The sequence below is a fragment of the Dromaius novaehollandiae genome, chromosome 12 (genome assembly GCF_036370855.1).
Source record: "Dromaius novaehollandiae isolate bDroNov1 chromosome 12, bDroNov1.hap1, whole genome shotgun sequence".
NCBI lineage: Eukaryota > Metazoa > Chordata > Aves > Casuariiformes > Dromaiidae > Dromaius > Dromaius novaehollandiae.
In genome coordinates, this window is record NC_088109.1 from 16,576,257 (window position 1) to 17,424,395 (window position 848,139).

Here is an 848,139-nt window from a genome sequence, read left to right on the forward strand (position 1 = left end):
GTGTGTACACTGGAACTAGCTGGTTGTGTCGGATAGGGACCTGGGGCTTGTTCGAAGGCAGTCCCAGACTGCTCTTCACGTGAAATGTAATGCGAAACAAAGGACAGGGACGTTTCTGTGCCATGGGAGGAATTTGGCTAATGAACAGTCACAAAATGTGCACCACTTGCAGGTGGGAGTTTCAAGGGACCGTGAGAGGGTTGTGCCAGCGGGGTGTGGAAGTCCCTTGAAGCGCTTGGAGATCCCGGCCTGCCGGTGGAAAACGCGCTGCGGACTTGGTTGCGCACCGAAACCCGCAGCGCTGCACTGACGAGAGGCGTTTCTCAGTCTGCTGCCGGCGAGGCTTTTGGTTGTGCGGGTAGGGTGTTCAGAGCTTTCTGGCATGGGCTTCCATTCCTGACGAGCACACGCAAACGGAGAGGGCAAAAAATTTAAAAAGATGGGAAATGAATATAGGGGAGATCAGAGGCTTCTGGGTGACTACTGGTTTCTCTGTCCAGATGGGCTTATCTGCCCTCCTGAGCACCGCAGAGCAGACAAAAGCCATGGCCTGGGGCCCACTTCTGCACTGGGAAAACGTTACTGGAAATAGTCTCCTGCAGGTTCCCCCAGGTCCAGCAGAGACAGTATGTGCCATTGGGATAGATATAAATCTCTGAAACATTTGTGGTCCAAAGCTTAGAAACAAGAGCCAGAAACGTTTGCTCAAAATTGTGCCAGTTGCAATTTGCTGAACTAGAACTGTTTGCAGCAAGTAAACCAGTTTCCTGGCTGCAACTCTGAGCTCGTTTGCTGTTGACTGAAGTCGGGCAGTGGTATTGCTTGGGTGTGATACTGAATGAATATTGAGTGCGCCTCTAAGATAAAGTCATTATTTAGGAGCTCATTAAAGTACTGGCCTTGAAAAAATTTCCCTTTGCTAATGTCCTCTTCCATCACTATGTCAAGGCTTGGAGCAGGTTTGGAGAAAGAGCGGCACGTTCGCAGAGCTCCTGTGGCTCCCTCTCGCCTTTTACTTGGGGGGGCTGCTGCAACCAGGGCTGGAATAAAACTTTTTTAAGCCTAGAGCAAAGAAAACACCAGGTGGTAACAGGAGCTGCAAATTGCTAAGCAACTCTGGCAAAGTCCCCCAGCACCCTCATTTCCAGAAAAAAACCTGGAGGCTGTTTCCTCTCTCTGTGGAGTGGCCTCCTTCCTTTAGCTCTGGTATCCTCCCTGCTTGGGAGCACGCGTCTCCCCTCGCTTTCCCACACCCCTTTTCTCCTTCCTCTCCTCAGGATCCCGAGTTCATCTCATGCCATGTTTGCAGGATTTGCAGACGTCAGGAGGAGAGCAGCCGGAGCCGATCTCGCCCCCGTTATCCGGCGTGCCAGGCGCAGCCGTCGTCCAGGAGGCCATCACCCGTCCTCGCCCTGCGCGTCGGAGCGGCTGAGACTTCGCTGATGGAGAGCTCAGGGCTGCCCGCGTTCAGCTGCCAAAAGGTAACTTTAACTGTCAAAATGAAACTTTTTGCACTTGTGTTTCCAGGTAGCCCCCTTATGGTTTCCTAGACGGATGCTTTCAAGATTATTATTTCACTGGCAAATAAAAAAGTTTTGACTCATCACTGCAAAACTCGGGTTGACAGCAAGTGTCCTCTCTGGAGAGTCGGTTTGTCACCCATCTTTTCTCCAGATGGCATGCAAGGGCCTTTTGGAGCTTAAATAAATACTGATTTGCAGTAATGGTATTTAATCCTCTTCAAGCCATAATTTACAGAATCTGATTATTATCATAATATCTGATCTACAGTTCTTAATGCTTTATTGTTATCCCATTACAGGAAGGTTCTGCTGGCACTGCGTATTGTCTACTTCTCTTACAAATGTTCTACAGAAACCTTATTAATTATTAGTCTCATAAAACACCTGTTAATGTTACCATTTTAATAAATCTCCTCCTTAATTAAATTAGGTGATTCTGATAGTAATCCTCTAATGTCCACTGCCCTTCTATTCTCATCACAGTCTGACTGTACAATGGGAAGCAATGTTCAATTATAATTGATGTAGGCCATAATTCAGAACCAAATTATAACATATAAAGCCATATGATCATTGAGGAATATAATAGATTTCCACACTGAAGTGTCATTTGGATTGATTAGTGCTGTTTCCAGAGCCTTATTAGAGGTGAGAAAAGGCTTAATTCAAAAGCGCCTTTTCTTTTTCTTTTTTTCCTTTTCTCTTTCTCCCTTTTTTCTTAAATACATGCACACTATCTCCTCCTTGATACACAGCCTCTAATTCAAACACTTTGGTGTACTGGTCACAACGCCTACTTTCCCACTTGTGTTTCAGTTCCAAAGCTGATCTTTAAAAAAAAATAAAAATAATAAAAAAAAAAATTTAAAGGCAGACTACATGATGATTTTTATTTAATGATTTAATAAAACTTTTTCTCCTGAGATAGAGATGCTAGAAATCTTGCTGATCTATTACTGCTGCTAACCAAGCATGAAAGTACAGTTATATATGATACAGCAGTGTAAGCTATAAGCAAAAAGATAAAAGTGTATAAGAAGAAAGACCTTACGCTAGCGGGAATGTTGCTTAGGCACCAGGAAGGTTTCCTGCGCTGAGGCAAACAGGCTGCCCATTTGGGTCCAGGTCGTGTCCTCTCCTTAGAGAATGTCTCAGGGGAGGCAGGGAACCTGTCCCGTGACCACACCGGGGTTCCCGTGGCTTCCGTGTCCTTCTGGTATCTGGGCACCTCGTGGCCTTGGCTGCTGCTTCTCAGCTTTGTGAGTGGGGAAGTGCCACATTTTAAGGGGTTAGCGGTGGTTCATTATCTCACAGGAAACCTCCCAGAGCACAGTGGAGCTTTCTGGGCTCTGTGGTGAGAGCCTGACCGTTGGCTCCAGACCTTTTTTGCAGCTGCAGAAGTCTCTTTACATTGTGTCGCTGCCTGCCTCCCCTTCTGATAATGGTCGTTCACGTTTTTCTCTCAGTGGACATCTTTTATGGAATTTTGCCCGACTTTGCTAATGGTTTGCTGAAACTGCATCGTTTGGATGAATTCTGAAGTATCAGCTTTGGTTGCTCCTTTGCTCAGCACCAGATCCGTTGGGTCCTTCATCTCAAGAAGACTGTTTTCCCTCTCCTGCCCTCATCTATCCAGATCAGATGCCTTTTCAAGCAAGGACTGAGAAGGGACTGAAGAAGATGAGGACTTCAATCTCAAGTCATATGAAACAAGAAATAAGAATAACTGGAAATCCAGGATGAGCACCCATGGAATACAGGCTGCTAAGGAGCAGGTGTAGCACAGGTAACTTAAAAGTTGCTGAAAAGCACCACAAACAAAATGAGGTCCTAGTTCACTATGTTTGACAAACATCCTCTCAAGTCATTCTCTAGCATTTCTCTACTGACTGAACCACAGCTGTTGCTGGCTGTAGGATTTCGCAAGTCAAGCTTGCGATTAGGCATTAGCTCATGGCAGCACACCATAGATCTTCCTCTGGGAAAGAGCTGATGCCTGTTTCTCTGTGCCCTCCAAGCACCGCGTGGCAGATCCTCTATTCATTTGTGCACAGTGGGTTAATTGACAGCGAGTTTCCTGCAGCTGAATACTGCCTGCCTGGGGTCAGTATTTGGCTCTTCCATCTTGCTTTCCTTTGACATCTGATATGAACTTCCAGCATCACACAATCAAAGGAGGCAATCCTCAAAGCTGATGAGTCTTTTTGTTGCTAGGAGACGACTTCTTGAGCAGCAACATTCATTAACTTGTTGGGAGTGGATAAGGAACCACGAATTAAAGTAATTTGAAAACACTTCTACCTTCACACATTAATTGCAAACACAGGGAAATCATCCTGAAATCTGGGTATTTTGGTTACTCTCAGAACATTGTTATTTTAATAGATTGTTTGGATGTCTCACAGTGGGGCTATCAATGTGCATAGTTATTGCTATCCTCCCACTCTTTCTCTCCAGATGCATTCAAACCATGCTAAACGCAACAGAGCCCAGCGCTTGCACAGTCCTGCCTCTGCACTCTGTTTGGCCCCAGAAACGCTCAGATACCATTGAGTGGTTACATGTGGTGATGCTCAGAACCGGTTTGTAGCTCACTCTTGCCGATCTTTGGTAGGTGAAGTGTGTTGTCTGTTAAGCTGCATTCCCATTAGAAAGAATGCAGTCGGTGATAATGCATTAATTGTATTGGTTTCAAAATTTTTTTGAATGTAACACATCTCTGCTGGGAGAAGGGGAGACAGGCACAGAGTCAATCTTGTCCTAAGCATGCTGCGCTTTGTAGCTCACCCTCCCTGAATAATTCTTTGGACCATTTAACAACAACAAAAGCATTCCTGTGGGTCCTTTGAAGGAAACGGTCTGTGGCTTCTGCCTTGGGAGGCTTGATCCTGCCCCATCATACCTCCCTGGCCTGGAGAGATCCCCTTGCCTACTGCAGCTTGTTCACCTCCTCGTGCTCTGTCTGCCTTTTTGCCGTGGTGGTGTAGGGACAGGCTTGGCCAACCATTGCTGGGGTCGAGAAGGGGAGCGGGGGGCCATCTCCGATTTCCCCACGTGGCTGCATTTAGCATCCTCTCTGGTCTGGCCCAGGCACGTGCAGGCAGAGCAGCTGTGCTGTGCCACACAGTGAAAATGCGTTTCCTGTATCCCGCCCAAAGACAATCGCTTACTGCACATTAGCGGGATATAGCGGAAAATTTATGTATGATTTCTCTCTCTGTTCAGATTGAACAGAAATACCATTCTGCAAGAGAAGTGGGCCTCAGCGGAGCTGAATGGCTCAAAGAATGGGTCCTATCAATGCTGATAATCTTCCCTAGTGATAATGCAGTGGATTATATGGCGATTGGATGCTGAGAGTACGCTGACCTTAATCTCCCTTAACTTTAGTTTTCTCTCCCATCAGATTATAATGGAGAAAGTACAGCATGTGCCATAGAAGATTACACACATCCTGCCACACTCCGCAGATGGCTGATACAAAAATCAGAGACAATACTAAAATAATTAAAAAGCCCACAAAAATAAACCAGTGCTTTCAGCTCCTTTGTGAGGCTGTGGCTAAGGAAACTGAGCCAGCCAGGCTGAAATGCACAATATAAATGTAAGTAGATCTTATTAAGATTCTGTGTGGCTGTTAAAGCATCCTCAGCTCTTGCTTCCAGCTTAGCATCACGACTAATGGGGAAGAGAAGGAGAGATTAGTTTAGGTTACTTTGAGACACCACAGATACACACAGGAGGCATCCGCTGTTGCTTAAACTTGTATTTCACGGACCTGCTATGTGATGAGCGGAGTGCCAAAAATACAGAAGAGTTGGCACATAAAATCCATGTCTACTTTATCTACTCTGTCAAGACTAAAAAAAGTCCTGAATGAGCCTTGGAGAGTCAACAAATCACTGCAACAGCAGCTGAAGAAGGAAGTTCAGCATGAGTTCAGCTCATTAGAATTCCCTTTAACGTGCACCCTCGCAGGCCAGCGAGCTGCACGGGATTTCGGCGAGCGGAAGGATGCGTGTGAACTCGTCAGCAAGCAGAAAACGGACAAGGTTGATGTGACTGACCTTCAGTGTTGAAGCCTGATCGTTCCTGTCATTTGAGATGGCGGTGCAGGAAGAAAAGGTCACTGGGTGCACCTTTGATTTGGAGAGGGTGAGAAATCAGCTTTTTGCACGGCTTTCTTGGGCAAATCCACACCTGTCTGCCGAGAAGCATGTTGTATTTATTTCTTGGTCTTTTGCTTGTACTAACACGAGGCCCTAAAGGGGAGAGCAGCTAGGTAGAGAAGTGGCCATTGCAGAGTATAAACACGTGATCATTCATTTAGAAAATGCCCTTTCCTCCTGGCAATATTTGGTTAAAAAGCAGACAAGGCCTATGAACAATGAATACTCTCCTTTTTTGTTTTTCCATGTACATGATGCAAAAAAAAAGACTTAATCCTGCAGTGCGTACGTTGGGCAAACTTCTCATTGACTCCAATGGGAGTTTTGCTCAGGAACTGCAAAACAGGCCCAGTAACGTTATTTCCATTTATTCAATAGTTCTGAGATTGAAAACGATAGAGACTGGGCAAAAGAAATAGCAGGGGCATCTCATAGCCATGTGTCGCTTCATTAAACATCTGAAAACGGCAATGAAAAAGCAGAGATTGCAGAATGAGATTTCCAGACAGCAGAATGATAGCATAAAAGACTGTACTCCGCTTGTACAATATACAGGCGGTCAGAAAAATAAAGGCAGCAAAACTATCTTGCATTATAACAGACAAGGATTTTCATAGCTATTATTTTGGATACACAGGAAGTGGAAAACTGCTTCACACAAGAGAGTCACTTGTTAACTTTGGACACCTAATATGTGAATGCGTAACTCAGATAAAAAATCACGTGGCTTTATCCTTCTCCTTAACAGGAAATATTTGCATTCAGAAGCTCAAGACGTAGCATTGAGTAGCTAAGGAATATATGACAAAATATTGTAATGCTAATTGACATCGTGTGCAAGAAAATTAGTCCTTACGAGACACATTATTGGCCTTTGTTGCTGTTTTAAATAGAAAAGATTTGATCAATCTTTGCCCTGTCAGTATGGGAAGAAGTGACTAGAAGATGAATTCATTCAAAGCTTTCTGAAGATGCGACAGTTCCTGAAGGAAGGGTTGCTTTTTATCCTTGCAGAAAGGTGCCAGCTGGCCAGGAGGGGCAGAACAGTCATCCCATTTTCAGATCCATCTTTCGGAAGTCATCCAACATCTCATCCCATGCTTTCTGAGTCATGACAAAGAGATATGGATAAAGCAGTCGCAGAATTTATTAAGTCTATAGGGCCTTGGTCTGAGTGACTTCTCTTTGCTTGCTATTTTCAGTAACAGAGGCCTTGATACTTTGCACTGAAAGGGTCCTACAGCTGAACTGAGTGGGTGACCTTGATAGTGGTCATGGTCAGCTAAGCGGGGGAAACAGCACTGGGCAACCCGAGGCTCAGGACTGAGCTCCTTGAGGAGCCCAGGAGACACCCCCAGGCCTGGAAACGCCCACTCCCGCAAGTATCCCTGCCGGTCCTAAATATGCAGAACCTGCTTCTGCCCCCGAACTGTTGGTATTTCTCCCTCGCTGCTTCTGAGAACTGCTTTGAATTTGCAGAGCAGGACCATTAGGCATTCGCATCAGAGAGAAAAAAAAAAAGTGAAAATATTTCCTCCCCAAACAAAATTCAGAACGGTGGCTTCAACTTGTTGAATCCATTCATGACCCCAGATAGATCGCCCCAGCCACACAGTTTAGCTTTTGAAATACGGCATTAAATTTGAGGGTAAACAGTAAATAACTAAAATGCTGGCGGCAGCAGTCTTGCGGCCCTCCTTATCGACAGCTTGGCCCCGCTATCACAAATGGCCCCGCAGGAGCCGGTTGCTGGGCCAAGGCCGACCGGCCGCAGGGATCGACGCTGCAGCGTGGAGGGCCGGGAGCTCCCAGCAGAGCCGGCAGATCGATGCTTCTGCCCTTTGAAAGCCCAGCTCTGCTGCAGGAGCGGCAGCTGGAAACAGGAATGTGCTTGGGATCTCGCTGTAAAAAAACAGGGCCTAACTCAGCGGCCGCCCCTGCGCTGGCATCGCACGTGGTGCAGAAATCCCCTCCCCGTGGCCCTGGCCCTCGGCTCCCCACCACGGCTCGTCACCCTGCCTCTGGCTAACGAACTCCCGCAAAACCACGTCCCCACCAAGAAATGAGGTAAGAACAAGCGTCACACGTGGGGTGGAGGTGGGATGGAGGAAACCTGAGCCCGTGAGTCCCTCCAACACACGTGGTGATTTGCATTTTGGCTTGACTCAGCCTCCTGGCAGTCCCCTTGGTGGTGCCTAAGCCAGCCCTGCTGCAGGGGAGATGCTCCGAAAGCTGTTTCTGACAACAGGCAATTTGTAATCTACATTGGTACTCCAGCACTTTTTTTATTTTTTGGGGGTGCGTCTTTTTTTTTTAGGAAAGAGCTTTTGTCTTGTGCTAGCTAACATGGTTAGATCGTAAGGTGGGCAATGAAAATTGTAATTCCCACCGTGCTTGCATGTTTTCAGGCTAGTCTTTTGGCTTTAGTCTGATCGCCCACCTTAACGTGGTAATCTGTCTTGTCTCCCCTGGCACAGGTCTCATGAGGCAAATTAGCTATTCCAGGAAATTCAACGTAGCTCTGGCTCTGGGACCTTCCAGGTGGGGACGGCGCGTTGCTGAGCTCCCGCTGTCCTCTTGCGTCTCGCCCCGAAAGGCTGAGCTGGCGAACCAACGGCCCAAAGCCTCCCCAAACGGCATGGGACGCCTCGCTGCTTCTCGCACGCGTCTGCTGGAGCTGCAAGCTTGGCAGCCCAGGAGGAGCCGGCACGCCAGGCAAGTGCCGGCACGTCGGCGTTTCCGTCACCCAGATCTCACCTGCTCCCCAGATGGGCCGCTGCTGATGCAGGGCACCTCCTTGTTAGCTCTCACGTGCTCTCCGCCTCTCTTCGTTGTCTCAGGCTTTGCTTCCTTGCTTTGGCTGTTAAAGAGGACTTTTGCATTGCGGTTTTGTCGCACCTGGATCTGTACAGCGCTTTTCAGGTTATGCAGTTCCCTGCACACCTTTGGTTTGTGCTGGCTGTGCTTTCTGTGTAATTATTGCTCACGTGAAGGCCTGGGGGGGATTTGCTGTGAGCTCCCAGCCTTGCAGAGGGCTCCCGGCTGCTGCAGCCTCCAGCGACGCTGCAAAGCCGGGGTGAGCGTGGGGCAGTGAGGAGGGACGGCCTCGCGCCGGTATCCAACTGAACTGCCCAGCGCTGCTGCTGGAAAGTAGCACAGATCACAGTCATAATACAGCCCACGGCCTCTGGAGCCCAGGCACATTAGAGTCTAAAGAGAGAGATATGCTCCCTAATGGACACACGCAGGGTTTTCGAGCATCTGTGCATCTTTCTCTGATTGTCAGCCGCGGAGCCGGCGCTTCGCCGTGCGCTGGGCTCGCTGCTGCAAGCTGCCACCGGCTCGTCCCAACTTCCTTGATTGTATCTGTGCCCATCGCTCGCTGCTTGCGAGATGAAATGGAAGGCAGCAGCAGCGATGAAGATTAAATGAGCAGCGAGCGGAGCCTGAGCTGAATTTAGGGAGGGTAATTAGCGGTGCCGGTGCTTCTAATGAGAGTAAGGGGGTTTCGCTTTCTTCTATTATCCGCGTGGCACCGGGGGAATGCCAGGCAACTCCCTCCTGATCCTCCTCTAATTAAAAGGTTTTTCTGAGTAAGGACGGGAAGGTATGAAGAAGTGATAAATTAAAGCTTGTAAGTTCCTCGCTCTGTGCTCATGCTGCAGCAGTAAATAGATTCTGCCTCTCGCAGCGAGGCCGGCAGAGAGACCGCTGCTTTCCGGTTGCAAACTGCTGTTTGTAGTGCTCTGAGCAGCTGAGGAGGCCGACTGCCGTGTTTTCCCACCCAGCTCAGTCCCGAGCACAGGGCTCTGCTGCGTCCCGCTACTCAGCTAACTGCCTGGCTGGACACGGGGCCAGGAGACGTCTCCTGAGCAAAGCAAAAAGAAACGTGCTGAGCGTGGTAGGGCTCTGCTGGCATTAGCAGAGGAAAGGAAGAGACTTGCTGCCTTCTAGCAGTCAAAAGTAAGGGTAGAGTGGCTTCGAGCACTTGTGGCAGCCCATGGGCTGCACTGGCCTCTCTTTCCCAGTATGCAGGGTGAAAAATGCAGCTTTTCTGCCTAATTACAGTGTCTGGGCTTCCACCTGACATCTCCCTGTGCGTTGCTCACGGCAGGCCAGAGAGGAGTGGAGGTGCCTGGCAGGTCCCAAGGATGGAGCAGGAGGAGGCTGAAACCCTCTCGCCCTGGCGGGTGCCGCGGCCCTACCCTGGCAGCTGCAGCAGACCGAGCCGGGGCGAGCGCCGTGCCCCTGCTCCCCGCTGACCTCCTCGGCGCTGGGCTCGTGGCTAAGGCACTCGGGCAGAGCACAAAAACCAGGCAAAAATGCTTCAGGTGCAGCATAAGGGATGGTTTTTGAAGTTTTCTCTGAAACCTTTTTGTTTTTTTTAAAGAAGGTTTAGCTAGAATGAAATGCGAAAGGAGGGCTGTTTTCCTGCAGAATGGGATCTTTTCTTTTTTAAAATGGAGTTGTAAGTGAGATGACATTTCAAAACAAAATTAAAACCTGCTCCCCCCTCCAATATTAAAAGAATGTCAAAATGGATTTTTTTTTAGGTTTAAAAATCCAGCTTTTGGACCTGACCAAAGCATCTTGATGGTTCAATAGCATTTCAAAATACTTGGGTACATCCAAATTTGCATGTTTCGGGGAAAAATTTTTTTTCCAAAAATTGCAGTAAGCTCTCTGCAGAAATCACTGCCTGGTCTGTCCTTGCGGTTTGAGGGAGGGTTTGTTCCTACATCTCCTGATAGATTTTTTCCTTTAAAACGTAAAACTCATGCATGGTATAGACACTTGCACCGAAGAGCACACGCCCTATGAGTTTTCCAAGATAAGTATTTTAAATCCAGCTTTCCCCAAAGCTCTAGACATGCATTATTTACAGCTTAGAATAATAATGTTACAAGCTGTATTATATTAAAATTGTTTCATAAAATATTACGATTATCATTTTTCGTAGCTTGACTTAAGGTGCACAATTTATATAAAACAATATGAATTATTTTCTGTTACAAAAATTATTCCGTGTGGGCTCTGTGTATTACAGTTATTAATCTTTCTATTTAAATGCAAATTTTTCCTTTCAACTGAAAGCTAAAGATACTTTTTATACAACTAATAAAACACAACTTTGATCTTCTGATCCCTCATCAGGGAGATGCCTTTTTCAGTTATGTTTAGGATGTCTCTGCCAGAACGTGGTGTTCCTTTACAACAAGGATGCTTTCTTCATATCTATGTATATGTATGTATATATAGTATGTTATTCCTGGTAAGAATGAAATACTCATTTGTACAGCAAGGTGCTACTTGGGCAATCCTTAGTTGCTTTGTTTTTGTAATAGGAAAATGTAGATCTCAAAAGAGTAGTGTCCTTTTTGTGGACGTATGCCGTTACTGAAAAACAGGAGGGTAATTTATCCTTAGAAAAACCTACTTTGCGAGGGGGCAGGTTTGCTGCCGTGTGGAACCTGGACTCGAGATGGCTTTGAGCAGGTCGCCACCAGCTCAGAGGGGGACGGGTAGAGCAGTCCTGGCTCACGCTCTGCTGGAAGTCAGGCTGGGCGGTTGGAGCTGCTTCATCCAGCCTTAAATCAATGATCGAAGAAATGTCAGGCTTCCCGTAAACCAAAGTATACGTGCTGCTAAGAAACTGCAGAAAGTTTCGTGTCAGCCCCAAAATACCCTATCGCCAAGTACTCAAGTGACACGGGAGAAGTTTGGTCTGTCAGGCAGAGATGCTGGAACCTCCTCCCTCCCTCCAGCTCTTTATGGCTTTGTGTTTTAATAACACTTGTTTCTCATTTTCTTAACGATGAGCAGTGGTGACCAATGGTCGTGGCAGCTGAAAGGGCCTGTCCCCTGATGAGAGGGCAGAGATCCGCTCTGCCGTTTCCCTCCATGTGGCCAGGGCAGCCTGGGCTACCAGTGCTGGGCCGTGGGCAAGCGTGAGAGGCCTTTGGCTGGGCTGTCCACCCACACCGCTGCTCTGCTCGGCTCCGGTAAGATGGTGGAAGTGGCGCAGCTGGACTGCAGTGAGACTTCCAGTATCCCACGCTGGGAGTCACCCCCGGCTGGTGTTTTTGCAGGTCTCTCTGTATGTGCAAAACGTGACATTGCTCCGGGAGAGAATTAACTCTTAGCTATCAGAGAGGCGGTATCCTGAAATCAGCCATTTACGCCATTTCAGACCAATTTCTGCCAACTCTTGTTCTGATAAGTGCTCCTATTACTCCGAGCAGCTCCGAGGACTACGTCTGTAATAAGGTTTATAGCGTCCGACTTCTAGGTACTGTATTAGCAAAGGAGGTTGCAAACCATGTGGTACCTCCATTTGCAGCCTTGCCTGAGCACAGACCTTCCATCGCGCCCCGGAGAAATGCCGTGTCCCCCTGGCACGAGGTTTTCTGATTTTCTCCCACGTGTCGCGTGTGGGCCAGCGGAGCGTGTTGTCCTCTGCTCGCTGGCCACCGCTCTGTCTCCCTCGTTCGTTTTGGTCTGACTAAGCCCAGGCAGCAAGGCGGCTGCTTCAGCCAGGGGAAATACAGGGAGCAGCGCTATAATTAACGGGCCGTATTAGGCATTTTACAGTTCTGACACCTCACAAGAGTGGAAGTTTAATGAGGATGGAGAGAGGCTCAAAAGCAATCCATTTTCCCAGTAAAGATTGTAATGAAGGTGTGAAATGATGCACAGCTAACTAAACTTGTCTGTAATAGCCTCTCTGTTATAATGTAGTGGTCTGACAGACTTTAGAAAAAACAATACAGTGTGCATATATATATACACACATATATTCCTTTCCTTACAGTGCTAATGTAAGGTAAAGTATGGCTTCATCTGGATGTGCTACATGTAGGTCAGGGGCCAAAGTGTGTAAAGAACTGATCTATGAAACAAAATACTCATCTGCAATGTGAAAAGCAGGGCAGCCACAGAAACACCGTAGAAACGTGCCCCGAAAAGGACGTTCACGTGGAGCCGTGAGCACCGGAGCCAGAGGCAGCTCTGAAATGGCACCAAGTAGCCAAGGGCCCAAGGCAGCCCACTCGCCGTGTCCCTTACAGAAGGCGGATGACTTCCTCGCAGATCTTCCAGGGCAGGGAATTAGCATAAAGGCGTTTGCTCACTATTTGCTTCAGAAGATGCTGTGTCTCTGGTTATTAATTTATAATTCAGCAGCAGCAGCTGTAAGCAGAGGCCAGCAGCTGAGCGGAGCAGCTCCCTGGCTGAACGGAGGCCGAGGGCAGGCATGCCCCTGGGTGCTCGGAGGTCGGAAATTCCCCGTGCTGTGTCTTTTATAAGTCAGTCTGTTCATGGGAGATGCGCACGCGTGGGAGAGTTTCCATCCTGGGCAGCTCTTGTTGCAGTTTGATCTGGAAGAGTTGTTTTCCTGGCTAAGCTGAATTGCCTTTTCCTTACGTTTATACATAATTTGTCTGCCTGATATAAATATCGAGCACATACATCAAGAATAAAAATGGAGATAAACATATTGATAATTGCAATCGGTATGTAAGTACCTGAGCCCATAAATTCGCGCTCGTGTAATTAATTTGACTCTCAGAAGCAGTCTGCTTGGCTTCGCAGGACTGCCTGCAGGAACGTGGCTGAGCTTTCGCCTAGCTGCTTGCAGGACGGAGCCTCTCTTCCTCAACTACGTGTGTTTTACATGCAGCATATGGTGAAGGCCCATAAAGCATAACTGTGGGGCATTGATGTTCCTGCTCTCCCGCAGGGAGCATCCCATCCTGAAGGGTGACTGCGTTCAGTAATGTCGAGATCCTATAGGAAAGAAGCTTCTTTTATAGATCTCAGCCACGTGATTTATGGTAAACAGCACTTGTATTTCCATGCTATGTTTGTACTCTAGAGCTTTGCTTTTGGCCAAATTTGTTTTTGTTTAGCACATAATGAGACTTGGAACAATACAGTTTTGGCAAAATATATGGGAAGGTTACATAAATATTACACAAGCTTCCTATATGCTCTGCATGTCTTTCCTAGTGTATTTAAATGATATAGCTACGCAGTTAAAGCACACCTATTAATACAAGTTAATACAAAGACATAATTATTTTATGGGAGCACTTAAGTTATATTTTTATGAAGAGAACAGGAGGATCCCCTGAGACACTGTAGCACAAATAAAGAAGAAAAACTCAATTAGTGAAAGCACAGAAATGAAAAGTGAGACATGAATAATGTAAAGTAGAGTTTAATTCACTAGGTATATTAGTTTGTGTAACGTAATGTTTCTTATACATGAAATGGCTGTGCTGAAGAATGGATTAGCCTCTTTTCCTGTGGCAGTTTTCTGAACTGGGGTTGTCAGGATTTCTCTGCAGTATTCCGACTGGAGACACTAAAAGTCGATTCCTTAATACTAAATTGATGGAGGTGTCACTTTGATATTTCCATTTACTTTTTTCATTCCAGGAAGAGCAGAAACTGTCCGGAATTATTTTTTTCATTTTGTGTTCCCCTGAGACTCCAAAAACAGCCAGCAATTTTTTTTTTGTATGTATTATTTTAGATTATTATTTTTCAAGTGTGGCTATATAGAAGCAGGAGCCTCAACAGTTGGTCAGAAAGTAAAGAAATAAATAATTGGATTTCCAGAAATAAACCTGATCCCTACCCTTTTTTCCTTAGAAGCCAACGGCATGTTTCCAGCAAGGGGAGACCACACAAACAAACTCTGCCCTCTGGCCCGCGCCTGCAGATCGCTTTGGTACGTGACTTCTGAAGCCCCTTTCGCCGTTGCTAGAACAAAGCAGTGGTTTCCTCTCTCATCTCCTGCGCGAGCCGCGGGGCCGGCCGGGCCGTTCGCGCCGCGTGCAAAGATGGAGGGTTTGCACTGCGATCTGGGCCTTGGGGGTCTGGTTTCCCACGGCTTCTGGTGCTTTAATCCTGCTGGCGAGGCAGTTCTCTCTCGGGGACAGCGAGTGCCCGCGTTGGTGAGCAGCTTCACGGGGAAAGCGCCTCTGTGAAGACTCCGGTGAGTCGTCTTTGGGCAAGTGGCTGCGAAGAAAATGTGAAAGTATTGGTCTGTATGTACTTGCCCTCAAAAGTGCTTCCCCCAGTTGGTTCAAAGTGATCAGTGTTGCAAACCTCCTTCTGTCAATCACTGCTCCCGTTTATTTGTAGAAGGCTTGGCGATTAAACTGCTTTTGAAATAACTACAAAAAAGAATATTTTACAAATCATTTTTCATGAGCTAAAAAGAAAACCAGGAAGAATCCTGCCCCGGCAAGAGCAGGGCACGTAAAGGAGCGTTTCCAGGGCAGAGCTGGAGTAGGCAGCACAGCTCTTTGGCTGGGAATGGGGGGGGGGCAACGTAATTCAATTAAATGCAGTGGAGTTTGGCTATAACCCCCACCTGGGCAGCTGCTGCCATGGAAAGAGAAAAGATATTTTCAGAACAAAGGTTGTTGTTATAATGCATTTTGGAAGAATGTGTGAATGTGTCCTCTTCTGAAACTACAGTTTGTTTCTTCAGTACAATTACTGCTATGTTCTTATACGGAATTGGAAATCATGCAATTCTTTTGATTCCTTAACTAATTATTTAATTGATAAATATTTCAGAGCTTGAGTCTTTTTTTTTTTTTTTTTTCTGTCACCAAAATAATGACATAACATTGCCCCTGCTGCAAAGATGCTGTGAGTCAGGGTTTGGAATGGGCTTGTTTTTATTAGGGTTGGTAAATAATTTTAGCATTTTGTCAGCATTTTGCCCATGTTGCCACTGGGTTTGCAGGCACGAGGACACTGCCCTGTTCTCCTTCTGAACAGTGGCTACACTGGGGCCCTGTGCAGGCAAACCCGGGAAGCATTCGTGAAGTTTCTTTTCAAAATATTATTTACTGTCTGTCTGAATACAGCACACAGAAGTAAAGCAATAGAAACAGCGTTGCTTCGTTTAATAGTGTGAGATCCTCACAATGTATTTCAGTTCATATTCCAGAGATAAGAATCTTTAAATACTGAAGGAGCTGACAGGGTACAAGCATTGTATCGACGTTTTTCTATGCTATCATAACCACGGATTCATCTGCTTGTCCTTATTTTAGCGATTTAATTTTAATCCAGGGCAATAATGAAAAAGTGCATTACTGGGGAAGAACAAACTCTTCATAGCCCACGTTCCTGATATTTTGGGGGAAGTGAAATGTATTTTCTCTTGACAATAGCAGACTATCTTTAGGTCTTCCATGAACATCTATGAACAACGAAAATAGGTTTGCTAATGTATTGTCAGCTGGAGGGCAATACGCTGTAGCTCTTTTATCCAGGAGCGGATCTGGAACCCCCCATCTGTGCTCTGCAGCGCCTTTGTCCTGCGAGTTTGCACGAGAAGCTCAAACCTCCGTCTGGCACGGGAAAGCGCTTCTGCGTGTGCTCAACTTCAGCTGCACGAGTGCTGGTGAGATGTTTTCAGCAGCCCACGTATGTGGGTGACAGGGCAGAGCGCCGGGGGCTGAGCTGCCCTCCCGGCTCGGGGCTTAGCTGGGTGATGCTGCTGGTCTGTGCAACCAAGTGCTCAGGCTGGGCACTGGCACAAGAAACCGGCCCTGGCGGCACAGGGAGAGATTTGAACTGAGAACAGCTTCAGATGTGGAAAGCCATCCCTCTGCCTTGCCCAGGACAGCTAACCGTTGCTAATTGCAACAGCTACCAGGGTGATCATTTGCAGCCAGGCCACTTCAGCTGTTGAGTGAGGGTTTTGTGCTTTTATGGAGCATTTATGCAGGACTCTGAGGATAATAACGTGGCACTTTGCACTCCTGTTTTTCTCTCCTACACACCTCCTATTTCTATTGCAAAAGCTCCAAGCAACCAGACTCTCAGTGGAGGGGGCTTCTTGCCCCAGCCGGGCCCTAGCTACAAGCCAGGTGCCTGTCCACCTTGGTGACGTGGTGGCCTGGCCAGGCTGAGCACCGAGATGCCCTGCCTGGGCGGGGGACGTCCACCCCGCACGTCTGCAGAGCATGGGGTGGTGTAGGCAGAGAAGGTGGCCTGGGACATTTGCCCTTGATCTTGCAGGAGCTCTGGCTTCTCACAACAATGTAGGTGTGAACGCTCTGTGATACTGGTCCTCCTCAACTTTGAGTCTCTTCCAAAGAACGGATACACAGGCCGGAGGCTCTTCAGTTGGGGGTTTTCATTGTCACAACACAGTCGTAGTCACGGACTTGTTCAAAACTGGGAACAACCTAAAATCTAAAGATACAGAGACCAGAGAGCCAACTTGAGTAAATGTTCAGGAGTGTTATAAAAGGAGAATATTTTGGATTCCATTTTTTTATTATTTCATCTTTATACATATAAACCAAAATCCTACAAAATGGAGCACAGTATGATATTTCTTTCCTCTGGCTTACTTTTTTCTGAACTCTTGCAAAGAATTTTCTATCATAATTTTGAGGTTTATTAAAAGAAAATCCTATGGGAAATGTGTACTATTCTCTATTAAACTACATAGGACATGTTCCGAAGAGTCTCTCTCACTCCTCCCACACACACCTTCCTACATGTGAGATAAATTAAGAATGTCACTATCTTTAATGCCAGAAGTATTTCCATCTTCCACTGCAAATATGCAGTGATGCATCTAGAATAGCACTGTCAAGGGAAGAAATCTTCACATGAACAAAATTTAGCAATTTGTGTTCCCATTCTACACGCACTTAAGTATTTTATCCACCGTGGCTATTTACTTCAGTGAGATCATGCTGGCTGCAGGGAAAAGGAGGAAGAAAACCCTTGTTTCTTCATATCTAAAGCCGTTCTGAAGGTGCTCCTGTGCTTTGCGGGAAGCATGGCTCATCTGTTTGAGCATGGAGCTATCTCAGTGTATATTGGGCCTCCCCATGAGTTGCTTCAGCTCTGCCACGGCCTCACAAAACAGTAGGGGGGATTAACTGAAGGGCTTTGCACTTGCTAATAGCACGGAGGGCGCTGGGGAGTCTGGGTGACCCTTGCCGGTGTGGGGGGCATTGCCTGCACCTCGTGGGGCCGTGCAAAGCCAAAGGGAGCGCAGACGTCAGCGTGGGGCTCATGATGTGCTTCTCCCTGTGTGGCCAGTCATGCCAAAATCTGCGCGCATAAAAGCTTTCCCTTTTCCTAATGCATCTTGCTAGGACAGCATTTAAAAAGAATGTGTTTTCTTGCCATTGAGAGAACTAGATACAAATGGAGAACTGGGTAGATATGCATTGCTTTGTAACTAAAACAGAAATACATGTTTCAGGGAGTGCAGTCAGGCTCCGCAGAGTACCTGATCCGGTGTCCAGTGTGCAGTGCAGCAGCCAGAAATGCGCCCACAGCACCACTCCTCCATGGGAAGGTAAGAATTAGAAATTTCAAGGGCTGTTGAACACTGTGAATTTCCACTGTGGATCAGCACAAAGTTATTTGGCACATGAGGTTCTGTAACTGCGAAACACTGGGAAACTTCATATTGTGCAATGGCCCTAAAACTCACCCTTCCTCCTCTAGCATTTGGAGATCCAGTGTTAAGACATATTTAATATAAAGCAAGTAGGATACTAGCTGACTGGAACTTTTCTTTTTAAATCTCTTGTTGCCTTTTCATTATTCATCTTAGGATCATCTCCTTTGTTATTTGTATTCAGCATCAATAATAATTAAACCAGGAGACAGAGGTGTTACGGTGCGAATGTGAAGAAAAACTTCCTATCCCAGATGGGGAACAAAGTTGCAAAGGTAGCCAAGAAGTGAAGAGTCATCTCTAGTCTAAGGAAATGTGGTCCTTTGCTAATGCCTGCTGGAGAGAAGGAAAGCATTAACATGCAAATGATGCTCTTAAGTGCCCAGAATGTAGTGATTAAAGCGTTCTTGCTGTGTGATCTTAGGCTTCTTACCCTTTCTATTCCTTAATTAATTTCCTCTATCATTTATGTATTAATAAAAACAAATTACCTGCTTCACGGGAGGTGAGAGGTTTTATTCATTTATGTTTGCAAACAGCTTTGAGATCCGAGGAGGGAAGGAAGATGCTACAGAAAAATGTGAAGCCTGTATGTAGTGCATAAATGATATATGACAAGGTTTTATTCCTTGGCAGTTTAATAATTTGGCCTTGGAGTAAGTCTTTTTCCTTTTCTGCTATCTAAGTGTATTTTTTTGACATTGTCAAATAAGGCACAGGCTTTTACCCTAATGTGATATGTACGACCTTGTCTGTTTGGGGTGCCTTTGTTTCAGCCTTCCTTCTTAAGTGAGTGTTTATGGAGAAGGGCACGGCCATGACTGTGGAGTCTTCTACCAGTAGGTCATGAGTTTGAAACCAGTGTTAGGATTCAAAATTGCTTCCATATCCCACCTTCACAAGATGCCTGTGGATTCACCTCCTGGAGCTGCAGAGTTATCCTGCATGGGACAGAGGTGTGCAAATGGGAAGTTCCCAGGCAGATAAGTAGAGCTGGTTGTTCTGTACTGTCACAATTTATGCCTTGCACTAAAACTCAATTTTTAAATGTCTTGGTGTGAAAATGAGCTCATTAATTAGCTTGCATTAAAAGTCACATTGGGAGTTCCGTGTATGTTGAGAGCTATGCAGGATTCAGTCTTTCTACATCTGCTCTACCCTCCAAAAGATAAGCCAGGTGGAAAAAAAGGGAGAAAGAGAGTTGAATGAAGGACATATTTTACTGGAGAGCTGTTTGACATGGGTAGAGACCCACACTTTCCTAATGCATAAGTGCTTGACCAAGATCTTGCAGTCTAGCAAGCCAACAAGCGATAGTTGCTGGCTGGAGGCTGTGTGTATGTTGTCTGTAGGTTTGTCAGTAGAATTCAATACAGGCTGATACACAGTCAGATAAAAGGCAAGAAACATGCTATCAGTGGATGCTCTGATGTCTTTTCTCATAGCAAGTAATGCAAACAAACATGACATACCTTCCTACCTGTGCAAACCAATCCCAAGGCGGAAGCAACTTTAAGAGTCGGCATCTTTTCTCTCGTAATATCTAATAGTAATGTCTAATTCCAGATTTTCAAAGCTATTCCCCTTAAGGGTATCCTGTGATATGGAGCATGTTTGTGAAGGCTGCGCCGCAGAAGCAGCTCGGTGCGTTTCAGTATTCTGCGAGTTTCCCGGCCTGCGTTCCCCCCCCGGAGTTCCTCGGCAGGCACTGAGGATGTGTCATCCTTTGAGTCATCTCTCACTTTTAAAGCAGCGAAAGCTGTTTTGTTTTTGACTCTGAGTACACAGAACGGCACGTTTCACAGTCCTTTCACACAGATTTTTGCAGGGGGAGTAGGTGGGGGAGGAGAAGAACAGAGCTGCCTTTGGGGCCTCGTGTGTCTTCACACCTTGCACTTGTCCTGCCTTTTTCATCAGCAGGTCTCGGTAATTCCTTCCCCAGCTGGCTTCTCCCCTTGTTTGCGACAGGGATTTTTAGAAATGACCTATGCTGTCTTGGATGGGGCTCAAAGAAAGCTGTGTGGGGAACAGACCAACGGGGAATTGCAATTGCTCTTAGATGTTTGTAATTCCAAATGTCTATTTGTCTCCTTTAAATCCCTCCTTGAAGGACGCCGCTCACCCCCATCTCCTGTCTTGGGTCGATGCTCAGGTGTCTTGTTCCCTTCCCCTTTTTGGATACTCTGGGCTTAGGTTTCTGTTGTGCTTCTCAGCTAGACTCACCCTGGGGCAGAACCCAGAGGAGACTGGTCTGCCTACTGGCTCCCCTCTGGCCCTGCGCGGCTCGAGAGCGGCCCCAGCCCCGCCATGGTGGCTTCCTCTCGCTTTTGGGGGCATTTGCATGCTGTAGAGTGGCCTCTCCACAGCTGGTGTCAAAACCTTTTGGTTGCTCCTGCTGACGCGTAGCCCAGCTGCCCCGCGGCAGCGCTGTGCTCTTGGGGCCGCATCCCCGGGCAGTGCAAAGTGGCAGCCTCTGGTTACCCAGCCTTTCAGAGCCGATGTCTGATTAACAGCGCATGTAAAGCCCTCCTGCCGCGGAGGCCATTCATGCTGTTCCAGAAATCTTGGACTAATTGCACAAAAGGTGAAGCTCCAGTACAACAGCAATTGATTCGGCCTCAGGCTCTACACAGTGGAGAACAGCTCATGAAAACCGAGGACCAGGCATGTGATTGCAGACCCTTAATCCAGCTAAAATACCATGGTGCCTGACCTCATTAGAAAAAAGCCACAAAACACATCTCCCTGGATTGTTTCTTGCTGTGTCCTGTGAAATACTGGGAGCTTGGCCAACCAGCCAGATATTTCTCTCCTGTAGAGCGCCGTGTTTTCTTCTCTGCCTTGGATACACTAATAGACCCAGAATGAACTCCTATAAACTCATGGGGAGGACAACTTATGGCTTACACTGTAATTAATACATAGAAGTAATATGCTTGGAGAATACATAGAAGTAATATGCTCGTAGCCATGGTGATTAAAGTGGATACAGGAGGGCTTGTAGGGTGAGGGAGTAAGTCAAACAGGCAAGGCACAGAGTTATCATGGGCCAGGAGAATTCATAAGTTGGCCGTCAGTGTTTCCCTTGGATATTAAATCTGTGGGAAAGCTGGTGCATACCCACGGCGCAGGTGCAAGGCTGCCAGCCTGGACACCTGCATGACGCCTCACCCTTGCTCTCTCAGCAAGTCTGCTCCACTTCAAAGTGTAAGTTTAGGTTGCATCCAGAGCGGTGCAGACTTTGCATGTGGTGAAGTCATGCACTTGCTTCTAAAGCTTAACAACTTCCCTGGTGTAGACAGGTCTTTAGTTCTGTGGGATACCAGTAACAGACAGTTCTTGCTCCAGACATGATTATTTGGATGCTAAGGTCTCTGGGTTGGCAACCTGCCTTGAAATTCTTGTACAGGAAAGGTGGAGAACACCAGCATTTCTCTCTGTGTGGCTTAATTCATTATAGTGGTGCTCTGCAACCCATAGGTCGTGGATGACGTGGTCCTCCAAGGTGGCTTAGTTTCTACAGAAAGGTTCATCTTCAGGACAGAGAGGGCAGGGTGTTGAGTCCCAACACCTACTTCTTTCCCTTGCTCTTCTCAGTTCAGCACAGGTAGGTGGTCCCAGCAGTGCAGAATAGTCTTCCCCTTTACATCTGCATTGAAGGCTGGGGATTGGTGCCACAAGGGGGTTGGTGGCATTTGTGGATTAAGGGTGACTGGTGCTTTCCTGTAGCTGAGATCACCTCTTGTATCAACTGAGGACTTCAGAACAGCTTGGTGCAAACCGGTTGAGCATTGCCAGTGATTTGCCGTGGTTGTTAGCGAGGCATGAAGCACTGCTTCTGCAGGCTCCCACTGGCATGCAGTGCCACAGCATACTGTCTGTAGGGCCTGCAAACTCTTCTGGGACACCCACATGCATCGGATCCCATCTGTACCGTTCAGCGTTAAACATCAATATGAGCCTATTGGATAGAGGCCAGGGAAAGTGGAAATGGCAGCTCAGTGGGCAGTGATGGATAGTGTGCGGGGGCCTGCTGGAGAGTGTTTGATTTACTTATTTAGGGCTCCAATCAGCAAAGATTCAGTTCCATGGGGCTTGGGCTTAACAGAGGTTGGGGACACTAGGCTCTTTCAGGAGCAGATGAAACGAGTACTTTGGCCTTTCATAGCACCATGTTTATTTATTTGTTGAATCCATTCAACAGTCTCACAGCTAGCCTCACTGCCAGTGGTGGCCCTTTGCCCTGGCACCAAGGGCAACTGGCTGCTGATGGTTTCAGGTGCTGCAGTGGCATGGAGGGTAGTTTCAGAAGTGCAAGTTGCGGGGGTCTCTGGGCCCAGCCCAAGCTTCATGGTGGCAGAGCTGTGGAGATATGGTTCCTTGCCACATGGGCCACTCAGTTACTTGCCAGCTTTTGCTTTACTGCAACATGCAGAAGGAAGAAGAGGTGCATCACAGGTTTGGCCAACGAGAAGGACCACCCTGGGAGCAGCAGGGGCCCAAGGTAGGGTCGTTCTAGGGCCACTTCTCAGGTAACCAGCACCATCTTACCTCTTTGGGAGGCATCTCTTAAATGCGTGTCAGCATGCCCCACCTGCATTTGGGAAGAAAGCCTCAAGCTGGCACAGCACCATTAAAACCTCCAGTGTGTAGAGCCCAAACTCCATGAGAACCTGGCCCCTTTGCTATGCAGTTTCTGGATCCAGAGTACATGTCTGTTGTGGTCAGACTTGTAGGAATTGCCAGACTTTATCAAACCAGCGATTCAGCCTCTCTGGAAGCCTTTCTCAGGGAGTGGGCAGCACCAGCTGCTTCGGAGGGAAGTGTGAAAGCATCCTGACAAACAGCTATGTGATATCCGCAGGGAGGTGTTGCTTCCTGGCAGCAGCATTTGGCCTCGAGCATCAGCCTAGTCTCAAGTGAAAATATAGCAAAGCACAATCTTAGAGCACAGGGATTATAAGGAAAAGGTCTAAAAAATTCTCCACATTTGAAGGGGAGAGTAGCTGTTCCTTACCGCTGCACATGGGTATCCTGCAAAAGGTTGAGACCCATTTCCCTTCTCCTCCAGACAGGTCTTTGGCTGACAAGAGCAATTTTGACTGTAGCTGCCTAGTTCTTCTGCCCATCCCCAATCTACAGGAACACCCTTCAGTTTAATACCCACTCTGTGCCCGTTTTCTGGGACTGTTCATTGGCTATGGCTGCCAATCTGACTACTCTCTGATTTGGAAAAAAAAATCCCACATCCTTCAGAAGGAGCCAAGTCACTAAGGGAGACCAATCAAGTCTGGCATGCCTCACCTGAGGGTTCAGCACCCAGGAATGAGACTAGGAGGAAGTACACAGCTACTTAAAAGAGGGATTCAGCTGTGGGCATGGGCTGGAGGGAGAGCAGATAGCTGCTGAGGAGGGACTGACACTGGAAGGTACTCCAGCTGCCCATGAGAGGTATCTGCAGCTCTGTCTAGTGTTGATGCTTTGCTAATGCTAGTTTCATTGGGTGGAAAACAAATGGGAGTAAGTCAAACATTTGGAAGTTCAGGGTGTTATCTGCAAAATGCAGCTGGAAAAAAATTGTTCTCTTTAAAAGATTTCCCACAGATTTAAGTCCCTTGTGTCTTTCCTCCTAATGTCAGTGCTTAGAAATAGGGCTGAAGAAGTAATATAACATTTTTGCTAATGTTAAGCTGGCAGCTAGTTAGGGCTAGTTATTTATTGTACAGACCAAATAGCTTAAAGAGAGCTATTTTATGGACTTGCAGAATGGCTGCTGCTTTGAGGAAGCAGGAAAATTGGAATCTCTATCCTTATACTTCTTGGGAGGCACAGTGACCTGCAATGCCTTCGCTCAGGATGATGAGACCCTTGTGTCTGTGCTAACCGACCAAGTAATGGCAGATCAGCTAGGCTCCTCACAGAGTTGGGAGATCAGAGAAGGCCAAGCAAGGTCTCTGATGATCCATGCTGCACTCCCAGAGGAGACTGACTTAGGATAATGCTGTCCATTGCTGAGTGATGACATTTATTTCTAAATCTGTTTCTTGTACTGCTGTGCAGCTTTGGGAGGGCTTGGCTGTGCATTGTGCTTCCATCTGGGTGTTGGTCTGGGCTCTGTGCTGCTGAAATATCCAGCCATGTTTTACATTGGCAGCAAGTCGTGGGTATGTCTGTACAGAGTCCACGTTGGAGTTGCTGAATCTGTGCACAGTTGTACTAGGATGCTGCTCCCCTTATCTGGGCATTTGATGCTTCCAGTTGTGATTTTGTGCCATATTTCTTTTTTGAGTCTGGAAATAACTGGTTGTTGCCACTCTAATTTTACAAGCACAGCATCCAAGAGCATCAAAATGCTAGTGGTGTATGTTAAACAACCCTGGTCCTGAAAAACCTCTAGTTGTTGCAGATGGAAGAAGAGTGGCTTTGGAGACAGAGAGGGAACAGTCTATGGCCAGCCCATGGCTGGGTATGGCAGAGCTGGAAGATGGACCTGAGCTCTTCAGACTCCCAGCCTCCCCTTAAAAGGCTGTGTTTCGAATACAGGGCAGTGTATGCTAATCAAACACTGGAGAACATCTGTGAGAAGGGGCTTCTGCTCCGTCTTTGGTTTGGGTTCACTGCCCACTAGAGCTGAGCCTGCTTGTACCCTACCAGTACAGTAGCAGGAGCCATGCCGTGCTGGCTGGAATCTGAGCCCACTGCCGCTTTCACCGCACGTCTGATTTTAGCCACCAAAGTGCCCCGTTTGGGGGAATGGTGTAGCTGACTGGGTGGTTTTGTGGTGGGTAAGGGGAGCAGGAGAGCAGGCTGGAGCCTGGCAGTGCAAGTGCAGGACTAAACTTTGCAGGAACATCATAAAGGCAGGGAAGATGGTGGTGTTACGGCAGACCTAGAAATGGAGCATGCCTAGAAAACGAGGACATCGCTGTCTCTCAGAGACTCCTGTCCCCTTCTCTGACAGAGTAGGTGTTGGGTAAACTCAGTTTCTTCAGCGCTAATCCCTTCCTTAGTGTTGATAAGGAACACTGGGCTAAACTGCTTTTTCATGAAAATGCACTGCTTGCAGAGGGTGAAGCTCTCTATGTGGAGCTGCCTGGAGGTCAGTGGCCCCAAGGAGCTGGGGATCACAGATAGCAGAAGAAATCCTGGTTGAGTGGGTGGTGTTTCCATGCCAAGCCTTGCAGCCCTTTCCTGTCAACATTTCTGGTGACCTAGCTTGGTTTTCATTTTAAGTACATGTTGAGACTGCAAGACCTGTGGTGAGATGGGATTCTTCTTCTCAGCTACCTGCAAAGTGGCTCTTTCTATCATGTCATGCTGCTTTCCCACCAACTTCTGTTCTCATCAGTGCAGATCTGCCAGACTGTGCTAATCCTTGTTGCTGTGGGAGAGGCAGGTGGGCAGCTGGAGCCTACTTATTTGGTCCTTCCTTTCTCAAAAGGCTCCTCAGGTCTGGTCCAAGCCCGACAAGCAGCCCTCTTCACTGGTAGCATCGATAGATACCCGTTGTCTCCTGCAGACCAGGCACTGGAGGGAGATGATGATTCCCCCGTTGGCACAAGCTGGTGTTGCCAGTTCAGGGGCCCATCAAGTCAGTTCTTGGTGCCCCAAGGAAATGCATCCCACTCCCTCTCTTTGTGAAAACCATATGACACGCAGCAGCTCCTTCTGTTTATTCTCCCTCTCCCCAAGCTTTTTAACACTATTTATTTAGCAGCCTGCAAACAGCTCAGCAGCCTGCAGCACTGTCCCTTTGAGCCATGGTCTCTCCTGTCCGCTGTGGCAGGCTGCCTGCTTGCTGGGTGTTTTGTTCACTGTTCAGCTATTTTAAAGCCCTGCTCACCAGCTAGGCTTTGGAGAGATTAATAATGTCTCTTTTTCTGTACAGTATCCTTGACAAGCCAGAAACCCGCCCATTCACTGTTTCAAGCAATTAAAATGATGACACAGCCATCAACCCCCACACAACCAGTTGGCGAAAGCACTATGCAATGGAAACTCCAGTCCTCCGCAAGTAAATTTGTATGTCGCTTGGCAGAGAGCAGCCCTGCTGACTTTCCAGGCCGATGCTGCTTTGTTACTCAAACACAAGCATCTAAAACCAGCATTAGGCACCGAGAGCTGCGCCAAAGCCGACTGCTGTCGTCGTATAATAAAACAGCATGTCGAGGTTTGCTGTTCTAATTGGGCAGCCAGGAACCCCCGACGGACGGCAGAGCTTATTTATTGATTGCTCTTCACATCAGAAACTGGACTGCACCGCGGGGAGCTAGTAAAGGAGGAAAACCGTTTTAAATACATTGTAAATGCTCCTTTGCAGGATTAATGAGCAGGAAAGTGTAACGTGTGTTAACAGGATGCAGAGAAAAGTAAAAGCTGGTAAATGCGCATGGCTTTTTGTTCCACAGGAGGATTCTGCTTCGTCGGAGGTGGGGAAATACAAACTATAATAAATGTCACTTATTACCAGCATCTTACAGTGGAAGAGAATCTATATTCTTGCAGTGAAGTTCTTGCAAATTCGGAATTGTTAGAAAATGCAGAGGAAATACTTTTTTTTTTTTAAGTGCATTTGAGGGGGAAGTTGGAGGAAGTGGAAACCTCTCACGCTGGCTACTCCGTTGCCTCAGGGCTAACTTGCAAAGGGCATGAAATACAGGCTATGATTTCTTAAATGGCTACAAGGAATTCATCAAGCAAAATAGCTGAAGGTCTCCACTGGGGGCTGTGCTGGAACAGGCCCCCTCATAGGATAATGTCTGGCTCTGAAACAGCCGTGGAGCTGTGAAACACCCCACGGAGTCACCTCTCACCCTGTGATGCATTTCCACCCTCATCAACCGCTCCAGCAGCTGTAAGAGAGCCGAGCTTGTTGTGATCCCGTATATCTCCTTGCTGATTGTCTGGATCACCACCCAAAGGCTTTGCCTGTCTGTGCCGCGCTTCCAACATGCATGAGGTGGGGCCCGAGACGGTGAGGCACAGATGTGCAGTAAAAATATAAAAGCGTGTGCTGTCTTTTTAGGAATGTGTGCCATTCCCACCATCTGCCAAACTCTTGTAATTATCCTAACACCTGCAGCTCATCTAGGATTCAGTCCTGGGTGCTTTCCTCCTGTTTGATCAGCTCATTTCCAGCTGCCTTCTGCATGGGAGATGCCCTCTTCAGCACAGTGGTTAGTGCTACTAAAGCAACTCCCGTGAGCAGAGCAGTCGACAAAAGAAGGTGTGAATGCTCCAGGCCTCACTTGGACATCCCGTGGTCCTGGCTGAAGGCAACGGAGGACAGCTTGCTTTGCTCAGCCAGGGATTAGCACATACATGTGCTTTAGGAAGTTTAATGTTTTTATTTTGATCTGACTTTATATAGAACCAGTCACAATTAAAATACTAAGAAAATTAAGTAAACTAGAGAAATGTGGGAATTTCTTAATACAAGGGGCTAAATACGGCATGGGAGATGAGCTCATCTGCAAATTCTGTTTTGTTTTAATGTGATATCACCCTCTCTGTCCACCTGAGGTGTCCAGTCTGAAATGTGAGCAGCTTGGGACAGGGGATGCCTTTCACATGTTTATAAAGCCTGGAGATCTTGATCTGTGGTTGCAAGGTAATTAGACGTGGTCCTGGACTGAAGGACCCATCACCAAGATTGAAGAGTTGGACATTTAGACTTCTGCAGCCTCAGACATTTGCTGTACTATGACTTTTAAGAGTGGGCTGGCAATGTCCTCTGGGAGAGCTGTCGGCTGCACGCAGCCCAACCACGTGCAGGTATCTCCTGGGCCACTCGCCTGGGAGGCAGCTGCCCGGGAAGCACGGCGCGCTTAGAGATGTGCTTTCAGGTCATCTTGGCAGAGCTGGATGTGATGGGCCGGGCTGTCTCCGCAGAGCTCAAGTGAGTCGGCAGGGACGTGACAGCCTCCTTGCTGGAGCTATCAGTTCAGTGCTGCTTGAGAGCTCTTCAGTCATGCTTAGACCACCAAGCACTTTTGCAAACGAGAAGGGCTCTGTTTTTGTTATCCATTCCTTCCTTGCACAGCGAGGATGATTTTTTAAACACAGAGGTTTGCAATGCAAGTACTCATTATCCACCACGGTTTGTTACAAATGAATCATAAAGTAAACTTAATGAAACAAAGCACACAAAAGTAGATTGATATTTGACTTGGCTGTGCTGCATATTTTCTCTTCTGTTTTCTGTCAGCTTGGCAATACTCTAGGTTTTTATCCAGCTTTGTTCCCTCCATGTCATTCCTGTAGAGATTTTCACAGATCACTCCAAAGTAAGGAAGAGCCGTGCGAAGTGAGGGAAAAACAGACCATGCAGAGGTAAAAGCAGAACGAGTGTATTAGGGCTTTACAGCAACTATCTCAATTAAATGCCCTCAAAGGGTGATGGCTGCTTAAGACTGATGTCCTCCTCTGTTACCTCCTTGGAATTTATGTGTACCTGCAACAGCCAGTTGCCTCCATTTAAATAAAAGGGAGCTACTTTTAGCGGTGGTTGGCAAGAGCAGAAAATCAACAGCGATGTAAATCTCCCCTTTTCCCTCCCTGCTCCCCCAAATGCTCTGTGCTCCCTCCCCATGCCCAAATGTCAGGTGGTAGCACAGAACGAAGGAGCTGCTCTTCCTGTTTGCAGTCCAGCTTGGACCTCGTGAGTGTTATTGGTGCTGGTATTTCTTTGGACCAAGGTCCTTTGGACCCAATTAGGCCATCTCCAAAAAGAAGCCCAGCTTCCAGTATTGTGGGTATTATTTTTAGGGGTCTCTCCTCTGCAGAATGCTTAGTTATAATCAAAGAAGTACAGGTGGATGTGCTGATGAACAGCCACGGCTACTGGGGGTGCCTTCGTGCGAAAGGTGAAAACCTGCCAAGTAAAACTTGCAGCAACCACTGTGCAAAAAAATCATATTTAAGGTATAGCCAATTCCTAGGGCACATTTCACCTTCTTGCTCTATGGAGGAACCTTTTCTGCTAGCATCTGTCCTAGGCCTTCAGTGTCTCCAGCAATGAGTAGCTGTCCTCAGAAGGCGTTACCCTGAAGGCAGTTTGCCACCTATGGAGTCAGACTTTGAGATGATAGTGCTGATGAACTTCCGCAGGCACCGGTGGGATGGTAGCCACTGGCAGCAGAGAGGTGGTCTGAGGTGGGTATAAGTCATATGTTATTTTTGACTGTCCTCCCATCTTATTAAAGAATTACGAAGGGTTGTGTGTGGAGGATGAATTTTGGAGGCAGGGCATGAAGGCAGGTGGTGAGCAGTGGCCGCAGCTGGGCGGCGAGGGCAGCTGCCGGCAGCTGTCTGCACCAGCTCTTTGCACTGCCGGCCGGGAAGGCGGCCCCGGCACTTGTCCTGCTCGTTGTGCCGGGCCCTGAGCAGAGAGCTCCCGCAGTGCACGTGAGGAGATGGGAGTCCCCAGCACCTTCTGGTGTGGCCGAGCTTTGCTGTCCCGTGTTGAGGAACCTCCCGAGCACACAAGAAGGGCACGAGGAGGGGGGAGGCTGCCTTGTTGTATGCAGAGAGATGCAAACAAAAGTCATCAGAAAAAGGAACAGAGGGTAAGTTTCAGGTCGAGTGCGAGTTAGTCAGAAGTTTTTTTCCTCTTTATAAAAGGAAGAACTGAAAGGAGCTAGTCCTCTGGCAGCAGCGAACGTGCTTTGGGGTCCTCTCTGGCCCCCCCAACAAAGCAGGAAGGCTCATGGCTCACTCAGCGGGCAGGAAAACAAGCAAATAAAAGCCATCGGCCCATCTCCAGGTGGCTTTCTGTGCATTTTAGTAGCAACAGACCTGCCAGGGCCTCACTGCTGTCCTGCTGAGAGCTGAAGCGCTGAGCAGGCATTGCAGACACGGCCCTGCACCAGTTCTCCTGCGTGTCTGCTCGTCCTCCAAGCTGTGCCGTGGCTTGAACTAGTGTAAAAATTCGGTTCTGCAGGGGTGCTGAGGGCTCTCAGCTTCTCTGAGGTTTCAGGAGTGCTTAGTGCCCATCCTAACCGCTTTGCACCTTGGAAACCTAAACGTTTGGTGGCCAAACCCAGTGCCCTTGAGACGGGTGGCAAAGCTCCCATCTGTTCCCGAGGATGTTTGCTGCCGGCCCGGGTGCATCTGGATTCCAGGTGTCAAAGGCTGTCTCCGGCAGTCTTTGGTGGCTATTTTGCAGGCAGAGCATTAGTCTGGAGAAGCCAAAACTTTAGGGCCAGATCCTCCATGGACAAAAGCAGATGCAGTTGTTAGTGCTTTCGGAAAAGCTGGGCCATTAATTATGAATGGAGCATGTGTACTTTCCTGCTTCCAGGGGACATGGAGCGTAAGGGCGTTTGCCTTTATACAAGACATGTACACGCACACAGTGAAATACAGCGGTAGTTAAATGTTAACGCTCACGATCCAATTTTGGCTGTCTTCCTGCATGACTGTTTGCAGTTTTTTTTTTTTTTTTAAAGAAGTCTTGAAGAGCCAAGCGCCTGAGAGGCCTCAGTGTGAGATTTTAAAGCTCCCCTACTCAGAAAGGAGGGGGGAAATCATTTAGAAACCAGCCAAATAAAAATCAGGTGCCAATTAAAAACAACACAACCTTCCACTGACATTCAGAGTGGTTTCTAGGTCCTGGAGGGGGGACAACATCAGTGGAAGCCTTCCAATTCATACATTTGCGAGTCACTTTTATTGACATTGACTTAGCGGCTCATGTCATTTGGATTTTTTTATAATCATAATGGGACTTTGAATATTCTTTTTCTTTGAATCATAGGGAAGTCATGAGGCTTCTGGACACTCTACAAAGGTCTTTGGCTACATTACTTTGCTTATGGGTTAACGACAACACCATTATTTAGAGCTGCTAAGAAAAAGAAAGAAAAAAGTCTGTCAATCAGTAAATTAAGTCTCGGCATCTTTTACATAAAGCAAGGCAATTTTTTTTTTTTTTTTTTTTTTTTTTTTTTTTTTTTTGCTATGCTCTAACAACAAACCCTTCAAAATCTCTGGAAAGTTTAAATTATTTTACTTAGGTGGGTGCTTGACAACTTGCGAAGTAGTGGGGAGGCCAAGCAATCCTGTTGTCCGAGGATGAGCGAGGCTGGCAGCAGCAGGGAGTAAGAATGAATTCAAAAGACGCCCGTGGTGGCGGGAGAGCGAGGCTTGGCAAAGCCTTGCCTGCGGCTTAGGCAGTGCGTGCCGAGGGAGACGGTGCTCCGCGATGGGCCGGGGGAGCCACGGCACGTGGGTGAGGGCTTTGGCCGCGGGAGCCAGGGCTGAGAGAGGGCTCAAGCTAGGGCTTGGTGCGTGGTACTGCCGGAGGGACTGGGTGCTGTCCGCTCCCGTGGAGATGGGAAAGCGTCAGGCAGCCTCAGTCACTGTCCTATGGTTTAACCATAAAGGTGCTTCTCGGGCTTGGTTTTCCCCATCTGTGTCCCCTGGCTGGGTGAAGGTGCTGCCAGCAGGGAAACGGGGCCTCCTGTTCCAGCCCCGGGCCAGTCCCGCGAGCGGCGCTGGCTGGAGCGGGCAGCACGGGCTCGGGAAGGCTATCGGCACCGCGTAACGCTCGTGTAGGAGACCATCTGGGGGCTTCGGTTCCTGCTTGGAAATGCTGGGTTTTTTGGGGGGAGAAAGGGTCCTTGAGTGTCTGGGGTGACCAGCAGCCCAGCTGTGACGTGGGGTGTAAATGGTTTGTATGGCAAGACAGGACTAAGAGCAGGATGGGACCAAGGCTTCGGTGAGAGACTTCTGTGTTTGAGCAAAGTCTGCTGGACAGCCTAAACTTAGTCCTTGCAGTCCTGTGACCTGGTTGTGCCATGAGATCCCATCGGATTTCAGTTTGGATCCAAGGAAGCAGTGGGTCCTTGCTGTGGTACCGTGACATTAGCAAACCATTTCCCTGGTGTGACCTCGTGACAGTCCACTGAATTTAACAGGGCGGAGTTGTTCCGCTCCATTTGAGGATTTGGTCCTTACTGTCTCTCTTGCATGTACATGGCCCACTTGTTTCTGATGAGTCTTTTTTGCTTTGCTTTGCATTGTTGCAGTGATGTATTTGTCATTTTATGATAAGAAGTGCCTAGGGTATTAATTACTGGAAAAACCACACAAGAAAATTGGTCTTTTGTGCCTACATTCTCCTATGTTAATGTGCCAAAACTAATCTTATTTAAACATCATGAACAGTAAAATACATTTAAATTGTGACCATTGAAATTGACCTTTGTGTCAAGAGCTCCAAAATATGCTTTTTCTAAAAAAGAAAAAAAGTAACATAAAAGCCTAATGCTTCTAAAACATCATCTCTTAAAAAAAGAATCTGGATTTCAGCTGGATTTTGGTAGACATACAACTAACCTGTAAGTCACTGAGCTAAGCAACCCTGAAAATCAGGCTCAGAGTAAATCTATCAACCGCCTGTCTATAGTAGTTCAGTGTCATTATTACGGCAACTATCTACAAATAAGCGGTGAGACAGTGCTGAAAGCTGAGGTGGTGCTACGGGCTGGCTGGAGAAACTGTACAGCAGTGAGACAGAGGGCACACACAGTCTGAAAGGCTCTTTTATGAGCAGCAAACCGGCAGCGAGCGGGCGCTGTGCCCACCCGGAGAGCCTCCAGGGAATGCCCCAGGAGATGCACTTTTTTTCCGATTCTTCTCGCTTCTCTGCCGTTTTACTGCCTGCCTGTATTTATATTTAATATAGCAGCAGCTGGCTGCTCTCACCATTTGTCTTCCAAAGATCTCCAGTTCTGGACCGACAACACAGAAGGAGCCCCAGTAGCACAGGCCAGTGGTTTTCCTCCGTGACCCTGGTGGAGCTGGAGTGTCCCACAGAGATCCCATTTAAAGAGCTGAAGTGACAGAGGGGATGCCACATCCTCAGGTAATTGTTCCAGTGGTTAATTAATTCCCTTAGGTGTTCCGCACCAAGAAGAGTTTTATTTCTCTGAGAACTGTCTTCAGTTTTCAGATCTCAAGATGCCTTTGCCTGTCAGATTAAAGTGCCTCAGCTTATTATTGCTCTCTCTGTGTAGGCACTTGCTGGCCACCATCAAGTCACCTCTGAACCTTCCCAGGGATGGACTAAATGCACCGAACCGGCTCCCTGCTGTAAGGGAGGTTCATCAACCTCATGTCCTCCTTGCTTCTGCTTGCTGAAATCCCTCCAATTTGTTCACGTCCTCTTTTCCAGACAGACGCTGCGGTGCCTTGTGCAGTTATTCGTGTCTCCTGCTGGGGTCAAAACACCTCTCGCCTTGCCCTGGTCCATGTGTCCGAGGGCTGTTTGGCCTCCCGGGGGCTGCGGTTCAGCTGCGGTTGGGGATCAGCCCAGAGCCAGGGTCCGGTGCGAGGTGGTGGTGGCGGAGAGGCCAGCCCCAAGCTCAGGATCAACCGGCCACGGCCAGAGGGGTTCACGTGCAGGTATGCTGGGGTGCCAAAAGACCGAGAGGCAGGTCCTGAGACAGGCAGCTCTCCTGGACGCAGCAGGAGAGCAGCAAAGGAGGGACAGCCACGCTGTGGTTGGAGCCTGGTGACGCAGATTTCACCCAGCTCCAACTGACTGTAATTGCAGAGAAAGCAGGAGCAGCTTGAAAATCCCCGGGACGGCATAACTTCCCGGCGAGGAGAAAGGGGCCTTCACGAGGTCTTGAACCGGTGTCCTTACGCACTGCATACCGCAGTGTGATGTGTGAGCACTCAGCCACTCCACCACAAGTTAGAAATGAGAAATTTCAAGGGCTATTGAGCACTCTGTGAATTTTCGCAGTGGCTCAGCGCAAAGTTATTTAGCACAGGTGTTTTGGTAATTGTGATGCATTGGGAAAATTCGCAGTGCTCAATGGCCCTCAAACTTCCACCTGCTTGGTGTGGTGGTTAAGTATTAGCGCAGTGGATTATAAGATAAAATATGCAGGGGAGACTTGCTGGCTGCAGGACTTTTTCTGGCACTGGTTATATTTCTCTGTTATTCTGCCATCAGTTTGTTTGTCTGATGTATAGGAGAAGGACAGAAAGTCGACTTCAGCAGCTCTCCAAGTTGCGAGTTTTGTACGCTAATAAAGCCGGCAGCTCCTCGTCCCCTCGCCGCCCCGGGGAAAAGAGCCGCAGAGAGCAGGGACAGCCCAAAGCACATGCTCAGGCCATGATTAGTGGTACCTCCAGAGCTCAGCTCTGGGATGGGGGAGAGAAGAGAAGAGGGACCTCTGCCTACACGTCTCTGAATACACGGACCCATAGAGGGCCCACAAGTCCCAGGTAGAGTTTTCTTTTAATTATCACTTTCTGTGCCACCTCTGCTCCCACGCTGCCTATGCCAGGAGGGGCCCTTCGGGGAAGGACACTCTGTCTGTCCTTTCATGCGCAAATGAGTTGATTAGGAAGCTTTGCAAGGATGTGATGTGACCAAGTACAAAGAGTCAGAAGAAAGTAGCTTTGATTTTTGCTTTCACTTCAGCCCCGGCAGCCGAGTAGCGTGGCAAGCACGCTCGCCGAACTGACGAACGGAAGACATGGGCTGTTACTATAAAGTAATTAAAATACAGGAAAATCCTGTTTGCTGCTGCAGCTCTGCTGTCTCCTAAGCTGCATCGTTGGGCTGCTCCTGGGCATTACTGGTTTTGCTGTGCTATGGAGCAGGCGACTAAAGCAAAAGAAATGGAGACGTCGCGGGGTGGCAGAGCTTATGTTGGCTGGTGCCGTTTGCAGAGTAAATATTATTTTTTTTTGTGATGAGTGGATATTAGCAAGGAGGCAAATAATGTGATTCCCTTCCTTCCCCAGCTTTCCTCCCAGCGAAACCAGCGCAGCCGCCTGGCCCCCGTCCACGCGCTGCTCGCCATGAGTTTGCCCCCAGCCCGGGCAGCGTGGGAGCCCGCTTGCACACAACCACTGAATTCAAGTTGTCAAAGAAGGGCAAGTTCAGCATCAGAAAGGAAAAGCAATATGCACTGAAAACCCCCAGTCTGCGCAGGGAAAGGTGGCTGGATCGGCCAAGAGCCCGTCGCTGTGTTCACGCAGGGGGCTGGGGAGATCCGGGCCGAGGCCGCGCGGGCTGGCGGGGCTGCAGCGGCGCTTTCGTGGTCCCCCGGGACTTGCAGCTCTAACACGGGGCTGCTTTCGCTCCCTTTCTCTCCGCTGCTTTTTGGCACCGTCTCTCTAATCGCGGCGGCTTCCTCCTTCTCCTCCGCGCTCGGAAACGAGCGGGGCCCCGCGAGCCCTGGCCAGGCTGCTGGCTGGCTCGCCGCGCGCCGTGCTGCCGATTTTTTGGCACCGCGAGGCGGTGACTTGTCGCGCGCTCTCGGGTTGCAAGCGCAGGTGTGACTTTGATGATGAAAAGGCAAAAACACAATTGAGGTTTTTGTCAGGAGCAAAATGCAGCCACCTGCAAGAGGCTCCAGGAGAAGATGAAAAGCGGATGTGTAACTAGAGGGTCCTGCCATGAACTGCAAGTAAGATTAATGGAAGGGTTTTGTTTTACGCTTATTGATAAAATCTCAAAATTCCCAGTTCTGACAAGATTTCTAATGGAAATTCCCGAAGTCTCCCCCCCCACTTCACGTCCTCCTCACTCCCCTCTTTCCCCCACCTCTCCTTCCCTCTCACATCATGGTTTTTGGAGTTATTAACATGTAAATTAAGTTCATTTATAGAAAGAAACATCTTGACAAGTTGACAAGTGTTGCACATGACGAGAGTTTGGATTGGGAGGCATCCCCACTTCCACGTTTGCCCGTTATTCCCTGGGACGGAAACGCAGCAGCGGGCAGTGCTGTTCTGGGTGCTCGTGCCGTATTTAGCCCCAGTTCATTTCCAAGCACGCAGCCAAGGCGCCGTGCTGGATGTGGTCCTTGGGGTTGATGTGGGGTCTCCCCAGGTCCTCCCGAAGGCAGCAGGTGATTCGCTTTGTTGCTGCCCGCATCAGGTTTGGACCTGCGTGTTGCATAGCAACCCTAAATTATTGTAAGAACCCTCAAAAGAGTATTAATACTAGTCACGAATAAATTCAGTTTGTCTCACTGCTATTTATGGACTGTTTTTATGCTGTTCCCCAGCTGAGTGAAGGCTTTCATCTTCCCAGGCAGCGAAATTCCAGTTACTGCCAGCAGACTGGTAGCTCTCACGCACTGGCACAGGGGATGTAGTCTTTTCCAGCACATATTTCTTGCATTTCATTTTAAGGAGGACTTTATTTTAACTTGTCACTTATTAGTCCTAACTGACCGGGCTCTGCTCCCACTAAAGAAACAAGTTTTCTGGTGCATTTTAGGAGAGGCTGCGTTTCGGGTGGGGGTGTTTCCCGCGCGGATTCCCACTCCCGGGTGGAAAGCACTTACACTCGTCTGTGTCTGCTGCTTCTAGGAAAAATGATCCCTGAAAGTAAGGGATGTATTGTGCCTTTTTCTCCTTCTCTTTGAAAGCTGTCAGCACTAATTTAATTAGTTGTTGCATAACCGTGGTTTATCATTTCCAAGTCTAATGTATTATAATGTTGTTTATACTGATTTGATGATTAAAGGCCTTGTCAGAGTCTTTGTTTCTTTTCAAAAAGAAAATGTATTTATCGCCCTTTAACCAAAAAAATAAAAAGCCTTTCTTGCTATGCAAATGGGACGCACAAAATTAAGGAGGTTTATTGCACCTGAAAAGGTTTTCAGAATAATTTTCCATAGACTTAGTCTTATTTTTATTGTCTGCAGTGCCCTTGTCCTGCTTTGCAAGCGAACTCCCTGCTGGGGCTGCCGCTCTCTTGGGCAGCGCTCCTGGTCTGCCCACCCTTGCATCCCCCCTCACCTTCTTCTCCCTCACCAGGATTTTACCAAATCCCACTTGTTTTCCGATCCCCTTGCAAGGAGTAGTGCCACTCCACGGCAGAGCTGGACTGAAGATCCCGTTAGGTGAGTAAGTGCATGGAGGCTGCTCTGCTCCGACCAGGACGCAGTGCAGCTCCTGGTTTGGGGATCCCTAATGCGCTGCTTACTTTGCACGTGTAGATGTTGTGCCCTAAGTGGGACAGATATGGGCGGCAGGTCGCGTCTCAGGTCCTCAAAGCAAGCAGCACGTTTCCTCCTCCCTCCTGCCGGTGCTTTCGTTCTGCTTTTCTGCAGCTGGGTGAGTGACCGTGTTTGTGTCTATCATCTATTCTGCAGTCTGTTATTTAAATTACAAAGCTCATTCTTTGCATCAGCGTATGCACAGCAAGTTAGCGATCTCTGCATAAAGTCCCCGCAGGCAGTGATTGTCTCCTGAGGAAGGCGGCAGCAAAGACGGCCCACGGGATTGACAGATACATCGCTGAGTCTGGATACGTTCCTGGAACAACTGTTTTTCTTTCGAAGAAAGTTGCCATTGATTGAGGCTGTTGCGACGGAGCCCAGGTGAGCACCGTATTGGAAAATTAAGTTGCTAGCACAACATCAGGGGGACGCCCCCCCAAAACTAAAAAAAGAAAAGTGTCACCAGCTTGTGTAGCAAAAACATACCCCAGACCTGAACAATTATGCTAATTCTGCTCGGGTTTACAGCAATAATAACCAGCAAACGGGGCTTCCAGAGATGCCTCGTGGTGTGACAGAGGAGCAGGCAGGGATCTCCTGGGCCCTGCTGCGTTGTCCATCACTGGTCAGACACCTCTGCCTTCTGGTTAGCATCACTCCTCTCCAAGCACCTCCTGCACCCATGGGTGAAGGCGACCCGGCCCCAGGGACGTGTCCCACCTGGAGAGGGGGAGATGGGGGCTGGCTCTGTGGGGAGCTGCGCCCTCCGAAAGGGTATCAGTAACCCAGATGAGCTGGCAAGGGGGAGAGAAAAAGGAAAGTGTTTTCTTTAATTGCAGCCTGCAGGGAGCAATGGACACGGCGGTGATTTGTACGGCTTATTTAAGCCCGCCTGGCCCTGGGGAGGAAGAGGGAGGAGACCCAGCGGGCACTGGCGGAGGCACTGGGCTGCAGCTGCATGCTGGAGCAAACCACTTGGAAAAGGATAACTGGGAATTAATTCCTGACAAAGCAATTAAAACTCGTCAGGCAGCAGCCGCCAGCTACCTGGGGCCGGAGGGCGGCGAGGCCGCTGCGGGCTTGGAGCTGGGCACGGCGGCTGCGAGCAAGTGGGGAGTGCCGGCCCCGGGGTGGGAGGGGGGGGGTCCTGCAGCAAAAGTTGCCCTTGTGTTTCAGCCCCGAGCTGGGAATTGCACAAACCGCCCGTGCAGCAAGGCTGGCTCCTGGGCCTCAGCCGGGGCGGGTCGGAGGCGACCGTTTTGGCTCCCTTTTGCATCTGCACTTGGGTCCCATCGCGGTGCCGGGCACCTCTTAGCCAAACCCCTGAGCAGCTCCGAGGTGTAAAGCCTCTCCCCTGCGCCGCGCATCCGCGGAGGAGCTCTCGGCAGCCTGGGGCACTTGTTCCCTGTGAGCGTGGTGGAGCCGGCAAAAGCCCTTTCGGTCCTTGAGCCATTGCTCTTCAGAGCCAAAGGTGCTGAGCCACCTGCATTTTTAAGTCTACTGCCTTAAGAAGGCTATTTTTTAAATAAACCTTCGGTGTATTTAAAAGAAGGAGCTGGAATGTAAAAGTAACCAAGCTCTCCTGGGCTATTTCCAGGTATTTTTGCACTGGAAGGTTTGGGAGTCTTGCTGTCGAGCTGGAGGGGACACGAGCACCGTGTGCGCCAAGGACACGTGGACACCCCCGCTCATCTGCCATGAGTAGCTTCAGCCCCTGCAACAATTTTCGGCCCCTGCAAGTGAGGGTCTGCCTGCCTGCTGCCATGCCAGCTGGGAAAAGCTGCCCTTCGCTCTCGGTCTTTAAAATAACTTCTTTTTTTTTTTTTCCTCTGATGTAAGGATCAAATCACAAACATGAAAGCAATGTTGTTTGTCGTGTGTGTGTGTTTAATGCAATATCATCTGGCTGCTGTGAAAGTTAAACTTGCTGATTGTAGGCTCCTGCACGCTCCTCCGAGCAGCTTCTGCATGATAGGATTACAATGGCGTGTTTTAGTCTAAGGAGTTTAGACACAAACAGTTATTATTTTGAAATAAATACATGCTGGTAAGCGCTATCAAACTTTTACAGAAATTATTAAAACACTGGGTGAAATTTTTTTTTCCTTTGATACATGATGAAAGGCTGAACTCTCACCTGGGAAGCAGCACACAATGCAAATCGATGGAGCTGCATTTCTTTACCACTCTGTTGACTCACAAACAGACTTAGAGCTCGTAAGAGTCCTGCCGGATCCTCTCCCTCTTCACAGCTCTATTTTATTTCCAAATACCACTAAAGGAATATTTTTTTTTCTCAAGGTGATTGCACGACTTCCTTCTGTTTCACCCCCAGCAGCCGCCCATGCGAGCCCACGACCCCCAGAAGGTGTTTCGGTGTCTCCTGCCCTTTGCTAACGAAGGTCTGTAGAGCCATCAGCAGCGAGGGAGAGGCATTTCTTTTTTCCTTGCAAAAGATTTTGATCTTTCTCTAAGGGGAATGACCTTGACTTGGTAGTGCAGCGAAACTGGGAAAGCTGCTTTGCTATTCAAACTGAATTTAGACTAGCTAAATAAATAGCAGGCAAAAGAACAAATCTTCTTCCTTAAATGAATGTAGGATATTAAGACCTGGCTTTGTAATGATTATAGTCTAATACACAGCTCTCTGAGAGGCATTTTTTTTTTTTTTTTTTTTGCCTGTGTCTCTAACCTTGAATTTTCCATTCATCTTTGGGGAAATGCTTCTTTTTTGCTATACATTTTGTGCACACAAAGAACAATTTAAAACTTACATTGCATGGTCAATCAGAGATACCTAACTGGCTCTTTGGAAAACGTGAATTGTGCTTTTTTTTTTTTTTTTTTTTTTTTAATACAAACACAAAACAAGTCAGTGGCACCACATTAATCATTCAAGCCGATTGGAAAGTCTCCAAGCACCGGCTGAGTAAAAAAAAAATAAAATAAAAATGCAACAAAAAACTCCCCCAGAAACCACTTTGATAAGAACCAACTGGGAATGAGGGTTTTTTTTTTCTGAGTTTCAAAAAGAACAACAGAAAAAACAATTTGAAGAACTGGCAAGAAAACAAATTGAACTATCATGGCCGGTTGTTAGGGCCATGCTTTGGCTCTGGAGAAATGATTCATAAATATTCATTAACCTGGGGAAACATGAAAAACAGGATTAGACTTATTCATGGGAGTTCATCTTTAGGGTCAATGCTAGGGTGAGAGAGCCAAGACAGGCAAATTGCAGTTTTATAACACATTTCCTGGGACAGACAAGATCTGCAGTCTTCTCTTTTAAAAAAAAAAAGAAAAACCTAACAAAAAAATTTCTTTACACAGCACAAACACTGTCTTTCAGCCCAGGCCTGCCCGAAGGGTGATGCAAACGCCGTGCTGTCCCCAAGCCCCCTCCCCGTAGTGCGTGGCCTCATCTGCTCACCCCTGGGGACGCAGGAAGGTCCCCGTGTCCCAGGTGGCCCTGCCGCAGTGGGAGTTTAGACCCTTGCTGTCAGGAGGCCCATAGCACCTTCTAGCCTTGTAAAGCGGTGGGATTTGTACTGTAGGGAAATGTCCTACAGCTTTTAAGCTGGCAGGGTTTCTAGTCAAGTCCTTCCACACAGTCGGTGCACAGCAGAGAGCTAATGAGCTCACAGGCACGTGGTGGGAAAAAGCCACAGTCCTTCCAGGAACCATCCCCAGCTGACCAGGGGAAAAGGAAAGGACAGACACCTCCAGCCAGATGGCCAGGAGCATGAAGATGTCACCCACCCACTAGAGGAGGCGATGAATAGGAGGGAGTCTTTGGGAAACAGAGCCAGGTCCAGGTGATAACTCAATATTGCAGCACTTGGCATCGTTGCCTTCCTCTGCTGCTAGGGGAGAAGTGTCTGTTCCTCTGTTTCTTCTTGCATTCTTGTGTTGTCTAGCGAGAAGGTGATGCTGGGAGTCTGCGTTGCCAAATGCATGTGTGATTTCATCGCTTGCCTGGTCTCCACTGTCAGTGTGGATTTCTAGGTGCTGCTGTGAGACACGTGGTGGTATTTGTGGCAGATCTGTGCTGTCTGTGACTGACCCATACGCTCATAGTAAAGCAGAAGCACAGCATGAGCTTATGCATCATGCCTTAGAAAATCTAGTAGATCGATGGCAGAACAAACTGAAATATCAGATCACCACTTATCCAGCCTCTGAGCGATCAAAGTTGATCTTGCTGATGGGGAGCTGCTGGCTCTAATGCCACTGAGTGGAGAAAGGATTTTAGAGATTTGTTGGTCCCTGGTTCAGGACCAATGTGCCAGTGGCGATTGCTGCACTTGCACGGAGGGACATGATCCCCAAAATACAGCAGCCGCCCGAGCTGACTGAGCCTCACTGCCACTGTAGGAGTCTGCAGGGACTGACAAACCCCCGTACACCTTGCAAAGTGTGTGCATCGGGAAGGGTTTCCAAAGAGTCTTGCCAGAAATGGCCCATGTTTTATAAACAAATCTGTCAAGAATGAAGCTGAATTGAGGAAAATAATAGTTATAAATATTGTCTGTTTTGCTATAAGCAACAAAACCATAGCAGTAAATCAGTCAGTCTGCAGTATCCAGCTGTTAAGTATCTTTCCGCAGCTCCAGTGGGCAACGCTTGCCCCGTGGAGATCAGGACACTGCAACACTGCCCTGCACTTTGGTCCCATCTATGTCTAGAGTCGTTCTTCCACCTTCTCTGTTACTGTGCCCATCTTTGGTGCCTTTTTATAAGCCAAAGTAATTCTTAGCGGAAGCAGCAGAGGCAGGGGGGAAATCTGGCTTTCTCTGCCTGAGCCTGTTGTGCACCATGTTCTGTTTGCTGATAATTCTCTTGAATAAACTTAATCCTGGCAAATGAAGAGGACTGTCTAGTTATCTGAGCTCCCGCGTCCTCCCTGGGTTGTTTTCCTCCATGCCAGCTGGGTTGCAAAGCCACAACCACAGTGATTTAACGCTTGAGCTCTGGAGCAAGGGATTCCCAGCTGCCCAGGGTGGATTGCAGTGCCGGAGGCCGAGCATGGCTACGTGGCATGGCAGAGGCTGCGGGATGGAGCCTGCTATGCTGCTTTTCTCCATTTCCATTGGCGCTCGTGATGTGTTGAGGATAACTTGCTGTAAAGGGTAACCTCCTTGCTGATGGGGAGCTGCTGGCTCTGAAAGGCGCAGTCCTGCCTGCTGCACGCGCGGCCTTTCAGCCCCAAGCAGCAGGTTTGGGGCCCCTTCCCTCCCCGCTCCGCACTGGCTCGAGCCTCTTGCTGGTTCCTTTTTCCTTCCTTGCACTGCCGCTTCTGCTCGCCCTCCATCACCAGCAGCCGGGCCGGGCGAGCCGGCTGTGTTTTAACTTAGAGTGGCGTCTTTCCTCCTGGCAACAGGCTGCCTTGCTTTCTTCCTCTCTCCTTCAATGAGAAGTGACAAGTGCTCCTCGGCAGAGCAGCGCCGGCAAAGGAGCTGCTCAAAGAGAGCCTGACAGCAAGTCGTGCGCTGGCTACGAGCTGTGTTATCACAGGACCAATTAAATAGTGTGCGCATCCTTCCCGTCTCTTTCTCCTTCACATGACAGTGCTTTACACCCTTTCTGATGATATCATAGCTTATCTCTTCGCAGCTCCTCCGAATAAGCAGCAGTGGGGTTTCGCACCATCTCAGAGGGAGTTTTGCCGTTCTGCCAGGACATCCGAAACGTGGTATGATACAGTTGAGAGTCTCACCGCTGGGTTTAGCTTCACGGTCTGGCCCTCTGCACCCTGCGAATGGCCAGATCGGTGTATAAGGAGCTTTTCTAGCAGCTGGAGGATGCACAGATGTGCTGCTTTTGCTCCGCTTTGGGCAGTCACAGGCACTCTTTGGAGGGAAGAGTGTATCTCACTGAATGCCAGTGCTAAGCAATGCCGCAAATCAATGTCTTTAATTCTCCTCCAAATTCCCTGGAGCCAGGGAGCTTAGCTTTTGCCTACCTTCATCTTCAGCAGTCTTCCTCAGCCTTGGTGGCAGCCGCTACCCCGTTTCGGAGCGCTGAGCACTTCTAGGTCCGCAATGGAGGCGCCTCCGTTGAAACCGCTACCAGTTGCAAGTTGTCAGCGTTACCCAGCCTAGCCTCTGCTCTCAAAATACTTTCTTAAAAAGATATAGCAATTCTGAGCTCAAAAGGAGTCACTAAGTCTTCCAGTCTGGTCTGCTTTGTATCATCAGCTTCTTCAGTTCTGCCTGTTTTCCTAGAGATGATCCCAGTACTATGCACTGGACTTCAGCGTGTTTCCAGGAATTCAGTGAGGCCATTAGGAAATAGGGAATCTTGCTGTGCTGTTTTTCTTCTTTGTATCTGTGGTTTGCTTCAATGAGTTCTCCCCTTCCCTGTTAAAAATTTCTCTGTCTTTTTACTCTAACTTGAATGAGACTGGCTTCAGCTAACAGCTATATATTGGTAAGAGAACTAGAAGTTTAGAAAACTAGTATGCAAGGATGATCTTTCCGCTGCTGTGCTAATGAAACTAAAATACTGTTCATTGCAGTGGTCTCTGTAAGATGGCTTGACTTTTACATTGCATAATTAGTTTCTGGATGATTATCTATTAATATTTTCATGCTTGAGTCTATGCCAATATCTGCTTTTGGCCAAGGTCTATTTCGGCTGTCTTACTTTGCACATTTGGACTAAGCCGCTGAAGAAAACCCTTCTTTTGCCGAAGTCAGGGAGACTGCATTTGCTAAGCAGGCTAAGGTAGCAATTTGGTGACTTCGATAATTAGTGATTCATTTCCAGAACTCTGCTTTATAAAGCACATAAATGTGAACTAACCTTTAGGAATCGTCTGCAGCTCTGACACCTAATATCATACCGCACTTCACAACAGGAAAGAGAATGTATAATTTATGAGCTAGTGAAGTATCTTTAATTAAAGCACTATTTTCTAAATTTTGACTTAATTTAATTTTAATCTCACAGAAAGAAGCAATCTGAGTCCAGCCAAGATTTTCCTTAAATACCATCCCTGTTATCTGAGAGGCTTTGAATCAAATAAGATAGATGATTTTAATTTCCATGTTCGCAGAGTAACACTTGGGGTCAATGTTTGCATACTTATCATAGGCAGTTTACAATTGACAACCGCTGTAATTGTTCAACTTTACCTTGGTGGAGACCTGATTGACTATTATGCACTGTATTTGTTATGTCTCACACTAAAATATAGGTGATGATTGATTATTCCATTATTCTATTGACCAAGGTGGGAACCAGGTGTGACAAATATGTGCCACCACAGTCCATAACCAACCGAGGAAGGTAGTTCAGTCAAGTCGGAGACTTTTAACGCACGTGGCTCTTTGGGAAGCTTTAGCAAACTTTCAGAACATTGTATTTAAAAGACTTTATCTGAATGCATGTACTTCATTTCTGCTAGGCACTTTCTAAGCCTGAAAAAAGATAACAGGCCCTCATCTGAAAAACTTAGAATATGATTGAAAGCCCACTGGAGCCAAAGAAAATTCTTCCAATGACTTATTGGGCTTTGGCGGGGTCCTAAGGGTAATCTCGCTGTTTACTTCATTGGGAGTTGTGTCAGACTCTGAAAAAATGGCCATTTATTAACAACATTAAAATGTGCAGGAAAAGTGCCTTCCATCACCGATATAGCACATTAATGTGAATTATGTGCACATATCAAGGGGACTTATAGTTGGAAAGAGAAAAATCCTGTATTTTGAAGCTCTTTATCTGCAGCTTGGTATTTGAAATGCGTAATTTAATTATCTTTAAACTCCTTTGTTCCTCCTTAAAATAAATCATGTTTAATTTTCCTTTTAAATATCATGCACTGATGGACACAGCACCGGGGATCGTGGTAACAAAATGGTGTTGGACTAGCTACTGGAAATTAGTAGTAATAAACAATGCATTTGCTACCAGTCTGTCATATTAATTAGTCTTCAGAATGTGTCAGTGCTTTTCATTTTTATTTAACATTGCCTGAGCTTACTGCCAATTAAATACAATGTTGTTATCAAATCAGCTCACACGTGATTACACTGGAGTAATGTGGTTATTTTCTTTGATCCACCATAATTAAAAATCGCAGTTATGATTTTAAACAAGTGTAAAAATGTAATCAGTTTGCATATGCAGCTGCCTTTTTCTTCTAATTTACTTTAATAACGTTTGTCTCTAAATAGCAGAGCTGTGGCAGTCCCGAGGCCCGTTTAGCAGCTCAGAGGCGAACGCACCGTTTTGCACTTTGTAAGAAACCCAGCAGGTCCCAAGGGAGCAGCCGGGCTCCTGCCCCAAAGCGTCCGGTCCGCCCTCCCGGCTGGGCAGGCTCCAGCTTTTCCCTCTACGGGAGGGAGCTCTTGATTTTGGGGCCTGCCTCCCGGCCGGGATGAGGAAAGGGTGAAATACTGCAGCCCAAACCGGAGGGACGTTGTTACCCATCGCTGCCCTCTTCTCTGCTGCCGGCAGCCGGGACCCTGCAGCGGAGGCTCTGGAGGAAGCTGCTCTTCTGCCGGAGCAGACAGAAGTAATTAATCAAATCAGGGCCGCACAAGGCAGCACACCGCTCGCTGCGTAACGACGCTGGGAGAGGGGCTTCCCCCCCCCCCTTCCATTTTCAGCAGGGAAATAACGGGCTGAACTTTTGCAGAGGTTGCTGAGGCTCTTGTGTGGGAACTGGGTCTCCCAGCGCCGCTGGGGAAGTCACCGTCTGCGTAACCGCCGTGGGCTGCCACCACACAAGGGCTGGAGACCTGAAGCGGTGCTGCCCCTCGAAGAGGCTGGGATGGGCTGAGCTTACGGGCAGCAAAGCGGCTGTTGCTCACCAGCCCGACCGACCTGCTAGCGAACATCCGACCTGCTCAAAGCCCTCCAGAGGCTGCTGCACAGCAAGCACCAGCAGCAGCCCTGCCTGAAAAAATGCCAATTACGGCATGTTTTGTTAATTCTCTTAGGTCCTTGCTTAGGGATGTTTTTCCCCACGTAGGAGTTATCTGCATGCTGCTCCCCTTCCTCCGTTCAGCAGCGGTGGGAAGGAGCAAGGCCCCGTATGGCAGCATTTACACCACACGCAGCCCAAGCAGTGCTGGACACGGCAGGAATCAGGCTGCCCACCCAACCCCTCATGCCCCCTTGTCTGTGCCGGCCGTGGAGTAGTGCAGGGATAGCCCCTGCCCGTCCCAGCAAGCCCATCTGGCTGGCAGAGCCTCTTCCTGACATGCAGAAGCAAACGGCAAGGTGCTCATGTGCCTTTGGCATCACTTCTGCTTTGGTGAGGAGCAGCAAGCGCCGCGTTCGCAGGAACCGGGCCGTTTCGCTCGCCGCTGCGCCGTGCTGGAGGCCAGCGCTAAGGTCCCTTGCTGTACGGGAGGCAGAGCTCGCCTGTCCCACCGTGCGCCCATCCTTGCTCGTCCCCAAAGCAGAAATGACTAAGCCAAGAATTAAGTTTCAGTGAGGGGAAGTTAGCGAAACCTGCCCCATCCCTCGCCGGCGCTTCTCTAAGCGGCGCGCGGCTTTCTGCTGAGGCAGGGCTCTTCTGCGCACGCCGTAAGTAAAGTTCCAGCGAGATGAAACCTCAGGCGCCTGATTCAGCTGATATTTCTGGCAAATTGTTGACCTATTGCAGTTTATCCAGGATTTTTCTAGTCTTGGTAGAGTGGCTCCAACAGCGACAGATTTGTCATGCTGTTTGTAACAAATATGCAGCTTTTATAACGCTGAACGTTATAATATCTTGAAGCACCCCAGCTAATAATTGGCTTTGTATTCTGCAGTGGTGCTCTGTGTTTATAGGCAAGGAAAAGAATTAATTAAATAGTAATTAATAGGATTTAATATCCACCGTGCTACCTTGTGTCAGCGAATAACTCTTTGTGACGATTTTAATTTCACCTGACATATGTATATTAATGATTTCTCTGCTGAGCTGGAAGCAGGGGATCGTGCCGCTTCCCTGCAGTGTGGGAGAAGGGCAGCCCGGCTAATGCAAGCTGGCTGTGGGGAGAGGCGCAGCGGAGCCGCGTGCCCACCAGAAAACAGGTATGGGGAAGCGGCAAAACGGTCCTTTTCTTTGCTCATCTTGGAGCGGCTGCAGAAGCACCCTCCGTGCCTGCCTTTGACGCAGCGGGCTCCAGGGAGAAAACACCACTCTTTCAGAGCCCTTCTCCCCCTGTACGGAAATACGTGCAAAATTTTAGTCCAGTTTTGGATCTGCTGTAATCTGGAGGGATTTTAGGCAATGGAGAAAGCAGCTGTGGGTTGCTGTGGCACTAACCAAACACGAGAGCATTGCTTACGTCAGTTCGAAGAGGGGAACGTGTCAAACGGAGTGACAAAACCAAACGCTGGCTTGGGCTTCATCACTTCTTAAACCCAGTGAAAGGATGCGATCAACTGCCTTCTCCGAGAGCTGCTAAATGACTGCTATTGACAGTGAGAGGCAGCCTGTAGGGACCTGTCATATTGATGCTTCTCTGACAAGGGTCAGAGATCAGACAAATTACTACCGCACTCTAAGTCCAAGTCATCTTTCAATATCCTACGGCCTCATATTCAGTGTCAGACTAAGGCTTTTCTCCAGAGTGCTCATTTAAGGCAAACCTCAGCCTGGCATCACAGAACGGTTGAGGTTGGAAGGGACCTCTGGAGACCATCTAGTCCCACCGCTAGGTACAAGGAGGCAGTAGGAGCCCCTAAGCACACGCTCTCATTGAGCTTTTCCCTCTCGGTGAAATCAGGCGGCTTCTGATTGCACCCCAAAGGTTAGGAGGGGCAAGGCTTGAAGGGTGGGTGGTGCAAGGCTCGCTCGTGGTGCCAGGGTGGATTTCACGTGCAGCTTCGACTGCATGGGTGAGGCTGTTTGCAGACAGCTTGGGTCTTGGGAATTGCTAATGAAACCAACTGCTTCACCAGCAAACTCTCAGGGGTCCCCCACTGTCTGTGTAACTAAACGGGGACCGTATGGGTGTGAAGTTAACTCTGTGTACACGATGTAGCTATCCCAAGGTAAGCCTTCACTTCTGCTCTCTGCAAAACCCTAAGTGCAGGATATCATTAAGGAAGTGAGAAATCGCGTGACGAGACGGCACCAGTGTCCGCGAGCAGTCCAGAGCAGCCCCGGCTGCAGCAGCCCGGTGAGGCTAACCAGCATGGGTGAGAGTTGGCCCAAGAACGGGCTGAGAGTTAAACGTGTTCGCAGGTCTGGCTCCCCCTCCATATGCTGTCACTTGAGGACAAGAAAAAACTTTACTCTCTAAATGCCGCCACATCTCCATTTCACATGGATGTTCGCAAGGACAGTCGAACTGCCTGTAAAGCGTCTGCCACCCGATGAAAATCAGAAAACTGTCCAGGCTCGTAAATAAGCCGTCACTTAACCCTTGCCGGCCCTTCTCCTCTGGCTGGAGTCGAGGGTGGTGCAACGGGCGGGAAACGGCTGCCTCGACACCACCTGGGTGGAGACAGTTTGGGGAGAGCTGCTAATGGTTTGCCATAGAAAAGATGTTGGGGGAAAGAAAAAAAAAACCCTCATACTTTCCCTGGAGAGTTAGTGACATGCTTAGAAGTGTTCATATGTCGGGGAGCGAGAAAGGCTCATCCAAAAGGAGGGTGGGTTTGCAGCCTCAGCTGAGCACAACATCACCCAGGCTCATGTCGGTTTGCCTGTCAGCCTTAGGCTGGGGTTGATGTCCACGTCCGCATGTCGTTCAGCAGGATCCCGCGATCAGAGAAAGCAAGAAATGCCCCGGAGTGCCAGGCGCTGCCTTTCCGTGCATGCAAGCACCCGGACTGGGGAGAGGAGAGGAGCCGCCAGGCTGAGGCAGCCGGAGGAAGGTAGCCCGGCACACCTGAGGATGCGTCCGGGCACCCACCGGAGCCGAGCCGAACCGAGCTGCCGGCTGATTTAAAAGCAAAACGCATCCCCCTGGCAAAGCAGGCGCTCTGCGGGCCAGCGCGTTGCATGGATAAATGCGTGCAGCGCTCGCAGGATTAGTCCTCCTCTCCCACAGTTTTGGCCTCCTGGGGTGGCTGACTGCTGGTTTTCCACGCTAAGCGTTTGTGCCAGCCTTGCCTCAGAAATCCCCCGCCAGAGCAGCTGCCTTTTCTGATGTCCCGAGGGAGGAATATGTGTGTGGGCACGTGCATCTCTCGCTCTCTCGCTCATACACACACACACACACACACACACACACACACACACACACACACACACACACACACTTATATGAACACCAATCTATTTTATCCATATGCACGCACACATACACACACACATCTCTATGTATGTATTCAGCTGCTGAGCACCTTTACAGGATATTAGCTGCCTCTTTTCAAATTTGTATCTGCCAGGCAATAAACAAGTGTTATTAAAAGAGGTCTGCTTAAATGAAAGCTGTTGGAGGACAGAGATTTCATAACAAGTCTGCCAAATTATTTTTGAGATCTCGTCGCTTTACCTCGGGCCTACCCGGGGGCTGGAATTCAAACACTGTCAGCTTGCATCTGTGTTTTCACTTGTTTATTCATTCATTCATATACACAAACACACATACATACATAAATATATACGTGTGTGTGTATATATATATATGTGGGTGCATATAAACATATACTTACATATATGCATCGTGCTGCCCTCATGGACCCTTGTGTCCAGCCAAATGCAGCTAAAAGCCTGTAATGTCTTGATTTGTGCTCATGCCTGATCATTTGTGTTTGCTTCTCTTTCCCTTCATGCCACACCACAGGGAAAAGATAGGATTTCCTTTTGCTTTTTCTTTTTTAAGGAGATGGGGCCATGCTTATTTTGGTACATTTTGCTTCAAGCTTGGGCAATTCTTTTTTCCACTCTGCTGCCTATCTCAGCCTTTCCAGGCATCCATCTGCATGGAGCCCCAGTAGACATGAAGTCTGCAGTGTGCTGAAGCTTATCATAGGGGAGACACACACACACACACACACACACACACACACACACACACACACACACACTCTCTCTCTCTCTCTCTCTCTCCCCCCCTCTCCCTCTCCCTCTCCCTCTCTCTCCCCTCTCTTGTCTCACTGATCACAAAACTCCCTGCAAAGGGAGCGGATAAATCCTGCGCAGGGGCAGGGCCCTGCTCCAGGGACCCACCGGCTCTGGGACCTCGGCAGGGGAGCTGGCGGGACGGCGAGGGATGTTTTGCCTCTCGCCTCCTGGATTGGACTAGAAACCCCCTGTTTAGCGTTCACAGCCCAGACACATTAGTGACTGTTTGCTCATGAACTTTTTTCTTTATTTTTATTTTTTTTTGCTCATGAACTCAAACCCAGGTTAAGGCAGGAGCTTGGCACCGCGGCGGCCCTTCCTCGCGGGTTAGCAGGTCTGGGGCGGGGGGCTTGTGGGTGCTGCCCAAATTCACCGAGCCCACTGCAGAGATATCCATCTAGCCAGATGGGGAGGAGACCTGAGCCTAAGGGCAATACCTGGAAAATTCAGTTTATCTGAGGCACAAACATCTGTGCAGAGTCAAGGTAGTGTGAAGTTTCTGCCTGCATGCAGTTATGTGAAGTGGCATGTTGGTTTTCTCCCCGTGAAGATTTTCCTTTTTGGCCATTCTTTGTACATCTCTGGCTCGAAATCTCTAAAAAGAGCTTGATCACCCAAGGAGCGGCACAGCTCAGCCATCTGCGTGGTCACAAGGCGAGCGGGCAGGGACACACCACCTGCTTCAAATTTGGAAACAGCATCTTGGCTTAAGGGGAAGAGACTTGCAGGAAGAAGCTGGAGGCTTAACTGGATGAAAAACATCGTCTTAGAAAGTACACCAAGAATTAGCAGAATCTAAAAGGAATGAAAAAAAGCCGCCTTAGTGACAAAGCAAGCTACATGTAACAGGTCAGGAACTGACAGGATAAAGTGAGAACTGCCAAAAAGCATGCATAGGTAGAGTTTGCAAAGGCTATTAAAATGCACAGATTCAGCTACATCCTTAGAAAAGAGAAAGACCAAAGAAAGAAGACACAGGGGAAGGTGTTTATGGGAAAGAATAACATTATGTGCCCTCTTCCTCAAAGCAGGAGAAATGCCTGGCTTTTCAATGAGGAGGAAGATCTAGAGCATGGGCCAAAGACAGCACAGGGAAGGAAGGCAGAAATGCAAATTAAGACCTGCAAAAGGGAATCCAAATTCAGACAGCCCACACTGAGTTCAGGCAGCCAGCGGGAACTTTTGATGGGATGTTTGTTAGGCACCTAAACAGTGGGTTTGGGTGCCCAACAGCAGAGATTGCATGATTTCTGTCCTGTCATTTTGACAGACCTGATATACGGACTTACAGCTGAATGCTTAGCAAGTGTCTCAAGTCAGGGGTGAGACTGTGCACGTGGCTAGTAGCAATGTAGTGCATTCATTTAAGAAGGGCTTGTTAAGTGAACAGGGTCCACTAATCAGACCTTGGTGGCATGCAAAGCTTCAAGGGACATTTTTCTGATAGAAAGACCAAATACAAAGACATGGAGGCAAATGGGATGAAATGCAACGTGATTTACCAACAAAGATTAACCTGAAATCCTTAGCTGATCTTGCAGATAAAGGAAATGCAACAGTTCTCTTCCAGGATTTCAGTGAATCCCCTGTCATAATCCTCTGAATATCTAACATTACAAGCCATGCTGGAGAAGATGGGGATTAATAGAATACCTCTAAAATGGGTGAGCACCTGGCTAAAAGGGCCCAGGAATGGTGAAAGGCGAAGTATGGAGAGGTGTGTTTTTTTTGTTTTGTTTTTTTTTTTTTAAAGTATTTAATCTCATGCTTACTTTGATCTTTGCCTTCCTTGAGTACTTTGGCAGGTGAACAGCAGAGTCTGCTGATGGTAGCTGATGATAAGGACAACACAAAGTCACGAGAAGGATCAGGTCATTTTACAGAAAGGGCTTGAAGATCATGAGCACACAGGGGAGAGGAACCAGCTAGTACAACACGGTTTCCGACAACGGTAGGGAGGACCTGATCCTCCCCCAGCCCTAGGCACAGCCAAGAGGGAGCATGCTCACATTGGCAAACGTGGTTTGACTATCTGCATCCGTGCACCCAGGTTGCCAAATGCCTGGCCCGGCCCTTCTCCTGGAAGCGACATGAGGTGCCTGCTGGATGCCGTTAGCTGCCCAAAGCTAAAATATAATCGAGCAGTTCCAGGGCTGTCCATTAGCAGATGTTAAGTGCATGTGTGCTGGGCACCTCCTTGTGATATGAACATCTGGGGTTCCTGATCCTGATGGGGAAATGCTGTATTTCAGGATATAGGAGGGTCCATACAGGAGACTAAACCGGTCTATGGCAATGTCCCTGCCTGGAGATCTTTTGATGCTGGTGGTGTCACCCCTCGCTCAGGACCCCTCGTTCAGCAGCCACCAGGGAAATCCAGGAGAACAGGCACTTTGGGTTTTAATGCTACACTTCTCCTTCTCTGTCACCCATCTCTCCGCATGTCTGATTTCTGACTAATCCGCCCCCTTCTTTAGCACAATTAAAACTAATTCCTTAATATGTGTTATTTTCTACTGTATCTCTGTTTCCCTGCTATCAGTCTTAAGAGCGCCAACAACTCCTATCGACGCTTCTCTGATGTGTGTATATAATTAGAACAGTTGGCTCAGGTAATTACTTTTAACTTCCTTCAGCTCCTTCCTCTGCTTTGCACTAGTCTGCGTTGTCGGGGCTTTTCTCCATTCGAGGCTCTTTGGCGGAAGGTTTCAAAGCAGGGTGCATGGCTTTTAACTCCCTGCCTCCCACTGAATTGGAGGCCACCAGCTGCTAAACCCTCTAAAACCTCTCAGTTTGCTAAAAACTCCCGCGCAGTGGCCTCTCTCACGCTCGCTTTCTTATCCATGGGGCTATAAGTGGAACGTCGCAAACGATATTGCTGAAAGCCGACTGCCTGCTTGTGAAAATTGCCCGACCGGTTTCACTCCCCAGGGCTGCCAAGCGGCGCAGCGCTGCCGGGGCTGGGCCGAGCTCTCCTGACACCGCCCGCGCGCCCGCTCCCGATCCCCCTTCCCCGGGGAAGGGCCATGCGGGAGCCGGCGCCGGCCACCCCTTGCTTTCTGCTGACGCCTCCAACCCACACAGACGGCTGCGGCCGTCCACGATGGTCCTGAATGACACGCTGTCATTTTCCCTCCATAACACACAAGTGTCACAACAAGTGGCGGGGTTTAAGCCATTCTTTATTCTCAGAAGTAACTGGGATTATGGAAACAAAACCACTGCAATACCCGGAGGAAGCAAGGCCATCGAGCTGAAGCTGTCCCTGAAGCTCTGCGCACACGAGCTGGCCGGGTGCAGCCGTCCTCACTACAGCCGCACGGGAAAGGAAGACACCGAGCGGTTCAGGGAACCACGCGAAGACACAACGCGAATCTGTGTCAGGGCCCTGGGACGTTCCCAGTCTCCAGTCCCATTCAGCCATCATGACACAGTTTGTCTTGAAAGAATTCCTTTCACACGTAAGTATCTGCTTAATTACAGCTATTGAAAGACAGTTAATAGCTGATGAACACGCCAGTATATTTTAATTGAATATATCGAGCGTGCTGAACAAAACCACAGCTCCTGACCTTTCCCATAAGTGAAATGTTAGGACAAGTCATTCTGTGTTCAGAGCCCAGGGAAAGCATGGAGGGGGTCACCCACTGCTGCTAATGGGAGTCACCCATGGAAATCTCTTCCGTGTCAGCAAGACAATAGTCCGCTTAGTGTCCAATTATTTCCATTTCATACGGTTCATTGTTCGTGCTGGAGGGCAAAAAGTGGGAGCAACCATCGGGCTAAAACACAGTGCTCCAGGTTGCGCTCTCCCCCCGGCCCCTCCAGCCTCCGCCACCCTGCAGCCGCACTTCGTTACCGCGCTGAAGGGCTCGGGTGATTTAACGCCAGAGCCTATAGTTTGTCATTGCAATGGGAGAGCGCTGTGATCCAAGCGCCCCTCCTGCCCTCCAGGATCACTAAAGGACAAAGGCAGATTTATTCCGGATGCCGGGAATCCCTGGCCCTTCGCCCGCGTGGGCACAGACGCTCCGGGGATGCGGGACCCTACCCTCCTCCTGCCCTCTCCTTGGCCTCCCGAATTACAAAAGGCACTTAAGGCCTTGCTTAAGTCTTTATTGATTTCTAACAGGCCCGAGCTTGTGATTAAAGTTTTCTTGTGCTTAGGTACTTTCCTGAATTGGTGTTTGGGCCCTTACTCCAGCAAAACCTCTCATTGATTTGTGCTGGAGCACAGGCGGAGTAAGGCCCCAGGGAATGGCTGAGTGTTTGTAGCATGGTGCTCTTTAGACACACGACAATTTCAGAGCAATTTTGTAACATTAAAACAGCATTACTAGTGTGTCTTTAACTGGCCATAAATAGAAACCTTGACTTGTCTGTAGTGGTTTGATATTCCGAGCTAGGCAGGAACATTCGGTCCTGGCTCGCAAGCCATTTTATCACCAAAAAGAAATTTTGTAGGTTAGAGAAGTCAAGAGCTTACTCTTGCAAAACTTCAGCCTGTGTCTCTGAGCTGCTGGTGAGGCTGCAGCTGGTATTCAAGTGCAGGAGGAAAAGGGAAGGCTCTTTTAAAGGCTCATTAGAGATGGCAAAAAGATACAAAAAGAGCAACACCACTTTACACTTGTAAAATACCCCTAGCAGATTCATATTTTTAATCTTCAGTACAAAAGCACCGTAACTACAGCAAGGCATTAGTTTCCGATGACTAGCTACCTTTCTTTCTATAGCCTCTGGCATTAAAGCTCTCAGTGAAAAGACACTTTAGAGCTAGTTCAGGCAGTTCATTTTCTGTCAATCAACTCTCAGGCTGGAAGTATAAAGGCAGTAACATGACAAGATTTCTATTTTAATATCTTTACTCTTGATAAGATAATCCTAGAGGAACGGCGGTGATCAAATATTTACCGGCAGTGCTCCCTGGTACAGCCTGTTGTAAAATTAAATACACAAAATTATGTGGGGATAATGTTAATGTTGTGATATGAGGACAAAAGGCAGCACATTTGAAATGAAGGTTGACTCTTCTGAATATATTCTCCTCTGTGGCAAGGACCGGCGCTGCCTGCGCTAAGAACAGAGGAGCAGCTTTCATTTCACATTTGGTGACCTTTTCCAGCTTCTCTATAGCCTGTTTGTCATTTAAATGTGTTTGAGTACTTAATGCTTCTGCTTTTTAAGCATGTATTTGTGTATATGTGTGTGTGTGCGCGCGCGCGTTTGTGTGTGTCTTTTTGAAACGTACCAAATCAACACTGAAAACCTACAAAGATGAAAGTGCCCTAAAACAGAGAGAAGTGCCCCCGTTCCTGGTTTTAGAGACCATGACACTTAGAGCAAACACACGCACAGAGAAACCTCTGAAAAGTGGGTTTTTTTCCCCCCCCTTGGTCCGGGGAAGTGGGACAGGCAGCACCCAGGAGACCCTTCCCTGCCCAAAGTGGCCGTGGAGGAGCCGGGCTCCGGCGGGGGCTCGCACGTCGCAGCACACCAAGCCCCCCTCCGCGGCCGTTCTTTAATGCCTCTGTGCTGAGACTCAGCCGGAGCCCTGCAAAAATGAAGCGCTGATTTAGGCTGAAAGGCCAGCGCTAGCTAATATGGGAAATTACTCTAGCAATCATCACTCTTTTTCTGTCACTATGGTGACAAAAAATGACAAAAGCCTGAGCAGAAAGAGATGGGGCAACATAAGTAAGGAGGGCCAGAGGCAACGTGCGGTAGCTGCGACCAGGTCGGGGGCTCAGCAAAGCCAGGGATGGAGCAGGAGCCTCCAGAAACCAGGCTGCCCGACCTCTCTCGCTGACCGACGGTGTTGTGTCATGTGTGGGTTTGTGGGCCTCTGCAACAGCTGCACAAGTAACACTCAAGCCCATGTTATACCAACTGCTCTGATCCACGCAGCTATCACAGGCCTAAAAAAGTCCTAGCTGAAGAAGGCTTTCATGCCACAGCTGTGGTCCCAATGCACTAAGCATTTACTTTCACACCTCCTTCCTCGATAGCATTTGGCAATTTGCTGCCTGTCTGAAGGACAGGGCCAGCAACCAGCCTGTCTGGCCCCCGGCCCCAGCCGTGTCGTCCAGGGATGCACAGAGACGTCCTCTCTTCCAGCCATAGTAATGACAACCCATGACGGAGAAATACACGCCAAAAGGAGGGGGCTTAAAGAACCAGAGGACATGTCTTCCAGCCAGGCACGAGAGGAGCACCCTTTGCCAGCATCTGCAGTCAAAAATATGACCATGACTCCTTGCTGCTTTACCCCTCATCTCAGCAATGGCTTGCCAGGTTTAGCCCCGAGGCCCTTCCCAGCTCCTAAACAGCAAGTTCTTGGGTTTTTGAGCAGTCCCAGGGGGGACAAATTGGAGAAATTCCATATAAGAAAATGGGCAATGCCAGAGCAGAGTGGAGGTCCAAGGACACCTTGTCCAGGAGTCCCAATTTGAAAAGGTCGCAGCAGCTTGATGCTAGACCCCCAGTGAAACCTCCGAAAACTGCACTGAGGAGCTACTTGTGGAGTTGAGCAGCCAGGCCAGCAGACAGCAAACTTCAAGAGTCCATAACTTTGCTGTAAGTGTTTTTTTTTTTTTTTTCTTTTTTCGGAGTCAGCCTCTAAAAAAATGGGGATAGGAGAGGAAAGGGAGAAAGAGCAGAACAGGGTGGTGGAGTGAGCAGTGGAGAAAATCTTCATCCTGAAATGCAAAGCCAAAAAGCCCCCCTGCCCCATCAAATCTTTTTTTTTCTTTCTTTCTTTCTTACTTCCAGGAAGAGAAATTGTATTTTCCAGCCGGCTCTATTCAGGATGATTGTGCAGAGCTCTGCTAATGGGCTATGCCAAGCTGTGGTCACCCTACAGAGCTATTGGCAGGAGAGGTGGAAAGTTGGAGAGGACTACAAGGGAACTCGGCATGATATTTCTTGATGAGCTGATTATTCAGAAATTTCACAAGAGCTGAAATACATCACTCTGTTCTGAAACTCAGCCCTGCCAACACTCAGGACAGCCTACATGAGCAGGAGCGTTTTCTCCTTCACAGTGCTGCTGGCTTGTGTGTTGGGAACCAGACACAGCAATCGGACAAGGCATTTCAACAGCCATCGACTGCAGTGACAGCTAAAGATGGGGAGTGGATAGCAGGGCACAGGGAGCTGAGACAGAAATGATTTAGGTACCTTCATAGCTGTCACTGCGTCTGTATTTGGGCTTAGAAGTTTTTCACTGGCTCCTTGGGTGCTGGAGCACTGTGATTTTTATTGTTTTACAGGTAGGGAGTGAGAGCCAGCGGCACATCCCATATGCAGGTGTTTTTATCTCAGGGGGCCTTCAGCCCCAGCTGCCTCTCTGGGTGCCGCCAGGAAGCAGAGAGGATGTGAGGAGCTTGATGCCCCTGGCCTGGCCGGGAGCTCCCGTCTTTAGCCCACCTCCGCATCCAACTCAGGCTCCCATAGAGACCAAACTGTCATTTTCCCTCTCTCTGCAACATTAATTAAAACCAAAACACCCCGTTATTGGAGCACACAGGGTATGTGGGGGTCAATGGGCAGTGCTGAGCTGATTATTTTACTGCAAAGACTTCAAGGAGCCGACAGGGCAGGTCTCCAGGTGCTTGGTCCATCATGCTGGGAGAGCCTTGGAGCTACCCAGGGTGGCAAACGACCTCCCGCAGGGAACAGGGGCCAGTGCTGGCAAGGCAACTTCTGCATCTGGAGTGAGAATGATGCTGAATTATTGGAAGTTAATTAAAAAATACCTTTGTGCTGTGCTCACCGCCGTTGCTGAAAGCGCCGTAGAGTAACACCCGTCTTCCTCAGCAGGAACAGATCTGCCACAGGACAATTAGCCATTTACATTGTCTTTCCGCACAAAGAAACACAATTGTGGTCTAGATCAGCATTCACACATTGAAAAATGAAGAAGAGGTGGGTGGAAGCAGGCTAGCTGTGACCTTGTGCAGCACAACGTGGACCAAGCTGCCCCCGCTCCAAAGCCTTCAGAGCTGGTTCCTGGTGGTTTTGCCCAGCCTTGAAAAGAGACATGCAGGAGCAGATGGCTGCTGGGCGGGTGTCTGAAGGGACTGTTCACCAGGGCTGCCTGTTGTGGCAGGGACCGGATTTGTGGGCCGATGGTGTCCCGTTGGGATCAGTGCTCTCGGCAAGGCTAGCCCTGCGTGCTCCCAATAACCTGGCCGCTCTGCTGCCCACAGCACTAATGGCACCTTAGGCAGCTCTTCCACAACCCGTTTCAAAGCAGGCAAGGCAGAAGAGGGCATCTGGAGCCAGATCTGACCCCTACCCTGTTCCTACAGCAGTCAGTGAGGAGCAATGCAACTGGAACACAGCTGTTTTGCTAATGAAAATGGAGGCTCACAGGCACCAGCACGGCATCCCCTTGGAGGAACTGCTCACTTCAATGAAACGAACTTTCTGCAATCCAAACCGCCTGGGAAACGTGCCTGCATATAAAGGACAGAGAATGAGGTCCCAAGCTGTTTAATGGCAAGCACGAGAGCATGGATACGATCAGCTCTGTCCTGAGTTATTAAGCCACCCCACTGGGACCACTTCACTCCCGCCGTGTCTGAGCCCCTGCATGGCAGGCTCACCCTTCCGGCTTTCGGATTTTTCCAATGTTTTCTCCTTTCAGTGGTGGGAGCCAGAGCTCAGCACCCAGCAGCACCCACTGACACCAACGCAAGCCTTTGGCGTGCCAGTGCAGCAGGCGACCCGGGCCCTGCAAAGGGGCAGGGGATCGAGCTTGGAGATGGCACAGTTCAGTGGCAAAGCCCTGCAGTGCCTTCGGCACCGTGTATCCTGGCATTTCCAGCAACTGGATCTTTGAATGCAGGGCCCCATCTAAGAAAATTAAGTCTATAGGAAGTGTAGGAGTGATCCAGACATTGTACTCAAGGCTCAGGTCTTGAAAAAGCAGGGCAGTTTACTCCACATATTGCTGCAGGGTGTCATGTACTTCATGATCTGCCTTTTCTGATCTCCCCTTATCTCTCACTCCAATCCCTTCTCATGTCCCTCATCTATTGCAAATTCCCTTTATAAGCAGGAGTGAAGCACATAAATATTTCCATGCTGCATAAATAGGTTGTTTTGTGCATAATACCACGGGAGGCTTTTTTAAAAACAGGACCTTTAGCGCTGTGATAACAGCCTTCTCATTTACACAAATGAAATGCTCCATACAGCTCAGCACTCATCTGCTAGGCAGCCCCGGTACAAAATGGTTGGCGCGGAGCCCACTCATCATGGGCTCCAGAATTAATACTGGAATATTTCATACATAATAGGACGCCACTGAGTGTCAGGTTTGGAAATACCATGCAAATGTGACTGATGTGCAGGTTTTCTATTTAGCGCTTTCCCTGTAGCAAGCCATTGTTTTCCTTCCATGTGAAATCACGGCTACTTTAAATATTGAAGTGCAAAAGGAAAACCATTCGTGTTGGCTCATTTGCCACGTTCTTCGCAAGTCCCATCTGCTTACCTTTTTTTCTCTGACATTTCTTGCCACCTTACCTTCACTTTGTGTTTATTCAGCCCTTGTTCAGGGTCACAGTAGATCTTTGAAATCAAACTGGCTTTTCAGGAACAATATTTTAACAGCACCACAGTAAAATATGGAATCAAGCATTAATACATGTGCTGCCATTCACATCTGACCAGCATAAAGACTTCAAACCAATGGACCGAATTTCTCTGCAGTATACAGCGCCATTGACTTAGGGAAGATGATGCCATATATGAGTTTGTCCGTTGTGCATTTTCCTACCTCTCAGCTCAGGTTGCGACCCTTCAGGACAGACTATTTTGGAACATTTTTGTTTGCTGCAGACAGTGAACACACCGTGCTGCCAGGCACGCAGAGGAATGCTCCGCTCTGCTTTGGACCTGACCCTGAACTCCTCCAGGGCTCAGCTAAGCTCCGTGCCTGATGGCCCCAAGCAGCACAGCTCTTACTTTAAGGACTGTGTGCACAGTATTTCCCATCCTGAGTTCAGGGAACTGAAAGCTTATGTTGTAGTTTTCCCACAATTCAAGAGCAAGATAACTGGTGCTCTTTTCAGGCATATCTTGCAGACTCATTTCTTTTCCCTTCCATCTGTTGTTTGACTTTTTTTCTTTATTATGTGTTAGCAATCAACAGCTAAACCACTGCAGGTTTCTTCCTTTGCAGGGCTCTGAACACGGCGTTTCTTGCCAAGGGAGCGTTCCACATGGACGGCTACCACTCCGATGGTTTGTTGTTGCAATCAGGACAGTCTTGCCAGCCTAACCCTAATGTGATGACTATCACATTAGTGGTTTTACATATTTATTGATTTGCAGAAGCATTTTGTGTTGCCTTAAGCTCCTGCAGCGTTGTATCAATGCATTAAAAGCAATGGAGAAAGGAAAGACCTTAAGAAAGGTTACATATTTCTTTCTCTACTATCTTATCTGGCAAAATAGTAGCTCTTCAAGTTTATCTTATCTAGGCTATAACAAAGCCTTGGTTTCTATGAAATGTCGTATCGCTAAAAGATCTAATTTTTTTGTGACACAAATACAACAACAGAATCTCAAAAAGCACAACATGGAACAAATGCTTCGTAATGTATCTAAACACAGGATCTACCCAGGTTTGCTAGCATTTATTTCAATTTAGGCCAAGGGACAATTTTAGAAGATTCATTCCCAAGTTCACAATACAGGAAAATAGGAGTTACTACTCAGAGTAGTATTTTGAACCAGTGCTGCTAGTTGTCTTAGCTGAAATTCAACCTTGATGATATCCAAAGGTCCAATAACATTTTTCAAGGAAGAATCCCATATTTGTGGAACATCATAAAAACGTGCTCAGCTGCAGTTCCAGTGCCACTGAGAACTGGAGAATGAGGTCTTTCCCCAGGAGTTTCTTATGTCGTGGGGTGTTTTTCAAACATTTTGTTACCTGAAAAATATCAAGCATAGTAACAGACAGTTTAATGTAATAGTATCTTTGATCTGCGTTAGTAAGACAAAATGTAAGGCTGTTTATTGCTAATGAGTTCAGTGCTCATTAATCTGTTCCAGCGGAAAACACTGACAGTAACAGACAAAATGAAATGTTTGGCGTTATATCCAGACACAGTACATTTCAGCTCCTATTATAGCATGTGCTATAGGCAAAGGAGAAATTCACTGCACACGACTACTTTAAAATTACATATCAGAGCAAGAAAGATGAACATTTGTTTGATTTATTATACACTTTTTCCATGAAGTTCACTTCCAAATAGTACTAATGCTTTTCTTTCACATTGTGCTTCTCATTACTAACTTGCAAAGCACCCTCAAAAGGAGGTCAGGCTCATTTTACAAAAACAAACATGAAGCAGAGGGAAGTGAAGCTGCATCTCTGATGTCGCTGAGCAAGACAGCACACTCCCCAGCTCTGTTGACCGCTAGTCATAGGCACAAAGGATTAGAAAGGGCATCTTGTGTCATCAAATCCAGCTTCTTACCCTTCAAATCAATTTTGCTATAATAATCTCATGCAAGAGTCTTCGGGGCACACGATCTCTTATATAAAGTCCTGCAAATGCTCTTTCAAAATCATCATCTATTTTATATCCTCACATATCCTGACCCTGCAGTGGGAGTCTGTATAATGGCAAGGTGTTAAGCCTTAGTGATTGGGGACCATCATCCAGAAAACGTCCCTGTGTTTCAGAGACTGGAGAGCGAATGGGAAATTTCTTCCCATGTCTGATCTTATTTTCTGTACCTCTTGGTGGTCCATCCTGGCAAAAGACCAGCAATAGGTGCCACAACAGACCTGGAGGGTGTTCCCGAAGCAGAGGAACATGAACGTTGAGAGCATGACAACTGAGCTGACTACAGCCATGACAAGCAAGTGCTAACTCCCTGGACAAACTCACGTTACAATCATTATTGCAGTAGCTAAATATCTTCACTGGAGGCTTGCAGCAGCCCACAGATGCTAACGTAAATGGGGCATTTGGGTTTATCCATGCAAATACCTGGCCTTTCGTGTAGGGACTGACATCCTGGCAAGCAACAAAGCCTCAAATACGCTCAACCCAATGTGCCCCATCACGTCCCTCCTTTTTCAAATAACTGCTAACTGGGAGAGCTATTAATGCCTTTCCACCTACATAGCCTAGATACCAAAACTCACACAAAAGCAGCTCTTAAGCTTTGAGGTCACGTTCGAGTTGCTGGTTTGAGCATCTCTCTGGGCAGTTCTACTATGCAGCAACTATAGCAGTAGGATAACATAATACAACCCTTTGCTAATAATCGAGTGTGAAGTGGGCTTTTTGCTCGGTATCTTCAGTTTTGTACCTTCACTTTAGAGCATGTTCAGAGCTGGCTTCCAAACTCAGTAAATTATTTCAGCTTATTAAACACAAAGCTGTTACCCAACTTTAAGATGAGGGCACAGCCCCGAACTTGTTTTGCAGGGCTGTGCGTAAGGCTCAGATCCTTGCTGCTGCTGCTGCTGTAACTCCCCAACTGCCCACTTTGTTTGATTGTCTTTTCTCCCTGAAACATGTGTTTCCCCTTTAGATGGCATTTTGAGCAAGAGTTTCCATTGTGTGCCCCTCCTCACTGACAGCTTCATAGCAGCCTCTAAATTATTTGGCATGTGTTCTGTGAATCTGCTTGAAGGAGGCTTGAATCTGCTTGAAGGCTGCTTCGTCAACATGTCTTTCTGCAGCTGTGTGAGGCAAGAGCCTAGCACAATTTTAGCACAGGTTTGGGTATAAAAGTCCTTGACCACACTTGATATCACCCTTATTTGAAGCTCAGCGCTGTCCTGTACCTCAACTCCTAGTCTGCCCATCGACTGTGCTTGGCCTTCCCCAATTCCCTCTCATACAATGCAACATGCATAAAGCTAATAATGAATCAAGAATGGACCAGACTGAAAACACTTGGTATTTGACAGACAGCTCAGGTAAGCATTCGGGCTTCTGGATGTGCAAGTTAACAGAACATCTGGCCCTCTGTCAGCTGTCTTTGCTAACGGTGACACATTTGCTGCTTTGCCTCTATGCTGTACAAACTTGTCTATGTCTCTGGCCATGACATTTCTACTGTAGCTATAATTACAGGATCCAAGCAGTGCTGTAGGGAATTCATGTACTCCATACGGCTGCAGTAAATGGCCACCTGTAGGGAAATGGAAGTTCAGAGAATGAGATATATTCCTTTTAGCACTCTACCACTTGCAGCCTCAAAATAAAGCCCTGGAATAGGTGTAAGGGCTACATTATGCTTATACTGGCCTCCCACAAGAGGAATGCATTTCACTTATAATGATAACTAACTCCATCGCAGCTTTGTTTTCTTAAGAGTAATTACGTGCTTCAACCAGAATAACCAGTGTTGATGGTGAGGCTGCTGTGCAGTAACACATCGTGCTTACTCAGGGAAGCCTTTCGCCCTGAACTCTCCAGGGAGGGAATTACTGCTGCGCACAGTCCCTGCACTTCTCCTGGCTGTTTACATCTCCCCTTGAAGAGGCAATTTAACTCCTGTGCACCAGCCTTCTCCCTGCTACAGACGTGGTGCCTCTGGATGTTCTAAACCTCAAAAATACCAGCAAGGGCCAGATTATGTCTGCCTGTTGCATTTCCGTTGATATCAACTTTCCTTGTGTTGCATTGTGATGACAAAAATACTATTTTATATGTACTTGTTTCCTACCGCAGAAAAAAACCCTAATTTTAGGGGAAAAACATAGACTCTATGATCTGATCCATCTTCTCTGTGCTATTTCCAACTGTTTAAAGTGTAATGTCACTCTGAAATGCACACTTGGAGTGCTGCATTCTCTTCTACTGACAGATTGTTATGATGTTTTCCAAGGTGACCTTCATAAAACATGTTTCTTTTGAAGCTTATATTTCACTTTCAGGTCATAATAGTTCCACCCAGAGAAGCAAACCATCAGCTCCTGCTTTCTAATTAATGATTCTTGGAGGCTGCTGAGTGGGGGATATAATTAATAGCACTTAAGTCTGAAATGCAGAGAAATCTATAGCTGATTACTAGGATATGTATTTACTTAGGGATTATATGTAAACAGCTCTTAAGTGCAGCCCTGAACAGCTCTCACCAAAATCTCCAGAACCAGGCACCACGTTTAGTCTTACTCTGCGTAAGCACTGAAAAAATCACCCGGCTTAGGGAGTGAGGCTCCCGCGGCTGGCAGGACCTCCCGTCAGCTGTAGCCCTCTCCCCTGCTCCCATTTCCCCATAGCAGAGTCCCACAGCGCTGCTGGGAGCACAGCACTCAGGTCTGTGCCAGGCTGCTGCTTTTTGTATTTTATATGGCTCTACAGTGACTCTGCTTGCCCACCTACTATAGGCAGCCCCTTGGCATCGATTGCACCCTGCAGAAAATACCTCCGGCTGCATCTATGCCGTCTCTGTGGCACCCACCCAGAAGATAACCTGGTCTTCGGGCCACACTGCCCGGGCACAGTGTCCTCTGGAGCAGACTGGTTGTGCCTGCACTGCAGAGTGTGTGCCCCAGTTCCCCTCTATGGTCTTGAGACATAATCATTATTTTGGGTTTTTACTCAGTTCAAAGTGCCAGAAATAATGGGAGGGCTTTTCTTATAGCAAAAGAAGCAAGGAAAGGTGTTGTGAGCCATTCTGTCAAACTTGCCTAAGTGTAAGCAATGTGATGGGGTTGCTCTAGCAAGGAGCTCTGGTGCTCACTTTCACGCATGCAGCAGGGACGGTCAGGGGTGCTGGAGCCAAACCGGGTGCAAGCCAAATTGCCAGTGTACATTCCCTCTGGTCAGCCACTGCTAACGGTGGTAATTTCTCTGCTAAAGTCAGTAGAGTGGCATCTTTTCATGCATGCTGAGATCTTGGTGCAGAAGAGAAGGCTGTGAGGCAGGATGAGTGCTCTCAAAGAACAAGACTCTCTCTCCTTCTTAGTGGGGTGAAAAAATGAATAAAATTTATATTCTGTCAAAGTTGAAATGACTAAATTCTCCAGAAACATTGCCAGGCTGGGGATGAAGGGGAGAACTGACATCAGAAATCCTGCACCACTGTGCAGCCCGCATTATTTGGAGAGATTTTTAAATAAATCTTGCATGTTGAATAACAAAATATTCAGATGGTTAAGCAATTAAAAGCTATTAGATCTATATAACTCAAAAAGCACTAGGCAGCAGAATATCATCGTCTATCGCCTTTATGCAAGGGGACATTTTGACATCATAGTTGAGGCTGACAACTTTTCTAATGGCATAATTGCTTCAGTTGTGCATAAAATAGGCAAACTCCTACTGAAACTTGCACAGCCTGTTTTTTTCTTCAGAAAGAACAACACACACTCAACTGGCCTTTGAAGAGAAACATTTCTGGAGCCTATCTGAAAGTTAGTAACTCTTATAATCATTAGCCTTTTTGCTAGCATGTGCATGGTAATTTAAAATCCACAAAAAACAGACCATCAAAACACTTATCCAGCTATGGATAGTTACAAAATTTTAAAGGTGCATCTGAAAATGGGCTTGGAAATTAAAATGCTGCATCAAATGCTGCTCTCTAAATAAAGATTCTCTCCCCATAATGGTACCTCAAAGAGTGGCCAGTTAGCAAACACAACTGACCATCTGACAGCCAACACTGAACGAGGAATAGTTCCTAAGACATCAAATCTTGGTGCTATCAAGCGAGACAGCAATGTTTAACTGGAAAGACTATATTTTAAATAGCCTTTCTGCAGAATGTTTTTCTTTCCTTTTTGTGCTTATTTCATCCACATTGTAATCAGACCAAGGTGGAAAGGCTTTGAAGGCAGAAGGCATCATCTCAAGCAAGAAGCAGAAGGCCTTCAAGCTGGATTCTTGCTGCTGAAAACTGCCACGTGTCGTAACGAATGGCTTTGACTCACTAGCTCTTACAGCATAAAAGGGAAGGTTGTGATGAGGAGCCTCATGTTGCACAAGCTTCAGTATTTTGCCTACATGCAAGAGGAAGCCAAATAGGCTTGCAATGAAGACCAAAACGCCTCCTTCCCTTATGCAGCGCGAGACTCTCCCTTATGCAGACCATGCTCCAATAAAGGCACATTAAGCCAAGGGTGATACAGGCTTTATATTAGCTACATGCACAAAAACAAATTTCATTCTCTTGAGATAAATACAGCTTGCTTTGTCCAGCCACTGGTTTTGGCTCAGCCAAAACCCAGTAAGTTCCTTGTCCTTCTCCAGAGCTACATGAAGTTCTACTGAACTTCAGTCCTGCAGATGCGGTGTTGCAAGCAGCCCAAGAGAGCCCACACAGCTACAGGTATTCAGGAGGCAACAAGGTCTTCTAATGACCTGGGATACAATGGAGAGGGCAGGCACAGTGAAAGACCAGAAGCACAGGGCAAACACAGATTTACTCACCGATTTCAGTTTCAGGCAACTGTACACACGAATCATTTTAAGACAAGTATTTTCTTAACACTGCAAACTCAGTTGGCAAGACTAAGCAGGGTTTATTTCTTCAAGCAAGTGATTGGATATTTCTGATCATCAGGGGACTGGTGTAGAAGCACACAGCCATGGCCACCCAACTAGCAAGAGGGATGGGGGATCAGCACCAGCAAATGTAGTAGGAAGGGAATCAAGAGCTTCTTGCCTTGATCAAATGTTTCTTATGAAAAAGGAAATCACATGCAAGTCCTTGATCAGACAGTCTTCAAATACAGGTAAAAGGCCATACTACAGCTAGCCAAGTCACACAGGAGATGCGACAGTTGATGAAGCACTTGTGATAAATGAAAGGGTAGCTGGGAAAGCTCTGAGACCTATCCCAGCCTGTCCAGGCTTGACTAGCCGAACCGAGACTTCTTTGAACCAAACATGTAAATAGAAAGGTAATGTCTGCGGCCTTAAACACTGCTGCTTATTGGCTCCAGAACACCCACGTTCAGCTCTTTCTGACTTTCCCTGTGCTGCATTAAAAACCTAAGTCAAATAGTGTCCAGGTAAACTTGTAAATGGCAAAATAAATCCTTTGTAGGTGAAAAATAAAAATAGCTTTGAAGGAGAATATCTATAACCTTCTTAATTTGCCAAGAGGCTTTTCGGTACGTAAGACTTGAGAAATTCAGAAGATGCTCAGATCTACCTTTATCTGAAGTTCAGAGCTTTAAAGCTTCAGAAGCAAAACAATGTCAGGAAGAAGAGACTGACAGTGATGCCTTGGGTTGGGAATCAAGGATTGGAGGGACTGCCTATACTAAGCAAAATACTCTCATGATAATGATGCCACTAAGATTTAATTTACTGGCCTGTTCTAGGAAAGGTAACGACCTTAATATCATGTGGAACTTATCAAGAGGTTACTCACACAGAGACATGCTGATTTATTTTCATAATAAGTGGAAATAAAAGTCCAGCCACATGAATTTGCTTGCAGGAATGAATTTATACTATCCATCCAGCTTTGTGTTTAGTATCAAAAGAGCCGATGAACATTTTAATGATTCTTGCAGACCTAATTCCAACCCCTGAGAGAATCCCTGCAAGAACGCACTTTAAATTCATTTGCAAATAGATCAAAAAAACCACCCCAACCTAAAAAATATATAATAGGGAACAATGTCACAGTAGAACAGGGATGGGCCCATTTTATCCTAAGTACTGTTCATTTGCTGCACTGTGCCATTGATGAAGCACTACATAATGCTTCTTTTACTAGAGTGCTTTATGTATTACCTAAGAATATGCTTTTCTGGCTGAGTCATGTACATTTCTGAGAAGGTGAAAAGTGAATGTCTATGTACAAATCCAGGAGGCACCATGGAAACTTGACTATGTAATCCACACAGTGCTGTTGGCCCTGAAGGTCCTCAGCTCCCCAACTGGATCAGTCCCAGATGCTGAGGACAAGCTTCCTCCACACGTGCAAATCACATTTGTTACACAGCTTTCTCTGTGCCAGTCCACAGAGTTGTTACACATCTAATTTGCCTGGAGAAGTTGATGCTTTTGTGGCAGACAAGAGGATGGTCATCATGCAAGAAAAAAGGGGGAGGAAAGTGTCCCATGAACCAGCCCAAATGGAGGTGACAGAATGGCACAGGAGGCTGAGAGCTGCCACGCAAGTGTGCCACGTGTGTGGTATAGCTCAAGATTTTTCAAGCTGGGCTGCGAGCAGTGAGTCACAGGCGGAGAGGAGGTATATTTATAGGACTTCGCTTCTTCAGAGGAAAAAATATGAGAGAGTCAGAAATGACAGAGAAATGAGAGTGCTGGATGATGGCAAACGACATATGGGGAACAGGGGAGAGGGAGCTTTTGGAATCATTACTGTAGCGCACATCCCAGCGTAACTCATATTGATCTCCAGGGACCAGTTCATTTCTATTGGAAGAATCTGGCTTCTGGGACTCCAGGTACAAGATGAAAACCTCGCATTTTCTAGAGTAACCATGTTAGTGTTTGCCAAGTATTTACTCTTCTCTGTTCCTCCCTGCAAACCTTTTTTCTTTTAGGGCCAGTGGAAAATTTAGCATAACAGGCAGTTTTCCAGCAGCCTTAAGTTTGAAATTTGAACTGATCAGACGAGTTAAGACTTGCAGGAGGAAGCATTTGCTTATTTACCCTGTAGTCTGAATTCTGCTGGGACTTCATATGTACAGATGTGCATGCACATTGGGTGTACATACATACAGCAGTTTTTTAACTCATCATAGAGCTACTGAGACCATTTTCTGTTCTAAAAATACAGGAAAGATATGTGAGGATAGACACTGCTCTTAAGTAATAGCTGATAATTCTAATTTCCAGCTATGCTATTTTTTGCTCTCTGGGAACTAAATGCTGAATATGCCTCTAAGACAGAGCTGATTTGTTCAAGAAGGAGCATGTTATTTGAGCCACTGTTGGAGCACTATGTCCTTTTGGAAACAATGCAAACCTAAGGCCTTTCATTTCTTTGGCTCTCTTCTACATATTCTCTTTCTGTCCTTAAGAAGCCTATATAAGACTGAACAATTTTGGTTGCTGCATGAACATGTTAATGTGTAAATTGTTACCTCTAATTTTACTGAAAATATTTCTTCAGAATTGCAGCTTCAGCTGCCATTTCTTCTTCTGTCCTCCACTTGTCAGGGGAATCCTCCTCTCCTTTGTCATGTCGTTGCAACTTTTGGCAGAGATGGAGAAAAAAAAAAGAAATAGAATTTGTTATTTATTCCAACATTTTTCCTATTGTCAAATGCATGGCGTGTCCGTATGCAACTAATCAAACTATTGTATGACAGAGGGATCTAGTGATGGAGAGAAGATAGTACTGGTGGACTGTTTAGACTGGAGACAGTAGTAGGATTAGTCAACCGGCTCTGATGGATTTATTATGATAAAGCAAGGTGCCAGGGTGAAGGACAGGCACTGACAGAGCACACCTTTGTGAGCTGATGGTTGGACACCTGGTAAGTCTTTCGGGTAAAGCTGGTAGGTAATAGGATAACAAACACTGTTATTTTGAAGTGCCTGTTGTGTCAGTGGAGTGATCTTGGGGAGAAGCTGCTGATGGCACCTGGTCAGCAATTCATGTAAAATTTTCCCTCTAGTTTTCCCTCTGCCCATGGGGCCGGCTTTCCCATCAAAGACCTGTTGTGATAACAAGGCCCGAAGGCAGCTGCTTCCCATCGGCAGTTTGTACTGGTAGTGTTCACAGCAGACACGTTCCCTCCCTGCATGTAAGTTATTAGTCCTTCCTTGCCCTTGTTGATAGCGAGACGCATCCCTATCCTAGACACAAACTCTTTTCTTCTCTTAAGCACACTATGTTTTAACTGGTGATTTAGTGAGGAACAGATCAAAAGTAGGTGAAACAGATAATTTTTGCATCTGGCTTGCAAAATATGCTCACAAAAATAAAGTTCTGTCCCATATAAAGTAAGTATTAAGTAATGCTATCCCAGAGATGACAATTTCAAACAGAGCCTTTGCCTCTACAGAAGAGGGGAGAGTCCTATCTTATAGTAAATATATTGGGCCAGCACTTCAGTGACTATTTCTTCGTGTGTACACTCAAAAGACTGTCTGCCACTAATCAAGCGCAGACTACAGTTACAACAGACAGCAGAAACATTTGCATTAATTGCTTGTTTTACCTCAAAAGCAATGAGGATTTCCAGCGTGTCTCCAGGTACAGAGCACAGCACAGATTGCATTAACAGCATCAGTGCTTCTGAAGAACATTAATATCAACTTTTTGTTAATGTCACAAACAAAGCTGGAAACTAATGAATTTGCACCTTTTACTTCTGGACAAATTTTAGTTCAGAAAATGAAGCAGTTAAAAGCAGAGATGAAACAATACTGTATCTGCCAAGCAAACTGCATTACTGTATAGCAATACTGTTTAGCAATAAACCAGGATTATTAGCATATATCCAACTCACAAATACTTTTATTTGTGCTGCATTTCTCCTACTCTGGATTTTGCTGCCAGCTATAGTCCTGCTTTCCATTCTGCAACATAGATCTCTTTCTGCTCAGCAGATGAAGCTGCATCAGAAAGCTATTTCTCTCCATGCCACGGCCGATACAATACAATAGCTATAGGCAAATAAAGTGTATTACTGTTTGACTAGTAGAGGACTAATCTTCACTGTTACATTAGCTCTAGGTGTGTTATAAATCCATCTTGTAATAATGTTATAGAATTATGGATAAAGATTAAAAAAATAGGAACAGGTACACTGTATACACTGCCAGCATACATCCTCTGTGTCTCCAGCACTCGACTCAAAAGGAAACCTGCTTGTGAAGTGCCTAAATACAAATGCAAATTTTATCATATTTGAGCCTGGGTGACTTCCTGCAGGCGAAGTTAAAGTCGGCTCCTGGGGAACCAGCCCCTGCATCCTCGATTTGTGTCGCAACACCGCAGGAGTGATCTGCACCCTGTCACCGCTCCCAGAGCGGCAATGAAAGGTGGAGGGACTCAAATCCATCGGCCACGTGTGAGCCGAGCTGCAGCCCCGTCCGTGCACCTGCTCTCACCCACTGTCCGCGTCTGCAGAAGTAACTCGGCTTGGCTGGCCCTGAGGGCACGTTATGGGGAGCAGCCTTCATTACCCTGCTCTTTCCGTGGAGCCCGAGCGCGCACGTCGCAGAGGATGCACCGCAACAAGCCCGGGGGTAAATCAATCGTCTCTCAGAGGTGTGAGCTGGTTTTCTAAAAAAGCAGCATCTTGCCCATTCAACTTGCCGCCAGCAGAAGAGACAACCGGCAGCAGCTGAAAGGCAAAGGCAGGCAGCCCCTGCTCCTCAGGGTCTCTGCGGTTAACCTGCAAGAAGCTTTTAGTGATGTGCTTTGGCCCTCGACAGCCGGCTTTTGCAGAGCCCGAGTACCAGCGCCAGCAGCTGCTGCTGAGGCCAGCGAAGGGGGGATTTGCCTTTTCGTTTTTCTTTTGCTTACTCAAAGAAACTGAAGTGGACAGCAATAAGGAGGCATATTGCAAAATGTCTTTGGTTGTTGTCTGAATTAAAACACTGTGCAAAGTCACAGCCCATGGTGACTTCTCAAAGCTGGCAGAGGAAAGAGCGTTTCTTTTGCTACATAACTGCTAACCTTTAAAAATAATCAATCTTTGACTTAAGGTTAAACCAGATACAGAGGGTGCAGCAAAGAATTCTCAGACTTGCCTGGAAAACCACTTTACTTTGATTGCCCAAGCTGCCGGTACGCAGCCTGCGGTACAGTACAGCAAAGCACCACGGAAATGCCCCGAGAGCAGCTCAGTCCCTCGCCCCTACTCACACTCCTCTCACATTTAAAGCACATACCCACGTTGTGTGGACACGCTGGATATGATAAACCACAGACTGTAGCATTAGCTCACCGCTACGGCCAGCTTACTCATTTTTGACTGATGAATATTATCTCATTATAAAATAGCTATGTCCGCCCAACCAGCGTCCCAGGATTAATCTGTGTTAAAACCTCTTGCTGTGTCACTAGTTTCTGAAGTGCAGTGATTATCACCACGATGACTCTCAGTTTTTGATATTATGTAAACACCACCACAAAGATTTGGAAAACTACTTTGGGGGCTGCCTTCCCTGCTCAGGTGTTTTCATCCTGCCTTTCCAGCACAGGCTGAGTCACCCAGCTGGAAGCAGAGCTAAATTTTGGGAAGCCTTGCTAGAGGATGCTCTGGATGTTAAACATTGGACATGTTCAAAATCAACAGTACCAATAAATGGAAGAATTATTTCATGGGTTCCTATGCTCTCACTTTGAGATCTGAGCCTTCTTTAACAGTACCTTACATGAGTAAGCAATAGTTAGTTTATTTAAGCATTTTTTTTTAAAACAGGCTAAGATAATCTCCATAGTATTTGGGCTGAGTTGGAAAGCTGATTTTCATGAAAGAAGAAATTATCAGTATCAAATTGCATTGATTTTGAATTCAGGTGTGAAACAAACTTAACAGTCAATATTTGTTTCTAAGGGATTTCTGTGTCTTGGAGTGTTTTCATGTTCAGATATATATGCAAACCCCAACCGTGCAGCTCTATAAGCATCTGACCTGCTATAGAAAATTCTTCTTGAGGGGAAGCAGTGCTCTCCTTCACCTGGAGGATGCTCCAAGGGTCTGCTTAAAGCAAAGGAAAAATAGACACCTCTATTTTCCAGTTACCCATCTGTAAAGACTAGTGGTTTGCCCCTTGGTTTTTTTTTTTGCCAGTAAGACAGATTCGGGCTGGAGACCTTTAGCTGATGTCTCTACTCAGAGAGACATATTGAAATGTAGACCATCTTGAAGTCTGAGATATTTTCTGTAGAAAATTCTACAGAAATTTTCTAGCAAGGTAGAAAAGCTGCTAGCTCTGGGAAACAAAAAAAAAAAGAAAAAAAAAAAAAGACAGACAGACTCCCACATCACCCGCTCACCTGCCTGACATTATTTTCTGCGAGAGCAGCTTTATGCAGATGTCCCTGGCCAATCTGACTGGAGGTGAAGCTTGACTGATCCACATCCTCTCAAAAAAAAAGCTTTCGCTACCTTCTCTCCCGTTACTGGAACAAGATTTCCATATCACACAAAGGTCTCTCAACAACAGCCGCCACTCTTCTTGCGATGAAAGCCTTTAGAAGAAACCATTCAGGGCTCCGTCAGCTCTACAGCTTCAGAATCTCTTCTAGGACAGATTTTTGAGTTGCCCGTTGTAATAAGCAGCAGACATGGAGGTTGCAGCAGTCGCTTCTGTGCAAACCCCTCAAGCTCCTGCTCAATCTTCAAACCACCTCTGCCCAGTAAGTGGCACAGACTTGCTGTGGGTCTTCCAGGGACAAGCGTGGGGCAGTGGGACCCCGCTCGCGGCTCTCGCAGAGCTCCGGAGAGCACCAGGCAGGTGCGCTCCCGACGCGCGTGGGATGGCGGACACCCAACCCTCTGCCCAACCTGAACCCGAGCTTCCCCCCAGACCCGGAGCAGAGGAGCCGGGACGCACTGCCTGCTCTCAGTGCTGTTAGGGTAATGCCAGCAAAAGGGGAGCTGGACAAACGCAGATACAAACACGCAATGCCTACGCTAAGTGAGGAAAAGAAGAATTAGGGAGCTATAACACAATAAAAAAGCTAGAAGCTTCCCTCAGTGCACCTGGCAAGCCCGGCAGGGACAGAGACAAAGAACACCAAACCGTAAGGAATGGACCTCTATGGTATTTCATATTGACATGAACTTCATCTTCTAAATATAACCGAACCCTTTCCTTCCAGGCTGCGCTGCAGCAAGGAAGCAGAAGTCCTGGCTGTTCCGACAGCCGGTCCTCCCGCAGCACAAAGCGGAGGCTCTGCTGGAGGAGGCTGCCTACGTACAGCCTTGCATCGCTGCAGACACGCGTGCGGCCCCGACACGCAAGCCGGGCATGGTGCAGTCACGCGGCAGTCTATAAATACTTTTCCATAGTGCACCAAGCTAGTTAACATTTTAAAACTGCTGATACTTTGCCTGCTTCCGTAAGAGAAAGGTAACGCAAAAGCACCACACCAGATAGAGGTGATGTTCTGTTGCAAAATTCAGAAACCCTCAAACTCCCTGAAACCAAAGGAAAAACCATTATTGTATTGCTCAAAAAAAATACAGAAGTATCTCAGAAATGCAAGAATTAATAAAAAGGTAAGCAAATAAATTAATGTAGTTAATCAGTTAGATAACTCTGAAAGGAGGGGGTAGAAAAGAAAGTAAATGTTGCTTTTGGGCAGTCTCCATTATGTTAAAAACTTTATTATTATTATTTTTAATATTTTGGGCAAACACTGAGGCACACATTACTCAATTCTCTAATTGCAGTTGCCCAGCACATTACATATCATGTCATTCAACGTTCTTTGACTAAGACTCACTAAGACTCTTGTTCACGACCAAGTACCTCCTCTCGCCTTGCAGTACAAATAAATGCACTATTTCTGAGACATCCCCTTCTTCAAGAAGATCATTACTGATGTCTGACTTCTTGGGCTTCGTGATAAATTATCCTCTTCTTTCACCTCAAGCAGAAAATGCTCTTCCACCAATAATCTATGACTGTCAGTCTTGATCACTTGTAAACAGCGAAGCTCTTTGAATATTTCTGCTCATGAGAAGTGTTCATTTTCTCACTCATGTCTCCTAGTGTGAGATGCTGGCAGACCTGACAGCTGTGCTTTATGTTATTTTATTAAAGTTGTTAGTGCTGCAGAATGGTTTACGTTTTTATCACTGCAATTCTTAAGGGACACACAATATTGTTTTATAACACATTCACACTGGGAAACCTCTGCTTCTCGCCCTTCGCCAAGAGAAGCCCAGAATTCACAATGCAGCTGACTATGGTGAGCTTGGGTCTAGCAATGGCAGTTGCTTTAAGTGACATCTGTATTAGTTTCTTCAACTTATGCCACAACATCAACAGAAAAGCAACCTGTGTTAATGTAGAGAACTAGCTAAAAGTACTGGAAAAATGATTTTACAGTGGTTAGCACTATTCTGATTCTCCATGAATATTTACTGTTGATACTTATGAGTTTATAACCTGCAAACCATTTAAATAAAAGAAAAATCAGAGTGGTGGAAAGCAACTTTACCAAACTACTGCACCTCAACAAAACTCAACTGCTTCAACAACTATGTGGTATAATTTTGCATTATCAAGCCAGCATCTGAGAAAAAGATGGGAGATGGCCCTAGCACTGGACGAGAACGCCCCTGCAGCACTGCCTGCCCTTATCCTCGCTCTGCTTCACCTGCGCATCCCACCACCGGGGACGAAAGCCACGGGGGCGAGCTGACCGGGGACACCTCAGCCTGCCGGCGATGCTAAGGACCCTCCTGCCCTGCAGTGCCTTGCAGCCCTCTCCACCTCCTCTTGTCCTGTCTTTTACATCAACTCAGTTCCTGAATTGCCTTCTTTGCCCTCCTCACTCTTTTCCCTCAGTGTTTTTTTTCCCCTTCACTTCTCTTTGTATTCAGCTTATATCCCCAGAGAGTGCCTTCATTTCCACCCCTCCCAGTAACGTAACTAAACGTGACATTTACTGCTATCCCCCATACCTCCTGCCCCGTTCTACTCTTTCCTCACCCTCGTCTGCCTTGCCAAAGGGACCACAAGCTTTTGGGTGGGCAGCCTCTTCTGCCAGTCCAGGTCTACCATCTCTCACCCCACCCGCCTTTGGTGTTGATTCAAGTCCTGACTTGACCAGTATGATAGAATAAACAAATGACGGCCACAACAGGCAGGTGTAGGGGTAGGACCGTGGGAAAGGCAAGACACAGCTGGAGAGCAAGCATGGCACGTTCATCCCTGACCGCACAAGAGACAGCCTGCTAGCTATGCTGCTTTAACATGGTGCAGAGGGCCTGGCCACCCCATCAGCTGCAGCGGGATCCAGCCCCTTTCCGAGCCGCCTTTGCCCCCGCTCCGCAACCCCTGCAGCCCACCTGGTTCGGAGCCTTTCTCCTTCCCTGGGCCTGTCTTCATATTTAATTACAGCCCCAAGGCTGCTGCAATGTAATTGCTTTAATTTACAGTGAATACTGCAGAATAAAACCAGACATCCCATAATTTCCTCATCTGCTGACTTTGCTTGGGATTCTATATCATATCGATATCCGTGTCTATGCGTAAACACAGCCACAAATTCCTCATTTGGGGGTGTTTGTTACTTGCTGAGCTAAATCCTTGTTATTTAAGGAGACGGATAAGAAACCCAAAGTAGGTTACCTGCATTCTAGAAGATTTTTAACTATCTGCTGGAAAATCTTTCTCCAATTATTTCACCACATACTCTTGAAATATACTGCTACCTCACAATTGCTGTTATTACCCCCGTAAAGCATATATTCCACAGAAAAAACACAGTTTATCAAAGCTGTGTTGTTGCTGTGTTTTAAAGAGGGTGCTTTCTTTTTTTCATCTCCTCTTTGTCATAATGACTGCAAATATTTTTTCAGCTTTATTGTTGTGCTTTGGGGAAAGACTTCAACCTCACAATTCACACAGACATCTGAGTAACTGCACCCTTTTCAGCAAAGCACTTAGATGAAGAGAATTCTGGGGAAATACACGTAAAGGTTAAATAAAGCTCTTAAGAATATGTGTTTAAGTGCTTTACTAAAATAAACTCCGCAAAAGCTAGTTTATAACAATTTTGCATGTGAACATGATAAGAAAAAAAATAAATTGCCAATAAAGTTGGTTTTGAAAGTACAAAGAACAAGTGAGCCCACAAACAGAACTCTGGTTGTACATAAAACACAGGCTTTCCAGTTGCGACGTGGTGAAATACGTAGACTGCTTTCAGAAGAGCTCAAAGCTGGACAGAATTCCAGTTCGGCTCCAACAGAGATAAAATTCACGGAAAGTGAACGCATTACAAAGCAGACACTTGAAGGAATATCCACTGGGGTAAGAAGTCCTGCCAAAGACTTGGAGGACAGCTATTTGCAATCTGATATGAAGCCAGGCAAGCATCTAGAAGTGTGTTTGGATACTTTTTCACCATGGAAAGTAGAAAAAGTTGCCCATTACCCTCCTGGCTAGCAGAAAATGTTATACACACCTCTGCGGTTTTCCTCACCTGGCAAGACAAGGTAGATGCACGCATGAAACTTCCTAATGGCATTTGCCCATGAGAGGTGCCTACAGCAACCAAAGGTGTTGCCCAGAGCCCTGGGTAAGAAACAGCAATGTCATCAATGTGATAACATTGGAGGAAACATTATCCTGTGAGCACAGCCTGCCATGCGCCATCACTCATTTGGAAAAGGCTATTTTTAATCACAGAAGAGCACTTTAATCAAGGATAGAGTCGGTGATTCAAAAATTTCATGCAGGTGCATGCCTCACTTGACTGAAAGCGTTTTCCCCAAAGGTTAGAGCTGCAGAACAATCTCTGTGTCCCACCCCAAGAGCGGAGATAACCTCTTAAGTGCCTGTATCAGGCTGATGTACTCGAGCTACCTACCCAGGGATTCTCAAAGTCACAACTTCCCCTGCTAATCTTCTTAACTTCAGACAAATATTTGCCGTACCCAGAGCATACTCAATAAGATTCACGGCATGTCAGGGAAGACACATTTGTGCTAGGGAGGTGGATTCAGTTTGTTTTCTTTGTATTTTTCTGCCAGTGCAAAGGAAATTGGCTGAATGTCCCACGGCACCACCAGAGAGGCCAGTTTAGCAGGCAGGGTGGGAGGCGAGTGCTGTCCCCATCTCCCGGGGGAGTCTTCGTCCTCCCTTGCCCTGTCTCTGGGAGCTGCAGGAAGAGCCCACACACACCCAGAGGAGACAACAGATTTCTTCCTCTCTGGGGAACTGAGCTTACTCAGACTAAACAGCTCCCATTAAACATCCCCCCCTCCTGCCCCCAACTCTTTTTGAAATTCAGAAGGAAACATTGACTCAGTGTGCCCTGGAGTTGCTCCTACTCTGAGTCACTCTCTCCGCTGAACCACAGAGAGATTTTTAAGGTGATTTCAGATGGCTAAAATGAGATGCGCTGCACGAATAAGGCAAACCCCCAGAGTTTCAAAGCCCACTCTTCTGCATGCTTGCAGCCCCAGTATCTCAGGGGACCCCTCACCTGGCAGCCAGCCTTCCCAGGATGGACCTGTCTGCTTTCCTCGCAGCTCTCGCTACGCATGACCTTCCTGAAAGTCACCCAAGTCATCTCCTCTCAGCTGTCAGTGGTGCGGTCCCCTGTGCATGCCCGTGCCAGCAATCGGGGAGCAAAGCCTCGTCTTGGCCAACTTGCAACAGCTCCGTCCCTCTGTCCTTCAAGGATCCAGGCACCCCTGGATGCAGCTGCCTCCCTGGGACTGCCTCTTCTCCCAGGCATCCCTTGGATATTTCTTTAGCTTTCATCCTTGCACATGCAAAGGTGCCTTGCCTCAGAGATTGCCTCTCTGGGATTTAAGTGGCCAATACCCTCCAGTAAGTAGGTACTAAAATAGGTTGAGGAAGAAATTGCTCTCTCATTTAACGTTCACTCTGAAAAATATGGCTGCATTTATTATGCAGCATATTGTTTTATATACTGTTTTGTTATAATAAGTCATGTTTAAAATGTCGTGACATTTAAATCAACAGCAATAAGAGGGAAATACTGGAAAAGAACAAGATGATCAGAAAGGATATGAAAAATCCTGGTAAAATGTTCTGGGCCAAATACCACCGTTATATTACAAATAAAGTCATAAAGAAACTTAAAAGTCATCTATGAGAAAGCCAGGTCTCCGCACCACCGTGGCAGCCCCCGGGCTGCGGCCAAGGCAGTGCTCCCTCCCGCTCGCGCTCCGGGGCTGCTAACGTGGCCGCAGGGGCTGGCTGGGACTCTGGACACCGGTGTCCGGAGCAAAGCCCTCGCGGTGCCCTGTCTCTCCCTGTGCTACCCTTTGTCACCGAGCCACCGTGATAGCCTGAAAAACTCTGCCGAATACGTCCTTGGGACTTGCTAATGCCATTTGTCTCAGCAAGGAGCTTTATTTCAATGCCTACGCTAAGTTATATGAATGAACTTTACGTATAATATAAAAGCCTACTTTAATGTGGCTTCCTAGCCTTTGAGGAAACATAGGAACCTTCTACCACAGATGATCTACATGCATAATGATTGCAGATTTTCACTGGAAAGATTTTTAATGTTAGAAAGAAAATACTTTGGATCAGATGAGCTACTCTGTTCTTGGAGATTTGGTGCTCATCTTTTGTATCAGGTCTGGACCCTTATGCCAGCATCTCTCACTGCTGCCTCCATGCTCCCTCTCCCCCACCAAGGGGAAAAAACAACAACTGCAATGACAAAACAGATGGCGATGCAACGAAACATTAAACCCAATCCCAATACCTGGGCAGTGCCATGAATATTTCACAGGAGCATGGGGTAGAAAAGACAACACAATGACCTTTTCTAGCTTCTTAGGAGATAGCTAACTTTGTAATTGCTATAGACGGGCTGAGGACACACAGGAGGGAGACCAAGACTACTTAAAAGAAGCTGTGTATATTTTTAAAAATTAGTATCTCGATGTTCCCATTATAACCTGCCAATATGAATGACATTTACTCTTGCTCTGAGAAATGAAAGAAACTCTAAAAGACAGACTGCATTAAGAATCCATTGATATTCCACTGACCTAGTGGCATATGAACCAGACAGGCTTTGTCAAGGGCAAATGCCCCAGAGTCTGCAAATTCGTCTCAAAGTAGCAGTAAAAGAAAAAGAAAATATCTTCAATATCTAGAATGTATATAAAAGCCGGTGGAGGCTTACACTTTTTTGATGTTTTGATGGTAGTATACAGCACCAGATTCAGATTTGGGAGCAGGAGTTGAGATTCTAGATGATCAATCACCTCTTCCAGTTTTTGCCAGTCGGTTAATATTGCCTTAAAATTTAAATGGGAAATTTTCATAAGAGACATCACATGGGGTTTTGCCTAATTTATCTTTTCCTATTGTAGAGATTTCATGAAAAATAAGTTATCCATAGCAGAATATGGTCCAAGACTTGCATTTGGGAGGGATGGAACCGAAAGATGTAAGACCTGCAAGACGTCCCTGCATTGTCTGAGCAGCACTGGTGGGAAGATCCGGAATAGGGAGGAAAGCAGGGAACAACATGGTGTTGTTCAAGCAGGCTCCTTCATCCCTCAGATGATCCTCTTCCTTTTAAGATACACTAAACCAAATTAGAACAGAAGCCCTTACTTGGTGAAGCTCAGCCGGGGGTAGCAGTGGCTTTATCGGGGTGTAGAGGGCCACCGTCTGCCTTGGCACTGAGGAGGAGGAATCTATTCGCTCCTCTGCCAAGCTGCGAGGTTGGCCTTCTGTTCAAATTCTTTTTCTGGGGAATACGACCACAGTTGTACCCACGTTATGCCCACGCTGAAGGACAGGGATAGCATAATAGACTGGGAATATACTGCTCTGCAGTTAATTTCAGTGAAGGGACTGTGAATTTGGGGAGAATTAATTTTAGCTGGATACATGGTGCAGTTAATTAAAGCTGATAGCTTCCACTAGTAGGAAGGTGTTTTTGATAAATATACATTGGTTTTTCCTAGGCAGTTTAATAAGATTTTCAGTTGACATAGTCCATGCTACATTATCCCAGACGTTCCTGCATTTCTATAGCAGAATGCATGTAGTGGATAACAATATTTAATACATAGACCTCAGTATCATCGCTTTTAGACAGAATTAAGATGCCTTTGAACACAAATACCTTAAAAATATTCATCTGGAAAGGTCACTGGAACTTTTTTTTGTTCACAACATTTGGATGAGTTCCATCTCTATGACAGTCAACTAGAAGATTGTGTAACTTCTTTTGCCATAATTCAGAGAACATGCTTCAGAGCTAGAGAAAATCCTACAGTGCATCACGTATGAGGTGGTGATCAAGTGAACATGGGTGATGGACAGTAGAAAGGGTATGCAGATGGAAAAAACTACCCCAACTTTCTTAAGTTTCGGAGACAAAAAGTAATGTTGTTTGTTTTCACTTCAATCAATCAGCTTGTTTATGCATTAGGGAACAGAGGTCAACAGAATTCAAAGCAGTTTTCCAGAGACATGAATAAAATCATGGCTCACCTGAGAAGCAGCTGTACATTAGTCTGGAAGCTCACCTCTAATACTTGTGGATTAAATGCTATGAGAATGGAACTAGCACAGGCTTGTTTTATCTCAATTTGCCAGAGTAGGAACTTCCATTTTCCTGCTCTCATTCTTGAGGGGGGAGTTGATCGGGGAATAGGTGGTACAGTCACACTCTTTGTGGAGGACTTGCACAAATAATTTCATTCATTTGGACATGATTTCAACTCAGCAGGGTACTTCGCATGCAGAACTTCTTGCCTAAGAGAGCTACTGCTATGTTTTTTCTCCCCTTTAGGTCTTTGATTTTTGGTTTTTTTGAACCAATCTTCAAGCAAAATGCACAAAAAGGTTGTGTTCTCTGTGCTTACACGGTTTAGCCTCAGCAGTACACAGAGATGTACAAAGGCACACAAACTCGCTTCGTTCATTCTGACCCATGAGTATTATTACATTGCATTTAATTGCAGAAGACACTATCTTCACAGCTTTATTTCCTCATACGACATCTTGTGAATTGCTTTTAAGAAAAGCCATTTACACGACTTCTATATATATGTAAACTACTATTCTAATGTCACATTCTTGTTTGCACATATCCTTGTATTCATGTCATAATGCAAAATCATAATGCAAAAAAGTGGCCCTTTATATATTTCCATTAGGAAACAGTAGTTTTCATTTTCATAAAACGAAAGTATTTGACTAATACTATGTAAAATCTGTTCCACTGGAAAACTGGCATCTTGCCCATCATCTTCCACAAAGTTCAGTATCTTTGTCAGTGCTCATCTACTTGACTTCTTAATTGTCTATGTTCACCGGCTGTATCAAATGGAGTTTTCCTTTGCCTTTGCTCACTGTGTATTACATCTTTTAATCGGTATATATAATTACTTACCACAATCTGCCATGCCAGATTTTCTAAGCATTAGTCTAATTAACTTAAGCTTGATAATTATGCTTCAGATATCATAACAGTATGCACAGAACTTGCAGATTATGTTGTTGGCTTAGCTATTTTTGATAAAATTTCTCTCTTCTTTTCCCGTTTCCCTTTCGCTTTTTCTCTTTTCGGATGGGGGAGAGTGCAAGAGGAAAGAGGGACTGGTATTCTGTTTGGATGACTGACAGCTTCCCTAAAAGCAATCTGTTTCTAATAACAAATCATCAAATAAGTCAACACAAATGAGAACAGATCCAAAAATGCAAGCATTTCATCTACTTAAAAGAATAAAAGATAAATATGTCGGTGAAGAAAGAAACTTGAGATTCCAACAGTGGAAATCATATCAGATTCCAACACAGATCTACAGCTGTTACCGGCCAATTACAAAAGTACTCAGACTTTCCACTGGTCTCCGGTCTCAGCTATTCTAATTATATGCCCGTTGGTGACAGCACACCGCCAGGGAGGTGATAACTAAGTGATAAGATGCCTGGGACGTGGCACACATACCTTCTCTGCACACAAAGCTCAGCCTTCGCAAAGCGAGGCAGGCCAGCTGGGCACAGGCAAGGTGCAAGCCTGAGACCCCGAGGAAGAGCATGGAGATGCAAGGAGCACTTGTGTCACAGCCGTAAAGAAAGGCACTAGCAAAAGAAATCTGTAATCGGCTGTGGATTTTAATTTGCCTTTCTGATGTAAAACAACATTTCTTTCTACTTCTGTACAGCTCACTTTGGCATTCTCCTTTTACAGTGGTGAAAGTACCCTGCTGTGTTGGGTTTGGTTTTCTCCTGGGTCAGAGCATGGATATCGTGTCCCACCAAATGAAGGGAGAGGAGATGGGGCACAGCCTGGGCCAGGAAGGCCAGACCCTCTCTCCCTGCTCCAAGGACCCCAGCCGGAGTGCAGATCAGCCTCCCTGACTCAAACCCAACAAGCTGCGTTCAGGTCCCCAAGGTGCCCAGACCACAATCTGGGGACTGAGGCTGCAAACCCACTGATATTATGTCCATGCCACGAGTTTGCTTGAACATTGGGTACAGCAGTAAATCAATGTTTTCGAGTCTGCTCAAAGAACCACACTGAGGACTTCACATTTACTCTCAAGTTATTGGTGAAGGTTTAATAAGCGCTGAAACACTGAAAGGCTGCTCACCTGCTCCTATTTTTAACAGGGACTTAAGAGATACAGAGACAAGGACAGGAACAAACAGTTCCTCTTGCTGAATTTCCTCGCATTCAAGCCCTTATTTTCAGGTGACTGCAGGGCTGTGTCTCCCTTAACAGGAAAGATTACCAGCAGTCAAGGAAGTAATCAGGGTGGCTAGTACATAAATAAGCATAGCATAAATCTGAATATTAGTAATTAGCATTAGATTCAACCAGACTAAAAGTGTTGGAACACTGTAGTGACGATTCCTTATAGGAAACTATTTAACATTCCAATTATCTTCAACGAATTAACCTCAAAGTATGGCTGAGGCGCAATTTTCTAAAAATCCCTTTGCTCATCTACAGTCCACTTGCAACTAATTTCACTTCACAAGTCTACCTCAATTAACATTTTTCTGTATTTCACACATGAGTAACTGCATTACTGAAATATGCAATCCTTTCTGAAATTTAATAGCTAAGATACCTTAATTTTTTTGATTCTACAAATGAAGGAACATCATTTCCTGCTACTATCTCAAACCAATTAAAATTCTTTTTATACTGGCTTTGTATTTCTTCGATATATGTATGAACCAAAAAAGGTCCTACATTTTTCACATAATAATTGCTTGGAAATGATCTGTTATGCAGCACTCCAAAGGCATAAAGGGGTCTACAATTAACAAACTTTAAAATTTGCTTTATATTTTCCATAGCTAGAATTTTTAAAGATTATTACTTGAATGTTTGATATTAAGAAAGAAAAGCTTGATCAGCATTCTAAATTATCTGAATTACAAAAACTCAGAAAACATGCAACTTAATTGATAGGCCTGGAAGGAAAGGAGAACACACCCATCTATCTGCCACTGGGCAACTAGTGTGAGACAAACAGACACTGTAAAATGCAGAACACTTTTGCATATAATACATCCTGCATATTCTGTAGCAGGGGTAGAATGACAATATCTAGCTGCATTACCTTAAGGAGTTTTCACATGCACCTAAGACATGGAAATTATTGACCAGCCTCAACACATCTGCATAGCAGGGACCACAGCAGACTCATGAGCTGGACCTCATAACTCCTCTCCTCTGCTTTTCTTAGTATTGTCTGCGGTTTGCATAAAAAGTTGTAATGCCATTTAATATCATTCTTGCTCTGATTGGGAAAGAGAGGAAGCTCTTGCTTTGTGCCATACTTGTGGTAAAAGGAGCAGCATTCTCAAGCAGATTATAAATCTTACATTATTTTCCTTTTCACTGCCTGTTTGTAGCATTATTTTAGCATTAAGAAAGATGAACACACATGTAGATAACAGCATCCACGCAGCAATATGGCATAGCTGTTCTTCTTCCTACAAGCATCCAATTTAATTTTATCATCAAATATCACACAGTACAAATTCCTGTGTTCTATTCCTTGCTGATTTTACCCTCGTTTTAGAGCTAAGCTCTGTGTGCTGTGCATATAATCTAGTGCTCAGTGCAAGGGAGAACACTGACAGCAGAAAGACTCACAGAAATACTGTATAGCAGTTCATCCCATTTCAGCACTGTTGGATTTTCTTCCCAATCTGAGGCACCCACGTGATGCCACAGAGCTTCACTGTCAGTTCTTCTCTAAGCCACGGAGTTACATTATAATGAAGTTACACAGTCAGAGTAATACATGCCTACATAGTTACATAAATAGGGTTTATTTTGTATATTAATTTTTATAACAAATAGGGATATGCACAGCCTATTTGGTTACATGAGCAAATCCGTGCCCTGAAAGATGATGCTCTCGTTAAGTGAAGCTGCAAGTCCAAATCTTATATAACATGCTGTTTACTTTGCTAGCAGAACAGCCAGCATGCTACAGAGCATAAATCTTTCACTATTGCCACTCAACTTGAGGGTACTCCATAGTGAATTCTGAAAGCTTAAAAAAATTAAATAAGCCAGTGAGAGGAGAAAGTATGCTAATGATCAATAACACCATTTAATTTAACAAGCATTGGAAACCCAAATTTCTAGATAGAATGAGGTTTTGTTCTTTTTCTTATTGTCACAGCACTTCCCCTCTAGTATTTTAACCTAGTGCCAGAGGATGCTTGATATCATAACATTTTACCCTTACTTGAACTTAGAGCAGCCTTTGATTTTTATAGCAGACTTCATTTTGGATTAAAACCTAAATAGTAGCTAAAAGTAAACTCTTCTTTTTCATCTTATTACTACTACTCTCATTTTCAACCAATAACACAGCATATTTATGCAATAATCCGTTCTTATTTCAAAGCTGGTTTCCATCCTGACTTTACCTGCACTCTTTGCCAAATGTCATTGGTCTCCTCAAATGTTTCTGGCCCACTCATCCAAGTCAAGGGACATTCAAATTCTCTATGCCAAGTGAGCACCTTCATCCCTGGCCAAGTGTCCAGGGCCAAAGCTTTGCGTAATGCTCTCCCTGAGCTACCATACTCTGCCAGAGCGCTCTGCATCTCCCCGCGACACAGGAGCCCAGCCGGGGCTGGCCCGCGTCCTGGAAAGCACTGGTAGGACTGCATCGCTGCCTATGGCCAGGCTGAGCCCACAGGGGAGCAGCTAGCTACCTCCTGTCACAGCTCACTGCCACCACTATCTGAACTGGTGCATTTAATTTTTTATTTTTTAAGCTGTGCTTGACAATGCCAAGGATGGGAAGCAAATCAAGAGATCTACAGAGGCCAAGTTCCTGCTCATACAGAATTCAATGGCAAATGCCTATTTATTTTACTTGGGAGTAGTTTCAGACATCTGGCGACATTTCCTGAGCATATTAGGAAAGCTATAAATAAGATATTAAGGACATGACACAGATCAAGTTGAGAGTTTCAATCCTTCCACCTCCTCTCTGGGGTTTTGGGGTTATCGATAGAAATTTGGATAAATATGCTGTTGCAAAAGTTCTCCACTGAAACACTTCCTAAATATTAGCATCCCGAAGCATCACAGGTTGGTTGTTTTACCAACAGAAGGAAAGGCTGAGAATTAACTAAAGAAAGCAAAATGGCTTGTACCAGCTTGTCACACTAAGCCTTTGCTTATCTATCACATTAAGGTAGATCTTGTGCTCATTTTGGTGTCAGTAGGAAAAGGCCATTATCCTTGGCTCATCTAATAAGATCCTAGGAAAGAAGAAAGTTTTCTCTAAATAGCAACAATTTTGTCAGTAAATCTGAAGCTGGTTCATGTCCCAGTTCAGCAAGGCATTTAAGTTCTCTCTTAATATTGAACAAATGCTTAAGACATCATGATTTGAACTCACTTACATTGATCACTTGCTTAAATGCTAAGATGAGATTGCACTTAACACCAGTAGACAAATATATAATAAAAAAACTTCTGGGCATAAAGCATAGCTGGCTGTGTTTTACTCAATGTCCACATTTGAAGGTAAGGCCTCTTGCTTTAATTAAAGTAATTAAGTGAAGAAGTCCGGGTACTCACACATCATTGTAGCAAGCACAACACAGGACAAGAGATTAATTCATAGCATGAGTTAGAAAGCAGTGTGTAGAGCTGGTTTAAAACTGAGGAAATAATAATGACAAATCTGAAATTCAAGGTGTTTCACAACTAGCATGAGGTATCTTGATGAAAATATTATCTGCAGTGTCAAAATTGAAAATTTTGACAAGTTTTAGGAAATAATACTTTCCCTTTACTCTCTGCATCTCTTCTGCATCTTCAGGTGGTTTTCCTATTGTAACATTCAATATTCCACCATCATTTTTCAGCTGTAGATACTAGAAATTTAGTATTATTTATAGTAGTCTTATTACTCAACATCAAAAATATGCATGGCTCTTAAGGGGTAAATATAAAGATACTTGGCAAGTGAGGACCAAATCTTGCAGTGTTTACTCAGTGTCATTCTTACTCACTAGGATGTTCTTTGACTCACCCTGATAATTGGAGTCTACAGGTTTTCTGTAACTGTGAACTCAGCATGGGGAAAATGTGACGTTTCACACAGGTCTGAAAACCTGGAATAACAACTGTTGATAAAAACAGCACAGAGAGGGAGGAGCTTGGATTCACCCAAACAAGACAGATTTGAGTGTACTCTAGAAACTAATCTTAACCATGATTCATGATTAACAAAACAGACAATGAATCTGGAACAGATCGTAATTGGCACATCAGCAGTTAAGTTGAACTGGTAAAAGGAATAATAAGGGCAATAATAGCTATTCTAATGCTTCCATCACACTTCTGAGCTTCAACAGACACTCTGGGAACAAAAGGGGTAGAATAGACCCCAGGAAAAAGGTGGAGAAGGCTCTTCTTTGCTCCAGATGCTCTGAGTTTCAGTCACCACTGTATCAAGACCTATGTATCTGTCAGGACTATTGCTGTGCAGCACCTAACGTGACTGAGACACCTAACCCAGTTTTGGCGAGTATGGGAACAAACAGTAAAAGCCCTAATGCAGGCCATGTCTGAAATTGGAGAAGTGAGCCAGGGCTCAGAGCTATGGTTGTCACTGGTGACCTGCTGGGCTACACCACAGCTTGCAGCTAATCTGCTCTCCAGGGAATATCAGCTAACCCTGTATTCTCCTTACCTTCCAGCAACCCTGCTCTTTGTGTCTGTTTTGTCAAAAATCAGGAGTGTATTGTTCTCACCACCACCAATGCAAGATTCAGTATCAGCAGAAACTCCGTCTTTCCTACTAAGAGGAACGACCTGCCAGAATACAAAATTTTAACATAATACCCTCTCTCTCGCACTGGGTTTCTCAGAGATTAAGCTTGTCTTGCATAGCTATCCCATTTCAGTTTCTTTTATGTTGGTTTTCAAATTTCTTCTCTCTCATATACCCTAATTAATACATTTCCATACCTTGGCATTTATTTTCCAGTCCATCTCTATGTAACCAGGTATCTGTACTTGGCACTCAGAAGGAATTTAACCAATTCATGTTTACAGTGACCAGGTCATGTTCACTCCTTTTGCTCTCTGGGATCTCTCTTCCTCCAGGTGAAACCCAACATACCACCCGGGCTACTTCATAGCAGAGTATAATCAAGGACAAACCGTGGCCAGAGACCCTGGACAGACAGCATGAACACCATTGCAGTGACTGTGGTGAAGTTTAGCATACCCTACCATGAAACTGGGGGGGAAGTATCTATATGATGGCAACAGAGACTGATTGTGAGAGGCAGTTTGCACTGAGAAGAATCGGTGATCTTCCTGGCATCCACAGCACTGTTTCTAACCAAATGCTTCAAAAAATATCCACACTGAAAATCCATACATCCTATTTTTAACTCTGATGTCAGAAGTGACATGTGGGGCTAATTAGATGTGTTTGAGAAGAGGCGCCTCTCATACGGCCTCCATTTCTACCTACCAGCCTACCGCTGCCATGCAAACTGAGATGAAAATTCCTGCGGTTCCTGTGAGACTACAGAGACAGTACCCACCTGCAAAATCCTTAGGCCTTTTCTTTAAGGCCTTTTTTCTTTTTAGTACAGCGCGAACGAGAAAAATGACACATTTGCATACTTCCCCAGCAGCCGCTGCTCCATCAGATCAGCCCGTGGCTTCCTCAGCAAAGAGTGAAATCATCACAGGCCACGTCTCAGAGCCGCGGCTAAAGGAAACAAATGCCATCTTGTTGGGCCACCGCCGCACACAGCCAAGCAGCTGGTAACGGGAGACCGGGCACATTTAGCTGTTGGTTATTCTGCATTATCTGGGATAACCCTTGGAGCCAGCGCGGTACCTCTGGATTTGCAGAGCTGTAATGGGGCTTTGATCTAATGTTGCAAAAGGCAACAGCAGCAAGTCAGGCGCAGCGGCTGCCGAATTCAACCCAGCCAGGGTCTACGAGAGTTAGCGGAAAAACACCCACTGGCTTTGGTGGAAGCAAGTTAAGCATCTCAGTGCCAGCAGGGGAAAAAAGCTCAAAAGGTCACACAGAAAACATAAAGGGGAAATTGTTCCAAGGCACAAGGAGCTGCTTCAAACCCTTTGTTCAGACTGGTCTATCAATTTGACTTTCAGCAGAGCAACGCGTCTTGCCACACAGCCTCCCCTAACTAACCAGGCAGGAGCATGATCAGTTTTAAAGAAAATCATGGATTTGTCTGTAGACAACTCAATATTTCATTGCATCAGGCCCTGTTCTCTCACACTATTTTTTATTGATCAGCATACCTCAGGCTATTAAGTTTATTAATTAAATGATAATTTTTTTTCCTGGTGAGTATACAAGGAGATAAATGTCTTACAAATAGACTCAGAGCTTGCAGGCTGAGTCATGTGCTGATTTAGAAGTCATTTATCTTTTTCTTTTCCCCCTCAGCAGAAAGTAATCATTGCCACAATGCTCTGCAAGTCTAATGTGGCTGCGAAATGTGCAACACAAAGAGATATTTTTCATTTTCAGCACAATTATACCATGCTTTTATGTTATACTAATTTGTAATTGAAATGCTAACAAGAGGATATGGATAGTTGCTAATCCATTTAAGCACAAGCTGCCACCCTTCTGAATTAGGGAATAGTCCGACCCCATCGGCTCATGCTAACCTTCATGGGGGCTGAATTCAGATCCAAATGTCTGCACTCGTCAAAGACACATTAGCTTGCATATTCCCAAATTCTCCGAAGCTTCTCTGCTGTTCTCAACCAGGCCTGGGGTTGATAGGTGAAGCTTTAAAGCCCAGAGACAGTAGCTCTTTGAGGAGTTTTCCCCCAGTGCCTCCCCCCCTCCGCCCAGAAGCTGAGCTGCAGGAGCGCACTTCACCGGTGCCTTTTGCTCTACCACCCATCACAGACCTAGCAGAGAAGCTGGTCAGCTGGTCCATGGTAGCGTAAAGTAGAAACAAGCACGTAGTGGAAATATGTTTCTTTGATGAAAGCCCAAAACAAATAGTGGGTGCCAAATGGCACCAGGTAGAAGGGCTCAGTAACAGCTGAGACTTGAAAAACAAGCATACGGACAGTGAGAAATGAAGAAAACAGTGCAAGTCCTAGAAGGGAGAGGAAGGCTGCCAAGAACACACCAGGGCGCAGATACAGCAGTGGACACAGGCACCTACATGTGCATCACAGCCAGGTCAGCTCTAGCAAAGCCTCCAGGCTGCAAAGTGGCTGTGTGCTGTTTGCCACTTACGACGAGTTTTAACACACAGGATCGTGGCTATTGCTTTTTCAAGTGTTTTTATATCGAATACACAATGAAGCTGAACTTGTTTTGAAGTCCCTTATTTTTTTCTTGCTTCATCAACACTACTTCAATTTGAGGAAAAAAAACTATCATCAACAGGACAAATGAACAGTGCAGGGTAAGTGCTGAAATTTTGAGAGATAAGGAGAACAGCATCAGAAGAGAGAAAACAGCACAAACTGAGAACAACCTAAAGAATTCATTTAAAACAGGACTTCCAGGTCCTGGGCTTCCTCACCCCAAGACAAGCCAGCAGCAGGCAGCACCTTCTGTACCTAACGTGGCATCAACTCCACCAGCTCCGTGCTGGTGGAACTGGACAGGGAATCGGGTAACGATATCTAATAACAACTTTCTGAGAGGAGGCAGCACCTCACTAGAACATGCACAACATACTACTGAAAGCCATTACTTCTCCTGAGCAATCAACAGTTCAATTAAAGAAATGCTGCCTGCACAACACAGCCCTACAGCCAGGACCACGTGTTCTGCGAGCGCAAGGCAGCTGCCTCTGGCTGAGCTGCCCGCTGGCTCCTCCATCACGGGTTACTTCTCACATCACACCAGCACCGCAGCAGTGCCAACACATCCTGGATGAAGATTTAGTTACACGGTCAATCTCTAGGGCTGCAAAGTGTTCATGACGTATTTGAATGAATATTAAACTCCTTCCTCCACCCCATCTATCTGATGCCCTTTTCTAGTTCCTCCGGAACCTCTGGTTCTGTTTCTGCTGTGTGCACAGGACCTATTTAAGACACCATGGAAGACTACTGGGGGTGTGGGAGCAATTTTCTTTAGTTCATCAATTTGCTAGGACAAAGTTGTCTGTTCTCACTCTACAGCTTAGTCACATTTTCTGCCCTCCCTGGGGTAGGTGCTCTCCCACGCTGTGGTCCAGAAAGTTGTGGTTTGCTACTCCCAGTGGAATCAGGGAAGAATGCAAGTAGTGGACCTTAATTTTGTATTTTGATCTAAAAATTGCATCTTCTTCTGTTTTTCTGAAGAATACACTACAAAGCTGCTAGACAGTGAGGTGTATCATACGGAATGAAAAGAGAGACAGCAGCGTATGGGAAAAGGAGAGTGACCCTACTCATGGGAAAAACAGGCTCCAGTCTGCATCTCCCTTCTCAGGCCTTTACCCCAAATACAGCTTTGCTCAAGTCAAGACAGAATAAAGCCTTCAAAATTTGATGCATATCACATCCTTGGATCATCTCACTTTGAATACAGAATACCACAAACCAGTTTCTTCTAGCATTTACTAGTTTCTTAAAAGCCTATAGAAACTCACAGCACTTTTTCTGTTGACAGCCTCCACAGTTTTGGGCAGGCTGAACTAGTTTGGCACAAGTTACACTCTTTCATCTGCAAAATCTCTTTCAAAACTAACATAAAACAGTAACACAAATGCCATGTGCTCCTGTGTTTGCACTGCGCTGCTCTACCAGGCTGGAATGGGAAGCGGTGGCATAGCAGGAGGCGGCATAAAGAGGCATCAATAGCAAAGGCACTGTTGGCATAAACATATCTTTAGAAAAATAATGGCATGTGAATTTAGGGTAAGGCCTCTATTTTCTCACCCTTCCTTTCTGCAAAGGAACAGCTGCTGCAGCATCACCCTCCAGGAGGTTAAGGGACATCTGAACCTCCTTGGTGCAACCTCAGGTGTTGTTCCAACAACATATTTGATGATATGCTCAAAAGACCTTACTGACTTCTCTCAACTAGCAAGTAGGGCATGACATTAGCAGTGTGCACGTACACACCACGCACAACTCCATCAGCCTTAAGCACAGAGACCCCATTTTCTGCAAAGCCACAACTGCCGTGCCTCAGCTGGCTGCACTGGGGAGGTCAGGCAGCTATGTGCACGCAAAGCCAGGCCATTTCTGCCTGTGCTGCTCAGAGCTATTTCTGTAGTGTCCTGCCCTGCTCTCCGGGGCTGTTTGCCTCCTGTTCCAAAACAACATCTGATGCAGAGCAAGAGAACTATAAAGTGTTTAAAGAAATCAAGATCATGAATGTCCTGTGACAGCTACTCTAAGAAACATAGCAAAGCTGCACTGAGTGCTAGTTTGTCAACCTTTGCTACTTACGCAATTCACAGCCAATTTAATTAAAAATATAACAGATCCAAAGGCTGCTAAAATGCTTGCAATGACTATCAGTCATTTGATAATGGTACAAAAGTGCCATTAGACGTGAACTGTAAGCAAACTTTTTCCAGATTGAACAACAGGGGCATTACATTTCCAGCCATTAATGTCACAGTTCTTGAAAAATTGGCTGTCCATCTAGACTTAAAAACTAAGCATTTTTATATCTCACACACATATTTACAATCAAAATATGTTTAGAAAAGGTACAGTAAATTTCTTGGTTATGAGCCACACATTTTGTCTTCCAAACATTAAAACAGCGTCTGCCGACTCACTTAATCATTTAGTTGATTTAATACAAAACATTTTTTCTCCCTTTTCTGCTTGTTGCTAAGATGAATCCTCTGTATTCAGTAGTAATCAAATACAATAGCAAATGTAACATAATTGCACAGCTGAACTCCTTTTATTACCAACAGCCTTATAATTTAAACTATTTCCTTTAAATAGTTATCTCTTCTTGTTCTGGTTCAGCTCATGAAGGAAGTTCTGACAGTTACAGCTTGGATGAAGAATGCCAAATAATTAAATAAATGAATAAAACCAGAATCAGTGGATAGTGGTTTCTTCATTAAAATGAAGTCACTTTAGCCAAATCCACAATCCCTTAGAATTGCCTTCAGGGACCATGGCAGCAAGAGGATCCTACCGCCGGTCCTGATCAGAGCCAGCAACACAAACCATGCCCAAATGCTTGTAACAGCTGAACATTTAAATACTGATTATCCCAACTTTTGGACAAGTCAGATCTTGGAAAGCCTGTACAGTCCTATAGTCCTTCCAGCTAGTGGAAGGCACCAGCTAGCTCAAAGTCAAGCGTTTACAGCGTCATGTCTGGCTGGGCAGGTCTGCAGGCATTGCAAGACCTCTGAGCTTTCAGAGAGGATTTGAAAGGTAAGACCTTCCCATCCAGGGAACATACATACACACCCCCCCGGAAGCCAAAACAGTATTAGGAGAATTATTTGACTAATCAGATTTCTGCAGATTAAATTTTGAATTCAATTCTGATTTGAACAAGTCAAGCCATAGATATTTGTTTTATGACATAAATTTCCTCAAAACTGCCTTCAGCATTGAAGACTGCAGATGACCTGCAAGCAAGGAGCAAAGCAAGTAACTAAGCAAATAACTCTGGCTCAAAGTAGCTCTGGGATGGTGCCCACAGCTGACCACAAGCACCCAGGCACAGATGCAAAAAGGAAGCCTGCACTCCCAGAAGGTGGAAAATCCCATAGACCACAGCAAAGCTCTCCTGCTGAGAGCTTTCCTCTACAACCATGAGGAAAAGAAAAAGGTCAAACAGAGAAAACAGAGGGTTTCACTTGATCACATAGCTTCAGAATCCAAAACTTTTAGCAAAAGTACTATATTGCATACAAATACACACACAGACACTATGTATATGTAAAAAATATATATAGCACAAGTTTGAGTAAAACCTGTGCTGGAGATTAACCCCTATGTATAAAGTTTTCAACTTCTGCTTTGGAATTCATTTGATACATCTCATCACACAGAATTTTTTCTGGCTAGTTTTGCTTAAAGATAGGCCAAAAATATTTGCATTGAAGTGTCGCGAAGTTAGAATATTTATATACGTAGCAGCAGATGTTGCTGTACCTCTGTACAATATAATACAACTTCATATCATATACTGCCTCTCATACCAACTGCATTCCCAAACACTGAGCAGAATTAAATAATACAAGGAAGCAGCGGATGCAGGCAGTACAGAGTATAAATTATAGAAACCAGTGGTGTAAAGACACTGTATGATGAATAAATTAAGGCACTGAGCCATAAGGCCAATAAAAGAGTGAGAAAAAAAATTAAGAGGCATATGCAGATGAGAAAATCTACTTAAAAAAAGTTGAAGAGATGGAGAGTTGATGAGGCAGAAAGATACAGGGAGGCTGCTCCAGATGGTGGAAACAACAGCAAAGGTTCCTATCCCAAAAGTGGGAAGACTATGCGCAAAGCAGCACAGGGTGTTTGGAGAGCTTGTGATAAGAGAGAAAGGAAAAAAAAAGCTGTATGTCCTGTTGAGATGAATCACTGATTCTGGAAATAAGGTGGGACCCTGAAAAACCCCAGGAATTTGTTTTGGTCATATTGCTTCATGTATGTACTGAGGCATCTGGAAGACTACAGCTGTGAAAGGGTGCAATGTCCTCCAGCTCTGGTGCTCGAAGAGTCTGTCTCTTGGCTGGGGTGATCTGGGGACACAAGGCTCAAGAAGGCACAAAAATTCACCCGGTTTCTGCAACCTGCATGGAGCTGTAGTTCAGGCAGATCATGGTTTGTTTACAAAAACATCAAATGTCAATTTACAGATGGGGTGGTTACACATCTATATGAACCCATGCAGTGAGTACCCATGCAAAAAAGGAATTTGTTGCCTACATGAGAACTGACCTGACCTTCCTGTAGTACATACTATAAGCTAGATTCTTATGGGCTCCATCAATTTTATATACAGTGTATACAAAATGATCCCTTAAATACCCTCATACCTTAATTTTTAGCACAGACTGCAAAGATACACTTGCAGCACTGTGTTATTTGATGTTTTGAAAAGTCACACAGCACAGTCATGTTTTACACTTTGCTTTTAAAATATTAATAAATAAACATTACACAAACTCAAATTTAGCGCTCGGGCCAGAGGCTGCAGTACATGATGGGCAAACGGGCATCAAAGTGTTGGCCAGACTTTGCTTAGCTCCGAACTAAGTGGCAAAAGTCATGATAGTGCTACGTGAAATCACCAAGCATTTGTATTTGTGGAGCCATTTCTCCATGAAGCTGTCAGCGCCAGAAGAGCGCTGAGAATAAACAGCCCTCTGTTGCCTCCGCTAACAAGCCTGTCCAACCTTTAGGCTTTCAGATTAGTAAGGTCTCTCAGACACGCCCACGCATAGCTTTTGTGGTGGGATTTTCCAGTGGAGAATGACAGCAGTGGCACATTTAAATCTTGCTCATCTTTCCATATCCAGCTTTATTTTCTTGCCCATCATCTGTAGTCTCTGCCAGCCCAGTCCCCAAAAGTTCCTAGTACTGGAACATCTTCCACGACGCTTGTAGGTGGGTTCTTACGCGCCACAGAAGACCCAAATGTGTAAGCGGCACACTTAACCACTGGACAGATCTGATAGAGCTGTAAATGAAAAGGAGTTAAAAGGACGGTTTGTTCAGGAGTAAAGCTAAAAGAGCAACTGTTTACAGGATTCAAGACCTAAATCACTAACCCCTACAACATGGAATCAGTTACCCTGATATGTCCAGGCATTTGGTGGCCCGAGACAAGCTCCACTCTTTTGCAGAAACCCAGTAAATGACCTACGAGCCATGTAAGCCCTCAACTTTTTATGGTGAATAAGTGTCTGTCTCTCTGGCATCAGCTATGAAAAGAAGTAAATGTAAGCTATCTGGTGTTCCCAAGCAAAACAGCATGGAAAGAAATGATAGCAGTATAGATTCATTTTCCAGCTCCTTCCCTTTATCTTTTGGAGTCAAGCATTTCATTTTAACAACTGATGCGTTAGAAAGGTTCGCGTTATCACCTCTATGTAGTCAACTTGCATAAGCAAGTGAATAACTCTTAAAAAATTTTAGGTCAAATACTTATTTTATGCTCAGTGCTCAGGATGATGGGTCATTAAGAAGAGCTTGTGTTACACAAATGCTATATGATGTGCTGCTGGGTCAGACTCATGTCAGCATGACAGTCTAGAATATGAAATGCAGTACGAACGGATGCACTAAGAAAAACAACAAATCAAACATAAGTAATTGGTTTGCAGGCTGAAAACATGGCAGTGCTGGTTTATATGAAATAGCCCTTGGAAAAAAATTACATTATTTATCTATAACCTAACTTGGCATTTAAATAAACTTCAGTTAAATATTAATATACTCAGAAACTTGATTAATTTGTTTTGCTTTTACTTCTCAAATAAAAGTCTCATTAGCAGACCACTAGACTGACTGTTTAATGGCACAGTGCTTTAAAGAGCGTGCAAATGTCGTGAGCGTACATCGCCTGTGCAATATAAACAGAGCACAGCCCCATGACCAGAAGAAATGTATGTTTTCGCGATGGATTTAGGATACTGTCAGTCACAATCCTTTGCTTGGAACATCATGCTGAGATGCCGGCTGAGATCCCCAGACTGCACAGGGGCTTGGGCAGTCAGAGCAAGCCAGGTCTGAACTCTCTGAAAACTATTTGGTCTCTCTCAGAGTCAGAGGTAAGAACACACTGCAATTCCTTATGAAACTCAGAGTAATCTCTATCCAAAGCCACAGACTAATAGCACATACAAAACCTAGAAACAAGATACAAAGCATTACTGCTAGCCTCATTCCTAATTTGGAAAAACAAATCATCAACCACAAATAATTCACCACAGGTAGCCTAACCGCATTTATTCAACCTGATTGAGCAGAAAAAGCATTATTAAAAGAATTAACGCATCCCATCCTAAGATTTATTTGTATGGAACCAGCTGGTTGGTGAGATCATGTAAGAATTGATTTTTCTGCCTTCCTTCAAAAACAGTAGGCTTACAGAGAGACTAAAAATCACTTTCTGAGATGCCAAGAAAGTCTTAAGCAAAACTAAATTATACCCACAATTCACCCAGCGTACAAATCTGATCAAGGAGTGGTAAAAGTTAGTGTTTGAGAATTTCTCCATTGCAACAAGCTATCTATTTTTAAAATATCACATATTTTGATGACATTGGGACTGATTTTAATTCATTTAATAACTAGGTCAATAAAAATTGCTGTAGTCAAGAGCTCTATTAAAAGTCCATAATGTTACCTTAATGGAGGAAAACTAATAGAGTTCTTTTGGAAGTTTTCCATCAAATTAATATTTTAGAATTTTAGTGGATGTCTTAAATGGTTTAAATAGACATTTTTATTATCAGACCTAATAACGGAATTAAAACAAATTAAAATCATTTCTTTCTCTAAGACAAGGTATTTATATTCTGAGAATCTTACTGGAGTTTATTCTTAAAATGATTTAGAAACAATGCTTATTATTCACCATTGTTTAACTGGAACTGGCTAGCTGGCATCCATGCACAGAAGATCTGCCAATTTGCAACTACTGTAGCACTCACTCAGAGCCTCTCTGTCTAAACCACTTTGCGTGGCAGCCTTCCAAAACCTCGACCTGCAACAAAATACACCTCCTTGTCAAAAGCACTCCTCTGTGCAAGGCATTAAAACTCACCCAGCAACCAGTTTATAAAAAGTAAATAAAAATCTGGGTAATCCTTAAGGCAACCAACTGTAAGAGAAGGGTTATATCAGAGATCTGCTCATAGTCCATTTCCCTCGGCATGTCACCGCTTAGGATTACTTCCCCAGTTTACACCAGCTTGCGCTGTGTTCCTTATTTCCACGGCTAGCTGCTTAGCAATGGTCCGTGAACATTCACAGCTGAATGAAACCTTTGTATTTCAGCTAGACTGACCACCAGCTTGCAGAGCTAAAACATCCGCCAAGGCGATGCAGATGTGCTCAAGTGCAAGTCTGAGAAGGTTGTCCTGGCTTAAGATACATGTAGAGTTTAAGGTGCAGGAAAAGACATGTCCTGCAAAACTAGGCATAGTGCTGGAGGCGAGGGTTTGTCAAGACCTTTTGGCTCGCAGGACAGTAAGGGACAGTGCAGGAAGCAGTGGGCACCTTGCACAGCTTGAGGAGATCCAGGTACACACTTGTTCTAGTCTCAAACCCCAACTTCTTTCACTGGGCAGAAAACATTATGATATAGGTACTTTGGCCACAAGCAGCCATGGAGCTATGCCTGGAACCCAGACCCACAGACCTGAATACCAAAACTCTGCTTTGAGCTCCCCCAGGCAGTTCTCGGCGGGTTTATCAAGCAAAGAGAAGCATGGACCTGGCAAGAAGGTCCTGTAGCAAACTTACCTTTCTGTTGAACTCTGTGGGCTTCAGATCAGGTTCCTAAATGAACAAGCTGATGAACCTCTGATGATCCCACTCTATTTTCATATCCAGTTACTATACCTGGCAACTAAAATTGATGCTTTTGGAGTTTTATTGCCCTGCAAACATTACCACCAGCTTTAGGTAAGAGTACATTTCCTCGACACACGAGAATTTTAAAAGGCATTACCTGCACCAGAGCACGCACATACCTTCCAACGTGAGGCCAAAATTCATGCCTCAGCCATAGCTTCCCTCCCACCATCGTAAGGAGGCAAGGGGAAGGGTGCTGCAAGAGCACCGGGTACCCGTTGGTGTAAATGGCTCATTCAGCACGACGCAGCCTGCCAGGAGAGCCCGCGCCACTCCCGGGCTGGGCACTGCCATTGAAAGCTTTTACAGAGTACAGGGCTCCTATCTGTAAGTCTTCACAGCAGATCTCAGCATGGACTTACAGTGAAAACAGCAGATTACACAAAAGTTACTTATCAGCATGTAATCAATAGCGATAACCAGATTTTTGCCTTTCATTATTGAAATTCAGTTGGAATAGACATTGGCAGGAGGTATAATACCATGTGATAATCACTGCCAACACTGCAAGATTTTTCCTGAAAAGGCTTGCCAGGGAGTTAAAGCTCTCCCACAGAAACTGGCAGCTGCATAACATTTGCAGAGTGGACTAGAGCACAGAAAAATAGGGCACAGAAAACTATTTCAACCATTATGTTACTGGACACATTACAGGACCAGATCCAAAGGCCATAAAGCCAACAGGAAACTTTTTGCAGTCTATAATGAGGTTTGTAGGCCCCAGGCCCCAATTGGCCATCCCTACTTTTGGTATTCACATTTGCTAAAATTACAAAATGTCCTTTCATTCCAGAGAATCTTATCAGAAAATTGATCTCTCTCTATATAAAGTTTTCAGCCAAGGTAAAGTCCTTTCAGGAGTTTTATGGTTTCCTATCATTCTTTTCACAGCCCTCTGGAAACCAGAAAATATGCTGATATTGTTTCTGTGTTAGAATAGTTAAATAAAAGAAAAATATAATTCTCAAGTGTTTGTGAATATCCAGCCTTTTCTAGTTTATTTGGCAAAAACAGCAAAGGTTAATAGCAAACAGGTAAAAATCATCCAGAATTACAGAATTATTTACAGAATCACCTATCTGAATATTATCTCACTCAGTTTCTTACAAGTGATAAGACCTACAACTGTGTTCTCTCTGTGTATATAAATTAAATTATCTAACACAAATGTTGTATATAAATAGCTCAGCAAGACACTATTGTAACACAACGCACCTCATTCCATGTGAAAGCTGATTGCTAGTTCTGCGACTGTAAATGTGTCAGACAATTTCTTTGCTTTGCAAGTAGCAAGACACCCCATGTTCTTGTTCCCAAATGGTGATTGAGTGATAGCTTTTAATATTGCCTAATGATCACAAACATGTGGAGTCTTGTGTTAACATCTGGTTTATAGCTAAAGTCGCGCATAGAAACTACTCGCAAAGCAAATAATCCCCTGCCCTCCAGAAGCTCAAGTTTTAATAGAACAAGCACATGCTCTTTTATTACTGAGGAACAAGTAGCACGGCATGCCATAAATATTTCCAGAAATATGTTTTTATGTAGTGTAACTAACTGAACAGATAGTTTTGTTCAAAAAGTTCTCAGAAGTCAGGAGCTCTAAGGAGTGGAAAACAGTTTGCCAGGAACATTGGAGGAGGCAAACAACCACAAAACTAAACCCTGCGGTGCCAAGTGTGGCACGGCTTCCTCTGCAGATGAGGAGACCTCTGCTCGAGGACAGCCTTACCTGATGGTAACTGATGTCCCGTTAAGCTCAAGGACTTTTCTTCTCCTGGAGCTAAAAAGGCTGTGTTGGCCCTTCCATCCTTACGGCTTGTATTTTCAGGCAAAGTGCATGACATCAAAAATAAATCCCCATGGATTATCAAGGACTCTCCGTACCTGGTCAGAGCTGCCTTTTACTTACAAACCTCCTTCTACAAAACTGTATTAAGCAGCTCTGCTGCAGGCTTTCTGGCATTTTCTCATTTATTCCAGCATACCAGAGATCGCTCTGCAGAACATTTTTCCCTTAAACTATTTTTCTTTGTTCTACCCCCCACTATTTCCCTTGTTGCCAGAGTATCTTCTAGAGGCCTGGGTCTTTCCAGAGGCAGGCTCGCAGTTCAGATCTGTCTTACTGGGATGGCTGCTCTGGAAGTCACTGCCATTTGAACTGGAGACCAGGGCACCAAAAGGGAGCTTACTGCTGCCCTTACAAACACATAGCAATCAGTTTGAGCAGAACGTTTTTGAGCAGAACAGCTCCAACCTCCCAGTTACTGCTAGCACCAAACCCTCTTCAGCCTCTCTGTATCTTCCAGGAACAGAGAGGACCACAATAAAGTGTATCTACAGAAGTCACAACAGGGTCTTCGCAAGATGACCATCTCTCACTCCTGCTCCACAAGACAATGCCCAACCGCCACTCCTCTGCCTCGTTTTGCAGCCTGTTGGTGCCAAGTAGCTCTCTATCCCCTGCTGATAGCGTTGACCACCTCCTAGACACAATTTTTAAATTACTTAAAAAGCATTGGCTGGGCAGACACTTTCCCCTTTCCCTTTGATAACTTAAACCTCTGCAGTTGGATAATGTCAGTGTTTTCACACGACGTGTCTGTACACAGCAACCTCCTGGAGCTGGTCTGTGCAAGGGAGGGCACAGGAAGGCTCTGCAGGGAAGAGCAGCAGCTCTGCTCGGGTCTGAGCGCACGCAGAAACGAGCCCCCAGTCTCCGGCACACCCCCACACATACCTCGGGCCAGCTGCCCCCTTGTTGTGCCATTTGGAGATTATCGTGAAATATTCCAGCCCTCGGGCTGCAGAGACAGAGAGGTGGAGAAGATGGAGAGGAATTCATCATAATTATTTAACAGAGTCCCGAGGGTACTATGGCCATTTCGTAGGCATTTATAGCAGAAACGTCTTGTTTCCAAGGAGCTTATGAAATCCAAAATAAAGGATGGGACTGCAAATCTACCAGAAGCTATAACATTCAGATACAGAATAGGAGATTATCCTCTAGACAGAGGGTGTGAGAGACCTGTTCATTATACGTACCACATATTCACTAAATATCTCAGTTCAGTGATACTCTTACACCTGTGTCACAGGTACTTGACAAAAACCCACCAAAGCACGTGAGTTTAAGCACATCACTGTGTACTTGGCTAAAAGCTTTAGAGAACTGCAGGCTCTGAGCCACCCACAGTCCATGAAACACGCCTTTTGGACAGAAAGTTTTAGAAGAGAAATTTAAAGCACAAGTAACACAGAGTAATATGGAGAGCAGCCTTCAGCATCATTAAAACTGTCACAGGTCTACCTCTTAATCCGAAATAGCAGCATAAAACTGGTCTTTCACCTTGACAAAAAACAGCCCTTACTGTTTATTGCTTTTCCATGGAGAGTAGATTTCTGAAAATCCGAAAGTACCATAGCTGAGAAGATCTGGACCAGACTCAACACCTTTGTCCTCTAGACCCTGACACATGCATATAGTCCCTTTCACTGTGGCATCCCTACAATTAATTGAAGGGGCATATTTTAACAAACTGGTTAATTGAACAGAGCTGAGATGCAAAATTTAAGATATTTGCCACATTTATATATACATAGTAATGAGATCAATTACTTTCAGCTCATGTATATGTATTGAGAACTAATGAGGTACTTAAAACGTGCATAGAGAAAATCTACTTTCTATTTCCATGCTGTAACTTAGAGCTTGTTAGGGATTTAGCTCTTTATCAGTTTGAGCTATGGCACTTACATTGATAGAAGGCCTGTTAGCTGTGGCTCCCGACTGCATTAAAAAGTCTTTTAATGCAGTTCTGTAGTGGCATACATCTCATTATAGTGCAAAAATGGGCAAACGCTGAAGACCACGTTGTTGGAAAACACTTTGTCTGAGAATACAGCAAGCAGAAAGCTTGTCCTTTGAAGGATAACATCCACCTCAGTCATAATTTAGATAAGTAATCTGGAGACCCTTATAATAAGAAAACCTTTATCATTTTAAAGCTATTAAAAAAACCTGCAAAGGTAAAGTGCCAAATTCTAGAACTGTTATCTTTATGGGTCACTTTTAACAACAAAACACTCTTTCTCCCAATACAAAACACAGTGGTAATTTATTTCTTCAAAGAAATTGCAAGGAGAGAACATCTACAACATGCTACACTTCATACACTGAGCTCTAGGTTATTACCTGGGAAGCCAATTTTCAGGCAGTGATTTCAACATCTGAGCACAGGCTTGGATACAGCTCCAGGCACATCCAAAGTTTCTCATTAAGTTAGACATGTAATGAAAGCATCGAAAGTTGTTTAAGGGTGAGGAGAAAAGGATTCAGATATTGTAAAGGTACAAGAAAGATCACAGACAAGCAAACAGACCTTTGTACCCGGCTTGGAGAACTCTAGGTGAAGTCAGCCCAAGACAAGTACATCTTAAAGCACATCCCCATGCCAACTTTCACACAAGTATGATTGCCAGCCTGCAGCAGACCTTTCAGCTCTGCCATTTGGCAGGTAAAGACAGCTTCAGTTTAACTACAGCATCACGTTCCCTGCCCGTCTGACCTTCTACGCATTTCCATTCCCTGGGCCAGAGTCCAGGCATTAAACGCCAACCCATGTAAGTAACATCACCCAGCTATCAGTTGCTTTTCCGGGTCAGCATAACACCCTCCCCTGTCAGACACAGACTCCTCATCCGAGGAGGGAACGCCACGTCCTAGATACCTAGGCTTGCCTCCCTATTGCTGTTCTTGAGATATCAGGGACATCTCCTTGGTGCAACCCGGCGCTCTTAGCTCCTAAGATGCATACAATATCCTTTTGCAGCCCTACCAATCTAACACCTCCCTTTTCCTCCTTCACTTAACCCTAATGAACATCTTAAATTTTACCCTTGCTTTTGCACTTCTCTTTCGCAACACCTGTCTACACCAGGACAACATTCCCCAAGACAGCATCCCTTCAAATAGAAAACCAACCCCAGATATCAGGCTAGAGGCAGGAGCTGCAGGGACCTCAGACTTTCAGATCTGACCTTCAGCTACTGAGGGAAGGGAAGAAGGGAAGCCACTTACTGAGCCATGGATGGGTGAAACAGCACCTGCACAGTAGGAAAGCAGCAGCAAGAGCAGGATGGGCTGAAGGATTTAAATAGGTGGCCTAGGACCCAGCTGTGATCCTGCTGGATTCACCTGCTTCCCGCACAACCTTGACTATCCACCCTGGGTGGGAACCTGATGCTATAGTATGTATGCTTGCTGTATGCCACAGCAAAGCAGCTTGTCCCCCTGATTCACTCCTGCTGTGGAGGCATCCCATGACAGATACCCATCACCAGGGCCACAATTGCCCCTTGGTTTCAGCAATCACCTAAAAGAGAAAGAGACTCCGCCCTTAACTATCAGGCCAAATCTGCTCTGCGTGATTTTGTGGGCTCAGAGGAGGGGCTCGGGGCTCCTTGCGTGCCAGGGAGAGGTGGGAGCAGGTGTGTGGATCCGCCAGCCCTTCCTCCTGGCACAGGATCCCAACCAGCCACCCCCAGACAGGGGCGAAGAGAAGAGACAGCTGTGGGCTGCTCTTGGCTTTGGTTCTCCTTATGCTTGTGTTTGTTCAACCAGAATATACTACTTTCTGAAGCACTGATCATACGTTTGCCTGTCATTACAATGCCTATAAGTAAATACTGAGAAATAAATAAGAATACTTAGCACTTTAGGCCCATTAAAGAATTGGCAAGGTTTCACATGAGATGGTCTTTAAAGCTTGATGTCTTGCAATAAAATCAGTTCAGAAAGAGACAGCTGCATAAAAACAATGTATGTCTTCACATAAAACTGTGAAAAATATTTTGACTGGCACAGATTTTAAGGTAGGCTTATTTATTGGAGCTATGCTTCAGTAATTTACAAAATGTAGAAGCTGATAAACAGGAGTGTCAGATGCTCGGAGAGGGGAAGTCCAATGTGCACTGATTTCAACTGATGAGTTTGAAATCACATTAGGCTCATATCAAAGATTTATATCTAAAGTTGGGAACGATCACACTTCACAGACACTGACAGCTAACAAAGTAAAATTAAAAATAAGTGGAACAGTGGGCAGAAAAGAAAATCTAAAAATAGATGGCTTATAACTAAAGATGAATTTCTTATTAAAAAAACAACACCAAGTTTGAATTCAAAGTTTTTTTTTAATTGTGCTTTTGGGCTATCTGTGTCAAAGAAAACCTATTTGTGTCTTTGATCCAGTTAGCAGTAATACAAAACATTTTCCTGGTTAGCAGTGCAAGAGAAAAACAAATTAATGAGAGTCTCCACTCCCCATTTATAACTTTATGCAATTTTTTCCTCATACCTTTGTTCCTGTCCTTTAATTGAAAAGCAATATTTATACCTAAGAGCAAGAGTGCAATGAAAGATGGTGCCTATAGATTGCATTTCAGTCTCTAAAGTGAACACAGTCCTTTGAATGATGCATTGCTCTAGTTTTGGTGTGCTGTTTACTACGTTGTTAATGATACTGTGAGACAAAGGCATAGGACCAGCAGCAGCAGGCTTAGATAGCTCTTTCATACACTGTTTTTTAAAGCAGTGGCTGTAGCAGACCCTCAATTCACACAGGTCAAAGAAAGCTCAGGACAACTTTCTCTTCCTAGAAATTGTAAAATGTGGTAGAAACTTCGTATTTTTTAACAAATATCAAAGGGTTTGGATATGTGCTTCAAAAGTATTGACAAGATCTTGGTCTTAAGAAAATAGATTGCTTTACTTTTTAGTATCAGATAGGAAGATTTGAATAGTCATTGACAACTTATATTGTTTCTCCATTTAGGCCCAACTAACACTGAACCTGTCTTGTTTATCATTTCTACAAGGAAGTTCCTATTAATGCATTTTCTTAGTTGTCCATATAATGAATTCTCACTACAAATTGAAGTTGGTGCAGTTACATTAAAGTTCACTTATGTTCTGATATGTACCGATGCGTTAATTCACATCATATTCCTCTAATTGCCCAAATTAATTGCTCTCTGATGAATTTTACAACACCTCATTTCTAAGGGTTTTTCCTGAAAGTACACCAAAAAGGTCAACACCACTATCAAATGCTACACACTTCAACACGCTTTGAAGATGATAATTATGGCTAATTAGAAGTTTTTGCAATTAGCACATATTGTAAGTTTTCCATTCTCTGAATTAATAAGATCCTTTTGTGTTTACCCTGCCAAACATCTCTGCATACCCCGACCAATTGCTACTGTTCGTGGACTATATGAACTCGGTGAGGACAAGGGGATGCCACCACATCTGGCCTTCCTCTCAAGTAAAGGTCTCCTTCTGCCTAGAAGTCCCCCCAGCAATTCTGCAGCCTCATGTGGCTGGTGCTCTTGGGACACAAAAGAAACACCAGTGAGCTGATATTTAGTGCCATAGACATTAGCAATGTCTTTGTGTAATTTTTCCATGGAAAAACACTGACATGAGGAGAAACTACCAGGGTAACAGGTACTCTGTAGTGACTGCTGTACACAGCCACTAAACAAAGGAGAGGCCCCAAAACAGTGAATTTCCGAGTCTGCCACAAGGCACATTTTTCCCATTTGGAAGTATGCAGACAGCAGATTAGTATTCCAGCTATTGGTTGATTTTCAGCTCTTCTCTGAGAGCTACACGTGCACTTGCACCCCAGAGAGCACGACAAGAGCAAGACTGTCAAGCTTCATCTTTGCTGTAGACTAATTAAAAAACCTAGGAGCCTAGTTTGCAAAACCGGGCTTCCTTTGCCATCTATCCACTTATGCATCTTAAGAACAAGGGGCATATTTTAAAATGGTAAGAATACACTCAGTTGCCGTGTCACTTTGAAACAGCAAAGCAGGACAGTGACAGTATTTGCAATATCTGCAGCACCATAAGGAGGAAAAACTGGCAATGTGTTTGACTTACCACGAATTATTAACCTGCTGAAATTACACCAACAATTAGTTTGTCAATTTGATTTTACCAAGGATACAAATATGTAAAAAGAAGAAAAAAAGAAAAGAGAAAAGCAATGCTGGTGAAATCGTGGTTTGGTTGGCATCCCGTGGGATAGCATCTCACTCTAACACTCCAGCACAAACATATATGGCTTTGATTGAAAGCCCATGCATTGCTTTCAAAAAGGCTGGATCACTTTCCGAACACCAGAAGGAAGCATCATTCCTCAACCAGTATCCTGAAGAGTATACCTGGGGCTCTCGCAGCTCCATTTATTCAGTGTAGCAACTCACAACATTGCCTGTCCCACAGAAACGCCCTATCAAACTTCATTTAGAGAATGGCGCATCTCTGAGTCTATCTGCTGCCTGAGTACTCCGAAAATCGCCTGGAGAGCTCAGGACTAGTTTAATGATCAGATTTTAACATTGCTCAACTCCTGCCACATCGACCCTTTGACTGGGTTGGTTTGCTGCATACCCTACAGAGCCATTTGTGTATCTACTTGTATATCCTCGGGCATGTTCTGTGCCGATTTGCTCCCTCTCTTGGATGTAGTATCTCTTTGGAACACAAAGAGCTAATTATAAATATAAATAACAATAAAAAGCCCTTTACCCCTCAAGGCAAATTCCGAACCAACATGCATTTAGCATATATGCAGCTGCTGTAGCTCAGTCTGAAGAGTTACAAAGGTAATTATTCAATGGTAGTAAGATTCTTCAGAGCTGTTTACATTCCCTACGTTCACATCTAACTAAACCCAATCTCCTTTGCTGGGATCTCTCTTCCTTCATCAGTGATATCAATATCGGCATCGCTTGCCATCAAGGGAAGCCTGAATTAGGTCTCTCTTTAGAATTGTTTCATTAAACCCTTCTCAAATGGTCCAGAAAATTTAGGAAAAAGAGAAGTTTCATTCATTGCTCAGCTACAGCCAACTGTGACATGCCTTCTAATTGACCTTGCAATTTGGGAACTTCACAAGATGGCAAATTACTAACAGGAACTATAAGTCAGCCAGGTTAAGAGAAGTCGAACAGTGAACAGCTAGAAGGGCAACACAGACAACAGTATGTAAATCAGGAATCGTATTTAAGCCAACATATTGCATTATGCATGAAAAGGTGAGTAATAGCAAATAGTTAAAGAAATCTGTCTACAATTAATGAATCCTAAATAGCTTTATTAATGTAGGTCAAATTCCATCTTCTTGTGGGAATTTGACATTTACTAATATGGCCATGTATGAATTATTCAAAGAAGATATGTTTAATATATATACAAAATTGTATCGAGTATGCTCTTCACAAAGGCTGCATTACAGTTATATTACAAAATCTACAGGGGCTACTTAATTTCTAATCCAGTAATCATTAATTAAATAACTTAAATAAATCATACTATATCTAAATCCAAATGTTATGCAGAAGCCTGCAAAATAGTGTTTTATTTGTAGCCTGTAGCACAATGTCATCACCCATCACAGAGCAGGTATTCAAATTTTGTCTTTTGTTCTTGTAAAATATAAACCTAATATCAATTCCCACTGTGAAGAAAAACTATGATTAGTAATTAAATTACAGTGCATTAAACTTACTTAACTTAAGTTCACCGGCTGGGAAAATTCTATGCCTCTGGGCTTAACAATAATTCCTAATCTTGCTGTAGCCTGTACCTACTTTTTTAAGTTGTATTATAATTTTCTTTATTGGAATTTCATTAAAAATGGTAATGTCATTACTCCTGTTAATGCTTAAAACCAACACCATAATCCTGAATTTTAATTAGTAATTATAATTAATCATTATTTCATTAATGAAATGTTTAGTTGGTAATTGTCTTTGAGCACCCCTGTCCCTAGGCTTATAAGCGTTTCACAACATCTAATTTCTCACAGTTTCTGATTAAGTGGAACCATCAACCTTATTCACTTTTAACACTTTCATGCAGTGCAGTACTTCAGGCCTTCTATTTACTATTTACACCTGTTCAAATGGATGGCTCCTAGCCTTGATGAGTGTTTCATTAACGGAGAACTGCCTTAGGTATGCAGCAGACAACATGAAGTTATCCGGGAGGTAAAATGAGCGCGTACGAGGCTGCTTCCACTCACTTTGCTGTAATTGTAGCTGTAGACTTTGATTTTGCACTCCTGCAACAGCACAGCGGTCTGGGCTCATCCACCTAAGCATCCATTAGGCAACACACGGCATGGCCTGAGTTAGTACCTGTGCTCCGGAGAGGCTCAGTGGAGGAGGCCCAGTCGCTGGAGGGTCCCTCTCGCCCTGCGTCTTCCCTGGGGCAGGCAACCGCGCTCCCGACCAAGACAACCTGCTGGATGCTTGAAATTGGGTGGGATGATCTTGGGCCAGGGGCTGGTTAGGCGCAAACACACGTACACACGATAGAGATGCAATCTGCTCTTAGAAAATACAGCTCAGCCCTAGAATGACTGCAAGCAGAAAGGGGCCAGCTCAGGACCCTTGGGACTCGTACACCGTGATTTTCAAAAGATGGAATTAAAGCTCAAAATCTTGCAGCATATACTGTATCAAACTACCCTTATAAAAATGCCTACTAGCTTTCTTGAGACTAATTGAAAGCGCATGCTGGCTAGTCAATGGCCGGATTAACAAACTGCCTTTTATTGTTGTCAGGGGGTTGGAGGGTACAGGAACCGAAGAATTCAAAGTCAGTGGCTTAGTCCATAGGTGCTTTAAGAAAACTAACCTTTGACTGACTGCACTGAACATAGGCAAAACTACAGGAGACTGGGACAAACCGCAAGTCCCTGTAGCCCAGGACTGCGTCTCCATCACCGACCAGCGGTGGATTCCTAGGAAATCCTGTAAGAGCAGGTCGAGCATACGGTGATACTTCCCCAAACTCTTTTCCCACTCTTGAGCAATTCTGGCCTCAAGGACTTCCTGAACCAGGCTCCATTTATGGGTTATTTATAAAAGCTCAAGGATTTCCTGAACCATTTATAAGAGTTTTATAAAAGTCTAGAAGTTATTAGCAGTTACTATACATAGACTACAGACATGAGTATTATGCATTATACATGGTTATAAATACAATAAATGGAAGTTTCAGAAATGATTGCAAGTCACGGTGACAATTGCTTTTTGAAGCTGTGGGGCTGTATAACAATTGGCTGTCTGATCAACAGATCTATCACTAACTATACATTAACCTTTAATTTATAACTGGAACTTAATATGGAGTGTAGCCCATTTGATCTGCAAAAGAGCCTGTGATCTGGTACACGGAGACATAACACTCTTTGGGTATTTTCAATTTAATGCTCTTGCATAAGGCTGCATGCTGTCCACAAGAAATTTTGAGCATTAGCAAGTGGATGCTAGCCCAAAAAATCGGAAAGCCAGTCTTCTACGTGTATGCTGGCATCACTGCTACCCCTATTAAACTGACAGTGAAAAACCATGGCACTTCATATCTAGGAAACAGCAGTCCTTTTATGCTACACAAACTAGAACACAGAGTCTCTGCTCAGTTTATGAAAATTATAAACAAACACACACACAAACACATGCAGAGTGTTTTGGGGGGATACTTCTGAAAACCATTTTGTGCTTGTTTTAGACTTAGTATTCTTATATAGGCCAAATTATATGCAGACTGTTACAAAGATGCACAAAGGACATATTTCTTTTCCATTTCTGAAAATGATGCTAGGAATTTGATGGATGCCCAAGAGAAGATCAATGAAAATGTCTAGAAAAATGGTGGGATTTATAAATAAAGAAGATGTTGAGGTCACAGAAAATTCTTGTGCTGACCAACCCATTCGACAAAGGAGAGCTGAAGGACTGGATTGCTTCATGGATGCAGGGGGTGAAAGAACACATATACCGCTTAGGGAGCCGTCTCCCTCTCCCTGTCTCAGCTGCTGCTCAAGTCCATTGGCACAAGCTGAAGTTGGAATACTCCTCTTAAAGTTGAAGGTTCAGAATACAGATCTCAACAGCAATGCACTCAGGGACAGGAACTGCATGGAACACCGTAATAGAAAATAGACTTCCTAGTGGTTCTTCGTACACACTGCATAATCAACTGAAGTCATCATCTGGATATTATCTAGTTACTAATTAGAAAACAGAGGAGATATGAAGGAAGCTACCTTTCCATAAGGTGTGGTCTACCCCAGGAATACGTGACAAAGCACACATCCAAAATCATGATATTTCAAGGCAAGTCATTTAATTGAGGGGGTTTTTGGGTTTTTTTTTTGCTATATAGGAAATAAATATACATAAAGGCAAGAATTGGGGGTTTTTTTTCTGTGTAATGGTGGCTGAAGAATGACAGGAGTGCAGAGATCCATTTCTACTTACTGTGCCTCTAAGAGCAACTGGGACGCTGTGCTCCGTACAATGTTATGTTACTAATGTAGTACTTGATTCAGTGAGAGAAATTCTTAAAAGATCATTCTGAAGCAGATGGGGGATCAATAGTTTCCTGTACAGTCTGTATTCTCTATAGACCAAATAGTATTCATATATCTGAAGTTTAGCAGATGGTGTTTTTGCATTAATTTTCTAAACTACCAACTGTAGGATACTCTGTTTTCAGAAAACCAGTTGCCTGAAGGCTTGAATTTTTTAAAGTATTTCAAATGTTTTCATGTGTTGTAAGCACACCTCTTTCCCAGGTTTTCTCTCCCAAAGGTGCTGTTTTGATTTTGGATCTCAAAAAAATGAACCGGCAACAGGCTTGGAAGTGTGGGCTCATACTGTCTTTGTCACAGGAGAGTGGAATATGACAGCAGTATTTCACAGGAGGGCACTTGCTACACTCTGTGGCCACAGAGCCACCACCCAATCTTGCTGTTTAGAAGAAAAAAAATCAAAGAGGTAGGTGGAAAGTACAATAAAATCATGCAATGCACTCGCAAGACGCAGAAGACCATTTGCCTCTGTTGCTAATCAGTCTCCAAAGCCCACTCCACACTCAGACCACCTGTCTTCCTCCACCTGCATTTCTTTTCTCATTTAATTGTTTTTATTTAAACAAAGGAAAACATGAAGAACCATAAAAAAGGCACAGTGCCTCCAAATGTTTTAAAGATACTGGATTCTTCCTTTGGCTAGCTATCACATTGCAACACTTTTCACAATTTGACCTTAGGGACATGTATCAGGGCAGAAAGAGTTGTATGAAGGTCACTGTCTTAAGAATTTTACATGAATTGCTAAAGAACCCCCAAAACTGAGAAGTCTTTGATCCAGACCAAAGGGGGAGAAAAATAAAACTTCAAAGAAGAATAAAAAATCCTCCTACTTTGCACCTGCCTTAACTGCAGTCAGTGTGTATTATTTAACATTCTCACTTCACTTCAGCATTGCTCTAAGCATGCAAAAGTCATTCAATTCAGCATTTCAATTTGGTCAACATGCCAGGAAGGAATGATATTGCCTTCACCTTCTCTATCCTTCCTCTGAATGTAAATATAGTGTGGCTGCTAATTTGTTGATTTATACAGGGTTTAATCCACTAAAGTCATAAAATATTAAAGGAAACTTTCTTCAGCAAAACAAAATCTTAGCTCTCAAGACTTGCAAGAAACTAGAGGGTTTTTTGTTGGAGTTTTATTTGTTTGAAAAGCATTTTCTGATTCAGTGAGGTGGACTGACAGGAGCGGCTTGCTTATCTACACCACAGCATATGCAGTGTGCTTGGGTGGTATCTTCTTGAGGGAAGATTTATTTCCTTATTTCACAGAATAGTACTGCGAATGCCTTCATCTCACCCTTTATTGTTACTGCTAAATACTCATAATGAGATAGCAGATAGCTCCTGCTACAATGGAAGCACTTACAAAGTTGAGATATAGAGAAGCTGCTGTTATTAATAATGTCACTTGTCTGGGATACCCTAGAAGACAAGACCTCAAGTTAGTGCAAGATGGAAGCTTGACTGAGTTTGGTTGAAAATGCATCCTCAAGTACCCTAGAAAACCTTGAAATAAAATCCCTCCTTTCTTCTCCCATTTAACAGATAATAAGAGTTGGTATCCATGCCTACCACAAAGCGAAGAGTATGATGTCAATACCCAGAAGACCAGAGAAATGACAGAAAGGTTCCTACTCCACATCTGCAAACACTGTTTCTACCAGTGTATAATTTGCCAACTACCAACAGGCTAAGCAGCATATTGCAAATAAAAACATTATTTACAGTACTGCTTTTTTTCTGTGTATTTTTTTCTGTGTAATTTTTTCAGATTACAGGGAGGTCAGAAAAGGTGTAAGAAAAACCATTAATTTCATTTCAAGATTAATCTTGTTCATTTTTATTCCATAACTTATTTTACCATTTCATCAAGGGTCAGGCTATGCCGCTTTGCCTTCCTGAGTACATACCACAGAGGTCAAATTGAGCCCTGCTTAGCTGTGTACATAAAGCAGTGACTTTTCATTACACAGGGTTGTATGCAACCACAGTTTAAAAAGAAAGAAAATAAGGTGGGGCTACATTTTTGTTAAGAGATGGAGTGGGAAAACTAACACTAACTGACAAGAAGGGACGATAGGATGTCATTTATGAACTTGAGAAATTCCCATACATAGCTGCTCTGTGTATTTTTGGAAATTTCTCTGCTGCACTTCTGGATAGGCTCCTTAAGATACTTGGTGCGATTACTACAAGGCCATGGAAGTGTGGAGTACTTGGCACTTCTGAAGATTCAGCCCCTTAATTCAAACGCCGGATAATGAGATTAAAGAATGAGTTTAGTCCTTGTATTAGTTTTGTTGTAACGGCTTCCTGGAAGAAATATTGTCTGCTTTTGGAAAAATATTAGTGAGTTTGAGCTCAATGAACATTACAGTAACAGATTAACCATGGGAAACCTAACAGCTGGTTTTTAAGATCTACATTAGAGAGTTACTTTAGAAATGGTTAGTTTTAATAAAATATGCTATTCCTATTGGAATAAAACCTTTTAATAGCAAGAATGTTTTAGCTTGAAAGGCGAGTTGTTCCTTGGTATAATTCAGAGGGCCTTACCCACAATGTTAAAAGATGATTCAAGATTTTACATCTCCATGTGTGGTTTTCTAGACATAGTCATAGTGTGGCTTTGCCGTTACTTACCCTAAAAGGCAGAACACCCATTCCTTGAAGAAGACCAACTAACAGCCAGTCCTACACATCCTAAGCTTTCTATTCAGGTTTTTGAATCTAGCCGTTTCTGAAGGCCCAACCCTTGCAGGACTTCAGACAATCCGTCCAGAGCTCCTGTCTGCATAGCTCAGGATAATCTCTTTGAGGTAACAAAACGAAGCCACAAAACAAAAATAAAGGTCTGTTCTCTCTCATGTTTTTTAAAAAGGGGATTAAAAAATTACCATCCTTAGCTGCTCTCCTAATAGCAAGCCTGAATCAGAAGGCATAATCTCCCTCGCCTCTTCATCGCAGAAACGAGAGTGCTTCCTTAAGGATAAAGCTCTGCGGGTATAATCTGATTTACAACTGAGATCACTGAAAACTTTCCTCTAAGCTTTCCGAACTTGCAGCGAACGAAGGCAAAGCGCACTGCCTAGGCTCCCGCACGCGCCTACAGCTCCTCGCTGGCCCCCTCGCCGGTGCCCGGAGCCCCCAGCTCTCCCTGAGCCCACCAGCCCCCCCCCCCCCCCCCACGCACTGCCACTGCGCTTTGGCACCTGGGTCTTCCCCCCAAAAGCTGGGCACCAGGAAATACTTAACCACTCTCTCTCGTCTTTACAGCAGGATTGGCCTAATGAAAATTTTCCTCATTTGAAGCTCCATAATTTTTTTCTTTTTTAAATATTGATTTCATCTCATTTCTGACCTGTGGGAAGTCATGTTGTTAAATGTGGACATTCTGCGTTCATGCAAATTTTATACGGAGCATTAAAACCTTGTTGTGTCCTTTCATCTTGAAATTTGGCTGCTCTCTACCTGCCCGCTGATACTCTCTACCTGTCGGCTGGGAAGCAGTGTGTCACCTGGTAAGTTGGCTGCATCACTTCTTAAAACAGAGTTTCTCACTGCACTTTCTTCTGGTTTGTCTTTAAAAATCTACACTATTTAGCAGTCACCCTCCCCCAGCTCTGCAAGCAGAATGCTCTATTGCCTTTGATACTGGTTTCATTTATCATCATTCACTTCCCTCTCAGACCATGCATTTTCCCAGTACATAACAAATGTTACTATAACCTCTTCATCTTCTTTCCTCCCAACCTGCTCAGGAACTTTCTGCTTTTGACATTAGGAGTAGCTTTGACTCTGGCTGTTTGTTAAACTTTGCCTGCTTGAGCAGAAAGCCAGGGCCAGTGCAGCGGCGTTGCACCTGGAAACCCACTCCAGTGACTCCACAGACATCCTAGTTTCACCACCACAAGCCCCTGCTCCCAAGCTCCTCCGAAATTTAAGTTTTTCACTGGCCCTAAAAATCAACTTCATTGAAATTAATGCCAGTTTCTACTCTCAGAAGCTCCAGCCCGGGGACTGTATGCAGGGGATGCATGGGCATATGCATGCGTGCACAGAGCATGTGCTCTGTAAATCAGTCACACACATAAGGCCATCATGAGAGTTGACCTCCTAGTGCAATTTTTATCAAACTGATGACAGCAATGGACTCTCTGATGGGACCCATGTGTGATACCACTGCGCTGAGGATGCAAACTTGGTATTATCAGGCAGTTTAACTATCTGCAGGGGTCTGTCATGTGGCAATGAAATTAATAATACATATTTCACAATCCAGTAGAAGAGGATGTCATGTTTAATATCTCAAGCACACACTGTTAGACTCGTTTTGGTGCTCACTTGAATGATTGCAACTATTGATTTTTAACTCCATGGTATGTCCAAAGCAGTTTTCAATGAAAAGTTACTTTAGCCCAGCCTTTCTCGACTGTTGAGGACTCTAAAATTCTCTGAAATATTCTGGAATTCAGTTGCAAAGTGAAATGTGCTCCAAGCACTAGCTTCTGCTATCAATGCTTTCATCTCATTTCCCATTCAGTCAGTGATTACTTTATTTTTTTCTCTAAAAGCCCATGTTTCTTAAAAGCCTACTGGAGCTGTTGCTTGGGTTGACACCATTTCCATCACACCATCCGTCACCTGTTTAGGTACAATACTGCAGCAAAGATGATGGGAAAATCCAGCGTTCAGGGTTCTTACAATGGGATTTATCCACCAAGAGGCAATCTTGATTTACACATTGCAGGCTTTATGCCTTTAGCTGTATTTTGACATACCCTTAATTCATTTAATACTCATTCCTTTCACTCTTTTCTTTGCAGCTGTTGAGTTTATAAATCCTAATCTGTCTCTCTGGGATGGTGAGCTTGTATTGCGCTTTGTGTGATATTCTGCCTCTCTCAAGATCCTTATCATTTATTTACTGTTTGCAAAAACATAAGATCGGAAAAAAGCTTTAATGAATGGCCATGGATTAATAGTAATTATCAAAGCTCCTTTTTAAAATGGATAGCAACAAAACATACATGCATGCTGCAGCTACAATTTAAACTTTAGCAGACATTACTTTTCGCATTTATATATAAATTATGCATCTGAACAGAAGTGTTAATAATTTAAGTTATTAAGTTGCTCAGCCAGCATCAGATCTTAATTAGTCATTAGTATATCCACAAAGTATAAATAAGTTGATTAGAACATGCAAATTTATTATAGATCTTTTCAGCTCTCAGTGCCAAGTATGAGTTCGGTTTCTGTTTGTTTGGGGAGTTTAGGCTTCCCGACCATCACGTGTGCTTGAACTTTTGTTGTTGTTAGATTTTCTTAATGCAAAAACAGGAAAGAACAAAAACAAATATTTAAATAAATTAAGAATTTTACTAGTGACAGAGTTTGGACGTATCTGGTCAACTCTTACTGGGACTTTCACTGTGAAACAAACTCTAAGTGAATGAAGTAAAGATTTATTACCATGATATTAGCTGCACAGAAATATTCTGTGTCAAAAGACTATTTCACACCGGAATTCAAAGCAGGACCCTCGCTTTAATTACATGTGGGAAACAAGGACGACAGAAAAAATGACTGATTTGAAAACTGGAAAAGTATTTCAAAAGTTACTTTGTCTTCACAAACACAGCTAACCAAGGAGTCACGTGCTCCTTCTTTCTTCACTTACTGACCAACAAGAGACTTCACCTGTTAGACGGCGTGCAATGGAGCCAGGATTCCCCGTTGTATTTTCTGTATTCGCACCGCTGGAGCCAGGTCCTTCCCCTCTCCCTCTGCAGGCAGCACCGTGCCTCTGATGCAGGCCAGTTCTCTGCTTTCTCTTTGCAGTCAGTCCAGCAGTTTTTTTGCCCCTGGAAGCAGCTTCTCTCACAACATCCAGAAATATGTTTTTTTTCTCTCCTTCCTACATCTAAGACATTTTCCTGGATTTTGAGTTGTAATCTTCAGTACAAAGTCCTTCTCTGGGAACTGTAAAAGCCCTTCTCTCAGCCTCAGCTACACCCAGGTACTGGCACTGCTGCAATTTCAGAGATTCATTTTTCATCCTCTATCTTCAATACCTTTTTTCCCAGCAATTTTGAATCAATGTGACTATGGAAGGTTTACAGATACTGTTCTGCTAGGTTTAAACTATACTTCATCTCTTTAGTGCTTGATTTTATTTCCAAGATGTGAGAATTATAAAGAGAAAAGAAGAACTCTAATAACCAACTCTGCGTTCCTCTACTGCACAATACCCATGTGTACACACAGAAACACATCTGTAAGTGAGGAGATGAACTGCACTGATAGTATGGTGAGGATGAAGTTTTCTAACCTTGAATAAATTCTCTTCGACAGAAGTAGTCCAGCTTCAGGGGGGAAAGAAAAGGCACAGCAACTGCTAACACAAGGCAGGCAGCATTTCCATGAAAATGATGAGAGGGAAGGCTGGCTATTACCATCCAAACTGGAGAAAAGTGTCAGCCTTCATCACATGCAGACTAATGTTTTAATTTGAAAACTTTACTAGGAAATCTCCAAGCAACAAATATGTCCCTTTATCAACATCCATCTTCATTCACAATTTGCAACTTCATTAAAAAAATGGTCTGAAGCTACGAGTTACATATCACTCGGTGAACAACGTCCTGCGATGTTGCTGCGCTAGCACATTAAAATAAAATTCAGACACAGAACAGTGCGAGAAGACCTCAGCCCTCAGATACAAGCGCTGTACATAGCTGTCCCTGAATTACAGGAGAGATATGATGTCTGGCTCATGAAGCAGTAAGGACATCCGAGAGGCTGTGCTATTACAGCTAATGAGGCAGTCCCAGCCCAAGTGCTCGAACCTAAGAGGTCGGAAACTGAAAATGGGCCCATAATTTGTGAACTTTTTCAATTTGACATTTCAATTAAAAACCCACCCTCACGGATCTCTTGTAGGTCAAGGCACTTTGATCCAGTCAAGGACCATATGTGCAGAGGCTCTGCAGTCCATTAGAAGGCCTCTTGTGCAGTGTGACTAATCAAAAGGCATAGATACACTTAAATGATTCATAATAGTAGCATTATGGCATAGAGCAGTTCAGAAACCGGCATCTGGGAAAAACTCAACTAATGACATTTTCTTGAAAAAAAGAGAATCTATTCTCGCTGGTGTTGACAAATGTCACACTCAGAAGCTCATCTGGGAGGCTGCTCTGCTCCCTCTCTCCCAGGCTTAATGGCGGTTATTAACAAGAAGTCCTTTTTACAGCACAAACTACCCAAGGGCAGGGATCTTCTTTCAAGCACAATCACAAAGTCTCTGCTACAAAACAATCCTGAAACAATAGACCCTAACTTGGGAAGCAGTGACTCAGCAGAGCACGTCTGCACATACCCCATTTTACACGAGTGTTTTCTATGTAGTCTGTTGTCAGTCGGTCTCGCAGTGGCCAGGATCCCTCCCAGCCCTGGGTGTATGGCGAGAATGATGTCCTCCCACTGGCATCAGCGGCAGAGAGGACTTTTCTCCCGAGACAACTAACCATCTCCCAGACCGCAGCCCTGCCTCCCACGGGCTCTGCCCAAGGCGCCCGGTGCAGAGACTTGAGCTCTCCACCAGCCCTCGGCCCTCTGCCACCTCCCCTTCCCAATGCCAGCAGAGCCAGTGCTGCTCCAAAACTGTTTCCAAGCTCCATGGTTTAATTATGCATCGATTGCTATTCTTTGCTTAAAATACATTGCTTCAAAATTGCACTGCATGTCCCCTCCTGCCCCTTCTTAGGGAGGAACAGAATAACCATCTCCGAGTCACCTTCGCCACATTAACCTGTGAGTTTAGAGATCTCTACATTTCCTCCCTCCTCTGTCTCTTTTCCAACTGGAGAACCTTAATCTCTTTAGTCTGCCTTTGCAGGGAAGTCATCTGGATTTTACTGAAGCTGCTTGGTTGAATGGATTTCACTGAAATTTCCCTACATCCAAAAAATTCAATTCTGTACTGAAACCGAACATAATAAATGCAATATGCCCAAGAGGAGGTTTTGTTTATAGAAAGCTGTGAGTTGCTGGGAAGAAAAGGGAAGGAAGATTATAACGGGAGCTGCATTTCAACATTAATTATATCAGAAATGTTTCTGGTTTCTTCTGCAATTTCACATCTTTGTTGTGTGTCCCAACCACAACAAACACAGTAATTCTCATTTATTCCACCGCTAAAATTTACATATCTCTCCGCAGCCCCTTTTTTTAATTAGCAGGAGTATTTTTTAAAAATCCATTATGTCTCACCAAGTTACAGGGAAATTTACACTTGTGCAAATACTGCCTTCCCAAATAAACGCACAGACCAGAAACCTATGAATTAGCTAACGACAGGATCTCATTTACTGCCCTGGTCTGGGACAGCGCAGTTATATTTTACACCACTTCAGATTAAGAATTCTTGCTAGTCTCAGAAGAAGAGAAAATCATACATTTCTAAAATGACCTGGCAGAGATGGAAACAGCTGGAAGATTCAAATTAAGGGCTATGTATCAGACACGTACCTGGAGAACTGATCCTAATTTACACCTTCACATTGTTTTAATAAATACGTAATAAATACTGCATGAATCGATGCTAACACAGAGATGCAATCAGCTCAAGCAGCGGATATTAACTTTTGCCAGGCATTTAAATCATTATTTTTTATATTGAACAAGTTCAGTTATTTAAATTATTTACTTGAATTCCTAGCAGTTGAGCAATGCCTCGTTGATACACCTCATGCTTTCAAAACCCACTCCTTTACCAGGGACCTGGGTCTAAATCTCCGGGAGACATCCCCCTAAAAATCGGAGGTGGTGAGAGGAGGATGTGTGAGGAGAGCGAGGGCAACAGCTGCTTTTAGGCATTTAGTTCAACCGACAGAGCCAGCATCCCTCCTCCTGCAATCAGCACAAATCGAGGGTCCCTGCCACCAAGCGAGAGACTTACTAGTCTTAAATAGAAGTGCATGGATTAATATCCTGATAACACATCACCCAGTGAAACACTCGGAGAGGAATGAACGAGAAACAAGCAGTTAAACTCTGCTAAAGGAGCCAGCTGACGTGCTCCGTACCCAACACCCCTGCCGCGTCCCCAGCACAGCCCGCGGAAAACGGCTCCCGGGGGAAAGACCCATGGACGGACGCAAGCCGCAAGTGGCAGCAAACTCAACCCCATCAAATAAATGAAATACAGGCCTGAAATTACTATATGGCCGCTGACACAGATGGAGCAGTAGGATGAGTCCCCTGTTTTTCTGTCCCTTCCTTAGTTAATTTATCTCTTCCTTTACAGCCGTGCTGGCTACTCCTTCCCAGAAGAAGTGCGAGAGCTTGGCTCTGCGGTGAGCATGGCTCTGCGGTGAGCACGTCTCAGGAAAATGGTGCGAGCTAAGCCTGAGCCTCCCCGCAGGTCCCTGCCCGCTGCCACGGGGCTCGCGGCAGCTTCCAAGTGATTTCCGAAGTGCGGTAATGGAGCTCATTTTACCTCGGAGCAGCATTAGCAGGTTACCGTGCCGCGGACTTCATTTGCTGGGGAGAGTGGATTAATTGCTTTAGTTAAGTTACCATTACTGGAGAAAAAAATATTACTTTCACTGGGAATATCTCCCCCAGGCACCACTAAGTTATCATACAATCTCCTAACTTGTTCATTTACTGGTAGAAACTTCATCATTTTCCCCTAATTTATATACACTCATATATATTATATATATTCCACACTGATGACAGACATCTTGTCCAATATCTTGTAGCCCATCAGGGTTAGTAACAGGAGCTTTAAGCCATCGAAAACTACAGATCTCATTTTCCCAGTGGAATATGGCTTTATTTCTAGCCTTGAAAGGCCATGAAATGATAGGCTATAAATTGCAAGTTTTAATATCTATTTATAGGCACTTCTATGGTGCACATCTATGTATAAAAAAACTTTCTGATCTCTAACGTTCTAAAATCTATTACTGTCCTCTACTTCCAAGGTCTTTTTTTGTAGAAGTCACAGATCTAAAGGAGCCAGGGTTTGCAAATGGCAAGGAGCCATGAGATACGGATAAATTCATGCCAAAGTGTCCAACTGCTGCCTCACTGGACTTTATATTAGTGACATTATCCGCACCAGCATCATTTTCAGACTGCTTATCACATTAACATCTAATGAAGACCAAAAAGGAAACACAAAGTAAGTGCAGGAACGGAGCAGTGGACGCAACCAGAGCAGGGACCAGGCATCGGCTCCTGCACATCGCTGTTTCCAGCGACCCACGCAACTATTTTTTACGTTCTGTCCATCACGATTGATGCGATAATAAACCGCAAAGCATTTCTTGCCATCTAATTCTTCTACACAAAAGCACAAACGTGTAACACGTGCAAGGATAGTTATGCTGAAAACTCTCTGCCAGAAGCAGTCAGGGGCTTCTGCAAAGAGCCGCGCTCTGCCCCGAGGTCGTGTCTCCGCTGCTGGCGGGCTGCGTCTCTGCTTCCCCCGCATGAAACCCGCGGCCGCCCCAGCTCTGTGCGCCCAGCCACCCACCCACCGCCGTCAGCGCAGGGCAGCAGCAAGCCCCACGTCCCTGCCGAAACTCTAAACAACCCTTCCTCTTGAAGTTAATAGCTGCACCAAGCCTCAGGAGCTTTCCTCGGACCTGGGACTGTGCAAGCCGGAATGAAACTGAAAAATAAAGGCAAAAATTGTGTAGGTGCTCGGAGAACTTCCCACATTCTCACTCCCATGCCATTGGGAGCCACCGGGAGCCATCTCGCTGCACAGCACCACCACAACGCTCTTCCCAAACCACCGTAACAGAAATCATCCCGTGGCCCAGAAGCAGGGGCTTCGGTGAACCACCTTAGCGTACGCAGGACGTCCAAAAGGCATCAGAAATGACACCTGACTCTGCAGTCTCGGCTAATGAGTGCTTCCTTGAGGGATAAAATCCCTCATGGGGTAAAATTCTCATCTCTGCCTCACGGGGATCGAGGCTGCTGTTTCACATTTGTATCCAGGCACCAAAGAGAGCGAGTGGCCAGCACCTCTGTTTGGCAGCACGGGCTGCAGCGGTGTACGGAGGGAGGTGACAGCTGCAGAGTTGATTTGAGAACTTCAAACGACTTTTTTCCTCTTTTTTTATGTTGACACATGCCTGACCAGAATTCTTAACGCTGGTGCAAAGCTACCACAGCATAAGATTTATGATTATTTTCATAAGATAGGCCTTGTCAGGGATTTTTTATTTGATTTTGGTTGGATTATCTATTGCAATGGCAATAACGTTTCACATTTTTTTAGGAAGCAATGCAGTCAAGGCTGGTGGAAGGCGGGGATGGACCCACTTAAATGTGATTTGCTGGTGTCCTCGATTTTAGGAGCTGTTCCCTAGGGGCAACAAGTTTGCAATGCTCTACAAAGGCATTTCTTAATGTCTTTTTTTTTTTTTTTTCCTAGACAACTACTTTCATTAATTATTTGAATGAGATTTAACTGAGATGAAAGGCTCTGGTCTGCCTTTGATGTGAACGCATAACTATCATTAACATTTTATTATTAATGGGAGTTGTGCACATACAGAGGGAAGAATAGATCCCTTCTTATTTAAGCTAAAGCTTTGCCTTTTTTTCACTCTTTTTACCTCTAATGATGGAAACAATGGATAAACAGCAGGAACTCAAAATACGGTCACGTTAACAGACTATAAAACATGCTTACTGTGATGGGAAGTGCTTGCCAGCCTACAGCATGACAAAATAATTTCCACTGACGTTCCAGTTCTTGAGCAACTTCCCGGTGTGGTCACTGCGGGGCTCGTACTGCGCACGGCTGGACCTGCCTCCCAGCTATCTTTTTCTGGAAAGCTTAGGCATGAATTACATGGTTATTTTTGAGTTACAGAGCAACAAAAGGGTAAAAACCCCCAGATGTTCCCCACAGAAACCTATTTGTTATGGAGTTCAGTACAACAAGCTGCCACCTGAACCCCAGAAAGCATTTATCCCGCACGAAGGGGGAGCAAACCGGACTACGGCTATAACTAAGATAGTGAAATTCCCTGCATGACAACACTACTTCAGAAAAAAAGTTCAGTCTAGAAAGTGCTACATTATAATAGTAAAACTACAGAAATGCAACTATTTTACGAAACATATGCCAACCTATCTACAGGTGTGCACAAGCTTTGAATCTGGGGCATTCATGGGGTTTTAAGAAAAATTTTAAGGAGAAAAGCATTGGAAGAATTATGCTGTGGAATAAGTATAGCTGACACCTCTTAGGAGTTTAGCAAACCCTTAACAGAGATCCAGCTTCCTTCTAACAAAAATGCGTATTTTCACTGCATATCTATTCTCCCTGTTTAGCTAGGGAAATGGTTGGTTCTATTACAGAAATACAATATGAGCAAACTAATGAAGCCAACAGAAACTTAACTTTTTCATTTCCAGACTATATCATTTTAACTGTGCTGGTTTTATGGTGCATTAATGTTGTTGCTGGCATTTATATGGCATATTAATTACATTGCACTCAGTTATTTTCTCTGCTAAACGTAAAAGGTCATATCCTTTGTGTATAGTTTTCTGTATGGAAATTTGATTTCTTTAGCATGCTGAACAGAAACTAAATCAACAAAATAATGCATTTTCTATGAAATGAGTAAACAGTATTCAGTGAAAGGACAGTTAATCTACAGACTTGCTGTGAATTTCTGAGAAATAGAATTAATGTTTTCTTCAATGTTCTGCAAAACAGGAACTGTGCTGCTCCAATACACCACTACATACATTCTGCCAGTGCCAACAACACTTACACATAAGAAAGGAAAAATGAGGGAGCGTATATAGCTTTCTATGTATGTAGTTTTATACATTGTATAGAAATATTTTCCCCAAGAAGATGGCAGCACAGAAGACATCTGATATACTACAAGCCATTAAGTTGTCACTAAGCCTACACTGTATATCTTCCCTTGAGTGCAATTCTTGGATGTTTACCTTTTTTAAAAAAATGGTTATATTTTACCCCAAAAAAATTCCCTGCAAAAATGAAGATCAATGGGGTGAGTGGAGAAGTGTAAATATTGTCTAGTGGAAAAAGCAGTCAATGCATAAAAGTTATTGACAACAGCTGGGGCAATACAATGATTTTTCCACGGAGGTGACACCATTTCATCATGAAAAGTTTGTATAAGAGGAAAATATTCATTCTGGTAGGGAGCTGCTATACAATATTTCTCACAGATTTCCTTTGTACCTCAAGCTGACATGCAGGATAGTAGTATGAATTGCAATGATAATGTGCTTTTTGATTCTTAAATTTCAGAAGTATGCATGATAGACAGCACCCTGCTACTGTGAACAGGTTTACCTAGCAAATGCTGAGGAAAGAAGCAGGCTGCACCTTGCCAGTAACCCTTACGAGATGCCACAGCCAGGAGCCCAGAAGCCCCGTTTGGAGTGACGAGCTTCCACCGCTCCCTTTCTGGGCTAGGGAAATTGCTTTGACCTAGCACAAGGAGACATTACGCCTGAGCCCTTCAACAGCAAAGAGAGAAATGCCAAGGAGAGCAGCAGCACTGACCTGGGTGTCTGCATCAAGGGACGGGATGGGACACCTCCACCACTCCCAAGGAGACAGGCTGGGTCATGCAGACAGCAGGGTCCACATCCCAGCCAGAATCTGGGGGGGTCTATCCTACCATAGGCAGTTATAATAACACTGCTGATACCCTGCTGGAAACCAGGCTAGGTGTCTGAATAAATGTATTTAGAGACCCGTTCCACTGACCACAGCAAGTCTTTGCACCACTTGGCAATAGTGTAGTATTTTAGGGCTGGTGGAAATCAGATACCCATCTCTGAAAAACTTTCCCCCAGCCAATCACCTCCACCAGCCCTAAAATATTACACTATTGCCTAGTGCTTTGTAAAGGGCATTATACAGCTGCAGAATACGACTGGCATTACAACGCGTTTGCCGCTGCGATACAGCCAGTTGGGCACTTTCTGCCTCGGCTGCTGGGTCCCATCAGGAAGGTCTCAGGACCGAAGTCATGAAAGGATGTGCACAGATGTGCCCCCTTGAACCCACGCTGTCCATCTGACAGTCATTCTCTGCCATATGTTTAAGTAAATTCAGGCAGTTTTCTCAGGCAGGCATGGATGGAGGCATGTCTGAACTGGTTGACACCATCGCTCTTAACTGCTTGAGGCTTTCTTAAGCAGGGGAAATTACATCAAAGCACCCTGTGCTCACAGAACAAAGCACTGATGAATTAAGGTATTTGCTTTTTAGCATTTTCATCTATTTTCCGAGGGAAGATGAGTTCCTTACTGTAAAAATATCCACCATCCCACAAGGCAGCAAAGTGCTTCTTTTCACCCTAAAAGTGCAGGAAAGAATAGACAGAGGTAATGACTGTGTGGTTTCCCCAGGGCATATCTGTTTTCCTTATTAAAACAGGCTGGGTAGAGTGAATTTTCCTATTTTTGATAAAACGCAGAGAAAGTTAGGGCTGTAATTAGAAAATAAATATGAACAAGAAAAGCAAATAGAAAATAATGGTGTATACACAAAAACCTAGGAAAGCCCACTGAGCCCTTCTGACGCTTGGGCTTTTTATATGCGTTTCCTTTAGGGAGGGTGGGTCCCTCCTATCACCACAAATATCTTGAAGGGCAGGAAGCTGCCAGCAGAGGCAACAGCAATATATGAAATTGCTTCTTGATACTTCATATCTCCAGCACGCCAGCAACTGTAAATCTAGCGACGTGAAAGCAGCTGGAACCCGCTGGGCTCCAGTGGTGCTTATTGCCGTGCACAACGGCCCGGAAAGGGAAGGGAATACACAACCGACGGGCCACGGGGGTGCCGGGCCTCCCCCCCCGCGTGGCTGGGGCACTCAAAAATGGCAGGAGCGTAGCGCTCGCCGCCTCAAGGGAGGCCCAGCGACGGCCCGGCTCGCGCAGGCCCTGCCGTCCTCTGCGCCAGCGCAGCTTGGGGTTAACGCCGCGACCTTCCCGGCACGAGGAATCCCTGGGCTCTCAACACACAGGGATTAATTCAGCGAGACACATACACAGTTCGGAACATGCTGAAACCCTGTTGAGATCAATGAGACTTAACCGCCGAGCTAAAAGCTCTGCTGCGTCAGCAGCACCGGGGCAGGTCGGCGCGCGGGGCCGGCGCTGGCAGCGCTCCCGCTCCCCGGGGGCTCTGCCCCTTCCTCACGCCGAAGGCAGCCAGCCACCCCACATCACTTGTTACCGGCATTTCCATTTTCTTAAAAAAACAAAACAAAACAAAACAGACCCTGAAATTAGAAGGGACATTTCCCTTTTAGTGGGTTAACATTAGAAACTTAAAATAAACTAATAATGCCAGATTAGAATTACAACAGAAAATGAATTCAATCTTTATTTTAAACAAAATTCCTTTTATTCTGGTGATGTCACTCTGATATTAACGGTGTTTAAGCATAAATCCTCCCCTCTGTGAAGCCAGCATAATTGTGCACCGCATGCTAGCTATTCTATTCACATTGGAAATGCATCTTTAAAACATGTTCGCTTAAGCCTTGTCAGTACTAATCCTAATGCCTGATGCTGAGATGTGTATTTTATTACTGTGTATAAATGAAAATGGCAAACCTTCATGGAGGATTACAGGGCGTAGTAATGACCTCCGCAGAATTACGGCAGGAAGATGTTCCCCGGCGCCAAATGGGATTCTGGGATAAAAGTGACATGTGTCTGTATAACCTTGGCACCCTCTCCTGGTACACATGTACCTACCAGCTGTGGGACTGTAAACATATGTCCCTTCCAGTGAACTGCATTCTCATTGAAGAGGAGGCTAAAAAAGGGAAGCAAGCAGGGGAGATGGATTTTCTCGGAGGCAGCTAACGGGCTCTCGCCTGCGCCTGGCTGGTAAAAGGGCCACGGCTGTTTCGTGCTGTCACGAGAGCGTGGCCTGAGCGATGGCAGCCAAACCAAGACGAAACGACCAGAGAACGAAAAAAGGAGAACAAAGCTGGAGTGAAGGAAGAAGGGGGCGGAAGGTGCTGAAGCAGGAGGAAGAGAGGAGGCAGAGGACGAGGCAGCGTCTCCCCGCTCCCACGTCCACCCGAGCCCAGGGGACCGTCCCTCCTGCCGCCGTGCGAGGGCCACGCTCGCAGCGCTTCCGAAGACGAGGAGATGTGCTTGGGGAAGGGAAGAGGGGGAAGCGGGGAGGTTTCTTATCATCCATGCTCCCTAAAAACCACACTCGCTGCCTTTTTCAATAGCACTGAAAGAGAAGTGAGAGGCTTAGAAGCACCTTTTTTATTTGGTCCAGTTTTCCTCTAATCTACCTTGGGCCCAGAAACACAGCTTTTCAATCTTCCAGAAAGTTGTTCTGCTGACCCTGAAATGTCAAACAGTTATAGGGGGCTGAATCCAAAATTGATTACTTCAGAGGTCAGACAATAGCCAGTTTTATAGCGTTTTTTTTTTTAAGACTTTCCTACGAACTAAAAAAAAAAGAAAAAAGAAAAAAGCTGTGAAATGAGAGCAAGCAACCATCGGCACAGAGCTTGCAGAGACACCAGCAGCAGCAGCCCCCTCCCACCTGCATCCTGCAAAATCCCCCTCTGCCAAAAGCCACTATTCGAGTTCCACTTGAGCAACGAGAAATGCCCCCAGGAAGCCTCTGCACTACTGTCTCTAGCTATTAGACCATCACAGATACCGTAATCTATATGTTTATTCTCTGCAGTAAATATGTGGTCTTGCTAAATTTTAGTAATTGCAAGTGCTTCATCCTTTTCTTTAGGCAGCCAGCAATATAAATACATTTAATTAGTTAACACCCCCTGCCAATTACAACCGCAGAGGCAAGTATTGCTGAGATAGTTGGTCCTAATTATTTTAATATTCAGGAGAACCACTTTAACATAACAAGATAATTACTCATGGATAAGGGTTTATGAGAGCTGCAATCCTTTTTTTTTTTTTATTTTCTACAGTGCTAGTCTGGGCCTAGTTAAATTTCTGGACACATTTTCAATTTAAGATTAAAAATTGTAATTTGTGAGAAATCATCAAAGCACCACATGTTGGAAGAAAAATAACGATATGCAATCTCTATTAACACTATAGCAAAATAAATTCACCATGTATTACATGCAATTAAATTACGAGTGGAATCTAAGGGAATCAGTTTATTTCTTTTTAAACAGATCATTTTACATATACTCAATTGAAAAGAAAAAAGCCCTGACCCTTCCTCATTTTAGACAGAATAGGAGTTGTCCTTTATTAATCTAGCCTGTACCCTTTTGTAGTTACTTAAATCCTCTTTCCCTACAAAGTGCCAATGGAAAATATGACTTACCTTCTCTACTGCATATGTGAGAAAACTTTAACTCAAATTTCTGCTGTTTTCAGTGTGACTATCAGTGGAAGAGTTATTCAGATGAGAAACGGTTGGTCTCAGTATCTGTTATATGTTAATAATACAACATATCCCAAGAGTTGTCTCATAAGGGTTTTCCACATGCTGAATCCCAGAAATATATGCACTTCTTCTTTTAAAAAGTTTTGCCAGAGTTGTCGAACAATAAATTGTGTGCTGCTCCCTTCATGTGCACTCAGAAGGAAGCCTTTGTTGCCATGTCCCTAAAGATAGCTTTAATATATATTTAGGGGAATTTTTTGTTTGCTTGTTTCTGTTTCTCCGTCTGTACTTGTACACACAGAAGTACAGCCTGTTTAGAGCAGAAGTCCTTTTTCACAGTCAATTTTCCTTAAGGAAAGTCATCTGCCCTTGACTCCTGTATCACATATTTACTTTGGTCTCTACACAATGCAGTGGTGGGAAAATAAGATGATGAGAGATTAATTCCACCACGAAATATCTACATTTGCTCTGTGTGTAAGGAATGCACCCGATCACGCAGGCCTGGCCCAGGAGAGCAGACCATACATACTGCCTTTTGGATTTGACTTTAGATGCAGAAGAGGAATAGGCCGGACACCAACATGAAATGTGAGCTAATAACCACTTTTATTCCTTTCACCATTGTGATGACCAAATATTAGGGCTAACCTTAGGTGAAAGAAGTTGGCTGCTAATTAGATGTTTAAATATTGAGAAATAATTTATCATTTGACAAAAAATGCCATTATCCACTACTTTTGGCCTATAATGAAAATAATTTGAATTTACCAGGATATTTGCCATTTTTACAGCACACTACCAGACCACACAGGAAAAATGCTCACTAAACATGTAGTGACAGAGCGGGAAAAGAAAGCTGCTTGATTTAGTGGAGCAAACTTTGTATTTAGCCCAAGGAGCGTGCTTTAACTCAATTCTGAGCATTACAGAGACAACGCATACCTAAACAGCGGTGATAAATTAGTGAAATTAATTGAAAATATAGGCAAATGTTAAGCGCAACATATGCAGAATGCCTGCAAAGATAGATTAATTTCAAATAAAACCCTGGAGTTATGTAACCAATTACAAAAACTGCATTTAGCCACGGAAGAGCAGTTAAAAACGAACAAAAAAAAAGCCCTAACCCCAGACACGATGCAGTGGGGACAGGGCTCACAGAGAACTTGGAGATGAGCTGGAGAAGCCACTGAACAGGAAGTTAGGCTGGTCTGACTACGTCACGAAATCAAAGCGCTCAGACACGGCCTCCTAATACACAGATGAAAGGCTCGTTTGTCCCCAGATGGGGCTCAGTAATCAGATATAGAAACAGCTATTTTTAATGAAGACCTGCAAAATCATCAAGGCTTAGATGTTGCTGGCTGGGATAAAGCAACGGGAGGCAGACGAAGCAATTTGCTAATCTGCCTGGTGGCACAAAGTCAAGCCTCATCAACACATTTTTCACAGCAAATCACCTCCCTTCAGTAGGGACGGCCTCGCAAGGCAGCCATGCCAGGTGAGGGTACCATCCTGCCAGCTGGCACATGCCCCTCAGGTGGGACAGCCCGAGCTGCATCACACAGCCCTAGATGCTCAGAGACAGAAAATACCTGCTGTATTCTTCCGTCCATCTTCCTGACACAACAGTCCCATCAGGTTTTTTTTTTTTTTTTTTTTTTTTTTTTATGTCTCTAGTCCAGTCTATTTTAAATTTTTCCAATCAAGGGTACTTGGGATGCAGGCAGATATCTCAGTAATTACAGCAAGAGTGAGATCTCTCTCTTAACCCCTTATTTTCCATTACACGCAGGTATTTCCACACCAAGCAAACACATGGTTGAACTGCTCTCCAAGCCTAGGCTAAGTTTTATGTTAAAGATCCGCAGGTTCTCTGCAGCATCTGCAGATACAATCTCTGTACTGGGCACCTCAGATACACCGTCATTTCCCACCTGTCGTACAAGAGCTCCCATAACAACAAAGCAAGAAAGAAATGCTGTCAGACTCCTGGCAGAATCGACATACACTATTCTTGGCAAAACAGAGTCAGGTTGGTCCTGCCAGAGCAAAAACAGAAGCATGAGTTCCTGGCAAAGCAAAGATAGTAGCAGAACTCCTATTCCGAAAAAAATTAATAAAGCAAAACAAAAAGAACTTTACATAATTCTTGGCAACGCAAGCATATTGTGTGGGTTTGATTTCCTGACAAGGCAATCTGGCATTTGCAGACAAATAACGCTACACTGATGTGGGCGACCCCTCAGCTCATGCTACGCAGAGTTGCCAGCCCACCACAAAAGCAAAAAGCAAACATGAAAACCACAGTAGCTCCACAAAGCCATTTAAGTTTCTTTATGAATCCTGGCCAAGTTGTATATCTCATGTCCACAATAAAGTAAGTCTGTCATTCCCATGGGAATGTTTTCTGAGGCGTAGAAGAAGTAGGGAAAAAATTACATCACATCCTCACTTCAGCAGTATCGTGGCTGCAATTTTCCAATAACAAAGAAATGAAGAAACACGGCAAAGTTGCATAGAAATGTTAAGCACTTTTAACAAGAAGTCAATGTATGGACTTATCAGCTACAGCAACCTCAAATCCATTAAAAAATAAAGTCATGGCAATATTAGATACAGGACATTACTGAATAGCCATTAACAAAGGCCAGTGAACTGCTATAACTTGGTTGTAAAGCTTGCAATGAATAAAACTCAGTATTTGTCGATAACCTCATTTGAGTTCACTGTTCTTCTGACTCACCTGTGTGAGATTTTGGTTTTCAGACACCTCGTTCAGGTTTTTTCTGCTTCAGATTAAAATCTTGCTACTGATGTTGGATGCCAGAAAAACATTTTGATGATGATTTACCTTTGGCAAGATGTACTGTTTTCACACTTGCTAGTACTTCCTTGTCAGATATCCACAAATAAGGCTGTTTTCTGTATAGGGTGTGCAAAGCAGGAAAAATCACAGAAATCTAGAGACTTTCAGTTTCATACTGAAATAGTCTTATTTTTCAATTCTTACTAAAAGAAATAAATTAAAAGGGAAGTTGCAGCACTTCTAGCATACTCATGATTACATTAAACCAGCCTTTACTGTGAAATAAAAGCTTCACTAGCTTGAGAAGGCAAGATGGGCTACGAACCAGGAACCCTGGCAAACTTGGCTTAAAGCTAAAGTCAAGCAAGTGCATCTTGGCTGCCATTTTCACCTGTGCTACCTCGGTGAAGCTAGCAGAGGTCTGCTGCTAGAGCCCCCAGCTCCCTCTTCCTTTTATTTTGCATGCTCCTTGGGGGAAAGGATGAAGAGACATAGACCTGAACTGAGAAATGGAGAGGCATTCCCTCTGATTTCTAAAAGAGCTGTGCTTGGTCTCAGGAAAACTCCTTGTTAAAGCAGAAGTCTTAGTAAGGAGCCTCCGAGGTGGTCCTCAAGGTCTCTCAGATTTTGATCTCTATTATGCAAGGAGCAGTGGATTACAATGATGGAAGACCTGCTCAAAACAGTCTCAAAGACCAGTCTTGTGAGGACTGAACACTTTGACCTCAATTTAAGTGCATGCTTAGCTTTATGCATATGAAAAACGCTAGTCAATACAACTGCTGTTTTGGATCACTGCAGGATCAAGCCCTCACTGCAGTCTGCTTCCTTCCTCTCCAGCCCCCTAGCATTCCAGAGACATCAGAAGACACAGACACTCTATACATTACATCTTCTTTTTTGTTTTTTTTTTTGTTATAGCTGCTGAACGAAATGCAAATGCACTGAAATTTTGTCATCTAAGCCTTCAATTACCTGAAAGCCTTCTTTTGTGAAAATTTGAGGATGAATGTGTTTGTTCATTCCTTAAAAACTCAAATAAGTTGGGCTGACTGTTAAAAATAAGATTGTTTTAAGAAATGGGTAAAATTTAAATGACTGAACAAATCTCCTAAGAGAGGCAGAGGGTGCAATTTGCCAGCACATTACACACAGTCTGATAACATACTGTCCTGCCAAGAGCTATCAAATCACATGGTCTGATAAACCAGGGTGCACGAGAGGGTCAAGAGTCAGGACCAGGATATTCCTCTGTATCAAATACAGCAAAAGAGATGCCTACAGCACAAGAGGAGGAATGCTACTGCCCAGGATAAAGAGGAAAGAGATGGTTTGGCTTTGTCATGTGTATTAGCTGGAGAATTCTTAATTAAAGAGCCCAGTTTAACTCCAGTCAAGCTTCATATATCTTCACAATGGTTCAAATAGGAACGGGCCTGGGCTCCAAGGGGCCTGTGCAGGGACAGAAGTCCTCAGCTCCCAATGCACTGAACAGAAGTTGCTGGTCTGCATGCCCATGATCAGGCTACAACTACCCCTGTACGCTATCTGAGTTGGAAGGGCTAACCTCCTTCAGAATTTAACATTAACTCCTGATACAGCCATCAATGAGTTCCCAGCTATAATCCACTCTGCTGCTGCTTTTCTTTTTTTTTTTTTTTTTCCATCTTGCTCTAATTATTAAGGAGCAAAACGCTGATGAACAACACTGATTACAAATTCTAAAAAAAAGCAACACCCTCCAGCTGCTCTGCTGGTGAATCCCCTGCTTGCTCCTTGTTGGGATTTACTCTCAACCCGTTGCATCTGAAACTAATTACTGCAACACCATCCTCAACATTAATTCCCTTCTCCTCTCTGGAATCTGAAGCAATATGGTACATTTAGAAGATAATTTTTCATCTCTCTTCCTAAAGGGAAAATCTCAGCTGTTCAACACAGACAATGGTAAATGAGTCACCCATTTCAGAAAGTGAAGCATTCACAGGTCCCTTTAACAGAAACCATTGTCCGAAATTTCAGCTGGTGATTTAGGAAACTTTTTTATATGAATGTCACCGAGACCTAAAGAAATCTGCCTACTCGGTGTGTGATCTCAAAGACAAATTGCAGCAATATCGTGTCAACCAGCTCTCTTAAATTTACTTCACTGTGTATTCTCATTGCACCGTTTTCACTATTACTTTTTCTCCTGGAAGACGTTTTGCCCAACTTCCTTCAGCAGCACCTGGTGGAAGTGAACCACTTTTCTTCCTTTTTAATTGAGTCCTTTTAATTTCAGTGAGAAGAAGTACTTGCTAAGCTACCAGAATTATCATACAGCTGTATTTATGGTGTGGCATTACTAAAAAAAAAAAAAAAGATTGTGTATTTAGACCCCAAGACATCAGCGAGATGGCCTGCAGCAATTGCTCTCAGGAATGAACCTCCTTCCTTGCCACCTCTGGTGCACCTGAACCCTTGGGATCGAGTGCTCACGCTTCAGCAAGCAGCAGATGTGCTGACCGTTCGCATGCTCCCTGGGACCAGGCATCTAAGAATGACTTTTTTAGAGGCAGAGCTGAGCTCAAGAGATACTGTTGTAGCAAACATGTACTCATAAGTTTTCCACTATTCAACAGGATGCTTAAAAAAAAAGGTGATGAAAAATCAGCAATTCACTCAGTATGGCAAGCAGAGGTACCTTGTGCCCCTCCACGTAGACTTCCCGATGCTAAATATTAATCATAACAATTAGATCTTCTAGGACACGACATTGTGCTTTCTCAAGATGCTGCAAAACATTAAGGCTCGCCTCTTGAGCTCTCTGATGCCTGAACTATTGCATTGCTATGCATAACGTCAGGAGAATTAAACAATTCAAAGGTGTACTTTCATGACCGAAATGACACAACTGAAGTGGTTTTCGGTTTCTGCATGCATTCTCTGAATACAGTCTGAACCTTTCTAATAACACGTTCAAAACTGTTACATCCTACCAATGCATTATAAAGAAAGTTAGAACAGCAGCAAGTTAAAACAAAACCTAGCTGAGATCTTCCTGGTCGTTTAGGTGAAGATGAGAATGAAAACCTGTATTATTGCAATAAAACTCTAGTCCAAGTGCTCTCATGATGTATTCCTCTACCATGTGAAGCCTGTATTTTTTAAGCTATCAGATTAAAATGAAGAACTTCATACTGCATTGTTTGCCCCCTCCATTATGCAGACTGAGAGGTTACATTTGGCACTTGTCATCTATGGCTGATACTTGAAAGACTGCAGCCAAGAATTTTTCCTTGGAATAAACTGAAGAAGAATGACTGAATGAAAGCCAACAAAAACTTTAGCTACTGAATTCATGCAAATACCGGAAGAAGGGCTATTTCTGTTGAGTTTGATCTGGTTTTGTCCTGACCCTAAACTCGAGTCCTGCCTGTATCTCCTGTCCAGGCTGCTTTCATGCCAGTGCTGCCATGCCATGCATCCCTGGAGTGAACAAGCCCCCACTAACAGCCCTGCACAGAGCTGGTGAGCAGTCGTATTGCTCCAGGAGGAACATCCCGCTCTTCTTCCCCCCTTCGCCACGTGCACGGGCTGTGCAGAGGAGGCACTGGCACCCTGAGACAGCTCTGTCACATTAGGGGCCGCAATCTCAGCCCATTTTTGCTGTGGAGCTGGTTTCCATGCCCAAGCTTTGAATGGGAGAGTGCGGAGCCAACAGCTGAGCTGCAGCCAGCTTTGACCGGGAGGATTAAGAGAAATTTGCAACATCGTGTGCGCAGTATTTTGTACTCCATTGTTCCCAGACATAATGCCTTCACTTTTACTTGCAAGATCTTTGTGTTCCCCACTGCAATCAAGGAGAAGAAATCTGACTGTAAACCTTTTTGTTCTATTTTATCGTTTCATGTTGGTTTGGTGTGTTAATCAAAGTGTCAGTAATGGCAGCAAAGAGAACTCATTCAATCCTCAAATGAAGAGAAATCTGAGCTTTCTAACACTGGCACATTTTCCAGCGGATAAGCTTTTTCACAAAGTAATTATTTCATTTTCCAGAAAGATTACTGATTACATCACACTGAGAAAAACTAAGAGAGGGGCCTTTATCTTCCCCATGTTTCTGCAATTCTTGTACAAACTTATACTTGTTACCATGAAAAATGACAAATTTGCCATCTGATCAAAATGTTAACAAGGTAAGTGTCAGTGAGATGGATCACTGACTGTCACTGCAAGCCAGAACATGAGGATACATTGATATTTCTCAATATATTCACTGCTTCCCCAATGTTCGCTAACAACATTTCTACTGCGAGTGTAATAAATCAAGCAAAAATAACAAGCTGCATAGGATCTCTAGGATATGATAGATTTGTCGTAATAGCAGTATCTGCAAGGTAGAAAACAATTGGTAATGATCTATAGAAAGACCTAATCAACTGTCATTTGCTATAATGTGGCAGATGAAGCAAAGATATGAAATCCATAACACTTCTTTAGCCACTGCCCTCCCCCTACACATACACATGCGTCAAGTGGGAAATAGTAAAAAGAATGAATGAGCTTAGGGGTCACAGAAGTAGAAAAGAAAGTTAATAGCATGCTCTGGATGCAATCATTAAATTATACTCTGCTGAACAAGGCAAGGGATAATCACAGAATCGGCACAGCTCTGTAACAGTGATAAAGGCTTTTTCTAAGCCCGTTCCTCCGCCTTCACTTTCTTTCTTTTTCATCGATTTCAGTGTTTTAAAAAGCACTTACGCTGAAGGGAAACCAAATGCGAGTAGGGCTGGATAACCAAAGGAAATGCCCATCCTGAGCTGGCCGGGGAATCTCAGAGGACTGAAGGCAGGATGTGCCAAGCCTCTCCAGGAATTTCGTGCTGCTCCAGGGATCCGAAACGCCTGGCTCTTTTGCATCGGCAGTGTGGCACTGAGCAGCTGGGCTGTGCCAGACCCCAGATTTGCTGCTAAGGCCTTAGCGTTCCTTTGCATGTTCCTACCTGGGAGCAAAACATCCCGACTTCCAGCAGACACGTGCAAGACATGCAGGTCCTACTAACACAAAAGTTCATCAGAATCACTTTCCAAGAAGCTCAAGTTCTGCCTTGTGTTCCAGCCCAAAGCCCTGTTTTTAAGCCCTTAAATACCTCTCCACATCACATTCTCCATTGCCACCTGCCCGTAAAAGCTTCCAGGTCATTATATAACACACACATACTTACCCATAAACTTCCAAGGTTTTGCAGAGTGCTCTGCACAGGAGATTCTTCTCCCTATCTATGTCAAGGAAGCCTCTCTGCAGAATAAGGCAGTGTAATGAATGCAATGAGCAACTTGTGTTTAAAATTTTGAAAGAAAAATTCAACACATTTTTAGAAGGTGCAAACATGTATATATATATATATATATATATTTTTTTTTTTTTTTGAAAAGGATGGTGGAAGAGTAATGGCTGCTTTGCATAACTTCACTTGCAAATCACATTTTGCTAAGTGAGTGCATTTTTGGGAACACAGGAATTGCCCTGCTGCCTCAGCACAGCGGTTCTCTGTTCCAGCATCCTGCCTGGCAGCTGCTTTAGTGCAATGTGCAGGCAACCTCCTAGTGGGCAATTATGGGAAAACCTGTTCGGATGAGAAATTTTCTCCCAAGCCCTCATCAGTTAGTAAAAATTGGCATGTCTTGAAACATGAGGGTTTGTCTCTTCTCAAACACTTTTTCAAGTCCTTCCCAATATTTGTAACTTAGTATTTTCCATTTCAGAGAGTTTAAGAGCCATATTTTCAAAAGACCTCCTCTTCTGGCTCGGCACTAAATAAAGCTGGACAGATTTTGGAAAGAGCTCAGCTCTTTGGTGAAAGGGAACTGCTGTGCTCTTTTGCAAATCTGTCCTTAAAGGGTCACAACAGGAGTTGTTCAGCATTGAACAGTTTCTAAAATCTGTCCTCAGCGGGTGGTGCTAAGCCTTTGGAAACCTGGTGCTGAGCTCTCTTTTGATAAACTGGCCCGAAGTTAAGCATCAGGGGCCAAATTATGTGATTTAGAGGCAGAAATTCCCTACTGACAGCAGTGGAGATTTCTGCTCAATGATGAATGGCACAATAGGATACTGAGATAATAGATGCACAAAAAGTGAATAATGTAACAAATAAACATCAAAGCGTAGGAGGTTCCTTTTCAGTCATGTCCCCTTGTGCTATATATAAAAGGCAGATATGTTCTGACATGAAAGAAGGAGAAGGAATGGTTAACTAGACAGTCCTGCATTTCCTTCTAAGATCAAAATACAAAATATTTTATAGGAACATTGTTTTCATATAACATATAACTGATAGTATACACTGGTATATAAGACACTGGTGGTACTGGGACTAGCCTCCTCTTCATATGCATACACATGCATCAAAGAGAAGAGCCTTTTGTTTCTCCAGGTGTCTTTTCCCCACGCGGAACAAAGTTTTCTCAGTCAAGCTCACCTCTCTTTTGCTTATGAACAAAATGACTTACCTCTCCCTCCCTTACATATTTTCAAGTCAGTCACTTCGGTCTCCAGTTCTGATCAAAAGTTAAGTTTCTACACAATTACTTTATGATTGCTCATGACATTTTAAACTGAAAATTTCGGGAGTACTTACTAGTACTTCAGTGAGCTTGGTCACCACAGAGCTTGACCCTCCAGTAATTTCTGCAGGTTCCCATGACAGCTTTGACCATACTTACTGCTACTGTTACGACTTCTGTCTTTCACTCCCACTGGAACATCCAGCTAACAGGTTGCCAGTGCATTTAGAAGGGCAGGCTTGAGCATGAAGCTCAGGAGAGTATGGACATTATGGGATGAATGGGAGTGCATCATGTTCCCTCAAGGGCTTTATACCTCTTCTGAAGCTCTCAACAGAAGACCATTATTCACAGCTCCCTATAACACACAATTTAGTTCCCTCCAACCTGATGCAGGGACACCCAGGTTTCCTCAGACCACAGGAATACCTTGTTAGCAGAAGCTGAAGACACTGTACTAGGAGGACACCGGGAAGATCGGGGTTTCATGCTGGGAAGAAGGGACGTGCACTGGACTAGTTCATGGGACAAGATTATTTACCAAGTGTTCATGCCACCTTTCTGCTGCAGGAGTTATTTGTCTTGGTGAAACCATGGGGTATGGCAAAAGAGACTGAGATGTGGAAGACACTGCATATTCATTGCCCCCAGAGGAGGGGGGCAACGCAGAGGATCAACATTTTCATTTCACCAGAGGAAAACTGGTTATCAAGATGTAATTTGCTAATAAATGCTGTTCTGTGTAATTAAACCAACAACAAACAAAAGCTACTGTGGACCAGCAGGAAACAAGAAACTCTCCACAGAGAGTGGCAATTCGAAGAACACCCACCACGCGGCCCACCTTCCCCATTCTCCCTCTAGAAATAGACCCGTTTTATACATAGTGATTAAGGTACTCAGGAAAAAAGTATTAACATGATTCACAGGTAGAAAACAAGGTTAGTAGGAATAGGGATCATTTCAGCACATTGTTCTCCCTAATAAGCACAGCAACGAGTAATTGAGTTTCAGGCAATCTCCAAGCTGGCGCTTTGTAGAGAAAACGGAACTTAGCATGATGTCTACCTTTCCTTTAATTACATTGCCCTAATGAGCAACTTTCTTTACTCTCAGAGAAAAATTTATTTCTCAAGAAGAAGCAACAGTAATAAATGCATAAAAAGGATCACCAGGCAGTGCTAGAGAAGAAATATCAGTAGTTTAAAATGACAAGAGGTCACTGAAAGTGGCAGAAAAGCACCAGATTGTTCTCAGCTTCATTATGTTTGCTGCACTTAATACCAGAGTAAAGGATGTTAATCAATGGAACACGTTACTCAACCTGCGAACCGTCCTTGTTCTGTTGTTATTTCCTTTCTGCATGTGTTCATGTTGAGCTGCCCAGATGCACAAAGTGCTGATATATCTCTCCAAAGCTCCTCCGCCCATGCCGCAGAAAGCAATTCCGCCTCATGCCCTTGTGCGAGTGATGAGAGGAGAAAATCACATGCCGATACAATCCTACTGCGGGTCAATACTGCTCACCACAACCTAATACCGAAGGATAAAAGGCTAGCTTTTCAGAAGTCTTTAAGGCATTTAGACATCTGACTCTCACTGAAAGTCAGTGGCAGCCAGGGCTCCGGCTGTTTTGCTCGTCTTCGCTTAGAAAACTCCACCTGAGAATCTGCTTACAGTGAAGGACTCCCTGGGTTCCTCTCTTTGGAGCAACAAAGGCAATGGCGCCCTATACTTGTGCTCATTCTTAGACTTCTTCCACTAAGTGTTTGCTAGGGGACACAACACCAGTGAAGGTGGACCCCCGGCCCTAGTGAAGCCATTCTTATGAACAGGTGAGTATGTCACTTGTCATTAAAATACCAAGACATCCACCTTCGAAGAATAGGAATTGCTACAGCTCATAGGATTTGGTGGAATTAAACCAGCCTATTGCAGGTGATGATCTGTTTTTTTTATATACCAGCAATATTATTCTCCAGGAAAAAAAGTCAAAGCAAAGTTCTGTAGAGTCACCTAAGTTTTCAAAATTGTTCAAAGCCAGGGAACACATCTTGGTATAGCAAATGCCCTGGGGCCACAGTCTCCTACAAGGCAGCATGAACCTCCTGTGTTGGATTGCTCCATGTATCTGTACACAGGGGAGCAGTAGCTTTACCCCAGCTCGCTCCATAACCTCAAAATGTCCCTTCACCTCTCTGCAACTCACCTGTGACTACTATTCCTTAATGCCCTCACAGAAATGGTAGGAAACTTAATTAGCATATCTAAAAAATACTCTGTGGTCTCTAGAAACAGGCACTTCAGATATACAAGTTTGAAATGAAATTATCATCAAATAGAAAATTCAAAAGTGCCAGTGGAAGCAGATACCTAAGACCTTAAGTGTTTATGCACCTTTATGAATTGTTATTTCCTGAGTATGACTGCCAGGGAAATGGCAGAGGTATGGGAAAAAAGTATGCTAGCACTTAGAATCGCCGCATAAATGCATTAAGTGCAACTATTTTGCTGAGAAAAAAATGAGAGGGAGAGCGGAGTCCCTTCTCCTGGGGAGCTAATCTCAATTACTGCTTACGATCATGCTTCAGCTGAAGAAAGCCCTGCATAACTCCCATACTGTACATGATCTGGCATGGTGTGTGTTTGCCACTCCAAAGACACTAATGCAATGACTGAGAATAGCCCTTTTGCTTACAAAAAAGAAAGATAAGAGCAGTTCTTCCAGGAAGAGAAATCTAAAAATACATCCTCCATTAAAAACTACATATATTTCGGTATCTTCCCCCTTCCAGAAAGCTTTCAAACCCTTGAAGGAAGTGTCAGTAGACAAAAAGGGAGATCTAACCATTTGGTCATATTTGCTTATGTTTCCCACAAAAACATAACCAATTTTTGCAATTAAATGCAAGAAGGGGGTCTTACACAGCCCTGTACACAATGCCGAAACTAATAGCGGGGCAACGGGGGACAAAGGCTGCCTTATTTCTTTGCTTTTCTAGTCATTGGAATCCCTGTGCTTGGATAGCTATAATGAGGTCACAACTCAATCAAGCAGGATTTTGAGGCTTGCTTTTTCTTGAAGCAGTAAATGCAGCTGCTCGACACTGGGGCCATTAAACGCTCTCTCCATTTTGCAGAAGGCAAAAGCCAGAACTTGGGAAGATTGCTGCACTGCGCCCTCAAAGACCCCTTCAGAGGTTCCCCACAACACCCAAGGCAGGCAGATGTTTTCACCCAAAAGAGGTCCTTAGCCAACAGGCTAACAGTCAGAAAACGGACAGATTCCTGTGCATGGAAAACGGCAGTGATGTGAGCTATTTTTGAAAACACATCATACATTGCCTGCAATTAATTAAATTCTGAAGGCGTTTCATTTCTGCCCCAGAAGGAAACATTGTTAGATCTTCTTTTCTTTTGAACATCCTGTGTGCTTTAAAACACACACTTAATTCCATGGAGAATTAACAATTTTGAAGACTTTGCACTGATATGGGAGTTTTAAAGCTTCCTGCAACGAGCCCCTCACCCTGGTATTGGAGCTAAAGCTCTTCACTCCCACTCTGGCCAGCATCTTGTGGTTTAGAGCTGGAAAATCAGGTCACTCGCAGCAGAAGGACCCATCAGCTAAAGGCCAGCAATCCCTGCAGTATCGCCTAACTCGGGTGCACTTTACACTAGCTAAAACACTATCTAATAAATTTGAGGGCTGGAGAACAGTAGGAGCAAGGGTAGCAGATTCTCACATCATCAGGAGGGAAATAGACTTTTAAAAAGCCAGTTGTGTCTGTGCACAACAATGAAGCTTTATGTCTATATAAACTGACAAGTCAAATGGGACTCCTGGGCCCAGTTCTCAACATCAGCGCCATTTGACTGCAATAGTTCGCCTCCTGCCTCTGCAGCCTAATGGCTCTGTCTGCCAGGAAGGGCAGGCAGTATGATTAAAATAAGCATTAACAGAATGGTTTGGTAATTAGCTTCTTTCTTCTTCTCTCTCCCTCTTTTTTACATATAGTTCTGGTCTGCCAAAGATTGATAAAGCCTTTTGTTCATTAGCAGTGTACTTAACAAGTGTAAATTTAAAGTAATCATTTTCTTAAGGCCACGGGTTAAAGCAATTAAGGAAAACTGCTGCAACCTAGCACTCAAGTCAGTCCTTAACATGGAAAAGAAACAATAGTGCTTATGATATTTAAACAAAACCAAATTGTATATAATTATCCTGACACTCTGTCAAAATGAATTTTCACTGAAGTGCAATGATTTGTTAAAATCTCCTTTCTGAAACCAAAATGAACATTTTGTTTCCCAGTACAGGAGCAAGTCTGTGATCTCACTGGACTCCCTTCGTGGCAAAAACATGGCAACGAAAGCTGATGTGCCCTCTTATTCTGTACTCGCTTTGCCAGCAGCCTTCCTCCTGGTATCTTTAGCACCTTCAGATCCATAGTTGGACCTGCCCAAGGTAAACCCGACCCCTCACCATCTGCCCAACTGGCCTGTGTACTTAGCACCATCAGGGCCGAGAAGAGCAGAAAATAATTTTTAGTAAGTACTGTAGAAACTGAAGCCATATTCCTGCAGTATTTTGCCTAAGATCATTTTGTACCTCCGCCTTTCACGCACATTAAGTCCTTCTTAACATATGGCGGGGATGGTGGAGAACATGGACTGAGCTATCTTCGACAGTGAATATTTTAGCTACTGTTTTAAATGCACGAAACTGAGATTTGCCTATGATAAACTCTGTAGCATTTTTGCCAGACCACAAGCTGTAATGTAAAGTGTTGTCTTCTACAGCAAGAGGTGAGGTGTTAACTGTGAAACCACAGCGAACTGTTAACAGACAGGTGTTAACTTTGGAGCCTCAAGGATGGCAAATTATATTTCAATGCTGTTAACTGTTTCACAGATGATTATTTTAGCAGAAGTACTGAGCAAATGCATGGCATGATCGGAGCTTGCTCAGAGATTTAGATGCTCAAATCACATTCATTTCTGCGGAAAGGCGAAGGCCTACCGGTTCCCACAGACACTAAATTTATAAATACAAACCAAGCAGACAGCTACAGCATGCTACAGGAGAAAATGTAACAACACAGCGTTATCGCTGATCTTAGACTGGGCCAAAATAAATATCCCATGTGCTTCTTAGCCCTCCACTCTGTCCATATTTACAATCGTATGTCCCTAAATACATATATATGCAAACATATAAATAATTGTTTATTAAAAAAACCCAAGTCTTTCTCTTCAGACTTTTAAATTTTCACTTTCATTTAAATAAACAGTTTCATACTTAAAAGTACCTAGAAAGAGGTTTGGGGCCTTTTATTTCAACTCAAACTGTCAGCACATCATTTAGGTTTCCAGAAACCATAACCATGCAGTTCTCTTTCTCTTTTGGATTGCTAGTAGTTTTTCTAAACTTCTTTCACTTCAGTTTCCTTCTACACCTTTATTCTCCCAGAAAAAAATAAAAATTGGAAAACAGTGGGCAAATATATAAAGGAACAAGAAAGCATATTTTTTTAACAAAGCCAACAAAACCAGAACATGAGCACATATCTGGAAAGCTTAATTCCTCACATTCATATATTTTTTTCAATTTTTCTACTCAAAAAATGAAGGAACTCAACCTTGCAGATGTTGGTAAACCTACTCCATCAGACTTTTATCTACTTCCCAACTAGTGAAGAACACTTGGCTCCATTTATTTTAGTCATATTTAGAAAGCAAGGGATAATATCACATCCAAATCACTGCTGGGCCAGCCAACAAAACTGCCAGGAAGAAGCAGTTCGGATGGTATCTCTTACGAAGTGGTCACTTACCAGATCCCCGGTGCTTGTACCACCAGAAGACAAAGCTGATCCCTCAAAATGCCATGACCCGCATTTGCAAAGACTGCAGCTAAAGGAGCTGCCCCAAATTACAGGATCCAAAGAGCTCTTTCCTGATGACCCCCTAAAGGGTGTCACAAGCTAAAATTGTACCATCCAGCTATACAAATATGTTCATATAGCTGAGAAGGTTGGATCACGGTGAGCTGCTGGTCAAACCAGAACCAGTCCTATAGATTGAAAGGAATCAGCCGTGTCAATCGCTGCTGGTTCTAAAATTTTGCTGTTGACAAAACAAATTGCTGAAGTAATCTGTTGTACAGCACACTGGATTTCAGTGTGATTTGATTCTTATCAAATAGTTGCTCTCGTATCCCGACCCTCAAATAGAATGTGAGGGAATATTTCATTTTACGTTTATGCCAACATTTCAGGTCAGAGAAAAAAAATCTCTTTTGAAAACGCCAACTCTCTGATTGTTTTGTTTACTTTCCATCTCATCAACTCTGCAAAGCCCAGTATCCAGGACCTAATGGGGCATGTTCTCCCCACCAGCACAAATTCAACTTGCATTGTGCATCAAAGGATAAGCGGAGGTCTAGAGACAGTTTTACCTTGGGGACTTGGAGTACGCAAGAAGCATCTGAGCAGCTAAGCAAGTCCAAGCGCTGACAGCGCAAACAGGCCTGGGAGACCATGTTTGCTTTAATCCCCTTATCAGCAACCTGTCTTTGGTCGGAGGCTCTTTGTCACTAAGTCACTTGCCAATGAACTACCATCAAGGACACAAAAGAACAAATACTCCGTGAGCTAAACAAAGTAAATATCCTACAGTACAATCCAAGCGCTCTTATGTGATGGCCACAATAATTTGTCTGTGCTACGTTATAGACTAAATGTAAGTGATTCCTTGAAGCCAGTATTTTTTACCTCTGAAGGAAATGATTGGAGAAACCTTACGCCAGGAAAGGGTAAGAAGCGGCGGCAGCAGCAATGATGGAATGCAGGGAGACAGATGGGCTAGAGGGCAACCCGACTACACGATGATATGCAAAATGCCAAATGCACATTACCTTCCAGACAAAGTCTAGGTGTAAAGGGCATGTGTGTGATTGTGAAGGACGGCTGCCTTGGCAGAAACCCTTCTAACCACTTTTGATTTGTTCCTATAGTTGGGCTGATTCCATTTCTCTAGATCTGATGGAAGATTTCAATACACAAAACAGCTCATAATCAGATTTGATTATGGTATCCTTCCATCTTAAGATACGTGCAGCAATGGACACAGCATACAGGAAAGTCTCAGAGATTTCAGGTTTCAAATTAAGAGATGTCTTTCAGGCTTGGAAAGGGCAGAAAATATCAAAACCAGTGGGGTTTCCATCTAGGGAGCTAACCATGATGATGGGATGTCTCTCAGCATTCCTGCTGGACCCTACTAATTTGTCAGTTTGCCTTAGGTAGGATGGGCGCATACAAGAAATACGCAGGGGATGTGAGCAGCCTCCAGGGGGTTTCAGATCATAGTCAGATAAAATATCATGGTCCAGAAAACAAATGATTTTGTTAGACTCAAAAAGGAAATTTGTTTGTTGCAAAAAAAAATTTCTCAGGTCAACTCAAAATGACTTCTTGTCATTCAGCTACCAAATCCAAAGCATAATTATTTGCACAGTTCCAGCTTCTACTGCAGTACTCTCAGTTGGAAATATTCCTGCATAGTTAATCTGACTTGCCCTGCTGGAGTCGCTGTAATATCACAAGACACAGGAAGCAACTGGGGAAGACTTACGCCCACTGGCTCGCAGCAATCTCCGCTGATGCTTTGTCAGTCAGAAAGAGCAACGTTGGCAAGACCAGGATAAAATCCACAGCCTACTGGGAAGCACTTATTTTCTGCCACATTGCAAGAAGATAGGGAAACAGTTGTACCCCAGGAAAACACAGCTTTTTTTTTTTTTTTCAATATGCCAATTTAGAGTCTGTGCTGCTTTCCTCCCTTTCCATGGGTTTACCCAGGCAGGGTGCAAAGAAAGCAGAGTCTGGCCCCAAGGGAGTTCCGATGCAGCAGACTGATCTACCAGCAGGCTACAATATGTTCCCAGAAGGTACAATATAATTCTGAGGCCAAAGAACAGCCTATTAGCTCTGCATGCCGTTAATTTTCATGAATAGTTCAATCCAATGCCCACAGAAGCTGTTGGGCATCTTTCCATTTTGTCTAGCAGGACCTGGATTAGGGTTTATTTATCTTTTCATTATAAACCTTATCTTCAAGTAGGAAGCAGCCCAAACAGTTCAGTGCAGCTGTGCACATTTCAAACCCTCCAGCAGGCTCCGTGCCTAGCAGCGCACGAGACTTTCTGCAGGTCAGGGTGCAGGCGTGCTGCAGTCAAAGCCACTCACGCAGAATTAAACTTCAGGCTTGTGTGACTAAACCTCTGAATTCACCATGGTTTCTCAGGTTTGCTAGCCTCAAAAAGAAGCCCAGCAGGTTCTTGAGTCATGTGCCAAAATGCCTCCTTCATCCTCCCTGGAATTGGAAATGACTACTAATAGGTATTCTTGCTGAAATGATTTAACATAATGTGCTGAATGAGATCACTAAGTCAAAATATCTTTCCCTAAGTGATTCTCTTGCTGCGTGTCTGAATGCCAGAGGGGAAGGAGGACAGCATGAACTGAATTCTTTTGCTGGCTTCTGCGTTTTACGGAATCTAAGTTCCTGAAGAACTCACGTTAGGATGTCCCAGCCAGGCTCGTTACATGGGTCCCTGAGGCAGGCAGCTCAGCTGACCCTGGCAGTCACCTGGGGGCTGGGGCACCGTGGTTTCGGTCAGCCTCTCTCATTCGTGCCTTCTCCTTTTATAGCATTTTCATTCCTCACCAGCCCAGGTTGAGAGCTGAAAGAAAATGAGGAGGCAAGAAAATGAGGAGGGCATGAAAGCAAAGCTGGCCAGAGGAGCGGGCACTCTTTGCCCTGAACGCACAGCCCCGGATGCACATCACTGCTGCAGCTGCATCCACTGCAGCAGGCTGCAGCCAGGAGGTGAGACACAGGCCAGAGAGGAACACGGTCTGCCCCACAAAACCCATCGCTGCGTGCCAGGGATATCGGGGGTCTCACGGAGAGCCTGGGCTGCCCTCACCCACCTGACTCTGTCAGCCTCAAAATTAACATTATTGAGATCAACACTGAGAATAGCTGTATTGCAGACTTCTGTTTAAGTCTTACTTTGTAAGAAAGCTTCACACTCTCTGGCCCAGTACAGCTATTACCTGCCAACCTAAAGGATGATGAATGTTATTTATATTGCAGAAATGGCTAACTGCTCAGTGGAGACCGGGGACAGGCTGTGCTATGGACTTTTCAAACACACACTCAGTGAGAGGACTGCCCACAGATGGCTGAGTGCATGAAACTGCTGAGACACTTCAGGAGAATGTTCTTGAATGTCTTGGACATGACGACCTCCAACAACACTGCAGTGCTTGTGCTGACTGTAAGAACACGGTGCAGCTCTACAAGAACATCCAGTAATACCAAACTCTTTCCAGTTACTATGACATGCCCTTACAGCAGCAAAGAACTCCTTCAAAGCAGGCAACTCCTTGATAGGAAAGCCTTTCAATTCCTTGATTAATAAACATACCGTTCTATTTCAAATCAAATGAAAAACATATAGAGAGGAGTAAGTAGGCATTCTGATTAAAAGTTTTCCTAATATTTAGCTGCTACAGTTTGGGTCTCCGAGAAATAGAGTGAATTGATGAAAAAGAATATCTCAAGATGTACATGAGAAAAGTAATCCAGCTAGAGTGAAACATGAAGGACCTGATCCTATAAACAACTATAAGATCAATTTAACTCTGACATATACATGCTTGCAGGATTAGGCTTCAAATAATTTGAAGAAAATATACGAACTGAAAAACGATGCCTTTAGCTTTTCACTGTGATGAGCCTACAGGGTGGATAGTTAACAGTCCCTGGGAAATACCCTCCCAAGAAACATCCCTGCAAAGATGCAGAGGAAAGACATACCCTAAGCCAAAATGTTCAAAGTAGATTCTTTCATTATTAATCATTCCCTCTGTATCTTAGCAAAATCATGCAGTGACTTCTTTCATATGCAATGAAATGTAGAAACCTAAAAGATCAAGTGACATATTGCAAGAAATGTCTGTACTGTGGAATAGGTGTCTGCCCCTCTTTCATTTCTTCTGCAATTAATGTTTCTGTACAGAAGTCCTAAATATATATCTGGAAACTAGCAGGCATTAGGTCCTTCAGCTGCCTTATTAAAAACGAAGTGGTAAAGACCTATCTTACCCTTAAGTATACTCTTTACACTTAAAAGCTGTTTCAGAAGAGGCTTTCCCAGAACTTCATAGCCAAAAGCCTACAGACACCGGAGCCCAGTAAACAGACCTCACTAAGCAGGGATCAACCTGCTACACTTCGTTCTGTCTTTTCAATCAGAAGGGCGGTCACTCCCAAACCAAACGGGAGAAATAAAGCACGCAGTAAGAGACTGCGAGTACTTTCTAGCTGTCTCAACTCTAGAAATCTTTCAAGAGGACTGATGTCTCAACATCTGGGCATTCCCTTTGCTGTCAAACACTCCCTGAGCAATGGGATTTGTCAACAGTCAGCTGAGCATATACAGATGACAACTGCAGAGTCTGGAGAGTGCAAAGCCACTTACAGATAGGAGTTTTGTCATAGATGTGTTGAACCAGAGCTGCGATCCAGAATCTGTGAAAATTATGCCCAGTAGCTGTACTGCCTTTACCTGTGGTAGCCAAACCAGCCACAGCAATAAGCAAAACTTAGTCTAGGTGCATTTTGCAATTCAAAAAATTGTTTGAGGGAGGCTGATCAGCCTCTGTGTCACATATTACGTGGGGATGATTTGGGATGGGCATCTGCTCTACCGAAACTACAACTCCTTCTATCACTCAAATACATGGAAGCCAAGCCTCATTTACAAACAGGTTACGGATTGTCCTCAGCACCCATTTCATGGATGATGGATTTAAAGCTCTCTCCAGTATCTACATCTCACCTAATGGTACTCTCTGTGCCTTGCAGATTTGCAGTCTGTTTCCCTACCACAATCTACAGATCTTCCTAAATCTGTGAAAGATCTCCTTAACAAAAGCATATGCCCTGTTGGTATAATGCAAAGATGCATTGTATCAAAAGATTTTGCCGTATTGACATAACCCCCAAGTGATTTCCAAAATCAACTATATTTTACATAATTTGTCCATTTTGCGTTTTTCAAAATATAAATTTATTTACTATCCTTACGATAGCATACTGCTGAAAACCTCACAATCCAACAAGTAATAGAACTTGGCCTCAAACTTTTTATAATATCAGTTATCTTTTTTTCCCCTGGCATTCTAATTATATAGAGTAAAATGTTTGAAATCCTGGTTTGGCTACAGCCACTGCAAAAGCATATGTTAGCTCTTTGGTATTCAAGGATGGCTGTTCAGACTCTGAGGCTATACATTCTTCCACTAAAAGATACATTATCACATCTGCGTCTAAATATTTTTGCTTCCTATGTCTGCTACAAACAACATCTACAATTGCTATAACTGAAAATGACAAGATAATAATATTTTTCACCAATTTGTCACACCTTTGCATTTAACAACATTCAATGTATAGTCATTAAAAGAGCTTTGCCTGTTTGTATTTACATATAACAAGGGAGAAATAAATGTGTTAAAAACAGGAAAATGGCATTGTAAACATGACAAAAATAGAAACAAATTTGTGGGCTGGTGCAGCATCTAAAACCACTTAACACATTTGAAAAGGAAAAGGATGTTAACTTCCAAGTAGCCTCACTTCAGCTACTTTCAACGACAGCAGCATACAAGACTGCCATCACGTATTTACATTTCATTTCTTTGCTCAGCAGTCTCATTATAAGGTTATGCCCTTATTAGTGGGGTTCTCAGTCTGTACCCTTCATGTAACTGGTCAATAATAAACTTTCTCACCATTTTTTTCATTGCTAAGTCAGTAGAGACTTTTAAAATATGCTACCATTTTTTGAGAGTGGGGAGTTGTCATCATGCATATATCACAGTGGAAAAAAATACAGAGGCATAAAATACCATGAATTCTTCGTCAAGCAGATGGTATTTCAGTGGTATTGAACAAGTTTATATTAATTACTTTCAGAAAGAAAGGGAAATGTCATATTTGAGATAGAGTATCCTACCAAATCCACTAAGAACTATCGATAAATCTAACAATAGCGAGATTTTTTCATTCACTCGCTGTGACAGCTGTCAAGCTGGGGAAAACTTTTTGTTAATGCCAATACAATTGTGCACTTAAACAAAAGCCAGTTATTCACTCAAACTGGAACAGCTTATTTCCCCAGCTCTGCAGCACAGTCTGCACACAGGCATATATTACATCTATATGCATAGTTGCTCTTTAATTTTTATCTTCGGAGTTAAAATGTGATTTGTCCAGCGCTTGAACAAAAAAAGCAGGCCAGAAGGCAATTTGTAATCGATTTGTAATGAGCCTCCTGTGTTTCTCCTTGCTGGGAGGGGGCGGTTTGCTGCCGCGGGTTGTCAGCCAGGGCAGGATGTGTTTCCTGAATGCCAAGCTAGCCACGGCGCTCGAGGGGTGACCATCCCTCACCCTTCTTCCCAGCGCTCACAAAATACGACGACTATCGGTAGAGACGCTGCCTCGCTCTGTGTGCAGTGGATGGACTGAAGTGCCAAAGACCGGCGACTACCATCCTCCCTTGAGACCCCACGGGACCATACCTTGACCCACAGCTCACGGGCAAATCACAGTACACTACTTGGTGCTCATCACTGTCTCTTTGCAGCCGATGAAAAGACAGAGATTGCTTTAAATAACTCCACTCAAGGCAGGGCCTGTATCGTTAAGGTGATTTTCTAAAGGCCAAAACACCTGTGACCAAGAAACAGCGTGCAGCCCTTACCTCCTCGTAGACATTATCATTTCTGCTGAAGTCTCCAGCCCTCCTTGGAAGGACATGGACATGAACATGCTGAAAATGGGAAACAACACAGTGGTGATTATCGAGATCGTTACTCCCTTTTCCAGACTGTCAGCATTATTCTCCGCACACACAAGTAACAACACACGGGCTCCCACAGCATTATTTTCAGAGGAAAATACATTAACCTGTTCCATCACTATCTCAACTCTTCTGAGAATATAAAAGATGAAAAACATGAGAGAGCAGCTCTGCTGTATGTATGAGCTCCGGAGCAAAATGCCTGGAAGTTTAGGGGCTCTGTGGAATTATTCACAGTTGTCAGTCGGAGCCGTGTTTAGCCACAGCTTTGAAATGACAATGTACCTTGGAGCTGCGTGTTGCGACTTCAAAAGCAACAAGACCGAGGTCGTGGCCACTGAAGGCAGGCAGCCGGCAGGCGCGAGGCGAGCGGCCGCCCCGGCAGGGTTACACGCTCGGGGCTCAGCGCGGTGCGGCGGAGAGCCGGGGACGCGGGGAGCTGCCGGCAGGTAACGGAGACAGCACAGATAGAACCGGCATTGCAAGAGAGGGGACATGCAGCCCGTCTAATAAAATGTCTTTTGCAAGGTTAAAAAGACACTAAAACGTTTTGCTTTTCCTTCCGGGAAGCTGTAGCGTGAATACAACGGAGCGAAGCCCCCACCGGTCCGTGGCGTGCTGCGGGTGCAGGCACCCATGGGAGGGCCGGGCTGTAAGGGGGGAGATGCAGAAGGTGCCGCGGGACAAGCCAGGCCCCGGGGAAACGCGCGGAGGGACCCAATGCCCAGGCCCCTCTCGCATCCCCCAGGGATGCCAGACTCAGCCAAAGCTTTTCTGCAAGAAGTTCAGCTACAAAATGGCAAAGCTTGCTTTTATCTTTTCTGCTTTCTCTTCCACCCTCTTCGGAGAAAAAAAAAATACTGACAATAATTCTTCAGGGGAAAAAAAGATATCATTGAGGGGAGATGGCAAATGATCTGAGTGACACACTGCATTTATGCATCCCCAGATCTTTCATAGATGGTGCCTAAATCCTTTTAAAAAAAGACTGCAGCAGAAAGAGCACCAAATCCTTTGCACTGAATTTAGATAGCCTGCACCTGACTCAATCTGATGAGTTGGAAATCAGCTGAAATTCATGCACCTCATTGAAGCGTTCTCAAAACATGGCTCAAGTCTATAATGAAATCCAAAATCAAAAAAGATTTTCTTAGGCTATTTATAAGAAAATTCAAATACACCTATATTGTGTTAGTTTCAATCCATAAAAACATTTGCTCAGTGAATAAAATGAAATCAGAAGGATGCTTCAGTTAATGAAATACTCTGAATACCACTCTTCTCTTCTTTCTCAGCTTGCCCTAGAGAAACCGAGTATGCTACTGCTTGCTCTTATCATTATCTACAGCTTTCAGTGTATTCAGCCTAGAGATGGGACTCTTCTTGAGGGTTAAATCTGTGTTTTTGAGTAATACATCAGTGATAGTGTTCTGATAGTGTATTATACTAATATATCATGAGAGTGATAGTGCTCTTGTGATATATTAGCGCAATGTATCATTTGAACATCACTGCTCTCATGATGTATTGCTCAAAATCACAAGGCTAGCTTAAAGATGGTCTTCAGTACCCCTTGGGCCTGAAATTACACTTCTGGACAAAGATGGACTTTCAAGAACAATAAGAGTGAAGATTAAAGTTTGTGTAGGTACTGCAAAATTTCACTAGTGTGTTACACTTCTTTGGTTCTCCTTAATTTTAAAATGCATTCAGAAAACTATAAAATAAACTGTCAGTCAGTTTCTTTCTTCTTTTGGAACAAGTAACCCTTGATACTTTTGTTAAAAAATCGATCTTCAGGAATTTTTCTTTATTATATATAAAGCCTAATACTAGCAATCAACAGCAATATCCCCCAAAAGATCAATCCTTTTTGATGATTTAAATGATTTAAATACAATTTGGATCTCTGTGGCAAAATGTACCAGGATATACACAGGAAAAGATCTGTATATAGCCATGACAGATGATTTGGAGTATCAGATAGCAAACAGGGATCTAGTCCAAAGCTCAGTGTGGAGATGGCGCACTGCGGATGTACCCACCCAGCACAGCAGGTAATGAATAAGCCTGCTGTGAACTTCCACCCCAAAAGGGCTCTTGTGATCAGAACGAAAAAAAAGAAAAAGAAAAAGTGTTTATGGCAGCATATGGGCCACTTGGCATCAGCAGAGCCGTTTTCAGAGATTGCTCACCTTTACTATTTGCATTATGTTCTTATGCAACACCAGGCTGCATAGCAAAATCTATCAACCATATCAGAAAACAAAAGGGTATTTCCGTGTATGAGGTAACTGCAGTCAATTAAAAAGAGAATTTTTTTTCCTAGCCATCCCAATTATTTCTTTTAATGCTGTGCACGGAACCCACACAAAAATCTGAATTTTCCCTATTGTTTGTGTAATAGAAATGAACAGGAGCAGCAATTAGGTCTGAAGCAGTTTCCTTCTCTTTGGCTTTACCAAGAAAGCAGCCCAGAGCAATGGGTACCAAGTGGTGAGAAACATCAAAAAATGGGATTTGACACCTTCTCTAATCTGCTTTTCAGCTTTTGGCCTTCCTGATTTGGAGACTCCAGTATTTTGATTCATTAGGAGCTTTTTAATTGATCATTTTTGCTATCTGTATTATTTTTTATTGCTGAAGCCTCAAACCACCAAGGCATTTAAGCATCAGCTCAATTTCCAACCTGTAAATTGGCAGAGTGGGAGGATTCACATCCCAGATATTAAGTATGTATTTTGGTGCTTTGCTAAATGGAGGAGCAACATGGCTGCTCCGCTGAGATTGCGTCTGCTGCCGGCTGCAGGGGGGTCCACCCAGCTGCGGGTGGCACAAATAACTTCAAGCAGTCCCCAAACTAAAGTTGTTTCATTGCATTTTGTTTTCTAGGCAAAACAAAAACCTGCATGTCCAAAAAAGACATTTGTGGTTGACTGAAATGTGTCAGCAGATACAAACAAAACATTTGGCTGCTTTTTTTAAAAAACCAAAACAAACAGATTTAGGCAAATCTTCCCTCAAAACACTGCTTAGACATGAAAACCCTAACATTTTGTATACAAAATGTCAAAATAAAATGTTTCAAGTCATTGTGGGTACTCTCACGTCTGCTGGGTGGCAGACAGCACCGTCGCGTTCCAGCAGGCTGTACTCGGTCACTGCTGATTGTATCTCATCTTTCTCCCCCCAAAACTGCTTTCCCCGCATTTTGCATTGTTCGGATTAATAAGCAAGAAAAGCAACATACAACACCTGAGACATTTACATTAACGGACCGATCAATATTAATGGGATAGAAAAAAATCAGGATTATCAGGATAGAAAAAATGCAAACACAGGTTTGCATTGCTTGGTGCTTTTAGCTACCTTTCCCTCTTCTTTTGAGAATGATGGTGAAAGCTGTGAAAGTTTGCAAGGGCCTGGGCATGATGACATGGGGACATGGCACTATGTCCCCCACTGAGGGACATAACGTGGGTCAAACATGCTTGAACCCCACCAGTTGCTTTGGACACTGGGGAAGAGGTTTCGTGCCAGGCATGTCCGGAGCAGCAGGAGCTGGAAGGAGGCTGAAGGAGCTGCGAAGAGTGCGGAGGGGAGGAAAAGAATAGCTCTGGGTGGGAGGGAGGGAAAGGAGGCTCTGCAAATGTCATCCCTCAAAATGTTTGCTTAGCCACAACAAACCATGACTGAATTTTGCAGGACCTTTAAAATTACTACTGTTAGACTGTCAGTTTTCTAGGGCTGGGACTGTAGCTTCCTCTGTTTGCACAGGGGCTACCACTTTATAAATGAAACCTCAGAACGAAAAAATCCTAATGGTGAGATTTATCAGGTGACACAAAAGCACTTCTTAAGAAGTTTTTTGAAATTTTTAGCCCAGAATGGACAGAGAATTAGAAAATGTACTGCGAGGAGCAAACTGTCAGTGCAAAAGGGAACTCATGAGCCCAGGCCCATCTTTGCTCTCTCTGACCTCCACGCTGCAGCGACGGGATGATCCTCGGCTCAAACCCTGCAAAGTTTCCAGCATGACTTTGGAAGCGGCTGGCTGCCTACAGTCACTCAGGAGTGGGCTAATCTCGGCACGCCTGAAATCTGGCAGCAGCACAGACATTTCTGGAATTATACATCGCCAGTCGATTTCCAGGGAACCAGGGCTGCAAAATGCTCACAAAAATCTTGGCCAAAAAACCTGGAGCCTTTTTTGCTGGAAACCGCCCCCCCCCCCCCCCAAACCCATCCAGTTCAGGTAAGCTTTGCTTCAACACGCAAGACCACGCAGAAAGCAATGTTCCTAGTTATGACTACTTTTATATCGTGAATTATGGTTGAATAACCAACATGTTACCACTGCACTAGATGTAAAGCAAGAGAACCAGGCAACAACACACTGAAAGAGATTTCCCTGGTAGACCAGAATAGCAAAGAGCAGATGACCCTGCCACATGCCACTGGGGAGGACACGGGCATTGCCTGCAATAATTCATGAACATTATGCTGTGCTCGCTCAGCTGCTGTGCCGGCTAGTAGAGCAACAAGGCTCTGCTCCAAAAGAAAAGGAGATAATAGCCTGCACTAGAGCTCCTCAGCGCTCACCCAGAGCCTATTAGCAATCAAATGTTGCTATATGATGCTCTATGATGAACACATAAAAACCGGGAATGGGTCACACGACCTTGAAGATGGGGGGACTGCCAGAAAGGCTGGCAGAGGAAGGGCCGTTCCCCGCACACCTGCGAAGGAAGCACATGGATAACCTGTGCCTTTGTGCAGCTAAAGCAGATGCCTTTCATCAGCTTAATCCTTTCCTCTGTTACTTCTCAGTCTTTCTCCTGAGACCAAGCGTGCTGCTGTGGGGATGAGGCCGTGGCTGGTCCTCCGGGCAGGAAAAGAGCAAATCCTAGATGCCACCAGCCAGGAGACCCCGAGCAGGCAGTTCCTTAGCCTCATAATCCTGCTTTGCTCCAGCAAGACCAGCTGCAGGCCTCAGAGACCTGCGTGATTGAAAGTGTGCGCTAGCTGGGAAAAAGCAGGGAGGCTTGCTGATAACCGCTTGCTTGGTGCAGAAAGTCCCCTGTCCATTACAGAGACATGGGCTTCTTACAGGAGACTGCAGTAATGCTTCTAACTACCAGATTAACTGCAGAAATTCCAAAATAATAACCGTTCTCCAAGTAAGGCTGTTAGCGGGTGATAAAGAAAATCAACCATAATACTGAGATAGCCACATGAAAAATAGGGCAATTTTGTCCTCTCTGTAAACTGGGCTTCCATGGAGCCCTTGTTTGCTATTCTTGATTAACTGCTCAATTATCCCTGTTACAAAATTATTCCGTGGAAAGACCTGCCTGTATATCCCTAGCTCGTTAACAGAAAGCACTCCCTCTGCTGTCCCCTAAAATACATCGCATTACCTATATGATAACAGATTCAGTACAGTCATTACTTCCAGGCATTGCGAGCCAATTTCCAGGGCCCTCGACTTGTTGGCCCTGACCAGGACATCTTCATGAAAAAGTAATTCCTGTCCAGTGAGCATTTATGAGTTCTTAACATTTTTCCTAGTCCTGAACTGGGATGGAGAGACAAATTAAAAAGGAAAGAAAGTCCTATCCAGCATCAGAAGAAACATTTTGGTCACTGAAATACTCAGTCTTCATAGCCTTCAGAATGATCTCCAATGTTAATTATTATTTGCTTTCACTTCAAAGAGTTATAGATTACACAAGCCAAGACCACTCTGAAAGACTTTTGTTTTATGAAATATTAAAATACGACAGGAAACTCCTTGAAAGCCTTTCCTACAAAAATGTCCACTTTCTGGGAATCAGCATTTTTTTCCAGCATCACTATAACCTCACCCACTAGGCTGTGAGGATGCAGAAACATAGAGCCTCTACCCAGGATGGCCAGCTCCAGCACCTTTGCTGTAAGGATTGCTCCAAACCCAAGCAGAGATCTTGAAGAGCAGGAGCCAAGGGAGCGAGCCAGCAAGCAGACACTGCTGGTGTAGGAGCGACCTCAGCCCACCTCCATGGTGCACGTGCAGAGGAAGCTGCCGCACGCTTGTGCCCCTGCCGAGACAGGCAAAGCATCAGCGCTTTCCACCCAGCATCAGAGCCCTGCCCTGCCTTCACCTGCACGCACTAACACACAAAACAACACACAAAACCAATGCCTGCTTTTCCATCGGCAAGAAAAACATGAGAACGTGCTACAGACCTAACAGAATAATACGGACCGCCAGAATTTGGAGTATTACATTCGGGAGGGACAGAGGGAAGCTGTGGAAGGGAAGCACTGGGAAATGCATTTTTGTCTCAGAAAGCCCAGGGTGATGGAGGAGAAAATGTCAGAGATATAAGTGGGAAGAGATGAAAAAAGACACGTCAGGGAACAGCGAGTCTAGGAGTTAACATCAAAATGGAAATGGTGGTGGCAGTTTTGAGTCAAAAATGTCATGCAGAGAAGGTGCAAGGACAGAAAAAGGAGGAAGCAAGGGAACAGTTTTGGGAGAGGAGGAAGCATAAGCTTTCCAGACACTACGAAGCTGCAGCGTGTGGACCCTTCTCAGGAGCCAAGCCTGTTCTCTGCATGGCACTGCACATTACCTGTACCCTTCAGGATGGAAAAAAAGCAAGCTTTGCAATGACCCCTACCAACAATTATGTTATGAATTTGCCTCTGGAAAAGCACCCAAAATACTTGCTTAGCACAGAGAACACACATATAATTGGGAAAGCGACAAAATGGAGAGAATGTGCAAATATACTGGAAACCAAACCAAGTGGTGGACTTGCAGCAGAGTGCATCTTCAAACAGATTGAGAAATGTGCAGATTCGGCATCCTCAATAAATAACGTGTCTGTCAACTACTATAAAGTTTCAAAGAAATGAACCGTGAGCTGGAAAAGAGATCTAGACCTAATGTAAACATCTGCAGAAAGATTCGTAAAACCACTTGAGATGTGGGGTTGTAACTTCCACATCTGAAGGCATTTACTGCCAATCCCCTCCCCACAACCCCAAACCCAAGAAAACTGCCTGTCACCTTCCCAGCGTGCAGGGCTGACAGGGCGGCCAGGCCTGCAGCAGCATTCAGCATCGCCCTGTGCATCAGCAAGGAGAACAGCACCCAGCCCAGCCGAGGACCATGTTGTGAGATCCGTATGGCATCTTCTATGCCAGAATGTCAAAACCTGCATAAACAATGCTAAACCATGGCAGCCCTTACAGAAAATACCACTTCCATTTTACAGAGAGGAAAAGGCTAAGGCATAAACCAATGAAGAAGCCTCCGAAGCTACACAGGAAAGTGGTTGTAGCAGGCTTCAGGGTGGATGGAGAGCACCTGACTTGCAGTCCTGGGCCTTCTCCTTCCCTTGGGGTCACTTTGCCCAGGTGTCTGTCTGTAAAGTGGTATTCAGATGCAAACAAAACAGCAATTGCATTTCCCCTCACCTCTAATCTTCAGTTAAGTCTTGATAAATGCATATTGTTTTAACACTTGTGATACATATAATTAGGGTTCTTTAATTTATGTTTCAATAAAATATACTATAATAAACATTTACTGCTCTGTGAATAAACATTTAAATGAAGCTCCTAATGGGGGTTACATGTTTCAAAGCAGTTCATGGCTTTGCCGAAGTCTCTCCCTATACTTAATGAGAGTCATTTCCATAATCTGTGCATTATTGCTTAAGCCTCCCTTTAGGAATATTTTACAAAGTAAAATTCTGTGAAATATTATCAGCCAAAAGAGAAAATGTTAAGAGGATTATCAAGTTGTCCTGTTAAAGGGACAGCACAAGCTTTCATTTCCCCCCCGAGATGCTAACGTTGTAATTATGTAGAATGTGCTTACTAATTATCTCACTGGTCCACTGCATTATTACTGTGTTTTTTCTTCAGACATCAGTTTAAATGAAAAGGATGGGAGACCTCTGAAAGGTCGGATATGAAGGGCAGCAGCATACTAATTTACTTTCTCATACTAATAAGAGCGAGGATCAGAAACACTCTCAGCCAAATGCTGTCGACGTTAGGAAAGGTCCAGCTTTCCCAGAGAGGCCAGCGCGCTGCTGGACGCGTTGCGTACAGCTCGTCTCACCACATCACTCCTACAGCCCCGCTATTAACACCCAGAGTCTGATCCCGTCTCACTGAAACTTCCACCTGTTTTTATCACTGACTCCAACAACAGCAGGATTTGGTACCCAAGATGCGATGTAAAGTACACTGAGGTTGGTGGAAAGATTATTGTTGGAATACAGAGGGTTTTCTGTAGTTCTCTGGAGTCTCTGCAATGATACAAACACCTGTAAGATATTTCTTCCATGTGTCTGAGTGCATTTGAGGAGAGCATAAAACTGAAATATATCTTCTCTCTCCTCGCAGGGAATAAGAGCATTACAGCACTAATGGCCCACTCCCTGTTTAATGCAGGGGGTAGGGAAGCTGGAGGAAAATGAGAAAAGATAAATCAGAAATGGATGTGGCAGGGCAGAGCAGGGCGGGGGTGGGGGGGGGAAGACAAGCCTTACATAACAGTTACTGTTATTCTGAGAGGGAAATCATTATCTCTAATTCATGTGGTTATTGCCTTTTTAGACAACTGTTGCAACTATGTTCCAAGATTATGACAAGGTTCCCGCAGAACTAAAGTACTGTCCCTGTCTTCCCTTTCATTAGTTAAAGATGGAGAGAGCTACTACTGCAAGGAGAAAGGAAAGGTTTCCGGTGACAGTAATGCGACTGAACCTCATAACTTGCTGCAGAGGACAAAATGCATTCAAGCCACAGTGCTTTCCATCACAGCATCAATCAGCACGTTAGGGAAGATTTCCTAGGCTTTGTGTCAGTAGTGAGGCATTTTATACCCTTAAGGATATATTTCCCAAGAACCAGTAAATATCTCTGTGCATACCTATAGCACTCACTAGACTGTATTTAGTTATTTATAATACTAAAATTATACATAGCAGCTATGGGTTCCAAAACATGGGCTGTTTTCCTGTTTTATTGCCGAACGTGCACATTCATCTCTGAGGTTTAGCTGCTTCAGTTAAACCTTTTAAATGTAAATTATTTTCTGTTATAAAAAGCTGATTGTGGGAGTTTTAGTATTTCAAAGATGGTAATTTATGTGACTGGAACAAAATAAAACGTTCAACAGAAACAGAATTTTACTTGATCAAAAACACTTTCATGTTTCAGTGTAGTTTTCTTTTCATATTTTCCTCCTGCAGCAGTGGCCTCTGTCTTTCAATTAGCTTGAAACAGAAGATCTTAGATAAAACTGTAATTTAACACTATATGCATATGTGTCATTCCATAACTTCTTCACCTCACATTTAACGTATTTTTAGACTGTCATGAACCAACGCCTGGAATCACTTACACAAATGCTCCACTGCTCACCCCTCAACTGCCCGCTGAAGTCTCCAGGACGACAGGGAAGCAGGACCAGATCACCTGCAGGAGTAAGTCTCATCCCCTGGCACCTCTAATCCTTTCAACAGCATCTCCATGAGGGAACCGAGAATCAGGACACCAGATTTTGGGGTATGGACTAATTGGGTATGGACTAAACGACCTTTTAAACCCCCTTTTTCTTTGACTGACTCCCCGCTGTTGAATTTGGGATATAAAATGGTTTTGTGGAAGTAAACAGCCTTCTTGAAAAGCAGACTTCATAGTTCACCTACTGCCTCACCCAAAGCTGACTGAAATCCTCAGAAAGACTCTCCGGCCTCAGCAGCAGGATCAGGCCTTGCAGAACACCACGGCACCAGGATGACGCAAGTCACCTTTGAAGATTTTCAAAACAACCTACACAGTATCTTCTCCCAGGCTAACAATGCAAAAGTACTTTCAGTTTTGACTTCCCTAATAACTAGGTTTTTTTCTTGACATACTTTCTTAATATGCAGTCCTGCTTCTGTTCCCTTTCTGTTCAAGCCCATCGCAACACTCCCACTAACTGCAAGTAGGTCCTTTATGATATAGATGTGGTAAAAATGGCAAATGATATATATAATTATGTCAAACTTCAAAATGAGATAAAATGCATTCCACCATCTTTATTCACTATGCAGTATTTTGAAATCATACTAGAAAAGGTATCAGTGTACCTGTTTCTGACTTTTTTTTCTTTTTCTAACCTCTTGAAGTATTTCTTTTGTGACCTTGTGCATTAGGACACAGTATTTGCACATCTCTCACCTAAGTCCAGGCCCCAATGAACTGCTACAACAGCAACAATGATAAACACGCAGAAATGCATCTTCGGTTGCTTGTTTGCTAAAACAAGACCTCAACCATTTTAACTGACGAATTTAATTACAGAAATGTATATTGATTCAATCTTTCTTCATATGCATGAGCTGTCCAGAGACAGCAGTGAGCTGTTCTGCTTAGTACACTTTAACCTTGACAAGCATGAATTACCCTAATTGGGCAAGGAGTTCTTCCAAAATTGTTTAAATCCATGAATTCCCTTCAACCCTGGAACTTTGGTGGATTTTTTATACATGCCAGCATTTGCCAGGAATCCAGCTGAAACCACCAGGCTTGTTGTCCTGGAGACTTTTCAACAGACAGTTTGTCCAAACGTACTTCGACTGTGACTACCAGGGCCATATGGGCAGAAGGGTGGCAGAGGTGAACAGTTTGTGATTACGTCCCCAAGTCATTTAACCTTCAGAATTACCGTTCTACACACTCTGCCACCCAACAGGAGGCTGTACAAGCAGGTGAGAAGATAGATGTCTGTTCTTAATGACTGTTTAGGAGACCGCTGAGCTCTGGTCTGTGCCCATGTTGGTTCAGTTCATTAATGTAATTAACCAACAATCAATCTTTTTAAATTAGTTACACAAAAACAGCTACTGCCAGATCAACTGACATGAAAGTTAGGTCACACTCCATTTCTGCACGATTTAACATCCATACTGGAACGCAGTACAGGGCATGGAAGCATCAGAAACTGGAGCCAAATTCATCTGAAGCCCTACAACTTAATTAAAGTGTGCAAAATCTGTGCAGCTGGCTTGGTCTTATCTGCATGGCCTTCCATGTTTGCAGTTCAACACCTTGGCAATAGAAAAAGTGCCCAGAGAACAAAAGAAAGGAAAAAAAATGTTATTGCAGGACACATTTAATAGCATAGGAATTTAAATAATTTTATACCTCACGTCTTTATGCAGGGCTTGAGACTGGACCTGAACAGCAGCTTTCCCAATTCACCAGCATGCTCTGCTTGCAAAAAATTTAAATTGCACATGAAAATAGGAGCTGAAGCTGCTCTTGGTAGCTGCGTTCCTTCTTTGGGCTAGGAAAAGAACAGCAAAGCAACCCCGGCATTCACTGAACAGAAAGGCGACCTGCAAAGGGCGACAGTGCCGTTTGCTCTTCAGTCTTGACATATTGATCCCCTGTCCCAGGACCGGAACAGAAAGCAGATTATCACTCAGGCTCACAACCTGCCTCCCTGCTTCCCCTCCGTCTGGGGACCAGGGAGAGGATTTGGTTGGCCCGACCCTGGCGCAACGTGCTCTCCACACCGGGCGACCCGATGACTTGCCGGGATGAGTGAGCGCTGCCTTGCTTCCACTGGGCCTAACGCAGACCGTGCTGCTGAATCGCTGCTGGAAAGTCAGGCTTGTTCTCCAAACCCACCCCGCATGGGACATGCGGGAGCCTCGCTGGGAGGCAGTGCTGGAGGGGAGCACGGCCGCACCTGGGCTGCCAGGCTGCAAACGGCCGAGCACAGCCCATAAACTGCTGAGCACCTTCCAGCTCCTGGCTGTCGGCACAGACACTGCAGGTTGCAGGATCAGGGCCTCCGGGCAGGGCCACAACTTCCCCTTAAGTGAGCATAAGTGAAAGCACCCAAACTCTTTGTGAAACCTGGCCATTAGGCTGCATTTAGATGGGATGTGGGAGAAGGCGGAGGGGTGGGAATTGAGGCAGATGGGGAAGGAAAGAGAGGATGCCCACTCAAATTTTGTTTTTAAAATTGCATGTAAATTAGCAAGACTGGAGGAAAAAAAACCCTTCTAGGAGACAGAGGAGGAATGTGCAACCTGCCACCAACCTGCCACACTGCCCACCCTCTGCAGTGCCGCTTCCATAAAGCCACCAGAGCGGGTGCGTCTGGAAATGAGACGGAGCAGACATAAGGCAATTTCAAATTAACAACAGCAAGCAACTTCAACGAAACTCTCCTTAACTAGTCAGAGCAGCCTTTACCATGCAGGATTTTCTGAGCTTTCATAACTCTGCACTCAAAAAGCATCCTAAAAATTCACCAAAGTTAGGGGCAGCATATATCACTTTCCGTCTCTTCATGGAGACGCTTGCGCCTCTCCCACAGCGCGTGTGTACCAGCAAAACACGAGGAGCCCCCAGGGCAAACTGCTTACTCATTACTGCAGCGATCTGTCTATTTTCTTGCTAGATGCAATTATATGTCATTGCTGGATGACATACACGCTGCTAATCGCCGCGGGGCTGCTCCTTCAGCTGGAGCGCTAGCGCGCCGGGTTACGGCAGCCGGGAGCCCGGAGCTGGAGCCCTGGCAGAAGCTCCCGGGTCGGTTCGGCTCTACCCCACTCCACACGCCGAGCAGCAAGCCTGAGCCATTCGCTGGTTTAGTATCCAACACTGCTGCCAGAGTCAAGAGCAGGCTGCAGCGCACAAGGAATACAAAACAGAGACCTAGAGGGTAGGCAAAACTTTCATAAATTCAGCTCATCTACCAACATTGAGAGAATTACTAATCAGAGAAAGAAACCCACAGAAGTGTTAACATTAATTCTACTCTGCTACAAAACACCTGGCTAACACCATGACACCTTGCCATTTACTGAGGGAGAGCTATTTATTTATGTAACCTATAGCTCACATTTAAATAATTAGTCTGCCTGATAAATTTTAGAACTTGCAATATGTGTGCCACGTTTGCATATGCACAGCATATTTAATGCAGGAACAATTGTTTAACACCTCCAGCATCATATTAAAGAATTTCATACAATTAGAGGAGTTTTCCACTCCAACTTTCAGGCCAGTTACGCATTTTTTAAAAAACCTGCTAGTTGTGCAGCATTAAGTGGCTGCCCCGGCAGTGTAGCCCGTGCTCGTAACAAGGGACATTCAGGGAGCACCATGTTCCGTGCGACAAAAGCAAATCAGGTCAGATAAAGCAGTATTTGACCCAAACTTCCTACGAAACTTTCTGTACTTCCCAAGAGTCTCAACACTTCCCAGATCAACCTGCCATCTTTGGTTTTCTTTCAGCCCACCAGGAGCAGAGGCCTGACTTTAAGAGGTGCTGCCTACTTGTGGCTCCTTTCAGAGGGAGAAGCTCAGCGCTCCCCAGCAGCCAGCTGCCAGACCACCACCTGCAAGACTCTGCGGATCAGAGCTGAGCCCTTTCTACATCACAAGGTTTTTGCTTTAGGCCAGGTTTCTAGGAAGTAAAGAATAACACTGGCTGCACAAGTTTTGACTCTTCTGTAAGCAGCAGCAGCAGCAGGAGCTGCATAATGATGCAGCTAATGAGCTATATTCACTCCCCAGCAGAACGCTCTTCACATCCAGGAGGTGCATCAGGGATGAGCTTGATCTTTGTTGCTATTATTTTGACATAGCCAAGCGAGCAGAACCCTAGCTGTGTGAATCAGATCATGGCAGTTCCTTGGTAGCTCAGCAGAATAAGAATGGAATAAATACAAGAGCTTGTAGCTCGGGATGTAAACATAAAAATAAACCTGAATTTCAGCATAAAATTTAAATCAGTAGAGTACAGGTTATACGGCTTTAGATCTTTAGAAGAACCTGAGGTGAAACCCATGATCCTACCACATTAGAATCTGCATTATCTAAAACAGCCTGTACGTTGGGACCTTAGGGCATGCACAGTGACAATTAGAGGGTGAGAAGATACTCTGAAAATCAGGTCACAAATTCAGATATTAGAAATGCTCACTTAAGAGCTTTACTTTAAGTACCTGGTCTACAAAAGAAGTCCAAGATAAGTTTGGTTTTTGCTTCTTTGGTAATCGTTGCTCTTAGGCAAGAATTTCAAATACTCAGAATTAACACCCCAAATTAAGGCTAAATGCATAAAACAACTCTGCCGCCAGCACCAGTTGTGACATTGACACTTCTTGTCAGGTTTTCAAAGCACTTCAACATTCAGGACGCTTCTGAGACTCTGGCCACCTACATTACTGCCCATCAGTTCTGAAAATCACGCCTCATCTATGAGTGCTAAGCTCTTACAAAAGCTTCTACCTGTATCCCCTGCGCATTTAGGCACTTCGGAAGCTATTCTAAGTTTTGTTATTTTGAAGGTACGTTAAGGTCCTTTACACAGGGGATTATTTTTTCAATCCAAATAAAATTGTAAAGAAATTGGCATCAACCCTACCACGCCTACTTATCATAAAATTTTAAATCAACACATCGCATTCATCCTAGACAAGTAAAACCAAGCCAAACTTAAACATAGCAATATGCAGACTCCTACTTTGGTGACTTAGCTACTAGGATTATTTACCTCCGTTTTGTACCAAACTCAGTCAAGCAAATAAACATCTTCTTGCTACAGCTGGAGAAAAAAAGCCGCGATGGCAGTCAACCAATATATTTTAAAAGAGCCTTGATATCTCCAGGAAAATAAGTTCTTATCAGGTGAGATTTTAATGATGGGAATATATTGTCCAAGGAGAACTGCCACAAGCAATGATGACTCTTGGCAGGAGGTGGCGGGGGCGAGCACCATGTGACACTCCAAAGGACATAAAAGACTTATACTGCCACAAGGGGAGCATACATAGAAGGAAGGGTAGAAATATTCCATATTCTCAAGGATGAGAAAGGAAGTAACCCATATTCTGAAGTCCAGGGAAAGAAGATGCCTGTTTTTTGTTGAAATAGCACACAAAGCATGGCCTGGAAAACAGGCCCCCCTTTTTCCACAAAGAAAAATGACTGCTCTCAATTCAACTGCACCAAAGTCCTCAGCTGAGCAGGCATTTCAAGGGGAAATTTTTTTCCTAAATTTTCTCAACAACTTGCAAATAAATTAAAGAAGTTCTCCACCCTCTGCCATTTCTGCAAGGAAGCACACTTTCCATTTTCTGCTTCTCCAAGCCCAGAACCAGACTGTCAGCCATCCCCTCCCACTCCACATGAGAAAATAGGTGGGGAGGTACAGGGGAGAGAGGATCCTTCTTCGCCTCTTCAGAGAAGAGGGGAAGCCTTGGCTGTTCACCCACACTCCGGCCAAGGAGGACGGACACTGGGACAGAGTTGATGTTGGTGGTACAGCAGGATAATGAGCAAGAAGACTGTGGCCGTCTGACTGGTGGCAATGCAACTGTGTGCTCTCCATCCACGTGGTGCATTTCAATGTCAGGAATGATTCCTCGTGTTGAATCAACAAATCAACATCAGCATAAATATAATGCTGTAGGCTGGGAAATCGTCCTTTGTAATCTGCCACTCACAAAAACCAACCACCCAAAGGAATATTCCAAAACAGCTTCTGAAGCTTAATTTGACAACAACTGTGCATTTCTGAAATGTTAATCAGGTCAGAATTAACTGAGCAGGGAAATAGCAACACAGATTAGGAGAGGAGGCCAGCAGTAGATTACAATCTGAAAAGGTTTAAATAGACTTGTTAACATCTGCTTAGGATGCAACTGTAATGAAGTGATCTCCTTTCCTTGTTTGGGGGTTTGAGATTTTTGTTTATTTGGGGTTTTGTCTTTGCTAGTTTTCTGCCTTTCCAGTTCTCACAATGAATTTTGTATCAGGACCCTGGGGAAGCAGAGCACACTTTTAGCATTCACAATCAGCAGAAGCAGATCACGGCAATGGAAAGGCAGCTTAGTCCCTGAGTTGTTATATTCCTTCAGAAGCTTTTCATCTTATGAATACAAATCTCTAAAAATTCCTTTTGCTCATGGATTACTTTTTTTGGGCAGTTGTCTCAGTAAACACCTAAGTCTACACAAGCCACTTTTTCTTGTTTGTCCATATTTGTCCCACTATCTGACTCAGTTACAAAATCAGCTAATGAAACCAATTCCTTCCATGCATAAGGGCAGTTAAAAGCAGATCCTCAAATTATGCAGTCTTCACTTGATCCCAAATCTCCTACAAGAGCATGGGGTAAGTCAAAACTTATGAAGAGAGTAATATTTTTCATATACTGTTAAAACATTTCAGGTTTTCTTGGATTATTGCCCTGCTCCTGTTGAATTCTGGTTTAAAAAAACCTTTTTATTGGTCAGACTGGCTCTTCAAAGGCACTCAAAGTGGTATTTCTCTTCTGCATTGTCTGTTGCTTCATAAAACCTGTCCTGCAGAAAAGGATATAATGCCTGGACCAAGTGAATCTGACCTTCTGAGGCTACGCCAGTTTGGGGGGCTGCCCCTTACATACCGCTGTGCCTTGGGGTCCCTTAGGGAATGAAACTACGAAGATTTCAAGGCAGACTTTTTTGGCCAGCTCTGGCCAGGGGGCATGCATCATCCCTAGCCAGAGAGCATGCCTTGGAGGGAGAGTAGCTAAAGGCAGCAAAATAGGCCATGGGTTCACCCAGATGATGGAAGAGTAGCATTCCTCTACAGCAAGTTAATGTAAATTTTTCTAAGCAATTTGTTTGCTGCCTACTTTCATTTTTGACTGCTGAACCTAATAGGTGCTTTCACAAGGGTTGGGAGAGTTCAGTTTGCCAGGGAACAACTTGCCAGGAAAGTCAAGAGAACATTATAACACAGACATTTAAATAAAAACTCCAATCCCTTCCTGGAAGGAAAAGAGTAACAAAACAAAAGTGCAAAGGGCTGGGGAAAGAGCATGCTATCCCGAGTAAAACCACAGGACTCAGTGATTAAACCGGGCTAGCAAAAGCAAGGTACCTGCACCTAAATTTAGCTACCTGAATGATTGGCTTGATTTTCAGAGGTGATGAATGCCCGCAGCTCCTGTCGACTTCAGGTGCCCACATTTGAAATGTTTGGCCTTTAGTCTTCAAACTCAAGCTAATTGAAGGATTTAACATTTCAAAGCTAAGGGTTTTATCCAATCCAGAGTGCCATAAAGCTGCAGTTCCTAGGGATGAGAGATATGACACACGAGCAACTCGAAGGCAAAGCAGGAGAAGAAAGATGATTATTCCCCAAAGTGCATACACTTGAAAGACAGGCTAATGAGTTCTTAAATGACATAATTTAATCCCAAGGCTTCTCAAATACAATGCTTGAGCTTTCCCTTCCTCAGTCATTACAGAGTACGTGAGGAAATTTTAACTGTTCTCCTCCTGCCCTTTGAAATGCAGAAAAAGTGTGCGCCCTGGTTTGGTTCCCCCCTGAGCTGGAAAATAGATTAAATTATCCAAAAACAGCCCTGCATCACAACTAGATAGGAAAGCTAGCAGGAGGGATCCTGCCCTCCCGAAGAGCACAAGACGCGACATTTTCAGAGGAATCCAATGCCCATCAACCACCTGAGGACAGCCTGCAAAACAGCACTCCCAGGGCTGCGAAAGGCTTGGGGACACTTTGCAGAGACGCCTCCAGACAAGGGACACTGATGCTGATGGTCCTGCAGAGCATTAGGTCTTCAAGTTGCTCACACAAGGGATGACACAGCTTTTCAATTAAGTGTCATAGGCCATTTACCACCCCATTCAACAGCTGTAGTGCAGACTGCAGGCTGTTCCTGGGAGCCTCTGCCCACCAGAAGCCCCACAGACTTTTGCCATCAGCTTTACCTTGGAGGAATAAACTTCCACTGGGCTATGCAATGATAAGGAGTACAGTATAATACTTAGTTATAGATTAAAGCATTTAGTCCGAAGCAAGAACAGTGAAAATATAATATTTTGAGAAATGAGTGACAACATGCAGAGCTCTAGGAAGAGTTCTAGGAGCAAAATGAGGTTAAGTGAGGCTTTTTGCAGTACGGCCCCTGCTTTAGTTCATAGTGATGTTTGAGAATGCACAGTGTATTATGCATAAGACCATTAGACAAGGAAGAGGTTAAGGATAAACCAAGGACAAGGTAATCCAACACCACTTTACAGAACTCAGGGCACCCTTTTCTACGGCACAGTTTCACAGTTTTCTGCTAGGAGTCACCTCAGCCAAAACATTTCATAGCTGGTCACTTCCTGGGCATCCACATGAAACTTGCTGGTCCAGTCTGCAGAAATCTTGAGCAAGGACAACTGCAACTGTACTAAGAGCTACAGGCTGAATCTGTCATATAAGCTGCTAAGATCTCAAAAAAAAAAAAAGAAAAAAAAGAAGTTCTAGAGCTAAGTTGTCACCCAAAGAGAATGAGCGTTGCTTAAGATATGAAATACGTGTATTAATACTTGGGAGACTTTCAGCCACTCTGCTGAGCAGTGCCATATGAAAGCTCAGAGGACGTTAATAACCTTGTATTCAGGGCAGGGTTCGGATGGCATCTAAGTACTGGAATTGCACTGAATGGTGCAGATAAAAATAAACACTCCATCTTGTCCATCCTGTGCACAGAATGAAGTAGCAGCTTGCGAACAAGTCTTTAAGACTGTATCACAGTCATATTCCAAATTAAAACTACACCTGCAGTCTTAATTCTGCCTCTTCCTTATCCTTGAGAGTTTAATTTTACAGACCTAATTTTCTTTAAACATAGAACTTTTTGTACATCGCTAATAGTTTCCTCATCTGTGGCTAGAAAAACTAACTAATTTACAGCCAGTATACTAGCATAGTAAAATATAATGAAATGATCCCATGAATCATAACATAGCATTTGATTTAATTGCTATATTCATTAAATAAGAACATTGGGAATTTTTGTAAAATCGGAACATATGAAGTGCTATCAAGTAAGATAAAACTAATGAGATAAGATTTAACCGAATATATAACTTGTATAAATAAGATTTTATGCTGTGGCAGATTCTAGCTCAATTTTAATTTGATTTAGGACATCAGCATCAAACTCTGAGCTTTCAGATTTGTTTCAATTAATTTCATGCTAGCTTTAAAAAGCTGAGTCTAATAATGATTGCATTGATAGCATATCGATCCCTTTTTGTTATTACAGGCAAAGTTTTATGAGCAATACCGTGGTCATTACACAGAAAATACAGAAGGTGGGCAGGATTCGTCTCGGGGTAAGGGGGGGTCTGTTCATACAGATGGCAGTGGAGAGGTACATGTGGACAGAGTAAGATTAACTGTGTTCAGTACTGGGGATGTTTCTGAGGCATATAATTGCACATCTCACCTAAGCACAAAGCTGCTACAGGATGGAGGGTCCTGTGGTGGGAGCAAAAGCCTGAGATGCAGACTGGGTGGGTCCTGATGCAAATTTGCACAAAATAGTCTCTGTGTTCCTTACTTCTGTTAAATAGCGACAAGAAATGTACGTGCTACTTTGGGAGGGGAACTTCTTGAGCAAGCACTCAGCTCAGGGAGTGCAGAAGAACATCACAGCGTGCAGACAGCCGAATGGAGAAGCACCATGAACCCCTGAGCTACTGCTCGGAGTCAGGGCTAAGTGCCCTACCGACATATCTACGGAGCCCTACCAGGCAGGATGCAAATTAAATGGCTTGGAAATGATCAGGTGGACATTTGAGAACAGAAAGGGTTTTTCCTGGGAGTATTCTTTCCCTTGGAGAATGGCTTGCAAAAGGGTAGAGTAGAAAGCCCTGGACATCTGGTGAAGAGAGACAGCTCTCCTTCATACCAGGTCCTGCATGACAAGTATAAAAGCAACTAAGAAACCTAATATTAGTGCCAGCTATCAAGGTTTCATATGCTTTTCTCTGAGAAGCACTGCTGTATCTCTGAGCATCATCTACTTAATTATTATTATAATTTATTCATTTATACAGTGACTCTCATGAGCACCACAGGTATTGCCCCCCTCAAACAGTCACAAGCGGATCTGACAGGCTCTTGCCTCCGTTTTGTGAGAGAAGGTTCTACAGACAGTCTAGGACTTAAAAAAGAAAAGGATGCAGTGACCAGCAACAAACTGTGACACAGACAGAACAAATCCACTTGGAAATGCCCAAAAATGAGAACACAAAGGTATGGTGTTTCCATTATCTTGTCAGTATTAAAAGTCAGCAACAGACTGCTGAAATTAGACCTGAGTTTAATGGGCAGACAAAGCAATTGAATATGCAACATTGGACCATGTGAGCAGCAACAAGATTAGCAGCATGAGTTGAGCAGCCCATTTGGGCAAGACACAGAAAATCAGGGACTCTTTTGAGAAGAGAATTGCAATAGCCCAGGTGTGAAGCAATCTTTGAATCCCTTTCTTAGCTGCAGGAAGAGCCACGTAACTGAGGACTCCAGAACCAATGAGCAGATGTTATCTCTGACTGTGAAGAACCATGAAGGCATGAAACACTGGCAAAAAAACACCACTGAAAATGCTCTCAAGCTCTTCACCAGTGCAATGTGGTCCAAACAGACCTCACAAAGAGAAACAAATAGTTTGGCAATCAAAAAAAATAGCTGCACAGTTTGTTTCATGCTGACTTAAATTTTGTAATTTGTGTCAGAAAAAGGATGTGGTTTTTAGTGAGACTGAGCAATTAAAAACAAGCTCAAGGAAATGCTCCTACTAAACCTAACTCGTACACACTCCTTGCAGAAACAGACTGTACAACAGCATACACAGTAGTGCCTACCAACTTCATAACTCACTGAATTTTCAAAAAGATACACTCCTTGATTTCTGGATTACTCCAGTGCACTTGAGCTGCACACTCAGATGCAAATTTCTGTAGGTTCAGTAGAGCCCTATGCATTTCTATGGAACCATTACCCTGTGCTCTCCACTTTGGATCCAACTATGCCATGTTTTAGGGGGGAAAAAAAAAAAAAACCTAAGCATTTTCAAATTTCACATCTTCATTTATATATCTCTAAGATATAAATGTAAAATCTGAACAAATCCCCCAAATTTTGTTGATTCAATGTTAAGATCTTTGCATTCATGCCACACTCCTGACAGACAGGTGGAGGGACCTGGAGGAACTCCGAGTGCTATGGTTGTCTCTCCTACCTAGTGCACGTAGCAACACATTAACACCCTCTCTAATTACCACAGTCTATAGCTTAGCAACCCACTCGCAGAAAAAGAAGCCTTCAAAAATGGCCCCACTTCAAAGGGGGTAAAATTCCCTCCCCCCAGTCATATAAATGAGGAAACAGAGCCTCTATCCCTGGAAAACCCCTCACGCTCCAGCCCTGGTTCTCTGTCTACACAGTCCTTTGAAGACAGAAGCGAGCTCACTCAGTTTGGCTGCCAGGAAGGCAGGATGCAAGTGCCATGACCACGCTTACATGGCACATAGCCCAAACTTGCTAGGTTGATTAACTTGGGTTCAGCATAACGCTAACACAGTCTCAGGGCTTTTGCTCCAGCACTGCCTTGCATCCCCCTAACCCAGACCTCAAGCACAGCTCACTTGCAACTGTCTTAAAAAAACAGGTAGCCAAAGCCCTCACGTTATCTTCTGTGACTGACAACTGGCTATTTGTCAGAGCACATCTCACGAATGGGCAAGGTGGAAGTCGGATAAATCACTGCATGCCCTTACTTTGGCTTCCTGCTTTAGTGGCTTTAAACAGGCTGATTTTGCCCATAGCAAACTTTTATATTAACTGTGCTTTGATATGCCGGCAATATTCAAGTGTGGATCTGGTTCAAATGCTGCAGAAGACAACTGTATATTATTGTAGCTGAGCTTTGGATCAGATAATAATAATGTCTTTTGTTTTTGCAGGTAAAATCATGTCCATATTAACATTCTGAAATGAGTAAATACAAAGGGCCTGTAAAAACACAATCCACCTAAAAACTAACAAGATATACTGTTTGTGAGTAAGTTCTCCCAGGTCCTTTTTTCATTAACCCCGTGTATTTTGTTGGAAGAAATAATTCCTAATAAAATAGAAACTCTTTTTGCATTTATGCATAACATCCTTTACGTGAAGCTCCCCTGAAGAATATCATGCAGAGAATACAGACAATAAAATTGTTTGGCAGTCTCTCTAACATACTGGGATATCTTATCACAGAAGAGATGCATATGCTTCTGATAAGCGTATACAGCAGGTCACATTGATATTGAAAGCTTGATAACTCCCACAGTACAGGGCTGTCACTTAGGCGCTCCATACAACACTGATTTGTTTATGTCTGATATATAGTAACTTACTTCTCTGAGCTAATTCAATAGAGCTAATGGCCAGAGAATTCTCTTACCATTGGATACACTGATTTTACTGCTTGAGAAGAAGCTATTAGCTAATGACAAGAATTTCCTTTGTAATCTTCCCTTCATCTTTGGGGAAAAAATTAATCACATTTTAAGTACTTCAGCGCTGTTCAGTTCAGTATCTGTGGCTGCACTTATTCTGTGTTTTGCTTAGGTTTCTAAGAAAGCTGAGTATACGTGCATTACTTGGTATAACCAATAAACCATTATATTAAAAAAAATACATGTTTATTTTAAGTCTTGCTTGGAGTTAACATTCATCCTCTTGCCTGAATTCTGAATAAGAACCTTATCTTGTTTGCTCTCTATTGCCATGGTTGCATCTTTGTAGGTCATGAAGGGCTGTACTTGCATAATCTACATTAAAGTAGCAGGAATACTTCATCTGTTTTGTGTAATGTGAGATCATTACTGACTCCATTTACAGCACTTCTGTGCATTTTTTGTGTTGCTAACCGCACTGGGGGCATTTCTTGTTCTTTCAGCGATATCTTTGTGGTGGTGGTGTTCTGTTTCATTGACATTAAATTTGGTCTATTCTTTCAGTTTATGCATAGAATTAAATTGAATAGAACTGTTTGTTTAAAGGGCACCAACAAGCTCTTCATGCAGGCCACTCCACAACGGAGTAATACCTCACTCTACAATAGGACAATTCAGAGGAGTACTTGGTGTTGCTCTGGGGGGGTTCAATCCAGACCTCTAGACTGTAGGTTTGTAATGTCAGTACTGATGGTCAACCCACACAAAATGAAAATGTAACTGCTTCATTTTTTACAAAGTAAAGACTGCTTTACCACAATCACTGCTCAAGTAATTCACCGCTTGGCACATTCCATTCAGGTGTGGGTAGAAAGAACAAAATGACTGACTCTAAGGTGGCAGAATTCAGAGCATATAAAAAATTCTGTAAAAGAGGAAGATAATTACAATCTTTCCAGCACAGCAACATTTTACTGTGTACAGAACAGCTTTACCTAGTCTCAATCCACATATATTTTCATTTAAATACAGTCCTTTGCTAATTCCACCACTCTCCAAAGTTTACTGCGGGGAGCATGAAAAAGATGGTCTTTATGAACAGATGGTCTTTTCAAGGAAATGTAGTTACATTTAAATACAGACAAATGTACTGCAGGCTAATGGTCCTGTCAGAATGCAAGTTCTGAGAAGGGAAAATATAATATAATATGCTAGCCTTTAATAATGGAGGGTCCCCCCCTCCTTCTGAAGACAAACTAATCACTAATGAAGCTTAATTAGCAGTAAACAGGTACCAGTGTACAGTCATTCATGTACAAACAGATGTCTATTGATTGAATTTGACTGAATACAAATGTGAGTAACTGTTGCTGAGGTATTAGTAGTACAGGATGTGAAATTGCAACACAATTGCTACTCATTCCAGTACAAGTTAACAAATTCAGTCTTTCATGCACAGCTGCATTCTTACTTTAAAAGGTTTGGCTTAAAGCTCAGCAGTTGGTAGCAATCTCTTGGTGTCTAACATGCTATCCAGTGAGCCCAGATATATTTCAGAGTGAAGGTGGATAGATTTCACCAAACTCCAGTCCAAATGAGCAATATGCTGTAATTTTTTTCCCTTCTGAGATGCATCCTGACATTTGCTGTTTTCCTTGCATGTGCAGAGATCCTGCAATTTTGTTCATGCTGTCTGGTCCAGCTGTATCACTGAGGGCAACAAAGGACCAACTGGGACATAAAACTCTGTTGTTGCTTTTTTTAAGGAGCCTCTCTCTTTCATCTTCAGGGGGGTTTATTTATCAGGTCCATCAGGCCTAAATGTGCGAAAGAACAGTTCAAGCCAAGGAGGCCAGATGGACTTTTACAGGAGTAGGGTATCTGTGGAGTGAACACTGTCTGCTGGGGAACATAATCATGTTAGGGCAGAGATACAAAGAAACCTAGAAATTGGGAAGAAATCCTCACCTTTAAACTATATTGCTTTCTGTGTCTGTGTGTTTGTTTTCTTTGAAAAGCTCCATGAGCTCACTATCTGAAGTTTAGGGCAATGCCTTTCAATCCTCAGCAGCCAGAATCCATTTTCAAGTCTACAAATACAATACTATTAAATTATGGAAGATAAAGGCCCCCTGAATTCTTATTGCAACTGCCAGTTTCATGTTGGGTATAACATTCTTCTGAAAAACATTTGAACTGAAGTAGCCAAACTTGTGCTCTTTTTCTTCTTCACTGTCTAATGGGAATAGCAAACCTTTCACCTTCCAGAGATAAACCCTACGGTCTTCCCTATGGGTCTGCAGAAAAGAGCAAAATGCTGCGAATGCAAAAAATGGCCAAGATCATCCCTGCAGCGTGCTTGTGATACAGCAGCAGAGCACATGGAAGGCCACAGGCGGCAGGGCTGCCTGCTGCACAGCCCCAGCTCCGGGAGGTGACAAGGCAGCACGGCTTGGAGCTGCACCAGCCCGCGAGCCCCCGGCTGCACCGGTACGGGCACGGCAGAGCCCAGCCGAGGGCAGCGGGAGACCTCCTGCGCCTACGTGAGCGGACGGACTGGCAGCGAGAGCTGGCCCCACTCCCACGGCTATCCGGTATCCTCAGCGAGGAGGTTCCTACAGTCACTGAAAGAGACCTGAAGAGAAGTCAGTACTGCAGAAGTCCGCGCGACAGGTCTCAACGACTTATTCTGGTCTTCTCTAATTGGTTTTTCAAAGTGAGAGAGGCAGGGACTCGGAAAGGATCACAGGCTGTGCAGTTTATAGCACTGGACTGGGACTTTGGGATATCAGTCTGTTTCAAGTTCTGCCTCAGGCTTCATCTTTAAACTTCAGCATGTCACTTAATCTCCTAGTGTCCCTCCATAAAGCAAGATAATAATACCTCCTTTGTCTGTTTAAGCTCAGTTCTAACACTAAGTATAGATACATATTTTATCAAAGTGCTTCTGAATATAGGAGTAAAACATTCAAAAGAATTGAGGCTGCATCTGTACAGCACATGCAGTGATTTCAGTTGCTGCTGCAATATTAACATAATATATTAATGATTTATTTAATAATAAAGCAAGGTGTATTTAAAGATGCTAACAGAAATTTTAACAATGATCAGAGTCTCCACTTATTATTTTTCTAACATTACAATGGAGAGTGAAACACTCATTTTAAAGTCACTAAATGAAGAAGATTCAGAGAAAAAAAATTGTGATGAAGATATCGAGAAAAGAAATGAAGAGTATAAGCCATATAGTGACATACAATGTCACAGCTGAGAGGAAGCATCTCAAAGTCAACTATTCTGCCACATCAGGATAGCTTATTTCTGTTTGCTCCCTTTTTGGAATAAAGGGTCGCAGCTAAAGAACAGCAATACTATTTTCTTTTCATAATCAAGTACGTATGTTCAAAACATTTTTTTTCTTTCCTTGGGCCACAAGGGGATGGAATGAAATAGCTCATCTTAAATTGGGATTTGGCAAAATAAAACATGAAGACTGTAACTAAAGGAATGCCAAATCTATTAAGATGAAGACAAAAGAACTGTAAAATGTATTGCAAAATAGGGGGGTTTACTTGATGCCAGCTGAAATACTCCTCCTATCCTTTCTCCTGTGGCAGAAATTTCATCTGAAATCTTAAAATAACTGGCCCAAATTTTGGTCTTGCCTCTTGGGTGCAGCAGTGAAAATCCAGAATAAATCCACCAAAGCAATAGAATTAGTTGGGATTTACTCTGATGCACTTCAGAGCACACCAAGGTCAATCATTGCACCCTCTATTAACTTGAATTTTTAGTTTAAAACAAGAGGAAAAGGATATCTCTGCACAATAGAAGTCTATGCAAACAGCAGATCACAACATGGATGCTCTGGCCCACCCAACAATCTTCTTTTCTCTCACTCAAAAAACAGCTTGATAAAGACAAATCAGCACAGGAACATGCAAATACCAAATCAGAATTTCTGTCTTGAAAAGATGACTTGAGCCAGGGACACAGCGACATCCATTTGGGGCTCTGCGATCAGCTATACATGGAAGTCGCTCAGCTACTCTAAAGTACAAATCAGGTGCCTAATTAGGTAGATGCATACATACCTAGTCTCCTTCTGCTACCCTCACCCATACATTTATTTTATCCCACTTCACATTTATCCCACTTCTTTGCCAATGAGCCAAAATCTGACATTGTTTGACAACAAGCTTTGTGACCGAAGAAATCTCTTTATACACTACATTGCATGCTTGTATGGTTCCTGGTCCATGCCTCAAGACACTTCCAAAACATAAATAACATTACTGCACTGTTGAGTATGTGCCTCATGTCTTTCCACCCCAGCCACAGCGGAGCAGAAAAACAGTAAAATGCTGACTTCCCTCAAGTCACCAAATGGGTCTCTGGCCTTCAATCCTGCAAAGACAAAGGATGAACTCTTGCGGCCTTTAAGAAAATAATCATATTGAACTAATTCACCTTGCACAGTTACTAATTAAAATTTGATTGCAGATATCAGAACTGCACATAGGCTGATGACAAACACTTTTGAAAAATGCCTTAGTTTATATAAAAAAAAAATTATGCAGCTGTCCTACGAGGAACTTTCTTTTTTTCCCTCAATTTGAAAGTAACCAAGCTGAAAGTTAACAATTTCATTAGAGTTTTCTTATTTCTAGCTTAAGTACAGGAAGACTAGGTTAGAGACTATTTAAGAATTTCTAGTAACTTTCCATACATGAGTTCCCCCTCAGATTCGACTTTGATTCACAGATACCATCATTTTCACTGTTTCTGAAATAAGTGACATGCAGTAATCCTGCACAAATTCAGGTTTACAGATTCTAGACACATTTGTAACTGATTCTGTAGCACAGCCACAGATCAAAGCCCTGATTAAAATCTAGGTTCTGGTGGGATTTGAATCACTTCAAAGCCTGTATATAGCAACAGTAACATCCATTCATACATATATAGTTTTAAAAGGTACGTGGCTGGTATGAGACCTCTCAAAGAGAAACAAGGCAGTCTTTATGTGCAAGCAGACAGCGCTCACAACACACAAAGGTTGCGACTGCTGCCAGCCCCTTCTGGACGGCGAGGTATTCTCTCATGTTTATCTCAAGCAGAGTAGCATTTCTCTTTTTTTTTAGTCTTGGTAAAACGGCCAACAGAATTTCCGTACGTGAGATGAGATGTACAGCTGTTGCCACACAAATGCAGTGCGAAGAGCAATCTTCACATGCATTGCACACAGACATCTGTTCCATAAATCTAAAAAAGTTATTTTTAAATCATCATTTTCTACTGCAACACTTAAGCATTCCCGCTATATTCCTTTGTTGTCTCATTCAATAATACTTCCGCACATAAATGGTAGGAACACAATCGGTTTTCCTCTGCTATTATTTATTATTCATGTTGCGGGAGTGCATAGAAACCCCGGCCATGGGTCCTTGATCTTATTTGTTCCTGCTGAACGAACGCATCCTAAGAGACACTCGCTGTCCTGAAGGGACGTTTTATTTACAGCCTCAACAGACAAGACAGACAAAGGGTGGGAGAGGTGAAATGGCTTGCCCACACTCACACTGCTAAACACTGACATATTCAGGACAGGCAGCAAGCCACCATCAAGTCCAAGAACAGAAATCTGGTCAACAGGATCGTTGCCAAAGGCCTAACTCCCTGGACCGGCCCTTGCGATCAGAGTGCCTCGGTACCGTCATCCTTCCCCAGAGCCTGCCCAGAATGACCTCGTATTGCAGTTGTACAACCCATCACCGTTCAAATGCTTCTGCACCGAGACCTCACCAAGAAAGTGTGAGCTTTGAGGGCTTGCAGTAAGGTATGTGCTGCCACGGAGGGAGATCGGCAACACAGGTTCTCCCTGCGACATGCCCAGCACCTCCAGGTTTCACGTGTCACTCCTTGCAGAGCAGATCTCTTGCAATCTCTCACAGAGCTACTACACTGCAAGCTTGCCTAGACAGGGCTAAAAATCCATCCACGTATTCATGTCTCTCAGTGGCATAAGGGGTGATTTTCTGCTCACAGGGATTGCACATGGAAGTCTGTCATGATTAAGAATGTAGCATGATGAACAGCTTGATCACCTTTACCATTCCTGGCTCATTAGGATCATCTGTGCATACAGAACAAAGCTAGTTCACCCTAAAGATGATGGCAGCAGAGGTGAAAGGTTGCTATGCATCCCCAGAGCCTACATATGGCACTGATAAGCTGCAAGAGAGAACCAAATGGAAACGAGTGGGAAAGGCCCTTCGAATGCACTGTGGCCAGAGGCAGAACATCTGTCACACCTAGCTGTGTACAGAACCTGAAAGAGTCATTTATTACCCAACTCTCCATCCAGAGATTTATATTCACAGCAACATCTAATAGGCAAATGATGTGAAACTTAACAGTCACTGCTAAAAAGATAGAGAGACTTAGAAACCTGCACCAAAGCCATAACACCGGAGTGCTACTTGTCACCTCAGATTATGTTCCAGGGCTCTGTTCTGCATAAGTAGGTGGGTTAGCACCAATGTCCTGGGCAAGCTCCAGCTAGAGTAACAATATCCCACCTAACTTAATTCCCCCCTTTTAACCAAATATCACATCCTTCTTATCAGATTTTCACACGCTGCTTTAAACTGATGGCACTGTATTTTTCCAAATATGTAGCTGCATTTTCTGAAAGACAGAATAATTAAATAAAAGCAAATAGTAATCCTACCCCACAGCTGCTTGATACCAGCTCACCATCTAGACTTCTGCTGGTCATTCCTATTGTAAAATATTAGCAACGTCAGAAACATCTACTCTGTTGGATGGCAGATGAATCAGGTAACAGGACCTCACAATTTTAGGCATGGGATAGAGGAGAAAAATTTAAACACACCAGTAGTAGTGTATGTACATGTGCTACACTATCTGATCATATCTTGCTCACAGTACAAGCATGGGGAAAAAAATCAGGAGGGGAAAAAAAAATACTACAAAGCTGTTTTGCTGTCCTGGTGTATCTCCTACCCACTAATTGTTATCTATTAATTCTGAGATTTTCAGTGAAACCTTCAAGTGAGATTATGCACCTAACTCTCAAAATCTTCTCTGAAATCCCAACCTGAGGGATGTCTATAACCTTAATATTAAGAGCTGTAACAGTAAACACTAAAAAAGAAACCCCAAAAACAAAAACTCCACGTGAGCTTGGGAAGAGCTGGAGTGATAACATTCTTGCCCTCTAGAGCTTAAGCTAACATCTAACGCGCAGTGAGGACCGCATCCGGAGGGCTGGTTATGTTATTACCACCTGCAGTAGGGCTTCATCCCAAAGCACACAAGATTGGCCACTGTCAGTGAGAAACTGCCAGACTAAAAAAAAAAAAAAAAAAAAAATCACTGGTGTGAGCCAGCCTGGCAGTTCATATTACCTCACTCCTATGTTGTTTCTTAGCGATCTTTTCTCAGTTTCTGTCTTTTGTCAGTCGTAGAGCATGCTGTGCACGGGATGAAGGAGCAGCAAGAGATGCCAGCAACTTTCTGGATTGAGAGTGACCTTCTGAAGTTACTATAACTTCAGTATTGCTACTGCTAACAGTTTAAGTCCCCAACAGTGCCACCAGCTGTACACAGAAAAGGAAGAAGACACTGCCCCAGGATCTTGGGGTATAATCAATACAGATAATAGAACTACCTAACTCAAATAGTCTTTATACATACAGAACCACACCCAACATTTTCCTCTGGCCTTCAGTTTATGATGCCATTTCATTATCTTCACCTTTGTGCAAAGACAGCATTAAACACTGCCACTGACACATGCAGCTATGGACAAAAGTCTAGCTAGGAAGAGAATTTGGGAGTGAAGACTTCCACCTCACTCCCACCGTGCTGACAACGCACTTTGACAACAGAGAAAAGACAGACATTGCCTGGCCCTCTCTGCTGAGCAAAGGAAGCAGGAAAATGTTTAAGGCTTTTTGGTTTTCATTTTTTAAACGACCTTAGAATGAAAATCAAGTATAAAGACTTCCATGAAGGTGGCAAATCATCAGAATCTAGGCATACAGATAAAGCACATGTGAAGTGCATGTTTTAAATGGACACAGATGATGGCAAATTAAAAATCCATGACGTAAAAGAGTACCAGATCACAGACGAACCACAAAGGCCCTCTAAATAGATACTGCTCCTGAGGACAAAAAACACTTTACCTTGGCATGCATTAATACCCCATGGGGATTGCAGGGAGTGTGAAATATCTGCAAGATCAGCAAAACAAATAAAAAGTTATTGATTGATCTATCATTAAAAATTAGTTGACATGAGTCCTTTGTGAATAAGCACCACTTAGTATCAGAGATATACTCATTGCAGATCTTTTTAGTGACAAGATAAAACGATAAATTACTATTCACACAGACCTCTCTTCTCACATTTGGCTTGGAAATATTGATATGCGGAAAAAAAATTTCAGGGAATACGCTTTGTTAGACAACCTACAGCATATCATTAACTTCACTGGAATTCTAAATTTCCACATTGGTAATCTGAAAAGCAAAATATCTGTAGAGAAAAGTTCTGACATATCGTTATAACAAGGAGGCAATGTAAACAATCCAAACCAAAAAACCCTTTGCAAGGCAACATCCAGAGGAAGAAGAGTGAAAGACTTTGGATTATTCCTGTATGTTAACAAATTAAGTTAGCTCTGTTGTCAAATAAGTCTTTTGCTATGATTTTATTTTTAAATAATTCATGCTCTTTTTGCTGCTTCTTTTACTAAAAGGCGTATGCTTCCTGTTCGAGTTTAGCAAAAACAAGAAGCATATTTTCTTATGTAAAGCTAAAAACATACTAGTTTGGTTGGTTTTCTGACATGCATCGTGACAGTTTCTCTATAAAAAAACCCTTAAAATTACTACAGGAGAAATGCTTCATTCAGGGACACTTTCTTATTTAGCTATCTGCAAAAATCAGACCTCAGCAAACCTACAGAGCAACAGGATATCTAACAAGCCCTTCTGGCCATAAACACAATTTATTGTTACATAAATATGATAATGTGAAGAGTTCTTCGATAAGGAATTGTGGCCCTTGTATTTCTAGCTGTCTTTCCTAATAAATCTCTGGCCCAGTCTACGAGGGCTCTCCCTGAAACCTTGCCCCTTCTTTGCCTTTGCAGACCCTTCTTGATTTGTCTCCTACCTTTTGATCTGTTTTTCAGCCCAGCTTCTGAAGAACTTTCATTTTCCCTGTCCCTTCCTCTTCTGCACAGCTCCATAGGTACCCTGAGTCCTTCCCTCGCCCCAGTAATCCTCTACACGCACACCAGGTACCGTCCCTCGCAGACAACACTCGGATGCACACCTTTCTGCTCCGGACCACAACCACCGCCTGCCTCATGTCAAGGGGCATCATCTCACTTTGACAAATTTTATCTCCTCCACATAAGGCCTATCCCCAAAGCCCTACAAATATCACCTCTTATCCTCTTATTCTGGCCATATATCCCCCTCTCTGCATTCCTGCCTTAACTCACTGCCTCTTATTTCACCAAACGTTAAACTATTTTTTTCTCCTTTCAAGACCTGCTACAGCCTCACCTCCTGCCATCGACACCAAGAGATCAGCCCTCACGACTGACTGGACTTCCCTATCTGATACTCTTCTCCTGTCAAATACTTTATTTTAAGATAAAAACCCATTTGTTTAACGGCAAGCATGATCATAAGACTTCTGCTACAACAGAGGCAATGTCTGGTAATAGCTTTGTTTTGCTTTTTTAAAAAAACAAACTGAGGTACTTACACTTTTTACTCAAAAATTAATTCCTGCCATCACTTCAAAAAAGGCAAAAGTCCATGTGCCAGGCACGCAGAAATCTCTGATATGCAGAAGATGAAATACTGTCAATCTTGATACACTGAATTTGTATTTCAGAATATATTTATTCTGTACATAACAGATAACTGTGCATTACTTCCTTTACATATGACAGATGTTCATCCCTCATTTGTGTTATACAGTGTAACAGTATAACAGGGAAATACCATGCATCTCCCTTAACAGCAGAATTTAACCCCAGATTTTGCCCTCTAAAATGACAGTGTGGCTTTTATCCTCATTTATTCTAAAAATGTTGTAATCCATTGCCCTCTCCCAGTTGAAGGGTGAGGTGTCAGGCAATCTGTTGCAGTCAGTTGTCTCCTCCAGTTGCTAGGGGGTAACAGCCTGCACCTGGGAGCAGCTGTAATGCAAAAGCAAAACCAGTGGTCTCCTTTGACTCATCTGTCATGTTAGAAACAAAGAGCTAAGACAGAACTTGTACAGCCTGATGCCATACTTTCTCTGACATTATTTTAACATTTATCACTAAATTTGGCGGCGTGAGGCCAGATGCTCTCTTGCTGCCAAGCTCTCTCGCCATGTGACCGCAGCGGGCTGCACACCAGCGAAGTGAGGGCGATCCCGTGCAGCTCTGCACCCAGCTCCGGCCAGCCCAGTCGCAGCAGATGAAACACTATGTAGCTGGATGGAAAAAACTGAACTCCTTAATTGAAAAGCCGTTAAGTCATTTTCAAGTGATATAAGACAAACTGAACAAGTGATGTGTCACGATAAGAAACCTTCTTTCGATCAAACACCTTCCCTTTTTTATCTGAAATGTAGCAAACAGGCAACTCTGACTTCTGTCATGTTAATCACTTTTGGGTCTACAGGAGAAAGATGAAGAACATCAGTAGAGTTGCCCATAACATGTCCCAGCTAAATCATTTTTTCAGAGATGAACACATGCAAGCCCCACTGAGATTTGCCTTATGGTATGTGTAGGGCTACGGACTGTAGATGGTAACCTAACTGAACGCTGCTGAGAGCACGTGCAAGCACCTTCATCCTACCTTTTGCTTGAAGTGCAAAGCTTAAGCTTCATTAAATTCACATAAATGCAGTAGACTTCAAATAGGAAGCTGGAACATTAAGGCTAGGACAGAAGTCTTAGTCCATCTTGTCCAGATCCCTGCCCGTCCAGGAGGGCTCCCTATGATAGACGCTGAAACACTGTTTTATCTAGTCCTGTTCTGGGTTTTTTCTCTCCCGTATCCCACCAGTAATTACCAACTTGTTAACATTCAAGCAAAACAATATCCAAGGCCAATATCTAGTGAATTAGCACCACCCTGTCCCAAGATGCAAACCTGTTTGGAGGTATTTGTAAACCTAAGCCTCTGTATTCACCTTTTAATTAATGAAGAAAGCTTAATATGCAATTTTTTTCATCCATCTGGCACTAAAATTGCAGAATTGCTTCTGTTGCAATTTGAGGAAGAGTTCAGGCTATTAGAAGAAAATTACAGCATATTTCTCTCTCCATGATCTACTTGCCTATTTTAAAGAGAAAGGATGTTTGGAGTTGAAAAAAAAAGGTATTAAGAGAAGATATTAACTACACTTTTTAATGCATTCTTTATAGTGGCAGTGACAGAGTACATTTTAAAATTAACCACAGAGACTGTGCCTTTTCTGCTCATTTGCCTTTGCAGACTTCTGCACTGTTCTGCACCAGGTCTCTGCATTGTTTTCCATCCAACTGTAACACTCCAGAAAAACGTGCAACTAATATTAGATCCATAGTTTGCAAAAGGCCCAAGTTCAGTGTTCCAATTTCAAAACCCTGTTCTACGGAGGTGATTTAAAAGTGGAATATTTTTATATTGCGGTCTAGCACTTGTTCTCCTGAGTTCTCCTTTATCCTCTTGGGGATATCCTCAGGGACTGTATACTGAGTTTTAAAATGAAAATCTTCAAGTCTTTTCATTCTGACACTTTTAAACTTTTCCTTGAAGAAACATTCATGTGGTCTGCACAGTCTTCTGTAGTACTCCTCTATCGACAGTCCACCTTGCCTGTCACAACTTTACAAGTTACTGTATTATAAGAAAATAGGAAGAAACGAGCAAACAATTTTGCTTCCAAATAAAAATTAGAGAAGGGAGAACATATAAGGAGCATGTTAGAACTGCTCTTTTTCTGACACAGTTTCATCAGAAATCCTGGTGGAAACATAACAGGGAACATATGTTCATAAATAAAGTGAACATCTGATTAATTCTGTTTCTATGTTTTTAATTGATCAATTTCTCAACACATAATGCACGAATTACCATAGCTAGGTTGCACTGGAAAGCCAGCACGAAACCCTAGACTATGCAGTGGAATAGGCTTTGGGGAATTCTTAGCACAAGGTAAGTTGTAACTCAGGTCATTTTTTTCCCCATTTCTGAAAATCATCCAGCACCCCCCAGCTTCATCACGGCTTCCTGAAAGGCATCGCCCTGCGCCGCTCTCCGTCCCAGAAGCACCCCAACCCGCCCAGGCAGGCCAAGTAATCCATCAGGTCCAATCTCTTGCTGTGGGACTGGCAACTACCAGATGCTGCACCAGAAGCTGAATATCTCCTAACAGTGCATCTAATTATCTATATTATCCAGGAGAGGAAAAGAGATGTCTTTACATCTCCACATGGCAATCAATAGACGCAGAACTCGGAGTTACAATCTTTGACATAACTATAATTCTTAACTTGTCTAATGCAACTGCAGATGTTATTCTTCAAACAGCAGCTACCATGCACTAGATACAAACTTTTAGGTTCATTACTGCAGACACGGACAATAACATCAGTTTTTTCCTTCCCTGCAAATAGAGGCTGTATCTGTACAGCTATCATTGCAGTCTCTCAAATGCTTAGCTTTAACCATCTTCACTCTACAACCATCTACGGCAGGACCAAACAGCCTCTTATATAAGAGAAATCACAGAAAGATGAAAATCCAGAATTTTAACTCTGGGAGTTTTTGATGAAAAAAAACATATCAAGAAAATTCCAGTGAGGAGGAACAAATCTTCAAAGCCACAGGCTCTCCATCAAGGGCCAGCAAGCAAAGGCATATTCAGCTGATGGCTGATAAACACTCACAGATCTCACTCTTTCACTGCCTGAGGAAGTGACGTGTCTCCTGATGGACAGGTCCATCTACAGAGAGAGCTCTTGGTTGCAGAGACTTGTTTGCCAACCAGCTCACTGGAGTTGGACCTGCCCCCAGGGAAACTGAGGCTGTGAAGCAGCTGTGGACAGAAATTGCCCTCTAGTGGATAAAGGTTCCATTTTGGATAAAAATTCAAAATATTCCAAATTATGTCAGGAAAAAATACATATTGTGATCTTCGCCAGAGCCGGCTGCATCCAGTATGAAAAACAGGACACAGACTAATGCAGTTTATCCTCCTAGAAACAGGAATTTGAATTTACATTCATTTTATCTAAACACATCAAAAGGAACTTGTTAAAGCAGAATTATGTTCCACAGTTCACGTGGCAATTACTACAGGGTCCTGCTGTCCATTACTGTGGCTCTTCTACTGCACTGTATGTTTGCATTGCTTAGTAATTATAGGAACGCAGAATCAATTAAAAGAAAATAATGAAAGGGAATATATAATTGCCGTAAATAAAAAGAGCCAGTTTCTTTAGAAATATTATATAAGCAAATGAAAGAAATCAGCTTTAATTTACCAGATGGCAATCCATTTGAAGACACTGTTCACCACTAAGCCATACTCCTTAATTAGAGAATTTTATCTCTGTGAACCTTTACTTATTACTGCATCATGATCTTTCCTGCCTAATCTGCTATGAAGGGCTAATTAATAATAACACACACTAGCCAATGCAGATAGACTAAAGTGAAAAGAGAATTAGATATACATTATCTGGAAATAATGCTCACTCTCTGAAAAACAACTAAAGGACTTTATTGACTCAACCCGCTTAACAAATGACACTTAAGTAATTCATTGACAAGCCAGAACAATGGCAGGACTGAAAGCCTATTAAGTCATTTTTCTAACGGACATCACACTACATTGGCTGTAAATTTTTGGTATAATTAATTAATTAAGACTTAAATATTTCAGTGATTAATTTTTATGAAAAAATCATAAAATATAATGGTGCTTAAGGAAAGAGATTAAAGTTACTTGCATTAATTGACTGGGCTATACAAAAAATCTATTTAGCAAAAACCCCTCCAAGCTCGACCTGAGAACATTGAAAGCATTTATTGCAAACGCTATGAAAACAAAGTGCTGATATTGCTCTTACTTTTGGTGCATTTTCATTTTTCATTTGAGGACTGCTTTTAGCAGACTTTTTATTTAGGGATGAATTTTCAACTCAGACGCATGCAGCGTTTCCAAGTGCCATCAGACCATGTCTGCTTACCTAAGGATGTAAAACGACAGTGCACCTTGTACAAATACCGCAGCTGCATCTCCTCTGTTGCCCGTTGAGCCCGTGCCACATCCGACCCAACGTGCAAATAGGCACACGCCAGCCATCCCTGCCTGACCTCAGCCCTGTGCCCCTCTTCAGTGTTTCTTGCACCTCCTCCCTTCCCAGCCTCGTACTTCGTGCAGTGCCTGCCACCCACTAGCAACTCTTCCGCTTGCTGCAGGTGGGAGAGGTCCTCTTCCCTCGGCTCTACCAGCTCATAGCAAAGCATTCAGCTCAGCCTGCCCTGCAAGACAAAAACCGCTCGCTCTCATCCTCCTTGCTGATTCGAGTCCCCACTGCACACGCACGGACCCTGAGAGCTGTGCGAAGAAGCGGCGAAGCCCCGGGGGCACACGGCGCCTGCATGAATAAAATTTCATTTCAAGCCACAAGAGATGCTCATGGATTTCAAAACCAGTGTGAGACACTAGATTATCCAGACTGACCTCTGTTTTACAGCACATGAGATTTCACCCAATTACCACTCCCCTGAGATCTGCAGACTTGGGCCGACCAGCTAACTCTGCAGGATCAGGGCTTACCTCTTCAGTCCCACAGGAAGTAATAATAAGAAAAAGCAACTTACAGGAAAATCAAAAGAAAATAATTTCCTGGCATTCTAGCCTCAGCTGTTATCAACGCATATTGCATCTCACTTCATCTTCTATACAACTCTTAGCATATTCAGCACCTCTGATGGAAATCACTGTGGCAGGATGACAACACACATACCCAAGGCTCTTCAACCCTCTTGGCTGTATCATTTCTATTTATCTGTTGTCTGCGTAAGTCCCTTTATTACAAACTCCTTCTTGAGGCTAAATATTAATGAGAGATATTGCAAGCTCAAAGCTCATATTTCTGCAAGCTCAATAGAATTTATAATCATTGCAAATGCTTTTTATATAAAAAGCTAATATTTTTAATCTTTTTTTCTTTTCTGAATTAAAAGCCTCTTTCATATTTGATGTATTAACTGTATTAGCATTTGTTCTCTACGGATATCAAATCCTGATGATAATTATTTGCATGTTAATGCTTATTAGTACATCCAACTGGATGTGAACAATAAATAGAAAAAAAGTGTAAAGTGCAAAACACTTCACATTATATATTCTGGAAAAGGATGGGAAGCTGTAATTGCCAATGATTGCAGCCAAGCCTGTAACAATTGGAGTGAAACCTAAGGTGAAACTAATATGAAAACTGTAATTTAGTTTAACACAAATTAGAGAATTAACCTAGTTTATTAAATTTGGCTAGAAAATAGAGTAATTTCTGCTTCCTTTACATTTCCTCTGGTATAGCATCCCGAGCAGTGCAAGCAGTTAAATAATGTCCTCCCCATAGTCCTCCTTAATTCACTCAATAAAATAAAATCCACCTTTTCTGTGAGCAGCACAAAACCGCCGCTGCCTCGGGAGCTGCTGGGAGAACACGGCTGTGGCGGGCGCATGCCACGGGACCGCACACGCTGCGCGCCACCGGCCACGCTTCAGCTCCTCACCTTCTTGGGAAACAGGCACCAGGGCCCTCACAACTGTTTTTACACCAGTATCATCATGGTGACACTGAGGTTTGGGTCTCAATTTTTTTTTTTTTTTTTTTTTTTTTAAAGAAGAAAATGTGTTGGTTTTGGGTCAAAGGCCTGCCTACACCAGAAAGCAGTGCCTAGTAACGGCCCTAGTAGAGGCTTTGCATAGAGCGTGAAAGCTGGGCGAGCAGAGGACGGTCCTCCACCAGGCACATGCCCCCAGCAAGCTGGAGCTCAGAGGGGCGCTGGTCACTGCTTGGCTTGGGCTCAACCACTGCGTGTCGAGCTCCCCCCCACACACGGGGAACCTCACCTCGCATTTGTCACGAGATTATCAGTCCTTTGGGACAAAGCCTCTCTCTTTTTACAGAGCCTCGGACAAGCGAGGCCGACTCCGGATCACCCACCGTTTCAGAGAGCTGCCGGTGCGGGTGGACAGACTCCCCATGTCCGCTGCTCAGGGACCCGTCACCGCTTTGCTTTGCTTTGTACAGGGAAGGCTAACTTTTGATTATGGCAGCAAAGTTATGCCCAGCTGAATGTTTAAATGCAAATGGCCATGAGACCCTGAACATAGACTTGGGCTGTCCCAACGCAGTCTGGATTCTAGTTCTTCAGGGCACTTAAAGTCTCTTAACACAGTCCTGGCCAAATCCAGCACTTCAGTGTGATGTAGGACTTGACCCTAACACAGCCTTGGCCTGAAGGCAGCAGTACCAGCCAAGCAAGACATACGAACACCTATGTTATGACAAGATAACCTCTTTTTCTTTATGAAAACTGAATTTAATTGCAGTTTTATTCATGATAATGACCTACATAATTTTCAATAATTGGATACAATTTATCTTTTCTTAATGAAAAAATGGAAATTAGCAAAGAGATAGGACACTGGAAAATGCTTCATTTGAAACCTCGTCATTAATTATCAAGATGTCCAAACACCATTTTGAGACCTGCACTCACAGAACACGACTAGACCTCATACTTTTTTTTCATTTCTCTTTAGAGTTTATTTTAATACAACTACTTAAAAAATAACATCCCATCTCAGGAGGTACCCATTTCGTTTGGGTACCTTTAGCTCTGCTTCTGAAGTAAGGGGTAACATACACTTTCTCTTCCTAAAAAAAGGTAGCATTACCATCAATATAAATGTGGATGTATGCCCTGAACTGATTAAATTAAGATAACTGGGACATACTTAACATTCTTCGAAGTCACTGAGATCTTCCAAGACGTTCCAGTGGGCTTTGGATCAACCCCAGAATTTTTAAAATCCTCATTTTAAATTAAATTAATTATTATAACTGACATCAAGCTCCTCATAACTAGCTCTGACATTAGCGCTCAATGGATGAAACAAAACAAACTAGACTTTGAAAAGAGTGGCATACCTGCTATGTGCTTGCAGATGACAATGATTAATAAAACTCAGTACACCACACTATATTTACCAAGTTTCACTTTATATTTGTCGACTTACTAAATTACTTTGACATAGATCCAGTTTATGTCCTATTACTGAAGAATAACTACACAACAGATGGCAGTGTGTTTGCATAACAGTTTTTTTCAGCAGGTCAATCTACAAGGTGGTTATGCGGATTGATATATACTGGTAAGTGCAGGGGCCTTTTTTTGGTAATATCAATCAATCATACAGTCAGTCAGTCAACACAGTAACTTCTACACCAGCAAGGAGAGGTTTGAAAAATATATATCATTACAGAGAATTCTTTAAAGAGAAAAATTGTAGTACCAAAGCCTAAGATTGGAACAGAGCCAGTGTACAGAAAAAGAGACTGCTAAATAGAATCTTTTTCAATAGACGGACTTCGAATCTTCCAAAAACCTTAACAAAGAATCACTATTAAATCATACTGGAATTAATTAGGTATATAATTAAATATCTATAGCTATGGCTATTCCAATCCTCAGCAAAGAACAATAGGTAACTATGGACTATGTTATGTCAAGTGAATAGGTAGTATCTTGAAAATTTTGCAAATAACGAAGATTATTACAAATGACAGTTTATGTTGCTCTGCAAGCTTTGTTATTTAGTTATTAAGGAAAAAAAAAACCTCAAACCAAACCCCATGACTCTTGGGACTTAGCCAAGGATATCTAAATGGAAAGTTACATTTCCCCCTGTGCCGCAGACTGAATCCAACTTTTGAATCTAATGGGAGTGACTTTGGTTGTCTTACCTCAGCCGCCGCTCCGCAATGCTACACAACGCGACGGGACCGATTAATAAATCAGAACAGTTTGATACTGTGTTAAGACAGGATGACCGTAGAGAGGAGGTAGAAAAGGAGGCAGCCTGCAACTCAGGATGCCTGGCGGCTATTCCCCACGCTGCCCTCGGGCTGCTGCCTTACCCTGCACAAGCCACTTCAATACCTGCGTTTCAGTAATGGGGACAGTGACTCCTTCTCTGTTTGAGACCCAAGAATACAAGGCATTATGTCAAAGTGAGGTACAATTGCTACTTGTAGCTGATATATATGATAAGCATGTTTTTAATTTGTCTGGCTTGACAAGAACTGATACCTGACACTCTGATTGATTTTCAGCCAGAGGGAAGGCTATTATTAAAGACCCTCTGCCAATGCCTTGAAAAGAAATAATAATGAAAGAGTTAGCAAAACACTATTATCTTGTGTTCTTCCTAGGAACAATATAAAAACAAAGTTCTGATTAATTGGTGCATATTTTTAAAAAAGAACATCTCTTTGGCATCCTATTCCAATCCATGACTGCCATTGGGGAGGGCAGGGAACAGCTGTTTTCAATGAGAAATTCTAGCTTGTCTCTGTGGGTGAGTATTTCTATTTGTGATGTACCCTGCTTAGTGCCAGACCACTAATTTTTAGTAATGCAGGCTCTGTCTTTGAGGCACAAAAAGGGTGAAGTGGTGTAATAATTTGGAGGTTGAAAATTCACTGCTTGATGCCTCCCGTAGTAAATTTGACCCTGGAATATTAAGGGGTGTTAAATAAATTGGACAAAGAGGTGTTTGGGGAGTAAAAGTGCCAGACATACTGCCATGAATGAGCAATTAGATGTTCACGAACCAGCTTATCACAAATTACATGCCTACAATATCTATTACTGTAATGACCTTGAGAGTTGACTCATATTCTCCCTTAACCTAATGAGCATGCTGAGTATAATCAATTACGTCTGCAATTAAAATTATAATTTGTCTAACAAACTCTTCTTTGCTTTCAGACATTTTTTAACAAAGCCTGTTACTCACTGGTAAAAGATAAATATTAATTTTCTGTTGTATTCTCGTTTTTTCACTTACTCTGTGGCTAATTTATTAAAACATATTACCTCTCTCCATTATTTTTTAAGTTTTCAGCAAAATTTAGTTAAGTTCCAGTCCTGAATGTCACGGGATAATTATAACATTTAACAGCAATTTATCATTTCCCAATAGGGTTTACAAGCTGTCTTTGCCTGCTGACTGAAGTTTGTTTGCACGTACTACGCAACAGCTACTGCAAGTTTTTCACTTCTACATAACACACACACGTACCCAATTGGGGTGTTATACTGAAGGGACCAGAAGACGTTCTGCTAACCAGGGCTGACGTCTGTTTGCCAGCCTGGACCTGCTGAGGTCAACCCAACCCAACGCAAGCACAACATAGCCCTAACTGTTAACAAACTAGATGTCACTGCAGCTATCTCGCAATCTGCTGCTAATTATAGAGTCAACCAAGTAGGCAACAACAGAACAACTTTTTCTGCTCACGTACCCAGGTGTTCAACAAACACTGGCAATGATTAGTAAGGAAATTCAACACATTAATCATCAGAAAATTGAAAGAATTGGAAAAGGTGTTTTGGAAATGAGTCCACACATTTTGTGCAAGGAACAAGCTGTGGGATGTCTTCCAACTCTCAAGAAAAGCCTTTGAGGACAGCCTGGGCTCATCTTCCATGTGACTGGTTCAAAGCTCCTGAAGCACTGAATCTCTGTGCTGAACTCGAAGAGTTTTGAGCCAAGCTGCATCTCTCTAAAGGGTCATTGCTTGAACACTCCCCTCTGGCACTGCCATCACTGTGCACGTCGCCCGCGAGCAGCACCCAGCAGCACGCCGCCGTCCCAGTGCAGGGAGCAAGCACTTGGCTGGCTCTGCACTGTGAAAACAACAGCTTGACTTCTGTCAAGCAAAGGCCAGCATTCATAACTGCAAGCATAGGTCTTGAGGGCATCACACAAAAATGTTCTACCAGGTAGAGTTGCCCTAAAATAGTGCTCCGCCCAAGGAAATCTGCTCTACTAAATCCGATCACTACCTAGGTGCAGTGAGGTAGCTCGGTGATAGCATGTTCTGCCGCTCACTTGTGACACAAAGCACACCTAGGTGCATGCACATGTGCGGGCGCGCACACAGGTAGACTTGAGCCTTTCGACGACAGAATGAGCGATCTGTCTGCCAGCTTCGGTCCACTGCCAGAGAAGCCCAGCAAACGCAAGCAAAACATAACCCTAGCCATTAATGAACTAGATGTCATTGCTCTTTTCTTGCAATCAACTCGTAATGATGGAGCCAAGCAGGCAGGCACCACCCGAGCCCCTGATGCCGTGAGGGCACTGCCGCGTGCCGCGGCACTGTGCCGAGGAAATACACCCAGGGGTTTCTTGCCCAGGACAGCACCGTTCTGGTACTCGGCATTTTTCGTGCAGAATGGAATTAGCTGAAAGACTCATGTCCTGTTCCCACTATCTGCTTTTAAAATTCCCAATCAAGTGAAAAAACATCAAATTGAAGAGCTTTATTTGACTGCTGTTTTCTCCAGCGTGCCTTCCTTCCAGGACTTTCACATACTTTATTCCTAATGCTCTCTACAAAACATTGATGTCTACCTCAGAAGTAAGGAATGATGAAGCTCAGTTATTTATATGAAATAAATTAAATTTCCCACAGAAATGAGTTTTGTTTCCTCTGGATTTTGCATCTTTGTCATGCGCTACACCTGGATTGGAGCCTAGAGAATGATTGACTTCCATGGCACACAGCTAAAACAGCAGGAAACGGGAGAAAAAGGCCACTTCAGGTACAGAAATGCCCATGACTCACCCTTCTTAACATGCTATTTTGTATTTATTTTTGTCAACAAAATCTAATCAAAGTTCATTTTTTCAGAAACTCAATAGCTGCACTAAATTAGATTACACAGAAAATTAAATCATAAATCCCTGTAACTAGGCCTCCAGTGCTCTAAAACACAACTTTGCTCTCCTGAGCACCTCACTTCAGCGTGAGAGTCTAAGCTTCAAAACTAGTTACGGATTTGATCATTTAATAACACGAAACAAGTAATTGTTTGGGGAAAAATTTATTATTTAATTAAGCCTTACTGGTAATCAATAGCAATCCATTAATCCATTAATTTGCATATCTCATTTTTATACAAGTCCACAAATTCTATTAAATAGATCTTTTCTTTATTTATGCACTTTCTACCCTCACTATGCAAAAGAAGGTGCTCAAACTCTATACATTAAGTAGAGCAAATAACTGAGCAGCAGGAATACATGTATGCCCTATAGAAATGACTGCAGGATAAGATTTAATATTGAAAACAAGGAAAAGAAATAAAACAACAGGGCCTATTCTCCACAGGATGCATGCATAATTCTCATTAATGTTAATGAAAGATACTAAATGTATGTGCACTGAGGGGAGTTTATTGGAACCTAATAAATTGGGGGGTTTTTCCTTACTTTTTTTCCTTGATGCTTACTATAGCCATGAAATTATTTGGATGAAAAGGAAGATATTTAAAGAAAAAACATAAAAACAACATACATCGAACTGTGCTTTGTAGGTTATTTTGTTCAAATGCTACTTTGCATATGCAATTACTAGATTTACACATATAAATAATAATTGCAAGTACACATTACAGACTGTATGAAGCCAAATAGATGCTTATACAAATAGGGTCAAAATTTTTGTTTGCAAAATGCAAAAGCTCCATTGATTTAGTCTATATATTTTCACAAGTGAACTAAATACACTAAACCGGGGAAGAATCTGGCCCCAGACACAAGGATTATTCTGTTTGCCTGGGACCAAAGAGAATCAAATGCAGGTTATAGATTCATATTCTAACGTACGGAAATACTAAATACAACTCAGGATGGCCTCACGAAAAGGTCATTAATGAAAGAATGGTATTGGTCCAGTTCAGAGATGACTTACTCACAGAAAAAGCCTTCTGTTAAATATGGTGTGAACTGGTTCTCTGCTTAATCTGGGCAGACAGACCAACCCCTAATGATAAGTCCTCTCCAAAGGAGCTGAGGCATGCTGTAAAGCATGGTGAGAAAACACCATGACGTTATTCCCTTGAATACCTTCTCAATGCGGAACTAACAAAACTCATTCACCTTTTAAAATGAATGCTACCTCTGGGCATTATCTTACTTCAAATACTAAATTAATTACTTCAAATACTAAAAACTATATCTAAAATCAGACAGAGGAATTCAACATTCATGAAATCAGGTAGAGAAATTCAACATTTCAGATTTAAATATTTTTTAACAGCAAGATCGAGACTCTCATTCACATTCACTTTCTATCTGTCTAGTTTATTTTCTTCCAGCCTCTCTCAGGGAGAGCACAGACCGGCAATGCCAGGCAGGCACCATGGGATGAAGATTTTCAGGGTAGCACATGGGATGAAGATTTTCAGGGTAGCAATGGATGAGGTAACTGGAAAAAACGTATAAATGAAAGAGGAAAGAAAATGGTTTGATTATTCAGAGGTAATAAGCTAGAAGATTACCAAAGGAGAAACCATTTTTCTCCTTTGAAAGGCCTGAGCAGTCTAGCAAGCACAGGACGCCCTTCCAACCTTCTCGCTTTACCACAGGGCATAGATCTCCTTGCACCTGGCTGCACAGCCTTGCTCTGAAATGCTAGTGGGCAGAATCCATTTACAAGTGGGCATGAATTTATTTAGAAGACGTGCATGTGCATGCAGCCACCGCATTTGACACTGGTCTTTGCAAATGGGTACAGACAGAAATGAATTTGGTCTGATCGCATACGTCAGTTCTGGTCCAGGAGCGGGGTACCCTATTAACCCAGACCTGAGCTCACGCTAACAAACCCAGCAGAGAGAAAATATTTGCCTCTTCGCATCTGTCCACGTAGACATAACCTTAATAGGTTTCATCCATGAGGAAAAACAAACTAGTTTCTCTCTCCGCCACGGATACAGGTGAGCTCTCTGGGCAGGCAGCGCAGGGCAGTGCCCCCGTGACTCCATGCTGCCTCTAAAGGACAGAGGCATTAGCAAACACAGCCTGCTTCCAGTCCCCTACTTAGCAAAATAGGAATCACAACTTGGCCCTTCTTTAAATCACTTCTGCTGCAAGAATTTGGTTGGTAAAACTGAATTACCAGTTGCTGCATCTAGCAAGGGTCCCAGAGCTCCTGGGAGGGACCGAGGCATCTCGGACTCCAGCAAGAGGCAGTCCATGATGGAAAAAGAAGAAGGTGTGTGGAGACCTATTGGCAAAAGAAAAAGATTTGGGATGAATTTTACCTAGCTGGACAATTATTATAAGTGAGCTTTCCTCTCTGAATGTGCAGTTTATCTCCAAAGTAGATAACTGTGCTAAAGCAGGGAATCTAAACGTCTCAAACCTTCTGTCAAGTGTTAGTTAAGGGGACTGTGTAATTTTTAAAAGACTTGTTTCATTTTCCTCAATTTATTCCATATTATGACATCATTCCTAGAAATTTGAAATATTAATTTACACAAAGGAATAGAAAAAATACCCAGAAATGCCTTTATTTACAGAATTCACTGTTTAGAAGTTGTGACTCCGAATGGGATTTTTTTCTGCAAAATCAAGGGGCTACAGAATGTTTGTGCATTGAAAGAAAACCATGAGCAGCTACAGAATAATTATTTTTTAAAATCCTGATTCCGACTAGCAGCTTCTCTTACTAGTCAAGCAACGATTTTGCTCCGGAAAGGGCCTGGCGGTTGTGCTGAGCTGCTTCCACTGATGGCAATCTCTTTTATACAATCCACAAACTGAACAGACGACTAGCCTAGCAACCAGGTAACAGCCTACATTTAGGTAAAAAATAGTCTTTGTTTCATGATTGTTTCCTTTGCTTTTTAAAGATGCATCTGCCACAGGCATGCATGTGCAATCCAGCCGGAGACACGGGGGTTCAGTTTTGGGCAAAAGGAAAGGGTTTGGGAGTGTTTCTCCAGCTCTTCGGAGTGGTGCACTTCCACTGCCTAAAAACGCACCGCAGCGGAAGCAGCGGAGCACGGTACAACAGCCGTCACCGAAACAGTCAGAATACTAGACGATGGCAGTGTGCAATCACCGACCTCTGAGAAACAGCTAGCTGAGATGCTGCCTTGCGGAGGTGCCACGCGAGCAGCACTGCACAAGCTGCGCGTTTTCCTTCCTGTCACTACAAGCACGTGCAGAGAAAATGCAAAACACGAGCACGACAAGCGCTGCACTAACATCCATCCGCATTCAACCTCAGAAACCGCTACTGCAGCGATATTCCCATCAACAGCCAGCGTGTGCCTTTCCTACCGCCAGCCAAATGAGGAGCGGCCATTTGATAAAGCCCCCAGAGAAGGGCTTACAAAGGCACAGTTCAAACTCGTTCAAGCTCCAGCTGGCTTCAGAGCAAGCAGTAACCCTGCCTACGAGCTGTCCTGCCAGAGGAGCAGCTTGCGGGAGGGATGGGGGAAAAGAGGCTTGAGAGGGCTTTGGCCTTGCTGAGCAGGAAGCTCTCGACCCGTCCCGCCTGCCTCGCAACGAGCACGGTCCAGAAACCACCGCGGCCTCCAGAAACCACCATGGCCTCCAGAACACTTGACCTTTTTTTTACTTAAACAGTAAAAATATTACATACTTCTCACCCTGTCTGGAGCTGATTGAGTAAGTTTTATTTTATTATTTTAACCTTGATTTTCCATTTGTAAGTCACTTCCAAGAGAGGCTGTGCTTTCTGTAAACAGAAATCCGGCACAGACTAACATGCTGCTGCCACAACAGACTAAAACGCATGGATTAGTCAGACATACCTGAGACGTGCTTGAAATTTCAAAAAGTTACAGGACAGCGTAACCACCTAATCCTTCACACGATAACATTTGTTTAGGAGCACAGGGCTAGCAGAGGCCTCCAATGCCCTGCTACCGCACGCGAGAACGTTACATAATCTCTTTCCCTATTTACTTCACGTTTTCAAGCAGCAAACTCACTCAAGCTGTGCAGCAGGCTCTCCAGGGAGCTCAGGGACAGCTCTAAGCAGTCTGCTTAGGTGATGTAACTTTAAGGGGAAAAATACTGACAACTTTACATTTTCTTTATTACTGCATTGATAAGGCTGCCAGGACGCTGGTAAATGGGTTCCCTTCGCCTGCCTGAAATTGGGTCATTAACATGCCGACTAAAAAGAGCAAAAACACCATGGTTCTCTCCTTCCCTGAGACTCAGGCGGTCACCAGATTCAGCCTGACAGGCGAGATGCCAAAGTTTAACAGATCAGTCAACTGCAAATGCCTTTGGGCAAGAACACCCAACAAACTCAGCCACGCAACAGCTTAAATATGGGTGAGTTGGTGCTTACAGAAGACACGTGTGCACGAGGGAAAGCAGCCTGATTTGCTCATGACCCATAGCATCTCATCGACCGTCTGCATAGGAATAATTTTATTGGGGATCTTAGGAGAACGGAAAGCAGTACCCAGGAGGCAGGAACACAAAGACAAAACTGCCGAAGCCCAGGAGGTCAGAACACCGCCATGCAGCGCTCGGTCACAAAGCACTACATTAATTTTTAGAAAGAGCCATTCAAAAAGCTATTAAACTGAAATCTAGCTTTGCAACACTTGTTTAATAAACAATTTTCACCCAATGTAAAATACAGAACAGCATCAAATTACACATCTGAAATAAATGGGAATGGTTTCATAGGTAAGGGTTTGCACATTTCTTGGAGTGTTACATTTCACTTGAAAGCAGTGCTTTGTAACCAAACACAAAAAAGAAAGTAAGCACTCCCTGTAAAATGAAGAGGTTTATAAGATACAAGCTTGACAATGAGCAAAAGTATTACGAATGAGATGGAGCTGGGAAAGAAATTCACACACTAACCACACAAAAATTAATCAGCCAGCCCTTACTGTGATATTAATGATTTCAGACCTCATACATTGTCTGGGATTTATAGAGGTTTTGCATTTACGGTACAATAGGGTATTTGTAGGACCTGCGCTCAAGAGTGGCATTTGATTGATTGCACATACTCAGGGACAGAAGATCATTTAAATGCAAAACATATCGCTGTAACATGGGAACAAAGAATTGAAAAATACTTTCTAATTAAAACTTAACATTTCTGATCCCAGTATCAGTATATCCCCAGCCATGGTGGGGCAAATGAAGAGCAGCATCTAAGAGCAATTCAGGGATTTCTCAACACCCCTCCCCACCTTACAATCCAGTAAAACAGAAAGGGGTTGCAAAGGATGTTTTGCTTCTATGAAGAAAAAGTTCATGTTGTTATCAAAATACTCTGTTTTAACACTGGCAGAGGAAAACTTTAACACCTTCCAGCTAGAAATATTTTTTCATTTTGAAATGTAACTGTTTATCGCAAATAAGAGAAAAATTTGAAGTGCTTTCAAACTCCAAAATAAACTCTCCTGAATGACTGATTTGTTCAAGATTCTTCTGTCCTGAAAATCGTAAATATTTGAACACACTCCAGTTAAATAAAAAAAAAAAAAAGAGCGCACATTTGAAATGCTTTTCTCAAAGCAGGTGCCGGCTCTCCTGGAGCACAGGAGTTAAGCGCACGTGAATGCCTTCGCAGGAGAGAAGCCTGCAGGTCTGTGTGTGTTTTAGCTGGCACCCGTTGACCTCCGGGGGACTAAAGAGTGCCCCGTGCTGTGCGGGTCTGCCGCTGACAGTGGCCTTGCTCAGCAAGTGAAGAGGGAGGGATGCAGCCAGCAGAGCCATACGACTTTTAATATCTGAGTGCACGCTACGGCAATTTAAACAGGCACGTGAGCCCACTCACTTGCTTATCACAGTTTAATTTAGACAGTGTCGATAACTCTCAACAACTCTGGGGGTGTTTTTGGAGTTAAACTGCCTAAGGAGAATATTCCTCTAAGAAACCCATATGGAAGGAAAGAAGGGGAGAATTATTAGCAGAGAAGGGTAAATTCTTCCTTCTCATTAGCATACTTCAGTATACATCTTTGAAATTTCCCTCTTACTTTCCTCATTTTCAGTTACTCATTTTTAATCCTATCTTTTTTCCTCACAGTCTAGTCCATACAGACTATGCTGGCTCCGTCTAGGGACAGAGCACAATATTACTTTACAAGCCAGGGGGTACGGCATGTCATGACATTCACTGCTGGAAAATCAAAATCATTCATGTTCAGAAGCATCATAATTCACTGCTAAAGAGAATCTCTCAAACTTCCATCCCATCCCTTCGGGGAACTTCACAACCTGCTACTTCTAGATCAGACTTCATTATCGAGGTGATCATTTCCATTTATCAGCGCCTTGAGGCCTGTGGTATTCGCAGTCAGGATGGTGTCACGTCCATCAATTACTCGGTGTTGTTCACTCTCCCAATTTTTTTTCATCTCTTTCAGCCTTCTAAAAAAAGCTCAAACTTTACATGGGTATTGGCCAAAGACGCCCCTTGCTTTTCTCACCCGCTATCATGTTTTAATTACAGGCAGTAATCTCTACAAATTGTGGGAGCCTTAAGAGAACTGGTGTTTTCACTCTGTGTCTTGCATATTATTATGTGTATTAATGGAGGGGCTAAAGATCCGTTTAGGGCCTCTTTGGGCTATGAGCACTGCAAACAAAAAACAGTATTTTGCTTTTCCTGGAAAGCTTACGTTTCAGTCAGAAACCAAATGTTATCCGTAATGAACAGGAGTAAGGACCTAAGGAAGAGCAGAGGAAATTGGGACTCTAACGCAGTTCAAAAACCATTCTCTAGTTGAACCACTTAAGTTTTAATCTGTGGGGGGGGGGGGTTTGTTTTTGTTTTTTTTTTTTGTTTTTGTTTTTTTTTTTTTTTTTGAAGTTCGCCATCAAACATAGGTCTTGCTAAAAGACTGAAAGGAGAATTAGACTAACACGAGGCAGATTTAGAGAGGGCCTTGAAGGGAAGGGCTAGAATCATTATTTAGAGTGAGTAAAAAACTAAAGGCTTCCAGCGATGCGTGCAATAACGCAAACTCTTCGGCTGCCCCAACCTCTGTAAGGGGCAGTACAGTCCTAGCTTTGAACAGATACTTCACTAACATCCCCCCACCAAACACCCCAGTCTAAGTACAGTACCAAAATAGAAAGAAAATTATGGGCAGAAAACAGGCACAGCAGTCTTGAGACGACTGAATTTGCAGTACCAATTAGCTATCTGCAATATTACATATTCTCCAACCAAATACTATTACTGTGTTTCTCAAAGCAATTCAAAGAGACTACTGTTCTTCATCAAATCATTTTTTGGACGTCCCACAACCCTTCATGAGAATCACAGTTCTCCAGAGTGAAGCAAACAAGACCATTTGTTCACAGGGTTCAGTACAATGTTGGTTTTCAAAAACTTGTTCCTTTTTCCTGTGTTTTTTCTACTTGAAATTTTAAATTTGTTTAGACACAAGAACAATTTTTGCTTTTTCTCTCTGATACCACCCTTTTTTTGTTCTTTTAAGAGCAAAAGGTGGCCTCCAATACTCTACTAAACAAGGATTCACATCTGCCAGACTGCAGGGAAAGCAGGCTGAGGCATCAAAAGTATTGCTGTTAGTAAGTTTAATCCTTCCGACGCAATCAGCCTGCAATGTGATCTGATTAAACTTAAAGACTCAAGCCTGAAGTCCAGTACTCCAGCTCAACAAACAGATAGACAAACAATATGAAAGAGAAGTCTGCTGTGAGCTTAAATAAACCCTAGACTTCTCAGTTCAGGTTAAGATTTCTAAAGAATGCAAGCCAGATGGATTGATTTAACATAGCATTAAAAAAACATCTGGGAAAGAAAAACATGCACATCAAAAACTAATGGTGAGGCAATCTTCTCAGTGTAAAATAATTAGTGGAATGTGTAACATATAAAATAAGTTTCTGCACGTATACTCACACTGCCACCATCAGCCTCACTTCTTCATTCATTTAGGTGAACCTGTAACTGGCAAACTGGCAGCTACTCATGAACAACAGTGCAGGTGCTGAGCTGCCTGAGCCTCTGACACTGCTGCAAAATAGACTATGTGTTTGTATGTGTTTGCACAGTGGACACTTGCTGTGCAATATTATCTTGTCTCTACAGATAAATTAGTTGTATCATGCTCCTGCCAGCTTGATTTGTTTAGCCTTTATGGAGTACAGAGTGCATGGAGTTTCTTGTGATTGAATCTCACAAAAAAGGTAAAGCAGAGAGTTTATTCGACAGTATGCTATACATCCCCCAAGGCAGCAAGAGCATTTGCTGACTTGATGTTGGGAAGAAGGCTATAAAATATACTGGGGAACAACTTGAAACGTCACTTACTTGACATAGCGTTAAGAGCCCTGCATCTTAATGATTTTCCTGATCCATGAAATTACCTGGATATTTAAGGCATTCTCAGACAGAACCAGTGAGAAGCTCACCCTCCAGTCCTAGCACAAGGACACCTTGGGCTTTACATTCTCCAAGAAGAACAAAGCTCAAAATTGCAGAGATAAAATATTCTTTAAGAGAGGATCACAAACCATTTCTTCCCTTTCACAAGAAGGGAGAAGAAAAATACTAAAAATGTGTTTAATGTGCTGGAAGACGGTTATGCTGCTGACACCCTACTCGGAGCTGCTTGGGGTCTGTGCTGCGAGCGAGTGCAAGGACCTCATGCAACAGCGCACAAAGCGTGCGAGTCTGCGAGCACCTTTGGAGAGGGGCATCTGTCCCTCTCGTAAACAGGTGATAGGGCTGGAATGGGCAGAATCTGTGGGCAGCTACAAAAGGCATTATAAAGTAACATACTGTATTACTTTACCCTCCAAGACTACGACTTGGTGTAAAATTCTTCGAAGAGGTATTCTTTCTAGTTGCTAAAGAGTGAGAGAAGACCCACCTACAGTTCCAGATTATTGGTGAGCTGAGGGTCGGGTATAGATATGGTTTCTCCCAAAGACCCATGCAACGCAAACACACAGACCCCAGTAATGGGAGGATTTGCAAGAACCACCACGAGTCTCCCCAGAGGTCCGTCCCCCAGCCTCCGCTAACTTGGATCAAAGGAGGACGGTATTCGAAAGCAACGGAGTGCAGCAATAATGGATCTACGTGTTAAGAGGATGAACGGCCTCCTGTGGAGATTTTATTCCTACAGCGCTACAAGGTGCTACTAAAGTATCCCTGCGCTGCAATATGTGATACAGTTGACAGGAACCTGCGCACACCACCAGGTTTCACAGCAGCACAAAACAGATGTAGCCTGGCATACAATATCTTATAATTGATTTCTATCAAAAACCATACTGAAAAAGCAATCACTTTTATACCTGGTGTATACATTGCACATATGATTTCAGGTATCTCCATAGCAAAGAAAGACCTGAGACTCATACCCAGGCTGAGGTCCAAGACCTTTCTTACATACGGGCTATAGTTCTTGCTTCTTGAGCAGAAAATAGACTTTCCTTAGCACATGCAGATAAAATTTCTCAGTTTTTGTTTTCAGTCAGGCTGGTAGCTCTTCCCATTTTGTAGCCCAGTTTTGCACTAATCAGTTTAACAGCCACTACTCTTCTGCCTTCCTGAAAATTCCTTACGTTGCACATGTAACAGCCTATATTTGTATAGGTATACAGAATCATACAAAACGGAAATGGAAGAGACTCTGGAAGCCATCTGGTCTGTGCCCCTGTTCAAAGCAAGATGAGCTACACCTAATTAGCTCCTGACATACGCTTGCCTACCCTATTGAAACAGCAATTCCACAAACTCCCTTGGATATTTATTCTGATGCTTAGCTATTCTTATTATTAGAAAGTTTTTTCTAATGTTTAGTCTGTTCCAGAAATTTTAATTAAAAGGTCCCTTAGAGGAAGACTGGATGATTGTGCATGCTTATACATGAGGAAAAACACTTAGAGAAACACATGAGACACTAAATTTAAGGTTCATAAATTATTTGTAGATCACATAGGTGGTTTTTAAAACTTTCTGATTCAAAGCAATTTAAATGGAACCAGCTATTTATCTACCCTCCTTACTGTTCACTTTAAAGGAGATCTTGATCACAGTAATTTTTTCCCCAATGCAAGCTTTGAAAGCTCAAAGTTCTTTGAAGAAAATAGTTGTTGGCATTTTCGGATGATAAATATCCCACAGTGATGATGATAAATTACAGTGTTGCCCAATGATGCAGAAAAGTAGAAAAATGCAAACTGCTAACCTCTGATTTATGAATGCACACCCTTTATTATGGAGTCTTGGGGTTCACAGCTTTAATAGCGGGTCGTTACTTATTAGAAGTGTGAGAAGAAACCACTAAAGCTGTCTATCATTTGGCAATTTACTGGATAAACAACATTTAACGTCCTTTGTCTCCAGTATGAGTATAAAACTATACAGAACTTCTTGCCTTTTTAAGGCTACATAAGCATTTGTTACAGTTCACAATCAAACAAGTTGTGGATTGTCTAGCTCTATTTTTGCTCACTCACACAAGCAATTTTTCTCACTTTTTAATATAAACATTTCTATAAACCCTTTGTTTATAAAGAAAAAATATTTGTTCAAGATAGTAAAAGAAATCCCGAGAACTTCTTGCTAAAACATGGTAGGATTTAATGACAAAACTTATTTAAGAAAGTATTTAAACTGCAAGACTTTACTTATCCCCAGGCACTCCCACTGAAACCCACCTAATCAATGCTAACTCAAGAGCTGAGGAATCTGCTTTGTTGCAGCACTGCAGTAAATTGTGTTACCTTCCTGAGCTTCCCAAAGCTTGGGAATTTTCTAATTTCTTCATCTCTCTCCCTATCATCTCCCTGCTAAATATTCAAAGCAAGCAACAAGAAGCAGGAAAAGTAAGGTCAATACAGCAAACTGGAAAGAAGTAAAATGTGTCCGTATGCCACCACTTGGTTGTTAGAGTAACCTTAATCAACCCAAACAGCTTCTTAGAGCCATCTAATATGATTTTACAAAGTGCTAACCCATAGCGATATTTGACTTTCCTTTGATTCCAAATGTTAAAAAAAGCCTTTATGTAATGTTCGGGCACATAATCTAACCACACAGGCATTTGCATTTGCATTACGAGGCAGTGAAACATGGCTGGAGAGCCATCTTGGATGTTATCTGTGTTATTACTCAAGTGGAGAGTATAATCATAAATCCTTCCCCCCTCCTTTTTTTCAGAAGTACTCTTAAAATCTGTTTTTAGGCTTCACTGGCTTCATTACATTTGAACTTTGGTAACAAGAATGTGGCACAAATACGTAGAGAGAAAGCACAGACAAAAGGTGTTTTTTTATAACATGGTTCTGTTCAACTGTTCCTATAATTAGCTACAACTCATTAGGCAATAAAAAGACAAACAAAGATTATGAATGGAATAGCAGTATTTTCTCCATAAAACAAACAAAAAACTTCACCAGATGCCTCTCTCCTATGGATTTCCTTGCGTAAATACAGCCAGCAGCTCAGAAAACATATTTTCGTGATTGAAAACTTTTGTCTAGAAAAAAGGAACATAAACATCATCCTGTGTAATTTCAATAAAAAGTATTTACAGCGATTGCACACTGGGGATTTTTCTGTTCTCAAGGATAAAATAACAATACAGCAATGCTCTGCAGATGACTAGTTTTCCTCTTTTATTGGTTCTTATAATTGTCTCTTAATTTGTGTCCTTCATAATAAGCACTCACCTTCACCGTCTGTCCAGCTTCAGGGCCATCCTGTAAGCAGAAAGAGAAGTCTCAAGTTAGAGGAACTAACAAGGATCCCATGGCGATTCAGAAATATCACTCATTAATAATTTACATCCAATTTCATTGTATGTTAATTTAGCATATTCTCCTGGGGACCATTCAACACAGAGCTTGTGGACTAGGTGCCTTTTCATATCAGGCCATGGCAAAGTGAGAAACTGCGTCTTAGAAGTCAAACACAAAAACCATGGTTGTTATTTTTCATACTTTCAGATTGTGTTTTTAAATAGCTCACAATAGGTTTCTGATCCTTGGGAATACAAAATCAGAGATGTAAGCGATGCTTTAATGAAAGCATGCTTACTTAAAGTCTTATTCTAATAAAATGGGCTTAGTCTCCCGATCCGCTTTAAACAGAGCTCTTTTCTGGTATAAAAGCAGCAGGTACAAATGACTGAAAGGTCAGAACAGATAACGTATTTACACGGTTATGTCTCTCTGGCTACATATGAATAGATGTGAAGAGGAATTACCTCCTCGCCTTGAAAGTGGTGGGTTACCTGCTGAATGTGGACACGTGGCTGCCTTCTCTAGAAGGTCAACCCTGCAGACATCTCAGTGGCATAGTATTTACTGAAATACTCACAGATAAACACTGCACTTGCGAGGGTTTCCAGGTTTAGCCCAAAGTTTTGCAGTTATTAATTATCCAAACTTTTTTGCTGTTTTGCATGTTAACTTTCTTCAAAGGCAAATCGGGCAGACTGCTGTGCATCACGTAAAGCATTTATTGCCCCTTAAAATGTGAATGTCCTTTTGTCACTGGGGGTGGGAAGCAGGTTGGAAGCTTGATAAAACAAACTATTGACTGGTTGACAAACCTGAATTGAAATGGTGAGTGAGGTGCCGCAGAAGTGTTTCTCCACAACATCGCCAACCCTTTGCGCTGTGCGGAATAAATCAGCCACTTCCTCAGGACGCAGGTCACGGAAACGCTCCACTGGCCGCAGAGGGCAAACAAGGACATCTGAAGTGGGTATCGTCAAGGCACAAATGCAAATCAGAGTGGCCCAAAAGGCTGAATGCCCCACTCCCCACCTCTGACCTCCTCCTGGTCACCTTTTAACTGCCTCTGAACTCTTCTTCCTCTGAGGATTACAGCAAGAACAACTAAAACATGAAGCTGAACACAACAGATCATACGCAGCTTTGTTCAGAACCCTCCCCAGTTTCCTCAAACCTCTGTCATGGGTCAAATCACTAAAATGAGGTCACATACGTTATTACTGAGACATCTTAAGGAAAGTATTCTAAACTTTCCCAGACTCAAAGTTATCATTTTGAACTACATGGAGAGATGCTGGGATCTCAGATCTCTGAAAGTCAGAGAAGGCCAAAGAAATTTAAAGTGGTTTCGGGCATGTGATCTGTGACAGCAATTTTACAATTCTTTTTCATACACTTGGTACATATTTTTGAAAGTCTTGATCTTATGCCTCTAACTTTAGCTAACTAAATTTGAATATCCAACACTTTGCTGATAATAGCAGGTCACTTATTCCTACATCACAGTAATTACCATGTGCTAGGAGTGCTCACCTGTTATAAATACATGTTTTCAGAAAGACAGTTAGGTAACGAAGACTACTTCCTTTTAAACGCTGTGTTCCCAACACTGCAAATATACTTCAATTCTATTCTACCTTGATAACAGCGCTTCATGAGTCAGTGAAATGAGGCTATAAAGTAAACAGCGGAAGGAGACACACTATTCACCGTCACCCGGCCTGCTGTGCTCACAGAAATAAATAATTGCTGTGATTCCTCAAGTGAAAGCCAACTTTGTAACACTACTACTAAGGTCCCAAATTCTTAGCAGAGCCTCAGTTGTGTAAATCCAACAAGCAAGCGCTTGGGACTTGACTCTCATCTCAATTCCCTGCAGATTTTTTTTTTCTGACTTGCAGTATCATGTTTGCAGAATAAAGACCTTAAATATCACCTCTAACACCACTTGAACTTTCAGAACCGAAGCCTATGAAAATTAACAGCTTCTTATTTTTTCAGCATTAAATGAGTGCTCAAAGGACTGTTTGAGGAAAATTAAGCTCCATGCCATTGTATTACAGTAGTATTTATTTTTACAGCATCTCAATGCCTGCAGGTATTCAGGAAATGTTCTCTATATGCTAGGAAATGTACCTAGGAGATGCTCCGTAGTTAACAGGTTCATACAAAGGTTACATCAACCTGATTTTCAAGAACCCCATTAGACATTTGAAATAAAGACTAATGCATGCAAAAGATGATTTATTTCCATAAACAAAGAAACAACATGTTCGCGGTCCCCAAGTTTATCATAGGAATCACATTTATATTTCTGACTGGAGAAAAAAAACCAGACATTTTCTGGAAATAAAGACGTAGAGGCAGGTTTTGATCATTTTTCATGGGCCAGACGAGGACAGACAATATTGTAATGGATATTTGCTTAACTGGGAGCAGATTTTTCCAAAGAGCTTCACAGCTAGCAGCTCTCTCTGCTCACACAGAACAGGAGAAGTCTGGCTCCAGCTTTGGTGTTAAGCTGCTTTGAAAAATCTGGCCTTTGTTTGTTTAGCACAGCATTATCTCTGCCTCCACTGCTCTCCTTCTCCCTCCTTGCAGCTCACAGTATTAAACCATTTTCAGAAAGAAGAATTCTGTATTAATATTTGTTTAGTAAACAGGTAGTTGATAATAAATCAATCTTGGACTGGGACAAAACGGTCTGGTTTTGTGGGTTTTTAGTTGCAAGAGGCTGTGCCTCTTGGCAGCCACCGGGCATAATAAAGCTCCTGCAATGCACTCATGCCTTCCCCGTGCACCGTGCAAAGCACCTGCAGAAAGGAGGCTATTGGCTGAACTCAGGGCCCACAGGAAAAGCTCAAAACTTGCTCGGCAGACCTGATTTCCATACCAGGAATAAAGAAATAGAAAAACTAATTAATTTTACTCGTAAAAAGGAAATTCGTGTCAACAGTAAAACAGGAAAAAGGACATTTGTTTAATCTGAGTTCATTTTTCAAAAGGAGAGAAGAGAAGCTTTTACCCTTAGGGCACCTGATACTTAAGTAGATAATTATCCTTCTTCTGCAGCACTGCTTTATTATCATGGGTCAATGAACCATTTATAAATGAAGAATTTCTCCTCACTTACCTCTAGCAAAACTGCTGCTTACATTAAGGCAAGTTTCCTTTCCTCTCTTAGAGTTTTTTCCCAGCAGTTTCTCCCCCTCTCCGACTCGCATGCTGCTCACCAACAGGCTCGGGGCCACAGCCACGAGCATGAATTTTTGCATAAATCATAGTTTCTACAACCTTATATTAGCACCGCACCACTTGCCGCTGTGACGCACTGTGAAAAACACGGGCTAAGTGCTGCTCGCGATAGCTTTTGTTCCCCTAGCGCAAAGCAGAGGGAGAGCGGGCGATGCAAGGGCTGTTTGTGCCCGAGTCAGGACATCCGTTTTCTCTTCTTAATTCTGTCACTAAGCTGCTTTTTCATTTGAGCAAGTTGTCTCTACCTCTCTCTCTCCCATCTTCCGCACTGTATCTGTCTTATCTGCTTGGGTAGCATTTGCCAGTTGGTACAATGGTTTTTTCCTTGTTTTGTTGCGAGGGCCTCGGTTTAGGCAGGGCCCCCACGCGCTCCTGCAGTCCCAAATGATGCGCCCGTAAACCACATCGCTCCGTGAAAAGAGCTGTCACTTCCTTGTTACGTTACCAAGACTCATTTACAACTCAAACTAGATTTTAACCATATTTCTGTCTTCGAACATGATAAATAATTCAAAGACATAATCACACACTGGAGCATCTTTACTGAACTTTCCATCATTTCAAAATAATTCTACAAAGAATAATGATAGAAATTCTGAATCAGAGCTAAATTAACATGAGAATGTAATTAGGACAATATTCAAGTTATATTTAACTATGAATATATAAAAAGGCAAATGTTAGAATGAATGCATGGATTTGAGGTCATTACGAAAACCACCACCCACTGCAACTTTAAACCGGAGCTGGATAGTTTTAACACCACATCCTGCTCAGATTTTAATGCTCAGTTCATCTCAAAATATCTCCTAAGTTTAAAATTAGTTAACTGTCCGTTACTTGCTGCAATTACCCCCTGAAAACACTGCTATGAGCTACTGTTGTGCTTCAGGTGACTGCATATTACTGATGCCAGTGAACGTGCTGCTGCACTTACATCTAAGTGCAGTAGCTCCCTAAATAGGAGCATCTCCTGCCATCTGAGGCACCTGGGGGCACGCAGCTGCCACTGCAGAAGGACAGGAGGCTCCCATACGCCCCGTGCCCTATCTGCCAGGCAGGTGCGATGCCCGGGTCATCTCGGGGCACCTGAAATGGCAGTAGGTGCCTATGTCTGGGCGACGGCCCCCCAGCCCTATGGGGCGGCTCGGCAGGATGGGGGGACAGACAAGCACGCAGCACACCCACCACCCAAGGGCAGCGCTCTGCTGGGGAATATTTGAACTTTTTTGTGTTTCCTTTCTCTTACCACCAAAATTAATAATTTCATTATATCTTCATTTTTCCTAAACTGCTGCTGACTGCGTTTTTAAGCTGTGATGCGCACAGCTGGTGCATTTCCTTCAAACTCTGAGTCAGTCCACATCATTAAAATACATGCAATTAAATAAGTTGACTTTTCCATTCTAAGAAGTAAAAAACCTTTATACCTTATTATAATTTGTGATTGTACATTCCTCTCTATATATCTCATAGGAGTCTCTCAACAGCCTTACCTTTTTTTCTAATCCACAACCCAATGAGCACCCTCTCACAAAGACTAAAAGCACCATTAATGACTTATTAAACAATTAGGAGTGTCAAGATTCTGCAAAGACTACCAGTAGATACCAGGCTTTAACTCCAGCTATATTAGGGGAACGACATAACCATAAAGTAGCAGTGACACAATGGCGGATCAGATGTGCTACTGTCAAGCCACTAACCTCAAACTACGTTAAAAACTAAGGATGACCTGTGATGTCAGCAAGATCACTTGTCCTCATATGTTGGTCATTATTGCCCAGTCCCTGCATGACCTTGGGCAGGTTGTTTAATCTACCAAAGCTTATGAACCCACTCCTTAATTCAAGTTGACAGCTTCTGCCTTTCTCCCACTGATGGTCCATTAAGATTGTAATCTGTGTCGGGCAGCTCTCCTAGACCTCACACTCACTGGCAAGCTAGCATGGCTTAATGAGCTTGAACGCAACAGCTGAGCCAGGATGCCAAAATGTATGTGCCTGCTCTCGGCCCGCAAACAACTCAAGGTTGAAGACATTTCTCTAAAGCTCTTTCACTCTTTCCCTGAATCTCCTAGACCCTGGTAACCAGAGCCCTTAAGACTGGTGTTCAGCGGACTTACTGCCACAGGCTCTGGTGTGGGCACCTAGACACTGGCAAAGCTATGTTCAGTTTTGCCAAGTACAAGTACAAATTCCCCTTGCATATCTACTTATCTGACGATATACTCACACTGCAGATGATGGCTGACCACAGAAAACTGAGCATTTGTTATGCTTAATTGCTTTCAGTTGATCATACCGAGGTTGCGGTATGACTGTGCATCTCAAACTCTACAAGAAATGCAGCCCACATGGCCAACAGCTGTGTGCTGACCACTTCAAACGCAATTTTCCTTTCACTAATGCACAGAGCCAGAGGCTGAAATTCAAAGGCACAGTAGTGATTTTTATTTGCTTTATCTGAATTCCAACTTTGAAGCCCAGATTATTATAATTCTGTATTTAAGGTCTGATCCAGGCTACACATGCCATCAATGGGATTTTCAGCAACCCCATGAAGTGCCCATCACAAATTTGCACACACACAGCTAGCTGGGTGCAAACATTCTGTATTGCTGAAATGTTGGAAAAATGGCCTTTTGGGGTGAAAAAAGAAAGCAAGCCAAACGCCAAAGCAGATAAAATTCATTTTATCTGAAAAGCTTTAGAACAAAACACAGTTTTTTCCTTGTTAAGTCCATTAGTTTGCTATATAGAGACATTCCTAAATTTGAACTTCAAATTGAACGATACAAAGCTCTATGAAGGAAAAAATTAAAGATTCTCCAGGTAGAGCAACCTAACAATAGGAATCAAGCTCTTTTCATTCTCCCCCCCCCCCCCTTTTTGAGGAACCAGTTAAAATATATATAAATAGACAGGGTTTTTTAAATAAATGATGCTTAAAAAGAACAAAACACATGGGGGAAAAGGCAGAATACCTAAAAGTGAAAGGCTAATTGCTTCATTATGAAGCTCTTGGGTTTGACCAATATTGTCAGTTTTCTAAAACATTGTTATAGAATGTTGTAACTTAGGAAAATGTTTTATTTTCAAGGTATAACATGGTTAGGAGTCTGTAGCTGGCATTGGGACGGAAACACTGTTCCTGTTCAGGAAACTTTTTGAAATGTTAAAAAAAATTTCCCCTGCCAAAACAGCATTAAAATCAAAATTTCAAAACCCATGTATTTTAAAGGTGAAAATAAGGGAAAACATTCAAGTTAATTTGAATATTTTGAAAATATTAAAATTTTGAGGTTTTCTTAACCTTTTAAATATCTACTATAGCTTTCTAAAATTTTGACAGGAAAACTCAGTTCAGTTAGTAAGAATGAAAAATTTGCCTAATAATTAAGGTTGGTACTGGCATCAAAACTGACTTTTTCATGAACAATCTGGGACAGAAGAGCAAAGGACAGAGGAGAGGGAGAGAAGAGAGGAGAAGATCCCAAACAGTAGCACCTATGGAGATTTCATATTGCTTCATGTATTTCATCACACCTGTGTTAACAACTTGCAGCCTCCAACTCTCCCTGATGGCTGAATACAGGCCACTCACTTACAAGGGCAACTCTCAGCACAAACTCCTGCCACAGAGATCAGGGCTTTGCTCATTTTAGCATCAGCACTTGATTTCAGCCGTACAGACTGTAGAACCATGGACACAGCCACCATCTCTTTCTAAGAGGAGGACGTATTTGAGAGTTGTGTGGAAACGGCGTCCCATGAGCACAAGGCTGCTCACCAGCCAGTTTGGCCCTCACCAAGGTGCGAAGATGGAGGGCACCATGGAGCAGCTGCTGGGACCTCAGAGGCCAGAAATACCAGCCAGAGAGGACTGCATTACCTCAGCCTACCTCATATGCCTCTCTAAGAAACAAAGACCCCTTCTGCATGTCCATCAGCTAGCTGATGGGAATGTAGAAATAACATGCTATAGGGAGCTGGGTAAAGGATTATTCTTTTCTTATACTGTTCTACATGAATTTGCATCAAGTGCCCAAAGCACAGAAAATCAGTGAGATGAGGCTTCAGGTACTGAAGCTCACCACGACCTTGTCCCCAGATTCAACTGGGGAGTCTAGGCGCGGGTATTCAATTCCTCTAAACATAAGTTCTCTTTGTTCCAGAACTCTAATTGCTACCAGAAAGAAGTCCCAAACCTCAGGAAAACCAGCAGAATGCATGACTAATAAAATTAATATCTTAGAAAAACAACTACTAGTCATTTATCTTTTTTCTGCCCTTGAACAGTTCCCCTCATTTGAAGGGCACAGGAGCAGTTTCTCTATGTGAGCAATTATGGATCCGCAGACGCTGCATACAGGATGAGTTACAGGGGAAGTGAACACAACCGAAATAGCAGACGCATGTACACGTACACGTAAAGCGGAATAAAAAAACACCCTTAAAAATGCACCAAATGCACATTCTGCTGCAGAAGGACAACAATAAGTCAAGGCATCACTTCAGTCCTCACTTAACCCACCAGATTAGGATGTATACAAGACTTAAGAGATGTACAGAGCTCATGTCGCCCCACAGGATGAATCTGATTCAATAAGACAGAGTGGCTCAATTTTGGAAAGAAATCTGTGGAGACTATTTAGGTTAAGAGTGAGGATCACAGTAATAACAGGAAAAAGTGGAGTAACAGTCTGTAGTGGGTTTTCTGTGTAGAACTGGATTTAAATGTACTTTAGAAAGGTGTTCTGGTACAATTTAGGAAATACTACATCACAGAACTTGCTACTTTGGGAGAAAACATAGCTATGAACTATAAAGATGATTAAGAACCAATGGAAATACAGTAAAATTACAATAAAAACTTAAGAATTGCTTCAGAGTATTAAAACCACACACAACGTATTTTTCTGATCTTGTTCTGTCACTTCGCAGCATTAATAAAAAAAAGTCATTAAGATAAGACAAATTATCTAAACACAGTTGATCTTGATAAGGCAGCTCAGTACATGTTTACATGAATACAGAAGACCAGCTTTAAGCAGTAAAGCTGAGAATTAGTGGTTCCAGTGGAACCAAAGGCAATCAGTGTAAATCTTTGACATGGATCTCTGTGCACTGTGATAAGAACACTGCTTTAAGACCACACTGCAGCTTTCACACCATTTTTTTTACTCTACTGATCTTCTCACCCCAGCTGAAGCTACTTAAAATAACTCTTCGTGTCAATGAAAGGTGCAGTAGTTCCAAGAAATGGACAATAAATATTATTTTACTTTTTCTGTAGCAAAAAGTCGATGTACCTAATTTAAATACAGATGGCTTTCAGGCTAAATCATGCTAGATAGCATATCAAAGTACAAAGTACTGTTACTCAAAGTACAGTGACTCCATGGGACAGGGGGCCACAGCAGGGAAATGTGAGATTCAGAACCGAGATTCATTAACTTTTCATTTTAAACAAGTGTTTCCTATATTTGATATTCCCAGTAAATGGCTTTAGGGTATGTCAGGTAGGTCACTAAAAGCTCAGTTCCTCATAGTGAGTGGTATTTTACCGCAGGATTAATCCTTCTCTGTTAGCTGCTGACTCCAGGGGCAGCCTTGGGCAATGGCAGGTGCCTAAGTGGACCGACTATGAGAGTAGCCCTAGGATAGTTTGTAGCTCCAAAACCTGCCTCTGATGCAAGTTTCATCCAGGGAAAAATTACTGCAGACCTAAACTTACATTTGTACCAGGAATCACAACCATGTTTTAGAATCATGTTAAGCTTCTGATCTTGGAAGGCCCAAAAGCAATACCCAGTGGTCAGGATGAAAATGTAGAAGTCCCAATACGAAACCACTTCAGCTACAGCTCCTACGATGCTCTCAATATATCCATTAATGATACGCTCTTGTACAACAACTCATTTCAACTAAAGACTACATCTACATTGCTCTAGCTACATATCCTATTTCTGAACTGATCACAAAACTATTCTCAGTTACATGAAGCTATCCATGCACATACATCAATTACAAATGTACAAGACCACTGAAAAACAGCCATGGGTTGAAGCTGAGAGCAGAAACCAAACAATACTCGTGGTGCAACAATCAGGAGAGAGGTTTTCTGGCCTACACATTGGAGCAATGACATTTGCCATAGAAACTAATATGTTCATGCAAAGCAGCTCAGACCTCTATTTAAAGGTCTTGTCCAGATGACCTGCATCACAGGAAACTGCACTGAATTCAATTTATCAAACTTAACCCTGCTGGAACTGGTACATTTCATTACAAAGACTCATTTCAAACAGGGAGAGTAAGCTCATGATCCAACCTCTCCACCTGAGAATAAGCAGCAAGTTGTGAGAAAAAAGCTTCAGAACTGAGTTTTAATTACAGCTGGAAACCATCTTACTCAGAAAATAATATGATCATTATGAAGTGATATTCTAGCTCATGATTCAGCAACTGTAATGAGGGAACAATTAATTACTAAATACTAGTCATGACAAATGTACTTTCTTGCAATTTATTGGAAGCCGTATTCTAAGCATTAAGTTTACTGGAAATAACCTTTAGCTTGGAAGAAAGACACCACAGAACGTGTTGGGCAATAAGTTTCTGTAAAAACTATAAGCATAATTGACATTACTGTCTATGGTACTTAAAAGTATACTCTTTTTCTGGGCTTGGCATCTATGATGGGAGACAATAATGCAAAAAATGGATGAACATTTGATAATTCTGCCCGGGATTTATCTTGTCTAACTTTGCAGGTAAATTGGTTTCACCTATAGAGGAAAACAGCAGATTTGAAATTGTGGCAGGCCAGTGCTGTACAGTAGTGTTGGTGTGTCTTGTTCATTAGCCAGTTTCATTCCTCCGATCCTCTTCTGCCTTCTCCTGAATATAATCATCTCAAGAAGGTTCTGTCAGATTTGCTACGGGGGAAGTGGTTACAGGATCCACCTTCTCCTACTGCCTATCAATGGCAGATGACCAAGGGCTTTATACATACTCTTCATAATCCTGCACTAAGTCTATACTGAACAGCTTATAGCAAGATGTTCTTCTGGCAGCATGTGCCAGACCAACACTACCTTGATTTCCTAACAGGTGAAGCATCAGCTGGAGGAACGCAGTACAAGCTCAATTATCAGAGTATCACAGGGGACACTGAGTAAGTTTAGATAACCAAGGTTTCAGTTAATGAAGGTAATTTGGAATGTAATTGATTGATAATGAGGAACATGAATAACAGGGAGTTTTGGAAAACTGAATTTGGATAATCCAGACTGTCTTGTAGTAAGTGTATTCCTCCAGGAGTATTATAATGTAGGGTGGGTTTTTCAGAGTTTTTAAATGGAACAAGCCAACTGATCCCCACTGATTTCTCAAGAGTGCTTTTCTACTTAGATCTCTTAAGGTATTCAGAAAACTACTCCAATTAGAGTCAATGGAGAGCTGAGTTTGCCTTCTCAAGCTGGAAGCTCTCATGGCATAATTTTCATGCTTAGTTATTGATACGGCTCCTATAGCACCAGGATTAGTTATCATGTTCCAGGGACTCCATGAGAGTCAAATGTGCCTAAGTTCTGAAGGAGAGAAATAAACTCTCCTACAAAAAAGAAATGCTCTCTATACCCATTGCAGGAATGGCTTAGCCCTCCTTAACGTCAGCACCTCGAGGGACAGTCTGAAAAACAAGAGAACTTTCTACCTGCCTCGTGAAAGAGCTGTTCAGTACACTTTCACGGCAGAAAGGCAAATCACATCACCCTCACTCTACAAAATCACATGTTCACTTTTTCTGCTGCACCTAAAAATATCGCTGCCAGTGCATTTCCACCAATTCCTTTGAATGCTGAAAACTGTAAAGTCCGTGACAAAGGACCCCACTGAGTATTTTTATTACATTGGCTAATGCACAGCCGAAGTGAATGCAGGAAGAGATGACTTGGCAAGTAAGAGAGTCTTTTATTCTTTTTGCAAATATTACTACTTCTTTCCTGTTTAGTAGGACCTACTAAAACAGTATTATTACTTGTGTCACATCATTCAGCAGTACCGAGCTGGAGCAAGCACATACTTGTCCATGCATTCAGGAGACAGAAGGTGGCTCTTTGAAATGCTAACGGTTGGAGGACATTGAAATGGGCATTAAGGGAACAGCAACTGGGGGCTGAGGGAGATAATTTGAAATGAAGAGGAAAACAGCAATAGCCTATTCTGCAGTTTAGGTACCCAGGGATTAAGATAACTACTGCAACAAACTAGTGAATCAGCCTTCCCTCAGCTGCAGAACAGAGAAAGGCGGGGTGCAAATAAGAAAGACCCTGTATAGTGTTTAAGCAGAGACCCAGAGGCAGTGCAACATGAAAAGAAATTATTTTAAGCTTCTATTCCTTAGCTACTTAATTTTGACAATTTATTTCATACCTACTTTAGCACAAAAAGCTTGATATCTACAAGAATGTTCACAGAAAGTGCATGTGTCAGGGCAAAATGCTCCCAAAGATACATTTTTGCTCATCTGCCTGGGGAGTCAATTTTGGATGTCATACTTAAGGGCTGATGAAATGTAAAACAGATGTGGAGTATGTCTTCAACATGGAACTATCTGCATGAAGCCCTCCTTTTAATACAGAATAAAACTCAGGCAGAGATAGTAAAATATAGCTAAGGAAGCATCTGAGACAGTGAATGCTATAAAGAAGGAAGAAATCAGAAAGAAGGTCTCCTCCTCCATTTTTTACTTCCATAATAAGCCCTCTTGGATAAGGACAAGAGACCTTGAGTCATGATTGCCTCTGTAGATGCTGTTCTAATACTATTATTGCCATTAATGCTCATTGTTCCCAACTCTCCTCATTGTAGCTAGGCATTTCAGCATGCACGGTACATAAATTCATACTCTCATCTAAGGCTCCTGCAATATTCAAGCACATGAGAATGAAGAAGACAAACTAGCAGTTTAACTCTGAATAACCTTATTTTGTATGAGTGTCATCTGAAACCATTACTTTAATGTGATTATCTGTTTTTATTATTTCCTTTCTGTGGACTTGGAATAAAGACACAACTGAGACTCTCTCAGACACGGTCACTAGCATCATTATAGTCTTTCTACTGTCATCAACAGAGATCTGATCTGTAAATCAAGTTAGACTGTAAGGGCTACTGAAGAGCAAGTGCTCTTTATCATGTCATTGCATACCATAGCTACCACTTCCCCTGGCTTACTGAGAAAAACAGGCTATTTTATTTCCTTTACATAACCAGAGGAGTTCTTAATGCACAGATTATTGACTTAATGGGGTTTTATCATGTCCCAGTGTACCAGGGGATTCCTTAATCCAGGACTTCTTTTCATGATCTATTTTCATGGCTCTTTTTATTGTCACAGTCTGTCATTATAATGATTTGCAAATCCAGAACTAGCCTACACTCAGCTCCTTAACAGGTGCTCAAACAGGGAGAGGGGGAGAAGGCGTTTCACCTCCCCATTTGCCCTCTTGCAGCCCATGAGCATTAAACGTCATCCCACACAGCACAACAGACTCCCTGCAGGCCTGCGCATGGCAGGGGGTTGCGTGGCACACTGCTGGCTTTCTGCCCTGGGAATATTTCCACACGGGCACACCAACTCTGTAAAAGCAGCAGGATGGAGATCCCCCTGTGCCGCGCTCTGCGGAGGCCAGCCTGCGTGCAGAGGTGCTGAGCATGGCCCCTTTCTCACCGGGCCGTTCCCATCAGAGCGGCACGCCGGCACAGCCCTGCCTGTGTTGCTGCGTAACAGCAACGGGAGGCTCCAAGAGCAAATGCCTGTCCCAAAATGGTCTGCTGCACAGGGTCAGGCACCAGCAAAAGCCACTGATGTTTGACTCCTTTCTTGAAACCACTAAAATTACCCAAAGATGCTCGTCTCCCTGTTATGGTGTCACTGCTGGGAGAAACAGATGTTCCAAATGGGTGGTATCATGGATCTGGCAGGGGGAGACTCTGAATTTCTTGAAATTGTGAGATCAACTTAAAATCAGCTGAACAAACAAGTAAGGGGTAGGATTAGCTGCTTGTAGAGGTGAAACCCTGTCTCCCCCTCTGTGGGTTCTGCCCAGTAAAGAGAGCTGAGCCTGCTTGTCTGCCTCTCACCACCTCCTCCTCCCTCCTCCTTCCCACTTCACTGAGCACCAGTTGCGTCATCTCGACCAGAGATGTCCATATGAACCTGAAGACCAGCATGGAGCTCCACAAATTGCTGCACTTTGCAGGACAGGGTTCAAGGCTACCAATTGCCTTAGGTTGCAGTCCACCAATGCAAACACCTTACTTTGTGGCTCTCATTCCTATAAATCCCACCTCACCCTCATTAACAGATCATACCTCTGCCACTGCTGGAACCACCATCAGAATCTGCAAGACTGCTGTGCACTTCAAATTAATCACAGGTCTAAAAGTCTCACCAGAGCAGGGTCTGAGTGGCTGTTACAACTTCACAGCACGTCTAACTACCCCCAAAGATTTGGGCTGTGATCTCTGGTTTGGACCTATCAGTGTTACTATAATACAAGCTGATCATAACAATATGTTACTGTGATTGTTGCTAGCAGGCTGTTCCCTGGAGTGCAGAAAAAATAGTTCAATCTGACATGCTATCAATGTTAAAAAAAAAAAATTTTCTATCACACGCAAAAAAAAAAAGAATCCAACTAAAGAAAGATGACAGTGCTCCAACTTCATCCTTGGTGTGAGGGAGAAAACTAATGCTGAATATGGTCTCACACACTTTGTTCCAGCAAACAAATTGCTAAGTCTCTGCATTTCTTCCTTAAATTACAAGCATGTAGCATTTCTTTGGAGTCTGTGATCACCATCAAAGTGGTCTGGCTGAGAAAGGTGGATGGGTTTCTCTTTCCAAAGGTCACAAAATAGATATCCCATATCTAGGGGCTGAAAGAGCAGGAACATTTGGTACTCCTCCAAATGAAAGCATCTCCACTGTCATTTGTTCAGCTTCCTCTCGTTAAGCTGCTGGATTTGGATCACCCAGTGACCTCCCCACGTCAGTGATGGCTGATCATTATAAAAGCTAGTCTTGCAAAAGCAATGTGCATGCTGGTTGTTCTGGAAATTAAACACATGTTCACTATAGAGTTCCCTTGAATTTGCCTGTCTGCCTTTCCCTTGCAACCCTGCGCTGACGCTTGCCTCTGGCGTGAAAAACGCGATTCATTTTTCCTGGGCTTTGCATGACTATCTTAGGCTCCTTATCAGGCCAGTCAGAAATTGGTGGCGCAGTCATTGCTGGCTATGCTTCACTGACACGGAGCGCGAGACAAGAGATGCCTAAGCAAAAGCAAGCAAACTAACAACACTATAACGAAAAAAAGGGCAGAAAACACTGCTTTTCATTGGTTTACAGGAACTTCAAAGGTCTCCTCAGTTATAAATCATTCTGAGTTACCAGCCTGCCTAAGGATGGCTGTGCTTTTGAAGGTTCAAGCTTGAAGATCAGACCTTGGGTGATAAAAAAAAAAAAAGTGTTGGTTCCACTACAGACAAAATTGATTGCAGAGGAGAAAAAATGGTGTCCAAGAATAGGATAGATCAGGCTGAGATGCTTTTGCCATGCAACTAGCCATCAAGAGAAAAAAGTGCTCATATCTATGGCAGACTTTTAGTAGAGAGAATTAAGCCCTTTTAAGCAGTTCTTCCTTCTGAAAGAAAAAAAGGAGTAACTAAAATTTCTATCTCACCATCACTTTCTTAGGCCATTTCTTTAGACTGCAACGTTACCAAATAAAAAATCTTTTAACCGAAATTTAAAAGAAAATCTTAAATGAATAGTGACCAATCCTTGCGATATGACACCAGACCCAATTGCATTTGTACCACCCTTTCGTAAGTGCAGGATAAACAAAATTAACAATGGAAAAGAGAAGCCAGAGAATTACAAGAGGAAAGTGAAATTATTCTGTAGCAAATCACACTCAGGATGTTCTCAAAAGAGGAACCAAAAAGCAATTTAATGTGGCTTCAATCTCTTCTGTTCCAGAAGCAGCTCATCAGACTGCATACAGAAACAAAGGCCTGGCTCATAAAACTTTCACAGAAACTATGTTTAGATAGCATAAAAAAAACCCAAAAACAACAAAAAAAACCATGGCCTTTTCCTGGAAGAAAGTGATTTGTATGCAAATATACCCCAACATTTGTCACCAAACCTAAAGGATTTTGAAGTGAGAGAAGGTTTTGGAATATAAAGTTTATCACTGCTTTGATGAAACAAGATGCCAGCTGCGAGGTTGCTGCTGTCTCCTTTAATACCAATTAAAAGCAAGGAAAACAGAGCTCCAGCCTGCGCTCACAGACGGAGAGCTGACACCAGGCATGCGGCACAGCTCCGACACCTAAGTCTTCAGCGGCAGCAGCTAAGACATCCGGGGTCCTAAATTTAAAAGTAAAACACTAGACTTGCTGGCAGCCTCTATGACCTGAATTATTACAAAATGCATGTAACACTTCTTACTTAGAATAATTTAGTATCTTCCAGTGAGAGGAATAAGAAACCAATGTTTGAATAAAACAAGAAGCAGCACCTTCTTTTGCTGAGAAAGAACAGTCAAACCTGTGTCTTTGTACATGTCTGGACCTCCTTCCAGGTTGTTCAGAAGAGTGGCTTTGCCCTTGAGAATCTTTGACGTTTGTAGCTGAACCTTCTCGCCAGCACTGACCAGGAAGAAAATCAGTAACAGAAAAGCCACCAGCTAACCATGCCTCCTTCCCCAAGCCCTAGGGAAGAGGTGAGCTTGCCAGCACACTTTGAAGGTCAGCAGGTTTGAACTCCGACAGGCCCGAGCTACTACAGCTCAAAGCTATGGGGCCATATATGCACTGCTTTGTCAGCAGCTCCGTCCTTCACAGACCTCAGACACAGAAACATTCAATAATTCCTCCCTTCTTTTTGATTACACATTCTGTACTTATATCTGTAGTGACAGAAATCCTGAAATAATGACATTGTGCAAGGAAGAGCTTCCTCCTCTCATCCAGCAATTTTGACCTCAACAAGTACAAGAAAATTCAAAAGACTTGGTCAGACTTAGAAAACTATCCACACTTCCAGATGCTATCTGCAACTGCTCTGCAATAGTCAATGGCTAATTGATTTCCTTTAAACTTGTGTAAACTATAGATATTTAGATGTGCACGTGCATGGAAACTCAAAAGTGAATTTCCTTGTTCAGCACTCTGATATCAAAACATCTGCAGTCTCAGAAGCGTACTCTAGGACAACCTACAGGACAAAAGCAAACCAGTTTCAACAAGGCAGAGCAGACGCTACTAGAGTTGTGAATATTTCCTTAAAATATCATTTGTTAATTATTTTCCTACCTTAACTCACATAGCGTCACAACAAGTGGGCTTCAGAGGGTGAAGTTCCTGTGATTACCACCGACCTACCAAAAACCTCACCAGTAACAGAGGACTCTCACTTGGAGGCTTTGCCTACATGACTGTGCATATATACCTGCCTCCCTGGCTTCCATGCTTTAAAGACTTTCCAGATACATGAGTCCCAATAGGCGAAGGCTAAGTTCATTAAACATTGTTTTGAATACATCTGAGAACAAAACTTTCCCATAACAGTGAGCACAACGCAAACAAACACATCTGCACGTACACAATGGCAAGGAAAACACTGGCAAAGCAGATGTCCAGAAATTGGGTTTACCTTGAATCGGTGTCCTCAAGCAGAAGGATCTGCAAGTGTTTTACGAAACAGTTTAACATGGATGGAGAAGAGGCTGGGCTGGGCAGACGGGGTGGTTCCAGCCCCCTTTCCCTACAGCCCAGCTGCGCAGGCAGCAGGTACATCCAGATAGCTTGCCCTGCATGAGGAAGAGGAGGAGGAGGAAGAGAGGGCAGCCACCCACTCCCACCCACCCTGGCCAACCTCAGCTGCGGGCAGGAGGAAATGGCCAGGAGGGACGGCAATCCTCACCTCCTGCGCGACGGCTGCATCGCTGCCTGTGCCCAGAGACAGTACGCCCTAGCAGCGCAAAAACGCATCCTCCCAACGCGCGGGGGCCATCTCACAGCAGGAATTCCGCCGCCAAACGAACACTGCAGAAAAACCTAACGCACTTTATTACACATCTTTAACTACAGAGACAGATGCCTGCCCTGAACAAGCCCCTCTACAGCTGTCAAGCAGGATTTGAACCCCAGATGTTTCGGCACAGAGCACGGACATCTTCCACCACGGCTAGCGGAGAAGCTGCCTGCCTGCAGCAGCGGTAGGCTGGTATCGTCTGGTTTGCACACACATCTTTTAAAGCAGAAACGGTGCTGGGACTTCAGCTTTGTGAAATATTTTTGCAATTCAGAGATGCTAACAGAGATGCTTTTATAAAAAAAAAAAAGAAGCAAAACAAAGTTTTCCAATAGAAACATACCAACTTTTTCAGCCAATAGAAAGTTTTTCTTTTTTTAAAAAATAGGTAAAGTAGAGAAGAAAGGCCCACAAACTCCATCAGTCCTGCTCCATATAATCCCCTAACAGATAGGGTGCAATAAAGAATAGATTATTATCTATTTGCCTTGCATAATTTAGTACAGCACTGGCTGTTACAGAACCTTTTAACCCCTTCATTTTTTAACTCTCAATTTGCACAAAAACTGGCGATGTGTTTTTTCTCTAAGGAAGCAGGGTATACAAGATAATAAGTTGAGCAGCATTTCATCCTCACATAATAAAAATTCATAAAGAATTCATTAGAAAACAAACCAGGAGGAATCCCAAATAGAAGAAAATCATTAAGGCTAGATTTTCAACAGAGGGCAACAGAGATGGCCCTATGCAGAACACAGCCCCTCACTCTACAAGAAAATGCAGGATATCTACTGCATCTTTTACAAATGCAGTCTGGAAGTCACAAAAAAGCAGTTGTAACACCATGTCAGGCAATGTAAATATGCAGGTAGGTGTCCAATTACTTCAGCTTTAAAGATAGGTGCAGTCGATCTCTTTATAAGCAGACAGGGTGCACGTATGTTTTGATATGTACTCTTGATGTAGTTACCTTTGAAATCTAGCTCTGTTGGTGACTGTTGTTGTTTGAGCAAAGTATATGAATGCAAAAGCTAGATCATTTTCATCATGCTGTGCAGTGTATAGCTGCGCCTTTCAGACTAAATATCTATACTGCTGAAAAAATGCCCTTTTTCTTTTGAAGTAGGAGAGTACAAACCTCAAAGCTTCATTTCTTTGCAGTGACTAAGTCCCTAATGAGCATAAGCTTACCAACACACTATTACAGCAAAATAATGCAAATCACCATCCCTGGCGTTACATGCAAATATGTCTAACGTAGATCTTTGTCAATACATCTCATAGCACAAATCCACATTGCAGAGGATAAAGTTGGTATAAACTATTCTTTCATATATTACTTCATATTGAAAGAAATATTGGTGACCTTATCTAGCATGACTGTTATAATAGTAATAAAACCGAATCTTCGAAGATTATACTTCTGGTCAAAGTAGTAAAATGTGACCTTATTCTATTCAACATTGACATTTATTTTATTAATTCAGACACAAAAACTGCATTAAAATGATGTTAAGTGTCTGGCTCTAAACCACAACACCTAAGAAATTCAGATCTCGAAGACAGACTTCCTCACCAACTCTCCATTTTGCATTTCACCATTGCAACAGATGTGGCACAAAAGCCTTGGAGCTGCCCAGAGGATCTCAAATCTGGTAGCTTAGGTTCCCTAACTAAAAATCTGCTTGTATCTCAGCCATGACAGGGGTGACACAATGTGCTGCAACTACTGTGCTTACATCATGCGGTGGGCCTAAGAATTAAAAAAAGATAAAAAAACAGATTCAGGACTTACTCTTAGTACTTCAAGTGGCAATACAGAGGACTAAATGCAAAACATGAGCCTGGATCAAGAGTATGTTTCCCACAGCAATTGTTAATACTGCAGAAGCATGCGCACTTCAGACACAGTGGGCAAAAGTCTAGTGCCAGGTCTGCAAGGAGGATCGAGGGACTCTGCAGTCCCACATACTCTGAACTCCCACTTATTTCACTAAAAATACAGGACATGGAGAGAGAGCAGTGTATCAGAGCAGAGATGTGCAGAGTGGATCTCAGAACAGAATGAGGTCTGCAGCTATTTTGGGATATAGCAAAAGTTTAAAAGTAGAGCTACCTGACATTTGTTCTTTATTTCTCCTCCATAGTTAGTGCTCATTCACAGGGAAATATCGCTTCACCAAAAAAGGTTTCTCAGCATTACAAAAGAATTCCTGATGAAAAAAGAAATAATGGTAATTAAAAAAAACCTCTAGAGTCTTACTGCTCTTAGATCAGGCAACAGCATTCACCAAGAGCAGGTAATCCCGCAGGAAGATTGCCTCCTGCGTTAGGAGTATCCCGAGTGCCCTGCGTTGGGTTACTGCAGGTGGACCTGACATGCTCCCAGTGATTTTTAATGAGGAATCCAACGTTCATTCCAGCAACGACAAACCTGGGTACCTCGACCTTTTTATTCAGAACAGAACTCTTATCTCTGGCCAGCCTAAATCCGTAAATCTGCCTACTTTTATCAATTCTGACAATTAAATGAGAACACCAATCCCTCCCACTACGTTGGCAAGCTGCAAACTTTGTGTTTAGATTTCAACCAGCAAGAAAAGCTGTTGGATATTTTTAATCGAAATCACATAGTCTGTCAAGAGCAATGAGTTGTTTCTGGCCAGTGCTGATACACGCCTGTAGCAGAGCTAAGCCACATCAGCTCAGCAAAGGGATCAGAAACCCCCTGCCTGTGGGGCAGCTGTTGCAAAGTGAGGCTTTAGAAAAAAAAAACAGAGAGGTTTGTCATCAGAGTGGTGGACGACCTCATCTATTTCATTTTGGTAACCAAGACCACAGACTCTGTTTTTTAGGTCGCGACTGACTGAGCTCTGGAGAGCCCTGCGGTAAGGGTGACATCTCGTTCAAGACGTCGTCTCATCTCAAGCCCCCAGCTTCCCCGAGACATCTTTTGAGTATGTGCAGCAGGCACTCTCGCTTCCCGGCCACTGCGCCCTTGCTGGGGGGCCCCAGCCACCTGGACAGAAAAGCCTCCTCCCTCTCCCCTTTACCTCCTCCACAGCATTATTTGTGTCCTGCGATGATGCACCTTCCCTGATTTAAGAGGACAGAAATGTGACTAGCAAGGCATGTTATGAACCACAGTATTTCACAAAAAACCTGCCAAGCCCTCCACAGCCAAACTAATTACAGCTGCACTCTCTCTGGCTTGATGATGCTAAATGGAGACATACAAACTGCCTTTGAAAAAAGAAAAAGATGCGAGTGAGAAATGTTCATATGGAGAAATATTCATACAGCACCGAGGCTTCGGGAGCAGCAGTTTATAGACCCAGTTACTAGTACATGCATTTTAAATGTGAATGCCTCCTCAGTATTCATGAAGTGTACCACAGTTCAATAGTTGTTTTCATGAGTTGTGCCTTCATTAGGTGAACAACATTAAACACCTGGGATACTGTTCAAACTAGTCCTAAGGGGCAAATTTTCATGACAAATGAGCTGAGATAAATTTTACAACTGAAAAAAAAATCTCAATTTTGCGATGGTAAATTTACTGCTTGTTTCAAAGAAATAAAATAAAGCAACAAAAGACACAAAGTTAATATTAATATTACTTTCACAAAACCCCTACAGAAACGCTCTCAGTTGGCTGTGCAAATAAGAGCACATTCAAAAATCAGAGGGAGAGTAAATATTTATTGACATAAGTGTTTTTTTCTCCCCTCAGGTTAACGGGGTTAATTCCCCGCTATCTTTGGAAACTTCTGCGTGTTCATTATCAGGGTGATTTCTTCTGCCTCTATGGCTAATGGTCTCTCACAGGTCATGTTCAAATTAATTTTTTTTCCAAGGCTTGCAGCATGCCTGGTATGATTTTTATTTGGTAACATGCCATCGGAGATGGTACCAAACGCACAGTTTTTGCCCTCTCTCTCGCTGGGGGCAATCCCCGTTTGGGGCTGAGCTGGAAGTGCCTCTGTGCACACACGGAATTAGTCAGTGCTGTTTTCCTACTGGGAAGCTTTGGGAGGGACAGAAACAGCGAGCCGCAGGACGCCCTCTCGCCTTGCAAGCTTTCGGTGATGTGCCGCTGCTCTGGCCGTCCCCGCCGCGCACACGGGACAGGTCGAGTCCCTTTTATGGGCCTCTGTTGGGAGGAAGAAACACTTTCTGCCTGAGTTTTTCTTCTCTCTTCCCTCACAGCTGGCCCTGTCCAAACAGGCGCCAACTTACAGCTTACGGCACTACGAAAGGACTTAGAGCAACTCAGATTGGAGGCTCGACAGCTCAGGACTTGTTACCAGCGTGACACCGGGGACTCTCACGCAGTCTGGCAGTGTCACAGCCAAAGTCATTTTCAGCCGGGGCCGCGCAAGCCCTGCAACACGGCGCTCTCGCTTCTTGCCCAGCAGCGAAATATTCACGTCATCGCCTGCACCGTGAGCCAGCGCTCATGGCCGGGGCTCCACAAACGCCAGAGACAGGCTTGCACCTCCCTTTCCCTCAGAGAGCTGGGTGAGGGCAGGCAGGGTGGGCAGATTAGCCTGCTACTGCTAATGCTGCGGGAGCATACGAGGGATGGAGGAATCAGCTTGCAATCCTTGCACCTGGCATCTTCTCCCAAGAATCACAGCAGTTGTAAACAGGGAAAAAACAGCTGTATTTTGAGATAATTCTAACAATGATTAATATTTCTGAGAAGATTTCCCCCAGCCTCCTAAGCCACAATTGCCTCCTCCTTTGATGACACCATCGCAGGAGGATAATACCGCCTAGCAGAGTAATATGTTTACATACATAAGCACTCTTAATGCGACAAACTCTCAAAACATTTCCTCTCTGCCTCTTTTTACTGCCTTTCTGGCTTATTATACCCTGAACATCCCCTCTCCCCACAGAGGCCTTCCAGCTCCCTTCCAAGCAGCCACTCAGCCTTTCAAGCCTAATAAAACATAAAAATTAAAGCAATGAATATTACAAATACCAACTTTACTCGATTAGCTACTCCTTAGTGGACTGCAACCCTTTGAATGTGGTTGGCGAACCCCATTAGCTGGTCAAGCAATTTTCTCTACTGCTTCTAGAAGCAGAAGTAGGCGGCTCACTAGAAGATACATTTTGAACCAACCTCACCCTTTAGATTAGATTAAGCTGCCTATGCAACTTCACAGTATTTCCCTATGAAGACTGATATAGTAATCCCTGCATTTTCCCAGTTCAGCTCAAGCTCCCACTCAAGCCCTCTAGCCCAAGTCCCCATTCACAAGGATGCCGCAGCCTAGCAGGGCGTAAACCCATGCACCGAGTGCTCCCTGAGGAAACAGCGGAGGAGAGGGAAGGCAGGACGAGCCTGTCTCCCACACCCAAATATCTCTATCCCATTATCAGCAGACTTCTAAGAACTTAATATCCCCCTTTCCTTCCGTCCACTGGAGACCACTTCCCTGTCAGAGCTGGTTAATAGGGTCAAAGCAAGAGAGTCCAGGGGATGCTTTGGTCTAAATTCAATCTTTCCCTTAGCTCAAAGGGGGACAAGATGGTTCACTATCAACATTTTTTTTTTTTTTTTAAATCTGTACTAGACAATACTGATTTCTTCAGGGCCCAAAAGCAAAACTGGAGGCAACGTGCTAGGTCTTGCACAAACAGAGTAAGAAATAGTCCGTGCTCAAAAAGCACATGGCAAGCAAGGGAGAGGAACAGAGGAGGAGATAAATAAAATACATGCTCAAAACAGATATATAGCACACGCATATAAATGTCATCTCCTAAGGAAACTGGGCTAAAAATCTGCGATAATCTAACTCAGAGAAACCAGTTGTAGACAGCTAAAAACCCACTCGTATGGACTTATTTTAAGAACATAAGAAAGCAAATCAGTACCAAAGTTAAGCTATTTACAGTGCCTAATAATGCCAGAAACATGTTATGTCACTCCATATAATATGCCTAAACAAGTGATAGTAGAAAAGCAGAAGGAAGATATTTGAAACACGTAACTAGAAAGGCAAATAAAACTAATTCTAAAAGAATGACATAATGAAATGTGTTTTCTTTAAAGGTTCATACGTCCACTGCTATTAAAGCTGAGTTTAGGTCAGAATATTCTTCATAAGTGAATTACTCAAACAACATGGGGCTACTGAGAAAGTGTCCTTAGAGCTGAACCCTAATTATAACAGTGCAAGACATGTCCTGTTACTAACGCGGTGTGTCTTTCAGCAATGGCTGTCCTGAAAACACTATTTTTTGGAGTACGTGTGAATTCTTGAAATTTTCCTAGAAACAGCAGAGCAATAGTAAATACTTGGTTGGCACAGCTTCAGCAAACAAAACCCATACTCGGAGATTTGAGGCTCTGAATCAAGAAAATGCTTCAGTGAAAGCTGAAGTCTGATGGACTATTTGCATGTTATCCCTTCCCCGCAGTTGCTCCCCACAGGGTCCCAGTATGATGACACAGCCCAACATATTAGACAGTCTCTGCTCCAACTAAATCAAAAGCAGGTAGCACTGCAAATCCAGTAGCATCTGCAGAATAACGTCTGCCCTAAACCAGGGATGTAAAGGCCTTATTTTCATAAGTGAAACATTTTCATAAGTGATACATTAGCAACGGCCTATGCTGAAAAAGGGCATATGCAGAAAAGATGTCAAATCACAGGTATGCACAAAAATCAACCGTAACATTTGCCCAAGAAAGGAGAGAAACAGGGCTTTGATGGGTAAGTTTTTAAGTAATCCCCATGGAGATCTTTAATAGCTCACACATTTAGAAACATATTTGACTGCTCTGAATAACAAGGGCCACGTTTTTATAGTCAGGCACACAGAGCAGAGCACAGAGAACAGAGGAAAAGGCATCAGCACGGATCAGAGAGGCATGGTCGCGCCCAGCGCAAGCCCGACGGGGAGCAACCACCGAGGGCACAGAGAGCTGCGCTGCCGGGGGAGCGGAGGGGGTGCTTGCCCCAGACGGCTGCCGACATTGAGCCGTTCGACGTCACACTGCTGCGGCTACCTGTTCCCTGGACCATGCTGCTCCCAGCGCGGGGGGTACCAGCTGGCAGGAGGAAACATCTCCCACTGCTACGGCAATTCCCAAAGTAGCTGTGGTCTACTCCCTTCGCCTGGGCCTGGGGCCCCACGAACCTCCCCCAGCTTCTGAGCAATGGCAAATCCCAGCTTGCATGTACACCCCAGGTGCTGGGTACAACCACATAAAGAATACCACCTCCCCGGATTTCCCGTGCTATGCGATGCAATGGACACGCACACGATTGCGCAGGTACTTGCCAGACTATGAACAACTTCGTATTGCGACTTATAACCCAATCTCTCACTCCGTGGGTTTTTCAAGGCCAAGTTACACTTAAGGGATGGTATTCTGACCTGCAGAACCTGCGAGGGCTGTTTGGTGTCACAGCCATGTCTCTAACCCACCTGGGCACTGCCATGGGACTCTCTGAGCAATCCCAAGGCAGCAGAGGTCCGTCTCCAGAGGCTGTTGCTGGGTATGAGCATCTCTGTGCTATGGACTAGCCACCTCTGAGTCCAGACTGGGTCACTGCAGCTGTGCGTAATTTGGAGGAGTCTTAGTAGCCAAAGCACCACCACAGCTTGAAGTCGCATGAGAATAATAATAGGATGCTTTCAAACTTCAATCTTCGTCACCTTCTGGCCCTCCAAGAGCCAAGCAGAGCTCTGGCACAGCTGCGGATCTGAATGCTGATGGATCACCTGGTATCAGAAGTGCTGGGCACTAAGAAAACTGAGTGTATAAACAGGATGATATGAGTAGATTCATCTCATTGCAGACACCCCTTTTATCTACTTAGCGGCATTTGACATGCTAAGGGAGCTAACACGTGGAAGGAGGATGCATTTCAGTCAGTGACATTTTCACTACAATACTCAGAGTTAAAAATGCATTAGCAGTAACTTTCTATCTATCAAAAGCATGAGGCAGGAAGCAACACTTGCCTGGCAAAGTCTAAGAACGCTATTAAATGTGCCGGAGGCCAGACTCTGTCCTCTTTTATGAACCATTTGCATAAGTAGGACATTTTCACAGAAGTCTACATGGCTCTAGGGCAGCATAATTTGCCCCCTCTCTACCTGACTGCTGCTTGGGATTGCCTGACTACAAGGCATCAAGGACTGACTAAACACAGTTTTTAAAAAACATTTATACCCTTATCCACACACTATTTGTTCATTATTTGTATTCGTATAACATACAAACAGCAAGTAATTACAGACTCACCTGGACAGAACGATTACTGCGGGTAACAATTTACGGTGCCTCTGCTGATCTGCAGGAGCCGTACACCCATACGCTAGGAGCCCTCAGTGAATACAAGGGACTCAAAGTTTGCTTAGTGCTCAGTGGAGGAATTTAGCAATGAGGTCTGGAAACTCAACACATGCTAATGCAGACTTTCCTCACAACTGGGGGCACTGAGGCTCCAGTCCTGCCATGGACTTGCCTCTGATTTGAGACCCTGTGAAACTCCTAGTCCTGCCTGCTCTCTCCCAGTGACACCCAAGTAGAGATCATCTGCTATCCCACAACTGCAGTTCTGATTTGTGGCTCCTCTCTGATCCGAAAAACCACAGCTCATGTTAGACCTGCAGAGAGCAGAGGACTGGAGGACATCGAGAAATTAAAATGTCACTCCACTCTGCCTGCTTGTAGACTACAAAATGCCCCATTCAGAGAGGCCATGGAGACTGCTATGAAAGGTTAGCAGCTGAAGATTCCCCAAAGCCTGATGAGTTAGAGGTAGCTCATCAGTCCAGGGTGGCTCAACACTGCTGATGAGAGTGGCCAGTACTTTCCCAGCTTGGCTACCACCACTCTACCTGGGTTAGCATCTCAGCTGCTACTTCCAGGGGCTTTTCTGTTGATAAAATACTTAAGGTAGTCCTGTATCCTATGTATTAGAGTGTATGCAGTTAACTTTTATCTGAATACTTAGTTCTCTGAAAAAAAGACCTGCCTAAAAGACTCTCAAAGAATCTTCTTTGAAGTTATGCAAGGTAGGAACCAGCCACACACATGCTGGCTCCTGCTCTCCATGGGAGGAAAGGAGGAGGGCAGGCAGATACCCTAGGTGTCACTGCTTCTGCTGGTAGCCTAATGAATGCTCCTCACAGCTCCTTTTCTAAGCCAAAGCCTGCAGTTTCTTTATATAATGACGTCAGAATAAATTGCTTGGGGATCAGAACAGAGAGGAAATTATAACTTGCAAGTACAGTCCTCTTTCAAAGGCTTCTTCGTTACTTCTTCATTTGTATCACACTCACCATGTTTCTGATGATACAAACATGCGAGTGCAGGCAGTGCCTTTACCGATGCGAGCGGTTCTGCTGGAGCAATGCTGTGCCTTTGGGTTGGCATTTGAAGCAGCCAGGTGCCTAACTGTGATTAGAATAAAAACAGTTTCCCTTGTCGTATCTTCAGGGTCCCAACAGTTAATCCTAAATCCTGTTACCTGTCTGAATTCTTAGACACTGCTTGGAAGCAACACACAACTTCAGGACTAGGCAAACCATCTTTTATGTTTTCCTCAGAAGTCTCTGTTGAGTAATATTCTTTAGGAATTGCTACGGGCACCTAAGGATTTGGGCAATGTAGATTCTTTTCAGATAATGTTGTTCTCACAAGTCAGCAAGAGCGCCAAGAGCTATTGCAAGTAAAAAATTGTCTTGCGCTTGGAACAGCAAACCTGTTTCTACCAGTGAGGGCAGAGGAAGGGACTTAGAGCAGTTGTTTAAAAATGTAGGAACCAGCCCAGGGAACATCCTGCAGACAAAAGTTCTGAACAAACTGAAAAAGAAACTTCTTCTGTTCCTGAATCCAGGAGATGCTGTGGAGTGAAGCAAGGGAAAATACTCCCTGGGCTTTAACTGCAATAGCATGAGAGCAATAGCCTCCCATACATACACTTGCTGTAGCTGGGTTCACTTCACCTAACTTTAGCTATCTAAATATTAGGCAAGTTCAAACCTGTTTAAATCTAGTTTAAACCTGTCCTCAGTAGAAAGAGAGACACCTTTCCAGAATGCAATTCTTCCATCCTGTGACAGCTGTGTAAGGGAACCAGGATAAACTGCCTCCTGCAATTATCTGCTTCTTCTCACCCTAAGTGGCTGTCAAAGACCAGATGCCTAACCAAATCAGACCCTCATGAAATGATGAGCAGGGGAACAAGGTGTATGCAGGGGTTATGGTTAATGTTCTCCAGCAACCACAGAACCAAGATTTTGGCTCACTCTAGGAAACACATAGCTACGAGGCTGTCTGTCTGGTTCCTGGATTTATCACTACAACTGCTTTTGGAGCATGGAAGAAAAGGCTGCCTCTGGTGCTTACAGAGCCGCAGGTCCAGACCTGGCAGACTCCAGAACAGCAAAGCCAGCAGTGCCTTTCTCCTGCAGACTTTAGGGGGGCAACAGAAGAAAGCAGAAAGCAGAAAAGGTGACAGCGTCAGGAACTTACTCTGAATTACAGCCTGGCATAACAGGACAGCAGCTAGTTTGGCAGGGTGAGCTATGGTGGCAGCGTGGATTCGGGGGCTCAGTCCTGACTTCTAGAGCTTGGACTAGGTATTGTGCAGAGGTTGCTCAGCATTTGCAAGTTTTCCTGCCTGTTGCATCTCTTCCTCCAGTCTGTGTGTCACCTGCCAAGCTGATCAGGAACTACCTAGTGCTTTCTTCCTCATCACTGACGAAAACGATACAAGTGGCACATGATACCAAGTCAAAGGACACATAGTATTATTACTTTTACCAGCCAAATTTCGAATCCAATTTAAGAAATACATCCAACCAGTCTCAAAAGATCCATTTTCTGCAATCTTACAGTGATAGATATTGCCTTCTTTTATTTTGTGAATCATTATTAATTCAATCTTACACCAGTCACTTATTTTGTCATCAAAGTAACACAGACTATTTTTAAACAATGCGGCACAGTATTAGCTTTGTTCTAGCCTTCCGGATCTTACAGAGCCTCATGAGTCGTCAATATTAATGGCCAACCCTTAATAAGCTCAGGAATGTAAGTTATTTGGATATGTTAAATGCAATACACTGAAAAACAGGAAAAAAAAAAAAGCATGAATACCAAACTCTTTCGAAGCATTTTCATTTCCTAAATTTATAATTCATAATCAACCATTTTCATGTAGAAATCGACCAATAACACTACAAGCAGAAGTGGACTAATAGCACTACAAGGATTTTTTCTGCCCCTATCCTTCCCACATCACATTTCTACAAGTCTTAGCTTTTGATTTATTTTGGCATCATTTAAAATTTCATAAAACTTTGAAACCGGCAATGAAATCTGGTTGTGAGCTTTCCAATTATTTTTGTCATTGACTTTAATATTATCTAATTCAATTTTTTAGAAAATTAAAAAACCTGAAGTGTTGAAGTTATGAAGTTGACCACAGACTCCTAGCTACATTTTGGATCACAAGAATACACAGCTTAGCAGCAAAGGAGTGATACGACAGACATATTTGTAAGAACCAGATAAATGTCTAGATTGATAAATATATCTGTCTGCATAGGCATATGTCTAACAAAAAAACAGAGAAAGTGTGCAAAGAAAAACAGTAATTGTAAATAACAGTCTCTGTTGCTCTCATTTCTTTCTAAAATGAGTCAATTTGATTTCTGAGGTCTTGATCTACTTTTTCTATTGCAGACTATTTATTCCAAACACAAAAAGTCAAACCACCTAGAGAACTTCAGTCTATTATTAACCTTGAGACTGACGGCTCATTAAAAGTCACAGGATGAGCATTCCAATTATCAGCCAAGGAGATGGAAAGAAACAGATTTAACATCATGGCGAACAACTCAGGTCTTGTGGCCCACCACATGCAGTAAAATCTTGTTTTGTGTGGTGTCTATTACTTTGGGAAGGAGTTCGCAGAGGGCTGGAGACTGGGGATACTGTGCACTTACTGAGAGATTTGTGTATTTGTCTCTGTTATGTAAATGCCTGCACTCACCAGGGTAAGAGCTATTAATAGAGATCACAAGGACTCCAGATAATTGTGTATTTCTCTTCCTGTACTACTTCAGGCTTTGATCCTGTAAACACTCATGTGCATTAAAAAAAAAAAAAAAAAAAAAAAGCTTAAAAGTACAAGTGTCTGTGCCAAAGTGTATGCTGTACTTCCTACCTTACTTCTCACCTGTTCATGAAGTTATTTTTCCATTTCAAATGTTACCATTTGTATTATAGCATGGAAATTCCTGGTCTCAAAACCTGCTGATTACACTGGCTGCGTCATTCACAGGCTTGAAGCCCAGGTGTAAGAGTAGCTTCATTCTAGTAGCCTGATAAATTGTAAATATTGGCTATTTAATAGCACATAGGGGTCATGCTTCTTAGCTTATGTGACAAAACCCCTGGCTTGGGGACAGATAATCTATGTTTGTATCCATGAGAGCACCGTACACCGGAGCTCTGTGTTTTCCAGCACCTTGATTGCCCTATTTTACTACTGCTGATTTCTACGGAACTTTAGACCCACAGTCATGTGTTTTAAAATAATTTAATGGTGGGACAGTAAATGAAGCTTTCTCCAACAAAAAAAAGAAGAGGCATGAAGAAGTCGAAGCTCCCGTTTCCTCCCATGCAGACCCTGTGCAACCATGAGCATTGCAGTCTTCGCTCCCTCATGATAGATTCACTAAGCTGATGTGATGTGGAGAGAGCTGCACTTTCCTTCTGAAGGAAACGTGAAGGAAAATGTGTCCAAAACGAAACGTTTTTCATATACCAGTGCCACTAACAGACTTGTTCTGTGGTCATGTTTTCTGTCTAGTATTAAATAAAGAGTTTAGTGGAGACAGCCAGGACTGCTCCAAATGCTGATAAAGGCATTAGAGAGAAAAATCTGAGGTATATTTTTCTCACTGAAGACTGTTAAATGAATGTAAATTGGGCATCTCCACATACTATAACCTATTTGTTATATTGACCTGCACTGTGCCTCAGAAGTATGTCTCCAAATTTCTGCCAAGGTATACAGTGGGTAATCATGTTGTCAGGTTAAGAAGAAACAAATAGATATCCTTAAGACAAAATGGAAGACAGGGAGCTTTCTGCAGAAAATCTGTCCTCACTAACTGGAAGCCACAATTGCCACAATAAAATCATCCCGAGGTAGCTTCTGTGCCCCGTTTGGAAGACAAGGTTTCGCTTCTCATCATGCACTATCTGTGTCTATCACGGCGCCGAGCTAAGAACCCATTAACCATCTTTACAGATATATGCTATCTCTCAAAAAAAGATAACAGTTAAGAAGAGATAGGAAGAATTATTTGTACACTGCGTACTCTTCCAAATGAGCTGTGGAAAACATTCGTATTACTCCTAATGCATCACAATTAAAATGTAGAATGGTATAACAACATACAAAGAGTGCTATGAAAGCATAGCACATCAGCACTTCAAAGGAAAATGGGGTTTTAATCACTTGCTGCGACTTCTGTACACCAATTCTGCTACTGATTTCCTATATCCAATCATATTGTTTAGTGACTCAGCAAGAAAGAATGTATATTCCTAAAAACAGCTAAAACAAGAAGAAAGCACAACTTTTCTTCTCTTACCACACCCTCAAAATGTAAATAAATACCAAACAGGGATTGTTCTGCAAACCAAGGGGAGGAGAAACCCCCTAATGTGGAACAGCTGCATAGCACAACAGTAACAGAAAGAGCAATAAGATCTGAATGTCATATCATAACATGGTTCTCTACAGAAACAAAATACTTTATGAATAATAGAACGCTCCCATTCAAAATTATGGTCTCTTTCTTTTGTGTTTTTAACCTCTCTTCTTCTGCGATAAGGAAGGTACCCTTGACTGCTTTGTACTTCTATCCTCTTGAAGCTGAAAGGCACTGGCACATCATCTGTGAGGTGCAGAAGAGACTTCATTAGCAATTCCAGGTTCAGGATGCTACGAACTGACATCTCTAGCGTGCATCTCCTTGTCACTTTACCCTTCCTCAGCACAAAACAAAAAACGAAAAAAAAGGAAGGAAAGGAAAAAAAGAAGAGCCTGTCAAACACTCTTCTAAGACACATGAGTCTCTAGATGGAAAAGAGCATTTTAAAACCAAATCCTCTAACCAGAGAAGGCAATGAGATGCCTGGCTAGTAATGCACACTGATAACGCTCCACACTTTTTATGAATCTTCAAGCCCAGTGGTATTACACTGAAGGTTTCTTATGTTTTGTAGAAATATTAAAAGTAGCTGCTTAACTATGAGGAAATCCACCCACAGAGTAACCATAATAACCGTAATATCTGTGCACAAATAAAACTTTGTGAAAGTACTCAGGGGTAGAATTACACATCAGTGATATCCATTGCACCCAGGAAATACATCACGATAACCATGGAATAACCTCTTATTTCCCTAAATTGTAGGGCAGAACTGTGTGGGAATGAGCAGCTACTTGTTTATTGAACATCCTTCATGCTGGTACCAAGAAAGCTTATGTTACCCGATCAGTTCTTTTTGCTTTAAAATACCCTACACTATAAACAAGAGCCTGCTGCCAGCGCCAGCTGGCTTCCTTCCACGCTGAGCGACGCTGAGCGTGGCCCACCTTGCCCCTCGAGAAGCAATCCTTCTGGGAGCCTCTCTGCCTACCTGTATAGATGCCACCATCAGTCACAGGGAGACAGGACACTTCTGCTGTCTGTACTATTTAAATATTTCAATGAATTGGAGCAGGTTGCAAAATGAAATTTCCCTCTTAGGGGAAATTCTAGAAGTTCAACCTTGAAACGACAAAAAATACAGCTTCCAAAAAATGAAATGTCACAGTTTTGAGACTGAGGCAGGAGAGGTTTTTACATATTAAAATAAAACTACTAACCTGATGGAGAAGCTAAAAAATTTAATCAAACCAGATGTTACCTGATTGGAAGCATATTTTTCAGCACAAACAATTTGCAGCCTGGCACAGTAAGAAGATCTGTGCTTCTTGAATACTGCGGTCAGGAGAAAAATCTACATACAGTAAATTTTACTTTGTAAAACGTAAGACGAGGGCTAATACCAAATCTGTAACACCATCGTTAAACTTCAGGTTCATATATTGCTCCTAACAGTTTAATCTAGGAGACAGACTCTGCTTCACATTCACAACATACCACGTGGAACATCGCATAATCCTCACTGTCTGTTTTGTAACATATATCAGTAAACCCATTTTACAAAGAACGAAACCGAGCAGCTGGACAGGTCAAGCACCGGCAAAGCTGGCATTCAGGCTTAAGCCTTTCTAATGCCATCCTTGACCCAGCTTTGCGTGGCCTCCTGTGCTGCCAGGACTCTGCACGGCCTCCCCCAGGAGCACGTCAACAACTTCTCAGCACTCAAACTGTCTCATTTGCAGGCAGTCTGGGCTACTCCACGAGAACGAACCAAGCACTTGAAAACAGAAATTCGGCTAACCGGAGTTATTTTAGCTACATGACAGAAAGGTGCTTTGCTCATCACAGAAGTAGCACAGGACAGGCCCAGCCAGCCAGCTAACTGCCCACAGATGGTTCTGTTAGCCAAAGGTGTAACCCAGGGCCAGGGTTCAGCCATCTGTGGCCCAAGGACTAGTTTGGTGTGACACCGCACAGTGACACTGGCTCAGCTTTACTGAGAAAACCGGATGAGCTGTCAGAGAGACCACAAGCTAAAGCTCTGCAAAATACGAAAAGTAAAAACACAGGCAGAAGTGTGACTGTTGAGATGGTATTCATTAGCAGCTCAAGGACTCAAGAAAAAAATACTGATATGAAAAAATAAAAAACCCTTGGGGAAAAAAAATAAAACAAAAAAGCAGAAGAGGGCAGTTCAGCAAGCTTGAGGATCAGCCAGTTCCAAGAGGCGACGGACACCAACACTTCCCCTCCCTCCTGCCCAGCCGGCAGGGACCCTTGGGGTGTCTCCTCGGCCGTGGTGAGCATACTAATGCTCAGCCGGGCAACACGTTCACCCCAGCTCTCCCACGTGCGTGTCATGCAATCAATCATGCTGTGTCCTCAAGTTGTGTCTATCCTGCCTGCTGTCCCTCTGTGCATAGTAAAAGATGTCCCAACAATAGGGACCCAAAAAAGGAAGGGTCACAAACATAAATTGGGACTTCAGCAGTAAATCCTACCTTAGGATTCAAGGAGCTCAGACACACAGAATGGCAAGCTGGAGATGGATAGAATAACAACACGACTATAAATATTGGTTAGCAAAGTGACTGGGAAAGTCAGAGAGAGCTTCAGGCATGGGACGTGCATGTCACACAGGAAGTCAAGGGAATTTGTAGGATTGCCTGCTTGGATATGCGCTGCCTACAGTTTAAACCTCCTTTACCAGCCAGAAAGGAAAACTGAAGACCCTTACTGAGCCCCTTTCCAGTTAATTACGACAGTGCAGGATTTCATGGGAATGGAGAGTTGGATACAAGAGGTGGGTCTGGGACAAGCCAGAACTGAGGGGAACCTACTGGAAGGAGCCAAGTGCAGCGGGCACACGGCTGTGCTGGGCAGCAAGGGAAGCTCTTTCTGGAGTCAGGAGCTGTATTTCAGACACTTGAATGCAGCAAGAGTCTCCGTGACCTTTCACCGCTATAGCAAAGGCTAAGCACCTGAAATAGCTTTCTTTGCTGCAAAAAGAAGAGCACAGCCACTAAGTAATATACTGCTGTCCAAGTGAAGGAACTACTGCTAGTGGCTCATTAAGAAAGGAGGGCACCCGTGCTGGTCCACAGGAGAACAGGGGGAGGAATGCCAGCATCAGCAATCAGCAGCCTTGTCTTCCACCCATCACTGGAGGGTCAGTGATCAGACCCCAAGTTGCCCAGTCCTTCACCTCCTGCCAAACTGACCTACTCAGAGCAGCAGTCCTCCTTTCTCAGACAGAGGTTCAGAGGTGCCACATGTCTCATCTCGGCAGTCTCAGCTCCATCACTTGTAAGCTGGAAGTGAGCGGGAAGCTCTAAAATCTAAATTAAAGTATGTGAACAGAAGCTGAAACTATTACATGGTCTAGGATTTTAACGCTGTGGAAAAGAGTTAGCAAGATAAAAATAATCAACGCAACATTAGCACCTGCCAGGAACATTTGGGATTCACATACTGTTAGACTTTGCAATGAGGAGGCTGACGAGCATCTGAACAGATAGATATCCTCCCATAGCATGCACACTGGCAGGCAGGTACCTGAACATGCCTTGTGCCCCATTCCTCTTCAAGCCAGCACAAAACTGCCTTTGGTGACTGAGAAAATACACACTAGGCTCAATCATCTGCAACTCCATCAAGCATTGAAGGATGCTTGGCTTCAGATGTGGAGGGGAAGCGAGATATTTTAGTAATGGATTTGAGTAGGTTCAAAGAAGAAGCTGCAAAAATTGGTGAGACAGTGAGACTGCCAGAGTATTGGAGGTCTGCACAACATCAAAAAAAGGGAGTGTGATGTCCATCTCTTTGAATCCAGATGTGAACTGAAAGGCAATTAATTTCATTACTGCTGTCCTTGGCTTACAGGTGCTTTGTTTATATGTCAAGACTTAAGATCCAGAACTAAAGTAAACAGCCAAGAACACAGGACATCATATTTTCATTCACAGACTCAGTCATGGCTTTCACAAGATGAGACATCAATTAGCAAAACATTTTTCTTTACTCCCTTTCCAAAAACTAATTTGGTGAAAACTTAGCTGGACCAACAGAATATGAACTGATAACACACACCATTGATCTGAACTTACAGCCTAAGGTGCTGAATTTCTAAAAATCAGTCTCAGTGAAATTTAATTTCATGTCATATTTTGCAGCTCTTCCAGCAATAATAATTTACAGTTTGCTATACTTCCCTAATAGGAGTATGGGGTCTCAAGGCTGACTTCAAAGAGCCAGGGGATGATTATGCAAAAACGGGAAGTTAGCCCAAAAAAGAATTATTTTTTTCTGTCATTTCATTATATTTACGCAGACGAAGAAGCATGTACCAAATATCATTCCAAAGCTTTTCCTAAGCAGTCTAACCACTCAAGGCCAGGCAGGCATCTAGTGGCCAACGGTCAATGAAATATTATCTGTCCTGAGCTGCTCTGGCTTCCCTGGCCAGCCCCGTTTGTTTTCTCTCAGCCCACTTTCATTCCCATCAGGGGGATCCCTGTGTACGTACCTACGTGCAGGTCTTTGCAAAGGCACCTTAACCACTGCTGCCCTCGGATACCCAACACTGCACACGACATATTTTCTCAGAGTTCTGTGAAGTCACTAGAAAACTTTCAGTGAATTGCCTGCGTTTCAGGCCGGGTCCTACGACACTTTTTCAACCAAAGCTTATCATAATTTCAGGCTCCAAGCAGCATATAAACAACAGACAGTAATAGATCCACTCTAGACAACTGCATCTGCTGATTTTGGAGGAGGGGGGAGAGAATATTTTCAATGGTTTTTGAGATTGTGTGACTTTACATGACAAAGCCAATAGTATGGCATAAGATGGGAGTATAAAAGATATATATGTAATGTCAACAACATCTCAGCTACTCTCAATCTCTCCCTGCAGCAAATGGTCCAATCTGAATAACTAAATTCTAGATATAAATCAAGCAAACTATTTTTAAGTACATTTCCCATTTCAAAGGTATATTTAATTAACCTGTTTCCTCAAATGTACTTAACACTTCACTAACTTTAATAGCAGTATCATAAATTACACTGGTAAATTCTATAAAATATGATGCTTCCAAGAAAAATATTCCAGTCATTTTGGGTGCAGGTGGTTTCCCACTTCAACTGACTAAGTCAGCAAAACAAAACTTTTGTCTGTATACTACAGAGGGCCAAACTTAAAACAGCTTCAAACCAGTAAGTGTCTGAAAGCCAGGACTTCCCATCCCTTTCGTGGGCCATGCTCCAAATTGCTAGCACGAAGGTACATCTGATGGTATTAAATATGCATGGCCAAGAATCCCTATGTTTATTAAACTCAGCCCAAATAATGAGATAAACGATATCCACTCAGTGGCCAGTGCTGGATACACATTATTGCTGTAACTGTTACCTCCCGTCTTCCTGTTACATTCACAACCCATGGTTGTTGCCATTCTTGTTCCAACATTGTAATTAAACCGTAAAATCACCAGGGACGGTAAGGACGGAGAACTAAGTCTTATCTGCTCCATGAGGTACCTACTATGCCGCAGGGCATTACAAACTAATGAAATCCAATTATATTATATCTTAAAGACATGCAAGGCAAAATCCATTTATTTATTTTGGATTGCCTCTTCTAAGGGCGTAAAGAGAGCAGGTAATTCACTCACGGTCCTCAGCACTAATGTACGGTAATGCACTGTCGTGAATGAGACCTGTGGGCTTCAGCGGTTCGACTACTGCGGCACAGCGAGCCGAGGTTACGGTCCCGATAGCTAAGATTTTCAGAAGCACTTGGACGTTTTAGAGGGCTGATTTCAAGACCTGTCAGAGACTTGCGTTTCGTAACGAGCGCTGCGCACAAGCCCTCTGGAGGTCAGCTGCCAGCTTTCCTTCCCCGGTTCCCGAAAACCAGGTCCTCAAATCAGCTGTGTTTTTAATCCTGGCTAGTACTTTTCCCATTGTAAAAAACGGTTCGATTCTTGCACATCTTGGGATCTCACACTTAGTTTTTAAAAAAATGTTTGATTGCTTCCAGGCAGACTTTAGAGGGAACTCAGAATTCAGCAGCTCTCACAGCCTGCACGGGAGCCGCTAAATTTTCAAAGTCTTATCCCTTCATCCAGTATCCAAGTATTGCTCCCCAACATCTGGTTTCAGCCAAAGCCGCTATGGATTTTGAAAAACCTCTGCTTAGGAACTCGATTAAAAAGCTACAAATACATGAGAGCTGTTCATTTTGCACAGAACTGATCAATAAAATAATAAATACACTGTAATTGTGTTTAAGAAATTCACATTCTCATGGACTCTTTCTGAACTTGGCTTCCCACTGGTATCTCATGAGTGCTAATTCGTATAGCTCAAGACATACTTCACAACACTGTCCTCAATAGTGGTAAATTGGTATTCTCTGCTCCACTGGGCAACCTATCTAGATGTGTAAAGAAAAATCAAGATGGTCACAATTATTTATGGTTGACAGACACCAGCAACAAGAAATTGCAATATAACTCTTAAAACATCTATTCCTTGTTTGAACCATAGAAAGGTGAACAAAGACCTTGTAACAAATTCATTATTATAATTAAAACAAAATAATAACCACCCCAAGCTAAACAATTACCACAGCAATCAGATGTAACTTAGATTGCTCGACTCATTTGATGTATCTTTAATGCAGAAATTATTAATATATCAAATGAAGAGAATGTCTAGATTTCAGAGGACTACACTCCAGTATAGTCTGAGAAAAATCAACTTAAAATGAATTTAGATCATGAAATCAATATCTAGGGATTAACTAAGGATCACTGAATCCTTTGTTATTGATCCACAAAAATACAGTCCTTTTACTGTGCAGCACATAATTACTCCTTATTTTTACAAATTTACACAATAAGAATCAAACTGTGTACTGATTAAAATTCAGTGTTGAATACATTACTTAAGGAATTAAAGTTTTCTTATAAATGAGAGCATGTTGTTACAAAATTCATAGGCTGCATGCTCTTAAATAGAAATGCACACTTCTTTATCATCTCATTTCAATCTTTCTGGGGTTTTGATAACTGGCCCTTGACCCACCTACTCCCTCTGCATTTTCTCCTAACGTAGAAATAGAGTTTAAAATTGAATGAATCAAATAAACTCTACAGAGAGCTGTTCTATGTCCTTCTACCCTGTAAAGGCAACCTGCTTTCCTCTGTGTTCTGCTAAAACTATGCTGTAAACAGACTACATTGCATTTGTGCATTCCTATCTCTTATTTTATCAGCGACTAACTGCTCTGCATAAAACACTGCAACTCAAATCCTATTGTTAATAAACTGTAACATAGAATATGTATTTTCCTCTCTGTTTTACACCTTCACTTCAAAAATATTAAATGTGGCATGTCTAGTAAACAAAAAGAGGTTTTTCTGGCAAGCACATTGATTTTAAGCAAACCCCGTTCTCCATAAACCAGCTGCAATTCTCCAGAGCACACCGCTTCTCATTGCGGAGGCATCTTCTGATCTGGCATGCAGGTCAGAAGGGCCCTGGCTGAAAAACCTGAGGCACAGTTAAGTTAAACGCACCAAAGTGGTTTCATAAGATGGGGACTTCATAAATTAGCTCCACTTTGAGAAAAAGAAGAGAAGAGTTATTCATCTAAGGACCTAAACTATTCACAGGTCTAAGAAGTGCCTGATAAACATACATCAAGCTGGTTTTGAGCAGGACTTTACCAGCTAAAATGCCTAAATCACCTGTTATCATATATTATTTTCCCTGAAATAACAGTTATTGCTATTTTATTTTGTATCAGAATCACATGGGGCTGCTGTCAATGATATAGCGTATTTTTACCTTCCATTCGGCATCAGTCAGACCAGTGAAAGTCGAGACCATGCCACATTTACGATTACAACAACAGCCTCAGCCAGGAAGAGCAAAGACATTTTATTTTCATTTTATATTTGTCTGTTTTCATATGCACAAACAGAAATCAGTTGATACAGAAGAAATTTCAGACAAAATTGCCTTGATGCCCACTTCCCATGAAGTTTGTGCAAACAAAAACTTTTACACGACAAGAACCTAACATTAAAAAGGAATGTTTTGTAAATTTTTATCGTGTTACATTTTCAGTGAATAGTCTTAGCACAGCCACATAGGTTTTAGGTTTCCAAGTAGGTGTTTTCCCAGAGCATACAGCCACAAAGCAGAACATGCACCACACCATTAAAATGTGTTAGAAAAAGCACTCACGAGAGTCCAAATTTTTGAACAACAGAATATTGTACCAATTATTTGTTGGAATAAAAAGAATTGGAAAGGTTCCAAGTATGGAAAATAATGACGTCCCACAACATACAAATCATATAAAATGTAAAATGAAAGTGCTTTATGGCTAACTTTAAAAAACGGTAAATTAAATTAGCCAGTTCAGGGAGGCAAATACTCCCACTATCCTGCTAAATTATCCTTCCTCATATCCAGAAATCAGCCTCCAAAGCTTCTCGGATCTCACCTTGTGAGGCACGGTTCCCAGAGGATGCCTATAAATACAGACCTGCTTGACAAGCTTTCCACTCAAATAAAAAAGCTGTTGCATTGCAAGTAAATTTAATTTCTAAAATTTCATTCCCAAGCATAATCTCTCTATCTTTTCAATTTTGAAAATACGACAAAGGAAAAATAAATCTTTATGTGGAGGCAGTAAAACAATACAGTTTATAATTTTCCTTTTTCTGACCTTTGAATGTGTGCAGTTCTAGCTGAACTTCCTTCGGCAAGCTGTGCAGCGGCTGGCATTTTTCAGTTCGAAGCAGTAATGAAGGAGTGTAACTATGACTAATGTGCCATAGTTGCTTTGCTCTATTCTGTCATTTCCTTCCATCCTAAATGGTAATATCTACCATGCATTTTAAAAGTACACAGTGAAGCTTTTCAGCGTGCTCTCTATGGCACCGTACCACTGATTTCAACCCTCTTGTAGACAAGCTGCAATGGCATTTACCAAGGAAAAGAAGGTACGCTGCGGTCTACTGTCCAAGGGAAGCATCTGCCACCAACAGAGGTGCAAATGCAGGCGGATCTCAGGGATGGACAACGAATTCTGCTAACTTCTTTTATTTTTCATAATGTGTCTTTAGTGTATCACAAAAGTTAGGACAATTTGGGTGTCCGTTTTCTTAGGAGGCCAAGGGCTGGATCCTTTAGCAAAGGATAACTAACAACCGCAGACAGGGGGAAACCTGTACCAATGTATTCTGATCAGCACTCTGCCTCAGTATCTTGAATTTTTCCTGTAATCTACATTTCTTTACTACAGATGAGTTTAGCAAATTGCAGCACATAAGCTATTCCTGTTGGGTTCCTTCTTCAGGTTTTTCCATATTGATGCCAGCATGCTATACTGGGAAAAAACTACCATGCATAATCACACAAAATAGGCCTTCTTCATACAGGGTGGCTTCAAGCAAGTCAAAGTACAGCACTGTCTGGGTTTCTCTCAACACAGAAAGAGCAGCCCCAGACCAAGAACATATTTTCCACACGCTGGTAAAGCAATTGCTACTTCAGAACTACTCCAGGCTACCTCCAAACCTCACTGAAAGCAACTGAAAGCAAGCCTCACTAAAGAAGCCTGCCTTAGATTCAAAAGGGTAGTAAGTACACTGCATTTAAAAACAGACCAAGGGCATTTTTATAATGACTTTAGCATTGAAATGCTTATTTTTAAGCACTGACCTTAAATACTGCTAAGCTGCAAAATAACAAAATTTAAGATTCTTTTCTACATGATTAGGAAGCTGAATTCCTTTAAGTTTTTTACAACATGAAGAAACACTGTAAAATAGGTAATGCTCTTAATATATTCTAAGTATATTTTAAAAGAAGCATTGACTTCCAAAGGAAAAAAACAAAACCACCCACCCTCTCCTCCACCCTTGGGCAGTGTGACACCTGCCATCTTCAGCAACCCAAAGAGGAAAAACTTCAACAGGCATCTAGAAATGATGCACTGCTTGCAAATATCTAATTTTGTTTTCCTGAAAAAATCCCTTGGAATTTTAAGACTGCCTGTTAGCATTACACACCTCCCAAGAGAAGCACAAATAAAAGCTTACATCTCAGTAGTACTGGGTCCTTTTCCCAAAGCATTGAGTCCCTTTCTTCTGCCCAATAGAAAAGACATCAGAGGATGCACGGCAGGACGCGTGCACCATACATGATTACATTCACAAATAGAGAGCTGCTCCAAAAAGCATGCGATCTAGGGGGAGCAGACCACAACAGAGGCTGAGAGAGATGCAAACATGGATTGGAAAAGGGCCTTCTCAAACTCCTACCTTGTGCAAGTTCGGACGATGGGAGAAGCCAACGCGAGTGTCTAGAGGTGGCTGTGACAAACCTGGAAAGCTTGAAGATCTACAGAAAAACACCACCACCATCTGAGAAAGGGAACAGCTAAATCCTCCAAGCAAGCAGAAGGTGTGCGAGTAGGTAACGTGCATGCTGCAATACTGCTCCTTCAGAGAAAAGGATACATCTTCCCCCAAGCACTGGAAGCTACAGTCACTCTCTAATTAGGTGTGTCAGTAAAAGAAAGGACCACTCTTCTTCCCTCTGTAGTTTCCCTTGAAATGACACATGACTGAAGGAAATTTCTAAAACTGGAACCATTAATCATGTTTGTCAGGGAGCCTGCAGTGTGCAGTAAACATCTGGCAGTTCGTTCACTGATGCTTGTTTGCTTGGCTTGAAGATTGGCTTATAAAGGTGAGGATATCTGCATGGTTCCTGAAACCTTTTAAAAATACTAGATTTGGTGCAGTACTGTATCTCATAAACCCTTTTATACTGTCAAAAGAGAGCCCTACACCTTGCAGCAATCCTTAATAACCATCTCCAAGCAGGCTAGGCACTACCTGGCCGCTAGCTGATGCTGGTCAGAGGAGCGCTCTCCGCCAGATGAGCTGTTTAAGCCACTTCAGTTGAAAACTAGAAATCTGTTTCACTTCAGCGGGGAGGATATTAGAGACCCTGACAGTACCCAGAAGAGGTTTACTAATGCGAATCTACCTCTTGTCCTACCTGCTTGTCAGCTTCTCACTTTACGCTTAGCATATGAGCAGGCCCTGCCACAAGCTCACAGCGCCAAGCTTGGGGAAGGCAGAGCCCCCTCCGGGGTTGTTGCCAGCTTCCCAGAGGCTCTTCTTATCACCCATCTCATTTCCCTCAGGACTCCTATAAAATTAATATATTAATCCAGAGTTGTTGTATCAGTGGTACTGAAAGTCTTCCCTTCTAACCAAAATAACCCCTGGAGATCCCAAGATTTGATAAAACACTGGCTCAAGATATAACAAAACTGCATTACTTAGGCACTGCTTGATTTATATACCAACTCTGGAGCGTTGCTTTTACCGGTAGAGTTGTCAAATTTACATCTAAAGAAAAAAATGGCAATAAAAGCTTTAGATTTTTCTCAGAGTGCTCTAGATTCACCCAAGTTCCAGATTCTCCAAGAATACTTTTTATTACTTTTTTCTATAGGAAGTCCAGATTATTCCAGGATTGGTTTTCATCTTAATGGAAAAGAAATTGTTTTGTCAACAGTATTTTGTCAGCAGCATAGTAAGAGCAGGGACATAGGAAAGAAGTGTATCATACTACATCTTCCTCCCACAAACTCGGTCTCCCTTGGGCTACACAGGTAGGTTCAGGCTCGACAGACATGGTGTGATGAGACCTTCAGTAATAACCATGAAGTATGAAGATATTAGAGTAATTTAGACAGCAGGTTTGCTAGCCAGTTCAGCCAGCAGTGCTGGTCATCCCTTAGGGCCCAAGCAACATCCTGGTTACCTATAATTTTACAACACCTCTCCTTTATGTTTCTGCCCAACAGGCCCAATACTGAGAGAGTATCACTAGCCACTCTCCTTAAGCAGTGAAATAGTCTGTTTGTACTTAGACTAAAATCTTTTATTATAATTTTTCCAACATTCTGAGTAGCCTGTCAGGAGATATTTAGAAGAATAATAAATCTTATTGGTGCCACGGATGTGGGAGAAGGGCTCAGGACTAATGCAGAGATCTATTTTATGAGTGTCATCTGTTCCTGTTCCGCCAAAGGAAGAATGACATATTGAAATTACTCTGCTGTAGGCAAAAACACCAAGGACAGCACATTATCCACTGCTGGCACCCAGGGGGGGAAAAAAAAAAAAACACACAGAAAGAAGAGCATTTTGATGCTACTGTGAGGAAATACAGCATATAATGTGGTCCAAGCTAAAATACTAGGTTACTCCATTACTGAAGCTGCAAGAGTTATAAGGCTGCTATTCCTGTGTTTCACAGTAGGAAAAATTTTCAGTGATACTATAGCAATAAGCATGGTATCTCATAAGCTGGAGAGCAGAAGACACACGCTATTGAAGGGAAAATGGGTCTCTTAATTTGTGCGGATCTGCTAATAGAGGCAAAGAAGCCTGGCACATCTGAAACAACCAACACTTATCAATTGTCCACAAAAGGAAACAAATGTGGAAAGATAATATTGCAAAATTAAAGGGATCCTGCACAACTGTAATTTCACTTGGCAAAGGAGCTGCAATGAGGGCAGCTGCTTCTTTCATGACCTGTGAAAGAAGGTCCAGAAGTTGGAAATATTTGAATCTTTAATGGGGAGGGAGAGGGGAAGTGATAAAGTCAAGAATAGAGAGATTTTTCTTCTCCTTTTTATCATGTTTTGGTCAGTATGTATAACATCTAGACAGATGATATTAATTTTTGATAAGTGGTCACACATCAGTGACCAGTCAGCTCTTTATACTGTTTTCTGCCTAAGGAGAGTGCTGGAGGCACTAGATAAAGCCTTAAATGACATCACCTAATAGGCTACGGGGACCTAAAGAAGAAAATATTGGAACACAATAGTCTTCAAATATGTACACATTTGTTGCAAAGAAGAGGAGACTCTCTGTAGCACGGAGGGGCCAGCACGGCTAGGAAGCTCCTTCAGCTGGGGGGAGGCAGGGTAAAGCCCTGGGGGAACGTGCCCGCAAGGCTGGTGGAGGAGAGTTGCAGTGGCGACACGGGCACAGGCGATTCTGTGCTCGGGCAGGGGAAGGATTCGGCAGCCTCTGAAAGTCTCCTTCACACATTTTTAATGTAACTCTGACACAGGAACTAGAACGTGTTGCAGTCATCACGACAGGGAAGATGTAGTGTTTGACAAAACTGCAGTAAACGGCTCCTGCAACAGAGCTACAGAGTGGATGATCTAGATTACAGCAGCTGCTAAGAAGCAAAATTCAAAGGACGGACATCCCATTTTCCATTCCACAATGTCCATAATTTGGATTAATGGGCTATAAAAATTGACATCTGTGGCAACGAGGCCCAGCTGGGGTTTCGTTCACTGGGTACACAGAGCTGCCAACGTTGTAGTGCCAAATGCAGAGGATGTCTTACAGTTTGGCACTCCTGAGACTTCCCCACAATTTCATCTGCGATTTTGGTCTTCTGTTTCATTTCCCCAGAGGCCCAGGAAGGCTCGAAGTGGCAGGCTGCTTTCTCCCAACTGTGAAATTTAGTACACGTATTCACACATTTTTCAAACTTCAAAAATGTTAAATTAAGCCCATAGCACAGGCTCAGCTGGTTCCTAGTGTAACCACAAGTAACTTATCAACAGAAGGTTCCCTTCAAAGACACAGCATTCAAGCACAACCTCCATCCCCTGAAGAAGGGTCGTTATACAGAATCAGGTAGGCTCTTCTCAAACACAAGCACGGACTTGCAACAGGCCGCATTTCATGTTTCCTCAGGATTTCCTGAAGACGCCTGGGAAGCTGCGAAGAGGGGAGCTCTGACTAAAGGCACCCCAGGCGACGAGACACCCCGGACTCGCAGCCCTCCTCCCTGCCACCGGCGTCCCCCCGTCACCCGCCTGCTGCTTTCTGCGCGCCAGACCTCGCGCTGCAAGGGCTCCTCGCGCAACCACCCCTCGTGGGGCACCGCACTCGGAAAAACGGCAATATCAAGGCTTGCATGTCACAAGGAAAGAAAAGAAAACAGCATGGCACAGGCAGGTATCACGACGTTAAACAGAGTCACATTCTTTTAAAACAAGAAAACTGCATTTTTTTAGACGTCAAGTGAGTGATGTTTTCAGACTGAAATGGGATCAAATCCTCAGACAATACACTGTCGAAAGGCAGGCAGCCTCGCCGAACAGTTCTCATTAAAATACTCTCCTCTGCCAATGCTAACATTCCTCTTTTAACAGGAAGGAGAAAAAAACACCAAAGAAACCAAATCAGCCTTCATTTTCAGGTGACCTTTTTAAAAAATCCTTTCTATAAAATATTAAAAACGTCAGGGGAAAAAACCCCACTCCTCTTTCTGTGTTGACAAAACCGCAGGTTAATTACAAGCCTTTGTGTTTTTCATGTATTAAAGTAACATTGTGCAATTGTTGCTGACCTAGGATGAAAAGAAGAAAAACAAAACCGAAGCAGCATAAACCCACAGCTATCATTACGCATGTAGTCTCACTACACAGATGCTGGGATATCAGCTTGAATTGTGCAAGTATGAGAGGGGAAGAGACTGTGATAGATTAGTAGATAATATCACACAATGTCACCTAGCAAATGGTGATCACTGTGCTCACAGGCAGCCAAACAGCCACGTTGATATCCAGCAGCAACATAATTATATTTCAAATTAGTTTTCTGCAATGCAAAAGGGAAAATAAGAAAGATCGTCTGATGTGATCAAGCTAGAGAAAAAGACCTGCGTAATATAGCTGGTTTTCTGCTCCAATATTATGTACGGAAAATGAGGTTGTACAATTCCAGTTCATTTCTGAAGGTTCAGGGTCATCTTATTAGGAACAACATATTTACTGTGCTCCTGAAGAGCCAGTATTGATTAGAATATAAGTGTTTATGCTCGGTTCTAGGATCCCTCTTTTCCCGTGCTGTTCTAATGAGCCATGAAAATAACTTCAACTAAATCCAAGATGCCCAACCACGGCTGAAATAGGCCTTGTAACTTTGCTATCATCCAGACATCGGGCACATGGAAGGAACACATCTCCAGCTACCGGGGCTGCAGGAGTACAGCTGGAGCGATGCCGGAGCACCGGGACGGAGTCGCTGCGGCAGAGAGCTTACCAGAGGCACGGCACAGGCCTGCCACACGCGTGTAGTTACTGATCTAGCCAGGTCTTGCGCTCTGCTCATCTTGTGTCCTTCAGCATTGTCTGAAGACGCATGGAAGGTGGCAGCATGGGTACTGGAGCTCCGGACCAGTTCACATACTCTGCTTCTGCTTGAGGCATATTAGAGCACTCTCTTTATTTTAATGGATATCCCCGTTCTTGGTCAATGTTTTGCTAGAAAGAGAGTGCCCGCCTCTGCACAACAAACCCAGAAACTGAGTCAACAAGCTACTACTCTGGGTGAAACCGGTTTGAAGCTGACGGGCGTCAGAGCTCCATTTCATCTAGAGTAAGTGTAGGAAGCAGTTGTGAAGTAGAGTAATTGCAACAACGCTGATTCCTCCACCCGAGTGCAAACCTCAGGAAAGGTTATTTAGGAATGGGACTATGCAGACAGGCACATTTTGCTAGGTGTTACTGTTACGGGGGCTGTATGTACACACAGAATAGAAAGAAAACAGAAACATCTTAAAGCAGTTAAGCATTAGCCAGAGAGAAGTATCCAAAAAGCTACACAAGAACAGAACTGGAAATGTTGCCCTGCAACCGGAGAGGGAGCCTCTGAGCAACACGCTAACCAAGGAAAGAGGCTTGGTCTCCAGCACAAAGAAAAGGAGGCTTGTTACCTGGTGCCTAATGTGCCTGGGGAAACAGGTCACAGCTATGTACCTGTATTCTTTGTGAATAAGCTTGATGGCTGCAATAAAATACCAGAGCGCATCACCAGTTCTTCTTCCCTGAGGAAACAGTCTGTTGGACTCCAAAGGCTAGCTATTTTCTCAGACCAAAAGATGCAATAGTCCTGATTTACACCGATACCTAATTTTAAGTCTAGGCACTGTGTTTAAGCACATCCCTGCATAATGGCAGCTGCACATAATAAAGGAAGAAAATATATTTTTGCAGGTAATTTCCTACTGTTTCTGCAGCATGTTGTTATTTATACTAGCAGTGAGAAATGTTACTTCTGTGCGTAAGCGCAAGCTGCAAGGCAGCGGCATCTTTTTAAATGCGCTGTCTTTATCAACTGTACGGGCAAGCACTGGTCCTGCTGAACTCATCGGCAAATCTGCAGCTTTGTCGGACCAGGGTCTGACCCACACTTGTGAATCCTGTCACACAAATAAGCTCTGCAAAACAACAACACAAGGCTGGCAGCTCAGGGGCACCACGAGGCTGATGGGGGGCAGAAGGCCTTATTTCATTTTATTTTTGAAGCATTTAAACAACATTCTGTCTCTTTCTTTCTGCTTCCATTCCTTCTTTCTTCCACTTCTCTGCCCAGAACCTTCCTGTCCATTCATCCTGCTCTACTCCGTCCCTCTTCTATTTCTCTGCTGTCAGCTGTCAATTTTCCTTGACTCGGACCCCCAGCCTCTCACCTTGCGATTGCTTTTTTTGAATAAGCACTAATTCAGGGGTGAAAAGACAAGAAAGGAAAAGGGAAAGACACAGAGAAAAAAAGCAGCTGAATATTGCTGCTACTGCAGTTTATAACTCATTTCTGTAGCTCCCCCTGAATCCTGCAGCATTTTCCAGCCATCAAGGAGTCACGGTAAAATATAACCCCTGATTATGAGGGTGGGAAAAGCAAGTGGCACAGAAAACTTGATAATTCTCATCTAAGGGCTGCACCTACCTACTGGCAGCAGGACCGCGGTGCCACGGTCTGTGATTTAGGGTCTTTGCTAGAATGCACGATGGTGTTATACCAACTAATAAAGAGTTGCAGTAGAGATGTGCTAATTATATTTTTCCACTTCAGCGTGTACTGAACATTGTAAACTATCATTTAGTGTCATTATTTTAATGATATATTATGTTGATAATACAATCTGGGTTAATTCCCGAATGTGAAATCTAGGGAGAAAAAGCTACTCTGATATTTTTAATGTCATTTCTCATTAACCCTAAAACACAGACTATGACAGTCACGCACAACTCCAGAAAAAGCATGCATTTACCAGAATAGGTACCAACTATAATTATTTTGGAAACTGTCTATCCCAAACCAATTGTAATCTCTATTTTAGTAGCAGGGAACAAGCCAAAGAAGAGAGAAAAATAGTATTTTGTATAGTAAGGCCCACGATTAAGTGCTTTATTTTAAGGCATCTCTCATCTTTTGCTGAGAGAGGGCAAACAGTCAGCAGTGTATTCAGCGCTGGCACAGAGGGAGAAAATCTATGCAGTTTTGTATGCTGGTCTCAAAGGTGCTAGGACATCAAAGCATAACAAAGTGAAACCAAAATACATAATTCTAATCACGTATGTTCCCCATCATATTAAGCAGTATCAGACACTTGATACTTTAAATGGCATTTTTTTCCCCAGGCTATTAGCCTGCAATCAGCAAGTAATCGTTATCTCTGAAATTCCAGCTGAATCAAAAGACAGGTATTTTCTTATATGCTTAGGCAATGACTCCAACGCAGCCGGGGATGCGATGACAGCCCATGCAGGTATTTACTTACCACTTCTATATTCCCTAGCTGGGTATCTCTGGACAGCTGCAGAAGCAAGGAGCCCTCTCTGGGCTCACTGTCCACAAACTATTTAATTAACTGCTCAAGGGCAAGATGGGAGTGTTTATTATCCTGGCTATCGTAATTACCTTGTCTGCAGGTAGGTACCTTAACCTACCTTGACGTTATGTACTCATGCTTAATGTCCACGTATCTCTCTAACAGAGGTTTAAATGCATGTCACAGTTAAATAGATAGTATCTCATGGAGCAAAGATAGGAATTTACATTAAGATACATACAAACAGGGGACATTACGTAAATCCTACTTCTTTACCGAATTTACTCTTTAAAGAGCTGCTGATCTTCCACTTGGGAAGAGGAAAGACTTGAGTTAAACACTTCCCATTAAACATGCTGCTTCAGCATAGGCTCACGATAAACAAAAATTATCCCTGAATCATCTTCCCCCTCTCCCTCACCCCTTGTAAGCTTCACAGAATTGCACATAAGATTTAAACTGTAAACATGCTTGAGAGATACAAACACTCATGAAACCAGGAGTATCTATCTACCTTGAGTACAAGGGAGGTCTGCTAGTGAATTGGATAAATGAATCAGGTCTAGGACATTCAAAAGCCTCCTCTGCCTCCTCAATAGGCAGCTAGAGGAGCACAGATCCATTACAAACTGCCAGAATAAGGTATCTGATAAACCCCACTCACTCTCAACGCAAACTTCTTGGCAACAGAGTCCTCCTGCAGGAATAGATTCATTCAGGTTTTATCAGATCATTGAAAAATGACTTTTTCCCAGCCAGAGAGAGGCAGAAGAGTTCAAAAGGAGTCACCAAGCATTTACTTTAGCCATTGCTGGCAGCAGCTGCGTTCATCCACAACAGAAAATGAGTCTTTGCTACTGCAACCAGCAATTCCTGGATGCAGGATCTCACCTCCAGCGCTGGAGGAAGAGCCGGTCTGAGCAATGAGAGGTAGCTGCCCGACGAGGTTAGTGGAAACATCTGCAGAACTACAGTGCACAAGGATAGGTGAGCACAAAAGGGGAAAGCATTTGTAAAACAGTTGAAGATACACATTCAGATTTTACACATTCAGAAGATACATGAGAGAGTGGGTAAGGCCATAAAGTCAGAGTTTGAGCCTCACTTCAGACTGCCCTCAAAACTGCCCCATCGGTTGGCCATAGTAAAAACAGAGGCCTAGCAGAGAAAGATTTGATCTAAATTCCTCCACTTTATCCTGTGCTGTCCTATTTTTACCCCAAATCTACCCTGCCATAGGGAAGATGTGAAAACTTGCAGGTTGCATAACCCTGAATTTTCGCGGTGTTATTTAGCACTGGTATGGCTATAATTATGATATACTGAGAACATTTGCAACCTTCTGCAGATCTCACGCTCACACTCCTGCCCAACTGGTGCGATGTGCTCGTGTTATAACAGCTCAACCTGTTGTAACCAAAAGCTGTCAAGAATGTCGTTACAAATGATTTTTCTCAATACACTGTCCCTTGTTCGGGCCTCTACATATTCCAGTCAGAGCAGGGACCTGGGACTCAGTGTGCTATTCACAACCTTTCTACCTCTTTATTATGACATTGGGAAAACCACTTAATCTCTGTGTCTCAGCATCCTCAGTTGACAGACTGATATACTAGTACCCACCTAACACAGGAAAGTGATCATAGACTTTGGAAATGAAGGACCAGGTAGGTGGCACCTCTTTACAGATAAATGCATTATGTAAATCAGATAGAGGTATTCCAGGCTATCTAATGATCCTGGAAATCCTGGTCATTTTGCAGAGCAGTCGGCTGTATTTTCCATCAGCTTGCTAATGCCTTGAGGCAAGAGTAAGAAGAAAATGTTTCCCAGCAGCTGCACTCAAACAGAACAGCAAATGTTCTTAAGTAAAAGATCCCAACTGTAGTGTCCAGACCTCGAGAGCCTGCGAAGGGACCAACAACAAATGAGATTTCTCAAAGAGAACCATCCCTTTTTCTCCTTTCTTCTCCGAGCACTGCCAACTCGCGTGTTGTGCCTTTGGGGCGATTTGTTTGAAGCTCTCCGATTTGTCTGTTCTTTTCTCAGCTTTCTTGACCCCTTGGGAAGCTTCTGCTCAGTCACGTGTGTAATCGAGCCCAAGGGGAGATTGAACGGGCTCACTTATTGGTCTCTGTAAAGCCCACGGGGCTCCTTTTCTCACATTTTCTGAGATTTATAAAATAAATCGGAAAAGGGCTGTGAAATAAAGGCAATGAAGAGGAGAGAAAAGCTGGAACATATAATTGAGGAGGTCTGCTGGAGACACCCCACTTTTTGTGGGAATCCAGCAGCCTCTGCAGAGATCAGTCTTAAGAAAGGAGCCAGCAGATCCAAACATTTATCAGTCCTTTGCAAAGTTTTCTCTGTCTGCACCACATGCATCACCTGAATGTTCCAGCTACAGACAATTCTGTTGCCTTTTTCTCAATAAACACATCGTCTGCCAAATGTCAGGAGCACAGCCATATCGTATTAGAAAGAGCTGACAATAAATCCCTTATCTTTTTTAAGATCCAAATCTTGCTCCACCCCACACTATTGAATCTATTGATTTCAAAGTAAACAAAATTCTTTGTGCAGATCAGCTGAAAGGTGGATCTTGAATTCAGTCTAAGTGTGCAGATACCATGATTTAAGCAACAGAAAAACAACAGGCTAGGGAATCATCGTGAAAAAATTTGCATTCAATCAAAACGTATGCTAACTATGCATGATATTTGCTATACCGGGGAACGGCATTATTTCTACAGATGAATTTTAACCCTTCACCAGAGGTAGACAACTGTGAAGCATTTGTTCATTAGCATCTAGGAAAAACATCTGATGAGTTGATCAGCAATTTGTTTTGGAAAAAAATTGTTACCCATTCCATATCATCATTGCAGAAACTGCTTTTCAAATCTGTGACACCTCAGGCATACTAAATACATGCTAATGAGTTCAAAAATGTGTAATGACACTGTTAATTCTATGGCTAGCTTGGAATCAAGTCTGTTTCTTTTCTTCAAAGGAAAATAGGATTATCAAGTGCACTAGGAGAATTTTCTTTACATGATTGACAGGAAGAAAGAGTAATCACCTTTGAAGTGCCACTACATATAATACCTCTCTAGTGTTCTCTTTTTCCTCCTGACACCCATGAGTAATTGAAAGTAAAGAAGCTGCTTAGCGTGATCAATGAAGCCCAAATGACAGCCTCCTTCTACAACACCTACCAGTATTGTCAGGTGACAACAACATCATCTTTGATACTTCAGAGTTGACACAGGGCAACATATTTTCGAAGTGCCAGACTTCATGCTTTGGCAGGTCTCACATTGCCGCAAACACCAATGACTTGTATTAGGTGCTGCTCCAGAAGCACAGAGGGGTCTACGCTTTTTTGGTAATAATGCTGGAAGTTGGCTTGGAAATCTGAGCAAGACACTTGTTGGTTTTGGACTGTCTCATACCACCAGGCTTCTGCTTTGGAGAAGCCTCACGAGCTCAGTTTCGTGGCTACTGAACATACAGTCCCCTGTGGCTGCAACGGAGGGTACTGAGCCCCTCCTGACACTCACCTGCACCGTGCTGCACGGGCAGGGCTCCGCGGTACGGCAGTCAGGCGAGGCTGGGCACTACCACGCTCCCCACAGCGTGCGTGATACACACACCAAAATGAATGTCTTCTGCTAGTTACAAACACTGCTAATTGGGCAAACAAACAAAACTGGGATGCAGGGCCCAGGTTGTTTGGAGTTGACTCATCACAGATTTCTGAGGGATTACACTGCCCCCAAAATACCTGTCACATCAATTTTGGGTTGCTTCACCTTTATACATTTAACATCCTCTAATACTGTTTTGGTATTAACAGCTTAGCTATTCACAATGAATTAAATTACCATTAAGTAAGGAAGCAGCAAAACAACAACTGCACCTCTTTCACCGAGTCCTGTGCAAGATGACAGGCTGCTCTGAGCTGACTTCCCCGAGAATCATCCCCATAAAAGATAACCTACAAATCAAGCAACTGTGAACACATTGCGACTGGATTCTGAGCACCAGGAAAAAAAAAAAATGCTCCTGCACGCAGGGCATCTCCTAAGAAAACAAAATTAAATGCAACTTTATTGGAGTTTCAACCCCTCAGATCAGATCTATTGTTTCGCAGTCGCCGGCACTGGAATTGAAGGTGGCATGCCAAGGTTAAATCACAGTATTGACAGCATCGTGTGTCAGACACCTGTCAAAATGTAATAAGGAACCTGTGAAAAGAAATAAGATGCCAAAAGCACATCACAATAGAGATTTTCATTTTCATACATCATGATTCATAAGTCACAGAAACCGTACACCCATGAAAACAAGGTGGCAGCTACACGTCAACACTTCCTGCCTGGCAGAAAATTACACTGGGTCAAACCCCAGCGTGCCGCCTGCGCGTGCTCTGGGAGGCCGAGGGCCCCGCGCAGGCCGTGCACGAAGCAGCGGCGGATTGCTGCTCCGCCGGCAGAGGCAGAGGAGATTTCTGAAGTCTGGCCACATCCGTACCCCGACTCAGCGCCCCACGTCTGCCGCGGCCCTCGTGGCTTTCCCCGGGGCCCCCTTCGCGCCTACCTGCCGCGCTTCCTAGTGCGCGCCGCACCCCATGCTCCCTTTGGTTTACAACAGGCCTGGAGAGCATCGCATAGATGGACCAAACGAGGAGTCAAAAAACAAACAAACAAACAAACAAAACCTGGTCTAGGGCAGCCGGAGTGGGGAAAGCGAGACACCTGGGAGAGGCAGATGGAGAGTTTCGAGTCTGCAAATGGTCCACGGGTACAGGAAGGAAAGAGGTGCAGCACTGTGGCACTGACACCTTTTAACGGAAGGGGGTTATTTTAACATCTTCCTTTGTAATTAAAGTGAAGTGACTTTCATGCAGATGGGCTTGCTGAGTGTTATTCAAGCTACCAAATGATGCAGGCACAGCACAGCTTTAATGCCACGCACACCTCTTGGCTCGCAAGCCTGCTTTAATGAATTCCAGCTTTACAGCCGTAAGCCGCCTCCAGTAAAGCACCTTTTCCCTCCTACATTATATGTATTGATATGAGAAAATTAATGAAAACAGTGACCACAAGTACATACATTAGGCAGAAGTACTCATTTCCATGCAGACAAAGGCAGTTTTCCTTTCAGAGCCTGGTCATTTCCCGACTTGTTCTTAAACAGCCCTGATCTGCTTGACAGGACAGTGCTTAAACACCCTGGCTGTATTTGCTCCAAGTCTGCTTCTCAAGGCTGATTTCTTTGCCTCTGCGAATGATGCTGTTCTCAACTACCTGTATGGGGCTTTTGCAGTGACACTGCCACGGGCAGCCCAGGGAGCTCAGAGCCAAAGCTCTGCAAGAAAACAAGCAACGTTCTCCTGTTATTATTGATTGCCATCTACTTTTACAACACATCTGTGACTTTCAGCAACTCACACAATAACCCGTTTTGCATTAATAATATATCTGCTCCTGTTATTTATGCACTTGATAAATTAAGAAATACAAACTAATAAAACAAGTCTAAGATCCTCTACAGAGAAGAAAATATTAAATGAATATTTTTATACGAAGGGCCACAAAGCAAGACGCGGCAAGAGACCAATTTGTTATTTGTAGGTACACGTGCGTACCCACGGCATACATGCATATATCAGTGTATAGACAGCATGTTCCTTCCTTTCACCTTTTTTCTCTCTCCCATCAAGTGTTTCAGCAAACTGTGGCCTCCACCCTTGCCAAAGAAGGCCAGCAGCAGGACTCAGCACCACTCGGCCCTTCAGAAGTGTACAGAAGATAAGATTCAGGACCTTAGGCTTGACCCCTACCACAGGCAATTTGAAAGGGACAAAGTTATCAAGAGCGGTAATTTCCCAAAGGCTCCTCATGCTTCTGCTACCGGCAGGACTTAAGAGAGACCAGCAGCAAAATAAGAAATACTTTTTACCATTTTTTTTTTTCTTGTAACTTCTGAACACCTCACTAAAAAAAAGATGAGGCTCGCTGTGCTGGGTGCACGCACGTAAGAAAACACAGGCCCCGTCAGAAAGAGTTTGCAACCCGAGCGCTTCTCTCTCCACATTGGTTGGTCTCACTCTCACCTGCAGCCAAGATCACATCCTCTCTGTTGCACACTGCAAAAATCTGGGCAACTCCGCAGCACAAGGCAGTATTTGCAAAAATGCCTTAAACTGTGACATCGCCAAAATTTATTTGTATTTCTATCTGTTGCACTGCTTTCCAGCCTGGTGTTTATTCTTCAAAGTAACCCTGCATGAGACGTAGCTGCAGGCTACCTCTCCTGTGTTTTTGAGGCCTTTTGCCCCTCTGGAGTTTATATTCCCAGCAGCGTCGGCTCTGGCCCTCTCACACTTGCTGCAGTCTGAAGCGGTACTGCTAAGCTAACTGGCAGCTTACTAACTAATCTTTTGCCAAAAAGCTCAGAACAAAGGCACTGGGGTGTTGGGTCTTGCATTTAAAATTGCAAGAGGTCAGAGCTTATGTGACCTGCTGTATCTACGTTAGCCATCACTTCAGATGAAATGTGAAAGGATACTGCACTCCAAAGCTGTGCCCTGCTGCTCATCTGACGGTAGCTATGGCACACAGAAACATCCTTTAATCAGAGTTATTCTCAACCATCTTCCAGTGCTCGGCCTTTTATAATTAAAGCATGCTAGCCAGAAGGAAATGTGAGATTAACCAGCATTCACAACATGCCTTTGAGCAGAGATTTACAGAGAACAACTCATTTTAAATCGAGGAGATATTCCAGTCCATTCGGAACGTTCCACGGAGCAGGGGCAGAAGCACACAGAGTAACTACAACTATTCGCGCAGACTGCCAATGTCAAAGGCAACAAAAATACAGAGCTGTGCGTCCCTGGCACAGAGGGAGGAAGGGTGCTCTGCTCGGCACGGAGCCGCCAGCTCCGCCGCTGGGTTGCTGGGTCACTCTGAAAGCCATTTGCCCGCCTGCCTCTCCCATTGCAGAGAGGTTCCTGATCTCCCCCTCCCTGCTGACATGTATCGCCCTTAAAAAAAGGCCTTAAAACCTCCTGCATGTTCTGAGCCTGTATGTTTGAGGCAGGGGACCCACGTGAAGGGCGTTCCTCAGCCAGGCCAGGCCCCTGACGCAGGTCGCCGTGCTGTGCCGAGGCAGCGCAATGGGCAGCACAGAGGTGAGAACAGGAGTCAGGGGAACATCAAGGACTGCAGCCATTGAACTGCCACTAAATGAAACCACAGTCCAAGAGAAAGGAACAGGGTGCAATTTCAGTAAAACTACGAAGCAAAAGCGTTCAGCAGGCAGGCTGCCGGGGAAGGAGCAGGAGTCAGGCCTGCTGCAGCACTGCACATATTCTGACCTGTTTTGTGGGCTCAGAAACCTGGCCTGCTCCTTTCCCCCTTTAAAAACCAGGCACCTAAGAGACAAGCCTCATCACTCTGGGGTTGCCCAATAGTCTATGGAGACACCACTGCAGCCTGAGGAAGTGCCTGTGTTTCTCCTCCGGCTATGGAAAAAGTCTGGGGTGACTGTACTGTGGTCTGAGGTGCCTTAGCTCTGTGCCCACCGCTAAGTGGGACAAACCCCTAAGCTAAACACACCTGAACACTCCTCTTCCCACTTAAACAGGAGTTTCTGGTGATGCTATGGAAACCACTGCTCTTCTCCACAGTCTCAAAGCTCCATTAAATACTTTTTTTTTTTTTCCTTCAAGCTAAACTCTCTTCCCTTCAATGTTGGTACCATTTTGAAAATGGATGCTGACGGGCTTTGCTCTTGCTCTTGACCTCAGATCAAGCTCCCTCTCTTTCTCTATTTAGCCCAAACAGAGAAATACTAAAGGTGGCTTACAAATGCTACTGTCTGTAAAAAGGCTGAAGAAAAAACACTTGTACTCTCACACTGGTAGTGCATAAACAGTTAAAGCAAGAGACTGGGTTAGATGCAGCATTTAGCATGTTATAAATCTGGAGGTCCCAGCCTTACATCCCAAGGCAAATGCTGTTCAGCTAACTCCTTCTCCTTCCAGCCCTAAACAACTGCATCTCATCCTCAGCCCTGATAACATGCAACTATGAAAAACCAGAAGGTGCTACAACTCAGTCACAGAGCCTTTTCTCAAAGGACAGGTTTTCTTTTATGCACCATGCTTAAAAATGCATAACATAACACAGCTAAGCAAAGCCGCAGTGGTCCCCACCCCTTAGGTTCTTTGGTTTAAGTTTCTGGTTTTGAAATACATCTACTGTCCTAATTGGCCTATGGTTCTGCTGCCTTTTTCTTAATCACTTCACATATATCCATTCTCTCCAAATGGATTAAACTGATAAAACAGGCTGCACACCTACAATTGCAGAATAGACATCATCTCCGAAGTGTTATTTGCATGCATATCATGCTGTCACAAATATTGAAATAAAATGTGTGTTCCAGCAGCATGTAAACTAAATCACAGCAAGAAAAGAAAAAAGGAGCTAATTAAAATACAAAGGTGAAAGACCAAATAAACAGAACAAGTAATAAGCCAGATGACAGCGCTTCTTAGGCCATTATGAGGAGCCTACTTTTTCATACAAGTTTGGCAGAAGCATCCATCACTAATAGGAAGATTTCTATTTTCTCCCATAAAGGCTTTTCATTTTATCAGCACCAGCCTTACTTTTCAAATATACATTACATGGGTCAAATCCATTTTGGACCACTCCTATAACATATCTTGAAGAATTTTATGCTCACAAGACAAACCAGAATGGTTGCATGCTTGACCTCCCTGGAGTGCTACTTACTGCTGCCAGCATTTGCAAAAACTGGATTTTCCCTTGGTTGCAGGGATCAAGGGCTTTCAGGAACATTCCTGCTTCTTACTGAAAAGACGGAGCAATTTTTTAATCTTCCTGATGGATGAGAAAAGCCTGAAAATATGCCTAACTGTACCCAGAATGTTCAGACACCAAAAGACAAACAGACTCACTCCAAGGTTAGTCGTCTTCTCTTTCCTCTCAGTCTCATGTTTTATTAAGCCAATTTCATAATTTTAGGAGGCTGGCTCCTGCTTCCTGAAAACTTGACAGCAATACCCACTACTACACTAATTTAATGATAGCTTAAGGGAGCTACTCCTCTGCAAAGAAACTATCATGCCTGGAGCTAAGAACTTTCGCCAACCAAGATAGGGCAGTTCTCAAGTCAACTGGAGGCCCAAGCAAATTTTTATCATACTGAATATGCCCTCTCTGTTATTTCTAGGGCTTTGCTTAAGAATTAGGTAGGTGCCTTGAGAGACTGTTTACCTGTCTGTCTTCACTCTCCCTTTCACACAGGATCATTCCAGCAATGGGAAACCTGGCCCCAGCCCCTTCCCCGCCGATAGCTGCATGCACAGCACCGAGCAGAGCAGAGTCCTAGCAGACCTGGGGGCTGCCAGGGCAGAATAACATACTGCAATTCAGTCAGTCGCCCAGCCAAATCATCAACTCTCTTCTTCACCGGTTTCAGGAAGCGCTGGATTTTTGCCCATACAGATGAGTCACAGGAAGCCTCACACTACTATACCGCAGAGATAAACCCACCAGAGTTCATCTTCCCTTGTATTACCCATGTGCTTGCTGCCAAGCAGAGAAGAGACTAAAGACATAGTTTTAGCTATCTCTTAACTCTTTATTATTTAATCAATATTTTCTACATAATACTCTACCTTCTAGATATCCTCGTGTGAATCACTCAACGTCTGTAGGTAGTTATCCTATTCCAGATCCCTCGTATTTCTGTCTCTGGCACACGTACATACGATGTGAAGGCTGACTGAGTTCTGCCTTTACATATTCTGACAAGGTCTTCCCACAGTGCTCGGGAATATTTCAGGCAAGAGAAGGAAATGAAATACAAAAACTTGCCAGTTCTCACCCTCACAAATAGTTTGCCTCGAGTCCATCCTGAATGCTAAATCCCACAGAAAACAGATGTAGTATGTAGGAAATAGTGGAAGAGTGAGATAGCTGAGAAAAAGACAGCGCACTGTATGCCAAGTGATGACTTATGCTTCTCTGCAAATACATAGCTGAAACTAAGCAATTTCTTTCCCAAGAAAAAGACACATTACACTGATAAATTAGGTAAACTAGAAAAAAGACTGCACACTCAAACCTGAGCCATAGGTGGTGACTACTCCAAAGAGGACACAGCTGCGTGATTCTGTAAATGACATCTTGTTGCCACCGTACTTCATCATAGCTGAACAATAAAGGATTTCTGAATTTTATGCACTGTGAGAAAGTCAACAGGATTTTGCTTTAAGTTACAGAGATGCAATCTGCATCGAGGCACTTATTCATTGGAAGACCAATGTCCACTTCAATTTCAATACACTTCAGGTAGAAAAAGTTTGGGAACGTGAACATAAGCCTGCTCGGAGCTGTGCTCCTGCCTTTAAAAGATGCGACAAGCCAGGAGCGTGCTACAGTAGGCAGGGCAGGGTATGGCCAAGTGCCTGACTGCTCAGGAGCTCGCAGCACCATTTCCAGAATAGTCCTTTCTGGAAGATAGTTACCTACCTTTTTTTTTTTTTTTTTTTTTTTAAATAAATAAATATATATATATATATATATATATATATATATATATATATATATATATATATATATATATATATATATATATATATATATATATATATATATATATATATATATATATATATATATATATATGAAACAGTTATATTTTCTAACCTCATTCACTAGATATTAAATTCCTGCTTTCCCCAGAATGAAATGCTACTCATGAGCGGAGTCTTTTTACAGGAAATGTCCTGACCACCAAATGACATTGTAACTAAGCTCCATTGGTAGGGCTGACGAAATGCTTTTACTAACTTTAGTGGTCATGTTTGCTTCACCTTTCTAGCATGCTTTGATAGGATTTCAGTTTAACTTCATTAATTAAATCTGTCACCCCTAGGACATGAGCAGCATTCCGGTTATTTTACAAAGAGGTGAAGTAAGCCAATGTCACCTGCTGGCCATTGAAAGAAGCAGAGGATAGAGCCTAGAAATCCTGGTTTCCATATTCTGTTTCCATTAGACCACTTCATCTCACGAAAGTTTGCTGCCAAATGTTAAAATGCCACAAGTAACCACCACAGCTGCTCGGGAATAACAATGTACTAGAGACCCCCTGAATAACGAGTTGGGTTCAAAGACAGAAAACAGATAAAAAAAGTTGAAGTAAATGTTAGATATTACTTATTTCAGCTCTGCTAGAGGGGATCTACTGTCTCCCAGTCCTTAAATTAAAAAGTCAGCAAAAGGATGTGCTGAATCCCAGATGTTAATTGCACAGGCTCGCTGGATTAGAACTGGAGATAATTAATTGCCAAATTTTAATATGCATTGAACTAAATGGTTGATAAGATTTCTAGTAGTTAGTTCTGGGGTCCAGAAGGGGAAGATTATTTCTTAAAATGCAAGAACCCTAGAGGCTAGAGCCATCTAAAATGTCTGATTTCAGGAAGCTGGGGAAGCTAGGGTGACTGGAGGAAGGGGCAAAAGAAGAGCTGCAATGCCTAGGTATACAGCACCGGAGCTCAAGGGGCCTCATACGCTGCTAAGTTCCTCTAGGTAAGACAGAAGTGGCTTTTCAGCTTTTAGAAATGGGCTGTCGCTCTTCACTATGTCTCCTGTAAGGTCACCTATAGACAAAATGCTCCATTAGACTTTGCTTTAAAAAAATTACAGCACTTACTGCTAAAATACCATAATCTCATTCTCCCAGTTCCTTGGGATTGAGTTTCTCAGTTAAAGCTCATAGTAAAATAGTGTAATAACAGTAGAACTAAGATAAGTACCTTTTTAAGGAAAAAATACCCATTTTTTTAAGATCTGGAAAGAACAACAAAGCTAAAACAGAAGAATTATTTTTACTGTTTATACAATAGTAGATTTGGAAGGTCTCAGCCAAGATAAAGGCCACTGTGCTCACTGTTACGCGCTCATTAAAATCTAACTAGAAAAGGATGATCAAGAGTAAAAGAGTGGTCTAGGGCTTAAGGTGTACGTTGTGGTCTAGTACAGATCAGGGAATCCAACCTTGGGCTCGAGTCCCCCATTCGGCTTCTCCCTCTCATCACTCCTTCCCAACTCCACGCACTAGAGAACTACCCTATGCACAGCGCCTGCCTAGCGTTTCCCCCGACACGGGTAAGAGAGATCCCCCCCCGCACGGCCCTTCAGGACACCCAAAGAGTACTGTTGAGACTCTCAGATTTAAGTTCTCAGGTGGTTGCTGTCTGCTCCTAGGGTTTTATTAGGAACTAGGGCTGAGCAGTATAATTTTAAGCCATTGTTATACTGATAATGCTACAGCTTATTTTCCTATTACAGGTGACCCAAGGGAAGTAATTTCCTGTTTGATGAAGCACCTAAATGACGTTTAGCTGTGGGTATCAGAAAAACATGCCCTGCAATTAGATTTAGAGAGTATTGAGCTGATATTGGTTTGCGCCTGATACCTTTTGAATTGCACTTCATCCTCTGCAGCCCCTGTTAAAGGGAGCTTTAGACAGTCTGGTATGACGGTTCACAACCTTGAGGTCATCTTTGATATCAGCCCATCTTTTGATTATCAGTTTAGCTACACGACAAAAACTTTTACATCTGCAGAGGATAGTCAGTAAGGCTGCAACCAAGGCTGGCTCAGGAGGGTGCCAGGCTGTCATTCATGTGTCCATTACATCTCGGCTGGATTACCGAAGCACATTGTTCACAGGCCTTCCACACCAGACACTTCAGAAACTGCAGCACAGCAAAAAAATTGAAGCTGGAGGGATAAGTAGCTGTCAGTGAGCACAACCCACTGCAGCCGTGCTGGGAGCTTAACAAGCAGCTCTGGGAAGGCAGCAAACTGCATCGCTGTTCTTCCACCCATCTTGAATAGCAGTTCTCCACGCTGGTACCCATTGCCAAACGGCGGGCCCAAGAAACAGAATTGGCCGCCGGGGTATTTTCTTGGTTAGTACTAACACGGCAGACAGAGGTTCAGGACTCCTCTTCCTTATTCCACAGCGGGTGCTGCTCTGGCCATCAGGCCCCTGCGGAGAGCAGGGCCACCCTCACGCTGCCCCCGAGCCCGGGGCTCCCGTGCCGTACTCACGCAGCAGGCTCGCTCTTTGCTCAGCCCTACCCGGTCAGCCAAGGGAGAACCGCCCAGCCCGCCTGGGCCTCGCAGCCCTCTTCTCAAAGCCGGCGGCGGCGGGCGGCCTCCAGCTGCGTCCGCGGGCATCGCCTGGCCTCTCCGTGTGGCCGCAGAGGGGTGGTGGAGCTGCTCCCACTTGGGAAAGCGCAACACAGAGACCCCAACGTACCAAGGGCTTCTGCGTTAGCACAATCACAACAGCTCAGGCATCCAGTGGGCATTTTTAATGCACAGCTCTCCATGAAAGGAAGGCACGCCACAACTCTCCAAGCACCGCACTACAATTTTGGGATACTTTCAAACTTAAGACTATTTATTGTGATTTATTCAGCTGTATGTATCCTTCATGGTATCTCAACATCTCTTCCCTTTAAATACTACCCTAGTTTTCATTCAGTAGTTACTTCTGCAATTCTCCTACATATGAAGGGCACTCGGAAATTTACTGTATGTTGTAATGTATTGGTATAATTACAAAATCTCATTAAGAAGGACTTTGTTATTGATTTACTGGTTTTCTATTCATTAAATTTCACTATGAAAAGGATTATTACTTTTAAAGTCAGCATGCTTAAACACAAATGGAATTATCGTAAGAGAAACAACATAAAATGGAGCTATTAATATTAAAACAGTTATAGTTGAAGATTATTCATTTAATAAATCTTTGTGATATCAGCAAGATTGATGAGCAGTTATACAAATGAGGGGAACATGAGAGAGATGATCATTTATTATCATTACAGAGATATAAAGTATGATTCAGTGTTTCATAATGGATGTTAAATTTGATTTAACATATGGCTGACTCATTCTCAGAAAACTGTTCTTAAAGACAAACTTATTGAAAAGCCAAATCCATTGGCTTAATGATGCACCTGAAATATCTTTTGATAAGAAAATAACTACTATGTCCCAAGATAGATCAGGCAGACTGCAGCAGAGCTGCCACCCTATGTGCCAGGAGCACAGAACAGGCACACCTATAGGCTGAGGTAATGCCTCAAGCATGCCAAGATAGGCAAGAACAGAAAACAAGCACAAAATGTCTCCCCTCTCTAGCAGCAAACCAACGTCCCCGCAGAGGTATATGCCTTTTGCTCCGTGCATGCAACAGATGCTGCTTTTGCCCACGCTCAAAGCTACAGTGAAGGCATGCCTGAATGTGAACAGGGATGAGCCTTTAATTCACGCACTGCCCAGGTACAAGCCCTACTTGCACCTCCTTGGTGTGCACACAGAGATTGCTTTCTCCATACATGTATAGCCCATCCCATAATAAAGCAGAATAATCCTTTTCTAACACCAGTGGGCTCTGAATCAAGCCTCTGTACAAGACAAGTTACACTCAAGTGGTGTAGCAAATTCACCAACATTCACTAAAACACATTTTAACCCTGTTCCAAGAGGCACCTTCCAGTACTCCGTGTAAGTATAGTGCAGCACCTGCTAATGCAACAGGCACTTGCAGTCTTAAGCTAGAACATCTGCACAATAAAACATCACAAATTCCACAGGAATGCTGAGCAGCGGAAACTCAATTTTGTTATCTCATTAGCTCTACTTAATATCTTATTAATATAGTATACTGTAAGCATACGGTAAGAGGGGACCACTAATTAAAAAAAAAAATCTATTACTGTAGTCATTTAAAAGGTATTTTCAAGTATCTTGAGGCCATCAGAATGGTTACCATTAATGGAGTAAGACCATGCAGACAGAAATCCATGTGTGGACCTGATCACCTAGGAAATACTATTGCTTCAAATACACTGGCAGATTAAAATACACATTTAACAAATAAATCATTTTAAATAAGCGACTGTTATTTCTTGGTGAATAAAGATTTGACAGATGTTTTCCAATTGTCTCTGAAAGACTTGTCATCTGAATTACCAGTGTGTTCGCAACGTGTTTAGTGTCTTAGTGGTGTTTCTGCTAAATAATCACGGCCAAAAAGACTTGCGAAAAATACCTTTGTAGATACATTGTTATTTTGCCGTGAATTAAGTACAAAATAAAATGGCCCCTCCCTTACATTCTGCACAAGAATTTCTCCCCAACATGAGCATCCCACCAGGGAGACTGAACCATGCCATGGAGCATCCTCAGCACCTTCAATACCTGAATCAGGTGCAAACATCAACATTTTCCACAGAGGACTCTTCCATGCCCTCTGCGTGATGCCGCCTTCCTCGGCCATAGTCATTCGCAGTAATTTTTGTTTAATTAGGAAAATAATTGAATCAATACCTCACCCCATCACTGGTCCTCTCTCCTGAGACACAGCACTAACCAAATATTTATTTAATTCACCCTGTTGTGCTAGTCCTTGTTGAAATATTGGCAGCACAAGTCCCAGCAGTACGCTTTACAGGAAGGTTTACTGTTCTGGCCTACCAGGTTCCTGTTTGGAAATCATTCCCATAAATAGACTCCAGTAAAGGTCTGATGTTTTAATTTCCCACCTCTACCGAGTTTTACTTGTTTCTACCCTCTGTCATATGCAATAACTAATCCAGGCTTGCACTTAATGGAAAAGGATTGCTGAGCTGCTCTGTTACTCCTCCTTATAAAACAATTTACATTTCCAAAGTAAAGGCTTTATCTTGTTCTAACAAATTCTAGCCCTAATCCTAGAGCCTATTGCAGGATGTGGCCTTTAATAACTGACATATTATAGACATATGTGCACACACATCTTCCCAAACATCATCTCCTTTCATGTGACAAACCTGAATGTGCAAAGGGGTAACAGTCTTTATTCTGCAAATATTATAATCATGTAATCATTTGCTAAAATACCTATTCGCTTCCTCTACGCGGCCATTTGTTTATTTAGGTAGGCACTGAATCTGCACAGGGACATTATGTACCTCTCAGACACTCTGTCATACTTGGCCTGTTTCACCTTTCTTCCCTCTCTGCTCCGTAAGAATTTACTTTCTCTCATGTATCACTATTCAGGCAAACTTCCCAGTTATTAAATGCACTAAAGAAGTTTGAGAAGAAAATTGTGACAGGATGAAAAGGTTTCAGAACATTTGGCAACGGATGGATATGCAGATACTCTACTGAGGCAGAGATGATCCGTAATAGGAAATTTCTAGTGTCTACACAGGTTTTAAACTCACTCTTCTTTCTAATTTTACAGACTACAATGGATTCAAAAGCTCCCAGGAGAAAGCGAGCGTGGCTGAAACATAGGAGGTCTGGTACAAAGATGAACAAGCCTTTTTAAGCAAAACCTTTTGAAAATTTATTCCTGTTTTGGTTTGCTGCAGTGTGTTTCTCTACCGCTAGTAATTCACTTCTGCTTGTTTACAATTAAAGAATAACATTCACATTAGAGTATCACCAGTCAAAAAAATCACCTGGCTTCTGCAGGTGATTAAATCAAAGAAAGGTAAGGCACAAGTTAACTGAGAAAGCTGTTAATTGCAAATACACTGCAATATCAACAGCTCTGTCCCTGTTACTCTCTCTTCCCAGCAAACCACACCAGAAAAAGGACATTTGCAAGTCACATGGAGGCACGGAGATTCTTTGCTGATGCTTTCCTAGACTCCCTAGTGATGCTCATTCAATGCAGCTTTGCATAGGTGAATAAACTGTCCAAGGGTAATGCTTTGACCATGTAGTGCAGTGCTGAGAAGACAGAACTTTAAAGAATTTAATTGCTTTTGCCTAGTTTGGAATTAAAAAAACATGTCTCTTCCCATGATGACACGGCAGGCATTTGCAAAAATCTTACATTTTACAAAATAGATATCTTCAGCTGAATCAATGTTGAAATAGCAAGTCAATCAGATTATACTATCTTTGAGACTTTCTTAAATAGATAGGAACAGTAAACCTATCCACAAAAGTTGCACAAAATGGCAATGTTGCCTACATAAAGATCACAGAGACAGTAATCATGCAAACTGTGGCTTCAAGCACACTTTGTCCCAGCATCAATCATCCCAGCATCAGACACACCCCAGGCTGTTATCTCTGCACCTGTGTTAGGGCAGGAACATCATGCAAGCCTTGCAGGCTCTCAGAGCCCAGCTGCATGGGACAGATCCAGCATGTCAGATGCAGTTCCACCTTCTGCAATTTCCACTTCACTTTCTTCATAATTTTACCATTTTTAGGATGATTGGTTTAATCTCTTGTTTTTTCTGTTCATATAATAATTTCTTCTAGAGCTTTTTCCTTTCAACTTAAGCCTTTTATTTCACCTTCTTGAGCATCTCTAAGTGGAATAGGACAGCAGATGTCATGTGAATGTCTGAAGCAGAGAGAAGACTATGGTTCATCACAGTGTTCAGAAATTCAGATAACGTGGATCTACCTTTGATGCTTGTCTTCTTTGACAAGCCATGACCAAGTTGTCATAGGCTTCTTAATTGGCATCCAGCTCTTTCACATCCACTGCATTTTTCTCCTGCTTCCTGATGTGGGTTATATAAAACTTCATATGACTTTCTGAACTGCAAAATTCATCACCTACTTTGTCTGATGAAAGCTCCATTTTTTTTATTTTTTTATTTTTTTTTAAAGAAAACAGGCTTTGGAGAATGAAAACATCCCAAAACAGATAGTGCTTGAAATGCTACAAATGCCAAGGACTCTTGAATTATATTCTTGACAACTGCTTTCTCCTGGTGTCCCTGCAGTAGGGCTACCTTAGTCTCTCTATGCACCCAGTCCTCAGCAGACATGAGCACCCCTGACTCATAGCAGTAGGAGCTATCACCTCTGAGGACACTCAGGGCTACTACCTTGGGTAAAGGGTTGCAGAGTTGAGCCCTGCACCACAATTGCACCAGAGGTGAAGTACTAGCAGCCTGTAAAAATGATCATAGCACCAAGGACGGGAAGCACTGACTCTAAGCGTACATATTATTAATTAAGCCTCTTCTTTCTCCCAGTCAGCGTTTCTGAAAAGCCTCTCCAAATAGGACGTGAGGATGTAAATGAGACAAAGCCTTTTTCTGTGTAGCTCCATGTTTTAACTTGATCTTTTTACTCTCTCCTAGCCAAGTTTAAATGCCACATAGATGATTTTCAGAATATATGGCTTTTCTATTCCTTTCTCTTCTTGGGCTTCCAACACTGATGCTATTGTTGAGCACTCAAAGGCTCTTTGTAGCCCAGAATAGCTGTACCAAAGACTTTGCCGTATTCAGCCTTTTACCCAGAACCTGATTCTTATTCTGTGGAGTAGCAATGAGTCTTTTAAACCCCGCATGCTTTCTCAGGCATTTAAGGTTCAAAAGTCCCTGATGCCTAGTTAATCAATACTTTAGGAGGATCTTGTATAATGCTCATTAAAGTCTAATGCATTGTATTTCTTCAACTCTTCTATGCTCTGTGTTCAAACACTCTGTAGTTTCTCTCTAGCTAAATGGCCTTCTAGTTCCTCATGCAGCTTGTCGAGTTGTTTTCCTGCCCGTTTTTCAGTGACACGGCTTAACATCTCAGATAAGCTTTTTGTCCCAAATCCCCCTCCCCTACAGACAATCCCTCAGGAAAATAAGAGGGGGAAGAAGGGGGAAGGAGAGGCTTTTCAGGTATTAATTCCTGGAGCTGCTGCTGTGCTTCTTCCTCTACAGAGAGCTTGACGACTATTGGAGCCAACAGAGCGCACAGCAAGGACCCCTGCACAGTGCCCCAGTCCCCACAGAGGAGTGGCTAGATGTCTTTCAATGGCACTTATTTTCTCCACTTCGCTCTTTGAACTCAAATGTGGGCAAAGCTGACAAAGGCTACTGCCTCCTTTTCTGCGTGCTGCCATCAAGGCCAGACAAAGATTCCAGGTGATGCTAATCCAAACGACATCAGATGTCATTCAGCCTTTAACCAGATCTCAACTCAGTGGAGTAGGCTCGAACAAGACTTATATGCCACTAACGTACCATTTCTGGCCTATTTACAGGACTTAAGCTGTCCAGACATACAGCTGCTGGGTACCTGCTCAGACATACAGCTGCTGGGTACCTGCTCAGGACTCCTTTCACCCCAGACCACCAGCCCCCTTCTCTGAACATGTAGCTTGAGCTGCCCACAGCTGAGCCCCCAAGGCTTTGGTGGGTGCCACTTGCCTTCTTCAGTCAAACTGACCAATTTTTCTCATTTTTCACAAATAGAGACTAGAACAACAACAAGAAAGGGAGACTGTGCAGGCCACTAGCCAGCCACTGAGTATAGCCAGGTTCGAGTCCCTCATCCCATTTGATTAAGAGTAGTTTAAATACTCAAAATTAAGAGGCAGTTTATCCTGCATCATAGATGAACATGAAAACATCTTGCTGGGATCTCTGCTCCTTTATTTCTTGCTTCAGAGGAGCCACTAATGACGAAACTTCAAGGAAAACGGAGAAGTCTCCCTATCACCAGAGCAGGGTACTTTGCAAAACTTCAGCTCAGCAGTAACGATTCAGACAGAGCCGGCAGCAAGAGCCACGCTGGGGTGAAGGAGCAGGCTGCTATGAAGCAGCAGCATATCACCCAGCTGCCTCTTGGCTTCTGCTGTCTCATCTGGGCTATGCACATCATTGGCCTAGGACCAGAGGGACACACCAACCCTTTACATTACCTGAGAGAAATGTGAAACAATACAGCAAAAATCCCAACAGTACAAAATCCCTATTTCACTATTCCTGGCTGTAAATCCAAGCCACCTTCCATCCCGATAAGTTGGGGTGCCATTCAAATGAATATGCTGTTTAGATTTTCTTCTTAGTCACATTATTATGAAGCTAGTGAGACCTTCTTAGCCAAAGTAAATTGACAGGAAACTTATCAATAAAAGCCCAAATAATTTCTGAATATGAAGTGATATACTCCCAATTGAGGATAAGGGTTTGTACAATGACCAAACAAACCTAGGTCTAATAGTTATTTAGACAGTTATAGACAGTTATAATTAAGACGGGATCTTCTGATCTTTAAACAGCGATAGGCTGCTCTCTCCAAGACCATAGGGCAGGCCAGCATTTAACGTCAGCCTGTGCTTACGCTATCACACACAAGCTAGGATGTCCTAAGTGGCCTAAACTGCAAGCTACTGTCACTCTCATTTGTGGCCAAGACATTTAAAATAGTAGCTTGTAAGATATATTTAGCTTTTGCCACCATCTCTGGAGAGCACTGCAGGATGACCACCAGTCAATCTCAAATCAGAGCTCATGACAACTGAGAATCATATGTCTATATTACCAGCATAATTTTACATTCAATTGATTTTTAAAAAGCAAATTTTACAGAAATCAAGCAGCAATATAATCATGCAGGTAACAGCTTCACAGCGTAAGCCAGGATGCTTCTTGGTGTGTAAAGACACTTAATTAAAAGACTGGAGGAAAACCACAGTTCAGAACCAGATGCATCTGTTGTCAGATACTGAGATCACATGCATGCCCCACGAGTCTGGCAAACTCTTAGTTTGATACAGCAGTCATAGATTTGGGAACATGAAATACATATCCATACAATCTATATTCCCTAACACATCCAAAGCATTCCCCCAAAATAGCTGAATGATCTCCATTCCCTATAACGCAGATCTGCTTTCTTGTGTTCTAAATTATATTAATAATCTGATGCTACAAATTACCAGAGGGCACAAAAGACAAAACGTGTTTTGCTGAAGATGCCTTACTACCCATACCTCCAGTAAAACGTCTGCACTCATCCTACTCTAATTAAGGAAGGTCCATACCAATATTGAAAGGAAATATGCCCACAAAATGGTCCACTTTTGGTAGTTAGTTATAATCACATAGTAACATTCCTGGCCTCAGAGGGTACAGCTTCCTAATGACAACAGCTATCGCAATCTGCTTAGGCTTTTGATGCTATCTGACCTGCGTTGGGTAATGCTGTCAGACCCAGTCATTTCAATGAGTTAAACCACAGTTCTGCTCTGGAGCTCTGGTGACTCCGGCACTTCCAGAGCAAGTTAGCTCAGTTTTCTGCAAACTCGGCCTCAGAGATACTGAAAAAATCAAGCTGTGCATGTCCTGGTTTGTGCCACAGAGCGGGCAGCAACAACAAGGTTCTCCTGACCAGATCTTGCCCTCGGTTATGCTTGTGCAGTCCCGGCTCTTTGACAATAACTGGAATACGAAGCAAGTGCAAATGTGACCGCATCAGCACACGTGGCTCAGAGCATACCCGAGACTGCTTTGTTGGCAGAGACGGTGACATTCTTCAGTAATCTTTCCAACCTACCCTAACTTTAGGGCAGAGTCTGTAGCAAGCCATTTGTAGCAAGAGGAGGAAAGGATTGCTGCAATTTAAATACAGAGTAAGTAAGGATTTTTAGACAAAGTCAGTTCCGAGCACCACAAAACTCAGCTGGGAACACATCTGAGCGCATCTCCTTACGCCTGCGAATACTGACAGAACGGGCTACCTGTCTGTCTAGCACCTGGCGCAGGAGAGCTGACTATGCCCCAAAGGGTGCATAACACCGATGTACTTGTTCAGTAGGCGATACAGGCAGGAATTCAGTCTTTTAATTCCCCTTCAGTCTTTACTTTCATTTCAGAATCTCTTATCCATAGACTTCTACAGTTCACGGAAGCGAAGATGCCAACGGTTTGAGTCCTCTCCTCCTAAATGAGGCCCGACCTTTCTATTGCAGCCCCGCGCCAGGTGGAGCAGGTATACAAATCTGCGACCGACCACTCTTCGTTTTAACTTTGGAGGGTAATGATGGTTTCCCAAGGTAATGCCTGGAAATATAATGCTGATTGTGTTTCATTCTTTCCTATTAAAGAAGCTAAACCTACTAATTTCTGAGTGCCTGGGAAGGAATTAGTCTTTTATTTAGACCATGCTTTTTGCTTTCAGTCACATGGAGGTAAATCCAAAGCAACTACTTGAAATTAGTGAAACAACCTCTTCAATTTGACCCTCCATTTTCATCATCTTACATAAAAATACTTGGCTAGCAAAAGCTGCAAAATATAAACAATAATAATAAACTACAATTTCAGTCTGACTGAGAGGAAAAATTATCCTAATTTCACTTAAAGAATAAAACTTAAAGCTTTTCCTAATATTGCCAAAGGCTAATGGAAACATGCAGCAATAATTATAGGAGCAGCAGAAAAAGAAGGGACACAGTCCTGACCACAGACACGAGCCTTTTCTAAAAGACACGTGGCTGCTTTCGCGCAGAGCTCTGCAGGCTCCTCGCTGCCCCCCAAACAGCGAACTTTGTAACACCTTCTAAAGCAAAACATACTCTTCTACCACGACAGGAGTATCTTACCAGCCAGGTGGAATAATCCCAGGCGCTCTGTTCAACAGGATCACACCCATATCTTTCATCTTATTATAGCACTGAGCTTTTCCCTTGCCTACTTTCCATGACCTTCACGTTTCCGTGAGAAAAGACTAAGTACTATTACCCTACCCAGTTTCAGTGATTGCTTTGATATTTCGTTGCTCAAAGCTATCAAATTCAGTGTGATTCCAGTCCTTCAGTAAGAAGAAATAGGAATGTGATTATTACTGGGAGAAAAGTTTGGCACCACCTGTAAAAAAACAGTAATAACACTGAAATGCTCTTTTCCAAAGATGCTGGATGTCACCTTTGTTTAATATTTTGTTGGCTTCACTTAGAAAAATTAATATCTAGGGAAAACATAATTAAGAGTGTCTTTCTGGAGTACTGTAAGCATCCCCTAGGGGTCTTTATTATTCTAACTATTTCCCATTTAAAAATACACAGGTACTAACAACCAACAAATTATTACATTTCCTTTAAATGAACTGAAACAACAAAGATAATTAACTAAGAACATAAGGCTGCTTTCCATATGGTAATACACATCCCAAGGGCAAAGTACTTCTCTTTTAAGGAATTCCCCACAGACTTCTTATCCACCTTGTAAGGGTAATTAACAACAGCAAATACAACTGAACTTATTTAATGTTACAATATTCTGCAATGCATTACTTTTTCATGGAAAACGAGCAGGATGCGTAAAAAAGGAGTGCAGGATTTTGGCAGGAGGAGGCCATGCCTGCTGTGACGGAGCGTGCTGGTGCGACACACAGCACGATTTCAGCTCTGAAAAGGCACTGGAACCACGCTTACATCGAGGGTTACGTCAAAGGCAAAGTTCACATGGGAAACGTGGTTTCCCGTGTAGCTCCTGAGCAGAGTTTATGGTATTCCCTATGAACAACACCCGTTTTTGAGAAGATAGGAACATGTTAGTTAATAGATATGTAATATTTTAAAGTTAGGGCCAGATAAGGCAAACTATGGTTTTATTATAACTTCATTAGACGAAGCATACAGTACACTGAATACCAATGTTCCTTTGGGCACATACTGCATATTAAAATGACAAAAACATCTTGTCCACGCTACAAGTTTAGTCTTGTTACCCAGTACAGCTTCAGAGCTTACTGTTAGTATGAATACGATAAGAAGTGAGACAAGTGGATAGAAATTAAAACACAACAGCTAAAAAACAGGAAAGTGCAGTCGGACAGGGTAGGTGAAGACATGTCTTTCAGATTGGCTGTAGACTTGCACGGGAGTACAGCTAAACAGCCAAAAACCTCAGTCAAAGGCAACTCGGAGAGGAACGATACGCCCAACGGAGCTCAAACAGCAACAGCAGAAATTATCATGACTCCTGCGTTATTACCATAATGTTCAGTTCAATTTTCCAAGAGAACGGCTCCATGGCTGTATAATCCCTTCAAACCAATCATATGTCTTTTGTTACACAGGAGACCAGACTAGAAATGCAGCATTTCCCTTCTGGTGCAAAAATCTGCAGGCAAAATCCTGGGCAAGTTTAAAGTCCAAGTAATTTAAGTGCCATCAACTTCAATGACACCACTATTTTGCTTTATACATCTACAAAAAAGAAAATCCTTCTTTTCTACAAAAGATGCAAACAGTAAGCATTCATACAAATTAATACCTTATTAAGAGTATTCTTTACAGCTGCCAGTAATCCCAGGAAGGGAGGCCAAGCAGAGAAGAGCAACCCAAATCTGATTAGTGTGCAAGTTTTCATAGTTTATGATATTGCTTCAGTGAGGGATTTGACAGCTTACCGTTGGTGCAGTGTGGACCAGTTTTAAACACATGAACATTTTACATGGGATAAATCGCTGAGCTGAAAGAAAGTGAATGATTGGCACTGGGCAGAAGTACTTTTTGCTTCAAGGCTCTGGCCTGTCATTTGCTGGAAAAATCTGTTTTATTAAATGCCATTCACACTTCCCAGATAAGTCACTGAGGGATATGCCAGATTCTTTCCCAAATACGACTTGATACTCGGCACTGATCACTGATGCGAACACAACATCTCTTTTGATGTTCCTAAGCACTGAAGTGCATACATGTCCCAATGCACCAAGTGTTTAAAAGGCTAAAGGAGGAAAAGGATATCAACCCACCTCTTTTGCAGGACAGAGAAACTAGTTTTATTTAACTAAACTGATTAGAAACTCAGAACAGTCCTGAAAACCCAGAGCAGGTAGCAATTGCCTGTGAGATTTTTTTTTTTTTTTTTTTTTTTTTAACTGGTTAGAGTGAGTTTTACTTAAGTGCAATTTCAGTCAATCAAGTGAAGATTTATTATCAGGAGCCTGGGAGAGGAAGAGGGAGAGCAATAAGGCTTGCTGAGCAACTGTGATAGACTGCGAGTCCTGCCTGTGCCTTCTGATCTGCTCACATAAAATCCCTTTTGCTCAGTAACCCGTCCGTAGGGAGCAGGGTGCACACCGATGCATTTCCTTAAACTAAGGCTCTTCATCTGACGGGGTTGGTTTTTGTCAGGCGTGATGGCTGAAAACACTGATATCATGAGCATCGATGGTTGCTTTTCACTTCTGCTGTACATGTCAAAAGAAAATAAATGTATTCCAGTGACACCCAGCAATCAGGCAGATGATTAGCATGAAAACATCAGCATTATTCAGGTAGCATACAGGATGATTTCTGCTCAGTCCCCTTCAATCCTAAGAAATAATTAACACCATGTTTCAAAAAACCCGTGGCCTCAAATCATCCTGAAAGAGTTCAGAAATGCACTTATGTTGGAAGTCCCCTAATGCAGTTCATTTAACAAACATAGTATTTACAGCAATGAATGAAGTAGATTTGCCATTAACGCTGTAAAAATCAAGGATTTTATGACAGCAAGTCTATCCATCATCAGCACTTATTTTAAATGGCCTTTTTCTGCAGCTCAAGCTTGTATAAAAATTTCTCAAATCAGGCATTGCACAGATTTTGAAGTGATGTGTGGCAGAATAGTTCTAACACCTAGCATGCTTTAAATTGCTGTTTAAAATAACATAATTCGAAAATTCAACCAAATAAGCCTTGTGGAGTATTTCTGCCTATATCAACTGCAATACTCCTAACCTCTATTTTCCCTTGCATCAAAATCAATGACAAACTGTATGCCCACATACACATTATCAAAGAGACTCACTACTAACCCTAATACATTATTCTAATTATTTTCTATAAAAGAGCACATTATACATGATAATGACCGGCAGCAGATCATTACAAATTAAATTTACAAACAGCAGAGGAAGGAAATAAACATTTGTAATGCAAGCAAGCACCACTTTACCTCAAATGTAGCTCAGACTATAAAGTGAGAGACCACCAGCATTTCTCAGGATTCTCAGTAAACGGAGCGGCGTATATTCTATGTTGCAGATAGGATCACACAGAATACTAATTATCACTTAATATCCAAGTGAAAATAACATAACACCTTTATTCGGCTGAAGGCACTGATTCCTGGCAACTGCTATACGGGATGTGCCCGGTCTGCAAATGCAGTCCAGCAGGGCACCATTTCAAGCCAAGCCCCAGGCTCCCATCGGAAAAGGTCCCTATGATCGAGGAGCTGGGGCTAGTGCTGTCAGACACCCCAGGGAACTTGGCATTTCCCACACTGCACTGTCAATCACAAGCCTCAGACATGAACATATGTTTAAAAAAAAAAGTCTCCGTAACAGGGCTTTTCCCAGCTGACTCGGGCATGCCCACCCCACGCAGCCGGGCTCAGTCCCCGGGCCTGCAGCCCACAGCACGGAAACCCAGCAACGGCCCAGGACCACAGCGGCTGTAAGGCACCCACCAGGCACAGCTTCCCCAAACCCCGAGACCGCCCAGAGCTCACGCTACTACGCATTTTGATCACTGCTTAATCAGATTTTGATGTCTTGCTCTTAGCTCAGCCCACTAACTGGGCCTATCTGTGGGAGACGATACCACTAAATACAAAGACACGCCAGCATCTAGGTCTTCAGCAGAGCTTATGTATTAATAGGCAGGCACCAAGGGCAAAACAGATCAATTATTGATCTCATGTTTGAGGACCCTTCTGACACACTCACTGTTGGGATTGCAAGTTTCTATTCTTAGCCCTCTTCTTGGTGTTCATCCTGCTTGCGCCTACTGGAGCTAAGGGCAGAAAGCACAGCCAGTATTTCAGCTCTTCAGCCTGTTTTTCTGAAGGTCACTTCAGCCCTACTATGTGTCTCCTGGTGGGCTGATTGCAAGAGTCAAGCCTTGAAGCACAGTCGCAGTAAAACTGCCACAGGCAACGTGTACTGCAAAGCACCAGCGCAAAGTTACAGCACAGAAACCTTGAAGTTGCTCCGAAGAAAGTTTTGCACCCACATTTTGTGTGAATTATAAAACAGGTAAAACAACTTCATCTTGGGGCAAGACCGATTACAATAACCAAGAAATTCCAATAGTTCAAAAATTTTAACTTAAATCTTACATGTTTTTCTTCCTTCCTCTTTCACAAACCTCGTCAAATGTGCTAGCTGAAGCAGCCGTGTCCTGCTCCAGTACATCACAGAATAGGTACGACCACACAGTACGGCAAAGCGAATAGCTCCAGAACAAGCTGGGCTCTCGGTATTTTCCGAGTTTGGAGTACTTTTCACCCTCAGTGCTGCATTAGGGTTATTTTCAACTATTTGATGCAGTATTAACTAGCGTCAAGTTTTGAGGAATAGAGCCGTACAACACTGCCCGAAGGAAAGAGAAAACACCTTGAAATGAAATGTGTAATCGTTTACAATGCCAAAAGCTTTTTAGCTACGGGCACTATTTCACAGCCAAGGTAAGCACCGTCTCCTATGGGTACAACCACACAGCAGCTGTTTAAAAAGGAAATAGGTTTCTGTTTCCAGCCTGTCCTTCCTTCTTAGCTTAACACTGATGAGAATTGATCTACTGGCACTGGAAGTGACAAACCGCTTCACTTAAAGCGGCCCACGAGCAGCAGCAATGGGGGCTCCCCCAGCACGGCAACTCGACCTCCTGCAGCGTATTCCCAGCGCACGGGACCCAGTGAGGCTATAGGGAAAGCCAGGGAGCCAACTGACCTGAAAATCGGAGAGGGATACAAAATCCAGAGCTGGCACAGCCGCGCTTGAAGGTGGTAAGGTGCTGCTGGCGAGTTGCTGGCGCTGAGCCACCACCACCGCCCTGGGGGAGCAGCACTGCCGCAGGAGGGACGACAAGCCAGGGTGACCCAGCGCAAGCAGTGCCCTCAGCTACACACAGCACCGCGGGGTCCCACCATGGCAGGCAGGAGTGGTGCCAGTCACAGGGTCCAGCAACAGCCCCAGACATAGCAAGTGGTGGACCAGGGCCAGGATCCATCCAGGCAGTTCAGTCAGGAGACAGGGCTGGGGACAGGTCTGAGGACCATCCTGGAGACAGGGCCACCTACAGCATTGCTCAGGCCTGACCAAGGGCTCAGGACTGAGTTTAAATGGAGCAATGAGCCCAGGGAGCGTGGGCGGAGGCCCCAGGTGAGGCTGCTCAGCCTCATTAAGCACGCTCAGGGCCCCGACCAGAGCTGCGCACAGGTGTGAGGGCCCCCACCAGCACGGCCCCTTACAGAGCTGCAGTCACCCTCACTCCCCCTAACTCTGCAGCAGGAACCAGAAGGCAGTAACTTTCCGAACCTGCTGTTTAAATTTGTTCTGAATTGACAACTAAAATAAAATTTTCCATAAACCCTTCCTTTGCCCTTGGGCTCTCTAAACCCATGCTAGTTTGCAGAAAGCATGGTGAGTGCATGCACCCCTCTACACAAGCAGAAGAACATATTCACACTGAAAAAAAGGAGTTTATGTTAGAATAAAAATTAAAGTCAATACATGCATATTGCATTCCCAGACAGACATTTTATTTAATTTCTCAGGTTACTTCTCCCTGAAGAAGAAATTAAGTTTAATCTCATGAAGACCTGAAAGCTGGACAATCTCAGGAAAAAATCTTTCAAGAATGCTAGAGATTGGAAAAAATATGCTGTGCAGCATAAATAAACCTCAGCCTACAAAAAAGCTGCCTTCAGCTAAACACATATAAATGTGCAAACATATAATTGATGCATAAATTTATTAACACAAGCTCAGAAGCTTTACACCTTGTAGTCTGGTTGACATATGATCTTTTTATTTTATTTTCCAATAGGAGAAAAAAGTAATGCAGAACTGATAAAAGTGTTTGAGATTAAATTGGATTTTCCACTACAGAAAGCTGTTTGGAGACAGGTATTCCAGCAGCAAGACACAGTACAAAAAATCTCTCAGAGCCTTAATGAGAGTGACAAGGGGGAAAAAAGTGTCTGCTTTTCTAGAATGTTACTCCAAATGTTGCTTTTGTCATAAAATACTTCTGCATCTTTGCAGAAACTATTTTCTTGTTGTCATTAGATTGCAGCATTTAGCTGAAAGGCTGGAACAAGAAAGCTGCATTATGTAAAAATATCTTATATGTTATTCAAGCAAAATGTGACACCAGTTTTGGTGTACTAAGTGAGAAGCTTATTATGCACTCAGATTCAAAGATCTAAACTCAGTATAATGAATACAGTAACATTAGGGTTCACCTGACGCTACTGATGGGGCTGGCATTATTAGTAAAGCTATCAGAAGAAGCGGGGGATTGCAGCGGTTCTCGGGACGAGCTCGTTGCAGAAGCCCAGAGCTTCTTGCACGCTTCCATTCCTTGCTCCCTACCAACCTCCGCGCTAATCGCCTCCTCCTTCCCCACAAAGTCCAGGCTGCCTGAAGTACACAACACCTTCTTCATGGCTGGGGAACAGTTTGTGCCTCATCCTCTCCTCCCCAGGCCACAGAGAGCTCACCAGGTCCCTCATACCTTCACATCTTGCCACGTCCCTGACACCCTCACATCCCTTTTGCCTTTTCCGCTGTCTCCCTCTTTTCCTTTCATGCCATGACTTCCATTGCACCTTCCTGTTGCTCTCTGCCACCAGGAAAGGTTTCTTGTTCTCTCTCCCGTGCCAGAGACAACATTCATTCCTCAACACACAGCATTTCCAGCTCATGCCAGGATCCCTTGGTCCTTGACTCCACCTCATGTCTGCATGTACACAAACTTCCTCTCCTTCAGGAAGAAGGACTTTATCCTCTGTTTCTGTGGGGTACCAGGCATCTTTTATTCCTTTCTTTGCTTATAAACACAATTCTTGTTTAAAAACAAAGCACATCCACAAACCCCCAAGTCATGCCATGAACAGCAAGGCAAATTAAACATCCTTGCTTAGGACATAATGGAGGTAAACCTCTCGTGTGGATTTTTGCATTCCAGTAAGGGATGAACTCTCATGGAAGCTCAGAAAAATTGAAAATCCCACTGAAGATCTCAGATTCCTTCCCTCTTCACTAAATTCTGTTTAAATTCATCAAAAATGTTAAAAAGTTGGGGAAGGCCAATTGAGACAAAAAACTGATAGGCAAGCATACAGCATCATGAACTTTATATCCTGAGGATAAACATGCTACCAATGCTACCATAGCTAACGTGGGATAGAAAGAACACAAGAAATTTTAAAAGTAATCTCTTTCTGCAGAAAGAAAGAGTGGAGGGAAATAGGGCTTATGGCACCAGTTTTGCAGAGGAGATCAGCTTCTTCCTTGGGAAAGTGCCTGCTAAAAGCTTATTCTTCTCAGAGAAGAGATGTGAGGCTGAAGTAGGGCCTGTAAGAGGTAGCGCCAGCCTTATGCACTGGTAACTGTCACTGCACTTAACTTCTAAAATGTGTTAAGATGCAAGGAAGTTTCAAGTGAGCTAAAAGTGGTATTTAGAGATGTCATAAAAGGTATGTCTCCCCACTAAACCTCTCAGTGGTTCTTCGTAAGCTACTTGCAGAACATAACAGGAAATCATGAGACACGTCTGATCTCACAGCTGACCTTTGAGGGGTAAAATTGACGCTTTGAGACCTGCGTGCCTTCCAACCTGAATTATTCCTTGATTCTATATGAAGCTGATTTATATTGGAGCTGGCAAAAAGGTAAAGTTGCAGTTCATGGGCAACTGAGTGGTATTAACATGTTTTTTGCACAGATCAGACAGTTCCTGCAGCATTGCATATGAAAGAAACGTTAATTATACCAGGAAGACTTCAGCTGAAATACACTTAGCTAAATAAACCAGCACTTTCTAGAGAAGCTTTATCATTTCAAAAATTTCAGAATAACTCTAAGTTTGAAGAAATCAAGGAAAACTCTGGCTTGAAAAAACCTTATGCAATTTATTTGACTTTCCTGAAGTATGGTAGGATAGCAGGTTGTCACTGCTACTTCTAAGTGAGCAGTGGAAGCAAATCTGTCTTTTCAGTGAAGAGCATTTGGGGGCAGAGTTATTAGTTAAATCTATCAAAATACTTTGATTTTAAAACTGAGGATAGGCAGAGTAAATATGGACTAGCTATGGAAGCTGGTAAAGAAGCTATTTGTGCTGTCATTCACCAAAGACCCATATTTGCAGGTACTGACGAATAGACATACCCAAGGTCATAAACACAGAATTGAAGCCATTGAGATTAATTGGGCCTACTGCTTAGCTAATGATGATAAGGAATGTCCATTTGGCAGCATTACGTTTGGAGTATCTGGGAGGTTCCAGCTGTAATATAATAAAGATTAGATAAGGTGAACAGTAAAATCTCATCTTAGCACTGCTGTCTTCTGCAAAACTATACAAATATTCATACTTGTTCAGAAAAATAATTTCATTTTGACCTTTTTACTTTCCAAAGAGCATTCACATTTCACATTTTGCTCCACAGTCTGCAACATAGGCATTCATCTCCCTCTGCACTCCTCAGCGAAGCACTAAGTCTAGCTGTTGCTGAGATAAACAGAACATCACAACAACGTCATGACAAATGCACAATGGCATCCGGGATAGTTCACTTTATAAGAATATAGGCTTCAGCTTGCCCTGTTCATAACAGCTTCTTTTTCACCTCTACCAAGGGAAAATGTTTGTCACCTCTAATACAGACCTTTGCAATAGAAAACCTTCAAAAAGGATGGATTGAATAACTTCTTAAAAGCTGACATAGTTATGAACATTTGAAAAATCCAGAGCATGGAGTACAACATGTATATGTTCTTTGGGAACAGCCTGGGCATGCTTTCACTTGTGACCCTGAGGAGCGGCACTTCTGAAGCCTCCCAAAGAATGGAGCCCCAAGAGCACAGGTCCACAAGCATTCAGGTACAGTCTGGAGTCAAAGCAGGCCAATAGGCAAGACTATCGCACAGCCCACTCTAAACATGCACCTTCGAACTTTCCATGCAAGGTAAATGATATGAAGAAAGACCATGGTGGCATGTCTAAATTTTTGTTAGACCACCAGAGTTGCAAAAGGAACATGCAGTCCCACCATTTTCTTTCCTCCCTTCCTTCCTATGGCTTGTATGAACCTCCACCCTGTGTCTACAGAGGAGCTATGGCCTTTTCTGAAGTTGTTGTCCATTTTCTTGTACAGCCATTGCCTGCGCCCACAGCTTCATGTATGACGATTCTGGCTGCAACAGTGGCTGACAGTTCTTGTCCATCCCCACGCTACCGCTTTGCACTAGGCTTCCCTTTCAGTGCTGCAAGGCTGGGTATTTGGAGAGCTCCAGTACAAACCAGAACTCAAAACCGATCTTTCAAAAAAGAAAAAAAAATGATGAAAAAGAAACCCTTTATGCCAGTATTTCCATCACACTTCAATTGTCATGGTCTGACTACCTGCTGCCTGCTCAGAAAAGAGACTGTGAAATTCAAAGGGACCTTCAGCTGGGAACATCCCCTCTCATTAACGTCACTTGCCTTACTCTTTTCAGTTACTTAATAAGTTCAACAAATTTTATAAATTTGCGCTGATATTTTCTATTTGCATTTTTTTTTAAGCTTCTGGGCCATAATGGCAAAGGTCTTCCTGAGGAACAAGTGGAGGAAAATTACATTTTCTTACCAACTGTTAAAGATTCTGATGAATCAACTTTAAGAAGTTTCAGATACTTCATATATTGAGCAAGGAAATGGCCCAGGACATTCCTTTGGCCATCCATACAAAAGTCTGCTCAAGTCCAGACAAGTTTAAACCTTCTTTAAAATCACAGCTTGCAAAAAGTCATTTATGCCATTCTATACAGTTTTTACATAATGCTTATTTTTACAAAATATAAATCTCTCCACAGCATATTAAGCAATGAGACTAGTAACTATCATGTTAATTGTCTTGTTTGCTCTCTCATCCTCCTTGCGATAGAGACTTCCTAGAGTTTGCAGCTCAACCCATTACAAACGCTACAGCAGCAACCTGCAAGAGTTTGTGCAGGATGTCACACTCAGCAACAGCACCCAAGCACCACGGGCCACGCGGGGTCCAGGCAGGGTTTGCATCCACATGGAAAGGAAACGGGACTCTCCGCATGCCGCTCTCAGTGTCTTCCCATTGCTTCTACCTGTCTTTGGACCCGAGTAGTGAAGAGAGAGGAGCCTGTTTCACCTGAATGCACAGGCAATCTTAGCTCCAGAATTTCGTAACTCCACTTTGCTACCTTGGTGTGCATACTTAAAATGATTTTGTATACTAAGTAAATTACATGAATTTTTAAAAACAAGTTCATGCTTTTGATGTTTGACACATACGTTTTAATAGTTCAACAATTCAACTACGCTTAGGCACCGGTAATCTTTCTGAAGGACAGTCGTTACTGACAATTACCAACTGTCTGCAGGTACATCATGATTTTCAGAAACCTGTTGCTTTTCTCTAGATACTTAACGGTTATTTCCCCAAATTATCCTCAAGTAACCACTTTGAAAAAAGGCAACATCATCAACATTCAGTGAAACAACTTCAATGAATTTCAACTTCCGAGAGAAGGATGCACTTTCTGAAAACAAAAGAAATCGTTGGCAATCATTTATGGCAAATTTCACCTTGACTTCTTGTCAGCTTTCATTTGATAACCTCTCCGAACAGAACTCACACATTATTCAAGGTTGTCTTGGCCCTACTAATCTTTGGCATTTTATAACTTCTCAGTTACTGTTATTACTGAAAGATAAATGATACTCATAACTGGCTTTTTCGGAGAATGTATTTTAGCGATTTCATTTCCTAGTTTTGAATATCATTTATTTGTAGGGTTTAGGAAAAATATTGATATTGAAATTAAAATCCATCAGCAAGCTCAATCTGATCGTTCTATAGCATAGAGACAGCGATGAGTAGGAACTGATCTGACACAAGTCAATGGAAGGATAGCTGATAACCTTTAGGTCATGCTCTCTAAAGACTGAAAGGTCTTCTTCAATAAAAGCATTGTAAAATAATTATAGTGTGTCAACATCCATATCTAGCTCTCTCTGCATGGGTCTATACTATATGTTATACATATCTTAAGTGTGCTTAGCCTCAAATTTCTGGAGGAAATGTTAGCAGGCACCATGAAGCAATTCTTCGCTGTCCAGCCAAACAGACTGACTGTCCTTTACCTGAGCAAAAAGGAAGGAGAAACTAAGCTCCTTTTACAGAACAGGAGTTGGAAGCAGTGAGACCTACTATGTACACCATGGCATCATCTAAGAAGAGTTTTGGGCAAACTCTTCAGAAACTTCAGAGCAAGAACAAGAAACGTTTCTTGGAAATTGGCTGAAAACTAGGAGATTGTCTCAATACTTCAAAGTAGCAGAGGAAAGCACTCATGGTTATGGCTCCAAGAGTAACCCCTGAGCTAAATCTGCTCTGTTTAGGGGAATATCATTCTGTGCACATTCTTTGTTTAAAAAAAAAAAAAAAAAAAGGTACAAACAGAACATACAACTTATGTCTTTCTCCACTGAGCCGAAAAAAATAGCCAACGTCCAGGGCTATTACTTGGACCAAAGAGGTATGAGATGAAGAATGAAGCCACAAAGGTTTGGACACAAAAGGAAGAAACTGCAGGCAGCTGGGAAGAGAAAAGCTGAGGACAGCCTTTCCAGAGAAATGGAGGAATGTGAAAATAAGGAGTGTGAGACCCCTTCCAGAAGGACCATCTGTGGCTAAACTCAGAGAAGAGTCATAGAGAATTTGCCAGCCCACTCTCAGATTTCCCCTGCTTTACTGCTGTAACATGGAGGCTGTACTGCAAACCACTGAAACAAGCTATTATCCGTAGTTTATTAGATGAAGAATTATTTGACTTTGACCTTCAGTTAAGGGCTATTCACATATACAAGCAGAAATATAACCTGCAGTAAACAGTTAGAACATTTTTATAGTACTTTATAAAAAAGTAGTGGTATGGTGTACCAAAACACTGCTGGAACAAAATCCTGATCTGATTGCTTGCTTTCATGCAGACAATTCTCAAATAAAATAAAGGATAAAAGTCTACAACTAGACCTGCAGTTTCTGAAAAATCTCAAAAAAGTGAAATAAATTCAAGAAGTTCTAAAATCTACAGCACCTTCCTAAAATTAAACCTTTTCATCTTCCTGATTGTAGCATATTACTTCTCTATATAGCTAAAAGCATATTAGCTATTCAGTACAGTACTTGGTCAACACGAACTCCTGGCAGCTGCAGTTGGAATTTTGCTTACATATTTTCTGCTTTAGAAAAATCTGCAAGATAATAATACGTAAACAAGGAATACAGCCGAAAACATTTTACCTTCATTTGTCTAAACGGGTGAAACTCTAACCAAAGTAAACCAATAGGAATTCTGCCTGGGGTATTACTAAGTCAAAAATTTACGTTCTAACTTTGCAGTTCTTGCAGGTCAGTGAGATATGTTCAAACGCTAAAATGGGTATAATTTTTCAGAGCATTAGGAGTATAAGAGAGTGGATGGTTGGGCAACAATGCAGAGTTAGTGCTCAGCACCTGGAAATAACGCTCAGTTTGTTGCAATTGGTCACTTAACTGGAGGCCACCTGGCAATTTTGCTTCTTCAACTGAGACGGGCACTTCTGGTAATCCGCTATAAAGAATGAACGGTCACAATTAGGAATATAAATTTCTCTCTCTCGGAACATTATGTCTTAGCTGGTAAATATTTGCCTTTCCTACAGCTAGCCTGGCTAGTGCATGCATTTGTTACAATAATCACAGAAAAAGATAACACGCAAGCATGAATATAGCTGAAGCAAACTTGGCTACAAATAGAAGGAAACAAGAGCAGAAAGACTGGAGCACGATGCAGCCAGCTCCAGTACACGGCAGTATTGTTGAGTCCACAAAATTATCACAAAAATGATACACTAGATAAAGGCTTTCAGCGTTCAACTTAAACTCTGATAATTCTACATTTCTATGTCAATAATCATTCATAATAAAATTTAACATATTTGTATTATCAGGGACTGTTACAAATCAAGACTTTTTTAAAAGGTAGATATCAGACTAGGAACTACATGGTTCTTGGTCATGACGTTTATGTCTTTTTTGCTATCACCGCATATATGATAGAAAACAGTAATTTCTTTTTTATAATAAGTATGTGTAAGCTGAACATTTTCTGTGGAATAACCAGAGTTTAAAAGCCTTATAGACAGAGTTTTTAATTGTAGCCCAGTAACAGTTACAGGATTGGAACTGATCTTCAACTAAAAATAAAGAAAATATTTAAAAACAAAAAAGAGAGGCAGATAGTACTGCTGTATTAAAAATACGTAATCGTTTTAAATTACTTGCTATCATTTATAAAGGTTCATTTTAACTTCTTGCCATTAAAAAGTCTGGAAGGGTTAAATAATCCCCCCCATTAAGCCATTTCCCATTTCACAATCCAAGCTAAAGATTTTATGAAGTGTTGCTAAAATATGACACAGAGGATGAGTCTGTCACCTTGAGAGCAAAAGTCAAATTAAAATCTAATGTAAGTGAACTTCAGATGTCGAAGAAACTTCAAAAAATAACGTAAAAGATGGACGATGTGCACTGTCTTTGCTACAGGCACATTACTTTTGGTTTTCAAAAATCAAGTGCTAAAATAAGGGTGATGTTCCTGCTGCTGTATGAAATTTGCACTCACAAAGAAAAAAAGTGCAGATTTTGGGGAAGCTCTTCCTTCATGTTAGCAAGCCCTTACGTGCAACCGTGGTCAGAGATGCTCTTTTCTGTGAGGAAACCAAACGCATGTTTATGAGCACAAATATTTGTACGTATGTGAAAATCTGAGGTATATAATATCCCAGATGATAGTTTCTCTTAGTCGCTCAACTATTCAGTTAAAAATACAATTTTTTATTAAACAACAGGCCATATCATACTGCTAAAACAGCACAGCTCTGTACACACAGTAATGGTGAGTTCCTCCTGTGGCTTCGGAGTATCTCAGCATTGAAACAGCCTTCGAAATTCGGAGGCAACGATCGCGGGGTCCCTTCCCAGCACCCATGGGTACCGCATAACCTGCTGCCCCCAAAAGCAGTCTCCTAGCGGGGGGTGGCCTCTGTGTTAGCCACATCCAGACCTGGGGGGATCGCTGCGGCTGCTGGCTGTTTTCAGGTCAGCTCCTTTGTTTGGAAGGCTCAGCTTTAATTGAAGCAGCAAGTTAGCTGATTTTACACATTTGGATGTAAGAGGAAAATGGCTTTTGTGATGAGCATCTGCTGTTTTGTTAAAAATGTGGTTAAAGACATTAACAAAAGTGACATTACCAGCTGTTCTAATGTCAAACAGCTTAGTAAAACTGTTTTTTTGTCAAATGACAACATATGACACCAAAATCAATTCCAAACCAATAACACTCTCTTCGTTACAAACCAGGCTGCACTCTAGAAAAAAACGTTAATTAAAGTACAAATTATACTGTTTTCTTCCCCTGAAAGAATAGAATACCACATTTACTGACAAAACTCAACCTCTTTTCTAAATTCATAAAAGATAAAATATAATCTACAGTAAGTTCTCTGATGTATAAATAACACTTATTCCCATAATATACTCGTAACAGCAATGGAGTATGACAGGCTGTGCCTCTCCGGGCAATTAAAGCATGCCTCAGCTGCTTAAAGTACCTTGGCCTTTGGAGTGGTGGCTTGCAAAACCCCCTCCCCTCCGTGCCGGAGTCATCAAGCGAGCAGCGCCTGTTGTGGGCTGCTGTTCAGCTATCCCACGCTCGCGTTCCCATCATTTATAATTATCAGGTTTTTAGAAGGTGACACATCGCAGCATTGCCAGCCACAGTGTTCTTGGAGTGGGAACATTACAGTCACAGCTAGGCTGGGTACTTGAGCCAAGGCCCTTAAAAACATGCTCTAAAAAATTACTCAGAATGAATGAAACAGGAAAATAAATTACCAAATTAGAAATGGCATCATTTATATCTTAAGTTGAGGATCCGAGTGAAAAGTCGACAAATTTGCCTTCAACATCTTAATCGGCCTGGAAAGATCTCACGGTATGAAATCCTAAATACCTGTTGGCGCAGACCTTACCTAAGGGGTACAGCCTGTTTTTGGAATTAGGGCAAAGGTGTATGTCAGAAATGTTTGGGAAAAGCCTTCCCGAAGCAGACGGTGAATTACATGAGTGCAGAGACTCAAGGTAAGTTCAGTCCTCTGAGACAGCTACACTGCAACAGAGATTGGTGGGACAAGCAGGCAAACAGCTGTGCCTTCTTGTTAACTAAATACAGGACAAATGCTTTAAATCATGATCGATGTATGCAAACTCACAAACCTTGAAACACACGGAAGCTGGAATAATGGCTTCCAGATGGACTTTCCAATAGTGCTTAAGTGACCGAGGTACAGAAGTCTGCCGGCATCCACAGGATTTAATGCTTTCACATATAAGCCCAGCTCCTACAGTACACATCACAGCAATTTTCACTTCTCTATTAAACTCACCTTACTAAAATGTAGGTGAAAATGATGTTTTCTTGCAATACTTTTAAATTGATGTTACTTTCCACAAAAACCCCCAAACATTTCAGCACACAGCTGTAGCCAGCTCCACCAAAGAGGCGGGATGGGGAACGCCAGGCTTTGCTGGGTCCCCTCAGCCCCCGGCATATGGTAGGTGAGTTATAGACACTTGGGCTGCTGCTGCAGCTCTTCAAAACTAAATTGTTACATTAAAACCTTAGGCATATGCTATTTTCAAGCTGTAAAATACCTGCTTACTTAAACACACAGATGCCAATAATCCCCATATGCCTTGACAAGATTCTGAGCCACTTTTAATAATTAATTAGCGCTACACCAGCAAATTTGAAAATGTAACAAGAAGAGGCAGGGGAAAAAAATTCCCCCTGCTGTGCTACACGCCGGGGTTTGCCGAATCGCTGTGGTGCAGAAGCCGGCAGCAGGCCCAGGCTGGATGCATGCACAACCCGCGGCAGTGGGGCCCCTCAGCCCGCTGCGGCCCCTTCCCTGCCGCGGGTGCCAGCACTCTCCTACATGCCTGAATAAAGTCAGGCTTGGAAACAGGCACGTTGCCGAGGGAGGAGGACCTGGCTCCTTGGCGCAGGGAAGGGAGGTCGCCCTCGGCCAGCCAAGGATGCAGGAAAAGAAGGATGCAGATGGAGCCAAAGAGAAGTCCTGAATGGTAGTGCATCGCCTGAAGGGGCAGGGGGGGCTTGGGGCTTTCTCTTCTACTCATCGCTGTCCTGGACTCCTGGCACTCTCATACCACAGCATTTCCCCAGCTTTTGATTGTGCACTTGTTTGTGCTCCTTTTTCAATGTGGAAAACAGTGTGCAGTGATTATCTGCTTTTCCATTTAGAAGAGGTTTTTTTTTTTTTTTTCCAAATTGTTCAATTTGGTAGTATCATGTGCATATACCACCTATGCTTATCAAAAGAAAAAAACTGGTCAAATACATATACCAGTCATTTGGAGAAGGCAGCTGGGACTTGGCAGCTTTCAGGGGGAATCTGTGCCGTGGTCCCTGTCCAGGACAGGTGACTTTTTCCCTTACCAGTATTTCCTGCTGACAGCCCAAGACTACACTGCACTGCCTGCTGTACAACCCAAAAAAAAAGATGGTCTCTGCTTTTAAGAAAAGGTTTTGAGGGGTCTCCAAGGTGGCATGGTCAATCCCTCTCAGCAATTTTTAACTACCCCAGGCCCAGGCCATAGAAGACCCTGAAGATGAGGGATTCACAAGCCCCTGGAAGAGGTCAGGTCTTCCCCACGCACGGCCATCTGCGACTGAGGAGGAGGGCTGCCGCGGTCTGGCCATGCTGTGGTCTTACCTAAAGGAGCTAAGCAAACCTCCAAACAGACTTTCCCCTTGGAAGATGCCTCTGAAACACAAACTCGAGGAACATACCTCCTGCACCAGTACAGGAACCCTGGAAAGCAGCTTCCTAGGACTCCCCTTTGAACAGCCCCTGCTGATCTCCCGGAAATTTCAGTAAAAGGAGTGTTGCCTACTAGAAACCAGGATTACCTGAACGCGCTGCCTCTGCAGACCTCTTTGCAAGGCCTCACTTGCATATAACTAAATCACATACAGTAAATATAAGGGACCAAACTCACATAACTGTACAACCACTAATCTAATGCTCCTGCTGCATCCACCTAAGTAATGAGATACTTTTCTTTCTAGCCATCTGAGGAGCTCCAGAATTTCTTCCCCCGGTTGCTAGCTTTAGCTTAAAACATCAGACGCATTCAGACGAATCAAGGAAACAAACTAGACACACATACCCAGCAGTAACTCATCAGGAGTTGCTAGCTGCTACTACTATTCATTACTAATTGCACTCTGCTGCAAGTGGAATTCATATTCCACCCATTAAAATGAGACACCCCCAAAGAAACTAAGAGAAAAGGAACAAAGTGCTGATGGTACAGCAGTTCCAACAGTCAGCAGCAGGCCATGTCTAGAGGGTCAAATGCATCTGTAGCTTAAAGCTTAACTGTTCCCTATGTTTTTGTCAGGACACAGTTTTGCAATAATGTAAAATCCATGCAACAGCAGGCTCTGTGCTCACAAGTCTGCCATTTCTGCTCAGCTGTGCAGCGGCATGTTACGCTGGTGAAAATTAGGAAACAACATAATCTCTGCTGACAGGTTTATTAAGACATAGAAGACATTACAAAAAGCCCTTTGACATTATAGTCGCTAACTCAGGATTAGAAAACTTCTTGCTATCATTATTGAAAGTAAGTGGTCAAAAAAAAAGAAGTGTAAGCAAACATTCTTGTAAACATGATGTTAATTATGTAGCATGCAGGTGCTTTCGGCCAGGTATACTGTGTCTCATCTGTCCTTCTGCAGCCTTCAGGGGTCAAAACCACAGGCCTAGTAAAAAGAGTCTGCTTCTATCTTGTGCCATCCAACTACTTTTATTTATGGCAAAGAAACTGCTCCTGTTCCATAGCTAAGGCTATATCATTGCTGCTATCATAAGTCCCAGTTTCCACAGATTTGTAACTAAACTATAAAAATTTGCTCTAGGCTAGGACTTGATACATAGAGTTACAATCTTTTTCTCTATTTTTTCTTGGCCAAATTTCATTTTAATGGAGTTGTCTGATTTTGTTATGTAAGCATTAGGGAAGGAGAAAGGTTTAATACTTTGTATGACTTTCATATGCTCTCCTACATAGACTTGAACCTCTAAAAAAGCTCAGAGAAAAAGAATGCAAGAGAATTGATGTTTCTGGGAAAAACATAAGTGGACATCAGCTCTTCACCTTGTGGTATGCTCTATTAATGTAGTCCACACCAGGAGCAAATAAACCTGTGGCCATCTCATGTTTAAAGTCCTGCTCATTTCAGCTCTGCCCCTGCATCCAGCCACGCACATCCCCACGCTGTTACGGCTGTAGCAGACACCATCGCATCAGGCACAGAACAACAGAAAAACACAATTCCTGCTTCTAGAGTTTGCAATCTACATATAGGGACAAGAATGAAACAGGGCAATGGGGAATACAAACTAAAACGGAGATGGAAATTTCTCCTATAACAAGGAGAAATTTAATTGTCTTTTTTTTGACAAAGCACAGAAACTGTGCAGCCCTTATGCCAGATGCTGTCTGAAGAGTGCGGTGGAAGGCTGTCTGGCTAATACCTTCTCTTTCTCTACTCTGTGATTTAAGAGATTTGAATGCTCTTTATCCAACTATTTCCACAGCTCTAGAAAACACCTGAAAACAAGACTAAGAGCCAGATTTTCAAGAGTACTCAGACATTCAGCTTCTCTCACTGCGACATGTGTGTGAGCTCACAGAGGGAGCTCGTAGAGCCGGCCACGACACACATTTCCTTATACTCCAAATAAAAGTAAGAAACAATTTAAGGTGGTAACTGAATGAAACAAAAACCAAGCAATTGTTAAGGAGATGTAACACAGAAACCCAAATATATCAGATTATACAGTTTCTGCTCAAAACCTGCTTACGTCCTTACTCATCTGTTTGGAAGCAAGTCTTCTTCTGGAGGTCACTACAAAACATACAGCCTGCGCAGAGCCATAACCAGATAATGGATAAACACAAGGTGTTTCTTCCCTGTTCTGTAATATTTTTTACACAAACGGAGTAACATTTCAAACTCTACCATTTTCTTAGGGTATAAAACAACACAAACTTCAGTCTCAACACGTTTGAACTTCTGCTTTTGCTAAGTTTTATTCCATTCCTCAGGCAGGACCTCTTTTGCTCCCTGCATCCCAAGAGGGTCTCGAGCTGCCAGCACATCCTGGCTGGACCCAGTGAAACTGCCTCTGGCCCGGCTGATCATTTCGCGCTGCCCTCAGGCACAACACAGGCGTCTGGCAGAAACTGCAAAGGAGGACAGCAGCATCCCTATGAAGGGACACAAAGTGTAGCTGCACGCCTTTACAGGCTCCCTCACGGATCTTACAGGACCCAACACCAGTCCAGTGACCATCCTGATCCACTCCCACGAGCCACAGAAACCAACCATCAGCAAATGCAGATGATAGCCCGTGTGTTAATGAACTCAGAGCACCTCCATGAACTTCAAAACAGGGACTGCCTTCACAGAAAGATCATGCAAGTGTTACTGCAGGTATGAGCATGGAAGAAAGAAGATATGAAAGTTCAGAGCAGTGCTCTCTATTTATTTTATCTTCAAACTTTTCTGAGATAACTAATGCAAAACTGAGAAACAGTTATCATGCTGGATTTCCTGATTTCCACTGGACTGTGCCCCAAGAGTCCATTTAATATAAAGGAATTGAAAAAAGACTTGTATATGCAGCCTTTTGACACTAAGCAGCCACTGCAACTACTAAGCATTCAATATACCTGCAAATACGCTTAAAAGATATTTACAAACACACATGGTGACATGACTCAGCTAGCTTTACTCTAATTTAAAAAGAGACCGTAGAAATGCCTTACATACGGTACTCCTACTTTATAGATGTGACAATGCACACCAACAGTTGTGCCCTGGAGGTATTTAGTGGCTGATTTAGCAGGTATGGAAGTGGTTATGTTAGGGGATTCCTTTAATTTATTTTGTGTTATTTTATTTATTTTGTTTTGAGAGGTTTATGCTGAAGAGAGCTCTGCGAGGATGTCTCAGCGAAGGACATACTGCTTGGATTTTTACACCTCGTGCAGAAAGTCCTCCGGAGAGCTCCCTGCAAGCCAGCAGTGAATAAACACTCTTTAGTGATGTTTTCTCCCAGCCTTACCTCTCAGGCCCGCGAGGCAAGAGCAGGGCTCCAGCTTCCCCTCCGCACAGCGTGTGCCTTCCATTTCAATGTCTGTGAGCTGAGACAAGATCAGCTTTTTGTTTTCTCTTATTTCCAGCTGCCTTTTTCCTTTGTCAGAACTGACAACTTAGAGGACAATCAAAACATGGAGAAAGAAACCTTGTTAGACCTTACTGCAGAGAGTCTTAAAAAATTAATGTTTACAGCTATTTATACGCAGTGGGAAATCACTCTTTTGCCTTTGAGTTTAGCTGCTTCAAAATGTCTTTCTCAAGCTCTCTGGACCTCACCAAACTTTATGAACTTTTCAAAATCATGATCTTCACTTTAAAAAAAATATAAGGACTGATGAGCAACCCGTTTTCCTCAAATTCGCAGGGAGAGACCTGACAGCCACTGTCCATTGGCAGATTAACTGCATCATTCTAACACAGCTCCAAGTATAAAACGTTTTCCAAGCATACAGCTTCCAAAACCACCTGTATTGCACAAAGTATTTTCTACTGCAAATCTATTCCAATGCCAGTCGTTAATCCAATAAGTCTTTCTCCATTTCAAAAATGAAGGGACATCCTCTTGCCTTTTTCGTTGTTACAGCTGATAACTGTGCTAATCTTATCACTTGGAGTGTTTAACAACCCAGGCTTATTTCACTACAGTACCTGGTCTCAATAAAAGAGACTCTGTTACTATTAGTTGTAACGATTGATTCTTCAGTTAAAACTACCTGTAACAAGAACAAATAAAACCGAATAATTGCACACATTATTCTGTTCCCCACTGAAAGAAGTGGTTTTGTTCAGTTTTGGTACATCTGTACTCTGGACACAAAGTCATTCGAAGCTTAAAGGTCAGAGGTTGCTTCTGTAATAATTGATAGTGTTCTCTAAGAAAACACTTGAGCTCCAACAGTTGGGTTCTCTCGCACTTAAAAAACTTTTTTGAATGCTGTCTTAAAGCTCCCAAGGAACAGCACTGAAAGCCCTGCAGAAATCAAACTAGAAAGACCACCTTGACATCCTGGGATTCATGATGCACACTTTATCAGCCTTTGAGCCCTCTGCGTGGTGCTTGGAGCTCTGTTCCAGGAGGCTTTGTAACACAGGGTGAAAGCACGCGTACGACCCAACCAGCAAACATTCCCAGTGGCCGTATATGAAAAACAGCATAATCCATTGCACATGCTGATGTTAGACATTACCTTTAAGCAGAAAAGGGAAAGAGGTAAGAGAGGAAATGTACAGATTTGATAAGGAACAGATGTCATTTTCGCTATAGTAGGAGGCTAGCATCAGGGAGATGTTTGAAAAATTGTTAAATCAACTGTTGTGGCAGCCGAACATCCTTGAGGTTAGCCAATGTGATCTAAGCCTTCACAATGTGATTTGAAGCTCCCACAAAGCAACCTGGATTGGAAATTGCAGTCAGGGTGGAAACATAGCTTCTAGGTCTTTAAGTGCCAGGTAGAGATTGTTCTTTACAATTGCTTCCCGAGGAGGAGGAGTTGGAAACACGGAGACTGTGAAAGGAAGCTCTGTCAATCAAATTTTACAATTTATTTTTTCAATAGTTTATTTTCACCCCAAAGCAATGCAATTCACCTGAGTGGGAAAAGTGGTTGAAAACCTTTAGAAATGTCAAAGACCACTTCTGTACAAAAAAAGGCTGGGAATATGCCTAGCGTGTGCCATTAGGCTGGTAGTCACGACAGCATCAGCAAGAGGTGGACGATTGGAGGGATGTTGCTTTCTTTTAGCAGTAGAGCCCCAAAAGGGCCATTAGCAAGAAATATCTGTGGGGTAAAAATACCCAGAATATAAAGTATCAATTAATTGAAAAATAAAACTGTATTAATTTTATAGGTATGTTTAAAGTTCTGAGTAGAATATTATACCTCCATAATGCCTTTAATTTCAAGCACTCTGCAGACTGTGCACACAAGAATCACAACAACCTCAGCTGAAGTCCAGCCAACTCTCGGACCAGAGAGATTAACTATTTAAAAGCTTGCAGAACCTCGCAGAGGGCAGCTGATAATGTTCAGTATTAGGACCAAAGATACACTGCACATATACTCCTGTGGGAAGTAAAGAAAACCATGCTACTTATGGTGCAGGAAGAGGAATAAAGATAAAATAGAACTTAATCCTGAAAACTGTAATTTAGCCAGGACATCAGATTTAAAATGCAATGTTGAACAGACTTAGCAGAAAGAGCAATGCAATTTTCAGGAACTGGAGGAATCCAGGAGGCTCTCCATCTAGTCTCCACTGTGGCCCTCCCAACATGCTGAGACACTAAGGTCAGCAAAACAAGCGCAGTTTACTGAACCGCTAATAAAACACTTCCTCCGGAACCACAGCCCATCCTTTGATATTTTTTTCCAACAAAAAAGGATCAAGTTGAATCCTATTTGCCTACAGCCTGAAAGTTTGGATAAGCCTCAGGACCTCTGCAGAGTGCAGGGCCAACTACTGTGTTCCCTTCAGTAGGAAGGAAGTCCCTGAAGGTTTTGAACCCATTTGGAAAGGTCTATGACTGACGCACAGACACAGACAAGCTGGTGGGAAGAACCATTTTCTACATATGAAGTCAGTGCTGCTGCTAGAAGTGACACTTGGAAGTGCTCACTGGTGGAGCAGCATTGCTGCAGTATTTCATTTTCTGAACTGCAGGACTGAGCTGCATTTCTGAGCAAGGCTCTTCATTCCATGGTATTAATTTAAAACCTTGTGCCTTTCTGATGCAATCCTGACCAGGCAGGCGGCCTCACCTGTGACAAAGGAGGGAAGAACAAAGACATGGCCCAGGCAGCTTGGTGGCAGATTCCAGTTGCCCACACTACAAACTCTTTGGCATTTTGAAAGACCTCTCCTCCTACTGAGCTAAGCTGCCCTGCATTTCTTTGCACAAATGAGACTACCAAAAGGGATACAGGAACAACATAAAGATACTTCTATTCTGAACAGGCCTTCAAATACTTTGCACAGCAATTGTAGATGTCTCACCACCTATCACTGGCTCATTTTGAGCCCTCTCACGGTCCACAAGCTCTTCTAGTCTATACAAGCCTACAAAGCCTGGCAGCACCCTTTCTATCAGGAGGACTTTGCCACTTGTGCCTCCCCCAAGTCTTCATGTTGAAATTGGACTGAATTTGAGAGAAATCATATTTGCACACTGATGCTTAAAGTTTGGGTTATATCCCTTCATGGGGAAAATGACCCTTAATACACAGCAATATTCTTAGTTAACAATTCAAGCCACTCCTCCTACAGTGCACATAATCAGACTGAAAATCCTGGACATGTGAACCATTGGAAAGGTGCTTCCTGGAAAAACAAATGATCAAGAAACTTAGTGATGTATGGAGCTGCAAGTAGTGATGTATGGAGCTTATTCCTCTTACCTCCTGCTGTCTCTAATGATACCCCCATTTCCCCCCATAGACCAGACTCCATTGGGCTGCTGCTGCGACGCAGGGAGATTTACAGCACAGCTCTAAATGGCAATACCACGGGATAATTGTTGTTCCATTGGATTTGGATTAAACATTTAACAGCATACTGAAACCACAACCTGAATGGGAGCCTTGACCAGCACCCCTACCCTTAGAAATTCTTTTATCTGGCAAAAAGGAATGCTAGTGTCTGACACAAGGCTTAAAATTTCTCTTGCCACCCTCCCCTTAAGGCCAGGAGAAATCTCCCTGGTTGTCTCCTCAGCTTTTCTGCTGCACTGTCCCAAAGCAGCATTTTCACTTGACAGAGAGCTGTGCTATTACTACACTCTCAAATTTTATCTTCCATAGCCAAAATGCTATGTTATGCCTATCTACAAACTTCAGCATTGCGCACTGCAGCATGTTCATAAAACAAAAGTTCATACACACAAAGCCAACATTAATATGCAGTGGTTGAAAATGGATAATCTCACTACACTGAATACCAATGTTGTAAAACTGTGAGGTACACTAAACTTAGATATACTGTCATATTAAATACAAAACTAATGTTACTTTAGTGGTGAAAGGGAGCACTGGAACCACCAGAAGTGTGTTCCTCCTGTTACACTGGGAATACTTACACAGTACTGAATACATTAGAGAGGGAATTTGAGGATGTGAAGCAACGATGTAACAGTGGAAGTGTTTCCATACTGTTTCTGGCCTTAATTCCTTAGTGTAACAGTAAGAGAAAAATAAAGAGAGAGAGAGATGGAGAAAGAACACTGAGCTATTTCTAATCACCTTAAGTGTACATTAGAGAATCTGACTGCAACATTAGTGAAATTACACAGCATAGATCAGATTGGGGGACTAGATTGGATACACAGAAACCCTTTCATAGCCTATACCGAGGATAATATGGTAAGAAACATTATGCTGGAAATTTGCAGGGTGAAAAAACCCACACTGCACAGTCTCATTAAAAGTTTGAGAGCAGCTGATATTCTCAGTAACGAATCTTTCAAGAAGCGGCAGCAGCAAGGCGCAAGTTAGCATCGCCCTAAGCTGCTAGCAATTGTGCAACACTTTAAACACAGTACGTGCCTGACCAGGATAGCGATTACCATACTCATAGGCAGTCTGGGCAGCCTGTCCGGAAGACACAGAGACTAGTTTGTGACATAACTTATTAGAGAGCCCAGAGATGATCTTTGACAAAACAAGCGCAGAATGTGCAAAAGCACTAGAAATTGCCCATAGCACAATAGCTGAATGGGAAATAACGCTGACTTCCCCGGAAGTTTCAAGGCTCAGACAGCCACTTCACAATCAGCAGCATGTACATGCTTTCAAATGCATCTCCGAAATGAAGGAATATCTGGGAAGGCAGAGGGAGCTCCCTAAGGCCATATAGGAGACTGTGTGTCCGTGGGCAGGAGACAGGCATTGTGGGGTGGGCAGAATGCATGTGTGTGCAAAATAGAGACACATGCTCTAAGTCATACCCAAGCAAAGGTCTTTGGCACTGAGATTTAGCTGTTCTGCAGAGGTGAATCACGGCATAGCTCAGACTGAAAAAACAAACTGTTTCCTATGGGAATTTGATTTAATTAGTGCCAAGGCTATCAACCCAGGACCCATGCCTATGCGACCAGCCAAAGGTCAGTGGATCAAATCTGGCAATGACAATCTCCAAAACTTGTCGCCCCATCTTTCCATAGCTTTCACTCCTCTTTCACAGTACCAATACAAATAGAAGAACTGGATTTTTCACTGCACACATTAGAGGATAGACACATGAAAGTCTAAAATACAAAGACAAATACGTGGAGAGAGGCACAGAATGATGGGCAACAGACAGGAGCAGAACATCAGTGGAAGGATAGGTTTGCTGGGAAAAGAAGGATTCACAAAGATGGGTGTTCAAAGGACCTAGAAGCTGTCACACAAGTAAAAAGAGGAGAAACACAAAGAGCTGAGGAGGAGGCATTCATCTGGAATAAAAGAGCAGACAAAGTGAGACATATGAGCAGAAACACGGAGAGAGAAGAGGGGCTGGAAGAGGAAGAAGTGTTTGCACGCTTTTTCTGGAGGGTGAAGAAAGTTCATGAGCACACACGGAGGTCTGCAGTAAAGAAATGAAGGCTGGAACTCTCTCCTCCCTCCACTCCCTTGGTCCACATCAATTAGCTTTTAAGACATCCTACATGGCTGATCTATTGCTGCAGTTTTAAGTGAAGGCTGTGAAGTGAGGAGGAGAGTTGATGGTTAAGCTGGCTCAGTATTTTATATTGTGTAGGAGGGTGTTGATCTGGTATGATGCACTGTGTAGTGTTTACATTTACAGGAGTGCCAGTAGCACAGACAGATGCTTTATAAACCAAACTAAGCAAATCTTAAAAGTCAAAGGCACACGGATATGCCAACACAAGGCAAATGCTACCCTTATCTTTTCTAAGAGCAATAAACAGCCCATTCGCACAGATCAAACGCGGTTAAGGCAAATAAAGCTGAACTGGGCAAAGATTAAGATTGACACGCTGCCTATTTAAGCACTCGTAGGAGAAATGCTGAGCTCCATTCTCCAAGGGTAGCGCTCACAACCTGGTCACTCCTCCGCAGTGGAGACAAGTATTTCATCCCTGACCGAAAGAAGCCATTTATACAAGTCACCTCGGTAACTTTCAGCTGTCTGCCTAGATCTTACCCTTGGCCTGGACCACGGCCCATCTAGCATATAAACAAAGGCAGCAATGCCAATGTCTCTTCTCCCTGGCAATAAATCCAGCGGCAAGCTTCACTCTGCTGGCTTTCCTGGAGAGCTAACAGGGACATCCTCGGTCCTTCACGACAGGCTGTGCGTGACTGGCATGACCAAAGGGCGAGCTGGCTAAAGGGCCACTGCTAAGTGGTGGGGAAAATACAGGCTTTGTAACCCGGACACTTGAAAAAGTACTTGAGCAATGCAGCTTTTCCAGGCCCTCTCTGCCATAAGCTCTGGAACAGTTAACACAAAATAAAAGAGGATATCAAGTTGGTGGCACTGCTAGTTAAGAAACGATTGCTGCCTTTGACTGAGCAGAATCCCTTTCTGGGTCGCTCGGGGAAGGGTCCCAGGCCTGGAACGGTCACAGACTCCCACGGAAACGAAATGCCAGCAGCAGCTGAGGTCGGGAAGAGCAGAGACAACTAGAGAAGACCACAGAACATCATCACAAAAAGTAACAGCCAGGACAGATAACGCAGCAATTTAACCAGGTGTTGTCAGATCAAATCAGAAATGCTGCCACTACCCAGCTTCGAGTTAATGTAGGTCAAGGCACTCCACTTCTCTCTTCTATATAATCTCCCGCACTTGTTATGTAGATAAATGCAAAACAAACAGCACACTAAAAATAGGCTGAGAAGCCAAAAGGATTACTCAGATTATGTCAGGAGCATGTAAGACAGCAGGAGAGAAACTGCATCCCAGCAGTTCTCAGATTTAGGAGATGAGGTGTATTCGTGGTGTTTATTTGGCTTGTTTTCAGGGTACCATTTAATTGCTCTGAGCTGACTGGTTAGAGAGCAATGCCACAATACACACTGTATCCACAATAAACACAGGTATATGACCATTTCAGCCGAATTTACAGAGGTGATAAAACAGGCCATACCAGAAATGCAGGGACCGAATCAAATTACCAGGCCTTTCTTGATAAAGCATGCACGTGTATACACATAAATTAAATCACTCTGTAACAAACCCTTTTTAAAACAAGCATAACTAAAAGCAGCAGGAGAAGCTTAACTGCAGCTGTGTTACACTGTTCTCAGTTAAAAGACTTAACTCAAAAGATTAATTCTAATTTCTAATTAAAGGTAGTGAACATTGTTACACCAGCTAAGGAACAGCAAAGAAAAACAGTGCATACAAAAAAGCTGGGTGTAGGGGCTGTTTTTAATGAAAAAATACACCCTTCTGCCTCACACCTGCAAAATGACACCAGGGCTTTGGTTTGTCAGAGTTAAGGAGACACTTGCTCTGTTCCTCGTCTCCTCTCAGTCGTGTGACTTGAGAAAGTGCAAGCAAAGCCCACCTCGCTGTGATCCGCACTGGAAGAGCCCAGACATGCTCATGATTTCCGTCACTGGAATGAGCAGTAATTAACGGCTGAGGCTGGTAAATCCCTGATCTGCTCACACTCAAAGTGCAGCAGCATGACTGACCACAACCCGCCTGGCACGATCTGCGCTCTCACATGATTTCACTTCTAGGGAAAATGATGAGACTCCTTCGTGGTGAGGCAGGCAGGAAGGCGAGGACAGCCGGCTTGTCTTCAGCTGAGCTCAAGGTCGGGTTCTCAGCCAAAATACCCCGACGGGACCCTGTCACGATACCACTCGTCATAAGACGTTAAGACCAGTGTGGCTAATAGTGGAGGGCAGGGATGTTTCAGTGTCATTAAAGGTACTAAAACCTGTCAGTTTTTATTTGCGGTCAGTAATTTCACTAATATCTCATGAACTGCAGCGGAAAACAAATGTGTTTTCTTGGAAAATAAATTGATGGAAGGGAAAATAGCCCAGGTAGCCTTAGAAACAGTCAGACTGGTGGCAGAAGCATTTTTGTGGTGGAGAACACAAGGGAAGTATTGTAAGTCTATACAGGTAATGAAACTGTAAAAGATTGTAAAAGAGAAAATATAACAGCCTAACAGCTGTCTTCTGCAAAACATAAAATATTAGTGTTAGCTTACAAAGTACAAAATGGAATTTAAATGCTTTTGATGCAAACAGGATAAAAAGAAAAAAATGTTCAGAAATCAGTGTCAGGTAGGTGGTTTTGAAGTACTCTGCAAATAGCTGGAATAACCCAGAGCTATATAACTGAGATATTACAGTAGAAAGCCACAACTTACATCTCCGTCTTAGTGTATTATTTTTCAGTTAAACCAATTACACACAAATCCACTTTTGATGGTTATCAAGAGCTGGCAAAAAAATTCCATACAGGGATATAAAAACTACATTATAAAATAGAAAAAAAACACCCACACTACATAATTTTGTCATTTATTTTCAAGTAAACATCCCATGAATTTGAAATGCATAGCCCAGGCTGGAAGTTGACAGGTACCATCAAATTACGAGGCACTAAAATTTTTAATTCCCGATTTTTAATCAAATTTTCTACCCCAAACATCAAACAAATTTTATGTCTAAAATGCCATGGAAAAATGACATTCTTTCCTAGGAGATTTATTACACAAACACAAAGCTGGATCCTGCAAATGCTCCCGCATGAGTAACATTCCTCATGGAGGTGGGGTCCCCAACTAACTCACTTGCATGAATGTTGTTACCAAGGAGCCAAGGGTGGTGAACACTGACACTATCACAGTTGACACCACTTGAGCATTTATCTCAATTTCTGCAGGATTAGACCCATGAAGATTAGTCCATAACATAGGTACTATCTAATACTGATAGCAAAGCAACAGACAGCTCTCAGTCAGACTCAGAGTCCTACTGAACAAAGCTCTGCCACACACAGTCTTTAATCCCAAAATTCAAGTATAACCATTTTTTTTCAGTTTGAGATGTGGGAAAAGGCAAGTAATTCTCCCAGTAATATCTGTTATGACTTGGAGAATTAAATGAAGCTACTCCTACCTACAACAGGAAATAAGGCAAAAGACCACGTCTTACCAATATTAAATGCACAACAGCAGACTCAACTTCTTGTAGTAATCACGGCTTCAGAATGGCCCAAGCCTATCTTGTGAAAACAAGCTATCAAAAAATTGATTTAAACTAAAGCAACAAAATAGAATAAGCAAAAATGGAATAACCTCTTTGAAGTCACAAATTACATCTTTTAAATTATTTCATGCAGCATAATCAGAACAGGTTGTTGTTATGGAGCATGGAGTGGGACACAGAGGACAAAAAAAGCTTTAGCTCCAGCCCACCAGTTCTCCAGAGCGGCCCATCCCACAAGGAACAGTTCTGCAACACGTGCTCTCTCACGCAGGCCGCTGCGCTGGCCACCAACGGCCACACTGCAAGACACTGTCTCACTTTCATCTGTACGTTCTCACCTGCACAAACCCTTCAGCATTTCAGGGTATCTTACCACTGTGGGTGCAATAACTCAAAGAAATGAAAGCTAATTTAGTGGAGGAAAGCCTTTAGAACATAATACAAGGGGGCCTCGAAGCTTTGCTCCCAGCTCTCCATCACCTTGCTCAGGACATGGTCCTCTCTTCCTCCTCTTCTCAGGAGGACACATTACAAGGAAATCACTCCCTATTCATCCAGCCTTTCTGTGATCACCAATTTTTTCCACAGCTCTCCCCATACACATTAAAAATAATCGGATAACGATAGAAGTCACAAAGATTAGAAATTGGTGAGCTAGATGTAAAAAAAGATTGTTGTAAAGGTAGGTCTATTGGTTTTTCTTGGAGCAACGGAAAGATCAGCAATAGATCCACTTGATTAGCACCTTCATAATGAACACGGGAAGAGACATTGCAGCTACCACTGGCTCTGCCTCACTCTCAATGGTATTGTAAAGGAGCAGATTTTGATGCGATATATCAACACATTTCTCAGCAAAAGCATTCATAAGCACAACGACTAGAAGACAGTAACATTTCAGATGACAATCCAATTCCAATTTCAAGCCTCACAGGGTACTATTATAAACAGCATGGGAAAAATTACAGAAGCTACTTTGGCACCTTTAACTTTTAATAGCTATTTTAACGCAGATGATTTGACATCATTTTAATGCCTATTTGGTAATCCTATTTGGAAAACAGAATGAACATAAGATCTTTTTGCAACATACGGCAACATTTATTTTTTTTCAGTATCTGTTTTCCTGCACATCCTTCTGAGGGATCTTATCATAAATCAGTATACCCTGAATTGCTGGAATTTATTTCACTGTGTGGCAGCTGGTGCTGATAGCTACAAATGTGAATCACAGAACTGTAAATTAGAATATAGTGCATCAATGGATTTCTTTACGTGGAGACTTTGTAACAGCATCACAGGAGTGACTGTATTTATGGCTCAAGTGGTACCTTGAGTTCTCTTTCAGTTTAACTTGTGAAGTCAGTTGAGTGGGAATGAGACTCCAGCAAATTTCCTCCCTAAAATTTATGCTTTTGAAAAAGCCACAAGAGAAAAAAGGAATTTTTTTTTTTTTTTAAAAGATGTTTTTTCTGTCCAGAAGACGCACTGGAGCCCTTGTAGGATACAACCACCCAGGAAGGGGAGCTGTCATTTCTTACCAATGCTTCTTTTATTGAGAAGGGTAGACAGGAAAAGGCAATCACCAAACCAAACTCCTTTTCAAAGCACAGATTCATGGTATGTCCACACGGGTTGAGATCTTTATGAAGATTAACTAAAATGCTCTTTGTCTGTCTCCTTCAAGCACTTTAGCATAAAGATGCTGGAAGTATGAATAAAACCGCTGTGTAAAACGTCACCAATAAAAAAAAAATTAGAAAATGACAAAACTGAGTGTTTCAAAATTTTGTTATTTTTTCAAATGAAAGAATTGAAAATTCACTAATTGGCACTTGTGCCAAATGAAGTTCGGTATTTTTGCTCACTTCCATCTCCTACATATTTCAGGCTGCTCTATTATTTCTACACTTACATTTTTCAAAACGTACACCAGTAGTCTGCATTACTACCAGAACTCTCTTCTGTGGATGCAAAGAGAATTGCCTAGGATGCATCATTATACAGCACAGTGTAATTTTTCCTACCCTTTCCAGAAACCTGGAGGAAAAAAAGGTGGATCAGTTTTACTTCCACAGTATTTGGCATGAGAAAAAGAAGATCACATCATTACATTCTCTGTTGTTAATCATTTTTTTTAATCGTGTATTTTTAAAACTTGAAACATAGTTTAAATGTAGAAATGGAAAAGCAGCTATTCATATGCAGATAAACCCTACTAAAACAATGAGTCAAAATTTGTTGCTTTAGATCCTATAAATACATCTTAATGTCCTCAGGTACTTCCTTAGGGACCCAGCCTTCCTAGGCTTTCCTGTTCCTATTAGACAGATCACCAGAATTGCCCTATGGAAAAGAACCTATGCAGCAAAGGAGTGCAGTCTGCTAACCAAAGCAGATGGGGCTGAAGTCAGGCCATGTAAACACTGCTGTAAGCCTCCTCTGCTTCAGTGCCGGTACTAGTTCACATCAGACCTCTGAATTCCAGAAAATGTATTTCTGAGTGAAGGAATCAGTTTAATTTTTGCACAAGATCACAGATGTAGAAAAGAGTAAGACTATCCTTACTGTTGTTCAAGTCATTACTCGATCTGGAGGAAGGATGGTATATCCAGTGGTACTGAAGGTGAAGAAATTTGGGATAAATTAGTATTTGGCAATATGGAGATAACAAATACGAAAAATGGTACATTGTATCCAAACCAAGAAGATTTAAGGAAAAAAGAATTTTATCATATATTGATGAGATGTATTTAAACTAACAAAATACCAACATAAATAAAGGCTGTTTGAAATTTAACACTTCAGAGGTGGGGATATTCGAAGTGTTGTTTCAGTCATTTTCTCAAATCCTAAGAGCAAAACTTCTCCACTTGCTCAAGCTGTGTGGTCATTTTGCATTTCATTGGTCTAAGTCTGCACAAGAGTTCTGGCTTTTTTTTTTAATAAAAAAAAATGAAAGTGATCATAATTGGAGTCTGCTGGAAGCAAGTAAATCCAAGGCAAGGTCAAAAAAATGTTTTCCTATCCCAAGGGCACCACTGGGAATGAAGTGGTGGGAACCGCTCCGCTGTCCTCTTTGTGCCCGTTCACAAGCGATAGAAGAGATTTCTCACTCGCTCACACACATGCAGAAATCATGCTAGAGTCAACCCATCAGTGAGAGAGCCCTTAATGCCACCACACCGGACTCAACAAATTATATATTTAGCCTCTGTTTCCCATGCTTTGCAAAAGAAAGAAAGATAAAATTAGAGAAGATAAGGCAAAAAGAAAACCTAAAGATGCTGAAGTTCTGCTAACAGGCGGTCCTCTGAGAACAGAAGTGTATAACTTTGTAATTAGACTTTGGCTGAGAGAGAGGACTACCTTGTCTTAGAATATTGTTGTTCTTATCAGCAGTCTCTAGAGACTGTGGACAACATCCAGTAATGATTGCTGAATTTGATCATGTTTCTAAATTAATTGCGCTTTGGCCTGTCGGGAGTATGCAGTCATATCCAGGGGAGAGGAAAAAAATTATACTGTATCATGCCAAATAACCCCAAATAGTCATTGCACTCAGCCCAGACTGTGATCTAAATCAACTCAATTTACATAATCAAGCTGAATGTATTAATTTACATAATCAGGTTGAAGTACACTAAATGTATGTAACTGCAGCACAAACATATTTCTTATTCAGAATTTGTGGTCCCCTAGTTGTATTTAAAATGACCTGAAGTTTTTAGACTTCCTTCACAGTGTTAACTCTGCAGAACAGGGATTTATTTTGCTGAATATACTGGCGGGGGGATGCTAAGGAGACTCAAACATTCTAATTTTTAGTTTCTACTTCCTTATACTTGTTTGCATCGGATCAGACAGTGCCTAATGTATAGGCATCCATGCATATATGACCAATATGAACAGCATTTGTACAAGCAAGTCACTGTGGAAATCCCAAATACAAAACCAATGAACATCACAGCTCTTTTGGCAAAAAGATAGGTAAGGACTTTTGAGATATTGCATTATTCAGCAACTTCAATGTCTATATCCACTAGAGTCTTGAAGATTTCTAGTTGAAAAACAAATTTTGCTTTTTCAGAAAGACAGAAAGCCATAGGTGTTCAGCAGAACATGTCATTCACAACTCGTCAACATATTTCAACCTTAAATTCTAAAAAGCCACTGAAAAATCACATCAATATTTCTAACCGTTGTAACTATAGTTGGGACGAAGCTCATCTGAACACAACAGCCATGGAGACACAGAGGACGGGTTCAGATACAGGATGTGCATGGCCAAGGACTGCTTCACCCAAGGAGCTGGAGCATCGTTCAGATAAGCCTGAGTGAGCAGAGTCCGGGGCCTCTTCACACCGCCATGAAGCTCTGGCCCAAACACCACCCATCTCCTTTTGGCCCCTTGCTGGCTCATACAACACCCACCACAGATCTCTGCGTTGCATTGCAGCTCTAGCGTTTCCTGGCGTAGGGCACTTCCGCTCGCACCCGCGGGCTCAGCCGTGCTCAGAGAAGGCCGGCGCACAAGCGGCCTCTTCCACAAAGTCTCATGGTTCCCTTCACCCTTTAAACCCATCCATTCCTGCTGCGGAGCTCAAGTCATTCCTCATGGATGAAGGCACCGTGCCTGGCTTTACCTGGGCCCCCTACTACAACTTATCACCACACACTCCCAGTGCTGAACTGGTGAATTCATTTACTCCAGGTGCAGCTCAGGGGAAGCCCTAAAATCCTTGCTTTGGCACCGTGCTTCCTTTTGCCAGGCACGAGTGCAGGTACAGCTCGGTGCCACACGTCCAGCCCAGGGCAGCTGAGCCCTCAGTCAGGGCTGCGCCACTCGGAGTAAACACTGCGGCTGGGGCTCCCTCGCCTTTTAGCCGCAGGGCACAACCCCAGGAGATGGTAAAAACTGATTACACTTCAAGTCATTTCCGGAAGAAACACTGCTGTTTAAAATGTGAGTGCTTCTATTTTGCAGTTGTTTCATTGGCTGGGGGGCGGGGGGGGAAGGGCGGGAGGGTCTGCAGCCTTGTGAATCAAAGCTGATTCACTTGCAGAGTTTCCACATTTCCATTCTGGTACTGCCTTTGAAAGCCGGTTTGAAACAACCCCTGCCTACCAAATTGCAGAGGAATTATTCTCAATTACAGCCCTCTGTCTGTTAAAAAGTATAGTCGCTGATCAGTGCTAACCTTTCCTGTGACAGGTCAAACAGATGAAAAATTTCTGACAGCCATTCAGTTTTGAGGCTCCAGGGAAGAAGGGAGGGAGGGAGAGAGGGAGGGAGAGAGAGAAAGGGAGAAGGGGGAAAAAAAGGTTCCTTTGCTCAATTTGACTTCAGTCTCTTGTTTTATTAGTAAAACTGCATTTGCTTTCTCTCTGCTGAATAAATTGCACATGGCAATGTAATTTGCTTTAAAGTCATTAGCTTAATGTTTTAATTTTGGTATCATTTGCTGAAATCTTCACACAATCAATCACTGCGGCTTTTGTTTCCTACTTTTGGACAGGTTTGCTGAGCAGCACAACTTTGCTCCGCTCTCCCTTCCAGGGTGTCTGTAACTAGGTTGCATATAAATCTGATAGGATCCGGCAATGTCACGCTCCTGAGAGAGACCTATTGCTGGGGACACCTTGCCAAGCTACAGAGCAATCACTGAAAACACCCGTTTAAAGCAGATTTGGGTTAATTAAATTAAACTGCACAAAGAGATCTTTTCTTGAAGTTATCTGACATTTACCTGTGACTGTTCACTTTAAAGAAAAGAATGTAAAGAAAAGGGAAGAGACAGTGACCTAATGAAAGGTAAATGCACAACAGCCTCACTTAGGACTCCCTTAGTTAAGTCTCTGTATTGGCACATCACATCGGCAAGGTAGAACTGTTAATTAGGAGCGGGAACTATTTATATAGCTGGGCTGCCACTTCTAAGCATTTCAAAAAGATCAAAAGGACCAAAGAAAGAAGTGTCCCCCCAGGAGCACTTCCAGCCCATATTTAGGTCAGCTCACGACTGATCCTTCAGCTACACCAGATGTGTCTTATTCAAATACCGTGTTCTGCCCTCAGAAGAAATGCAGTTTCTTAATCTCACTGGCAGCAGCAGAGTCCGACGAGCGCAGCCCAGCCCAGCCCGGCCCAAAGGAGCGAGGGAAGCGGCGTCCTGACGTTCTGCCTCCTGACCGACAGCGAGAGTCGCAGCAAAATGCCGATATTCATATTCATCTCCTGCTCTGCTGCTTTTTCCTCAGCTAAGACAAAACAGGATAGGGTGGTCTAGAGCTGTCAAATAGCTGCTCCTTTAGATCGCTGGCTAGAGAAAAATAAATAAATAAAAAGAAACCCTGCCACTTCAAAGCCTAAACGAAAAAGTGTTGTGTTTTTTTTTAACCAAAAATACCAGCCAGACCCTCTGACACAACATGATATTTTTATTCCAGGTAAACCAAAACCTTCCTTTCAATCTAAATTAAGTAATTTTCAGGTTGGGATGTTGTGTCTATGATGATAGAACTTGCTTAATTAAATCAGACTGATTTCATAAAAAAATGTTATTCTGGAACAAAAATCCAACAGATTTATTTTTAACAAGTCAAATTTAAAGAATATTTGCTTACAGCTGTGCATGCCAGCTACAGTAACATTTTTTCATTGACTACTTTAGGCAGTTGTTGGTGTGAAAAAAAGAAAACACCAAGGGTACTACTCAGATCTTCTGGTATATGCAGGAGCTTCAAAACCTGGTAGACTGCATAACTTCGCTTAAAGCCGCAAGAAACTGTTTTGTCATTGCTTTTGTCTCTTAAGCAATTTGCAGGACAAACTTGGCTTTTGCATGATGCTAATGACAGAGCCTGCCTGCAACCGCACTCGCCTCCCCCAGGTTTAAACAGGGGGAGCTTGAACCAGAGCGGCCGGTCGGCTGCTCCCAGCTCCAGCAAGTCCTTCTGCCTCACTCTGCAAGCTAAGGAGCCCATCAGCACCCAACGTTTTCTTGTCAGGAAAGCACTTAGACCTAGTAACCACAGCATCTCTCAGCCTTATTTTTGGTTAAATGCCACTCTTAGGCATTTTTTCCATTTCTTGACTCATTTTTGTTGTTCTTTTCCGCAGTCTCACTGCGCTGAGCACAGTGCTGTAGCACTGCCTTCATTGCTGTGCATGAAGGTGAAATGCTTTGGAGAAGACAGTTTCATCAGTTCCACTGTTATTAGAAGACTGCTTAAAATTCATCAAAACAACAAGTAATACACCCATGTGAACTGCCGTAAGTCCCCTGCAATTAACAGGTTGCTAGTATTTTTCAGCACTCTCAATTCTAGATACTCATTTCCCAGCTGAGAAAAAAAAAGTTAAAAAAAAAAAAAAGAAAAAAGACCCTCTGCAGTGAAACAGATATATAGGAGCAGGTGAAATCACCGGACAGGTTTCCAGCAGCACGGTACTGAGGCTGTGGGAAGGCTGGCACGGTGCCGGCAACACGATGCAGCCCTGGTGAATCGGCAGGTGACCTTCCTCCCCCGAGGTATTGCAGGAGGAGGAGCTCACTGCCACGGAGGAAAGGTTGGTGCTGCTGAGCCGCTCTAAGGAGCAAAAACTGAAACAAAGACCTGGGGCCCTTAAGACATCTGCTGCTTAATTCCTATGGTCACTTGTATAATATGAGGGATGGTGATCTTGGCATGGTAGGTAACTTCCCATTACACTCTGACTACAACTCCTTACAGACTCTCTTCGGTATAAAAGCTGCTTTCTCCCAGCTCTTACATACTACTGGCACTGCTGAAAGGTCTCCGTCATCTTCCTTAGAAAGGGTGAGTAAAATGACTCATGTGACCCCCTGGCTTGCCCCACAGCCCACCTTCTTCTACCGGGTGGCTGTCCTGGCTAGGACTAGCAGCAAATGACCTGTGTTTCGCCCAGTCCTTGAGAACAAAAGACCCTACAGTAATTATCTTGGTTATCATTGCAATTTTAATAATCTGGCAAGAGACAAAGCTCAGAAAATACTCTGGAGAGCCTTATCAATTAAACACACCTCCTCAGTTGCTATTGCTACTCATACAAGGTCTGCAGCATTTTTTAGGCTTGCTATCTTCGGTGGTGATAAATATCCTTTTATGACTTTCCAGATGTTAGTGTACAAAGTCTCTTTCATTATTCATGCTCCATAAACCCATAGGAAGAGCTGGGCACAGCTCAAGCACATAGGAAACCTAATTCCAAATATCTCACCATATTTTAGAAGTAATTTAGTAATGGCTTGCTCACTGCCCTTATTTATGAAGGTTATCAGCTTTAGAAATATATAAACCTGCTGCTTGTCCTTTTACTGAAGTTTTTCAGTAGCAAAGCTTGTAACACATCGAGATAGCCTGAGTCACACAAATGGCCAGCAGAGATAATGCCTGCGTACAGCAAGGGGGCCAATTTAAACTGACAATTTCTGTTTTGAAAGCAACAATTCTCCAGGAGGTTAGGCCTAAAAGTTGACCTGAAGGTGCTCATCCACCATTATTTCCTGTTGTTAAGACTTACCTGAAGAAGATCCATGCGGCCGGGCCAAGGACGAAGCTATCTTTTTTGCTTGAGGATTTGTAAACGGTTTACTTTGCATTTTAGCAGACTAGAGATCTTAGTTTAAACCAGTTCTTAGCTATCTAGTTGCACACATTATAGCATAGCCCTTCAAAATGGAAAATAAGGCTTTTGTTAGTCAACTAAAAATATGAGTACCAGAAACTTCCTTCTGCAGGTCTGTCCCAGCCTCCAGGATCAGAAATCCCCAAAACATTAGTGAGCTGCAAACAGAATGGCACATAGACCTCCAGATTCAAACTAGCCACTCTCCAGCTAAAAGGCCTACTGGAAAATTAATATACTACTGCATTTCTCTGACACCTGCCTCACAAGTGGCACGTGTGAAGGCAGAGGGATATAAGCCATAGTCATGAATGATTCAGGATGTACAAACTGCCCAGTGGAATCAGTGATGACCTGAGAGCCACAGACTTCTGAAGATTTGGACCAGGACTACACCAAGCCAGGGAGGATCCAAAGTATGAGGCTTACCCATTAGTTTTGTCACTCTACAAGATGTTGCCAAGCAAACCAAAGGGCACAAAACCTTTGGCAGACTCTAGAAACCAGTTTGAAGGAGCAAGCCTCTCTCAAGTTTCCAGGCCCAAAAACCCAAAGAGCAAATCCACAGCCACTGCCAGGCTGAGCTCTGGCTCTCAGCTCAGTGCATTTAAGGAGGCGAATCCCCCCGTTCCTGTCCTCTCTCTATTGCTGGCATAACCCTACCCCATGCAAAGGGAACGCGAGGGATCGGGACTCCCTGGGACACGCCGTAATGGTCCTCCCCCCTGCAAAAGCAAAAGTGGGACAAGGTTGCTCTTACTGCAGGCAGGGCTGCCTGGAGCACGGGGCTAGATCTGCACCAACAAATGAAAAGCCTTAACGTTACACGTAAGAACTCACTTTGGCTTTTAAAACGAACCAAGGTAAATTGGTTTTCATTCACCCCAGACATCCTTCTGACTTGCAATACGCAGCTGCTGTAACACTGAATATCCTACTATCTTCTGGCCGCTTCATGCTATTTGCAGTTTCATAGAAATAAAAATGAGAAGCACAGAGCCAAGACAGACCATGAAGTTTACAGCATTTCAAGGATTTTAGTTACTCTGAAAAGCTCTTGACTCCATTTATGACATATGGGAGTTTTGCCACGAATTCACTGAAACCAGGATCAGTCCAAAAATTTAAGGAACTCTTGAGAAAACATGAGATGACTGTATGTCTACATCTCTCATTTCCAAACCGAGTTCTGTTGTTATGAAATCTTGCCTGCTTTTCCTGATGATGGATACAGCAAATGTATAATTTGCCTCAGAGGCAAAGCAGAAATTAAAAATGCATTAATTCATGCAAACTGAGATCTGGAATATGGTCATTTTGTTTTGTTGTATTATTAAAAAAAGAAAGTTTAAACAAGATGAAAATTTAGTATGAAACATAATCCTGAAACTCCTAGGGTCCACTGCAATGCTTGGACAAAAATCAGATACATTTTATCCAAAGTATGGCACCAGCTTCTACCAAAAAATTATATGTTCAGTCACAAATGGTTATTGTAAAATCTTTATTAACCTAAGTGCATATAAAAATTGTGAATTCTTAATACAAAGCAGTATTTGACTTTTAAATTTCATTTTAAGCTTGCCCTGTTCACTTGGAATGTGATTACAGAGTAAATTAAAAAGTAATCACATGTGAATTACATTTCCTCATGAATGTAATGACTTCAGGAGACTGATTAATGTTAAGCAGTGCCTGTCCTACCTCATGCATACCTTCCCAGGTGAGATGTGCAAGATAGCTGTCGTGAGTTGATTTAATTTCCTTTCACTGGTAGTCCAGTGAGAAATGCTGAACAGAAACCAATTCAGCGCGTTCATTAGATCTGTATATGTTCGCTTCTTTTGTCCATCCAAGCACCATCTGCAAAATGCTATCAGTGTCAGCTTATGATTGTGAGCAAGACCCAAGGGACTTAGCTCATCCTGTACACTGTATTCTAGCCAGGAAAACTCTTTACATTTGGATAGAACGACTCAGTTGGTGCATACGGCAAGAGATACATATGTGTCAGCATATTAAAGGCTGATGAAAAAGAATACTTTGTCATAAACTTGGAAATATGCCTGTCTAGGAACATACACACATAAAAATATACACACATAAAAATATACACACATACACTAATAAAAAAGAGTTATACAGAAATCAAAATAGTCCATAAAATAGTATGGGGAAAAATGCTTTTTTATTTGGACGTATATATTAAACTAAACCTCACAGCATTACAGAGCTAATTTATTATCTATGCGTAAAATAAACGAAGCTCGCAACTTTGTTCGTAATGCAAGTCACACAATGGACCAGATCAAATTTTGTTTTGTGAGCATTATTTTTAATTTAAAAAGGAACCAGAAAGAGCACCAGCCTCATCCTCAGTTTGTTCCCATCAGTTCTCTCTGCACCTCCCTTTCTTTACCATGGGAACAGTCATTTAATTCTTTTACTCTTGACTTTAATAATGAACAGGAATCCACTCGATCTGGCTGCTCACGTGAATCACAAGAAATAAACCTGCATTTCCTCACAGATTTGTATGTTTTTAGACATGGTGTCTATTCAGAAAAACAAACTTCTGGACCATTTCTAAGCATTACATCCTACAAGATACAGAGAATCAGAAGGGTATTTAATGGGTATGAGAGTAAGAAGCGAATGCAGAACGCTCTTTAACAACAGGAAAGGAATATGATGTCTCCGAAGGAAGCCTACATGACTCATCAGTGGTTTCAGAAGTTGATACTGATGTTTTTCCAGTCCTAGTCATCTTGAAGACAGATGACAGATGACAGACATATATGTGAAAAGAATATATGGAGACTAGCATCCGCAAGGCAAAACACTCGCTCTGTATTTATCCATCCAAAAACAATAGCAAAAAATATAGACTCAGCAATGATTTTAGACCAACCTGCCAAAAGGTAAAAGGAGAAAGAATTAAATCTGCAGTGTTATTCAGCCCGGTAAATACTAAATGCAAAAGCATGGCTAATTGCTCCAGAGCACAGTTCACTTTTGCCAGCAAAAGGTTCATCTGGAATTTTAAGTGTGCTTTTTAGTGGCAGCATGACAACAGATTCCAGCATCTTTAACTAGGCACTGTACAATTATATGCATATAAACACACAGATATAGATACATACATATATATATACCTCTGTGTGTGTATGTGTATTTATTTGCATTATCTTATGCTGTCACTTTCCATTATCTGTGTGTCCTCTTTTAAGCCCAGCAGAGAGGCTTTTTCCTTACTGATCTTCCTCCCCATCCCAGCCTCCCATCACCTTCACCTAGCAGGGTTCCTAACCCAACGTAAACCAACGCGACGCTCCTCCTTTCGCTGTCCTGGCTGCACCCCAGGCACACCAGTCGTGTCACAGCCCCATTCGTTGGCTGCCTCTGTGGCAGCATGTTCTCCTCCAGCATCCAGCTGTTTCAAAACAGGCTGGATTTTGGACTTACTAGACACCAAGCGTCCCACTTAAACCCTATCTCTATTTCCAAGCAACAATAAATATCAGTTCTGCAAACTAGACTGTTTCCTGATCAGAATAAAATCCATTCAAGTAATCAGTTTGTAATCTGTTTTTACATGTGAAAGTTTGTGTTGCATATAAACTGAAAATATCTTAAACATCTGCATAAAAAGAGAAGGAAACCTGTAACAAAAGAGAACATCATTATGTGACTACTAATACAACTGGTTTTTTGAAGGGAAGCCTTTACATGTTGTGGAACATCATGCTTGTTTTTCCAGCCCATGAAATTACTGCTTTAAACTCTCTTATTCTCCTGCTGATTCCCAATACTACAATTTTCCTTCCTGAGAAAGGTGCACAATTACAAGACGCCACTTTTCACACAGTATATGGTAGTGCTTTCCTCCTGTATCTGCTTCTTCTTGATTTCTTTGGACATTAAGGATCTCAAGAGACTATTCATGAAGACAGCAAGGAATACTGCTGCCCCAAGTAACAGTCTGTCTCTTAAATAATATAGCTAGAAATTAATTGGCATTTATTCACTTGTTCTGAGTTGTACATGAGAGGTTGCTTACAAACAGCAGCTACGGTTGCCTGATTACAAATATGTAAATAATTCTGAAAAAGGATATTATAAAATAAGAATCCAATTCAATCTCAGCAGGTGTCACTGTAGTCAGAAGAACGTGTTACAGCAAGAAGATGCAATCTTTAGGCTACACTGGCATCCCCTGTCCTGCACAAAGGAAAGCTCTTTTCTATCTACCTGGCCTCTTCCAATTGTAAACATACTGGTAATCACAAATATTCAATTCATAGCTTGACTTAAATTAGTTGTTTACTGGAATAATGATTCGAACTGCAAGCACAGTATTTGTCTGCCCAGAATGAGAAACCTACAGCACAAACTGCTTGTAATGAGTATTACCATCACTGAGACATTTTTCTGCAAAATATGTTTCCTGAATTATAAATGAAAATAAAATGAAACATCTAGCTAGGCACAGGTTACTTCCGTGTGCACCTACTGCATTTTTCGGGGCAGGATATTTTCCAAAGCGATGCAGCAAAGGAGACAGGGTGCTAGCGTGGCTGTCAGGATGCCCGACTCTGCGGAGCTCTGCCATCCACGTGCCATACCTCCTTTCCAAGCGACCTCTTATCTCTGTGCCTGAGCAGCTTGCTTTGTGTTTGTGAAGCACGTAGCTCTGTGCAGTTCCAGCTTGGATTTGGACCAGAGAGAGCGAGGGCAATCACAGCACTGAAGGCGGGAGGTGAGGTCCATGTGCTGCGCCAGGCGGCACCCGTGCTGGCATCGGATTTCTGTGCAGCACCCGGGCTTCCCCTCTGCACCCCGCAGGCTTAACACTGTCTAGCTCAAACAGTGTGCCTTATTTAGTCCAGTTCTATTCCTTATACCGACATACTGTTTCTCCTCACACGTATCATACGATGTTCACAAAGGAAAAAAAAAAAAAAAGGATGCCACCAATCTTCAAAAGCTTAGCATTTCTATCAGCTATCAGCACTTTATACAAGAAATGTAAAACTACAGGAGTTTACTATGAACTGGTGTGGCATAGCTATGAGATACATACGGCAGCCAACGCAGTACCCAAATGAATTTTTTAAACTATGTAATAGGTTTTCTCTATTAGAAGTTATGTACTGCAAAACTGGTAGTATAATCAGCCACTGAGCTCTGCCACTTTAAAAATCAAAATGCAGCCCGGGGAAAGCTTTAAGAATAGAAAGCCTAAAATCTGGTCAAGTGTTCTACTGACTACTTCCCATTTTTCTGAAAGGGACCAAACATGAGATAGGATTTTAAAATACATAATTATTAGAAACACATTTCTGGAGCTATCACCTCTCACATCAGGCCATAGCACAAAGAAAGAAGAAAAAAACCAAACAGCCCACATACTGGTGCCACCATCTTGCTGAGTTAAAAAGTAGCATGCACATTTCTCATACATAACCACTGTCCAGCTTATTTTACATTACTTACTTCATAGTCAAGCTCTGCCCAGTTCTCACCACTATTCAATGCAGAAGGCTGCTCATGCTCTCAGGGAATGAGAGTTCAGCTTTGGCGTGAACATTATTCCGGGTGGGCGTTTTTTGGTCGCTGACAGCAAGGAGGTAAGTAAATACATCTTTAACAGCTGATCTTATCTTGTCATTCCACCTTCACCATCTACTGTAACAAGTGGAGCTAATTCAGAAAACCAAGGATTTTCAACAAGGCAATGAAAGCCCGCGGACATTGACACTGGCCTTGGAGTCTCATTGTCTTGTAACGTAAATAGAGCAGTTAAATCCCCAGTAGTTACAACTGAAGAAATAGTCTATTTTATGTGCTGGTATTTTTGTCTGACTTGTGCAGTTAGGCCTCTTGCTACATTAATGCTGAAGGGTGGCAGTGAAAGACAACAGTAATTGCTTCAAGTGGTACCACAACCTTTAGGCATCATTAAAAAATCTAACTAGCTTCTTGAAGGTAACAATTATATACTTATACTATGTAATTTTAAGACAATTACCTGAAATGTGAAATCATATCTTGTGTTCTTAGTCTTACTCATAAAATAAATAAAATATACTTCACTACTAGGAGTATTAAGAGGTACATTTTCCTTTTGACAGAGATATAAAACTGTCATTAATGTGTTATGAGAAAAGATTATGGCCCTAAATGTAGCTATCCTTCTCATCCCTGACATGTCAAATTAATCCTTGCTTACGCCATTACATGAACTAGACACAGGATGAAAATTCATGCCTCTGCAAAAAGCCATTCCAGGAGCTCTGTAATATCCAATTTCCATTGTAAGTGCTAAGTGAGAACATGGACCTCATTAATGCTGTGAATCTTATGTGAAAGGCAAACATTTCCATGACAATTGACAATATATCTGCCTACGACTGCTAGAAGGTGGACAAAGCAGTACAAGAGTTACCTGTATTTTATCTACTGAATTTTATCTACTAAGGACAAATTACTGTACCTGTATATTTATGTCCAGAGCTGTCCATCCATCCACAGCCTAGATGAGGAACCTGCCTGGTTAATAAGCAAACAGAGCCTGAACTGCCTCCTAGGCACGCAGCCATTTATAAGCCTATTTGACTATCCTTGAGACAGACCTAATCTTCACCTTTCTCTGCAAATTGTTTCAATCAAAGTTGGACTCCAATTTTGAGACTTAAAATGAAATGAAGATCAAGAGTAATAATATTCAGAGAATAATACACTGTTTAGAAAAGATTGCCAGTTGACATCTTTTAGGAAAAAGGTCCAAGTTTGTTCTGTCAGCTTGCTTTTACACAGTTATTTGTTACAGTGATAGAAGTGTTGACACTGATGGCTTAAAAGGAGACTGGAGAAGTGTTCAGAGGACCTGAGCAGAACAGTGTATCAGAGGCTCCAAAGAAAAACAAATGCAGAGGCTGCTCGTCACAATTATTTCCCAGAGTTCCCAGCCATGGCAACGTAACCTCAGGTTTTTGGTAAATGCTGTGTAAATTACGTTGATTCAGGCAGCAAGCAAACAGAGATGGAGTGAGAATGCTTTATCAACGAAAGTGTGAAATGACTTCATTACTCAATTAGGCCTCGTTTAATACACAAACGTCAAACTGCTCGACCTGTGCACTGGCGGACAGAGGAGAGCGAGAATGCAGTGTATCTTGTGTAAAAAAGAAATCACCTGGAATCATCCAAATTTAATTGTAAATTCACTTTTAAAAATCAGATTTTAGCTTGGAGTAAAAGTCAAAGTCTGCAAGGACAGCATGGAAGCTTTACCTTCTGAACGATCACAACAGCGCACGTGTGTCTGTGTGCATGCGTGGGAGAGAGGGAGGGAGGGCGAGAGGGACAATATGCATATATGCACCAAGTACTGCAAAGTAGCAACGTTAGCCATGACGTTACAATCCACACCATGGATTGTAAACGCTAACACGAGAAAGTAAAAAAGCACAATCAGCTTTCACTCAGCAGAACTCTGCACTGTTGCACAAAATAAGATGTGAATAAGTAGCCGCTTTGCAAAAATTTGGAGAATTTTTTTGAATGGAAGCTGACATACAATTCCTGATGGGCAGGAAATCAGAGCAATTTGTTTTGCGTGTTTCTTTATGTCGACGCAAGGTCAGCTGCAAATGTACTCATCAGTATCAGGCTATGTCTCACTGAGGATGCACCAAACCTGCCTGAGTACTTGTAGTTCTGCCCTTTCAAAAATACGGACTGTTCTGTGCTTAATGACCTAAAAATCAGTTCCTAAAAATCTTAATGCAACGTGTTCCACGTTGTCTCCCAAAAGAAAAGAGATAATCCCGTGATTAAGACATTTCACAGGAAATGAAGCGATCTTCCTTCAAGTTCTTTCTCTGTCATAAACTTATGTGTGTGACATTGAGCAACTCGCTTCGTTTCTCTGTGCCTTCATTAACCTTTCCTGTTACCAGTGCTTCACGCTGCTCGCTGCTATACATAGCCTCATGACCATTATTAACATAAATACCTCGTTATTCATGAGGACATACATACTTTTCCTGAAATCAGTACTGGAAGTCAGGGCAGAGGAAGAGCAGAGCAATCTCCATTAAAAAATCCGGCGGTAAATACATGCAGGCGGCGTTGTACAGAGGATAATGTCCTCCATATTCTAACAGCGCTCCTTGTTCTCCGGCTGACGACGGGAGCGCTCTCGCTAGCATTTGGTAATTGTTACATGAATATTTGCCAAGTGAATACTGGCAGCAGCCTGTTTGTTTTATTGTGAGGGTAGAAAAGTGCATGTAATTGTTCTATTAAAATGCAAAATGAAAGTTGACTAATTTTACTAAAAAATTGCAGCTTGCTTTTCCTTTTTTTCCCCCACTTAACTCGTTTTGAAGATTCACCTACAATAACATGCTTTAAAGATCTCTCAGTCCTTCTGGGACAAAGTCATCCCTGATACTTGACAACATAGCTTGCAACTGTACATAAAGACAACCTGAAAATACACTAAAAACAAATATGAGTTTCTGTGGCGCATCAAAAATGTCATGCTTAGAGAGCGTTTGCAGTAAATCTTGTGCAACATGGCAGAAAAGCAGTCTACTGGTGGACAGCAATCCGTCTAGGAAAAATACGATTTCATCCACATGACTGCTTGGATTACCAAAAGACTACAGGTAATTTCATAGTATTACCTCCAAGAAAATAAGAGTAATCTTAGCAGATTGCTACAGGGAGGGGTTCTGATATTAAGAGAATGATGATGATCTTGAAATATAAATGGGAAAAAAAGATGAAAGGAAAATTATCTGTAATTTTTGTTCTCAAGCATTGGTAATGCTAAAGAATCCCTAGCTGCGCTCCAGGCCTCAAGCTTCAGACAGAAGCAAGGCATTTTGAGCTGCTTCAATGTCTTGCCAGTGAGGGATACCTACTTATCCCACTGCCATGACTTTTACGGGAAATTTCAACCAGTAAGTTGCTCTGCTCTCCCCACTGACAGGGGGAAAGCCTGTTACAGCAACAGGTGCATTTCACTCGGTTCCTTGAGAAACTTCCCTCCTCTTATTTATTTTCCTTGGACAATCTAGATACCATTTAAGAAAAAAGCATTTGCCAAGAGTTGCCAGACATTGAGTTACTGCAGTTATCTCTTCCTTTAAATAAAAAGGAATAGCTACAGTGCTATTGAGAGTTAATATTCACTTTTACATAGAAAAACATTTTCTGTTTCTATTTGCTTCAGTTCAGGTATTAAGAAGACTTACACTGCAATGCCAAAGTCTGGTTTTCTTCCCCTTGGTTGACCACACTCCCTTTGCGATACCATTATTAGGCAATTTTCTGCCCTCTTTGCTCAAAGTTGCACGGCCTTCTCCGAGGAAATGAAGGGAATGGTGCAGTTTAAAGCTGTGTATCAAGTGAAAGCTACAGCCTAACCAGTGGAAGCCAAGACATCCCCAGCACCTCGGGAAAAGCAGTAACTAGGAGTAACTCCTCTAATTGAGAGAGCAGTGTCACAAATTCCAACAATAAACTATTGCAGATACTTCCATAGAAGAAATTAGGAAGCGGAGACAGAGGCAGAATCTGTTCTGTAAGACAACTTCAGGGGATAGGACGCCGATGTAAACCACATCGGCAACTGCTGAGTTCCTGTTACTTGGCATTGGTTTTTTTTACTATTTGAACCAGAAGTTCATTAATGAGCAAAAGCCACACTGAGGGTTGGAGCCAAACAGCCCATTGTTTTGCATTTTGGCCCAGTCTTTGAAAGCACGAAATTTGGACAGGATGAGATCAGTCACTTCCCTAGAGGGCTGCTTGCATATATCCACCAGGTTGCACACATCAAGTGAACACCCAAGCTTCAGTCTAAAGTCTGGGCCAAAAACTCCTCAAGAGTAACCAAGAAGCAGCAGCGTAGCAGACACACACACAAAGCAGTCTTGCAGAAATATGCAATGATGCACAGAGAAAAGTGGTAGACTGTGAGTAACATTCATGCAATGTATACAGAGTAGGCGAGACTGCACAGCGAAGCATGTTTCAACTAAATAGCCAAATTACATATACTGTATTTTAGCAAAATTAATGATGAACTGAACTCAGAGGTACCTCATCTAAATTTGTAATGGAAATATGCATCTTCCATGTTTATTTCATTATTATTTCATGAACAGTCTATGCTTGTTTATGAATTCTTAAAGTATATTTAAGCAATCAAGCATAATAGCAGTGTAATTATCTCAAACCTATTGCAGTTCTAGGACTTTATGAGAAGCCGAAGTGCATTTTACTTAGCGAGCTCCTAAGATGTCTCATTCATGAGCTAATTCCCTGCTGCAGCTCACCGAAAAAAGAGGTGCTAACAACAACAGAACAAGAAAGAAGAAAAAACATGTTACTTGAATGGGGAAGGCAACCCAGCAGTAGTGTAAACGGACACCAGTCCCATAAACTGTGTCCACATCATTCACTGCACCAGCCTAAAGCCCATAGCAGAGCTCTGACACAACAGTATTTTTATTGGGTTCAGAGCTAACTCTGTAATGCATTTCTGAACCTGGCATCTGTGCCTTGCAGCCATGTTGCAACACAGTTGCCACCGTTAGGGATAAAGAATACTATGGGGGAGTTGGTATGTAATGAAAATGATTGAAAAGAGGCTTTGTACTTAACAGTGCTGCTGCCATGGTGATCTCTTTCCCATTCTGCTGCTTACTGGGTAGAAAGCACTTGCCTGTTCCCCTTCACATGTGGTATCAGCTCTTTTTTAGAGACAGAGGTGGTAATGCGTGGCAGCTTGCATATCAGCAGGACAGCATAAAGCAGGAAAACTCTGTTGGGTCATAAAAAAAGGGACAAACTAAATAGCTAAGATTTGCACAGAGTACTATTGAAAGTGTGAACAAGAAGCCCCATTCTGAGGATTGTTCCCAATGCAGGAACAAAAAGGCAACACAAAGGCTTGTTCCGTGCTCAGCGCTCCTGGAAGATACACTTTCTGCTAACATCCTGAATTTGCTCCTATCAAAAGTTAAGAAGAATTTTTAGGAGGAAAGACAAGAGAAAATTAGAATTAGGCAAAATTCTTGTCCAGGCTTGCCACACCACATGCTGCCAGCAGGTATGTCCCACTTTTCCTGTGAAATCAAATATATGGGGTTAGGTGATTTGTAGTTTCATGGAGTAGGATTCTGAAAACATCACTTTGGATTGGACGCAGGCTCCAACACAAGTCAGCCTTTGTCTTCTTAAAACCGACCCAGCTAACTGAACTCTTCCCATTGAGTAAAAGCAAAATGCAGCCAACTGCAGGAAAGATCATATGCTGCAGAAGTGATCCTTGAGCTAAGCTTTTCAGAGGCAACGTATCTAATTATCAGTACTTCGAACAGTGTGGAAAGACAGCTCCAGGTAAACGTGTTTGTAAACCTTGCCTGCAGGTCTACCTTAATGTCAGCTCTAAGAATTGCCACTGCTCTAAATTCTTCTACACACCTTTGAACTTTTGGTCTTGCTGTGGTACAATCAAGACAAATGGGAGGTGACAGCTAAGTAGCAATGGTTCTTTAGTATAAAATGAGATACATTAGCTGAACTTTCAAAGGGTCTATACAGTGTTTCATACGGCAAGAGCAGCTTTTCTAGGGCCTGTTTCAAGTCAGCCAAGACTATCTTGTTCCAAGACAAGTCTGGCTGCAGGGGAGTTTGTCAAGAACTCTGCACTGATACAATAACTGCATACACAGCCATTGACAAGGACGAGCAGGTTTCTTTTATGGTGCTACTGTAAAAGGATTAGTTCTTTGGTTTTACAGGGTAAAAACCCCCAAAGGGAGTTTTTTTTTGTAATATATGAACTACGAAAATATCACAGTATTTGTGAGATACAAACTTACTGCAATTAAAAAAAAAAAAAAAGCACTATTCAACTTCATCTTTATTGCCATATTCCAATTGACAAACAACATTTCCCATGCAATCCTTTCTTTTATCTCACCCTTTGCTTTATTAACTCTGTCTTTTTTAGCCCTAGTTCTGCTTTTCAGGTGATGTTTGATTAATTTGTGATCACTGCTTCTGGGCATCATGTTCTTTAAGATACACTATTGTGCAGAGGATTATATGAGGGAAATAACATCTTCTGTATTTACCCTGTTTATTAACCTTTCTCATTGTTCAATGCCCATTTTCCCTTTTGCACCACAGATACTGTATCAGACTTCACGCTAGCCACCAAGGCTTGGTCTCTGGTAATTGAAAAATTCTTTATCCAATGTTATTGTATTTATTGAGGTCAAAAGTTCTGCACATCTCACATTCTTGCAATGCACTGAATCACATGGGCTAGTAGGTATTCAGCCACTTAAAAGAATCATACACAACTGCTTTTTAATCAGCCAAGACTATTCCAAGTAGTTAACAGCACTGTATCACCACAAACTGTTGTTTAGATGCTCTTATTAGAAGCAAAAAGATTATTCAATCTGCTTTAACCTAAAATAAACTCGTATTAGCAGACACCAAAGCAGTATGTATACACATAATGGAGTGCATATACTAGCAGTAGTTGGGCTCATAATTTCTTTTATACTAATATCGCAGAAATAAAAGCATACAATGGGTCCCATTGAGGCAGGAAAATCACAGAGATACTCTGTTGGATCCAGTATTGCTGCATGTTAAAGGACTTATTAGAATTTAAATGACTTTTGTGTATTGTTTTAATATGTCTTCACAGCATGCACCGTAACAGCTCCTTTGCAGCTATTACGGCTTACATTGGCTACATCAATTAAAAGAAGTACACATTATATATTACGGACCTATATAATATCTAATGCATTTATCCATAGTCTACTCATTCTTCTCAAATACACATTCAGAAAACACAGTATCAGTTTGGTTAAGAATAGCATGTATTTGTGCACTTATCCCAAGAACAGTGTGCATATATACATATATCTGTATATAGTGGCTCTTTTTTTAAACCTGAATTTTACTGTTTTATTTCTTTTACCAAATGGGCTCAGAATCCCATTGTGCTTCCTTTAAAAAAAAGTTACCTTTTAAACTACAGCATTAAATTGATGTTTACAGCCAAATTAGAGACAAACCCTATTAACTGCTGCCAAGCAGTAAGAGTAGAAACTGGTACTAGTTTAATTAACTTTATAAATGTGAAAGATGTCAAATCGAAGTCAAGATGAGGACTCATATTCATTTGATATGTAACATCACACAATAAAATAAGACTGTGAAATATCTAAATATAATTCACTGATTTAAGATGAAATGTTGGACTTTAATTTCTCATAGATCAGTGTAACTAGAATCAATGTTTTAACCTTAAACTTCTAATGTTTATTTTTGAAGAACTGTTTCTCTCAAAAAGAAGCAAGAAAATCAAATCTTTAAAGCAGTGCTGAAAATTTAAATATTCAACTTGGACAGTCTGAAGAAAATACTCAAGCATTTCTAAGTATCGGTTATGTAAATGAGAAGACAGTTCATACATCACAGACAAAACATGTTCTTCAGTGGCATGTTAGCATTGTATTGCTAAATCAAAGTCACTTTTAAGTCAATTATAGTGGCTCATAATCATACAATGATTCACAGTAAAAAATTATACATATAATTCTATATATAATGCCACTGCCCACAAAAGTATTTCAAGGTTTGAAATAAAGCATGCATATGCAAAAAACAAAGCTTTTCTAAACTTTCTGCCGAGGGCTAAGTAGCTTTGGCTACTCACAATAAAATACCTTCTATCTCAAGGTTGCCGATTTAAGTTCAGCCTGTGTTGGAAAGGACCAAAAGCTGCTTAAATCTGACATGGTCTGTGTGGAACAAATTGACAGCCAAAGCTCCTTTGCAGTAGTGTGTAAGTATTCCCACCTCCGAATTATTCCCCTTCACAACTGGAAGTCAGGGCCAGCTCCCAGAGAGAGACCTGCGTCCTTTCTCCGGGTTATTGTAACACATCACTGGCATAGTCGGGGTGCCTGATGCTGAGATGTTCCTAATCTGGTCAATAAAAAGAGGGCATCTCTCCCTCCTCTGAGTATCCAGGGAAGTCTACAGTTGTTTCGTATCTCACTGTGAGATCTGGATGCAGTCCTCATTCCTGGCAATTCACAAACACTGAGATTCAATTTTGTGTCTAAAAAACAAACCACTTTTCTCTTCATCCAATTGTCTCAATGCTACATTGTCTCTGCTAGAAGGTCAGACTTGGACTTAGTCCATGCCTTGTAGAGCAAGCAAGACTGAGACAGACTATGCTTCACTGTTTCCTTCTACTCCAGCACCAGCCTTTTTTAATTACTGTTAGCTCTTGTTTTATAAGACTGTACGTTAACAGGGACAAGGACCACCTCGGTCCAGTTCATACAGCATCCTACAGTAAAACCCGTAAGAGGGGATCCCGGGCTTTGCGGGAATATTACGATAACGGAAGGAACATAACTTCCAGAAGGACAGCAGAGCAAAGGAAGAGAGCAGGCTTTCCCTCCTTCCTAAACACCCTGTTGCACAAACATGCTGGGGCAGTTTGGGCATTGCTCTCTCTCTCTTGACAAAAGCCATGCTCAAGAGCCATGCTCATCAGCTCCAGGACTAAATAAACGTTTTGGTGAAAGTTTGGGGCTCCAAACTGAAAATTCATGCTAAACTAATGGTGGCATGTAAGACCCTCCTTGTGAGGTGACAGACCATTCCAAGGCTCAGGACCAAGGCCCATTCCAGAGGGCTCTGGCCGTGATTTCGGTGCAGGCGAGCTATACAAAGTCCTCTTTTACCCTGTCCAGAGGACATCCCGGTTGCCTGGTGTATGGATTTAATGTGGGTTGCGCAGAATACAAAGGAAAAAAGGAATGGGTTCCTAACACTTTCACAAATCCTTCTTTTTTCCTGACTCATTCCCTTTCTTTAATCTCAGCTTTCATGTTTCTTTTCTTTTCTTCTTTCTGTCTTTGTGCCAAGCAGCACTGCTGAATACTAATGAGACAATTCAAGATCTGACCCAGCCAGTTAGTCACTTTGGATAATTTCTTAGGGTACCAGGCACGTGATTCACTCTTTGTGTTCTCCACCTCGATACCACAAGGTTAGACTCCTCACTGAAAGTAACGCTTCTGGTATCCAGTTTTCAAAACCTGTCTACCTGATAGCAATCTTCTGACTCCATGTCTACTGTAGCTTTGGTTTTCTTTCAGAGAGCCTTTTTCAGAGAGCCTTTCTCTTCACGAAAGTGCTTCAATCTATCTTACATTTTAATTGAATCAAATTTAATTTAAGCCAAATCAAAGGTCCTTTCAATACATCTACATAAGAAAGCACTTAATCTTAATAAACTACCATTTAAGATGGAGAGGGACTCTACAGTAGCAGTGAAATATATAGCAAATCAAAATTCTCTCTGTTCATATAAAGGAATGAAGCCAAAATAAGCTCACTCTACTGTTTAAACTATGCTGCATGTAATGTGTAAGGAAGAGAAATGTGCTGCTAAAGTAATGCACTCTGACTGCGAACTATTCGCTGAAATCTGAAAAGAATCCCATTTCCCAAAGCAGCTTAGAAAATGACATTTGCTGGGACCCTGTATTAATGAGATGAAGATCCTTACCCCCTTCAGATTTTATTACATTTCAGAAGACATTTCAAAAAGTCAAATAATTTACTTTGCTTAGGTGAGGAGGAGTTAACCCTCTGGGATTCTCTGTCTCTTCAGCTCTATAGTTGTCTAGCATATGAATTTTACTAGAGCTGTAACTTTTATTTCCTGCAGTGCATGGATATGAAATACTAACTCCTCATCCCTCCTCCTTTATGCCTTTGCATCGGGAAGTATGTACCAAAACAAACCAGAGTATAGTCCTACATTAGCTGGCATATGCATTATTTACTACAATTTACATAAGAACTATCTCACACTGAATAAAGATTTGTGGTCTTTCAACAGCAGCAAATAAGAGACATCAGTTTATGGTAGACAACTCAATTACCTTTCAAAGTCCTGCAAGAGGATTGTTAGACTCTTCCCTTACAAAAGCATTTCTAAAGATGCTTAGTGAAGAAGAAAGTAGCAGTCGGTACAACTCTAAAAGTCACTATGTTTTCAAAATCTTAAAGTAGAGCATTTGTTCTGGCAACATCTGCTTAGGCTTGTTGGCTCCAGAGAGTCAACTCCAGAGTGCGTGTCAGCTGATAAAGACTTGTATTTGCGGTGGGCAGCAGAGACCAAGCGGGCTCTCAGATGGCCTCTGCATAGGAGACAGGCTCACTTCAAGACACCACCGCAAACCTAGAAACACGTCGCAGACGTCCTGGGTGGAACCTCTGGTACTGCAGCAGCAGTGTTTTTACTACCATTGACAAAAACACAATATTGAGAGACCTTGGAAGAGTCTAGATAGGTAAAGGCCTAAATGCAACATCTGTACAATAACTTTCTTACTCTGTTTTGGTAAACACTTCTGCTTCCATGCCCATGGTAAGACACGTATTGGGGAACTTCGGGATTCCAGTGCATGGATGAGAAAATAGCGCAAATAAGAATGATATAAATCAGAGCTTCCTCCACCCTCCACTTATGAGGCTCTGCCTTTAGCACAATTGCGTACAATGTTTTTGTGGAACAGACACAAGGTACAGCGCTGAAGGTTATTACAACAAGGGCCGCTAGAGAGTTGGCAGGGTGCCAACAGTGTTTGTTTTGGCCAGCAACATCTGGAAGGCTAAGGAGCTTCTCTGTGCAAGAGTAAAGGACAAGAAATGACAGCTAACCAAGAAAGAGGGAACAAGATGGCACAAAGAGCTACAGAAATGAGAATAATAAATAGCCAGATGGTTAAAAAAAAAGAAAATAAAAGAGGGAAAAGCATCACATATCAACCTAGTGCTTACTGACAGTCCTTAACCCTAAGAAAAAACTAAACTGGAAGAAACTGGGGAGAGTAAAGAGCACAAAAATACTGGCAAAACAGTGATTGGTCATGCCTCCCAAATTCACCTACTGGGTGTTTTCCATACACTGTGCCTAGATGTGGTGTGTTTAGTCCCTGTGCATTTCTACAAAGATGCGGTAACCTCCACTGGCTATAAAATAGTTTCAATCTCTGTGCAAGCAGTTCAGAAAATCAGCAGAGTAATACCACTTCCCCTCTGTTCCAAAATTATCCAGCTGCTGACTGGATATTCTCAAATGGCTTTGAGGCAGTACCTAATTACACAAGATTACGTTATACTCATGTTGTAGGAGGTAAATAATTGTACTCAATAAAATTAGATAAGTAAATATGTAAAATATAGCTAAGGAGCAAACAGTGATCCTATGTATTACTAGAAGCATGTCTGCATACCACTAGGATACATTTTGTCAGCATCAGGTCAACCCCTTCAAGAAAATACCTTGGCAACAGCCTACTATTTACCAACACTGCCTGATACATAGGAGGCATCAAGCTGACCAAATGAAGGGGACATAAAACACAGGCCTCAGAAATCTATCATTAAAGAAGAAAATGAGTAGATAGAAAATAGGACAATATGTTGAATTGTGCCAGACAACTGGCAACAGACCGCACCACAGCAAACATCAATATCGCTTGACCAGGAAAAAAAGTGAAATACATACTTGTAATGGAACAGTATGAGACTTATTTTACCTCCACCTGCCAGAGAGCCGGGAAAACCAGACTGTCAGGGGAATGAAGAGAAACACAGATAAGCACTGAAGTTTTCAATACACTAATGGAAGAGGAAAAGCAGTACCTGTTCTTGAGGGTCCTTCAGGTGAAGATGAGTTGTTAACGACATGCTCAAACCCCTATACTACCTCAGAAGAAACAGAACAGGCGCACTGTCCTCCAAATAGACACGTTTCCCAGCTAAGCTGCTCATGCCAAGCACATTTCTGAGAGCATATGCCCAGGGTCTTTCCTGGATGTAGGTTCAGTCTGGCACAGAGCTACCCTGGCATCATGCAGTATGTCTGCCTGATTCCTTTCCCTTTTGTTCTTTTAATTATCATTCAGTCTCTGAAACAGGTATTTTTACTGCCACTTCTTCTCTTTTACGAGATTCAGAGCACCCAGTGGCTGCAACAGCAGGTTACTGGCAGTGCTTGACTCAGAGGAATCCCGACTCCTGATAATTCCTTGGTGGCAACTAGACAACCATAGTCATATATCTGCAAAACAATGCAGACCATGATGCAATAAAACAAAACAAAACAAAATCTAAATTTAGGTTCCTAAATACAGATTCTGGCACTTGCCTGATTTTCAGATGCACTGAGCAATCATTAGCACCCACTGAGATCCAGACAGGCTTTAGGCTCCTATGCCTGAAAATCTTGGCTCTCGTACATATGCCTTTTGTGATCTAGCTGGTTTTAAAACTCCAGCAGGTACAATATATTGCACATTACTCATATATCAACCCCTATTTCTCTCTTCCTTGCCCTTTTTATTGTTGTCTTTTAGATTAGTCTTTTTCTGGGAAGCTAACCGTGTATTTGGGGAAGATATTTTTATGTGGTGCCCAGAGCTGAATTATTGTCTGGCATTCTTTGTTAGTGTTAAAGGTGAGTATAAAAGCATAACTTTTCCCCCTTTGCTATGTGTGCTAATGGACCGGGGCTTTATTTTGCTTTCACTTAATTATTTCTGTATCTCCCTTATCTGAGGACTTGCATGGTATAAGGAATAACAAAGACTGAACCAATCATTTTAATATTAACACTGCTTACTGAGCAAATATAATGTTTATGAAGTTATGAATTTTCTGGCAGCCTCCGTTGCTTCCATGGGTTTGACCCCATTGGACATGCTCTTTAATGCACTGGCAGATAAAGAAGGGACTTTCCTCATTCTTCTACAGCTACTATCACTCACCCGAGGCATCCTTTAGCCTAAGAGAGCGGGAGAGCTTGCATCAATAGAGTCACTACTGCTTTTAAACTTTCCATTCCTAAAGGTGCTGCTGACACTGCATTTCATTAGCCGCTCGGCAGCCTCGAGGCTCGTACATACAGAAACAACATGTTCTTCCAGGAGCGAGCACCCATTTGCGCATGGCTCAAACACCAAGCTAGCACGATTAGCAAAAAAGGAGCTTCGTACCTCGGCACATCTCCTTCCCAACACATGCTGGAAGGAAACAATGTCCGTGGCACTTCATCAACTTGTCTGTCTCAGCAGACACCTGCCTCTCCCATCACCAGGCAGGCGACTCAGTAGAGCTTCACTGAGCAACACAGCACTGCCATTGGCGTCGTGAAGCTGCTCGGGCTCAGCTGCCTCACTGTGAAAAACCAGACCATGCTTCTGTGGTCCTCAACTAGCTCTGCAGCTAAACAGCAATAGCCAAAGTGCCAGCAATAGTTACAGACAGCAATAGTTAATGGTAACGAAACATTCAGAGCCACGTACACTATCACGGATTGCGAATGGAGCCTATTAGGGATCTGGTCAAGGCAACTGCCTATCACACCTCTCTCAAAGAGCGGGGGAGGCCCAGGATCAGGCACAAGATACTGCACTGAGGAGGCCAGGGGCAATTTCTTCTGATAGTTCTAGAAAAAGAAGTAGCTTATGTACCAGATTAGGAGATTTGGTTCAAATAAAGAAGAGAGGGAGCAAGTTCTGAAAAAATAAGTCAGAAAATCACGAGGACAGTGTCTGAGTCTATCTGTGCCTCCTCCTTGCATTTCCAGCTGGAATCCAAGTGCAGGATAAGACAACTCACAGGTCTGCCATATTCCTCCTTCCAAAAGACTTTACACGTGGGGCAACAACACAGGAGATTTTGTATTAGGCAGCTTCCACTGCCCTAAGAAAAGCACATGAAATATTTCAAAGCAGAGAAAGCAAAAGGTTGCTTTTCATTAAAATCACCTTGCTATATCCAATATAAGTAATTGTACTGTTAACTACTTACATTATTCACAACAACACAAATTTCAATTTCTGCCTTAACAATAATCAGTTTTATGGTGCTCATGACTTCCAATCAAAGTAAAGCACCTATGACAAAACTCTTCATTATATGGTAGATACCAGATAAGGAAAAGATAATAAGAGATAAATAACATCCTATAAACTAGGTCAGCTCTTCCTCTGTACACTGTGAGGATCCCAAGTACCTCCGAGCCATCGCAGATGGAAAAGAAAAAACTCTGCTCTGCCTGACCAAGATATGGATAAAGATTAAAATAAGCCATAGAAGATCTGAGCCAGAGAAGAAGCAGGTATATTTAAAAGCATTCATTTGCAGGCAGTTATAATGACTAGGGCTGGTTTTACTCTAATCAGAAAGATGAAGAAGAATTCATAGGCTCACTTCAGCAGCACTGAGGACATTACGTGGCAGCTGTTTGTTCATACAGCAAATGTATAACATCATGTCTTGATTATTAAATATGCATTTGCAGGTTTACAGAAATATCCCTCTGTCAAACTTCAGCATATTTTATATTCAGGTGCAACAGCCTTATCTAGTTTTAAGCAATCTCAGCAAATTAAGCACACGTTGATTTTCTTTCAGTTATTCCATGTTGCTCAAAAAATTGATTTTTTAAGATTTTTATCCGTGACCTTTCAGATTCTTCTTGGGCTGGTTCTCCACTATCATAAGGATTCACGGTGGGCTTACATGCCTGGTTGTTGTCCACCTCTCCTCTGTAATGCTCGCTTCTTTACAGACAGTACCTTTTGAGAAATGTTTAATTCTTTGTGCTAGATTAGCTGCAGGTAGCTTTAAGCTCTCCTTGAAATTACTTTTCCTATGCAACATCCTGAACTACAATTTCTCCATCTTAAATGTTAAAACTAATGACCAGAAGCTTGCAGTAAAAGGTATGTACTCAATCTGATTATACTCCATGATAATGAATTTCCCTCTTTAATGTAATTTTACCTTACTGTTCCAATTACATGGGCATAGCATATAGATTTCTAGTTGCCTGCATAATTTCTGTCACAAAAGTTTAAATAAAAATTCCCCAAAGTCTTCTCTAAAGAGATGCTTTGTACTACGCTCCAGCCTAGAAAACAAACTCAGATCAAGGAATTTTCTGTTTGAAGGGTCTCCACTGGTAACACATTGATCCCACCCACTCCCTGTGTGTTACACAAAAGACCAGACCACGTTATCAGAAAGATCCTTTCTAGTCTAAAAATCTAAGGATTGACCATGATCTTAGAATAGCCCTCTACTTGCCCCATTACAAGAAGATGCTCAGCTAAGAGTTGATAGTCCAGAAGCCTCAGCTGGCCCAAAGCATTGCAACATGTTCTGATCCATGGAGTCAATGGAAAATTCACCGGGGAAGAATAATTTCCACACACTCCTATGTATACACGTGAGAAAAGAAACAATATTAACTCTCATTTTCCTTACAGTTAACAAATATCCATTTCACTAAAAATTAGATGTGTGTGCATGCAAATTAAATGTGTAAGCAAAACTCTAAAATCTGCCTTTCCCACAGGATAACCCCAGGTGCAATTGCATTCTCAGTCTATTTGTCAGATCAGCCACGAGCAAGCTAAATCTGGCATCTTAACTCCTTTTTCATTCAAGCAGATACCTATATAGGTCGAAGGAAAATTGCTTTTGTAAAGACTGTGTGAAAACTGGGAGGGGAACATAGGACCTGGTATATGAGTAGCATGGTGCACTATGCTACAGAAAGGCTGTGTAGTTTAGCTATCCATCTCCATAGTGTTTGTTATTTTTTAGCAAAAGGTGCTGTAGCGGAAGCATAAAATAGTCTGCACACATTGTACATTTGAAATATGGGAGAATATGTCAAAAGCAACTAAAAGCAGTGTCTAACAGAGAGGTGGAAATATCATGTCTCCTGTCAAGATGCTGGAGCTAAATTAAAAGTGCAGTGACTTTGGTTACGCATCTCCTACTGTGAACACATGTGCTAGGAAGTAATTTTCCCATTTTTCCAGAGGTATGGTGCACGGCCCTTATCGTTCTCTGCTTCAGCAACATAAATAACGAGGATACTACACTGAACCCAGACCTATGCTGGAAGCCAGAAAGTATTGTGGGGCAGTCTCACCACGGGCTTACCCTGTGCTATTAGCCCCTCTCAGAAACAAGGCCAGAGGGACCTGTGACTGCTCTACTAGGTCACTTCTTAAACTACTTCAGGCAGAAAAGAGCCTAACATGAGTTTCTGTGGGTCCTGCTGCCAAAATTACAGAGTAAAGCCCAAACTGACTAATATGATAGTGCCTTTGAAATGTCTGGACAGCTTGTACTTTAAAAAAAATTCTAAAAATTTTGATTAAGTATATTTATGGGGCTTTAATGATACCTTAAAAGTAATGACAAAAGAGCTTTCACTTCCAAGATCTTGTAATAACAGAGTGAGGAAAAAACATAAACATCTTTCTAGGTTTCCTTTGCCAGACATTAAAAGCACCAAATGGGAAACATTTGAAGTGACTCACTTGTAACCTCACGACTGAAAAAAATTATTAAAAAAAATAAAAGGAACCAACTTGACAGCCTACAATCAAATGAATCAGCCAGCAACAGAACCCAGCCAGAAGCCCCTACCACATATTGACAGCTGGAAAATGTCACTCTGGGAAGCCATCATTCTCCAGCTACAACAGCCCGAAATTATTTAGTAAACAATGCGAGTGCAATGTAAAGGTAAAATAAACAGAGCAATATTAAAAAATCAAGAATGACTGCAGGGATTGAGCAAATTATTACTGCATTTTGATTTTTTTTATTCAAGTGCCAACAATATTTAGTCATCTTTCTTGTTTTTCTGTTTCTTGAATTCCTTTCAAAATAGGCTTGCTATGGCAAAGCACCAGGTCAACCCCCGCAGCGCGTGGGAGCAGCCAGCACACCCTGAGCACAGCCACTGCCTTCTGCCACCTTCACAGCACCGAGGAAGGCCATGGCACTTATTCTTTTCATGGAAAATACACAAACGTAAAAAAAAGCACAACTTCCAGACAATTTCTGCAGTACTGCATGAGTTTTTTTCCCTGAAGTGCTGACACAAACACCCATGATAATTTTTTCTGCTATTCAGAAAAAAGATTCAGACAAAACCTGCCTTCCCAGAGCCTACGTAACCTGCTTCCATTACCTGCTCAGTAACTGTCCTTCAGCTGAAAAACAGAAACACAACATCTTCATATCAGTTTGGAGAAGTTCAAGACAAAACATTGCTGCATTGTCCAAACTGCAGGTAACATGTAATTTCAAAATTAGTGTCTGTCTCCCGTAACAAACGTGGCAAAATCCTTATCTTTGTAGTGGGAATGCTCAGAGTTCGGGCAGGCAAAATCCGTAAGGGTTAGGCCAGGGGATGGGCCAAATGTACATCAAGGATTCAAGTGCCTCAGCGCAGCCCTTCCTACCCCTTTTGGGCTGGTGACCTCCTGCAGACTTCAATTGCTAAGCTGTCCATGCTGGAAAGAGCTCTTCATTTAAGTGTATGCATATGATATTAAGTTCAATTAAAAAAAAAGCAAGAAACAATGGGAAGATTACAGAAATCAGCTTAATTTTTCTCAGTTACAACTGAGATGTCTCTTCTGTGCAACCCCTGTCTCAGAGGGTGAGAGGATAACGCTGGCTAGCCACTCTCCAAAAGACACAGGGAGACTGCTTGGAGTAACAGCTGTCCAAAGCAAGGCATCCTTTTTTAAACCATGTGTTGCTCTCCTTCGATAATGACCCTTTTGAGTTAGAGAGGAAGATGGGTGTTTCAGGTAGACAGCCCCTTCCTTCTCTGCATGGACAGTGACTGTCCTACTCTTTGCCTTCCCATTTTTCAACATGAGAAAAAACCTAAAACCCAAGCACTGAGTGTCACCCTTCTGTAACCAGCCACTCACGTGTGGAGGTTCTTGGGCTCGGCGAGTTGGAGCTTCCCAGCTGTTCAGATTCAACCCATGCTGGGACAATGCTGAATTCATACATCTGAATTCTGTGCTGGGCTTCATGCTACCTTTTTGAAGCAGTCGTCTACCCTTATGAGTATAAAAGGTGCTGCCAAAAAGTTCTACAACTCACACAGCCCTCAAACTCTCAAACTCCAGGCTCTCTCATCCCAACCACAAACTAATCTCAAGTGCAAATTATGATAATTTTATCCTAGTATTTTACATATTTATTGATTTTATTGTTCTTGGCAGAAATTAATTAAAACTAACTTTAATAAAACTAATTTCTATGCTGACTTAGGAAAGCTTTGCACTTACTTTGTGATCTGTCAGGAAACTAAAATGGAAAAACATTTGAACCATTTCAGAATAACAAATAAGAGGTTTGCTCTTAAAAGGATAACAAAAGTCAACAAAACTGCACATGCTTTGCAAGACAGCCACGTAAGTCTTATAACTTCTTTTTAGACTGAGGTATGACCATATATTAAACAGTCAAGAGCCGCCCAGCTAACAGAGGCTGGGGCTATCACTTTTCTTCTTCTGCCAAACAAAGGCATTGCCCTCTGGCAGCAGTCCAAAAAGAGTTTCTCTATTTCCTCCTGTCCTGAAGCATCATCTAATTTGTCTTATTACAGGTTCTACTGGATGAACAAAGAAAAGAAAACTGAAAACTGACTGATGAAATAACTGAACTTTACTGGAACCTCAGAGCACGTTCACGTTCAGCACACTGAAGGCAGTTACATGGGCTCAGAATAGAAGGAAACGAGCAAATGCAGTATTAACGTTTCAATCTGATTTCATATTTTGAAGTGGTGGGATAAATACAGTTTCCTAATTCTTAGAAGTTAAGGAAATAGGAAACAGAGAGAGTAATTCCAATGAACCTGTTCTGCAAAACATCATGGCATGGTGACACAGATTGTGGGTTGTATCCTCCAAGACCTTCATGATGCACACTTCTCCAGACCTTTTTGTTTGATTCAGAATATATGGGGGAAGCTTTACTAAACATTAAAACCATTAGGCTCCACAATCATTTCATCACAAACTCCACCGTGTAGAGACTTGAGAATTTGACTGAAAACTTTCTTTCTGAGTTAGAATGTAATACGCAGTATATCATCCTGAGAGAAATTTTGTATTTTTTTAAAAACCAACTATTAAATTTTTTTGCATGAGGCAGCAACATTTAAGAAAAAGAAGCAGGTATAAACCAGAAGGATTTCTATTTGCTATTTTGAGCTCTTCTGACGTATTTAAATCTTAAAAATAAATTTGCAAGAATGTAGTTCGTAATATCAATCACATCTGCTATTTTGTTTTCTGTTTAATGCTAGAGAGAAAAAAAAAGCTGTCTGCATGCTGGTGAAGGAATTTTAAGAAATTCTAAATTAAATTACTTTGAAGCAATAATGGCAAACATTTCAGTAATTACTTCATATCTTATTAGAACATAAATGCATTTACATTAACTAGGTAATCAAAACAAGTAAAAAGGGCAAAAATTACCCATTAAACAATGAAAGTATGTTAATAAAGTAATAGAGGCACATACTGTCTGTTTTCAGTTTCTTCTCACTTTACACCAACAGTCACTCATTTATTCTTTTTCTGGTTATTCCTCTTCCAATTCAAATAAAGCAAGGGTCAGGATCAATCATAATGCTTAATACACACTGAGGACATCTTCCCTACATACAGGTTACATACTCTTAGGCTTCATTGACTCCTTGCGGTCTCACTGTTGAATTCTGCTGGTGCTTTGTAAAAGTGAGGCCTATAACCACAGAAGGCCCAAGTTTAACTTTATTATTCTCCTTGGTGACAGCAAAAGCATTTTTAAAAGCTCTTTGAGCTTAATAATATATGTGCCGTAGGCTATAAATTCCTCTGTGGGCACTGGCAACCAAATACATGGAGAGTTGAGACACCTTTCATTCAGCCTTGACTGATAAACACACTGCAAGTGTTGATGGAAATGTGTGTAATAAAGGTGTGTTCCCTTTGGGTTTAATGGTGTTAATCTCATTTTGTCAATCATATTTTCCTGTAGTTCACTTAGTTTCCTTATCTTGACTAGAGAGATACCTAATCATGATCTCTGCATCACTGCTAACTGAATATTAGACATTTTTACCCTTAATGGAAGAGTCTTCTTTGACTTGTACAAGCAACCTTCTAGCAGCACGCATCCTTCATATTCCTTACGCTGTTCACTGTTTGTGGGGAGCACAAATAAGAAATGTTAATATATGTGCACAAATATAGGAATTTCTACACCATATCCAACCTTTTATCTGGTGAACTACTGTTCATACCATACATTTTTCCCTACTTTTGCATTCAGTCATGAACCTCCTCTCCTTTTACATCAATTCGTTTCTCAACAAATTAAAGACAGATGTAAAATGCGTAGCATAAGCTTACACACCAGAAAGCAACACGAGACAGTTTTTGCAGAATTGCTTTAAAAATCTTTTTAAGATATGCACTGTTCATGTATACTTTGAGTTATTCCATGCTTTATTGCAAGAAAGCAAAAAGTAAGCAATGGCTTAGTTATAAACTTAACAGTGTGTAAGGAATTACTTCAGTTGTACAAATTAATTCTTGGTGGTAACAGATACTTGACTGATTGATTTGCTTTAATTATAAGTGATAAAGAAATATTCTGCATTCACTGGAGTGATTCTTACAAAGCAAATCTCCTAAATGTATATTCATCTCAACATTTGAATTAAATTTCCACTATCATGATGATCAGAACTTGACACTCATTAATCTAGCACAACTACCACCTTTTTAACACTGTTGCAGTGTCTACACTTGGATATAATGAGACAGGCTTCGTAAACCAGACAACACACTGGGGCAACAGAATACTTTTGAACCTCCCTGCCCCTCCATTTTGTCAAAAGCCACAAAGTAGATTTAGGTGACTCAGACCTTTTCTTAGATAGTCTTGGCTTTTAATTTACTTTTAATTTTTTCAAGCTATGGTAGACGCTTTTAGCCTTCTAGAAAGTTAGCATTATTAGTGCCTGTCGATTGATCTGAGTAAAGCTTTCATCATAAAAAATGTATAGATAGCTTCATATAATTAAAAAGTCCAAGCACTGTGAGTTGACTAAAATACTGTGGACTCTTAAATAATTCAAATTTGTGTTTAGCTAAAGCAGCTGTTTAATTAAAAGGTAGAAACTGCAACTAATCCACTATGGCTGAATGAAATATAATCTATAACAGAGTTTAATCCCCCTAAGACAGAGAACACTGATATGGATTCTAGAAGTCGGGGGCTCCATTTAATGAATCTCACAAAAGGAATCATAACACATTTGAGCCAGCACATCTTTGTTTCTCAGATTATCCAAATAATGAATCATTTCCCAGCTTGATGCTGAAAATATAATTTTCTATTTTAATATAAAAAGGAAGATCTTTCACATGCATTATGTAAGCTCTTCTATTGGAATTGGTACTCAGAGCTTTACCAGACTGAGAAATTAGACGCACAAGAATAGAAGAAATGTATTTTCTGATTCTTAGCTAACTACTTAATTTTTCATAATTAAAACATTTTGTAACAAAATGCTTGCACAAATGGCCTGGAAGTATCTTCTGCAGCTTAAAAATCAGCTAGGCAGACTGCTGCGCATAGGAGTTCTGCAGTCACCTGCTCTAGCTCAGCTGCAATGATTTAGGCATGATTTCAACTTCAGATCAGTTCCCAGAAGTATAGTTGAAGGCAGGAGCTGAACAAAACATTTTTTCTTCACTTGTATATTTTTAATTACAAAACAGAATGAACAAAGCTAAAAATCACCACATTGGCCTTCTCAGACCAGAAAGCAATCATTAGTTAGGGATGTTTGTAATCATACTGAATTTCATTTATACCAAGGCAGAGGGGCTATCAAAGCAGAAAATGGTAGTCCTTAATTAGAGAGGCCAGGCTGCATGCAGAGGCACTGTGCAAGTGCCTCTCCACATCCCTGCCAGTGATTGAAGACTTGACCTCAGCAACCATTCTTTAGGGGTGAAAAATAATACAGTCACCAGGTGGCCATCTCTTCAACATAGACAGCCATCTGCACCAAAATGTGCTAAATTATGTTTAGTTCTTTCTAATGTGAACCACTGCCCATTAGAGTCACAGCAGGAAACCGTGAGGTCCTGTTAATTGAAACTTCAACTGTGACTTAAACCTCTGCCCTAGATACAAGACTGACACTTTACCTGCTGAGTCCTTCAGTCTAATATGGTTAACATTTTTTCCTAAGTATCTGATCCGATATAAAATTGCATAGGCCTGATTCTGCAAAATAGCTAAAGCTTTATGGAAGGAGTCAACCTTCAGAAGAGTTTTGACAGGTTCCTCAGTGCTGCACATCAGCCCAAAAATCAGTTTGATTTTACACATCACTGTTTACTTTACTAATGAGCTGAAACAGTTTTACTTGGGACTTGTTAACCAGTGGCTATCAACCACTTCCAAGGAATGCCCTGAGAAGTTACAGCAATGCAAGCTGCTTCCTAGTGCTGAGACACGTACAGAAAGTTGGCTCTGTTTCTCCCAAGGGAAGCAAGACTTCTGCTGGAGCCTTTCACCTCTCCTGGTAAATGGCAGAGAATCACAGAATTGTCTTCCTCACCCGCTCCTCAAGCAGGGGCACTCAAACATACCCCTAAACACAGAGAGTGACTGTATCTGGAAAAAGTACAGCCAGGAAGAAAAACAGAGGAGCTTGCACCCAACCAAAGGATGCTGAGGCTGCCTCCAATGGCCAGCTCTGCCCAAGCACCTCTACTGCTGCAACCAGGAGAAGCCCCAATGGGAAGCCCCAGCTTGATCAAGCCCAGTGGCCCCTATGGAGATGCTTGAGTACTCTGCAATGTTTTCCTCTTCATTATTGCAGCTGCACTTAAAAAAGGTCCAGCACTGAACTGGAACTGTTATGAGGAACAACTGCCCCAGAAAAGCCACTTTGAGGACCCTGACCAAAGGTGTACCAGAATGGTAAGGAAACATCTGATGAAGCTGGAAGCTTGGGACAGGGAACAAACTCACCCATTGCATTCTGCACATCAGGAGAAGTAGGAAAGTAATGAAGTAAAAGTTATCTGTCTTATTAACGAAGGCAGTTAATTTCCAGTAAGACTTCATTAAAAGCTCATGAGCACCTCACTGGTTTCTAAAGTACAGGTCGTGTCCTCCCATCTTCTGTGGTTCATGCTTTAAGAGTAGTGAGCTAAGAGTTAAGTTGCTGCACTGCACTCTGTCACCTACACCTAGAAGTGCAGTCCTTGTTAACATGGCCAGGTGGAGAGGGACAAAGGCAATCATGGATCTTCATTCAAAGATGTTTCTATTCGAATGAATAAAATAGTAAAGATACAGAATGTTATGACTCCAAGCCTGCACATTAACAGAATCATGGTTCATCAATTTTTAAATCCACATTTAGAGCTTCCTCCTAAAAGCCAAAAAGTAGCTACAATAGACAGTCTCTCAAAACACAGCATCTGTTCTCTTTCATTCCATGGTTATAGATAACCTTCATAAGCTGATTTGCTCATGACAATAAATTTATTTTCAGAAATTATACTCCTGATCTAATATGAAACAATAAATAATTCAGAAGTTTCACATTATTACAGGGAATTATATTTAGGAGATCAACTAGGGATCTCTGTAATGAGAAACATTCACCTTGCTAGAGGAATGCTACTCTGCATTTAATCTTATAATATTCCCTTCAGGGTGTACAAGACAGCTTGCTGGAAAATATAATGACTCCTTGACTGTTTTCTGAGGAAAAAAAAAAGAGTAAAGAAAACAGCGATATGGAAATGAGATCTACATTTCATTTGAAATTCCATATGCATTATTTTAAAGCCACCTTGTTTCAATATGGAGAGAATCAAAAAGATTTTGATGGGCCTGATGATATTATTTAGAAAAAGAGAGATTAAAAACACAAAGAAACAAAAGATGTGGCACACGTGGTCATATTAATAGAAAGTCACTTTTATTTCACAAACAGAAAAGATCTGCTTCAGCTGTTTTTACTTTATTATTTGTTACTGGAAAGAGAAAAGCTGGCTCACAAGGTTCCCGCTTTTTGGCTTACTGGCCAAAAAGTAAAAGCATCTGTTGAAGTCCCCAGTGACCTGCTGCCCAAGCTCAGCAGCAATGCCACTTACAGCAGTACAGCTCAGTCCTCACCAGCACGCTTCTAGGTCATCAGCACCAACTGCAGCGCAGTATTTTGGAAATACAAGAATAAATCTCAGAGTATTGCCATATTTGGGGACTCATCTCAAATCAACTACACTGTAACTAAGTATTTTTCTCCTCTCTCCCCTTCTCCTCCCCTGCACCCCACTGTACTGTAATTTGTGTTGGTCAGAAGAAAGAAACTACCTACTTTCTCAACCAAAGCTAATGCTGGGTGTCTGCTGCATGCTGGGTAATGGAAATGGATGTATACAGCCATCTTCCAAATGAGTTAACTCAGAAAAAATACATAGTTTCCACCAGTCTGGAGTCTTCAAGAAAAATCATTAAATTGTCAGTATGTATGATCAACCTCTGAAGGAAAAATAAATATTATTGATGATGACAGCATGCTATTGTATCTCTGCGTTATTATGCCAGAGGTGTACTTTTTCAAAGCATCCTAAGAGAAACAGGCAGACAACACCATTAATTACCTGTGGGATTTAAGCATGCCATTTAGATGCAACAGTTTGAAAAGACATGTCTAAATCTTCTAAATATCTTATTATTTTTTAAACATGGCGCACTCTGTCTCAAAGTATTTCAAATTACATTCTTCAGTATAATTGAAGATCTAATCACAATTAACTTAGTTCGTGGCAGAAAAGAAAATTTATCTCAGTGACTAGAAACTGATCATTTAAAAGATCAACTTTGGTACTTGGGAAAGTGAAACACAGACTACAATGTGCACGAATTTCAGGAACACAGATCTCAAAAACAAACAAACAAAAAATCGGTCCTAAATCAAGATCTTCTGTTTTGGTTTCTAACTACGTCATTGTTACAGATCAAATATCTACAGAGACCTTGTTGCACGATGATGACTGGCAAAACATTTTAGCTTGAAAGCTTGTTGCTGTTGGACTAGGACTAGATGGGAGCTGTTACCTGATGAGCAAGAGAGCAGCCCTGACTGAGCAACTTCTGTTAGCAACTGCCATTGAAAAAGAAATTGTTATGCTAAAAATTTCTACTGAGGCCCTAATTTCAGGGTTTCACCTTGAAATGGGGGTTCTGATGTAAATAAAATCTTCCTGTGATTTTTACTCTATTAAATCTCAAAAACCAAGACCCTACAATATGCTTAAGCCATAACCTACAGGGAGTTGACTATACTTTAAATAAGTTACCAGTCCCTGTATCATAACAAGCCACAACAGTAATGCTGAAAAACTGACCTCGATCATCTTTATGTATATTTTTATTCAATTGTGGCTGTTTTCCGCCAGAATGGCTTTGTCAAACATACTCACAAATTCTTATTTTCCTCCTTTTTTCTAATTAAGTGGAGAACAGGTTTACTACATACCAATACTATGTTGTAAATGGACTAGCAAGATATGCTATACAATTAATGTGGAAAGCGATACTGTGAATGATTAATACCCAAATATAATTCAACCCATGTGTAGTCACAAGAAGAAAACTCATATTCTCTGCAAATCCTGAGCCAAATAAGAAATATTCTTTAACATTATCAAGACAACCTCATTTCTATTGCCCTGGGAAATGCAGCTAAACTGTTTGCTACAGGTATTGGTTAACATCATTCACTACAAATATGTTAAAATGGCATATATTTCAATTAATTAGATTTCCAGAGGGGTAATGTGGTATTTGGACTTTGACATTAAATCAATTCAAGCTTTACAGACACTCTTGACATCCTCCCCCCAAAATCAATAGTAAAACCTTGTATCTCTTGGAAAGGACAATGATATCTATGTGAAAATAGGAATTTAAATAATATTGGAATTGTCTGTAGCAGGTAGCTTTGGGATTATTCTAGTGCTTGTACAGTATTTAACATGACTTTTGAGTTATTCTCAATCTTATATTCCCAAGAACAATACAGAGTTTCTTTAAACACATAATTGACTATTGTATTTTCTGTATGATATCATGTACTTGGCACTTTTTTGTTTTTCCGTTATCAAAAGAGAGTTCAATAGTTTGAAGATTAATTCAAGATGTGTGCATCATCTCTTAGCACTTTCTCTACCAAAGTGACCTCACAAATTGCAAACTGATGGCAAAAACATAACTTCTTATACCTTGGAGCAGCCATGAAAATCATTATAGGAATGCTGGTATGAAGAGACAACATTGTTAGCACAGAACTAAACTTTTTTTTTGTGCTGCATAACGGAAATTATTTTTTAAGATAGCTTTTCTTGTTATCACTGTTCATCTTCCAGTTTCCCATTATGTTTAACAGCAATGTCAAAGAAAAAGTGCCTTTTACAAAAAAAATACCGTAGGCAACAGTCCAGGAATGAAGATCCAACAGCGACAAAAGAAACTGGTGAGACACATTTTCACAATCACTGAAAAAAATATTTAAGGCTTGAAACGGGAAACAAAATGAAAGAGTCCTGAAGGATGCAGCTACCATAAAACAATTCTGACTCTCCCAGAGAAGAGTGGAGGAATATAAATATTCATTGTGCTCAACAGAGAATAGCACATTGTGTGCTCATTGCAAAATAGAGTCACTTTAGTATACGTTGAGGTCTCATAACAATGGGATTTGCCAATTAAATCTGAGGGGTGTGATCCGTTCCGTTGTGATATGGTGAATAACATGCTGAGAGACACTCAGATGAAAGGGGTTTGAATCACTGCAGTATTCTGTTTCAGGCTTTTTTTTCATCCTGCGTAAATATGAGAATGAAATGTGGTAGACAAGCCTGAGGAGACAGAAAGGAAGGTTATTTTCAGGTTGTTTTTCTTTACTTAAGTCAGTTATATGCTAAACTAATGCCAGCTATATTTACTTTTCTTATAAAGCTTGTAAATTGCACCTAATTAATAGACCCTGATGAAGTGAGATAGTCGCATTTCCTTAGATTTGGATCTACTGCGGTTTTCCCCCGTTATGTCTCTTGATTAAAGCTTGGGATTATACTGTGCATATCTAAAGAAACAAATTCCCTTGCGTTCTTCCACCAAGTAAATGTAAAGGATGGAGGATGGCCACCCTTGCATTACTGTTCTTTTTAATCTTTTAATTTAATCCCTTTAATCTTTCCTTGGGAGCAGAGCAAAACAAACAAACCAACGAACCAACCCCTTGCTGTGGCTCTCTGAGGCTATGGGGTAAAGGGAACTCCTAAGGCAACCTGGCAGCATTTGCAGAGAGCAGCACAGAACAGCTCGCTGCACTCCTGCAGCACTGGTGGCTGCTCATCCTCACAAGGCAGCTTAGCGGTTCCTTACCCCACGCTTTTCAAAGGCTGAGAGCTAAGGAAGCTACTGAAGTGACAGACTCCAGAATATCACCACAGTCCTCATTTACATTAATGCCTGGGAGCCCTGGTCAGGGACCACAACCCCCTGGACTAAGTGCAGCGCAAGCAGAATATAAGACAGCCTTGCTTGAAAACCCAATAATCAAGCAGAAGACAGCGGACCATAGTGAATGGAAACAAAGAATACGAAACCCAACGTGCTGTCCAGCATCTCTACACCAGTTATCTAGTTATCTAGTTATCAAGAACCTTTTTTGTTAACATTAACTTAACCCATTAACCTTTCTGATGTATGTATCATGGAATAGAAGATCTTTAAGGACAGTTTTGAAGGAGAACCGACACTGCTTTATGAAGTACACCAGGAACCTTTCTCAGGCATAAGGGCATGCCGTAAAGTGTTAGAAGTGCTGACAATGTGGTTATTGTGTTCTGTGCTCATTTCTGTCCTGAATTGATTTGAGGGTCATATGCTTCCAAGATGGTCATTATTACTGTTAAACTAGCAGGCAGAGATTTAAAGACATCTAAAGTGAAAGCTCCTTCATGTGTTTCTGTACACTTTACTAATGTCTCAGATATGTGGTATAAACCCCATCCCCACTAACAACTAGTGGAGTATTTCCGTCCTCAGCAGATTATGTATGTCATTATATGTCTGCCATATAATAAAGCATACATTCATTTATTCAACAAATGAAGCCACCAAAACCTAAAATACTATCAAAACACTGTACCTATGATAATAGGTGACTCTGATGAAGAATCAGTATAACTGAACCAAATATGCCCTGCCGACATTTTTAATTAACAAGTTTTTTTTTTTAACTGTTCATTTGGTGCCTTTTACGGTTAAGTGACAATTAGCAAAGAGTTTTTGGTGAGTATGAAGAGCATGAAGTATCTTATTTCAGGCCATCTTCTACAATACACACTTAGATTGCCAGTCACCATTATATCTATGTGGCAGAGACTGTATTATCTTCATGCTTCACCATAATTTACATCTGTGTTCACTCGTTCTTGATCTCATTTACCCTCTTCCAGTAGCCATCGGCTTCCAGTGTATGTACAGCTATGTATTAAACCAAATTCTGGTCTATAAAAGTCATTGTCAGAATCTCCTTTGACTTCAGCAAGACCTGGATTTGGCCTGAGGAATTTATTCTATTTCTTTGCAAAGCTTTTGCTAAATTTGTAAATCCCTGTAGTAATGGTCATATTGCAGGAAGAGATGTTTCTTAAATGTGACAGAGTTGATAAATTTCTCAGGCACAAAAAAGTCTAGAGGATGCTATTGCTACAGTCTGAGCAGTCGCCTGGCACACTGGGCAACAACTAACTGGATAACCCAAATGGCTTCATGAGAATTTTTTAGAACAATTTCTCATCCACACTTTTCAAAGGCCAGCCCAACTGCTGTCAGCTTCTGTACTAATACGCATTATAGGGACTAAGATGTGGATAAGTTAAGCTGTAGCTTTCTTTGAGACACTTACTGCTGATCCACAAGCCTTATGATGTGTAGTATCATCATTCTAGAGGTCATACACTTGAGAAACTTAATTTTGCTTAGTTATCATAAGAACTTCATTGCTGCAAAATAATTCAGATTCAGCTAGAAATATAAGCTCACCAATCAGATAAAACTTATCTCTGTGAGAGTTTGGACTCTTCTTGTCAAGAGTAATCCAGAGAGAGGCAGGAGAATAAAAACAACCAAAGGGTAATGACAATTTTCATAAGCAAACTAGAAACAGCTGCTCCAAGGTCAATAACTGGAAAGATGATGGTAACAATTATGCATTAGCTGGGTAAAGTGTCACTGCTAACACAAATCAGTCCAGATTCAAACCATTGTGTGGCTCTACATCAGTAGCAATTAAGGTGGTAGATGATGTATAAAGGGCTTGGACAAAGGATATTATTACGTTACAAGCTGTATTGATTTTTACAAGGCTTTTTGATTGACTGACTGATACCATCAAGTAATTAGCTTTAATCTGAGGTTACAATGACCAAAAGAAATCCTGAATCAGGCTATATTTGATCTTTGATAGTACTTTACTGATAGGAAACTGCTTAAATAAGGTGGAACCTTAGTTCCCTTTCTCAAGGCAGTGTCGCACAAACAGTCTATGCAAGGAGATGCCCGGACTACATACAAACTCCAGTAATACAGACAGTGGTCATTAAAGGAAAATAAACTGTGATAAACAACTCCATCACAGGAGTTCTTCCTAACTCATTTAATGTTTTGTCATATCTGATTTAAGTAAGTATATACATAAAATAGTATATAGATTTCTTCTTTTTAAGGATGCACATTTTCTTCCTAAAAACAAGCCACAGAGGATAGAGAGAAAGATGATGCCCAACCCAACTGTCCACTGTGGCCAGTCCTTGCAGTGGCGAAGCAAGAAAGTTTACAAGAGCACAATTTGCAGGCTTGTTACCCATAAGAAAACTGGACTCGCTCTGTGTCTGGAATCTATGGTTACAATAAAGCATCTCTGGTGCATCTCTGATCCCAAATCCCAGCCGACATTTTGTTTCCTAAAAGAAAATTTCATGGGGTGGAAGAACAGGTTACAAGACACTTGCAATACCTCTCCCAGGACAGCTAAGAATGAGACATCTTGTCTTTGTCAGCCCCACGATGGCAAAAGCAAGGCAAAAGTAATCCGAACCAAGCGGAAGAGGCTGGCCTGAGCTCCCACTCGTCCAAGATCCTGCAGCCTCGGTAACTCACCCAGGTGGAAAGGGACTGTGGCCCCTACTCCAGCTCACAAGAGAAGGTAACTACTCGGTCGGGTGCCCACTGCTCAGAGGGGAAACGGGGCTGAGCTCCCCTTTCCCCATATACTACGCTGTTCCTTAGCTTGTAAACAAATCACAGTTCTCCAAGTATTTCCCACATATGCCTCATTTTGGAAAAATTCCATAAAAAACACTGCATATTTCACTGAGCTCACAAACACACCTGTTACTTCCACATACATACTACGTGTCTTCCCTCCACTCGAAATGCCTGCTTGCGGCTCTGGCGGGGCCACTCCGCTTCCTCAGCCTCCCCTGCCCTCCCTTCACCCAGCTCCTCTCTCTCACACCCCTGTCCTCCTGGGCCCCCGTAACCCAGCCCCAGACTCGTGCAGGTTTCTGCTCTCTCCTGCTCTTGCCTCATCCCTTTACTACACACAGACATTTCTCCATAGGCTTTTCCCCTCTTCCTACACAAAGGTCACCTCAGTTAAAGGTTAAAGTTAAAGGCTAGACCCCTTCCCTCTTCCAAGTAATAAGCAATCTGGAGCCAAGAAAGCATATGGCAAACATCACTACCGGATCTGCTTGCTCCAGTTTCTTCATCTCCCTTCAGTGCATCAGCTGTTTTGTGTGATAAGCTACATGTGGCTGCAACCATGTCAACAAACGTGTTTGTAAACCATCTGCCAAACATTCACTTTCATGTAAATTAAAAATACTACCACTGGCGATCATGACAGCAGCTGCACCATGAGTTTATAATATTGGTCAGTCCCACTGAATTAACACCTAATACAGTGCGAAGATACCTCTCAGTAAGAGGAACAGAAGTCTTTTTACCACTCTGCTAGTCACTGACTACCAGTACTTCAAAGGTCAAAGATTTTTTCGTTCATTAAGATAATGTTATATTCATAAAACTAAACATTTTGAAAAATAGAGGTAGTGTGATCAAGCTACAGCTCAGCTTATCTTTGTGCTCCTTTTAATGCAAAACCCAGTTCTTGGTCGTCATGCTTTCTGCTTTGTGTGTGTTTTTTGTTGAAATACAGTAAGTTTTCTTGTTGAATCTTTTTCTTTTTTTTTATTGACTTGCAGATCTTTCCTCCCAGAATGAATCTCAGTTCCTTTTCTGGTGACACACTTTGTGCATTGATATTTATCATGTTTTTTGGCTATATGTATGTATGCCCCAGGGCCTCTGCTCTTATCAAGAGACAGATTCTGTCTCTCAAAGCTGCAGGTCCTGTTTTTTCTGGTTCAGCACATCCTTGCTCTGGAAGTTTCTGAGTCTGCTTGCCTCCTGAGAGCTTACAAACCAAGCCACGGTTCCAGAGTGGAGGTAAATGTATATGCTACTAAAAAGAAAAAAATCACAGCTGCGCTGATCAAATAACACTGCAGGCTCACTTGAAAGCTGTACTAATTTCGAGGAGGCCAGCACGCGCTGATCTGTGCAGGCAGCCGTGCGCAGCCCTGCAGGACCCTGGGACAAGGCTGCCCGCTCCACGGCTCTGCCCACGGCCGCCGGCCCTCGGAGCCAGCCGCAGCCCTCGGCGTAGCGTTACCGCGGCCCAGCTCCTGCTCGGGAGCGAGTGGGAGATGTGCCGCTCATTTCAAGCGGACCACTTCTGAGTCAAAAGCCTGAGAGGCACCACTAATTGCCCGCCTAAGTGGGCAAACGATGCATCTTCATACCAGAACAGCCTCCGTGAGTGCAAACTACACAAAAAATACAGCAGTGAGGCTAGGAAAACTTGATGCCATATAAAGTAAGCTGCTGCTTCTTCTTTTTAAAAGTAACTTGTATAATAACCTGCCACTGTTTTACAGAGTCTCTGAGGGTGGGGCGTATTAAGGAGGAGCTTTAGGAAAAATAAAGTAGGCTGCTCCTCACCACAAACTGCAGATATCAAACTAGTGTGGCCGGAGGAAACACCGTTAGCAGTAGAGATCAGGAAATGGGGAGAACAACACAGAAGGCATCAGATACGAAAATAAGCATATATAACCGAGTTTTTTTTATGTCTCCTGTGAGATCATCTGTCTTCATTTTAAAACTTGTCAAGCTGTGGACATGATTAATTACTGAATTCTTGCCTTTTTTCTTTTTTCTTTTTTTTAAGAACATAAATATGGCTCCAAGAGCATTAGAAAGGACTTTAAATGGATAACACCTTCTCCCCATGGGAACAGCATATGGTAAGAAATGGCTGCCCTATATTCTTGGGCATTTCCCTTCCATTCCCGCTCAGCATTATTTTCTCAGCTAAAGTGAGATAAAGCATCAGCAAAGCTTCTTACCCTACCTGCCTTCCCTTCCAATAACTCTGCCTTCCGCTGGGCTAACAGGTAAGCTAACAGGACAACCCTAGCAAGGTAAGATTTGACACAAGCCAGGCAGCAGGTACCTACGCTGCAGATTGTTCTGAAACAGAAATAATGCCACCTATTTCCCAGAACTTCACCAGTCTCCATCCAACGCACTAAAACCCCCACATCTCTAGTCCCTAAAACAGTTTTGAACCTGAAAATAGAGGTTCCAGGGATTCCACAAAATCCACCATAACTCTGCATTTTCTAAGGACAGTATTCAGATAATAACATGCAGCAGCACAAAACCTGAAGAAAAACGATATAAACCCAACAAAGAAAGCTAAATGTGTATAAAATGCACATAATAAATATTCAGCAGCAGGACAGTATCACATGTTCATCCAACTTTGGGGAATGACAGCCAAATTATTCTTCTTTGGAGTGAAATCCTGGCGCCCTACTGAAATCAATAGCTGCATTACTGGCGCTTCCCTGTCATCTCAGCCTTTGTGACTGCCCGTTCTTTGGCCAGTGACAGAAAATTTCAAAGAAAGAATACTATCTTCAAAGGATCTTTATCCACTACAATAAATAGGCATATATTCCAAGTAAATCTTTTACTATTATGACAGAGCTGACGTTCATTTTTTGGTCATATAAAAACAGCAGATGCCTTGCTAGGCAAAATGGGAAAGACAGGAAAGATAATGATAGCATAACAGCGGTGTTTAAGAGGGGAAAATATGCTCCAGTGGGTTTGGGGAGTTTTCTTTTATCTACTTTGCTGGGAAGGACTAGCTAATATTCAATAGCTGTGGTTGTTCTTATTTATTCTGAAATGTCTAAGACAAACTATAGATAAAGTTGAAGATTTAAGACTTGCTCTTAAATTCCAGCTGTTAGACTGGCACTGAATTTATAAACAGCTGCAACACAGCATCACTGCAAAAACCTCCCACCACCTCACCCCCTCAAAAACAATTCGTATGTGGGAATAAATATCTGAATGAGAAACAGTGGATACCAGGTAAGACCATACAGGTCACATGCTAAGGAGATGTGAAAGTAAAATTATAATGGGAAGACTGTGCACCCCCAGCCAGCACCGTAGCGCTGTCAGGCCTGTCTGAGCCAGCCTGGTGCCCTCCTGGGGTAGCTGCAGCCCTCTGGAGCCTGCTGCGAGCTGCCCACCACTGCTCCTAGCATTGCTGTACAGAGTGCACCGAACTGCACCCTCTCAGAGCCACGCTGATGGCAGGACCCTAGTCTAAAGCTGACCCATGTCTTATGCAAGCCACAGATGTGACAACAATATAGATGTATCCAGAGCAACTATGTTGCTCTTAGGCCAGAAAATCATAAACTACTCCTGTATTTTTGGTATCTCAGCTGCTACAGCCTCATTCCTTCAGTCAAGATTCAGTTACAAAGCTGTTTGCTGTAGCTGAATGTTATTCCTTGATATCTCTCTTAACAATAAATATCAAAAAACATCAGCAACATTTCATATAATCTGACAGGAACTTGAAAAAGCACAACCCCCGCCCAACCCAAACCACAGCAAACCCAAAGCGGTTCAAGTTCCTACAGCCTGAGCAGCTACCCATACGGCCTCCCCACATACTCTGTGTGTTGAAATACACAGCTCTCGTTTCCAGCTCTAGCTGGATCTGATATGGACATTTTTATCCTGAAAAAATCTACCAGCAAAATAATTTTCTTCTCTTCTTTTTTAAAGAAACCTTAGTGCAAAAAAAGCCTTTTAACAAATCAGAACTGAAATGCCTTTGTTTAAGCAACAAGAAACTGCCCTCTGATGATTCAAATAGCACTGAGGCTAGTTGACATTAATAATAAAAATGACAGTCAGCATCCATTCAGGGCAGCAATTACAACAATATTATCTCCCGAGTTTTAGAGCCACTAACTTAGGGCCTTTATAATGAAGCAACTTTACATGTATGGTGACACACAGATGGCACTTCAGTTCTTATAAAAGAAACAGATTCAAATACCCTTCAGAAATATTCAGAAATATTTCAGAACCCAACTGGCAATCTTGTATTTCTATTCCCAAGGGAACTGTCTGTATATAAAGATTAATTATCAAAACACATGACTATGTGAGCGTGATTATCTCTAGAATTCACAGTAAAAAAAAAACCTATTTCTTCAACAAGAGCACCGCAGGTGAGAGGGAGGCAGAGGGCCCTGCGGCCCCGCTGTGGGCAGGGAGCAGGCAGAACAGGAGGACCCGCAGGGCTGCTGCCAGCAGCACAAAGAGGGGGACGATGAATCTCCGGGGTGCTGCCAGCCTTGGGTCACTTACTCTGGCTAGCACGAAGCAGAAGGGTCTCAGCAATATGCAGTGAGGAGATGAACGAGGTGGGCTGGGCTCTGCAGTCCATGGCAGCACTGGAGGGCAAGCGGAGATCTCTGGAGCAGCTACGGAGGACAGCCTCAGAAATGCTGCCGTCTTTGAGAGCTGCAAGTGTAATAGTCCAGAGGCTGTGGCAACAGGTTGGTTCACATTTCATTATATATACTAAGGGTTGGGTTTGAAGTAATTTCCTGTCCTCACCAAAATCAGAGCAGAGATGACAAGGTGTAAGACAGACTTCAGGGACTTGAACACCAGTACCTTACATTTTAAACAAGTCCTTTTTTAAAAAGTCCCTTAAACAAGTTTCTATTCCAATTATAGAAAAGCAACCTATTCTCAACGTGACCTCTGAATGAAGTATTTACATTTACCGTATGTGCCTGTGCATTAGCAGAAAGCAGAAGCCAAGCCTGGTTGGTTTGGGTAACACAACGTAACCACTCCGTTCTTACCTTTGGTTCAAATCCAGGAGTGACTGAAGGTTGTGACCATCTGGGGGCAAAGGAATGATCTATGTCAAATTAACTCCCAGCTTCACCTCATGCTCTTGCAGACAACTGTCTACAGCACAAATGCAATCGCTAACCATTCGGGCAGCTTCACAGCTAAGCAAGATTCAATGAAACCGGCTCCAGAAAGAAAATGCAGTGTGCTTGTAGAGAAAGCTGGCCATGGTACTGGCTCGCTTGGTGACTAAAGTGAAGATTCTTCCTCTAAAACTGCCCATTCTCATCTTTTGAAACTGCTAAATCTGCACTTGCATAGGCACAAATTAGATGCAGATGTGAGTGAGAAATAGCTTTCTTTATGGCACAAAGAAGTAGTTATCTACTTCAAGTTGTCAAAATATCATTTTAGTAAGAAAAAGACCACCTCATTCATTGCTGACAGATGTAGTGGACTTCTGGACAGAGCAAAATAATTTTGTGAATAAATATGTATTTACTGTGAATTCAGGATTTCTCTGCCAGCACATATGCAGAGCTCAGAAAAATGTAACTTTGCCTGCTCTGCTGCCCAGCCTCACTACAGTGTCAGGATCTTACAGTACCCAAAGGACTTTTAAAGAATGCCAGTAAGACAGACAAGCAATTTGAAACACCAGGGCTTTAAGAAATCAGCACAGATGCACTGATTTGGTTTAATTTCCAGTTTAATTTAATAATTTGCAGTTCTGGAGAAAAACAGAGAATGAAAACAAGAGTGTGAGTAGCCAGCGCTCACTGGAACTTTTTGAATTTCTTCACATCCCTCTGCGAATTACCTGTAACTCGATCCTGAGCTGCAAGGCATTAGGAGTGAAATGTGCAGATTTTCAGCTAAGTAATGGAAAGGTGGTTAAAACAAGGCATTCTAGGGGAGAGTAAAAGAGAACCTGGGATTATGCATATGCAATAAGGAATATTAAAAAGTTTCTTGGGCACTGCAGTATGACAATGAACTCTGATGATTATCTTTATTAGCTAGTCCTGGATAAAGAGCCGATTCATTAAAAATTAATGGGACAGTACTGCCATCCATACATTATACATACCCATAAAGTGGATGTGGACAGCTAAATGTTAAATCTCTTGGAAATAACTACAAAGTGAAGTAGGAGAGTGCATCATAAAATAATGGGAACCATGTAATAAGAAGGCTATATAATAAAACAGGGGGGAGGGAGGGATACGGCCTCACCTTCTGAGTCTGTAAAAATCAAATGAGGAGATTAGAAAAACTACAGTAAAACTGAATTTTTTCCCTGAAATGGAAAAATTACTCCCAGGAAGTGTACAACAGCAAATAAAGGAACCTTATTAAAGAGCGACACTGGAGAGCGGTGAATACAATGACAAATAGCAGAGCGATGTTTGATTGCAAAACAGTGGAGCTACTCATGAAAAAAAAAACAATTTTATTGTGTTTTCTGATGAGAGCTCAACAATGTGATGCATTAATATCACTGAGACAGAATCAATAATAGGTTTCAGAATAGGCAGATAAACGTTTTATTCAATCACAAGATGAAAATTCCATCTATACCATTTTTTCTAATTAAATAATCTTCACTTTAGAGGTATTTATAAATAGGTTTCATTATTCTAGAATTTCTTAAAGTTTTTGGTTAGAAAATGAATGTGTTGTTTGACAAATTCCATGATTTTGGATTAAAGGTACTACTCATGTCTGCCAGAAAGTTTATTTCTACAGCTTCTAGAAAGCTTTAATGTGGACTTCAGCTATCAGAAATATACACCATACCATACCATTCGAGATGTACCGCCCTAAAAAGATATGCCTCTAAGAGCATTTACCATTTCACAATTTATACAGCAAGATACTTTCTGAAATGGCTTTGCAACCAAATGATTGTACAGTGCATAGAGAATTAACATCGCTTCATGGTGGTGGTGAAAAGGAAGAAATGGAACTTCAAAGGAAAACTGTTTAATTCAAATACAGATATATTTTCATAAACACTCCCTTAAATCCTAATATTCCCCAGTCTTCTTCACAAGGCACAAAGTTAAGCATATTCAAACAACTCTGTCTTTGCAAATCAAATTTCAACAGGCAAACTTTATAAAGAGAACCTATCTGCTTGCCTATGAAAGCAGATTTCTAACAACAAGGTTTAGGACCACAAGAAAGAGACATCAGCACAATTAAGAGCTCGTACAAAGATTGGAAAAAGAACTATACAATTTAGCATGAAGCCAATTTAAAAATTTGACCAGGCTGGCATACAGGAACGCTGTACGTGTTATTAAGAATATCATTTAAAGAACACCTAGAACAGGCAAGGTTCCCCAGACTTCTGCTAAACTAAAATGCAATTCTGAACCTGCTGCTCCAAGACCAACCAGCCAGACAATGACAGCGGGAACATCCTGGTTTATCTAAACAGGACAGGCACTGGCTATATTTCTGAGCCTTTGTGAGGGACTGTGCTGTGTGCTTCCAGGACATATTTGGCTTTTAACAACCATGCTGCACTGAAATTCAAGTCGTACTGAGAAAGTATCAGTGCATCTATTGCATGTTTTTACATTGCAAATCACTAGGCAACTTGTTGTACAATTTCAGCAAACAGGACCAAACCAAGAGATTATATGTAAAGAAAGGACAAAGGATCAATATGCAATAGTTACTAGAATTGCTCATTCAATAAGGTCCAGATCCTCAGAGATCCTTAATATCGCCAACTTGCAATTGCTTTAGCAGCAGCAGGTGGGCCCCTAAATCCCTGTGAGAGTCTGGGCCTCTGAGCTGAAGATGGTCCAAGTGCAAGATATGTTGAGGAGAAGTAAAGTGGAATCCCTCAAACTCACTCCTGAATTTGGACTTCCACTGCTTCCAGCTCATTCTTGCATCATTGAGAGGCCTTTTCCCTTATATCCTTCCACAGTGTCCCTGACTAGAGGCTGCTCAGACCCAGGGAGCCTGCTTGCTCACTTACAGATCCTTAGATAGCTGCACTGTAATCGCAACACCGATACAGAGACCACAGAGCATCTTCTTTCTCTCAGTGGAGCTCAATGCTCTGGACTAGAGTCTGAACCACAGATCCCACCAGTTTGCTCTTTGTAGACTTCTCCCTAATGAAGCCAGGTGTTGTACATCAGGTTTTAGGATGTTATTTATCATCATGACTAGTATGATATTTTAATATTTTGGATATAGTTCCCCCAGACAACAGAGAACCTTTTCATTCTAGCATCTTTTAATGACAGTTCTTTAGAAGAAGCTAGACCCAGACAACGATATAGGCAGACTAATACAAAGAGAATGTGAAAAGCAAGTTTTGAGTTCAGGGTAGGAAAGACCCCTAAAATTTACAGCTCTGGAAAACATCCATTCCATGCCTCAAAGATCCTTGTGGATTATAAAAGTGGAAACTACCAACAGAAAAGGAATTATTCACCACATTATTAAACATGACAAAAAGCTTCTGAATCGAAGCTTAAAACAGGCTATTTAAGATTCCAGCAATCCCTGGGACTTTGGCAACAAAAATGTTCAAAAGCCTTTTATAGTTGCTGTCAGATTTATGTAAAGCATTTGAGATTCCTGTGAACTTATTTATATAACAACCTAAAATTTGAAGCCAACTTGAAAGTCTTTCTATTCTAATTATTCAGAATTGGAGGTGCTGTACAAAGACATGCAATGTTCTTTCTTGAACATCTAAAATGGTGGCTAGCAAAAGACAGACTTTAGGGGAACATATTATGGAATGGCTGCTACTGTTGATCAGCTGCATCTTTCCATATACAAACTCTATTTGGCGAGGTGTTTTCCTCTTTTCTGTTCAGAGGCAACAGGGAAGATATCACCTTATGCTACATCTGACTCTAACTGACTGCTCACAGTCTCACAGCCGTCTCACATAATTGTTTTTAGGGAAATGCTGCAGTATGTAAGAAAATGTTTCCATACCTTTTCAGACACGTAGCACAAGAATACTCCTTGCAATCAGGCTCAGGAAGGACACCAACATGTTACTGGGGGCTGGGTCATTCAAAACCTTTGGTTTTATATCCCACGTGAACAGAGTGGGATAGCAGTAAGCAGCACAGTGAGCCCTCAACTGTGGCTCCAGGTCACTCGTTCAGCTCCAAGACAGAAAGGGACATTTGCTGTGAATTTATCTAGCATCTTTCCAGCCCACCCATGCTGCACTTATAGCTCACTACGGGAGCACTGGTAGTGCATGACCGAATTGGGTTTACAAGAAGTGGTCAGGGGTGCTACGTAGTAAAACAGCCCCCACCCCATCCCAAGAACTCTTTCAAGCTTTAAATTTCAGGATAATTTGAACATGCTTTCCCTTTCATCTTCCTCTGCCCAAAAGTTCTCAATCTCATTTCCTTTTCTCTCTACTCTCAATTTTCCTATCTCTACTACTTCTGTTTCAATGACCCTCCCCCCATTTTTCTCTTTTTCAGCTACCAGCTTGACTCCTCCTCTGTTTCATGTCACGTTTCTTACACCTTTGAGGCTGTGCATACTTTCTAACACAGATGTGTCAAACAAACATATTTAGCTTGAACTTCTTCATACATATACTACATTAGGGTATCTGCAGCTTCAGAAAAACATGTTTCTAAGAAGAACTGAAAAACAGAACCTAGAGAACTGACACTCACTATAACTCTGTGTGAATTACAGACACACAACAAAAGGGCATTTGCCTGTGTTAGCTGGGATGTAACTTATCCTTCCAAGCTGTTTTGAAACCTGGTCAAATGCTGTTATCCTCACAACTCACCCAATGCCCAAACAGTGGAACTGTCACAGGAACACAGGCTCTTGTCACAAAAAAAATACACTGCGCTCATCATTCTTGTTTCTTCCGTTACTACAGTACTCACTTAACATTACCTTATATGCATTACTCAAAGCAGAAGAAAATTTGAAACCCAAATCTGATCACAAGCAATAGAGAACAAGTTCACAATCCTCATTTATCTGAATTTTGCCACGTCAATTAAAAAAACAGGTATGCAGTCACACTATACCTAAAAGAAATCCACACGTAACAGTACTGCGAGCAGTAAGTATGCTAACCTGACTTGAGATTTTTTTCCGTTCTTTTTTTCTTTTTCTGGTGATGAGCAGAGCTTAACACCCATGGATTGTTATAAGCCAATGTGGCTTCTCTCTCTCTTCCTGTGTTTCTTTCATATAGGATTATTCCATATACATTCCGGCTGTAGGATTTTTATGGATTAAGACAGACATTCTTTAGTTGCTGCTTTTGGCATTAAAACACCACTTTGATTGCTTTCCTTTTTTTCTACTTAATCATGTTTTAGACAGACAGCATCCAGATTTAACTCATCCAGGCTCTGCCTTTCCATTTTTCCTTTAGCTATTAGAGCTACAGACAGAGGTTAAGATGACCAAAGAAAAGGTAATTTAATATTTTGTTCAGTGATGCCTATGGAACAATCCCGTGACCTTGTGCTGAGATCTCAATGAATTACCAGTGACTTATGATGCAAAAACAGTGACACAAAGGGCTAAAATGTTCATAAAGTCTTTAAGAGTCTATTACCTACCGGAAATAAAATATTAATGCCTCTACTAGTAGCATCGTTAGGATATGCATAGTACATTGCAAGCCTTGGGTCAATCTCATCCCGCATATGCCGGTACAGAGCCTGCTGAACATGAACATGGTGGAAAGCCTGTCCAGACAGGGAGCATAATAGAAATGAACACCTGTAATTTCCCTTCTGCTGCTTGGATCAGTTGAGCCAAGCACAGTGAAGCCTGGAGAACCTGTAAGGCATTTATTCTACTAGAGGTTTTAAGTACAATCATAGCAGAAACCTCTTCGGAAGCAAAAAGTGAAACCCATTGCCTCTTAGCTCCTACACTGATTCCCACTGCCCAGGAATCAACATTCTTTTGAAATGAACTGGAACCTCTTCCAATCTGCCATACAACCTTCCCCTGAAAGCTAAACCTTCGAGGAAACATTTGAAGACAAATCAAAAGGGCAGGAGCACATGCATCTTATTCTTCCTTGCAAAAGAGATATTTTCAGTTCTGGCAGAGAAAACATCCAGCAACACTCACTGTCCGAAACAGACAGGCATGACCTTCCTAAGCAAGCTGATCCACACAGTAAGTTTGCACTTGCTTCTAAGAAGGGCTGTTTTCTTGCTTTTTGATCAGGAATGATTTACTTTGGGGTATTGTATCATACTAAGATTGCTAATAGGATACAGAGCCTTTCACCTGGAGGTTGGTGTCTTCAATTTCACCCCAGCTTATGAAGCTTGATCTTGCAACATGCTGGGTGCTCTGCAGTGCCTGCCCTCCGCTCGGGCGGACGCCAGGAGCTGCTCAGGGCACTCGGCAGGAGACGAGAGCGCTCAGCGCTTGGGAGAAGCAGGCTCCTCGCGACTAAAAGCCAACACGCACTGTATGGAGACCTATGTGAAACACAGTGCTGTTCTCAGGTTTATTCCTATTATATTAAAAAAAGAAAACACCAGGGCTGCCCCTTTTGTTGCCTGAGATTGGGGTGACACATTCACCACCACCAGGTACAGACAGGGCCTTAATCACCTTTGTAGCCCAGGAGAAGCTGTTCACAGTAGAGCAGCGCACGTGGGCAGGCTCTGACTGTAGGTGCTTATCACTCAGCCACAGAGCAACTACATAGGGCGGATCTCTAATAATACAAATTCAGGGCTTTCACCACACATTGTGCGGGGGTTGTTTTATTTCCCCTTTTTCTTTTCTTTTTTTTTTTTTTTTTAAGAAATGAATTCATGACCTTTTTATAAAGTAATAGCACCAACTGGTCAGGAAAGAGTTACTTGCAATGCATGCATTATTTAGACAAATCTCTTCCCCAGGAAAGACTGAGCTGAGTAAAACTCTAACAATTACAAGCTAAAAGTACAGTGGTGAAAAAAAAACAAGTCCACCTCCTCCTTTGTCTTTAACTTTGTAACATATTTTTAAGTGTCTTCATTACCAATCTGGAAATATACTGAAATACCCAAGGAAAAAATTAACACAGTTATGTAATGCAACTGAACTGTTCAATTACAGAGAGCACTTCTTGGGCTAGAAAGCATTAGAACCAGCTAGAAAAATACCTTTTTACCCTAGAATAAACTTCAATGTTTTTCAGGGAAAATAAATCAGAGAGATTTATCCATGGGAACTATTTAACCTATCTGAAAAAGCTAATTCATTTACTTTTGACTAACTGAAGTCAAAACAGCATGGCATTGTAAGGCAAAATTCTAATTCTGGCTATAAAATGTGATCTCATTTCTGTTTTTTAATCTGAAAAGCTGTAACTAAAGTAGATTGTAAGTCAAAATGAAATTAGTTCAAAATATTCTTTTATAATTATTATAGGAAGAAGTCTTTCGATCAAAATAATATTTTCCACTGAATAGAAAATTTGTTTTGACAAAATCATATTTTTATGTAGAAAATCTCTTCCACCAATAATTCAGTCTGCTCTAGAAACTAGTCTTTTTGCATGTATTTTTCTCCATGGAAGAAGAGGGTGCTCTTTAATCTTTCAATTTTGTTGCACTCCCCTCTAACATATAAACCCACTGTTAGAGATGCCAGCTCGCATTCGCCAGCCCAGCGCTCCAGTACAACAAAGACTCCCGCTGCGCATGCCTCAGCTTTGGCAGGATTCGACTGAGAAAAAGACCCTGGGTGTCCAGAAATAAAAGTGCTGTAAAAAAACTGATTTCCTAACTGCATCTGAAAATGGAGCAGTGTACTATAAATTTGTTATGAAACTATAGCCATCAGAAAACACAAAAATAACTATAAAATCCCCACCACTTTATCAGTTCCAGGCCTGTGACTGTGATATTTAAGAGCTTTCCGCTTTGCTGATATATATTCTGCTAGCTGTCACATTGTATTTCTAAATTGTTAAAAAACTTACCTATTGGCCCCTAAGGCATTCATTTTTCCCTGGACTTTATAAAAACTAGAACATGTTTCCGTGATATTTCTTTTACAATAGGAGACCTGTTAAAAACAGCATCATGAATATTCTAGTTGTGACAGATCTGAAAGGACATAATATCCAGGAAGCAGCTCTTTCTTAACATATTCATGAAGAGGTCCTTGTCAATCACAGCCAGCGGATTGAATAAAAAAAAAGTACTCGGAGTCTTAGGAGGATACAACCGAGTTTTACATGCTGGAGATATAAAGACTGAAGCGAGACCTGGTTCCACTGACAAGATGCCTGGCCTGAAGTGCCTTTATGAAATTATTCAGAAAGCTGCCAATGCCGACAGCTCAGGCTGGAGCTACCTCCGTTGCGGCGCTGCTCCGTGCAGGGCCGCGTGCAGCTGCCACGCGGCCAACGGAGTCTTCCAGGTGGTGCTTCACGGGAACAACATCTCCTATCATCCCTTCATCCAGGAGTTTCAAAACAATATGTTTTACACCCCTGCTTCTTTTGAACGGTAAGAATTTACATCTTGAAATATTCTGGAAATAAGAAATAAACTGTCAAATGTTTTGAGCAGGAGAAGCACTTACGAGGATACTTACATATATTTTAAAGTGTAAAAGCAAACCTATTTACTATTTATGCTCTGTTGTCAACTTGTTCAGTGCTCTCTGCATAGATAATTAAAACTCCTAGATTAAAAGTTTTTTGCTACCTTTGCTACTTTTAAAGCAGGTACAAAGTACAATACTTAAAAGATACTACTCAGAAATACACAATATATAGTCAAAATTGACGCCACTTTTTTACATATATGGAAAGCTACTTCAAAATGTTCTTTATATGCACAATACACAGCAGCGTTCTGAAAAAGCCAGCTTACAAACATTATCAAACAGCTTCAACTCTGAAACCATGTGTTATTTTCCGAAGTCTATAGGATACCACTTACAGGAATAACATTAACAGCTGATTCAAAAGGCCAAGCCCATTTTTTCAGGACCCATTTTTACCTCTTATTTAATTGTGTCATTGAATTATTTTTTTTTTTTTGCATCAAAATAGTACACACCCCAAAACGCAAGTATAACAGATAAACCTATTACTTAGAATGAGTGAAATGAAAACAAAACCGTAATTAGAATGGCTTGACGGAACATTACACCCTAGGTTTCACTGCTAGCTGTTACCTCCGCAGCTAGCAAACACCATTAGTGCAACTCCTGCAGTGTTCCTTTCCGCCAGGATGCCGAAAATCTCCAAATGATCTGCTTACGAAACGCGCGTGGTTTCCTTCCACACAGCTTCCTACCGGCACTTCCAGCATGGCCCCAGGACGTGCTTCATTTACTTGTCCACTTGAAGATATGGCTTTTTGTTTCTCTTTCCTTTAAAAGCAACCCATTTCCTCAATTTAAAAGAAATGTAACACCTAGTCAGATGACACCAAAGTAAAAGAGGAAACACAGGTAATCTTACTTGCTACCACAGGTAGCACAGCAAAGATGTATGAGATGGCAGCAGGAGGAATTATCCGAATCACTACTGGCGTTTTGAGATACAGGTTTTGTTGTAGAAAAACTTAACCTGCAGCTCCACCAGCCTGACTCCAAAAAGGTTTGGTAGTGCACTCAAATGCTAAACGAATATAAATATTAAAACCTAAAGCAAAACAAAAACCCTGCTTGCACATACAAAGCACCTAAACTTGAAACACTGGGGTAAATTTACAACAGCTTTCAAGTTAAAATGAACCATAATTGGAATTTCTGAGAGTAATCCATATATATGGCATGCCACAGCCTCTCTCCTTCATGGAGAAGGAAAAATCTGTGCAGTGATAGACACCCCAGCCCACAAGGCAATCTACAGTGTTGACAGCTTTCATAGATTCAATGTTGGCATCCTTTTCATGGTGCCTCTGACTCCAATGCAATAGGACCTCTTCATAAAAGACAGGTTTCCATGCCTGCACTCCAGCAAAGAGATGAGATATGCCAACCCTTGCTGCAAAGACACCTCTAAGGTTTGCAAAAATACTGCAATTTTTGAACAGGAAACAAAATAATGTGAGGTAATATCACAGAACACGTAGCAATGAAATCTGAAATGTGGGTTACTGAAACCTTGAGGCAGAATGCCAGATTGCCCACAGACTGCTTCCAAGTGTCCAAAGTCCAAGCGTCTTGGACTTTTCTTTTCACCTCCTTGTGGCAGGGTATGCTGAATTGCAAACAGAAACATCCAAGTACATCTTGGACTGTTTTTGTCAGGTACCAGTGAAATGCGCAATTAAAAAAAAATATCTGTCTTGCACTCATATATTACCAATACCTACTACAGGTAATGTCTGGCACAGCACCAAGTTTGTTATATAACCCATTCTGTTGGAAACAAAAATGACTATTCATCTGAACAAAATTAAACCCATCTCTGAATCAGGCCCAGCCATGGCTTCAGAACCTTCTTCTGTTTCCACTAAAATAAATACACAGGTTTTCTGACCCATAGAGGTAAAATTCAATCTCATTTTTATAGTTTAAACATGTGTAAGTGCAGCAGCAGCAAGCACCAAAGTGAAAACTGCAAGAATAATAGGGAACCACTGTTTGACAACAAAAATAAATGGAACTGAAGTGTGAAAGGATGAATTTTCTGTGCACAGAAGCTATGCATTTAATACTTCTCCACTGGGAGTCTAAGCTGCTTCACCTTTGCTCAACTTGATTCATTAGTGTATTAATTGACAGTTGTTTCCTGTTTTAAGTGATTGTTTTGTAGTTCTATTATATCCTGTCAGACAACAGCAAATGATTAATTACAAATAAACCAAGAATTAACTTTGCTAACAATGGGATGTTTCAAAGCCTTTTACCTCCAGGAAAGGAAGCCTGCTACTCACACAGCTGCGATGTTTCCTGGAGCTTCCCTCAAAGTATTTCAAACATATTCAACCGCATTGGTCTCTCAAGACATTCTGGCTGACATTAGAGGTTGAAATAAATGGGCTCTTTTTTTTTTATTTTGTACCTTACAAACTGACCCCTTAAAACGTACAAAGTCACATACCACTGTTGGTCAGTACACAAAACATATATGGAGGACAAAAAAAGGCCTCTATAGAGCCACTTTGCAGAGCTTCAGCATGAAGTCCAGATCCAATAGAAAGTGATTTCAGTCCTATAATCTTCCAAAGAATCCTCTGATCAATAGTGTGAAATGAAGATACTTGATTTTGCTGTCAAAATAATTAGTACGAGCTCCACTTAAGCAGACAGAAGATTATCTGCAGTCTCACAGCTCACCAGAAAGAACTGGAAACTTAACATGTTGCAATACCAGAGATACAAAGAAAGAAGGCTGGGTAAAATCATCTGATACACTATTTATCACCTCACTCAGCACTAATGGCAGGAGTTCATAATGATTAAGAAGATATATTCTGTCTGAGGTTGAAATCTAGGTTAACTTTCCCTTTTAAATCTGTTTGCAATGGATTTCCTTGGCTCTTACATGAATGGGTACCTGAACTGCAGACCAAACAAAAGTCCCTTAATCAAAATCTGAACCTGAATTCATTTTTAAATGTTGTACTAGCTGGTTGCCTAGTTTCCTATTTCTAGGATGAACTACAAACTCTTTTGCTATTAGTGAGCCAGAAGTCTTCTCTCTGTCTTTATTTCTTTTGGATTTATCTGAAAATTAATTTCGGTAACTGACATTGCTGAAATTACAACAGTAACTCCACAAAGTGTTCACCACTGTTCTCTTTTAGAGCCTCTCAAAATATTGGAATCACCCATATTGCAACAGCTTGCTACTTGTACTGTACAATTTTAAGATACTATATTGCAAAGGAAGAGAATTCTTGTTACTTAGGAAAAGCACAGTTACAGGAACAAAATATTTCTCATCAATTCCAATAAGCTGCAGATGTCATTAACAGCAGATAATTACTACCTCTGCCTAATGGACTCATGGAAGACAATTATGCTCTTCGTATTGTGCAGTCAAGATCAACGAAAGATCCAAGACAGCTACACACCACAAAAACGGCGACCACCAAGTGCAGGTTTTAAAACACGTAACAAGAAGGGACAACACTTATTTCTCTGAAAGGTTCAGGTGAACAGTTCTGGCACATCCATGGTTGACAGTTTTGGACAGGTTTAACAGGGCTGCTGTCAGGAACCAATGGAATTTGAAGTAGCTTATTTTTTCCAGAAAAGATATGCTGTACACAGAAGACAAAGATGATTTATCTTGACTAGTCACCTAATAAAAAACAGACACATTTAGCTAGCTGGATTCTTCATTTAAAGCTGTTAAAATACATGTGTCAATCATCATTTGGGGGCAGTCAGTAAGACAAGGGTCATAAAAATCAGTATTGTGATCTTTTGCATAGAATTTTCTTTGTGAAAAACAGACACATGCATGAGTTAAAATCTACTGGAAAGCCAAAACAGGTCATCTGCCAAGATCCTCAGATTTTCTACTTGTAGATGCTTATGATGTACATGGCTTCTTTTACTTCCAGGACAATAGGTGTTTTTTGGGGGGGGGATTTTTGGTTTTTTTTTTTTTTTTAAGAGTTGTATTGAAAAGTGAGCCCAATGCATAGTTGCCCAAGACTCCAAAAACAGAAGTGCCAAAATCTTGATAACACACAAAGGTTTATTTCTTCCAGCTACTACTAAGATGCAAAGATGAGGCATTTTTCTGGGTGAATTTTTTATTCATATATACACCACATTTCTACTAGTATCATTAAATACTATTTACTAAACTAGTAAGGAAAAACTGCTACATAATAAGCGCTGTTTGCAGGGTGCTGTAGTCACCTCTGCAACCCTCACTCACATTTTGAATAAAATTACAGTATTAGACATCAGCATCCCTGGCACTGTTTTTCTAATTGAATGAGAACAGAAGTTAAACAAGTGAATGAAGCAAGCATAAAAGCTTTCCTTCTATCACAATATCCTTCTTTTTCTGACAGGATTTTTCCACATAAGTAATGATTTATTGCCTCAAAGCACTAAATACTCATCTGAAAAATTCATTCACTTTTTAGAGGAACATTGTCTGTTTTATCAGCAACATTAACCTAAAAAGTTTTATTATTAACTGCTTATGCCCTTCCCTAATCCATTCCTTCAGATGCCTGTTCTAATTCAGAGATTATCCTACTTTTGAGATAATTCCCTCCGATCTCCCGACCCTTCCATATTATACTTCACTGCTGACCTACTTAGGGTCATAGGCTGAGCCCAATAAAGTTAACGCGGAGCCCTTCTCCTGTACAAAATATATTTGGACTCTAATACACCTTAGATTTTGCTTGTGTTTTGATTTTTTTCTATTAGTTCTTCTGATCTTCAGTTACATTTCTTCGTTGTTGCCATCTTCAGGTATGTCAGGTCCCTTTTTTGTCCTTTTTGTTCCATGCCTTCATTTTTAACTTATCTTTTCTAAAATCTCCCAAAGCGAGAGAGGACAGAGAGAGCAAGTGAGCTCTTCCGCTGAGGGAAAGAGAAGCTGAGGCTTGTAGGTTAGGATGAATTTAATTCAATATATCTTTGTGACATGTTCCAGAAACGTCAGATAAAGGTAGATTGTCTCACTAATTTTCAGAAGGAACTTACACAGCTAAGAAACACAAACGGAAAAGCCTGCATAACAGAATGTCACTTTAAAAACCCAGTAACATAGGTCTAATCAGCTGCAATTCATGGAAAATTACTGTCTCCAAAAGAGACTTTAAGAGACATGCAATAAAATTAAGCTTAAAAAAGGTCAACATTTTAAAAAGGCAATACCTACAGTATTTTGTTTGGCTTAAATCTTTTATGTCTGATGTTTGGGCATATTATGGGAACATATATTACCCTTTCAATATATTTCACTGCATTTTAGAATTATTATTTCGTATTTCTGGGTATAAGTCATTTAAAAATAACTTGCCAGTGGAGGTTGAAGATAGCTCAGCTTTTTTAAAAAATAACTGGGATAAATGAAGCAAGAGAATATTAAAAGATCGAGTCGTCATATCATATAACTGATGGAACTTTTCCTAATTTCACTTACCAAATCAGCTACAAAACTTGACTTTGTGCTTCCTCAGGAACTGTCAAGGGCCAGAGAAGGAAAACATAAAGGACACAGTACTAAATAAATGGAATGAAACAAAACAGTGCATCCTGAGTGATGCAGAAGCACTCCTTATCTTTACAGCTGACATTCAGTGCTGGCAGGGAGGCAGTATCTTGAACAGAAATAAGCCACACCAAACATTGCTGAATTTCTCTGAGCCTGAAGTCAGATATGGATAAAAACCCACTAGCTCAAGCCCAGCGCCCTCGTGGGGCATCTTCCTGTCCCTATGAAAGGCTTGCAGAGTAGGCGACAGACTGCAGGAGCTGAGTGGAATTAGAGGCAACTGCTAGGATGGGGCCCATGAGACACACAGAACCAGCATTAAACCTCAAGAAGAAGATGCTTCTGTGTGTTAGGAGCACCTACCTTTTTCTATATATGTTAAAGCTGTGTTTCATGCATATTAACATACAGAAGCAGATGCACATACAGAGTCAAGGAAATAGCTACATAACCCACAGTATAATTTTGGTGCTTATAAGTTTCATCCCTTTTCAGAAATATCACAGCTTTTTGGCTTCTTAAAAAAAGAGCAGTGTTAGAACTAAACAAAACAAAGAAAGAACAAATTTCAAGCAATCTCATCCCCTTGGAATCAAGCATATAAACATGACATTTTGCACAAAGGATTTTATTATCCCGAGACTTTAAAAGCCATAACAAGCAATATGACACACAAAGCATCAAGAAAAAGCAAAGAACACTAAAACAAAACAGCCAGGGCTGCTCATGTGCTTCTCCTATTGTGTGAAAAGCTCCCTCCATGCAATCAGAAAGCCCTTACTCTGTGAATGGCTGTATCTGCATACAGAAACCTACACATAATGGTGTAACAGTGTCCAATTGCATGGTCACCAAACTGTCATGAGAAACGACAGTGTGCTGAGCCGAGTACTCATGCAACTCCTGAGTGAGCCAATGCAGTCCACTAAAAGAAAAATGATCAGTTTAAACTATGAAGCTTCAGGACAGTAGGATTTGGCTGCAACAGCGCAAAGCTCAGCACAGGGAACTAAATAAATCCTTGTGTGGTTAGTCCACTGTGAGCTTCATGCTGCTTTAGCTACTGGGTTAATATAAAGCCACGTCTGTATGACTGGCAGTCAAAGCCATCTCAAGGATGTCTACATGCATGATTATCTACTTCATCATGCTGGTGACATATCTCAGTTACCTTCTTTGTATACTTTTCAGTGTGCTGATTGCATGTGCAACAATAATTTATTATGGCTGTAGCCTGCAGCATTGCAATTCAGCTGATTCCCCGTCTCTGTTTCCAGCCACACAGGTGAGCAAACTCCAGCATCCATCTAGCCATCTGCAGCAAGACAGCAGTCTCCACTCAGTGTAACACCCAGCATCTACTGGAATACCTGGACATCACCTTCAAGCTCAGAAGCTAGCTTCAGCACTTCCAGAAGGGCACTACCTGCATCATACTTTAGCCTGCTTTCACCACAGGAACAAGAGAACATCTGTGTTCTTCAGCAAGTCATCCACACTTTCCCTTAGGGCTAAATGAAATAAAGACCCCAATACTAAAGAGCCTCAAGGTGTGTGGAGATAAAGTTATACAGGAAGAACTGATAATACAAGAATTATTACCAATAAATGCAGTTCCATGTTCTTCTAGCAGAAGGCAGGTATCATCCTTGACAGCACTTTAGTGCCAGAAAAGTCAGCAAGCAAGCACAAACTATGCACCAAATTATATGCTTCGTCAGTCTAGGTACAAATAAATCAGAGGATCCACTGGTTTCAAACCCACACCAAATTAATGTTTTTTATAGCATCACATACAATCATTCTCACTACTACAATGACAAATGTTTAGGTAAAATGTGCTTCAGGGAAATATTTTGCCGACTGCTCGTTATAGAATAAAAGGTTGTTTCACATGCATTTTCTTAATACTAAATACTAGAGTAAACTTTAGCTTAAAGTTGTTTAGTATATTCACACTATGGCTGCTGCACTGCACATTTTCTCAGAGTAAATGACGGCTACAAAACATGCATAGCAAAATCTGATAGTATCATTTTCTCAGTTTTAACTCTGCTTAAAAAACAACACAGATAGCTCTCGAGATTTGACAAGAAACAGTCAGGTTAGACATTAGGAACCCCCTCCTCTTCCTCCCCCCATATCGCCCCCAAATGAATAGTAATATATGGAAATAGAATTGCCTAGAGATGTTGTGGAGCCTCCATCACCACAGATCTGTGAAAAAACGTTAAACAAACATCTGAGAGGAACAGCATCAGCATATCCCAGCCCAGGCTGATATTGCCATGGGACGACGGGGCACATTAAACTACCTCTTGAGGTACCTCCAAACCTATTTTTCTATAATTCTAAACTGTGTGTGTGTGTTTTTCTCCACCAAAGGCAAACCTTCATAGCCCAAGAGAACGACAGTGTTTTGATTTCAAGACATAAAGGAAAATGTGTCTCTGTATACTAGTACCAAGATTAACAGCTGGGTGGAAGGGGGAAAGGCTAAGAACTTCAAATATAGCCAAGAGGATAGTCATATTTTCAATACTGGCTTGAATATCTTTCACATTGCTGCACCACTCAGCTACAGAAATAATTCAGGAAAAGGATTGTTTATGGTTCATCCCATACACAAGGTACTGCATGTTACAGAGTGATGTTTATGTAAACTTGCTTCCCTTGAAAGACTGAGGAAAATGCACAAAGCAAGTAAACATGGGTTCTTCCAAAATGGGCACATTTCTACTTCTCAGTGCATCAGTAGATCCAGTTATGAGCAAACCACGTGCATATGGAAGACTTCACCTCATTTCGCTTCATGAGAACCTCCGAACCACAGCAGCTGATGCACAAAACACAGCTGCATGTACTGTCAGTGGTCTGTCTTCACCACCTATTAAGATGTGTGGTCTAAAGTTTGGTGGAATATTTTTAGAAGTTTATAGAAGTGAAGCAGGAAGGAAGGAGATATGACAGCAGTTCTCCAAAACATAAGAAGGTATGTGCAAAGTCTATTGCCGCTCTGTCTTCAAGGTGCCATCAAACCTGCCCAGAGACTGGAGGGGACTTTTCTGTCCATGCTGCAGTTGGAGAGACGCATGGAACGCAGACCCCAGACTTGATGGAGCAGCATTTGTCTGGAAGAGCAATTCCAGTGTTAAAGTCTCTCAGGCTCGTAACATTTTAAGTATAAGATATTATTCCTGTATGATTTCTGGAGCCACAGACTCGTCTAAATTAGATATGTCATGAAAAATCTGAATTATGCACTGCACAGCGCAGCAGAAGGTAATATACAGCCCTTTATTATGTAATAAAACAATTGTGTGCTGGGGAGCTATTTATAGCATAATCCCATATGTCCTCATAGTACTCTTTGGAAAAATATAATTTAATATACACTGTATATTTTGTCTGTGCGTGTTTACATTTAATGTAATGCAAACTTTATTCTCTAAAATCCCAGTAATATATCTGGATAGGTTATTACATGGCATACTGGTAAACAGTACCAGAAGACATACGCTCTTGAGAAAGGCCACTTACTACTAGTAACTCATTCTGCGTATTCCTTTAATATTTTGCTTTTTAAGTTAGAGCAAGCTTCCCAAATACTTAATGAGTAGGCTTTAAGGCTTTAATTTTCAGCCAATCCTAACTTTATTACAAAAGTTTATCAAGCTATAAACACACTACTTCACTCCGCTGTCATGTTTTTATAAAGTAGTTTATAAAAGGTGACATCTGGCAAAGAGGCAGATCTATAAAAATCATGCTGGTGGATGTAGTGTCATTTTTCCTGCCATCCTCCCAGAAAGAGTAATATTATTTTGACACACACATTCATCCCCACTGTCAAGCTTCTATTTTTATAGTTAGCTTACTGCACATAACCTTAAGCTATACAAAACCTTTGGGCTAATGTAAAGAATGACATTTCTGCATATTTATTATAACACTTATTTTAGGGGTTGACTTTGCCTGATAGGATTTTTCCAAGTACAATGTCATTTTCATGACAATACACTTGGTTCAGAAACAATAAATAAAGATGCACAATAAGTCATGAAAGGCCAAATATGCACAGACAAGTTTACAGCAGCTCAGCTTGGCAAGCCCTACATTTGTCCTTCTTTAATATTTTATCAGATGTGTGAACTGTATGTTGGGAGTTCAGTGCAAACTTCAATGTACAAAACATAATGAAATCTCTCTAGGACATTATAGACTCCAGCAGAGTATGATTTTAATACTGTGGAGTTTTTCGCTCTGACACATTGGGAGATATTTTCATTTGGAAAGTTCAACTTTTTCTACATTTGCATTGGCCTGAGCCCAGCCATGGTACAAGCAGGTGCAAGACCACTGAAATCTGGAAGCTGACTAAGCACTTTTTGCGACTAAATTACAGCAAAAAACTGATTAATGATTGCTGTGCTTCAGGCTAACCTGCACTACTAAAGCAGATATTATGAATCCCACCATACCACAGCAAGTCTGATTGCACAGACTGAATTGTTCTTTCCAGTCGTACTCAAACATAATGGATAGTTTATTTTGTAAAGCTGGTATTCACCATTATTCACCTCTGTTGAAAACAGTAACTCTAAAATGTTTAGTCCTAAAGCGCGTTCACTACTCGCAAAGAGACTTTTTTCCATACCTTTTCCCAGCATTTAAATAAGGAACGGAAGTGGGTATACAAGCCAACAAACCCAGAAATCAGAACAGTTTAGCTGGTTTCCACTGATGTAGACAAAACTAAGAATAGGGGTAGGAGTTTATTAATAAGCATCATTATTCTGGCATCAAAAGGTTTCAATACTAAAATACTTCTGAGCAGAGACCACTACTGGCTGTTCACTAAATGCTAATTTGGGTTAGATGCAGCAACTTGATCTTTAAAACAGAGCACAGCCCTTGGAGAAGTTGATGAGAAACATTTTACAGTGTATTTTCTTCTAATGATAAATTTAAAGGAAAGCATCTAGCAGATCAGCTAACAAACCTAAGGTCACCCTCTGAACTGTAATTAAGTTAAAGATCAAGACTTAACTTGATTGCTTATGTCAGAAATAAGGATTCAATACAGTTTTTATTACTGTTGCTGTTGCCCTTCTGCAGATGCCATTTCCAGATGCACTTACCCCAGTCTCTCCCACTTTGCAAGATGCCAGTTCCACAGCTGCAGAGGCTGATTTGCTACAGAAGAGCAAGACACAGCAAAGCAGACAGGAGTCAGTAAGGGGATGGAAGCTACAAATCTCTCCCATGAATCCATCCTCACATGATGCTGTAATGTCTTTTCATCTTTATATACAATGCGTGGTTAAAAGCTGGTCTTCAGAAATACCAAACAAACGCCTACTTGTACTGATATAAACATATATATATACACACACACACACACACACACGCTGCTGTCTTTTCCAATTTGCTAGACTACTTTCCAAAACTACAGTCATAGCTAACCAGTGTGCATCAGCTCCCTTTGACCACTAGCTTATATTTACTACAAAAGTCCTAACTCTAATATGTTATTTGCTATCTATGTTGCATATGCACTTACTGGGCACTTTGAACAATCCATGACTTGCGATTATTTTGGCATAACCAGGGGAACCATCTCCTTCGAGCAAAGATCTTGGGCAGTGTCTGTATCTTTCAGTATCCTCAAGTGCAATCAGCATGTTCTGTCTGCATGGTGAGTGAGGAAGAGGGGGTATACGCATATAAATGTGAAAACATTACAGGAACATTAGGGAGGACATTCTGAAAAGACTAGACTGAAAAATACTTCACCAGAGAGTCAGTAAATATGATGCACTGGGAATGCTCTTTATAGATCTGACCTATTTTTGATTAGTTTTGTGGTATTTTTGTGAGGCAGTACATTGTAGTGTCATGGTAATCAAGGACTGGAAGTATTATTACCTAGAGTCAGCAATAATGAGAACAGAACCTTTAATTTCAGACTATAAGATAACACATTGATTAATAACCATGGGATGATTAGTCAATTCAAGACCTTAATGCACAATGGAGAAATTCATCCATTATCTGTTCAATGTAATTCTTCTTTCATCTTGGTGACTTTAAAAACAACCAAGGAAAATTACTGTCCCTCAGTAAAGGCTTTTGAATTTCATATGCATTTAATTAGATAACTGCCAGTCCAAGGACAGGAACCATGACAAATAGTTGTTCTTTTCAAATTAGAAGAATAGACTGTTCAATGAGCAATATTGATGTTCTCTTGCACTGAGTTATACCAGAGTTCTGCTACTACTTCCTTTAATTTATCTAACCTTTTTTTAAAAAAAAATTTAATGAGTTTTTTTAACATGGTTTTAGTTACCTATGTTAGTCCGTCATTTTAAAAAATGGTGCTAACAGCAACAGTAGCTGCATAGACATGAACACTCACCCCACCACAGTTTTTTCATAATTAGGCATCAAAATAAAATTTACCTAGGAACAATAGCATAAGAAATTAAGAGGGCAGCTTTATGTTAGTAGAAAAACAATAGTTAATCCTATTTAATCCATTTAATTGCTCCAATAGCTGGCCATGCGATACTAATCATAAAACTAAGGGGTTTTTGGTGTTTTCTTTTCCCCCTTTTCTGATCCTGAGAGGTTGTTTTCTGCTCTGAGGTATGTGAAAAGGGGGAAATACAAAGTTAGTTTTTTAGAAACTTGCAGTAACAGTCCAACAATCTACTTTCCTGCAACACATATAGATAATCTAAAAGCCTGTCTAGCAGATAAGGGACAGTTTATTAAGATACTTATTCAGCAGCCTCACATCTCATCAGCCACACAACATAGCAGACATAGACGACAGTAAGAGCAAGTGAGCAGGGTCTCGCACCCAACAGGCTGCCAACACCACCTGTTTCCCCATGCTACCTTCAACTGAGGGTTTCTGACAATTAGGAAAAAAAAAAAAAAAAAACCTCTTCAATGTTGCGCTAAACTCAGAGAGAAATTTTCTTGCAGTAAAAACAAGTCTGGAAACATCACAGAGCCTTTGACCAACCACCCTGTTACTTCTTGTTTCTTCTCAATAGCAGCTACTGTTAACACTATTAATGAGAAAATCATTTTCACCTGTCATTTTCTGTACTATTTAGTAAAAACACAGGAGCTGCCACTCAGAGCAAAAGAACTATAGGGCTGCTGCGTCTGTGCCCAGGTTGCCGCAGAGCCAGCATATGCCTTTCTTGGGGTCTGCATTCATTATTCACTCAAAGAAATAAAGCAAAAAAACCCCAAATCTCAGCCTCTGACACCTGCCTGAACTGGCTCTTCCCGAGATCCCAAAATGCAGAGACAGGACTCCACTCTGGCAGTGGAGTTATGAAGCCTTGAGTATGATTAAAAGACCCCACAGAGGCCACGACAGCGCTCAGTGCTGTCATCCCTTTACCCTACAGCAGCCCAGCAGGCTGAGCTCGGCAGCTCGCCTGGGCCGGTATCTCGCTGCGGGCTCCTACGGACGGGTACCAACCACCCCAGGAGTCAGTTTTGCCTCAGGCTTCTTTAAAGCTCTGGACAGAGATTATCTGCCCACACAGAGATTAATTGCATTCAGTAATCACCTATCAGACATGTTTGCCTCAAAGGAAACCTTTCCTACATTAAATGTCAGATCTGAAGTAAGCTATTCCTGAAAGGGTTAAGCTCACAGTACATTCTACTTGACAACTAAAACACCATGCTCTCTAAACACAACATACCAATACCCAGTGATGAAATATTTCCCAGTCTTTATACCATTTTGATAATTCACTGTGCGTATTACCCACAATCAAGCGGTCCAGGTTTCGGAGGGATTCTGAGCACATCGCTCAGACTGACAGAGCAAGTATTCCAGACAATTGGCTCCCCGAGGGTCAAGACAGTGATGCTCAATCAGGATTCAAACGGGTCATAAACCCTTCATGGATCTCGCTCAAGTGGGTGGTGATGTCTCCCTGGGGCAGCTCATCATTTTCTGCTACAGTCAAGCACTTGTCATTACAGACAAACTCTCCGTCAGTCTTAGGCACTCATTTAATCGGGTCTTAGTGAGAACAGCAAATATTATCAGTGCCACAAAAACCCTAAAGAGACAAATATATTAATCATAACTGCTGTGGTGGTAATTTGAGACTCTCTCAAAACCCTGCTGGTGGTCCTCATACTAGGACTTCTTTTTAAAGTAGACTCAAATGTTCAAACTTGGGTGCTGAAGTCAGGCACTAACTACCATTTGGGCTGAGGTTCCTCAGGAGAAGTGGTCCACAACTGGGAAGAAAGAAGTGCCAGAGCACCCTGGTGCTGGGCAGGGAGGGTGGCAAAGCACTCCTGAATGTTGGAAATCTTTTGTTAAAAACTCAGGTCAGGATTCAAGAGCTTCATTTTAAGCATACAAAAAGGAAATTAGTCTTCAAACATCCAAAAATGCTCAGAATGACTCAGAAAGTTTTCTTTTGCAGCAGTTCAGGTAAGTCTGGCATATAACCAAGGCAGCCTACAATACATTACAAGTAGGGGAAAAAAAACCCCAAAAAACCCAAAATACCACCCTAACACAATCCTGGCAGCTTGGGATACCATGTTTTTATAGACTGTTTTCATATCTAATTATGCTCCTATTTTTTAAAAAAAATACTATTATTCATTAGAAAAGCATCTTGATAATCTAACATTAGGCTTGACTGGCTTTACAAAACCTTCCACACAAAGTTTAGTGGAGCCAAAGGAAGAGAAAGCTCCCTTCCCCTTGTCTTACTGACCTCCCACACAATTCTACATTCAGTCCCCAAATCTAATCCAAGCCAAAATCTCTACAAAACTCTACAAAATCTCTACTGCTACAAACAGGCTTTTTTGTTCAGATCATGTTTTTGAGTAAAGCTGAGCAGGTGATAAATTATCCCTTGGGGATGCTGCACATACAGAACGAGCTCCCCACTTGTCTAGGTGCACAGGCACAGGGGTACAATTAAGCGTAGATCTTTTTGTAATCTCCTGGCAAAGGAGTCAGCCAGTATAAGAGTCTTATCCTGTTCCCATGAGTACCCAAAAACCCAATCTTGTCAATAAGGTGTTGGTCTGGTACAATGCAACTAACTTATCAAAAAAAGAAAAAAGCAGTACACTGTCCACGCCCACCTTCCCTGCTGGTTCTAGTCCATAACAGGATCTTTCTGCTCTCACAGCCATTTTTTCTTACTGTCTACTGGCTTTCTCTTGGCTTTCTGGAGGATTTCAATGCCAACATATTCAGAGCTACACTGCTGCAAATCAAAAAATAGGCCAGATGCCTCCTTTGCTCCTAGTTTTCAGAAAGCTCAGTTAGCCCGCACAGTCCCAACTCTTTCAAAATTACTAGAAGTCTAGCAGGGCTCAGCCGACGCATCTGCTGTCTCCAGGTACATTCCTCACAGAAGAGCTTAAACATCATTTCTGCTGGTCTCCCTGCAGGACAACTGGCCCTCCCACGAGCACGAACAAAGCCTGGAACCGCTTCCGCGTCAAAGAGCCATGTTTAGCAGCCAGCAGTGCCTTCACCACAACACACGCTGACAAAACACATGCACATTTGCCAGGCCTCAATCTTTTTGGCCGTCTGGGCATGGGTGAGTTACTCTTTTCATCACATATTTATGAGAAATTTCCAGAATACGTAAAATACGTATGTCTACACAGCAGATGGATAAAATATATTTCATTAATGTGAAACTCTATTTCAGGTTGAAAATCCCGTGACTGTGTTCCAAAATATTAAAGCATAAATCAAAGCAGCATTTAGCAGGATAAACCAAATCAGAAGCTCTATTTCAATAATAGGGTTTTACAAGCTACTTGAGCTCAGTTTCCATGACTAGCATCAGCAGCCCAAGATGGAAGTGAAGCTCACATAGCAGTCGCTGTTATTACATAGCCTTCCTGAGCCTAAACCTCTTAACATATTTCTTCAAAGTCTTCAGATCTGATCAATATCCATAACTAAGCAGGACTTAAAATCAATCTATTTGTGTTTCCAATCCCCTGTATTTTATGAAAAAGGAAGAAAACAAAACTATTGGATGTGAAACAAAAAACAGATAACCCCAGAGCAATCTGAAACCTTTTAAAATACTCAAGACAGATTAGTCTACACAGATTCAGTGACCTTATTTAATAATAGATAATAACGTGTTATACCCATAGCAACCACGCCAAAAAGCTCTGAAAATAATACACAACAAATCATATACAACTAAAAATTTAGTAAGCATGAAAAAATCCACAATATTGGCTATTAAAGTCCTGCCCAGCAAAGGACACAAATTTTGGACTGACTTAGCTGTTCAAACTATTTGTATAACCTGACTCACTGAAAAAGAACTGCTCATAAGAATAAGTCTGAGCATGTATTTCCCTTCAATTCTAATTTGGAACAATTCCCTGCAGGTAGCCAGAAAAATATTATTCTTATAATATCCCCACCAAAACTCAGTAAGAATATTATATATATATATATATATATATATATATATATATATATATATATATATATAAAAATGCAAGAGTTGCAGAAGTTTAAGCTGGACAAGCATCTGTCAGGTATAATTTAGGCTTAGCTAAGCATCCTTTTGGTGGAGGGATAAACTGGATAAACTCTCAAGGTCTCTTTCTGCCTATGAATTTAGTGAAGTGATTTGAGATTTATAAAGACAAAAGCCATCATATAAATGTAAAAAAGGCAACATTCTGTTCCTTCTTTAGTGTGTGCAGACCCCACACACAGTGGGAGGAATGAACATGCACTTCACTGTGCCACTACGGAGTGTTTAGTAAACTACTAACTGAATAGAAAAACAGGATAATAATTTTGCAAGTTTCTTTTCATCACATTTCTCCTGACTAATAACAATATTTCAGATTGATCCATGCACAGAAGTATTTGCTTTGTTGCAAAAATACACGAAAAAATAATATTTAAAAACATGAACCCTAAAATGAACTTGGAAACAAAAGCAGTTCAAAGACATTTGTTTCTTTGTTGACTTACGTCAACACTAAGTTGCTTGGCGTCTCTGGTGCAGCTCAACACTGTCTTAACATGCTCACGTTTTGCTGCTCCTGCTGCAGCTCCTTTTTGCAGTTCATAGCAATAATCCCATGACGATAGGAGGGTTTACCATAGTGCAGAGCATGGAAGTGGTGTCATCATCCATCTCCATTTTCCAGTGAGTAGAGACCAGGACTGGCAACAAGCAGGACCACAGTAATACCTAGCTTACTAGACTAGAGCAGCTGTTTCTGTAAGACGGATTGCACAGGTTCACAGTTCCTTCAGTGTCTACCAATTAGGACTACACTCTCTAGTGAAAATGGGTGTGAAGGGCACTGAAAGATGTCATGAAAAGGCAAATGAATGAATAAAACTAGAACAACAGAGGTGAGTATTGCTGACTCAAGCACTGCTTATTTGGATCAGAATTTTTCGTGATGAACTTTCCTTCTCTTTCAAACCAGCTTCTCTTTCCATTCATGTCCATGGGATCTCTGAACTAGGGTGAATTAGACTCAGTGAAAAAAAAACTAATGCCAAATCAGCAATTAGCTCACAAGTCGGATTTGTTTTGAAAACTGCCAAGTAGTGGAGCAAAGGCAAGTGGAAAGAGCAGCTAGCTGTATTTGCAAACAGCAAGCTTATTACTATCCAACTTCAAAACAGCCGCCAGAAAACAGAATGCCAAACACTTTTTTTTAGTAGTCCAGAATGCTCTTTCTCTTTGCAGAGAAACGCTTGCCCACTAAAAGAAAAGGAGATGCTCTGGGAAATGCATTTCTTGAATGCATTGCTTGAATGACTGCATTTGTCTTGGGTATTATGGACATACAAGTTCTTCCATTTTGTATCAAAAAAACTCCTTTTGTTTTCTGGCTGCACTGGGGAACTAAGGAAAGCTGACACTCTTGCGGCTTGCAAGTTTTCCTGTTTTCTGTCACTGTACTTATTTTTTGCTGCTGTATGAAAACCAGCAGTGGATAGTTATTGTTACTTTACTGAATGAACCTTAGCTATGAGAGCATGGAAAATTCTGCTGCTGTCAGGAAAGGTGATTTTTTCTATAGGAGTCCTACTAAAGCAGCTACATTAAACTAGAACAATAACATATGCTGGAGCACGTCCATGTAAATCCTGAATTTTTCTATTTGAATTGAGCTTACTGAACTCTTCTTTGGCATGAAATATTCATGACAAAATTGCAGCCTCTTTAGTATGGGGTTAAGCTTTTAAATACTGAGAAGAGGAGATTTAAAATGTCATGGCAATGTAAAAGCAAGCAATATAAATATTGTGAGTTTTCTTAAGTCAAGTCTTTGGATTTTGTGGTGGTAAGAGATTACATTCAATATCATTTACACATTAAGGGCTCCGCTTTCCCCTGTCCTACTCCAGGTAAATTCTATAGGTGTTTCTGAGCACAGAATTAGTATACTACTCCCTACACTATTGTGTCTCTCTTTCCATAAAATCCTCCAAGTTTCCTGTAGGAACCACCTATGGGAAACGGCCAACAAGAAGGCATCAGACCCAGCAAATGGAAAGTATTTTGCCATCATCCTTTTCTGACAGAGGATTGTCCCTAATAGAATGTGTGAAAAGTTTGTCCATACATGCATTTCCTAGTCATCTTAGTATTCCTCCTCTACTGAAAGCTAGACTCAGATTACTCTGCTTTTGCCATGGATGCACAAAAGCAGCCACCGCGGATGCGTGAGTGTTTGTTTGTGTGTCGGAGCCCTGAGGTTGATTAAGACTGCTGCTGGATCTGCAGCATCTGCCATTTCACAAGGTAACAAGAGCAGGAGAAACTATCTTTATCAGTTACTGCTCTGGTCGTTTTGCGCTCATGCTCATTCCTCTCCTCACCCTTTCTCAGGTTGCTGGAACTCTGCAGGACACAGAAGTGCATGTTAGTCAGCTTTCCACTAACATACAATAAAGAGACAAGGCTGAGAAAAACTACTTTTTCCCCACTCTGACTCTTGCCTCTAGCAGTGAGAAGATGAAGAGATCAACTGTCCACTTACGTCAGACAGAAATAACGGACATCCCACAAGTGTCCAGACCATCAGAGGGGAGATTAGGAAGTCATTCAAAAAAGACTTCATGATCTGTCTCCCTTTAATCGCCTAAAAGGTCTTACAAGGTATAGAGGAGCAAAGTGAAATACAGCTTTTGTAATCAAGCTCTTTCACACTTCAAATCAATACTTTCATATCCACTGTAATTTAAAAGGGTTCAAATCAGCACCTATTACTAGGCTGACTTGGTTATGCATAATTTTAATTCTTGCAATTTGTCACTTGTTTTCCAGACAGTAATGCTATGTTGTTTCTAAACACGGACCACAGTGACTTTATCACTTTACGCGTCCTGCGAATTGCTTTGTTTTACACTGCCATACTCTGTTATATTTTCAATTACAGTCACATTTTATAACTTTGACAATCTTAAAAGCATTATATGTTAATATATTAATTTAAGGAATGTCAGATGAAGTGTGTAGACTAAGCACAGAACACATTCTGACAGACCTGACAGAAAACATGAAAAATGTGTGCTTTCTATCATAATGATTATTTTTCAGATAACACCAGCTGTGCAACTATTAAACCAAGTGACTGCTTTTTCACATAACACCAAGTACCGGCATTCAATCATGAAAGAAATATAAATCTCCATGGGCTTTTTCCACATGCTTTAAATCAGCAGCAATCTGTGCATTTGTATCTGCACTAAAAACATGGTAAAAACTGGGAATGTTTTCCAGCTGGAAACTCTTTGGCATCTTTATCGATAGAGACTGTGAATGAAGTATGTATTGCAGTATATATAGGGACATACTTCAATTTTAATCTCCAACTTCTAAGTTAAATTGGAGACATACAAAAAAGATTTCATTGGTAACTAAATATCTTGAGCATCTGGGAATTACTTGATCTTTCATTTCACCCTTGCCACTATTTTATTCTAGGAGCCTTGGATTCCTCTTCTACATTTTATTTGTTCAAACTGAATGTACAACAAAAGGTGTCATTCCCCTTATGAGACTCAGACTCTTTAAAAGGGGCTTTAGTAATTCTCAAGTATTACAATATTCTGTCTACAAGCTGCATGTTCAAGAATAGCCCTTCCTGACAGCTAACTAATTGGATAATACTATCCTATAAATCCTTAACACCAGATGTTGCAAGGCAAAAACAGTCTTCTGGCTTTTTCCCCCTCCTACTCAGTAGAGTTCAGATGCACTTACTAAATACCTTTTATTCTCTTTTAGGTACATTTCAGCCTCAGAATTGCACATCACCACTATATCTCAGATCCAGAGAAGATGAAGTGGAAAGGAAATCATTTTTATGGATATACTATTAGTATATGTAGCAGTCTATGAATTCTCCAGGGCAGTAAACTTTTGAAATGATGAAATTTTGAACTGGTCTGTGGCCTCATTACATGATAAACAGAACAGATTAAAAATGTAATAATTATGTTAAAATATCAGCTTCAGATTATGATACCAGTTCTGGGCTCAAAACATGCATAAAATGGCCTCCAAGCAGGAAAGTTAATGGATTATGATATGGAAAAAACAGCATCTATCAGGTTTGGCTTAGTACTACACATGCATGTAGCGCATGTGATTCTGGCTTGTGAGTAATACTGCTTGCAAAAGGTTTAATCACACTGAGTTATAAACAGTTGCTTAGGGCCAGCATGAATTAACCAAAAAAGCAAACTAATGTCAAGGGAAAGTAAGAGCAACCTTGTATACTGCAGTGAAAGATGAGCAAAACCTTCCCTTAGAGCTTCTGCTGGCTCTCGCCCAGATTCTGTTGCACTTCTCTCATTTGTGACTATGAAAGAGAAGAGCAAGATCTTTTGCAACAGTTTTTAAAGCTATCTGGGCCGAGGTTGCAGCTTGCCACATGCGTTGTTTCCTCTCAGTAATTCACATAAATACTGTATTACAACATAACAGAAAAGAGAAAATAACACAAGAAAAAAAACCCACATTTCTCTTAAATCCTCCTTTCCCAACTCACAACTCAAACAGAAGCAGAGGAAGAACGTCCCAGAAGACTAAACAGTCCACATGCAGGTAAGACACCTCACCTCAGCCGAAAATCAAGAGAATTAAAGTCAGCATAAAATTTGCAATAAGAAAACAAATAGTTCTACTGGGTGAACATATTTGAAGAGAAACTTTAATCAAGATGTGTTCAAACCTACTGCACATTTCTAACAGCTTTGTCCATTAGTGGGTGAGAGCAGAACACTAGTGACCTGGCTATGAAGCACGCAAGAAAACTAAGTTATGAACCCTGCTAGGTATTCTGCTCTGTCTGCGTTCACCAAGTTCCCAAACTCCTCCAGCACATGCGTTACAGGAATGCACCTTCGCTCAGAATACAACCTGTCTTGCGAGAAATTGGTGTGTAATAGCTATGTGGCTATGGTGGCTCCTTCACCATTCGACTCTTCCCTGGCACCGCAGCACACTGAACTTTCTTAAGAGACCACACTATCTTCACAGGTCCTTCAAACTTTCTTCTTGAACTTTATGGCTCATGGTAAGAGGAAAAAATCCTGTCAGTACGAAAAAAAAAAAAACAAAGAAAAAAAAGCTTTCTGCACCCAACACAACAGTAGATGATTCTCTGTTTCCTAACAGCTGGGAATCAGAATGTGAGTAACTCAAATTAACTGCACTGCACTGCTGAATATATGCGCACAGAAAGGTCCCTAGATCTTTGCTTCCATCCACTGGGTAACCTCCCCAAGAAGGTCATCCTCTCATCTGCTTATTATTCATTACGGCTCTTAATTTTATTAAATTGTTGCTCTCTTTTGAGCATCTAAGAACATGAAACTGTGGCTAGTGGACTGCTTCTTGTTAAAAAGTAGTAGAGAAGTGCATAGTCTAAACAGATGGCTTAAGCTCCTTGGGGTGATTTTTTCAGGCAAATATTTCAAGCTGAGTTCGAGTATGGTTTCTTATTTCCAAATCTTTCTCGTTTTCAATTACTGGACTTCGACATATTGCTCTTAAACAATTTTCCTACCTCAGACACAGTATTACGCTGAATTCTTTACTTGTTCATCAGTGAATCTATTAAGGAATGTACTGGTGTGTAAAGCTACAAAATGGAATGAATCCATTTGGAAGTGTCAGCAGGAGAAACCTTGGAAATCCTCCTCCCATCTTTTCTGCTTGTTGAAGCCCAATAAACTCAGAGAGCTAACTAGTAGGCTAAGTTGACCTGCTTACTGCTTTATTTTCAGTCTGTCTATTCTACCTATCTGTTGGGTCTTGTCAAAACCAGATCCAGAAAAAATTGTTTCTGGTAAGTAAGTTTGCTGAGCAATGTTGTTTTCATAATTGCCACACCATATGCACACACATGAAATATACCTAATAATATCACCTGCAGAAATATTTTTCAAAGCAATATTCACATAACTGCCAAAAAACCTACTCATGATTTCTTTTATCAAACAGCTGAGTAGTCAGGTTATTCAGCTTGGACCAGGTCAGCCAGGCTCAATTCCCTCCCCTGTGGGTGAGAGCTCAAAACATGATTTCCAGCCTCTTACACGAGAGTCATCAAGAGTCATCAAGATCTAAAGCTTCCTGGCACTCCTGGCAGAGTGAAGCTGTCAGGATTGACCATTGCAGCTGTTCGCTCTGCATAAGCAGCTGAAAAAAGAGCAACCAGGAATCAAGCCTATCATCAGCCAAGTTCCAGCAAATGTTGCTTCTAATTCCTTTGATTTGCATGGCAACCAAAGAAATTCATTATTTTCACAACTCTAGCCACCAGGACAAGAACCTTCCTTTTTTTTTTTTTTTTTTTTTTTTTTTTTTAAGTCATGAAGATCTTCAATCTTCTCTTCAACCTTGACCAAGTCTGTTCACCCTATGAATCAGCCTTTTCCCCTCACAGTTTTTGTGGATTTTGCCTGTTTAGATGGTATGCTTTTCAAAGCAGAAGGCATCTCCTTGCAGGTACTTACCAAATGTGATGAAACTCAAACATTTGGTTTGAATCATTACACTTTATCATGACACAAATAATAATAGGTATTCCTGTGGCTCGCTTCTTCAGTTTGTAACTGGGCTAAAGAGGGAGAAGGAGTGAATATAGACACCTGTTGGTATAGTGAAAAGTTGGAAAAAATAAATGCAGTATATTACACAGCTTCCTAGTCCACTTCATGAAAAGACAAACACCTACAACACATACAAAGCCATGCTTGCCTGGTTCACATACACCTGTCTCCACTTGTCTTTAACAGTAATAATTCCCATGTTGAAGTATGGAATTGCCACAGATACATTCAAGAAACAGAGAGCTGCAGCCCTTAGCAGCAAGTGGCACACTAAAGCAGAGCAAAGTGTTTGTTGTTGCTGCCAGGTAAACACAGCAGCCATTACACACTCAGCAATCTGACCTACAACCGTGAAAGTCACTGTCGCTGGTTTATCGGAGTATTAAGTGACAGAGAGGCTGTTAGCTAGGACTTTATCTGCTCTTATTCTGAATCTTCTCACGTTATCCTTCAAATTTGTCTAAACTACCATGACAAACAAGCAGGCAGGCTCTCAGTTTTCAACTGCACTTTAAGCAGCTTAATCCGGTGCTGTGGTTTTCAATACGGGACGTGAGATGAAGAATGTGTGTGGCTGGGTCATCTGCAGTCACCGGAGGCAGATCAGGAACAGCAAAGCACAATCATTCACTCAATTCAATTTTTTAGGACATCTGGTGTCACACACTCCAGACTGTGAATACCCTGAAAGCACCACTAAACAGGCTGACCAGCACTCACCCATTGCCTCTTGGTACCTCTTCACATGTTTGTGTTTAGCTGTTGCCACTTGCATTGCGTATTTCACGATCAGCTCTGGGCGGCAGGAAATACCTTTCTGTTCTGCAAACGTACAGCATCAAACCAAGCCGAGGGCTGTGACAAAAAAATCACAACCAATATAGCAAGAACTGTGATTATAAGTGGTTGATTTGCCATATCTAGCAAAGGTCCAGCATCAGGACAGTGTGCCTCAAGTACTGCATGCCATTTGGTCATTCTTCCAGACATGAATTTCACACTTCAACTCACATCTAGGTTAGGTGAGAAGCAACAATATCTTTTTGGAAAATCAACTACGTGTGAATCTTCTATGTAAAACCTCATCAAAACAGTTCTAGATACCTAAAATCAATCTATTTCTCTAATGGATGCTTAAAGGAAGATGGAACAGAATGGATTTTTCCCCTCCATAAATATCCTTTGTCTGTCCAGGTCTGACATACTGAATTACTTTTCTGCAACAGAACTGGCAGAAGCAGAAGTGCAATATTATTGCGAGCAGATTGGTCTAACAGGCTGGTAACACAGTACCTCATATTTTGTAATGGGTGGAGCTCTCCTGCATTACCTTCTGCTTACAAGCAAGACAAAAGTCTATGTTTGCCTCGCCTCTTTGAAAGAAATTCAATCATTTTGTAATTCAGAAAACCAGTAAAACGACCTACAATATTTCTGGGATTTCAAACTGTTTTATGTTCAACTTTGCTACACAGAAATTATTTTATGAAGTCATTCAGTGCTCTATGTAGACCTCAACCCTCCTTAGAAAACTGGTGCTCTTGTCTGCAATAGATTTTTCAACAGAATAAATAGTCAAAGAACAGAAGCGATTTGCAACATCGCAGGACCCAGTAATTCTCATTGTACGTATTTTCAGAAAAGTCATGAATCCACTGATGTTTTATAAGCAGAAAGTCACATTCATTCTCAAATAATGTACAATTGGCATCATAACTCACGCTCTTTCAGCAGACTTTTGTTCATAACATGCTGCATCACTTTGTATTATGACGTGTCAATGTCTGACATAATTTGACACGACAGCTAAAATTTAAAGGACAACATTTCCATTTCACTTCCAAATGGGATAACTGCAATGTTCCAACAAAAGCTGGCCAGCAGAAGAAGGGCAGACGGGAAACCGTCTGCGGTCTGCCAACTTTAAATTACTGTTCAGTAGTTCAGCATATCTCCAGAAAAAAATCCCTTAAAAGAGTAATTAATCATCATTTAGAAGCAGTCTTCAGTGAAGTGTGTTTATTGTCTTTTATTCATGCATACCAGTTTATTAGCCAGCACTTATCTGCATTCATGTACCAATACTTCTGGTAATTCTAAGCTAGCACCATGCCTAAGATAAAGAGTCAGAAAAGCATGGCCATTCTAAAAACCAAAGCAAAAAGTGGTAAGCAGTATCTTAGTATTCTCTAATTCATATTGTTTTTCTAGAGATGTTTGAGCCCAGTGCTCTGATCAGGACACATCTCTGCTATTAATGCAGCTCCTGGAATATGGTCTCTTTCTTTCCAGTGATTCATTCAAGTCACTTCAAAACTGTATGAGGTGCTGTATTTAGAAACAAATAAATAGCAATCGGACCTTCATGGACTGTAACAAAACAGCTTACTGATTGTTAAGTTCAGATAAGTAAATTCAGAAAACAACAAATATATATTGCCTCATCAGTCCAACGCTTTTGCATTATGAGCCTAATCCGCAGCTGTGCCCCAAGAGTAAGATCCTGAATTTCTTCTTCCTACCAGAATATGTCTAGGGTCTAACATCTCCTTACTCTATGCAAGAGAATTATTAAACCCGTTCTAACTTCTACACTTGCTTTTAATTTCTGTCTTCACTCAAAGCCACATAAGTTTCAGAATAATGTATCAATCTAATTTGCATCAACCTGTAGAAAATAATTGAAAATACCTCCTGAAATCTGTATTTAGCTTTATTAAGCCAAAACATATGCCTGCTTTGTTCAAGCTAAAGGATCTTTAAAAAAAATTCTTTGTAAGCCAAAAACTACAGCCCAGCAATTGTAGCCTGCACTGTACTTCAATTCACAGTCAAGCAGACATTAGAGTTCAGAACACAGTCAAAGCCAAAGAAAAATGTCATTCAATCAAAGCAAATCCTAATCTTTTGTGCATTTCATGATAGTGGGACATTTAGAAAATGGGATAATTTTCCCAAATCATCTTAATGCATGGAAGTCATACGAAAATCTCCATTTTCCATCACCTCTGTACTTCTTTCCCTGAATGAATGCCTCAGGCAATCATTTTAAAATGCTGCAAGAAAAAAAAAAAAAAGCTGGGCAGTAGAGGCATGCTTGCTGGCAATGCTTGCCTTTATCTTCTTCAAAATTAGTAGTGATTTTGTAGAAGACCTTATAAAATACTAGTAAATTCCTTTTTCATTCTTAGAGGCAGGTGCCTTCAAAATCTTGGGGGAACTGAAGTCTTTCTTGTGCTATCTGGCATTAAGTCTTAACAAACCACTTAGAGCAGCATAAAGGCACTACTTTCTCTGAGAGAGATAAAATAAATATTGTAGTAACTCCCATTTCTTCAGTGAATTAATAACATTTTCAAAGATGACTTCTGACCTAACCCTTCACCCTAAAATATCTGGTTATAATTATCTGGTAAAATATTTCCACATGTGTGGCCAAACCTGGCATTCACAAGTGAAAGTCTGATTATATTCCAGAACTGTAAATTACAGATTTCTGATATCCTCGGAGTATTAAAATATATTAAAAAATAAATCAAGAGATGGGAATCTTATTAGGGAATCCTCTGTAGAAGTTCAAGCAAATGTCTCATTCGTAAGTTATAACCAGCTTGATCTTCTATGTCATTGACACAACCCTAGAAGCTTTGCAAAGCGGTATTTTCTATTGATCTCTCGTGAATTCAAAGAAAATCTCTCTCTCTCTCTTAAGAAAATTTCCCACTTAGGATGGCAGGGGCTTTGCCTCTTCGAAATATTTATCTCCACTGTCCACCTTGAACTATTCCTGTAAACACGTCTTAGAAATATCAAAAGAAAGCAGCTGAAAGCTAGATTCATTTTGTACCCACCACACTAGTATTTTTTTAATAGGAGTACCGATAGCTGCAATGCCAACCCTTGTGGCTCAACAGAAATGTAAGTTATAGCCATTTATAAGGTGTGTGATGAGAATGCATCAGGTTGGCTCTGTTCCAGAATCTATCCATCCAGGATGTTATTTGTAATGATCCTCCCTACCAGATGTTCCAGAGGGAAGAGCAAGAATCACTGCACAATGCTAAAATAAGATAGTTTGCATCCTTCACTGAAGGTCTTGGGCTAATTTCCAGCAATTCAAGATTGGGTTTAAACTTTGAAGCAGGAGGCTTTTTCTGACTCTCAGTCCTCCTTGTGTTATAAATAACTCTGAGTATACTCGTTATCCTTTTAAATATACGATCTTGCTAAGTAATTTGCCTTAACATTATTTGGTGTAAATTCATTATTCACCACTTGACAGCATTAATGAATTAAGCTCCAAACACCCCTGCGAGACAAAAAGCTCTCTTACTATTTCCTGTTGGAAAATGCAGGTATACAGAGAGTTGCCCAGGAGCAGCCTGTGGCAATCAAGCAACAGTCTCTCATTCTGTGTCTTTCTTCTCCCAGCCAAAGAACTCTCCTCTTTCTCTCTCCCAGTGAAATGCTCCCTATGTTGCAGAGCCCTCAGATTCAATAACCAAACTGTCGCTTCCGGAGATGGATTTGACGACATAATATATTAAGGGATTCAAGTCTAGTATTCCCATTGAAGACCCAGTGCTAGGTAAAGCGAGACTTAAATCAACGATGCTTCAGAATATATTGCTCAAGTCAGATGTGTATCATATTCCAACCAGCTTAAAATTTTTAAATTCTGGTATATATAAATTATAGTTTGTGATGCTCTCTGAAGCTCTTGGACTGCATCTAAATACAAAGATTCCCATCTGCCTACAAACTGAACTATTTTAGTCATGAAACATTACCTTCCCAGCGTGTGGTATGCCTATCACCAGAAAAGTGGTAAAAAAGAACTGACTAACTTTATTTATTACATTTGTATTGCTTACAAAACCATTTACTTAATGGATGAGTATCATTAGCAGTCCAACCACATACACAAAAAAAAAAGAAAAACAATGATGTGTTTCATAGGTTCATTAAAATAATATTTCAAAGCAATCATTAGAACAAGAAGCTAAAGATCCAAGAGACAGTAAGTTATCTGCAAATAAATGAGGCAGAACAAACATGTTTTGAAGTAAGTTAAGAAACATGTTTACAAATATATTACACTCATAAAGAAAGCAGGACATGAAGCTTGCAGACTGCTGCTCATGCAATTTAATAAAACAAAAAACAAAAAACAAAGAACTAACTGGTTTTGAACCCAGCGTCCCCTGAATTGTGGCCAGCACACTGTGCTAAAGGGCATGTGCTCGTACACACAGCATACAGGACTCAATAAAGCAGACTGGGAAGACAAAAGATAGGTTACGTATAAGAGTCCCTTGGACTCGAGCTACGAAAGTATAGGCATTGTCATGCCCCTACTGTGAAAAAAACTATTGCAGGACCAATTTTTTGTTCCATCTCGGATGCACTATGGTTCTACTAGGTCTTCATCATCCTGCTCTTGAGACATGCCCTGCCCGAACCACTTCCACCTGCTTCAAATACATCCTAAGTCTATTCGTGACCTAAGACATGAGTTCCTGCTGTCACTTTCCTTCCTTTGTGCATCCTTTATTGTCGTCCTCCCTTCTCCAAGATCTTTCTTCGTGCCTTAGTTTTAAGCAGCCAAGATTACATCTTTTGCAGACCCACTAAAAAAATAGAAGCAGAGAGGCAGCTAAATGAAATGCCTTAATTAGTCTGACTACTGCACACATTCATCAGGTCTCAGAGTGGCTGATCAGACAACGTGATCATGCCTCTCCATCAATGAGGCAACAAGAAATAAGCAGCACAAGAACCTGTCCCTTCTGTGCCGGCTTGTCCTTTCTGCTCTTTTCTGTATGCGGGTCTTCAAAGAGGCAGGATCAGACTGCAAAACATACTGCCAACAGGTACACTCTGCTTTAATATATTCCTTTTCTTTCTCTAGGAAGGAACTGTGAATATTGCTTTTGTTGATGACTTTTAAATATAATTTAGTCTAAAGGGGAAAGGAATAAGGGACATCATTAGCATAAAAGCTTTTCTCATTCCCTTACCTATTAAATGTTCTACCTGATTTTCATTCTTTTTCTGAATCTTTAATATTTAAAGATGTAAACAATAGTTGCTGTCATGAAACTACATGGACTCTAATAACTCTAGCCTACAATCAACTGCTTAGAATTGTCAGCCCCTGTAATTTTCCGGACCACTTCCTACATAATAAAATTAAGAAAGCTGTCTTCCAGACCTCCAAGCGTAGAACAGCCGGCTATCTGAGAGGAACTCACGCTCCCAAAACCACCTGTGCTACGAATGTTTTGTATGGGCCACCAGTTGCACAACTATGCCTGCCTCAAACAAAGAGCATGACACAGTGATTTAATAAAGAGTATACTGAAGTAGAGCGCGAAGTACATTAGGGAAAGGAAGCAACCTCTCCAGAGCTAAAAGTTGCCATCAATTTCTATTACAAAGCTCTCTTTTAGTAGTCTTATAATCAGAACTAGATTGGAAATGGTGTTCAGCTCAAAAATTGTCACATTTACTCTGAAAGCAAAAGAGAAAGTTTAAATAGCTTTCAGTTTCATCTTGTTAAAATATTGCCACAATGCAAAAATGCCTGTCGCACTTCTTACTCTCATTCACTCTTAAAAAACAACAACAAAAAACCACTAACCCTTCTCCTACACCCCAAGCTCTTGCAGCCTTGCATTGTACCTCGCACTTCTTGAGCAGAGCAGCACTTGTTATACACTAAGGTAAGCAACAGCAATTAATTGGAAGCCTACGTATTCTTGTTCCAGATAGTTTGGGTCAAACCTGAGATCCCTGGGAGTCTTACCACTTACTTTGGTAGGATTTTCTGCATGCACGAGTATGCATAACTATTTGAAAAAAGGAAAAAGAACACCCAAACCAGAAAAACGCTTTTACAAGTGACAGAGAGCTTGCTACAGAGCTAGCGTAGACATCTGTTTGGCAGCATGAGGGATGTACATGAGACTAGTAGGTGTGTACTGTTACGGCGGTTAGGTAATAGGTTTTCTAGAATTAGGAGAACAATTTTGATTCATTCAAAATTCCAAAACAAGAAATATTGTAAACTTCACAAAACTGATGTCTGCAAGTCTAAATATGAGATCTCCAATGCGGAGAAATCTTCCAGTTGAGTTCAGGCAACTAAAATATGTTTTGAACATATGGATGAAGATCAAGACATTGGAATTTACCCCATTCTGAAATTTTCACTACATGTATAATAGTTATTTATGAAACTGTATCTGCCCAGTGAATCAAACACAGATATGGACACTGATCATGGGACAGGCAGTTTTCATGGCCACAAACAACATATTGCGATGCCACTACATTATGTGGCACACACTGCAGCAGACAGCACGGATGCATGTGCAAAAAGCCCTTCTTATCCCATCTTGAAATGCCAGATCCGATTCTCTGTCAATGAAATACTTCTAAGATTTCCAGCAAGGGAAAAAACAAAGCAAGCTGATGCAAGCTACCTTCTATCACCCATGTCTAAACTAGTGTAAAAATCTCACTCAAAAAAACTTCCATAGGTTATAAAGTTATGGTTCCATTTCCATTCCACAAAAAACATCGGCTCAATCAACTACAAACTGTTATGTTCCTTTTTTTCAGGGGAGAAGGCAGAGAGGGAACAGGTTATAGTATGACTGTAGCATAACTGACTTACCAACGTGTACACAGGACAATACTAAATGTGGACTAGAGAAAAGCAATGCTGATTTTTGAGTTTACTGTCATATACTTACATATTTCTTCAATATACCTTATTATTAGAAAAGTCAGGCTTGTTTAGTCTGCTACAATAAGAGCTGAGAGATCTGAGTTACTATATCATGACACCTATAATCTAGGGGATACAGAATGGAGTGAAAATGACCACAGGGGCAAGAGCTAAAGGACAGCATTGGCACAAGAATAGATGAGCATGGATAAATTTAGGCCACAAATTAGGAGAAAATTCCTAGCTATCAGAGTAATTGTAGAAAAGCTTTTCAATCACAGCAGCAGCCAGAGAGAAAAAAACCTAACTACTTTTAAAATGGAACTTGATAAGGTTACAAAGTCAGGCCTATATTAAAAGACGACATATGAGATCCTGCATTCGTCACAGAAAAAATTGTGAAGACATTCCCTATTTTTCTAAAACTCATATACTTTAAAGTAAGGAAGTTTTAATCAGCAGTTTAGCTGATTAAATAGCAATTAGCCTATCCATACATTTATTTTTTTCCAGAGGACTACAGCCTCAACTTTAAATGTTTACCTCCCAGTCCGAAAGCTGTGCTAGGCTGTGCTATCGCACAGTGCAGCTGCTTGGCTAGGAGATGCTCTAGGTGGGGGCAGTTTTCTGGGGGCGAGAAAAGCCCTGCCCAACACCTTCGGGTTTGTGAGCAAGCTGCCTGAGGCAAGCCCTGAAAGGCTTCGGACCTAATGTTCCTCGTCTCAGGACAATTGCTGGGTGCAGCTGGAGTCTCAACCTGTGCAAAATGCCCAAGGGGCTTTGTATAAATAAAACAAAAATTTAAAATGAGCAAGTAAGGAAGTGACCCAGTTTGATCATGCCATTTTTACCAAGTCTTCCCTCAGGCCAGTGCAGATTCATGTTTTCCCCTGAATAACACAATTTAAGAAAATAAATAAAGTTCTCAAGGATGTGCAGAGTGTCAGCACCTGCACAGTTGCACAAATGGGAACTCGGGCAAACTCAGGACAGGATACAACGCTGGGCACACTGACCTCTGTCAACATCTCTGCTGGAGCAAGGACTGTACACATTTGAGACAGTAAACTCTCAGACTGCAGGAAAACTTGTAGAAAAACAGATGAGGAGAGCCAAGTTAGTTGATTAGAGCTACATGCTCATTGCAGGAGAAAGGTATGTATTTTTACGTTCATTCACCGAAACAATGTATTAAAATACAATGAGCTTCATATTACAAATATACTACAGACTACAGACTGTAAATTAGTAAAACAGATATCTATTTATTGTATAATTTTTACTTGTTTTGAAAAATGCTAGAGGATTGCTCATCACAGAAGTATCAGCAGTTTTGCACTCTTGCACTCTCAAGACCTACCATATCACCGTATCTATGATTTTGTCAACTAGCAAGCATTTAGAAGAAGCTAGTGGGAATCATATATCACACAATGTCTTATAAACCTCCAAGTATGACTTTAGATTACAGGCTGAATACTGCCTGCAGGTGCCAACAAGTAATACTCCAATTTTTAGCGCTATGAATACTTAGGGCAGGCATTTACTAAGCATTACTAAAAAAAAAAAAAAAAAAAAAAAAAAAAAAAAAAAAAAAAAAAAAAAAAAAAAAAAAAAAAAAAGTCTTGGAACCCACCAGTATTATGTTAATTGATTTATGGATCTTAGAATTCAGGCCAGTGGATCAAGCAAGATGTGTATCACTTTGAGAGGATGCAGATTCTCAAGAAATCAAATGCACTAACTATATTTTACATGCAGAATTTGTCTTGAAAAATCCATTAAATACAAATAAGGATCTGCTTTTACCTGTGATACTAGGTGACTTACAAACTATTTTAAAATATATTTAAAAGTCATTTCTACCACAGCCATTACTGAATTTCAGGCCCAAATGAGAAAAGCATTTGCTGGGCATTCAAAATTAAGACATGTATATTATAAGGAGACCATGATAATTTACATTCTGATTTAATAGTTCCAAACAACATGTAAGTCAGGTCATATTCTGAAAAGATTTCACAGCTTCTCAAATACTTTTATTATTCTAAGGAACAGCTAGTACTGACATCCTGTCCTCTCTGACTGACTCCTTTAAATAATTCAGGTTATCTAAGGAAAGTAGAAAAATAAGAGAGGACGAGAACCTGCCTCACCGTAAACTCTTCTCCAAGAAAATCTCTCCAGCGATCCCTTCAAAAAATAAGTCTGTTCATGCTTACTTTTCCACACACTTTGGTGGCTTTAGGCCATTTTTGCTTGAGATATAGTGATGAAATATGGCCCAGGACAAAAGGGAAGGATCTGCTTAGTTACACCACTTAGCTATGACGTTAGTTGGTTCTTTCAGCAGTCCTGGGCACGGTTCTTGGCCCCAGCTCTCCTTGCGTACAATATATTTGATTAATAAAACCCACTGCTGCGTGGCACAGCCCTTCGGCTCCATAGCCTCAACAAAGCTCTTCAACAAGGAGGAAAAGCCCAGCAAAAAAAACAAGAAAAAAACCTTTCAAGGAGCAATTTTAAAATTTAATTACTCCATGAGGTACACAACTACAACATCACTTGAAACAATGTGACATTTTTGGAAAGTTCCCAGGCATTTCTAGCCAACGGGTCCCTAGTAGTTGCATAATTTTCTATTTAGTTCATGTGCTACATTTCAAAACTAATTACTAAAATGGCTGGATTATAATGTTGCAGGGAGTCATTCATGTGCCACCTACTGTTAAGGGGAGGGAAGTTTTGTGAAGATTAATTAGCATTTTTAAAGTACTTTGGAGATGAAAAGCTTTAAGTATATGCCTAATACAAAAAAGCCAAGGTAGTATTTCCTACTTTCTATTCAATTAATTCCTTTTTTTGCATTGAAAATGAATTAGAAGGGTTTGCTATAAGACTAAGATCATAAATTTTCATCTACAAGGAATTAAATCAACTCCAGACAGCACTGATCTGTTAGGGAGCAGAGAAGTCTGGTGAGACGCAAATCAAGAGAGGTGACCCTGGCATCCCCATTCAGCGGCACTAGATGTTGGTTCCCAGGCAGAGATTCTGTGCAACTAAGAGCAGAGATTTCCCTGTAATGTGTCCTTGAAGAGGTCAAATAACCAAACAATTATGAACAGCTACTTTTTAGATTTAAATAATACACAAATATTCTCCTCTTGGACCATCTCCTGGCCATTCTCTGCTCAGACAACACCCACCGGCGCCTGTGAGGAGGGATGGAGGGACCCACATGCATCTGAAACTTTAACTAAAATTGTATCCTCAGCATTTTGCAATCTGGTTGCCTACTGTTAAGCTTTTCAAAGTGACAAAGGGCAATACACACATCTTCCATATATATATATATATGTATATAAATAAAATTATTTTTCTCAGAATTACATACAATATTTTTAATGAATTTGTAATTGTTCTTTGTGGGTTCTGGAGATAATAAGCAAGTCAACTTTAAAAACAGATATATTTTGTGTAAATTCTGTTTCTTAACAGAGGTAAGAGAAAAGGAGTATTCACTAATTACAAAAAATAAATTCCAATTATTTGGCTCACATGATTACTATTTATGCTGTAAATTCAGAATTGTCACTGACTTAGAAAGTTATTACTGTCATCAGTAGAAAGATTATTTTAGTGCTACAGACGGTTGTCCTTTTATAGGCTATTTTAATGACTTGTTCTTATCTAATCTGTCATGCGTTATTTTGTTGTCATTATGAACTTCTAAGTTTCATTTCAATCAATTTCTGACGTTTACTAAACAGATGGTGTTAAACAAAAAAAGAAAAAGGAAAAGCATAATAATAACATTTAGTTCTCAAAAATACTCCAACAGCTACACATTTATTTTGTCAGATACGAAAACTGTCATTTGTTTTAAAAAAATTTACGTAAGAAACAAAATTATTCATACCAGTTATAAACTCAAACAGCTTACAAAGCAGAGAATGAAGTCAGCATATTTTTGAAAGGAGGTTATTGAACTTCAAAACTGTTTGTCAATTAAGATACACTAGGAACCTATTTACTGCTGTTCTCAGGATTCCTTTTGTTAAATACAAAGCACTATTGGCAAATAGATGCAGTAATTGCTAAGTGTTGTAGATAATCTATTTAATACACAGGTGTGACTCAGGTCTGCTACTTGTAATCTACTTGTGTTTTGCAGTAATTATATACGCACTTCAATTTACTGAAAATTTTGCTTTATCTTTGTACTTTTCACAATTCTTATGTTTAATTAGCATGCTATCATCAAATAGACTTCAAATAGACAAAAACATGAAACAGACAAAAACTTGCAGAGTGGAGTAATACAGCAAACGAAATTACTTACACCCAAATGAATGAAGAGTTGGAAAGGTTATAGATAGCGTTCTGCTTCAGAACAATAGCATGATTCACTCCCACTTCACCAGTATGAACTGAAAAACTTTTTTTTTCATCACTACATAACTTCTAAGATTTTGCAGAAAACTACCTCAAAACATGAAGATATGAAGCATTCTTCTATCAGGAAATCTCAGAGTTCAGCATCTGTTTAATCTTACATCTACAGCTTCAACATATGGAGTGCAATAAAGGCTTCAGTTATAGGATTACTTCCCCACAGACACGCACACAGAATACCTACATCCCTCCTAATTTTCTACAGCAAACAAACAGTATTCACAGAGTTCATCTGATTAATCTTCTGTTTCTAGCAAATTTTATGGTGGCTAAAAGGAACACATCACAATAAACATTAGCTCATGCTGCTCAGAGGCTTGCCAAACTGAGTTTTGAATATCCCCCAAGGATGGCAATCTCACAGCCTCTTTAAGTCCCAGTCTCAGCGTTTAATCATTCCTATTGCAAACAATGTTTTCCATCATATATAACCAAAATTTCCTTGCTGCAACTTGCGCCTGTTGCATCTTGCCCTTTGGCTGTACTCCTCTGAGAAGGGCCTGGCTCCATCTCCTATACGGCCCCATTTAGGTAGTGAAGGACAGCAACAGATCTTAGCCTTTTCTTCTCCAGGCTAAACAAACCCCACCTCTCTGCCTCTCCTCCGTTCAACACATTATTTCTAAAGAGTTCAGAGGGCTATGCATCAAACATCTAACAAGTCCCTCCAGTCTCCATATTCCCAACCAGCCATCAGTAATCCTCAGGTGACAGTAACTATTCAAAGGAACTACAGCAATCATATCACAACTGCCAATTCCAGCTGGTGAATCTAGCTGTGCTTTTGGGATACCTGAGGAAGCATTTTGTTCCTGTTTTGCAGAACAGGAAAAGGAGGAAGAGAAGTCAATGCAGGAAAAAGGATTTTCTTTGTTCCAAGTATTCTTTCTTAGAGAGCTTGTTACTGAGCTTTGCATAATTTTATTATGCTTTGTGATAAAATATCATGAGTAATATGCAACTAATTAGCCTTTGTTAATTGTGTTACCTGCTTGGAGTATGCTGCAGTAGAATAGGAATCACTGTAGATCTGCTTTCTTATTTAGCCAACAGATGTGTCCCCAGCAGGTAGTTCCTTCTACAATATATGCCTAGGATGGTGATGATTCCCTCAAAATGCAGATTTCCCCTAGCACAGGCAAGCCAGTCAAAAGAAAGTAGGAAAGGCATGCTATAAATGTACTACTTTTGCCCAGGGAAACTACTGAAACTTGTCAATTTGTGCAATTGTTTCTGAGAGAGAAGGAACAAAGAAATTCCCATCGCCCTAACAAGCATAAATGTCTACTGGGGCAGTAAGTGGCTCACTGGACACGATGCGGGCCTCAATGCTTGTATTCCTTGTATAAAAACTGGGCAAAATTTATCTCTGGTACTACTGTGTTCAAGTCACTGGAATTCCACCAAGTCTGCATTTGGTTTGATGGTGATCATTAACAATAAGCTAAAGGAAGGGCTATTAGCAAGGCTGATGTCATTGCCCTTCATCAGTCTTCTACAGCAAAAAATTCAAGTAGAGTTGGCTTGAACTCAAGACGACTTCAGTTTTTTTAAATATATTTGGACTAGTACACAATATCAGTTTCCTATTAAACTGGACTCATTCTGGCAGTGCCTGCAGAAGCTAAAAATAAGTTGAAAACAAACAACTCACTTTCCACTTTCTCCTGTATATATATATATGTGTGTGTGTGTGTGTGTGTGTGTGTGTGTGTGTGTATATATATATATATATTTTTTTTTTTTAAGTACTGAAGACTATCTCATTCATTACAGAAGCACAACTCCAAGTCTTCTCTAAGGCTAGAAGTTAGAAATGAAGAGAAGAAGGGCAGGTAGAAGTGAATGAAAGGCACAGTACCTGCGGCTACAGGCTTATATTAAGAGCATTTAGTTTCTTAAAATAGACAAAACCAACTTCTTCTAACAGATCAATTACTTCCTGTTTTATCTCCACAGTCTTGCTCCATTTACACGTCTGGCCTGCCAAATGCTATTCTTTAAATTAATGCAATCATTTGTTCACCAGAAAAAAAGAAAACACTGAACTATATTTAACAAGATGAAAGGGTTGGATGAAAGACATCTCAGAGACAAGCTTTATGTTACATCCATGCCAAGTTTTGCCTCAAATAATACTGGCTGTAAACATATTTGTTTCAAAATGCACTCACTGTTCTTGCATTTTGTCCAGGCTGTACTGAGTGGCACAGATACAGTGCACTGTACTTTGGGCCATAGTGGGAGGCTAGAACAAGACATATTCTCTCACTCACAGGCTGGCAGAGGCTAAATATGTCACGGTCATAAAGAAACACAAATGCTGTTTATCGGAATAGACACATCTTTAGGCTGCCACATGCAACAGTATCTCTTGAAAGCTAGCCAAGCAGCAGTCAAAATCATATCCCTAGCATTAGACTGAATGCTTACCAAGAGCAGAGGCTTACTGTGTACTAAAAGCTCGTTGCTTTTCCAAGAGCCCTAGTTCCCCAGAGGCTCAAGAAATTTCTCAACCTGGGATGTAGTCATGTCCCAAGTCTTCGATTTGGCTTTTAGTTTTGTATTTTTACCTTCACACAGTATATTTTAAACGAGGTGGAGCTCTCCTTCAGACCCTCCACTCAGAGTCCAGGCTTTACCACAGCTTTGGAGACCTCTGGAGATCTCAGGACCCACTACCCCCAAGCCACAGAGGGTAATTATTAGGGGCAAGCAAGCATTACCAGAAAGAGCAGGAGTAATGCAGCCACTTGAAGAGACAGATCGCAAGCACTGATGCTCTTATCAAATGGTAGTCAGAAGGCCCACTTTGAAACACAGGGCAAAGCACAAGATCTAAAGGAAGAACGATGCAGACCTGAGCGCTCCCAGAGGGCCCGCAGAGTTCCCGCTTTGGCCCAAGAGTAACAGAAGCCCAGGAAACATGGCGCCTGGCTGCTTCTCCCGCAGAAGAGGCAGACGAGCTTTCTGCTCTGGGTGATCCTGACTGCAACGACTGTGTCTCTTCTTCTCCTTCCATGGAGAAGGTAAAGCTGGGCTCACACCAGGCCCCCGCAGCACATGGAAACTGTAGCTGTGGATAAGAATACTCCTATGACGTGGTAACTGTCTTATAAAAGTTTTGCTGCACCAAAAAGAAATTCAGTCAGTAACTCGTAGAGTCTTCTTCTTGCCCCATCTCCCACTTCTTACTTCAAAAGTAAAAAGCTCTCTTCCCATTTTTCTTTGCAAAAGGAATTCCTGCTCCGTTGCAGTACTAAGTACTTGTAGTACCAGTAGGGCTCATATAGTCAAAACAGAGGAAGAAAATTTAATTCAGCTTTTTAAACATGCCAGTCATTTTTTAAATAATATTTCCTGTATCTGTCTGCATCAAAGTTCACCATTAACTTTTAGAACTAGGTAATAAAATACAGGGTCTGAAGAGTTGTTGCTCCTATCTGAAGCAATTCAGTACAATTTCATGGAAAGGTTAAACAAATGCTGCCGGATGCCTGATTTAATTCTGTACCAAAGATAACAAGACCGCCTTGCTGTCTGTAATTTTCCATTATTATTTAACAAATTCTCTGGCAAGTCTGTCTATAAATATTCCTGTTTTCCATAATTCTGTGACTTTCACAGCCAAATCCATTAAATAGCTTTTTTTTCTAATGACTGTAAAAAGAAGCATCACTTAGGGCCTGAAATTTATTTTATAAGAGGTTGACAACACACAGAAATTGCAGAGACATATAAGAGGAAAAACTAGAGCTGCATGAAAATTCAAACTGCTTTATGATGTGTTTTCTGCTACTGTAGCCCTTCCATCAGTGAGAAAAGCTCTTCTTGCCTAAAAAGCTAAAGGTATGAAGTACAGACTGGGTTTTCAAATTACTCTTGCACTTGATAGTTTCAGTGATCTCCCTTCCTCTCCCTCCTTTTGCATCTTTATTTTCAAACAGAAGGAGGGCTGCAAATGTGTGAGGTAAAGACTGTTCTCAAATACTGGACCAGTAGGAGATGCTAACAGGGTTCTGCCACAGAATTCCAAAGACCCTAGCAGACTTTTCCAAAGGAAAGGCCACCGGAATATTTTCAAAAAAAACATTTTCCTTAGCATTCTTTTTGAAAATGGATCAACAACTTAAACTAAATTTGCAACAAAAAGGGTAAAAAATGCAACAAAAACCAGTCAGCAAAACATGTAAGATACATCTGTATCATCACACACATCTGTATCAAGAGAGTATTTGGAAGAGCTACAAACAGTTGAAAACAAGGTCTTCTAATGGGATGTTTTGGATATCTCAACCTTAGTGCCAGATATAAAAATGGCAATTTGTAGTTTTAGGAACAATTCTGAATGATATTTGCAGAGCTAGGAGTTCATCATGTGAAGTTGGCCACAAGTTTCTGTTTAATAAATACTGAACTCCTACTCCATGTGGGTTTTGCTACCTCAAAGCAATTTTAAGATGCATCAATCAAATCCCTGTGAATCAGCAAAAGAGATGCTGCTGTTACAGGAAATATCACTTGAAATTTCATTTTATTCAAAGACCATTTAATGCAAAATGCATAGGCAATCCTTGGAGTGGGAACTTGGTCCTGGGATTCCTGCTTATAACCAAGCTGCCCAGTCTCTAGACTAAACTGTCAGGCTCCCATTCTCTCCCTCCCTTGTAGGCAGAAGCTTGAAAATATTCATTAATGTATAGATACACACACACTTTATTTCATTTGTAAAAGGCACAGACTCACATGAAAGGGCAATGTGCACCTTCAAGGCAGAACAGAGGCCATCCTGGCAGGCAAAGGTCTTTCCTGAGAGATGAGAGCTGAGCGTGGATGAGCTTGGCAAAGCGTGACTTCTTGAGGGAGCCCTCTCTCATCTGTTTGTGTGGATGAGGCACCGTGGCTACCTCCCTTCAAGTTTGCTTTATAAAAAAAGAAGCATTCCCAGCTCTGCTTTTGGTGATATGGGTGCCGAACTTCAAGAGTTTTTGGTCAGCAATGCTCTGTCAGAGAAAAAGCACACTACCCCATGCCTGAGGAAATGCATATGCTTCTGAGCAGAGCACAATTTAAACAGCACTTTTCTTCAGTGTTCAATACGAATAAACTCAGGTCACAAAAGATAGTGGCTTTTATATCCCACTCTCCCACCATTACGCTGTAGGAACCTGGGCATTAACTCAGCATCATGTCCAAAGGCCAGTTAGGCACTCTGATAACTCAGTGTCTCAAGGTCCAAGTTATTCTGTAGATCTTGGTCAATAGTGTACTCTAACAGCAGTTATTCTACTTTCCTTCATGTTTTGAAGAACTATTATGCAAATAAGTGGATAATCCTATGTACTACCAATATGTAAATTAAATATTAAGTGGCAGAAGTGTATTATGCCTTTAAGGCACAGCATAACTACAGGCCATAAACCACTCTTGGCTCACACACAGATCTCCCACTGCTGTCAGTGGGAATCTCAAACACAGACTGAGATCTGTACATGCCTCTGAGAGTCTTTATTCAAATAAGAAATTTAAATGACTGATATAACTACAGGAGAAGAAAACAAAACCAAAAAACTTACTGCCTTTAAAACTGGTGAATGAAATCACGTTTTGTACCAATTTTATCTCAAATTGTCTTTTTAATTTCAGGAAAACACAGGCTAACTGCTTCCAGCTCTCTTTCCCCCTCCATCCCAAATGCCATGTCTGACTGTGGAAACAATGAAGACTCTTAACACAGCAAAATCTTACTTGACCAAATGTCTGATTTTGCCTGCAGTGGAACTTGGCTTTATTTAACGCTAAGTTGTTCAGTGACAGATTTGGCTCTTTTTCGTATCAGATCACATCCACTAAGCCTCATCAATTCCTAGAGTTACCAAGAAAAGTTATCTTACTCCCCAATAAGAAAAAAAACAAAACAAAACAAAAAAACACAAAACCACAGCAGATTAATCTGCTATTAAAGTCATTTTTGCACATCACACAATTAGAGATTTGACTTTCATCAAGGACAGTTTTCCCTTTCGTGCAACGGGAATTAAACAACTTGCCAGCTAGTACTACAGCCTAGAGAAGAGAACGATTTCCAATAGGATAAAACCCTCCACAAAGTAGACTTGGGAACCAAAAGCCAATCAATTAGACCTTAGTCAGGAATTACGGAGATAGTAGTAAGTATTTGCTTTCTGTAAGGAGGTCTTCAAAAGCAGATGTGATCCAGAGAACATAAGCTAACAATGAACTAATTACTCTGTGTGGGTACGCGCGTGCGCACGTGTGTGTGTGTGTCTGTCCAAGTAAAATCAGGATAAACCTAAAGCTAATGGGTACTTAAGAAACTCCAACTCCATGTTGCCAAGACAAAACCACCCTTTTCTTCAACAGCAGATCAAGAAGTAATTCTGGGAATTCAAAATCTCTCTGAACTAAATGACAGGAATCAATACAAGTGAGTGTAGAAACAGTGTAAGCAGCTGACCACAGTATGCTTACTTACCACAGTAAGACCTAGCCATACTAAATATTAGCTTTAAATTATACAAGGTATTAGAAAATTCACAGTGAGCCTAAGCAATGTGATCCATACCAGCAATAAACAGCTCAGAAATCTGTCATCATTTTATTAAGATCAAAATATTGCTCCTTTGCCTGTAATAGTGTAGTGAGCTTTGTCTATACTAAATCTGTCACTTTGAGGCAGAAAGCATACAATTCTACCAAAGAAATAATCAATAATATAATAAGAAAACTGTTCATCAAAAGCATAGAACAAAATACAAACTTAGTGTGTTCTATTAACTGCTGAAATTGTTTTCAGTATAGGCTTGATATATCACCTATCATTTATTCATCTTTAAAATACTTACACAACCAGAATGATCTAGTGCTAGAAATGTGTGGCCAGCAAGCGGTAAGGTCAAGTAGTCTAACACCAATGGCAAAACCAGTGCTGACAGCTAGGCCAATATCCTGGACTTCAGAAACACTGAAACTCAAAATCCATATTCTGGAACTAGAAATTAGACTTTTTTTTTCCAACAGTTTCGGTTTGCCTCTTTACTTATCCCTTAATTTGTGCATTTAGCTAGAGAGATAAATGCTGACAACATTCTGCCACCCCCTTTTCTACAGTCAACTTCAGAGTCCTAGAAGAGCCCTAGGGTGCCATCTTTTATCGCAGGGTCAAGTTTTGCCTTTCAATTTAGGAGTTAGAGGTTGCCCCAGATTGCATACAATTTGGAAGAAAAGAAAGCTTATTCTTCCTTGCAACAACTGTGAAAAGTAGAGCATGAAACAGGCAAACAAAAGCCTGAACAGAACAAGCTGTAACTTAAAATTTATATTTACAGAAGCCATGTTACTGAGGCAAATATTGCTCAGTTTACCAAGTTACAGTTATTCCCATGTCAGAAAAAAACCTTTAGAAATGTGTTAAGATGCTACGTCTCTGAAAGAAAGGCACTAAGATGAAGGAACGTGGGTTGAAATTATTTGAAAATACACTTTTTCCTCAAAGTCCGACACAAAAGGCTATTAAGGAAAATAAGTACTCAGGGATGAGAAGTAAAGTATGATCTTTAGTCAAAAATTGTCTAAAATAGTACAGACAAGTAAAGATTAAGATGAAAATGAGATGTCATATAACTCAGATATTCCTAATCTATTCTTTTTAGCAAAAAAAGGACATTACATTTTAAATGGTTAGACTAGAACTTCCCCAGGCACCCACTCCCTCTCCCTGCACACATGGCATAAGAAGTCTATAGAATACACAGTCTCAAAATTTTGGTACAGCAGCTTGATAGAAACGAAAACTGGATCAGATGTTTCTAAAGCATGCATGACAGTATGGTAAGAAGAGGGAGAACTGTCCTTACACATGTTTTAAGGGCTACAAGCCAGCCATGATGTCAGAATTCATCTTCTCAACCTCTACCAAGAAGTGTGGCATTCTGCAATGCCAGAGTAAGTGGTTTCTTTCCTTTTCCCATTTGAGTTTCAACACTGTCAGAGAAACAGGATAATGGGCAAGATAGACCACTAGCATGATACTATGAAGCAAATCTTACATTCCCAGGAGATACTAAAAGGATCTGTTAGTTTCTCTCTGAGACACTGAAAGTGCAATTTTTTTTTTTTTTATCAGTCTTTACACTTCTGCGACTGATTAACAATTAATATATACAAAAGAAATGAGACAACACTACCTACTGAACAGGAAAGATGTTTGTGATACCTGCTTGGCATCTCAGTATGTTTCGTTTCTAAGAGGTATTGAGAAATGTGATATTAATCATTTGGAACAGAGGAGGTATCATTTTAGCAACAGATACTCTTTTTAAAAACATGCTTAAATTTAAATAATATAAAAGAGGCTTTATTGAGATTTTTCATCCCACAAGAATGAATTTTGCTGTCATGGTTTATCACTGAGATGACAGAGCTCCCAGTTACTTTGGCACATCCTTCACATTAAGGCAGGATATTATAATGTGACATCAACTGCATTAAAACTTTGCAGGAGTCCCAGCACTGAAACGCACGAACTTCATACAACTATCATACCGTACAGTATTTTAAATGCGATGAAGCAAATTTAAAAATCCTTCAGAGATTTTTTAATAAATTTCAATCTCTGCACATTATCAACATTTTTGGAACCAAGATGACTTGAACTCCAGCAGAAAATGATTCCCTTGGATGTCAGGTGGGGAAAAGAGGAAAGACGGGAAACGACAAGGCCATCTCCTTTTTTTAGGCTTCTAAGCATCTATTAATAAAGGTGTGTGTGTGGGGGGAAATGACAGCATCAAAAAACAGATGTAAAAGGAGTTCAAAATTTTTCAGTTCTTCAGTTCTTCTGCAGCCAAAGCTTTTAAAAATGCTGAAGATTGATGGTCATCTTAGCAAAATATGGTGTGGGATGGTGTTTGAACTCTTAAAAAAAATACATATATATATACACATACACACACACACCCCTTATTAGGGACTCCTAGAACACTGTGCAATGTTACATTTCCAGGCATTCAATGGCCCCTGGACAAACCTCAAAGTAGTAACGCTTCATAGAAACTCCTCTCTGAGTATGGGGATAATCTGAACTGCCTATCAAGGGAAGATTAAGCATACTGACTGCTTCTCTTGAATGTTTGTTGCCTAATTTAAATCCTTGCTCTCTTGAAAGTGTTTGCAACAGTTCAATTAAATGAATTAGTTCTACTCGTTGACATAATAAAAAAAAATGAAAAACAGAAGAGGTAGATAGGCTGCAAAAATTATTTCAGCAATAGAAAATCCAATTTATGCAAGAGAACACATTATTTAAAAGTCCATAAACTTTTCATGACTTGACTATGTCTTGAATTAGGATAGCTAAAAATATTTTAATCTAAAAAACAGAAATAAAACAATCATGTTGAAGCTAAAAGCATCCAAGAGTTCCAAGTAAGTATCATCTCTACTGGAACCATCAGATGTAAACAAGTGAGACAGAACCATGAGTGACCTATCAACTCACCTGCAAGAGCAAATTAATTACCCCTTGACATAAGAATCATTCTTATGTACAAAGTCTGGATCATAATGAGGTCTTTACTATGCAATCATATTTCAAGTAATTGTCATCTTAAGTAAACATGTTTTAATTACTGTCACTTTTTTCATTATTCATTCTCAAGCCTACAGTATCTGTCAGGGTTTAACGGATTGTCATCTCCAGCTACTTTCATCTGGCAACATATGTCCCCATTTATTTCACCAGCAAACTAATTAAAATACCTAGAACTTACAGTGAATTCAGAGTAACTTTGATAGTGATGGTGCCGTAGTTGTCCATCCTAACAAGTTTTTGGAGCTTTTTATCCACTTTTCTGAGAACGCTTTCATACTGCACTATAACTGGAAATAAGGTGCTGTGCGACTGTTGTTGATAAAGTGACATTTGCCACAAGCACTGTCATTTTGAAGAATACATAAGAAACAAAATGGAAATCAATGTAATTGCAAGCTATCAACTTTAAATTTTCATTCAATTACATGATACAGAATAGCACATTGAGAATAACTTCAGTTTACCTGGTGCAGAGAACAATAGATGTACATTCTAAAAAAATAATGCCTTCCCAAATTTTTTAGCTAGTTGTTAATACCCTTAAAGGTGAAATAAGCAAAAATAACTTCTTCAGTTAGGTATAATGCAAGCTGCTTACTTACGTATGTTGAGACATTTTAAATTCTATTGTTTTACAGCATTAACATTGGTCTACTGAGAACTTGAAGGCCAGCCCATTCCAATGATTCTTGAGGAGTCTTCTGCAATGTTTACTACCTTGCATTATGAATGAGACAAATGTTACACTAGCTTCCATATTCACGTCAAATATTTGTTGGGTCTATTGAGATCCAGCAGTTCTTCAACAAAAGTCAATTCCTAACAGAAGTGTTTCTGGCATGCTGAAGAACAAGCAACAACTCAGGACTGGTGTTCTGTCCTGTGCCAAACCTCTAACATCCATATAAAGCAATAATTCCTATGAGAACAGCTTCAGAATACATCTAAAACACATCTTAAAAACAAAAAATGAAAAGGCAAAGTAACAGGAGTGAAAGAATGAAAACAAAGGAAAATACACAGTAGCTCAGATTATGTCTACTTTAACCCAACTGACTGTAAGGCCTTTACACCAGAGATGGTATCAGATACATCCTACTCTTGGAGCCATTAATGCTATTTCAAGAGGCAGTTATGTGTACCGTGGATCACATTTGACTTATTTCCAGCATTCTGTTCTGAAGGCAGACAGTAAAATTGCAGAACCTGCAGAAAATAAATGCACATGTCTCATTGGTAGAAATTCTGACCAGCTATATGGAGTGAAAGATTAATTTAATCCTTCTAACCGCATAAAAATTCAGTGAGTTATTTCTGTAAGCCACAGGCAGTTCTTGTTTCCTTAACCTGACATATAGAGAAATGTCTGCTTGAAAGCATAGTTTTGAAATTAGCATCTGTCTGTTTTTACCTATCAAACACAATCACACTGGGTATGGCAGAAAGTTTTATTGCTCTCCTGACAGACACCTGGAGCCAGGGCTGTCATTGCTCCTTTTTGTAAGCAGTGAGAGAGTGAATGAGATGGACAGTTCTTCAAACAAATGTTTAACAAAAAGCAGACTGAAGCCTTTTACAAGGACATCACCTTTTGCAATTCAAAAAGGTTCTCTGACTTCCTAGCACTGTCATATTTAGTGGTATGCCTTCTCACTTCTCAGGCAGTTTTTCATTGTGATGAACCTACATTGTGGAGCAGGCTAAGATACACACCAAAAACCAGAGAGAGGCACTCGGCTTGGGTTGTAAAAGTAAGGTAAGGGGAAGACTGTGTTACAAGCAGAGCCGTACACCGGCAGTGACAGGTCCTGGAGCCGCACATGCAGCAACGGCAGCCCCGCTGTACTTCTGAAGAGCACACACAAGCTTCTCCTTCAGTTCCAGGGTCAACAGGGCAGGCTGCAGCAGTGGTAGGGGCTCTCACTTCACCTCCTGCTCTTTCTGGGGCAAGGATTAGCAAAGAATGACTCTGAGCAAGTCCTACATGAGCACAGGATACTCTTAAAATTCTTCTTTGTCCATCTAACACTGCAGAAGCTGGACTCTATTCATTCTTGATAAAAGTGCACTAATAGCACTTCTAGACTAGTGGGCTGCTATATGAACTGGGGAGCTAATATTAATTCTGGTCCTGTTTGGATGTCTTTCCTCAAGATCAGTGCTGTGTCAAATAGACTGCACTGACTGTTGCGATGATAATGCAAACATGCCCATAGCATCCCAAAAACCTGTAAAAGGTTCAGTCAAGTCTATTGGTTTACATACTGGAGAGCTACCGCCCAGCAATGTCTCACCGCAGGGAAGATTATGATGCCTTAGTACAATATCAGCACTCCAACCAATAAATAGCCAAATAGCCACCAACATTTTTAAATCACTCAGAGAAAGAAGACTTAAATCCTAACTATAGCCTATTTCTAATCAATGCTGCCTTTCCAAGTGATACAAAGTATTTGTTTTTCTTCATCAGAAAGCAACAGCATTTCCTGGAACCACCGTGAATTTCTTCTTTCATATCCTTGGAAACATATTATATGCCCTTAAAAGAGATTTCTAGAAGAATAACAAAATATTCTTAACAGAAAAAGGACATTCTGGCTTTCAATGGCAAGGAAAACAGAAGAAACCTACTCTTTCACTTCCCTTAATATATTATAAGCCATGAAAGATCTTCTCTCCTTATCTCACCCTCCTTAAGGTTTGATTTGGTTTGTTCTGGAATATTTCACTTCTAGAAAAGATCAGGGACGGTAACAAGCCAGTCTCCTCTTACAACAATTTTATTTCTGCTCTGTATCTGCATTTAATACAAGCTATTATTTAGAGAGAAGAACAGCAAACCATCAAGTAAATGGGTTTTCCAGGACCTAGGATCCAGAGGACAGACAGCAAACCTCCTCCAATAAAGATATGACCAAGAGCAAAACAGTGATTATATGCCATATGCTAATAATGCTAAACTGGAAAATTCAAACTTGCTCTCTACAAGTCCCTTGGGAAGCCACTGAGCAGAGTAGGTAGAAGCAAGGTACGCAGTGGTGCAAGTTATACGTCGCTGGATAAGTCAACAGTGTCATTTGAATGACATTATCATCTGGGGGAAGAGAGAGGTTTGAAATCGTTATTACTAGAGTACCAATGAAACCAAGGAAGTTGTGAAAGAGGAAAAGCTTACAATTAGGAGCACTTACTCAAACAAAGCTCCCAGACCAGCCCTGTACCAAAAGAAACAAGAAACTTTGTTTTTTATACATTACCTATGAAATTCATAAGGACTTTTATGTGGGAAATCAGATTTATTTGGGGGCAGAATTAGACCCAATGCCAAATTTGGGCCCAAACCCGCTAATTATGAAACAGCAAAGAAAATCCATACACAGAAGAACAAGTTTAAATTTTAACACACAACTCTTACAGCTAACTGGCAATGATATCAATGTGGGGATTAAAAAGGAAGTTTTTTCTCTTTTCACTGGCATTAACTGAGAAATTGCATTGCTATCCTACATGACTTCAGTAGTACCTTCTTACTAGCACACATAACTGAGAAGATTCCATCATAACAAGTTAGGACTTCCAAGAAAAAGCCATTTTTCAGCTAAAAGATGAGAACAGACCAAAAAAAAAAAAAAAAAAAAAAAAGAGGAGTGGAGGTAGGGGAAGGTAATCATAGGCAGGTCCAAAATAGACAAGTTCTCAGAGAGGGAGCCAATGCCTTCAACTGTAAATTCACTGAACCTAACTCTGCTAAAAGAACTTTTGGTATTTCATTGTTCTGAGAGTAATATAATTTTTCTTTAAAATTGTTGTTTCCTAAGATCTTTTAGATAAGTAAATTAGACTTACGTGTAGGAGAACTGGTAAGAGGCTTAAATTGTCTTGTACTATTCATATGGTACAGCTCAGGATTAGAATATAGTTACCCTCCCATTGGCTAATCAACAGCTAGACATTCCAGCAGAAGAGACTACATGTCTCTTCACTTAGTACGCAGACAAAAAAAACACCTATGAGAAAAATCACAGACATTTAGAAATAGAGTAAGAAGATGGACTGTATGTTGCTCTCAAGCTGTACTGTCTCAGTGATTGTTAGGATCTATTTAATCTAAACATCTTTGTGATTGTACGTGCTAGCTCTAAGATTAATATTTAGGAGGTTCCATTTAAAAACAGTAATAAAGGATATAAAAAAGCTCTCTTTCTCTGATCCTTCCTGGTTCCACAGGGTCACAGATCAAGTCCTATGCAGTTTTTTTGTCATTCCATTAAAGTATCAATGCTTTCTGTAATCAGACAAATACAGAATGATCACCCCTTTTACACCCAAGCCTTCTCCTCAATCCTTCCATTTCAGACAATCCAATATGTACTGACCTCAGAAAAATTAGTGGACCAACTCTTCAAGATAACTGCTTCTAAGGAAGTAAGTCTAACAAATTTGACATCTTATTATTCTAACATCTGAAAATTTAGCACCCGCTATTTTCCTTCAAAGCAATTTCATATATACCTTCCAATATCTTATCAGGCATCCATAAAGGCTCATTAGGACAAATAAAACATTGTACTTTGGGACAAATTCACAGTACAGGAAAAATACAGCTGATTCTCTTAATGCCAAGATCTAGCTCCCAGGAATTTTATTTATTAAAAAACAAGAAAATGTAGCCACTTAACACTGGGAATAGGGTTTCCTGAACTGCATTCCAATTGCTGCAAATAAATGTGGCATATAAGCCAATAACATATAATTAGATTATATTTGACACACATGAGCAGATTTAACTTTAAAAACATTAAGAAGAAATTATCCTCTTGCACAGTCATGAATGGTGAGGTTAGACAAGTTCTGCCATGATGTCCTTTTTTTAAAATGGATCAGAGGTGGAATCCTTTAGTGTTTTTTGATTCAAAGAGCTTAAGTGCTTCAAAGGACATTGTCAGGAAGGGAAGCTCACATACGTAAGTCATGCTGCCCAAATTTCTCAACATGGACACTATACACCTCGAATTTCCTCAACAGGGTCCATCCTTCCCCATAATCCACAGTGAGTTATTAAACTCTAGCAGCACATAGTAAGGAGCGTAGAGTTCTCTGCAATGCTCACATCTCCACTTGAAACCAGCACTGTAGCTCACATAGAATTGATTCATTACTACTCATATGAATGTGATTTTTTAACAATTTATCTACAACTAATACGTTTCCTTACCATTCCTCTGAGTCATTCATTCCTTCACGTAATGCCTCTTGAATACAAAAGCACAGAAACATAGCCTAGTAAAAACAAAATGATTTAATTCAAAAGCTGAAGTATTGACACTCAGAGAAGGAAGGGTTAATTACCTATTCTCCAGACCTGCACACAAGTAAGATCACTGGTCTAAACATCTTTCTCATGTTCTGTATGTGCCAAAAGTGACAATGTTTCATGAAAAAGCATTTATATCAATACGAGTGCAACATTTTTCCAAACAGCATACAATTAAGTTGTAGAATCCATCCCTACGGAGCATGCAGGGTAAGGGCATAAATGGATTCAAAGAGAAATTAAACAGATTCACAGAAAATAAGTAACCTGTGATTACCAAAAATGATGTAATCTGTGACTCAAAGTCTGTAAAATCACTGGTTACTCAAGATGGAACATATACTAAGGGAAAAACATCACTCCGTATTCACCTTATCTCTTATTGTCCACCCAAAATTATCCACTCCTGGTAGTGTATTCTTGCATTGCGTTCAAAGAGCACATAGTTTGAGCTGCACCGCTGACCACCATAACCGGCATAAAAATCCTGAAAAGGCTATTCAGTGGTTCCAGCAACAAAGTGTTACACAAACTGAAAAGAAAATACAGTATAGGAGCACCTAAATGTTTGGCCTTAAATGTCTTCTGCTATGATTAAATACTCAAGGATAGCTCAAAGAAAGATGACTGCAGTTTTCCAGGTTCTCAAGAATGCCCATATCCATAAAGGCAGACAAGCTAACAAAATATTTCATGTTCAAAGTGTTTACTCTGTGTGGGCAAAACATTGCAGCTCTTATGTAATGTGGTTGGGATAGGCAGCTCTTCAAGCCACAGACATCAGAATGGTTTCTTGCTTTCGGTTATTTTGCTCCAGCATTTGCAGCAGAGAGATGCAATTAATGGGATGTTAACTAGCATGTGCTGCAGAAAAACAACACTGCTTGTGCTCACTACAAATACGCTGAAACAACTGCGAATAGATCTGTTAATCCTAGTTCAGAAATGCCCTCCCTTCCTTGTGAGGTTGCTCTCGGGAACTAAGCGTTGTTGTAGCAAAGACAAAGCTTATCTCATCTTTGCCTGGACAAAGCAATCAAACAGGGCATTGTTGAAAGATATTATAGCTTGTCTCTCAGACATCTGGAGCCAGGGCTGCCACAGACTCTCTGCTATCCAGAAGAAAAGTGAAGACGACAGACAGCACTTAAATAAATCGACTGCATTTATTAGCTCATTTTGCTCATGTTTTTGGGAAGGAAGGAAGGGAAGAGAAAAGAGAGGAAGAGGTTTTGAGCATTAAAGGTGTTCTTTTCTTTGCTATTTAAAACTCCTCTTAGTCCTAATCAGATCAATGACATCATGTATTTTCCAATAATTCATGTGAGAAGGCTAGACCTATAAAAGCTTCGGGATTTACTAAGGACATCTATTTCCATTCTAAGAGCTAAATAAAACCAGAAAGAGAAACAGATGAATTTTAGCCCAGCATAGTTGGGTAAATACTTTAATTTCTTCATATTGAAGCTAAGTACAATTCTGAGATTTGCCTTGAAGAAGTTCAAAAGGCAAAACATTCACTAGCACAGGTCTAAGAGTATCATCTATTAGAGTTTAGAGAACATTCCATGCCGACACCTTAGAAGCACAGAACTGACGTTCACACACTTAGGAAACATACTGCAGTAGCTGTAACATGCTGGGATGTGGGTTTTTTCCACCTACAAACAACGCCTGAATGTTTTAGAAAGTCCACAAGGAGTTGACCATCAGAGAGAACAAATACAAAATTGTGACCACAATCAATAACCGCTTAGAATACCGAAGCTCTCCGAGCTACATGCAATTACACTGTCTCATTTCTCTTTAAAATAATGATAATGTCTGTAAATACAGAACTCGAAGAGCCAGTTGGTTAGATTCAGATTTCCTTTACATCAACATAAAATGTGGGAGATGAAGTGAAATAAACCGAGTTAATTCCAGATTCATACTGGTGATGATCAGAATCTGGCTCAAACATGATCATCTGTTAAAACACATAAACTAAGAATTTCAAAACAAAACAAAGTCTCTTCATACAGAAGGCGACTGTGAAAAACAGATGTCTCTGCTGCAAAAATTTTCAGTTTGATGCTATTATAAGCATTAAGAAAACCAGGATCCAGGGAAACTTCCTGTAGAAAAATACAGTGTGTTTCACTCTACTAAAACAAACAAACGAAATCTATCACACAAAAGGCCAGAGGAACCCATGCTACCATTACAGTCACTAACAGTGGTCCCTACAGTCCAAATTTCTCTTGTCTTTCCATAACCTGAAAAAGGTCCCAAAATACTAAGACATGAATTGTTTTAAAATATTTACAATTAAGCTTGGCTTCAAACTAAAAGTGATTTGAAGGAGGAGTGGGAGCAGAATGGGAACACAAGAAATATAATACTCTAAGAGCACAAATAAGCTGAAGAAGGTGTGGGGAAAATGTTATTATGAGTACTGTGCTGGGTAAGGCTAACACTCGGTTCCATGCAAGCATGTAGAAAAGAGGCAGACAACATCTGAGGCCGCATACGCTGAGTTCATGGCAGCCTAGAAAACCAGTCTGAAATCAAATTATTTGGTGTCATAGACATTACTAATACAAACATACTAAATAACAAACAGCAAAAGAGTAGGGGCACCTTCTTGATACAAGTACTGTGACACTAGTCAGCATTCCTATGATGGTCTACCAATTTCAATTACTTCAGAGCAAGCTCAGTAGAGCAGTCTAAGCTACCTCCAATATTTCTCCTTCAAGCTCTACAGATCCTCAAGTCTCTCTGGCTGAAGCACCACAAGTAGTATTTCCTCTATCCATTATTTACTTCAAAAATTCCTCTCCCAAAGGACTTTTCAAAATTAGCTTTTGTGTCTTTATTTTGGCTTTGAAGCTGACGCATGTCAGATGCACACCAAATTACAGACAGAAGAAAGAGCATTCTTGTGCTGCAATCCCTTTCTTTGATTGAAAAGGATTAGTTTCCAGAGTCTCAGAAGCAGCATTCAAACAGGCTACCACTGCCAGAATGCTTGCTGCTAAATCAGGCTGGAGTTCTCATAGGTTCCAGTTGCCTTTCAGACTTTCAATGTAATCAAGACAATGAGGAAGTTTTGGATTGAACCATACAAATCAGCACATACTCCTGACATAAATGGTGGAGTGGCTGGGTCTTGCTTTATGCAGTGTAAACCGCAGAAACAGTTCCCTTTAGAAAAACATTTCTGGATCTTCCACTTACAGGTAAACGACTCAGAACAGACCAACTTCAGAAACTAAAACTCACCACTCACAGCACCAGATACTGGCTGAAAATAAGAAAGTGATTTTCTTGGCTGGCTGTACTTTGTACTAGCCTTGAAACTTTATAAAGATATAGGTATCAGCTCAGCAATTCACACAAGCTTGTATAGGATTACACAATGCCAAACTGTCAAAGCAATATACTTGATTTAGCATATTTTCATTGCTCCTTTGTCTCATTTTTTGGTAATGGCTAAATTCCTCCCCTTCAAAAAGAGTGAGAGTAGTGAAACACTAAGATTTTTCAAATGATACCTGAGGATTTTATGAGGATTTTATGTGAAAGCACTTCCAGCATTGAGCTCCTTGTGATTGTTTTGAACCCGTTTTATAACTGGCATCATCAAAAAGTGTTTTACAGAAATCCAGTAGAAAAGAGTAGGAACTTTTTCTTCTCATAGCCTTAATAGACCAAAGCATTATCCATGTGAATAGTACATATCTGTCAGGTTCAGAGAATGACAACATACTACCGCATGCCTAGCTAAGTTTGTACTGCCTCCGTTAAATAATTCTCCTTCTTGAAAAGATACCAAAGTCAAATTAGTTAAAACCACATGAGAAGTTAAAGCCCTTCTGGAGAAACCTGAAGAAGTTCATGGACTCATGCATTCATCACTAAAACCTCAGAATTCGAAGGAAATACAACACGGTTACAGTTGCCTCCTGCTTTATGAATAAAGGGGGAAAATGGCATTAGGGATTCCATTCAGTCAGCAGGTTAATTAGTAGCAACCACTGGGCAACAAAGACCGCTTTCTGGAGACTACATGGCTTCCAGAGATATGAAGAACAGTACCATCTAATTTCATAGAAAAAGTATCTTCAACTAACGTTTCCTTGTACGAAATAACATTGACTTTCCCTCCAAAAGCAATGTTGATATGTATTCACAGAAAGAGAAAGTCACACAATACTTTCCCACCATCTATTATTAAAGCACTGGGAGAACAACAGAAATTTTAAATGCAGCAAATAAAAAGTGAAAGAAAATGGCACTGATGACTAATCATTTAAGAATCACGGACCTATGTATTGCTAAAATATATTTTACTTAACCAAAAGCATCTGTACAAAAGACATTGCTGTGGGGAAGAAAGAAAAGAAAAACAAAAGAAAAAACAAAAGCCACATTCAAACACTTTTCAGACATTTGCCAGGAACTCATTTATCTATTGGAGCAAAGGTTAAGGGCTCAGAAGAGAAGACAGGTTAATTCTGAATGCAGGAAGGGAGTCTGCAGAGCCTGCACTATATAGGTAGTTAAAAATAACACTGAGAGAAAGAGATCCCAAGTTTTGACACTTATTCCCAAATTTTTAATCCAGAGAAGAGACAAGATGTAAAAATTTGGTTTTGTGCTTACTGACACTTAAAGGTGGCCTGTGTGTTCCTAGCAAAATTAAAGGAGTGCACAGTTATCCAGTTAACTATAATCTCTGGGCTTAAACAGGGCAATGCAGAAGAGATGGACTAGGTCCTATAAAGAAGAGAAAGGAAAAAGTATCTAGCAGCCCTATAAACTGTTACTTGCAATAATGATACAGGTTACTATCATGCCCATCATGATATTACAAGAAATTTCCCCCAAAGTCTTGAGGTAGATCTCAGCATTGCAAACTAAGATTTTTAGAACGAAATCTGGCAAGTTTTTATGACATAAATGCACGGAAAGTTCTAATCACTTTTCATACTTCTGATGGTAGGGAAAAAATGGAACGCCCATCTTTGAATTATGGCAACTTTGAATCAGTAATCTTGAAATTATGGTTCTTTTGCATGCATATTAAGAGCTTTCCCAAAAAATTTTACTGTAACTTTTAGCATTCATCATAGACAGGAATGGCTCCCATTAGGGAAAAAAAAAAAAAGTATTTCCTTAATAAAAACATGCAGAAATGTATCTCCTTGACAAAACAGCAAAGAACCACTCAATACTACAGCATTTTGCAAGACAAAATTACACATCAGATATTATGTAAGCCTGTTACTGAACAGAAAGCAGCAAGCTGCAGATTCTTATACCACTTGGCTCTGCTGCTGCTTCTCTGCCGCTCGCACTGGCCGTGCTCTCCTCCCCACCCCCAGATTACTAGCAGGTCCATTCCTCTCCTGATACCCTCCAGACTCCACTCTCCTAAAGCTCACAATCAATGGGAACCTCCTGTTCCTAGCACAGTTTCTGATCATATACAGTCTCCTTCTTACTTTCACTGTAAGTGTGAGATATCTTCAAGTCCCTCAATTCTAGGTGTCCTTCTGGGCTTATTTCTAGTCTCACTTGTGGTTTCATAACACACTAATTCTACTGAGTTTCTCCTGACTTAGGACAGTTTGGGTTATTTTTTCCTTTTGAGCAGAGGATGGGAAAGGACACAAAGTCTACATCAACAATCACCCGAGGAGAGAGTTATTAAAACATGAAAACATAGCACCTCGTTCCCTATTCAAATGCCATATACATCTCACTCATCCGTACAACAGCCACGGTCAGCGCTCCTCCGGGAAGGACACCGGGACTTCTTGTCTGCCTCATGTCAATCATGAGACAGGGCAGAGACAGATATGACACAGTATCCATCAGATAAATATGTATACACACATACAAATATACATATATACACCCGAACGGGCACCTAGGTCAGACACAGCATGCTGACACCTCCCCATACAGTACATTCCTCTTACAGCATGCTGGATTCCCCTCTCCTTTTGACTGACCCAAAGCAAGGCCAAAGGGTACTCTAACAAGCCATCTTGTCAGCTAGTCACCTAATGTGGCTTCACACTCACACCTGAAAATGCCTTTAAGAATTTGCACCAGATTTTTTTGCATTTTGCAAACAGATTATTGGGAAAACCATGCAGCTTAATCATCCAAATAATACTCTGAAGGTAACAATTTTTATACAATAATGAAAGTGCAGAGTTGCTACTTGGGGACACTCGACTGCAAAGCCTGGGTACCTTAAATATGTAAGATCATTTAACATAGAATGTAACAAAGACAATTTCTGGTTGCAAAGAACTCTTGAAAATTACATAGTAAAACTGTCTTCACACACTTTGACAGTGCTCTATATGAGATTCTAGTTATGCAGTACTCTAAGGTGCCTTTCGTTAATTTTTTTAAGGCAAACAGATACAAACATGGAAAAAAATTAAACTGTTCATTCAACTTCAGTAAAGGAAAGCTATCAAATTAACATGCGAGGAACATGTATTCATTGATAGTTTGCACTTTGGGAATTTTGGACCGATTCCTTACATATTCTTGTTGTGAATGTCACCGTTCTTGGATGATCACAAGACTGATGGAAGCATCAGAAAAAATACAACATGGATCTCACTACAAACCATTCTGGGCTCCAACTGGCATTAGGTTCCCTAACCAGATTAGAGTGATAGGCCAGCCACAGCAGCTGCCCTGTCTCGGTTCATTACTCAACACCTGTTAAACTTGATTAACGGGCCCAGCTAATTATCTGTTAAGAGTACCTCATACTGTAACAGATCCCAGAGGTCTGACAAGTTGACTTCATTTACACGTTTGTCTCCTTTCACAAGGTCTCAGTTGAGCATCACCAGAAAACAACAGTAAAAACCCTTTAACTAGAATACTGTTAGCACCCATATCACCTACTTTATCATTTCAGATATATATCGGTAGGGAAAGCTTTTCACCAGGACCTGGAATGCTCAAGACAGACACCTGCCCTGTGATTTATAACTGTCTCCAAACAATGGGCAGTAAACTACAGCCATGTGCACTGTAGTAGCTGAAGACAAATGTCATGGCAGTCAAACAAAAAAAGTTCTAATTTCAAATTCAAAATTCTGTGCTTGGATAAGCACAACTTCCCCAGTAGAATCCAAAAGAGGAGGTATTTCCAGGTGCTGAATGCAACAGAGACACATATTATAAATTCAGCTGCTTAGCAAGGTACAGCTGATACAATTACTCTATTTAGATTAACAGATTTCCCCCCGGTTTCCCTAAATTCAACAATAATTGTACGTTAGACTCTGCTATTATCAATAATGCCCACAGTCCATGAATTAAGAGATTCAGCTTTTGGTAGTTTGTTTCCACCCTAAACTCTTGCTTTCATTTCCACCTTTGTTAGGTGCCAAGATTGTAAGATGAATGAATATAGCTACTGCAAAGAAAAGGGAGAAAAATACAAATTACGAATTCCTAGGATGCTTAATATTAGTGGCATTCCTGAAATAGGGTGCCAAGAGTGTTCCCTAAGAAACTAACTACTGAAACCTGCAGGGAAAAAAAAAAAAGGTGTCTGAGGGTTCATGTTAAGCTGTTACTTCCATTAGCACTGACCAATATCTACTCCTCCAAATTACAGAATGCTCAGTTTTCCCAGATCACTTCCATGACTGAAAATCTAGTAAATCTTAGAAGACTGGTGTGGACAGAGGTTATCAGCGTTCCAGAAGTGGGATCAAACTAACTCTACCATTAAGGAATTTAGAGAAAAAAATTATATATGTAACTTCTATTCGAGTACGTGGTAGCTCTGTTTTTCTGAGATGCAGAAATCTTTCCCCTTCTATATTCCATGTAGTTCACATGGCTAAAAAAAAAAAGAGTGTTGTATCTGCAAGAAAATGAACAAGAAAACAATTACAAAACTGACAACGCAATACTCACCATTAACCAGAAGACTAATTAATACTATCAGTTGCTATACAACTTAAAAGACATGAAACCTACTGAGTTATTTCACTTTCTGTACTTAAAAAGGCAGAAAGCTTTGGAATAGCAAAAAATCAGGTTGATTTGATAATGTCAATGTTATCTCATACTCTGTCCCACTAAGACATGATTAGTACACTTTAATGCTTGAACTTGTTTACATCCTCCATAAAAACCCTCAGATACTTAAATGCACACAACCAAATTATTGTCAAAAAGTCACTGGTTTGTAGACAAGCACTTAATGATTTCTAAATTCAGGAAGAGCTCTTACATAAAGTTTACCTGCTCTGTCTATAGAGTAATAGCCAACATGGGGTACAGGGAAATAAAATCTATCAAAGTTTTACAGCTCTTATGTTTATTTTGGGCACAGCTGGCTTTTCTACATTTTACTGCTGCTGATCAAATGCTGTTACAGCCAGCAGACAAAAACATTTGCACGTATTTCATTTATAATGCAAATATTCTGAGGAAAATGTATTTCAGAATGACGAAATAAAATACAGAAAAAACTCACAGGTTTGAGAACCACAAAGACACTGATTCCTACAAAAAAGGGTGTTTTCCCCTCTGTGAGTAGGTTGGATGTCCAATCACAGGATAAACAGCACCAATTGTTTTCCAACTGTAATGAGTCTTTTCTTTTTGGTGAAACATCCTACACTGGCCGAGCAGTTACCAAACTGCCTTTTAGAGAAAACAGCACATTACAATGTTGATATGCTACAAAGGCATCCTATACAACTCTATGTCAAATAGAAAGGAGAGATTTAAAACCACATCATTAGCATCAGTTAGTGTTAACTGGCTACAAAATCTTCAAAGACCAGACAACATACTTCATCCTAACAACAGAAAAAATTTCTGCATGGATCTTCTCAATCCATCCATCTGTTCACATGAATTTTTAGACTGCACATGCAAAAATCTATGAAAAAATATAAAAACTGGTACCAAGCAGCCAACTCAGTTTGTAATTAAATGTTTGTTCTAATCAGCCACTGTACTTCCTACTGTTCAGCTTCAAGAAAAGTCCCTGATACAACTAAAACCTGAAAGATATTGTGCAAAAATTAAGGGAGAAGACCATAGTAAGTAGATCAGGACACATCTGTAGTAAGTGGACCACAATTAGAGAGCTGAAGAAGTGCTTATGTCTTAAAACATGTTTTTATTTTCCAGCAATACCAGTTGATCTAATGAATGAAATTACTTCTTGCAACCATTATATTGCTTATGATTATTGTAGCATTTCTTTAGTATCCTAAATGTTACACCAAATCACTTTTATCTATTGCCACTCCTTTTATGTATCCCATTCCCTTGATGCTATTGGAATCAACCCAGCTACAATCAGGACTTTTCTATTCTTCCTTTCCCTTTTAGGGATGAAATAACTGGTGAAGATGGGCTGTAAGGAAGGGCAAAAACTGAAGTAGCTACATTGAAAGTTATTTTTGCCTGTGTTGAAATAAATCTAGATTTCTGAAATTATATATATTTTTTACACTAACTAAGCTGGTAGAGAAGACAGGTTACAGAATCAGTTTTTTGGTTTTTTTTAAATATAAATTCACAGCTGTTGGCTTTTTTAGTGTTAGATTGGTTTTTTTTTCCCTGGAAAAACTGTGTATGAAAGGATGTCACACAGGAAACAAAGTATCAGAAAGCCAAACTTTTCTGTATTTCTCCTAGACTTCCTCATAGCAGCCACTATTAAAGTCACTAAAATATTTTTCTCTCAGCATTAAAATATTCTTCAGACCAGCATCTTCAGTCCAATATTTCTATTCTTTTGCCTTTTGATGGTATTTTTAAAATATATAGATGTATACTGACTAATCAACTTTTGTTTAAAACCAATTATGTCCCTCAGCTAAATCACCATTGTCCTTGTTCCTATTCTCTTACTTTATAAGCAGCATCTCTATTCCACTGCGTTTTTATTTTTCCCTTTGTTGCATCGTATTTTTTTTTAAAGATGCAGAATAGTGATTTAACATTCCAGATCCAGATTTTGTCAAATATTAGCTATCTCAATTATGAAATATTTGCCACCCCTTCAAAAACCATGCATTCTTTCTAATACTTCCAGTTTCTGGTTAGAACAAGGAAGATTTATTTTTTGGCCTCTCTGTAAATACAGACATTACACACATTCATTTCACACCTACAGCAAGATTTTCTTGACAGATCATGATACCCCAAGATGTGTTTCTTTCAGAAATAATGGATCATAGGTACATAAAACCGGTGCAATTTCAAGCTCTAGGGGCAGGAGCGAAATTATCATGTCACCATTCTAAATGTCACCTTTTATTTTCCCTCCTACCACAAAGTTCACATTCCAAACGCAGATGTTAGCTAGCCTAACAACGAGATCATCACATTCATTGTCTTCTTTCCTTCATCTGCCTGTTAAAAAAAAAAATCCCAAGCATTCAGTCATTATCCTTGATTCTGAATCATGCTAAACTCTTCTTTTATGTTTACGGAAACATCTATTGTTGCATAGCATATCTACCTCTCTAAACACACACGTGTGAAATTGTCTACGGTGATAATAGTGAAATAGAGAGCTTTCTTACAACATTATTATGACTCTATGGAAAACAAAAGGGAGATAGCAATTTTCTGGGCAATATCCTACCTGAATCCATAGCAGAAACAAGCAAGCATTGGTCATGGCATAAAAGTTGTCTTCTTATTATCCTGGAGTTTACCTTTCTGTGTTACATGAGATGGACATATTTTGATTAAAAAAGTATACATCTTTTCCACTGAATGATAAAGGTTTTCTATTTGCTTTTGATTAGGGAGCAAGACGGTTTTCTACTCTTGTGGATGTGAGACAACAAAGGGAAAGCTGGAAACAGTGGAATAAAGATGTTGCCTTTAAAGAAAGGGGTGCTGATTTAATTGGGAAACAAAACTAGTAGAAAGAAAAAAAACAGTTCATTATTAAATGTATCTATTCATAAGGCAGATAGCAATGGAAAAAATATATATTTTTTAAACTGATAGGATGGCCTGAAAAATAGTTTAATGCTGCCAGTTTTCTTAGTTTTCAGGAAAGAGCTCAGGTTTCCGTTCACAGCTCTGAAATTTATCATCTACAGAGTATCAGATCTACTCTGCTTGTTTTGGCAGCAAGAGGAATGCTTGTTCAGAGCACAGTCCAACTAACCACTCGGTTTCTCAACCAGATGGAAACCCTCAGCTCTAGAGTAACCAATTGGAGACACTGATTTAACCTTACAGGAAATAGAATAAAGAAAAGAGTGGTAGCAACATAAGAAAATGGGCTGTGAACAACTCTTCAGCAAGAAAGACAAAAGGAAACTTTTTTTAGAAAAACATTAGCAGTGGGGGAATATGACCCAGCCTCAAACTCTAGCCTCTAGCCTCACATTTGACCTTTGAAAAGCCTCAAACCCCACTAAAGTTACATATCTTTCATGTCATCGTGTGCCTTTCAAAGCACAGATTTCAGAGGGGCCAATAGCAGGGAAATTGCAATGTAAGGAAAATCAAGTATGTTGATTTTATCTAAGAATCATGTAAATTCCAGCGAGAGAAATTACACTGTCAACATACAAGTTTTAAGTCTGGTTAAGAATAGAAAGTGGTAAGCAAAGGAGTCATCCAAGAAAGACTCTCACAATTCTAACAGCCAGCAAGAAAAAAACCTGTTCCATGAGGCAGTCTATTGCAAAAGAGGCACAGCATGCCTTTACCATAGTAAGGGCACCTAAAAGCTGCAATGAGGACAACGTCAAATAAACATCTAATTGAAAAGGTTATATGCATGTGTGCTTTATAAAACAAAGGGAATTCTTCTGTTCTGGAGAAGCTAGATTGACTCTAAAAGCCACTGCAATCTGTTGAAGAAAACACAGCATCTTCATGGAACGGATGATAAAGTTAGAAAAGCCACACACTGACACCAAAGATGGCAGAGTTGTGTATTAAGATGAAAGAAAATGGAAAACTAGTAACAAATACATTAAATTGAGAAAAAAAAAACACGATCTATTTACCCCATCACAGTGTTCTACACGAAAGCATCAAAACAATCAGCTAATTCACAAAACCCAGTTTTCTCTTTAAATTTTTATCACTTTTTAAAGATTTACCTGTTCACCTGAACGGCATCCTCATTTTGCAACTGCAGTTTAGATTACACGAGGAGCAAAAGAGTAATCAAGCTGAAAAATACAAAATGTTCTTTTTGCCCACAGGCATCCACAGGACATGCAAACAAGTAATTTACTCTGTACACATCCTAAATGCCATGCCCAGTCTTAATCAATGGTACTTCTGCAAAAAGACAATGAGTAGAAATATCACCAATTATCACTTGTCTTCTGTATGGAGAAACTGCTAGTGCAGACAGAGGCAATTTTTTTTTATTTTGATTCTTTACCACTTCCATGGAAGTACAGGATACCCCAGCTTGCATGTGGCTCTTGCCAGGCCCACAAAGAGATTGACATGCAAATTACAAACGCCTTCTGCTACTTAACATCAAACTTAATATACATAACATAAAAATGCATCCAAAAGAATCAAAAGACCTTTTGCTTACATTTTGTCAGGCATTAGAGTAAAACTGGTGGATTAAACAATTTCAGAAAAATAGCAGTCATAGGAAAGATGCTGCATAGCTCTAGAGATAATCTCTGATAAATCCAGCCTTACTTTGAAAAGCTTTCTGTTTGAGACCAGCTCTTCATGTTCAATAACTGAAGTGTCAGATGACGCAAATACTTCTAGGTTAATGGAAGTACAATTACTTATACCTGCTGGGACTCGGGATACTGATTTTACTAAAAATGTTATCTTCTTAAACTGTACAAATTACATAAAAGCTATACGTGCATCCTCTACTACATAGAGCAAACTGTTATTCTATATTTAATATGCCATGTCCCACATTTGATTTTTTTCCCTTTATTCTAGTCTTTTCATACAGAACTTTCACTTATAATGATGCATTTTATTTTTAGTTTTAAAAAATTGCACCTATATTTTGTCACTTAAACTTTTATGAAGAATAATGCACATGTACAACTTAAAATATGAAAGTACACAAACATTTCAATTTACATGGGTAAGGATGCATGAAGGCAAATGCCTTTCGTAACTTGATAAAGGTAAATTCACTCTTTTGGAAACACTTTACAATGATGATAAATGAAGACGTAGGGAAAATTTCTGAAGTACACTGGGTGACTGTGCATCCTCACACATTGAGGTTATTATGCTTTTCTTTAATTTTTCTGAAAGCAAACAGACTTTACGGTCAACATACAAGTTCCACCTTTCCCCTTTTTCTAAGACTTTGATATTGTATGGCACAGAGCTTTGGAAGAAAGTGGTCAGGTACTGTTTCTGAAGAAATCTTCTCTTCAGTTGCTCTGTAGCCCCAGTCCAGCAAGCAAACGTACCATCTTGGATTTCAGTGTAGCAACTACAAGTTTGAACAATCACACCCAAGGTTTTGCAAGATACAGATACTCTTCTGCCCACTAAAAAAAACCCCAAAGTAAGATTCCCAGTTTCCCTCACAAAATACACCAATACCACATTAAATACAATGGCTATCTGCCATCTACTTTCTATCCCACAGTTATCCATGGCACAGGCAACCCATGAGACGTTGCTGTGCAGCATACCACAATGAATGGATTCCTCCTAAGTAAACTGGGCCATCAGTTAGTTCCTGATTTGAAAATAAGCAGAGAAGTGTGAATAATTTATTTTCTGCCTGAATGTTGAAACTGGAAAAAAAGAAAAAACAAAACCTGAAGAACCCCAAACTGGTTTTGATCAAGCTATTCCATTATTTTTTTTTCCCCCATCAGAATGCAGCATTGGAACAGCAGATGATTTTCTTAGTTCAGCACAAGATGCTTCATTCAACCTGACATACAATATTTATTGTGGATATCTGTAAAAAAAGCAAATGGAAAACAAGAATATGCTTCATAAAACTTGAAGGTAGGAGCCAGTTCCCTTTTAATGGTATAGTTCAGAACTTAAAATGGTCCTCCATGAGCCAAGAGATCTACATTCACTTTCTTCTTTTTGTGTGTTACAATCCACGTATCACACTTTACCTCCCCAGAGATGTATTATGGACTACTCTGCTGGTAGAGTGTTCTCAGTCTCACTGCTAACACTGCTCTGTGTTCACTGAAGCAGATTCTGGTACTCTGAGAATCCTCAACAGAGTAAGGAGTTACTCTTCCTTTTGCTGTCCTTGAATAACTGCTAGTACTTCATGCCAAAGAAAACAACTCCAGAAGGAACCAAAGGTACTCAAATACTTAAGCTATTTACCTAAGCAGAAGAAAATTTCAGCTTAATCTTTATTGTACTCATTCCACAGAAGGGACTAGGGTTCTTCTTCCAGAAGTCTTGTAGAACAATTCCCTGAAGTGATCTGAAATGCCTGCAGGTAGACAGTGCTTCAAGCTTATCCTATGGGCATTTTCAAAGAGCGTATGCAATCTTACTGAAGCAGGAAAAGAAAATAAAACGTTACATTCTATAAATTTATTTAATAGTAAGGTTTTTCTGCCATCAAGTGAAGGACTTCAGAAGCTAAAATAGCTTATAAATATGTATATTCAAATACATAAAAACAAGTAATGAGAAAAATATACCTATTTACATACACTGAGAAAATCCAACTCAGAAAACAAGGTGAAGGAAAATAGTGTGTACCTTCTAAAGATATTGACACCATTTAAGGAATTCCTTATGTCTATGTGAAATCAAATTCTGGAGCTAGGAGACCATTTCTGTCTCATATTTATTGATTTGTCCAAATGAAGGTAAATCTAGTAACTGACCATTTTTTAAATTAATATTTTTATGCATGGCACTTCACAGAGTTCCTGGCACTTAAAAACATCAGAACTCGAAAATACTCCTGCAACATTTTTGCAAATACAGTTAAGACTGTCTCTTAACATTCCTCATGACAGAGTAATTTTATTTAGCTTGTCCTGTTTGAACGTCACAAAGAAGTATAGTGATACAGTTTGACAAGTAGCATCCTATGTTATTGTATTTTTTTGGAAAAAAAAGGTTGTTTATATGCAAAACTGTAGCAGCAGATAAAATTTGGTACTAGCTATTTGTAAGAAATAAATGCAGATGCTCTTCTCAAAGACAATCTCATCTGCAGAAACAGTAAAAACAAACCTGCCTCATTTAAAGATAAAAAAAAAAAGGCACAGAGAATCACTTAGAACAATGGGCTAGAGGACACAGTATGAGCATTCACCTAATTTATCATCTAAATTTGCTCCCAGAAACCGCTATTTCTTCTGTACTCTGTATTTTTCTGTATATTCTTCCCACCATAGAGAACGTCAATGGCAAAAATATTTGATTAATGTTCCATTACTTGTACCAATAAATAAATACAGCACAGACAACAATATCCTAGTTACCAACTCATGAAATAGTCTCCAGATGAGCTCTCTGGTCAGCTGCCTTAAAAACAGGAAACAATGCTGGAAAAACGACAGATGAAAACACAGAACTTAGGTTTTGACATAAAGTGATATTCCATTGTTATCAAAGCCATACATTTCACATCTTGCTTACACAGTATCATCCTGTAATTGATCAGGTATTTTGATGGCATTCCAGCTTATTGATTTTACTTTAATCTTATTTCCCACAGTGTCTTTCAGTCACCCGTATCACTTGCTTTCTTCATTATTTATGCAATCAGAAACTAGAATTGAAGTTTTAAATTTTTTACATATCACAATGAGTTGAGTAAGTTTTATGCAAGCAACACGATGCTTCAACCATGAGTGATATGCCCTTATGAACATACCAAACAGACATAAGGGACAGGCTCTTCCCTCTCAATCTTTTTTTTTTTTTTTAAGCAAGCAAGCAAAGATGGGAGAAACAGTAAAATTATTACTTTTTTACAGATGGAAAAACCAAAGCACAAAAAAGTCATGCAAGTACACAGCAGAATCAAAGTACTATTTCTGCATTTTACCACAAACTCTTTCCCTCTCAATTTAACATTGCCAGTTTGCTGCACGGTGTTCTGAAAATTTACCACAAACGCGCTCGCGCTCTCTCTCTCTCTCTCTCTCTCTCTCTCTCTGGCTTTCCGCATACACATGCACGGATGCCTACGACCACATAAGTTTGCACTGAAGCTCACAAAGGGCTACTGAAAAGCTTAGCAGAAGCCCAAAACAGATTATCCTGGTTATCTGCTTTCCCCACTTGCAGACTGTGAATTATCACAGTGACTGCAGGAACTTACCGCTGAAAAAATCCTAAACACATCTTTGTTGAAGACTGATTTACTTTCCAATATGCACAGATAAACTAAAATGTGCTTTCTGCAACAAATAAATTAAAGCTGAGTTTCATTGTTGTGTATGCTTTACTTTGCAAAATACACTATCCGTATACATTCACTAATAAAATTATTGTTATTCTGCTAGTAAATATGATTCACATATACATGCTCCTTTAGAACTGGTAATTATGTTATTACACAATATACTGAGCACAATGATACTAACCTGTGCTTACAAAAATCCTATCACTTTTGAATAAAATCCTACACAAAACGCTCAAAATTTAGTCGTGTTCCTTAAACTACCCATTATAGTGTAAAGCAAACTCTAGAAAACATTTAACTTCACAGTTCTAATATCTCACCTGAAACGCAGGGATTTGTTATATGAAAATTACCCAGAATTAACGGATCCAGAGCTTCCCAGTCTGGACCCCAAAGGAATTGTGTCCCTTTGGTTAAAGGGGAGGGGAAAAAAAAGAAAAAGAAAAGTCTTAAAAGCATTTGAGCACTTGTTCTTCAGTGCAGAGCTGTCAGAAAAGCATTGCACTTCTGCATAGGGATCGTTACTCAGCTAAAGTCTCATTTAGTTCTTAACCCCCCTGGTCCTAAGCAGCTAGCACCTAACCAATCTTTTCAGCCATTTCGATGAGTAAGCTTTGTGGAAAAGATCTTCTTCTACCTATTATAAAAGTTTAGTGAACATTTCCTTGATTAGCCTCCTGCACTTCAGGCACAAATAGTGGGGATGGGCCAGCACTAGGCATCTTTGAAACATCTACCCATATCTAGATGAGCAATAAAGCCCATGGAAAAAGTGCAGTTTCAACATTCTCAGCAGAAACTCCAAACGAGTAACTAAAACCATCACATATTCCCCATATGTTGAGGTCTGAGGCTTCCACAGACCCTACTGCTAACAGGAAAGTGCCTGCTTTCTTCTTACAAACAACCCGTAGGTTTCCTTTCCTTACAGCTCTCTCACAAGATGCAGCCACTCATAGGTTAGCCCTGACCACACATCCGCAACTCAGGGCTTGCAGAACTCCTAAGTACCACTTCTGCTGCTGCTAAAAACTGGCCCAAGCCAGTGGGGTGGAATGAAACCACCTGGTAAAAGTGAATCTTGAGATACTGATTGCAGCCAAAAAGATAAAAACACTTCAGCTTCTTTGTCCTGCTAAGAGGTCAGAGACCAAGAGAGGACAGGACAAGGAATTAGGGGAGAGGAAAAGGAAAAGAGCAGCTACAGAGTGGTTAAACATGAAGGCTTTAACAGGGATCCAGTGAGGACAATAATTCTGGTCAGGGAGCCAACTGGACATAAAAGAAAAGGATTAAGATGATGGGATGGGACACAAGAATTATGGATTTATCTAGAAAAAGGCACCAGAAAGAAGGACCAGCAGGGTGTGATGCAAAACAAGTTACTTCAGTTTTTCACTTGCAGTCATTACATGTTCCTCACTTTTCTGTCTAATCTGTGGTCATGATTTGCAGAACTGCTCCTTTCTCAGAGTTGCAAATAAAGGAGGAGCTGAACTTTGTATATTATGAGGCTTCATAAAACAGAGCTCTGAAAAATCATATCCCAGATGGCTCAAAAACTGGGCTCCCTAAATTAGCTGATATTTATTCTCACTGTTCCTCAGCTCCACCTGCAGAAATGAGGATAAATACCATCACGTCATCTCCCAGTAGAGATAATGAGAACAGAAGTTCATTACATTTGTTAAGTTCATACATACAGTTGTGATGACCATCACAGGGAAGTCCACCAAGCAAATAATAGTATTGTTAGTCCACTGTACAGTGTATAAGAACTGGGGCCACATACCAAATAATACAGGGAAACCATGTTCTCAACAGCTGCTCATTACGCTAGCACCATTCTTTCTGCATACGGAATGAGACAGAGAGCCTAAAGACAAAATAGTATGTGATCATATAATTAGAGAAGGCATGTACACAAAGGAATCTAAAAAAAAAGCTGTACAAGTGATCTTATTTCTGGTATTTCCTAACTTCTGACTGACTTTGTAGTGTCACTTTTGTTCTAGGTTTTCTGCTTTTATAGAAATATATATTATACTGAGTTACCTTGGAGGAATGAGACTCCCCGTCCTTCGCAGATTTCATTAGTTGTGGTTGGGTTTCACACACTATGACAAGCTGTGTCCAGCAAATATGACCTGTTTATTTTTTGATAATAACAATAATAATAGCCACACTTTAAAAAGCCACTATTATTGAACTGATTCATAGGACCACAGATACACTTGCAGTGACTGTGTTAGAACAAGATTAGGTATAGCTGCAGTTATTATAACTGAAAGCTTTAAAAGTTGACATGAGAGTAAGAGGGATTCTAAGTTGTTGTCTTGGGGAAAAAGAAAAGATAGGATTGTCAATTTAAATAAAACATTCCTAAATAGAGGAGTGATTTCTGGTAAAAATGTAACACACAAATGTACTGTTAAGTATTGCTGATAAAGTATTTCATGTAAAGTAGAAATAATCATGGCAAGAAACGACAACAAGTCAAAAAAGCACAGACATGCTCAAGTGGATTGCAGCTGGCCCTGAGGGAAGGCATTTTGGTGAAGTGGCATGTGCTTTTCCAACATGTGCTGTCTATGGCTGCACAACCAACACAGCAAGGCAACGTTCCTATCTGACAGCAGGCTTGTTGCTCTTGATATGCTGTGCAGACAGCATTTTTTTATTTTTTTATTTTTTATTTAAGAAAAAAAGAGAGACTACCACTATAACAATTGTATTTTGGACCTCTTGTAAAAAGCTTCCCCATGGGAGTTACTTGAAAGAACAGAAATGGAGAAATAAAGGTAGGGGAAAGGAAACAGGAAAAAATTATATAGTGCATTTATGAATGACCTGTGAGAGTGAGAGGATAACTCCCAGGAACACCATATAATGCAGGAACAACATATAATTGCATTCAGGTTCAGTTCTAGAGAAATGTCTGTGGACATTCAGCAAGAATATGGGCTTCTAACATAAAAAAAAAAAAAAAAAAAAAAAAAATCTGTGCCAGAACATGGTGCCACAGCACCACAGGCTATTGCTGATGCAGGGAAATAGCAGCTTTGCTTCAGGAGAACAGTTGACTTTAGCCAAACATACAGATGAATTTAGTCCTAAATGGATTCCTGTGTATTTCCCTGAAGTAAGCCTACTTGTTCAAGTGTTCTGTAAAGTTCTTTAAATTAACGTAGCAGCAGTGCCATTATAGCTGTGGCAGCGTAAGGATAGGAAAATGGGAGGATTTGTAGGGAAAGGTACTATCTTTTATTAGATCAAATGATACAGCTGGGGAAAAAAAAAAAAGGCAAGCTTTCAGGCACACAAGTCCTTCACGGCTCTCTGTGTTTTCCAGCTATAACAGTCTTACAGAAGAAATTACTTCTTCCTTCCCTTCCTCATTCAAAATTGACTGCACTGTGGCACGTTCATGTGTCTACCTACGTAAACTTCTATTCTATCCCAGGCAAACAGTTTTAACAACAGCACACACGCAAGCAACTGCAGGTGCTCAGCGTTAGCCTGGACAACCCCCTCTAACGCAAACACACTAACAGGAAGGGCAGGCAGAGGGACAAGCAGGTGTCTAGCTAGTGGACACGTGCCGAGCTGGCACACAGCTACAGCAACTGCATGTAAAGTATACCCATAAAAAAATCTCCTCACCTACAAAGAACAGCTTTAAAACCCTGGTAGGCATTTTATTGTGGAGCTTTACTCAGAACAAACATTCGTTTAGCCTTGATTAACCACTTGAGGGTGAGTGTGCAAGGACCTACATAAAACATTACAAATGCAGTATTAACCAGTGTATTCTGGTGAAAAATCTTGGGAGAAGCATAGGTGAGGCTACAGTCCTATCAATATTTGTGCCTGTGGTTAAAGACAGCAGGACTATCAACTAGCTCTATCAAAATAAACTGTGCAAGTATTTGCAGCATTGGAGCTTTACAAAACATGTCAGGAGTCAGGTTTAGGAGCAGTCACATCCAAAGTCAATCTCGTTGCTGCTCCTGCAATGGAAGCATCGTGGAACTGACACTGGCTAGTATAAAACCAGGCTGCTACAGAATCAAAGATCTCTGGCTCTAAATATTATTATCATGTACAGAGAGGGTTTAACTAATACCACACACAAAAAATGCCCTGCTGACTCAACTCAGTGGCCCATCTAGTCCAGTATTTCATCTCATTTGTGGACATTCACAATTGAAGAGGTTAAATATGAAGATTGTCCGTTTTCTGTCGTCCACTCCCCTCATCTTCCCCCAACATCTGGAGCTGCTGAATTAAGAACATTAAAGGATACATCCCTGCCTATTTCCTTCAACTTCTCTTTATGAATCTGCTGTCCATGAACTTAAGCCCTTCTTTGAATCTGCTGGTGCTGTCTGCCTCCAAAGCCTCCTCTGGCAACAAATCCCCAAAATTCACTACTCGCTGTGAAAAGGACATTTTTTCCTAACTGCTTTAAACCAACCTCTTACGAGTTTTGTAAATCATCATATTCCCCTCAAGCCTTCTCCTCCTCAGAACAAAATGCCCCATCCTTTATAGCATCATTGCTAGGCAGCTCCTTTACCCTCTCGATCATTTCAGTCACCCTTCTCTGCAACTGCTCTATTTTAAATTTATTTTTATATTTTAAGAATTAAATAAGCACCAAGTTGGAAAAAAGCCTGTGAAACACTAAGATTAGAACACATCAGTATGTTAGCCTGCAATATCTGTACCACTGAAAACACATATTTTTTAAGTCTTCACATCTTCCCCACAGCCACCTAAGAAGGTTTTTGACAATATGAAGAGCAACGTGAATCTCAGCTTTGAGGTCAAAGGCCAAATACATTTGGAAACATCTCACCAGAAGTTGTCCCTGGAAACAGCAGAGAGAAATCAGAGGTGCTTTTTCTACTGTTGAACCTGTTCTTCAAGCAAATAATGAGTTTCTGTATGACAGTACTAAAAATACATATTTCACTCAGCACAGTTTGGCAAAATGTAAAGTTGCTGCCAACTCTCCCCCCGCCCCAATACACTATGGCTACTATGTAACATTGCCAAGCACAAGATCTCCTCTTGTAGCCCATTTCCACATATTTACAAAGCATATTCTTGAAGTAACAGCATAAGACTACGGTATTTTTTTAAACGCCAGATTTTCTCTCTCTCTCCATACATACATAGTATCAGCATCCTGAAGCATTACTGTGTTGAAATACGTAATTCCTGACAAGGGAACCTTCAGGTAGGAATTTATCTTTGGATTCTTCTGTCAGTGAGATAGGGTTTCTGTTTGTCCAGAGCAGACCACCACACATTGCCTGGATACAAGCTGCTGCTTAAGATAAGCTGACTGTAATTTCACTATACAGCAGTATATTGCTTGCCCTAGAATAACCTGACTTTATAGCAGCTGGATTTATGCTGATCTCTAATTGTCTGTCTTTAGACTGCTGCCTTTCCTCTCATTATTCTCATCCCGGGATCCTTGGCCTATCTACTCCTCATTTTGTGCTAAATATTCCTTATAAAGTCTTCATAAGCTTCCTGGCTTTCTTGTACAACTAGTATTTTCACCATGAAATAAAGTCTTGGACTATTCTATTCCTCACAGTCAAAAGCTTTCCAAATTTTAAAAGCTCATGCTATCGCATCTCATCTCCCTTCCTTTCAGCCAATAGGCATTTCAGTGGCTTCTCGGCATTTGAAACCTGTAGCCCCCTTCTCATCCCACAAGTTACTAGGACATTTTACAGTACATTTACAAGGAATAGGGGAAGACTTGTTTTTTCTGCAGTATCTCTTGTCCACTTTGATACTGCTCTCTAGTAAATGAAAGACATTTTCCTGGCACGTTGATTATAAATTGCCTTTCCATAAGGAGTGATCTACCTCTGCCTTTCAAATCCAGCAGCATAAAGTCATTCCTTCCTTCATGTGTGCAAAGGTCTGTATGTAGAAAGGTCAGAAGACAACAGGCATCTACTGTTCATCTACACCACTATTAAAGGAACTACATATAATATGCATATAATTTGCACCCATCTTTTTGGGGCAGGAATATCTTCTGTTATGTGTTTATGCTGTAATTAGTGTATTAGGGCTCCTGATTCTCAGGCTGGGCCCCTAGAAGCTAACATGAACACATACTATTTTTAAGCATGTGAAAAGGATCCAGCTTTTTGTAAAACGCTGTTAGTCTGTTGGCTTTATGTGCTAGTTATTAATTTGGCATCACGTTCCTCTTGTCCACTACACAAACAACAAAAAAAGGATCCCAAGAAGTCAACTGTAATTATACACAGAGCTATGGCTAGCAGCCACCATTCTTCAAAGAGTCAAAGCTATCTGGTATTTTAATTTATTCATTAACTTTCTTCTTGATGAGATACTGCAACCAGTATTTTCTGCACTTTGAAATGCAAAAACTTTGTATACAAATTTTAAAACATCTCTCTGGCTTCCAGAATATGCATGTGTCTGCTAAAGAAATTAACAGGTTTTGCTCATCTTTCAAAACAAATGTATTAATTTGTATTAAAATAGCTCTTTGAGGATGCCATTATCCTTCAAACCTAAAAAGGAGCAGTCTCTGTCTCAAAAAAAGTTACAACTTAATAAGTACATCCTTAAAAAACATGGGTGGGAAGTGAAACAATTATTCTACCTAGGTATATGGAGAAGCTGAGACACAGCGGCTTAGATTCATCCTAATTAGCGATCATGCTGTGTTAGGCTCTCTCTACCATCCATGGGGAAATCGGCACTTCTTCCACTGCATCATATCAGAGCCTAACTGAAATGTGAGTTCTTGGAACATCTACTGAGTGTGTTTAGTTTCACTACTGATACAACAGAGAAAATGAGGCCGGATGAGGCAAAAATCTTTTCATGGCCAAAGACAGTCTGCAGAAGACCTCAGACTTGACCTCATGTCTGGTAAGATTCAGTGCAGCTTTTAATCAGAAGAATATTCCTATTTTACATTTTGATTCAAAGCCTACTGAATTCAACAGACAGACTCCTATGATCAACAGACATGGGATCTTCTAGTGAAAAAAACAAAACCACATGCAGTTCCGCTTTCATATGATGAATACAACTATAAAAAGCAGTGCCTTTAAATATCTTAAGATTTAATGATAGTACAGTATAATTAATCACAAAACTACAGAACTATGATTCTATCTATATGATTACTTTAAAAAACATTTATATGAAGTGAAAAATCTTAAGGGGGCAAAACCTACATACATGTATGTAGCTACTAAGGTACATACGTTTTTAAAAATATAAAACAGACTCTTTTTTAATCTATACAAATAAAAGCACAACATGGACAATAAAAAACACATTAGATTGTTTTACAGACTTAAATAGAAGATTCAAATGGCACCTCCTGTAACTTATTTCAAAGCAAAAACTCATACCAACACAAAACTTCCGTATATGGATAACAAACTAAAACAATGGTAGTATGTATTGATACGAAAAATGAACTGACTTCATCCCATATTTAGGCTCCTAAAAATACGGAGAAAATCTAGAAGAACTAGGTAACTATAACTCCTATATTTTTGTTAGGATCAAAGAGAGAGATCAGAAGGTATGGCAAACAACCGCATTATCAGGCTGATTTAGAAAAAGTAGTTGCAACTTACACAGTTCACACAAACTTCAAGAGGTTTTCTAAGTTTTGCGGTTTAAAAATAAACTCAAAGCAATCCCTTTAGGAAATGTTAAGATGGATTTAAACATCATTACAGAGACTTTGACACTTTGCCCTCCAATGATCCAAATTACAGAAACAGGACTATGTACATAATGATGTAATTACATGCAGTCATGAACAGTTTAATTACTGTATGCCTGAGCAAGTTCTTTTTTTTTTTTTTTTTTTTTTTTTTAATATTTGAGGGCACTGTTGGACTTCTCTTACTTCTATACCTGACCGATGTTAAGTATATCAATACTATAGTCCTAGATTACAATGTTAGCGTATAGAAATTAATTCCCTTCAGACGGAGTACAACACTCAATCAGGAGTAAGGCAAGCACACTTCAGTGGATTTGGATGTCACTAATAGGCATTAAATGATACTGAGCATTTTTTCTTCCTAGAACATATTGGCTCTGGTCAGCCAGAAATACGAAAGGTGTTCATTAAAAATTAATATGCACCAAAATACTTCTGAAATTGTTATTGGATAATCAGCTGCATCTTTAGTGCCCAAGCGCTTCTTCAGGCCCTTCCTTAGCTCTTGCACCATTTTCCAAATCTTCAGGAATTAGTTGAAGTTGCTTTCCTCCTTTTGGTAACTCCAAGAACAAAACAAGCAGAAAATTCTGAGATAGTATGCAATACACTTTGTTCCCTAAGCCAAGGCATTTTACAGAAAACATCTGACATGCTTCTAAACATCAGTTTTGAGACACATTGATGCAATGCTCTAATCATTTACACTAAAGAATTATGTGTATGATTCAATGTAAGGCTCCATCCAGCATTTGGTAAAGGCTCTGCTGGCAAGCTAAGAGGTGTTTAAAGTGTTCATTCATAAAAGATCATATTTTGGATCACACTATTCAAGTCAGGCAATAACAGTTCCTCCTGTAATTCGTCTGCACTTCAGGGGTCACATCTGATCTATATATGAACTTCAAGAATTTTTTTTTAAAACCTTCTCATTAGTGCTTATACTGGAATAGCCAAACTCAGTGAGAAATATGTTCCATAAAATTGCCTAAAGTACATGAGACATCAAGGAATTAACCGTATGACATTGCAAAGCTAGAAGGGGGCAACTAAACAGGTCGTCCTTCATTGTGAAGGCCAGCAGGGATTGTGTATGAGAAAGGGAAACCAAAAGCAGGTCTTCAAGTTTCCATGTAAAAGAAAACAGGCACATGCCTTAATACATTTGTGCTCTCATACTCTGCTCTAAAAAGATACCATCTCAAATGTTGTTCCTCCTACGTATTTTGCAGCACTGCAAAACAGTTAATTTAAATTTCCAGGATGCATAGCCCATTAACTAATTAAAATTCACAATCATGTTTCATACATTAAAAATACACCTTAGCGCATCTAATCCTAAAACTTCACACAAATACGTTAAAAATCTACAAGGGCAATGGGACTTCTGCATTTCCACCTACACACAGTTTTAAAATCTACTACTTTTGGCAGTGAACTGTCTCATAAAAGAGATGGGCATTTGCATCCATATCCCTCCCCCTATCATATGAATCCAACAGGCTTGACACAGTAGCTATCTCAAGTCCTACATCTGCAAGCAGGGAGGAAACAAAGTGAAGACACGCAGTGAAACAGAGATGGAGAGCAGGTAGAGGACAATTTAAACCCTAACCCAATAAGAATCTTTTTGTTTGACTAAGTTTGGCTTTGCCTCAAGCCAATTCTCATTATTAAATGAAATCGATTCATCATTCCATAAGTGGGAATATGCACTGCCAAAAGAGAAAGCACCCAACTTTGCTGACTGCTAAATTGCCCACAAACTTTTAGAGAGGACAATTTTTCTTGAAAACAGCCATTAATTTGCTGTTCTTGATTAAAACAAAAACATACCTTATACATCCACTGCTAAAGCCATGTTTTTATTAATATTTGTAATGAAGGTAAAATATCTTCAAGACTGAAAGGAACTGTGAGACAATTTTTATTGCTTTGAGAAGCACCACAAAAAATTAAAATTCAGAAACATTCTTCAAGCTGGAATCACTTCAGGCTTGCACAATTAAGAGTACTTTGTGTTTGATAAGAGTCCTTTTTCCTCCATATCAGTTCTTTACATTCAACTAATACTTTAGCACTGCCCTGTCTAGTAATTACTTTTAAATGTAATTAAAACTACAGCAGTGCCTTGAAAACATATCCATGGTGGAGGAAAAAGCTGCTCAAAACTCAAACTATAATTTTAAAAAGAGGAGGACGACAGCAGCAAGGCAAATGATGGAACAACCATTATCACCCCCACGCGCACTAGTGGCACAAGTTATCTTTCAGCGTTCCACTTGGTAGTCTCAGCTCATTCACTGGAGTTACTGCAGGACATGGTGGAATAAACAGTGGGGCATCACATAGAAATACAGACTATAACTCATGTCAGCTCCACTAGGGTCTGCTATAAAAACATACTTTAAGACAACACTAATTGCAGAAAAAAACCTTATTTGCTTTAGTTTTTTTTTTTTTTTTCCTGAGGGTTCAGCTGTTTATCTCCCTGCAGATCCAAACATTTACTGTACTCCCCGAGAGTTCACTGTACTCTAGCAATTAAATTAATGGCTGCAGCAACAGCAAGAAATCCTTTAAACCCCTGTGGGCTTGTTCCTTTGATTAGACTAGATCAGTGAAGCTACAGCTATTTGCAGGCAGATTAGATAGGCTAGGTTTTTATTGCCATTTGCACTAGAGATTGAAAGGTCATGTTTGTTGACATCTTACCAAAACCCATCTGTGAAAGTTTACTTTAAAAGTTATGATTCAGGAATATTTTTAATATTTAAAGAGTACCATATGGATCTAAGAGTAAGAAGTGACCTAACCATACCCATACAAAGCAGAGTACTCCACTTTTCCAGGGAGCAACAGAACGTATCTAGACATCCACACATACATTTCCTCTTCTGTAAAAGCAAACTTTTAACAAATTACAAAACACAGAGCACTATTAATGTTAAGCTTTAAGGATGAATTATCAAGTAGTTCACACTCGGCATCTCCCTCTGATTTTGTTTTGGCTGAAAGAATGGATTCAAGAAGTGCTCCTATGTACTTAAAAAAAAAAGTGCCATGCTATTTTTAATTGTACCATCATTTTTTCAATAATGAAGAGCTAATACTTATAACAATAGTATCATAAGTAGTAATGAGTATCTCAGAACATCTTACAAGCATTGTTGTTTCTATTCTATTTGAGGTCAAATCACAATCATCCTGCTATCAGAAAATACCTGCACCGCCTTGTGAGAAAAGCACTGCAATTCTGGACTTCCCGAGACAAAGACAAGACAATATCTAAGTCACTGGCAAAGCTGGGAAGTGAATCCAGCTTTCTGAAGACCTTAACAATGAGACCATCTCTTTTTCAGATGATGTGCTTCTTTGCTGTGATACAACAGTTGCGCTTTTAAAGGCAATACACCTTAAGATCTACCCAACAAATAGCAAGATGACAATAGAACCTAAACAAAAATCTGTAAGAAGTGAGCTTCTCAAATTTGCACTGTAGGAAAACAGTAGTAGACTAATAGAATTTTGATAAACATGTGTTATGCTCCATATAGTCAACCAAAACTACACCTTCCTACCAATTCACTCCACAGGCATTGCAATTCACAGGCCCACCGAGTATTAACGTTCAAACTATTGAACCGTTGATTTGCTTTAATCCAAATACAAAAGTCAGTAACATTTTTCAAAAAAGACACAGTATAAAAAGAAAGTCCTGAGTATTTTGATACCAGATTATTTATATTAAAATATTTTACTTCTTTTAGATCTAAGTTCATATACAAAGCAATTAATCAAAATAGGTAATGTAAAAGATAAGATTATCATTCCCCAAATCAGATAGCAGTAACTTGATTCTAAGAAATAGGGCACATTTTAAAATCTTGTGAGTTTTCAATACTTGTTCATTATTAGAGTCAAATTTGTTCATACAAGTAAACAGAAGAACACAGCAAGTTTTGGTTTTATAAAACAAGTCAGTACTTTGTACTTTGTATCATGTGAGTTTCAAACCGACTACTACTGCACTGCCAATAGTACAACTGTCTCAAGAAAACAAAATCTTTAAGGAAACTCTTGTAAGAAGATAAAAAGAAATTACCATTTACTTTTTTCTTAGTGATATTAAAATAGGCCTCTCAAGCCGCTGTACTATAACCACTCACTGCTTGTGCAGCTAGAGATGAAGCATTGTCTCCAACTCTGCCCAAAAAAGCACTGCCCTCTACATGGAACTGTCTCCCCTAAGGAGATAAAAAGGTTTCTACATTTACTTTTGAAGCACGTGGCTTCACCTGCAATTTTCAGACTACTTGTCTGAAAGGTAAGGGAAAGATTAATGAAAATTAAAATGAAAAGATATTAAAGATAATTCAGTAATTTGTTTGTATATGTTTAATTTTAAAAAATAAAGTAAAACCAAAGTAGAATATGTAAGGGAATGGCCTGGAAAGAAGCCAGATCAGGGATGCATCAACCTCCTGAAACCAGGAATCAATCTGAGACCACAAGCTGTTCTATAAGGCCATACTATCTTGCCCCCGCCAAACGAACACCGTGAATGGTCAGCACTTAGCTTCAGGGACTAACCCTCAGATTGAAACTTGCATGTTAGTGCTTCAAGCAGTCACACCCCCACACCCTTCCTTGCGCGTGGATAGTAGGGAACATAAGGTTTTGAGGAATGTAATTCAGTTAATAATACAGATCAACTGTTATCAGCTTTCTAGAAATTGTATGTCTCAAAACCAAACGCCAGTAGTTCACGATTCGTACTTGATATTTTTCAAATATTTCTATGCCTCTACAGAAACGTGTTCTAAGTAAAAACAGAACACAACAAATCTGTGCTCCTTACTTTGCTTTTATGTTTTCCGATTTCTAAAACCACACCAAGCATTACACAGTTTTTTCAGTTCAGTATCTGTGCAGGAATCCACCAGGAACGAGGATGTGAGAAAAGTACCCGGCAACAAGAAATCTGGGTTGCAACTTACCTCCTAATAACACCACTCATTCATTTCTTCACACCTTGCAACATGACCTATACTTGATCACACATTTGTTTAAGAGTCTTATGGAAGGTGCTATTATTTCATATACAGGCAGTAACAACAAAAACATCTCCTGGACTTAATTTTTGTACTTCACAGCTCTGCATTCTAAAGGGAGAGAGGAAGCAGGAAGCCTACTAGATAAAGCTTCTGGCTTTGCAATTTGTTCTCAATTTTAACAATGACAAAGTGGAAGAAAACCTGGTTGGTTTTCTAAAGAACAGTTGTGCCCTACTAGAGAATAAAAATCTTTCCATTCAGCTGGAACCCTCTAACTCTTCCTAAAAATAACAAGTATAACTGCAAAGGAAAAATTAATTGATTCTCAACCAAAACAATCTTTGGTTCACAATAGACAGAAATGAGAAAATACAGCAACACTTTGCCATCTCTGCTTTTTATTTGTAATACTATCTTCATGAAACGCACTGTAAGAAAACAGAAAACTAAACCATTCAGTGAATTGATATAATCTAATAAACTACTGAAAAGTTGGATACATATCTAGGGCAACAGCAGTTTATTAGTTGCATGATCTGTACAGTTCTTTGCAGAAAGTTTCAGTTATCAAAACCAGATTTTCTCTGCCCTTCTGGGCCCTGGTTTCTCTCTCTCATTGTTGATTTTATAATACAAATCAGAATCAACTACAGATCAACATGCTGATCCACTTTTAGAGATAGTGAAGTATGAGAAAAAGTAACTTTTAAATGATTGGCAAGTCAGCCATACGTAATCCTACTAACTCAGAGTGACTGAGGAAATAAGGACCAGTAACTAGTTTAGAAAACATAAGCGATAGATGCATGACATAAATATGACATACAGAAGAGGGACAAAAATGTGTTCTTAAAACCATGTCCTGTGCTCCAGTAAAGAAGCATTACATCCCAGCAACGGCGCCTGAATGCATGCCGTTGGAAGACATCGTATTCCTTCCTCTGAGTTTCTGCATTAATCAAGTTTTAAATTTTGCCAGCTGTTCTTTCTTTCCTCAGTCTGGAGTGCAAGGCTTTATCCAAGGCTGCAAAGGAAGTTTTATACCAAGGAAAGTCCAATTTGCCACTGCTTTGCAGTGACACAGCTTCCTAGAAGATTCATCAGAAGTATGACACCTACCAGATGTTGCTTCTCTGTAGGAAGCATCTCCAATTGCCTAGCAGATATGCTTCCCTCCTTCACAAGGATTTTTCCCAAGACCCTGTTCCCCAATTTAATAGCAAAGGATGCTTCAGTTACATGCAAAGCCTAAAATCATGCCACCAAAGTGTTTAGGTGCCCAGTTCATCAACCTGTTGGGATCCTTTGCTATTATTAGGCTGAGGGGTAAATTTTCATGATGCTTTCTGTACCAGCTTAGCCCTGATTATATTTTTTAATGCTGTTTAGCCTAGAAGACCTTTTCAGATTTTATTATCACCAATAAGAACTTTCTTTTCACAGAAAACGTGAATGGCATTTGCATCCTGCACTCCTCCTGCTTAAGAATACCAGAAAATTACAGTGAAGTTTCACACAATTGATATTTCAATATACTGGCAAATAGACAGATGGGAATGAGGTAATACTCTGGAAAATTTGCAGTTAACGGCAATCAACAAATGGGTTATAAATTTAGATTACTAATTTTTCATGATTGAACTTGCTCAGTGAACTACTGCAGTATCAGCCAGAGAAACACTCTAGTAAGAGGAGTGATACATATACTTTGACTCGTCTGATTATAGTTTATTGTTTTAATCCATAATCTGGTTGTGGGGCTGGCTTTATTTAATAATGATCAAATGCATGCACAGAATCTACAATAACAGTCTGTGGACCTAGCCCATGGTGAAAGCACTTCCTAGGGAAAATACTACCAACGATATTAAATTCCCCATTGCTTAACCTCAGTTACATTTGTTAGATATTAAAATTGACTGTATAAAAGTAATGTAATAAAAATGTATATATCAAAACCCCATCACATTACTGTTTCGATGACAGAGTACAGTACACTGTTGACTCCAGCTTGGGGCACGGAGTCCAGCCCCTACCACATTACCTCGGCAAGTGGGTCACTGGCCATACTGCAGAAGTTTCCATTTCGGCCAGTAACTTTAGATACACTGTGGAAGGTGTCAGACAGCCGCGCAATATAGATTGAGACATGCACCCTAAAAAGTCTGTTTGCCTTAACAGCAAAACTAAGGAGTGGGCAACAGATCTAGTGGCAAACTACTACCAAAGAGAAGAATGGCTGAGTCACAGCATAAAAACAGAGTTTTTCAGGAAGGATGCACTGAGGAGCTAGCAATATGTAAACTGTCCTGAGCACAAGTCACAACTTGCTAAAACTCAGGAACAGCTAGAGGAGGAAGCATTTTTCACTGCTGTTGTCAGCAGATCAAGTGTGACCGGCATGCCCTGCTCCTGTCCCCCAACAAGGCCTCTCAGGATGCAGCAACTTACTCAGGGAAAGGCTGCAGAGAAACTATCAAGCCATCTCTGCTTGCAGAATACAGCAAGGAGAGGTCTGTATGATACCACAATGAAGTGACATTTTAGAAAGCAGATTCTTGAAAATACAAAGATTAAAGTACAGCACTACTGCTGACTGTGCATTCATTTCTAGTCCATGAATATCCCTTTGGGAATATTCTTTTCATATCATCTTTTATTTTCAATTTCAATGCAACAGTGTTACTAGCATACTAAAAGAGTTCATTCATTAGAATTTCCAAACTTTCTTACAATAGTATAATAGCAGCTTTTTCCCCATAAGTTTTTTATTTCTAAAATCGTATTTGTATATGTATACATACCTCCTCTTCCTTTCAGATTCATTAAAGTTCAGCACATGGACATTTTTATTCCAATATTGCCAACTGATGAACTCCCAGTGTGTTTAATTCCCCTCTCCTGACTAAACTCTCCTTGATACTCGTTTCACACAGAGGACCTGCGTATTTCATACACTCCTTCAAACATGTTAAAAACTGAGTGTTTTCTTTTTAAACCCTTGTATGTTTTGGATTCATAGAATGCCAAAATCCCAAAAGACATTAATGTTCAAATGAATAGGAATGGCTTTTTCATGTTAAAATTGCAGCAATTATCATATCCCATAAATTGCAGGAAAATCAACTGCTCTGAATAAACATTCACTTCATAAAGAAAGAAAGAGGTATCATATAGCATCTGCTTCATTTGATATTAGGGCATACAAAAGAAAAGTGTCATTAATAACACTAATAATAATGTGCATATTCTAAAAAAGGAAAAAAGAAAAAGTAAGACTGTTAACTGAATTTTAAGAAAAGCAGACAAATCAGGATTAAGTCTACCTTGTTACCATGAATAAGCCAAGTAAAAGAAATGTTCTGTAAAAGCAGACTGCTTTTTAGAATTCAAGATTTTAGAAACAAGGTCCCTTAGCTCTTAATTTCCCAAATGTTAAAGACTCTCAGGAATTTAAAAAATGCTTATTAAATCCTCTAACAGTACTTCTCTCCAGAATTCTCTATTATGTTTCAGTGGTGTCTTTAACCCTTAAATTTGAAATATACAAAGCACAACACACTACAAAAACATTCAAGATGGTACATCTTACACTCAGAAACTTATCCGATATTCAAAATTAATTCTCTCCACCTTGTCTTACTATTAATCACATTGTTCTTTTAAGGGTAGTATAACTTGCAACCATCATGACTAAGACAACCATGATAAAAGATCATAGCTACAGAAGGTTCAAATACAGAAAAGATTTATCAAGTCACGCAAGGCAATATCATTGGCTTCTTTGACAGTGGCATTCATTTTGACACCCATTGTGGCAGTATTTCTGACAAGGAAGTGTCTAAACCCAAACAGCATTCTCCAGCGCAATGACCGCTGAGGTGGAAGAAGCTACACATCAGAGATTAAGTTGAGTCAATATGCCAGATAGTCTCAAACCAGCACCAAATATAGATTTGTGCTGGCTTTATATGACCACACTGTGTAATCCAAAACCATAATTAGTTGATCAAATCACATGACAAGTTTGTTTATTCACCATCTGTCGTTAACTCTAGGTGGTCACCTTCTTCCAGAAAACAACTACGCCTGTATTCTTGCTTTCCCAGATGTTACAGTGATTTTTCCTATCTGTATCCTATCCATCAAAGCTGTGTAACAACCTGCTGGAAGCACACACAGCAATGTTGGACAAATATACCACAAAGCCTTTTCCTCTCTGCTGGGAGGCAACAATAGATTTAGCAGAATACAGCTTAATGATACTCAAATGTGCTCCTCCAGCTGGAAGGCTCAAAGACACACTCTGAGCATCATAAATTGTTCAGGAAAGCTGAACATCTTTGAGATTCTCATTTCTGGAATTGTGCTGTTCTGGATGCAAATGCTTTTCCAAAGTCTAGAAAATGCATTTCTTTTCCACTGATAGGCTTGAGGAAAGGTAAGGGAGAAAATGGCTACTGTGTAGGAGATTTCTTCTCCCCCCACCCCCGGCAGCCCAAATGGACAGAAATAAAGGATTTCCTTTCCTTGGAAAAAAAGTATTTACAGAAGTACATGAGGAAAGTGTTCTTACAGTCCCTCACGAAAAGATGCAACAGCAATTTGAGAACAGATGTTTATGGACATAAATGCTAAAAAGGAAGTGCACAAAAATTTGAACAGAAATTTGCCGTAGCAGAATAGCTGGGAAAGTCTGTCAGCAAAGGAGAGAGGTGAGAAACTTCCCTTTATGCCCTGAATCAGAAAAATTGGTTGGATGCATTCCTAAAAGTGGTATACCAAAACACTGTTTATAAAGAAAAATATTTCTGCATTTTCAGAATTACATTTTTGATAACTTTAAACCTGAAATATTTTTGTTAATACTTAAAATATCCTATTCTGCTCAAGAACAGAACAAACTTTTTGAATGAATACCAACAACGTTTGGGGAATTTTGCCTTATGGAAAATAACAACTTCAGTTTTATTTCTTAGTTTTATTCTGTTCTCAACAGGACACATGACTACAAAAAGGACAGTGTGATTTCTAGTCAACTGTATAAAGCAGCCTTGGACAGCCAGCTGATAAGATCATCCAACATCATTCCTAAGGTTTGTCTAGGATTTTTGCTAGTGTTATCTTAGTTCCTGATTCTTCCGGTCAGCAGATTTCTCTCTCCAGGTATTTTATTAGGCCCGTTTTCAAGTCCCACGTAAGTTAAGCTTTTCAGTCTTACCTCGGCAAACAGCCCTAAGGCGTATCAAAGGGCACATCTTTTAAGAATACATTGAACTAGCAAAAATAAGGAAGCAAGAGACGATACCAAAGGTAATATTCCATCAAACATTTTCATGCATCCATCTCCACAACCACAAGCAAACACATAAAACAAAAAAGATTATCAGTCAAACAACTGCAAATTTCTGCTTTGTGACAACAATATGGTTTGTTATAAGGAAACAACTGCAAATTTTGAAGGTAAGCATCCATTTGATTGGCAGAAATGTGACTTGAGTTTTGCTCGTTAGCTGTGTTTCTTCTTTAATAGGGTAGAAAGACCTAATTTAGATTAAAATTCACTATTTCTACTTGCAAAGTTCAACATAAATGAAAGGATTAGGCTTAAGACTTTTTAATATCAGTTCAATATATCAAAGGTAACTTTTATAGCAGGCAGCATTCTGGCACATCAAAGGGAAATGAAAAATTCCAGCCTTTTTTGTAATGTTTATCAATTTCTCAGTCTAACATGCTCCTTGGTAAATGCGCCTTGCTTGCGTTATTTGGAAACTTTCGTAATCCATACATTCCTTGATTAACATTCATTGACACAAAAAAGAGTACGTGGCATCCCAGTCACACCAACACTAGGTAACTTACCCTGCACTCCTTCAATGTTCTCTCAGCTGCTAAAATACTTAAGCAAGGCAGCTAACCAAAACAGCTCTGAGAGCTACATTTTTGTCAGGTTATAATCAAAGTAGTGTAATCTAAATCCTTTTATTGAAGCTGCTACAGCAAGCAACTGGGGCGGGGGGGGGGGGGGGGGGGGGAGACGGGACAAACACTGAGGTGTTTCAAGTCCCAAATAACTTGTTCAGTGGGACTTGCACAAGTGTAAAGTTTGTCAGCATGTGCGTACTCCTTTGTAGGAACCAGAAGCATGAGGAAAGTTATAAAAGGTGGAATACAGGGTGAGGAAAAAGCTCACAACTCCAAACCACGGTTTATTAAGCTATGGCTTTTTTTCTACAGCCAGATGTATGCAAAATACTTTTAAGAGTTATTTACATTTTCCTTTTTTTAATCATATGACTGAGTGCAGATGATTATGAACATGTGATACAAGCACATACCTCTTAGTCCACTTGAAATTTTTAACATACTAAAAGTAACAAGCCCTTACCAAGAAATCAAGAAATACTCCTATGGCAAATTCCCTGACTCTTCTTAAAATCCCTGCCTGTTCTAGAATTTTGTATCTGAATAAACACATTGTTTAGAGAGGTCCAGTTGCATCTAAGCCATCTCCACCACACCTGGCACTGTTCCAATATTTGTATTCTCAAAGCTAGCTCACTTTCCTACCAGGTCTTTGGGAGAAACCCAGACTCCCTTTGGAGAACACAAAATTCACATATGCTACTCACACTACACATGAAACACAGCTCCAGCTTCATACTTTTCCTATCACTACGCAAGAAGCACATGCTTTAGTAATGCCCATATAATAAACAATAAAAATCTTTGCAAGGCAAGGCAGTGTGTGTCAGAGATATGAGAAATGTAAGGAAGCGTGCGATGTAGGTTCCCAATCATTTGTTATTTACTTGCTTTCATGGGTTTGAATGGGAGGGTTTCATTTCTTTGTGTTTTCATTTTTAACTTCAAGCACTCTTAATTGACTTCTAACAAAGTTTTTGTCTGCTAGAATATGAATTCAAATGGTCTCTACTAGTTTCTCATGTATACCTCATTAAATAAATTATAAACTCATTAAATAATGTATTTTTAATTTAAAATCAGAAATTATACAAATTATTAAGGCTCCAGCAGAGTCTTTTACAGGGTCACTGTGTGACACACAAATTACCTGCCAAACACCCTTACTTCCCACGTTATTTATTAGTGATACCACTGTGAAAGAGCTGGACAGAAAAGCAGCATAAAGTCAGCAGAGACGTGACTTCAGGGTTGCCATGGCAATTCGTCTGGGAGTGCTGGTCTATATGTACTCGGGTGTCAGGAAATTCTGTACTAAGTAAAGCCAGCAGATAAGGAGGTTAGTCTATTTTAGGCTAAAGAAGCTTGGAGAAAGAGCCTGCAGCCCACAGCCAAATTATGCAAGTGAAGTCAGCGTTACTGATGTTTTTTAATTTCTATAAGCATCTTACCGCTATGAATTATTGATGTATAAAACCAAAAGCACCATTCCACCCTCTTTCAACAAAAGCACTGAATGACAACTTCGGCCACTAGCTGAGTTGCATATGCTGAGCAAACACTGATCTGTTCAAAGTTATGGTGATACAGTGATCAGTTTCTAGTGCTAATGAAAGAAACGTAAAACTGAAATACAATTAAAAAACACTAACTTTAAAATTGCTTCCATGTAGAAAGTCTCCCTTCATATCTTACTGCAATTTTTCTCTCTGCCCTCAAAAACGGCCCCATCCTGTGTCACAATTCCAATTAGAGACACGCATTTAATTATTATGCATAAGAGTCTAGATCAGTAAGTGCTGTCTTGCACCTTACAAAGTTGTCCCTATATCAAATCTCTACTTTCTAAATAACTTAGAACATTTCTTTTAAAAGAACATCTAGAAAAAAATTTGCACACAAACACACTGAAAGAATGGCCTTTCAACAAGGACTAGCACTTCCTCACCAGGTTTCTGGCAGTCTGGTATCTCTAAAAAGACTTGGGCAATTTTATTTTGTTGACGAGCTTGTTTTCCTTTGAAAAAAAGGAGACGTATTAAACTGGAAGTATTTTGCAGGAATGTGTAGGTTTGAATGATGTTTTCTACAAGTGAAAGATTAAATGAATTCTTATGATAGGCTTGAAACATTTTGACTTTATCATGGTGGTTCATTTTATTTTAGCCCTTCTAGAAACTAAAATATGTTAAAGATGAATAACGTGGATACTTAATATGAAAGGGGAAATTCATCAACAGGAATTACTTTCCTACTACTGAAATTGTATTTTCTATATGATCCAAATATTCTATTTACATAATTCCCATTTAAATTTCTGTTGTGGGACATTTCAAAATGTGGACTTTTCATTCTGATATCAAATTGATTTTTTTCTTTTTCTTGTTTTTTTTTTTTAAAAGATCAGAACTTTCTATACAATAGTATTTCTACTTCCCTCCAAGACCTCTTCCTAAACTGAATTAACAGCATTCTATACTGATTTCATCAAGCTCTAAAGATATACCCTATTTTATAAATCAGGATATTTGCTCTTATAAGCATAAGTAAGCAAGAAGTGTCACTGGTGGCCTGCCTACTCTGCATAGGTGTAACTCTTTATGCAATAAGAGGGTATATATATGTGGGGGGGGGGGGCTTGTGTGTGTAAAATTGGTAAGTATTGTTCAAGATATTCAGCTTCCTCTTGTTTTGAAAACAAATCAAGTTAAGTTGAAAAACTGGACTGAAAAGTGGTTCAAAGCACTTTACAAAGAAACCCATGGCATGTCGAACACACTGCTATCAACAGCATTACTGAAAAACCCAGAACAGAAGAGGCATCAAAAATGAAATTTCTGCATGTCTGCTGGAAGGAGGTAAAACATACAATCATGACCATGAAATGGGTACAATTTTCTTTCATGTATTTCGCTTCTCTGTTCAAGTAGCACAAGTTTCAGCTTATTTCTTCTTCCTCCTATAATATTGCATCTGCTTGATACGGCATTTAACAAACGCCTGTCTGATCCACTAAGTGGCATAACGCCCTTTTCAGATCTATGCCTTTTGGAACATAATGTTTCCAGCCTAATTACAAAATTCGTAGGAGATCCTGATACTAGCCAGGGCAATAAAGTCACGGCTAATAGAAATGGCTTCTCTATTTATTTTCAGAAAGAGTCAATAATTAAAGCCTGGAGCTTACCCACGTCTCTGAGCAGCTGTAATAACCAAAGGAAAGATCATTTTGTTGGAAGCAGCCTGGTGAGATAGGCGTTCTAACAATAGGCAGAAAAAAGAAGTGGGCATGGTAGTCCTATTTTCAGCTTTTAATTCATATTTCTCTTGTGGAAAGGTCAGGCATGGGCAACAGCATGCAACTCTTTAATGAACAAAGCCCTTAGTGTTTTCTCAGCTTTCTTTCTACTCCAATGTGTGAAGCATGATCTTACTTTTAACTACATCAAATCTAAAACATACCAATGCTGTTTTCCAAAAGTGTCTTTCTCAATTTCTTCCCCAAAGTTGCTCAGAACCACCAGTATGAATTATATCGTGGTTAAAAATTTCACAATTATTTATACCATACACAAAGCTGCTTAGTACATATTCCTAAAAGAAAATGAAATTTCACCTTCCAGACAGACACAGATACATCACCGTAAGTTATATTATATTTAATAGTGTACACTAGTTAAAAGTCTAAACTCACTTGGAAAGAAACTGGAAGAGAGATTTTCATGTTAATAGATAGTTAATATTTCATAATTTTCACTTTATATTATATCAAAATTCAGGATCTCCAGCGAAAACCAAAGTACATCAGGTAATAATGTTGTTAATAGGCTGTCACAGAATACACATTTTTGGATACTTCCTTACATGTCCTTTGTTACACTTCAGCTCCTCAAATAAACAGGCTTTGCAAGGAATATATGGAATCACTAACTTTTTGAAAACACATTTAATATTACTACAAAAGGATGTGTCTGGAGACAGAGTCACAGTTAGCTTACAGGCCTATCTTTCTACAAAGGTAAGTCACCTGCAGATACAAACCAGAGAACTGACAGAAAGTACCTGAGTGCTGGTAAAAATTAAGCAGTTAAAAATTAATTATACTACAGATACTTGCAATCTTAAAGCATATTTTAGGACAATTAAGCCTTAATTCATTAGAAGGAAAACCTCTTGCACCTATTCACAAGAACATCATCTTCATTTAATAAAAACAAATAAATGGAGCCAGCACAGAAAGGTTTGCATGATAATTACTTCATTTAAATAACACTGATTTTTTTTTAACATAAAGAATGATCAAATAAAGATATCAAGATTAAGTTCATAAAAGCTTAAGCACTAGTATCTGGCATGTCCTGTAAATTAAAAATGAATACAGGACACTTCTATTAGACCTTAAGAAGTTTTTTCTCATGGAAATACTGAGTTATTTTTAGTCTAGCATGTTTTTGAAAAGTTTACTGGCTCTAAAAACTTACAAGTCCATTGCAAACAAGAAGTAAACAAAACGCATAGGTCTCTAACAAAGGATCATTTACGTATTTCATCGTACACAGAGTAACGCTTACGACTAAATAGTTCTCAGCAATAACTCATTAAGGTCTTGATCCTAGACATGCATGTCTAACTTGCCATGCTGTGAGTATGGGAGGCAACTAAACTACACTGTACGTCTATCTAAGTATACACATAACTATTTCTAAGACTGCGAACTTGCTTTCGTACTTCCGTTTTCTTTGGACCAGAGATTTGTAAACTGTGGATTGCCAACTGATAAATCTCCACCTCTAGTCTCTCAAACTACCTTGATATTGCAGCATCTTCAGTTAAAAACGTGATACAGATGACTGACAGCTATAAAAAGCATTAAGCATTAAAGTAGACTTGTTTGTATTAAAAGCCATGGAACCTCTACTTCATCCATGTCCTTTTTTCTGCTTCATCCCCCTCCATCAGATTACCCCAATAACAACTGCGAAGACAAGATTTCTCAAATTTTGTATCCATAGGCATATTCCAATGTTGTAAGCCTGCTTAAATTAAGGAATCCCTACCAAATCTGACTTACTTCCTCATTCTATTCCCTAGAACACACCAACTATTAAATAGGTAATACATAGGAGAAAGAAGCTCTAAAATGCTAGGGTTTTAGTGTTACGCTTCCCTAATAAAGCAGCTGATGGGCTGATGTTTTAATTAATAAATTTAATGTACAGAATAGAATCCCATATTTCAATGAGAAAAGGAAAGAGTGGAGGGAAGAAATATTAATCAACAGGCTAAAAACATTGTAACAGTAATTGCCAGGTCTGAGCATGTTTTATGTCCAAGTTATAAGCCTTGGGAAAAAGGAGTTTGTGACAGAAATGCTGACATAACACTACGGCCATTCCAACCACAACACTATAATTACATTTTTTGATTGCTGACTGGTTGAAAGAATTGTCGTCCAGAACAAAAATGTAATTTCTACCTAGAACCAGTCAAACAGAATTCTTGGATTATAGAAAACTCATACAAGACGCTATTATCTATACAGCCACAGCCAGAAGATGTCAGGGAATCAATTCATATAACATGCCAGCTTAATAAAATCTGCATACAAAATTTATGAATACAGTAATATTCCTTTATATCACAAGTTATTAATGGTCAATTTAATGAATATCTACAGCTGAAGTGCTTTGGTTCTGTATGATATTTTAATCATCTTTAACCATGTATTTAAACGTATTTCATTTTATAGCCATCAGCTCCTTCCAGATAAGACAGCCTTTACATTCACATGGAGACATCTGAAGTAGCTACTAATTCTTTCTTTACACTGTTATTGATTTCCTTAAAAGTTACTACATCAGGAATAGAACTACATGTTCCATTACAACAGTATTTGTTTTAAAGCACAAAGTGGACTAAAAAGGTTTTTTAGAGAAGTACTACATGCATAGTCACTCTAATGATTATAATCCAAAGCCCTTTATTGTCAGCCAAAGCCAGAATCAAAATCTTATCAGAAAAATGCCTTGCCGGAAATTTGACATTACCTTAAGACTAACGAAAAAGTTTAAATTCAAATACCAGTAGGCTGAAGATGAAACAGTGTTATCCTTATCCTACATTTGCATCAAACCAATGGATCTTGCTAAAAGCTTATTTTTATTTTATTTTTTTAATGAAGATATTATTCTAAGGTTTGTTGTTGCTGCTTCTGTTGTTGTTTCTGTATCAGAACATAAATAATGAGGAATATAAATAGCCTTATAATAAGTATCTGCACCTTCTACTTGCATACATGATAGAGCCGGAAGGCAAAACTAAGAAACTAAGTCTTGGGAGACTGGAAATTTTCTTTATCACAGAGGAAAACAGCGTCTCTTAAATCAAAAATAATTATTATGTAATGGAAATCACTAGAAAACATCTGAGAATCCCTACAGGACAGCAGAAGAGACTGGGACAACAAGATGGAATGAAACTAGGAAATAAGAATTTGACAAATTCAAGCTTTGGGAAAGTTTGGATTCAGAGGAAAACAGTAGGTCCATTTTTACAAAAAAATTCCCATGACTGAAATATAATAGTCTTAAGGAAACAATTTTTTCATGCTCATTGAATTCTCCATCTGAAAGTGGCAAAGCGATTGTCATTCATTTTCATAAACATACACATCTGCAGCATCTTTTTGGGACAAGAGTTCTTTTGAAATAGGGTACCAATCTGAAACCAAAAAATAATTGTGAACAATGACAGATAACAAACAGATTTTAAAAAACAGATTTTTCTAGCAGAAAATACATGTCTTGCTCATAAGCATATATAATCTTAGAAAGTTATTAGTTTTTATGGTTAAGAATTGAACTACAGAGTATCTGCTAAACGCATGGCTCAATTCTAACAATATCCACAAAAAGTGAGGAGATGCCATTTCCATCCTACTATTTTTTGAGGCAAGCAAGCAATCATAGGATTAAAGCTATTTTTTGTTTGCTCTGTCCATCTAATGCATGCATAACCAAAGGAAAAGAAGTTAGGAGACTCGCCAAAAAGAAACAAAAGACACCAAGTAGGACACTTGGGCATGTTTACTTATATGGAAAACCTGAGTCACTGTTTGCAACTGAAAGGATGAAAGACTAAAACTAAATCACATGCTTGCTTTCCATATCACTCAGCTTTCCATATTTCGCTCAGCTTCTCTTATCATTCAGTTTGAGTTAAAAATAAATTTTTGAACCCTTATAGTCTTTAGATCTGCTCTTACAACTCTAACGGCACACAAAGCTCTTTCTCCTTCAACGTATGTTATGAATACAGGTAATTATAATTCATTAAAATTCATTTTAATCCATTTTGATTTTCCCCATCTCATGAAGCAAGATAACATACGCACAAGCTACTGGACTAAAGCAACAAACTAACCTGAGAATGGACTCAGCTAAATCAAACTACAAGAGGGCATTTGTATTATTACTGCCAATCCTCAAAAACATTTGCCTCATAAACAATAACAGCACTGCATGAATATATGAACTATATTCTCATACAGATATATTTAAAGCTATAGTATGATAACAATACTATACACACATTATTAAGGTATTTTAAAGACTTTGGGAAAAATACTATTCCTAAATAGGAGCACACTTTCTTCATTTACCTATCATTAATGATACTATAAACAAATAGTTGTACGAGCAGTGAGAGTAACAAAGCCTGGTTTCCTATGGATTTATGCCCCAGAGTCTATTTACCGTGGTTTCTCTGATGCCTAATAAAAAACAAGACCCTGTAAAACCTTCACATTGATTCGGTCACCATAAAAATCCTAGCAATCTCGAAGGGAAAAAAAAAAAAAAAAAACCCGTTCCACACATTCAAGTAAATAATTTACAGCTTCATCATCTGACTGCTTTCACTGTCAACGTAGCAACTGATCCTTCAGCCAATTCATAAGGATGCTTCCCACTGAAGAAAGCAATGCAGCTTGTATCTGCAGGTCAGGGACCCAGAATCATCTTTGGGCATGATTCAGACCTGGCAGAAAGCATGTTATAAAGCATTATTACAATTGTAATAATTGATAAACAAAATTCATTTTCAAATCTCATTTACTTCTCAGGTGTAAGACCTTAGCTTGCCAAATCAGTACAGGTTACTCATCATTTATTTCTACAGGCCACAATTCAACAAACTGCAGGAGCATGGGGTCAGCTTTAAGCATCTGGATGGCCCTACTGCTTGAACGTATATGTTAGTTCTTCATCCAGGCCATAAACATTCTGTGGGTTTAAGTGAAGAAAAAATATCTAGTTATAGTTTTGGTTTAACTTCTGGAAAAAAAGTCTTCATTCTGGATTTAGGCTTCTGAGAATAGAGGGTGAAAAGCGTGATTATTGATATATTCTTATGATGGAAGCCCTTGTAATTTAATGAAGTTTTCAATATTTAGCAGAAGTAAGAACAGAATAGAAGTTAAAACATTATCACTGGTAGTCACTCTTACACATTTAATACATGACCTGACCTACTGAAAATACTTGTCTGATATTACTGACATTTGTTTAACCTATAGCATCAATTCTTTGTAGCTCAGTAAATCCGAGTATCTTCCCCCTGTATCAAGAGATGCACTGACAAAGAAAGTCAATCTGCAGCCCACACACAAATAATAGCTTTCCATTACATTTGCCATTTCACCTGAATAATTCCTGATAATCATGAATAATGATGTTATTTGACATTCTAATGATATCATGCTATGCAACTTCAATCCATCAGTCACTGTCAGCAAGGTCAAATATTTGTATTCCATTACATTATGCAGAGTTCATTAAACAGTTAAATGACATTATACACCTTAATTATACTTCCAAATGAAACTAGCACATATCATTTAGATTTGAGAGTCTATGTGTTGCATCTCCATTTAAAAGAAGGATCATGATTTTGAATATTCATTGGTGACAATGAAATATACTGAAACGTCAAACAAAAGCTTTTCAGCTATATCAAATCCTGATGCAAAGATGAGTTCACTTGATGCGCCTAAACACAGCAGTCTTCACAGTCTAAGAAAGTTTATTGTATTTTCTACCGTGTAACTAAGGGTTACTTGTTAGTAACCCTAACAAGGGTTCAAAATACAGAGCCATAATTCATATAGGAAAATGATTATTGTCTGGTGGTATCTGTACACAAGACAGAAATATGATATTTCTGTGATAAAAATAGGCAGGAAAAAAGGAGGGAAATTTTGTTGTCAGTAACATTTTGTTCTCCATTAACTCTGAAAGCAATGAATTGATCTCCAACACAACAAATCAAAGCCTACTGTGCTGACCAAACCCATCATAAGAACAGGAAAAAAAAAATTTGTGTCTGTAAAGAGTGCTATTTTATTAACAATATTCAAAACAATTAAGATCATGCCCAGTTATCATCGTAAATATTTAGTTAACTAACTACTATGGCAAGTAATCTATATTGCTTGTCTTGCATGAATCCAGCATTTTTTTTTTTTAAATCAAAATCATTTTCCTGGAAAAGAAGAAAGGAGTTCTGAGACAGTCATTAAGGGGCCATCAGAAGCTATGTATTGATTTCAGAAGACTTTTTAAGAAATCACAGCCTTTGTGATTGCACTGAGTATCTCCTCTCAACCACAATCTTCTAAATGAGAGAGACACAATAGGCAGAGAAAAGGAAAAATTAGTACAAGGAAAAATACATTTAAAATCCACAAAAAAACACAAGTAGGAAAAAGACCTTTGTTAATATAGTTTACCAGTTTTAAGAGGGCTTTAAATGCTACTTTCCTCTTAGTTAAAAATTGGCTGCTTCCTAAGCCAGTTTTTGAGTCTAATATTAGTAGATCAAACCCACCTTTTTAATCAGACTTCCTTTAATACCTTACATTATTTTACACATGTGAAAGAAGGAAGTTCCTTAGGTTATAGAAAAGGCTAGGTGAGCTCTTTGGTTCTACATCTAGGTTGAGCCACTGATGGGCAACGTGATTTTGAGCAATCACTTCCTAAATCAACTTAATCAAGTATGAAACTGGAGAAAAAAGCAACCAAACCCTACAAGAGTGAAAAAAGGAATTTTTTTGCGCTATAGGCCTGCCCCAGTACGTTCACTAACCACGTCTCTGATGACTTTACAAGTAAAAATCAGATTTGAAAGGCCAGTTAAAAAAGTAATTAATGCTTCTTATCCTTAAAAACTGTTTCATCTGAATTGTTAATTCAGAAGGATTTCAAGAACTCTGTTGAACAGGATCTGAGGAAATAACACGTTTTACTTTTCAGTACTGGCTTAACTTTCCTTATAGAACAATGTATGTATGTTGGCGCCTCTAATTTACAGAAATACAGTTGAAAGAACCAAATCAATGCAATTTTGGAGAATACAGAAATATTAATTGGTAAATAATTGCCATCATACCTAGATGATCTTAAGGGCAAAGGACGTTACAGTTGTCTTTCACTAAGTTACCTTTCTTTGCTTTCTGAAGAGGTAGGAAAAAACCATTCCTTTCAGTCAGATTTTGTCTGTTCTTCCACTGCTCTAGACCTCACATAGCTGCCAAAAGGGATCACTTATTTCCCAGTTCCCTCCAATAACACCCTTCCAGTTTTGGGGTTATTCCTTACTGCTTCAATAAAAGATATTTTCAAGTTATTTGACACTACTTTTGAATGTCCATTATTTGGGGTATTTTTATATTCTCCAGAAAACCAGGGTACACTATCATCTACAGAGTCAAATCCAATCAATTACTTTTCCACTTCCTTCTGCCACTGCCAAACGCACTATCATATCCTTATTACAAAATATTGCACAATGGTGAAGATCCTTGGGCATGAAGACTCATGAAAGTGATATTCCCTAAATGAATCTGGAATTACCATGATAAGCTGTTATAACTATAGTTAGGCCCAACAGACCTGAATGGTCTGGCCCTCCTCTTCCTGAATACCTGAACCTGTAGAACAAAAAGCCATAAAGAATTAAATATCAAATATAATGGGCAGCAGACACACAGAAATAGCAGAAACCTATCAATAGCACACCAAGTTCAGTTTTTAACAGAACAGACTCAAAGCACTGGAGTCTGCAAATATCTCTACAGAAGCCAAGTGAACACATTATTAAATCACCAGTATTCAGTGTGTTTAGCACAACTCATTTCAAGAACCATGAGGGACAGACAAAGTATGCCTTTTTTTTCCCCCCCCTTTCTTTTTTTAATGGGATGGATTTTTTTAAACTCAATTTTCACCTGAATCTTCACAGAGATTTTTGGAATTAAATTAAACCTCAACAATATAAAAAGGCAAAACATTAAGGGCTAGCATTTTTACATCAAGAGACGCAAAACAACTAATATCACTAGACAAAATGGATCTCCCAAATCAATTTTAAACTTTGGTAATTAGGCAAATGGGATTGCTTTCAATATATGCAGTATACACGCTTCCCTTTACTTAACAGACAAAATATAGAGAAACCAGCAGTAACTAAAGGTAATGATATTTAATTACTTACTGTAAATTGCAATTTTTCAAGGTTTATCACTGTGTTGCATATATTTTATATTAACTTAATTTTGAAAGTTTTCGGTTTCATTATTATTCTGAAGAAAGCACATCTGTCATGGAATGTAATTAGCCGGTCACAAAGGACCTTCTTATACAGATATTCAGAATTTTCTGGTTTTGACAGCCGACGCTTCACAGAGTTCAGCAGCTCAGCTGACACTGAACAAAAATTAGATTCAAGATGTGGAATAACATTAAGTTTATGCGAATCTGCTGGCTTTTTCTGCACACTAGTACTATAGCACAAGGAAACCATGGGGAATATGCTCAGCCCTGCAGTATCAGCAGCAACAATTCTATTGTTTTGTTTTCTTGCAATGTAACTGTTCAGATGTACTTGAACAGGGGCTCGTTAATGAAAAACTGTTAGTGCCATGATCTAGGAAGGCTGCCCAAGAACCTTCTAAAAGGTTTCCAGGTTCTAGAAACTCTCTTTGTCAAGCAGCTTTAAGTTTCAAATCTATGGTAAAATATATGGTCCATCACTGCCAAAACACTGTGCTGGATTAGCATTAAAAAATCCAGTCACAGTGTCTACAGTTGCATAGATCTGGCTTTTGGTTCCAGTTATTATGAACATGCCTTGCAGATGGTGGAGAGAGAATCAGAATTATAATTGTTCAGAATTAGAATTAGTTCTGCCATATAGGAACCTCTTCAGTGTGAGCCATATATATTTCAAAACAGAATTTGTCTTTCATCAGTTTATTATTTCATAAAGAAAAATAACTTTCAAAATTCAGTTTTATAAGGGTATCAACAAATCAATTTTCAGCTATGAATTATTAAATAAAAATTTATTTTACTTTATTTTTATGTTTTCTACTTTCATTTTGTGCAGGGGATGATACCAAACAGTTGTCTTGAAATTCTCTCTATTCAAAGAATAGTATTTTATAGTCTTACATTATTTTCCTTCATAGAGTCCTCTATATAGATAAAAAGGAAGTTAGAAGGTGTTAACTTGGCTTCTTAATTTGGAATTACTTATTCTTTTTTTCAGAAACAGTATTCACATCACAAAGTAATGTAATTTGAAACTATCTGTACAGAGCACTGTGAATCAAAGTCATTAAACACAGGCAGACTTTCTTCTAGTATGCATCTCTCACTCACCCAGCTCTGAAAATATTCCAGAAACTTGTATGATAATATAAAGTAACATTCTTTCATCAAAGTTGTGTTAAATTTTCTTCCTCCTCCTTTTCCGCAACAACCCAGCTTTCTATGACAGATCTAAGTTATATAGCAATTTAAGGAGAGTCGAAATCCCTCATGATTATATCTCCACATTGTTTCTCTTCCTTTTCTGCCCAGTATTTATACTGGCATTTTTAGCTTTTCAATGAAGCATTTTTAAATGTCACACATTCCCAATTATCTGCTTTCCGAATGGAAAATATTTTCAAATTTGTTAGGCTTAAGAGTCAGCTATCCTAACACAGACCATTTAGCCTTCTTTGTGGGTAGAAGCGGACAACATAACCTCTGAATGTTGATTGACTGGTACAGCATATGGAATAACAAAAATACCTATCTTGTTTACAGAAGGCCAAATACTGATCTTTTTGAAGTTAATGAAATTTCTCCTCCCTATGCTAAACAGTTGTCATGGGAGTCACCCATCATAATGTCAGCAATGGCTATGAAAATCTAAGCCACCAAACATATATGCCTTCAAGACCTTTGCTGCTGCTCTTCAACAACCAAACAAATTAACAGCACAATTAGATTGGGTAAGTCTAATTTATCCTCATACCTGGTGGGATAAGGTATGTGGGAGATCCCCATGACAACTCAGAACAGTATAATCTCACAAATTTCACCAATTCAGTGAAGAGATTCTGAAAGTAAGTGTGTTTTCTTTAGCTGTGCAGTAAATGGGCAAAACAAACACTTAAGATCTAAGGCAACGGACAATTTTTCATGCAAAGATTAACGTTTCAAAAGGAAAGGGGAAATAATGAGATGGAAGATGGTTATTGCTGTTGATTTCTCTGACAGATCAGATGACTATCCTGATTTGACTTTTATTATTTAAAAGGACAAATAAAGTGGCTCTCTCTACCTTTTCAGTTGTGACAAAACACAATTATCAAATCACATTATCTTCTTTACTCCAATAGCTTGTAGGCATTCTAAAAAGATCCCCTATGACCAGCACTTCAGTTGAGTTAACTTCATTCAGGTACCATCAATGCAGTGGTTCAAGATCAAAAAGAATCTGAGAAAATACTCTAAGCTGCACTGTATGTCATTATGTTTCCCCTAACTGCACCCACCATGTTGGGAACAATGGAGGAACATCTCAAAAGCAGTATTTTTTGGAGCGTATAGACACAAATGCAATCCAACCCTTACGCTGAAGAGGGCCCTTACATTTCTACTGGTTGGTTAAATTATGAACTTATTCTCTTGTATTTAGCCATGCTAGATCCTTTGTATCCCATTCATGTCAAAATACTATTAGGCATCCTGTTATTTAATTTATGAGGATCAAAATCCATTACATTTCCAAATATATCCCAAATACAATTCTCCCAATTCTGAACTAAGACAGCTACATAAGTAGCATTATAACCATCCATTTGACTTGCACACAAAACTAATGGATAGTTCTAGCAGTCAGTTTTGCAGACTATCCTCCCCTTTAAGTGCTGTATCATATACAGACATAGCCGTAAATCTGTGGGCTTCCCAGAGAACAACAATTGTTGGAAAAAAAAATACAATCACCAACTAGAATAAAGAATTCACAATACATGACAGGTTTAGCACAAAACAATGCTGATGTGAATACCATACACATGAATCAGTTTTTCTTGTTTTAAGGGTGAGTAAGCCTGACCTAGCCTCTCGCTAGACCATTAGGTTAAGTATATTGTTCATTTGCACAGAAACAATCTCATTTTGACATCTTGCGTCCTCTTCATTTAAAAATGAGTCAAACAAGTTTAAGGTTTGTATATAAAGACTTCAGTGATATAAACATTACAAAAACAGAGAACTCTCCATGTAGTTACAGGAGCACAGCATAGAAATACATATCTGCTCAAGTATTACAGCCTCTCCCACCCTACATCATATTCATTATTTTCGCACAAGACATCAGAGGCTAACCTAAGCTTATAGAAATAGTATGGAAAAGCAGTACTTGTCCAACTTTCATTTTAGAGCTAACTAAAGCTAACGCAAAGAGATCCTCTATCAATGGAATTCAAATATCGCTTTTATTCTTCTTGAAACTACCCCTCCTCCCCAAAAAATCCTTAATGAAAGCTGCCTCTCCTCATTCTGCCTTACTCTACCACCTCTTTGACATATCATCAGTCTAAACCTAGTTTGGACAGCATTACAGCAGAGTTATCCCTCAGTGCCCTGGTAGCAGTCTAGAAAAAAGGACTCTAGTCCTGGCAGGATATCCAGAACCAAAGGATAGCATCCTGCTTACGTGACAGTAGCTACAGCTGTTGAGGGTAAGGTATATGTACACTAGTCATCATCCAAGCGCACCTTAAGTCAGACAGCTAACCAGCAACCTGCAATCTGAACTGGCTGGCTCAGTCTTCAGAGTAAGCTAATCTTGCTCTTTCTACCTCAAGTTAAATTTTCATGCCTCTCCTTAACTGGCTAGTACCATTATCTAAAAAGTGTTAGATATAAGGACATGCTTTCCAACATTGGCAATCTAATTTCTTCCCTCTCTAGAGCCTGGAAGGTCTGAATAAGATCTGCACCAACTCCATTATTGTTAATGACCGGTAAAGACCACAGCTGCACTAAAACATTTCTTCCCAAGTTTTAACTGTGCAAGAAAATCAGGAAAATTTTGAGCAAGGAACGGCTCTAGCTGATCTACATGATAAACACTAAGCTCAATGTTGTAAGCATTAAGGAAAGCAGACCAGTTTAGTTTAAAAACTATCCCATTTTCCTGTATAACTAAATAAACAAGTGCTATTTTAAGCTGTTTCTGAGCTTTTTTGGCAAACATCTGTTTCTATTTGCTCCTTTCAGCTAACACCTAACAACTTCATGTAAGAAGCATGTTTCTCCCTGTGTATAAAAGTGATTCAATATCATGTGTATCTATAAGCAACTTACAATCACTAGCAAGGGCATTGTATTTTATTTGGTTAAGGAATAGGAGAGGAAAAGGGGATGCTTTCACTGTTTTCTAAATGAAAGTAACCTCAGCAATATATTTTGCTAAGTCAGCAGTGTTCCATTAACACTGCTGTTTTCAGATTAAGATAAAAATAGAATTCTCCAACTCCACAATATTTTTGTGATGAACTTTCTCCAGGTCAAACTCTGATATTTTTCTGAAAGACAAGCATATATAAATTATTTTATTAATATTGATGGGGTCATAGCAGGGAAACAGTAATTGCACAGAGATATATCATTAGCATCCTTCCACATGACTAGACACTAATTAGGTGGCTATTTTTTCTTGAAAAGTCTACTGCTACCTAAGCAAAGGTGGCAATTCCATGTTTTACTTGCACTCAAAATGCCTGCAGTAAAACAACAAAAAAGCCTTCTTGCAATATTCCAGTTCTTCTGGAACTGTACAGAAGCAGCCATGTAAGCTTAGTTACTAAAGTCTCTCCCTACAAATTTTTTAGGAAAGTCATTTGAAAAAAATATATTGATCTTATTTCAAAGTGCTTATAAAGTTTTCACTCCTAAAGTAATTTCCCTCCACCACAATGGAGCTCTGCAAAGTGAAGTATATTAAAAAGTTTCCTTTCATTTTGTCTTTTATTTGCACTACCTGGAGCTAAATAAATCTGGGGGGAGGAAACATGTAATTTCATTTTGCAAATATCATAGGCAGCCCTTTCTGCCAAAAATTCCAATAAAACATTGAGACACAGAGCATTTGGCTTTAACAGGGAAGTGTTGGACTATGTTTCAAATGTGATGCTGGTCCCTGTGCCCAAGCATTCAGCAGGTAGGAAGCATTTGGCAGAGGTATCCTGTTAAATCCTTATGAATATGCAAAATTAGAATCCCAAAACAATGACCTTTTTCAGATGCAGTCGAAAGTAATTCAATTTTGTCATATATTGAAAACAATTCACAGAAGGTGTATAAACTTAAAGAAATACAATCAATAATACCTAAGGTAAGTAGCATTCTAACAAATTTTAAATCAGCTGTTAATAGACAGTTAGCATTGGAGTGACTTTATGTCCCCTTTCAACCTCCTGGCAGGAATATCAAATGGTAGGTCAATAAAGCTGTTTTATTTGTAATTCTCCATTATGACTTTCAAAGTTAAATGATGCCCCTCAAAAGCAACACCCAGCTCTGTTTTGAAAGGTTACCCAATTATTTTGGCCTAACTTCCTAATGTATATCTCTTCCTCCCTCCTTTTAGTACTCTTTCTTCTGCAGAAGATAGGATTTCATTTTGCAGACTTGAAAACAAAAAAATGTTACATCTCACTGTTGTCCTGCCAACAGTATACCTTATTCAGAGAGTAAGATCAGAGAGATCAACTATTCCGAGTCCCTCCATGCCGGTGCACAGATTCAGTCTTCATCAGTCTTCCATCAAGATGATAACTTCCCAATAATCTTAAAGAGAAGTTTAGTACTTTGAAATCTTGATTTCAAAGCACCAAAAGATACCAAATGTTCCTGAACTCTGGCAACGTGTCTCAGTTGCATTACTCTCAATATTAAAGAAAAACTCACTTTGCCTATAGTTCACATCTCTCCACTTTCAAATTTATCATCACTGCTGTTATTAATGCCATTGTTAGAATACGATTTTTATTCCTGAAAATAGTGTTCCCATATAGACAGATATGATCAAGTCATTTTTCAACATTCTCTGGCGAAATCTTAGAGCCTGGCGATTTCTCGTATATTGTTCAATGTTATCACAAGTCTTACTGTATTTTATGCTCCTAAAGTTTCTGGAATCAAGACACAGCATTAACTACTTAATTTTTTCCCTTCCTTTTTTAGTAAGTTTCTAAGAAGTGTACTGCAAAAGAAGTCTATAAGCATGACTAAGATGCACTTTAAAAGTCAGAAATCAGAAGACAAAAAACTTATTTCTTTCTCCCCCTTCTGTACTTCTCCCTTCCTCCTTCTCTCCCCCCGCCAAAGTCACACATGCTTTTGAACTGAACTGTATCAGCAGAAATGTAACCATGCTTTCAAGACTGGGCTCTGAATGCATTGGCCAAAAAAGCAACTTACTTAGCGAACCATATTTTTTAATACTTTTTCTTAACTTTCTCCTTGGAGTATGAAAATAGTGGAGTGAACTACATGTAAAATGAGCTAGGTTCTATTCTGACCCAGTCATCATTAACAGAACTGAGAGTAAGAATACAAACCTGAAATGTGCACTTACAGTGACTAAACTACAATGGCTGAAGTGCGATAACATCAATTGCTATGACAAAACAGAAATATATAATGTGTCACATATTCTTTTCTTGCAACAAAGCATATTTTACTTGGAAATAAGAGAAAAAGAAATACAGAAAGACTCAATGACACATTTGCAAAACTACATTCATAAACACAGTTATATTTTTGGATACACACTAAAGCAAAACCTTGTACTCAGCTAAGTCAAGGCCACCAGACCAGACTGCATAAAAAGGAGTGTTTCCCAATTCACATATATTTTAACTAATACTCGCTATACACAATTTCCAATCTTATGAAACAGTGATGAGATATTCCACACACACTCCCAAATTATTAACACACAAAGATAACTCCTGAACTCAAATCTTTAAAATTGAAGGATGTCCTGATAACTATAATCATCTGAAATGTATTGTTAAAAAAGTGAAGCCAGGTATTGATAGAAAGTTAACTGCTTTAAGGCAATTTCCCTAGAGAGGTCACTTGTCAGGATGCAATATGACATTTAAATGAAAAGTAAGGAGGGGTATTTTCAACTTTTATTGTACAACATGAACATCCATTCATGAAATCTCACTAAGAGGTGCTGAGATTTCCATGCTTTGATCAGAAACATACTAGATCTCAGGAGGTTGCAAGGAACAGCAAAAGCTAAGATAGATTAGCAAATAACAGACTATGCATGCATGTGCAACCTTAAAAACCTAGATACGGTATGAGTGACAGTGAAATACAGCTGTATCAATAAATGTACTCAATTTTCTACCATAGCCTCATTTTACAATAAAACCTCTGTTTTCTGTTGTAGCCTCATTTTACAATAAAACCTCCATTGTGCATTGTGTTCTTATCTGACTTGCACAGGACAATTTATTAAAACATAATTTATCCAATTACTTTGCTCAGAAAAGGTGCTTGACCCTTCGCTAAAGCTCTGCAAAGCAATTATAGGGCCATTTGGAATCACCGCCTTGATGACCAGTCTCAACTGCTGGTTCAAACCCACAGAAAAAAGCATTTCCTAAACAAATGAAGCACCACAAGTGAGCAGCTCTAGGCAGCAAAGTGGGAGAGACCACATGTGCTACCTTCTTGACTGAAGTCCAGAAGGGCCCACAGGTAGGTGGAAAGGTGCACATTCATTCAGTGCAGGGACTTGCAAGGTCTAGGACACTAGTCACAGGGTTCTGTGCTGCTGTTGGGGTGCTTTATACTGGAGCATGTGTTTAATGGACCCATCAGCAACAGTGACTGGACTATGTTCAGACTTCTGTGTCTGCACTCACTGGAGGATAAAAAAGATGGATTTACGCTCAAAGGATTGACATCTACACTAGGCAGTGTGAAGGGATTAGGTTATGACATTATTAATTAGTCTTTATGCCCTTGAAAAGGTCTTGGGATTATACACCACAGAGTACTATCCCTTTCTTTCTCTATCTTTAGAGAGCACCCCTTTTATTTTTCATGTACATGGCATGCCCTTTTCCCTCTTACTCACTGTCTTCTAAGGTCCTTAAACAATAACAGTAAAATTAAAAAATCATTACTTGTGAAATTATGAAACATCTACTTTAGGTTATAATTACAGTATGTCAAGCTCCAATATTACTTTATGGTTCTCTTGACAGGAAAATCCTATACATTAGGCTCTTCATGGCAAACTCCCTAGATTCAGAGCAGAGAAGAGACAGCAAGTAAACATCATATCACTAGATCTCCTCTTAAGAGTTGCAACAGGAAATTCACAGATACCTCTCAAAAATATGTACTTGAGAAAAACACTGGGTGCTGTATTATGCCGAATAGCACAAAATATTCCGATACGCTAGAAACAATAAGAAACAAATGAAATCTCCAATTGACTTTCCAGCAAATCTATTTTCATTACAAACAGAAACTTCACATGTATTGCATCACTTATGCTAATTGCATGACATTTATTATGAATAACCATGTATTCCAATCATCTCTTTTAATTATATTCTGCCATAAGAGCAAGCCTTGCAATACCTTGCCCAAACTCAGTTAAATGTGTGTGCGCTGCATTCTGATAACTCTGTTGAGGACAAAAAGTCCTACACATGCACAAACTGTAACAGGAATGGCTGTGTAACTGTCATCTCCTTCATTAGTCAGAAACTACTTAAAAGACTAAAAAAGCTGAATTTGAAAATGATTATGTGATAACATAAGAGAAAAAAAACACTTTCATTCCTTTCTTTTATGAAGTTCTTGGTAATTGGTACCTGAAAGGTAAAGGATATCGACATCTGCTGTTGATGTGGGGACTTAAGCTTTCTACAATGGCAAAATTACAGTGGCAGCACACACACACACCCCTTTGCATTTGTTATCTATTGCCCATTTATAACTGTTGCATTTGTTTGGGTTTACTGATGCAATAAAAAGTATTAGAATGACATGTTTGTACAATAACCAGACCAATTACAATTTTTTTTCTCTACTAGACTAGCAAATAACTGCTGGACTAAAAGTTTTCATTATTTATGAACAGGACTTCCACAGTTTTTTTAAGTAACAGGAATGCCAACTATGTGTTAACCTCAAAATAAATACTTATTTCACCTTTTATGAACCCAGCCCCAGGTTCCCTGCCTTTCCTCATAAAAAATGTGCTCTCTCTTAATTTTGCTTCCTTTTATACAGCTTTGCTTCTCTCTTTTAAACATGACCAACTTTTTCCAGTTCCTTAGGAGGACACTTTTCTCAATAAACATTTATCCTAGTTTCTTGCTATGCTAAAATATGAATGGGTAAGTTCTTTCTCCAAGTGATGTCTGCCATCCCAATCGCAAGAACTCAAAAGTAAATTTACTTCAGTCAGCTACTATAAAACTACAGCTATAAGCTGATGTGAAAAAAATAACATGCTTTACACATTGTTAATGAGGATAAACAACAAAATGCGAGGCTGTAACTAACCTAACACAATAGTGAAATCATTTTGTTATGAATGTAAATTTCATGAAATATACTCACACTTCACAAAATATGCTGCTTTCATATAAAACTGGATTTTAACACTATCATGAACAATAAAAAGCACAATACTGGGAAGCCAGTAGGTAGCCTCTGTGACATTTCATCTTTTACAGCAAATCAGCAACTACCAAACTCTAGACGTTTTGCATTTCTTCATGACAAGAAAGAGGTGTCTATTCTTTACTTCAGAGGCATGGTGTAAGTATACATAATACCTCACCCAAAATGGTAAGGACTCATAGACTATGTTTCACAAATTCTTCTGTGTGCCCCTGGAGCTTGTAAGGACATGCAGTTCCACTTTTAGAGGACATACATTAGTAACATGCCTTCAAAACTGTATAGTCAGTGCCTCTGAAATACCCAAAGCAGTGGAGAGGATTATGCATGTGTTTTTCTGATTTAAAGTCATGTACAAGTTCGAAACACAACAATGATGATGAGCAGGGGAACAAAATGGATTAGACTAACATGGTATTTTTTTAGCGGGATTTCAGCATATGTTAGCAATGCAGTCAAGAAATTTAATTGCACAGATCCAGCCTATTATGACACTCATTCCCTCAAGCCCAATTCTGAAGTCTCATCACTTTCCTAATAGTGTGACTTGAGGGGCACCTGAACACATCACTAATAATGGACTGCTCACCCCTCTATGGTGTTTGGTAAGATGGATATCCCCACATTTATATCATGCACCAGGCTCCACCCTAGGAGCTACTTTTTCTCTTACATGTGGCCTTAATCAAGCTTTTAAAATGTCTCATCCAATTTAGAGTACGCTCTAACCTCACAAATTCTTAGCATTGACCTACTGAATCCATGCAAACAGATAATTTAGTAGGCAACTTGCTCCATTTTCAAACCAGCAAAACATACTTTGGATTTTATTGTTTACATATTTTCTGTCCTCTTAAAGCACTGTCACAAAGCATTTACAATGGGATTTTTCATCAGTGCCATTACACTAATGCAACTATAATAGTGCAAACAGAATAGGTAAATCCTTACCATGAAGTACATTCTCTAACAGTGAGAACCTTTCAAGTGAGGTCAGATCTGAAGGGAGAGGATTTTTACCAGACCAAATGATAGAGTCAGGGAGGGAGGGAGAGGGGAGCGGGCAGGAAAAAAAAAAAAAAAAAAAAAGAGAGAGACAGACAGACAGACAGACAGACAAGCTTCTGTGCACACAGCCCTGAATCTATTATCTGCAGAAGCAGCATTTCCTAATGTGAGTCAAATACCATCCTTTTGTTTGTAGACTGCAAACAAAATGACTCCAGCTCTGAGATAATTAACTGGACTTTTCATTGCTACTAAATTCAAGGGGTTTGCATACGCAGAGCTGAGCACTCATTTCTTGGCCTGTTTGAGCAGAAGCCTTTTCTCAGAAGGTAGCTTGAGAGAACAGTGAAGCTGATCTGCTGGCTTACTGCTACGCTACCAAAGGGGTAGTCCCACTCCTTATTCTCTCCACAATTTACTTCAACTAAAAAAACTAAGCATTGGAGCTGTTTTCCTTACTCTCATTTGTGCAAGGAAACATTACTGATATTAATGAGTTCTATTTAAGGGATCAAAACTGCTCATATGGGGAAGAGATGTGGAACAGCTTTATTTGGGATCTGATGGAAAATTAAACCTAAGACTTCCTTTTGATGACAAACAGCTTCAGTCTGGGATCTCAAAAGAATTTACCAAATCCTGATGATGTAGAAAATGAGTCAATCACTTCTGCATTCCTGCTGAAGGAACATACTGTATAATTCTCCTACATTTTCAAATATGACCCATCATTTATACCTGCTCTTCCCACTCAGGAGGTCTGTTCTACACCAGCAAAGCTACTTCATCACTCTTCCTAGTACACTCTCCTCCTAGAATGCCTAGGAAATTTGGAAAGTTCAACTGATAAGTTCACTCCTTATTGTCCTGAACAATACTTTTTGTCTTCACACAACCCTGTTACTATCTCAAGGCTCATGTTTAGGTTACAAAGTCTTTACAGAAAAAAACTAATTTTAGCTCTTTGCTTGAAGGGGAACTAAGACAGCATGGTACTGATTCATGACTGCTCCTTAGCATCATGCTAATGCAAATTAATAACAACAGTAATGCATATGAAGCTTCTGTAAAAAGCACTAAGAGTACTTTCCCCCAGGGTTGGATACGTATAATATGTAGCTGTTACAGTGCAGTGTACATTACTGCAATATGCAAATGCAAGTATTTATATTCTGCAATATAACTGAATTTTATTTTCTATAGCTTAGTCTTATGGCAAATGTTAACACTTGTTTATACTAAAAAGTGTAAATTTCATAATTATGTAGCATAAATACAGATGTGGTATGTGCAGCATACAAGCTAACTAAATCACAACAAACAGCAGCTGCCCGACTTAAAGAAGAATAAAAACTTCATGCACATGATAAGCACCATGGTTTTCACCCCAACTTGTGAGAGAATCCTATTTTTTACAGAGCCAGCCTGCTGTCTTCAATGGAAATTCTGTCAGAACTATAATTAAATTAAAAATTAAACTTTTTTTAAAAACATTAATACACAGCTGATAAAAAGGATTTTTTTAGACACAAATCTCTTAAGAAAAGCAGCAACCATTTTGTCACAATACAGAATGTATCAGTCTTAAGTAACACATCAATTCTGACAGCATTTGACAAGGGAGCTCATAGCCACACACACACATGCTCTACAGCAAAACAGATACTATTCTTACATTTGACAACCCTGGATTCCATCCCCCTCATGCAACAGATTCAGAATAATTACAGTGTAAGTTATCATGTCTTTGAAGGAGCATCTGGTTCAACTAATGTTACCTCTACCTATTAATAAAAGGAACAAGTCATAGTAACTTTTAGCACAATATATCACCTCAGTGACAAGTAACAACCATTAACTTCATATACTGATGAAGTTGCCAGAAAATACCACATGCTTTGAGTTTCTGTATGTTCTCTATTGTCCATAATCAGAATTCTTTCTGGTGGAAGAACCAGATCTCTGCAGAAAAAAATACAACATATCCCAGCACCACTCAGTATGTAACAGTTAAATAGTGTTATATTTTTAAATGGAATTTTTTTTTTCATAATCAATGAAAGATAAAAATTATTGTAGAGCATTTATTCTAATTTATTACGTGCACACGCATGCACTCTTGTTGAAGGCGCCACATTGTCCACCACAAAATACTATTAAATTTGCTGGATCCTGATAACTCTCAGCTCACTGTTCCCAGTTAGAAGGCCTGTTCTTTTTAATAACCAATTCAATAACTGTTGAAAAATGTTTTGTATGATATAGTACTGCCATAGATCTGATGTTTGTCTCTGTCATTACATATTGCATTCAATCAATTTACAAATGTTGCCGTGTTCGTTTTTTGCTAGTTCTCCTTATGGCATCCTGAACAGAAATCCAAAGATCAATACCTTGTCTGCTGAAAAAAATATGACATAAAAAATGAATAATTTTATTTACAATAGAAATTCTGGTTCCCAAATGGATTCTACTAATGTTCAAATTCTTTTTTCATGTTTAACACAAGATGAAAGCAAGAACCTAGCACAATGCAACGAGAAAGGCAGTAATGAAAAGAATCAGTCCATATTTACTGAAGATGTGAGCAAAACCAAGTAAAGCTATGTTGTATGGCTGGGAAAATATCAGTAAAATGGTAGGCCCTCCTCAAAGTATTTGTAGCCGTATTAAAGAGCAAAGAGCCCACATCAATGAGCAGATGGATTTTATTTAAAAGAAACTCTACAGTTCCGAACTATGGAAGCAACAAGACTCTGAGTGAAATAAGGGAGAAGACGACACTAAAAGCTTAGCTCACGCAGGTTGCATGAGCTGATTCAATTCTTGCCTTGTGCGTTTTGAGTAATATAAGCAATGCATTTGCTGGCTATAGACATAACCCTGCACAATTCCAGCTACTGAATAGCTACCTTCTCTAAGACAACTATCTAGCTGATCAAGACAGCCACAGATGACATTTCACAATGATTCTTCACAGAGCAGCAAGTTAACAGCACTAATAGAAAACAGGAACTCCACTTTTCACAGAAAACAGTATCGGTTCATGTGCAAACTTGCTGGGATTTGTACTCCTGTACAATAACCAGCTCACAACCTCCTCACTTCCAAGATAACTGCTAAGACATATACAGCATACACTCTTCTCACCTAAGCTCTTGTTCCAAAAGCACCCATAAGCATTACTGAAGCAAAATCATACCATTTCTGTACTATTAAAAATCTAGGTCTCATTAACCAAGACCGCACACACTACAGTGTGCCTGGTCACTCTGAAATAAGACAGAGAAGGGGCAGAGAAGCCCCATCTTCCCCTTGGAAATATATGCAAGAACAGAGCACGTATGTACTCATCTCATTTTTTCTTGGGAGTTGGGAGGCTTGATGTCTTCCAACAAGACTGGTCAGGCACCTTTGAGTCTTAATAATTTTCCCATTTGGGTGGCAGCAGTGTAACTGGATGTCCTGCAAACACACACCAATCATGCACATGTAGCTCTTCCTCTCCATTCTTTGGTTGTGCCAAAAGAGATAAATGAATTTGTTACTAGCACCAATCAAACAAACGTACGTATTTTAGCTTGGGCAGTATAGATGCCAGTTTCATGCCCGATACTCTGACTCAAGATCCCAGTTACCTCTTATTCAAGAATCTGCAGTAATCACTACCTCTTCTCTCAAAGGGATCTTATTATAAACTAGTTTATGTGCCCATGAACTAGAGTGTGCTCATTAGACAGAAGTCTAATGCTGGGGAAATTGAGGCAGTTCTCTCTAGGAGAGAGGGAGAGGGCACATCTTTCCTTACCATGAACAGTATCTTCTTGCTACTCCTACTCTTGGTTACTATTAGAACAGTTTGACTTTCAAGTGTCAAGCTGAATTCACAAGCCTGGCAGCTAGAAAAAAACAAAACAAAACTTTTTAATGTGTCAACTGAGTAAACATGCTTTGGCATCACTGGAGTCACAAACAGTTAGCTCCACAAAACCATTTTTATTGAATTTTTTCAGAGTATAACTGTATTTTAAAACTATTACAGCAATTTCACAACTCCTATCCTATGTTCCTTTTCAAGATGGAATTTCAACCTTACAAGTTAATTAAAGCCACCACCTGGAGTGAGCTGGCTTTCAAACTGATTTCCTTTGTCTCTCTAATTCGCATACATTAATATTTTATTTTGTTCTGAAAAAACAAAAAAATGAAAAAGAATGTCACAAGTGTGCCAAAGACAAGGCAGATAAAATTATTGCAATAAAACAAAGAAAAAACACTTGTTACTGCCAGGTCTTAAGATGAATGCTGCCTTTTACAGACATTTTAAAGGCTTACAACTGCAAATTAGCTCTATTTTACATACTGCATTCTATCCTTTGCATCATGATCTCTTTAATTTTTTCTTATTGTAATGACAGAGGAAAAGGGCTGGGTTTTTGTTTTTATTACCTGAACATTTATTCAGCAAAGAAACAAAGACCACATTATATATTACAACACATGAGCTATTAAAACAATGTGACATTACAAAATATGCTGCAAGACTCATTATGGAATAGCAAAGCTAAACCTCAGCAAATAAATGTATCTGCCAAACAGTCAGCAATAACTGTGCAACTAGAGTTTATAATCTTTAATTATTTAAGAAGGAAAGAAGCTTGTAATAATTAAGTTTTATAGGCTTCTTAAACTGTTACTTTTAGAACCTCACAAAACTTTAAAAGAAGTACCTTTCATCTGAAAGACCTCTTCTTTATTTAACAACAGATGCAATTCGTTCACTTACCTTATTAATTGATGAAGTCATTAGTCATTGTTTTAAAACATCCACACACACTATATTAATATTTTATTTACACTCGGACCTGGACAATGCATATAGCACTCTACTGTGCAGGCATTCACACCATCTGTAAACGTTAGTGATCTGATATTGTCTTTAGATAGCTTTGAAAGTATTTTTGGCTAAAAATATGATAAAACTGTAAATCACACTGATTTACATCAGATACTTTAGGCAGGTTGCTGCAGAAACTCAGAGTTGAGAACTGCTCATTTAATTGATCAAAAAATACTGGTGAGATAGTAAGACTTTATAGAAACTTTAAACGTGTATGTGTCTTTGCTATTCATTTATAACCAAATCATCTGACATCTGCAACAAATAGCAACTATTCAAAATTGGGATACAGAGAAGTTAATTTTATTTTGAATAATTGTATTCCATATAAGTGATGGGAAGAGAAGGGGACTCAGTATTTCAGGAGAAGAAAAAAACATGTTTGTAGATATAAAAGCTACTAAATTTGAAATTATCCATTATAACTTTTAAGAAGTAACACGAAACTTCAGAAGTATTTAAGACTGACTGTTTCATTTCTGTAGAGCTCCGTGGTAAACCTTCAGGAAGAAGTAAGTTAGACAAAGGCTGAATGTATGTTGGAAAAAGAAAACCTATACCTGAACATATAGAGTAAAAATAGGTGTTATATTTTTAGTCAGCATCACTGAGTTTATCAAAAGCTTTCCTGTTCTTCTGTAAAGTTCCACCTCCACCCAATGAAAGAAGCGCAAGTTACACAGCAGTAGAGTTTTGAGGGTGAAATAATATGCAACACTACAAAAGAGACTACCTAGGGGGATATTGCATCTTGCACAATTGAGTTCCTACAAAGTTTCTAACTGACAGGATAGTTTTACTTAAAACGTCGGTCTTTTTCCTCAGGAAAAATGTATGCTATACAGATGGTTTATTTAATCCATTCCTATCTAAATTAATCAAAGCAATTTGTCCTCCCCCCGCCCAAAACAGTCTTCGTACAAGATTCTGCTGCCATTTGACAAACTGTGTACTTTTACCTATGAGAAGTTGAAAATTTTCCATAAAGAAGTTAATATGTCTAAAAATAAATAGCATTATTAAAACGGAAACAGGATGTGTTATTTAGCATAATATGAAATTTAAACACGAGCACCTCAGATACACTTTAAAATGCTTTTAGTAGCACCTGGTTGTTTATACATCTTCTGTGGTGAAAAGGTCAATAGAAATTCACCTCTAAGGTCACAGTTGCTAAGCAACTGTTTTTAGAAGTTCTGCAACACCGATCAAGCATATTACATTCCACTGACTGGTTTCAGAATAAATCTGATTAACATCCTACCTGGCCTTCAGAACGTGCAGAGTGTCTCCCACTTTTCCACAGAACGCTGAACGGCTCATACGTGCTCATGACTGAGGCTCTGGCTGAAAGGATACGCCCTGGGACCACTGGCTTCCGGTTCACAAGAGCAAAGGAGAGCTCTGTCTTCACGAAGACCACAGAAGGCTTGATGAGATGCTGCCCAAATCTCAACATGATAAATGCTAATCTTCAGGATCTGAAAGAGAAAATCATTAAGATGATTAAGAGACTGGCGCTGAGTTTCTTTTCAAGACAACAGGAAGACAACAGCTAAATTGGGCAGCAGAAGGACTACTGAGAGAAAGTGCCTCCCTGGCTCACCAAGCTGGTAAGGCTTTCCTAAAGTCCCAAACAATTTCTCCAAAAGCATCACTCCTTTAAAGTGATGGCATGACTTCTTACCAAACGAAAAATTTTGCATGCAAGTTCCTAAAGCCTTTTCTCATGATCTTGGCTTGGCTACAAAATTCAGGACAGAGTGTCATTTCTGCCTCTCACTGTCATTTTTTCTCTATTGCATACATTTTTGAAACCTATGCACTTGGAATAAGCATGAATACCATTTCACATGCATTTGTATATTTCACATTTGCCACAATGCAAATCAATACACAGAAGGATTTATGGAATAAAGAAACTACATTTTCTAAATCAACCTCTCCAAGAAATGCCTCAATAGAAGAAATACAAATTTTAAAAAGCCTATTAGCCACCCATTTTCAGTACAAACTTTCCAGTTTGTGCAAGTGAAATGTAAAGAAGATCAATAGCTGTGTGCAACATTTTCTCTTACACAAAGCTCAAAATGCCCACTTTTATTCACTAGCATTTCCTCTGCTTACAGTGAAGATGAAAATCCTTCTTAGATAACTAAGGCACAATCCTAACGGACTCTATTTTAGGTCTTTAAGCCCTAGAGTATTTAGAGTATTTAATTCAATCAGAAATTTCCAAGATGTTGCAGGGCAAAATACGAAGTAATGATGCATATTATGTGACAATACTTCAGACACATCCAAAGCACTACAATAACATTACCGTGTTTGAACTAAGTGATTAATCAGAAAATTCAGTTTCATAAGTTGCTTCAACTGGGGGAATCCATTATTACTGTCATGTGGAGTCTTTTGCTATAGTCTTTTTCTTGCAAGTATACTGTATTCAATAACACCCAAACCACTGGACACAAGTTTCAGGTCTTTGGTATGTATTCTTTTGATTGGATCTTGATCCAAAAGATTTCTATTAATTAGTCCCCCTCCCCCAAAAGTACATAGAACAATGCTCTCTAAATGCACACACTTTGAAAGTGTCTTTGGGAAGTGAAATATACTTGTTCTTTGGAAGAAAATTCTGACTCTTTCCATCTGATTCCATAAAAGAACTCAACTAAATTAACTGAAGGATAGCAGATGTATCTAGTCAGGCATTACACCAGAAAAACACACCTATAAACACTAACTGTTTAAATGGCTGCATATCCACGTAACGTATATTCTCTAGTGAATCCAAAGCAGGCGCCATGCCCGATTTTGCCAAATCATTATCCCACAGATGAAAGAAAAGGCTTGAGAAAACTATGAAAGAGTGGGAAGTGAGCTATTCCTACTTCAAAGATCTGAAAAAGTTCTAAAATAAATGCATTTATATTTGGCACTGTGGTATTTTTTTTCCATAAAGTTAATAGAAGATTAAGTGTCTGAGAATGTGTGTCCCACACCATACATTAAACCTGAAACTCGACAGGATACAAAATTAGTCTCTTTAGCTACTAGAAGAATCACTTCCCAGAGGAAACACCTGCTTTATCTTCTGCTGATGTCTGAAAAAAATAATTATTATGGACTTCAAAAAATCATTCCCATTTCTCTCAAGCAGCCAATCAGCAACCCTTATGGGAGGGGTTCTCATTCTGATTAATTCATCAGAATGTTTTCATATGATATGATAAAGAGACACGGTTCTCTGTGCAATGAAGGAAATGTTCCTGACGCAAGGCCAAAACATGTGGAATAACCAGTACTGCCATCTGGTGATGAAACTGTAAGATAGTAGCTTCAGTGGGTGGACAAACACACCACCTCACCTGCCTTTGCACCTAGCAAAAGCAGACACAGAAATAAAAATACTACCAATCTTTTTTTCTCTACCTTCCAGATTGCTGATAACTAAAACCACTGTCCAGAAGATATGGAACACACAACACACACAGCCAAGATTTTAAAATATAGATGCTGATTCTAAAATCTTACACTTCTTAAGTAGATTTAAGGAGGCAGAGAACCTAAGATTTAGGCAGTGCACCAGGAGAAGGCCTATGGCTGTTTGCTGCCATAGCCAAAAATAATAAACAATTTCAGCATAAGGCTGATGACCTTGGAAATAAAGTCTAGATCCCATGCTTCAACAACTGAGACTCCAGGGAAGCAGGAAACTCATGACCTGGTGCTTTTCTATTCTCATTATGTACCTGAATCACTAGGGCCCTTAGCTCCTATGGGTCTTGCCAGTCTAATGGTGACTTTGAAACTCATTGTTAAAAATAATCAAACTCCTCTCTGAAACATATGCTGTGAAATCCTTCAAGTTGCAGAACAAAAATACTAAGAAATACATGATATAAGGTTAGCCTTGTGTTAAGGGCTTCATGATTCATATCAACACTGGGCAATGGCATCCGCCAAGATAAGTTTTGCACAAGTCAAAACATTACTGCAGTTGGTGGATTTGGGACAGGTGAAGACCAAAACAATCTAGATAAACAACAGAAAAATGTATGTATTATTTGAGCAAGAAAATCAGTATGAAGATGTTTTCTTCTACCTTTACTATTATAGCACAAAAACCCCCACATTTTCCTCTCCACCACTAATTCTGACGATTTGGGATCTCATTTAGATTTAATAGGGGACTAATAACATACCCTTAGGACCTTCACTGCAAGAGATGTTAAATTCATGGGGAATCCTGAGTGTTCAACATCTCAGGGTAGAAGGAACTAATACCATGAACTGGTGGGTAGAAAGTATCAGAATGACAGAATAGAGCTCAAATTCCAAAGAAATTCTGGTTGACCTGAACTAGAACAGAGCATTGTAGGCAGTATGCACTGATCCAGCAGGTAACCTGTGCTAGGAAGGGAAGCAGCAGAATTCCCTTCCTCCCACCCCTTGCCCCAGAAGGTCATTCACAACTGGAGAACAAGACCACCACTCTACAAATCTCTACATAACCGTAGGCATTCTGTCCAGTCTCCACTGACCCTGTGGGCATTACGTCTGCAATCCATAGTAACACTGTGAAGGAGAAGGGTCTCCTCAGGACCTTCACCATCAGTTGCACCTTGTCAGATCAGTGAAATGCTCTAATTAAAATCAACTCTAAGCTGTGTTAGACAAAAATTACATCCAACAGACATACCAAAAACAATGCCAAACACCGCACTTTGTCCTTCTAGAGAGATACCTAAAGAAATTCTTTGTCTGCTGGGCTGGTATCCTTCTTAAATACACCCAACATATTTGCTGAAATAAACATATGCAGCATTACTAGCTACAGAATTTGGGTCACCACTGCTTTATATCTAATATATGACAGGTATTTTCAATGTTTTAAAAACAATAAAATGCATTTTCAGAAAATACTAGGTGGATTCACTTGTAGAATTGTTTGGATTGACTATACCATGTTTTCACGATTCCCCTGTCACATGCATCTTTTCTTATTTCACTGTTATTTTGTTAAAAAGAACCAAGGAAAGCGCAGTACTAGTACAGCTAGACTAAGAGGAAGCAATGGTCTCACAACTCCCTAAGCAGCAATCTGAAAATCCAGGTTGAAGGTTGACCAAGAACTAAGAGCTGAAATCATTATTAGAACATTTTGAAGTTTCATGGATAAAATCAACACATGTATTAAAAGCTCTTACATTTGTTGACTATATAATAATATACCTGAGTAGTGTATTTCCATGTCTTGATTCTGACTGAACATGGTATATATTTCAAACAAGTGTACACATTGCATTGGTTGCACTATGCAATACTGCAGACTTCCTGTTGTCATCCTCTCCAATCGTGAAAGGACATTATAGGAATTTTTTTTCATAAACAATTATTCATTACCTATTACTTCAGCTGTTTTCTGCCCTAGTGATTTTCTGCATCTTTCTGCAAAGCATGATCTAGTATTCTGTACACAGAACCCCCCAAAAAAATTTTTTTAGGGAAACGAGTAATGGATACAACTGAAAAAAATCTGTGGCTGCGTAGCGTCACATAAGCAGCAAGGCTGGAGTGCCAGACTGCAGTGAGGCAGCAAATTGCTACCAGCCTACTAGGTTTTTCAGTCATCTGAATTCTACCTGCTATTGTTTGAATGACCTGTAAACAAGTAGAAATCTATACAGTACAGGTGTATGTATGCAGGTCATGAGAAGCAAATAGTGTGTGCACAAGGTTTCCCAGCTGACTGTAATCTCCTCACTAAGTCTGTTCCTCAGGGGATTTCAATTCTTCACATAATGAGGAGGTCAGTGCCAGCTAAAAAAAGAATCTAAATATAATTGGTAAAAGATGTTTCTTCTTTAATGATAGCAGTCTTTCTAATCTCAGTAATAAGGAGGGCAATTACATAGTAATGCTAGAAAAGGAAAGAAATCCATTTTTGATAAAAGAAAATTTCAGCCCTGCTTAACACAGTTTCTGTTCTGACTATTCAGATAAAAAGTGTATTTACTCTTCTTCATATTGCCCATATACATTACATTGCCTATTTCATCTGCCTCATTTTCCTAATTAAATTTCTTTCAAGCTGTGTTCCTCCAGTTGTAGGTGGGAATATAGTATTAAAGGCTAACATAGCAAATAGAGTAATTTTACAGCAACAACAAATCTCAAATCTGTATAACTTGCACTAGAAAGAAACTTGCATTGGCATTTTACATTATACCCCAAAAACTGTGTGCTAAAATAAAGAAAAATATTGAGATATGCTGAAATATTTTCAAATATATAATCTGTAAAATTTCAAGAATATGCACATTGCATTTGCCCAACTTACAAAAATGTTAGTCATACATTTAACATAATTCTGAGAAAGAGTCTGAAGAGTGGTCTCCGTTCTTTAGTGTTCTGGCAGGGAGAGGGAGCAGGCTGTTTTTTCATTAAGAGTTGAGCCTATAGAATTGCTGAAGTCAAATACACATGGGAAAGTCGGAACACAAATGAATCTCACCTAAAGTCAGGCCCCTAAGATATCAAGTCAGGTGTATGCTTGTTACAAGTCATCTGTATAGTCAGGGACAGATAGGCTAGAATACCTTTGGAAAACACTTTCTCTGTATTGACCACAAGGAGTGATAGCACTCTCTCCATTGACTCTTCAGGGTGCCTTTCTGCCTCGATAGACCTCCCACCTGAATGCCCAACTGAGGTGATGCTAGCACTCCACAATGCCCTCTCATTTTATTGTACAAACTATTTGTCCTTGACTCCTAGGCACTGAGATCACCACCACATGGGAACCAAGCTTCAGGCTACTGCTAAGTAATCACTTAGGTACCATTTTAGAGAAATTATGTATCAGTTCATAATGACAGAACACAAGATATTGCAAATCAGGCGACTAACTTAAAATGTGTAAATTAAAGAAAGCCATCTATAAGGCCATTATCTCTCTGTGCTAATGTGAATGAATATTCCTCAGACTGTTTCTCAAGTATTTTTCAATTTAAAGTTTGCCACTTTACAGTATTAATGTCACCTGTTCATTCATCTTGACACCCCTTACTCTGCTATTCAATGTCACTGTAAAAACAAATAAAATGTATATGGGAAAAATTAAAATAATGGTTCAGAAAATTTTCTTAGTTAATCTATTTTTTAAAAATCTTACCAAAGAAAGGTTTTTTTAATTCAGCAACACAAGCAGCTTGTGCCACACACCCTAGTTAAAGGAACCAAGTAACTCTCTAGTAAGTTACGTTTATGGATAACTTCGGATTTTTCCATGGCATTCTCTAAGTTGCCCTTTAGCCCATAAAATTATTTCCTTAAATGCACATTTGGCATTTTACCCTCTAAGAAGTTTTGATTATGTGAAAAGTGATACTTTTCAGAGATCCGAATTCTGCATCACATTCAAGAAATGATGTACAATGAAGAACTACCCTGCATGCTATCTCCCCTCTCTCTCCATGCTTTATTTTTCTTTACTCATTGCCATCACTGCCACTTTGTGAGGATGAAACCAACTCCATTCAGAATATTACTTATTTAACTCGAGGACATAACAATGAATGTCCTTGTTTCTAGCAGTCGGGATTTGCCATTTTGATCAAAGAATCCTTAAAAACACTAACAAAAAGAAAGCATTTTATTCTAAAAAGATCACTCTGTTTTCCTACTAGCGCTTTGTCCCTAGAGTGGTTTTATCTCACAGCATCTTCCACTCCCACCCTTCTACAAGATTTAACTATGTATTTTGAGTCCTTCCAATTTCAGAATAAGGCCTTTAATTTGAAAAACCCTCTTCCTCTCAGTAAGCTAAAATACAGCAACCCATTGCTATTTCTGTTCTGAAAAGACAAGATTATTATAAAACTAGGAAAGGTGCTCAAGTATTTTTGACAGTCATAGCTTAGGTTCTTTCCAAACATCGAAATTATTACCATTTAAATATACTGCCATTTTCTTAACATGGTCAATCAAGCTAAAATACTTACACTTAAAATAGTGTGGTCTGTTGCATAGTGATTAAGCATCTTAACCTATACAATGCTCAGGGCTTTCCCTTTGCAACCCCATAGCCTGTCTTCTATTTGCAGCTCTGTACTCCTTCACCCAAGCTGTGGTCATGATGAAAACTATGAAGTTCCTGTATGTGGGGGAAAAAAAGAAAAAAGAAAAAAAAAAAAAAAAAAAAAAACCCTGAGGAGGAACCACCTGCTGCACTAGAAAGGACACTCATCTGGGAGACTCCCATGTTTTTCTTCCAGGCTGGCTCCTGGGAAGAGATTTCCCTTTTCCTTTTTCCTCTCAATTTGTTTTATTCTTCCCCCCAAAAGTAGCTTTCATTATTAGAGCTGACTATGTCATCAGCTATGGATCCCACTAATAAAGCTGTATGCATATAAGCCTGTCTCAACATCCCTTGTGCAACAGGTCTAGCCCTCAACGTAACATTTTAAACTGAAGACGCACTGAAAAAAAAAAAGAAAGAAAAAGAAAAAAGGTGTTAGTCTATTTAAAAGCTATAGGCAAAATACAATACTAGCATACACCAGTTCTGTTTAGATCTAAACTTATAGCTCCCAGGACAAAATGAAATTCAGATCCATTTTAAACACCAGTAAAGGCTAGTTAAGTTTTAGGGGGAAACCTTACATGCCAATAATGCATGTCTTCCTGCTGCCTCCCTTTGATCTTTATCAGTTTTGGTTCTGCTTGTGTGGTGTTTTTCTTTCTTTCTTTCTTTCTTTTTTTAAGCTCTATCCTTTTTTTAAGATTATTCCTCTTCTGCTATTAAATAGTCAGTTTATGCACCTGAAATAAGCCCTAAGTCTGGTCAGTCATTGCCATGACTTTTACAATAGTCATCATTAAAAACTTACAGACAGGGCTTTGTTGACCAAGAAGGATAAAGACATCTAGCAGGAAATGCATCATTTTGTCGCAACACCGTAAAGTAGTCACACAGACAAGGTTACCAGAAAATTAAGAATCAAGCTAGACCTCAAGAGCAGCATAGCATCTGTGATACAGGCAGAAGGCACAAATATTCTTAAATGATGGAGAAGTAGTTGTCAAATTCATTTCTATAGTAGTTGTCAAATTCATTTCCATAGCGGGCATTTTGGAATACAAATAAGGCCAACTTGTTTGTTTCTAATAATACAGGTAATGAGTGCAAGGCTTTATACAATGAATGAAAGGTTTGTAGAAACAAAAGAACTGTATTATCCATTAAAACTAAAGAAAAATAAGGGCTTGAAAGAGTCTTGAACAAACTAGACCTGCTCTACGTACTTCAACTGTCCACTTGCAAGTCATCATCTCTAGAAGATGGTCCATATAGAATTTACCCATACTAATGAAACAATTTAGGCAGCACAAGCTCATCATCTGCCTATGCGCTCAGATGACAGCTGTTATTTTCCCCATGTTATGACCGGTTTCTAAGTATCACAGTAAAATTTTTGCCATATTTCGACACACTGTCGATTCATGCCCTTGATCATTTACTTTGCCTTTCTCAAACAAACATTTATTGTGACTAACAAGAAATAAGATTCCTGCCTTGCATTATACTGAAGTTGTTTTATGTCTATTTTATACCAGAAAATAAGCATGAACTGAATACACAACAATGCTCCAGACAGTATCTTTTAAATGGAACCCCATTTCAAGTCTCCAGTGCATAGACCTATTGATTTAGAGCTTCATAATCTTCTCTGCTAAACATTTCCATGTCCAATTTTTTCCTCATATTAGCAGAGATGATCTCAGATTGTTTCCTCCTTCATCATCACCCAAGAGGAGGAAATGGAACCCAAAGAAAAGACTGACAACTAATAACTTCTCAAAATCCAAATACCAGATCCATGATTTTAAGGTAGATTTCTTATAAAATGGGATATAATCAATATGTTCACCTGCTTCTTGACTTCTATTGAAAGAGCAAAATATGTACGAACATGCATATGCAATAAAATAAATGGTGTTCCCAAATCTTTCCTCAGTATTAATCTCCTAGCAAAAAAACTTTGTATTTCAGATGCTCTGTTTAATAATATGCATCCACAACAGCTATCCTGATGCATGGAGAAATCAGTTAGGCTTTTGGTTTTGTCTCTGCAAGACAAATTCTGATCAACGAGACCTTTACTGTTGTAATAACTATTGTGAGTACTGGAACAACCAATGGCTTTTATTAAGAACGAACACTGAATTATGTATTACCAACACAAATACCTAGGGAAAGTATATTTTTATTAGGGAAAAAATAATAGTACTAATCATGCCTTTTTCTAAAGCAGAAAAGTGAAAGGCAGAAAAGGAAAAACTTAAGAAAATGCTACATAGTAGTATGCAGTAGCTGCCAAAAATTATACTGTGAAAATCCATTTTTCTAGTGTGGCTACGCAGGGCTACATTACACACTAAAGGAACAATAAAAGATTGTGACATTTCTCAAAATATATGGATGTAAGAAACTGTCTAGCTTGGTAAAGGTAGAGATGGAGGAGGAAGGTTGCTATAGGGAATAGCACGCTGCACATTGAAACATTGAGTTTAAGCTCATTTGTTTGGAGGGTACAAACTAAGAGCTGACATGACAGAGCAACTACGAATGTTCTTTCATTATGCCCCTCCAGTAGATAAAGGTGGTTTTGAAAACGTGGAGAGAAGTAAAAGGTGTAATGTTCTGGCATTCTTATTTATTACTTGTAGAACACTGCATAAAGTCACTTTTTACATTTTAGAAATATATGCGAAGACTTAAGCTTTACCCTGAAGTGGCTTACTATCTCCTTTGAGTGAATGCAATCTATAGTATTAGACAGAAGAGATGAGGCAAATAGAATTGCAGAAGACAAGCTGCAGAGAGCCAGGTGAAAAGATTCAAGGAGTAAAAGTCCATCAGGAGAAGAGAAATGGCTCTTCCAGAATTTCTATGATGTTATAAAAAAGCACAATCAGAGAGGGAGAATCATAAAGGGCGTGCTATAGCAAAAAATGGTCCACACAACTCAGGGCTGGCACCAAATACAGCAGGATTACAAAAATCCAGACAAAAGTAAGTGTCCAATGAGCAAGAAACGTTGTATGATAAGCTTCCAGAAACAGTATGGGATTTTAAGCTTAAAACATCCTGTTATCTGACATCATGCAGCTCCACAGCTGGGCAAAGCCCCCAGTATAAGGTACAGTATGTCAAAATGATCAGTTACAGTTACTTTTGCCTGCATTGACAGCACTAAAAAATGGGAGAGGCTTTCTCAACATCATCATTTCCTAACCAAAGATGCAATATTATAGCTTTAACTGTACGATATTTTTGAAGATTCAACAAAACCAGCAAGAAACAGGATGATGCATTGTTGTGACTTATAACAGCTTAGCATTATGTTGCTGAGAAGCCCATTACATCGCGTTACATCACTCCTTGATTCAGTACACACTTCACAGACTGATCTGTTGTATTCAGTTCTTTAAAACAGAACTGAACTAGTACTCCCTATGTCGTACTGACCACCAGAGAAACTGAAAGATGCAAAGTTTTCATCGTCTTCAGGTGAAACTACTTTAGTTGGAGGACTGCAAGTTAAAGTAAATCCAGCCATACCAGGGGGGAGAGGAGGTGCAGCAGAAAGAATGAAATGGCTTTAACTTCAGAAAACTCACAAAGAATAAAACCACACATATATAATGATGCCTGATCATACTTTTTGCCTGTGTTAAGAAAAGTAAGAAGTGAACAGCGAGAACAAGTCTGCAATGAGATTCATCATACTTATGTTTAATTCTGAATGCAATGTATTGATATCACACTGTGGTTTTGCCTCTGTAATAGTATGAATTTGCTGTATTTGGAACAATTCTTGCAATACCCAAGCATTCTATGTGGCTGAATTAATAAAACTATGTAACAAACATTCAGAGAAAAATGCAGAGACTAAATTATACCTAACAATTCCTAAAACATAGAGATTAAGAGAGCTGTTTAATGAAAATTTACTGTCAGATCTGCACTTATATACAGCTAATAATACTAGATTGTGAGTTCTTTACATCAATATACAGTGCATTTATGTATAATGCTAGATGTTGGGATCTTTAAGACATCCTGTTAGCTTTCATTTTACCTCCTTATAAAGGTACACATACTCCAAAATAAAACAATGTATACAATGTTCTGTGGGCACCAAAATCAATAAAGCTTTGTTTCAAAGGATTTATGTCCCCATCTTTCCTACTCCTTCTGTTGCCCCCACAAGAATAAGAGTCCTCCCCCAAGGCCCTAAGAGCATCCTGTTAGTTACATGACAGCAGCGCTGTGATTAATTCAGGGTTCTGGAAGTAATGAGTGGCCAGCCCAGAGATGCATGCTGGCAGGTTAGCTGGCTGCTGCCAAACAACTTGTATTACAGTTGGGAGGAAAAAGGTGCTCCCATCTTGATAGCAGGATCAAGGCTACTGCATAAAAATAGACTGTAGTAACTGTACAGTCTAATTATATAACCATAACAGTAAATGTAAATATCTAATATACTATTAAAAGATGAAGTGCTGTTCTAATGCTGCAAAGATAAAAAAAAAAAAGGTTATATAATAGCCATAGCCAAAACGCAGGTACACGTGATTATTTCTTACTATTTCTGCTTCATTTAAACCAATAGGACTGCAAACTGCATGCCAACAATGACGGAGAGAGCATAGAGAAAATAGCTGTAAATGCACAAAATGGCTTGCACATCTTTAAAAAAATATATAGACAATACTCTGCTGAACTATTACAAAGAAAGGTGATAATGAATAAAGAAACTGGTATGAAATAAATGGGCTTTTCTAGGTTTTTTAGTTTTCCTTCTCTGCACACATTTTTTCTATGACTTTACACAAGTCCTATTCTCTCTCTGTACTGCACCATATGTTCTGAAAAGGACAAATAACATTCCCACTTTCTGGCCACTTCTCTGTCAAATCATAAGATACCTGTGGCAGGGATCATTTCCTTTTGCATTTATGAACAGAACACTATCAGGTATTCTGTCGATTAAGAAAAAAGTCTCGACTGATATCTGGCTACAAGTCAACTGAAGGAATGAGCACATAAGAATAAAAAACGCTAATGCAAGCTGCCATATTCCCATTACTTTGAAGTGTTACCAAAAACTGTGTTTGATTTGAATCCTTTTGATATCTATATCATACATACGCCATAGGTAGGTGGACACATAGGCCTGTAGAAGCGTTGGTAATATATGAAAATAATGTCCTGGAAGAAGGGCATGTAACGTTTGAATAATGAAATGCATGATATGAGTCTTCTGAAACCAGAACTATTCAACTGCAATTATAACACCTCAAAAATACTGCATGATAACCATTATAGGCCCAAAGTACTTAACAGCCCCTACTAAACTTGAAGACTCCTCAAAAGTCATTCCTTGTTTTTCAGATTATTTGTTGTATAGGAAATAGAATATTCTGAGGTACTTCGTAAGTCTTCCAGTGTGCCACAATAATGTTGTTCTTTATATGTTTCGAAACATGTAAAATTACATGTTTAATTCTCTTTTGAAGCTAAATAAACTCAGCTTTTGAACTAAGTTAAATAAAATACTGAAAGGCTTAGAACAGATACTTAAGCCATAAACTCACCTGTATTACAACACCAAATATATCAGAAGTATTTTATTTTCAATGTCATTAATTTTTTTCAGGTTTATCAGCGGCATATTTGACCTTGAAGAATCTGGTGAGAAAGGCAAAATCTGCACTTAGAGGAGTCCTTCTTTTCTTTTGCATCGTAGTAACTTTCCAACGTTATACATTCTAGTGGGAATGTGCCAACTAGCACATGTTAAACATCTGAAATGTTCAAGCTATACAACTGCACATATTGCTTTTGATATTAAGAGATTTTATTTAGAATTCATCATTTCATTTTATTCTGAAAAGTTACATATTGTATACATTGTGTTTATAATATCATAATATTCAAAATATTTATATTTTGAAATTATTAAATACCCACATTTAAAAAAATATCCTGGAAGCTTTTTTCCATAAAAATGTTAAAGTTTTAACTTTTGTCCCTGTTATGGACAATTTCTTATCAGATGCAAACACTGTACTCTTAGCAGGATGCATGACTACTGCCACTCACTGCTCCTGGATCTGGCGGGCCCTATTTCTTAAGAATCTTGCACAGATATTGTCTGCCTACCTGCTCTAACAAATTCTCACCAACAAATTCCTTTGCAATCCTTTAATTTTCTTAACTAATTCCCTGAATGGCAAAATAATACTTACTGAAAGCTGGAAACAAAGTAACTAATAGTTTCTCTGTACTATCAGTGCAAATATACTTATCCTGAAAGTCCCACATTACCTCCCTTACTCTTCCCATTGAATAAAACACTTGGAATCTTTTAAGTGATTAAGAACACGAACACTTTCCTAAGCCCTGTAACAGGAAAAGGTTTATACAGCAATACAGATCACAATCTCTGCAGTGACCTGGCCACATATAGCAATCATGTTTTAATACTCATGAATATCTACCGGGGAAGCACACATCTCTGACTAAACAGAAGTAAGAAACAACATGAATACTGTATGGAAAACAGCTGGGGAAATGCAAGCTATGCTGAAAGGATTTATAGTTAAAGGGCATTGCAAGCTGAACACAATGTCATGCTTCTGTGAAAATGCAAACATACTGGGATTTAAACAGTGGTGTAGTTTGAAAGATAGAGAAATTAATTTTTTTTTTCATTCTTCAGCACAGTCAGGGTCTTATTCATACTCAGTTTTACACCAGCTGGTGAGGATACAAAGGAGAAGAACAAAAATAATCAGATGCACAGAAAACTTGATTTACAATGAAGGAGCAATAGGCTTCAAATAGGTAAAAACACCTCGCAGGAAGGGAAAACAGTATTTGTTTATCATCACAATAAACAGACTTAATGTAAAGGACTTGAATCGCAACTGGGAGATTCAGGTTAGACATTACCAAAAAAATTCTTGTTCTAGCACTAACTCCTGGAATAAATTGAGAGGTAGGGGCACAAGGACAGTCTCCATCTCCAAGAACGGGCTTGACAAGCATCTGCTAAAACCTTCACATGCATAGGCAGTTGGGGTAACTGGATGAATCTCACTGCTGAAGGTCTCATTTTCTTCCGTTTCTACCATATTCATAATTCAGCATCAGCATCACATTGGTGAACCTAAGCCCTATATTTGACAACATAAGTTTGTTTCCTAATGAAACCTACATGAAATAGAATTAGTAGTTTTTGCAGCTGAGAACTTAATGAAAATGTTCAAAGTTTCAACAACATCCACCCCTCACTGTCAAAGCAACATTAAAGCACGATGGGAAGCTACTTAACTTACGCTGTTATTGGTTAGATAATTTTGAACGCAATGATATAACTGAATTTGGGCAGAAACAGACCAGCCTTACAGTTTCCAGGAGACACTGCATATCTGACAGCAGAAATATCAACCTTACTAGATTTATATCAAAATAAATCAAGTTACTGAATATGACCCCTTTCATAAGATAAGATTTTTTCAGCTGAGAAGAAAGGTCCTGCAGTTCATGTTCCTGTCATCTAATACCCAGAGCACTGGACTGAACGGTTTAGCCCAGCAAACGGTTTCCTCCCTTGCATGGAAAATACACAGGATTCAAACGTCTCAGTTACAACACAAGATAATATTCAAAACAACGGTTAAAGTGCATTTAAGAAAAAACTACTGTTAATTACATTTGGAAAAAAATCTGTAATTTGATTTCCTCCAAAGATGCAAAGTTCAGATGAACTGATTATTTTCAGAAGTTTATGAAGAACTGTGGACAGGCTCAAAAGTAAAATAAAGTCAAAACTTAAGATACTAGGAGAACTGTTCTGTTTCCAGGTGTGCAATAATAGCACAGCTTTTTTTAAAGGACAAGTTAAACATTCGCATGCAAACATGCAGCTGTGCTAATGCTAGACTGGATGAGAGAAAAAACGTATCTTCAACAAAAGGCGATAAAACACAGCTGAAAAAAAATTTCAGTGCACAAAGAAAGGCTTGGCGGCCATTGGCTGATTTCACCTAAGCAAAAGTCTGCACATCCAAATAGCAGTAGGGTTTTAAATCTGCGGGGAACAAAATTCCTCCTTTAGCAGTTCAAAAAGACTAAAAACCACAGCAAAAAAGTTTGACCCACTTTTACCCTTCTCTTATAAACCATGCGAAATGCAATTTGTTCAACAAGAGTAGACAAATAGAGGGAGTGTCACACTAGAGTTCAGACTTCAGCAACAAGACCTGTTAATTTCCCCTCTCCTTCTCTCCTTCCCCATCAAAAAAGCCAAATTTCATTGCCTAAAGTCAAGACAAGTTTTGTCAACGCCTTTACTAGACGCAGGTCTCAATTGATGCATGTTTACGAAAGAAGGGCTGATGCAGTGTTCAACCAGTTCAGCCTAAGCTTTTGTTTGGAATGTGGTCAAGGACAGAATTAATCTGAGGAACAGTTTGTTTTTCCTATGTTCTAGAAAACACTCTGAGCATGAGATCTCTCTGAATGAATCCTCCCCCCCATATTCAACTGCCTAGGTGGTGTCATGACATAATAAAATTGGAACTTAAACACTCAAATTGAAATAACGGAACAGAATAATTTTAGTGCAACACCGTAACACTACAGTAAGCCTTATCTAGAATAGGGTGGTGAATACTACACTACCTGCTTAAGTGGTGATCACTCTTTAATCAGTGCATTCACCAAGCACAATTTATATTTAGATAAACTCACCTTAGATTACTTACTTTACGGGTGTCCTTTTCCACTATAGACATAAGCTCTTAGTAGATTAACCACTAAAATGCCTCATAGCTTTCTAGTATCAATAACACTTTAGGAATGAGGGCCTATACAACACAACTCCAGCGTTTTCTCCTTCCGTTCATTTTCACAAGCAACAGAAGCCAAAGTGAGATAGTCTTGTCAATATTCTTGAAGTCAGACTTCAAAAATATGGATGTAGTGAGATATTTTCTATACTGTAATATTGTGCAGTAGAAATACAGACAAGTCAGAAGCAGAGAGGAAGATACTGTGCTGAAGAGCCTAAACTTAAATTCACATTTTCAAAATATCGGCCTTCATTTTCTTCGTTAAAAGCTTACAGAATGCTAAAAATGTTACTGTAACCATCAGAAAAGTTCTAAGAACTGCAGATATTTCGACAAGTGTATTATTACAATGGCCTTATGCCATAAGCATGTCACAGCATCTACTAATTGGAACATATAATAATAGCATATATATACACCCACCAGTTTCTTTTTTTACTTTACACTTCCCAAATATCCTGAAAGGTCCACATTTTAATCTATCTGTAACTACCTTAAGGTTCCTGAATTTGTTCCATTTCTGTCTTGGCAATAGCCTCACCAATTATGCCTGAACCCCATTCACTGTACAGAATTGTGTAAGTCACATAAGCCATAAACCAAGTAAGTAATTTTGAATGGTTTTGCTGCATTTCCAGCTTCCTTTTCAGCTCTGAATCACTTCAGGCATCAACAAAAATGTTTTAGTGTTACTCCTTTTAAATTCTCAAGATTAAAATATAAAAAAAACATTTCTGGTCACACAGTGATTTGGAATAACTGAGACAGTATTATGTTCTCATTTGTCAGTAAAGCTGATAACATTTTAAACAAGAATTGGGTGCCAGCTGACTGTTCTGCAACTAATTCTGGAACAAATTTCTGTATAATCTACTGAAAGTACTTTGGAATTTCTTGCCAACAAAGCTTTCTAATAAGATATTCATGAGTAATTAGAAATCTATAGACATGATTAAATCTTAATATACAATCTGCAGGATGAAAAGTTTAGGCTGAAACAGAGCAAACTGGCAGAGAACTAAGCTAGAGATCCCTCTGTAGGTGCAAGAACTTGGCTGGCATTTGTCAAAGCCAAAGCTCTGATATATCTGTGAACTCCTCAGACTGCACTGGTTTCCACTGCACAGCTACCTCATAAAGAGACTGCTAGCACAATTCCACAGCCCTCCACTTGTAGGCCAACAACGTATCAGTATCAAACACTTTTCAGAAAGTGTGCATAAATCAGTTATTTTTAGTGAAAATTTTGGACCAACCATCACTGTACCTTTTAAATAATGGATTTAATTTGCCTTGCCTTTATTATTTAAAAGGTCATTTAAATGATCCATATGTGCTACACAAACTACCCAGTAGATATTTCTACTTAGTCAAGCAAAGTTCTCACTATTGCTCTTTTTTTCCAGCAGCAAGAAGTTGTTCTGTAAGTAATGCCACAGTAATGCCATAACACTGTGGGAGTAGCTGATTCAAAGCAGCCTAGAAATGGCTGCGGCTGTAAGTACAGGAGACCTTGACTGAAACTCCTGAAAAATTAATTCTCTCTGGTTGTTGCAAGATATTTACTGACTTAGAAAATTGTGTTTCATAGCCAGGACAAAACCTTCCACATGTAGAGCAGCTCTCCATTTCCACAAAAGGTATGCGTTTGGCACAATATGAGGAAGTGCAACCTAATAATGAGCTAGATGTAGGCTATTAATAAAAAGGTATTTAGGAAAACTGCTCCTACAACTAGCTGGGCAATTACGACATAGATAGCCATGACTCTCATAGGTAAACCTCACACTGAACACAAGAAGTTTTATTTCCCTAACTGTTGTCAGCTAAGGATTTTAAAGCTCCTTAGAAGTATGTATAGAAAGACCCATCTTACATACAGGAAAACAAAGTACAGAGAGATGGAGCAGAGCACCAATTGTCAGAAAATGATAGAGGAAAGTCTTACTTCCTTGGTCAATCTAGTCAAATTAAAGTCCTCATGAAACTAAAACAAAGACTCCAAAATCACTTCATTTAGCCATAGTTCAAATCCACACTACCGATATCAAAGAACTATAAAGACCTAACACATCTTGAGTTATCTCTGCTATTATTTTGGCAGCCATCAAGCCTAAAAGAAGAACTAGTATAAAGTAAACTGGCAACAGAGAAAGCAGGAGCAAAACCAGGTACTGAACCATGTAAATCTACTTACTATACAAAATGCACATAGTAACACATACATACATTAAGGTTTTGCTAAGCAGAGAAATGTTATTTTACTATACTCATTCGTGAATCTTCTACGAAGTCAAAAACCTTTAGAGAAGAAAGAAATTTGAATACACTGAAAATAAATGAAAATAAATTTGGAAAGTATCTGTTAACATTTGTAATAGAAAATGTAGCATGTAACTTTTAGGAAATACAGTTCCCCAATTACTTCCCTAAATAAACTAGATCACTAATTTTAATATTCCTACTTAATCTTTCTCTATTGCAAAAATCCAACAATTAAAAATTGACAAGTATGAGAATTCAGATGGCCCATGTAATCCCAATTTGCCCAAATTGTGTGCAAGCATTAAGGAAGTCTTTAATAATAATGTCACATATTAGAGTTTCCTATAGGACCTCCTGCCTCTTCTGCTCTGAAGATGATTCGCTGAAGTTTTGCCTCTTTCAGAGAACACAAAATACCTGTGTGATGCTATACAAAGTACTTTACAAACTTTTTGTAAGTAATTAGTAATGCCATGTTTATTTTTTAGGGTAAACACTTGAGATGCTAGAGTAGGTTTCTAGACATAAGGAACAGACACCTGCAGCTGAGGCAGTAAGAGCTGTTTTCTGAACATAGTAAGTACTATATGATCCAAAGTGCTCTAATGAACCAGTCCTAAGTCTTAAAGCATGCATCCAAATTTGGTGAATTTTTCTGACTTTAATCTCTGTCAGCTCCCCATCTGTAAAGCAGAGATAATACCACTTCCCTCATGGGGTTTTGTGGAGATAAATTTAATTTAAAACCTGTGAAGCACTTAGATACTATAGTGATGAACAGCATAGAAAAGCCTATAAGAAAATTAATAATTCTGTCTTCAGAGCAGAGTCTGAATAGTGTGCCATAAAAAAGGCTTAGGACCACATATCAAACAGTGAGAATAAAACAACATCTTAAATGTCTACTCATTAATTGAGTACTGTCCATCTTCTGCACTGAGTAAGGAAGGAATCATCTGGAAAAGTGCTGTGTGTTCTTGTAGTTAAATAATCATAATTTCACTTTATCATAATGTGAAGGCATAAGAGAAGCTGAATTGAGGTTGCACAGGCAACCTTAATGTTAACACCCTCTTCTCTCAAGTGCCTGCCTTCGCATTCTTAATAATGTTCTTTCCATGCAGTTTGTTGTAACATTACCAGATAAAAAATGAATTATGATCTCATTTTGAATCTCTCCAATTTCTGTGCAGAAGTGGTAATGAGTAAAACTTGTCTAAAAAAAGTCTATAGAAAAATAAAATGCCAAGCTTGCCTAGGCTTGGTAAATTCAGCAGGGCTTCTGAATTTTCTCTGATTGCTTGAACAGTCCAACTGCTACTTCTGTTAATGCTTACTCTAGACTACCGTAAGAAATTTGGAAGAGGAGGGAAAGATGTATCAAGGGACTATCCTTTCAATTTTTATCAAATGCATTTGATTTTTAATTCTCAACAATAACAGCAGCTGACATGTCCCCTTTGCTAGTTCCTGCAAAAATATATGAGGCAGAATTAAAGAAGCACAGGTAGGAATCAAGGAGAAATAGCATCTCCTCAAGATACTCTCCAGTGCTTTTTCCCCTTCCAAAAAAGGCCCTCCACATCTTGTAAGAGCAGGGTGCTGCAGATCTTGTGAGAGTTATTCCCCTCAGCACTGCCCCACAGCTTATGTGCAAATCCTTTTCCAGTGCCAGCTGCCTCCTTCTCCAGGCCGACACGCACACACTCTTACACGAGGCTCCTACAGCAGGAGAACTACACGAGTGGTCCCGCCCTCTGACCCAAGATGGTAGACCCTAGGAAAGTGGGCAGTTTAAATGCTGATTTCATTAAATGACACCTGACTGAGTCATTAAAAGGAAGAAGAGTTACACCTAGCAACATAAGATCAGAACCAGATCCTAGAAGTTTCACCGCAAGGAGTTTCCTAGAATTCAAGTAGTAAAATAGCATCATGTACTTCAAATTAAAATGAAGTCTGTAAATATTCAATCTCAACTTTAAAAATGATTATTTACTGATCTTTTGAAAAAAATTAAACATGAAAAAATCAGTTTCCCAATCAGAGTCTAATTGTACAAAACCTTAAGAAAATAATTAAAATATTCTCATTTAAACTAAATTAATCTGTGTAAAATGATCAATGGTCTCAAATATCTGCTAGGCCAAGTTAAGTGAAATCCTTATATTTCAGCCAAAACATCTGTTTTCAAAAAGTATTTGCACACTGCTCGGTGCTTCAAGTTAGCAGTATTTCAGCATACCTTGCCAACAGATCGTACATAGTTGTAACTATTTTTATAAAGAGTATCACACCATAAGATACCACACAGCTACAATATTCCAGCTTTTCAAAAGGGCAACAGAGAGCCAACAACTTCAACATATTTAACTAGGAGCAAAATCAAACTTACGTAGCGATATGCCATATTATCAACTAGTTTGAAGCCAAACACTTCTACACATTACCAGTACTTGAAAGTGTAGTCATTTTCCGTTCAATTTGCTTACACTCAACGGGTGCGAACAGCGGCGCTCTGGCGGGAGGGCACTGCAGGGCGCCTGGCTCGCAGGAGGCCACGAGGCAGCCCGCGCCGGTCTCAGCCGGTTCCCGCCGGTCCTAACAGGTGCGAACCGCCCCTGCCGGAAGCGCGCGGCGCCGCTGCTCGGAGGGGCAGGAGAGGGCGGCAGCGAGCCGCGGGGGCGGCGACACGCGAGGACCCGCAGAGGAGGGGACACGAAAGGCGGCGCGCGAGAAGCGGCTGGAGAAAGACAACGGAGGCGGCAGGTAGAAGGGGACGTTGTTGGGGACCCGGCTGGAGGCGCTCCGTGCCGGGCGGGACCTCTGAGGACAGCGGCCCGGGCGGGGAGGAGGGGGGAGGGAGTTCTCAAAACCCACGTCAGTTACTGAAAGTTTATGTTAATTAGCAGTACATTAAATCAAGTGAAATGGCCCCAGTCAATACTGTTTTACCTGTGACTTTACGAAGTAGCTCAAGAGATTTTTACGCTGCTGTGGGTCATCGCAGATGTTTCTACTGTTTTCTGACTGGTTTGTTATTGGTGCAAGTTAGGACATGACGGTTTCAGCAGTCACATAGCAGATACTCGAGCAAAGTTCTGCGATATGCCCTAAAATAATTGTAGGGGCCTTTAGCAAACATGTTATGTGAGTTTTGGAAAAAAAAAACAAAAAAAAAAAAACCCGATGAAAATTACACCTGTTCAAAATGGACCGAACAAATGTGTTACCTAGCAAGGATGTCCTTGGAAGTTTTCCCCTTTTCCTCCACCGTTTTAGGAAGGGTTCATCTAAAACCTGTTAGAATGTATTAAAGTGCACCGTCACCTTCTATCTAGTCCTGGGAAGAAAAGGGAGATGCAGAAATGGAGAAGCCTAAAAGCTCAGGCAGCTTCAAAATAGTGAAGACTCATGCAGAATCCAGAAGTTCTTTCTACCCACTGTAAAACCTGCAATTTAGTCACAGAATTAATAAAATGCAGATATGCATTTTTAATTAATCAGTTGGCAGGGAGAAAATGGGGGGGGGGGCAGAAATCAAGCAATATCCATAGAAAGTTTTCTCATTTTTCACACTGTTGAAGATGTACTTAATTGCTAAGGAATCAAATTTGGTAAACAACAACAAACGTACACAGACACGCAGTAAAAGAGCACTGTGTAATGAACAGATCTTGACATTGCCTTAAAAGCACTTTTCATATTATATCCATATTCTCCTGACTTGCCTCTTAATGATACTAAAATATCTTTCTCTGCACTACAGATAGGTAAACTAGCTCGTATTTTGCTATTTGATTAAACAAGAAGTTTGAACACATAAGTATGTATCAACACAAAATGTCCGGATGTATCATTTTGTCTCTTATGTAAGTTAAATCTTTAAAAATTTAAAACTTCATAAATTAATGTAATTTAATAGGTATTCACTTAGAAAGAAAGATTTTCTTGGACAATGAATTTTAGGAACTAATTCTTCTGCTCTCTGAAGCAATTGCACTAACAATCTACCTTGAGTTAATCCAAGTTACTTACTGTTAGTCTTGATAATTGATTCTTATTTTAACACATGTTCATTGACTTGACTTTGCATTGCAGAAGGTAAATGAGGCTTCTACCCCCAGCAATCCAACAGGCTCTCTATATGCTCCCATTTGACCTGTTCAGTAGCCCTTAAATGAGTGATACAGCATAGAAGCTCACTTTCCAGTATCTAACCATTGTAGCGTTGAAGCATAGAAATCCACATTCACAAAATTGAACATTTCCTGAATACAAAGAAAACAGCGATTGAAATGCTTGCAGATTTTGTTTTGTTGTTTTGATAGCATGCAGACCCCAATGCATTTTTCTAATGCAAAGTGAAACTGCTATATGGCAGCATGCAGCATTCCAGTAGTCCAGGTCTATATGCAACATGTATGTTCCAAGCTGTGACTGACCTATGCATTAAAGAATGGAATTTTGCTTTATCCTTTGAGAGGAAGGACTGTTATTTTGTAATCGACTGCTTTAACTGGGTATTTGGGTTGCCATGGCAATGGTTAATCTGTATTCCTACATCTGAATATGTATCTTTTACTCAATAAACTGACCACTTTTACAAATGTATGTACTTTTATATGCACCACTTCAGAGCATGCAGCACCTGATAATCCATCTGCAGATACGCTCAGATGCAGTTTCCCAGTTTGTGCTTGCACACTGGATATTTGCACTTGTCAACAAGGCAAGTACATTTTGGGGATATTTTTATTACAGATAAAGAAGCTACTCTACAGAACTAGCAATTTGGGATGAGTAATCTAGGATGAGAGAGTTGTACCATCCCACAAGAAGCCACTGAAATAACTGCATCTCTTAAAATGTGATTTACAACCCAAAAGCAGTGCAGGGACCAGCTAATTCTAACAGCACAGTCACATTCCCCCACGCTGAACACAAGCAGCTCTGTGCATAGGGGCAAACAGGACCAAAGAGCACAATGACCCCATTTTGGGGGAGATGATTTGCATTCTGAAGGGCACAATAAGGGAACCCTGCCTGTGCTACCCTATTCAGTTGGATAGAGAAGCAGTCACTGGGCAGGATAAATTCTTGTTCTCACTTTCTACACATCCATACAGAAAATATGACTAAAATTTGCAAAACAGCTTTTTATTTAAGGAAGAAATACATCTATCATGAATTGATTTGGAGGGTAGCACTTTATGGCAGAGTTCTGAAGAGAGAAATCATAGCACATTAGTAGTATGTGTTTATAACACATCGAGCAGGGAAGTGTATGAATGCATATTTTCTACCAAAATTCCAAGTTTGAGGGTGTTTACAGATATTTTGGATGGTCTTCCAAATTTAGTTTTGACGCAATCCAAGATTCTGCATTTCACACCAAAGGACTTGCCAACAGCAGAATTTCCACAATGCTAATGTAAAAGCAAGGCAGTGGTTTAAAATCTAACTCTCAAAGACCTGCTTCAGTAGGTTCTCAGGGTTGGGGCAGATTCAACAAGCCACCACATTAATGATTCAGAGTATTTCGGAAAAAAGCACCATTGTTAAGCAAAGGAAAGTCTACATCCTCTACTTCCATCTCTGTCCATGGAAACGTAAGCACCAGGGAAGCCACATCACCAGGAAGAGCTGACTTGTGTACTGGAAGTACAAGTATCATGTACAGGAAAGCCCTCAATGAAGCAGTGTAAGCATCATCACTGATAGGAAAGCAAGGAATAGGTAAATCACAGCTCTTTCCTTCATATGAAAATGGATACCAGGAAGTGAAGCAGTAGGCAGAACAGACCAAAATATTGCTGCTAGAAAAGAGGAACAGAGCTGTCTTTTGGAAAAAGAATAGGAGGAGGAGTTAGGACTGATCTATCCCTCTGCTGTAAAGTATATGCTATAAAAAGCACTAAGTGAAAAGTTTTGTGAAAGATGTTCAATGGACAGGTGAAATTTTCATCCATTCTTGATAGTATTTCTATTCTTATTTCATTAGAAAAAACCTGATTTCTAAGTTCTAGATTAAGCTGTAGTGGAGTACCATTTAAAACTCCGAGATCCTTAGCCACTACATAAGGAGAAACACAGCATCACATGCAAATGTGTGCTATTGGCATAAGTGTGAAGTCCCTCCAGCATGGTTTTTAGCTTATCCTGTCACGCCAGGGGAATCAGCTTTCCCTCCTTCATAATGTCCATTCCAGCAGAGACCACTCCTGTGCAAGGTTCCATGCTAATAATCCACAGCACATACTGGCTTTAGTACACCAAAACAGCAAATGCAGGTGGATTCATCTCTCTCTCCTGAACCGTCCCCCCTCTCAGACTTAAAAGGGAATTTATACTTTAAGATACTCACAAGTTCCAGAAACATGTTTTTGTATTTGCTTGCAGATTCCAGTCTTCGGTAATCAGTTATCCCTGTATTTTCTCTTACAATTCAAGAGGTTTTGTGCAATATGAGCTACAAGCAAGATGATTTTCTACATCAGTTAGATTATAACTCTTGATTGTGGTGGTTTCACGTATTTTATTATTCTATTCACCTTAGATGTGCTTACCCACTCAAAAGCAGCAGGAAAAAAAGGCAATTCTGTTGTGTAGTTTTTGTCATTACTTTTACACTGGAAAAAGCCTCAGTAAAGCACGTTTCCCCAGCTAGTTAAAATCTCCCTTATCTTTCCCATACATTGCTATTCCCAATCCCTACTGAACACGAACATACACACAAACATTTATTGGGTACACAGGAAAAAAGCCAAAGCAGCAGGAGGCAAAGCTATTACTTTCTCAATTCAGAATGTAGAAGCTACCCACCCTGGTGCAGGGTGTTCAGGGACAAGACAGAAGAGAGCAGGATGATAGATGAATCTGGACCAAGCAATCCTTTATTCTGCAAATAAATCTTGCTAATATAGCAGCATATGAACGATCGGCTTTTTCCCAGGGGCAGCCCTGTCCCCCAGCAAATGAAGGTGTAGAATCTGACATGACAAATATTGATTTCCCCAGAGGAATTTATTTTTCCAAACACAAGCAAGTATTATCGCAAATCAGCAATCAAACCTTAGCAGCAGCTTGTATTTAAAGACACTTAAACTATTATACTTGCGGTGTATATAATATGTAAATAACTATGTAAGCCTAAGTGCAATATGTGTTTACATACAATTCCTGTAAATACGTAATAAATGTAAGTATAGCAAGAGTCAATCATTTCTGAATCAACACTGTTTTTTAAATTATGGTCTGGCTTTATTTTACTTTCTTTTGTTAAAGGCTCAGTACAAAGCCCTGTCAAGAGACAGAAAAGATTCCCAGCAAAAGCCAGAATGGACTTTGAAGCATCCTAACAAATATTAGTTATCACATCAATGTGTTAGATCTAGATTCCTCTAGTCCTGTTTAGTGCCAATTTAGTTATACAAAGTTAAACTAGAGAAATCGTCCATAAATTTATTTTTACTATTTGAAGGATAATTTATAGGCTAATTCTGAAGTCAATGGTACAGCTCCCCTGGACATGAGACTGGATTTGACTCAGATTGAACCAGTTTTCTTAAGGTAAAGAAAAGTTCTCCCAATTTGAAAAGGAAAAAACAGTACATTATAAGTAAACATACCTTTCTAAAAGACATTGCTGTAATCCAGATTCATCCTCTTCTTTCATCATAGTATATCAAAAGCATAATAAGATAGGACATGGAAACCGGAAAATTCAATTCTTATATGGTATATGCAGCTTTGTCACATTCCTCTCATGAATAAAGTGCATCTGCTACCAATCCCCTTGTAATTTGTTCCATTAACTCATTGTCTATTACTTCAGCAGTTTATTTGAGCTGCCTATTTAGGACAAAGACTGATTCCTGTAGTCAAAAGTAACCCTAAGATGATACTAGTTAACTTTGTCATCTGACTCGCTTTCAACACTATGTACATTACACTTTCACTATTATAGCTGGCATATGTTATGTCAGTTTTATAGCAGAAAACATTCACGGACAAGGAGAACAAGACCAAACCAACGCAGAATTTTGGTAATTACAAATATCAGTTGAAAAAAGCATGCTCTGCCTAAAACAAAAGCTTAGCATCATTAAATGTCCTGTTGTACTAACAAGACTCAAGAATAGTATCCTTATAAGCAATTACTGAAGTAAGAATAGTGTAATGACCTTGCTTATCAAGCTTACAATCAGATTCAAAATCTAAGGATAGTACTACATTATTTGATCTGCCTCTAAACTTCTACTTGAAAATTTCTAATCCAGATCAAAGTATTTCAACATTTCATCTAACAGACAAGGCACTTCAATTTTGGTTATTGTTTATCACATGAATCAGATCTTACATTCCTCTGTCTTCTTACAAATTAAAAATAAGTTTCTAGATTTATTACTAGTGTCAAGAATACTTAGAAATTATTAATCCTTTCTCTAAACAATGCATCTCCAAACCAAACTTCATCTGTCAAAATCAAATACATACTTTAAGGCAGAAAAAAGCTAAACCATCTCAGACTATATTCACTTGGTCAATAAAACCTTTTTTTTGTTGTTTTTTTTGTTTGTTTTTTTCAGCATATAGGCAAATATTTTTCTCAAACTAGTGGCAGTTCAACAAGGACAGCAACAAGGACAAATTATACGGGAATTTTTGTAAAATTGTTTCTAAACCATGGGTGGGAAATAGAAGCCTTCAGCATCCAAGTTAGGTCCATTGGACTACACTCTGTTTCAAACTCGAGTGTTTTTTTATGATCTTTTTAGCATTTGTCAACACCAGCCTTCATATGTAGCCCAACTGCTACAGTACTTTTCATTTGCACATATTTGTGCATATTTTTTGTTCACAAAAGGTACTAAGAAATAGAAGCAAATTTGACAAGTTATAGTCAAAGAAACAGATTGGTCTAAGATTAGACCAAAAAAGAAGAAATACAATGGCAAAGCTGTTCTTGAAAGTTTATTTAAAAAATATCACCCTCTTATCTTTTCTTATCCCTTCCCAAAAACTGAGTAAAGATTAGGATGTTAGGAACAAAATTATCCATGGTGTAAAAGAAAAAAGAGAATATTCAGCAAGCTATAGCAGTTACACAATCCTGAGTAATGATGTGAACTGTTCACTGTGTCAGTTGGTAACAGGTGATTTGGGGAGTGTAAAAACAGAGACTGTTTAAGAATATCTTGCAAGTTGTCAGAAAAATTCGAACTTGGCAAACAGAAATTAGGCCAGAATAATTTTAAAAAATCCACTTAGTTTAGAAGAGTAGTGGGAGTTACATAATGAAAGAAAATAAAGCAGCTGACAGCATTACATATGAACTACAAAATTGTAATACTGAACAGGGAAAAAAAGAAAATGTAGAAAAATGAATGGCTAGCAGAGCTAAGGACTAAGGAGTTTTTGTTTTTGTTTTTTAAGTACTAAGAACACAGAATTTATAAGTGTGCCATATATCTGCACGGTTTATGGCAGAAATATTAATAGTAATACAAAAAAAGCAGAAATAATAAATACTAGTCTTCAAGAAAAAGCTAGATGATGCAGCTGTAGAGTGGGATGCTTTCTATAACAACAGTAATTAAGTAGAGAAAAATGAATCAACAGTTGCTGAAATTAAACAGATCTGGATAACTTGCATCCCAGAATTTTAAGAGAGATAGCCAAGCAGCATCCAGACTGTCAGAAAAAGATTACATTGCTAAGCTAAAGGAAAAAAAAGGGGCAGGGAGAGAGAGTGATAATTATATTCTTGTCAGTGTGGCATCAATTAATGGCAAAATACTGGAGTGGAGTAGCTGATATAGGACTTCACTAACAAAGGATTAAAATAAAGTAATATTAATCCTAGTCAATATGGATTCATGAAAAACAAAGATGTTTGGATTTTTTTTTTTTTTTTGAAAGCTTGGCTAATAGGCTACATCTTTGAAATGATATGTGTTTCCACAAAACATAGAACTTCACAGCCTATGACATTTTGATTATTAAACTGAAATTGTATAAAATCAACACGAAATACATGGAATGGATTTAAAAAACACTAATAGGTGTCAATACATAATTGTAAACATGAATGATCTGCTTTTATCTGAATGTGAAAGGAAACATAAACCATTACAGATAAAGGCTTGTGCACAGAGAGACTGGAGAATGCTCTAAAACAAAGTCAGCAGGACACCAATACTAAGCAAGAGAATGGGATTACTGGCAAAGCTGAGCAAAGAGGAAAAGCGGTTGTGCCAAATGAAAGTCTAACAAAAAGTATGTTGCCATATTTACACAATAGAAAACTACACTGGGAATCCACAGTTTAGAAAAGAGACTTAGAGTCACAGGAATTAATCAGACTTAGCTATCAGTGTGACATTGCAGCAAAGGTTTAACATCAGTTTGTCTGCTTGGGATTCCCCTACTTAAACATCCAGCAATGATGTTAAATTACCTACCATGTTTGGCACGGGTGCAGAAACAGCTGGAATACTGCCTCATTCCAGTATTTATAACTTTTAAAGCATGTAAATACATTGGAGAACATTCAGAGGAGAAACAAACAGATCAATTAGAAAACATACTTTGTAAAAGGCCAAAGAACTCCATCTATTTAGCTTACTGAAGAGAAGCTGCAGAGTGACTGGAGTGCATAAGCAGCTACAAGCCAGGAACATATATTTCCTAACAGACATCTTCACAATCTAGAAAGACAAAGGTATAAAAGCTTTAAACAGTTGAAGACTGTAACTATTAAAAAAAAACAGGAAGTGCATGTTTTGGTGCTTTTGAGGGCAGATCAATGATCACTGACCAAAAACGGATGGTAGAGGACAATGAGTAAGTGAGGTAATTTGTAATTAAATGCAAGTTTAATTTGTTACTCCTGTTGTTCTGTTATGAATGTTAGTCCAGTATTCACATAATAACTCACATTAATCAACATTATCTTTTAAAATACTTGTTTGCAGTCTCTTTTCCTCAGTGCCAAAGTAGTGTTCCACAACAAGCAGAAAAAAGTAATTTATATTTGCTTTCAGATTTTAACTTAGCGTTTAGGATTACTGTTGAAAGACTAGCCCTTTGTCTCTGAAGTCATATGTATGTCTGTCTTTGCAGTAGGTATAAAACTAAATTTAAAAATTCGATTACAGTTAAAGCCAATGCTTAAAGCTAAAGATATTTTGCTTTGTAAATAAGAAAACAAGATTTGGGCTATTTTTTCTTTCCAATCTCTTCTTCCAACATTATTTAGTTTGAACTGGGCAAAGGGTTATTCAAGTGAAAATAAACAAGGCAGATGGTAAAACGTCTGTATTGTCTGGAATTCCATCAAGTTACCAGCTACCACACTACTGCTAGGTACAACAGCTCATCACCAGTACCAGCAAAACTAATTAATCCTTGGAGAGGTGTCTAAGCTAGCCTATAAAGCAATGGCTTTTCATCTCTAGTGGTCTTTTTCATGCAAGACTAGATTCTTGATTAAATTCATCCAATATAGCTCTTCTAAATTTTCACAAAGATTCAGCTGCCACTGCCACCACCATATGTCTCAGTTTCTCTCTAGGCAGAAGGAACTGATGTTTCTAGAGTTTGGAGACTGATTCAGAAGTGCCTTTATGCACAGTTTTAAAAGGCCATTCCTATTCCCCACAACACTTAAATATGCATTGAAATCTCTGACGAAATTCAGTGCCATCTCTAATATAAATACTGTACTAAACAGAAAAACCTTTGAAAATTTTAGAGAATTCCCCAACTCAGAACCAATAAAAAAGGGTTTTGGTTTTAGGATCTTTTAACTTGGATCAAATCATGCTCGCTTACACACCATTACAGCAATGGCTGTATGATGCTGAAAAAAAGAATAAGAGAAACAATAAAAGCCCGTTTCTGCCAATTTCAAAGAGATACATATCCCCATCCTACAGGGCTGGTGCAAGGCTTATCAAAAATATAATAAAGGACGCAATCTCAAGGGAAAGCTACTCTGGAAAAAGCATTACTACCAAGGTATGCTAGCACATACTAACCATGTTCTACTTCTGGTTAGGATGAAAGGTGGATGCAATTCTTACAGAATTGTGTATGGCAAAACACTCCAAGGTAAGTCTAAAGAGTATAAAGGTAAAATCAAGTTTCATATAAGAGGTGAGACAACCTATGTAAGAGCCCAGTTACATCTCAGTTGATATAAGTTCTTAAAACAAAATGAGTAAGGTGTATTTAAACAGCAAGTATTACCTCCAAATATCCCAAAGTTCTTGACAAACTAAAATCCAGTTTACAAGTTATTTACGTGGGAATAATTTATTTCACTCTGGAAATATAGCTTGTCTTTGGAGTGAGACACAGCAGTTACATCACCAGCCTGGGAAACTGGCAGCATCTTCAGCTAGCAGTGATTTAGACTATGCAATAACACATAAGCTCACGGGCTCAGAACCCCTTAAAGCGGAACCAGTAACACTGTTACTAAATCTTCTGCGGGAAGCCAGCACTGAACAGACTACAGGATCATTTATTGCAGTTTATATGTTTCTATTGTCACCTACCCACTCATATTCCACTTTTCATCTCTGAGGTAAAACAAGGGGCTCTTCCAGCCTGAAGAGTTGTAAGCATACGGCTCTCCAGCACAAAGCTAAATTGATCCTGGTTTCTTTATGCTCCTTCCATTGGGATGTGGAGATAGAAAAGCCATCTCTCAGCATTGCAGCAAAACTAAGATCCTAGTCAAATCAGGAAAGCTAAACAGCAGCCTCAACACAATCACTGAAAACAAAAGGAATTTGCAGTGTAATTCAACAAGCTAGTGAGATGGATTCATGGACACAGGCACAAGATTGTGGAGTGATTTGGCCAATACAAATACCACTTCAGTGAAAGGTAACATCAAAGCAGATCTACTAAGCTGCAGAACAGTGTGTTGTCCACATTTTGTAGGTGCAATAGCAAAGACTAGTGACTCTTAACACAAAACAAAATACTCCTTTAGAATTCAGAATTGAACTGTATTAGCCTCCCCTAATGACCTGAGAGTTCTGAATAGGAAAGGACCTTATTTTAAATGTCTCACTTTTCCTGAAAAGAATTACAATGATTACACAGTTGCATAAATACCTCTGCTCAGGGCACATCTTCACTTATTTAAAAACAGAACTCTATTAAAATGTGGCAGCTTTACTATAGGATAGAGCATAAGAACCACCATCTTATCAGCAGGAGGCTCTGTATTCTTTAGGGATTCAGAAGCAAGGGGAAAGAAAGCCAAACATATCAGCCTTATAGTCATTATTCTGGCCTCTTAGAAACCTCTTAGAAACAGGTATAGAGATCAAAAGCAAACAGATTAGCAGCCCTTTAGGCAAGGCTTAAGACTCAATCTTAATCTATCACAAAGCAGGAATCAAAAACAAAATGGAAAAGCTTAACAGAGAGCTCTGTTTAATTTGTATTTCCATGTTACTAAAAGTTAGAAAAGTATAGCATTCCCTGAAGGAGATAAGTTCTTGATCTATGTCTAAAAATATTTTTTAAAGTACAAGCAGATCAGACCTGAGATCTGGATCCAAAACTGTATTTGATGCCAACCCTTTTTCTACCTCTCTTCTATTTCCTGTTAATTAAATCATTTATGCATATATTTATCTTTTAGTCTATGCTTATGTGTTATTCTGAGTAGTGCATGAATTTATTCTCTTAATTCTCTCTTTTTACAGAAAATAAAGTTACCAAAACACACACACACACACACAGCATTCATATCAATGTTTTTCTGTATGTTAAGACTTTGAGGAAAAACAAGGAAATTATTTTTTTCTATATTAATCCCAATATGTGAGAACATAGACCAATTCCAGCAGCCCTCAGAATACATGGCTTTTTTTTTTTTTTTTTTTTTTTTTTTAAACACATTGAGAAAATGTTAAAGGAATGGTGTGCACTGAGAAGCCTGCACTTCCTGGCTTTCTTGCATACAATCTAACCAGAAGTCACAGCAAATACTCTCTGGAGACTGGCAACAGCTGCTAGCTAAAGGTTTAGACCTAATGATGTTCACATAATTTCTAGTTCAGTGGCACTCAGAAATGCAGCCTCTGTGCAAACCATTCCTCTGCATTAAAAGAGCTGAGGAGGTTTACCTCTGCTGTCCAGAGGTGTCTGATACAGGATTGTTACTGGTGCATTTTTCCCTGTTAAGTTGCAAGTTTATGATTATGAATGTAAAACAAGAATCCACTAACATGTATTGGAATCGCATACAAAATTTAAAAATGCAGAAAAGCATTTTCTCAAGAGCTCAAGAAGCCCCATGAAAGAGAGAATTCACCCTGACACAAATTGGTTAAAGGGCAAAGAGACAAACTGTGCTGGTGGGGCTACTCGGTTCCCACAATTTATTCTTTAATAACTTCTGCTGCAATATTTCTGGGGCACATCAAAGAACAATACAGGCTGATGTTGGTAATCCTTCTCACATATAAAAACTTTCATTACAGAGTGTTAAAGGCATCATTCTATCTGAGAAATGGGAATTGATAGGGGTTGGCTTTTTTCTATCCTGGGGAAATATCTAAGGCTCTTTCTCATGGTGACGCTGAGTACTCTTGCCAGAATTTGTTCTGAAAGCTGCAGATGTGCAATATGATGAAAAATCTCTTTGATAAATGGGAAAAGGGAAAAAAAAGTTCAGCAGACCACTTTTCTGTGTCAGACCTAGCAACTGCTTTCCATTCTAATTAGTTTTAAAATGTTTCTTGTAAACACTTTTCTATTTCTTCCTCCAAAGTTGTCAGCACTAATTTTTACAGAGATGCCTGTATTGAACATCTTCGCTTATGCGAACAGGGTGAAACAGGTTTTATTCTTTATCCATAGGAATTACAAAGTTCCTTTCCTTGTTGTAGTCGCAGTGGTCAGAGAAACTGAGTTGGCTAAGGTGTACCCCTCATCATTTCAATTTCAATTCAGGGCAATATTCTTGCTTGCTTCCCAAGCTAAACTGCTGCACTCTTTAGCTGCCTTAATTCTGCAATTGCCAAAGTCTACCGCAGAAAGGATTCCATCTTGGAAATCTAGCAGAACACTTACACATTTACTGCACAGCATAAACTTCAGAGATTTGAAGCGATGGCACTGCATTTCGTAGCCTCATGAAAAATCAGGTAGTCTCACTTATTTTTAATACGTTTATGGAATTGCAAAATGAGAATATGTAATAAAACCAAGAGTACAAATTATCCTCTCAGTCTTTAAACAAGCAAATCAGATTAGAGCCTTACTTGAGCTACAGAAATAAACGAACATAGAATTTGGCCCAAAATTCATATTGAAGATAACACTGCCCTAGTAACCAGTAAAAGTTGCCAACAGTGCATCACGATACCAAGATTTTTAAATAGAGGCTCTTACTCACTGCTGATTTTTTTTTCAACCTAGGGGAAGAAAAAAGCCTGCTTACCAGATGCTGAAATCTTTAGCAGAAGAGAATCTATAGTTCTCATCTCATTACCGTGGTGTACGTGAAATGTAACTTCCTTGACTTCAGTGAAGCTTGATGAGTACAGACTAGATAGAAGAGAAACAGTCCCTATGTTTTATTAAACCCTTTAAAAATTGATACAAAGAGTGCTCCAGTAACAAGAGCTGACAGCTTTGATTAACATAACTGCATTTCTTTCTTATTCCTTTTCATATCCATTGTATTTAAAAAAAATGCATTTCACACAGTTCACCTATTCTCAAATTCAAAACAACCAAAAAATAAGCCTAAAACTTTCTCCTCAACATCTTATGCTACATAAATGGGCAGGGTCTCTAATGGGAAGAAGGCACTGCCTGCGTTGTGCGATTGTTATTGCAAGCGTTGTTCTTGTAGCAAATACTTCCAGGAGGCATGTGGGACCACTGTGTCACACAAGGGCAGACAGAAATAAAGAGTACCATCTCTGCCCAAAACAGTCTCCAATCTGAATAGATACAACAGAGACAGGAATACAGATAGACAAGACTAAGGAAACAGAGAAACAGTCAACATGACAGGTGCTAGTCTCAGCACACGGGACGCCTACTCATTGCCAAGTTTCAGGGAAAGCAGCAGGGTGAAGAGGAAGGGGTTTTGTTGGGGTAGGCAGTTATTTTTAAAAGAACAATGAGATACTTTTTTCAACTTTTCAAGCAGGAAGGCCACCATAGGAGAAAGCACTATGAGCAGGTTTCTGTCAAGCACAAATACCTGAGTAACGGCAAGAGTTTAACATCACTCTAATACACTTAGGGAAATAATAAACTAAGAGGAGCTAAGAAGGCTACAGAAAAGAGCCTTCCCTCTAATCCCAAGAGATTTGAAACAAGGTTTCCCATGCAGTAACAGTATCAACTTGCCTTAAGACCATTCAAGGTTAGTAGTCGAGAGCAAACAGCTTTAAAATCATATTATCTTGTCTGAGCCAATTGTTTGCGAACATTGTAATATAGCATAATAATGTATGCAGTTAAAGTCCAAAAGTTAGACTTCAAAGCAAAAGCCAATGAGAAGAACTATATATAACCTGTAAATTAAGCTGAAGCAGAACCAGTGGTAAGGAGTTTAGGCTGACTTTTGAGGCAGAGTTGGGGAGCACAAAAAGAAAAGGGATTGCTTAAATCTCTTAGGCTTATGTTTGGCTTCTAAAGGACTTCCCAATTAACTTTTCCAGTGCTCAACTAACAAAGCAAAAACTAAAGGCCAAATCCTTCAAGAAATGTACATACTTAAGACACAAATAAAGTTACAGCTTTTATGCCTGTATTAATATTGGCTGTAATAGCACAGAGTCAAACTGCTAGCAATGTGCACGCAAACACATGCCTATGTGTCTTTCCAGCATGGGGAATGTTCCGCTTTTGAGGACAGAAAGCATGATTTCCTGTTACTCAGTGACAATTATTAATAGTCAAATTCATTTCAGTAGGATGACTTCCAAGCTTAAAGTCAAATGTGATGGCTCTGTCAAGACCAGGACTTCGCCTACTGGCTACAGCATCTTAGCAGAACACTGCCAAGATTTGACTTGTCTAGGCCCTTCAGGAAGCAGTTTGGGAGAGAATTAACAGTGAAAATTACCATAAGACCACTAAACCTTATACAAAAACTGAGAAGACTAAGAGACACCCTAAAAGCTCTTCCAATTTTTTCATTTTCTGCTTAAACTGACTTGGAGTTACGGTATCCCTTTGATTCATGCTTCTGTCTTTGATGGCTGGATGACAGAGGTAATCGTTTCCCAAGGATAAACTGCTCTTGAACAGTTCTTTATTATCAGACAGGCCCATGATTTCTTTGAAACACTAGCCATACCTGTATTTATTCTTGTTTCCTTTATATTGAAAAAGCAAAGGCATCTTATCAGGAAAGAAGATGCTAAAAACCTATTACATTGCCAGCTTGCTGTGTTCCAGAATTCAGATCAACTTCCTGTTGTGCTGAAAAAAATACTTATATGAACATTAATGAAAATTATTAGATAGTGAGCACTAACCAATGATTTGAATGTTAGAACATTCTGCACTTATAAGCACATATGAGGTTTAATCTTTTATTTTTTAAAGCTTGGCCCCAAATCAAATCCTCCTTATTCAGCAATCAAAAGCAGCTTATTCAAGTGCCCAGGAATCTGATGGGATACACCTTATCAACACCAATCTTTCACAATCTATCAGGCAAAAATTTTTGCTGCCAGTTAGCCTTTTGCATGCCTCATAACAGAAAGAATCTCGATGCAAAAATCACATCCTTTGCTCAGAGGAAGATAGGACATCCTAGTGTTATTGCTGCACATTTGCCACTTTTCCTTCCTAAAAGGAGCACAGATCTTAAAATACAATAACAAAACACCCTTTGCTTCCTTTCACCTTCTATACTGTTTAGACAAATATTCATATAGCTCCTTAGTCTTTCTTAGCAACTTATGTCTCAAGACTTGATGCATCTACCCTTATTTTAATATAATCTTCAATAACTTGTTATTTATTGCCCATCATCCAATGTACTATTTTTTTAGTATTACTGTAAGGGTCTTGAGCAGTCCTATGTGAAAAGAGTTTCTGAAATCCAGATCTGTTACTTGCCTTACAAGAATTTTTCCTTCCTACTGTTTATATATTGAAAAATACTGCCATGTTTGTTGCTTGACATAATCTGTATTTCACAATGCTATGGAACCTGCAATGCAGCAAACCCCTTTACTGTATATTAGTACAAATTAACTCTGCTACTTTCTGTGCTATGACCTCACATGCATCAAATGTCCTTCCTTCCAAGGGACAGAGTGGCACTAATTCTTTTGTGCACCTAAAGTAAAAGATGCTGCCCGAAATTTTATATATTTTTATATATATTAAAAAAAAAAAAAGAAAGAAAAGAAAAGCATGTAGCTAGCATCTCTGAGATGCCATCCACCAGTTCTCTTAAAAAAATATTTTTAGTCTTACAGGACTGTTTTCTAATCTGGGCAAAGCACATCTCACAAATAAGCCCCCAAAATATCCTCTCTCGAGTCACAGTAACAGGATTCCAAGGAGATATCTGGATTTCTATGAACTTATCCATTCACTCTTCATTGCATTTTCACTCTCTGTAGCCTTATTTGCCTCCCTCATCCTGTTTTTAATATGCAATGAAAAATAGCTTTTAAGGAGCACAACTGTTTTAATTTATCTATTTCCATCTGTCCTTTTTAGATGTGCACCTGTTCCCCCCTTTTTCCATCTCTATTATTTCACTCCCTTTTTCATGATTTCATAATATCAAAGGAGGGAAAGGGATAACTTGCATTAATTTTAGAAATTCTAGTATGCAAGTTGCAAAATATTATATGCAAATACTTCATAATATATTGATACACTTATTTGCAAGCCCTCTAGTCTCAGAAGGGCCAAGGTAAAAACTTTTATAAAACAATTACTATTTCCAGTTCTCTGTATTCAAATTAAAACATTATAAAGGAGAATGATTTTTAAGGAGCAGTTATTTGCACTATTCAGGAACCTATTCAAAAGTGTTTAAGTGTTCAAAAGTGTGTGTGTCCTGTTTTGCTTACATTTGCAGCCACTAACAACAACAGTGGTTAAATCTTTTCAAAAAATTGTAACAGGTTGGCATAAAACATTCATTTTCCTTTAACATAAGAATTCGTTCCTTAGCAAGCAACAGAATTGTACAGAATGAGGAAAAAGAGAATGAGCAGAGGCACATAGGTTCCTGAATAGTACATATTTAAAAGTATTTTTTAAAAGAACGGTTGAAAGAAAATAAAAGGTTTCCACTACGATTTCTTGCTTGAATTTTTCTCCTTTAATACAAGTGGTTGCTTCAGTAACTTCACCTTTGCCTTCTAAAGATTTCATCTGTGCCCTTCTTGATCAATCAGTCTGTAGCAGATGCCTACCACGACGTCACCCATGCTGGTCTGTCACATAGGTGCTCAGCCAGCTCATCCCCTCTTTCAAAGCAAAGTTCCATGCATGGAGATGACTCCTTTCCAGAGAGTACACCTCCAGTCCTCACCTTCCCAGCCTCTCCATCCTCTCTCCACACATCTCAGCGCTCCAGTCAGGCAACTATCCCAACGCATGTCTGTTATCCCAAGGACACCACAACCCTGTGACTCTGCACGAACTTCTGATTCTTCCTCTTTGCTTCCCATGCTGTGTACATTCATGTATCACTAATTCAAATGAAGTCAAATAAAAATTCTTTAGTTATTGACTGCTATTTTAAGAGTGGCTGTTCAGGCATCCAGATTATCAAACTTACTGAACTGAAAAAAAGTTACTTAGTTTAAAACTGGAAGATTCCCATTCTCTAAACTGGTGGGATCAAGGTCAATTGATGACTAGAGTAAAACATTACCTGAAAGTATGTATTCTAAGACAGTATTTGAGACAGATATTTTGACATTGCCTAATGCAAGAAGCAATAATCAAGAACAGGAATAGCCAATTTCTTTTAAAATTGCCATTACTAAAACACTAAACATAGCTCTCCCTTGAAGATAATAACTTGGAAGTAGAACCACTTATATTAGTTGGTTATTTTAGGCAGCTTTTTAATGTAATTTGTCTGTCTTTTAATGAAATTTAATTGGTGGAAATACAGAGGTACAAGTTGACTCAAGGCTTCCAAAAAGCAGAAGCCCATGCTCTCCTGACTGTGGACCAAAGTTTAAGATCAGCTAAAGGTTACCAAGAAAAGGGAGGGTGGGAGGAACCCCTTCACAGTGAATCATTCCAGCTTCCCTGAGAATCACTAGAAGTAGCAAAATTTACCTATATGACTAATATTTCAGAGAACTCAAATTTGCCATACTTAATGTTTTAAGGTGTATTCCAACTTTCTGCTATTCTAAACTTCCAAGCCAAAAGGAATTCTCTACATAGGTTTAGTGGCTACCACATTATAATATCCAACCCACTCCCTGGAACTCAAATCTCACAGATTTACAGAGCAGCCCACGTAGAGAAAATGGCCTACTGAGATGTTGGACTACTTCAGTTAATAAATGTTTAATATTAATAGTTTCTGGTGTGTCCATTTTAAATTTACATTTCAAAGAGTCATTTGTTAAGGATGGCCTAATACAGGACAAGCCTGCTGAAACTGGAAAAGCTCTTAAATTCCAAGTTGTCCATCTCTATTTCAAGGCCAAATCCTCAAAAAATAAATTAGACAAATCTGCCTTTGATGTCTACTAAAGAAAAAGCAAGATTTTTTTGAGTAATTATCATGGGACCAACCACAGGGACCCTGAAAAGAGTCAGTCCTCAAAAGAAGCAGTTTCTAAGCTCTCCAGAGAACAGAACTACTGGACCAGGAGTCTTTCAACATTAAGCTTCAAATTCCCTAGGAAACCAAATGCAAAATCACCTTACAATATTAATGAAATACTAGGTTGGAATACCAAGTAGTCAGATGTAGTTAGTATTAATTTTTCTTCTATAAGGTTAACTATGCCATGTTATGCTCAGACAGTACTTCCAAAGTCCTTTTTCTTAAACACAAACAATAATATCTTATTTGCAAGGCGAAAAATTAATATTGTACAAGCAACCAGGGACTACGTGGGTAATGCTGCAGTCTTGGGCTAAAGACATACAAACCTCCCTCTGTTCCTATCTCACCCCAAGCCTCTTTCATGAAATGGGACCGCATGGATGTTGCATCATTCACCCATAGAAGCGACCAGAAAGTACAATGAAATAATTTACAATCTGTTTGGAAGGTAGGTAAACCATGCAACATGAGGTAACGCGGACTTCTAAAAGCAGAAATAACAGAATAACAGCAAAGCCTAACTTGCTTTGAGAAAGGTACCATTTTCCAATTTAAATGTGAAACCGTTATAGGTGAAAAAGTAGCTTACACTTTGAACACTATCAGACAGCAGATAGTTGGGTGCATAGGTGGGGATGGATGTCCAAAACTGAACTTCAGCTCTCAAGCAGAATCCTGCTACTTGCTAGCTACACCTGGTACAGGCTGGTTGTAAATTTTGGTAAGACCTGAACTAAAAATGGCATGTCCTGAATCGTCCAGTTAAGAGTCACATAAGACAAAACCACCAGTTAGGAGGCTGAAGACGCATTGTGTTCCTGCGCATAGCCAAACCGAGGTCCTGGAAAGAGGAGGCAGCCAAAAAGCAGCAAAAAGAAGCAGTAGTTTCTGACACAGAAAGGGTCAGGAAAAAAGGTCGTGACAGTGGCTGGAGGAAAGATCCTGGAAGTGGGTGAACATTCTAGAGATCAGGCAAATGCATGGAGACAAATGCCTGGGGACACCCAGAGACCTTGGCCAGTAATGCTCAAGACCTGTAACTGCAAGAAGCAGCACGGTACAAACCAACATGACTTTCTGCCCAGCCTTCCCAGAGCAGTGGCCTCCCTGCTGGGAAGAGACTCGAGATCTAATGAACATAACACTAGCAAGAAGCAAATGAATGAGCATGTGAGATGAGCAAGTAGAGTCAATACACATGTTGACTTCTGATCAGCAGTTCTGACCTCTTCTTATTTCCACTGCCAGGGTTGCATTGGATTTGCTACACACTATCAAAAGAGAATTGCAGAAAGCAAAACCTAATCAAGCCTGCTAAGCAGTCATGGGTGTCACTCAAATTCCTGTATTCCTACAAGCAGCCAGATCACAAGAATCACACGATACCCCTTTGAGGCAAGAAGGTGAGAGGCGTACAAACTGCAGCTGCTCACACAAGGCTTGACAGAAGTGCAAGTAGCCCAGATATATACACCATCTAACTTCAGGCATCTAATATTTAGTTATCAATGAAGACAGATGGGTGCAAGCAGATGGATAATTTAGGTGCTCAGCTTCTAAGCAAATTGTGTTTTAGTTAACAGCTTACTGTCAACACAATGTAGTGTTAAAATAGTAAGATGTTAAACCCCTAGGATAAAAGATGAAAAGGAAACTCCCTTGTTGCTCTCTCAGCCTTACTAGAATTTACCGAAGACGACCATCAACACAAAACACTAGCATGTTTAATAAGAACAAGACCACAACAGGATTTTGGGGGTTATGGTGAAAGCAACATCTGCTCAAAGGCAGGCAAAAGCATGTTTCAGAGAGATGATTTAGTGTTTATTTTCAAAAGACAATCAACATCTGAACTCCAGGCTTAAAACTTCAATTTTTTTTTCTACGGTTAGCAAGAAAATTTTCCTTGTCCACAAGGGAGACCTAATCAGTGATACTCTTCCCTAATACAATAACATCTGGCAATAACAATTATATTGATTATCTGATTTCAACTGCATTTGCAGAACAAAGCCTTGAGCATGAGTGAATGGTTTATTACTACAAAGGCAATGATTGAACTAGGGGAGGGAGCTTTCTGTTGCAAGTCTTGCAGGTACATTTAAATACCACCTAGCTTCTTTTTCAAATAAACACAGTAACTGGATAATTAAGCCTCTCACTATGTTTGCCTACTGCTCAGGTTTTGGGAGCCCATTTCCATTTTGCCCCTCCCACAAAAGCAGACATAAAAACCAGCCTACATGAGCAAACTACTGAACTGCTGCACTGTCAGACACAGTGTGCCTTTACGACAGCAAAATTCTTCTTAAGGAGACACAAGAGAAATGAGCTTTGATAAACTACCATATTTCAGACCTCATCTGTTTTATAGCTAGAAACTGGATGAAACAATGCTTCTGAGTGAGAGAGAAAATGCAGTCTCCTGTCTTTCCTTTCCACCTTCTCTCTACTCACTCATTAGAAAAAAAAAAAAAAACACATCCACCACTCTATCACTTAGTACAAGCTCCCAAAGAAAACAAATTTCAGGGCAAAAATCTAGGTAATTAGACACTAGCCTCCCAGCACATCCCACTATGAGAAATTCTCCACAAGAAATCACAACCAATTATCAATAAACAGATAAAACAGCTACATAGAGTAACATGCAAATAATGTTTTAAATTAACTGCTTGTTGTGGAAATATTAATATCATCCCATTTTGTAGATTCATTATTAGCAAGTTAAACAGATTATTTTTATTATTCTACCATAATTTGGGCTGTGTGCATTATTCAGCTAAATAGCATTGACAAAATTACTACATTGTTATACAGAAATACAGAATGTAATTAGTATTTTACTTTACATATGCAATTGCTACTACACTATCATAAAGAATTAACTGATAAACAAGATTCAGGATATGACCATTTGCCCTTTTTCAATCATTATATTTGGTAATGAAATGGCACTGCTCAATTCAGATTCTAAATATCTAAACACAGAATAATGAACTTGAGATGCTCTAGAAAGAAGGCCAGGGAATGCTGTGCTGATAATAGCATCGTGTTCACATAACAAGAATGAACTGGTAACGTCTTGGACATAACAAGCGTTCATTGCATGATGAGAATAACATCATGATTCCACTATATTAAGCTGATTCATTCTCCCTTCTGTGCATTGTGCCTTTTGCTTCCAATGCATCAGGTTGAAGTATTTGGATTTTTCTTAATTATTTCATGAAATCCTAAAGTGGGGAAAGACAAGAAGCCCTAACTGCACTACAAAACAACTCAGGAATGAATTCTTGCTTTTTCTAATCTTCCCGATTTATTGATTCTAATAAATTTTGCCTGTTGGTGTTGAATGCAAGTACAAACACCGTGCAACACTCAAGCTTGAAGAAGTCTGGCAGTTTGCCACAAGTTCATTTTGACAATGAGAAAGAAGAGTACAAATTAAGAGGGACAGCTCTGAAGATGTCCATGGCCTCATATACCTCGAATTTTTGAATGCCCTCAACTGGTTAAAAAACAAGTTACAATATTGTGGCTGGCAGCATGAAATATAAAACAGAGAAGGCTATTCCAAGGACACTATCTGAAATAGCAGTGCACAAATTCTGGTATCTTTGAACATGATTACATCTACACACTTACCTGGATTGTATTTCTACCACTTTGGCAATATCCTGAAGTACTGCATCACAGTTCCCTGTCCCCCACTTTCCCTCTCCCCAAAGATTAATATATAGAAAATAAAGATGTCCTTTTGTAGTGACTGTCTCTTTTACTGTTGTCAGTCTGTTAATGTTAGGTATAACATTTTACAGAAGTATGCTAACACTGGTTGTAGTCACCTGTCAAGAGACACTTTAAATATTGTTATATTTTACCCTTCTATTTCACTGTCCTCTAGTATATTATCTAAACAATGTATATGGGAGAAAAAAGTCAATGAAAAAAGTACCTTAATGGTTTGAAGACCTCAAATGCTCAGAGTTTTGCTACCCTACCCCAAAACACTCCCCAACATTACTTCAAAAGGTCACATTCTTGATCCACAGAGACAGAGTAGCATTTTACTATTTTCTTCATAGAATCTACTATTTATTCAGATGTTATTAAACTAGAACTGACAGTTGTTGTGTATAATTACCATCTACCATTTCTCTTCATTCTGTGGGTAAAAACATTTCTCCACAATAAACACATCCATGAAACAAAAGGATATCCGCATTACTGTGAGCAGGACTTCTTCCTGAAGAAAGTTTTATGTTCTGGAACCATACACCAACAGCGCTGAAGAGATGTGGTTAATGAAATCAAGCATTTGGACTCACGTTTCCTCTTTTCCCCTTTTTCCTCCCTCTAATTAAGCTAAGTTGACTGTTTTTAAAGCTCTTACAAAATTACAGGTCCATTAGACAATAAATAATTAATGCCTGCATTTCGTAAACTTCTTTGTTCAGATGTTTTAAAAATAGGTGAGCTTCTAGAATATGCCACTGGGCATTAAAACCAAAAAGGCTGTATGATTGCCTAAGAAGGAAGCAGAATGACAGAGACAAAAGCTAGTAGGGAGTAACCAGTAACAGCTACCTTCAGTTGCATGTCAAATTCCTTCATTTTCTCCTTAAACAAAAGTCCTATACAATGAATTAGATCCAAGATTTTCCAGCCTGAATGGCTCCAGGTAATTAAAGATCAACTCCTCAAAATCTTTAACCTAAGACTAAAATTAAAGAGTATTACAAAAAAAAAAAAAAAAAAAAAAAAAAAAAAAAAAAAAAAAAAAAAAAAAAAAAGCCTAGTCACTAATTTACTGTGATAACACGGTGACAGATCACCCTCCACTCTTGTAACAGTGGCACTTTAAAAATAGTGCTCTCATTACATTTTCCTAAGCACAACTGTTCCGTATGTCTTGTGTGCAGGATACAGACTTGAGAATGTCCTCTCCCAAAAGATCAAAGTCACTTTCAAAACTCAAGCTTACCAGTAATGTATTTAGAAAAAGTAGTGCCACCACACTACTCAGTGGTTCTCATCTTGAACACACTTTACAATACTGAGCAGACATTATCGTCCTTTTTTTTACTGAACAAGGCACAAAAGAATAAATAACGCGGCAAAAGTCATAACAGTGACAAAGCTGGAGACAGCATTCAGATATGGCTCCCTGTTCCTTATCCTGCTTCCAAGGCTATGCAGCTTCACTTCTATCCTAATATTTACATAAAAATACCAAGTCTACTAGCATTATGCTTTCTTTGTGCCAAAGAAAATTAAAATATATTAGTACTGTGACAGCAGTCTGCAAAACCTTCCCTGAACAGGTTCCAGTACATCTCAGTGGAAACAGGTCAAACTGGACTGTAAAACTAATTGCTTGTCCTTTTGAGATGTACAGATCTGAAATAAATGTTAGAGTTAATATATTTGAAAAGAGGAATTGCAACGTCCCATTTTGTACTTCATCTGACATCAAATCTGTGCTGGATATAAACCTCAAATATTCACTAGCTCCCAGTGTGGAAGTCTGTTACATCTAATCCTAACGGCCTCTAAAACATTTCAGAAAGAAAACAGCTATATTTTCCCAGGGAGATGGAATAGCAATTGTTTTTCCTAGCATTTCCCAGAGAAATGGAATAGCAATTGTTTCTCCTCACATTTTCATTTTACATCAAGACAGATTAATCTCCGGAGTAATTTCGCTCATTAAAATGGTTTTACATAAGTTATGGATTTGGCTTATTACATTTCACCTAAGCCCTACTAGTTGGTAATAATACCACACCAGTGCTTTTTGCCTTGTTAATTAAAAATGCAGGTCCATCACACTAGTCAGAAAAAGAAAAAACTCCTCAGAAATAGTAGTCCCCATGGCTGCTAATTTTTGCATGCCTAAAGCCAGTTTAGTACACAGGAGAGCAAACTATAAAAGACAAATTTTTCTTTATGCAAGAGCAATGAACAATGAGTAATAAAAGGTATTAATTATTCACATTGCTTCCCAGCAGTTTAGAATTTGGGGGGGGGGGGGGGGAATACAAGATCCTACATTGCCTTTCAGTAAAAATCATTTGGTGAAATGCAGATATCTCTGAACAGAGAATCTGGATAAATATATGACTATAAATTTGGAACCAAGAGGAAAATAGCCAGTTCGTTTTTCCTAAAATTCTTAATAATATGAATTCTTTCCAGAAACAATACCAGAGAAGCCACCGAAGAGCTCATACTTGGCATCACCAAGCCAAAAGCTATTGCCTTCAAGCGCTGGTGCTTCTGGGAACTTTGAGAAACCACAACTGGCCCCTTGCCTCCTCAGCTCAAATTAGATGTACACACACCAACAGTGGCATATTGAAAGAGTTGCTTCCACAAACCAGGGGGGTTTATCTCCAGCTTACTGAAGTTTTACAGTTGTGAAACAATCCCATCCATTTTGTATATTAGATAAAAGCAGCCAGCCTTTTCCTGCTCACTTTTTTTTTAATGTAAGGAACATTAATGAAAGAAATACGATAAGTAGAAGCACAGTCAAGTATTTCAAAATGTTTAATGAGACCCCTGAGATGGTAAGTATCATCTACCAACAAAGTAAACCTTTCACAGGAAGGTAGGTTAAATATTCTATGTTTAACAAATTTTAGTGTTTTGGTGCACCCAAAGAAAAAGAATTAAATGGAGCATTTCTTCCTGCCATTTTTCCTATTTAAGCATTCACCCATTCCCTCTCACCTATACATATCCAAAGGGACATTCATTTCGTTTTGGTTTGGTGGTTATACTTTACTCGCATTACTGTCTGCAAGAGTAGCATGAAAAAAACAGAATTACCACCAACTGTCTCCAAATCATCTCAACAAACACCCTGGAAGTGAGCAGAGAGCACAGCATGATACAAAGTTCAAAAAGGACTGACCAGCAGAGAAGTTATATGTTGTAATTCAGAAAACAAATCAACAAAACGAGAACTGAGAACAGTGAAGATGTGTTAGAACTTACAAAGTTAATTTTTAAAATTATTAGAAGTTGTTGTAGCTATTTAAAAAGCCACAACTAGAGCGGCTAGGCAAAGGAAAGAAGGTTGAAGATAACGACTACAGATGCTAGGGGAGGACAAGAAGAGTGAACCACAGACAGTGACCAGGCTGAGGTGCTCTCCCTAACCAGCATCTGCAAGTGCTGCCATCAGACACAGTGCTGTCCTGGATGAGCCAATGCTCTCTCAGAGTACGACATTTCATAAAATGCAGGCCAAACAAGTGGAAACAGACATGTAGAATATGACAACAAAGGAAGGACTAATGGAAGCAAGGGCACAGGCAGGGAAACCACCACACTGGAAAGCAAGCACAATGCTGGGAATGCCACGGTATGGGACCACTCTGATACATCTCCTAGGACAAAAGCCAACGGCAGGAAGCAAGGACAGACCCAGCTGCGTCCAGCCCAATACACTGAAATCATGCTTTCGTAGAACGTATTTTAGAATTAGAGTTAGTTCCACAGAAATTATGAAAGCAATTCAGAGGAAAAAAATAATGGTTGCCCTATATTCCATTCAAGCAGCTGTCATACCTGTGGTAAAAATATTATACAGTTCCCAAAAAGAAAAGGCACATTAGCCTCAAAAGCAAGCAGTCAAAGCCTCAAAATTGCAGTCAACCTATCCATCAGACATTTGATGAATTTCTGTCCATTTTAGCTGCTCTAAAAGTCAAAAGACTGGCTTTTCCTTCCCTCTGCAAAGCCCTTGATTATTAAATTAGTGGTTTAGAATATTGACATAACAATGCATTTTTCTAAATAATAAAATATGAAGAAAAGAAAGGCTAAGTTTTCCTTTATTGTATTTTGTTAATGAATTCAAAAGGGGGTAAAAAAGGATATCAAGAGTTTATGAACTGTTTAAACATAAAGCCAGAGAATTATAGATAAAGTTCCAAACCATTAATCCATTATATGTTGTGAATTGGACAATCCCAGTGAGATTTCATTTCTGGAAACGAACAGAGCAAAGCCATCAGCATCAAATAGTTAATGCTGAACCACCAAAACACACTGATTCAATCCAAGCTGCAAACCTCTATGTTTAGAAGCTAATTTACACTGGAATCTGGAATTTAATCATCTCTCCTCATGCATTTGAAAAAGGATGACTTTACTTCACATAGTCTAAATTAACTTTGAAATTTTGCTACACACTAATATAATATCTAGTCAAATATGCTGATCTTACCTTGAAAGAAATTAATTGCTTGATTCTTCCTGTTAATATTATTCTGAGGCTGATAAAATTTCCCTAGGCAGCACTATGAGATATGCTCTGGACATTGCTCGAGTAGGGTAGGATGTATATAAAACCGCAAGAGGATCATCAGTAAGGGGAGAAAACACTTCTTGGATAGGAGGAAAGAAAAGAAGAAACAGAAGGGAAATATATTTTTGTTCTTTTATGTAATGAATGGAAGTCCATTGATTTCAAAAGAAATCATCCAAAGGCCATTGAAATAAATGAAAAAAGTTCTTTTTGCAAAGGGCATGTAATGTTGAATTTTGTTTTTTTAAGTCGGTAAAGCTGCAGTCACCAGGCTGCATTTTCAAAAACTCTATCTGCAGTATTATTTACCTCCCACTTGTTCCAAGAACACCAAAGTGATTAGTTAGGGTTTTCCAGAAGTGCTCTGAAGAATCCTCTAGAAGGGGAAATTCTAAAAAGTCTTGATGTTTGGGAGGTAAATAAAGGGGAAAGTTTATGATTCTTCTATTCCTCAAGAAACAAATTCTGCAATCAGTAGCAAGGAAGAGAAAAACATAATCAGTACGAAGAGAGTCTCTATGCTTCAGACTGTAGGAAGGCAGATGCGTTTTCTGATAAGAGTCCTCTGGCTCAGGAAGAAAAATGTCAAGTACTAGCACTATCTAGTGGGTTTATTCTTGTTAAACATTTGAGAAGAACAGCAAGTTCTTTGATCCTTCTAAGCCAAACTCCCCTCTTTCACAGAATCACAATGCAGTCAGGCTCTGTCTTTAATAAAGATAAAAGGTGTGGTATTAGAATACCTTATTATTAGTTAACATACTAGTCATTTAAACTGGTTAATCACCACCTGCAGAGATCAAATGATCCACAGAAGTGCATACAGCTGGTCCTTCCATAAGATAGGGTCTGAGAGCAGCTATTTTCAAGGACAATAAGAAATTCCCCCCCATTCCTTTCCCCTCTATGGAAGGAAATGAAAACAAAAAAAGAAAAAAAGAAAAAATCGCTCTAAGGTGATGAGTATGGTTAAATGAATTCTTTGCAACTCCACAGTGAGAAAGTTCCCATGCAGAACTACATGAAAGGGGAAAAGCAGCTTTCCATATTTTTTGGTACCCTGAAATAACTAAGTTGCAATATCTCCATAAAGTGCACTAGTCTACAAGCTGAAGCAAAGCTTTGCTAACTATTCCTAGAGGATATTGGCTTCTCCTGTTTAAGAGCAAAGAAATACTTTGAGCTAAAAACAATAAACCCAATTTATTTACAGCATATTCACATTAAGATTTTCCCCTTCTCAGATATTCCCCACAACTTAGTAATACAAAATACTGACATCTGGATTCTTAAATTTACATGCCACAGATTAAAGCCACCCATTCATATAATCTCCTAATCTTAACCATAAAAAAATTGTGCTTTTCACCTTTCAGAAAAAATAAACAAACATGTTTTTATCTATAGTTCCAATATTTCTTATTTTTCACACTGCAAAGTTCATTGGGTGCATATATAGCATGCCTTTATTTACAATGGAAACAAAATAACAGCTAAGTGTATTACGGTCTTTGTGATGCACTTAGGTACCCAATAAATGAAATAATAATGTATCATCTGTAGATGAAGAAAAAGGCCTAATATTGTAATCTTTACAACACACATTAAAAAATTTCCACTACACTAAAATGCTATTGCACTCCATAATGAAGCAGCACTGAAGAGTATTATATACTTTTTTTTAATTACAAAAAAATGTGATTGCTTACCTATGAAATCACTTCCCTTCTGTCTCTTATATTTAGCAATCTTGTAGTCAGCACTTAATTGTTAATATGTCTTGAAAACAGTGTACTGGGATTTGTCAGAAATAATTAAGGTCAATTAATGCTCAATACATTACTTTCCATTTGATAGCTTACACTATAGTAGATATTTACCTCATTGCTACTTATTCCATTGCCTGCCTCCTAACTCAGGCTGAAGACTTCCACTTGCGATTAAATACGAGCCTCCTTTCTTGGGGTTTGGATTTTTTTTTCTTCTTTTTTTTTTTTTTTTTTCTTTTTAGTTACAGGGGAAAAAAATTAAATATAACCATTTATCCTTGGGGACATGTTTATCTAACATATAAACATATATTATAACACGTATTAAAAAGGAAAGTGTCTTTTTTGGCTCTGAGTCAGTCACACTACAAGGTATTAACATGTCTGCACAGAAGACTGCACTCAAAACATCAGACTCTATAACCATTCGTGTCATTGACAAACTGACCTCTGTGACATTGCTGTTATTCTTAATGCTGCTGTAATCATTGTAAATGACAAGTTTTCATATGCATAGCTCTTGTTACCCATTAACTAAGTAATGTCTAATTTCATTTAAGAACAAATATTTCTGCCATCAGGGAAAAAAACAAGGTCTAATTCAAATCAGCAAATATACATCTTATTTACAATTTTAAAGTGCTTTTAAGATAATTTTCCAGGAAATATTTGCAACCAGAAAACTAAAAATAAGTCTGAAGGAACAAAGATTATTAAAATAGAAGGAATATAAATTTTGGAAAATCTTAATAACATTATGTGGTCTCAAAAGAAATATTACAGATAACAGATGGAAAAAAATAAAATATGGGTAAACTACTTTGACTTGGCATTCTTTTTAATTTGTATTTTGCAACTCACAGAAAGTGAAAGGTTAATCTGAAAGAGTTGTTTCCAAAATGGATTCCTACCCAACAGTCTCTCCTGTATGTAGAAATCGAGCTTTATAGATATAACAAAAATGATTAATGACCCTTGACATTAGAATTTAAAACGTCCTTCATGCAAATACACTGTTTCCTTGATTCTTTTGTAATAGAATAGCAAGCAGGTATTAGAATTGCAAAGAAAAAAAAAAGGCAAAAGGAGATGCATGGAAATTACACAATGAAGTAGTTTCATTGTGATGTTGAGAGGAGTATGAAATGAATACAAGATAACACTGACGGAGGAGTCGAGCAAGCCTTTTCCTCCCCTCAAACTACCCATTCATTTAGACTGCCCTGTTTGCAAAAAGAAGGTGTTTTTTTTTTTTTTTTTAAGTCAAATTACATGATTTAATCTGCTCAGCAACAGCTTAAATAGCAGGAAACAATGATTAATTTTAGCGAGAAAAATGAGAGGTTTCTTCTTAAAGGGATAGTGTCAAATGAAACTGACCTACAACTTACATCTTACAAAATTAGCTTTCTGAAAACCTGAGCAACACAATTTCCATATTTAAATCTTAACATCTCAGGCTTCTTAATCTAAAATAAGCCCTTTTCAATGCTTTCAGCACAAACACAGCTGCATTTCATTACTATGTGAAAGTCTAAGGAGTGAAATTACACAAGATGGCCAAAGTAGTTAGGAGTTTGGTCCTCAAAGAGGTCTGCTGTCCCACCCGGCACGCTCTCCCTGCCCACCCGGCATCTGCTCCAGCACTCGTCCGGCCCTTTGGCAAGAACACACACACTCCGCGGGAGCACACTGTGTCGCTTTGCAAGTTGAATTAGCCCAGGAATGGGCCCAGCATGTGTCAAGAGAGACTAGCAGCTCCCTTGCCACAGGTAGGAAGTTATTGGAACAGCTCAGCGGCCCCACAACTTTCCCTTAAGTGCAACGGCAATTACACTTACTTCATTTTCCCAACTTCAGGAAACAGAATAGGAAACAAAATTAAGCATCTAGGATTTTAAAAACATTATCACTGTTATTTCATTAGATGCATGGTTTTAAAAAGTTAAAATTATGAGATGTACACAGAGATAGCATCACACCTAGCACTGCACCAAAACACACAGCAAGAGACAGATTTGCTGTAACAAAGTAACAAGTCCATGATATCCAAGGAACATTCATGATTTAAATTTATCTTGAAAATGCACAATTACAGGATTTGATCTTAAATTAAGATACTTTAATTTTAACCAATCCACCTTTTAGCAATTTTCAAAAAGTTCTGGAAAAAAATCATTTTCAAAAAAAGCTACTGAAAAAACAGGGAAATGCATCTTTCCAAGATACATATAACCAAAATTTGGCTCTCTTACTGTTAATTGCTTAATATATCCATGTAAAAAAAGCAGCTTAACATTTGCCAGGAAGAAAAACAAAAATGAGCTCAAGCTAAAGGGAAACTCTTATTCCATTTTTATAGTTCCAATTTATTTGGTTTTCTTTCCCATATTCACAATGATCTCAAACACAAAATGTCTTTTCCTACCAATCTGCCCCTCTTCCATTTATTAGGCATCGCTTTCTTTTATCTCTTTTTCTCCTGATAAAGCACAACCTAGCATAGCTGTAGTTCAGCTAATCAATTGCATCCCCTCCATTATCAGTGACCACTAGGACAGCTTCAGAAATAGCTTTGTTAAACATGTATTCCTTGCACCATGGCAAACCCAAACTCCATCCTACAGGATCGGGGCAATGAAAGCTCATTTTAAGTTGCAAGAAAACAAAACAGAGGAGTCTGGAAAGAAAGAGTTGGATCAGACATTTGTGCACAGGGCAAAAACTACTCTATGCAGAGGTCAGGCAGGCAGGCGCTTACCCCCTCTGGTTCTCCGCACCCTTAGTGAAGACAGTGCTGCCATCAGGCAGCTCCAGGTTGGGTAGGCTGCATCCTCTGCTGGAGGATCCAGCCATTACCCACAGCCTAGGCAGGTTACATGTCAGGTGGGAACCCTCATTTCACAGACTTCTCTGCCTGACGTAGGCCAAGCGGACCAAAGATGCTGCAATGTTTCTTTTTCATCGTATCAGAAGGAAGGGGGGAAAATACCAGAAGAGTGGAGGCATTAGACATTAAAACAAAAACATAACCATAAAATCAACAATAACAAAACACAAACCAGAATAGAAATCCATGCTCACACCTTCAGGGTCAGATTTCCGTTCAACCCAAAAGACAGACAGCCTGGAGCATGGGTCTTTGCCTGGATCCCAAGCACCCTTATTGCACTTAGTGATGGCTACCTTGTCTATAATCCAAACCAAGCACTAAACTACAGCTCAGCCACAGCTGATAACCCTATCTTAAAGGTCTGAAGACTACACCAGATCCCCTCACTTCATGCAATGCAGGAAGACATAGCCCAGTACCATTAAATAATTTGGGGATGAAACTGAAATAGTATAAAGTTATTTATATTGAACAAGACTGCCAAGTTTTCTTCTGCAGCACGGCCAGCATGCCTTACAAGAATGATTAAAAGATGCTACAGTACAAATGAAAGCAAAATGAAAATAATTAACTAGAGGTATAAAGATAGAACAAGTAAATATTTCATTTTGTTTCCTTTCCACAAAGAAATAAAAAATAAACTGAGCTTAGGAATCAGACATGGATATATCTCATAGAGCAGTACAGATGCCAAAAGTTAGCCCAAAGCAAGTTACTGTATCTTAAGCTATAAAATAGGCCACAAATGGAAACAACAAATGACCCTTAAACTTTAGTTTAACTACATATTACACAAGACAAATTGGACAAGCAAAACAATTTGCTTTGAAGAATTTGCACAAGGAAATGCTATTTGCAGAAGACTAAATTGTGTTCTGCCAGTATTCTGTGATATTTGGATTATCTAACACATCAAGAGGCAAAAATATTAAGCATCTTGAAAATCAGGGCCACTTGTCATGAAAAGGAAGCTTCTGAAGAATAATAAGAAAGGCTCCAAATTGAACTTCATAAAAACCACAAACAGTGCAATTGCTGTAATACAAAAATGCAAGTATGAGAAGAAATGCAAGATATAAAGCTCCTGAGGATATTGCTTGCAAGTTGGAAAGAGGTAACCTTTCCTTGGTTCTTTGCTGAATACTTGCATACAGCAAGGATCAGAAGTACCAGAACATCAGTCATTTTCTAACAGAGGGTCTGGAAAAGATTGTTGAAATTCCTAGCTGTGATCTAAGATTCCTTTTGAACAGAAGGAGAAGCATGCTGAAGAAATTAAGAACTGGATAAAATAAAATCAATATTGAAGACCTTGGAAGCGACAAAGCTGTAGGCAGAAGAAAATATCATGCAAGAACATTTTCAATTTAAATGCTGTAAAGGGAGACAAATTGGCAAAAAAATTCAAAGTATGAAATAGTTCTCTTAAGACAAACTTATAGCCAAGTGTTTGCATTTTTTAATATAATTTTAATGAAAACTTATTTCATTGATACACAATACTATCATGAAAGAAACAGAAATTAACATTCTAAAATAAAATCATTTTGGAATTTATATCATGTCTAAGGAGATATCAGATAACATAAGGGAAAAAAACATTTTAAAAGATTTGGCTCACCAAAAGCTAAAAGAAAGAGTTTTGCTGCCATATTTCTGGATTATGCTCAGAAAGCCTTAGGGTCTGAACAACAATGATCAGACCAACTCTCACCTCAGAAATATATTTTTGTGTATAGGGCTGGTGAAGGTACTTTCACAGAAGACAATACCTCAAGGAACTAAGGGACAGCTCTATTTTATACTGCCTTGTGCCCAAGATGCAAGCAAAACCGATATAGAAGACAAGAATATCCCGAAAGAATTCCCCTCTGCTAGAGGAGATGTCTTTAGGCAATTTTGATGTGATTTCATTCATTTATTGTTATAAAATGGATATAGAAAATAGGGGAGTTCAGTGCTCGGAGTCCCCTGAATTCCGGCGGAGATGGTTTCTTCTGCTCTTTGAAAATTCCAGGCTAAACTCTAAGCCAGTAGTCCCAAGCACATCACCTTGCAATACAGTTGCACTCTGCGTCAACCAGAGTATCCCAAAAACATACTGAAAAAGGACAGAAATAACAGTGCAATACAAGTTTAAGAGGTAAATCTCACTTTGTAAGAATTTGCCAACTATAACACCTGAGGACCACTTCAGAGCACCCATTCAGCCAGACCAGACCACTTCGGGCACATTTATCCACCTTCTCCTTCTCATCCCCAAATTCCCATCATAGTTCAGGCTCAATTTTCCAACAGCACCAGAAGGGCTGTTCAGCTACAACTGAAAAAACAAACAACCGCTTTGAACTTATTTCATCATTGCCTTTACTGCCATTTGTTTTACTGCGCTGCTGTTGCTCCTCTGAGACACAGGGAAGGTCAGGCAGAAAGCTTCAGTGTCTCGAGCCCTTCACTGCAGCAGCTCACAGGGAGCACGAGGTACTTCGTTTACTAGGTGACCTGAGAGAGCAGTGAACCTCTCGCTGAGCAGCTGACATATGCCAAGACACAACACTGCTCAGAGCCTTGGTGATGTGACAAGATGGGTGATCTCCCCTTTCTTCCAAAGGGAAAAATCCATTTTCTGCTTTAGCCATGTATTGCTGTTGTAATCAGGTGCAACGCCAGCCACAGAAATTACAGAAGGGACCGTGGTCCTCTATCTCTGGAAAGGGCCCCAATTCTCCTTGTAGTCATGCACAACTCTCATAAAACATGAGTGTACTAACACAGCGCATTAAACTTAGCGAACTGGAACATCTCATTTGAAAGCAAATTCAGTTATCCACTCTGTGGGCAGTAAGTCATGTCACCCACCACACACAAGGCAGTCCCAGAGCAGAGCTGCCGCCACGGCACCGAAGAGTTGATGCAGCCCTTCCCTAGTTTGCGACACCAGTAGCCGTCTTCACAGTAATGGGGCTATTCAGAAAAAAAAACAAAAAAGAGTTGAGGACAATATCACATCCCCTTTTACATATCACCCCCCCCTTTTTTTTTTTTTTTTTTTTTTTTTTTACTTTTACATCCAGCAGAAGAATACTTCAACACTAATACAGCTATCAAACCCTGACACATGAATTCACTGGTTTTCCAAGGTGTGACCACTGAATCATGCCAGAGTTTAGTCATTGAGTGCCAGTTGCATCACTTTCTGTTAATCCCTTTGTTCCTTTAGCCCAAGGCTAGTATTTCTTTTGATCAATATAAATCTTTTCTGTCATCTTATTTTTGCTGTCACTCAGTGAACTACTATCTTGCTGAGCCAAGATCTTCATTTATCCCTGGCATTGCAGTCCTGTCCCTCATGACAGTTACCCTGTGAATATATCATTATCAATCTCCTTGATCCTCCCAGTTTTGCACATAAATTCATCTCTCAGGTATTGACTTCCATACAGTCGTAAGTCCCAGTCCATTAAATGCTACCTGCGCAGCAGAGGCTTTGCTAGAAAGCAGCTCTGTTCAGAGACGTGGTTGGTGTTTACCGTGCTGCAGGGGGCCCTCCAGCAGCAGGCGAGCTGGGCAGGCAGCGCGTTTGCATGACAGATACTGGAAGCTCCTGCTAATATTTCACATCAATTCAAAGTGGTATTTAACTTAATACTTAGTACAAGTTCATCTTCCACTTTATGCTGGAATACCTCTTTATATTTAAAAAGAAATATCAGTGAAACAGTTACAGACAAAATATCAATGAAGTTCCTAATTTTATTTATTTAGTGCCCAGTAAACGCATGAAATAAATCGTATGAGCAACAGCTGTTAGCCTTGAATTTTCATTTGTTTTATTCGAAAAGCCCAAGATTCATGTTCATATGCACACAAGGATGTGTGTGATGTCTGTTTTCTCTGCACTGGCACCCAAAATCAAGAATTCTTTAACTTTTTCATATCAAATAGAGAAAACTCCAAGTCCAGGAATAGGGAGGGAGGGTAACGGACTTGGCTTTCAGCAGCAATGTAATGACTGGGACAGATTCTTAGCTGACAACCTGCGATAATGATATAAGAGGATTCTCACTCTTCACTCTTAGTAGTACAACATACATCTTCCAGTTATTCAAAAACATGCAAGAATGTCTTTCTTTGCTTTTCCTTCTGCATCCTTCCCACATACATACCAGAAGGTAAAAATAGCTCTTTTAGTGTACAGTTATCTAGCCAATGCAAACATATAAAGATAGTATTTAAATAACACAAATCAAAGCTTTCCTTTTCCCATCTTACTCCTTATTCACCTGTTAATATTGCTACTCCTGCATTTTTTCTTCCCCTGGTAACAAGCCCATATACCTATATATATATATATATATATATATACACACACACACACACACACACACTTACACAAGTGCAAGACCAGAAAGAAAAATATTTTTCTCCCTTCATAGTATGCTATAATAATAATGAAACAAATCCAAAGTATTCTCTACATGGACACTACCTTCTAAATCCAATGCTGCCCTTTCAAGCTTTCCGAGAGTATCTTCAAACTCTGGGAAGTTTCCAAAATTAGCAGTCTTGCATTAGACAGCTCAGTTTTTGGTCATGGCTCAGTTGAACACCGCATTTATGGCATGCGCAGCTGATTTTTGGTGGCCTTTCCTACATCTACTCCTTTAATTATGCAATTATCTCTAATTTTTGAGCAGGCAATTCTACTGCCATAGCAAATAAAAGTAATAACGCATATTCTTTTCTGGCTCCCTTATGCATGGGACTTTCACAGCTACAGCCGTTCAGTTCAGCTCTTACTCGGGCCTTCAGGACAAAGCCAGATCATTAGGATCTCCTCCTACCATTTATATTTTTTCCACATTTTGAACACAGCTCTGTTCAACCTTATCAACAAATTTTCCAAGTCTAATCCAAGCAGTAATTTCTCGTTCTGCTGAGTATGTTCTTCAGTGATCCTACATATTTATTTATTATTTAATAAAATCCATTCAACCCTTATATGAAGAGATAACCCTGTGTACTCCTTGTAGCTAAATGCTTAGTCAGTATTTCAGAAGCAAAAGAAACCTGTCTATACCCAGTAGTTATATATAATTTATTAATGGTAGGAAATCTCCATAATCCAAGTGTATATAAAAATGATAGCTACTGTTTTAGCCATAAGTTGATAGTTAAACTATCAACAATTTTTTTCGTGAAATGCTCATTTTAGAGCACCAATTTCTGCTGTGTGGTTTTATCATCATCTTCTAGGACTCCATTAACTTGTCATGCATTATTCTCTGCATTTAAACCTGTGATAGGTCTTCAAACATTACAACAATTTATATTATCCTGCAAACAGTGGTGAGCAAGCGGTTTTCTTAAAGTTTTACAATTGACAAAACACTGCTTCTCATGCTATCTTGTACTCATTCTTCAGGGGAAAAAAAATCCCTTGGCCAGGAGTAAGTGGACAGACCTGGCTTCCCACCAAGACCATTAATACTAATTTAGCCCGATATGACTGAAAACGGATGTGATAGTTACAGACACAGACCAGTTTGGAGGCTATACCATCTCCCTTCTTTTAATTGCTATTACTATAACTTTGTGCATCTTCTTACCATTTTCAGTGCACGAGTATGTAACTTGGTAAAGTATCATTCCTTTATTATAACTCGCAGCATAAAGTATTCCAAGTTTCCTCATATGAAGCACACACCACAGATAATCTTCACTTATTGTATAATATAAAAATGCAGTGCCTGGTATACTTCATTGCCTAAATAGATTAAAAGGCAGATTTTGGTTTTGCTTAGTCCACAAGAAGAGTCATCACATCAGAACAAAAAGGTTAGATCTTTGTACAGCGTTTCTTCTGATGCTTTATTTTAAAAATGAAAATTTGAAAAGAGAAAGACAAACAAAAATATCATGTTTTAGCTACTAAAATTAGTGATAAACAACTGTAGTGATTCAACAAGTATTTTGCAGCCTCCCACTAATAACCTGCCACAGTGAGAAAACAGTAAATAATGAGACTGTCCATCAGGTCGGGTGATCCCTCACTCTCTGCAGTGGAAGGTACACAGCAGCAGAGGTAGTAAAAGAGCTGCTTTCAAGAGAGTAAGTGGATAAAAACATAAATTTAGAACCCACCATACATAATAAAACCAGTTTGTATAATCTCTTGTGAAAAAGAAAGCATTTCCCCTTTACTACAGAAAACAGTAGAATTAACCCTTGCATTTGTTCTAGCAGCTCTTCTGGTGGCATGTAATTCTGGACAATATATTTACCCTTTTTTGAAGCCTACAGTCTTGGGAGACTATCATGTAAGAGCTAGATTATACTACTATTTATTATTCAAGGAACATAATCAGTAAACACCTTAATTGTGTTTAACATCTAAAATAAGCAAGAATGCCAACATAAAATAGTCATTAGTTCAAAAAGGAGCTATTTTAACTATAATATTAACCAAGACAGTTACAGTATTAATAATTCAGTGTTGGTTGAAAACCACTCTCCTATGACTGATTTATACAGACTGAAGTAGGCTTATGTTATGCTACAGGTGGATGTGAGGTCGTAAGACAGTCTTCCCAGAAGTACAGTGTCAAAAAAGGTCACCTGTGGTAAAGGATCTTTTGGATTAGTCTTTCAAATCAATGCATGAATTAAAGGCAATTTACATATAAATGGGCTAATACTCTGGCTTTGAAATTAGATGAATTTTTAAAAGATTTAAGAAACAGCAGAAAAGGTCAGGTAGGCATTAAGTATACATAATGCGATTTTTTAAAATCGCTTGTCTAGGAACTATATGTTTCTGGCTTATTAATATTTTGTATTCACAGTCTCCTAGCTATTTGTAAGCAAACATAGAAAAGTGATCCATGCTAGGAATACCAGATTTGAGGAAAGCATAGTCTAACTAAGATTCAGAAAGTGAAATTTTCTCAGCATGAACACATTTCAAAAGTATTTTTGTGTTTATAAGGCACAACTAAAAAACGTTATTCAAAGTCAGCTAAGGCTATTAAATCTGTCAAACAAGCAACTGAATCTTAGGGAGACTTTTCTGTTCAATTTTGATTTCTACAACAGAGTCCCAGTAGCAACCTGCATGGCTTAATTCTTCCCTCCATAGATCTTTATCAAGAATGTGTTCTCCATCCCTACACAACAGATTCTGCACTGGATTTTGTGCCCAACAGCCCAACCACATGCCACAGATGAAGCCAAGGTCTAAGAATTAGCATAAGATTAATGTCTTCAGTATAGTATGTGTGTAAATACACATAGGTTTGTGTGCTCATGTATAAATAATTTTTGGTTTGGGGATTTTTTTCCCCTTCATCTTCAGAGAGACATGTCGTTATATCATTTTTCTCTTTCCATGAAGAAGTCACTATTGACCCCTACACTGTGCTGTTTTTTCACAACAGTGTATCTGGGCGATGATCCTTAACTTTGCAGAATTAGGAAATGACAATAATATGGGGACCAGTGTTGCATACCAAAGAAGAGATGTGAAAACTCATGATTACCTCCCTTCTGGATGCATCTAGTTAAATAGTATGTTCAACTCCCAGTTCCTGGGATGGGCTGGAACTTAAGTATAAGGATATAATCCAACAATGGACACCAAAATAAAGTACCTTCCTCAAAACTCTGGTTAGACAGATAGTGCTTGCTCAAACCATCTACCCAACATCCAGTACCACATGTCTCTGTATAACAACTGTAAGTATAAACTAACAGAAGGGCTCAATCCTGAAGCCATTTTACTTAAAAGAACTTCTGGATTCTCAGTATCCACACCACTGACCTGATGTTTTGTCAGCACTGAGATGGATCATATTCATGTATGTTTTTCCAGAATTTGGCCTGGGACAGAAAAGGGAAAGATTATTTCCAGGATTAAATGAAAAAAATCTCCAAAAGAAGAAATAATTACAATAAGACAGCAGGAGAAACTGATGCACAGGATTGGATTTTGATGGGGCACTAGAAAAAACTGAAATACTTCTCTAAAGCCATGCAGTTACAAAACAACAGAAGAAATCATATTTAAAAGCAGAAGGATTGCTTGGTAAAGACACAACAGCAAGAGCACTGAAGAACTATAAGTTATGTTGTACCACAAGAATAATCTGATAAAATCCTATACTATTATTTAATAAAGACAAAACCCCCAGCATGTCACACTGGCTTTAACAACACAGTTCTACAGAAAGCTTCAAAACCATTCATAATAAAGTTCATAATCCTTCTATACAGTTAATTAAAAAAACAGATTTCCAGTGAGAATATAATTATCTAATCAGCTGTTGGGATAGTTTCCTTAGAAAGCCTGTTTTCTATCGTTCTGTGCAGGGCAAAAAGTGAATTTCATGTGGTAATTATTAAATTGGCCCCTTCCCTTACAGGAAGGCAAAAGAAAGCAACAGATGCTTCCAATAAGCCCTGCAGCAGGGCACCACCAGAAACAAGAAAGTTTTATAGTTTTAACCAATTTCAGAATATAAGCAGTCAAATTGTATAGTTAGAAATATAATTCTCAGGCACATAAAAGTAATAATGAGTAATAATATACAAGTAATAATAAGAAATAAGAAAATAACAGAGAAGAGATGCATAGTTTGATACTACTAAGGTGATTACTTGGTTAACTGCTCAAGTATTCTATAAAGCGAGTGTCAGATGGTTTTTACGCCCTACAAAAAGTATCCTTTATCAGAATCTGATCAGTTTTAGCTTATACCACAGAACATTTTACCTTCTCAAGTTGCCAGGCAGCTTAGCTTTGGAGAAAATAAGGGGAAAAAATAGAGATTTTATTAAAAGATATCCAAGGCACTGAAAAGGGAGAGTCTTTCCCAATAATTTGATCAACAATTCTGATATTAAAGAAAGCATTGACAGTAAAGGAACAAGAGACACCATTTACCTTTACTTATGGTTCCTATGAATGAAATGTTGTAAGAGAAACTCCTTAGCACAAGGAGAGCTAACTGGGCCCTCAAACATAAAAGACAATATGGATAGCTAAAAAGGCATTTAGCACCAGTTCTAACAGACTTTGAAGGGGTTTCTCTGTTCATTTCCTATCATCAAAAAATAATTTAAGCCAATTACTGCAAAGTTGAGAGAAAATTTCCACAGATTTAGCTCAACAAATTAGCACACCGTGTGGACACTTTTCAGATACATAAATGAATCTGTACAGAAATTCATCTGATACAAAAGCTAGATTGCTTATGATACCTGAGCTAACGCTTTGCAGTGCAGATATGCCCTTAGAATAAGGCCATTTCTTTAGCTGCCAATTATAAAGGAGCTTTAACTCAAAAGATATTACCAGAAAAAGTTACTAGATTTAATCCTACAATATTCTGGGTTCAAAAGCAGTAAATATGCCAAGCCATTTAAAAGTGAATATACAAGGAGTATGAACATGCTGTAAATCAGAGGAACATTATCTGCTGCATGTAGGAGGCTCAGAGCACATATGGCACAATGCTCACATTTCCAATCACTGCTTTATGAGAAGTATCAAGGAGAAAAAAAGGGAAAATAGAAGAGATCACTCAGAATTCATGCAGGTACTGGAAGATCTGGGACAATAACAAGCTTAGAAAAATGAGGTCTAGCCCTTTGAAAAAGAAGCTAGCAGGAGCTTGCACCAAGTTACAGGGAGTTCTGCAGGGAAAAAGTACGGTTTATAAGGTTATAGGAGTCTGTGTCAAATATAAGAACAAAGGGCATGAACTTAAGCTAAGGAAAGGTCATCTATAAAGAACGTCGGAAGAAATGCTTTATGCAGAGAATAGTTACGACAGAAAATAAACCACTATGGCAACCTTTGCAACAAGTGAGATAAAGTTTAAAAGGTGACAAGCCTTTGAAAGACAGTTATTGTGCAGAGAGAGAGAAATGTCTGGCCTTTTCAAAATGGGCTTTGCAGTCCCTCCGTCTTTAAATCACCTGCATTACATCCCTATCTGCTGCTTCGCAAGTCCACTAAAAGAGAAAACCGACACCAAACTAAACTGAAGGTTCTAACAAGAAGATCCTAATACTTGAAATAGGTCCTAGAGATTCCATCTCCAAATGTTATTGCCAGTACTTGCTCATTTCTGTGAAGGAATAAATCGTGTCCCTTCTATTTCAGAGCTTTCATTTCTCTTTTAATGATTTTTTCCACTTGAGCAAGTTTTGATTCAGTAATTTGGGCTTTTAAAACCAAAGCTATTATCCAAGTGGCTGCTAATCACAAATATACAAAATCTGTATATAAAAAAACCCTTAAATTATCTTGTGTCATCTGGACATCATCCTGAACCCCACGTCTTAACATGGTAAAAATAGTTTGGTTTTTTTTTTAATAATTCTACAAAGTGTCAAGAATAGCTAAATACCTTTTTTCTCTTTTTTTTTTTTTCTTTGGAATCTGAACCAAGTACAGAATAGCCAAAAGAAATTGTCTTAATGTAGACAAGTCTTTCAGGAAGTCCAAGCTATGCTGGGAGCCTAGTCATTAGGAAGGTTCAAAAACAGGTCGACACGGTTGTAGTTCCCCCTTCAAGGGGGCAGGCATACAGTTTTGAAAGTGAAAAATAATTCTTACCATAAGAAGTCTCACTGAAACAAATGCAATCGAGTCAAGATGGCTCTAGACGCTCAGTTTTCCAAGGAAGGGATAAATTGTTTAAATTGCAAGATTCCAAGGAGAATTAACTCCACTGTACCCTACCACATGCAAGACAAATTAAACACTACTAACCACAGCCACCTGCTTGCTTAAGAGGGAAACTACTTGTAGAATTAACACTTGTTATCATCTACGTGAACCATTTCTGCTCCAAGGTTGGTCTTGGGTTACCACTCAATAATGTTGCTAATAAGAATAATTTTTACCATAATTAGTGTATTTTAGAAAGCATAAAGTTGTTCAATGGCTCTCAAAATCTTTAATGATTTGTCGTGGCCTTCACTACAAAGATGACAGTATATTAGTTTACCAGATGCCAGATCATGCAATGGATCATTAACAAGCGGGTGTTTTCTGAATACTTTCAGAATAAATACCAGCTGGTTTATTTGCAGCCAGCAGACAATCATAAGCATCTCTTATCTGATTCACCACACTGACGTGAGATTCCTCATATATTAGAGACTCTAATGTTCATTTAGAACTTTTGTCTCAAAAGCCGTGCACTATCCTGCCAAGATCCAAAATGATAAAATCATTAAACTACTTCAAAAATGTTAGCTTTATTATCTTTAAAAGTATATATATTTAAATCAGTATTTAAATACAAAAAAACAATTTATTTTATTTGACAGTTATTCCAGATGTACCTCAGAGGTGATCTGATCATAAGATATGGAATAGCACATTTACCATCTGTCAAGAGTACTTTGAAGATCAAGACAGTTAAAGAAACTCATTTCAATGTATTAACAAATTTAGGTCACTGCATTTGAATAATCATATCCACACAGATGAAATGAAGAGCCTAGAAACAATATACTCGGCTGCCAGGGACTTTCAGTATATTGTGAGCAAGACAACATCGGTGTTCCCAGGTAATCAACTGCTTTTCATTTTCCAGGGAGGTGTCTGTTCCTCCTGCATCTCCAATATAAGCGTAGAACTTACAGCTATCAGTTTCCCCCTACTCCAACTAGTGAAAACACATGCAATTAAGATTTGTATCACCTTCCAGCCTCTTTTCAAGGTAAGAAAGAAGGGAATAGAGGAGAAAAAACAAGTCTCAGCATTCAACTAGCTCTTTTCATCTCCTTTGAGGAGTGAGCCAGCTCTAACAGACTCGGTCTCTAGTGCCTGCCTCCTTCTCGCTGCAATTGCAAAGCTGGGATCAGGGAAGACACGTCTATTTGTTTCTCTCTGTCACAAAGATGAAAATGTCTCCTGTTATTTGGTCAACTTTGAGTATCCCTTCTTTAGACAAGAACTCATTTCTCTAGAGCACAACACAGTTTACGGGGCGAAAAAAAGAGAAAAAAGGCATGGAAAAGAAACAGGGTACACATTTAAATTTTGTTTTCCAATTGCAAGTGACCTGTTTAAAAATAAAATGCAGCAAGCCCCAGTCAGAGTCAGTGAAGTAGAGATTCCTTGAACAAAGCACAAAATGAAAGAGAGACTTTGCCCATCACCAAAGAGCAGAACTTACTTCAAGCAGAGCTGACAATGACAGACCATCCACAGCTTTCTATAAGGGAAAACGGATAACCAGCCACTATCACACATACTGATATTTATCAGAGTGAGTAATTTAGAATTTATTTACTAGGTACATGCCTGCCAATATATCAATTGCTTGAGTTACTTATTCCACAGCTAAACTATTGCACAAAAAGCAGTTTCAAAACAACTTTTAACATAGCTATTCACAATTTATCAAAATGTGTCCATTACTTTCCAAATAAGCCATTTTTCCACTTACATTATTCACTTAACAGACAAACTAGATAATAATTTGCTGTCTTCATAAAAAAAAATACTGCCATCCTGCATGTTCATTTTATGCCACTCTGAATTAAGGCACAAGCAGAGATCTCAGAATATTACCTAGTTCACATTTCCACTCTAAAGCAGGGTAAACCCAGGTCATTCCTGTATCAGCAGTGTTACTTAGCCAAGGAAGAACATAACAGCTGCCAGGTACTCTGACAGACGCTTTGTCCTAACCCATTCATATGCATAGTGGGAAGATTATAGAGTTTCTGATCCATTTGCATGCTTAACTAGCCTTAGTGTTTTTCTTCTCACCTAACTTAATACTTGGTTTAAATTTCAGGCTGTTCTGTCTTTGCCAGTGGACCTAGAAAACAGTATTTCCCTCCCCTCTGCAATGGCTTTTTCATGCTCTTGAGGATATAATGGTCATCTCTTACCCTCCACCCCCACCTACCTCAATTCTTACAGCTTTATAGTCTGAGAAGTATTCAGATAATGACAAATCAAGGGGGTTCTTTAACTAGATCAGTCCTACATTAGCCTAGAAATATATTTTTAAAATCGGAATATAGCATAACTTTTTTAAACTGGCAAGACCATGGATGATTAATTCATGACATAAGACTGATACTTTAATATATTGCACTGCTAGCCATGTGCTCTAACACATGCTTTCTTGGCTCATTTCCGTCATACTCCACTACAATTTACCATATCAAAGCCACAGTCCTATCAAGTGGGGGGACACTAGAGTAAGACTGTTGAAACCTGAAGGGGGGGGGAAAAACCCTCATTTTGCATCCCAAATGAGATATATCATGGTAATTCCTGATAAGAAGTGAAAGTAATTTTATATTAAGATTTTCTTTCACCTTTAAAGCTAGTAAGGTGCCTTTTCCTCTGTACAAAACTAACAGTTCAATATTGAAAGGTCTTAATTTCATTACATAATTTCTTCAGGGAATTTCTATTAAGTTACCAGCTCATGAGCATGACCACTTGAGGTACCATTATTGCCACATGCATTTGAATGGAAAAGACTGAGGGCTTTAATGCCTGGAGATACTCTGCCTTGACTAAACTTCAATTTGAGGATTCACCTCGGCACAGCTGCCACACAACTCAGCTTCCCATTAAATAAAATTAGGTTGGTGGAGGATTAGATGATGTAGGCAGCCACAGGCAGAGAAACAGGGAAGGAGCAGAGGAAAAGCCTTATTTAGGGAAATTCAGTGGGAGGTACTTTTACCCCTTCCATGTATATAATACTGTTGCACACATTAACACGCTTTTGCACTGGAAGATGATATACGCTAAGGTCCATTTCATATCAGGAGGAAGCAGAAGATAGCAGAAGCAGCTCTGTATTTGCGAACATCTCACAAGAGACTGTAGCAGCAAGGCAATCTCTGTTTAGAGGTTAGGGTGCACAGCCAGGTATTCTGTTAAGCAACGCCAAGCCCCTTGGCTTCATATAATCTGCTGTTGTGATCGGATTAGAACATTTTCACAAGAGATACAGAGAAATAAGCCCTATCACAGACCACAAAATAACCCTCACCTCTGTCTACTGAGGGTTGGGCTCTCCAGCCTAATCTCTTATCCAAGCAAAGAGGCTGCGTACACAGACTGTGCCCTGAGTACCTAAAGCTGTTTTGCATTAGTAACTCTGCTTTAATCCTTCTGTTTCTTTTCAGTACATTCTGATCCATGAGATAATTGTGCTTCCAGTTCAAAGGGGAGAAAGGCAGATTTAGAGACTCAGAGGTTCCTGTTATATGACTTAATTCTCTCCCCCACCATAGTGTTTCTAAACACTACCTAGTTACTGAAATGAATACATAAGCCATTTGGATTTTGTTACTCTTTTCTTTGTTCATTGCTGTCAGCACCATATGGCGGAATTGCTGATGGTCTTCTCATCTCCCAATGAAGAGGGCAATATTTTCTTCTGAGAAATGCAATCTTCCATTAGTGGGTTGCAGATCTCCTATATCTTACTCAAACTATCTGAAGGAAGAAAACACACTTTAGAGGCCTTCAGTAGTGGAGGTCACAAAATTATCCAATGGAAAAACTCATCCATACGTACTCTTTGCATGGAAAGAAATGTATTCTGCACAAGATTCTTATTGATCTCATCAGAACAGAAGTATGTAATTTGGAGGAATCCATTTTTTTTTCTACTGAATTCTTTACATATAGATATAACCCATGTGTGATGTTTTTACAAAATACATTTTTCATGCCAAGAGAAAAATCATGAAAAAATTTCACATATAATTAACATTTAGAGCATCAGTTATCAGATACCTGTTAATGTACCATTATTAAAATGTTTATTAAGTAAATAGCATCATAGTTGGAAAGCATTACCATCAATACTATACATTTCAGGGTAACTGCTAAACACTAACTTTGCCATAAAGCGAACCCCTGACGGACCTAACACTCTCTTGGCAAGAAACTTCACTATTTTGACTTTTCATTCAAATTTTTCATTTCATTCATTTTCATTTCATGTCAGAATTTCTCACAGATCATGAATTCCAAGTTTTTAATTAAATCTACACTTTAGAACAACTCACAATTCTTTATCTTTACAGACAGCACAGATGGAGCTAATCAATCTTTTGAAAGTAGTACATTAAAGCATTAACTTCCCACTACTAAGTATAGTAAACCAATACATTGTGAGAAGAGAATAGGAAAAACAAAGGTATTTTTCATTTATGCACATGGAAAATAGCTCCTTGTCAGAAGCTTTCTTTAAACTACACAAATATTTTAGCTAGAGGGATAAGGGAAAAAACAAACTGCACATTTTAGTGTAGAGGATGATCAGGCTGATTTTACAGTGTGCAAAGGACAATACGGCTCTATGCCTCTCAGTTACATTCATGTATTACTGGGGGATGGAGATTAAACCTTCCTCTTCTGCATGTTTGCAGCAGCCTCTTATTATTTGGGGAAGGTCATGAGTAAGGCCAAACATACAACTGCATCATTACGTAAGTAATTCAGCAGTGTCTTTTCCAAATGTGATTTGTTAATGAGTTTCTGCTAAATATGAGCCAGGATAAGAATATGCCAATGTTTAGGAGACTACTATATGCAAGAATCCAAATGTTATTGTAAATTAGTACCATGAAGATCTCTATGCGTATGTTCAAAGTCTCTACAAAAAAGGTTAACCTAATGTGACTTTTGTTGGTTTACTTCTTAAGAAGTGCTAGAAAGTGCTCTAGCAGCTGTTTGATTGAATCCCTCTATCCAGCTACCTGTGTATTTTTCCAGCTGTGCACTTTGTGGAACAGTCTTTTTCTCCCATCAGTAATTTGTCTATTGCTTTATTGCCATCAATATGATTTACAGTTATCCAATAAAATCCTTCTGGTTTCACACAAATCTATTAAAAGAACATATTCTGCTACAGGAAGGTAATTCCAGTTTTTGGGATAGACTATTATTGAATCAGAAGGATGGAGACATCCATACTTCATTTCGTATTCTATCAAAACATGTTACTCAATAACAGCAGAATAATGATAAAGTAAACTAGGAAGGTAAAATAAGCAGTAGCCTGTAAAATTGTCATCAATATTCCTCCAAAAAGTAAACATAGATGTGCATAATACTAGGTATTGTAAAAGGTTTATGTTATTGGGAAGAAAGGGTTGAAAGAAAGCAAAAAAAATTCTGGTCAGTAAAGTCACTATATTTTAAAAAATAAGGACCCTATAAAGGCAGGCTGACGACAATCCTAGCATGGTCACTCTAGTACTAGTACCCAGATAAGAACTAGTAGATGGCAGAGTTGACACCCAGAGTTTGGGTTTGGGGACCTAACTAAAAATGCCCCCCAAAGGCTTTCGGTACACTAGAAATACCACCCTAGTCTGGGACTGCCCTCCTTTCTGCTACTGGGAGCATTGCCTGAAACATCATACTCAGCTTCAACGGTTTGAGCACAAAGTCTAAGCTAGGATCTGCACTAAAGTCTTACTACGATTGAGAAGGTAACGAAAGCACCTCCAGACGAAAAATAAGCTAGTTCATGGATTATGGAATTTTACATTACTAACAACTTAGTGAAAGCAAGTCTGGAGACAAGGACCAATTATTCCAGTAGCTATCCTCAGATGAAGGCCACACCACTGGGACAGACTCCCTGAGACAGAGCTGTTGCCCAGGAATCCCCCTCCTACAACGTTACCTTATGTGGCACTGAGAGTCAGAGCAATTGTTTGCTTTTTAGTAATAAATACTATTTACTAGATCAGTGGCTAAGGATCAAGCAAGAATTGACCCTCCTGTCCTAAATACTCTATAAACACAAAATAGTCCCTATTCCCTGCTGGGAACAGTCCGCACAGCCCAACATTAGGGACCAACAGGCCCACGTAGCTTTTAGTAGCCATCACTGCCAAGAACAACAGAAGGAAGATAAATGCTGTCTCAGCCGGAAGGGGACATCTAACCAAGCCATTCAACAGAAGGGGATCATTTTACAGGGTGCCAGGTCTCTGGCAGGATTTCTTTGAGCATTCTTTACTCTTTAAACGGATAACAAAGCATACCTTCATTAGCAAACTTGGAGCTTCCAGCTGACAGAACATGGAAGGATAAAATGCAGTGCCACAAGCGTTCAGACCAACTTCACTTGAGCTATGAAGCCTCCATGGCTATTTTCACTAGTGTTCCTGGAATTAACAGTTTGCTGCTTTTTCCTTCCTGCTCATGGCTAGCTGATTTAACACTGCCCTTGCAAAAGCCATAATTATAGAGTCCAACTGGTAAAGAAATCTTAAAAGAAGAAATTCTTTGCACCACATAAAAGGAAACACACCAAAATGCTTCAGCTTCTGTATTAATCCCATTAAAAGCCTTCCATTCTTTATTCTGCAAAAAACATCCTCATATTTTTCCAGGTAAGCAGTTTGACAGTATTAAGGCAGCTTTAGAGGCCAGCTGAGACATACACTATGCACATGCATATATACACGCACGCACTAGCTTTCAAGCCAAGAGTTTGAAAAGACTGACAGAGGCATACATTAGCAAACAGCCTAGCCATCTACTGATTAAGAATTTTTATATTCTAAACATATTTCAGATACGTTTAGAACTACACTGATATTTCAGTTACTTGACCTTCACTGACTTTATACATATTCACTCCTCAAGTGTATGACAAAACCATTACTTAAGACTAAAGCAGATAGACACATGAAAGATACTTAAAAATACTGTCACATTACATATAGGCTTTCGACTCATCATATTAAAACTCCATCAGCTATTTATCAATTCCATGCATTTTCATTCTGTGGTGGTGTGGCTTCAAGGAACAGCATTTTGACTCTTTGGAGTAAAGAGCAGAGGATACAAAACCCCACCAAGAATTCAGGCTCAGGTTTGCAGGAAAGAACCGCAGCACCATCTTCTAAAGAAGGAGCGGGGAGAAACTTGTTTCATTTTGGTATATTCCTCACTAGTAATTTATTACTTTGGGTTAAATTATCATTAATTACTTTGCTTACTTGAAGAGGAAGGAAGCTCAAAGGAAAAAAGACACAGAAGCAGAAAACCAGATTGTATACGTCTATCAGGAAATTTTTTTAAATGGATTTGGCATTTGAATTGTTGAATAGAGATAGAGATATTCACCAGGGGTTACGATTCTTTTCCTAAAACTGTCATCTCAGCAATTTACTAAGACCACTAGAACAAAGACTATCTTCTCTAGGAAGAGTTATAAATACATTTAAGCTGTTACATTAAGCATGTCCACATAACAGTTCTGTATCATATTCCATCATTTAAAACAATGCAGTAATGAAAAGGATTTGTTTGTACAAGATACTGTAGATTTGTTTTTTTTAATGGAAAATTTATATTTTCCACTCTTGGACATTGCTATAAAATTTATACTACTGCTAACAATTATACTGAAATATATTCCATACCTGAATTTAAAAGTGGCCTGATTTTCATCAATATTGACAATGGTGTATCCTATTTTATTAAATCACAAGCAAGGATGAATACAGTTCCAGAACACTGAGAAAGAGGTGCCTAAGTATCTGAGCCAAAAAGTCCACAAGCTAAAAGGTACGCTGAAAGCAAGTCATGCTACCTGTCACAAGTGAATATTTTTACTGTTTTACTAAGTATTTCCTGATACATTCCAGTCTCCTGAATCTGTCAGCAATTTAAGACTACAACTTGCATGAAAAATCTTAACCAAGATATTGCCAATACCTACAATATAACTTTCTCCCCATCCCAGACATTCCTGTGAGGAGGAGGGACATGAACATAGTTTATGAAATCCTTCTAGGAAGTTTATTCAGTACCTCAATTACATGTACAGCAAAGATATCAGAAGCTTTAAATTTAGCCACAGAGATCTTTTGTTGCTTCATTCCTGAGGAAAGGCTGACACTTGTAGTTTATTCTAAAAAAATCAAAATTTGAATATGATTTATAGAAGCAGTTCTACTATATGCTTTATTCATTTTGTTAATCACAGGGTTTGCTCTTCTACAGAGATAGTCAAAACTACATTCTTCTAATGAAAGACTAACAAGCAAGACTATCTGAAAGATGTATTACACTGCTTTTACTTTGTAAAGCCAAATGGGAGTATTTAACATTTTTCTGTAATTGCTAAATTGAAGGCTAATCATAGAAACCTGTGATAGCTAATGGGTTTGTATTAGTTAAGCAAGTCAGACAGGATTTAACCTTCAGCTCTGCCCAGGTGATGTCCACAAGCTATTAAAGGAGAGAATAAGCTGCAGAGTGTCCAAGTAATATAGAGCAATTCAGGGAGGATGAGAGCTGCTTAATCAAACTACAAAAATCCTCTTCAGCTTCTTTGAAAGTTCATTTTGCCTATCTTTGACACCTCCAAAAGGCTTAGTAGCAGATAGAGTTCAGGCATATAAAGATGACTGTCTAGCATGTTGACCAATATCTTATTTCCACAGTTATATCCTCCCACCTATTTATCTGTATTGATTGTTTCCAGCCTTCCACTTAAAGGCCTTTAGCTCTCTGGATGAGACAACTCTTTCCCTCTGGGCTTGTAAGACAATTCTCACAGTGGGTCTTGGTCTGGGACACAGTTATTCAACACTACAGTTATTCAATTGATAAGAATTTGGCTTGTCACAACTATTACATCCACCATTAAAAAAAAAAAAAGAGAGAAATTCAAATATTTGTAAAGATACAGCTGCTGGGAGGGAGGGAGATGACCTTAGACCAAACTAAAAACACAAAACAGTTGAAGAGCTGAATTTCTTCCTTGTTTAAAATATTTACATACAAGCCTTGAAGTGGCAGCTGCTAATAATATCAATTAAGAGCAGCTTCTGCTAGCACAGACTAGGATGGATATTTTATTTAACAGTTATTGCCATTGTTTACTAACATTAAAAAAAACCATAATACACAACCAAATGAGAAGATTATAAACAAAGTACCAAGTAACTGCTTAATATCAAGTTTCTAGTGAGCAGCTTTTCTTTTTTTTTAAACAGTATCTCATGCAGTTCAACTCCATCCTGCTACTCAATGGGACTCACCAGGGTAACAAAGTCTTCTGAGCCTAGGGAGGAGAAAACCACCAGAAGGATTATATTAACACAGAGTGTAATTTACATTCTGCTGAATTTAATGTCTGCAAAGTCTAGTACACTGCTTGAAATGTTACATTTATCAGACATCTGGGTAAAATTTAGGAAAGCTGGGAGATGCAGAGATTTCAAAACTATTTGGAGGAACCTCGTAAGACTTTACTGTCGTGTTTCAAGATATGTCTTTTTATAAGATGACATCTTTACAGCCACTTTGAAGCCCTCCTAAAATTTCTACTTCTGAGTTAAATGAAGACTTTCAGAACAAAGTTTTAGAAACAAAGGAGAAGCTTGAGCCTCAAAATGGGAACATCAAGACATGTAAGCTTTGGAAGATAGGCTGTTTCCAGAATCTTTATACCTAAGACTCAGAGCTCCACAGGAGAAAATATAGAAACCCCAAGGTCTCAAATCCACCCATCAGTCAGTTCCCTCCTAGAACATGCTGCTGGTTCTCACTTCAACTTGGGAATAAACCATAAGATGATCAGGAAAGGAGCATCTAGAAATGTCCATTGTATTTTTCATGCTCATCTGGGCTGACTGACCCTCCAGTTAAGAGAATAATTTCAAGCAAAGGTTAATTTATGCACTAGCTTTCTACAAGCCCATAAAGGATTTACAACAGGTCGCTGGCAGCACATGGCAGCACTAATCACCTCCCTGCATGCCTGCAGAAAACTTCAGACTGATAGCTGCCTTATGCAGAGTTAAACTATTTTTTTTTTCCATTCCCACTTTTTCCCCTTATAATTGAAAAAAACCAAACCCCAAAACCCTAATGTTCTGCAATCCAAATTCATGAACTAAGCCATACCTAGCAATGAATTACAGATCTCCTAGAATCAGTGACAAAGCTGCTGTTAACTTCAAAGCAGGCTGGATTTGTCCAAAAGGAACGCAATAAAAGAATGACATCCAAGATTTTCAAGGTTAGGAAGAATACAAACACACGGGAAAAGTTCTTTAATTGGGATTCTCCACCGCTTTCCTTCAGAGCTGCTGTTAAAGTCTACACTCACCCAAAGGAGTCTGAGGCAGTGATCCTGCTGGCAGCTGTACGTAGAGTTAGCTTCAATCCTGGAAGCAACTTCATGTAACTGGACTAGTCGATACATCGAGAAGGTACTGACAGGTGAATATACAGCCTAGATACCATTTATTTCTTAGGCTTTTGCATTTTCAGTGTTTCAGTATAAATATTAGTAATACTTACCAAACGCCTGCTTCATGATTAAAATCAAAGACTAAAAGTTTTGAAGTAATAAGTTACACTCCTGGTTATACAATATTCCCAGCAACAGAAGCAGACAAAAAATTAAGTGACAAACTGAATACCTCAAGGAGATCTTCCAGGCACCACGTCCACCATATATATTTCAAAATACCCTACATGCATAATTGTGACAAATACTAATGGCACTACAGAAGCAGCTCCATAAGAAAAACATGGTTTAAAACTGCATCAATAGAAGTTGCGCATTGCTCAGTAGAGCTCACAGTAACCTGTATACAAAGGAGAAGTTATGAATGGAGCAAACGCTAATATCTGTACATGCATGCAAAGCTGTAACATTAGTCAAGCATTTATGAACAAAACGGATCCAAGTTTTGGGTTTGGATTGACAGCTAACAATAAAACAAGCCTCATGCAAAAGGAACATTACCAAAAAGCAACCAGTGTAAAATGCACATTTTGTCTTTTTGCCAGATAAGTTATTTCCCCAGTGGAAATTAGATTTTTCAAAGTTATCATACTGAATCACTTAATTTGTTTAAGTACTTCTAATGCAGTTGCACACAGCACTGTACATTCGAATTTTAGATTAAACAAATGAAGTGCAAGATATTTCCCCACACATACACTTAGAAAAGACTGCTTAATGGCAGGGAGCTGCATAGCTTATGGAGGCAGACAGTAACCCAGTGCAATTTCATCCAGCCATCAGAAGGGTGGACATGTTTACAAGCACTGTTTTTATCTCACATTTAAATTACATTTTATATCTCTACCATGTCTCCACGATCAACCAACCTAGCAAAAGCAGGGAACTGACTTGGTGTAGGACACCTACAATTCCTGCTTGGACTCTACCACTCAAACTTTCACCAACTTACATCATACTGACATTTTAAAATCTGTTTAAATAAAATCATTTTGTTGATTAGTGGAAAAAAGTAAAAAGCAATGTCTACATCAGGGTAGACCTTCAAACTGTGAAGTCTGAAGTTTGAACACAAAGTGTTTAGAAAGTAGTAAAGCAGTCAAAGACTCCTTGTATTCTCTACTGATCTTCCTACCAACCCCTTCTCCGTCTCCCTCAATCCCACACAAGCCCAGGCAAGGAAATCTACATCTTCTCAGGTTGGTAGCACCCAGCTATAAAGTATTTCTTACATATTCACTATGCAAAAGCAGCACATGTATGGCGGAAATAATTTCACCCATACCTTGTGTGCCATAAAAAAAATAGAAGGGCAGGAAGTAAAATCTGGGAAAAAAGATTTCTAAATTATAACATAAAACTTTTATTACTGAGTTCTTGTTACCCTTTGTTGCCAACAATTAAAAGTAAAATAGAGCCCATTAAAGCTACTAATGATAGATCACGCACACACTCATCTCTGACCTGGAGACACAATAATACTACAAGAGAGCAGTGCCTCCTCCCGTACCGTGTCTAATTAAGAATGAACGCAGGCATCAGTTTAGTCACTCTATCTCCCAAAGGTGGGGCGGGGGGGGATCCATTAGATTTAACTGGCCAGAAATATTTTGTCAGCAAAAAGAAAATAAAATTATAACATAGAGAGATGAAATATTGGTATGTGAGGGAGAGAACTTCTAAACAGGATGAGTTTAGAAGAATATATTTAAAATCATTCAGCACCTCTCCCCCCTCATCCCCACCGGCAGTTGTTCTGTTTCATGTGGTTTTAACCTATGGTGGCTGGCGTCTCTCGGGCAGCCGTAAGGACAGCCGTATTAATTTTAAGCAGACAACTCAGTCCTGGGTTAATTACCGACAGCCTGGCAGGTCTGCGGGCACTCTGTAATCCTCGCATGGAAATGCGCGATCCTGTGTTCAGTAATAGCATCGTAAGGCAGACGGGGGCCACCGACCGTTTCCATGGGCATCAGAAGCACGCGCGTGTCTGCGAGCCAGGTCCAGCTCCGCAGTCCTTGGCTGCGCAGCAGAACAGAGTGCCTCTAACTCTCACACAGGACAGGAAACTTCAAAGACTAGACAGCCACACGCTGTCCAAGCACATTTCGTCCCAGATGCAATTAGACAGACTGGAAAAGACTCAGTGGACTCAGCATTAAATATTTACTAAATCTTCCAGCAGTGTTTTGACTGTTTCAATGACCATCTTCCTTGTCCGACTGCACGGTGTGAAAACTACATTAGGTAAAAGCCTAAGTTGGCAAGTTTTTTGGTTTCCAGAGACCTAAACACAGGACAGGTACTAGTTACAGCCGCAGCCTTGTACAACAGTAACAGACACCGTTCACTAGTGCTACCCGCGTGGCACGGGAAAGGATTAAGAACACAGACTACAAAGCAGCTGAAGAGCCCACACCCAGCTCTTGGAAGGTTTCAATCCTCCACCGCCTCTAACTTTTAGTCAGAGAAAACTGAAGTTACATTGCTAGCAGTAAGAGACAAGCTGTCACGTTGTTAAATGACTCCTCACTAAACCTGACTGCAAGAGTAAAGCATTAACATAATATATTAGAACAATTAGAACGCATCCTTGTTGTCTTCTAATTAAATTATTCCTTGCACTGGTAATTACATTAGACAAGAAAAGAATAATAGTTTCAGATTTCTAAGATCATCTGTAGAGCACGTGAGGACAGAATGATCAATAATGCTAATCTACTGGAACACAAATTCCCACAGAGATATTTTATCATGAGTGATCCTTTAAATAAGTGTTATTTCTCAAAGTCCGTGTTAATCTCACTTGCACTTTAAAAAAGCATAAACAAAGGCCTGCACACTGAAATAATCAAAGTCACTGAATGATAAATGTACGGTGGAGGTCTTCTGGGGGAAGGTCAAGTTATCATCTTCTCCCACTGACCACAAACCCAGAAATAAGAGCTGACATGACATTATCTCTGTACACACGTAGGGAATAAGCAGCAATGGTGCAGAACATTCCCCCCATACTTCCAACGCCAAAGATGTTTTAAAGCATCTGATGATTTTTAACATCTTACAAAAAGTTAATAAAGCATCTTTTAAAGTATTTTTTTTCAGTAGAGAATGCCACCAGCTGTAACAGAAGACTATCCATCCAGTCTTTTCTTTACCATCCCCAAACACCTTTGAACTTTGTCAGCAGCCTGCACTATGTCAAAGTTGCCCTGAACGTTAAGGATCAGTAAAAATTTTACATCTTGGAAGAGAAAGGCAGGAAGGTAAACAGAGGAGGACACAGAAAAAGAATGAAAACCAGCAAAAGTATGGGAACAAAAAGTGAGTAAAAAGATCCAACAGATAGATTCCTCCATACTAAAGGAAGTAACTCGACATTTGAAGGACCTTTCAGAGAGAAAAAAAGGCAGAGCAGTGTCAGCTTGGTCCTTTCTATCCTTACAAATGTGCACACAAATTGTAACGTCAGGCTTGGTTGGTTAATTTAATATCACAAACTGGGAAGCAGGTTGAGCACACAGTTATCAGAGTTGTACCTGAGAAACAGATGAGACACGAGAGATTTGAGCTGCTATATTCCATCCTTCAAACCATTCAATCCACTCCAAAAGACTCTGTTAGATAAAAACACCAAACCTCTAAGGGTTTTCCACTAAAAAGGTCCCATTTATTTTTCTAGAATTCTGCAAAATTCTTGGGGAGGTTTTCATCAGATTGCAGTCCCACTGGACACTAGTATTGACAGGAGGGATAGGACAATACAACAGAAAATTCTGAGCCCCCTCTTGAAACTACTAGTTCATCCAAATGAAGATAGTCTGTGGATCGTTTTTCTACTAGACAGCGTATTCAGCTAGTTGCTAGTTTTTGAAGTTGCCCATTCTAGGGAGGGCTTTTTGTCACAGAAGGATTTTGAAGACTTTGGTTTTATTGCCTCTAAACACAGCATTTTGTAACTTGATTAACGGGAATTATTTTACACTGATTGACAATATCTAGACAGACACCTTCCCCAGCAGAATCTGGGGTCAATATACTGAAAATTCACCCAGAAGAGCACAAGGGTGCAGCAGGAAGACAGTGAAGAAGCATGAAAAAAATTTCTTGCACAGATTTTAACTAAAGATCGGCTTTAAATACCAGAAGTTTACAAAGTCAGTATATTCCTATAAGCCTGCTTGCTAACTAAGCACAGATACGGGTACACTACCATTTGGATTGTTCATACATTATTTATCAACAGCTTTAAAACTCTTGCAGTAAAAGCTACAACCAATAATCTCAACAAGGCAGCTGTCATCAGTAGTCATCAGCATGAAGCCTGATAAAACAGGCAGTAGCATCGAATCTTAAAACTCTCCTCTATCACCTTCCACAATTTTCTTAAAAATAAATGATAGCCTCCCTAGTGACTCTCCTCTATCACCTTCCACAATTTTCTTAAAAATAAATGATAGCCTCCCTAGTGACTGCTCCTCAATGATTTTTTGAATTCCTTTGTGTAGTGCCAAAAATACCCCCAAAAACCAAAACACCCAAGGTACACTTTTTCAAAAAGAAAAAAGAAAATAAACTCAACAAGAAACTTCATGCTTTTCTTGGAGAGCATCCCTGAAGAGGTTTGTTTCCTGAACTGCCCCCTTTTACAGAAGAAAGTTCAAAATTGTACTACAGATAATGGTGAGGTTTGAAGTTGCTTAGAAATAAATTGTAAAAAATAGAAACTATGTTTTGTTAACACTTCACACACAGTCCCTTTCCAGATCTTACCCAGCAAGTATTTTTATCACCTAGTCATTGGACTGCGATTCATGTTACCCGAGCTCTGTACTTTGCCCTATCACAGACTTCAAGACTAGTTTTTTCACACTCCACAATCTTCCTGTGGCTCTTATGAGGGCCAATTCATTGAAGTCTGTGGAGCATTCAAATGCAAGAGCGGGAAAGAAGGAAGGGCAAGTCTTGGGATGTTCCCACTTTACTGCTATCTGCGAAAATTGCAGTAGCTTGCAAAGTTGGAGCATTACTGTATCCTAAGTAACCAATTATTATTTTTCAGAGTGATACAGCATACACAGCAAAATATGTGTTTACATGCACGCCCACAAGCTTAGAGAAAAAGGCCTCTTGAATTCCAGCTTAAGAACTTTTCATGGCTTTGGACATAAAAAAAGCTACAACCAAAAGCACATGCCCTGTACTAATGCAACAAACATGTTAAAAAGAAATATGCATCATGTATTAGCTATTTGTAATACCAAAGATTAGCAAAACCCATACAAACACTTTAACTTTGCAACTATCAAAATGGCAATTGATTCATTCTAAAGCATCAAAAGGTTACTGATTTCAATGCTTTACTGGAGTAATCTAAAATAAAGTTTATGGGGAAAAAAATAACCCTGCAATTACGTGGATTATATGCAAGAAATTTGCAGGTGTTTAGGTGTGTAGGTTATGAACAAAATAGAAGTGCAAATCTAAACCAAATCAAACTTCTGCATGCATGCTTAAACTGGTCATCGAGAGACAATGCTGTAGGAATTGTAGACTTCCTGTACCTGTAAATCAAGTGAACAAGCACCAAGACTAAAAATAATCTCATATTACAGCCATTGTATCATACACTTAAAGAAAGTATCCACAGCAAGAAGACTTTAAGGAACCCCTCTTTACCCAGGAGTGCTATAGTTAACCACTGGTTACCACATCCATCCCCTGCATGAGCCAGAGGTTCCCAGCTCATTTCCCAGTCCACGAAAGGACTCTGTGCCTCCGATGGTAACTCCTCCCACCCTTTTCCCCTGTGTCACCTAAAGCCATCACTCTTCCTTACCGCAGGCACCAGCAATGTCAGCGCTGCAATGCCTTCATCCAGAGGCTCAATGGCATTTCCACACCACAGATCCTCCAGCAACCGCACTTCCAAAGCAGCGGGTGGACACATCTCCTTAGCCCTGCACAGATCTGGCCATGTTTATTCATTAGGTCTCCACTTTGGGTCTCACTTGGAATGCATTTGTGCTGCATTAGCATGTATATCTCACCCACTGAGAAACAAGAGATTGCCCCTACACTGCAAACAAAAAATTAATAATAATAATAATAAATCAACCCATGACTAAAACTACCAAAATATTTCAGAAGTCTGTGTTGCCACTGAGCAAAAGAATGAAAGTGAGAACACTGAAAGCTTGTTTTGTTATTAAGGCAGACATCCTGCAAAGGACTGAGTTCCTTTACCAATAGCACAGTGCATGAAAGGAGTCATTTCAAAACAAAGAAATTGGGTTGCTGGCAAAAAACATGGTGAGACACATTAAACATGGCCTGTATTAATTAAAATACAGAAGAAAAAAATTGTAATTTACTCAAGACTCCTAGCTAGTTTTAGATGTAAATGACATCCTGTGGGTAGCAAGTCAGCATGATCTGGTATTATGCATTTTCAAAGTATTTAATGAGTCTTTTTATTGCTGTTATTTGTAGTTTGAAAAATAATTTACAAAGAAAGGAGCATTTGAAAGAATGATATTTAGCCAAAACAAGCTTAAAGCCTGGCAATAACTCTGAACTCCTTGCACATCTATTAAACCTGGCAACCCAAAGATAATCAAAAGCAGAGACCATATGATAAGCAAAGATGGGATGGGAGAAGGCACCCATCTCCAGGGGGACTGGATTAAACTAGTTCACATCATTATTCCTAGAAATTGCAAATGAAGTGCTGCAGGTTAAATTAACAGCTGTTTTGTAGTAACTGGCTTCTAAGCAAGACACTGCAGATGATTTCAATTTCCTAATTTAATGTAGAAGTTTTACAATTATTACAAACAGCAGCAACCCTAAAGCACCACCTTACACTTGCACTGAAGATACTTTGCTCAGTGTTCTTAGGGTAAAGAGGAAATGAAGACCCTATGGTTCAAGTAAGCTAACTAATGAACACGGAGACTAGGTAATCAAGAAACAGTAGCCATTTGAAGTTTTCTAACAGAACTGGCTTTTGAAAGCCAACAGGAGGCCAGGAAGTCAACTCAATCTATCCAGAAGCAGGTCTGAAAAGTCTTACCTGGGGAGGAGCTCCAATCCATCCCAGAACTACAGGAAAAACAAAAAACCCAAATCATTCCTAGAAGAAGCTGAAGCTCTTTATCAGACAACTCTAGAAGGAAAAAGCATTCACTGGAATTTCATGATTTTGCTCTAAAGTCACAAGATACAAAAAACAAATGTAAAAAAAGTTCTGATTGCTCACCATGCCTATATCTCTGCTACAGCAATAACATAGCAGGTAAAAGCTTTCAACTCTTTTGCTAGATGCTTCTAATCCTTGACAGTGTGATTTTCCATTAATATTTACCTACATCCTATCCATCAGCAACAGTAAACAAAGATTTCAGGAATTTGATAACATCTTTGCAATGTTTTCATGCCATGCAGCAGAGATGTCTACACACTTAAACCAATGCTCATTTAACTTTGCTGAGAAAGAAAAATAATCTGAATTTGTGCCACACTTTTGGTGGTTTGGTTGGAAGAAGGCCAATTTTTGCCTTGACTAGTCTATTGACCTCTAGTAACTTACGTACATTTTACACCAAGATATGAAAAAATGAAGATTAGAAACTGAAAAGGAACAATACATGAAAAGTCTTTAGAAGAGACACATTGGTGCTTTAGAATGGTTCATATATAGATTCAGAGCCAAGTCTTTAGAAGCCTGTATGCCTCAGTTCCCCCACAACACTAGGACAACAGGAACATTATATGTAGACAATATGTTAAATGCATAAACGTCTACATGATATATCTGAATTTCTACACTCTAAAGAGCAGTACGTTCAAGTGATATGAAAGTGGATGCTTAATAATTCTCCACAGTCACCCCAACTTGCCTTGCTATGATTCCTAATACAGGCATGAAAACCTTCAAAGACAGCCAGCTTTCAGAATTTCTCTCAAGTTGGTAAGTGGGAAACACAAGCTACTATCAATTAAGATGAAACAAAAGTGTTTTACCCATTTGGCATGGAAGTATCCACTCTCTTAAAACACTGACAAATGTTCAATGAAACGTTATGCTATCCATGCCATTTACTGTAGCAGGCTGTCAAGATTTTCAGCAAACCTCATTACCTCTTCTGGCAGTTCCACTATTGTAGTGAAGGCTTATCTGAACAGCACATAACATCTTGGTCTGCAGTACAGCTGCGCGATGCAAGGCCAACATTGCAGCCCTCATTTTCCATTTCCCAGCTCTTTATTAGCATCTTTCTCCGCCTAAATGTTTCGGAGAGAATTATTACATCATGGTTTTCAAGGAGCTATTTAAGCACCTATGTCAACAGGGTTTTCACAGATAATTTGACAGATTTACGACTGCTATGCTTAGTCCAGGCTGATAGTCACAGTTTAAGTGTCCTGGGAGATTAAGTGGTTGGTCTTGTTTTTTCTTGGAACACAAGAAATTGGCTTAGTACTCTCCCAGGTCTTGAACACTCTGTCAGAGACAGAGCAGCTTGACTTCCAGAACGATGGAGCAAGGACAAACTTATCCCAACATCTTTTCACGTAACTTCCCATAAATGCTGATAACTTTTCACACAGTCCACAACCCACATTAGGCATAAATATATTAATACACCAATAAGACATATGGTCTTGGCAGAGGCAGAGCCAAGCTGAGTAAGAGCAATGAAATAACTGGCATTTCACACAGCTAGAATAATTTCACAAAGCTTTCCAAAACCCTTTTCCCACCTTTTCAGAAACCACCCTGTATAGAAAGAAAAAGCTTTCAGACACCTTCTCAAAATTAAGCAAGCTGGGCCAGTACCTGGCATTCCTACATATTCATTAGCTTTAAGGGCCACATTCAGTTCTCAGTTACCCCCCTTTACCTTTTCTTGTCAAAGCTGTGATACAAGCATTACTAGGCTTAGAAATCTAGCTTAAGAAAGAGCATAGTGATTGATTTCAGTCTCAATTTTGGCCAGAATTCAAAGTCCATGTCCAGACAAATCATATGAACTATATGTACATAAGACAAGGTCTGCAGTGGCCCAACTACATCAGTCAGGTAAGAAATTGGGTGCAGCCACTGACACAAGCCTGTCGGAGTTCTGAGCACAGAGGCAATTGGAAGAGCAAAATTGGCTTTTTGTGAACAGCACACTTTGCAAATAGCAGCTGGAATAAACTCTAGCAGCAACAGTGCAGGTTTTAGTGGTACTCATCTCAAGAGTACCAGCACAGCAAACTTCCCCTTGTGCAGACCTGCCAATTAGGCTGGTAAGCACTTCAGAAGTTTTCTAAGTTGAACAATATTAACGAGTGATGTGGTATTTTTGTTAGCTTGATACTATCAATAAATGCCATAGAATAGATGGAGGCTTTTTGCCAATATAAAATTCATGCTACATCATAGCAATCCCCAGGGAGGAACAACTACGCCAAGGTGAGAAGTTTCAGTGGTGCAGCTGCATTCAGAAACAGCAAAGAAAGCATTTTGCTAATACAAATACGCTATCATAAGAAAAACAGCAGAAAAGCTGCATTTCAGTTCTCATTTATACACGGGAAGTAATTTACAAGATAGTTCAAGTTTCAGGAAAGTTGTTCATTAGTAACAAACAACTACCACTTTGTTTCCATTATATCACATGTCAGTTGTCCTTCTGAAATAAATCTCAGCATTGTCAATATCTATTTTATTGTTCAGTGATTTTTCATTACGTTTGTGATTGTGTCTACATGCTGTTATTTCCCTGGTATACTTGTCAGTTTTCGTATTTTTTCTCATAGTCTAGAGGTGATACATATATAAATTCACAAAGAGAAGAATCCCATAGGTGTCCAACTCCCTTAGGGAGCCTTTTCACCTACAATTAGCACTTTCCTTATTCAAGGATAAATTAATTCCTTTTGAATCAAATTATGGCACATTGGATTTACTATTAATTTCTTTGGAAAAGGACCTGTAGGTTTGTTTGTTTTATTTTTATTTTTTTAAGATGATAAAAGTTCTTAGCCCAAGGCCTGGCAGTAGAAATCAGCCAAACTCTTAATGTGGAATCACTTTCACGCCTTCACCCAAAGCATTGAAATCGATTTACCAAATAGGATTTTAACATATCTGTAGCCATAGGCACAGTCTAAAAGTTATTTCCATCCATTATAAAAAAAAAACAAACCTCCAAGCCAGTAATCTTATGAGATACATAGAACCATAGCATTAAAATTCAAAGGTGCATCTCTCTAAGGTCTTTTGAATACTGCTGATTCCTTGGCTTTGGATAGCTTTTGCTCCTGCACACATTTCAAATTGTTAGAGATGGTAGAAATGGTTTGAATTTCTTTCTTTAAAAATTATTCTGCTTTTTAAACCCTACAATGACTTTATTCAAGCTGATGCTAGAAATTTAGAATTGAAAACCAGTGCCAGTTCTAACACCATGATACCAATGCCTCACATTTCTCCTTCAGTCTAGAGGAAACTTGCTTTGAGAGCTAAAGCAGCAGTGGCCTAAAACCATCTCTCATAAATGGGAATGATATCTTTACTATTTGAAACACTGGAAATAAGGGTTTCACAGAAACATTAGCCTAAAAGCATTCTCCCTGTTCCTTTAGAAAGCCAAGCAGACCATCTCAAAAAGCAAGCTTCAAAGAGCTTCTGCTCATTCTCTTGTGGAATAGAGCAAAACAGCATAAAAATATTCAACAGATAAATGTATTTTCCAATATGATTCAACATGCTACCTGTCTCACAAAAGCCTTCTGAGAACCATGCTAAAATAATTTGTTAGTAAAAAAAATAAAACAATACTTCAAAAGGACTAAAGGCAGCATTTAGCCATTGTTTTTCATCCCCTAAGTGATAAAGTTTATCAGACCCTTATGATGAATTTCTGAGGGGAGCCTAATTTGTATTTTAAAGTTTCTTTAAATAATATAAATAAAAGTAGTGTCAGAAGTACTGACTTATTTACCTCCAAAACACAACGGGTCTATCACTACTGTTGACAACATCCCAGTTTCCCTTGTTAAAATTATGGCAAGAGACTCTCCCAAGACATTGTCCAACTTGGAGGGGTTCAGAGGAACGAGTCACGAAGGCTTTTTAAAAGGCCACTACAAAAGCCAAGAATAAGTCTTTTCTGTGTGTTTTTGAAAAGTATTTCAGATTAATATTTGAGTGATCAGGTTTCACTAGGTTATTTGCATTTATATGTCAAAGTCTGCTAAGGGTTTTCTTGTGCAGTAAATATTTGCTGTTTACAAACTAGACGCTTATAAGAGTATAAGAGTCTGCCCACGATTACAGGAGACCAGATTTACTCATGCCCTCCGTTCCTGCCTCCAGGCCTGCTTAAGCATGGGAATCTCAAGAAAGCACATTTTTGTTCCCATTGAAAAGCAGTATTGACCCCCATCTTCGTAATTCCACACAAAACAAACCAAACAAAAAGACAAAGAAATAAGTTAAACAGGAACAAAATTGTTCTCCCCAAAAAGCATCTTATGGAAGGAGAAAAAGGCATAAACAGCTCTGGCTGCCTTGCACAGAGCATGGGAAGTCACACGAAAACACAAGCAACTTGAAAGTTTAAGCTATTGTGTCCTGTCAGAAAAATGGCTGCTACATAAAAGCCGAAGTTATTGCCCAGAGGGGAAGCCTGCGTTTTCTTTGCTGGCTTTGTTTTCCTTTGTGCTTTCCTCCTGGAGTGACACCTTCGTTCTCGTGAGGTATCAGAGGGCCGACAGGCTTCAGCGTGTACAGAACAAGCATATGATGAAACACAGTTTATCCCTGCTGTCTGAGCTGATAGAAGGCACCTGCCTTCCACCTAACATAGGTTCTGTCAATTAATTTAAACAATCTGCCCGCATATTGTAAACTTCTACTTAAAGGCTAATAAACCCTTGGCACCAATTAAAAGCATCTACTGTATTAGAACTACTATCAGACTCTTCATTCACTCCTAATCAAAAAGATACTAAAAAAAAAAAAAAAATCACAGAAATTACACTTTTACAGTAAGTCAAAGTTGTTTCCAATATAAGCAGCAGGCCACTCAAAATACTCCAAATTGAACCGAGAAATCAGAGGAGGAAGGCTGAGGAAAATAGGGATATACTCTTGAGGATAACATACTAAAGGCTGCAGGATCAGCTACAGTCAAAGCAAAAGTTCATACCAAGAGTGGTTTGAGTAGGAGCCAATTGAGTTTAATGAAAAGACAGATCTAGCTCTGAATGGCTATGTCAGATGTTGAGAAACTGCTCAGAAGTTAAACCATTTCAAGTACAACGGCAAGTTGAGGCAGAGATAAGAACAAGAGCATGCCTTGTGCTCCTTCCTGAGCCAGGGTAGTTTGAAAAACTGTATTTAAAAAAAAAAAAAAAGTCAGCTGCAACTCTCATTCCAAGTGCTCAAGAGAACAAGTCTGAGCAGCAAATCCAAGGACACGGTAACCACCAGCAGGGGAACAGAGACGAGCAGCCTCTCCCACCAGCACAGCTAGGTCCAGAAAAGGGGGCCAGTCCACAGCCCCGCAGCATCTAAACTTCACCGAAACACTTCAGTGCAAACCAGGGCCACAACAGGAGACACCCTCTCGAGTTCGGGACTTCTGAAGCTCCCCCTTTCTCCCCTCGAACCATCCACTAAAGCCCATGACATCGCTTTTTGAACAGGAATTGGAAACCATTCCCTTTCCACTGTTTTTAAGTTGTGCCACATTACAGGCGCAATTAATGATAGCATTACTTTTGGTGGTTTTTTTTGCAGAAAAAGATAAGTTTACAATAATATATGGTATTGAATGTATACAGCTAGGAAGAAAGTCAGACCACAAAGTTCAGTTCAGAAAAAAGAAGAGACAAGGTTCCTTTGACAATATTGTGCAGCTATAAACAGCTCAGAAATGCAGCACATAGCAGGTGCATGTTTACTTTAATAGAAAAGAAACTGCATGCGTATTTGTTTTACAGTATTTGCAAGCACCTGCTGTGCCTTGCTCTGCAACAGCACTACTTCTGTTGGATGTCACCCTAAATTAATTTTAGCAGATTTTTTTCAAGTTAGCAAATGAAGTGAGAATTAATTTATAGCAATGGTTTCTGGTTTTGCAATAGTTTTTCCCTCCTGTATTTCTCTAATTGATAGCCAAGTTTGCAAATGTTCTAGGAAAACTCCCTGCAGTCTATTAGTATTAGATCTGCTAACATTGTTATCTCAGTGGAAGTAGGCAAAATTCAGAAGCAAAATTCATAATTCAATTACCAAGCAAGGTTGTACCCAATATGTTTGCTGCTATTTGGCTCAGGTAGTGAAACCAAAGGGAACAGATTTGTTGCTGCAGAGAGTAACAGAAATATACCTATTAATTCCTTCACGTAGTTCTGGTATGACAATAAGCAACTCTACAACTTGTCTACAGAAGCAAATGTATTTGGTGAAGTTTAGACCAACAACTGTTTTGACCTAAGCAGAGTATTTCTTCTGTTTTTTGTTCTAAGGACAAAAACAAAACATTCATTTCACAACTTAATGTTTTTATATTGACTTACAGCCTACATAGACCTCTTAAAGCCTGTATTGTTTGACTACATTTGACCACATGTGAAGACCCACATATTCGGGGCTACAGGCAAAACCAGAACCTGGCAGGCTGTGCCCATCTTCAGAGTATAACAGCAGCTAAAATATGTCTATGCAGCCTACAAAGCACATGAAAGTAAAATTCATCTCTAGTAGAAAACCACAGCAAGTTATTTTTTGTCCGAAATGAAGGCTAGAAATCTTTCTGGAAAACCTGTTTTAGAATCAAGCCAGTAAATATTTGCTTTCCATGTGTTCTCTATTCTTTATTAATACACAATGATTTTTAATGTTAGTACCTGTATAGATATTAATATATATATATACACACATGATAGAAACAAGGTGGGTAAAGAAATCACTTCAAGAAAGAGAAGAGCAGAGAAAAGCCATTTCCAAGAAAGTTCTCCTGTGAATTTATTTACCTAAAATTTGCCAAAGTGAGAGCTCTTTAAAGGTTAGCATATTTTAATCTCCATACTTCCTTAGTCTCTGTTTGAAAATACAATGTATATTAATCACCCTTTTTCTGCCACAAATTTAAAAACAACAGTAATAAAATTCCTGGATACCATATTAAAAACAAGTTGTTGAACGCAGCACAACACCCATACACGTGACTTATCATTAAAGTTTACTCTGAGAACAAAGTATGTGGCTTATTTTAAGACTGAATCAACTATTAAGGCCAAATACAGCTGTCCAGCTCAGCAGAGATACTGTTTTATACATTTGAGATGTCAAGGCATGCTGGCAGAACAGTGGTAATGAAACATTACACATTAGCAACCTAATGTAACTTCAAAGTTGGCGCGGCTGTGAGCAGGCAGGTTGGGACAGACGAACTCCGGAGGTCCCTTCCAATCCAAGTTACTCTATTAAATCTCTGATTGCTAAGAGACAGAATAATTGCACACTTCATGGTTCCAGTACATTCTTGTAGCAAAACCTATGACTCACTTTCAACTTTGCGGGTCATCAATAGAAACAGTTTTCGACTCCTTTCTATTGCTTGCCTAGAAGGTATTATTTGAGAAGTGCAAAGCAGCCTCTGATCTAATGACAGAAGGCATTGAAAAAGGTAACATTGTTTCACATCCACTCTGTTTCCTTAGTAATTGAGCACATGAATCATAACAGAATAAATGCAACTCTTCCTATGAAGCAGGAAGAGGCAGAGCAGGCAGTCCACAAATTCAAACATTTAGTACAAATTTGGTCTTCTGACCAGTCAACAACAGTCTCTGTAGAGACTAGTTAGCAGTTCAGATTAAATATTTAAAGTTGTTGCACATACTAGGGGCAAGTAAGAGTACATTCTGCAATCTCACAACCTCCTCTCATATCCAAAGGAGTCCAAGTCTTAAGCAAGGACGTGCAAAACATTAGAGCACCAGATAACGTGTGCATCAGTGAAGGTCAGTTTGTTTGTTTACCAATACATCCTCACCCATCCTGGTGCTACCTTGGACCTGTCCGGGCCCTGGCCACCAGGTTGGGGAGTTCATGCACAGGGAGAGCGAATGAACAACTCCAACGTAGCCCTTGGGCTTGTGTCCTGACCCCTCTTTGATTTACCAGCAGAGATACAGCCCAAGAGAGCAACCCATGGAAGTTACAAAACTCCCTCTTAATGAGAAATACTTGCCTTTGCCCATTTCTGGCCCAACTCTTCCACCTTAGTACATCAACTTAACATTTAAAGAAAGTTACACCAATGCATGACCCATTAGCACTTTTGATCACCTAGTGCTCTTAGCAGTCTAGAAAAAAATTGGCACTATTATCAGCTAGTCAAGGGCTATTTTATGAAAGTTCCAACAAAATTAAAGTGCAGATCCTATAGAGGGGCCGGTTTTAAAATATACAAAGGTGGAGATTTTTATAGAAGGTGCAAGTATAAATAGAATAGAAAGTTTTCTTGAAATATTTGGTCTGCTACACTGAAGATTTACATAACCTAATACACTTGCTGTTTATTGCTGACCACATTTTTCAGAGGCCTTCACATTTCCCAAGGTAGCAGCTGTCCTTCAGTGCTTCAGATGATTACACAGCAATTTTTTGAAAGGGCATCATGTACAATTCTACTACGAAAGCAGCTTGTGCGACGCACTAGCATGCTTCTTCCCTTCTAGCTAGTGCCCAGAAAATCCTGATAATAAACTTATGCTTAAAGGTGGGGTTTTTTTGGTTTTTTTTTTTTGGTTTTTTTTTTTTTGTTTTTTTTTTTTTACTTCTAGTGCAGTCATCAGGAAGCTGTAAGAGAAAGGACTGCCTTGATTGCAGCCACGATACGAAAACTCCCATATGTCGGCACAAGTAACAATGCTGACGCATGATGAATTGGATTGAAAACTTATTTTTAAGGGTTAGTTTTCTGCTGGTGAGAGACTTGCTCAAGCTCACCATACATGGTTTTAAGCTCACTGGTGTCAATACAAGACAGAAGGCAGGAATGCCAAAGACCAAGGCAAGACTGTGCTTTTCAGAAGCAACATGGTCTTGGGTTGGCTTCAGTGAACTTGCCTTTAGGAGTTGCCACCAGACAGTTGAGCAGACCTAGCAACTGGCTGTCACCAAGCAGGGCAGACCCAGAGGTGAAGATACTTCTACTAGCGTCACTTACAAAACCCTTTGCTAAATCATTTTTTATTTGAGTAAACATGTTATTGTTCACCCCTAATGCTGTCCAGGCAATCAGGACTCAGTGTCATCTTTTTCCACACTTAAAAATCAACTTGAATGACATTCTTCTCCTAATAGGAGTAAGCCAAAAAAGAACCAAAAGCTTTTTATGCCAAAAAGAGGTACTACCACTATAAATCTACTTTTGAAATGTTGTTTTAAAAAACTCCATACCACATTACAAATTCTCAGTTTTACAGTAATTGCATAAACACTAGTGCTCCCCCCCCCCCCCTTAAAAATTCTCCTGATGGGAACCAAATCTCTCTTCTAGAGAGGCAGGCTGATGATTAGAATATATTCTATCGAACAAAAAGTGAAAAGAACCCAAGATGTGAGGTCTTCTGGTTTCTGGATTTGGGGTGGGGTGAGGGAAAAATCATGAGATACAAGTACTTAGAGCAGCATTCATTCCACAAAATGTAGTAATTTATAGAAAATCATCTAGAGACACAGAGCAAGGGAAAGAAAACTCAGACTATATGGTGATATAAAGCATAACATGATGTCTTAAATATTAGCAATACAAGTTCAAATGCTTAAGAATGTGATGTCTTTAACATTAGCATTTAACAAGTGTTAAATGTAGTTCAGCAAAAGTCCCATTAAAAAAAATGCAGAAATCTCTTCATGCTTCATAATAAGCTTTTCTTAAATTGTATAATTTGAAAGTCTGGAATATTATTTTGCTCTGTTTTCCCTATAATTACTCATATTTGCATATCTTTTAAAAAGTCTATGAAATTAATATTGCTTTTTGTGTCCCAAATTTAGCTAATAAAACCAACTATTTTTCCACAGATATGATTGCTAAAGAATTCACATCTAGAGGGACTGCACAGTGCATATGCATCCTTGGTATGTTTTCTCCTCCCCTTCCCCCCCCCCCGCCCCAACATCTTAAGAAAAGACTAATAAACGTTTACAAGTCACAACACCTTTTGCAAGTGACAGCAAATGAACGAATTCCTGTAACGTATAATGAAAACTTTTGGCAATTTTGGCAGCTTTGAAGTCAAACAATGCCCTGAAGCATTTCACAATTAACGCCTTTAACGGAATTTGCACCAAAAGACAACCGTCACACCCATCTCTAACAATGGAAAGATGGACCAGGAGACTACAGGACAGTCAGTCTCACTGCAGTCCCTATGAAGATCTTAGGGCAAATCATCCTGGAAGTCATTTCCAGGCTCATGAAGGACAAGGTGACTGGGAATAGCCAGCGCCAATTTGCCATAGTCAGCAAAGCTTTTGGCATCATCTCCTACAGCATCCTTGCAGCCAACCTGGAGAAATATAAACTGGATAGGTAAACCTGCAAGATGGGTAGAATTAGTGACTAGTTATTTATTGGTCTTCCCCAAAGGCCAGTACTGGCACTAATACTGCTAAATGTCTTAACCAGTGACCTGCACTATGGGATTGAATGCACCTGCAGCAAGTTGGCAGATGACACTGACAGGGGGAACTGCTGATATACTGGAGGACACAGTTGTCATTTAGACAGAAACCTCATGAAGCTCAAAGACAAATGCAAAGTCCTGCAGCTATGATAAAACCACCCCATGCAAGGCAGCTAAACATATACTGGACTGCACTAGTGGGAGTATAGACAGCTGGTGGAGAGAAGTGATGATTCCCCTCTATTCAGGGCTTGCTTAGACCACACCTGGATTTCTATGCCCAGCTTTGGGTTCCCCAATACACATCAACACAAAAAAATGGAGTCCAAAAGAGAGCCAAGGCAATTAGGGAGCTGAAGCCCATGATGTAGCAGGAGTGGCTCAGAGAGCTGAATTTCTTTGGTGGTGGGAATTGCCACTTCCACTACTTAAAGAGGCACTGTAGAAGAGACAGGGATAGGCTCTTCTCTGAGGTGAATGGCAAAAGGACAACAGGCAACAGGCATAAGCTGCAGCACAAAAATTTCCCATTATATACAAGGAAAAATTCCTCGGAGACAGCAACTATGCATTAGAACAAGCTGCCCAAAGGGGGGATTGTGGAAATTGCCCATGCTTAGAGATTTTCCAAGTCAAACTGGACAAAATCCTGAGCAACCTATTTTAACTTTTGCTTTAAGCAGGAGGTTGGACTAGAGACCTTCCCTTATCCTATGATTCCATGAAAGAACAGCAGGATGTGCTTGACAGCCACAGACTCTAGAAAGCAGCTATGTCACTTACAGTCACATATAATTAGCAGTCATAACAAGACTAAAATGGTTGTAGTAAGAATTCAGACAAAGAAACCTAGATATTGAAGAAAACTGAGAACAATTGGAAAAAATCTAGTTAGGATGGAATATCTAGGGAGATAATCATTCAAAAACACAACTTCTACATCAAGGATACTCCTACATACAGGATTTGTATGTAGAAATAAAGGAATTGCTGACAAACAAACAATCAGGTAGCAAAACTCATGGTAAAAGAAAACTAGAAGATCTGTTCGATTGAGCAGCCAACTTAGGCTTGATAATGATGGTTTTCCCATGCCCACCAAGCAACAGGAGAAAGCTCAAGATGCCTAAAATGGGGAAGCAGGTCAGCAAGAACTAACAAAACTGTAAATATAGTAGACTGGAAATGAATAAAAAGAACTGAAAAGTTGAAGTTTGACCAAGGAGCAAAGGAGAGTCAGTAAAGAAACACAGAATAACGGTACAATGAAAACAGTGAATCAAGTAACTGCAATAGCATCGGTGCGACAGCAATGGAAATTGAAGTTTACTCCTTATGGTGCAAGACAAGGAAGGACTTAAGTGCTTTGCCCTTGTTACCAGATAGACACGGGAGGATTATCATCAGTTGTCCTTTTCCTGAATATCATCGGTGTAACTGCACTAAAACTGTACCTGAAAAAAGCAAATAGGTCAACGAAAAAAGAATATGTTTGGAAACTCTTTGACTATAATGATCAAAGTACAATGGAAACAAGAACACTGAAGTTTTGAAAGAAAGAATAATCTATATTTGATCTAGCTCAGCCTTCCTTTGTGTCAGCACTTTAAACAACACAGCAAAGGTGCTGACAATAGTTTTGCAACATTACTGAGTAAACTGCTCAAACAAAATGAGGTTTTAAAGACTATTTACATTTAACTGATGCGCTGAATTGCAAACCTCAAAAGAGGAGTTTACCATCATATCCCAATTTTCACTGTATTTGGCATGTGTAGCAACAAAGCAAAGCAAATGGCAAAGTCACTCTTGATGTAAAAATGATTCCTGATCTTGCCTAGCTTCTAATTCAAAATTCTATTCAGAATATCCCTTGTTTACTCTCCTTGGAATCAAGATGTGGCTATGAAGACCTCGAGCACTTCATTATCATCTTCATAAATACTGAAGTTCCTTTAACAATCTACATAGCCACATTTGCTATCAAAGCAGGTAACTGCTGAAAACATCACTCAAGAGGAAGTTATTGTTGATGCATTTATAAAACACAATGACCTTGGAAATTATTTATTCTCATAATGTGAGAGAAAACAGTAATGGTAACTAGAACACCAAGCAGACTAAAAACATCAAATTGTGTGAGTAACAATTGTGTGCAATTAAACTTGCAACCTTCCAGACAGAACCCCCATTATGTTTCTTTTCCACTAGCTTTGCTTGTGCTCACTAGTGGAAAGCACGGCTCCCACACTGGCCCTGCTAAATTACAGGCGTAGTCCCAGAAGATCCAAGAAAATGCTCACAAGTCAAGATCTCAGCTCAAAGCATGAAATGTAGCATGCATGGAAACAACTGGTACAAGAAGTGGAATACATCACATCCTCAGCATAACATTTCTGAACATTCATCAGCAGTTAAAAGTTTCTAACACTGCAAATAAAACCCAGACATGCCACTCATTTTATGGCTTCTACCATGACTTTTCCCACCAGGGGCATCCAAGATATATTCTCCGCATCACTCTGCAACAGTGGACTGTACTCAGAGTAAAAGCCTTTTCCTAACCATACAGACTTTATCATCCCTTACGGAAAACACAGGGCTGTGGCCATTGTTAAACAGCAACCTGTAAATTCCACTATTCGTTAGGAATAAACTAGCACTTAAGGTGTTATTAAGCAGCAACTTATAAATTTTGTTTTTCCTTAGAAAATAAAAAAGCCCTGAGAACCACTGCTCCACAGTAACGTGTAAATTCCATCCTCCAGTGTAAGAAAAATCATCTCCAATTGCACTACGTAGTTCATGCCATGTGTCAGGTACTTGTTTTATGATACCTGAAGGTACACTGAAGCTGCTTTTCCTACACAGAGATATTTACAAGTCATTGCTCAATATTACCTTTTGGTATTATCCCCTGCGCAGGGCTGAGAAATTTACAGGGTGTTTCTGAACAATACCAACCTCTTATTCTGCAATGGAAGGGGAGACGACTTGAAGTGGTGCCCCATAGGTCTCCTGGTACAGTACACGATTTTGTACGATTCTGTACGATTCTGTAAGGTCATTATTTTTCCTTCTGAAACACTTCAACGTGTTGCTTTCTTCTGAACATTTAATGTGACATTTTATGCTTTTTCTTTATAAGTGCTTGAATACCAGAGACGCTGGTATTTACATTCAGTGCAATTAATCAAAATTCAGAGCAAGAGAGTTGGAAAAAAGTCAAGCAGTATTACAAAACGTAATAAAGTTACTGCTCCTAAAAATCTCTGAAGAACAGTAACTGGGTAAATCGGCACAGCAACAAAATGGAGATATTTTCTCTGAACCAGAAGGAACATACGTCAATTTTTAAAATACTAAAAAGGACATCGTAGTATTTCAATAAAATGCAAGCAGCTAAAAGTAAGTCAGCAGGATAAAATTCACTCTCTTTCAATACCAAAGACGCTGGATCAGAAATAACAGCCAAAACCAGTGAGACAAACTTTTATTTTAACCAAAAAATAAGGCATGATTTTAGCTACTTATCCTCTTTGAAATGGTTCTTAAGCAACACATGTTCATTATGTCTGAGTAAGCTTTATAACTAAAAAACACCCACCTAGCAGTCACATGAAGAGTATACTAAAGCCACCAAAATATTTTCCCATAACCACAGGCAGATTATAATTGACAGTGTAATAGATTAAAGGCCACTTTGTTACTTCTCAGTGCCACTCTGTCCTTACAATGCTGTAATTATGAGTGGTCAAGTAGATCTTCAATTTGCACGCTTCTTCAGAATACTGATTATCTGCCTTCTGCAGACATCTGCAAATACATATATCAAAGCTGCATACTCTCACAGAATGTTAACCAGGGCCCATTGTTCTTGCATGCTTTTTAGAGCTGCAAACCAACGCATTAGGGTCAATAAACAAGTCCGGTTAGTCATTTTCTCACAAATTGTAAATACAGAAATTATAAGGTTCTCTTCTCCCCAGAAGTTTTTAACACATTGCATGGACAAAAATGTTAGAAAAGATTACACAAGAAATGCAGGAAACACTAACAAAATTCAAAATACATCTTGTTAATCACTGGAGAAATTCCAGTATTTAAAAGTAAGTAGGAATGCATGAAAACAATTTAAGTTTCAAAGAACACACACATGAAAACACTGTAGAAGTATATAGCCATCTTCACTGGGCACTAGCATTTATTAAAGTCATTAAAAAAATCATTCCATAAAAACAAATGTTTCGGAAGGTAGAGAAAATTTATATTCAGAAATAAAGTCAGACTATTCATAAATAGCAATCCTTACAATAAAGAGAAAATAGAAAGATAGAAAAATTGATGAATTACTTATTAATGGAAGAATTAAGAAATCTGTATTAGCAGAAAGAACTGAGTATGAAGCAATGTTGTCAAATACTAAGCCAGGTGTTTAAATATTCACACTGTGTCTGTACATATATAAACACACATATACATTTATATTCAACTGACTCATTGGCACAAACAGTATGCCACCGTACAGTATTAAATACAACAGATAGTAGATTTTGCCTCATATACAAGCAAGAGACCACAAACTTCAACTCAAGTCTAACACACATCAAATAATCATTCAAATGAAGCGCTCAAAGAAGATTTTCCCCAGCTGGCGAGATGCAGTTGACCACTTTGAGCTTCTGCAGCAGCTTGTCTTCCTGAAGAAATAAGTCATTTCTAACAATCAGGATAGTCAAGATTTTTTTGCGGGGGGGAGGGGGGGAAGGGAGGGGAGAGGGAAGAGGGAGAAAGAGATTGAAAGATTGTCCAAGCAGTTTGGGAATTTCATCACTGGCAATTTCTTGAGAAAAAGGTAACTAACAGCAACAATGGCCACAAATCATAGCTTGGCAGGTTCAGCTGGGCATTAGGAGTAAGAGTAGAATTGCCATCCTGAGAAACTTAACCAAACAAAGCCCTGGCTGACTTGATCTAGTGTCGGCAGCAGTTGTGCTTCAAGCTGAAGATTGAACTAGACGATTTCTAGAAGTCCCTTCCAACCTGAAGGCTGCCCAGACAGGTTAGGGAATCTTCCAATCCTAGAGATTTTCAGCACTCAACAGCCAAGTCACTGAGGAACCTGCTCTAAAGTCCAAGCTAGCTCTGCCCTGAGCAGGAGTTGGAATGAGATACCCTAGAGTCCCTTCCAACCTTTATTATTCTATGATCTAGCTTGAAGTGTAACATGAAGATCAATTACAGTCTGTGAAATGCCACTGGATACGGACCTGGTTTATCCTTGACCATGCTTGCAGATCAGCCAGATGCAATAGCAGCTAGCCACACAAGGTCTACAGCTGCTAAGTTTGATGCTGGAGACAAGGTTTAGCATACAGAGAGCACGAGCTTCCTGCCCACAGCTGCACCACTCAGACCTAAAAATAAACAAATCTTCCAACACCCAAAGCTTCTTTTCCATCCTACAGTATATTAAATATTGTATTTAGTCCTTTTATGCTAACTGTTCATTTCATCAGTTCAGAAACAGTGTAGTAGAAGAGCATGACAACTTCTAAAATTGCACTAATCACTTAGTAAAAGCAGTTAGAAACTGGAAAATAAATTTCACATTATGTCAAAGCAGGCCCAGATCTTTGGGCACAGCTTTGAATTTTTCTTCTTCAGAAGTTGTTGTTTAGGCAAGCAGAGATTAGAAGCAATATAATAATTACTTAATCACTCTACTACTTTGCCAGTTAACTTAGAGTTGTATTGGTGCCAGCAGCTGAAGAGAAAATGTTCTCAGTGATCAACACCTCTGACACAGCATCTCATCATGCCGGGATACAGAACAATAATTGTAATTTAATAATGCTGTCTGCAGTGCCTGGCCAGTGGCTGCTAGTGCAGGAAAATAAGCCAGTACAAGCAAGACAGTAATACTGCAGTAACCTATAAGATGTCCTTTCATTTCTGTTTCTGGTACAATATGTGAGGTTAATATTGAGTTCCAGAGATGGGAAAGTGCATTCCAAACAAAAATTAACTCCCCAAGTCTAATCTGGCCATAGATCTTTGAAAAAAGCATGAAAACATACTAAACAATAGGAGTCATCCTCTCTATCCACCCAGCTTCTTTAGATAAATTGGTTTAACATTTATGACTAAACATCATCTCAAGACAGAGAGCAATACATATCCTAGCTCCGCAAAAACTGCATTGTAACATAGAGCCTCAGCAGCGCATATGGCTTTACGTCAGCTCTCACTCACGCACTTGGAAACATTTCTGTGGTCACGACCTCCACAGAGATTGAGAGCTAGGTCTTACAGAGCAGGATGCTTCATCTAAACTATACAATACCGGGTACAAGTCTCCTCTGGGTGCAACACTATGCCTTCGGTAGTCTTCAAGCATAATAATTGGGGTTTTTTTTCCCCTTTGCTTTGGGCTGAAGCATTGAAAATAATGCACGTGTGTGTTCCTTAAGCTACAGAAGAGATTAAAGAAGTGAGAGGGTTAATTTAATAATTGTCTAATAGGCAACCATTCTCTCTCCATAATCTTTTCTTAAAAAAACACTGAAAATGCTACATATAAAGTGTATAATCTATTATTTTGCTTTAAAACAAGCACACAATAATGATCAAATACAAAAAAGGGTGGAAGTTCCATCAAAAATGGAACTCTGTCACTGTGGAACATCAACATCATGCTAGATCACTAAGCTCTACCATTTCTGAACTTTCTGTATCTATAAGTAACAACAGAAAAGTTAAGCCTATTTAATTAAATGCAACAGAAGATACCTCTTTCCAAAACTGTTTCAAACTTTGTTGTATACATAATTGTTTTAGATTAGCTACTGTATTTTAAAGAAATTACCTCTTTTCCAATTAGGTCAGGCATTATCTGTTCTGACACCCATGTTTACCTGGTAAGGATTCAGACACTCATGCTAAATAATTCCATTTGCTACGCATTAATCATTTAAATAGTTTGCTCTCTCTTATCTGAGCATCTTCAGGATAATTTCAGCTGTTTTCCCCATTTATACCTGATTCACAGAAAAATGACAAACAATACAATGACATTTTTGAAACTAGTAACAAAATGTCATTGGGAATGGTTCATTTAAGTTACAGAATAGGCATTGCACTCTCCCTTGTGAGCCAATATCTGCCTTGTGAAAGACACTTAAAACAGTAAGATCCAATTTAAATCACAACTTTTATTAAAATTCAAGTGTTGAAGTTCTTGATGACACCTAAAAAAAATCAGAGCATACAGGGCACCCTATTTCATTGTCAAGGAGATCTCATTCAGCTAATTTATTAGATTTAAAATTATTTATATAGTATAGTATAGTAGCATGCCTTAGTATAGTAGCATGCTTTTTTTAAAAAAATTAACTCATTCTATGGAAAAAACTGTAGGCAAATACCTTGGGAGTCCAGTTCTGGAGTCACTGATATATGAAAAGACTTGCATAATCTAGTGGGCACACTAATACACAAACCTAGACAGTAGTTTTAGTCCCTTCATAACATCCTCAAAACATTTCACAGTACTAAAGGACCAAACCAAATGGTATAAAAACAAAGAGCAAAAAATATCAGTTTGCTCCTAATACTGTTGGCCAACACTGTCAGAGAAGAGGAGCAGTATACTATACACAGAAAATCAAAAAATTTTGAGGTCTTGAAAAATAAATGGGATGAAAATACATAGTAAAACATTCAATGTTGTATACTTAGGGGCCCGTAACAAAAGCTGGTGCAATAACTCAGGATCTTACCAACTGCAAACAGCAAAGATGGAAGATCAGGATTTATTACACAATGACACTGAGCTATTGAGCTACACTTACAAGAAAGTATTTTTGAACCTAAGGATGCACGACAAATCCTAACCAACAACAATAAGGAGGCACTGTACAAGGCCAGGTGAGACTGAAGGTGGACTTCTGGCCAGTTTTAGACATGGATATTCATGAAAAGTGAACAGGTTCAGAGAAGAGCTGCTAGGATGATTAGATGAACAGAGGACCTGACAGCTTCCAGCTTCAAAGTGCAATGCAGACACAACTAGTTCACGCACAAATGATTTGTCAAAAGTATATTCATACTTGCATCAGACATCTCCAAGTTCTGCAGCAACTGCTGCAAGTTATCCTTCCCAATTAAAGGTGATCTATGTGTAAAAAATAGCTGGAGCAACTAGATTCATTGCTGCAGTATGTTTGCTGACTGTGTTTGTCCTTGCTCCTTCCCCCCACTCCCAATTTTTTCTTCCTAGAGGGGATGGGGGGAAGTTGGTAAACAGAGCTCTTATGTTATCCCATTTCTATCAGTTTGCTTGCTAACTCATAACCCAGAATTAACATTTTACCGTGAAAGTATCCTGACATGCTGTTTCCTCTATTAAAATCAATCTGCATTATGTTTCATTACCTTGGTTTTGCTAATGCAAAATGCTTATGTAGTTAAGAGCATTGCTGATGGTGGTGATAATCATTTTGCACAGAATTAATCTCAAGGGGCTTCAGAGTAGTGCAGATTTACCAGAGTGAACACCTATCCCATTAAGCCTAGCAGTCTTACTAATGTAAGCATTTAAAGACACAGACAAGTTTTACTTGTGACAACTAGTTTAAATTTGGCATCTTTTCAAAAATTACAAGAAACCACATCCAAACAGTGGTTTCAAATAAAGGTAACAGCAAAGTTTAATTACCTATGTATTCAGTAGCTTTGTAAGTATAAAGATCATAAAGATATGAGTTGGACAGCAGAAAATGAAAACCACCTTCAAAAAATTTTCTCATATAGAAAATTGAGTCCTTTTTTTGTTAATTCTATCTTTTTTTAGTACGCAGTACTCAACATTGGCTTCTTTGAAGGGACCTACCAATCTACCTACCAATAATGCAAGGACTTCAAACTCTTTTCCAAGCTGCTCAAAAAATTATGGTTATTTTTGAGACATCTCAATTTCTATTGCAAAAGAGAATGCCCCTTCCTCAACATACAGTGCAGTGCAATTCTCCTACTCTGCCAGTTATTCTGTTTTTTCTTGATTGATCTGCAGATTAGAAAAAAATATCACTTCAGAATCTAGTTGTCTGTACTAGATTTTAAACTTCCATCCCTTGCTGTTGTAGCTGAGCATGTTCAATATTAAAATAAATAGTAGTAGTTAAGCCACTAATGTGACAGTGTAACTTCTCTATTTTTCCATTAAAAAAAGTCTCTACTTCCACAGATACTTCCAGCATCTGTAATAGTTGCTCTTATCACTTTTATAAAGCTTTTAATCATTAACTGCATTAACTAATTAATTTGACATTAACTAATTAATCCGCTGACCAAAGAGGGAGAAACAGGCACTGGGAAATGATTAGTTTGGAGGTTAAATTAATTAAAAATAGTACAGTAGTGACAGAATTTAATCTCGTACTTCTCATGAGAGCATGGAATCACTCACAGCTGCAGCAATTTGTGATAAATCCATGGAGAGATTTCATAATGGGAAGGGAATTAATTTGTGTCACCCCTAAGAGTATATGTGCTCATTCAACAGTACCTACATTAAGCAATGTTAAAATGTAAAAACTGACCAAGCCAAAAGAATCTATCATTTGAGCCAGCATGGGATACGTGCCCTTCTGCATCAATATCGATGCATTCAAGTGCATCGATAAAAATTCAGGGGATCAACATCAGTGGTCAGGAGAACCAGAACATTCTTTCTAGTTCATCTTTATCTGTGAATATACTTGAATAGTTAAGTTCATTCTTAGTGTTCTGCTTTTATCAGGATAGCTTTTAGCTCAAAAACTTGAAAAACAGGGAGCAACTTTAAAATATGGTCAAGCAAAGGAAGTCATAGCTCAAGGTACAGCCCCCTGCTGAACATGTATATAAAAGGCTCAAGGGCTTTTTTTTGTTTTGTTTTTTTGTTTTGTTTTGTTTTTTTTTTTGGGGGGTGGGGGGTGGGGGGAAAGAGTGGGTATGAAATACTAAGGCTCTGCTGTACTTCACTCCAAGGTGCAATCCACCACTCAGGAGCACAGGCGGAGCAGAGGCAGAGCAGACAGAGCTGCAATGGACCTGCCAGGCACAAGCACAGGCAGAGGGATAAAACACTAAGGACATGGATTTAACAAAGAAAGTGCACTTCATCCTCCACCTTGTTCTTCTCAGCTCACTAACCTGTCTTCAGCTACATGCGTTTGTCTAGAGCAGGGTGTGCAAAGGTACAAAGGCAATCCTTTCTGCAAAGGAAATTAAGTTTAAAGCTGCACAACTCCTTTTCCCAGCTTCACTGTTGTGTCCAACTATCCCTGGGTGCAATTGCAAGAATGAGACACACAATGCTCAAAATCTGCTGCTGACATACTGACCAAAACCAAACTTCACTACGTACCAAAGCTGAGTACTGAAAAAAACACAAGGGGATTCTTCTCCTGACCAAGGCAATGGTCATGGTTCTCACTGGTGTAAAGAACCCACCAACAAGAGCAGTGAAGGGCCCTGAACAACAACCCCCCCCCCAAACACAACCCCCCACCCACCCAAAACATATCCCATCCCTCCGAGGGAACTACTAGCAGCTCACATCTACAGGAGGGACCTCTGGGCCTGAACGGAGAGGAGCAACTGTATTCACACACAAATTCAGTGGCAAAGAAACATCAGAAAGAAGCACAGGAAGACGGAAGTACAAGATACTGCAACCACAGGACCTCCCTAGCACATACAAGACCAGATTTTATTTCTTCTGCACTAAGCTGTTGATCTCCCCACTCAAGTTTCTTTTGGAGCATAATACAAGAAAAGCCGAATACAGGCACTTCCTGCTAAAGCAAGGCTTAACTATCCAAGCACATCGGCTGCTTTGAATGGAGGGTAGAAAAAAACCCCATGAACTTAGAAGATTTCCCCCACCTTTAATAACAGAAGGTGGTTGAAGCATATTGTAATAGAGTATGTCTACAGCTAAAAGCCAGAATGTTTTTCCAGCTTAAACATAATCATAATCCAAATGGCCTCACAGTAACTAATGGGAGTACTAGTGGCAATGTAGTTGTGGCAGCACAGGTTCCAGCATGAATTGTGTGGTTCTGCCTCAAAGCTAAGATAAGAAGTCATGTTAAGCGTTCCTTCTGCGAAAGGGAGATATTTTGTCCTGCTTTTAGTATTATGGACAGGACGTGTTATATGTACAGGCAGAGCATAACACTACATCTTATGACAACAGCCACGTTCGCTAGGTGGTACTGTCAGACTAATAATAGTAACACTAATAACTAGAAGTATTAAGACTAATCAATATATAAAGAAATGACAATGCATATGTAAAGCATTCATTGATGAACTATGATCTGCAGATCATAACTGATTTGGCATCACAGCTAAATTGCTATTGATTTGTGCTGGGATTTTTCTCAATAGTATTTCCAGATTTATCTATATACTATGGGCTCATAGTGAGGATGAAATCTGTTATAAATGCTGCACACCTGCTGAGATCTACCATTCTGAAATTAACTGTCTTCAAACCTACACTTGGAGCCTTTGAAAGGCATTCAGTTTCCCAATATTAACTCCTCTTAGATCAATTCCTAAATTTAAGGTGGTTCACATTCTTCAAATTGTAGAATAAAAAAATCTCTTTACTGTGGGGTCACAAGGAATGAGTTAAGACTGGTATTTTTTTAAACACTTGCTCAAACAGGAACATATTCAACCGAAGGCTAACATTCAAGTGGCTGAATAAATCAGTGACTTAAATTCTAAATAAAGTATGATGTAATCAAAGCTTTTGAAGCTCAAGTCATGAGAACCTGATGATTAAATCTAAATTCTTGTTACAGTTAATGCCATTCCCTTCTTACAAGGGATTTAGATCTGTTTTATCAACAGTTTTGACATCCAATTGCAACTTCTAGCATCTAATATAGATTAATGGGTTCAGGCACAGCTACTGAAGGCCCACAAGTACAGCAATAATCATTTAGAGATGCAGGCCAACATCTTTGAAAACATTGCCTGTAACATGAGCTGTGAGGGCATAAACTTGTAAGCATGGACTGACAAAGTTATAGTAACAAGGGGAATCTGATGAATGTTTACAACTAAAACTTTTATATATGATGCAGATATATCAATGGCTAAGAGATTCGTTTCACACAAAATTACTTCTCTGATGTAAAAGCCACCTACAATTATTTTTGCCCTGTGCTGCTTAAGCTTCCTGTCGAAAAGTAATTATTGCATGATACCAAATGATACTACCTGAATTTTTATGAGACAGATGCATTATACATTGTATTTGTCTCACAGACACTCTTTAGCTCCACATTAGCTACCCTCCAAACTGAGCAGAGCACCATGAGTGATACTAGCTATAAGCATCACTATTATTATTTTTTGTGAAGTAACATTTACACTTTTCTCAAACTGGCAGAGTACTTCCTGATTACTCTCCCCAGTCCTTATCGCTGAACTAACTTATCTTTCTCTTACTTTATTTCCTCTGCTGTTAATCTCATATTCCCATGCAAAGAATTTATCAGAGAACAACGAACTAAAACCTATGTTATCTGATAGTATCTTTAATGACACATTTCTTTATTAAAAGGAAAAATCTATATCAAAGTTCCAGCTTGAGGCTGTGACGAGGCTTTACATGCAGCTGATCAACGGCACATTTGTGGATCCAGCTTCAAACACAATCACTCTGAAAGCGTTTAGAAAAACAGTATTTCCTTTGATCGTTATCTGCCAGTCACCTCATCACCTAGGAAAGTTTAGCCTTGGACTACTGACGATCTCATCTGGCCATTGATTTGCTCTTTAATACCCTCCCTGCTGTAACACATTTGGTGGCAGCTGGAGCTGGAGCCATCTGGCTAGGGACGCCTGGGACAGAAGAGGAGCCAGGACCTGCCACACCCGCGGGGAGGCAGAGGAACAGGGCAGGCAGGCCACCACTCCAAGTCAGAAGTATTAAATTAACATGCTACTACAGAACGAATAGAAAATGTGTCAAAGCATGCAATGAGTCATTCAGGCAACAGTAAAGCACAAAATCATCTTCAAAGAAAAAATGGCAGCTGGGCTTTGCTGAAAATGTTTGTCTCCCTTTCAAAATCTGTATTTTTGGCTAAAATTAGATACACTTCCTCTCTAAGATTTTAGCATAAAAGTCATAAAAGACTACAGAGTTATTTTTCTAATACCTACCTCTGCAAACTACCTAAATCCCAACACAGAAATAATCAAGTATAATATCCTGCAAAGGGCTTGTATTTTAATCTGGTACTTCAGCCTTAAGGAGACAAGCATGCATTACATTGAAGATGCTCCTAAATTAAGTTTCCTTGTACAAATTAGAAACTTTGACATTTAAAATGAATTTTAATAGGGTAATAAATTCTGGAAATTTCATAACTCCATCCAGGATACCAGGCATCTCTGACCTACTGACAGCTCATACTGGATGAAAGTCATCATTAAACTCTGAGGCGGCACACCAATAGATACTTTAGAGGAACTCTTATTTGAGTGATAAAGGCAAATGTGAAGACAAAAACAGTATAGCCTATTTTTAGCACCATCCTTACAAAGACTTCAGAAACACTTCACAACATTGCAGGATGTGCACTCACAGCTGTACAGTAGGATGCAGAACTCGTTACTTTTCTTAAATGCTGAATCTACAAAATGTTTTAAAAGTATTTCCATCCTTTAAAAAAAAGAAAGGCTCCTTTTCATCTCCTTGCTTCCACAGGAAACTGAGCAGGCTTAGTGCTCAAAAATCAGAAGGTAAGTAAATAAAATGTCAAAGCTTACGTATTTACACCTCGCAGCCCCTTGGAGCTTGACTTCTTGAGAATGTGTTACTTAAGTAATCTGTAAAATGCAAAACATTGTACTCAGTACTTTTTGGCAACCACTACAGTATAAATACAAAGCTTTTACCTTATTTCCAGCAACCAGCTATAGTCCGAACATCTTTATTGCATGGCCCTCTCATCCAAATGCTAAAGCTACAATACACACAAAGCAAAGATTTGGGGACTGCATTTTTGTCTACTCTGCCATTCGATGAACTTGAACCAGAAAGTTTTCAGGAATATTTCCACCTCACCACCTGAGCCGCCACGCTTGACAAATGGTTGCGGTTCCCACTGGCCTCGGCGAGACTTGTCTGTCCAGCACCGCTCAGCGCCAGGCTCCCTCCCGCAGAACCCAGCGGATGGCTGCAAAGCGTCCCTGGAGACATCCCTCCCACAAACATCGCCTGCGAGCACACACCATCCCTAAGTATCAGATGCCCTATTACAGATGAGACATTGACATGAAAAGCAGTATACCACACAGCTTCTGTGATTTTATAGATCATATATATTCCTAGATTTCCCATTACCTACATTTCCATCTTTAAGTTTTTATCCAAGATTAGAAATGGGACTTTTAGTTATTATTGTTATAAAATTTCTTACAATAAAAAATGTGGCAAATATAAAGCAACGTCAGAGAACTGAATTAGTACAACAGATTGTAGTAGTAATATCATTGTCATGAAAGAGAATATTCAACAAATGATACTCAAAGAATAAAAAATTAACTCATCTTTGTTCAATTACTTGACTTGTCAAACTAATAAAAGCAACAACTCCACTCCTTTTATCACAGCAACAGTTACACCTACAGTCACAATTTAAGGAAGTTTTCTCTCTAGTCTACAATTAGAAAATTTAGAAATAACTACATCTTTGACTTTTTCTAAGTTTTTTTTATTAATATTCCAACCAAAAAAAGGGGGGGGGGGGTGCACATCTCTTTCCTATTGCAAATAACTATTCAAACTGAAACAGAGCCTTCCTCCTCCTGGACAGAAAAATGAACCTCTCCAACGCTAAACTGTGACTCCCTATACTCAGTACAGGGATGTTAGACATGTTAAAAGCTGATCCAAAACAACCAGCAATTCTCATCTGTGCATGTGCTGACTGGCTATGAAGAACATGTTAATTTATAGATCTCTTCCTGGAAATCAGGCAAATGTATAGAACAGAATCAGACTTACTACAACAGATAAGCGCAGAAAATGCTAACAATTCTGGTGCCTGGCCTCCTATTACAAGAAGTTATAAACCAAGTTCCTCCTCCAAAAATTACAGAAGAGTTTTAAGTAACAGAGGTCTCCACGCGCACTATACAGCACTGCAACTAATTTTTACTAGTATTACAGTTAAAGGTCTTATAACTAATTGCTGCCATACCCAGCTCACACTCCTGTTGCCTGGCATTGCTAGGACTTCACCTACATCCCTGCTCCACAGGGAGCCTCACAGTGCTTCAACTCCACCAAAACCAGTAGGAGTACTGGAGGAAGATTCCTAAAACTTAAAATGAATCTCTCAAATGCCCACTGAAAAAATAATGAGACAGGGTGGTAGGGATGTACTTGTTTTAGAAATTGAATTAATTTTCTGCTTTTGCCAAAATGGATTTAAGTAACAGTCACAATAGCTGGTTTTAATGGAACACTGCAGTTTTGTAACCAAATTGGAGTTTATTGCATTGTAAGATGGAAAATAGGAACTGCGAAACAGAACGCTGTTGCCTAAGACTATCATAAATGAAATAGCAACAGTAGCCTTGGAGGGGATAGGAAGACTGCCAGCTGCACCGCTATTCATCCCCTGCTGGCAAATTCATGGCAAGGCATTTGCAAATGGCTTCATAAAGAACACTTTGGCACCTTTCCAGCCACGCTAGCTTCCAAATAAGAAAAAGGGGGGGGATAAGGGAATAAAAATTGTAGAAGAGTAAAGTGTTCAGTACATGACCAGAGCAGACCTTCATTAATACCACAGGTTTCCTTTGCAAAAAAGCTTAGAGCAACTGCACACTAATTATGTAAATATGACACTGTACCTTGTCCAGACTGTCTATTGATTTAACATTACTACTGCATAGTAGTAGTAGAGACAAGTACCCAATGCATAATTAACACTATGTTTGACAATAAACTTAAGAACAGGATCTCATTTATAAAAATGCTTCAGTGCTGGTTTATGAATTATTGCTCAAGTGTATAACTGATTCACCTCTATGTCTTAATCTATTATATGAAAGAAAGTACATGTAGTATTTACACCTGATGGTTAGCTTGGAAGATGTAGCACATACAGTGAATTTAACATAGACAGAAAATATCTGGGATATGCACAGAAATGGAAAATAAGTATTTTTGCATATAGTGTCAATACAGCAGTTATCACAACAGATGAGTTACAACATCAGTCATGGAAAACCAAGATGCAAAACAATTTAAAAAAGGATTAATCAAATGATTTTTCTCCAAAATGTTTCTAGATGTTGGCTCTCCAGGGCCATGACAGGGAACCAGTTCTACAGAAGGAGGCCCTTGCCTGGACTTCAAGCAGCATGCGATTTCCAATCGCATCATCTGACAGAGATACAAGATGAAAATCAGACTTTAACAATCAAGTTCCAGACTAAGACTGAAAACTGCATCAAGTGAACAGAAAGCCCATATTGAAACTCAAAAACCAGATGTTCCTGCTGTTCCACAACCTTCTACTTATACTTCAACTGTATTAGCAGGAACTCTCCTCCATTCCCCCTGAAACAGAGCACATGACAGCCAAAAAAAGATCTGAGGCAGTCAAAACTGGGTCGACAAGAACCATCAGGTAAATCAATTAGCATTTTTTCCCCCTTCCAGATACTAATTTCTGTATTTTCCCCAAGTCTCCTTAGATTTGTGTCCCAGCTCCTCCATGAACCACTTAGATAACCTTAAAATGAAAACTTTTTTTGGTACCTCTCTACCTTCTTTTTCTTTTGAAAGTATACATATCACTTGATCACCCATGTTTTGTAAGCAGGTTTATGACCTCTTTTCTTACATTTATTCTTACATTATGTAAAATGGCACCCTTTGTCCTTCTTCTAGTCACATACTGGGTGCAACACTGAAAGTGCAGCTCTGAGAACTGTTCCATACCCTCATATTTCATTATAAAATAGATGAGGGGGGCATATAAGATATCTATAAAACTACCAATTTTCTTATCAGTTCCGAGCTCTTTCTACATTATCAAAGAGTAACATTTTCTTATAACAAATGCTACTTTATTGCAATCCAGATAGGCTTAGCTTGCAGTTAAACACCTTTTGTTAAGCCTGCAAATATCTAGTAGGAAGCAGATAGGTATTAAGAGACACGCTACACATTTTGCATGCAAAATCAGAAACAAATTACGAACACAAGTGCACATACTGGTGCATCAATATAAGTATTAGTTGTGGATTCTGAGTCCTACTCAAATTTTAAATTAGGTAAATTAAATTTTTAAAAGTTGTTTCTCAATTTTGCCCCTTTTTACTGAATTGAAACACTCCTGAGATATCAATAATGAAGACACTGCAGTTGTAGCAGTCTTCTCTTCATTCGACCAGAAAAAGCGGAATAGTATGAAAAAGAGACTCATTGAAGTAAGGCACATATCAATAGCATTAAGTTTTAAAACTGATACCCTTATTTCTTGTGCATCATTAGTCATCTTTAAGCATATGACATGAATTTAGAGACAGAGAAGAGTAGTAATGCTGCACCTTCCACGCTACACTAAAGAACAGTGAGGTAATGATAGAACATTGTAACTACATTTGGGTAAGGTGTTTCAAAATAAATGATTTGAAAAATTAGGATTACATCATGATCTTTTCCAAAAGAAAACAAACCTAGATATTTATTCTTAAAATGAAGACACAGAGAAACCTTCTTTAAAACTCAAAGTCTTTATACTTACCTAACAAAATAGAATTTGCATTTTTGCATTCATAGCTGTTAAACTAGGAAACTAAAAAGTAAAAACATGCCTCCTAGTATTTTTTTTTTTTTTTGGCCCATTTTATGTTCCTGCTTAAAAAGTTTTTAATTGAAAGATCACCCATAAAGAAGGCAAAGGTAGCACTGGTTACATATACATGTAAAGAAAAAGCACATATTAACAGCCTGGTTTAACAAAATGCATCTCTTGTTCTGACTGATCCAATTAAAGTGTGATTTATTGTTGATCCCTGGTATTTCAGATGCTTATTATCAAATACTGTCAGACTAACCTTAAACTAAAATAAATACTATTTTATATACTATGCCTATGGAAAAAAATAAACAGAAAATCCAGATCTTCACAATTCACTTTTTTTCCCCCACCCAGCATTGTTTTTCATGCCCCTTGAAAGCAACCTTCTAATACGAACATCTATCAATTTAAGATTCTCATTTTGGCTAAAATTTGACCTTAGTGTGACATTATTATTTGTAATATCATAAGCCTTATTATGGAGTGAACTTACCAAGTCCAATTCTTTGTAAGCATTGAACAAAACAGAATAGCTAAGTCAAGAGACAGCAAGAAGCAGGTAAGTTCAATAAAAACCAGTGAAATAAGATAATTGCAGCAGACAGGCATTAGCACAGCTGATGCCTATCTAGTGTCCAGGCATTAGCACAGCTGATGCCTACCTAGCATCATGTTCTCAGGGACTTCACAGTTAGAGATGTGAATACAAATTTGAAGACCAATAATCAAGTAGCTACCAATACATTTAAGGGGAGCACCTCCTAAATGTAAAGGGCAGCATGACAGAAACTAGAAAGGGTGCTTAATAGTAAACTCAATTCTATACAATAGCTTAAGTTTCACTAAAACTAGTGGATGTAAGAGCTGACAGGAGCAACAAAGTCATCACCACCCATAATTCTCACCTTCACCTCAGGAGCACAAAGGAGCCACTCTCATACAGGTATTTCTTGGGAATGTCACTAGGTCTGACTATACCTCCTGTTCATGGAACCAGGTTCAAAAATTTCTATTTGAAAGAAATGAAAGAACACACTGATGAAGCAGAGACAAAAAAAATCAAGACCATAATCAGAATGAGTGTGGGAGGCAACAGTGACAGTAGTTAATTGAGAGGGTTTTTCAGGCTAAGAGGCAACCAGAGAAGGTGCTCGGAGCCAAGTGCAAATCAGTCTTTTGTTTGATTTGTGTTGCATTAAGGGAAACAGATTTCTACAGCCTTGCAAAGAGATTTACACCAAATGACTAATATCCATTTCTTCTGATAACTCCCCAACTGGGTAATTGGTTAGGTTAAAGGGATACTATTAGAAAGTGCAGGACAGAAGTTAGCAAAGACAGTACTAGCATCTCAACAGGAAGTGAGATACAGGAGGTATTAAAAGAAAAGAAGATAGAGGACCCTAAAAATTGATGCATTTTTTTAGGGCACAGCAGAGCCAGTACAAGGCTGCAGAACAAACTCAAATGGCCTTTGGGAAAAGGCTAATTTTACATAAAAGAATACCTTTGATTGAATTACATATAATCTGTGACTGCCATTGATTTCAATGGGCCAAGATTACCCTTAAACAAACTGGTTAGTGGGATTTGTACAGAGAAAATTCATGCATAGAAACAGTTTCCTGCTGTACTTACTGTATGTTCTTCTTGCCCTCAGATCCACAGTACTCATTGTCTTGTTACGCTCCCTTTTAGAAAAGGTAGTTACAGTATCCACACAAATTTGTACGAGAAGAACTGCACAACAGCTGCACTTCTACATTAAGAGATGTGCTTGTTAATAGCATTATGTCTCCTATGATCCTTGTTGGAACAGTATTATCTTGTTCTTCTCCTAAAATGCATGCATCACTTTCCTAGTTCTGCATCAAAAGGATTTACAGATGCACAGAACAGAATTCAGTCAGACAAAACAGATCAAAAACTTTAGCAACTCTGACCCTTCAAGATAAGTAATAGTTAAGTTTCCTTCCTGACTTACTTTACTCTGACTTACTGGCAGAGAAGAATTTGCTAAGAACCCAACAATGAAGAACCTCGCATGTGACTTGAATTCTTCCTCCTCCTTCCCAGTGACTGCTAATTAAACCCACTCCCATCCAAATTCCACTGTCAAGATATTCAGGAATATCTTTTTGATCAGTTTACTTATTTCTGCCATGTCTTTGAGACTGGAAACACTAATATATTCCTCTTGGTAATGGTCCATTAGGTCTAGACTCAACACAACAGCTCTTGCATTGTTACCTGTTTTTATTCTCCTTCCCATAATAGCACGCCTGTGCAGATACTTCCCATTATTCAAATTGGAATCCTTCTCCTTAACTTCTTTTCCTTTTAGCAACAGTGTTATGAACAACAAGACAAGGAACTAACAGACTGTCAGAAGAATTTGATGGTGAGGGATTGACAGAGGGAGACAAAAATAATGGAGATAAGACAGGGGCAAGGCTGACATGGGAACGATGGGAGAGAACAAAGCAAAGTGTAGGGCATGGGACTACAAGAAGAGGTGACAGTAGAGGAAGCAGGTCAAGAAACTAGAGTGAAATGCAAGGATGAAGATCACAGAAAAAGCATAACAGGAACACGACTATAAAAGATGTTCAACAGCCACAGCTTTCAGATAGGAGCCACCATGGAGCCAGGTAGTGTTTATTTTGTGGACTTGCCAGATTGTTACTGTTTTTTTTAATTAGAAAATGTCATTAAGAGAGCACCAAAGCAGACATTTTAAGAAAACTTCTCCTTAAATAAAGCATATATTTGGAGAGTTAAAATGGGTACTAGAGAACAAATCATTCATTGTCAAACATGGTTCTACTTACAGTAGAACATTCACCACTTACTAAGGTTTAATAAGAAAAATACTTTTTTCTTTGCACTACCACAGAATGAAGTAGACCAAAATAGCCCCAGCATACAGTGACCTCCCTTTAACTGATCAATCCTTGGTTGTTACAAGATAGCCTGGTTTTCTCACTAAAAAGGAAAGCATTAGTTATCCTGGACAACTACCAGCACAGTTTTATAGCACTTTGGGGACTCTAAAGCTTTTACAGATGCTATAATTATTTGGAAATCTTCCAGCAAGCACTAAATATCAAAAATAGCACCTGTACACTGCTAAGTTGAATTACCTGTTTACCACTCATGAGAGTTAAAACCATTTAATAAAATATTATGCAAAGTTCACTGAAAAAAATCAACACAAACAAGAGACCAAAGACCTTTTATACTTTTATGAAGTATTAATTTGACACACAAGGTTGGAAAAACAGATTAGAAAAAGATGTAGATAATTTTATGAATTAGGAAAAGAAGTTCGCATTAAATTTTTATTGAAGAAATTAGACTTTAATGACAAACCTATGTAACATTCTGTTAATCAGCAGCAAAGCCTAGCAACAAGAGCATAATAGCATGGGATTTAACACCATCTTGCTAATTGAAAGGACCTGACCTCATCAGGGTCATGCACTGAAAGTCAGAACAGTAACACCACAAATTATCACTGCTTTGCAGACACTAGTATCTCCTACCTGTAAAAAAAAGTGACTAAGTACACTAAATTCTATTAATTAAAAATGAATTTTTTTCCAATCTACATGATTTGTAGAAGCTTCAGAAATAGAAAGAAATCAGCTGTCGAAAGTAAAACAGAATTTTGAGGGTATTTGTTATTTTTGTTTTTTTTATTAACACAACTCAATTTAAAGAGCAAATAAGCTGTTCCACGTATTCATATTGATATTCAGGTTAGCCCTGTAATGTTCTGGGAGAGGACAAATGAGAGGTTTATAAGCAGTGATGTATATACACAGTATCGACCCAACCATACAAACTTTACTCTTGCAGTTTGCCTTTACTTACACAAATAGTACCGCTGAAGTCGATAAGACTACTTAAGCTGAGAAAAACCTGACTCATACAAGAAAGTTAAAAAAAAAAAAAATCACATATGTACTTCATCATGTAGTTTTTGGAGACTCAGACCCCAAGATCCCTCCCCAGCCCTTTTCTCTCTTTTTTAAACAGCATTCCAAATATATAAGCAAGAGGACGTGACTGGGAATAAAATTTCGGCTCCCTGTAGGTGCCTTTCCCTCTGATGAAGGTGTATTCAGCCTATGTATATACTGAAAATTCCACATTGCTGTTCTTGGCATTTAATTAGGGGGGTAAAGGAAAATGTGCAGGACTAGAATCTTAAGTGTTGGTTTAATAACCTTTATCCAGCTCATTTCTGAATGATTTTCCTCCTCTCTGGAGAGGCTTCTAATGTCAAACACTGGTATTAAGGTGAGTCATGGTTACTGAAGAGGCACAGCGAAAGCACATGACAAAATTATTAATTATGGGGAGGGAGGAAGTCAGAGTATTCTTTTCACTCCATAAATGTTCTTCTAAAATGTAATATGTAATGTTAAAATCAAATATACTTTCAGAAGCCAACAGCCATTAAAGTCTTACTGGTGCCAATAAAAGTCAAAGATTTCAGAATATGTCATTTTAAAACTGCTGTAAATGAGATTTTTAAAAGGCATTGGAGAAGCACAAAGATTTTAAGTACAGTAGAAGAAATTAAGCAACTATATCTGTTGAAGACAGACAAGTTATACTAGTTCAAAACAGTAATTTTAAATATACCCATTCACGCTGCTGCTTGCCTTTTGTTAGTTTTTCTTTCTTTACTTTCACGTTACATGGTAAGAATTGTACCTAGAGCACCAACAAGAGGTTGGTCAGCGCTATTTTCTCTTCTTACTACTAAACAGAAATTAACACCTTATTTGGATCCATAAAATACTTTAAAGCCACATTGCAACAACTGCTCTTCACCTACTGCAAGCACAGAGGAGCACATGACTTTAGTTTCCCCATGTACTTGAGTGGAAAACAGGCACAAGTCAAACTAAAGGAGTTTTTAGCAGCAGAGGGGTTGGACCTTCACAGTTACTGCAATATATGCCACAGAAAAAATGTATTTTAAGAACATGCATGCCTTTTGTAATGGGACAGCTCTCCACTGCTGAAACTCTATCCCAGAGTGTAGGAAATAAGAAATAAGTATTGCCTTAGCATGCTCTTCCACATCAGACGCACGCAAAATCCATCTGCTGCATGCCCTCTCTCTAGCCTCACTCATCTCTGCTTTCTTGCTGACCGACTTGGTCACGCTACCCACCCAGCTTTCTTCTCCAGCTCTTTCAGTGCTACAGAGTCCTCCGCTGAGGAAACCAAGCAGTGAGCAAGACATGCCAAACCTGACTCTTCTGAAGCTAGGCAGATGTGCCCTGCTTGACCTACCTTGTTTTTTCAGAAGACAAAAGGAACCATGCCAACATCAACCAGCTAAGTCTTCATTAACATCATGCTAATCCTTTTAATTGTTTCTCAAGGTCTCCCAATTGAGGAAAACATTTCTGCATAGCAAAAAACAAAGTAATCAAAATACGATACCAGATTTTGTTTCTTCCACTAAGCTACAATAACTATTTTTTTTAAGTAATCAAAGAAAACTAAAGCCCTTGTTCCCGTAAAGCTTTCCAAAAAAGTGAAAGCTTTTTACAAAGCTTTCTTCAGAAAGCTGCATGTCTTATCTCCATTGAAAAACCATGACAAGTCAACCTTTTCAGCAAGTTTACATTTAGGATGAAATCTTGTTAAGCAAATTTCAAGCCAAATAAGCTATAAGACAGAGATATTAATCAAAAAAAAGAATCACACCTTTTAACAGAAATTCCAGATCCAATTATAGCAGTGCTATCAGCAGGAACACTGGTTCATTAAATATAATTTCATGAAGCTACAACTTTGCCATAATTAACAGAATAAGAACTGGAATAAAAAGACAGCAGCATCCCTAAAATATGAAGCAATAAACAAGCACAGACAGGGTGTTGAATGTCAATATTGACCATCAGCAAAACTTTAGTTCAACCATTAGATAAAATGGATAAATTGCAATCCTACAGTGAGACCTAAAAATATAATTTCATATAGAAAATTCATTAATATTACCACCAATCATTTAAGTAAATCCAGTGATGTGCCTCTCAGCATTTAATCATACTGCTCTGTGTACTTCGTACCAAGCAGTAAATACTGAATCAAAAGATAGGTGACTAAGGTCTTGTGTTGCAGAAAGTGATGCACATCAGTTACTGTTAGACTGTGGTTCTATAGGAGTGTGAAAGTCATTTTTAAGGAAGACTTGTGAAACAGTTTTGACTGCAAAACTATTACTAGCATATCTTTGTTTTCAAAATAAAGTTTGCCTTTAGTTCATAATGCATACTAGAGCAAATTTTGTTACCAGTCATACAACTTAAGTACCACAATCAAAATCAGTCTCTCCTGTCCCACAGCAGGCACGTTTCTCCAGTGCACACCTCTAATTTCCTCTTGGCCTGACCTCTTGCTTGATATTTCCACCAGTCTTTTCTCTTCCCTAATCTCCAGTTGCTTTTGATCACCTTTACCCTTCTTCTACCTTCTGTAGTTCTTTTCCTTAAAGCAGACCTGACTATGCAATCTTCCATCACTCTTGGAGGGATCAGTACACAAACTCTGTAGCAAGAACACTCCTGTCACCTGTTACAGTTAACATGCAAGTGTTTGATTCTTCCCATCTGGTAAAATATGTGCACAGAACATTGCTGCTTTATCTCAGAATCAACCAAACATTTTGCCAGTTGCTCTCAGCATTGCAGAGTTTGGGGTTCCACCCCAAAAAGACTCAACAGTCCCATATTTTATGCAGCCAACTCAGCAGGGACAGCAATCTCCATCTAGACTTATAGCATGATTGATTATTTACAAGATGGTGTTATATATCCCATGTAGAATATAGGTAGCAGGATTAAAAACCAGTGAGTCAGAAAGAAGCCTATCCATTTTTAATTAAAAATAAACTCTCTAAGATATCCCTATGGATATCTCCTCCTTCACTCACTCATGACCCACAAAAAGAGAATAAAGCCCTTCCAGATACAACACTAGTAAGGAGTTCTCCTTACTTTCCCTTTTTGGATTATTCCATAAAAGAAAAATATTTTATTTGCAATACACACATCTCAAGTTTACCATAAAACATTAGCTTTTCAGTGGAATATTAGTTATTTTCCTGATATTTACTTTAAAAGTAAAAGTGAAATATAAACAACCAGGCTTGGTTCTTCCTTTCCCCCAGCAAAAACAGTATATGCAGCATAGGAAATATAATGAAGTGCAGTGCTGGTCTCAGGCATCAGTAAGTCAGGTAACACCTAGGACATTTCCTAGGAGGGCAAATCAATATCAACAACAGCATTATAACCCACAACGTCCACCAAAAGTGGAAAGGATTAACAAAGGTGTAAACATAACTAGCTGTATTTAGTATTGCAAATCAACAAAACTTAAGAATCTTATTTCTTGCCTCCACATCGAGAGATGGGCTTAATCCTCAAGGGACTCGCGGGCCCTGTGGCACCTCTGCGCAGGCAGTAAGGAAGTGACACATGTAAAAAAGCTCTTGATTTTTCTTTTTGTAAAGTTCTTTGAAGATAAGAGCAGTAAGTATTACTTGGGAGACAAGAGACCCAAGAAGTCAACAGATTTGCAAGCACTACTGAAGTACAGTACGAAAACACAAAGCTGCTTGGTGTACAGAAAGGTATAAGGTTAATATCCAGGACACAGTAGCTACATTTGGTTTATTTTCAGGAAACAGTACCATAAAAGAGTCAAAGTAGTCTAAGTGATAGCTGTTCTTAAAGTCTTGCTTGCAAACAAAAAAAATACAGATTAAGCGTGACAAATGCAATCCTCAACTTCAATATCTTAAATGAAAGCTATATACAGACCATAAACTTAACCCGGTCGTAGCAACAAATAGCCTCAGCAATACTTGCCATTGCTTGCACATGATCACTGAACAAGGCACAAACACATACTATATTCCTCTGGACTGCTCCAACATCATCATGTGACAATTCAGTAACAATTTGCAGAAAACCTTAATTCGCTTATAATTTATCTGTTGTAGCCTGTATTTACATCTGTGTAATACTTCATTACAAATACCAGTTGCTGCAGTTTAAACCAAACTCAGTTTGTTTTTCTGAATTGCAGCCAAGGAGTTGCATTTTAGCCTTCCTACTATTATGCTGAGCAGGCTTCATTACGGACCATTTCTGAACTAAAACTGTAATCACAATTTAGGCAGAGAGCTTGCATAGAAGAAAGCACAAAATGTTAACACAACAAATGATTCAGGCTTCCAAAATGAAATATTTCTGTTCAACTGAAAAATCTGATGTTTTTGTCCAGAAAACACCTCCTTTGCATTATGAAAAGTCTGTAGTATGCTGTACTTAAGTCACCCTTCAAATTAGTCTGCTTGTCTGATACCATCCTACTTCTTACAAACATCAGAACATTTAACTCTGCCAATGAACCACATTTATGAAAAGCCCAAGTTGCAAGTGCCATAGGTCATGATCACCAGCAATGACAAAAACAATACATTCTTTAAAGGACGACAAGCAGTTTTTATGGAAGACAATCCTTCTCATTCCATTATGGAAAATGAAATCAGTGGGAAAATTAAGCTCAGCACATTTTTGGCAGCTTACTTACTAGCCATGTTATTACTTGCAGAAAATAAGCTACTTGTGAATTTTTCTTTTAAAGAAAGTTTGTTTTCCAAAGACTAAAGGTCCAGTGATAATGAGTGCAAGTGCAAGCTATACATCAGAAATAAAAGGAGTATATTCTCATCCCTGCACTTCTCCATCTATTACCACATCTCCTACATCAAATGCATCTCTCCTGTAGCTTCCAATATATGCCTTGAACCTAGAACTTCCTCCACATTCCTTAACTTTTCTTGTTTCCAGTTTTCCCCACTTTCTCATTTTCTACAGCTTCCCTTCACCTAGCTCCCTCCTCTGTCACTAGATCTATCTTAAAAATATTTTTTCTTTCATCCTAAGAACTTGTCCAGTCTCCTTCATTCTCCTTTATAAGCATAATCTGTTCTTTCGTTACACAAGCTCTTTTTCTGGCTCCCTTCAACAGCATTCGAACTCTGCCTTTATGCGATAGCAATCACTTCTGACCTTATCACCAGGAGCCAGACTTCAAGTTTTTTTTAATACAAATAAAATATGAGAATGAGGAAGATTTTGTAAAATAGCAGAGCAAAAAGTTGGCTTGGTATTTACAATGAACCTTCTGTTACCAGTTGACAGTCAACAGAAGTAGCTGTCAATAAAGACCATGATTTTGGAAATAATATATATTATACATTATATATAATACATACATATATATATATACACACACCATATAGATATAAGGACACAACATCAAAATATTCACAGAGGAAGCAGAGAAGAGAAATGCTGATCAAAGTTTCATGTTCTTAATAATCTCTGCTGTTCAGACTGCTGGTTGCTGTGCTCAGCACTGGCTAGGACTGTTTCACACCTAAACGCAAAAGTTTACAACAGCAAAGACCCAATGTTGCAAGATTAGTGATCACCATAACCCAATCTGAGTGCACAGGATCTACACATAATTTTGTGGTCACACAGAAATAAGAGCAGGTATTTCTCCAAGTATGAATTTTCAAGTGGAGAATTTAAGGTAACTGCATTTCTGTGAACCATTTTAACAGACAAGTAACAGATGCTAAAGATGCACAGGCTGTTCTCTGCAAGGATTAGAAAAGTGGAATACAGGCAGCTGTGCTGCAGCGTTGTGCAGTTGAGTTGACTTTGTCCATATAATGCTTCCCAGACAAATCCTTCCTTTTTTTCAAAACATACATCCACTGCTGGAAGAACATGTCACAAGTCAAGCATTCAGCCTTACTTTCATTAATTGTCCATAAATTCAGAAAATAAGGTGGCCAATAAAGCACTCAAAGTTTATTATCTCCCCTAGTCTCTGTTTAGGTGTTAATCTTCCCCTATTTTTTATTTAGCCCCCAGTTAAAATAAACTGCAAGTGAGGCAGGTGCCCTCTTGCAAAGGAAGAAAACCATTAGCACTTATCCAAGCTACAAAGAAGAATTAGATGTCACTGCTGCTTTTAAGTGGAGAATAGAGGAGGAGTGGTAGCCTTGATGCTCCCCATTCCCCAATTAGAAACCACAACTTAATCACTTTATCTGTGAATTTCTCACTTCCAGCTAAAGCTGTGCTATATAATTACCTTTTCCACGACCAACATCTCCAAGTAAATGGAGCTTTGGAAGCACGGGAGAATCACAAAATGCTAACACGGTAGAGCCTAGACTGAACCTATTTTTTGGAAGCCTGAGCAAGACTGAAATAGGAGAGTTAGCAATACCAGGCAAATACAATTATGTACAGGTGCTCAACTGTTTTTCCAGATGCCTATTTATAAGTTACTGGGAAAACACAAGAATAACTGCTTCTTGTAATATTTTTTAAATAGGAAACAGGAATTCAACCATCTACTATAATAGATGCCATATTATGAGACATTACTAAAGCACTGATTTAGTTTCCAGTTTGTCATGTCATCTTACAGTACAGTATATTTCATCTGCTGCAGGATTAAGCAAAATAGTCTACATTGTGCCCAATGACAGGAAAAGTACTGTGCAATACAGAAATGGCACTAGTCTCTATGCCTTCAAGGCATTTGTCCAATTTCACAACTACAGCAGATGCCAAACAAGAGAGACTTTCAGGAAATCCCATCTTTGTGACATGTAGATATGTTTTAGGTATGAACTGTTTAACAGTTAATACTATAAAATCATCCATCTAAATCAAATCCCATATAAACAAATTTTCTTGAGTTGTTTCTTCTTGCTTTCTTTGGGTGTTGAGGTAACCAAAGGATCCAGGTAGCAGTCTCACTTAGGAAACAGCAAAGCAATAACATACTAGGCTCCTTTAGATCGTCATCAGCCATCTCAGTCTCTCAGCAGCAGCATAGTGAAACCTTGCTTTCACTCAACTCCCACCAATACTATTTCACAGTTAGCAGTCCACAGCTGCTGCTTTTAACCCCTTAAGAGAGAATTTGATTGGCTTGGCAGAATTCTCATTAGTTTCCCTCCCTCTTCCCCAAACCTATCACTGAATGACAATGTTGAAAGTAACATTGATAAAAAATTTAAAAAGGAAAAACAATAACAAAAGTATGTCATTAAAATGATATATAGATATATATAAAAATGTATTTTTATATAAAACGATTTAAAAAATTGGTATCCTAAAGTGTTCTTTTGTTTATTTAAATATTTCATTTTCTGAAGTGGAATAGGCAAGTTATTAGTGTAATATTTTCACTTGCTGTAACAATGATCTAAGCTGCATTCAGAAAGGATAGGCCATGTAATATTAAGGGAAAAAAGACTTACTAGAAGCAAAAACCTAAAATAACTCATTCAATTTGTCAAGATTTACGAACAGTTTGTAATAAACACTGCATGTTTCTGATATGAACTATATGCAGAATAAATCCATTCAGTCTGGAGCAGTGAATTTGATTTTAGAGTTCTGCTTTCTCCTTATAAGTTTGAACGTCACTTTGATCAACAGAAGGGAGACAAAGACCAAGACGATAATCGTTAGTAGAACAAGTGACACTTGCCAAAGCAGCAAGTGAGGAGGGACTAAATTTTACTCCCAGGCTGCCAGCACTACTGAATGCATCCAGAGAACAAGGCCTATGGTCTTGTCTCCGACATGCCCACATTAGCGGACCGTTCTGCAAAGCTTTCCTGCTTCACCGCTTCAGGAAAGAAGCACCGATCAGACAGAGGACATGCAAACGCAACTGCCTCAACGCTTACTTCCATCATGGCTTTAGTTGGGCTTGCCTGACTCCCCTATGCTAATCTTAGATTGAAATTTGATAGGAAAGTTATAATTTAGATGAATGAGATTAAAGTCTGCCTGCAATTTGCAATTTACTCTCACCTTTAGTGGAAGTCTGAGTTCCACTAACTCATGTACATAGCGACCTATTTTTTAAAAGGATAAAACCCTCTCCTTTTTAAAAGAGAAAATAGAATAACCATGCTACTGAAAATATTGCAATTTATTAGATAACAGCACTAAGATCTTATATAGGAGTACAGAAACAATCCTGAAGAAATAGCAAACATCCATAAATAAGCATTTTATTTATTGGTGATCAATAGAAAGCAGCCTTCCTTAGTTTGCTTAGAGGCAAGAAGGATACACCCAGAAAGATGACACTCCCTTTAATAAAGTGTTTCTGCTAGTTACAGTTACTGTCAAAACACTTCTGTTCAGAAGCAGATCTTTTAATTAGTGACAACTGAAACCTCATACTAAACTCCACCCACAAAAGAACAGCTTAAATAATTCAGAAGCGCCTCCACTTCATGCCACCATATTTTAAATACATAAAGTATTTCAGCATCCATACTAAGTTAATATCCTAAAAGCAAAAGCAAGCTTTTTCACCATGACTTCCTCTTAAATCACCTGTCATACTGAATGTGAGTCCCTGTGTGAAATGATACTGCACAAGCGATAACATATTTGAATTATAACAAAACCAATGGAAGACTGTTGTTCTATATTTTATTGCTTTGATATTTCTTTAGCAATCATTGCAGTCTGTCTAAACAATTCTCTGTGCACTGACATTCACAATAATGTGTTTTCATCAAAGTTAGACACTGTCATTAGGTTTAGCAAAAGGCTATACTTTACAGTTCCTAGCCATTTCTCACACCTCACTGCTTCATTGGGATGTGACTGAAACAGTTTTTACATCTGTCATCTTTAGTTATATTTACTTGAATACAAGCATTAATAACAGATTACTGGAAATCTGTAGGGAGATGATGAATTAGTTATGTTATTATTACCCAACACTGGAATGGGACCAAGAGAGGAGGGTTTATCATACTCTCTGCTAAAAGAGAACCCATCCATCAGCCACAACTTAATCTTCAGCAAAGCCTGTGAAATGCAGTTTGCAAAACAGTTTTTCCGATTTCATTATTTCATTTCCACATACCAACCCTTAAAACAGCTTTTGATTTCTCAGAATTGTTTGGTAGGAAACTTCATTGATTGTCAAGGGCAGAGATAATTTGAGATAGAAACAGAAAATGTACTAGCCTACTCTAAAACCTACTACTTTTCATATTCATCTGGAGACTGTCTGCAAATTTCCCCCCTTTATCCTTCAAAGCAGTTGTCTATTACAGAACCTTCCCAACAGTGGAAAGCCAAACTAAGATGTTCACTACAGCTTAGCTATCTTACACGAATGGAGAGAGCAACTTTGATCAATATAATAAGCATGCAAGTCGCTGAGAAATGAGTCCTTTGGGTGCACAGTAAGCAAAAATTAGCCTTCAGTGAAAGAATGCCATGAAGACTTGATTTGACTATCTTGGTTTTATAATATCTTCTTTCATACTAAGTTAGCATCCCTATACTGAGAAAGAAAAGGGTATGCTGACAATTCAGCAAAGCAATCCAGAATATATCAAAGTGACATTTAGACTGAAGCTAAATAAATCTCAGAAGAAACAAACTGTATTCCCTCTTCCTCCTGCCCAAAAAAGAGATTTATGAGGTTCTTTTCCTCATAAGGCTCTGTAGAAAGTAGAATCACCTGAGGATACCTTCAAACAAAAGACATCAGTCTCTAAAGGGTGGGAAAAAAGCCATGCTCTCACAGACTGGCATGGACATAGCTATAAGAATATATATCAAAAGAAAAAAAAATCTATTTTTAAGACTGGCAGCTATGACACTGATAGATAATAGCCTCTTAATTCTAGAGTTCAGTTGGAGTCAAGGCCCAAAGTGCCCCCTTCCAAAACCTCATTGATTTTTAAACAAACCTACTTCCCTCTTTCTTGTAATGCTTCATAAAAAAGAGCAAGTCATTCATTCATACATATTTATACTTCAAAACATTAGTGCAGTAAGGCTAGAAAACTCAGGGAAAAAATATGAAAACTGGGGAAAAACAATTATGAATAACTTCTCAAATGTTATCTTGAAATCTCAACCAATTAAGCATCACTCAGCCGAAAGTGCTAACTGCTTTGTAAGCTTCTCACAGAAACAAAAAGCCTCCTCATTTACTTGTGTCATTGACAAGTTCTACTTCTGGGATAACTGCAGTTAGGTATCCACACCTTCAGCAGCAAGTGTCATTACTATATAGGCTAATTTGTAAAACATTCACAGAAACAAAGGAAGATTTTGACTCAGGAGGAAGAAAGGCACAACAGCTCAAACATCAAACCAAGAAACATTTCTTTGATGTCTACCTGAGTTTCCTCTGCAGCTGCACTGCTGATTCTAATAGCAAAAGAAGTGGTCATTTTGTCTACGCAGACAGTAATAAGGCAAATCAAAGCCAAGCATGAGCATACCTGACTGACAAAGTTTTTAAAAGCATAAAACTAAATCATTTGAAAGATCAATACATTCATAATTACATTCTACGCATAGCTGGAACAGTATGACAAGAAAGGACAGCTTCCTTTAAACTTACCTTTCAGTTCAGCCCTACAATAAGAACACCACCCACACTGCTGCTGAGCTGTGCAAGACCATGACAGTTCAAAAAACCTGTGCTGCAACTGTAGCACAGGCAGGACCATCTCTGAAACAAGCTCACTACCTACCCAGCAACAGGAAACAATCTGTAAGAAAAGAAGACAAAAATCATCTTAAAGACCTACTACATGCCCCTGTGCCCTCCTCCTTGTATCAGAAATGATGTTTGCAAGCAACATAGGAGAACCATCAGAGAACCTCCTACTACCAACAGTCTCCTGCCTAACAGCTTGTGCAACACCCAGGAGAACACCACAGGATGCCAGCCTAGCTCATGATTCGGAGTCTGTTGAGGAAAACACAAAGACACCACAGTTTGGAATAATATGATATATTGCTATGAAAAATGCGAGTATGACAACGCAGAGAAGAACAACAAGTCTGATGTCAAGCGATACAAAACATGCAAGGCACATTTACTTAACATGCAAATCAATTTACATCATTTGTGCTAACTGTTCACCACATCATATGAAGATGGACACTAAAAGATACCTATATAGCAAACTGATTCCACTGCTTCTTCTACTCACATATCATCTGTCCATTTGTGACATGGACAGTATTGAATAGGAATGAGATCCTAGTCAAAATTGGTTAGCATCAACCCAAAGGAGTCAGGCAGGAACCACGGCAACCAGCTTAGATTCTCTGTAACTAACAGAGATCCTAATCCAAGTGCCAAGTTTATTCAGAGCTTTTATTCTGAAAGTTTCTCTTTATACATACATGGTGCTGCTTTGAAAATGCACTTATAGAAAGACTTTAAATCAGTTTTGGTATCCATGACACCACATGCTCTCTGCAAATCTGTACACAGAAACAGGCCGCGCAAAGCAGGCCTAAATTTGGGACTAGGCTCAAACTCTGTTGCTAATCCTCCGTTTACCCAAGACATCTTGAAACACGTTTTTCTGCAGAGAGTTACGTTAATCCGTTCAGGGGGAATGCTTGAACAATTTATGTTTCAGTGACAAGGAATTTGGGAGAACTCGGGACATAGATAAGATACATAAACGGAATCTTCATACTTAAGAAAAACACTACCAAGAAAAAAAAACTGGCTAATTAAATTCAGTGCCCTATACAATTAAATTCTTAGTCACGTTTACTAGACATATCGCTATCAGTGCAACAGAAGCCACACCTGCTCCACTTTCAGCATAGCAGTGATATACAGTATCTAACAAGCTGAATTAATCCTGCAACAATAGGTAAGAATTATTTTTATCAACAGCTCACTACAGGGGCTTAACAAATATATTCCAAAGCACTCACATTTCCTCATCAGCATTACACACAAATCTTACAAGTAACTCTATGCTTTTATACTTGTAGCTTAGAGACTAAATATTATTGCATATTCATAAACAAGTAGATCAAATTTTGCACAGTTTACTCACTAATCTTGCAAATATTATCGTACATGTCCAATGTTAAGCATACGAGTATTCCCAGTCAAGTGCAGAAAGTGAAAAATAGAACTTTGAGGGCATCTTTCATAAACTGAGATGCAGAGTCAAAACGAGACCATGCACATACTGTCTTTTTACTTGATCCTATTAATGTTATTTTTAATACAAAAAGGTAGACATTTTGCTTCTGATTTAAAGCAAAAAGGCATTGTTTTGAATCAGTAGAGTTTGGCTCATCTTTTAAAGCCATTTTAAATAGGAAGGTCTACAGACAAAAATTCAGATTCAGAAAGCTAAGTAGAGACTCAACTGTTGCTACACTAAATAGTTTTTGTAATAATCTTGTATTGTCTTCACAGCTCTGGTATATCTGCACAATTAGAATACCTCTTAGTTAAGAAATCTGCTATTTTTCTCAGCTTTTCAGCATCAGCGCATCTCATCGTTCTTCATGCTTCACAAACTTTTCCTATGACAGTGCTCTACTCAGATAAGAGGCATCTTATTTCCCAGATATGTGCTTATTTTAAACAGACCTCTTCTATTAACAGGGAAAAAGGCCACTAAAATGTGTGAGCAAAGGGGAATGGGGGGGGGGGGGGACAGGAATAGTTTTCTTTTTAAATTTAGGAATAAAGTGCATTTCCGTTGCTATTTTCAAGTATTTCTTCCTGGGAAGTATATACCTGTTTACTCCTCTGTATCTTGGAGGAAAAAAAGAATCTTTAGGGACACGCTGCCAAGAAGCTGAGAATCTCAAAGGCTACATTAATCAAGCAAGATCTAGGCTTTCAACACTTCACAACTTTCACACTGAAAAAAAATGTCAGGAGAATAAAAATTCACTCTTCCCAAGAATCCTGAAGCTTGTTAAAGGATATTTGTAAGAAAAAAAAAAATCTACAAGGGATAATATTCTCAGATAAACCATTTTCCCCATATCAAATTCACTTTAAGAACAAAACAGTCCCTGAAAGACTGACTTGGTGGTCAGCTGTCAAAATGAAGCTTAATTTAGCAGTAAAAATAGGCAAGGTATGTCAGTCCAAGGGCTTAATACAAACCTGAAGAACTCCTCAAATGAATTGTTTTCATATGAGCTGTATCCACAGTAAAATTTTAGACCTTCATCTCTGCAAAGACTATAAAATATTCTTATCATAAATCTTATAATAAATTACGAAACTAACATTTTGATTTCCCTCCAAAAAATTTGCCCTGTTTCTCCATACATCTTTGGAAAAGGTAGTGATGATTTTTCCAAAACCCAACCAATTGTCGAGACAGTACTGAGCCAGTTAACTTCCCCGAAGGCTGGCTGCTTTGTTTCTATTCTGTAAAAACACAGCAGAAAGTTACCTGAGTTACTTCGAGAGCCTACTGAGTAACTTGCTGACTTCTACTTGATTGTTTTTATATTAATTTAGTAAACCACCTCTCTCTGGCTAAATGGTGTAAGCACTTAAGCTCCTTAATACACTCCTGTAGCTGAAACAGCAGAAGCCGCTTACCAAGTCAGTGGATCATTTGTGAAGGCCAGTGCTAGAAGTTACTCGTGGAAAATAATCAAACTTTACATGGCAAAAGTGCTTTTGCAAAGCTTAGGGCATTTCACTGGTTTAGCTTTCCCCGCTCCCTTTGTGCAGGTGTCAGTAGGAAAAAACTTAAAAAGGCCAAAAAGCAATTACAAGTTTAATCCTGAGAGAGCAGAAACAAGACTGTGACCTAGAGGGCCAGGGCTGGAAAGAGTGAACAAGGATTTGCTTACTGAAGCTACCACGCTTATGGATGGAGGAGGGAGCATGTGCATTTTGTTAGAAACGGGCCAGAACAAAGAACGAGCTGACTTTCCTCATCTTTTTCTCCTGCTTGAGTACCTGTGAGCCAGAGCATTAGCTAAATGCGGTGCCAGCAGACAGCACACCAGCAACACTCTGAACATACCCAAATAACTCTAGAAGTGGAACCGCAAGATCCCAGACAGGAAAAACTAGGAGTTCTCCCCTACCCTGGTCCTTGCTGCTAGAACAGCCCAGACACTGTTTAACAGAAAACAAATCTCTCTGTGAGCAGCAGTATAGCTGCTAAGCAGATCTGAAACAAGAAGCGACGTAGGTAGTTATCGAGAGGTGTTAGTTAACCTGTTAACTACACCTATCAGAAAACCAGCTCTAAGGGAACACCGAGGCAAGGCATAACTGAGCTCAGACATGCTTCCTCTTCAATTAATCCAGGAAGGAAGACTAGCCTTATTTGAATAAGATTCAGATCCAATGTCTACTTTCTTGCCCTGTCTCAGCAGGCTTGCTCTCAGATAAATAGAAGTAACTCAACCTTACTGAAGAATTTAACAAGCTCTAAAAGCACCCATTAGAAAACATATAATGTGAATTGAAGTGACTGCTCTTCACACTGTAAATTTTGAACTTAAGGACTGAACAATTGCATCAGCTGAGATTGGCAGGGAGGAGCGAGAGGGAATGGAGAGGGGGGAAGGAATGCAGTCAAGAGAAGGAGGAGGAGTTGACATGAAGATGGATTGGTTATTCTCCTTCAAATACATCACTTAAAATACATGTGAATGGGGGGGAGCAAGAAACACTCTGAAACACATCTATGACCCCCACCCTCAAAACCAGAAAAATCTTTAATTCCAAATCTCAGGTCAGTGCATCTGTATTGTACTCACTGGTGTATAAGACATGCCTACGTTAAAGAGCATCCATCTATACATATGGTTTTCATCTCGGGTAAAGAGACAACAAGAATTTCCTCAGTCCATGAAAATAATTAAGTGACATGTTTTAAATAAGTATTCTGAGAACAACCACCTTCATTGGTAACCATGAGGCAAACTTGCTGCTTATATGAAAAAGAAATATTCTTAAAGCAAGCCTCAGTTTTTCAACATGGCAATAGGAATTGTTCAGAAAAGAGGGGAACAGAAGACAAATGCATAGAAGAAAAAACAGCAAGATAATAAAGCACAAAAGTTTTCATACTAACAGCGCAAACTTAAACAGAACTACATCTTCCCAGATGTAAAGTATCTAACATTAAAAAATGGTCATAAAACTATACAAATGAGCAACAGGTTTAAAAGTCACTTTCATATGAATTTGTAACTGTAGGCATCTCAGCCTATGGACCTAGTAGGAAATATGTGCTCTGGGCAGTTCAATGCAGCCTTTTTAATCTTTGGATTTTGAAGCCTGCAAATAGGATTACCCCAAATCTACCAGTACTGAGTTATGTGTCTTCCAGTTTCAGCAAAACATTAGAATTGCTCTTGGTCTCCTAGATCAGCATACATTTAGAAAATCCTATATTAAGAAAAAATGTTCATGAAATTTTCGTGCACAACGGTCAAGTGTTATCTGATCATTTCCCACATGACTTGCTTTTAATTCTAAACTTGATATAAATCAATAACTGAGAAGGGAAATGGCAAGAATCATGTCAACAATGCCAAAGTCTGGTTTTATTATTACTGAAAAATTGCCCATCCAATCAAGGTAACCTCAAAGAGCTGATTTCATAGCATAATTTTCAAATTTAAGACCAAAATATACATTTCACTTTATATACTGGAATTTCTAAATTCTTCCTCAAATTATTATTTCTCGAAAGATATTTTTCTTCCAATTCAACATCATTCTTGGATGGATATTGATGCCTATCGATAGGTGTGGAATTGGACAGGCTTTGATACCCCGCAATATCGAGACGTATCGATGGCGTTACTCCTTGGATGCCTAACAAGACAGGGAGCGGCCCCGGCCCAAACGCTAAAATGCCCGTCGAGATCGACAGCTAGCCATAGGCATCAATAGCAACGCACGCCTCTCCACATCGATGCCTACGCCAGCTACGGAGCTGTCGAGATCGCCAGCTTTTGACGCAGAGCCAGACGGCTCGCTCTCTCTGCGTGTCGTTCCCGCCCGATGCCTGTGGAAATCCATGCCCCGGAAGGGCCCTCGATCCCAAAAACAGTCAGTGTCGAGAGGCCTCGGGGCCTCCCAAGAGCAACGCGGCCCACACACCAAAAGCTCTGCATGCCTCTCCACATCGGCAGCTACCGGTGCCTATCGATAGGCATCGATATCCATCGGCATCGATATTATCGATGACGATGGATATCGATGCCTATCGATAGGTGTGGAATTGGACAGGCTTCGATGCCCCGCAATATCGAGACGTATCGATGGCGAGACTCCTTGGATGCCTAACAAGAAAGGGAGCGGCCCCGGCCCAAACGCTAAAATGCCCGTCGAGATCGACAGCTAGCCATAGGCATCGATAGCGACGCACGCCTCTCCATATCGATGCCTACACTGGCTACGGAGCTGTCGAGATCGCCAGCTTTTGACGCAGAGCCAGACGGCTCGCTCTCTCTGCGTGCCGTTCCCGCCCGATGCCTGTGGAAATCCATGCCCCGGAAGGGCCCTCGATCCCAAAAACGGTCCGTGTCAAGAGGCCTCGGGGCCTCCCAAGAGCAACACGGCCCACACACCAAAAGCTCTGCATGCCTCTCCACATCGGCAGCTACCGGTGCCTATCGATAGGCATCGATATCCATCGGCATCGATATTATCGATGACGATGGATATCGATGCCTATCGATAGGTGTGGAATTGGACAGGCTTTGATACCCCGCAATATCGAGACGTATCGAAGGCGTTACTCCTTGGATGCCTAACAAGAAAGGGAGCGGCCCCGGCCCAAATGCTAAAATGCCCGTCGAGATCGACAGCTAGCCATAGGCATCAATAGCGACGCACACCTCTCCATATCAATGCCTACGCCGGCTACGGAGCTGTCGAGATCGCCAGCTTTTGACGCAGAGCCAGACGGCTCGCTCTCTCTGCGTGTCGTTCCCGCCCGATGCCTGTGGAAATCCATGCCCCGGAAGGGCCCTCGATCCCAAAAACGGTCAGTGTCGAGAGGCCTCGGGGCCTCCCAAGAGCAATGCGGCCCACACACCAAAAGCTCTGCATGCCTCTCCACATCGGCAGCTACCGGTGCCTATCGATAGGCATCGATATCCATCGGCATCGATATTATCGATGACGATGGATATCGATGCCTATCGATAGGTGTGGAATTGGACAGGCTTTGATACCCCGCAATATCGAGACGTATCGAAGGCGTTACTCCTTGGATGCCTAACAAGACAGGGAGCGGCCCCGGCCCAAACGCTAAAATGCCCGTCGAGATCGACAGCTAGCCATAGGCATTGATAGCGACGCACGCCTCTCCATATCGATGCCTATGCTGGCTACGGAGCTGTCGAGATCGCCAGCTTTTGACGCAGAGCCAGAGGGCTCGCTCTCTCTGCGTGTCGTTCCCGCCCGATGCCTGTGGAAATCCATGCCCCGGAAGGGCCCTCGATCCCAAAAACGGTCAGTGTCGAGAGGCCTCGGGGCCTCCCAAGAGCAATGCGGCCCACACACCAAAAGCTCTGCATGCCTCTCCACATCGGCAGCTACCGGTGCCTATCGATAGGCATCGATATCCATCGGCATCGATATTATCGATGACGATGGATATCGATGCCTATCGATAGGTGTGGAATTGGACAGGCTTCGATGCCCCGCGATATCGAGACGTATCGATGGCGTTACTCCTTGGATGCCTAACAAGACAGGGAGCGGCCCCGGCCCAAACGCTAAAATGCCCGTCGAGATCGACAGCTAGCCATAGGCATTGATAGCGACACACGCCTCTCCACATCGATGCCTACGCCAGCTACGGAGCTGTCGAGATCGCCAGCTTTTGACGCAGAGCCAGACGGCTCGCTCTCTCTGCGTGTCGTTCCCGCCCGATGCCTGTGGATATCCATGCCCCGGAAGGGCCCTCGATCCCAAAAACAGTCAGTGTCGAGAGGCCTCGGGGCCTCCCAAGAGCAATGCGGCCCACACACCAAAAGCTCTGCATGCCTCTCCACATCGGCAGCTACCGGTGCCTATCGATAGGCATCGATATCCATCGGCATCGATATTATCGATGACGATGGATATCGATGCCTATCGATAGGTGTGGAATTGGACAGGCTTCGATACCCTGCGATATCGAGACGTATCGATGGCGAGACTCCTTGGATGCCTAACAAGACAGGGAGCGGCCCCGGCCCAAACGCTAAAATGCCCGTCGAGATCGACAGCTAGCCATAGGCATCAATAGCGACGCACGCCTCTCCATATCAATGCCTACGCCAGCTACGGAGCTGTCGAGATCGCCAGCTTTTGACGCAGAGCCAGACGGCTCGCTCTCTCTGCGTGTCGTTCCCGCCCGATGCCTGTGGAAATGCATGCCCCGGAAGGGCCCTCGATCCCAAAAACGGTCAGTGTCGAGAGGCCTCGGGGCCTCCCAAGAGCAATGCGGCCCACACACCAAAAGCTCTGCATGCCTCTCCACATCGGCAGCTACCGGTGCCTATCGATAGGCATCGATATCCATCGGCATCGATATTATCGATGACGATGGATATCGATGCCTATCGATAGGTGTGGAATTGGACAGGCTTCGATGCCCTGCGATATCGAGACGTATCGATGGCGAGACTCCTTGGATGCCTAACAAGAAAGGGAGTGGCCCCGGCCCAAACGCTAAAATGCCCGTCGAGATCGACAGCTAGCCATAGGCATCAATAGCGACGCACGCCTCTCCATATCAATGCCTACGCTGGCTACGGAGCTGTCGAGATCGCCAGCTTTTGACGCAGAGCCAGAGGGCTCGCTCTCTCTGCGTGTCGTTCCCACACGATGCCTGTGGAAATCCATGCCCCGGAAGGGCCCTCGATCCCAAAAACGGTCAGTGTCGAGAGGCCTCGGGGCCTCCCAAGAGCAACGCGGCCCACACACCAAAAGCTCTGCATGCCTCTCCACATCGGCAGCTACCAGTTCCTATCGATAGGCATCGATATCCATCGGCATCGATATTATCGATGACGATGGATATCGATGCCTATCGATAGGTGTGGAATTGGACAGGCTTCGATGCCCCGCGATATCGAGACGTATCGATGGCGTTACTCCTTGGATGCCTAACAAGACAGGGAGCGGCCCTGGCCCAAACGCTAAAATGCCCGTCGAGATCGACAGCTAGCCATAGGCATCGATAGCGACGCACGCCTCTCAATATCAATGCCTACGCTGGCTACGGAGCTGTCGAGATCGCCAGCTTTTGACGCAGAGCCAGACGGCTCGCTCTCTCTGCGTGCCGTTCCCGCCCGATGCCTGTGGAAATCCATGCCCCGGAAGGGCCCTCGATCCCAAAAACGGTCAGTGTCAAGAGGCCTCGGGGCCTCCCAAGAGCAATGCGGCCCACACACCAAAAGCTCTGCATGCCTCTCCACATCGGCAGCTACCGGTGCCTATCGATAGGCATCGATATCCATCGGCATCGATATTATCGATGACGATGGATATCGATGCCTATCGATAGGTGTGGAATTGGACAGGCTTCGATGCCCCGCGATATCGAGACGTATCGATGGCGTTACTCCTTGGATGCCTAACAAGACAGGGAGCGGCCCCGGCCCAAACGCTAAAATGCCCGTCGAGATCGACAGCTAGCCATAGGCATCGATAGCGACGCACGCCTCTCCATATCGATGCCTACACTGGCTACGGAGCTGTCGAGATCGCCAGCTTTTGACGCAGAGCCAGACGGCTCGCTCTCTCTGCGTGCCGTTCCCGCCCGATGCCTGTGGAAATCCATGCCCCGGAAGGGCCCTCGATCCCAAAAACGGTCAGTGTCGAGAGGCCTCGGGGCCTCCCAAGAGCAATGCGGCCCACACACCAAAAGCTCTGCATGCCTCTCCACATCGGCAGCTACCGGTGCCTATCGATAGGCATCGATATCCATCGGCATCGATATTATCGATGACGATGGATATCGATGCCTATCGATAGGTGTGGAATTGGACAGGCTTCGATGCCCCGCGATATCGAGACGTATCGATGGCGTTACTCCTTGGATGCCTAACAAGACAGGGAGCGGCCCCGGCCCAAATGCTAAAATGCCCGTCGAGATCGACAGCTAGCCATAGGCATTGATAGCGACGCACGCCTCTCCACATCGATGCCTACGCCAGCTACGGAGCTGTCGAGATCGCCAGCTTTTGACGCAGAGCCAGACGGCTCGCTCTCTCTGCGTGTCGTTCCCGCCCGATGCCTGTGGATATCCATGCCCCGGAAGGGCCCTCGATCCCAAAAACAGTCAGTGTCGAGAGGCCTCGGGGCCTCCCAAGAGCAATGCGGCCCACACACCAAAAGCTCTGCATGCCTGTCCACATCGGCAGCTACCGGTGCCTATCGATAGGCATCGATATCCATCGGCATCGATATTATCGATGACGATGGATATCGATGCCTATCGATAGGTGTGGAATTGGACAGGCTTCGATACCCTGCGATATCGAGACGTATCGATGGCGAGACTCCTTGGATGCCTAACAAGACAGGGAGCGGCCCCGGCCCAAACGCTAAAATGCCCGTCGAGATCGACAGCTAGCCATAGGCATCAATAGCGACGCACGCCTCTCCATATCAATGCCTACGCCAGCTACGGAGCTGTCGAGATCGCCAGCTTTTGACGCAGAGCCAGACGGCTCGCTCTCTCTGCGTGTCGTTCCCGCCCGATGCCTGTGGAAATGCATGCCCCGGAAGGGCCCTCGATCCCAAAAACGGTCAGTGTCGAGAGGCCTCGGGGCCTCCCAAGAGCAATGCGGCCCACACACCAAAAGCTCTGCATGCCTCTCCACATCGGCAGCTACCGGTGCCTATCGATAGGCATCGATATCCATCGGCATCGATATTATCGATGACGATGGATATCGATGCCTATCGATAGGTGTGGAATTGGACAGGCTTCGATGCCCCGCGATATCGAGACGTATCGATGGCGAGACTCCTTGGATGCCTAACAAGAAAGGGAGCGGCCCCGGCCCAAACGCTAAAATGCCCGTCGAGATCGACAGCTAGCCATAGGCATCGATAGCGACGCACGCCTCTCCATATCAATGCCTACGCTGGCTACGGAGCTGTCGAGATCGCCAGCTTTTGACGCAGAGCCAGACGGCTCGCTCTCTCTGCGTGCCGTTCCCACACGATGCCTGTGGAAATCCATGCCCCGGAAGGGCCCTCGATCCCAAAAACGGTCAGTGTCGAGAGGCCTCGGGGCCTCCCAAGAGCAATGCGGCCCACACACCAAAAGCTCTGCATGCCTCTCCACATCGGCAGCTACCGGTGCCTATCGATAGGCATCGATATCCATCGGCATCGATATTATCGATGACGATGGATATCGATGCCTATCGATAGGTGTGGAATTGGACAGGCTTTGATACCCCGCGATATCGAGACGTATCGATGGCGTTACTCCTTGGATGCCTAACAAGACAGGGAGCGGCCCCGGCCCAAATGCTAAAATGCCCGTCGAGATCGACAGCTAGCCATAGGCATTGATAGCGACGCACGCCTCTCCACATCGATGCCTACGCCAGCTACGGAGCTGTCGAGATCGCCAGCTTTTGACGCAGAGCCAGAGGGCTCGCTCTCTCTGCGTGTCGTTCCCGCCCGATGCCTGTGGAAATCCATGGCCCGGAAGGGCCCTCGATCCCAAAAACAGTCAGTGTCGAGAGGCCTCGGGGCCTCCCAAGAGCAATGCGGCCCACACACCAAAAGCTCTGCATGCCTCTCCACATCGGCAGCTACCGGTGCCTATCGATAGGCATCGATATCCATCGGCATCGATATTATCGATGACGATGGATATCGATGCCTATCGATAGGTGTGGAATTGGACAGGCTTCGATACCCTGCGATATCGAGACGTATCGATGGCGAGACTCCTTGGATGCCTAACAAGACAGGGAGCGGCCCCGGCCCAAACGCTAAAATGCCCGTCGAGATCGACAGCTAGCCATAGGCATCAATAGCGACGCACGCCTCTCCATATCAATGCCTACGCCAGCTACGGAGCTGTCGAGATCGCCAGCTTTTGACGCAGAGCCAGACGGCTCGCTCTCTCTGCGTGTCGTTCCCGCCCGATGCCTGTGGAAATGCATGCCCCGGAAGGGCCCTCGATCCCAAAAACGGTCAGTGTCGAGAGGCCTCGGGGCCTCCCAAGAGCAATGCGGCCCACACACCAAAAGCTCTGCATGCCTCTCCACATCGGCAGCTACCGGTGCCTATCGATAGGCATCGATATCCATCGGCATCGATATTATCGATGACGATGGATATCGATGCCTATCGATAGGTGTGGAATTGGACAGGCTTCGATGCCCTGCGATATCGAGACGTATCGATGGCGAGACTCCTTGGATGCCTAACAAGAAAGGGAGCGGCCCCGGCCCAAACGCTAAAATGCCCGTCGAGATCGACAGCTAGCCATAGGCATTGATAGCGACGCACGCCTCTCCACATCGATGCCTACGCCAGCTACGGAGCTGTCGAGATCGCCAGCTTTTGACGCAGAGCCAGACGGCTCGCTCTCTCTGCGTGTCGTTCCCGCCCGATGCCTGTGGATATCCATGCCCCGGAAGGGCCCTCGATCCCAAAAACAGTCAGTGTCGAGAGGCCTCGGGGCCTCCCAAGAGCAATGCGGCCCACACACCAAAAGCTCTGCATGCCTCTCCACATCGGCAGCTACCGGTGCCTATCGATAGGCATCGATATCCATCGGCATCGATATTATCGATGACGATGGATATCGATGCCTATCGATAGGTGTGGAATTGGACAGGCTTCGATACCCTGCGATATCGAGACGTATCGATGGCGAGACTCCTTGGATGCCTAACAAGACAGGGAGCGGCCCCGGCCCAAACGCTAAAATGCCCGTCGAGATCGACAGCTAGCCATAGGCATCAATAGCGACGCACGCCTCTCCATATCAATGCCTACGCCAGCTACGGAGCTGTCGAGATCGCCAGCTTTTGACGCAGAGCCAGACGGCTCGCTCTCTCTGCGTGTCGTTCCCGCCCGATGCCTGTGGAAATGCATGCCCCGGAAGGGCCCTCGATCCCAAAAACGGTCAGTGTCGAGAGGCCTCGGGGCCTCCCAAGAGCAATGCGGCCCACACACCAAAAGCTCTGCATGCCTCTCCACATCGGCAGCTACCGGTGCCTATCGATAGGCATCGATATCCATCGGCATCGATATTATCGATGACGATGGATATCGATGCCTATCGATAGGTGTGGAATTGGACAGGCTTCGATGCCCTGCGATATCGAGACGTATCGATGGCGAGACTCCTTGGATGCCTAACAAGAAAGGGAGCGGCCCCGGCCCAAACGCTAAAATGCCCGTCGAGATCGACAGCTAGCCATAGGCATCAATAGCGACGCACGCCTCTCCATATCAATGCCTACGCTGGCTACGGAGCTGTCGAGATCGCCAGCTTTTGACGCAGAGCCAGAGGGCTCGCTCTCTCTGCGTGTCGTTCCCACACGATGCCTGTGGAAATCCATGCCCCGGAAGGGCCCTCGATCCCAAAAACGGTCAGTGTCGAGAGGCCTCGGGGCCTCCCAAGAGCAACGCGGCCCACACACCAAAAGCTCTGCATGCCTCTCCACATCGGCAGCTACCAGTTCCTATCGATAGGCATCGATATCCATCGGCATCGATATTATCGATGACGATGGATATCGATGCCTATCGATAGGTGTGGAATTGGACAGGCTTCGATGCCCCGCGATATCGAGACGTATCGATGGCGTTACTCCTTGGATGCCTAACAAGACAGGGAGCGGCCCTGGCCCAAACGCTAAAATGCCCGTCGAGATCGACAGCTAGCCATAGGCATCGATAGCGACGCACGCCTCTCAATATCAATGCCTACGCTGGCTACGGAGCTGTCGAGATCGCCAGCTTTTGACGCAGAGCCAGACGGCTCGCTCTCTCTGCGTGCCGTTCCCACACGATGCCTGTGGAAATCCATGCCCCGGAAGGGCCCTCGATCCCAAAAACGGTCAGTGTCAAGAGGCCTCGGGGCCTCCCAAGAGCAATGCGGCCCACACACCAAAAGCTCTGCATGCCTCTCCACATCGGCAGCTACCGGTGCCTATCGATAGGCATCGATATCCATCGGCATCGATATTATCGATGACGATGGATATCGATGCCTATCGATAGGTGTGGAATTGGACAGGCTTCGATGCCCCGCGATATCGAGACGTATCGATGGCGTTACTCCTTGGATGCCTAACAAGACAGGGAGCGGCCCCGGCCCAAACGCTAAAATGCCCGTCGAGATCGACAGCTAGCCATAGGCATCGATAGCGACGCACGCCTCTCCATATCGATGCCTACACTGGCTACGGAGCTGTCGAGATCGCCAGCTTTTGACGCAGAGCCAGACGGCTCGCTCTCTCTGCGTGCCGTTCCCGCCCGATGCCTGTGGAAATCCATGCCCCGGAAGGGCCCTCGATCCCAAAAACGGTCAGTGTCGAGAGGCCTCGGGGCCTCCCAAGAGCAATGCGGCCCACACACCAAAAGCTCTGCATGCCTCTCCACATCGGCAGCTACCGGTGCCTATCGATAGGCATCGATATCCATCGGCATCGATATTATCGATGACGATGGATATCGATGCCTATCGATAGGTGTGGAATTGGACAGGCTTCGATGCCCCGCGATATCGAGACGTATCGATGGCGTTACTCCTTGGATGCCTAACAAGACAGGGAGCGGCCCCGGCCCAAATGCTAAAATGCCCGTCGAGATCGACAGCTAGCCATAGGCATTGATAGCGACGCACGCCTCTCCACATCGATGCCTACGCCAGCTACGGAGCTGTCGAGATCGCCAGCTTTTGACGCAGAGCCAGACGGCTCGCTCTCTCTGCGTGTCGTTCCCGCCCGATGCCTGTGGAAATCCATGCCCCGGAAGGGCCCTCGATCCCAAAAACGGTCAGTGTCGAGAGGCCTCGGGGCCTCCCAAGAGCAATGCGGCCCACACACCAAAAGCTCTGCATGCCTCTCCACATCGGCAGCTACCGGTGCCTATCGATAGGCATCGATATCCATCGGCATCGATATTATCGATGACGATGGATATCGATGCCTATCGATAGGTGTGGAATTGGACAGGCTTCGATGCCCCGCGATATCGAGACGTATCGATGGCGAGACTCCTTGGATGCCTAACAAGACAGGGAGCGGCCCCGGCCCAAACGCTAAAATGCCCGTCGAGATCGACAGCTAGCCATAGGCATCGATAGCGACGCACGCCTCTCCATATCAATGCCTACACTGGCTACGGAGCTGTCGAGATCGCCAGCTTTTGACGCAGAGCCAGACGGCTCGCTCTCTCTGCGTGCCGTTCCCACACGATGCCTGTGGAAATCCATGCCCCGGAAGGGCCCTCGATCCCAAAAACGGTCAGTGTCGAGAGGCCTCGGGGCCTCCCAAGAGCAATGCGGCCCACACACCAAAAGCTCTGCATGCCTCTCCACATCGGCAGCTACTGGTGCCTATCGATAGGCATCGATATCCATCGGCATCGATATTATCGATGACGATGGATATCGATGCCTATCGATAGGTGTGGAATTGGACAGGCTTTGATATCCCGCGATATCGAGACGTATCGAAGGCGTTACTCCTTGGATGCCTAACAAGACAGGGAGCGGCCCCGGCCCAAACGCTAAAATGCCCGTCGAGATCGACAGCTAGCCATAGGCATTGATAGCGACGCACGCCTCTCCACATCGATGCCTACGCCAGCTACGGAGCTGTCGAGATCGCCAGCTTTTGACGCAGAGCCAGACGGCTCGCTCTCTCTGCGTGTCGTTCCCGCCCGATGCCTGTGGAAATCCATGCCCCGGAAGGGCCCTCGATCCCAAAAACGGTCAGTGTCGAGAGGCCTCGGGGCCTCCCAAGAGCAATGCGGCCCACACACCAAAAGCTCTGCATGCCTCTCCACATCGGCAGCTACCAGTGCCTATCGATAGGCATCGATATCCATCGGCATCGATATTATCGATGACGATGGATATCGATGCCTATCGATAGGTGTGGAATTGGACAGGCTTCGATGCCCCGCGATAACGAGACGTATCGATGGCGAGACTCCTTGGATGCCTAACAAGACAGGGAGCGGCCCCGGCCCAAACGCTAAAATGCCCGTCGAGATCGACAGCTAGCCATAGGCATTGATAGCGACGCACTCCTCTCCATATCGATGCCTATGCTGGCTACGGAGCTGTCGAGATCGCCAGCTTTTGACGCAGAGCCAGAGGGCTCGCTCTCTCTGCGTGTCGTTCCCGCCCGATGCCTGTGGAAATCCATGCCCCGGAAGGGCCCTCGATCCCAAAAACGGTCAGTGTCGAGAGGCCTCGGGGCCTCCCAAGAGCAACGCGGCCCACACACCAAAAGCTCTGCATGCCTCTCCACATCGGCAGCTACCGGTGCCTATCGATAGGCATCGATATCCATCGGCATCGATATTATCGATGACGATGGATATCGATGCCTATCGATAGGTGTGGAATTGGACAGGCTTCGATGCCCCGCGATATCGAGACGTATCGATGGCGTTACTCCTTGGATGCCTAACAAGACAGGGAGCGGCCCCGGCCCAAACGCTAAAATGCCCGTCGAGATCGACAGCTAGCCATAGGCATCGATAGCGACGCACGCCTCTCCATATCGATGCCTACACTGGCTACGGAGCTGTCGAGATCGCCAGCTTTTGACGCAGAGCCAGACGGCTCGCTCTCTCTGCGTGCCGTTCCCGCCCGATGCCTGTGGAAATCCATGCCCCGGAAGGGCCCTCGATCCCAAAAACGGTCAGTGTCGAGAGGCCTCGGGGCCTCCCAAGAGCAATGCGGCCCACACACCAAAAGCTCTGCATGCCTCTCCACATCGGCAGCTACCGGTGCCTATCGATAGGCATCGATATCCATCGGCATCGATATTATCGATGACGATGGATATCGATGCCTATCGATAGGTGTGGAATTGGACAGGCTTCGATGCCCCGCGATATCGAGACGTATCGATGGCGTTACTCCTTGGATGCCTAACAAGACAGGGAGCGGCCCCGGCCCAAATGCTAAAATGCCCGTCGAGATCGACAGCTAGCCATAGGCATTGATAGCGACGCACGCCTCTCCACATCGATGCCTACGCCAGCTACGGAGCTGTCGAGATCGCCAGCTTTTGACGCAGAGCCAGAGGGCTCGCTCTCTCTGCGTGTCGTTCCCGCCCGATGCCTGTGGAAATGCATGCCCCGGAAGGGCCCTCGATCCCAAAAACGGTCAGTGTCGAGAGGCCTCGGGGCCTCCCAAGAGCAATGCGGCCCACACACCAAAAGCTCTGCATGCCTGTCCACATCGGCAGCTACCGGTGCCTATCGATAGGCATCGATATCCATCGGCATCGATATTATCGATGACGATGGATATCGATGCCTATCGATAGGTGTGGAATTGGACAGGCTTCGATACCCTGCGATATCGAGACGTATCGATGGCGAGACTCCTTGGATGCCTAACAAGACAGGGAGCGGCCCCGGCCCAAACGCTAAAATGCCCGTCGAGATCGACAGCTAGCCATAGGCATCAATAGCGACGCACGCCTCTCCATATCAATGCCTATGCTGGCTACGGAGCTGTCGAGATCGCCAGCTTTTGACGCAGAGCCAGACGGCTCGCTCTCTCTGCGTGTCGTTCCCGCCCGATGCCTGTGGAAATGCATGCCCCGGAAGGGCCCTCGATCCCAAAAACGGTCAGTGTCGAGAGGCCTCGGGGCCTCCCAAGAGCAATGCGGCCCACACACCAAAAGCTCTGCATGCCTCTCCACATCGGCAGCTACCGGTGCCTATCGATAGGCATCGATATCCATCGGCATCGATATTATCGATGACGATGGATATCGATGCCTATCGATAGGTGTGGAATTGGACAGGCTTCGATGCCCTGCGATATCGAGACGTATCGATGGCGAGACTCCTTGGATGCCTAACAAGAAAGGGAGCGGCCCCGGCCCAAACGCTAAAATGCCCGTCGAGATCGACAGCTAGCCATAGGCATCGATAGCGACGCACGCCTCTCCATATCAATGCCTACGCTGGCTACGGAGCTGTCGAGATCGCCAGCTTTTGACGCAGAGCCAGAGGGCTCGCTCTCTCTGCGTGCCGTTCCCACACGATGCCTGTGGAAATCCATGCCCCGGAAGGGCCCTCGATCCCAAAAACGGTCAGTGTCGAGAGGCCTCGGGGCCTCCCAAGAGCAATGCGGCCCACACACCAAAAGCTCTGCATGCCTCTCCACATCGGCAGCTACCGGTGCCTATCGATAGGCATCGATATCCATCGGCATCGATATTATCGATGACGATGGATATCGATGCCTATCGATAGGTGTGGAATTGGACAGGCTTTGATACCCCGCAATATCGAGACGTATCGATGGCGAGACTCCTTGGATGCCTAACAAGACAGGGAGCGGCCCCGGCCCAAACGCTAAAATGCCCGTCGAGATCGACAGCTAGCCATAGGCATCAATAGCGACGCACGCCTCTCCACATCGATGCCTACGCCAGCTACGGAGCTGTCGAGATCGCCAGCTTTTGACGCAGAGCCAGACGGCTCGCTCTCTCTGCGTGTCGTTCCCGCCCGATGCCTGTGGAAATCCATGCCCCGGAAGGGCCCTCGATCCCAAAAACGGTCAGTGTCGAGAGGCCTCGGGGCCTCCCAAGAGCAATGCGGCCCACACACCAAAAGCTCTGCATGCCTCTCCACATCGGCAGCTACCAGTGCCTATCGATAGGCATCGATATCCATCGGCATCGATATTATCGATGACGATGGATATCGATGCCTATCGATAGGTGTGGAATTGGACAGGCTTCGATGCCCCGCGATAACGAGACGTATCGATGGCGAGACTCCTTGGATGCCTAACAAGACAGGGAGCGGCCCCGGCCCAAACGCTAAAATGCCCGTCGAGATCGACAGCTAGCCATAGGCATTGATAGCGACGCACTCCTCTCCATATCGATGCCTATGCTGGCTACGGAGCTGTCGAGATCGCCAGCTTTTGACGCAGAGCCAGAGGGCTCGCTCTCTCTGCGTGTCGTTCCCGCCCGATGCCTGTGGAAATCCATGCCCCGGAAGGGCCCTCGATCCCAAAAACGGTCAGTGTCGAGAGGCCTCGGGGCCTCCCAAGAGCAATGCGGCCCACACACCAAAAGCTCTGCATGCCTCTCCACATCGGCAGCTACCGGTGCCTATCGATAGGCATCGATATCCATCGGCATCGATATTATCGATGACGATGGATATCGATGCCTATCGATAGGTGTGGAATTGGACAGGCTTCGATGCCCCGCGATATCGAGACGTATCGATGGCGAGACTCCTTGGATGCCTAACAAGAAAGGGAGCGGCCCCGGCCCAAACGCTAAAATGCCCGTCGAGATCGACAGCTAGCCATAGGCATCAATAGCGACGCACGCCTCTCCACATCGATGCCTACGCCAGCTACGGAGCTGTCGAGATCGCCAGCTTTTGACGCAGAGCCAGACGGCTCGCTCTCTCTGCGTGTCGTTCCCGCCCGATGCCTGTGGAAATGCATGCCCCGGAAGGGCCCTCGATCCCAAAAACGGTCAGTGTCGAGAGGCCTCGGGGCCTCCCAAGAGCAATGCGGCCCACACACCAAAAGCTCTGCATGCCTCTCCACATCGGCAGCTACCGGTGCCTATCGATAGGCATCGATATCCATCGGCATCGATATTATCGATGACGATGGATATCGATGCCTATCGATAGGTGTGGAATTGGACAGGCTTCGATGCCCCGCGATATCGAGACGTATCGATGGCGTTACTCCTTGGATGCCTAACAAGACAGGGAGCGGCCCCGGCCCAAACGCTAAAATGCCCGTCGAGATCGACAGCTAGCCATAGGCATCGATAGCGACGCACGCCTCTCCATATCGATGCCTACACTGGCTACGGAGCTGTCGAGATCGCCAGCTTTTGACGCAGAGCCAGACGGCTCGCTCTCTCTGCGTGCCGTTCCCGCCCGATGCCTGTGGAAATCCATGCCCCGGAAGGGCCCTCGATCCCAAAAACGGTCAGTGTCGAGAGGCCTCGGGGCCTCCCAAGAGCAATGCGGCCCACACACCAAAAGCTCTGCATGCCTCTCCACATCGGCAGCTACCGGTGCCTATCGATAGGCATCGATATCCATCGGCATCGATATTATCGATGACGATGGATATCGATGCCTATCGATAGGTGTGGAATTGGACAGGCTTCGATGCCCCGCGATATCGAGACGTATCGATGGCGTTACTCCTTGGATGCCTAACAAGACAGGGAGCGGCCCCGGCCCAAATGCTAAAATGCCCGTCGAGATCGACAGCTAGCCATAGGCATTGATAGCGACGCACGCCTCTCCACATCGATGCCTACGCCAGCTACGGAGCTGTCGAGATCGCCAGCTTTTGACGCAGAGCCAGAGGGCTCGCTCTCTCTGCGTGTCGTTCCCGCCCGATGCCTGTGGAAATCCATGGCCCGGAAGGGCCCTCGATCCCAAAAACAGTCAGTGTCGAGAGGCCTCGGGGCCTCCCAAGAGCAATGCGGCCCACACACCAAAAGCTCTGCATGCCTGTCCACATCGGCAGCTACCGGTGCCTATCGATAGGCATCGATATCCATCGGCATCGATATTATCGATGACGATGGATATCGATGCCTATCGATAGGTGTGGAATTGGACAGGCTTCGATACCCTGCGATATCGAGACGTATCGATGGCGAGACTCCTTGGATGCCTAACAAGACAGGGAGCGGCCCCGGCCCAAACGCTAAAATGCCCGTCGAGATCGACAGCTAGCCATAGGCATCAATAGCGACGCACGCCTCTCCATATCAATGCCTACGCCAGCTACGGAGCTGTCGAGATCGCCAGCTTTTGACGCAGAGCCAGACGGCTCGCTCTCTCTGCGTGTCGTTCCCGCCCGATGCCTGTGGAAATGCATGCCCCGGAAGGGCCCTCGATCCCAAAAACGGTCAGTGTCGAGAGGCCTCGGGGCCTCCCAAGAGCAATGCGGCCCACACACCAAAAGCTCTGCATGCCTCTCCACATCGGCAGCTACCGGTGCCTATCGATAGGCATCGATATCCATCGGCATCGATATTATCGATGACGATGGATATCGATGCCTATCGATAGGTGTGGAATTGGACAGGCTTCGATGCCCTGCGATATCGAGACGTATCGATGGCGAGATTCCTTGGATGCCTAACAAGAAAGGGAGCGGCCCCGGCCCAAACGCTAAAATGCCCGTCGAGATCGACAGCTAGCCATAGGCATCGATAGCGACGCACGCCTCTCCATATCAATGCCTACGCTGGCTACGGAGCTGTCGAGATCGCCAGCTTTTGACGCAGAGCCAGACGGCTCGCTCTCTCTGCGTGCCGTTCCCACACGATGCCTGTGGAAATCCATGCCCCGGAAGGGCCCTCGATCCCAAAAACGGTCAGTGTCGAGAGGCCTCGGGGCCTCCCAAGAGCAATGCGGCCCACACACCAAAAGCTCTGCATGCCTCTCCACATCGGCAGCTACCGGTGCCTATCGATAGGCATCGATATCCATCGGCATCGATATTATCGATGACGATGGATATCGATGCCTATCGATAGGTGTGGAATTGGACAGGCTTCGATGCCCCGCGATATCGAGACGTATCGATGGCGTTACTCCTTGGATGCCTAACAAGACAGGGAGCGGCCCCGGCCCAAACGCTAAAATGCCCGTCGAGATCGACAGCTAGCCATAGGCATCAATAGCGACGCACGCCTCTCCACATCGATGCCTACGCCAGCTACGGAGCTGTCGAGATCGCCAGCTTTTGACGCAGAGCCAGAGGGCTCGCTCTCTCTGCGTGTCGTTCCCGCCCGATGCCTGTGGAAATCCATGCCCCGGAAGGGCCCTCGATCCCAAAAACGGTCAGTGTCGAGAGGCCTCGGGGCCTCCCAAGAGCAATGCGGCCCACACACCAAAAGCTCTGCATGCCTGTCCACATCGGCAGCTACCGGTGCCTATCGATAGGCATCGATATCCATCGGCATCGATATTATCGATGACGATGGATATCGATGCCTATCGATAGGTGTGGAATTGGACAGGCTTCGATGCCCCGCGATATCGAGACGTATCGATGGCGAGACTCCTTGGATGCCTAACAAGACAGGGAGCGGCCCCGGCCCAAACGCTAAAATGCCCATCGAGATCGACAGCTAGCCATAGGCATCAATAGCGACGCACGCCTCTCCATATCAATGCCTACACTGGCTACGGAGCTGTCGAGATCGCCAGCTTTTGACGCAGAGCCAGACGGCTCGCTCTCTCTGCGTGCCGTTCCCACACGATGCCTGTGAAAATCCATGCCCCGGAAGGGCCCTCGATCCCCAAAACGGTCAGTGTCGAGAGGCCTCGGGGCCTCCCAAGAGCAACACGGCCCACACACCAAAAGCTCTGCATGCCTCTCCACATCGGCAGCTACTGGTGCCTATCGATAGGCATCGATATCCATCGGCATCGATATTATCGATGACGATGGATATCGATGCCTATCGATAGGTGTGGAATTGGACAGGCTTTGATATCCCGCGATATCGAGACGTATCGAAGGCGTTACTCCTTGGATGCCTAACAAGACAGGGAGCGGCCCTGGCCCAAACGCTAAAATGCCCGTCAAGATCGACAGCTAGCCATAGGCATCAATAGCGACGCACGCCTCTCCACATCGATGCCTACGCCAGCTACGGAGCTGTCGAGATCGCCAGCTTTTGACGCAGAGCCAGACGGCTCGCTCTCTCTGCGTGTCGTTCCCGCCCGATGCCTGTGGAAATCCATGCCCCGGAAGGGCCCTCGATCCCAAAAACGGTCAGTGTCGAGAGGCCTCGGGGCCTCCCAAGAGCAATGCGGCCCACACACCAAAAGCTCTGCATGCCTCTCCACATCGGCAGCTACCAGTGCCTATCGATAGGCATCGATATCCATCGGCATCGATATTATCGATGACGATGGATATCGATGCCTATCGATAGGTGTGGAATTGGACAGGCTTCGATGCCCCGCGATAACGAGACGTATCGATGGCGAGACTCCTTGGATGCCTAACAAGACAGGGAGCGGCCCCGGCCCAAACGCTAAAATGCCCGTCGAGATCGACAGCTAGCCATAGGCATTGATAGCGACGCACTCCTCTCCATATCGATGCCTATGCTGGCTATGGAGCTGTCGAGATCGCCAGCTTTTGACGCAGAGCCAGAGGGCTCGCTCTCTCTGCGTGTCGTTCCCGCCCGATGCCTGTGGAAATCCATGCCCCGGAAGGGCCCTCGATCCCAAAAACGGTCAGTGTCGAGAGGCCTCGGGGCCTCCCAAGAGCAATGCGGCCCACACACCAAAAGCTCTGCATGCCTCTCCACATCGGCAGCTACCGGTGCCTATCGATAGGCATCGATATCCATCGGCATCGATATTATCGATGACGATGGATATCGATGCCTATCGATAGGTGTGGAATTGGACAGGCTTCGATGCCCCGCGATATCGAGACGTATCGATGGCGAGACTCCTTGGATGCCTAACAAGAAAGGGAGCGGCCCCGGCCCAAACGCTAAAATGCCCGTCGAGATCGACAGCTAGCCATAGGCATCAATAGCGACGCACGCCTCTCCACATCGATGCCTACGCCAGCTACGGAGCTGTCGAGATCGCCAGCTTTTGACGCAGAGCCAGACGGCTCGCTCTCTCTGCGTGTCGTTCCCGCCCGATGCCTGTGGAAATGCATGCCCCGGAAGGGCCCTCGATCCCAAAAACGGTCAGTGTCGAGAGGCCTCGGGGCCTCCCAAGAGCAATGCGGCCCACACACCAAAAGCTCTGCATGCCTCTCCACATCGGCAGCTACCGGTGCCTATCGATAGGCATCGATATCCATCGGCATCGATATTATCGATGACGATGGATATCGATGCCTATCGATAGGTGTGGAATTGGACAGGCTTCGATGCCCCGCGATATCGAGACGTATCGATGGCGTTACTCCTTGGATGCCTAACAAGACAGGGAGCGGCCCCGGCCCAAACGCTAAAATGCCCGTCGAGATCGACAGCTAGCCATAGGCATCGATAGCGACGCACGCCTCTCCATATCGATGCCTACACTGGCTACGGAGCTGTCGAGATCGCCAGCTTTTGACGCAGAGCCAGACGGCTCGCTCTCTCTGCGTGCCGTTCCCGCCCGATGCCTGTGGAAATCCATGCCCCGGAAGGGCCCTCGATCCCAAAAACGGTCAGTGTCGAGAGGCCTCGGGGCCTCCCAAGAGCAATGCGGCCCACACACCAAAAGCTCTGCATGCCTCTCCACATCGGCAGCTACCGGTGCCTATCGATAGGCATCGATATCCATCGGCATCGATATTATCGATGACGATGGATATCGATGCCTATCGATAGGTGTGGAATTGGACAGGCTTCGATGCCCCGCGATATCGAGACGTATCGATGGCGTTACTCCTTGGATGCCTAACAAGACAGGGAGCGGCCCCGGCCCAAATGCTAAAATGCCCGTCGAGATCGACAGCTAGCCATAGGCATTGATAGCGACGCACGCCTCTCCACATCGATGCCTACGCCAGCTACGGAGCTGTCGAGATCGCCAGCTTTTGACGCAGAGCCAGAGGGCTCGCTCTCTCTGCGTGTCGTTCCCGCCCGATGCCTGTGGAAATCCATGGCCCGGAAGGGCCCTCGATCCCAAAAACAGTCAGTGTCGAGAGGCCTCGGGGCCTCCCAAGAGCAATGCGGCCCACACACCAAAAGCTCTGCATGCCTGTCCACATCGGCAGCTACCGGTGCCTATCGATAGGCATCGATATCCATCGGCATCGATATTATCGATGACGATGGATATCGATGCCTATCGATAGGTGTGGAATTGGACAGGCTTCGATACCCTGCGATATCGAGACGTATCGATGGCGAGACTCCTTGGATGCCTAACAAGACAGGGAGCGGCCCCGGCCCAAACGCTAAAATGCCCGTCGAGATCGACAGCTAGCCATAGGCATCAATAGCGACGCACGCCTCTCCATATCAATGCCTACGCCAGCTACGGAGCTGTCGAGATCGCCAGCTTTTGACGCAGAGCCAGACGGCTCGCTCTCTCTGCGTGTCGTTCCCGCCCGATGCCTGTGGAAATGCATGCCCCGGAAGGGCCCTCGATCCCAAAAACGGTCAGTGTCGAGAGGCCTCGGGGCCTCCCAAGAGCAATGCGGCCCACACACCAAAAGCTCTGCATGCCTCTCCACATCGGCAGCTACCGGTGCCTATCGATAGGCATCGATATCCATCGGCATCGATATTATCGATGACGATGGATATCGATGCCTATCGATAGGTGTGGAATTGGACAGGCTTCGATGCCCTGCGATATCGAGACGTATCGATGGCGAGATTCCTTGGATGCCTAACAAGAAAGGGAGCGGCCCCGGCCCAAACGCTAAAATGCCCGTCGAGATCGACAGCTAGCCATAGGCATCGATAGCGACGCACGCCTCTCCATATCAATGCCTACGCTGGCTACGGAGCTGTCGAGATCGCCAGCTTTTGACGCAGAGCCAGACGGCTCGCTCTCTCTGCGTGCCGTTCCCACACGATGCCTGTGGAAATCCATGCCCCGGAAGGGCCCTCGATCCCAAAAACGGTCAGTGTCGAGAGGCCTCGGGGCCTCCCAAGAGCAATGCGGCCCACACACCAAAAGCTCTGCATGCCTCTCCACATCGGCAGCTACCGGTGCCTATCGATAGGCATCGATATCCATCGGCATCGATATTATCGATGACGATGGATATCGATGCCTATCGATAGGTGTGGAATTGGACAGGCTTCGATGCCCCGCGATATCGAGACGTATCGATGGCGTTACTCCTTGGATGCCTAACAAGACAGGGAGCGGCCCCGGCCCAAATGCTAAAATGCCCGTCGAGATCGACAGCTAGCCATAGGCATCAATAGCGACGCACGCCTCTCCACATCGATGCCTACGCCAGCTACGGAGCTGTCGAGATCGCCAGCTTTTGACGCAGAGCCAGAGGGCTCGCTCTCTCTGCGTGTCGTTCCCGCCCGATGCCTGTGGAAATCCATGCCCCGGAAGGGCCCTCGATCCCAAAAACGGTCAGTGTCGAGAGGCCTCGGGGCCTCCCAAGAGCAATGCGGCCCACACACCAAAAGCTCTGCATGCCTGTCCACATCGGCAGCTACCGGTGCCTATCGATAGGCATCGATATCCATCGGCATCGATATTATCGATGACGATGGATATCGATGCCTATCGATAGGTGTGGAATTGGACAGGCTTCGATGCCCCGCGATATCGAGACGTATCGATGGCGAGACTCCTTGGATGCCTAACAAGACAGGGAGCGGCCCCGGCCCAAACGCTAAAATGCCCATCGAGATCGACAGCTAGCCATAGGCATCAATAGCGACGCACGCCTCTCCATATCAATGCCTACGCTGGCTACGGAGCTGTCGAGATCGCCAGCTTTTGACGCAGAGCCAGACGGCTCGCTCTCTCTGCGTGCCGTTCCCACACGATGCCTGTGAAAATCCATGCCCCGGAAGGGCCCTCGATCCCCAAAACGGTCAGTGTCGAGAGGCCTCGGGGCCTCCCAAGAGCAACACGGCCCACACACCAAAAGCTCTGCATGCCTCTCCACATCGGCAGCTACTGGTGCCTATCGATAGGCATCGATATCCATCGGCATCGATATTATCGATGACGATGGATATCGATGCCTATCGATAGGTGTGGAATTGGACAGGCTTTGATATCCCGCGATATCGAGACGTATCGAAGGCGTTACTCCTTGGATGCCTAACAAGACAGGGAGCGGCCCTGGCCCAAACGCTAAAATGCCCGTCGAGATCGACAGCTAGCCATAGGCATCAATAGCGACGCACGCCTCTCCACATCGATGCCTACGCCAGCTACGGAGCTGTCGAGATCGCCAGCTTTTGACGCAGAGCCAGACGGCTCGCTCTCTCTGCGTGTCGTTCCCGCCCGATGCCTGTGGAAATCCATGCCCCGGAAGGGCCCTCGATCCCAAAAACGGTCAGTGTCGAGAGGCCTCGGGGCCTCCCAAGAGCAATGCGGCCCACACACCAAAAGCTCTGCATGCCTCTCCACATCGGCAGCTACCAGTGCCTATCGATAGGCATCGATATCCATCGGCATCGATATTATCGATGACGATGGATATCGATGCCTATCGATAGGTGTGGAATTGGACAGGCTTCAATGCCCCGCGATAACGAGACGTATCGATGGCGAGACTCCTTGGATGCCTAACAAGACAGGGAGCGGCCCCGGCCCAAACGCTAAAATGCCCGTCGAGATCGACAGCTAGCCATAGGCATTGATAGCGACGCACTCCTCTCCATATCGATGCCTATGCTGGCTACGGAGCTGTCGAGATCGCCAGCTTTTGACGCAGAGCCAGAGGGCTCGCTCTCTCTGCGTGTCGTTCCCGCCCGATGCCTGTGGAAATCCATGCCCCGGAAGGGCCCTCGATCCCAAAAACGGTCAGTGTCGAGAGGCCTCGGGGCCTCCCAAGAGCAACACGGCCCACACACCAAAAGCTCTGCATGCCTCTCCACATCGGCAGCTACCGGTGCCTATCGATAGGCATCGATATCCATCGGCATCGATATTATCGATGACGATGGATATCGATGCCTATCGATAGGTGTGGAATTGGACAGGCTTCGATGCCCCGCGATATCGAGACGTATCGATGGTGTTACTCCTTGGATGCCTAACAAGACAGGGAGCGGCCCCGGCCCAAACGCTAAAATGCCCGTCGAGATCGACAGCTAGCCATAGGCATCAATAGCGACGCACGCCTCTCCATATCGATGCCTACGCCAGCTACGGAGCTGTCGAGATCGCCAGCTTTTGACGCAGAGCCGAACGGCTCGCTCTCTCTGCGTGTCATTCCCGCCCGATGCCTGTGGAAATCCATGCCCCAGAAGGGCCCTCGATCCCAAAAACGGTCAGTGTCGAGAGGCCTCGGGGCCTCCCAAGAGCAATGCGGCCCACACACCAAAAGCTCTGCATGCCTCTCCACATCGGCAGCTACCAGTGCCTATCGATAGGCATCGATATCCATCGGCATCGATATTATCGATGACGATGGATATCGATGCCTATCGATAGGTGTGGAATTGGACAGGCTTCGATGCCCCGCGATAACGAGACGTATCGATGGCGAGACTCCTTGGATGCCTAACAAGAAAGGGAGCGGCCCCGGCCCAAACGCTAAAATGCCCGTCGAGATCGACAGCTAGCCATAGGCATCAATAGCGACGCACGCCTCTCCACATCGATGCCTACGCCAGCTACGGAGCTGTCGAGATCGCCAGCTTTTGACGCAGAGCCAGACGGCTCGCTCTCTCTGCGTGTCGTTCCCGCCCGATGCCTGTGGAAATGCATGCCCCGGAAGGGCCCTCGATCCCAAAAACGGTCAGTGTCGAGAGGCCTCGGGGCCTCCCAAGAGCAACACGGCCCACACACCAAAAGCTCTGCATGCCTCTCCACATCGGCAGCTACCGGTGCCTATCGATAGGCATCGATATCCATCGGCATCGATATTATCGATGACGATGGATATCGATGCCTATCGATAGGTGTGGAACTGGACAGGCTTCGATGCCCCGCGATATCGAGACGTATCGATGGCGTTACTCCTTGGATGCCTAACAAGACAGGGAGCGGCCCCGGCCCAAACGCTAAAATGCCCGTCGAGATCGACAGCTAGCCATAGGCATCGATAGCGACGCACGCCTCTCCATATCGATGCCTACACTGGCTACGGAGCTGTCGAGATCGCCAGCTTTTGACGCAGAGCCAGACGGCTCGCTCTCTCTGCGTGTCGTTCCCGCCCGATGCCTGTGGAAATCCATGCCCCGGAAGGGCCCTCGATCCCAAAAACGGTCAGTGTCAAGAGGCCTCGGGGCCTCCCAAGAGCAACACGGCCCACACACCAAAAGCTCTGCATGCCTCTCCACATCGGCAGCTACCAGTGCCTATCGATAGGCATCGATATCCATCGGCATCGATATTATCGATGACGATGGATATCGATGCCTATCGATAGGTGTGGAATTGGACAGGCTTCGATGTCCCGCGATATCGAGACATATCGAAGGCATTACTCCTTGGATGCCTAACAAGAAAGGGAGCGTCCCCGGCCCAAACGCTAAAATGCCCGTCGAGATCGACAGCTAGCCATAGGCATCGATAGCGACGCACGCCTCTCCATATCAATGCCTACGCTGGCTACGGAGCTGTCGAGATCGCCAGCTTTTGACGCAGAGCCAGAGGGCTCGCTCTCTCTGCGTGTCGTTCCCGCCCGATGCCTGTGGAAATCCATGCCCCGGAAGGGCCCTCGATCCCAAAAACGGTCAGTGTCGAGAGGCCTCGGGGCCTCCCAAGAGCAATGCGGCCCACACACCAAAAGCTCTGCATGCCTCTCCACATCGGCAGCTACCGGTGCCTATCGATAGGCATCGATATCCATCGGCATCGATATTATCGATGACGATGGATATCGATGCCTATCGATAGGTGTGGAATTGGACAGGCTTCGATGTCCCGCGATATCGAGACGTATCGATGGCGTTACTCCTTGGATGCCTAACAAGACAGGGAGCGGCCCCGGCCCAAACGCTAAAATGCCCGTCGAGATCGACAGCTAGCCATAGGCATCAATAGCGACGCACGCCTCTCCATATCGATGCCTACGCCGGCTACGGAGCTGTCGAGATCGCCAGCTTTTGACGCAGAGCCAGAGGGCTCGCTCTCTCTGCGTGCCATTCCCACACGATGCCTGTGGAAATCCATGCCCCAGAAGGGCCCTCGATCCCCAAAACGGTCAGTGTCGAGAGGCCTCGGGGCCTCCCAAGAGCAATGCGGCCCACACACCAAAAGCTCTGCATGCCTCTCCACATCGGCAGCTACCGGTGCCTATCGATAGACATCGATATCCATCGGCATCGATATTATCGATGACGATGGATATCGATGCCTATCGATAGGTGTGGAATTGGACAGGCTTCGATGCCCCGCGATATCGAGACGTATCGATGGCGTTACTCCTTGGATGCCTAACAAGACAGGGAGCGGCCCCGGCCCAAACGCTAAAATGCCCGTCGAGATCGACAGCTAGCCATAGGCATCGATAGCGACGCACGCCTCTCCATATCGATGCCTACACTGGCTACGGGGCTGTCGAGATCGCCAGCTTTTGACGCAGAGCCAGACGGCTCGCTCTCTCTGCGTGCCGTTCCCGCCCGATGCCTGTGGAAATCCATGCCCCGGAAGGGCCCTCGATCCCAAAAACGGTCAGTGTCGAGAGGCCTCGGGGCCTCCCAAGAGCAATGCGGCCCACACACCAAAAGCTCTGCATGCCTCTCCACATCGGCAGCTACCGGTGCCTATCGATAGGCATCGATATCCATCGGCATCGATATTATCGATGACGATGGATATCGATGCCTATCGATAGGTGTGGAATTGGACAGGCTTCGATGCCCCGCGATATCGAGACGTATCGATGGCGTTACTCCTTGGATGCCTAACAAGACAGGGAGCGGCCCCGGCCCAAATGCTAAAATGCCCGTCGAGATCGACAGCTAGCCATAGGCATTGATAGCGACGCACGCCTCTCCACATCGATGCCTACGCCAGCTACGGAGCTGTCGAGATCGCCAGCTTTTGACGCAGAGCCAGACGGCTCGCTCTCTCTGCGTGTCGTTCCCGCCCGATGCCTGTGGAAATGCATGCCCCGGAAGGGCCCTCGATCCCAAAAACAGTCAGTGTCGAGAGGCCTCGGGGCCTCCCAAGAGCAATGCGGCCCACACACCAAAAGCTCTGCATGCCTGTCCACATCGGCAGCTACCGGTGCCTATCGATAGGCATCGATATCCATCGGCATCGATATTATCGATGACGATGGATATCGATGCCTATCGATAGGTGTGGAATTGGACAGGCTTCGATACCCTGCGATATCGAGACGTATCGATGGCGAGACTCCTTGGATGCCTAACAAGACAGGGAGCGGCCCCGGCCCAAACGCTAAAATGCCCGTCGAGATCGACAGCTAGCCATAGGCATCAATAGCGACGCACGCCTCTCCATATCAATTCCTACGCCAGCTACGGAGCTGTCGAGATCGCCAGCTTTTGACGCAGAGCCAGACGGCTCGCTCTCTCTGCGTGTCGTTCCCGCCCGATGCCTGTGGAAATGCATGCCCCGGAAGGGCCCTCGATCCCAAAAACGGTCAGTGTCGAGAGGCCTCGGGGCCTCCCAAGAGCAATGCGGCCCACACACCAAAAGCTCTGCATGCCTCTCCACATCGGCAGCTACCGGTGCCTATCGATAGGCATCGATATCCATCGGCATCGATATTATCGATGACGATGGATATCGATGCCTATCGATAGGTGTGGAATTGGACAGGCTTCGATGCCCTGCGATATCGAGACGTATCGATGGCGAGACTCCTTGGATGCCTAACAAGAAAGGGAGCGGCCCCGGCCCAAACGCTAAAATGCCCGTCGAGATCGACAGCTAGCCATAGGCATCGATAGCGACGCACGCCTCTCCATATCAATGCCTACGCTGGCTACGGAGCTGTCGAGATCGCCAGCTTTTGACGCAGAGCCAGAGGGCTCGCTCTCTCTGCGTGCCGTTCCCACACGATGCCTGTGGAAATCCATGCCCCGGAAGGGCCCTCGATTCCAAAAACAGTCAGTGTCGAGAGGCCTCGGGGCCTCCCAAGAGCAATGCGGCCCACACACCAAAAGCTCTGCATGCCTCTCCACATCGGCAGCTACCGGTGCCTATCGATAGGCATCGATATCCATCGGCATCGATATTATCGATGACGATGGATATCGATGCCTATCGATAGGTGTGGAATTGGACAGGCTTTGATACCCCGCAATATCGAGACGTATCGATGGCGAGACTCCTTGGATGCCTAACAAGACAGGGAGCGGCCCCGGCCCAAACGCTAAAATGCCCGTCGAGATCGACAGCTAGCCATAGGCATTGATAGCGACGCACGCCTCTCCATATCAATGCCTACGCCAGCTACGGAGCTGTCGAGATCGCCAGCTTTTGACGCAGAGCCAGACGGCTCGCTCTCTCTGCGTGCCATTCCCACACGATGCCTGTGGAAATCCATGCCCCGGAAGGGCCCTCGATCCCCAAAACGGTCAGTGTCGAGAGGCCTCGGGGCCTCCCAAGAGCAATGCGGCCCACACACCAAAAGCTCTGCATGCCTCTCCACATCGGCAGCTACCGGTGCCTATCGATAGGCATCGATATCCATCGGCATCGATATTATCGATGACGATGGATATCGATGCCTATCGATAGGTGTGGAATTGGACAGGCTTTGATATCCCGCGATATCGAGACGTATCGATGGCGTTACTCCTTGGATGCCTAACAAGACAGGGAGCGGCCCCGGCCCAAACGCTAAAATGCCCGTCGAGATCGACAGCTAGCCATAGGCATCAATAGCGACGCACGCCTCTCCACATCGATGCCTACGCCAGCTACGGAGCTGTCGAGATCGCCAGCTTTTGACGCAGAGCCAGACGGCTCGCTCTCTCTGCGTGTCGTTCCCGCCCGATGCCTGTGGAAATCCATGCCCCGGAAGGGCCCTCGATCCCAAAAACGGTCAGTGTCGAGAGGCCTCGGGGCCTCCCAAGAGCAATGCGGCCCACACACCAAAAGCTCTGCATGCCTCTCCACATCGGCAGCTACCAGTGCCTATCGATAGGCATCGATATCCATCGGCATCGATATTATCGATGACGATGGATATCGATGCCTATCGATAGGTGTGGAATTGGACAGGCTTCGATGCCCCGCGATATCGAGACGTATCGATGGCGAGACTCCTTGGATGCCTAACAAGAAAGGGAGCGGCCCCGGCCCAAACGCTAAAATGCCCGTCGAGATCGACAGCTAGCCATAGGCATCAATAGCGACGCACGCCTCTCCACATCGATGCCTACGCCAGCTACGGAGCTGTCGAGATCGCCAGCTTTTGACGCAGAGCCAGACGGCTCGCTCTCTCTGCGTGTCGTTCCCGCCCGATGCCTGTGGAAATGCATGCCCCGGAAGGGCCCTCGATCCCAAAAACGGTCAGTGTCGAGAGGCCTCGGGGCCTCCCAAGAGCAATGCGGCCCACACACCAAAAGCTCTGCATGCCTCTCCACATCGGCAGCTACCGGTGCCTATCGATAGGCATCGATATCCATCGGCATCGATATTATCGATGACGATGGATATCGATGCCTATCGATAGGTGTGGAATTGGACAGGCTTCGATGCCCCGCGATATCGAGACGTATCGATGGCGTTACTCCTTGGATGCCTAACAAGACAGGGAGCGGCCCCGGCCCAAACGCTAAAATGCCCGTCGAGATCGACAGCTAGCCATAGGCATCGATAGCGACGCACGCCTCTCCATATCGATGCCTACACTGGCTACGGAGCTGTCGAGATCGCCAGCTTTTGACGCAGAGCCAGACGGCTCGCTCTCTCTGCGTGCCGTTCCCGCCCGATGCCTGTGGAAATCCATGCCCCGGAAGGGCCCTCGATCCCAAAAACGGTCAGTGTCGAGAGGCCTCGGGGCCTCCCAAGAGCAATGCGGCCCACACACCAAAAGCTCTGCATGCCTCTCCACATTGGCAGCTACCGGTGCCTATCGATAGGCATCGATATCCATCGGCATCGATATTATCGATGACGATGGATATCGATGCCTATCGATAGGTGTGGAATTGGACAGGCTTCGATGCCCCGCGATATCGAGACGTATCGATGGCGTTACTCCTTGGATGCCTAACAAGACAGGGAGCGGCCCCGGCCCAAACGCTAAAATGCCCGTCGAGATCGACAGCTAGCCATAGGCATTGATAGCGACGCACGCCTCTCCACATCGATGCCTACGCCAGCTACGGAGCTGTCGAGATCGCCAGCTTTTGACGCAGAGCCAGAGGGCTCGCTCTCTCTGCGTGTCGTTCCCGCCCGATGCCTGTGGAAATCCATGGCCCGGAAGGGCCCTCGATCCCAAAAACAGTCAGTGTCGAGAGGCCTCGGGGCCTCCCAAGAGCAATGCGGCCCACACACCAAAAGCTCTGCATGCCTGTCCACATCGGCAGCTACCGGTGCCTATCGATAGGCATCGATATCCATCGGCATCGATATTATCGATGACGATGGATATCGATGCCTATCGATAGGTGTGGAATTGGACAGGCTTCGATACCCTGCGATATCGAGACGTATCGATGGCGAGACTCCTTGGATGCCTAACAAGACAGGGAGCGGCCCCGGCCCAAACGCTAAAATGCCCGTCGAGATCGACAGCTAGCCATAGGCATCGATAGCGACGCACGCCTCTCCATATCAATGCCTACGCCAGCTACGGAGCTGTCGAGATCGCCAGCTTTTGACGCAGAGCCAGACGGCTCGCTCTCTCTGCGTGTCGTTCCCGCCCGATGCCTGTGGAAATGCATGCCCCGGAAGGGCCCTCGATCCCAAAAACGGTCAGTGTCGAGAGGCCTCGGGGCCTCCCAAGAGCAATGCGGCCCACACACCAAAAGCTCTGCATGCCTCTCCACATCGGCAGCTACCGGTGCCTATCGATAGGCATCGATATCCATCGGCATCGATATTATCGATGACGATGGATATCGATGCCTATCGATAGGTGTGGAATTGGACAGGCTTCGATGCCCTGCGATATCGAGACGTATCGATGGCGAGACTCCTTGGATGCCTAACAAGAAAGGGAGCGGCCCCGGCCCAAACGCTAAAATGCCCGTCGAGATCGACAGCTAGCCATAGGCATCGATAGCGACGCACGCCTCTCCATATCAATGCCTACGCTGGCTACGGAGCTGTCGAGATCGCCAGCTTTTGACGCAGAGCCAGACGGCTCGCTCTCTCTGCGTGCCGTTCCCACACGATGCCTGTGGAAATGCATGCCCCGGAAGGGCCCTCGATCCCAAAAACGGTCAGTGTCGAGAGGCCTCGGGGCCTCCCAAGAGCAATGCGGCCCACACACCAAAAGCTCTGCATGCCTCTCCACATCGGCAGCTACCGGTGCCTATCGATAGGCATCGATATCCATCGGCATCGATATTATCGATGACGATGGATATCGATGCCTATCGATAGGTGTGGAATTGGACAGGCTTCGATGCCCCGCGATATCGAGACGTATCGATGGCGTTACTCCTTGGATGCCTAACAAGACAGGGAGCGGCCCCGGCCCAAATGCTAAAATGCCCGTCGAGATCGACAGCTAGCCATAGGCATCAATAGCGACGCACGCCTCTCCACATCGATGCCTACGCCAGCTACGGAGCTGTCGAGATCGCCAGCTTTTGACGCAGAGCCAGAGGGCTCGCTCTCTCTGCGTGTCGTTCCCGCCCGATGCCTGTGGAAATCCATGCCCCGGAAGGGCCCTCGATCCCAAAAACGGTCAGTGTCGAGAGGCCTCGGGGCCTCCCAAGAGCAATGCGGCCCACACACCAAAAGCTCTGCATGCCTGTCCACATCGGCAGCTACCGGTGCCTATCGATAGGCATCGATATCCATCGGCATCGATATTATCGATGACGATGGATATCGATGCCTATCGATAGGTGTGGAATTGGACAGGCTTCGATGCCCCGCGATATCGAGACGTATCGATGGCGAGACTCCTTGGATGCCTAACAAGACAGGGAGCGGCCCCGGCCCAAACGCTAAAATGCCCATCGAGATCGACAGCTAGCCATAGGCATCAATAGCGACGCACGCCTCTCCATATCAATGCCTACACTGGCTACGGAGCTGTCGAGATCGCCAGCTTTTGACGCAGAGCCAGACGGCTCGCTCTCTCTGCGTGCCGTTCCCACACGATGCCTGTGGAAATCCATGCCCCGGAAGGGCCCTCGATCCCCAAAACGGTCAGTGTCGAGAGGCCTCGGGGCCTCCCAAGAGCAACACGGCCCACACACCAAAAGCTCTGCATGCCTCTCCACATCGGCAGCTACTGGTGCCTATCGATAGGCATCGATATCCATCGGCATCGATATTATCGATGACGATGGATATCGATGCCTATCGATAGGTGTGGAATTGGACAGGCTTTGATACCCTGCGATATCGAGACGTATCGAAGGCGTTACTCCTTGGATGCCTAACAAGACAGGGAGCGGCCCCGGCCCAAACGCTAAAATGCCCGTCGAGATCGACAGCTAGCCATAGGCATCAATAGCGACGCACGCCTCTCCACATCGATGCCTACGCCAGCTACGGAGCTGTCGAGATCGCCAGCTTTTGACGCAGAGCCAGACGGCTCGCTCTCTCTGCGTGTCGTTCCCGCCCGATGCCTGTGGAAATCCATGCCCCGGAAGGGCCCTCGATCCCAAAAACGGTCAGTGTCGAGAGGCCTCGGGGCCTCCCAAGAGCAATGCGGCCCACACACCAAAAGCTCTGCATGCCTCTCCACATCGGCAGCTACCAGTGCCTATCGATAGGCATCGATATCCATCGGCATCGATATTATCGATGACGATGGATATCGATGCCTATCGATAGGTGTGGAATTGGACAGGCTTCGATGCCCCGCGATAACGAGACGTATCGATGGCGAGACTCCTTGGATGCCTAACAAGAAAGGGAGCGGCCCCGGCCCAAATGCTAAAATGCCCGTCGAGATCGACAGCTAGCCATAGGCATCAATAGCGACGCACGCCTCTCCACATCGATGCCTACGCCAGCTACGGAGCTGTCGAGATCGCCAGCTTTTGACGCAGAGCCAGACGGCTCGCTCTCTCTGCGTGTCGTTCCCGCCCGATGCCTGTGGAAATGCATGCCCCGGAAGGGCCCTCGATCCCAAAAACGGTCAGTGTCGAGAGGCCTCGGGGCCTCCCAAGAGCAACACGGCCCACACACCAAAAGCTCTGCATGCCTCTCCACATCGGCAGCTACCGGTGCCTATCGATAGGCATCGATATCCATCGGCATCGATATTATCGATGACGATGGATATCGATGCCTATCGATAGGTGTGGAACTGGACAGGCTTCGATGCCCCGCGATATCGAGACGTATCGATGGCGTTACTCCTTGGATGCCTAACAAGACAGGGAGCGGCCCCGGCCCAAACGCTAAAATGCCCGTCGAGATCGACAGCTAGCCATAGGCATCGATAGCGACGCACGCCTCTCCATATCGATGCCTACACTGGCTACGGAGCTGTCGAGATCGACAGCTTTTGACGCAGAGCCAGAGGGCTCGCTCTCTCTGCGTGTCGTTCCCGCCCGATGCCTGTGGAAATCCATGCCCCGGAAGGGCCCTCGATCCCAAAAACGGTCAGTGTCGAGAGGCCTCGGGGCCTCCCAAGAGCAATGCGGCCCACACACCAAAAGCTCTGCATGCCTCTCCACATCGGCAGCTACCGGTGCCTATCGATAGGCATCGATATCCATCGGCATCGATATTATCGATGACGATGGATATCGATGCCTATCGATAGGTGTGGAATTGGACAGGCTTCGATGTCCCGCGATATCGAGACGTATCGATGGCGTTACTCCTTGGATGCCTAACAAGACAGGGAGCGGCCCCGGCCCAAACGCTAAAATGCCCGTCGAGATCGACAGCTAGCCATAGGCATCAATAGCGACGCACGCCTCTCCATATCGATGCCTACGCCGGCTACGGAGCTGTCGAGATCGCCAGCTTTTGACGCAGAGCCAGAGGGCTCGCTCTCTCTGCGTGCCATTCCCACACGATGCCTGTGGAAATCCATGCCCCGGAAGGGCCCTCGATCCCAAAAACGGTCAGTGTCGAGAGGCCTCGGGGCCTCCCAAGAGCAATGCGGCCCACACACCAAAAGCTCTGCATGCCTCTCCACATCGGCAGCTACCGGTGCCTATCGATAGGCATCGATATCCATCGGCATCGATATTATCGATGACGATGGATATCGATGCCTATCGATAGGTGTGGAATTGGACAGGCTTCGATGTCCCGCGATATCGAGACGTATCGATGGCGTTACTCCTTGGATGCCTAACAAGACAAGGAGCGGCCCCGGCCCAAACGCTAAAATGCCCGTCGAGATCGACAGCTAGCCATAGGCATCGATAGCGACGCACGCCTCTCCACATCGATGCCTACGCCAGCTACGGAGCTGTCGAGATCGCCAGCTTTTGACGCAGAGCCAGACGGCTCGCTCTCTCTGCGTGTCGTTCCCGCCCGATGCCTGTGGAAATGCATGCCCCGGAAGGGCCCTCGATCCCAAAAACGGTCAGTGTCGAGAGGCCTCGGGGCCTCCCAAGAGCAACACGGCCCACACACCAAAAGCTCTGCATGCCTCTCCACATCGGCAGCTACCGGTGCCTATCGATAGGCATCGATATCCATCGGCATCGATATTATCGATGACGATGGATATCGATGCCTATCGATAGGTGTGGAATTGGACAGGCTTCGATGCCCCGCGATATCGAGACGTATCGATGGTGTTACTCCTTGGATGCCTAACAAGACAGGGAGCGGCCCCGGCCCAAACGCTAAAATGCCCGTCGAGATCGACAGCTAGCCATAGGCATCAATAGCGACGCACGCCTCTCCATATCGATGCCTACGCCAGCTACGGAGCTGTCGAGATCGCCAGCTTTTGACGCAGAGCCAGACGGCTCGCTCTCTCTGCGTGTCGTTCCCGCCCGATGCCTGTGGAAATCCATGCCCCGGAAGGGCCCTCGATCCCAAAAACGGTCAGTGTCGAGAGGCCTCGGGGCCTCCCAAGAGCAATGCGGCCCACACACCAAAAGCTCTGCATGCCTCTCCACATCGGCAGCTACCAGTGCCTATCGATAGGCATCGATATCCATCGGCATCGATATTATCGATGACGATGGATATCGATGCCTATCGATAGGTGTGGAATTGGACAGGCTTCGATGCCCCGCGATAACGAGACGTATCGATGGCGAGACTCCTTGGATGCCTAACAAGACAGGGAGCGGCCCCGGCCCAAACGCTAAAATGCCCGTCGAGATCGACAGCTAGCCATAGGCATCAATAGCGACGCACGCCTCTCCACATCGATGCCTACGCCAGCTACGGAGCTGTCGAGATCGCCAGCTTTTGACGCAGAGCCAGACGGCTCGCTCTCTCTGCGTGTCGTTCCCGCCCGATGCCTGTGGAAATCCATGCCCCGGAAGGGCCCTCGATCCCAAAAACGGTCAGTGTCGAGAGGCCTCGGGGCCTCCCAAGAGCAACACGGCCCACACACCAAAAGCTCTGCATGCCTCTCCACATCGGCAGCTACCAGTGCCTATCGATAGGCATCGATATCCATCGGCATCGATATTATCGATGACGATGGATATCGATGCCTATCGATAGGTGTGGAATTGGACAGGCTTCGATGTCCCGCGATATCGAGACGTATCGATGGCGTTACTCCTTGGATGCCTAACAAGACAGGGAGCGGCCCCGGCCCAAACGCTAAAATGCCCGTCGAGATCGACAGCTAGCCATAGGCATCAATAGCGACGCACGCCTCTCCATATCGATGCCTACGCCGGCTACGGAGCTGTCGAGATCGCCAGCTTTTGACGCAGAGCCAGACGGCTCGCTCTCTCTGCGTGTCGTTCCCGCCCGATGCCTGTGGAAATCCATGCCCCGGAAGGGCCCTCGATCCCAAAAACGGTCAGTGTCGAGAGGCCTCGGGGCCTCCCAAGAGCAACGCGGCCCACACACCAAAAGCTCTGCATGCCTCTCCACATCGGCAGCTACCGGTGCCTATCGATAGGCATCGATATCCATCGGCATCGATATTATTGATGACGATGGATATCGATGCCTATCGATAGGTGTGGAATTGGACAGGCTTCGATGCCCCGCGATATCGAGACGTATCGATGGCGTTACTCCTTGGATGCCTAACAAGACAGGGAGCGGCCCCGGCCCAAATGCTAAAATGCCCGTCGAGATCGACAGCTAGCCATAGGCATCGATGGCGACGCACGCCTCTCCACATCGATGCCTACGCCAGCTACGGAGCTGTCGAGATCGCCAGCTTTTGACGCAGAGCCAGACGGCTCGCTCTCTCTGCGTGTCGTTCCCGCCCGATGCCTGTGGAAATCCATGCCCCGGAAGGGCCCTCGATCCCAAAAACGGTCAGTGTCGAGAGGCCTCGGGGCCTCCCAAGAGCAATGCGGCCCACACACTAAAAGCTCTGCATGCCTCTCCACATCGGCAGCTACCGGTGCCTATCGATAGGCATCGATATCCATCGGCATCGATATTATCGATGACGATGGATATCGATGCCTATCGATAGGTGTGGAATTGGACAGGCTTCGATGCCCTGCGATATCGAGACGTATCGATGGCGAGACTCCTTGGATGCCTAACAAGAAAGGGAGCGGCCCCGGCCCAAACGCTAAAATGCCCGTCGAGATCGACAGCTAGCCATAGGCATCAATAGCGACGCACGCCTCTCCATATCAATGCCTACGCTGGCTACGGAGCTGTCGAGATCGCCAGCTTTTGACGCAGAGCCAGACGGCTCGCTCTCTCTGCGTGTCGTTCCCACACGATGCCTGTGGAAATCCATGCCCCGGAAGGGCCCTCGATCCCAAAAACGGTCAGTGTCGAGAGGCCTCGGGGCCTCCCAAGAGCAATGCGGCCCACCCACTAAAAGCTCTGCATGCCTCTCCACATCGGCAGCTACCGGTGCCTATCGATAGGCATCGATATCCATCGGCATCGATATTATCGATGACGATGGATATCGATGCCTATCGATAGGTGTGGAATTGGACAGGCTTCGATGCCCCGCGATATCGAGACGTATCGATGGCGTTACTCCTTGGATGCCTAACAAGACAGGGAGCGGCCCCGGCCCAAATGCTAAAATGCCCGTTGAGATCGACAGCTAGCCATAGGCATCAATAGCGACGCACGCCTCTCCACATCGATGCCTACGCCAGCTACGGAGCTGTCAAGATTGCCAGCTTTTGACGCAGAGCCAGAGGGCTCGCTCTCTCTGCGTGCCGTTCCCGCCCGATGCCTGTGGAAATCCATGCCCCGGAAGGGCCCTCGATCCCAAAAACGGTCAGTGTCGAGAGGCCTCGGGGCCTCCCAAGAGCAATGCGGCCCACACACCAAAAGCTCTGCATGCCTCTCCACATCGGCAGCTACCGGTGCCTATCGATAGGCATCGATATCCATCGGCATCGATATTATCGATGACGATGGATATCGATGCCTATCGATAGGTGTGGAATTGGACAGGCTTCGATGCCCCGCGATATCGAGACGTATCGATGGCGAGACTCCTTGGATGCCTAACAAGAAAGGGAGCGGCCCCGGCCCAAACGCTAAAATGCCCGTCGAGATCGACAGCTAGCCATAGGCATCGATAGCGACGCACGCCTCTCCATATCAATGCCTACGCTGGCTACGGAGCTGTCGAGATCGCCAGCTTTTGACGCAGAGCCAGAGGGCTCGCTCTCTCTGCGTGTCGTTCCCGCCCGATGCCTGTGGAAATCCATGCCCCGGAAGGGCCCTCGATCCCAAAAACGGTCAGTGTCGAGAGGCCTCGGGGCCTCCCAAGAGCAACACGGCCCACACACCAAAAGCTCTGCATGCCTCTCCACATCGGCAGCTACCGGTGCCTATCGATAGGCATCGATATCCATCGGCATCGATATTATCGATGACGATGGATATCGATGCCTATCGATAGGTGTGGAATTGGACAGGCTTCGATGCCCCGCGATATCGAGACGTATCGATGGCGTTACTCCTTGGATGCCTAACAAGACAGGGAGCGGCCCCGGCCCAAACGCTAAAATGCCCGTCGAGATTGACAGCTAGCCATAGGCATCAATAGCGACGCACGCCTCTCCACATCGATGCCTACGCCAGCTACGGAGCTGTCGAGATCGCCAGCTTTTGACGCAGAGCCAGACGGCTCGCTCTCTCTGCGTGCCGTTCCCGCCCGATGCCTGTGGAAATCCATGCCCCGGAAGGGCCCTCGATCCCAAAAACGGTCAGTGTCGAGAGGCCTCGGGGCCTCCCAAGAGCAATGCGGCCCACACACTAAAAGCTCTGCATGCCTCTCCACATCGGCAGCTACCGGTGCCTATCGATAGGCATCGATATCCATCGGCATCGATATTATCGATGACGATGGATATCGATGCCTATCGATAGGTGTGGAATTGGACAGGCTTCGATGCCCCGCGATATCGAGACGTATCGATGGCGTTACTCCTTGGATGCCTAACAAGACAGGGAGCGGCCCCGGCCCAAACGCTAAAATGCCCGTCGAGATCGACAGCTAGCCATAGGCATCGATAGCGACGCACGCCTCTCCATATCGATGCCTACACTGGCTACGGAGCTGTCGAGATCGACAGCTTTTGACGCAGAGCCAGACGGCTCGCTCTCTCTGCGTGTCGTTCCCGCCCGATGCCTGTGGAAATCCATGCCCCGGAAGGGCCCTCGATCCCAAAAACGGTCAGTGTCGAGAGGCCTCGGGGCCTCCCAAGAGCAATGCGGCCCACACACTAAAAGCTCTGCATGCCTCTCCACATCGGCAGCTACCGGTGCCTATCGATAGGCATCGATATCCATCGGCATCGATATTATCGATGACGATGGATATCGATGCCTATCGATAGGTGTGGAATTGGACAGGCTTCGATGCCCTGCGATATCGAGACGTATCGATGGCGAGACTCCTTGGATGCCTAACAAGAAAGGGAGCGGCCCCGGCCCAAACGCTAAAATGCCCGTCGAGATCGACAGCTAGCCATAGGCATCAATAGCGACGCACGCCTCTCCATATCAATGCCTACGCTGGCTACGGAGCTGTCGAGATCGCCAGCTTTTGACGCAGAGCCAGACGGCTCGCTCTCTCTGCGTGTCGTTCCCGCCCGATGCCTGTGGAAATCCATGCCCCGGAAGGGCCCTCGATCCCAAAAACGGTCAGTGTCGAGAGGCCTCGGGGCCTCCCAAGAGCAATGCGGCCCACCCACTAAAAGCTCTGCATGCCTCTCCACATCGGCAGCTACCGGTGCCTATCGATAGGCATCGATATCCATCGGCATCGATATTATCGATGACGATGGATATCGATGCCTATCGATAGGTGTGGAATTGGACAGGCTTCGATGCCCCGCGATATCGAGACGTATCGATGGCGTTACTCCTTGGATGCCTAACAAGACAGGGAGCGGCCCCGGCCCAAATGCTAAAATGCCCGTCGAGATCGACAGCTAGCCATAGGCATCAATAGCGACGCACGCCTCTCCACATCGATGCCTACGCCAGCTACGGAGCTGTCAAGATTGCCAGCTTTTGACGCAGAGCCAGAGGGCTCGCTCTCTCTGCGTGCCGTTCCCGCCCGATGCCTGTGGAAATCCATGCCCCGGAAGGGCCCTCGATCCCAAAAACGGTCAGTGTCGAGAGGCCTCGGGGCCTCCCAAGAGCAATGCGGCCCACACACCAAAAGCTCTGCATGCCTCTCCACATCGGCAGCTACCGGTGCCTATCGATAGGCATCGATATCCATCGGCATCGATATTATCGATGACGATGGATATCGATGCCTATCGATAGGTGTGGAATTGGACAGGCTTCGATGCCCCGCGATATCGAGACGTATCGATGGCGAGACTCCTTGGATGCCTAACAAGAAAGGGAGCGGCCCCGGCCCAAACGCTAAAATGCCCGTCGAGATCGACAGCTAGCCATAGGCATCGATAGCGACGCACGCCTCTCCATATCAATGCCTACGCTGGCTACGGAGCTGTCGAGATCGCCAGCTTTTGACGCAGAGCCAGAGGGCTCGCTCTCTCTGCGTGTCGTTCCCGCCCGATGCCTGTGGAAATCCATGCCCCGGAAGGGCCCTCGATCCCAAAAACGGTCAGTGTCGAGAGGCCTTGGGGCCTCCCAAGAGCAACACGGCCCACACACCAAAAGCTCTGCATGCCTCTCCACATCGGCAGCTACCGGTGCCTATCGATAGGCATCGATATCCATCGGCATCGATATTATCGATGACGATGGATATCGATGCCTATCGATAGGTGTGGAATTGGACAGGCTTCGATGCCCCGCGATATCGAGACGTATCGATGGCGTTACTCCTTGGATGCCTAACAAGACAGGGAGCGGCCCCGGCCCAAACGCTAAAATGCCCGTCGAGATTGACAGCTAGCCATAGGCATCAATAGCGACGCACGCCTCTCCACATCGATGCCTACGCCAGCTACGGAGCTGTCGAGATCGCCAGCTTTTGACGCAGAGCCAGACGGCTCGCTCTCTCTGCGTGCCGTTCCCGCCCGATGCCTGTGGAAATCCATGCCCCGGAAGGGCCCTCGATCCCAAAAACGGTCAGTGTCGAGAGGCCTCGGGGCCTCCCAAGAGCAATGCGGCCCACACACTAAAAGCTCTGCATGCCTCTCCACATCGGCAGCTACCGGTGCCTATCGATAGGCATCGATATCCATCGGCATCGATATTATCGATGACGATGGATATCGATGCCTATCGATAGGTGTGGAATTGGACAGGCTTCGATGCCCCGCGATATCGAGACGTATCGATGGCGTTACTCCTTGGATGCCTAACAAGACAGGGAGCGGCCCCGGCCCAAACGCTAAAATGCCCGTCGAGATCGACAGCTAGCCATAGGCATCGATAGCGACGCACGCCTCTCCATATCGATGCCTACACTGGCTACGGAGCTGTCGAGATCGACAGCTTTTGACGCAGAGCCAGACGGCTCGCTCTCTCTGCGTGTCGTTCCCGCCCGATGCCTGTGGAAATCCATGCCCCGGAAGGGCCCTCGATCCCAAAAACAGTCAGTGTCGAGAGGCCTCGGGGCCTCCCAAGAGCAACACGGCCCACACACCAAAAGCTCTGCATGCCTCTCCACATCGGCAGCTACCGGTGCCTATCGATAGGCATCGATATCCATCGGCATCGATATTATCGATGACGATGGATATCGATGCCTATCGATAGGTGTGGAATTGGACAGGCTTCGATGCCCTGCGATATCGAGACGTATCGATGGCGTTACTCCTTGGATGCCTAACAAGACAGGGAGCGGCCCCGGCCCAAACGCTAAAATGCCCGTCGAGATCGACAGCTAGCCATAGGCATCAATAGCGACGCACGCCTCTCCACATCGATGCCTACGCCAGCTACGGAGCTGTCGAGATCGCCAGCTTTTGACGCAGAGCCAGACGGCTCGCTCTCTCTGCGTGTCGTTCCCGCCCGATGCCTGTGGAAATGCATGCCCCGGAAGGGCCCTCGATCCCAAAAACGGTCAGTGTCGAGAGGCCTCGGGGCCTCCCAAGAGCAACACGGCCCACACACCAAAAGCTCTGCATGCCTCTCCACATCGGCAGCTACCGGTGCCTATCGATAGGCATCGATATCCATCGGCATCGATATTATCGATGACGATGGATATCGATGCCTATCGATAGGTGTGGAATTGGACAGGCTTCGATGCCCCGCGATATTGAGACGTATCGATGGCGTTACTCCTTGGATGCCTAACAAGACAGGGAGCGGCCCCGGCCCAAACGCTAAAATGCCCGTCGAGATCGACAGCTAGCCATAGGCATCGATAGCGACGCACGCCTCTCCATATCGATGCCTACACTGGCTACGGAGCTGTCGAGATCGCCAGCTTTTGACGCAGAGCCAGACGGCTCGCTCTCTCTGCGTGTCGTTCCCGCCCGATGCCTGTGGAAATCCATGCCCCGGAAGGGCCCTCGATCCCAAAAACAGTCAGTGTCGAGAGGCCTCGGGGCCTCCCAAGAGCAACACGGCCCACACACCAAAAGCTCTGCATGCCTCTCCACATCGGCAGCTACCAGTGCCTATCGATAGGCATCGATATCCATCGGCATCGATATTATCAATGACGATGGATATCGATGCCTATCGATAGGTGTGGAATTGGACAGGCTTCGATGTCCCGCGATATCGAGACGTATCGAAGGCATTACTCCTTGGATGCCTAACAAGAAAGGGAGCGTCCCCGGCCCAAACGCTAAAATGCCCGTCGAGATCGACAGCTAGCCATAGGCATCGATAGCGACGCACGCCTCTCCATATCAATGCCTACGCCGGCTACGGAGCTGTCGAGATCGCCAGCTTTTGACGCAGAGCCAGACGGCTCGCTCTCTCTGCGTGCCGTTCCCACACGATGCCTGTGGAAATCCATGCCCCGGAAGGGCCCTTGATCCCAAAAACGGTCAGTGTCGAGAGGCCTCGGGGCCTCCCAAGAGCAACGCGGCCCACACACCAAAAGCTCTGCATGCCTCTCCACATCGGCAGCTACCGGTGCCTATCGATAGGCATCGATATCCATCGGCATCGATATTATCGATGCCGATGGATATCGATGCCTATCGATAGGTGTGGAATTGGACAGGCTTCGATGCCCCGCGATATCGAGACGTATCGATGGCGTTACTCCTTGGATGCCTAACAAGACAGGGAGCGGCCCCGGCCCAAACGCTAAAATGCCCGTCGAGATCGACAGCTAGCCATAGGCATCAATAGCGACGCACGCCTCTCCACATCGATGCCTACGCCAGCTACGGAGCTGTCGAGATCGCCAGCTTTTGACGCAGAGCCAGAGGGCTCGCTCTCTCTGCGTGCCGTTCCCACACGATGCCTGTGGAAATCCATGCCCCGGAAGGGCCCTCGATCCCAAAAACGGTCAGTGTCGAGAGGCCTCGGGGCCTCCCAAGAGCAACACGGCCCACACACCAAAAGCTCTGCATGCCTCTCCACATCGGCAGCTACCAGTGCCTATCGATAGGCATCGATATCCATCGGCATCGATATTATCGATGACGATGGATATCGATGCCTATCGATAGGTGTGGAATTGGACAGGCTTCGATGCCCCGCGATATCGAGACGTATCGATGGCGTTACTCCTTGGATGCCTAACAAGACAGGGAGCGGCCCCGGCCCAAACGCTAAAATGCCCGTCGAGATCGACAGCTAGCCATAGGCATCGATAGCGACGCACGCCTCTCCATATCGATGCCTACACTGGCTACGGAGCTGTCGAGATCGACAGCTTTTGACGCAGAGCCAGACGGCTCGCTCTCTCTGCGTGTCGTTCCCGCCCGATGCCTGTGGAAATCCATGCCCCGGAAGGGCCCTCGATCCCAAAAACAGTCAGTGTCGAGAGGCCTCGGGGCCTCCCAAGAGCAACGCGGCCCACACACCAAAAGCTCTGCATGCCTCTCCACATCGGCAGCTACCGGTGCCTATCGATAGGCATCGATATCCATCGGCATCGATATTATCGATGACGATGGATATCGATGCCTATCGATAGGTGTGGAATTGGACAGGCTTCGATGCCCTGCGATATCGAGACGTATCGATGGCGTTACTCCTTGGATGCCTAACAAGACAGGGAGCGGCCCCGGCCCAAACGCTAAAATGCCCGTCGAGATCGACAGCTAGCCATAGGCATCAATAGCGACGCACGCCTCTCCACATCGATGCCTACGCCAGCTACGGAGCTGTCGAGATCGCCAGCTTTTGACGCAGAGCCAGACGGCTCGCTCTCTCTGCGTGTCGTTCCCGCCCGATGCCTGTGGAAATGCATGCCCCGGAAGGGCCCTCGATCCCAAAAACGGTCAGTGTCGAGAGGCCTCGGGGCCTCCCAAGAGCAACACGGCCCACACACCAAAAGCTCTGCATGCCTCTCCACATCGGCAGCTACCGGTGCCTATCGATAGGCATCGATATCCATCGGCATCGATATTATCGATGCCGATGGATATCGATGCCTATCGATAGGTGTGGAATTGGACAGGCTTCGATGCCCCGCGATATCGAGACGTATCGATGGCGTTACTCCTTGGATGCCTAACAAGACAGGGAGCGGCCCCGGCCCAAACGCTAAAATGCCCGTCGAGATCGACAGCTAGCCATAGGCATCAATAGCGACGCACGCCTCTCCACATCGATGCCTACGCCAGCTACGGAGCTGTCGAGATCGCCAGCTTTTGACGCAGAGCCAGAGGGCTCGCTCTCTCTGCGTGCCGTTCCCACACGATGCCTGTGGAAATCCATGCCCCGGAAGGGCCCTCGATCCCAAAAACGGTCAGTGTCGAGAGGCCTCGGGGCCTCCCAAGAGCAACACGGCCCACACACCAAAAGCTCTGCATGCCTCTCCACATCGGCAGCTACCAGTGCCTATCGATAGGCATCGATATCCATCGGCATCGATATTATCGATGACGATGGATATCGATGCCTATCGATAGGTGTGGAATTGGACAGGCTTCGATGTCCCGCGATATCAAGACGTATCGATGGCGTTACTCCTTGGATGCCTAACAAGAAAGGGAGCGGCCCCGGCCCAAACGCTAAAATGCCCGTCGAGATCGACAGCTAGCCATAGGCATCGATAGCAACGCACGCCTCTCCATATCAATGCCTACACTGGCTACGGAGCTGTCGAGATCGCCAGCTTTTGACGCAGAGCCAGACGGCTCACTCTCTCTGCGTGTCGTTCCCGCCCGATGCCTGTGGAAATCCATGCCCCGGAAGGGCCCTCGATCCCAAAAACGGTCAGTGTAGAGAGGCCTCGGGGCCTCCCAAGAGCAATGCGGCCCACACACTAAAAGCTCTGCATGCCTCTCCACATCGGCAGCTACCGGTGCCTATCGATAGGCATCGATATCCATCGGCATCGATATTATCGATGACGATGGATATCGATGCCTATCGATAGGTGTGGAATTGGACAGGCTTCGATGCCCCGCGATATCGAGACGTATCGATGGCGTTACTACTTGGATGCCTAACAAGACAGGGAGCGGCCCCAGCCCAAATGCTAAAATGCCCGTCGAGATCGACAGCTAGCCATAGGCATCGATAGCGACGCACGCCTCTCCACATCGATGCCTACGCCAGCTACGGAGCTGTCGAGATCGCCAGCTTTTGACGCAGAGCCAGACGGCTCGCTCTCTCTGCGTGTCGTTCCCGCCCGATGCCTGTGGAAATCCATGCCCCGGAAGGGCCCTCGATCCCAAAAACGGTCAGTGTCGAGAGGCCTCGGGGCCTCCCAAGAGCAATGCAGCCCACACACCAAAAGCTCTGCATGCCTCTCCACATCGGCAGCTACCAGTGCCTATCGATAGGCATCGATATCCATCGGCATCGATATTATCGATGACGATGGATATCGATGCCTATCGATAGGTGTGGAATTGGACAGGCTTCGATGCCCCGCGATAACGAGACGTATCGATGGCGAGACTCCTTGGATGCCTAACAAGACAGGGAGCGGCCCCGGCCCAAACGCTAAAATGCCCGTCGAGATCGACAGCTAGCCATAGGCATCAATAGCGACGCACGCCTCTCCACATCGATGCCTACGCCAGCTACGGAGCTGTCGAGATCGCCAGCTTTTGACGCAGAGCCAGACGGCTCACTCTCTCTGCGTGTCGTTCCCGCCCGATGCCTGTGGAAATCCATGCCCCGGAAGGGCCCTCGATCCCAAAAACGGTCAGTGTCGAGAGGCCTCGGGGCCTCCCAAGAGCAATGCGGCCCACACACTAAAAGCTCTGCATGCCTCTCCACATCGGCAGCTACCGGTGCCTATCGATAGGCATCGATATCCATCGGCATCGATATTATCGATGACGATGGATATCGATGCCTATCGATAGGTGTGGAATTGGACAGGCTTCGATGCCCCGCGATATCGAGACGTATCGATGGCGTTACTCCTTGGATGCCTAACAAGACAGGGAGCGGCCCCGGCCCAAACGCTAAAATGCCCGTCGAGATCGACAGCTAGCCATAGGCATCGATAGCGACGCACGCCTCTCCATATCGATGCCTACACTGGCTACGGAGCTGTCGAGATCGCCAGCTTTTGACGCAGAGCCAGACGGCTCGCTCTCTCTGCGTGTCGTTCCCGCCCGATGCCTGTGGAAATCCATGCCCCGGAAGGGCCCTCGATCCCAAAAACGGTCAGTGTCGAGAGGCCTCGGGGCCTCCCAAGAGCAATGCGGCCCACACACTAAAAGCTCTGCATGCCTCTCCACATCGGCAGCTACCGGTGCCTATCGATAGGCATCGATATCCATCGGCATCGATATTATCAATGACGATGGATATCGATGCCTATCGATAGGTGTGGAATTGGACAGGCTTCGATGTCCCGCGATATCGAGACGTATCGAAGGCATTACTCCTTGGATGCCTAACAAGAAAGGGAGCGTCCCCGGCCCAAACGCTAAAATGCCCGTCGAGATCGACAGCTAGCCATAGGCATCGATAGCGACGCACGCCTCTCCATATCAATGCCTACGCCGGCTACGGAGCTGTCGAGATCGCCAGCTTTTGACGCAGAGCCAGACGGCTCGCTCTCTCTGCGTGCCGTTCCCACACGATGCCTGTGGAAATCCATGCCCCGGAAGGGCCCTTGATCCCAAAAACGGTCAGTGTCGAGAGGCCTCGGGGCCTCCCAAGAGCAACGCGGCCCACACACCAAAAGCTCTGCATGCCTCTCCACATCGGCAGCTACCGGTGCCTATCGATAGGCATCGATATCCATCGGCATCGATATTATCAATGACGATGGATATCGATGCCTATCGATAGGTGTGGAATTGGACAGGCTTCGATGTCCCGCGATATCGAGACGTATCGAAGGCATTACTCCTTGGATGCCTAACAAGAAAGGGAGCGTCCCCGGCCCAAACGCTAAAATGCCCGTCGAGATCGACAGCTAGCCATAGGCATCGATAGCGACGCACGCCTCTCCATATCAATGCCTACGCCGGCTACGGAGCTGTCGAGATCGCCAGCTTTTGACGCAGAGCCAGACGGCTCGCTCTCTCTGCGTGCCGTTCCCACACGATGCCTGTGGAAATCCATGCCCCGGAAGGGCCCTTGATCCCAAAAACGGTCAGTGTCGAGAGGCCTCGGGGCCTCCCAAGAGCAACGCGGCCCACACACCAAAAGCTCTGCATGCCTCTCCACATCGGCAGCTACCGGTGCCTATCGATAGGCATCGATATCCATCGGCATCGATATTATCGATGCCGATGGATATCGATGCCTATCGATAGGTGTGGAATTGGACAGGCTTCGATGCCCCGCGATATCGAGACGTATCGATGGCGTTACTCCTTGGATGCCTAACAAGACAGGGAGCGGCCCCGGCCCAAACGCTAAAATGCCCGTCGAGATCGACAGCTAGCCATAGGCATCAATAGCGACGCACGCCTCTCCACATCGATGCCTACGCCAGCTACGGAGCTGTCGAGATCGCCAGCTTTTGACGCAGAGCCAGAGGGCTCGCTCTCTCTGCGTGCCGTTCCCACACGATGCCTGTGGAAATCCATGCCCCGGAAGGGCCCTCGATCCCAAAAACGGTCAGTGTCGAGAGGCCTCGGGGCCTCCCAAGAGCAACACGGCCCACACACCAAAAGCTCTGCATGCCTCTCCACATCGGCAGCTACCAGTGCCTATCGATAGGCATCGATATCCATCGGCATCGATATTATCGATGACGATGGATATCGATGCCTATCGATAGGTGTGGAATTGGACAGGCTTCGATGTCCCGCGATATCAAGACGTATCGATGGCGTTACTCCTTGGATGCCTAACAAGAAAGGGAGCGGCCCCGGCCCAAACGCTAAAATGCCCGTCGAGATCGACAGCTAGCCATAGGCATCGATAGCAACGCACGCCTCTCCATATCAATGCCTACACTGGCTACGGAGCTGTCGAGATCGCCAGCTTTTGACGCAGAGCCAGACGGCTCACTCTCTCTGCGTGTCGTTCCCGCCCGATGCCTGTGGAAATCCATGCCCCGGAAGGGCCCTCGATCCCAAAAACGGTCAGTGTAGAGAGGCCTCGGGGCCTCCCAAGAGCAATGCGGCCCACACACTAAAAGCTCTGCATGCCTCTCCACATCGGCAGCTACCGGTGCCTATCGATAGGCATCGATATCCATCGGCATCGATATTATCGATGACGATGGATATCGATGCCTATCGATAGGTGTGGAATTGGACAGGCTTCGATGCCCCGCGATATCGAGACGTATCGATGGCGTTACTACTTGGATGCCTAACAAGACAGGGAGCGGCCCCGGCCCAAATGCTAAAATGCCCGTCGAGATCGACAGCTAGCCATAGGCATCGATAGCGACGCACGCCTCTCCACATCGATGCCTACGCCAGCTACGGAGCTGTCGAGATCGCCAGCTTTTGACGCAGAGCCAGACGGCTCGCTCTCTCTGCGTGTCGTTCCCGCCCGATGCCTGTGGAAATCCATGCCCCGGAAGGGCCCTCGATCCCAAAAACGGTCAGTGTCGAGAGGCCTCGGGGCCTCCCAAGAGCAATGCGGCCCACACACCAAAAGCTCTGCATGCCTCTCCACATCGGCAGCTACCAGTGCCTATCGATAGGCATCGATATCCATCGGCATCGATATTATCGATGACGATGGATATCGATGCCTATCGATAGGTGTGGAATTGGACAGGCTTCGATGCCCCGCGATAACGAGACGTATCGATGGCGAGACTCCTTGGATGCCTAACAAGACAGGGAGCGGCCCCGGCCCAAACGCTAAAATGCCCGTCGAGATCGACAGCTAGCCATAGGCATCAATAGCGACGCACGCCTCTCCACATCGATGCCTACGCCAGCTACGGAGCTGTCGAGATCGCCAGCTTTTGACGCAGAGCCAGACGGCTCACTCTCTCTGCGTGTCGTTCCCGCCCGATGCCTGTGGAAATCCATGCCCCGGAAGGGCCCTCGATCCCAAAAACGGTCAGTGTCGAGAGGCCTCGGGGCCTCCCAAGAGCAATGCGGCCCACACACTAAAAGCTCTGCATGCCTCTCCACATCGGCAGCTACCGGTGCCTATCGATAGGCATCGATATCCATCGGCATCGATATTATCGATGACGATGGATATCGATGCCTATCGATAGGTGTGGAATTGGACAGGCTTCGATGCCCCGCGATATCGAGACGTATCGATGGCGTTACTCCTTGGATGCCTAACAAGACAGGGAGCGGCCCCGGCCCAAATGCTAAAATGCCCGTTGAGATCGACAGCTAGCCATAGGCATCAATAGCGACGCACGCCTCTCCACATCGATGCCTACGCCAGCTACGGAGCTGTCAAGATTGCCAGCTTTTGACGCAGAGCCAGAGGGCTCGCTCTCTCTGCGTGCCGTTCCCGCCCGATGCCTGTGGAAATCCATGCCCCGGAAGGGCCCTCGATCCCAAAAACGGTCAGTGTCGAGAGGCCTCGGGGCCTCCCAAGAGCAATGCGGCCCACACACCAAAAGCTCTGCATGCCTCTCCACATCGGCAGCTACCGGTGCCTATCGATAGGCATCGATATCCATCGGCATCGATATTATCGATGACGATGGATATCGATGCCTATCGATAGGTGTGGAATTGGACAGGCTTCGATGCCCCGCGATATCGAGACGTATCGATGGCGTTACTCCTTGGATGCCTAACAAGACAGGGAGCGGCCCCGGCCCAAACGCTAAAATGCCCGTCGAGATCGACAGCTAGCCATAGGCATCGATAGCGACGCACGCCTCTCCATATCGATGCCTACACTGGCTACGGAGCTGTCGAGATCGCCAGCTTTTGACGCAGAGCCAGACGGCTCGCTCTCTCTGCGTGTCGTTCCCGCCCGATGCCTGTGGAAATCCATGCCCCGGAAGGGCCCTCGATCCCAAAAACGGTCAGTGTCGAGAGGCCTCGGGGCCTCCCAAGAGCAATGCGGCCCACACACTAAAAGCTCTGCATGCCTCTCCACATCGGCAGCTACCGGTGCCTATCGATAGGCATCGATATCCATCGGCATCGATATTATCGATGACGATGGATATCGATGCCTATCGATAGGTGTGGAATTGGACAGGCTTCGATGCCCTGCGATATCGAGACGTATCGATGGCGAGACTCCTTGGATGCCTAACAAGAAAGGGAGCGGCCCCGGCCCAAACGCTAAAATGCCCGTCAAGATCGACAGCTAGCCATAGGCATCAATAGCGACGCACGCCTCTCCATATCAATGCCTACGCTGGCTACGGAGCTGTCGAGATCGCCAGCTTTTGACGCAGAGCCAGACGGCTCGCTCTCTCTGCGTGTCGTTCCCGCCCGATGCCTGTGGAAATCCATGCCCCGGAAGGGCCCTCGATCCCAAAAACGGTCAGTGTCGAGAGGCCTCGGGGCCTCCCAAGAGCAATGCGGCCCACACACCAAAAGCTCTGCATGCCTCTCCACATCGGCAGCTACCGGTGCCTATCGATAGGCATCGATATCCATCGGCATCGAAATTATCGATGACGATGGATATCGATGCCTATCGATAGGTGTGGAATTGGACAGGCTTCGATGCCCCGCGATATCGAGACGTATCGATGGCGTTACTCCTTGGATGCCTAACAAGACAGGGAGCGGCCCCGGCCCAAACGCTAAAATGCCCGTCGAGATCGACAGCTAGCCATAGGCATCGATAGCGACGCACGCCTCTCCATATCAATGCCTACACTGGCTACGGAGCTGTCGAGATCGCCAGCTTTTGACGCAGAGCCAGACGGCTCGCTCTCTCTGCGTGCCGTTCCCACACGATGCCTGTGGAAATCCATGCCCCGGAAGGGCCCTCGATCCCAAAAACGGTCAGTGTCGAGAGGCCTCGGGGCCTCCCAAGAGCAACACGGCCCACACACCAAAAGCTCTGCATGCCTCTCCACATCGGCAGCTACCGGTGCCTATCGATAGGCATCGATATCCATCGGCATCGATATTATCGATGACGATGGATATCGATGCCTATCGATAGGTGTGGAATTGGACAGGCTTCGATGCCCCGCGATATCGAGACGTATCGATGGCGTTACTCCTTGGATGCCTAACAAGACAGGGAGCGGCCCCGGCCCAAACGCTAAAATGCCCGTCGAGATCGACAGCTAGCCATAGGCATCGATAGCGACGCACGCCTCTCCATATCAATGCCTACGCCAGCTACGGAGCTGTCGAGATCGCCAGCTTTTGACGCAGAGCCAGACGGCTCGCTCTCTCTGCGTGTCGTTCCCGCCCGATGCCTGTGGAAATGCATGCCCTGGAAGGGCCCTCGATCCCAAAAACGGTCAGTGTCGAGAGGCCTCGGGGCCTCCCAAGAGCAATGCGGCCCACACACCAAAAGCTCTGCATGCCTCTCCACATCGGCAGCTACCGGTGCCTATCGATAGGCATCGATATCCATCGGCATCGATATTATCGATGACGATGGATATCGATGCCTATCGATAGGTGTGGAATTGGACAGGCTTCGATGCCCTGCGATATCGAGACGTATCGATGGCGAGACTCCTTGGATGCCTAACAAGACAGGGAGCGGCCCCGGCCCAAACGCTAAAATGCCCGTCGAGATCGACAGCTAGCCATAGGCATCAATAGCGACGCACGCCTCTCCATATCAATGCCTACGCCAGCTACGGAGCTGTCGAGATCGCCAGCTTTTGACGCAGAGCCAGAGGGCTCGCTCTCTCTGCGTGCCGTTCCCGCCCGATGCCTGTGGAAATCCATGCCCCGGAAGGGCCCTCGATCCCAAAAACAGTCAGTGTCGAGAGGCCTCGGGGCCTCCCAAGAGCAATGCGGCCCACACACCAAAAGCTCTGCATGCCTCTCCACATCGGCAGCTACCGGTGCCTATCGATAGGCATCGATATCCATCGGCATCGATATTATCGATGACGATGGATATCGATGCCTATCGATAGGTGTGGAATTGGACAGGCTTCGATGTCCCGCGATATTGAGACGTATCGATGGCGTTACTCCTTGGATGCCTAACAAGACAGGGAGCGGCCCTGGCCCAAACGCTAAAATGCCCGTCGAGATCGACAGCTAGCCATAGGCATCGATAGCGACGCACGCCTCTCCATATCAATGCCTACACTGGCTACGGAGCTGTCGAGATCGCCAGCTTTTGACGCAGAGCCAGACGGCTCGCTCTCTCTGCGTGCCGTTCCCACACGATGCCTGTGGAAATCCATGCCCCGGAAGGGCCCTCGATCCCAAAAACGGTCAGTGTCGAGAGGCCTCGGGGCCTCCCAAGAGCAACACGGCCCACACACCAAAAGCTCTGCATGCCTCTCCACATCGGCAGCTACCGGTGCCTATCGATAGGCATCGATATCCATCGGCATCGATATTATCGATGACGATGGATATCGATGCCTATCGATAGGTGTGGAATTGGACAGGCTTCGATGCCCCGCGATATCGAGACGTATCGATGGCGTTACTCCTTGGATGCCTAACAAGACAGGGAGCGGCCCCGGCCCAAACGCTAAAATGCCCGTCGAGATCGACAGCTAGCCATAGGCATCGATAGCGACGCACGCCTCTCCATATCAATGCCTACGCCAGCTACGGAGCTGTCGAGATCGCCAGCTTTTGACGCAGAGCCAGAGGGCTCGCTCTCTCTGCGTGTCGTTCCCGCCCGATGCCTATGCAAATGCATGCCCTGGAAGGGCCCTCGATCCCAAAAACGGTCAGTGTCGAGAGGCCTCGGGGCCTCCCAAGAGCAATGCGGCCCACACACCAAAAGCTCTGCATGCCTCTCCACATCGGCAGCTACCGGTGCCTATCGATAGGCATCGATATCCATCGGCATCGATATTATCGATGACGATGGATATCGATGCCTATCGATAGGTGTGGAATTGGACAGGCTTCGATGCCCTGCGATATCGAGACGTATCGATGGCGAGACTCCTTGGATGCCTAACAAGACAGGGAGCGGCCCCGGCCCAAACGCTAAAATGCCCGTCGAGATCGACAGCTAGCCATAGGCATCAACAGCGACGCACGCCTCTCCATATCAATGCCTACGCCAGCTACGGAGCTGTCGAGATCGCCAGCTTTTGACGCAGAGCCAGAGGGCTCGCTCTCTCTGCGTGCCGTTCCCGCCCGATGCCTGTGGAAATCCATGCCCCGGAAGGGCCCTCGATCCCAAAAACAGTCAGTGTCGAGAGGCCTCGGGGCCTCCCAAGAGCAATGCGGCCCACACACCAAAAGCTCTGCATGCCTCTCCACATCGGCAGCTACCGGTGCCTATCGATAGGCATCGATATCCATCGGCATCGATATTATCGATGACGATGGATATCGATGCCTATCGATAGGTGTGGAATTGGACAGGCTTCGATGCCCTGCGATATCGAGACGTATCGATGGCGAGACTCCTTGGATGCCTAACAAGACAGGGAGCGGCCCCGGCCCAAACGCTAAAATGCCCGTCGAGATCGACAGCTAGCCATAGGCATCAATAGCGACGCACGCCTCTCCATATCAATGCCTACGCCAGCTACGGAGCTGTCGAGATCGCCAGCTTTTGACGCAGAGCCAGAGGGCTCGCTCTCTCTGCGTGCCGTTCCCGCCCGATGCCTGTGGAAATCCATGCCCCGGAAGGGCCCTCGATCCCAAAAACAGTCAGTGTCGAGAGGCCTCGGGGCCTCCCAAGAGCAATGCGGCCCACACACCAAAAGCTCTGCATGCCTCTCCACATCGGCAGCTACCGGTGCCTATCGATAGGCATCGATATCCATCGGCATCGATATTATCGATGACGATGGATATCGATGCCTATCGATAGGTGTGGAATTGGACAGGCTTCGATGTCCCGCGATATTGAGACGTATCGATGGCGTTACTCCTTGGATGCCTAACAAGACAGGGAGCGGCCCCGGCCCAAACGCTAAAATGCCCGTCGAGATCGACAGCTAGCCATAGGCATCGATAGCGACGCACGCCTCTCCATATCAATGCCTACACTGGCTACGGAGCTGTCGAGATCGCCAGCTTTTGACGCAGAGCCAGACGGCTCGCTCTCTCTGCGTGCCGTTCCCACACGATGCCTGTGGAAATCCATGCCCCGGAAGGGCCCTCGATCCCAAAAACGGTCAGTGTCGAGAGGCCTCGGGGCCTCCCAAGAGCAACACGGCCCACACACCAAAAGCTCTGCATGCCTCTCCACATCGGCAGCTACCGGTGCCTATCGATAGGCATCGATATCCATCGGCATCGATATTATCGATGACGATGGATATCGATGCCTATCGATAGGTGTGGAATTGGACAGGCTTCGATGCCCCGCGATATCGAGACGTATCGATGGCGTTACTCCTTGGATGCCTAACAAGACAGGGAGCGGCCCCGGCCCAAACGCTAAAATGCCCGTCGAGATCGACAGCTAGCCATAGGCATCGATAGCGACGCACGCCTCTCCATATCAATGCCTACGCCAGCTACGGAGCTGTCGAGATCGCCAGCTTTTGACGCAGAGCCAGACGGCTCGCTCTCTCTGCGTGTCGTTCCCGCCCGATGCCTGTGGAAATGCATGCCCTGGAAGGGCCCTCGATCCCAAAAACGGTCAGTGTCGAGAGGCCTCGGGGCCTCCCAAGAGCAATGCGGCCCACACACCAAAAGCTCTGCATGCCTCTCCACATCGGCAGCTACCGGTGCCTATCGATAGGCATCGATATCCATCGGCATCGATATTATCGATGACGATGGATATCGATGCCTATCGATAGGTGTGGAATTGGACAGGCTTCGATGCCCTGCGATATCGAGACGTATCGATGGCGAGACTCCTTGGATGCCTAACAAGACAGGGAGCGGCCCCGGCCCAAACGCTAAAATGCCCGTCGAGATCGACAGCTAGCCATAGGCATCAATAGCGACGCACGCCTCTCCATATCAATGCCTACGCCAGCTACGGAGCTGTCGAGATCGCCAGCTTTTGACGCAGAGCCAGAGGGCTCGCTCTCTCTGCGTGCCGTTCCCGCCCGATGCCTGTGGAAATCCATGCCCCGGAAGGGCCCTCGATCCCAAAAACAGTCAGTGTCGAGAGGCCTCGGGGCCTCCCAAGAGCAATGCGGCCCACACACCAAAAGCTCTGCATGCCTCTCCACATCGGCAGCTACCGGTGCCTATCGATAGGCATCGATATCCATCGGCATCGATATTATCGATGACGATGGATATCGATGCCTATCGATAGGTGTGGAATTGGACAGGCTTCGATGTCCCGCGATATTGAGACGTATCGATGGCGTTACTCCTTGGATGCCTAACAAGACAGGGAGCGGCCCCGGCCCAAACGCTAAAATGCCCGTCGAGATCGACAGCTAGCCATAGGCATCGATAGCGACGCACGCCTCTCCATATCAATGCCTACACTGGCTACGGAGCTGTCGAGATCGCCAGCTTTTGACGCAGAGCCAGACGGCTCGCTCTCTCTGCGTGCCGTTCCCACACGATGCCTGTGGAAATCCATGCCCCGGAAGGGCCCTCGATCCCAAAAACGGTCAGTGTCGAGAGGCCTCGGGGCCTCCCAAGAGCAACACGGCCCACACACCAAAAGCTCTGCATGCCTCTCCACATCGGCAGCTACCGGTGCCTATCGATAGGCATCGATATCCATCGGCATCGATATTATCGATGACGATGGATATCGATGCCTATCGATAGGTGTGGAATTGGACAGGCTTCGATGCCCCGCGATATCGAGACGTATCGATGGCGTTACTCCTTGGATGCCTAACAAGACAGGGAGCGGCCCCGGCCCAAACGCTAAAATGCCCGTCGAGATCGACAGCTAGCCATAGGCATCGATAGCGACGCACGCCTCTCCATATCAATGCCTACGCCAGCTACGGAGCTGTCGAGATCGCCAGCTTTTGACGCAGAGCCAGAGGGCTCGCTCTCTCTGCGTGTCGTTCCCGCCCGATGCCTATGCAAATGCATGCCCTGGAAGGGCCCTCGATCCCAAAAACGGTCAGTGTCGAGAGGCCTCGGGGCCTCCCAAGAGCAATGCGGCCCACACACCAAAAGCTCTGCATGCCTCTCCACATCGGCAGCTACCGGTGCCTATCGATAGGCATCGATATCCATCGGCATCGATATTATCGATGACGATGGATATCGATGCCTATCGATAGGTGTGGAATTGGACAGGCTTCGATGCCCTGCGATATCGAGACGTATCGATGGCGAGACTCCTTGGATGCCTAACAAGACAGGGAGCGGCCCCGGCCCAAACGCTAAAATGCCCGTCGAGATCGACAGCTAGCCATAGGCATCAACAGCGACGCACGCCTCTCCATATCAATGCCTACGCCAGCTACGGAGCTGTCGAGATCGCCAGCTTTTGACGCAGAGCCAGAGGGCTCGCTCTCTCTGCGTGCCGTTCCCGCCCGATGCCTGTGGAAATCCATGCCCCGGAAGGGCCCTCGATCCCAAAAACAGTCAGTGTCGAGAGGCCTCGGGGCCTCCCAAGAGCAATGCGGCCCACACACCAAAAGCTCTGCATGCCTCTCCACATCGGCAGCTACCGGTGCCTATCGATAGGCATCGATATCCATCGGCATCGATATTATCGATGACGATGGATATCGATGCCTATCGATAGGTGTGGAATTGGACAGGCTTCGATGCCCTGCGATATCGAGACGTATCGATGGCGTTACTCCTTGGATGCCTAACAAGACAGGGAGCGGCCCCGGCCCAAACGCTAAAATGCCCGTCGAGATCGACAGCTAGCCATAGGCATCAATAGCGACGCACGCCTCTCCACATCGATGCCTACGCCAGCTACGGAGCTGTCGAGATCGCCAGCTTTTGACGCAGAGCCAGACGGCTCGCTCTCTCTGCGTGTCGTTCCCGCCCGATGCCTGTGGAAATGCATGCCCCGGAAGGGCCCTCGATCCCAAAAACGGTCAGTGTCGAGAGGCCTCGGGGCCTCCCAAGAGCAACACGGCCCACACACCAAAAGCTCTGCATGCCTCTCCACATCGGCAGCTACCGGTGCCTATCGATAGGCATCGATATCCATCGGCATCGATATTATCAATGACGATGGATATCGATGCCTATCGATAGGTGTGGAATTGGACAGGCTTCGATGTCCCGCGATATCGAGACGTATCGAAGGCATTACTCCTTGGATGCCTAACAAGAAAGGGAGCGTCCCCGGCCCAAACGCTAAAATGCCCGTCGAGATCGACAGCTAGCCATAGGCATCGATAGCGACGCACGCCTCTCCATATCAATGCCTACGCCGGCTACGGAGCTGTCGAGATCGCCAGCTTTTGACGCAGAGCCAGACGGCTCGCTCTCTCTGCGTGCCGTTCCCACACGATGCCTGTGGAAATCCATGCCCCGGAAGGGCCCTTGATCCCAAAAACGGTCAGTGTCGAGAGGCCTCGGGGCCTCCCAAGAGCAACGCGGCCCACACACCAAAAGCTCTGCATGCCTCTCCACATCGGCAGCTACCGGTGCCTATCGATAGGCATCGATATCCATCGGCATCGATATTATCGATGCCGATGGATATCGATGCCTATCGATAGGTGTGGAATTGGACAGGCTTCGATGCCCCGCGATATCGAGACGTATCGATGGCGTTACTCCTTGGATGCCTAACAAGACAGGGAGCGGCCCCGGCCCAAACGCTAAAATGCCCGTCGAGATCGACAGCTAGCCATAGGCATCAATAGCGACGCACGCCTCTCCACATCGATGCCTACGCCAGCTACGGAGCTGTCGAGATCGCCAGCTTTTGACGCAGAGCCAGAGGGCTCGCTCTCTCTGCGTGCCGTTCCCGCCCGATGCCTGTGGAAATCCATGCCCCGGAAGGGCCCTCGATCCCAAAAACGGTCAGTGTCGAGAGGCCTCGGGGCCTCCCAAGAGCAACACGGCCCACACACCAAAAGCTCTGCATGCCTCTCCACATCGGCAGCTACCAGTGCCTATCGATAGGCATCGATATCCATCGGCATCGATATTATCGATGACGATGGATATCGATGCCTATCGATAGGTGTGGAATTGGACAGGCTTCGATGTCCCGCGATATCAAGACGTATCGATGGCGTTACTCCTTGGATGCCTAACAAGAAAGGGAGCGGCCCCGGCCCAAACGCTAAAATGCCCGTCGAGATCGACAGCTAGCCATAGGCATCGATAGCAACGCACGCCTCTCCATATCAATGCCTACACTGGCTACGGAGCTGTCGAGATCGCCAGCTTTTGACGCAGAGCCAGACGGCTCACTCTCTCTGCGTGTCGTTCCCGCCCGATGCCTGTGGAAATCCATGCCCCGGAAGGGCCCTCGATCCCAAAAACGGTCAGTGTCGAGAGGCCTCGGGGCCTCCCAAGAGCAATGCGGCCCACACACTAAAAGCTCTGCATGCCTCTCCACATCGGCAGCTACCGGTGCCTATCGATAGGCATCGATATCCATCGGCATCGATATTATCGATGACGATGGATATCGATGCCTATCGATAGGTGTGGAATTGGACAGGCTTCGATGCCCCGCGATATCGAGACGTATCGATGGCGTTACTACTTGGATGCCTAACAAGACAGGGAGCGGCCCCGGCCCAAATGCTAAAATGCCCGTCGAGATCGACAGCTAGCCATAGGCATCGATAGCGACGCACGCCTCTCCACATCGATGCCTACGCCAGCTACGGAGCTGTCGAGATCGCCAGCTTTTGACGCAGAGCCAGACGGCTCGCTCTCTCTGCGTGTCGTTCCCGCCCGATGCCTGTGGAAATCCATGCCCCGGAAGGGCCCTCGATCCCAAAAACGGTCAGTGTCGAGAGGCCTCGGGGCCTCCCAAGAGCAATGCGGCCCACACACCAAAAGCTCTGCATGCCTCTCCACATCGGCAGCTACCAGTGCCTATCGATAGGCATCGATATCCATCGGCATCGATATTATCGATGACGATGGATATCGATGCCTATTGATAGGTGTGGAATTGGACAGGCTTCGATGCCCCGCGATAACGAGACGTATCGATGGCGAGACTCCTTGGATGCCTAACAAGACAGGGAGCGGCCCCGGCCCAAACGCTAAAATGCCCGTCGAGATCGACAGCTAGCCATAGGCATCAATAGCGACGCACGCCTCTCCACATCGATGCCTACGCCAGCTACGGAGCTGTCGAGATCGCCAGCTTTTGACGCAGAGCCAGACGGCTCACTCTCTCTGCGTGTCGTTCCCGCCCGATGCCTGTGGAAATCCATGCCCCGGAAGGGCCCTCGATCCCAAAAACGGTCAGTGTCGAGAGGCCTCGGGGCCTCCCAAGAGCAATGCGGCCCACACACTAAAAGCTCTGCATGCCTCTCCACATCGGCAGCTACCGGTGCCTATCGATAGGCATCGATATCCATCGGCATCGATATTATCGATGACGATGGATATCGATGCCTATCGATAGGTGTGGAATTGGACAGGCTTCGATGCCCCGCGATATCGAGACGTATCGATGGCGTTACTCCTTGGATGCCTAACAAGACAGGGAGCGGCCCCGGCCCAAATGCTAAAATGCCCGTTGAGATCGACAGCTAGCCATAGGCATCAATAGCGACGCACGCCTCTCCACATCGATGCCTACGCCAGCTACGGAGCTGTCAAGATTGCCAGCTTTTGACGCAGAGCCAGAGGGCTCGCTCTCTCTGCGTGCCGTTCCCGCCCGATGCCTGTGGAAATCCATGCCCCGGAAGGGCCCTCGATCCCAAAAACGGTCAGTGTCGAGAGGCCTCGGGGCCTCCCAAGAGCAATGCGGCCCACACACCAAAAGCTCTGCATGCCTCTCCACATCGGCAGCTACCGGTGCCTATCGATAGGCATCGATATCCATCGGCATCGATATTATCGATGACGATGGATATCGATGCCTATCGATAGGTGTGGAATTGGACAGGCTTCGATGCCCCGCGATATCGAGACGTATCGATGGCGTTACTCCTTGGATGCCTAACAAGACAGGGAGCGGCCCCGGCCCAAACGCTAAAATGCCCGTCGAGATCGACAGCTAGCCATAGGCATCGATAGCGACGCACGCCTCTCCATATCGATGCCTACACTGGCTACGGAGCTGTCGAGATCGCCAGCTTTTGACGCAGAGCCAGACGGCTCGCTCTCTCTGCGTGTCGTTCCCGCCCGATGCCTGTGGAAATCCATGCCCCGGAAGGGCCCTCGATCCCAAAAACGGTCAGTGTCGAGAGGCCTCGGGGCCTCCCAAGAGCAATGCGGCCCACACACTAAAAGCTCTGCATGCCTGTCCACATCGGCAGCTACCGGTGCCTATCGATAGGCATCGATATCCATCGGCATCGATATTATCGATGACGATGGATATCGATGCCTATCGATAGGTGTGGAATTGGACAGGCTTCGATGCCCTGCGATATCGAGACGTATCGATGGCGAGACTCCTTGGATGCCTAACAAGAAAGGGAGCGGCCCCGGCCCAAACGCTAAAATGCCCGTCGAGATCGACAGCTAGCCATAGGCATCAATAGCGACGCACGCCTCTCCATATCAATGCCTACGCTGGCTACGGAGCTGTCGAGATCGCCAGCTTTTGACGCAGAGCCAGACGGCTCGCTCTCTCTGCGTGTCGTTCCCGCCCGATGCCTGTGGAAATCCATGCCCCGGAAGGGCCCTCGATCCCAAAAACGGTCAGTGTCGAGAGGCCTCGGGGCCTCCCAAGAGCAATGCGGCCCACACACCAAAAGCTCTGCATGCCTCTCCACATCGGCAGCTACCAGTGCCTATCGATAGGCATCGATATCCATCGGCATCGAAATTATCGATGACGATGGATATCGATGCCTATCGATAGGTGTGGAATTGGACAGGCTTCGATGCCCCGCGATATCGAGACGTATCGATGGCGTTACTCCTTGGATGCCTAACAAGACAGGGAGCGGCCCCGGCCCAAACGCTAAAATGCCCGTCGAGATCGACAGCTAGCCATAGGCATCGATAGCGACGCACGCCTCTCCATATCAATGCCTACACTGGCTACGGAGCTGTCGAGATCGCCAGCTTTTGACGCAGAGCCAGACGGCTCGCTCTCTCTGCGTGCCGTTCCCGCCCGATGCCTGTGGAAATCCATGGCCCGGAAGGGCCCTCGATCCCAAAAACGGTCAGTGTCGAGAGGCCTCGGGGCCTCCCAAGAGCAACACGGCCCACACACCAAAAGCTCTGCATGCCTCTCCACATCGGCAGCTACCGGTGCCTATCGATAGGCATCGATATCCATCGGCATCGATATTATCGATGACGATGGATATCGATGCCTATCGATAGGTGTGGAATTGGACAGGCTTCGATGCCCCGCGATATCGAGACGTATCGATGGCGTTACTCCTTGGATGCCTAACAAGACAGGGAGCGGCCCCGGCCCAAACGCTAAAATGCCCGTCGAGATCGACAGCTAGCCATAGGCATCGATAGCGACGCACGCCTCTCCATATCAATGCCTACGCCAGCTACGGAGCTGTCGAGATCGCCAGCTTTTGACGCAGAGCCAGACGGCTCGCTCTCTCTGCGTGTCGTTCCCGCCCGATGCCTGTGGAAATGCATGCCCTGGAAGGGCCCTCGATCCCAAAAACGGTCAGTGTCGAGAGGCCTCGGGGCCTCCCAAGAGCAATGCGGCCCACACACCAAAAGCTCTGCATGCCTCTCCACATCGGCAGCTACCGGTGCCTATCGATAGGCATCGATATCCATCGGCATCGATATTATCGATGACGATGGATATCGATGCCTATCGATAGGTGTGGAATTGGACAGGCTTCGATGCCCTGCGATATCGAGACGTATCGATGGCGAGACTCCTTGGATGCCTAACAAGAAAGGGAGCGGCCCCGGCCCAAACGCTAAAATGCCCGTCGAGATCGACAGCTAGCCATAGGCATCAATAGCGACGCACGCCTCTCCATATCAATGCCTACGCTGGCTACGGAGCTGTCGAGATCGCCAGCTTTTGACGCAGAGCCAGACGGCTCGCTCTCTCTGCGTGTCGTTCCCGCCCGATGCCTGTGGAAATCCATGCCCCGGAAGGGCCCTCGATCCCAAAAACGGTCAGTGTCGAGAGGCCTCGGGGCCTCCCAAGAGCAATGCGGCCCACACACCAAAAGCTCTGCATGCCTCTCCACATCGGCAGCTACCAGTGCCTATCGATAGGCATCGATATCCATCGGCATCGAAATTATCGATGACGATGGATATCGATGCCTATCGATAGGTGTGGAATTGGACAGGCTTCGATGCCCCGCGATATCGAGACGTATCGATGGCGTTACTCCTTGGATGCCTAACAAGACAGGGAGCGGCCCCGGCCCAAACGCTAAAATGCCCGTCGAGATCGACAGCTAGCCATAGGCATCGATAGCGACGCACGCCTCTCCATATCAATGCCTACACTGGCTACGGAGCTGTCGAGATCGCCAGCTTTTGACGCAGAGCCAGACGGCTCGCTCTCTCTGCGTGCCGTTCCCGCCCGATGCCTGTGGAAATCCATGGCCCGGAAGGGCCCTCGATCCCAAAAACGGTCAGTGTCGAGAGGCCTCGGGGCCTCCCAAGAGCAACACGGCCCACACACCAAAAGCTCTGCATGCCTCTCCACATCGGCAGCTACCGGTGCCTATCGATAGGCATCGATATCCATCGGCATCGATATTATCGATGACGATGGATATCGATGCCTATCGATAGGTGTGGAATTGGACAGGCTTCGATGCCCCGCGATATCGAGACGTATCGATGGCGTTACTCCTTGGATGCCTAACAAGACAGGGAGCGGCCCCGGCCCAAACGCTAAAATGCCCGTCGAGATCGACAGCTAGCCATAGGCATCGATAGCGACGCACGCCTCTCCATATCAATGCCTACGCCAGCTACGGAGCTGTCGAGATCGCCAGCTTTTGACGCAGAGCCAGACGGCTCGCTCTCTCTGCGTGTCGTTCCCGCCCGATGCCTGTGGAAATGCATGCCCTGGAAGGGCCCTCGATCCCAAAAACGGTCAGTGTCGAGAGGCCTCGGGGCCTCCCAAGAGCAATGCGGCCCACACACCAAAAGCTCTGCATGCCTCTCCACATCGGCAGCTACCGGTGCCTATCGATAGGCATCGATATCCATCGGCATCGATATTATCGATGACGATGGATATCGATGCCTATCGATAGGTGTGGAATTGGACAGGCTTCGATGCCCTGCGATATCGAGACGTATCGATGGCGAGACTCCTTGGATGCCTAACAAGACAGGGAGCGGCCCCGGCCCAAACGCTAAAATGCCCGTCGAGATCGACAGCTAGCCATAGGCATCAATAGCGACGCACGCCTCTCCATATCAATGCCTACGCCAGCTACGGAGCTGTCGAGATCGCCAGCTTTTGACGCAGAGCCAGAGGGCTCGCTCTCTCTGCGTGCCGTTCCCGCCCGATGCCTGTGGAAATCCATGCCCCGGAAGGGCCCTCGATCCCAAAAACAGTCAGTGTCGAGAGGCCTCGGGGCCTCCCAAGAGCAATGCGGCCCACACACCAAAAGCTCTGCATGCCTCTCCACATCGGCAGCTACCGGTGCCTATCGATAGGCATCGATATCCATCGGCATCGATATTATCGATGACGATGGATATCGATGCCTATCGATAGGTGTGGAATTGGACAGGCTTCGATGTCCCGCGATATTGAGACGTATCGATGGCGTTACTCCTTGGATGCCTAACAAGACAGGGAGCGGCCCTGGCCCAAACGCTAAAATGCCCGTCGAGATCGACAGCTAGCCATAGGCATCGATAGCGACGCACGCCTCTCCATATCAATGCCTACACTGGCTACGGAGCTGTCGAGATCGCCAGCTTTTGACGCAGAGCCAGACGGCTCGCTCTCTCTGCGTGCCGTTCCCACACGATGCCTGTGGAAATCCATGCCCCGGAAGGGCCCTCGATCCCAAAAACGGTCAGTGTCGAGAGGCCTCGGGGCCTCCCAAGAGCAACACGGCCCACACACCAAAAGCTCTGCATGCCTCTCCACATCGGCAGCTACCGGTGCCTATCGATAGGCATCGATATCCATCGGCATCGATATTATCGATGACGATGGATATCGATGCCTATCGATAGGTGTGGAATTGGACAGGCTTCGATGCCCCGCGATATCGAGACGTATCGATGGCGTTACTCCTTGGATGCCTAACAAGACAGGGAGCGGCCCCGGCCCAAACGCTAAAATGCCCGTCGAGATCGACAGCTAGCCATAGGCATCGATAGCGACGCACGCCTCTCCATATCAATGCCTACGCCAGCTACGGAGCTGTCGAGATCGCCAGCTTTTGACGCAGAGCCAGAGGGCTCGCTCTCTCTGCGTGTCGTTCCCGCCCGATGCCTATGCAAATGCATGCCCTGGAAGGGCCCTCGATCCCAAAAACGGTCAGTGTCGAGAGGCCTCGGGGCCTCCCAAGAGCAATGCGGCCCACACACCAAAAGCTCTGCATGCCTCTCCACATCGGCAGCTACCGGTGCCTATCGATAGGCATCGATATCCATCGGCATCGATATTATCGATGACGATGGATATCGATGCCTATCGATAGGTGTGGAATTGGACAGGCTTCGATGCCCTGCGATATCGAGACGTATCGATGGCGAGACTCCTTGGATGCCTAACAAGACAGGGAGCGGCCCCGGCCCAAACGCTAAAATGCCCGTCGAGATCGACAGCTAGCCATAGGCATCAACAGCGACGCACGCCTCTCCATATCAATGCCTACGCCAGCTACGGAGCTGTCGAGATCGCCAGCTTTTGACGCAGAGCCAGAGGGCTCGCTCTCTCTGCGTGCCGTTCCCGCCCGATGCCTGTGGAAATCCATGCCCCGGAAGGGCCCTCGATCCCAAAAACAGTCAGTGTCGAGAGGCCTCGGGGCCTCCCAAGAGCAATGCGGCCCACACACCAAAAGCTCTGCATGCCTCTCCACATCGGCAGCTACCGGTGCCTATCGATAGGCATCGATATCCATCGGCATCGATATTATCGATGACGATGGATATCGATGCCTATCGATAGGTGTGGAATTGGACAGGCTTCGATGCCCTGCGATATCGAGACGTATCGATGGCGAGACTCCTTGGATGCCTAACAAGACAGGGAGCGGCCCCGGCCCAAACGCTAAAATGCCCGTCGAGATCGACAGCTAGCCATAGGCATCAATAGCGACGCACGCCTCTCCATATCAATGCCTACGCCAGCTACGGAGCTGTCGAGATCGCCAGCTTTTGACGCAGAGCCAGAGGGCTCGCTCTCTCTGCGTGCCGTTCCCGCCCGATGCCTGTGGAAATCCATGCCCCGGAAGGGCCCTCGATCCCAAAAACAGTCAGTGTCGAGAGGCCTCGGGGCCTCCCAAGAGCAATGCGGCCCACACACCAAAAGCTCTGCATGCCTCTCCACATCGGCAGCTACCGGTGCCTATCGATAGGCATCGATATCCATCGGCATCGATATTATCGATGACGATGGATATCGATGCCTATCGATAGGTGTGGAATTGGACAGGCTTCGATGTCCCGCGATATTGAGACGTATCGATGGCGTTACTCCTTGGATGCCTAACAAGACAGGGAGCGGCCCCGGCCCAAACGCTAAAATGCCCGTCGAGATCGACAGCTAGCCATAGGCATCGATAGCGACGCACGCCTCTCCATATCAATGCCTACACTGGCTACGGAGCTGTCGAGATCGCCAGCTTTTGACGCAGAGCCAGACGGCTCGCTCTCTCTGCGTGCCGTTCCCACACGATGCCTGTGGAAATCCATGCCCCGGAAGGGCCCTCGATCCCAAAAACGGTCAGTGTCGAGAGGCCTCGGGGCCTCCCAAGAGCAACACGGCCCACACACCAAAAGCTCTGCATGCCTCTCCACATCGGCAGCTACCGGTGCCTATCGATAGGCATCGATATCCATCGGCATCGATATTATCGATGACGATGGATATCGATGCCTATCGATAGGTGTGGAATTGGACAGGCTTCGATGCCCCGCGATATCGAGACGTATCGATGGCGTTACTCCTTGGATGCCTAACAAGACAGGGAGCGGCCCCGGCCCAAACGCTAAAATGCCCGTCGAGATCGACAGCTAGCCATAGGCATCGATAGCGACGCACGCCTCTCCATATCAATGCCTACGCCAGCTACGGAGCTGTCGAGATCGCCAGCTTTTGACGCAGAGCCAGACGGCTCGCTCTCTCTGCGTGTCGTTCCCGCCCGATGCCTGTGGAAATGCATGCCCTGGAAGGGCCCTCGATCCCAAAAACGGTCAGTGTCGAGAGGCCTCGGGGCCTCCCAAGAGCAATGCGGCCCACACACCAAAAGCTCTGCATGCCTCTCCACATCGGCAGCTACCGGTGCCTATCGATAGGCATCGATATCCATCGGCATCGATATTATCGATGACGATGGATATCGATGCCTATCGATAGGTGTGGAATTGGACAGGCTTCGATGCCCTGCGATATCGAGACGTATCGATGGCGAGACTCCTTGGATGCCTAACAAGACAGGGAGCGGCCCCGGCCCAAACGCTAAAATGCCCGTCGAGATCGACAGCTAGCCATAGGCATCAATAGCGACGCACGCCTCTCCATATCAATGCCTACGCCAGCTACGGAGCTGTCGAGATCGCCAGCTTTTGACGCAGAGCCAGAGGGCTCGCTCTCTCTGCGTGTCATTCCCGCCCGATGCCTGTGGAAATCCATGCCCCGGAAGGGCCCTCGATCCCAAAAACAGTCAGTGTCGAGAGGCCTCGGGGCCTCCCAAGAGCAATGCGGCCCACACACCAAAAGCTCTGCATGCCTCTCCACATCGGCAGCTACCGGTGCCTATCGATAGGCATCGATATCCATCGGCATCGATATTATCGATGACGATGGATATCGATGCCTATCGATAGGTGTGGAATTGGACAGGCTTCGATGTCCCGCGATATTGAGACGTATCGATGGCGTTACTCCTTGGATGCCTAACAAGACAGGGAGCGGCCCCGGCCCAAACGCTAAAATGCCCGTCGAGATCGACAGCTAGCCATAGGCATCGATAGCGACGCACGCCTCTCCATATCAATGCCTACACTGGCTACGGAGCTGTCGAGATCGCCAGCTTTTGACGCAGAGCCAGACGGCTCGCTCTCTCTGCGTGCCGTTCCCACACGATGCCTGTGGAAATCCATGCCCCGGAAGGGCCCTCGATCCCAAAAACGGTCAGTGTCGAGAGGCCTCGGGGCCTCCCAAGAGCAACACGGCCCACACACCAAAAGCTCTGCATGCCTCTCCACATCGGCAGCTACCGGTGCCTATCGATAGGCATCGATATCCATCGGCATCGATATTATCGATGACGATGGATATCGATGCCTATCGATAGGTGTGGAATTGGACAGGCTTCGATGCCCCGCGATATCGAGACGTATCGATGGCGTTACTCCTTGGATGCCTAACAAGACAGGGAGCGGCCCCGGCCCAAACGCTAAAATGCCCGTCGAGATCGACAGCTAGCCATAGGCATCGATAGCGACGCACGCCTCTCCATATCAATGCCTACGCCAGCTACGGAGCTGTCGAGATCGCCAGCTTTTGACGCAGAGCCAGAGGGCTCGCTCTCTCTGCGTGTCATTCCCGCCCGATGCCTATGCAAATGCATGCCCTGGAAGGGCCCTCGATCCCAAAAACGGTCAGTGTCGAGAGGCCTCGGGGCCTCCCAAGAGCAATGCGGCCCACACACCAAAAGCTCTGCATGCCTCTCCACATCGGCAGCTACCGGTGCCTATCGATAGGCATCGATATCCATCGGCATCGATATTATCGATGACGATGGATATCGATGCCTATCGATAGGTGTGGAATTGGACAGGCTTCGATGCCCTGCGATATCGAGACGTATCGATGGCGAGACTCCTTGGATGCCTAACAAGACAGGGAGCGGCCCCGGCCCAAACGCTAAAATGCCCGTCGAGATCGACAGCTAGCCATAGGCATCAACAGCGACGCACGCCTCTCCATATCAATGCCTACGCCAGCTACGGAGCTGTCGAGATCGCCAGCTTTTGACGCAGAGCCAGACGGCTCGCTCTCTCTGCGTGCCGTTCCCACACGATGCCTGTGGAAATCCATGCCCCGGAAGGGCCCTCGATCCCAAAAACAGTCAGTGTCGAGAGGCCTCGGGGCCTCCCAAGAGCAATGCGGCCCACACACCAAAAGCTCTGCATGCCTCTCCACATCGGCAGCTACCGGTGCCTATCGATAGGCATCGATATCCATCGGCATCGATATTATCGATGACGATGGATATCGATGCCTATCGATAGGTGTGGAATTGGACAGGCTTCGATGCCCTGCGATATCGAGACGTATCGATGGCGAGACTCCTTGGATGCCTAACAAGACAGGGAGCGGCCCCGGCCCAAACGCTAAAATGCCCGTCGAGATCGACAGCTAGCCATAGGCATCAATAGCGACGCACGCCTCTCCATATCAATGCCTACGCCAGCTACGGAGCTGTCGAGATCGCCAGCTTTTGACGCAGAGCCAGAGGGCTCGCTCTCTCTGCGTGCCGTTCCCGCCCGATGCCTGTGGAAATCCATGCCCCGGAAGGGCCCTCGATCCCAAAAACAGTCAGTGTCGAGAGGCCTCGGGGCCTCCCAAGAGCAATGCGGCCCACACACCAAAAGCTCTGCATGCCTCTCCACATCGGCAGCTACCGGTGCCTATCGATAGGCATCGATATCCATCGGCATCGATATTATCGATGACGATGGATATCGATGCCTATCGATAGGTGTGGAATTGGACAGGCTTCGATGTCCCGCGATATTGAGACGTATCGATGGCGTTACTCCTTGGATGCCTAACAAGACAGGGAGCGGCCCCGGCCCAAACGCTAAAATGCCCGTCGAGATCGACAGCTAGCCATAGGCATCGATAGCGACGCACGCCTCTCCATATCAATGCCTACACTGGCTACGGAGCTGTCGAGATCGCCAGCTTTTGACGCAGAGCCAGACGGCTCGCTCTCTCTGCGTGCCGTTCCCACACGATGCCTGTGGAAATCCATGCCCCGGAAGGGCCCTCGATCCCAAAAACGGTCAGTGTCGAGAGGCCTCGGGGCCTCCCAAGAGCAACACGGCCCACACACCAAAAGCTCTGCATGCCTCTCCACATCGGCAGCTACCGGTGCCTATCGATAGGCATCGATATCCATCGGCATCGATATTATCGATGACGATGGATATCGATGCCTATCGATAGGTGTGGAATTGGACAGGCTTCGATGCCCCGCGATATCGAGACGTATCGATGGCGTTACTCCTTGGATGCCTAACAAGACAGGGAGCGGCCCCGGCCCAAACGCTAAAATGCCCGTCGAGATCGACAGCTAGCCATAGGCATCGATAGCGACGCACGCCTCTCCATATCAATGCCTACGCCAGCTACGGAGCTGTCGAGATCGCCAGCTTTTGACGCAGAGCCAGAGGGCTCGCTCTCTCTGCGTGTCGTTCCCGCCCGATGCCTGTGGAAATCCATGCCCCGGAAGGGCCCTCGATCCCAAAAACGGTCAGTGTCGAGAGGCCTCGGGGCCTCCCAAGAGCAACACGGCCCACACACCAAAAGCTCTGCATGCCTCTCCACATCGGCAGCTACCGGTGCCTATCGATAGGCATCGATATCCATCGGCATCGATATTATCGATGACGATGGATATCGATGCCTATCGATAGGTGTGGAATTGGACAGGCTTCGATGTCCCGCGATATCGAGATGTATCGATGGCGAGACTCCTTGGATGCCTAACAAGACAGGGAGTGGCCCCGGCCCAAACGCTAAAATGCCCGTCGAGATCGACAGCTAGCCATAGGCATCAATAGCGACGCACGCCTCTCCACATCGACGCCTACGCCAGCTACGGAGCTGTCGAGATCGCCAGCTTTTGACGCAGAGCCAGACGGCTCGCTCTCTCTGCGTGCCGTTCCCGCCCGATGCCTGTGGAAATCCATGCCCCGGAAGGGCCCTCGATCCCAAAAACGGTCAGTGTCGAGAGGCCTCGGGGCCTCCCAAGAGCAATGCGGCCCACACACCAAAAGCTCTGCATGCCTCTCCACATCGGCAGCTACCGGTGCCTATCGATAGGCATCGATATCCATCGGCATCGATATTATCGATGACGATGGATATCGATGCCTATCGATAGGTGTGGAATTGGACAGGCTTCGATGCCCCGCGATATCGAGACGTATCGATGGCGTTACTCCTTGGATGCCTAACAAGACAGGGAGCGGCCCCGGCCCAAACGCTAAAATGCCCGTCGAGATCGACAGCTAGCCATAGGCATCAATAGCGACGCACGCCTCTCCATATCGATGCCTACGCCGGCTACGGAGCTGTCGAGATCGACAGCTTTTGACGCAGAGCCAGACGGCTCGCTCTCTCTGCGTGTCGTTCCCGCCCGATGCCTGTGGAAATCCATGCCCCGGAAGGGCCCTCGATCCCAAAAACGGTCAGTGTCGAGAGGCCTCGGGGCCTCCCAAGAGCAATGCGGCCCACACACCAAAAGCTCTGCATGCCTCTCCACATCGGCAGCTACCGGTGCCTATCGATAGGCATCGATATCCATCGGCATCGATATTATCGATGACGATGGATATCGATGCCTATCGATAGGTGTGGAATTGGACAGGCTTCGATGCCCCGCAATATCGAGACGTATCGATGGCGTTACTCCTTGGATGCCTAACAAGACAGGGAGCGGCCCCGGCCCAAACGCTAAAATGCCCGTCGAGATCGACAGCTAGCCATAGGCATCAATAGCGACGCACACCTCTCCACATCGATGCCTACACTGGCTACGGAGCTGTCGAGATTGCCAGCTTTTGACGCAGAGCCAGAGGGCTCGCTCTCTCTGCGTGCCATTCCCGCCCGATGCCTGTGGAAATCCATGCCCCGGAAGGGCCCTCGATCCCAAAAACGGTCAGTGTCGAGAGGCCTCGGGGCCTCCCAAGAGCAATGCGGCCCACACACCAAAAGCTCTGCATGCCTCTCCACATCGGCAGCTACCGGTGCCTATCGATAGGCATCGATATCCATCGGCATCGATATTATCGATGACGATGGATATCGATGCCTATCGATAGGTGTGGAATTGGACAGGCTTCGATGCCCCGCGATATCGAGACGTATCGATGGCGAGACTCCTTGGATGCCTAACAAGACAGGGAGCGGCCCCGGCCCAAACGCTAAAATGCCCGTCGAGATCGACAGCTAGCCATAGGCATCGATAGCGACGCACGCCTCTCCATATCGATGCCTACACTGGCTACGGAGCTGTCGAGATTGCCAGCTTTTGACGCAGAGCCAGAGGGCTCGCTCTCTCTGCGTGCCGTTCCCGCCCGATGCCTGTGGAAATCCATGCCCCGGAAGGGCCCTCGATCCCAAAAACGGTCAGTGTCGAGAGGCCTCGGGGCCTCCCAAGAGCAACACGGCCCACACACCAAAAGCTCTGCATGCCTCTCCACATCGGCAGCTACCGGTGCCTATCGATAGGCATCGATATCCATCGGCATCGATATTATCGATGACGATGGATATCGATGCCTATCGATAGGTGTGGAATTGGACAGGCTTCGATGCCCCGCGATATCGAGACGTATCGATGGCGTTACTCCTTGGATGCCTAACAAGACAGGGAGCGGCCCCGGCCCAAACGCTAAAATGCCCGTCGAGATCGACAGCTAGCCATAGGCATCGATAGCGACGCACGCCTCTCCATATCAATGCCTACGCCAGCTACGGAGCTGTCGAGATCGCCAGCTTTTGACGCAGAGCCAGACGGCTCGCTCTCTCTGCGTGTCGTTCCCGCCCGATGCCTGTGGAAATGCATGCCCTGGAAGGGCCCTCGATCCCAAAAACGGTCAGTGTCGAGAGGCCTCGGGGCCTCCCAAGAGCAACACGGCCCACACACCAAAAGCTCTGCATGCCTCTCCACATCGGCAGCTACCGGTGCCTATCGATAGGCATCGATATCCATCGGCATCGATATTATCGATGACGATGGATATCGATGCCTATCGATAGGTGTGGAATTGGACAGGCTTCGATGCCCTGCGATATCGAGACGTATCGATGGCGAGACTCCTTGGATGCCTAACAAGACAGGGAGCGGCCCCGGCCCAAACGCTAAAATGCCCGTCGAGATCGACAGCTAGCCATAGGCATCGATAGCGACGCACGCCTCTCCATATCGATGCCTACGCCAGCTACGGAGCTGTCGAGATCGCCAGCTTTTGACGCAGAGCCAGAGGGCTCGCTCTCTCTGCGTGCCGTTCCCACACGATGCCTGTGGAAATCCATGCCCCGGAAGGGCCCTCGATCCCAAAAACAGTCAGTGTCGAGAGGCCTCGGGGCCTCCCAAGAGCAATGCGGCCCACACACCAAAAGCTCTGCATGCCTCTCCACATCGGCAGCTACCGGTGCCTATCGATAGGCATCGATATCCATCGGCATCGATATTATCGATGACGATGGATATCGATGCCTATCGATAGGTGTGGAATTGGACAGGCTTCGATGCCCTGCGATATCGAGACGTATCGATGGCGAGACTCCTTGGATGCCTAACAAGACAGGGAGCGGCCCCGGCCCAAACGCTAAAATGCCCGTCGAGATCGACAGCTAGCCATAGGCATCAATAGCGACGCACGCCTCTCCATATCAATGCCTACGCCAGCTACGGAGCTGTCGAGATCGCCAGCTTTTGACGCAGAGCCAGAGGGCTCGCTCTCTCTGCGTGCCGTTCCCGCCCGATGCCTGTGGAAATCCATGCCCCGGAAGGGCCCTCGATCCCAAAAACAGTCAGTGTCGAGAGGCCTCGGGGCCTCCCAAGAGCAATGCGGCCCACACACCAAAAGCTCTGCATGCCTCTCCACATCGGCAGCTACCGGTGCCTATCGATAGGCATCGATATCCATCGGCATCGATATTATCGATGACGATGGATATCGATGCCTATCGATAGGTGTGGAATTGGACAGGCTTCGATGTCCCGCGATATTGAGACGTATCGATGGCGTTACTCCTTGGATGCCTAACAAGACAGGGAGCGGCCCCGGCCCAAACGCTAAAATGCCCGTCGAGATCGACAGCTAGCCATAGGCATCGATAGCGACGCACGCCTCTCCATATCAATGCCTACACTGGCTACGGAGCTGTCGAGATCGCCAGCTTTTGACGCAGAGCCAGACGGCTCGCTCTCTCTGCGTGCCGTTCCCACACGATGCCTGTGGAAATCCATGCCCCGGAAGGGCCCTCGATCCCAAAAACGGTCAGTGTCGAGAGGCCTCGGGGCCTCCCAAGAGCAACACGGCCCACACACCAAAAGCTCTGCATGCCTCTCCACATCGGCAGCTACCGGTGCCTATCGATAGGCATCGATATCCATCGGCATCGATATTATCGATGACGATGGATATCGATGCCTATCGATAGGTGTGGAATTGGACAGGCTTCGATGCCCCGCGATATCGAGACGTATCGATGGCGTTACTCCTTGGATGCCTAACAAGACAGGGAGCGGCCCCGGCCCAAACGCTAAAATGCCCGTCGAGATCGACAGCTAGCCATAGGCATCGATAGCGACGCACGCCTCTCCATATCAATGCCTACGCCAGCTACGGAGCTGTCGAGATCGCCAGCTTTTGACGCAGAGCCAGAGGGCTCGCTCTCTCTGCGTGTCGTTCCCGCCCGATGCCTGTGGAAATCCATGCCCCGGAAGGGCCCTCGATCCCAAAAACGGTCAGTGTCGAGAGGCCTCGGGGCCTCCCAAGAGCAACACGGCCCACACACCAAAAGCTCTGCATGCCTCTCCACATCGGCAGCTACCGGTGCCTATCGATAGGCATCGATATCCATCGGCATCGATATTATCGATGACGATGGATATCGATGCCTATCGATAGGTGTGGAATTGGACAGGCTTCGATGTCCCGCGATATCGAGATGTATCGATGGCGAGACTCCTTGGATGCCTAACAAGACAGGGAGTGGCCCCGGCCCAAACGCTAAAATGCCCGTCGAGATCGACAGCTAGCCATAGGCATCAATAGCGACGCACGCCTCTCCACATCGACGCCTACGCCAGCTACGGAGCTGTCGAGATCGCCAGCTTTTGACGCAGAGCCAGACGGCTCGCTCTCTCTGCGTGCCGTTCCCGCCCGATGCCTGTGGAAATCCATGCCCCGGAAGGGCCCTCGATCCCAAAAACGGTCAGTGTCGAGAGGCCTCGGGGCCTCCCAAGAGCAATGCGGCCCACACACCAAAAGCTCTGCATGCCTCTCCACATCGGCAGCTACCGGTGCCTATCGATAGGCATCGATATCCATCGGCATCGATATTATCGATGACGATGGATATCGATGCCTATCGATAGGTGTGGAATTGGACAGGCTTCGATGCCCCGCGATATCGAGACGTATCGATGGCGTTACTCCTTGGATGCCTAACAAGACAGGGAGCGGCCCCGGCCCAAACGCTAAAATGCCCGTCGAGATCGACAGCTAGCCATAGGCATCAATAGCGACGCACGCCTCTCCATATCGATGCCTACGCCGGCTACGGAGCTGTCGAGATCGACAGCTTTTGACGCAGAGCCAGACGGCTCGCTCTCTCTGCGTGTCGTTCCCGCCCGATGCCTGTGGAAATCCATGCCCCGGAAGGGCCCTCGATCCCAAAAACGGTCAGTGTCGAGAGGCCTCGGGGCCTCCCAAGAGCAATGCGGCCCACACACCAAAAGCTCTGCATGCCTCTCCACATCGGCAGCTACCGGTGCCTATCGATAGGCATCGATATCCATCGGCATCGATATTATCGATGACGATGGATATCGATGCCTATCGATAGGTGTGGAATTGGACAGGCTTCGATGCCCCGCAATATCGAGACGTATCGATGGCGTTACTCCTTGGATGCCTAACAAGACAGGGAGCGGCCCCGGCCCAAACGCTAAAATGCCCGTCGAGATCGACAGCTAGCCATAGGCATCAATAGCGACGCACACCTCTCCACATCGATGCCTACACTGGCTACGGAGCTGTCGAGATTGCCAGCTTTTGACGCAGAGCCAGAGGGCTCGCTCTCTCTGCGTGCCATTCCCGCCCGATGCCTGTGGAAATCCATGCCCCGGAAGGGCCCTCGATCCCAAAAACGGTCAGTGTCGAGAGGCCTCGGGGCCTCCCAAGAGCAATGCGGCCCACACACCAAAAGCTCTGCATGCCTCTCCACATCGGCAGCTACCGGTGCCTATCGATAGGCATCGATATCCATCGGCATCGATATTATCGATGACGATGGATATCGATGCCTATCGATAGGTGTGGAATTGGACAGGCTTCGATGCCCCGCGATATCGAGACGTATCGATGGCGAGACTCCTTGGATGCCTAACAAGACAGGGAGCGGCCCCGGCCCAAACGCTAAAATGCCCGTCGAGATCGACAGCTAGCCATAGGCATCGATAGCGACGCACGCCTCTCCATATCGATGCCTACACTGGCTACGGAGCTGTCGAGATTGCCAGCTTTTGACGCAGAGCCAGAGGGCTCGCTCTCTCTGCGTGCCGTTCCCGCCCGATGCCTGTGGAAATCCATGCCCCGGAAGGGCCCTCGATCCCAAAAACGGTCAGTGTCGAGAGGCCTCGGGGCCTCCCAAGAGCAACACGGCCCACACACCAAAAGCTCTGCATGCCTCTCCACATCGGCAGCTACCGGTGCCTATCGATAGGCATCGATATCCATCGGCATCGATATTATCGATGACGATGGATATCGATGCCTATCGATAGGTGTGGAATTGGACAGGCTTCGATGCCCCGCGATATCGAGACGTATCGATGGCGTTACTCCTTGGATGCCTAACAAGACAGGGAGCGGCCCCGGCCCAAACGCTAAAATGCCCGTCGAGATCGACAGCTAGCCATAGGCATCGATAGCGACGCACGCCTCTCCATATCAATGCCTACGCCAGCTACGGAGCTGTCGAGATCGCCAGCTTTTGACGCAGAGCCAGACGGCTCGCTCTCTCTGCGTGTCGTTCCCGCCCGATGCCTGTGGAAATGCATGCCCTGGAAGGGCCCTCGATCCCAAAAACGGTCAGTGTCGAGAGGCCTCGGGGCCTCCCAAGAGCAACACGGCCCACACACCAAAAGCTCTGCATGCCTCTCCACATCGGCAGCTACCGGTGCCTATCGATAGGCATCGATATCCATCGGCATCGATATTATCGATGACGATGGATATCGATGCCTATCGATAGGTGTGGAATTGGACAGGCTTCGATGCCCTGCGATATCGAGACGTATCGATGGCGAGACTCCTTGGATGCCTAACAAGACAGGGAGCGGCCCCGGCCCAAACGCTAAAATGCCCGTCGAGATCGACAGCTAGCCATAGGCATCGATAGCGACGCACGCCTCTCCATATCGATGCCTACGCCAGCTACGGAGCTGTCGAGATCGCCAGCTTTTGACGCAGAGCCAGAGGGCTCGCTCTCTCTGCGTGCCGTTCCCACACGATGCCTGTGGAAATCCATGCCCCGGAAGGGCCCTCGATCCCAAAAACAGTCAGTGTCGAGAGGCCTCGGGGCCTCCCAAGAGCAATGCGGCCCACACACCAAAAGCTCTGCATGCCTCTCCACATCGGCAGCTACCGGTGCCTATCGATAGGCATCGATATCCATCGGCATCGATATTATCGATGACGATGGATATCGATGCCTATCGATAGGTGTGGAATTGGACAGGCTTCGATGCCCTGCGATATCGAGACGTATCGATGGCGAGACTCCTTGGATGCCTAACAAGACAGGGAGCGGCCCCGGCCCAAACGCTAAAATGCCCGTCGAGATCGACAGCTAGCCATAGGCATCAATAGCGACGCACGCCTCTCCATATCAATGCCTACGCCAGCTACGGAGCTGTCGAGATCGCCAGCTTTTGACGCAGAGCCAGAGGGCTCGCTCTCTCTGCGTGCCGTTCCCGCCCGATGCCTGTGGAAATCCATGCCCCGGAAGGGCCCTCGATCCCAAAAACAGTCAGTGTCGAGAGGCCTCGGGGCCTCCCAAGAGCAATGCGGCCCACACACCAAAAGCTCTGCATGCCTCTCCACATCGGCAGCTACCGGTGCCTATCGATAGGCATCGATATCCATCGGCATCGATATTATCGATGACGATGGATATCGATGCCTATCGATAGGTGTGGAATTGGACAGGCTTCGATGTCCCGCGATATTGAGACGTATCGATGGCGTTACTCCTTGGATGCCTAACAAGACAGGGAGCGGCCCCGGCCCAAACGCTAAAATGCCCGTCGAGATCGACAGCTAGCCATAGGCATCGATAGCGACGCACGCCTCTCCATATCAATGCCTACACTGGCTACGGAGCTGTCGAGATCGCCAGCTTTTGACGCAGAGCCAGACGGCTCGCTCTCTCTGCGTGCCGTTCCCACACGATGCCTGTGGAAATCCATGCCCCGGAAGGGCCCTCGATCCCAAAAACGGTCAGTGTCGAGAGGCCTCGGGGCCTCCCAAGAGCAACACGGCCCACACACCAAAAGCTCTGCATGCCTCTCCACATCGGCAGCTACCGGTGCCTATCGATAGGCATCGATATCCATCGGCATCGATATTATCGATGACGATGGATATCGATGCCTATCGATAGGTGTGGAATTGGACAGGCTTCGATGCCCCGCGATATCGAGACGTATCGATGGCGTTACTCCTTGGATGCCTAACAAGACAGGGAGCGGCCCCGGCCCAAACGCTAAAATGCCCGTCGAGATCGACAGCTAGCCATAGGCATCGATAGCGACGCACGCCTCTCCATATCAATGCCTACGCCAGCTACGGAGCTGTCGAGATCGCCAGCTTTTGACGCAGAGCCAGAGGGCTCGCTCTCTCTGCGTGTCGTTCCCGCCCGATGCCTGTGGAAATCCATGCCCCGGAAGGGCCCTCGATCCCAAAAACGGTCAGTGTCGAGAGGCCTCGGGGCCTCCCAAGAGCAACACGGCCCACACACCAAAAGCTCTGCATGCCTCTCCACATCGGCAGCTACCGGTGCCTATCGATAGGCATCGATATCCATCGGCATCGATATTATCGATGACGATGGATATCGATGCCTATCGATAGGTGTGGAATTGGACAGGCTTCGATGTCCCGCGATATCGAGATGTATCGATGGCGAGACTCCTTGGATGCCTAACAAGACAGGGAGTGGCCCCGGCCCAAACGCTAAAATGCCCGTCGAGATCGACAGCTAGCCATAGGCATCAATAGCGACGCACGCCTCTCCACATCGACGCCTACGCCAGCTACGGAGCTGTCGAGATCGCCAGCTTTTGACGCAGAGCCAGACGGCTCGCTCTCTCTGCGTGCCGTTCCCGCCCGATGCCTGTGGAAATCCATGCCCCGGAAGGGCCCTCGATCCCAAAAACGGTCAGTGTCGAGAGGCCTCGGGGCCTCCCAAGAGCAATGCGGCCCACACACCAAAAGCTCTGCATGCCTCTCCACATCGGCAGCTACCGGTGCCTATCGATAGGCATCGATATCCATCGGCATCGATATTATCGATGACGATGGATATCGATGCCTATCGATAGGTGTGGAATTGGACAGGCTTCGATGCCCCGCGATATCGAGACGTATCGATGGCGTTACTCCTTGGATGCCTAACAAGACAGGGAGCGGCCCCGGCCCAAACGCTAAAATGCCCGTCGAGATCGACAGCTAGCCATAGGCATCAATAGCGACGCACGCCTCTCCATATCGATGCCTACGCCGGCTACGGAGCTGTCGAGATCGACAGCTTTTGACGCAGAGCCAGACGGCTCGCTCTCTCTGCGTGTCGTTCCCGCCCGATGCCTGTGGAAATCCATGCCCCGGAAGGGCCCTCGATCCCAAAAACGGTCAGTGTCGAGAGGCCTCGGGGCCTCCCAAGAGCAATGCGGCCCACACACCAAAAGCTCTGCATGCCTCTCCACATCGGCAGCTACCGGTGCCTATCGATAGGCATCGATATCCATCGGCATCGATATTATCGATGACGATGGATATCGATGCCTATCGATAGGTGTGGAATTGGACAGGCTTCGATGCCCCGCAATATCGAGACGTATCGATGGCGTTACTCCTTGGATGCCTAACAAGACAGGGAGCGGCCCCGGCCCAAACGCTAAAATGCCCGTCGAGATCGACAGCTAGCCATAGGCATCAATAGCGACGCACACCTCTCCACATCGATGCCTACACTGGCTACGGAGCTGTCGAGATTGCCAGCTTTTGACGCAGAGCCAGAGGGCTCGCTCTCTCTGCGTGCCATTCCCGCCCGATGCCTGTGGAAATCCATGCCCCGGAAGGGCCCTCGATCCCAAAAACGGTCAGTGTCGAGAGGCCTCGGGGCCTCCCAAGAGCAATGCGGCCCACACACCAAAAGCTCTGCATGCCTCTCCACATCGGCAGCTACCGGTGCCTATCGATAGGCATCGATATCCATCGGCATCGATATTATCGATGACGATGGATATCGATGCCTATCGATAGGTGTGGAATTGGACAGGCTTCGATGCCCCGCGATATCGAGACGTATCGATGGCGAGACTCCTTGGATGCCTAACAAGACAGGGAGCGGCCCCGGCCCAAACGCTAAAATGCCCGTCGAGATCGACAGCTAGCCATAGGCATCGATAGCGACGCACGCCTCTCCATATCGATGCCTACACTGGCTACGGAGCTGTCGAGATTGCCAGCTTTTGACGCAGAGCCAGAGGGCTCGCTCTCTCTGCGTGCCGTTCCCGCCCGATGCCTGTGGAAATCCATGCCCCGGAAGGGCCCTCGATCCCAAAAACGGTCAGTGTCGAGAGGCCTCGGGGCCTCCCAAGAGCAACACGGCCCACACACCAAAAGCTCTGCATGCCTCTCCACATCGGCAGCTACCGGTGCCTATCGATAGGCATCGATATCCATCGGCATCGATATTATCGATGACGATGGATATCGATGCCTATCGATAGGTGTGGAATTGGACAGGCTTCGATGCCCCGCGATATCGAGACGTATCGATGGCGTTACTCCTTGGATGCCTAACAAGACAGGGAGCGGCCCCGGCCCAAACGCTAAAATGCCCGTCGAGATCGACAGCTAGCCATAGGCATCGATAGCGACGCACGCCTCTCCATATCAATGCCTACGCCAGCTACGGAGCTGTCGAGATCGCCAGCTTTTGACGCAGAGCCAGACGGCTCGCTCTCTCTGCGTGTCGTTCCCGCCCGATGCCTGTGGAAATGCATGCCCTGGAAGGGCCCTCGATCCCAAAAACGGTCAGTGTCGAGAGGCCTCGGGGCCTCCCAAGAGCAACACGGCCCACACACCAAAAGCTCTGCATGCCTCTCCACATCGGCAGCTACCGGTGCCTATCGATAGGCATCGATATCCATCGGCATCGATATTATCGATGACGATGGATATCGATGCCTATCGATAGGTGTGGAATTGGACAGGCTTCGATGCCCTGCGATATCGAGACGTATCGATGGCGAGACTCCTTGGATGCCTAACAAGACAGGGAGCGGCCCCGGCCCAAACGCTAAAATGCCCGTCGAGATCGACAGCTAGCCATAGGCATCGATAGCGACGCACGCCTCTCCATATCGATGCCTACGCCAGCTACGGAGCTGTCGAGATCGCCAGCTTTTGACGCAGAGCCAGAGGGCTCGCTCTCTCTGCGTGTCGTTCCCGCCCGATGCCTGTGGAAATCCATGCCCCGGAAGGGCCCTCGATCCCAAAAACAGTCAGTGTCGAGAGGCCTCGGGGCCTCCCAAGAGCAATGCGGCCCACACACCAAAAGCTCTGCATGCCTCTCCACATCGGCAGCTACCGGTGCCTATCGATAGGCATCGATATCCATCGGCATCGATATTATCGATGACGATGGATATCGATGCCTATCGATAGGTGTGGAATTGGACAGGCTTCGATGTCCCGCGATATTGAGACGTATCAATGGCGTTACTCCTTGGATGCCTAACAAGACAGGGAGCGGCCCCGGCCCAAACGCTAAAATGCCCGTCGAGATCGACAGCTAGCCATAGGCATCGATAGCGACGCACGCCTCTCCATATCAATGCCTACACTGGCTACGGAGCTGTCGAGATCGCCAGCTTTTGACGCAGAGCCAGACGGCTCGCTCTCTCTGCGTGCCGTTCCCACACGATGCCTGTGGAAATCCATGCCCCGGAAGGGCCCTCGATCCCAAAAACGGTCAGTGTCGAGAGGCCTCGGGGCCTCCCAAGAGCAACACGGCCCACACACCAAAAGCTCTGCATGCCTCTCCACATCGGCAGCTACCGGTGCCTATCGATAGGCATCGATATCCATCGGCATCGATATTATCGATGACGATGGATATCGATGCCTATCAATAGGTGTGGAATTGGACAGGCTTCGATGCCCCGCGATATCGAGACGTATCGATGGCGTTACTCCTTGGATGCCTAACAAGACAGGGAGCGGCCCCGGCCCAAACGCTAAAATGCCCGTCGAGATCGACAGCTAGCCATAGGCATCGATAGCGACGCACGCCTCTCCATATCAATGCCTACGCCAGCTACGGAGCTGTCGAGATCGCCAGCTTTTGACGCAGAGCCAGAGGGCTCGCTCTCTCTGCGTGTCGTTCCCGCCCGATGCCTGTGGAAATCCATGCCCCGGAAGGGCCCTCGATCCCAAAAACGGTCAGTGTCGAGAGGCCTCGGGGCCTCCCAAGAGCAATGCGGCCCACACACTAAAAGCTCTGCATGCCTCTCCACATCGGCAGCTACCGGTGCCTATCGATAGGCATCGATATCCATCGGCATCGATATTATCGATGACGATGGATATCGATGCCTATCGATAGGTGTGGAATTGGACAGGCTTCGATGCCCCGCGATATCGAGACGTATCGATGGCGTTACTCCTTGGATGCCTAACAAGACAGGGAGCGGCCCCGGCCCAAACGCTAAAATGCCCGTCGAGATCGACAGCTAGCCATAGGCATCAATAGCGACGCACGCCTCTCCATATCGATGCCTACACTGGCTACGGAGCTGTCGAGATTGCCAGCTTTTGACGCAGAGCCAGAGGGCTCGCTCTCTCTGCGTGCCGTTCCCGCCCGATGCCTGTGGAAATCCATGCCCCGGAAGGGCCCTCGATCCCAAAAACGGTCAGTGTCGAGAGGCCTCGGGGCCTCCCAAGAGCAACACGGCCCACACACCAAAAGCTCTGCATGCCTCTCCACATCGGCAGCTACCGGTGCCTATCGATAGGCATCGATATCCATCGGCATCGATATTATCGATGACGATGGATATCGATGCCTATCGATAGGTGTGGAATTGGACAGGCTTCGATGCCCCGCGATATCGAGACGTATCGATGGCGTTACTCCTTGGATGCCTAACAAGACAGGGAGCGGCCCCGGCCCAAACGCTAAAATGCCCGTCGAGATCGACAGCTAGCCATAGGCATCGATAGCGACGCACGCCTCTCCATATCAATGCCTACGCCAGCTACGGAGCTGTCGAGATCGCCAGCTTTTGACGCAGAGCCAGAGGGCTCGCTCTCTCTGCGTGTCGTTCCCGCCCGATGCCTGTGGAAATCCATGCCCCGGAAGGGCCCTCGATCCCAAAAACAGTCAGTGTCGAGAGGCCTCGGGGCCTCCCAAGAGCAACACGGCCCACACACCAAAAGCTCTGCATGCCTCTCCACATCGGCAGCTACCGGTGCCTATCGATAGGCATCGATATCCATCGGCATCGATATTATCGATGACGATGGATATCGATGCCTATCGATAGGTGTGGAATTGGACAGGCTTCGATGTCCCGCGATATCGAGATGTATCGATGGCGAGACTCCTTGGATGCCTAACAAGACAGGGAGTGGCCCCGGCCCAAACGCTAAAATGCCCGTCGAGATCGACAGCTAGCCATAGGCATCAATAGCGACGCACGCCTCTCCACATCGACGCCTACGCCAGCTACGGAGCTGTCGAGATCGCCAGCTTTTGACGCAGAGCCAGACGGCTCGCTCTCTCTGCGTGCCGTTCCCGCCCGATGCCTGTGGAAATCCATGCCCCGGAAGGGCCCTCGATCCCAAAAACGGTCAGTGTCGAGAGGCCTCGGGGCCTCCCAAGAGCAATGCGGCCCGCACACCAAAAGCTCTGCATGCCTCTCCACATCGGCAGCTACCGGTGCCTATCGATAGGCATCGATATCCATCGGCATCGATATTATCGATGACGATGGATATCGATGCCTATCGATAGGTGTGGAATTGGACAGGCTTCGATGCCCCGCGATATCGAGACGTATCGATGGCGTTACTCCTTGGATGCCTAACAAGACAGGGAGCGGCCCCGGCCCAAACGCTAAAATGCCCGTCGAGATCGACAGCTAGCCATAGGCATCAATAGCGACGCACGCCTCTCCACATCGATGCCTACACTGGCTACGGAGCTGTCGAGATTGCCAGCTTTTGACGCAGAGCCAGAGGGCTCGCTCTCTCTGCGTGCCGTTCCCGCCCGATGCCTGTGGAAATCCATGCGCCGGAAGGGCCCTCGATCCCAAAAACGGTCAGTGTCGAGAGGCCTCGGGGCCTCCCAAGAGCAATGCGGCCCACACACCAAAAGCTCTGCATGCCTCTCCACATCGGCAGCTACCGGTGCCTATCGATAGGCATCGATATCCATCGGCATCGATATTATCGATGACGATGGATATCGATGCCTATCGATAGGTGTGGAATTGGACAGGCTTCGATGCCCCGCGATATCGAGACGTATCGATGGCGAGACTCCTTGGATGCCTAACAAGACAGGGAGCGGCCCCGGCCCAAACGCTAAAATGCCCGTCGAGATCGACAGCTAGCCATAGGCATCGATAGCGACGCACGCCTCTCCATATCGATGCCTACACTGGCTACGGAGCTGTCGAGATTGCCAGCTTTTGACGCAGAGCCAGAGGGCTCGCTCTCTCTGCGTGCCGTTCCCGCCCGATGCCTGTGGAAATCCATGCCCCGGAAGGGCCCTCGATCCCAAAAACGGTCAGTGTCGAGAGGCCTCGGGGCCTCCCAAGAGCAACACGGCCCACACACCAAAAGCTCTGCATGCCTCTCCACATCGGCAGCTACCGGTGCCTATCGATAGGCATCGATATCCATCGGCATCGATATTATCGATGACGATGGATATCGATGCCTATCGATAGGTGTGGAATTGGACAGGCTTCGATGCCCCGCGATATCGAGACGTATCGATGGCGTTACTCCTTGGATGCCTAACAAGACAGGGAGCGGCCCCGGCCCAAACGCTAAAATGCCCGTCGAGATCGACAGCTAGCCATAGGCATCGATAGCGACGCACGCCTCTCCATATCAATGCCTACGCCAGCTACGGAGCTGTCGAGATCGCCAGCTTTTGACGCAGAGCCAGACGGCTCGCTCTCTCTGCGTGCCGTTCCCGCCCGATGCCTGTGGAAATCCATGCCCCGGAAGGGCCCTCGATCCCAAAAACGGTCAGTGTCGAGAGGCCTCGGGGCCTCCCAAGAGCAATGCGGCCCACACACCAAAAGCTCTGCATGCCTCTCCACATCGGCAGCTACCGGTGCCTATCGATAGGCATCGATATCCATCGGCATCGATATTATCGATGACGATGGATATCGATGCCTATCGATAGGTGTGGAATTGGACAGGCTTCGATGTCCCGCGATATCGAGACGTATCGATGGCGTTACTCCTTGGATGCCTAACAAGACAGGGAGCGGCCCCGGCCCAAACGCTAAAATGCCCGTCGAGATCGACAGCTAGCCATAGGCATCGATAGCGACGCACGCCTCTCCATATCAATGCCTACGCCAGCTACGGAGCTGTCGAGATCGCCAGCTTTTGACGCAGAGCCAGACGGCTCGCTCTCTCTGCGTGCCGTTCCCGCCCGATGCCTGTGGAAATGCATGCCCCGGAAGGGCCCTCGATCCCAAAAACGGTCAGTGTCGAGAGGCCTCGGGGCCTCCCAAGAGCAATGCGGCCCACACACCAAAAGCTCTGCATGCCTCTCCACATCGGCAGCTACCGGTGCCTATCGATAGGCATCGATATCCATCGGCATCGATATTATCGATGACGATGGATATCGATGCCTATCGATAGGTGTGGAATTGGACAGGCTTCGATGCCCTGCGATATCGAGACGTATCGATGGCGAGACTCCTTGGATGCCTAACAAGACAGGGAGCGGCCCCGGCCCAAACGCTAAAATGCCCGTCGAGATCGACAGCTAGCCATAGGCATCAATAGCGACGCACGCCTCTCCATATCAATGCCTACACTGGCTACGGAGCTGTCGAGATCGCCAGCTTTTGACGCAGAGCCAGAGGGCTCGCTCTCTCTGCGTGTCGTTCCCGCCCGATGCCTGTGGAAATCCATGCCCCGGAAGGGCCCTCGATCCCAAAAACAGTCAGTGTCGAGAGGCCTCGGGGCCTCCCAAGAGCAATGCGGCCCACACACCAAAAGCTCTGCATGCCTCTCCACATCGGCAGCTACCGGTGCCTATCGATAGGCATCGATATCCATCGGCATCGATATTATCGATGACAATGGATATCGATGCCTATCGATAGGTGTGGAATTGGACAGGCTTCGATGCCCCGCGATATCGAGACGTATCGATGGCGTTACTCCTTGGATGCCTAACAAGACAGGGAGCGGCCCCGGCCCAAACGCTAAAATGCCCGTCGAGATCGACAGCTAGCCATAGGCATCAATAGCGACGCACGCCTCTCCATATCGATGCCTACGCCAGCTACGGAGCTGTCGAGATCGCCAGCTTTTGACGCAGAGCCAGACGGCTCGCTCTCTCTGCGTGTCGTTCCCGCCCGATGCCTGTGGAAATCCATGCCCCGGAAGGGCCCTCGATCCCAAAAACGGTCAGTGTCGAGAGGCCTCGGGGCCTCTCAAGAGCAACGCGGCCCACACACCAAAAGCTCTGCATGCCTCTCCACATCGGCAGCTACCGGTGCCTATCGATAGGCATCGATATCCATCGGCATCGATATTATCGATGACGATGGATATCGATGCCTATCGATAGGTGTGGAATTGGACAGGCTTTGATACCCCGCGATATCGAGACGTATCGATGGCGTTACTCCTTGGATGCCTAACAAGACAGGGAGCGGCCCCGGCCCAAACGCTAAAATGCCCGTCGAGATCGACAGCTAGCCATAGGCATCGATAGCGACGCACGCCTCTCCATATCGATGCCTACACTGGCTACGGAGCTGTCGAGATTGCCAGCTTTTGACGCAGAGCCAGAGGGCTCGCTCTCTCTGCGTGCCGTTCCCGCCCGATGCCTGTGGAAATCCATGCCCCGGAAGGGCCCTCGATCCCAAAAACGGTCAGTGTCGAGAGGCCTCGGGGCCTCCCAAGAGCAACACGGCCCACACACCAAAAGCTCTGCATGCCTCTCCACATCGGCAGCTACCGGTGCCTATCGATAGGCATCGATATCCATCGGCATCGATATTATCGATGACGATGGATATCGATGCCTATCGATAGGTGTGGAATTGGACAGGCTTCGATGCCCCGCGATATCGAGACGTATCGATGGCGTTACTCCTTGGATGCCTAACAAGACAGGGAGCGGCCCCGGCCCAAACGCTAAAATGCCCGTCGAGATCGACAGCTAGCCATAGGCATCGATAGCGACGCACGCCTCTCCATATCAATGCCTACGCCAGCTACGGAGCTGTCGAGATCGCCAGCTTTTGACGCAGAGCCAGACGGCTCGCTCTCTCTGCGTGCCGTTCCCGCCCGATGCCTGTGGAAATGCATGCCCCGGAAGGGCCCTCGATCCCAAAAACGGTCAGTGTCGAGAGGCCTCGGGGCCTCCCAAGAGCAATGCGGCCCACACACCAAAAGCTCTGCATGCCTCTCCACATCGGCAGCTACCGGTGCCTATCGATAGGCATCGATATCCATCGGCATCGATATTATCGATGACGATGGATATCGATGCCTATCGATAGGTGTGGAATTGGACAGGCTTCGATGCCCCGCGATATCGAGACGTATCGATGGCGAGACTCCTTGGATGCCTAACAAGAAAGGGAGCGGCCCCGGCCCAAACGCTAAAATGCCCGTCGAGATCGACAGCTAGCCATAGGCATCAATAGCGACGCACGCCTCTCCATATCAATGCCTACACTGGCTACGGAGCTGTCGAGATCGCCAGCTTTTGACGCAGAGCCAGAGGGCTCGCTCTCTCTGCGTGTCGTTCCCGCCCGATGCCTGTGGAAATCCATGCCCCGGAAGGGCCCTCGATCCCAAAAACGGTCAGTGTCGAGAGGCCTCGGGGCCTCCCAAGAGCAATGCGGCCCACACACCAAAAGCTCTGCATGCCTCTCCACATCGGCAGCTACCGGTGCCTATCGATAGGCATCGATATCCATCGGCATCGATATTATCAATGACGTTGGATATCGATGCCTATCGATAGGTGTGGAATTGGACAGGCTTCGATGTCCCGCGATATCGAGACGTATCGATGGCGTTACTCCTTGGATGCCTAACAAGACAGGGAGCGGCCCCGGCCCAAACGCTAAAATGCCCGTTGAGATCGACAGCTAGCCATAGGCATCGATAGCGACGCACGCCTCTCCATATCAATGCCTACACTGGCTACGGAGCTGTCGAGATCGCCAGCTTTTGACGCAGAGCCAGACGGCTCGCTCTCTCTGCGTGTCGTTCCCGCCCGATGCCTGTGGAAATCCATGCCCCGGAAGGGCCCTCGATCCCAAAAACGGTCAGTGTCGAGAGGCCTCGGGGCCTCCCAAGAGCAATGCGGCCCACACACCAAAAGCTCTGCATGCCTCTCCACATCGGCAGCTACCGGTGCCTATCGATAGGCATCGATATCCATCGGCATCGATATTATCGATGACGATGGATATCGATGCCTATCGATAGGTGTGGAATTGGACAGGCTTCGATGCCCTGCGATATCGAGACGTATCGATGGCGAGACTCCTTGGATGCCTAACAAGAAAGGGAGCGGCCCCGGCCCAAACGCTAAAATGCCCGTCGAGATCGACAGCTAGCCATAGGCATCAATAGCGACGCACGCCTCTCCATATCAATGCCTACGCCAGCTACGGAGCTGTCGAGATCGCCAGCTTTTGACGCAGAGCCAGAGGGCTCGCTCTCTCTGCGTGCCGTTCCCGCCCGATGCCTGTGGAAATCCATGCCCCGGAAGGGCCCTCGATCCCAAAAACAGTCAGTGTCGAGAGGCCTCGGGGCCTCCCAAGAGCAATGCGGCCCACACACCAAAAGCTCTGCATGCCTCTCCACATCGGCAGCTACCGGTGCCTATCGATAGGCATCGATATCCATCGGCATCGATATTATCGATGACGATGGATATCGATGCCTATCGATAGGTGTGGAATTGGACAGGCTTCGATGCCCTGCGATATTGAGACGTATCGATGGCGAGACTCCTTGGATGCCTAACAAGAAAGGGAGCGGCCCCGGCCCAAACGCTAAAATGCCCATCGAGATCGACAGCTAGCCATAGGCATCAATAGCGACGCACGCCTCTCCATATCGATGCCTACACTGGCTACGGAGCTGTCGAGATCGCCAGCTTTTGACGCAGAGCCAGACGGCTCGCTCTCTCTGCGTGTCGTTCCCGCCCGATGCCTGTGGAAATCCATGCCCCGGAAGGGCCCTCGATCCCAAAAACAGTCAGTGTCGAGAGGCCTCGGGGCCTCCCAAGAGCAACACGGCCCACACACCAAAAGCTCTGCATGCCTCTCCACATCGGCAGCTACCGGTGCCTATCGATAGGCATCGATATCCATCGGCATCGATATTATCGATGACGATGGATATCGATGCCTATCGATAGGTGTGGAATTGGACAGGCTTCGATGCCCTGCGATATCGAGACGTATCGATGGAGAGACTCCTTGGATGCCTAACAAGACAGGGAGCGGCCCCGGCCCAAACGCTAAAATGCCCGTCGAGATCGACAGCTAGCCATAGGCATCAATAGCGACGCACGCCTCTCCATATCAATGCCTACACTGGCTACGGAGCTGTCGAGATCGCCAGCTTTTGACGCAGAGCCAGAGGGCTCGCTCTCTCTGCGTGCCGTTCCCGCCCGATGCCTGTGGAAATCCATGCCCCGGAAGGGCCCTCGATCCCCAAAACGGTCAGTGTCGAGAGGCCTCGGGGCCTCCCAAGAGCAACGCGGCCCACACACCAAAAGCTCTGCATGCCTCTCCACATCGGCAGCTACCAGTGCCTATCGATAGGCATCGATATCCATCGGCATCGATATTATCGATGACGATGGATATCGATGCCTATCGATAGGTGTGGAATTGGACAGGCTTCGATGTCCCGCGATATCGAGACGTATCGATGGCGTTACTCCTTGGATGCCTAACAAGACAGGGAGCGGCCCCGGCCCAAACGCTAAAATGCCCGTCGAGATCGACAGCTAGCCATAGGCATCGATAGCGACGCACGCCTCTCCATATCAATGCCTACGCTGGCTACGGAGCTGTCGAGATCGCCAGCTTTTGACGCAGAGCCAGAGGGCTCGCTCTCTCTGCGTGCCGTTCCCGCCCGATGCCTGTGGAAATCCATGCCCCGGAAGGGCCCTCGATCCCAAAAACGGTCAGTGTCGAGAGGCCTCGGGGCCTCCCAAGAGCAACACGGCCCACACACCAAAAGCTCTGCATGCCTCTCCACATCGGCAGCTACCGGTGCCTATCGATAGGCATCGATATCCATCGGCATCGATATTATCGATGACGATGGATATCGATGCCTATCGATAGGTGTGGAATTGGACAGGCTTCGATGCCCCGCGATATCGAGACGTATCGATGGCGTTACTCCTTGGATGCCTAACAAGACAGGGAGCGGCCCCGGCCCAAACGCTAAAATGCCCGTCGAGATCGACAGCTAGCCATAGGCATCGATAGCGACACACGCCTCTCCATATCAATGCCTACGCCAGCTACGGAGCTGTCGAGATCGCCAGCTTTTGACGCAGAGCCAGAGGGCTCGCTCTCTCTGCGTGTCGTTCCCGCCCGATGCCTGTGGAAATCCATGCCCTGGAAGGGCCCTCGATCCCAAAAACGGTCAGTGTAGAGAGGCCTCGGGGCCTCCCAAGAGCAATGCGGCCCACACACCAAAAGCTCTGCATGCCTCTCCACATCGGCAGCTACCGGTGCCTATCAATAGGCATCGATATCCATCGGCATCGATATTATCGATGACGATGGATATCGATGCCTATCGATAGGTGTGGAATTGGACAGGCTTCGATGCCCTGCGATATCGAGACGTATCAATGGCGAGACTCCTTGGATGCCTAACAAGACAGGGAGCGGCCCCGGCCCAAACGCTAAAATGCCCGTCGAGATCGACAGCTAGCCATAGGCATCAATAGCGACGCACGCCTCTCCATATCAATGCCTACGCCAGCTACGGAGCTGTCGAGATCGCCAGCTTTTGACGCAGAGCCAGACGGCTCGCTCTCTCTGCGTGTCGTTCCCGCCCGATGCCTGTGGAAATCCATGCCCCGGAAGGGCCCTCGATCCCAAAAACGGTCAGTGTCGAGAGGCCTCGGGGCCTCCCAAGAGCAATGCGGCCCACACACCAAAAGCTCTGCATGCCTCTCCACATCGGCAGCTACCGGTGCCTATCGATAGGCATCGATATCCATCGGCATCGATATTATCGATGACGATGGATATCGATGCCTATCGATAGGTGTGGAATTGGACAGGCTTCGATGTCCCGCGATATCGAGACGTATCGATGGCGTTACTCCTTGGATGCCTAACAAGACAGGGAGCGGCCCCGGCCCAAACGCTAAAATGCCCGTCGAGATCGACAGCTAGCCATAGGCATCGATAGCGACGCACGCCTCTCCATATCAATGCCTACGCCAGCTACGGAGCTGTCGAGATCGCCAGCTTTTGACGCAGAGCCAGACGGCTCGCTCTCTCTGCGTGTCGTTCCCGCCCGATGCCTGTGGAAATGCATGCCCCGGAAGGGCCCTCGATCCCAAAAACGGTCAGTGTCGAGAGGCCTCGGGGCCTCCCAAGAGCAATGCGGCCCACACACCAAAAGCTCTGCATGCCTCTCCACATCGGCAGCTACCGGTGCCTATCGATAGGCATCGATATCCATCGGCATCGATATTATCGATGACGATGGATATCGATGCCTATCGATAGGTGTGGAATTGGACAGGCTTCGATGCCCTGCGATATCGAGACGTATCGATGGCGAGACTCCTTGGATGCCTAACAAGACAGGGAGCGGCCCCGGCCCAAACGCTAAAATGCCCGTCGAGATCGACAGCTAGCCATAGGCATCAATAGCGACGCACGCCTCTCCATATCAATGCCTACGCCAGCTACGGAGCTGTCGAGATCGCCAGCTTTTGACGCAGAGCCAGACGGCTCGCTCTCTCTGCGTGTCGTTCCCGCCCGATGCCTGTGGAAATCCATGCCCCGGAAGGGCCCTCGATCCCAAAAACGGTCAGTGTCGAGAGGCCTCGGGGCCTCCCAAGAGCAATGCGGCCCACACACCAAAAGCTCTGCATGCCTCTCCACATCGGCAGCTACCGGTGCCTATCGATAGGCATCGATATCCATCGGCATCGATATTATCGATGACGATGGATATCGATGCCTATCGATAGGTGTGGAATTGGACAGGCTTCGATGCCCCGCGATATCGAGACGTATCGATGGCGTTACTCCTTGGATGCCTAACAAGACAGGGAGCGGCCCCGGCCCAAATGCTAATATGCCCGTCGAGATCGACAGCTAGCCATAGGCATTGATAGCGACGCACGCCTCTCCATATCGATGCCTACGCCAGCTACGGAGCTGTCGAGATCGCCAGCTTTTGACGCAGAGCCAGAGGGCTTGCTCTCTCTGCGTACCGTTCCCGCCCGATGCCTGTGGAAATCCATGCCCCGGTAGGGCCCTCGATCCCAAAAACAGTCAGTGTCGAGAGGCCTCGGGGCCTCCCAAGAGCAATGCGGCCCACACACCAAAAGCTCTGCATGCCTCTCCACATCGGCAGCTACCGGTGCCTATCGATAGGCATCGATATCCATCGGCATCGATATTATCGATGACGATGGATATCGATGCCTATCGATAGGTGTGGAATTGGACAGGCTTCGATGTCCCGCGATATCGAGACGTATCGATGGCGAGACTCCTTGGATGCCTAACAAGAAAGGGAGCGGCCCCGGCCCAAACGCTAAAATGCCCGTCGAGATCGACAGCTAGCCATAGGCATCAATAGCGACGCACGCCTCTCCATATCAATGCCTACACTGGCTACGGAGCTGTCGAGATCGCCAGCTTTTGACGCAGAGCCAGACGGCTCGCTCTCTCTGCGTGCCGTTCCCGCCCGATGCCTGTGGAAATCCATGCCCCGGAAGGGCCCTCGATCCCCAAAACGGTCAGTGTCGAGAGGCCTCGGGGCCTCCCAAGAGCAACGCGGCCCACACACCAAAAGCTCTGCATGCCTCTCCACATCGGCAGCTACCAGTGCCTATCGATAGGCATCGATATCCATCGGCATCGATATTATCGATGACGATGGATATCGATGCCTATCGATAGGTGTGGAATTGGACAGGCTTCGATGTCCCGCGATATCGAGACGTATCGATGGCGTTACTCCTTGGATGCCTAACAAGACAGGGAGTGGCCCCAGCCCAAACGCTAAAATGCCCGTCGAGATCGACAGCTAGCCATAGGCATCGATAGCGACGCACGCCTCTCCATATCAATGCCTACGCTGGCTACGGAGCTGTCGAGATCGCCAGCTTTTGACGCAGAGCCAGACGGCTCGCTCTCTCTGCGTGCCGTTCCCGCCCGATGCCTGTGGAAATGCATGCCCCGGAAGGGCCCTCGATCCCAAAAACGGTCAGTGTCAAGAGGCCTCGGGGCCTCCCAAGAGCAACACGGCCCACACACCAAAAGCTCTGCATGCCTCTCCACATCGGCAGCTACCGGTGCCTATCGATAGGCATCGATATCCATCGGCATCGATATTATCGATGACGATGGATATCGATGCCTATCGATAGGTGTGGAATTGGACAGGCTTCGATGCCCTGCGATATCGAGACGTATCGATGGCGTTACTCCTTGGATGCCTAACAAGAAAGGGAGCGGCCCCGGCCCAAACGCTAAAATGCCCGTCGAGATCGACAGCTAGCCATAGGCATCAATAGCGACGCACGCCTCTCCATATCGATGCCTACACTGGCTACGGAGCTGTCGAGATCGCCAGCTTTTGACGCAGAGCCAGACGGCTCGCTCTCTCTGCGTGCCGTTCCCGCCCGATGCCTGTGGAAATCCATGCCCCGGAAGGGCCCTCGATCCCAAAAACGGTCAGTGTCGAGAGGCCTCGGGGCCTCCCAAGAGCAACACGGCCCACACACCAAAAGCTCTGCATGCCTCTCCACATCGGCAGCTACCGGTGCCTATCGATAGGCATCGATATCCATCGGCATCGATATTATCGATGACGATGGATATCGATGCCTATCGATAGGTGTGGAATTGGACAGGCTTCGATGCCCTGCGATATCGAGACGTATCGATGGCGTTACTCCTTGGATGCCTAACAAGACAGGGAGCGGCCCCGGCCCAAACGCTAAAATGCCCGTCGAGATCGACAGCTAGCCATAGGCATCAATAGCGACGCACGCCTCTCCATATCGATGCCTACACTGGCTACGGAGCTGTCGAGATCGCCAGCTTTTGACGCAGAGCCAGACGGCTCGCTCTCTCTGCGTGCCGTTCCCGCCCGATGCCTGTGGAAATCCATGCCCCGGAAGGGCCCTCGATCCCAAAAACGGTCAGTGTCGAGAGGCCTCGGGGCCTCCCAAGAGCAATGCGGCCCACACACCAAAAGCTCTGCATGCCTCTCCACATCGGCAGCTACCGGTGCCTATCGATAGGCATCGATATCCATCGGCATCGATATTATCGATGACGATGGATATCGATGCCTATCGATAGGTGTGGAATTGGACAGGCTTCGATGCCCCGCGATATCGAGACGTATCGATGGCGTTACTCCTTGGATGCCTAACAAGACAGGGAGCGGCCCCGGCCCAAACGCTAAAATGCCCGTCGAGATCGACAGCTAGCCATAGGCATCGATAGCGACACACGCCTCTCCACATCGATGCCTACGCCAGCTACGGAGCTGTCGAGATCGCCAGCTTTTGACGCAGAGCCAGAGGGCTCGCTCTCTCTGCGTGTCGTTCCCGCCCGATGCCTGTGGAAATCCATGCCCTGGAAGGGCCCTCGATCCCAAAAACGGTCAGTGTCGAGAGGCCTCGGGGCCTCCCAAGAGCAATGCGGCCCACACACCAAAAGCTCTGCATGCCTCTCCACATCGGCAGCTACCGGTGCCTATCGATAGGCATCGATATCCATCGGCATCGATATTATCGATGACGATGGATATCGATGCCTATCGATAGGTGTGGAATTGGACAGGCTTCGATGCCCTGCGATATCGAGACGTATCAATGGCGAGACTCCTTGGATGCCTAACAAGACAGGGAGCGGCCCCGGCCCAAACGCTAAAATGCCCGTCGAGATCGACAGCTAGCCATAGGCATCGATAGCGACGCACGCCTCTCCATATCAATGCCTACGCCAGCTACGGAGCTGTCGAGATCGCCAGCTTTTGACGCAGAGCCAGACGGCTCGCTCTCTCTGCGTGTCGTTCCCGCCCGATGCCTGTGGAAATGCATGCGCCGGAAGGGCCCTCGATCCCAAAAACGGTCAGTGTCGAGAGGCCTCGGGGCCTCCCAAGAGCAATGCGGCCCACACACCAAAAGCTCTGCATGCCTCTCCACATCGGCAGCTACCGGTGCCTATCGATAGGCATCGATATCCATCGGCATCGATATTATCGATGACGATGGATATCGATGCCTATCGATAGGTGTGGAATTGGACAGGCTTCGATGCCCTGCGATATCGAGACGTATCGATGGCGAGACTCCTTGGATGCCTAACAAGACAGGGAGCGGCCCCGGCCCAAACGCTAAAATGCCCGTCGAGATCGACAGCTAGCCATAGGCATCAATAGCGACGCACGCCTCTCCATATCAATGCCTACGCCAGCTACGGAGCTGTCGAGATCGCCAGCTTTTGACGCAGAGCCAGAGGGCTCGCTCTCTCTGCGTGCCGTTCCCGCCCGATGCCTGTGGAAATCCATGCCCCGGAAGGGCCCTCGATCCCAAAAACGGTCAGTGTCGAGAGGCCTCGGGGCCTCCCAAGAGCAATGCGACCCACACACCAAAAGCTCTGCATGCCTCTCCACATCGGCAGCTACCGGTGCCTATCGATAGGCATCGATATCCATCGGCATCGATATTATCGATGACGATGGATATCGATGCCTATCGATAGGTGTGGAATTGGACAGGCTTCGATGCCCTGCGATATTGAGACGTATCGATGGCGAGACTCCTTGGATGCCTAACAAGAAAGGGAGCGGCCCCGGCCCAAACGCTAAAATGCCCGTCGAGATCGACAGCTAGCCATAGGCATCAATAGCGACGCACGCCTCTCCATATCGATGCCTACACTGGCTACGGAGCTGTCGAGATCGCCAGCTTTTGATGCAGAGCCAGACGGCTCGCTCTCTCTGCGTGTCGTTCCCGCCCGATGCCTGTGGAAATCCATGCCCCGGAAGGGCCCTCGATCCCAAAAACGGTCAGTGTCGAGAGGCCTCGGGGCCTCCCAAGAGCAACACGGCCCACACACCAAAAGCTCTGCATGCCTCTCCACATCGGCAGCTACCGGTGCCTATCGATAGGCATCGATATCCATCGGCATCGATATTATCGATGACGATGGATATCGATGCCTATCGATAGGTGTGGAATTGGACAGGCTTCGATGCCCCGCGATATCGAGACGTATCGATGGCGTTACTCCTTGGATGCCTAACAAGACAGGGAGCGGCCCCGGCCCAAACGCTAAAATGCCCGTCGAGATCGACAGCTAGCCATAGGCATCGATAGCGACGCACGCCTCTCCATATCAATGCCTACGCCAGCTACGGAGCTGTCGAGATCGCCAGCTTTTGACGCAGAGCCAGACGGCTCGCTCTCTCTGCGTGTCGTTCCCGCCCGATGCCTGTGGAAATGCATGCCCTGGAAGGGCCCTCGATCCCAAAAACGGTCAGTGTCGAGAGGCCTCGGGGCCTCCCAAGAGCAATGCGGCCCACACACCAAAAGCTCTGCATGCCTCTCCACATCGGCAGCTACCGGTGCCTATCGATAGGCATCGATATCCATCGGCATCGATATTATCGATGACGATGGATATCGATGCCTATCGATAGGTGTGGAATTGGACAGGCTTCGATGCCCTGCGATATCGAGACGTATCAATGGCGAGACTCCTTGGATGCCTAACAAGACAGGGAGCGGCCCCGGCCCAAACGCTAAAATGCCCGTCGAGATCGACAGCTAGCCATAGGCATCAATAGCGACGCACGCCTCTCCATATCAATGCCTACGCCAGCTACGGAGCTGTCGAGATCGCCAGCTTTTGACGCAGAGCCAGACGGCTCGCTCTCTCTGCGTGTCGTTCCCGCCCGATGCCTGTGGAAATCCATGCCCCGGAAGGGCCCTCGATCCCAAAAACGGTCAGTGTCGAGAGGCCTCGGGGCCTCCCAAGAGCAATGCGGCCCACACACCAAAAGCTCTGCATGCCTCTCCACATCGGCAGCTACCGGTGCCTATCGATAGGCATCGATATCCATCGGCATCGATATTATCGATGACGATGGATATCGATGCCTATCGATAGGTGTGGAATTGGACAGGCTTCGATGTCCCGCGATATCGAGACGTATCGATGGCGTTACTCCTTGGATGCCTAACAAGAAAGGGAGCGGCCCCGGCCCAAACGCTAAAATGCCCGTCGAGATCGACAGCTAGCCATAGGCATCGATAGCGACGCACGCCTCTCCATATCAATGCCTACGCCAGCTACGGAGCTGTCGAGATCGCCAGCTTTTGACGCAGAGCCAGAGGGCTCGCTCTCTCTGCGTGTCGTTCCCGCCCGATGCCTGTGGAAATCCATGCCCTGGAAGGGCCCTCGATCCCAAAAACGGTCAGTGTCGAGAGGCCTCGGGGCCTCCCAAGAGCAATGCGGCCCACACACCAAAAGCTCTGCATGCCTCTCCACATCGGCAGCTACCGGTGCCTATCGATAGGCATCGATATCCATCGGCATCGATATTATCGATGACGATGGATATCGATGCCTATCGATAGGTGTGGAATTGGACAGGCTTCGATGCCCTGCGATATCGAGACGTATCAATGGCGAGACTCCTTGGATGCCTAACAAGACAGGGAGCGGCCCCGGCCCAAACGCTAAAATGCCCGTCGAGATCGACAGCTAGCCATAGGCATCAATAGCGACGCACGCCTCTCCATATCAATGCCTACGCCAGCTACGGAGCTGTCGAGATCGCCAGCTTTTGACGCAGAGCCAGACGGCTCGCTCTCTCTGCGTGTCGTTCCCGCCCGATGCCTGTGGAAATCCATGCCCCGGAAGGGCCCTCGATCCCAAAAACGGTCAGTGTCGAGAGGCCTCGGGGCCTCCCAAGAGCAATGCGGCCCACACACCAAAAGCTCTGCATGCCTCTCCACATCGGCAGCTACCGGTGCCTATCGATAGGCATCGATATCCATCGGCATCGATATTATCGATGACGATGGATATCGATGCCTATCGATAGGTGTGGAATTGGACAGGCTTCGATGTCCCGCGATATCGAGACGTATCGATGGCGTTACTCCTTGGATGCCTAACAAGACAGGGAGCGGCCCCGGCCCAAACGCTAAAATGCCCGTCGAGATCGACAGCTAGCCATAGGCATCGATAGCGACGCACGCCTCTCCATATCAATGCCTACGCCAGCTACGGAGCTGTCGAGATCGCCAGCTTTTGACGCAGAGCCAGACGGCTCGCTCTCTCTGCGTGTCGTTCCCGCCCGATGCCTGTGGAAATCCATGCCCCGGAAGGGCCCTCGATCCCAAAAACGGTCAGTGTCGAGAGGCCTCGGGGCCTCCCAAGAGCAATGCGGCCCACACACCAAAAGCTCTGCATGCCTCTCCACATCGGCAGCTACCGGTGCCTATCGATAGGCATCGATATCCATCGGCATCGATATTATCGATGACGATGGATATCGATGCCTATCGATAGGTGTGGAATTGGACAGGCTTCGATGCCCTGCGATATCGAGACGTATCGATGGCGAGACTCCTTGGATGCCTAACAAGACAGGGAGCGGCCCCGGCCCAAACGCTAAAATGCCCGTCGAGATCGACAGCTAGCCATAGGCATCAATAGCGACGCACGCCTCTCCATATCAATGCCTACGCCAGCTACGGAGCTGTCGAGATCGCCAGCTTTTGACGCAGAGCCAGACGGCTCGCTCTCTCTGCGTGCCGTTCCCGCCCGATGCCTGTGGAAATCCATGCCCCGGAAGGGCCCTCGATCCCAAAAACAGTCAGTGTCGAGAGGCCTCGGGGCCTCCCAAGAGCAATGCGGCCCACACACCAAAAGCTCTGCATGCCTCTCCACATCGGCAGCTACCGGTGCCTATCGATAGGCATCGATATCCATCGGCATCGATATTATCGATGACGATGGATATCGATGCCTATCGATAGGTGTGGAATTGGACAGGCTTCGATGCCCTGCGATATTGAGACGTATCGATGGCGAGACTCCTTGGATGCCTAACAAGAAAGGGAGCGGCCCCGGCCCAAACGCTAAAATGCCCGTCGAGATCGACAGCTAGCCATAGGCATCAATAGCGACGCACGCCTCTCCATATCGATGCCTACACTGGCTACGGAGCTGTCGAGATCGCCAGCTTTTGACGCAGAGCCAGACGGCTCGCTCTCTCTGCGTGTCGTTCCCGCCCGATGCCTGTGGAAATCCATGCCCCGGAAGGGCCCTCGATCCCAAAAACGGTCAGTGTCGAGAGGCCTCGGGGCCTCCCAAGAGCAATGCGGCCCACACACCAAAAGCTCTGCATGCCTCTCCACATCGGCAGCTACCGGTGCCTATCGATAGGCATCGATATCCATCGGCATCGATATTATCGATGACGATGGATATCGATGCCTATCGATAGGTGTGGAATTGGACAGGCTTCGATGCCCCGCGATATCGAGACGTATCGATGGCGTTACTCCTTGGATGCCTAACAAGACAGGGAGCGGCCCCGGCCCAAACGCTAAAATGCCCGTCGAGATCGACAGCTAGCCATAGGCATTGATAGCGACGCACGCCTCTCCATATCAATGCCTACACTGGCTACGGAGCTGTCGAGATCGCCAGCTTTTGACGCAGAGCCAGAGGGCTCGCTCTCTCTGCGTGTCGTTCCCGCCCGATGCCTGTGGAAATCCATGCCCCGGAAGGGCCCTCGATCCCAAAAACGGTCAGTGTCGAGAGGCCTCGGGGCCTCCCAAGAGCAATGCGGCCCACACACCAAAAGCTCTGCATGCCTCTCCACATCGGCAGCTACCGGTGCCTATCGATAGGCATCGATATCCATCGGCATCGATATTATCGATGACGATGGATATCGATGCCTATCGATAGGTGTGGAATTGGACAGGCTTCGATGCCCCGCGATATCGAGACGTATCGATGGCGTTACTCCTTGGATGCCTAACAAGACAGGGAGCGGCCCCGGCCCAAACGCTAAAATGCCCGTCGAGATCGACAGCTAGCCATAGGCATCGATAGCGACGCACGCCTCTCCATATCAATGCCTACGCCAGCTACGGAGCTGTCGAGATCGCCAGCTTTTGACGCAGAGCCAGAGGGCTCGCTCTCTCTGCGTGTCGTTCCCGCCCGATGCCTGTGGAAATGCATGCCCTGGAAGGGCCCTCGATCCCAAAAACGGTCAGTGTCGAGAGGCCTCGGGGTCTCCCAAGAGCAATGCGGCCCACACACCAAAAGCTCTGCATGCCTCTCCACATCGGCAGCTACCGGTGCCTATCGATAGGCATCGATATCCATCGGCATCGATATTATCGATGACGATGGATATCGATGCCTATCGATAGGTGTGGAATTGGACAGGCTTCGATGCCCCGCGATATCGAGACGTATCGATGGCGTTACTCCTTGGATGCCTAACAAGACAGGGAGCGGCCCCGGCCCAAACGCTAAAATGCCCGTCGAGATCGACAGCTAGCCATAGGCATCGATAGCGACGCACGCCTCTCCATATCAATGCCTACGCCAGCTACGGAGCTGTCGAGATCGCCAGCTTTTGACGCAGAGCCAGACGGCTCGCTCTCTCTGCGTGTCGTTCCCGCCCGATGCCTGTGGAAATGCATGCCCTGGAAGGGCCCTCGATCCCAAAAACGGTCAGTGTCGAGAGGCCTCGGGGCCTCCCAAGAGCAATGCGGCCCACACACCAAAAGCTCTGCATGCCTCTCCACATCGGCAGCTACCGGTGCCTATCGATAGGCATCGATATCCATCGGCATCGATATTATCGATGACGATGGATATCGATGCCTATCGATAGGTGTGGAATTGGACAGGCTTCGATGTCCTGCGATATCGAGACGTATCGATGGCGTTACTCCTTGGATGCCTAACAAGACAGGGAGCGGCCCCGGCCCAAACGCTAAAATGCCCGTCGAGATCGACAGCTAGCCATAGGCATCGATAGCGACGCACGCCTCTCCATATCAATGCCTACGCCAGCTACGGAGCTGTCGAGATCGCCAGCTTTTGATGCAGAGCCAGACGGCTCGCTCTCTCTGCGTGTCGTTCCCGCCCGATGCCTGTGGAAATCCATGCCCCGGAAGGGCCCTCGATCCCAAAAACGGTCAGTGTCGAGAGGCCTCGGGGCCTCCCAAGAGCAATGCGGCCCACACACCAAAAGCTCTGCATGCCTCTCCACATCGGCAGCTACCGGTGCCTATCGATAGGCATCGATATCCATCGGCATCGATATTATCGATGACGATGGATATCGATGCCTATCGATAGGTGTGGAATTGGACAGGCTTCGATGCCCTGCGATATCGAGACGTATCGATGGCGAGACTCCTTGGATGCCTAACAAGACAGGGAGCGGCCCCAGCCCAAACGCTAAAATGCCCGTCGAGATCGACAGCTAGCCATAGGCATCAATAGCGACGCACGCCTCTCCATATCAATGCCTACGCCAGCTACAGAGCTGTCGAGATCGCCAGCTTTTGACGCAGAGCCAGAGGGCTCGCTCTCTCTGCGTGTCGTTCCCGCCCGATGCCTGTGGAAATCCATGCCCCGGAAGGGCCCTCGATCCCAAAAACAGTCAGTGTCGAGAGGCCTCGGGGCCTCCCAAGAGCAATGCGGCCCACACACCAAAAGCTCTGCATGCCTCTCCACATCGGCAGCTACCGGTGCCTATCGATAGGCATCGATATCCATCGGCATCGATATTATCGATGACGATGGATATCGATGCCTATCGATAGGTGTGGAATTGGACAGGCTTCGATGCCCTGCGATATTGAGACGTATCGATGGCGAGACTCCTTGGATGCCTAACAAGAAAGGGAGCGGCCCCGGCCCAAACGCTAAAATGCCCGTCGAGATCGACAGCTAGCCATAGGCATCAATAGCGACGCACGCCTCTCCATATCGATGCCTACACTGGCTACGGAGCTGTCGAGATCGCCAGCTTTTGACGCAGAGCCAGAGGGCTCGCTCTCTCTGCGTGCCGTTCCCGCCCGATGCCTGTGGAAATCCATGCCCCGGAAGGGCCCTCGATCCCAAAAACGGTCAGTGTCGAGAGGCCTCGGGGCCTCCCAAGAGCAATGCGGCCCACACACCAAAAGCTCTGCATGCCTCTCCACATCGGCAGCTACCGGTGCCTATCGATAGGCATCGATATCCATCGGCATCGATATTATCGATGACGATGGATATCGATGCCTATCGATAGGTGTGGAATTGGACAGGCTTCGATGTCCCGCGATATCGAGACGTATCGATGGCGTTACTCCTTGGATGCCTAACAAGACAGGGAGCGGCCCCGGCCCAAACGCTAAAATGCCCGTCGAGATCGACAGCTAGCCATAGGCATTGATAGCGACGCACGCCTCTCCATATCAATGCCTACACTGGCTACGGAGCTGTCGAGATCGCCAGCTTTTGACGCAGAGCCAGAGGGCTCGCTCTCTCTGCGTGCCGTTCCCGCCCGATGCCTGTGGAAATCCATGCCCCGGAAGGGCCCTCGATCCCAAAAACGGTCAGTGTTGAGAGGCCTCGGGGCCTCCCAAGAGCAATGCGGCCCACACACCAAAAGCTCTGCATGCCTCTCCACATCGGCAGCTACCGGTGCCTATCGATAGGCATCGATATCCATCGGCATCGATATTATCGATGACGATGGATATCGATGCCTATCGATAGGTGTGGAATTGGACAGGCTTCGATGCCCTGCGATATCGAGACGTATCGATGGCGAGACTCCTTGGATGCCTAACAAGAAAGGGAGCGGCCCCGGCCCAAACGCTAAAATGCCCGTCGAGATCGACAGCTAGCCATAGGCATCAATAGCGACGCACGCCTCTCCATATCAATGCCTACGCCAGCTACGGAGCTGTCGAGATCGCCAGCTTTTGACGCAGAGCCAGACGGCTCGCTCTCTCTGCGTGCCGTTCCCGCCCGATGCCTGTGGAAATGCATGCCCCGGAAGGGCCCTCGATCCCAAAAACAGTCAGTGTCGAGAGGCCTCGGGGTCTCCCAAGAGCAATGCGGCCCACACACCAAAAGCTCTGCATGCCTCTCCACATCGGCAGCTACCGGTGCCTATCGATAGGCATCGATATCCATCGGCATCGATATTATCGATGACGATGGATATCGATGCCTATCGATAGGTGTGGAATTGGACAGGCTTCGATGTCCCGCGATATCGAGACGTATCGATGGCGAGACTCCTTGGATGCCTAACAAGACAGGGAGCGGCCCCGGCCCAAACGCTAAAATGCCCGTCGAGATCGACAGCTAGCCATAGGCATCGATAGCGACGCACGCCTCTCCATATCAATGCCTACACTGGCTACGGAGCTGTCGAGATCGCCAGCTTTTGACGCAGAGCCAGACGGCTCGCTCTCTCTGCGTGTCGTTCCCGCCCGATGCCTGTGGAAATCCATGCCCCGGAAGGGCCCTCGATCCCAAAAACGGTCAGTGTCGAGAGGCCTCGGGGCCTCCCAAGAGCAATGCGGCCCACACACCAAAAGCTCTGCATGCCTCTCCACATCGGCAGCTACCGGTGCCTATCGATAGGCATCGATATCCATCGGCATCGATATTATCGATGACGATGGATATCGATGCCTATCGATAGGTGTGGAATTGGACAGGCTTCGATGTCCCGCGATATCGAGACGTATCGATGGCGTTACTCCTTGGATGCCTAACAAGACAGGGAGCGGCCCCGGCCCAAACGCTAAAATGCCCGTCGAGATCGACAGCTAGCCATAGGCATCGATAGCGACGCACGCCTCTCCATATCGATGCCTACGCTGGCTACGGAGCTGTCGAGATCGCCAGCTTTTGACGCAGAGCCAGACAGCTCGCTCTCTCTGCGTGCCGTTCCCGCCCGATGCCTGTGGAAATCCATGCCCCGGAAGGGCCCTCGATCCCAAAAACGGTCAGTGTCGAGAGGCCTCGGGGCCTCCCAAGAGCAATGCGGCCCACACACCAAAAGCTCTGCATGCCTCTCCACATCGGCAGCTACCGGTGCCTATCGATAGGCATCGATATCCATCGGCATCGATATTATCGATGACGATGGATATCGATGCCTATCGATAGGTGTGGAATTGGACAGGCTTCGATGCCCCGCGATATCGAGACGTATCGATGGCGTTACTCCTTGGATGCCTAACAAGACAGGGAGTGGCCCCGGCCCAAACGCTAAAATGCCCGTCGAGATCGACAGCTAGCCATAGGCATCGATAGCGACGCACGCCTCTCCATATCAATGCCTACGCTGGCTACGGAGCTGTCGAGATCGCCAGCTTTTGACGCAGAGCCAGACGGCTCGCTCTCTCTGCGTGTCGTTCCCGCCCGATGCCTGTGGAAATGCATGCCCCGGAAGGGCCCTCGATCCCAAAAACGGTCAGTGTCGAGAGGCCTCGGGGCCTCCCAAGAGCAATGCGGCCCACACACCAAAAGCTCTGCATGCCTCTCCACATCGGCAGCTACCGGTGCCTATCGATAGGCATCGATATCCATCGGCATCGATATTATCGATGACGATGGATATCGATGCCTATCGATAGGTGTGGAATTGGACAGGCTTCGATGCCCCGCGATATCGAGACGTATCGATGGCGAGACTCCTTGGATGCCTAACAAGACAGGGAGCGGCCCCGGCCCAAATGCTAATATGCCCGTCGAGATCGACAGCTAGCCATAGGCATTGATAGCGACGCACGCCTCTCCATATCGATGCCTACGCCAGCTACGGAGCTGTCGAGATCGCCAGCTTTTGACGCAGAGCCAGACGGCTCGCTCTCTCTGCGTGTCGTTCCCGCCCGATGCCTGTGGAAATCCATGCCCCGGAAGGGCCCTCGATCCCAAAAACGGTCAGTGTCGAGAGGCCTCGGGGCCTCCCAAGAGCAATGCGGCCCACACACCAAAAGCTCTGCATGCCTCTCCACATCGGCAGCTACCGGTGCCTATCGATAGGCATCGATATCCATCGGCATCGATATTATCGATGACGATGGATATCGATGCCTATCGATAGGTGTGGAATTGGACAGGCTTCGATGTCCCGCGATATCGAGACGTATCGATGGCGTTACTCCTTGGATGCCTAACAAGACAGGGAGCGGCCCCGGCCCAAATGCTAAAATGCCCGTCGAGATCGACAGCTAGCCATAGGCATCGATAGCGACGCACGCCTCTCCATATCAATGCCTACGCTGGCTACGGAGCTGTCGAGATCGCCAGCTTTTGACACAGAGCCAGAGGGCTCGCTCTCTCTGCGTGCCGTTCCCGCCCGATGCCTGTGGAAATCCATGCCCCGGAAGGGCCCTCGATCCCAAAAACGGTCAGTGTCGAGAGGCCTCGGGGCCTCCCAAGAGCAACGCGGCCCACACACCAAAAGCTCTGCATGCCTCTCCACATCAGCAGCTACCGGTGCCTATCGATAGGCATCGATATCCATCGGCATCGATATTATCGATGACGATGGATATCGATGCCTATCGATAGGTGTGGAATTGGACAGGCTTCGATGCCCCGCGATATCGAGACGTATCAATGGCGAGACTCCTTGGATGCCTAACAAGACAGGGAGCGGCCCCGGCCCAAACGCTAAAATGCCCGTCGAGATCGACAGCTAGCCATAGGCATCGATAGCGACGCACGCCTCTCCATATCGATGCCTACGCTGGCTACGGAGCTGTCGAGATCGCCAGCTTTTGACGCAGAGCCAGACGGCTCGCTCTCTCTGCGTGTCGTTCCCGCCCGATGCCTGTGGAAATCCATGCCCCGGAAGGGCCCTCGATCCCAAAAACGGTCAGTGTCGAGAGGCCTCGGGGCCTCCCAAGAGCAATGCGGCCCACACACCAAAAGCTCTGCATGCCTCTCCACATCGGCAGCTACCGGTGCCTATCGATAGGCATCGATATCCATCGGCATCGATATTATCGATGACGATGGATATCGATGCCTATCGATAGGTGTGGAATTGGACAGGCTTCGATGCCCCGCAATATCGAGACGTATCGATGGCGTTACTCCTTGGATGCCTAACAAGACAGGGAGCGGCCCCGGCCCAAACGCTAAAATGCCCGTCGAGATCGACAGCTAGCCATAGGCATCGATAGCGACGCACGCCTCTCCATATCAATGCCTACACTGGCTACGGAGCTGTCGAGATCGCCAGCTTTTGACACAGAGCCAGAGGGCTCGCTCTCTCTGCGTGCCGTTCCCGCCCGATGCCTGTGGAAATGCATGCCCCGTAAGGGCCCTCGATCCCAAAAACGGTCAGTGTCGAGAGGCCTCGGGGCCTCCCAAGAGCAACACGGCCCACACACCAAAAGCTCTGCATGCCTCTCCACATCGGCAGCTACCGGTGCCTATCGATAGGCATCGATATCCATCGGCATCGATATTATCGATGACGATGGATATCGATGCCTATCGATAGGTGTGGAATTGGACAGGCTTCGATGCCCCGCGATATCGAGACGTATCGATGGCAAGACTCCTTGGATGCCTAACAAGACAGGGAGCGGCCCCGGCCCAAATGCTAATATGCCCGTCGAGATCGACAGCTAGCCATAGGCATCAATAGCGACGCACGCCTCTCCATATCGATGCCTACGCCAGCTACGGAGCTGTCGAGATCGCCAGCTTTTGACGCAGAGCCAGACGGCTCGCTCTCTCTGCGTGTCGTTCCCGCCCGATGCCTGTGGAAATCCATGCCCCAGAAGGGCCCTCGATCCCAAAAACGGTCAGTGTCGAGAGGCCTCGGGGCCTCCCAAGAGCAACGCGGCCCACACACCAAAAGCTCTGCATGCCTCTCCACATCGGCAGCTACCGGTGCCTATCGATAGGCATCGATATCCATCGGCATCGATATTATCGATGACGATGGATATCGATGCCTATCGATAGGTGTGGAATTGGACAGGCTTCGATGCCCCGCGATATCGAGACGTATCGATGGCGTTACTCCTTGGATGCCTAACAAGACAGGGAGCGGCCCCGGCCCAAACGCTAAAATGCCCGTCGAGATCGACAGCTAGCCATAGGCATCGATAGCGACGCACGCCTCTCCATATCAATGCCTACACTGGCTACGGAGCTGTCGAGATCGCCAGCTTTTGACACAGAGCCAGAGGGCTCGCTCTCTCTGCGTGCCGTTCCCGCCCGATGCCTGTGGAAATCCATGCCCCGGAAGGGCCCTCGATCCCAAAAACGGTCAGTGTCGAGAGGCCTCGGGGCCTCCCAAGAGCAACACGGCCCACACACCAAAAGCTCTGCATGCCTCTCCACATCGGCAGCTACCGGTGCCTATCGATAGGCATCGATATCCATCGGCATCGATATTATCGATGACGATGGATATCGATGCCTATCGATAGGTGTGGAATTGGACAGGCTTCGATGCCCCGCGATATCAAGACGTATCGATGGCGTTACTCCTTGGATGCCTAACAAGACAGGGAGCGGCCCCGGCCCAAACGCTAAAATGCCCGTCGAGATCGACAGCTAGCCATAGGCATCAATAGCGACGCACGCCTCTCCATATCGATGCCTACACTGGCTACGGAGCTGTCGAGATCGCCAGCTTTTGACGCAGAGCCAGAGGGCTCGCTCTCTCTGCGTGTCGTTCCCGCCCGATGCCTGTGGAAATCCATGCCCCGGAAGGGCCCTCGATCCCAAAAACGGTCAGTGTCGAGAGGCCTCGGGGCCTCCCAAGAGCAATGCGGCCCACACACCAAAAGCTCTGCATGCCTCTCCACATCGGCAGCTACCGGTGCCTATCGATAGGCATCGATATCCATCGGCATCGATATTATCGATGACGATGGATATCGATGCCTATCGATAGGTGTGGAATTGGACAGGCTTCGATGCCCCGCGATATCGAGACGTATCGATGGCGTTACTCCTTGGATGCCTAACAAGACAGGGAGCGGCCCCGGCCCAAACGCTAAAATGCCCGTTGAGATCGACAGCTAGCCATAGGCATCAATAGCGACGCACGCCTCTCCATATCGATGCCTACGCCAGCTACGGAGCTGTCGAGATCGCCAGCTTTTGACGCAGAGCCAGACGGCTCGCTCTCTCTGCGTGTCGTTCCCGCCCGATGCCTGTGGAAATCCATGCCCCGGAAGGGCCCTCGATCCCAAAAACGGTCAGTGTCGAGAGGCCTCGGGGCCTCCCAAGAGCAATGCGGCCCACACACCAAAAGCTCTGCATGCCTCTCCACATCGGCAGCTACCGGTGCCTATCGATAGGCATCGATATCCATCGGCATCGATATTATCGATGACGATGGATATCGATGCCTATCGATAGGTGTGGAATTGGACAGGCTTCGATGCCCCGCGATATCGAGACGTATCGATGGCGTTACTCCTTGGATGCCTAACAAGACAGGGAGCGGCCCCGGCCCAAACGCTAAAATGCCCGTCGAGATCTACAGCTAGCCATAGGCATCGATAGCGACGCACGCCTCTCCATATCAATGCCTACACTGGCTACGGAGCTGTCGAGATCGCCAGCTTTTGACACAGAACCAGACGGCTCGCTCTCTCTGCGTGTCGTTCCCGCCCGACGCCTGTGGAAATCCATGCCCCGGAAGGGCCCTCGATCCCAAAAACGGTCAGTGTCGAGAGGCCTCGGGGCCTCCCAAGAGCAATGCGGCCCACACACCAAAAGCTCTGCATGCCTCTCCACATCGGCAGCTACCGGTGCCTATCGATAGGCATCGATATCCATCGGCATCGATATTATCGATGACGATGGATATCGATGCCTATCGATAGGTGTGGAATTGGACAGGCTTCGATGTCCCGCGATATCGAGACGTATCGATGGCGTTACTCCTTGGATGCCTAACAAGACAGGGAGCGGCCCCGGCCCAAACGCTAAAATGCCCGTCGAGATCGACAGCTAGCCATAGGCATCGATAGCGACGCACGCCTCTCCATATCGATGCCTACGCTGGCTACGGAGCTGTCGAGATCGCCAGCTTTTGACGCAGAGCCAGACAGCTCGCTCTCTCTGCGTGCCGTTCCCGCCCGATGCCTGTGGAAATCCATGCCCCGGAAGGGCCCTCGATCCCAAAAACGGTCAGTGTCGAGAGGCCTCGGGGCCTCCCAAGAGCAATGCGGCCCACACACCAAAAGCTCTGCATGCCTCTCCACATCGGCAGCTACCGGTGCCTATCGATAGGCATCGATATCCATCGGCATCGATATTATCGATGACGATGGATATCGATGCCTATCGATAGGTGTGGAATTGGACAGGCTTCGATGCCCCGCGATATCGAGACGTATCGATGGCGTTACTCCTTGGATGCCTAACAAGACAGGGAGTGGCCCCGGCCCAAACGCTAAAATGCCCGTCGAGATCGACAGCTAGCCATAGGCATCGATAGCGACGCACGCCTCTCCATATCAATGCCTACGCTGGCTACGGAGCTGTCGAGATCGCCAGCTTTTGACGCAGAGCCAGACGGCTCGCTCTCTCTGCGTGTCGTTCCCGCCCGATGCCTGTGGAAATGCATGCCCCGGAAGGGCCCTCGATCCCAAAAACGGTCAGTGTCGAGAGGCCTCGGGGCCTCCCAAGAGCAATGCGGCCCACACACCAAAAGCTCTGCATGCCTCTCCACATCGGCAGCTACCGGTGCCTATCGATAGGCATCGATATCCATCGGCATCGATATTATCGATGACGATGGATATCGATGCCTATCGATAGGTGTGGAATTGGACAGGCTTCGATGCCCCGCGATATCGAGACGTATCGATGGCGAGACTCCTTGGATGCCTAACAAGACAGGGAGCGGCCCCGGCCCAAATGCTAATATGCCCGTCGAGATCGACAGCTAGCCATAGGCATTGATAGCGACGCACGCCTCTCCATATCGATGCCTACGCCAGCTACGGAGCTGTCGAGATCGCCAGCTTTTGACGCAGAGCCAGACGGCTCGCTCTCTCTGCGTGTCGTTCCCGCCCGATGCCTGTGGAAATCCATGCCCCGGAAGGGCCCTCGATCCCAAAAACGGTCAGTGTCGAGAGGCCTCGGGGCCTCCCAAGAGCAATGCGGCCCACACACCAAAAGCTCTGCATGCCTCTCCACATCGGCAGCTACCGGTGCCTATCGATAGGCATCGATATCCATCGGCATCGATATTATCGATGACGATGGATATCGATGCCTATCGATAGGTGTGGAATTGGACAGGCTTCGATGTCCCGCGATATCGAGACGTATCGATGGCGTTACTCCTTGGATGCCTAACAAGACAGGGAGCGGCCCCGGCCCAAATGCTAAAATGCCCGTCGAGATCGACAGCTAGCCATAGGCATCGATAGCGACGCACGCCTCTCCATATCAATGCCTACGCTGGCTACGGAGCTGTCGAGATCGCCAGCTTTTGACACAGAGCCAGAGGGCTCGCTCTCTCTGCGTGCCGTTCCCGCCCGATGCCTGTGGAAATCCATGCCCCGGAAGGGCCCTCGATCCCAAAAACGGTCAGTGTCGAGAGGCCTCGGGGCCTCCCAAGAGCAACGCGGCCCACACACCAAAAGCTCTGCATGCCTCTCCACATCAGCAGCTACCGGTGCCTATCGATAGGCATCGATATCCATCGGCATCGATATTATCGATGACGATGGATATCGATGCCTATCGATAGGTGTGGAATTGGACAGGCTTCGATGCCCCGCGATATCGAGACGTATCAATGGCGAGACTCCTTGGATGCCTAACAAGACAGGGAGCGGCCCCGGCCCAAACGCTAAAATGCCCGTCGAGATCGACAGCTAGCCATAGGCATCGATAGCGACGCACGCCTCTCCATATCGATGCCTACGCTGGCTACGGAGCTGTCGAGATCGCCAGCTTTTGACGCAGAGCCAGACGGCTCGCTCTCTCTGCGTGTCGTTCCCGCCCGATGCCTGTGGAAATCCATGCCCCGGAAGGGCCCTCGATCCCAAAAACGGTCAGTGTCGAGAGGCCTCGGGGCCTCCCAAGAGCAATGCGGCCCACACACCAAAAGCTCTGCATGCCTCTCCACATCGGCAGCTACCGGTGCCTATCGATAGGCATCGATATCCATCGGCATCGATATTATCGATGACGATGGATATCGATGCCTATCGATAGGTGTGGAATTGGACAGGCTTCGATGCCCCGCAATATCGAGACGTATCGATGGCGTTACTCCTTGGATGCCTAACAAGACAGGGAGCGGCCCCGGCCCAAACGCTAAAATGCCCGTCGAGATCGACAGCTAGCCATAGGCATCGATAGCGACGCACGCCTCTCCATATCAATGCCTACACTGGCTACGGAGCTGTCGAGATCGCCAGCTTTTGACACAGAGCCAGAGGGCTCGCTCTCTCTGCGTGCCGTTCCCGCCCGATGCCTGTGGAAATGCATGCCCCGTAAGGGCCCTCGATCCCAAAAACGGTCAGTGTCGAGAGGCCTCGGGGCCTCCCAAGAGCAACACGGCCCACACACCAAAAGCTCTGCATGCCTCTCCACATCGGCAGCTACCGGTGCCTATCGATAGGCATCGATATCCATCGGCATCGATATTATCGATGACGATGGATATCGATGCCTATCGATAGGTGTGGAATTGGACAGGCTTCGATGCCCCGCGATATCGAGACGTATCGATGGCAAGACTCCTTGGATGCCTAACAAGACAGGGAGCGGCCCCGGCCCAAATGCTAATATGCCCGTCGAGATCGACAGCTAGCCATAGGCATCAATAGCGACGCACGCCTCTCCATATCGATGCCTACGCCAGCTACGGAGCTGTCGAGATCGCCAGCTTTTGACGCAGAGCCAGACGGCTCGCTCTCTCTGCGTGTCGTTCCCGCCCGATGCCTGTGGAAATCCATGCCCCAGAAGGGCCCTCGATCCCAAAAACGGTCAGTGTCGAGAGGCCTCGGGGCCTCCCAAGAGCAACGCGGCCCACACACCAAAAGCTCTGCATGCCTCTCCACATCGGCAGCTACCGGTGCCTATCGATAGGCATCGATATCCATCGGCATCGATATTATCGATGACGATGGATATCGATGCCTATCGATAGGTGTGGAATTGGACAGGCTTCGATGCCCCGCGATATCGAGACGTATCGATGGCGTTACTCCTTGGATGCCTAACAAGACAGGGAGCGGCCCCGGCCCAAACGCTAAAATGCCCGTCGAGATCGACAGCTAGCCATAGGCATCGATAGCGACGCACGCCTCTCCATATCAATGCCTACACTGGCTACGGAGCTGTCGAGATCGCCAGCTTTTGACACAGAGCCAGAGGGCTCGCTCTCTCTGCGTGCCGTTCCCGCCCGATGCCTGTGGAAATCCATGCCCCGGAAGGGCCCTCGATCCCAAAAACGGTCAGTGTCGAGAGGCCTCGGGGCCTCCCAAGAGCAACACGGCCCACACACCAAAAGCTCTGCATGCCTCTCCACATCGGCAGCTACCGGTGCCTATCGATAGGCATCGATATCCATCGGCATCGATATTATCGATGACGATGGATATCGATGCCTATCGATAGGTGTGGAATTGGACAGGCTTCGATGCCCCGCGATATCAAGACGTATCGATGGCGTTACTCCTTGGATGCCTAACAAGACAGGGAGCGGCCCCGGCCCAAACGCTAAAATGCCCGTCGAGATCGACAGCTAGCCATAGGCATCAATAGCGACGCACGCCTCTCCATATCGATGCCTACACTGGCTACGGAGCTGTCGAGATCGCCAGCTTTTGACGCAGAGCCAGAGGGCTCGCTCTCTCTGCGTGTCGTTCCCGCCCGATGCCTGTGGAAATCCATGCCCCGGAAGGGCCCTCGATCCCAAAAACGGTCAGTGTCGAGAGGCCTCGGGGCCTCCCAAGAGCAATGCGGCCCACACACCAAAAGCTCTGCATGCCTCTCCACATCGGCAGCTACCGGTGCCTATCGATAGGCATCGATATCCATCGGCATCGATATTATCGATGACGATGGATATCGATGCCTATCGATAGGTGTGGAATTGGACAGGCTTCGATGCCCCGCGATATCGAGACGTATCGATGGCGTTACTCCTTGGATGCCTAACAAGACAGGGAGCGGCCCCGGCCCAAACGCTAAAATGCCCGTTGAGATCGACAGCTAGCCATAGGCATCAATAGCGACGCACGCCTCTCCATATCGATGCCTACGCCAGCTACGGAGCTGTCGAGATCGCCAGCTTTTGACGCAGAGCCAGACGGCTCGCTCTCTCTGCGTGTCGTTCCCGCCCGATGCCTGTGGAAATCCATGCCCCGGAAGGGCCCTCGATCCCAAAAACGGTCAGTGTCGAGAGGCCTCGGGGCCTCCCAAGAGCAATGCGGCCCACACACCAAAAGCTCTGCATGCCTCTCCACATCGGCAGCTACCGGTGCCTATCGATAGGCATCGATATCCATCGGCATCGATATTATCGATGACGATGGATATCGATGCCTATCGATAGGTGTGGAATTGGACAGGCTTCGATGCCCCGCGATATCGAGACGTATCGATGGCGTTACTCCTTGGATGCCTAACAAGACAGGGAGCGGCCCCGGCCCAAACGCTAAAATGCCCGTCGAGATCTACAGCTAGCCATAGGCATCGATAGCGACGCACGCCTCTCCATATCAATGCCTACACTGGCTACGGAGCTGTCGAGATCGCCAGCTTTTGACACAGAACCAGACGGCTCGCTCTCTCTGCGTGTCGTTCCCGCCCGATGCCTGTGGAAATCCATGCCCCGGAAGGGCCCTCGATCCCAAAAACGGTCAGTGTCGAGAGGCCTCGGGGCCTCCCAAGAGCAATGCGGCCCACACACCAAAAGCTCTGCATGCCTCTCCACATCGGCAGCTACCGGTGCCTATCGATAGGCATCGATATCCATCGGCATCGATATTATCGATGACGATGGATATCGATGCCTATCGATAGGTGTGGAATTGGACAGGCTTCGATGCCCTGCGATATCGAGACGTATCGATGGCGTTACTCCTTGGATGCCTAACAAGACAGGGAGCGGCCCCGGCCCAAATACTAATATGCCCGTCGAGATCGACAGCTAGCCATAGGCATTGATAGCGACGCACGCCTCTCCATATCGATGCCTACGCCAGCTACGGAGCTGTCGAGATCGCCAGCTTTTGACGCAGAGCCAGAGGGCTCGCTCTCTCTGCGTGTCGTTCCCGCCCGATGCCTGTGGAAATCCATGCCCCGGAAGGGCCCTCGATCCCAAAAACGGTCAGTGTCGAGAGGCCTCGGGGCCTCCCAAGAGCAATGCGGCCCACACACCAAAAGCTCTGCATGCCTCTCCACATCGGCAGCTACCAGTGCCTATCGATAGGCATCGATATCCATCGGCATCGATATTATCGATGACGATGGATATCGATGCCTATCGATAGGTGTGGAATTGGACAGGCTTCGATGTCCCGCGATATCGAGACGTATCGATGGCGTTACTCCTTGGATGCCTAACAAGACAGGGAGCGGCCCCGGCCCAAACGCTAAAATGCCTGTCGAGATCGACAGCTAGCCATAGGCATCGATAGCGACGCACGCCTCTCCATATCAATGCCTACACTGGCTACGGAGCTGTCGAGATCGCCAGCTTTTGACGCAGAGCCAGACGGCTCGCTCTCTCTGCGTGCCGTTCCCGCCCGATGCCTGTGGAAATCCATGCCCTGGAAGGGCCCTCGATCCCAAAAACGGTCAGTGTCGAGAGGCCTCGGGGCCTCCCAAGAGCAATGCGGCCCACACACCAAAAGCTCTGCATGCCTCTCCACATCGGCAGCTACCGGTGCCTATCGATAGGCATCGATATCCATCGGCATCGATATTATCGATGACGATGGATATCGATGCCTATCGATAGGTGTGGAATTGGACAGGCTTCGATGCCCCGCGATATCGAGACGTATCGATGGCGTTACTCCTTGGATGCCTAACAAGACAGGGAGCGGCCCCGGCCCAAATGCTAAAATGCCCGTCGAGATCGACAGCTAGCCATAGGCAACGATAGCGACGCACGCCTCTCCATATCGATGCCTACGCCAGCTACGGAGCTGTCGAGATCGCCAGCTTTTGACGCAGAGCCAGACGGCTCGCTCTCTCTGCGTGTCGTTCCCGCCCGATGCCTGTGGAAATCCATGCCCCGGAAGGGCCCTCGATCCCAAAAACGGTCAGTGTCGAGAGGCCTCGGGGCCTCCCAAGAGCAACACGGCCCACACACCAAAAGCTCTGCATGCCTCTCCACATCGGCAGCTACCGGTGCCTATCGATAGGCATCGATATCCATCGGCATCGATATTATCGATGACGATGGATATCGATGCCTATCGATAGGTGTGGAATTGGACAGGCTTCGATGCCCTGCGATATCGAGACGTATCGATGGCGTTACTCCTTGGATGCCTAACAAGACAGGGAGCGGCCCCGGCCCAAACGCTAAAATGCCCATCGAGATCGACAGCTAGCCATAGGCACTGACAGCGACGCACGCCTCTCCATATCGATGCCTACGCCAGCTACGGAGCTGTCGAGATCGACAGCTTTTGACGCAGAGCCAGAGGGCTCGCTCTCTCTGCGTGTCGTTCCCACACGATGCCTGTGGAAATCCATGCCCCGGAAGGGCCCTCGATCCCAAAAACAGTCAGTGTCGAGAGGCCTCGGGGCCTCCCAAGAGCAACGCGGCCCACACACCAAAAGCTCTGCATGCCTCTCCACATCGGCAGCTACCAGTGCCTATCGATAGGCATCGATATCCATCGGCATCGATATTATCGATGACGATGGATATCGATGCCTATCGATAGGTGTGGAATTGGACAGGCTTCGATGTCCTGCGATATCGAGACCTATCGATGGCGTTACTCCTTGGATGCCTAACAAGACAGGGAGCGGCCCCGGCCCAAACGCTAAAATGCCCGTCGAGATCGACAGCTAGCCATAGGCATCAATAGTGACGCACGCCTCTCCACATCGATGCCTACGCCAGCTACGGAGCTGTCGAGATCGCCAGCTTTTGACGCAGAGCCAGACGGCTCGCTCTCTCTGCGTGTCGTTCCCGCCCGATGCCTGTGGAAATCCATGCCCTGGAAGGGCCCTCGATCCCAAAAACGGTCAGTGTCGAGAGGCCTCGGGGCCTCCCAAGAGCAATGCGGCCCACACACCAAAAGCTCTGCATGCCTCTCCACATCGGCAGCTACCGGTGCCTATCGATAGGCATCGATATCCATCGGCATCGATATTATCGATGACGATGGATATCGATGCCTATCGATAGGTGTGGAATTGGACAGGCTTCGATGCCCCGCGATATCAAGACGTATCGATGGCGAGACTCCTTGGATGCCTAACAAGACAGGGAGCGGCCCCGGCCCAAACGCTAAAATGCCCGTCGAGATCGACAGTTAGCCATAGGCATCAATAGCAATGCACGCCTCTCCACATCGATGCCTACGCCAGCTACGGAGCTGTCGAGATCGCCAGCTTTTGACGCAGAGCCAGACGGCTCGCTCTCTCTGCGTGTCGTTCCCGCCCGATGCCTGTGGAAATCCATGCCCTGGAAGGGCCCTCGATCCCAAAAACGGTCAGTGTCGAGAGGCCTCGGGGCCTCCCAAGAGCAATGCGGCCCACACACCAAAAGCTCTGCATGCCTCTCCACATCGGCAGCTACCGGTGCCTATCGATAGGCATCGATATCCATCGGCATCGATATTATCGATGACGATGGATATCGATGCCTATCGATAGGTGTGGAATTGGACAGGCTTCGATGCCCCGCGATATCGAGACGTATCGATGGCGTTACTCCTTGGATGCCTAACAAGACAGGGAGCGGCCCCGGCCCAAACGCTAAAATGCCCGTCGAGATCGACAGCTAGCCATAGGCATCGATAGCGACGCACGCCTCTCCATATCAATGCCTACGCCAGCTACGGAGCTGTCGAGATCGACAGCTTTTGACGCAGAGCCAGAGGGCTCGCTCTCTCTGCGTGTCGTTCCTGCCCGATGCCTGTGGAAATCCATGCCCCGGAAGGGCCCTCGATCCCAAAAACGGTCAGTGTCGAGAGGCCTCGGGGCCTCCCAAGAGCAATGCGGCCCACACACCAAAAGCTCTGCATGCCTCTCCACATCGGCAGCTACCAGTGCCTATCGATAGGCATCGATATCCATCGGCATCGATATTATCGATGACGATGGATATCGATGCCTATCGATAGGTGTGGAATTGGACAGGCTTCGATGTCCCGCGATATCAAGACGTATCGATGGCGTTACTCCTTGGATGCCTAACAAGACAGGGAGCGGCCCCGGCCCAAACGCTAAAATGCCCGTCGAGATCGACAGCTAGCCATAGGCATCAATAGCGACGCACGCCTCTCCACATCGATGCCTACGCCAGCTACGGAGCTGTCGAGATCGCCAGCTTTTGACGCAGAGCCAGAGGGCTCGCTCTCTCTGCGTGCCGTTCCCGCCCGATGCCTGTGGAAATCCATGCCCCGGAAGGGCCCTCGATCCCAAAAACAGTCAGTGTCGAGAGGCCTCGGGGCCTCCCAAGAGCAATGCGGCCCACACACCAAAAGCTCTGCATGCCTCTCCACATCGGCAGCTACCAGTGCCTATCGATAGGCATCGATATCCATCGGCATCGATATTATCGATGACGATGGATATCGATGCCTATCGATAGGTGTGGAATTGGACGGGCTTCGATGCCCCGCGATATCGAGACGTATCGATGGCGTTACTCCTTGGATGCCTAACAAGACAGGGAGCGGCCCCGGCCCAAACGCTAAAATGCCCGTCGAGATCGACAGCTAGCCATAGGCATCAATAGTGACGCACGCCTCTCCACATCGATGCCTACGCCAGCTACGGAGCTGTCGAGATCGCCAGCTTTTGACGCAGAGCCAGACGGCTCGCTCTCTCTGCGTGTCGTTCCCGCCCGATGCCTGTGGAAATCCATGCCCCGGAAGGGCCCTCGATCCCAAAAACGGTCAGTGTCGAGAGGCCTCGGGGCCTCCCAAGAGCAACACGGCCCACACACCAAAAGCTCTGCATGCCTCTCCACATCGGCAGCTACCGGTGCCTATCGATAGGCATCGATATCCATCGGCATCGATATTATCGATGACGATGGATATCGATGCCTATCGATAGGTGTGGAATTGGACAGGCTTCGATGCCCCGCGATATCGAGACGTATCGATGGCGTTACTCCTTGGATGCCTAACAAGACAGGGAGCGGCCCCGGCCCAAACGCTAAAATGCCCGTCGAGATCGACAGCTAGCCATAGGCATCAATAGTGACGCACGCCTCTCCACATCGATGCCTACGCCAGCTACGGAGCTGTCGAGATCGCCAGCTTTTGACGCAGAGCCAGAGGGCTCGCTCTCTCTGCGTGTCGTTCCCGCCCGATGCCTGTGGAAATCCATGCCCCGGAAGGGCCCTCGATCCCAAAAACGGTCAGTGTCGAGAGGCCTCGGGGCCTCCCAAGAGCAATGCGGCCCACACACCAAAAGCTCTGCATGCCTCTCCACATCGGCAGCTACCGGTGCCTATCGATAGGCATCGATATCCATCGGCATCGATATTATCGATGACGATGGATATCGATGCCTATCGATAGGTGTGGAATTGGACAGGCTTCGATGTCCTGCGATATCGAGACCTATCGATGGCGTTACTCCTTGGATGCCTAACAAGACAGGGAGCGGCCCCGGCCCAAACGCTAAAATGCCCGTCGAGATCGACAGCTAGCCATAGGCATCAATAGCAATGCACGCCTCTCCATATCGATGCCTACGCCAGCTACGGAGCTGTCGAGATCGCCAGCTTTTGACGCAGAGCCAGACGGCTCGCTCTCTCTGCGTGCCGTTCCCACACGATGCCTGTGGAAATCCATGCCCCGGAAGGGCCCTCGATCCCAAAAACGGTCAGTGTCGAGAGGCCTCGGGGCCTCCCAAGAGCAACACGGCCCACACACCAAAAGCTCTGCATGCCTCTCCACATTGGCAGCTACCGGTGCCTATCGATAGGCATCGATATCCATTGGCTTCTAAAAAGATACTAAACCGCAACCACAATAGTTTGTTCTAATTCCAGTACTTCCATCTGCCATCCACAGCATCACAATGTATTGGCACTTTTTTTTTTTTTTTTTTTTTGCAGTTCCAGGTATGGAAATGAAAGCACAATTTAATGGGCCTGATTCCCTTTTTGTTTTTTTAAGCAAGGGAAGAACCCTTTCTGTCATAGCAATGAACACTACACCAACTTAAGAGCCTGTTTTCAAGAAATTACTCCAAGTACTGTTTTACATGCTGTTTTGCTTAGATTGGCTATTGGTAACTTCAGCACTTTGCTCCGAAGAAGCCCGAAGTCTCATAGCAATGCATATCACACAAAAAGCATTTTTCCATGAATGAGTTTTCCATGCTATCTGCTGTCATTTTTTTTATATTAACATTGTGAAAAACCTCAGAACAGCGCACTACAAGCCTCCCTGATTTCCATCAACAGAAGTCACTTTACATTAAGCTAGAAGCACTCTGCCCTCCATCTAAGTAACTATACAACTCTTACTGTGTGGTACAGCAGCTGTTTCTATGTGAACTCCAGAAGAATTCACTTATTCCTCTGTCAAAATATTCCAAGCTAATGCTGTTTTATGTTAATATCTGAAGTAGACAAATTACATTGATTTATTATAACTAACCACTGAGAACTTCTGTAATGCTGTCTACACAAAAGACCCTATCAAATGATTTAACTGATCAAATTACCCAATGCAAGAGGTAGCCAACTTCACCAATTATAATCAAACAATTGTTGAGGTAGTATTTGAAAATCTCACATAATATTGTCTGTTTGGATTAAGTCTAAATCCTGTTTTATGTGAACAAATGCATCATTTCAATGCCAAATTAAAAATCTCACATTTGAAAATGCTGACAAACTGGGTATGAACCTAGGGTAAGATATGAGCCTGCAAACTGGGACAATAAACTAGAAGAAATTAAGACTAGTTTTGAATTGAATATTCTCAGTACTACTTGTTGCATTGAGTCCTTTATTTCCAGGACATGCACCCTCCCAGGCAGCCACTCATATTCCCAGCCCTGGCAATTGATGCAAGATCCTCTTCCAATCCACAGCTGTCTTTAGATTGTACTTGCCATCACACAGATAGGAGACAGAAAATGTGGCCAAGAGACAGCTGAGAGTACAGACAGGAAAAAAGAAAAAAAACACTCTTTCAGAAGTTAGCTTGCTTGCTCTCTTAAACCATTCGAGATTTTTTTTTCCTCTTGGCAGAGAAGAAAATCCTGTGCCTGGGAAATCATTTTGCTTGAGGAATCTGTAATATTGAAGTGGAGATGCTGCTGCTGAGAAAAACTGTAACCACTCTTTGACAGAAATACTGTGAGAAGTGCCATTACGCAGAAATACATAGCTCCGGACTATCTTTTACTTCTGTCCCTGAGGGTCACTTCCATTCCTCAGTCATTTTTTATTTCAGGGGGATTTGAGGGAGAAGATTAAACCCTATTTACAACCTTTCTGCTTTTCATCTGAACTTGCACTATCATCCTCATTCTTCACAGGAAGAAACAGAATCAGTTATACATTGTAGACTGATGCTCGGGCACACATCATGAATAGTCTGCTCAGGAACTATAAATTAGATAATGTTTCCCATTCACTGCTACTTTAAATATTAGTATATATTAAAAAAATCAGAGGTACAAAATAGACTAACAGAGGTGACAGAGCTCACCTACAGAGAGCATATATTAAGAGCTAATACTGTAAGTCTGCAGTACACAAACATGAACAAAATTTTAAACTCCAAGAGAATAACTGCTCTTTTTCTTTCAGGTGGATACTGAGTACGAACATGCACAGCAGCTTTCCAAAATTGTACCTAGGGTGCTTTCCAAAACTTTCATGCAGTTATTAGGTATTATGCTTCCTGAATAACTTTGGCAAGTTACTTAAACACAACAACACATACTGTTCTCCACAAGATAGGAAAATGCAGCTTGTACACTACTTTTTTCCACTTGGAGATATTTGCAACAAGCCAAAACTACATTACCAAATCAGTCTGTAAGCAAAAGCAGATCAAGTTTTCTGCAATACCACCATCTAATAGTGCAAAGGTCTTAATGTCATCACATACACACAAATCTGGGTACAATAAACTGAGCAGAAAAGGACAGTCTTCACTCCAACAAGTTCACTTTGTCTATGAATTTTGATAACACCAGATGTTTTCTAATGCTGAACAAACAGAAGTCATTAAAATTTATTGCTGTGAAAATCTGATACCTTTCCAGAATGCTTATTAACATGCAAAGACAGAAGATTCAACTTGTATCTAAACATCAAATTAGAGTCAAACTCCTATTGGAAAAGTCAAATACAGCAGTTAGATTGAATTCTAAATTAGACCTAAACATAGAACAGAATCACCGCTACTCTTACACCCCATTTGGAAACAAAATCAAAGAAAGAAGCAGAGTAAAAATCAGTATTTCACTGCAACTGCCACATTTATTTCTGGAAGTTAGCACTCTGAATAGGGACTCGACTAATAGAGTTTTGATGGTAAGACTTCTCAAGAAAGACTTCAAGACCTGTGAGTTTAAGAAAGGACAAAGAAAACCTAGAGCTAGACAGAAGACAATCTGTCCAGATGAAAGGCTTCTTACATCACATCATTTAAGTTTGTCCAGCATCCTTGTGGACAACAGATGGACAGAAGACAAAAAAGAAACCCTGCCCACTTTGTATAAGTAATTGTTAAGTTCTCATCACTCAGGAAAGCTTCCTGAGGGGTCAGTGCCCAGGCCTTCCCAGAGACAGCTCAAAACAGACACCCAAAGAAACACCAGGGCAGAAACCTGACTCTTCATTCTGTGTTCCCACTAACCATCCAAAAGGCTTTTGTGCAATGCTGAAGCAGCTGCTAAATGAGGTCAGCACTTGGGGCATAGTCTGGCATATACATGCTTGAGAAACAAGATTTTAGTCAAGACCCTAACAGGGAACAACTGCGATTAGGGCATAAGCACCAGCGCCAAATCAGGTATATAAGTGTTCAAAGAACAGGTCACACACTAGCATGCGTGCACAGTTGTCATGTACATTTGACCACTGGAAGTTCCAACATAAACCTGGGCAGAGCCAGCAAAGTTTTTACTTTCTCTGTAGTGAAATACAAAAGGGTCACCTTCAGTCCATTACATTAAATGGACAATAAATCAAGAGGCAAAGAAGAATAAATCAAGAAGCATATCCATTGCAAGTTAACTGTTCATTGTATATAACAGAATTGACAGGAAGGGGATCTACACATCACTGCAGCAGAACTCTGTGGTTTTCGTTTCCACAAAAGAAAACTTTTGTAATATGCACTTTTCAGTGACATCTGTAGTATTTTAGAAGTTTGAACTAGGTCAGCTACATGAATGTTTCCTAATAATTCTGTCATTTTACAATTCCTGAAGTTACTACAACACTTTTATTACCTGGTCCAATATGACCAATTCCCACATTTTTTAATTCTTTAATAATTTTTCAGGTTCTTTTCCAAGAACTTTCGTTACTACCCAGAAGCCTTGCTGCCTTCTATGCAGACTTGTACTCTGGGGAGCACTCACATCCTAAACTATCCATTTCCTTAAGAAACAGCTACCTTAAGATGAACATAAAGTTACATTGCCATAAATATGCCAGCTTCTTGTTCTGTTGCCAAAAGCCTTAATATTTTAAATTTCTTTACCCATCATTAAAAACTTTACATGTTATCTAATTTTAATAGCTTACACTGAAAAATAAACTCAAATAATTCCACAGTTGCCAACATGCAAAGCACATATTTTGCCTTTAAAATGAAGCACAGATGAGAAACTTCATTTTAAACAGAGCAGCATGAGCTGATGGCTGGGCATATGCGATACCACTCTGGCTGCCACAAGAGACTGGCCACCTAAGTCTCCATTGTATAGATCCATATGCCTCTAGGAGTCATTATGTCTCAAAGGAAACATAGTACTTCCTGGAAATCTTGACAGCCCAAAGGAGCAGGGGTATTATTACTGCTCCTCTAAAACTTTCTATTATCAGTTCGGCCAGTACCTTAGACTCAAATCCAGTCCTGGCTAGCTTCCGACAGGACATTTAAGACAACCAAACACTTACAAAAACTCTTCTCATACTTGCTGCATCTAATCAAGTTGAGTTCTTGTTGCTGGTTTGTGCTTTGTTGTTTTAATTTTTTACTAAACTGTCAGCTGAAAGAATCCTCCTGCCGAGATTTTCTTGTTGAGACCGCAGCTGTCAGGCAAAACTAAACACACCAGAATATTCTGCATATAGTTAATATCCAAAATTCATATCATATTCTGCTTTCTTTTTCCAGCTAGGCTATTGATTAGAATACTTTTAAGAAACTTGCTGATACAATGATTTTTACTATACATCTGTACCATACACTTAAATTAAATGCCTTCCTTTTGCAATTTAAAAAAATCTCAGAGTCCTGAGTACAGCATGCTGCATTCCCTGTTTTGCATGAATGAAACCCCTACAGCCCTCTAGGCATTTCTGGAAAGTCTGACTGCCCCAGCCCTGCTGTGCTGGTCTCATGTTGTTCATGTGTAGGAGCCGCCCCTGTCCAGGAAACATCATGTAAATGGAAGAAACAAGGAACAGAATTATCATTACCTGCCTCTCCTAGATGAGAGCACAGAATGAAAGATACCATTTTCAAAATCGTCTGCTTCAATATCTAAATTCCATTGAATTTGAAAGTCAGTGGGATCTATGAACATAAAATCCTCAAAGGACTGGACAAAACCTGAACTGAGTTTCCCAGCGCCATGCAGGAAGTCAGGAGTAGGAGGCAGGAACCTTGCTTCCATCTGCTGAACTTAAACCTATTGCTTTCACCCCAGCCTGACTTTTGTTCTTCAGCACCCCCGTAGTATCTGCAGCTGCAGGGCTACTTTAAAGGCTAGAAAAAATCCTAATTCTAGAACAGCTGACTGTCACACAATTCAAGAAATGCATCCTGGAATCCAAGTCAGACAAACTGAGAAGAAGTTATCACTGCAGCTGCATTTAAAACCTCTATGAGAAGGTTACATCAGACTTATAAATGGAACAATATAACAACTTTGTCAGGAGTGCTAGTGGGCAAACCATACTATGAAATAAGTCTGCTTAGTTTTTGGCGTTACAGTTTAAGCCTCCCTGAGCAGCTTTCACTCCTTCCCTCTCCCATAAGATACGTAATTTACTGATTTGAACTTGGGATGAAAATAAGTTTCAAGTCTTACTGTGCCAGTAAACAGAGGGGGAAAGTGCAAATTAAGTAGTGTCTAGCATCAATATGTCTAAATGCTCTATTTTCAAGATATATGTCTGTTCTCAGGATAACTGTTGAACGCTCTGGCTGAACATGGAAGTTGCTGACCAGATACCACTGAACAAGACATGAATCATAAAAATCAAATACCCTAGTTTGACTGAGACACCTAGAACAAAACCAGCATGTGTGTGGGAGGTCACAAAGTGTGCACATAAGTGCAAATTGTAGAAGTTGCTAAGAAGTTGTATCTATGTTCTTCTAACAAGCTACACACACACACCCCTCAGGTAAGACAACTTTCTCCTCAATACACATCTAAATTTAACTATGCATAACAATAGAAGGAGCCTGAAGCCTCACAACTAGTACAAGGTTAAGTCTAGAAAGAAAAAGTTTTTAGTGAATGATAGTTTTAGACAAAACGTTCATTTGAAAGAAAAATGTTTCTGTATAAATAAGTACAAATAAGGTGACACAGGCTGAAGCAGAGTCCAGTTTTGAAAATGAAAAAGCCTACAGATAGAAATGTGCATACATACATATATATACACACACCCCATCCTTTTAAAGTTAATTTCATGCTTTTATCTCCAGTTTACTTTTTCAGCAGTGTACTGCAAATACTAGAATATTATTAAAAATATAAATATTTTGCCATCAGCAAAATGCTTAAAATATCTGTTTTGGTCAAAAATTCTTAGCAAGTCTATATGATGTCTTGTATCTTGTAAATTAGTATATTCTAGATGAAAAATGTCTTTCAGAGCTTCTGCATACAATTCACTCCAACTGCTTGTAAGTCAGAAACAGAACAAAGTCAGAAGGAAAAAAGTCTGAGCTGCAAGAAAAGATGGAGACTGGGGAAAAGCAGGGCATTTCAGTTTGTTTGGATTGGGGAGGGAGAAATGAGAAAAGTAGTATCCAACAAAATCTAATTGAAAGCTCCTCTAGGGAAAAGAGTGTACAAATCTATCCAGAAGTGTAAGGGACTGTTTGACTGCAGAAAGAAAACTGTACACAAGAGGGTTCAAATGTGAAGTGACATACTGAATGTTTCCATCTGGCACAGGTATTCAAAAGTTTTAAAACATAGCAAGTCACACCTACAACACAGCTACACAAAGATGCAAAAATAGTGAAGATAGATCTACTAGTAACAGAAAAGCAGTGCTTGAAGTTAGATAGCAAGTAGGCTCCTGGTAGGACAAGGACTAGGTGATGGAGTACAAAGCCTCTCCAGCTACCTGGGGAGGCTGGCAGAATTCAGCAAAGGAGGGCACGCTCAGAGGGTAAGAATCACTAGAATGGAGTCAGTAGTCTGAAAAAAAGCTATCTAAAAGAAAAAAAAATTATAAACTGGCACAAGTCCCAAATCTCCCAAATGGAGATAACTATGGCATGAGTATAAAAGTCATAAGAAAATCTAAAATGCAGGTAACTAGCACTGAACACAGATGCGCTTTTAGATGCTATACAGATGTAAAAATACTAGCCAAATACCTTGGCATACAGATTAATCTATTCACACTCCTGCAATAGTCTACATACCCAAAGCTGCTCTTCTGCTTTTGAGAGAAAACACTTGATGTCGTTAGACAAACAGGCTCTATGGGAAGCTCAACTAAGGCTAGTAGGAATCTATGGAAAGCCTTCATTGATTAAGAATATTTGAGCTGGAACCTATAGAAGTTCCCTGCATCTGAAATGAAGTCTAAATGCCTGATTTTTACAGCTGCTAACCAGTCCTGTTTCTTTAAGGCTACTGACATGATATTAATGCAAGAGATTTTAGGTGTCTAGAAGACTTACCAGTAAATAAGCAGTAAGATGCAACAGGAACTGGACATACATTTCCCAATAGCATTAAATGGGTGTTATGACTGTATTTTGAATATGCCATTAGGAAGTTGAATAGGAATTAATGCAAGATTTGAAAGCATCTGCAGACCTGGATTAAATGACTACACCTATTACAGATTTACAGCACTTAGAAGTCTAGCTATTCTAAATCCCAACATCTGAAACATTTGATCCTCATCTCTAGACCCACCATTTCCTAGAACACCTCTTTCTGAATATCTTTTCTTTTAAGTTCTTCTTTAAATTGCTGTGAAATCGTTGGTCCCCTCCTCTCAATTCTCCTTCATGGTATTCCTTCACATTTACCCCTCAAAGTGAGCTAATTGAGTTCTTCCTCTGTACTCCCAGGGGAAGTAGAGTAAACCCACCCAGCACTGGACTTTGCACCACAGCTTTTCAGTGGCAGACCCTCAGTTTGGTGGGTAAGGAACCCTAAGAAGGGCATGTGCTGAGTTGGAGGGTAAAAAGGGAGCCTTTTAAAGGGGATAGGAAGGAAAGGCAACAACCACTAAGAATCAATTCTTATTGTAGAAGAGAGGAGCAAGCCTGTTGTATGTTTAGACAGAAGCCACAAAACCTTGTCTTCATTGAGGCAAATCGCAGAACTTAGGTTTAGTGGCATCAGGGTTTCAATGGAAGTCTTCTACCACTAAGACATAGGACTTGGACACTTTGATATTAAGGAAGGAAAATCTTATTTTCAAGCCTCATTTAAAAAGCTTGGCCTACATCACACTAAATACAGTATTTGAATACAAGTTTACTGAAGGCTAAGAACTTCCAGAAAAATAAAGCTTCATTATAGACTGATCCCTCTTGCATTAAAAGCCAGAGGCCAAGAATGACATCCACCTCCCGTTAAGTAGTAATAAAATATCCATTAAATTAGAAAAGCCTTTTCAAAATCCACAAAAGAATTCTAAATCAAAAAATGCCATAAAATTTACTCTATTTCCCCCACACACACACACACAGTGGGTTAATAAGTGTCCTCTTGGAAGGCGCAGAAGAGATCACTTTTCCTTTTACACCTAATCATGGGAAGATGCACTCTTCTTTTAAGTCAGTGAGAGCAACCAGAGGAGGGACATGTCAATTTGTTCTGGGATGAGCAGTATCCTAGGCTGAGGTGTCACATACAATGAGCACTTTACAGAGAAAAAGTTTCCAGATAACTTTGAATAACTCATTCATTCTTTTAACTTATTTTTTCTTTTACCAATGCTTTTAAGTCTTCAAAAGGCTGCTTGGGAGTTTGAGTTCTTTTTAAGTATAAAACGCTTTAGCAACAATTGCTAAGAAGGCATTGACATCAATATACTACCACAATACATTAACATTTTACTATTTTGTATGATTATAGACAAGTCCCCTTGAAGAGAGCTAGAAGCAATCAAATCCTAGAGTGATAAGCACAAAATGGAGCTAAAAGGTTCTTCTCTCAAACAGGCCACCTTGTCCAAATGAGAAAGGCTGCAAGACACCTGCTTTGAGGCTGCTAACAGAGAGTAGAAAAAGACAGTTCAGAGCCATCTCCAGCCATAGACTTCAGCTGGTTGCATAGAGAACTGTGCGCCGTTGCCAGGAAAACAACCTGATGATGATCTTAGGTAGAAGGTGCTTGGTCAGTGCATACTCAGAAAGTCACAGCACCTCAATTTTCTGAGATTCCTCACCCTTTTTCACATTTGCTTTAGGCTCAGTGAGTTTGAAAAGAGAACTGACTTTGGAAACAATGCTAAAGATACTTTTACAAAATGAAAACCGGGTAGAAAGGTGGGGAGGTGGATATGGACAGATTTACATGACTCAGGACCTAAGGGATCTCTGGGACTGCTGAGCCAAGTCCAGACTCATTAATAACCATTTATATATCCCATCCATAAATGGAAAAAGCATCATCTAAAATAAAGGTAAGACTTTTCTTGTTGCATGGCTCTTCGTGACAGATTCCTCTAGAATCTATCAAACAGTAACTCAAAAAATTCAAAACAGTAATAAAATTGCAAAGCAACATGCTGAAGGTTATAGTTTTTTGATTTAAAGAACTAGTGTTCTAGATCTTTTCTAAGGCAGATTCTCAGTCACATTATTCAGGTATTTAGCATACCTTATGGTATGCTCAAACAGCAGTAAAAACAAGCTTGTGGATGACCACATAAGAATCATGCCCTAAAAAAACCAACGTTGAGCAGGGAAAGAGAAGTAGTAATAGTTGCATTTCATGGTTTACTCCTGAACTAAACCAAATCAAATCCCAGAATGGAGCCCATCTTACAACTCTGTTTCCATATATCCTAGCTTCACAGAAAAACTGTTAGAATTCAGACATCTACCTAGAGTTCCTGAACTATATAAATTAATTACGAGCACACTTTTTTAAACATTAAAGGGTACTATATTCTCATGGGTTTCTTGGAAAGTGTTTTCACTCATCTCTAGCTTTAGTTGTAAGACTGATACGACTTCATCTTTTGCAGTTAACACTTATTCCTAGGTAAACTATATAGTATGCCAGAATTTGTCAACATGTGATGAAATCTTTATTTCTGTTGGAAATGAGAAAAAAGTGTTAAAGCTTTAAGCTAAAAGGGAAAGATTGAAACTATTATGTGAATATTTCATCTTATAAAAGTTTCCAGCATTTCATTCTAGCTACATTTCATACTATTCACTATATTTACACCTGAATAAGTTAATGATCTAAAATATCTACTGCTACACATCAAAATACATGTGCAACAATTGGATCAGGCCTCCATTGACATGTCAGGTTATACGCAGTATGAACCACAATCAAGAAATGAATCCCAAGTTCAGTTTTCCAGTTTTGAATTCACTGTTTTTTAGTTAAGTTTGTCAAAACAAATACACTGTATATACCTTTCATATAATTAAGCAATGAAATAATAAAGTCAAGACCACAGAAATACCTCCAAACACTGACTCTTTCTGTTCATCCTATCTAAGAAGTTTTGAACATGAGATCACATCCCGCTTGCAATACCACAAACTGAACCAGTCTAACGTGGCCGTAGAAAGCTTAATTGTTGCTTTGCAAAGAGGAGTATTTCAAGCCACTTTAGATTTTATTCAGTTTCCATAATTACATATTTGTCATAATTTTTCTTTTCCTTTTTATATCTGAAAGCTATATACTCTAGAAAAGAGACTAAACATCCAGACTGACCTTCTTTCTGCTGTGTTTCCAACTAGTGTGACCATTATGAAAGTCATTTAAATAGTGGAGGCTGAAGCAGAAGTTTTAAGGACACAGAGTAAAAATTGCCACAGTTTATCAACATCATTGGCATATTGTTCTTTATTATTTCTTTAAGCGGGGTTAAAGAAACTGATAGTGTAAATACCAACTAAACCAAACCAGCTGCTTATTCTTGATTTGACACAGTATTTTTAACAAATGAGATACATTTGCTATCCATGGTTATTAGGCACAAGAATATGATTTATATTAATCAACTCATAGGCTCTAAAGAACTTACCACCTGCCTAAGTCAAATCTTAAAGCACAAGTCACATAATGAAAAGAAAAAATGAAAGTTGAATACATTAAGTCTCACACCTGATAACACTGGTATGCCAGAGAAATAGAGATCCCTGGCAAAACAGGTATCTCAAATGTATGTACAATGGAACAGATTGCAATACATATTTCAACTGTTTCCTTGCTTCAAGGTGTTTTGTTTTAAGACAGACTTGTTATTCTAATATCTGCATTCAAGTGACAAAACAGATTTGTTTTAGTAGGTAGGAAACATTTAGTAAGCTAGAGCTTCAAAAAACATGTGCACTCTTGACAAGCTACATGTAGCCAAAATACCTATCATAATTGTAAGTTATAATTCTGGATACATTTGTCTATATAATGTACAATAAGTAACAAATACAGAGGCCTCCATATTTACAAATTTAGATAACTTAGATAACTTATGATTTCAAATCCTGACTTTCTACTCATAGATCTCCTTTTCTGATGTCAAATTAGAATGATTTCATAACATTAGTCACAATTTTTTTTTTTTTTTTTTTTAAATAGTAATCCCTATAATTAAGTACCAACAAGAAAGAAGCAAAACTACCTCAGGACAGATGAACGCAAGAACTAGCTGCAGATCAACTCCAAGCTGTGTTCAAACCTCCCTGCACTAGTTTTCTAGGGAGAACACAGCAAAACTTCTTATTAGTTCTGATGACATACATTAAATCTCAAACACCATAGCTGACAGCTATTTCAGTATCCCACACATGCATCTTTAAAGAGGTTCAGAGGAGGTGAACTGAACAATTACAAACAAAAAGCTCTAAAAAGAGACAGTCTGATTTATACTCTTAGCTTACAAATGTAAAAATTGCCTTTGTAAAAACTTAGTTCTGTTATCACCAATCCACTCCAAAACATGACTATTGCACAAGCACATTTAATAATCTGCAGTTTCAGAAGCAAGAACCAAAAGTTCCTATGAAACAGTTAGCTCATGTATATCATTTGTATGCAGTTTGGCTTCTTAAACTACTAGGTACAAATACACAAAGTAATTGAGGTCTTTCCCCCATACATGTTTTTAAAAAGACCTCCAAGAAAACCTCACAGTGTTACAGCAGAGTAATAGTAAAAGCAAATGTTACTATTCAAAAAACAAGTTTCTATGAAACCATGCTGTTAGTAAGGCAATTAGAACAAGCGGGAAATAACTAAGTACTACACACCAAGTGTTGCTTTCCAAATATATTGAGGCTTTACTGTAGTAAAAAAAATTCTAAAATGAGAACTGGAAGATGAGATTTGTTTTAAATTAAGATGAGAAAAGTATCACAAAATATTTTATTTGCCACCTAAGCTATCAGTTCTGCAAATACTTACACACCTGCTTATCTTTGGACATGTGATTAGTTCCCTTGGAATGAGCCCATAAACATTACAGGACCAGACAGGGAAGTATACTTTCCAGCCTTAGTCCCTTTTGTTTCTGTCACAATAGATTACTCTTCTTTGTCCATTTGCCTAACTTTAAGCTCAAACTTTAAAGTCTGTTTAGACACCTATTTTAAGGCACAGAAAGAAAAAAATTTTCTTTTGTTATGGGTTCTACACACACAATGAAAAAACAGAAATTAATATCAGGTTTAAAGAAATAGAAAGATTACTTTTTTTTTAAAAATAAGCAGTAATGGCATTTTTGCTTTCAAAGGACAAATTATCCCAGGGTCAAAATAGGAGTTCAATAAGACTGCACACTAATGAGTTCATTTACATAAATTTTAGAAAATTTTATGTACCACAACTTTAAGCAAAATTTAGTCCCAATAGAATCTCACCAAAACAATAGATTTTCTCTTATCAAAATAAGTACTTAGTATATTCTACCATCAATAACTCATTCCTTGCAAAGAAGTTAAAAAAAATTAGAATTGTATTTTAAGTAGTTTGTTTTTTAAACTAGTTGTGACAATTCGCCATAGCATTTCTCACCAGAAGATCTGCCACCTAATACCAGTTATTTGATTTAAAAGTTTGGAGAAGCTGCATCTTTGTTTCAGCCTAACATCAGCGATCAGGAAAAAGGCACGTTTTCCTATGTGCTGCTCTTCCTCAGAGGAAGAAAAAGACACCAGCAGTGACATCTTGCTATCCATACGCATCCACAAAGCCCATTGCTCATTTAAAGTCAGTCTCTCAAGAGACTGCCATCCTTCAACACTGTCAGGTAAGAAGTTAAACTATAAACCACTGTTATATTCTTGAATATATTTCTTAAAATATCTATTCAGATGCACAGTAGAAATCCTTTCAATTCATATGTCTTCATTTGTCCCCACTACGATTTCCAAAAGTAAAATAATGCTAAAGAAAAAAAAAAATCAGGATTTTTGCAGGTTTATTCTTAAAAGCATTCAGAAAAACTCCTTATGCCACTGAGGAATCTTATCTTCTAAATATTCCACTGCACTGCATATCACTACACTTTACCTCCTTACACTGATCATGGCTTGGTACCAGAATAACAAGTCCCCTCTGCAGAGCTGCCAGAACTTCCCTCGGGAGCTACATTTCAGACCTTTGCAGGTATGTAAAACCTGATACTATGTTTACTTTATGAATATATTAAGGTGGAATATGCTTCAAATCTAGATGCAACTGAGCTCCAGCACCAAAGTTCATAACCAGTTTCTCTAAACAGAAAAAGTAATTTTACAAAACAAGTATTCACTTAATTTAAGAGCTTGAGCTTTGTTTTAAAAAAACAATCTTGTGTTCCTTGCTCTTCAAAAACAAAATGTAGGAGCCGTTAAAGTACATCAGCAGCCTATGTAACTGTCATGCTAACTACCTTTCTGCACAGTCCCTTAGGGGCCATCCGAAGGCAGCAGTAGCAGCACAGCCTCCAGGGAGGCTCCGAGTGGCACGCCGAAGCAGCTTTCCCCTCTACTCACTATGAAGGGAGCCAAGGACAGTTGGCCAACTCACTTAAGTTACATGCTCAAGAAAGAGGAGCAAAAATATTAAGTCTTAGTTTGAAGACAAGACATGACAGATGAGACTACTGAAATTGCCATAGAGTAAGTAAAATGAGAATACTGGTATGATGCATGTAATTACCACCTTTTACACCAAGACTAGATAAAAAAACCGTTTCTTTCCCACAGCTTTTCTTATTTGGGCCAGAAGTACAGTGAGAGAAAAGTAACAAGCAACACAAGATCCTCATTAAACAAACATTCTTATATTACAGCAGTATGCAGGGATATGCCCAGCTAAAAAAAAAAAAAAAAAAACAGATTTACTTTGGTGCTAGTAAGAGCCCAGTTTAAGTTATTTTGAAAGGAGATGAAACAAACAGCAATATACAGACAGCTTATCATAAAATTCAGGCAATTTCCCCCACCATAGTGAAATTATAGATTAGTTTACAAAAGCATTAAGTGTAGGACTCAAAGTTTACCTTTCTGCATTGAACAAAAGCTCCAGCTCCAACCTTGCAAAGATTTTTTCATGTATTCAACTTCATACAGGTGAGGCATTCCACTGTGAAAGCTGTTTTGCAGAGGCAGTAACAGTTGGAATAAGCCAACATTAATTTGAAACACACACTTGTTATAATAGTTAGAATGAGTTTTCATTTGTGTTTAACATCACTTTTGAGGCACAAAACACATTATTAACACAATAACTCCAACGTTAAGTTAGATATGCTGCCAAACCAAAGAAATAATGCTTTTCTCTGTTCATTTTTACTTTCTGGATTTCTATTACTGATCTGCTAGATTCTTACATTCATATTATAAACATAAATAGAAACCACGTTTCTCTGGCACTTGATTTTTGCACCATACTTATACTTTCTCTTCAGATCTCAGAGCACTTTTTCCATGCTTCAGTCAGATAACATTTCTGCTTCCTATATCACAGGTGCTGTAAAACATCATGCTCAAAGCACAACAATAAAACAATTCCTGAATATTCTTGCTGTACATAAATTCCCATCCTCAGCAGCCATATGAGCAATCATACATACCATCATAAGCTTCTTATGCTGCCCTTAAGTTACAGTAAACGATAAGCTATTTTTCCTAATTTTTCATCTATAGGAAACTATTTTCCTCTACAATTTTCAATTATCAAGGCTTTCTTTTGAGTAATTTTTATATGTTGCAATTCCTGTCTAGTGACTCAAAATGATTTTATGACAGATCTACTGCAGCAAATTAGAGTATTAATAAAAACAAATCCTTTATCATAAGTAAAAACTTTGGAGAATTCTTGTGCTATGGGCACTTTATGGGCTTGCGTTAAGAAACAAGATTAATTGGAGGAAAAAAATTTGAGATACAGCATTAATCCATAGTCTCTTGATGCTCATTCTTAGTAGTACATATTGGTTTTCCCAAACCAAAGTGCTTTGATGAAATACTTTCCTCCTTTGCTTTAGCAAGTATTACCTATCAGTGGCCAGGTCTTAACATGAATAGGATGCACTGAATGGTGCAAGTACCTCCGATAACCCTGAGGGCTGTAGCAAACAAGCAGAGAAAGAGAAGGAAGCCCTTTTATAAATAGCCAGGTGATAAACCCCAGCAAACTGGGATCACTGGTATGTAATCAGCAATCAAAGTATAGGCACAAAAGAAAGGGTGAAATAACTTACCAATATCTACAATACCTACAAAACTCAAAGCCTCATATTTACCTTGATACCGTCATGCCAAAATAATGTAACAGATAACTGCAAAGGCTATTCAATTGCTAGAGTTGTGGAGTGCTTCAGTGTCATGGGGCTAACATAGTTATGCCAGAATCTGTGGCCAACAGACTACATGGGAGCAATGCAGTTAGAACCATGTCTAGCCCTCTTGGCAGCTAGGTACCCATTCACATTAAGCTGCATGATGTGGATTACAGCAAAATTTCCAGAAAAAGGGCATATTATACAAACTTGAGTCTGCTTAGAAACACTAAGCAAGGAATACCAGGATAATCAGAAAATATGCTGAAAGTTTCTAATATAATAAATGCTTGAAACTTGGGAGCTCTTCAAGAGTTCTTATTTTTTCCATAACATGTTGTCCCTTCAGAGTTAAAAGGCTCTGCCATAGAGTTAAAGTATCTACTGGATCACAAAAAAAAGGATTACTAATAAGATATTTTTGGTGGAAATATAGGAAAGTTGTGTATGAAAAAGACATTGCAGTGCAGAGAAATATGAACTGCATTTCAGCTGTTCCCTTTAGAAGACCTATTAGAGCATTTTCTGACTGTGCACAAGAAATATCCTAAAGATATAGGCTAGACAGTTACAGTTATTTACATCAAGTTGCAGACTAATGTGAAGTTACTTTGAAGTTTAAATCTAAAGCATGGTTTTAGATTTTGATTCCTTAACAAGTGTCCCTCCTACTTTATTTTCCTTTGTGTAAAGAGCAAATTTGAGTGCCTGTTAACACTCAGCCAGACGGCCTAAAGCCACTCACAAAATGGGCAGAAACTCTTCTCTTCCTTTCCCACATAGTGGCTCATTGTCAAGGAGCAAAAGCCAAACAGCAGTACATAATGAGAGGGTCTGGTTTTTTGTGAATTGATTACATTATAGTTCATCTCAATCCCAGATTAAATAGCTTTATAGAAGGTCCATAAAACAAAAACTTCCAGATCTTCATTTCCAGCCTTAAAGAAATGTACATGTATCAACACAGACCCTCAAAAGAAACCATTTTCAGATGAATTGGGATATGAAGCTGTATTTTCAGACTTGGTGTGGATATTAATAACTTTCAAACCTTTTTGACCAAAGACAAATGGAAATATAACAATCTTTTCTTACTATTAGATAATACCGCTGATAAATACTGCCCTTACTATCAAAACATGGTGTTACCTTGATATATATATATATATATTCCCTTACCAGCTACATCTAATTTGTGAGAAAATATACTACTTAATTTCTATGAAAGAGTAAACCAACTGAATAGATTGAACTTGTCCTTTAATGCAGAGCAGAATGCTACTCCTAGCTCGCGCTCCCATGTTCTCAGCATGCCAGTGGGATAAAAACACACAAAGCAGTTTTCTAACCAGCAACACACTTTCTTTGACAATGAACAGCATTAGCTGTATGCAGCTTTGCAAGTGCTCTTACGTATTCCAAAATGCATTTCCCCACATCTTCTCTCCGACCTTTTGGAACAAGCCTCGCTGTGCTTGTCTTCTCCCCACTGCTGACTCGGACAACTCTTCTTGCTTCTTCTCCAGCTTGCCATCGCTTCTTCCTTATCCCACTGCCAGCAGTGCTAGGAACACCAGGGCAGATGTCATGCTAGTAAATCCAGCTAGAATTGTTAGCTTGTGCTCATTCCTTCACCATGGGAAACTAGTCTCTGAAGGAGCTAGATCCTGGAAAAGACCAGGTAATTATATTTCCACTAGACTGCTGCTACACCCTTACTCTTTTTCTAGTATTTGTGCATCAGTGAACCTAAATTCAGCCATTTCATATGTTCATCCACTTGTGGGCAGATATTTTTGAAAAATATTCTAACCTCCTTTGGAGGATCAGTGAATGCTGATATAGAAATTCTGTATTTCTGATGTCAGTCTATGCAATAGAGGCCTTTCTGCAGAGGATGCAAGTTATCCATACTAGAATTATCTGTATTGGTATTACTCCCTCAATTTCTCTCTACTTTTGAGTTTTACATTTGGCATTACCTGCAAAACGGAAAAATCATTACAGTAAGAGACTGGCATTTGTGCCCAATTTGAGGACAGTAACTGAATGTGCTATCTTGGTTAATGGCAGTTATCTGACTTTCTGCTAAATACTGATCTGTTTTCTGCAAAGTCAAGGAAAGTCAGTAACCGCACTGGAGATTTGAGATGTAGCCCATACAGAGTACACTGGAGTAATTCTAAAGCAGTCCAGTTGAAGCCATTAAGTCCTTTTGTCAAAGTAGCCATACATAGCACAAGTGACCTAAGCTAATGAATTGAAGAACACAGGATATGACTAGGACACTATCTGTACAAGAAGATGAAATACTCTAGTGAAATGCACCACTTTAGTACAGTATAAATAGAGAAAACTTGGAGCATACCTTTAGCTGGCTCTGTTTGCAACATTTTCATGAAGTTTCAGAACAGTCTGACTACTAAATTTTGTTTTGTATATGTACAACTACTTTTCACTGTGTTCTATCCCTCAGGCAACTGTCATGTTCAGAAAAAAGTAGTCTGAAATATAAAAAGTTTTTACCTGTTATTAATTTTACATCTGTATAACTGAACAATCCAGTCTACTCTCAGAAGTAGAGTGGCAGCAAGACTAAACATTTCCTTGTCAATCCACTTCTGATTCTATTCATTTTCTGCACAGTACAAAAAGAACAGAACTCAAAGAAAACCTGAAAAAGTAACCAGCAACTAAATTATCAAAAAAATCTCAACTCCAACACCAGCCATATTATGGCTGGGCCTATTCTGAGTCTCAAAGTAATTATATGAAATGAATGAGTAATGTACTGCAGGAAAATTAAACTCAAACTGTTTTTCCTGATCCTTATTTATATTACATTGCATTTACAGGTCACAGTGCCATTATGCAAGTTATATAATGGAAGAGACAGCACCTAGTCCAATAACTTAAAAACTAAATAGAGCATTACCTTCAGCATAATCTTAGAACTTTTCTCACTGCTTAGGCAAAAAGCCAAAACCTAGGAAAACCAGCATCAAGTTGGTGAACTATTATACACACTTACCTAAGGCCAAAAACAAAGTATGAAAGAGTAGAGACTAGGAGAAGGTACTGAAAAGGTCTATCAGTCTCCTTATTGCTCAGAAAAGGTCAGTTCTCTGAACACATTAACCCAGATGTTAAGAAGTTACAGCATTTGATGCTGTAAAAATCAGTTTAATTAGGTTAGCTGAGAATGCCATATCACATGATTTTCCTACTTAAAATTTTAGTACTCAGTTATGCACTTGTTGCATGACCTTAGCAGCAGCGCTCCACAAAAAGAGCAGGTTGTGCCACTATTATATACTCTACATAGGTGTTGCATTATTGGTACTGAACAGCCAGGAAGAGAAACTTGTGTGGCATTTCAAGAAACTTTATGCTTTAAATATATATATATACACACACACACACTTTACCTGCAAGGAAATATCAGTTTTCAAATCAGGCATTTTGGTCCATAAATTCAAGTGCTACTAATTAAGAGAATGAGCAATGAGTTGTAACCCCAGCATTATTCATTAGACAGAATTGCCTTTAACCTGGATTTACTGGATTGTTTTAGGATTGAAATAAGTTATTTTATTTCAAAACAGCTTCCAATACTTCTATAATAATACTTTGTCCATCATAACAGATTGCATTTCAAGATTTCAAAGCATTTTATAAATGTTGCGCCCACTCTGCAAATGCAAAAGCTGTATCAAAGCAAACACCCAAGCATCCCATTTACTACTGGATATAATAGCAGGGCACACAGGGATGTAAATCAAACCCAGATAAGTTTAATATATTGAAACTCAGCATAGCAAGGGTGAGCTCTTAAGCACCTTTCTTGTCTTTGCAAGCTCAGCAAGTTGCATCTTTACCACATGACAGCAATAAGGTATCTCTGAAACAGTTTCCATTCCTTCACTGTGGAGCATGCAAACACGCAGTGGTTCTGACAGGAATCCCACCTAAAGGACTCCTAAAGCAGAGCAGTCCACTATCAGACATATGGTGCTTCTCTCCCTTGGCTACTATTACACAGCCTCAGTGTTAGAGGATTCATACGGCTCCAACAACAGTTGTAGCTACCATGCCTCAGTCATTAGCATATTTATCTTCACAAAAACCTGTAACATACAAAATGCTGCTTTTTATGAAGACAGAGATGAGCCACTTCTCCCCCCGCAAAAAACATCACAGAATGCTTGTTATGGAGTAGATATATAAATTCGTGCCTCCCAAATCCCAGATTAATGTGTCACACCAAGGCCATTTCATTGAGTTGAATGATTGTCTCTGTTGCTGCAGATACTAAAAAGCAAAGGAAGAACAGTCCTCTTAAAAAGATAAGCTGGCAGTTCCTGGTGCACTCACTTTCCCCAACCCTTAAAAACCCTTTACAAGTTTTGCTTTGGGTTTCAGAGTATTTCTGAGCACAACAGAGGAGGTTTGTGAGAGTGATCATCATGGCGTTGTTCCTCCCTCTCCCCAAAAAGGCCACAGAAGTTTCCATCAGCGTTGTACGCTCTCCATAAGAGCTCCTTTTTTCCCCCAAGGCCTCATCTAAAAGTAGTGTAACACCTGAAAAAAATTCTGCTGCTGCAATTCAGGCAGTAGTTTGGGTGCCCGTAATCTCAACATATTTTAGGAGATCTGCAGGTTTATATGGACTCCAGCCAAACTCATCGGAATAAATCTCAGAGTAATCAGAGGAACTCTGCATTCCCTAACTCATCAAGACACACAGCACAATATGATCTCCTGAATATAAGCCAGCACTATTTCTGCAACAAAAATTTAGAGGACTTCAGACATCAGCTGAGACTTCTTTTATAGGAAGTGAAGCACAAAATGCAATGCCAAGAAGCATAAAAAAGTGTTATCCTGGGTTTGAGAAAGAGATCATTTGTACAGTCACATATTCAAACTAGAAACTCACTATGGTTTTTAAATACATCAGCCTTATTACTACCCTCTGAGAGTTAATTTGTTTTCTGTCACATCAGCGAAATACAGAGGTGGATTCTCTCGGAAACAGAATATATTACTAATAAGTTTCTTCAGCTAAAGTAGTATCTTTTATTAATAAGAGTGAAAACAGTTAATGGGAACTAGGTTTTTTGATCAGAAGTGGTGATTATACAATTTCTGTAACAGGAATCAAAAGGATACATCACCAAATGACCTTTAAAAACATTTGACAAATGTCTTTTTCACTCATTTAAGTTATGCATCTGCATTGAGCTAGATTAAAAAAGTGAAATTAGAATGTTTTTATAAAAACCTGAGACTAAATAACATTGGTTTTAATTCATACTTTGGCATACACCAGCACAAACCTAGACATAAGTACTTATTTGCATTAAGACTTCTTTCTATTCATCTAGTTTATGCCTTTCCTTTAGCTTGCATCCAACTCAAATGCAACTCAATTCAGTTGTCCATACTCAAAACTGGCAAAGTACCTACAAAAAAGTTAAAACAGATTTGGTCATGCCAATTCCATTTTCTGCATAGACCAAGTTTGTAACTTGATTAGCTAAATCTTATTTCCAGCCACAAATAAATTATTTCAGAAGCACAGCCTAATGGTTAAAGCATGAGACTGCAAATCCAGACATTTTGAAATAGAAACCAACTTCATCACAGATCACTGAGTGACTCTGGGCAAGTTAATTAACCTCTCTGCAGTCTCTGTGAAACTGGGACAATACCTACCTCACAGTGAGGCTTAATTCATTAATACTCATGAAATACTAGGAGATCCTCAGATGGATATGCTATAGAAATACCAACAAGCTTAGTCTTTCAAGCCATATTTTGAAACAATTCATATTTCAAAAAACCTTCACTCAAGTAAAATGTCAATTTATGAGCAGTATGATTCAGTTGACCTGAGGTATTCAATGCCATATAAAAGAATTCACAATAACTAAAAAGCAACATTACTTCTCTTCCTTCTCTTGTTCCTTCAGCTTTGCACAGAATTACATTACTCCCTCTGTATTTGTAGAAGTCAGACACTCATCAGCTGCAGCTACATACACTGCAATCAACTTTGAGGAGTTCCTTGGTCTGCTGGTGCACAAGAGTTCTGAGTTCTCACTGCACAACTGTAAAACACATTTTCCCTCTAATTCCAAGGCATGAATTACAACAGTCCACTATGCCTTATTTCTAGGAATATATTCTGTAGCCCTCTGATTCTTATCTTCAAGAAGAGAGGGCTATAGGAAGTAGTTTATACCAAGAGCTACAGGGTTAGAGATGAAACCTAAATGGACAAGATAACTGGCAATAATCACAGTCAGCAGCAAGGTGATTCACGAAGAACACAGGTTTTAAAGAAAATGCAGCAAGCATTACTAGAAACATGATTTTCTTCCAGCTATCAGCATTTAGCAAACCCTTGGCAGCATGCTTGGGCTTCCAGCACTCAGATGCCTTGAGCAGAGACAGGTTTTGTGTCTCCCAAAACCCTAAAGTTACACTAAAATGCAAAATACTTAGTTTTCAAGAAATGTGACAGTCTTGCATGTCACTACTCTTAGACTGCCTGCTCACTGTAATTAAAACATGTTATTCTGCTTCTAAAGTCATTAATGCCTGCACTTATTTTTTGTTTGGTTTGTTTCTTTTTACATTCCCAATGAATACAACCATTTTACTGCACAACAAGCTGCTGCTGCATAACAGATTGTATTTCAAGAAATAGTGTTCTTCCACGCCTTTACCATCTTAGCACATTTAAGGTCTGGAAAGATGTCTACAATCCATTAAACATGCTAAAAAATTTTCCTAAACAGTTGCTAATATAAATATTGCATGTGGATCATTTGGTACATTTTTAATACTTTGACATCAGCACTGAAACTAATTTAATGGAAGACAGTTTTGAATAATGAGCATATTTAGAATGATCGACTACTTAAATGAAAAAAGATTTGATTCAAGATCCCTCCCCCCAAAGGACACTCCATGGGAATTAATTTTAGCCTTTAATAATTTTAATCTGATAACAATTCAATCTATTAATAAAAGTTTCAATGACAAACAGTAATATTGCTCAAAGCAATATTTTGTTTCTTGTATATAGATTAATCTGTTTAAAAGAAACAGTTCATTCAATTAAGAACAAAAGTATTGCAACTACTTTGGTATGTTTTAAATAATGGTCCTGAAGGACTCCCATCTTACAGAAAAGAGTTACAGAAACTGAGGCAATGCTTCCAGCACAAACAAGAACATTTAACAAGCATTTTGTTACCACCACATCTTTCTCTGTGGCTCCAGTCAGTATATTTCATACAATTATCCTTTAGCTCACAGTCAACTCTATTTTGTCTTAATCTTTTTCAGCAAGTTTTCTTCAAGAAACTTTAATCAGCTAAGGAATGCAGCTCTCCTAATCCAGTTTCATCCATCCATGTGACACCTATCAGACATTTTAGTGCTCATGTGGTTCAAACAGAATGACAAAGTCTGAGAACAATAACTTAGACTACAAAAACACTAGCAAATTCTTTTAATAATTCATTTACAGATGTCTAAATGCAGGATTTTATGCAGAAAGAAACAGATAAGATCTATCAACTGACCGTGACCCAATCACTAAGACCACTGGAAAAATAATTATCAAATAATAAAGTACCAAAGGAGAAGTTCCCACCTACTTTACTCCAAAGATAAGGAGAACATTTTTTCCAGAAAACTGACAAAAAGCTTGACGGTCCTCAGTCTACTACTGAGTATAGTGAAATCTCATCTTAGCGAATGTGTCTACTTTGAATATACTTTAACAGAAATATTACAGGGAATTGCATTAACATCTTGAAAGCGATAGCTTACAAATGATTCAACCTATGTTAGGCAAAAGTAAAATTACAAAAAACTGAATGGCTGCAACCACACTTATTTAGATTTAGTCTCTGACAGTACATATCTGGAACATTGTCAAAATAGAAGTAATGCTTTGCCAGGTATCTGGAAGAGGCTACATGAAATATCACTGCAACATAACATACAGACCATCACACACTACACTATTCTGCAGTCCCTCCAGAACGTCACAACCATCTGTGACTCTGAATAACTTCACAGTGCCCAAGAGGCTAGAACACATTTAGACAGAAGTATTGATCTCAGAACAGAACCAACACCTATTTTGTTTATCAAGTTCCTGAGCACATTCCTCTTTCTAGAGAATCATACAAGTATCTCAAAACTGAAAGAACATGATGCTTTAGAGCTAGTATTTTTAAAGCAAGTGTTCATATAATGTGTATTAGCCACCTATGCTGATGACAAACACTTCCCCAAGCTTGGAAATCAAATAACTTTCCAACTTACTTATCTTTGTCATTTCTGTTTTTGAATACTAATTTACAGTTCATAAACCTTTCTTCCCCCACTACATTAAAAATGAGGATACACTACTACGACAGAAATACAAGTGAAGCAATTACCATTCTTCAGGGCAGGATGACTCCTTGGTTGGCCTACTGAAACAGTTTATAGAAAACTAATCTTGTTAGTGATTAAGGAACATGAAAGAGAACGGAACTTATTCCTGCCTATGTCAGGTGTTACTGAATACCCCAGTACAACACTGATCGATTATAAATACTTGCTATAAATGCATAACAATCTGACAGCCTAAGGCAATTGAACTACACAAGCATACCACTAATACTGATGGAAATGTTTCTACTTTGGCTCTCTTCTGATGGAAAATAGTGTTTTTAAATGAAATATTTGCATATTTCTTTTCCTTCATTTTTTTTTCCCCAGAATTGCAAAAACTACAAATTTCAACTGCATTTTAACCCCTTAGAACTTAAAAGTTTTACTTTTCAGGAGCCACAGTCCCCCAACCACTTACTTTTTGAACAGATGGCAGTTCAACAGACATGCAAAACCTGTGAACACTACTTACCTAGGAGTGGAGGGTGCTCAGTGAGCTGAAGGGATTAACAAGTAGTTCCTCTGTAGGAACTAAGGTAAAGGTAATAGGTAAACAAAACTAGAAACAGTTTTGCAGAAAAAGCATCATTAAAGGTAGCAATATGTTGGCTATGTTCTTTGGCTTCAGAAAGTTATTCCTAAATTCAGGCACTTTAAATAAAGTGCTACCAACATTATAATAGTTACTTTATTTAGAGACTCTCCCCCTTTAAGATTTCTGTCCTGCCCAGTACTCTCGGAATTCCCTTCCAAATTCTGTTCATCAAATCTCTACCTCCTTCAAACAAACAACTGCCAGAGTACTTCTGAAATACATTCACAAAGATGAACAAATATTGGGTTTGGGGGCATCTCCACTACAACCACACAGTTTGTGTAGATAACCATGTAAGTGTGTAGCAGTGAACTGCACCCATTCCTTACTCTTTTCCCTGTGGCTATACATTAGAAGCCCAATTGTCTGTCAAATCCAAAGGTAAAGCCCTCCCTTTGGGCTCAGAAACATCACTTTCTACAACATCTTTCAAGAGAATTAAAATGATAAAAGAAAGATGTTAGTAGTAACCAGACTTCTGCTAAACTGTGTTCTCTAGTTAGAACAATTGCATTAGCATAAAACCAATTAACCATGTAACACCAAATCTAAAGTGATCCTAATACTAACCCAATTTTCCTAAAAATTCTCAAACATACATATTAAAAACTTAAAGCTAATAAATAATATTTTTTTCACTGTACTATGCGATCTTCTCATACTCTTGACCAATATGCAGACATCTATTGGTTTTGGAAATTTTTTTATATTAAAACCTGTTAACACTAGTAAATGAAGCATATGTTTAGCTACAAAAGGAATTACTCTGCTAGAATTACCTTGCTGAAATAAGTCGAGTAAAAACACAACAACAAAGTGGATTTTGACATTTCATATTTAGTTGAATACCATTACTGCACAGGCAATCACTGTCTCTTACATATAAATTAGCAGCCTACCATCTGTCAAGTGTTCAGATAATCACAGGGTTTAATGCACAATATGGTTATTAGAATGTGACCTGACAAAAAGAAAAAGAACACAACCTAATTTGGACTTCGAAATCTATGATCTCACTTGCAAATGACAGTTTGACAAGCTATTATTCTGCATTTTGGCTTCTACAGTAAAAGCAATTTTACGCATACGTAATTCTATTAGTCAGAGCCAACTGTCTGTGGAAGATTACTTTAAACTACAAAATTTGCTTGGTCATTCAGAATTTTGAACTAATTCTTACACAAATATTTGCACCACGAATAAGAATCTAATGATCTGTACACGCACACCTAGGAACAGAACAAATGACCAAGCAAAATAATCCTTTGTGATGCTGCCATTAACTACAGACTCCTCATGTGGCTTTTCAAGAAAGTATGCAAGAAGCCATTACATCTATTAATTACCGACATACTAAATGATGTCAACCTTTTCAAAAGTATAGAGTATGGGACACTTGTGTATGGAATCTATTTCACATCCTACTGGGGCATCTCCTAATAAGTGCCATTCATGATTACTTTTTATTTAGAATATTGCTCGTGTCCTCCCTTTCAGGCATACTCACGTATAATGCATTGCTTTCACCAAGAGAAAGAGTGCTGACAGTTGGCGGCTTTAATCAAGACCACTAAGAAAAGCCTATTATTCTCTACTGATAGAAAACTGTACCTGGCAAGCATCCTTTGCCTCTGGCTCTCCCATTTTTCTATGCCTCTCAAATACATTGTTAATGCACCAAAAAATACATTTCTAAAGCATACACTTGTTCACTAAAGATTACTTCAAAGTGTAAAATGCATGCTTGCAAGAGGTGAAGTAATTATGTCTTCAGACAGAAACATTTTAAGAAGGTGACAAAACAGGAATTTAATGCAAGCAATTACATTACCTGCAGAGCTCCAGTGAGGTAACAACTATAAGTTAAAACAACAAGTGAGCTAAATTTTTTTCTTTATTTGAGACTCCACTGAGCCTCTATTATTTTAACTTTCAAGTTTTCTTTAGTCATTAAAAATGATATATTTTCCTGTCACGTTGGCTCAATATATTTGTGAGTCAGTGCACTGAACCTCTGCAGAAGAGAAGCATGGGATCAGCTTGGCACTGTCATAAATGCATGGACATGAAATTTAAAAATAATGTGATAGATATTTCAAGCTTTAGTTACACTACACAATAACCTACCTCAGTAATAAAGGATCATGAACATCGCCAGAAGGCAAGAGAAATCGGACCACGGTTTATGCAAGGCCTGTCAGCATTTCAAAGTGTAATACTACTTACAGCTGTACAGAACAGCACTTACCAGAGAGGTCTGCTATTCTGATTACTAGTTTCTAATAAAAGGGAAATGTGAAAATAAGAAAACCACAAAGAAGGAAAATTTAGACTATCTTATATTCAGTTTTTCCACATTGTACAAAAATTTCCCTATTAAATGCCAGAAAATATCAATTATACAAGATAAACATCATAAAACACCATTTTCCAAAACACTCAAGTGACCTATGAGCCTTATCCTTGTTTTGAAAGATCACACAATCTAATTACCATGTATGTCACCAAACTCTCAAATGCCTAATGATGCATATAGTAGGACTTATAAAACATGCTTAGCTGCATCATCAGATGCTGTAATTGCTTTGCAAAACTGGCTTTTATGTACTCATGAGCCTAAGAGTTTGTCTTCATGGGGAAGTTACTCTGTGATAAACAAAGGTAAGAATAAGCATGCTAAAAGCTACTAATTCTCTGGATGTGCCTCTTGGTGTACACTCAGTCTGAGGCTGTGCATTAGACAAAAGCTTTTTAGATTAGTGTGCACTAAAAATGTTTTCTGAGGAACAACCACAAAGTAACCAGAAAACAGTAAATTCACAGTCCTCCTTACTGTTCATTGAATTCATCAGGTAAAAAAGTGTTAACCTTATTGAAAGTTAAGTCTCTCCCAAAAGCAGGATTTAAACTCTTCAGTCAGGTACACCTGAAAAATTCACCCTCAGTTTTAACTGTATGGAGCATTATTCTTTTAACAGTGCCTGATAACTTCTGATTTCAGGCTGTAACTAGAAAGCATTACACAACTCAGAGACAATGCAAATCTGAGAGAATTAAAGGGAATTGTATTTGCCTAGTTAGAGCTATTAAGGTTTGACTCTTGGGGCAGGCTTGGATTAAGACTAACACTAAAGTTAACTTTCTATGATGGCTGCTAATTGCAAGCTACTTGAGTGATGGCAGAAAGCACATCTCTGTGACCACAGCTGCTAAATCACACCCCATCAGCTTTACTGCTGTACACAACACTTCCAACAGACTGGAGTTGGTCAGCCTTAAATAACTACGCAGGTGATGGTTGTAAGTCACAGTCCTCAGAAGGACGCTGTGTAAATAACCATAATCCCAACTGGAAGTTCTAGAGACACCACATCTCACCTCAGGCATAACACATCTGGAGCACCACCTCCGCTGCACTTCCAAAACTTGCAGCCTGTACTGGCAGACATAGGGCTCGGGAACAAAGTCATTTTCTGGGTCAAAACCTGAGTGATGAGAGGAAAAAGTTTCCCCACAGATGGTGTAGCTCTCAGGTGGGGGCACAGCAATGGCAGGGCTTGCTGAAGATGGACATTGACACTTTGTTCAGGAACTAGCCAAAGTTATCAGTCAGTTCTACTGGACCGCACATGACTTCCTCCAGCACCACCTGGGACCAGCTCCCTCACGAAAGCATTACCCCAGGACAGGCTGCCACGCAGGAAGGACCAGCACTGCACCAGAATATGACAGAGCCATAGAGAAAGAACATTACCTACCACCATTCTTGACTTGGAGCTGGGAAGAATACCTTACATATGCTAAACATCAGCTACGTTTTTCTTTAGAGGCAAACCTTTTTAAACAGGAACTCTGTGGATAGAGTTCTGTGGATAAAGTTCAGGTATTCCAAATCATTTTCTTATATTTGCTTGCACCAGTGAAGAAACAGTAAAAGGAAAGGGGAAAGGAAAAACATGTCGAAACACCTCAAAACCTACTATTTTCAGGACATGAATAATTCTTACTCCTTGAATCCTGCAAGCAAAGCTGAGGAAAGGTTACAGGCTTCTAGGATAATCTGCTTTACTGACTTTGTTTTCCGAGACAAAAACCACTCACAGATACTGTATTTACATAGGTCCCCCACCTTCATTTCTTTCCTAAGCAACTGGCACAAAGCTGCATGTCACTTGCACCTACGGCAGGCATCATTTTAAAGATTCAGTACATCTTTCAATTTTCTTTTGCAGTATAAAAAAGTTTTCATGGGGAACAAGTGTTCTCATCTGATCCAGCTTAAGACTTGAGACGAACTTGCAAGTTCTTTGGCCTATATTATTCAACAAGGCATCTATATTTTCATGGTTCACCCATCTTGCCTATTCTCCTTATTCTCTCATAGAAGCAAGAAATTGAATACATTAGTATCAGCATTTAAACAGTCACAAAGCCAATATATGTTTCCTTCAAAATAATTTGTCACTGGACCAAGGAGAGGGGTAGATGAAGGATATGTCTGATTATCCCAAATTAACCAAAATACTAGGATAGCAGCTGACCTGAAACAGCATATTACAGCTACCAGCACAAGTGGCGTGAGAACACCTTTGGATGGTACAGTGTGCAAGGAAAACACTGTAGGTGAGGAAGGAAAAAAACAACACTTAAAAAAATACCTTTGGTAATCAAAGCAGCTTCGTGCTTTTCTCTTCCTCTCAAAATATTCTGGTATTAGCAACTGCCTGAACATTTGCTTCTCTATAATAATTTCATTCCTAACAAGATCAGAGAAAATGATTTATTCCACCCCCAGTCTTCCTACATTTGAACATCATCCTATGGGACACTGGATTTCTGCATTGCTTTTGGCCATCTGATATTACATTACTGCAGCCTTCCTGAGAATGAGCCAGAAAAAAGTTTCAGAATAATTACATTAATGCTAGGAATCAAAGTTTATTGACTTTCCCTTGAGCTATAATACCTAAAAGCTGGTTACAGAAGTTGCCAGCTTAATGATACCACCAACTCCTCCCTGAACTTGTCAAAATATCTTCTGAAAACAGTCTGAAAAGTATTTGATGTATAGTAATACAGTAACATAGCAATTTCCTAAAGTCTGTAGTTCCCATCATTAACTCCCATCCAACTGAATACTGAATGTATACCTTATCTGCCTCTGTCCCTTCTACCTGCTTCTGCCCAGCAAAACACAGAAAAACATTGTCATTGTAGTAAAAACCTTCAAGGGTGCTCTGAACTGTCGCATTCCCAAACAAACCAACATCTCACTTTGACATCTCAGGTATGTCCTACATACCGTGCAACACTTATGAAAAGCTTTTATTAGAATACAGTTCTAATAAAAGTAAACACCTTATGCCCTTTTGGTAGCTTGCAGTGAGAAGTTAAGTTTACAACACATTGTGCAGTAAAAACACTTCAGTGGGCAGCCTCCATGCAACCATTATCCTTTTCACTGTTTTCACTCAGACTGACCCTTATCAAGCAAAAAGGGCTACCTATACATGCATTTGATCAAAAAATTCTCCAAAATACCAATATTATTCCTTTTCCTCTATGTCCTCCTTTAGAAAGCAAGGCTCCCCTTCCCCCCAATTTTTTTAGTCCTAGAACAATAGTGTCAGTGTCTTTTGCCCTCCTTCCCCTTTTAAGTAACTTAGAATTAAATGTGTATTTTGGGGGGAACCAACTGTATTAGGCAACTGAAAACTGGAGAAAGATGACCAGCCCTACTTTTTCCACAAGAGTCAGCTGTTCACTATATCACCTCAAAAAAAAAAACATACAAAAATGAAAAATGACAAAAAAATGACAAAAACAAGGTATATAATTGCTTTAAAGAAGTTTAGATAATCAATTTCCCTTTCCATATCAACCATAAGCATGCTATGGAGCACTTTTACTGTTAGTCTCTCTTCTAAAGAGCCTGGAGGGTCAAGTAATCTCAGGAAATAAGTAGGAGCTGAGAACTCATTGTTAATGCTAAACACCACACTCTTCTGAATAACATGCAATTAGAAAGCCTAATGCATAAAATGTAATGTTAATGTTCACACTTTCAGACGGACAAGAAGAAACAAAACTCCTTACGACTTTTAGGAGACATGAACAAGTGGAATGCTTCAGGAAGCTCCCTCAGAATAATTGTTTTTTTCATTCAGTTTTACTGGAAGGAAATGAAGTTTGTTTAATAATCCAGTGGTTGAACAAAGGTATTTATACCAGAAAACTCTTGACAGTGTACAATACCTACAGATCTGTAACTTAATCTTCTAACATGTCATAGTAGCAATATACCCTTTGATGTTATAGTGAACAGGTCCTTTGATACTCACAGTCACTCATAGCCTCTCAAATCGCTCTGCAACCAAGAACTGCTTTATCACAGATTTGAAGGTTTATATCCAGGTAGACACTGACAGATCTGACACAAAACAGGCTACAACTGAAAGCTTTTTCTTGCTACCTCCTGATAATCTTATGTTGGAGCCAGATGATTCAAGAAAACTACTCAAACAGGGTTTCATGAGGTGACAGATCAGAAGATGAAAAACAACTTCTAATAGAGGCAGATGGCAGCATGCTTCTCACCTTTCCCATGGGAGTTTGTTGCCTGGTGTTAGAAGGGATGACATCAGACAAAACCACCTGGTCAGCTGAGTCAGCATCACTGCTTCCCACTACAAGCAATCTCCTGCATGTGAGCATCTACGAGTCCTGAGAGAGGAAAGCTGGGATACGCCCCGGGAGCAACACCCATTGAACAGCACAGAGTTTGTGTGCTTCCAAAGTGTGACCATCTAGTATGCTAATTAGATTACTTCTTGCTGGGTAGTGCAACAATGAAACAAAATTTTTGTAAGCTAGGAAAGACAAAAAACCCATTATAATAGTCTATTCATTTCAGAACTGTGTACTCAGCACTAACTTTCTGCTGTTATGATTACCCTAAGTGCAACAAAAGAAAGGGGCAAGTCCTTTCTAGGACCTTTCAGTGTTGTTCAAGCTCTGTGATGCAAAAGTGAACAAAGATTTCTCTGGAGAAAATCTAGGTTGTAAAACTAAACACTACTAGTAGCAGAGACCTGCATAATTACAGCATTTCTTAGAAGAAAACACTACACTCTGTGCCACAGCCATGCTCTGAAGTGTGAATTTACACATTTAAGTTTTGAACTTACCTAACTTCCTGAACACAGAACCAATACTAACACAATGATGAGCAAGTTTAGATCTTAATTAAAAAAAAAAACACACAATGCAAAACCCTGAAGCCAGCAAGCATTCTAAAATACCAAATTTTCAATTCTCCTTTAAGGGCAATACTGGTTTCTATGGCCTTCATTGATCTAACACTTGCAAAAAAATTAAATGCAAAAACTGCAAAGCCCTGAAAAAAGTGAACACAGAAAAGAGGGTTTTTATCCTGCATCCTGATCCCCTAACACTAACAATTTTAATAGAACTTACAGTAAATTCATTATCACAGAGAACATGCCTCAAACCTGACTTGAGTTTATTCAAAGCCATCTGAAATAAATCTGAATCCTTATCAATCTTTCAAATAAATAATAACTGAAGGCAAACACTTAAGTACCAGCTTGCAAGTCAACTAGTTTTCATGAAATGCAAAACAATCCAGAGCAAAAATAAAAAGTATGAACAACTTTAGAAGTCCTGCTGTATGGTGAAGGACTTTGTGTAAACCAGTATATTCCAAATTCCCTGAAATCATCTGGTACGATTTACTGGTTTAGTAGTAAAAAGCAAAACCACCCCATCATTTCTATCAGAACTCAAACCAAAGAAGGTCAGACTTGATTTTGCTGTACAAATTCATGTCCATGACTTGACACATTTAACTGTGATAAGTACTTTTTAAAATCAGTATTAAAAAAAGACTGAATCAGAATAGAACATGAATAGGTTCAGATTACCACTACTTAACCCAACATCTCCTTTTTATGATAATAAAAATTAACAGATTAACTTCCTGCAGGTAGCAGGTTTACCTACATTAAGTCATATTTGCATTAGGGTAAGATTTTATGCTCCCTAATGCAGAGTGCAGAGCACTGACATTTAGGAAAAAAAAATCAATTAGCTACTGCAGCTTCTTAGTTCCAACCATTAGTAACAGAACATTTGAGAGGCAAAAGACTAAGACATTTCATAACAAGGACATGGCAGAAAGCCATCCCTACCTTGTAGCACTGAATCCAAGTCTGAGTTTCTCTACAGTGAAGCCTCTTCCGAGCACTCAGCCTCGCTGAAGCTGTGCAGCTCAGCCGGAGCTGGGCAGGGCGCAAAGCTTCCCGGAGAGCCACTGGAACAAACTCTTGTTTCTACTTGCTTCCCCCCTCTCCCCTCATACTCCTATTGATAACATTTAATCTAAACTACTGAAACCTACTTATTATAACTTAACGGTGCATTTGCAGTGGTGGGACTATTTAGATATTAAATCCATTAGCACACAAGAATGACATTATACACATCTAGTATGTATGCAATAGGCAGGAATAATGTCTAAGCTGCATAACAGTAATGAAAACCACAACTTCTTAAATTGAAATTCACATTGAATTAAACCAGCTTTTTGCGTTGATAGCAGATAATATGAAAGACAATTATAATCTTTATTCAATTTCTACTAAGCTCAAAACTGCAATTTCAGAAATGCTTGATAAAGAATTTTAAAATTGATTTGCATCAACCTTTTGACAGTCCTCCTAACTGAATTAAAGAGCATCTAATATCTCCAGTGACGTGTACTATCCCTGCTCTTACTCCCAATAAAAGCTCCTTGCCAACATAGTGATGCATTTCAGTTGCTATTCCTGTCTAAATATTTTAAATAAAGAGATCAGTACATACCAGAGGCCATATAGTCAAGTTTCCCTCTCCCCCTTCCCCCTTTTGTAACTTAGAAGAAAAAAACCTTTTCATTTAAAGTTTTTCCCTCATACCTAAAGACAAATGAAGGCCCTATGGTGCCCAGGCTTTTGAGCCCGGCTCCAGGTCCACTTCTGCTCAAGAGACTGCTGAATGGTTTACATTACCTTTTTCCTCACCCTGAGTATACCACAAGTGGAAGGGCTTGAAGGTGTCATGTTTTCCTATTAAATATTTAAAGCCCTTCACTAAATCTTCGAATTAGAGGATGCTCTTATGACTTCAAGACTCCAGTTGGCTTTGAGGACCTACGCAGAACTGATTTACCAGTAACATCTTTCAGTCTTGCTGCAATTGCACAGGAGTGCTGAAGTTTAATTAATACAAATACCTATTTTTATAGCAAAAAGTGTACAGCAGTTACCATTCACGGAAGCCTCTAAGACACTAGTTTCATAAGTAGACAGTTTTATGGCATACACAAAAATAAGCTACTTAGTCATTTCAAGTACTTTAAACACAAACCTCTCCTTACAAAATAGTCAATATGCTGGTAGAAAGAGAATATTGTTTTGCAATGTCAGCAGAACATACTTATTCAGACCAAGTTTTTTTTGTTACTGATCCTTAAATGAAAAAGACTAGGCTGAAAGATTTTAATTGAATGATTAAAATGAAGCCATAGTCAATAAGAAATTAAGTGGAATCTCTAACTATAACCTAAACATGCTATTTCCACCCAGAAGCTATGGCTTTAAAGATATGGTATAGAGATAGCCTCAAAGATAGAGTATATGGGGTTCTGTTGCACATTATACTTTGACCAAGAACATCAGGCACAAGTGGATTTTTCGTGTTTAGCTCAGTGAACACAGAATAAACATTTCTCAAAACTGAGAAGTTGGCCTTTACCAAAAGCAACCTGGGGCAAAAAAATTAGAAATACACAGGCATTCCCAGTGGGCTTCAAAGCAATTTAATTAGGTAGCCCCATGCTACATTATGCAAAAAAAACTAGCCACCTAATAACTAGCCATCAGAAAGAAAATGAAAACTGGGTACGCAAGCACCAAAATGCTACATCTTTTTGTGTGACCTACATCCTACAAAATCCTGCCAATACCTCATTGGTTTGACAGATCATTTACTGAAGTGTTTTTGATTATTTTGCTTTAAAAATAACATTTGGAAAACAATTTTAAGTTAAGAATTACCTGCCTTATTTCAGGCTTGGAACTACACTGGACTGTTCTTCAAGATAAATACTCAAATTTAAGGACCTAATGCATTCTGTCTTCCAAAAAAGAATGAGTAGGTGCAAAATTACAACAGCTTAGTTTTGAAGTTGAATATTACAACACTGAAGATAAAATAAAGACTCATTGATATGACAAAATATTAGTTATCCAAATTCATAACAATAATGTATTCCTCAGGTTTTAAAATTTGTAGATTAATTGACCTGACTACAAGTAGTAGTTTAACACACCACTAAACCACCTTCAGGAACATGAACTTAAGATATCCCCTACAATAACTTACCTGCTTTATTTTTCTTAGGAAAACATCCGTAAGCGACTACAGATTTAATTTCAACCAATATTTCCACCCTGCCCAAGAAACAGCAGTATAACACTGGAACATTGTAATCCTGAGACAGTTGCACTTCCCAATTACTTCTGATCTTGGAGGTTCAGAGGGTAATGTTATGCCATCTGACATTTGGTAGAAATTCACATTTCAAATTGTATAAAACCATGGTATTTTAGTCCTATCATGATATAAAGGATTTTAAGACAATAGAATACAATCACCTGGAAGACAGATTGCCATCGCTTTTACCTCATTCTCTATCCATACTTTAATTCTAACATAAAATTGGCAGCTAGCATATTGAAAACCTTTAAAGTTAGCTTGCAGACTATATACTGCACTGGTTTCTGTAATCTCAGTTTTCAAGGTGTGGAAAACATTAATCTTTAGAGGTTTGAAGGACAATGCCCACTAAGCTCATGCAGTAAATACCCTGGCAGAGATGAAAGGTTGAGGAACCAGAAAATCTTTAAGCACTGTTTCTATTCCAACATTCAGAAATAAGAAAGCGCTTATCCAGCTAGGGACTAGTTCTTGTGGAAATACATTTTTAAATTCACAACACTATTCCAACAGTCCCCCAATGCGTTCAAAATATAGAGAAATATTTGTGCAAATGCTGTACATACCTATATTTCACTCTTGATAAAATTTTTTCTTTTTCAGTAAGGGAATATGTACAATGTTTCTATTGTCCATGACAAAAGACACTTTCCCATACCATCTAGAACTGAGGAACTGACTCAGAACTCACCAGTCCTGATCTATGTGCAAGGAACTAAGAATTACCAGGTGACTGCAGAATCATCCTAGTTGTAACTGAAGTACTCCAGACAACATGATGCAAGAAAACCATTATAAAAAGTAACAACAGAGAAGAATTATTCCATTCAGCTATTCCTCATCTTTTGTATGTGTACAAAGGGATACAGTATCAATGCATCGAACTTCACACACTGCTTCATTTTTATTTCCTTTTTCAACAATCCTTCTTACTGATGTCTGAAAAAACACCTACTGCAAATGGACACAAGTCCTTAAAATGATGCAATGATTTAACTCACTGTACTGTGGAGCTCTGTCAAAGTGGCTGCTGCTAATATTGTCTTAAGCCAAAAAGCTCTGACAAAACTATGCTGGAAGCAGGCATGAATTTTTTTTTTTTTTTTTTTTTTTTTTTTTTTTTTTATTTCTAAAGGAACCTGTTTACAGTGTGAAAACCTACTTTCCCCCAAGCACTCTATTTTAGGATTTTTTTTTTCCTGTCCAAGTTATTTAAAACCATGTACTTTTTATCAATTCACAGCACAGCTTCCATTGATGCCATTTCTAATACTGCTGTGGACTACTGTATAAGCCTTTCTGCAGCACTACTTTTTTCAGAAAAACAGCTGGTTTTAATAATTACATAAATGAGTGCAAAAAAGAAATGTTCATACAGCATACAACTCAAATTGGATATAATAAAAGAAAGGTTCCTTTACTATATTTTAAGAGATAACAAATCAGAAAACAAAATTTTGCTTTCACATTCACTGAAAGTTTTTTTACAATCAAGAATTATCTTTCATAACAACAAATCCTCATATTTTTTCCTCCAAGTCTTGGTACAAGAATAAAGGGATTCCCCTCCTTCCCAGGAAATAGATTAGATAGGCACAACATTTTTCCACTTCACTGTTACATGTGTTTATAAGCTTTCCCTCTGTAGCATTTATGAATTCAAGCAGTGCTAGAGTTAAGCTGAATCAAAGCAATTCGGCATGCTTGCATTTGCTTTTATCAGGGAAAGCAAAAGTAGTCCATGAGGTCCAGACTAAGCTTAAAGCACAAGTATTTGGAGATTCCCAGGGCTTACCAACTGTGTCTGGTAAGAGGGAACCTGAATTCAATCACAGTCACTCACAGAATGTCACCTTAATTCAAGGAATCATCTTTCAGTTCTACTGGTGCATCAATAATATATTCTACTACTGTAAACACTATCTTTTTTAAAAAGATCCTACTAATCATACATCCTATCATGCTGCATTTTACAGACAGAGTCAAGTTTCTGAAGTCAGCTACTTCCAAATCCAAATAACTTATAAAAAATTAAATCCAGACTGTTCAATGCAATTATATTTTCAAAACATACATATATAACCCAGTGATGCCTACCATGAACAACTGTCCCAGGAAAATATGAAAATCAATCACCTCTCAGAAGCAAACAATTACTACAGAAAATTGTCTCAGAAATCCCAGATACATGGAAGCAGTTTAGAAGAAATCTCTTAAGAGTATTGCTGCTTTTACTAAGAAGTAAGGTCTCTCTAAATTATGCCACTGGAACATAAATGCTTTCAGAGAATACACTTCCCCTCCAGCAACCAGCCATTGTATTTTAATTCAAGGTAGGATTGCTCCCATTCTTCTGTGCAATTCTAAAAATCACTAGTGTTCCCAGTTCTCAAATCCATGAGAAATTAAGAAAAATGCATTAAGATCTATTAGCAAGGAAAGTTTTTCAGTAAGTTCTGCCTCCTCATGACAAAGGTACTTGACCAAATTTAGATCCACTGCACTGCAAATACTGAAACAAAGTGAATACGTAGTCTGCTGTTTGGAAGAATACAGCATTTCTTGAACACTGACTTTCTACCAAAATTATTTCCATGTTATAACATGCCAATAAATAAGTCTATTTATTCTTTTGCCACTCTAATTCTTCTCTCTCCATCTTTTTTTTGTCCTTCTCTGCTTCCCCCCCCAATTATGAGAAAATCTGAGACTATTAAAACCAGCAGCACATGAAAGAACTTTGTCTTAGTGACCTGGTAATATATCCCACACATTCCATATGTTCTAGGCTAGCCATCATCCTATAGTCTAATACAGTGCCAGGTCCTATAGGGCTAACCAGTACATTCCCTGTTAGAACAGGGATACATCATTATTCAGGATGATTTGTTTCCATCAGCATCTCAAGCATCTGACACCATTTTGACAGAGTACTGTTCTTCCTCTCCTTTGATTCATTCAGTACTTTTAACTAGATTAGAGGCATTTAAACACTCCAAGCCAAGAGACCGTCTTCCCCCTCTTGGGAGGTGGGTCAACACTCCACAAAAAATCCCTCACACCACTCGTTTTCACCAATAGTCTATTCCCAGAGTTGTTGCCTTCTAAGATTTTTTTTCTCTTCTTTTTCACACTAATCATCTGAGAAGACAGTTTGGACATTAATGCTTCACCATCTCTATGTTAAAAGCCACCTGTAATTTGCACAGCAGTATAATGACACCAGTTATGCACCACACTTACTTTGCTGCGGATTTCAGTAGTCTATTCAAACTTAATTATATGTTATTTTTAGGTTTCACAGGTCAGACTGAACAGCTATCTGTGCTTACGTCTCCTGCAATTTCTATGCCATGGACATAAACACAACAGGATTGAAGTTGGGAGGCCTGGCTGTCTCAGGATACCAATTCTGTTCCATAATTCAGGATGATGACTAGTCCTCTTCAATATTGTCAAGCCTACACTGTCCATTCTGTCTGCACGATCAGTTCCTTTCTTAGGTGAGATGTACTGATTTTTTTCCCCCCCCACAGTTGCAGTTGTCCAGAAGTATTCCTGGTTTTGCAGTAACTGTATCTATTATTCAAGACTACTTTTCTTTTCCATCCACTAATAAATACTTCATAAAGAAAGCGACCACTGGCCTCCAACATGGAAGAAAATTCATGTTGTAGCTCTCAACCACTGTTCTACCACCAAACTGAACACAGACTGCAGAAGGAAAGATGCTCCCAACTCTTTTCTCCTCAAAGGCTCCTTCAGGGCTCCTGTATTCTGTATTGGTGACAGACTCACAGTTCAAACAAATATTCTCAGAGAAGCAGGAATTCCAGCCACACGTTCTTCCCAAAGACAAATTGATCTAGTTCACAGGGCCTGTTCAGAGCTCAAGAGTAAAGCAGCCAGGCTCTTCCCAAGTCAGAAATCAACACACAATTCACCAAATGCCCTTAACACACATGCAAGGCTCTACGGGCGAGATTCTTCATTTCTGTTTTTGACTCACCCACGCTGTTTGCCTGACATATTTGCTTACCAAAGGCATATCTACATGGCCTTTGCAATCCAGTCAAAAGCTACATGATTCTGTTAATTTGACACCAAGCCCAAATGAGTTACTTACACTGAGAGGCAGATTACAGAAGCTTGAGCTTAGCTCAGTGCTGAAGGGGTTGGGTGGCAGCTTCAGGATCAAGCTAGCTCATTCACCAGCTCACATTGAGGGCATGAGGAGCTTCCATCTGCATGGACTATACCATCAAAAAATATTTGCTTGTATTAGAGTAGAATTAATCGCTTCCTTCTTGTAGGAGATTCTCTCAACAGGAACCCTTCAGAGAAATGCAAGCCTGACAATTAATGCAGGTAAGAGCAACCGACAGCAGCTCTCTAGATACGTGCCACCTAAAGGAGGCAGGCACTGAAAGGAGCCTAAAACACAATTTCACCCTGTCACCCAAAAAAAGAACAGGAAAAAGGGAGGGGCAAAGAGAAATGGAAGCCAAAATTGTCTAGATTAACTCTTACTATATTTATCTTTAAAGCATAGAGATGTGTTCACAGGTCACCTATTGTGTGTAATAAGTCAGGTGTCATGATAACTACAATTAAACAGAAGATTAAGCAGGTGCAAACAGCTATAAACCTGCAAATTGCTGCTCCCACACATATAAGTATGCCTTCTTGCTTCTCTTAGAAGCTTTAAAAAACTTTTATCCACAAAATATTTGCTCCATTTTTTTTGTTTTATTCTACCTATAAACAGTTTAACTGTGCATATAAACATTAAAAAAGTCAACCTACCATGTCATAAAATGCAGACAACCTCAAAAAAATCAATTCAGCTACAGCATAGCATACATTCATTTCTGCCAGGTTCCACAAATCTGTTGCTTAACAAATGTTTCAACAGTTGATCACTGATTTACAATTGATGACACCACAAATCTGTAGCAATTTGAATTTCACTGTATAATGTGACTATCTTGAAATTTTAAATCTGTCTATGTTGCAGGCTGCTTTAGTTACCCCAGTTCTCAACTCCAACATTTCTGAAACTGACAGAAGAAAAAACTCAAAATGAGAGGAAGAAATTATTGAAACCAAACACAAGACTATGGGATATCTGAATATGACCAGTATAACCACTTGATGAAGATGGGTCTCTGTCAGGATGCACAATGTATTATCCAATTTCTTTTTAGCAAGAACACTTTCAGTTTTAAGTAAGAACTAAAGAACAATCAAGTTACACATTTATCAATAAATGAAGACAGTTGAGCTTTCTTCAAAGACTAAGGTTACTATCACAGTGCAGATACCTTATAGAGAGACAACTACTATGCTCTGTTACTTAAATTGCAGGGCTTCACCCACTTAATGCACAGTGACAAAATCAGAACAACTCTGCAACATGATACATCTTAAATGCCTGTTTTCTGTAGAATTGCTTGCTGCATACTATTACATTAAAAAAAAATCATGTCAATTCAAAAGAACCAGAAAAAACACCACTATTTTAAATATTTTGTTTTTCCATCTGGAATTATTCAGTTAGTGACCAGAAGCATTACCAGTACTTTTTTTCTTAATACACCTAGCATTAATTGCAGTAAACACAGCTACACTGAAATAACTTAACCACTGCAAACAAAGCATAAGTCAGCAGTCACTTTCTAAGATTTGGCCATCCTTAGCACATCAACTTTCTTTACACTTTCCCTCTAACTATTGCTCAACAATTTTTCTATGACAGGGAAGCCAGGTAGCTAAATAAGTTGCCCTGTCAGCTTTATCTTTAATCCTTGCACTTAAATCTGAATATAAGAACTGCTGTAAGGCAATGTTTGTCAATGCAGTGTAATAAATACACTTACCTTTGCACACATTCTCAATGGATTTCACTTCCTTGCTGTATTTTCACAGCTACAAAGGGATAATAAATATATAAAAGTAGTGACCTACCTATCAGTAAAGGGAGAATGTTTGGTCCATATATTAATAACCACATTAAACTTGGTGAGCTACTACTGTTGTGAAAAAAATCTGCAGCAAGATTTTGCTTCTCACTGCTGCTTTAATGGCATCATAGTTTGGCCTGTAACACTGGCATCATGCACCAGGTATTGTGCAGAGAGAGGGCACCCAAGGTCAAAGCATTTTTGGCCAGGGCTGATTTACTTCAAAGTTACTGAGAAACTGCCCCACAACGTTTGTCAGTGAGACAACTCAACGTAGCCAAAGATCAGTTTGTACAAGCCAAAATTTAAGCAGGAGGAGGATTAACTAGTAAAACTAACTACTAAAGTGGCAGCTTCTCCTGCTCTTGGTTTCGTCAAATGAAGACAAGAGTCCAAGCAGATACACTGTAGCCTAAGGCAAAACCTATCCAGCTCCATCCAGGAGAGAGGAGGGGAAAAAAAAAAAAAAAAAAAGAAAAAAAAAAAAATCAGTGAAAGTTACATTTCCTGATACACAAGGTCAAACTACATGCTTTAATGATCTCTTCTGACCTTTACTATGAACCTATGAATGATCCCAGTGATATTTTGTGTCAAGTTCTGACCATATTTTAGCACAATAAAACAAAATTGCTAACTGCAGTTTTGATTGGTGGCTAAGGTAATGAACCATAAGTTCAGCTATCATTAAAAGGAGTGTGCTATCGGTTTTAAGTATTTCATGACCATTTATAAAAGCGAGGTAAGAAGCGTTCATTCAAGTAACAAACACAAAGATGTCAAGTAAATCGAGCCCTTGTCTTAAACTACATTCAGTGAGCTTGTAGCCCAGGCAAATTATTGCAACATTCCCTCAAATGACCAGCAATTTTCTGAGCAGAGGGTTCTTAAACACTGTTACGTATCTATGAGAACTCACACTGCAGAAAAATGGGCTTGGACTATTGGACAGACTGCCTTTCTACCAAATTTGGATGTGAGCCATGTAAATTTAAAGAATCATCACAAAAACATACAGGCTTTTTTCTTTTTATTTAAGTTACTACTCCCCTCACAAAAGTTGTTCAAAAACCAACTTCTAATGTATTTTTCCTTCACTTCTGCTGGAAGAAGAGAACCAGGAGAAGGGACTTTAGTGTCATCACTTCCTTATTACTCCATGAAGAGAAGACATCTCTTCCCTCTCTTATGATGCCCTTGAATTTCACAGTTTCACCTAAGTGATAATGATTAATCCAATTACTTAGACCAGAAAGATCTAGCTAAACAAGGAACAAGATAGTCACTCCAACAAGAGGGTCTACCAGAAGACAGGGCTGCAGACATATCAATTAGCTGGCAGAATACGAACCTAGGTTTCAGGTGTTTACATCCTCCTTATTGCTGAAAGATTTGGGAAGACTAAGTGCGCTCATAAATTGTACAACCATGCATTTATCAGCATGCATTTATCTTGGAAATATACTGTTCTCATTCATAGAGGCAGATGCAGGTTTTCATTAGCTTTCACCGAAACAACAAGCAAAACATTTTGTTCTTTATATCTTGTGGAGTTCACTACTGAAGAAACAGCCCAATACTAGCTTTTTAGAGTGTTTGTTCACTTACTCTGAAGTGGTTTTAGGATATTCTTCTCTTACATTTGTGACATTACCTTTGGGGCATTCTAGTCACAAGTTGCAAGGTTTTTATTTTGGGCAAACAAGTGGACAAGGACACACGCATGTTTTAAAGAAGCTAGAGTGACCAAACTGCACCTGCACTCTGGGAAGTTGGTTCATTATACACTATCTTCAAGATCACCAAAAGTCCATCTGGATCCTCGCTATGCTCTCATCTGTGATATTGAGTGCAGGTGCTGTCTATAACAACCAGGTGAACAGATTTCAGCTAGATGTCTTTTTTCTCTTTTTTTTAAACTTGGAACATTATATCACATTTCATTTTTGAGAGCTTTTATTTCCAACTTTTCCACACAGATCTTGGGTTCAAAGATGACATTTTTCTTGGTGTTTTATCATAGCTCTCTAAGCCATTCACAGAACTCCTCAGCTGCCTTGTCATCAGCAGTTGTTGCACTTAATGATAGTCATATTGATTGGTATCTCCCAAAGGCATATTGTAATCATTTTATCACTGATAGGGTTATGGCCAGACACACACTTTGACATCCCCTTACATATGATAAACACAATCCCTATTTTCTCAGATCTTGTGCAATTCACTGTATGTCCATCTGCCACTACACAATGACCCTTTCTCTTCCACTGAATCTATAAATATCTTTGGGCTTCATATCTTTCTAATTCATATATGTGTCATACATCCCACAGTCCTGCTCTTGCTTAGTTTCTGATGGTTTGGCTCATCATTTCCTCAATGAAAATATCAGGTGATGTATTCCTTTTGAAGAATTTCATACAGCACCACTTTGAATAAAAGTCAGTGTTTTACAGACTTCTCCCCCAGTGTAATCTGTCACATTTTCTTAAATACCTGGCAGTATTTCTGACTAGTGCAACATATGGATCATTTTGCTTGTGGCCTGCCATAAACATTATTGGAAAAAAACAGAGGCCAGTTTGTGGCTGTTACTAGCCAAAGCCAGGATTTGATCTGTCTACCTTTTAACACCATTTTCTCCACAAAAGCTTCACTACCATCCTCAAATTATTATCAGCCCTAAGCTTAGTTTAGTTTCTAAATACCCTTGTACATCTACCTCCACTGACTCTAGTTACTGCCATGATAGAAAAAGGGCTTTTAGCAAAACAAAATTAAACAACTATACAGAAATAATGATATCCACCTGTGGAAATTTTAAGGTATGCACAATAGACATGGCTGAGGTGCTGTAGCTTATAGCAGTAATAGATAGTATAGATAGATATCTATATAGATAGATAGTAAATAGTATTTATAAGCAGCATCATTCTTTAATTAAAAAAATTAAAACAAATCCACATGAGTGGGGTTTCAAGGATTTTTGTTTTGTTTTTAACCAAAAAAAAGTTACACACTTGTGCATCTGGAAACATTACATACAATAGCCACAGCAATTCGTACAGCTAGCTGACACATTGATTCAAAGAAACATTCTCTAAACAGCAAAAGAAAAAACCACCCCAATATAGCAAGACTACTTTTCCATATTAAAGTTATACTTGCACTCAGTTTTGCAGTTAAAATAATTTAAAATTTTAAATATCAGTCAAGTGCACATATAATTAGATGCAAGTTGATGCAAATTAAAATAGGTAATTCACAGTAGTATTTTAAAAAAGCAATAAGAGAACTTTAAGGTTACAAGCCTGCTCTTTTAATCTTGCAAGCACAATGCCAAGAGTGCATATTCTTACTGCAGTTATCAAAATTAGTGGTACATAAGAGCTAAGTGTTTTTGTATGCATTAGTAGGAATGGTTCCTTAACGCTGGAAGGGATTAGGCCAAAGCAAAACGCTAAGTGATTACAACAGATGAAAGCAATGATCAATGAAGCACATTTATTTTCCAAATTTAAGTCAGAAGAGTTAAACAGTATATTATTGTAAACAAAAATATTTATATCCAAAGCTTAATAACCAAATTCAAGTGAGTGTGAACTAGTGTTATACACTTCCTGTAGTTCCTATAATGGCTAACCAAATAATCCTATATGGAGTGTTACTGTTGATCACTTGTCTCCATATCTTAAGTTAGATAAAAAATGACAGTTACTGTACTGAAATTTTACTGTGATAATATAGAAATATTAAAAAAAGGTATACCAAACTTGACGGGCTAAAAAAGTTTTCCTACCTTTGACAAGAAAAAAATTCTAATCAACATTTACTAAATATTGTTTTATATTACTTCTGCTAATAATCTCAAAAAGCAAAATAAAATAAGTCATTGCAACAAAGTACAGCAGTCAAGTCAGTTGCATATGAACTTCAAAGAGCAACTTGCATACACTCAATGCCCTATAATAATGGTGCTCTCACAGAATTTCAAAGATCTTTGTGTTCAAATTATGGTAAGGTATTTGGCCTACAGTGTACACAACTCCCAGCTGCACTATTTTGGGAAGATACAATATGATCTCCATTAAAGTTCACATATTTCAGATGCTAAGAATGTGTTCACCATCAAGTTAGAGGCCACTGTCACTGGCCTACTGAACTACACAACAGTTTACAGCATACTATCTTAAAAATACTACTAGAACATTTCATCTCTTTTCAGATAAGGTAGCCACAAGCCTTCTCTGCAAGTTAACTTCTCATGTAATCCAAAGCCTTCTATCTAGTACCTGGAGATTTTTCGCAAACTGTTTAATAAGCATGGTTTATATTCGCATCTCTGGAAACATCTTTATCCCCAATTTTTCCAGCATTGCATTCACTGTGTTATTGAGGAGGGGGTGCCCACTATGCTGAGAGGGGAAGTTCTCTTCACATTTTGTTCAGATACTAGAAATCCGCAGGCTGCTCAGTGTGACAGATGAGCTATGTGAGCTGCAGCAACTTGTTCCGCCTGTCAGCCCCCAGGACTCCTCAGCAGCGAGATACAGCTGTGATGACACCACTGCTGTGGAACTGGGTCAAACATACGGTCACTTCAAAACAGGATGTCAGCTGTTCCTTCTGCTTGAGGAACTTGATTCAGTGACACTAAAAGCTGTTAGATACTATTAGCTTTATATCTAGGATCAAAATAAAACTGTTACTCTGACAGTATTAGAAGAATCCTCACGAATCCTACAATGCCATTGAAGTTTGCAGGAATCAAAAGAACTGTCAAATAATATCACTATTCCCCACAGAGACTGTGTAAATCACAACCAGAACACTTCGCCATGTTGCACCACTAGATCTGCGCCTTTGGAGCAATATTTTCATTATGGTCTTGGGGGATTAAGCTAATTTAAATCCTCACAGGATTTGAAAAAAATTACTATACAGATATATAACAAAAATTCAGAAGAAAAACAACAAGAGTAAAAATTTGAAAAATGCAAACTTATTCTTACAACTATTGCAGTTATATCATCTCATACAGAAATGAACACATCCTCAGGGGTTTAGTTCAATAGAATAAAAGAATTACTAAATGAATGATAGTAAACATATAAAGAGAGCTGATGAATTATACTTAATCTACTCCAATTATTTCCATAAACCTTTGAAGTTTCATTTGATTATACTGTGATGGTACTTATGCCATGCAATACTACTAGCATGCACAGTTCATAGCTTAAATAACTGCAGACATCTGCACAGCTGTATAGGCATCATGCGACACACCAGATCTAAGTAACCTTTGTAAAAGTAGACATTATGATGAAGATAGTTCTGACGTAGCTCTAATATTTTACCATCAACATCTTTATTTGTTCACATTCAGAACAATTTTCCTTAACAGAATCATCTGTCCTGACACATGCGCTTACTCCCTTTTGTGCAAATGCACTGACACTGTAGAAGGAAACAATAGAAGTTAAAGCATCAATAAGTAATTTCCTTCTCAGCACTTCACTGATTTGATTTGACAGTTTAAGTCAAGCTCAAATCACAGATGCAGTGTGGTCAAGTGCAAACTGCCAGCCTACTAAGCTTCACGGTACTAATTCTGATAGCTTCTCTGGTGTCCCCTTCGCACTGGTATGTTGTAATTTATCCTGGTCCAGAGATGTAATACTTTTAACTACCTGAGGTAAGCAAAGTTGAACAACAAATTTCCATTCTCAGGTTTCAAGCAGCATATATTAAGCTAGCCCTTCTCTGAACTCCACAAGGAGCCTATTGCAGGCCTTGTGAGGGATCCCTCATAACCTTGTCAAAACCTACTTCAGGCTTCCTCTGTGGAGGAGTCTGACTTTATCTTCATGCTCTTTCCTAGAGACTCACAAGTGACCATCACTCCTCCTCTTTCCCTTCCTGACACCCGTTAAGAATCCCTATGTTCTTTGCTAATTTGGCTCCCCACAAATCTCCCTACTCCAAAAATTGGAGGGGGGGGTGTTAGGAAGGGAAGCTTGCTGTACTTTCCTTCTGAGCTAAAAATTTGCAGCTTCCAGTCCAAAACTGAAGGGTCTCAGAGTTCTTCTTATAACAGTGTAGTGTTCCGGTAAGGGACAGTGCTCTCTCCAATTCTCTCACACCAGGGAGAAGGCCAGGAGCATGGAAACCATTTGGTTCAGAATTTCTTGGCATCATGACAAGAAAGAGAAAGGATTCTAACTGAACAGATTTTGGAGGGGTTTTATCTTCCTTTAGATAATAGAAGAGTCAGTAGAGGTTAAGACACAGTATAATCATGTACAAATAAAAGTTAAAGACTACTTGAGTTCTTAAGAGTGACATCCATTTTTTTTATCCCCAAGTTATTGCAACAGTCTCACCATATTACAGTTCAAAAACCACTTTGAAATATGACATAAGAAATTACTCATGCTGTACTCTGTGTATAATAGAGGGCTCCATTCATCTACAAGAGTGTGAATTTTGTGTAAATGACAGTAAAAAGCCTACACAACTATTGTCATATGTACCAAATTCACATTCTTTAACTTAAATTGCTTATCACACCACACAACACTGACAGGTGCTCAGGAGGGACTCAAGCAAGCCAGAGACAGCTGAATTCAGAGGGGGAAATGAAATGGTATCAGCACACAAGCCAAGCTCAAAAAAAAAAAAATAGTATGTACAACATGCTGGCCAAGACTTTGGATAACCAAGAATCTTAAAGAACATCACCAGAATTCACCAGATAGCTAACCTACCCTATGCTTGTTCCATCACATGGGGAAATATTTTTACAACACTGATTTCCAAAAGAATATGAAAAAAGTCAAAATTCAAACAGAAGACAGCAGAAAAAAAAATAAGTGCTCTCCCACCAAGAGTTTTACTGAGATAGACACCTTAAACAGCATCAACACATATTCAAACCCCTGGGGAGGATGGGAAAGGGGGGCTACAGAAATAACTGTCTCTTACACTACAGCCTCTGTACATTAGAAAAGTTGCATGCTATTTACTTTGTACTACAATGAATATTCACATTAATTTTAGTGTTGATAAAAGCTTAATTAATGCATTACACATTTTCCATTGTTTTCCTCCTCCCTATTTAGCTTCACTTGCTTTTGCCCTTTTCTTCCCTACAGTCCTTTCTTGAAAGAATTTCAGTATACGTGTTCTCCTCCCAGCATGCCCTTTTCATCTTTCTTTACACAGTTTACCTTCTTCACACTTTTTACTCACTACATTCCTATTTTAGCTAGGTACGTTACCTTCAAAATCCCATCCTTCTCTGAAGTTTTCTGCCTCTCCCTCTCCACGTAAGCATTACCTTCTGTTAACCCATCCACTCACAAATCATCTACATACCCCTTAACTCATTTCCCAAGACAGACTGAAGTTTCACACTTGCAGCCTAACCTCAGAAATAACATCTGAGGCAATAAACCTTAACTAGAGTGCAAGGCTCCTTTTCAGAAAAGGCACCAGCTTTCAATTATTATAAATTTAGTAAAGAAGAAATTAGAAAAAGAGGTATGAAACCTAGCTATGATTCTATGCATAACTACTCAACTAAAATTTGACTTTGAAAGTGTTAGTTATCATAGGTAACCAAAAACATACCATCTTTAGTAACAGATCAAGACTGTTGAATTTATAGGTATTTAAATTTTATACATTCAAAATATTTCAGGTTTTGACACATTTTTGTTTTATGTGATTGCCTTTGTAGTTTAGCATAACATTTTCAGGAAAATATTCAGCTTCTTCATGCAGCTGTTAAGACGCATATGTTTTTGTGCAGTTAAAAATTTGACTATTATATAATATTTTTAAAAATAATTGTTGTTTACTTGCTTTGATTTTTAGATTTGTCTTTGATCTCATTCATTAATATTCATTACTCTTCTGACGCTGGACTAATGAAAATCTTAAGTGCTTATGAGAAGCTATTTAAACACAACAGTATTAGCTTTTTCCAATTTGTATCTTTGGTTTTTATCAATATTGGCAATACTTTATTCTCCAGTTTTCTCTGAACTTCCTATAAACAGTCTATATACTCTGAACTAAACTGGAGCTCAACATATGCTTTACTATTTCAGTCAATTTATAGCATTATCAGTATATAGGCCTAAATGGATAACAGCTTAAACACATAATGTGTATGGACAGAATGAATAATGCTTGTTCAGAGTCTCATTTACTTCCATGTTTTACATAAATGTTTCTGATGGAACAATTCAAAAGCAGAAAGAAAGATTTCTCCTGCTAATAGTACCTAGCCAGCAGAAGTTGCAAGCATGTGCAAGTCCCACAGCATGCTGTACAACACATACCTGCAGAACACACACTGTACAAGTTAGAAGTGCCCACTGGAAGCGATGCAAGTTTACAGGCTGAAACAATCAGTTGCAAATGCAAGCAAACATTTTCATGTTAAGAAATCACTGCTCATTAGACCTACTTCTACCCTGCTAGAGTTTTGCCAATTACTTCCCAATCAAAATGCTGATTTACACTAGAAGCAACTTAAGCAAAATAGTCCTAATATGTATGCAAAGATAATTAAAATATGCAATAACTCTCAAAGAAATATTACTACTTCAGAAGTAGCATCTATGAAGTCAGCTCCAGGATCACCATTTTTCTGAGCAACTACAAAGCTCTTTTGCTGAAATATCATTTTGATTAAAGCAGAGAAATGACCTGGGATAAACCCGAATGCTAATCAAGTCAATAGCACACATCTGCATTTGCTTCACTGGGATATGGACTTATTAGTAACACCACCAGCTGATTGCTGTGTCTATTATTGTTCTTACATTCTAGGCTTTCATTGCTCTTTCCTACTTCAAGGTTTAAGACCTCAAATACCATAAACATTATTTTATTTTGACATAAAGCTATACCAATTTGAAATCATCCATTACAGCACTATATCTAGGAATTTATCCTCATACCCCAAGAAGTCTCCATTCTGAGCTTCCTAATGACAATACCAAAGGTGGAAAAATGGGAAAGCACGGGACTACAGAGTGAACATTATAACATACATACAGAGATCAGAACCTGTGACTATATGCCCATATACCAAGCGTTCATACACAAAGCCTCTCTAGCCTCAAGTTTCAAGCAATAAAAAAAGTTCAAAGCACTAAGTATCCCCTACTCTAGGGCTTCTAGGATGTCTCACAGGATACACACTACCTCATAGTGTAGGAAACCATCAACAAGCCCGAACACTTCAAAAGTTGTTCTATGTACTTCAGAAAGTTCAGAAATCCTCACTAGTTTGATCATCTGTAAAACTACAGACATTACTGAGTTCATTCGCACATTACAGTGCTAGGAAAGAAGACAACTAATTTTAGAAACTTGAATTATTTGAAGTATTGTTTGTAAAGCAGATGTTGCAGGTAATCACCCATTTCTAATTCTGATTATTTGCAACATTAGGCTTTGCATATCATCCTCATCTAAGGTAAGTACTATTAATCTTCTTCCAAAGAAAATATTTTCTCACTCTACCTTTTCTAGCCTTCTCCCTCTCACCTGAACTAGATTTCAATTTACATACTGATACTCCATCTTTGATTCTGATAAACCTCACAGTTTATCAATGTATAATTATAGATGTGTCATACAGAGACTTTATTCCAACTGATCAAGTCCTTTAAAAATAAATCATGTTAACACATCACAATGTGACATGGAGTGCTAATATCACAACACTAGGTGATTTTTTTCTGAAAACTGAAAAAATGAAAACTAAGATAAGGCTTCATGCAACTAGGAGCATCTCAAGTAAATCAAATATGAGAGAGTTATGTTTTATCTGTGTTAGATTCTGAATTGTACTTTAAATATCTTAAGAGTTTCTATTTTTTATTTTGATTTTAGTTTTATTAAACTGTATTGTCAGGGTTAACAGCAAAATCACAGAAAACCCACAGCATCACTTCCCATCACTACTACTACTGCTTCAGGTGCTGCACTGGAGCAGACAAATCACATGGTACAAGCGCTAGAGCTATTAAATGTACTAGAATTCAAACACTAATATTGAGGAAAAGTTGATACATATCTCCCTTTGAGGACATTTGGGCAAAGGAAAAAGAAAGTGCCTGCTACTAACCGCAATCAGTGGAAGAAGCTTATGAATTATACTAATTAGGAAGAAGCAGGCAAGAAAATATAAGAGCCTCAAAACAGGAGTAGCATCTTGGCAAATCTCCCACAAATAAAAGCACTAACAGTCTAGGCCTCACCACCCTTTTATGTCAGTCTTTAGAAGGATGTCTAGCCAGCAGTCAATTGACTGCCATATGAAATTAGAGTTAACTTGGGTACCAATGGTACAGAAGCCACAGCAGCACCTGGCCAAATACTATTTACTATGCCACTGCACCGTGCCCCCCCCCCGCCTTTTTTTTTAAACAAAGATGAGCATCTGTGCTGTCATGGACCTGTTGCTGCTACAAGTATTCAAGGGAGCTCAGTTATGTCTACAGGAGTTGAAGTACCTGCAGATTAAGTATTTCCCAAATTCATCTTTGGCAAAGACAACTAGTGCTTTCAGTAAGATAGACATCTATTTATTACTGGAAGAGCTGCTGCTTACTAGATGATATTTATATTCTCTTACCAATAAAAAGACTCCAAATCATTATCTAAATTTTCACATAGCTGCAAAATATGTCCAATGTATGCACTAAAACAGTGTTTGGATAAGTTTTTTCTGTTATGCTCAGTTAATAAATGTTCTGCCTTATTCAGATTTCATCTCCCAAAGTCAGAAAAGATGTGTCAGTGATTTTGGCAGACAAATATCTGATTTGGTTCAACAGCTTAAGATTTTCAAAGTGAATGTAAACTTTGAAAAAAGTACTCTCACTTAGGTGAAAAAAATCATTATTGTTTGGAAAATCTCATCCTTCCTATGAGTTATTAAGGAAGTCAAGCCAGACAGAAATATGTATTTGAGGCCCACTTTCTTACTGCCTGTTCTTGGTTCTGTGACTGAAAACTGCAATTAGTTATGGTCCACTGACTCACACATGAATCCTTTTGTGGTTATATTATTATTCACCCTGAATGTTAATAAGCAGGACTGTTACAAATTCTAAGGGATTTCATTCCCCTATTTTATTAAACCACTTGTGACAAGAGTCAGTTAAATACTGACTATCCTTTAAATAAATTATTTTAGCTAGGAAAACACTAACCTATCACATGAATGAAATAAGCCAAAAAGCCAATAAAACTGAAGTCAAAGTTGTTCGACAGTACTCTATTTTGTCATATTTAATTACGATATATACTTCTAAAAGCTAAGCACATTGCTATTTTCATTTGGAATGGACCTCATAGTTACAAATGAACTTCACTAGGGAAATAAAACTGACAGAAAATAAAAAAAACAGGCAACCAAGGAAACCAATTTTCATTAGTTCAAAGGAAACTAACAAGGGTTACCAGCAATAAAAACCTAACTTCTTTAAATTCCAAAATGAATCTCCTCTACTGACCTTTATAGAGCTCAAGATGCATATGTACACAGAATAAACAAAATTTGAAAGCAAATTCACTGAGTGCACCTGACCTTTGAAACAGCACAGGTAATTTTATTCAGATTTGCACAGTGTTAATCTGTCTCAGTTTGCACCTAGCAATATAGAGATGACAAAACTGCTTAAGAAAAGAAAGTACTTTACCAAAATAAAAACATCTAAAAATTTTTGGACATAGGCAAGAGCCCTAAGAGTCTCAGGTTCAGGAAAGGTTTACCCTGAAATTCTGTTCCCTGAACATTCAGCTTAAGCTATACAACAGGGCTCCAGAGAGATGGGCCAACTCTGCCAGCTACACTGCCACAGATTTCTTTCAGTTAAATTGAAGAGCTGATACCTCAGAATAAGTCATTTATGCCTAAAAGATTAAATTTAACATTTCATACACAAAAAATGTATTTTAGTAACAGTGGCCAATGATTCCCTCTATGATAATGTAGTATACAGTAGCATCACAGACTGTTGATTATCTTAGACTTCCAGAGCTAAGGAGAAAGACAAAACAAAAACACCAGAAGAACAGGAATTCAGAACTAAACATGAATTAGCTTTAGTTGAAACTAGTTGACAATACCTTCTGTTGAGAAGATCAAATATTACGAAGAAAATTAGAAACCACCAACTAACATGTCAACCACCAGAACTGATTATTGCTTATAGCACTTTGAAATACTACCAAAGCAGCACTGCATATTATGCAAGCTCCAAATGAACTTCTTGCAAGTATAGTTGTATTACCGATGCTTGATGAAATGAAAAGAGTTAACAGAAAGCTGAAAACTATTTAGACTCAGAATGTGCAAATTCCAGCTTAGACCTTCCAGTGACAGCCAGGCTCTGCCCAAGCTGGAAAAGACAGTAGGAGAGTAAGCCACAGCCAAAGGCACTTGTAAAATACTTAGCTTCCAGTTTGTTTCTTCTGAGAGAAGAAAAAAGACTGGAACAGAGGTCCTCATTAATTTAGTATTTACTCAAGACTTCTAGACTACTTGGTTTTAAAGCTTAACCTCTTAGTACTTACAGAGCAAAGAAGGTTCAGTTTAACAAAGCACTTGGATCTTAATACAGCCTGAAAGAAAGCACAAAATAAATATTTTTAACACCACAAATTTGTAACAATGCATGTCTCAACTGAATTTTTATATTGGATATTTCCTTGCAGAACCACTACTACCCAAGCAATTTCTACTGGCAACCATGGTAGCCAAGCCTGTTTCTAAAGACAGAATTTGGTCACCTTATCCACCCTTAGACCATCGACAGCAAATACCCTAACATAAGCTCCAAGGCAATAAGCAACAGAATACAGTTTATACACCAGCTGAGTGTTGCCAAGAGCTAACACACGAGGTGGGATCATGGACTAGGCAGCTCTCCAGAATAAAATCTCCATGACAATCCACCATTTCTCTGCCATCAATTCATCATTTCACTTCATTGTAGACCAACCAACTCCATTCCAACTATGGCACATTCCTCCTCTGCAAAACTGTTTTGGTCTTTCTCTTCTCTTTGCCCACCAGCAAGTTTTATCCTAGAAATTGTCTTGTACCACAGCTATCTGATATCCTCATCTATTCCTAATAAGGAGTTTAATTTATTCAGCTTATCAGGAAGGTTGAGAAGGAAGCTGATCACTGTGTACAGACACTTAGATGTCTGGCAAAATAAAGCATTCTGACCTTGCAAACAAGGGCATACGAGACCTAGCATATGGAAATGAACATTAGAGAAATTCAAACTTGAGTAAGGCCCAATTTCCTGACACAAAGTAATTTAACATTACAATAAGCTGATAAAATTGTATATATATGTTTAAATAATCTATGACTGTATGTTATTATACTGCAATTTATTAACATATCATCGAAATTACCACTCTAAAATTTCTGCTTTGCTTTGTTTGGGGTAGGAGAGGGCAGTCCTGTATTACAAACCTGCAGGTACCACTATATACTACAGTTTCCACTTCTAAAAGCTCCAAGCTATAAATGTTTACCAGATTCTAGGGGAAAAAATAGTTCAAACACATCATTAAAAGATTAAGAAGGCTTCTATAAAATACATGTACTAGACAATTTCAAAAAATAAGCTGCATTACTTGGATGAACTGCACTTTCAGTGAAAGCCAAGTTCAGTTAACAGTAGTTCTCTTCCCTTTAAGACCCATTTTTCCAACATCCACAGAAAATTTAGACTGAAGAAACCCAGCCTTGACCTGGTTACTAGTTAAAAATGTTTCTCTCTCAATTACATTAAGTTTTTTCCTAACATCCTTAAAAATCAAAACAGACAATTACATTTTATTTTTTTCAATGTGAAGCAACATTAACTGTCCACTTTGGATCCCAGTCAAACTGGTTCAGGCAAACCTACTGAACTGATAGAATCATTTGTATAGGTATGATTACAGCTAAGACACCGCTTAGAAGTTATTCCTTATCACCTCAGTTGGGACAATGCCTAAATAGAGCAGCACTTATCTATACTGCTGCAGTATAAATCTGGGGTGGTTCAGAGGATAAGCACGCAGAGTTACCTCATGTTTCCAAGCAGTTTTCTTGGTCAGAAGGGTAGAAATTTTTCCATCTAAAGCAACTCCTACTTCTCTCTCCAGTTCCTGTGAAAGCTCAAGTGTGTGAGCCTGTAGGGTGTGCAGTGAATTGGAACAATAACTTTTCAGGTTTATCAAGGTTAAAAATAACCTTTCTTTCTATAGTCAATTTACTCAGATCCCTCCACTGCTCTGATTCACTACACAATCCCAGAAACAGCTGTATCAGGATAACAAACCTGTTACACAAGGGAAAGGATGCCAGCAGCTGAGATGAAATTGTTTGACCCGGAATTCCTTCAGCTGGCTATGAAAAATAAAAAAATTGAGAAATTAAAGCTTCTGTTACCAAGTCCTACATTTAGTAGTGGCTGAATCTCACCAGTCTGTCTCTGCCCTTAAAAAGCAGGGGTGCTTACACTATCAGTTAACAGGCAATTTAGAAAGTGTCTTTTTAATTACTTCTCAGTTATGTGATTACATAAGTGCTTCTAGATAGACCCATGTAGCCAGACTCAAACTTTAACTCTATTTCTTCCATTGGCATAGCAAGAAATTAGTCTTACAAGTACAGATGTCATTCACTCCCCCCAGCAAACTATCTTCCCCACCTTTGCCTTTGAGCATTTCCAGCAACGGTTTATACAGGGATTCAGTCCGTGTTAGTACAGCTGACACTGTACCAGTGGCTTCAACTGTCTGTATGGCCTATATCCTTCTAGATGCTAGTCCAAAAGCAGCAAAGTATCTGGCAACAGCATAAAACTTATTCATTTGTATGATACAAGTTTTCCTAAAGATGCATGCAATTTTGACTCCGATGCTCACATGAAAAGGCTACATGTCATCTGTTTGCCCTAAGTATCTACATTACCTAAAGTAGTATACTAGAATAAATATTTGCGAGTTAACAGCTGTACAATAGGTGGCTTATCATAATGTTGAATGAAAACGTTACTGGTACTTGCATCAGACAGTCAATACACAGAAGTGTAGATTCATTAGGCTGTGGGTCTTAGAATAAGCAGAAAACATTCACCAAACGGTATACGATGCTTGTCTTTTCTGTATCCATTTTTCAACGCTGTCTTCATACTCATGTTTTCAATGTACAGAGGATGCTCATGTGCATGCATGTTATGCACACCTGCATAGTATCTCAGAAAAACTATCATTACACTAGAAAAAAGGAAAATGGCTGTCAAACTGGAACATGGGATAAACCCTCTTTCTACTTCGATATTTTCTTTTCCAACTTTAAAAGAACTGCCTACAACTTTAGGCATATAAATACACCAAAAATTTGTTTTCCTAAAAAATCCTTTCCATTTGACTACTCCCATAAAAATATCCATGCTAATATGAACCATTTTAAGTTTAAAATACATCAACTTTTGTTGTGAGTTCAAAAGAAAAACTACAATAAGATCCTTTACTATGCTGCATGAACATCCAACCACTATTAAATGTTTTCTGTTTTAATCCAGCATCTAGCATCCACGCATACACTAACTGAAATGAGTAATCCATTTTCACTGAAAAGTTACAAACCAGTAACTATTTAGCATCCCGCAATGAACAGTTTAATTACTACAGTACAACTGCTAAGAATACCCTTTCAGTAAGTAGGACAACTTACAATGAGTTTTCTAGCTACACTGAGCTAAGTAAAATGCAGAAGTCATATGGAAATAACAACATAAGATTTAATAGGCAAATGGTTATTTTTACATAAGTCTATTATAACTGAACTAAAAATACTAGTCATCATCTACACACCATGACAAAAAAGCAACAGTCTGGCAGTCAACTTCTCACAAAACTAATTCCATGATAATTTAAATACATCTTCTATGAAAGCTTGCATGGTAATGGAGGCAGTAGTCCAGGGTCATAGAATATTCCACTGTAACATTATGTAGAATATTAGCTCTTCACTGATTTGAAGTGTGCTCGCCTATATTTTGGTTTCTCCATAAATACATGCCCGTCATCATGTATCAAACACGAGTACACATTTTTCTCAGCAATACACCTGCCTAAACAAAAGTGACTGAAGATATTTATAAACCTTACATTTAGGCAGGCTTCCTCCCTCCCCCTTTTCCTTCTAAAACTGAATATTTTAAAGTCAAATTTGACCTGAAAACTTCTCTGCAATGAAAAGATTCTCCTATCCTGAAATAGTATTCATTACAACCATATAATTCTTAAATATTTAATAACAAAACATGCACTAGAAAGAGACTCAGTCTTAAATCATTAGGAGATGTCCCAGCACAAGAAATGAAAGGGAGACATATACTTCTCTGCAAGCATAATTTCAAAGTCCTTTCACATCGGGATCTAAAGACTGTCAGCTTGGTTGCTCTGCTACTGTATATTAAATAAGTAAGTAATGAAGCCAGTTGTTTCGATTCATTGGATACCTGAGATCATGAATAAGGTGTATAAAATTAATGAACTTTTTCCAAAGTGGAATACCAAAAGTTAGTAAGAATCAGATACAGCATCAAAAAAACCACATGAAATCAAGCCCCACTTCATTTTAGTGACCTTAAAAAAAAAGTGGCATTTGAAAGTGCTTTCCACATCCAAAAAGATTCCTGGAATACTTTATATAGTATCAGTTCAGGAAATCATTATATTTTTCTCATTAACAGAACACTGACTTCCCATCTTAACACTAGCTAAATCCAAATTTGAGCCTTGTATGTTACCTAGCACTTTCCAACATGCCTTCATTATCCTAGTTTTCAACTAACATTTACACACAAATCCAGCAAAACAGTTTAGAAGGGACTTAATTTTCAGTATTTGCATAATACCATTGAAGTGACCAGGACAAATAATATGCATAGTGCCAAATGTCAGCCCCATGCCAATTTAAAGCCTTACTCTTCAGCATTTCACAAACATTTTTAAAACTAATTGAACTTGACATATGTAAACTATTCCAACAAGTCAGTGTGCAATTACTTCCTAAAAACAGAGCACTTTCCAAGGCCAATACCTATCAGACACACAAGACTTGGCTACTTAAGACCTCACTAAATCTGTACAAATGCTAATAATAAAAATACTTATCTTCAGAGGAATCACTAATAGTCCAAAGAATTTATAGTAAACTAAGTAACAGCATTATTTTGATAAAGTAACAGGCAGCACTGCAGAACAACACAGGAAGCCTGTACTTTTAGGCTACCATGAAACTGATAAATTTACTTACTGAGACAGTTGCATTGCATTGCAAGTAAAATCTCAGTGAAAACTGATGATGGGAGAAAAAACATGAATACAATTAAAATCCAAAAGTTTATTTACCCGTAACAGCTAGAACGTTTTTCTGTTTTGCCCATGTGGTTAAAAATAGCTTTTTCACCTAGGTCTACTGACTATTTCTGAAGTTGACAATTACAGTAACTATGCCACTTCCAAAAAGAGTAGGCTTTTGAAGCATTTTATTATTTTGCAAATGTATATTGTAATTTTAAATGTTTGCAAATGAGAGACTGTTTTCAAAGATGCTGAGATTAGATTTTTATGGCATTTGGCATTGCCCAAACTTCCATACCATCCAGGGATACTCTTGTTTCTGGATGGTACAAAGGAATGTAATTCTTGATCCCTAGAAGAGATACACGATAAAGCATATCTGCTTTTTAATATAGGAAAAAAGCAGTGTTAGCTATCAATGACCATCTTGACCTAAATCACCACCTTGTGAGGCGTGATCTGCCTTAGGTTATGCCATTATATCCATCTAAGGTTGACTTAAAATATGCCTGACCTTTCCATGTTCCTTCCAAAGAGCGATAGAATGTGAAAATTATCAGGGAGCTTCTGACCATAACATCTATTTGGTTTTCAGCAAATAACAGTGTTTGACTACACTCAGGACTTGCACTGATAATTATTTTAAGTTTTATAAGTGATTCCTAGAAGTTTTCACTTCACAAAACAACATTCGGAATCTGTATGACAATTTCTCTACTGTGTAGATGTGAAGTGAGTATAAACTATAAGCTACAGATGAAAGAGGTTCTGCCAGAACAGCAGCACCAGGGGAAATAGGAATGCACCAACATTTATTTAGCACCTAATATTCCCAAGCTTTTCCCTTTATTGGAGTCAGTGCTTAAGCATTACTTTTACCTTATTTCCTAGTTTTAACTAGGAACTTTGTCTTCATTACACACATTTGCAAGTAGAATATGCTTGAAACATACAGTGTAACAATACATCTTGCCTGCCTTCTCCTCCAAAAGCAGTATGGTAACTTGAAACAAAATGACCAGCAGAAGCAAGCTGAAGTAACTTCTAAGATCTGGAAAAGTAGGGGCTGCACTGAAGCTGAAAGGTCCAACATCAACAGCTGACTTTACTACAGAAAAAGTTTCAACAAAGGAAAATTAAGCCCAAAAATTTGCATCTGCTGTTTTGTCTACTCATTGTGAACTTTTTTAAACTCTACCTGGCCAGTGACACCACCCTCTACCACAGAAATAAAATGGGAGGAAAAAAAATATTCTTAAGTACTGCAGTAAAGAGTCTGGTCAACAAAGCATTTCCTTAGAAATGTCAGCAGCATACCACCTACAACTTTAAAACTGATCAGTGCAAGACGCACCTCCAGAATATCAGCTTTCCTGTATTTGAACAACTGCTATGCTGATCAAGCTCCCCTTCAACACCACCTCAAGCTACAGTTTAACTAGATTAAAAATCAAGGATTATTTCTTAATGTTCCACTCAATGATCAAAGCAAATTCACCACTCAAGTATAGATGATAGTTCTATTCAAGTGTGGGAAGAGTCATCAGATCACCATCCCACACCTTGAAGTTCAACACACTGATACCTACTTTCAGTGGAATAAAGTAACGTAACAGGAATAAGGATCAAAACAAAATTGAATGTCCATAAAAACATTCAGGAAGTTTGCAGCTTCTACCTCCTGTATTTTACCAGAAGGCAGGGCAAACAAGTAAAATAAAAACGAGACTTGCAATATATCGTGCTGGCTACCTACAGGATTTCTGTTATCTCAATGATTTCTGCTTTTAGGGATTTTTATTTTTGCCAATAACAGAAGTCCTACGCATTCAAACACATTCTTCTTTTCCATTTCATTACCACGTCTTCTACTTGGTACACCAGCTTCTCCCTGAAGGCAAGCTAGCCCCCACCACTCCATCTGACAATTCCTCAAAGGATTATGTTCCACTGAACTTCCACTTAGAAACCCTTTTATAGACCTGTATTCCTTCTCACAATCAAAGAACCTGTAGAGAAGCCTTTTTTAACAGAAACTCTATCTGTTCTTTATAGGAATACAATGAACATATCTACTGTCTTGAAATTGAAGACTAATTTTTTTTTTTTTGCCTTAATTAAGGATCTCTGCAGAAGCTCTGCCAGCAACTGAGTCATTTGCTGGCTTTTAAGAGAAATAAGCAAGCTGATATTGCATGCTCACTGATAAGATCACATCAGCTAGGAAGTGATGTGTTAGTCAAACAGGATTAGATCCAATTTACAGAGCCAAAGCATGAGAATCAAGTTCAGTTAAAGCGTGTTCCATTTTACTAGTAAAACTTTCTAAATGCTGAACATCACAAAGCTGCTTCTTACATATCTTAATGTTATCCTTACTGTGTGTGCGCTGTTACACAAAGAGGAAACTAACGTGCTGTAAAAAGTTACAAACATGAAGAAATTAAAGACTTCAAATACTGACATTGTATATTTATAATGGATACATGAAGTCACCTTGTAGCTTTTGGGACAATCTTATTTCCCTCATATAGGTTCAACCACCAAAAAGCATCCAGTAGGTATTTCAATCACCAAAAAACCCAAACCTAGATTTGATTAGGCCTTTTTTCCCCCTTCTCATTCTGTTGTTTAAAAAGCAATTGCATTAGGTATCCATTGTAATGTTTGCACTCAGAAAACATAAATTACAAGAATCTAAGTTACAAGTTACAAGGATGCACAAAGAGCACACTGTGCCCAACAAACCTGACAGCTTTACTTGATAAATTACTGGTGTAGTGGAGAAAGATAACAAGAACAGCCATAATCTAAGACATCTTTAGAGTGTCCCTCTTCTCCCGGAGCTTACAGAACTAACAAAGCAATAAATATGCAGCCCTGTAAGAATAATTTAAATACAACCACAAAAAACATAGTAAGGCAAACAAGACAATTAAGCTATTATAAAACCAGGAGAAAAATAAGGATGATGATAGTCAACATAAGTTCCAAACATACTTAATCTCAATGCACAACAACAAACACTGCCTACACAGCACCAAATGATTTGGGAAATAATCAACATATTATAGAATCATTCTAAAATTAGAATTTGGGCTACAGAGATCAAGAACAGTTTTCCTACAGACTTCAATACATCAATATTCATACAAGTGTGTAAGAAACAGCACTGATTTTTATAAAGCTGTTTATATATATATACCAGTGACATTCTGTACAGAAGTCAGTTGTTAAGGTTGCAAAGAGGCAATATTTTGAGCTTTTGCAGAAAAAAACAGAATTATGTGTAATAAATTTAATTTACATAAATGAAGTTGTAGCCACACACTGGAGAAAAAGAATGACTTTGACATTTATAAAACCAAAGAACTCTGTTCACTGCAAGTTCATGGAAAGATTCAGGTGACAGACAACAAAATGAACATGAGAGGATTATACATTGTAATCAAAAAGCAAATCCTATGAAGTACATAAAAAGCGACGATATGAAAGAAAAGTGGATAACCCTCTTCTCAGCATGAAGTTATATGAGTTGATGACCCAAGTCAATGTTTTTAATATCATCCCCACATTTTCCAATTTCCTCCTCAGAAAAAAGTGAAAACATTTGTACATCCTTTTTACTCAAAAAAACCTTCAACATTAAAGTGAATTTTCAAATTCAGTAAAAAACATGAGGAAATGGAAAGAACTCCTTAAAATAATAAAAACATCCAATATGTAAAACTTAACTTGGTCATTAATAAAGGCAATAGAGACTGCAACCATACTTTTCGAAGGCTGTCAGAGTAGCGTTCAACTCTTACCATAGCTTTAGATTAACACATTCTCATTACGCTAGGAGCTAGAGATGTAAATCATAACCAAGGTAACACAAGATTATAAAAAAGCTGAACACAAACATCTTAAAAATGGCATCAGCTACAACTAAAATAAGTTCTGCATAAAAACCAGGTAGGCTGTACAGTTTACACATGTTGCTGTCTTAACTCTTTTAGGCTTTCTCAAGACTATAAAACCAATTAAAATAGCATTAGTATAAACAGCATGTTTTGGAGAGATTTAATTACAATTTGTACCAGAAGCACTATACTTTGAAAGATAAGAGCTCACGTTGAATGAAACTAACAACATTCCTGCCTAAACAATACCTCGTGATCTTACAAGGGGGAAAAAAATACACAAAGTTGAAAGAAGAAAGAACTGAAGGTTTCATAGTAAGTGGCAGTATTGACAAGTCAACTAAATTCAGCTTTTCTAAGCACTCCACACAACACTCAAATGAAAAAAGCAATGTGTGCACAGAACTTCCTTTTCAGCGCACAGAACGTAACTTTTAAAGGTAGGAATGGTGTTCTGCTGTCATTCAAAGATTTAAAACTACTCTGAATATCTAAAAAAGCATTTCAGGGGAATATGAAAGCAGTTATGAAATCAAGGGAGTTACTATTTGTTGGAGATAACAGACATCCTGCCCTGAGGAAAATGGTGAAGTATTTAATGCAGTTTTTCCATTAGACATTTCAAAAATTCAATTTAAAATTAAGTAGCCATGATCCTAGCACATGTTCTGGAATGCCTTACTTGAATCACTGACATTCAATATTTGAAAATAAATTACTGAGAAATCTGCCTACAGATACAACATATTGTGTGCAATTATTCTTTGAACTGAACTCTGCATTTTCCTCTTTTTAAGAATGCTACCATTTAAGATTTTTTCATTACATTAAACTCCACAAAAATAATCGAGTTAAGCCTAAGTTGTCTGTTCCTCCAGGAAGCAACTCACCTGAACATCCCAGGGCTCACATTTAAATTAATTCTTCCCTAAAACCAGAAATTCCTCGATCCAGCCTGATTTTATTAATTTTCTAAACGAGTTAGTAATTTAGAGAAAGAATTTGTTCTTCACAGAAACATGCTATCCTTAAAAAAAAAGCAGCTTGTTTTACTGTGTATATTTTGAGCTGTCACTCAGGCTACCCAGGTTCAGCTAAAATTCTTTACAAAACAGTAGTTGCAGAACTAACAGGCTTATAAAAAGTGTATAAAGCACTTTTAAAAAGTTCAGTGTTACTACTCTGTATGCACGTGTCTACATGATTAATTGGCCAGATTCTTTGTGGTTCTAACATAACTGGATTGTGGCAATGACTGTTTTCACTCTGCTGGGATATGAGGAAGAGGATGCTTTTGCTTTAACCAGCTGAATTTCTGCCCAGAAAGGGGGCTCCCCCCACCTCTCCTGGGGATCTCTGGGAGGCCAAAGGCAGCCGCGCACGGACGAGGCGGGAAAACCGCTCCCTGGCGCGGTCTCCTCACAGGCCCCGGGCGCAGAGGCGCCTCCGGAGCGGACTCGCACACCAGCCGGACACAAAACCGCGGCTCCCCGGGCGGCCAAGCGCTGCCCAGCAAAGAGCACACTGGAACCAGTGCGAACTGCCTTAACAGCGTGTGCAGCCTGCGGGAAGGAAAAGTCAGCCTGGCCCGCCGGTGTCCGCCTGAGCGCAGGGCGGCAGAGGGCAGCGCGTCGCCCCAAAGCCGCTGAGGGAAAGGCGGCCGCTACAGCCGCCTCAGGCAGCGCACAGCAGCCCTCAGCGCCGCTGCCGCCCCCCGAAGCAACATGAGGCGCCCAGCGCGGCCGCGGAGGGCGGCACCGCGCTCCCCGCCCTGCTCTGGCTAACGGCCGCCGCCTCCCCCCGCCGCAGGAGGAGAGGGGGGGGGGGTGAGAGAGAGACACAAAATGGAGACTTACACTCCCTCTCCTAGCACGCATGCGCTACGCCGGCGGAAGAGGGTGGGCCGCAGCACGCTGACGTCACCTGTAGCCGCGGGAAGACGGGCAGGGCAGGGTTCTGCCCTTAAGTAATGGGCGCGGGGGCGGTGAGCGCGCCTGCGCACGGTGCGCGGGGTGGCGGGCGTTAACGGCTGCCGCCTGAGGTAGCGGCTGAGCGTTAGGCATGCGGCAGCTCGTTCTGCCTCCATCGGCCGTTAGTGGGCTACAGCCCTCTGAAGGCAGCCTGCAAGCAGCGAGCAGAGCAGGATGCCTGAGGCTTTGTGCAATGGATGCTAAAAGCTTGCCAGGCTTCCACCTGTGCCCAGTGTGAGTCTGTGGAAAACAAAGCTTCCCACGTTGTGCGGGTGCCACCCTTGGCTCTGAAAGTCACCTCGTTAGAAGTAAGGAAAGTAGTGTTTTGTGGTTTGTGTCCTGTTCTTGTGCTCTTGCTCAGGTGACTGGTTTTGACCTGTGCTGGAGACAGAAGTAGATCTTCTTAAAACACTATCATCAGTATTCTTCTCATCCTATGTGACTTTAGTTTTTTATAGTTTTTATCTAGTGGTAGTGAGGCTTATCTCCTCTGCCTCAGTGGTGGTCTCCCTAACTCCCGTGGTACCAATATGGTGTTGATGCTCCTCAGTTCTGTATCAGCATCATAAAATGCTCCTGTCTCCAGGAGCAGGCACCTTCCAGAGCAATGCATCCAGTACTGTGACCAGCTTCTGGCATAAAATATTTGTCCCTCCACCCTTTGCCTACAGGGAAAAAAGCATGGTTGGTAGATTGCTTTGGTTCAGTAGGACTGTTTTTTGGGTTTTTTTTTTTTGTTTTGCTTTTTAGTGGAGGCAAGGTCTTAAGGTGGAAAGCAAGGTTTCTAATGGGCCTTTAGTTTATACTAGAGTTCATTTTCAGTCTGGTGTCTGAGAAAGCTTTCTTCCTTACACGAAAAAGCTTTACTTTTATGTATATGCATAATGGGGGAATGGAGTTGCTGAACATTGCTGTCATTCCAGTGTTTTAGGCCATCAGATATACTGGGCTCAAGCCCAAAACCGTGAACTTTATTTTATGTTCTAAAGGAAATGAGTATAGCAAATGGAAGACAGGTTTGACATATTTGCTGGAGCCAGTGCTACTGAGAGTTACCGCAGGGTTCTTTCTTACTGCTGTGTTAACAAACACTGCCACAGACAATGACCAATATTCCACGTACCATAGCTCCTCCGGTATACTCATATTGGCATCATTGTCACCCAGCCATGAATATGATACCAACACTGTCATATTACTTGATGCCAAGATTCCCCTTTGATGCCACTGCTGTGGATGATGCTTCAGTATATGTACTTCCATAGGAGTCCCCTGCCTCATCCCAACAATCACTCCATGCAGCAACATTAATTCCCCCTGCTGTTGTACAGTTTGCCCACCCAGTGCAGGCAGTGCTGCTCCCTTGTGTCGATTGCCTGCAAAGCTACCACAGATAAGTCTCTTTGACTGTGCAATTGATAACTCACTACTGGCAGTTCTTTCTGACCTATACTCACTTAGCCCTGAGAAACATGCTAAATAACTCATTTTGTTTACAAAAGCAAAAAGCGTGTGTACAATTCCCATATATATTACAAGTGGAGTATTTGCTGTCTCAGGGTCACTTTTGTATAATTCTTAATAATTATCTTCTGCAGTTATGCCCTGGATGGCAGACAGCCCTTTCCCCCTAATTATCAGGTCATCACAAATGCTAATTTCTGTGTAATAGGTTTTGACTCTCTGAAGATTATTTTGTACTTTCCTTAAGCCCTAGCATTAAGTCGTAGTGTTTCTATGCGATCATACTTATGTATCAATTTTATTACCTTGCACTAATTTGGTAGTTTTCCTGATGTCTTAACGATTTTGGTGCACTAAATTAATAGCACGGCAGACATCTAGTAGCTACTGTGTTTCCCCAGATTAACTTAACTTGACGTACAACAAACATGAAGACAGTGAAGTCTGACTCTTCACTTCAATGACCTAATCTCCATCGCCTTGCTGCCTTTAAGGCATTTGACTTTTTTGGTCATCCCACCTTGCAAGGGCCTTACTTTTCCCTTCATGACATGTTTCACTGCCCTTAACTGTTACAGGGACTATATCAGTGTTAAAGGCAAACAGTATCAGACAGACTGTCTGATTCTGAGCACATCTGTCTTGGATGCTAAGTTTAGGTGCTTTCACAGGACCTGATTTCAGATGCTTCTGACCACCTGTCCTTTGTGAAGTATGCTCTTTAAAAGCATCTCAGGTCAGTCAATCAGGAGCTAAAGAAACTTGGAAATCTTGGCCCTGTCCATAATCTAGATGGCAAGTAAAGCATTCAAAGCTTAACTTCTACATAGGCAATTTCACTGCCATCATCAGATGGGACTCCATTCAAATCAAGGGGTAGTATGTGAGAAGATGTTCTCATCACACCCTGATGAAAATATCCCTTTTTATCCTTTTATCTCTGTTCTCCCTCATTTTCTACTTAGTATTTTAAAACAGTATTCAAAAACATTCCCTCTTTTCAGGACTGAGTATTCACAAGCGGCACAGGCTAAAATCTGTTAAGGCTGTTTTGTTCTCCCAAGCATACACCTCTGGCATCGTGCAAACAAACACTATACTGAAGTATATGCTGAAAAAATTGAGACTTCAGTAAAGCAGCACATCTGACAATCTTGTTAAATATGTCAGAGAGTTTTAAAACCAGTGAAGGACGAAAAATCTGAATGTTATTCAACATCATTGAAAACAAACTGTAACTCATAATCTTTTTGAATAGCTCTAGTCATAATTCTTCATTTCTAATGTTGCTACCTTTGTATTTAACCAGAGATTATGTGTTATATAAAGACTTATACCTGCTAAAATTTGTACAAAGCAGATGAAGACGTGGGTTACTGCTAGAGTGGAAGCCTTTGTTTATCAAAAAATAGGTTTAATATTCTGCTATTAAGGGAGAAGAGCAAATGCAACACATGAAGCAAAACTGAAGTTCTAGATAATTTGTTTCTAGCATTCAACTGAGCACAAAATCTCATGAGGAGAAATGGAGTGGAGATCCCAAGAAAACGTTCTTCTGGCCCACTGTTGCTTATTTGTTCTATGAGACAGTACATTTTCTTCATTTATACTGATCTGCTTTTTACTTACACGGAAACAGAACTTTTTAATCCTTAGCAGTAGCATGAGCCCTTAGTATTTTGTCCTTGCCAGTCTCACTGTTTCAATGAGCCAAGTTCTTATAAAAGTTGTTTTACTTGCCAAGTGATATTCAAGAGTCTGTCTGGCTCTGTGCTGCATGGGAATTGTAGTTTATTTTTCAGTGAATTCTGTGGCTACCACTGTGAAAGTGCTTTTGTCTTAAACCACCAGTCCTAGAGCTATGATGTTACGTAACATATATTTTCAAATAAACTTTCTTCTATCTTTTGCCATAGTATTTGTTGTGTATCCAAGAAGTAGGAACAATATCATTTTGGAGAAATAATAATGGTATTAGTAGTAGCTTAACTAGAATTTGAAAATAAAATTGAAGTCTTTCAGTTTTGTCCTCATATAACAAGCTGATTCTTCTCATGACCTGTTTCTACTGGGTTCTGGAACTTACAGCGTTTGTCTGTTTATTCTTTCTATATGAAATAACATTATTCACAATCCCCCAAACGGCTGTGAGAAGAAGGCTTAGTGAAAAGCAGCAAAGCATCATAGAACTTTCATAAGAAGTTTCTGTTGTTTTCTTCTTTGGTACTTGATCATAAAACTCTCTTTTGTTAGTTTTATTTACATGGAATCCAGAGAGTATGTTGTGTTGGATTATGACTCTTTTAAGGAGTCTGGGTCCTAAGCAGTGATACAGCATCACTCTCACAGCTACTTCTTTATTACAGTGAAGCAGGTTTGCTCTCACTAAATATTTTCTTAAAGTCACAGTGTATTATCCACTGGTCAACTCAACAGCTACTTCTTTAAGGCCAATTGGCTGTTTCTTCTAACTCACTATTAGTCATTTCTCCTTTCCTCAAGAACGGGAACAGTATTCAGTTTTTGGCAAAGTAACAATGATCCTGCATCTAACCAAAACAGCCCCTTCTGTGAAACCAGTCATTAATTCCTCTCTGGTAGCTTGTCATCACCAGATGTCTGCTGAGTTTACACCCTGTGCATTTCCCGTGACTGCACCCACAAGGCATCTACAGATGACTCTGTATTTCAATAAGAGCACCACATCCTTTTATGAACTTTCCTCTTCACTATCTCAGCAGCTGCAGCTGCTGACCACAGAACTGCAGCCTCTCTATAAGTTACATCTTGTGCATCTCTCTTGACTGAAAGAGTCTACAAACAGCATAAGGGTGTAATGTTACTTTTACTTTAAGGATAGAGTTTCATCAGTCAAGATTTCAGCAAATGGGCTTTGCACAAAAAAGTAATGAAAACTATTCTGTATCCAACACAGGAAAACATTTCCAGGCTTATATCAACATGTAGAGTACAAAATGTTTTTGTTTCTCATAGGAAATGCTGGCAATGAAGTCTAACCCTGCCAATAACAAAGCATATCTGAAGGAGGACTCACAGCTATATCTAAGTATGAGGAGAAGCGTAGGCACATTCCCCTCCAGAAATCTGCACTCACTGAACATGATCACCAGCAGTAGATGCAATTAGCTATGTCCAATTTACATTTTGAACACAAGGGACAAGCTTTCAGAGTGTACTTAATACAGCGAACACAGCAAACTCGTTTTTGTGAACACAATGCACAGTTTCTCAGTTCAATGGGAAACTTTACAAAATACATGTGCAAGGTATAATTACGGCATGGCACAAATAAAATTTCAAAGGGATAATTGAAACAGCACTCATATCTTGAAAAAGAAACCAGTTTATTGATGCAGGGTCATAGACATATGTCAAAGCATGCAATACAATACATAAAATGTAAACACCAATTTTCAAATCAGCACAGCTTGATAACTTGAATTCAAAATTTAGAAAAAGCGAAAAAAAAAATACTAAAAACACCAAATAAGCCTTAAATTACAATCCCTCATATAACTTGTGAAAAAGAAAGAAAAAAATTGGGAAATGTTAATATTTTCCTAACTCATAAGGGGTCTTCCTTTCATCTGTTTTTTCTTGTTCTCTCTAGCCATTGAGGCTCATAGGGAACTAGCCAATATAGTCAGAACACTTCGCAGCATAGCAGGGAGTCTAGTTTGTCATCACATACACTAGAAGCTGTCTCCATCAAGAATGAAGTTTATCAGTACAGACTAAATAGAGTAGGTAATTCTTTAGATAGCTAACAATGAACTTTGAATGTGGAAAGGCCAATCTTTGTCTCCTAATACTGGAAACTTCTCTTTTAGATGTGCCAGTTTCATGGTTTGAACCTAAAGATCAGTGAAGTTTGCTAATATACAGTTGTTTTCACAAGTACTTTTGAAAACTGGAGATACTCAGTTTACATGAGGGACACAAAGTGTTTTAACTGTGGTACAAGCTACATACAGACTCAGGTTTTCTTCATCTCTATCTTCTTCCATTCTGCATTCCTACCTAAATGTTCTAAGCAGGTCAAGTTTGAGAAACACAAGAAACAGACAGGATAAAACCTAGGGAGCATATTTCTTCACGTGAAAGACTGAAATGTACTATTTTTAGTTAATATGCTGAGCATGTAGCCAGTAAATGTATAAAGGCATTGAGCTTCAGGCAAATTTGCACGTTCCCCAAATTCTGCACTAACTAAAGCAGCTGGTATGCCATTTAGGAAGACGATTTTCTCCTTAAAAATTCATTTTATACAACCTTGAGCTCGCTTAGGACCTTTCTAACCCCAGATTTTGGCACTTTGGACAGTGTCTTTAGCCTGAAAACATAAATAGATGATGTGGTTAAAATTGTCCCCATGAAGCAAGAAACTGGTTGTGTAAAATTGATGGCTCTTCTCTTTACCCCCTCTGTATGTTTATTATGGAATTCTTATGTAAAGGAGGTAATCGAACAGGAAAAAAACCTGACTTGTTCTGTAAAATACCTCAGTTACCCATTTAGACCTATATGTGGCCTATATCCACAAAAGATTTGTTTTTTCTCACAGTTTATGGTCGTGCACTCCTTCCTCAAAAGATCTGGAATAGATGAATTTGGTACTGTAAAAAATTAATGATTTGCATAAAGAAGAGCTGACATGAATCAGCCTTTAATTTTGGGAAGAAAGCACATCTCAGTAAGATAACTGGTTTGTAATTCCAAGGATCGTATAAAAATGGAGAAAGGAAAGACTACTACTGATGGACTGGCTTAGGGAAATCCTATTGATTGTTGATATCAGCACATGACCTTATTAACTAGAAGATTGAGCCTATGTTGCAATTATAAGCTAATGGGAAACAACACACCAAATGAGTTAAATCATGGGTGTCTGAACTATATATACTGGGGGCATACTGGTTTCTCTGAATGATGCTTGCCTGAGTGGACAGTGGGGCTATTCCAGAGATATCAGGTGATGAATATTCTCAGAGATTGCTGAAGACTGACAGATGAAGTATCAGAGTAGAAGTCAGAAAAAAATCCAAGTTTGTGCGTAAGGACATCAGTATTTACCTTACTCTTACAATCATAGTTCATTACCACTTTTTAAAAACAATGATAAAGTTTTTCAGTTTGTTTGGGGTTTTATTTTAATTCTTTCTGCAAGGCTTGAAAGGAAATGATAATTGTGCATGGTACCTGCTTAACTAAAGTACAACCTTAAGCAAGATCATTTTAATAAAAAAAGAACTGGATCTTTATCACAAAAAGGAAAGCAAGAAAGCTCTTATGTATTACAGAAAACTCGTTTAACCTTTGAAATCTGTTAAGCAATTTTGTGAAGAACCACGGCAACTAAAACATATATTAGGGTAATTAAATATAGAAGTGAAGGTTGGGCAGCACATATATTAACTTCAAAAGTTGTCAAACAATGGATGGGAATATTAATGCAAAGAACATTCATACTGTGATGATATCAAGGCATACATCAAAGTGGAGTGGTTGTTGCAACATCAAGGGAAAATTATTTTTCTTTTGGCACATGGCATGACATGGCTTGTCAAAAGAATTTAGAAAGCATTTTCATTCAAAATTTTAAAAGTGTAATATTTACTAAGTTCTGTGCTTTACTAGGAAGGAAGAAACAAATGCAGAAAAGTTACAGGATATTAACAGCACTTAAAGAAGCATAGGTAAGCATTTTCACAATCTCCTCTTCTTTTGCAAGCTAGCTCTAGTCATCACACCAACAATCTTTCTGTGAGGAATATGGCTTTTAGAGATTTACAGAGCTTAGATAAAATATAAAATTTCATATGTGAAGTGGTTTCATATTGGTAAGCTTCAAAATATCTTTCTTTCCTGAAGATTCTAGAAGATATGTTGACTTATAGCTCTGCTTTAGATAGAAAAAAATGCTGTAAATTTCTGCTGTAAGCATCTTGCTGGATATTACAAAACCAGTCAAAGTTTGTTCGAATTTATTGTAAATTAGGTGATGGACTGATGTTGCAGGACTACTTATTGCTATGGGCTCATTTCCAGTCAGCTATTTTCGTAGGATTTCCATGCATGAGTGACACAATGTCATTTAAAGAGTTTTTTATTTTTAATTCTGTAAAACTGATTTAAATCAAATTTTTTTTTTAATCAAGTTCCACTGGTCCTACACAGAACTTGTCCTTTGAGTCCATAGATCACCCAAAGGAAATTTATCTTGAGAACAGTATGATAAAATACCAGCAAACAAGTAACTCAGCCTTTGACAAGTCTCAGTGCTTGTGAAAAAAGTCTAGTGGTGAAAAGAGTTGTGCCAGCAGAATATAACCATATGGCTACTGAAATGAAGTTCCAATCTTACTTGACCAGAGTACAGAAAAGTGAAAAAGCTGAAGAGTTTCCATACCCCTGATAACTAGGATGTTTCCGTTTTTATGTTCCTGTTTTAGTAGATAAGGGATATTCCACTATTTTTAGATTTCTTTTTGCTTTTGTTTCTTTGGTGATTTCTTTTTTGAGGGGGAAAAGGAGTTTGAAAGTGACTGTAGGTTGTGTGCAAAAGTAAACTGTATACGCATATACCTCTGTGAACACCTTTAAAGTCAACCCAGGAAAGACACTAGAAAAAACAGTAATGGGTTTTAAACAGTACTAAAATACCGTCTCATAATCATTTTTACTACAGTGTGTTCTGACCTTTAAAGTCTTAAGGAACTGATATTATTGCTATAATTTCTGTAAATGGGAATCATCAAACTCCTGTTTCCCAAGATTGTTCTGAACAACCCCAAGGACAGTAGCATCTATTGTGCTGCTGATGGGCACAGGGGAGTCTGCAAAGTCGCACAGCTTCTCCCCAGTCACACATTATGCTATCTGTACCAGGTAGTGGGAGCAGTAATCCTCCCCTTCCCATTAACCAAGCTCAAGCTGTCCCTGAAATCTGTGTTACGCTATTACTACTGAGGGGGAAGAGTTAGGCTCCACAGTACAAGTACCATAGTACAGATAGCCAGTGCAAGTACAAACTTACTGCAAGCTGAGTTCTGTAAGAGGAAGCCTTATACCTGGCATTAGGATGATGATTCAGACGTTAAGAAACTCGGGTTTGATGCCATTTCTTAACCAGTATAAATCATAGATATGATTCACTTGATAAATTCTTTAGCTGGCATCTGTAACTGAACAAATAGTTTTCTCAAACCCTCTTCAGAATATGTAGGAATTATTTCTCTAAGCATTAATTAATTGGATGATTTAACTCCAACGGTCATTTGTTGACTGGTTGCTTTGATGTCAATTTGCTTTTGATTTGACTGTAGAGATTTTAGAGAGTTAGTTTTAATGATAATTTAGTTTTGGTAGTATGTATTCTTGCATAGGCATGAGAGCTAATAAAGTACATGAGAAGGCCCTATCTCACATTTCTTTCAATAAGAAACCCTTGAGGTTTTGAGTAGGTGTTTCCTGATTAACATAATAGCTTGACCAGTTCTCTTTATTAGCATATGGTTCTTACATCTGGGATTAACCTGGGAATGTGGCACGCAGGAAGGCAGTATTAGAAGAAGTATGGTCCTGAAAGTCCTCCGAAGAGGACTGAAACTCCATAACAAAAATTCGCAGTACTCAGTGTCACAATCTCAGCAGTCTGTCACATTAACCCCACCCACACTACTCCTGTGAAGAAAGGCTAGGACTCTAAACTGAGCTACCAGCAGAAGTTGCCTAGGCTGCTGGTTGGAGAGAGGGCGAATTGAAAGGTCTGTGGTTTTATGGATGACTTAAAGTAATTGACCATGGGCTGCCACTCAAAGGTCTCTTCTTGCCATCATCAGTACTACGGGCTTTGTCTTCCTATCTGCACCCTAGCAATCGCCCAGAAGTGAGCTGAGCCAACTGAAAGCCATATTAAAAATCCCATCTGTATAAATGAATCAAAAACTGCATTGTTGAATTCAGGAGAAAGGCCAAGTTGTGTGAGGTTTAGGTTCAGTCTTTTGTAAGCCTCCCAACTGAATCCACTAAGAAGTCACTCACCTTCTAGAAGGTAATGATTCAGCAGAGAAACTCACGGGTCTTTAAAGCAAATTGTGCTTTTGCTCTCCTACTTTTTGTGCAAAAAAATTAGACTGCAAAGCAAAACTGCACAGCAATCACAAGAAACTTCTAAGTAAAGCAAAATTAACATGACAAGCAAGTAGAGAATTACAGAGAAAAATGGTGCTACTCAAGAAACAGATAGTGCTATTAAGATTGCTTAGTTGGCAAGACAGCAAGCCTAGACTGATTGCCAACAGAATGGCAACAAAAACATTCAGATAAATTCCATTCTTAAAAACATTAGGCCACACAGGAACATTTAAATGCAATGCAGTATGTTTGCCTAAATAAGCGGTGCAAAGCATTATTTCTATTATTTTAGTAGGGTAGAATGCTGTCCAGTCTGCCACTAGGAAAATGGCTAAAAGCTACAGACAGGATTTTTGCTGGGTTTGGCATTCCACTCAGGGAGAGAATAGGCAAAAAAGTGTGTCCTAGCTGATATACTTTGATTCCTGGAAGACGGGGAAGGATTCTCTAGCCCTCAGTCTCTAAAGTGCACAGTAGCTACTCTTTTATTTCAAAGAGAAGCAGCATGCAGCTTGATCTGATTATACCATAACATAGCACACTGGCCCATCCCTGTTAGCACAGAAATAGGATATAGAAAACCCCCCTAAGTAACAGACCATTCCATCAAATAAGAGCACCCCTATCCCTGGGTACTGAGGCGAAATCACAACCTACTTTTTGTCCTGAAAAAGAAAGCTCCTGTAATTTTTCCTAATACCTGCTTCTCAGTTCTACCCTTTAGTGTGATCTGTCTCCACAGGGAGCAGAATCTAACCCTGGCTGTTCTAAAATTTTTATGGAATGTTTAATAAATGGCTTTTGGTTTCAATCTGTTTTCCATAAGATATAATTTGAATTTTAATACATTCAGCATAAAATGTAAGGCCCATCCCTCTGCAGATATTTTCCCCATAACAAAAACTGCAGTCATTCCACTTGAAATGTATGCTATGAGGATTACACTTGAAAAATAGCAAGATACATAAATATCTATTTTAAGTTAAAATGAAGTTGAAATGGTAAATGCTGATTTTTTTATGGCAGGTTTCCTTACTTAAATTTTGTATGTAGCTACTATCTCCATGCCATTGCCCCATGCTGAAGTACACAAAAGCAAGATTAGAATGTTAGATTAGAGAAGACAGGCTATTTTGGACATTCCTAGTACAGCCTCAGTCCTGAGGCAGCAGCTGAGGTGGTTGTTTTATGTATCATATTAAATGATTGGAACCGTTATTTCGTCTTAGCTTTAGCATGGCCTTTGACTGAGTGTTATACACTGGGAATAATGGTACTCATCAGGGCCCAGATTTAAATCAATTGAAAATAATTGCTTTACAGAAAAAAAAGCTTATTGACAAGTTAGCCACCACAAGAAGTTTTGAAACAATTATCAGCTATGTTTTACCACTGTCTCCTTTCCAAATACTATGCTTACCATAGACATGTTTACCAAAATAGCCATATAAGCCTATAAAGCGTTGCCTGTTTACTATGTGTTATTAAACTCAGAGTACCTATTGTTATCACATTAATCAGGGTTCAATTTGCATGCTGAAGTCAATATTCAAAAGCAATACAATATAGAAAAATCATAATTGAGCCCTGTATACTGACATCAACTCTATCCCCTTGGAATGACAATAGTTCACTCACAAACTTGGTGGCAAGCAGTGCAGGACAAAATTTATGAAGTCTGACAGAACCAGATGGAAAATTTTAAGGTTTAACAATCCACTGGGAGTAAGTTCAAGTATTTGTACCCTATCTTCTGAAAAACAGGCCAGTAAAAAAGATATTACTAGAGTTTGAGTGATAAAGTTAACCTGAGGTTCCTAGTTCACATTTTTTTAGATATGGTTTGTACTTAGAATATCTAGAAGCCTCTTGAAGTATAAATTGCAACTCACTTTAGAAAATCTCCTTTCTCTGAAATACTCAATAGGATCACCCATAGCCTAGAAAAAAAATGAAGAATTTCATGCAGAAAGGAGAGTTTCATAATCAAGCACAACAAGAAGCATGTAGCATGCAGTATCTCTGTAATGAGCTATGCACAACAACCCAAATGCAATGGGATTTTTAACTCTGAAGTCAATACTCTGACTCTGTAATCAAATATTAGTGGTATTAAGTAATATAGAACTGTTATCATGGTGAAATGTTCCACTTGCAAACAGATACACACCAAATTTTATGTCTCTTATGGCGGGTGGTGCATTTCTGCTGCACGACATAAAGTGTATCTGCTATGCATTTAATGTTCAGTGAGATACACTGTGAGTCTGTAGGAGATGATTTGTAAGAATTAATAGGCATCAAGTGCTCCCCCCTTTGCATAATGATGAACCATCCCTCTTTCCAGAGAAGTGGAGGTACGTGTAATGAAGAAATGATGGCCCAGAACCAGAGCAGTGTTTGGTCAGAGCATTTGAACATTGTACTCTAACAAAGAAGCTGTAATGGGGATGCAGTAACACCCAGTAATTATGGGCACTGTTCTGTTTCTACTCCTATACTCTACTTCCTCTTATAGAAGCAGAGAAGCCATGGTAGCTGGTAGACTTGAACTTCAACTCACTGTGCCTGGCATAGGTATCATTAACTCAGTAGAGTTATATGAGCATAAAACCAACGAAAGAAAGCTGAGAAGCAAGCCTTTTATCATATGATAGCAGATGTAATATATGGCCTTTTGTTCATGCTGTTTGGTGGCTGTGTCAGAGAAAAGTCTGTTAGAAGGAAGCAGACCCTGACTTGTCACTGTGTTTAATTCAGTGTTACACCCAGCAGACCACAGTAGTGCATTGCCATGCTAGAGTCACTGGTGGAGTTACAGCTGTACAACAGTGGAGAAATAGTGGTAGTTCAGTTCCTTTTTCATATGTGTTAATTAGTTAATGGCGGCAACCATATTTGTTGATTCACTTAAATGTCACTGGCATTTGGCAACTATCCTTTCATAGATATATAGGAATCTTCATTTTATATTTAGTTGGGGCCCAATAATCTGTTTTTTTACATTAATTGTTCTTGGTAGAAAAGTGCTTTTATGTACTTGAGATAGAAGACAAGCAAATTGGAAAGGGTCCTGCTGGCACACCAGCATTTGGGAAAGGATACAGACAATACATCCTTAGACATTTATATTTATTTCCATGCTACAAACTGACTAAGATATTTTATTCTATGCAAACACTGGCTAGAGATCAATATAAACAGAATGATCCTGGATGAACAGCTTCAGCTCATTGTTACGGCCATTTCTCATGCAACTGCCTGTTTTAGCTATTGAACAATTGCTGATATTCCTGACTTGAAAGTATCAGTTACCTTTCTGTGAGGAATCTCACAAGTGAGGAGTAAGTGACAGTGGAAAATTATATACTGTGATGATATAAACTATATAAAAATCATGTTTTTGAGGATAAATCTTTTATTCATAGCCATAATTTTCAGGCTGTTGCATCTCTATTTATCATCCTTCATAGCATGTCAGTTTTCACATTTACTCTTTTGGCACTGCAGTTTCTAGCAGCTTAGCCAGTAAGACAGATACTTGGGAACTATCTCCACACTTGTGCATTTTCTAGAACATAAGATAAAACCAGATGGAAACTGAATTAACAAAAGTACAGTAATACCAATCCATATTAATAACGTGTAAGAGCAGACTGAGTCTTTGAAATGTGGTCTACATATAGTCCTTTTATGTGGTGTTTGAAGGTCTTGTTGTTTTATTTATCATTATTGATTTTGAATGCAATAGTTAAGAACAAGAGACTTCTTACATAATAAAGCTACAACTGGATTCAGGGTATTTACAGCCAACTTTGGCTTCAGTGCAGTCAATATCATATCTGTTTTTTCCATGTTAACCTTAATTTTAAAAAAAAATCAGAATTGCAGTATTTATTGATTGCAGTAAGAATCAGCACAAAACTTGAAATTATCATTCCAATTTATTGTATGTATAGAGAGACTTCTAACCACACAACATAGGAAAACAGTTTCCTTAAAAAAACAGGATGCAGTTCAAAGACCTACTCCCAACCAAGAAATTACATGAGTAGACAAGACAAAGATCATGTAATCTTGTTCCAACCCTAACTGACAAGTCTGCAAACAGATAATGTGGCATATTGTCTCACCATAGCTTTCAGCTACACTTAAAAATATCCACATCAATTGCATGATCTTCTGCAGAGTGCTTTATGATCAGCAAACCTCTCTGAATCCTACATTTAGGAAGACACTCCAACTATTTACATGATGCATGTTGTTTCTTTGGAGTCACAAAAGTCAAAAATATGTGAAAAAAAATCATATATACGCACACACCTATCCTATAATAGTAGTCCTAATACAGTGGTAATATTTTGGAGGGTTTTTGTTGTACATTACATGCAAATTATGAAAATATCAAGGGAAATCAACAACAAAAAATAATTCGCTCTCTTTTGTGAGTAGAATCCCTTAATGTCCCCCTTTAAAAATTGTTTTGTATTACTTAATTAAAAATACTAACGTATTATTTTTAATTATTCTATTGCAGCCTTTGAGCAACCCTTTATGCAGAACACATTGCAAAATGGCATCTGTATACATGAGACTATAGATGGTTCAGATAATTTAGAAGGGTGCATTGTCCCAAAGTATTTTTACAGTGCTTTTTGACCAGATGCACATGGAGGATTCACTGAAATTGTTCATTAGCACAAAAATAAGAATATATCTTTAATCTTAATTTTAAATTAATTTGTTCTCTGCATGAAAAAAAATTATTGTCCAAAATATATTGTCCCAGTTTAGCAAACACTGAGGCAGAGGAATATTTTTATTACATTACAATTTCTACTAAGTCAGTGGATCTGAAGGACTTTAAGGGCTTAAGATTAGGTCTACATATAAGTGCAGAATCAAAATAAAATCCTAGCCCTATTGAAGCCAATTGCAAAATTCCCATAGGCCTCAGTGGTGCCAGCATTTAATCACACGGTGTTCATATTCAAACACCTGCATTTAACAATCCTGCTTAAATTACCATTTCACATTCCATTATTTTAAATCAGCAAAACTGAACAGACATGATTCTTGTATCTCTGTATGTATGAAAAACATACCAAGTACATGTTTTAATATTTTTATGAGGTCAAATATGCAAGTTCTAAAGAGAAACATCCCTTAGCCATAGATATGGCAGCACAGACCATTTTCAAAAAAGAAAGGAAAAAAATAATGCATAATAATAGATGAGAAGAAAAATACAAATAGCTAAATCTGTAATACAGAACAATAAGAATAATAAACAAGAAGAGAGAGGGCAAAATAGAATTAAAGTTAAGGGTGCAAACTGGGAGAGGAACAGAAGAAAGTAAATACATGTCAGGTAAAAGAAAACAAAGATCATCCTAAATAAAAAGAAAGGTCAGCTTATATTGACCAGAGAGGAAAAGAGAATTGCTGAACCTCTATGTTTTTTTGGTCTTTAATATAAAAGAAGAAGGAAGCATGGAACTCAGTGAAATAAATATTAAAGAGGCTTTGGGAATATCTTGCAGCAGAATTAATAAAAAAGCAGGTAAAAGAATATTTAGATAATTTAAATATTTATGATTCAGAGGGTCCAAATCATATTCAACTAAAGGATCTTAAGGAATTGGCTGAGCAGTGTCTGATAGTTATCTTTCAGGTCTCATGGAGAAAAGGTTAGGTGCCAAAGGACTGGAGAGAGAAATCTTAGGAAGTAAAAAAAGTTAAAAAAAATAGAGAATTTCAGGCAAGTTACCACTCCTCCCTACCAAGCAAAACACCACAATAAAAATTAGAGATGCACTCAAGTTGCACTCTTTAGCAGTTTTTGAACACGTAGCAACTGAGATCTGCGTGCATTATATCTGGGATTCAGTTTGACTCATGGTGCTGAAGCAGCAAGGCATAAAATGTGAGTAGAACTTGGAGTCGAATTCCAATAATCTAAGGCTGTTTTGGTCCAAGGCATATATGTGATGACTTCAGCAACATCACCGTTTTATTGAACTTCATCCAGAAGTAAAAATTAAATGAATTAATAAAACTTCAGGCATTTCCAGTTTACTTTAAAAATTATCTAAATAACCTGTTTACCCTAGGTCATTAATTCTTTTTTGATGTGAGACAAGATTTTCTAAAATGTTAGCACGGATTCGAAGACAACATAGAAGATAACAACTGAACTTACAATCATGCATAGTTAAATAGTAACAGATACTAAAATAAGCAATCTCTTACATGATGCATACAAAATACTGTTTCTTTTAAGACTCATGCATCATAAAGAACTTGCTGAATTTTGAAAATATGAAGCTAAAAATTATGTTTTGTAGTCTGTAATTACATATATATTTGCATATATCATTTTATGGTAATAATGACTCCACGTATAATTGACAATATGTCATTTAATGTACAGCAACTTTAGAATACTCTTTTGAGGCTGTAAGTTCTCTGTCTATCTATCTGTCCCTCTTTTTGGGTAACATCATTCGGTCTTACCATTGCTGGATAAAAGTAAAAGTTAACAACTTTCCAAAAAAAAAAAAAAAGAACCATACAATTTAGAATAAGTGGAATATTTAGACAGAATAAACCAGAATATTTAGAAGTACATTTAAAGAAACTGGAAAGTTCAAGGGAAAAGGTTCTAAAAAATTAAGAGGGCTACAAGTAAAAGAAAATTAAGTAGCATTATTCATTTGTTTTAAAGTGCAAAAGTTCTTGAATGCACAAGTTCCATCCTGGCATAAATGGGCATAGTTCTCATGGAAGAAGAAATGAAATAAATGAAATCTCAATGAAAGATATTGCAATTTTAAGTGTGACTTAGTAACTTTGTTTGAATCATGTGACCAGAGGCTGCAGGTACTTCAGTGGAGGAGGATGAAACAATGCAACACGCAAAGAGAATTCCTTGCTGTAAACCACTGTAATGTTGTGCCAAGAACGCACTTGCCGCTCAGGAAGGATCCTTCAAAGTAGATTATTGCACAGGGTAACATCGTGGCATGCAAAGGTGACTCCTATTTCTTGGGCTTGCTACAACTATCTTCAGTTAATCCCACTGCTGCAGACAACACACTTCCTGCAATGCAATTATATTTGTTATGTTACTAGAGTTGTTCTAAAAGTCTTGTGTCTCTACTGAACACTTAAACAATTCAGATAAGACCAGGACATGATAGCACTGCTAGGAAACTTTAGCAGTGGAAGAGAGGGGATACCTTCAGGTGGTGTATTAAGATATTCTTTTAGGTCTAGAACTTGGACAATTAATCTACTTTTAAAACTTAAATGTAATTCCTTTTCTGATTTTCTCTATTTTTCATTCAAATTGAATATTTTGTAGAGTAAAATTGGCCTACCATGAAGAGAGGAGAATGTTGCTGGACCTAGGAAAATCAGCATCAAAAGCATCATAGGCACTATGCTTTTACATGTCAGTATAAAATCCTTGAAGATCCAGTTAGTTTAGAGATAATAAAATAGCAGTCTCTGCTGATAACCTGTCTCTCACGAAGCACCTCGAACAGGCCTTCCACGAGCCTTGCACAGCCCTCACATGGCCTTGCATGGCCCTCAGACAGGCCTCTGTGGGAGACTCGCCTATGTTATAAGGACATGTGAGAAAAAAGGAATTATTCAGTGCTTTCAAATGTATTTTTATCTTTACTGTATCTAAATCTCTAATTATTTCTAGCCCACTCCTTTCTGTCAAGAAATGAAATCTTTCAAGTTATGATAATCTTTTATTAGATGTGTCACAATATTCAGCATTATTTTCAATGGCTTTATTAATACTTTTCTTTCTATGCTATTATCTATTACCTTTGTATAAGTAGAACAAATTTTAAATAGTATAAAAAACTTTTTAAGAAACAACATGCAAGTTTCGACTTTTGAAAACTTAACCTTGAGAAATACAGAATATTTTAAGTAGTTGGTGAGTTGAATGAAAACATCTGTAGCGGCAGAGGGAGATTCCAGAAGAAGAGCATATCGGCACAGGATAAGTATTAACCGTCATGGGACACATGCACAAAAAAGTTGAATGTTATCACACAAAATACTTCTAGTAGAGGCAGGGAAGTATTAATGACATTGCACAAAGCATTGGGAGAACCTCACCTGAAAGATTTAAATTACCTAGGCTGTTAGATTATGCAATAAAAGTAACAACCATAAAATATGTTCTCTCCTCATATTCATGTTGATAAGATTGCCCTTGACAGTAAAGGAGTATGGAAGTAGAACAGACTTCCTGGACCATCAGTCCCAGCCCTTACTGTTGCAAACCATGTCATTTTAGCCTGTGCAAAACCGTTCACATTCTATATTAGAAACCACTGAGTGTTTGCCCCTTATTCCTATTGAAAGTTGCTCTAGCATGTCAGTCCTTTAATGACTAGAATTCTCCTAGTTTCCAGCTAAAAGGTATTCATTGCCAATGTAAAACTGTCTGCAGTTGGCGATACTTTTAATTTAAAAAGCTACCCTCTGTCTCTGATGTTTACCTCACTTCAGTATTTACAGACATTAATCAGATCCTTTCTCAGCCTTTGTTTTGCTGGCTAAGCAAGTAAAATTCTTTACATTTCTCTAATCATATTGGTAGTCCTGTTCTTTCAGCTTGTGCCACTATGAATTAATCTTTCTTGGTTGCCCAGAAGTGTTCACCATGTTCAAGATCAGGTCCTAAGGCACTGTCTAAATGCAGTACTGTTTCCCTAACTGCTGATATCTTCCTGATACATCCTAAGATGAGGTTTTCCTTTTTCACAAGCATTTTACGTTGGTCCTTATAATTATCTTGCACTTGACAAAGGCTCCAGGTCTCCTTTTGTGGACTTCTGTACCAGCTAAAAGCAAAAATTCTTCTGTTTGTCTTTGAACCCATAACTTTGCAATGTGTAATATTACATCCCATTCTCTTTAGATTTGTCAGATCATCAAATCATCTAACCTATCCCACATGGTTTTCTGGTCCTCTTCTATATTGATGATATCTCTCAATTTTCTGTTTTCAGAAAGTTTCATTACCACATTTTTTCCTGTCTGTGCCATGGTCATTAATGAAAATATTAAATCAGTCTTTGAAGAGCTCCATTAGCATGCTCCTTCCATTACAATACCTTGCCTTTAAATTGTAATCTCTTCTTTAGATATTTCCTTGCCTACTTTAGATTTCTTGTACTATTCCCCGACTTCTCTAGCTTAGTAGTAATTTCCCAAATGGTATTATATCAAAAACCTTTATGAAGTCCAGATAAATGAGACCTACTTCATTTCTTTTGTCACAAATCAGTTACTTTATCTGAGAAGGAATATCAGATGTTACTAAAGTTACATTTTGCTGGCGGATATATTTTAGTTTAATTTTTTTCTGCATGTTGATGAAATTTAGAATACTGTGTTCTCCATTTTAAAAACAACTACATGCTGCACTTACCCACTATCCACATGTTGTTAAAATTTTCATGAGGATTTTTAGTATGCAGAGGCAGTTCTCATGCTCATCGGCTACATTAACACAATGGCTCTTTTGGAGCCATTACAGCTGATCATGCCAATGATCCATGGATTATATACTTTTATAAGGTCTGATGCACTTGCAAACAAAAGGGTTTTTTCCTTTGCGTTTCTGTTTCTCAAGAGACATTCTTTCTCCCCTCCATATCATCCTTTAATATTAATGCAAAGCAACCAAACAAAGGAAACCAAGCCACAAAAATTCTAGCTATGATGATGTGATGAATACACTTAATCCTCGAACAGAAAAGCAATTTCTGTCTCTTGCTATAGGCTCTTTTTGGCTGCTTTACTATTCTGTGCTTCTGTGGTGCAGGAAGGCCCTGGCCCACTCTTGGGATCATAGGCACAACATGCAAATTTAGTCCCACTTCTAACCATCACTCCAAGACAGAAACAGTTTCCTGAGCTGTAAGTATTTTTATGTCTTTCTTATCATGCATCACCACTTATCTCTGGTTCACACCATTCCCAAATAAAACTGTTGTAAATCAATTCTGCGTTACCATCTACTTGTGCTCCTGACCCATCCTAGTAGCCATGACCTACTCTGAAACAGAGAGACCTCTGGAGACTTAGATGATACCTGGTGATGCAAATGATCTAAGTCACCATATTCCCTGAAGTTTTGTTTGTCCTGCCTAATCGTAGTTTTCAGGCCATGCTCTAAAGCTGGGACAAATGAAGAAGGGAATACAAGAGGAACTGTGCTGTCAGATGGATTTCCCCACTTGTCCCCTACTAATCCTTTCTGCTGACAAGGCATCTTGTAAAGATGTCAGGGAAAAGGCCATGCTAGAACCGAAAGAGCAGGAAGCCCTATGCTGAGTGGAAGGACTCAATGAGTGTAGTTACACTGCTGTGTTGATTCATTTTCATGTCTCTCTAAGCCAAAGCCCCACAGTTATCACCAGTATATATACATGCTAGTTTCTTGCCTGACCCCATTCTGGAATAATGCAATGCATTTCCTGGACAGAGAGACCCCAATGTTGATTAAAGGACAGCATTATGCTATATAGACACAATGCACAGTCTGGGACAAGTTTTTCCTCCTTCGACATGGTACCGAGCTCCAGTGGTAACTCAGCCAGCTTCACACTCTCACTTTATCCCAGGTTTAGTGCAGATACAGCCATGCTGCACCAGAAGCCATTAGCTCCAGTCAGTGCATACACAAGCCAGTCTGTCCCACTTGGCTCAGAAAGGCATGTGGTCTTGGTAGCACACATAATAAAGACAGTACTAATGTAACAAATGACATTGACCAGCTACAGGGGGAGAGGGAAGTCTAATGTAACCAAAACAAAGGGAATTTGGTCAGGTTTCATCACGCACGGAAACAAAACCCAACCTAATTCCAGCTCCATGAAACTACAGGTACTGAGTCTCCAGTGCTAGAAGTCTGAAGATGATTAGTGAGAACATCATAGAAGATCCCCATAAAACAGCTGTGTTGTAAGCTACTTGAAAGAGAAAATATGATTTAACAAAAGAGCTTTAACAGCCTTGCAGCTCTCAATTTGTAGATTCCTCACCAAGGAGTGAAGGCTTTGTTTGGAACATGTGTGTGCCAAAGACCTCCTGCGTGACCATGAGAGTGTACCTTACTTTCCCTGTACCTTTGTTACTCATCTATAAAATGGGTAGTATAATCTTCCTTTCTCCATCCTTTATCTTGTCTATTTAGATGTTTCTTTAAAGAAAAAATTGCCTCTCACAGCAAGGGAGAAAGAGTGCAAGCTCAGTAATAACACTAAGACCTAGACATTGTCTGACAAAGGAAGATGATTTCCTCTTTGTCTCCTTGCTCATGAACCAGGGGTATCGGGACGTGCGGTTCTTAGGAGTCAGTTGGCATATAATGGAAGACTGCATAGTTAGGTAACCACAGGGGAATTCCGTGGCTTTCACCAGGGGATATAAACTGTATTTGAATTAGGATCAACTGACATTCAGGGTCTCCAACAATATAGGTAATTTGGGCTTGTGTAAGGAAGTAGGAAGTACTTATTAAATGAAAAAGTTGTGCAGAGTACTGACCAGAAAAAGAAGATATAAGGGCTATTGTCAATAAGTTCTTGAATTCATCGACTCAGTGAATTGGGGGGTGGGGGGGGAGAACACTAACTGAAATGCATCAATAGAAAGAGGATAATGTGAAGACAGAGAATACTAATAAAAAAACGTAGTATTGTTAACATATGAAATTTAGTTCCATCTGCGGTATTGCAGTCAGCTTTGATTGCCTTATCATGTAGAGGATGCTATCAGTCCTGGGAGGGTGCAGTGCAGGGAGCCAGGATGGTTCCAGCTTATAAGAATCTTTGATACAAAGCAATTATGAAGAGTTAAGGTAGTGTCTTTGGAAGATTTTGAGGACATTGATAGAATAGATTTCAAGGTGACACAGAAGTATTCGAAGTCACCTTTTTACTCAGCTAGGGAGAACCAGACATCTCTCAGAAGCACACAGCTAAATATCAGAGTCTCAAAGAAGGCTTGAAGGGGGAGAAAACTTACTCAGCATCATTTCTACAGGAGTTCTCCCTCACTTTTTGGCATCCAGATTGCTGGTCTGTCTTCCTTGTGCCACATAGCTCCGTTTGCCATTCTGCTGATGAAAGGAGCTCTTAAGGAGCAGTAGTCACTCAGAGGAATTACCTTTACAGGAGCAGTACAGTCTTAAGATATGAAGTTCTATATCACCTTTTCTCATTGTGTTTGCTGTAAAGAAGCAAGATTAAGGGACAGAAGTGTCACAGAGGCACATTAAAAGCAGGTTATCTCAGAAACAAGCAAGAGTTCTTTTCCTCTGCTAAGCAAATAAATTCTTCCTGTGCCTAAGTAAATAGGTTCTGATAGGTCAGTCTTCCAGTCTGAATGTTAAAAGGTCACTGTTGACCTTAAAGCTCTTTTTGTCTCTTTACAACATGCCTCAGCCCAGTAGATTTTTGTGCTATCATTTCCCATGCTATCAAATTTTTCATTTACTGTTCCAATGCAATATGCACTTCTCTTGTACAGTTCGGCAGTCTATTCTCAATTTCCTAATTAAAAGTCAGCTAGTGATGTAATGAGATAAAATCTTCTCTGTCAAAAGATCAGACATTCCCTTATCTATCTTAAAATGCAGTAGATTGCTATATACAGTGTAATATGGAAATATAGTTACAAGGCTTGAAAGTGTGCTTTTTAAACGTTTGATGTCAGTTACCTGGAGATACACATATTACCCTCCCAGCATAATGCGAGATATAGACTTACATGTGGAGAATAGATTGTTTTGTGTTCTGACCCTCTGTGTCTTGCATAAAAAATGTGGCACTTGACAAAGCTCTTAATACAGAAATCTTATCAGAGGAGGTTTTAAGGTTCAGTGTTCCTAATTTTTCAGATTGTCCGTTCTTTGCATTGCACTGATAGCACCCTGAGTTTAACTGCTCGGTAACCTTAGGAAATAGTATTTCTTACAAAATTTTTATGAAATTATCCGATAATGTTTTTATCTAAAAATAAACACAGCAACTAACCCAACGGATCTTTTCTGAAAAAGCTAAAATAGGAGTCTCTCAGTTCTATATATTGAGAAAGGAGCAGGCTTATTCTGTGTGGATGTGTGAGTCTTCTCAAATATGTAGCCATTACAATTTCGCATGTTCAGTGATTGTCATGAAGCTGATAAGGGTAAAAAATATATATTGCTCCTTTATAGACTTTCAGAGACTCTGAACGTGAACATATGCTAGTAAGAGTGATTTGTCTGACAGTCCAAAAAAACCTCTAATGATTGTGGCGGGCTCAAATTTAGTACTCACTCAGTTGCTGGATGTTATTGTAGTGGCAAAGCAACAGAATTTCTCATTCAAATCTCTTGAAAGGAGGATTACATTCTAATACTGCTTTTTAAAATGACTGTTAGGACTATACCAGACACATTTTATGGGATGAAAACAAGGTAAAATATTGCAGGGCTAGATTTGCTGATTAATACCTTAGAACCCTAAGTGCACAACTGATTTCATTTGGACAACTATAGAAGACGGTATTCTTTATGTAGTTAATAGCAACAGACTCCAGACCTTCACTGTTCATTAAAATGATTATATTTGTTATTGTATTAATCAAAATATAAAATATTTAAAAGGTTAATAAATTATAATATAGGAGCTATAGACCTGAAATGAAGGTCCCCCTCTTTTGCCATCTGGTACAATTGAAATTATTGAAGTTACTGATAGATGAGAGTATAAAAGGCACGAAATTACACCTTTTACAACCCTTATTATTCACCTGATCACAATTTAGTAAGAGAAAGATCTCCTAGAGCACATATGCTGGACTTAGGTACCTAACCGTGACTTTAGACACTCATATCCACATTTAGATCCTAAAATTCATTGTTCAGTTACCACCTGAAGTCTATAGATGTAAAACTTGTCCACCATGAAAGTAATAATTGATCATGATCAGAAATGCCTTTTGACAATGCTGAACAGGTCAAAGTCTGTTTCAAACCTGCTGAGAATCAAAACCAAAATGTTCCCATGCCCAAAATGAAGACATGAGACATTCATATTCAGTTTTCTCTTTTCCTTGAGGATGATTTTACCCTGAAAATTCTATCACATTGTCCTCAACACCCAGTTATTGGGTACTCTAAGAGGGGATACTCTCCTCTTGAATTTGTAGCACTTCGTTTGCGTGGCAAAAGTGAATATTAATTGGGCCAAAGACAGAGAAGATGAGAGAGAGAGGGAGAGAGAGAAAGAGAGAAATCATGTGTCCAGCTAAAATCTGACTCTGCACTTGGGAGAGAGGAGTCCTAGGTTCTTGCTACAATTAATGTTTATATTTTTTAATTAAGTAGGCTTTGAAATAGGTCATGTAAAATGGAAATGCTAGCAGTCAGAATTTGAGAGCACCTCTCAAAATCAAATAGGCTGCTGGCAAACAGATTTTTCTGGGAGACCAAAGATGTGCCTTAAAAATCTATCTAAGCTAAAAGGGATTTGAGTCTAGATTTTCCATATCCTTCATGTTCTAACCACTGAGCACTTAGATAAAAAGTGGCAACACTACTGTTTCTTCTGGCTGTATTTTGTCAAAAGGATCTGAAGCAGAGGTCCAATCAGTCACAATTTGCGAACTTCTGAGGGAGAAAAATGTGAGAAAAGAGCAGAGTTTAGGCCATAGCTTTTTCTTTCCTTTGCATTTACTCTCAGTTACCTTAAGCAGCATCTTATTCAACAAGCTAGGCTTGAGAGGTACCTACTTCTTCCCTGGCATTGCCACAGGGAGAATAGTTATATAGTCTGGTAGGGAACAGGATACTCCAGTAGCAAGCCAAAAAAAAGGTATTGCGTATTGAGCCTAGGTCACCTTTGTGGAAGAGTTATTAATTATTTAGTGATTCTGAGGGATTCTGCCAGCTGCAGTTGTTCTGATGAAATTTTAATAAATCACTATTAACATAAATGGGAAATGTAAATTGCTTGCATTATGCTATATTCAGTAGTAGCTAAGAGAGAATTCTGCACTAAGGTCCAAGATCTGCTGCTTACCTAGTGGAAACTGCCAGCTGAATGATCCAATTCTCCTGGGAATGTCCTGAAAAAATAAAATCTTTTTACCATCAAGGAGTTTTATTTTACAGTTGCCAAAAAGCACCTCAAGCAGTTGGCCTGCATCTGAAGAACTGATAAAAATAAACAGTATTTTAGTGATCTGCTCCAAAGACTTACCTGGAGAAGGAACTACATGCTAATAGACAAGTGAGTTGAGCCAAAGGGACTTTGTTTCGTAAAACATCTGGCCAAAAAAGCTTTTTATTAGGAGAGTTTACATCCTCATGAAGCACAGTAGTTCCTGGAGATATTTTTCTAAATAGAATCTGTTGTTCCTGAACAATAGTTTAAAGACGGAAAAAAAGTAATTTAAGGTTTTGTTATCACTAGAGAAATTCCAGTGCTTTCTGTTTTCACAGGAAATTAGAAAGTATGTAATATGTTTTTGCATTAAACTAGATTTTATATTTCTAAAATAATATTCTATAATATATTTCTGTTTATATTAGACTTTTTATACTTTGACTTGTGACAGGACAGTGTGTCAACCACAGCACTAAGCTGGATGTGCCTAGGCCTTCATCCCAAAGCAGACAGAAAGGTTTTGAAACCAGAAAAGCCAACATTTACTTGAAGAGAAACTGGAAATGAAACTTTTTAAATAAATAAAACTCAAAGCAGCTGGGGAGGACAGAACTGCAGTAGAATATTCTGTACACAGCTATCCCCTGCTTCCTCTCTCCTTGCAGGCAGGTGATTGCTTCCAGCCAGCTCAACAACTTGCTAAGTCACTGAGCAAATTCTGGTCTCTGCTTGTCCCTCAGAGGTTCTCTTCACCTATTCTGATATTTGCCTGACTGCACCCTTCCTATCCCTGCAGTTCTTCACAGGAGCTGCAAGCAATTGTCTTTATTCTGCGTCTCTCTTGCCTGTCCCATGAGCCCTAGAATTGTTTCTGTCTGAACATACCCAGTAGCTCCCTGGGTGAAGGAGTCCTCCCACCCTTTCTGCACTACCCCAGGCTGGCTTCTTAAAAGAACATAAACAGAGTTGTGAAGACATAAATAAAACAAATACCATCTGCCATGCTAGTTTTGGCCCAGATGCGTAACCACCTTTTCTTAGTCCTTTCAGCTGATTTTCTACCATACCCAGATATACATTTGGCTTATTAAAGCAACTTAGCACCTTATGGATGCCTTTCCCAAACATTTTAAACACAAGCCCAAGGAATTCTGGATTTTGCTAGTCCAACAACAGTCATTTCTACCTCTTGATGATGAGATCAGTTGCACCATTTCAGCTCCTTTCTCAGACATTTATCTTCATCCTGCCATCCCGGTCCCACAGGGAGAAGGGTAAGAGTCAGAATAGTGAAATAGTGTCTGGGAGAGAAAATAGAGAGCAGAAACACACCAGCAATAAGAAGAAAACCTAACTTTTACCCTTCTTGCTGTGTTGAACACTCTTACTCCTTCCTGCAAACTTAGCTAAAGAGCTATGCTTTTAATACCAAGAGGAAAAAAGCTTCTAGAAGAAGCCAAAGGTAGAGAGCATCACACCTCAGTTTAACAACCGCAGTAACCTCCCAATGTGCTCTAGCAGAACTGGCTAGTAGCAGATATGGGATATTGCACACACCTGTTCTCAAGAGAGTTGGTCTTGTTCCTGTGGCTTTTCCATTTCTATCTCCATTCTGCAATTCTGAATCGGGCAGCCTTGTGGCAACCTGTGTGGGGAGTACTCCAGCTAACGAGTCACCCTCTAATCAGTGCTGCTGAATGATCTCTCTGCAGCTGGGAAAGTTGCAGCAAACCCCCGAGTCAGGAAGATGGGAAACCTAGGAACTACGTGAATTCCTGTATTTCATTTGGAGCCCAGCAGGACCTCTGATTTGTAGCGTGGAAACTGAGCAGAGGTGTATTAGTATCCTGTTGTTATGGTGTGCAAAATAAGGAGCAGTTCCAAAGTTCTTTAAAATCAATAGGAATATTCATGTTGCTTCATGGTGCTTCTGATCAGGGTTTCTGTGAATTATCTGGGTTTGATTATTTTTTCCCTTCTGACTGTCTTTTTCTGAGCATGCTTTGCCCCTCACAGAGAAGAGTGAATAGGCCGAATGTATTCCTGACACAATTTTCCTGAAGCCAGCAATGTTACAGCATGCATGACTTTATTGATATATTATTGCTTAACTGCTGCCAAATAACTTTTTAAAAATCCTCTTGGTCCTAACCTTATCTCTCTTATCTTTCTTCTTACCTTTGTAAAAGTCCCATCAAGAATTAGGTGAAGTTTATTTACTACCAAGAACCATAGATATCCTTCAGTTTTTAAGGGACTCCTGTCTATAAATTGACTCCTGTTGAGCAATGACAGAAGTTACTGAGTTGCACTAATAGGTTGCACAGCCAGGGAGAATACATGGATGAGATGCCCAGGAGGTAAACTGATGTACCACCACTGTGCTGCAGCCCAAATGGACAAAACTCAAGGAGCCTGAACCAGAAAATGAAACTGCTCAGTTTCATTTCCCAGCTTTGGGAAGTATTGTAAGAGCCATATAACTTCCTCACAGTTCAATCTTCCTATAGCAAACTGGCTTTATTACTGACCCAAAATAGACCTAATTACCAAGCAAGGTAAACCTGTTCTACCTACTGAGATTAAATTAAGCACTGGGTTAGCAATGCAATTTCACAAAGTGTAGAACATTTCATTTCAAATAACTTCTTAGCTTATATGATATGGACTGCTGGAGAGCCGTGCCGTTGCTTTCAGGCTGAAGGCTGGAAACTAAGTGAGCAAGAGCTGTCCAGTTGTCTAGTGATGGAGGGAGAAAAAATCTAACCAAAGATGTCAGTTTGAAGTTCAGATTAACTGTGCCTACATAATGGTATGCATCTCAGCTGATGAATTCACTTTAAAAACTGTTCATGCTTTCGTTAAAGCTATAGTGATTCTGTATTAGTAAAAACAGGGAAAAATGTAGCATAGATTGTGTATAAAACAAAGCTATGGAAATGCTACTGTTCCTTGTTTAAAGATATAACTTTCCTGACACAAAAGAAATTCTCAGAAGTTACCTCATTTTAGAGAACACTTAAATTTTTTTCCTACAATAAACATAAACAAAGAGGAACATTTTCTATGGAGTATCAGTCGAAGGGAGTTATAATGGCTATGCATAAAGCTAGAGACTATATTAAATTACTGCTTGCTGTTGTAGTCATGGCCTTATTTGGAAGCATAAGATCACAGTAGGAAGGACAGGTCAAAAGGCAACGTGAAACCCCATTGACTGTGTAGCACACAGGTTTACAAAAGGCTCCATGACATGCAGGAAATTGGCACTGCCACAGAGTATTTGTGTGGCCCTGGGCAAATCATTTAATCTCAAGGAGCCCAAGAATGTCTACCTGTGTGGAATAAAAATTCTGCTTTTTCCTGTCCTTTGTCTTTCCTGCCTATCTAGATTTCAGGCTTCTCTACTGAGGAGTACAATAGGGTCTCTCAGCAGTGGTGTCATGCAAATATATGAATGAATAAATAACAGAAAAGCTATACAGCCTAACAGCAAGGGTCCCATGGCTTTAGAGTTTGTCATGCCTTGATAACATTCTTCTTACCGTAATCTTACTAACATGATAAACCTCTGATTCTGGTGATTGAAGACTGCAAGTGAAAATGATAACATGGCATTCCTCTGCATTTTGGCCCTATGGGACCATAACTGGGACAATATAGCTCTTGAAACTGTTTGACAGCTGTTACTGCGGGATCAACAGAAACATCATACTGAGTGTCTTGCCCTAGTAGGACAAGGAGCCCCCTGCTTAACTCCCTTGCCACAGGCAGAGGAAAGCTAGAGAATGGCAGGAAAAGATCAACTAGATCATATGTAGTCAGAGGAGGCTTAATTTTCCTCTCACTTATACCAGCGTCATTTGCCCGTAATTACACAGCATAGTTGTATCAATGTTAAACCATCCAAGTGGGGGAAAAATGAAGTACAGAGTCAGTTGCCACAGACAGCCATATGATCAGCAAAAATGCTTGCCTCAGCCCCAATTACCATTTAGCAGGCATGAGATGCTTCCCTTTCTGCCACCACTCGTGTTTTTTCCTCACTATCATATACTGATATGTTGTATTACAGGCACTTAATTTTCTCATTTATTATTGCAATATCAGAACACATTACAATGTGAAATCATAGAAATGTGAGAGAATGTTTATGTTTCTCTGCTAGCACAGCTGTGTATGGTGGCTCCGTACTCAGTGGGAGGGGGAAGGACAGTAAATAATAAGTAAGGGAAAATAAAAACAGATTTAAAAGAACATAACATTTTGGTAAGGAATTTTTTTTTATAGTCATGGCTTTGGGGAAAATTACTTTTATGACCATCTTTTCAGCAGTCCTGCACAAATGTGCCTATAGTGTTTGCAGGTGCAACCATTTGTATGCAAGGCACAACTGTATGAAGGAAAAGCTTTCTCCAAGGTAAGAGTTTCTTTTTGCTTGCTACTCGCTTTTAAAACACAGGTATTCTCGGTAAGAAATAACAACCTCCAGCTGAGCTCCTTAAGCTTTGTGGTTGGAAGAGTTAGAAAGGCTCAGCATCTTGGATGTTAAACTTTCCTGAGAAATCCAGAACTAAAATCTCCTGAATGTCACAGTGGATGCAACTGGGTGCAGAGGCTTGAAAAATCTGGCCTTAACATCCTGATGATTCTGTCTAACTTGGCTTAGGTTATTGTCTTCCTCACCCTTTTCCTGCTCCCCTCCCCCCATCTCTTTGCCTGTATGCAGACGTGCACACACACACATATCTACATGTGTGTAAGTATATATGGGTTTGTATATTCACATAGGAACACCTACAGAGAGACACAGACTAGGTATTTCAAAAAATGCAAATCTTTCCTATTCAGTCATGATCTGCCTGCAAGCAACGTGTTTAATCATGCTAGAAAAGATGCATGTTGATAATTTTATTCAAATGAAAGGAACTGAACAGAACTTAGAAGTTAGAAATCCTGAAAGCTGATTGCTAGAGTTGAGAACATATATTTATAAACAATTAATGGCTTGCTTGTTTTTTTTCTCTCCTACACATTTTTTGCCTGTGATAAAGTACTCCCTGTACGTTACCCACCAGCTGTATTATCAAATAGAAAGAAATAGATGAAAGAAAGAGCCACAGAGTGCTGGAGTATACTTATTCTCTGCCCACACACAACTATTCTCTCCTCCTTTGCTCAGTGGGCTGTAATTTCCCCTTGCCCTTTGGAAGAAAGCAGAATTATGAAGAAAATTGTAAACATTTTTAAGAATTGGTCATGAAATGCTACTATATTACAGTCCTGTTGTGTCACAGCCTGTATGTGGTGAATATGTACACATATGCAGTAGCACTAATGATCAGGGACACTTGACTGAAAGTGGAGGAGGGCAGGAGCAAATAGTATTTTCATTGAGCATTAGACTCTTATGCCTTTAAGAAAGGATGGATAAGGAAGACAAATATATTTGTTCATTGAGGTTTTAAACTGTTATATTCAAGCTGAATCTATAGTTCTTTTTTGTGCCACACAGAAAACCATAAACCTTCTCTTCAGCTGGTGATTTGGAAATAAAACAGTGTTTCTTGGAGAACAGGGATTTGTCAAAAGCAAAATTATTCACAGGAATATACCATGTTTTTTCATAGGTGAAAAAAAGGTTGTGGGCTGGCAATGTCTGGGAAAAGATGGAAGGGAAGAAAGAGACTGGGAATGACTCCAGAATATCCTGGAAGTCTGGGCATTTGCACAGGTGTGGAAAAACCAAATCCAAAGCCTTGTTCTAGTGGATAATCAATTACTGCTAGACTGCTGTACCATGAGAGACCTACCTCACTACAGTCTGGTGTACAGCTCATCCTGTGTCATGAGAATATAGACTTACTCCTGGATCTTCCTCCTCCCTTAACAAATATTGGGAGTGAAGGATTAATTGTATTAATCCAAACTCAAGGACTATGATGAGTTAGGAAAGAAAAATGGGTTTGTAAAGGATATCAATAGATCCCATAGTCTACCTCCCTGCACAGAGCACACGCTGAGTGGACTAGGTTATAGCAGTTTTGAAAAGGGCCCTGTTTGTGTGGTTGCTCTCGCTTCTTTCCCTTGTGGGCAACTCACTCACTTTGGAAGCATGGCATAATTTAGAGTGGAGAAGAAGAGCCTCTGCTTGGGTGAATTCTGCAGAGGATTTTGGTGAATAATACTCATGACATTAAATTCATGGATTTTCTCCTTCACCTTCTTTATTTCTGATCAGGACAGCTGTCAAGTGTTTCATCAAAAGTGTTGCATGTTCCAAGAAGGTTGTGAAATAATGGCAGGATTAATGGTATTTTTGAGTCAAAAGCATCCATCAGTACCAGAGTTCTCCAGTCAGCTAGTGTATACATTGCAAATCTGCAATATTACTGGAGTCACCAGCATGGCATTGAGAAGAATTGTTAAATTAAGACATTATAAGTCACCTGATCTCAAAAGTATGCATACCATCTTTTCATACCAAATAATTTCCTTTGTCTATTGGATTTGGTAGTCATGTTTATGTTTTTGCATTGAGAGTTGCTAGCCAACTAATAATTCTCATCCTTTCTGCTTTATCCATACAAACATTAGGAAACTGTCCAGAGATGGAATAGTCAGTTGTACGTGAGAGGCTCTTTGTCCTGCTCAGCAGCACCGAAGTCATGCAACTGATAAGCCAGTTCCTTCTCATCATTCATGTCTGATGATGAGGCCCAAAGACTCAGTAAGACATGGAAATCTCTTGTCTTCTCTTCTTGCCATGGGGGTAATTCTACGATTTCTGAAACCTGTTTCTCCAGGAATTCTTAACCCATAGCAAAATACTGGTTTCTTTGTAGATGCATGTTGCTGTGCTGTCATCTAGTGGCAAGGATGAATTAGACGTCATTCAGTGAAAGTGGCTGACTAGATGTCCCTTTGCTGGAAATAACTACATAATGCTCAAAAGCTGTCATCTTTGCTACCTGCAGCACCACCACAAAGGTCACTTCCTCTGTTTGTGCTATGCAAGAAGATCACTGTTGTTTAGACCCTATCAAATGGGCTGTCCAGTGGAAACTGCTTGCTGCAAACAACAGGTTTTACAGACTCGTGACACTTTACGCTCCACAGTCTTTATCTCCATCTTGTCATCCATCCTGTTAACAATTTACAGACAAATACTCAAAGGCGGATTTTAAACAATAACTGATTTTTTTAACTACTTCCATTTGGGGCACTGTCAGCTAATGATATGTGTAATTAAATCTATAGTTGTCTAAGATCAAGAAGATAGTTTTCCCTGCACATAAAGCTTTCTGCAAAAGTCCTTCCTCTTGCATTTGTTGTTATCTGACTCTTGGTGAAAAATCAAAAATGTTATAATGCAGCTACTGAATTATGCTTTGCCAGGAGCAAACAGACAAATACCTTCCAGAATGACCCACATGTGTTCAATGTTTAGAAAACTGATTGATGTCAGTGGACAGATGTACTGCCATTGATTTCTAAGGGCTTTGGCTCAGGTCTAAAATATATATGCCAGGAAATATTATACTTGCTTGTCCTTAGTTTACATTGGTGATTATATTATTAATATGTGTAAACATTTACAGTCCCGGTTCTCTTTTCAGACTGCAATTGCAATGCTTGAATTGATATCCCGCATCAGTTTTTGTAAAATGCTTATGAAATTATGTGGAAAGTAATAGCACCTTGACAATTAAACTGGCTACAACATCTGCAACACCTTTTTGGTTTGATCTGCTGAACATCTCTGGGTAGACCTCTGGCTTGGCTGGACTAGATTAACCAGCTGTAGCATGTCCTTTGCTCCTTGAAATGCTGGTCTCATTACCATTTTGATAAGAAGCCTGGCAGCTACTTTCCAAGACTTACTATCTTTATAGATGGAGTTTCTCATATGAATGGAGTGACTGGAGAACAATCTGTCAGACAAAGGTGGACTCTTCATAGTTTTCAGACTCTGAAAAGAACATATCAGTGAGTAATCCTCACTGCAGAGCACCACCATCAAAGAAGCATTTTGCAAATATGTAAATGGTTTATTTTCATCCCTACAAAATGGAGTCAAAAAATAACTAATGTTAAGAGTCCTTTTTATGAGGAAGTTGGACATTGGTGGTTATATTGCCCTGTCTTCCCACAGTGCAAACTGTGCTCTATCTCTCTGAATTTCAGAGAGGCTCCTCAGTTCAACCAAGCACTGTAAAAAGATACCTAAATCTCCAGGCAAACAGAAAAAATGTGCTGATGTGCGTCACTGAAAGGGGGGCGCTTAAGCACAAGCTTAAATGCCTTGCTTCTCTGAGGACTTCAACAGATTCTCAAAAAAGAAAAAGAATGGTGCTCTACATTTATGACCTTTCTTGTTTTGTCCAAGTCTCAGACCTCTATCCCCACAGTAATAGAAAATATTAATGAGGGTAAGAAACATTCTGTTTTCCAAAGTAATTATAATTAGTCAGAGGCAGTGAATCAATGACCTTTCACATTGGAATATGATAAGAAATTTGTTTTTAAATATATTCCAGAAGAGATTTAGTTTATTTTTGGCTCAGAATTTCATCTTCCTAAGGTGCTTTGTAGAAACAAAATTGCATCCTTTTAATTAAGAAATTGAAAGACAAGCTGTAACAAGGTCAATCAGGTTAAAACAGCTGCATCCTCATTATAATGTAAATGCTTCTTGTAGTAACTTATAATATCTTGAAATAGTAAAGGGTTATATACAAATAAAGTGTTCCAATAAAAATAGAAAGATTTAAGTCAAACAGAATGAGTAAAATTGTACGTGCTTGTAAAGAAAAAGAGAGCTAAACACTTTCATACAGAATCAGAAAAAATACAAGCACTTTGTTAACAAGAGTTAAGAAAGATATAACATGCATACATCAAGAAGAGGTGGGTAAGCTAATCCAAAACTGCTTCGGTGTCACCTTGAAACATTTGGTCAGGGTTTTAAGGGCAATGGCATGTAAAACAAAGACTGGGTTAAAGCACTATGTAAAGAAAGGTGAGGGCTGCAGGGTTCACTATCATAGTAACTACAATGCTCTTGTCATCACTGAATGTTGCTTTTCATGAATGGCCATTTTTTGCATATATTTTATCCTTTCTGCAGTCATTCTTTATATGTATTTCTTTTCTTTAAGTGGAGATCTGCTGTGTCTGTTTTCAAATCCAGACCCTTCTCAGCATCCTTCCTCCAGACGTTCACAATATCTACATACATAAACAAATAATGTATAGCAGTTCTGCCACTGCATTGAGGAATAATTTTTGAATTATTATTTGTAATCAGTTGTAAATTTGTCATTTCTTCATCAGGAGAGACAAAAAAGAAAAAAAGGGAAAAGAAGCAAGGATTTCTTGAGTCCAACTTGGTTCTGTTTCCACATTTGATTACATGTGAAAAGAAAAGCAAAGTTATTCCATTTAATGTCATAATCTTCTCTCAGCCTTCTACCATCTAGTTTATTTCTCTTTGTCTATGCATGGAATGAGGCCCGTGAAATTCTATCCTTGGTATGATTCTTTTGCATTAGTAATCCTTGTTTTGACTTAGTTCTTTCTGAAGATGCTCTCAAAATGTAGATCACAGCTAGTGTTACTTACTGTATGAGGCAGCTTTCACATTTTCCCTCTGTTTCACCTCTTTCTCGGCATAAAGGAGATTCTTGCCAATACTCATTTCAACTCTGCAAAAGATATTAAAACTTTTCTCTATTTCATAAGCATATTCAGCTTTGGCTTTACATACATTCAATCTTTGTCATACAAGGACATCATCACAGAGTTTTTCATATAATTTACACAGTTTGCTGCTGTTAAATCTTACAATGGATCTCTTATGGTGAACTTGTGACAATGACTATTTTTTGTACTTGGAAGAAAAAAGATCATAAAAAATACTGTCTACTTCACAGAGGTGAATTTGTTTGTATGTCAAGGAAACTGATTTTTAATATATGTAGTTTCCTTTATTACATGAGTGTGTAATTCCTGGTTCCACAGAGAATCTGTATAAATTCATTTTACTTTTGTTGAGTGTGCAAACAATGCCAAACAATGGTCAAAGTTAGCATATTTTATATACAAATACATTTGTATATGCTGGCCACAACTTCCTGAGCTCTTCATCCTTAATTCAGTGATGGCTGGGTGATGAAGTCATTGAGACTTGGGAGTGTGCTCAGGTCAGGGTCTAAAGCTTTATACTTCATCCAAATACCATTTTGGTTTGGCCCTTTTTACTGAAACGCAGTCCATCCTGATACAGAAGCACTATCAATAAATCAAGTAGAAATGAATGTTCTACTACAAATTCTGTTAGTTGAGCAGCCAGCTGCAAATGCTACATTACCAACTTTTTTCTAAAGTACGAGGGCAAATCATTAGATTAAGAACTGAGCTAAGGTTTGTGGCTGTAGAAAGAAATCCAAAAGTAACTTGCATGCATTCATATCTACGATGAGAACTGAAACTACACAAACACTTCATTTCATTGCCTTTATTGATGGCTACAGGAAGGGCTCTCCTGGCTCAGCCTATGATTCGTGCATACTTTATGCGAGTCTGTCTTTGTAAGTAACAAGGCTTTTTACTTCAGTGATTGATCTGTGCTGTTTTCATGGCCATAATTAATTCTGCTGTATGCCACCATGAAAGCTATGTTACAGGCCAGGAAGATTTTATTGCTTGGGAAGGCCTGTGAATATATGGACTAAGCTTTTTCTGTGAGAGTAAATAAGTGTAGTAGTATTGACTTCGGGAAAGCTATTCTGAGCTACCACAGCCAAGAAAATGGCCGCAGTTTTCCATTGCATCTTTTTTTTTTTTCACTTTCCACTGTCTCTCTTCAGTCACTGGAGAATGGTGAAAAGATGCAGTGTGCCTTATTGAAGCCCTTAAAGCTGGTCAGTGAGAATGTCTCCCAGTGCATCAGAGCGTCCAGATAGACATAGTGAGTTTAAACAAACAACCCAGTTTGTTCTGGACAGTCCTTGAAAAGAGGACACTATCTCAGCTTCTGGGTGGAAATCTTTAGGATACTACTTCCTCGTGGAATTTTTATCAGGATGCAGGATTTTCCCCATCTCCAGTCTCAAGTCATGGAGCTGATAGTAAGGATTTAAATCAGTGCATCAAGAAGAAAAGTAAAAAGGGATTCCAGCCTGTTGTGTCAAGTAACACAGTGCGGAAGGTGTGTTCACTGCCAAACACCCATGGCTCTATACTGCCAACTGGAAGCAACAGATCATTAATGTAGGGAACTTCATGGCATGCCAGGAGGCAAGAAGTAAAGTCGAAGACTGTAAACAGGACAATAGGCTGTTCCACTTTTAACTTTTCAACACAAAGATCCTAACTCAGGAAACCACTTAAATTTGGGACGTAGAGGTGTTTGAAGATACACACTTAGAGGTGTGTGAAGATAAAGAAGGAGTGGTATTAGAAACATAAGCCATTTGAACATTTCCCCTTTGGACATGAAACTTTTACAGGAATGCTTACAGTGCTTATACATTCTCCCAGTGATTAGTTCTTTTCTTCTAATAGGAATTACAACTAAAAATGGAATATGAAAACCATACATTTAAATACATGTCAGTGTATTAGGTACCCAGGTTGTAAAACCAGAAATTAGGTAAGAAGAAGATACACCCACAAACCACTGAGAATTAGGTCAGCTAGAATTTTATCGTTTGTCTATTAAAACAAAGTAGTGAATTTTAACATTACTCAAAATTTACATTTTTCTGCTCTGTAACAGACAACCACTTAGTAGGCAGTTGCTACCAAGCGTGACTTGCTAATGCAAGCTTCCTGTATTAATTTAATGGGAATGTAATTGTGTTGTAAAATACAAAATCTCAGGTAACCTACTATGACATTTACATTTGATTACCATATCAATGGCTGTTCCTTTGCATTACAGATACCTTTGGTGGTGTTCTTTGAAAGGTGCAGAGATAGAATTCACTAGGTAATATTTCAAGCCAAAAATATCCTTTAGGAAGGAGTTACAGTGGTAAATGGCTCTCCAGTGTTGGAGCACCTTAATTGGGATGCCTCACTATTTTTCTTTTCTTTTTTTTTATTTAAACAATTATTTGTGTAGCTATGCAAATATTTGTACTTGTTTTCTGCTGCTAATGTCACAGATGTCAGACAGGAGTGCTAGAGCAAGGCAGCCAAGTTGTATTATGGTAACCCTGTTCCACCAGTCTGTAAGTGCGCTATGACCCTGTAGCATATATTTTTTAATATTCTTATGACTTATGCTATGAGATATGTAATAAGGAAAAGAACACAGCAGGCAATATGCAGCTGCCTGGGGAATGCTTTTCATTAACCTAAAACACTGGTAATAAAGCTAAATTAGACTTAAATATTTCCTGAAGCACCCTGTAATCATTATTTTGGGGAACAATTTCATTAGGAGACAGATGTTTTATATCAACCAGTTCAAGTCAACCATCAGAGAAGATTTCATTTGCCATGTTTCCTATGAACTATACATTTTTTTATCCATCATTTAATATTGTCCAGAAATAGCTTCCAGACGTCTTCAGATCAATCAATTCACTTTAATTAAATAGGTTATTTTTCCTCAGTGGAAGAATGCACTGAAACAGTGATATTTCCTCTTCTCCTGCTCCAAAAGGGTATTTATTTGTAATCAGAAATGCCAAGTGTGCAACACTGGGATGTAACTTACGCAAATTCTCCCTAGATACATATATACAATACATATTCAAGAACTTTTTAACGCTGTAGCTTTTATTTCATGATAAGTGTTTGGAATACTTTGAGTCTCTGAACAGTTACATGTATAGAACAAATTTTCTTTAATGATATGTCTCTGCCAGTGGCAGAGTTTCCCTGTCAATGGCAGAATTTTCCTGCCATCTTCAAGTGGCGGCTCTGCTAGAGGAGAGCAACCTACTACTGTTATCAGTAACCTCGGGTTACCCCTTAGCAAAAGTTTCATTTCCTATAGCTGCAGAACTAAGGCTTAGGGCTTAGTCTTGCCCTTACTTAGGTTCTCAGTGGGGTTTTTGATCACTTGCTGAAATAGGAGCAATGGCCTATTTCTGTTACAAACCCCTAAAGCCACGAGAAATACAACAACAAGTTGGGATTGGCCCAGTTCTGTTGCTGAAGGTTTTCTAAGTGGTGCAGGCAAATAACTGCTGGAAGACTTTTTCTGGAGCATTTCTTACTAACCAGGCAAGCTCACATAAATTTAAACCCAATAAACTAAAATCTAATACTTTGAACAGCATGAACCCCCAAGACTGGCTCATGTACTGACTTTTGTAATGTGTCAGCTTCTTCAATCTCTTCCTCTTACCAAACACAGATGATGCTGGTATAGGTGGGTGGATCCCCCTGGCAGAAAAATGACCAGCTTGATCTTTCTGAGCTTTCCAAACACTGCCTGGAGGCACGCAAAACATATGGGCTTGTTACTTGCCTCACAAAGACTTCAAAGATCCCAGCCGTTTAATCTGACTGACATGAAGTACATGTCCACCACAGCATAACCACAAAGCATCTCAGAGACATCTTGCGTCTGCAGGATTTGTCCCAAACAGCTGGGCAGCTTCATTAACTCTGCCTTCACTTCCTCTGTTTCTCTCTTTCTTTCTGTTTTCTCAAAATGAATGTAACCCAAAATCACTGTAGCTCCACATCTGCCCAATGTTATTGCTTCTTCTTTCAGTCCTCAAGGAACTTGAGCCTATGAAACATTCACCTAATCAGCAAAAATGCATTAGGTGGTGAATTGTTCCTGGAAGAAATAATAGATGTCTTGCTTTACACTGGGAATGTCTTCACAGGGACTTGTAGTTGGGCAGTGTTCTAGAGGAGAATTTTGGAATTCTGAAATGTAAAGGAATTTGTACCACATATTTAGTGTCTGTATTATATGGTTTTTACCTGAAGTTTTTATAAAGGGAGTAGACTAGGAACTCAGAAATACAAAGTCATTTTAATGAGTTTTCTAAATAGATAGTCTTGGCATTTCAAAAATCATCTCACGTAATGAAGACTTTTCTTTTTTGAAGTGAACTGAAATTAGCTCCCAGCCCAAATGGTATTTTTGCTGTGCCCTTAGATACACTTAACCCCTGGGGTTTCTGACTTGTATCTTCCTCTATACCCAAACTGTCATTCGGACATGAGGTCAGTGGCATAGATTTTTGTTGCAAAAGCATGTTAATGGAGGAGGAAGCTATCAAATCTGCAAAGACTGACTGCAGGGCTATCAGGCAGGAGAACCAGTGCTCTACATGGTTAATTATTACTTCAGTGCTGAAACACTTTGACCAGCTATAATTACCCAGTTCTAAAACTGGAGCAATTAAATCTCTTTAGACTTCCCCTCTCTGCAGAAGCTTGGTAGCTGTCTGATTGCAGCTCTGTGGTTTGGAGGGACAGCTATACGCAGTCCCTTCAGCTCTGACTGGCAAGCACACTCCCCACCGTGGTCAGCCTTGCTCACCAACACGTTCCTGTCTCACTCAACTCCAGGAAGACATGATCTGCCCAGCATAATTCCCCCTTTGGCTCACGCTGCCCTCAGAGAGGCTGTATCTTGTATGCAATCCCCCATTCCCTCTCCATAGTGCTTTATTAATGTTAAGCCTGGCATTAATGCAGAGTGTTACTATATCTATAGCTATATTCATCCAAGCATATAAAAGTACTTATAAATATTAATGTATTAAACCTAATAACACCCCTAGGAGGTAGATAAGAATTTCAGCATACACTTTACTGATGGGAAAACATATAAAGAACCAACTTCAGACAGTGGTAAAAGGCAAAGGTAAAAGATGGTGAACAGTGTCATTAAGAGTGAGTCTGGATCAGAGAGGGTACGTGGCTTGCCTGTATCCTACACCAAGCCACTGACTAGAGCTAGGATCAAAATCCAGGAGGACTAGTTTCTACTGGTCCTTTTTTTTCCCAATTATAATAGAACCCAGATATTCCAATTAAAATTCAAGGCCCCGTAGTGTTAGGTACTACAGTGGTACACGGTAGAGCCCCTACCCTAAGAAACAGTCTAAGTCAATAAGATAGAGAAGGTTTAAGAGAGAAAGAAATTCACACAGTGGAGACAGGAAGACACTCCCTGAGTCCCAGTCCAGGGACCTTGCCTCTAGACATAATTCCTTTCCTTCGTATTAGTCAGCTGATAACTTCCCTACCTTCAAATTAAACACTTCCATTACTCAGGCAGACAACTCTCCTGATATCTTGTAACATTAGGAAAAGGTTACTTTTAATGTTTTCTGAACTCCAACATGACAAGGAGCAACTCAGAAGAATAAAAGGCAAAGTTGAAAGCAATAGTTGAAAGGTGAGAATTACAGGAAATCACTTAATTCCAAAAATTCAGGAGTGTTTCTTGCTTATGAAACAGTCACATTCTGAAAATTATCATCTTTGAGGTTAAAAGCTAAGATTTTGCTAAACGCAGCATACAGCTATTAGGAATGAAAAGGAACTGATATCGACCTGTGTTGGCACTAGTGGATGAACATGCTGGGGACCATTAAAAATAGAAGTGTGTGTGCTGTGCGGCTGGTCACAGTGTACATGCTGAGTGACAGAAAACTGCCTGGAACAGGGTAGAAAGGCCACTACTGTTGCTTCAGCACTTACTGCCCATCGTACAGAGAAAAGGGAGCAAGCCTGAAGCACCTCTGTGACAGGGAAGAGCCACAGCATGGCATTGGCAAAGGTGGCTTGTACATCTCTGTACAAGACTAGGGCCAATTTGGCAACTCCAGGGCAGCCAGAGACCTACAGACTTCTCAGGCATTAGGACATCTGAGCATCAGCCTTTCCTGGTCTGCGTCTAACAACTCGTGCCTCTGTGGTGAGCAAGGAGGAGGGAAATACTCTTGCCTTTATAGCAGGGCACTCTCCAGAAAAGCCAGAGGGAGGGCAACAGCAGCTCACCTACCACTTAGCACAAGTCCTTGACATAAAACCTTCACGCATGAATCAAGACCTGTAAAGCAGCTGCCTGGGAAATGGAAGAGGGAGCCCCCTGCCACTGACATGGTCTGAGGTTTGGGTGCAACCTCAGAGGAAAGCTTCTGTTACCCTTTTACCTTTTGGTTGTTGGCTTTTTGGTTATAAAAATTGCCCTGGAGGAGCAGCCCGGGCGGATTGCACCTGTCTATGAGTGCCGCTGAGTCACTCCCCCAGCTTCAGGCTATGCGCAGATGCACGTCTGTAACAAGACAGCGTTCTGCAACCTAACGGGCTTGTTTCTTCCATGATAAGAACAATTAATAATAATAAAGAAGTCCTGTACTAAGGGAATTTATAACCAATTGATAAAAATGTGGTTGTTGCAGTTAAGCACAATAAAAATTAGTCTTTATGCATGAAGAGAAAGACACACTTGCATAATCATTTCCATGTCAGTATTGTTTATAGCTATATTTATTGATAGAGAAGTAATTATTAATCAGAGTTTGTGCAATATTGCACTAAGTATATAATGCACCAAGCTCCATTATAGAAGAAGGGGCTTTTACAGTGCTCACATTTGAACTACAGGACTGTGCTGAGCTGCACCGACGTTGTGGATCTCTGCCAAGGGCAGCTACCAGCCCTCACCTGTCCAGTGCACTCACGCTTGCAAGTCTGAGCGAATCCATTAGCTCTGCGATGAGAAGTGAACCTAAACTAAACCACAGATAATGAGATGTGGTACCTTGGTTAAAATGAACAACTTCAGACAGCTGATTCCAAGGTAAAAGGATACGATGTGACATCAGCTGATATTATTTCATTATTTTTGTGCTGAAACAACTCAGCTCCAGGAATCTAAAATATATGGACTAACAGAAATCTCTTGGGAGACCCTATAGTGGCACTTTATTGGAAAGAAGAGAAAGATCTTTACTTTCCATTTTATGCAGAGGATTTTATTCATCTTCTTCACCTGCATCTTTATTTCATAGGAAATAGAGGCCATTTTTCATCTCATCCAAGACCTGACCAGCTTCTCAGCACATTAGCATCTTTACAGTTTTAGTATGGTTTCCTCTTGGAGTTATCTGATTTTTTTTTCCCACTAGTTGGAAAAGGCAGATTTACTTGCATAATCACAATGACACCACAGGAAAAAAGGTACCTTACGCTGCAAATCTGCATTTATTAACCAGTGGGCATAACTCTGAAAATCAAAGGTTGCTTTCTAGTTTGTGTGCTATTTTGTTACAATTGCAACACTTGCAGAAGATGATTTTCTGGCAGAGAAGCAACAGATAAAGCAGTGGGAAGTCAGTGGTTAGGTTTTGACTTAAATTAAAATGGAAAAGAAATTAGAAAATCAGTATAGCATAAGAAGAATTTGTTGCATTTGTCTTTAAAGGGTAATGGTAAAATAATCTATGGAAGTGATGTTTAGAGTACAGACTGATAATTTCAATTTAGTTTAATAAAAATAAAACTTTTAGGATAGTAATTTTTGCAGAATCACCTCATCTTGCAGTTCTTATCTGTGAGTGTCAGGAAAGGAAATCTCAAAAGTAGAAACCTAATATTTTAATCTGATTACTGTCAGAAAGCAGATGATTTAAATTGTGACAAAACCAAAGCAATGGGAGTAGAAGGGGGGGAATGTTAAGAAAAGTGTAGAGCAGACAATGCTTCAGTCTGATGACATCAGAAAAAGCTCATGGCTTCTCAGAAATGTAGGAAAATTTGACTTTTGCTGTTCTGAAGAAAATAGCTGAGACTGAGGAGCAGGGAGAGATTCACAGAGAGTAGGGCTGCACCTTCTGCTCCTGTGGCAGGACTGGGGAGGATGGTGCTGCTCCTCCTCCCCACACACATACCTCCGGCATGCTGCCTGCCCCATCCCCTCCTGTTGCATCAGCAAGAGCTGTCAGCATGGCTCCAGTGTAGGCAAAATAGGCAGTGATGCCCCACAGCTAAGCCCTGGCAATTTTGACAGCAATAACTGTCTGCCACTCTTCATACCTCCTTTTTCTTTTGACCAAGCTCACCCTTGGTGGCGTTGTGGGCACCACTGGAGACCAGAAGAGTAAAACAGAGGGAACTGGAAAGCTAGAGCTGTGGACAAAACCAGAGAGCCAAGAATCAAAAAAACAAAAGGAAATTCAGATCTTTGAGAAAGGAAGCAATATTCTGAAAAAGAGGAACTTATCAGGACAGATATATTTGGAAAGCAGTGGAAGAGATGCAAGTACAAAAACAGACACCAGAATACAAATTCACTGTGAGATGATTCTGCATCAGACCAAGGTGTAAAAACATATACAAACATAAAATATTATACTCAGTACAGGCATTTGGGGAAGAATGCCAGAAATGGCCAAGAGATGCAGAGACAGTCTAAAGAAAAAGATTAAAATGATGAAGTCAGCACTGACTTCCACTGAGCACATTTTGATCAGTCATGTAAGAATCCTGTAAGAATTAAAAATGGTAATTAAAAAGGGGAAGGTTTAGGGTTGCCAGTATGTCAAAGTGACAGAGAAGAGAAAGAACTAAAATATAAGATAACCTAGGTCCCTCGTAACAAAGGCAGTACTCACTGACATTAAGGGCTTGCACATATCTGAAGGCAAATACGCTCTGAAATCACCCTCTGAGACTGTCAGCTAAGCACCTTTCAAAAGCATTAAATACACATGTTAAGATGTATCCCTAGCTGCATGAAGCCACTTAGCAAGAACCAAGCCACAGACCTTGAGGATGCTTTGCAAGATCAAAATCTAGGCTACTAGGCCTACCTTTATTTTCCCCCTTTGGATATGAATCCAACAGCAAAAATCACTTCCAAGATGCTTAAATCAGGACAGCTGAATTCTCAGGTCCACATTCATACCAAGTAGTTCCCTGAGCACCTAGAACTAACATGGCCTGGTTTTCTGTGGATTACACTCGAATTGCCTCTGTGTAGTTCCCAGTATCTAATGGGTGAGATGTGGCTGAAGCTTTTACCTGAGTAGAAGCATTAACATCATCTCTTTCTTCTCACTGCCTGCTTCTGTGTACAAAAGCTGTATTAGAGACCCCCGTGCCTGTGTCCATCCCCACAATTGCATGGTCTCAGGAAACCGGTCTAAAATACATTGGTTGACCACGTTATCAAGCACTGCTGTCCTGTCTGCTGCCAATGGCTTTCCCGTGGATTTTTTGCAGTGGTCTAACACATAGACACCACGTGTTCACAGTTGCTGGTATTTTAAGAGTTAAAGCATTAAAATGTTTAAAAAACATGTTTTCAGTGTGCTGACCTAAGAATCATTCTAGGATACCAAGAAAAAGATAACATTTCAGAGAAATCTGTCATCACACTATGGAATCTACAGGGCTGTTTCTTCCTTTTGCTTGTTGATAAGCCTATCTTTTTATATCTCTCTATTTTATTTTTCTAAATGTTTTCATTGATTTCTTTTTCATTTTATGCACAAACTGAACACAGTTGATCAGTAGATACAAGATGTATCCTGAAACATTGCCAGTAGCCTAACATGAGGGGATTCAATTGCTGAATTGTCCTAAGATTAGGCCTAAGCCACAGTATAAGCTTCATTGATCCAAGCACAGCAAGATACCCATTCAATAATATGTGTTTTAGCAAGGTTTTCCACTTGTAAAGACTTCCTGCAAATTAGGGTTCATCCAATATGTGCTATAAACACGGTGGATCAAATCTTGCATCAGTTTAAAAAGTATCTCACTCCTTAGGAAGGAAGCAATGTAACTGGGTGTATTGTGTAAGCAAAGGAACACGTGTAATGAAGTTAGCAGTCGAGAGAGTCGTATTTGGAGAGCTGTACGTTTATAAACACTGTGTTTCCTGACAGGCTGCCTCTAAAAAACCAAGGGATGAAAGAAGAGATGATATGCTGGTGTTCATAAAAGCATAGGTTCAGTAAAGCTGTTGTTGTTATCAGGTGAGCAGTTCTTAGATGTAAGCACTTGCAATGGAGAGGTTTACAAAAGGCAGCTTGTCTCCGCTCATTGTACCGTACCATCCCTGTAGCATCCAAAAGCCTCTCTGTGCAATGCGTGTCCTCATGCCACCTTGTAGTGGGGCAAGGACACTATCCCACTGTGCAGAGGAGAGCTCCAGTAGGCAGAGGCCAAAGGACTGTTCCCAAATCTCACAGCCTCCTGTGTGACCCTGGCTGGCCTCTCCTCTAAGCCTCTGTCCCCACCTTTAGAGAAGAAGGTGACATGTCGGGGGAAAGAGGGTGTAGTACCAAAAAAGGGAAATCAGCTTGAGATTCCAAATCTGTGTTGAGGGAAGAACAGGGCTTTGGGGCAGCATAGCGAGGCAGTATCACTGACACCTCTCTGCATGCTAAGGGCCTGCATAGCATTCAGCATGGGGACTGGCTGAGCAGCTTTCATCTGGAGCAGCGACAAGTGCCAATACACGATTAGTCTGGAACAAGACCCCTGGTGATATTTTAAGTTAGGAGTTGTTGAATCCCTCCACAGATGGATCTCTCTGTCAACAGGTTAGGCAAAACCCCAAAAGGCAGAGGTGATCTAAGCACATCCCAGGGATTGTGTGGCCACTTAAAAGTTCTTCACCCAGCACAAGGCTTGCAATGGCATGCTTTGATCAGATCTCAGATTTAAGGCATGACAAATGGGATGAAGGAAAGGGGCAAGCTGACTCCAAAGGAAGAAGCTGAAAGGTATAGAGAATTTCAAAATGATACACATCTACCAGGAAGATAATGAGTTTATAGCACTTAAGGCTGATTTTTCTTCACATATGGGCTTTGCCCAAATCACAACTCTTGTTTGGTTTTCATTGCATACCTATATGTAATTTTTTTTCCTTTTTTCATCCTAAAATCTTAAATGCACAGCATGTAAACTTTGGCATCAGAAAGGACTGACAGAATAATGATTTTCCAAAAATTTGAGGCTTAAAATTACCAGCAGTATGGTCTTATTCACTAGATGCTGCTCTTGAGAATAAACTGGAACACTGGCAAACATGTCCCTGAATACAGTCTCAGCTGGTACAAATACCTTATCATCTTTCCACGCAGATTAGGAAAGCACTTTATTATATAAATGTCCCCATTTTTTCTATTGGGAACTGATAGCTTATGTATACTTAATTGTTGGTGTTGCTTGAGGAATGAGTCATCCTTATTTCCACTGAGAATTTCCTCCAAATACTTTAGTTCCATGTAGGGAGCTATATTATTTTGCTTAATTATATAAAGATTTCAGATCAGTAAGATTTTTATGTTATTAACACAAATGTCAAATGATTTAAGCAAGTTCATAGAGTACCTAAGTGGAAAAATCAAAACAAGTGCCTTAGAGGAATTGCTTCATAAGTTTTCAGAGGGTGGGCAAATGAAAAAAATGAGTTAGTCAAGTATTTGACTCACAGGGAAAACTAATAAACAGAAAGCATAGATGTCTTCCTTTGAAGGTGAAATCTCCTATGGCTAATGTTCCACCTTCTTTTATTTAGCCTAAAACCCCACCCTGCAAAAGCATAAACAAATCTTTAAATTTATGAGCTTGAGAAGCCTACCCACATGAGCTTTTGCAGGATCAAGACCTGAGAGAATGATTTCTGTTCATAAAGCACTTTTAAAGTTTTATGTGCCAAATTTTGAGAACAATCTATTTTCACCCACCCACTCTGACCTTATTTGCTCAGCAGGCACTATTTCTAGAACTGCCAGAAACTTCAACATGGCCATACATTTTGCTGTCGACTCTTGAGGAAATAAGGCTAGTGTTTTCAAATGCCTTATGCACTTAGTCAGTCAGCTGGTTGAATGGTTCCTCATAGACATGCTGGGTATGGGTATTCAGTGAATGCAGATTCAAGGATGCCCTGCATCGATCCATTTATGCTGTGATTACAGTCCTGGGACAAGCTCCCTTTGAATATAAAGCATGACTTGCACAGGGTCAAAATAGGAAAGAATGGCCTTAGATAATCTTTAGGAAAACACAAATAGATGAAGTCCTTTGGCTAAGAGGGAGTCTGGTTTCTCCTCCCTTTCCTCTCTCCAGGAGAGCCAGGTGGCTTTTGTCACAGCAGAAATCAATCACCCTGCTCCCTGCTCCTACCCAGTCACTGCGTGTGAAATAAGCCCTATTTCTAGGGTTTAAGTGGGATGTCAGGGGAAACTGTGCTTCTCTGCATCCTATGGATAAGAATATATAAAGTAATAATCCAGTGCAAGATCCGGATTTAAGAAAAATATGTGTTTGCTCAGAACCTCCTCTTCTGCTAGGAGTTCCAAGTGTGTGAGACAGGACACCAGCCTCACACCTGCTTAAGCTCTACAAAAGAGAGTAGATGATACGGCTGCCCTTTACTGTTCAGTATCTTTGAGCTTCATGCCAAAAATACTTATTAAATATTAGACAGTACTTCAGGATTAAAAAGGATAAAAGAAGCATAACTCCATAAATGACATTGGAGCTTCCAAGAATGTAACTTTCTCCATCATTGTTTTCTTCTTTTCTCCTGAAAGGTTTGTTTACTGCACAAGCTTGTAGGAGATTGGACAGTATCATTGAATAAGGCTGACACTATCGGGTTTGAAATTCAGACTAGTCGCTAGTTATTAAAGAAAATAGCTTGTCTGAGCTTCTTAGAAAAGAAAGACTTCCTAAAAAACAACTCTGATGAGCATAATTACTTCCCTCACCTTCCATACCCATGGCCTCTAAGTTGTCTTCTGTAGCAATTATACGCTAAACAGCTTTATTTACTCTTTCTAAAATTCACAAAAATTTCAACTGTTGCCTTGGTTATTCCCTGATGAACAGCCTACAGAATCATTTCAATCCATCCGAAGTTTTCCGTGGAGGCTACACAAGCCTGTGGTAAGACGAAATATCACACTAATAAGTAATAACATTCAGTTCTTAAAGCTCCCTTTACACATATCTCAGATGCCAAATAAAAATTTAGATTTGAGCATGTATCCTGTGGGATTACTCATACAAGTACAGGACCACACCTACACTACACTACAGGACTTGACACCTTTCTGGGACACACTGTCAATTACCATGACATATCTATGATATGTAATATTTTGGGAGCATCCTTTATAGGCCCTGGCCTGGTCACTGAAAGCAATAAAGAAGGGAGTATCGTCTGAGAATTCACTGGATCCTTTTGTTGCTGAAGCAGTTTAGAGAATACTGGAAGTGCTTCATGGGCCACAGCATGCAGAATAACTACAGGGTAATATATCTCTTTTCCAAGTGCCAGGACCTTCACCTAAGGAACTCATCCAATAATTAAAGTCACAGGAGGTTCCCATTTTACAGATCAATCCCAGTTCTAACTGTCAGATTGTACAAGGCTCAGGCAGATTCCCTATGGTGTCCACCCATCCCAGTTCACACTTTGTTTGGCAGCCTGAATCCTCAGATTGGACCCAGTTAGCTACAGTATATGCTGAAATAATTGCAAGAAAACACAAATCATTGCTGACTAACCTGAAAGAAAATCAAACCATTCATATGTTACAAGTAAAATTTTCTCCCATTGGATTATCCTGTGGAAAGTGGGAGAGTTTGGGCTATAGTTAAAACCTGAAAAAAGCAGAACAGAAGAGGATTGGACAATCTCAGTTTCAAATTCCTGGCTATCTAATTCACCAGCTCCAATTAATTTAAATATTTTAAAATCTGATTTTAAACTAATATCAAATATTTATAGACAGTAATTCCAAATGAAAGTGAAAAGCAGAATTGACAAAATATCAACAGACTGAACTGGGGAGCAAACACCTCCTCTGGGGTTGTATGGCTTGCTAAATATTTTTAGAGAAAACTCAGGAGTCTTGCCTTGTAACTCCTGGGAAGAGACTTTTTTCCCAGGTGTATCTTACTATAGGGACTGGGCATTACTTTAATGCATAAATAGCTAACCAGAAGGTGCTGGGCTAGAAATAGGAATATGGTTATGATCTCCCTCAGAGCATGACAAATAAGAGGTTCTAGGAGGGCTTGGAGCAATCGCCTCCTGCCAGTCCAATCATTCAGATGGCTTTTGTTTCTCTCATGTGCGTGCTTAGCCATCGGCACTAAGCTGTTGTATGGGGCTGACAGCTGAAAGGAAATGGATAGCAACTACTGGCCTGATATTGTGGTGCACTCCTGAACGTCAGCTTGGACAAGTGGAGGAGAAAAGGAGGGCTCTTTTCTTTGCATCCCTCAGTTGGGAAATACAGGTCTTTTTAAACAGAGAGTTAATGTATTAAGACTCACCTCTTAGAGCTTGTCTAAAGGAATCTGCAGCCCTCACAGTGTCACTGAGCAGAAAAAAATATGGTGTAGCTGTATCTTTGATATTTCACTGGATGGGACATACAAAAACTGGGTGGTCTAAAAGTAAACATCAACACCATTTTTAGAAGTGAAAATATGTCCTTCAAAAAAGCTAAAATTGAACTCCAAACATAACCAGATACCTCTGATAACTCACTTGAGAAATGTACATCTGCTGTTGCATGAAGCAATGTCACCAGGACTCTGCTAAAGGACCAAAAATTCGAAACTGCATGCTGAAAGCTTGTACCGTAAAGGTGGAAGTAATGGACAAAGTCTCATCATCAGCTACCAGTAGCTGTCCAAATATTGTATGATGGCCACCATATAAGAACATGGAAAAGAGGAATGTCTTTGGTGGAGTTATAAATAATGCAGTCAGGCACAAACACAAAGGCTTTGTGAGCAGAGATGGACTGCCTTTCAGGGCAAAATATAAGTTATTTGCAAAAGGGCAGAGGGTTATGGATTATAAACTAAGTGTTGAAAAGCTGGTACCCCATAAATACAGTGAAAGTCATTTATCTGCAAGAGGATTCAAAGACCAAAGAGAATTTCACATGCTTAGATGAATCTATTTCTGAAATTCTGCAACTCAACTGTGGTTTCCCTGAATGTGCAAATAGAAAGCAGAGACTTGATTTATTGATAAATAAATCCGCAGCATAATTGAACATACGGAAAAAATAGTGCATGAAGATAGTTGTGGCAATATTAAACTACCCTAAAGTTTGCTGAATCTGCCATTTTTGTCCCTGCAAATTGCATGATGTTGGGACACCACTGCATGGGGATTGGATTCTCTCACGCAGTGCAAGGGAGATATCTGCATACGACACTCTCTTGCTTTCTTCTGTTGCTACCTTACAGATCCTTTGTGCCCCTTTCTGGGGGTCTTCTGTCTCAAACTATAGACTCACCCTCCATGTGTGGTGCTTGAGAAGAACACGAACATTTGTGCTGGCCGGGATGTTCAGAGGGACCCCTTTGTTTGCTCCTTCCAGCTTCAACCAAGTTCTTGCTCTTGCATCTCATTGGGTCCCTTCCTTGGCCAGATCCCCAGCTATACTGTAAAGCAAAAACAGAGGCAAGAAGTAGCAGAACTGGTGGCTTTCCAGCTTTTCCAAAGGAGATAAAAATGTGGGGCAGGACCCTAGAGGGTGGGTAGGGGAATAGATACTGCTTGTTTCCCAATTCTGCCGTCATCAGATTCAGCATCCCTACACCTCCCCTTCTTTCTGTAAGTCCTATACCTCTGCCATGCCTCAGCTCATTCTGGAATCATTGGAGTCAGCAAAAAGGTGATGACTTGTTTTACTTACCTCCAAAATGGAAATGTTATGATTCACATTTTCAAGCCTCTCCTTGTTTTTCCTTTGGTTTTTGTGTTTGTTGGCTTTTAATGAGAATTGAGGTACCTATGCAACTACAAAACTATGCCACTACAGCATTCAGGAGCTGAGGAAGTTAGGGCTGGCAGGCACCTAAAAAGATGTTTGGTCTAAGTCCACCTCTGCTGAGGTATGTGGATCAAGTAATACTGAACAAGCTTGACAGCTGTTTTATCTAATCTGTTCTTTAAAACCCAGAGTGATGGAGATTCTACAGCCGCTCTAGCAGCCTGTTCCAGTGCTTACCTAGGTTTATAGTTAGAAAGATAACCTAAATCACCTTTGTTGGAAATTAAAGCAATTTTTCCTGCCCTATCCTCAATGGGTAATGGATTACTATCTTCTTTTAATAACCTCTTACACACTGGAAATCTGTTATCATGCTCCCCTCAGTCCTCTAAATGAAACAAACTCAGTTTCTCCAAACTTTTCTCATGGCTTATGCCTTTATAGGTTTCTATTTATTCCTGTCCCTGTATGCTGCATCCTGTCCAGTGTGCCTGAATCTTCTATTTAAAAATATGTTACTCAGACTGGATGCAGTGTAAACTGGTAAGCCTTCACTAGTAATGAGCCAGCAGAATAACTATGTTTGGCATGTTACAAACAGTGCTACTGTTAACACATTTTACCAGATTTTCTCTTTTACAAGAATACCTCATTTCTTATTTACTGTGGACATTATGACCTTCAGATCTTCCAGGGTTCTGTTGTCGTTTCTGTATTCGGGGATTTGGCTTCTCCTGCCTATGTGTAGTTCTTGAATGAAAGTGACTGCGTCGAATTAGGACCATGTCACCAGTTTATGAAGGGCATTAGTTCTAATCATGCTCCCATAGCATTTCCAGCCCCTTCCAAAATCGTGTCATTCTCAAATGTTATAATCACTAATTTGTTCTAGTACATTTTCAGTTACAGTTTGTTAGGCTGGCAGATCCATGATATCTTGAGAGTTCCTTTTTCCATTTTCTTGAAAGTAGGTACTATGCTTGCCCTCTTCTAGTTTTCTGGGACTTGACCCATCCTCCACAGTTTCTCAGAGATAATAACTAATAGTTGAGAAATTGCACTGGTTAATTCCTTAACTGCTGCAGGGCAACAGGTCTTGCTGACTAGAATATATGAAACTTGGCTAAATCTTCTCTAACCAATTCTTTCTCCCTTCTGGTTTGCACTCCATCACCTTGTTAAAACAAATTGTGATAAGGATCTAGTTACAATTAACCTTTTTTTTTTTGAGGTAAAACCCTGAGACAGGATTTCAAGAGTGAGCAAAATTGTTGCTGCATCCTCTTGGCTCCCTTCCCTTCTCCAAAGAAAATCTCACAAAACTTGTGAGAAGAAGAATTAGCAAGAAGTATAGTGAGAGAATAGCAAAAGCTGTTACGGTAACTTGAACTCTTCCTTATTTAGTTCCTTGTGTTGTCTTCCCTCTTTGTTCTAATTAATTGGTAAACTACTGCTGAAGTCATTCATTTCTCAAAACTTATTTATTTTGCCTCAGAACATTTATTTGCACAGCACTACTGTTGTGTACAAAGATTACTCTTTAATGGAGTTTAGAACACCCTTTCACAGCATGCGTTTCTGTTCAGTCCAGAGAATACAATACACCATATATGTGAGTCTCTAACCTAAATTAATCTTATTTGTTTTTATCCTGCTTGACTGCTCTTTATGTGCTTTCTTAAAGTCATGCTATTTTTACTCATTATTTTGCCTATTTTAATTACTTGTTTTCACAGTATATTTACAATGATATTCCACAACTCTTTTCAAAATAGTTTGTATTAGCTAACTGAAATTTTTTTTTACAAGAACAAATTTAAAAGAATACAGCCTTTATATATCTCAGGTATATATTTAAGTAAAAATAAGCCCAAACCAGTAACTCCATTCTGAACGCTTCAAAATTTGGGACTTTGGTGAAGATGCATTGTTTCAGCATGCCTGGATGTGAACATAGCCCTCTAATTCTGGTTCTGGATTGGATCTGCATCTTAGAAAGGAGGTCTGTTTTTAGGCTGGTTCGGCTGCAGCCATGCAAAGCACACATATGCAAGAGGGTGGATACTACTAATCAAATAAAGCTTTTGGATATTGATGTTGTTGCTCTGAACCTCCACCTAGGTTTAATCTGCAGTCGTAGCCTACAGACACACCAGGAAAAACCCCACCTGTGAAAGAAAGGTCTCTAAGACAAGTAAGCATCACCTGCAGTAAGGCTGCAATCTCTAACCTTGGTGGAGATGGAGGACATCGATATCGAGCCATTCAGATTTGGTGCAATCAGTACTGGCAACTCGTGGAGAGAACACCCAGAGCACCTGTAATCTGTCTCGGCCAGGGCAAAACAGCAGTGAAGATGGTCCCACGCGGTTCAAGCATAGACTGCAGAGCCTCCTGCACCAAGCTGGGGTAATGTGTCTGCCCGTGGGGCAGGTCCCTTTCAAGACAGGCAGTCTCAGGGTAGGCCTGCACTGCTGTCCACACAGCCACATGCTTTAAGCACTGACTTGGCAAACTGCAACAGCACAGAGCCCAGCATGGGTGCAGCCTCCATCTGCGAAGCTGCCGCAACCCTTCGGCAGTTAGTTTTGAGTCCTGGCTGTGCTGATAACAGCACCTACCACAAGCAACCTGAAGGTAGTGTGGATGCCCTGAATGCTGTATGAGCTGCTGTTAGCTATGGGAAATGTCCTCCAACTATGCTACTTGTTTCTCTGAGGACCAAGGGAGCTGGCCAGGGCAGAGGAATGCCTGCAAAGAGCAGTCAAAAATGGGAAGAAGGATGAGGCTGTTTTGTACCTTATCATTGTTATGTGAGTGACCAGTTAAGCCAAAGCCTGTAAGTGATAGATAGGAATAACAGCTACCTGATCTGAGAACGGGAGCCTCAGTGACTTTCACATACGCTGCAGATAAGCAATATCTTGTTTGGTCACAAACGCACATATTAACGCTAGTATTACTGTCAGCCTCTGAGAGGGCAGCTGCCCCATATGCATATCCCACAGATGCTGTGGGTACCTATGCTTGCTAGATAAAGCAGACCAGTAATATCAGCAGACCCCAAGCTAGCTTTATCCAACTAGCATGGATACCAGTGGCATGTGAGGGGCATGCAGGTCTCAGGAGATGCCCTCACAGATACTGCCAGCAACACTGGCAAATGCCCAGTTAAGAGTGGGGGTGGCTGCTGCCAGACATTTTAAATGCAGAAGTAAAGCCGAGTTATTTATCCCATTTTATTTACAGAAATAGGGGACTGTTGAACAGCATCTAAGTGCACTACAATATAATCAATACAGAATATTAAAAGCAGAAATAAAGATCAGCCAGCCTGAGGAAGCTACCAACCAGAACAAAAGGCTCTGGCAGGAGGGCAAACTGAGCAGCTCTCAGAAAAAGCAACCCTCCAAAGCAAAAGGGGACAGTTCCCAGGTTTGATTAGGTAAATCCCGAGCTTTTCACTGAAGCAACCTGCCCTTGACATAATGGTTTCATTGAAGCCTTTAAAGGGAATTTGGTTCAGCTAGGCCTGAGATGGAACTTCAGGATTTAGCTCCCAAAAATACAGAAAAAAAGGTTGATACTTTAAAGTATGCCAAAGTAAGACTTCCAAAAGGATGAAGAGAAATTCTAGTGAAATCAATCAACTGTAAGTCATGCCCTAAAATGGCAAACCTTGTTTTTGCAAAAATTTCACAACTGAGGACCTGAAAATGAGAAATCTCTACTTGGCCTGATCTCAGGTCAGTATAATTCTAGGAGCTGACTCACCTACACTGTTACTGCAGGACTGAAAGCCAAAAAGAGCATCTAACAAATCAGCAAGAAATCCTCTCTCCTCTAAAGTCAATGTGAGTTTTGCCATTGGCCTTAATAGCAGCAGAAATTCACCCCTTCTGCAGAGGGATGTTGGATCTATAAAGACTAAAGCTCTTCTTCGGATGTAAGCAATAGGTGGCTGGTGCTGCAAGTCAGCGTGACTGAAAGTTTTCTCTGTGGTAAAGATATTCTGAGACAAAGTTTAATGGGAAAAGCTCAAGTCTGACTAGAAATGCTGTTATCTGGACCACTGACCCAAGTTAGTGCAGTTTGTGAACAATGATTTATATGATAATGTACCAAGAAAGCTGTCTTTAAAAAGAGAAAACTGGGTTTCCTGCGGGCCTGTTTTCCATCTAGCTTAACTGCACTGTAAATGAGCTATCAAAGATAGCTACCCATTAGTGGGGGTTACAGCAGAGGCCACCCCTGTACTTCACTGAATATTCTCTCAGCAATCGCCTGATCGCCACAAATTGTTTGTAAGTGCTGCATTAAAGCAGCTACCGTCAGCCTTGGCTCTTACCACAGTAATTCAGACAGCTGTTGTTGTAACAACAGGTTGAAGACATCCCCTTTCTTGTTTCTAAACAAAGACTGTACCAAATCAGGAGGATAATATAAAGATGGAAACATGTAAGGAGGTGGAAATCTTTAATACGAGAATTTAAAAAATGGTATTTTATCCAAAACAATTTTTTTAATGTGTGAGAATCTGACCTTTTTAAAGTTTCTAAGCTTTGCACAAAGCTAGAAATTTTGAATGATCACTGTTCAGTGGTGGCTGTTTTTTCGTTGTCCTTTTTTTCATCCTTCCTTTGTTCTTTTCTGCAACTTGATGTCTTAACACGAAAGATCTGAGGGTTCCTTTTTTGTTGTTTTTGCTGTTTCTCTATTATTATTTTTTGTTGTTCTTCAGCTTTCCAAAACTTTCCTGTCTCTGAAAAAGTTAAAGAGCAGGAAGAAGCAAAACAGAATTCTGTCAGTCTCGTGGCTGGTAACAGGAGGGTCGCACAAGCCTTTCAGTTGCACGTCTCAGTTCCACTGATCCCCCCAAATTGTCCAGATAATTGAACGGGAAGTGGTTCATGTTTGTATTCATAACTGCTGGACCCAAAGAAAATGAGTAATAAAAAAGGACTGCAGATATTGTTCATACTAAGGGAGGGCTGTTCAGCAGAGAAAGAGGGATATGAGGGGCAAAGGTCCAGTGGGGGAAAATTAAAAGTCAGCTTCAAAGAGTTTACATTAAGGCAATAGTTTGCAAAAGAGAAAGAAAATTATTAAAATATAAACATGCCCCCACACACATGCATTTAAAGAAGATGCTTTTTCCATATTGTAGTTTGGCTAAAAGCTCTAGGCCATAGAAAGCAATAATTATTCCAGTTTTGCATATTGTAAACCTGGTCACTGTCATTCTTCCTTTGCCTCCACATGCCTCAATGCCACATTTTCTACAATCATGGGGAGATTGCCTTGGCTCTCACTCAGCTGGCTCAGCTAATGCAATTCACAGGCCTTCAAATGTAAGCTTGTAAACTATTTAGTTCTTTTTCTCTATAACAGCTTGTCTATTAACAGCTCACTCAATGGAGGAGGGAGAAGAAGCTAGCGAGACCTCTTTTGGTATTGTTCAGCAGTGACCCTGGCTCTCTCAGAGTAGTAGCCAATAGTCACTAAATGGTGTTTGTCAGTACATGTTGTTTTGCTGGATAATAGTATATTGTACTAGCAGCGGTCTGTATCAGTAGCAGGTAACAATGAGCTAACAAAGTAAGTCTTCTGTGTGGCGTCATAGGAATATAAGGACGATGCATAAAAATCTAAGAGAAAGCTTGTTAGGATGTCTGATGCAGTGCACCAAAACCTGTGCCACCTTGAGAGATCTTTGTCAGCGCTTCCCTTTGTGCGTTGTCCAGGAGCCTCATCCATGCTGCACCCTCTGCGTCAAGATGGATTTGTGGAAAGGGGATGTTTGAACCCTCTGGGTATGTGGCGTGGTTTTTGGTATGCATGCAACACGTATGCGGTGCCTACGGACCGTAGTTCATTAAGGGTTCTCTTGTCGAGATATCAGGCTCATTAAACCCCACGACAGGCGTACCCAGAGGCAGCTCACACCATGGGCCGTGTCGATTATTCCTCTGACTATGTGATAGGAGGCAATGCTGTACCTTGCAATGAAAATCGTGGTATTGAAATGGCCGAATCCTGTTCAGGCACTGTTGTTCCATTTTTGTTCTGCTGCGATAATGCGTTACACCTTCTGCTTTTCTAAATGATTAAATAAAATCTGAAATATTCTATTGACTGATGATTTCTCAAGCTTTTCTTACTGTTCCACACGGAAATACCAGGCAAGTTGGTGATTTAAACAGTGTTTAATAAAGAGAATCTTGCTTGACACACATTTCCTCACCAACAAAACCCTGCTCATCCTTACTTATAAGCAGTCCATTTGCAGAAACATCTCGGTTTAGGCTTTGTTCTTTACCCTGCCAAGTGCTACAGATCTTGCGTTATCTCTGAGACAAACTGACAAAGCTGCACTACAGAGAAATCACGTTGCACAGTGAGTGATTTATGAAATAGATGAGCTTTTCCGTGCATGCAGAGAGACTCCCCCGTGTGGTACGACTGCTTTGGCCGGTGCCAACGACAGCGGCTCAACGAGCAGGGCTGCCGGAGCTGGGCACGCTGACATGTCGGCAGTTAACATAATTAAATGTGGCCCAATGAAGACTCCCATGTTCCAAAGTGGCCATCGGTTTGCAATTAATGTTGACCGCTAGAGAATAATGTTGTTCTACTGTGTTTCTGTTGTAGAAAAAAATGTAATATTTTACTAACTATCATGCTTTAGGAAGAATTATGAGATCTCATATTTCTTTACTATGATATCACATCCTTCTTTGCATTGGCAATACTTAAACTCAAATCCAAGTCTTACAACTTTACTCCCAGTTTCCTTTTTCCCCAAAAAAGTGAGATTATATCTTTAATAGGTGCTGGAATCTATTCATGCATCATTTGTTATTTTAAAACCTGGAATTATAAGTTCACTCTGATTAACAGAAGAGTTCAAGATTCTAAACTCATTTTAATTGTACTCCTCTTTAAGGCATTTATGCTAAATGTTCCCTTTTTTGGCTCAGATCTGAAAGCCTAGTTTTCAGCCCTGAATGGAATATTTTTACCCAATATCCCCATAAAAAAACTGTTAATTGATTTTTTTTTTACTATCTATTGTATATTTTAAATATATTTTCTTGGGCTTGGGCCAGAGGAAGTGATTGTGTTCCTCCAAATTAAAGGGCTTGACTCTGCCCTAAATTATAGAGACTCAAATCTACCTGTCATCTGGATGAAGAGACATTAGGTTTACACCAGCATAGATGAGAATTTAGCCCAAAGTGTTTATTGTTCTCTGGAACTTGGCATCCTCTCCTCCCATTCTCCTCCCCAAATCAACATAAAACAGATGTTGAAATTCTAAAATGTTTTAAACCCTCCTATACAGTAGCTGTGAACTCAGTGCATTGTAGCCACCAGACCTTGATGTCACAGAGATATGCGTCATGAACATGAAATCTGGGTAGAAAAGATAAGGGCGCAAAGTAGCAAAACATTGTAGGAAGTAACATAGACAACTGCATTTTCATGGTATTTGATCACATCCTTCTTTGCATTGGCAATACTTAAACTCAGATCCAAGTAGGTGTAGTTCCAAGAAAGTGAATGCCCAGTCATTTACGTCAATGGAGTTGTGCCCAGTTACAGTGGATCTGTATTTGATGACAATTGAAAAGATGAATGAAAATCATTTCAGTTGCATTAGGGACTTAAGCTGGCAGGAGTTCGGATTACTGCTTATTCAACTTTCTGGACAGCATTTTTTCATTCCCAAGAAACCTTTTTAGACCAGGCATTGAGAGGAGACAGGGAGAACTCCAGCAAAAAGCTGTTTGCAGACAGGTAGATCATGCTCATGACACCCATCTTTGGCAGAAAAGTAAGGGAATGGAAAGCAAAATGAGGGAAAACAAAGGATGCTTTATGGGTGTGCTGTACTGCCAAATCTCAGTGCCCTAAATATGGTTTTGTTGTTTAGCTATTTCCATCAGTGCTTATGGGTATGTATTGATCTGACTAGCACTTATGTCTGTGGGGTCACTGGCATATCTGATTTTATTCCTTTCACTGGAAGGTTTATTAATATTGACGCTTCTTCATTTAATTGGGGCACCAGCTATGG

At 42.6% G+C, this 848,139-nt stretch overlaps 1 protein-coding gene and 3 long non-coding RNA genes across 16 annotated transcripts in view; 3 read left to right on the plus strand and 1 right to left on the minus strand.

The window, feature by feature from the left end:
* The window catches only part of LOC112984665 (uncharacterized), a 10,921-nt gene extending 89 nt beyond the window's left edge, over positions 1–10,832 (plus strand). The window contains exons 2-6 of the long non-coding RNA XR_010391285.1: positions 1,310–1,481; positions 2,990–3,309; positions 3,981–4,133; positions 4,930–7,759; positions 8,170–10,832. This is a non-coding gene — a long non-coding RNA (uncharacterized LOC112984665). The remainder of the gene's footprint in view (positions 1–1,309; positions 1,482–2,989; positions 3,310–3,980; positions 4,134–4,929; positions 7,760–8,169) is intronic.
* Positions 10,833–32,788: 21,956 nt separating this feature from the next.
* LOC112984658 (uncharacterized) lies at positions 32,789–33,878 on the plus strand. Its single transcript, XR_003259551.2, has 3 exons — positions 32,789–33,018; positions 33,170–33,245; positions 33,328–33,878. It is a non-coding gene; the product is annotated as an uncharacterized LOC112984658 (long non-coding RNA).
* A 109-nt stretch (positions 33,879–33,987) lies between these two features.
* On the plus strand, positions 33,988–39,191 carry LOC112984668 (uncharacterized). The gene is made up of 5 exons (XR_010391286.1): positions 33,988–34,391; positions 36,945–37,030; positions 37,127–37,244; positions 37,356–37,510; positions 38,727–39,191. It is a non-coding gene; the product is annotated as an uncharacterized LOC112984668 (long non-coding RNA).
* A 21,586-nt stretch (positions 39,192–60,777) lies between these two features.
* FHIT (fragile histidine triad diadenosine triphosphatase) lies at positions 60,778–789,443 on the minus strand. Of its 13 annotated transcripts, none has more exons than XM_064519105.1 (9): positions 789,365–789,443; positions 778,795–778,842; positions 533,998–534,102; positions 479,486–479,607; positions 207,100–207,245; positions 206,216–206,245; positions 150,933–151,001; positions 69,211–69,320; positions 60,778–61,095 (listed from the first exon to the last, which is right to left on the minus strand). In XM_064519105.1, exons 4-8 carry the CDS (start codon positions 479,583–479,585, stop codon positions 69,219–69,221), a joined length of 447 nt encoding a protein of 148 aa, XP_064375175.1. In that variant the 5' UTR covers positions 479,586–479,607; positions 533,998–534,102; positions 778,795–778,842; positions 789,365–789,443; the 3' UTR covers positions 60,778–61,095; positions 69,211–69,218. The 13 variants fall into 13 exon arrangements, with proteins under 13 accessions (XP_064375175.1, XP_064375179.1, XP_064375177.1 ...); XM_064519109.1 differs by lacking the exon at positions 533,998–534,102 and adding an exon at positions 583,980–584,039; XM_064519107.1 differs by lacking the exon at positions 533,998–534,102 and adding an exon at positions 593,348–593,463.
* Positions 789,444–848,139: the final 58,696 nt, after the last annotated feature.

Coding starts and splice junctions, on each gene's coding strand:
- FHIT (XM_064519108.1), bottom strand. CDS start 479,585: ATGTTGAGATTTGGGCAGCATCTCATCAAGCCTTCTGTGGTCTTCGTG. Junction 151,002..206,215: donor AAGCTGGACAGACGGTGAAG/GTGAGTGCTTAT, acceptor TCCCATTTTCAG/CATGTTCATGTCCATGTCCT. Junction 69,321..150,932: donor ATGATAATGTCTACGAGGAG/GTAAGGGCTGCA, acceptor CTCTGCCAAAAG/TTGCAACGACATGACAAAGG.